Raw genomic sequence first — 1,153,433 nt, forward strand, 5'->3', positions numbered from 1 at the left:
AATCTAAATATTAAGAAGTAATCAAAACAGCAGAAAAAAAGGAAGATTCTTTACATGCTGATGTATGGGCCACAGGCAAAATATTCAGACTGCTTGCACACATTTCATTTATTCACTGGGGTGATTAATTAAATGGTTAAAAACTTAGAATTGTTAATTTTTTTGGTTGGAAGAGACCTTTAAGATTATCAAGTCCAACTGTTAACCAGGTGCTGTCAGATCATCACTAAACTATGTCCCTGTGTACCACATTACACGTCTTTTAAATACCCTTGAGGATGGTGGCTTCACCACTTTCCTGGGCAGTCTGTTCCAATGTTTAACAACCCTTTCAGTGAAAATTTTTATCTTATTATCCTGTCTAAAGCTCCCTTAGCCCAACTTGAGGCTACTTCCTCTTGTCCTATCATGTATTACTTGGGAGAAGAGACCAAGATGCACCTTACTACAACCACCTTTCAGGTAGTTGGAGAATCTAGTAAGGTCTGGCTTCAGCCACTCCTAAGAAGACCTGCTCTCCAGACCCTTCTCCAGCTTTGTTGCCCTTCTTTGGACACACTTCAGCATCTCAATGTCCTTCTTCTTGGGCCTCTTCTGGTAAGAGGCCCAAAACTGAACACAGTGTTCAAGGCGTGGCTTCACCCATGCAGAGTACAAGGACATTTGATATGTTAGAAGGAATGGAACAGCAAAAGCAATGGAGGAAGTGTGTTCTTTCTCATTCACCATTGCCAAGTCATTGACTCCTTGGGATAAAAAGACCTTAAATCATCATGCAGCACCATTCCAACAGAAAAAACACAATGCACATATATCAGGAATGTTCTTCCTTCCATCAAATATGAGTCCAGAGGGAATTCCAAAGCTATCTTTTAGTAACATGCAAGGGGAGAAACTAATTATCATGTGGCCTTTCTCTGTGAGTGACAGAAGTTTCAGCAACAAACTATGCTTTTGTCCCTAGAACTTGTAAAACTACAGATGACTATTTCCTGACCTCTAAGGGTGTTTGATCTGGGGGCATCGTGTACCACAGCAAGTATCACAGTATCACAGTATCACCAAGGTTGGAAGAGACCTCAAAGATCATCAAGTCCAACCTGTCACCACAGACCTCATGACTAGACCATGGCACCAAGTGCCACATCCAATCCCCTCTTGAACACCTCCAGGGATGGTGACTCCACCACCTCCCCAGGCAGCACATTCCAAGGATGAATGACTGTCTCAGGGAAGAACTTTCTCTTCACCTTGAGCCTAAACTTCCCCTGGTGCAGCTTGAGACTGTGTCCTCTTGTTCTGGTGCTGGTTGCCAGAGAGAAGAGACCAACCCCTTCCTGGACACAACCACCTTTCAGGTACTTGTAGAGTACAATGAGGTCTCCCCTGAGCCTCCTCTTCTACAGGCTAAACAATCCCAGCTCCCTCAGCCTCTCCTCATAGGGCTGTGCTCAAGGCCTCTCCCCAGCCTTGTTGCATTTCTCTGGACCTGTTCAAGTCTCTCAATGTCCTTACTAAACTGAGGGGCCCAGAACTGGACACAGTATTCAAGGTGTGGCATAACCAATGTAGAGTACAGGGGCACAATGACCTTCCTGCTCCTGCTGGCCACACTATTCCTAATGCAGGCCAGGATGCCATTGGCCTTCTTGGCCACCTGGGCACACTGCTGGCTCATGTTTAGGTGGCTGTCCATCAGCACCCCAGGTCCCTCTCTGTTTGGCAGCTCTCCAGCCACTCTGACCCCAGCCTGTAGCTCTGCCTAGGTTTGCTGTGGCCAAAGTGCAGCACCTGGCACTTGGACTTGTTGAATGCCACCCTGCTGGACTCTGCCCATCTGCCCAGTCGGTCGAGGTCCCTCTGCAGAGCCCTTCTACCCTCTAACTGACCAACATCTGCTCCCAACTTGGTGTCATCTGCAAATTTGCTTATGACTGTCTCAATCGCCTCATCCAGATCATCAATGAAGATCTTAAAGTACTTGTTTGTCAGGCTAGTGATGCCTAATTCAAAGGAAATGATGGAGTCTGATTTACATTTCTTATGTGGCAACAAGCTCAAAGATATATATGTGGTGCTTTAATAGGGATAACTTAGAAATGCTGAAAATAATTATGGATCAAATCAGCTGAGAGGAAAATGTAAAAAAAAGAAGCATCTGAGAGATGACTTGGACTAAGATCACATCCCATTAAAAACCCACACTCCAAATAAGTGGAAAGATATCCACCCTGTTTAAAAAGCAACTAAGTAGGGGAGAAAATCAGGTATAAAATTATATGCACTTTATATAGATATGCAGATGTATTTTAAAAATGGAACAGAAGGAATGTATCCATAACTACTGAAAGTGTTCTGGCTGTGGTTCGTTACTTTAAAATGTGTATAAACATAGAGTAAACTCTCAATATAGTGCTCATAATAAGGTTTTGATGAGAACACTGCTCATTCCTGTTTAATATTTATGAAATAAGCATTTACTTAGCCAAAGTAAGCCTTTAAGTGGAGCACTGTGGTTCTATGACCAGAATGAAATGAATATAAATAATCTAAGTTAGAAACTAAAAGCTAGAGAAAAGATATAAAAGGCAAAAAGGGAACACGAGGAAGAACCACAAGTCGCCAGAGTTGAAAACAATGCAAATGAGACTTCTAAGTAAAGTGAGAACAAAAGAAATTGTGGAAACAGTGTCAGTCCCTTGCTTTTAGATAGGAATTCTGTTCTCTGGGCTCCATGCAGAATTACACTGTGAAATAGAATAGAATAGAATAGAATAGAATAGAATAGAATAGAATAGAATAGAATAGAATAGAATAGAATAGAATAGAATAGAATAGAATAGAATAGAGTAGAATAGAAGAATGGAATATAATAGAGTAGAATGGAATGGAATGGAATGGAATGGAATGGAATGGAATAGAATAGAATAGAATAGAATAGAATAGAATAGAATAGAATAGAATAGAATAGAATAGAATAGAATAGAAAAGAATAGAATAGAATTAACCAGGTTGGAAGAGACCTTCAAGATCATCGCATCCAACCCATCATCCAACACCATCTAATCAACTGAACCATGGCACCAAGCACCCCATCAAGTCCCCTCCTGAACACCTCCCATGATGGCAACTCCACCACTTCCCTGGGCAGCAGATTTCAATTGGCAATCACTCTCTCTATGAAGAATTTCTTCCTAACATCCAGCCTAAACCTCCCCTGGTGCAGCTTGAGACTGTGTCCTCTTGTTCTTTTGCTGGTTGCCTAGGAGAAGAGACCAGCCACTGCCTGTCTACACCCTCCCTTCAGGTAGATGCAGAGAGCAATAAGGTCTCCCCTGACCCTCCTCTTCTCCAGGCTAAGCAACTCCAACTCCCTCAGAAATGATACAGTCTTAACACAAAGGGAGGTAGTAAACTTATCCTGTATCTTGGACTTTTGTTTCCCAAAAGCATTTACTGATCTATCAGGGCTTGACTGAATACCCAACAGAGATTGCAAATCCTGTGCAAAATTGTCTACATGGGTCCCAACATCAACTAGAGGAAGAGGTACCCTAGGAGACTTATTTTAATGGCGATGACTTAAGCCCTTAAGCTCTAGTTTCTGTATTGAAAAGGGGGGAAAAAATCCCAGCACAGGGTACACTCAGGTCCCTCTCAGCCTGACTGCTCTCCAGCCACTCTGACCCCAGCCTGTAGCTCTGCATGGGGTTGTTGTGGCCAATGTGCAGAACCCGGCACTTGGATGTGTTCAATCTCATGCCGTTGGACTCTGCCCATCTGTCCAGCCTGTCGAGGTCCCTCTGCAGAGCCTCTCTACCCTCCAGCAGATCAACTCCTGCCCCCAGCTTGGTGTCATCGGCAAATATACTGATGATGGACTCAATGTCCTCGTCCAGATCATCAATAAAGATGTTAAAGAGCATGGGGCCCAGTACTAACCTGCTCTTCAGCCTTACCCTCGGTTCCACAGTACCAAGGTTGGAATGTTTTGTTTCCATGTTAATAGACACTACATATGAATCAAAGATAGAAGGACTACTCTGCCCAGAGTAGTTTGGTAGACACAAGGGAAGTTGGTCTTTGTTATCACAGTATCACAGTATCACAGTATAACTAAGGTTGGAAGAGACCCCAAGGATCATCGAGTCCAACCTGTCTCCACAGACCTCATGACTAGACCATGGCACCAAGTGCCATGTCCAGTCTCCTCTTGAACACCTCCAGGGACGGTGACTCCACCACCTCCCTGGGCAGCACATTCCAATGACGAATGACTCACTCGGTGAAGAATTTTCTCCTCACTTTGAGTCTAAACCTCCCCTGGCACAGCTTGATTTGAAGCTGATGCTTTAGCCTTGTGTCTTAGTTATAAACAAGAATACAGACTTTCTGGGCATCTTTGAGTAAAAGGCAAACAAATTACTATTGGATACAGGAGAATAACAACTGATCTGTCTCTATCATTCCATTTACTCGCTGACTAGGATATAATTTGCTGCACAAAATGTCCTTTTCTCCTTTTTGCTGCTTCTCTCCCTGTGGCTTGAATGGCTTGCTCCTGAGGTTTTTAAGGCCAGTCTGGATGTGACTGTGAGCAACCTGATGTAGTGTGAGGGTTTGGAACTAGGTGATCCTTGAGGTCCCTTCCAACCCCTAATAATTCCATGATTCTATAAGTCAAACCCTTCCTTTTTTCAGGACTTCTTCCAATCACACAGAGTTCATTCCACTGTTAGGTCCCTGTCAGTGGTAAGTTTCCAACTCAGTTCATCACAACATACCTGAACTAAAGTCCACAGCACCATCTTCCCAAAATGGCACCATTCCAGCTTTACTTTGTGGCATGCTTCATTCTCTTGAAGCCCAGGGCATTTCCCCAGTGTTGGACAGGAAAATCAATGCAGTTTTGCACGGCATGGCAGGTCACATTTGAAGGTCTTTTATATTAACCAGTCCTACAGGTCTATGCTTCCAAACTGTGTTTAGAAGTTTTGGAGGCTTCAGCTTTATGGGTGCTTAATCAAAAAGGCAGTAAAGAATTAATTTTCTCTGAAACTGCTAAGATCTGCCTTAGAAATCACCTCTTACCAAAACAAAACAAAACACCACAAAAAACCAACCAAAAACAAGAGAGACAGAAAATAGCTTTATAAAGAAAAAAAAAATGAAAAGAGCTAAATTAAGGAGAGATAGGGAGCAAAACCACTGGGAAACTTTCTCACTGGTATCCGCACCTCGAGTCCTGTGTCCAGTTCTGGGCCCCTCAGTTTAGGAAGGATGTTGACTTGCTGGAGTGTGTCCAGAGAAGGGCAACGAAGCTGGGGAGGGGTTTGGAACACAAGCCCTATAAGGAGAGGCTGAGGGAGCTGGGGTTGCTTAGCCTGGAGAAGAGGAGACTCAGGGGTGACCTTATTACTCTCTACAACTACCTGAAGGGAGGTTGTAGACAGGCAGAGGTTGGTCTCTTTTCCCAGGCAAACAGCACCAGAACAAGAGGACACAATCTCAGGCTGCACCAGGGGAGGTTTAGGCTGGAGGTTAGGAGGAAGTTCTACACAGAGAGAGTGATTGGCCATTGGAATGGGCTGTCCAGGGAGGTGGTGGAGTCACCATCACTGGAGGTGTTCAGGAGGAGACTTAATAGGGTGCTTGGTTGCATGGTTTAATTGATTAGGTGGTGTTGGATGATAGGTTGGATGCGATGATCTTGAAGGTCTCTTCCAACCTGGTCTGGTCTATTCTATTCTATTCTATTCTATTCTATTCTATTCTATTCTATTCTACAGTAATTTTCCTCCCCCATTTTTTAAAACAAAGTGTTTTTTTGGTGAGGGTATCAAATCTCTTTCACTTTCTCTGTTTCTCTTGAATATGCTATTTGAACAGCTGCTTCAGACATGCATTTTAAGCTATTTACTTTAAATTGTGATTTGCATACTGCCAAGCATTCAAATATAGTTGTAATTATGGTGGTTGGGAGTGGCAGACACCAGGAGACCATCTATCAAGCTCATTTATCTCCCTATCTGTATCAGTATCAATCCACTCACTGTTCTTTTACAGTATTAGAGATAATACGGTATTTACAGTGTTTTGTATTTGCCAGATGCATGTTAATTAAGGCAGATGAGATTTAAATATGTCTTTGGCTGGTTTCTTTATTTGGCTGCCTTGAGACATACTCAAAAGTAATTTCCATTAGCTGTTGTGCTATTTACTGGAGAGGACAGAAATGGCCATTAGTGACTCCCCGCTACTGAATCCAGCCCTTCACTTGTTCATCATAATTCTAGGGGAAGGTTGTCTTTAAAACAGGGAGAGACCACTAGAAGGAACTTTATGGATTATTATTACAAACTTTATGGATTACTGTCACAAACCTGCTGCCTTGTTGCAAATGCCAGCACAGACTGACATTTATTTTTAAGCTTAGGGTGCCGCTTTTCAGAGCTGAAGCAAAATCCATTTGGGAGTAAAAAGAAGTTTTTAACAACGTTTTTAACATCTTCAGGAAAAGAGAAGTCAAGGGTCCAACTAATCTGGCATTGGCTTAAAAACCTATGTCTGGATTTCCTACATCTTAAACCAGGAAAAGTTTCTTGAAGCTTTCTTATATACTTTTTCTGTTTCCTTCCTTGTGCAAGTATGATGCGCAGAACAGTCTGGTGTCCGCCCCAGACAAACACAGGGAAAGTGCTTACTGCTTACTCATGTCCTGTGCCATCTTATGCTGGGCAAAGAGACCTGACATACTCATTAAGCAGATGTCAGCACCTTAAGTCTTCCTAGGGCAGAATTTATTTAACAAATCATTGTAGGATATACTGACTTTGCTTGTTAGGCCTTCTTAGGCTGCCCAGGGAGGTGGTGGAGTCACCATCACTGGAGGTGATTAAGAGGAGACTGGATGGGGTGCTTGGTGCCATGGTTTAGTTGATTAGATAGTGTTGGATGATAGGTTGGACTTGATGATCTCAAAGGTCTTTTCCAACCTGGTTAATTCCCTTCCCTTCCCTTCCCTTCCCTTCCCTTCCCTTCCCTTCCCTTCCCTTCCCTTCCCTTCCCTTCCCTTCCCTTCCCTTCCCTTCCCTTCCCTTCCCTTCCCTTCCCTTCCCTTCCCTTCCCTTCCCTTCCCTTCCCTTCCCTTCCCTTCCCTTCCCTTCCCTTCCCTTCCCTTCCCTTCCCTTCCCAGGCAGGCCTAACAAGTGAGGTCAGTACATCCTAAAGCTAGGGAGGAAGAGACCATGAACAGTCCTATTTCTGTTCAGTTTCTCCATTCTGTAGGACAGAAATAGGCTTTTCTTTAACAACAGATGAGTATTGTGCATGTTCTTGTCCTCCCCAGCTATTCCACAGCAGCATATTTACTGCACAAACAGCATATTTGTTGTGGAATTGGGGAGAAAATGTCACTTCACATTATTTTTATAGCATGATAAAAAAAGAGCAGTAAGTTGTATTTATTCTTTTTTTCTATAATATTTTTTGCTTTCTCCACAGCATTCTGACTGTTGAGGAACATGACAAACCCTGCCTTGCTGGGAAGTAACTAGAGGATGCTTTTTAGTGGGAGTTCAGCACTGCTCAAGACATGTGATCTGAATACACACAAGGCAGCAGTTTTCAAATATAGTTATTTATGGGCTCAAAACTGTCATGGTTTGACATGGATGCCTTTAAAAACCATAATGTTACAGCCCTCCAGAGGCTAGATATGTCCAGGAGGTGGACCAGAAAGTGTAACTGTCGTTATTTCATTCCCAGAATGCCTGCATCTAGCCTTTATAAGGGGACAGCACAAGCTGCCTCTTCCCCTTCTCCTCTCCCGGCTCCCTTCCCTCCCTTATATCCTGTTTGTATGGGGGAGGGTTTTGGCCTTGAGCAGCCTGCTAGCAGCCTGGGCAAAGCTGAATTTCTAGCTGCATCATTTCGGGCCTGGGATGGGGCAGCAGCAGGAAGGTTTAGGGGGCACTCAGGCCTAGGGTTTTTGGCATAGTTTGGTGGAGGTTGGGGAAGGCTTTGGCTTGATGGGCTTCTGTGTTAAACCCGGACTATGGATTTTGTGTGTTTTATATGCTTTGCGTTGCAGCATGAAGTTTATGAATAGCACTTCCATTTAAACTTCCAATAATATTCTTTATTTCTATCAGTCCTGCGTGGAGTTTTCATTTGACTACCTTGAGAAGAGTTGGAGAGCCTGTCTCGCTCCTTAAACCGAGACAAAAAACCACTAAGGAATTGATCCATGGAAATGAGTGGTATGCAAAAAGAGCAACGCAAGCCATTTCCATCAATCACTGCACTTCCAGCAAATTCATATGCATAAGCACTAGTGGGAGCTGTCTCTTTTAGACAGGCTGTCTTGCAACTATCTTCCATTCCATACAGAAATTCTCTGGTAGTCTTTCAAATCGGCTCTGCTTGCCGAAAAAACCCCCACGTGGCTGGAGGGCAGCCAGGCAGAAAGGGACCTGGGGGTACTGGTTGACAGTAGGCTGAACAAGAGCCAGCAGTGTGCCCAGGGGGGCAGGAAGGCCAAAGGCATCCTGGCCTCCAGCAGGAACAGTGTGGCCAGCAGGAACAGGGAGGTCATTCTGCCCCTGTACTCAGCACGGGTTAGGCCACACCTTGAGTACTGTGTCCAGTTCTGGGACCCTCAGTTCAAGAATTATGTTGAGTTGCTCAAATGTGTTCAGAGAAGGGCAACAAAGCTGGTGAGGGGTTTGGAGCACAAGCCCTATGAGGAGAGGCTGAGGGAGCTGGGGTTGCTTAGGCTGGAGAACTACCGGAAAGGAGGTTGTGGCCAGGTGGGGGTTGGTCTCTTCTCCCAGGCAACCTGTGACAGAAGGAGAGGACACAGTCTTAACCTCTGCAAAGGGAGATTTAGGCTGGATGTTAGGAAGAAATTCTTTCCAGAAAAAAAGATTGGCCATTGGAATGGGCTGCACAGGTGGTGGAGTCACCATCACTGGAGGTGTTTAGGAAGAGACTTGATGGGGTGCTTGATGCCATGGTTTAATTGATTAGATAGTGTTGAATGGTAGCTTGGACTTGATGATCTCAAAGGTCTCTTCCAACCTGGTTAATTCTATTCTATCCTATCCTATCCTATCCTATCCTATCCTATCCTATCCTATCCTATCCTATCCTATCCTATCCTATCCTATCCTATTCTTATTGCCTTGGTTTAGTTGATTAGATGGTGTTGGGTGATAGGTTGGACTTGATGATCTCAAAGGTCTTTTCCAGCCTGGTTAGTTCTGTATTCTGTATTCTGTATCCACATGAAATATTCCTTTAAATATACAGACAGCTAAAATTCTACCGATAAATTGATGCTAACATGCATATCAAAGCTTTTCTACAGAGGTGTATGAAGCCAGAAGCACTTTTCTTTTTCATAAAAATGTTAATGAAGCTTAAACTGGCAACTTCTAACATCTTTACTTAAAGATATAACACCTTATATTTTTTTTTTAGATAAATATGCTCACTGATTCCTTTAATTATATGGGGGAAAAAAAGTGTATAGGTCTATATACACATCAAATGAATAAACTGATGTTATCTAGGCAAATTATAGCACATGGGGATGCTCTAATAAAAGAGGAATGGAGCCCCATGCTGACTCAGAATCACAGAGTCACAAAAACATTCAGGATCACCAAATCCAACCGGGAACCCTACTCTGTAAATTTCATCCCTAAACCATATCCCCAAGCACCACATCCAAACCACCTTGAAACACATCCAGTGTTGGTGACTCAAGCACCTCCCTGGGCAGATCATTCCAAGCCTAACCACTCTTTCCCTGAATATTTTTGTCGTAATATCCAGTCTAAACCTACCCAGTCACAGCTAGAGGCTGTTCCCTCTTTTCTATCACTAATTACCTGGGAGAAGAAACCAGTACCAGCCTCTACACAGCATCCCTTCCTCATTAATTGTGATGATTTTGTTCTGATTCCCCTCCCTGACTCCTAGTTCATGAGTCTGGCTGTCCAGAGAACTGCTGGTTCCAGTGGTAATGACTGAGACAAAGTAGGCATTGAGCACCTCAGTCTTCTCCTCATCCTTATTCAATATGTTTCCCTCTGCATCCAATAAAGGATGGAGGTTTTCCCTAGTCCTCCTTTTGTTGTTAATGAATTTCTAGAAACAATTTTTATTATCCTTAATAGCTGTAGCTAAGCTGAGCTCTAGCTGTGCTTTGGCTCTCCTAATTTTATCCCTGAACTCCATGACTCCATGAACTCTGACTGCCCTGCAAGGCGCAGTGAGATTTATGACTTACAAGTGAGCTGTCCTCTCCAAGAAACTCAGTTCCAATTGAACTGTTAAGTTTGGAAGGGACTCCAAGGATCATCTACTTCCAACCCCCCTGCCATGGGCAGGGACACCTCACACTACAGCAGGTTGCTCACAGCCACATGCAGCCTGGCTGCAAAAACCTCCAGGGATGACGCTTCCACCACCTCCCTGGGCAACCTGTTCCAGTGTCTCACCACCCTCATGGGGAAGAACTTCTTCCTAACATCCAATCTGAATCTACTCATTTCTAGTTTTTTCCCATTCCCCCTAGTCCTATCATTACCTGACACCCTAGAAAGTCCCTCCCCAGCTTTCCTGTAGGCCCCCTTCAGATACTTGGAAGGCCACAATTAGGTCTCCTGAGAGCCTTCTCTTCTGCAGACTGAACAGCCCTGACTCTCTTCAGTTGTTTGTTTGTGGTTTTTTGTTTGTTTGTTTTGCTTTGGTTTGGTGGGTTGGTTTGTTTGGTTTTGGTGGGGGTTTTGTTGTGTTTGGTGTGGGGTTTTTTGGTGGGGGGGATGTCTTCTTTCTAATTTGGGGAGATTCTAATATCATTTTCAGAATTGTTGATTAGCACATACCGGTCAGGTATGGGTTGCAGCCATTTTATGCCCACACAGTTGTGACCAGTGGGGAGGCTAATGGTTTTTTAACATTAAAGGAAATGCATAGCCTTTGCAAGTATGGGATCTTAGTTATTTCTTTTCTTTGAGAAATGATAGTGTGCAGTAAATCACACACCTCTGAAGCTGTATTAAATATTTATCACAAAAGTTTGCCAGTCTTATTAGTTACACCTCTGTCAGCAGTGAAGCTCTCACAAAATGCAATGTGATTTCTATTTTCCACTTCCCAGCCTTTGACTCCAGTGCATTAAGACAGTGCAATGATTTATTATCCCAGATGTGTTTTTCTTTCTTTGAGCATAATTTTCTTCATTGTTTTGTTTAATTCTACACTTGACTGAGGTTTATAAACTGAAGGCGCTGAGATATATATAAGATAGGTTGGACACGATGAACTTGAAGGTCTCTTCCAACCTGGTTTATTCTATTCTATTGGTTTATTCTATTCTACATATCAGTTGCAAAATGCTTGAATCATCATTTGGAAGAAAAAAAACCCCAACAACAACAAACAGTTGCAGCTGTAAGATAATTATATGGAACCTGGATTTAAAGAATCCATGATTTGTAGCAGAGGTGTAACGAGCACTTCTCCCAGCTTAGATAATGTGATGGACTGTGGAGATATGTGCTCCATTTCTAGCTTGACCTCAGGCTTTCTGACTGATGCAGAAAGAGGTGACCAGATGAGGGAATAGAGAGGAAATTAGGGGGACAAACATTGTTTCATAGTAACATAGTATCATAGTATCAGTCAGGGTTGGAAGGGACCACAAGCATCATCTAGTTCTAACCCCCCTGCCATGGGCAGGGACACCCCACACTACATCAGGTTGCTCACAGCCACATCCAGCCTGGGCTTAAACACCTCCCTGGACAGCCCATTCCAGGGCTTCACCACTCTCATGGGGAAGAACTTCCTCCTCACATCCAGCTTGAATCTCCCCACCTTCAACTTCATTCCATTCCCCCTAGTCCTATCACTACCTGAGATCCTGAGAAGTCCCTCTCCAGCTTTTCTGTAGGCCCCCTTCAGATACTGGAATGCCACAATTAGGTCACCTGGGAGCCTTCTCTTCTCCAGACTGAACAGTCCCAACTCCTTCAGTCTGTCATCATAGGAGAGGAGCTCCAGCCCTCTGATCATCCTCATGGCCCTTCTCTGAACACGCTCCAGCACCTCCAGATCCCTCTTGTAATAGGAGCTCCAGAACTGGACTCGGTACTCCAGGTGGGGTCTCACCAGAGTGAAGTAACCTGCTGGCTATGCTTCTCTTGATGCAACCCAGGATGTGATTGGCCTTCTGGGCTGCAAGTGCACACTGAGAGCTCATGTTGACCTTCTCATCCACCAGCACCCCCAAGTCTCTCTCCTCAGGGCTGCTTTCCAGCCAGTCACTGCCCAGCCTGGATTTGTGCCTGGGATTGCCTCGATTGCCTGGTATTGTGCTTTGTGTTAAAGCACAAATTCTTTGGTTGTCTACTATCCTGGTTTCCTGTTTTGTCACTTTATATAATCACACTCTCTTGTGGTTGTCTCTTTCATAGGAACCTCCTGTGGTTTCTCTTTACTAATTTTTCAATGCACCGATCAGGAGCAATCAAATCTGACAGGAGTGCAGACAACCTGGAAAAAACAATTGTGAAAGTTTCATGTACATAAATGGCTACCTAGAATGAAAGCCCCAAGCAAAAGGAAAAAAAGTACAGAATCACAGAATAATTGAGGATGGAATGGCCATCTGCAGGTCACCTACTCTAAAACTCTTGCGTAAGAAGGGCAACCTAGATTTGTTCGCCCAGAACTGTGCCCATATGGCTTTTGAGTACATCCAAAGATGGAGGCTACACAGCTTCTTGCAGCACCCTATTCCAGTGTGCAACCACCCTCCCATAATACTCAAGATGATTTTCATGTGTTTCAATTTATCCCCATTGTCTTTTGTCCTGGGACAAGGCAAGGGGGCCTTGAGGAACGTGGAGCCTCACTCTCCATTCACCCATGAGAATCTAAATGAGAAAAAGAGCTCTTAAAAATGCCTCAAGTTGCTACACATGAAGTGAGAGTAATGAGTCAGAACTGAAGTTTGTATTGTCTTTATTATGCAAATAGTTTGCTATTTTAGGTCAATATCCTACGAATGTACTACTCTATCCAATGGGAGACCTGCTTTCTGCCTTGATCTGTCCATCTTCCTCAAGCAGCATAACAAGATTTCAGGGTGTTTTCAAGGCAGCAGAGCAAGTCTGATGGGCAATTCTGGCATTTTCTAACTTAAATCAGCACAGAATTGTTAACTAATGCCATTCTGAGGTTAATAAGTGAAAATATGTTCTCAGTCCAAGGAAGATGTGTACCTCACAACATTCTATCTGACTGCTTTTGTTTGCTGTGAAGGATTGTTTCATAGCCATGCCTCTTAGTGATGCCTCTAGGCTCCTCAGCTCCATGATTGTGTCTTCCATTGACTTGTAAGCTTTGACCACAGGGCTGGCTTGCATCTCAGCACAGGCATGTTTCACGACAAGCTTGCTGAGTTTCTGCTGACCTATTTGTAACTGGAAGTCCTATGGCCTGCACCACTTCTGTATACCACTCACTGCCTGAGGAATATCTGTTCTCTTCTGACCCAAGACTACTGCATGCTCTCCAAATCAGTGTGGTACTCCCATGTCTCCTGAGGTATCAACTCCATCCTGTGATGGCAACACAGAGTAATTTAGAATAGCACTAGGTAGCCGATATTGATACACACTTTCACTCCCATTTCACTCCTGCCCTGGCACTGACTCTTTCTGGACACCTGGAACACAGTATTGAAGGGTGTAAATAACATGAATTTTGCAAAATAGAAAATAACTGTATGACTAAGAAGAACAGGATTCACTAAGCCCTAAGTGCCATTGCCTGTATATTGAAGTAGCTATAAGAAAGATGTTGAGTTGCTGGAATGTGTCCAGAGAAGGGCAATGAGGCTGGTGAGGGGCCTGGAGCACAAGCTCTATGAGAAGAGACTGAGGGAGCTGGGATTGTTTAGCCTGGAGAAGAAAAGGAGGCTCAGGGGAGACCTTATTGCCATCTACAACTACCTGAAGGGAGGTTGCAGCCAGGTAGATTGGTCTCTTCTCCCAGGCAACCAGCAAAAGAACAAGAGGACACAGTCTCAAGCTGCACCAGGGGAGGTTTGGGCTGGATGCTAGGAAGAAATTCTTCACAAAGAGAGTGCCCATTGGAATGTGCTGCCCAGGGAGGTGGTGGAGTCACCATCACTGGAAGTGTTTAAGAAGAGACTGGATGAAGCACTTAGTGCCATGGTTTAGTTGATTAGATGGTGTTGGGCAAGAGGTTGGACTTGATGATCTCTGAGGTCTTTTCTAACCTGGTTAATTCTGTAATTCTGTAAATATCCCCTTTTCCTAGGTGCCCAGTCCTTCTGACAGTCAAAGAAAGGGGTACTCGAGGTGAGGAAAAAGTTCTTCACTGAGCGAGTCATTCGTCATTGGAATGTGCTGCCCAGGGAGGTGGTGGAGTCACCATCCCTGGAGGTGTTCAAGAGGGGATTGGATGTGGCACTTGGTGCCATGGTCTAGTCATGAGGTCTGTTGGGACAGGTTGGACTTGATGATCCTTGGGGGCTCTTCCAACCTTAGTTATACTGTGATACTGTGATATGGATGTGCAGGAGGGAAGAAGCACCCCTGCTTGTTTCCATGCCCCTAGAGAGGCATCCAAGTAAAGCTCCTGATATGGAGGTGCAATAAGCTGCAAAATCCTCCCTTGCAACAACCTTGCTCCCTTTTTGGCCCTGAGTTGCACTTTCAGCCCTGTGCCACCTCTTTGTCACTTGTACTTACCGAAGCAGGAATACCTCCACTCTAATTTTAGTAATTAACCAGTGACTCCCATGCCCAAAGACCACCACCCTGTATCAAAACAATGCAGGGTCACATGCTTTGATCTGCTTTATTGCTGAAGCCAAAATAAGATTCAATAGAATTTAAAAAGAAGTTTTCTGCTGAACAAAGGCATTACAGGGCATGTAGGATATTTTGCTCAGAAGTAGCTCAGGTATTGGTTGATGGATCAGCTCTTTTTAATGCAGGAAGGTGTATTGTTTCCCTTGTACTATTAGAATCTCTATGTTCACAATTTCATTTATCCACACATTCAGAAAACAAATTCATTTCGTGGGGGAATTCTCCTTCCCTGAGCCTGGAATTTAACTTCCTTACCTTCTACTGCCTTTCAGTTGGGAAGTAACTGTTTCTGACAGCTTATTAACTGGTCTCTGGTATTGCAGTTAGGAATAAGAAATGTCCCATTTGCTTTAAGTTTGCACTGCTCTTGTGGTATTTATTTGTGAACTCTCTGAGCTTTTCATGCTTTTTCTGTCACAGTCTGCACACCATCCACAAATCAAAGGCTTGTATTACACTACTTCTTTTGCTTGGGAAATACTATTTGCTTTAATTATAGCTTAATTCTGTGCCTCCTCCTTTCAAGATCTGTTGTCTTATCCAAGAAACAGGTACCTAAAATTGCAAGCCTAGCTCTTCAGTCTTATTCTGGTCCAAAAGTCCTCAGTTTTCCTCTCCCTTGTGTAGTCTCTGCTGATACACGTTGCTCATACACTTTCAGATGGAACACAATGCTCCTCATTTCTGCAGAGCATTTCAGGCAGCCTTCTCTGTCTGGGATACCCAAAAACTGTGAACAAATTGGCTGCTCCAGAATCTGCTGTTATCAGAAATACAGCTTCCTCCACTTGCCCTCTTCCTTACAGCCCCTACTCAGAGTGAAGTGCTGCTCTCTAGAGTTTCACCACTGGTGGGCATTTTCTTTGGAACCATGTGCTGTCCATCAATCATTCTGAGCCAAGGATTTTAACAAGGAATTGTATCTTACTGCATCCAAGTTCCAACAGGCAAGCTCAGCTTTCCACATGAAACAATAACCCAGTGACTAATGCATATCAGATACTTCACAGGATCATAGGATGTTAGGGGTTGGAAGGGATCCTCATCAAGATCATCAAGTCCAACCCCCCTGCCAGAGCAGGACCATAGAATCTAGCACAGGTCACACAGGAACACATCCAGATGGGTCTTGAAAGTCTCCATAGAAGGAGACTCCACAACCTCTGGGCAGCCTGTCCCAGTGCTCTGTGACCCTCACAGTGAAGAAGTTCCTCCTCATGGTGAGGTGGAACATATTATGCTGTAGTTTCTATCCACTACCCCTTGTCCTATCCCAGGGGGCAACTGAGCAGAGCCTGTCCCTTCCCTCTTGACACCTAGCCCTCAGATATTTATGAACATTTACTAAATCTCCTCTCAGTCTTCTCTTCTCCAGCCTCTCCTCATAGGGCAGTGCTCCAGTCACTTAATCATACTGATAGCTCTCTGTTGGACTCTCTCCAGTAGATCCCTGTCCCTCTTGAACTGGGGGACCCAAAACTGGATGCAATATTCCAGGTGAGGTCTCATCAGGGCAGAGCAGAGGAGGAGGAGAAGCTCCCTCCATCTGCAGGACACACTCCTGGCACACCAGGATCCCATTGGCCCTCTGGGCCACAAGGGCACACTGCTGTCCCATGGATAACTTGCTATCCACCAGCACTCCCAGGTCCTCTCCACAGGGCTGCTCTCCAGCAGATCACCTCCTAACCTGTACTGGTGCAGTTTATTACTCCTCCCCAGATGCAGGACTCTGCACTTATCCTTGTTGAACCTCATTAGGTTCCTCTCTGCCCAGCTCTCAGTCTATCCAGGTCTCGCTGAATGGCCACACAGCCTTCAACTGTATCAGCCAAGCCTCCCAGCTTGGTATCATCAGCTGGGGACACTCTCCCCTCATCAATGTCATTGATGAAGGCTCCCTACAAGCTCTCTAACAGTAGGGCTGCTGCATTTGTTATTTTTTCTCTTCTTCCCCTGAAACTATTTGAATTGCTCTCTGTGCTGTTTGGTTGCAGTGCTGGTCTTAAAGTGGCAGAAGAGCTTCACCCCAGATGCCACTCTTTCTGCTGACGCCATTAATACATTTCCTATGGGAAATGAAAAGGCTTGGAAACTTCACAGAAAAAATGTCTTATGAAAACCTTCAAATAAATGTTTCACTATTGCTTTCTTACGGCTTCCCTACCCTCACTGCCCCCCCACCCTGTAATAGCTTATATGAATATTTTCCAAGACTCTGCAATGCCTTCTTCCAGAACATAAATCTTCACTCTATGCAATCCAAGACCCATTTGTTGCACAATCTTAGGAGCTTTTGATGTATTCCCACAATCGACTTTCCCCCCAAAAGGAAATAGCTAAAATCACTTGTTTATTACCCCACAAAGAGCAAGAGAAAGCATATCTCTATAATTTGCTAAGCAAGGACTGAAGGTAAGATAGAATGGCAATTCTTCACAATTCTGTTAAGATTCAATAGATGAAATGTTGATTATGGTTTACCTTTACCTGCAGTGATTAGGAAGCTACATTGAGCTGCCTATTACTAATCATCTCTGAATCTGGGTGTCAAAATCTCACAGGACAGACACAGGAGCCCTAGTACAATGCAAGATAAGAGGGGTGGAAGCCATTCTATCCCATCCAGAAATTTGCACAAGCACACTGTGCCAACATGCACTCACTCAGAAGACCCTTCTTTGCTAGAGAAGGAGGAAACTGACCCAAATGTGTATCAGTGCCTCCTTATCAGAGGTTCCTACAATCAGTAGTCTGAAGGCAAAGAAATTCCTAAGAGCAGACTCCACCTCACCAGAGGGGAAAACTCATTTAAACAATTTACACTAACTCAGCTGATCTTGCCTGAAGTTGGTAGCACATAAGACCCTTAATGGGAAGGTGGTGAGTTCAAGCTTGCAGTGGGCACTAGTGTCCTCCCTACTCTAGTCATGAGGTCTGTGGTGACAGGTTGGACTCGATGATCTTTGAGGTCTCTTCCAACCTTAGTGATACTGAATACTGAATACTGATACTGAAAATACGGAGTGTTGCTGCTCCCACCCTGTCCACCAGCACCCTGAGACTAGGAGAGGCCATCAGCTCAGGACTGCAGTGGGATAAGACTGGGAAATGGTTGGAAGCCTGTATTTGGCTGAATGAGACTCTTGAAAGCACTCTTAAATGATCCAGAACTGTCCCTGTCTGAAAGGACACTGGACTTTTGATTCATCTGCCTGAAGCACATTTGCTCTGAGGAGTCACAGCTGAAACAACTGCCAGCAAAAACCTTCTGAAGAAGGTCACATCAAGCTTCTTGTGGCATGGGGCTAGAATGGAAAAACTCTTGAAATATTGATAGAATTTCATATGTCAGGTAGAAAACAAACATGTTTTTCGTTGTCAGCTGAAGCAAAAATACAAACCATTGAAATTATTCATAGAATCATAGAATTGCTAGGGTTGGAAGGGACCTCAAGGATCATCTAGCTCCAAACACCCTGCTATGGGCAGAGACACCTTACACTACAGCAGGCTGCTCACAACCACATCCAGCCTGGCCTTAAAATCCTCCAGGAATGAGGCTTCCACCACCTCCCTGGGCAACCTGTGCCAGTGTCTCACCACCCTCAGGGGGAAGAACTTCTTCCAAACATCCAATCTGAATCTACCCATTTCTAGTTTTGTTCCATTCCCCCTAGTCCTATCATACCTGACACCCTAAAAAGTCCCTCCCCAGCTTTCTTGTAGGCCCCCTTCAGAAACTGGAAGGCCACCGTAAGGTCTCCTCAGAGCCTTCTCTTCTCCAGACTGAATAGTCCCAACTCTCTCAGTCTGTCCTCATAGGAGAGCAGCTCCAGCCCTCTGATCATCCTCATGGCTGTTCTCTGGACACGCCGCAGCATGTTGAGATCCTTCCTGTAATAGAGGCTCCAGAACTGGATGCAGTACTCCAGGTGGGGTCTCACCAAAGCAGAGTAGAGGGGGAGAATCACCTCCCTTGACCTGCTGGCTCTGCTTCTCTTGACACAGCTTTCTGGGCTGCAAGTGAACACTGGTGGCTCATGTTGAGCTTCTCATCTACCAGCACCCCCAAGTCCTTCCTGCTTCTTCCTTGTTGACATAACCAAATAGTACAAATATTGACACTAATGCAATCTATTTGGTAAATTCCCTGCTCAACACTAAACATTTAACAGTTTCTAATAAGAAATATAATTTTTTTTTATTATTAAAATCAGTGTAACTTGAGTATCTGCCTCCTACTTCCATATTAAAGGACTACACCCTGTCTGTTCTTGTTACCACATACCAGAAATAGTAACACACCCACTACATGTCAGTTTAAAAATAAAAAAGACATGTTTTTCCTGACAGCCTTTACACAAGACTTGTTCTAAACTTTTTAGGTCAGTTTCAGAAATCTGATGCCTCTGATGCTGCATTATTTTCTGAAATGAAAAATTCACTATGGTAGCTTAGATATCAGACCTGTCAGATCATGTGTGAATTAAGATACAGGAGTGGGGGTGAACTAGGTTATGGGTCAGATTTATATGGCTTAGGGTAAACTACACTTAACCACAGAAGAGTTTAACTCTGATTAATTCACAGATATGTATTTTCAAATATAGTTGGAAGCAACTGTCCATGCAGTGGACACAATGGAAGTGAGCAACCATTAAGTAATACCTACGTCCTGTTGAGATTGTTTTACCCTGCTTTGTGTTTTCATTCTGCTTGTTAGTAACAAATGCAAGCAACATTTCCCTTCATGCTGTAGTTCAATTGCTTTGAAAGTGTGATGTGAAATCCAGTGCAATAAGAAATCTGTGATCAGATCTAGGAATAATTTGTTCTGATGTAAAGGACTTGATAAGTTTACTATTTCCACCTTTACTTCACCACTGCTTCTTGGCTCTAAATGAATTAATAAACCTTAGCGGCACTAACAAGAATTACCTAGGGCTTCAATCCACACCACTGCCCATGGCCACAGGCTTTTTTTCAGCTAGCCCAGCGTCCTCAGTTTCTTCTTTGGTTATGCTGTAAGAGTGCTGGTCTAGAGCTCAGTCACATTTGTGCCTGGCCATGGTTGTTTTTCATCTGGAGTCTGATTATCCTGCTTAATCTCAGACCTGCTCTGTCATGATGGACTTGTCCAGCAGTCACTGGATCTTGTAGTTTGTCTTGTAGGTTAATTTCACAGCAAACCTGTCTGATGATCTGGGCTCTTGCATGAAAGTAACCAGGATTTCTGGGCCTGTTTTGTTTACCTCATTTGAGTGTTGTGGGATGAATGCTTCAGTGTTTGCAGAGGTTATCCCTTTGGTTCCTTGCCCTTCAGGGAGCTGCTGGTTCTTGTTGTTCCATGACACCTGGTCTGTTGAGTTTTAGGATGTTTCTTACCTTCCACAAAATCTAGCTTTATCTTAGAAGTCAAAGAATTGCTTTCATATAATAAATAAATAAATAAATTTCTTAAACCCATTCTTTTCTGACTAATTAATGTCCTTGGCGTGACAAAAATTAAAAGCTCATTGGATCATTCTTTTTAAGAGACCCACATCTGCTTCCTTAAGAAAATCCTGCTCCTATTATTTTACAGACACAGTAGAGACACTTGTGTCCCTGTAAGTGGGACAAGTCTGCTACATTTTGTGTTCTATTTTATTGGCTTGAGCCTACCAATGATGTCCTGCAACACTTGTTATGAACTGCTGTACACGTCTTTCAAAGTCAAGCAATCCTGTTCGTGTTGTCCACAACGTATTTGCTATAAGCACTTGAGATGCGTTGCAATCTCTGACCCACTGTATGTGACGGGAAAGACAGACTTGACAAATGAAGAGCAGACTTTGACTTTTTTTCTGACAAATGAAGAACACAGACTGGCAGACAAATGAGAAATCTATTCTAGTCTCCTTTTAAAATGGATGAACCTGTCAGCAATCCTCTTGGTCAGATAAAAATTACCAATAAGCCTGAAGAGATAGCCTACCAAAGTTTAATGAATGAACTAATAGTAAGGGGGAAGAGCCAGTGTCATTCTAATGCAAGGGAAAGAGGTCATAGTGGTCAGCCTTGTCTACATGATGTGTAGTGGTGAGATGGTTTAATCCACCCGCACCCACAATTAAGCACAGCTAACCCAGTCGGAGAAGTGAATGAAGGCTGTATTTTTACAAGCAATAACAAAATGCAATGAATATATACAAAATATACACTATTCACAATATTATACAAGAATTTACAGGAAATAACACAACACAGGAAAAATCCCCCTCGCAGGAGGATCCCACCTTGGGTTCTCCCCAAACCCCTCTCTCCCTTCCCTTTCCCCTCCAGTTAATTAGACGAAAAAGGAGCAAAAGAGAGAGAAGGATATTGAGGGAAATTCATTAGCTCAAAGCTTTGCTAGAGAAAAACTAGTATGCTTATCTTATCAGTTTCAGTCCAGGGTCAGCTGCATGCACTCTGGCCAAGAAACAAAAGACAGACAGACTGAAGCTGGAGTGAGGGAGATAAAGAATGTCAGAGACAGGCTGGACTGATGGGCAGGGTCCAACAGTACGAGATTGAACACATCCAAGTGCCAGGTTCTGCACATTGGCCACAGCAACCCCATGCAGTGCTACAGGCTGGGGTCAGAGTGGCTGGAGAGCTGCCAAACAGAAAGGGACCTGGGAGTACTGGTTGATAGCAGGCTGAACATGAGCCTGCAGTGTGCCCAGGCAGCCAGGAGGGCCAATGGCATCCTGGCCTGCATCAGGAACAGTGTGGCCAGCAGGAGCAGGGAAGTCATTGTGCCCCTGTACTCTGCACTGATTAGGCCACACCTTGAGTCCTGTGTCCAGTTCTGGGCCCCTCAGTTTAGGAAGGATGTTGAGTTGCTGGAATGTGTCCAGAGAAGGGCAACAAAGTTGGTGAGGGGTTTGGAACACAAGCCCGATGAGGAGAGACTGAGGGAGCTGGGGTTGCTTAGCCTGGAGAGGAGGAGGCTCAGGGGAGACCTTATTGCTCTCTACAGCTACCTGAAGAGAGGTTGTGGACAGGTGGAGGTTGGTGTCTTCTAGGCAACCAGCACCAGAACAAGAGGACACAGTCTCAAGCTGCATCAGGGGAGGTTTAGGCTGGAGGTTAGGAGGAAGTTCTACACAGAGAGAGTGATTGCCCATTGGAATGGGCTGCCCAGGGAGGTGGTGGAGTCACCATCATTGGAGGTGTTCAGGAGGAGACTTGATGGGGTGCTTGGTGCCATGGTTTAGTTGATTAGGTGGGTAGGATAATAGGTTGGATATGATGATCTTGAAGGTCTCTTCCAAGCTGATCTGTTCTATTCTATTCTATTCTATTCTATTCTATTCTATTCTATTCTATTCTATTCTATTCTATATTTGCTATGGTACATCTCCCATCTGACCAATGAAATTAATTTAGAATTAATCTTTGTTTTCCTTTTTCCACCCAAACATTCAGCCAGAGAATTCTGCAGCTATCCTTTTCTTAAAGGAACAGCCTAAACTGTCACAGATGCCAGGTGCCAAAGCAAGAAGCATGCTCACTTTTTTATAAAGCAATTGTAATTTAAGAAATCATTGCAGTGGAATGTCATTTTGAGAACTTGATGATTGTTTTCTGGAAGAAGTATATTCACCAGTTGGAGATAAGTCACTTTGCATAGCTTCTGGCAAGTTTGTGACACAGCTATTGAATCATAAGTGAACAAAACCAGAGCCTTCACAAAAGTCCACTAACTCTGGCCCATGTGACATCCTTGGAAGGAAGCAGGGAATAAGCTGATGCTGTCACTCAATAGTACAAAGCAACTAATTGGCAGGAGGAAGGAAAAAAAAAAAAAGTTCATCCCTGTCATCTAGAGATAGATAGTTACCCATTTAGTCCAAAAAGAACTGTTCATGATGTAAGTGGCTGCAGTATGAGTGAATGCTGATCAAGTTAGCTATGATATGCCTCCACAAAATGCATTGGAAGCCAAGGTATCACAAGTAATCCTTAAAACCCAGAACAGTTTTGACAGGAAGCAGACACTTAGATACAACTGTGACTCTGGACTAATGATCACAATAGGTACTTCCTCTGATAGAGGGTAGAAACTTTCATATGAACAGGAAACTTAAGATAACAGCCACTTCTCTGTTGAAAGAGAAGGGATTTCTCTCCATAGACCCAGCATTTCACTGTCCTATTTCCAGCTCAGCTGCTCTGCCTCAGCCTGGAACAAAAGATTTGCTCTCAAATGCACATCATTAGCCTGGTTTATGTTAATTCAGGCTGGTATGTAAAATTCTTTCCATATCTATCACAACGCTGTTAAACTGTGAGGAAAAATATGGTAATACATGTCATATTTCTACTAACATGTAGATAGATAGTTAAAATGCCTGTCAGTTGCATCAAACTGCAGTCAAATAGCAAACACAATTCATCCAACAGCACACAGTGTTAGGAGTGTTTAGTATTTTAAACACATGTAGTCTAGTATTTTAAACATATTGCAAAAGAAGTCTTTGCTAATAGCAGGCAAAATGCAGAAAAAAATAGTAACAGAGCCATCAATAATACACAAGAGCATAGGACTATAGGTTGGTCATCAATTCCAAAGTGGTTTATTTATGTTGCTTGATTTTTTTTTTTCAGTATGAAAGGCTACCTTATCCCTTATTTCCTGGTCACATTTTTTGAACTCTAACATTATCTACCTGCAAAATACCTGTCACAAATGTAGTAAACCCTAGCATTATAAACCACGGAAGACAGATTTCGCTCACGTTTGTACAATTGAAAACAAAGTTCAGCAGCTATACTCTTTACCAAGTAACAGGAGAATAGAATAGAATAGAATAGAATAGAATAGAATAGAATAGAATAGAATAGAATAGAATAGAATAGAATAGGAGTAGGAGTAGGAGTAGGAATAGGAGTAGGAATAGGGATAGGAATAGGAATAGGAATAGGAATAACCAGGTTGGAGAAAAGAATGGAAGAGAATAGAATAGGAATAGGAATAGGAATAGGAATAGGAATAGGAATAGGAATAGGAATAGGAATAGGATTAACCAGGTTGGAGAATAGAATAGAATAGAATAGAATAGAATAGAATAGAATAGAATAGAATAGAATAGAATAGAATAGAATAGAATAGAATAGAAATAGAAATAGAAATAGAAATAGAAATAGAAATAGAATAGGAATAGAATAGGAATAGAATTAACCAGGTTGAAGAATAGAATAGAATAGAATAGAGTAGAGTAGAGTAGAGTAGAATAGAATGGAATGGAATGGAGTGGAGAGGAAGAGGAAGAGGAAGAGGAAGAGGAAGAGGAAGAGGAAGAGGAAGAGGAAGAGGAAGAGGAAGAGGAAGAGGAAGAGGAAGAGGAAGAGGAAGAGGAAGAGGAAGAGGAAGAGGAAGAGGAAGATAATTAACTAGTTTGGAAAAGACCTTTGAGATCATCGAGTCCCACCTGTTAAGGAGATAACTTCTTCAAAGTATGAATTCTGGGGACTTCCCAAACATGCTGAAGTACTGCTTGGATGCCCACATTAAACATGTGAGTCTGTATCAAATGGAAGTTTTGATATGCTCTGTGGGAAGTTCCCAAGAATGTCCATAAACTCTTTAGTATCTTTATCAATGATCTGGATGAGGGGATTGAGTCCATCATTAGTAAGTTTGTAGATGACACCAGTCTAGGGGCAGGTGTTATCTGTTAGAGGATGGGAGAGCTCTGCAGAGGGACCTTGACAGGCGGGCACACTAACATGTACCATGTACCAGATAACTAACACCTGTTAGCACAACTAACAGGTACCATGTACCATTCACCTGATGCTTGGTGATCTAGAGAGGATTCCTTCATTACATCTCTGCCCAGCTAAAAGACAGGCAGGGCAGAGAAGGGAATATTTCACTTGGAAGGGACCTGCAATGATCATCTAGTCCAACTGCCTGACCAATTCAGAACTCACCAAAAGTTAAAGCATGTTGTTAAGGACATAGTCCAAATGCCTGGGGCATCAACCATCTTTCTAGGAAGCCTGGTACAGTGTTTGGCCATCTTCTGGGCAAAGAAATGATTCCTAATGTCCAGTCTAAGCCTCCACTGGTACAACTTTGAACATTCTATCACTGGAGCAGAGATCAGCACATCCTCTTCCACATACCCTTCTCAGGAAGCTGTAGAGAGCAACGAGGTTACCTCTCAGCTTCCTTTTCTCCAAACCAGACAAACCCAAAGTCCTTAGCTGCTCCTCACAGGTCATTCTTTCCAGCCCTTTCACCAGCTTTTTTGCCATCCCTTAGATGCATTCACATCCTTTTTGACATTGACATCCTTCTCAATTGTGGGGCCCAGAACTGCACACAGCACTCATGGTGAGGCAGCAACAAAGGTTCACCTCATGTTGGCTATAGCATGGCTCTAGGGGAACGGTACTAAGCAGCAGTGTAGATCTGCAGACATCTTTGCTAGCCTGAGAGGGAAGAAAGTTGCTCTTTGGCTGGATCTACCCTGCAGCAGAAATTTCAGAGATACTACTGGCAGGCAAGGGTTCATGGTCACTTGGCTCATACCTCTCATTATTACAAGGACATTGAGTGCTTTACCCAAACTGAAGTTTTTATCTCTCTGCCTCAAAGGCTACCTTGCTGCACTGTCAGCATACATGATTTGTGTGTTTCATAATGAGCCAAACACAAAGTATGTCTTCCTCTGGACTGCCTGAATGAAACTGGAGGAAAGCTGCTCAGCATTAACTGCTTGCAGCAATGGTGAAACCCCGAAGCAAAGTAGTGACCTGAGAGGAATTATTTTGTTTATGTCAGTTTAGATGCTCTGTTTTGCTCTCTCAGTAACTGTTCTAACTACTTTTGTGTTTTGATCAATTTGATCATTGATAAAGATACTAAAGAGTTTATGGACATTCTTGGGAACTTCCCACAGAGCATATCAAAACATCCATTTGATACAGACTCACATGTTTAATGTGGGCATCCAAGCAGTACTTCAGCATGTTTGGGAAGTCCCCAGAATATCATAGAATCATAGAATCAACAAGGCTGGAAAAGACCTCAAAGATCAACAAGTCCAACCTGTCACCCAACACCTCATGACTACTAAACCATGGCACCAAGTGCCATGTCCAATCCCCTCTTTAACGCCTCCAGGGACAGTGACTCCACCACCTCCCTTGGCAGCCCATTCCAATGGCTAACAACTCTCACTGTGAAGAGCCTAAACTTCCCCTGGCACAGCTTGAGACTGTCTTCTGGGAAAAAAAAGGACTTCTACAGGAGCTCTTTGTATAATAAAATACCTGACTTGAACCCTTGTCATGATTCCCATCCAGTCAAATGTAGGTACATCCACACTGCAAACCCGGCAGTTTCCCAGCAAGCAAATGACTTGAGTGCTGAGTGATGCTTGTAAATCAGACATCAAATATGCAGATCTTGTGACATGGCAACTGAAATGCACATTTTAAACAGGTATGTTCTCATTGAAGCATTTTGTGTTTAGGTGTTTCCGAATACCGCCAGCGTGTGTGCTTTTCACAACTGGACTATGAAGTCACTCATCAAAGTTTCTAAGTTTGTGCCTTTGTTTTGTTTTTTTCCTGGAGAAGTGAAATGAAAACTAATAGGCCTGTACACATGTGGCAATGTCAGCAGGGCCACAGAGTTATGGCTGACAGTAAAAACTGCCCTGATATTACTGGGCATAGAGTGACTCAGGAAGCTGGTAACGGTCAGAGCCTCACACTGCACACTGGATGGACCTGTGTTTTACAGAAAGCTGGCACTTCCACAGCAAGGTAAAATCATAGTATCATAGTAACAGTCATGGTTGGAAGGGACCACAAGGATCATCTATTTCCAACCCCCCTGCCATGGGCAGGGACAACCCACACTAGATCAGGCTGGCCACAGCCTCATCCAGCCTGGTGTTAAACACCTCCAGTGACGGGGCCTCAACCACCTCCCTGGACAACCCATTCCAGGGCTTCACCACTCTCATGGTGAAGAACTTCCTCCTCACATGGAGGAATGATTAATGCATAGTAGAAGCCAGAGAGAGTTCATGTAAATACATATTAACTGAGATGCAGTTTCTTGAAAATGAACTGAAATTAAAGAAAATATTTAATAACATAATGTATAAAACATGACCACCACTTTAATGTATAAAACATTTCCCCAACTTAGCTACTGCAGGAATCAGGCCTCCAAGCAGCACAGACTTTATTTGCAATGTCTTTACTCCCCTTTGTGTGGCTGTGAATAATTTTAAATAGATTTGATTTCAAAAAAAGAGAGATATTATCCAAATCCAGTAAACTCTTGAGTTCTGTCATCAGACTGCTGAACAATGTGGTTCACAGAAGACGCTGGAGTAGAAACAGGCTCTTCTTCCTGTGACACCTGTGAGAAGCTCACTGAAGGAACTACATCCTCTTATTTCTACTTCATACGAGAGATTTGGAAAACTCATTATTCCTCTACATCTTCTGCAGCAAACCAGTCTTGGTGATTCTGTGATATACCTTTCAATGGAGTAAAAAAAAATAAAGTTGAAAATAATGACAATGCAGGGCAATTAAACTGTTGTTCAGTTCTGAAAATATCTTTTCTTATTTAACAAATTGATTCATTTAGCAAAGATCTTCCAGTTCCAACCAACACCTGGCTTCAAAATACTTTGCCTGCTCCTCTACTCCAGCTAGAAAGTGAGAGAGTGGATTGCTGTGCCCCAGTGGGAGTGCTACAAAGGTGCCTGAAAGACCATAGCCACTTTCTGAGGAATGAAACTGGGCACTCTACATCCCCTGCCATACTCCAACAGTGGTTCATTCTCAGGCAGTTTGGTCACCATGAGGTGTTCAGCCCGGCAATCCTCAGTCCCCATGTGGACAGCTTGTTCACACAACATCCACTCTGTGGGTAGCAAGGCCAGTGTTTAAGAGCAACTATTACACACCCTGCTTCACAAGTCTTATTCCAGACATCAATAAACAATACTAGTTTAAGTGTCCTAGCATCGGTGTACAAACTGGAGCATATCCTTCTACTATTTACTATATGTACTCCTGCTTAGTTAACTCAGTGTGGCACTGGCCCTGAAGCACAGCTTGTGTATCAGTTGTAAATGGTGGATCCAGCAGCTTGGCCTGAATTTGTTCTCATCATTAATGGGGCAATGCCAATGCAAAATCACAAGTCATAAACAGACATGCTTACTTACAACTGGTAACAGCGCTATAGAAAGAAATAAAACACTTTTTAAAAGCTCATTTCTCTGCAATTAAATTCTCCAATTTTTAGTTTGTTTTTTTTTTTTTTAATTGACTTCTTTCAGTCTAGACAAAGAAAATGCAGAAAGATGTCCCAAGTTTTTATGCCTATCTACTTCAGAGCAACTTTACAGGATTTATATTTAGTTGAAGAGTGTTTCTAGGGGCGGTAAGTCAGGTAAAAGCTTCCTTCTGTAACATCTAAATGTTTGCCGGATTTTGACAACTGCTTAAGACAAATGAGACCCTACGACAGTCCTCATGAACAAAATGCTGCGAGTAGCTTCCATTTGGATCAAAAGCAAACATCGTTTGCTGGCGCCGCTCTCTGTGAGCCCTCGTAAGGGTCAAGGCTGGATGCACTTTTACTACTTTTAATGAAAATTAGTACAATTTTCAACGCACCAGCTTGTTGCTGGTCCTTTTCTCAACGACACCAAGCGATGCTGATGTGCCGTCGACAGGCAGGACTAGGCTAACAAATAAAACCGTCGGTCGCCTTTCATCGCGCCCAAGTTTTGCTTCCCGATCTGAACTCCCCTTACCCCACGGCTGCCATGCATAAAGCTGCTCACAGGAAGGGGGCTCCGCAGCCCGCTGGGCGAACACGGGCCCAACACACCACCAGTCCCCCGGTCTCTCGGGCCGCAGCATCTGCACGTCTTTCGGCGCCGCTGCCCGGGTCGCTCTCAGCAGCCGGCACCGCTCGCCCTACAGCTTCTACTGGCACCAGCGGGGCCGCCTCGGAGAGCTCCCATTTCGCCCCGCGGGGCTCCCGCCGCGGGCGCGGCTCCTCACCGCTGCCGCCCCGCCCCTGCCCCGCAGCGTATCCGCACCCCGGCCCGCAGCGGGGGGCGCCCGCGGGCGGCGGGAGCGCGGGCGCGGGGGTGGCCGAGGAGCGGCGGCGGCAGCGCGGGCGCGGGGGTGGCCGAGGAGCGGCGGCGGCGTGAACGCGGCTGCAGAGCACCAGCGAGGCGCGGGAGCGGGAGCGCCGCGCCCGCCGCAGCCACCGGAGCCGGGCGAGGAGCGAGCCCGGCCTCCCGGAGCCGCCGGGGAGAGGCTCGCAGCCCTGTGGGGAGCCAGAGAGAGGCCCCTCGCCGAAAGCGCAGCCTCCCCCCCACCATATCCCTCCCTCCCTTCCCGGCCCGCCGCCTCCGTCCGCCCCCAGCGAAGAGAAACAAAACAAACCCCCGGCACCGCCACGTTCTCCCGCCTGCTCTTGGCATTTTTTTTTTTTGTTTGTGGTGTTTGTTTATTTTTTTTTATTGGGGGGGCTCTCCTGCCGGACTGACTTGCACCGTCTCTATAATTTCTCTTCCCCTCGTTTTGGTTTTCGGTTTTTGTTTTTTTTTTTTATACACCCCTTGCTTCCAAATCCTGTGTCTGTGTGTTTCAATACTATCACAACCTCTGATAAGATTAGATCTTTTTATATACCCTTCCTCCTCCTCTCTGACCCCATCCAACACCCCTTGTTAAGGTGAGTTGTGTCTTTTCATCACTTTTTTTCCTCGTGTGTTGTGTTTTTTTTTTGTTTGGGTTTTTTTTGATCTTGTGGTGGATTTTGTTTTTTGTTCCCCCCCGCTTAGGGCAGGGTTTGGGGAGGAGGGGATGTGAACGAGAGAAATTCGTGGGGAGTCAGGCATGTTTGCAAAGCCTTATTTTCCCTTCTGCAGCCTCAGCATCATTCCGGAGTGCTCCCTTTTATCCCAAGGATGTAGCTAGCTGATGAAAGTGGGGAACTACTCTTCCATAGCACTGCATGCTTGAGAGCCACAGCAACAGCAGGGGGGAGGAAAAAAAAAGGCAGATGCTCTTTTTTTCCTTCAACCCCCTTCCCCCCCCCGCCTCCCCATTGCCTCCTCCTTTCTGTGTTTTGCTGTTTCGTGGCTTTTTTTTTGGTGTGTGGTGTTTGTTTTTTTCCCTCTCTCCCCCCACCCCCCCTTTTTTTTTTTTTTTGGTGTGTATGTGTTGGGTTTCTGTTTTTAAGCAATACACGAGGGACTTCGAAAGAATTGCATGTGATGTTGGGGAAGTAAGTGTGTGTGCATGCACGTGTGTCTTGAGTGTGTATGTGCGTATGTACGTGTGAAGTGTATTTGTATTTTGTGTTTCTAGGATGATGAGTGTGGTAAAGCTTTTGAACAGCCACAGTACACAGTGCGAGGAGCATGGCAGAGGCTGATGATGGAGAAATCGGTCTGGCATGCAGTAAAGCTACAGAGCTTTCCACAGAGTTCAGTCCCTTGTGCTCCACAACATCTTTCCATAGAACCTTACTGGCACTCCTGGCTTCCCAGCGGAGGAGTGCCGAGGGAGAAAACTTTAGGGCTAACGTAAATTGATGGCGTTTCTGTGCGTTCGGCAGCCTGAGACAGCGTTATTCCAGGAATAAGTGGGGGAGATAACATTGTGATCCAGAACAAATGGGTCGTTTGCTGTCCCCTACACTGGTCAATGAGTAAAAGATGAACCATTATTAATAGCTTGATGAGCCCGGTTTACTCCCCAGTTCCAAAGTTGGTTTAGAGGTGTTTTTCTTCAGTTGTTCGACTGACTCTGTTCCTATTGCGACCAGAAATGTGGTTCTACAGTAAACCAGTCTATTACAAATCTGCTGGGGAGCCATTTATTATTCAGAAGGAATCAAGTAATTCTTTACCTGTTTCATGGATTGTCCCACAGTTGTTTAGCGTGCTTTTCAATTGTATATTTTGCCCGTGTGTGTGAAGTGGGGGTGACACAAATTTTAGTTGCATTGTAACAGGGAGTAAAGGCATAACTGGAAGGGTCACATTTGCAAAGTTTCATTTAATATAAAGCAAAATAACAGCCCCTAACTCTTTTTCGTGGATTTTTTTCACACCTCCCTTGTTTGTTTCAAAACAAGCAGATGATTTTGCTTAAGAACTTGGAAGGAAAACTACTTCACAGTGTTACAGTTTCAAATATTTGGCTCTCAAAATGATTACACTTGTTTAACTGAAACGTGGATTTGCTTATGAAATCTAGTGGATCCAAAGTACATGAAGTAGCACTTGGTGTAGATACAGTTTTCTGACAGGTTGAATCATTTTTCCATCAGAAAGTTTACAAATACATTGGAAAGGTTGCTGTCACCTGTGTTTGGAGGCCTTCATGATGTGTGGATACAGGAAGATTTCATGTTGCCTTGTCTAGTTAATGCAGTCCCAAATCAACCTATCTTTCTGCATGCTGTGTAGATAATGTTCAACAAAAATGAGCATGCATGGAAATAGTCTTGTAGTATCAAGAGTCATTTCATCATTTATTTTCTTGTTAGCCTAAATTAAAAGATTTTACACAAGTTTGCCTTGGGATTTTTTTTTTCTGCTGTGTCTGGCTGATGTGAAAGCAGAAAGCATGCTCTCACTCATGCCATTTATAGTGCTTGTTAGCAGCATGGGGAGAAACACCTGAGTGTGCTACATACGTTGTCCCTGAAGGTATGCAGGAGTGAGAAAAGAGAGAGAAAACCAGCATGGTGTACTAGCAGTTTAAAGACATAAATAAGGTTGATGCATGTTAGCTTGTCAGCTGCTTTTCTGCTGAACCTTGATGACTGGCTAAATACATTTCCTTGGTAAGCACTACAGTTTTTCTGATTTGATGGATTTTGCTGTTAAAATCACATGTGTCACAGGAGAACTCATGGTATGCTGATAAAAGTCAAGCCTCCTCATTTTAATCCAGAGCAGGCTGAAATACCCACAACTCCTGCTGAAGTCACTAGGAGTTACTTGTGTTCAGCGTTCATCAGGATCGTTTCCTTCAACGTGTCAGGATTTAGGGTATTTCCAAAGGATACAATTGCCAACGTGTCTGTGACATCTCATTTTGTTTAGGTTTTACACGGGGTGCATACAGTCAGTTTATGAGTAAAGGTTTTCTTTAACCACAGTAACGGTAAAATACGTTAGGAAATGTAAACTTTCAGCCTTGTTTTTTGACTCACGGGCTTTTAAAGAGGATTTTCTTGGTATCCTTTATCTGTTTGTGAAAAGGCACTGTTCACTTCAGAAATCCATGCACTAAATTCCCTACTCTGGTTGATTAGCTGTTGGCAGCGGTGAAGGAAAAATACCAAACACCCGGATGGAGTGTTTGTACAAATCAAAACAGCCAAGAAAACCCCAAACAAGCAAAAACCCCCACAAACAAACAAACAAAAAAGGCAAGTTACGTAGTTTTGGGTTTTGTTACGTCTTTTTTTTTGTCATAACAACTGAAAGACCTGAGTGCTTTCAGCTGGTTGTGAAAATGCTGAAGCAAGGTAATGCTGAGTTTGATCTGATGGTCGTTCTCATTGATGTGAATGGCAGCACACCAACACTTAGATTATTCTGCAATGTACTAACCTAGATTAAATGGGCCTTTAATTTATGCATTGAGGCCTGGATAAAAGCCTCAAACCTTGGATTTGTTCACCTCTAAAGCCTTTTTTTTTGGCTCTTGAAGCAAGCCATAGAAAGCTGTAGTGCTATAAACAAAGTAATGGAGGGAGAGTTAAGAAGTCATTGACTTTGTGGATCTTATTGCTGTAAAAGTTAAGTGGGATTTCTCCCTACTGTTAGCCAGCATTTGCTTTATTATTACACAATATCTGAAATACTTAGTTTGATGTGTTTTTATTCACTGCATGTGGTGATTTCACTTGTGTGTTTTGTCTTGTCCTGAAGTACAAGTACCCATCAATAGCATTTGCTGCAGGGCGAAAAAATGCTCTTTCCTTTGGGCATACTTATTGAGGCAGCTCTACTGGTCCTGTGTTTTCTTACATTTTTAACAAGTGAGACCAAAAAACTGCCACAGTGCTGCCTGGGATTTTTGTGAATGGGTTACAAGAGTATTATCTATATCCATGCAGAGTACAATTACAAAATAAATTCCTAAGCAGCAGCATAATCCATCTGAAAACAAATGAATTCATCTTTCTCTGTAAATCTCTCTGCCATTACCAAGTTTCAAACAGTACTGTGTGTTTCAATCTGAGTGTGTGTTTGTGATTTTAAAATGCTTAGATGAATGAGAGTACTTTATGCAAGGCTGACTTTTTGCTTGCATTTTGTCTGCTAGAAATACAAGCTTTGCAATTATTATTTTTTTAAATGCTCTACTTGCTTCTATGTAGAAGAAAGTATTTTCCTTCTAGGAACCATGTGTAAATGAAAAGCTAGGTGCTGAACAGAGCTTCAAGCAGTTACCTTCCCAGCCTTGGCGAATGTGGATGAGTGTCAGAGGTAGCGAGTGCTTGGGCATGGCAGGCAAAGGAGGAGCGTGGCTTGTGGGAAAGCAAAGTTATCTGTCTGGTGCTGGAGCAGCTGTGTGCTTCAGGGCTAAACCAGCAAGTCACTTCCTCACCCTTAACAATATTAACCCTCTCAGCCTGGCAGTTCGTGTTCAGTGATCTGCTTGGTTTTCTCTCTGTTTTAGTGTAGATATGGATGACTTAATTATAGTCTGGTCATGCTAACACAGCTCTCTGATGAGAACTGTTCGTAGGAGGCCAAATGGAAAATAATGGTGGAGCAGAGTCTCCGGCTCTAGTGCTTCCTCCTTGTAGTATGTTTTCATCTGTGCCAATTTTCTCCCTGGATTTGCATCCAGCTATTACACCCTACTTGCTGGAGGCTGCTTGGTGTGGAGAGAAGTGTTTGTAGGAAGGAGGGGGGGGTGGAAAAAATTGTTACTGCTGGAAAACACGATGTAACAGCTCCACCAACTCCAACCAAATGCAGGAGTATCTGTAGTGTTGTAGGTAAAACAATTGGAATTTGATGTAAATACGAGATTTCATGCTTCATGAAACATAACTTCATAAAACATAATTCAAAGGAAACGCTCGTTTCAGAATGAGCCCTGGTATCAGTGAGTCCCTGTGCCTATTCTTTTCCCGTGGGGTCTGTTTGGAGCAGCCCAGTTAATTCCTGGTTGCAGTGGAGTGGGGCAAGTTTCTCAAACTGGTAATTTTTACTCCACCCTTTTAACTGGGTACCTATTCCAGCACTGCAGAGGTGTATGTAACAAGAATTAAGCTTTTTTTTTTTTTCCTATAGGTCAAAATATATAATGCACTATTGATTTCTGCTAATGGACAATGCTTTTAACAGGGTATAGGAATCCAGTTGTCTTGATTACGGATCTCTTTATCTTGCGACATTCATGACTTTCTCGTCTGTGTATTAGAGCCTGTTAAGTGTCCACTGTATTTAAGTATGGCTGGGTTGGGCTGCCCAGGGAGGTGGTGGAGTCACCATCCCTGGAGGTGTTCAAGAAAGGATTGGATGTGGCACTTAAAGCCATGGTTTAGTTGTCATGAGGTGCTAGGTATTAGGTTGGACTTGATAATCTCTGAGGTCTTTTCCAACCTGTCTGACTCTATGATTCTCTCATTCTATAAGGAGGCAAACTGCTTGTTTTCTTTAAATGATAAGACAGATTCTTCTATCTGTTCTTTCTTTTTTTTTTTTATTTTGGGGGGGGAGAGGGGGTTGCACAACTTATTTGATTAAAATTTGTCTCTCAGTTGGCTTTAAAATAGTTAGAAAGGTGCTTTTTATTTTTAGACAGTCTTTTCTGTATGCATTTAAAAAAGAGAAGGTTTAGTTTCATAATGAAGTTTTAGGATAGGCCACTAAGGTCTGATGAGAGCTCAGGTCTCTTAGTAACTTGTTACTATCATGCTTTCATTAATATAAATGGCATATATAGTGACAAGGGCTTCTTCAAACTCAGTGGTACTTTGCATATAACAGTTTCTTTTATAATGAGTCACCTGAAGCTCCCCTAAAGATTTATATTTATTAAAAAAAAAAAAAATCTGCATTGAAAATATAAAAATCTTAAGCAAATCAAACGGGTAGAGGTATTTGAGCTGTTGTATCACAGTATCACCAAGGTTGGAAGAGACCTCAAAGATCATCAAGTCCAACCAGTCGCCACAGACCTCATGACTAGACCATGGCACCAAGTGCCACGTCCAGTCCCCTCTTGAACACCTCCAGGGACGGTGACTCCACCACCTCCCTGGGCAGCACATTCCAATGGCGAATGACTCTCTCAGTGAAGAACTTTCTCCTCACCTCGAGCCTAAACTTCCCCTGGCTCAGCTTGAGACTGTGTCCTCTCATTCTGGTGCTGGTTGCCTGAGAGAAGAGACCAACTCTCTCCTGGTTACAATCCCCCTTCAGGTAGTTGTAGACAGCAATGAGGTTTCCCCTAAGCCTCCTCCAGGCTCCCTCAGCCTCTCCTCATAGGGCTTGTGCTCAAGGCCTCTCCCCAGCCTTGTTGCCCTTCTCTGGACACGATCAAGTGTCTCGATGTCCTTCTTAAACTGAGGGGCCCAGAACTGGACACAGGACTCAAGGTGTGGCCTAAGCAGTGCTGAGTACAGGGGCACAATGACCTCCCTGCTCCTGCTGGCCACACTGTTCCTGATACAGGCCAGGATGCCACTGGCCTTCTTGTCCACCTGGGCACACTGCTGGCTCATGTTTAGGTGTCTGTCAATCAGCACCCCCAGGTCCCTTCCTGTTTGGGAGCTCTCCAGCCACTCTGACCCCAGCCTGTATCTCTGCATGGGGTTGTTGTGGCCGAAGTGCAGCACCCAGCACTTGGACTTGTTGAATACCATCCTGTTGGACTCTGCCCATCTGTCCAGTCGGTCGAGGTCCCCCTGCAGAGCCCTTCTGCCCTCTAACAGATCAACAACTCCTCCCAACTTGGTGTCATCTGCAAATTTGCTGATGAAGTGATGCTGCTGTAGAATAAACCAGCCGTGATGATATGGTTCCTTTAAGGAGTATCACTCATCTAGGCAAGCTCAGTATAAAAGATCTACAAACCATCCTTAGCAGTTTGGGGAAATACCTTTAGGTCACGATGGCTGCTTCAGTAATCTGGGTAGAGATACAGCAATACTCTGTGACAACATGGTAAAAGACAGGCAGCATAATCTGGGAAGTAAATAGGGCCCTGAAGGGGGGCGCTCAGAAAACCTCTCAGGAAAACCAAAAATAGTTTCTCTTTCTGGAGGCGAGGTCAGCATGCAGCCATAAGCTTCCTTGGATTTAAGGGCTGCTTCTATACATGACATAATATTAGTGGTTTACCAGCCACTATATAAACCAGCAGAGGCTGTAACAGGAGCAGAAAGGGAGAACTTCACAAGTGCAATACACTTTGACTTACAGCAATGAATGGGAAATGGTTTAGACTCAAAAATTATGGAAATTCAAAGTTAAGGCTTATGTTGCACTTTACAGAAGCATAGTTATGTCTCGGGAGTTCTTGCTGCAGCTCTGACAAATGTCTCCTCAAGTGGGCTGTGTGATGCTTTTCTTATCAGTAGTAGTATAATGAAGACTAAATTCAGCAGTATTTTATGTTGAAGAGTTCTTCAGCTTCAGCGTAAATCCTTGCTTAAGTGAGAGACTTGGAAACAGACTTGTAGAACATTGACAACAAAATAGTTGGTAGCTATTATTATTTTTTATTATTATTATTATTATTATTATCTCAGAGAAGCTTATTTTGCATGAGATGGGTCATGTTCCAGGCAGTCTGCATCACTAGACCAAAAGTTCTCGGCACTTTCACAGTGCACGACTGCTTGATGCTGCAGCAGAACGCAATACATTAGAATAGAATAGAATAGAGTAGAGTAGAATAGAATAGAATAGAATAGAATAGAATAGAATAGAATAGAATAGACCAGGTTGGAAGAGACCTTCAAGATCATCGTGTCCAACCTATCATCCAACACCACCTAATCAACTAAACCATGCAACCAAGCATCCTGTCAAGCCTCGCCCTGAACACCCCCAGTGACGGCGACCCCACCACCTCCTCAGGCAGCCCATTCCAATGGGCAATCACTCTCTCTGTGTAAAATTTCCTCAACCTCCAGCCTAAACCTCCCCTGACGCAGCCTGAGACTGTGTTCTCTTGTTCTGGTACTGGTTGCCTGGGAGAAGAGACCAACCTCTGCTTCACTACAACCCCCCTTCAGGTAGTTGTAGAGAGCAATAAGGTCACCCCTGAGTCTCCTCCTCTCCAGGCTAAGCAACCCCAGCTCCCTCAATCTCTCCTCATAGGGCTTGTGCTCCAAGCCCCTCACCCTCATTGAAAGTCCTTTCTCAAATCCGAGGTGTAAATAAGGAACATGTTAAATATAGGCAAATTAAATATGTTACTTGCACATGATAGTTAAACTGTAATGTATTAGCTGTGTGTTTCTGGATGTCCATCCGTGTACAAGGAGGTATTTTGTAAAAATGCTTTATGATTTCTAGAAGCAGGTAAGTACTTCATAGGTAATTTCTTTATGTGTCAGAGTGGACGTGCTGGTCAGACACACTGCCCAGAGAAGTTGTGGATGCCTGCTTCCTGCAAGTGTTCAAGGCCAGGTTGGATGGGGCTTTGAGCAATCTGATATAATGAAAACTGTCCTTGCCTGTGGAAGGGGGGTATGGAGTATCTGATATTTGAAAGTCCCTCCCTACCCAAACCTGTCTATGATTCCGTGTTACAGACATTAACTAATTAGCTATCACAACTCCTCCTTTGGTTTTGCAGTACATAGAAGAAGCAGTAATAGTAAAATGAAAGAATAATTTGTTTTCCTTCTATTTTCTTTTTATAGTTAGCTTTCAGTGGTAGTGCAGGATAGGGACTAAAAAAAAAATTGTAGATTTGACTATTCCTAGACTCTGGCTTAGATTTAAGACTCCTTATGCTTTCTGAGCGAGCATCAGTGCTTGTATAAGCATTTGGGATTGGCAGAACTCCCCTGCCTGGCAATGCAGAAGAATCTGGGAAGGGGAGGATTTTGTGATGCTTTGAAGGTAAAATCTTCAGTGCCATATGGATAATCCAGATCATCCACTTCTCTGAGATTTTTCCAGTGTACATTGCAAAGGGAAGCTCAGAGTAAATCTCCAAGGCCAAAATCTTAAAAGCAACTTTTAAGTTTGCCCTCTCACTCAGAATTTGCCTGTGTGTGGCATCTATATTTGCAGCCTTAAAATGAAAGCAATGTAAGGCAAAATTAAGGGTAGTAAAGTAGGTAGAATGAAAGAAAGGATTTAGCAAAATGTTAACAAAAGGACATTTAGAAGGAAAAATGGAAAAAGGTGCACATAAGGGGGTCCTTGTGAGAGAAGATGGAAGAGGGAAAGTAAGTGTTCAAGAGGAGACTGAATGAGGCACTTGGTGCCATGGTTTAGTTGATAAGATGGTGTTGGATGATAGGTTGGACTCGATGATCTCAAAGGTCTTTTCCAATCTGGTTAGTTCTATGCTATTCTAAAACATTGCACAGAGATGAAATTAATAAGATCTAACAGAATGCAAGAGACAAAAAGGCACAAGGCAAATATCAGAGGTGGAGCTGGGTTAGAAGAAAGCACAAACTAATGATATAAGGCAAAAAGACATGCTGCAAGGGAGCTATAAACCTTCAATTAAAAGTTTGTTTTCAAGACCAGCTTAACTGATCTAAATTCCATCTGCTTCTGCAAAGGGGATCCTGCATATTTCTGTCCTTCAAATGATGTGCTGCAACGTGTAATATTTAGTTGATTAGATAGTGTTGGATGATAGGTTGGACTCAATGACCTCAAAGTTCTCTTCCAACCTGGTGTGATTCTATTCTATTCTATTCTATTCTATTCTATTCTATTCTATTCTATTCTATTCTATTCTATTCTATTCTATTCTATTCTATTCTATTCTATTCTAAAGAAACAGTGGAAAGGGGAGATGGAGGTGCTGGTCCCTTCTCTGTGGTACCCAGTACTATCATACATTGGTATATTTCAAACCTGTGCCAGGAAAGGTTTAGACAGGATATTAGGGAATATTGATAAGATGATAAAAAAAGGGAACCAAATGCCCTCTCCCCTTCCCTCCCCTCCCCTTAATACCACAGCATTAAGAATTATCTCTATGTACATGGACAAGTAACTTCACTTTCTGGTTTTGTCCCATTTAAAGTACAAGGGCTGCATTTTCCCCTTTGAGTGTTTGTAGGAGTAATCTCTGAGTCATGTTTGTCCTGCAGACCTGGGAATGGAAGAAGGGATTCGAGATCTTTCTAAGGGAGTAGACTGCCAGTGTGCGTAGGCACAAAAGTTGGGGCTGGAAAGAAGCCTGGAGTCCTTTGCACTGACTCTTAAACCACCAGGATGTTTATGCTGGGTGAAAAGAATATAGCAATTCACACAGAAGTGTTTTTTATATTGCTGTCATTTAAAATATATATATATGTATATATATATATATTTTAAAATCAACTATTGATCTGGAAAAACCCCCAAGTTCTTAATATGTCATGGCAGTGTGTGACCTGTTTTCCTAGGATGCTTTGGATGCCATTTGATATTCAAAAGTTATGATTTTTCAGCCTGCTGTTGCTATGGTAAGAATCAGCACATCAGGGAGAGGTATCATAATAAACAATATCATAATAAAAAATCTTGTTAAGAGCTTTGCATTTTCCTGGGACGGCACTGGGTCAGTTTGGAGTTTCTACTGAACTGCTGTCAGAAGAATATTCAAACTGGGGGCAACATCTCTTTTGTTATTGATGGAGGAGCATTTCTGCATGGGCAGAAGAAATAATTTATTCATAATGTTACAGGGATGATCAGAGGGCTGGAGCACCTCTCCTATGAGGACAGACTGAGGGAGTTGGGGCTGTTCAGTCTGGAGAGGATAAGGCTCTGAGAAGACCTTATTCTGGCCTTCCAGTACCTGAAGGAGGCTACAAGAAAGCTGGGGAGGGAGTTTCTAGGGTGTCAGGTAATGATAGGACTAGGGGGAATGTTAAAAAAAAACAGAAGTGGGTAGATTCAGATTGGATGTTAGGAAGAAGTTCTTCCCCATGACGGTGGTGAAACACTGGAACAGGTTGCCCAGGGAGGTGGTAGAAGCCTCATCCTTGGAGGTTTTTGCAGCCAGGCGGGATGTGGCTGTGTAGTGTGAGGTGTCCCTGTCCATGGCAGGGGATTGGAACTAGATGATCCTTGAGGTCCCTTCCAACCCTAACAATTCTATGATTCTATGTTAATTTGAGGTTTTCTTAATTCTTCAGGCTACAATGACTCCAGTTGTTTTTGAAGCAGGCATCTCCTCAGTCACAGAGTCAGTAGTCTCATGCTGAGACCAGCATCCCTTCAGAATCATGCAGAGTTTGCACTGTCATAGTGCTCCCAGAGAGTGTTTTAGCAATGTGACAGGCTTGCCTTCAAGCATCCTGGCTGCAGGTTGCTGACAGTAACCTTGTTCAGAGACACCGATGTATTTCCAGGGTTCGCTTTTCGTTGTTTATTCTTGTGGTAGTTTTAGGTTATGCCTTTAAATATTTTTTCACAGATCTTGATCAGAAAGTAGTAAAGATGTTAATAAGTCACTATTGAGTGTAAAAAGGAAAATAATGATAATTCTAAACAATCCCACTGTAAAGATAATGGACTTAAGCTAATAATGTAAACAATTTATCTCCTCGCTTCCTTGGGCTGGGAGATACCTGCTTGACATTGGTTGCCTGCTTTTGTTGTGACTGATACTAACTTCTCTGCTTCTGTCTCTTGTCCCTTTTTTTAGAGGGGGGCAAGGGGGAGGCAGGGAGGGAGAAGCTTGTAGCTTCTTCTGGTCCTTGGCCAGGGGGGTCCTTGTGCTGTTTATTAATTGTAAATACCTGTAAATATTGTAAATGCATGTAAATGCAATGTATATTTTGTCCATACTCATTGCATTCCATTGGAGATTGTAGTTTTGCTTGTAAATACAGCTTTCATTTGCTTCCAACTGAGCTGCTCTGGCAAATTTAATGTTGGGGGGGTGGGTGTAGGTGTGGAATTTTCAAGCCACCAGAAGCCTGCTTAATATTTTGATTCACTATAGCAGATCTCGCTTGAAGGCTTGTTTGCAAACTTCCTGAGCAGCAGAGTTGTGGTGAAAATGCCTCCTTGGCAGCGGATGGACTGTATTCTTCCTGAATTTCTGCTTAAGGCCAGCAATCCTGGCCATGCTGAGCTTGGATGTTCCTCCTACTTGCAGACATAAGTGCTTTCACATAGTGTATGAAGGCAGTGGAGTCCAATAATAACTAGATTGAGGAAACAGGGGGATTAGCTGGCTGAAAACTTAGGCCTTTTGGAAAATCCCTCTCTAACATGTTTAGTCTCTAACTTCCGTCAATATTTAAAAGGATTTTATGCCAAGGACCTCTCTGGAAATCCTGCTAACCCTCTCTCTTTGTTGGTATTAGATGTGGATATTTTAAATCAGTGTGCATAATTACTGGGGTTTTCTTAGACTGTTTTCTGAAAGGCTGATGGCAGTTAGCTTCTTCCCTTCCTGTTCTTGTTTCCAGTAACCCTTGTGTCCATTTGACAGTAACAGCCACACCTGCCACGGGGCTGAAAAGCTCAAAGTGCAATCCTGTGTCAAGTTTCTTCCAAGTATGTGCTTGGACAAATGAGAAGTACACACTGAGCCCAAGAAGGAGACCGCAGTTTGTCTGTGATGGGCCCCAAGGAAACCTTTGACACACTCCAACCAGTATGTCCAGTCATATGGCTGGACCTTCTTAGACAGCTAAGACACTTGAGATCAACACAAATTTATAGAGAACCAGGCTTCTTTAATGCCCTCTGTGTAATGTTTTTGTTCATAACCCTGATGTATGGTAAGTATCCATGTCCTTCATGGCTACCCTTAACATTTAGGGGTGCTTGGCATTGTGCAGACCTTTATTTTCTACTACAACTTTTGTTAGAATCATGTTAATTTTCACTGTGGTTGCAGCTTCTGATGCATTGTGTCCAGTTCTGGGCCCCTCAGTTTAAGAAGGACATTGAGACTCTTGAACATGTCCAGAGAAGGGCAACGAGGCTGGGGAAAGGCCATGAGCACAAGCCCTACAAGGAGAGGCTGAGGGAGCTGGGGTTGTTTAGCCTGGAGAAGAGGAGGCTCAGGGGAGACCTTATTGCTGTCTACAACTACCTGAAGGGACATAGCCAGGAGGTGTTTGGTCTCTTCTCCCAGGCAACAGAACAAGAGGACACCATCTCAAACTGCACCAGGGGAAGTTTAGGCTCGAAATGAGGAGAAAGTTCTTCACAGAGAGAGTTGTTAGTCGTTGGAATGTGCTGCCCAGGGAAGTGGTGGAGTCACCATCCCTGAAGGTGTTCAAGAGGGGATTGGATGTAGCACTTGGTGCCATGGTTTAGTAGTCATGAGGTCTGTGCTGACAGGTTGGACTTGATGATCTCTGAGGTCTTTTCCAACCTTATTGATTCTATGATTTTGAGTAGTTGCATACTTCACTAAATAATTTTGAGGAGGGCGTTTTTGTGAGGTATAATGCAGAAGATCTGAAAGCAAGGCAGCTTTCTTTCTAGCCCTATTTTGAGGGTGTCTTCTGACACATGAAACTTTCGTTATACCTTAATTATTGATAGGAAGCATTTTCTTACCAGCGTAGCACTTGCACACAGTGAAATCACTTTTCAGGAGAAATTACTGCAAGCAGTTTTTGGATGAGTTTCAGTTTTGCAAATTGCTTCGTTCCCCCCCCCCCCCCCCCCTTTGTTTTCTTTTAGTACTCCATAAATTAAAGCACAAATGATAAGCACGATCACTATGCTGTCGTGAATCACTCAAGTTCTAATGGCCTAATGCACTAAGCCTTAATTAGTAATATTGTATTTTTAAAACAGACAATGTTGTGAATTAAATCTGAACATGCCCTGCTTTTGACTGGGGTTCCCAGAAGGTTTTAAATGGATTCCTCTTCATAGTGTGTTTTTAAATAATTGATATGGCCACTTCAAGCCCTTAGTAGACAAATGAATTATTGGCTGCCAGTGACAAAATTTGGTTTGGGCATAATAACTTCACCGAGACATGGCACTGCATAGATCTGCTGCTCTAATTAGAAAGTTTGCCTGCGGTGCTTGTATCAGAAAGAGTGGGGGGAAAAAATAGGGCTGCACAATCTGTTGTAACAGAGATTCATCAAAATGTGATCTATAAAAGATTTCTGGTTAACAGTTTCACTTCTTCTGCAACACTCAGGTGCCACTTCAGCAAATTTTATATGTGCAGCAGGGGCTGTAGTGAGGCAGAGGTTGGTCTCTTCTCCCAGGCAACCAGTACCAGAACAAGAGGACACAGTCTCAGGCTGCGTCAGGGGAGGTTTAGGCTGGAGGTTAGGAGGAAGTTTTACACAGAGAGAGTGATTGCCCATTGGAATGGGCTGCCCAGGGAGGTGGTGGGGTCGCCATCGCTGGGGGTGTTCAGGGCGAGGCTTGACAGGATGCTTGGTTGCATGGTTTAGTTGATTAGGTGGTGTTGGATGATAGGTTGGACGCGATGATCTTGAAGGTCTCTTCCAACCTGGTTTATTCTATTCTATTCTATTCTATTCTATTCTATTCTATTCTATTCTATTCTATTCTATTCTATTCTATTCTATTCTATTCTATTCCATTCCATTCCATTCCATTCCATTCCATTCCATTCCATTTGCCTTACCCGAGTGGGCTGCCTGCTTGGAAATGCCAGTGTTGCCTTCTAGATTTAAGGCTTGCAGGTGTGTTGGTTCATGGTGCAAATGACCACTGCTACTCTGTCCCACAGATCATAGAATCATAGGATTGTTAAGGTTGGAAGGGAACTCAAGGATCATCCAGTTCCAACCCCCTGCCATGGGCAGGGACACCTCACACTACAGCAGGTTGCTGAGAGCCACATCCAGCCTGGCCTTAAAAACCTCCAGGGATGAGGCTTCTACCACCTCCCTGGGCAACCTGTTCAGTGTCTCACCACCTTCATGGAGAAGAACTTCTTCCTAACATCCAATCTGGATCTACCCACCTCTAGTTTTGTTCCATTTCCCCTAGTCCTATCACTACCTGACACCCTAAAAAGTCCCTCCCCAGCTTTCTTGTAGGCCCCCTTCAGGTAGTGGAAGGCCACAAAAAGGTCTCCTCAAAGCCTTCTCTTCTCCAGACTGTACAGCCCCAACTCCCTCAGTCTGTCCTCATAGGAGAGGAGCTCAAATTCATACGAATTTGGGACATAATGAATGAGTGTCTCATAGAGATGCTTAAAGAAAACCCATCCTCCTGAACTTGGTTTGAGATTTATTATATGGAATAGTAACAGTCTAGGCCAGTATATGGTAATTGCTCAGTTACAACTATTTATTCAAACTGCTCTCTGCCTAGATAGTCACAGTTTTCACAAAACCCAAGCTTGAGAACTATGCATACATGTATGGACACTGCGTGCTTTAGTTCTCTGCAAGTACATTGCATTGAAATACAGCTGTATGTTCTGGGTAGGTAATCAGGTTTCAGTCTTCGTATTCAAACTTCAGTGTAGTGAGAGGCTTCTGTGGTTTTGATTGCCATAGTAAAACTTCTCACAGACAGTTTTCCTGGAGTTTTATTATGAAGCCATGGCATTCTGCTCATCTCAGCAGCGATGGGTTTACTTTCTGTAGAAATTTCAACCAGTGGGGCAAGATATAACGCACTACTAGGATAATGTCATTCAGCATAATTTAGTTTCTCAGTATCACAGTACCACCAAGGTTGGAAGAGACCTCAAAGATCATCAAGTCCAACCTGTCACCACAGACCTCATGACTAGACCATGGCACCAAGTGCCACATCCAACCCCCTCTTGAACACCTCCAGGGACGGTGACTCCACCACCTCCCTGGGCAGCACATTCCAATAGTTTAGCTGGTATACTTGCTTTGGATTCCACCCTAGTAGGGAACATGCACAAGCACTGAAGTTTGGACTGCCTGGGTAAGATGGGTACTGAAATCCATTGTTTCACCATTCTGAACACTTTTAACACATTCTACCACATGGTCTCTTGCTTTGCAGAAATATTTTAAATGGCTCTGTTAGAGTAAGTTCAAAAGATGATCTCTCTGACAGACATTCTTCAAAGCAAGGCTACATTTCTCTGCCACAAACCCCCAAGTATCTTACCCCTTCTTTTTCCTACTGTAAATGGTACCAGAGCTGTCACTTTTTTTCAGTAGGAGTTGTTTATAAAAAGGACCTATCTTCTGCTATTTGGCATTCTAGAAATACTTTCAGTTTTCAGTTTCAGTTTAGGAAGGATGTTGAGTTGCTGGAATGTGTCCAGAGAAGGGCAACAAAGTTGGTGAGGAGTTTGGAACACAAGCCCTATGAGGAGAGGCTGAGGGAGCTGGGATTGCTTAGCTTGGAGAAAAGGAGACTCAGGGATGACCTTATCACTCTCTACAACTACCTGAAGAGAGGTTGTAGACAGGCAGAGGTTGGTCTCTTCTCTCAGGCAGCCAGTACCAGAACAAGAGGACACAGTCTCAGGCTGCGGCAGGGGAGGTTTAGGCTGGATGTTAGGAAGAAGTTCTACACAGAGTGAATGCCCATTGGAATGGGCTGCCTGGGGAGGTGGTGGAGTCACCATCATTGGAGGTATTCAGGAGGAGACTTGATGGGGTGCTTGGTGCCATGGGTTAGTTGTTTAGGTGGGTTGGATTGGTTGAGGGGTTGGACGCAATGACCTTGAAGGTCTCTTCCAACATGGTTTATTCTATTCTATTCTATTCTAAATACTGATTCTGCACCTTTCTGGTTTTCTTAGTTAGCTCAAAGGTGATAACATTTTTGTTTGGTAAATGGTTTTAAGGAAATAAAATACTGTACCTTCCTAAAATCTGTGGTTTTGCTTCACAAAGTGACCATTTGTCCCCAGCAGCTAACCATGGTGCATTTGGGGTATTATGACATGGACCTGATGTGTTTTGTCACTTAAGAAACCATGCTAAAAACATGACCACAGATGATCAAGCGATGCAAAATTTGTAGGCAGATTCAAATTAAAGCCTTCAAAGCACTTAATTCTCTTGTTAGATGTGGATAGCTATTCATGATTTTATTCCTGTAGCAGTTTACTCAGTTCTTTTAATGTAGTTCGAGATTAAACATAAGTATTATTGCTCATTAGAAGCACTGGATTTTGCAGGGCTCACTTGGCTTCAGATTTCTATTTTCATTATGTCAAGAGACTAGGAACAGAGGATGAATTAGAACTGTGAAGGATCTCATGCTTTTATCCAGTGACAGTGCTTTTCGTAAGTAAGCCTTGAAACTACTTATTCATGGGAAAACTGCACTTTAAACCGTGGGCTCAAGCTGTGGGATTTGATTCCTAGAAGCCATATTTATGGCTTGATGACCATCCCTCCCTCCTGTTCTTCTGAACCTGGCTTCAGAACTCCAGCCAGTTGGAAAGCACTTCTGTAACTGGATGAGAACAGCCTGAGGCAGAGGATGCTTGGCAACGTGAAAAAACACCAGCTTCACTGTTGTGCATTTCAACACGTCACTGGAAGGTCAGGTTTGCAGGTTGCTGAGCATTGCTCAGCTGCCATCAGTTTCTCCAAAAACCAGTGGACAAACCTTCAGCTTCACAAATCAGGGAAACTGCTACTATCCTGAATATATGCTTGATTACTACAGGGAAAAACAAACCAAACCAAACCAGTAAAACTGGAGATGATCTGAATTTTCAGGTCTGCATTTTTTAGGTCTTCACTGTTTGATACTAGGAAATGTTTCTGATCAGAAAAAAGTGTGTGTGTGGGGGGAATGTTGGTTCATAAATTAAGAAGTTCTTTTTTATTCTTTTGCAAGAGTAATTTTTTTTCCTTTTCCCTGTAAAAATTATGTGCCTTACTTCTCCACTGAATAGCAAGGTGTGAAATGCCGCCTCTGATTTAGCAGCAATTCTTCTCTTCAAGGATATTCAGATTAGATTTGCTAAGTACCACCAGTCATACAATATAACCAGGTAGCAACATTTCAGCTACCCTGGCAAGATATTCTCTGGCTTCAATTTGATGAATTTCAGACTTGATGGTGATCCCCAGCAAATGCAAGAAAGAGATTGTGTTCAATGCATTGAGATTTCTATAGGGGCTGTGGAAAGAAACTCCAGGAGAGCAAACACAGCAATTCTCATAACTCAATAATATCTCCTGATTTTGTCACAGATAACTATTTCAAACACATAAAAGAAAGGAATGTGAAGTCAAAGGAAAAAGCAAGTATTCTTCTGTCTGCAGTTTATCCTCCTACAGCCTTCCAGAGAGTCTCAGAAAGTGCTCCATGCAAAGTAAGGTTTTTCACCCTGTGAGCCTTGAAAACTCAACCGTAGGGTTCCCCAGTAACTCCCACAGTCTTGCCTAAACGGAGATTGCTGGATCAAAGCTTACTGTCAGAAGGTTTTTCATGCATTAGTGAATCCTAGTATTTCAGACTTGCAAGAAGCCACTGAAGACACCCTGCTCAGAGCCACTTTTTTCTTAGCATTGTTCCTTTCGTATTTTATTTAGAAGCTATGCAGCAGGGTATCCACTCCTAGCTCTCTCCGTCCTCCTCCAGGCTTTCATGCCTTCATGCTTCATCATCATCATGAAGCATTTCACGCTCACCTGCAGTGCCTATGTGACTCAGCTGCAGGCTTCATTTGGGCCAGCAATCCAACACCAGGTTTGCAAGCATGTCTTCACAGTTGCAGTGATGACAATTTTGTCGGTGTTTTAGTCCATAGCTAGGAGCAATTGTTCTTGCTTTGCTATTTATGTAGTCAGAATTGGGTTTTACATCTTTCTCTTTGGGTTGTACCTGGGCCTAAAGAAGGCTCAACTTTTCACATCTTTTTCATAGTTTAAGTACTGCAATTTCTTTGGTCATTGAAAGTGTCAACCTTACTACAAGTGAACAACATGTTGCTAGCCCCCTCAGAATTAACCAGGTTGGAAAAGACCTTCAAAATCATCAAGTCCAGCCTACCACCCAACACCATCTAATCAGCTAAACCATGGCACTAAGTACCTCATCCAGTCTTATTTTAAACACTTTCAGTAATGGTGACTCCACCACCTCTCTGGGCAGCCCATTCCAATGGCCACTCTCTGGGAAGAATTTCTTCCTAACATCCAGCCTAAACCTCCCCTGGCACAGCTTGAGACTGTGTCCTCTTCTTTTGTCACAGGTTGCCTTATGAGCACTGTGCTGGGTTGAGGCAGTCCCCCCTCTCCCCACCACGGGCAGGAATAAAACACTCAGACAAACGGATTGCAAAAGTGATGAAATTTTAAATAGAAAGCCGTGAATGTTACAGAAAACCCAAAGCGCAGTGACAAAGATCCCAAAGCAAACCCAGAGGCATCCCATTCCCACCTGAGGGTACACCCGAGACCCTCAGGGCTCCATCTTCCCCCTCCCTCTGCTGGGCTAGTCTCAGCTGGCCAGGCCTGAGACTGCCCATCCCCCCGTGGCCTTGGGCCTAGCCAGGCCCAAAGCCAGCAGACATCTCCCCCAGTTACCGGCTGGCGGAGGACGAAGAAAAGAGAAAGTGCCAGACCCCGCACTGGATCTTATAGTGGTGCAAAGAATTATGGTAGGAAATACACAATTTCCTGTGTCCATCCCTCTGGGCTGGACTTATGGACACAGGAAGTGAACACACCAGGGAGGCACCCAGCTCAAACTGCAACAAGCACTGAAGCACAAGCCCTATGAGGAGAGGCTGAGGGAGCTGCGATTGTTTAGCCTGGAAAAGAGGAGGCTCAGGGGTGACCTCATTGCCCTCTACAACTACCTGAAAGGTGGTTGTAGCCAGGAAGGGGCTGGTCTCTTCTCCCAGGCAACCAGCACCAGAACAAGAGGACACAGTCTCAAGCTGTGCCAGGGGAGGTTTAGGCTCGAGGTGAGGAGAAAGTTCTTCACTGAGAGAGTCGTTCGTCATTGGAATGTGCTGCCCAGGGAGGTAGTGGAGTCACCGTCCCTGGAGGTGTTCAAGAGGGGATTGGACATGGCACTTGGTGCCATGGTCTAGTCGTGAGGTCTGTGGTGACAGGTTGGACTCAATGATCTTTGAGGCCTCTTCCAACCTTAGTGATACTGTGATACTCTGATACTGTGGTACTGTAATCTTCCCACATGTAGTGAGTTCTCACATGTAGTGAGTTCTTTATGATTGGTTGTTACATGTTTCATCATTAGAAATCTTTTGAAGTGCATTATGATAGTGGCAGTTCTGCCGCTTCTGTAGTAGACAGAGGGTGCATCAGAGGTGTCTCATAAATAGCCAGTTGCGTGGTTCACACCTTGAATTCTGGCAGATGTGATTACAGGCCTAAGGGCTACTCTTGCTACAGGTTGTTTTTCATCTGAGCATCATGTCTTAGTTTTTTAGCAATAAAATAGTAATTGGCACTTTCTTGACTGCAAGACTTCTGAAGCACTGGAAAAGATTCCCCAGGAAGTGGCTGAGTCACCATCCATGAAGATATTTAAAAGATGTAGCACCTAAGGGACATTGTTTAGTGGTGGAGTTGGGTTTATGGTTGTGCTTGGGTATGGTCTTTTCCAGCCTAAATGATTCTATGATTCTTTGAGTCTCTGGTTTATTTTTAGGGGATGTGGCTTAGATAACAAGATTAGAAGCAGTGTATCAGAACCTAGGTAAATATTAACAATAAGTTTAAGAAACCAATGAAACAAAACTGAATGCATAATTAATGAAGACATCATTTCAGTTCTTAGCTCTACATTTACATTGCAGAGTTTTAGCTCCAAGCACAATCAGCATAATCTTTTAAAATAGTAAACTGTCTTCAGAAAATTATTGTTTCGCCATAATTATTCCATCCCATTCCAAGCAGCCAATTTTGATGTTGATTTGATGCTTTCACCTTTAATTTTCACTTTGGGGCATGAGAAACATGGAATTATTCTACCTAGTAAAACAAGCACGTGGGAATGAAAACACCATGTAAAATCACACCCTTAGTCGCCTGTAAGCCATAAATGCTTTCTTTTATTGCTTCCTAGAATGCTGAAAAAAAGACAAGTTGTTGTAAATTGAACTGCAGGGAATATATTTGCACCATACACAACTTTAAAGTTTCAAAACATTTTTTGAAGGGAAGGGTTTAAGTTTATGTCTCGAACTCTTGAATGGGTTATATGGATCACAAGACCGAGAACAGCTGAGCAAATGTTTAGTTAAATAGGTTTTCAGGTGACCCATGGAAGGTATGGGTGGGTTTTGATGGTTTCTTTGTTTGGGTTGGGCATTAACCTTTTACGTGTTCAGCCCTCTGTAATCGAAGTAACTCAAGTAACTCAAGTTTGTGATGCACTGACATTGTATGTCGAGTGCTGAATTGTCAGCCAAGCTGATAAATATGTATCGTGTTGATTGTTTCTATCAGATCAAAGGTGGTGATGGGAATCATTTTTTTTTTTCTATGCTAAAAAAAAAAAATCAAAATTACTCATTGACTTGAATAATAATTTTTCTGTTAATGTACTTATTTGTAACATCTTGAGAAGAGTCTAATTTAGAATGGAATAGAATAGGAGAGAATAGAATAGATTAGAATAGGATAGAATAGATTAGAATAGAATTAACCAGGTTGGAAGAGACCTTTGAGATCAAGTCCAACCTATCATCCAACACTATCTAATCAACTAAACCATGGCACCAAGCACCCCATCCAGTCTCTTCCTAAACACCCAGTGATGGTGACTCCACCACCTCCCTGGGCAGCACATTCCAGTGGCCAATCTCTCTTTCTATGAAGAACTTCTTCCTAACATCCAGCCTAAACTGCCCCTGGAACAGCTTGAGACTGTGTCCTCTTGTTCTGGTGCTGGTTGCCTGGGAGAAAAATCCCTGCTCCCTAATAGCGACTACTCCCTAGTCTTGTGCTACCAGATACAGTTTCAGTGCCTAAGTAAGTTTTGCAGTGTACAGCAGGTTATTGCAGGTAAAGATTAGGTCTAAGTAAGTATGATATTTGAGAAAAGGTAAAGACCTAGAATGTCTTTGTTTGAAATGTTTTTTTCTTAATTATATTTAGGTGTAATAACACTTTTATTGGATTTTTTTTTGGTGTAGTGACAGCGTCAGTTTCCTAGGGTGGGTTTGTTGGTTAAGAATCAGCTTTTGCTGCAGTAGAGAGTGATGATCCATCTGAGTACTATGAGGTGGTACTTTAGGTTGAGGGTCTCATCCTGCAAAACAGCCTTTTGGGTGAACCAGAGGCTAGAACAATGTCCTGGTAAATGAGCTGATTCACTAACCTCATTCATGCTGCTAGCTAATAATACCTCTGTGCTGGTCTGCACTGACTCCCCTGACTAATGCAGACAGATTGTGTTACAACTTTCCTGTGTTTCTAGTTTCATTTTCTTCTTCCTTTTTATTTTTCCATTTTCATGTGAGGACTACTGTAAATTATGTGCTGGAGCTGAGACTTGCAAGAAAAAGTTACTGTTGTGTTTGTCAAGAATCCAAAAGTGAACTTCTAAATAGTTGTTTGAACCTCTGACACAAGCGTTGTCAAACTCCTTCTCCTGCCAGCTGTGCTCAAGTTGCTACTAATGTCCTGTGCTTTAAATGAGATAAAAAGCATAGCCTTTTCTTGAAGGAAGCCTCTGTGAGACATACTGTTTCAATTCCATCCTTCCTCTGAAACCATAGAAATCCACCAAAAAGAAAGAATGACTGTTCACCACAGCACGCCCCCACACACACTCCCACCCCCACTCCTCCCCCCTTTTAATCCTTTATCACCTATCTCTTTGCTTGCTGATGCCTTTTACTCCTATTTGGATCACTTCTTCATCTGTCACTTTGGGGAAGTCTTAACTCATCAATGACGTATTTGAAACTCAGGAGCATCACAGTGCAGTAGAGTTAATAACAACACCTTCCTGTCTCATGGATTTAGTAATTTTACTGTAACCACTAGCAACTTAATTTGCTAGCTTTATAGCATGACATGAGATCTGTCTCTAGTTTACATTACCATTACCAATTGGACTGGTTAGGAGCATGCTGCCCCATCAGACGCTTCATTGGGGTAAGGAGGGCAGCAAGTGAGTTTTGACTTTGCAGTATCTTAGAAGCAGCAGAGAGGAAAGGGTCTGTTCTCTAACATATTCATCATTGCCCTCATGAAGGCAGTACATCCCACTGTGTTTCACCAACAGCATTTCCCTCCAGCAGTTTTCCTTGGACAGAAGCCTTGCCACTGGCTCCTCTTGCTTTGGTGTGCTCTGCCTCACAAGCTACCAGCAAACAGAGCAATAACCCCAGCCTGGCTGCTAAGCTGTTAACCCACACGGTTTACTATCTCCTGCTCTGTTTCATGTGCCACATGCTGGCAACTTGTCTGGCCAGAGATGTGTCTGGAGGATGTATGATTTAGAGGTGTCACACAGAGCATGAAGTCCTTTTCCATTCCCATAATCACTTCTGGCTTTTCTCTTTCAAAACAATACTTGCTGGTATTTTCCATGAAAAACTTCTGAATAAATATTTTCCTCCCACTTTGGTTTGATTCAGAAATTTTTCAACAAAATACAAACACCAGCAGAAATCAATGTTCTTTTACTCCTCTTTTGATTTCCTTAGTGGTTTGGTTTTTATATATGTATGTCCCTTCCCCTGCAAATAAATCCCAAATCCAGAAGTCAGAAAACGATTTCAGTACTCTTTTTGCCACCATTGTTTGTATGGTTACATATTCATAGAATCATAGAATTGTTAGGGTTGGAAAGGACCTCAAGGATCATCTAGTTCCAAACCCCCTGCCATGGGCAGGGACACCTCACACTACAGCAGGTTGCTCACAGCCACATCCAGCCTGGCCTTCAAAACCTCCAGGGATGAGGCTTCTATCACCTCCCTGGACAACCTGTTCCAGTGTTTCACCACCCTCAGGGGGAAGAACTTCTTCCTAACATCCAATCTGAATCTATCCATTTCTGTTTTTGTTCCATTCCCCCTAGTCCTATCATTACCTAACACCCTAAAAAGTCCCTCCCCAGCTTTCTTGTAGGCCCCCTTCAGATACTGGAAGGCCACAATTAGGTCTCCTCGGAGCCTTCTCTTCTCCAGACTGAACAGCCCCAACTCTCTCAGTCTGTCCTCATAGGAGAGCAGCTCCAGCCCTCTGATCATCCTCGTGGCCCTTCTCTGGTCACGTTCCAGCATGTCCAGATCCTTCCTGTAATAGGGGCTCCAGAACTGGATGCAGTACTCCAGGTGGGGTCTCAGCAGAGCAGAGTAGAGGGGAAGAATCACCTCCCTTGATCTGCTGGTTATGCTTCTCTTGATGCAGCCCAGGACGTGATTGGCTTTCTGGACTGCAAGTGCACACTGCTGGCTCATGTTGAGCTTCTCATCCACTGGCACCCCAATAAAATTTATATGATGGAAGGTAAAGAGTTGTTCTTAGCTAACTAATTATTTAATAGGAAAATGTTCTGTGGGAGAACCAGTACAAAAGGTGACATGTGCAGTGATTCTTTGTTGTTAAAATGCTTTGGAAAAATAACTACATATTAACAGGAATGTAATGGAACAGAAAGTGGGTAAATATTTTCAATACATAGTCTCTGATGTTTGAAGGCAATGGGACGTCTTCACAGCACGAGCACAATAATTTCACTTCTCCCTGTAACAAAGAGGAAATGAAAGAATTTAAGGAGGTAGGATAAACAAGAACATTCACTGCAGCATTAGGCTCCAAGAATAGTGAGGTACTATTTTGATGGAAAATGGTGCAAATGCTGTGATAACTGGCATTATTTTTGAGTTGGCATTCGTGAAGTTTCTCATTAATTAGGATAGGTTGCCACTGTTGCAGCTGAATTTTAACTCCACGGCGTTTTTAGCACGCTCTTTTTTCTTTGACCTAAATCTGTCTGATTTTTTTTTGTCTTCATTAAAAGCACAGAACAAAAACACTATTGTGCCTTAGACTGTGTGCGAGCCGATCAAGGAAGTTAGCTTTGCTAAGCAAAGCCATATGCATTTTAGTCATCCCAGAAATGTATGAATTCTGCACAATTAAGTGAGATGAGTGTCCACGTGATGGAAATGTTAACTGGTTTTGCTTAAATGTGTTTGTAAAGCAGGCAGTCCAGTGAGGGAACAAAAGGTGGTGGTGGGGGGAATATGAAAATGTAATTAGGCATAATAACACTTTAGCTTAGAAAGGAGGAAAGCATTTCCTTTGTAGAAGTAAATTAAATGTCATTACAATCCAGTGTCTTCAGGACACTTCTTCGTTTGTGTTGGTTAACATTAGCATTTCTTAAGGATGATTTATTATATATTTGGGGTGATTATTTTAATTTCTTTTTCTAAAATGGGAGATGGCTCAGAAAGGCATAGCTGCTGTTTTGCAGATATTGTACAGTCAGCACTTCCCAGTCCTGTGGTTAAGATTTCTATTCTAACCACGAGAAAATGGGATACATTTTAAACTGCTGTGCAAATGAACAGAATCCCCTGTATGCCAACACATTCAAGAGAATTGCTAATGATGTTTTTAAGGTTCTGTTTTGTTATTTGAAAGTTTATTCTGTTGCCTCTCTTTAAAAGACATGTTTTCAATTTAAAACATTCTGGGCTGTTGGGTTTGTTTTGTTGGGGGCTTTTAGAATAGAATAGGATGGAATTAGAATGGAATGGAATGGAATGGAATGGAATGGAACGGAACAGAATAGAATAGAATAGAATAGAATAGAATAGAATAGAATAGAATAGACCAGGTTGGAAGAGACCTTCAAGATCATCGTGTCCAAACTATCATCCAACACCACCTAATCAACTAAACCATACAATCAAGCACACTTTCGAGTCTCCTCCTGAACACCTCCAATGATGCTGACTCCACCACTTCCTTGGGAAGCCCATTCCAATGGGCAATTACTCTCTCTGTGTAAAACTTCCTCCTAACCTCCAGCCTAAACCTCCCCTGGCACAGCTTGAGACTGTGTCCGCTTGTTCTGGTGCTGGTTGCCTGGGAGAAGAGACCAACCTCTCCCTGTCTACAACCTCCCTTCAGGTAGTTGTAGAGAGCAGTAAGATCCCCCCTGAGTCTCCTCCAGGCTAAGCAACCCCAGCTCCCTCAGTCTCTTCTCATAGGGCTTGTGTTCCAAGCCCTTCACCAACTTTGTTGCCCTTCTCTGGACACCCTCCAGCAAGTCAACCTCCTTCCTAAACTGAGGGGCCCAGAACTGGACACAGGACTCGAGGTGCAGCCTAACCAGTGCAGTGTGCAGGGGCAGAATGACCTCCCTGTTCCTGGTGGCCATACTGTTCCTGATGCAGGCCAGGATGCCATTGGCCCTCCTGGCTGCCTGGGCACACTGCAGGTTTATGTTCAGCCTACCATTGACCAGTACCCCCAGGTCCCTCTCTGCCTGGCCACTTTCCAGCCACTCTGACCCCAGCCTGTAGCTCTGCATGGGGTTGCTGTGGTCAATGTGCAGAACCCAGCACTTGGATGTGTTCAATCTCATGCCGTTGGACTCTGCCCATCTGTCCAGCCTGTCGAGGTCCCTCTTCAGAGCCTCTCTACCCTCCAGCAGATCAACTCCTGCCCCCAGCTTGGTGTCGTCGGCAAATTTACTGATGATGGACTCAATGCCCTCATCCAGGTCATGGTTTGGGTTTTGTTTGTGATTTTTTTTGGTTGGTTTTCTTTGTGTTTTGGTTGGTTGGTTGTTTTATTTGTGGTTTGGTTTGGTTGGGTTTTTCCCCATGGATGCAGACTGAAAGAAACTGGCCTTGCAGCCCAGTGTTAAGTCACTGCTCACAAGTCTTGTCTTCTGAATAAGTCATTCAGCCTAAAGGCCACATAATGCCAAACCAGGAAGAGATGCCTGCTTGCTACCAGTGGCTTCCAGTTCCTTTATTTAATGTGGCTAATGAGTTGGAATTCTAGAAGAAAGGCTGATGTGAAGATCTGAGTGTTCCTCATCAGCCATGTGAGCCAAACAGGGGGAATGGAATAGAAGTAATTACGAAGGCTTCAAAACAGAGAATATCCTGCAAGCTACAGTGTCCATTGCAAGCCTCTTGGCTGTTGGGTGCTCGAAGATCTTCCAGTCTCCCAATCCAAGCATATGGACCTGGTTCACATCTTCTTTTGCAAGATGCAGCACTTCTGTAAACATGAGGAGTTATCAGTAACATTTTTTTTTAAACTTTTCTAATAAGCTCCATTTATTTCTGTCTTAGAAACTCCTTTATGAACCTTTTCATTAAGTGATTTTCTATGCTGGATCTACAATTCAGTGTCAAACGTATGCCCACGGATTACCCATAGAGTTTTTCTAAGAACATATGTAGCCACCAGACTGCTTGCTTCTGGATTTTGTTTGCTTGCTACCCTCCTACAGATAAAAACTATGGACAAGTAAAATATCTCTGGAATGCAATGAGTGGAGAACTGCACATAAGAACAATTGCATGTGCACGATCTTGCTGCAGAGTAAGATGTGTGACAGGAGAGAAGTCCTGCTCAACGCTGTCTTTCCTTCTCCCAGCTGGACCAGTTTCTGTGGATTGAGATACAAAGGTAGAGATTTCCTTTTATTTCCAGAAATATCTGCCATACAGATTGAAGGAAGATGGGATGCCAGACTGAACTTTTTGGTATCCTGGTTGCATGCACAGAACGCTGATGTAGCCACACCAGCATGAGTTCCATGAGGTGGATTATTTCTGAAGGTAGGCAAAAAGAAAGGAAGATGCACTCACGCTGTTTCAGGATTGTTTTGTCACATCTTTGTTCCATGGTGAGGAACGTGTTCACACTCACATGGTGTTAAACTGGTGACCCAGACAAAAAGAGGTATGTGACATCTTACAATACCCAGGCCGCCCAGTTTCCTTCTCGTTGCTTTTATTTTCCTGAACATTTTCCACCTCCTTCATGACATCTAGTTTTAGATACAGTAGAAGCATGTTGTTTTTAGCATGTCAGGGGTTCATGTGTGCTGATGATCAAGTAGCCTTATTTAAATGTTGGCAGTGCTGTTTCAAATCTGATTGCATGATATTTATTATAAATGTATGGTGCTTGGAACATGCTGCCCAGCGGGGTTGTGGAGTCTCCCTCTCTGGAGATATTCAGGACCTCCCTGGCTGAGTTCCTGTGTGACGTGGTATAGGTGATCCTGGTTTGGCAGGGGTGTTGGACTAGATGATCTCTTGAGGTCCCTTCCAGCCCCTAATATTCTGTGATTCTGTATTTTGTTGTACTTTTCTATATTTTGTCCTTTTTAAAAAATCTGAATTGTCTGATGGTTTTGTCATTTTTTGTTTGTTTGTTTTGTTGGTTGGTTGGTTTGGGTGGTGGTTTTTTTAAGCGCTCATTCCTGGAGGTTTTCTAGTTAGCTAAGTGTAGGTACAGCTGACCTAATCTCATATTAGTGCTAGTCCTTGCTTTGAGTGGGTTACACTTGATGACCTCTAGAGGTTTTTCTATAACTAGAGTGTCAGGTAATGATAGGACTAGGGGGAATGGAAAAAGAACTAGAAATGGGTAGATTCAGGTTGGATGTTAGGAAGAAGTTCTTCCCCGTGAGGGTGGTGAGACACTGGCACAGGTTGCCCAGGGAGGTGGTAGAAGCCCATACCTGGAGGTTTTTAAGGCTGGGCTGGATGTGGCTGTGAGCAGCCTGCTGTAGTGTGAGGTGTCCCTGCCCATGGCAGGGGGGTTGGAACAAGATGATCCTTGAGGTCCCTTCCAACCCTAGCAATTCTATGATTCTATAAATAAAAGTAATGGATAACCTTGATTCTGTTCCAGACCTTGACTTATTTTGGAGTTGTATGCAAGTCATTTAATTCACTTAGTGCATTTTCTGCCTGCAGACTAGATGAACTAGAACTAGATGATCTTTGAGTACCTTTCCAACCCTAACAACTCTATGATTCTATGATTCTATGAACTATTATTTCTATGATTCATCATGTATTAGTTATTTTCTGTGTATCAAAGGTGTCCATATCTTCATATGCTTTCTGTGACTTCTTAACAGGCTTGTGATGGTGGGAGAAGTCAGTTTCTGCTGCGTAACAGCAGGTTGAGATACTCAAGAGACACACACTCCTGTTAATGGCACAGATTGCCTCTTTCACATGCTGTTAGTAAAAATCAGACTGCTTCTGTAGTTGGTGCCTGGTCTTTCCCCCAGGAAAAAAATGCTTGCATGCTCACAGTGATGGGGGAGACCTGAGAAATTCTATCTTCAGATCAGTTTCAGTAGTTGACTGAAAAGCATCACATTTTGTGCTCAGATATGTGAGGGTAGAGTTAGATTAAATGGAAAAATGGCAGAGAGGAAGAAAAGAAATTACCTTACTGGAAAGAAGGGGGTAGCAATGGACAGTGCAGGTGGAACTTAATTCACAGGGGTTTGTGCTGTACTGTGCTAGCTGCAATGCTGGCAAAGGAAAGGAGTTATTTGAGACTGGTGGTCATGATCTGGACCCTTAATATTTGTTTGTAAAGAAGTTTGCAGAACTGCAAATGAGATGCATGTATTGCTGTATTTATGGGGCCAAGTTGTGGCGTCACATTGAAATTGCCTCTGGTAGAGCCTGTACCTGTGCACTTGCACATGGCAAGAGATAAATAGATTGGAGATGAGCAAAATGGGAAAAAGGAGAATCAGTCAGGGAATGACAAAAGCTGATTAATGAGCTGAAGATAAAAAATGAATTAAATTTAAATGCATCTCTTGGCTAAGTGAGAGACAGATGGAAGAAATCTACAAATTTTAGGGGTGTGAAAGCTCTCCTAGAATATGTACATCTGTTGATATCAAAATATTTTACAAAAGCAGGTCAACTGCAGTGGATGTTTGCTTCAAAAACAAATAAAGGAGCCTGTCAGAACACATTTCAGTGCTTTGGAATACATTAGCTTGAATTTTTGGTTTTGAACTAATTCTTTTGATTTATGTTTTTTTTCTCTCTCTCCTATGAGTTCTTTAGAAACAAGTGCAAACAATAGAGGAATATAAACCAAAGAACCATGGAATTTTCCTTCCAAGATTATTTGGTGTGTTTTGGTTTTGCTGTAGTTTGGAGCGAGGCCAGAGTATAAAGTCTTCGGAAATTGCTGTGCGCCGTTCAGCTCCCAGGAGGCCTGAGAAGAACTGGTGCTGTGAATCCACTGCACCTCGTATCTCTTGAGATGCAGAGGCACAACTAATTGCCACTAGCCAGACTACAACTCATTAGCTTTGCACTCCACATTGCAAGGCACTAAATCATGGAATCATAGAATCAGCCAGGTTGGAAATGACCTCAGAGATCAGCAAGTCCAACCTATTACCTATTAACCTAACACCTCCTGACAACTAAACCGTGGCTTCAGGTGCCACATCCAATCCTTTCTTGAACACCTTCAGGAACAGTGACTCCACTACCTCCCTGGGCAGCACATTCCAATGGCCAATCTCTCTTTCTGTGAAAAACTTTCTCCTCACCTTGAGCCTACACTTCCCCTGGCACAGCTTGAGACTGTGCCCTCTTGTTCTGGTACTGGTTGCCTGGGAGAAGAGACCAACCCCTTCCTGGCTACAACCACCCTTCAGGTAGTTGTAGAGAGCAATGAGGTCTCCCCTGAGCCTCCTCTTCTCCAGGCTAAACAATCCCAGCTCCCTCAGCCTCTCCTCGTAGGGCTGGTGCTCAAGGCCTCTCCCCAGCCTTGTTGCCCTTCTCTGGACATGTTCAAGTGTCTCAATGTCCTTCTTAAACTGAGGGGCTCAGAACTGGACACAGGACTCAAGGTGTGGCCTAACCAGTGCTGTGTACAGTGGCAAAATGAATTCCCTGTTCCTGCTGCCCACACTATTTCTGATACAGGCCAGGATGCCATTGGCCTTCTTGTCCACCTCAGCACACTGCTGGCTCATGTTCAAGGGATTTCAGCATCCCCCTATGCTTGATGTAAAGGAAGATATTTCTGTTGACACTTTCTGAGGAATCTGTAAGCACCTCTCCTATGAGGACAGACTGAGGGAGTTGGGGCTGTTCAGTCTGGAGAAGAGAAGGCTCCGAGGTGACCTAATTGTGGCCTTCCAGTATCCGAAGGGGGCCTATGGGAAAGGTGGAGAGGGACTTTTTAGGGTGTCAGGGAGTGATAGGACTGGGAGGAATGGAACAAAACTAGAAATGGGTAGATTCAGATTGGATGTTAGGAAGAAGTTCTTCACTCTGAGGGTGGTGAGACACTGGAACAGGTTGCCCAGGGAGGTGATGGAAGTCTCACCCCTGGAGGTTTTTGCAGCCAGGCTGGATGTGGCTGTGAGCAACCTGATGTAGTGTGAGCTGTCCCTGGCCATGGCAGGGGGTTTGGAACGCGATGATCCTTGAGGTCCCTTCCAACCCTAACAATTCTATGATTCTAAGATACTTATTAGAGCTTTTCTCTCTGCTTTCCTTTTCCTGTAAGATCTATTATCCCAAGTGTCTGGGATAAGTGATGACTGGTATGCCTTGCAAGAAAGAACTTGGTTCTGCTATTGGCTATTAACTGACTGGTTTTACCTCACTGAGACATGCTTTATGTGTTTGTATACGAAGAGTTCTGTGGTACAGTCTGGTGTTTGAGGTGTTTAGTGCTGAATAAGTTATTGCTCTTGCAGGTATTCACAGAAAAAGTGTCTTGGAAAAATGGTTGCTGTCACTGTAAACTTAATACAGTCCATGACAAATCTTTTTTGTGCTGGTTTGGGTTTCTAACACACATTATTTTTTGTCTTTCATTGTGTCTTGTAAGCAGGGTATTAAGAGAAACACATAGTTAGGACCTCATTTAGGAGTCAAATAATGGAATGAGGGTTTGAACTGGGCACCAAAAAATGGAGAAAAACAGCTTGTAATTGTCATCCTTCTGGTTTTGCAGAGCAACCTTTGGATTCTTGTGGTACAGGAAATTTAGCATGAGCCATTCAGCAGCTTTCTGTCCACTTTGCTGCAGTGCTGCTGTTGCTGTGAAACCCATGTTCAGGGACTTTTTTTCTTTTCAGGCACACACATGACTGCCACTGTGGGTAATTGGTTATGTATGGGTAGCATAGGGGGAAAACTTCTCTTAAGAGTTACAAACACACTGCTTCACAAACTGCAGTATGTAGCTACTTTAGAAGTGGGGAGGTGTTGTGTGGTTTTTTGTTGTTTGGGTGGGGGTTTTTGGTTTGGTTTGTTTTCTTTTTTTTAATAATTGATGAGTTACTCTTTTTTAGACTTACTGACCTTTAAAGTAGCAAATACAAATTACTGTGTGGCTCAAAGACATCATATGGCCGTTTGAAGTGCTACTCAAGAGTATTTTATACATTCAAGATCAGTGGCCATTTGCTGGTCTTACTTGCAATGGGAATGCCTTTTTGAGATACTATCTAGGAAAGAAAAGTAGTACAGTTGTGCTTTTTATCACTGTAACTGGGATTCTGTTGTATTAATGGGATTAAATGCTTTGGAACTATAAAGTATTCTTAAAATCCAAATAAATCACATGAGAGAGGGAAAGGAAAAGAAAGCTTTAGTGTCTCTATACCTATGGAGAGAAGGTACCAAAGGGTTATTGTGTCTTTAACGGATGATATAAACATCAGGAATAGTGTGGCCAGCAGGAGCAGGGAAGTCATTGTGCCCCTGTCCTCAGCACTGGTTAGGCCATACCTTGAGGACTGTGTCCAGTTCTGGGACACACAGATTAAGAAAGATGTTGAGTTGCTGGAACGTGTCCAGGGAAGGGCAACAAAGCTGGGGAGGGGTTCGGAGCACAGCCCTGTGAGGAGAGGCTGAGGGAGCTGGGGTTGTTTAGCCAAGAGAGGAGGAGGCTCAGGGGAGACCTTATTGCCATCTACAACTACCTGAAGGGAGGTTGTAGCCAGGTGGGAGTTGGTCTCTTCTCCGAGGCAACCAGTAGTAGAACAAGAGCACCACCGCTAGGGACGGTGACTCTACCACCTCCCTGGGCAGCACATTCCACTTCTGAAGATTTCTAATGATGAAGCATGTAACAACCAATTCATAAAGAACTCACTACATGTGGGAAGATTGAGTGCTTATAAGGCAACCTGTGACAAACAAAACAAGAGGACACAGTTTCAAGCTGTGCCAGGGGAGTTTTAGGCTGGATGTTAGGAAGAAATTCTTCCCAGAAAGAGAGATTGGCCATTGGAATGTGCTGCCCAGGGAGGTGGTGGAGTCACCATCACTGGAGGTGTTTAATGTGAGTCTGGATGGGGCACTTAGTGCCACGGTTTAGTTGATTGGATGGTGTTGGGTGATAGGTTGGACTCGATGATCTCTAAGGGCTTTTCCAACCTGGTTAATTCTGTATTCCCTATTAGCATACATAACATGGCAATTTGCAAAAGTTAAGGATTGCATTACAGTCAGAGTTGCAGTTAGAGCTACAACTGTAAAAAGCACAAAACCTGGAGCTGTCTTCAAAATGAGTCCTTAAGAAATTCAGAATGTAGGTTTTTCTGCTTTTTAAATAAAATTTGTTTGGGGTTTGTTAGTGAAAAAGACCAAGAGTCAGCCAAATTGGAGGGAGAAAAAGCATTCTCTACAAAAAGCATCTATTAACTTCATATAATATCACCTGAGTGGATTGCTTAGATGCCTCCTAGAAGCTCTGTTTTGTCAAACTTTAGCTCATTGTGCAGACAAAGAGATTTTCTAATAATAGATGTGAAGGGGGTGCCAGAATTCTATGCCAGTCTAATGACAAAACAAGTTATGAGCTCAGCTTTATTTAGGACTGAGAGCAATGCAGTAACAAGAGGAGGGCTATTAAAGTTTACTAAATTTGTCTAACAGTATCAGCCAGAATTAAGTTTTTCCAAAATGTGTTCTTTATGAAATATGCACAATCTGGAGCTAGCTTGCTTTCAGCTTTCTCCCTTTATTTGCCATTAAATGTCTAGATCAAATGCATTATAAAGTGCTTAAGGAGATATTTCATGCAGCAGCAGGAAGCAATGTGTGTTCCTGTTGTGATGCTTTTTGCACCCATGAGAGAAAATGTTCTCTTTTAACAAGTAAATATTGAATGTGTAAAATGTATGTAGAAGTGCTGTAGTGAGATTCTAAGAGCTCCAGTTCGAGGCTTTGCTCATAAAAATGTCAACACATGAGGTGCAGATGAGCTCCTCTAAAACAGGTAAGTCAAGCAACTGTGGTTCATCAAGCATGGTCATGAAAGAAGCTCTTCAAAGCAGTGAAGACACATGCCTCAGCCGCCTTTTAAGTAGTAGGGTATTAAATAGACTTCTAGCTGCCCTCAGGGCTACCATCTGTGATGAAGGGGACTTTTTGTTAGCAATATGATGCTGGGAAGGTACACTACTAGTTGACTTTCTCCTGTCTGATCATGGACCTGGAAGGTGGCTGTGGTGGTGGTCTCTCAGTGGGGCAAGGTCCAGGGCTGGTGGGTAGTATACCAAAGTCATAGGCATTGGTCTTCATATACTGACTTATCCTGATCTAAAAACCAGTACAGGTTAAGAGGTGATCTGTTGGAGAGCAGCCCTGTGGAGAAGCACCTGGGGGTCCTGGTGGATAACAAGTTATCCATGGGTCAGCAATGTGCTCTTGTGGCCAAGAGGGCCAATGGGATTCTGGGCTGCATTAGGAGGAGTGTGTCCAGCAGATCAAGGGAGGTTCTTCTCCCCCTCTACTCTGCCCTGGTGAGACCTCACCTGGAATAACGCATCCGGTCTTGCGCTCCCCCGTTCAAGATGGACAAGGATCTGCTGGAGAGAGTCCAACAGAGAGCTACCAGGATGATTAAGGGACTGCAGTATGTTCCCTATGAGAAAAGGCTGAGAGCCCTGGGGCTCTTTAGTCTGGAGAAGAAAAGCCTGAGAGGGGATTTAATAAATGTCTATAAATATCTGAGGGCTGAGTGTCAAGAGGGAGGGGAAAGGCTCTGCTCAGTTGCCCCCTGGGGTAGGACAAGGGGTAATGGATATGACCTACAGCACAGGAGGAACTTCTTAACTGTGAGAGTCAGTGGGACAGGCTGCCCAGAGAGGTTGTGGAGTCTCCTTCTCTGGAGACTTTCAAGCCCCATCTGGATGTGTTCCTGTGTGACTTGTGCTGAATTCTATGGTCCTGCTCTGGCAGCGGGGTTGGACTCGAAGATCTTCAAAGGTCCCTTCCAACCCCTAATGTCCTGTGATCCTATGAACCCTTTACAGAGCAGGTCCATATTACTCAGAGTAACATGATTCCTGAATGAACATAGCCTTTTCTCAATATGTGCTTTAGGAATGCCATAGAATATGAGTCTTAGGTATGCAGAGGCCACACATTTTCTGCAAATGTGTTGCCAAGGTGAATAGAATAGAATAGAATAGAATAGAATAGAATAGAATAGAATAGAATAGAATTAACCAGGGTGGAAGAGACCTGTGAGATCATTGAGTCCAACTTTTCATCCAACATTATCTAATCAGCTAAACCATGGCACGAGGCACCCCATCCAGTCTCTTCCTAAACACCCCCAGTGATGGTGACTCCACCACCTCCCTGGGCAGCCCATTCCAATGGCCACTCTTTCTATGAAGAACTTCTTCCTAACATCCAGCCTAAAACTCCTGATTGCTCTTGGTGGCTGGCCTTGGTGCCATGCTTATTCAGCTGTAGTCTTGCCATAGCCATGCACAGGCACACAACTGGAAGCTATAATGTGAAGGTAGAGAATAATATTTAATATAGATATTCTCAAACAAGTTAAAAAAGCAATTAGTTCCTGGTATGTTGACTATGTGGAGGCCATAGAAAATGTGCTCTCTTAGTGACTGAGGATTTTAATTTTTGAACCTTTATCCTTTGTGTCTGTTGCTGATCTTTCCATGAGTCACTTAATTGCTGCCTCACACAAGCCTTCCTGGAAGGGAGCTGAACCTGTGAAGCAGTCCTGAAGCCCGTGGATAAGCAGAGGAAGCATTCTAAAAGAGACAATGACTACTCTGTTACAGACCTTGGCTTGTCCCTGTGTCTGTTAAACATTTCTGCAGTATCTTGCCTCTGTTCCGTACTAGTCAGAGTTCTGTAAGCAGCATTCTTCCTCAAAGCCTTACTAGTCTTTCAGTGCTATTTTTGTACTAGAGAACCCCTGAAAGGCTTTTGCTTCAGAATATGGAGAAAGATTTTACAACTACCTGAAGGGAGGTTGTAGCCAGGTGGGGGTTGGTCTCTTCTCCCAGGTGGCCAGCACCAGAACAAGAGGACACAGTCTCAAGCTGCACCAGGGGAGGTTTAGGCTGGATGTTAGGAAGAAATTCTTCCCAGAAAGAGAGATTTGCCATTGGAATGTGCTGCCCAGGGAGGTGGTGGAGTCACCATCACTGGAGGTGTTTAATGTGAGTCTGGATGGGGCACTTAGTGCCACGGTTTAGTTGATTTGATGGTGTTGGGTGATAGGTTGGACTTGATGATCTTGAAGGTCTTTTCCAACATGATTAGTTTTGTAATTCTGATCTCAGTTGATTGAAGGCCTAATTGCTTGTGGACAACACTCAGATATCTTACTGTGCTGTGGAACTGAAATTTCAGGCACTTCCAGTCATGAGTGCTGTTGTAAACTATAGTTCTTGTGTTCACTGGGAGTATACTGGTGGGTGTTAGAAAGAACTTCTTCATAGAAAGAGAGATTGCCCCTTGGAATGTGCTGCCCAGGGAGGTGGTGGATCACCGTCACTGGAGGTGTTTAGGAAGAGACTTGATGGGGTGCTTGGTGCCATGGTTTAGTTGATTAGATGGTGTTGGGTGATAGGTGGGACTCAATGATCTCAAAGGTCTTTCCCAACCTGGTTAATTCTATTCCATTCTATTTTTTTAAATTTTATTTGCATTTCATTATGTTCATTGAGTTAATAATATGGACAGACCTCCAAATTTCTTCCATGGACATTTCCATCTAAGACTCCCATCTTGGAGGGTAGGAAAGTATGAGAAGAGATTTACTGCAATTCCAATCTTTGTTGCTGTTTGTACATAGGCTACAGACATACTTCAAGTCTCATGCATGGTGAAGATGGAGCCATGGAGGGAGGGTTTAGATCCCTTGTGCTACTTTAAAACTTTAAATATCACCATAATAGAAACATTGCCTGCTGATTTTTAAATACATTCGAATATAATAGTTTTAGTTTATGTTCTGTAGTGTCCATGAATCAATGCTAATCAGCTGATTGTTTGACAGGCTGCAGTTTTCTGAATTACAAGTAAAGTGAATCATTAGTGAGAGTAAGAATTAGCATTCCTTTTCAAAATTAAAAAGAAATTATTGGTTTAATTAAAGGAGGAACTTGCAATCCCCTGGGTAGGATGGAATCAGTACCTATTTCACTTGTTCCTTTGTGGTTATGGAGCAAAGAAAATCCTGGACATGCTGATTTATAGTTTTACTAGAAGTATATAGAACAGTAGAGGGTCAGATTATTTATGTTGATAGCTTGTTGAGATTCCTCTGTGTTCTAATTTACAGACTCTCTAGCTGTTAAACTGCTAGTTCAGAACTATTTTTTTCTTAAAGGATTACTTCTTTTTTGTAGATGACAACGTTACTAATGTAAGTTGTTGATCCTAATATGACACCAAAAGCAAGTGAGGAGTTCAAACAATTACTTTAAGCTGTAGACTCTTTCAAAAGAAAAAGCCACAACAGAGTTAAAATTGTAAAAACAACAACAAAAAAATTAAATGAATTGAAAACCTGTGATGAAAAAAAATAAATCCCTTGAGGTACCAAAACCCCTCATAAAAAACAATAACAATTCCATTACATTTATGGGCTTGCTTTAATTTTAGAAGAGGCAACTATTCTTCACAGGATAAGGAGGATTCTTGTTTTTTTACATGCAGAAGCATCACTTCTGGAACCAGAATGTAAGTAAAAGAAGCAGATGGGTTAGTTGTTTGGTTGGATTGGTTGATGGGTTGGACGCGATGATCTTGAAGGTCTCTTCCAACCTGGTTTATTCTATGTATTGTATGTGTTCTATGTGTATGCCACCATGTAGAGAACATGTTGCACACAGATTCTGCTAAAATATAGTGGTTTATGTAGTGGTAGCCATGAGGTCTGTGGTGATGGGTTGGACTTGATCTTTGAGGTCTCTTCCAACCTTGGTGATACTGTGATACTGTAGTACTCTTGTTATTATGTTTATTTATTTCATCTTGCATCATTGACACAAACAAGTGGTCTGTAAGGCACATGGGAGAGTATTGGTGACATTTAACATAGTCTGGATCAAGAGAAACACAAAATGGCCAAATAATACAAGAACATGGTAATCCTAGCCTAGCATTAGTTTATGTTCCGTAGTGTCCATCAAGCAATGCTAATCAGCTGATTGTTTGACAGGCTACAGTTGTCTGAATTATAGATAAAATAAATCATTAGTAGAAGTAAGAATTAACATTCTTTATGCAAAGAGTAATGACCAGGTGGCCAAGAAGGCCAATGGCACCCTGGCCGGCATCAGGAATAGTGTGGCCAGCAGGAGCAGGGAAGTCATTGTGCCCCTGTACTCAGCATACCTGGAGTATTATGTCCAGTTCTGGGCCCCTCAATTCAAGAAAGATGTTGGGTTGCTGGCACGTGTCCAGAGAAGGGCAACAAAGCTGGGAAGGGGTCTGGAGCACAGCCCTATGAGGAGAGGCTGAGGGAGCTGGGATTGTTTAGCCTGGAGAAGAGGAGGCTCAGGGGAGGCCTTATTGCTGTCTAATACTCCCTGAAGGGAGGTTGTAGCCAGGTGGGGGTTGGTCTCTTCTCCCAGGCAACCTGTGGCAGAACAAGAGGACACAGTCTCAAGCTGTGCAGGGGGAAGTTTAGGCTTGATCTTAGAAAGAAGTTCTTCCCAGAAAGAGAGAATGCCCATTGGAATGGGCTGCCCAGGGAGGTGGTGGGGTTGATGTCCCTGTAGGTGTTTAAGAAGAGACTAGATGAGGCACTTAGTGCAATGGTCTATTTGATTAGATGGTGTTGGGTTAGATCAGTTGGGCTTGATAATCTTGGAGGTCTCTTCCAACCTGGTTGATTCTGTGATTCTGTCATGTATCATGGGTGTGGCAGGGTGTTGTCTTCTTTAATTAGGGCCAGCTTTTTTTGTTGTCCTACAAACATCTGTTGCAGCTCATGGAGAATTTGTGGGTTTCCCGACTCTTCAGTTGTTTGGCACTGATGTAGACAGTACCTTCTAGATTTTCAGGACTGCTTTAGGCTTTCAAATTTGTTTGTCAGAAATGCTGTGGGAGTCAGGATAAGATGTTTTTCTTTACATAACTTCCATTTTTCATTCTTTACTATCTTAAAAACATCAGGAGGGGAAAAAAAATGCCCTCAACCAAAGCAAACTGCCATGCAGCAAGATGTATCGTAACCTATCACTTTAAAAAATTATGGATACGACTTTTCCTAGTAACCAAGGGGCAGCATCACTCCTACATTGATTTTTAATGCTCTCTCTTCACATTTCTGTTGCTGTGGAAGCAAATCTTTGCCCTTATGATCCATCATGCTGAGGTTATCTTCTCCAGCTTCTGGGATTTTGAAGCTTGTTGTCTTCATTCATGATTCAGAAGACCGTGGGGCTTGCAGCAGTGAACAGAGCTCTTTCATAACCAGGCACCCCTCATGAGTTGTTGAAGAGGACAATATACAGAATCCACCATCACCATGGGCAGATGAATAGGAGTAATGAAGAATAGGGATTGAACAATAGATTTACTTTTTTTTCAGTCCTGTATGGTACACTGTTTGTTATTGAAGAGTCCTCAGAGAAAGACATTTCCCTGGCTCATGTACCCTGTCCTTCATTTTCAGGCAGCTTCACGACCGTTTCCAAGCTGGAGAGCTCCCATAGAGCACAGTCCCTTTTTACTGCTGTTCCTTTGGACCCTAGCTCTGCACTGCCTAAAAAAAGTACATGATTGTTTACAAGGGGTATTTCTAAATGGGACAAACCCCCTTACTTCCCAGCTATAGCAACAATGAGGTTTATGATTTGCATTTCCAAACTCCAGCAGTTGAGTTTCATAAATAGCATTTGCCCTTCTTACTTAAAGAGCTTTTGGAAAATCTGAAGTTGTGGTCTTCCCTTTTAGACTGACTCCTGAATCCTTCCCTTTAATAATAATAAAAGACATAAAAGACAACTGTTGTTGAAATAATTGTTTGGAGGGAAAAAAAATACTCTTAAGACTTCCCATTATTCCTTCTTTCCAAGGAAGTTTCTTTTTTTCTTCCAGACTGTCTGATTCTCAAGTTCCTGTGAATGAGTTGTGTGTTTGTTTATAAATTCTACAGGCATTGGAACATCTTCCTCATGAGGAGAGCCTGAGGGAGCTGAGGGCTCTGTAGCTTGGAGAGGAGGAGCCTGAGGGTGACCTCATTGCTGTTGATAAAGATGTGCAGGGTGAGTGCCCAGAGGCTGGAGCCAGGCTCTGCTGGGTGATGCCCAATGCCAGCACAAAGGGCTGTGGTGGAAGCTGAGGCATAGGAAGTTCCATGGAAACAGGAGGCAAACGTCTGTCACTGTGAGGGTGCTGGAGCCCTGGAGCAGACTGCCCAGGGAAGTTATGGAGTCTCCTTCTCTGGAGATTTTCAAAACCCACCTGGATGCATTCCTGTGTGGACTGCCCTAAGTGATCCTGCATTGGCAGGGGGGGTGGACCCAGTGATCTCTGGAGGTCCCTTCCAACCTCTAATATACTGTGAAAACAAAACAAAACTAAACAAAACAATCAAACCAGACCAAAAAATACCCCAACAATTTCTTAAAGTTTTTCTTTCTCCATAGCTGCATATGTTGATATTATTTGTTAGCATTTTTTAATCAGTGTGATCAGTGAATGTACACCAGTTGTAGAACTGGAGTGGCTTGACATTCAAGATCCATGTGAAGTTAACCCAGGCAGGACATTGCTCATTACACTTGCAACAGGCATCCTGTAATTGTTCTGAAGTTGCAAGCATGAGGGATTTTATATTCACCTTATAGCCATGACAAGATGCTCAGGCACATGACAGAAATGTTTTGATGACCTTGCATCTAGTCAAAGGTAGAGTATGTAATAAACATAACTCCAGAGGTGGACTTTGGGTTCCTTACAGGATATTACCTTTAGGTTTGATCATTATAGCAGTTCTGCTCCTGCTGTGAAAATCTCAATACTGTCTAAAAGACTTAGAACTACTAATCACACTGAGATCATATAGTAAGGACAGCTCATGGTTAAACCCTGCTGTCCTGCCACTGAAGCTTCTAATACACGATTTTCTCCCCAGGAGTATAATTGCACTGTAGGCTTTTGTAGGAAGCTACAAAGTGGTCCAAGTTTCCTCACAATAAATTTCTACTAAGATTTTTGGGTTCACACAATGCAAAGAATGTGGAACGTAACTAATAAGGCTACCTGGTGCTACCTCAAGCATGGAGAACAGCTGACTGTTGCTGTCCAGACAGTTTTGCTCTAACTGCAAACCTTTGAATGTTAGAGATGCTAAGCCTTAGCATCACAGAGCCTCTCCAAAACATGTAGGATCTTTTGTGTACAGTGCCAAATACTACAGTAGAAATGCTGGTTTATGTAAATGTTCAAACTACATATGTTGCTAAATACAAACGATTCATATGTTTATAAGCATAACTCTGTAGGAATGTGGCAATACTTCTGATGTCTCTGAACACAGCACTTTTTTATTTGATGTTCCTTTTCAGCTGACAGCTAAATCAACTCACAAGTAGCCAGACAGTTCCTAGCTGAATATAAATTTGGGATGGCTGATGCATGCTGTTTCGTCTGGAAGTCTATAATAAGTTACTCCAAAGGTGTTTGCTGTGAAGTTGCCAGTCTTTACAGGGTATACATAAATTAACTTTGCTCAGAAACTCGAATCTACTCTCCAAGTTAATCCATATGCCAGTTTCAAGATCTCCACCACAAGAGCATTAGATATATGGACCATTCCTTCATATTTTGGGGGAGCACATGTTTGATAGGAGGCTGCAGCCTATGCCTCCTGGGGGCTGAGTCAATGGAATGACTTCTGTTCACCTCCACAGACTGTTGCTCAGGCGCCATCTGTCTGGATTATTCCCTGTCTTGGTGGTAGGCATGATTATTTGAGGACAAGATTAGGTCTTACATAATACTGTAGTGTATCAAAGGGGCCATTAAAATATTCAGAGTAGAAGTAATTGTTTGGATAACAGTCTGAATAAAACAAAGAACAAAAAGTGCTGTTCCCTCTAGTGAAGAAGAAATTACGTTAGTAAGCTGATTTATGAGAGAAAAGTACTTCATAAACAGAAAAATCCTTCAGATGAATGTAAGACTTGCTTATAAGAAAAAAAAAAGCTGAAAAACTCAAGAACCTCAGAAAGGGGGATGAGAGAAAAGAAAATCTGTTTCTTTCCCTTTCTCCATTTATTTTGACCAGACAGGCACTATGAATCATATGCCTTTTGACACTTTCAGGAGTGATCTTAGTGTCCAAATGTCTTACAGAGAGCTTCACTAGTAAAGAAAATGATCAATAGGATGAGATATTAAAACAGGAATTCTTCCCTTACTTACTCCTGGCAGAACTGTCAGCTCTCTATTGAATTTATGATGTACAGGAAATTAAACACTGACAGCATCAGCAGCAAAGATAAGCAGGTATTGCTTAGGGTTAATGACTTACTAGATTCTCTAAGTCAAGCTATGTATACATTAGTGCCTCAGATTTTTATCAGGCGACTGTTGGCAAGTAACCATGGATAATGATAGCAAATGAAAATTCCTTGAGTTTGTGCTGTTACATCTTAAGCTCTGGGTTTCTAAATGTCTGTCCTGGCAGAGCTCATTTACATGTGTGCAGCATTTTGTTTGGGTAACATTAATTATTATGTCACCCTCTTTTTCACGCACACAGAGGCTTAGGAAAAGAACTAGCAATGTTGCAGCAGATTGCAGTCTAGCAGATTCAGAAATGTGTGTCCATGGTAGATTCCAAATTTATAATTAAGGTTTGAGATTAATGGCTTTATTTACAAAGATGCTGGGCTCCCAGGAGGTCCTTCGTTTGTTTAAGATACACTGATCTTAAAATTAGACACCAGCTCATGGTTTCTTCAGCTTTAATCAGATGTTTTTCTTAACTTTGCAGCTTCCCCAGGGCTGCAGGCTCCTTTGAGCTCAAGGCATAAACAAATTGATTGAGCCTGGCACTTCTTAGTTTGTTTCTTTGTTAAATCATGTAGCAGGGGCAGGCTGGTATACTTTTCCTTTCAGTAGTATCAAAGACTGGCTGCCTTGTTGACACACTGGAAGGAGGCTCCCTGATGGCTAGGGTGTGATGTCCTTTGTGAAAGCTACCTCACAAGACTGGTGATAATCAGTGGGAATTGTTTGATAGGGAAAGCTGTTGTGATACATACACAGACAGAAGAGCCTGGCTACTGTTGATGGTTAGATTAGATACCTGAATTTCATTCTCCAGTGTCGCTAAGTCAGAGTTAATGTAGATATTGTTAACTATTTTCTCAATGCTACCTATAGAACCTATTATTTTCTTTCTAAAATTGACGGAAAGAGTGGCAAACCAGTTTGGTGGATTTTTAAAAAATGTAATTTATTTTGGTTTTGTGGTTTGTTTTTTTTAGTGATGTGATGGCTTACAACATCCTGGAAGGGGGGTGGGGGGGTGGAGGGGGGTGGAAGGAGGGCTTGTGAGAGCCTTGCTCTCCCCGGAGGGGAGCTCTGGGGAACTGAGCTGGTCTGTTCCACTCCCCCTCCCTGTTCATCAAGACTATAGAAAGGAAGACACTGCAGCCATTTCTCAGCAGAATTGTTGCTGGCTTCCTGCTTCTCTGCCACGTGGTCAGGCCTGGTCCTCCTCCGTGCTGCATCCGCACCTCTTCAAAGGACTGGTTTTGTATACATATTTTCCCCTATCCATCCTTGTTCCTTACCCTTGTGAACCTTCCCTGTTATTGTTTTATATATATATATATGTATATATATATATATGTATATGTTTATATATAACAATATATATATTTTATATATAATATATATAACTATATATATTCTATATATAATATACATATATAATTTATATATAACTATATATATATGTATTATATCTTTAAACAATATATATACACATATATTGTTTAAAGAAAAATTTTACCTCTCTACTTCCAAACCAACTTCAAATTATTTCCCAGAGGGTTTGCTCCTTCCCTTATTTTCTCTCTATTGGGAAAGAGGGGGGGGAAACGGGGGAGGGATTCTCAGTCTTGCCCCCATCTGAGCTCTTAAATCCCAGTTAAGGCTCATACAAGTGAGAAAGCAAGCAAAGAAAAAGCAGTTTTGCCAAAACTACAGAAAAAGACTGCAGAGCAAAGAACATCTCCTTTAGGATGGGCAGTGATGCTACACACATCTCCCTTCCGTTTCTTCCTTTGAAGGCCTCTATTGCAGCCACGGTCAGAGGGAACCTTCCCTTGCTTGTGTGATCTGAAAAGGTTAAAGCCTAGATTGGTTTGGTATGCTTGGATGATACTGATTTTTGTTGTTGTTGTTTTATTTTATTTAAAACTGTATTACTTGAAGCCTCTGAGGGGTGACACAACAGAAGGAGGAATAAAATCTGGGTCAAGTACATAACATTACAGAACACTGGCATTGGCTTATCAGGAGCAAAAAAATCCCTCCAAATATAAACACAGTAGATGAGTAAATTTTCCTTAGAAGCCATACAAGAAAATAAGTATTTTTTAAATAAATGTTTTCCCCATCTTTCTGCATCATATGTGAGACATTTGTAGTTTTATCACTGTTTTGCAAGCAGAATTCCAAGTGTCCAAATAAGGCAACAGACCAAATATCATCAATGCACAAGCCCTATGAGGAGAGGCTGAGGGAGCTGGGATTCTTTAGCCTGGAGAAGAAGAGGCTCAGGGGAGACCTCATTGCTGTCTACAACTACCTGAAGGGAGGTTGTAGACAGGTGAATGTTGGTCTCTTCTTCCAGGCAATCAGCACCAAAACAAGAGGACACAGTCTCAAACTGTGCCAGGGGAAGTTTAGGCTTGAAGTGAGGAGAAAGTTCTTCACAGAGAGCATGTTTAGCCATTGGAATGTGCTGCCCAGGGAGGTGGTGGAGTCACTGTCCCTGGAGGTGTTCAAGAGGAGATTGGACGTGACACTTGGTGCCATGGTTTAGTAGTTATTTTTAGAAGAGATCTGCAGAATTCCTGAGATGCATCAGCCTGATATTGAATTAGAATCACAGAATCAAGCAGGTTGGAAAAGACCTCAGAGATCATCAAGTTCAACCTATCACCTAATACCTAACACCTCATGACAACTAAACCATGGCTCCAAGTGCCACATCCAATCCTTGTTTTGAGCACCTCCAGTGATGGTGACTCCACCACCTCCCTGGGCAGCACATTCCAATGGCCAGTCTCTCCCTCTGGGAAGAACTTTCTCCTCACCTCCAGCCTAAACTTTTCCTGGCACAGCTTGAGACTGTGTCCTCTTGTTCTGGTGCTGGTTGCCTGGGAGAAGAGACCAACCCCCACCTGGCTACAACCTCCTTTCTGGAAGCTGTAGAGAGCAATAAGGTCTCCCCTGAATTAGTTACATCCAGTAAGATAACATCCTAATGTATCATAAGGAATAATAGCTAATATTACTCTTCATGACATACAATGCAACAGATTCTCTTACTTGCTGATTATCTTGTAAAAGAAACACTGAGAATAACAGCATAAATTAAATTCTGTATCTGGAAGTAAAAAGGCCTCTTTTCTAACAGCATAGGGGCTGAATCCTGAACATTCTATTTGTTGTATGCACTGAAAAGCATAAGACAAGGGGAGGTGAGGAAACATAAGAGGGTCAAGAGAAGCTGCCTTGGAGGTGTTGTTCATGGCTTTTGACTAGAAAGATAAGAGAGATTTTTGAGTTCTCTTTCCAACTAGAAAACGTCAAAGGCAAAACATTGCTTCGGCTCAGCCAGAAATTGCTTTGCTTCGATTCATTTTTCAGCCCACTGCTGGCATAATAGGAAGAAGTAAATAATGTCTTTTTAATGCAAAACATTTTGTTTAATTAAACTGAAGAATTGTATTTTAAAACACGTTCAGCCCATAACCAACTGTTTTGTCTGCTATATTCTGATATTTTTTTCCTTACCCTTACTGTGGTACCCTTTTCATGTCTGCAACCTCTATAAAGGTACATCTCTCTGTTTGCCCTCTCACCTTCCTATTGACACCACTGCTGTTTAAGTCCCATAAAGCAATGAGATATTGTCATGTTTCATGATTCTTTTTCCCCCCTCTGATGCCCATTTTAAATTCATCTTCCTGCAGAAAAAGCACACTTTTATTCATCCCTTCTGCCAAACAAAAAAACCCCACCAAAAATAACCAACCAACCAAAAAACCCCAACATAAAAACCAAACCAAACACCTCATTCCACATATATTTATAAATAATATCACAAAAATATCTACTAGATATAATAGATATAATATACATAGATATAATATACATAGATATAATAGATATAATATACAAAAATATCTACTAGATATTTTTGTATATTATTTTTTGAAAGTCCTTTGCAGTTCAAAGCAGATGGGGTGCTTGGTGCCATGGTTTAGTGGATTAGAATAGAATAGAATAGAATAGAATAGAATAGAATAGAATAGACCAGGTTGGAAACGGCCTTCGAGATCATTGCGTCCAACCCATCAACCAATCCAGCCCACCTAAACAACTAACCCATGGCACCAAGCACCCCATCAAGTCTCCTCCTGAACACCTCCAGTGATGGTGACTCCATGACCTCCAGGGGCAGCCCATTCCAATGGCCAATCACTCTCTCTGTATAGAACTTCCTCCTGACATCCAGCCTGCGACTGTGTCCTCTTGTTCTGGTACTGGCTGTCTGGGAGAAGAGACCAACCTCTGCCTGTCTACAACCTCCCTTCAGGTAGTTGTAGAGAGTAACTAGATGGAGAGAGCAATTAGATGGAGCTGTATGATGGGGTGGACGCGATGATCTTGAAGGTCTCATCCAACCTGGTCTATGTCTATTCTATTCTATTCCATTCCATTCCATTCCATTCCATTCTCTCCTTTAGCATTTTGGAGCTCTGGTGCTATGTAATGTCAAGATGAATAACATGTGCATCATGATAATATTACTGCTAGAACTAAAGGCACAAAGTTCTGTGGCATTTCTGTCTTTCTGTGGTTTACTTGTGCTATGTAGTTGTAGTAGTAGTCTGGGTGGGCACTGGTTAGGCCACAACTTGAGTACTGTGTCCAGTTCTGGGCCCCTCAATTTAAGAAGGATATTGAGCATGTCCAGATAAGGGCAACGAGGCTGGAGAGAGGCCTCGAGCACAAGCCCTACAAGGAGAGGCTGAGGCAGCTGGGGTTGTTTAGCCTGGAGAAAAGGAGGCTCAGGGGAGACCTTATTGCTGTCTACAACTACCTGAAGGGAGGTTGTAGCCAGGTGGGGGTTGGTCTCTTCTCCCAGGCAACCAGAGCCAGAACAAGAGGATACAGTCTCAAGCTGTGTCAGGGTAGGTTTAGGCTCGAGGTGAAGAGAGAGTTCTTCCCAGTAAGAGTAATTTGCCTTTGGAATGTGCTGCCCAGGGAGGTGGTGGAGTCCCTGGAGGTGTTCACAAAAGGATTGGACGTGGCATTTGAAGCCATGGTTTAGTTGTCCTGAGGTGTTGGGTGATAGGTTGGACTTGATGATCTCTGAGGTCTTTTCCAACCTTATTGATTCTATGATAATCCAGGAAAATAAACAGAGGTCTATTCAGACAAAATTGCCTTGTTTGGTTTTTTTTGATTGATTTTGAGTAGTTGTTTTCAATATTGGTTCTGTTGAAACAGAGCTGAGATTCTGATGTGAAAGGCTATGTGTTGCTCTCTTCCCCTCTCTTGGCAGAAAGAGAAATTAGGACATACCTTCATTGGATGCTTTATCACTGGCTTTTAAGCAGAGCTCTACATTGATCTCATTGGAGAATCTGCTTTAAACCAATGCTGTAATTTGTCTCTTCAGCAGTGAGGTTTGTTCAAATAAGAGCAATGCCTGATGAAGGCACAGAAATGACTCCACTCTGATGGAATTAACGTGCTTTCTATTTTAAACTTGACTTTGAATTGACATCCAGCCCATCTTAAAATAAGTGTTTCAACAACTCCATATTTCTTATTTCATACCTAACACATTAGAGTGTAACTAGGACAAGATAGCATTGAAATGCAAAAAAAAAGCTTGGAAAAAGTAGATGATATTTTCTATCTCAGAGCAACTGCAGTATTCATGCTGAGAAATAACTCTCTGCCCCACCGTTAATCCCAGGAGATGGTACTGCAGCTCCATATCATGAAGTCATGCATATGCCAGATGGTTTGTGATTTAGCTCAGTCTTTACAGAATACAGAATTAACCAGGTTGGAAAAGACCTTCAAGATCATCAAGTCCAACCTATAACCCAGCACCATCTAATCAACTAAACCATGGCACTAAGTGCCTCATCCAGGCTCTTTTTAAACACTTCAAGTGATGGTGACTCCACCACCTCCCTGGGCAGCACATTCCAATGGCCAATCACTCTTTCTGTGAAGAATTTCTTCCTAACATCCAGCATAAACCACCCCTGGTGCAGCTTGAGACTGTGTCCTGTTGCTGGTTGCCTGGGAGAAGAGACCATCCCCCCCTGTCTACAACCACCCTTCAGGAAGCTGTAGACAGCAATAAGGTCTTCTCTGAGCCTCTTTCTCTCCAGGCTAAACAACCCCAGCTCCCTCAGCTACTCCTCACAGGGTTGTGCTCCAAACCCCTCCCCAGCTTTGTTGCCCTTCTCTGGACACATTTGAGCAACTCAACATCTTTCTTAACCTAACATCTTTCTTTAGACCACTCTAAATGCATTTCCTAGCCAAGATAGTGCATTCAGGAGATTGAGTGTATTAATACACATCCATACATTCAAAAGACATAATCATAAAGGGATCATCTAGTTTGACATAGGCAATGGCATAAAGTACTTCCAGAAGGAAGTAAAAGATTCAGTGCAGTTCCTGAGAGAAGAGTACAACATAAGGAAGCATAACAATGGAGTACTAAGAAATCTATTTACAGCCTTATCTCAGGTCCCAGCTCCATATCAAGTTTTCTTTTATAACCTGCAAATCCAGCAGAGAAAGGCATTTTAGTAACTGTAATTTGATTCTAATGCTGGAGTGGACCATTTAATGGAACATGATATAGAAAATACGAAACAGGAGTGATGTATCTGATGAATCATGATAGCAATTAGAGACATTCTTATAATGGCCTAGACTGATTTTATGTTTAGATTATGGAAAAAGCAACAATGTTTTAAAATACATCACCCCTACGAGGAGAGGCTGAGGGAGCTGGGATTCTTTAGCCTGGAGAAGAGGAGGCTCAGGGGAGACCTTGTTGCTCTCTACAACTACCTGAAGGGAGGTTGTAGCCAGGTGGGAGTTGGTCTCTTCTCCCAGACAAACAGCCCCAGAACAAGAGGACACACTGTCAAGCTGTGCCAGGGGAAGTTTAGGCTGGAGGTGAGGAGAAAGGTCTTCACAGAAAGAATATTTGGCCATTGGAATGTGCTGTCCAGGGAGGTGTACAAGAGGGGACTGAATGTGGCACTTGGTGCCATGGTTTAGTAGTCATTGGGTGACAGGTTAGACTTGATGATCTTTGAGGTCTTTTCCAACCTTATTGATTCTATGATTTTATGATCTCATGTATTAAGCAGTACCTGTTATAGTAACTATGAAACAAGACAGAAAGTTCAGCACTGACTACTCAGGGTATTAATCTGTAGTTTTACTGTGAAGTCCTGCTCCCCACACATATGTTTTTTGTTTGTTTGTTTTTGTTGTGTTCGGTTTTGGTTGTGGGTGTGTTTTATTAATTTACCTTCCTGTGCAGTGGACTTCAAGGCCTGTTTAAATATTGGGGTCAGAGTGGCTGGAGACTGGCCAGGAAGAAAGGGACCTGGGGGTACTGCTTGATACTAAGCTGAACATGAGCCTGCAATGTGCCCAGGCGGCCAAGAGGGCCAATGGCATCCTGGCCTGTATCAGGAACAGTGTAGCCAGCAGGAGCAGGGAGGTCATTGTGCCCCTGTACTCAGCACTGGTTAGGCCACACCTTGAGTCCTGTGTCCAGTTCTGTACCCCTAAGTTTAGGAAGGATGTTGAGTTGCTGGAACGTGTCCAGAGAAGGGCAACAAAGCTGGGGATGGATTTGGAGCACAGCCCTGTGAGGAGAGGCTGAGGGAGCTGAGGTCGCATAGCCTGGAGAAGAGGAGGCTCAGGGGAGACCTTATTGCTCTCTGCAACTACCTGAAGGGAGGTTGTAGACAGGCAGGGGCTGGTCTCTTCTCCCAGGCAGCCAGCACCAGAACAAGAGGACACAGTCTGTAGCTGTGCCAGGGGTGGTTTAGGCTGGAGGTGGCCTGGGAGAAGAGTCCAACCCCCTGCTGGCTACAGCTTCCCTTCAGGAAGTTGTAGACAGCAATGAGGTCTCCCCTGAGCTTTCTCTTCTCCAGGCTAAACAATTCCAGCTCCCTCAGCCTCTCCTCACAGGGCTTGTGCTCAAGGCCTCTCCCCAGCCTTGTTGCCCTTCTCTGGACACATTCAAGGGTCTCGATGTCCTTCTTCAACTGAGGGGACCAGAACAGGACACAGGACTCAAGGTGGTGCAGGTGCAAAAAAATGGTTTCTGTTGATCAGCTTTACCTATAAGGAAGAGCTGAGTACACATCTGTGCTTTTAGTGGTGTGGAGAGATATTAGAGTGAATTTTGAACAGGAACCTTGAATAGTCAGTGCTGCCTCATCACAAAAGCATAGAGCTTGGTTCAGGGTTATAGGTCCATTTTCAGCATGTGTGGAGTTTGTGCTGCTTTGTACAAAAAGAGAAGGGAAAAGAAATGAAAGTGTGTTATGAAAATTAAAGAACAGAAGTATTTATGTTCTGGTCTTGTAAGTCAGAGCTGCATTTTGGCAGGAGGTCTCAGAATATGGTGGGTATGGTGGCAGTATAGTAAGTGTGATTTTCAGCTGAGGAAAGTGTAACTCTGGGTGAGAATGAGGTAGAAGCGTTTGCTTACACTTGCCGTTTTAGCACGAAGTAAAAGCAAGGCCACACTTCTCAGAATGTGCCAAAGTGAGCACTCATTAGAGGGCAAAAAGAGAAAGATTCAGCAGTAAAATATACTGGGCAGTACAAGACAGGAGAACAAAGCAGTGTATTTATAGAAGCCATAGATTATCCTGGTACATCTCTTAGTCTGGTTGTATCAGTGGAGGTAGCCATGCATTTCTGTACCTGGGCTGGTAGTACGTCTTCAGGTCAGGGGACAGCATTGTGCATAACCTATTGCTCTTTGTGCAAAAACTTCCTAAAATATGTACTTTCCCAGCTTCCAAAGCATTTGGAGATAGCAATTTTTTATCAGTTAACCCTCAGTCAGGACCAGCATGCAATGATGTGGCAGATCCCTGATACTTTCGTCTTTTAGATGTGCTGCCACGTTTTTCTGTGACCTTCTCTAGTCATTGCTTGAAGTTTTGCATTTCTTGTGCCCATTTTCTAACTAGTGTTTGCCTTTTACTGTGTCAGTCATTATATGTGTCAGTGTCTCAGTCCGGAGAGGGAAAGAGACTCAGTTCTTTTGAATATTCCCGTGTTGTGTAATGAGAGGCACAAACAAGGCCAAAATATCAACAGCTAGACTATTTATTGCATAAATAAAGTGGATGGATCAGAAGGGGAGAGGGAGAGAAAATAGAGAGAGAGAGAAAATAGAGAGAGAGAGAAGAGGAAATATATTACCACACCCCTCACCCCCCCGCAAGCCAGTGTGAGTCTGTGGAGGAAAGGTGCTGCAGGAGATGTTGGGTCTGTAGAGAAAGGCTGCTGAGGCTTTGGCTGTAGAAGAGATGTGGCCCTCTGGGCAGCCTCTTCAGCTCCATGAGTTGCAGCAGGCGGAACTTAGGGCACGGAGAGAGGGTTCAGTCTGCTTCTTCCAGGCTCCATGGCTTCTTTTCTTTGGAGCAACATTGTCCCAGGCTTTTCCTTCTCTCGTGCTTTCCATCTCAGCGGCATTGTCCTTCTCCTGTGTTTTCCTTCATCTGTGTTTTTGGTTCTCCATTTTTCTTCTTCTGAGCCAGTAGTGGCTCAAGTCTTTTATACAGTTTTTTCCAAGTATTGTCCCTCAGGAAATCAGGGGCCAGGAAATCATCCTTAGGTAAGTATCCAGGTATTGCTCCCCAGGAAATCTTTCTGTGTATTCCTGTGTGTTTGGGCAGGGGTCTGGATGGAGGGGGGGCCTCCATCTCCTCCTTCTCCATCTACCTGCCCACACACTCATTACACCTCAGGAAACAGGTGGTGAATCCATTGTCTCACCATCCTCCCTTTCCAGGGTACTTGATGGGTGGAGATGATCTTGTCTTATGCATATTCTCGAAGGTGGCCTCGGTCCATTGGTGTGAGGCCAGCTGTGGTCCAGTGAGCAATGTTATCTTTGCACCTTCCAAGAGTCCTTCCAGTGGCTCTGCCCAACACATATCAGCTATTGTCTGGGCAAGCAGCAAGTGATTTTATCTTTGTTGAGTCACACCAGGAAAGACAAGCTTTTAGTCTCTCACAGTCGGTCATGCAGACCTCTAAGCCAAATGCAAATTCCAGTCCAGCAAACACAGAATCATAGAATCATAGAATCAACAAGGTTGGAAAAGACCTCAAAGATCATCAAGTCCAACCTGTCACCCAACACTTCATGACTACTAGACCATCCAGTCCCCTTCAGGGACAGCGACTCCATCATCTCCCTGGGCAGCACACTCCAATGGCTAACAACTCTCTCTGTGAAGAACTTTCTCCTCACCTCGAGCCTAAACTTCCCCTGGCACAGCTTGAGAGTGTGTCCTCTCATGCCATCCCCTCAATGAAACATGAAGTTTCACACTGCTTCTTTGGATTAGGCAGATGTGAATCAAAGTCCTGGCTGCAAGTGTGATTTTATTTTGGCCTTGTTTTAACACTCTCACTGCATGGTTCTCTTATGTGAGCAGCAAGGGCTTTTTGGGACATACATGGGGCTTAGCAAGACAGGCAGGCTCCTTGTTGTATGGGAGCAGAAGAACCATGGAGCTGTAAGCCACTGTTTTTCCTTCATAAGGTGCTCCCTTGCCCAGTTCCCACATCAAGCCTTTGACAGAAATGACCTATCAGGATTTTTGGCAGCTACATTAAAAAAATAGAAGACCTTACTGTCTATCTGTCAGAAGAGGTCATTGGTTAAGTGGGAGCAGCAGGCAGCCCAGCATAACTTGTTGGCCAAAAAGAGAGCTCTTCATAATTTGACATAGCAGTGATCCTCTTCATTCCAGCAGAATTCTTTCCTGCTTCTGCCCTCTCTGTTTCAATACTGCATTTAGCACTTGTTCCTTTCTGTACCATTAAGTCAATACCTTTACAAATGGTACAAGATTGAGGGATTTCAGGGTGATGTTGTGAGACTTTAAAGTCATAAATGTTGCACCCTTGAGCTTTCCTAAGGTAGAACAGTAGGGTTCTACACATTGGCCACAACAACCCCATGCAGTGCTACAGGCTGGGGTCAGAGTGGCTGGAGGGCAGCCAGGCAGAGAGGGTCCAGGGGGTACTGATTGGCAGTAGACTGAACATGAGCCAGCAGTGTGCCCAGGTGGCCAAGAGGGCCAATGGCATCCTGGCCAGTATCTGGAATAGTGTGGCCAGCAGGAGCAGGGAAGTCATTCTGCCTTGTACTCAGCACTGGTTAGGCCTCACCTTGAGTCCTGTGTCCAGTTTGAGACCCCCAATTCAAGAAAGATGTTGAATTGCTCAGATGTGTCCAGAGAAGGACAACAAAGTTGGTGAGGGGTTCGGAGCACAAGCCCTATGAGGAGACGCTGAGGGAGCTGGGGTTGCTTAGCCTGGAGAAGAGGAAGCTCAGGGGAGACCTTATTGCTGTCTACAGCTACCTGAAAGGAGGTGGTAGCCGGGTGGGGGTTGGTCTCTTCTCCCAGGCACCCAGGAGCAGAACAAGAGGACACAGTCTTAAGCTGTGCCAGGGGAGATTTAAGCTGGATGTTAGGAAGAAGTTCTTCCCAGAAAGAGAGGTTGGCCATTGGAATGTGCTGCCCAGGGAGGTGGTGGAGTCACCATCACTGGAGGTGTTTAGGAAGAGACTGGATGAGGCACTTGGTGCCATGGTTTAGTTGATTAAATGGTATTGGGTGATAGGTTGGACTTGATGATCTCAAAGGCCATTTCCAACCTTGTTAGTTCTGTAATTCTGTAATTCTGATCTCAGTTGATTGAAGGCCTAATTGCTTGTGAACAACACTCAGATATCTTACTGTGCTGTGGATCTGAAATTTCAGGTGCTTCCAGTCATGAGTGCTGTTGCAAACTGTAGCTCTTGTGCTCACTGGGAATGTACTGCAGATGCACTTACACTTTCCCTATATTTTGGAATCACTTTAGAAATTATTCTGTAAATTCACAGTATCACAGTATCACTAAGGTTGGAAGAGACCTCAAAGATCATCGAGTCCAACCTGTCACCACAGACCTCATGACTAGACCATGGCTCCAAGTGCCACGTCCAATCCCCTCTTGAACACCTCCAGGGACGGTGACTCCACCACCTCCCTGGGCAGCACATCCCAATGACGAACGACTCTCTGTGAAGAATTTTCTCCTCACCTTGAGTCTGTTCTGGGAGATGATAATTTGTAAGAAAATGGAAAAATTAACTTTTTGACCAAGTAGGAGAAGAGAAGAAGCCTTAACTGCCTTGTTCCTAGCAATAACTTCACATTTCCTAAACTTCTTAGGACTTAGCAGTAGTCATGACCATCCAGGCAGAGGAAATATCTCATTTAACATTAGGTATATTGGAAAGTATTGGAGCATCAAGCCACAAGGAGCACTTAAGTGACCACAGAAGTGCCACGTGGAGAGTTCTGTTAATGTTTCTTTTTGCTTGGCAGCAGCTTTTTTTGAATGTGAGGATATCCCAAGCATTTGTGGTTGAAAGGAGGAATGGAGGGAAGATAGCTGTGGGAGGAAGGTCCCTGACCATTGCCTTTTAGATGACTGAAGATCTAAGCTTGATTTTGTACACCAGGCATTAATGGAAATCCTTCCATTAATGGATGTTTCTGGGGTTTTTTGAGTCATCACTTTTTCCAAGCACACACTATAGAGAGTTATGTAGTATATTGTAAGTATGCCAGATGCCAGTAATGAACCCAATGCTACTTCTACCAAAACCAATGGCAAATCAGTCTGCTTCATCAAGAGATAGACAGAGGGCTAAAATTGTTTGAGTGGAGATGACTGTTCCTTATTATGATTTTCCTTTATTACTCCTTCTTTTCCCTTTTCAGTGCTATTACCATAAGGATTTAATACTATTCTGTGTCCATTATCCTCACTGCTGTGTTAAAGATTTTGAGTTGCTGGAATGTGTCCAGAGAAGGGCAACGAGGCTGGTGAGGGGTTTGGCACCCAAGCCCTGTCAGGAGAGGCTGAGGGAGCTGGGGTTGCTTAGCCTGGAGAAGAGGAGGCTCAGGGGAGACCTTATTGCTGTCTATAACTCCCTGAAGGGAGGTTGTAGACAGGTGGGGCCTGGTCTCTTCTCCCAGGCAACCACCAACAGAACAAGAGGACACAGTCTTAAGCTGTGCCAGGGGAGGTTTAGACTGGATGTTAGGAAGAAGTTCTTCATAGAAAGAGTGACTGGCCATTGGAATGTGCTGCCCAGGGAGGTGGTGGAGTCACCATCACTGGAGGTGTTTAGGAAAAGTCTTGTTGGGGTGCTTGGTTCCATGGTGTAGTTGATTAGATGGCGGTGGATGATAGGTTGGACTCGATGATCTCAAAGGCCTCTTCTAACCTGGTTAATTCTATTCTATTCTATTCTATTCTATTCTATTCTATTCTATTCTATTCTGTTCTATTCTAAAGTGAGCTGGCTATACAAGAGCCTCCCTGGTATATTGTCCTAGCTCCCATGGCATGTATAACAAATGCATCTTCTCCCATTTACTCCTAATGTACTTACCCACTTTTTTCTGATTAGTTTTATCACTGGCTATATTATTGCCACTCCTGAATAATGATTTGGTTTGGTGATATGAAGTATTGAAATTTTACTCTGAAAAGACCATAAGATGGAAACAGATGGAGAAACCTTGCTGAGGGTGGTGTGTTCTTCTTAAGAACCACAATCTAGCACTATTCAATGTTTTTAAATCACCTGATTACCAAAAAGAGGAAATTACATTAAGAGCTATATATTTAAGTGGTTTTAGGAATGTTTCCCCCCACCCCCCTTCCAAGTACTGTGACTCATTACATCTGTTTTGATTACTTTTTCAATCTGCTCTTTTCATTTGGCAGTTTTGCTCTAGTTTGTGATTATAGCAGTAGTACTTTAGCTTGAATACTTTATCATTGTTGGTTTGTTTTGTTTTATTTGTTCTTCATTTTATATTGGTCTATGGAGTGCAATAGAGTATTTCCTCAGCATTCATACTGAGATTGTGAGGTGTGTATGTGCACTGCCAAAACCATTGTAGAATACTAAACAAATTGTGACATCCGTGAGCAGCTGAAAATGACAAAGAAGGATGACTACAGGTTTGTGGGGAATAAATGCAATGGCATGCTGAATAGCCAAGAAAACGTGAAATAATTTGCAAACATAGAATCATAGAATGGTTTGGGTTGGAAGGGGCCTTCAAAGCTCATCCAGTCCAATCCCCCTGCAGTCAGCAGGGCATCCATCCTCTAGATCAGGTTGCTCAGAGACTTGCTGAGCCTCACCTTGAATATTTCCAGGGATGGGGCCTCAGCTACCTCCCTGGGCAATCTGTTCCAGCGTTCCACTACCCTCATGGTAAAGAACTTGTTCCTGACATCCAATCTAAATCTAGTTTGAAGCCATTGCCCCTCATCCCATCACTACAGGCCTTTGTAAGCAGTTTCTTCATCCTTCTTGCAGGCCCCCTTCAGGAACTGGAAGGTCATTATTAGGTTTTCCCAGAGTCTTCTCTTCTCTAGGCTGAACGATGTCAGCTCCCTCAGCCTGTCCTCATAGCAGAGGTGGTCCAACTCCCTGATCACTTTTGTGGCCCTCCTCTGGACCTGCTCCTTCAGGTCCATGTCCTTCCTGTATTGAAGGCTCCCAGGTGAGGTCTTACCAGAGCAAAGTGGCAGAATCACCTCTCTGGATCTGCTGGCAACACATCTTGTGATGCAGCCCAGGATGTGTTTGGCCTGCTGGCCTGCAAACACAAACTATCTGCTCATGTCCAGCTTGTCATCCATCAGCACCCCCAAGTCCCTCTCCACAGGGCTGCTTTCTATCATCTCATACCCCAGTCTGTATTGATAGTGAGGATTGTTCTGGCCCACGTGCAGGACCCTGCACTTGCTCTTGTTGAACCTCATGATGTTCACCTGGTCCCATCTCTCCAGCTTGTCCAGATCCCTCTGGATGGCATCCCATCCCTCTGGTGTATTGACAGCACCACTCAGCTTGGTGTCATCTGCACACTTGCTGGTGGTACACTTGATCCCACTGCCTATATCATTGATAAAAATATTAAACAGCAGAGGTCCTGGTACTGATCCCTGAGGGACACCACTTGTCACTGCTCTCCACGTGGACTTCGTGCCACTGAGGACTACCCTCTGGATGCAACTGTCCAGCCAATTCCTTATCCACTGAACAGTCCATCCATCAAATCCATATCTCTCCAACTTGGCGAGTATGATGTGCTCATTTCCTCCCCCTCATTCCATGCCATCCACTTTTACCCTCCAAAATGAGCTTGTGCATTTTAAGCTCTGTTTGTATGTGTGTGTGTGTGTGTGTAATACAGAGCTGATAATCTCTGCTCAGGAAGAAGCTGCTCCTTTCAAAGCTGTCATATTTACAGAGAAAGGTCAAAACTTTAAGAAGACATTGTTTATGCAAATATGCATACCTCTCTTAGGATCACCTAGACAGAGGTGTTTGTATGTAGTCATTTTGTGTGTTCACTTCAAAGGAGAATGTACCCCTCTGCCAAAGATCATGAGGTCAAAGAGTGATGGTGAGTGATAGGAACTGAATCTGACCTGGTGACTGGTTGCTCTTGAACAGGTCCTCTGCATCTTCCTCTGTACATTCTGCCCCTGTACTCAGCACTGGTTAGGCCACACCTTGAGTACTGTGTCCACTTTTGGACTCCTCAGTTTAAGAAGGACATTGAGACAATTGAACGTGTCCAGAGATAGGGCAACAAGGCTGGGGAGAGGCCTTGAGCACAGCCCTGTGAGGAGAGGCTGAGGGAGCTGGGGTTGTTTAGCCTGGAGAAGAGGAGGCTCAAGGGAGACCTTATTGCTCTCTACAACTACCTGAAAGGAGGTTGTAGCCAGGAGGAGGTTGATCTCTTCTCCCAGGCAATCAGCACCAGAACAAGAGGACACAGTCTCAAACTGCGACAGGGGAAGTTTAGAATAGAATAGAATAGAATAGAATAGAATAGAATTTAGGCTCAAGGTGAGGAGCAAGTTCTTCCCAGAAAGACTAATTGGCCATTGGAATGTGCTGCCCAGGGAGGTGGTGGAGTCACTGTTCCTGGAAGTGTTCAAAAAAGGATTGGATGTGGCACTTGAAGCCATGGTTTAGTTGTCATGAGGTGATAGGTCTTAAGTAATAGGTTGGACTTGATGATCTCTGAGGTCTTTTCCAACCTGGTTGATTCTATGATTCCTAGTGGGTTTGCATTGCTGCCCAGGGCTGACTGAAGCAATAGAAGTTCACTGGAGAGCAACATGGGACTACTCAATGAAAGGTTGTACCCACTGGGACTTTAGGGGAGCCTGGAACAGCTGTTCCCATCCTTCCCAGGAAACTGTGGTTTATGCAGTTTATTCTTTTAGTAGTGTCATCTTTATGGAGGAACCCAGGGGAAAGCTTAAAGGAAAGGAAGTCTAGCAGGTTATTTCGAATGAAGATGTTTATTACTGAACTAAAGGAATATGATGTTTTATACAGCAGTTAATGCATGAAAGTTGCTTAACCTGTAAACCACATTCTGTTTTATTTTATCACTGGGTGGGATCCTTCTGTTTACAAAATATTTAATGGAACTGGAATTGGGTTCTCTTTCCACGTTGTAAAATTTACCACATTCCTACATCAGCAGGTAAATGGGGATTATTCATATATACATTGGGTTAATGTTCCTTATTTTTTTTTATGGAGTGCATTTGTAACTGCATCAAGGACGTGATTTTTCTGTTGTCACTTTTTCTGCAATACCTGGGGGTGCTGATTGACAGCCGCTTAAACATGAGCGAGCAATGTGCCCAGGTGGCCAGGAAGGCCAATGGCATCCTGGCCTGCATCAAGAATAGTGTGGCCAGCAGGAGCAGGGAAGTCATTGTACCCCTGTACTCTGCACTGGTTAGGCCACACCTTGAGTACTGTGTCCAGTTCTGGACCCCTCAGTTTGAGAAGGACATCGAGAAACTTGAACGTGTGAAGAGAAGGGCAACGAGGCTGGGGAGAGGCCTTGAGCACAAGCCCTATGAGGAGAGGCTGAGGGAGCTGGGATTGTTTAGCCTGGAGAAGAGGAGGCTTAGGGGAGACCTCATTGCCCTCTACAACTACCTGAAGGGGGATTGTAGCCAGGAGGGAGTTGATCTCTTCTCTCAGGCAACTAGCACCAGAACAAGAGGACACAGTCACAAGCTGCACCAGGGAAGGTTTAGGCTCAAGGTGAGGAGAAAGTTCTTCACCGAGAGAGTGATTCATCATTGGAATGTGCTGCCCAGGGAGGTGGTGGAGTCACCATCCCTGGAGGTGTTCAAGAGGGCACTTTGCAGGATATCAGGTAGTGATAGGACTAGGGGGAATGGAATGAAGCTGGAGGTGGGGAGATTCAGGCTGGATGTGTGGAGGAAGTTCTTCACCATGAGAGTGGTGAAGCCCTGGAATGGGTTGTCCAGGGAGGTGTTTAAGACCAGGCTGGATGAGGCTCTGCCAACCTGATCTAGTGTGGAGTGTCCCTGCCCATGGCAGGGGGGGTTGGAGCTAGATGATCCTTGTGGTCCCTTCCAACCCTGACTGGTACTGTGATACTATGATCATGCTATGAAAACCAGGAGATTTCCAACAGCTCTAGGTGTGCTTAGTAATTAATAATGTGGCCTTCAGTGCTTTTCTATGAATGACAGAAAGTTTATACTGCCCAGTAGGGGCAGATTCAAATCTTGCAGCATCATCATACTCGTAGGATGCTGTGGACTAATAGTCTCTGCCAGGCAAAGCCTCCTGCAGCTCATTTTTTATTGTACTTTATGAAAAACGACTCCTGCTGTAACAAGGTCAGTTCCTTTGCAGTGCCATCTGCAATATATTCTAGTGTTCCTTGCAGTCACTGAAAGGTCTTTCTCTGCTTGTTGAACCTGGAAAAAAAAAAAACCAACACAAAAATCTTACCAACAGTTCAGAGCTGAAGTTTAAGCATGGCTTTGAAATCCCTGCATTTGATTCACTTAGCTCACAAAGTACAGTTCATGTTCTATGTTTTGCCTGTAAGACTTTTCAGCTGCAAAACATCTCCAGTGTTGTGGATAGGTAACAGAAGATGCCAAAAAATATAGAAAAGAAAAAAAACAAATGAAGTTTTATATATGCTGGAAGACAACAGAAGATTTAACTTGGAGATGTTCTCAACCAAATGTTGAAAGCCAAGAAAATGTGGAGGATCAGGAGTATAAAAAAGTGATGTTACAAGCAAGTTACACATAGTTGCCATAAAGGAGTGTTTTAGTTCTTCTGCTGGCTGAAATCATAGAATCATGGAATTGTTAGGGTTGGAAGGGACCTCAAGGATCATCTAGTTCCAACTCCCCTGCCATGGGCAGGGACACCTCACACTACAGCAGGTTGCTCACAACCTCATCCAGCCTGGCCTCAAAAACCTCCAGGCATGAGGCTTCTACCACCTCCCTGGGCAACCTGTTCCAGTGTCTCACCACCCTCATGGGGAAGAACTTCTTCCTAACATCCAATCTGAATCTACCCATTTCTAGTTTTGTTCCATTCCCCCTAGTCCTATCACTCCCTGACACCCTCAAAAGTCCCCCCCCAGCTTTCTTGTAGCCCCCTTCAGATACTGGAAAGCCACAATAAAGTCACCTTGGAGCCTTCTCTTCCCCAGACTGAACAGCCCCAACTCCCTCAGCCTGTCCTCATAGGAGAGGAGCTCCAGCCCTCTGATCATCCTCATGGCCCTTCTCTGGACACCTTCCAGCACATCCAGATCCCTCTTGTAACGGGGGCTCCAGAACTGGACGCAGTACTCCAGGTGGGATTACACCAGAGTGGAGTAGAGGGGAAGAATCACCTCCCTCAACCTGCTGGTTCTGCTATGGGATTGTGTGACTTAGTAAATGAATATGCAGTATAATATCATTAATTTCTACGCCATTTTGTGACTCTCTGGCACACTCATTGCTTTACATTGCTCAGTCTGTGCTTGGAGGTTTGCTCAAATTCAGCCACCATACAGATGGGTAGTAGGCAACAGTTTCATAGCACACTGCAAAACATTGGGAAGGAGGAGGAATTTTACCAGAGATATTGACATAAACCTCCAAAGAAAAATGCTGCAGAGCAAGCAATAAATGCTGTTTTAAATACATATGAATGCATTCACACATGGGCAGCCTATATGTAATCTGTGTCATCTGTAGTAAACTGCTAGGGTGAAAAGCTGTGATTTTACTGATGCTAGGCATCTTCCTTTCTGGTGAAGCAGAGGCTTTAGAGAAAACTACTTTTAGGGCAAAGAGATTTTTTAAAGGTTATGAATATGTAGCCTGGAAGGCCTGAGTTTATAGATGAAGCTATTGTAGCTTGATATGGAAGAATAACCTGAAGACAAAAGTAATGCTCACAGCGTGGCATTTCAAACACATATTGCTGGTCCTTTTTTTTCAACACAGGGTGCTACAGCCAAGTGTCAAGTTAATTGCAGTCATTGTGTGTTATTAGTGTGGGACTGGATGATGAATTTTGCACTCATGGCTGTGAGCAGTTAATAAAATGGTAAGTCATATTTGCAGTGCATTCCCAGGTATTTTCTTTTTAAAATTAGAGATCATTAAAACTCTTCTGTTATTTTTTTTGGTTATAGAATTTATGAATTGATGAGAATTAAGATGGCAATGTGACTATTAAGAAACATATTAATATGAAAAATGGCAAAAAACTTATTAAATAGGTTTGAAGTACACCTGGAATATATATTTGCAGTGGGAGATGTACAATATTTAGGTAAATACAGCAATTTTAACAATTTTAAGCAAACCAGGAGGAATAATAGAAAGAGAGTGTTCCCTGGTGCTGCTGTGGTGCTTGACCATGGAGTGGGGGAGACTGGACAAGATCCTTTAAGTCAAGGAGGCAATGAATTAATTACTCATGAAGAGTTCTACCCCAAGTAGGGGGGTGTTGCTCTATATTAGGCATTGGGGCTTTTGGGGGTGCTCTGATGCACCAGGCATGGCTGGTTACCCCCTGGAATGAACCTCGTGAGGTTTAACAAGACCAAATGCAAGGTCCTGCATCTGGGTCGGGGCAATCCCTAGCACTGATATAGGCTGGGCAGTGACTGGCTTGAGAGCAGCCCTGAAGAAAAGGACTTGGGGGTGCTGGGGAATGAGAAGCTCAACAGGAGCCAGCAGTGTGCACTTGCAGCACAGAAAGCCAAATAGAGCCTGGGCTGCAGCAAGAGAAGCAGAGCCAGCAGGTCGAGGGAGGTGATTCTCCCCCTCTACTCTGCTCAACTGAGACCCCACCTGGAGTACAGCATCCAGTTCTGGAGCCCCTATTACAAGAAGGATCTGGAGGTGCTGGAACATGTCCAGAGAAGGGCCACAAGGATGATCAGAGGGCTGGAGCACCTCTCCTATGAGGACAGACTGAGGGAGTTGGGGCTGTTCAGTCTGGAGAAGAGAAGGCTCTGAGGTGACCTTATTGTGGCCTTCCAGTATCTGAAAGGGGTCTTCAAGAAAGCTGGGGAGGGACTTTTGGGGGTGTCAGGGAGTGATAGGACTAGGGGGAATGGAACAAAACTTGAAGTGGGTAGATTCAGATTGGATGTTAGGAAGAAGTTCTTCCCCATGAGGGTGGTGAGACACTGGAACAGGTTGTCCAGGGAGGTGGTAGAAGCCTCATGCCTGGAAGTTTTTGCAGCCAGGCTGGATGTGGCTGTGAGCAACCTGCTGTAGTGTGAGGTGTCCCTGGCCATGGCAGGGGGGTTGGAACTGGATGATCCTTGAGGTCCCTTCCGACCCTAACAATCGTATGATTCTATTTAAGTAACCAACAGTGCCACACAGTCTCCGGTGCTGGTCTGGCTCCAGCAGGATGGTGGGTGATGCAAAAGGCTCTTGCATCTTCCTGGGTAAACTGAGGCATGGCAAAAATTCTAGTTGCAAGGAGAAACAAGGATTGGATCCTAAGGCTCATGGCTTCTATCCCAGGTCTATCCCAGGCAAGGCAGTCTAGGCAAGGCAAATTAAAGCAAGGCAGGTCCAAGCAGGCAAGGCAAGGCAACTACAAACCAGCCTTTATTTATCAGTTGCCTGTGATTCAGTTGGGCCAATAGGGCAACCAAATCCAGCAAACAGTTACCCAATGAAAGGGACTCTGCCAGGCTGGGTCCAAAAAAGGCAGGAACATAGGCCTGGTCAGGGAGAAGCAGTAGCCAGCACATGTGCTCTTACCCCAAAATATGACTTGTTTACCCAGACACGTTGGGCCCTGTTCTTTTGTCCCTTTTCCCACATACCCCAATTCCTGCAGGAGGGAGCGGGGAAAGAGGGGGACCATGTCTAGACACATCAGGACCTGTCTGGGTTTGTGCTGGGCCCATTTGGCCCTGCCACTTTATTTTTCAATTAGAAATAGTGATGATGGCTTTTGTACACTTCTCTTTCCCTTTTACAATGTCTCTGCCTTTTATCAGAGAACAAGGTAGTAAAAGAAAGCAAAAATGAAGAAACATCCAATGACATTTCCTACTTCCAGTTAGTTAATCAGCTAAACCATAACAAACCAAAGATGTTGTCCAGGCCTAATAAAAAACTTTTTATTGAATAAGGAATTTCAAATTATTTTTTTCCCAAGCCCTGGCAACTGGTCCTGAATCACTCACTGTGAAACTGGGTTCAGTGCCACAGTGACTCCAGAATGCCAATAATTTCTTTTCCTTTCCACTAGTAGATCTTCAAAGACTGAAACTTTGATGTGAGAACTGTTGACCCTGTTTTCCTTCTGTGTGGTTTGAGTGGGGTAATACTACATGCATTTCAGAGTTAAGAGGTTGCCTTAATACATAAATTGCCATTTTTTCCATGGGAATAGCCATAAACAAAATCTGCTTGATATTTGTACTGACTTGTGGTGGTTGCAGTGGTTGGTGGTAACATTCTGAGCAAGCAAAGGCTGAATATCTAATCAATTTCGTCTGGTTTGCTTGATTCTCAGTTGAATCAACAGTGACTCAGTAACTACAGTGTATGAATGATTATTGAGATTTATTTCAGTGTGCACTTGGGCACACAAATCTGTATTCAGAGCTAGATAATCAGTCTTTGTATGGATGCTCTATGAAACTCAGAAGTGATTATAACCCTGATTTTGTTCACGTCCATGCCAAAACCTACACCAATTTCCTGCAGGCTGAGAACTATTACTGCACTGTACATAATGATTTTAAGGAATTACCTGTAACTTTTCCAGAAGGCAAAAGGGAGAGCTCATTCTTCCTCAAAACAACAAACAAACAGAAACCAACAACAGGAAAAACAACAAAAAACCCCACCAACAAATTATCCTTCTTGATTTGTTCACAAAAGGCAAAGAAACAGTTTCACAAGAGTTTCATCTCTGTAAATAAAGCCACTTCTGACACGTTCTTTTGTTCTTCCCCTGATTATACTGCACCCCAAGCTGGATTGGATACCAATCAGTTATTCAGATTTGCTGTCATGCTCAGTGTTTCCCTGTGTTGTTCATGTTTCTACAGCTCATTCCCTGAGTTTTGCTTTTCAAACAAGTGCGATTCATCTGTCGCCGTCACACCAGTTTACTAAGAATGACATTTCGTCTTCAGAGAAAATAAAGCTTAGAGAAGTTGAGTGATGAGAAGGTCAAAGGCAGCAAGAGATTCCAGGTCTTTTTAATTTGCATACAGTGTTTACACTGTGATGCTATTCAGGTATTCTATGGTATCTTTACAATAGCAGTGAAAATCTAGAGGGAGAGAGGGGAAGACTCAAGAAAATCATCTAACCTATAACCTCCTACCTCCGTGTGTGAGGATGCAGTCTGGTACAGAGTCCAGTAATTAGGAAAAGAGGTGCACCTTCCTTTAGTCTTTAATAGTTTGTAAATTATTCAGTTGAGGTGCAGAATCAGGGCAGAAGGACTGGCTAAGATTGGTTTAGGATGGACATAGTGTTGGTATGTGTAGAAGTTGTATATAAAATTGCAGACGCAAGTTGTGGCTACTTGTGACACAGCCAGGAATTGAGTGGAGTGGTTTTTTTCTCACAACAAAGTGATAATGCACCTCAGGTAGAATTGACCACAGCCTCTGTGGTATCACACTGCATAGTAATTTAAAGTACAGGTAAGAGCCCAGCAGAAATTGTCCTCAGATCATCAACTTATAATTCTCTTCTGGCTGATACTGGACTGTAGGCAGTTTTCCACCCCTTTAGAAGCAACTAATTACTGTCTGAGTTGAATGTTCTTAAATGCTTGGATTTGTGTTATATCAAAAGAAAGACTATCTGAGTTAGAATATGCTTATGGGTGCTGTTTGTATCTTCAGGGCAAAAGGTAATCTGTTTTTCCTACAATCACAGAATCACAGAATCACCAAGGTTGGAAGAGACCTCAAAGATCATCGAGTCCAACCTGTCACCACAGACCTCATGACTAAACCATGGCACCAAGTGCCATGTCCAATCCCCTCTGGAGCACCTCCAGGGATGGGGACTCCACCACCTCCCTGGGCAGCACATTCCAATGGCTAACAGGTTGTGTCTTGTCTATATACATCAGTTCAGCATCTAGCAGCATCTCCAAAATAAAACCTTGTAGAAGCTGAAGTAATCTATAGCTGGACTCCACAAAAGAAATTTGGAACTAAGTTAGTTTTTATGATTTATTTTTTGTTTGCTTGTAATACTGAAATGAAATGGTTTGTATGCTGAATTGATTTGCATGTCCAATCTAAATGCTGGACCCCATGCTCTTTAATATCTTTATCAATGACCTGGATGAGGGGATCGAGTCCATCATCAGTAAATTTGCAGATGACACCAAGCTGGGGGCAAGAGCTGATCTGTTAGAGGGTAGAGAGGCTTTGCAAAGGGACCTTGACAGGCTGGACAGATGGGCAGAGTCAAGGGGCATAAGATTGAACACATCTAAGTGCCAGGTTCTACACACTGACCACAACAACCCCATGAAGCACTACAGGCTGGGGTCAGAGTGGCTGGAGAGCGGCCAGGCAGAAAGGGACCTGGGGGTGCTGGTCAATAGTAGGCTGAACATGAGCCTGCAGTGTACCCAGGTGGCCAAGAGGGCCAATGGCATCCTGGCCTGTATCAGGAATGGTGTGGATTTATAGTCCACATTCACTCTGATGGCTGATGCATTTTTTTCAGCTCTATTCAGGTTATGGAAGCTCCAGGTGCTGTGCCATTTTGTTCTCTGGCAGACAGACACAGAGAAATACCACAACTTCAAAGAGACTGACTGAGGTATCCTATGTTTTTATGAGAAATTTTTGTTTGGTTATATTATACATTAAAATAATAATACTTGTGGTAATGCACTACATACAATCTTAATTCTGCATGCTCTATTCAGTTGAAATTTCCCCTGGAGAACATTTTTGACTCATCAGGACTTGCAAGTGTGAGTCCTGTGGATCTTAACAAATAATATACCACAACTGAGAACAGCTAGAACTTCACAAAACCATTAGTTAACACTTTGCAGAATGCAGGGGGAAAAAAAAGTCTCAGTTCTATTCAAAGTCTGATTATTATACTGCAGAACTTGGAGACACTAATAAGGACATACTGAGCTTTTGCAAGCCTATTGCCACTAGGCAATTTGTTATTCAATAAACCCTCCACCCATGATCAGTTAGCTAATGGAAAGTGCTCCAGACTTGAAGTAACAGCATGTTCTTTCTCTATTAGCACAATATTTGCATTAGAAAGATCAATCAGGTTATATATTAGCACAGTATCTACATAACAATATTCTGATGGACTCTGGATTGTTGGAAACTGATGTATTTTACATCAGGCTCAAAATAGTTCCCTGGGCTTTGGCCACAGGCTAGTTTTTCTCCTAGTTTTGCCTTCAGGCCAAGAATTTTCTTGGTTTGGGGGGGATTTTGTTTGTCTATGTTTGTTTGCCTTTTGGTTTGGTTTGGTTTTATTTTATATTAGCATCTATTGAACTTCATCCTCAACAGCAAAAGTCTGAAGTTTGTCCTTTATATATTCCTATATATATTATCTATAGCCATTCTAGACATCCATTGCATTGCACTATCTATAGGCACTTTAAGCTTCTCTTAGCTGTAGGGAGAAGTCTATAATGGAATTTTCAGCAAGTATGTTGCCAAGACAGAGCTGGAGGCTCTATGGAGATGTGTGTGACTCCTTTGCACCAAGGGTATTACAATGTTGTTGAAATCAGAACACTGCATTTGGAGAACTAGCATCCAATTTGTATACATGGATGAGTAGTTAGATTTTGATTTGAGGTTTTTTTTTTCCCCACTAAGCTTGAATTCACCATTTTATTAATAGAAATACCACACAGCTCTGAGTAATTTGATGTTAAATCTTACATTTCATTAGTCTTCACTTGTCTTGACAAGCTTAGCCCACAAAGATCCACAAATGAAAAGATCTATTTGTTGTTGAGTTCCTTTATTAGACATGCTTACTTTCACACGAGTCTGCTTTATTGGGTTGTGTCTCATTGTGCTGTAGGTAGTTCAGAAACACACAAACTGGAATTTAAACTTGCATTCAGCTGGTGATGGAGAATTTATATTTGTACCTTAGCTTACAGCTAAGACTGCTTCTGTGTGAAAAATGTTGGAACTGCACGTGGCACTAAAGTACTGTGGATATTCCTCATGTCGTGAAAGCAAGAAGCTTTCTTGTAGCCCCCCTGTGCTGCCTTTTGAAGGTTGATCTGAGTCAGCCCACAGTGCTGACAAATTATTTGTTGATCCAGGCAAATGGTGGTCTTTTAGATGTGGACTGACATGGGCAGTCCAATATCTCAGCATTTCTTTAGGTATGCTGCACTCTGACTGTGGGTAGATTTTGGAGATAACCTCGTTACTGCTTCTGAGATACAACTGCAGACTGTATCTGCCAACTGAGACTGGCCATGGAAGTGTGGTGATCTCTGTTCTCTAAGGACAAATCACCGTATCACAGTATCACAGTATAACTAAGGTTGGAAGAGACCCCAAGGATCATCAAGTCCAACCTGTCACGGCAGACCTCCCGACTAGACCATGGCACCAAGTGCCACGCCCAATCTCCTCTTGAACACTTCCAGGGATGGTGACTCCACCACCTCCCTGGGCAGCACATTCCAATGATGAATGACTCGCTCAGTGAAGAACTTTCTCCTCACCTCGGGTCTAAACCTTCCCTGGCGCAGCTTGAGACTGTGTCCCCTAGAATACCAATAAGGAGGACCTTGCATACCAGTGTATGTGAAAATGGTGCAGACAGAAGTGAGATGTGCTCCCACACTGCCGAACGCAAGGAGCGATGTATGTTGTTACAATACCCACTATTGATAAGTTTAGGTGCTTAATGTAACAGGTTTCTAACATTTTGAGCTTTCCCCTATTTGTAAATTTAAAGTGCAAGCATACAGCTAACTGTGATGACCCAAATTGTTTTTCTGTGCAAGTAAGCTTTTGAAGAGTAAGCAAGTAAGCTATTTGAAGAGGAGGCTCAGGGGAGACCTTATTGCTGTCTACAACTACCTAAAGGGTGGTTGTAGCCAGGAGGGGGTTGGTCTCCTCTCCCAGGCAACCAGCACCAGAACAAGAGGACACAGCCTCAAGCTGTGCCAGGGGAAGTTTAGGCTTGAGGTGAGGAGAAATTCTTCACAGAGAGAGTTGTTAGCCATTGGAATGTGCTGCCCAGGGAGGTGGTGGAGTCACCGTCCCTGGAGGCGTTCAAGAGGGGATTGGACGTGGCACTTGGTGCCGTGGTCTGGTAGTCATGAGGTGTTGGGTGACAGGTTGGACTTGCTGATCTTTGAGGTCTTTTCCAACCTTGTTGATTCTATGATTCTATGATTCTAAGCTTCCCATTCAGGATTATCTGAATGTAAATATGATTGTGTTCACTGATCAGAATAATGAAGAGTTTGAAACTTCATTTATTCATCCAGTGTTAATGAAAACCTTACACCAGCTCAGAACCACAGGCCTCCCATTCTTAGAAACTGATAGATATTTTTCATCATTTACCTTTAAAGTGCTCTCTCAGAGCCATTATGCTGCATGAAAAGATTTGCAATTAAGACATTATGTTAGGAGAGTAATGCTGCACAAAACCTTTGATTTCAAGCCACATTAGAAAAGGAAGTAGTGGTTGTTTTTTTCTCTACACAAGAATGAAAAGTAACAGCCTCTCAGATACCAAACCACTGGTCACCTTGGCAAAATGCTGGGGAGAGTTTGCCTTTCTTACTGAACATAGATCACAGGCTTGTAAAAATGTTTCAGTGAAGGTGAGCAGTGTCATAGCTGAATAAGTTAACCTTTCCACTGCTGTTTCTGGGCTGCGTATATACTGTCCACGCTTCCTGAGCATTGCCTGCCGTGCCATGCTCCTCCTCATTAACAGATGAGGGTTAGGTTCTCATTTCTTCACTGCAGCAACAAATTAATGGCACAACAGCCCTCAACCCTTGAAAATGTATTCCCATACCTAAGGAAAAATAGTATTTTTGAGATGAAACATGAAATGTGAAACATAAACAAGCATCTTTATTCTCCCCTTAGATCAGGGGAGTAGTTTTACATGGGTGTATGCTGGAAGTAATGGAAGTTGAGTGAGGCCTTTTGATTGCTTAAATGAAAGTGTTCTTCATATAGTCACATGCCCAGATGGATAAACTGCCTTAGATTCTGTGAGCACAAGATGCAAGGTGCTGAACTCTTCTGAAGAGTGCACTTGTAGGGTCTGACACAGTTTTTCCTGTTCCTAACACAGAGATACTCAGGTCACATAAGGATTATGCCTACCACTGATTAGTTCCTTTGCTAGCCTTCTTGCTAGCACCTGTGAGCATCCTATGTGCTACAAGGCCTGAATTCCCCATTGTGCTCCCCTTTGCTTTGGTGTTAACTGATCCTCTGGTCTCTGGCTCAAGCATTTACATCTGTGCTAGTGAATGACTATAAGAAGCATAATTATAAAGAAATTATCATTCTCTTACATAAATAAATGGCATGTTCTTTGGTAAATGACACCAAAAGGCAAAAGTCATAGTTAGAATCATAGAATCAATAAGGTTGGAAAAGACCTCAAAATCATCAAGTCCAACCTGTCACCCAACACCTCATGACTGCTAAACCATGGCACCAAGTGCCACGTCCAATCCCCTCTTGAACACCTCCAGGGATAGTGACTCCACCACCTCCTTGGGCAGCACATTCCAATGGCTAACAACTCTCTCAGTGAAGAACTTTCTCCTCACCTTGAGTCTAAACATGAAACAGATTCTTGATGTTGAAACAGATCCAGTTCTTACTGGATTTGCACTGGTCAGAGGGATAGAGCAATTTGTTGCTGTCATTGCCCTTGATGGGTCCATCAGGAATATAAAGAGAATGTTGCACCAAACACAGCTACAAAACCTAGACAGGGAGTTTTATTCACTGGGACTGTCATACCAGCTTAGTTCATGATCTTTGCATTCAGAAGCCATAAAAATAAGAAAATTAAATTAATGGATTAGAGCAAGTGAGTGGAATATAATCCTTGAAAGACTGAATGATTTGAAAGTGGAAGAAGATGAACTATGAAGATTTTTATTTTCCTTTTGGAATAAATCTTCAAAGCATTCACTGAGCCACTGAATTAGACAAGTGGGTTTATGTTTTGTTTCTTGAGTTTTTATGACTGGCACGGCTACACAGGCATTGAACCTCTTTGGAGACAGACAGAAAAGACGTGCTGAATGACAAATCCTTTATTCCTGCTGACTTGGAGGGGAAGGAAAAAAACCCAACCACCAAACAACAGCCAAAAGGAAGAAATCCTTAGAATGCACTGAAGAAAGGTTGCAATGCTGTTTGACCAACAGGATGTGGTACACTAAAGAGAGCAAATATTTTAGCAGAATCTATGAGCTTTTTTGTTATCATCCTTTCACTCATTTTCTTCTTTTCAATATATTCAGTTATTCCACTAATTCTCAGTAGCACAGTACCCAACAGTATCTTGGAATTAAAACAGAGGGCCATACTAGAATAAGTTTTGTCTGCAGCATAGCTTAAAGGTGCTGACTATTTTTGCAATATGCCTTTTGTTTCATGTTGAAAAACAGGAAGCAAATACCTGTCCTCATGTGGGCTGTTGTGACAAATCAAATCATATAAAAACACACAAACAAACAAACAAACAAGCAAACAAATTTCTCCTGTTTTTTTCCCCCTTACCTTTCATAGAATAGAATAGAATAGAATAGAATAGAATAGAATAGAATAGAATAGAATAGAATAGACCAGGTTGGAAGAGACCGTCAAGATCATCGTGTCCAACCTATCATCCAACACCACCTAATCAACTAAACCATGGCACCAAGCACCCCATCAAGTCTCCTCCTAAACACCTCCAGTGATGGTGACTCCACCACCTCCCTGGGCAGCACATTCCAACAGCCAATCAGTCTCTCTATGAAGAATTTCTTCCTAACATCCAGTCTAAACCTCCCCTGGTGCAGCTTGGGACTGTGTCTTCTTGTTCTGCTGCTGGTTGCCTGGGAGAAGAGACCAGCCCCCACCTGTCCAGAACCTCCCTTCAGGTAGTTAGTTAACCATCACATGATGCTCATCCATTGCATTGAAAATTTTATCTTGGAAAAATCACTGTGATGTCTTGAGGTTTATCTTTATTTTCCTCAGTGGCTTGATCTTTTATTTCATCTAAAATAGCACATTTGTATGCACACAGCCTGCCTTGTGTTTATAGTATTTTGTTGGTTTTGTTGTGTTGGGTTTTTTCCCTACTGAATGTGACTGTTCACATTCACATGTGTCACACAGACAAGAAACAAATCAGGTCCATATTTAAAAGTTGAGACAACTGATGAAAAGTGCATGTGATGATCTGAAGAATAGCTGGTGCTGGTGTTGTCAGTAGGTCAGTGTGTTTTGCAGAGATGGGGAGAGATCTGAGTCAGTGTGAATTCAATGTCTCCTGTCTCAGTTCATCTTGTACTACTTTTTGCTTTCTGAGGAGCTCTAATTTCACATTGACCTGTGCCGGCAGAAAGCTCCAACATGTTCAAGCCAACATAGCTCCTTGAGAAGTGGTTAGTGAGCAAAGTGAAACCCATCTGTCAGTACAGGCTCAAACCTTTTCAAAGAGATGGTGGCTTCCTCAAGATGAGGGTCTTTTCCACTGTGTGGAAAGTATCATCAGAAACTGCCAGATATGATAATCCCAGCTGTAGATCTTAGTGCTTAAAACAGCAAATCTAACAAAGTCACAAACGGATCAAGTCCTGCTGAATCTTGCTCCAGTGGCGTAAAAGGTTATAGCAACCTGTGGTCTGTGCCATCCATCCTCCAGTGGACAAGGGTCCTGGAGCAGAAATAACAGGAGGGAACACATATCACCTTCTCAGCAACTGCAAATTACAGTCCAACATATCTACTTCAACTGCCATTGCATGAATATACCAGGCTGTTATCTGGAGCCTCTGAAAAACAGGCAGCTTTGCTACATGTAGATCAATGTCTGGGAGAAATGGGGCAAGAGAGGATTCAAGAAGCTGACTGTTGCATCTTAAAGCTCTGTTGTTCAGCTCATCCAAAGACATTGGTAAATGGTCAAAATTTGAGTAAGGAAATAAGCATGGTGCTAAAATGGAGCTGCTCAAATGTAGTTGCACAACTTTCTTGTAATTTTTTTTTCTTTCTATTTTTTCCCCTTTTATTTCCTTTTGTAACTTTTTGTTGTTTCTACAAAGGAAAAGGTGACTAACAGTGTTTGAGCTATCACGGTCCTGCTCTGGCAGGGGGGGTTGAACTCAATGACCTTCAGAGGTCCCTTCCAACCCCTAACATCCTGTGATGCTGTGAATTCTGCTTGTTTGGTGAGCAAATTTATTCCCCCAAGAATCTTCTGTATTCATAAATAGCTAGAAGAATCCCATCTTCTTTAAGGCTGCAGGAGAAGGAAATTTGTGTGTTCATTACATTTTAGAGAGAGGAATTTAAAGGATAATGATGAACAATGTGCCTATTAGCATTCCTTTTCTCCCACTGTCTGCCAGTCCAAGCATTATATCCACCATGTATGTACTCAAACTGTGCCAGGGGAGGTTTAGGCTCAAGGTAAGGAGAAAGTTCTTCACAGAGAGAGTTGTTAACCATTGGAATGGGCAGCCTAGGGAGGTGGTGGAGTCACTGTCTCTGGAGGTGTTCAAGAGGGGATTAGTGCCATGGTCTAGTAGTCATGAGGTCCTGGGTGACAGGTTGGACTGGATGATCTTTGAGGTCTTTTCCATCCTCATTGATTCTATGATTCTGTACTGCTGAGCATGTTCTATTTCTCACAAAATATCAGATCTCAATGATACAATATGGCTTTATTTAAGTATTTCCTTACCTATATGGTATTACTGAATAAATACCTGAGGATTGGAAGATCAGTTCTGTAAGTCTGATATTAGCCTTACAGATTCACTGAATAATAACCTGCTTGAGCAAAATGATACTGTAGTGGTGTTTCCATTGGCAAATTCACCTAAGACAAGGGTTTTTTTTTTTCATCTTCAAAGACCAGCATGCTAGTCTTTGTTCATGAATACTGACATCAAGGCAAAGTTTATGACAATGGTGCATCTGAAACACTGCCAAACTTTGTGACCACAAAGCTTAAGGGCTATATTTTCTGCCTGCAGTGAACTCAGAAACCTCAGTGGAAATATCGGTGTGTCCCTCATGTGGAATCATGGAAAGATTCCTCTGTAGGAATATGTTCTGATAGGATTTTTTCAAGAAGCCTAAAGGAATTAAGTGCCTTGTTTATATATGTGTGTAAAATTGCCTTGTCGATCGGTACTTTCATCCTACAGCTGTTGGAGAATAGAGCAAAGCTCCCCTTTGATGCAGCGATGCCCTGTAACTTAAATTACAGTGCAGGGGAACATGCATGTCAGTCAGGCACGGCTGATCAAATTACTGAGCACACTGGTTTTGTACATGTGTTGCCATTTTTAAAGCTGTTATTAGGCAAACAAAAACTATGGTGTCCCCTTTTTCTATCTCACTTGCAAAGTGTGAATTGAAGGTGAAGGCTGTGAGAGTGAGCTCTACATGGAGCTCAGCAGCCCTTGGATTTGGCATGGGATGCTTTTTCACTCCACTAATATTTTTTAATAGAATACAATCCACTTATACCTTCTGTATGCTGCATAGCCCAGCCAAAACAATCTCTTCTATGTGATTCTCTTGTTTCAGTCCCTTCTCTGTTTGCTGTGATGTTGCCAAGACAGAAATGATGACAATGGTAGGGAGCAGGAAAGGGGAGGTGGAAAAGAAGATAGGGGATTACAAAACAAAACAGCAGAGTGATAATGAGAAGCTGATATAGTGCAGAGATGTTTGGTCTTGAAATTATTTAAACCACCTTGTATGTCTCCATTTAAAATGTCCTTCTCCCATTAACATGAATGGGAAATGCTGCTTTTGCTGTGTTCCATCTCTTTGCTGTCTTGTTCCTCTGTTCTCCCACCCCTACTCATTTCATTACTGAGTGATTGAACATCTTGCAGGCTAGGAGGTGTGGATGAGACCAGCACTGACATTTTTGCTTCTGAGTGCATGTGGATTAGCCATCAGTCTGCCTGGTATTTTTACCTCTGGCACTGGTGGAGATAGTAGGCTTACTGGTTGAAAGCCTTTCCATTTAGGGAAGACTTTATTTATTTATATATATATATATTTTAACACTGTAACTGTAATGCTGGCTTCTACTAATAAAAGAAGAGGCAAACAAGAGCTCCCAGTAATTACATTACAAACAATAATCCAAGGATAACTTTTATGACTGTGTCCTCCCACTTCTGTGGTGCTAGATGAGCAAATTGTTCGAGTCCTGTGGGTAATCCATATGAGCCAGAAGGCATTTTCTGCTAAGCTCTACAGTGTGTATTTTTGTTTGCATTCAGCCATCTTTGGGAAGGAGGCTGGGTGCTGAGCCCCCAGGAAATTGCCTTCATTTCCTGAGGTAAACAAGTCTCATTGCACATCTACAGCTCAACATATGAGTTACAGAATCAGCCCATTATGTAAATATTTAGGCCTCCCTGACTGCATTATGTTAACCTTGAGTCTATCTCGCCAAACTTTCAGTCTCTAGTCTAAGCTGCTGAAGTCCTCTCAAAGTGAATCACAGCCATGCAGTGCAGTGTGACACACTATGTGTATGTTTACAAGTAGGTGGTTATCTCAGCTTGTGCCTGTAATAGGCATTCAGAGAGTATTGGTACATTCAGGAATAAAATTTTTCCATATTTAATGATTGATCATGTTTAATGTGCCACTTGAATTTCGAAGGGGGCTGTTACAGTGTGGGATTTGTCCATGCATCAGCAAAATGAAGAAAGTGAAACCTCTCCACTGAACGGAGATGTAAGGATATATCAAATTGTTTAATCGTTTGGAGTTAAAGGACATAAGCAGAACTCTTTGAAGGACTTACCTGGCTTACAGCAGGTGAAAGGGAATAAATTTATTTTACAGAACCACAGAGCCATTGGGATTGGAGGGAGCCTCTTGGGATCATCCAGTTCTCCCCTCCTGTTCACCACCTCACCTCGGCTAGAACAGTTTTCCTAGGACCCTATACAGCTGAGTATTGAGTGCCTCCATCCTGGCCTGCATCAGGAACAGTGTGGCCAGCAGGAGCAGGGAGGTCATTCTGCCCCTGTACACTGCACTGGTTAGGCCGCACCTCGAGTACTGTGTCCAGTTCTGGGCCCCTCAGTTTAGGAAGGAGGTTGACTTGCTGGAACGAGTCCAGAGAAGAGCAACAAAGTTGGTGAGGGGTTTGGAACATAAGCCCTACGAGGAGAGGCTGAGGGAGCTGGGGTTGCTTAGCCTGGAGAAGAGGAGACTCAGGGGTGACCTTATTACTCTCTACAACTACCTGAAGGGAGGTTGTAGACAGACAGATGTTGGTCTCTTCTCCCAGGCAAGCAGTACCAGAACAAGAGGACACAGTCTCAGGCTGCGCCAGGGGAGGTTCAGGCTGGATGTTAGAAAAAAGTTCTATACAGAAAGAGTGATTGCACATTGGAATGGGCTGCCTGGGGAGGTGGTGGAGTCGCCATCACTGGAGGTTTTTAGGAGAAGACTTGACAGGGTGCTTGGTGCTGTGGGTTAGTTGCTTGGGCGGTGTTGGATTGGTGATGGGTTGGACGCGATGATCTTGAAGGTCTCTTCCAACCTGGTTTATTCTATGTATTCTATGTATTCTATGTAAGATCCCATGACCTCTCTAGGCAATTGGCTCCAGCGTGTTTAGCATTTCCCATTGCTATCAATTTTTAAATGATGTAGTGCTATACACAGTAAGAGTGAAGCTAAAATACAGACATTATTTTTTTTCCTAACTTTAGAAATAATGTCTTCAAATGCCCACAAGATCACTTGATGGAAAACATGCATAAGAACCTGGACATTTGAAGCTCACCTTGCTCTCAAGAAAAGAAGGATTATAAAGAATAGAGTAGAGTGGAATGGAATGGAATGGAATGGAATGGAATGGAATGGAATGGAATGGAATAGAAAATAGAATAGAATAGAATAGAATAGAATAGAATAGAATAGAATAGAATAGAATAGACCAGACCAGGTTGGAAGAGACCTTCAAAATCATCAAGCCCAACCCATCATCAAACACCATCTAATCAACTAAACCATGGCACCAAGCATCCCATCAAGTCTCCTCCTAAACACCTCCAGTGATGGCAACTCCACCACCTCCCTGGGCAGCACATTCCAATGGCCAATCACTCTCTCTATGAAGAATTTCTTCCTAACATCCAGTCTAAACCTTCCCTGGTGCAGCTTGAGACTGTGTCCTCTTGTTCTGGTGCTGGGTGCCTGGGAGACCAACTCCCACCTGGCTACAACCTCCCTTCAGGTAGTTGTAGAGAGCAATAAGGTCTCCCCTGAGCCTCCTTCTCTCCACGAGCTTAATACAAGTACAGATTATTGTTTTCTTTGCCATTCTCCCAAGCAGCCAGCACCAGAAAAAGCAGACACAGTCTCAGTCTGCGCCAGGGGAGGTTTAGGCTGGATGTTAGGAAGAAGTTCCACACAGAGAGAGTGATTGCCCATTGGAATGGTGGAGTCACCATCATTGGAGGTGTTCAGGAGGAGACTTGATGGGGTGCTTGGTGCCATGGTTTAGTTGTTTAGGTGGGTAGGATTGGTTGATAGGTTGGACATGATGATCCTGAAGGTCTCTTCCAGCCTGGTCTATTCTATTCTATTCTATTCTATTCTATTCTATTCTATTCTATTCTATTCTATTCTCTAAATTTCCTTTAGTTTAGGAGCAGGGGGGTTTCCCTGCTCTAGATATTCCTTTGAAAATAAATTTAGACTGGGAGAGGGTGGGGTTTTTACCTGTCTGAAGGTTTGGCTTTTTCTGCCTAGTATTTACAATTTTATTTTCCACATACCACATTTCTTTTACTGTGTAGATGAACAGTGTACTTACTGATATGTGCAATACAAGGAGTTCTTTGATGGCAAGAAGTCTTATGTATCCTTCAATTCCTATAGATGTTTGGATAGTCACAAATATTGGCTGGAACATGTCCAGAGAAGGCCACAAGGATGAGCAGAGGGCTGGAGCACCTCACCTATGAGGACAGACTGAGGGACTTGGGACTGTTCAGTCTGGAGAAGAGAAGGCTCTCAGGACACCCAGTTGTGGCCTTCCAGTATCTGAAGGAGGCTACAAGAAAGCTGTGGAGGGACTCTTTAGGGTGTCAGGTAATGATAGGAACAAAACTAGAAATGGGTAGATTCAGATTGGATGTTAGGAAGAAGTTCTTCCCCATGAGGGTGGTGAGACACTGGAACAGGTTGTCCAGGGAGGTGGTAGAAGCCCATACCTGGAGGTTTTTAAGGCCAGGATGGCTGTGGCTCTGAGCAACCTGCTGTAGTGTGAGGTGTCCCTGCCCATGGCAGGGGAGTTGGAACTGGATGATCCTCGAGGTCCCTTCCAGCCCTAACAATTCTGTGATTCTACGATTGTATGGATGTCTAACATTCCCTAGAACTTACAGGTCTATGAACTGTGTTCACAAATAGTTTTCTATGACAGACATGTAGGCTGTGCTATTCCTGCAGGAAATCAGAAAATGTCAATTCATTTAAAATAATGTAGTTGATAACTGTAGGCTGTTTTTTTGGATCTTTGTGTGAACACGTGGTGCTGGAAACCAATGCAAAATAGATACGGATTTTTGCAGGGTACTAAGTGGCTTTTGTGAGACATGAAAGCTAAACACATACACTGAAAAGAAACACACTAAAATCAAAGAACAATGTTTGTGTCTGGGCAGTAAATAGATGATAAAACCTTTGCTCAAATAAAGTATTGAATTACAGTGCCATGTCTAGAGAACTGGATCGAAGCAGTCAACTAGGTTATGCAACAAGAAAATGTGAAGAATTGCTAGGATAAATGAAACCAGAAGTGTCTCAGAAAGCAGGGAAAGTTTTTCCTTTGTAGAGGGGACAAAGGTGAACAAAAGTGCTTCAAAAAGCAGGCATTTTAGTTTGTTCAGAGTAGTTCTTTCAGGAATAGAATGTGATCCAAGATGTGGGCAGCTACAAGGTAACCTTAGAGGGCATTCACAGGTGTATACCATCTATTATGGCATTTGTGCCCCTATGCACTAGCCTGTGACTGTCCAAACCAATGCTTTTCAGTGGGAGCAGGAATAAGTAGTCACTGCATGCAGCTAAACAGTATCAGCTGAAGGCTTGATCTGATGATTTGGGCAGAATAAAATGTTAAGAGAGAAGCTACCCAAATGGGCTTGTCTTTGGTGTGTTTTGTAGGAGAAAAGCCAAGTGCAAGGCTGTATGAGAAGCCAGTCTGGGAATCTGAGTGTGACCCTTAAATAAGGAAGAGGGAGAGATTCTTGTGCACATGACTTGTTGTAATAGAAGATCTGACGAGAAGAAAATCCTTTCCGCTGCATTCAGGGGCACAATACTATTTGCCTTTTAACAACTTGTTTTTTTCCCTCTGTGTGTATGTGTGTGTAAGCAGCACTACACTTACCCAAAATATCTATAAGCTGTATCTTACTTTAGTAGAAACAAGGACATTTCTTATTTTATCAGAAAAAACAACATTACCCAGTTTTAGGTAATGCTCAAGCCAAGGAACCAATAATGGCAATAACAATAATTGTATTACCACTGCACATCCATGGAAGTCTGTTTGATGGTCAGATCTGAGGAGCCTACATTGGATGATATTGAATGATGAGGTTTATTGAATAAAATGAAACCAGTCCTTTCCTCTAAGAGTAAGTCTCTGAAGTGAGGATAAAGGAAAGTCTATACAATAGTTAAAACCCTGAAGCTGCATTTGGGAAACTACTCTGGCTGAAAAACATCATCTTATGAATAATCTCACTGAATTTAGATAAGAAATATGCTGCTCAATCGGTGTAAATCTCTGGTCCACAACAGAAAACTTTGAGGAGCCAGTATTTATTTGTATATAACTCCAAGTAAGTACCTTAAAAATATTCTTTAATCTTGCTGAATATTAGGGTGTAGATTTGTGCTGAACATTGTGCTGCACTTTGAAAGTAATACACAGAGTAAAAACAGAGTGCATCAGAGGAAAATACTTGGAACTCCATTGTTCTTTAGTATTACCTTAGAATAGAATAGAATTAACCAGGTTGGAAGAGACCTTTGAGATCATCGAGTCCAACCTATCACCCAACTAATCAACTAATCAACTAGACCATGGCACCAAGCACCCCATCCAGTCTCTTCCTAAGCACCTCCAGGGATGGTGACTCCACCACCTCCCCAGGCAGCACATTCCAATGGCCAATCTCTCTTTCTATGAAGAACTTCTTCCTAACATCCAGCCTAAACCTCCCCTGGTGCAGCCTGAGACTGTGTCCTCTTGTTCTGATGCTAGTTGCCTGGGAGAAGAGCCCAATCCCCTCCTGGCTACAACCTCCCTTCAGGCAGTTGTAGAGAGCAATAAGGTCTCCCCTGAGCCTCCTCTTCTCCAGGCTAAGCAACCTCAGCTCCCTCAGCCTCTCCTCATAGGGCTCGTGCTCCAAACCCCTCACCAGCTTACTACAAGCTTAATACAAGTTCAGATGATTGTTTTCTTTGCCATTGTCTACATTTCCTGTAGTTTAGGAGCAGAGGTTTTTCCCTGCTCTAGATATTCCTCCCCAGCTTTGTTGCCCTTCTCTGGACGTGTTCCAGCATATACAGTCAAGCAGAAGCAAGTTAGTATCTCTCCAGAGCGAAGCGGGAAGAGAAGAGAGAGTTGTTTTGGTTCCACCAATCTTATGGTAGATATCTCTCCAATGGGATTGTTCAAAATTATCTTTGTTTTCCTTTTTCCACCCAATAGTGATTTATTTACATTTTACTACTTTTCTGTGAAAAAACATTTAAAGGCATAGTCTAAAACTACCACAGATGGCAAAAGACTGCTGTTTAATCCTGCCAGGGTAACAATTGTTAACTGGCCTGTCTGGGCATTGTGACTGTCTGGAAAAAGCAAGCAGATTGTATTTGTTTAGAAGCAGGAGCCAAAGAGAGAAATGCTCACCAACAGACAGCTGATTCAATTGGGGTGTGCTAAGGACAGCCTGGAAATACAGCATTCTTTTGTATTGACTAGAACTGGAGCCTTGAAAGACAGGTATAAACAAATGGAATAGTTTGAGGACAATGCCTGTAAGCTAGAACCATGATTGTGTTCCTCTGGGACAGCCCAGGACTCAAATTCTGTAGTTTTGTCTCTGTAATCGTTTTTGTTTGTTCCAGAACAATCCTGGGGATGCTTATCAATATTCACTTTCCAGTTTGCCTCTTAAAACTGATAAATGATTTTTTCCTTTAGAATAAAATAGAATTAAACAGGTTGGAGAAGACCTTCGAGATCGTCAAGTCCAACCTATCACCCAACACCATCTTATTAACTAAACCGTGGCACCAAGTGCCCCATCCAGTCTCTTCTTAAACACTTCTAGTGGTGGTGACTCCATCACCTCCCTGGGCAGCACATTCCAAAGGCAAATCTCTCTTTATGTGAAGAATTTCTTACCTAACATCCAGCCTAAACCTCCCCTGGTGCATCTTGAGGCTGTGTCCTCTTATTCTGGTGCTGGTTGCCTGGGAGAAGAGACCAAACCCCTCTGGCCACAACCTCCCTTCAGGTAGCTGTAGACAGCAATAATGTCTCCCCCTGTGAACCTCCTCTTGTCCAGGCTAAACAACCCCAGCTCCCTCAGCCTCTTCTCATAGGGCTTGTGCTCCAGACCCTTCCCCAGGTTTGTTGCCCTTTTCTGGAGATATTCCAGCAACTCAACATCTTTCTTGAACTGGGGAGCCCAGAACTAGACACAGGACTCAAGGTGTGGCCTATCCAGTGCTGAGTACAGGGGCAGAAGGACTTCCCAGCTCCTGATGCAGGCCAGGATGCCATTGGCATTCTTGGTCACTTGGCCACACTGCTGGCTCATTTTCAGCCTACTGTCAACCAGTACCCTGCTATGCAATGTGTATCTCCTGAGTAGTCCTGGACTCAGAAACCCACTTTGATCTACATGAGACTGTCAACCAAAAGATGTGTTTTATTTCAGACCGAGGTGTGAAGTCTCAATTTATGAAACAAGTATGTTGAAGTACACAGAGAAGAGGTGGGCAATTTACCATTAAGAAGTTAATCACAAACAAATATTTCTTTATTTTCCTGGAATGCAAACAAGATGGAAAAGACTCTTTCTTATGGGTGACATTACAGCAAACTCATCACCTGTGTTATTCACCATTCTTGCATCTTTTAGGTAGCTTTCATCCTTCAACAATGACATGGTAGTGTCTGCAGTCACTTTGGGTGGAAAGCACTCAGAGCATCTAAATAACTGCTTATGAGGAGTTGCAAATGCCTCTCTCTAGCTACCAAAGTGCTGGGTGGCACATAACAAAATGGATTCACTCCAACTTGCTCCATTCAAAAATACAGAGCTATTGAACTTTCCCAAAGCCTGCAGGGTTTAGTGAGGAAAAGGTCTTGTGAGTCAAGTGTGTGTCACCTCACAAATTCCTGCGCAATCAACAAAAAGCCAAGAACTTCAGCTATTGTCTTACCTTTGATGACTTGCACACTGTGATAACACTTCTCCCCTTTCTTCTAGAATGTCTGGTATGTTGCTGAGACTTGAGCCTTGCAAAGAAATAATACACTTGAAGTGGTTGCCAGTGCAGCAAATCTGGTGAGGCCACGTCTGGAATATTGTGCCCAGTTCTGGGCCCCTCAGTTCAAGAAGAACCTCAGGGAACTGTTTGAAAGAGTCCAGTGCAGAGCCACGAAAATTATTAAGGGAGTGTAACATGTTCCTTACAAGGAGAGTGTGAGGCTCTGTAGTTTGGAGAAAAGGACACTAAAGGGTGACCTCATTAATGTCTATAAATATGTAAAGGGTGAATGCCAAGAGGATGGAGCCAGGCTCTGCTTGACGATGCCCAATGACAGGACAAGGGGCAATGGGTGGACATTGAGGCAGAGGAAGTTCCATGGAAACAGGAGGAAGAATTATTTCACTGCAAGGGTGACAGAACACTGGAACAGGTTGCCCAGGGAGGTTGTGGAGTCTCCCTCCCTGGAGGTATTCAAGACCCACTTGGATGAGTTCCTGTGTGATCTGCTGTAGGTGATCCTGGTTTGGCAGGGGTTTGGACTGGATGATCTCTCGAAGTCCCTTCCAGCTTCTAACATTCTGTGATTCCGTGAAAGCTGTCATGGGGCTAAATTTATTACCTTGCCTTGCTTGCTTAGCAAAAGGTGACCAGTCTTTTCTGCCTTTGAGATTCCTTGGTTAGCTAACAGCCAATCTTGTTTTCATTCAATGAGTGAATTCAGTGAAAATACTCAGTTCCTTTTAATCATGGCCATTATGTTTTTCACCTCATGTCCCCAAAAAATCTAATTTTGAGCTCCTGCTCCTTATTGGATCTTCCTGAAAAAAGGGACACTTGGTGCCATGGTTTAGTAGTATGAGGTCCTGGGTGACAGGTTGGACTTGGTGATCTTTGAGGTCTCGTCCAACTTTATTTATTCTGTGATTCTATGATTCTAAAAGGTAAAAGACTTATTTGTATATATATGTATATATTTGGAAAGAGAGAGAGGAGGGCCATGAAAATGATCAGGGGGCTGGAACAACTCTCCTACAAGGACAGGTTGAGGGAGCTGGGGGTGTTCAGCGTGGAGAAGACTCTGGGGAGACCTAATAGTAACCTTCCAGTGACTGAAGGGAGCCTACAAGTCAGCTGGAAGGGGCCTGTTTACAAAGGCCTGTAGTGATAGGATGAGGGACAATGGTTTGAAATTAGAGAAGAGTAGATTTAGTTTGGCCATTGGGTAGAAGTTCTTAACCACGAGTGTAGTGGACTATTCCGGGTCAGGCTTGACAGAGCTCTGGGCAATCTAATCTAATGGAGGATGTCCCTGCTCACTGCAGGTGGGTTGTGCTAGATGACCTCTGGAGTTCTTTTCCAACCATTCTATGATTCTGTAGAGTTCCATCTGGACTATGTGTTGTTTATGGTGTTTGTATTTACTTAAGTGAAAGGATGCTGCAGTTACATCTGCAAAATTTCTTCTGCTTTTTTTGCATTATTCCAGCACATAATTTACCATCTATATTATTTTCTCTATATTATTATGTCCCTTTTTTTTAACTTCTTGTTCCTTTTTGTTTGTTTGGGGGGGGCTTGTTCTTTGGTTTTGGTTGGTTGGTTTCTTTGTTGTTTGTTTTTGCTTTTTTGTTGTTGTTGTTGTTTGTTGGTTTGGTTTGGGTTTTGTTGTTGTTGTTGTTTGTTTCCTTTGTCTTCTTTGGAACTCTTTGAAGCATTATCCTCAGAATCAGTCCCCTACTAGCAATTCCAAACATGGTAACCCTGAGCAGAAGTCTTCAATCAGTTAATCTTTTGAAGTATACTTTGCTGTATTGGAATGCTTTGTTTCAGAGAATTTGAGGTTTATGCCCTTTTTAGGGTGGGGAATTTAGACATACAGTGAAAACTGCTGATTATGAGGGGTAAAGTTACTCATGCAAAACAGTCAAGACTGTCCCCCTAGATGGTAATTTGGGGTGAAACAATCTGTAACAGTAAGCCAGTAGCAAGAATGGGGATTCAGGTGTTCTAATATTAAACTTTCTCCTGTTCACATAGGCCACACACTACAAGGACATTGTTTTTTATGTAGTCTTTCAAACCAAAATTTTCCTCTGGTTTACTTACTGCATCAGACTAAGAAACTCTTGTAGCAGGAGCAATTCTGTGTTGAAATCCTTCACAGCAGACTTCTTTACCTCTGTGACCCGGCTATTGATGTTCTCAATACGATAGCTTGATACATAGCATTTCCTATAAATCATTGTTTCCTAAGATTGTATTCCTGTCTAAAGTTTATATTGCTTCTTGAAGGGAAGAGTTTAGTTATGCACCAGAAGGTCTGAAAATCTCTGAGAGGACAGGTTCTTTGCAAAGCCTGAATAACACAGCACTTATTCCATAACTTCTCACATGCCACTTAAACCCTGCCTCATGAAGTACCCCAGATGCAGTCTGTTCTTGATGATCTTTGAGGTCTTTTCCAACCTTATTGATTCTATGATTCTCTAGCTGGTGTGAGTACAGGCATTTGCACTTTCAGTTTTCAGAAGGTGTTGTCATAGGCATAGTTTCTACAAGATCATAAAGCCAGATATTATTCTCTGAAATGTTATTACTGACAAAATCCAGGGGATTATTTGCTTTCTCCCAAGTAGAAATTTTTTGTTCAGGTAAGTGGTGAGTCTATTCACTTATTTTTCACACCACCACGGGAGATTTTCAAAGTCAGGAAGATATATCAGGCCTCTGCGTCTCTCTGTTTTTCACTGAGTTGGCATTTCTAGTGAATAGGCTTCTGAGTCTCCTCTCAGTCTTTGAAAATCTTCCACATGATTCTTTTCATTCTTTGTGCATCCATTTCCCTGGCACTGCTGCTTTTCAAGCCTCTATAGAAACACTCATGTGAACCTGGAGGAAATATGTGCCCTATAGTCATCTCCTAATTGCCCTACTGGGCCCATCTCATTAAATATAATGTCTTATTATCCATCTATATCTTAGCCTTCAAACATAAAATGTGACCTTGGGCTGTGAACTGCTACTAACTGTACAAGATCTGATTTCACTACAGCTTGTACAAGAGATCTTCAAGGGGAAATTAAAGTATGTAAAAATGGGGTTTAATGATTGAGTGGGTGACCTCAGTGAGCCGCAGGATCAAAGCCCCTGTCATACTATCTCACCATTTTGTAAAACAAGTAGCTGCATATAATACCAACTCTGACCATTTAAAAGCTTGATTCCACTTCTCCCAAGAATCAGGAAACAGAGAACTTAAGCTTTGTCTTTGTGTATCAAAGCACTCCTGCTCATGCATGACTGACCCAATTGTCATTCTGCCCCATCAGGAAAAATTAACTGATGTCTGGGTCTCATAATTTGCTATGGTCTTTGTAGTCATAAGTCATGGAAAATATGAAGCATTTTCTGGTGGCAGAAAGTTCCTCCACAGGAGGAAGGATAGAATACATACATAGAATAGAATACATAGAATAAACCAGGTTGGAAGAGACCTTCAAGATCATCGCGTCCAACCCATCAACCAATCCAACCCACCTAAACAACTAACCCATGGCACCAAGCACCCCATCAAGTCTCCTCCTGAACACCTCCAATGATGGTGACTCCACCACCTCCCCCAGTAGCCCATTCCCATGGGCAATCACTCTCTCTGTATAGAACTTCTTCCTGACATCCAACCTAAACCTCCCCTGGTGCAGCCTGAGACTGTGTCCTCTTGTTCTGGTGCTGGCTGCCTGGGAGAAGAGACCAACATCCGCCTGTCTACAACCTCCCTTCAGGTAGTTGTAGAGAGTAACCCCTAAGAGCCTAAGTGAATAGCAGCAGAAACCATTTCTCCTTTGATCTGCCCATATAAAATCCTCAATCCATGTAGTTGTACATATACTGTGCCGTCATTAGATAGATTTCTAATGAGTCTATACTTGGTTTCTGGAGATTTGAAATATGTGGAACTATGACTTAAGAAAAAGCCTGCCTGTTTATTTCAAATATGTGCTAAGAAATAAACAAATCCCTCCTCCAAATGACATGCTTATGGTGACACTGTCCCTTTAGACAAGTGACAAGGCTGGCAGAAGTAGAAAAATGCCACCATTGTGGCTATTTCTATTTCTATTCGGGAACGTAGTTTTCAGCACCTGAAATACCACCATGTGAAAAATCCTGTCTTGATAATCTGGCAATCTAGCCTAATAACACAGGTGTTAAGAACAGTATTTATTTGTGTATAGAAATGCATCCACAAACACACACTTATGTAAACATAATGGCTGTCTAAATGAAAAGAGGATGAAGCAGTCACTTATAAAGTCGATGAGCAGACACACCGGGAGTTAGGGGGATAGATCACAAACCTGACTCACTATGACTGAAGAATAATGATTCAAGATATGGGATTAAAACCTGCAAACTTTATTTTTCCTCTTGAACCAATTAATCAAAAAATACAATTAAACCATAAACACATCACTCATTACAAATGAATACTCCAGGAAGGAAGTATTACCCTTTGCTTTCAGCAAGGTATATAAAAACATCAGAGGACAAAGGGATGGCAGGTGAAGTCTTATAGAAGGCAATTCATTAATTCCTCCTGTGGTACTTTCAAAGCTGGAGACACATAGTCATACAAAAGACAACTGTGTGAAGCTGGACTAAACTGACTGTGTTTAGCCATGCATTTCACATGGACTTCCTCTGTGGTGTGTAGTTTGGACACTTGGCAGAAATCTTCAGCACTTTATTACACATTGTTATCCTCTTGGATGACACAATGCAGTTGGGTTTTTTTTCCTATACCTGTGCAATCTTTCTTCACTCAGTTATCTGTAAAGGTGAGAACTGACTCTGTCCAAAGTTGTGCATTATAGAGAAAACTGAAAAATGTCACAGAATCACCAAGGTTGGAAGAGACCTCAAAGATCATCGAGTCCAACCTGTCACCACAGACCTCATGACTAAACCATGGCACCAAGTGCCACGTCCAATCTGCTCTTGAACACCTACAACCTCCTTTTAGGTAGCTGCAGAAAGAAATTAGGTCTCGCCTCATCCTCCTTTTCTCCAAACTAAACAACTCCAGCAACCTTCAGCTGCTCCCCATAGGACCTGGATTTTAAACACTTTACCAGCCTTTGGACCCACTCCAGCATGTCAGTGTCTCTCTTGTGAGTGGCCCAAAATGGAACACAATACTCAGGGTGCAGCCTCACTAGTGCCAAGTACAGAGGGACAATCACCTCTCCAGACCAGCTGGCTACACCATTCCTGATACAGGCCAGGATGATGTGGGCCTTCTTGGCCACCTGAGCACACTGCTGTCTCTTTTTCAGCCAACTGTAAACCAACACTCCCAAGTCCTTTTCTGCCAAGCATGTTTCCAGCCACGCTTTCCCAAGCCTGTAGCATTGCATGGGGTTGTCATGACTGGACCTGGCTCTTAGCTTTGTTGAATCTCATACAATTGGCCCTGGCCCATTGATCTAAGCCTGTGCAGATCCTCTCTGTACAGCCTTCCTATCCTCAAGTAGATCAACACTCCCTCCCTGCTTGGTGTCTTCTGCACACTTACTGAAGATGCATTCAATCCTCTCATCCAGATCATTGATAAAGGTATTAAAGAGAACTAGCCCCATTTCTGAGTCCTGGGGAACACAACTTGTGACCAAATCAACTGGAATTAACTTCTTCCATCACCACACTTTGGATCCAGACATTCAACCAGTTTTTAACCCAGCGAATCATCCACCTATCCAAGCCATGTGCAGCCAGTTTCTCTTGGAGGATGATGCAGGACACAGTGTCAAAGGCTTTACTAAAAGCCAGGTAGACAACATCCACAGCATTTCCTTCATCTACTGAGTTACTTTGTCATAGAAGGAGATCAGGTTAGTCAAGCAGGATTTGCCTTTCATAAATTCATGCTGACTGGGCCTCCTCACCTGCTTGTTCTGTATGTGCCACATGGTTGCATTCAGGATGATCTGCTCCATTTTGTTGCCCTATAGATGTGTGGGGTGTTAAGGACAGTACAAAGAGTAATGATCCCCAAATGAGAGCTCAGAGAGGTGGATTCTCAGGCTATGCTTTTTAAACTGTCCTTGACACAGTGAAAGAGTTTAAGCAACAGCCCTGGAAGCAGTGGGGGGGATGTAGTGAACACTAATAAATTGCATGATGATTGCTGTCTTCTTTTGTATTGTTTATGAAAGCCAGCTAAAGCCTGTCAAAAAAAGAAAAAGGAATCTTGATTTCAAGCTTGATGTTGAATGGGCAATTAGACTGCCTGCTTGTAGACAGTCTGCTTTCAGATGAAGGTTTTGTTGGGTATTCTACAGGAAATTCTGCCTCTCTGAGAAAGATAAGAGTTTTTTTTCCCAACATGGTACTAGCAGTCCAAGGCAAAGCCTTCATGACAGCTATTCCTCTCTAGAACTCTTCAGAAACTGTAATTACCACTTCACCAGAAGTTTTGATTCCAGTATTTTCTTTTCCAAAAGAGAATGCAACACCAGGTAACACTTTGTCATTTTGTCTTAGAAACAAGGCAGATATGTGAAAATAGTCTACAGAGGTACTACTAGGAATAAATATTTAACCTTTTCCCATTCGCGATCAGCTCTGGTTTTACTATGTACGCATCATTGTATCTTGCTGTGCAATGGAAGTGCTCTGAGGACTTAATGTCTTTCTATCTGTATTCATTCAGAGTAAAGCAGCCAGGCAGAAAGGGACCTGGGGGTACTGGTTGATACTAAGCTGAATATGAGCCAGCAGTGTGCCCAGGTAGCCAAGAAGGCCAATGGCATCCTGGCCTGCATCAGGAATAGTGTAGCCAGCAGGAGCAGGGAAGTCATTGAGCCCTGTACTCAGCACTGGTTAGGCCACACCTTGAGTCCTGTGTCCAGTTCTGGGCCCCTCAGTTTAGGAAAGATGTTGAGTTGCTGGAATGTATCCAGGGAAGGGCAACAAAGCTGTGGAGGGGATTGGAGCACAGCCCTGTGAGGAGAGGGTGAGGGAGCTGGGGTTGCTTAGCCTGGAGAAGAGGAGGCTCAGGGGAGACCTTATTGCTGCCTACAACTACTTGAAGGGAGGTTGTAGCCAGGTGGGGGTTGGTCTCTTCTCCCAGACAGCCAGCATCAGAACAAGAGGACACAGTCTCAAGCTGCACCAGGGGAGGTTTAGGCTGAGTGTTAGGAAGAAGTTCTTCACAGAAAGAGAGATTGGCCATTGGACTGTTCTGCCCAGGGAAGTGGTGGAGTCACCATCACTGGAGGTGTTTAGGAAGAGAGTGGATGGGCACTGGTGCCATGGTTTAGTTGATCAGATGGTGTTGGGTAACAGGTTGGACTTCATGATCTCAGAGGTCTCTTCCAACCTGGTTAATTCTATTCTATTCTAAGTTTGGAAATCCAATCCTGTCCTATCTCAGCCATATATAAATAGTTTTCAATCCTGCCCATTCTTTATTGAGACTGAGAATGACTTCAATGGAAGCAGCACTTAGACCTAAATTTCCTCCAACATTAAAATGAAAAGACTCTTCAACTGCAGTACTCCTGCTCTATCCCCCAAATGGACTAACATTGATTTTGAATCCATGGTTTGGAGAATCAGCCATGCATGAAGTGTTTTTCTGAGGCAGGAATTGGCAATACAGCAGTCAGACAATGCTTTAAATGATTTATTATTTTTGTTAATTGTCTGCCAACAATTGGTTGCTTTTGTAATTCAGTGTTACTGATGTTGCCAAATTAGAATTATGTAGTATAAAATGGCATGACACCTGTTCTGTGACTGATGATATGAAAGCTCTTAATGAGCAGCAGCTGATATATGTCAGAGCATTTTTATCATTTAGTAAAAAAACCCTAAAAAAAAAACAAAACTAAAGCTATTCTGGCTTTAGTAGCAGGAAATAAATTCCTAATTGAAATAACAATTTTCAATGACACAATGTGGTGGTTTGAGCCTTAACTGGGGCTTAAGAGCTCAGATGGGGGCAAGGCTGAGAAACCCACCCTAACCCTAACCCTAACCCTAACCCTAACCCTAACCCCACCCCCTCTCCTTCCCAATAGAGAGAGAAAAAAAGGAAGGGAGCAAATCCACCAAGAAATTATTAGGGTTTGGCTTGGAAGGAGAGAAGTAAAGCATTTTCTTTAAACAGCGTGTGTGTATATATATATCTATATATATATATAGATATAGATATAGATATAATATAGATATTATATATATATAAAAATATATAAATAAATGTATATAAAATAAATATATATATAAATATATATAATATATATAAAAATAAATATATATAAATAAATATATATATTATATATACATTAAAAATATATATATATATTTGTTTGTGTAACAATGACAGGCAGGGTTCACAAGGGTAAGGAACAAGGATGGATGGGAAAGAGAAAGAAATATGAAATACAGAACCAGTCCTTTGTAAAGTGTGGAAGCAGCAGGGAGGACCACACGGCAGGGAAGCAGCAAGCCAGCAGCAGCTCTCTTTTGTCCCTGCAAAGCAGAAGGAAGAGAGAGAGCAATGATTCCAATGTCCTCCCCTTTATACCCCTGCTGGACAAGGCTGTGGGGGGAGTGGAACAGACCAAGTCAGTTTCCCGGGGGAAAACACCTTCCAGGGAGGGCAAAAACTCTCATAAGCCCTCCCGCCCTGTTTTCATGATGGGTGTAGCTCACCATACACAAGATCCCAACACTTTTCATGGCATCAAGAAGAAGAAAATCACACCTCATGCTCAATGTGAAATCTTTAAATTGCACTGCTCTCTTGTGCACAATTTAAGGTTACTGTTTAATCAAGTACAACTCCTAGCTGTGCTACTGCCACTGGAAAAAGAAATCAGTAATGTTCTCTATATTGCCTTTGTTAGAATTTAATTGCAGTTATCAATAGAAACACTGATGTCACTATATTTTTAAAATATGTCTGTAGGGGACTCAGTCATAGAATCATAGAGTCATAGAGTCAATAAGGGTGGGACAGACCTCAAAGATCATCACGTCCAACCTGTCACCCAAGTCCTCATGACTGCTGAACCATGCCTTCAAGTGCCACGTCCTGACATCTTATATTGCCATCCTTCCATCTCAAAACTTCAGTGAGATTTTAGCTCAGTAACAATTCATGTGCAGTTTAAAGTACTTGAGGAAACACACATTTTTAGTATCATGGGGCAACGAGGCTGGGGAGGGGTCTGGAGCACAAGCCCTATGAGGAGAGGCTGAGGGAGCTGGGATTGCTTAGCCTGGAGAAGAGGAGGCTCAGGGGTGACCTCATTGCTCTCTACAACTACCTGAAGGGAGGTTATAGCCAGGTGGGGGGTGGTCTCTTCTCTCAGGCAATCAGCACAAGAACACGAGGACACAGTCTAAAGCTGCACCAGGGGAAGTTTCAACTCGAGGTAAGGAGAAAGCTCTTCACAGAGAGAGCTGTTAGCCATTGGAATGTGCTGCCCAGGGAGGTGGTGGAGTCGCCATCCCTGGATGTGTTCAAGAGGGGATTGGACGTGGCACTTGGTGCCATGGTTTAGTAGCCATGAGGTGTTGGGTGACAGGTTGGACTTGATGATCTTTGAGGTCTTTTCCAACCTTATTGATTCTATGATTGTATGATTTTAAGTCTCATAAACTGATTTGTGTATGATCTGAATGCACCTGCTGGTTTAGGGTTATCAAGGCTGCTTACAATTTTTTTCCTCCTTTTTCAATCTCCTTAAAAACAACCCTAAACCCAAACCAAAATAACAATCTTGTCATTTTCAGCAGTAACATGTAAATGAACTGCTGACTCATAAGTACTTTTGTTTTGCACAGGTTGCCAGCCTGGGAGAAAATGATGAGAGACTTTAACATTCTGTAGCTTATTAATTACCTGAAAGGTGGTTGTAGCCAGGAAGGGGTTGGTCTCTTCTCCCAGGCAACCAGCACCAGAACAAGGGGACACAGTCTCAAGCTGCGCCAGGGGAAGTTAAGGCTTGAGGTGAGAAGAACGTTCTTCACGGAGAGAGTCATTCATCATTGGAATGTGCTGCCCAGGGAGGTGGTGGAGTCACCGTCCCTGGAGGTGTTCAAGAGGGGATTGGACGTGGCACTTGGTGCCATGGTCTAGTCATGAGGTCTGTGGTGACAGGTTGGACTCAGTGATCCTCAAGGTCTCTTCCAACCTTAGTGATACTGTGACACTGTGATATGCTTGTTCCAGTCACCTGCCCTTTTAATCTGTCCAAACACAGCAGAAAACAGAAATGTGTCTTTCCTGTGGTGAAACCAAGGCTACCCAAAGAATGTCCCTGCTGAAGAGCAGAACTGGCTGTCACAAATGAAAAGAAATTGAGAAATTACAGTTTGAAAATCCCAGCAATAGGCAATTAATGTAGGGGCTTGGAATAAAGGAGATTTAAGCACTTTTGGGCAATTGCTTACGGCCATCTGGAAAAGAAAATTTTGCTTTGGAAAAGAAAATTTTGCTTCTTTGTCAATGAGTGTACAGATTATTATTATGTTTTTTACATAAACAGAATTGAATCCTTTGAAGAATCTGCATTTGCTCACAAAAAAACAACCAACCAACCAACCAACCAAAAAAAAACCCCCCACGCATTGAAATGATGCTTCACAATGGATCCAATAAATGAGATATTTATACATGAATGGGCCTGCTGATTTAACTCTGTTTTTTAAAGAACATTCAAAAAAGCAAAGTATAAAGAAATTTAATGCTCTGCTGTTTATTTTGGGAAATGAATGGTTGAGACCTCTGCTGCAAGTGACTCAACTCGGTGTGTTTGAATTTCTTACCAATATTTTGGCTGAATAGATGTAATACACAGCCTTAATGTCATTTAAAACAGTGGGTCAAGATGCCTGTGAATACAGCTCAAAGATATGCATCATCCTCACAGAAAGAGTATTTGGCCAGTGGAATGTTCTGCCCAGGGAGGTGGTGGAGTCACCATCCCTGGAGGTGTCCAAAAAAGGATTGGATGTGGCACTTGGAGCCATGGTTTAGTTGTCATGAGGTGTTAGGTACTCAGTAATAGGACTTGATTGGGCTTGATGAGCTCTGAGGTCTTTCCCAGCATGGTTGATTTCATGATTCTGTGATCGTAGGATACTGCATTTGGGTTTGGTGCTTGATTCTAGTCAAAAGCAGCAGTGAAATCTGTATCTAACAGGAAATGATTCTGTTTGAAGAAATGACAACTTTAGTGCTCAGTTCTCTAGTGTTGATAATGTGTAACAGCCTAAAGAAATTGTGGTCAGTATGTTTACCCTCCCTTTGTCCATGTGAATTACCAGGGGAGGTTTAGACTGGATGTTAGGTAGAAGTTCTTCATAGAAAGAGTGATTGCCCATTGGAATGGGCTGCCTGAGGAGGCGGTGGAGTCACCATCACTGGAGGTGTTAAGGAGGAGACTTGATGGGGTGCTTGGTGCCATGGTTTAGTTGATTAGATGGAGCTGGATGATGGGTTGGACATGATGATCTCAAAGGTCTCTTCCAACCTGGTTCATTCTATTCTATTCTATTCTATTCCATTCTATTCCATTCTATTCCATTCTATTCCATTCTATTCCATTCTATTCTATTCTATTCTATTCTATTCTATTCTATGGAATTGTGTCTGAAATCAAACCAGTCAGAATTCTGACCTTGATCCCAATGGAGATATATGTTAATGCAATTCCTGTCCTGTTGGTGTACCTGGGCAGTTTAGCTCCCCCTGAGGTTTTGTAATGGGGAAAATTAACTAACCAGAGCTCTGTTGTGATGGGGCAGCACTGCAGCATCGTGCTCTGGGAGTGCTACCAAGAAAATGCATGTAAGATCATCTTTCACTTTTAAATGAGTCAGGTTCCCTTTGGAGTCTTTCTATTAGGGAAAAAAAGAAAGAAATACTAAACTCTACTGACAAAATCATCTTTTTTTGTTGTTTTTTAAATAGAGAACATGCAATCTTCATTCTGGCCAAAAAAAAAAAAAAACCCACAAAAAATGTTGTAAATTGTGAATTTAAAGAAACAAATTCTGCTGCACAGCAGGTGTGGACAGGATGCTACAGTCAGGGCCTTAAGGCGTTCTGTGGCTTCCCTGTGGTAAGCCATGGTTCTCATTTGTAAAGGCAGGAGAATTCCCACTGTGGCTATAATCATATGCATGATCTGTCTTCCATCTCAATGCTCCCAGCATCAGTTGGAAAAGAAAAATAGGCCAATTGTTGGTTGTCATGCAGTCAGCTCTCCCAACGTTTAGGAACTTGGTATATTTTGCAGGATTTAATGTTGTCCTTGGGAAAAGAATTAGATTTGTAATGTAATTTTTAGGGGGGGGGGGAATACCCAAGAAAACAAAGAAAGAATCATTGACAAAGAAAGAATTGACAGTAGGCTGAACATGAGCCTGCAGTGTGCCCAGGCAGCCAGGAGGGCCAATGGCATCCTGGCCTGCATCAGGAACAGTGTGGCCAGCAGGAGCAGGGAGGTCATTCTGCCCCTGTACACTGCACTGGTTAGGCCACACCTTGAGTACTGTGTCCAGTTCTGGGCCCCTCAGTTTAGGAAGGAGGTTGACTTGCTGGAACGATTCCAAAGAAGGGCAACAAAGTTGGTGAGGGGTTTGGAACACAAACCCTATGAAGAGAGGCTGAGGGAGCTGGGGTTGCTTAGCCTGGAGAAGAGGAGACTCAGAGGTGACCTTATTGCTCTCTACAACTACCTTAAGGGAGTTTGTAGACAGGCAGAGGTTGGTCTCTTCTCCCAGGCAACCTCCAACACAACAAGAGGACACAGTCTTAGACTGCACCAGGGGAGGTTTAGGCTGGATGTTAGGAAGAAGTTCTACATAGAGAGATTGCCTATTGGAATGTGCTGCCTGGGGAGGTGGTGGAGTCACCATCATTGGAGGTGTTCAGGAGGAGACTTGATAGGGTGCTTGGTGCCATGGTTTAGTTGATTAGGTGGGTTGGATTAGTTGATAGGTTGGATGCGATGATCTTGAAGGTCTGTTCCAACCTGGTTTTATTCTAACTGCATTCCACCTGCATTGATAGTCAAACTAAAAAAGAAAACACTAAAAAAGAAAATTAAAATAAACCCCCACACAATAACAACAACAAATCAACAGAAGTGATGAGCTATTCAGATACTGAATGTTTTCCTGATTCAAACATGTCAGTAAAAGCATCAGAATTTGTTGAGTTTTGTTTGGGTTAAATGGTCTCATTCTCCCAGAAACTCTGGCTTTCCATATATGAGGAATGCTTTCAGAAGAGGCACAAGTACACACTGCAGTCCTTGCTGGAGTATCCTCTTCCATGTTCAGTCCATACAGCGTTTGGTGCCTTCCTGTACAGAGTGTGATTCTGCATCTCATCTATTAACAGCTCTTAACAGCTCTCAATGGTCTCATTTCTGCATGTCCTTTCAATTTCCTTTATTCTTTTGATATCCCCAAAGTACAAGTCAGTGAGTTTCACAGGTCAGTTACATTGTGTTGGAAAAAAATACTTTGGCTTCTTTCAAGTGTTCCCTTTGAAAATGTCATTCTATATCCCATCCTTCCTCAACTGTGAAAAAGATTGAATATCTGTTCATTCCGTTTCATACTTACCTTCTCTTGGTCTTTCAAGATGCTGTAAAACTCTCTTCCCCCCTTCTGTCTTCTGTCATTTCTTTTTCATTGTTAAAAGAGTGCATCTTGCCTGCTAGGGAAGCTTTCAAGTATTTGGCTGTACCTGTTGCCCTCCTGTGTAGAAGCCAAGAAAAGCCCAGTTTGGAAGCAGCCTCTGTAAATACTCTTTAATACCTTCATTTACTTCATACTCTTTAATGTCTTCATTGATGATCTGGATGAGGGCATTGAGTCAGTCATCAGCAAATTTGCAGATGACACCAAGTTGGGAGCAGATGTTAGTCAGTTAGAGGGTGGAAGGGCTCTGCAGAGGGACCTCGACCGACTGGACAGAAGGGCAGAGTCCAACAGGATGGCATTAAACAAGTCCAAGTGCCAGGTGCTGCACTTTGGCTACAACAACCCCATGCAGAGCTACAGGCTGGGGTCAGAGTGGCTGGAGAGCTCCCAAACAGAGAGGGACCTGGGGGTGCTGATCGACAGCCGCCTAAAGATGAGCCAGTAGTGTGCCCAGGTGGCCAAGAAGGCCAATGGCATCCTGGCCTGTATCAAGAATAGTGTGGCCAGCAGGAGCAGGGAAGTCATTGTGCCCCTGTACTCTGCATCGGTTAGGCCACACCTTGAGTCCTGTGTCCAGTTCTGGGCCCCTCAGTTTAAGAAGGACATTGAGACACTTAAACATGTGCAGAGAAGGGCAACGAGGCTGGGGAGAGGCCTTGAGCACAAGCCCTGTGAGGAGAGGCTGAGGGAGCTGGGATTGTTTAGTCTGGAGAAGAGGAGGCTCAAGGGAGACCTCCTTGCTGTCTACAACTACCTGAAGGGAGGTTGTAGCCAGGAAGGGGTTGGTGTCTTCTCTCCAGCACCAGAACAAGAGGACACAGTCTCAAGCTGCACCAGGGGAAGTTTAGACTCGAGGTGAGCAGAAAGTTCTTAACCGAGCAAGTCATTCATCATTGGAATGTGCTGCCCAGGGAGGTGGTGGAGTCACCGACCCTGGAGGTGTTCAAGAGGGGATTGGACGTGGCACTTGGTGCCATGGTCTAGTCATGAGGTCTGTGGTGACAGGTTGGACTTGATGATCTTTGAGGTCTCTTCCAACCTTGGTGATACTGTGATACTGTGAAATCATCTGAATTAGGTTACCCACTGGCCCAACAAGATAAATCCTGAACAACTTCCAGCAAGTGAGATTCCACTGCTTCTCTGAACAACCTGTTCATATATTTGATTATTGTCACAGTGAAGAACTTTTTCACGTAGACAGATGAAATTTCCTTTTGAAGCAACTTATGCCCATAGCTCCTTGCCCTTGTCCTTGTAAAAAGAGTGCTTTCTTCTCTGTCACTGCCTTTCAGGTATTGAGAGAATTTGATTAAACTTCCTTTCCCTCTTTCTCTATGTTATGGTAAGCCAACTGAATTCCTTTGACCTTTCATAAGGCATCAGCTTGGTTGCCCTTCACTGGATAATCTCCACTATTTCAATGTCTGTTTTGAAGTGGAGGTTCAAAACTTGACACATTATTCCAAGTGTGACCTAACAAATGGCAAAGGAAAAAGTTACAATCTTTCATCTGTTGGTTTTGCTTTGGCTGATGGCCAAGGCCTAGATTCTTTTCATTGCTGCAAGGATGCAGATGTAATCCAGTCACTCCCTGGTCTTCACTGATGCTTGACCTTATTCCATCCCAGATGCAGGGTGTTATAATTAACTTTATCATCATACAATTTGTTGTTGGTCAAGATCTCTGTGTGGTGTAGGGTATTACATACACCTTGTTGTTTTCTATTTCTCACCGTGTACAGCAGAACCCTGTGCATCAGTAAAGGTATGGAGACATTCTAGTTTTGCCCAGTGGCATAATAATAACAAATAACAATAAAATTAGTAATATAATAATAATAATAATAATAATAATAATAATAATAATAATAATAATAATAATAATAATAATAATAATAATAATATATGGTAATAATAATAAATTTTAGGTTTGCTTTGCTTAGTTTTCTGGTTTATTCTCTGTTCCTTTGCTGATTGACAATACTCTTAGAATCATAGAATTGTTAGGGTTGGAAGGGACCTCAAGCATCATCTAGTTCTACCCACCCCTGCCATGGGCAGGGACACCTCACACTACAGCAGGTTGCTCACAGCCACATCCAGCCTGGCCTTAAAAACCTCCAGGCATGAGGCTTCTACCACCTCCCTGGGCAGTGTCTCACCACTCCCATGGGGAAGAACTTCTTCCTAGCATCCAATCTGAATCTACCCATTTCTCTTTTTGTTCCCTTCCCCCTATTCCTATCACTCCCTGACACCCTAAAAAGTCTCTCCCCAGCTTTCTTATAACCCCCTTCAGATAGTGGAAGGCCACAAGAAGGTCTCCTTGGAGCCTTCTCTTCTCCAGACTGAACAGCTCCAACTCTCTGTCTGTCCTCATAGAAGAGATGCTCCAGCCCTCTAATCATTTAATCTTATTTTTACCTTTTATACCTCTGCTACAGCTGGCAGGATATTGTCACAAAACTGTCCATAGTTATTCTGAGATCTGTTGCCTCAACAACAATAGCTAATTCAGCCCCAGCAGTGTATTTGAATAAGAAGAGGGCATTTTCTTCTCCATACACATTCCTTTGAGTTTATCAACACTGAATATCATCTGCTGTTTTATTGACTAGCTTTTCACCTTTGAGAAAAAGGCAGCTGAGGTGAGAAGTGGTTAAATACGACATGTTAACCAAGAACAAGTGCTCAGTGTTCCTAACCATGCAAAAAATGGAAGTCATCAGAAGAAACTGAATAATTTTTTAAAACATAAAGACTTTTCTTTCTACACTGTTTTAGATGCTGAAATTGTGTATGACTGCAATATTAATTTCAGAAATATGCTTAGAAGTGGTCTTTCAAGACTAGTTAAAAACAGAACAATCCAAGCTCAGAAAGTCCTAAACACAGTGATCACTAAAATTTATTTACTTGACTGATTCTTTTCTTTTTTACCATGTTTTTATTTATTGTCCCTTCAGATACTGAAACGCAGCTACAAGATTTCCTAGAGCCTTCTTTTCTCAGTGCTCAACAGTCCCGACTCTATTAGTCTGTCTTCATAGTAGAGGTGCTCCACTCTTCTTCATGGACCACCTCTGGACCTGTTTCAGCAGGTCCATGTCCTTCTACAGAGAGTGGAGATGAGATTTAACACTTTAAATGTATAGTGCCACGAAGGAAATTATTGTGCCCTCATTCCTTCCCTGTGTTGTCTCTGATATAGTCACAAGTGTTTCTGGAATGAACCAGTCTAGCATAAGCCCACAAAGGCAGCAACATAAAGCCCATTGAAATGGGCTGGCAGGGAGGTGGTGGCTTCACCATCACTGGAGGTATTTAGGAAGAGACTGGATGGGGTGCTTGGTGCCATGGTTTAGTTCATTAGATGGTGTTGGGTGATAGGTTGGACTTGATGATCTCCAAGGTCTTTTCCAACCTGGTTAATTCTATTCTATTCTATTCTATTCTATTCTATTCTATTCTATTCTATTCTATTCTATTCTATTCCATTCCATTCCATTCCATTCCATTCCATTCCATTCCATTCCATTCTATGCTATTCTATTCCATTCCATTCCATTCCATTCCATTCCATTCCATTCCATTCCATTCCATTCCATTCCATTCCATTCCATTCTATTCTTTTCTGTTCTATGCTGTTCTGTTCTATCCAGGACTACATTTGATAGCAGCCTCTGTTCATGCCAGCTTAAAGTGTTAACGCTAAAGCTTAAACAGGCTTTATTTGCTAACATTTGCAACTTCAGTGACCAGCTTTTACACTTACAAATGGCTGCATAACAGAGTAATCATGTGTATCTACGTCAGAACTAGTCCCTTACATTGGTACTGACCATCTAAATCTGTTAATGTATGTTTTTTCCTCTCCAACTTTTGATAGAATAATTTTAAAAACTGACTTAAACAGTAGTCTGTAAGGCAGTAGTATACCAGCACTTAATTTCTCATTTTCCCCTCCATGAGGTTGCTTCAGTGTTCCCCATCGAGCTACTGGTTGCCACAGAAGTCAGCTTCCTACTAAATAACACGGTATCAGTGCTTGTTAGCTGAAGAGATGGCCTGTAACTGCAGACTGCAGTTAATTTTAGCAACTGTTCAGACAAATTCTCACCTCCTCCCCTTCACAGATATGTTCTAATTCCCTTGGAAAAAGGCAGGAAATAGCCTGAAAAGGATGTTTCCAATTACTGTGGCTCTCACATGTTTAAATTCTGTGTCGCTCTGCCAGATTATTGAATAAAAGGTTACACATTCTTTTGATCTTCGTCTAGATGATGTAGGCTGCAGATAGTTTTTCATTATACAACTCAGGTTAACATAAATAGTATTATGCCACTCATACAGCTTCTTTGGCACAGCTCTGGAATCAAGTGTTCAGCAGTGATTAATGACCAAGAATACACAGACCTACTGTTGAGTCTAGGATCTCTCTAATCTCTGCTCCTGTTCTTTCTCTCAGTTGCAGCATCAGTTAATGTGGCTTCTGTGAACACAGCTTTTCAGGCAACTTGTCATATATCTTGGACTATCAGCAGTTAGCAGAGCTAATGACCATTAAAATCTCAGTTGTCTTAATTCCTGCTTATTATTGTGTCTTTGAAGCTCTTTTGCTGCCTTGCAATTTTGTCTTTAGAAAAGACTTCTAAACCTGTGCTGGAACCTTTTCCAGCGCTTGCACACTCTATAATCAATTAGTATCCTTTGATATGTTATGCCCAATTAAGTGATATGTGTATTAACATAAATATTTAATTCTTAAAGGAGAGATCACTTTGTCCTAAAGCTGTAATTAAATTAGATGCTTTTCAGATGATTGCCGAGATGAAGCAGTCCATTATGAACATTTGCCACTGCAGGAGATGACTGCTTATTGAAAGACAAAAAGGGTAATTCCATCTAGGACTGTTGCAAACTGTAGGAGTCCTTCACACTGATAAGGGAGTTCTCCCTCATTTAACCTTGATATGTTCTGTAGTAAAGAATTTATGAATCTTCAAATTCAGTCGCATCATTAAAGTGGAGATATGATGTTAGCAGAGTCAAGTAAATGATAAGAATGAAAATTCATCTGCATCACAGTTAGGAAGATCAGAGCTAAGGCAAATTTATCAATAAAATTTAAAAAGCAACAATATTTCATAGAATCATAGAATCAATAAGGTTGGAAAAGACCTCAAAGATCATCAAGTCCAAACTGTCACCCATCACCTCATGACTACTAAACCATGGCACCAAGTGCCACATCCAATCCCCTCTTGAACACCTCCAGGGATGGTGACTCCACCACCTCCCTGGGCAGCACATTCCAATGGCTAACAACTCTCCGGGAAGAGCTTTCTCCTCACCTCGAGTCTAAACTTCCTCTGGTGCAGCTTAAGGCTGTGTCCTCTTGTTCTGGTGCTGGTTGCCTGGGAGAAAAGACCAACCAGGTTAGAAAAGACCTTTGAGATCATTGAGTCCAACCTATTGTCCAACACCATCTAATCAACTAAACCATGGCACCAAGCACCCCATCCAGTCTCTTCCTGAACACCTCCAGTGATGGTGACTCCACCACCTCCCTGAGCAGCCCATTCCAATGGCCAATCACTCTCTCTATGAAGAATTTCTTCCTAACATCCACTCTAAACCTCCCTTGGCACAGCTTGAGACTGTGTCCTCTTGTTCTGGTGCTGGTTGCCTGGGAGAAAAGACCAACCCCCACCTGGGTACAACCTCCCTTCAGGCACTTAAATATATTCCAAACAGCCACAATATGGGGCCAAATATATTTGGAATTCAGTTAGAATAATTCTAGTCTTGATTATTTATTCTGGAGAAAAAAAAAAAAAAAGAAAAAAGAATGAGCATTTAAGGAGTAATTTGTGATCCATTTAAACAAATCCTGATTTTTAGATAAAATGAATTGTTCTTTTTTACTGGCTTGAGGAGTGTATTTACCTGGGGATTCTGTCATTGCGTGGTAACTTATTTGCCTTTTCTCATAAATGAGGGAGACCTCTTAAAACACTGTATGCATTTATTAACATTATTTTATCCACTGAGTCTAAGATTTTAATCTCTTTGAGCTTTTAAATAAATCTTGTATAATCTTTCATGATTCTCTGTAGCACATTCCAATGGCCAATCTCTCTTTCTGGGAAGAACTTTTTCCTAATATCCAGCCTAAACCTCCCCTGGTGCAGCTTGAGACTGTGTCCTCTTGTTCTGGTGCTGGTTGCCTGGGAGAAGAGACAACCTCCTCCTGGCCACAACCTCACTTCAGGTAGTTGTAGAGAGCAATAAGGTCTCCCCTGAGCCTCCTCTTCTCCAGGCTAAACAATCCCAGCTCCCCCAGCCTCTCCTCATAGGGCTGTGCTCAAGGCCTCTCCCCAGCCTCATTGTCCTTCTCTGGACACATTCAAGTGTCTTGATGTCCTTCTTAAACTGAGGGGCCCAGAACTGGACACTATATGGCTCATAGGTCCTCTGGACACTCATAGACAGCTATAAGTCTTTATTGTATATCAAGTGAATTTTGAGTATTTCCAATGACATAGTCTTCACATGGCAAATTGGAGTTGTAGGAAAACTGAATACCCTTGACGCTGGGCTGCTCAGATGCCTAAACCATAACTGCCATGAGATATCTCCATGGTATTATGGAATCCCAAATTTTCACTATCAAAACAAAAACATTTTTGATATGGGGCAAAAATATTCTTCTATTGCAGTTTTGTCTAGTTTTCTGAACAACTTCCAGTGATCAGAATCTTGGTTTTTAATATGCTGTAGAGTGGCCAGGCAAAAAGGGACCTGGGGGGTCTGTTTGATAGTAGGCGGAACATGAGCCAGCAGTGTGCCCTGGTGGCAAAGATAGCCAATGGCATCCTGGCTTGTATCAGGAACAGAGTGGCCAGCAGGAACAGGGAGGTCATTCTGCCCCTTTACTCAGCACTGGTTGGGCCACACCTTGAGTCCTGTGTCCAGTTCTGGGCCCCTCAGTTTCAGAAAGATATTGAGTTGGTGGAACGTGTCCAGAGAAGGGCAACAAAGCTGGGGAGAGGTCTGGAGCACAACCCTATGAGGAGAGGCTGAGGGAGCTGGGGTTGCTTAGCCTGGAGAAGAGGAGGCTCAGGGGAGACCTTATTGCTGTCTACAACTCCCTGAAGGGAGGTTGTAGCCAGGTGGGGGTTGGTCTTTTCTCCCAGAAACACAGCACCAGAACAGGAGGACACAGTCTCAAGCTGTGCCAGGGGAGGTTTAGGCCATTGGAATGGGCTGCCCATGGAGGTGGTGGGATCACCATCACTGGAGGTGTTTAGGAAGAGACTGGATGAGGCACTTCGTGCCATGTTTTAGTTGATTAGATGGTGTTGGATGATAGGCTGGACTCAATGATCTTAAAGGTCTTTTCCAACCTGGTTAATTCTATTCTATTCTATTCTATTCTGTTCTGTTCTTTTCTATCCTATCCTATCCTATCCTATCCTATCCTATCCTATCCTATCCTATCCTATCCTATCCTAATGTCTATAGTCTTGCTTGTATCTCCCAGTGAAAACACATCCCAGCAATTTCTCTCAAAATACAGTACAGCTATGTATAACATATAAGACTAGAGAGCTAGGATGTGTGAATCAAAGTTTAAATGTCCCAGTTTCCCAGGTGTTATTATCTATTCACTGTGTTTTCAAAGGAGTTCTGAGTAAGAATCATGTCAGCTGTGACAAGCCATGCAGCCAAACAGGACTTTCAGTGAGATGCTGAGAAAGTGTCTCTCTGAACAGGTTTTAATATTGAAATTGATGTTGGGGAACCTGGTTTTTCTTTTGCCATGGGAGAAGGATTTCATCAGTAGAACCCTACTTGCAGGCATGTTGTTGCCAAGCATCTTAGGGCAAGGAAATTCAAAGCACAGTGGATTTTCTCTTTTTGTCTGATTCAGCAGTTCTTACTCAAATGATTGGTCCATATTTGCTCCTTTCTATTTGTGGACTAGGGCCACAACAAAGGGACATGCAAAAATTCAGTGCTCTTTGCCACCTTGGCACATACTGCTAAGTAGCTGAATATCTAACTTGACTTGAAGTGTTATCTACCTCCTTGCTCTGCAGAGCAGTGTTGGGCTTGATCCTGTTCAATATCTTTATTGACAATCTGGATGAGGAAATTGAGTCCATCATCAGTAAATTTGCAGATGACACCGAATTGGGAGCAGGTGTGGATCAGCTAGAGGGTAGAAGGGCTCTGCAGAGGGACTTTGACAGGCTGGACAGATGGGCAGAGTCCAAGGGTCTAAGTGCCAGTTTCTACACATTGGCCACAACAACCCCATGCACTGCTACAGGCTGGGGACAGAGTGGCTGCAGAGCAACCAGGCAGAATGGGCCCTGGGGGTACTGGTTGACAGCTGGCTGAACATGAGCCAAGAAAGCCAATGGCATCCTGGCCTGCATCAGGAATAGTGTGGCCAGCAGGAGAAGGGAAGTCATTGTGCCCCTGTACTCAGTACTGGTTAGGCCACACCTTGAGTACTGTGTTCTGAGTACTGTTATGGGCACCTCAGTTTAGGAAAGATGTTGAGTTGCTCAAACATGTCCAGAGAAGGGCAACAAAGCTGGGGAGGAGTTTGGAGCACAAGTCCTGTGAGGAGAGGCTGAGGTTGCTTAGCCTGGAGAAAAGGAGGCTCAGAGAAGACCTTATTGTCATCTACAACTACCTGAAGGGAGGTGGTAGCCAGGTGGGAGGTGGTCGCTTCTCCCAGGCAACCAGGGGCAGAACAAAAGGACACAGTCTCAAGCTGTGCCAGGGGAAGTTTAGGCTGGAGGTGAGGAGAAAGTTCTTCACAGAAAGAGTAATTGGCCATTGGGATGTGCTGCCCGGGGAGGTGGAGGAATCACCAGCCCTGGAGGTGCTCAAAAAAGGATTGGATGTTTCACTTGAAGCCATGGCTTAGTTGTCACAAGGTGTTAGGTATTAAGTAATAGGTTGGACTTGGTGATCTTTGAGGTCTTTTCCAACCTGATTGGTTCTGTGATTCTGTGATTTTAGATATTTGGATAATTCCATTGTTGTTTTCTTTTCTTTAATAAAAATCTATTTGCTGAGCAGCATGTTGTTGAGTGTAGTTATTGAGCAATAAACAAAATCTATTTGATAATTTCTGTATTTTTTTAATAGTTGATGATAGCTGCAAAACAAGAAAGCAGTGCAGAAGTGGCTTACATATTTTGAATGATTGAGAATTGACTCCATTTTGCTTAAGAATTGTGGTGGTGAGAGAAAGTTCAGTTCTCCCCCACACACACAAAGAAACCACGGCTAACTCAGTCGGAGAAGCAGAGATGAATTAAAGTTATAGTTACAAGCAGGATAAGATGCAGTGAATATATACACAATATACAATATTTACAATATATACAGAAATACACAGCAAAGAAAGTAATACAGACCAAAAAAGGTAATTATTAAGGAGGAAATTCTGTTAGCTCAAAGCATATGCAAGAATTAGTTTTCTTATCTGTTAGCTCAAGGTTAATGGGTCCCGCAGCTGTTGCTCAGAAGCAGACAGGCTGAAAAGACAGAAAGAACAGAACTGGCTGAGACTCAAACTGAACTAAAACTTAAAGTTGCATTTTACCTATCTACCAATGAAATTTGTTTAGAATATCTTGTTTTCATTGTCTTCACCAAAACATTCAGCCAGAGTGTTCCAGCAACTGTCCCTTTCTTAAAGGCACAGCTTAAAATGGTCTCAAGAATTTTAAGTATTATTGAATTAGTAAGCTAATAAAGGTGTTGTTTGCTATCCACCAGCAATGCAGCTGATACATCTGTCTTGAAAAATAGTTTGAAAACTTAATGCATGGAATGAATGCTTACAGGCTTGTGGATGTTCATTGTTCACTTTTCTAACTGTGTTTTTTTTGTGCTGTACTGCGTACAGTAAAAGGAGAAAAGGACTGGTGGGAGTGCAGGACTGTGAGGGTCAGCATGTAATTCAAGAGAAGAAAGAAAGTGAGTTCTTCTTATAGATTTGACCAGAGAGTCAGTGTGGTGTCTGCATAAACAGCAAAGGAAAGGTGAACATTTAAAAAGCATTCAAGGCTGACTTTGCAGTCTGAATTTATTGCAGTTTTGAAAACCCTGGCTGAAAGGAGAGAAGTTTAGAATAGAATAGAATAGAGTAGAGTAGAATAGAGTAGAATAGAATAGAATAGAACAGAATAGAATAAAATAGAATAGAATAGAATTAACCAAGTTGGGAGAGACCTTCGAGATCACCGAGTCCAACTTAACACCCAATACCATCTAATCAACTAAACCATGGCACCAAGTACCTCATCTGGTCTCCTCTTTAACACCTCCAGTGATGGTGATTCCACCACCTCCCTGGGCAGCACGTTCCAGTGGCAAATCTCTCTTTCTGTGAAGAACTTCTTTCTAACATCCATCCTAAACCTCCTCTGGCACAGCTTGAGACTGTGTCCTCTTGTTCTGGTGATGGTTGCCTGGGAGAAGAGACCAACCCCCACCTAGCTACAACCTCCCTTCAGGTAACTGTAGACAGCAATAAGGTCCCCTCTGAGCCTGCTCTTCTCCAGGCTAAGAAGTCACAAAATAGATTACAGTAACATGACTGATATTTGCTTTCTGCAAAATCACCCTGATTTTGCATAGGATTGACTTTATGCATCTGGATCCACTGAAGCTGAGAGTACTGGCTCTATGAGTTCATTACCTCTCCCAGAAAGGATGAATGGATAAACCAGTTACTCCTCTGACTGCACTGGATCTCAGTGGCTGCCATGAAACTGTTGCAGCCTGGGCAGTGAGAGGGCTGTGAACTGCTCTGAAGGCATTCCTGTTCAGTTATGGGAAAGGCAGCCCAAGGGAGATAGGAGAGAGGGCTGGAGGGCACTTTGGTGGGAGGTGTCTAAGAGATAGAGGAGCAGAATGCATGGATTGGGGAGAGATCAAGCACTGCTTAATGCCCTGTTTGGAAAGAGTGGACCTTGCTGCCTCATCTCTGCCCTTGTCAAGTGGCAATGCTCAAGCTGAAGCAGAATTCACAGGAGCCAGACACTCAGGGAAAACCTGTTCACAGATTCCTTCCACCTGCTGCACTTACCCATGCCTGACCTTACTAATGGGCACAAGGCTGAAGTGTAAGGCATTTGCCATTCACTTGAGGAAGTGAGCCTCAAATACCAGCATCACAGAGTTTCCTCAGGGAAATTTTGTGCAACAGGAACTGGGCTGGGCAAGAGCAACATGGAGTAGACCCTGAATTATGAACACGACCACATGTGACAGTCTGTGAAGACTCTGCAGGGTCACTAAAAATGCTTGGACATCTGCTTGACAGCTGGTTTCAGATACTAACTGGGTTACCCACCTTTAAAGAGCTTGCCTGCTTATAGCGTGTGAGAGGCTACCAAGGAGCTTCAGTGGGATTGCTTTAGATGCTTGCTGCTAATGGAGGGGAAGGCACAGTGTATTCTCTGTTTTGTACCAGTTTTCCTCTTATCTGCCCATGTCGTCATTCCCTTTCTTGCTGGTGATGTTCAGCCAAGCAGCAGCACAAAGTTGGTGCATATTCAGTGAGCTGTGCTTACTGGCTTCAGACTGTCTGAAAATGCTGCTCCTGGGGAAAATTCTGCTGCCTGGGGATAATTCTGCACAGAAATGGCTTCTGACCTCCTTCCTCATGCTACATTGTCCTGGGAGTGTGCAAAACACACAAGCATGTGTATATTGCATTTAGCCGGTTGCGGAATCTAATCCCAACTGTCTTGCTCATCACTGTGTATACATATCTGAGGGGTGGGTGTCAAGTGGAGGGGGACAAGCTCTTTTTGGTGGGGCACAGTAATAAGACAAGAAACAATGGGTTCATGCTTGAACATAGACGATTTCACCTCAACATGAGGAGAAACTTCTTTACAGTGAGGGTCACAGAGCACTGGAACAGAGTGGATGCCCAGGGAGGTTGTGGAGTCTCCTTCTCTGGAGAATTTCAAAACCCACCTGGCTGCATGCCTGTGGGGAACTACCCTAAGTGACCCTGCTTTGGCAGGGGGGTAGGAGCCAATGATCTCTTGAGGTCCCTTGCAACCTCTAAGATACTGTGATACTGTGCACTGTATAATCATAAAATCCAGGGAAAGAATACAGTTTGCCGTGCATTAAGAGAAAAAAAAATCATTCAAATTAGAACTTGAGTCTGCTGAAACAAGTGACTTCTGTGAGAATGATCTTGGATTGCTAATAAAATTGAGAATACAGCTCTGGGGAGAGGGAGTATTTGGGTTATATAAACATTATTGCACATGCAGATTGGTGCTAGCTTACTGCAGCGAAAAAGCTTTGTCAACACAGACTTCACAAATAACTGCACATGCAATGTCTTTGCTTACAAATCTCAAAATGAGCTGAAAATTGAGCCTTAAACAATTTATTCATAGCTATGTGCTAAGAAATATCTGATGCCCTGTATAATGCAGTGAAGAAACTCAGGAAAAACACTGATCTGCACTGACAACAATTAGGTGGTGGTGGATTGGTTGATGGGTTGGACGCGATGATCTTGAAGGTCTCTTCCAACCTGGTTTATTCTATGTATGTAATTTTTTACAGCTACTTCTATGCTGGCCCCATGGTTCAGTATGATGTGGGTGAGAGGTTTATTCTAGTAGACATGAAAACCCTGAACATAAAACTTAGTATTTACTAAAAATAGGTCAGGTTCCCAAGGGAAAAACAGCAAAATTGCATGAAAATTATACTGATTCTATGATTCTGTATTTGCAGATGACACCAAGTTTGGAGCAGGTGTTGATCTGTTAGAGGGTGGAAGGGCTCTGCAGAGGGACCTTGACAGGCTGGACAGATGGGCAGAGTCCAACAGGATGGCATTCAACAAGTCCAAGTGCTGGGTGCTGCACTTTGGCCACAACAACCCCATGCAGCGCTACAGGCTGGGGTTGGAGTGGCTGGAGAGCAGCCAGGCAGAAAGGGACCTGGGGGTACTGGTCGATAGTAGGCTGACCATGAGCCAGCAGTGTGCCCAGGTGGCCAAGAAGGCCAATGGCATCCTGGTCTGGATCAGGAATAGTGTGGCCAGCAGGAGCAGGGAAGTCATTCTGCCCCTGTACTCAGTACTAGTTAGGCCACACCTTGAGTCCTGTGTCCAGTTCTGGGCCCCTCAGTTTAAGAAGGACATTGAGACTCTTGAATGTGTCCAGAGAAGGGCAATGAGGCTGGGGAGAGGCCTTGAGCACAAGCCCTATGAGGAGGGGCTGAGGGAGCTGGGGTTGTTTAGCCTGGAGAAGTGGAGGCTCAGGGGAGACCTTGTTGCTCACTACAACTACCTGAAGGGAGGTTGTAGCCAGGTGGGAGGTGGTTTCTTCTCCCAGGCAATCAGCACCAGAACAAGGGGACACAGTCTCAAGCTGCACCAGGGGAAGTTTAGACTCGAGGTGAGAGTCTAAACACAGAGAGAGTTGTTAGCCATTGGAATGTGCTGCCCAGGCAGGTGGTGGAGTCACCATCCCTGGAGATGTTCCAAAAGGGACTGGATTTGGCACTTGAAGCCGTGGTTTAGTTGTCATGAGGTGTTGGGTGACAGGTTGGACTTGATGATCTTTGAGGTCTTTTCCAACCTTATTGATTCTATGATTCTATGAGAAAGGAATAACTAAAATTGCCCAATTATTTAAACTGAGGTATTTTTCTATCAATGTAAGACCTTGCTGAGCTTCCAGAGCATAATTTAGAGTAGGCATTTTGCCTGCAGTTCACCACATAAATATTTTATATGATCTTCCATACTATTAGAATAACAGAGGTAGTTTTATTCAATCCACTCCTGGCAAAGCAGATGCTTGACAGAATGCATAAAACACTCAAGGAACTGTTTTTTGTTGTAGTGGAAACTAGTTGGTGGAATGATTTATCTGGAGTTAGATTCCTCATTTTGGATATGGATTTGATGAGACACAATTTAAGCTTGTGTTGAAGGCTCATAAAAAAATACAGAGTCAATGGAAATATTAACAACAAGGGGATAAATAAAAGGCCTTCTTAAGGCTGCAAGGCCTTGCAGGTAAAGCAAGACTCTTGGCTGGTTAGGAGGTAAGGGGGGGCCCTCCATACCTGTGGATTCTTTGAGTTGGAGTTAGTGAAAACTGTGACTGCAAATAATTGAAGTTGGATACACCCCGAATACACACTTGAGCAGCAGTTGCCAGCAGAGGAGCTAAGAGCCTTAACAGAAGGCCTGCAAAAGCTGGGATTTCTGCATTAAGGTTTCAGAAACTGTGTTGTAACTCAGCAGGGATGGAGAAGTTCCAAGTTTTGTAGAATTTTTCCTAAATATACATCCTTTGGAATGGAGTTTAATACCTCACATGACAGTCATTGTCTCTCTTATTCTTTACCTGCAGCACATGTTTCAGTTGCCTATAGCTGATAAACTCTGACTACAGTCCTCAGGGTTAAGGTGGTTATTATTATTAGAGGACACAGTCTCAGGCTGTGCCAGGGGAGGTTTAGGCTGGATGTTAGGAAGAAGTTCTACACAGAGAGGTTGGCCATTGGAATGGGCTGCCCAGTGAGGTGGTGGAGTCACCATCACTGGAGGTGTTTAGGAAGAGACTGGATGGGGTGCTTGGTGCCATGGTTTAGTTGTTTAGGTGGGTTGGATTGGTTGATGGGTTGGACACAATGATCTTGAAGGTCTCTTCCAACCTGGTCTATTCTATTCTATTCTATTCTATTCTATTCTATTCTATTCTATTCTATTCTACTCTATTCTATTCTACTCTACTCTATTCTACTCTATTCTATTCTATTCTATTCTATTCTATTCTATTCTATTCTACTCTATTCTATTCTATTCTATTCTACTCTATTCTATTCTATTCTATTCTATTCTACTCTATTCTGCTCTATTCTATTCTATTCTATTCTATTCTATTCTATTCTATTCTATTCTATTCTATTCTATTTGGTTGTCATAGGAGTTAGAGTAGGTGGTCCAGATACTACTTCTTTACCTCCCATTTCTATAAAGTGGAGGGGAAATAAATACTGATTGATAAACATGATAATTTTTCACACTTGAAGCAGAGTTTAGTCACAGCAATGGGATTGTTTCTAAAATCCTATGGAAACTGTTTGACAGTGTCCTCTTTTCCCCTGAGGTTATATGTTCCTAAAGCTGTTCTGCATAGTGAAGAATAACAGGATGATAATTACTTGTTTGCATTTTGTGATGTGATATCCTCTGTCATTCATAGAATCCTTGAATCATAGAATTGCTAGGGTTGGAAGGGACCTCAAGGAACATCTAGTTTTAACCCCCCTGCCATAGGCAGGGACACCTCACACTACAGCAGGTTGCTCAGAGCCACATCCAGCCTGGCCTTAAAAACCTCCAGGGATGAGGCTTCCATGACCTCCCTGGGCAACCTGTGCCAGTGTCTCACCACCCTCATGGGGAAGAACTTCTTCCTAACATCCAATCTGAATCTACCCATTTCTACTTTTGTTCCATTCCCCCTAGTCCTATCATTACCTGACACCCTGAAAAGTTCAGCACTCTTCCCTTTAGTTACACTTTGTTCTTCATGCTTACTGTAGCTTTTATTGCTGTGTTTGATAGCGTGGCATCAGCTGCAAGGCAAAAATGTTCACTTGGTTGGGGTTTTGATAAACTTTTAAGTACAAATTAAAAAAACCCAACAACTTCACAATCCCTGGATGGATAGGCTTGAGTTGGAAATTTATATGTGAGTAATAAATATTCTAATGCAGAAAAACCAGACAGGATAAAGGGAAATTTATAATGAGGGGCTGCTCTGGCAGTATTAATCTGCCTCGTGCAGACTGTGTAATGAATCATCCCACGTCGCCACAAGGACTGCTGCTGCTGAGCTGTGCCAGCAAGTGGGACAATAAAAAAATGTGTGTATGGAGGGAGGGGAGGGCACACACAAGGGATTAGGAAAGGGACAAAGAAAGAACAGCTATTTAAAGCTGGACATCTCAAGCCTCGCCAGTAGTCCATGTTATATACAGCTCAGGCAATTCATTGGGTAAATCATTTCATATGCTCCATGAAATGCAATTTGCTTCCATGGCCAAGCATGACAAAAGTTTCACAGAATTGCAGCTGGCAAAGAACTCTTCTAGGATAGCTAATTCAGGGCTTGTGAGTTTGCTGAGCCATCTTGTCAGAACATTAAATAATCACGCAGTGTCATAAGGGAATATCTAATTAAGAACCAAAATTCTCAAGGGTCTGAGTACCTGTTACAATGTGACAAGTTCCCTTAATTCCCACCGACAGGAATGGCAGCTTAGGATGTTCCCAGCAGGCAGTTAATAGTATTGTGCCCATACTTCATTTGGTTGGGGTAAGTCCAGGCCAGTCAGGTGAAGCAACAGTAATCAATCAAGACAAGATAATGACAAAAAGGGTTACACCCCAGCAGGAATTTTATTACTATCAGACAAGGGAAGTGTGTGTGGTGTGAAACCCTTGTAAGCATCAGGGCTAGATTTAAGGGTGCACACTTAGGGGTTAAATTTGTGCCTCAGAGAAAGATCTACTTGGACTTATCCCATGCAAAAGATTTGTAAAATGCATTAGCATAGCATAGCATAGCATAGCATGGCATGGCATAGCATAGCATAGCATAGCATAGCATAGCATAGCATAGAATAGAATAGAATAGAATAGAATAGAATAGAATAGAATTAACCAGGTTGGAAAACACCTTTGAGATCATTAAGTCCAACCTATCACCCTATCTAATCAACTAAACCATGGCACCAAGCGCCCCATCCAGTCTCTTCCTAAACACCTCCAGTGATGATGACTCCACCACCTCCCCAGGCAGCACATTCCAATGGGCAATCTCTCTTTCTGTGAAGAACTTCTTCCTAACCTCCAGCCTAAACCTCCCCTGGTGCAGCTTGAGATGTGTCCTCTTGTTCTGGTGCTGCTTGCCTGGGAGAAGGGACCAACCCCCACGTGGCTGCAGCCTCCTTTCAGGGAGTTGTAGACTATCAATAAGGTCTCCCCTGAGCCTCCTCTTCTCCAGGCTAAGCAACCCCAGCTGCCTCAGCCTCTTCTCATAGGGCTTGTCCTCCCCAGCTTTGTTGTCCTTCTCTGGAGATGTTCCAGCTACTCAATCTTTCCTAGACTGGGGGGCCCAGAACTGAATGATCCTTTATCAGCCTAGAGCATCATCCTGTGGGAATAAGTAACATAATTCCTATCCTTGGTTTGGTCCCAAAGACTTCAGTGATTTTGATATCTGCTCACCTTACAAAGGCAGATGCCATTTCACCCAGTGCTTGAGTAGAGTCATTTTAGGGAAATCTTGGTGCTGAATATGGGTGCTGAAATTCTTTAGGTGGCATTACAGTATCACAGTATCACAGTATAACCAAGGTTGGAAGAGACCCCAAGGATCATCAAGTCCAACCTGTCCCAACAGACCCCACAACTAGACCATGGCACCAAGTGCCACGTCCAATCTCCCCTTGAACACCTGCAGGGACGGTGACTCCACCACCTCCCTGGGCAGCACATTCCAATGACGAATGACTCGCTCAGTGAAGAACTTTTTCCTCACCTCGAGTCTAAACATCCCCTGGCACAGCTTGAGACTGTGTCCCCTTGTTCTGGTGCTGGTTGCCTGGGAGAAGAGACCAACCCCTTCCTGGCTACAACCACCTTTCAGGTAGTTGTAGAGAGCAATGAGGTCACCCCTGATCCTTCTCTTCTCCAGGCTAAACAATCTCAGCTCCCTCAGCCTCTCCTCACAGGGCTGTGCTCAAGGCCTCTCCCCAGCCTTGTTGCCCTTCTCTGGACACGTTCAAGTGTCTCAATGTCCTTCCTAAACTGAGGGGCCCAGAACTGGACACAGGACTCAAGGTGTGGCCTAACCAATGCAGAGTACAGGGGCACAATGACCTCCCTGCTCCTGCTGGCCACACTATTCCTAATACAGGCCAGGATGCCATTGGCCCTCTTGGCTACCTGGGCACACTGCTGGCTCATGTTTAGGCGGGTGTCAATCATCACCTCCAGGTCCTTCTCTGTTTGGCAGCTCTCCAGCCGCTCTGACCCCAGCCTGTAGCTCTGCATGGGGTTGCCGTGGCCAAAGTGCAGCACCTGGCACTTGGACTTGTTAAATGCCATCCCATTGGACTCTGCCCATCTGTCCAGTCGGTCGAGGTCCCTCTGCAGAGCCTTTCTACCCTCTAACTGACTAACATCTGTTCCCAACTTGGTGTCATCTGCAAACTTGCTGATGACTGACTCAACCCCCTCATCCATATCATCAATGAAGATGTTAAAGTGTGACTAAAGGGACAGAACAAAATTTGAGGTGGGCAGGTGAAGACTTAGCAATAAGGCTTTTTTCCCTTCTTATGTACCTGCAGCTATATAAAGAAGAATGGTAGGTGCAATCAGAAGACAATAGACATTGTACTGTGCCCTATGAGGCAGAGATGAAGGCAGAAATCACGATCTTCTTTTTTCATTTATTCCTTTTTGTGGTAAACAGAAGTGTTAGGAATGGAGTAAGTGAGAAAGGAGCATGGCATTCTGTTAAGCACTTTGAGAAGAATGAAAAGTTAAAATCAATCTCTGTGTTGCCAGGCTCTTAAGTAAGGGATGATGCATTAGACTACCTGATTTTAATTGATTTCCTGGGAAACCATAGCTGCTGTGCTGTTGCTTGAATGGAATTGCAGGTTTCATTTAAAGAGAGATGCAAAGTGCACACATCATTCTGGAAGAGATCAACATAAGTGGTTTCCAGATCATGAGTAATGTTTACTGGAAGAAATCAAATTACTGTTACACAGACCATCTGTTTTCTTTACATGCAATCATGTAAGCATTTTAGGACAAGCCATCCTTTTTAATCTATTATAGATCTCTTATGAGAAAGCACTATGTTCTCTAATAAAATCTTCTCTCTTTTTTTCATGCATATAAGAGTTTTAAATACCTGTTTCCTCTGCATAAAAGTAGGGTACATATTGTTCATAATATAAGGAGTGGGGGTGTATAGCATTAGAATGGAATGGTATGGAATATAGAATAGAATAGAATAGAGTAGAGTAGAGTAGAGTAGAATAGAATAGAATAGAATAGACCAGGTTATCAAGTCCAACCTCTCACCCAACAGCATCTTATCAACTAAACCATGGCACCAAGTGCCTCATTCAGTCTCCTGTTAAACACTTTCCTTCTTCCATCTTCTCTCTTAAGGATTCCCCCCCACACCATGTTCACCTTTTTCCATTTTTGCTCATAAATGTCCTTTTGTTAACATTTTGCTAAATCCTTTCCTTCATTCTTCCTACTTTACTATCCCTTGTTTTGCCTTACATTGCTTTCATTTCAAGGCTGCAAATATAGATGCCACACACAGGCAAATTCTGAGTGAGAGTGCAAACTTAAAAGTTGCTTTTAAGATCTTGGCCTTGGAGATCTAGCCTGAGCTTCCCTGTGGTTATTATCTGTCAAGAACTTAATTTTAGGGCTTTTTGGGTTGACATTTTTTGATATTTGTTGGATCTGCAACTCCTTGGTGTTCAGCTGTTACAGCAAATACCCTAATGAGTAATATGGTCCATTTATAGCCTGGTAAGTTGCTTCCTACCCGCATTTAGTAAATGCAGTATGTAGGGTCTCTACTTTGTGGTATGCCTACTGTGATCAAAATGAGTATTTGGGAATATGATTGTCCATTTTCTAAATGGAAAGATTGAAATAAAAAAGGCATGCCTCATTGGAAAATGACTCTGTGAAATGACATTTGAGAAACGTTAATTTAATATGCACTCGCAGCCTAGAAGGCTGCATCCAAAGAAGGGTGACCATCAAAACGAGGGAGGGCATTGTCCCCCCTGCTCTTCTCCCACGAGACTCCACCTGGAGTACTGCATCCAGTTCTGGTGCCCCCAGCATAAGAAGGACAGCAAATGGCTGGAGTGGGTCCAGAGGAGGGCCATGAAGATGATCAGAGGGATTGAGCATCTTCCCATTGGGAACAGGCTGCAAGAGCTGGGACTGTTCAGCCTGGAGAAAAGAAGGCTAAAGGGAGACCATTCCGCTGATGATGAACTGGCTTGATGGCTGCACCCAAAGGGTGGCTGTCAATGGGTCCATGTCCAAGTGGAGGCCAGTGACAAGTGGAGTCCCTCAAGGATTAGTACTGGGACCAGTCTTAACATCTTTGTTGGCCACATGGACAGTGGCATTGAGTGCACCCCCAGCAAGTTTGCTGATGACACCAAGCTGTGTGGTGCAGCAGACATGCTGGAGGGAAGGGATCCATCCAGAGACAGCTTGACAGGCTGGAGACGTGGGCCCATGACAACCTCATGAGGTTCAACAAGACCAAGTGCAAGTTCCAACATCTGGGTTGGGGCAATCCCAGGCACTGATATAGGCTGGGCAGGGACTGGCTTGAGAGCAGCCCTGAAGAAAAGGACCTGGAGGTGCTAGTCGATGAGAAGCTCAACAGGAGTCACCAGTGTGCACTTGCAGCCCAGAAAGCCAATCACATCCTGGGCTGCATCAAGAGAAGCACAGCTAGCCAGTTGAAGGAGGTGATTCTCCCCTTCTACTCCACTCTGGTGAGAACCAACCTGGAGTACTGCATCCAGTTCTGGTGCCTCTATTACAGGAAGGATCTGAAGGTGTTGGAACATGTCCAGAGAAGGGCCACAAGGATGATCAGAGGGCTGGAGCAACTCTCCTATGAGGACAGACTGAGGGAGATGGGGCTGTTCAGTCTGCAGAAGAGAAGGCTCTGAGGGGACCTTCTTGTGGCCTTTCCAGTATCTGAAGAGGGCCTACAAGAAAGCTGGAGAGACTTTTCAGGTAACAACAGGACTAGGGAGAATGGAACACAAATAGAAATGGGTAAATTCATGTTTGGATGTTAGGAAGAAGTTCTTCCCCATGAGGGTGGTGAGACACTGGAACAGGTTGCCCAGGGAGGTGATGGAAGCCTCATCCCTGGAGGTTTTGAAGGCCAGGCTGGATGTGGCTGTGAGCAACCTGCTGTAGTGTGAGGTGTCCCTGCCCATGGCAGGGGTGTTGGAACTAGATGATCCTTGAGGTCTCTTCCAATCCTAACAATTCTATGATTCTATGATTCTAAAGGGTAGTTGTCAACAGCTTGATGTCCAGATGGAGATGGACAAGTGGTGTCCCTCAAGGGTCTGTGTTGGCACCAGTGCTGTTCAATATCTTCATCAATGATATAGACAACAAGACGGAGTGCACCCTTGGCAAGTTTGCACACAATACCAAGCTGAATAGTGTGGTTGATAAGTCTGGAGGACAGGATGTCATCTAGAGGGACCTGGACAGGCTGGAGAGGTGGGCTGTGGAGAATCTCATGAAGTTTAATAAGGTAAAGTGTAAGGTCCTGCACCTAGGTCAGGGAAACCTTTGGTGTCAGTACAGGCTAAGTGGTGATGAAACTGAGAGCAGCCATGCAGAAAAGGACTTTGGGGTACTGGTGGACAAGAAGCTGGACATGAGCCAATAATGTTCACTTGAAGGCCAGAAGGCAAATCACATCCTGGGCTTCATCAAAGGAAGTGTGGGCAACAGGTCGAGAGATGATTCTGCCACTCTGCTCTGCTCTGCTCTGGAGAGACCTCACCTGGAGTACTGTGTCCAGCTCTGGGGCCCCCAACACAAGAGAGACATACACCTGCTGGAGCAGTTCCAGAGGAGGGCCACAAAGATGATCAGAGAGCTGGAGCACCTCTCCTGTGGAGACAGGCTGAAAGAACTGGGGCTCTTCAGCCTGGAGAAGGCTCCAGGGCAACCTTGTAGCTACATTTCAATATCTGAATGGGACCTACAGGAAAGCTGGGGAAGGACAATTTAGAAGGGCTTGTAGCAATAGGATGAGGGACAATGGCTTTAAAGTGGAGCAGAGTAGATTTAGCTTAGGCATAAGGAGGAAGTTCTTATATGAGTGGTGAAATACTCTAACAGGTTGCCCAGGTATCAGACTTGATGTGACCCTGGGCAACCTGATCTAGTTGGAGGTGGCCTTGCTCACTGCAGAGTGGGTTGGAAGAGATGACCTTTGAAGGTCCCTTCAAACCCAATCCGTGAATCAATGATGTTCTAGTCCAAGGGAGAGAAACTTCAATAATGTTGTTCAGGGCCTTGTTCATTTCAGTCTGCAGTATTTACAAGGATGGAGATCCACCAGCTTCTCCCAGCTACCTGTTCCTCAGTCTTCCTTTTTCTACCAATGTTCCCCAAAAATCTCATCTGGTTGCTCCTTGTGTCCTTTACCACTTTTGAGTCCAGCTCAAGCCAGGCTTCCCTGTTTTCATGCAAGCAGGCCAGAACAAGGAAGTTCTGCACTGCTTCTAAGTAACCCTCCTAAGCCTCATTTATCTGTCCACACTGCTGTTTTGCTGTGCCTGCACAACTTCCATGGGAAGTGCCCACGCACTGGGAAGGCTATCCTCAGCACACAGGTTGCTCTTCCGGGCCCTGTTGTCCCTTGTGTTTTAGGAGACACACATCAGTTTGAGCAATCAAAAAATTTGATGCAAATGCTGAGTTTAGATATTTCATCCTTCTTCACACCCTTCCATCTTCACATTCCCAAATCTTTTTCAGCAAGACGTAGCAGTGTAATCTGAAGGATGTCAAGACATTTTAGTTAGAATGGAATGGAATAGAATATAATAGAACAGCATAGCATAGCATAGCATAGCATAGAATAGAATAGAATAGAATAGAATAGAATTAACCAAGTGGGAAAAGACCTTTGAGATCATCGAGTCCAACCCATCACCCAACACTATCTAATCAACTAAACCATGGCACCAAGTGCCCCATCCAGTCTCTTCCTAAACACCCCCAGTGATCATAGAATCATAGAACCAATAAGGTTGGAAAATACCTCAAAGATCATTGAATTCAACTTGTCACCCAAGACCTCATGACTACTAAACCATGGCTTCAAGTGCCACATCCAATGCCCTCTTGAACACCTCCAGTGATGGTGACTCCACCACCTCTCTGGTTGTCTCCACAGGGTTGTCTTCTTTAACATGACTTTTCAATGTATGTGAGTAAACTTACTGCAGATACTTTTTTTCCTAAGTGTTTATTTAGAAGTTGCCAAGTATTTCTTTTTCTGAACTTTGATTTTTATTAGAACAATCACCATGAAAGCTTCTGCAGGATAGGCACTATATTTTCCAGCTGAATCACAGAATATTAGGGGCCGGAAGGGAGCTCGAGAGATCATCCAGTCCAACCCCTCCGCCCAAGCAGGATCACCTATACCAGGCCACACAGGAACACATCCAGGCAGGTCTTGAATATCTCCAGAGAGGAAGACTCCACAACCCGCCCTGGGCAGCCTGTTTCAGTGTTCTGTCACCCTCACAGTGAAATAATTCTTCCTCCTGTTTCCATGGAACTTCCTACGCCTCAGCTTCCACCCACTGCCCCATGTCCTGTCATTGGGCATCGCCAAGCAGAGCCTGGCTCCATCCTCTTGGCACTCACCCTTTACATATTTATAAGCATATGTATAAACATTATATATATATAACATTAATATAAACACGAATGATCTGTTTTTACCCAAGAAAGATATATGAACATGTTTACTATTGCGTAGAAGTGTTCTGAGAAGAGTAAATACTAACCCTGCTGCTTGGAAATGATCATATTTTGATTATGAGCACACAATTCAGCCTAATTGCTTAATTTGCTTAGCAGAAAAAAGAGTGGTAAGCTATGAATTACTGTTGTCATAGTTACATGATCTGTTAGAGTGAGTAGCTTAAAATAAAAGTACTGACTCCATTTTAAGTGCAGTAAGAAGAGAGTATTGCTGTTTATTTTCAGAATTTCCTGTGTTTGCAGTGATGATTGCAGTGAAGTGAGAATCAATGACGAGGTGCCACATAGGAGACTTTATTTATAGTAGTTTTATAACTGATCTGAAGTGAGACAATAGCTTTTGGTACACATGACCTTTAAGAAAAAGAAAAAATTGCACCTCCAAAATTACCCTTACTGAAAGTCCTTTTTATTTTAGTCTTTGTGAAGCAATTAAAATAATTGCAAAGAGGGAAACGAGGCTGTAGACAAGGGGATGATGGTCTCTTCTCCCAGGCAGCCAGTACCAGAACCCTGGGTACCAACCCTCATGAACCGAGGGGTCCAGGAGGGTTGGACCTGCTTCAAACAGGAGCTCTTGAAGGCACAGGAACTGGCGGTCCCCATGTGCCAAAAGATGAGCCGGCGGGGAAGGCGACCGGCCTGGATGGACAAGCAGCTCCTGAAGGATTTAAGGGAAAAAAAGAGGCTGTATCACCTTTGGAAGGAGGGGAAGGCTTCTCGAGGTATGTTTAAGGAAGTGGTTAGACTATGTAGGAATAAAATTAGAGAGGCAAAGGCCCAGTTGGAACTGAAGCTGGCCACCTCTGTGAAAGATAATAAAAAGCAATTTTACAAATATATCAATGCTAAAAAGAAGGGCAAGAAGAACCTCCACTCCTTACTGGACCTGGAGGGGAACATGGTGACCAAAGATGAGGAAAAGGCTGAGGTCCTGAACGCCTTCTTTGCCTCAATGTTTAACAGCAAGGTAGGAGTCCAGGATGAGTGGCCTCCTGAGCTGGGTAATAGGGTCAGGGAGCAGTGTGATGCCCCAGAAATCCATGAGGAATTAGTCCGGGACCTGCTGAGCCACTTGGACACCCATAAGTCCGTGGGACCGGATGGGATCCATCCTAGGGTGCTGAGAGAGCTGGCAGATGAGCTGGCCAAGCCGCTCTCCATCATTTTCCTCCAGTCCTGGCTCACTGGAGAGGTCCCAGATGACTGGAAACTGGCCAATGTGGTCCCCATCCACAAGAAGGGACGGATGGAGGAACCTGGAAACTCCAGGCCAGTCAGCCTGACCTCAGTGCCAGGGAAAGTGATGGAGCAGATTATCCTGGCGGCAATAACTGCGCACCTGAAGGATGGCCAAGGGCTCAGGTCCAGCCAACATGGATTTAGGAAGGGCAGGTCCTGCCTCTCCAACCTGATCTCCTTCTATGATCAGGTGACCCGTCTGGTGGATGTGGGGAGGCCTGTGGATGTAGTCTATCTGGACTTCAGCAAGGCCTTTGACACCGTCCCCCACAGTAAACTGCTGGCTAAGCTGTCAGCTCGTGGTTTGGACCACAACACTCTGTGCTGGGTTAGGAACTGGCTGGAGGGCCGAGCCCAGAGAGTGGTGGTGAATGGTGCCACATCCGGCTGGCGGCCAGGCACCAGTGGCGTCCCCCAGGGATCAGTGCTGGGCCCCATCCTCTTTAACATCTTCATTGATGATCTGGATGAGGGGGTTGAGTCAGTCATCAGCAAGTTTGCAGATGACACCAAGTTGGGAACAGATGTTAGTCAGTTAGAGGGTGGAAAGGCTCTGCAGAGGGACCTTGACCGACTGGACAGATGGGCAGAGTCCAACAGGATGGCATTTAATAAGTCTAAGTGCCGGGTGCTGCACTTTGGCCACGGCAACCCCATGCAGAGCTACAGGCTGGGGTCAGAGTGGCTGGAGAGCTGCCAAACGGAGAGGGACCTGGGGGTGCTGATTGACAGCTGCCTAAACATGAGCCAGCAGTGTGCCCAGGTGGCCAAGAAGGCCAATGGCATCCTGGCCTGTATTAGGAATAGTGTGGCCAGCAGGAGCAGGGAGGTCATTGTGCCCCTGTACTCTGCATTGGTTAGGCCACACCTTGAGTCCTGTGTCCAGTTCTGGGCCCCTCAGTTTAGGAAGGACATCGAGACACTTGAACGTGTCCAGAGAAGGGCAACAAGGCTGGGGAGAAGCCTTGAGCACAAGCCCTATGAAGAGAGGCTGAGGGAGCTGGGATTGTTTAGCCTGGAGAAGAGAAGGATCAGAGGCGACCTCATTGCCCTCTACAACTACCTGAAAGGTGGTTGTAGACAGGAGGGGGTTGGTCTCTTCTCCCAGGCAACCAGCACCAGAACAAGGGGACACAGTCTCAAGCTGTGTCAGGGGAGGTTTAGACTCGAGGTGAGGAAAAAGTTCTTCACTGAGTGAGTCTTTCGTCATTGGAATGTGCTGCCCAGGGAGGTGGTGGAGTCACCGTCCCTGGAGGTGTTCAAGGGGAGATTGGACGTGGCACTTGGTGCTATGATCTAGTTGTGAGGTCTGTTGGAACAGGTTGGACTTGATGATCCTTGGGGTCTCTTCCAACCTTAGTTACTGTGATACTGTGATACTGTGATACAAGAGGACACAGTCTCAGGCTGCCCCAGGGGAGGTTTAGGTTGGATGTGAGGAAGAAGTTCTACACAGAGAGAGTGATTGCCCATTGGAATGGGCTGCCTGGGGAGGTGGTGGAGGTTTTCAGGAGGAGACTTGATGGGCTGCTTGGTGCCATGGGTTAGTTGTTTAGGTGGGTTGGATTGTTTGATGGGTTGGACATGATGATCTTGAAGGTCTCTTCCAACCCTGTCTATTCTATTCTATTCTATTCTATTCTATTCTACTCTATTCTATTCTATTCCATTCCATTCCATTCCATTCCATTCCATTCTATTATCAAGCACAAGCCCTACAAGGAGAGGCTGAGGGAGCTGGGGTTGCTTAGCCTGGAGAAGAGCAGGCTCAGAGGAGACCTTATTGCTGTCTACAACTAGCTGAAGGGAGGTTGTAGCCAAGTGGGTGTTGGTCTCTTCTCCCAGGCAACCAGCACCAGAATAAGAGGACACAGTCTCAAGCTGTGCCAGGGGAAGCTTAGGCTTGAGGTGAGGAAAAAGTTCTTCACAGAGAGAGTTGTTAGCCATTGGAATATGCTGCCCAGGGAGGTGGTGGAGTCACCATCCCTGGAGGTGTTCAAGAGGGGATTGGATGTGGCACGTGGTGCCATGGTTTAGTAGTCATGAGGTGTTGGGTGACAGATTGGAGTTGATGATCTTTGAGGTCTCTTCCAACCTTATTGATTCTATGATTCTACGATTCCAATTACCTCCGCTTGGTTGGTTTCACCCTTTTTTGCTGCTTTGTAATTATTTCAGCTATTCAGTTGACAAATCAGAAAAAATATTCAGAGGAGTTCTGAAATTTTCAAACTAGGTACTTGTCCTTTTCTGCTTTTAATAGTGTTCTTAAGTGGAATACATTTGAGGGTCTGCATGTTGCTTTCCTTCATTTGAACCATGGCAGGCAAGTGCTCGTAGAGGATGGGATTCTTGTGTGCGTTCCGAATTCTGCTCTTCTGCTTCTCTACCAGATGCAATAATTTTCTGAAGGAAGTGGAGCAGAAAAGTGCCATAGATGATTACCATGCTTGACTTCTAACTGATCTCCTATAGCTCATTTGGTGGCACAGGGAGGAAAAGAGGGAAACAAAAATGCTTGGTCACTATTCTGAAACGTCTAGAGCTATTCCAAAAAAAATCCACAAAACCCACAAATAATTTTGAGGAAAGACATTCTGGGGTGAAAAACAGCTAGGAAAAAAAAAAGTAGTTCAGAGAAGACAGAGGAAAATAACTGCTTAGAATGATGGAACTGAGTGAGTGGTGGTGAATGGTGGTGCATGGTGCCACATCCATCTGGCAGCCAGTCACCAGTGGTGTCCCCCAGGGATCAGTGCTGGGCCCCATCCTCTTTAATATCTTCCTTAATGATGTGGGTGAGGGGATTGAGTCAGTCATCAGCAAATTTGCAGATGACACAAACCTGGGAGCAGATGTTGGTCAGTTAGAGGGTGGAAGGGCTCTGCAGAGGGACCTCGACCGACTGGACAGATGGGTGGAGTCCAACGGGATGGCATTCAACAAGTCCAAGTGCTGGGTGCTGCACTTTGGCCACGGCAACCCCATGCAGAGCTACAGGCTGGGGTCAGAGTGGCTGGAGAGCCAAGAAGGCCAATAGCATCCTGGCCTGCATTAGGAATAGTGTGGCCAGCAGGAGCAGGGAAGTCATTGTGCCCCTGTACTCTGCATTGGTTAGGCCACACCTTGAGTCCTGTGTCCAGTTCTGGCCCCCTCAGTTTAGGAAGGACATTGAGACACTTGAACGTGTCCAGAGAAGGGCAACAAGGCTGGGGAGAGGCCTTGAGCACAAGCCCTGTGAGGAGAGGCTGAGGGAGCTGGGATTGTTCAGCCTGGAGAAGAGGAGATTCAGGGGTGACCTCATTGCTCTCTACAACTACCTGAAAGGTGGTTGTAGCCAGGAAGAGGTTGGTCTCTTCTCCCAGGCAACCAGCACCAGAACAAGGGGACACAGTCTCAAGCTGCACCAAGGGAAGTGTAGACTCAAGGTGAGGAGAAAGTTCTTCACTGAGAGAGTCATTCATCATTGCAATGTGCTGCCCAGGGAAGTGGTGGAGTCACCGTCCCTGGAGGTGTTCAAGAGGGGGTTGGACGTGGCACTTGGTGCCATGGTCTAGTCATGAGGTCTGTGGTGACAGGTTGGACTCAATGATCTTTGAGGTCTCTTCCAACCTTGGTGATACTGTGATACTGTGAATCCTTTCAAAGAGGATCACAGTTATTGCTGTTGTAACTGAAAAAGGGACAGAAACTTCACAAAAAACGTGTTTAACACTAAGGAAAGAAAAGCTGATTTGAAATGTGCTTTGTTAACTAGAATAATTGATTGATATAAGATATTATTGAACAAAACACCGGAAAGTCCTTCACACATATTATTTCTCTACATCTAAATAGGGCAGCATAAAAGGTTCTGGCACTTGCTAAGGAATAGTCCCCCCATGACACCTATCTGGTAACTCCTGTGTTTTTTATTCTTCAATATTGGCTATTGTTGATGACAGAAGGTAGGAAGTAGAATTATAGTGTGGTTGGAAATGATTGTTGCAGTGCCCTGACCTGCCACTTTTGGTCTCTATATCCTCTCTGTCACAGGAAACAATCACACCCAAAGCAAGAAACGTAAATTCACTCCGCAGTTCACATATCTCTGAGGGATCTGATGCATGAGTGGAGTAGAGAAAGGCAACAGAGAAAAACTCCAAAGACCTATAGATCACCTTGCTGGCAGAGTGAGTGAATGTCCAGGCACCTCAGTCCTGCCTCAGGCATTCACTTCCAGTAATTTTGGAGGAAAAGCTTATAAAACTGTCACCTGCTTCCAGGTCTTTGGCACTAGTACTCCAGTTGTGTTCAGAAGTGCTAAGCCAGACACCTCCTGTATTTTCAGTTTCAGCATTGAACATGGATTTAGCAGAATAGGAAGTTCTGTGTCATAGAATCATAGAATCAACCAGGTTGGAAAAGACCTCAGAGATGAAGTCCAACCTGTTACCTAATACCTAACACCTCCTGACAACTAAACCATGGCTTCAAGTGCCATGTTTTTTAAACACCTCCAGGGATGTTGACTCCACCACCTCCCTGGGCAGCACATTCCAATGGCAAATTACTCTTTCTGTGAAGAACTTTCTTCTCACCTTGAGCCCAAACTTCCCTTGGTGCAGCTTGAGACTGTGTACTCTTGTTCTGGTGCTGACCTCAGCCCATCAATCCAGCCTGTCGAGATCCCTCTGTAGAACCTTCCTACCTCAGAGTAGATCAACATTCCCACCCAATTTGGTGTCATCTGCAAACTTACTGAGGCTGCACTCAATCCCCTCTTCCAGATAATTGATATAGATATTAAATAAGGCTGAGCTCTGAAGAACACCAATTGTGACCAGCTGCCAACTAGATTTAACTCCTTTCATGACCACTCTTTTGGCCTGACCAAAATGCAACCACCCATCCAAACCACAAGCATTCTGTTTCTCCAGGAGGATGCTGTCGGATGACAGTGTCAAGTGAGTTTCTAAAGCCCAGACAAACAACATCCACAGCCTTTCTCTTATACACTAAATGGGTCACCTTGTAGAAGGAGATCACATTTACCAAGCCCTTCATGAACCCATGCTGACTGGGCCTGATCACCTAGTTGCTTTGAATGTGCTGCATAATGGCACTTAAGATGATCTGCTCCCTGACCTTCCCTGGCACCAAGGTCTGACTGACAAGTCTGCAGTTTTCTGGGTCCCCCTTCTGGCCCTTCTTGTAGGTGAGTGTCACATTTGCCAGTCTCTAGTCAGCTGCAACCTTCCCAGTTATCAAGGGCTCCTGGTAAATAATGGAAAGTGGCTTAGGGAGCAAATAACAGCAAATGCTGAATTACTAGCATGTCAGAAAATCCAAACAAAACCTGAAGATTATCTCAGAGTCCTCTAGTTGGTGGTTCATGTCTCTACAAAATACATAATGAACATTTTGCCTTCCTCCACTGTGGTGGCTGAAACTCCCACGGATGTGTGTTTCCCCACAGTGTTTGGTCCTGTCCATTTCTACACCCTAAGCACTGGCAAGGCCCTATCTGCTTCTGTCTTCTGTGATGGGGCAAACAGAATGAACTGAATCACAGAATTACCTCAAAGATCATCAAGTCCAATCTGTCACCACAGACCCCATGACTAGACCATGGCACCAAGTGCCACGTCCAATCCCCTCTTGAACACCTCCAGGGATGTGATTCCACCACCTCCCTGGGCAGCACATTCCAATGGCTAACAACTCTCTCAGTGAAGAACTTTCTCCTCACCTCAAGCCTAAACTCCCCTGGTGGAGCCTGAGACTGTGTCCTCTTGTTCTGGTGCTGGTTGCCTGGGAGAAGAGACCAACCACTACCTGTCTACAATCTTCCTTCAAGTCCTTCTGGAGAGCAATAAGGTCTCCCCTGAGCCTCCTATTCTCCAGGCTAAACAACGTCAGCTTTTCTCATAGGGCTTGTGCTCAAGGCCTCTCCCCAGCCTTGTTGCCCTTCTCTGGACACGTTCAAGTGTCTTGATGTCCTTCTTAAACTGAGGGGCCCAGAACTGGACACAGGACTCAAGGTGTGGCCTAACCAGTGCTTAGTACATGGGCACAATGACTTCCCTTCTCCTGCTGGCCACACTATTTCTGATGCAGACCAGGATGCCATTGGCCTTCTTGGCCACCTGGGCACACTGCTGGCTCATGTTCAGCCAGCTGTCAACCAGCACTCCCAGGTCCCTTTCTGTTTGGCAGCTCTCCAGCCACTCTGTCCCCAGCCTGTAGCACTGCATGGGGTTGTTGTGGCCAAAGTGCAGCACCTGGCACCTGGATTTGTTAAATGTCATCTAGTTAGACTCTTCCCTGCAACCCAGGCCCAGTGGACACTTTCTCAGAAAAAAAAATAAAACATAGAGCAGCTGGATGATGGTTTTAACAGTGTGACAGTCCACCCCAGCTAGGAACCTTACGGCAGTTTGCCAGTGCCTGCAACACAACAGAAGAAAACCAAGCACAGTCTAAAGCAGAACTGCTTCCCTGCCAACAGCTCTCTGATATGCCATGCCATATCTAGCAGTACAACAGTGCTTTTGCAATTGCTACTAGATGATGTGTTTAGTGTGATATTTGACTCTTTTCCTTAGCATACAAGCAATGTTTAGATTTTGATGAAAGTCTGTTTTTTCCTGCTGCACTTTCTTTGATAGGATCTGCATAAATATGAAGGCTGTCTGGACTTTGCCTTGCTCTCCAGCTAGAAGAAGGGAAATGTTGCTTATTGGTTGGTTTGGTTTGGTTTCTTTGTTGCTTTGCTTTCAGTATAATTGATAGTGTAAATTTAGTTAAAATTTAACATATAATCTTGTTATTGCAGTGATTTATGGTTTGCATTCTTTGGTCTGAGCAATGCAGTATCTTTTCCTTCATTGTTGCTAGTGTCTGTAATCTTATAGTAAGGGAATTTACCACAAGGACAACATTTTTATCCTCATCTGCAAGGTAAGGAGTAAATTTAAATTGGCATATGGAAGATGCAATATACTTCCCACTGCAGTTGGTGGGAGAATTGTGAAGCATTTAGAGTGTTGGGCCAGAAATGCTTTACATGTGAGAACAAAGGGCAGGATGTAGTCTCTGAGCTTCTCTGCTGTCGTATTTAGGGCTGAAGCAGGTGTCTTCAGTAGCCTCTCCCAGGAGGGCTCAATAAAGACAGGGGACTAGGACACACAATCTCCCTCAGCAGTGCATGCCAGAATTGGGTGGAAACCTGCAAACACAGCAGAAACTGTCTTGAAATAGCCCATAGGAATGGGTGAGTAGAGCCCAGTGCCTATAAGCTGCAGAGTCCAGGATCCTCGTCAGAGGTAGGTCCCCACAGCAGGGCTGTTTTAAAAGGACTCATCAGGCTTCGTGGTCATCATCACAGCCTGACAGATATGTGGGCATGCTTGTGTGAAACTGGGGGCTTCCCCTCCTTACCAAGCTGCCCAGCCTCTGGGCTGTGCTATCATCTCACAAGGCTCTCTGCCAGATGGGTGAAATCTGCAGCTTTCCTCTAGCAGGGCTGTAAAGGAACTAGTGGACTGCTTTCCATTCCTGTTTCCCAGACGAGCTTGTAGTTCTGCTGGAAAGGGGGCACGCAGGCTGCCTCAGGGTGGGGAAAGCCTGGAAATGAGATCACTCACTCTCAAGTGAGTGCTCTAGCAGTGTTCTTGTGTAGTACAATATGCTACCTCTTTCAGCTGCAGGTTTGAAAACAAGGGTATTCTCTGAGAGGGGCAAATCTACCTATGCCTGTGGGGTGTATGCTGTGCAGATCTGACATTTGGGGGCTTAGGTGTAGTTTAAGTGTCACTGTGGTTCCTGAAATTGAGCAGCTTGTGGATGAGGTGGAGTTTGTGAGACTACAAAGGCAGAGTAAGAAATGAGCTTCAACAGCCACTGAACAAGCATTTTCTGCTATTTATTTTTTCATATTCAGACATACACATTTGTGTGTGGTCCAAACTTCCTCTTCACCAGGAACTCAAAGGGGGAAAAAAATTCCTTTACCAAACTACATTACTAAAATTCTCCTCTTAGAGTAATTCCACAAAAGAAGTGCTGCTCTTTCCCAGAGTATTGCTGGATGAAATAGCTTGGGTTTTATTTCTGGTTGGGAGCTTGGACTCACATTCATGTTAACTTCAGTTGTGGGTGGTAAACTGAGCAGAAAAAAAGATGTTGTCTTGTCTTCAGAGGTTTCACCTAAATATGGTGTATAGATACAATTATTGCAGTTCACAGTAATGTTAAATACAGTTTAATTATGCTCTGTTGAAGGTATTGTCATTTACTTTCTCTATACCATTGTATGCATATACATACATTGTAAACATATTACCTGAAAGGATGTTGTGGAGAAGCTGGTGCTGGTTTCTTCTCACTGGTAATAAGTTATAGAACAAGAGGGAACAGCCTCAAGCAGCAATTACAATAGAAACTTCTGAGAAGAAGTCTTCACAGAATTACATCATAATACATGAGTATAAAAATTAGTTTCTGGTTTATATGTTTATATGTTGGCAAGTTTGTAATTGCCTTAATGCTTTTCAGCTGTTGTATCTTCTTTTTTTGCTGTTGTTTCTTTATTTCTTTGGTTTGGTTTTGATTTGGGGTTGGTTTGTTTGCTTTGCTGTTGGTGGCTAACAAGAACATGCTGTTCCAGAAAGTTGCAAGAAATCATATCCCTGGTAATGCCTTTTTTGAGGATGATATTGCTACTTTTTGAGCAGATGTGTGTTTGCTTTTAAGGAAGGATTTGTTTATATGAAGCTCCTGATTTTCCTTGAATGATAATAGCTAGTTTAATATATATCAATCTGTGTGAGAAGTTCCTGTGACTTAATCAGCAGACCTCTACCTGGCAGCCTGGGATTTCCCCTGCCATCACAGTAGCCCTTTGAATCAGAGGTCCCTCAAAATTGCCATACAACTTTCTTCAGATGTGTCTGGCTTAATTAGTATTTGCTCATTACCTCTTGTGATGGATTTAGCCTTAACTGGGAGTTAATAGCTCAGATGGGAGCAAGGCTGATAATCTCTCCCCCACTCCCCCCCCTCCTCCCTCCCAACAGAGAGGGGAAAAAAAGGGAAGGAGCAAATCCACCACACCATAGAATACATAGAATACACCAGGTTGGAGGAGACCTTCAAGATCATCATGTCCAACTCCAATAATTTGGAGTTGGCTTGGAAATATAGAGGTAAAGAGTTTTCTTTAAACAATATATATATAACAATAACAGGTAAGGTTTACAAGGGCAAAGAACAAGGATGGATGGGAGTGGGACAAAAAAAAAGAACAATACAAACCCAGTCTCTCTCTGAAGAGGCACAGAGGCAGCAGGAAGAAGGATCTGGCCGGACCACGTGGCAGAGGAACAGGAAAGCTCTCATCCAGGGGAGGCAGGAGCCAAAAGGAATTAATAGCTGCAATGCCCTACTTTTTATAGCCTAGCTGGGCAGGGAGGGGGGAGTGGAACAGACTCAGCTTCCCAGGTCCCCTCTGCTTTGTTTTTTGTTTTCAGAATAGGCGTTAACCCACCACACCTCTTCTTTAGAATAATAAATATGGGCACAAATCCAGGCCTATAGCACTATTGCCTTGTGCCCTCTTATTCACCTCTTCCTGTTGTTCCAAGTCACTTGGTGTCACTCATGAGTACAAAAAATAAGTGTAGTATTGGCTACCCTTTAGGGTGGTTGATATTTCTAGTCTTGCACTGGGAAATGAATATGTAGGACACCTCACAACAAGCTGAAGAGCTGCTGTGGTTTCAGTGGGCTTCCTTGAGCAAGTTTAAAGAGTGTAGTATTTGCCTTTCTCATGAGAAAGTTTCAGTAGAATAGAATAGAATAGAATAAACCAGGTTGGAAGAGACCTTTGAGATCATCAAGTCCAACCTATCATCCAACGCTATCTAATCAACTAAACCATGGCACCAAGTGCCTCATCCAGTCTCTTCTTACACACCTCCAGTGATGGTGACTCCACCACCTCCCTGGGCAGCACATTCCAATGGCCAGTCTCTTTTTCTGTGAAGAACTTCTTTGTAACATCCAGCCTAAACCTCCCCTGGAGGTTTGCTATGTCCTCTCATCCATATGGAGCACTGCTGTGTCCTGTCATCCATAAAGTTTTGCCTTGTATGAGCTTAGAAGTGAATAATTTGTAATTTGTAGCCGTAATATACATGCTTGCTGTTCAACAACAGTCTGTGTTGTTTTGGGTTTTTTTCCTTATCTATCAGACAAAGGTCTTTTTTACACAGTAAAATGAGTAGCTTTTACTTCTTCTGAGCCATAGAACCCAGCATGTTACTTTAAAGCTCTTGGACTATAGAAGCAGCAAAACTATGACTGTGCTCTGGAGAGTATCACAGTATCACCAAGGTTGGAAGAGACCTCAAAGCTCATCGAGTCCAACCTGTCACCACAGACCTCATGACTAGACCATGGCACCAAGTGCCACGTCCAATCCCCTCTTGAACACCTCCAGGGACGGTGACTCCACCACCTCCCTGGGCAGCACATTCCAATGACAAATGATTCTGTCAGTGAAGAACTTTCTCCTCACCTTGTCTACACTCCTTGTCTCCTCACCAAGTCTACACTTCCCCTGGTGCAGCTTGAGACTGTGTCCCGTTCTTGTGGTGCTGGTTGCTAGAGAGAAGAGACCAACTTCATCCAAGCTCGAGAATTACTGCCCTGTCAGTGATTATGATCAAAGTGTTAGCAAGACCCCTGGGCAAATGCTTTGCTGGAATGAAATGGCATGGGTTATTTGAAGTCAACTGGCTGAGCCTTTCTAACATACAGCAGAAAGAAATTTGGCCTGTGGTCCATATGCTGATGGACTGTACTGCAGCAACTACCTGTATGTCACAGTCACATGAAAGAGTATGAGTCTGCAAGTAGAGTATTTTTTTCTGTCATCTGTCTGACTCAGGTGGACTCTCTAGATGGTGCAGCATTACATATTTAAAGCTAAGAGGCAGGACAGACATTTCCATGGACTGAAAAGGTGAAAATGTTGAGGCCCATAGTGTAGGATACAAAAATTACAATGTAGATTCTCCAAAATGCAAGTTAAAAAGAGAAACTTTGGTGCTCAGGTAAGGTAGAAAATGTCTTTATGTTATATCTTGATTGGATGTGGCACTTGAAGCCATGGTTTCATTGTCATGAGGTTGTAGGTATTAGGTAATAGGTTGGACTTGATGATCTCTGAGGTCTTTTCCAACCTGGCTGATTCTATGATCTTTTTGCCTTTTCAGCATGTAATTGTTATGTGGCATTACAGCTGCCTCTTCAGAGAGCAGGAGGTCACAAGGAAGAATAAACACAAGGGAAATGGTGCTTGTTGTCTAAAATGCCTATATTCTGTCATGCATTGCTGAATAGCAGGGGCAAACTGCTAGGAAGAGTTGGTTCAGTGAGAAGTTTATGCAGAAAAGAGTTGGCATTGTGATATCAATGCATGTGCAAATTTTTATTGCCTGCTTACACCACAAGAACTTCAAGCCACTAAAGGCCTCAGGCCTCACAGGAAAACAGTTTTTCTGAGAGAGGATTATCACTTTTATCATCACTGAGTTCTCTAGAAACTTCACTAGGTGTTACATAAGGCTTCTGGCAGAAGCAGCACATCTGCAATTTGATTTGGTAAGCAGAGACTTGCAGAGAGCTGGGCTGCTGCTCAACCCACCCTGGTCCCAAGGTGAAATCACAGAATCATAGAATCATAGAACTGTTAAGGTTGGAAGGGACCTCAAGGATCATCTAGTTCTACCGACTCTGCCATGGGAGGGGACCCCTCATACTAGGTTGTTCAGAGCCACATCCAGCCTAGCCTTAGAAACCTCCAGGGATGGGGCTTCTGTCATGTACCTGTGCAACCTGTTCCAGTGTCTCACCACCCTCATGGGGAAGAACTTCTTCCTAACATCCAATCTGAATCTAAATACCCACAACTGCTTTCTCCCATTTAAAACACAAGACAACACTGCACAAAAATCAGATGCTGAAGCCGTCCTTTAAGTCTCTCCAATTCTGCTGTGCTGAATCCAGATGTTATAATCCACCTTCTCCCCTGGTATATGTGCTATAAAGGAGCCAAGTGCCATTCTCAAGAGTTGCTGTAGTCAGACAGTCCTGGAATTTGTGGCACGGACTCTCCTTTCTTGTAGCGCATTCCTTTTGTGACAGAATGGGATGCACTCAGGGAGAGACAGAAGTGATATTAATTTAAATGATTGTTTGATATACCCTGATTCTCACTTTCCAGATTTTCAATAGAAACCCTATGGAAAAAAATTATAAACCCTTTGCAAATGTTATTGGGTTAACCTGGACTGATAGTATGCAGGAAGGTACCATAAGTGGTCTGCAACATCGTTACCAGACCTTTTGATGTAACAGAAAAGCAATGCTTTTTTTCCTTTTTAAACAACAAATCCATACAAGAAATAATGACAGAGAGAATTAGTCAGTTTATTTCCCACAAACCAGTATCAGCTACCTCTCTTGTTCACAGAATCACAGTATCACCAAGGTTGGAAGAGACCTCAAAGATCATCAAGTCCAACCTGTCACCACAGACCTCATGACTAAACCATGGCACCAAGTGCCACATCCAATGCCCTCTTGAACACTTCCAGGGATGTGACTCCACCACCTCCCTGGGCAGCACATTCCAATGGCTAACAACTCTCTCAGTGAAGAACTTTCTCCTCACCTTGAGTCTACACTTCCCCTGGCGCAGCTTGAGACTGTGTCTTCTTGTTCTGGTGCTGGTTGCTTGAGAGAAGAGACCAGCTCCCTCCTGGCTACAGCCACCCTTCCGGTAGTTGTAGAGGGCAATGAGGTCTTCCCTGAGCATCCTCTTCTCCAGGTTAAACAATCCCAGCTTGTAGGGCTTGTGCTCAAGGCCTCTCCTTAGCCTCGTTGCCCTTCTCTGGACACGTTCAAGTGTCTCGATGTCCTTCCTAAACTGAGGGGCCCAGAACTGAACACAGGACTCAAGGTGTGGCCTAACCAGTGCAGAGTACAGGGGCAACATAGACTTCCCTGCTCCTGCTGGCCACACTATTCTTGATGCAGGCCAGGATGCCATTGGCCTTCTTGGCCACCTGGGCACACTGCTGGCTCATGTGCTTTGATGAAAGAATTGCATTCATTCTTGCTGAAATAGTAGCATCAAATGATATGAATATTTGCATTTAAAGCAATGTCTGTTTGAGCATCATAGTGCTATGTTAAAGTGGAAGATGTTATTTTATTCACTGTTTCTGGCAGCCTAAGGTGGTTGTTCAGCCCAACTGAAGTTTTTTAAGTTGCTTTTTCAATCGTAAGCAAAAACAACCCCACGCTTGTTTTGCGAGACAAATACTGAACTTGGGGTAGCATTATTTAGCAGCTTTTCAAGACTGACAGCTGCCTAGCTATTGCTCTGTAATATTATAGAGCTTTACATTTTAGGCTAATGCATAATTATGGATTATGATGGATATGAAATAAGATTGAAAAGTATGTCAGCTATTTGAGTGAGGCTTGCTCTGATACACAGTTTTGGGGAATGGGAGCAGGGAAGAAGGTAGAGTGAATGGAAATTTGGGGGGAATTTTTGATGAGAAGCGATAGGAGTGATTCTGATGGGTTTGAAAGGAGAATGATTGGCTTCCTCAACTGAGTGATTGCCTCTGGCTGTTGTATTTAAGAGGCGGCAAAACTTTGATGAGTCAGAAAGATGCTTTGGAGTGATAGAGATTGAAAGTTAAAGCAAATGAGAGGTGTTTTGAGTAAACAAGGAAAGCCTGTGAGAAAGGCCAGAGCAGTTGGAGCAATATTCAAGTAAATAAAAATAAATTTGGGAGAGAGGGAGAAAGAGAATTGGTGTGATGGGATTGATAGCGTTTTTGTTCCACAGTCTTTGGCATTTTTCCCCTGTTTTGTCTTCATGCATCTAAACATACCTGCACCTGCACCATACCTGCACCTGGGTTTGACTCCACTTCCTACATTACATTTTTCTCAGTGCTCACCAAAAAGTTTTGAGAAAAAATACTCTAAATTACAACCCAAGATAACATAAATGGGTTCCTGTTAAAATAGAGAGATCCTTAGGTAAGCAGAGTGGATATTAAATCTATATCCACACAGCTTCCTAGCCTTTTGCCTTTGTTTATCCTCCGGCAACTCTGAACTAGCCTGGAAGACTTCACTGACTTCACATGCATTAAATATATTGATCTGTAGAAAGCTTTGGCGTCAGGCTGTCTGTAGCCTGTGTAATGATGTAGGAAAGGAAATGCTTTTGCTTCTGTCTACAGAGGAAACAAAATGAAAAACATTAGCAGGGTTTCAAACCACTGTGGAAGCTGGAGAGGCCCGGGGAATTGGCTAATAGCAGCTGTAATGCAATTAGTGGGGGAGAGCTTGGCTAAGAGCAGCAATGACTCACTTTAGCATCTCAGAAAACTTTAAACTGTATTTTTGGAAAAATTATTTGTTCAGAAATAACCTATATAGTCAGTATGTACCTCCTCACCAGAATCAGCAGCGTTTTGGAGGAACTTTGCTTGTCCTCTACCATTTATAACCTCATGTTCTTTCTTCGTAATGAGTTTCCCTTGGTGTCAGTAGTTTTCATTGAGTTTTGGACTAGCTTCAAGATGTGAGGGAACCATATAAAGCCACTCAATTTTGCCTCCCATTTTTCTTTGCTTTTCAATAAGCAGCTTCTAGGTTCAGTGATTTGCTCCCATGAATCACTGTAGTGCTTAATCAAGTAAAAGGTTAGTTAGGCAAATACTGCTCCCCTACAATAAGACATGTGAATTGTCCTCCATCATCTTCTCATGAGAGAACTGAAGTGCAGGCTCCAGTTACAACAGGGATTGAACAGTTGTAGTTTTCCTGTCATAGAGTTTCACTAAAGGAAAAAAAAAGAAGTGACTTTGGTCAATTAGGAAGGATGTTGACTTGCTGGAACGAGTCCAGAGAAGAGCCACAAAGTTGGTGAGGGGTTTGGAACACAAGCCCTACGAGAAGAGGCTGAGGGAGCTGGGGTTGCTTAGCCTGGACAAGAGGAGACTCAGGGGTGACCTTATTACTCCCTACAACTACCTGAAGGGAGGTTGTAGACAGGCTGATGTTGGTCTCTTCTCCCAGGCAGCCAGTACCAGAACAAGAGGACACAGTCTCAGGCTGCGCCAGGGGAGGTTCAGGCTAGATGTTAGGAAAAAGTTCTATACAGGGAGAGTGATTGCCCATTGGAACGGGCTGCCTGGGGAGGTGGTGGAGTCGCCATCACTGGAGGTTTTCAGAAGACTTGATGGGGTGCTTGGTGCCGTGGGTTAGTTGTTTAGGTGATGTTGGATTGGTTGATGGGTTGGACCTGATGATCTTGAAGGTCTCTTCCAACCTGGTTTATTCTATGTATTCTAATTACACCAACCTGAGTCACCAAAAATTAGGTAAAGAATATGACTGCTGTCATGAGCCACTTCTATTCCATTGAATGGCAGTTTTTTCCTCATCAGTAACTGCCTGAAGAAACTTTTACTTCAATCAAGCCCAGACAGAATTTTCAGGCACATTGTCTGCATTGCATAAATACATCCCCTCACAGTTTCTACCACCTTAACACCACACACCATGCAAAACTCCCCTCCCCCCACCAACACCAACCCACATTTCCCTGGACCTATCAGACTTCTCTCTTCCCTGCCTGGCAGCAGAGACATTTGCTGCACTTTGCCACAGAGGACTTCTTTTACACCTGTTGCCACCAACCTAATGTGCAGGTTCCATGCAGCCATAGGTGCCTCAAGTCCCTACCTCTTCCCTCCTGAATGCAGTGCAAATTGGTGCAATGGTGGAGGAAGGGCCATGTCATGGCACACCTTTCCTGAGCTAGCCGAGTTGTGTTTGAGCATTAAGTAAGCTTTTGGGTGCTGTCTACTGTTCAGAGAGGGGAACTGCTCTGTATTTTGGGGGTGTATGTTGCTACATGCATGTTGAATTTTTTTTCTTTTCTTTTTTCCTAAATATTTCTTCAGGTATTTCCAAATGGTCATTCACACCTTGGTGCAGGCACTGCAGTCCTTTAAGATGCTTTTTATTTTACTTAGGTAGCACATAAAGTGTTCAGCCTTTGCAAGAAAGTTTCCTGGGGGATCCATTTTTCCAAGTCTCAGTGCAGCCGCAGGTGCTGCTGTTTTGATTTCTCAGGGGAGGTTTAGGCTGGATGTTAGGAAGAAGTTCTTCACAGAAAGAGAGATTGGCCGTGGGAATGTGCTGCCCAGGGAGGTGGTGGAGCCACCATCACTGGAGGTGTTTAGGAAGAGACTGGATGGGGTGCTCGGTGCCATGGTTTAGTTGATTAGATGGTGTTGGGTGATAGGTTGGACTCAAAGGTCTCTTCCAACCTGGTTTCTATTCTATTCTATTCTATTCTATTCTATTCTATTCCTGATAGCTGATTCTTCTCCCAAAGTGAAACTTCTTGATGAAACCTCTCTTCTCATTGCAGCCAGTTCTTAGCTGGTGCCTGCCAACCATCACTGGAGTTCCTTTATGGTGTGAAGTTCTAATGAAGTGAAAACAAGCAAATTCTTGTGGTGACATACACTTGCCTTGCAAATGGAAGTAGAATCTGTTTCCTAGATTATATCTTGTGGTTAGTGATCACAAATATGTTGAATAATATCTACTTTTCTACATGAGGTATTTTACCGGTATGGCTTCTGCTATCCTTCAACTTTGAAATGCAGTGTCTTGTAGTGCATCAATAGGGGTTCTGCTGGTGTGTATTCATTTTTTTTGTGTGTTGTGCAGCTGTATAGTATCCTTTCTGTGGTAATGAAGGAAGAGGAATTGCAAGCTGTCTTTTTAATTGCCTCAGTATGAGGGCAGAGGTGATTTACCTGAAGAAAACAATAAGGCTGCTTTATCTGGCCCTAGTGACTTAGGGTCAAATGAAGGCAGAAGAGGCTGAGGTGTGTGTGTGAGAAAGGGGAAGAAGAAGAGAGATTTGAAGATGTATTTTGAATTCTATGAACACTGGTGCTGTTTGCTCTCTTATCAGTGTGACCTCTGCAATTTGGTAGAAACTTAAATGAGGAATATAGGATTGGAAGGGACCTCTTGAGTCCTCTTGTCTTTCTGCTTGGTATCACAGCTGCTGTAAATAGATAAATCCCTTCGAGAAGGCTGTCATAGTCCATCTTCAATTTAGTAGGGCTCTTTGCCCTGTACAGACTGGTTGTTCCCTAGCTGAGCTCCTGTGAAAATGAGAAGCTGCCTTCTTTTTAGCTAAGGCAAATTCAAAACTGGTTTATTAGTGTTTGTTTCACTGTCAGTGTTGCCCTTTAAGTGCAAATGATTTTGCCTCTCTGTTGCAAGTGACACTTTCTCAGATCTTACTTTTGTGAAAGTTGACAAACTGAAGCCTTTGAAAGGTGTCTTTTCAGGTAAGTGGAGTGGGAAGGTCAGCTCTGTTGTTGTTTTGCCATTTTGATTAGGCATTCTGTCTGTTTCCCTCTTTTTTTCCAGCTGTTCTTTCTTGGAGATGTGAAAGGCTGTGGTTACTCAGCATATCAAGTGATTTTATTTTTCCCACCAGTTTCTACAGGATTGATGCTGCCTGATGTAAACCCATTTCTTGCTATAGTTTGGGCTGCCCTGCAGGGAGAGAGCTTATTGATAACTTGTAGGCATCTTGAGCAGTGTTAGGGCAAGATTAATCTGACTTATCTAATTGAAGTTCAAAGGAATCACGTCCTAAATCCCTGAGAGTCATGGAAGCCTAAGGTGACTTGTATTGCTGAGAATGTCTGCTTTTAATCAGAAGAATTCTGCTTCTTCTGACTGCAAAATTATTTCACAGAATCACAAGGGCTGGGAGGGCCCTCAAAAGATCATCTAGTCCAAGCCCACTTTATAGAACTTGAAATATTGGTTTGCTTGCTTTCAGGGCAGTTACACTTTCTGAATTGGTGACAACGATCACCTAGTTCACATCTCCTGATTGTGTGTCACCTTGATGGTTTAGGAATGGATAAAGCCAATTTTATTACAGTCTTTCTTATTCACAAATCACTCTGCTGTTAGACTTGACCTGCATGAGCTTCACTGTACATTTGTGCTTTTGTGGAGGCAGGCCTGACGTGCTGTCCAGAGTCCCTGCTCCCATTGACAAGTAGCTGCCAGGGCCTTTTGGTACCACTTGCAGTTGCTCCTATAGTTGTAGGACTGAGAAATTATTTTTAGGGCAGTGTGGATCATTTAATTCTGTGCTGCTGCTCAGTTTGTAGGCCTTGTGTAGGATCTACTTTTTTAATTAACAGTGCTGCCCTGTAATCTAATGAAGTTATTCCCAGTTCACATCAGTCTTTTCACTAACCATTCATACCACATTTCACTATCACTTCACATCATACTTTTCATTAACATTCCATTGCCAACTTACTTAAAGTCTTGCAGGCAGGCTACAAATGATGAAACCTTATTCTGTCTCACTTGGCCACACCTACTGTCATAGCATGAAAGCTGTTTGCCAGAGTGACTGTTCAGCTTGTTTCATTCCTTTATAACCTAGCCTTGAGGAATTCCACAGGGACAGTGTATCATTTACCTGGGAAATAATATCTGTTGCAAATGAGATTATTGTAATATTTTTGTTCCACAGGATCATAATGCTGGGCCATCATTGTTCTCTCTGTTGTTGCAGTCTAAAGGATGACCACTGTGGTTGGTTGAAATTTCCCCCCACCACCACTAAATTGGACAGACCAGCTCAGTTGGAAGCAAATGAAAGCTGTATTTACAGGCAAAGCTACAATCTACAATGGAATGCAATGAATATATACAAAATATACAGGAATTACAGGTATTTACAATTAATAAACAGCACAGGGACCTCCCTGGTCAAAGACCAGGGCAAGCTACTAGCTTGTCCCTCCCTGCCTCCACCTTCCCCCCCTGTACAAAAGGGACAAGAAAGGAGCAGAGGGATGTTAGACTTGGCCAAAACAATGCAGCCAAGGTCAAGCAGAAGCAAGTTAGTATCTCTTCCAGATCAAAGAAGTGAGGAGAGAAAGGAATTATTTTTGGGACAACTAGTTTTAGTTCCTTTTCTCTCCAATGGGATTGTTTAGAATTACCTTTATTTTCCTTTTTACACCCAATAGTGATTTATTTACATTTTACTACTCTCTATTCAAGAGCTGTGAAAAAGTTTTTAAAGGCATAGCCTTAAACTACCACAACCATCTATCTACCTTTAGAAGACTATCTTTGGGGTTTACCTTTTGTTATAATGAATTGACCTTGATTCCCTTTCCCCAGACATAGAATGCCTGTGTTTGGAACATACTGATTTTCTTTTGCTGTCTTGTGAAACACTTAATCCTCAAGTAGAATAGAATTAACCAGGTTGGAAAAGACCTTTGAGAGAATTAAGTCCAACCCATCACCCAACACCATCTAATCAACTAAACCATGGCACCAATCCAGTCTCTTCTTAAACACCTCCAGTGATGGTGACTCCACCACCTCCCTGGGCAGCACATTCCAATGGCCAATCTCTCTTTCTGTGAAGAATTTCTTCCTAACATCCAGCCTAAACCTCCCCTTCCTGGCACAGCTTGAGACTGTGTCCTCTTGTTCTGGTGCTGCTTGCCTGGGAGAAGAGACCAACACCCACCTGGCTACAGCCTTCCTTCAAGTAGTTGTAGGCAGCAAGATGGTCTCCCCTGAGCCTCCTCTTCTCCAGGCTAAGCAACCCCAGCTCCCTCAGCCTCTCCTCACAGGGCTGTGCTCCAAACTCCTCCCCAACTTTGTTGCTCTTCTCTGGACACCTTCCAGAAATTCAACATCTTTCCTAAACTGAGGGGCCCAGAACTGGACACAGGACTCAAGGTGTGGCCTAACCAGTGCTGAGTACAGGGGCACAACGACCACCCTGCTCCTGCTGGCTACACTATTTCTGATGCAGGCCAGGATGCCATTGGCCTTCTTGGCCACCTGGGCACACTGCAGGCTCATGTTCAGCCTGCTGTCATCCAGTACTCCCAGGTCCCTCTCTGCCTGGCCGCTCTCCAGCCACTCTGACCCCAGCCTAAGAGGTTTCATCTTGTGCTCAAAGAGAAACACACCTTTGGACAGTGCAAAAAGCAGTTCAGTTCAGTGGGTCTGTTTTCAGTCTTGAGGCTAGTGGATAGACTAGACTAGACTGGAATAGAATAGAATAGAATGGAATAGAATAGAATGGAATAGAATTAACCAGGTTGGAAAAGACCTCTGAGATCCTCGAGTCCAACCTATCACCCAGCACCATCCAATCAACCAAACCATGGCACCAAGCACCCCATCCAGTCTCCTCCTAAACACCTCCAGTGAAATAGTTCTGGAGCTGTAGGATAAGATTATCTGATAAGACAATCTGATGATAAAATTCTAACAATGGGCTAATCAAATATGTTTTTTTAAGTAGTTTACAAATATAAGCAAGTGAGACCTGCTAATTTATCTTCTGTTTTGTTTGGGGGTTTTTTGTTTGTTTTTTTCTCATTTCATTATTGTTCCCCAAAAATTCCAGAAACAACTTTGTAGAAGAAAGCCCTCCTTTGCTCTCTCATGCTCAGGCTGACACTTTAAAGGCAATTAATTTAACTTTTAAATGGAATTAGCAGTAGTAAATTGCACATCAGCTGCAAATAGTATGAGTCCCTTGTTGAAAAGGTTCATTAGGTAATTAACAGTAAGGGTAAAAAAAATACCATAACAAAGTAGAATAAAAGTTTTGGGTTGGTTGTAGTACATGAAACTACTGTGCTGTCTAAAGTTTCTCAGGGATCACTCCATGAAAGACTGTTTGTAGTAGATGAACTTAACACATTTAATAAAGCTTGGCAATATGTAGGAATACTAAGCCTCTCACGATGGAGGTTGAAAGATAGGACATATCTGTGACAACTTCTTAGCAAGAATAGTACTTCCTCAAGAAAACCACATTGGGATTGCTTGTTGCAGCCAAGAATGTCTGAAATTTTTCAAAGTGTAGGTTCTTTTGAATAAAAGTACAAGTTTTTACTGGAATGTGCATACCTTGAGGGAAAAGATTTAAATACGGTACATTAGATAGGCTCTTCTCAAAGAGTGTGTGAGAGGTGTCATATAAAAGCCTCTAAAAGAAGGCTCTTCATCAGCAAATCAAAGAACCATGTCCATATTGCAAGATTTACCTGTATGTTCTGTTGGACTCCCTCCCTCCTGTCCTCCCTCCCTCCCTCCTGTCCTCCCTCCCTCCCTCCTTTCCTCCCTCCCTCTCTCCTGTCCTCCCTCCCTCCCTCATAAATGTTGCTGCATGCAAAATCCCTCTAAGCCATACGGTCAGGTCCAATACCAGTTTTTCATTTCAAAGCCTGATTTTTAGGAATGCTACTTAAATGCCATTCTGTGCTGAAGAGAGATGGATCATCATTGCTTTGCTAGGAGGAAGGCAAGCACTGATACCTCTGTTGCTTTGATGTAGCACCAAGAGCCACCTTTTCGTCTTGAAGTTGGAAATACAAAGCTCTTCTGGATACAAAAGAAGACTGAGGTTCTGGCATCTTACTTGATGCTGTAGAAACATGAAATAAAATGTCTGGATCTGTGGTCAGGACTTCTAGGTGCTGTGGTGTACCAGTAAACATGGTTCTAAGCAGAAGTGAGGTTGTAGACAGGTGGAGGTTGGTCTCTTCTGCCAGGCAACCCGCACCAGAACAAGAGGACACAGTCTCATGCTGCACCAGGGGAGGTTTAGGCTGGAGGTTAGGAAGAAATTCTATACAGAAATAGAGATTGCCCATGGGAATGGGCTGCCCAGGGAGGTGGTGGAATCAGCATCATTGGAGGTGTTTAGAAGGAGACTTGAGAGGGTGCTTGGTTGCATGGTTTGGTTGATTAGATGGTGTTGGATAATAGGTTGGACACAATGATCTCAAAGGTCTCTTCCAACCTGGTTTATTCCATTCCATTCCATTCTATTCTATTCCATTCCATTCTATTCCATTCCATTCTATTCCATTCCATTCTATTCCATTCCATTCTATTCCATTCCATTCTATTCCATTCCATTCTATTCCATTCCATTCTATTCCATTCCATTCTATTCCATTCCATTCTATTCCATTCCATTCTATTCCATTCCATTCTATTCCATTCCATTCCATTCCATTCCATTCCATTCCATTCCATTCCATTCCATTCCATTCCATTCCATTCCATTCCATTCCATTCCATTCCATTCTATGTTTCCAAACTGGGTGTAATTCGGTCTCATTCCTAATGGCATGGCTTATTGAAAGTTTTATCCTGTGTTTCTGATACCTCTGTTGCTTTGATGTAGCACCAAGAGCCACCTTTTCCTCTTAAAGTTGGAAGTACAAATCTCCTTTGGATACAAAAGAAGACTGAGGTTCTGGCATCTTATCTGATGCTGTAGAAACATGAAATAAAATGTCTGGATCTGTGGTCAGGACTTCTAGGTGCTGTGGTGTACCAGTAAACATGGTTCTAAGCAGAAGTTTCCAAAGTGGGTGTAATTTGGTCTCATTCCTAACGGCATGGCTTATAGAAAGTTTTACCCTGTGTTTCTGAAAGCTACTTGTGTGATTCTGATGTTGCTTAGATGGTCATTATTAACAGGTGTATTAGTGCCAATCAGCAGACCCAAAGCAAAGAAGACCTTGCATGAGAGCAGGTTTTCTGTTCATTTTGTCCCAAGAGACAGTCAAGGGCCTTTTCTCAAACCAGCTGCTGCTAGTTTCTGTGAAAGGGGGGAATGAGAGATCTTGAGAGATTGTTTTAAATTGCTTCTATTTATTTTTTAAGATATAAGTTACTTCCACACTGCCTTTTAAATGAGCAGCTTGGGAAATGAGAGAAAAACCTGTTAAAATTTACTACACATTTCCCAAAGACTCTGGAATCCTTCCTGTCTGTAAGTAGAAACAAGTAGATCTATTACAGCTTCGGGTAACACATCAATTCTTACAAGGCATATGGGCAAGTTGCATTTGGGGATGAGGAAGGGGGAAGGTGTTTTGAGATTTTGTTTGACAGATGCTATGTATTATGTTTCAGGGCCTCAACAGATAGTTCACATTTCTTTCTGTTCCCATTCTGAAGCACCAGAAAAAAACAGTTGTACTCTTTTCTCACTTCACTTTTGGCACTATTGTAATTATGTATCCTGGGCATCCTCTGAGACAAATGTGAGAAGTATTACCACACAGCTATAAAAGGTGTATGAAGAGAAAGAGGTGGGCACAAGCCAACCTCACGAGGTTCAACAAGAACAAGTGCAGGGTCCTGCATCTGGGTTGAGGCAATCCCAGGCACAAATCCAGGCTGGGCAGTGACTGGCTGGAAAGCAGCCCTGAGGAGAGAGACTTGGGGGTGCTGGTGGATGAGAAGCTCAACATGAGCTCTCAGTGTGCACTTGCAGCCTGGAAAGCCACTCAGATCCTGGGCTGCAGCAAGAGAAGTGTGGCCAGCAGGTCAAGGGAGGTGATTCTCCCCCTCTACTCAGCTCTGATGAGACCCCACCTGGAGTAGTGCCTCCAGTTCTGGAGCCCCTATTACAAGAGGGATATGGAGGTGCTGGAAGGTGTCCACAGAAGGGCCACGAGGATGAGCAGAGGGCTGGAGCTCCTCTTCTATGAGGACAGACTGAAGGAGTTGGGGCTGTTCAGTCTGGAGAAGAGAAGGCTCCGAGGTGACCTAATTGTGGCCTTCCAGTATGTGAAGGGGGCCTACAAGAAGGCTGGGGAGGGACTTCTCAGGATCTCAGGTAGTGATAGGACTAGGGGGAATGGAATGAAGCTGGAGGTGGGGAGATTCAGGCTGAAGGTGAGGTGGAAGTTCTTCCCCAAGTGGTGAAGCCCTGGAATGGGTTGTCCAGGGAGGTGGTTGGGGCGCCGTCCCTGGAGGTGTTTAAGCCCAGGCTGGATGAGGCTGTGGCCAGCCTGATCTAGTGTGGGGTGTCCCTGCCCATGTCAGGGGGGTTGGAACTAGATGATCCTTGTGATCCCTTCCAACCCTGACTGATACTATGAAAGTCCTCATGTTGTGTTTTCCCACTCTACTCCCTGTTAAGCCTCAAATGCAGAAAACATCATCAGTGTCAGCTGTTACTCTAGATTCATGCATGCACAAATTACAGTGTAATAGAATCCTTTTTTAATAGTTTCATCATGGAACCCAGTTAATACAAACCTTGCTGACCAATACTGAATTCTATACTCACCCAGGAAAACATCTAGAACCCAGATGCTGTTCTGATCATGTTTTGTACTTGGTAGTATAAATTATTATTGACTTTGGTTTAAGCTTTGAATTTTTTTCCACCTTGAAATGTTTCAAACCTCTCCTTTCCACAAGACCTGCTCTGCACTTGTGCATAGCCCCTCTCCATCAAGTGCACACAGTAACCTATTTTTAGCATAATGATCTGTATGATGCAATGTATGTGATAGTTGTTGAGTGCTGTCCCCTTCTATGAATTACATTTGGGGGAGAGGAAATGATCTCAAACTCTTTTGAGGCTTTTGTACATTTTATTCTCTCCATTCTGCAAAATCTACTACAGAGATGATGTGGCTTTTAAGAAAATTAGGTATGAGGGACTTAGTCCTGGTATATCTTCAAACACACACATGTCCTTCTTTTACTTCATTTAAACATCTTCCTAAAAATATAGTCTCTAATAGATGTGAAGGTATCTCCTACCTTTTCCTAAACTGAGGTTCAGAAGACATGTTTCCTTTCATCTTGCATCTTCTCATTCACAGGTGATGTCTTATTACAGTGCTTTGTTTCCTACAGGCAAGCTAAATATGTGTCCTCAAAATATTCTCATAAATTTTCTTGCTTTACTGTTTTTTCCTGCTTCTATCACTCACTTGAATTCTCAAATGAACATTTTTACTTTATAAATAGAATAGAATTAACCAGGTGGGAAAAGACCTTTGAGATCATCGAGTCCACCCTATCATCCAACACCATCTAATCAACTGAAACATGGTACCAAGAGCCCCACCCAGTCTCTTCCTAAACACCTCCAGTGATGGTGACTCCACCACCTCCCTGGGCAGCATATTCTAATGGGCAATCCGTCTTTCTATGAAGAATTTCTTCCTAACATCCAGCCTAAACCTCCCCTTCCTGGTGCAGCTTGAGACTGTGTCCTCTTGTTCTGGTGCTGGTTGCCTGGGAGAAGAGACCAACCCCCACCTGGCTACAACCTCCCTTCAGGTAGTTGTAGAGAGCAATAAGGTCTCCCCTGAGTCTCCTCTTCTCCAGGCTAAGCAACCCCAGCTCCCTCAGTCTCTCCTCACAGGGCTGTGCTCCAAACCCCTCCCCAGCTTTGTTGCCCTTCTCTGGACACATTCCAGCAACTCAACATCTTTCCTAAACTGAAGGGCTCAGGACTGGACACAGGACTCAAGGTGAGGCCTAACCAGTGCTGAGTACAGGGACACAATGACTTCCCTGCTCCCGCTGGCCACACTATTCCTGATGCAGGCCAGGATGCCATTGGTCTTCTTGGCCACCTGGGCACACTGCTGGCTCATGTTCAGCCTACTGTCTATTACAGGAAGCTTTAAAGCCATGCACACTTTCCATTTTGTAAAGGAACAATGTTAATACTAATGAAATTATTAAATACAGGGTTATCTTAAATCAAAGCCAGTGTTCCCATAGTAAATTGAATAATGCCACACTACATCTTTGCCTTTTTGTAATACATTGTTTAAGGCCTCATGCTGTGTGGAGTGAAGTGCTGTGGTCCACAAAGCAAGTGATTTCATCCATAGCTTTATTTGTTGGATTTGCAGAGCCGTAGCCAAGGTATCCATGGGACAGCAATGTGCCCTGGTGGCCAAAAAGGCCAGTGGGATCCTGGGGTGCATTAAGAAGAGTGTGTCCAGCAGATTGAGGGAGGTTCTCCTCCCCCTCTACTCTGTCCTGGTGAGACCTCATCTTGAGTACTGCCTTCAGTTTTGGGCTCCCCTGTTTAAGAGGGACAGGGATCTGCTGGAGAGGGTCCAGCACCAGCTACGAGGATGATTAGGGGACTGGAGCACTGCCCTATGGGGAAAGGCTGAGGGACCTGGGGCTTTTTAGTCTGGAAAGGAGAAGACTTAGAGGGGATTTAATAAATGTTTATAAATATCTGAGGGCTGGGTGTCAGGAGGGAGAGGACAGGCTCTGCTCACTTGCTCCCTGTGATAGGACAAGGAGCAATGGATATAAGCTGCAGCACAGGAGATTTCACATCAACACAAGTGGGAACTTCTTTACTGGATGCATTCTTCTGTGATCTGAGCTAGATTGTGTGGGGGTTGGACTCGATCTCTTTGGGTCCCTTCCAACCCCTGACATCCTGTGATAGCACAACACAGACTCTCCTCCTCTCTCTGGCATTAGCTGTATCTGCTGTAGTCAGATGCACAGCACTGCTGCAGGTCTGCAGAGGTCAGCCCTAGCATTGTCTCTGTGCCAACTGGACATACCATTATTTCTTAAATTGTGGGCTAAGCAGCAATTTGTAGGGGCAGTATTTAGCATGAGCTGCAGGGAAAACTTATTTCATACTGAATTATCAATTACCTCTCCAGGAAGCTTGGTATAAACTGTCCAACAAGTGTGTTGTCACACAAACAGAAAAGCAGCAGCCTGCTATTTCCTCCCTTCCATTCCTTCCCCATTATTCTTGAAGGACATAGCCCCAGGGCAACAGCCTAATGTCTGCCTTCAGCTCTGAGCACAAGGCTTGGACTGGGGCTCAGTGGGATTACAGGTCACAACAGGGAAGTGTCTTCCTTTCCTTACTTCCATTCTTGCAGGTATGTGGTGTGAGGTGTTCTGTGCCCCCCTCTATAACATTCTCACCCATAAACAGAGTATTTGTTTCCACCTCAGCAGTTTGAAAAATATCAGTTTCTTTATGCTGTTACAATTTCTGTACAAGTAAATTTATACCATTTTAGGGAGTAGAACAATGTATTAGTACAAACTTTTTGATGACTTACAGCTTGGCTATGTGCAGAATATAAGACAAAGCAAGATTAGATAATGAAACAAGCATGAACAGTATGCTGCAGTATTTGACAGCTAGACAGAAATTGTTTGCAAATGTTTCTGACAAAGCATAATATCAGTCTTGGTTTTGCTCCTGTGGTATTGTGGCCCCAGTGATTAAACATCAAATATTATCTCTTGATTGTTCAGGAACTGAGCAATGAATGGTTAGGCCACACCTTGAATACTGTGTCCAGTTCTGGGTCCCTCCATTTAAGAAGGACATTGAGACTCTTGAATGTGTCCAGAGAAGGGCAACGAGGCTGGGGAGAGGCCTCGAGAACAAGCCCTAGGAGGAGAAGCTGAGGGAACTGGTGTGGCTTAGCCTGGAGAAGAGGAGGCTCAGGGGAGACCTCATTGCTCTCTACAACTCCCTGAAGGGAGGTTGTAGCCAGCTGGGGGCTGGTCTCTTCTCCCAGGCAGCCAGCATCAGAACAAGAGGATACAGTCTCAAGCTGCACCAGGGGAAGTTTAGGCTGGGGATTAGGAAGAAGTTCTTCCCAGAAAGAGCAATTAGCCATTGGAATGTGCTGCCCAGGGAGGTGGTGGAGTCACCATCCCTGGAGGTGTTCAAAAAGGGATTGGATGTGGCACTTGAAGCCATGGTTTAGTAGTCATGAGGTGTTGGATGACAGGTTGGACTTGATGATCTTTGAGGTCTTTTCCAACCTTATTGATTCTCTGATTAGCCACAGTGTGATCTGAACTGTAGTATGGAGTAACTCATGTGACTTGCTTTTGACTTTGAGGTGTTCATTTAATGTATCTAATAAGGGGTACCTAAAGTCCTCTTGTTTGCTCAGACTGGCCCTAAGCCCTGAATGAAACATTTTAGGTCATTAGGGTCCCTTTAGGATATTTTAAAAAGTAATTTAGCAAACTTATTCCAGTGTTAGGCCTCCTCTCACACAGAACTGGCTGGAAAGAACCTCTGCTTCAACTCCCCTGGTCAAGCAGGGTGGGCTCAAGAGGTTGCCAAGGACCTGCTGACAATGCCCTTAAAGCATGCCAGGATGCTGTGGGACTTTTGAACTGTGAGGGTATGCTGCTGACCCATGGTCAGCCTCAGGTTCACCAAGATGCTAAGGTTGTCCTCTGTAAAGCTGCTTTCCAGGCGCTGGGTGCCCAACGTGTACTGGTGTTTGGAGTTGTTCCTTTCCAGCTGTAGGACTCTATACCTCTCCATGTTGAACTTAATGAGATTTTTCTCTGTCCATTTCTCCAGCCTGTCCATGTCCTGCTGAGTCCCAGTGCACCCATCCAGTGTATCAGTCACTCCTCCTAGTTTCATGTCATCTACAAACTTGATGAGAATGCACTCAGTTATGTCATCCAGGTTATTAATGGAGGTGTTCACAGTATTTGCCCCAGTACAAATCTGAGGGTGTACACCATTAGTAGCTTGCCTGTGGTTGAACTTTGTGATGCTCATCATAACCCTCTGGGCTTGGCATTTCAACCACTTTCTAGGCAGGTCAAGGCTCTAACAAAATCCACTGAGCCAGTTACCATATTGTAGAAGCTGATGAGGTTTAAGTGTGATTTTCCTTCTATGCTGACCATTCCTGACCAACTTCTTGCCCTTCAAGTGTTTGGAAATGGTTTCCAATAAGTTGCTGTATCACCTTCCCAAGGACAAAGATGACACTGACTAGCCTGAGTCCAAGTGCACTGTAAGTGTGTTCCTCCTGTGCATATCACACTAAGTCATTTAATTTAAAATAATAGCAATAACTCAAGTATTTAAGCACATTGATTCATGTTTTTCAGGCTGCATCATTCTTGTCTGGGATGCAGAACTATAGGCCAATCCAGTTTGGCAGCACGAAGGCACTCCACCACAGGGAATTTTGGTGGTTCCTAGTATTTGCAAGCCTATGTGAGAAGCAGGCAGTCAGTCTATGATAAAAAGCATTCCTGTTTTCTTTATGGCATGCTATTCCTCCAAGAGGGGAAAAACCCAGCAACAGGTTGTTCTGACCCTCTTGCCCTATCCATTGTTGCCTCTAAGTGTGCACCTTATCCCTCCTACAGATGTGGCACTGAGTCAGTGAGTTCTGTTTTCTCCTTTGTTCCAGGCTCTTGAACCTCTGAGCCTTGAATGTTTTCTGCAGCTGTAATTGGCAGGTTGATACACTTGAAGGCAGCTACACTTCAGGTGGGGCAATGTGCCTTGTAATTAATTTCCAGGCCATTGTAGCTGTTCCTCACCTTAAAAATACAGGATTGATGTCATCTTCTGGTGAACTGTGCTCCCAATACAATGTGAGGTGAGGCAGCTCACCGTTTTAGCACAGCAATATGTTGTAATATAAAATTTAAGAGGCCAGTAAACAACTCAGCAGTAACTTGGCAATTTAAACAAAAGTTTTTCTTCAATATCTGATGCTTAGGAGGTAGGGAGAGGAGGAGAGAGCCAAGAATCCATTGCTCGGTGTGTTACCGGAGTTGACTCGTTTTTAAAGACCTCTGTTTAATAAGGATAGTAACTATCATGGAACAGTGGGAGGCTTTTTCTCCCAGGCCATCTTTGAATTCACTTTTTGGTTGTTGAAACATTGCCACTAACGAATCCTGTCTCCTCCAATGAATGTAAAAGGAAAATGTGTGCGTGAACTGTGGGGTTTACAGGTCTGAGCTGGTTATGTGGAATGAAGCTGGAGATGGGGAGATTCAGGCTGGAGGTGAGGAGGAAGTTCTTCACCGTGAGAGTGGTGAAGCCCTGGAATGGGTGGTCCAGGGAGGTGGTTGGGGCACCATCCCTGGAGGTGTTTAAGCCCAGGCTGGATGAGGCTCTGGCCAGTCTGATGTAGTGTGGGGTGTCCCTGCCCATGGTAGGGGGGCTGGAACTAGATGATTCTTGTGGTCCCTTCCAACCCTGACTGATGCTATGATACTATGTCCCACAAGCTGAAGATTTGGATCAGAAAGATATGTAATATACAGCTAATAAAGGTACTGATTCATGTGGCTGTGTTTTGGTTTTGTTTTGTTTTTTTTTCTTTAAAGCCTTTATGTCTTCTTTTCCTGACCTGGAAGTCTTTAAAATATTCACTCTGTGATAAAACTTACTTCTGCATTAATCTAGTGATGAGACTGACTTCATGGAAAGAAAACTCTGCATGTTCACTGTTAGAAATTTGAGATTAGTTTCTTTGCACTGCCTGTCCCAGATTTGGTCTTACAGGCTTTCAGATAATGCTATAATTGCTGTAACAGATGGAGGATGGATTAACAAAAGACAGGGATCTGAAATCATCCTTTTGCATCTTGTCTCCTGCGGTGATGAATTTCTAGAGTTACTGTTTAACCATTTTCAATGAGAATTTAAAGATCACTTCTGAATTCTGATTATAATTCTGTTAGCTGAATAATATTTCTACAGTGAGTGAATTTAAAACCAATAGCAGATGTGAAATTTGGCACAATAGATCATACTGGCTTTAATTGTTTGGATGTGCTTGCATACATCTGCTCCTGTGAGACCTCACCCCAATACTGCATCCAGTTCTGGTGTCCCCAACATAAGAAGGGCACAGAGCTGTTGGAGTGAGTCCAGAGGAGACCACAAAGAGATCCTAGGGCTGGAACACCTCTGCTATGAGAATAAGCTGAGGGCAATGGGGTTGTTCAGCCTAGAGAGGACAAGACTCAGGGGACCTTGCCGCTGCCTTCTAATACCTGAAGGGATCCTACAGGAAGGCTGCAGAGGGACTTTTCATAAGTGTGTCTAGCAATAGGACAAGGGGGAATGGTTTGAAGCTGAGGGAGAGAAGGATTAGACTGGATCTTCTTCAGTACAAGGGTGGTGAGACTCTGGAATAGGCTGCCCAGGGAGGCTGTGGATGCCTCCTCCATGGGCATGTTAAAGGCCAGGCTGGATGAGGCCTTGAGCAGCCAAGTCTAGTTGAGAGGTGTCCCTGCCCATGATGAGGAGGTAGGAGTAGATGATCTCTAAGGTCCCTTCCAACCTAAGCCATTCTGTGATTCCATTCTATGATGGAAAGACTAGAAAACATCCTGAACTAAAGTAAACATCACTTTTGAAAACAGCCATGCAAACTGTTCTCAATGAAGTCAGAAATTCAGTAGCATTTGACTCTAAGGATTTTGATCTGACTCTGTGAGTGGGCAGGCATGGGGATGTGGAGCAGGGCTGGGAGATGGCACAAGGACAGAAGAAATGAGGAGGCTGTCAGCCAGAGGTAGACACTTCAGCAGCACCATGCCCAGCTGGTGACCATTCACAGCCTCCTAATATCCCATAAGCACACCAGGCCTTCATCATCTTCATCCCAAGACCACCACAGGACCCTGTGCAGAAGGATCAGTCAGTGACATGGGAGAAGTCTAAAGCCATTGCTTTTGAATTGCTGTTTCAGCTTTAGATTTGGAAGGAGCAGCTTTGATGTAAAGTGCTGATCAGGAAAAGATTTCATGCTGCTGCTTTACCACCACCATCTCTGGAGGTGTTTAGGAAGAGACTGGATGGGGTGCTTGGTGCCAGAGTGTCCCAGCACTGTCACTTTCTTAAAGGCACAGCCTCAAATGGTCACACATGGTTCAGTTGATTAGATAGTGTTGGATGATAGGTGGAACTTGATGATCTTGAAGGTCTTTTCCAACCTGGTTAATTCTATTCTATTCTGTTTATTCCATATGAAATCACAGAATTGTTAGGGTTGGAAGGGACCTCAAGAATCATCTAGCTTCAACCCCTTTGCCATGGGCAGGGACACATCACACTAGATCAGGTTGCTCAGAGCCACATCCAGCCTGGCCCTAAAAACCTCCAGAGATGAGGCTTCTACCACCTCCTTGGGCAACCTGTTGCAGTGTCTCACCACCCTCATGAGGAAGAATTTCTTCCTAACATCCAATCTGAAGTGTGCATGGACTCACAAATGTCCTTCTAAAATGTTCATAGCTGCTGTTGTCTCTCATTGTTTTTGTTCCATGACTGGCAAAGAGGAACATGCTGGTTTTTTTCAGAATGACTGATTTTAATGAAAAATATCTTTAGGGAAGAAACTTGTTTGTCCTTAACAAGTGCCATTTACAATCTTTGTTTTCATAGTGATATAGGTGTGGTGGGTGTGCAGCACCCAGCACTTGGACTTGTTCAATGCCATCCTGTTGGACTCTGCCCATCTGTCCAGCCTCTCAAGGTCCCTCTGCAGAGCCCTTCTACCCTCTAACAGATCAACACCTGCTCCCAACTTGGTGTCATCTGCAAATTTGCTGACTGCCCCCTCATCCAGATCATCAGTGAAGATATTAAACAGGATGGGGCCCAGCACTGATCCCTGGGGGACACCAGAGATATAGGCCTACAGATTAAATAAATAGACCTACAGATTTGCTTTACCCGATTCCTGAAGGCAGGAGGCCAGAGAGGAGGGTGTATGTAAGCAGCACAAGAAGGGTTTCGTTGAGCATGAGACTGAAGTTGTAGTTCTGAAGGTCTCCTGACATGAGGCAGATATTAAAGCTAACCATTTTGAAAGGGAAAAACGTTCAAAGACTCAAAGGCTGGCAGAGCATATGGGAGTTGTGTGTATGGCAGCTATGATCCTCCAATGCACCCAGAGCTTCTCTTAGGGAAAGCGTTGACCTGGAGGGAAACCTGCTTAACATTCCTTCATGTTAGTTTGAATGAGGGCATAGTAAGAAAATTCAACTCTGCAAACAGTGGTGAACAAATCTGTGCAGTGCTTTTCTTCTGAAGGCTTTCTTTAGCCTGAATAGGGAACACGGTGCTGGGTGGCTGTAACGTGATCATTGTGACTGTTCTGCTGGCTGACATACTGCTGCATACCTCCCAAACTGCACAAGGCAGGAAGGCTCTGCAGGGAAACTTAATATGGAGAGAGTTACAATAGCTGGTCTTTGTGGCTGCAGGGGCTTGTGCTCTGCTGGTGTGAGGCTGCACAGGGATAAATAAGGGGACAACCTGTTTACACAGCTGCGTGAACTCATTACACACTGCACCTGACACCATGGCTTTTGGGGGAATGGCCAAGGTCAGAAACATTGTGAGGATTCCTGAATTCTTCCACACATTCAGAGCAGCAGAGATGCCGCTTCATGTGGAGTTTCTAAGGGGCAAGGTGTTCCTCCACCGAGGGCACTCCCGCTTGTTAAGCTGATATGTTTTGACCAACAACTCTGTGGAAGGGGATTCAAGTCAAGAAGATGGTTGAGAATAAGCAATATCTCATGTTTAGACTGATATGTTAAGAATAATCTGAAAATGAGTTTGCATGCACACCATATATGTTTCATACAAAGGTGTATGAAATACTGTTTCTAAGGAACTTTCTAAGGAAAGGGACTTGGGGGTGCTGGTGGATGAGAAGCTCACCAGTGTGCACTTGCAGCCCAGAAAGCCAATCATATCCTGGGCTGCAGCAAGAGAAGCAATAGACAGCAGGTCAAGGGAAGTGATTCTCCCCCTCTACTCTGCTCTGGTGAGACCCCACCTGGAGTACAGCATCCAGTTCTGGAGTCTCTATTACAAGGATAGAAATGGGTAGATTCAGATTGGAGACTAGGTGGCTTAAAAGTTTCATAGTTTCATAGCATCAGTCAGGGTTGGAAGGGACCACAAGGATCATCTAGTTCCAACCCCCCTGACATGGGCAGGGACACCCCACACTACATCAGGCTGGCCACAGCCTCATCCAGCCTGGGCTTAAACACCTCCAGGGACAGCGCCCCAACCACCTCCCTGGACAACCCATTCCAGGGCTTCACCACTCTCATGGTGAAGAACTTCCTCCTCACATCCAGCCTGAATCTCCCCACCTCCAGCTTCATTCCATTCCCCCTAGTCCTATCACTTCCTCAGATCCTGAGAAGTCCCTCCCCAGCCTTCTTGTAGGCCCCCTTCAGATACTGGAAGGCCACAATGAGGTCACCTCAGAGCCTTCTCTTCTCCAGACTGAACAGCCCCAACTCCTTCAGTCTGTCCTCATAGGAGAGGAGCTCCAGCCCTCTGATCATCCTCGTGGCCCTTCTCTGAACACCTTCCAGCACCCCCAGATCCCTCTTTTAATAGGGGCTAAAGAACTGGATGCAGTCCTCCAGGTGCAGTCTCACCAGATAGAAATGGGTAGATTCAGATTGGATGTTAGGAAGAAGTTCTTCCCCATGAGGGTGGTGAGATACTGGCACAGTTTGCCCAAGGAGGTGATAGAAGCCTCATCCTTGGAGGTTTTGAAGGCCAGGCTGGATGTGGCTGTAAGCAACCTGCTGTAGTGTGAGGTGTCCCTGTCCATGGCAGCGGGGTTGGAACTAGATGATCCTTGAGGTCCCTTCCAACCCTAACAATTCTATGATTCTAATGGGAAGGGAGCCATGTCTCTCCAGGGCAATACATTCTCATATTGTGGAAAAGAGTGTCACAATCGTTATCATAACAATCTGGTGCTTAAAAGAATATCCATCATAATAGTGGTAGGCGACTTGGTTTGATTTAATTTTGTTAAATACGATTTAAAAAAATAAGGTTTCAGTGAAAAGAATCAGATTTCAGCTTGAAGTTGTTACTGAAATGGAAGAAACCCTGGGATTTTCCACTGGCTATCATTTAGGGATATTTTTATGCATGTTGTGGTTTAGTTTCTAAGCAGTAAAGCTTTGGATCTTTTCTGGTGGAACCCCCCACTGTCCTTCACATTGTTTCATTCTGTTCATTCTCTTCTTCTGAAGGCTCATCCTTTGCCTTTTCCATTTGCCACTGATTAACAAATAAAATTGGAAAATAGGTAAAAGTAACCCACACATGGTGTATGTTGGAATAGAACTGTCTTGAGGACAGGCTGAGGAAGCTGGGCTTGGTGAGCCTGGAGGAGAGAAGGTTCTAGGGAGACCTAATAGTGGCCTTCCAGTACCTGAAGGGGGCCTACAAGAAGGCTAGAGAGGGACTGTTTACAAAGGCCTGTAATGATAGGATGAGAGGAAATGGTTTGAAATCAGAGAAGCGTAAATCTAGGTTGGGTGTTAGAAACAAATTCTTTAACATGAGAGTGATGGAACACTGGAACAGGTTGCCCAGGGAGGTAGTTGAGGCCACAGGCCTAGAGATATTCAAGATGAGGATCAACAAGGCTCTGACCAACTTGATCTAGGATGTCCTTTCTCACTGAAGGCAAGTTGGACTAGATGACCTTTGGATGCCCCTTCCAACCTACACCATTCTATGATTCATCCATTCAGCTCTGTCTCTTCCCTGCCCAAGCAGGGTGTACTCAGCACATCACAAGCAGGTGATTGTTGCTGAGACACAGATTATTGTTTTTCAACTCATGAATAAAGCCCCAAAGAAAAAATGGTGCTGCTGAATTGCTCCTATTCACCGTCAGACACAGTGTTATCATTAGCTTTGAGTGGCTTTGCTTTTTCTCAGGTCCTGTGGAATTTTTTCCACATAGTATCATAGCATCATAGTATCAGACAGGGTTGGAAGGGACCACAAGGTTCATCTAGTTCCAACCCCCCTGCCATGGGCAGGGACACCCCACACTACATCAGGCTGGCCACAGCCTCATCCAGCCTGGGCTTAAACACCTCCAGGGGATGGGGCCCCAAGCACCTCCCTGGACAACCCATGCCAGGGCTTCACCACTCTCATGGTGAAGAACTTCCTCCTCACCTCCAGTCTGAATCTCCCCACCTCCAGCTTCATTCCATTCCCCCTAGTCCTATCACTACCTGAGATCCTGAGAAGTCCCTCCCCAGCCTTCTTGTAGCCCCCTTCAGATACTGGAAGGCCACAATGAGGTCACCTCGGCGCCTTCTCTTCTCCAGACTGAACAGCCCCAACTCCTTCAGTCTGTCCTCATAGGAGAGCTGCTCCAGCCCTCTGATCATCCTCATGGCCCTTCTCTGAACACCTTCCAGCACCTCCAGATCCCTCTTGTAATAGGGGCTAAAGAACTGGATGCAGTGCTCCAGGTGTGGTCTCACCAGAGCTGAGCAGAGGGGGAGAATCACCTCCCTTGACCTGCTGGCCACACTTCTCCTGATGCAGCCCAGGATCTGAGTGGCTTTCCAGGCTGCAAGTGCACACTGAGAGCTCCTCTTGAGCTTCTCGTCCACCAGCACCCCCAAGTCTCTCTCCTCAGGGCTGCTTTCCAGCCAGTCACTGCCCAGCCTGGATTTGTGTCTGGGGTTGCCTCGACCCAGATGCAGGACCCTGCACTAGGTCTTGTTGAACCTCATGAGGTTGGCTTGTGCCCACCTCTCCAGCCTGTCAAGGTCCCTCTGGATGGCATGTCTGACTTCAGTTGGGCAGAAAGCTGATCATATTGTGCCTGATCACTGTCATGGTCCTTTCATATTTCCCCCCCTCCTTCCTCTCAAATGTAAATAACAAGTTATTTGTGCATCTCTGTTGGCCTTTAGCAGCACAGTCCCCTTTGTTCTAGTGTTTCTCACATATGCTATGAAGGTGCAGGAGAAATTAAACAAAATCAAAGTCTAGAACGGTATAATGAACAGTTCTCTTCATCTGTCCAAAACTGAATTTTTAGGTTTCATGATATTCTGTGATGCCCAAGGTCCACAGCTTCACCTCAAATACATGAACACTTTTCAGCTCTGTTCAGAGAGCTTGCTATTAGATGTTCTCTTCATTCCCACTGGTAATGGGATTTCAGGAGGGAGGAGTTACTAGTACAGTTCTCTAGAGAACAGAGTACATGATATCCAATGAGGGTATTTGGAGAGGATAGTTGTGTGAGTGGGCAGTTGAAATGGAGCTACTGGTTGGGTCTTAAGCCACAGCAAGGAGATAAATCATTCAATGAAAACACAATTTACTACTTTTCCCCTGTGTCTTGCACTAGCATGGCCAAAGGATACTGAGCAGTTAATGTTGACTGTTTTTACACTTAAGTACCTTGTACTTCTACCTGATGCATGTACCTGTGGCATATGAAGTTTTGGCAGTCATTCACAAAGATGGATTTTGTAGCTTGCTTTTCTCTGTGATATAGAAGCTCTTGGTGTTGGTCACACTAATTATCCTTCTGTTTTTCAAGGCAGTTTGGAAGAACCAAAGGGCATAAATAGCAGGATATAGAAGCTCTTGGTGTTGGCCATACTAATTATCCTTCTGTTCTTCAAGGCAGTTTGGAAGAACCAAAGGGCATAAATAGCAGGAATACATTTGGGTTTAATTATGCAAAACCTGTTTGTTATTGAATGATATTCTAGTACCTGAATAATTGTAGACTAGGGATTTGATATGAAAATAGGACTTACTGTGCATTGCAAGTGTACCTGGTCATCTGGGACTGAGATTTTTTTTCTAGGTGATGAGTAGCCAGGTGGGGGTTAGTCTCTTCTCCAAGGCACCCAGTGACAGAACTAGAGGACATAATCTCACAATGTGCCAGGGGAGGTTTAGGGTGGATGATAGAGAAAAAAATCTTCACAGAAAAAGAGACTGGCTATTGGAATAGGCTGCCCAGGGACGTGGTGGAGTCACCATCCCTGGAAGTGTTTTAACTAAGACTGGATGAGGCACTTAGTGCCATGATTTAGTTGATTAGATGGTGTTGGGTGATAGGTTGGGCTTGATGATCTCAAAGGTCTTATCCAACCTGGTTAATTCTGTGATTCTGGGAACACTGCTACCTGTGGCATATGAAGTTTTTCAGTCATTCACAAAGATGAATTTTGTAGCTTGCTTTTCTCTATGATATAGAAGCTCTTGGTGTTGGTCACACTAATTATCCTTCTGTTTTTCAAGGCAGTTTGGAAGAACCAAAGGGCATAAACAGCAGGAATACATTTGGGTTTAATTATGCAAAACCTGTTTGTTATTGAATGATATTCTAGTACCTGAATAATTGTAGGCTAGGGATTTAATATGAAAATAGGACTTACTGTGCATTGCAAGTGTACCTGGTCATCTGGGACTGAGATTTCGTCCAGGTGATGAGTATGGTGATGAGTAGACACGAAAGTTTCAGCACTCTAATAGTCATTTGCTGAATGGAAGTGAACACAGGAGGTACTGTATCCCCAGAAAGCAATTAAAGACAAACGTTTACTCTCATCTGTGCCTTACCATTTGACCTAACCACTGATCAATGGAAAGTCTTATTCCAGCTATGGGGAGAGCTTCTGGGTCAAGAGGTGGCTTAGATCCATGTTATATCATAGAATCAATAAGGTTGGAAGAGACCTCAAAGATCATCAAGTCCAACCTGTCACCCAACACCACATGACTACTAAACCATGGCACCGAGTGCCACATCCAATGCCCTCTTGAACACCTCCAGGGATGGTGACTCCACCACCTCCCTGGGCAGCCCACTGCAACAGTTAACAACTCTCTCTGTGAAGAACTTTCTCCTCACCTCGAGACTAAACTTCCCCTGGCACAGATTGAGACTGTGTCCTCTTGTTCTGGTGCTGGTTGCCTGGGAGAAGAGACCAACCCCCTCCTGGCTAATATAGGGTAACAATGAGTTCAGTGCACCCTACATAGGATTGGATTTGACACTTTGCCTAATGCATACTTTACCTACAAGGACAGAAAAAATATTATATTAAAAACCCCTCTAATAGTCATCTTCAATTTACATTTTGGAGAGTACTGTGATAAAGAAAGTGCCTAGAGTAGCTATTTGTGAATGGAAACTTGCATTAGCCCTCAATTCCAAAGGGTAATTGTCAAATTGCTGGTGAAACATTTTGCCATCAGGGCTACTTGCATAGAATCTGTCAGTTTCCCAAAGAGCCTTTAATACCTCTCTTGTTTTTAGAGCACTTTGCTTCCAAACTGTGCACACTCAGACAGACTGTAAAGTAGGGAGTTGTAAAGCAAAGTCATTCTCGGAGGCATTTGGTTGATTTTTTTTGGCAAGAGGCTGAATGGTGACTGTGAAGTACTCTTTAGAACCCTGTTGTATCTTTGAACTGGTTTCTATGCATTGAGAATACGAGAATAGACTTATGAAAAGGGATAGAGCACAACTGGTGTGAACATCAGAGCAAGGAACTGCTTGAAGGTCATATTTATGCTCACTGGCTGGTCTGTTTAAATTTCAAGGGTGTACTTTTTGTTTTGTGGATATGTTGCAGGGCTTGCTTCAACCTCACACCCCACCGCTTGCTAAATGACACTTCATTTAGGCAAGGGACCCCTGGTTATCTGTAGTGGTAGGACACAGCAGAGAAAAGACAATGGCACTACTTGGCTGTGAACAAAAAATACAAACAAAGACAAAAAAAACCCACACACAGATTGGATAGAAATATAGAATATTATTGCAAGTATAAATGGAAATGCTATTCATGCTGCAGAAAAGGATGGGATAGGATGGGATGGGATGGCATAGGATAGGATAGCATGAAATGCTATTCATGCTGCAGAATAGGATGGGATGGGATGGGATGGGATAGGATAGGATAGGATAGGATAGGATAGAATAGGATAGGATAGAATAAACCAGGTTGGAAGAGACCTTTGAGATGATCGAGTCCAACCTATCATCCAACACCATCTAATCAACTAAACCATGGTGCCAAGCACCCCATCAAGTCTCTTCCTAAACACGTCCAGTCTCCAGTGATGGTGACTCTACCACCTCTCTGAGCAGCCCATTGCAATGGCAAATAACTCTTTCTATGAAGAACTTCTTCCTAACATCCAGGCTAAACCTCCCCTGGCACAGCTTGAGACTGTGTCCTCTTGTTCTGGTGCTGCTTGCCTGGGAGAAGAGACCAACCCCCACCTGGCTACAACCTCCCTTCAGGGAGTTGTAGAGAGCAATAAAGTCTCCTCTGAGCCTCCTCTTCTCCAGGCTAAGCAACCCCAGCTCCCTCAGCCTCTCCTCATAGGACTTGTGCTCCAACCCTCTCCCCAGCTTTGTTGTCCTTCTCTGGACACATTCCAGCAACTCAACATCTTTCCTAAACTGTAGGGCCCAGAACTGGACACAGGACTCAAGGTGTGGCCTAACCAGTGCTGAGTACAGGGGCAGAATGACTTCCTTGCTCCTGCTGGCCACACTATTTCTGATGCAGGCCAGGATGCCATTGGCCTTCTTGGCCACCTGGGCACACTCCTTATGTTCAGTCTACTATCAACCCATACGCCAGGTCCCTCTCTGCCTGGCTGCTCTCCAGCCACTCTGACCCCAGCCTGTAGTGTTGCATGGGGTATTTGTGGCCAAAGTGCAGCACCCAGCACCTAGATTAACCAGGTTGGAAAAGACCTTCAGGATATTAAGTCCAACCTACCACCCAACACCATCTAATCAACTAAACCATGGCACCAAGTGCCTCATCCAGTCTCTTTTTAAACAAAACATATAAAAATCACACCATAAAAATGCACAGCAGAAGTGTGATGGAGATGGGATGTTGGTAAGCTAACACTCACCTAAGCCAGTTGGAGACTTGCCATCTGAGCCTGTGTATTTGGGTCCTGAGTCCAGGCTGATTCTGCCTGGAGCCAGAACAGATGCTTTTGTGCTTGTAGCCTGTCTAGTCCCACACCTGGGTACTCTGCCCATGAGTGGTGCTAAGTTGGCTGGGTTTGGAGCAAATCCTTATCAGATCCCTTAGCACTATATTTTTGCTTTCAGGCAAGTGTGTTTAACCCACTCTTAAAGCTATAAAATTCTTCCTCTTCATCTTCATGACGAAATCTGTGGCTTTCCAAGAAATGCTACAACCCTGCATCCCACAGCATGAGCGGTATCCTAAGATTCCAGTTTTGAATAGGCATGACTGTCTACAAGTACCATTTTAATACTGCTGAGGCAACACACCTATGAATGATATTTTTGGCAGTGTGTGGGGAAGTTAATAAAATGGAGTAAGCTGGAAGGGTACCAAGAGATTAAAGGAGAGCAGCATGAAATGATTGCTTTCTTTTTTCCATTTTAATTGACAGAATTGCTTGTCCATTACATTTTCATTAATAATGTGTAGAGCCTTCGGGGTTTTTGGTCGGTTGAGGGTTTTTGTTGTTGGTTTGGTTATGGAGGTTTTTTGTAGATCAGGACTAGTCTTATAAGATCACAGAATAAAAGGAAGCATTTTAATGATAAACACGGGACAAGAAAGAATTTGGTGTAAGCATGATCTCTGAGGTCTTTTCCAGCCTTATTGATTCTGTGATTCTATGTGCACATCTCTTTGTAGCGTGGGTGAAATGCTAAGCATAAAGTCATGTCTGGAGTGAACTGAAACATGGGATAGAGGGCATGCATCCCTCCTCCCCAGTATCTGCCACAGACAGCTGGATTTCTGCAGAGCATAGACATCCTCTGACCGCTTACAGCCACCTTTCACCATTTTTCTTCTTCATGCTACTAAACTGACTTTCACTACAGTTCCAGAGCAGATGGATGGTGGTTTGCACAAGGCTTGGTGGCCTATCCTCTACTGGATAAGATTTTAACATGAATAAGGCACAAGTTATGTCTCATGTCTTTGAACTACAGTGAATGTCCATCTGTTGTTTGAATGCTATGTGAAACACTTAACCCCTGCCAAATCCTTCTGCCTTTGAAGTCCATGGGAGTCTTGCCACCAGTTCCAGCTGGGATAGGATTTAGCTGACAAAATTTCTGGTTTCCTTTGTTCAATAGAATTTGTATGTGGACTCTTAACAGACAATAATATCTACTTGTGATTAGGGCTGGGCAAGAGAAGAGAGGATTTACAAGCAATATGTTCCACTGGCCTAGTCAGGGAGAATTTCACATTTCCCTAGGGGGGTGGGGACAGCTTGGGATTACAATGCCAGTTAAGTTTTAATGCTATTTGTCTATCTTTTCTCCTTTCCTTTTAGCAATCACTTAGTGGTAGTACGTCTGAGAAAAGGAAAATTCAATTACATGAACTTGGACATCATAGCAGTTGTTTAATAGCAATCAATTATTCATATAGTGCTGCTTTTCCTGAACAGTGAGGAAATATTTACCCTTGTCATGAAAGACAAGTGAGCGATTGCCCACACTTCTTGTACTGAGGTGATTGTTGGAAATATTTGATCAGTCCTTTTGGAAACATAGAGTTCTACCCTTGTGGAATGTATAATCTTTTATTTTTGGATCACTTGCATGCTTGTTATGTGTAGTGCACTTTAAAGCATCTGCTTAGGTATTGCCTGCGTTTAGGATTTTCAGGATCTGTGATTACACCATATGCTGCCACGAGGAGAAAAAGGCTGTCATCACTGTGTCAGAGTAGCATGGAATAGCAGCCTGGTGCATAATTAAAAGGATATATTCAGAAACATTTATTAGGTGACTGAATTCATGTTGATTATTTAGAGTAAGTGCATACCCAGTTACAGACTTTGCATGCATGTCAGAAGCATGCATACACTTAGAATGTCACAGGCATAGAAGACACTGAAAAAATATGGAGGGATGAGCAGAAACAGTCTGTAGTCCTGATCAACTGCTCAGAACAGATTAGAAGAGGTGCTCTGTGCAAAGTGGTTTTGTGTTTAGTGGCTCCTCCTCTTTCTTAGTGCCAATCTGCTCCTGTCACACAGATTAGAAATGGCTGGAGTGTTGTGCTAGTTTCAGGCTGTGCCTTGAAAAAATTTCCACAGATCTTGAACAGAAAGTAGTAGAATGTAAATAAACAACTATTGGGTGTGAAAAGGAAAAAAAAGATAATGATAAGGTTTAAATAATCCCATTGGACAGATAACAAACATAAAAGTTAGATATGTAAACTAACTTTCTCTATCTTTGCTTCCTTCACTCTAGCAGATACTGGCTCTGGCTTCTGCTGGCTTTGCTGACCTTGGCTGCATTGCTTTGTTGTGGCTGAGTGTCTAACAAACAACTCCCTGCTCTTTCTCTTGTCTCACATATAAAGGGGTGTAGGGAAGGGAGAAGGGAATGGGGAGCTATTAGTAGCCCCCTGTTTTTTTGCCAGGGGAATTCCTGTGTTGTTTATAAATCGTACATATATGTAAATATTGTATATTTAGTACATATGCATTGCATTTCATTTTAGGTTGTAGTTTTGCTTGTAAATGCAGCTTTCACTTGCTTCCAACCGAGCTGGTCTGGCAATTTTATATTGGGGGGATTTTCAACCCACCATGAGCATGGATTCAGAAAGCTCTGGCTGGAGGGCCGAGCCCAGAGTGGTGGTGAATGGTGCCACATCCAGCTGGCGGCCAGTCACTAGTGGTGTGCCCCAGGGATCAGTGCTGGGCCCCATGCTCTTTAACATCTTTATTGATGATCTGGATGAGGGCATTGAGTAAATTTCTGGACGACACCAAGCTGGGGGCAGGAGTTGATCTCTTAGAGGGTAGAGAGGTTCTGCAGAGGGACCTCGACAGGCTGGACAGATGGGCAGAGTCCAACGGCATGAGATTGAACACATCCAAGTGCCGGGTTCTGCATATTGGCCACAGCAACCCCATGCAGAGCTACAGGCTTGGGTCAGAGAGGCTGGAAAGCGGCCAGGCAGAGAGGGACCTGGGGGTGCTGGTCGATGGTAGGCTGAACATGAGCCTGCAGTGTGCCCAGGCAGCTAAGAGGGCCAATGGCATCCTGGCCTGCATCAGGAGCAGTGTGGCCAGCAGGAGCAGGGAGGTCATTCTCCCCCTGTACACTGCACTGGTTAGGCTGCACCTCAAGTACTGTGTCCAGTTCTGGGCCCCTCAGTTTAGGAAGGAGGTTGACTTGCTGGAGCATGTCCAGAGAAGGGCAACAAAGTTGGGGAGGGGTTTGGAACACTAGCCCTATGAGGAGAGGCTGAGGGAGCTGGGGTTGCTTAGCCTGGAGAAGAGGAGACTCAGGGGTGACCTTATTGCTCTTTATAACTACCTTAAGGGAGATTGTAGCTAGGCAGAGGTTGGTCTCTTCTCCCAGGCAACCAGCACCAGAACAAGAGGACACAGTCTCAGGCTGCATCAGGGGAGGTTTAGGCTGGAGGTTAGGAGGAAGTTTTACACAGAGAGAGTGATTGCCCATTGGAATGGGCTGCCCGGGGAGGTGGTGGAGTCACCATCACTGGAGGTGTTCAGGAGGAGACTTGATAGGGTGCTTGGTTGCATAGTTCAGTTGTTAGGTGGTGTTGGATGGTAGGTTGGATGCGATTATCTTGAAGGTCTCTTCCGACCTGGTCTGGTCTGGTCTGGTCTGGTCTGTTCTAGTCTAGTCTAGTCTAGTCTAGTCTAGTCTATTCTCTCAAAGGTCCTTGCAGCAGCCAACACCTATGAGACATAGAGAAGCATGTCTCTTTTTGTGCTGGGTTAGCAAGGAGAGGCTGGTTTCATGTACAATAATTTGTAGATGGGAGCAGACAACACTTTTCTGGTACATGCTAGATTTATTCTTGGTGGGATAAATAAAAACTGCCCTAGAGCTTTCAGAAGGCTGGCCCTGTGAGCCACCACAGCTCTGGCACTGGACAAAAAAGAGGAAAGGTCTAAATTGCCCAAGATAAAGGCTACTCTGCTTTCTGCTGGCAGACAAAAAAAAAATAACAGTTGAAGAAAATCTCCTTTTAGATTTGTTTTTTCACAATCCAGCAATGCAAATCATAATAAATATTCTGGGTTTGATCCAGAATCTCCAGCTGCTGTTTTAAGGAGATTTTGTGTATATGAGCTCATGCTGGAAATGTACTAGATAACATAAAACAGGTGGTTCCAGACTATAGCTCATTGTTTAGGGTGCTGGAGAATTTAACATAGGACTTAAATGTACTTCCATATGTTGTACTTCAGTGCCTTGATGTATGTCACTGATGAGATGCAAACTCAGATAAGTGAAGAGCAGCTTCTTGTATTATTTTTAACCTGCTAGATACTAGATGGGAGTTCAGCTGCTTATCAATATACAATCTGACCTAAAAGAAAACACATTGTGTTTTGAGGAAGTATCATGGTAAATGTAGAATAAGTATTCCTAACCTACATAGGATTCTGGATAGGATAGGATAGGATAGGATAGGATAGGATAGGATAGGATAGGATAGGATAGGATAGGATAGGATAGGATAGAAAAGGATAGGATAGGATAGAAAAGGATAGGATAGAATAGAATAGAATTAACCAGGTTGGAAAAGACCTTAAAGATCATCAAGTCCAACCTGTCATTCAACACCATCTAATCAACTAAACCATGGCACCAAGCACCCCATCCAGTCTCTTCCTAAACACCTCCAGTGATGGTGACTCCACCACCTCCCTGTGCTCTCTGAATCTCACCTGATTTTTATTTCTTTTTTAATCACTGTGAAGCTGTTGAACTTACTGAAGCTTCTGACTTACAAACCTGAAAAGGAGAATCCTGGTTTCTGTTTGTAAAGGAGTATGTAAGACTGAGCACAGAATTCGTCGTGGTTGCCCTCTGCAGCTACTAAATGTTTCATATCAAGTGCTATTTTAAGACTCTGATTAATTATTTAAAGATAAGAATGTTTCTCCTTGCAGCTTATGAGAGATTTGTGAGTTGCAAAGGCTAAATTTGTGTGGAATATTATTGCCAAAACCACTTCTTGATAGCAGTAATCTACTGAAGCCAGTTGTATATGAGCGGTGATAACAGTAAGTTTAATCTTCAACATAAAACCGCTTGCTGTAACAGGGATTTATGAGTGACCACTTAGACCAGCTTTGTGGTCTGTTAGGTTCTGCTGTGAGCCATTTCCAGATCCTTCTGAGAAAAGTGAAAGAAATCCATGCATATATCTGATGTGATATATATATATATATATTAAAGATCTTAACTGAAATGAATTCATTACAGAAATCTAAATACTTCTCCTTCATCACAAAATATATCTTATTGATTTATTGTTAGATGCATTATATGCTGCTGGAGTCATAAATAACACGGTTTCTGTTGATTGAAAATTTATCCTTGCTAAGATAGAACACAAACTGTTACTAAATACACGAACTATTGAAGGATCAATTACAAGACATGTGCAGGACGAAAACAAACTGGTATTTTTTAGGCTGAGAGAGCTGGAATTGCTCAGCCTGGGGAAGAGAAGGCTCTGGGGACACCTCATTGTGGCCTTTCAATACTCAAAGTGGGCCTCAAGGAAAGTTGGGGACAAATTTTTTAGCAGAGCCTCTTGTGATAGGACAAGGAAGAAGATCTTCATAGAAAGAGTGATTGGCCATTGGAATGTGCTGCCCAGGGAGATGGTGGAGTCACCATCACTGGAGGTGTTTAGGAAGAGACTGGATGGGGTGCTTGGTGCCATGGTTTAGTTGATTAGAAGGTGTTGGGTGATAGGTTGGACTTGATGATCTCAAAGGTCTTTTCCAACCTGGTTAATTCTATTCTATTCTATTCTATTCTATTCTATTCTATTCTATTCTATTCTATTCTATTCTATTCTATTCTATCCTATCCTATCCTATCCTATCCTACAGCATAAATAGCATTTCCATTTATACTTCCAGTAATATTCTATATTTCTATCCAATCTGTGTGTGGGATTTTTTTCTAATTACATGAGGAAAATTTTTTCTTGCTGCTCCCTCATCTTGCTTTTGCCTGGGAGCTGGGCCTAGAGCAGCTTTGGCAGAGGCGTGGAGCTGGCGAGTGAGATTTTACCTGTGTCACATTGGTTTGCTAAAGGGGAGGTGCAGAGAGGAACAGGAGGTGGTTGAAAGGTGGTTGTAGCCAGGAAGGGGTTGGTCTCTTCTCCCAGGCAACCAGCACCAGAACAAGAGGACACAGTCTCAAGCTGCACCAGGGGAAGTTTAGGCTCGAGGTGAGGAGAAAGTTCTTCACTGAGAGAATCATTCATCATTGGAATGTGCTGCCCAGGGAGGTGGTGGAGTCACCATCCCTGGAGGTGTTCAAGGGGAGATTGGATGTGGCACTTGGTGCCATGGTCTAGTCATGAGGTCTGTGGTGACAGGTTGGACTCGATGATCTTGAAGTCTCTTCTACCTTTCTGATACTGTGATTGTAGGGTGCAGTGGGTGGGAGAGTTAATTTGTGGACACAGGTTGCTGCCAAATCTGTCAATGTCTTATCTGAAAATTTTCTGAGGGGAGGGTGGAAGTCTTTTGAAGATTTTATACACTGTAGTAACACCCATTGGTTAGCAATATTAAAGAAAAGTGAGAATTTCGTTTTTGAAAAACTTTGGCTTCATAATTCAAAGTGAGCAGCATATGTGAGGGCCTTTATGATTTAAGCCTCATCTCCTGTAGATACTATCCACATGGTGCTTGCAGCCCCTGCACAATCTGATTTTAAAAAAGGAAAAGGATCTTTTCCACATCTTGCTGCTCTCTGCCTTCTCAACTCTTTTCTTTCTTTTCCACTTTCCCTTCTAGTCCTTTTCTACCTTTTGCCTGTGGTTCCAACCCCTCCACCCCCCACTTTTCCTTGAAGCTGTATCATTTCTCCCACTGGTCTGCTTTTGAGTATGGGGCATCTGAAGGTGAGACAGGTCAAGCTGTCAGATGTTCCCACTCTACACTGAATTTCAAAGGAGCAAAGAAACAAAGCTTTTAAAATTTGTCTTGGTCTCACAAGTGGTACCTTCAGGACCAGGAACATGGGAAGGTTTCAGCTGCTGGACAGGGGACACTGCAAAAGCAGGTTTAGCTCTGGGTTGGGTAAGAACTTTTGCCCATACAACTCCTTGCAGCAATCCCTATCACCAGGACCTGAAGTTCCACTCACCTTACCACCTTCTCTGCCTTGCTCCTGCCCTGGGGTGATGGGTACAGCAACAGTCACCCACATAGGAAGTGATGCTAAGAGAAACCAAACATAGGTAGCAGGGAACTTGTGGAATAAAGAGGGGATAGTGGGGATTGGATCTAACAAAACTAGCCAGCTGTCTGTTACCTCTTATGTTATGACTTCATTAAGCCCTTCACCAGCAGTGCCAGCTGCACGGGAGTGCTGCTGTTTGGGGAATGCAATGTGCATCAAGTTTGCTTCACCTGATTGCACTTGAGGTTTCCTCTGCTCTTTAGAGATGGCTGCAATGGATGCTTTCAAAGGTGAATGTATTCAATATATCCTGTGCTTAATGTTATGTGTTTTGAGCTGTTAGTGTGGGTGTTATGTGTTGTGGTGTGTTTTGTTTGTTTTGTTGATGGGTTGGGTTTGGTTTGGGTTTTTTTTGTCGGGGTGGGATTTTGTTTGTTTCAGTTGTGGTTGTGTTCTCATAATCTGTTACCACAGATAATTAAGTTAGCTAAGTGCTGCCTTTTGTGGAGAATTGTGCCAGGATTTGCTAATAGTGGTAGGGCATTCCCTCTTGGGTGTTTTGGATACATTAGTTTAGAACTTGTACAAACATATTTAAAGTGCCAGTGGCGGCAGTAAGATTTCTGTCACTGACCTTTGCCAAGTTCAGGATTTTCCATGTGGCTCTAAGAGTGATCTGTCTTTGAATTTGTTCTTCAGTTTTGTACTTAGCTTGTATGTAACCTATGTTTAACCCAAGTGCTCTTGATATAAAGCTTTCTATACAAGCTCTCTGGTTTTCTATGGCTTCGCTTGGCTGCTTAATCAGGAAGAGGGCTTATAAACAATTCTTCAGTGGGTATGGGAGACGTGTGCTTAACATAACTGCAAGTGTGAAATAAGCAACCTCCTGCTAAAAGTTCAAACACAGCTAACCCCCACCATATGTGTGAGCTAAAAAAATTCAGACATATGAATATTCTTCTACCCCCAGTTTCTTAGCCTTTTCATGGCTGCTGCAATTGTAAGGAGCCCAGTAACACTATATGCTTGATCGCTGGGTGGGATCTGTGATGGTATTTTGCAGTTAGGGTTGCTGCATTCCGTAGCGTGCCTCAAAGTGAAATGAAAAGAAAGCCATGAGCTTTTCAGCTGTGACATGACACCTTAGCAGCAGTGGTATGCCTTGAGGAAAAACAGAGGAGTGTGACAACCTTTCAGTCGCCCAGGAAGGATACTGCATACCAGCAATTATTCTGTTCTCAATTCTTATTTAAGCAGTTTGTATGCTCTTGATGAGTTTTCCATATGAGGAACATAGAATCATAGAATTGTTAGGGTTGGAAGGGACCTTCAAGGATCATCTAGTTCCAACCCCCCTGCCATGGGGAGGGACACCTCACACTACAGCAGGTTGCTCACAGCCACATCCAGCCTAGCTTTAAAAACCTCCAGGGATGAGGCTTCCACTACCACCCTGGGCAACCTGTTCCAGAGTTTCATCACCCTCGTGGTGAAGAATTTCTTCCTAACATCCAATCTGAATCTGTTCTTGTCCTCTGACTGAATCTACTGTGTCCCCTGGAGTTGCCCTTGTTCCAACATGAAAGAGAAGGCAACTCATGGTGTCCTGGAGTATGGAGAAAATAATAATAATAATACATATTTCTACAAAAGGATCAATTTTGTGGGCACAGCATAGGGGATACATGGCTGTCATACTCTCAGGATTTGTTTTCTTGCTTCCAAAGACTAGTTACAAAAGATGAAGCAGTATCACCGAATGACTAAGGTTGGAAGAGACCTCAAAGATCATCAAATCCAATCTGTCACCCAACACCTCATGACTACTAAACCATGGCTCCAAGTGTCATGTCTAATCCCCTCTTGAACACCTCCAGGGATGGGGACTCCACCACCTCCCTGGACAGCACATTCCAATGGTGAATGACTCAATCAGTGAAGAACTTTCTCCTCACCTCGAGCCTAAACTTCCCCTGGCGCAGCTTGAGACTGTGTCCTCTTGTTCTGGTGCTGGTTGCCTGGGAGAACAGACCAACCCCCACCTGGCTACAACCTCCCTTCAGGTAGTTGTAGACAGCAATAAGGTCTCCCCTGAGCCTCCTCTTCTCCAGGCTAAACAACCCCAGCTTCCTCAGCCTCTCCTCATAGGGCTTGTGCTCAAGGCCTCTCCCCAGCCTTGTTGCCCTTCTCTGGACACATTCAAGTGTCTCGATGTCCTTCTTAAACTGAGGGGCCCAGAACTGGACACAGGACTCAAGATGTGGCCTAACCAGTGCAGAATACAGGGGTACAATGACTTCCCTGCTCCTGCTGGCCACACTATTCTTGACTGAGAGCAAGAGGCCACTGGCCTACTTGGCCACCTGGGCACACTGCAGGCTCATGTTTAGGTGGCTGTCAATCAGCACCCCCAGGTCCCTCTCTGTTTGGCAGCTCTTCAGCCACTCTGACCCCAGCCTGTAGCTCTGCATGGGGTTGCCGTGGCCAAAGTGCAGCACCTGGCACTCTGTTGCCATATTAAAATAATGCTGTCCCATGTTTAATTGATGCACCTGTTACCTCTGAGCCAAGTAATACTAGCTGTAGGTCAAGCACATTCCTCTGAAATTCCTTTCTCTGTTGAAGGGGAGTGCTTTTCTGCTTTCTAATCTATGCTTTTGTTCTGAGACATGAAGTTGCACAGGAGTCTTTGACATGAATTAATCTTCTGCGGTATTCTCTCAAGTGAAACTAAGTTCCATGCTAATCTGTTCTGTGTGGCTGTCAAACAATTTGAAAGGCTTATTGATCCTTGCCATAACAGAAAAGCGACACTTGAGCAACAGCAAACTGCTTTTGAATGTTTTTTTGTGATGTATTGCTGGTATTAATGCTATTGAGGTTAGCACTTGGCCAGATGTATTGGTTTGGAATGAAAAAAAAACTAGAAATGGGTAGATTCAGATTGGATGTTAGGAAGAAGTTCTTCCCCATGAGGGTGGAGAGACACTGGAACAAGTTGCCCAGGGAGGTGGTAGTAGCCTTATCCCTGGAGGTTTTTTAAGGCTGGATGTAGCTGTGAGCAACTTGATGTAGTGTGAGGTGTCCCTGGCCATGGCGTGGGGCTTGAGGTCCCTTCCAACCCTAACAATTCTATGATTCTAATGTAAACTATCTTTCTCTCCCTTTTCTCTTCCTCTGCTCTGGCTGGTGCTTCTGCAGGCTGACCTTGGCTGCATTGCTTTGTTGTGACTGAGTATCTAACAAACAACCCTCCACTCTTTTCTCTCCTCTATTGTGTAGAGGGGGGTAGGGAGAAAGGAGTGGGGAGGCTGTTATTAGCCCTCTGGTTTGTTCAGGGGCATTCTTGTGCTGTTTATAAATTGCAAATATTTGTACATAGAATCATAGAATCCACAAGGTTGGAAAAGACCTCAAAGATCATCAAGTCCAACCTGTCACCCAACACCTCATCACTAACTAAACCATGGCTTCAAGTGCCATGTCCAATCCCTCTTGAACACCTTCAGGGACGGTGACTCCACCACCTCCCTGGGCAGCACATTCCAATGGCCAATAACTCTTTCTGTGAAGAACTTTCTCCTCACTTCAAGCCTAAACCTCCTCTGGTGCAGCTTGAGACTGTGTCCTCTCGTTCTGGTGCTGGTTGCCTGGGAGAACAGACCAACCCCCACCTGGCTACAGCCTCCCTTCAGATAGTTGCAGAGAGCAATAAGGTCTCCCCTGATTCATTGCATTTCATTTTAGATTGTAGTTTTGCTTGTAAATACAGCTTCATTTGCTTCCACCTGAGCTAGTCTGGCAATTTTATGTTGGGGGGAATTTTCAACCAGCCACACGTTCAAAAAAGGATTGGATGTAGCACTTGGAGCTGTGGTTTAGTTGTCATGAGGGGTTAGGTATTAGGTAATAGGTTGGACTTGATGATCTCTGAGGTCTTTTCCAACCTGGTTGACTCTGTGGTAAATCACAGTATCACCAAGGTTGGAAGAGACCTCAAAGATCATCGAGTCCAACCTGTCACCACAGACCTCATGACTAGACCATGGCTCCAAGTGCCACATCCAATCCCCTCTTGAACACCTCCAGGCACGGTGACTCCACCACCTCCCTGGGCAGCACATTCTAATGATGAACAACTCTCTTAGTGAAGAACTTTCTCCTCACCTTGAGCCTAAACTTCCCCTGGCACAGCTTGAGACTGTGTCCTATTGTTCTGGTGCTGGTTGCCTGGGAGAAGAGACCAACCCCTTTCCTGGCTACAACCACCTTTCAGGTAGTTGTATGAACTGAATCATTGAACTGAATCATTGAATCAATGAACTGAAAGGAAGATTTGTAATGGTTGAGACCAAGATGCACCTTCTGGCAGTTTAGCAAAGCAGAGCCTTGCAGACTTTACATCATACTAGGTGGTCAGAGGTGGCACCTCTTCAGAGGTGGTTTTATTGAACTGCATTGGAAGATGCAGGAGAGATTTAGGAATGCCTGATGGTATGTATGGTAGTGACAGCATGAATGCATGTGACAAAGGGAACAGTGGGACAATTATCACATGTTGGTGTCAATCCTTACCAAAAAAACCCCAAAACATGTTAACATTTTTGGACACTGAATTATGATTTACTTGTCAAAATACAGAAAGAAATTAACATAACTGCATCATGAATGGACTTTGAAAACACTGCAGTTGGAAGCACTCTAACTTTGTTATGGGATGACCAGCATGCTGAAGGGTTTATTTGAGGACCTTGCAAGTTCTCTGACACCTTAAGCCACAATGTTATGCTCTGGGGTGGAATTATTTGCTCAAGATGACATCTGGGGGTGTGTCTTGAAATCATAAACAGATAGCTAGGTATAGGTAGTGCCTACCCTCAGAAACCTATGTGAGAGACTTAAAACTCTCTGATAAAATAACATTTGAAGAGCCATTTGCAAAGAAGCCCATCTCAGGATAGCAGCCACACAAGTCAAGCATTTGATGTAGCTATTTTTATACAGCATGCAGTAGAGGTACTGAGTTATATTCTTATTAGCCAGTGTACTCTCCCTCCAGACCTACAAGAAATATGTCTTTTGTTTTATGCCTGGGGCTGGGAAAAGTCTCACAGATGCAATTTGGCAGGTAGGAGATGAGTGAGACTCTCAGCCTCTTCTCCAGTGACCACTCAGAAGTGCTGTCTGCTGTCTCCTCTGGCCCCAAAGCAAAGGAAAGAGGCAGGGCTGGGAGCCCCTATAAATAGCAGCAATTTAACAACAGCTTTTTTCCTAGGAAATGGTTGGTAAAGGGAAAAGGGTAAGGAAGAGAAAGTGCACAAGATCTGCTGCATGGCAGAGCAGCACAGAGTAGAGGGACCAGAAACAGACTGAGACAAAGAAATAAAGGGTCTTTGAAGGGTCCTTATGATCAATGCTCTGGAAAAGTAAAAATATGGATGAAGAGATGGACTATCCCTCTTGCCTTTGTGTGTGTGTGAGTCTTCGTCAATATATGACCAAAAAGAGGGACAACACAGTTATATTGTTTCTGGATTATAACAAAGCAGATTGCTTAATCTTCTACAGAGGATATAATAAAGGCTGTTATTTCCCTTTCCATTGCAGTGAGAAACTCTGTGGGGGGGGAGGAAGAAAAAACCTAGGGGATTTCTTGTGTGAAAGTACCCTGTACTAACATGTAACAGACAGGCAGAGGATGAGTACTTCAAGTACTAGTCAACTTACAGTGACAAGGCTGTGGATGTTGTCTACCTAGATTTTGACAGTGTTTGCCATGGCATTCTCCAGAGAAACTAGCTGCTTACAGCTTTGACAGGTGTACTCTTGGTTGGGTAAAAATGGCCAAATGGCTGTGCCCCAAGAGTGGTAGTGAATGGAGTTAAATCCAGTTGGTGGGCAGTCACAAGCAGAGCTCCCCAGGGCTCAGTGTAATATCTGTGTTGAAGAGCCAGCTGGACAAGGGGATTGAGAGCCCCCTTAGGAAATTTGCAGGTGACATGAAGTTTGGAGGGAGTGTTGATCTGCTTGAGGGTAGGAAGGCTCTACAGAGGAATCTGGACAGGCTGGATTGATGGGCCAAGGCCAGTGATGTGAGATTGAACAAGGCTGGGTACCAGTTCTTGTGTCAAAATGAACCCATTGAACAGGCTTGGGGAAATGTGGCTGGAAAGATGCTTGGTGGAGAAGGACCTAGGAGTGGTGGTCAATAGTCTGTTTGAATATGAGTCAGTTGCATGCCCAGGTAGCCACAAAGGCCGGTAGCATCCTGGACTGTATCAAAAATAGTGTGACCAGCATGACAAGGGAAGTGATCATCCCTCTATACAAAGCACTGCTAAGGCCATATGGGGTTCAGTTTTGGGCCACTTGTGACAACTGACACTTCCAGAACAGGACAGAGTCTCAAGCTGCGCCAGGGGAAGTTTAGGCTGGATGTTAGGAAGAAGTTGTTCCCAGAAAGAGAGATTGGCCATTGGAATGTGCTGCCCAGGGAGGTGGTGGAGTCACCATTACTGGAGGTGTTTAGGAAGAGACTGGATGGGGTGCTTGGTGCCATGGTTTAGTTGATTAGATGGTATTGGGTGATAGGTTGGACTCCACAATCTCAGAGGTCTTTTCCAACCTGGTTAATTCTATTCTATTCTTCTATTCTAATAAGGACATTGAGCTGCTGGAGCTTGAAGAAGGGCAATGAAGTTGGCGAAGGGTCTATAGTACAGTTCTTATGAAGACTGGCAGGTGAAACTGGGATTGTTTAGCCTGGAGATAAGGAGGCTGAGGGAAGACCTTCCTGCTCTCTACAACTACCTGAAAGGAAGTTGTAGCACGGTGAAGGCTAGTTTCTTCTTCCGAGTAACAAGCAATAGGGCAAGAAAAAATGGCAGCAAGTCATGCCAAGGGTGGTTTACATTCGATGTTAGTGAAAATTTCTTCACTGAAGGAGTGGGTAAGCATTGGAACAGGCTTCCCAGGTAAATGGTTGAGTCACCAGTCCCTGAAGGTTTTAAAAACATATATAGACATGGTGTTTAGGGACATGGTTTAGTGGTGACCTGGTGATGGTAGGTTTACAGCTGGACTCAATGATCTTAAATGTCTTTTCCAGACTAAATGATTCTATGATCTGTTTGCAGGAAATAGCTTTTTGATAGATTCCCATTTTCCCCCCACTTCAGTCAGCACCTCAACCATTCAGGGGTCCAAAAGGAACAATGTGCAAAAGCATCAGCTTCTGGAGTGAAAAAAAAACCAAAGCCAAAACCAAAACAACTTAACCTTGGCAGGTTATTAGAACTATCTTAAATCCATGGGTACAGGAATACCTATGGTACACTGTAAGTGAGCTCTAACTTGGAGTTGAGGAAGCACACACCCTTTCTCCTAAAGCTAAAGAAATCCTTCTCTGCTGTCTTCTTGAATCTTTTCTACTGGCTCCTGTTATCAAAGGCTCTGCTCCTGGCTCTGCTCTTCTGAGCAGCACTGCCAACAAAAATAGCGCAGTGCTTCCCGTTTCTGCAGCACTGAGAGTCTCCTACACCTGCTGCAAGACCTAAAGCTTGTTTGGCATTGTTCAAACCAGCTTCAAAAATAATGGCTTATTACTGGGCTCAAATGTGTTTTCTGCAAATTATTTCTATATAATCCTACTATTTAAAGATAAAACCCCCAAAACTGCAAAGGTTCTTTTATGGGATGCTCAAGTCTAAGACCTCTAATGATGCCTGACCATTTATTCCATTATTTATGTAAGGAAACTAACCCAGGAGCACCCTGGTTTATGGAGGACTATAAAGCTCTCTTCTCTTTGAAAATACATTTGTATAAGCTAAGAGCTGGATTGAAAATTATTTCTTGTATGTCCACCAAAATGTCTGAGGGATGAGAAAGATTTGGGTATCTTTATGCAGGTAAGAACTATATGAATTTGGCTTACAAATTCAAAGCCTTAAGTCACCCATGTCAGTAATAAGGTGGAAAAGAGAAAAATCTGAACAAGTAGCATGGTAGTGTGTGAGAGGTGACCATCACTTACAGGATTGGGTTAGCTTTCTGCCAAATTCCATACTCAGCTATCCTGGTAAGGCTGCATCCATCATGACATATCCTTGGGAGGGCAGCACACCTGTCACATACCAGGGCCAGAAGGAAGCCTCATCTCTGTTTGATATCCTGTTACTGATGGGGAGCCAATGCAGCATGTTCCTTGGTTACTTCCAGGAGCATGGGTTCAGACCATAGCTAAGGGAGTCCCTCCCTGGTGACATGAGGCAGCTGGAGCTGTGCCAGAGTACCCAGGGAAGCGAAAGGCTGCTTCCCATAACCTGAATAAAGAATTCCCTTTACAGTACTTACAATTCAAATAATGTTTTCAGTCTGCTAAGAAGGATCCTGCAGACACCAAACACAGGGAAGGTGCTTAACAAGTAATAAAGAATGGCAATAACAACTGATTAGGTCTGGGCAGGTAAGAAGAGGGGGAATACTTGGTGAATATTTAAATCCTTAAATGTATTGCAAGCCAGTCCCTCCATGCAATATTGTTAATTACCTAGGCAGCAGAAGCTGTGCAATTGCCTTCAATCATGGGCTTCTATTTAATAAGCCTATTGTAACACGTTGCTATTAAAGCTCTTCTAACAGTTTGTGCAGATTTCCAGCTTTTCCTCCCAGGGCAGCATTTCAAACCAGGCTATAAAATTCCTCGGTGAAGCCAGTTTTCCCCCTGTTAAAGTAAACAGATGAAAATACCTAGTGGCAGAGCTGATAGGGGAATACTCTGGGCAGAGTGATGGGATTGTCAGACAACACCAGAGAACCGCAGCTGTGCTGCCCAGTATGGCATGGCTTAGGCAACTAATTGCTAAAACTCCCGGGGAGACATCACGAATTCAGCAAAGACATTTGCACATTCACACTATTAAAAATGCCTTTATTGGAAAGAACTTAATCTTATTTGTTGCTTACCCATAATCAACCAAACTCCTGCTCTGTGGTACCAGCCCTGTACCAGCAGCACTGCTATGGGAAGGAACTTGCTCCGTTTCATATCAGAAAACTGAGAGCAAAGTTTATCCTAATGAAGCTCCTTCTGAGACTGGTTTGCCTGTTTCTATTTGATTTGGTTTTCTTACATGTGTCTGCAATACAACACCTACTCATGAGATTCTGCTGGCAGACAGCTCTTAGGTGTGTGGTGGTAACAGTCACAAAAAATAAGCAATGACGTGAAACACTTGAGAATGATTCTGTATGATACTGCTCAGGAATCAATTCTTTACAGACAGGGCAGTACTCTTTAAGACATTATTCCTGGGTTATTTATGATCATAAAATTAATTTCTGGCATTCTTTTATTCCAGGTTAGAATTAGAGAGTCCCTGGAGGTGTTTAGGAAGAGGCTGGATGGGGTGCTTGGTGCCATGGTTTAGTTGATTAGATAGTGTGGGATGAAAGGTTGGACTCAATGATCTCGAAGGTCTTTTCCAGCCTGGTCTGGTCTATTCCATCCCCTTCCATTCCATCCCATTCCATTCCATTCCAATGAAATAAAAAGAAGCTTTGCAGTGTTTTCAACCAGAACAATGAGCATTAAATTCTGTGAGATATTTCTCCTGTCATACTTAGAATACTTACATGTTCTACAAAATATTTATGGATGTGAAATGTCTGCAACACAATCAGCAACAATCAGGTGAGGCATTTTACCATGTTAAAGATGTGTATGTGTGGTATATCAGAAGATACCACCCTGTGTAAAACAAGGTCTGTCCAGAGAGCATGCACATCTGTGCAGATGTCATGACTAGAGTCAGCCTTCACATCTGAAAAAGAAAACCCTTCCTCAATCACTTCACTATTTCAGGGAGTAGCAAAGGCAAAAGACCTTTCATTGACTTAGGTGCATGAAACTAGGCATGATTCAAACACACTGTAGAGCTGGGAAAGGGAAGGATGACTAACAGCTATCATTGCCATATCCTTGGCCATTGATTAAACTTGTCTGCATTGCAAATTTTGCTCTTTTAAAAATAGAGTTACAGGATGTATGCCTTTTTTTCTGAGATGTTTTTACTTTAATTACTTATACCGAGAAGTCCTACAGAGGCTAGTTCAGGTTCTGTAGAGAGACAATAAAGACTTGGCAGAAAGAAAACTTTTATCAGGGAGCCATTGTGCCAAAACTAGCATCCTAAAAGAGGGGAGTGGGGGAAGACATTCACAAATCTTGTATGGTAGGTTTTGAAGTCTAGGGTTTGTTTAGTGGCAGTATTTAACAGATGAATGTTCAGCTTATGTACATTGTGGCAGTTTAGGCTGGGTACCTCCTGTGACTGCCACATAAGTTACAGCCCTGGTGTCCTGAATGTCCAACCTAGTAAGGTAGACACAGGAAACAAAGTATTTCTACCCATAAGTACTGCGCCCTATACATCCATCTGCAAAGTCATTCTCTTGCTCTTTCTTCCTGCTCTGCTCCCGTGCTGAGTGCTCCCTATCAGGTAACAGTGGGGGAGTATCTCAAGGCCTCTTAGGCTTGTCTAGGCCTAATGCCAAGAGGAGGGAGGTGTGTGCATGTGTGCGTGTGTGCAACAGAGGATCTGTCCAGCCTCAAACCAGCACAGATTGTTGGTAGCAGAGGATTGTTCCTGCAAGGAACTCTGCAAATGGGATGTAAAGTCCCTGGCATCCTGATGCTGATGCACATAAATATAGAATGCTTTGCTTCTTAACAGAAAAATAAAATCTAGCATTAATGTAGGTTTTTAGGACATCTCTCTTGGTACATAACAGATGTTCTGATTTCAGAGGAATGCTGAACCACTTTCGGTTGTGCATCCTTGCTAAAAGCAAGTAAACACACAAAGAAATGTTGTGTATTCCTGACTGGGAAGTGTAGGAAAATGTTTAGTACCACAGTATTTCTTTTGACAGTGGAAAACTATCCTTGAAGCCATGCCATTCACTGAAGGAATAAAGCTCACACTGACGTCTTAGATATTGTTCCTGGCAAGCTTATTTGCAGCAGGAAAAACAAAAAAAAAGAAGAGAGAGGGAGAGGGATAATGAGATACACGTGGAAAAGTGACACTTCTGTGGCTCATAGGATGTCATGATTCTGATTAAAAGATGCTTTGATAGTTGAATCATTTTGAAAACTGTCTTTTAGCTTAAGCCTCTCAGCACCTATAGAAAGAGGTTGTACTGGAGAGCAAGTTTTGTATTACCAGGTAAAGAATCATCCAGTGTCTGGAAGCTGAGGACATTTCAGACTGGGAATGCACTGTAGTTTAACAGCAGTGAGGGTAGACAGGAATTAGAATGCTGAAGTGTGTGGGTAACTTGGCACTTTTAGACCTTTAGGTGTGTATCAGATGCCTTTGTCAAAGGTACTTTTTGTTGAAGCATGTCTTTTAATGAGAAAGATACTCTTCTAAGTGTATTAAAAAATCAGAGGAGACCTTATTGATGTCTACAACTACCTGAAGGGAGGTTGTAGCCAGGTGGGGGTTGGTCTCTTCTCCCAGGCCACCAGCATCAAAACAAGAGGACACAGTCTCAAGCTTCAGCAGGGGAGGTTTAGGCTGGATGTTAGGAAGAAGCACTTCATAGAAAGAGAGATTGGCCATTGGAATGGGCTGCCCAGGGAGGTGGTGGAGTCACCATCACTGGAGACTGGAGGTGTTTAGGAAGAGACTGGATGGGGTTCTTGGTGCCATTGTTTAGTTGATTAGATGGTGTTGGGTGATAGGTTGGACTTGATGATCTCCAAGGTCTTTTCCAACCTGGTTAATTCCATTCTATTCCATTCTATTCCATTCCATTCCATTCCATTCTATTCTAAAACTGAATACAAGAATTGGGAAATAAAATTCTCTGAAGTGATATTAAGAAAGGCTGACTAGATAATTTCAGTGATACAATACATTCTTAGTTCTATCAAAAGAGATATTGGTCATGGGGGTTTTGGTTTACAACATTATAATAGTTCACCATACTATAGGGTTGTGTGCATATTAGGTTATGTATTCTATCTCTCATTTGCACATATATATGCAAGTTGGAGGAATGGCTTTTCCACACAATGCCATTGGTCCTGTTAACATCTTCACTTTTTTTATGCTAACTGCTGTTTAATGAGTGCTTTGATAGAGATCCTAGGTTTTCCCTCAGACCTAAAGATGCCAGTTTCCTGCCAATGATTACAGCAACACCAGAACCCAAATTTCCCCAATAGAGAACAGACTAGTGTCAATGAATTTCCATAGAATGGAATAGAATGATTTAGAATGGAATAGAATAGAATAGAAATAACCAGGTTGGAAAGCACCTTTAAGGTCATTGAGTCCAACCCATCATTCAACACCATCTAATCAACTAAACCATGGCACCAAGCACCCCATCCAGTCTCTTCCTAAACACCTCCAGTGATGGTGACTCCACCACCTCCCTGGTAAGCCCATTCCAATGGCCAATCTCTCTTTCTATGAAGAACTTCTTCCTAACATCCAGCCTAAACATCCCCTAAACCTCCCCTGGCACAGCTTGAGACTGTGTCCTCTTGTTCTGGTGCTGGTTGCCTGGGAGAAGAGACCAAGCCCCACCTGGCTACAACCTCCCTTCAGGGAATTGTAGAGGGCAAGAAGGTCTCCCCTGAGTGTCCTCTTCTCCAGGCTAAGCAACCCCAGCTCCCTCAGCCTCTCCTCATAAGGCTTGTGCTCCAAACCCCTCCCCAGTTTTGTTGCCCTTCTCTGGACACCTTCCAGCAAATCAACATCTTTCCTAAACTGAGGGGCCCAGAACTGGACACAGGACTCAAGGTGTGGCCTAACCAGTGCTGAGTACAAGGGCAGAATGACCTCCCTGCTCCTGCTGGCCACACTGTTCCTGATGCAGGCCAGGATGCCATTGGCCCTCTTGGCCACCTTTTTTTGTTGTTGTTGTTTTTGTGTGCTAGGGCTCAATGTAGAACACACCACTCATGAGAAAAGCTTATTTGTGTTATTCTAAGGCAAAGGTATCCACTCCAGATACTGACACCTCCTACACTTTTTGAATACAATTTGCGACAGTAGGTGTTTTAATTACACGTCAGGATGCCAGGTTCACCTCTTGAGGAAAGGGGCCAAATTTTCGGCTGTGTGGCAGGAAAAAAGATTAGAAGACCTTGTTTTCCCTTGGTTCTAACAAATATCCTCTTTTGTCTCCTTTTGAGAAAGGAAATGAGCTACATCTGCTCTGCTGGATAAGGTAGAGTCTTTTGGTTTTGAGGATTTGTTGGTTTTGCTTTTGTTTGTGTTTCTGAGCGGGGTTTTTTTCCTTTAATCAATTCAGTTCCCATGAGCTTCTTGCTTTGGAACTCAGATGACAAGAGCTGAGTCAGGGTAAGGTAATTTCAGTAAACCTGCTTGCTTCTTATAAAGCCTTGTAGGTGTTCTTCAAGTATCTGTTTAACTAAAAAACCTGAGTACGTGTATGTCTCAGTCTGGAGAGGGAAAGAGACTCAGTTCTTTGGAATATTCCTGTGTTATGAAATGAGAGGCACAAACGAGGCCAAAATATCAACAGCTAGACTATTTATTACATAAATAAAGTGGATGGATCAGAAGGAGAGAGAGAGAGGATAGAGAGTGAGAGAGAGAAGAGGAAAGGAATTATATTACCACATCCGTTACCCCGTAAGACAGTTTGGGTCTGTGGAGGAAGGGTGCTGCAACTTTGGTTGTAGAGGAGGGGTCATTGCTGTCCTCTCGGCAGCCTCTTCAGCTCCATGAGTTGTACCAGGCAGAACTTAGGACACAGAGAGAAGGTTCCTCTTGGGTCTGCTTCTTCCAGGCTACATGGTGATGTCTCTGTCCTGGTATTCTCTCCATTTTTTCTTCGGAGCAGCATTGCCCCAGGCTTTTCCTTCTCTCATGTTTTCCTTCTCAGTGGCATTGTCCAGGTCTTTTCCTTCTGTGTTTTCCTTCTACTGAGCCAGTAGTTGCTCAAGTCTTTTTATACAGTTTCTTAGTGTTTAGGCATGTGTGCAACTATTCTCCCCCAGGAAATCATCCTTAGGTAAATGTCCAGGTGTTGTTCCCCAGGAAATCTTCCTGTGTATTCCTGTCTGGAGGAAGGGGGAGTGGGGGGGTGGGAGAGTGGGAGGATTGGGGAGGGGACAACATATCTGCCTCCTCCTTCTCCATTTACCTGCCCACACGCCCAACACACATCAGGGGCCAGGTGGTGAATCTATTGTCTCACCATCCTCCCTTTCCTGGGTACCTTATGGGTGGAGATGATCTTGTCTTATGCATATTCACGAAGGTATCAACAGCAGTGTCCTCGGTCCATTGTCTGGGCGAGCAGCAAAGGTGATTTTATCTTTGTGAAGTCACATCAAGAGAGACAAGATTTAGGCTCAAACACTGTATACATGTTAAAATAAATACCTGCCATCATAAAATGTAAGACTGAGAGGTGATTCTCTTCCTGTACGCTACACTGGTTGGGCCACACCTTCAATACTGTGTCCAGTTCTGGGCCCCTCAGGTTAGGAAGGAAGTTGACTTGCTGGAACATGTCCAAAGAAGGGCAATAAAGTTGGTGAGGGGTTTGGAACACAAGCCCTATGAGGAGAGACTGAGGGAGCTGGGGTTGCTTAGCCTGGAGAGGAGGAGACTCAGGGGTGACCTTATTGCTCTCTACAAGTACCTTAAGGGAAGTTGTGAACAGGCAGATGTTGGTCTCTTCTCCCTGGCAACCAGCACCAGAACAAGAGGACAGAGTCTCAAGCTGTGCCAGGGGAGGTTTAGGCTGGAGGTTAGGAAGAAATTCTATACAGAGAGAGTGATTGCCCATTGGAATGGGCTGCCTGGGGAGGTGGTGGAGTCACCATCACTGGAGGTGTTCAGGAGGAGACTTGATGCTTGGTGCCATGGTTTAGTTGATTAGGTGGTGTTGGATTAGTTGATAGGTTGGATGCGATGATCTTGAAGGTCTCTTCCAACCTGGTCTATTCTATTCTATTCTATTCTATTCTATTCTATTCTATTCTATTCTATTCTACTCTATTCTATTCTATTCTATGTGAAATAATTCTATAGTTTATGTCAATACTCGTACAATAAATGCATAGATTTTAACATACAGTGAATTTGATTTCAGGTTTACTGTTGCCTCAAATTTGGTCTAGAATGTATGTTTTCAGTCAAACATTACTAAGCCGCCCTGGAAGTATAGGAGCAAAGCTTAATTCATGTTGCAAGGCATTAACTAAATATGTTGGGACACCTTGAAAAAAATATATATGACAAAGCAATAGAAATTTCATATGTAAACTGATAATTAAGTCTGTATTTCCCTAAGGTATGTATCTTGGATGCTGTTGAAAATATTTACTGTCATTACATAATGAGGTTTCCACAGGTTTGGGAGTTTTCTTACACTTGAAGCACCATGCTGCATAAAATTAATTGTTGGTGATCTTAAAACACTGCAGCTTGGATTCCTAGGTGCTTCTGAGCAGATTGGCTCCTCTGGCCTTTGCTATATTACATTAAGCTTAAATTTTTTGATGAAAGATGAAGGTTCTCATAAGGAAGCTGACAAAAGCAGTTGTGGATCTCAACAGAAATCAGTCTGTAGTGATATCAGACAACTAAATAACTAAGGAATCCTCACGGGTGGCAACCAGCACCAGAACAAGAGGACACAGTCTTAAGCTGAGCCAGGGGAGGTTTAGGCTGGATGTTAGGAAGAAGTTCTTCACAGAAAGAGTGATTTGCCATTGGAATGGGCTGCCCAGGGAGGTGGTGGAGTCACCATCCCTGGAGGTGTTTAGGAAGAGACTGGTGCCATGGTTTAGTTGATTAGATGGTGTTGGGTGATAGGTTGGACTCGATGATCTCAAAGGTCTTTTCCAACCTGGTCTGGTCTATGCTATGCTATGCTATGCTATGCTATGCACACAGCTATAATTATCATACAATGTGAAATAGAAATATAATTGCAGTGGGAAAGTAATTTACATGTTTTTTGTAGTGAGATCTTTCAGGTATTAGTTAATATGGATATGAGTTAATCTACTTTAAGTACCAGGACTATTTTAACTTTTCTTTTCATTTTTTTAAGGTCCATGAAAACATAAAAATGTTTGAGATGCTTGCCATCTGAAAGTAATACTTGCCAATGTCCTTGGCAGGGTTCATTGGAAGCATGTAAATATGAGAAGGCAGCTCTGCTGAAATGAGCGGACAGATTGTTCTAGCTGAGGACTTGCTGTAGTGTTTAGGTTAATTCTGTAAGCCCGCACAAAGAATTATGCTGATTTTTACACCTCAAAATAAACCCTCTTGTGGATGCCCTGCAGGCTCATTAGCAGCTTAAAAACAATTCTGAGAGCTGATGTTATTAGCAGCAGGAAGTCTGCTTTGATTGACTAGTAGTATGAAGTGAAGAGCACTTCACTGTGTCTCTGAATTACATCAGTAACTCTAAAAAACTAAATCATGCCATCATCTTTCTAGTCTCACATTTGAGTTGTACCCATGCACATGCATTTATCAGGGTTGGTTAGTATTGCCATCCATTTGTCTTCATGGAAACTGATTTCACTAGTTAAATTTAATATAGTAATGGTCCAGATTTTGTTTTCCTTAGCCTTGTGCTTTTTATTTGCCACCTACTGGGGTACTGGTTGATAGTAGGCTGAACATGAGCCAGCAGTGTACCCAGCTAGCCAAGAAGGCCAATGGCATCCTGGCCTGGATCAGGAATAGTGTGGCCAGCAGGAGCAGGGAGGTCATTGTGCCCCTGTACTCAGCACTGGTTAGGCCACACCTTGAGTCCTGTGTCCAGTTCTGGGCCCTCAATTTAAAAAGGACATTGAGATTCTTGAATGTGTCCAGAGAAGGGCAACAAAGCTGGAGAGGGGTTTGGAGCACAGCCCTGTGAGGAGAGGCTGAGGGAGTTGGGGTTGCTTAGCCTGGAGAAGAGGAGGGTCAGGGGTGACCTTATTGCTATCTACAACTACCTGAAGGGCAGTTGTAGCCGGGGGGAGGTTGGTCTCTTCTCCCAGGCAACCAGCACCAGAACAAGAGGACACAGTCTCAAGCTGCAGTGGGAAGGGGAGGTTTAGGCTGGATGTTAGGAAGAAGTTCTTCATAGAAAGAGTGATTTGCCATTGGAATGTGCTGCCCAGGGAGGTGGTGGAGTCACCATCACTGGAGGTGTTCAGGAAGAGACTGGATGGGGTGCTTGGTGCCATGGTTTAGTTGATTAGATGGTGTTGGGTGATAGGTTGGACTCAATGATCTCAAAGGTCTTTTCCAACCTATTCTATTCTATTCTATTCTATTCTATTCTATTCTATTCTATTCTATTCTATTCTATTCTATTCTATTCTACCCTGAAATGTGAAGGGGAGATTTTTTTCATATAATGAAGAGTGAGGAAGGAGTGAAGAATAAACATGTTTCTGATTTTATTTTGAATGATCTTCTGATCCCTTTTTAGCATGCAGGCTTGTTATACTGAGTGTAGGATGATTCAGTAACCATGATGCAACAGGCTGACCTAAAGTCAGGGCTCATTTCTTACTGCCTTTGGTAGTGTTTTGAGAATCAGTTCTTATACTCTCAGTTCCCTTGGTTGTAAAGTGGGGATATGAAGAGTTTCTTGTCTGAAGCAATTGAAGGGGAAATTGTTTTATTTCTGGAGTGTTTTGATTACAGCATTGGGTTTGCAATTGAAACTGTAGCAAGAACTTTAAGGAGAAATGTGTTTAACAGACTCTGAAGAATAAAAGATGACAGTCACGTAGATTCATGGGCTGGTTTTGGTTGGAATGGACCTTAAAGATCATCTAGTTCCACCCCCTCTGACATGGGCTGGGACACCTTCCACTAGACCAGATTGCCCAAGGCCTCATCTAACCTGGACTTGAAGACCTCCAGGGAGGGGGCATCCACTACCTCAGAGGACAACCTGTTCCAGTGTCTCACCACTGTCACTGTAGAGAATTTCTTCATAATGTCTAGTTGAAATCTACCCTCCTCAAGCTTAGAGCCATTCTCTCTCAGCCTATCACTTTCTGGCTTTCTCGTAGGCCCCATTCAGATACTTAAAGGTTGCTATATGATCTCCACAGAGCAGCCTTTTCTCTAGGCTGAACAGCCCCAACACTTGTAGCCTGTCCCCATAGGAGAGGTGCTCCAGCCTTCTAATCATCTGCAAGGCCCCTCTCTGGACCCACTCATGTTGAGTTTATCATCAGCTGATCCCCTCAAGTCACAGTATCACAATATCACCAAGGTTGGAAGAGACCTCAAAAATCATCGAGTCCAACCTGTCACCACAGACCTCATGACTAGACCATGGCACCAAATGCCACATCCAATCCCCTCCTGAACACCTCCAGGGATGGTGACTCCACCACCTCCCTGGGCAGTATATTTCAATGACAAATGACTCTCTCAGTGAAGAACTTTCTCCTCACCTTGAGCCTAAACTTCCCCTGGTGCAGCTTGAGACTGTGTCCTCTTGTTCTGGTGCTGGTCCTTCTTGTTGAGACCACTCTCAAGCCACTCCTTACCCAGCCTATATTTGTGCCTAGGATTCCCCTCATGCAGATGTAGGACCTTGCACTTGGCCTTCATGAGATCAGTTTGGGCTCACTTCTCAAGCCTGTGCAAGTCCTTCTGGATGGCATGTTTCCTCCAGCATGTCAGCTGGACCACAGCCATTTTGTAGTGATGCTTCTCAAGAAAAAGATAAAAGTATTTGCCATGATATATTTAGCAGTGACCATAGAATCATTAGGGTGGGAAGGGACCTCAAGGATCATCTAGTTCCTGCCATGAGCAGGGATACCTCACACTACATCAGGTTGCTCACAGCCTGGCCTTAAAAACCTCCAGGGATGAGGCTTCTACCACCTCCCTGGGCAAGCTGTTCCAGTGTCTCAGCACCCTCATGGGGAAGAACTTCTTCCTAACATCCAATCTGAAGCTACCCATTTCTAGTTTTGTTTCATTCCCCCTAGTCCTGTCACTACCTGACACACTAAAAAGTCCCTCCCCAGTTTTCTTATAGGCCATGCCCTGTGATGTGATGATGTGCCTAAGTCTCCCACAGATGCAGGCACTTAATTATTTTGAGTATTTCACATCATAGTAGCTCTGAGTAGACAGCAAACAGAGTGCAAAAATCCTGGCATAATTACTTTTGCCTTTATTTCTACCTGTTGAGAGGAGAGGGTGTCATGATTACTGTGTCATATATTTAATGCTAGTATTCTAGGTTGGAATTAGCTTTTGCATTGGAAAGACATGGGCTAGTGGAGAGATAGAAGTTACAGAACTTTTTATTTGAGGTTGGCTTTGACTTTCCCAGTAATTAGGAGTGTTTGTGATTCTATAAAGAATCCAGTTTTACACATGCAGCAAATTTGCTGGGTGATTATGATGATGAAAAGGCATTTACTGTTGCTCACAAATGAACAAGAATCAGAGAAAACTGAGTTTGCAGTTTATACAAAGCTTGAGAAACAGACCTCCTATCCTTAAAATTATTTGTTGCCTGTGGTAATTTTTCCTGTAGCTTTCAAACAGGCTTGGATCTTCAAGCCTTACACTGTGGCTTTTGGGTAATTTTGAGAAATTATATCCTTTTTGGCTTTTGAAAAGAAGTATTGCTTTCCAACTCCTTGCCATTCTGAAACTATGGTGTTTCTGAGCATAAGACACAAGTCTGTGGCACTAATAATCATAGAATCAATAAGGTTGGAAAAGACCTCAAAGATCATCAAGTCCAACCTGTCACCCAACACCTCATGACTACTCAAGTGCCATGTCCAGTACCCTCTTGAACACCTCCAGGGATGGTGACTCCACCACCTCCCTGGGCAGCACATTCCAACAGCTAACAACTCTCTCTGTGAGGAACTTTTTCCTCTCCTCAAGCCTAAACTTACTCTGGCACAGCTTGACACTGTGTCCTCTTGTTCTGCTGCTGGTTGCCTGGGAGAACAGACCAACCCCCACCTGGCTACAACCTCCCTTCAGGTAGCTGTAGAGAGCAATAAGGTCTCCCCTGAGCCTTCTCTTCTCCAGGCTAAACAATCCCAGAGGCCATGGGGAGGATTAAGTAGAAACTCAGAGGCTCTGTGTGAGGCAAAGGATGTGCCTATAAAAATACATAGAATACATAGAATAAACCAGGTTGGAAGAGACCTTCAAGATCATCGCGTCCAACCCATCAACCAATCCAACACCGCCCAAACAACTAACCCACGGCACCAAGCACCCCGTCAAGTCTTCTCCTAAAAACCTCCAGTGATGGCGACTCTACCACCTCCCCAGGATTTGGAAGGTAGCCTTCCCTTAGCAGCTCAAGAATGGCATAAACAGGAACCTGAGATGCAGCAGGTTATTACATATCTGTGGTTCACTGCCACAACTCAGGTTTGAGCTGTCAGAAGGCTGGTTTAATGGTGTGATGACTAAGGTATCACAAGTAGTGGGGAGAAAACAGCATGTTTGAGTTGTCTCTCATTTTTGCTTCCAACAGGACTTCAGAGGCAACATCTGAGAGAGACCTGTATGAATGTATAAATTTCATTGCTTCTTTCTTTTTAAACTAAAAAGTTGCATAAAAGGTTTTTACCCCAAAGTATTCTTTTTTTTTTTTCCATTGGCTTGCAGAAAGTTCAGCCCTCAAGTAAATACAGGGCACACCATGATTTCATCTGACCAGAAGACAAAAAAATGTGAACTTCTCTGATGAAATAGTACCTATGGCTTCTAAGTGTCACAGAAGTCAGTGGCTGGATGCATTTCAAATGCTTGACTGTCTTCCAAATGAAACCTTTCTGCGTGGGATTGATAAATCATAGAATCATAGAATTGTCAGGGTTAGAAGGGACCTCAAGGATCATCTGGTTCCAAGCCCCCTGCCATGGCCAGGGACACCTCACACTGTATCGTTGCTCACAGCCACAGCCAGCCTGGTCTTAAAAACCTCCAGGGTTGAGGCTTCTACCACCTCCCTGGGCAACCTGTTCCAGTGTCTCACCACCCTCATGGGGAAGAACTTCTTTCTAACATCCAATCTGAATCTACCCATTTCTAGTTTTGTTCCATTCCCCCTAGTCCTATCACTCCCTGACACCCTCAAAAGTCCCTCCTCAGCTTTCTTGTAGCTCCCTTCAGACACTGGAAGGCCACAGTAAGGTCTCCTCAGAGCCTTCTCTTCTCCAAAATAACTTCTGCAACTCCCTCAGTCTGTCCTCATAGAAGAGGAGCTCCAGCCCTCTGATCATCCTCATGGCCGTCCTATGGACATGTTCCAGCACCTCCAGATCCTTCCTCTTAAAGGGGCTTCAGAACTGGCTGCAGTACTCCAGGTGGGGTTTCACCAGAGAGGAGTAGAAGGGGAGAATCACCCCCCTTGACCTGCTGGCTCTGCTTCTCTTGATGCAGCCCAGGATGTGATTGGCTTTCTGAGCTGCAAGCGCACACTGCTGGCTCATGTTGAGCTTCTCATCCACCAGCACCCCCACGTCCTTTTCTTCAGGGCTGCTCTCAAGCCAGTCATTGCCCAGCCTATATTGGTGCTTGGGATTGCCCCCACCCAGCTGCAGGACCTTGCCTTTGGTCTTGTGAGCCTCATGAATTTGTCATGGGCCCACCTCTCCAGCCTGTCATGTCGTTAGAGCCCCTTCTATTCCTCTATGCCACGTAATCCTTGCTCATTTCCATATACTGCTTATTTTTTAGTGCCATTAGGCACATCCAGGAAAACTTAATTTTTCATAAAGCTGCCATACATGCTTTGCTTTCCCCTTGCCCTCTAGCCTTTGTGCTGGGAATATCTGCCAGTTTCTTTTTGCCAATGAATAGATGATTTACTATGTAAGTGTAATTTGGCACGCTGAAACAGGTTATTGCATTGCCAGTAACCCCCTTCTCCCCTTCCAAAACACTTCTGTCATAAGCACTCAGTTTTATTTCCACTGGTTCATCACATGTCAATGTAACTGCTGTGTCTTGTTTTCTAGTAGGATACCCATTTTAATACTGTAAAAAATGTGCACATCAACTGTGGTCTGCTGTGTTCTAAACTGATATATTGCAAGGTGTACTGGCCAAGAGCCCGTGAAAAAGAACTACTAAAAAGGAAGTTGGTTTTCGTCTTGTTACTTGATCTGGCCTGGCTATGTCTTTTCTGGTTTCTTGAGCTGGCCAGGCTGTTTTTTTTTCTGGTTTCTTGAGCTGGCCAGGCTGTTTTTTTTCTGGTTTCTTGAGCTGGCCAGGCTGTTTTTTTTCTGGTTTCTTGAGCTGGCCTGGCTGTTTTTTTTCTGGTTTCTTGAGCTGGCCTGGCTGTTTTTTTTCTGGTTTCTTGAGTTGGTCTGGCTATGTCTTTTCTGGTTGCTTGAGCTGGCCTGGCTATGTCTTTTCTGGTTTCTTGAGCTGGCCTGTCTATTTCTTTTCTGGTTACTTGAGTTGGTCTGGCTATTTCTTTTCCAGTTACTTGATCTGGCCTGGCTATTTCTTTTCTGGTTTCTTGAGCTGGCCTGGCTATTTCTTTTCTGGTTACTTGAGTTGGTCTGGCTATTTCTTTTCCAGTTACTTGATCTGGCCTGGCTATTTCTTTTCTGGTTTCTTGAGCTGGCCTGGCTATTTCTTTTCTGGTTACTTGAGTTGGTCTGGCTATTTCTTTTCCAGTTACTTGATCTGGCCTGGCTATTTCTTTTCTGGTTTCTTGAGCTGGCCTGGCTATTTCTTTTCTGGTTACTTGAATTGGTCTGGCTATTTCTTTTCTAGTTACTTGAGCTGGGCTGGTTATTTCTTTTCTGGTTTCTTGAGCTGGCCTGACTATTTCTTTTCTGGTTTCTTGAGCTGGCCTGGCTATTTCTTTTCTGGTTTCTTGAGCTGGCCTGGCTATTTCTTTTCTGGTTACTTGAGTTGGCCTGGCTATTTCTTTTGCTGAGTGAAGCTGTGGGTCGATGTTATTACTTTTTTTTCTTTACATTTGATCAAAAACCTGGGGTGAGTTGCAGACTGCAGTTAAAACTTCTGAATTGCTCTCTTTCTTTTTCACATGATACAAATTTCCCCTTGAATGTCTCTATCACATGAGAAGTTCCGTGGTCTGTCTTCTTCATGCTGGGTTTAATTATTTCAGTGATGACATAGACAGCTGGCCAAGTTTTAACATATGTTACTGTTCTGTTGGACTTTCTGAATGCCAAAATGATTTCTTCATTATTTTCCATGTGCTTGCAACATGCTTGTATTAGAGGCAACAATGAAAATTCTGCATAAGGAATTCCACTGACTTCAGCAAATCATAGAATACCTCAAGTTGGGAGAAACTCATAACAATCATCAAATGCAACACTCTGCTTCGCTCAGGATGACCTAAAACTAAACTATATGCTGAAGAATGTTGTCCAGATGGTCCTTGAACTGTGATGGGCCTGGCTCCTTTACCACTTCCCTGGGGAGTTTGTTCCCATGACCAACTATCCTCTCAGTGGGGAACTTTTCTTCATCTTGAATCTGAAATTCCTCTGACACAGCTTTACTCCATTAGGAAGTGCCTAGACAACTGAACAAATATGGCATCAACTCTAAACCTTTCTTTGCTATCTGCTTGCATGGCCAAAATTGACAGGTCTCTGTTTCAACACAGTATTTCTCCTGTTTCAATGAATCCAAATTCTTAAAGACCTAAAATTACTTACATAGCATATCCCTTTGAAAATTAATTGGACTGGAAAGTTCTCAGCTGCAGTGGTGTGGCTTTTGGTATATTTAGATGTCTTGTGAAACTGTATGAACAGGCTTGACATAGAAGCATAGAATTGTTAGGGTTGGAAGGGACCTCAAGGATCATCTAGTTCCAAACACCCTGCCATGGGAAGGGATACCTCACACTATAGCAGATTGCTCACAGCCACATCCAGCCTGGCCTTAAAAACCTCCAGGCATGAGGCTTCTATCACCTCCTTGGGCAAACTGTGCCAGTGTCTCACCACCCTCATGGGGAAGAACTTCTTCCTAACATCCAATCTGAATCTAACCATTTCTAATTTTGTTCCATTCCCCCTAGTCCTATCATTCCCTGACACCCTAAAAAGTCCCTCCCCAGCTTTCTTGTATCCCCCTTCAGATAGTGGAAGGCCACAATAAGGTCTCCTTGGAGTCTTCTCCTCTCCAAACTGAATAGCTCCAACTCCCTCAGTCTGTCCTCATAGGCGAGGTGCTCCATCCCTCTGCTCATCCTCGTGGCCCTTCTCTGGACTCCTTCCAGTGCATCCAGATCCTTCTTGTAATAGGGGCATCTCTCTTCAGTTTATCTACAGGACTACTCCATATTGATATAAGACTAAGCCTGTCTTTTAAGGCTAGGAAGAAGGTGTCTTTTATTATTTTCCCCATTTTGATCTCTGTTGCTCAGAAGTGTGCCTAATCTGAAATTAATTTTATTCTATGTCCTGCCTTAAAAAGAAAGAATTTGTTCAAGTTAAAAGGACATTATTTAATATTTTGGTGTTTTTTTTCTGGTTTGGGATTTCTTTTGTTGTTGGTTGGTTGGGGTTTTTTTTGGGGGGGTATGTTTATTAATGGAAAGACAAATTAGGAGAAGGCATGCTCTATAAGAGTGTGCAGAGGAGAGAAGAAATCATGGTCTTTTCCTGTCCTGCAGAGGTGTTGCAGTTTGGGCTGGGTGCCCTCTGCTACGTGAGGTGCTTCCTGTTTCCAGAGGTCCAGCCCAGTGGGCAGACACAGGAAACTAGGTATTTCCTACCATAATTCTTTGCACCACTATAAAATCCAGTGCAGGGTCTGGCACTTCCTCTTTCTTCCTCGCCGTCACCCGGTAACTGGGGGAGATGTCTCCCAGCCATGGGCCTGGCTAAGCCCAAGGCCACGGGGGGATGGGCAGTCTCAGATCTGGCCAGCTGAGACTAGCCTAGCAGTGGAATGGGAGGGGAAGAAGGAGCCCTGGGGGTCTTGGGTGTCCCAGGCAACCAGCACCAGAACAAGGGGACACAGTCTCAAGCTGTGCCAGGGGAGGTTTAGACTCGAGGTGAGGAAAAAGTTCTTCACCGAGCGAGTCATTCGTCATTGGAATGTGCTGCCCAGGGAGGTGGTGGAGTCACCATCCCTGGAGGTGTTCAGGGGGAGATTGGACATGGCACTTGGTGCCATGGTCTAGTCATGAGGTCTGTTGGGACAGGTTGGACTTGATGATCCTTGGGGTCTCTTCCAACCTTAATTATACTGCGATACTGTGATACCCTCAGGTGGGGATGGGATGTTCCTGGGTCTGCTTTGGGATTTCTTTTTTCACTGAGCTTCTGGCTCTCTGTAAACATTCACTGCTCTCCATTTAACCTTTCCATCACTTTTGCAATCCGTTTGTCTGAGTTGTTATTTCTGCCCGTGGTGGGGAGGGGGTCTGCCTCAACCCAGCCCAAGAGGATAAACCAGCTTCCTAATCTTGGGTGACTTTTCAGGAGTCACTCTCAGAAGCAGACCCTTCTGTTTGACATAACTTCTTAGGCTGCAAAAATTTAGTGACCTAGTCCAACAGCTGGCTGTCACCCAAAATGGAAATCCTGTTGCTTCTTCCAACCCAAACTGTGACTCTGTTGTCTTGCTTTCTCCCCTGCTTTCGCCCTGCTCCTAACTGGTCAGCTAGCACACTTGGCCAACAAAAAACAATGAGGAGTTTTTAATATTTATTTATTTATATTTATTTTTTCTGAACTGTTTAATTTTCTTTAAGATGGCAGTGCCTTATTCTGTTTTAGCTCAGATGCTTAGAGACACTTCAAGGTGGAGAAGATGGATGCTTGTGAAGAAGCAAGACGCGGCAAGGGAATAGCAACACCCCATCTGTATGCGTTGGAGTTTGCCTTGTGCCACTGTGCTGCAAAGCCACAGCTGTGCACACCAATCTACCTGCTAGGGGCTGTAGTACCATCCTTTCACAGGCTTTTAGACCTAAGGCAACATAAATCCAGAGCAGCCAAAAATTGTTTGTTGATGGTTTAGTGAGGCAAAACGTCGAGGTACTGGCTGTCAGTGCTGAGGGGGCAGGGCAACAGCTGTCAGCTGGGACAGTTTAGCCCTCTCAGAACTGCAGCATCTCCTAGGACTCGAAGCCAGAAGGTCCAGTCCTACTTGGAAATGGCTGATCTCCCCTAAAAGAGAGCTCTAATGTTTCTGAAGGCCTCTTTTACCTACTACTTGTTCTCCTGTTAGCTTGATCTACCCGATCTTACACTCTGATTTGCAACCTATCACTGACATGGGTACCAGTAATACTTCTGAACGGGCTGGCATCGTTCAGAGGCACACATCTCTAGCCAGATTTCCTCAGATGTAATTGTGAAACCACTTGCTTTGTACCTTGGTACCTTGTACCATGCAGAAATACATGGGGTTTCGGCAGGAGTTTTGACTGTGTGAGAGATGCTGGATAAGGTCTGTAGCTTACAGAATTAATTGCTTTGTAATTTGACTCGGCTCTTGCAACATTTTACTGGTGGGCACGTGCTGCTGAAGGTGTTTCCTAATACCCAGTCTAAACCTCTCCTGATGTAACTTCAGACTCTTTCCTCTCACCCTATTACTTGCTATCTGGAAGAAGAGGCCAGCCCCCACCTTGCTACAACCTCCCTTCAGGTAGTTGTAGAGAGCAATGAGGTCTCTCCTCAGCCTTCTCTTTCCAAGGCTGAATAACCCCAGCTCCCTCAGTTGCTCCCCACAGGACTGCTGTTTGAGACCTCTCACCAGCTTCATTGTCTTTTTCTCTTCCTCTATCTGTTCAACCTGTTGCTGTGGACCAGTGGATGAAATAGACATGACACTGGTATATCAGTGGTTGATGAAGTGCTGTTTTGCTGTTCAAGTGTCATTCAACTCATTGTTTTTCTGGTCAGTTGTTCCTGTCATTCAAGTTACTATTACAGTTAGATGTTAAAGTGTTAAAACAATGCCACCTGATACTGCAGTTCACTTAGTGTATTTAACTTGATTTATTATGGTTCATTGTCAGGATGCCTTGAGGGACAATTACAGTTACCCCTAGCAATTTAAACAATGTACATGTTTATTAGTTAGCATTCAGGAATTTGCAGATCAGTTGCAGTTCTTTACTGAAGAATACCCTGGAATTTCATTTTGAATTGTTTTTTTTTCTTTACCATGATGAAAAGGCAGCAGAGATTCACTGGCAGGACCAAATCCTTATCTCTGTGTATGCTGGCATAACATGTGACAAGCAAAGCATCAGGATAAAAGAGCCTGTCTCTGAGCATCTGCCATGAGTGGCTGGAACATGTCCAGAGAAGGGCAACAAAGCTGGGGAGGGGTTTGGAATATGAGGAAAGGCTGAGGGAGCTGGGGTTGCTTAGCCTGGAGAAGAGGAGGCTCAGGAGAGATCTTCTTGCTCTCTACAACTCCCTGAAAGGAGGTTGTAGCCAAGTGGAGGTTGGTCTCTTCTCCCAGGCAACCAGCACCAGAACAAGAGGACACAGTCTCAAGCTGCACCAGGGGAGGTTTAGGCTGGATGTTAGGAAGAAATTCTTCATAGAGAGAGTGATTGTCCATTGGAATGGGCTGCCCAGGGAGGTGGTAGAGTCACCATCATTGGAGGTGTTCAGGAGGAGACTTGATAGGGTGCTTGGTTGAATGGTTTAGTTGATTAGGTGGTGTTGGATGATAGATTGGACTCGATGATCTTAAAGGTCTTTTCCAACCTGGTCTATTCCATTCCATTCCATTCCATTCCATTCCATTCCATTCCATTCCATTCCATTCCATTCCATTCCATTCCCTACAGTGTAAGGGCAGGCTCTGGTCAGCTGGGGGATGTTGCTGCCATTTTACCACATGTCCCCAAGGCTTTTAAATTCTCTTTATCTCAGGTACTCTAATGAAAAATTAAGGATTTGTTGAAATGAATGTGTCTGCAGGAAAACTGCTGAGTTTGAGTCAGCATATATTTAACACACTCAATTTTAGTGCTTAAATTTGATGAGGGAAGTGTAGCAAACAGATTACAATGGTGTTAATGGTAAATTACACATTTATGCAGCCAGTGAGGGAGGTACTGTTTATTTTGAGCTAACTCATACTTAATTTAGTTACTGGTAACTGGTCTGGGAATTGAGTATCTCCATTTTGACTCATGGAAACTCTATTTTGCATGACAGAAATGCAGAGAGGAGTACATGTTTCAAATCTGAGAAAGCTGCTAAAGAGGACCCCATCCTGTGTTAATGGAAATCCTGCTGGTACTCTTCTGTAGTGGGAAAAGCAAAACTTGACAAAGAGGTGCACAGGTTCTGTTGGTATTATGTAGGGAATAGCATTTTCACAGATCATAGAGTGGTCTGGGTTGGAAGGGACCTCCAAAGATCATCCCATCCAGTCCCCTCTGCAGTCAGCAGGGACATCCTCAACTAGATCAGGCTGCCCAGAGCCTTGTCAAGCCTCACTTTGAATATCTCCAGGGATGGAGCCCCAACCACCTCGCTGGACAACCTGTCCCATTGTTTCACCACCCTCATAGTAAATAATCTGTTCCTAACATCCAATCCATATTTACTCTTCTCTAGTTCAAAGCCATTGCCCCTCATCTTATCACTACAGGCCTTTGTAAACAGTCTCTCTCCATCCTTCTTGTAGGCCCCCTTCAGGTACTGGAAGGCAGCTGTTAGGTCTCCCCAGAGCCTTCTCCTCTCCAGGCGTTCAAACCCCAGCTCCCCCAGTGTGTCCTCATAGCAGAGGTGCTCCAACCCCCTGATCATTTTGTGGCCCTCCTCTGGACCCTTTCCATCAGGTCCATGTCGTTCCTGTATTGAGGACTCCAGACCTGGACACAGTACTCCAGGTGTGATCTCACCAGAGCAGAGCAAAGTGGCAGAATCACCTCTCTGGATCTGCTGGCAACACATCTTTTGATGCAGCCCAGGATGTGATTGGTCTTCTGGGCTGCAAGTGCACAGTGTGTGCTCATTTAGCTAATGTGCCAGGCTCATTTCCTGCTAATGCCCTTTCCTGTTCTTGGTTTGTTCTCCCCCTTTCACTCTTAGTGAGAGAGAGCGAGCTGTGGGGATTTATTGCTCATTGCTGCCATCCATGCCCACTTCTTAGCCTTTGTTGCACTTGATTATCCTGTGCTGGCATGCAGAAATTAGAAAATAGGCTTCTTCTATTAGCTAATAAAGATCATCAGAACCCCTGGAGCTCTTGCCACTTAAGTTGTATGGGGCAACAGTGATATTGCAGCAGTCTCACAATTTTATTCAAGTTATGTATGAATCTAGCAGCCTGATGGGGTTCAGTTTTTGTGTTCTACTCAAAATATCTTAAGGGGGTGATGTACATTTGAGAACTTTTTCCAAGCTTCTTTCTGTATTTCTGGCTATTGAGCCAACTTCTAGAAAACGGAGAGATGCAAAGCAGAGAGCTCTGCCATGAGATGTGTCTCTCTAGCAAAGAGTGTAAATATAGGGGAAAAAATGGGAACCTTTTTCAGTCTGTACCTTACACATTTTACAGAAGCACTGCACGTGTTTATTTGAACCTTTCACTTCTAAATTAACTTGAACTGCATGCAGAAGAATCCTGCACAGATGCCAGCAACAAGGTCAGATGCTCAGTTGTGGGAGGACAGCTAGAGAGATGCTATTCTCTGAGGATCATTTTTTTGCGTTTTCAATGTCACTGCTTTGTTTGGGGCCTCTCTGTGGAACCTCTGAGACTTTTCCCTTTTTACTATTCAGCTACCATCATTGTTTTCCTATGAATCTTTACCTTTTCAGTGCTACTGGCTAGCCTGCTTACTATGGTGAAGAAAAGTACTCTGCACAGCAAACATTCCGTTGTGTTGGTTCCTTCAATGTGGACTTAAGAGCCCTGAAGACAGGGAAGGGAATGGAATGGAACAGAATAGGATAGGATAGAGTGGAGTGGAGTGGAGTGGAGTGGAGTGGAGTGGAGTGGAGTGGAGTGGAGTGGAGTGGAGTGGAGTGGAGTGGAGTGGAGTGGACCGGACCAGGTTGGAAAAGACCTTTGAGATCATCGTGCCCAACCTATCACCCAACACCATCTAATCAACTAAACCATGGCACCTAGCAACCCATCCAGTCTCTTCCTAAACACCTCCAGTGATGGTGACTCCACCACCTCCTTGGGCAGCACATTCCAATGGCCAATCACTCTTTCTGTGAAGAACTTCTTCCTAACATCCAGCCTAAATCTCCCCTGGTGCAGCTTGAGACTGTGTCCTCTTGTTCTGGTGCTGGTTGCCTGGGAGAAGAGACCAGCCCCCCCTGTCTACAAGCTCCCTTCAGGAAGCTGTAGACAACAATAAGGTCTGCCCTGAGCCTCCTCTTCTCCAGGCTAAACAACCTCAGCTCCCTCAGCCTCTCCTCATAGGGCTTGTGTTCCAAACCCCTCCCAGCTTTGTTGCCCTTCTCTGTACACCTTCCAGCAACTCAACATCTTTCCTCCTTTGGACTTGCCAGAGTGGTCTGGATTGCTTTCAGGCCATTTCCTTCCACAGTTGGTTCTGTAGTTGTGCCCACCATTTATTTTTTTTCCCACAAATGATGCTGCAAGTTCTGTGAAATGGTTAGAAAATTCTCATAAGAATGCAAAAACTTACTGAGGTCAGTGCTGCTTTCTGCTTTTGTTGTACTTGAAGTTCTCATTCCCTTGGCCATCACTGTGCCTGTTTCACTTGCATAAGTTACAAGGTTTTGCTTTTAGGCTAGTTCCTAATTTTCTGAAGTAATTCTTAGAATAGCACTCCTGAACATACACATCAACCAAACATGATCATGCATACCTCCACTAATAGCTGGTGGATACTAGCTTTGTGAGTCATTTAAGGCACTCTGTTATACTAAACATATGTAGTGCAACTATCTACCCTTCAACATCTTCAACAAGGCGTATTGTGGTCTTCTGTTGGTGTAAATCCAGAATACTTTTATAACCAAAATGAATGAAACAAATGCCAGAAGAGGTCTCATCTTGCTTTGCTAGTGTTATAGGATACCCTGAGGAACATAGTTTTGCTGGTGTAAAATCAGGATTGAGACACTTGAATGTGTCCAGAGAAGGGCAACGAGGCTGGGGAGAGGTCTGGAGCACAGCCCTGCGAGGAGAGGCTGAGGGAGCTGGGGTTGCTTAGCCTGGAGAAGAGGAGGCTCAGGGGAGACCTTATAGCTCTCTACAACTGCCTGAAGGCTGGTTGTAGCCAGGTGGGGGTTGGTCTCTTCTCCCAGGCAAGCAGCACCAGAACAAGAGGACACAGTCTCAAGCTGTGCCAGGGGAAGTTTAGGCTCGAGGTGAGGAGAAAGTTCTTCACAGAAAGAGGAATAGAATAGTATAGGATAGAATGGAATGGAATGGAATAGAATAGAATGGAATGGAATGGGAATGGGAATGGGAATAGGAATGGGAATAGAATAAACCAGGTTGGAAAAGACCTTCAATATCATCGTGTCCAGCCTATCATCCAGGGAGGCAGTGGAATCACCATCCCTGTAGGTGTTCAAAAAAGGATTGGATGTGGCACTTGGAGCCATGGTTTAGTTGTCATGAGGTGTTAGGTATTAAGTAATAGGTTGGACTTGATGATCTCTGTGGTCTTTTCCAACCTGGTTGATTCTATGATAAATGGAAATGGAGAGGAGACTTGGTTGGTGCTGCTTGTGGTGTTCGGTCTTTGGGGGTCATCCTTGTGATCTGTTTCCCTGCAGCTTACAGGGAAAGTCCTGAGTCTAGTTGTGGACAAGGGGAAAATAGGGTTCTTGGGATATACTGTTGTTTCTATAAATGGCTTAGCAGGATAGTTAACTGAAATTACCAAATGTTGTGCAATCTAAAGTAAAAGCAGTTCATCTTCCCAGTCAGGTATGTAGTATTCTGAACGAACACCTATGTGGCTTGGACCCTGTAGAGGAATTCCTGTTTAAATATTCTGTGTTAAGTTATCATGTAAGGCTTGTGAAGCTTCAGGAGAGGGAGCTAGGGTAATGCATGAAGGTATTCATGCCACAGAATGAAGGAATTGTATACATATTCTTGAGCTCCACCTATGGGCAAATTAATGCTGCATCTAAGAATGGGTAGGTTTATGTGGGCACCTTACCCACAGGTAGCACTGCTTCCATATTTTCATAGCATGATTATGTTACAGAGTGATTCTCCCTGTTTCTCAGCATACACTTGAACGTTGTGCTGATAACTTCATACTGCTGGCAGTGTTATTTCTGGGATGCTCAAGGCTAGCCTGGTTTGCACTGAGAGCAGGCACAGTCTGAGAAACTGCTTTGCACAGATGTTTATTATTTATTTATTTATTCCTCCTGAATTTCTTATGCATGAGTTGAAAATAATGCTTGTTAGGTTTGGTTGGTTGGTTGGTTGGTTGGTTGGTGGTTTTTTATCTTGAGGAACAAAGGTTGCTACGTAAAAGCCTTAGCGTGTTTAAATGAGGTAGCTTACACAGTGATTGAGGTAGACCCGGGTGTCCAGCTGGACTGCATCCAACCAGGATGATGAGCCTATAAATTGAAAGGAACTGTCCTTTGGGAAGGATGTCCCTTTTCTTTCTTAAATTTATGATGGTTCTTTGGTGTAGTCTTAAAAGCTCATAACATGATCAGACTGTTATTCTCCAACTTTCACTAAGTTGCCTCCGCTCTATGTCCTTTTGAACAAACTTTCTTTGTTTTCTTCACTTCCATCATGTACATGTACACTTACCAGTAGTCAGACAGAGAGGAAGGAATGAAAAGGTTGGGAGTGTACTACTGTAGTCTTCTCAGGCTTGTATAAAGAAACCCTGGGACATACTTTTTGTCTTCTGCTTCTGAGTCCCTTACTGAATAGGTTAGCAAGAGTAAAACCCTGGGACATATTTTTTGTCGTCTACTACTGAGTCCCCTACTGAATAGGTTAGTAGAAGTGATCCTCCTGACATGGACACCCCCAGACAACTGAAGGAAGGATGTGTTAGTGATTCCTTCTTAATGTCACGAGCTTGTGTTCTCTAACCACATCATCCCCTCCCTCTTCCTGTCCCCAAGATAGTGCTTTGCACTTTGCATTTGTCTTTTGCCCTGGTGCTTTAATGATTTAGATCCAGCACCAGTTCTGGGCCCCTCAGTTTAGGAAGGTCATCGAGACACTTGAACGTGTCCAGAGAAGGGCAACAAGGCTGGGGAGAGGCCTTGAGCACAGCCCTGTGAGGAGAGGCTGAGGGAGCTGGGATTGTTTAGCCTGGAGAAGAGGAGGCTCAGGGGAGACCTCATTGCTGTCCACAGCTACCTGAAGGGTGGTTGTAGCCAGGAGGGAGTTGGTCCCTTCTCTCAAGCAACCAGCACCAGAACAAGAGGACACAGTCTCAAGCTGAACCGGGGGAAGTTTAGGCTCAAGGTGAGGAGAAAGTTCTTCACTAAGAAAGTTGTTAGCCATTGGAATGTGCTGCCCAGGGAGGTGGTGGAGTCCCCATCCCTGGAGGTGTTCAAGAGGGGATTGGATGTGGCACTTGGTGCCATGGTCTAGTCATGAGGTCTGTGGTGACAGGTTGGACTCGATGATCTTTGAGGTCTCTTCCAACCTTGGTGATACTGTGATACTGTGATTGGTGACGTGAGTACTGATCTGAGGATCTGAAGATTCAACTTGCATAGCTGGGACCTTGTGTTATAGATCCTGGAAATAGTGTTGGCTTTAAAAATTTGTTCAGTTGCTATAAAACATATGTTTAACATAAACTTCTATACCCAAGGCTTGTTCTCTTAGAGTTAGCAGCATGTGGACCATGTGTGTAAAGAAAAATCAAATGCATAGACGTAATCAGAGCTGCCATTCTGCTCAGAGTGAATACTGATAACAGTGTTTTATGATAAACTGTAATTGAGGACATGAACTTACTGGGGAAAATCATCTTTCTTGACAAATAGGTACATGTTGGTCCAGGGAGGTGGTGGAGTCACCATCACTGGAGGTGTTTAGGAAGAGACTGGATGGGGTGCTTGGTGCCATGGTTTAGTTGATTAGATGGTGTTGGGTGATAGGTTGGACTCGATGATCTCAAAGGTCTTTTCCAACCTGGTTAATTCTCTCTTCTCTTCTCTTCTCTTCTCTTCTCTTCTCTTCTCTTCTCTTCTCTTCTCTTCTCTTCTCTTCTCTTCTCTTCTCTTCTCTTCTCTTCTCTTCTCTTCTCTTCTCTTCTCTTCTCTTCTCTTCTCTTCTCTTCTCTTCTCTTCTCTTCTCTTCCCTTCTCTTCCCTTCTCTTCCCTTCTCTTCCCTTCTCTTCCCTTCTCTTCCCTTCTCTTCCCTTCTCTTCCCTTCTCTTCCCTTCTCTTCCCTTCTCTTCCCTTCTCTTCCCTTCCCTTCCCTTCCCTTCCCTTCCCTTCCCTTCCCTTCCCTTCCCTTCCCTTCCCTTCCCTTCCCTTCCCTTCCCTTCCCTTCCCTTCCCTTCCCTTCCCTTCCCTTCCCTTCCCTTCCCTTCCCTTCCCTTCCCTTCCCTTCCCTTCCCTTCCCTTCCCTTCCCTTCCCTTCCCTTCCCTTCCCTTCCCTTCCCTTCCCTTCCCTTCCCTTCCCTTCCCTCCGAACCTCTCCTCTCCGAACCTCACCTCTCCTCTCCGAACCTCTCCGAACCTCACCTCTCCTCTCCGAACCTCTCCGAACCTCACCTCTCCTCTCCGAACCTCTCCGAACCTCACCTCTCCGAACCTCTCCTCTCCGAACCTCTCCTCCTCTCTCCTCCTCTCTCCTCCTCTCTCCTCCTCTCTCCTCCTCTCTCCTCCTCTCCCCTCCTCTCCCCTCCTCTCCCCTCCTCTCCCCTCCTCTCCCCTCCTCTCCCCTCCTCTCCCCTCCTCTCCCCTCCTCTCCCCTCCTCTCCCCTCCTCTCCCCTCCTCTCCCCTCCTCTCCCCTCCTCTCCCCTCCTCTCCCCTCCTCTCCCCTCCTCTCCCCTCCTCTCCCCTCCTCTCCCCTCCTCTCCCCTCCTCTCCCCTCCTCTCCCCTCCTCTCCCCTCCTCTCCCCTCCTCTCCCCTCCTCTCCCCTCCTCTCCCCTCCTCTCCCCTCCTCTCCCCTCCTCTCCCCTCCTCTCCCCTCCTCTCTCCCCTCCTCTCTCCTCTCCTCTCCTCCTCTCTCCTCTCCTCTCCTCTCCTCCTCTCTCCTCTCTCCTCTCCTCTCCTCTCCTCCTCTCTCCTCTCCATCAGGTGTTGACAGAAGCAATATTAGCTAGTTTGCAGTAGGCCTTCCTGCATGGATGCGTGGCTATAAAAGAATATTTTATGAACTAAAACAGTACTTCTGTGATAGTGTTCCAGATTCCAATTTGATTTTCCCATTCACTTTCTCAGAGGGTGAAACAGGTTTTGTCTTTATCTTTATTCATGTTTTGCAGGTACAAGCATAGCCCTATATACATATTTATCTGTACCCATACATATTTAGCTAAATGTGCTTTGTCAGTTGCAATATTATCAGAACCTTTTATGTGAATCTAAGCCTGATTTTTTTTCTTCTACTCAAATTTCTATTTAGACTATACTGTCTTTTATTGTTGCTTATCTAAATCTGGGTAATTCTACTGGCATCAGTGGCAATGCAGCTTTTATTTCAGTTGAAACAGAGAATCAAAGTATGACTCAATCTGTTTTATTCTTCTTTTGCATTTGTAATAGAGCAAAGAACTTCTTGCTGCCAGACTAGGGCAGCAAAAATGGAAACATCAGCTAAAAAAATCAAACAAACAAACAAGCTCCCACACTTTTCATTATACCCAATACAGAAGAAAGCAGGTTGGAAAAGGCCTTCGACATCATGAAGTCCAACCTATCACCCAACACCATCTAATCAACTAAACCATGGCACCAAGCACCCCATACAGTCTCTTCCCAAACACCTCCAGGGATGGGGACTCCACCACCTCCCTGGGTAGCACATTCCAATGGGCAATCACTCTTTCTGGGAAGCATTTCTTCCTAACATCCAGCCTAAACCTCGCCCGGCACAGCTTGAGACTGTCCCCTCTTGTTCTGGTGCTGGTTGCTTGGGAGAAGAGACCAACCCCCACCTGGCTACAACCACCCTTCAGGGAGTTGTAGAAAGCAAGAAGGTCTCTCCTGAGCCTCCTCTTCTCCAGGCTAAACAACCCCAGCTCCCTCAGCCTCTCCTCATAGGGCTGTGCTCCAACTCCTCCCCAGCTGCCCTTCTCTGGACACCTTCCAGCAAGTCAACATTTTTCCTAAACTGAGCCCAAACTGGACACAGTACTGAGTACAGAGGCACAATGACTTCCCTGCTCCTGCTGGCCACACTATTTCTGATGCAGGCCAGGATGCCATTGGCCTTCTTGGCCACCTGGGCACACTGCTGGCTCACATTCAGCCTACTGTCAACCAGGAAGGAAAGTAAGACAGCATAGGAGAGCAATGATTCTGCTTAGGCTAACGTGGAACAAAAATTGTCTGATTGATTTTCAGGGTTGTTTTTTCGGTGTGGGGTTTCTTCTGGGTTTTTTATTTTATGTGGAATATGCTCTTTGCACAGAAATGAAATTGTTTGATGGAGCAGTAAGAGAAGCACAAAATGACCACTATGAAGTCATGTAATCATAGGAAAAAAACAGGGAAGCCATTAGGATCCTTGTTCCGTAATCTGCAATTTTATTTTGGCTGTGGTGATTCAGCTCCTTTCAGAAGTTTCTCAGCAATGACAAGTGTCATATGCTGCCTTTGAAACCCACATGCTCCTGCTGAAGCAGGGTTTAAATCAGCATGGAATTTGGCTTATCAGACTACGTCTGGGAAGCCAGAAGTTTCTGTCACGCCAGATTGCATCTGGATTAAAACTGAAGCAAAAATGCAATGACACATTATACAAAGCAAAAGAAAAGCTTTATGGGCATCAGTGAAATCTCATAATCAGATAAACGTTTCATACTTTGGTTATTAATGTTATTTAAGCAGTAATTATATTCATTAAATGTGTTCTTTAATGTTAATGTTGTTGGAGATATTTCAAGCATTAGAGATGTGCATGTAAGTCACTTTGCATATTGAAGCATCTTCTGATCCTCATAAGAATTTGTCTTGCTTTTTGATGTGGTTTTATAAAACATCCAGACGGGAGAACAGGATATTTTGTCCAGAAGCTACAAAAAACCAGTTTTAGTTGTTGTCAAGTCCTATGAGGACATTGATGCAGTGTCCTAAATCTCTATAGTGTTAAGTAATCATTGACTTATTTATCTCAGTCCTAAGAAAAACTGAATGGTCTGTAAGTGCACCTTGGTGATCTGGACAGATAATTATTAAGTAAAAGTTTACATCTTTATTTGCAGGATGTTAGGTTAGCTGAAACTGATTCCCTTTCTTGAAAGGAATCTTAACCAGCAGATGCAGTGCTACAGGCTGGGGTCAGAGTGGCTGGAGAGCAGCCAGGCAGAGAGGGACCTGGGGGTGCTGGTCAATGGTAGGCTGAACATGAGCCTGCAGTGTGCCCAGGCAGCCAAGAGGGCCAATGGCATCCTAGCCTGCATCAGGAACAGTGTGGCCAGCAGGAGAAGGGAGGTCGTTCTGCCCCTGTACACTGCACTGGTTAGGCCACACCTTGAGTCCTGTGTCCAGTTCTGGGCCCCTCAGTTTAGGAAAGATGTTGAGTTGCTGGAGCGTGTCCAGAGAAGGGCAACAAAGTTGGTGAGGGGTTTGGAACACAGCCCTGTGAGGAGAGACTGAGGGAGCTGGGGTTGTTTAGCCTGGAGAAGAGGAGGCTCAGGGGAGACCTTACTGCTCTCTGCAACTGCCTGAAGGGAGGTTGTAGCCAGGCAGAGGTTGGTCTCTTCTTCCAGGCAACCAGCACCAGAACAAGAGGATACAGTCTCAAGCTGCACCAGGGGAGGTTTAGGCTGGATGTTAGGAAGAAGTTCTACACAGAGAGAGTGATTGTCCATTGGAATGGGCTGCCCGGGGAGGTGGTGGAATCACCATCATTGGAGGTGTTCAGGAGGAGACTTGATGGGGTGCTTGGTTGCATGGTTTAGTTGATTAGGTGGTGTTGGATGATAGGTTGGGCACGATGATCTTGAAGGTCTTTTCCAACCTGGTTAATTCCATTCCATTCCATTCCATTCCATTCCATTCCATTCCATTCCATTCCATTCCATTCCATTCCATTCCATTCCATTCTATTCTCTACCCCTTTCCTGACCAGGATAGAGAGAACTTCAATGGCTCAAAATTGAATAATAACCTAGAAGAAATTGGATGCTTCTGAACATCCTCTCCTCAACATGTGTCAAAAAGCATCACTGGGTACTAGCTATTTCTAGCTAAGCATAGCTAAATGGTAAAGAATGTCAGTTTGGTGGGGCAACATTTGGGGCACAATTCTGGGCACACTGCACCACAGCAGGCTCTTGTAAAGTTTAAAACTGAATGTGTCATCCTAGCCTAGTAATTAGCTGGGTTGTTTATTACCATACTAATTTATTATTTTTTTAAGTGTCACATCACATCATAAGATTAGTGAATTCTAGCTCTATCACTGCCAGTGCTAAGTGCACTGGGAGGCTGAAGGCTGAGATGCTTTGACTGTAAGAAACTACTGTCTGAGTTGCGAGGGTCTTGCAGATGCAAGAAAAGGCAGAGAAGAAAATCTTACAAAACTCAAGTTTTGTGACAAATGAAAACTGAGTGAGGTGGCTGTCCCAGAGCACTCCACCACCAGAGTTATAAGTCACTGACTGGTGATGGTGATGCCCCTAGAAAGCACCTCTAGCATTAATTTGCAGATCAAATGATGGAAAATGAGTTCTGTGAATATTGCTGGGAAGACCAGATGGAGGGCTTTAGAAAAGGACTGGCTTAACAGAGTTGAAATAACAACTCATAATGTAGAATGATCTGCTTTGGCAGGGGGGTTGGACTAGATGATCTCTGGATGTCCCTTCCAACCTCTAACTTTCTGTGATTCTATGATGCTATGGTCTGGGATGCTAGAGGAAGCACATATCCATCAGCTTCCTTGGCTGAATTGCTAAGTGCAGCTGGTGTGCCCATGTGCCTGTAGGTTCCTCCTTGAGTTAAAGGATTTGTTCTGCTACTTTCCTGTACTTCTGAAGCTCTTCTGAGGCTTTGTATAAATGACAGTATGGCTCTTCAGCAATATAATACACTGGGGCACGTGAGAATCTGGATTTATCTCCCACTAACACAGCACTTTGCTGTGACAAGAGTCAGAGCAAACACACCTAACACTAGCAAAGTTACAGGGCTTGGGATTTTTGTTGTTCTTGTTGTGTTTTTTTTTCAGATGAGTTGAATATGCCTTTTGTTTTCTTCCTTTGCAGTCAGGATAGATTTTCCCGCTGCTTTCTCAGTAACCAGGTGGCACTACAGCCATAGAGTGTGCAGGCTCACATTGGGTTAAACAGTTTCCTTCCTTTCAAATTTTGTGCAGACCAGATTTAAATTGAACAGTGTTTGTTTAGCATTCTGTGCTCAGAACTTTATATTAGGTGAGAAGCAGCCCTGCATTAAAATCATTCAGTCTTTAGGACTGATGAAACTTGTCAATCACCTTCCAGAATATTTAACTTATCCTAAAGGATGCTTACAGATGCAAAAATTCACCTCCAGTTGCATTAATAGATTCTTTGGTTTATTTTGTCAGTGAGTGACTCAGTGGCTCTGTCTGCCTTTTTTTTTCTGCCCCTATTTCCTGCAGATCTCCATACTCTTTTATCTTTTTTTTTTGCCTTCTTCTGAATCTGAATCATTTTGGTTTGAAATAACCATTCTCTGCCTGACTCAGCAGCTGTCTGTGTAGTAAATCTGTGGGCCAGGGAAAATTTTAGCAAAACATAAGTACAGAGATATATGTTTCTTAGTGGGAATAAAACTCCCTTTGTAAAAAAGCTCTGAGAAATGTATTCAACTGAGAGCTGTCAGGTCTATGAGAACTTTTGTAATCATTTGCTGGCTTAAAATACAATATTACAAACCCTAGCAGCCAGGTGTACTGCACAGATGTGTGATACATCCTAGAGGACTACGAAGAAAATTGATTATAACATCTTTTTAACATCTTCTTTGATGATCTGGATGAGGGGATTGAGTCAGTCATCAGCAAATTTGCAGATGACACCAAGGTAGGAGCAGATGCTGGTCAGTTAGAGGGTGGAAAGGCTCTGCAGAGGGACCTCGACCAACTGGACGGATGGGCAGAGTCCAATGGGATGGCATTTAACAAGTCCAAGTGCTGGGTACTGCACTGTGGCCATGGCAACCCCATGCAGAGGTACAGGCTGGGGTCAGAGTGGCTGGAGAGTTGCCAAACAGAGAGGGACCTGGGGGTGCTGATTGACAGCCACCTAAACATGAGCCAGCAGTGTGCCCAGGTGGCCAAGAAGGCCAATGGCATCCTGGCCTGGATCAGAAATAGTGTGGCCAGCAGGAGCAGGGAAGTCATTGTGCCCCTGTACTCTGCATTGGTTAGGCCACACCTTGAGTCCTGTGTCCAGTTCTGGGCCCCTCAGTTTAAGAAGGACATTGAGAGACTTCAACATGTCCAGAGAAGGGAAACAAAGCTGGGGAGAGGCCTTGAGCACAAGCCCTGTGAGGAGAGGCTGAGGAGCTGGGGTTGTTTAGCCTGGAGAAGAGAAGGATCAGGGGTGACCTTATTGCTCTCTACAATTATCTGAAAGGTAGTTGTATTAGGTGGGGGTTGGTCTCTTCTCCCAGGCAGCCAGCACCAGAACAAGGGGACACAGTCTCAAGCTGTGCCAGGGGAGGTTTAGACTTGGGGTGAGGAGAATGTTCTTCACCGAGAGAGTCATTTGCGATTGGAATGGGCTGCCCAGGGAGGTGGTGGAGTCACCATCCCTGGAGGTGTTCAAGAGGGGATTGGACGTGGCACTTGGTGCCATGGTCTAGTCGTGAGGTCTGTGGTGACAGGTTGGACTCGATGATCCTCGAGGTCTCTTCCAACCTTAGTGATACTGTGATACTGTGATATATGATTCCAGGTATCTCACCCATGATACAAAACAATCCTAATTTTGTTTGCTTGGTTTTGGTTTTATTCAGAAATTCAAGTGTGAGCCTTGAAAATTAAAGTATCAATGTTAAACATAAGTTGCCAAGGTCTGCTTGGGTTTTTTAATTTATTTATTGTAATATTTTCTGGTTTATACAGCTAGTTTTGACCTTTCTAAATGAAGAAGGATTATGAATATCTTAGCATAGAATCATAGAATTGTTAGGGTTGTGTGGCCGTTTGACGCTGTGCCTTTAAGGAAGGGGCACACTGGCTAAATGTTTATAAAATATTTTGGTATTCTAAACGAATTTCATTGGTAGGATTGTGGGAGGAGAGATTGGACCTGGGGGAGCTGGGACTTTCTCTCAGTCTTCCTTCCTTCGCTGTCCCTTTCAGCTGGATCTGCTTCTGGGCTTCTTGCCAAGAGATAAGAACTAACTCCCTCCCTGTAACAGGCCTGTCTGCTTCTTCCCCTGTCCTGCTAACCATCCTCGTCTCTTCTTCTACCTCTTTGGGGGAGAAGGGAGGTAGGGGGTGAAGGGGGCACAGGGGGAAGCCCCCTCTGTGGGGGGTCTGGTTTCTGGTTGAGTTCATTTGCTGTATATTCCTGTATATATTGTAAAATCCCTGTATTTGTTGTGTTACATAGAATCTGTTTCCTTGTAAAATACAATCTCATTTCTCCGACTGGGTTTAGCCGTGGTCTCTTTCTCAGTGGGGGAGGGAAAGCAGAGCCTTTCCTTTCAAACCACCACAGGTTGGAAAGTACCTCAAGGATCATCTAGCTCCAGCCCCTCTGCCATGGGCAGGGACTCTTCACACTAGATCAGGTTGCTCAGTCATGTCTAGCCTGGCCTTAAAAACCTCCAGGGATGATGCTTCTACCATCTCCCTGGGCAACCTGTTCCAGTGTCTCACCACCCTCACGGGGAAGAACTTCTTCCTGAATAATGTATTACTCTAGAGTTCTATTTAACAAGACACAGAGCATAAGTTGTGGTTTGTCAAGTGATCCTTGTGAGCTCAAACCTTTCCCGGCAGCATCAGCTAAGTTACTTGGTTTCCCTTCAGCAGTGCATACCTTTGAAATTTGAATGGAAATCTGCCAGGAACTGTTGACTAGGAAGAGAACTGCCCTTCTGAGTAACTGAGGTTTGGACCTACAACTTTTTGAAAAGGAATAAGGATCAAATTTAACTTAACTTTCACTAACATGTTTATGGTGCCTAAAATTAGCCCCAAATCACTTTCAGTACTGATCCCACACTTTCATTTATGGCACTGTCACTTGTGTTTACAGAATAAAAACAAAACAACTCTAGCTTTTAGTCAGTAATCCAGGAATTAAAGTCCTGCTCTTACTTCTTTTGAATAACACTCTTGTGACGGTTAGGCCAACACACAGGTTACAGCCCCCTTCCTTCATTTTCAGGCCAAGATACAATGTTTTGATATTAAGATCTTTGTTTTAAGTATATTTAAGATCTGTGTTTTGTACTTAGAATCATAGAATCAATAAGGTTGGAAAAGACCTCATCTGCTGGAGGGTAGAGAGGCTCTGCAGAGGGACCTTGACAGGCTGGACAGATGGGCAGAGTCCAACGGCATGAGATTGAACACATCCAAGTGCCAGGTTCTGCACATTGGCCACAGCAACCCCATGCAGAGCTACAGGCTGGGGACAGAGTGGCTGGAAAGCAGTCAGGTGGAAAGGGACCTGGGAGTGCTGGTTGATGGCAGGCTGAACATGAGCCTGCAGTGTGCCCAGGCAGCCAAGAGGGCCAATGGCATCCTGGCCTGCATCAGGAACAGTGTGGCCAGCAGGAGCAGGGAGGTCATTCTGCCCTTGTACTCAGCACTGGTTAGGCCACACCTTGAGTCCTGTGTCCAGTTCTGGGCCCCTCAGTTTAGGAAGGAGGTTGACTTGCTGGAGCGTGTCCAGAGAAGGGCAACAAAGTTGGTGAGGGGCTTGGAGCACAAGCCCTATGAGGAGAGGCTGAGGGAGCTGGGGTTGCTTACCCTGGAGAAGAGGAGACTCAGGGGTGACCTTATTGCTCTCTACAACTACCTGAAGGGGGGTTGTAGGCAGGTGGGGGTTGGTCTCTTCTCCCAGGCAACCAGTACCAGAAGAAGAGGACACAGTCTCAGGCTGCATCAGGGGAGGTTTAGGCTGGAGGTTAGGAGGAAGTTTTACACAGAGAGAGTGATTGCCCACTGGAATGGGCTGCCTGAGGAGGTGGTGGGGTCGCCGTCGCTGGGGGTGTTCAGGGCGAGGCTTGACAGGATGCTTGGTTGCATGGTTTAGTTGATTAGGTGGTGTTGGATGATAGGTTGGACACGATGATCTCAAAGGTCTCTTCCAACCTGGTCTATTCTATTCTATTCTAAATCATTAAGTCCAACCTATCAGCCAACACCTCATGACTAACTAAACCATGGCACCAAGTGCCACGTCCAATCCTTTCTTGAAAACCTCCAGGGATGGTGACTCCACCACCTCCCTGGGCAGCACATTCCAATGGCCAATCCTTCCTACAATGCATTTACTTTGGAAAAGACAGTAGGAATGTCATGTTTCCAGATTTTATATCTTGTCAAAGGTTCTTAATTTTCTTCTGGAAGCAGGAGATGTTGGAACAAGAGGAATATTCCATCCAGAAACATCCTGTTACATAAACATTTGTTACACACAAAACCAGCTGTCAGAATTTCTGTGCTAATCTACAAGTGATCGATTGATATGTTTCAAAACAGAATTAATTGAGTTGTTACATGAAGTACAGCAAAACAAAATGTTTGAGGGGATTCAGAATCCTCTCCAGCCAAGCCATTAAAAAAAAATATCTAAAAATGTATAATCTAAACACCCTTGTGTTTAGAATTCTTAAGCTTACAGTAACTGTGATACATTATCCTGGATCACCATCTCCCATGCAGCAGTTTCCCTCTAGGCACAGAAATCCAAACCTGTTTTGTAATACATTTACAGAGTCTATAACCTCATCAGACCATGGCATTTCATATATTCTTTCTCTAAATGTTCACAGAAAGAACATCTATGAGTATATATCAGATACCAAAGAAGACAATTCCTTTTCCCGTCTTCCCACTTTACTCCTTAAAACATGGCTCTTCGATCTGAAGCAGCTATGTGGGTGCAGTTGCAGTTTGATACCAAGAGAATGCTTCCCAGTTTCAGTTCCAGTGATTTTGGCAATATTCTCCCATGGAAGCTGACAAAAGTGCACATTCCTGGTTTTGCTAATCTGTTAATGGCATAGGACTGGGCTCCCTCAAGCTGACAATAGCTTGGTGCAAGGCAGGTGGCAGTACTTCCTGCTGTCACTACTACCCAACAGGGAGGTGGTTCTGTGCCACGTTAACTCCTATCTGACAGATCGTCTCCAAATATAGACTAGACTAGACTAGAATAGAATAGAATTAACCAGGTTGGAAAAGACCTTTGAGATCATCGTGCCCAACCTATCATCCAACGCCATCTAATCAACTAAACCATGGTAACAAGCACCCCACCAAGTCTCCTCCTGAGCACCTCCAATGATGGTGACTCCACCACCTCCCTGGGCAGCCCATTCCAAAGGGCAATCACTTTCTCTGTGTAGAACTTCTTCCTAACCTCCATCCTAAACCTCCCCTGGTGCAGCTTGAGACTGTGTCCTCTTGTTCTGGTACTGGTTGCCTGGGAGAAGAGACCAGCCCCCTCCTGTCTGCAACCTCCCTTCAGGTAGTTGTAGACAGCAAGAAGGTCTCCCCTGAGCCTGCTCTTCTCCAAGCTAAGCAACCCCAGCTCCCTCAGCCTCTCTTCTTAGGGCTTGTGCTCCAAACCCCTCCCCAGCTTTGTTGCGCTTCTCTGGACACATTCCAGCAACTCAACATCTTTCCTAAACTGAGGGACCCAGAACTGGACACAGGACTCAAGGTGTGGCCTAACCTGTGCTGAGTACAGGACGGAATGACTTCCCTGCTCTATTCCTGATGAAGGCCAGGATCCCTCACCAGCTTTGTTGCCCTTCTCTGGACATGTTTGTGCAACTCAACATCTTTGCTAAACTTTGTATTCTTTATATTTGTATTTGTGAATGTGAACAGTCTATTTCCAGGGCCAGCTCTGGAGTGGAAGCTATATTATCCCTGTCTTACAGTGTGACGTCTGAGGAAATAAATCTGCCTTGGACCCAAGATGCCTCCATGCACATCCCTGTCAGGTGTGTCTGCAGTGTACTTGTTTTTAGAAGTCAGTATAGGCATGATGAGACGGATTTGTATGGAGATAGCAGTGGCCCTGAGCAGCCCACACTCATTTCAGCTGCCAAGTGGAACCCAGCTTTCTTCCTTCACGAGTTGTCCCATCCTCAGTACATAGGCACCACACTTCCTTAGGTTTGCTGTTTCTTGTGTCGTTTTCATTTGTGGGATGAGTTGTGCTGTAGGTACAGTTCAGCAGTTCTTACACAAAACCAGTCTGAATCCCTTAATAGTTGTTAGCTCTGATGCAGCACAGCTTTTAAAAATAATTGTCCTCCAAGGGAGTCCTACTAAGACATCCAACCAGAACCCATAACATTTCAGGCAAGGAAACTTTGCTATGAGGGGGTAGAGCTAAAAACTCAATCAGTGCCATTAACATGAAAGTAAAAAAAGTCATCAGATGAATGGAAGCTTCCCTGGTTGAAAGCCCAGAGGGATATTGATAGTCCCAGAAGCGAAAGTCTGCCTGTCTTCACTGTGACAAAATCTTTGAAGGGAGGCACAGGAATAACATCAGCATTTTCAGAAAGGAGAACAACACTCTAGAGTCCTCAAAATGTTTCAGAGAAGCTTCCCAATGAGGATTTATGAGAAGTTTAAAGAGACTGTGTGGATTCACAGAAGGGAACTGGGTTGCCTTTTCTCCTTGTAAGGTAGGGAGTTACCTGTGGGAAGCTCTTCTCCCAGTAAGCTGATAAATTGCTTTAGGAGATGAATAATTAAAGCGAGGAGATAGGGCATTATCTAGTGATGGTGCTCAGTTCCCTCAAGAATCAAGCACTTCCGAAGAGCTGAAGACCATTTTAGGGACAATCTCCAGACATGTGGCTGTTGGCCTCATAGGCTCTTGTATACCTGCCAGATAACTGAAGATCTGATTGCATTGGTGAAGCTTGGAATTAGTCTCAAAATGTCCTACAAACAATCACTGCCCTATGAAGTAATTCTCCTTGCTCTGGCAATTGCTGCACCTGATAGCAGTGTCTGTGACAGTAACAGTTCTTCCATGTATGTGTAGTAAGCTGAGATCAGTTTGAAGCGTTTAGTACGTCCACCATTTGCAGAGTATCAGGAATGCTAATTCCAAGGAAAAATTCTGATAACTGCTGCCTATTCTTTCTCTGCTACTTCCTTATCTACTGTCAATTTATCCCTCTGAATGATGGACAGATGGGCAGAGTCCAACGGGATGGCATTCAACAAGTCCAAGTGCTGGGTGCTGCACTTTGGCCACAACAACCCCATGCAGTGCTACAGGCTGGGGTCAGAATGGCTGGAGAGCTGCCAAACAGAAAGGGACCTGGGGGTGCTGATTGACAGCTGGTTGAACATGAGCCAGCAGTGTGCCCAGGTGGCCAAGAAGGCCAATGGCATCCTGGCCAGCATCAAGAATAGTGTGGCCAGCAAGAGCAGGGAAATCATTGCTCCCCTCTACTCAGCACTGGTTAGGCCACACCTTGAGTCCTGTGTCCAGTTCCGGGCCCTTCAGTTTAAGAAGGACATTGAGACTCTTGAACGTGTCCAGAGAAGGACAATGGGGAGAGGCCTCGAGCACAGCCCTATGAGGAGAGGCTGAGGGAGCTGGGATTGCTTAGCCTGGAGACGAGGAGGCTCGGGGGAGACCTTCTTGCTGTCTACAACTACCTGAAGTGAGGTTGTAGCCAGATGGGGGTTGGTCTCTTCTCCCAGGCAACCAGCACCAGAACAAGAGGACACAGTCTCAAGCTGCACCAGGGGAAGTTTAGGCTGGAGATGAGGAGAAAGTTCTTCACCAAGAGAGTCATTTGCCATTGGAATGAGCTGCCCAGGGAGGTGGTGGAGTTGCCATCCCCGGAGCTGTTCAAGAGGGCATTGGATGTGGCACTTGGTGCTGTGGTTTAGTAGTCATGAGGTCTTGGGTAACAAGTTGGACTTGATGATCTTTGAGGTCTTTTCCAATCTTGTTGATTGTATGATTCTATTCTATGATGGAAAGTGTCCTTTATCATTGGTTAGGACAAAAAGACTTTACTCTTAAATTTGTATGTCTGCTTATTCTATCTACCTCCTGTACTTTTTTCCCATTTGGGTTGCAACAAACACTATTGTTTAATCATCCTTCACAGCTCTAACAACCAAACCAAACAAAAAAAAATCAACAAAACAAACCAGACCAAACAAAGCAAAACCCAAGCAAAACACACAAACAAAAAAACCCCAACCGAACAAACAAAAACCCCCAAACATGACTGCTGCAATTAATGATTCTGTTTCTCCAGACAGGGATTTAAAAACAAAAAGTATTAAACATTTATCTTATGAAGCAGTTTCTCTATTGCAGACCATCTTTTGTATTAGAATCATAGAATCAACCAGGTTAAAAGACCTCAGAGATCAGCAAGTCCAACATATTACTTAATACCTAACACCTCATAACAATAAACCATGGCTTTAAGTGTCACATCCAATCGCCTCTTGAACACCTCCAGGGATGGTGACTCCACCACCTCCCTGGGCAGCACATTCCAATGGAAAATTATTCTTTCCATAAAGAACTTTCTCCTCACTTCAAGCCTAAACTTCACCTGGCACAGCTTGAGACTGTGTCCTCTTGTTCTGGTGCTTGTTGCGTGGGAGAAGAGACCAACCCCCACCTGGCTACAGCCTCCTTCCAGGAAGCTGTAGACAGCAATGAGGTCTCCCCTGAGCCTCCTCTTTTCCAGGCTAAACAATCCCAGCTCCCTCAGGGGATACATGCATATCTTGACAATGCAGAGCAATAGTGATTTCCTGAGGGAGAATACAAGCATGGCAGTCAGGAACACAACCCTTAAAACACATGAACAAAACCCTGAACCACTGCAACAGTCACAGTATCACAGTACAACCAAGGTTGGAAGAGACCCCAAGGATCATCAAGTCCAACCTGTCACCACAGACCTCATGACTAGACCATGGCACCAAGTGCCACATCCAGTCCCCTCTTGAACACCTCCAGGGACGGTGACTCCACCACCTCCCTGGGCAGCACATTCCAATGACGAACGACTCGTTCAGTGAAGAACTTTCTCCTCCCTTCGAGTCTAAACCTCCCCTGGCTTCAGAGAACTGTGAAAGCAGAACCAAATGCAGATAGATCTACTGAAAAAAAAATAAAAATAAAATAAAGGCAAAGAGCCCAAATTCAAAAATGCAAGCTGCTTTGAAGTTTGTAATAATTTTTTTTTTCCTGCAGCTGCTGGCAAATTTTTATCTGATTTGTTCTGCCTCCATTGCCATTTTGAAATTTGCCCCTGGCCATCCTTTCTACTGCCAACCAGCAAGTGCTTCCTCTCTCTGTGGCTGGTACCCAGTCTTCTGCTTATGAAGAAGCCATGTGAGCCATGCTGCCCTCTACTTATGGACATGGCACTTGAAGCCATGTTTTAGTTAGTCATGAGCTGTTGGGTGATAGGTTGGACTTGATGATCTCTGAGGTCTTTTCCAACCTTGTTGATTGTGTGATTCTGTGTGAAATCAATGGGCTGAATTTTGCCATTGTAAAACTATGGTGGTTTTAAGGTTTTCAGTGTTGTTGGGTGGCTAGGGGATAAGCCCTTAAAAGGTGCTCCATGTTTACAGCTTCACATTCAACAGGATCAACAGGAGCCCTCACAGTATGCATATAGGAGCAAAACACAAAGAACTTTCCCTGGTAGTGTTAGCTTCTTTGCAATCATTCCCACAGGAATTTTTGATGGGCAGTATATTCAGAAGTACCTGCCAACAAGAAGCACTCTAAGAATCAGAACTCTCAAACACCATATGTGGGGTTTTTTTGAATGAATTCTTTTTTCTACCTTCCTTCCCTCATTTCCTTGTATAGACTGTACATTTCTTTCTCCTTTCATCTTTGTGAGTTGACCATTCCCATTAGTTTCTTCTGCTGAGGCTGGTAAGATGGTTTGATGCATTCAGCAGTCAAAAGTGCAGGTCCATGTGCATTTGTGTTGGCTGAGTAAGCAAAATGAAAGAGGCTGGCTGTGAAAGTGAAAAGGTGATTTACACCACTTTCAGGGTGCCATGCAATAATAAAATGCAGGGACTGTTGGTCACATTATATTGTACAATTATGTAATTATAAACAATCTAATTGGAGGCAGTTGAGCTTGAATACAGCAGGCTGTTATTTAGCAATCATCTCTTTCAAGGCTCATTAAACACAGATTTATATACAAAATAAAAGCTCTGCCCTGCAAAGGCTAACTATGTAATGGCATTTATTCCTCAGAATGTAATACATAGATCTAAACTGTCAACATCTGTAATGGATTTAGTCTGTGAATGTGAATGTTCAATAGGTAGGACTATACCTAGCCCTCTGCCTTTATTTCAGGCATGATTTCTGTGACTTCCTTTCTGTGTCTGTTTTGGAAGGATTAAGAGATTCCATATACAGCTGTGATGTTGGATTTCAAAATTTGTCAGGCAAGGTCATTACAGATGGTCAAACAGTTTTGAAGGGTAATGAAGATCTCTTAAAAATTAGTATTGGTTTGGGCCTCTATTAACCCTTTAAAATTTTTAATTCTGGAATTATGAATCATAGAATTGCCAGGGTTGGAAGGGACATCAAGCATCATCTAGTTCCAAGCCTCTTGCCATGGGCAGGGACTCCTCACACTACATCAGGCTGCCCAGAGCCACATCCAGCCTGGCCTTAAAAACCTCCAGGGATGAGGCTTCTACCACCTCCCAGGGCAACCTGTTCCAGTGTCTCACCACCCTCATGGGGAAGAACTTCTTCCTAACATCCAATCTGAATCTACCCATTTCTAGTTTTGTTCCATTCCCCCCAGTCCTATCACTCCCTGACACCCTAAAAAGTCCCTCCCCAGCTTTCTTGTAGGCCCCCTTCAGATACTGGAAGGCCACAAGAAGGTCTGCTTGGAGCCTTCTCCAGACTGAACAGCCCCAACTCTCTCAGTCTGTCCTCATAGGAGAGGATCTCCAGCCCTCTGATCATCCTCGTGGCCCTTCTCTGGACATGTTCCAGCACCTCCAGATCCTTCCTGTAACAGAGGCTCTGGAGCTGGACACAGTACTCCAGTGGGGGTCTCACCAGAGCAGAGTAGAGGGGGAGAATCACCTCCCTCGACCTGCTGGCTCTGCTTCTCTTGATGCAGCCCAGGACGTTATTGGCTTTCTGGGCTGCAAGTGCACACTGGTGGCTCCTGTTGAGCTTCTCATCCACCAGCACCCCCAAGTCCTTTTCTTCAGGGCTAGTGAGAGAAATTCATAAACTAAATGTTCTGTTGGGGCTACAGCAAGTCATTTTGGGGTTTGGTAATGGTTGTGTAGGTAAATGTGTGTATATACATTAAATATATGTATAAAAAACCTGAAGTGTTTTTGTTTCTATTAAAAAAATAATAAAAAGAAGAAATTAATATTTTCTTGGTAACATAGAGGTAGATGCTCAAACAGTCTTCAGTGGTTCCTTTGTAAAATGGTCTTGAAATGTTATCACCATGGTTTGGGAGAGAGGTTTTGGCTTGCTCTCTGTCCTTCATGCAAGTGTAAATTCCTACACACCATACAAAGCAGCAATGGAGATCATCTGCTTATTAATGTAAATGTTTCCAGGTTGCAATCTTTAGTGGTGAACTATTGTTTAACAAGTTGTGGGACTACCTCAAAAAATTAGTTTGGTTGAGTAACTTCATTTCTTTGAGGACACACATTTATAGTTTGAAACTGCCAACTCACTTATGTATTCTACAGAATGAGTGGAAGCTGCTTTAACAATCTAACTAATCTCTTAGGTCTGGGTAGTTGGTTTGATTGGTGGTATTGATTTTGAGGGGTGGGTTGGTTGGTTTGTTTTCAGAAGATCATGGGTAATGAACTTTTCCAAGGGAACTCACCTTGGAAAAGCTTGCATTGTTTATATTCATTCTGTATCTTCTAAGGGCATAATTCATATAAGCAACCTTTCAAATCTTCAGATATATTAAACTCCACTTTAAAAGCAAATACTGAGTTATGTTAACATTGCCTTTTCTGTTTCTATCTAAAATCCTCTTCCTTCAAATAAATTGCCAGTAGTCTCCTGGTGTGCTGGATAAAAGTAGTAATTCTTCTAGTGCTTTACAGCATGTCATGGCTAGGAAACAGAGCACAGTGAGACTTTATCTTGGTTGATCACTGCAGTGGAGTGCTGGCTAGTATAATTGTCTTGGTCTGGAGGCAGAGAGAGACTCGGTTCTTTTTGAACATTCCACGTGGTGAAATTAGAGGCATAAACAAGGCCAAAATATCAAAAGCCAGGCTATTTATTAGTAGAAGGAAAGTGAGAGAGGGAGGACATGGAGAGAGAAAGAGAGAGCAGGAAAGGCATCATATTACCACCCTTCCTGCCCAGCCCCAAGATTATTTAGGTCTGTGAAAGGGTGCTGCTGCATCCTTGTTGGGTTGCACTGTCCAACATGTAGGAGAGGAGGGCGAGATCCCAAAGTTCAAGTCCTTCTCTGAGCAGCCTCCAACATGTGGTGTCTTCATTAAGATGTGTACTCAGTAAGATGTCTTTTCTCTTCTCCAGGAGTTCTTCTTTTCTTCCTACAGCAGGCAAAACTTCAGCCACAGCTTTGCTGCTGGTGGTGGTGGTAAAGAGAGGGTTCCTGGACTGCTTCCAGGCTGGGTGTTCATGGTGATGGTTTTCTTCCATGTCTGTCTTTTTCTCTCCTCCTTTTTCTCCTCCTGAGCAGGTGTCACTCAGGTCTTATATACAGTTTTTCAGTCACAGGCTTTTTTAGATAGGTGTCCAGATATTGTCCCCAGGGAATCTTCATGTCTATTCCTTGTGTGCTTGCGGGGGCCTCTGTCTCCTCCTTCACCTTTTACCTGTCCATACACACAATGCATGTCAGGACCCTTATAATGCCAGGTGCTGAATGGCATCCACCCATTACACATTTCTGTTACTAGAGGGTCTTCTCACCATCCCCTCCCTGGGCAGCTGTTGTCTGGGCAAGGAGCAAAGGTGATTTTTATCTTTGTTGGTTCACATCAAGAGAGGCAAGATTTAGTCCCTTACAATAATGTGCTCAAGATTAAAGTTAGATCCCAAATCAAGAAACTGTCTTTTCACATGTGTTTTGATTATTCCTTGTTTGCTTTTTTTTCTCTTGTTTTGGCTTTGAGTTACTGTCTCCTGATGCAACACTGCTACAACACAAAAATTGCTGCATCTCAGGGATTTTTTTTGCAGTGGCATAAAAAAGAAGCAGCATCCTGGGATTTCTCTTAAAATTCATGTTAGCAATATCTCCCCAAGACACCTGCTTCCCTGGAAGTAACAGACAAGGAGCTCACCACAGGGATCCCACAGGGTCTTTGGCTTGCATGACTTCTGGTGTCTGTCCTTTCTATGAGGGGAAGAAGTTTAACCTCCAGGGCATCTAGTTTTGCTCTGCTTAGCCCTTTGCTGGGAAGCTCTGCTCAGGGCCAGAGCAGTGGCTGAGCAAGCCTGTGCCCTTAGAGGTGATGCAATATTTGAACTGTTGCTGTTTCTCATACAAGAAACAGGAAGTTCATGTCTTGTCTCAGGCATCATGGAGTAGTAGCTTAAAGTTTAGGGTTTTGAATTGTTGCTTGATGTAATGTAAACACACGTTCTGCACAGGCAAAATGACCATAAGAGGAAAACGGGAAGAACACTTCATGCAGATTAGTTAACATTAATCACTGAGCACATTACTCCTTTTAGAAGTTTTAACTCTTAAGAAATCAGGAGCTGGTTTCTGTTTGCACATTTTTTCTGACTGTATTCATATCAACTTTTGTATAGCACATTTCCTTCTGTTAAGGTCTAGTTCAAAGACAAAATGTTCCCTACTGCAAACACCCGTACCGCAAGCAAACAGCAATGACCACATCTAAAAGCATTCATTCAAAGACTTCTTGCCTCATTAGTGTTGTATAACTGTGTGCTGTGCCCTGAAAAATGGTACACAGCACCATCTTTTTGAAAGCAAGAAGCAAAGAGAAGGTTGTGTTATGGACTTCATCTTGATCTATAAACCAAATGCTATTTAGAATCATAGAATCACAGAATCAATAAGGTTGGAAAAACCCTCAAAGATCATCAAGTCATGAAATTCAGTTTAAAAGAAGAAAAATGTTGTGTATTAAACTCAGTGTGTGAATTTTCAAGGTAATTTTGTTATCCAGATGAGCACATGTATCAGTGATTGAATAGGTGCCAACACATTTTCGTTATGCTGTGGCTGATTCAGAAGCCTTCCTCCAATCAAAAAGGCAAGGAAGGTACTATAGGTTAAAAATGCAGTGGGTAATATTCCCAAAGACATTATGGATATTAAGGAATCATTTTTTTTCCCCCTTCAGTCTTTAGTAAATAGATGATAAAGATGTAGTAGTTGTGCCAGTGTTTATTCTGTGACCCACCTTTTAAGATGTTTTGAGATACTCTCAGAAAAAGGGCTGTGAAAAGCTTTCTCATTTATGACTGTTACTAGGGCAGAGCCTGCTCAGATGTCTAGACCATTTGCTCATGCACCTTCAGGGAAAAGCAGACCCTTCTGAGAACATCAGGGAAGTAAAGCATCTGGTTTCATTTCCTGCTCCTAGTAATTAGGCAGAGGGTTTAATGCTTGCAAGGAGTTAATGTCAATATTACTGTAATGGCATTCAAGCCACAGAACTAGAGAACGGTAAAGCAAAGTGAAGTGTTGTTCACAAGTGGGGGCTGAGGGAAAACAGCTTTGAATTGTTTGTTTGAAAGCAACTGGAAGAACAGAGAAAAATGATCCTTGTTCTTCTGATCCCTTAACCTGTAGCTCAGTCCAGGGCTCTGATTTCTCTATTGATTGTCCTTGGACTTCTTATTGCAACTTCACCACTGCTGACCTGAAAAGTCACTAACAAAGAGTAACCTGAAGTTTATACCAGGACAAGAAGCTTTCTCTTCATATCTTTAACCCAAACCCCAAGGAGGCAGCATGCTTCCCTAAGAAGTAGGTCCACTCTGCACATTGGGCCTTTTGGTTTTTAGTATTCCCTTCACAAGCAAGTCTTTCTTTGCTTTTTCTTTCTTAATTTATGGAAGCAGTTTTAATGCAGGGCAAGGGCTGGCTTAACCTTGCCAACATCTCCAAGCCACTGTCATGGTCTTTGTTATTGATTGGTTCCCTTGTAGAGCCACGTGCCTGTTATGCAAGGAAATCTGGGACACTGGGGGCCACAGAGGTGGCATGCCTGCTGCACTGGACAGGAATATATCACCGTTTTCCCCTACCCCTTAAGTGACTGTGGTCAGCCAGGTGGATAGAGCATAGGGAATATCCTGTACTATGCATCCTATCTGCCTATTGGTTCTGTCTCAAGGAAGGTAGGGTATGACTGCAGAAGACACTGTCTCCCTGATGCTTCTCAACCTACTCAGCTCCTCCTGGAGCTGTGTCATTAAGTGAAGTAGTTCCTTCACCTGCATGCCCCTCCCACAGGTGTGATTACTTCTGCTGTCCTGTAATGGTATAAGAGCAGGGCTCAGCCTGCATTCTGCCTCCTGTGTGGCTGCATGTTCCTGCTGGTGCTCTGTCTGGCAAGGTATGTCAGTTGTGGCAAATACAGAGTTTAGAGACTATATCATTGTCAGTCTGGCAGAACTTCAGCATCCTTCTGCCATGTCCTACCACACCAACTGTGTAACTCTTCCTTCTCTCATCATTGAATAAGCAAGTATGTAACAAGGCAATTTCCTTGAAGGCAGTATCAGAGACTTCATGATCTTTAACTGCTCTGTTACAAATCTTCTCCTCTCTCAATTGCTTATTAATTTCTCCATCTCTTTCCTCTTTGTACCATGCAAGCATGCTGTGGCAGCATTATTCCTGAGGAAATGTCCTGATGTGTTATAAAACCAGATTGTTGCTGTTTCCCTTGCAGCATGTAACACAGCATTAGCTTTTACTTTCAATTTGCAACTGGATATGTGTCAACACAACTCAGCACAAAACAAACAAAACCATGGAAATTATCTCCTCTCTCTCCTCCCTTTTATATCCTAAAATACTGTCACCTGTAATCCCCAGCCAAGGCAAGAAAAGGGGATCTGCAGGTTGACTTTTGCAATTCAGGCACTGTTGTATCTCTCTCCAGTTAATAGAACTTATGACACTCAGTTAAGTGGAAATAGGATTGAGCCTTTGCTTACTGACCTCATTCTGAAGCACTGGAATCTCCTGCACCCTTAAAACCATGGGTAAAATAGGAAGGCCAATGTTAATATAGATTTGGGGGGAGGTGAATTCATGTCAGGTGTCCTAAACAATCCTTACTTGTGTGTCTTTTCCTAGCTACCCTGAAACCACATCTTGGGCAGCGGTTAAGTGAAGTCGGTGAAACAATTTAAGTCAGCAATGATGGATTCATGTATTGTGCTTCACTTCAAAGGGAATTAATATAGCATGCTGCAGTTCTGTACATTGAAATATATAGGTTGTGTATTATATCACCTCAAATTCAGTCAGCTAATAAAACTTTATGTTACATTGCTGTCATGCTAGTAGAGGTGAAACACAGCCTGTTTTCTTCCCAAGAAGAGTGTTAGCATTAACAATGCATTTTACATGTGTTAACGAGGGTAAACTAACTCCTATTTACTTTCTAGTGAACACAGGCTGCTAGAGAGTCTTTTTTGCCTTGCTCTAAAACTCAAGACCGTTCAGCAAAGCTGCTTTAAATCCCAGTTAGGTTGTGTGAATAAAAGAAGACTACATGTTTGACAGCTATGCTTTTCAGAGAGCTGGTTTTCTCAAAATGCAATTAATATAATGATACTGTTGTCAGAAAACAGTCCCTCTCGTCTCCCCAGTCATTATTCCTTTACCTTTCCCTACTTTTCTACTCCTTTCTTTTGACTTTACTCTGAGAGTGAAATAATAGGTAGAAAGAAGAAAAGATGAAGAGTGGAAAGAGGGTAATAATGCTTTCTGGTCGTGGCAGATTTGTTCAAAGGGTGCTGTAAAAATTTGCGTGTGCACATTTTTTACAGTCAGCAATCTTCAGCGGGGATTTCTGGAAATCTTTCTGAGATCATCCTTAGAGCTTGAACTTCCATGAATACTCTGTATAAATATTCAACCAGGGTAGGCTACTGATTGCAAATCTAAGTTATCTTTGAGTATGTGAATTCTAACAGAAAGCACAAAGAAATTTGTGGGGTGCTAAGCTCTCTGTAGTGGCAGTGCTTTTCCTCCTTCCCGCGAAAATCTGTCTTTTTAAACTGTTGTAAAGAGAGCAAAACTTCATCATGGGTGAAAATGTATTGCTTTATATTTAACAGATCAAGTTTTCTTCAAACTGAGGAGTAATTGTGGCCCATGGACATCTGATGTGATAGGTAAGTTGATTTTGCCACGTCTTATTACTTTGCTGTTACATGTCAAATATTGATCTTGATTATGCTACTTGTGTACGTGCTGCTGCTATGTAGAGATACTGTCTCACTTATTTTGCATCTACTCTGGTGGAACTTGAAAGAAAATTTGTCTCCTTTCCTTGTCTCCCAAACCACAGTTTTAACCCAAGGTTTATATTATTACTAACAAATTCAGTATTCAGCGACAACATACAGCAGGAGAGAGTGAGCGAAAAAACCACAAATACCACTTTGATATACCTTATTTCCTGAAATAATGTGGTTAAGATATTTTAGTGTGAAAAGGGTTATTTAGGCTTCGAAGGAGACAGCCCAGAAAACCTAGTGTAGTTGATGTGTAGTCTAGATGTTCATAGATAACTGTTCATAGATGTTCATAATAACTGGATATAATAGTAGTCAATGACACTAAATTACTTAGCAGTGCTCTCTCCTCTCTTTGCTCTTCTCAGCTATTTAATCAGATGGGCAGTGTTGTAAAGAAGATATCCAAACATGTCAGTAATAGAGAAAAAAGAGACTAAAGTAAGGGTAGAGTTTTATGTTTGTGTTGCTTACTGAATTTTACTCTTCATAACAGTTTAATAGTTGGGACATAGATCTACAGACCTATTGCGTCTTACAATCATCAGATAGTGGCGTGACCAAGCAGGAGTTTTGCTTACCCTGGAGTTTGGGAGGCTGTTCCACCTTCACGGAAGTGGAGGGAAATGTGAAAGGATTTGATCTAAGGTTGTGTGAGGCTTTAGAAACCCCTTGTGGCAGGGTCCTCCACAGTGGAAGTGATTACTGGAAGGCTTGTGACAGTCAAAAGCAGTTACACATGTGAGAGTGTCCTGCACTACTTGTGTCACTCAAGCAGATAGATTGTGGTGAAGTGCATCTAATTGGGCAGAGCTGATCTGCAGAGAGAGTTGAACTGAAACTTGCAGCAGAAAGTTCTAAATATTGGGGGGGGGGGGGGGGAAGGGGGGGAAACAGCAAATGGCTCCTGGTTTGTCATCTCTAAAATCTGGGGTGGGAGTCTGCCTAAGGATGTGATTTTTCAAGTGGTAACTCTTTCTGATGTAATCTAGACAAAACATAGATTTCTTGTAGGATTATGAGCCCAATTTCAATACATATTGTACAATCAATAAGGTTGGAAAAGACCACAGAGATCATCAAGTCCAACCTATTACCTACAACCTCATGACAACTAAACCATGGCTTCAAGTGTCACATCCAATCCCCTTTTGAACACCTCCAGGGATGGTGACTCCACCACCTCCCTGGGCAGCACATTCCAATGGACATTTTCTGTGAAGAACTTTCTCCTCACCTCAAGCCTAAACTTGCCCTGGTGCCTGCCTTCCTAAATCCATGCTGGCAGGGCCTGATCTCTTGGCCATCCTGCAGGTGCACTGGGATTGCCCCCAAGATGACATGTTCAATAATCTTGCCTGGCACTGAGGTCAGGCTGACAAGCCTGGAATTCTCTGGTTCCTTCTTCCAGCCCTTCTTGTGGATGGGCATCATATTGGCCAGCTTCCAGTCATCTGGGACCTCTCCAGTGAGCGGCTTGGCCAGCTCATCTGCCAGCTCTCTCAGCACCCTAGGATGGATTCCATCTGGTCCCATGGACTTGTGAGTAAAGTCCCTAACTATTTCCTCATGGATTTCAGGGAGATTATACTGCTCCCTGACCCCAGTTCAGGAGGCCAGTTATCCTGAAGTCCTCCTGCTTTACTGTTGAAAATGGAGGCAAAGAAGGTGTTTAGTACCTCAGCCTTTTCCTCATCTTTAGTTATGATGTTCCCCGCCAGGTCCAACAAAGAGTGGAGGTTCTTCTTGCTGCTCTTTTTAGCATTAATATATTTATGGAAATGCTTTTTATTGTCCTTCACAGAAGTGGCCAGTTTAAGTTCTAACTTAGAGAGGCCTTTGCCTCTCTAATTTTCTCCTGCATGATCTAACAACATCCTTAAACATATCATTACATATCAAACATATATTGTTGACTACATTCATATTTTTTTATGGTTAGGATAGAAGAATGAAGGTAGGAAAAAGTGTGAGTGTTTTCTCCACTAGTCTAGATGCTGACACTTCAGAGCTTTCTTTCTATAGAAATGTATAGAAAAGGGTTAACTCCATTCAGTCTGTTTTACTTCCACCACTTCTTTTCAAGGCAGCATCAAAAATGTTTGGGTCTTTTTTTAACTTGCATTTTGTCATTCATTTTGGTACAGACCATCTGAAGTAAACTAGTAGCACCAGTCCAACACAGGGACAATGAAGTGGCAGTAAATTGAATAATAGGGAATGTAAAATATGGAATGCTTTTAGCACCAGAATGTTGTGAATGAAGGCTTGAGCCCTGGTCATTCTGCCCCTGTACACTGCACTGGTTAGGTCGCACCTCGAGTCCTGTGTCCACTTCTGGGCCCCTCAGTTTAGGAAGGATGTTGACTTGCTGGAACGAGTCCAGAGAAGAGCAACAAAGTTGGTGAGGGGTTTGGAACATAAGCCCTACGAGGAGAGGCTGAGGGAGCTGGGGTTGCTTAGCCTGGAGAAGAGGAGACTCAGGGGTGACCTTATTACTCTCTACAACTACGTGAAGGGAGGTTGTAGACAGACGGATGTTGGTCTCTTCTCCCAGGCAGCCAGTACCAGGACAAGAGGACACAATCTCAGGCTGCACCAGGGGAGGTTCAGGCTGGAGGTTAGGAAAAAGTTCTATACAGAGAGAGTGATTGCACATTGGAATGTGCTGCCTGGGGAGGTGGTGGAGTCGCCATCACTGGAGGTTTTCAGGAGAAGACTTGATGGGGTGCTTGGTGCCGTGGGTTAGTTGTTTGGGTGGTGTTGGATTGGTTGATGGGTTGGACGCGATGATCTTTAAGGTCTCTTCCAACCTGGTTTATTCTATGTATGTTCAGCAGGGAGAGATAAGTTCTAATGCAAATCCTTACTCTGCATTCATATGGAGTCTGTTCCCTGTTGCTACTTCACAACAGAATTGCTTTATAAGAGAATTGCAGGATTACAGAATTCCAGAAATGCCTTATTGCCCCAAATAGCTGAAATCTATAGTATTGCTTGTCCTGCACATTAACCCACTTAACAAATAGAATTCAGCCCCCTACACAAGCTAAAACCAGTCCCCTACAAAAGCAAAACCATTCCCTATGAAAGCAATTCCGAGCGCACCCAAAGGTCCAGCTTTTGCAGGATGTTTCCTTTGGCATGCACACAATGGTTTGGTTTTGTTCTCCATAGACAAAGTTTGCAGCTTGTAGTTCTTCAGTTAGGGAAGGCTTCACAAACCCATGCCTTCTACGTTAATCTTAGAAGCTTTCATTGTCTGCCCAGCAGCAGCTGCCACAACAGACCAGTTTGCTGTCCACGCCTATATATCACACCTAGGTTGAGTGGCTTCTCAAATGTCAGTAATGTGGTGATTTATGGTTCCAAAATTCATCTCTTCCTAGATACAATCAACCTTATTTTAACTCTGTGTGTGTGGTACCTTGTGATAAATTACACAGGCAGGCACTTAATGTGGTCTGAGCATGAATTCCTCAAGTGCAAGGCGCACTCATATTGTGGGAGTGCATGAGAGAAATTAGTGTTGTGTGTCTCGTCTAAGTGTAGTGGGTTAACACTGGATTCGGATGGATGTGTTTTGCCATTGCTATGTTGCCTTTTATTATGGATTGGATAAATCAATTCTTGCTTGCTTGTGGGCAGCAGAAAAAGGAAAACCAGTGCTGCAGAAATATATTCATCTTTCCTTCCTTGCAGAAAGGGAAGGATTTATATCAGCAGAGGACACTCCATGCACTCATCTTTTCAGAAGAGGTTTAACTCTTTGGATGCATGCGTGTGTGTGTGAGAGAGTATATCTGCTATAACCTAAACGATCTAGGTGGGGGTCAGGCTCTTCTCCCAGGCAACCTGTGACAAGACAAGGGGGCATGGCCTGAAGCTGTGCCAGGGGAGGTTTAGGTTGGATGTTAGGAAGCACTTCCTCACAGGAAGGACAATTAGACAGTGGAATGGACTCACCATCCCTGGAAGTGTTTAAGGAAAAATTGGATGTGGCACTTAGTGACATGATCTTGTCAATGTGGTAGTGTTAGGTCATAGGCTGGACTTGATGATCTCAGAGGTCTATTCCAGCCTCAATAATTCTGTGATTTTATAGAAAGATCTCTTATGAAATGAGGCTACATATGCAAGGTCAATATTTTCACTCACTGTGTCAGAAAGAAGGGTCCAATGTTTTGGAAGGTTAGAGCCTGACAATTACAAATGATACTGCAGGCTGAAACAAAATATGAGGGTGGTAGAATACCAGCCTGTGATACACACACAGTGCTATCAAGACATAGAACACACTTAAAATTTCTCAAAGTAACATTAATGTCCAAAAAAAAAAGAAGTGTCAGCCAGACTTTTGTTCTTGCAGGAGAAATGACACATTGCTAAAAATGGAGGGCAGGCATGGGCAGCTAGTTCAGAGAAGGAGATTCCAGGAACCTGGGAACATGGAGTTGAAAGGGAGATGAAGAGCTCAGAAGTGAGAGCTAAGCGGCAGTGGTTATAGTGAAGAAGCCTCAGTGAGAAGCTAAGGGGAACAGGAAAATGAAGAAATACAATTAAAAGCATCCTTCATAATCCCAGGGTCTGTGCACTGGGTATCTCATTCCCAGTGCTTCATTACCTGTTGTGAAGGTAGCTCCCCTTCTTCATTCATTCTACTTTAACTGCCGTTCTCATGGTTTGAACAGATCAAAAGGACAAAGGGGATGAATCCAGACACACAGAGGCCAGGGTCAGACAGGTCCTCTGAGGAAGGAAAATGAGAAAATGAAGGAGACCCATCCATATGTAGTACAAAACAGAACAATAACATAAACTGTGCAGTGAATGTGAGCAACGTGTGTAAGAAGTCAGGGCAAATTCAGCTTTAAGTTAGTTAGCACATGATGATCTTCTTCTTTACACATTTCCAGTTTATGAATAAGAGGTAGCATATCCTGCTGAACCTTGATATTCCCCCTTGTTTTGTCTTTTTAAAACATGCTTAGAATGCATTAACCAGAATAATAAGCACATGAAGAGATTTAGACATATCCAGGTTTTATTCTTAATGGTACTTCTAAAATATTTTTTTTTCTATAGTGCTGTGCTTTCAAATTGATTATTAAAATTATCACAGTGATGTCAACATTTATGGGTCAGCAGCCATGTATTAAGTACTGCTCCTCACAGAGAGGAAGTAAGAGTTGAGGAAAATTAAACTTTTAGCTGAGAGAGAGCTCTTGGAAATGCCAGTGTTGTTTCTATTAGGAGGGCACTGCAACATGCAGAAACATGCAGATGTCACTAACAATAACAACCTATCACAGCATGTGCAGCAAAGACATGAGATTTAACACATCCAAGTGCTGGGTTCTACACTTTGGCCACAACAACCCCATGCAGCTACAGGCTGGGATCAGAGTGGCTGGAGAGCAGCCAGGCAGAGAGGGACCTGGGGGTGCTGGTTGACAGTAGGCTGAACATGAGCCTGCAGTGTGTCCAGACAGCCAAGAGGGCCAATGGCATCCTGGCCTGCATCAGGAACAGTGTGGCCAGCAAGAGCAGGGAGGTCATTCTGCCTCTGTACTCAGCACTGGTTAGGCCACACCTTGAGTCCTGTGTCCAGTTCTGGGCTCCTCAGTTTAGGAAAGATGTTGAGCTGCTGAAATGTGTTCAGAGAAGGGCAACAAAGCTGGGGAGGGGTTTGGAGCACAGGCCTATGAGGAGAGGCTGAGGGAGTTGGGGTTGCTTAGCCTGGAGAAAAGCAGGCTCAGGGGAGACCTTATTGCTCTCTAAAACTACTTGAAGGGAGGTTGTAGCCAGGTGAGGTTTGGTCTCTTCTCCCAGGCAACCAGCACCAGAACAAGAGGACAGAGTTTCAAGCTGTGCCAGGGGAGGTTTAGGCTGAATGTTAGGAAGAAATTCTTCATAGAGAGAGTGATTGCCCATTGGAATGGGCTGCCCAGGGAGGTGGTGGAGTTGCCATCACTGGAGGTGTTTAGGAGGAGACTGGATGGGGTGCTTGGTGCCATGGTTTAGCTGATTAGATGGTGTTGGGTGATGGTTTGGATGCAGTGATCTTAAAAGTCTCTTCCAACCTGCTCTGGTCTAGTCTATTGTAGTCTAGTCTATTCTACTGAAGACTGGAGGCTGTTTTATTATGTTTTACTAAGCATTTTTTTAATGTATGGGTTGTCTTTCTTTTTTTCACCTGATACCATTCTGCTTAATGTCTCATCATTTTTCAGCTATGGTGTCAGGGCAGTCTACCAGCTTATGGTACTGGTCTGCCCTTTATCCAGTCTTATATGGTCATTATTTGACAATAGTAACTTGGTTAAGGTAAATGTTTTGGTGAGTTGGTGTCTCTCCTCATTTAATATGGGCACACTGATAACTTGCAGAGCACTTTCATCAAATAGTACTGATAATCCAATGCAGCCCTTTGGGATTTATGTGCAAAATGTCCAGTTTATTAGATCAGGTATCTGCTGTGGTTTGAGCCCACCCAGCTAGCAGCACAGTCTCAGGCTGCGCCAGAGGAGGTTCAGGCTAGATGTTAGGAAGAACTTCTATACAGAGAGAGTGCTTGCCCATTGGAATGGGCTGCCTGGGGAGGTGGTGGAGTCGCCATCATTGGAGGTTTTCAGGAGAAGACTTGATGGGGTGCTTGGTGCCATGGGTTAGTTGTTTGGGTGGTGTTGGATTGGTTGATGGGTTGGACGCGATGATCTTGAAGGTCTCTTCCAACCTGGTTTATTCTATGTATTCTAAAACACCAAGCAGCAGTTTGCTTACTCCTACCCCTACTAGTCATCATCCCTGGAGGTATTTAAAAGACATGTGGCTATAGTACTTAGAGACATGGTTAAGTGGCAGTGGCTTAGCAGTGGTGGTGGGATTGTGAGCTCTAGGTGAGCAGTTGGACTTGATGATCTCAGAGATCTCTTCCAACTTTGACGCTTCTGTGGTTCTATATACCTACATATACTCTGGTGGGATGGGGAGGTAAAAAATACAACAAAAAGCTGTCAAGACAAAGGACAGAGGGGGCTCACTCATCAGTTATGGTCACAGGCACCAGACAGGGAAAAACTTGGGGAAAAAAACTTAATTTGAAAACCAGAAATTTGCCAGTTGAATCGGAGTAGAAGAGTCAACAATTGTAAACTTGGCCTTAACTGTTATAATGAAACTTTTTTGTGTGTGCTAAATATTAGGTGTTTGAAAATTCAATAGATTTTAAAAGCCCTGGAGTTTCACTTACACAGATATGTCATATCTGTGCCTCATAGAGTTTGGGAGTTTAACCGCTAGTCCCTCTGGGGAAATATCATTCAACAAGTTTCAAGCTGCAGTCAGCAGGAGGCCATTATTCCTCTTGTGCCTTTTCATTCAGTTCTCAGTCAGAAAAATTATATTGTGCCCTGATGTTTTGGTGTAACTTGAGAAATCAGCATGCACAAACAGTCATATTGTTTACTGTCAGTGACTGCAGTGAAGTTTCCTTCCTTCAAGGGAGAGCAACTGTGAGAGCCTGTGTTTTGGGAAGTGTGTAGTCTTACAGTGCAGCAGAGACAGGAGGGTCTTTCCTAAAGCAGTTATTCTTGTGGATAAGGCTTGGCTTGACCCACTGCTTTTTGGATGCCAGCTCTCTCTTGTTAACGTAAGAAGAAATGACGAGGGAACTGGAGGCTGAAGTCCTTCTGAGCTTGTGGCATTTATATTGTGAGGCACTTGAGATCGAGTTCATTTTGCTAAGCTGCTCACCCATAATGGATCTGTCACTGCGACTTGGCAAGGTATTTATATCCATTCCGGACAGTCTTTGCTGCTCAGTGCTCTCCCAGTGAAAGTTCCCAGCAGACCACTCAGATTTAATGTTGCCAAATAGTAACCCTCTCCTCTTCCCCTCAGAATACATTTAGCCTTTTCATAGACTTAATAGGCAGTTGTCCTTTTTAGCAATGCTTTACTTTTGAACTGGTATCAAGTAGCTGAGAGCAGCTCTTAGTTTGACCCCAATTTTCTATTGTTCAGTGGGCAGAAAGACAGCACAGACAAATAATGGGGAGTATTTTGTGTCAGCAAAATCTATTCTGATTCTTTCTGGAATTAAATATATTTTTGCATTTCTCTCTTATTGGTATCATACAAGTTCTTAAATTGTTCCTGATGTATAGATATAATGGATAGGGAAGGTGGGAAAGAAAATAATGGTAGAAAGACTGGCCATTTGAATGTGCTGCCCAGGGAGGTGGTGGAGTCACCATGACTGGAGGGGTTTAAAAAGAGACTGGATGGGGTGCTTGGTGCCATGGTTTAGTTGATTAGATAGTGTTGGATGGTAGGTTAGAATCATAGAATCAATAAGGTTGGAAAAGACCTCAAAGATCATCAAGTCCAACCTGTCACCCAACACCTCATGACTACTAAACCAAGGCTCCAAGTGCCACATCCAGTCCCCTCTTGAACACAGGGATGGTGACTCCACCACCTCCCTGGGCAGCACATTCCAATGGCTAACAACTCTCTCTCTGAAGAACTTTCTCCTCACCTCGAGCCTAAACTTCCCATGATGCAGTTTGAGACTGTGTCCTCTTGTTCTGGTTGGAGTTGATGATCTCAAAGGTCTTTTCCAACCTGGTTAATTCTATCCTATCCTATCCTATTCTCACCAAAAAATTAGAATTCAACCTTCCTCTCAACTGTATCTGGGAATCTGAGTTAGTTTTCAGAAACTGGAGCTACTAATAAACCAGGAAATAAATAACTGCTTTTTCATAGCCACCCACTAATATTGAAATTAAGTGTATTCAGCTCTGATTGAGTGTCTTTTAATCTGGTACATTTAGTTGAATCTGAAATATAACTTGAGTCTTAATAGAGCAGGAGGTTGTTCTGCCTCTCCTTTTCTTTTACCCCAGGAGGAGTATTTTTTTTTTCCAGGTCAAATTGCCAAATAAGCCTGCAGAAACACATCCATTTCTAAATATAATAAGCTGAGCTATGGACTTTACCAAGGTCTGGGAAGCCAAGTGAAAATTAAATCACTGACTCTCTTCTCTACCAATTATCTCCTGAGTCTCTCCTCTTTGGATTTCTTTTCTGTCTTTCTCCTTCTCTTCTCTTCCCCCGACTCCCTTCAGTGCTGCTTTATTTTAACAGTAGTTATATAATTGTGCTTCTCCAACAGGACACAGCTTATACAGGTATTAGCAGATCTGTGCAAATCCTTAGAAACTTGTTTTCAAGCTTGAGTTCAAAAGAGCAGTGGATTCCCTGGACAGTGCTGTCTCCCACAGCATGCCCCAGTTCCAGGTCGGCGCTACACCTTGCATTTATGTTTAATAGAATGTCCTCGAATTTCCCTTCTTTGCCCTGTGCAGCCCTCTCTGTAATTACACAGCATCTGAACTGCTCATTTTGTGCTTATGAAGGTAGACAGAAATAAAATGCTGGATAAGGTGTCATATTTCTAAACCAGACAAAAGTTCCATGAATTCTGCCATCAAAGGGTGGCAGTCAAAAGTTAACAGCAGAGTGAAGTTTCCTTCATTCTGAACAAGTTGTACTTACCAAAACTACATTGAGACTTTCTTTCTCATGTGTGAAACTAAGTGCAAGAAATAAAAATACGTGTACCTGATACTTCTTTGTGGTATGTTTGTACCATTCTCTCTCAGAAGATGATCAGAGGGCTGGAGGTACTCTCCTATGAGGACAGACTGAGAGTTGGGGCTGTTCAGTATGGAGAAGAGAAGGCTTCAAGGAGACCTTATTGTGGCCTTCCAGTATCTGAAGGGGGCCTACAGCAAAGCTGGGGAGGGACTTTTTAGGGTGTCAGGTAATAATAGGACTAGGGGAATGAAACAAAACTAGAAATGGGTAGATTCAGATTGGATGTTAGGAAGAAGTTCTTCCCCATGAGGGTGGTGAGACACTGGAACAAGTTACCCAGGTACATGATAGAAGCCCCATTTCTAGAGGTTTTTAAGGCCAGGCTAGATGTGGCTCTGAGCAACCTGATGTGTGATGTCCATGCCTATTGCAGGGGGGTTGGAACTAGATGATCCTTGAGGTCCCTTCCAACCCTAACAATTCTGTGATTCTATGATTCTGTCTGTGGCTTTCTAATTTGTACAGTAACTGAGTACTCGCTGTTGGTCTTCCATGACTTCCTCTTGCAAATGGATTTGGGAGAGGAGAGTGCTAGACAAATCTCTTGTGAGATCATTCTAGCTCTTCCAGTTTGTGTGTTAATTATAAAAGCTTAAACGAAATACCTGGGGCTGTACTCACCTCATCATCTGTTTTTCAGATAGCATTGTTATCCCAAAAATCCTCTTAGAGATAAATTTAAAATGCCTGTAGAAAAGGTATAGCCTGGATGTAATAATGAAGCAGTGTTAAGCAGTAGCCCATTATTAAAGTATTAGCTTTTTGTAAGATAATTATATTTGTATTGCTGCTTGAAGAGAGAGACCTAAGCAATCATCCTATCTAGCTGTTGAAGGGTAGGATTGAGTGATGGGTGGCAAACCTTCTAGAAGGGACCCAGCAGCAGCAGAGCAGAAGTTCCTTCTTAAGCAAATCAGTTTTAAGATTTGCTTCTTCCTTGTTAGGCAGTGCTGTTTGCATTTTTCAGCTGAATCCAAATTAACTCTGGAAGAGGCAAAATCCTCATGTGTGTGCAAGGTATGGGTGGAAACAGCACTGCTTCTGTATCATTGTCATTTGAACTCTGTTTTCAGTTCTGCCTACATGACAAAACTGGTCCTCCTGTGATTAAGAAGTGGTGATGCAGACACTGAAACTAGTGAATCTAAAGATTATTGTGAGGTTTCAACTTTGCAGGTGAGCAAGTGTGCAAAAGCTCTGATTCCATTTTAAAAATGGACGATGGAGACAAAATCAGGGCATTTATTCAATATTGCAGTAAATTCAGACATTCAGCAAGCCATTTCTGTAGCAAGCTCACACTTGCCTACAAAGAGAAAGCCTGGAGTTTAACTGCTTCTCATGAAATTATGATCACTTGCAATTTGGGAGCAGAAATAATACTGCACAGAGGATGAAAAGCCTCAGCTGCTTTGCCAGCGAAATAACTGTATCTGAAAGGACCCTGGCTAGATATGTTCCAGAGGGCTGTAGAGCATGCTGACTCTGTGCACACTGTGCCAGTGAAAGGAGAGCCTGGAGTCTGTGTCAAACATGTTGGTTCCCTAAGTAGTCAGTGGCTGGATTCATTTCAAATGCTTGACTGTAGTCCAAATGAAACCTTTCTGCACAGGAGTGATAAATCATAGAATCATAGAATTGTCAGGGTTAGAAGGGACCTCAAGGATCATCTGGTTTCAAGCCCCCTGCCATGGCCAGGGACACCTCACGCTACATCGTTGCTCACAGCCACAGCCAGCCTGGTCTTAACCTCCAGGGTTGAGGCTTCTACCCCCTCCCTCGGCAAACCTGTTCCAGTGTCTCACCACCCTCATGGGGAAGAACTTCTTCCTAACATCCAATCTGAATCTACCCATTTCTAATTTTTTGTTCCATTCCCCCTGACAGCCTAAAAAGTCCCTCCCCAACATTCTTGTAGGCCCCCTTCAGATACTGCAAGGTCTCCTCGGACCCTTTTCTTCCTGACTGAGTAGCCCAAATGCTCTCAGTTTGTCCTCATAGGAGAGCAGTTCTAGCCCTTTGATCATCCTTGTGGCCCTTCTCCAGACATACTCTAGCAAGTCCTGATCCTCCCTGTAACAGGGGCTCCAGAACTGGATGCAGTACTCCAGGTGGGGTCTCACCAGACTGGAGTAGAAGGGGAGAATCACCTCCCTTGAACTTTAGTTTAACTCTTTGTGTACAACAGCGTCAATGGTACTGGGGAAGGGCCTATTTCACAGGTGTGATTGCACTATAAACAGCCAGCTGTGTGACAGGTCCAAGGGATTGCAAGCAATTTGGGGCAGATAAAGCATCTGCCATTGTGCTTTGTATTGTGGTTGGCACATGGGGCTCCGCTGCTGTCTGGTTCTGGTGGGAGCTGTCAGTCTGGGAGAATTATAACAGCTAGCAACTTTATAAAATGTACAGACAGGGTGTTCAGATATAAGGAAGGTACTGGATCAGCCTCAAGCTGAAAAAGCTTTTGAGAAAGTTCCTTATTAAGAATTTGCCATTTTTCTGTGTTGTTCCATGCCCAAGAAGAGTTATTTTCTCATTAAAAAATACTCTTTTGTCTCTTCCTGTAGAGTATAAACGTGATCACAAAGTCAAAATCAGATCTTGTTCAGGAGAGACGTTTTCCCCTCCCACTTTTCCCACCATTGAAGGCAAAATGTGAAAAATCAAAAGAAACATTCTTAAGCTTTTTTTTTTTTAATCTGCAAAATAGACTCTTTCAGATTTTTTTTTTCCTGATGCAAATTATGTTATTCCCTGTTTTATGACTGGAGTATCAAACACCCTAGAAGCCTTTATTTTTGTGAAGATGTTTTCTTCTGCATGAAAAGAAAAGTTTCCAGGGTGGAAAATTTTTTGATTGCTTTCAGTTTCCCTTTTGAATCTTGAAACTATTTAGGATTATCGCCAGTAATGAGCTACTGCCCTTTAAAAATGCTTCCTGGGCTTTATAAAACCAGGAGGGGGTTGGTCTCTTCTCCCAAGCAACTAGCACCAGAACAAGAGGACACAGTCTCAAGCTGTGCCAGGGGTAGTTTAGGCTCGAGGTGAGGAGAAAGTTCTTCACAGAGAGAGTTGTTGGCCATTGGAATGTGCTGCCCAGGGAGGTGGTGGAGTCACCGTCCCTGGAGGTGTTCAAAAAAGGACTGGATGTGGCACTTGGTGCCACAGTTTAGTAGACATAAGGTGTTGGGTGACAGATTAGACTTGATGATCTTTGAGGTCTTTTCCAACCTTATTGATTCTATGATTCTATGATTCACAAACTGAGCTTATCTTTTGTAAAGCAAATATAAAGATAAGAACTGTTTCTCAGTTATCAGGAGTTTACAGTTTATCGTTCTCTTGAACTTGTAGTGTAGTATTCTTCCCTAACATCACACTGCAAAGCTGTCAGTCAGGAATTAGAAATCCTTGCCTTGCAAAATGTCTAGATTGTGACAGCTCTGTTTTCCATGTATACCTCCTCAGATGACTAAGCATTTGAAGAACAGCTAGATCCTTTTACCTCCCTGTAGTGTCGCCCATTGACTAGCTTGTTTGGGACCACAACAGCAGTTTCAAAGAGCCTTCTTTTTCTAGTGACTGGCAATGCAGCAGTTTGGGGGTTTTGCATTGGTACATCTGTTTTATAGGTAAAAATGAAAAAAAGAAAGGAGTAAACCTTGATAACATGATGTGAGTGATGGCAGTGATGTGGCTGTTCACAGAATTTTTAGCACAGGCTTCAGCTTACGGCTGCAAGCTCTCTCACACACTGGAATGTATAGACTCAGTCTTCATTCATAGCCCAATATGACAAAGTCTGAACAAGACTATTTCTTTTTTTAAAGAAAATATAAAGTAGCTATATCTCTGCAAACTATGCAGGTACCCCAGATCATTGGCCATTGTCACATACAACAAAGTGTTGCCTACACTTGTCCCCAGATGCTCGTGTAAGTGTCATCATTCTCTTGAGGAACTAAGCCCATGCCATTTAGCAACAAAAATATTTGGAATGTAGTTTCTTCAACTACCTTTCAAGCACTACAAATTCTCAATTTGTAAAACTGTAAGAGTTCTTCTTAGAGGAGTAGCCATGTTCTGGCAGCATCTTACTGACAATATTGATGCTATAGCTATGGCTACTCATGCTTCCAAAGCATTTAGTTGAAAAGATTTCACCCTCACCTTTAGAAATCATGCCTGATACACCTGTTTATTAACTTTGGTCATGGGCCTCTGCACTAATGAATGAACTATTCTGAACTGTTCTAATGAATGAACTATTGACATATGCCTTATTTGCTCTTCTTCATATAATCACTTCATAATGAATACTTCTTCCTCCTTCACTCATTAATGAACATGATGGGAATTTTCCTGTTCCCTGAACTTGCCAAAATCTGTTCCCCAAATTAAAAAAAAAACCAAACCAAAACAAACAAGACTGAGATTCCACTCTTGATTGCATGAAGAGGGTAAATATTTCAAGGAAGCTTAGCTTTTGCTGCCCAGCGAGGTGGTGGAGTCACCGTCCCTGGAGGTGTTTAAGAGGAGATTGGACGTGGCACTTGGTGCCATGGTCTAGTCATGAGGTCTGTGGTGACAGGTTGGACTTGATGATCCTTGGGGTCTCTTCCAACCTTAGTGATACTGTGATACTGAGTGCACAATCCCTATGAGGAGAGGCTGAGGGAGCTGGGGTTGTTTAGCCTGGAGAAGAGGAGGCTCAGGGGAGACCTCATTGCTCTCTACAACTACCTGAAGGGAGTTTGTAGCCAGGTGGGGCTTGGTCTCTTCTCCCAGGCAACCAGCACCAGAACAAGAGGACACAGTCTCAAGCTGCAACAGGGGAAGTTTAGGCTTGAGGTGAGGAGAAAGTTCCGCACAGAAAGAGTAATTTGCCATTGGAATGTGCTGCCCAGGGAGGTGGTGGAGTCACCGTCCCTGGAGGTGTTCAAAAAGGGATTGAACATGCCACTTGAAGCCATGGTTTAGTACTCACGAGGTGGTGGGTGACAGGTTGGACTTGATGATCTCTGAGGTCTTTTCCAACCTTATTGATTCTATTATTCTATGAGTGACAGCAGTTATGTGATTTCCTTAATAATGTCTCCAACTTCTCACTCTAAGGACAGTGCTGGAAGCACAAGTTAAGGCTGATTACTTGTAGCATTCACATAAGATTAATAGAGTTGGGGAAGACCTAGAAAACTTTTTTTTAACTTACCTTCTTTTTTTTTTTTTCTAACTTCCCCCCACCTGCCTTAGTGAAATGAATGAAGTTAACCCACATCTGTCACTTTTAGGACTAGAAGTCAGCAGTTGCAATGAACATCTATGTCTTTCGTTCTAACTTGGGGGTCTGTATCACAGAATCACTGAGGTTGGAAGAAACTTCAAAGATCATCGAGTCCAACCTGTCACCACAGACCCCATGACTAGACCATGGCACCAAGTGCCACGTCCAATCCCCTCTTGAACACCTCCAGGGATGGTGACTCCACCACCTCCCTGGGCAGCACATTCCAATGGCGAACGACTTGCAAAATGCCCACAGTTGGGAGTGATTGGTGGTGGGGAAAACAACAGCTGCTTCTCTAACAAAGGGATGCATTGCAGCCTAACTGTAGTTACATGTACACTGTATTTCCCAGGAGCATTTCTCTCAGCTGGAGTTGTCTCCTACATACACTTCAAAGGGGATGTTGCAGTTTGTGGCATATTTTTAAAGCCTGAATTCTGCACTCAGCATGGCTTTGTGTACTATGAAATTGTTAGCAGAGACCAAATCTGAGCATTTTAGGTTGAAGTGATGGAAAGGTTTAATACTCCTCTTTCTTTGCCTTCCAAAGGACTACATAGCTTTTAATTAGCTAAGTAGAATGAAACTGCCCAGCTGCATGGGAACCATGAGCCAGCTGTAGGTATTTGGAAGCTGGAAGCACTGAGACCCTCTTTCCAACAAAAGCATTCATAAGCCAATCTCATATTGAAAGTGCTAAATAACAGCGAATTGCTTAAACACATTTACAGATCTGGACCATAACCACATGTCTTCATCTCACAAAACTGCACTGCTTTCTGGCTTTTAAATTAACTGTAGCAAGGCATTATTACTGAGAGTTTCCACATCTCCCAGTGCGGTTGCATACTGTGATCTGAGCAGCAGCACCATTCCTGTGTTTACCACAAGCACCAAGTAGTGTTTTAGCTTGATCCTTCCCTGGCATTTGCTTGACAGATAAATGTGGGGCTTTCTCTAGAATTATTCATGGAGAATCAAATGGCAAAATCAATTGGGGTCCTTCCTACAAGCTGATGACCATTTACTCTGTGCATTTGTTAGCCATTGGAATGAGCTGCCCAGGGAGGTGGTGGAGTCACAGTCCCTGGAGGTGTTCAAGAGGGGATTGGATGTGGCACTTGGTGCCATGGTTTAGTAGTCATGAGGTGATGGGTGACAGGTTGGGCTTGATGATCTTTGAGGGCTTTTCCAACCTTATTGATTCTGTAATTCTGTGAAAATATTTTCATGTTGAGCTGGATTTCTTGAAAGTGAAATAGGCAAATCAGAAAAGAATAAAAAAGCCAGCAATCAGGAATATGAGACACCTTCCATGTGTGTGGAGACCTCATCTCATTGCTGATGGTAGTCAAAGGCAGAATAGTGAATAGCAGGCACTGCATCTGTCTGACTTTTCAGGGGGGCTTGGAGGTGTGGAGGTGTTTGGAGTTTTGTTTGTTTGTTTCCTACTATTGCCACACAACATGCACATGAAAGTCTTTTAAATACAAACATATTATAAGGGCTGTTTATAGTGCTTAAGTGCTTGTTTTAGGAGATGTAGGGAGCTGATTTTGTTTAACATTTAGCATCTGTATACGTTTCTTAAATTCAGAAATATACTGAAAGTGTATTTCCAAATAGAAGTTATTTGTTACTGTTGTTTTTCTGTTACTCTAAGTCCTGATTTTCCCTATTAGTATCTTCACTATCCTTCTTTTGAGTACACAAAGACCTGCAGTTCCCATGAACATGACCAAAGTGGATGAGATACAGTAGCAGCTCATTCGCATTCAGGCTGCACTAGACTGCAAGTGCTATTCTATCTCTCTGTGAGAAACAATAATGTTTTACAAGGCTGATTTTTAATTGCATCTTCTAGCTGGGGGCAGAGGAGCAATCCCTGAAGGGTGCCTTTTCCCTTATTCAAATGGAAAACAGCAGTGCAAAAAATCATGTTTAAGGTAGAATGTGGATGTTTGAAACTTGCTCACTGGCTTACCAGCCTGGTTTATTTTGAACTGAAAGGAATACTATCTTCTGAGACAGCTCTGTGAGAAAATAGGTTTTTTTGAAGGGAGTTTTTCAGGATTAGTGCAACTTTTAAACATTTTAATTCTGCAATTAAACACTTCCTAAATACTTTTGTCAATACTCTCATGTTTTTCTTGCTGTCATATCAGAGAACGCAGTCTCAGGCTGCACCAGGGGAGGTTTAGGTTGGATGTGAGGAAGAAGTTCTATACAGAGAGAGTGATTGCCCATTGGAATGGGCTGCCTGGGGAGGTGGTGGAGTCACCATCATTGGAGGTGTTCAGGAGGAGACTTGATGGGGTGCTTGGTGCCATGGGTTAGTTGTTTAGGTGGGTTGGATTGGTTGATGGGTTGGACGCGATGATCTTGAAGGTCTCTTCCAACCCAGCTTATTCTATTCTATATTTCAGATACAGTCATATATGTGTGTCTGATAATGGTACAGTTTATATAGTGTCAGGAATTACTCATTTAGTATTCTGTTATGCTTATTAGTGGGTTACAAACTGCTTGCTTCTGTCTGTTGCATAGTTGGGGTTGGAGTGGCTGGAGAGCAGCCAGGCAGAAAGGGACCTGGGGGTACTGGTTGACAGCAGCTGAACACGAGCCAGCAGTGTGCCGAGGCAGCCTGCATGAGGAATAGTGTGGCCAGCAGGAACAGGGAAGTCATTCTGCCCTGTATTCAGCACTGGTTAGGCCACACCTTGAGAACTGTGTCCAGTTCTGGGCTGCTCAATTTAGGAAGGACATTGAGATACTTGAACATGTTCAGAGAAGGGCAAAGAGACTGGTGAGAGGTCTGGAGCAGAAGCCCTATGAGGAGAGGCTGAGGGAGCTGGAATTGTTTAGCCTGGAGAAGAGGAGGCTCAGGGGAGACCTTATTGTTCTCTACAACAGGTGGGGTTTGGTCTTTTCTCCCAGGCAACCTGTGACAGAACAAGAGGACACAGTCTCAAGCTGCCCCAGGGGAGGTTTAGGCTCAAAGTGAGAAAAAGTTCTTCACAGAAAGAGTAATTGACCATTGGAATGTACTGCCCAGGGAGGTGGTGGAGTCACCCTGGAGGTGTTCACAAAAGGATTGGATGTGGCACTTGGAGCCATGATTTTGTTGTCATGAGGTGTATGGTGTTAGGTAAGAGGTTGGACTAGATGATCTCTGAGGTCTTTTCCAACCTGGTTGATTCTGTGATGCTGTGATTCTATTGTATGATTCTATGAAGAGGATGAAAGCACAGCAGTGTCTGCTAGGGAATGAATGCTGCTATGCACATTACTGTTGGTAAATAAGAGGTAAATGCACAGCTAATGTTTTCCTGGTTCAGCCTTTTCATGTGTTATGCAGACAAGATCATCTCTCCCAGATGAGGCAAGACACCTTGGCAAGCCAGTCAGAATGATTTTCTATGAATAAGGAAGAAAGAAGAGCAGCAGAGCTCTGTTCCCATTGTGTGGAGTACTAACAGGGAAAACACAATATGCCATTGTTGCCCTACTTTGTGATTAGTGCTCAGAAAATCAAAGTGGGATGAAAACTGCGTGAATGTTGCTTGACAGTCTGCTCAATTTTTAGTGAAATAGAATAGAATAGAATAGACCAGGTTGGAAGAGACCTTCAAGATCATCACGTCCAACCCATCAACCAATCCAACCCACCTAAACAACTAACCCATGGCACCAAGCACCCCATCAAGTCTCCTCCTGAACACTTCCAGTGATGGTGGCTCCACCACCTCCCCGGGCAGCCCATTCCAATGGACAATCACTCTCTCTGTGTAGAACTTCTTCCTAACATCCAGCCTAAACCTCCCCTGGGACATCTTGAGACTGTGTCCTCTTGTTCTGGTGCTGGCTGCCTGGGAGAAGAGACCAACCTCTGCCTGTCTACAGCCTCCCTTCAGGTAGTTGTAGAGAGCAATAAGGTCACCCCTGAGTCTCCTCTTCTCCAGGCTAAGCAACCCCAGCTCCCTCAGCCTCTCCTCATAGGGCTTATGTTCCAAACCCCTCACTGACTTCATTGCCCTTCTCTGGATACGCTCCAGCAAGTCAACCTCCTTCCTAAACTGAGGGGCCCAGAACTGGACACAGTACTCGAGGTGCGGCCTAACCATGTAGTGCTTCATCCTAATTCTTCCTGCTTGTGTTACTCAGCTGATATCTGTAGACTGATAGAGGATGTTGCTGCCACACAGAGTTAAATAATCACCACAATTGTAAATTAAAAACTCGGGTTCATCAATTATCTAAAGAGCTCTGCTTCACTGAAAATTTGAATTCAGGCACCTACTCTTTTCCCTTCCTGCCTGAATTTATAGCTTTCACACGCAGACATAATTTATATTTAGTTTATACCATGCCCTAGATTTGTTTCCATTATCTCAACCTGGAGCAACCTGTGTTTATTTCTGGAATATGGTATCATTATTCTTGAACTACAGTTCATGCAGTGTGTGTTGTCTTTTCTACGTTGAACGTGCTCAAGGAAAATCTTTGCAGTTCCTGTTGCTATACTTAGACATTTGAGTGGGTTAAATGTGGAAGGAGGAAAACTGTGTCGGGTGTATTAATCCCAATTATGATAATGATCTTTCAAGAGCAGGCTTATTTATTTATAGATTATACCAAGTTTTGTGATGCCAGATGTAATGTTTATAATTGGGGTGGGTTGAAATTACCCCTCCCCCCAAAATAAAGTTGCCAGACTAGCTCAGCAAATGAAGCAAACGAAGCTGTTATTTACAAGCAAGACTGCAATCAAACTATGAAATGCAATGACCATGTAGAAAATATACCATATTTACATATATGTACAATTTATAAACACCACCAGAACCAGGGGGTTGCCAACAGCTTCCTTCTCTTCCCCCACTTTGCTTGTCCCTGTACATGGCACAAGAGAACGAAAGGAGAAAAGTAGAGAGTCGCTTGTTAGTACTTAGCCACAACAAAGAAACGCAGCCAAGGTCAGAAGCAACCAGCTAGTATCTACTAGAGCAAAGAAAGTGAAAAGAGAGAGAGTTAGTTCCCACAACTAACTTTGTTAGCAATCAGACCAGTGGGACTATTTGAACCTTATCATTATTTTCCCTTTTACATCCAGTGGTAATTTGTTTACATTCTGTCACTTTCTGTTCATAATATGTGAAAAATTTTCCTAGGCACAGCCTAAAACTGCCACAATAACTCAAAATTATACTGTATTTTGTAGATTAGAGTAGAGGTGAGGAGAGGTTGTAGCCAGGTGGGGGTTGGTCTATTCTCCCAGGCAACCACCAACAGAACAAGAGGACACAGTCTCAGGCTGTGCAGGGGGAAGTTAAGGTTTGATCTTAGGAAGGAGTTCATCACAGAAAGAGAGATTGCCCGTTGGAACGAGCTGCCCAGGGAGGTGGTGGAGTCACCATCACTGGAGGTGTTTAAGAAGAGACTGGATGAGGCATTTAGAGCCATGGTCTAGCTGATTAGTTAGGGTTGGGTGATCAGTTGGATGTGATGATCTTTGAGGTCTCCCCCAACCTGGTTGATTCTGTTATTCTGTGATTCTGTGTTTGATGGAAGAAGGAGCATCTTGCTCCCGAATTGCTGTCTCCACAAGAATCCCAGTTTTCTGGGCTGATATTTCTGCTGAAAAGGCTCAGGTTTTCAGAGACTTGATCAAAAGCCCATGGGAACTGCTTTTTATAAAAGGCATTTGATTTTTCTTGCTGAACACTTGTGTGCCTTGTAAGGTTTCCCCTTTAGAGAACCAAGCTCATTTTGATTTACTGCAATTCACTGGAAAGCTACATTTGCATAAAATGATGGAAATCTTTCCTCTGCACTTACTCCAAAATGCAACTTTTTAAAGGCAGGGACTCTGGACAGAAGTCTTTGGAGTAAAGGGCTAATCTGTGTACCAGAAGTAGACAGAGTAAACAGCAAATTAGCATCACAGGTTTTTCCCATAATAACCACCTGAACCCAGTGATTTCATCACTTCTGTTGAATCTTCTGAACTGTGGATTTCCTTCATATTCTTTTTGTGATAGCATTTTGAGTATTGATGATTCTTGGCACTTAGTTTGAGGGTACTGCTGAAGTGTCAGTATATGTGCTACCAACCACATGCCTCATGCACAAGGCATCTAATGACTTTTGGGTCCTTTTAAGAAGAAAATGTTGCCTTGGGCTTCTGTGGATTTACAATCATCTGAAATGAAGTTTGAAGAAAACATGGAGCCCTGAAACAAGAGGACTCCTAGTCATTGCGTGCTCCTTACCAAGAAATTACACATTTCTAGTAACAAATATTAAAAACTATTAGGCATGTATCAGATACACTTGAAGGGTCCTAAATACTTGCCTGTGAGGTAGTCTTACAACTGGCCATGATATGAACAAAAGTGATACAGAGAAGGCATTGTTCCTTGGAGTTACTTTAGCATGACATCAGAAGGAAGCTTTTTTTGGGGGGGGGGGTTTCTGTTATGACAGAATAGAACTATGGGAAACCTGAGCTTTTGTTCTAAATAAAGCAGGTGAAGCAAACAACTCTTCATAGTAACTGTGTCAAAGTGTTAGCTAGAATTAAAATAAAAGAAGCTGTGCCAGAAATGCTCAATGAAATTGTCATATAGAAAACCTAACTTTCAGGCTTCTGCCAGATCAAACCTCTGCAATCATATGAGATATTTTCTAAACTCACTTGGATAAACTCACAAAACACTGACAGGAGCTTTGTTCCAGCAGGCTTCATGCCTCATCTGTTCTTCCTCAGCCAGCATAAACACATCTAGAGTGTACAGCATGCCTTGGTGAATTTCAGCACAGGGACATGATGTGACTGTGCCTGGGATGGAATATGCTTCTACTGCTGAGTAAGCCAACAGTGCACAGATCCAGCCCATGGCACCTTGGTCAATATTGTACACTCTCAGAAGACTAGTTAGTCTCTTTCTGAGAGTAATTTACTCACAGAAAACTCATTCTTTCCCTGAACAGAGTGCATGCTGCTTTCTTTAGGTGTTGTCATGTCCCACTTGACCTAAGAGGGTGGGAGGGAAAGAGAATTACTCAGTTTCAGTGATTCACTTCGGTCAGATTAAGGAGATTTATACCATAGGTCTATACAAAGAGAGTTAGTTGTTAACTGCCTGACTAAAGTTATGTGTCTGTGTATAATGTGTTTAAGAGAGAGGGAAAGAGAGAGAGAGAATCCAGATTACTGCCCAGGATTCCAGCGACATCCTGCCTGGTCCATTCCTTGGGTCTTTGGAGGTGGACACAAACCTGTCAACATGTTCAAGTCCTTTTTATTCCCTCCCAAGAGGGTTGTTGCTTTGTTGCTTCCTGAAGTATCACTTAATTTGCATAGAAAGTGCTGGATGCCTGCCAATGTGTGCATGTGTAAAGGGTGAAGGGCAGCGTTATCCCTTTCCACCAATTGAGTTGGGGGTTGTGGAGACCCTGTATTTTATTACCCTATGAACAGTATGCAGCAGACCTCTTTATCTCAATGGAACTTAAGCAAACTTGCAATGGGGCAAGGCCATCCATGTTCTAGTGCATTCCAATCCCTACTGAGCTGGCATATTTTGTTTCTCGCTCTTAACCACAAAGCACATACTTGTCCTTAGTGCAAGGCTACTGCCTTGCACAATGTTTGAGACACTAATTCATTCATATCAGAGCCTGACAGGTGTAAAAATACAAGTGACTATCCTGCCTTCAATGCATAAAGTAGTCTCCACTCTTATAGTAAAAGAAAATAGCAGAACATAGACTTAATAAGCAGCTGAAGATTCTAATAGTTAATAAAGTGAATTTAAATGCATACATGTTTCTGAAGGTGTGGGTTTGTTTTGAGCTATTAGTGATAAAACAATGAGCATATGTACTAACCAGTTGGGACAGTTTCCTTTCCTTTCCACACACGCATACACTAACTGTCTTTACCTGATTGCATACTCACACAAAAACATACTTTAAAATCACCTATTCCTTATGTTGGAAACCAAAGGGTTAATATTTTCTGAGGGCTTTTATGACACTATAACTCTGGTACAGCTAATATGGTGACAACTTTCAGTGGCAACATTCCTACAAGCAACTTCGCTGAAATCAATGCAATGAGCTGCTGCTTACAAAACTTTACCTATTCCTTGACTTTTGGGGCAGTGATTTAGGAGTCCTCAAATAACCCTGTGCAATGGTATTAAGCTTTTTCAAACAATTCAATTATCACACCTTGAGTATTGTGTCCAGTTCTGGACCCCTCAGTTTAGGAAGGACATCGAGGCACTTGAGCGTGTCCGGAGAAGGGCAACAAGGCTGGGGAGAGGCCTTGAGCACAAGCCCTATGAGGAGAGGCTGAGGGAGCTGGGATTGTTTAGCCTGGAGAGGAGGAGGCTCAGGGGTGACCTCATTGCTCTCTACAACTACCTGAAGGGTGGTTGTAGCCAGGGGTTGGTCTCTTCTCTCTAGCAACCAGCACCAGAACAAGAGGACACAGTCTCAAGATGTGCCAGGGGAGGTTTAGGCTCAAGGTGAGGAGAAAGTTCTTCACTGAGTCATTCGCCATTGGAATGTGCTGCCCAGGGAGGTGGTGGAGTCACCATCCCTGGAGGTGTTCAAGAGGGGATTGGACGTGGCACTTGGTGCCATGGTCTAGTCATGAGGTCTGTGGTGACAGGTTGGACTCGATGATCTTTGAGGTCTCCTTCAACCTTGGTGATACTGTGATACTGTGATCTACAACATCCATATTTAGTCTTGCACTGAATTTGGCATTACAGTTGCATGTGGTGTAAAGAAAAGATTCTGTCTGATTTCTCAGTAATGAAAGCATTGTATGGATAAATGAAAAAAAACCCTGCCTAGATTTTTTTTTCCCCTAGTAAGCACTTAAAACTGCAGGAATTTTTTGTTTCTCCTGTCAGAAGCAGCAGGAAAATAAAATAAACCTCAGACTACAATATATTTCATATTTGTTCAGTGATACACATTGCATAATATTCCCTGAAGAGCTCGGCGTAATAAGGAGCGAAGCAATCATAGCACTGCCAATTAGATGGTGAAAAGGCAGCCAGAAATGGAGACAATGAGAAATGCTGTGCAGAATTAGTAAATTCAAGAGAAAGAGCAGCCTTAAAATTTTAATCCCTTCAGAAATTAAAGACTTGTCACCTTTAAAACGCAGGTAATACAGTTCTGTATTTAATTTGCTTCTGATTTACAGCAATAAGGAGGCTTGAGGGAGACCTTATTGCTCTCTACAACTACCTGAAGGGAGGTTGTAGCCACATGGGGGTTGGTCTCTTCTCCCAGGCAACCAGCACCAGAACAAGAGGACACAGTCTCAAGTTGTGCCAGGGGAGGTTTAGGCTGGATGTTAGGAAGAAGTTCTTCATAGAAAGAGTGATTGGCCATTGGAATGTGCTGCCCAGGGAGGTGGTGGAGTCACCATCACCGGAGGTGTTTAGGAAGAGACTGGATGGGGTGCTTGGTGCCATGGTTTAGTTGATTAGATGGTGTTGGGTGATAAGTTGGACTCAGTGATCTCAAAGGTCTCTTCCAACCTGGTTAATACTATTCTATTCTATACTATACTATTCTATACTATTCTTCTTTCTGAATGCCTTGTCATTGTGTATGGTTTTATACCTGCAATGTCTGACCAGTTTACAATCCTTAATGTGAGTTTACCATCCTATTATCCTTCTGAGTGTGGAAGTGTAATTTTTACATTAAGGGAGAACCAAGGCACACATAAAGTGGTATCATTCCCTGTGACTGTAAAAAGAATATGTGGTCAGGCTATGTGTCAACCTGTATTGCATTTCTGGTAGATTTAACTCCATATGGTGGTGGTGGGGGAGGTTGAAAGGTAATAATCCCTAAAAATATGCCTGAGGTCTATTAAACCTGTCAGATAAGAACACCTCTGTTGTAGCCTGTCAGAAATAGTACATGTTTTGGAACAGACTTTTGCCATCTATTATTTGTATTTGTAGCAATACAGTGGACTCACTGTTCTGGAAGTGGACCCTCTGAAAAAGAGACCACAAGACTTTCTTGATGTTGAAGGGGAGGTTTGCACATGCTAACACATCAAGCTGCTTCCTTGCTGTTAGAGTTCTTATTCTGAGTTGAATCCCACCCTCTGAGAGGGCAAACATTTGGAAACAGTCAGTTTCTGTTTTCTACTGTCTTATTGCTGAACACTGTTCATCCTCTCACTGACATGTACATATTCAAACTGCTCATGCTGCTCATGCACAGTGTGGATAACCTCTGAAGCTGGCATGCTAATGACACTCTTGAGAGCTACAGCTCCACGTCCAGCCGTGAACTAAAAAGGGTGAGAACTGTGCAAGCAATTCAATGGCTGGATATCTATCAACTATTGTGGTATATGTTAGGATAAAGAGAATTAGACATGGTTGGATTCTGTTCTTAACATTCTGGGCTACTGAAAGTGAAAGGGTGCCAGGATGCATTTGCAGTATAAAGGAGAGATGCTTGAAATGGAATAGAGGCTGGCAGTCACGCCAAGTGGAAAACCCAGTGCAAGATGTGCAAATATATAACACACTGTTGTGAAAAAAGATACAGGGGAGAATCACATGCATATCCTCTGGATACAAGAAACCACACATTGGATTGAGACTGGTTGCAGGTGTGATACCTGCTCACTGTATGTTCTACAAGCACATCTGTGATGGGTTGGGGCAGATCCCCTCCCCACTACAGGCAGAAAAAAGGACTCAGACAAACGAATTGCAAAAGTGAGGGAAAGTTCAAAGAGGAAAACAATAAAAAGCAACAATGAAAGTTTTACAGAGAACCACAAGCACTGTGACAAAGAGAGAGATCCCAGAATATACCCACGAGCATCCCATCCCCACCTGGGGGGTTTGGGAGGGAGGTTGTAGCCAGTGGGGGTTGGTCTCTTCTCCCAGGCAACCTGTGACAAAACAAGAGGACACAGTCTCAAACTGCACCAGGGAGTTTTAGGCTGGATATTAGGAAGAAATTCTTCACAGAAAGAGAGAGTGGCCATTGGAATGGGCTGCCCAGGATGGTGGTGGAGTCACCATCCCTCAAAGTGCTTAAAATAAAACTGGATGAGGCACTCAGTCATTTGAGTGCTCCTGAAACATTCCGTGGCTTTGTCACCTTTAAACAGCTTGACTAAATGCAAGCTCGAGCTTAAAGTAAATATAGTTGAGAAGATTGCATAAGACACATGAGAAATGGGTGGAGTTTGACCTGTTTTAAACACTGAATTTAGTTCTCTCAACTTACCTCATAGTTCTCCCACCAAAGTAAGGACTTCAGTTGGACACTTGCTTTAGATGGGACTCTGACCACTATGTAAACATATTAAAGCAAACAAACCAAAAAAGAGCAAATCTTGTAAGTGAGGCAAAATTTTACAAGCTGGAAGAAAACCTCCAGGCTTACAGGGGCATATCCAATTCCTGTCAAAACATGGAGCAGCTGGGATTATGTTAGGTGGTTTGTTTCACTGAAAGGCACATGAAAAAGGTATCAAAGGGCATGGCAACGCCTGGTACAGTAAACAAAGCAGTGCAGTCATGTATCCCTCTAATTAGTAATTAATTAACAATAGAAGATTAGATTTATTTTTTTCTAACTCCTTCTCAAGTTTTAGGCTGAGCAAGAAGATGACATTTTTAATTAAGTCAGTGCTCTTGCATTAATGAGTAGTGGAGCTGCTTTATAAGATTTCCGAGCGTGACTCCCATTAGCGCTGCACCCATATAGAAATTAAAAGGTCTGACTGTACGTGCTGTATCTGCTAACTACACAGACATTTCTTCTCTGGGACTGTACCCTACCTCAGGACTACATGAGGAGCAAAGGAGAGTATAATTTTGCATAGCTTTGGCTGAATCCTTCTTGCAAGACCAGAAATTTCAAAGTCTCAAGAAACTGCTGGGGGCTTTTAAATAACCTCATGTCCTGGTGAATGCAGTACAGATTCACAAACCATAACATGATCTTAGTGATACTGATCTCAAACTCATGTTTCAAATTAACAGTAGAGAATCATTATTCCTCTGAATGTACTTTCATAAGAGGACTTGGTCTTGATCTCCACCTCTAGAATTTTCCTTGGGGGTTTTTGTGTGCCTGAAGAAAGATCATCCTAATCCTCTCTCTGGATCATTTCCTCCTCTTCTGCATGCAGGAAGCAACTGCTGCTGTACTCGACACTTGCACTTGTAACTGGAAGAGCAGGTGAACAGTGCCTTTTAAAGCTGATGCAGATTCCAGAGGAAAAAATCAGTTGCTGGGGGAATGTTAAACAACACAAAGGCAATGGCTCTATCCTCTCGATAGATCTGACACCTTAATTTATGCAAGACTAAGGCTTGATGTTTGCTCCCCAATTAAAGTTTCCAGCTTGTCAGGTAATGTACAGCCTCTGTGCCTTTGGGCCAGCTGTCTGCTAGACTGTGTGCTTCAGGCTTGCACAGCTGTTCTGACAGGAAAGGAAGTAAATCACTTCCTAAATATGCCACCTCATAGGTTCTGTAATTGTGGCACTCCCTGTTCACGGTACCTTAAATAATATGTCAGCGGGGAAGATCAGAAGGCAGCATGGTTTTGAGCTACTATTGAAGGTATTCCTTTTGTACATAAGAATTGAGAATAGTACCAATCTATGTTTAAATTAACAAAAGCCTAATTATCTCAGGTGGTTTTAAACTGTCTGTTTTCAGCTCCTGCTTCTGGAAATACCAAGTTACATCATAGCCACCTGAAAACCACTTTTCATTTCAAGATTCAGATTAGAAATTACCAAGAAGGTTTGGTAACTCTATTTAAATTTCATCAAGTTCATTTCTGTCGTCACCCCATTGTCTCTTTCTGCAGCTTCTAACTGCTCCCTATTTAAAGAGCAATTGGAGTGTCACACCTCAGGTTTAGCCCAGGAGCTGTCCTTTTGATACAAAGGCAGCTGAGGAAATTACATGCTTCGGAGTACACTGAAAGAATAGTGGGGAACAGGAATTCCTCAGACTGTGGGGAGTGAACCTGGGAATCTGGAGCAGTGGATGGGCCTGAATTCTCCAGCAGGATGCAAGAGCAAATCTTTGGGAGTAGAAGGGCTGTGGAAGTCATATTTGCCAGTTAAGAAGTTGTGGCTGTGGTCCTAGCATACTGTAGCAGGCTTTTTGATACACATCCTCCCCACAAGCTGCCTGAGGAAAAAGTTGTTTCCAACAGACACTTTTGAAGTATAAGTTTATGGTCATAAAATATCTCTTAATCCTGATCTCTCATCTAACTGGATTACTCTTGTTAGAGTTCTAGAAAATGTCTAAGCAAAATAATTTCCTGGCTATTACTTCTCTTTTTTTGTTGCTGTGAGGCTCCTCATAGTTAACCTTTCATTATAGGAATGTACTTGTTTGGATTTTTATTCTAGGGAGAGTGTCCTCTCTCTGTCTTATCAATCTGCTACACAATACAGCACTTCTACTGAAGCATCCAGCACTGGCCAAAGACGTTGCTCTGAGATGGACACGTTGCCCTGTCTGACTTGGTATTTCACTTCATGTAACACAGCAAAAGTTCAGGTTGATGCTGTGAGAAAACCAAGTGCAATGGTTCCCCCGCTGCCTCCAGTTAAAGAATGAGTCACTGTCTCTTGTCCAATCTTTAGAATATTACATGCAAAATTACATATAGGCAGATGGCTTTCATTTCAGTGGTTAAGATGGGTAATTCTTATAGGCATTTCAGAAGTTTCTATTCAAGTTCTGGAAACATCTGCAGTGAGATCTATCCAAGGTCTGTGGTGGTTTGAGCCTTAACTGGGACTTCAGAGCTCAGATGGGGGCCAGGCTGAGAATCCCTCCCTTGCTCCCCCCCTCTTCTTTCCTAATAGAGAAAAGAAAAGGAAGGAGCAAATCCATCAAGAAATAATTTGGAGTCGGCTTGGAAGTAGAGAGGTAAAGAATTTTCTTTAAACTATATATATTTATATTTTTATATATATATATATATATGTAACAGTAACAGGTAGGGTTCTACAAAGGTAAGGAACGAAGATGGATGGGGGAAAAAAAATATGTAATACAAAACCAGTCCTTTGCAAAGGCGTGGGTGCAGCAGGGAGGACCACGTGGCAGAGAAGCAGGGAGCCGGCAGCAGTCCTCATCCAGGCAAAAGGCAGGGGCCAAGAGAGCAAATGGCTGCAGTGTCTTCTGTTTTATGGGCTTGCTGGACAGGGAGGATGAGTGGAAAAGACTAACTCAGTTTCCCAGGGGGGAAACACCCTCCAGGGAGGGCAAAGCTCTCACAAGCCCTCCCCCCTCTGCTTCCAGGATCACAAAGGGCACAGTAGATTTATTCAGTGTACCTCTTGTTTGTGGGAAAGCTTAAATATGAAGGAAAAAAATTACTCTGCAGTGCTGAAGAATGAGTTTCTGTGCCTTTGGGCATAGTGTGCCCTCTGCTATTCTAGGCACTTCTGAGTCTGGCTAGGAAAACAGGGACATGTTCATGAGCAGAATGAAAAGAAATTAAATGTGTGCTAGACAAGTACTACATATCCTGTGATCCATATTTGGGGTTTATGGTAGTATGTTGGCCTCACTGTAAGATAACTGCAGAAGCAGCACTTCTTAAAAGGCCTGCTGGGTTCCTAATTTTAATCAACCAAGCCTCACAAAGAGGATGAGGTCCCTCTGTTGAACAGATGGGCAGAATCCAGCGGCATGAGATTGAACACATCCAAGTGCCGGGTTCTGCACATCGGCCACAGCAACCCCATGCAGAGCTACAGGCTGGGGTCAGAGTGGCTGGAGAGCGGCCAGGCAGAGAGGGACCTGGGGGTGCTGGTCGATGGTAGGTGGAACATGAGCCTGCAGTGTGCCCAGGCAGCCAGGAGGGCCAATGGCATCCTGGCCTGTATCAGGAACAGTGTGGCCAGCAGGAGCAGGGAGGTGATTCTCCCCCTGTACACTGCGCTGGTTAGGCCACACCTTGAGTCCTGTGTCCAGTTCTGGGCCTCTCAGTTTAGGAAGGATGTTGACTTGCTGGAGCATGTCCAGAGAAGGGCAACAAAGTTGGTGAGGGGTTTGGAACACAAGCCCTATGAGGAGAGGCTGAGGGAGCTGGGGTTGCTTAGCCTGGAGAAGGGGAGACTCAGGAGGTTGTAGACAGGCAGAGGTTGGTCTCTTCTCCCAGGCAACCAGCACCAGAACAAGAGGACACAGTCTCAGGTCATGCCAGGGGAGGTTTAGGTTGGATGTTAGGAAGAACTTCTACACAGAGAGAGTGATTGCCCACTGGAATGGGCTGCCCAGGGAGGGCGTGGAGTCACCATCACTGGAGGTGTTCAGGAGGAGACTTGATAGGGTGCTTGGTTGCATGGTTTAGTTGATCAGGTGGTGTTGGATTGATTGATAGGTTGGAAGTGATGATCTTGAAGGTCTCTTCCAACCTGGTTTATTCTGTTCTATTCTGTTTTTGAAAACAACCTGAGTGAGTGCTGTAGAGGAGCTGGAGGGCTTTTGTGTTGGGCTTTGGTTTTATTTTGAAATGCTTTGCTACAGTTTTGATAGTGATCCTTTTCTTTTATTTTTCTTCTTTACTGTCTACTTCGCTTCCTCTCCTGCTAGGATTTTCTTTGAAAAAGCAATATTTTGTTTACCTAGTGACAGCAAAGGATGAGCTGTCAAAAAGGAAACTTCAATTTGGGCTTGACTAAGCAGTATTTAATGACAATGCCTTTCTCAGTGTCACATAGGAAAGTTGGGAAAGCTGGAAGCAGCCTATGAGATATTATCCCCCCAGGGATCAGTGTTGGGCCCGATCCTGTTTATCTTTGTTGATGATCTGCATGAGAGAAACTCCATCATTAGTAAGTTTGCAGATGACACCAAGTTGGGAGCAGGTGTCAATCTGTTGGAGGGTGGGAGGGTTCTGCAGAAGGACCTTGACAGGCTGGACAGATGGGCAGAGTTCAACATGATGGCATTTAGCTAGTCCAAGTGCCAGGTGCTGCACTTTGGTCATAACAACCCCATGCAGTGCCACAGGCACTACACCTCCAGGGACAGTGACTCCACCACCTCCCTGGGCAGCACATCCCAATGGCCAATCACTCTCTCAGTGAAGAACTTTCTCCTCACCTCAAGCCTAAACTTCCCCTGGCACAGCTTGAGACTGTGTCCTCTTGTTCTGGTGCTGGTTGCCTGGGAGAAGAGACCAACCTCCACCTGGCTACAACCACCCTTCAGGTAGTTGTAGACAGCAATAAGGTCTCCCCTAATCCTCCTCTTCTCCAGGCTAAACAACCCCAGCTCCCTCAGCCTCTCCTCGTGGGGCTTGTGCTTCAGACCTCTCCCCAGCCTCGTTGCCCTTCTCTGGACACGTCCAAGAGTCTCAATGTCCTTCTTAAACTGAGGAGCCCAAAACTGGGCGCAGTACTCAAGATGTGGACTAACCAGTGCAGAGTACAGGGGCAGAATGACTTTCAAGTTGTGCCTGAACATGAAAACATTAAATAGCTTCTTGCTTTGATTATGTGTGTTGTGGTATGCTGCACAGCAAAACTGCTAAGACCCTTTGCAGTGACAAAGGTATGGATTTTGAGGACATGATGTTGCCTAAATACGCTAGCTGTCTGCACTAACTTCTGCATATAAACTTTTACAGACTGCTAAGACTGAATAGAATAGAATAGAATAGACCAGACCGGGTTGGAAGAGACCCTCAAGATCTTCGTGTCCAACCTATCATCCAACACCACCTAATCAACTAAACCATGCAACCACGCAAGTCTCCTCCTGAACACCTTCAGTGATAGCAACTCCACCACTTCCCCAGGCAGCCCATTCCAATGGGCAATCACTCTCTCTGCATAGAACTTCTTCCTCACCTCCAGCCTAAACCTCCCCTGGCATGACCTGAGACTGTGTCCTCTTGTTCTGGTGCTGGTTGCCTGGGAGAAGAGACCAACATCTGCCTGTCTACAACCTCCCTTCAGGTAGTTGTAGAGAACAAGAAGGTCTCCCCTGAGCCTCCTCTTCTCCACACTACGCAACCCCAACTCCCTCAGTCTCTCCTCATAGGGCTTGTGTTCCAAGCCCCTCACCAACCTTTTTAAACAGCAGTTAGGTCCTCTCTGTTGCAGCTGATAACATATTTTCATACTGGTATCTAATTGGATAGCCTGAGGTGTTGTTCTGTTTGTTTTTTAATAAAACAATTAATTTCCTGCCCATATGTCTCTGGTTATGTGGGTCCTGTAAACTTGATTGGGAGAGTTCTAGGACCGATTACACCTTAGTATCTTAAAGAATCCATATGGTACTCTTTTTTTTTTCTCAAGGCTGGGCACTTTATACTTATTTCATTATCCATAATTCATGGCTTGTGCCTATAGACATGGACAGATATAGATATCATTAGAGGGTTTTATGTTTTGTATTTGTTGAAAGGCTTTTGTCTTAACAGGCAGTAGCTGTTCAGCTGATATTCTCAAAAGACTAGTCAGTCTCTCAGAAAAGGAAGCTGATTTTTTACAATGCCATTGACTGTGCATGAATAATTCATGATAATGTCAGTCCATCTCTAGTATTACAGGCAGGCTGCAGTACTTATGACATTCATTTAATGGCACTTTTAGCTAAGCAGCATTGAATGCTGTCATGGATGAAGTAATTATCATTGTTAGCGTTTGCAATGTTACTACTATTAACTTCTGTTTGTACAGCTTCCAGCCATCCAGTATCACAGTTCATTAGAGGTTGGAAGGGACCTCCAGAGTTCATCAGGTCCAACACCCTGCCAAAGCAGGATCATTTAGGGTACTCCCCACAGGAATGCATCCATGTGGGGTTTGAAAGTCTCCAGAGAAGGAGACTGCACAACCTCTTTGGGCAGCCTGTTCCAGTGCTCTGTCACCCTCACTGTAAAGAAGTTTCTACTCATGTTGAGGTGAAACCTTCTATGTTCAAGTTTGAACCCATTGTTCTTGTCTTATTACTGTGCACCAGCATAAAGAGCTTGGCCCCCTCCACTTGACACCCACCCCTCAGATGTTTATACACATTGATCAGATCCCCTCTCAGTCCTCTCTTCTCAAGACTAAATAGCTGCAGGGATCTCAGTCTCCCTTCATCGGGGAGATGCTCAAGTTCCCTAATCACCCTTGTGGCTCTCCCTTAGATTCTCTCTAGCACTTCTCTGTCTTGAACTGGGGAGCCCAAAACTGGACACAGTATTCCAGATATGGTCTCACCAGGGCAGAGTAGAGAGGTAGCAGAACCTCCCTAGACCTGCTGAATACACGTTTCTTGATGATCCCCAGGATCCCATTGGCTCTCTTGGCCACAAGGACACCTTGCTGTCCCATGCAGAACTTGCTGTCCAGTGACAGTCCAAGGTCTTTCTCCATGGAGCTGCTTTCCAGCAGTGCAGCACCTAATCTGTATTGTTTCATGTTGTTATTCCTCCCCAGATGTAGGATCCTGCACTTGTCCTTGTTAAACTTCATGAGGTTTGTCTGCACCTAGCTCGCCAACCTGCCCAGGTCACATTGGATGGCAGCACAGCCTGACAGGTGTCAGCCAGCCCCCCTAGTTGTGTATCATCAGGGAGCTTGCTGAGGGTACTCTTAATCCCCTCAGCCAGGTCTTTGGTAAAGATATTGAACAAAACTGGACCCAGTGCTGATCCCTGGGGAACAGCACTGGCCACAGGCCTCCAAGTTGACTCTGTGCCACTGATGATGACCCTCTGAGCTCTGTTGTCTAGCCAGTTTGCAATCCACCTCACTGACCAGCTGTCTATGCCACATTTCCTGAGCTTTTCTATATGGATGTTTAACCCAACATGGTTATCTTACCATTAGGGCTTTTAACAAACCACAGCAATAACTAGAACAAGCAGGACTGCTAGCTGTAGTGCAAGTGGGCTCTGATCCCTCTGACATACTTCAGTGAAATAACTCCAGATTGCTTTATGGTTCCTCTCCACATATCACATGACAGAGATGTGACTCCAATCACTTTAATCAACTATAGAGCAGTAACTGTAGTTCAATTCAAGTTAGAATTCCACATCTGAATGACACAAAGCCTGAAGAGAGGTGGTGACTACAGGTACTGTTTACTTTTTGGATTACTTGTAGAACTTGCTAGAACTCTGTGAACAATAATGCATCCATACCTTCAAAGCAGAGCATACATCATGAAGATGAAAAATATATATATATATTTGCTTGATTCAAAACTAAGAACAAATGTGTTAGTTTTGAATCAAGCAAATACAAATGAGACAGCTTTTAAATGTTCAAAATTAGAAGAACTGACATTCAAAATGGCAGTTGATGATAAAGCTTGTATTGACAGTAAAGTTAATGCTGGAAGAGCTTTGCAGTACCTAAAGCAGTGATAGAGACTGTTTTGAATTAGAATTACAATTAGAATTAGAGTTAACCTATGACCTTTGAGAGGCTGACCTTTGAGATCATCAAGTCCAACCTATCACCCAACACCATCTAATCAACTAAACCATGGCACCAAGCACCCCATACAGTCTCTTCCTAAACACCTCCAATGATGGTGACTCCACCACCTCCCTGGGAAGGACATTCCAATGTCCAATCACTCTGTGAAGAATTTCTTCCTAACATCCAGCCTAAACCTCCCCTGGCACAGCCTGAGACTGTGTCCTCTTGTTCTGGTGTTGGTTGCCTGGGAGAAGAGACCAACCCCCACCTGGCTACAACCTCCCTTCAGGTAGTGTAGACAGCAGGAAGGTCTCCTTTGAGCCTCCTCCTCTCCAGGCTAAACAACCCCAGCTCCCTCAGTCACTCCTCATAGGGCTGTGCTCCAAACCCCTCCCCAGCTTTGTTGCTGTTCTCTGGACACATTCCAGCAAGTCAACATCTTTTCTAAACTGAGGAGCCCAAAACTGGACACAGGACTCAAGGTGTAGCCTAACCAGTGCTGAATAAAGGGGCATAATGACTTCCCTGCTCCTGCTGGCCACACTATTCTTCATACAGGCCAGGATGCCATTTGCCTCCTTGGCCACCTGGGCACACTGCTGGCTTATGTTCAGCCTACTATTGACCTGTACCCCCAGGTCCCTTTCTGCCTGGCTGCTCTCCAGCCACTCTGACCCCAGCCTGTAGCACTGCATGGGGTTGTTGTGGCCAATGCTTTGGAAAACTCTTGAGACATATGTGGTTACTGGTGAACACAGAATTTTCACTGATGCTCAGGATTTAGAGGCATTTTCAGGAACAAGTGAAGTCATCCAAAAAGATGCCATACTTGCTGCTGACAAAGATCTGTTCTGCAGCTTTGCAGAGCATGCACAGGCATAAAGAGTCCTTGGGAGGGTAGCAGCAGAGAGGACAGTTTTTTTAGTAAGGCTGAGGAAGAAACAGGGGGTTTGACACTCTCCAATGTCCTGAATAAAGGATCTTCATTATGTTCATCGTAACTGAGTCTTATCCTTTCACACTAAATAGCACTGCAGCTTCCATCCATCTAATCACACAAGGAGACAAGAGGATTCACGCTGCTCATCTCTTTCTTCATTCATGTGCAATGTGGTCTGATGATTCACAATGAACTTTATTAGACACATTGAACAGACAACAAATTGATGCCCCTGTATGCAAAAGCCATTAACAATTGATTCTCCAGGAAACCAGTAAAGCAATAAATAGGAAACAAACACCACCACCCAAAAAAAAACCCACCCCAAAACACAAACAAACAAAAACCCAAAACAAAATAAACCCCAAACAAGAACAAAACCCAGAAAATTCAAGAAGCTCTCACTAGTGGTATCTCCCAGGGATCAGTTCTGGGGCCCATCCTGTTCAACATCTTCATTGATGACCTGGATGAGGGGACTGAGTCAGTCATCAACAAATTTGCAGATGACACCAAGCTAGGAGCAGATGTTGGTCAGTTAGATGGCAGAAGGGCACTGAAGAGGGATCTTGACAGGCTGGACAGATGGGCAGAGTCCAACATGATGGCATTTAGCAAGTCCAAGTGCCGGGTGCTGCACTTTGGTCACAACAACCCCATGCAGAGCTACAGGCTGGGATTGGAGTGGCTGGAGAGCTGCCAAACAGAAAGGGACCTGGAGGTACTGATTAACAGCTGGCTGAACATGAGCCAGCAGTGTGCCCAGGTAGTCAAGAAAGCAAATGGCATCCTGGACTGTATCAGAAATAGTATGGCCAGCAGGAGCAGGGAAGTCATTTTGCCCCTGTACTCTGCACTGGTTAGATCCCACCTTGAAAACTGTGTCCAGTTCTGGGGCCCTCCATTTAAGAAGGACATTGAGACTCTTGAACGTGTCCAGAGAAGGGCAAAGAGGCTGGGGAGAGGCCTTGAGCACAAGCCCTATGAGGAGAGGGTGAGGGAGCTGGGATTGTTTAGCCTGGAGAAGAGGAGGCTCAGGGGAGACCTTACTGCTGTCTACAACTACCTGAAGGGAGGTTGTAGCCAGGAAGGGGTTGGTCTCTTCTCTCAGGCAACCAGCACCAGAACAAGAGGACACAGTCTCAAGCTGTGACAGGGGAAGTTTAGGCTCGAGATGAGGAGAAAGTTCTTCACAGAGAGAGGGTGTTATTAGCCATTGGAATGTGCTGCCCAGGGAGGTGGTGGAGTCCCCATCCCTGGAGGTGTTCAAGAGGGGATTGGACATGGCACTTGGTGCCATGGTTTAATGGTCATGAGGTGTTGGGTGACAGGTTGGACTTGATGATCTTTGAGGTCTTTTCCAACCTTATTGATTCTATGATTCTATTAAATGAGAGAAGTCTGAAACAAAGAACACTAAGGGGCAGCTTATATGCCATGTGCACTCGAGGTGAAAGTATTTAGCATTCATGTGCTTATACTGAAAAAATGATGGTGACCTTCTTCTTGCAGAAGTTAATCTAATTCCAGGACTAGAGGTAACCCCATGAATGGGCATGCTTTTAAGGGAGCACACAGAGCCCTGGGGAGAATGGGGCAGTTCCTGAAAAAATCTATACCATCAAGAAGGTCTTTGAGTTTAGTATGAGTAAGGAGAAGCACATAAGATACTGCTGTAAACAAGGACCTTTCAGATAATACTTTGATACCATCAACCCACTTTGGGTTTATCTTAGCTTTAACCTAACAGAAATGGAATATGCAGCACTGTCTTTGTGAAGATCACTCAGCTCTTAGAAGTCCTAAAAGCTCTAAGTAATAATCAGTGATAAAATCAATGTTAAACCCTCACATCCTGCAAAGCATTTCAGTATGGTCCAAACATGACATCCTAAGGCAAATATAAAGTATCTAATCTTATGTGGGATTGCTTGTGATAAACCTGAAGGTGCAGATTCTTAACATTACATTCCTATTACAGATGACTCAGGGCAGGGAATCAGAAATGCCTGGGTCTCTGATTTAATGATGTCAAGCATTTTGATTAACATTTCCCCCTCAGTGCCTCTTATTTCTATCTAGCACTTACCCCAGCCTGGTAAGCTGTGGCATGCTAAATGAATGTGTTCTTTTCTTCCCCTGTCCTGTTTAGAACAGCTGAAACATTTAACTACTATTTCCTGTAAGGTCTTAGGAGTAATTGTCAGTAGAAACAGAAAAGATTAAAAACTGCCTGAGGTGTAAGTATTTATCTTATTCTCCTCCTTACTAGTTAGTGTAGTTAACTTTTCACAGAGCTGAATGTGGACCTAATTTTTATTAGCATGCACTTTTTATACATCTTTTCCATCACAAGTATAGATCAAACTAATCTACCATTTATGTCCTTTTTTTACCTGCCTGGAACTGGGTCTGCTGTCATGCTTTAAGCACAGGATTTGAATGGCCACAGCAAAGGTCTGAGGGTTAATGTATTTAAGCCATTTCTGATCCTCTTTAGGAAATCTCTTGTTTTGCAATAATAATTTCTTTCTTGATGCTGGTTTCAGGAGCACCAAATACTTACAGACTGTATGCTTGGAAGATATTATTCACATTCAAAGGGATAGGAGAGGACTAAGTAGCATAAGATTGAATTATACTTTTGGTGAAGAGGAAGCTGCTTGTGAGTCAGCAGTGTTCCCTGGCAGCAAGGAAGGCTGGCAATGTACTGGAATGCATTAATGGGATTGCAGTTAGATGAAAAGAAATGATTGTTCATTTTTATTTGACCTTTCTAGGCCACTTCTTGAGTATTTTCCCTGGTTTGGGGCAGCTAATAAAAGAAAAATTATAAACTGGGGCATGTTCAGGGAAGAGTCACCAAAATGTTTGGAGAGCTGGCATATTTGACAAGGGGCTGAGAGAACAGGGCTTGTTCAGCTTGGGGAAGAGTGGAAAGCTAAGAGCAGCTTTCCAGCAACTGTCAGGAGGTTAGCAAGAAGCTGGAGACAGGCTTTTCACCAAGGTGCATGGGAGGAAAATGAAAGGCAACAGCTGTAAACCAAAAAGGGAAAAAAGGCCTTTAAGATTCAAACAGCTAGATATAAACTTTCTCACCTTGAGAAGAGTGATAAGCCTGATGGTTTATCAGCTAAAACTGATGGGCAGTCTCCATCACAGGAGTATTTCAACACCTGCCTGGATAAAGCCCTGAGCAACTTGGTTTGACTTCATGGCTGACCCTGCTTTGAGCAGGAGGTTGTACCAAAGACCTCCTGAAGTTCCTTCCAACTTCACTGGTGCTATAAGTCTGTAAAACAGGGGAGTTTGTAGGCAGTTTTAAAATGTCCTTTGAACCATTTCCTGGCACTGTGATTTCTCCTGTCAGTATTCTATAATTGCCATGTTTAACATAGGCAAAAAGTGCAGACAACTGAGCTGGTCCTTAAAATGTATACTTGAAGAAAAAAACTGTCTTCAAGATGGCCTGTCAGACCTTGGAGCTAGACAAGTTAGAGGAACCAGGCCTTGTATTTTGTGGCTGCTTCCTGAAGGTAATTTAGGCAGAAGTAGACAAACTTTAGGTCTAATTTATCTTCCTTCCTTTCTGTTCAGAAAGGGACTAGGCACAGTAGTACAGAATAACAGAATCAATAAGGTTGGAAAAGACCTCAAAGATCATCAAGTCCAACCTGTCACCCAACACCTCATGACTACTAGACCATGGCAACAAGAGCCATGTCCAGTCCCCTCTTGAACATCCCCTGGGCAGCACACTCCAATGGCTAACAACTCTCTCTGTGAAGAACTTTCTCCTCACCTCAAACCTAAACTTCCCCTGGCACAGTTTCAGACTGTGTCCTCTTGTTCAGGTGCCAGGTGCCTGGGAGAAGAGATTAACCCCCTCCTGGCTACAAGCCCCCTTCAGATAGTTGTAGAGAGCAATAAGGTCTCCCCTGAGCCTCCTCTTCTCCAGGCTAAACAATCCCAGCTCCCTCAGCCTCTCCTCATAGGGCTCAAGGCCTCTCCCCAGCCTCCTTGCCCTTCTCTGGACATGTTCAAGAGTCTTAATGTCCATCTTAAATGCAGGGCCCCAGAACTGGACACAGTTTTCAAGGTGGGATCTAACCAGTGCAGAGTACAGGGGCACAATGACTTCCCTGCTCCTGCTGGCCACACTATTTCTGATGCAGGCCAGGATGCCATTTGTTTTCTTGACCACCTGGGCACACTGTTCAGCCAGCTGTCAATCAGTGTCCCCAGGTCCCTTTCTGTTTGGGAGCTCTCCAGCCACTCTGACCCCAACCTGTAGCTCTGCATGGGGTTGTTGTGGCCAAAGTGCAGCACCCGGCACTTGGAGTTCTTGAAAATGCATCAGTGGTGCAGCAGGATAGCACACTAATATGCTAGTCCTCACAGTGACCTGATAGATGTGACCTAAAGATGTCAGGAGGCTGAGGACTTTTGAAATGTGTGCAGTTTTGAAATATGAGGAATGTGGTTAAACACATCAGGTGTCAGGTTTGGGGCCATACTTCTCCAGGGGGCTTGTTATAAAGAAATGGATTGTAGGCTAAGATGGGAACATCTGATTTACAAGATGACGTGGAGTCGCTGTCATTGGAGGTGCTCAGGAGACTGGATGGGCTGCTTGGTGCCATGGGTTAGTTGTTTAGGTGGGTTGGATTGGTTGATGGGTTGGACGCGATGATCTCGGGGGGGTCTCTTCCAACCTGGTTTATTCTATTCTATTCTGTTATCATGAAACTGACTTCCACTCTATCTCTGCAGAAAGTCCTGTGCTGCCTTGGAAGGCTGCTTCAGAAAAACCTGATGATAATTAGAAAATACTCCATACTCCAGACATGCATTTTTCAGAGTTCTCAGTAACCTTGGCATTCTTCTCTGCCCACACTTAGAGCTATGTCTTCCTCTGACATTTGCTTCCTTGCCGACTGTGTCTTCACGTTTGCCTTTTTAAACACTTTTTTTTTTTGGGGGGGGGGGTGGGGTGGGGGTGTGGTGTGGTGTGTGGAATGAAGTAATTTATCAGAAACAACTCACAGCATTTGCATCCTATTAAGAAACACTTTGAACTCATTCTTTATGACCAGTAACAATGGTGATAATCATTTTCATTTGCACAGAAACTCATTCCAAAGCTGCTAACAAATTGGTGTGCAGTGACAGGTGAAGAACTGTAATTCCATTACTAAATTGCGGTCATTTCGAAGGGTCAGAACAAGCAGCTGCTTAATAACCTTGCTCTTGCAGAAAGTGAGGTGCAAAGTTGGAATGTGAGAGATTGTGTTTCCTTTTTAATGCATCTTAATAGAGAAAAATAATCTTCAGCTGAGTAACAGTTTTCAGTGTCCTTAGGCAGTTACAGTTCAGTCCTAGCAGGATATAAAAATACAAGTGATGGAGAAAGATTCCCTGTGACCGTACCACACAGGTATGGTATTGCTGCAGGTATTAATGTATCTATCTTGTAGTGCAGTTGGAAGAGAAGCCATTCATCAAACCTCAGAAAGTATGGCTTTTGTATGCAGTGCTTTCAGTCATGTGTGAGTGGATATCAAGAGAAGCATAGCCAGCAGATCCAGGGAGGTGATTCTCCCCCTCTACTCTGCTCTGGTGAGACCCCACCTAGAGTACTGCATCCACTTCTGGAGCCCCTATTGCTAGAAAGATCTGGAGGCACTGAAGTGTATCCAGAGAAGGGCCACAAGGATGATCACAGGGCTGGAGCACCTCTCATGTGAGGACAGACTGAGGGAGTTGGGGCTGTTCAGTCTGCAGAAGAGAAGGCTCCGAGGAGACCTTCTTGTGGCATTCCAGTATCTGAAGGGGGCCTACAAGAAAGCTGGGAGGGACTTTATAGGATGTCAGGTAATGATAGGACTAGGGGGATTGGAACAAAAGTATAAATGGGTAGATTCAGTTTGGATGTTAGGAAGAAGTTCTTCCCCATGAGGGTGGTGAGGCACTGGAACAGGTTGCCCAGGGTGGTGGTAGAAGCCCATCCCTGGAGGTTTTAAAGGCCAGGCTGGATGTGACTATGAGCCATCTGATCTAGTGTGAGGTGTCCCTGGCCATGGCAGGGGGTTGGAACTAGATGATGCTTGAGGTCCCTTCCAACTCTAACAATTCTATAATTCTATGATTTAAAGAATCTAAGTCAACTGACTGAAGAAACATGAAGATGACCCATTTATTCATAATCTTCACTCAGAAAGGAATTAAAAGCAGATGGTAGATCAGAAGTTTTCTTTGTCTAGTCACTGGCAAATTATGCTTCGGAGTGATGTTTTAAACATGTACTTCTAATCAGAATGATGCTTCATTCAACCTGTTGAAAGGCTGAGTACAAAATGAGCACAGGAATGGAAAGAAGACACAATGGTCTTAAACCAGTGAGGAATACATCATTTCTTATCTGAGTCAGGTCAGGTCTTTATGACAGCACAGACAGAGATTGCTACTCCTGAGGCTCTCGGGGGCAAGGCATCAGCCACAGCTGGTTAGGAGGACCATTTCTTCCCTGCAGTAGCTGCTATGTTCTGCAGCTCAGCCTCACCCTCTGTGTTGGCAGCAAGACTGAAGGGCTGTTCAAGGGAAAGAAGTTGCATGAGATGCTGACTTTGCTGGATTCTCTCTAGCCATGGCCAGCTCAGCAGTCTGTTGTCACAAGTACCTTTTACTTATACCTACAGCAAGGTTCCTATCTCCTGCTTGGCTGTTTGTCTTGGCTGTGAAATCTGATTAGGAAATATGAAATAATAACAACAACAACACTGATTTTGGAATCTGTAGTGGAGTTTTTTATGGGTGTGAGCATGGCTAAGAAAACTCTAATAACAATAACTCATTGAAAAGAACCTCATGCTAAACCAGCCATGGTGAGAGAGAAACTGTGACTGCTGTGTTATAAAGATGGAGCCGCTTGTGAGCCACCATATAGGGTTTCATTTCAGGGTTGTGGGATTTGTGTGTGTGTGAAAGCAAAGCTCTGTCTTCAGAACATTTAGAAGTTGTAGTGAAAAAACAGATGTATTTAGGAAGAATGTAACTTTTATTTCTGCAAGTTCACCACACAGACTCTGTCTTGGGGTTTTGTCTTGATTCTCCTTAGTTATTAATGTGCTTTTTCTCAAGGTCCTGTTGCTTTTCACAGATCCAAACTTCTGTTTTCTCATATCCATATCTTAAGAGGCCTGTAGTTCCCAGGAGCATTTTTTCCTAATGTTTCTCCCTGTGGCATTTTTATATCTAAGCCAATTTTAATAATAAAGATTAGAGGAAGAGAGTACTGCAGTGTGGGAGGATAAGAAAGATAGTGTCTCCTATTCTGAAAGGGAAAAATTTGTTTGTGGAAGCTAAAACAGGGTGGGGTAAGGATTTGTTAAGTTGGTCCTTATTCATACATTAGAACATTAGAATAGAATAGAATAGAATAGAATAGAATAGAATAGAATAGAATAGAATAGAATAGAATAGAATAGAATAGAATAGAATTAACCAGGCTGGAAAAGACCTTCGAGATCATCAAGTCCAACCTATCACCCAACACCATCTAATCAACTAACCCATGGCACCAAGCACCCCATCCAGTCTCTTCCTGAACACCTCCAGTGATGGTGACTCCACCACCTCCCCAGGCAGCCCATTCCAATGGGCAATCACTCTCTCTGTATAGAACTTCTTCCTAACATCCATCCTAAACCTCCCCTGGCACAGCTTGAGACTGTGTCCTCTTGTTCTGGTGCTGGTTGCCTGGCAGAAGAGACCAACTCCCACCTGGCTACAACCTCCCTTCAGGTAGTTGTAGACAACAATAAGGTCTCCTCTGAGCCTCCTCCTCTCCAGCCTAATCAACCCCAGCTCCCTCAGTCACTCCTCACAGGGCTGTGCTCCAAACCCCTCCCCAAGTTTGTTGGCATTCTCTGGACACATTCCAGCAAGTCAACATCTTTCCTAAACTGAGGAGACCAAGACTGGACACAGTACTCAAGGTGTGGCTTAACCAGTGCTGAGTACATGTTCTTCTTTACCTGGTATGCCAACGAAGGTGTCTGTCTACAACCCTACCATGTCATGTGCCATTTACGGCTGCTTAGACTGTCATATGCAAAGGTTCCTTCTTTTACCTTTAGTTAAAATTTCTGTTACCAAATTTTTAAAAGGGGAGGAAAGAGAGGAAGAAGAGAAGAAAGTACAAGTGTCAGGATCCTTCTGGTGGGAAAGAGGTGCTGACTTAAAAAGAAAAGTTCCACTTCCCCCATTCTGCTGACGTTTTTTCACCAGCGTCCTACAGATTCCTGTTGGTATGTAGTGATTGATGTGATCTTGGTGTACAGCCCTGCTGGTTGCATGGAGAAGTTCTTAAAGCAATTATAGAAACTCAAAACCTAGATTCATCTATAAAGAATTCTCAATGCATTATTTAAAAGGGAGGAGAAGCTTAAATTATTAATTAGTTATTAGACAGTGAAATACCTATTTAGAGCAAGAATCAGGTTTTGACTTCTTGATGGTCCCCAACAGCTCATCTAGAATCCATCCCTCATGCTGAACACTTCAGCTGTAAACAAGAAACCAATGAAACAATCCTCTTCTATAAAAAAAAGGTTACTTTGCCTATGAAGCCTGTGCATGTAATCATCAAACTAAGAAAAGGTGCTTGAATAATTGATTTGAAGCCTGATCTTTGCAGGGGAGTTCACAAAGGTTTCACAAAGCTGGAGTTTATTCTATTGCCTCAGGGGTTTTTGTATGCTTCCAAGCTTCAGCCATATTCTGGTTCCCAAACAGCTCAATGTGATTTAAAAATGTTAAACCATTATTCTCAGCTTTAGGGAACTGAATACAGAAAAAGACCACAACCCAAACAAAAGATACTAAAACCCCTCTCATTCTTTTCTGGTACACTGTTAAAAGAATACAATGTTATCTGAACAACTTAGAAACTTTGGCTCATTAAGGGTCCCTGGAAAACCATAGGGTAAGTGGGGAAAATATGTAGTTTCCCTTGCTGCCCCTGAAAGGTACTGATACAGATGGGAAAAGATGTTCTACAGACTAGCTGAAACAGGGATTGTTGCTCTAATTCAAATGTGTGTTGAAGGCCCCTGCATTTTCATCAGTCTAGTTAGTTAGTTAGGTATAATAAGTACTGACAAGGTAGCAGATGTATTTAAAGATATTGATTACATATCATAATCCAGGCCAATGGAGAATGCAGGATTGTGAGTAATTGCAATTTTTTTCATGAGTAAATAGAGTCTGTAATGTTATTCATCCACTTTCTGTTTGGAGGTGCAGAAATGGTCTCTTCTCCCAGGCAGCCAGCACCAGAACAAGAAGACACAGCCTCAAGCTGCATCCAGGGGAGTTTTAGACTGGATGTTAAGAAGAAATTCTTAATAGAGAGAGTGCCCACTGGAATGGGCTGCCCAAGGAGGTGGTGGAGTCACCATCACTGGGGGTGTTTAGGAGGAGACTTGATGAGGTGCTTGGTGCCATGGTTTAGTTGATTAGGTGGTGTTGGATGATGGGTTGGATGCGATGATCTCAAAGGTCTCTTCCAACCTGGTTTATTCTATTCTATTCTAATGCTTTCTACTTGTCAACTTTCACACAAATAATATTTTTTTCATGCTGAAATACCAGCTTTGAATGCTTGGGCTGATTGTGGTTTGCAAAATCTGGTGACAACACTGTTCCTGTCACCTGTAGTGGAAAGACTAGGGTTTGTAATTTAATTCTCTGATAATGTAATGCTTTGGGAGTTATGATTAGAGCTCTTTCATAACACCAGAGAGAAAGGGAGTTCATTCAGCATTTTCTGAGGTATTGAAATGACAAGTGCATCACTTATTTCAAAGAATGACTGTGGATAATCACAAGTGCCATTCTTCAGAAATACATAGCAGCTCTTGGTCTTTCACAGGGTTATCAATGTTTGTTGTACTGTACTTCCTTTTTTGCAACATTACCTGTTACTATGAATGTATTTTTGTTATATACATATATATCTCACAGTTAATCTGTGGGTATTTTTTGCTCTAAGCATGCAATTTACCAGATAGAGAGGCTTTGCAGAGGGACCTTGACAGGCTGGACAGATGGGCAGAATGCAATGGCATGAGATTTAACATATCCAAGTGCCGGGTTCTGCACAATGGCCACAGCAACCCCATGCAGTGCTGCAGGCTGCAGTCATAGTGGCTGGAGAGCAGCCAGGCAGAGAGGGACCTGGGGGTGCTGGTTGACAGTAGGCTGAACATGAGCCTGCAGTGTGTCCAGACAGCCAAGAGGGCCAATGGCATCCTGGCCTGCATCAGGAACAGTGTGGCCAGCAGGAGCAGGGAGGTCATTCTGCCCCTGTACACTGCACTGGTTAGGCTGCACCTCGAGTACTGTGTCCAGTTCTGGGCCCTTCAGTTTAGGAAAGATGTTGAGTTGCTGGAATGTGTCCAGAGAAGGGCAACAAAGCTGGGGAGAGGTCTGGTGCACAGCCCTGTGAGGAGAGGCTGAGGGAGCTGGGGTTGCTTAGCCTGGAGAAGAGAAGGCTCCGGGGAGACCTTATCGCTCTCTACAACTACCTGAAGGAAGGTTGTAGCCAGGTGGGGATTGGTCTCTTCTCCCAGGCAACCAGCACCAGAACAAGAGGACACAGTCTCAGGCTGCGCCAGGGGAGGTTTAGGCTGGATTTAGGAAGAAGTTCTACACAAAGAGAGTGATTGCCCATTGGCATGGGCTGCCTGGGGAGGTGGTGGAGTCACCATCATTGGAGGTGTTCAAGAGGAGATTGGATGGGGTGCTTGGTTGCATGGGTTAGTTGTCTAGGTGGGTTGGATTGGTTGATAGGTTGGACGCAATGATCTTGAGGATCTCTTCCAACCTGGTCTATTCTATTCTATTCTATTCTATTCTATTCTATTCTATTCTATTCTATTCTATTCTATTCTATTCTATTCTATTCTATTCTATTCTATTCTATAAGGATATTTCCTTCCCTTCCTTTCAAACCTCTAATCTCTGCACATTTGTCCATTTCTACAGCACAGTAAAAAACTAAATGAGAAATCAAATGCTCTGTAATATGCTGTACTGCCTCCTTGTAAGTTTTCAGTTCTGTTGCTTACTGTAAGCCCAAATTAAATTTCCTGCACCAGAATGGATGAACTCAAAAATTATCCTGGCACTTCAAATCTGAAAATGCAATATTAGCAGATTGAGGTCAAGGATTAGCAACATGAAGCACATCAGTAGAATGCTAATAGAAGCAAACCTTTCCTCCCTTCCTATGCCTTTAATATCTTGGTCAATTGGCAGTCATTTAGTTAGGCCTGGGTCATCACAGTGTTATACAGCAGAGACTCAAAAAGGAGTCCTTTATGATCAGTATTGGAAACAAGCTGTGTATAAGCTTTGGACTTAAAAAGCTTCTAGGGGTGATGGGGCAATGATGTCTCATATAGTCCAATAAATTTTATTGGGAGGAAATAATAAGAGGAATGTTAATCTAAAGATGCCATTGTTCTAGATATCACACACAACTGTCTTGGCTTGACAGCCTGGCTGTTGCAGGAATGAAAAAAGAACTTTGATGCTGTGAAGGTGTAGTTAAATCAAAGAAAAAAAGAAAGGGGAAAAAAAGGAATACATTTGGAATACCAAAACAAATAAGTGCTTAGCTGAATGTTCCTACAATCATATTTCTTGAAAGCCCTGCTCTGCTTTCTCTGTGCATGAAAAAACTCCAGCATTTTTTCAAGTGTTCTGCTTTGGGTGACAGTAGTTTGTAGTTTAAGCAGTGAGAACAAGTAAGGTGACATTTCTGATAAACAAGCATGCCTTGCTGATCATTTCTGTTGCTAGGGCTTGGAGACACTCTAAGAAATGTGGTAAGGAATGACCCCAAAGTCCATTCTCCAAAATAGCAGCAAACATCATTACAGATACAACACATTAGCTGCAAGGATGAAGCAACAGCAGCTGCCATTATCTGCTTGTGTCTTGTGGAGTCATTGGGGAAATTTGTCTTTCATTTCTCCCTGCTTCAGCTCTTGCATTGTACAACTGTAAATTGTTTCCCCTTCAAGTCCTGTCCCTGCATCTTTCAAAATTGGCCTTTGACAGGCAATGTTCTGCTGGCAGTTTTGGCTTCAGAGTAACTATTAGGTCTGCAGTGTATATGAAGGCTTTCAGAAAGTATTCAGGAATGAGTAAAATCAGAGGTTCAAACAACATAGTCCCCTTTGGTTTTAATTCAGACACACACATTGCTTGCAAAACTGTGATTTGCATATCAGCCTGGAGGCTGGTGTCCCTTCCTGCCTGTGTGGAGAATGAATTCAACAGGCTGAGCTAATCTGGTCTACAAAATGTAGTATGCATCTCTTGACATGTGGTATGTCATTAGCTGAATCTCTTGCTCTCACATAAGGAAGTGGGTATTAAGTCTGTCAGAAAATGGAAATGTGGTGACTATTAACATTGTATGAGTGGAGAAGTTGTGCAGAAGAACGGGAAGCATCTTGCTCTTAGAAGTTCTGCTGCTCATGAATTTCATCTCAGACTGAATAGCACTTTTTGTTTCTAAGTGATTTTCTGAATGAGGAAAAGAGAACTGTGAGTACACACATATTCCCAAGCTTGTTATTTCAGGAAGGCTGCTTTTTTCCCCTCTTTCGGAACACAGAGGAATTTTGAAAGGGACTTTCAGCTCTGTTTCTAGATGAAGCCAATTCATAAACAAAGGTCAAGCAAAGCATCTCAATCTTCTGGCATTTTCCTGCTGCTGAGGTGCTGTATTCTTTCCTATCTTTCATGAGCCAGACTTAATGAACAAATCTGGCAGGTTCAATGGCATATATTCACCAGCAAAAATCCCCAGTGATAAAGGGTGGTTATTCCACTTGTCCAATTATACAGTAAAAACACTTTGGAAGAAAAGGTTTTCCTCTCCAGGGCTCCTAAGGAAGCTAACATGTTTCTCCCTTTATGTTTGTTTAATTTTTCATTCAGCTAATGAAATAATTGCGAATCAGACCTTAAAACTATGATTATGTTATTAATAATGGATGGGGAGCATTAGAAAGGGCTAATCAACCTGTTAGGCTGTTCTGTGATAATGTGTGCAACATAATGTTAGCGTTGTAAAGTGCTCATTTGAAGGGATATTTTCCCCAGTGGTTGCATTTTCATTACTACTGATTCATCTACTGCAAGTAGCAATTTAAATCTACTTCTCAACTTATCAATGCTATTAATTGAAATACACTGGGCTAGACTTTCAACAGGTGGGAGGTAGTGTAGCTTTATTTAAGTGCATTTGATTTATCTTACCCAGAAATTTGAGCTGCAGTTTAGGCCAGTTCTCAACAGGATTCAGGATCACTTGCCCCTGTCTGCCTTCAGTACACTCATGTGCTCTGTGCCCACCTCCTCTCCTCCCCTGTGTTGCACTAGCCACTTGTATTTATCTCTAGCCTTCATTTCACTTTATCTAACTAAGCTAAGCATGGCACCAACTGAAATTTAGTTACAACAGCAGCCTGAGACTGGCTTTTCAAAATAGTTTTTCCCCTAGCACGCAGCAGTAGTTTCAAAATGCTTCATATATTCAACAGTTTGGAGATGAGGCATTAGGAAAATTGAATGGGACATCCTGATGTGTTCATTAACTATAACAAGAGCTGGGTGGCATTCCTGAGGTCTCCACACTAGCCCTCTTAGTGTCACTCTTTCTGATACATAGTGTGTGTTAGTTCTACCCTCTGTAGCTGGGACATGTCTTTAAACACCTTGAGTACTGTGTCCAGTTTTGGGCTCCTCAGTTTAGGAAAGATATTAACTGTGTCCAGAGAAGGGCAACAAAACTGGGGAGGGGTCTGGAGCACAAGCCCTATGAGAAGAGGCTGAGGGAGCTGGGGTTGTTTATCCTGGAGAGGAGGAGGCTCAGAGGAGACCTTATTGTTGTCTACAACTACCTGGAGGGAGGTTGTAGCCAGGTGAGGGTTGGTCTCTTCTCCCAAGCAACCAGCACCAGAACAAGAGGACACAGACTCAAGCTGCACCAGGGGAGGTTTAGGCTGGATGTTAGGAAGAAGTTCTTCACAGAAAGAGAGATTGGCCATTGGAACGTGCTGCCCAGGGAGGTGGTGGAGTCACCATCACTGGAGGTGTTTAGGAAGAGACTGGATGAGGCACTTAGTGCCATGGTTTGGTTGATTAGATGGTGTTGGGTGATAGGTTGGGCTTGATGATCTCAAAGGTCTTTTCCAACCTGGTTAATTCTGTAATTCTGTAAATGGAAATATGTAAAATGAAAGGACAGGATGAAAGACAGCATGGGCTGATATCTGCTTTGGTAATGGATAAGGATTTTGTCTTGAAGTAGACAAGCTGTATACTGCAAATGTGATAGTAATCTGGTGAATTCTTGCCATTTGTTCTCTAAAATGCACCTTAGAGCTCTGTCAAGGTATCTCAGCAAAATGAAAACCTCTCTCATTTTATTTTCTATAAGTATATGTACAAAATAGCTGTAATTAGAAACACACACATAGGGTCATAAGTGTGATACATATGCACACATAAGCACACTAACTGTACGTGTGTTTAAACACCTTTCCAATAAATCCAGTTGGTTTAGTTTCAGGCTGTGCCCAGAAAAATTTCCACAGATCTTGAGCAGAAAGTGGTAGAATGTAAATAAATTACTATAGGGTCTAAAAAGGAAAATAATGATAAGTCCTAAACAATCCTATTGGACAGGTATCTGCCACAAGAATTAATTTGGTCAACTAACTTTCTCTTTTTGGCTTCCTCACTCTGGGAGACACTAGCTTGTGCCTCTGCTTGGCTTTGCTGACCTTGGCTGTGTTCTTTGTTGTGGCTGAGTATCTTAACAAACGGTTCTTTCTCCAAGTGCCGGGTTCTGCACATTGGCCACAGCAACCCCATGCAGTGCTACAGGCTGGGGTCAGAATGGCTGGAGAGCGGCCAGGCAGAGAGGGACCTGGGGGTGCTGGTCGATGGTAGGCTGAACATGAGCCTGCAGTGTGCCCAGGCAGCCAAGAGGGCCAATGGCATCCTGGCCTGCATCAAGAACAGTGTGGCCAGCAGGAGCAGGGAGTTCATTCTACCCCTGTACACTGCACTGGTTAGGCCACACCTCGAGTCCTGTGTCCAGTTCTGGGCCCCTCAGTTTAGGAAGGATGTTGATTTGCTGGAATGTGTCCAGAGAAGGGCAACGAAGTTGATGACGGGTTTGGAACACAAGCCCTATGAGGAGAGACTGAGGGAGCTGGGGTTGCTTAGCCTGGAGAAGAGGAGACTCAGGGGTGACCTTATTGCTCTCTACAACTACCTGAAGGGATGTTGTAGACAGGTGGAGGTTGGTCTCTTCTCCCAGGCAGCCAGCACCAGAACAAGAGGACACAGTCTCAGGCTGTGCCATGGGAGGTTTAGGTTGGATGTTAGGAAGAGGTTCTACACAGAGTGATTGTCCATTGGAATAGGCTGCCTGGGGAGGTGGTGGAGTCACCATCATTGGAGGTGTTCAGGAGGAGACTTGATGGGGTGCTTGGTGCCATGGTTTAGTTGTTTAGGTGGTGTTGGATTGGTTGATGGGTTGGACACGATGATCTTGAAGGTCTCTGCCAACCTGGTTTATTATTATTATTACAGTGGGGTAAAGAAGGGAATGGGGGGGCAGGGTGGGAAGCTGTTGCAGGCTCCCCTGGGTTTGTCCCCTGGTTTTGTTACAATTCATAAATCCCTGTAAATAGATGTAAACGTTGTATATTTAGCACACATTCATTGCATTTCATTTCAGATTGTAGTTTTGCTTGTAAATACAGCTTTCATTTGCTTCCAACTGAGCTGCTCTGGCAAATTTATGCTGGGGGGAATTTTCAACCCACCACACCACTAATTACAAAAAAACTCTACAAATCCAATATGCAAAGCTTTGGCAAGTGTGTCAAAGTAATTTTCTTGGTATTTGCATGTTTGTTTGTGGTATTATTTGGACACTGGTAAGAAGCTGTACCCTGGGGTTGTCTTTGCCAATGGACCAGACTATTTTTAGCTCCTCTGAGTTCCCTAAGAAAGAACTGTAGGAGTTCATAATGCTGTCCAGGAAAGGGAAGGAAGGACATCTTAAGGCAATGAACATTTCTGCAGCTGGAGCTTAGTCAGCAATGCCATCAATGTGTACACCCCTGTGTGATGTCAGCCCTCACAGAGCCTGGGAGCATCCTAAGCATTGAAATCCATCCCAGTTATGCAGACTGAGCAGCAATGCAAAAGTGCCAAGTGCCTCCTGTCAGGATGCCTTTTGTGTTGACATCTGCAAGAAGGGAATCCTTGTCAGCTCTTCAGGCTATGCACTGAAATCATCCCCCCTTTAATCTTGGCCTCATCACTCCTCTGTTCTCTCATCAGTATCAGCCTGTGGGTTTCTTTTCCCTTTGTATCAGAGCTGAAGTAATGAAGGATCACTGGAAACTTTCTATTTCCAGCAAAAGTTGTATTACACACACAAAAAAATATAATTTAGCTAACAACAGTTATAAATCTCATGAAATAATAGGCTGAATGAGCTTGTACTCTATCTACACCCTCATTCAGATGAGGCAGGCTGCACAGGAAATCATTAATTCACAAAAAATGTGATTTTTACAAAGTTCTCTGTGGTGGGTTGAAGTTCCCCCCCCCAACACTGACTTTGCCAGACCAACTCTGTTAGAAGCAAATGAAGCAGTGTTTACAAGCAAAATCTGCACCCTACAATGTAATGCAATGAATATGTACAAAATATACAGCATTTGCAATGTAATACAGATATTGCAATTAATAAACAACAAAAGGACCCCCCCTGGCCAAGGACTGGGAGAAGCTACAAGCTTCTCCCTCCCTGACTTCCCCTTACCCTCCTGTACAAAAGGGACAAGAGAAAAGAGCAGAGGAGCTCGACTTAGCCAAGGCCAGCCAATGCATGCAGATTATCTCTCCCGAGCAAAGGAAAAACAGCCAAGATCAGAAGAGAAAAGGGAAGAATTGTTATGGTACAGCTCCTCTTGTTCTAGATATTTGCCCAATTAATTTGTTTAGAATGATCTTTTGTTTCCCTTTTTGCAGGTGAAATCCTGCCACAGAACAGTGCAAGCTGGTTTTGCAGCTGCAAATCCTGCCTGGCCTTTCTGTACCATGCTGCAATTCTGTATGCAGTGAGCTTTTTGCTTCTAGATGTCTCTGCATACTTCTCAGGTGGTAGCAGCTGCCCCCAGTGTAGGATGAAATCCCTTACAGACTTCTCCACATCATTCCTTATTGCATTTCTGGGCAGAATATGTCTTTGAATCATAGAATTGTCAGGGTTCAAGGCACCTCAGGGATCATCTAGCTCCAATGCCCCTGCCATGGCCAGGGACACCTCACACTACATCAGGCTGCTCAGAGCCACATCCAGCCTGGCCTTAAAAACCTCCAGGGATGAGGCTTCCACCACCTCCCTGGGTAACTTGTTCCAGTGTCTCACCACCCTCATGGGGAAGAATTTCTTCCAATTCACATCCAATTTGAATCTACCCATTTCTACTTTTGTTCCATTCCCCCTAGTCCTATCATTACCTGACACCCTAACAAGTCCCTCCCCAGCTTTCTTGTAGGCCCCCTTCAGATACTGGATGGCCACAATAAGGTCTCATCAGAGCCTTCTCTTCTCCAGACTGAATAGCCCCAACTCCATCAGTCTGTCCTCATAGGAGAGGTGCTCTAGCCCTCTGATCATGCTTCAGCATGAGACAGGAGGATTGGGATGAATGGCATAAGGCAGGGTTCCAAGGGTCTACAGGAACACATGTGCCTGGGACTGGAAAAGGAGCACCAGCCAGAAGTATGTCTGCAACACCTGGCAGGTGAAGTGACCTGACTCCTCCTGACTACCTGATTAGACCTCTTGACAAGCAAAGCTATCTGAAGAACTCTTGTAATGCTGTAGAAGAGCAGAAATAACACTCACATTGTTATTGAAAATAATGTGTGTAAAGATACATTTTAATACTTTCCTGATGTTCTGTCTTCCTACAGTTTGACAGGCAGTCCTCCAAAAAAGCTCATATAGTCTTACACTGCTTAGGTGCACTTGACTGCTGCCCTTTCTAAGTAGACACATTTTAAATGTGGAAAATCAATATATGTGGTCATTCTTCACCCTGACACAGTATCTCTGGCTTCAGTGCCTCTAGAGAATCAAGTACAAGAAGAGAACAGTGAAATATCACCTCCTTAGCTGCAGCCAAGTGGTGAAGGATTCTCATCTGGAGAAGAGGAAGGGCAAGGGAAACCTTAGAGCTGCCTTCTAGTACCTGAAGAGGACCTACAGGAAGGCTGTGGAGGGGCTTTTCACAAGGGCTGGGAGTGACAGGATGAGAGGCAATGCATTGAAGATTGAAGAGGGCAGATTTAGGCTGCAGAGTAGGAAGAAATTCTTGCCAGTGAGGGTGGTGAGACACTGAAACAGGTTGCCCGGGGAGGCTGTGGATGTCTCCTCCCTGGAGGTGTTCAAGGCCAGCCTGGATATCTTTGCAATGATTTCCTTTATTTGAAGCAAGATTTTCTCTTCCTTTTTTCAAGTCTGTCTTCTCATTGCTTGCACACACCTCAACAAACCTGGTCATCAACTGCTTTTATATGGTATCTCATTTTTCTCTCAACTTACAGTAAAATATCTATTACTTATAATTGGAAAATTTAACCTCTTGTAGATGTGAGTAGGTGATGTAGCCAAGATAACTTCTGAATGTAAGTGGAGTGCATTACATATCAATCGAAAAGTGACTCTTGAAACTCTCTTTACCTTTTATTCAGTTTCATAATGATTATTTGTTATGTCTCTTCCTAAACACCTCCAGTGATGGTGACTCCACCACCTCCCTGGGCAGCACACTCCAATGGCCAATCTCTCTCTCTATGAAGAACTTCTTCCTATCATCCAGCCTAGACCTCCCCAGTGCAGCTTGAGACTGTGTCCTTAGGTCTGCTCATTTTGAGAGTCTGTTATTTTAAAAGACATCAAGAGTTAATTTTTATGTTTCTGAATTCCTCTGTCTGTGATGCAATTCTTTGCCACTGAAAATTTCAATGTGTGTATCTGATAAAAAAGAAAACAAAAAAAGGACTGCTTCCATTTAGAAATCACTTGACTGGGTTTAGGATTTTAGATAAGCTGATGGGCTGAATAGCTGATTATAAGATCTCATTAGGGACATGCTTTGAAGCCACACTGATTGAAACTATTAAATCAAGCCTGAACAAAATTGTGGTAAATATCCAGTGCAGACAATTTATAAATTAGTTTCTCCTTCAGAGGAAGCTGTTGTTTCAACCTACTTAAGCTTACAATTTTCGTATTGCTTTATTTTCTTCTAAATTAAACTGAAGTGCTTCAGGAGAATTGATGTTAGTCTCCTTGAAGTTGGAATACATTTGCCAAAGCACAAATCAGAGGGAAACACAGCTTTGGAACAAAAAAAAGGCATTCAGCATGGTGTCACACTGGTGTTTTATGTATTTGGTAGAAACCACAGCTGTTAACTGAACATACCTGACATCCAAGAGGTTATTGAATCACAGAATCATAGAATCAATAAGGTTGGAAAAGACCTCAAAGATCATCAAGTCCAACCTGTCACCCAAGACCTCATGACTACTAGACCATGGCACCTAGTGCCACATCCAATCCCCTCTTGAACACCTCCAGGGATCATGACTCCACCACCTCTGTGGGCAGCACATTCCAATGGTTAACAACTCTCTCCATGAAGAACTTTCTCCTCACCTCCAGCCTAAACTTCCCCTGGCACAGCTTGGGACTGTGTCCTCTCATTCTGGTGCTGGTTGCATGGGAGAAGAGACCAACCCCCTCCTGGCTACAACCTCCCTTCAGGTAGTTCTAGAGAGCAACTCTACAATAGGTACAATAAGGTATCCCCTGAGCCTCCTCCAGGCTAAACACCCCCAGCTCCCTCAGCCTCTCCTCACAGGGCTTGTGCTCAAGGTCTCTCGCCAGCCTTGTTGCTCTTCTCTGGACACATTCAAGAGTCTCAATGTCCTTCTTAAACTGATGAGTCCAGAACTGGACACAATACTCAAGGTATGGCCTAACCAGTGCTGAGTACAGGGGCACAATGACTTCCTTGCTCCTGCTGGCCACACTATTGAATATCTTTGGCTCCAAAAGAAGAAATCTCTGCGCTATTCCTGTGAATGAAGCTACTGTCATTGGCCAAGGGCTGCACTATGTATGCATATACATTTGTGTGTGTGCATGTTATATATATATGTTTATAATTCCTTACTTGTGGGGAAAGTTTAGTTGCACATATTTCCCTAAGGGTAATATACAGTCACCAAAATTATTCATCTGAAAAAGCTGTAGCTGTTGCTGTCACTATACTTAACCTTAAGTGTCTGTTTACTTACAATGCTGCAGAAGTGTAGTGATGTTTTCATCTCACATCTTCAGGAAAATCCTTTTCATCTGCCCACATTCTTTTGAAGTAATTTTCTGTAGCCTTCATTGTGTCCTTGGATATTAGTATTTTTTACATATCTTCAGTTTTCCTTTGACAGTTCATCTTCAAGCCTAGTGAAAGTTCAGCATATGGATTTCCTTCTCACTCTTACAAAACTATTTTTAAGCTATATTTTTTGCATCAGCCTTTCCATTCTCTACTTCTATTTTTAGATTTTCATTCCCTAAAATCTGAGCTCAGTTCACCTGCCTCCTACAACCCTTTTTGTTTTCATTTAAATTTTGACTCTCCAGGTGGCTAGTGTCTCTCTAGCTTTTTTCCTGATTGTTTTGGGGTTTAGTTGTTGTTGTTGTTGTTTTTTGTTTGTTTGTTTGTTGATTTTGTACCTTGAATTCTTTCTCAGAGCTGTGCAATCAGTCATATTGTCAGCTTCTCTATTAGCTGACCTCTATGTGATCATTATTTTCAGTGGGTTCTTCACATCTCTTTCTGGTTTCTAATGTTTATGCTTAAAAACTGAAACTACCTCAAAGTGCTCATCTTCAGTACTCATCTTCAATTCTGTACTTAAGGTGAAATTTCTGTTCCTTGTGTTATTTTTTTAGGCTTTATATGAACACATAGGAGGAGGCCTCCCACACAAGCCCTATGAGGAGAGGCTGAGGGAGCTGGGATTGTTTAGCCCAGAGAAGAGGAGGCTCAAGGGTGACCTTATTGCTGTCCACAACTATCTGAACGGTGGTTGTAGCCAGGAGGGGGTTGGTCTCTTCTCCCAGGCAACCAGCACCACAATGAGAGGACACAGTCCCAAGCTGCACCAGGGGAAATTTAGGCTCAAGGTGAGGAGAAAGTTCTTCACAGAGAGCTGTTAGCCATTAGAATGTGCTGCCCAGGGAGGTGGTGGAGTTACCCTCCCTGGAGGTGTTCAAGAGGGGATTGGACATGGCACTTGAAGCCATGGTCTAATAGTCATGAGGTGTTGGGTGACAGGTTGGACTTGATGATCTTTGAGGTCTTTTCCAAACTTATTGATTCTATTCTATGTTCCCATGAGGGTGATGAGACACTGGGACAGGTTGCCCAGGGAGCTGGTGGAAGCCTCATCCCTGGAGGTTTTTGAGGCCAGGCTGGACGTGGCTCTGAGCAACCTGATGAGGTGTGAGGTGTCCCTGGCCATGGCAGGGGGGCTGGAACTAGATGATCCTTGAGGTCTCTTCCAACCCTAACAATTCTGTGATTCTGTGCAGTTAGAGTATCATTCACAAGAGCAGCTAGAAGGCTGTGAAAAAAAAATAAAACAAAATAATTCTCATAAATGAAAGTTCTTCAGAAGCTGACAGAAGACAAGCACAATAGGCCTTGCATCTGGCAAGTTTATGGTCTCTGTAGATCGTTTGTTTTGAGTTTGACAGAGTATGTGGACAGCTGTAATAAACGACACACTTAATACTCCTTAGAAATCCTTCATCTCAGGGAGCACAGATTTCAAAGGCTCCACAAAGAAAGCATCTGAGTTAGTATTCTACATGAGTCTGTCTTGCATCCATTACCACTGTGTCTTGTAATTTCTTGTTTAAAATAGCTGTAATTCTGGACGTCATGTGTTCATTGATCTTGACATACATTGGTGGATTAAGGTTCTATTCCAAAATTAGCTTTCCAGGTACTTGCAATGTCTGCAAATGCAGATAGCGTAAGAGTTAGAATAGAGTAGAGTAGAGTAGAATAGAATAGACCAGACCAGGTTGGAAGAGACCTTCAAGATCATCACGTCCAACCTATCATCCAACACCACCTAAACAACTAAACCATGGCGCCAAGCACCCTATCAAGTCTCCTCCTGAACACCTCCAGTGATGGTGACTCCACCACCTCCCTCAGCAGCCCATTCCAATGGGCAATCTCTCTCTCTGTGTAAAACTTCCTCCTAACCTCCAGCCTAAACCTCCCCTGGTGCAACCTGAGACTGTCCTCTTGTTCTGGTGCTGGTTGCCTGGGAGAAGAGACCAACCACTGCCTGTCTACATCCTCCATTAAGGTAGTTGTAGAGAGTTCTGGGAAACCAGAGGATACCTGCTACAACAGTCACAAACTGTGTAACAATCACAGGCTGAATTTTGAAATCCAAAGTTGAGTCTTTCAGAGCTTTCAGCATTTTTCTTTTATTTTCTTTTTTTTTCTGTATCAGTGACACTGGTAACTAATGTTCAACTTTTACATGTTCTGATCTAAGGCATGCTGTAATCTCACTGAGAGACAGATCTGAAGTTCATGTGAGATAGCCAAACACTTTGATCTAACAATCTGTTGTTCACTGTGAATATTTAGGGAAGCTTCTGTATGATGCTTATCAGTGCAACATTAGAGTGATACAAGTACAGGAGTGGAATGGAATGGAATGGAATGGAATGGAGTAGAGTGGAATGGAATGGAATGGAATGGAATGGAATGGAGTGGAGTGGAGTGGAATGGAATGGAATGGAGTAGAATAGAATAGAATAGAATAGAATAGAATAGAATAGAATAGAATAGAATAGAATAGAATAGAATAGAATAGAATAGAATAGAATCCATTTGTAATATAAGGTAAAATAGGCAAATGCTACTATGTTCTCATTTTTGAATGAAGAAGTGAACTATGTAGATGAAATGACATGGTCCAGGGCTCAAAAGAAACCCTTTGGTGGGACTGGGAATCAAAACTCGCTTTCTCAAAGTTCTCCTCCTTGTGGGACACTGTTAAAACACTGCAAGCAGCACACAGGCATGTGCCCAAAGGCAGTCAGATGTAGAAACTGAGCCCGAGGAAGTAACAAGAGGTTGTGACCACAGGCATCATTTTTGTTTCAATACAGCAGAGAAATTCCTCTCTGAATTCTTCCTGACAGATGTCAGCCACGGGAATCTTGTTTCAGATAGTGTTTCTAAAAGCATGTAAATGCTTTGTCCACATTGACTCTCAGGTCTGTATTCATTCTCAGGTCTTAAAAGCTTTAAAAATCAGTCAGCCAACTTAAAACAGTTTTGCTGTTTGACAAAAACTTTTTGATTCTTAATTCAACCGAAAAAATAACACAAGCCAAGTAGTGCATTGTGAATGACACAGCTGTTCCTACAGTCCTGGATTTATCTGTGCAGAGCTTCTGCCCACAGCAATTCTCCCCCATGTGAGAGCTTCCTTCCTCTGGACCAGGCAGGCTCAGAAGAGGACAAATTATTTGTCCTTCTCTGGACACGATCCCTAGATTAGAAGTGCTGCCATGGAAGTCTATCACCTGCCTATAACCTGTTTCCATGTAATGAAAAGCTTTATCAGTAAGGCTGATGCCTCATGATGTCTACCCAGATTCACAGTATACAAGAATGGCCTATCCCCCAAAGGTAAAAAGACAGGCGGATGTTGGTCTCTTCTCCCAGGCAGCCAGCACCAGAACAAGAGGACACAGTCTCAGGCTGCACCAGGGGAGGTTTAGGCTGGATGTTAGAAAGAAGTTCTATACAGAGAGAGTGATTGCTCATTGGAATGGGCTGCCTGGGGAGGTGGTGGAATCACCATCATTGGAGGTGGTTAGGAAGAGACTGGATGGGGTGCTTGGAGCCATGGGTTAGTTGTTTAGGTGATGTTGGATTGGTTGATGGGTTGGATGCAATGATCTTGAAGGTCTCTTCCAACCTGGTTTATTCCATTCCATTCCATTCCATTCCATTCCATTCCATTCCATTCCATTCCATTCCATTCCATTCCATTCCATTTTGTCACTTTGCTGTTGACTGCATGTGGAAGGCCTAATCTTCTAAATGAAATCAAGAGTCTCTGTAAGAAACTAGAAGCCCAGAGCTTACTGGCTTTCTGCTTTTTCCTAGAGAGACTTTGGTTTTACCTTACCCAATGTAGTTGACCACCTAGCAGGGAATATTTGCCCATATTTTATGGGCTTATCACTAATATAGCCATAGTAAGAAATGATTTTTAGTCACGGAATTATGCCATGTGCTACAAATAATGCATGATGACACACATGGGGGGTGGGGGGGGTGTAGAATTAAAATGCTAATTAAAGCAAATTAGTCCTGTCTAGAGAGGAACTTTTCCTTTCTTCTGTGATGGAAAACAGCCAGTTGTTCTGGGGTTTGTGTTTCTCCTCTTGCATACACAGAGGAAATCTGTTTGTATTTATCACATCTGTCTTCTTCCTGTGCATCCCCTAGGAAACAGTGTTTTGAAGACTAGGGAAAAAAAATAAAGCTAAATATGGCACAGTAATATCCCCTTTTAAGCTCAACACAGTAATTTTTTGTCTATTATCTGGCATATATTATTTTAAATACCAGAAAAATAATACCCTAGAATGAGCTGTACTGCACATTGAGTTTTAATCTCCTTCTCCCTGGCAACCATCAAAAGGAACAATAAGGGCAATGAGCAGCCAAATAGGGCATCAGAATGAATAAAAATAGTGTCTCTGGGGGGGAAATTAATCTTTAATCACTTTGATGCCCCTGAAATTGAAGGTTAGAACAATAAGCAATTTCAAAGAGCAGTTTCAAAATAGCCTCAGAAATGGTCTTAGTTTCCGGAACAATAGGTCTTTCTCCAAAATAAACATCATAATCCCCAGAGGATTCTACTGACTTCAGGAAGTTCAGGTGACACATCCATGCTTCACCACACAGAAAGGAGAAGCAGTAGCCCTAGGTCCTGTCTTCACTGAAAAAAAGGGATGTATTTACAGTGCATTAAATATGCTGAGATGGCAGTGGTGACAAGAGTAACATAGTTCCAGTTTTGCCATAGGTAATTTGAGGTTACCCTTATGCTGAAATACAAAGCCAGCCTTCATGAAGTTCAGTAATTTTTTTTAAGTGGGGGCTTCAAAGCAAATTGATTCAATGGCCATTCTGGCTTATTTATTTAAATGCAAAATGGCAATGATTTCCCTATATCCATAGGAGGTCAAGCCTGAACTGGCTTGTTGTGCACCGGCACACCGACTGCAACCCTGTCGCCAGGAATTAAAACTCCAGCTGCTTTGACTTTCTGTGTTCAATGCAGGTTACATTATAATAAGTAATGATCAGTGCAGGCTCAAAGGGTGAGTTTTGTATTTCCAAGGGTCAGCCTCAAATTGAAAGGACTGCATGGGGGTGAAGATGTCTGCATTTAGGTAAATGAATAGCAATCTGGATTGGATTTTAGCATTGCTTTTTGCTCTCTATGCACTGCAAGGGAGCCAGAGCATGTTTCGGAAGTATACTTCAACACTACTTCTCTCTGTAGTGTTACATGTTAGGGGAATTTAATCTCTTTGTCAGTAGCCCTTTTAGGTAGAAGCAGCAGAGAACCAGGGCTGCACCTGATTATATTGAATTTTAGACTGAATTTTGCTAATTGTGAGAGCAATAGGAAGTACAAGCCCTATGAGGAGAGGCTGAGGGAGCTGGGATTGTTTAGCCTGGAGAAGAGGAGGATCAGGGGTGACCTCATTGCCCTCTACAACTACCTGAAAGGTGGTTGTAGACAGGAGGGGGTTGGTCTCTTCTCCCAGGCAACCAGCACCAGAACAAGGGGACACAGTCTCAAGCTGTGCCAGGGGAGGTTTAGACTCGAGGTGAGGAAAAAGTTCTTCACTGAGCGAGTCATTCGTCATTGGAATGGGCTGCCCAGGGAGGTGGTGGAGTTGCCGTCCCTGGAGGTGTTCAAGGGGAGATTGGACGTGGCACTTGGTGCCATGGTCTAGTCATGAGGTCTGTTGGGACAGGTTGGACTTGATGATCCTTGGGGTCTCTTCCAACCTTAGTTATACTGTGATACTGTACCTAAGTGCCACATACCACTACTACTTGACTATGGAAGCAGCCTAGAAAAACTGGTTGTCCATATTTGTTGGTTCACATCACATGGCCCAAGCATATGGAGCTCTCCAAGTGAACTGTATGTATATAGATGGCATTTTACTACTCTCAGTGTCTGACCATGGTGCTGTGCTTTGTGACAGTTTCAGTGTTCAGTTGCTCAGTCTGCTGACATATTATTTACTGGAGGGTTTGTAACATCTCACAGAAGTCAGTAGAAGTTTTGCCACTGGCTTACAACGGCAGTTTTTCAAAACCCCACTACCAAGAACTCCAACTTGCACCTAGAAGTGATGCCTTGCATCAGAAAGAGAAATTCAGAGATACTGAGGGTGCAATTCATCCCTCATTAGTGATAGAATTCTGTTGTCTGCCCAAATGCATTATGCATTGTGTAGGATTTGTCTAGGGGTGGGAATTGATGCTGCAGTTAACTGTGCAGATGATCCAGACCACCAGTTCAATCTACATCCACTTGTATTATTGTGCTTCCAGTCCAACAGGGAAGATGAACTTTTCAAAAGCCTACAATGGGATCTTGGTATTAATTGCAGTTTGAATAAATTTTTTCACTTGTTTCAATGCTTTTTCTTTCCTGTTGATTTGGCTGCTTCTTAAATCTTTTAAACTTAAATTAATCAGTAGTTTAATGATAATACAGTCAAAAATCCAAGTGCCAGGTGCTGCACTTTGGCCACGGCAACCCCATGCAGAGCTACAGCCTGGGGTCAGAGTGGCTGGAGAGCTGCCAAACAGAGAGGGACCTGGGGGTGATGATTGACACCCGCCTAAACATGAGCCAGCAGTGTGCCCAGGTGGCCAAGAGGGCCAATGGCATCCTGGCCTGTATTAGGAATACTGTGGCCAGCAGGAGCAGGGAGGTCATTGTGCCCCTGGACTCTGCATTGGTTAGGTCACACCTTGAGTCCTGTGTCCAGTTCTGGGTCCCTCAGTTTAAGAAGGACATCGAGACACTTGATTGTGTCCAGAGAAGGGCAACAAGGCTGGGGAGAGGCCTTGAGCACAAGCCCTATGAGGAGAGGCTGAGGGAGCTGGGATTGTTTAGCCTGGAGAAGAGAAGGATCAGGGGTGACCTCATTGCCCTCTACAACTACCTGAAAAGTGGTTGTAGACAGGAAGGGGTTGGTCTCTTCTCCCAGACAACCAGCACCAGAACAGGGGGACACAGTCTCAAGCTCTGCCAGGGGAGGTTTAGACTCGAGGTGAGGAAAAAGTTCTTCATCGCGCGAGTCATTCGTTATTGGAATGGGCTGCCCAGGGAGGTGGTGGAGTCACCGTCCCTGGAGGTGTTCAAGGGGAGATTGGACGTGGCACTTGGTGCTATGGTCTAGTTGTGGAGTCTGTTGGGACAGGTTGGACTTGATGATCCTTGGGGTCTCTTCCAACCTTGGTTATACTGTGATACTGTGATACTGTGATACTGTGAAAATTAGTGAGGATTTTATATTGATGAAGAAGTATGGTGAACAGAAAATCACTGTGGTTGCTTTCAAAACAAAACATTCTGCTGTGAGGGCGTCTGCAATTTGTAAGAGATTTCTCATCCTTAAGACACTGTAGAACTAAAAATGAGGAGAAATATTTCACCACAGGCCATTATATTTTATTATTTTCTTTTATTATTTTACCCTGTCTTGGCATTTAAAGAGGCTTGAAGCTTTCAAGTAGGAGAAAAAGTACAAATGAAAACAAGGACTGTGATTTTCAACTCATATTTTAGAATCTGCTCTCATATGTTGTTCTGAGCTTAAGATACTTTTTGCTTCTTTGCTTTTAATGTAGTCTTGCATGCTCATAGGAGAAAGTTGGCACAGAGTGTTGTCAAACTGGTCTTTCACACGTGGGTGATTTGGTGAGTTAGTGTGTGCATTCAAATTCAGAGGTGTGAGCTACAACATCTGAAGAGAACCTGTGCAGTGCAGCAAAACCACTGTTGAGAGATGTTTCCTTATCTCTTGTTACCTCAGATTTGCTTTTTGTTATGATCATTCAGTTACTACTAACTTTTGTCTATTAAGTGACCACTGTTTCTCTCCCATTTCATTGCTTACGACTATCTGCTGCCTGACAGCCAGCTGATCATGAGGTTGGTAAGCGGCCTCCAACACAAGCCCTATGAGGAGAGGTTGAGGGAACCAGGATTGTTTAGCCTGGAGACGAGGAGGCTCAGGGAAGACCTTTCTGCTGTCTACAATTACCTGAAGGGTGGTTGTTGCCAGGAGAGAGTTGGTCTCTTCTCCCAGGCAACCAGCACCAGAACAAGAAGACACAGTCTCAAGCTGCTCCAGGGGAAGTTTAGACTCAAGGTGAGAAGAAAGTTCTTCACTGAGAGAGTTGTTAACCATTGGAATGTGCTACCCAGGGAGGTGATGGAGTCACCATCCCTGGAGGTGTTCAAGAGGGGGTTGGACGTGGCCCTTGGAGCCATGGTTTAGTTGTCATGAGGTGTTAGGTGTTAGGTAATAGGTTGGACTTGATCTCTGAGGTCTTTTCCAGCCTGGTTGGTTCTCTGATTCTGTGGGTGATTCTGTGATTCTTTTCTTTAAATTCCCCCCTGCTTCTCAGAAGCAGGAACACAAAATATTAACTATCATGTCATCTCATTGCTATATTCAATGGGATCTTTCTCACGTTTTGTGTGGGAGTCAAATAATACTGTTCTCTTTGATTTATCATAAAATGTTATTGGTCTTGTGAACTGTGTGTTGGATTTCTTGTCATCATTTTAGCATTGGATACCCATGATGTGAAACAGATCCTGCTGACAATCCAGTAAGGTCTTCAACTGGAAATTGTTATGATAGTGGAAATTCTCTTACCTTCTGGCTAGTGGAGCAGACACAATACACTTGCTCTTGGAGAGCACATTGTCCTTTGTGCATCATTTTTATTCATTTCTGTGTGTACAAATGACTGCAAAAGAGGAAGACTAGAGTTAGTGGCCTGCATCAAGAACAGTGTGGCCAACAGGAGCAGAGAGGTCTTTCTGCCCCTGTGCACTGCACTGGTTAGGCTGCACCTCGAGTACTGTGTCCAGTTCTGGGCCCCTCAGTTTAGGAAGGATGTTGACTTGCTGGAACGAGTCCAGAGAAGGGCAACGAAGTTGGGGAGGGGTTTGGAACACAAGCCCTACAAGGAGAGACTGAGGGACCTGGGGTTGCTTAGCCTGGAGAAGAGGAGACTCAGGGGTGACCTTATTGCTCTCTACAACTACCTAAAGGGTGGTTCTGGACAGGCAGAGGCTGGTCTCTTCTCCCAGGCAACCAGTACCAGAACAAGAGGACACAGTCTCAGGCTGCACCAGAGGAGGTTTAGGTTGGATGTGAGGAAGAAGTTCTATACAGAGAGAGTGATTGCACATTGGAATGGGCTGCCCAGGGAGGTGGTGGAGTCGCCATCATTGGAGGTGTTCAGGAGGAGACTTGATGGGGTGCTTGGTGCCATGGTTTAGTTGTTTAGGTGGTGTTGGATTGGTTGATGGGTTGGACGCGATGATCTTGAAGGTCTCTTCCAACCTGGTTTATTCTATGTATTCTATATGTATTCTATGTATTCTAGATAACTGTAGTAATTGTATCTTTAGATAGCTGTGCATGAAAATCATCAATATCACCTGTGTTTCAGTTGAACATTACTGCTGATCCAGAAGAAAAAATTCATTATGCTCTCCCTCAAGGAAATTAATTAGAAACATCGGTCATCTACACACATAATTTGTTTTACCAGTTGAGGTTTGTGCTCTTAAGTAGTTTTTTGTAACAATGTACTATGCACATCTGCAATCAAACCTTTTCAGCTAGCCTTGCAAAGAGTAAGATTGCTACAAGACATAGAAAAAAATAGGTTCCAACTTTTACTCAGATGTAGCCTTTTTTTACCTTTTGTGACTCATTTTCAGGCAGAACTGTATTGCAGGAAGATGATCTGTTGCTTAGGCTTGTGTAGGAAGCCACTTCTGCTTATGTATTGCAGCTCTGTGGCAGCCATTTGCATACAGAAAAAGTGAAATTTTGAAGATTTTAATGTGAATATTTTCATTGTGGGAGTCTATAAATGCTTCTAAGGACACCAGTGACCAGGATCTTTGATGCACACAACAAACTTGTCATAAATGCCTTTTCCCTCATTAGTCCTTCAGGCAATTCAGTCTTCTGTAGAATTCCATTTTTCTCACCAATTGCACACTTCTGGCACAATCTATGCTCTGTCTTGGAAATTATTCTCCAGCAGACACATCTTAGAATCATAGAATCAACCAAGTTGGAAAATACCTCAGAGATCAAGTCCAACCTATCACCCAACACCTCATGACTAAATAAACCATGGCTCCAAGTGCCACATCCAATCCTTCTTTGAACACCTCCAGGGACAGTGGCTCCATCACCTCCCTGGGCAGCACATTCCAACAGCCAATTACTTGTTCTGCGAAGAGCTTTCTCCTCACCTTAAGCCTAAACTTCTCCTGGTGCAGCTTGAGACTGTGTCCTCTTGTTCTGGTGCTGGTTGCCTGGGAGAAGAGAGCAACCCCAACCTGCCTACAAACTTCTTTCAGGTAGTTGTAGAGAGCAATAAGGTCTCCCCTGAGCCTTCTCTTCTCCAGGCTGAACAACCCCAGCTCCCTCAGCCTCTCCTCATAGGGCTTGTGCTTGAGACTTTCTAGCCTTCATCTCTTCTTCACCACTTGTCTTTCCCAATTGTCAGCTTTACCTCTGAACAAATGTTTTCTGTCCGGTTAGCTAACCCTACCTAAAGCATATGATACTAACAGGACAAAAGGAAATGGCCTCAAGGTGTGCCAAGGGAAGTTTAGGCTGGATATTAGAGGACACAGTCTCAGGCTGCACCAGGGGAGGTTCAGGCTAGATGTTAGGAAAAAGTTCTATACAGAAAGAGTGATTGCACATTGGAATGGGCTGCCTGGGGAGGTGGTGGAGTCACCATCACTGGAGGTTTTCAGGAGAAGACTTGATGGGGTGCTTGGTGCCGTGGGTTAGTTGTTTGGGTGGTGTTGGATTGGTTGATGGGTTGGACGCGATGATCTTGAAGGTCTCTTCCAACCTGGTTTATTCTATGTATTCTATTAGGAAGAATTTCTTCACTGAAAGGGCTATCAGGCTTTGGAACAACTTGCCCAGGATGGTGGTGGAGTACCTATCCCTGAAGGTATTAGAGAGTCATGTAGATGTAGTGCTTATGGAAATTGTTTAGGCAAGGACTTGTCAGTGTTAGGCTAATGATTGGACTCTATGGTCATAAAGGTCTTTTTCAATCTAAGCCCTTCTGTGATTCTGTGATTCATGCTTTATTCTTCTTTTCTCCCTCATATGTATTGCTGGTCTGTAGCACGTGACTTCTTTGTATATGACTTCTTTGTATATGGGTTTGGAGGTGTTCAAAAATTTAGGAGGGAAGAAAATTATTACAGACAGGTAACAGTGAAGAAAAAGTATTTGTCTGCATATATTACAGGAGAGCAGCCCCGATACCAGGCAACAAAGCTGGAGCTCTTGCAGTTTCCTCTCTGCTAATGGATTCCTATAGGCCTGTTGAAATGGTCAGTATGATGGAGCAATCAGGGCTGACAGATGCCCAGTAACTCCCAGAACAGTGATTTTGTTTCATCTGAAGACATAAAAAGCAATACTGGCTGACACAGCAAGGTCTTTGGAGCCTTTCTTAGCAGGATACGTCTTTCTCCATTTTGCTCCTAAGCGCTCAGTATCCCATGGCAACCTCTCTTCTTCAGGGAGCTTTGGATTTTGACATATCATTAACAGATGAGTTCAGGAAGCAAAGCTGCAAAGCTGGAAATTGGTTCATGGATTTTAGCTGAGGTAAAGAGTAAGGAACTTTAAAGGCAGGACAAATCAAATGTTATGTCCCGTCCTTTGGGATTAATGCCTACATTTGTTTATCTGGTACTGAAGCAAACTTAGCATTTCCAGGTGCAGGTAGAAATTGCAGAGGAGTGATGTTTTTTAAAGAAGAAAGCTGTGAGGTAAGAAGGCCAAATGTTTTTCAAAACTACTGGCTGTTACAGGATTGGCATCTATGTGATAAAAAACAACCACAAAGAGGGCTAGTGAAATTTGTGCAGTACAGAAATATTGCACAGCGACTGCAGAATACATATTAATGGTAGGGCAGCCAAAACACCAGTTAGGCTGAAGTATAAAGCTGGTATTAGTCATGTATACTTTGTTGTGTAACAGACTGCAGAAAATACAAATACCTCAGATCATCCCTTTGGGGTTCAGCTCCTGGAGGGTGGTTGTTTGCTTTTTTTGCCTCCCATTTGTTCTAGCAGAGGCATTTGCAAGGTGTGAGACTCATCTGTCAGATGCAAGAGATTATATGAATCTTATTCATCAGTGAAGGGATAAGAAGCAAACCTGAAAGGTGGTTGTAGCCAGGAAGGGGTTGGTCTCTTCTCCCAGGCAACCAGCACTAGAACAAGGGGACACAGTCTCAAGCTGTGCCAGGGGAAATTTAGGCTCGAGGTGAGGAGAAAGTTCTTGACCGAGCGAGTCATTCGTCATTGGAATGGGCTGCCCAGGGAGGTGGTGGAGTCACCATCCCTGGAGGTGTTCAAGAGGGGATTGGATGTGGCACTTGGTGCCATGGTCTAGTCATGAGGTCTGTGGTGACAGGTTGGACTTGATGATCTTTGAGGTTTCTTCCAACCTTGGTGATACTGTGATACATTGATACTAAGTGACTGGCTGCAGATGGCCTCATAAATAATAAAACAAACAAGCGATAAAAGCAGCTTCAAATACCCTTTCTGTACTAAGAGACAGACATTTGAGTGGGGTTTGTTGTCTTTATGCTGTCTTTATGCATTTTAGTTTCCCAGCCACAATACCTAGTAGATGCGACTGGGAACTTTTAATAAGTTCATTTTGAAGGTACTGAAAGGCAGCTGTGTAAGAGGAATGAGAATGCTGATGTGTGGCACATCCATTTCTTCATCACCTACCACTCCCAATCACTAAAGATACTTTTTAAAAAGAAGTTTCTGATGTGAATATTTGTAATTGATGATAATTTCCCTTTGATTGAAAAGCACTTACAGTTTCTGTACGCAGAGTAACGTCAATGTAGCTTGTTGCTTGCACAGAAGTTGCAGCTGCAGGATACTGTGCATCTCTCTATACACACAGAAAGAGAGAAAGTCTGTTTATTTAGGTAGTGGCCTTGCCTTGGCACAACTTGACACCATGACCCTAGGCCTCAGAAGGTGATCCATTTGGAGCACTTAAGCAAGTATTTGACTTGTTAATATCTGTTCTGTACCCTTTCTCCACCCCCATGGTAAGTCAAGATCCCTTTCATGTCCTTTCTGATACCCCAAAGAGAGCATGTGCTCTGTGTGGTGTAACACTTCATCAGCCTGAGGCATGCTGACAACTCATTATTATTATTTGCAGCACAGCACAACTACCTGAAAGCAAGAGAGCAAAACAGAATGCAAAGTGTAAATGTTATGTGTGTTCTTAGTTCTATTCTGAGCCACTCAGCTGTTACAGAACTTCATAACACTCCTCACCTGGTGCTTCTCTCCTTGCGCTGGCTGGGCAGTGACAAGTCGTCACCACAGACCTTCTGTCCCTGACCACAGGATGTGTGGCTATGAATATATTCACAATCTCCCTCTATGTTTGGGGTTGTTTTTTCATCCCCAAACCTGAGGTAAGCTCAGAAACTAGACACACAAAAAAATATTTAAAACTATTCAACATACACAAATGTTTGAATTTGTGGTGGCTGCCACATTGTGTGTTTAAGCATCTGGTGTTCTTTTCAGCAAACAAGGAATGTACTTACAGTGTAGCACATGAGTGATGCAAGTTGCCAAAGTAGGGCTAATATCTTTAATTACATCACTAAGAAAGTCAGAAAGATCATCATAGAATGCGCTGGGTGGGAAGGAACATCTAGAGGTCATCTAGTCTAACCCCCCTGCAGTAAGCAAGGATATCCCCAACTAGATAAGATTATTCAGAGCTCTATCAAGCTTAACCTTGAATGCCTCCAGGGATGGGGCCTCCATCACCTCCCTTGGCAAAGATGGACAGGCTTTTGGCAACATAGACCTTTGTCTGTGTCAGATATACAAGTGAGTGTGTCATAAGGAGTGCACACAGCAAGATGCGTTGTGCTTTATTTTTGTCTCTGTATCTATTAATTTGTTTAGGTTGTTTAGCCTAGAGAAGAGGAGGAGCAGGGGAGACCTTACTGCTCTCTACAACTACCTTTTTCAGACAAGGTTGTCTGTCTCAAGCTGTCATATTTTCAGCAGATATTTTTATGGTTGATCTTTTCAACACCTTTCTGATTTACCTCCAACCTCTTAGAATGGTCACAGTTAAACATGCTCATGATTTCTCAGAGTTCAGTAGAAAGAAGGCAAGTAGCCAAATTAAAACAGTGCTGGATTTCTTAAGACCTATGGACTAGGGAATCAGACATTCCCTAAGGTGCTGTGCATACATTGCACTCCCTTAACACAAATGCTTTGCCCTGAGTATTCCTCAGAGAGGCAGATGGGAAGCAGAGCCTGAAGGTCACGATCCTGGCCTGCATTAGGAATAGTGTGGCCAGCAGGAGCAGGGAGGTTATTCTGCCCCTGTACTCTGCATTGGTTAGGCCACACCTTGAGTAATGTGACCAGTTCTGGGCCCCTCAGTTTAAGAAGGACATTGAGTCTCTTGAATGTGTCCAGAGAAGGGCAACAAGGCTGGGGAGAGGCCTTGAGCACAGCCCTATGAGGAGAGGCTGAGGGAGCTGGGATTGTTTAGCCTGGAGAAGAGGAGGCTCAGGGGTGACCTCATTGCCCTCTACAATTACCTGAAAGGTGGTTGTAGCCAGGAAGGGGTTGATCTCTTCTCCCAGTCAACCAGCACCAGAACAAGGGGACACAGTCTCAAGCTGTGCCAGGGGAGGTTTAGGCTTGAGGTGAGGAGAAAGTCCTTCACAGAGAGAGTCGTTCGTCATTGGAATGTGCTGCCCAGGGAGGTGGTGGAGTCACCATCCCTTGAGATCTTCAAGAGGAGATTGGATGTGGCACTTGGTGCCATGGTCTAGTCATGGGGTTTGTTGTGTCAGGTTGGACTCGATGATCCTCGAGGTCTCTTCCAACTTTGGCGATACTGTGACACTGTGATCTGTTTGTCTGAAGGCAGCGTGGCGTTGATCGTTGTGCCAAGTTTTTGGCTGTGCTGTGTCCGCAGTTCATCATGTTTCATTTGCTTTCCCTGACTCCTCCACATCTGTGTGGGGGGGAAAGAAAGAAAATAAAATAGGTTCTGCTCTCTTACTTTGGTCCTTAAGTATGGCAAATGGCAATTCTGTGTCAGAGTGTGTTCTAGACTTTGATCAGTGCTTAGTAAGTATGAGCCTTCAGGCTTTGCTTCCAGCTGAATGGCAGTTCCTCATTAGTAATTGTTATTGTTTTCACTAAAATCCCTTTTATTTTCCCCCATTGGTCAAATTGCATGGTGACAGACTTAAAAGGGGATGCTGTAGCTTTACTTCTGAAATAGAAAACAGTAGGATCTTTGTATATATCGCAGATAAATTAACATCTCCTCTTATATTTTCATTTAACAAAACCTCTTAATTTTGGAGAAAAAAATAATTGCATCAAAATTGGAAAGTAATATCTTTAGCACACTTTACTCTTACTTGAGTTCCAGTTTCTCAAGTGTCCCTGCAACACCCCACATCCTTTATTTTCCAGATAGTTAGAAGATGGTGTTGCTAGCCTCTTGAGCATCCTCCTTCAAGCTCTGCATGGTGATAGTTGATACCCTTATGGAAGTAAAAGAGACAGTGTAAGGATGGAAGAAAATTAAGGAGCTTTAGAGGTTTCTGTGAGACTCACTGAACCTCTAGAATGAGCAAAAGTAATGCCAGTAATATTACCCAAGAGTTCAGTTCACATCCTTCCTGCCTTAAAGACTCAGCTCTTATACTTCATAAAGCTACGTATCCCTCTGTGGAGTTTCATAGCCCTGGACTTTACAACTGACTTTTAACAGAAAATATAAAGTGAACATCAGCTGCTTGCTCTCCCTTCCTCATCATCACTTTCTGTATTGCTCTCTAATATTCTGTGCCACTGACTGCAAAGCTTGATATTGGTAGACAGATGTACAATCCAAGATATGGTTTCCCACCTGTTTTCACTAATGTTACTGTGGTGGATTGGAAATCCCCCTCCTCCCCCCCGAGATTAAATTTGCCAGACCAGCTCAGTTGGAAGCAACTGAAGCTGTATTTACAAGCAAAATGAAAATCTACAATGAAATGCAATGAATATGTACAAAATATACAGCATTTACAATAATTGCAGATATTTAGAACTGATAAACAGCCCAAGGATACTCCTGGCCAAGGACCAGGGGAGCTGCAGAGGCTTCCTCCCCCCTCTGCTTCTCTCCCTACCCCTCTGTACACAAAAGAGACAAGAGACAGAGCAGAGAAGTTGTTGTGAATACCAGTCACAACAAAAATGATGCAGTCAAGGTCAGTAAATCCAGGAGAAGCATCAGCCAGAGCTGAAGAAGTGAAAAAGAGAGAAATTGCTTTGGTACAACTAGTTTGAGTCCATTCTCTTTCCAATGGGGTTGTTTAGAATGATCATGATTTTCATTTTTACACCCAGTAGAGATTTATTTGCATTTTACCACTTTTCTGTTCAAGATCTGTGAAGGAATGTTTAAATGCATAGCCTAAAACTACCACAGTTACTCCCATTTAGACAAAAGTGTTGCCCTGGAGTTCCTTTGAAGTACATGACAGCTGATTTGATAGACATTGTCAATACAGGGGAGATATTGGTAGACTATTGTAGGTCTGGCTGAGTGATCAGAACTGCAGGCTGTACTTGAGGCTCCTCATACCAGGGCCATCTTTACTGCAGAGGATTTTGCAAGCCACATGGGGGTTGTGAGGTGCACTGGAAACCTCTAAAATATTTGCTTTTCCTACATGCAGGAGCAGGCATTTCCTGGTTTCTAGATGAGTGGAAGGTGTTAATGAGTGGGCTGATGGGGAAGTCCCCTCTCCTGGTAGAGTTGTGAGATTCAAGACTAAAACTGGTTGCAACCTAGTGAAAAATATGTTAAAACATGGCAGGTATGTTTAAAGTGGTAAGATAAATGAGCCATGGTGATTTCCAATACCATGTAGTAAATGAGCAAAGTGTAACAGGCACAGTATACCAGGAAGTGTTGCCCCACAAATCTCTTAACCTGTAACTTAAGCAGAGGCAGAGCTTGAGGAATGACCTCTGGGAGGAGCCCACCTCTAGCTGAGGAATTCAGCAGGGCCAAGGGCAAGACTCACCCTGGCTCTGGTCTGGAAGCAAGACTGGTTCTGCAAGGCCTGGATGCTTTGAACTGCTGAACTCTGAGGGTGTTGGAACATAGCTGCTTGTGAAGGATTTTGGCATCATCAATACTGGCAGTTATTTTGCTGTTTGTAGAAGTAAAAATCAAAGGTTTTTCTCACAGCCCTGCAGAAGCTAGTTATGACCTGCAAGAAAGCACTGCTTGTAAAATAAATCCCATTGGGAATCCAGATTCAGCAGCAGCAACTTGTATGAACAGCTCTGAGGGAACACTACCACACACCTGACTTAAATGATTTGGCCTAAATGGTTGCAGGACTTCACATGCATTTACTGTTTCTTATATTCTTTAAATATTTGAGGAAAGTTTAATGTATCTAACTTGAAGTGATGAATCATTGAGATATTACTGGTTTCCCCTATTCTTAGAAAAATTACAGAGATAATGCCTTTGTAAAGGAATTGTGTCTTAGTAAATATATTCATCCATTTCCTTCCGAGAATACAGCAACCCCATGCAGAGCCACAGGCTGGGGTCAGAGTGGCTGGAGAGCTGCCAAACAGAAAGGGACCTGGGGGTGCTGATTGACAGCCACCTGAACATGAGCCAGCAGTGTGCCCAGGTGGACAAGAAGGCCAATGGCATCCTGGCCTGCATTAGGAATAGTGTGGCCAGCAGGAGCAGGGAAGTCATTGTGCCCCTGTACTCTGCAATGGTTAGGCCACACCTTGAGTCCTGTGTCCAGTTCTGGGCCCCTCAGTTTAAGAAGGACATCGAGACACTTGAACGTGTCCAGAGAAGGGCAACAAGGCTGGGGAGAGGCCTTGAGCACAGCCCTGTGAGGAGAGGCTGAGGGAGCTGGGATTGTTTAGCCTGGAGAAGAGGAGGCTCAGGGGTGACCTCATTGTCGTCTACAACTACCTGAAAGATGGTTGTAGTCAGGAAGGGGTTGGTTTCTTCTCTCCAGCAACCAGCACCAGAACAAGAGGACACAGTCTCAAGCTGCACCAGGGGAAGTTTAGACTCGAGGTGAGGAGAAAGTTCTTCATGGAGAGAGTCATTCGTCATTGGAATGTGCTGCCCTGGGAGGTGGTGGAGTCACCATCCCTGGAGGTGTTCAAGAGGGGACTGGACGTGGCACTTGGTGCCACGGTCTAGTCATGAGGTCTGTGGTGATAGGTTGGACTCGATGATCTTTGAGGTCTCTTCCAACCTTGGTGATACTGTTAGAATAGTCTTAAAATCAATGGAGTATCAAATTCCTCTTTTAAGACAATTTGTGTAAATACTTCCATCAAAGTCCTCCACTTTGGCCTGACTTAACTGCCTTCTTTCTAAAACTGTATGTTTTTTTCTACTCATAAGCAAGCAGAACCAGCTGGTAAATGTACTATTGGTGAAAGACATAAGGTCAAACAGATTTCTTTCTCAGTTCTGAAACTCAGGTTAGCTGCATATTCAGAGAATACTTATCTCCAGGTCTCAGTTTTCTATTAGGGATAGGTCAGCTAAAATGATTTGAAGTACCTTCTCATGCCTATATCCGTGAAACTTAACATGCAGTTCAGATCAGAGAGTTCTGAAACTTGCAAGAGTTTTAATGATGTCACTTCCCTTGCTCCTGCCGTTAGTTGCATGTTTGCCTGCAGGTTCAGGCAATGCCTTGGTGCTTCTGAAGCAAGCTATTGCAGCTCTTTTTTTCCCACTAAAATTGTGTGGGTTTGATTTTGATCTCCAAATGGAGTTATTGGTGAACAGAAAGTCTGCGTACTAGTCAGTTCAAATTAAAAAACAGCCAAGCATTGCTTCATAGAATGAACTGTCTTACTCTAGACTTTAATCATTGTAAGAGGGCTAGAGCAGAGTGCCAGTCATTTGAATTAGTGCAGACTGTGAAATGTAATGAAGCTGTGCCACAAGTAACTTCATATGTGAAGCAATGCTTCTGATGCTAGGGGGTTTTTTAATGTATTCCTCATCTAGCAATAACACAGGCTCACTCAGAGAAAACATCAGTTTAGATGAAATGGGTTATTTCTAAATCAAGCAAAGCTAGATGCCAGGATGACAGATGCATTCACAGCGTAATCACAATGTTCCTTTCTTGCTGAGAGCATTGTCACTGCGGACTTCCTTGCTGAATATATGCATTCAGAATATAATATTTTATCACCTTAGAGTCTGCATGTGTAGGTGTTTCAAAAATAAAATATTCATTTGGAAAGTGAGGAGAGGCTGAGGGAGCTGGGATTGTTTAAGCCTGGAGAAGAGGAGGCTCAGGGGAGACCTTATTGCTGTCTACAACTCCCTGAAGGGTGGTTGTAGCCAGGAGGGAGTTGGTCTCTTCTTCCAGGCAACCTGTGACAGAACAAGAGAACACAGTCTCAAACTGCACCAGGGGAAGTTTAGGCTGGAGGTGAGGAGAACGTTCTTCCCAGAGAGAGAGATTTGCCATTGGAATGTGCTGCCCAGGGAGGTGGAGGAGTCACAGTCCCTGGAGGTGTGCAAAAAAAAGATTGGATGTGGCATTTGGAACCACGGTTTAGTTGTCATGAGGTGTTAGGTATTAGGTAATAGGTCTTTTCCAACCTGGTTGATTCTGTGATTCTGTGATTGTTATGGGCCAAAAACTGAGTTAGGATTACAGAGTAGGGCTTTTATAGTTTTATAGGGCTTCTGTGTGTTTGTGTACCTTTCAAAGACATAAAAAACCAATTTATTCAGCTTGTTGCATTTAACATTTCCTATACTGGACAGAAATCTTCATGTCACTGTATCTCACAGAATTTTTTCCCCTCTCATTCCTAATTAATACATACTGTTCTCATTGTTTGTATGCAATGGAAAAGTCAAAGCCTAAATGCTACAGCCATGCCTGTGAGAGTACTTCATTGAACAAGAATTGTGGAACTGGGGCAGTTTTGTTCATGACAAGGGAGCTGTATGCCCTGAATGTCACAATGGTCATAGACCTAGGAGAAATTTGTGCTTGGAAAAGAAAATGGAAGCTCTTGCATAGTGCAGGAAGAGCAGCCTACTGGGCATGACTGAATGTTCAGTCAGTTGGCCGGCAATTCTCATCACTAGAAGAACCTAGTAAGGACTTGCAGCTGCTCTGCTGCAGTGGTCAAACCCAGTTTTCTCTTTCTTCCCTTTCAGTTTATGCCCTCATAATAACTTCTCAACTTCCAAACAATCCTACCACCACTACATTCATAGCAGGGGGCAATGATCCTTAAAGTGTGCTTTGATTATGGTTACTTTTCATCCTGCTGGATTCAGGGAAACATCTCTACCAAGCATCACAGTGGGAGGCTGTAGAAGAATAGACTGAACAATGAGAAGTTTGCTGGGACCTTTTAATCAATTAAAGGCTGAGAAAGCTGAAGCAGGTCAGCTGTGAACTGAGGGTGCTTGATTAACTGCTGGGCAACCATAAGTTATACACAAGTACAGCCATAGCTGAAAAGGTCAATTTTAATTATTGCTATCTATGTGTTATTTCAGCCTAGCAAAACTTATCTGCAGGAAAAAAAAAACCTAATTAAGAAAACTCTCTTTAGGAGTTGGTTTCTTCTTTGTGTAGCATCACAAAAAACCCCAATCAAAAGCAAAACCCCCAAACCAAAACAAACCAAACAAAAAGCCCCCATGTTTTTTCTCTTGTTCTTTTCATTAAGTGTATACAGCCAGCAAATGATCTGATAATTTTGGCTAGTTTGTTGAAATTCAACACGTAATTCAGTGCAACAATTCAGAAGTGCACAGAAATTTGAACTCTGGAAAATCAATAAATAGCATACAGTGCTTTAACATGATTCCTCAATGATACAAGCTATGACAAGTACAAAATACAACTCTGCTTTCTGCTAGACTTTGCTGAGAGTCTCAAATCAAATTCAAAATTCAAGTCCTTTTCTCTTGCAGCAGTCCCTTAGAGGTATTTAGGATGCCCAGTCCTAGGGTTAGAAATTATCTCTAAAGTAGTGTTCTTCCTGTGATGGAATGGAATGGAATGGAATGGAATGGAATGGAATAGAATAGAGTAGAGCAGAATAGAGTAGAGTAGAGTGCAGTAGAATTAACCAGACTGGAAAAGACCTTCGAGATTTTCAAGTCCAACCTATCATTCAACACCATCTAATCAACTAAACCATGGCACCAAGTGCCTCATCAAGTCTCTTCTTAAACACCTCCAGTGATGGTGACTCCACCACCTCCCCAGGCAGCACATTCCAATGGCCACTCTCTTTTCTGTGAAGAGTTTCTTCCTAACATCCAGCCTAAACCTCCCCTGGTGCAGCTTGAGACTGTGTCCTCTTGTTCTGATGCTGGTTGCCTGGGAGAAGAGACCAACCCCCACCTGGCTACAACCTCCCTTCAGGTAGTTGTAGACATCAATAAGGTCTCTCCTGAGACTCCTCTTCTCCAAGCTAGGCAACCCCAGCTCCCTCAGCCTCTCCTCATGGGGCATGTGCTCCAACCCCCTCCCTAGCTTTGTTGCCCTTCTCTGGACGTGTTCCAGCATCTCAACAACTTTCCTAAACTGAGGGGCCCAGATCTGGACACAGGACTCAAGGTGTGGCCTAACCAGTGCAGTGTACAGGGGCAGAATGAGCTCCCTGCTTCTGCTGGCCACACTGTTCCTGATGCTGGCCAGAATGCCATTGGCCTTCTTGGCCACCTGGGCATACTGCTAGCTCATGTTCAGCCTACTAGTGACCAGTAACCCCAGGTCCCTCTCTGCCAGACCACTCTCCAGCCACTCTAACTCGAGCCTGGTGTCGTTTCTCTCTCTTTTTAAATCAAAGTATAACCCTGCCTTTACTCAAACAAATCCAAAGGCCACACAATTGTTTTTTTGAAAATACCAGATGGGCAAATTGTTAGTTGCCATATTTAATTTAAATCACAACCATTTAAGTTACAAATTACAAGAAATATAAAGTTTATTGAAGTTCCTTTACATAATTCTTGCCTTATTCTTTCTGGTTTTTCACTTGTAATGAATGGAAACATGCACACCAGTTCTAAAAATCTTTTTTTTTTTTTAACCAAAATTTTCTCTGATTACTTCTTGGAACACTCTCCAATGTCTCCTGAGTCACTACTTGACTAACATTGTTCTGTCAGATGGATAAAGCATAGCTAGATGAGACAGAATTTAGGAGAAAATAGTTCTCAAATGAGCTTTCTTAGGAAGTGAGAATAATCACAGTGTTACCACACTGGCCTCTAGATATAGAATAGAATAGAATAGACCAGACCAGACCAGACCAGACCAGACCAGGCTGGAAGAGACCTTCGAGATCATTGTGTCCAACCTATCATCCAACACCATCTAATCAACTAAACCATGCAACCAAGCACCCTATCAAGTCTCCTTCTGAACACCTCCAGTGATGGTGACTCCACCACCTCCTCGGGCAGCCCATTCCAATGGGCAATCACTCTCTCTGTGTAGAACTTCCTCCTAACCTCCAGCCTAAACCTCCCCTGGCGCAGCCTCAGACTGTGTCTTCTTGTTCTGGTGCTGGTTGCCTGGGAGAAGAGACCAACATCCACCTGTCTACAACCTCCCTTAAGGTAGTTGTAAGATCACCCCTGAGCCTCCTCTTCTCCAGGCTAAGCAACCCCAGTTCCCTCAGCCTCTCCTCATAGGGCTCTCCAGACCCCTCCCCAGCTTTGTTGCCCTTCTCTGGACACGCTCCAGCAAGTCAACATCCTTCCTAAACTGAGGGGCCCAGAACTGGACACAGGACTCGAGGTGCAGGATATGGGCTCATGTCTTCAACACTGCTTTTCCTAATGAATAAACAGCATATTATATTCATATTATATATAATATGTAAAATATCATACATTATATATTATATATTAATTATATGTTAATTATATGTGTATAATTATATGTGTAATTATATATATTATAATCAAAAGAGAAAAAAACTGTGCCTAAGCTGGGCAGACCCCTGCACTGGGAAAAAGAAAAGCTAATGAAAAGCATGTGCCAATTATTAATCACGCTATTTAATTAACTGTTGGAAAGTGCTGGTAGCTCTCTTTATGATTATTTATTTACTTACTTACTTCTCACTCCATTTGTTTGAAACTAAATATTTACTGACTTTTGGGTTTGTTTTTTTTAAATGCAGAGTAGCTTACAATTGAAAACCCTGAGTGGCTTCTACCTCATCCAGTTCTTAATGTGAACGGACAGGAATCATAACGTAAAAGAAAGACTGAAACAATTTCTCTTTTGTATCTGAGTTTCCCCTTGGCCTATAGGAAATAGAACTTCCAATTTTCTCTTTATGTTCTGTGTGCAGAATGATGTAGCAATTTAAATAAAACACATGCCTGTGAACCCTATTTTTTCTGCCTGGCAAGCTGGTTGTTACAATGCACAGATGAAATCAGAAATGAATGCGCTGACTGAACTCTGGTTAATATTTATAGTCACATACAAGAAAGTCTTTAATGGAGCTGTGAATGAGAGCCACAAAAGTAATTTTAAACTGTGTTTTAAACTTCAACTTTCAGGAAGTGTTGAGAAGTCCTGTGTCCAGTTCTGGGCCCCTCAGGTTAGGAAGAACATTGAGACATTATTAGGACACCGAGACACTTGAACATGTCCAGAGAAGGGCAACAAGTCTGGGGAGAGGTCTTGAGCACAGCCCTGTGAGGAGAGGCTGAGGGAGCTGGGATTTTTTTAGCCTGGAGAAGAGGAGGCTCAGGGGAGACCTCACTGCTCTCTACAAGGTGGTTGTAGCCAGGAAGGGGTTGGTCTCTTCTCTCTAGCAACCGGCACCAGAACAAGAGGACACAGCCTCAAGCTGCGCCAGGGGAAGTTTAGGCTTGAGGTGAGGAGAAAGTTCTTCACGGAGAGAGTTGTTAGCCATTGGAATGTGCTGCCCAGGGAGGTGGTGGAGTCACCATCCCTGGAGGTGTACAAGAGGGGATTGGACATGGCACTTGGTGCCATGGTCTAGTCATGAGTTCTGTGGTGACAGGTTAGACTTGATGATCTTTGAGGTCTCTTCCAATCTTGGTGATACTGTGAAGTCTCCATATCAACTGTGTTGCCACGGTTAAATCCATTGCCAGATATAAGTTCTTCACAGAAAGAGTAATTGGCCAGCAGAATGTGCTGCCCAGGGAGATGGTGGAGTCACTGTCCCTGGAGGTGTTCAAAGAAGGATTGGTTGTGGCACATGGAGCTGTGCTTTAGTTTTCATGAGATGTCAGGTATTAGATAATAGGTTGGACGTGATGATCTCTGAGGTCTTTTCCAACCTGGTTCATTCTGCAAATAAAAGTGAAAAGAAATGTTTTGTCTGCAAGCCTTAAAATGGTAAGGAGATGAGTGCCTGAATAAAACCTAAGATGTTTTACTACAGGTATAGTACAATGCCTGTAAAAAGGAGTGCCTTTGAGCCATGGTGTCAGGTCATTAATACAGGTATAGTACAATGCCTGTAAAAAAGAGTGCCTTTGAGCCATGGTGTCAGCTCATTCCAGTGTTTTCATGAATGTACAGTTGCCACTGGAGTGAAACAGTGTTGATGAGAGTGTAAGATATGGATGTGGATGGCAAATACAAGATGATGCCGGTGTAAATAATTAATGCCTTCACCATTTCTTGATTTCAGAGCTCAAGCAAGTTCTGCCGTGGATTGTTTTGTGATGGCAACTGTTGAAAGTGCCAGAAGTCTTTCTTGTATTTTGCTGTTTTCTTTAGGTAACAGTGAAGCAAGCCAGTATTAGTGCATAGGCTGTTGTTTAAGGAGGTGATGAAAACCCAGTTTTCTTGTGGTTCCTTCAGGAGGGTTCAAAGTTCCTCTCAACATAAATATAGCAGTGATTGTAGGAGGCAGTGGACTAATATGTCCAAAAAGAATGTTTTTATGTCAGCAGAAATGTGAGAGACTGCATAGTCTGAAGAGAATGGCTGCTAGGTATGAACACTTGGCAAAGGCTGATGTAAAAACAACTCTCACTGTATATAAGCCCTGCCAGCAGCAAGAGGACTAACGTAACAGTTTTTGCACTGCTCAGAGAAAATCACCATGAAGTCCTGCTTATGAGGCATTTATCTATGTATTTTACAGATATCCATTATCTATTAGACACATCAAACTTAAGGCATAAGCTTGGCTACTCATTTTTTCCAGGTCAATACTGAAAAGTCTGAGCAGAAAATGGCTATGGTGTTCTGCTTGTGATGATGAAACTGCATTTTATCATCTTTTATATGAGCTGCAGAGGACAAAAGTATTACCTGTTTTGCCACTGTCTTTCAAGTTCTCTATTATAAAGGCAACTGTAACTCTCTGGGGAGATGTCATGGTTTAAGGTCAGCTGGCAACTAGGCACCATACAACCACTTGGTCACTCCTCCCTGTCCCACTCTTAGCAAGACAAAAGGGCAACAAAGCTGGTGAGGGGTTTGGAGCACAAGCCACATGAGGAGAGATTGAGGGAGCTGGGGTTGCTTAGCACGGAGAAGAGGAGGCTCAGGGGAGACCTTATTGATGTCTACAACTACCTGAAGGGAGGTTGTAGCCAGGTGGGGGTTGGTCTCTTCTCCCAGGCAACCAGCACCAGAACAAGAGGACACAGTCTCAAACTGCACCTGGGGAGGTTTAGGCTGGATGTTAGGAAGAAGTTCTTCACAGAAAGAGAGATTGGCCATTGGAATGTGCTGCCCAGGGAGGTGGTGGAGTCACCATCACTGGAAGTGTTTAGGAAGAGACTGGATGAGGCACTTAGTGCCATGGTTTAGTTGACTAGATGGTGTTGGGTGATAGGTTGGACTCAATGGTCTCGAAGGCCTTTTCCAATCTGGTTGATTCTGTTCTATTCTAATTCTATTCTAAGATGGGGAGGAGACAAAGTAAAAGCCCATGGGTAATTTAATAAGAGAACACAAAGAGAGAAGAAACAATAATGTTAATGAAGTAATATATAGAGTAAGTGATGTATGACACAACTGCTCATCATCTGGGACCCTCACTGCCCCACCACACAACCTGGCCCAGCTGCCAGGTCCACTCCCCTGGCTAGCTCCCCAACAGCCCAACACAACACCCTTATATGCTGGGCATGATGTCATATGGTATCGAATGGATGGTTCAGTTCTGCCATCCCAGCTGTGGCCCCTTCCAGTTTCTTGTGGAAATTAGCCCTGTCCTAGCCAAACCCAGGACAGCATGTGCACATACACTTGTTTTTAAAATGCCAATTAAAAAGCAAAATAAATCTAAAATGTTTCTTTATTATTATCTAAATGAAGCCTGCTACTCCGAGGTCATATTCCCTTTAGAACTAAGATGTCTGTTAGAAGTCACTGTTTTACTTACTCATTTTTCATATAGTTTCCATTGGGTCACTTCAAAATCTTCAATTGATTTGCCTCCACAACAGTCCCTAAAGCTAATGAAGAACACATGTATGCACTTTACAGGTAGGAATTAAACACACACAAACTGTCAGAGATATTAGCTCTAGTCCTTTTCCAAACCCAAATCACTGTTGTTCTGCACTGAACTCTCCCCAGGCTAGGAGAAAAGAAGAAAAATCAGAAGCTCTGATTCAGTTTCTGCTCAGCAACACTGACCTGGCATTTTGGGAGCACTGCTTTTAATCTCCAACACACTCATTATTTTTTTTGCAATATAGGAGTAGTAACACTTCCCAGCCACTCATAAGGATGCAAAAAAGAACCTGAGAGAGTATGATGAAGAGCTCAAGTAGCTTTTACAGTAGAACCCAATTAAACCTCTAACTATGTTAAATTGATTCTTTTCCCTGTATTTTTATTCCTTTCTCTGTGCTGGATCATGGTGAAGAAAAGGCAAACGTGGTCTCTTCCATTACACTGTCCTGTGCTGCTGCAGCTCAGTTGGGATGGAGGTTTATCCTGCTCGCTCCCTGCTGGAGTCGTGCAGAGCAGATGATATGCCAGGTGTTAACTTCAGACAAGGACAGAGCAAGGATAGAGCTTCTCAGTGAGAACAGAATTGTAGAGGTGTTTTTCATAGCAGTAGTTCACATGTTCATTGTTTGGACATCTTTGGGAGAAGTTACATGAGAATGAGGAGCATATTTCTGACATGAAACTTGCCTGCCAATCTTCCAAATGTCAAGTTACTATTGCAGGGCATGAGATGCTACAGCTTCTAAGGGAATTATCACCTGAATTGTCTGGAATCATAGAATCATACAATTGTTAGGGTTGGAAGGGAACTCAAGGATCATCTAGTTCCAATGCCACTGCCATGGGCAGGGATACCTCACACTACATCATGTTGCTTGGAGCCACATCCAGCCTGGCTGCAAAAACCTTCAGGCATGAGGCTTGTACCACCTCCCTGGGCAACCTCTTCCAGTGTATCACCCCACTCATGGAGAAGAGCTTCTTCCTAACATCCAATCTGAATCTACCCATTTCTAGTTTTGTTCCATTCCTCCTAGTCCTATCATTACCTAACACCCTAAAAAGTCCCTCCCCAGCTTTCTTGTAGCCCCCTTCAGATACTGGAAGGCCACAATAAGGTCTCCTCAGAGCCTTCTCATCTCCAGAATGAACAGCCCCAACTTCCTCAGTCTGTCCTCATAGGAGAGGAGCTCCAGCCCTCTGATCATCCTCGTGGCCCCTCTCTGGACATGTTCCAGCATGTCCAGACCCTTCCTGTAATAGAGGCTCCAGAACTGGACGCAGTACTCCAGGCAGGGTCTCGCCAGAGCAGAGTAGAGGGTGAGAATCACCTCCCTGGATCTGCTGGCTACACTTCTCTTGAAATACCTAAACAGTTGTGTCTGAAGTGGAATGGTCTGACAGGTAGGACTTGATGATCTTTGAGGTCTCTTCCAACCTTATTGATTCTATGACTGTGTATGGGAAATCCAGCTGCAGACTGTCAAAAATTGTCAGCCCAGTTGTTTATTTTCCCTTCTTTTCAGAGCTTCAGAAGAAGAAATTGGCAGGTAGCCCTAATAACTGGCAAAGCTGTGATTTCTGCCAGTGACAACGTTATGGTAGCGCCACCAAAGTCATTGGCTTTCTATCAGTGCATGTTGGCTGAAAATGACTAGTGCTCTTGCTTCTGTGTTGTCAAGATTCATGTAGGGTTTTTTTTACCTGCTAACCAAAGACCAGTCTTCATGATGCCACATCAATTATTGAAGGCACATAAATATGTCCCTTTAACGAGTAGCAATGCTGGATGTTAACTGTTTTGATGTGTTTATCAACTGTTTACTCCTTGTGGGTGTGTGAGCATTTAACACAGTACACTGCTATAATACAGTCTAGTCCTTTATGCTGAGATGTACATGAGAGTTATTCTAGCAAAATACAGTAAATATGATTTTTGGCAACTACTGTAAGGGGAAAATGTAAATGAGATTCAGCTTTTAATTAAGAGAGTCACTCCCTTTCATCTCTGTGCTAGACATGTAATTCTAGCTGGTCCTTCATTAGCACAGCTTTCATCAGTGTGAAGATAAAGCTGTGTTTAAGAAATTACTTAAGATTTGAGTTCAGACTGCATTTTGTTTGCAATGTGCAAATGTGTTGTGGTTTTCAAATTATGGAGTTTGCATACCACCCCAAAAAGAAAGAAAAGTCTTTCTTCTGATTTTTTTTTTTTCTTTTTATATTCTCTTTTGGTTTTTGGGGGGATGTGGCAGTGTTCTGGGTGCCAGAGCCACTCTGAAACCATTAAAATAGACAGGATGTCTATCACACATACTCATGAATTAGGGAAGGAAAAGGTTGAGAGCAAATACTGTTATCAAAGGTAGTAATACATAATTTATTGTAAAGAGTGTTTTGTACAATTAATATAATCTAATGCAGTCTTTGAACACTTAGAGGGAAAAAGATGGATTGTGTCAGATCCATTCTGTTCTGTGTCCTGGTTAGTGAATTCCAGCTGACAGCCTAGGAAACCCATACCTCATTACCATATTTTGAAACATCTGTTAAGGAAAATAGATCTGGTGAACAGAATAGACTAGACTAGAACAGAATAGACTAGAACAGAATAGACTAGACTAGACTAGAATAGAATAGAATAGAGTAGAATGGAATTAACCTGGTTGGAGGAGACCTTCAAGATCATCAAGTCCAACCTATCATCCAACACCATCTAATCAACTAAACCATGGCACCAAGCACCCCATCCAGTCTCCAGTGACGGCGACTCCACCACCTCCCTGGGCAGCCCATTCCAGTGGGCAATCACTCTCTCTATGAAGAACTTCTTCCTAACATCCAGCCTAAACCTCCCCTGGCACAGCTTGAGACTGTGTCCTCTGCTCTTCCTCTCAGAAGTGCCTACTATGTGAACAGAACCATTGTTGCCTAGGCAGGGAAGATCATGTTCAGCTTTGCTGTCATCAGCCACCTTAAGGATTTATTTAGCACAGAATGCATGTAATTAATTGTGGGGAGCTATTCATCCAATGTTATCATAATTACTGAAACATGAATATTTCTCCCTTGTTTTTAATCTGAGAAATAATCCTTGTGCATCAACCTCATTCTCCTTAACTCCACGTTTTAACAGCTTGCTACCTGTTAATGTTATAATTACTGCACCAGAGCTGCTGCTCTGCAAATGAGCTTCCAGCAGAAGCCAGATGCTGAAGCTGTGTTTTACGTGAAGGGAGACAGTGTCCTTGGGTCCACAGTTCTCATTTTTGTTGCCCTTTATACTTTCATCTTTTCCCTGCATTTCAGACTGTGCCATACATCTGACACTGAATTTACCACATTAGATCATAACATGTCTCTGGCCCCTGCTAGATTTAGGGTACCTTTCTTTATACTGCATGATAAATCCATGTCTGGATACATGGCTTACTAGCCTTTTCCTGCTCTTTGCACCTGCTTAAAACCCCGCCACATACACATGGGCACCACCTGTTCAGGAGCCCTTAAGCGGGGCTCAGCACAAGCCACACCTTCCAGGGTCAGCACAGAAAGACAAGTCACACCTTTGCATTGTAATGGGAGTGCATTTGAAGGAGTGAAAGGAAATACAGCTTGAAGTAATCTAACAGTTTCTACAGCCACCAAGAAGGGACATTATTGTGCTTCTTTCCATCATCTTCCCTGGTTATCCTGGTCACACAGTTCTGTTCAGTACTTGGGGCCAGCTCTTGTGTCTGTCAAGCCTCTCCTTGTAGTGCTTCATTCCCCTTGGCCTGATAGGAAACTCACTCAGCAAAGAGAAGGTAGATAGATCCAGCACAAGGAAAGAAGAGCTATAGGGTGTGTAGGATAATGAATGGGAGGAGGAATAGGAAGTGAGACACTGCATTTTAATCAGTGGTTTGGTTTGAGTATCCTTATTGTCAGGTGAACCTCACTACTGAGCTTCCATTTGACAAATTAACAGTTGATTGCTGCTTTCAAGTGCCTAACATCTGTATAGATTGGTGCTGATTGCTAGCCAGGCCTATCCTGCTCTGTGAGTGGGCAAATATTGGTGAGAGGTTGTTATAGTGCTGTTAGGAAAACTGGTGGCACACAGACTTTTCAGTGTTGTAATACAGTCCTTGAAAAGGCCAGCATTTTATAATCCCAAAGTACCCTGTCCGAGTGTCTCAGTCCAGAGAGGGAAAGAGACTCAGTTCTTTTGACTATTCCCATGTTATGACATTAGAAGCACCAATGAGGCCAAATTATCAGCAGCCCTCAAGGCTATTTATTAACAGAATAAAGTGGATGGAACAGAAGAAGGGAGAGAGAGAGGGGGAAAAATAGAGAAAGGGAGAAGAGGAAGAGAGAAGAGGAAAGGAATTAGATTACCACACCCCACACCCCCCATGATGGTTTGGGTCTGTGCAGGAAGGGTGCTGCTGCTTTGGCTTGGAGGGGATGTCATCCTTGTTGGCTGTGTTGTCCTTCACTGGAGGAGGGGAGGGAGAGATCCCAAAGTCCAAGTCCTTCTCTCAGCAGCCTCTTCAGCTCCATGAGTTGCAGCAGGCAGAACTTAGGACATGGAGAGAGGGTTCCTCCTGGTCTGCTGCCTCCAGGCTACATGGTGATGTCTTTTTTCCTGTGTCTGTCCTTATCTCTCCTTGTATTTTCTTCTCCATTTTTCTTCTCCTCAGATCTTTTATATATTGTTTTTTAGTTACAGTTTTTTTAGGTATGTGTCCAGGTGGTGAATCCATTGTTCTTTTCACCGTCCTCCCTTTCTGGGGTAGCTGATGGGTAGAGATGATCTTGTCTATGCACATTCCAGAGTCCTTATCCAGTGGTGGCTGCTCACCATCCCCTCCCTTGGCAGCTATTGTCTAGGAGAGAAGCAAAGGTGATTTTATCTTTGTTGATTCACATCCAGAGAGACAAGATTTAGTCTCTTACACCAAGCTCTTGATATCCATAGTAAAGTAAAGCATTAGTAAAGTCAAGCATTGCTCTTTTCTTGTCTTTCCACTTGTCCCCTGCTGCTGGATGAATAATTGCTGCTCCTCTTCACTCAGCTGGTGCCCTGTCAGGTGAGGAACCTGAAGCAGCAAGTACAGCGATCACTAAGTGGCTTTGTAATGGTATGAGTGCCACTCATCAGTCATTTGCTAATCACTGCCCAAACATCTATTCTGCTGTGTCCCTACTCTGCCTTTGCTATTTAGATGTAGAGGATCTTATACCACCACCATGCTGAGAGAAGACATAGGTATCTGCAGACCAAGTAGGCCAAATCTGAGGCCCCTGACCTGCTTTTGGTATGCCATGTCCTCACATACACTGACCTGCTATTCAAAGCTCTGTGTTTGAAATTCTGCCTCTTTGATCTCAGTAACTAATCCAGGGGGAGGTTGCTAACCTCAGATTTTCTTTTTGTGTGCAAATCAAGCGCTCTGAGCAGTTTAGCAACACAGCATTATGATGTGTCTTTAGAATCTGCTTTACTGTTATTAAAACAAAAAATAAATTATCCTTCATTAGTGATCCTCTTCAGAAGACTTTCTCCCTATGGTGAAAATTAAGAACATTTATGATGGGGGGGAAAATGGCATATATCATGGTGGTAGTCTGTTATCAACCATTCAGCCAGGATGAGGAGACAGATAAAATTTAGGCATCTGGAAGAAGTCTCACCCCACCTGGGGTACTGTGTCCAGTTCTGGAGCCCCTAGTACAGGAAGGATTTGGAGGTGCTGGAAGGTGTCCAGAGAAGGGCCATGAGGGTGAGCAGAGGGCTGGAGCACCTCTCCTATGAGGGCAGACTGATGGAGTTGAGGCTGTTCAGTCTGGAGAAGAGAAGGCTCCAAGGAGACCTTCTTGTGTCCTTCCAGTATCTGAAGGGGGGCTACAAGAAAGCTGGGGAGGGACTTTTGAGGATGTCAGGTAATGATAAGACTAGGAGGAATGGAACAAAACTCAAAATGGTAGATTCAGATTGGATGTTAGGAAGAAGTTCTTCCCCCTGAGGGTGGTGAGGCACTGGAAGAGGTTGCCCAGGGAGGTGGTACAAGCCTCATGCCTGAAGGTTTTTGCAGCCAGGCTGGATGTGGCTCTGAGCAACCTGATGTAGTGCAAGATGTCCCTGCCCATGGCAGTGGCATTGGAACTAGGTGATCCTTGACGTCCCTTCCAACACTAACAATTGTATGATTCTATGATCTCACGTTCTCATGGGGAACTTCATCTTCTCTGACGTCTGCAGAAATACAGTACAGCAGAGTGGCAATCCTGAAGTTTCACAGAGTGTGCGGAGGATAACTTCTTGACACAGCTGGTGACAAAAATAGCTAGGGTAGGTACACTGATGTACCTGCTGTTTATGAACAGAGAAGGACTTGTGAGGGGATTTTAATGCTTGGAGGATGTCTTGGGAACAGCAAGCACGAAATGGTAGAGTTCTCTGTTGCTAGACAAGTTAAGAGGTGCATCAACAGAACTGCAACCTTGACCTTCCAGCAGGCAGAGTTTGGCCTGCTGCAGAGTCTGTTTGAGAGGCTTCCTTGGGAAGCAGTCCTGAAGGGCCAGGGAGTCCAGGAAGGCTGGGCATTCTTCAGGAAGGAAGTCTTAAAGGCCCAGGAACAGGCTGTGCCCGTGTGCCAAAAGATGAGCCAGCGGGGAAGAAGGCTGGCCTGGCTAAATAGAGAGACGTAGTTGCAGCTTGGTGGGGAAATGAGAGTTTATGGTCTTTGGAAGAAGGAGCAGACCACAAAGTTGTTCTGAGGTTGTGCATGGAGAAAATGAAAAGAGCCTCTGCTTGTTCCAGGGGAAGTTTAGACTGGATATTAAAAGAGACTTCTTCACTGAGAGGGTAATCAAACACTGGAATTGGCTCCCCATAGAGAAGGTTGAATCCCCATCCCTGGAGGTGATTAAAACACATGTAGATGTGGTGCTAGCTTAGCAACAGACTTGGTAAAGTTAAGTAGTGGTTGGACTCAATGATCTTAAAGGCTTTTTCCAACCAAAATGATTCTCTGGCACAGTAAAGGACTAATTAACTGCTGCTCCAGCCACATTTAACACCACAGGAGAAGGACTCTAGTCCAGTGACACAGCTGTTGGATTGCTTTACTTTTCTGTTCCACTGACACAGGTGAGTTGGATCACTTCTGGCACCAAGTTCATCATTCAGCTATTAAAATTAGCCAAGACAGGCCAACATTCACACCTTCCTTTCTTCTCTGTTAATGATGGACAATGTTACTTGTAATTCTATTGGTTCTAAAAATATATCACTTTACTACTTTTAAGAGATACAAAATGCATTGTTAGACATTCCTTAGAGAAATATACCTTTATGATATTGTAAGGTAAGTGAGAAAGAGGGAGATGAGGAGAGAATGTGGCCTTGGGGGATGGAATAAGGTGGCAACTTCTAGCTGAGCTTTTACCTAGGAAAAATAAAACATGCTTAAGCAATAGGCTTGCTTCCTTGCTTAAAAGAAAGAGAAGATACATTTTGTTGATTGTAGAGCTCCTCCATCTCTTTCCAAACCCTTTTTTTCCCAATTGCAGTCAAATCTTCACCACTCTGTTCCTATGGGAGCAGTTAATCTTCATTTGTCAGACCATTTGGGTTACAAATCTCTCACTGACAACTATCTGTTGCTGAACATTTTTGCCATTTCCTCCAAAACAGGACTCCTAATTTAAGAATGGACTCTTAGTGAGACTGCTTTTTAAATAACAAATAGGGCTAATAAACATCAGTCTTATGGAGGATGAATGTGAAGGCTGGTGGAATTTCAACAGACTCATCTCAGTCGTATTGAAAATGTAGAGCACTTGAATGCTCAGTACACATCTGAAAAAAAATAATTGAGGGATTGCTTTCCTTTATGCATATACAATACAATACAATACAATACAATACAATACAATACTAGAATTAACCAGGTTGGAAAAGACCTTGGAGATCATCGAGTCCAACCCATCATCCAACACCATGGCACCAAGCACCCCATCTAATCTCTTCCTAAACACCTCCAGTGATGGTGACTCCACCACCTCCCTGGGCAGCACATTCCAATGGCAAATCTCTCTTTCTGTGAAGAACTTCTTCCTAACATCCAGCCTAAACCGCCCCTGGTGCAGTTTGAGGCTGTGTCCTCTTGTTCTGGTGCTGGTCACCTGGGAGAAGAGACCAACCCCCACCTGGCTACAACCTCCCTTCAGGTAGTTGTAGACAAATAAGGTCTCCTCTGAGCCTAGTCCTGAGGACTGGGACCGTTGGTAATTGTTGCTATCTTTTGGAAGTTTTTGGGATTTTTCTTCTTTGGAATTTTTCTTCTTTGGAATAAAGTCCTGTTTCCACAATCTCTTCCTCTGCATCTCAGTCCTCCTTTTGAGAACTTTCTCTGCTTCCCCCTTTTTCAACTCTCAGGAATATGTTGCATGGCAAGCATAGACAGGTGTCATGCTTAGCATACTCCCATTCACCAGGAATCAGAAAAGGAGAGCAGCCAAACAGAAAGGGACCTGGGGGTACTGGTTGACAGCCAGCTGAACATGAGCCAGAAGTGTGCCTAGGTGGCCAAGAAGGCCAATGGCATCCTGGCCTGCATCAAGAACAGTGTGGCCAGCAGGAGCAGGGAAGTCATTGTGCCCTGTACTCAGCACTGGTTAGGCCACACCTTGATTACTGTGTCCAGTTCTGGGCCCCTCAGTTTAAGAAGGACATTGAGACTCTTGAATGTGTCCAGAGAAGGGCAACAAGGCTGGGGAGAGGTCTTGAGCACAAGCCCTGTGAGGAGAGGCTGAGGGAGCTGGGATTGTTTAGCCTGGAGAAGAGGAGGCACAGGGGAGATCTTATTGCTTTCTACAACTACTTGAAGGGAGTTTGTAGCCAGGAAGGGGTTGGTCTCTTCTCCCAGTCAGCCAGCACCAGAACAAGGGGACACAGTCTCAAGCTGCACCAGGGGAAGTTTAGGCTAGAGGCGAGGAGAAAGTTCTTCACTGAGCAAGTCGTTCATCATTGGAATGGGCTGCCCAGGGAGATTGTGGAGTCACCATCCCTGGAGGTGTTCAAGAGGGGATTGGACGTGGCACTTGGTGCCATGGTTTAGTAGTCATGAGGTGTTGGGTGACAGGTTGGATCTGATGATCTTTGAGGTCTCTTCCAACCTTACTGATTCTATGATTCTATGAATGGGACTTATATGCAACATCCAAACATATCTTGGACTTATACTTTGCACCTATAGATAAAGTGGCAAATTTTGCCTGAGATGATATTTCCCTTCCTTGTCATGGCTACCATTTGTTATGTTGGAAACTGAACTTCCTTGGAAATTCCCCCTCATACTTCCTTTCTTACTTGGATGTCAGACAAAAGTTTGGAAGTATAATGTCCCTACTGATTGTTATTGGTCCCTCATTTCACATTCACAGTACTTCTCCCTCCTCCCTTTATGCTACTCTCTCTAAAGGTTGAGAGTGTTTAAAGTCACTTATGCTCCTGAATTCTGATTATTTTTTTTCTAAACTGTTTATAATGTGATTGCCAAATGCTTTTGTGACTGAAAGAGACTAAAGAGATCCCAAAGGTATAAAATAAAACACTCTGACTTGAAATCAAAGAAAACGAGAGTGAGGTTGAATTTACCATCAAGATTTGACCTTTCTGTATTTTTATGGGATTGTGAAGGTCTTCTGTTACAGAAGCAGGTTTTTTCATTAATTCTGTTTGTAATACACTCCACACTCCAGGGTGCAAGTCCATCTCCAAGTATACTGCAGCTCAAATAATAACCTGTATTTCTATGTGTCTAACATACAGGTTACCTTCTTGAAAAACAGCAAGTTATTCCGCAGTAGAGTGGGTTGTGTATGTGTGTAAATGAAAACAACATCCCTGAGACCCCTTCAGTGCCTGTTCCCTCTCCTTCACCTTCCCTACCTCTTATATTCTTTAAGTTATCTGAGGGTACAATATCACAGTATCACACAGTATCACCAAGGTTGGAAAAGACCTCAAAAATCATCGAGTCCAACCTGTCACCACAGACCTCATGACTAGACCATGGCACCAAGTGCCATGTCCAATCCCCTCTTGAACACCTCCAAGGATGGTGACTCCACCACCTCCCTGGGCAGCACATTCCAATGATGAATGACTCTCTCTGTGGAGAACTTTCTCCTCACCTCCGGCCTAAACTTCCCCTGGCACAGCTTGAGACTGTGTCCTCTTGTTCTGGTGCTGGTTGCCTGAGAGAAGAGACCAAGCCCCTCCTGGCTACAACCACCCTTCAGGTAGTTGTAGAGAGCAATGAGGTCTCCCTTTAGCCTCCTCCTCTCCAGGCTAAGCAATCCCAGCTCCCTCAGCCTCTCCTCGTAGGGCTTGTGCTCAAGGCCTCTCCCCAGCCTTGTTGCCCTTCTCTGCACACGTTCAAGTGTCTCGATGTCCTTCTTAAACTGAGGGGCCCAGAACTGGACACAGTACTCAAGGTGTGGCCTAACCAGTGCAGAGTACAGGGGCACAATGACTTCCCTGCTCCTGCTGGCCACACTGTTCTTGATGCAGGCCAGGATGCCATTGGCCTTCTTGGCCGCCTGGGCACACTGCTGCCTCATGTTTAGGTGGCTGCCTACCAGCACCCCCAGGTCCCTCTCTGTTTGGCAGCTCTCCAGCCACTCTGACCCCAGCCTGTAGCTCTGCATGGGGTTGCCGTGGCCAAAGTGCAGCACCCGGCACTTGGCTTGTTGAATGCCATCCCATTGGACTCTGCCCATCTGTCCAGTCGGTCAAGGTCCCTCTGCAGAGCTCTCCTACATTCTAACAGATCAACACCTGCTCCCAATTTGGTGTCATCTGCAAATTTGCTGATGAGTGACTCAATATGTCTTTCTAAGGAGCAGTGGTGAGGTTATCTGAGGCCAAGGGCTTTATATATGAAAATCCAGGGCAGCTGACAACATTGTCTGTTTGTGTTCATTAGCTGCAATCAGCCATTAAGCCCACTTTTAAAATAATATATAAATGATTCCTCCCTCACACTCTGGGACTGAAAACAGGAGGGGGTTGAAAGGTAGAGAAGAATTGCTCTGAATTAATTTTCATTACCTTCTTAATTGCTAATACTTTTGAAATCCTATTTTAACAGCTAGCATTTGGCTGTCCTGTGCAATAAAAGCCACATGAGTCCACAACACAGTAGGGCACCATGTATGAACACACCATTGCTATGCCAACGCATTTCCTCCTGTAGAAGTGAAAGGGACTGTTCTACTGTCTCCCTCCACTGCTTGTGGGTCCACAGGGAGTGAGCTTCTGTATGGTGGAGCAAATTGCTGGGCCAGAGTACTTTCTTTGCATGTAAGATTTGGCTTTAAATCCAAGTATAGGCAGTTTCTGCTACCATGTTGAGAGTTGGATTAGAGTGAGGTCTGTCTCGGTCCGGAGAGGGAAGGAGACTGAGTTCTTTTTATTATCCCCGTGTTGTGAAATTAAAGGCATAAGCGACGCCAAAATATCAACAGCTAGACTATTTATTACATAAATAAAATGGAAATAAGAAGGGGAGAGGGAGAAGATAGAGAGGGAGAGAGAGAAGAGGAAAGGAATCATATTACCACACCCCTCACCCACCCAAGGCAGTTTGAGTCTGTGGAGGAAAGGTGCTGCAGGAGATGCTGGGTTTGTAGAGAAAGGGTGCTGAGGCTTTGGCTGGAGATGCGATGTGATCCCTCTAGGCAGCGTGGGTCAGCTCCATGAGTGGCAGCAAGCGGGACTTAGGACACGGAGAAAGGGTTCAGTCTGCTTCCTTCCTTCTCAGCGGCATGGTCCTCCTTCAGCGTTTTTCTCTCTGCGTTTTTCTTTCTCCGTTGCGGTTTTCTTCCTCCTGAGCCAGTAGTGGTCAAGTCTTTTATACAGTTTTTAGTTCTTAGGTATGTGTCCAAGCATTGTCCCTCAGGAATTCAGGAGCCAGAAAGTCCTCCTTAGGTAAATATCCAGGTATCGTTCCCCAGGAAATCTTTCTGTGTAATCCTGTGTGTTTAGGCAGGGGTCTGGATGGAGGGGGAGGGCCTCCGCCTTCCCCTTCTCCATTTAACCTGCCCACACACCCATTACACCCATTGTCTCGCTGTCCTCCCTTCCTGGAAATGATCTTGTCCTGGAGGCATGATGGCTGGGTCCTTGGGCCATTGTTATAGACCAGCTGCAGTCCAGTGTTATCACAATGCAATCACAAGGTGATTTGCATCCAGGATTGGTACTGTCTGGGCAAGCAGCAAGTGATTTTATCTTTGTTGACTCACACCAGGAGTTTAGACTCTTACAAGGTCCCAGTGACCCAAGGTAAAAGATACTGTCACTAGTGTTTTGGGAATAAGATTTATTCCTAGGTAAAGAAAGCAGAGCTATAGTAAGGTTGCTTATTAAATCCTTGCAAAATATTCTTTTCCAAGGGAAGCCTCAGGGTGTCTCACACCTTGTCTGACCTCCATGGGCCCTCTAGATAGGAATGCTTAAACATTTGGCATGTCTAAAACTATTAAAATTCATCAGTCTGCATTGTGTGAGCAAACAATATATATATATGTTGTAAGGCTATCTTTATTCTTTCTCTGGGGAAGTTCTCCTGTATCTTAGGGCTCAGAACTATGGGCTGTACTGGATTAAACTACAGCAGTAAGGACATTACCGCTTCCAGGTGGCCATATACTGATCCATGAGAGACCAGCAAGTATGTCGCGGAGAGGCAAAAGATAGTGCTGCTCTCTTCAGCATCCTGCTGAGCACTGGTAAAACCCTGCAGGTAATTCCAACAGACTGAAGGTAGTTTAAACTTCACAATCTTGTGAACTTCAGTGTCCAGAGAGCCATTGCTTGCTTTTTTTTTTTTAATGTTGCTTCTGCTGTCCTTGCTGTGGAGACAGTAATTGCTAAGAGGGTGGATGTCAAGAATGTAATATCTTAAGCTTCAGCACTTTAATCCCACAGAAGAAGTCTGTGGGAACACTGCAGGAGGTCAGATCCACAGTTTAGAAACACTGGTAGACTTGTTTTTTCTGCTCATAAGACCATGACCAAATATTTATGTTCCTTTTGGGTATGTTTGTTGTTGTCTCAATTTTAACATTGGATATAGAACTTACTGTGCAGTTCTTTATGATTCCTTTCTCTTAAAACCCATTCAGTGCATTTGCTATGAATACAAATGTGCAGTATATCCTGTAGTAGAGAACAAAATCCATCTATCATTATTTATTCACTCAGCAAAGCTATAAAAATCATTTACTATATAATAGACCAAAGTTATTTCTTTTGTTCCATCATTTATTTTAACTGAGTTACACTAGGGGCAAACGTGAACCAATAAATCTGGGTAATGGTGCTTCACCTGCTAAGCTGTAACAGAGTTTTAAAGTTATTCAGATGTGTTTCAGCTGATGGTACAGGACTTCTTTCACTGTGATCCTTCCACCACTGTCAGGTCACGCTTTGTTTAGTTCCACGGAACAAAGTGACAAAGAGTTTTACTTTACTGCTTCCATTGTGGCTATATATCTTTTTATGGTTACAAGATAAAATAAACCATGAAACTACAGGAACAGCTGTACCAAAGATTATATCAGAAACAGAGAGGAGCCAAACCTTGAATTAAGACATCCTTCTGCATTCCAGTGCACTTACAGCTGCTATCAAACTTGGAGAAGAAGCTGTGGAGCACAGCTGTTGTCCAAAGAAATCTTATTTCAGCACTGTGTGTAATCCTGGAATATCCCATGTATCGAAACTGAAAAGGGATTAGGATATGATGGAAAGAGTTTAGAGAGAAGGGTTGATGAGTATGCAAGCATTAACATAATAGAGACTGAGAAAAAGCTGGTGATGCCACTTTATATTGCCTCTGTTTACTGGAAAAGTGAGAAAGGGAATCTATGTCAATGTGCTTGCAAATCCTGGCTGCAATACATCTCATTCTTTTAGAGTCAGCTGAACACCAGCAGTGTGCATGTAAGATGCTGTGATTGCTTTTCCTCAGCTCCTTGCTGGGAAGTAGAGATTTCTAATTCTATCTTCACCCCAAGAAGGAAATCAAGATTATCTTCTTTTATCCCCCTTAGAAAATTCTGCCATAGACTCTATTCATGGCATCCATCTTTTTTGCCTGAATTCTCACCTATGACAATAAGCACCCCATGGAGCTGGAGTGGCACAGAGAGTAGTTACTAAACCACACACTCTCAAAACACACACACAAAAAAACTCCAAACCAGCCAAGCAACCAACCAACCAAACAAAACCCAAACCAAAACAAACCAAACAAAAACCCCAACAACAAACAATCAAATAACCCAAACAAATAAATGACAACAAAAAAGCCAACCCCAACTAATTAAAGCATCCCTCAGTAAGAAAGGAAGACAAAATTCTATGGGAAATTCTCCCTCTAATAGGTTTTTCAGTATTTCTTTGAAAGACAAGGATGATTTGGAGTCCATCTGGTACCTAGTGAAATATCTGGGTCCAGTTCTGGGCCCCTCAGTTTAAGAAGGACATTGAGACTCTTGAACATGTCCAGAGAAGGGCAACGAGGCTGGGGAGAGGCCTCAAGCACAGCCCTGTGAGGCGAGGCTGAGGGAGCTGGGGTTGTTTAGCCTGGAGAAGAGGAGGCTCAGGGGAGACCGTATTTCTGTCTACAACTATCTGAAAGGTGGTTGTAGCCAGGAGGGTGTTGGTCTCTTCTCCCAGGCAACCAGCACCAGAATGAGAGGACACAGTCTCAAGTTGTGCCAGGGGAAGTTTAGGCTCGAGGTGAGGAGAAAGTTCTTCACAGAGAGAGTTGGAATGTGGAATGTGCTGCCCAGGGAGGTGGTGGAGTCACCATCCCTGGAGGTGTTCAGGAGGGGATTGGATGTGGCACTTGGTGCCAGGGTTTAGTAGTCATGAGGTGTTGGGTGACAGGTTGGACTTGATGATCCTTGAGGTCTTTTCCAACCTTGTTGATTCTATGATTCTATTCTATGATCTAACGACTTTTTTAGGCACAGACTTATAATTTTGTTACTCTGTGTAGGACACTTAGATGAGAAGGTTGCATTTTTGCTTTTTCTTTTACCACAGAATATTTTATTCAGAGATGAAGTTGCCTTCAGAGATGAGTCTCCCCACTCAACCTTTGTGAAAATTGTATGTGAATAAATTTAAACTGAACTCTCTGACCTAATACAGATGATAGTGCTGTTATTACAGTATCATAGTATCAGTCAGGGTTGGAAGGGACCACAAGGATCATCTAGTTCCAACCCCCCTGCCATGGGCAGGGACACCCCACACTAGATCAGGCTGGCCACAGCCTCATCCAGCCTGGTCTTTAACACCTCCAGGCTGATCTAGTGTAGGCCAAGTCCAACCTATTACCTAATACCCTACACCACTGAATCATGGCACTAAGTGCCTCACCCAGTCTTATTTTGAACACCTCCAGGGATGGTGACTCCACCACCTCCCTGAGGAGCCCATTCCACTGGTCAATTACTCTTTCTGTGAAGAACTTTCTCCTCACCTTGAGCCTAAACTGCCCTTGGTGCAGCTTGAGACTGTGTCCTCTTGTTTTGTCAGCCAGCTCTGGCCAATGAATTAAGGTTTGTCAGTCTTTGATTTTTCTCTAAATGCTGTCCATATAGAAAAGTTTGCTTCTATGCATATCCCTCTATTTTATACAACAGAATGAACAGTGGCAAAAATACTTCAAGAATGGAGGATAGGATAGGATAGGATAGGATAGGATAGGATAGGATAGGATAGGATAGGATAGGATAGAATAGAATAGAATGGACCAGGTTGGAAGAGACCTTCAAGATCATCATGTCCAACCTATCATCCAACACCACCTAATCAACTAAACCATGCAACCAAGCACCCTATCAAATCTCCTCCTGAGCACCTCCAGTGATGGTGACTCCACCACCTCCCTGGGCAGCCCATTCCAATGGCCAATCATTCTTTCTGTGAGGAATTTCTTCCTAACACCCAGCATAATCTTCTCCTGGTGCAGTTTGAGACTGTGCTACAGATCATACTGATGACCTAACCACTTTGAACAGTGGTGACACTACACTGGCTGCATATCAGTTTTGTTTTCTTCCCTGTGCTTTTCCAGAATGGGAATTAAAACTGGTTTTTAAAGAGCATGGTAGGCATGCCTAAAGGACAAACTGCCTATTTGAGAGAGAGTGGAAAGAAAAAAGGTAGGAATAAAATACTTCAAAATAATAAAGCATCTTTTAAGAGTTTAATCACAGCAGAAGTATCACAGGTGGCAATAATCAAAAAGAGTTTAGACTAACACACCATTAATCCGTGTGAAAGGTGACAGAAAGAAGACGTCCAAAGAAAGAGATAAACTTAAGATCAAATACATCATTAGTCTTCTCATTTCTTGTGAGAGTCTCAAAGGCAATATTTTCTTCAAGAATTACTGGGAAAATGTTGTGGAACATGCAGTCTTATTAACCTTATTCCAAGCTTTTTCTTTTTGATGTCAAAACCTGATAGCACAGTGTCAGAAGCATCTACTACAGGCTCAGCCCCTGTGTTTCATGACTCCTGGGCATCCAGCTTTCTGCAAATCTATTTATTATCAGTATCAGCAGCAGAGACAAAATTCTAAGACAACATACTGTTGTAACTCTGCTTCCCAAACTTCATGCATGCACTTAGTAAATCTTCTTGAGAACCATGCACATGACTTGTTTAGAGTCTGAATAAAGAATGTTGTAAGGAGGCATTACAGATGGTGAAGAAGGAGGAAGTAATTACATATACACATAGATATACATAGATATATACATATATACATAGATATGGACATAGATAGAGATGAGGCAGAAATAGAGATGATAGAGATAGAAATTATAGAGACAGAGAGAGATAGATAGATGGATGGATAGATAGATGGATGGATAGATAGATAGATGGATAGATAGATAGATAGATGGATGGATAGATAGATAGATGGATAGATAGATAGATAGATAGATGGATAGATACATAGATAGAGATACATATGTTGGAATTCCTTAGATCAACCTCTGAGTTTGTCCTAATTTTCCTCTGCTGTAAGTTTTCTATTCAGTGTCTTGCAGTTCTCTTTTATTGGTCCATTTGTGGGTACATTGCTGGCAAGTAGCTATAGATGGAAATCTATAATCATATGAATACTCAAGAAGCAGCTAAAGGCTGGAGCAGCTGTACAGTCTAGCTGAGATCAGGAATGTTTAATGAAATGATATAAGGTACAATTACCTTAGCCTGTTTTGAAGAAAAACACAGCAGAAGCAGCAGCAGAAGCCAGAGATAAAATGATTCCCCCTGCTACACCCCAGGCCTGCAGCCAGCCCAGTGGAAAAGACCAACACCCCAAAACCAGAAACCAGAAGCAGCAACTAGAGCAGGAAGCCTCTCATGTTGCAATCTGAATGACAAGTCCCATGATCACAGAATCATAGAATCAATAAGGTTGGAAAAGACCTCAGAGATCATCAAGTCCAACCTGTCACCCAACACCTCATGGCTACTAAACCCTGGCACCAAGTGCCACGTCCAATCCCCTCTTGAACACCTCCAGGGATGGTGACTCCACCACCTCCCTGGGCAGCACATTCCAATGGCTAACAACTCTCTCTGTGAATAACTTTCTCCTCACCTCCAGCCTAAACTTCCCCTGGCACAATTTGAGACTAATACTTTGCTCCAGCCAGCATCTTCATTTTGAAGCTGGCATGATGTCAGCTTGGTTTTGAATACACATCAGCAGATTCAGTTTGCTAAACCCACAACACAGTATGGGCTAAGACAAAGGGCACAGCATTAAAAGGCAGGCATTCCACAAGGAACAGAAAGGAGGATTTACAATAAGGGCAGTTCAAGGTTAATTTTTAAGACACAAATATGTGCTGTAGGGAGCTGCCTGTCCTGGTTTGACATAGATGAATCACTGCAAGCTCTGGAGGCATCTGCAGACACCTAATCCTGGATAGTCAGTTCAGTTGAATTAAGACCTAGTTAATAAGTTTCATCAGCAATGTTTATAGAGCATATAATGTAGATATCTGATATACCACCAGTGACGTAACAAGTGAGAGCTTGATTTCTCAAGGCTCATTTTGTAATCAGTTCATATTTTATACTGGCTGTTTTTTTTACTGTAAGGTCTTCATATCAGCTGCAAAATCTATAAGGCAATTTTCACAGATAAATTATCAGAGAGTGCAGGAGTTCTGCATTGCTAATTAGGTGTAAGAAATGTATTTGTGAATATGCATATCATTTCATACGAAGTTGCTTGCAAATATATTAAAGGAGTTTATACCATTGAGTATATAATCATGTCTTGGAGAGCATACAGTTATTTTTACTGTGTTCCTGTGTCTCTTTTTCTCTTAATGTGTGTTAATGCATTATGCACGTGTGGAATAAATTATTTATTCATATGAGGATAAATTCTGCTACTCCCTCAAGCCTCCTCCCAAGAGTACATTGCAAAGGGCAACAAAGCTGGTGAGGGGTCTGGGCACAAGCCCCATGAGGAGAGGCTGAGGGAGCTGGGGTTGTTTAGCCTGCAGAAGAGGAGGCTCAGGGGAGACCTTATTGCTGTCTACAACTCCCTGAAGGGAGGTTGTAGCCAGGTGGGGGTTGGTCTCTGCTCCCAGGCAACCAGCACCAGAAGAAGAGGACACAGTCTCAAGCTGTGCCAGGGGAGGTTTAGGCTGGATGTTAGGAATAAATTCTTTACAGAAAGAGAGATTGGCCATTGGAATGTGCTGCCCAGGGAGGTGGTGGAGTCACCATCACTGGAAGTGTTTAAGAAGAGACTGAATGAGGCACTTGAAGTCATGGCTTAGTTGATTAGGTGGTGTTGGGTGATAAGTTGGACTTGATGATCTCCGAGGTCTTTTCCAAGCTGGTTAATTCTGTATTCTGCATTCTGAACAGAATGCGTCAAGATACTTCTGAGAAGAGTAAGCAAAGGGATTTCACCAAAATCAGATTAAATACTCATAGATTTGATGCCTTGGTTCTTCTTTGGTCTGTTGGCTTGCTCAGCCCTTCCTCCCACCCGTTCTGGATGTGGCAGCAGGGAGGGGCACTGAGTCATCTCAGGGTCTCCTGTATCACCCACTGTGGACTTGATGATCCTTGGGGTCTCTTCCAACCTTGGTTATATTGTGATACTGTGATACTGTGCAGATGCCTCATCAAAGGGGAGCCTTAAGCATCTTGTCTTCTCTTGTGCTTCTGGCATTGACCAGGCCAGGAGAGAAAAGAAAAATTTTCTCCTTGCAGCTTCTTATGGATAAAAAGGCTTTGCTCATCCTCACAGGGAACTTTATTGTTGTAAAATAATCCAGCTCAGATATGTGAAAATGTCCAGATTTCCTTCTCTCACCTTTGTGCTGCAGTGCAGATGTGCAATATGGACACCACATGGACTGTGCCCATCGTTCCGTGCTTAATTTGCAGAGGGAAAGGGGTGCAGCAGGGCAGAAGGGTAGCCTGTTATGAAGTGGTCTCCAAAAAATCCCCTTGGGCTTGACCTCCAGGATGAATGTAATTATGTAGCTTATTTACTCTGAGCTAATAGACTTAATATTCATTGTATTTGATTTATGAAGGTTTTGCTGTTCCTTTGCTGAAGGAAAGGGCAGGCGTGTTTGTGGTCCACTGCTTTCGCTTACACAAACATGAAATCAAGTCTCAAATCTTACTCAAGGACATACTGCCTCAAGAGGACAATACATAGCCTTCAGTCTGAAATCAGCTGTCAGAAACAGAAAGTACTATGTTTTTTAATCATAGGTGAGAGAGTAGCTGTCCCTGAGCATCTAACTTTCCGTACCATTGAACACTGCCCAGTGTTCAGAGCCAGTGGGAAGAAGCAACTGCCCTGGAACCCCAAGGTTGCTACAGCCTTTATATTTTTCATGTTCATCAGCATAATATCCCCACATCCCCCAATTCAGTTTCCCTTTCAGATGCCCAGTACCCACAGCAGATGCTGTCTAATCTGAATGATAGCTACCGTCTCATATTTACTTTGATGTGCAGACACTGCATGTAATTTACTGCCATTTACAGCAACTCAGGTTCTGAATACCAAGCATGTAAATCTATTAGCCTGTTCCTCCCTTCATCTGCTCTCTTTATTTTTCATAAACAGGAAGCATATCTCAAAAGCAAAATCTCTTTTTATCAGGCATGCCTGATGTGTAGAAGCTTAGTGTTGTAACAAAATTAGTAGAAATACGCAGTGATTCATATCACCAGTAGTCAGATATCCCCACTAGCCACACTTCAGAATCATAATACAAGATCTTTGAACTGAAGATCTGACTTCATGTCCAAGAAAGCAGACAGTGCCTGTGATGGTGCCACCACTGCTGACTCTTTTGCTGATGGTGTGCATAGCAGAACTTTTGTACATAAATGTTTCCAGCACAGAGACAATAAGGTTGGATGTGCTGTGCTAGGAAATGTGAGGATTGCAGCTGCTGAAAATAGAATCATAGAACCATAGAATTGTTAATGTTGGAAGGGATCATCTAGTTCCAAGCCCCCTGCCATGGCCAGGGACACCTCACACTACAGCAGGTTGCTCACTGCCACATCCAGCCTGGCCTTAAAAACCTCCAGGGATGAGGCTTCCACCACCTCCCTGGGCAACCTGTTGCACGCCTTACTACCTTCATGGTGAAGAACTTCTTCCTAACATCCAATCTGAATCTACCCATTTCTACTTTTGTTCCATTCCCCCTAGTCCTATCATTACCTGACACCCTAAAAAGTCCTTCCCCAGCTTTCTTGTAGCCCCCTTCAGATACTGGAAGGCCACAATTAGGTCTCCTTGGAGCCTTCTCTTCTCCAGACTGAATAGTCCAAACTCTCTCAGTCTGTCCTCATAGGAGAGGAGCTCCAGCCCTCTGCTCATCCTCATGGCCCTTCTCTGGACAGGTTCCAGCACCTCCAGATCCTTCCTGTAATAGGAGCTCCAGAACTGGATGCAGTTCTCCAGGTGGGGTCTCACCAGAGGGTAATAGAGAAAAATAGCTGAAGTATGATTTTGTGCAGGCTGGTGCTGGTTGGAGTGACTTGCTTTCACTGCACGGACAGTCTGCTAGTTTGTCTGTATAAGCAAGGCCCAACGATGCTGTTCATTTGTCATGTGTATCTGGAGACATGACAGTTTGTCCACATCCAGTAACTCCAGCTCCAGAGATTGAGCAATTGGGCAATTAGGCTGCCTGAACAGCTCCTGTCAGTAGTAGCTTTTACCACAGATTTTAACTGATACAGGTTCCTCCTATTGTTTGGCCTTACCTCAGCAGAATATTATGTCATGTAAGTCTTAGGTGAAATACAGCTTCCTCTGTGGAGGGACTGCCTACAAGGTGTGTAGCACTAGGTCAAGGGGCAATGGCTTTAAACTAGAGAAGGGTAGATTTAGACTGGACCTCAGGAAGAAGTTCTTTACGTGTCCAGAGAAGGGCAACAAGGCTGGGGAGAGGCCTTGAGCACAAGCCCTAGGAGGAGAGGCTGAGGGAGCTGGGATTGTTTAGCCTGGAGAAGAGGAGGCTCAGGGGAGACCTCATTGCTCTCTACAACTACCTGAAGGGTGGTTGTAGCCAGGAAGGGGTTGGTCTCTTCTCCCAGGCAACCAGCACCAGAACAAGAGGACACAGTCTCAAGCTGCCCCAGGGGAGGTTTAGGCTGGAGATGAGGAGAAAGTTCTTCACTGAGCAAGTTGTTGGTCATTGGAATGTGCTGCCCAGGGAGGTGGTGGAGTCACCGTCCTTGGAGGTGTTCAAGAGGGGATTGGATGTGGCACTTGGTGCCATGGTCTAGTCATGAGGTCTGTGGTGACAGGTTGGACTCAATGATCTTTGAGGTCTCTTCCAACCTTGGTGATACTGTGATACAATCGGGTGGTGGAACACTTAACAGATTGCCCAGGGAGGGGGTGGAGGCATTGTGCAGAGACATTCAAGATCAGGCTTGATGGGGCTCTGAGCAACCTGCTCTAGTTGGAGACGTCCCTACCTATTGCAGGGCTGTTGGACTAGATGACCTTAAAAGATCCTTTCCAACCCAATGTATTCAATGATTATATGATTCTTGGGAGTCTATTGCCCTCTTTGGCTGTTGAAAGGAAGAATGAGTTACAAAAGCTTTGTCCTGTAGCACAAAGGGATTTTTTTTCTCTTTAAAAGAAAAAAAAAAATTAAAAGATTCTCCCAATAAAGAAGTATGACCTACATTCTGGATGTGGCCAAGTGTTTTCACATCACTTAAAGGCAACTATGCTTAAAGAGTCTTACATTTATTGCAGCACAGTTGGGAAAATGGGAGCGACATGTAACTGTACTCTACAAATCATTCTGTGTCTAAAGCAAGTGCCTGTTCAGGTTTCCACTAAACTTTTCAAATCATTTCAACAGCTGTTAAAGCATGATAATGAGTTGATTTAGGAAAAGTATCATGTTTTTGCTTGATGTGTACTAACACAAATCCTTATCGTAGACGAACCAGACAGAGGACTTTCTGATTCCACCTTCATTTTGAAAAGGCTGACTGTGAGGAATGTATCCAAGAAATACACTTGTAGACAATGAGCTGCTTTACTGAATTATGTATCAAAAATAATTTGTGGCAGAATAATCAGGTTTAAAAAAAAATGAGAAAAAAGTAGTATGCATCTGTCCTCTCCCTCTTGACACCCAGCCCTCAGATATTTAGAATCATGGAATTGTTAGGGCTGGAAGGGACCTCAAGGATCATCCAGTTCCAACCCCCCTGCCATGGCCAGGGACACCTCACACTACAGCAGGTTGCTCACAGCCACATCCAGCCTGGCTGCAAAAACCTCCAGGAATGAGTATTCTACCCTGGGTGACCTGTTCCAGTGTCTCACCACCCTCATGGGGAAGAATTTCATCCTAACATCCAATCTGAATCTACCTAGTTCTACTTTTGTTCCATTCCCCCTAGTCCTATCATCACCTGACTCCCTAAAAAGTCCCTTCCCAGCTTTCTTGTAGGCCCCCTTCAGATACTGGATGGCCACAATAAGGTCTCCTTGTAGCCTTCTGTTCTCCAGACTGAATTGCTTCAATTCCCTCTGTCTGTCTTTATAGGAGAGATGCTCAGCCTTCTGGTCATCCTCATGGCCCTTCTCTGGACAAGTTCCAGCACCTCCAGATCCTTCCTGTAATAGGAGCTGGCGAACTGGATGCAGTACTCCAGTATTTATAAACATTTATTAAATCCCCTCTCAATCTTCTCTTCTCCAGTACAAACAGCCCCAGGGCTCTCAGCCTCTCCTCATAGGGCCCATGCTTTAGTCCCTTAATCATCCTGGTAGCTCTCCGTTGGACTCTCTCCAACAGGTTCCTGTCCCTCTTGAACTGGGAAGCCCAAAACTGGATGCAGTATTCCAGGTGGGGCCTCACCAGGGCAGAATAGAGGAGGAGGAGAACCTTCGTTGATCTACTGGACACACTCCTCCTAATGCACCTCAGGATCCCATTGGCCTTCTTGGCCACAAGGGCACATTGCTGACCCATGGATAACTTCTGGTCCACTAGGACTCCCTGGTCCTTCTTTACAGGGCTGCTCTGCAGCAGATCACCTCCTAACCTATACTGGTGCAGTTTATTATTGCTTCCTGGATGCAGGACTCTGCACTTGTCTTTATTGAACCTCATTAGGATACAGATGGGTGCTGCATGGCTTCCAACTCAGAGTACATTCACAAAGTGCCTGACACATATGTGTGAAGGGTGAGAAGCACTCAGGTGTCCTGAAATTGTGTTGGTAGCTCTGTAGCTTGGAGAAGCTTGTCAATTCACCTGTTTCTTAGTCTCAGGTTATCTTTCTTTAACTGAATTATGAGAGTATTCTGATGTTGACCTGCTTTTCAGGGAAAAAAATTAAGTCCTAACAGGAGTGACCAACATGACCTTAGTGCTTGGCCATGAGATGGGCAATTAGAGCAAATAAACTATACAATACTCATAGCACATTATACTGTTGTAATCTTCTGGAAGACTGATTGTTTCTATCAGGCTGGGGGGACTAGCTGCCAAGGATTCATATTGGCACTCATAATAATTGGTCCTTCTGGTAACAATGACAAAACCTAGAGGTCAAAGCACATAAAAGGAAAAAATGAGATAAAAATGACTCTGTTGTGACTCTCTTCTGTCCTAGGCAAGACCTTGTGTGCCATGATGGTTCTGGCAGTTCTGGCTTTGCCCTGTGAGGCACTATATTAAGATGTGGCTCTGAGCAACCTGATCTAGTGTGAAGTGTCCCTGCCCGTGGCAGGGGGGGTGGAACTAGATGATTCTTGAGGTCCCTTCCAACCCTAACAATTCTATGATTCTATGATTAAAGAAAAAGCTCTTCTTTTAAAATGGATTCCTGATTAGGAGCTACTTGCAGAAAGATTATAAGGTTGTGGTAAAAGCTACTTCACAGAACTTGTTCCCACTAAAGAGTTAGTTTAAATTGCATGCACTCAAGCTAATGCCCCTCAAGTTAATGTGGCTTGAATGAGGAAAGCCACCTCATGAATGAATTATATAGCAATGCAAAATGGCTGTGTTACCAGCTGATGTGTTGTGTTTCCTGAGATGATTTCCACTGATGGGTCAGCTGACTCCAATTTAAAATGTAATCTATTCTTGAATGAGAGTTGCTGGGATTTCAGAGGGCTGGTGGGGAACAGCACATATGTAAACTCTTCCATTAAAAAAAAAAAAAAGGAATGAGGGGAAGGAATGAGAGGGAGAGAGGAAGGAAGGAAGGGAGGAAGAAAGGAAGGAAGGAAGGGAGGAAGGAAAGAAGGAAAGAAGGAAAGGAGGAAGGGAGGGAGGAAAAGAAAGAGCGAAAGAGAGGAGAGATAAAGAGAGAAAGAAAAGAGAGAAAGAATGAAAGAAAGAAAAGAAAGAAAGAAGGAAAGAAAGAAGAAAATAGAGGAAGGAAGGGAGGAAGGAAGGAAGGAGGGAAGGGGGGAGGGAGGAGAAAGAAAGAAAGAGAAAGAAAAAGAGAAAGAGAGAGAAAGAAAGAGAAAGGGAGAAAGAGAGAGAAAGAAAGAGAAAGAGAGAAAGAAAGAGAAAGAGACAGAAAGAAAGAGAGAGAAAAGAAAGAAAGAAAGAAAGAGAAGGAAAGAAAGAATCAAACAAACAAACTATGTACTTTTTAATCTTCTGGAGCTTTCAGATAAGCCAGTGACCAACAAGACAGAGCTGCTGATATAGGGACTGGAAAATGTGACCCAGGGTGAAAAACATTGTGCTGAAACAACTAATGAAGTCCTCTGATTTTGAAAAGTATTGAACATCCCTGCCTACCTGGAAGATCCTGGCTCTTGACTTTGTTGGAAATCAAACCACTTAATTTGTTCTCTAGAGTATAACTGTATTTAAGAGCTTGGATTAAAGATCTCACAACATTGGGTTGTCCGGATGAGAAATACTTAAAGGCTGTGAAGAAATCCACACGGCTCTCCTCAAGGGTCCTGTGCAGTCTCCATGCAGTTCCCAGCCCGTGTTGCAGACTAAGAGAGTTACCATCTCTGCCTGTGCCTGAAGCCAGATCTTGGGTAGGATATTCTCTGTCAAGGTTGCATGTTTCTTTTCCTTTTGCTGAGGGTCTTTTTTTTTGCTAGGAAAGTGAGCAAACAGGACTTAATCCTCTTACTGAAGTTTACAGGGGTTTTGCTCAAGGGAAAGTGCAAAGGCACAGCTTCAGTTTTGCAGATAGGCTTCTGCTTTTATATGAGATACAAGGCAAAGACAGGCTTAAATAACAGGATGGCTGTCACAGAAGTGACAAAAGATGGTCAGGTGTATGACACAAGGGAGGAACTAGCAACCTAGTAAGCTATTAGATACTGCTGTAAAGTTTCAAAACAAGGGCACTACTGAGGCACTGAAGGACAGAATGTTACTTTGCATTTCTTTTTCTGCCAGTATTTTGTGGCTACTAGGGAGCAGTAATTGAGGAATATTTAAATTCCCTTTAATAATGATTGAAGAAATAATATAAATTGGAAAATATTTGCCTGTGGAGGTGGAATACTTTCTCTGGATGCAGTTATATCTCTAGAGTAGATACCCAGTTAGGCAGATGTTTAAATGTGTGTCATTTTCTTCAATATCTGACCATTACAATCAAGTTTACAAGCAGATTAAGGCCACTGCTTTATAAATTGTATTTAAAATGGAGGCCAAAAGGGATAGAAGGGACCCTCCCTTGTTGAATATTCCATGCTCACCTGTGATAGTTTCAGGCTGTGCTTTTAAGGAAAACAAAAGATTGTTCTAAATGAATTTCATTGGTCAGATGTGAGATGTACCCTAGCAATAGCTCACATTCTTCTCTCATTCTGTCTCTTTCTGCTGGCACGCTGGCTGCTTTGCTGAAGGACTCTTATCAGCAAAACTAGAGACAAGCATTACTAACTTCTAAATGACACTTTTGAACTAACTGAAATCTCCCTAACATCTCTCCTTTTCTCTTTTTCTGCTAATCTAACCAGAGGGAAAGGGGAGGGAGAGGTTAGTGGAGAGCAGGGCAGTGTCCTCCTGCCCAAGGAGGATTTATGTGCTGTTTTCACTTTGTAAATACCTGTATAATATTGTAATTACTGTATATTTTGTACATATTCATTGCATTCCATTATTGCTTGTAAAATACAGCTCTCCATTTTTGCTTCCCTGACTGAGTTCAGCCGAGCTTTTGTTGATGTCACATCATCTTAATCCGAGCCAGGCCAAATTTCTACATCAGTTCAGATCAGAGGTTCATAAGCTTCTTTTTGTAATGACTAGATGTACAACTAGATATCCTGGATATTTCATGTGCAGGGTCAGAAGGTAATTACCTTCTTTCTGAAATACCCAGGAACATGTTTGTGCTCAGGACAACATGGAAACCATAGCTCACTTCAATCAAAATCAAGAACAGTGTGGCCAGCAGGAGCAGGGAAGTCATTCTGCCCCTCTGCTCACCACTGGTTAGGCCACACCTTGAGTCCTGTGTCCAGTTCTGGGCTCCTCAGTTTAAGAAAGATGCTGAGTTGCTGGAATGTGTCCAGAGAAGGGCAATGAAGCTGGTGAGTGGTTTGGAGCACAAGCCCTATGAGGAGAGGCTGAGGCTGGGGTTGCTTAGCCAGGAGAAGAGGAGGCTCAGAGGAGACCTTATTGCTCTCTACAGCATGGAGTTAACATCATTGGAGGTGTTTAGGAGGAGATTTGATAAGGTACTTGGTTGCATGGTTTAGTTGATTAGGTGGTGTTGGATGATGGGCTGGATGCGATGATCTTGAAAGTCTCTTCCAACCTGGTCTGATCTATTCTATTCTATTCTATTCTATTCTACTCTACTCTACTCTACTCTACTCTATTCTATTCTGTTCTATTCTAAAAATGGATTTTAGATCTTCATGATACCATTTGCTAGTAAGCAACTGGGACAGTAGTTTTTCAGGTGTGTAATTGCACATCTAGAGGATGCACCCCCACTACACAACATTAAGAATTTTATTCAGTCTCAGGATAGGATAGGATAGGATAGGATAGAATAGAATAGAATAGAATAGAATAGAATAGGATGCACTGGGTTGGAAGGGACCTTTAAAGATCATCCAGTGCACCCTTGGTGCCATGGTTTAGTTGGTTAGGTAGTGTTGGATGATAGGTTGGACTCGATGATCTCAAAGGTCTTTTCCAACCTGGTCTGGTCTATTCTATTCTATTCTATTCTATTCTATTCTATTCTATTCTATTCTATTCTATTCTATTCTAACTACCTGAAGGGAGGTTGTAGCCAGGTGGGAGTTGTCTCTTCTCCCAGGCAACCAGCACCAGAACAAGAGGACACAGTCTCAAGCTGCACCAGGGGAGGTTTAGGCTGGATGTTAGGAAGAAGTTCTTCATAGAAAGAGTGATTAGCCATTGGAATGTGCTGCCCAGGGAGGTGGTGGAGTCACCATCAGTGGAGGTGTTTAGGAAGAGACTGGATGGGGTGCTTGGTGCCATGGTTTAGTTGATTAGGTAGTGTTGGATGATAGGTTGGACTCGATCTCAAGGGTCTCTTCCAACCTGGTTAATTCTATTCTATTCTAAAATAGCGACTCAGGCTTTCATTTCCCCATTCTCTATTCTTTTGTATGCCTTCAAAAATTCAGTAACCAGAATTGGTTTTTTATATCCTTTCTAAAACTGGCACAGTTTTTGTGTGAGTGTAGAAAATCTAGGGTGAAAAGAAATGCAACCAAAGCTAACCACTAAGGTCTGGCAGCTTGTCACTCAGTTTTGTGGGGTTTTTTTTTTGGTTGGGGTCTGTTCTTATCATTGGGGTGGGTTTTTTTTTGGGGGGGGGGGCTGTGGTGTTTTGGGGGGTGTCTCTATTTGGAGCTCAAGGACATTCTGTTTGTTATGGTAGAATTATTTTCTTTCATCAAAAATATTTTTATTTGGAGAATGCTAATATGTTGATGCCAAAGTTCATTGTACCAAACATAGTGTGTGCCTCTTCCCATTCAGTTGCAATGCTGTTAGTTTTGGCAATGTCATATTGATCCAATCTGGACCACTAACCGATCTACCTTAACAGACACAACCATCAATTATATGCATAAACACCTGACATGCTGATCTTAGATATTCTGAGCTGAGCTTTTGTCAGCTGTACAGGTGCAGATCTGATTTAGCACCCATCAACACGATTTGCTTTGCTGGGAGTACGACTATGAAATGTTGCTTAATCTTTGGGTGATGATCCATTCCACTTCCAGTGTGTGAGGTTATCTTTCTACTCTGCATTACCTGTGATATCCTTACAAGAATGAAAATAGGAAAAATTTTGATTTTCCTCCCCTTATTCAGTATCACTAAGGTTGGAAGAGACCTCAAAGATCATTGAGTCCAACCTGTCACTACTGCCCACTGCAGGCTTGAACTCACAACCTTCCCATTAAGGGTCTTATGTGCTATCAACTGAGCATGTCTTACTATTGGTGGGTTTGGAGTTAGCACACCAGCAAAGACTTCATTGCTGGCTACTTTGCAATTGAATTCTTTTAGTTACTGCTTAGTTAGGCAGTGTAATGATTTCATCAGTGTTAGACCCTTGTTTTAGAAGATAAAAAATGTATTTTGCTTGATGAGTTGTACAAAAACATCTGTTACCTTTTTTTGGCACTGTTATGGTAACCAATTTCACAGTTTTCTGTCCCCACTGCACAGGAAATACTGTGAAAATTGCATCTGAATGCCCAGATAGGATTGTATGACAACTTCAATATACTTTGAAGTCCTTTATGCACAGTAGGTACAGCTGCCAACCCCCCCTATTGATGATTTTCCAGTAGAACAGGCAGAATCAATTCCAGCAAGAAGCTGGTACTACAACCATTGCCCAAAAGTGCAGGTGTTATGTCTATTACCTTGAATATCTTATCACAGTATCACCAAGTTTGGAAGAGACCTCAAAGATCATTGAGTCCAACCTGTCACCACAGACCTCATGACTAGACCATGGCACCAAGTGCCATGTCCAATCCCCTCTTGAACACCTCCAGGGACGGTGACTCCACCACCTCCCTGGGCAGCACATTCCAATGGCAAACGACTCTCTCAGTGAAGAACTTTCTCCTCACCTCGAGCCTAAATTTCCCCTGGTGCAGCTTGAGACTGTGTCCTCTTGTTCTGGTGCTGGTTGCTAGAGAGAAGAGACCAACCCCTTCCTGGCTACAGCCACCCTTCAGGTTAGTTGTAGAGAGCAATGAGGTCTCCCCTGAGCCTCCTCCTCTCCAGGCTAAAATCTTGATGCTGAAGGACCATTAAGCATACAGTCTTGGAGACATCAGGTCTCATCTCACTCGTTTTCAGTATCCTTTGGTATCACCTATTGCTCCCCTGGAAGGGTCAAATTTCTCCCCATCTTTTAAGGAATCTGGTTTTATTTCTTTCTTTCTGCATTTCAGGTTGCATGAAACTAGGTGACCTTAATCTGACAATCACAGACAAAAGGTGTCAGTACCGCCTTGCCCTGTCGACTGTTGTCCCTTTAAGAACTCCCCATTCTCATGAGTTACTGCCAAGGAAGGAAGACACCTCCTGTAATCTGGAGTAGTGGCAACTGAGAGCATGGAACTCTAGGACAAATAATTCTCCAGTATAATTTTCTGGTCTGGAAGGAGGAAGGGCTCCAGAAAATTTCCTGTCAGCCTGTGTTTTTTCAAACATATTTACTAGCTGAAACACAACATGGATTTCTGTGCAGGACTTTTTTTCTTCTCTTCTTTTTGTGAGACAAATAATTCAGTGTCACATTTCAGCTGTTCCAATGGATGGTGGAAGAATCTCATTATCACAAAGTTCCTTATGTTAATCACTGATCTTCAGCAGATGACTGTTGTAATTTAGATGAGCACCAAAGCGGCAAAAGGTTCAGTCGTTTTCTATCTGGCTTTGAAGGGCTTCATTTGTGCTTCATTCTGGGGGCAACAGCTCTCAGTGTTCTTTTTATCATTTTATGGAAATTTAGCAAGCCAGTAGAGTAAAAATCAATTCACATGTAAACTTTTTTCTCCTACAAAAATTATTACAAGAGACTAGTACAATCAACTAATCAAATTTGCAGTTGGAGTCACACTGGTTTATTTTTTTTCAGTTGATTGAATTGATCTTTTAATGAATTAGCATCCATGTGAAATTAAATCAACAGCATTCAGTTGTAGATGGAAGGAGTATGAGGACAGACTGAGGGAGCTGGGCTGTTCAGTCTGGAGAAGAGAAGGCTCCAAGGAGGCCCTATTGCGGCCTTCTGGTATCTGAAGGGGACCTACAAGAAAGCTTTTTAGGGTATCAAGTAATGATAGGACTAGGGGGAAGTGAACAAAAGTATAAATGGGTAGATTCAGATTGGATGTTAGGAAGAAGTTCTTCCCCATGAGGACGGTGAGACACTGGAACAGGTTGCCCAAGGAGCTAGTAGAAGCCTCATGCCTGGAGGTTTTTAAGGCTAGGCTGGATGTGGCTCTGAGCAGCCTGGTCTAGTGTGAGGTGTCCCTGCCCATGGCAGGAGGATTGGAACAAGATGATCCTTGAGATCCCTTCCAACCCTAACAATTCTATGATTACTAATTTCTGCAGTACAACCACAGAAGTGAAAGGGCTTTATCTACCTTTCCAGCCTCTCAAGGCACTGCTGTGCCAGTCAGACTTGCTTCATAAATGACTTTTTTCCCCCCTACTTGTTCTGTTGTACAGAAGGTGAAATTCACAATGCCAAAAATTAAATGTTTACTGTGTAAATGTTGATGAAGACAAGCTTATCAGTTAGGACCTTTTCAGTTCACAGAGAGCAATAAGCACTTGCAACATTTAAAGTTTCATTCTAAATTATGTGGTTTTAAATTGTACCATAAATCATACCATGCAAGTTTTTATTATTGCTGTCTACAACTACCTGAAGGGAGGTTGTAGCCAGGTGGGGATTGGTCTCTTCTCCCAGGCAACCAGCACCAGAAGAAGAGGACACAGTCTCAAGCTGCAGCAGGGGTGGTTTATACTGGATGTTAGAAGGAGTTCTTCACAGAGTGATTTGCCATTGGAATGGGCTGCCCAGGGAGGTGGTGGAGTCACCACCACTGGAGGTGTTTAGGAAGAGACTTGATGGGGTGCTTGGTGCCATGGTTTAGTTGATTAGATAGTGTTGGATGATAGGTTGGACTTGATGATCTCAAAGGTCTCTTCCAACCTGGTTAATTCTATTCTAAAAGTGCAAGATACTGGCTTGGCTGTAGACATCTGCACTGTAGGTATCAAGTATTAGATGGGAATTATCAAAATGGCCCAATTTATTTTGTTACAGAAGATTAATTTCACACAAACATGCTCAGGCTTTCTCCAATGAGGCATGTTTATTGAAGGCAGCATTTGCTAAAATGTACGTACTGAAGTGTTAGCACTTCTTGTGCCTACAGATTTGCATTCACACCTTCTGAAGTGTTACAGCAAGTTGTATGGTAAGGAGGCAGAAAACTCCAATAAAATACTGGGGGGAGGAGGGGAAAGGAAACAGTATTTAGAGAAAAAAGAAAAAGCTCCTCTGTTTGCATGGAACTGAGCTCTTTAGAAGTAGAGACACAGCTGATGGGTTGTCTCTGGTTTTCTAAGCAAGCTTATAGAATAGAATCGACTTATGCAGGTTGGAAAAGACCTTTGAGATCATCAAGTCCAACCTATCATCCAACACCATCTAATCAACTAAACCATGGCTCCAAGCACCCCATCCAGTCTCTTCCTAAACACCTCCAGTGATGGTGACTCCACCACCTCCCTGGGCAGCCCATTCCAATGGCCAATCTCTCTTTCTGTGAAGAACTTCTTCCTTAGTTTCTTATCTGGTTAGTTGAAAGGTCAGCACCTGCCAGCACAGACAGAAGACAGCTGTTCAGAGAGACTGAAAACAACAGACTGAACTGACTGAGATTCAAACTGAACTAAAACTTAAAGTTGCATTCTACCAATCTGCCAAAGAAATTTGTTTAGAATATCTTTGTTTTCATTCTTACATCAAAGTATTCAGCCAGAGTGTTCCAGTAACTGTCCCTTTCTTAAAGGTGTAGCCTAAAACGGTCACACCTATCTACCCGGCCGCTCTCCAGCCACTCTGACCCCAGCCCGTAGCACTGCATGGGGTTGTTGTGGCCAGTGTGTAGAACCTCACACTTGGATGTGTTAAATCTCATTGGCTTGGACTCCGCCCATCTGTCCAGCTGGTCAAGGTCCCTCTGCAGAGCTCTCCTACCATCTAACAGATCAACATATCTTTTTCTTATGTCACAGACCCTAAAACTGCCCAAGTACTGACCCTTCTGGTTATCGAGCTCTAGGAGAAATGGACCATCTCTGCAGTGTAGTTGAACATTTGTTGTTGCAATCCTGTGTTCCCTCCTCAAAGTGGATCTAAGTAAATCTGATTATAAATCATATGATCTGGTAAAGTGGCTCAATATGGAACAAGAGCTATGAATATAACTTTAAGTGAAAGAATTGCTTTTGCTTTTTTATTCCTCTCTGCAAATTAGATATCATCTGCTGGTTTCTAATACTATATAAATGCATTGCAGCAACTGTCATCATTAAAGTAAAAAAAAAATAAGCCTTATCAGTAGGAATTTGCAGGTACTGCTGCATTCTGCATGGGGTGGACATGGAGAGTGCAAATAAGTTCAGTTTCTTCTTTTTTTTTTCCCTGGGTTTGGTGTAGCAAATAAACTTTCCCCCTCTTTGAGTCGTTTACACAGGTTCCTGATACCAGCAGGGATTTCCCTCACAGAGGGTGGCCTTGTCAGTGCCAGCCCCCATGGAGAAGTTCTTATGGGAATCCACACTATTTAGCAAGTTCCAGTGCCCCAAGCCCTCCAGAAACTCCCAGTGTCCTAATTTGCATTTAATGTCCTAATTTACATTTAATGAGTTTCCCCTTGTGCTGAGGTCTCATCCATGTGTCGAGGTTTTATAAAGACCATACAGAAGAGAGATGAGGTGTAGAGAGGGAGGCTTATAGTTACAGAATACAGAATTAACCAGGTAGGAAAAGGCCTTTGAGATCATCATGTCCAGCCTATCACCCAGTACCATCTAATCAACAAAATCATGGCTTCAAGTGCCTCATCCAGTCTCTTAAAACACCTCCAGTGATGGTGACTCCACCACTTCCCTGGGTAACACATGCCAATGGCCAATCACTCTTTCTGTGAAGAACTTCTTCCTAACAATCAGTCTAAACCTCCCCTGGTGCAGCTTGAGACTGTGTCCTCTTGTTCTGCCACTGGTTGCCTGGGAGAAGAGACCAGCCCCCACCTGGCTACAACCTCCCTTCAGGTAGTTGTAGACGGCAATAAGGTTTCCCCTGAGCCTACTCTTCAACCCCAGCTCCCTCAGCCTCTCCTCATAAGGCTGTGCTCCAAACCCCTCACCAGCCTTTTTTCCCTTCTCTGGACACGTTCCAGCATCTCAACATCTTTCTCAAACTGAGGACACTAACCAGTGCTGAGTACAGGGGTGGAATGACCTCCCTGCTCCTGCTGGCCTCACTATTCCTGATACAGATAGTTGATACCTTCTCCATTGTAGCAGGAGCCCTGGTGTACAGCACTGATATTACCAGAAAGAAAAAAAGGTTTTGTTCATTTATTATATGTGACTTGAAGTATTTGCTATCAGCTGTATTGGCAGAAGGCAGCTTTGCCAGCTCAGCTGTGCCTCCACGAGGGAAATCTTACAAGCTGTATCAGTATTTTGTCAAATGTTGAATTATTGGACTAAATGTATGTAAATCTTCAGATACATTTAAAAGCTCAGGAGTAAGTATTCATCACTTCTAAGATTAAGGAATCTAATAATGTGTTAGAAGAGATATACTCCTGAACTCCAGCTTTTTCTTATCTGCTACAATAACTGAACAGGAGGCTTCTTATTTATTTTGTTAGTGCACTCTCTCTGATATAACCATCCTTTGAGGAGGATGCTTACATTTTCCTGACTGTCATTCACCTGGTCAGCAGATAACCTTCTTATCCTAATATTCTCAAAAATATTCCTAGCAGAACTTATCCTTATCTAAATTGGATGCTCCCAAAGCTGCTCTGAACTGCAGCTGAAAGCTGGGGGCAACACCTTCATGCTGATGCATTTTTTTCTCAGGAAAAAATAAGTAATCATAGAATCATAGAATTGTTAGGGTTGGAAGGGACACCAAGCATCATCTAGTTCCAACCCACCTGCCATGGCCAGGGACACCTCACATTAGAGCAGGTTGCTCACAGCCACATCCAGCCTGGCCTTAAAAGCCTCCAGGGATGAGGCTTCCACCACCTCCCTGGACAACCTGTTCCAGTGTCTCACCACCCTCATGGGCAAGAACTTCTTCGTAACATCTAATCTGAATCTACCCATTTCTAGTTTTGCTCCATTCCCCCGAGTCCTATCACTCCCTGACACCCTAAAAAGTCCCTCCCCAGCTTTCTTGCAGGCTCCCTTCAGATACTGGAAGGCCACAATAAGGTCTCCTCAGAGCCTTCTCTTCTCCAGACTCAACAGCCCCAACTCCCTCAGTCTGCCCTCATAGGAGAGGAGCTCCAGCCTTCTAATCATCCATGTGGCCTTTCTCTGGACACATTCCAGCACCTCCAGATCCTTCCTGTACTAGGGGCTCCAGAACTGGATGCAGTACTCCAGGTGGGGTCTCACCAGAGTGGAGTAGAGGGGGAGAATCACCTCCCTTGACATGCTGGCTATGCTTCTCTTGATGCAGCCCAGGATGTGATTGGCTTTCTGGGCTGCAAGTGCACTCTGCTGGCTCATGTTGAGCTTCTCGTCCCCCAGCACCCCCAAGTCGTTTTCTTTAGGGCTGCTCTCAAGCCCATAATTCCTGGCCATTAGAGATTTATCCATTAATAATTTTAGGCTTAAATGGTAAATCGTAAGATTGATGGTTTGTATAGGAATGCTTTCTTTTGTTTTACAAGTTTCACCCTAAACAGCACAGCTGGGACCAAAGCTGACTTCCAACAAAGAAACTCATCCCTCATTAGCACTGTAACATTGTCCCGAATTTGCAGAACATTCCTTTCTCCTTTTCTAAAGCAGAGATCACAGGATGTTAGGAGTTGGAAGGGACCTCTGAAGGTCATTGAGTCATTATACTTCTGTAGAATAGAATAGAATAGAATAGAATAGAATAGAATAGAATAGAATAGAATAGAATAGAATAGAATTAACCAGGTTGGAAGATGCCGCAAGAAGGGGTCGCAAACGATCAATATGATCCACGAAATCCAACTTTATTGAGCATCAGACACTTCTTATATACAGCAGCCTAGCTGACAACCCCACCTTCTGCGGTTAAACATCCTGCTTTCCCATCCTGATGAGATAATCACAAGAATTCTGTTTTACATTCTTCTTTACTTGTTATCGCCTGTAAGGGCGTAGTGACCTTGCTTTGGTATCCTGTTATCCTTTGCAGGCAGCTGCAAGCACAGCTACAAGGCCATGGTGGCCTGGCTGCATCAACACACTAGCTTACTGTGAGCAGTAAATTACAAGATGGAGTGCGGCCTACATGCTCTTGTTCAAACCATAATTCCATAGAACCATGTCTTTGCAAGCCATTCTGCAACAGGAAGAGACCTTTGAGATCATCGAGTCCAACCTATCATCCAACACTATCTTATCAACTAAACCATGGCACCAAGCACCCCATCAAGTCTTCTCCTAAACACCTCCAGTGATGGTGACTCCACCACCTCCCCAGGCAGCACATTCCAATGGCCAATTACTCTCTCTGTGAAGAATTTCTTCCAAACATCCAGCCTAAACCCCCCCTGGCTCAGCTTGAGACTGTGTCCTCTTGTTCTGGTGCTGGTTGCCTGGGAGAAGAAGCCAGGCCCCACCAGTGTACAACCTCCCTTCAGGTAGTTGTAGGGAGCAATAAGGTCTCCCCTGAACCTCCTCTTCTGCAGATCTTCAATTCCTGCCCCTCAAAGCCTGTCTCCTAACCAGTTCTTCATACCACCAACCTTGTGCCATCTTGAGTGCCATCCACAGAAAGTCAGTTCAGTTCACTGAAGTGGTACAAAACTAACTTGGTAAAATCTGCTTAGGTAGTCCTTGCAACTTCATGCTTTACACAGTCCCCTGCATGCATCCCTCTGTGAATAACACATCCAAAAAGGGCTTCTGACTTCTGATGAGTTGTCTTTTACATCCCTGGAATGATTCTGTGAAGTTATATTGTGCACATAGTAATTGGAAGGGGGGGGGGGGGGGGTGTGGCAAAATATGACAAAACAGGAAGATATAAATATTTCTTGCAAGCTCATATGGAAGGAAAAGAAGTGTGACAGTGTAACTATCTGATGCAAAAAATCTTCTGAGTTCAGCTTCCACTTCTGCATAGGTATCTCAGAATAGTACAGAGAACCTGCCCCAGCATTTGTTAGTGTCCCCTGAAGTTTTAAAAAGAAGTTGGATATAAGTTTGATCAAAATCAGTTTGATCCCCAAGGCTTAGAATATTGTATCCCATCGATTTAAGCAGTTTAGAGATATACAAACCTAGACCTCCACAGCTGTAAAACATTAAACTGCTAAAGCTCTTAGTGCGCTTACCTTGAATCAATGTTTCATTTCCTAAACTCTGTTGTAACTGCTGTATGTTTTGACTAACCTGGAGTGATGCAGATTGCTCATAAAGTGCCAGCTGCTTTAATGTCTCTCTTGATAAGGCTAACCTATCAGTGTGGGAAAACACAGTGATTTAGTAGTAAACTCTAAAAAAAAGATCAGATTGCTAAACATCACTAGCAAAGAAAAACCCCAAACCACCACCAACCTATCATCCAACACCATCTAATCAACTACACCATGGCAGCAAGCACCCCATCCATTCTCTTCCTAAACACCTCCAGTGATGGTGACTCCACCACCTCCCTGGGCAGCCCACTCCAGTGGCCAATCTCTCTTTCTGTAAAGGCAGGAAGTGGGGAGTGGAACAGACTCAGTTTCCCAGGGGGAAAACACCCTGCAGGGAGGGCTAACCACCCACAAGCCCTCCCCCCTGCTTTGGTTTTGTTTTCAGAATGGGCATTTACCCACCACACTGTGCTTAAACTGCAGCATAGGAAAGCATCAATCTTGATTTGACATCGCTGGCAAAATGAAGCACTTATTTCCCCACCAGTAATTAATTACCTTCCTTGGTTAAAATGAAATACCTTAGTAAACAAACTTGCTTTCTGCCCTTTCTGAATTTATTTATATTCAGCTTTCAACCACTGGACCTTTGGTAATTAGGCAGAAGATAAATTCTTTTACTGTCAAACTTCCGCTTCTCTCATTAGATGTGAGACTATGATTAAGTCCCAACCCCTTAACCTTCTCTTTGATGAGATAAGTAGATTAACCTTCTGAAGTCTATCACTAGAAGGCATGTATTCTAATCCTTTAATCATTCCCTAGGCTCTTTTACAAACCTTGTCCAACTTCTCAGCATGCTTCTTGAAATCTGGATGCTTGAAATAGTCACAGTGTTCCAGCCACAGTTACACTGATGCCAAACATTGAAGTAATATAGTGTAGTTCTGTCCCACTCAATCAGTCTTAGGAGCAAACTCAGAGTTGGCCTGCCTCATTTTATGTAGGTGAAACACAAACACTATCTTGCCCTTAAGACTTAGTGTCACCCTTTTTTCCGTGGTGGCATCCTGATTTTTATCTACGGTGCTGCTTTTCTCCAGACTTGCTGGAAAGAGGCTTGGTGGGTTTGGCAGGCTTCAATTTAGCTTTCCCATTGAGCTTTCCACTCTGCACAATGCACAGGATCTTTTTTTGTTTCCTCTTTGATGACACTCCATTCTAGGTTGGATGATAGGTTGGACGCAATGATCTCGAAGGTCTCGTCCAACCTGGTATATTCCATTCCATTCCATTCCATTCCAAAGAAACAATGGAAAGTGGTTAATTCTATTCTATTCTATTCTATTCTATTCTATTCTATTCTATTCTATTCTATTCTATTCTATTCTATTCCAGATATGCAATTAGCTATGGCAGCAACCTGGTGTTTCAAACAGCCACACCGAGCTTCCCTCTAGCAGCAGAATGTATGTGAGCTAAGAAAAGGCAGCACTCTAAGCTGTTTGCCTGCATCCCTGTGTGTTCCTAGATGAGGACAGTAGGAAAACAGAACAACTGATCATTGGGCCTCTGACAGTCTCTCATCCCAAGGTGGAAGATTGACTAAATGACCACCTGGAACACGGTGCTTATTGACATGGCTTAGTAGTGGACTTGGCACTTTTATTTTCTTTCTCAATTCTTAAAGATGTCTAGGTGCTTTCTGGTGCTCTTTTCTAATATCACCTCATATTTATTCAGTCTTTTCTGTTCCCACAGTGTTCTTACCACCCACAGATTTCTTATTGTGGATGATCACTTAAAATATATGGTTCAGTTCCTGTTCTTAAAACTTCACCTTATTACATTCTGGGCCAAATTCCCAGGCCAGCTGAAAAATCTGAGGGTGAAATCAAGGCTTTGACAAAGTCAGAAGATGCCCTGCTGTCAGTATGGCCAAGGCTAGGCTCTTCCCTCAGGCACTTGCCTCAAGCTCTGAAAAGAAAGGCATTTAAGTAACTGACTGCCTATAGCTCTCTCTTATTTTTTCTCCTGTGCATTTTTAAATTGGCAGTAATATTTCAAATGTAGGCTATTTGTTTTGACCCTTAGACTGCTCTCAGCTTTCAGGGGAATGATATTATTCAGTTTAGTGCAAAGACCAAGTGTACCATAGGGTGCTTTACTATTTGTTGGCAAATAAGATTGTGTGGTTTCATGAGAACTCAAGAAAGGTCACTACTTAGTTTCGTTCACTGGCAAAGGATTGTTCCCACTGGAAAAGACAGTGAGGGTAACTTGCAATGGGCTTACATAAATCTGAGATATAGAATAACTACTCTGAAGTTAATATGTGCATGTAGGATTTAACTACAATTACCAGCACAAGCTGAGTAGCCAGCCACACCTTGAGTACTGTGTCCAGTTCTGGGCCCCTCAATTTAAGAAGGACATCGAGACTCTGAAATGTGCCCAAAGAATGAGGCTGGTGAGAGGCCTCGAGCACAAGCCCTACAAGGAGAGGCTGAGGGAGCTGGGGTTGCTTAGCCTGGAGAAAAGGAGGCTCAGGGGTGACCTTATTGTGCTCTACAACTACCTGAAAGGAGGGTGTAGCCAGGAGGGGGGTGGTTCTATTCTCCCAGGCAACCAGCACCAGAACAAGAGGACACAGTCTCAAACTGCTCCAGGGGAAGTTCAGGCTCGAGGTGAGGAGAAAGTTCTTCACAGAGGGAGTTGTTGGTCATTGGAATGTGCTGCCCAGGGAGGTGGTGGAGTCACCATCCCTGGAGGTGTTCAAAAAAGGCTTGGATGTGGCACTTGGAGCCATGGTTTAGTTGTCGGGTGTTAGGTATTACATAATAGGTTGGACTTGATGATCTTTGAGGTCTTTTCCAACCTTATTGACTCTATGATTCTATGACTAGCTGAGGCATATTACAAATAGTTTGGTCAGAAGATATATTGTGGTAGGATTTACTTTAAAGCAGGGAAGTGTTCATATTAAGCTTGTAATATTTAATTGATTTTTTTTTTCCCAACACACAATTGTACAAACATCCTTTCAAGGTTTTATGAAAAGATATTTTAAGGTTGAGTAGTATCCATGATGGAAAACTTAAAGGAACCAAACAATCAGCAGAATCAGAAATTTGACAAATATAGAGTTCCAGACACAGTTACTCAAGCCTATTAATTTTGACAAGCCTGCAAAGACTTAGAGAATGAATGAATGAATGAATGAAGGAATGAATGAATGAATGATGACAAATAACACACACAAAGGGAACAGAAAGCAGTTTTTCATGTGCATTTTTCAAGGATAACAGGAAGTGCTATGGCATCACAGAATCATAGAATCGTTAGGATTGGAAGGGACACCAAGGATCATCTAGTTCTAACCCTGCTGCCATGGCCAGGGACATCTCATACTAGACTAGGCTCAGAGCCACATCCAGCCTGGCCTTAAAAACCTCCAGGGATGAGGCTTCCACCACCTCCCTGGGCAACCTGTTCTCACCACCCTCATCATGAAATACTTCTTCCTAACATCTAATCTGAATCTACCCATTTCTAGTTTTGCTCCATTCCCCTCTAGTCCTATCATTCCCTGACACCCTAAAAAGTCCCTCCCCAGCTTTCTTGTAGGCCCCTTTCAGATACCAGAAGGCCACAAGAAGGTCTCCTCAGAGCCTTCTCTTCTCCAGACTCAACAGCCCCAACTCCCTCAGTCTGCCCTCATAGGAGAGGAGCTCCAGCCTTCTAATCATCCATGTGGCCTTTCTCTGGACACATTCCAGTACCTCCAGATCCTTCCTGTACTAGGGGCTCCAGAACTGGATGCAGTACTCCAGGTGGGGTCTCACCAGAGTGGAGTTGAGGGGGAGAATCACCTCCCTTGACCTGCTGGCTATGCTTCTCTTGATGCAGCCCAGGATGTGATTGGCTTTCTGGGCTGCAAGTGCACACTGCTGGCTCATGTTGATCTTCTCATCCAGTTTCAGAGGTACAACTGATTGAAAAGCGTCGTATTTTTTCTCTATATATGACTCATAGAATTCTGTGGTTGATTCTGTGATTTTTAGGGAAGCCTCTGGTTGTCTCGGTTTTCTTGCCACTTTTCAGTGGCAGTACTGTGCCAGTATTGCTGGTTGTTTCATTTTCTGGTTTTCTTCTTTCAATAGCAATCTCCTCTGGGAAAGCAATCAGGGAAATAAACACTAACAGTGTTCATCAACTCTGTACGGAGTGACAGTCTTTGCAAGTGGGAATGGTCAGTAGTTTTACAGAAGAGAAGTTGATGTGTGTGATAATGAACTGTTGATTGATTGATTATTGTCCAGTCTTTCTATGTTAAGATTGTTTTGCAGTTCAGAAGCTGATGCCCATTTTAATTAGCATTGCTGCTGTAATTTACACTGTCACATTTGTAAGACACTCCAGCAAGGGGCAGTGCAGGACTCAGAAAGCGATCTTCATGGTGAATCAGCTCCTTCCTAGGGAGGTTTGAACCGTGTTTACTTCAGTTTGTCTTTGTCTTTGTTTATCATAGGAGTTCAAGCAGGTGAAATTCATTTTAAGCCGAGTAAATATTTGGTTGGTCAGTGTGCAGTTCCCAAGATAATGTTAAACAGATAAAAACCTTGCTTAAAGGATTCTCATGATCATACATCATCCCTTAGCATTTGAAATATATATTAAGTAATGAAACACAAGATCAGGGCTGCAGAATCAGACCTGTGCTTTACTTTTTAACCCTTTAAAAAACAACTGCATGAAAAAAAATTGCAATATTCTTGCAATAAAAGGTAAATGAAATTAATAACACATCTATGTACATCCTGCTGCAAGAAGCAGGCAATGATTTGCAGCTTGATCTAAGTCAAGAGGAAATGTCCATCAGAACAAAATTTCATTCAGGGGCATTTATGGAACTGAACAAGACCTGCAAATAAAGTTTCATGGCACACAGCTATTTCCTACATCCTTGGTCTTACTCCTTGCAATTTAATGATGTCAGTGAGGCAGGAGAGGGCATAAAAAATGTTAAAAGATGTTTCAGAGTGTTTTGCATGTTGGTTTATGTTTACCTTTGGATTTCATTAGAGCAATAATTATCCTGATAGTGAATTTTGGAACACAGGTGTCAGAGAGTCCAAACTGTATTTCTCTGTTAAATTCTGAGCTTGGCAAAGCCATCATTCAAATGTAGAACCTATTTGCTGATGGTGCAAGCAGCCTACAAAATGTCATCAGACAGAAGAGATGGAGCAGAAAAATAGAAACATATTCAGAGGTAAATTGGACATCCTGTTTGCAAAAAAAAAAAAGCCTGGATAAATTCACCTTGTCAGAACCAGTAATGCCAATGATCTAGGAAGCTAATTCTAGTTGTCTCATATTTAGTTCTGTTTGTTTTATTTCATTTTGCTTTGCAGTATGGATTAAATTCTGCAAGGATCCTTTATTCCTCCAGTTTGAGTAAACCCTGTATATTTAAAATCAGGAATTGGTGGTTTCCATTTGAGAAATGCAATGTGAGGTTAACATAGTTGTAGTAGAGACAAACACAGGTGCCTGGTGTTTTGAGATGTGCCAGCTACGTTAAAACATTCAGCATTTGTACACCAATTGTAAGATTAGCTGGGTGTTAGCCATCATCAAGGTCCTGCTACTCAGTCACATCCTGGGCTGCATCAAGAGAAGCACAGCAGCAGGTCAAGGGAGATGATTCTCCCCCTCTACGCCACTCTGGTCAGACCAAACCTGGAGTATTGCATACAGTTCTGGAGCCCCTTACAGGAAGGATCTGGATGTGCTGGAACGTGTCCAGAGAAGTGCCATGAGGATAATCAGAGGGCTGGAGCTCCTCTCCTGTGAAGACAGACTGAAAGAGTTGGGGCTGTTCAGTCTGGAGAAGAGAAGGCTCCCAGGAGTCCTTCTTGTGGCCTTCCAGTATCTGAAGGGGGCCTACAAGAAAGCTGGGGAGGCACTTTTTAGGGTGTCAAGTAATGATAGGACTAGGGGGAATGGAACAAAACTAGAAATGGGTAGATTCAGATTGGATGTTAGGAAGAAGCTGTTGCCCATGAGGGTGGTGAGACACTGGAACAGGTTGCCCAGGGAGGTACTAGAAACCTCATCTCTGGAGGTTTTTAAGGCCAGACTGGATGTGGCTGTGAGCAACCTGCCCATTAGGCGTCCCTGCCCATGGCAGGTGGGTTGGAACTAGATGATCCTTGAAGTTCCTTCCAACCCTAACAATCCTATGATTCTATGATTATGCTTCACCTGTTTGAATTAAGTGCTTCACAATGCTTAGGTTTTAATAAATGTCTTCAGCAGGTTGGGGTTTAGTCCTGCATGATGGTGTGTTATATTTGTAACATCTCCTGCCATCAGTAATGGGTAAATGCCCTTTCTCGTAGCAGAGATACTGATCTTGAAGATCAGTTAGTAATAAATCCTTAATGGATTCACTTAGGCTTTTGCTGGGCTTCACAAGAAGTTGTCTCAGTCCCACAGTTTTATTAAAATAAAGCACAACCTGCAGTGGAGCTGACAGCTGAACAGTTAGGTTACAAATCAGATTGTGATGGCAGGACAGACCAAATGAATATTGCCATTTGGCTTGTCAAAGGCAAGGTGAAAAATAAGGCTTGATGAATAGCAGAATTTGGCCCACACAGAACAAGGATGCAAGAGCAGCACGGGGGGCATTGGGCTGGCAACACATACAAAAAGCTGTGTCATAGCACATGCCATGTGGGCAGGAGGGTTTAATTAACCAAAATATTCCAGAAGTTGATTTATACTCCCACTGTGTAAGTGCATGGGCTAATAACAGCCTGTCTAGATGGCAGTATTGTGTAGAGTTACAATCAGAAGTATGATCAGTACTGTTATCAATTATTAATTTGGCACTGCCAGCAGGTCGAGGGAGATGATTCTCCTCCTCTACTCCACTCTGGTGAGACTCCACCTGGAGTACTGTGTCCAGTTCTGGAGCCCCTAGTACAGGAAGGATTTGGAAGTGCTGGAACCTGGCCAGAGAAGGGCCATGAGGATGATCAGAGGGCTGGAGCTCCTCTCCTATGAGGACAGACTGAAGGAGTTGGGGCTGTTCAGTCTGGAGAAGAGAAGGCTCCGAGGTGACCTTCTTGTGGCCTTCCAGTATCTGAAGGGGGCCTACAAGAAAGGTGGGGATGGACTTCTTAGGGTGTCAGGTAATGATAGAACTAGGGGGAATGGAACAAAAGTAGAAATGGGTAGATTCAGATTGGATGTTAGGAAGAAGTTCTTCCCCATGAGGGTGGTGAGACACTGGAACAGGTTGCCCAGGGAGGTGGTAGAAGCCTCATCCCTGGAGGTTTTTAATGCCAGGCTGGATGTGGCTCTGAGCAACCTGCTGTAGTGTGAGGTGTCCCTCGCCGTGGCATGGGGCTTGGAACTAGATGATCCTTGGTGTCCCTTCCAACCCTAACAATTCTATGATTCTGTGAATTCTATCATTCTAATGCTGATAGACTTAGTTATCATCACCTGTTTGGATCAAGTGGCAGGTGATGCCTTCTGAGGATTTTTAGCATGTAATTCTCATTCTCTGCAGCCTTGCATGGCTAGAGTAATTGGCACTTCTGATTTTGCTTTCTTATCTTGATACGTGCCCACAGAAACAGCTCTGAAACAACATTGTGGGCACTCAAATTCTGAGAAAGATCAAATATTTTTGAGAAGACAGGGATTTTTATATTTATGATCAAGTATATACATAAGTATTTTCCAGGTTAAGATATACAAAACATCTCTTCGCTACGGTAATAACGTTAGCAGTTAAAACAAGAGCAGATCCAATTTAAACAAAGGTATTGGTGCTGCATGGCATGATTTGTGTTTGGGGTTTTTTTCCTTGTTTTGAATTAAGGGCATGGTTAACCTACATTATTTTTACTTGCATATAAAAGAAAGAAAGTCAATTTGTGATATAGAGGGTTCATGTTTTAAGGATCTATGAAAGTATACTATTTCAAAAGTAAATAAATAAACAGCACTAGAGAACAGCAGCTTAATTACAGTGAGAAGCAATGATGAGAGTCAGTACAGAAGACTGATACAGGTGTGTGCTTAGAGGCCTGGGTTTCCCTAAGCTTAACATTGTGGTGGGTTGAAAATTCCCCTCCAACATTAAATTTGCAACTCAGTTGGAAGCAAATGAAAGCTGTGTTTACAGGCAAAACTGGCCTGTCAGCCTGACTTCAGTGCCAGGCAAGATTATGGAACAGGTCATCTTGAGTGCAATCACACAGCACTTACAGAATGGCCAAGGGATCAGACCCAGCCAGCATGGGTTTAGGAAGGACAGGTCCTGCCTGACCAACCTGATCTCCTTCTATGATCAGGTGACTGCCTGGTGGATGTGGGGCAGGCTGTGGATGTAGTGTACCTGGACCTCAGCAAGGCCTTTGACACCGTCCCCCACAGTAAACTCCCGGCCAAGCTGTCAGCCCATGGCTTGGATGGGAGCACACTGCGATGGGTTAGGAACTGGCTGGAGGGCCGAGCCCAGAGAGTGGTGGTGAATGGTGCCACATCCAGCTGGCAGCCAGGCACTAGTGGTGTGCCCCAAGGATCAGTGCTGGGCCCCATCCTCTTTAACATCTTTATTGATGATCTGGATGAGGGCATTGAGTCCATCATCAGTAAATTTGCTGATGACACCAAGCTGGGCGCAGGAGTTGATCAGCTGGAGGGTAGAGAGGCTCTGCAGAGGGACCTCGACAGGCTGGACAGATGGGCAGAGTCCAACGGCATGAGATTGAACACATCCAAGTGCCGGGTTCTGCACATTGGCCACAACAACCCCATGCAGTGCTACAGGCTGGGGTCAGAGTGGCTGGAGAGTGGCCAGGTGGAGAGGGACCTGGGGGTGCTGGTTGATGGTAGGCTGAACATGAGCCTGCAGTGTGCCCAGGTGGCCAAGAAGGCCAATGGCATCCTGGCCTGCATCAGGAACAGTGTGGCCAGCAGGAACAGGGAGGTCATGCTGCCCCTGTACACTGCACTGGTTAGGCCACACCTCGAGTCCTGTGTCCAGTTCTGGGCCCCTCAGTTTAGGAAGGAGGTTGACATGCTGGAGCATGTCCAGAGAAGGGCAACAAAGTTGGTGAGGGGTTTGTAACACAAGCCCTATGAGGAGAGGCTGAGGGAGCTGAGGTTGCTTAGCCTGGAGAAGAGGAGACTGAGGGGTGACCTTATTGCTCTCTACAACTACCTGAAGGGGGGTTGTAGACAGGTAGAGGTTGGTCTCTTCTCCCAGGCAGCCAGTACCAGAACAAGAGGAAGGACACAGTCTCAGGCTGTGCCAGGGGAGGTTTAGGCTGGATGTTAGGAGGAAGTTCTATACAGAGAGAGTGATTGCCCATTGGAATGGGCTGCACGAGGAGGTGGTAAAGTCACCATCACTGGAGGTGTTCAGGAGGAGACTTGATGGGGTGCTTGGTGCCATGGGTTAGTTGGTTGGGTGGCGTTGGATGATAGGTTGGACACAATGATCTTGAAGGTCTCTTCCAACCTGGTCTATTCTATTCTATTCTACTCTAACTACAATCTACAATGGAATGCAATGAATATGGACAAGGTATACAGTATTTACAGTTATTTACAATTAATAAACAGCACAAGAGCCCCCTGGTCAAGGACCAGGGAAAGCTGTCAGCTTCTGCTTCCTTGCCTCCCCTTACTCCCCTGTACAAAAGAAAGAAGAGAAAGGAGCAGAGGGACATTAGACTTAGCCAAAACAATGCAGCCAAGGTCAAGCAGAAGTAAGTTAGTGTCTCACCCAGAGTGAAGAAGTGAGAAGAGAGAAAAATTTTGGGGGGAACTAAATCTTATGGTAGGTATCTCTCCAATGGGATTGTTTAGCATTATCTTTATTTTCCTTTTTACACCCAGTAGTGATTTATTTACGTTTTACTGCTTTCTTTTCAAGATCTGTGAAAAAAAATTTAAAGGCATAGACTAAAACTACCACAAGGAGTGAAAGATTTTTATATCTTAAGAGCAGGATATTATAAAGGGTGGATCAGTAGATAGAAATATCAACTAAGTTGTGTCCTTTTAGCTAGTGCACTGTTACAACCTTTTTAGCATATTCTTATTAAAAATTATTGAACTAAAAATAGTCTAATGGGATAGCCTTAGAACCATTACTGTTTTGGCTTGTACATATGTATAGAATAGACTAGACTAGAATAGAATAGAATAAACCAGGTTGGAAGAGACCTTCGAGATCATTGAGTCCAACATATCACCCAACACCATCTAATCAACTAAACCATGGCACCAAGCACCCCATCCAGTCTCCTCCTAAACACCTCCAGTGATGGTGACTCTACCACCTCCCTGGGCAGCACATTCCAATGGCCAATCTCTCTTTCTATGAAAAATTTCTTCCTACCATCCAGCCTAAACTTCCCCTGGTGCAGTTTGAGACTGTGTCCTCTTGTTCTGGTGCTGGCTGCCTGGGAGAAGAGACCAGGCCCCACCTGGATACATCCTCCCTTCAGGGAGCTGTAGAGGGCAATAAAGTTTCCCCTGAGCCTCCTCTTCTCCAGGCTGAGCAACCCCAGCTCCCTCAGCCTCTCCTCACAGGGCTGTGCTCCAGACCCCTCCCCAGCTTTGTTGCCCTTCTCTGGTGTGGCCGTTTGACACTGTGCCTTTAAGAAAGGGGCACACTTTTGGTGTTCTAAACGAATTTCATTGGCCAAGTATAGGGGGGAGGTGAGACTGGACCCAGGGGAGCTGGGAACTTTCTCTCAGTCTTCCTTCCTTCGCTGTCCCTTTCGGCTGGATCTGCTTCTGGGCTTCTTGCCAAGAGATAAGAACTAACTCCCTCCCTGTAAGAGGCCTGTCCGCTTCTTCCCCTGTCCTGCTAACCATCCTCGTCTCTTCTTCTACCTCTTTGGGGGAGAAGGGAGGTAGGGGGTGAAGGGGGCACAGGGGGAAGCCCCCTCTGTGGGGGGTCTGGTTTCTGGTTGAGTTCATTTGCTGTATATTCCTGTATATACTGTAAAATACCTGTATTTGTTGTGTTACATAGAATCTGTTTCCTTGTAAAATATACTCTCATTTCTCCGACTGGGTTTAGCCGTGGTCTCTTTCTCAGTGGGGGAGGGAAAGCAGAGCCTTTCCTTTCAAACCACCACATCTGGACACCTTTCAGCAACGCAACATCTTTCCTAACCTGAGGGGCCCAGAACTGGACACAGGACTCAAGGTGTGGCCTCACCAGTGCTGAGCACAGGGGGAGAATGACCTCCCTGTACACCCTTCTACCTATCCTCTAAACATAGTAATTGTTTCATAATAATTTATTTGCACCTAAGATACTGTAATGTCAGATGAACAGAATTCCATTCTGGATGACATTTCATTTAGTATTTCTTGAATGCACTTCAGCAATTCAGATATGGTACAATAATGTTTTACTATAAGGCTGATCAGAAATAATGTGTATTTCTTGTATTTGATCCCTTGCTTTCCCTCAGGCCTGTAAAATACCAAACATGAGTAACTTCATCCCCTTCAACAGGACCTACTCACAAGAAGCTAACTGCATGTGTGTGTTGTTTGGGGGTTTTTAGGATTTAAGTGTAGGAAAGAGGATGTATTCCAGTTGCTAGTTGGCATTTGATTCAAACAGATAACATACTGTAAATATGCATAGGAAGTGATGGCTCTGTCTGACTGCAGAGATTATTAAATGAAGTAGAGAGACTTTTGGAAATAATCAGTTTGAATGCTGAAATGCACTGAAAGCCTACAGAAGCTGATGCTTAGGGAAATGTAGGTCAGTCAGATTACATCATACAGACTCAGCCGCTGTATTTTGTTGTCTGCCTGTAAGAAGAAGAACCACCAGTGTAGGTAGCAGTTATACTAGATAAATGTATTTTTCTCCTAAGAAGAAAAGATTGAGTGATAGGAATGTGGCCATGCTGAATTGGAGCTTGATGTTGATGCTGTGCTTTGAAAAACAAGTAGTGAGTGACACAGGGCAGTGAGGGACTAGACAATAAAGCATTCCCTTCCCTTCCCTTCCCTTCCCTTCCCTTCCCTTCCCTTCCCTTCCCTTCCCTTCCCTTCCCTTCCCTTCCCTTCCCTTCCCTTCCCTTCCCTTCCCTTCCCTTCCCTTCCCTTCCCTTCCCTTCCCTTCCCTTCCCTTCCCTTCCCTTCCCTTCCCTTCCCTTCCCTTCCCTTCCCTTCCCTTCCCTTCCCTTCCCTTCCCTTCCCTTCCCTTCCCTTCCCTTCCCTTGGTGATCTTCAGGGTCTTTAGCAACCAAAATGATTCTATGACTCTGAGTGTTTAGTCTCTCATGTGCCATTAGAGCACTGATTCCACTGGGCTCTGTGTCAATACACACACAGAGAGCATTTTCCTTCTCTCAGAGGTTCCTCTGTAATTTTCCTCGATAAAGTGGGCAGATGCCACCCCAGACAATGCAGCAGCTGATAGGTGTTATTTTATATTGTGTTATACATTAGGAGCATCATCAGCATAAGCATTTAAGTCATGAATAAATTAGAATGGCTGTTGCTAAAATGTTTCTGGAAGATCTCAGTGCTAATTAATTTGTGATTACAGCTGCTGAAGATGTAGTTCCTCTTTTTCTTTATTGAATGCTGTGATTTTTCTCAAAATCTGACAGTTCTACTTGTTGTATCTTAGTAGATAGATTATTTATCACTCTTTGGAGTTGTTGGTTTGTTGGGGTTTGGTTTGGTTTGGTTTGGGGTGGGTTTTTTTGGGGGGGGCGGGGGGGTCATGTATGTATACTCGATGATGAAAGCCTCTTCTTAGGAGCAAATGAGCACCAAGACACTCAAAATTGTTGAAGCATCACAAGATTCACCTAATTTTTCTCATGCAGGTTTCTACAAGTCATGTGTAGTTTTTGGTGTTAATTCTTCAGTAAGAATTCCATAGCTTAATTGTGGCAATGCCAGCGACGAGCGGTGTGAGCAATCTGGCAGTGCAGGCCTAGAGCCTGACATGGTGGCAGGCCATGCTCAGCAGAAGTGCAGAGCCAGCTAGCAGTGCACCAAAACAGTGCTGTGCCTGCAGCACTGTAACTAAAACAAGATGCTGGTAGCTAGAAACATAGCAAGTTATCTTGGGACAACAGGACATGCACCTGCATCAACAAACCTCGTGTGTCATCCGTAGTTGGACCAATAATCTACAATAGTGTGATGTGTGGTCACTCATAGGGGACCAATGAGTCCATGCCAACAAGGCATACCAAGTTTATATAAGTTGTAGCAGTTTCCTTGCTATGCACTTCTTTTCCTGCTTGTCCTACCTCCTTTCCTTCCATGCTTTACTGTGCCATGCTTTCACCATAGGCCTGAGCCATAGGCCTGCAATACTGGAACAATAAAGGATCAATACCCAATCATATTGGTCAACCGTATTGATTCCAGGTACCTCTGTCATCGCCAAATCTGGCTAAACTTAGTTTCTGTTTAAAAAGATAAACTGCTTGCAATATTCCTCCAAACAGTGTGAGAAAGGCTGATGCTTATCTCCAGGCAGGAACTTAAATGGTGTTCACATGGGTTCGCAGGAGTTTGGAGAAGCCTGGATGAAGGAGATACTGGACATAATAAAATATGTGGTGCAGGTGAAAAGGAACATGTTGCCAGAGATGATGTTGAATCTTCTTACAGTAAACTGAAGGGTAAGGAAGAGCTCAACAGAGACTGATTTTCAAGGGGAGAGAGATCTGGTCGTAAGAGATGGTTTCTAGGTCTCAGGCTGTGCAGCCAGTGCAATTAGGGCCATAGAATTTCTCAGGCATAAAGAGCAGTAAGTCTGCAGCTCCACAGGCAGCAGCATATACTTCACAGACCTTCTCTGGACCTTCACCTTCTTGGTGTGTCTCATTTAGAGGCTTGTGTTCCTCTGTTTTTATTAATGACAGCAACTACTGCGTCATTGCAAGCAGGCTGTGTTGATTAAAGGGTATGTTTAAAGGTATCATTTCACCTTCTGGTTTGCTATGGCCTTCCTGGGAATAGGGAACACTGCACTTGTCTGTCATCTTCTCTGCTGACAAATTATTCTCCCTTTGGCAACTTTTTTTCTTCTGCTCCTGTTCCCCTTGGGAAGAGAGCCAAGGAAGCCAGATTAGGCCCACATCTCTTTGCTAGTAGCGCGTACTCCAATTGCTGGCAGCTTGCATGAGCTGGAGGCAACAGGACAGGCTAGAGACACTTCCTTACTGTCAGACTATGAGCTATGCAGTAAGAAATATCTTTCAACTCTTTCTGTGTGGTCAGAATGCAAGCTGTTTGAATCATAGAATCATAGAATTATTAAGGTTGAGAAAGACCTCTAGGATCATCAAGTCCAACCTTCTACTCAATATCTCCACAGAATAGAATAGAACCATAGAATTTACCAGGTTGGAAAAGACCTTCGAGATTACTGAGTCCAACATATCATCCAGTACTATCTCATCAACTAAACCATGGCACCAAGCACCCCATCCAGGCTCTTCCTAAACACCTCCAGTGATGGTGACTCCACCACCTCCCTGGGCAGCACATTGCAATGGCCAATCTCTCTTTCTGTGAAGAATTTCTTCCTACCATCCAGCCTAAACCTCCCATAGCACAGCTTGAGACTGTGTCCTTTTGTTCTGGTGTTGGTTTCCTGGGAGAAGAGACCAGCCCCCACCTGGCTACAACCTCCCTTCAGGGAGTTGCAGAGAGCAATAAGGTCTCCCCTGAGCCTCCTCTTCTCCAGGCTAAGCAACCCCAGCTCCCTCAGCCTCTCCTCATAGGGCTGTGCTCCAAACCCATCATCAGATTTGTTGCCCTTCTCTGGACACATTCCAGCAAGTCAACATCCTTCCTAAACTGAGGGGCCTAGAACTGGACACAGGACCCAAGGTGTGGCCTAACCAGTGCAGTGTACAGGGGCACAATGACCTCCCTGCTCCTGCTGGCCACGCTATTTCTGATGCAGGCCAGGATGCCATTGGCCTTCTTGGCCACTTGGACACACTGCTGGCTCATGTGTCAACCAGTACCCCCAGGTCCCTCTCTTCCTGGCCACTCTCCAGCCACTCTGACCCCAGCCTGTAGCTCTGCATGTGGTTGTTGTGGCCAATGTGCAGAACCTGGCACTTGGATGTGGTCAATCTCATGCCGTTGGACTCTGCCCATCTGTCCAGCCTGTCAAGGTCCCTCCACAGAGCTCTTCTACCCTCAGCTTGGTGTCATCTGCAAATTTACTGATGATGGACTCAATCCCCTCATCCAGGTCATCAATAATTGTGTGAGATGCATGATATTTGGCAGGTCTTTCATTTTAAACAAAGGAGGGGGCGGGGGGGGGGGGTGTCCTGCTGCAATTAGACCCAATATAAGCACACTGTGATAGTACTGATTCATAATACAGGAAATTTGTAGAGTTGTCTATGAAACAGGCACTTCTTCAGCAGAAAATTACAGTAGCTAGTCTGTGTGTTACCTCCAGGGACTGAAAGGAGTTATTCATTCATTACACATTTATGAGATGGTTATTCATCTGCTAATGTGTCTGGAAGCTAAAATGACTGTTTACTTAGATGATGCCTTGAGGTAGTAAAGCTCCTGTAACAGCATGTTTCAGTCAGAATGAACTTACTGGAATCTACTAGTATAATTCTACTCCTGTTCCACTTGCAGTCTCTGCTAGTAACATAGGAATATTTGGTTTAACTCCTCATTTCATTTTATGTATCATTGAATTAATTTGGGATAAGCCTGAACAGAGATTTTCACTGGGTAAAGGTACTCAGATTATCAAGAAGCACAAGTTTATTGCAGATTATTTGGTGATATTTTTAATAGACTGTGCTGTATTCATCCACTTATGAACTAATTGCATCAAATAAACATAGGGTTGGTTTTTTCTTCACTTTCTACATTATGTTATAGACATACACCTGAAAAGGACCACAAGAAATTACCAGGACAGTTTCCTCATCCTGTGGCAGGCTTGTCTTTAGCAGAGGGTTGAAAAACTTTAAGGACAGTTTAAGCAGCAAGAGAAATGCTATTACCGCAACACTTCAGGTTCTTCCCTGCAAAGAAATTTTTTCTTCATTTCATTGAATCCTTCTTCTGTGGTGTGCTCTCAGTGTTTTCTGTCATAGAATCATAGAATCAATAAGGTTGGAAAAGACCTCAAAGATCATCAAGTCCAACCTGCCACCCAACACCTCATGACTACTAAACCATGGCTTCAAGTGCCACATCCAATCCCCTCTTGAATACCTCCAGGGACAGTGACTGCACCACCTCCCTGGGCAGCACATTCCAATGGCTAACAACTCTCTCTGTGAAGAACTTTCCCCTTACTTTCTGCCTAAACTTCCCCCTGCCTGGTGAGCACATGAATAGATTCAGTTTTAGGCCTAGGCCCTCATCTGAGTGTTCCTGTATTGGGAGCAGTAGAAGGATCGTCTCATTTCTCTTTCTGGTTGTGCTTCTGTTAAGCATCCCCAAACAGAATCTGCCTTCCTTACAGAACAGTGAAAGTCACACAGTAATCCTCTATGATTCTGAAATTCTTTTTCCATAGTACTGTTGCACAGATGCAACCTTCTTACAGTAAAGTGAAGGGTAAGGAAGAGCTCAACAGAGGCTGATTTTCAAGGGGAGAGAGCTCACAGTGGTATGAGATGGTTTCTAAGACTCAGGCTGTGCAGCCAGTGCAATTAGGGCCATAGAACAACACTGAAAATATTCTTAGCACACTCACAATGGCTGCTAACCATTGCTTGAACCATATCCATTATATTTATTGTTCTCTGAAATAATTAGTAGAAGTTTATGGGTTTATCATATTTTAATATATATAATATGTCTTTTTTTTTCCATATATATATATATATATATACACACAGAGACACTATAAATGTGTGAAGATACCATCATCTGAATTTTAGGCATACTCAGAGCAAAAGGTTGGTCATTAGCAGTAAGTGTTTACTGCCTAAGTAAAATATGAGAAAAGAGGCAAGGGGGAATAAAAGGTAACAATGAAACTACTGTTAATCATCTAAAACTGCAGTGGCTTCATCAGTAGAGGAAGGAAATGGTGTTCTTCATTTTCACAATGGCTAGATTAAAAGGCCATCATCCTTGACACTTTACTTAGAGGAAATGTGTGAAACATGAGAAGGGAATACACAATACAGAATTAACCAGGTTGGAAAAGACCCTTGAGATTGCCGAGTCCAACCTATCACCCAACACCATCTAATCAACTAAACCATGGCACCAAGTGCCACCAGTCTCTTCTTAAACACTTTCAGTGACTCCACCACCTCCCTGGGCAGCCCATTCCAGTGGCCAATCATTCTTTCTGTGAAGAACTTCTTCTAATCATCCAGCCTAAACCTCCCCTGGTGCAGCTTGAGACTGTGTCCTCTTGTTCTGGTGCTGGTTGCCTGGGAGAAGAGACCAACCCCCACCTGGCTACAACCTTCCTTCAGGTAGATGTAGATGGCCATAAAGTCTCCCAGAATATTCAGAAAGTAACGGGACGGATCACTTGGATCCAGGGTGACCTTCTGTCATTGTTGAGACTGCAGTATTCTTCAGGAATAAACTGATCCTTTCTAAAAAAGATGGATAAATGACCTCCTGTGGTGCTTCCCATCTCCCTTTCTGTTACGTATTTATAAGCATCACAGACAATAATTTTGGAGAAGGGGTTTATAGAAGGATAGTTTGGTAACTTGAGGTGCTTGAGAGAAGTTCATCTTAAGTGTGAAGCAGAAGGCTGGAGAAAGCACAAACATGTGGCTGACTAATCAGCAATTAGGTATATTGTAATGGGTTGGGGCAGGTCCCCTCCCCACCACAGGCAGAAATAACGACTCAGGCAAACGGATTGCAAAAGTGATGAAAGTTTAAATAGAAAGCAGTGATTGTTACAGAAAACCCAAAGCGCAGTGACAAAGAAAGATCCCATCCCCACCTGAGGGTGCATGCAAAACCCCCAGGGCTCCTTCTTCCCCCTCCCTCTGCTGGGCTAGTCTCAGCTGGCCAGGCCTGAGACTGCCCATCCCCCTGCCCAATCAGGCCCATGGCCGGGAGATCTCTCCCCCAGTTACCAAGTCTCGGAGAGGGAAGGAAAGAGGAAGTGCCAGACTCCGCACTGGATCTTATAGTGGTGCAAAGAATTATGGTAGGAAATACACAATTTCCTGTGTCCATCCCTCTGGGCTGGACTTCTGGACACAGGAAGTGAATGCACCAGGGGGGCACCCAGCTCAAACTACAACATGTAAAGGGTTTTCCATTCCTTTAAGCATTTTGTTGTCTGCTCCAACCTAACTTGAATGTGTCCAGAGAAGGGCAACAAGGCTGGTGAGAGGCCTTGAGCACAAGCCCTATGAGGAGAGGCTGAGGGAGCTGGGATTGTTTAGCCTGGAGAAGAGAAGGATCAGGGCAGACCTCAATGCCCTCTACAAGGTGGTTGTAGCCAGGAGGGGGTTGTTCTCTTCTCCCAGGCAACCAGCACCAGAACAAGGGGACATGGTCTCAAGCTGTGCCAGGGGAGGTTTAGACTCGAAGTGAGGAGAAAGTTCTTCACTGAGAGAGTCATTCGTCATTGGAATGTGCTGGCCAGGGAGGTGGTGGAGTCACCATCCCTGGAGGTGTTCAAGAGGGGATTGGACGTGGCACTTGGTGCCATGGTCTAGTCATGAAGTCTGTCGAGACAGGTTGGACTTGGTGATCCTTGGGGTCTTTTCCAACCTTAGTTATACTGTGATACTGTAACTTTAGATTCATGCAAATACTCCTTCCCCAAATTGTTTAAGATATCATTTTGACTAACTGAATATAAAGTCCTTACAATACTTGTCTCTGAAAAATTAGGATATCATAGTTTGTTCTTGAGGTGACACTACCCAAAATTTTTTTTATAGCTTTCTGTTTAACTTGCTCCTTATTGCTGAATAATTTCCAGCTTTTCAGGTGTATTACATAGATTCATTTCTTTCTGTCTTAACAGAGCTACTTTGCAGCTTAACAGCCAGAGTTAGCGATTCAAAAAGTGTGTGCAGAGTTGGAGCTTCAGGCAATGGAGGTGACTTGGTGTCTCCTTGGTAGTGATAGGAGTATTCTTTTTCGTGCTGACATGATAGAACACTGCTTTTAAAATTCAGTTTTGTACTCATTATTCTGTTCCCTTTTCTTAGTGGCATCCATCCTCTTAATATTGAACATAGAACATGAGAACATGGAACATGAAACCTGAACCCACTCTCAAAAGAAAGAGGATCTGTAAGGTCTTTCTGCTGGTGTCCCTCTATTAAATTTACAATTGTATAACAACCTCTGAGTTCAGCTACCAAGAAAATGTCAAAGTTCCAGAGAGTAGAACATAGCTGCATTTGTCTTCCAATAAAATAAGAGACCTCAGAAAATGTACATCACACAAGCCACAGAGTGTACAGGGCTGTGGGTAGAGGGTGCACTTTTTTTGTCCCTGCTTTCCCATCGTTTTTAACATATGTGTTCAGCTTAAACTTGACTTTAATGAACAAGCCACATCCAATCCTTTTGAACACCTCCAGGGATGGTGACTCCACCACCTCCCTGGGCAGCCCATTCCAACGGTAAACAACTCCCTCTGTGAAGAACTTTGTCCTCACCTCAAGCCTAAACCTCCCCTGGTACAGCTTGAGACTGTGTCCTCTTGTTCTGGTGCTGGTTGCCCTCGAGAAGGGACCAACCCCTTCCTGGCTACAACTAGCCTTCAGGTAGTTGTAGAGAGCAGTAAGGTCTCCCCTGAGCCTCCTCTTCTCCAGGCTAAACAATCCCAGCTCCCTCAGCCTCTCCTCACAGGGCTTGTTCTCAAGGCCTCTCCCCAGCCTTGTTGTACTTCTCTGTACACATTCAAGAGTCTCAATGTCCTTCTTAAACTGAGGGGCCCAGAACTGGACACAGGACTCAAGGCGTGGCCTAACCAGTGCTGAGTACAGGGCACAATGACCTCCCTGCTCCTGCTGGCCTCACTATTTCTGATGCAGGCCAGGATGCCATTGGCCTTCTTGGTCACCTGGGCACACTCCTGGCTCATGTTCATCTGGCACTTGAAGCAATAGGTTAGTTAGTCATGAGGAGTTAGGTGATAGGATGGACTTGATGATCTCTGAGTTCTTTTCCAACCTTATTGATTCTTTGATTCTAGTACCTGATAGAATCAGAGCTGTGCAGAAATAGTTCCCTGGTTCACTGAAGCTGTCTTATCTTTGTATTTTAGTAAAGTATTCTTCTAAGGAATGTAAACATGAGAGCATTGATATGCTTATATAGTAAAAATAAAACATGAATTTGGTAGGGACTCAATACTTTGGAAATAAGATGCAGCAAGAGCAAAAATGAAAGGTTTCAAATGTTCTGTGGGAAATCGGGTGAATTCTGATTTTCTGGTTTGGTTTCTCTTCCTGAAGGGTTTACTCTGATAGCTGGAAATTTATTGATTGAATCTGCATCACTCAAAGAAGCAAATTAGTGCTTTGCTGTCAGATGCTGTAATGAAGTTCCATGCTGTGATTTGGCCTGTTTCAGCAAGAAAACAGCTCTTTTTTGCACTGCCTTGTCTTATTTGGTTTACTTCTGATGCACAGCAGTAACATTCTCACTCTGTTTATAGCAGTACTTCGAGACACTCATTGTTCAAATGATAGAAAAAGATGAATTATAAGGGACAATGCTTGTTTCATTTGTGCTGTGGCCAAATCACAAGTGAAAACTTGGATTTCCATTAGCCTGATCTCATCACTAGTTGAAATCCCTGGAAATGTCAGTTAGTGACTAGGGCTTGTGCGGGCAAGTGGAGTGCCACAGCTGTGGTGGTCAAAACATGTGTGGGACCCAATTCTGCATGCATCTGGACTGATATGATGTTACATAATTATGGGGTTTTGTGATCCATAGCAAAGAGGAGCCCATACTTTATAGGATCTTTTGAAATAAATGGGAGTTATGACACTATCAGATCACTAGAGTAGGTAACCAAAACAACATTTGTGAGTAAGGTTGAAATGTGTTATGGTTTTGTTTGCCACCAGTGGCACATATTTCTGAACCTAGCATGGTACAAATGCATTTCTGATCCCACTTTCTTGATCTTGTAGATCCAGCCAAACTAAACAGACTAAACTCTTACTATAATCAACAAATATTTTGACCCAATTACCGGTGCCATTAATACAAATTTCTCTGTGTATTAAGCATCCCTAAAATCTAATCTCTATCAAAAACTCACACCCACAAAATACTGAGGAAAGCAAGCTTCTTCAAATGCCAGTTATGGGGGGGAAAAGAAAACCAAAACCAAACCCCACAAAAACATGAGAGTGAAGTAAAATTATTACAGTAAACTAGAACTTCCTTTTACAGATGATGCCTGACTCACAAAGATTTGTTTCTCTTTGGTCCATCCAAGGAAAGGGTGTCCTTTGATGTTCAGAAAGCCACCTCAGTAAATAATGAGGAGGCTCAAGGCATCTTTTGATCCACAGCATACATACAACTGAGGGAGTTGGGGCTATTCTGGAGAAGAGAAGGCTCCAAGGAGACTTCATTGTGGTCTTCCAGTATGTGAAGAGAGGCTACAAGAAAGCTGGGGATGGACTTTGTAGGGTGTCAGGGAGTGATAGGACTGGGGGGAATGGAACAAAACTAGAAATGGGTAGATTCAGATTGGATGTTAGGAAGAAGTTCTTCCCCATGAGGGTGGTGAGACACTGGGACAGGTTGCCCAGGGAGGTGGTGGAAGCCTCATCCCTGGAGGTTTTTAGGGCCAGGCTGGATGTGGCTGTGTGTACCTGCTGGATGTGGACCTGCTGTAGTGTGAGGTGTCCCTGCCCACGGCAGGGGGGTTGGAATTAAATGATCCTTGAGGTCCCTTCCAACCCTAAAAATTCTGTGTTTTTATGTTATGGATACTTATGATAGTCCTGCCAGCATGCTAGGACCACCCTCTGGAAAGGCAGAGCAGTTCCTAGGCTACAAGCCAGTTGAGTTGCTCTGGTTGCCTACAGGGACAGCTTGCAAAATGCTAGCAACCCCTCGTGGTTGCTTTCTGAACTTGTTTTATACAATATGCAAACCACCAAGCCTTAGCAGGGTGAGAGTCCAGCACTGAATTATTTTTGACTTGTGCTACCTCACTAACAAGGGTAGAACCAATGTAGCTCTGAGGTTAATTGTCTTAAGGTTAGTATACTAATTAAGGATGTGACCCAGTGTGTTTAGATATGTCTTGAGAATGCAGTTCAAAAAATCTCTTACATTTAACTGCCCAGTCAAACTGCTTTTGACTCTCACTTCAGTGCATCCCTTCAATAATCTGCTTTAGAGTTCACTAGGAATTATTTATGTTTGCAGAGAAGGAGGTTGGTTCCTCCCTCAGCCATGGGACAGGAGGGCATAGAGGATATTCCTAATGCTCTGTTATTGGCATAAATACCAGTGCTTGAGAGCACTGGGAAAAGAGAAGCTGACACAAATGCAGTGTGGAAAGTTAACAGTTTATACTAACTGTAATGGTATCTGCTATGCTAATAGCAGGAAAAGAAGATCTCTTCTCTGCTGTTGCTGTGTTTCTGGTTACAATCTTCAGTCCCAAAAATAATAAGACATTTGCAATTTAAATGAGACTGAAAAGTTGCCAAAAGCAAAACCAGCCACCCTTGCTCATGTTCATTTCTCAGTTTCAGCTTACCAACATGGGGCCAAAAGTCAAGTATGCAAAGCTCCACTATAAGTATAAATACAGAAGGAGGTATTGGAGGCTGCTTAGTGTCCCAAAATCACAGCAATCTCCTGCTGCAGGTGGCCTGAGATATGTTTGGAAGGTGGCACCTAGGAAATACAATCAGTAGAGAATAAAATAAGAAACCTCTTTTCTACTGAATATCCCATCAAGAGAGTAACTGAGGGAAACTCTGTGTCCAGTTCTGGGCCCCTCAGTTTAAGAAAGACATCGAGACACTTGAACGTGTCCAGAGAAGGGCAACGAGGCTGGGGAGAGGTCTTGAGCACAAGCCCTATGAGGAGAGGCTGAGGGAGCTGGGATTGTTTAGCCTGGAGAAGAGGAGGCTCAGGGGAGACCTTATTGCTCTCTACAACTACCTGAAAGGAGGTTGTAAACAGGAGGGGGTTGGTCTCTTCTCCCAGGCAACCAGCACCAGAACAAAAGGACACAGTCTCAAACTGCACCAGGGGAAGTTTAGGCTCGAGGTGAAGAGAAAGTTCTTCACAGAGAGAGTTGTTAGCCATTGGAATGTGCTGTCCAGGGAAGTGGTGGAGTCACTATCCCTGGAGGTGTTCAAGAAGTGATTGGACATGGCACTTGGTGCCATAGTGAGGTCTGTGGAGACAGGTTGGACTCAATCCTTGAGGTCTCTTCCAACCTTGGTGATACTGTGATACTGTGTGATACTGTCAGTAGGTCGAGAGAGATTCTCCTCCCTCTCTACTCTGCCTTGGTGAGGACACATCTGGAATATTGTGTCTAGTTCTGGGCCCCTCAGTTCAAGAAGGACCTCAGGGAACAGCTTGAAAGAGTTGAGCACAGAGTCACAAAAATGATGAAGGGAGTTGAACTTCTGCCTTAAAAGGAGAGACTGTCTTCTTGTTCTGGTGCTGGTTGCCTGGGAGAAGAGACCAACCTCCCCCTGTCCACAACCTCCCTTTAGGTAGTTGCAGAGACCAGTAAGGTCACCCCTGAGTCTCCTCTTCTCCAGGCTAAGCAACCCCAGCTCCCTCAGTCTCTCCTCATAGGGCTTGTGTTCCAAACCCCTCACCAACTTTGTTGCCCTTCTCTAGACACGCTCCAGCAAGTCAACATCTTTCCTAAACTGAGGGGCCCATAACTGGACACAGTACTCAAGGTGTGGCCTAACCAGTGCAGTGTACAGGGGCAGAATGACCTCCCTGCTCCTGTTGGCCACACTGTTCCTGATGCAGGCCAGGATGCCATTGGCCCTCTTGGCTGCCTGGGCACACTGCAGGCTCATGTTCAGCCTACCATCAACCAACACCCCCAGGTCCCTCTCTGCCTGGCCACTCTCCATCCACTCTGACCCCAGCCTGTAGCTCTGCATGGGGTTGCTGTGGCCAATGTGCAGAACCCGGCACTTGGATGTGTTCAATCTCATGCCCTTGGACTCTGATCCTTGGATTTCCCTTTGGTGTGGGGAAGGGTGAGGTGGACTTCTGCATGCAAGTTAAATTGTGGGAGCATCACTGTGCTTCTGCATGACTGAACTGCCTACAACAATAGGATACAGTACAGCTTTCTTGGAAACATAGCAGGTAAAATTGTTAAGCAGTCGAGAGAAGACTGAAATCTAAATTGCAGTATAAGCAAATGACCTGCTGCTCTAAATTGTACCCTCACAAACAGATTTGCTTACTGGTTGCAATATGTTATTTATCAGGTATATGAGCTGTAGATTGATCAAAATTATTTGTTTCCATTTATATCTTGGTGGGAAACTGTTGGAGATCACTGTTTGAATGAAGTAAATTAATGCCAATCATTCTCATATGTGGAATGAGGCAGTTTAGGAAGAATTACTCTTGCAGTTTTCAGCTGGGTTATTTAACTAAAATCACAACTGAAAAGGTGGGATTTTTCCCACCATTTAACTGGAAATACTTAATGTAGCCAGAGATCAATATTGATGGTTGAATGGATGAGATGACATTTCAAGTATTGGAGCACACAGTAAGGATAACTTAACAGCATGATTGGCAATGTGTGACATATATCAGGGATGTCAGCTGACCATATTAAGTGAAAACCTGCTCATCTTAGTCATGAATGGTTTCAAGGAGGTCTTTAAATGAGATTCTGTTGCAGTGTAAAGCCACTGATTTCACATATAGAAGTGAAATGGGGTTGTGCCCATGGATTCTTATAATATGGAATTTGGCCAAGGATTTTAGTCCTGGAATAAAAACATTTCATCGAAGTGATACTGGGTTAACCATTTTCCTTCTTAGTATACTTATATTCCCTGTACAGTTAGTTCTCTGTGCAAATTGTTGTGTAATGATTGGTTTCTCTGTGCTGAAGAGTGGTACTTAAATGGGTGTCATTTTTGCCATGTAAGGAACAACTTTCAGCAATTCACTGTGAGACTTTTCATCTGAGACACAGAATCACAGAATCAACCAGGTTGGAAAAGACCTTGGAGTTTATCAAATCCAACCTATTACCTAACACCTCCTGACAACTAAACCATGGCTCCAAGTGTCACATCCAATCCATTTTTGAACACTTCCAGGGTCGATGACTCTACCACCTCCCTGAGCAGCACATTCCACTGGCCAATTACTCTTTCTGTGAAGAACTTTCTCCTCACCTCAAGCCTAAACTTCCCATGGCACAGCTTGAGACTGTGTCCTCTTGTTCTGGTGCTGGTTGCCTGGGAGAAGAGACCAACTCCCACTTGGCTACAACCTTCTTTTGGGTAGTTGTAGACAGCAATAAGGTCTCCCCTGAGCCTCCTCTTCTCCAGGCTAAACAACCCCAGCTCCCTCAGCCTCTGCTCAGAGGGCTGTGCTCCAGACCTCTCACCAGCCTCACTGCCCTTCTCTGGACATGTTCAAGTGTCTCGATGTCCTTCTTAAATTGAGGAGCCCAGAACTGGACACAGTACTCAAAGTGTGGCCTAAGCGGTGCTGAGTACAGGGCAGAAGGACTTCCCTGTTCCGTCTGGCCACACTATTCCTGATACAGGCCAGGATGCCATTGGCCTTCTTGGCCACCTGGGCACACTGCTGGCTCATGTTCAGCATCATCATGATTTCAGTAGCCATAGCTAATTTCAGAGGTTGAGCAGTTTAGCAGGTAACACAACACCATGAAGGCTAAGTAAGCCTCAGGTACATGACATGGGGAAATTCATGTTATTTCTTTTCCCCTACATGTTAAAGATGTGTCATCTGTGTGAGTCTGCGGGGATGGAACTTGCACAGCATCTACAACAGCTAACATTAATTTTATTTCCAGTTCTACCATTTTTATTTCAAGGCCTGATCTCAGCTTCTTTTTGCAGGATTTTGATTCCTACTGCAGAAGCAAAGGATAACTCTGGAAGCACTTAATACTTCTCCTGAGCAATGTAGCACAGTAACCATGCTAGAATTTTGTGAGTCGAGTTAGGGTACTAACAAGACACAGTCTGCAGAGATTCCCTGTTCTTAACCATTACTGATCTGTCTACTGTGTAGAGGTTGTCTTCTACAGAGTGTGTCAGTGCAATAACCCTTGTTCTTTGTTCTCTGCACAGCCTTCCCTAGCTGTCAGTCCAATCTTGTCAAATGAGGATACTATGCTATGCTCTTTTTTTGGTCCACCCTGCCCATCACAGGCTGAGTTGAATCTGCTGGTGTGTATTCAGTACCATGCTGCTGTCATACCAGCTTCAGAATGAAAGGGCTGGCTGGAGCAAAGTAAAATGAGGCTTGAGGTTCAGAGTGTAACCTGAGAGGCTTCCTGTTCTGGTTGCTGATTCCAGGTTTTGGGGTGTTGAGCTTTTCCAGTAGGCAGGCTGCAGCTCAGGGGGTGGTGGAGTCTCTGGCTTCTGATGCTGTTTCTGCATTTTCCTGATCTTTTTCTGCAATCAGGCTAAGGTAATTCTGCATTGTATTAGAATAGAATAGAATAAACCAGGTTAGAAGAGACCTTCAAGATCATCGTGTCCAACCCACCATCCAACACCACCTAATCAACTAAACCATGGCACCAAGCACCCCATCCAGTCTCTTCCTAAACACCTCCAGTGATGGTTACTCTACCACTTCCCTGGGCAGCACATTCCAATGGCCAATCTCTCTTTCTATGAAGAACTTCTTCCTAACATCCAGCCTAAACCTCCCCTGGTGCCGCTTGAGACTGTGTCCTCTTGTTCTGGTGCTGCTTGCCTGGGAGAAGAGACCAGCCCCCGCATGGCTACAACCTCCCTTCAGGTAGCTGTAGAGAGCAATAAGGTCACCCCTGAGCCTCCTCTTCTCCAGGCTAATCAATCCCAGCTCCCTCAGTCTCTCCTCATAGGGCTTGTGTTCCAAACCCCTCCCCAACTTCGTTGCCCTTCACTGGACACATTCCTCATTACATTCCTTATCTCAACCCAGGGTTTTTTTGTGTGTCACTTTGCCTCTCATCTGTGGGGGATAAAGGGGTTTGTGAGAGTGGGCTGTGTTAATCTAGGACACTCCCCAAAACCATGCTTACTGAACTGTATAACATTCCTAATAAATATCTTTGCATGGCATATGCTCTTATGAAAATATAGTGGGGCAATTAGAGAAGTTTTGCATGAATCTTGCTTCCTGACATGCCAGCATAATCCTCAATGAAATACCAGATTGCTTCTGGATGAGGTAGCACAGTATCTGCTGCCTATGATTACTCACAAGCTTACTGATTTTGGGGTATTGCTTAAAGTAGAACAGCATTATCAGAAGCAGGCAGGAGAGTTCTCTAGCACAACAGCCATGAAAAATCTCAGTTTGGACAAACTGACAATTAAGGATCAAATAAAGGAGTCAGCTGGGGAAGCTTGAAATCTTTTCCTCTCTTGCTGCAGATACTGTGGTATTGCTTCTCTCTCTAAATGAGATAACAATAGGGAAGCCTCAGGGCAGATTGTCTGCTTCAGCTCTCTTGGGGAGTCCTTCTCAGCTTATTAAAGGTGGCTGATCCATTCCAATGCAATGCCAAAGGTCTTTGGGACTTAAAAAGTCCTCTGTGTGTGGTATTGGAAGGGCAAAGAAAAAAATCTTCAACCCTACCATATGTTATCTTTTCAAATGGAACAGAAGTTCCTCCAACCTTGTTGATTCTATGATTCTTAGGAAAACTGGGGGGGAGGGGGGAAATGTACTTGGGTTCACGAAGCTTAAAGCAAATGAAATCATTCCAGGTAGTTGTCCAAACTTACAGCAAATACAATCATTCTAATTGCTTGCCCCCCATGGCTCTTTCACCCAAAACTCCTTTAGCAATGTAGCAGCATTCGTGCAGATTACATGTTAACAATAGCAAATTCATTCTCTTATACACAAAAATGATTCACTGCTGCTATGACACTTGACAAAAAAAAATCTGGTAGATCCAAACAGCTATTTGGCTTGATGACATTTCAATTACTTTAATGAAGAGCTGAGAAATATTTACTTAGATGCATGAGGAAGTGCTGTGCTTTGCTAAATATTTCGTACATGCACACAAATCAGAGAATGATAGAATCAATGAGGTTGGAAGAGACCTCAAAGATCATCAAGTCCAACCTGTCACCCAACACCTCATGACTACTAGACCATGGCACCAAGTGCCACATCCAATCTCCTCTTGAACACCTCCAGGGATGGTGACTCCACCACCCCCCTGGGCAGCACATTCCAATGGCTAACAACTCTCTCTGTGAAGAACTTTCTCCTCACCTTGAGCCAAAACCTCCCCTGGTGCAGCTTGAGCCTGTGTCCTCTTGTTCTGGTGCTGGTTGCCTGGGAGAAGAGACCGACCCCCTCCTGCCTACAACCATTCAGGTGCAAAGTAACATAGTACCCCTGTAGTGTTTATCATTTGGTCATTATTCATTCACCTGTCTTTCTGGACCGTTGTTTTCATCCATTCAATAAGGAGAAACATCATTGTTGCTATGAGGTGGCCATTCATAAATAGTAACATTCTTCATTGCAGTGTGCCCAGGCAGCTAGGAGAGCCAATGGCATCCTGGCCTGCATCAGGAACAGTGTGGCCAGCAGGAGCAGGGAGGTCATTGTGCCCCTGTACTCTGCATTGGTTAGGCCACACCTTGAGTCCTGTGTCCAGTTCTGGGCCCCTCAGTTTAAGAAGGACATTGAGACACTTGAACGTGTCCAGAGAAGGGCAACAAAGCTAGTGAGGAGTCTGGAGCACAAGCCCTATGAGGCGAGGCTGAGAGAGCTGGGATTGTTTAGCCTGGAGAAGTGGAGGCTCAGGGGTGACCTCATTGCCCTCTACAACTACTTGAAGGGTGGTTGTAGCCAGGAAGGGGTTGGTCTCTTCTCCCAGGCAACCAGCACCAGAACAAGAGGACACAGGCTCAAGCTGCACCAGGGGAAGTTTAGGCTGGAGGTGAGGAGAAAGTTCTCACCGAGCGAGTCGTTCGTCATTGGAATGTGCTGCCCAGGGAGGTGGTGGAGTCACCGTCCCTGGAGGTGTTCAAGAGGGAATTGGACGTGGCACTTGGTGCCATGGTCTAGTCATGAGGTCTGTGGTGACAGGTTGGACTTGATGATCCTTGAGGTCTCTTCCAACCTTAGTGATACTGTGATACTGTGATAGAAAGTTCCAGGTGAACATAAAGAATAACTTTTTAACTGTGAGGATGACAAAAGACTGGAAGAGGCTGCCCAGAGTGGTTGTGGAGTCCTTCTCTGGAGATGTACGACACCAGCCTAAATGCATTCCTGTGTGACCTACTCTAGGTGCTCCTGCTTTGGCAGGGGAGTTCAACTCAATGATTCTTTCAAGGTCCCTTCCACCCCCTAATATTCTGTGATTCTATGATTTTATGTGATTTGTATTTTATGTCATTTACTTGAGCAGATTGGTTTACTAAGCCAGAAAGGAGACAATTTGTCCATCTTTACTGTTCTCTCACAGCTGGAACAGCTCACAGATACAAACACACAATAGAATCAGAATTGTTGTTCTGTTCTGCTGTGCACTCCAGGAAGCCTGATCTGAGCAGTTCAACTTGTAGAAGTCCACAAGCAGGTTATTTTGACAAGTTTGGGGTTAATTTTTGATAGGTGATATAATTGCTACTCATTGATTATTCTTCTTTTCAGGGCATACTCACCACCCTTAAAATATCTTGAGACTGCAGCCTGACTGCAAAAACTGATCCATCACAGCAGGTTTTTAAATACCACTGGTCTTCTAGCAAGTAAGTTCTTCATTCAGCTTTATTTTCCCCTTGTGTTCCTGACTTTTGCTTAATCCTTGTATTTACTGTTGTGGTGGTTTCAGCTTTAACTGGGATTTAAGAGCTCAGATGGGGGGTAAGGCTGAGAATCCCTCCCCCCTTCCTCTCCTCTCTCCAGATCGAGAGAAAAAGAAAGGGAAGGAGCAAATCTACTGAGAAATAATTTGGAGTTGGTTTGGAAGTAGAGAGGTAAACATTTTCTTTAATACATATATATATATGTGCATATATATAACAATAACAGGAAGGGTTCACAAGGATAAGGAACAAGGATGGATGGGGAAAATAAGTGTACAAAACCAGTCCTTTGAAGTCCTTTGAAGAGGCATGGATGTAGCAGGGAGGAGGAGGACCAGGCCTGACCACGTGGCAGAGAAGCAGGAAGCCAGCAGCAGTCCTCTCATCCAGGCAAGGCAGGAGCAAAAGAGGGCAAATGGCTGTGGTGTCTTCCTTTTTATAGGCTTGCTGGGCAGGGAGGAGAAGTGGAACAGACTAACTCAGTTTCCCAGGGGGAAAAACCCCTCCAGGGAGGGCAAAGCTCTTACAAGCCCTCCCTGCCCCCTGCTTTCAGGATGGGCGTAATCCATCACAACTATAAAGACAACCATATTAATTTCCTGGGTCAAGGGAACATGAATTCAAATTGAATAGTATGAAAGTGATTTTAATCATTCCCAGGTATAATGAAACCTATCAAGAGTACAGATATAACTGAGATAAAGTACTGACTCAGTTGATTATTCCTACTTTTAATGCCGGTGGGACTGCCAGTGTATCTCTGAATTCAGAGATTGCATTGGGTTGGAAAGGACCCTCAAAGGTCCTTGCCCAACCCTCTTGTTCTAACTTCCCTGCAGCCACTAGGGACACCATCAACTAGATCAGGCTGCCCAGGGCCACATTGAGTCTGATCTTTAATGTCTCCAGGGACAGGGCCTCAACCATATCCCTGAGCAACCTGTTCCGGTATTTTACCACTCTCATTGTAAAGAACTTCTTCCTTATGTCCAACCTACTTCTATCCTGCTCCACTTTAAAACCATTGCCCCTCATCCTATTGCTACAAGCCCTTCTAAATAGTTCCTCCCCAGCTTATCTGTAGGTCCCCTTCAGATATTTAAATGTAGTGACAAGGTGGTCCCAGAGCCCCCTCTTCTTCAGATGGAACAGCCCAAACTCTTTCTCCATGGGAGAGGTGCTCCAGCCCTCTGATCATCTTTGTGGTCCTACTCTGGACCCACTCCAGCAGGTGTATGTCTCTCTTGTGCTGGGGACCCCAGAGCTGGACACAGTACTCCAGGTGAGGTCTCTCCAGAGCAGAGCAGTGTGGCAGAATCACCTCTCTTGACATGCTGGCCAAACTTATTGTGATGTAGCCCAGAATGTGTTTGGCCTTCTAGGCTTCAAGTGTGCATTGTTGGCTCCTGTCCTGATTCTCATCCACCAGTCCTCTCCTATCCCAAAGTCCTTTTCTGCAGGGCTGCTCTCAGTTTCACCAGCCTCCAGCCTGTATTGATATTGAAGGTTGCCCTGACCTAGGTACAGGACCTTGCACTTTGCCTTGTTGAACCTCATGAAATTCTCCTCAGCCCTCCTCTCCAGCCTGTGCACGTCCCTCTGGATAGCATCTCATCCTTCAGTCCTATCAACTGCACCACTCACCTTGGTATCATCTGCAAACTTGCTGAGGGTGCCCTCAATCTTGCTGTGTACATCATTGAAGATATTGAACAGCACTGGTCCCAATACAGACCCTTGAAGAACAGCACTCATTTCTTGTCTCCATACTAGCCTTTGTATGCAATCATCCAACCAACTCCTTGTCCCCTGCACAGTCCTCCCATCAAATCCATATCTTTCCAGCTTAGAGAAGGATGTTTTGGAGGGACTGTGTCAAAGTCTTTAAGGCATAGGAAGGTCTTTAAGGCACAGAAAGGTCTTTAAGGCACAGGAAAATTTTAAGGCACAGGAAATTTGGGGTGAACACAGAAAGATTATAAATAAAAAACATTAGTCTCTGGCCCAACAATTTTCCACCAACAAGTGCAATTATGTAGACAGATGGTGCTGACCTCAAACTCCTTTCCCCACAGTATGGTGGTTGCTCAGCACAGAGCTCTGCTGAATAGACAGATCCGGTTTCGACAATGTCAGGAAGGAAGGTACCTGCCCATGGTGTGACAGAGCACTCACTTACTGGGCTGACAGGTATAACAAATTAAGATCTTCACCCCTGGAGATGCTGAGCACATGTGACACCTGTCTCTGTTAATTCAGAGTTTTTTCAGGTGAATGAATGAGTAAAAATGAAGGGTCACAGTCACCTGATTTGGGCCACGGAGAGGGGACTGCTGAATGAGGAATTCAGTCCTAGGGAACCTCTAATCAGGCAAGAGATGCCAGGGGCACTGGACACAAAAAGGCAGACATTCACCCCAGTTCTTGTGTCTTAAACTTGTATTCAAGGGTTACTTTTCCACTCAGAGTCTTTGTGTTGGAGCAGGTATTGTCTGCCTGCCTCTCTGCTCGATGCTGAACCCCAGGCAGCACCATCCTCCCTGCAACAGAGGAAAACTCTTCACATCTCTGCCTTCCTCTCCAGAAATGCCAGGCTGACAACATTTCTACTGTGGCCAGGTAGAATGTGGGTGCAGAGGATCAAACACTTCCTGCAGCTGGTAGCAGAGGCAAGTAAAAAGCCTTAGCTGCAGTAACAATAAAGTTCCTTGAATAGGGGACCCTTTGTAGGGGTGCTCAGGCAAGAGATGAGTGGGCAGGTCCTGATGGAGTGTCAGGTCCCATAGTCACTGCTCTCATCCTCACAGTCTCTCTTGTTCCTCAATAGTCTCAGGGATTCACTACTATCTAATTTCTGGCATCTAAGTGAGGATGCTAAGTTCAGAGGTACTATCACCTTAGGCTCTTCCAGTTAACATATGGAAGGAATACTGGGATGGCAAGACCTTGAAGAACCCTGGTGCATTGAAGGCCTGAGTGGGCTTTTAGAGGTGTTTGTTTCTATCCATTGTCAGCCAAAGGCAACTGTTCCTCTGAATTAAGAGCTTTGGTTAAGTGCCTAAAGGCAAGCAGGATCATTGTGATCTCCCATTCTCAGTCCTGTAAGTGAAGAAAATGGTCTCTGCTCCTTACAGTGCACAGCCAGGCTGCTGCTCCTGCTGTTCCACTCCTCCTCTCCGGCAGCAAAAAGACCTGAGTCTCAGAGATTTGGGTCCCTCCAGTCTCCTTCCACAGGCACAAATCATGGCTGATCAGCAGCAGTCCTAGCAGTGAGTAAGGGAGCCTGGTCTGGGAGAGTCTGTGGAGTCATCATGCCCTGTCTTGACCTTTTAGCTGCAGACCAGGCTAGTGCTGCATCACCCAAACCATTAAAAATAGAATAAATTGATGTTGCTGTAGCCATGATCCACGGGGGTGTGGTGTATGTCTGTAACACCCTGCTTCCAGCAGCTACTCCTGGGACTCTGGCAAAGGGCTGCAGTTCCTGACAACCCAAAGAATTTGGGTCAGGGAGCAATGTGTTTACTGTCTTTTTAAGGAGTGCCACTTCCAAACATGACTCCCCCCATTCTGATATGATGGGATAGATCCAGTCTAGCTTAGGAGAAAGTCTGGCTAAATGCAGTCCTATATAGCTCAGCATGAATATTTTTTGTGTATTGTAGTCCTAATAACCAGTGAAAAGATAACAGTGCTTGTTAGCTTCAACAAGGCCAAATGCCAGGTCCTGCACTTGGGTCGCAACAACCCCAAGCAACACCACAGGCTCAGGCAAGTGTGGCTGGATTGCTGTCTGCCAGAAAAGGACTTGAGGGTTCTAATCAACAAGCAACTGAAGGTGAGCAGGCAGTGTGCCCAGGTGGCCAAGAAAGCCAATGGCATCCTGGCTTGGATTAGAAATGCTGTGTCCAGCAGGAGTAGGGAACTGATTGTCCCCTGGTACTCAGCACTGATGAGGCCACACCTCAAGCATTGTGTACAGTTTTGGGCACCTCAGTACAGATGTGGAGGTGCTGGAGCCAGTGCAGAGGAGGACAATGAAGCTGGGGAAGGGCCTGGAGAATAAATCTGATTAAGAACAACTGAAGGAGCTGGGGCTGTGCAGTTTGGAGAAGAGGAGACTGAGGGGAGACCACATTGGTCTCTGCAACTACCTGAAAAGATGTTGTGGAGAGGCTGGTGCTGGACTCTTCTCACAGGTAATTAGTGATAGAACAAGAGGGAATGGCCTCAAGCTATGACTGGGTAGGTTTAGACTGGACATTAGGAAAAACTTTTTCACAGAAAGAGTGGTCAGGCATTGGAATGAGCTGCCCAGGAAGGTGGTTGAGTCACCAACCCTGGATGTGTTTAAAGATCTCTTCTTCTAGGCAACCAGCAGCAGAACAAGAGGACACAGTCTCAAGCTGTGCCAGGGGAGGTTTAGGCTGGATGTTAGGAAGAAATTCTTCCCAGAAAGAGAGATTGGCCATTGGAATGTGCTGCCCAGGGAGGTGGTGGAGTCACTTCCACTGGAGGTGTTTAGGAAGAGACTGGATGGGGTGCTTGGTGCCATGGTTTAGTTGATTAGATAGTGTTGGATGATAGGTTGGACTTGATGATCTCAAAGGTCTCTTCCAACCTGGTTAATTCTATTCTATTCTATTCTATTCTGTTCTAAGGTCATCTGGATGTGGTGCTTGGGTGTATGCTTTAGGGGTGGACCTTGTAGAGTAGGGTCATTGGTTGGACTTGGTGATCCTGAAGGTCTTCTACAACCTGAATGTTTCTGTGATTCTGTCATTAGGCAGATACCGAAACAGACTTTGCCTGTCTTGTCAGGGTACAAATGAGTAAAGATCCAGTAGTACAGTTCATTAGGAAGGAAATAGACCATTTAATTACCCTAAGAAAACTCTCTTCCTCTTTTTTTTTCCCTTATGTTTTTGTTAGGGTTTTTTTTTTTGCTAATGGTTGTAGTTTTCTTAGTTGTCACTGAGATTTATACACTGCCATAGAAGTGCAAAGCACCTGTCTCCTGACCTGTCAGCTTCATCAGGCTTGGGGAACTGAGGAGGAAAAGCAGAAGAAAATATGTGAATATCATTACTACAATACTGAATTATGCTATGCTGCCATATGCACTTGAACTGGTATCAAAACAAACCCCCACAGTTTTGTCTCTGCACTTATCCTGCATGATTGTTTGAACCTAAACTCTCTCTGCTTTGCATAAGGAATTATTTAAAAAAGAGGAAAAAAAGCCTTTCTTCTTTTATTTACAAGCAGTGTTGTGTCCCTGTGCCCTAAATCTTGCTAGTTGGAAGAGTGGGAGGGAAAGCAATTTAATTAAGTTAACTTTATTGACCTGCTGGAGCTGTTGTTTAATAGCATGGCTCCCTGGAGTGTAGTGCAGGTAAATTGAATGAATGCCACAGAAAATCACTTCCCTGCATTGCATGTTTCCAACCTCTGCCAGGCAGTTTGGGATAAGTAGCCAATCAGGAAAAAAGGGTTTTCCAGCCTTGCTGGGTTGGATGGCATTTCCCATTATGCTCAGAACAAGGTGCAGAGTGTTACCTATGCATTCTTCTGACCATATCAAGAGGCATAACTGGGGTTGTGTGTTACACTCAGCTGCTGCATTTGCAAGGCACCTTTGTGGATTGGCTCTTCAGCCATGTATCCAAAAATAACTTTTTTTAGGAAGGAAGAAAAACTAAGGATCAGTGCTGGGCCCCATGCTCTTTAACATCTTTACTGATGATCTGGATGAGGGCATTGAGTCCATCATCAGTAAATTTGTGGATGACACCAAGCTGGGGGCAGGAGTTGATCTGGAGGGTAGAGAGGCTTTGCAGAGGGACCTCGACAGGCTGGACAGATGGGCAGAGTCCAAGGGCATGAGATTGAACATCCAAGTGCCGGGTTCTGCACAATGGCCACAACAACCCCATGCAGTGCTACAGGCTGGGGTTAGAGTGGCTGGAGAGCAGCCAGGCAGAGAGGGACCTGGGGGTACTGGTTGATGGTAGGCTGAACATGAGCCTGCAGTGTGCCCAGGCAGCCAAGAGGGCCAATGGCATCCTGGCCTGCACCAGGAACAGTGTGGCCAGCAGGAACAGGGAGGTCATTCTGCCCCTGTACACTGCACTGGTTAGGCCACACCTTGAGTACTGTGTCCAGTTCTGGGCCCCTCAGTTTAGGAAGGAGGTTGACTTGCTGGAACGAGTCCAGAGAAGAGCAACAAAGTTGGTGAGGGGTTTGGAACACAAGCCCTACGAGGAGAGGCTGAGGGAGCTGGGGTTGCTTAGCCTGGAGAAGAGGAGACTCAGGGGTGACCTTATTGCTCTCTACAACTACCTGAAGGGAGGTTGTAGACAGGCGGAGGTTGGTCTCTTCTCCCAGGCAGCCAGTACCAGAACAAGAGGACACAGTCTCAGGCTGCACCAGGGAAGGTTCAGGCTAGATGTTAGGAAAAAGTTCTATACAGAGAGAGTGATTGCACATTGGAATGGGCTGCCTGGGGAGGTGGTGGAGTCACCATCACTGGAGGTGTTCAGGAGAAGACTTGACGGGGTGCTTGGTGCCGTGGGTTAGTTGTTTGGGTGGTGTTGGATTGGTTGATAGGTTGGACACGATGATCTTGAAGGTCTCTTCCAACCTGGTTTATTCTATGTATTCTATGTATTCTATTATTTCAAAAGTAGACTTCTCAGATTTTCAGCTTATTTTCTTTTTCGCTTCCTATAGAGCTTTTGTTATGACACAGATAGATTTAGCTCTTGGTATTTGAAAATGTTATGAGTTTGGAATTTTTTTAATGTCAAAAGCTAGGAAAAAGTCTAAGTTGGTGTATTTATACCGCAGGAAAGTGATGGCTTTTAATTTTCAGGCAAGTATAAGAATTTTCTCTACATACAAAAGTTTGCTGATTTACTAGCTGGGTTTTGGGTTAGTTTCAAGGATTGCCCTATAACAAGCGGATAGAAGTAGCTTACTGTGACTTTTTTTCCCCCCAGATACTAACAGAAACTTTACCTGTCACATCTGTTTTCTTTTGGGCTTGCTCTTTCCACACCTAAGGAGGCAGAAGTTCTGTAACTGCTAAGGGATGACATCTTCTAGGCTTTAGCTGTCGCTTGAAGATGTTCCTGCTTCTCACTGTCGTTGCCACCCACCAGCTGGCAGTGCTGCCCCTGCAGTTTTGCTAGCTGAGTGGCTCGCATGATTGCGCCTTACCCTGAAACTTGCAAACTCAGCCGAGCCAGTCCAGATCCAGAGCTCACACCACTGAAAATAAACTGACTCATTTTGCCTCAAGCATTTTAGAGAGAATTCACATGACCCTCTCCACTGGCACAGCTCTGGGGCAGACTGTGGAAAACAGAGAGTAGTAATGTTGTCAGACCAGCTTAATACTGTGTGCAGAGTGAGTGTTTGCTGTACTCCAAGTGTTAAGCACTTTGAATGTGGGAGAAGGCAGCAGAAGTGACCAGCATAGTTGTGTCCAACAGACTTGCATTTAGGCATGATACAAACTTTTTGGTTGTTACTCATTCTGGTATCTCAATTTTCATTCACCTTTTTCCCCTTCTAAAGACTAAAACTGGTCTATGCTAACATTTTGAAGTTGATTTGCTTCACATTGTCCCCCAGGGGTCAGTGCTGGGCCCCATCCTCTTTAACATCTTCATTGATGATATGGATGAGGGGATTGAGTCAGTCATCAGCAAGTTTGCAGATGACACCAAGTTGGGAACAGATGTTAGTCAGAGGGTAGAAAGGCTCTGCAGAGGGACCTCGACCGACTGGACAGATGGGCAGAGTCCAATGGGATGGCATTTAACAAGTCCAAGTGCCAGGAGCTGCACTTTGGCCACGGCAACCCCATGCAGAGCTACAGGCTGGGGTCAGAGTGGCTGGAGAGCTGCCAAACAGAGAGGGACCTGGGGGTGCTGATTGACACCCACCTAAACATGAGCCAGCAGTGTGCCCAGGTGGCCAAGAGGGCCAATGGCATCCTGGCCTGTATTAGGAATAGTGTGGCCAGCAGGAGCAGGGAGGTCATTGTGCCCCTGTACTCTGCATTGGTTAGGCCACACCTTGAGTCCTGTGTCCAGTTCTGGGCCCCTCAGTTTAAGAAGGACATTGAGACACTTGGAGGTGTCCAGAGAAGGGCAACAAGGCTGGGGAGAGGCCTTCAGCACAAGCCCTATGAGGCGAGGCTGAGGGAGCTGGGATTGTTTAGCCTGGAGAAGAGAAGCATCAGGGGTGACCTCATTGCCCTCTACAACTACCTGAAAGGTGGTTGTAGACAGGAAGGGGTTGGTCTCTTCTCCCAGGCAACCAGCACCAGAACAAGGGGACACAGTCTCAAGCTGTGCCAGGGGAGGTTTAGACTCGAGGTGAGGAAAAAGTTCTTCACTGAGCGAGTCGTTCGCCATTGGAATGTGCTGCCCAGGGAGGTGGTGGAGTCACTGTCCCTGGAGGTGTTCAAGGGGAGATTGGACGTGGCACTTGGTGCCATGGTCTAGTCGTGAGGTCTGTTGGGACAGGTTGGACTTGATGATCCTTGGGGTCTCTTCCAACCTTAATTATACTGTGATACTGTGATACTGTGATACATTAATTGGTTGTTGATTTATTTAAGCAAATACAGATCAACAAGGATGTGTCAAAACTTTGCTACATGAGAGACAAATGTTACTTTTAGACTGTTACTTTTAGACTACAACATAGCCTCTAAGTAAACCAGTTAAAAACACGGGTTGATATGGCGATGCTCCCAGAAGCTCCCAGACCTTAACCTGGCAGTAGATAACTAATGTTCCATAATCCCACCTATGGGAAGCCCTAGGGAGTTTTGTAGAGTTCAGTTTTGTAATTTACTGGCAAATCCCTGCCAATTCCTCCATAAGGAAAAATAAATATAGGGAGAAGATAGCATAGCCTGGACACCTGAGGAGGAACCCAGATGCTGAACAGTATTGATGAGTCTTGGTTTGTCCTCTGGAATCAGAAGCTTCTTACTGCAATATCCAAGCAGGTTGTCTGCCTTACCGTGTGCAGCCCATGAAAGGACAGTAGCAACATTGTCATAATGAGAAAGGAATAAAACTGTCATTATAGAATAAACCAAACCAGGTTGGAAGAGACCTTCGAGATCATCGCATCCAACCTATCAACCAATCCAACACCACCTAAACAACTAACCCATGGCACCAAGCACCCCATCAAGTCTCCTCCTGAACACCTCCAATGACGGTGACTCTACCACCTCCTCGGGCAGCCCATTCCAATGGGCAATCACTCTCTCTGTGTAGAACTTCTTCCTAACATCCAACCTAAACCTCCCCTGGCACAGCCTGAGACTGTGTCCTCTTGTTCTGGTGCTGGCTGCCTGGGAGAAGAGACCAACATCCGTCTGTCTACAACCTCCCTTCAGGTCGTTGTAGAGAAGATTCATTCTCTGCTGCAAAGTGTTACTCTTTAATTTTCTACCAGTAGATGAAAATAACCTTATTAGTAATGTTAACCAAAGAAGTAGGGGAAGAAATATAATTTCTCAGCTTGGAAGTCACATATAAGAACGAATTAATCCCAGTGCTTTTTTTTTTTTTCTTAGATAAGGGAGCTTGAATAAAATTAGTAAGGAACTTTGTGCCCTTTCACAAATACAGAGAGCGGCATTGCCAAACCTTGACCAGAGGAAAGCAAAAAACATTTAGAAATAAAACTTGTCAATACAAAAGCCAGGAACTCTGAAGGGAACTCTTCAGTGCACTGGTAGAAAAGGGCAACAAAGCTAGTGAGGAGTCTGGAGCACAAGCCCTATGAGGAGAGGCTGAGGGAGCTGGGGTTGCTTAGCCTGGAGAAGAGGAGGATCAGTGGAGACCTTATTGCCATCTACAACTACCTGAAGGGTGGTCACAGCCAGGTGGGGTTTGGTCTTTTCTTCCAGGCAACCAGTGACAGAACAAGAGGACAGACTGTCAAGCTGTGCCAGGGGAGTTTTAGGCTGGATATTAGGAAGAAGTTCTTCATAGAAAGAGTGACTGTCCATTGGAATGTGCTACCCAGGGAGGTGGTGGAGTCACCATCACTGGAGGTGTTTAGGAAGGGACTGGATGGGGTGCTTGGTGCCATGGTTTAATTGATTAGATGGTGTTGGGTGAAAGGTTGGACTTGATCTCAAAGGTCTTTTCCAACCTGGTTAATTCTGTATTCTGTTCTGTATTCTGTACTTTGGTTCAAAAAATTACTTCAAAAGTACATCAGTCAAGTCAGAGGTGATATTTTAAAGACTTTTAATGAAGCAAGAAAAGACAGCAATAACCAATAGCACAGATTCTGCCAGAGCACAGGAACTGAATAGTCATTTTGGTATTTTCTATGATCACCACTAACTGTCTCCTGCATCCAGTACATTAGATATTCCTTAACTATCTTCTGCATCCAGGATATCACAGATGAGGAGAGCTGCAGTTTGGGCTGGGAAACACCCTAAGGAGTTGTTGTATGCCTGAACTTTCTGTTCTCTTTCCTTCATGATCGCTGGACCTTTAGTAAAGCAACTTTCTGTAAGTTGTTACCCTTCTTTTGGGAAAGTGGTCAGACAGCATTATGGAATGCCAAGCTATACTACTGAAAAATGCACTATGTGTTACTGTTGTAACACTGCACTTCTATGCAATGTTTTTTATATATATTTTGAATTGGGATATTTAGTAGGTGTTTCTGGAGCAGAGGATTCCAACATAGTTGTTAATACAGCTCATGGCAGGAGGTGACTCTGCCTTTATCCTGCTGTGCTAACATATGGCTCTGCGTACGTGCACCAGCCACTTTTGTGGAGTGTTTCCATTCAGCTGTTTGTCAGCCACTGAATTCCCCACTGAGCATACCTTCCCTGTAGAGGTTTATGGACTCTTACTCTATTTGGAGTAAGCCAAGTAGCTAAGCCAGAGACTGAGTGTCCATACTGCTTAGCCTTGCCTGTGCGCTAGCGCTTGGGTCTGCATCATGGCAAAGCAGTTCAGGTCCCACAGTGCCCAGGGCTGAATTTTGTAAGGTGTGAACCCTAAATCTACAGTAAGCTGTGTCACCCTATAAAGTGCTTCGCACAGCATTGGACAAGTATAGCAGTGTCTGACTCAAACCTCTTGAACTGTGAACTTATGAACATGGTGAATTAGATCATTTCTGGCTCTTCACATGGACATGAGGTACCTTTTGAATTGTTCACAGAGTCTGGGGAATTGCATTAAAAGTAAACGTAAGACACCGGAAAACATGTGCATGTCTTAGGGGATCAGTGTGAAGGCTGAGATGCTGCATTAGGGTGCAGTGTAAGTGCTCTCACTAAACTTTCAAAACAGTTCCCCTGTTCCTCTTCTCTCCCATATCATTTCTAGGAGTTGAGGAGACCTGTTAGCAGGATAGAACGCTTATCATTTTACTCACGTCCCTCCAAAATCTGCCTAGCTCCTGTTGCATGGGATTGGCTGGCTTTATTTCACTTTCCAGCTCTTTCTTCTTTATTTCTCTTGAGATGTTTGGTTTCTCTTGTCTGTGGGTAGCACTGCAAGTAGAAGGATGTTTGTGCATATATGCATTCAGCTTGGCCTTGAGGAGAGGCTGAGAGGATGAGTTGAGGGAAAGAAGGTCATAATCAGATGGCCTATCTTCCATTTAAGTTCCTGTATCTACAGTTTTAGAGTCAACTAAGTGGAAAGAATTAGGCACAGAAGTTAGTGTCCTTATATAAGCTTTGTGGCAATGGTTTATAATTGCTCTGTAAAGGATAACACCTAAATGCAAGTAAGCATAATCCAACCAGCTGCACATTGGACTAGGTCATTTATGCAAGACACAGTGAATGTGGAAATACTGCTGGTGGGCTTTAGGATAGCAAACTCACAGCTTTACTTGTGCTCTAGATCACCAGCAACAGACTGTCAGGCCATTACAGTGCCCTGGCTGCAAACACCAATTAGATTGTTAATTTGTGTGTGCTAATAGATTTTTCTGTGCTGCATAGTGCATATAATTTCAAATTATTCCTCTATCTTAACAGCATGTTTTCCACTATAAGCAGCTATGTGGTCTTTTGGCAATAATTGATTATATTTTTAAAGATATGGGTTGTAATTAATATCTAGGAGTTATAATGATTGATGGGGGGGGGAGGAAGCTGACTGAAATAATTAGCTGTTACTGCTCAATATGTTTCCACATGTGAGTGGATGCAACATTCTACTTCAATAAGAGGTTGCCTCCATACTGGCCTGTTTAATGGGTTTAACATCTAAGGAAGAGAAATCAAAGAGAAAAATTCTAATGTTCTCTCTCTCTAGATTGTCTACTTTGTTATTTTACCTTCCATTATATGGCTCCGTTGTGGCACAAAGGAAATGCTTTCATACCGGCGTTAGCATTGTATCCAGAAGCCCCAGGCCTTGCCCAGAGAACTAGCTCTGATGAGTACCTTTAATACTTTAAAAGGAACATCTAGCACTAGGAGAGGAGGAGAAAATCACTTTTCATGACGTTTGACCCAACATAATTTGTTTTATGCATCCAGCAGTCTTGAAGAGTTTCAAAGACAAGACCTACAGTTTGCCACGGAGCCACTGTCAAGCATGTCACATGTAGGACCTGCTCTTGCCTAGAATAGCTCTGTAGTCTGCAGGACATTCAAAAGAAGTGGTGGTCCTTTGCTTCTGGGGCACTTGGTAAATGGGGCATTGCTGTAGACTAGCTTTAGATGCTATGTAATAGCAGAGATTTTCCCCACATGAACTACTGGAAAATGAGAAAGCTGCTGGTTTCCTGCCATGTGTGTATGTCCTAGGAAATAAACAGCATAAATAGAAAGGAAGTTGGATGTGAATAAAAGAAGCTGGGAATGACTGGTCGTGTTATGTAGAAATAGGATAACAGAGACTGTCAGAGGAGTGAAGAGGCACAGGAGGAAGAGCAAGGAGTAGAAAAGAAAAGAGAGATCAACAGACTGGGAGAAAGAAACATGCAATGACAGAAAGATCAGGAAACTGGGAATGCAAAAATGACAAGGGAGGGACGAAAAGCGAGAAGGCACATTGTGTTATTTAATGAGTGGATTAATGTGCCAGCCCCCAGAATATTCTGTCTAAATAAGGAAACTGAGTCATCTTCCTAGCCTGAAATCTCAAAATGTTTCCATACAGCCAATATATGTGCCATCTCATAATGTGATTATGACAGAAGATGCAAGCAAAGCATGTTTGAACCTGCAGCATAATGAGACAGCTCTTAGGAAAGCTGGGAACTGATGGAAAATCAGTGAGCCAACACTTTTAAAGCTTTAGGATTTCTTTGCATTTGAAATAGAATAGAAGAATAGAATAGAATAAACCAGGTTGGAAGAGACCTTCAAGATCATCATGTTCAACCTATCAACCAATCCAATCCACCTAATCAACTAACCCATGGCACCAAGCACCCCATCAAGTCTCCTCCTAAACACCTCCAATGATGGTGACTCCACCACCTCCCTGGGCAGCCCATTCCAATGGGCAATCACTCTCTCTGTGTAGAACTTCTTCCTAACATCCAGCTTAAACCTCCCCTAGTACAATTTGAGACTGTGTCCTCTTGTTCTGGTGCTGGCTTCCTGGGAGAAGAGACCAACCTTTGCCTGTCTACAACCTCCCTTCAGGTAGTTGTAGAGAGCAATAAGGTCACCCCTGAGCCTTCTCTTCTCCAGGCTAAGCAACCCCAGCTCCCTCAGCCTCTCCTCATAGGGCTTGTGTTCCTAACCCCTCACCAACTTTGTTGCCCTTCTCTGGATACATTCCAGCAAGTCAACATCCTTCCTAAACTGAGGGGCCCAGAACTGGACACAGGACTCGAGGTGTGGCCTAACCAGTGCAGTGTACAGGGGGAGAATGACCTCCCTGCTCCTGCTGGCCACACTGTTCCTGATGCAGGCCAGGATGCCTTTGGCCCTCTTGGCCACCTGGGCACACTGCAGGCTCATGTTCAGCCTACCATCAACCAGTACCCCCAGGTCCCTCTCTGTCTGGCCACTCTCCAGCCACTCTGACCTCAGCCTGTGGCACTGCATGGGGTTGCTGTGGCCAATGTGCAGAACCTGGCACTTGGATGTGTTCAATCTCATGCTGTTGGACTCTGCCCATCTGTCCAGCCTGTCGAGGTCCCTCTGCAGAGCCTCTCTACCCTCCAGCAGATCAACTCCTGCCCCCAGCTTGGTGTCGTCAGCAAATTTACTGATGATGGACTTAATGGCCTCATCCAGATCATCAATAAAGATGTTAAAGAGCATGGGGCCCAGCACTGATCCTTGGGGCACACCACTAGTGACTGGCCACCTGCTGGATGTGGTATAAATACTGCTTGAGGATCAGGACAACCCCCGTCTTCATGTTGCCCACTCAAAGAGGGAGAAGCAAAAGCTTAGTACTTTGGGCCTAGCCCCATTTAAGATTAAAGAGCTAGAAAGATCTTGATTCCCTAATAATTTATGAGCCATAAAAGATAGTTGTCCATGTGCCTTATAGACAGCTGTGAGCAATATAGACATGATTCAGTCAAAGTTTTGCAGAGAATAAATCATAAATTCAAACCAATGAGGAAAAAAAAGGCAACATCCAATTACCTCTATGTTCACTTAGCATGATTTTGTAAGGGATTGTGTAATATTGCAGCTTGTTGTTCCTCTGTGATGTTGCACATCTCCTCTTTATGGGACTCTCCTCTTTATGGCAACCAGCACCAGAAAAAGAGGACACAGTCTCAAGCTGCATCTGGGGAAGTTTAGACTTGAGGTGAGGAGAAAGTTCTCCACAGAGAGAGTTGTTAACCAATGGATTGTGCTGCCCAGGGAGGTGGTGGAGTCACCATCCCTGGAGGTGTTCAAGAGGGGACTGGACATGGCACAGTGCCATGGTTTAGTAGTCATGAGGTGTTGGGTGACAGGTTGGACTTGATGATCTTTGAGGTCTTTTCCAACTTTACTGATTCTATGATTTATTGTAGAGGTAAATTTGATTTCTTCATCTGCTATCCCATCCCTGTGCCCATATGTAACATTAAACTCCTGCATTGCTTTGGGCAAAAGTGACCAAAGTCATGTCTGTAATACAGTCCACAATGGCACTCTCGGATTTCAAAGTGAGATTGCTTGTAAAAATACTTTTAGATAACTGGGGGGGGGAAGCTATAGGAACTGAAATTTTGTTTTATATAATTTTCTTTTGCATTACAAGTTTCTTTTCTGTAACCCATACATGTTGCATTGTTTATTTTTCATGGAGGAAAAAAAAATCACTCTCTGGGGTGAAGTGTAAGAATTGATTAGTTCAAGTAACTTCATTCACCAGCTATGTGTGGAAACAGAAGATACTTAGGAGAGACATCAGTAGGCTGAGAGATTATTTAAAGTAATACTGCCAAATTCTCAAGTGGCACTTCACTTTGTAAGTGGATGGGTGTAATTACTTTAAAATGTGCTGCAGACTCAGAAGTTGGTCTGCTTTACAGGGGAAACATCTGGGGAAAAAAGAACAAAAATTGTGAAGGCTGGATAAGAACACTACCTAGATGCAGTGCAGGAGCTGGGGTTGCTTAGCCTGGAGAAGAGGAGACTCAGGGGTGACCTTATTACTCTCTACAACTACCTGAAGGGAGGTTGTAGACAGACGGATGTTGGTCTCTTCTCCCAGGCGGCCAGTACCAGAACAAGAGGACACAGTCTCAGGCTGCGCCAGGGGAGGTTCAGGCTGGATGTTAGGAAAAAGTTCTATACAGAAAGAGTGATTGCACATTGGAATGGGCTGCCTGGGGAGGTGGTGGAGTCACCATCATTGGAGGTTTTCAGGAGGAGACTTGATGGGGTGCTTGGTGCCGTGGGTTAGTTGTTTAGGTGGTGTTGGATTGGTTGATGGGTTGGACGTGATGATCTTGAAGGTCTCTTCCAACCTGGTTTATTCTATGTATAATTCAGAACCTAAGATCAGAGTTGGCTCTCCAGCTGCATGAAGTTCAGAAAGGCCAAGTGCAAGGTCAGACACTTAGGTTGGGGCAATCCAAGGACAAATATAAGCTGAGCAAGGAGTGGCTCAAGAGCGGTCTCGAGGAAAAGGACTTGGGGATGTCAGCCAAAGAAAACCTCAACAGGAGCCAGCAATGTGTGCTTGCAGCCCCAAAAGGCCAATCATGTCCTGGACTGCATCAAAAGAACAAGAGAACACAATCTCAAGCTGTGCCAGGGAAGGTTTAGCTTGGATGTTAGGAAGAAGTTCTTCACAGAAAGAGAGATTGGCCGTTGGAATGTGCTGCCCAGGGAGGTGGTGGAGTCACCATCACTGGAAGTGTTTAAGACAAGACTGGATGGGGTGCTTGGTGCCATGGTTTAGTTGATTAGATGGTGTTGGATGATGGGTTGGACTTGACGATCTCAAAGCTCTTTTCCAACCTGGTTAATTCTATTCTGTTCTAAGTGTGACCACCAATATGAGGGAGGTGATTCTGCCCTTCGGTGCTGCTCTTGTGAGACCCACCTGGGCTACTACATCCAGTTCTCATGCCCCCAGTGTTGAGGGACATCAAACTGCTGGAGTGGGTCCATGGGAGGGCCACAAAGATGATCAGAGGGCTGAAGAACCTCCCTTATGGGGAGAGACTGCAAGAGTTAGGGCTGTTCAGCCTGGAGAAGGCTCCAGGGAGACCTTATTGGCACTTGGTGCCATGGTTTAGTAGTCATGAGGTCTTGGGTGACAGGTTGGACTTGATGATCTTCAAGGTCTCTTCCAACCTTATTGATTCTGTGATTCTTATAGCAGCCTTTCAGTACCTGAAGGAGGCTTACAAGAAAGCCAGGAAGGGACTTTTTACAGTGGCTGGTTGTGATAGGATTAGAGAGACCAGCTTTAAAGTTTGGGGAGGGTAGATTTAGACTAGATATTAGGAAAAAAATCATTACAGTGAGGGTGGTGAACCACTGGAACAGGCTGCCTAGGGAGATTGTGAATGCCCCTTCCCTGGACATGTCCAAGGCCAGGTTGGATGAAGACTTGAGTGACCTGGTGTAGTGGAAGGTGTCCTTGCCCATAGCAGGGGGGTTTGATCTAGATGATATTTAAGTTCATTGCCAACCAACACCATTCTATGACTCTATTAATAATTTGTGTTATTAATGACAGTCAGTGTAGGTAAATAGTTCACCTTGATAATGCTGATGTGGGATGAGATACTGCAAATGTTCCCCAATCAAATATCCTGTTGGGTCCTTCTATACTATCTGACAGGCAGTAATCAGGGCAAAGCACTGCTGAAAGTAATTCCTACAACACTGGGGGTTTTAATTAAAATCCTGATGACAAATTATCTTTGTTGTTCCTTCCACCATTTTATCCCTTGCATCCTAAGTTAATTACATGGCATTTTAATGGAGGCTTTGTGAACATACTATACATGTCAAAGAAAAAGCAAAATCCTGTCAGTTTCTGGAAGTCACCCAAACTCTCACAAATGTATGTGAGTTTAATTCCAATAATGTTTCAGTTTGGGGGGTTCATCCTTTATATTTTTACCTGTCAAACACTCATTCAGTTTCTCTTAACAGGTGGGAGTAACAAAACCTGTATTATCCCTCTTATTTTTCTTCTGTGAATAAAATAAACCCACAAGTAATTGGACATCTCACAGACTCACAGTTTAGGACTGAAAAGTAGAAATAAGAAGAAACCCACATGATTATGGAATGTTTAAATTAGGCAGCACTGTGAGTTGCAAAGGAGGTGAGACTAGGTGGCTTAAAAGTTTCATAGTATCAGTCAGGGTTGGAAGGGACCACAAGGATCATCTAGTTCCAACCTCCCTGCCATGGGCAGGGACACCCCACACTAGATCAGGCTGGCCAGAGCCTCATCCAGCCTGGGCTTAAACACCCCCAGGGATGGGGCCTCAACCACCTCCCTGGACAACCCATTCCAGGGCTTCACCACTCTCATGGGGAAGAACTTCCTCCTCACCTCCAGCCTGAATCTCCCCACCTCCAGCTTCATTCCATTCCCCCTAGTCCTATCACTACCTGAGATCCTGAGAAGTCCCTCCCCAGCCTTCTTGTAGGCCCCCTTCAGATACTGGAAGGCCACAATGAGGTCACCTCGGAGCCTTCTCTTCTCCAGACTGAACAGCCCCAACTCCTTCAGTCTGTCCTCATAGGAGAGGAGCTCCAGCCCTCTGATCATCCTCATGGCCCTTCTCTGGACACGCTCCAGCATGTCCATATCCCTCTTGTAATAGGGGCTCCAGAACTGGATGCAGTCCTCCAGGTGTGGTCTCACCAGAGCTGAGTAGAGGGGGAGAATCACCTCCCTTGACCTGCTGGCTCTGTTTTTCTTGATGCAGCCCAGGATCTGATTGGCTTTCCGGGCTGCAAGTGCACACTGAGAGCTCATGTTGAGCTTCTCGTCCACCAGCACCCCCAAGTCTCTCTCCTCAGGGCTGCTCTCCAGCCAGTCACTGCCCAGCCTGCATTTGTGTCTGGGATTGCCTCCACCCAGATGCAGGACCCTGCACTTGGTCTTGTTGAACCTCATGACGTTGGCTTTGCCCACCTCTCCAGCCTGTCAAGGTCCCTGTGGATGGCATCCCTTCCCTCCAGCATGTCTGTTGACAGGTAGCAGAGAAAATTCATGAGATGCTGAGTTGAGTGTGATTTTTTGCAGTGCCTTTTGGTTTTATTTTCTAGCCATATTATCAGATTTAGCCATGGATCACTATTTACAAATCAATACTTAAAATTGCTAATAACATACAAATAATCATTAATAATCATTAAGAATCACTACTCCTCTATTTTTTTATATCAGCCTAGTCAGTGAATACAATTTAGTGAGTATGGCTGAACTTTTTTTGTTCAGATCTCAGTTGACTTCAATAGAGAAAAAGGAGGGGGGGGTATTCTTAAACTTCCTTTTGTCTGAAATTTACAAATACTTTGAGTAAAATTGGGAGGTTGTCAGTATGATAAAAGGAACTTAAACTAGAGGGTTTAGCAGCTCATTGTTGGGACTGTTTCACAGGTTTCCATGGAAGATTGCCCTGAAGGAAATGAGACACAAAGAGGATGCTGCTGTCTGAAGACAGCCTCCCCACAGCCCAGCCCACAGTCCAGGCAGTCACACAGGCACAACAGACAGGCAGAGTGTGCAGCCTGGTCTCCAGTGTTAAAAAAGAGACATCAAGGAGGGCTTCTCAGGAGCAATGCAGACCAATGTATGGTCATGTAGGCAGGGAATTAAGGAAGCCAGAGCTGTTAGATTTGAAATTGGTGAGGAATGGGAATGGCAACAAGAAGCGCTTCTAGAGGTAGAATCAAAAGGAGGTCTAAGGAAGATATAGGGCTGTGAAACAAGGCAGCAGATCTCATAGGAAAGCACATAGAAAGGGCTGAGCAAGTCAGTGTCGTCTTTGCTTTGGTCTTTACTGGCACATTCTGTCCTCAGATCTCCAGGGTAGGACCTGAGATGATGAAGTTAGTGACCATATAAGGAAACTGGATACACACAAATCCATGGGACAGGAGAGAATGGATCCCAGGAAAGAGCTGTTTGAGGTCACTGCAAGGACTGCTTTGTATTTTCTTCACAAGGTCCCTAGGGATCAGGAAAGGTTTCTGAGGGCTGGATAAAGGCAAACAATACATGCATGTGGGCAGGAAGGCAGATCCAGGGAACTACTTGCTTATAAAGCTCCCTTCAGTCTCCACAAAGATTTTGGAGAAAACCCTTCTGAAAACCATGCCCAGGTACATGGAGTGCAAGAAGGCAACTTGGAACAGTCATCACAGATTGCACAGTGGCAAATTGTGGTTGATCAATCCCATAGTGTGCTCGGAGGAGACAGCTGGTACAGTGGATGAAGAAAGAGCAGTGGTTATTTACATTGACTTCTGTGAGGCCTGTTACATGGTGTCATGGGTTTAGACAACTGAATTCGATGATGAGTATTCAATACTGTGCTGATGTCATGCCAACTTGAAAGTGCTGGATGGAGCAAGGTAGCATGGGGCTTGTATTTGGGACTGTAACACAAGAGACCTCCTGTTTCTGCTTGCTGCTTACAGTTTCTGCTCTTGCGGTGTTGCTCTTTTCCACTGGGCTGGCTGCCTGCTTCGTGGGTTGGGTCATTTTATCACTGGCTTATGCTGCTGCTGGTGCTTGTGCTGTGCTCTTCTGAGAAATAGGCTAAGGTATTGTACATTGTATTATTTCCAGTAAATGAATACCTTATCTCAGCCCCTGGGGTGAGTGTGTTACTTTCCCTCCCAATCTGGAGGGGGGGTGGGGAGGGGCTTGCTTGTGTGAGTAGGCTGTCTTAAAACAGGACACATGGTCAAATTAGTAAAACATGGACTTGAGAAGTGAACTAGAAGGTGAGTGCACTGCTAGCCATATAATGAGGCTGCAAGAGTTGTGATCAGGTATATAATTCCCAATTAATGAGTGGTTTTGTCCTAGTTTAGAGCGGGACAGATGCTCTATTGCCCCAAAAGGGGCAAAAGAATGATGCTAACACAAGTGGATTGGATAGTCATGGAAAGTTTAAATGGAAAAGCAATGAACATACTCCAAAAGTACAAAGCACTATTGGTGAGCACATCCAAAGCTTACAGAGTTCCCTTACACCACTCCAAAAAAGAAAAGCCCAACACTTCCCTTCTCCCCACTTGGGAGGCATTAACATTAACATAGTTAATGACACAGAAAAGTGACCGAAGGAGAGAAAAGGTGTACCAGGAGACACAGCACAGTACAAAGCCAAACAGAGAAATGAAACTCAGAAAGTGAGCAAACAAATGTTCAAGAGTCAAAATGAGGAAATGTGAATACCAAATGGTACACAGATAAATCATTTTGCTCCCATAATGCTGCAGCACTCCAGAATCTAAATGGGCTGTGCTAAGGGCAGCTCTGTGAGGTAAGACAAGGTTATTATTTCATGTCGGTGGAGCTAAGGCACTGAAAGACAAAGCAAATCTCAAGAGAGCACAGTGGAAATCTGCAGGTGAAGAAGAGTCTGAACTTAGTGAGCATCACTGAATTAGCTCTCCCTCAATAAAATATCAGGCATTTTAAAAGAAAATAGTGGACTGAAGTAGGATATGAAGCTGGATGCAAAAAATCATTGTGGTGGGGCAGGGTATGATTTCATATTGAATAGAATCACTGTTCTACATTTTTTTCCCTGCTGTTACTATGCTAGTGGGCTTGGCCAACAATGGTATAAACTCTCAGAAAAGCTGGGTCAAATATACCTGCAATAAGCTCTAATAACTCTAGCTTGCAACACTAATATTTATTGCAATTTTAGTGTTATCTGCCAATATTGATGTAACACATGTTCTGACGGTACTGCACAATGAGCAACTGCCAACACACACTTCAAAGCTGTTCCTGTTTTTAAATCTATTATTTACTCTACAGCTCTTCAGTAGTTTTCCTCATCAAACTAGTCAAGCTCTATCCTTGCACATTAACTCTTAATGTGTTGCACCAGCATATTGAAATACTTCACAGTAGCCTTTTACATGAGGAATTTTGCTGCATTTCAGGCTCTTCGTAAGAAACTCGAAGAGCACAACATGGACAATGTATTCAAATATTCTTGATGGTGAGAAATGAGTTGTTTGCTTTTTTGAGAATGACATCATACTGATGACCTTGGAGACAGAACTAAGGCTGACACTGCCATACATTTAGGGTCAAGGCCCTTGACTCTCAGGATCATAACACTGGGGAAGTAGTCTTCACTGAGAATGCAGAAGCAGCAAAGTTAAATTGAGTCCTCAGCTTCCAGCAGCAAAATGAACTGACTATAAGGAAAGGTGGTAGGCTGCTGGAAAGACAAAGTGCACATCCCTTAACATCCACCCTCCCTAATTTTGTCCATATTAGGACCGGGAAAAACAGGTTGTCTGAAACTGCTGCCGTCCCTAAAGTAGGAGTGGAAACTATTGGTAGAATGCCCAGTGCCAGCAGCTGTGATAGCTGACTGGTATCTGTCCCTGGAGGCAGCCAGATTAGCAGTGTGGATCCTCTAGATCTCTCCATTGCAATTCCCTGCTTTCCTGCAGCAGTCAGGGGTGGTCCTGCCCCATCTGTTGTTTTAGGAGAACTGGATGTCAGTTTTGTCTGAGCCGTTGAAAAGCCCTGTGCTGGCTACAGAATAAAAGACATTCAAAATGTTTGTAGTCTTAAATGAGAACTAATCATGGCCTTACTCATATTTAGAAATCTGGGGAATGTGCTCAGTCTCAATGCTGTGTGCACCATGCTACTTGTTCCAAAATGCAGATGACATTACCAGCATTTCATTTATCACTCCTGGCTAGCTCAATTTCTTCTTTCCCACCCAAGGCTTGCTATTGTCAGCTCAACAGGTTAGTGTTCAAACCATGCTTCATTCATTCAGGGTGGATGGATGTTCTGCCATTATGGTTAGCATTTGAGACTTGAACTACCAAGGTGGTTCAGTTTTGACCTTCCAATTTCACAGTGTTTTGGGGATTTTTGGCTTGCTCTACTTTCTGCCACGAGACTATAAATGAAACTTCACAAGTTTATTCCACAACTGTCTGACTGATTTCTGTGCCCTGGAGCTTTGTTCCTTCAAGCTAGCAAACCTCAGACCTTAAGTGAGCTTTAGATCTTTACATTGTTCCCTTGGTCCATCCAGTGCTTGAGACAGGATAGGATAGGATAGGATAGGATAGGATAGGATAGGATAGGATAGGATAGGATAGGATAGGATAGGATAGGATAGAATAGAATAGAATAGAATAGAATAGAATAGACCAGTTTGGAAAAGACCTTCAAGATCATCAAGTCCAACCTATCATCCAACACCATCTAATCAACAAAACCAGGGCACCAAGCACCCCATCCAGTCTCTTCCTAAACACTTCAAGCAATGGTGACTCCACCACCTCCCTGGGCAGCACATTCCAATGGCCAATCTCTCTTTCTGGGAAGAACTTCCAAAACTGGACACGGGACTCAAGGTGTGGCCTAACCAATGCAGAGTACAGGGGCACAATGACTTCCCTGCTCCTGCTGGCCACACTATTCTTGATGCAGGCCAGGATACCATTGGCCTTCTTGGCCACCTGGGCACACTGCTGACTCATGTTTAGGCAGCTGTCAATCAGCACCCCCAGGTCCCTTTCTGTTTGGCAGCTCTCCAGCCACTCTGACCCGTTGCTCAGGTCCAACTTATTCCAACAGTAAGCAAACTCTGATGTTTGTGTGCAGGCATCTTTGTCCTTCTCAGTGAAAACCTTCTGGACATCACAGCTGGATGTCTACTTCAACTTTTGCCTTGGGCAGTTGTGACAAGGAGCTGATTGATTTTTATATTAGTTCTCAGTCAAAACTGGATGTTTGCTTCCAGTCTTCAGTGAAGTATTAGGGAAATGCAGTAAGGCACTCAAAAGCAACAACAACAAGTTTTTTCTCTGAGTTTTAAAAGAAGAAAAGGATGGAGGATTTGAAATTATTTTTAGCTCTGTGATTAGTAGTGTATAAATGTTATTTAGAATTTATAATAAAAATATAGTTGCTGCTTCTTTGTACAAGTCAACTAGCAACTCCTTTTACACCCACCAGGACACTTAGTCACCTCTTTGGTAAATCATTGCAAGTAAACTTACTCAAGAATATCTTTGCTAAACTGGCATGCTTCCCATGGCAGTGAAAAATTACCTTCTACCTTCCCTGTAACAACCAAGCACAGTTGCACAGCCTGTTTGAAAACCCAGGGCTCACCCAGAATTGTGGAGTATTGCTTTGCCATCTGCTTCTTGCAGGAGAGAATCACAGAATCATTTGGGTTGGAAAAGACCTTTAAGAACATCAAGTCTAACCGTTATCTGACTCCACCAAGGCTGGTGCTAAACCATGTCCCTTAGTACCACATCTGTGCATCTTTTAAACAACTCCAGGGATGGGGATTCAGCCAGCTCCCTGAGCTGGAGCCTATTCCAGTGTTTGATAACCCTTTGAGTGAAGTTTCTTCTAGTAGCTAATCCAAACCTTCCCTGTGCAATTTGAGACCATTTCCTCTTGTCCTGTCACTTGTTATTAGGGGGAAGAGACCAATACCCACCTCACTACAACCCCTTTTCAGGTAGTTGTAGAAACTAATAGGGTGTCCCTTGAGAACCCTCTTCTCCAGACTTAAAACAACCCCAGTTCCTTAAGCCACTCCTCAGAAGATACGTTCTCCAGACTCTTCAGCAGCTTTGCTGCCCTTCTCTGGACATGCTCCATCACTTCAATATCTTTCTTGTAGTGAGGGTCCCAAAACTGTACCCAGTATTCAAGATGTGCCAGTGCTGAGTACAGGTATACAATCATTTCCCTGGTCCTGCTGGCCACGCTATTCCTGATACAGGCCAGAATGCTGTTGGCCTTCTTGGTCACCTGGGCACAATGCTGGCTTATATTCAGCCAGCTGTCAATCAACATCCCCAGATCTTTCTTTGCTGGGCCACTTTCCAGCCACTCTTCTCCAAAACTGTAGGGCTGCATGCAACCTTCATGACTGAAGTGCAAGACCTAGTACTTGACCTTACTGAATCTCATACAGCTGGCCTCAGCCCATTGCTCCAGCCTGTCCAGGTCTTTCCGTAGAGCTTTCCTACCCTCAAGCAGATCAACAGAGCTGTTCATTCATGCCTGTTAGGACTAATCCTTTAACTGCTAATAAAGTCCTTCTGTCCATTCCCCAGTGACCCTTTGAAAACAGAAAGGAAATACCTGATGTATTTGGGCCTCTATGACCCTGCCAGAGAAAACACTCATGTCTTAAGACACCCTATGCACCTTTCTTTATAGAATCATAGAATTGTGAGGGTTGGAAGGGACCTCAAGGATTATCTAGTTCCAATTCCCCTGTCATGGGCAGGGACACCTCACACTACATCAGGTTGCTCACAGCCACATCCAGCTTGGTCTTGAAAACCTTCAGGGATGAGACTTCCACTACCACCCTGGGCAACCTGTGCCAGTGTTTCACCACCCTCAGGAGGAAGAATTTCTTCCTAACATCCAATCTGAATCTACCTGTTTCTAGTTTTGTTCCATTCCCCCTAGTCCTATCATTACCTGACACCCTAAAATCTCCCTCCCCAGCTTTCTTGTAGGCCCCCTTCAGATACTGGAAGGCCACAATTAGGTCTCCTCAGAGCCTCTCTTCTCCAGAATGAACAGTCCCAACTTTCTCAGTTTGTCCTCACAGGAGAGGAGCTCCATCCTTGTGCTCATCCTCATGGCCCTTCTCTGGACACATTCCAGCACCTCCAGATCCTTCTTGTATTAGGGGCTCCAGAAGCGGACACAGTATTCCAGGTGGAGTATCTTTGTTTTCTACTGAGAACCTACTGGGTTTACTTTGTTTCATCTTGTCTATTGCGCCACACTGGCTGGGTAGTGGAAACACTGCAAAATTATGTTAAGCAGGACTTCAGGGCAAACATCCAAGTGTAGAATAGAATAGAATAGAATAGAATAGAATAGAATAGAATAGAATAGAATAGAATAGAATAGAATAGAATAGAATAGAATAGAATTAACCAGGTTGGAAGAGACCTTAGAGATCATCGAGTCCAACCCATCATCCAACACTATCTAATCAACTAAACCATGGCACCAAGCACCCCATCAAGTCTCTTCCTAAACTCCTGCAGTGATGGTGACTCCATCACCTCCCTGGGCAGCCCATTCCAATGGCCAATCACTCTTTCTATGAAGAATTTCTTCCTAACCTCCAGCCTAAACCTCCCCTGGTGCAGCTTGAGACTGTGTCCTCTTATCCTGGTGCTGGTTGCCTGGGAGACTAACCCCCTCCTGGCTACAACCTCCCTTCAGGTAGTTGTAGACAGCAATAAGGTCTCCCTTGAGTCTTCTCTTCTCCAGGCTAAGCAACCCCAGCTCCCTCAGCCTCTCCTCATAGTACTTGTCCTCCAAGCCCCTCCCCAGCTTTGTTGCCCTTCTCTGGACACATTCCCACAAGTCAACATCTTTCCTGAACTGAGGGGCCCAATAGAGAGCAAAAGAGTATAAATAAAACAATGACAAATTTGCTTCTGATCTATATTTAACCATGACTCTTGTTTCAAGTATCCTACAAGGGATTTCTTTCCCATTGCCCTGTGGTAAGAGCATAAGTTGGTGGATTCACAGAGTCAGCCTTCCTCCCAGGTGGTGAGCTCACTTCTTTATGACTTCCATGTCCAAATAACGTCTGTGCTTTTGGATGCAAATGCAAATGCTGATCATATCTTGTCTTGAATGACTTTCTATAGGCATCACATTTTATTGACATGGATAACAGATGCTGTAAAATCCATATGGTATGAGCACTAATGCAATCTGTATGTCATGTTTCAGATATAGCATCCCTTTTGAGGAACAGCCCCTCTCTCTTTTGCTCTTTGTCTAGGTACTAAGTGCATTTTCTTCTGCTCTAAATACACTGGAACTCTAGGCCAGGGATGTCACTTTTATACAGCTATACCATCATTCCATTTTTAAATAAAAGGGAAAAAACCCACATAAATCCAGGTTTCACCTTATCTTGGACACACAGTGCTCCTGGTTCCCTGTGGATACAGTCTCTCTTGATACAGAAAGCCAGACACTGATTTTAAAGATAGGATTCATTTTGGAGTTTATTGATGCAATAGACCTTGGTTTTGGCTGCCTTTAGAGAACAGAATTTCAGCCAAGCACAGCTGATGTTATAATCTTGGATGATACGGCATTTGTGATTGTCCAGCCAGCCTTCCCAGGGATCAGCCTGCATCTCTGGGTTTGCACACTGTTACACTCATCCTGACAAAATTACTGGCGGTGTGGAAGGAGAACATGGATATCACTGTGGTGGATTTAGATCTTTCCCAGGCACAAGATGTTTTATTGTTTGCATTGTTTTCTTATTTAAACAAAAAAAAATCAAGAGCTTTTCCAGAGCAATATTTGAGGTCTGTAGCACAGAGTTAGTTATCTCTCTCTTCACAGTATTTTTAGGAAAGAGGTAAACACTTAGATTTAAAAAAAAAAATAAATATGCTAAAACAGACATCACAACACACTGAGATTTTACTTGTAGAAAAACACTGGCTCTGAATGAAAGAATTCTCCTCCCTTACCTCCACTAGTGCTGGGGATTTTTTAATATATCTTGCCCTTCCCTTGCCCTTCCCTTCCCTTCCCTTCCCTTCCCTTCCCTTCCCTTCCCTTCCCTTTCCCTTTCCCTTTCCCTTTCCCTTCCCTTCCCTTCCCTTCCCCTTCCCTTCCCTTCCCTTCCCTTCCCTTCCCTTCCCTTCCCCTTCCCTTCCCTTCCCCCTTCCCTTTCCCTTCCCCTTCCCTTCCCCTTCCCTTCCCCTTCCCTTCCCTTCCCTTCCCTTCCCTTCCCTTCCCCTTCCCTTCCCTTCCCTTCCCTTCCCTTCCCTTCCCTTCCCTTCCCTTCCCTTCCCTTCCCTTCCCTTCCCTTCCCTTCCCTTCCCTTCCCTTCCCTTCCCTTCCCTTCCCTTCCCTTCCCTTCCCTTCCCTTCCCTTCCCTTCCCTTCCCTTCCCTTCCCTTCCCTTCCCTTCCCTTCCCTTCCCTTCCTTTCCTCTTTTATTTTCTTTTCTTTTCTTTTCTTTTCTTTTCTTTTTTCTTTTCTTTTCTTTTCTTTTCTTTTCTTTTCTTTTCTTTTCTTTTCTTTTCTTTTCTTTTCTTTTCTTTTCTTTTCTTTTCTTTTCTTTTCGTTTCTTTTCTTTTCTTTTCTTTTCTTTTCTTTTCTTTTCTTTTCTTTTCTTTCTTTCCTTTTCTTTTCTTCTCCTTTTCTTTTTTCTTTTCTTTTCTTCTCCTTTTCTTTTCTTCTCCTTTTCTTTTCTTCTCTTTTCTCCTCTTCTCTTTTCTTTTATTCTCTTCTCTTCTCTTTTCTTCTCTTCTCTTTTCTTTTCTTCTCTTTTCTTTTTTCTTCTTTTTTTCTTTTTTCTTTTCTTTTCTTTTCTCTTCTCTTTTCTTCTCTTTTCTTTTCTTCTCTTTTCTTTTCTTCTCTTTTCTTTTTTCTTCTCTTTTTTCTTCTCTTCTCTTCTCTTCTCTTCTCTTCTCTTCTCTTCTCTTCTCTTCTCTTCTTTCTTTCTTCTCTTTTCTTCTCTTCTCTTTTCTTTTTTCTTTCCTTTTCACTTTCTTCTCCTTTCCTTTCTTTTTCCTTTTTATTAATCTAGTGTATGGTGCTACCACATTTGCAGAGCTCGATCCAGAAGAATCGAAGCACATGCTTAAGGAGAAGAATGGCATGTGGTTCATGAACCCCATAATTAGTTCCCCTTCCTAGCTCTAAGCAGTAATTAAGTCTGTCACTTCTGCTCTGCTGATTCATTTATTTAGCTATTTAATTGCTCAGCTGAATACGTCTTTATCTCCGGAACTGCAACATTTTACTCAGACAAAGAAACAGTATAATCCACTACTGTTTTTTTCTTTTCCTAAGAGCAGGGACATGCTAAACAAAAAGAACACTAACACTAGATGATTTGGTGGTGGTGTCAGTTTTCACTTATCAAACAAAACGGTGTTTAAAGGAAAGCTTCAACCGGTGCTTGAGGAGAGCTTTCCACATATAGGCTTACTTCTCCAGGAAATTATGTCAAGGACTGTGATCTGAAGTATCAGATCTCAGCCTCCATTTCCACCATGCACTTAAAGCACTTCCAGGAAATAGTAATACTTTTCTATAAAACTAGAAGTCAGACCCTGATCTGTTAGTGAAGCCCCAACAGACTATTTGCAAATGTTTTATAAAGCATTTTAAATGGCAAATATATACTGAATTGTTTACAAACGAAGCAGTATCTTTATGCATTTTCTTTTGGAGACATTGCTTATGGAGATTTCTGTCATCTGTCACCTAGATTTATCATCAAATACAGCATTTTGGTCTGTAAAGCAAATAGCATTTTGGATACTGTTCAAGCTTACTAAGCAGAGCGCTTCTGAATACCTCCCTGTGAGGCACATTACCATACATCCAGTTTTCCTCGTTTTCAGCATCCTTAAGGAGGTTACAATATTCATCCACCATTTGGATGAAGCTGCTGTAGGAAAGCAGCATGTAAAACAGCGAGGACCAGGTCAAGGCAGTTCAACTCAAACAGGGCCTCTTGGCAAAATGAGAAAATGTTATTCATTTTTACACCTTTTCTTTTTTCCCTCTGTCTTTGAATGCTGATCCAGAAAGTGGAAGGTACCAAAATTATCCAAAATTCCAGGAGAAGGATCTCTTCCTTTTACTTATAGCATCAGTTCCACATACTCATTCATCTGCTTGGCTGCTTGGATTTTTATACCATGCACACAAGCTGGCATTTCACCCCATTAGTGACTTATTTTTAATGTCTTGTCACTGAGTTACAGCTGCACAGCTGTGTAAGTCACAGGTCACGTTTTTCCCAGGTAAGCTTATTATGCTGAAAGTCTTTGAATGCTTTCCTGGACGGGCTTTTGGTTTTGAGGGTTATTGGGGTTTTTTTTCTCCCTTCAGCAAAGGCTCTGTCCACTCTTTTGCAATGTGAAGAATGTCTACTCCTGCTGCTGTGGACACTCAGCTTGGTCCTCCTTGAAGTAAAGGCAAGAGCCTATATAAAGATCAGCCAGTGGGAGTGGCAGAGTTTATTTGCTGTATTGCAATACCTTGCAAATACAGCTGGACATACCTCCAGCTGCTGGGCTGGACATCACTCTGCCTGTGCCAGAACAGGGATCTCTGCTTCACTCTTCTCCATCCTCAGGGAGGTCTTTGTCTGCTTGCAGGCTGGCAGCTTTGGCCCAACAATGCTTAGTCTGTATTGTTTGTGTTGGTGTTATTGTTCTGCATCTGTGCCCTCTGGATTACTGAGAGCTCTTTGTTGAAATAAAGACTTTATCTGTCTTTGTTAAAACTAGGAAGTCTGGGAATCTTGTGGGCAGTTTTGTTCTTGTGAGTCTGTGCATGTGACCTTTGGACTAGGAGTTTGCATGAGCTTTACTTTATTCTCTCTTTTAAATGTGTCTCTTCCAATGATCTTTGTTATGTCAGGCACATGCTTAAATTCAAGGAATTTATGTAATAAACCAGCAAAAATAATCTCTGGACGTTGTTGAGGATAAGGGTGCTTTGAGAATGTCTGCATGTGAATGGGTTTAGTCTGAGGAAGCAGTGTGAAGTTCACTTCAGTGGGACAAACCAAGAGGATGGCACAGGAATTAAATGGCAACATTTATTTGTACTAGAAGCAAAGTTTGTTGCTGAGTTGGTGAAAACTGAACAGAGGAAACAGATAATTTCAGATGGCTTTTATCACAGTTCTAAAAGAACATGAGATTAGTCAATAGGATTAACTAGTTTTACATACATTTGTACATAAACATGGAGACGTGAGAGCTGGAGGGACATAATCCAAGTGCCCCCTCCTTGCAATGATTACATTCAAAAACGTCTGTGGAGGGAATTAGGTGACAGAGACTGTCTGCCTCCTCTCAGATGAACCCAACTGTTGTTATCCTGCTCTCAATGCCCTGGAAATTACTCTTTTAAAGGTACTGCAGAGTTTGCAAGCAGCCAAATGAGACCAAACCCGCTCCCTTGCCCTGCCCTGCTCTCTCTCCATGCTCATAAAAGCAGTCCAGGTACTTGGGCAGTGCGAATTGGAGGTCTGCAAATGGTGCACAAGTTCCATGTCCAGGCATTGCTGGAGGAGGCATTTTGCTTGATCAAGGGTGTCTTGTTTGGCTTTTGTGTTGGTTTGGGGTTTTTTTGTTGTTGTTGGTTGGTTTTGGTTTTGTTAGTTGTCAGCTCTAATTCATTGTATAGCTAGAAACCTCAGGCTGGAGTTTCTCCTCGCTCACAGGGCTAGAATATGCTAGTGTAAAGTATGTCTAAATCCCTCAGTTTTGATGAAAATGTGCCAGCCTGTACTTTACTAATATATTGATTTGTCTATCGATCTATTTGAAAACTCTTGGTAAGGTTTCAATTTAGAGACATTATTGCTTATCCTATTTGTGTGATGGAGCGTATCTGTGGGATTGGAAGCTACGTCTGACCAGCCCTGGTCACTGTTCTTGGTTATATAAGGTGCACAAACTTGGGTACCTATAAATATTAGCATGCAGCTGTCACAAAGGGATTGTGAGCAAGCCGCTTGGGACCTCAAAACCATAGTAGCTTGGCACCCAGAAATATACAACTTTGATGAGATACTGCAAGGTTAGGTGTTGGGGGAGAGGGTAGGAAGCTGGTGACTGCTTTTAATATTTATGTCTTCTATTTATTTGATTTTTTAAAAGTTATTATTATTTTTGTTCTCCTTTGTACTTCTGGCACACGTCAGGTCTTCACAATTTTATCACATTAGGATGTGACATTCTTGGCCTTGACAGTGCTTTTGTTTGGATATTTATAGCAGCTTCTGGTCATTGTTGAGCAAAGGAGATTGCCGTGCCCTCTGGCCTTTTCTTAAGCAGATTTTGGGCAGAAGCTCCTCTCATGTGGCACTAATTGAAATGATTGGTGGAGGGGGGTGCTGTGAGCGCACTCGGGCTGACTCGTGCTTATCTGCCAGGGGCTAAGCCAGTGAAGGGAGGGAGGAAAAACGGGGAGATGGGAGGAAAGGGTGGGGGAAAGGAGGGAAAGTGAGAGGGGAGGAAAATTAAAAAAGAGGGGGGGAGGGGGGAAAGGGAAAGGCTCCAAAGCTCGACTCTGCCCGGCTTTGGTGGGGCTTAGAGCTGCCGGCCATCTGCCCGCGCAGGGCGGCGGGTGCGGCTCCGCTCCGCTCGGCTTGGCTGTCGGCAGCCCCGCGCAGGGCGGCGGGAGCGGCTGGCGGCACGGCCCCACGCAGGGAGCGGCGTGGGGCTCCGGCGGAAAGCGGCGTGGGGCTCCGGCCGGGCGAGGGAGCCCGCGCAGCAGGTGCGTACCGTTGCCTGCGCAGGAAGGGGAGAGGCGAGCAGGACTCTCCTCTGCCTCCTGGACTTGCGGGGGGGGTGGGAGATTTGCTTTGTTTGGAGCTTGCAGGAGCCGAGCGTGCTGCTTTTGTGGGCGTTTCAAGCAATGAGTTTCGTTTCTCCGCCTGTCCAGGACAGGCTGCGGTGGGCAAAGTAATTAGAAGATTGAAACCAACAAGTTGCTGTGGAAGTGATGTGTGTGGAGATGGGGCTGGTTTGTCATCCGCAGAAGTGAGCTGCGCTGAAGTATCTGTAAGGGACTTGTCAGCTGGAAAGTGTGGGCTTCCCGCGGGTGAGTAACCCCGCTGGAGCCAGTGGCTCCAGGGCTTAAACGCGATAATATCATCTGGCGAGCAATATGCGTCTGTTCCCTCACTTTGCTGCAGCTACTCCTGGTTAAAGAGTTTCCTGCAAGTTTAACGTGAAATGAGGAGAGGCCAAGGAAAAGCACGGGGTCTATGGAGGGGTTAGAGAGGCAGAGGCAAAGAAGTTTATGACCTACTGGAAACCAGCATCACTATCAAATGCAACCGAGCTGAAATGTTGTCCCATACTTTGGGAGCATTAGCATTGGAAGTTAACTTCTGTCGCGTAGCTGTTAATGTTTCTCGAGGCTTTCTTAAGTTTTCGAATCGCGAATGTCAATGGTTCGAGACAACAAACGTCATGCTGTGCGGTGTGCAGTAGGGGGAGAGAAGTGAACTTCAAAGTGTGTTTCCGAAGCTAGGAAACAATATGGTGGCTTTATGACAACAACAGTGAGAGGACTCTGGACTTCCTGCCTCTTCACTGTTGTTCATGATGCTGTTATTATTTGTAAAGACAGAAACCGTTACTGTGCACTGAAACTTACATGTCTGATACATCTGCTAGAATGTCCTCTTGCACTGGATATGGTTATGTGCAGTGTACCACTTACGTTTGTGTTTGTGACAACCCTGCTGGTACTACTGGAGAAATAAACACTTAGGTAACACGTGTTAGCAAACAATATTTTAACAGCTCATGAGTAGATTTATAGACAGCAAAATGCAGTAACAGCTGGAAATTGGTGTCCATCTTCAAAGGTTAATAAACAATGAATTGCTGTTAGAAGCGCGCGTACCATCCAGTCTTGCAGTGGGTCTTACTTGTTTGTATCTAGTTTTAAAAGTAGAACAATAGTAGGGGAAATGGAGTTGAGCAGTTGGCAATCCATTTGTTCACTGCTTATCCCTACCAAGATTCCTGGTGCAAGCTCGTGAACTGTCCCTGAGGATGGTTTGAAATGGGATCCAGGAATTTGCCGCACAAAAATCAGGCGAGAGTTTTCCAAAAAGGAAAATAAACTGCAAAGCTGAGGCTTGCCTACTCATGAAGCTCTTTAAAATGTCATCTATTGAGCATTCTCCTCGTTGGAAAAACCTGATTGATTGTCTGGTTATTAATCTATACCTTCTGAATCTATAATCAGATGAACGAAAAAATGTTTTTTACGTTCCCTGTGATCTAACATGGCCGATTTCTGACAAAAGACCTTGCTCGCTCTCTTTATCTCATCGGTGTCTATGCTGCAAAAATAAGTCCTCAGGAATATAGCTGCTTGCTTTACTGCTTCCTTCTTTATTATTCTTGGTCTCAAATTTATGCTGGTTTGAGTATTTCTGTAACATTGAACTCTCTCGCCGTTGCTTCCTTCAGCGGCCGTATTTAAACGCATCTACAGAGTGTGTACGTAGTGACATGGATATATTAATTTTGTTCTTATGGCTCAATATATTTTTCTTGTTACTTCTGACAAGGAAACATGATGAATGCTCCATTAGTGGTATTGGTATGAACTACATTAACTCAAGTGCACAGTCAGAAAGAAAGCTCCTTTATTTGAAAGCCTTCGCATAACTGACGTTGTACTAATAATCCTAATGTGTAACCTGTGCTGCGTGTCTTCAGTGTTAGATTAGATTTGCTTTTAGGTTCTTCTAAATATGATTCTTTTTATTCAGGATTACTGAATGTCTTCCAGATGTCCAGGCTCCTTGTTTCAGCCTTACAGCCTCTGAATGCCATGGGAATTTGCAGGGTGAAGGACGCGGTGTGCTTGGGGTAGGCGTTGCAGGATGCAGCCCTTCTCAGAAACCAGCCTTGGTATTGTAGGGCATTGAGGTCTGATACTAATGTAAAGTGAAATGTGGTATTAAAAATATAAGTCAAATCCAAAGACTGCTGTGTTTGTTGGATACCAAAGAGCAAGCTGAAATAGCCCTCTCGGACAGATTACTCCGAATGTGGTGAGTGTCTTTTTCAAGCTGCGAGTGGGGTGCTAGGTTTTCTGTACACAAAGCCGCTCGCCAGGGAGCCATTGCAGGGCAGGAGGCTATCATCGCTGAGGTGTGGTGGTTTGCACCTTTCATGGTGCTCTGTGCAGGGGTAGAGAGCACAGGAGAGCCAAGGCTGAGCTCACTCTCCTGCTTATGATGGCGGGAAGGCCGGGGCTAAGCACGTTCTGTAGGGACAACCTTAGAGGGACGCTGCAATAGGCAAGGATGTACCACTGTGGTAGAGAGTTGTGGAGAAGCTAATGGGGGGTATGGCTGCAGCCATTGATATCTGTGGCAGAAGTCTGAAAGAGCTATTTGCAGGAGGGAAGAGATTTGGAATAGCAGATGCTATGGTAAAATATATGGTGGTCATGGCAGTATGTTTCAAGGTCAGAGGTGTGATAGAGCAAGGAGTAAAGGCAGACTGGTAGCCCTGGGAGCAGTAAAGAAACAAAGCTCTCCATGTTGAACTTCAGGAGGCTTTGCAGCTGGATGGTTAACCCAGTGTGAGTGGTAATAGAGTTGAGAGCTGGGAAGTGACCGTTAGTATTCTCTCCTCATTGTGGATTGAGGGGGAAGCGTTGGGCAGATGAGCCAAGGTGAGACTAGGTACAGCAATTAGAATGGGATGCAGTAGGAAGGGTTGCAGCCAGGAGACAGGGCTTGGCGAATAATCTTCAGCTTTTTCTTTTGTGTACAAGAAATCAGAAAGACAAACTATTACAGTTTAAAGCAAAACCTAAGAAACTTAAAGTGAGCCTGTGGCACTGGGACAGTTTGCTCGTGTTAGTCTTTCCCAAAGATTTTCTGTTAGTGGGGGACTCCTAACAGTTATAATAATGTCATGACCAGAGTCTGGAGAATGCAGAGGAATTTATTCTGCATTCATAGAGTTTACAAGATCATTTAAAGAGGCCTTGTTGCACTTTTAATAACAGATGCACTTTGTTGTATTCATTTGCTAGGCAACAGATGCGCTGCGTTGCCTATGAAGCACAAAAGTAAGGGAGGCTTTGACATACCAAGTAGAACTTGGATAAAGTTCCTGAGCAGCAGCAGAAAAAGTGATGAATTCTCTGGGTTTTGCTCCTTGCATTAAAATACTTTAAGGTTGGGTATTTTTCTCTTCTGGCTGCCATCAGCAGTAGACGTATCAACAGGAGAAAAATGGGTCGCTTGGGTTTTAGCATTAAGCAGCAAATCCTGGGCCAATAGGATTTAGCTGGGATGTTAAGGTTTATTCAGTGCATTTAGTTAATGAAGTTGGGGTGGGGGGGAGGTGGTGAAAAGAAAAAAAGTCAGTGTCTGGGGTTGGGGGAGGGAATGAATTAGCCTCCTGCCACTGGGTGCATCCTGCAGTGACTCCTGGTTGATAGATGCTCCACGAGACAAAAAACCAAATTGAGTGAAGGCAGTTTTAATTAAAAAAATACTAGAGCAATGCCAGTTCTTCGGGATTAAAATCAAGCAGAAAGTCTTTCCAACAGACATCTACCTAGTCATATTGCTGTGTGGTTTATTGTGGAGTGTTGTGTTCGTCGGCTAGGTGAAGGGAAGAGGGAGATGATAATATGCCCAGGTGCCTATCAAGTGGTCATGAAGCCATGAAAAAAAAAAATCCAGCAAGCACAATTGTAGGATAGCATTGTCAGTCAAGCACAGAAATCAAGTTCAGATTAACAAACTCACATTTGAGCAGTGTGTCAGGTTGCTAGCAGACAGCCACGTCATCCCCAGCGCACCCGGGTGGCCCTTCACTGCGTTCATCCGTATTCTGAAGCCTTTGTGTCCCCTGCCACAGGCTGTCATCTTGTGTACACACACACACTGTTCAGCGCCTTGACTGGATTTCTAAGCCCTGAAAGCCTTCAGCACAGGCACAAAAAACAAATGAGTATAAAAAGTCACTATTATTTAAAATATAAAGGGTTATTAACTATACTTAATGAAAACAAATAGGTTTTTAAAGTGAGGGTTAATGTATGCACCCCACTCCCCTTTTTTTTTTTAAACTCTATCACTTTACAGACCAGACTCCCACTCGGATCAGAGCTTGTTTTTCCCAAAGCTGGAATTGTCATGTGGAGTCTGAACTTTCTTATTCCATCCACCCCCTCCGAGGTTGGTGCTTGACGTCACAGCTGGATGCTGCCGGCAGTCATTGAGCAGCGATTAAGACTCAAGACAGCCCAGTGACCTCAAGAGACTTCCCTTCTGAGAAAGACATGGGCATTGATGGCAGGATTTGACTGGAGCAGGATGTAATAATAAACAGCAGACTCATAAAATGAGTGAAGAGACTCCACATACTTCTCGTTCTCAGGCATAACCTAGTTGCTCAGACAACCCAGAGTGTGACAAGGTCGTTTAGCAGGATTTATTGCAGTGAGACCCAAAAACTTAGATAAAATAGTTCAGGGAAAAACTTGGAAGTGTAATTTTTGGGTTTGTTGTTGTTTTTTTTTCCCCTCACAAACAGTTTAAGACAAATATTTGCCAATTAAAAAAAGTCATTTGCACTTCTGCCTTGTTCTGTACCATTTTTTGTGTTAGGTTCACAGTATGTTTATTGAAAAATGTTGGCTATACTTGCAGACTACTTTAGGGACATATCCACAGTAAGAAACAAGGAATAATTTCACTAAAATTAAAGAGGAGGGAGGGGGAAAAAAGCCTGGCACCACCAAACCCAAACAGAACCACTTGACTGCTGCTCAAAGCGTTAAAGCAAGGCTTTGTGAAAGTTCAGCCAGGTTTTAGAAAATGGGGGGGGGCTGTGTCAGTGCCACTGTCCCAGGCAAGCAGCAAAAGTCTGGGCAGATGCATAGAAAGCAAATGGAGCTCTAGGGAAAGACTCCTGTGTTTGCTGGTAAGCAAATACATATAAGATGTTAGTGCTAATGTGAGGGCTTCATGAAATGAAATCTGAACAGTCTAAATTGTCTCAGTGGCAGCAAGGGAAGCAGAATACCACCCCAGATGTAGAGCACTCTACAGAAGAGTGAAGTGGGATAGGTGTCACAGAAGTATACTTTTGGGGGGTACCTACGTGGCACTTAAGTGCATGGTGCAATGTCCATACCCTCTGGTCTTGTGTTTATGATGGCCCATTGCCTTTGCCCCCACTGGCTTGTATTTTTGTCATCAATAAATAGTAACACACCTATTCAGTATTTGAGCCTGATAAAAAGTAATAGATAGAATCTGAACTTTGAAGACCATAGGATGACCCCTTTTCATTCAATGACCATGTGTGTACATGCCTCAAGGATCTCATTAGCATGGTTGTGGTTGTGTGCCAGCATCTACCCTGAATCTAGCTGCTTTGTAGCATTAAACATTTTGTAGAACAGCAGCAGAGATTTTAAATGAAAAGGCTGTAAAAGCACTGGGGGTAGACACAACCTTGGTACATGCTGTAAAACCAGGCAATAATTACTGTATAGTACTGGGTTAAATACTGAAAAGTCCCTAAGATGCCTGGATCTGGTGTAGATGTGCTTACATTTGATCAAAGTGATTAAAAAGGATGCTTGCCTTTTACTGCATGTTATACCTGTGAAAGCAAATTGAAGTGTTTTACTCTTGGGGGAAAAAAACAAACCCAACCAAACAGAAACCCCAAACAAACAGAAGACCTCATCTACTGTTGTTCTGATATGCAAGTCCAGAGTTTTCATTACAATGATGAGGATCCAGGTTTTCAGTTTCAACTCTTTTTCCATTCAGAGATGTTTATATCACTGGGTTTTGATTGAGTAGTAGGGATCGTCAGCAGTTACAAGGTTAGATTTCTCCAGGAAGAGTAAGGACTCGGGAAGACACAGGAGGACTCAGGAGGACACAGTCTCAAGCTGAGCCAGGGGAAGTTTAGGCTCGAGGTGAGGAGAAAGTTCTTCACTGAGAGAGTCGTTTGCCATTGGAATGTGCTGCCCAGGGAGGTGGTGGAGTCACCATCCCTGGAGATGTTCAAGAAGGGATTGGACGTGGTACTTGGTGCGATGGTCTAGTCGTGAGGTCTGTGGTGATGGGTTGGACTTGATGATTTTTGAGGTCTCCTCCAACCTTGGTGATACTGTGAAGACAGACCTAATTTCTCTCTTCCCCATCAGCATTCATGCTGTATACATACAGATGCTCTGCATCCCACAATGCTTACTGTGGACTGAGGTGGAGTAGAGGAGGCCAAGTGAAAATAAGAGCACTTAAGTGCACTTAGGTCCTTTCAATGTTTGTAGTATCAAATAAATAAGGTACTCTGAATCCAACCCTGTGTTTTAAAACGCTGCTGGATTTTGGAGGCTTTTGTTGTGTATCAATGATACATCTCTGACAACAGCCTCCAGTGTGAGCTGTGATCTTGGAGCCTGCTGAAGCTGTGTTTTCCCAGGAATTAAAGCAGCTCCCCAAACAGCCTCCAACACTGACAGAAATGTGTCTGTGCTTGAGGGTGATTGTTGTGACCATCATGTGCATGGTGTGTGACTCTGTGCCATGCTTCTAACCAGTGCTGGTCTCTGGCTTGTTTACAGGAACCATAACTGCTTATATATCACTGGAAGCTTCAGTATTGATTAGTTTGTTGGCATATCCTATCATTAACTTAAAATACGACACCACAGTAGCTAATTAACCTTAGTGAGTTATTCCACCCCTGTTTTAAACATGCTTCACCTGTGATATGGTCACTTCAGGAATACCTGTGCCCAATACTGGCTGTGGAGCAGAAGGCATTCAGACTAGAAATGAAAATTATTCCCTTTGGCAGCTACTAAGAGTATCATGACTAAATGTGATGGTAGCTCACCTGGTTTGCTTCACTTTGCTTCAGAGCAGGACCATGCCCATGCCTGCTTCCTGTGAGTAGCAGTTGATGAGTAGATGAGTGGTACTTTATAGCCTGTGGGTGAATCAGTTTCTTTGGGGTTGTGTGAACAGACTTTAATGTGGTTGGATGATGCTTTATGGTGTTTCAGAAATGTCCTTCTTGCTCTGTTTTATTTCACTAAATGATTTTAAAGAGATGATAAAAGGCAGTGTTGTGTCCATGTAGGCAGCCTGTCTCAGTGGTCCCTTATTTTCTGGTGCTGGTTTTTATTCTGGAAAAATCTGAACTTCCAGACCTGCTGACCTTTTAGAGGCTTTTGTTTGTTTACTTTGTTGTTTGGCTGGGCAAATGTAGCAACACCACTTGCGGTGGATTACGTATATAGTGTGTGTGTGTGTGTACATGAAATGTTGATAATCACTTCTTGACCTTAAGGTTGCTGGGAGGGGATTGCTGAGATGAGATTTGGACCCTGGGCTTTGCCTTGCCATCCTTCAGTTTCATTTTAGGGATTCTGCTCCCTGGGACCTATTCACTTCTAATCCTGTTCATTGTCCAAAAGGAAATCTCACAGCACTATGACCTTTTCTTGCCTGTTCTATCTCCTGTTAAGAAGCAACCCTGATCTTACTTTGAGTGGGTCTGTGAAGTTACTGTGGAGTTGGCAATAAAAATGTGAGACTTTGCCCAAAAGAACAAGTGTACAGAAACTATCCTTTTTGCTGTGCTTTTATTACATTGGATTGTGCACAAGTATATAGGCTATTAGTTAGCTCAGGAGGGAAGGGACAACCAATATTTATCTAAAGAGTTCTAAACCACCTCAAATTCCCATAGGAGCAATGCACTGAAATGCCTGTGGAAAACTGAGGTTTCTTTTACCTTGTGACTTTTCTGCTTTCTGATGGCCAGACAGGACAGACCTAGTCTCCAGTGAATATTATTAGCCAATAAAGTTAAAAGTAGCAGATCTCATATATATATATGGGGATAAATAGTAACTAAAGTAGGCAGAAATAGAATTGCCTATGGCTACTAATAAAATGTCACCTTCATTTTAGCTCTCTATGCCTCTGAGATCATACTTCAAGATACAGTCACCAGTGGCATCCCGCAGGGATCAGTGCTGGGCCCCATCCTCTTTAATATCTTCATTGATGGTCTGGATGAGGGGATTGAGTTAGTCATCAGCAAATTTGCAGGTGACACCAAGTTGGGAGCAGATGCTGGTCAGTTAGAGGGTGAAAGGTCTCTGCAGAGGGACCTCGACCGACTGGACAGATGGGCAGAGTCCAACAGGATGGCATTCAACAAGTCCAAGTGCCGGGTGCTGCACATTGGCCACAGCAACCCCATGCAGAGCTACAGGCTGGGGTCAGAGTGACTGGAGAGCTCCCAGACAGAGAGGGACCTGGGGGTACTGATTGACAGCTGCCTAAACATGAGCCAGCAGTGTGCCCAGGTGGCCAAGAAGGCCAACGGCATCCTGGCCTGCATTAGGAACAGTGTGGCCAGCAGGAGCAGGGAAGTCATTGTGCCCCTGTACTTTGCACTGGTTAGGCCACACCTTGAGTCCTGTGTCCAGTTCTGGGCCCCTCAGTTTAAGAAGGAAATTGAGACACTTGAATGTGTCCAGAGAAGGGCAATGAGGCTGGGGAGAGGCCTTGAGCACAGCCCTGTGAGGAGAGGCTGAGGGAGCTGGGGTTGTTTAGCCTGGAGAAGAGGAGGCTCGGGGTGACCTCATTGCTGTCTACAACTACCTGAAGGGTGGTTGTAGCCAGGTGGGGGTTGGTCTCTTCTCCCAGGCAACCAGCACCAGAACAAGGGGACCCAGTCTCAAGCTGCACCAGGGGAAGTTTAGGTTCGAGGTGAGGAGAAATTTCTTCACCGAGAGAATCATTCATCATTGGAATGTGCTGGCCAGGGAGGTGGTGGAGTCACCGTCCCTGGAGGTGTTCAAGAGGGGACTGGACGTGGCACTTGAGGTCTCTTCCAACATTAGTGATACTGTGATGCTTGTAGCTCATATACACACATACTGACTTCATGACAGAAGTGGTATTTTAGAGGGGATTCTGAGCCATAAATATCTTCTTCCCTTTCTCTTCTTTGTCATCCTGACGTGATCTGCATTCTTAACCAACAATTATCTCAGGTTTGTAATCGTAGCCATATTTTGATACAATTTGCCTGGTTAGTTTTTGCAAATTGAAGCAGCTGTTTCTCTGTATTCCACTTATCTACTACCTTTTCTTTGGGACAGACTGTGCAGAAGAGAATATAAAAGGCTGAGCTGGAGGTAGCCCTGTCCTGTTGTAACATCTGTAGGAAGTCATTGAGAAGGAAGAGATGTCCACAGAGGTCCTGACACAATTTCTCCTCTTTTATTCAGTTGGAGCAGATTTCTGTCTAATCCCCCAGGGCTTCTTGGCTCCTCAGTGTTTCTGCATCCCAGGAATATACATCTTCATGATGGCACAAAGATGTTACCAGCCACTTCTGTTGACTTGGGCTGCAAGATGGCATCACATTGTGAAAGCAATATATGCTATTGCCTCAGCTCGTATCTGATTTAAGAGGGGTTTTTTCCTAAGTGTGGTGGATTGAAATTTCCACACCCCCAGCATTAACTTTTCCAGCCCAGCCCAGTTGGAAGTAAATGAAAGCTGTGTTTACAGGCAAAACTATAATCTACAATGGAATGCAATGAATATGTGCAAAATATACAGTATTTACAACTGAAAAACAGCACAAGAACCCCCCCCCCGGTCTTTGACCAGCATCCACCTTCTCCCTTTGTGCCCCTCCTCACCCCCCTGTACAAAAGAAGGGACAAAGGAGCAGAGGAATCTTAATACCAAAACAATGCAGCCAAGGTCTAGGAGAAGCAAGTTAGTATCTCTCCCCAAGTGAAGAAGCAAGAAGAGAAGAACAATGGTTTTGGTACACCTAGTTTTAGTGATTTATTTACATTTTACTACTTTTCTGCTCAATAGGTGTGAAGAATTTTAAAGGCATAGCCTAAAACTACTGCAACAAGTATTAGGTGAAGAGAAAATGGCTTCAGTTTAGAGGTTCAGATTGGATAGGGCAGAAACTTTCTTCACCAAAAGGTATGTCAAACTTTGGAAGGGGCTGCCCATGGAAGTGCTTGAGTTGCTAGCCCTGGAGGTATTTAAAAGACAAGCAGATCTGGCACTTGGTTTAGTGATGGACTTGGCAGTGTTAGGTTAACAGCTGAACTTAACGATTTTTAGGGTCTTTTCCAACCTAAATTATTCTACTAATCCAAGATCCATGGAAACTGTTTTTGAAGGCTCTGTCATCTTCCCTCATCCATTTCTCATGACTTTCCCTCCTCTTTTCAGAAGATCCTCTGAGGTTTAAGCCTATACAGCACCTTCTGTTAAAGTAAAAGAAGGAAGAGAAAAAAGGGATTTGAAAAGATACCTTGTCTCAGTCATAGGGCTAGTGGAAAGAGAGCAAGAGAAGCTGAACATAAGCCACCAGTCTGCACTTGCAGCCCCAGCTCTGGCTGGCTTTCTGGGCTGCATCAAGAGAAGCATAGCGAGCAGGTTGAGGGAGGTTATTCTCCCCCTCTACTTTGGTCTGGTTGGACCCCACCTGGAGTACTTTGTCCGGGTCTGGAGCCCCTATTACAGGAAGGATCTGGAGGTGCTGCAACATGTCCAGAGAAGGGCCACAAGGATGATCAGAGTGCTGGAGCCACCTCTCCTATGAGGACAGACTGAGAAAGTTGGGGCTATTCAGTCTGGAGAAGAGAAGGCTCCAAGGACACCTTATTGTGGCCTTCCAGTATCTGAAGGGAGCCTACAAGAAAGCTGGGGAGGGACTTTTTAGGGTGTCAGGTAATGATAGGACTAGGGGTAGTGGGAAAAAAAATAGAAATGGGTAGATTCAGATTGGATGTTAGGAAGAAGTTCTTCCCCATGAAGGTGGTAAGGCATTGGAACAGGTTGCCCAGGGAGGTGGTGGAAGCCTCATGCCTGGAGGTTTTTAAGGCCAGGCTGGATGTGGCTGTGAGCAGCCTGCTGTAGTGTGAGGTGTCCCTGCATATGGCAGGGGTGTTGGAACTAGATGATCCTTGAGGTCCCTTCCAACCTTAACCATTCTATGATTTTTGTGTCCACCACCACTTCTGCAGAGTATGGACTTTTGGAAACTTTGTGTTTTAATTTCTACCCCTATGGAACATTAGCAGTGAAATAGCTACATATTCCAGGCAGGCACTTTCCCCACCCACCCCTGTATTCAAAACTGTCTCAGTCCCAGCACTTCTAACACCAGCTGAAATGGGAATAAATGCCACAAGAGGTGCTGCAGTGGCATGTGAGCAGTCTTGGATGGCATCCAGTGCATCTGAAACTACCCTGTGAAGTTGTGCACGTTGGCATGTCTGCATTGGTGAGGGGTGCTTAATGGGATGGAACAAGTAGGCTTTGGTTGGTTGTTGACCAATCATCCCTACTAAACAGTAGAGTGTTGTCTAGTGTGTCCAGTGTCCTGTGATAGTACTGTAGGCACAAATGTGTGATGTAAAAATAAAAGTAATTAAAAAACCCCACAAACAAGCAGTGGAACAAACCCCCCTCTGTTTCAGCAAAGGGCACTATGTAGCTCCAGTTACACTGTGATCATGCCTCTTGGCTGTGTTTATATAAAAAATATCATTGTACTAATGTTTGTCAGCAGGCAGACTGCAGTTGATTATCTTTCTTGTATCATGGCCATGTTTATGGGCAAAGGAGTGTATTCTGTGAGCTTTCATGACAGCTGGCAATCAAGTAGCAGAATTTTCCCAAGGTGTGTGCAGCAACAGTATTAAATATAAAAAACTTCTTGCTTGGCTCTTCCTAAAGCCTTTGGGAATCAGCTGCATTTTCACACACACATTTAGCAGCATTACAAGCATGTGATCCAAGGTAAAATGCTGATGTTTCATGCGTCTAGTGAGCAGTTTTATCTGGTTATGAGTGTGGTGTGTCTGGAGAGGAGAAGGCTCCAAGGAGACCTTCTTGTGGCCTTCCAGTATCTGAAGGGGGCTACAAGAAAGCTGGGGAGGGACTTTTTAGGGTGTCAAGTAGTGATAGGACTGGGGGGAATGGAACAAAACTAGAAATGGGTAGATTCAGACTGGATGTTAGGAAGAAGTTCTGCACCATGAGGGTGGTGAGACACTGGAACAGGTTGCCCAGGGAGGTGGTGGAAGCCTCATCCCTGGAGGTTTTTAAGGCCAGGCTGGATGTGGCTGTGAGCAACCTGCTGTAGTGTGAGGTGTCCCTGCTGATGGCAGGGGTGTTGGAATTAGATGATCCTTGAGGTCCCTTCCAATCCTAACCATTCTATGATGTGAGAGGGCAGTATTAGCCAATGCTGTCTAGCAAGGCCTCCCTCCACCCTTGGTTCACTCTATAGTTGGTGCAGAGAGGAGAACCTCAAAGCAAAGCATCTCTGAGTTGCCTATCTCAGGAGTCAGTCATACTCCCCTGATGACTGCTAGGCTCAAGTTGATCCCTGAATATAAGCTGACTTGGATACGTCAGTGACAGAACAAGAGGACACAGTCTCAAGCTGCACCATGGGAGGTTTAAGCTGGATGTTAGGAATGTGCTGCCCAGGGAGGTGGTAGAGTCACCATCCCTGGAAGTTTTTAAAAAGAGACTGGATGAGGCACTTGGTGCCATGGTTTAGTTGATCAGATGGTGTTGGGTGATAAATTGGACTTGATGATCTCTGTGGTCTTTTCCAGCCTAGGTAATTCTATTCTATTCTAAACTTCCCCTGGTGCAGCTTGAGTCTGTGTCCTCTTGTTCTGGTGCTGGTTGCCTGGGAGAAGAGACCAACCCCCACCTGGTTACAACCTCCCTTCAAGTAGTTGTAGAGAGCAATAAGGTCTCCCCTGAGCCTCCTCCAGGCTAAACAACCCCAGCTCCCTCACCCTTATTAGTCATCTTCTAGTAGTCTGTAGTCAGCTTCTGCTAAACTTCTCCGATGTGTCTAATTCTGCTGTTTCTCTTCCCTTGAATAACATTTAGCACCTTTCAATTCCTTCCACAGTGGTTTATCTGTGTGAAATAGCTCATACTACTGGTGTCTTGTATTGCTCTTGCCTGAATGGATGCTAGAACTTCAGAATTAGTAGAGAAAGCAGTTTGTTCCTTGATTACCAAATTCTTCTACTCATCCAGACTTAAGGACTTGGTGCTGATTGTTTCACCACTCATGGTTTCTTACTTTTCCAATCGAGATTTCTCCTTGGCATTAGAATACATAGAATACATAGAATAAACCAGGTTGGAAGAGACCTTCAAGATCATCGCGTCCAACCCATCAACCAATCCAACTCCGCCCAAGCAACTAACCCACGGCACCAAGCACCCTGTCAAGTCTTCTCCTAAAAACCTCCAGTGATGGCGACTCCACCACCTCCCCAGGCAGCCCATTCCAATGTGCAATCACTCTTTCTGTATAGAACTTTTTTCTAACATCCAGCCTGTATCTCCCCTGGCGCAGCCTGAGACTGTGTCCTCTTGTTCTGGTACTGCTTGCCTGGGAGAAGAGACCAACATCCGTCTGTCTACAACCTCCCTTCAGGTAGTTGTAGAGAGTAATAAGGTCACCCCTGAGTCTCCTCTTCTCCAGGCTAAGCAACCCCAGCTCCCTCAGCCTCTCCTCATAGGGCTTATGTTCCAAACCCCTCACCAACTTTGTTGCTCTTCTCTGGACTCGTTCCAGCAAGTCAACCTCCTTCCTAAACTGAGGGGCCCAGAACTGGACACAGTACTCGAGGTGCGGCCTAACCAGTGCAGTGTACAGGGGCAGAATGACCTCCCTGCTCCTGCTGGCCACACTGTTCCTGATGCAGGCCAGGATGCCATTGGCCCTCTTAGCTGCCTGGGCACACTGCAGGCTCATGTTCAGTCTACCGTCGACCAGCACCCCCAGGTCCCTCTCAGCCTGACTGCTCTCCAGCCACTCTGACCCCAGCCTGTAGCTCTGCATGGGGTTGCTGTGGCCAATGTGCAGAACCCGGCACTTGGATGTGTTAAATCTCATGCCGTTGGACTCTGCCCATCTGCCCAGCCTGTCGAGGTCCCTCTGCAGAGCCTCTCTACCCTCCAGCAGATCAACTCCTGCGCCCAGCTTGGTGTCGTCAGCAAATTTACTGATGATGGACTCGATGCCCTCGTCCAGATCATCAATAAAGATGTTAAAGAGCAAGGGGCCCAGTACTGATCCCTGGGGCACACCACTGGTGACTGGCTGCCAGCTGGATGTGGCACCATTCACCACCACTCTCTGGGCTTGGCCCTCCAGCCAGTTCCTAACCCATCGCAGTGTGCTCCCATCCAAGCCATGGGCTGACAGCTTGGCCAGGAGTTTGCTATGGGGAACGGTGTCAAAGGCCTTGCTGAGGTCCAGGTAGACTACATCCACAGCCTGCCCCACATCCACCAGGCGGGTCACCTGATCATAGAAGGAGATCAGGTTGGTCAGGCAGGACCTGCCCTTCCTAAACCCATGCTGGCTGGGCCTGATCCCTTGGCCGTTTCTAATTTGAATAGAATAGAATAAACCAGGTTGGAAGAGACCTTCAAGATCATCACCTCCAACCTATCATCCAACACTATCTAGTCAACTAAACCATGCAACCAAGCACCCTATCAAGTCTCCTCCTGAACACCTCCAGTAATGGTGACTCCACCACCTCCTGGGGCAGCCCATTCTAATGCTTCCAACCTAGCCTAAAGCAGAGATTTATTTGTTTCATTATCTTTTGAAATGTTGCTGTAATATTGCAGTAAGATTGTTATGCATGGTTCTGGCTGATGTTTTGCCACAATTCAGGTGAAAAAGGCAAGCTGGTTTCACAATATGCCTGCTTCCTCCCTTTAATGGAGGTAGTTGTCAGTTTCTGGCAAATTCATTCTGCTTGCTGGCTTATGGTGGTTATTTTAAAAGAAACAGTAATTTTAAAGCATTAATTGCTGTAAGATTAGTGCCCAAACTGAATGTCATTAAGTAGTCTAATGAACCAAGTGTGTTCCCTTTTGAAGTTATGTGTCACTGAGATGTGGCAGAGCAGTCTGAGTCCTGGAGAGTTGAAACACTGTCCTGCTGTCCCAAGAGAAGCCCAAGGAAAGGGGACTTGCTGCAAAAGTGACACTGGAATTGGAAAATAATGGGATTTGGGGGAAAGATTTAAGCCATTTGAAGATATCTTTCTAGCTCTGGAGCTGGAATCTTGCCTCATACCTCATTGCCACCAAATCTGCAGAGACAAGGCTTTGATTGCCATCTCCTTGGTGAGTGACTAGTTACTTCCTAAAGTTCATCTGAGGTTATTAGTAGTGGAGTTCATCTTGCCATGCTGTGCTGGGAGCAGAGAAGTTCAGGATGGGTATTTCTGGTTTTCCTCCCACATTCTCAGAGCAGGTCTCTTGAGCTCCCTTAACATTACTGTTAACTGAGAGGTGATTAGGACTAGCTGGGGGCTATTCCACTACTGCCAGAATTTAGGATATTGGAGGGGCTATTTTTGAATGTATTTTCCTTGGCATTTAAGGTTAGTAGCCTGTTCAGAGAGCTTGTCCTGTAGTGCATAAATAGCAAAAGAAAAATGTGCAGTGGAAGACAGATATGTACAGACAACAGATTCTCAAGATTAGAAGAAACTGGTTGGTTCCTACATGATACAGCTGAAGCTTAGTGTATTGCTTTGTTTCTGAAACAAATGATGCTGCCGTGTTACTGAGGTCATCTGCAAAAGCTCTGGAGTGCCCTTGCAGCCCTGCAGAACTGTCTGGCATCTGGCAACAGGGCCCAAGAATGTAAAGACAGTGTTGAGTGGGCCCTGTACCACAAGTGTGTGTGCCCATGGTATTTATAGTCTGTTATGGTGCTGTTGGTAGGCAAAGCAGAGGCAGGGAGCATGGCCTCATGCTGCCTGCGGTCATATTGTCAGCAAGAGACAACAGATGTGTGTTTGTTGTTCTGTGGTGGTGGTTGGTTGGATTAGGTTTTTGTGTTGTTGTTTGGTTGTTTTTTGTTTGGTGTGGTGGGTTTGGGTTTTTTGTTTGTTTGGGTTTTTATTGTTAATGGGTGGGTGGGTTTTTTTAATTAGTTTGTTTGTGGGTTTTTTTGTATCTGAACCATGCAGGTTGATTGGCTTGAGTGCAGACAGTTGACCTGCTCAGACCAGCTGCTGTATGAGCATCTGTGCACCTTCTGGGATGAGCAGAAGTGCCTGTTACACAGCTTCATCTGTCAGACCCTGGAAATGAATCACAGAATACAGAATTAACCAGGCTGGAAAAGACCTCCAAGATCATCAAGTCCAACCTATCACCCAGCACCATCTAATCAACTAAGCCATGGCACTAAGTGCCTCACCCAGTGTCTTCCTAAACACCTCCAGTGACAGTGACTCCACCATCTTCCTAGGCAGCACATTCCAATGGCCAGTCTCTCTTTCTATGAAGAACTTCTTCTTAACATCTAGCCTAAACTTCCCCTGGTGCAGCTTTAGACTGTGTCCTCTTGTTCTGGTGCTGCTTGCCTGGAAGAGGAGACCAACCTCCACCTGGCTACAACCTCCCTTCAGGTAGTTGTAGACAGCAATAAGGTCTCCTCTGAGCCTCCTTTTCTCCAGGCTAAGCAACCTCAGCTCCCTCAGCCTCTTGTCATAGGGCTTGTGCTCCAAACCCCTCCCCAGCTGCTTTGTCCTTCTCTGGACACATTCCAGCAACTCAACAACTTTTCTAGACTGAGGGGCCCAGAACTGGACACAGGACTCAAGGTGTGGCCTAACCAGTGCTGAGTACAGGGGCACAATGACTTCCCTGCTCCTGTTAGCCACACTATTCCTGATCCAGGCCAGGATGCCATTGGCCTTCTTGGCCACCTGGGCATACTGCTGGCTCATGTTCAGCCTACTATCAACCAGTACCCCCGGGTCCCTCTCTGCCTGGCTGCTCTCCAGCCACTCTGACCCCAACCTGTAGCACTGCATGGGGTTGTTGTGGCCAATGTGTAGAACCTGGCACTTAGATCAGCACTTTAGTCAAACTGTGGAGAGGCATTGGGGAAGAGAAAGTACATAGCCACAAAGAACCCCATTGAAAGTAATATTTTTTTTTTTTCAAATGCTTGCACCAAGAACACAGCAGAGGGGATGTGTGTCTTCAAAACTAATGTGTATGGATCATGGATTGAAAGAAGTGTTCCAGGGGCTTCAGTGATCAGTGGGCACAAAGATGCTTTTGTTTCTAGTTTTGTGCCTGAGGGGACATCTGTCATGTAGAGAACTCCTCATACAGGCAATATAATGCTGGGCTGGGTCCTTGAGGTGATTCATATCTGCTGCTAAATTGATGCATGAGATGCTCCCAAAAGAAATAAGGAGAGGAATATATATAGTGTAAACCTCTCTCAGAGCAGCAGGCCGCCCTCTTGCTCCACTAAGTGATCTAAGGGAAGGAAAGAGTTCTGCAGGCAAGTAAAAAGAAAAATATTTTAGATAATTAACCCTCCCCCAAAAAAAGGCTTTTGTAGGTTTGTCCCATGTCTGGTGACATGCAGGACTCCTTTAGGGTAGCAGGTATACATCTTCCTGGGCCCCAGGTAGTACAGCGGCATTTCACTTTGTGCTGTAAATTGAGTCCGTGGTTCTGAATGAAGATATTGTGGCTTTGAACCAGGACCAGACACAGATCTCTCATGAAGAAGATAATAGAATCATAGACTGGCTTGGATTGGAAAGGACCTTTAAAGGTCATCTTGTGCAAGCTCCCTGCAGTAGCAGGAAGTCTACTAGTCTTTCACTAGATCAGGTTGCTCAGAGCGCTGTGAAGCCTGACCTTGAATGTCTCCATTCTAAGCCTCAGCCACCTCCCTGGGCAATCTGCTCTGGTATTCTACCAACCTCATAGTAAAAACAAAAAGTCCAATGTCTAATGTAAATCTACTGCTCTGTTGTTCAAAACCATTGCTTCTTGTCCTAGTGCTACATGCCCTCCCCAGCTCTTTGCTGGCCCCCTTCAGATACTGGAAAGCTGCTATTATGTCTCCCTGGAGCCTTCTCTTCTCTAGGCTGAACAACCCTAACTCTCTCAGCCTGTCTTCATAGGAGAGGTGCTGTAGCCCTCTGTTCATTTTTGTGGCCCTCCTCTGGACCCTCTCCAATGGGTCCATATCCTTCTTGTATTGAGGGCTGTAGAGCTGGACACAGTTACTTCAGGTGCAATCACTCTCAGGTAGTGAGGTATGGGTACTTTCCTGTATAATAAATGGCTGATAAACTACAGGCAGAAAGATTACAATGTAGTTTGTACCTAAACATATCCGGAAGGAAGTGACCTGAGAATGTGGGTGTCTGTGATTTCAGTTCAGAGAAGTCTTGTCCATACAACATGGGTGGCATCTTCTCCCATTCTTTTGGAGGGAAGCCATGATAGCAATATTCTAGGCTGAATGAAAACTCTATTATTTTTAAATGTTTTTCAGCATATGGTCTGTGAGCTGGGTTTCGGAAACCTATGTCAGGTAAAGATGAAAAGGAAGCTCTTTGCCTTGGGCTTAATCTTGCTATTAAAGGTCTCTGCTGGAAAATACTTAGAGGCCTGAGAATTGAAAACCATTGAAACTCACTGACCTGAAAACATATTCCCTTGTTTTCAGAAAACTAGCAAGACTGAATTAGCAGAACATTTCTCTATGGTGATGGCTTTCCTCCCTCCCTAGCTTCCATCCTGCCAATGGATCATGTAGTTTGTAGCTAGAATGTAGCTAGAATTTTGTGTGGTCAAAACCTTTTCTTGTTGTGTTGAAACATCATAGAATCAATAAGGTTGGAAAAGACCTCAGAGATCATCAAGTCCAACCTATCACCCAACACCATCTGATCAATTAAACCATGGCACCAAGTGCCACATCCAAGCCTTTTTTGAACGCCTTCAGGGATGAGGACTCCACCACCTCCCTGGGCAGCACATTCCAATGGCCAATTTTGGGAAGAACTTTCTCCTCACCTCCAGCCTGAACTTTCCCTGGCACAGCTTGAGACTGTGTCCTCTTGTTCTGGTGCTAGGTGCCTGGGAGAAGAGACCAACTCCCAGCTGGCTACAGCCTCCCTTCAGGTAGTTGTAGAGAGCAAGAAGGTCTCCCCTGAGCCTCCTCTAAGCAACCCCAGCTCCCTCAGCCTCTCCTCACAGTGCCAAACTTTCCCAGATCACTCATACAGTTATCTGATGTACTGCAAATTTAAATGCAGATGAAAAGTGGTGGAGCCACCATCACTGGAAGTGTTTAAAAAGAGACTGGATGAGGCGCTTGGTGTGGTGGGTTAATTGATTAGATGGTGTTGGGTGATAGGTTGGACTTGATGATCTGGGTAGATTCAGATTGGATGTTAGGAAGAAGTTCTTCCTCGTGAGGGTGGTGAGACACTGGCACAGGTTGCCCAGGGAGGTGGTAGAAGCCTCATCCCTGGAGGTTTTGAAGGCCAGGCTGGATGTGGCTCTGAGCAACCTGCTGTAGTGTGAGGTGTCCCTGCCCATGGCAGGGAGCTTGGAACTAAGTGATCCTTGAGGTCCCTTCCAAGCCTAACCATTCTGTGATTCTACAATGATCCCAAAGGGCTTTTCCAACCTGGTTAATTCTGTGTTCTGTATTAATTTGAAAAAAATAGTGTTTTTCACCTAATTTCCAGTGCTCAGTCTTGCTAAAACTGTTCCTATTATAGTGATGTTGCCTTCATTCTTGATCAAGACTTATTTATGCTTAAAAAAAAAGTAAAAAAAAATATTGGCTACTATAAAGGAAACTGAGATATATTTACATCAAGTATCATATCCATGACAGTGCAGCCTGCCTTTGGAATGCATGTGCAGGGAGGTGGTGGAGTCTTCATCACTGGAAGTGTTGCAGAGGCTGGAAGAGGCACTTAGTGCCATGGTTTAGCTCATTAGATGGTATTGGATGATAGGTTGGACTTGATGATCTCAAAGGTCTTTTCCAACCTGGTTTATTCTGTACTGCAGTCATAACATTCATATTTTACAGACCTCTGACCTTAAGAAGATGTCATTCTTTTAGTTATATGGGCAAGCTGGAAGAAAAGGTCAAAGCTCACTGATATATGCTTACATTGTAGTTCTATATCTTATGTATACAGGTCGTATTTCTATTTGGAGGTTTATAGGAAGAGGTTACACCTAAAAGGTGTTTAGGTTGAAATTTGGCTTCATTCTGACAGAAGGTGTTTCATTCTGACAGAAGGTGATTCCCCATTGGAATGGGCTGCCCAGGGAGGTGGTGGAGTCACCATCGTTGAAGGTGTTCAGGAGGAGACTTGATAGGGTGCTTGGTTGCATGGTTTAGTTGATTAGGTGGTGTTGGATGATAGGTTGGAGGTGATGATTGTGAAGGTCTCTTCCAACCTGCTCTGGTCTATTCTATTCTGTTCTATTCTACCTCACCACCACCCCAGCCCCCTCTTTGTTTCTGCATGGAACATGTAAGTGGTTGCCGTTACCTAAATTACGTGCTGGAATTGCAAAGGTAGCTCTGGGGTGGACATCAGCTCAGACATTTTTTCCCTTGAAGTAACTGTCCTCTTTATGAAATATGCTCATGTCTGGTCACAACCTTTGGCAGGAGTCTTGAGAAGGAAAACATTCTTTCAGCTCAGTTGACTGGGGTTTGGGTTTGTGCAGAATGATCTTAAATGCAGGTGGGGAAGCTGCAGCTCATGGAGTTAGTTGTACTGTGTTTCGCTGGAGTGCTGCTGTGACATTTATGAACTTCCTCCTTTCCTTTATCTGAGACCATTTTATTTTGTGATGTTGTCCAAAGCCACGAGGTTATCCAGGCAGCTTGCCAGTCCCAAAGGAAAAACATTAAACCATCCCACTTTCCTGAAGATCCTTCCACCCTCCATCAATACCACCATCAAGCTACCTTTTTTGGGGGGCAGAGGGATGACAGCCAACCTCAATTCATCTTGCTATAGCTAACACAGCAAATACCTATGATTCAAATAAAGGGAAAACTGAGTAACAATTTGAAGTCCACCGTGTAAGAAGATCAGTTATCTCCTGTGTGAAAACGTCCCTTTTCCTTTTCCTTTCATTGCATAATACAAGGTGACTGGTGTGTTTTCAGCTGAGCAGCTGAACTCTGTGGCACATGCCTATGATGCTGGGAGAGCAGCACAAACTCTGCTGAGAATTTCTCAGGTTTAAAAGTCATATGACTATTAAAGCTTAAGCAGCATCTCTGTAAAACTGTGATTGCCCTCTTTAGTAAGAATAGCTGCAGGGATTCCTGACAATTAAACCCCATAAATTTCAAGGGGGGTAGGGGTGGGGGGAGGAAACAACATGCTGCTTGCAGCTCTTCATTGAAAGCACCTGCCTTTAAACAGTGGCCAGAAGACACCTGCAGGTTGTATGGGGCACTTCTTCAACTGTATGCTTTCTTGTCAACTACAAAAGCATACAGAGTATCAATAGGAGCAACAGAACACACATAAAAAAGGATTCTATATGAATGACCTCAGTGTTGAAGAGCATAGTTGCAGCCGTTGATGTATTGAAGCACGTTACCCTGTACGAAGTCTGGACTACTACTCCTTTGCAGTATGATTCTCCTACATTTTACCTTAAAATGAAAGCCATCCCCAATCTGCAGGGACTGCCACACCTTCTGTAAAGCAAATGTTAAAGCTGGAAGGGTCCAAATAATGTAAGTGACTTCAGTTCCGATTCCTTGTGAGTTTCCAGGCTATAGCTGACTTCTCACCAAGGTGATGTTACATTGCTGCCAGGAAGGGAGGGATGTCTCTTCACTGACAAATATTGCAAAAACTTTTGTGAGTTGGATCTAGTGATAAACTCATCTCAGGACAGAAGGAAAAGCATTTTCATGCACAAATGAGCCCCTGTGAGGAGCAGCTGAGGGAGCTGGGGTTGCTCAAGGGAGACCTTATTGCCATGTCCAACTACCTGAAAGGAGGTTGTAGCCGGCTGGGGGCTGGTCTCTTCTCCCAGGCAACCAGCACCAGAATAAGAGGACACAGTCTCAAGCTGTGCCAGGGGAGGTTTAGGCTCAATGTGAGGAAGAAGTTCTTCCCAGAAGGAGTAATTAGCCATTGGAATGTGCTGCTGAGGGAGGTGGTGGAGTCACCATCACTGGAGGTGTTCAGGAAGAGACTGGATGGGTTGCTTGGTGCCATGGTTTAGTTGATTAGATGGTGCTGGGTGATAGGTTGGACTTGATGATCTCAAAGGTCTTTTCCAACCTGGTTAATTCTGTATTCTTCCTTTAAATGCCTTTCTTTTCATGGAGGAAAACATGGGGGATCTCTTGGCATGTGAATTTTGTGGATGCTGCACCTCTTAAGATTTCTCTCATTTCTATAAATACAGAAACTCACAGGACATTTCTCATATGTGTTTTGTTTTGTTTTCTGACAGGTATTTATCACTGTTATCTATTAATTGCCTGTAAGCACTGTGTATTTTAAGTATTTTGCAGCCACATGAACAGCTTGGTGCTTGGGGCACTATGGTTTTATGTAGTGTATCTGTCAAATAGCTATTATGCTTTCAGTTTCATACTGTTTTACCTAGAAACATGATTATAAGGCCATAGATTTATATCTAATGCTTTTACACCAGGAAGGAAAAGTGAATATGTAAAATAATACCTAGTGTGTCTTTGAATGTTGGTCCCTTGTTTGTTGTTTAGGTCATCAAAACCTTTAGCAGTGATTGAGAATGATTTAATAACAAGAGCAAAGAACCAGCTCTCTGAAGCTACACCAGATGTAGTGAATAAGTTTTAAACAATACTCCAAACATATTGCGTAAGTTTATAGCAGGAAGGAGTTGGTCTCCTCTCTCAAGCAACCAGCACCAGAACAAGAGGACACAGTCTCAAGCTCTGCCAGGGGAAGTTTAGGCTTGAGGTGAGGAGAAAGTTCTTCACTGAGAGAGTCATTTGCCATTGGAATGGGTTGCCCAGGGAGGTGGTGGAGTCACCATCCCTGGAGGGGTTCAAGAGTGGATTGGATGTGGCACTTGGTGCCATGGTCTAGTCATGAGGTCTGTGGTGACAGGTTGGACTCAATCTTTGAGGTCTCTTCCAACTGTGGTGATACTGTGATACTGTGATCTTGATCTTGTGTGAGGAAGACAGCATGTACATAGTAAACAGAACAGTTCATGATAACCAGATGGAGGGTCATCCATTAGCAATACTTTATCTGGTTAGTATTGTTAATGGAAGGGCTCATTCAGCCTCTTGGTAAAAGCAGATCTACTGTAGATAGTGATTCCTTGTCAATACATTCATCAAGGCTATCATGGTTAGTGCAGCCCAGCTATTAACCTACTAGAGACAACTAGACAAAAAAAACATCCTGAGCAGCCAGTGAAATGGAAACCCATTTATTTAACCTCAGCATTGCCCCCTGCACTGCTACCTCTTCCATCATTTTGCTTGGCAAGGCAAATTATTTCAGCCTCTTTCTTTACTTGACTTCTGACACGCTCAGTTCCTTGATTGTGATAATTTATGATAGTTTTGGGTTTTTTTATTAGTCATGGTCTTGGTAAAAGGTAGTCCTGGAACAGTATGTTTCTCAAACAGGCAGAAGTACCATAGTTACACCATAGATTGTTTTTGAATGTGTAGATTAGGGAGCAAGGAGAGTGATCTTGAGAATGGAATGTCCTGCCTTTCCATTGAAGGCTTTTCTAATCTAATATTTTCATTTTCTACAGTATGTTTCTCTTGTTTCAGTATTTTCTGACAACAGTCACAGCATTTAATGATCTCTCTCCGTTATAAATAGTACATTTAGATACCCACAATTCAGCATCATGTTAATTACACTTTGTGTGGAAATCGGTTCAACAGGCAGTGGTTTGTTATCAGGAAACATTTCTTTTTAATTTAAGGTGCTGGTGTGTTGAGAAAAGCTGCTATGAGTTTGAATTTGTAGAAACAGAAGTCTTTAAAAAGCGAGTATCTACCCTGACTTGCGTGCTGTTGCAGAGCAGTGAAGCCACAGCACTGATGATCTGGATGAGGGGATTGAGTCAGTCATCAGTAAATTTGCAGATGACACCAAGTTGGGAGCAGGTGTTGATCTGTTAGAGGGTAGAAGGGCTCTCCAGAGGGACCTTGACAGGCTGGACAGATGGGCAGACTCTAACATGATGGCATTCCAACATGATGGCAACATGTCCAAGCGGCAGGTTCTGCACTTTGGCCACAACAACCCCATGCAGTGCTACAGGTTGGGGTCAGAGTGGCTGGAGAGCAGCCAGGCAGAAAGGGACCTGGGGGTACTGGTTGTTAGTGGGCTGAACATGAGCCAGCAGTGTGCCCAGGTGGCCAAGAAGGCCAACAGCATCCTGGCCTGCATCAGGAATAGTGTGGCCAGCAGGAGCAGGGAAGTCATTGTGCCCCTGTATAAGCACTGGTTAGGCCACACCTTGGGTCCTGTGTCCAGTTCTGAGCCCTTCAATTTAAGAAGGACATTGAGACTCTTGAATGTGTCCAGAGAAGGGCAATGAGGCTGGGGAGAGGCCTTGAGCACAGCCCCTGTGAGGAGAGGCTGAGGGAGCTGGGGTTGTTTAGCCTGGAGAAGAGGAGGCTCAGGGGTGACCTTATTGCAGTCTACAACTCCCTGAAGGGTCATTGTAGCCAGGTGGGGGTTGGTCTCTTCTCTCAGGCAACCAGCACCAGAACAAGAGGACACAGTCTCAAGCTGTACCAGAGGAAGTTTAGGCTCACAGTGAGGAGAAAATTCTTCACAGAGAAATTGGCCATTGGAATGTGCTGCCCAGGGAGGTGGTGGAGTCACCATCACTGGAGGTGTTCCAAAAGGGACTGGACGTGGTGCTTGAAGCCATGGTCTAGTAGTCATGAGGTGTTGGGTGACAGGTTGGACTTGATGATCTTTGAGGTCTCTCCCAACCTTATTGATTCTATGGTATTGATCGTGAACCCAGCACTGTTCTGTGTCTGTGCCTCTGTCAGACCCCAGCAGCAGGAAGTCAACTCTTTGTTGCTATGGTTGTGGAGCTGCACCATTACTTTGTGTGGTAGTTTTAGGCTATGCCTTTAAAATTTTTTTCACAGATCTTGAGCAGAAAAGTAGTAAAATGTAAACAAATCACTGTTGGGTGTGAAAAGGAAAATAAAGATAATTCTAAACAAGATATCTACAATATAAGGGAGAGATGTACAATAAGAGTGGTTGTACTAAAGCAATTCCTTCTCATCTCTTCTCTCTTCATTGCTCTGGAGAGATACTAACTTGCTTCTGCTTGCCCTTGGCTGCATTGTTTTGGTTAAGTCTAACAGCAATTTTCTCTGCTCTTTCTCCCTTTTGGACAGGTGGGTGCAGGGGGTGCAGAACAGGAGAAGCTTATAGCTTCCCCTGGTCTTTGACCAAGGGGGTCTTGTGCTGTTTGTTAATTGTAAATACCTGTAAATATTGTAAATACTGTGTATTTTGTACATGTTCTTTGCATTCCATTGTAATTTGCTTGTAAATACAGCTCTCATTTGCTTCCACCTGAGCTGGTCTGGCAAAGTTAATGTTGGGGGGCGGAAATTTCAACCCACCACACTTTGGAATGTCTTAGACCAAATCTTTTCCTTCCCTTTTTAAAAGATTAAATTAGAGATTATTGAAAACTTTTGACATGTTTTAGTGTCATGGGTTGGATCAAATCCCCCCCCCCCCAATAACTTATTTTCTTTTAGAATCTGCTCCAAAGAGCAAGTTCACCGCACCCAGAAGTAACAATGGAATTGCATTTACAAAAGAAAATACATATAAAAGTATAAAAGGTAATAAACATGTACAAAGTATATTTACATATATATTCACAGCTTAACAACAGCACACGCTCCCCTGTACCTTCCTTATTTCATCTCTTTTGTCCCCTCCGGGGGACAAAAGGGCCCTAGAAGGCTATACAACCAGAAATGCTCCCTCTCCACCCCCAGGTACCTTAAAGAAACCAAAACAGAGAAGTCACCAAGGCCAGAGCAACAATAGCACAGCCTGGAACCCAAAGCAGCAAAGAGAGAGCAAACAAACTGTGCTGCAAAATAAAGGGTTTTCAATACACCAATGGGATGATACTAACCTAGCTGTTGTTATCATTCTGTGTCTAATCCCTAACATTATTTATCTGTTACTCAGAGTCTCTGGAAATTTCCTATTTACAGTTAGTGTCTAAGCTAGGTACTAGCTCAAACTTCCACATTTAGGTTTTATATTGAGGCAGAAGGGTGGCTGTCCTGACTGGGTGGAGCCATTTGGTTGTAGCTTAGGGAGAAAAGGAGAGTCTGTGGTCGTTGGAAGAAGAGGCAGGCCACTCGAGAGACCTACAAGGTTGCCATGAGGCTATGCAAGGAGAAAATTAGAAGGGCTAAAGACCAGCTGGAAACTAATTTGGCTTCAGCTGTTAAAGAGAAGAGGAAATCCTCCTACAAATACATTAGCAACAAAAGGAGGTTAGGAAAATCTCCACACCTTATTGGATGCAGGGGAAAAGATACTGGTCAAGGACAAGGGAAAGGCTGATGTACTCAATGTCTTTAAGACTGAGCCCCCTGAGCTGGAAGATAGGGATTGAAGCCCCCATAATCTAAGAGGAGTTGGTTAGTGACCTGCTGTGCATGCCATATAACTGAGGGTACTGGGGGGCTGGGCCGAGTGCTCTCTAAGCCACTTAACATCATTTACCAGGAGTGTTGGCTAACCTGAGGGGTCTCAGTTGACTGGAGATAGGCAAACATGACACCCATCTACAAGAAGGACCAGAAAGAGGACTGGGGGAACTACAGACCTGTCAGTCTGACCTCAGTGCCAGGGAAGATCATAGAGCAGATCATCTTGAGTGCCATTATGAAGCATGTGTAACCAGGTGTTCAGGCCCAGTCAGCATGTGTTCATGAGAGGCAGGTCCTGCTTGATGATTCTACAACAAGGTGGCCTCCTTAGTGGATGAAAGGCTGTGGATGTTGTTTGCCTGGACTTTAAGAAAGCCTTTGACTCAACCTCCTACAGTGTCCTCCTGGAGAAACTGGCTGCTCATGGCTTGAATGGGTGGATGCTTTGCTGGGTTAAAAACTGGCTGGATGGCTGAGCCCAAAGCGTGGTGGAGAACAGAGTTAAAATGCGGTTGGCAGCCAGTCACAAGTGGTGTTCCCCAAGGCTCAGTATTTGAGGCAGTCTTGTTTAATATCTTTGTCAGGGATCTGGATGAGGAAATTGAGTTTGCAGATGACACTAAATTAGGTGGGAGTGTTGGTCTGCTTGAAGGTAGGAAGGCTCTGCAGATATATCTGAACAGGCTGGATTGATGGACTGAGGTCAGTTGTATGAGGTTCAACAAGGCGAAGTGCTGGGTCCTGCACTTGAGTCACAACAACCCCATACAGCATTACAGGCTTGAGACAGAGTGGCTGGAAAGACAAAGACCTGGGGGTGCTGGTTGACAACAGGCTGAACATGAGCCAGCAGCATGCTGTAGCCTGAGTCAGCATTAGTGTGGCCAACAGGAGTAGGGAAGTGATTGTGCCCCTGTACTTGACGCTGGTTAGGCCACATCTTGAGTACTGTGTTTGGTTTTGGACCTCTCACTACAACAGAGACATCAAGGTGCTAGAGTGTGTCCAAAAAAGGGCAACAAGGCTGATGAAGGGTCTGGAGAACAAGTCCTCTGAGGAGTGGCTGAGGGAAGTGGGGGTTGTTTAGTCTGGAGAAGAGGAGGCTGGAGGGAGACCTCACTGCTCTCTACAAGCACCTGAAAGGAGGTAATAGTGAGGTGGGGGTCGGTCTCTTCTTCTTAGAATCAAGTGATAGAACAAGAGGAAATGGCCTCAAGTTTCACCAGAGTAGGTTTGAATTAGATAATAGGAAGAATTCCTTTACTGTAAGGGTGGTTGGGCGTTGGAATGGGTTGCCAAGGGTGAAGGCCTTGATCCTAAAGGTTCAATAAACTTGTAGACATGGCACTTTGGGACATGGTTGAATGGCCATGGTGGTGTCAGGTCAACAGTTGGACTCAATGGCCTTAGAGGTCCTTTACAACCAAAACACCTCCATGACTCTGTATTTCTTGCTAAAACAATGTGATTTTGGCTGACATCCATCCAATTACATGAGATGACTGTATTTCTCTTCCTGAAATTATACATGAATGTACCTACTTACATTTATTTTGAACATCCTTTTAAGTGTCAAAACCCTCCCTCATTTTTTTTGTCCCTTTTTCTCTTGTTTGCTCTTTATTGCATGCACTTTCTTTCCTCTGCTCTTTTTGTTCTAACTTTGCCTGCATTTCTTTGATTCTTTTTTTCCCTTTATTTCCACATCTCCCTTATTTTTGCCTTTCTGTTTTGTCCACTGTGTGTTTTGCTTTCCTGGATTAGATACAGGACTTTGTGCCGTGCTCCAGATGCATGTGAATCTGTCTCTTCCTGCTCACCTGCCTTCTCTTCCATTCCTTTGGTAGGAATAGGGAGTAAAACCTGAAAGATTAGAACAAGGGTTTTCCAACAGTAGAGGCATGAGCACAAGAAGGTCACAATTCCTGCATGAACTGAGGAACTGTAAGAGCTGTAAAAACTAGCAAATATCACAACATACAAATTTTGGCTATGAGGATGAATAGAAAAGGTCATCTCTTGGGCACATTTGCAAGGTTGGGTCATTGCAAGAGAACAAAAGCTACACTGAGTTAAAAATGACATTCTGCTCAAGGATTGTGTGATTGGCAAGATGATGGATCCCTTGTGGCGTTGAAGGAAAGAGGCAGCAGGAAGATCTACTGTGCTTTATCCCTGTTCTTGAACTTGCTGATCATTACAGAACATGTCAGAATGAAAGATTAAAATACAGACAGGAGAAAAGAAGTTGACTATGCAAGGCAAAGGAAAATCAATATCAGCACAGTAATCCAATTCCTTGATGCAATTAGCTGGGGAAAGAACAAGTAAAAACACAAGAACCTGTAAAAGAACACAAAACAAACCCATGTCAGATATCTTCTGAAAATGATGGGGGAAGGTAAAGATTATTCTCTTAAGTAATGATTGGAAGAGCAGGAAATTTGGAAAAAAGAAATAAGTCAGCTTCTGGCTGACTTCACAGAAGGCAGTTGGTTGACCAGAGTACTGATTTGAAGAGCTGACCAAAAGCAATCACAGAGTGCATTGTGTTGGAAGGGATCTTTTAATGTCATCTAGTCCAACCTGCTCTGCATTAAGCAGGGACATCTCTAACTAGAGCATGTTGCTCAGAGACCCAGCAAGCCTGATCTTGAATGTCTCCAGGGATGTGGCCTCCACCATCTCCCTGGGCAATCTGTTCCACCACCCTCAGAGTAAAGAACTTCCTAATGCCCACTGTGAATGTACCCTTCTCTAGTTGAAAACCATTGACCCTGGTGCTGTGTGTTCTTGTAAACAGTCCCTCCCCAGTGTCCTTGCTTGCCCCCTTCAGTTAATGGAGGGCTGCTACTAGGTCTCCCTGGAGCCTTCTCTTCTCCAAGCTGAACAATCCATATTCTCTCAGCCTGTCTTTGTAGGAGAGGTGCTTTGGTGCTCTGATCATTCTCATGACCCTCCTCTGGACCCTTTCTGTCAGTCCTATGTCCTTCTTTGTGGATTTTGTCCCCCGATCTGTGCTGCCATTAGGTGACGAATGAAGGCAGGAACCCCAGCCAGTAAATACAGCTTCATTTGCTTCCAACTGAGCTGGTCAGGCAATTTTATGTTGGGGGAGTAATTTCAGCCCACCACAGTATAGCAATGGGATTCCAGAAATGCAGAGAATCTCAGAAGTCCTTATTGCTGCTTTGTAGAATCCCCAGCATTAGTCTCAGAGTCCCACTTACAGAAGAAGTCTTGGAAACCCTTAACAGACAGAGCAGCTAACAGAAGTCCCAAGTGTATCCCTTGCAACATCCCTACACCAAAGCCCTAACCAGAAGAAGTAGCAATCTACCAGAAGCAGAAGTCCCTAGTAGTCCTATCTGAAGCCATTCCTACCAAAGTCCCAAACCCAAGATAACTATTGCTCAGAGTGGCTGTTTTTCATACTCTTTGTTATCAATCCCTTAACCAGTAAAACCCAACCACATAGATAAGCTAAAATCTTTTCCCAATAAGAGGTGCCAGCATGTCAAGGCGGTGGCTTCTGCAGCATGTTCCAATCCAAGGGTACCAATATGAGGGTCTTGGCACACATGGAATGTGATTGTTATGCTCTATGCAGCTAAGGAATTGGTCATCTAAGGAATCCTGCACTCTACACATAGAATACATAGAATAAACCAGGTTGGAAGAGACCTTCAAGATCATCGCGTCCAACCCATCAACCAATCCAACACCGCCCAAGCAACTAACCCACGGCACCAAGCACCCCGTCAAGTCTTCTCCTAAAAACCTCCAGTGATGGCGACTCCACCACCTCCCCAGGCAGCCCATTCCAATGTGCAATCACTCTTTCTGTATAGAACTTTTTTCTAACATCCAGCCTGAACCTCCCCTGGCGCAGCCTGAGACAGTGTCCAGCAGCTGCCCTCAGAACAGTGGCTGCAACACTTCTTGTATTGAGGGCCCCAGAGCTGGGCAGAGTGGTTCAGGTGAGGTCTCACCAGAGCAGTGTAAAGTGGCAAAATCACCTCTCTCAATCTGCTGGTCACATTTATTTTGATGCACCCCAGAAAGCAATTGGCCTTCTAAGCTGCAAGTGCACATTGTTAGCTTGTGTCCAGCTTTTTGTCCATCAGTAGCCCCAAGTCCTTCTCTGCAGGGCTGTTGTCTATCACATCCTCCCCCAGCCTGTGCTGATAAATGAGGGTTGTCCCAATCCATGTGCAGGACCGTGTACTTGGTCTTGTTGAACTTCATGAGGTTCACCTGGGCCCACTTCTCCAGCTTGTTCAGCTCCCTCTGGATGGCATCCCATCCCTCTGGCATATGAACCCCACCATTCAGCTTAGTGTCATCTGCAAACTTGCTGAGGATACACTCAATCCCACTGTCTGTATCATTGATGAAGACATTAAATAGCACTGGACTCACTACAGAACCCTGAGGACCACTTGTCCACCCATCTCCATCTAGAGGTGGACTACTGCCCTCTGGATGTGACTACTGAGCCAATTCCCTATCCACTGAGCATTCCACCCATTGAATCCATATCTGTTCAACTTAAAAGGATTTTTGGGGGGACTGTGTCAAAGGCCTTGCAGAAATCCAAAGGCCTAAGTCAAGATAGATGACATCCACCTCCCTTCCATTGTCCACTGGTGTAGTCACTCCATTGTAGAAAGCCACTAGGTTGGTTGTGTAGGACTTACCCGTAGTAAAGTCATAGTAAAGATGACACTAAAGCCTTCATTGAAGGCAGGAATTTGTACAAGAAGTAGAAACCAGAATGCATCAGGCTAAAAATGGAAATGGAGAGGTTGTACAAATGCCTGTGGGAAGTGGGATCCCTCAACAGTTGCCATGCTTTGTAATGAGTCAGAAAAACAAATGACTAGAAACCGTTAAAAGTGGAAGAAGGATCTGCAGTCATGTTTGCAGGGACAAAGGGGAGGAAAAGAATGCAAGAGTATACTTCAGAAGAGGGAAAAAGTGGTCAGCATTCATGACTGGTTAATTACAGGGCCTTCTCAGGACAGGCAGCAAGGAGCAGGGGCTAATAATCTGTTTTGATGGAGAGCCAAAGTAGATAGGGGAAGGCTGTTCTGGCAGCAAGAGGGAATATGTTATTGCTAAGAGCAAAGGAAAATGAAAGGTTAAATCTGGCAGGGTGGAAGAACTGAATCAATGCTCTTGGCTGAATGAAGACAGGCAGGTGATGAAGCATTTAACTGAAGGAGTGGAAGACTAAAGTCGTCAAAAATTAGTTCAGTTAGTTGTGAGAAAGAGAAGGAAGGAGTTGGTGGATTGTAGATGGCAGCAACACGGAGAGGCAATGTAAGCATAAGTGCATGTGACACTGAATGAACCTCAAATAAAACAATTGAACAATACTCCAGAATAGAGAATGTTTAGGAAATGTACCTTGGGAAGTCCAATATCCCCATGACTACCCGAGACTAGGATAAAACAAATAGTATGGAGGAGAAGTGACTCAGAAAGTATAACTAAAAGAGCAATTTCAGAAGAAAGCATCTTGATCTCTGAGGAATGGTAGAAAGGGGAATCCAATTATAGAACTGTAGAATCATAGAATGGCTTAGATTGGAAAGGACCTCTGAGATCATCTACTCCAACCTCCCTGCCATAGGCAGGTGTGCTTCTCTACTAGACTTGGTTGGTTATGATAATCTTAAATACAGAGTTTCAGGGGGAGTAAAAGCAGACAGAAAGCAAGCAAGAGACTGAGACGTGAGATGTGCAAGTAGGAAGAACATTACTGAAGGTCTTGAGGTAGTGCTGAAATTGGGGTGGGAAGTAGAAGGTGGACATGTCAGGGGGGGAAAATGTCACCAGAGGCAGGACAGCGCTCATGTGGGATCACAGGGTTACCGATGGGGAAATGAAAAGACAATACGCAAAGATGGTCAGCCATAGCACATAGGAACCAAAAAGAAGTTAAAGTAATTAAAGAAATCAAAGGGAGAAAGCAAATTTGAACTACTGTAACTGAAAGGATAAAAGAGATGGAGTAGGGATGTGGTGAGGGCCCTTAGGAGAGTAGCAGACAGAGATTTAAAAAAAAAACACACAAAAACCCAAAACCTAACAAAATAAGCCAACAACAACAAAACTCCTGAATGGTGTCCAAGGAATTAATTGATTTAATCCACCTTCAGCAAAAACATCTCATAAACAGCTACGATGAAATGTGTTAAGTAATTGTAAGCTGCATAGCTGGATCCTCTGATGTTGTAAACGAATAGAATAGAATAGAATAGAATAGACCAGGTTGGAAAAGACCTTTGAGATCATTGAGTCCAACCTATTATCCAATACCATCTAATCAACTAAACCTTGGCACCAAGCACCCCATCCAGTCTCTTCCTAAACACCTCCAGGGATGGTGACTCCACCACCTCCCTGGGCAGCACATTCCAATGGTCAGTCTCTCTTTCAGTGAAGAACTTATTCCTAACATGCAGCCTAAACCTCCCCTGGTGCAGCTTGAGACTGTGTCCTCTTGTTCTGGTGCTGGTTGCCTGGGAGAAGAGACCAGCCCCCACCTGGCTACAACCTCCCTTCAGGCAGTTGTAGACAGCAGTAAGGTCTCCCTTGAGCCTCCTCTTCTCCAGGCTAAGCAACCCCAGCTCCCTCAGTCTCTCCTCATAGGGTTTGTGCTCCAAACCCCTCCCCAGCTTTGTTGCCCTTCTCTGGACACATTCCAGCAGCTCAACATCTTTCCTAAACTGAGGGGCCCAGAACTAGACACGGTACTCAAGTATGTCCTTCTCCACCAAACTTTTAACCTATCACAGCTCTTCCTGTGTCACCAGAGTGTGAGTGCTTTGATAGGGCCTTGAAATTGAAAAGCACAATGCCTTTTGGATCCAGTACCTCTTCTATCTGGTATCTTTTGTCTCAATTCTTCATTTTGTTCTATATTTGAATGCTTGCAGCAGTAGTCGCCCAAACTATCTACATGGTGGGATTTTTTTCCCCCCCACTTCAGCAATATCTCCTTGAATTTGCAGTTACCCAAGATCCAACCAACGGGACACACTTGACTTTCAAATCATCCAGTTAAAATAAATAGATCTCTCAGTCAGAACAGTGGAGAACTGCAGCAACTGGTATGCTTTCAATGACTGTACTCTGAATCTGCATCAGTGTCCTTTAGCACAGAATCCAGCCACTTAGTCTACGTGAGTATAGGTAAGAAAATGATTTTGTCTTAGTGAATCAATTACTTATTCCTTGCTAGGAGCAGTCAAATACTAAGTCTGTATTGCAAGCATGAGGGACTGAAAGTGATGCAGCAGTCATCCATGAAAAATTATATACAGAATATAGCACAATAGCAGTGCTACAAATGCATCCTCTAATGTCTGCTTAAACATCCTGTGCTGTATTTGACTTAAAAGGGAATTGTTTTGTTGTTGGGAATGACAACTGTGCAGTTTCCCTTTTTACACAGCATCTTCAGTGGACAAGCTGTTGAGTGGAATATGTTCTTGAGTGGCCATATTTTATATCAAAATTGATTAATTCTTGTAGGCCACTTCAATGTGAATCCTAATCATATTACCTCAGTTACTGGCAGAATAATACAATAAGAAGAATGTCACATTCTCAGGACTGCTTTTAATGGAGTATATATTGCAGCTCAGTGCTTGCTGTATTCAGCAGTCCTCACCCAAGAAAGAATTGTAGAAATAAATGGCAACTTGAAGCCATAAAACTTTGTGGGTCACACTCTCCCTGCTCATGCATAAGCTTCATTGTGTGTAATGGAAATGAGTGTAAGATGAAAATACAGTGCACAGTTTGAAACAAAGTGAGGGGGGTAATAAAACTTCCTTGTATTACTGAACATTTTTCACACACTCTTCATTAATTGCAGGGCAAGTGAGGCACTTGTACTATCTTGGTTGATCTGCTTTGTGACTGGTTTTCAGTTTAGCTCCTTCAGTAGATGAGAACAGACGTGGCACACTGGCAGTTTGTTTAGTGCAGTGTAGCTAACATTTCATAGCCTTCCCTTAGAGAATTCAGCTCTTCATGTACTGCTTTGCTGTCTGGTTTTGTGTTTTCAGCCATCCAATGCCATTTTGGTTTTAATGAGTGCCATTAAAAGAACAAAAGAGTAAAAAAAAAAATCTTTGAGAGGTAAATAAATGGCTAAGAATGAGGTAAGCAGCCAATACCTGTGTGTCAGGTTAAAGACCAGTTTCCAAGTAGGTATTGTGCGTTGTGGATTCTCCCTTCTGCAGCTCACAGTAAGGTTTTTTATAATAGGGATTTACAGTTGGTTATTGATGTCAAGTGGCCTGATAATTGCATCTACATACAGCTGTAGGAAAATGGAGCCATAGATGACAAACACTCTGGGAAAGTGCATTCGGTTGTAGTGAATCAATTGCTTTAAATGAGTGGTGGAGCTGTTGAGGCCAGTTTCACCGTTTCCCTTTTTTGTTCTGCTGTTTCTGGGAGATCATTTTGTCTTAGTCCTCTCCACACTAACCTCTTTAATTCAGTAATTTCTGACCAGATACCCATCTTATGAGCATTGCTGGACAGACTTCCAAGAACAAAGGGTTTGTGCTTGGTAATCAAGTTCAGTGTGATGAGGCTCTGATGGCTGAGGTACTGGGAGTAATTAGGGAGGCTGGAGGTGTGCTTTGCAATTAAAACATTTTTCTATGTGTTATCAGTCAATGTGTTTGGCTTCTCTTTGGGCTGAGAACTTCATGTGCAAGAAATAATAGCTGCACTCTGAGATTTGATGCAAAATAGTATAAGGTTTTGTTTTATTTTTCTCTCTGATTAAACATTCTAAAAGTGCCAGAGGGGGGGAAAAAATAACGGTGACCTTGTCTAGCTAAACCTTGAAATGGCATTGGATCAGCAGCTGACTTTGGCCAAGTCCTGTTGTAAAAACACCCCTTGGCAGCACTGTAACATGTGAATAAACAGTAAGTGTCGTTCTAACGGCACAGAGGTCAACTATAAAAATAAATAAAAGCAAGGATACAAATTGTTAACCTGAGGGCCAGTCCTCAATCACAGCAGTCAAGTGATTTTTCAGCGTACCGCTCAAACCGAGCGGTACGTCAGGATTCTGTTTTTCCTGGTCCCACTCCTATCCACAGTGATCACTGTTTAGACTGTGATCAGGCATGTGTAGCTCTACTGGATGTGGGTCTTCTTTCACTCGTATTTGAAATGCACATTTTTAGGCTTAGTGGGTTTTATTTTTTTACCTCAGCAGCAGATTCAGCTTCTGCAAGAACAAAATTGTCTCATCGTGTTAGCTGGTGCCTCACGTGGCTGTGTCCCCTCTTGTCGGGCTAGGCTCTAAATGTGGCATGTCACTGAGTTCATTAATACATGGAAATGATTCATTTAAGGGAGGTTTCTTTCCCCTCTGTACATGGCTGCTAATTAGCGGATGAATTTTGAAGTCCTAATTGATCTGCTGCAGAGAGACAGCTGTGCTCCCCAGCTGTCCTCCACTCTGGTGGGCCTCCTCTGCAGAGGAGAGGGAGCAAAATCCGCTTCTGACAAATTGATTTAACTAGAGTGCACTGCCTTGGGGGAGTCGTACACTGTGCTGTCGCTGCAGATGATTGCAGCCTTTGCAGACTGCAAACACTGGAGCACTGTAATTGCCCAACAATGTCCTTTCTGTTGCCTCGCTGAAATTCAATTTTTCATGCCTCACCAGGCTTTCCAGTCCCTCTCCAGCCCTTGGTGTGGAAATACTGTACTCTGCCTGGCTGCCATTTTGGGAAACAATGGGGTTTAAACTCTGTTTAATATGCTAAATGTGCTCATTCGGTCGCATACCGAAGGATTCGCATTGAATTCATAGGAAGTATTCTCTAATTAGATTGGGTTTAGCAGGTGGTCCATGCTACAAGCCTTTTAAGACTAGTGTTAGCGCATCACCAGTCTCCTGTGTGGCACGCTGCATGTGTGAGACAATGGCTGTGGTGTTCTTTAAGCGCTTTCTTTTTCAGTTACAAGTATGATGATTTTTTTAAGGCAGTTGTGCCCCCATTTTGTCACACCTATTGAATACCTGCCTGTAACAGGTGCCTCTCTACAAAAATGACAACTGTGGCCTCAGAAGGTACAAATATCCGATTAATCTTTCACGTCACCCTCCCTCGTGAATGGATTTCCAACCTGCGCGCTGCACTGTGGCCCCTTTTTGGAGGCATTTGATTTGGCCTGAATATACCTCTGGGAAGGGGGGAGGTGAAAAAATAAAAGTGCATTAATGAATTCTAATGTGTGCCACACCATTACCTTTCTGCATGCCTGGTAGATAACCAGGCACATCCAGCACATTTATGGGTGCGCAGATTTATAGGCTGCTAATAAGGAGCAGCTGTTCTGGAGGTCCACAAAGGTTGTGTGCAGAAGAGGCTTCTTGAGAAATGGCTACCTATTGTGCTTTCACAAATGTAATGTCACTATTATTATTGTTGTTGTTATTAGCATTATTATTATTTCCTTATATGCTCTTATCTGTAAATATGTGTGGGCCAGGCTGAAGGAAGAAAGAAAATGGGGTTTACTGCTTGAAGCAAAGCAAAATATATATGTGTGCAGGTATTAAGCCATAAGGCTGCTGCTAGAGATTTTGTCAAACTGGCCATATGCTCAGTGATAAATGAGGGCCACTATTCATTTTCAAAATACTACCTTCCTGTGTTTTGCTGAGTTACAGTCCCAAAGAGCCACAGACAGCATATTATTGGGGGGAATATAAAAAAAACAAACAAACAAACAAAAAACCCAGGATGCCATCAATGTTTTATGTTACTGTTCCCCACTCCCGAACACAGGGACAAAACAATAAGGTTTGCACTTAAGCAAATAGTATTTAGTTAAATGTAACTTCCTTGATATAAGTCACAGAGTGTCCTCAATTGGCAGTGCTTTTCTCAAAGCTCCTCTTATAATGTACATGTCTTCAGAATAAATACCTCTGTCTTAGGGCCAGCCCTTTTACCACATGTTGCTGTGATGACAACTTTTATCTTTCAATAGCTTATCAGTTTAGGAAAGATGTTGAGTTGCTGGAACGTGTCCAGAGAAGGGCAACAAAGCTGGGGAGGGGTTTGGAGCACAGGCCCTGTGGAGAGAGGCTGAGGGAGCTGGGGTTGTTTAGCCTGGAGAAGAGGAGGCTCAGGGGAGACCTTATTGCTCTCTATAACTACTGGAAGGGAGGTTGTAGCCAGGCGGAGGGTGGTCTCTTCTCCCAGGCAACCAGCACCAGAACAAGAGGACACAGTCTCAAGCTGCACCAGGGGAGGTTTAGGCTGGATGTTAGGAAGAAGTTATTCATGGAAAGAGAGATTGGCCATTGGAATGTGCTGCCCAGGGAGGTGGTGGAGTCACCATCCCTGGAGGTGTTTAGGAAGAGACTGGATGGGGTGCTTGGTGCCATGGTTTAGTTGATTAGATGGTGTTGGATGATAGGTTGGACTTGATGATCTCAAAGGTCTTTTCCAACCTGGTTTATTCTGTTCTGTTCTATTCTGTTCTAGGGTGGGGTTTTTTTGTTTTGTTATATTTCTAGTGAGGTATAAGTAATTAGGCACATTTTCCTCGGAGAATGACAAAGGATATATTGCATAATGAGTAACTCAGTGTGGGGTTAAAAGTATTGGTTATTTTATTTCATCTTATAGAGTCATAGAATCGTTTAGGCTGGAAATGGCCTTTGAGATCATAGAGTCATAGCGGCAGTTGAGGATTTATTGAGTATGCCGTGAGATTCAGGCACTGAGGAAGCAACCTGAACTCGTTTAATCTTTGGCAGCATGTAAGAAAGTGCTGCCCAGTGGACCATCACCAGTAGGACTAGATTAAGCTGAGCAATTTGTAAGCCCCTTATGGGGAGAAGGATGTTCCTAAGGAATAGGTGTGCACCCCATCACTCTTTGTTGCAGCCCCAAATGGCATAGAAGAAAAGTTCTCCTGACACCTTTGCCCAGTCATCTTCTGCAGGGCATTACCTTGCCAACCTGCTTGTGGCTTTCTACTAGTTATGACTGATAATAGAAAGCAACAGGCCACAATAGATGGAGCAATCAAAAGGTCATGTCTCTTCTCCAGATGAATTGGGAGGCATCCATTTTAACCCTGCAAGGCATGAATGAATAAGGTAGAGGCACACTGCTCAGTTTGAAAGTTCTCATGCTCTGATAATGTCTGGCTGTATGGATACCATGTCCTAGATGTGCCCATCACTCATACTCACAGTGTTTTGCATAGAGCTTTTTCATTGTGTTACCTCAGAGGGAAAAACATCCTGTTAACCCGTTTTGTCGTTAACACTGTGAGCATATTCCCTCGACTCTTCAGCCCACGCTCTAGCTTCTGTCACTGCAAGAAGTCAGTCCCCCTTCCCTTTCTCCCATTGGGGTGACAGCCAGCAATACCTCTGACGGCTGCCACATTTCCCTTTGCTCAAATGCAGGAGCAGTACTAACTACTTAGGTTGGCTGTTTCAGAGGAACATTGAGAGGAACTCAGGGTGGGGGTTGATCAATTTAGGGCTTAATTTTCTGGGGTGGAATTATTTTTTCCCCAGCCAAGATGGCTTGTATTGAACATTTTAATCTGGCATAAGGTGCTACTTCACTAGCAGCTTCTCAGGCAGAGTCCTGAGCATTGCTCATCTATGCTGTAATGTTTAGCTGTTGTGTGTCAGAGAACTTCTTATTCAAATGTGTGTCACAAAGTACAATTTTGTGCTGCCTTTTGTGTAATTTTATTTCATGAGAAGGGAATAGAATGCTAAAAGGACCTCTGCAATAGAGCCTCCACAGTATATTTTCAGCTAAGACATTAAGGAACTGCTACTTCAAATGAGTGCAGGCACCAGAGAATTTAGTGCTTAGCTGGTTTATTTTGACCACTATCATGTAATTACTTTATACTAATCTTTCATTGTATTTCCATGATTAGCAAAGAGAGACCTAATTGTGCCTCTAGCTGTTTCCTACTGCAAAGTACCTTTTAAGCCACATTAATATCCATACATTATCTTTCTGCTGTTTTTGACATGTAGATCACAAGATACTGTTAAATTACTCAGCACAAGCAGCTGGCTCAGGTTGCATCCAAGCCACGACATAGAAATGTGAGTGTGAGTGCGAGTGATTTGGCAGAAGTGGAAGAGGCAGTGACTTGACCTTCATTTTTCAAAGCATTATGAGTTCTGTGTAGCATTCTACTTTATCTGGTACTTCAATACCAAGATGCTAGAAGTATCAAGAAATTAATTATTCTACCTCTAACAGTTAGAGAAGCTACACTTCCTTTTCTTTGGCATGAATCTAGCAGTAGTCATGAACACATTCTGCACAACTGGGCTGGATTATTGTAACTCACTGAAGCTGAAGATAAAAGCACCATAGAAACTTCAGCTATTGCAAAGCACAGCAGCCCACCTCATTAGTAGGGATGGCACTGCGAACACACAGTGCCTATGCTGTGCGTCATCAGCTGGCATCCCATTTGCTGTAGCAGCCAACTGTGGGCTCATTCAGTGTATAAGGTCATCAGAGTACTGGCGTGGAGGCTCTTCTGTCTAGAAATTACCATGCTAGCTTCATTTCTCCAGTACAGTGCTGCTGATCATGTGTAGAATTATCCTCCCTGAGCAATTTTGGCCAAAGACTTTATCCCAAATCTCAGAGACAGGTACAAAGCCAGTCTTACCTCAGTGTATAAGCTTTGTGTTCATTTGGAGGAATTCTTCTGCAGTAACACAACAGATACTGAAAGGTGTGTATGTCAGAAAGAAAGGATACTGAAACTTGGGAAAGGGACAAGGACCCACCCTGGAGAAGTGTGTGAACTTCCAGTGCTGAAGTTGCTATTCTAAAAATGAGGCAAGAGATGTCACAGAAATGCCTTAGCTAATGTTTTACTGACAAATACATCAATGTATTGTGGGTAGATCTCAGCCTTGCTGTCAGGGTAGGCATCCAGAGGTCCTTCAGTTTCTTTATGTAGCCTGGCTCCTACAAGAATAGTAGGCTGCTTCCCACAGTCCAAAGGGTGCTGCTGTCTGTACAAAAGTTTGAGAAGGCTTGGGAAGGCAGGTCAGAGGGCATGGGGAAAGGCAGCAGGGAGGGCCAGAGTTAGCTAGAGAAACACCAGGAAGATGGTTCCAGGAAACAGTAAAGGGCTTTTAGACAATGTGCTGACAGAGGGACTTGTGAAGAAAAGATATTGTTTGACTGCTTCTGCATGCAGGAAGATGCAAATGTTGTCATTCAGCCCTGTTATGCAGCTCTGCTTTCTCAGTTTCAGAAACACAAGACTGAGGTTGGAGGGCAGAGAAGCTGTGAGGGTCACTTGCCTGGGCAAGTGCACCAGGCCCTGCTAGCCCTTGTTGTTCAACTGAGAAGGGAAGCCATGCTACAGAGCCAAGGAGCTCATCTTTTCCCCTCTGCTCTGTGGACCACCACAGTTCTCACACTGCTTCTGCTAGAAGGAGTTTTCAAAGGTCATCTAGTTCTGCTATGATAGAGAATTATGAATACATTATGTGGTAGTTTTAGGCTGTGCCTTTAAAGTCTTCCACAGATCTTGAACAGAGAGTGGTAGAATGTAAATAAATCAGTACTGGGTATAAAAAGGAAACTAATGATAAGTTCTAAACAATCCCATTGCATAGACAATAAACATAAGGCTGGTAATGTAGGCTGTCTTTCTCTCTCTTTTGGTTTCCTTGCTCTGGGAGACACTAACTTGCTTCTCTTGACCTTGGCTGTGTTCTTTGTTTTGGCTGAGTATCCTAACAAAAGAACTCTCTGCTCTTTTCTCTTCTCCCTTTGTGTCTGGTGGGATAAGGAGGGGGCAGGGAGTGGGAAAGTATTAGCAGCTCCCCTGGGTTATGGCCAGAGGGTTTCTTGTGCTGTGTATAAATTGTAAATACCTGCAGATATGTGTAAATATTGTATATTTTGTACCTATCCATTGCATTTCTTTATAGAGTGTACTTTTGCCTGTAAATGCAGCTTCATTTGCTTCCAGCTGGGCTGATCTGGCAATTTAATGTTGGGGGGAAATTTTCAACCCAACACAGACACATTATCTCCTTGGGATTGCTGTCTTTTAAATCTCCATGCAGTACTCCACTTCTCTGCTTTGTGGCCCTTTTAGTTAGAAGGTCTGTCCTTATTAATTAGAATAGTAGAATTTTTATTTTATTTTTTAAACTGCAACCAGTAGTTTTATTGTCCAGGCATGGAGAAAACCAGCGCTGTCCTCATTTATATGAATGTTTTCCACTCAGAAAACTCTTGTTTTTCACTAAAACTTGGAAACCCAACCTCTCAGTCTCTCCTTCCTGGTCAAAGCTTAAGGGATTCTTAAAATGCACTGCTTTCTTGCAGATTCTCTCCAGTTTCTCCTTACTTCCCTCAAGTGCCATGTCTCAAACACCAGATGGGGCCCTGCTGAACAAAGGACAATAATCATCTCCTGCCTATTGCATGTGATTCAGATTTGTCTCCCACCATACCCCAAACAACCTTACAGCCCTCTACAACTACCTGAAAGGTGGTTGTAGCCAGGAAGGGGTTGGTCTCTTCTCTCTAGCAACCAGCACCAGAACAAGGGGACACAGTCTCAAGCTGTGCCAGGGGAAGTTTAGGCTGGAGGTGAGGAGAAAGTTCTTCACCGAGAGAGTCATGCGTCATTGGAATGTGCTGCCCAGGGAGGTGGTGGAGTCACCGTCCCTGGAGGTGTTCAAGAGGGGATTGGACGTGGCACTTGATGCCACGGTCTAGTCATGAGGTCTGTGGTGACAGGTTGGACTCAATGATCTTTGAGGTCTCTTCCAACCTTGTTGATTCTATGATTCTGTGATCATTTGTTGTGGGTCAGAGGCCCACAAGGGGTTTTGTGTCGTGTGAGTTGTTTTGGTCTGGTTTGGTTAGGGTTTTTTTTGTTTGTTGTTTGGGTTTTGTTTTGCTTTGTTTCTAGTTATACTCTATTGTATACCTGTTGTATTTCATACCCAAATTGAAGATGCCTGTATGCAAGGACACCTGATTTGATAATGGACTTTTTGTCCTAATGAAAGTAGTCCTCTGAATTTTGGTGTATTGCTGAGGTCAAAAAGGGGTTTCAGTAATTCTTCATAGGGTACAGTGGTCTTTGTGGTGAATAACACAGTCATTGCAGCATCCAGCTTTAAAGCTGGTGAGAATACGGATTGATTCTGCTGCTTCGTACAGATGTCCGTGATGCATACTAGTAGAGCAGAAATAAATAAGGGTCAGCTGTTGTTTTCCATCAGAAGCCAACTGTGGCACCTTGCTTTTAGCAGCACTCAGCTCCACAATTTACACAGGCATTCATATTTCACTTTCTCCAGTTAGTCCTAATGACCAGCTTTTAGAAGAACATGTCAGCATAACATATGGGCGGTAAAACTGCTCATAAACCACAATACCGTGGCCAAAAAAAGATTAGACAGATAGATGCACTATGCTTATTTTGACATTTGCTGATTAGGAGGTATAGCTACTTATTACAGCCATTACCTTGGTGACTTAGAGGCAGACTGAAGGTTCTATTTAAAAAGCAGGTTCTAAGTTCAAATTTAAAACAACTGTGTACTTGCAGCGAGTAAGAGATATAATTTTGTTTACAATCTGGTTCTTCAGTGTGCAGATGGTAATTTTGTTCATTTATGGTTGCACAGTGGTAAATGTTTTCTGTAGAACCAGAGTTGGCAGGATTAAGTGTGTGTTAACAGTAAGTAGGCAGCCTAATGCATGGTTATCACTCAGCAGACAGGGTTCGGGTGGGATGAAAACCAACCAGAAACATACATTCAAATGATTCCTTGTTGTAGCACCAAAATAGGGTTCCTCTGTCCATGTGTGTGTGTGTTATTGCATCTTATTACTTGGGTTTTTTTCTTCTGTGAAGAGTTTTTTCCTTTTTTCCTTCTCATTTGGAAATGCTTATGGTTAGCCTAATTTTCAGTGTAGGTAGTATAGTTTGGCATCTTTCCAGCTTTAAAATTGCTTGATACTTGAAATAAAAAGGTGTAAAGGGGGAATCATAGAATCCACAAGGTAGGAAAAGACCTCAAGGATCACCAAGTCCAACCTGTCACCCATGACCTCATGACTACTAGACCATGGTACCAAGTGCCATGTCCAATCCCCTCTTGAACACCTCCAAGGACGGTGACTCTACCACCTCCCTGGGCAGCCCATACCAATGACTAACAACTCTCTCTGTGAAGAACTTTCTCCTCACCTCCAGCCTAAACTTCCCCTGGCACAGCTTGAGGCTGCATAGTTATATGGTTGCTTGTTATTTAGGCAGTACAATGAGTTTTGCAGTGTTTTAAGTGAAAAGGGCATGATACAGTATACTGCATAATACATATGCATACATAAAATATTTAGAATACAGAATAAAGCAGGTTGGAAAAGACCTTTGAGATCATCAAGTCCGACCTATCACCCAACACCATCTAAGCAGCTAAACCATGGCACCAAGTGCCACATCCAATCCTTTCTTGAACATCTCCAGGGACAGTGACTCCACCACCTCCCTGGGCAGCACATTCCAAAGGTCAATCACTCTTTGTATTACATAATGTATGTTTTATGCAAGTACACTGCAAGTCAACTGCATATTACATCTGTTTATGTATGCTTATATGTTATAATAAGCACAACATTTCTAACAGAAAACACTGCTGCCACAGAATGTATTGTCTAAGAATAGCTACAATTGTTTAAATCCTCAGAATCAATTAAAAAGCAGAGTCTGGGCTGTGACATTGTGCTTTAGTAATTCAACAAAAAAATTGCCAAAAGCATCATAGCCCCCAGAGCCATCTAGAGCCAGCATGATGAAAAGGAAGTCTTGCCTAGCATCAAGCAAATCCCTGACTAGTTTCCATTCTTTTATTGCCTGTTGGGTTGGGTTTTTTGTGTCTTCCATATCAGTAATCTTATGTAAGTGGCATTATGGCTAAACAAGTGTGTGAGGTTTTCAGTTTTTGCATGGTTGTGGGAGGAAATAATCACTCATCCTCCTAGGAACACCCCTAAAGGATCTTCCCTTTTTCCTGTGACTCATGGTATGCAGCACTGATGAGAACAGACCTTCCTACATGAGTGGCACTTCAAGAAAATGTGCTCTAGTGCTGCACACAGGATCACAGGATGTCAGGGGTTAGAAGGGACCCAAAGAGATCATCGAGTTCAACCTCCCTGCCAGAGCAGGACCATACAATCTAGCTCAGGTCACAGAGTAAAGCATCCAGACAGGCCTTGAAAGTCTCCCAGAGAAGGCGACTCCATAACCTCTCTGGGGAGCCTGTTCCAGTGCTCTGTGACCCTTACACTAAAGAAGTTCCCCCTTGTGTTGAGGTGGAACCTCCTGTGCTGCAGCTTATATCCATTGCTCCTTGTCCTATCACAGGGAGCAAGTCAGCAGAGCCTGTCCCCTGCCTCCTGACCCCCAGCCCTCAGATATTTATAAACATTTGCTAAATCCCTTCCAAGTCTTCTCTTTTTCAGACTAAAAAGCCCCAGGTCCCTCAGCCTCTCCTCATAAGGCAGTCCTCCAGTCCCCTAATTGTCCTCATAGCCCTCCACTGGAGCCTCTCCATCAGATCCCTTTCCCTCTTAAACTGGGGAGCCCAAAACTGAACGCAGTGCTCAAGATGAGGTCTCACCAGGACAGAGTAGAACCTCCCTTGGTCTGCTGGACACACACATGTGTTTAGTAAAGTATGCACAATGTGTAGTAACCTCCAGCCTAACTTGCTGTTATTCTGACCTCCTCACCTCTGAAGACCGTAAGCCTGGGATGACTTGTTCCTAATACAATTTGTGGTGATTTAAATGTAAGGAATATTAAAGATCACTCACCTTGGCATGAGTGATGTGTTCTCTACATAAGCAAAACTAAGACATTCTGAGGTTGTTTCCTGTGATTTCAGAAGAATATGTGGTTGTTTTGGGGACCCTTTGGCTTCTCCTTTCCAAATGCATTAATAACTCTTGTATTAGACATTATTAACACCAGTTGGTGACATTATTCATTGATGTAACTGTGCCACTTAGAATCTTTGTTAGAGGACTTTACAGACTGATTTGAGTAACTCAGGAACTTGACCACATGAAGATGGCGATGTTGTAGCACTCATGAATTCTCTAAAGGGACCTGGGAGTACCGGTTGATTGTAGGCTGAACATGAATCAGCAGTGTGCCCAGGTGACCAAGAAGGCCAATGGCATCCTGGCCTGCATCAGGAATAGTGTGGCCAGCAGGAGCAGGGAAGTCATACTGCCCCTGTACTCAGCACTAGTTAGGCTACACCTTGAGTGCTGTGTCCAGTTCTGGGCCTCTCAATTTAAGAAGCATGTTGAGTTGCTTGAATGTGTGCAGAGAAGAGCAACGAGGCTGGTGAGAGGTTTGGAACACAAGCCCTTTGAGGAGAGGCTGAAGGAGCTGGGATTGTTTAGCCTGGAGAGGAGGCTCAGGGGAGACCTTGGTGCTGTCTACAACTACCTGAAGGGAGGTTGTAGCCTGGTGGGGGCTGTTCTCTTTTCCCAGGCAACCAGCACCAGAACAAGAGGACACAGTCTCAAGCTGTACCAGGGGAGGTTTAGGCTGGAGGTGAGGAGAAAGTTCTTAACAGACAGAGCTATTTGCCATTGGAATGTGCTGCCCAGGGAGGTGGTGGAGTCACCATCACTGGAGGTGTTCAAAAAAAGACTGGATGTGGCACTTGGAGCCATGGTTTAGTTGTCATGAGGTGTTAGGTAATAGGTTGGACTTGATTATCTTTTCCAGCCTGGCTATTTCTGTGATTCTGTGAAACAGCAAACATGACTTTGGACAGTCTCTGGGGTCTGAAGAGGTTCCTTAAGAAATTCTGATGGCTGATTAGTAAAAGAAAAGCTGAATTTCGCACGACAGCTCTCCCTCTTTCACATATCAGGAGCAGATACACTGTGAACACATTTTTCCTGTTCTGGGGGATTTTAATGCAGAAAAGAAATCATGTAAATCTGGGATTTTCTGTGGCATGTTTATTTTGCATGTGGTCATTAAGAAATATCTCTTGTACAATAGGATGGTTTGTCTGGCAGCAAAAGGGAAATACTGGAAAGCAGTCTTTCAGACAATTCCTTAGTTATTAGCCACCAGGTCATAATAATGTCATTTTTTTTGGTGTGCCATTTGTCAGTGCTAACCCTGAGAACAAAATTTTAACTGCTGCTGGCAACTAATCTGAAATGTATGATAGTGTCCAGATAACCTTACCTAGGAAGGATGAGTTAGCAGGCAAGTATATTGCATGTACCACCTAGGAACTCAAGCTCAGCCTTTGCTAGAAATGCTGTTGAATAAATGGGACTTTCACAGAATCATAGAATCAATAAGGTTGGAAAAGACCTCAAAGATCATCGAGTCCAACCTGTCACCCAACACCTCATGACTGCTAAACCATGGCACCAAGTGCCATGTCCAATCCCTTTTTTAACATCTCCAGGGATGGAGAAAAGTGCTGTAAAGCACCTCAAAAGGTCAGCTTTTAACATCTGAAGGTGTTCCAATGTGTTTGAAGTAGTTGCTCCCTGATGTGGTCTACAGTTTGTCACCTTTTATTGGTGTTGCAAGCCCATTTCTTTGTACAACAGTGAGAATCCACTTTTGCAGCTACGGCTAGAAGCCTCAGGGAGAGGGACAGTCACTTGGATACATCACACCAGGCTTGGCTTTACTGGGAAAGGAGGAGGATGTTTGGAGCTTCACACGTTTGGGTATATTGTGTTTGACAAGAAAATGCCTTTCCCCCATTTCCCAGAGCTGGGCTGAGTGGTTGTCTGATGCTCATTTACAGCTTTGCACAACACCATAAACTCTTATCTCCTGAGCACTAGGCAGCCCAATGCAGACCTCAAAGCACTAGGTATGCTCAATTAGCATGTTGCTTTGTTCCTCATTAATAGAAAGACAAAGGATTTCTGCCAGAGCCCCGCTGTTGTGTGAGGTGGTGAAGCCATGGAGTAGCAGGGCTGTTTTCACTGGATGGGAAAGGTTCATCTGCTGCGTAGTGCGGAGTTGTCTGGACTATTGATGGAGGGCTAATTTCTGCTTAAATGCATGGTGTTTGAGTAATTAACCACCATCTTTGATGAAGAACTTGAACATTCCCATGGAAAAAGCCAGGATCTGGAGCCTTCAGCTGAAGGGACAGTCACTGCCTTCCTCCTTGGTAAGTGTTAAGTCATCTCAGCAGTGAGAGAGGACATTGTTCTTGTTCACCAGCTCTTAGACTTTATATATGACCAGATGCTCTAAGAAGCTTCATAGGTTTCTGGTCTCTGTTTCTCAGGTGGACAGTACCTGCCTAATTGAAAAAGCAATGTTGGAAGGAAACAGTGTGAAAAATAAATATATAATAATTTAATCTGAGCGCCACTTAGTTTAGTTATTCATTTTCCCCTTCTATTGGCTGTTTGGTCTGTTGCTTTACCCTGTAAATAGAATTTTGCACACTGGGATTTCTAGCTCATCAGTTCCAATAGAAATCTTCTGCTTTTACTTCTGCCTTTTCCGATGGTTTCTGTTGCCCTTTCAGCCTTGGTGGTTGCCATATACTTGGTTGTGAATAGAATAGAATAGACCTGATCAGGTTGGAAGAGACCTTCGAGATCATTGTGTCCAATCCATCATCCAACACTACCTAATCAACTAAACCATGCAACCAAGCACCCTATCAAGTCTCCTCCTAAACACCTCCAGTGATGGTGACTCCACCACCTCCCTGGGCAGCACATTCCAATGGCCAATCTCTCTTTCTGGGAAGAACTTCTCCCTAACATCCAGCCTAAACTTCCCCTGGCACAGCTTGTGACTATGTCCTCTTATTCTGTTGCTGGTTGCCTGGGAGAAGAGACCAACCCCCACCTGGCTACAACCTCCCTTCAGGTAGTTGTAGACAGCATTAAGGTCTCCCCTGAGCTTCCTCTTCTCCAGGCTAAGCAACCCCAGCTCGTTCAGCCTCTCCTCATCAGTATGTATTGAAAAAAACATATATGGACAGGCTGTATTTGGTCCTTAAGAAGTCTTTATTCTCTGTAGAATGTAAGTGACCTGTAATAGTTAACACATTTCTTTCAAAGACTCCAAGGAGCAATCAATCAGTTTATAAAATAGTCTTTAGGGAAGAGGACATGAAGCAAGATCTCTTACAGCCCAATTTAGTAGTGTGTGACCAGCTGCTGCTGCTGATAAAGACAGTCAGAAGCATTCAAAGGATGTTTACTTGTGGAAATGTCAAAGGTCACTTCCTGGAAGGTGGTATTGTCTTCTTTTTATTTCCCCTCCCTTTTTTTTTTCACCTTCATTTTTCCTTATGTTAGCACTTCATCCAAAGAAGGGCTAAATTTTGGTAGAAAGGTCCAGAGAACTTTCATTTTTGCACATTGGCCACAGCAACCCCATGCAGTGCTACAGGCTGGGGTCAGAGTGGCTGGAGAGCAGCCAGGCAGGGAGGGACCTGGGGGTGCTGGTTGATGGTAGGCTGAACATGAGCCTGCAGTGTGCCCAGGCAGCCAGGAGGGCCAATGGCATCCTGGCCTGCATCAGGAACAGTGTGGACAGCAGGAGCAGGGAGGTCATTCTGCCCCTGTACACTGCACTGGTTAGGCCACACCTTGAGTCCGGTGTCCAGTTCTGGGCCCCTCAGTTTAGGAAGGATGTTGACTTGCTGGAGCGTGTCCAGAGAAGGGCAACAAAGTTGTGTGAGGGGTTTGGAGCACAAGCCCTATGAGGAGAGACTGAAGGAGCTGGGGTTGCTTAGCCTGGAGAAGAGGAGACTCAGGGGTGACGTTATTGCTCTCTACAACTACCTGAAGGGAGGTTGTAGACAGGCAGAGGTTGGTCTCTTCTCCCAGGCAACCAGTACCAGAACAAGAGGACACAGTCTCAAGCTGCACCAGGGGAGGTTTAGGCTGAAGGTTAGGAAGAAGTTTTACACAGAGAGAGTGATTGCCCATTGGAATGGGCTGCCCGGGGAGGTGGTGGAGTCACCATCACTGGAGGTGTTCAGGAGGAGACTTGATAGGATGCTTGGTTGCATGGTTTAGTTGATTAGGTTGGCTGGATGATAGGTTGGACAGAATGATCCTGATGGTCTCTTCCAACCTGGTTTATTCTATTCTATAACTACAGCAAAAGTAGCATCATGTCCCCAGTTGGTGTAGATCACAAGGGAGTGTCAGGCTGCATCCTCATCCCAAACCTTTGTTGCATTTTCTCTTTGTAGTGAGCTGGCATTGCAAAATATTTGTTTGGGTTTTTTCCAATACAAATGTGATTGGCTTGTAGCTGTCCACACCTGTCAAATACTGATGTTGTCCCAATGGCACCACTTGAGGACTTGCCAGGTCAGCAAGTACACACTTGGTAGGTTTTGCAGTGCTTTTGCCAGGCTCAGTGAATCTAAGGTAAAAGAGAAATAACCTTGAGTATTCAGTGCATCGCCTGCATATTGGTTGCAGGACATCATGGTAGAGGAACAGTAAAAATAAAAAGGCCCCAGCAAGGGTTAATGTTCTGTAATGAGTGACTGGAACAAGCACTGTTCAATAAAAACTTTGTGTAATTTGTCTAATACCCTCTTCTGTTAATGAGCTGACACCAGGGTGGAGTGCAGCTGCCTGGGTGCAGGGGAGGATTGAGGGGAGGGATTTGAAGCCGTTTGACAATACACTCAACCTCTACTAATCTGTTAGGCAATCTCTAATTTACAATGGTTTATCAGCATATTTGCTTGAGTCCTTTTTCCACAGTTATTCAAAATGCTTGTTATATTTTAATTCCTACTCCAGCGGAACATGCAGTGGATAAACAAGGAAATGAGATGTGTGAAATGAAGATCATAACCATAACAAGCCTGTTTGGGTTTTTTTTTTCCAAGCTGTTGAATAAATCCTCTGTGGTTTACACTACAGAGGTCAGTGTTCTGCAGTAGGAAATGACTGGTTTCATGTCAGTATTCTTCAAGAGTTCATCTCAATTACTGGATTTGTCAAACATGACAAGCCTGAATGACTGTGTAGTGAAAATAGTGCACAGTTTGACTATTAAAGTAATTGGAGCATTGACATTTAATCAAACTGCAAGAGAATTGAGGTAATAAGTCTGAGAAGCACAAGCAAAGCAGAGAATGAAGTCTCCTTTGAAAGGGGTGCTTTCTTGTGTTTTGGTTAATTTGAATTTTGGTATCTTCTTAATTTAAACTGTAAGATGAAAAGGAAGAGAGGATTCTTTTCTTCTTGGAAGAAGTACTAGGATTTGTATAACTGGAAGTTCTATTAAATGAATATACAGCCTGGTGCCATTTTAATATTGTTACACACAATCTTTGTATGTATTCTAAACGCCTCTGTGAGGTATATGCAGTTAATAAATTACACAGTGACACGTATGTGGAGATCATCATGTGACAGTCGTCACAGAGTTGTATAGATCGGATCGGTGGGCCGATGTTAATGGCATGAGCTTCCCGTTAGTGGAAGGCCAAATTCCAGGTCCTGCGCTTGGGTCACAACAACCCCAAGCAATGCTGCAAGCTCGGGGAAGTGTGGCTGGAAAGCAGTCTGGCAGAAAGGGACCTGGGGCTTCTAACTGACAAGCACTGCATATGAGCAGGCAGTGTGCCGAGGTGGCCAAGGATTGCAGCTCAGACTGGGATCCACCTGGCTAGAGAGCAGCCCTGTGGAAAGGGACCTGGGAGTCTCGATGGGCAACAAGTTCATCATGAGTGAAGAGTTTGCTGCAGTGGCAAAGATAGCCAATGGGATACTGGGTTGCGTCAACAAGGGCATTACCAGAAGAGCTAAAGTTGTCATTTCACACTGCTAAACACTTTTCAAGACCACACCTGGAGTGCTATGTGCAGTTTTGGTCCCTGCTGTGCAAAAAAAGATGAGGACAAGCTGGAAAGTGTCCAGAGAAGGGCCATGAGAATGATCAGAGGACTGGCAGACCCACCATGCAAGGGAAGGCTGAGAGATCTGGGTTTGTTTAGTCTTAAGAAGAGGATTGGGAGAGACCTTGTTACTGTGTACCAGTACATAAAGGGGTGGCTACCAGGACAATGGTTTTACAAGGAGTCACATGGAAAAGACAAGGGGTAACAGCTACCATTTATTCCTGAGGAGATTCCTATTGGAGTCCAGAAGAATAAAAAACCAGCCTCCCATAAGGGTGGACTTTCCAGTATTTCCATATAGAGAAAATGAAGAATACAAGAAAGTGCAGCTGATACCTGGGTAGCTGTTTGCAGGCTTTAGGGTGGAAATGGAGATTTGTTGGGACAACTCTGTCTTGTGAGGAGTGCAGGGAAAGGTGCAAGTGAGAGCCTTAGTTTTGTTGGTTTTCTTTTCTTTTCCAGTTACATCTTGTGAGTCTGTATAGACTTGGGTTTGGGGAAAGGATGGCAGACCTATGGGCTACTCCAACTCTTGAAGTACATATGCCATGTATCATAGAATCATAGAACCAATAAGGTTGGAAGAGACCTCAAAGATCATCAAGTCCAACCTGTCACCCAAGACCTCATGACTACTAAACTATGGCACCAAGTGCCACGGCCAATCCCCTCTTGGACACCTCCAGGGATGGTGACTCCACCACCTCCCTGGGCAGCCCATACCAATGGCTAACAACTCTCTCTGTGAAGAACTTTCTCCTCACCTCAAGCCTAAACTTCCCCTGGCGCAGCTTGAGGCTGCATCCTCTTGTTCTGGTGCTGGTTGCCCAGGAGAAGAGACCAAAAGCCAGTTATCTCCTCCTCCTCCACTGTTGATATAAATTCAGTGTCCTGAAGTTGTTCTTGATTTGGCCCTGGTGAAATAGAGATCAGGTACATGTCCCCACAGAATGAATTCCCGTTTCAAAGCTTAAGCAGCGCTATCCCTACCTAGTATAAGTCTGTTTGACTGTCATGGCATATAGTACTTATCCATCTCCTACTGTTCTTGCAAACTTCTCCTGGAATTTAATTCTTAAGATCCAACCTCAAATGTTCTTCCCAAGAAGGGGCTCAAGTAAAATGAAGTCAATAAATTAAGAGGAGCAGTGAGCAGTTCCCATTTCTGGAGCTCCAGAAAGCGGGAACTTGTTTCATGTATGCAAAAAACCACTCCCTTATTAAGTGTTAAACAGTTTAGACTATTTCAGCTGATGAGGTTAATGCAGAGTCCCAGATCAGTCATTTGGAATATCATGTAGGGAGGGAGGATTATTTGACTTTGTGCTAGTCAGTGGAAATGGTGGCCTCCAAAGGAGAAACATCCATCCAGTTACAGGAAACAAGCCTCATAAAACCCTGTACACTGCACTGGTTAGGCCGCACCTCGAGTACTGTGTCCAGTTCTGGGCCCCTCAGTTTAGGAAGGAGGTTGACTTGCTGGAATGTGTCCAGAGAAGAGCAACAAAGTTGGTGAGGGGTTTGGAACACAAGCCCTATGAGGAGAGGCTGAGGGAGCTGGGGTTGCTTAGCCTGGAGGAGAGGAGACTCAGGGGTGACCTTATTACTCTCTACAACTACCTGAAGGGAGGTTGTAGACAGACGGATGTTGGTCTCTTCTCCCAGGCAGCCAGTACCAGAACAAGAGGACACAGTCTCAGGCTGCACCAGGGGAGGTTCAGGCTAGATGTTAGGAAAAAGTTCTATACAGAAAGAGTGATTGCCCATTGGAATGGGCTGCCTGGGGAGGTGGTGGAGTCACCATCATTGGAGGTTTTCAGGAGGAGACTTGATGGGGTGCTTGGTGCCATGGGTTGGTTGTTTGGGTGGTGTTGGATTGGTTGATGAGTTGGACGTGATGATCTTGAAGGTCTCTTCCAACCTGGTTTGTTCTATGTTTATTCTATGTATTCTGATTGAACAGTAAACCAGCAACATAGTTTGGAACAGTTTTTTCAAAGCTTCTCAAGTAGGAAGGCATCAGGTAAAAGCTGGGAACAACTTTACCTTTCGGTTCTTGAGCAGGGGGATGAAGGCAGCATACGCTCTTACCTTATGAGAGCAGCATAGCTTGTGTTAGCCGTTCAACCTGTGGCTGTGTTTTGAACTTTGACAGGGTGGAAGTTGGTGTAGAAACACTGGATACCAAAGAGAATAAATCAGCATCCACCAAAAGGTTGCTCCCAGAGATCTTCAAGGCAGCAGAAGGACTCTGTAGCAATTTACTATTATAGATTGTCTAAATACAGTGCAGGAATGTGGAATTCTTGAAAGTAAGAGAGAAAATGCTAGGGAGGTTGTGGTGGGTTCAAATTTCCCCCCCAACATTAAATTTGCCAGACCAGCTCCATGGGAAGCAAATGTAAAGCTTTTAAAGTAAGCCCTACCTACTTGTAAGGTGAATATAGGCTTGATGCAGAAAGGCACTTTGACTTTAATATCCTGCTTAAGCACATGCATAGCTTTGAGTATAGAAGCGTGTGTGTAGCTCCTTGAAATGGAGAGGTAACCTGGAACCTCATCCAGCACAACTCAATAGCTTTCTCAAGGAGGAAAGGGTTTGATTCTCCCTTCTTCCTCTCTCCGATGGGCACCGCTGAGCCTCCTTCTGTAGGAAGATTTTCCCTGTAGCACTCTGGAAAAAACAGGGAAGGAAGAAAAGGCTTGAAGGAGACAGCCTAACATGTGCTAATGTGCTGTTAGCATGAGACAGCATAATTTAATCATCATGATTTTCCCCTAGAATGATGTGAAAATGCTTTGGATTTGTAGTATGGAAAATTTGAGACATTCTGCTGAGTTTTGCTTTTGCATTTGGACTTCCTTTGAACTCGGCACTCAGGTCTGCAAGCTTATTAGCTTCCCTCGCAGCCAAAGCAAGCATGCACTCATACAAAACCCCACAGAGGTCTGTGTCATGCTGATTTATTATTATTAGCCTTTTCTTAATAGCAGAACTCTCAGCTTTCTTTTCTGTTGTTGTCAGGGTTGGGTTTGGGTTTTTTGTTGTAAGGAAGAAAAACAAAAGTCGCCCTTATTTTTATCTGGGTTGAGTTGTTTGAACTGAATGTGACACTCAGGCTTCAAAGAATCCTGTGCAGTACATTTTTAATCTGTTGATTTTAAGGCATTCCAGTCAAAAGGAAATCCTGTTATCTAGGTCAGATATTTTGAATCTTGTTTTTCTGTGACTGCACATCCTCCTGTGCTTTCTCTAAATGAGCTCCCCAATGATGCTTTACTTTCTCACAGCTTCCTGGGATGACTTATCTACAAATGTAGGGTTTGGTTGGGTTTTTTCACAGTACAAAGGAACAATGAACAGCTGACCCAGCATCCACCCATCTAAGACTCAGTCCTAAACCTTCTTATGGGAGAAGGAGGAAGGATGTAAGATTTATCCTTGATTTGTAACATTGCCTCCCTGGAAGAAATGGAGAAAAGATATCAAACCAGAATTTATTACTGAATTTCTAGGGTACTGACAACTGCTTCTCAGCTGCTCACATCAGATAGCCTTACCCATACAGCAGGGCAAGAAGCCACCTGATGCTATGGAGAGGCTCTTAAGAGGTTTCTAACCATTTCAGTTTTGTATGGCTCTCTTTACTCTTGTATTTTTTGTCACTGTAAGAACATCAAAAGTTACTAGTAATGTAGTTGTAGCAATTTGATGTGTGGGCTATTAATTTCTCCCAGTGATATAGCAGATCAGCTTATAAGCATTTGGGAGGAATAAGCCAGTTTTATGATCTAAATGGATAAGAGGAGAAAAGCTGAAAAATTGTATGGAGTTTATATCACAGTATCACCAAGGTTGGAAGAGACCTCAGAGGTCATCAAGTCCAACCTGTCGCCACAGACCTCATGACTAGACCATGGCACCAAGTGCCACGTCCAATCCCCTCTTGGATACATCCAGGGATGTCCTGGCAGCACATTCCAATGTTGAATGACTCTCTCAGTGAAGAATTTTCTTCTCACCTTGAGCCTAAACTTCCCCTGGCACAGCTTGAGACTATGTCCTCTTGTTCTGGTGCTGGTTGCCTGAGAGAAGAGACCAACTGCCTCTTGGCTACAACCCCCGCTTCAGGTAGTTGTAGAGAGCAATAAGGTCTCCCCTGAGCCTCCTCTTCTCCAGGCTAAACAATCCCAGCTCCCTCAGCCACTCCTCACAGGGCTGTGCTCGAAGCCTCTCCCCAGCCTCATTGCCCTTCTCTGGACACGTTCAAGTGTCTCAACATCCTTCTTAAACTGAGGGTCCCAGAACTGGACACAGTACTCAAGGTGTGGCCTAACCAGTGCAGAGTACAGGGGCACAATGACTTCCCTGCTCCTGCTGGCCACACTATTCCTAATGCAGGCCAGGATGCCATTGGCCTTCTTGGCCGCCTGGGCACACTGCTGGCTCATGTTCAGGCGGCTGTCAATCAGCACCCCCAGGTCCCTTTCTGTTTGGCAGCTCTCCAGCCACTCTGACCCCATCCTGTAGCTCTGCAGTGAGGATATTGAAAATGGAGAGGCAAGAGCCAAGATGGATGACAGGCTGCTGAAAGTGCTTCTAGTACAGCTTCCTGTTCTGGAGCTTTCCTGTTGTGGGGTTCTGGATTTCCTGTCTCACCAAGGTTGATGGCAAACCTCAGCAGTTTGAAAATGAGAGCTGTAACTGAGCACTTCAGGAGCAGTTGCTCTTAAAAGCTTGGTCCTGAGGTGTTGGGATGAAAACGTGGCTGGGGACTTTCCTTCCACTGGAGGAAATGAAGGCTGGATACAGTCACTGGTGCCCAAACTGACTGTTCCCAAGATTATTTTTCAGTATTAATACCAGGGTTAATTTTAATAAATAAATAGAGGACTGCAGCTTTGCCAGAAGTTGGCAGGTGGCATTGAAGTAGAGCAAGAAAGGAGATGTGGACTTCAACCAGCAAGCAAGCCAGCCTTTTAAACTGACCAGACTTGGTGCAATTTGATGTTCAAGTAACACTTCTCATGCTCTTGCATAGATGGTGGGTCATTGACTCCTAGCAATAGATGATGATGCTTGTGCTGGTTTTGATGCCATTTCTTGTCAGCCTTTGACAGCACTGATCACAAGGCTTGTTGGTTTGTGTTCCATATCCTCTGATTTCTGCCTAAGTAAAGCATTCAGGCAAGTGATAATATAATCAATATAATAACTATACCTCTCCTAAGTCATACTTAAACCCTACTTTGAATGTCCAAGAGGGACATAAAGCCTTCTTGTCCCCTAGGAATTACTCGGAGGTGAATTTTGCTGTCTGAAGGAGCAACTGCCTGTGGATCTGTAAGCACTTACCTCTAATTAGACCTCCTAGCAGTCATTGCTGAAAAGTTAATCCATTGGGAAGCATCTGTGGAAACAGAGGGGGAGTTTGTAGCAGTTTAAAGGTAAAAACCTTGTCTCAGTCCTTTGCCAGTTCTATAAGCACTCAATTCTGGTTTTGTTAAGTGCCATTAAAGACCAGATGTGGTGTTGGATTTGGTTTTGTTTGTATTTGTGCAGAAGATGATACATCCTTAGAAAACACTCATACCTGTTTATTAAAGGTTACAGCTCTGGCTGAAGCATATTTATTTGGACATCTCTGACCAGTGACATTTTAAGAGCAAGTTCTTTAAGGTTCAGTTTACCTCAGTGTTGCAATTATTTCGTTTCTACCTTCAGGTTTGTTTATTGAGATGGCTGAAATCATGTCCAGTGAATCAATGGAGAGCTCTTTCTTGCTCTCTTCAAAGCTAGTGGGCAGGGATGAGAGAAGACAGCAGGGTAGCATTTAGGGAAGGATGTCTTCTCCCCAGGATTGGGTGTCTTCTTGCACGTAAGCTCAATTATACCTCTAATGGAGGTGGGAGTGCTGTCTTGTATTAATTGTATTTCCTCCACAAAGACAGACTTCAGTGATGATCTGCTTTTAAAATGAACAGTGCTGAACAGTGGACTACTTAATTTTGATTAATGCTCATCCATGATAAGTAGCTTCATTTAACGATACTATTTCATTAGCAGCACAATTTAGTTCTACCACAGTGCATTTTATAAAGCAAGCAGGGCATGAGAAATTGACAGCTTGTCTTTTTCACCTGCCTGCTCTAATGGCAATGTCTGAGTCAACCCTTCTGCCATGTCTGCAAAGGGCAAAGTCTGCACTTTGTGGGACAAGTCCCATTCCCCATTTCATTAGAGAGGTGCGAAGGACTTCTTTAGTCAGGCATCCTGGCCTGCATTAGGAATAGTGTGGCCAGCAGGAGCAGGGAAGTCATTGTGCCCCTGTACTCTGCATTGGTTAGGCCACACCTTAAGTACTGTGTCCAGTTCTGGGCCCCTCAGTTTAGGAAGGACATCGAGACACTTGAACGTGTCCAGAGAAGGGCAACAAGGCTGGGGAGAGGCCTTGAGCACAGCCCTGTGAGGAGAGGCTGAGGGAGCTGGGACTGTTTAGCCTGGAGAAGAGGAGGCTCAGGGGTGACCTCATTGCCCTCTACAACTACCTGAAAGGTGGTTGTAGCCAGGAAGGGGTTGGTCTCTTCTCCCAGGCAACCAGCACCAGAACAAGGGGACACAGTCTCAAGCTGTGCCAGGGGAGATTTAGACTCGAGGTGAGGAGAAATTTCTTCACCGAGAGAGTCATTTGTCATTGCAATGGGCTGCCCAGGGAGGTGGTGGAGTCATTCTTCACTGAGAGAGTCATTCAACATTGGAATGTGCTGCCAGGACATCCCTGGATGTATTCAAGAGGGGATTGGACATGGCACTTGGTGCCATGGTCCAGTCATGAGGTCTGTGGTGACAGGTTGGACTCGATGATCCTCGAGGTCTCTTCCAACCTTAGTGATACTGTGAACTTTTGGCCATCCTAGCCAGGGCTAGGAGTTTGTTTAAGTACAGTGCAGTAGAAAGGCTTCTTCAAGCCTACTAGGGGAGAGCTTAGTTTGGAGGGGTTTTTTAGATAAAGAAAACTTCCCACTCAGGAAGGAGAGTTTTTGTGTGGTGTTGTCTTGGAACCTGTCATTCACCTCATGTTTTTAACAGTCTGTATCACTGCTATTACCAATAGCAGGTCCTGGTTTCCTAGGAGAGAATATAGGTTCTCCTTCTTTACTTTTCGCTTCTGTATGTATTGGGACCTGTCACGGTAGGGTAAGCAATAGGAGTGGGATTCTTGAGGACAACAGATGAACGAAGTCATCCAAAGATGGTTTAAGGGTGTTCAGAAGTATACCAAACCCAACAGAAGAGAATGGCAGATTGGCAGTGTGTGCACCTTCAAGTGCCACAGTGCAGCCTGGGCCTATGCTCCCCTCTTTTGAGTTTTGTGGAAGGGAAAGCAAACAGGCATCCAAGCGCTGTACGCGTTCACAAAAGCAGCTGCCCCTTCTTTGGAGATGTGGAAAATGCCCAGGTCCAGGCAGCATGCAAATTCAAAATCTCCTCAAAGATAAAGCAGTTTGTGCATTTTGAAAGATGCAAACAATAAAAATTGAACAAAACAAGATGCTGCAATTTTTTGGAGCCCCTCCCTGAAGAAGGGACTGAAAAAAAAAATAAGACTGAGGGAGTTGGGGCTGTTCAGTCGGGAGAAGAGAAGGCTTCAAGACAGCCTTATTGTGGCCTTCCAGTATCTGAAGGGGGCTACGGGAAAGCTGGGGAGGGGCTTTTTTAGGGTATGAGGTAATGATAAGACTAGGGGGAATGGAACTAAACTAGAAATGGGTAGATTCAGATTGGATGTTAGAATGGAATTCTTCCCCTGAGGGTGGTGAGACAGTGGCACAGGTTGCCCAGGGAGGTGATAGAAGCCTAATTCCTGGAGGGTTTTAAGGCCAGGCTGGATGTGGCTGTGAGCAACCTGACCTAGTATGAGATGTCCCTGTCCATGGCAGGGGGATTGGAACTAGATGATATTTGAGGTCCCTTCCAACCTTGACAATTCTATGACTTTGTGATTCTATGTTAGCACATGATAATACTCTCTCCTTCCAGTGCATTTCTTTAATAAAAAAGCAGGAGTAGGGGCATAGTCTTTTTGCTTGGCAGTTCATCTTTTAATGAAGAAAGAAGCCAGTTAAAGTGTATCTGTAATCTAGCATCATTAGGACACAGGCTAATGCACACGTACTGCAGCTGAATAACAATAGCCTAGGGGTAAATACCTTTAAATTTGTAAGAACACCAAAGAGACAATATTTTCCTTAATGCATCTTAATTGGCAGTGATGGATTTAGCCTAACTTTTCATTTCACTAATTGACTCTGTAAGACCTAACATCTATATTGTAACAAATTAATCATAGGTCTATGGTGCTTGGTTTGGGGTTTTTTTAAACAAAGGTGTGCTTGTAGGCAATTTATTTACCATTTCTGCTGCCTTTGACATGGCTGCCATTTCATAGTATCATAGTATCAGTCAGGGTTGGAAGGGACTGCAAGGATCAGCTAGTTCCAACCCCCCTGCCATGAGCAGGGACACCCCACACTAGATCAGGCTGGCCAGAGCCTCATCCAGCCTGGGCTTAAACACCTCCAGGGACGGGGTCTCAACCACCTCCCTGGACAACACATTCCAGGGCTTCACCACTCTCATGGGGAAGAATTTCCTCATCACGTCCAGGTTGATTCCAGGCTTTGGAAATGGAACTAGTGATAGGATAGGAGAGGATAGGATAGGAGAGGATAGGATAGAATAAGCCAGGTATGAGAAGTCCTCAGAGATCATCAAGTCCAACCTATCAACCAACACCATCTAATCAACTAAACCATGGCACCAAACACCCCATCCAGTCTCTTCGTAAACACCTCCAGTGATGGTGTCTCCACCACCTCCCTGGGCAGCACATTCCAATGACCAATCTCTCTGTGAAGAACTTCTTCCTAACATGCAGCCTAAACCTCCCCTGGCACAGCTTGAGACTGTGTCCTCTATTCTCATGGAAAAGCCTCTGGTGGTTTCCACAAGAGGAATGACTCGGCTTTTAATTTTAGTTTTCAGGAACTGAACTTTTGCAAGTAATCATGAATTTAGAGAAACTTTACAAAAATCTTTTCCTTTAAAATAAAATACTACTTTTTAAACACCTCCAGCAAGTCTCTCTAACCGTTTTTAGCATTGTAATTTGAAGCATAGTCTGTCTTATGCAGTAATACCAATAAGCTAAATCAGTTTCCTCTTGGCATTTATTATTCCTACTGAAAACAGCATCTAGTAAGATGGAGGTATTAAAGGCTTTGTATGTGTGATCTGCATATATATTTTCAGAAAAGGGGTTTTTAAAAGGAATTCTACTAGGTTTGACTAAATTTGTGTTTAAATGTGTCCAGTCCTGGGCCCCTCAGTTCAGGAAGGATGTTGGCTTGCTGGAACGTGTCCAGAGAAGAGCAACAAAGTTGGTAGGGGTTTGGAGCACAAGCCCTATGAGGAGGGGCTGGAGGAGGTGGGGTTGCTTAGCCTGGAGAGGAGGAGGCTCAGGGGTGACCTTATTGCTCTCTACAACTACCTTAAGGGAGGTTGTAGACAGGCAGAGATTGGTCTCTTCTGCCAGGCAGCTAGCACCAGAACAAGAGGACACAGTCTCAAGCTGCCCCAGGGGAGGTTCAGGCTGCATGTTAGGAGGAAATTCTACACAGAGAGAGTGATTGCCCATTGGAATGGGCTGCCCGAGGAGGTGGTGGAGTCACCATCACTGGAGGTGTTCAGGAGGAGACTGGGATGGCATTTAATAAGTCTAAGTGCCAGGTGCTGCACTTTGGCCACGGCAACCCCATGCAGAGCTACAGGCTGGGGTCAGAGTGGCTGGAGAGCTGCCAAACGGAGAGGGACCTGGGGGTGCTGATTGACACCCGCCTAAACATGAGCCAGCAGTGTGCCCAGGTGGCCAAGAAGGCCAATGGCATCCTGGCCTGTATTAGGAATAGTGTGGCCAGCAGGAGCAGGGAGGTCATTGTGCCCCTGTACTCTGCATTGGTTAGGCCACACCTTGAGTACTGTGTCCAGTTCTGGGCCCCTCAGTTTAGGAAGGACATCGAGACACTTGAACGTGTCCAGAGAAGGGCAACAAGGCTGGTGAGAGGCCTTGAGCACAAGCCCTATGAGGAGAGGCTGAGGGAGCTGGGATTGTTTAGCCTGGAGAAGAGAAGGATCAGAGGCGACCTCATTGCCCTCTACAACTACCTGAAGGGTGGTTGTAGCCAGGTGGGGGTTGGTCTCTTCTCCCAGGCAACCAGCACCAGAACAAGGGGACACAGTCTCAAGTTGTGTCAGGGGAGGTTTAGACTCGAGGTGAGGAAAAAGTTCTTCACTGAGCGAGTCATTCGTCATTGGAATGGGCTGCCCAGGGAGGTGGTGGAGTCGCCGTCCCTGGAGGTGTTCAAGGGGAGATTGGACGTGGCGCTTGGTGCTATGATCTAGTTGTGAGGTCTGTTGGAACAGGTTGGACTTGATGATCCTTGGGGTCTCTTCCAACCTTAGTTACTGTGATACTGTGATACTGTGATACTGTGATACTTGATAGGGTGCTTGGTTGCATGGTTTAGTTGATTAGGTGGTGTTGGATCATAGGTTGGACACGATGATCTTGAAGGTCTCTTCCAACCTGGTCTATTCTGTTCTATTCTAGACGATTGACAATGCATAACATGCTCTGTGCATGGACTTCTGAAGGGCCTTCAGCCCTCAATGTATGACATTTTTAACACACCTTTACAAGACCTTCAACAAGTAATATCTGTATAATTTAATAGTTTTATCTATTTATTTATAGTTTATTAGTTACATATTTCATAGAATAGAATATACCAGACCAGGTTGGATGAGACCTTCAAGATCATCGTGTCCAACCTATCGACTAATCCAGCCCACCTAAACAACTAACCCATGGCACCAAGCACCCTATCAAGTCTCCTCCTGAACACCTCCAGTGATGGTGACTCCACCACCTCCCTAGGCAGCCCATTCCAATGGGCAGTCGCTCTCTCTGTGTAGAACTTACGCCTAACCTCCAGCCTAAACCTCCCCTGGTGCAGCTTGAGACTGTGTGCTCTTGTTCTGGTGCTGGTTGCCTGGGAGAAGAGACCAACATCCGCCTGTCTGCAACCTCCCTTAAGGTAGTTGTAGAGAGCAATAAGGTCACCCCTGAGTCCCCTCTTCTCCAGGCTAAGCAACCCCAGCTCCCTCAGTCTCTCCTTAAAGGGCTTGTGTTCCAAACCCCTCACCAACTTCATTGCCCTTTGTTGCCCTTGGAAAAAATGCTCACCCTAATGCTCATTTTCAAGGGACAAATTACTCTTTTCAGGATCTGGTTCGAAAAGTGCCACATTGTTTGGATGATGACTGGATAGGTTGTCTATCTTGATTTCTTATTTTGTAGAATCATAGAATCAATAAGGTTGGAAATCATGACTCACTGTAGATTCATCTGGGGCTCTCTGGCCGTGCTGTGTTCGTTTCTCCATGTCCTGTTAACTTCTGATGCGCTCCAGACATTCTTTTCGTGCAGTGGCCTGGTTTTTGTCTTTTTCTTAATATTGCAGAATATCCCACCCCTTGTACACATGGCCCAAAATTGCACCATAAATGTTATTGTAGTTCTAACATTACCCTAGAATCTTCCAGGCAGATTATCATATATTATCCGTGTAGCAGCTGCTTTCAAAACAGAATAACGTCCCTGGGGTTTCTCTTCCCAGGCAGTTTCCTAAGAACATGTTCTCAAAGGTATCTCTTCTCTCTCTTCCCCAGTCCAGCAGTGGACAACTATTCTGAAGACCCAAACCCACAGGTCCAGCCCCCTGCTAATTTGTTTAGCAATACAACCAGTGCAGAGGTGCCTAGCAATATAAATTTCACTGCTGCAGGGACACCAAAATAGGAACCACAGATGCCCAGATCGGTTGGCAGGTGAAGCATTAATTCAATAGGAAATGCCAACTTTTCTCACTCTGGCTGAACAGCTAAAAATGCCCTTATAAAAAAATAAATTGTCTCATTGAAGCAGTTTCCTACTGGTTTTGTGCTAAAGCTTGCCAATTTCCCAGCTGCCTGCTATTCAGTACAAAGACAGGTAGCATCCTCTGTTGTGCTTTTTTTGACCCAGATTCTTTATTCACATATGTCAGTGTTTGCAGTAAACAGGAGTTTGCAAAAACCAGGGGCTGCATCCTGTTGTCTTGTGACTAAACTTTTCAATTGTTAGTATTGCTACTCAACAGCCAGGTAAAACTAAAGCAAAGGAATAAATATATACTGTACCATAGTATCAGTCAGGGTTGGAAGGGAACACAAGGATCATCTAGTTCCAACCCCCCTGCCATGGGCAGGGATACCCCGCACTAGATCAGGCTGGCCAGAGCCTCGTCCAGCCTGGGCTTAAACACCTCCAGGGACAGCACCCCAGCCACCTCTCTGGACAACCCATTCCAGGGCTTCACTGCTCTCATGGTGAAGAACTTCCTCCTCACATCCAGCCTGAATCTCCCCACCTCCAGCTTCATTCCATTCTCCCTAGTCCTATCACTACCTGAGATCCTGAGAAGTCCCTCCCCAGCCTTCTTGTAGGCCCCCTTCAGATACTGGAAGGCCACAATTAGGTCACCTCGGAGCCTTCTCTTCTCCAGACTGAACAGCCCCAACTCCTTCAGCCTGTCCTCATAGGAGAGGTGCTCCAGCCCTCTGACCATCCTCATGGCCCTTCTCTGGACACGTTCCCTCTTGTAATAGGGGCTCCAGAACTGGAGGCAGTACTCCAGGTGGGGTCTCCCCAGAGCTGAGTAGAGGGGGAGAATCACCTCCCTTGACCTGCTGGCTACACTTCTCTTGATGCAGCCCAGGATCTGATTGGCTTTCCTACTGTTATATTCAACAATAGAAGTGAAGATCACAGAATCAACTGGGTTGGAAAAGACCTCAGAGATCATCAAGTCCAACCTATCACCCAACACCATTCCAATGGCCAGTCTCTCTTTCTGTAAAGAATTTCTTCCTCACATCCAGACAAAACTGCAAATTTGGTTTAGAATCATAGAATTGTTGGGGTTGGAGGTGACCTCAAGGATCATCCAGTTCCAACCCCCCTGCCATGGGCAGGGACACCTCACACTAGATCACGTTGCCCAGAGCCACATCCAGCCTGGCCTTAAAATCTCCCAAGGATGAGGCTTCTACCACCTCCCTGGGCAACCTGTTCCAGTGTCTCACCACCCTCATGGGGAAGAATTATTTCCTAACATCCAATCTGAATCAACCCCTTTCTATTTGTTTTCCATTCCCCCCACTCCTGACACACTAAAAGTCCCTCACCCACCCCATTTTCCCCCTTTTTCCTTCAAATCCCAGAGCACCTGGGATCTGTTGGAGTCTTCTCCCACCCCAGGTGTGGCCACTTTCCCCTCCCCACCCATTCCCCTTTTTAATGCCCCCAGGAAAGGCAGAAGCCCCAAGCTGAGCCCATCTGGGCTGGAGGATCCTCCTCTCATCACTGGTGAGTGCCCATGGTGCACACTGGGTGGTGGTGGCAACAGAGATCATTTTTAACATTCATGTGCAGTGTTTATAGGAAGCTACACTGAACAACTTGCATATGTTACAATTTGCATGTGTTGCAGTTTACAGTCATGTCTATTTTGCAGTCTGCAGACATTTCTCTGTCCCATTCCCATCACAGCCAATGCAGAGCAGCTTGTCTTCCATTTCTGTGATGTGGGAAAAAACAGGGATGCCCCAAGACATTTTCTGCCCAGCCCCCTTCCCATCTGCATTTCTGTGACGCTTGCAGACCTAGCTGGGCTATGTGTATCTTCATAAAGCAGCACAGGAAGGCAGCATTTTATCTGTAATTGAACTCCATTTGTGAAAGTCTGGGGGGAGACCACAACCAAATTTGTTTCCCCTCCCCTCCCCAATAGTTATAACTACAACAGTAATAAAAAGAAATCAAATCAGAAGCCTTTAACTAATGAAGAGTGAACTCCTACATCTCCCTGGGAGGCAGAGCTGCCATTAGCACGTTTGAATGCCTTACTACAAGTGATACTTTGTGAAAATGCAGCACTTTTTGTGGGAATGAAAAGTGCAGTTGGGAAGCAGGTTGTTAATTAACAGAAGAGTGAGTTAGAGTTTGCTGTGATTTCACCCTAGCTTAACAGAGCAGAACCAAACTGAAGAGCCAAAAAGAAAACAACAAACAGGCAAGAAAGAGCTCTGTTGTTGGTGGGGTTTTTGCATCCTTTACACCTTATTCTAGTCCCTGCTCTACATTAGAGCAGGGGGCAGAAAAATCACTTAGTGCTGTTTTTAGTTCAAGTTTCCATATGTTATAACTAGGGACTTCTATTTTTCTAAGATTATTTCTAGTTGTTGCAAAGCTTGGAAATGAACAAAGCAGTTTTATGTTGTTAAAATCTTACCAACGTGTAAGTCTTCAGTTCAGACTTGACACTTGACAGCTAGATTTTCTTTGCAGAGCCAATAAGAAGAGTCTCCCTAGGGCAGAACAGAATAGAATAGAGTTAACCAGGTTGGAAGAGACCTTTGAGATCATCGAGTCCAACCTATCACCCAACACCATCTAATCAACTAAACCATGGCACCAAGCATCCCATCCAGTCTCTTCCTAAACACCTCCAGTGATGGTGTCTCCACCACCTCCCTGGGCAGCACATTCCAATGGCCAATCACTCTGTGAAGAACTTCTTCCTAACATCCAGCCTAAACCTCCCCTGACACAGCTTGAGACTGTGTCCTCTTGAGTACTGTGTCCACCTCTGATCCCCTATTACAGGAAGGATCTGGATATGCTGGAATGTGTCCAGGGAAGGGCCATGAGAATGATGAGAGGGCTGGAGCTCCTCTCCTGTGAGAACAAACTGAGAGAGCTGGGGCTGTTCAGTCTGAAGATAAGGCTCCAAGGAGACCTTCTTGTGGCCTTCCAGTATCTGAAGGGGGCCTACAAGAAAGCTGGGGAGGGACTTTTTAGGGTGTCAGGCAATGATAGGACTAGGGGGAATGGAACAAAACTAGAAATGGGTAGATTCAGATTGGAAGTTAGGAAGAACTTCTTCCCTATGAGGGTGGTGAGACACTGGAACAGGTTGCCCAGGGAGGTGGTGGAAGCCTCATCCCTGAAGGTTTTTAAGGCCAGGCTGGATGTGGCTGTGAGCAACCTGCTGTAGTGTGAGGTGTCCCTGGCCATGGCAGGGGGATTGGAACTGGATGATCCTTGAGGTCCCTTCCAACCCTAACAATTCTATGATTAGGCAGTCCCTTCCAATTTTTTAACTGATGCTCTGTTTTATTTAATGTAAAATGCAATATTATTGTAGTTTCCCCTTGTCAGATGAATGAAGCTGCTCTCAGTCCATGACTATATGATAGAATAACAAAATCAGGAAAATTATAGATGCAAAGTGGTCTGTCCAAATTGCCATTGATACCATGCTGTGCCAAAGTGCTTATCACCTTATGTACTGCTTTATGAAATAGTTTGCATTGCTTGCTGTTCCTGAGCTGCTAAGCCACTTGAAACCTCTCATCATATATACTGATGTTTCAGCTGCCTCTCCATCCTCAATTTCTCATCCTTACCTTTCTTTTGGAGCCAAGAATGGTTCAGCTGGAACTGGAGAAGGGTGGCAATAGCTAATTTTCTCTAATGGTAGACAAAATGAAGATGCAGTTCATTGCAGCCAAAGAAGAGAGAGTGTTGTTCTCAGGCTTTGAATGTCTTACTGAACATCCACTCAACAGCAAGAAATGTTTGAGGATGCTTTTGCCTCAGCTGCCAAAGTCATTGCACATATCTGTAACTGTTTCCTTTATTGCTTTGAAATTTTATTTTGCTTAGCTAAAGGCCCATGTGCAAGCAGCACATAAACTTGTGTGACTGCAAATGAAAACACCCTGTTATGTTCAAAAACCCAGACCTTTCCCAGGTCTAGTCTGTGGCCAGAGACTTCCTTTGACCTCCTGTCTGTGCACACAACTGTGCACCAGCAGCACAGACTGTGATGGCTTCCAGGGCTTGGTCAGTAGTTCTCTGCCTCCAGCTTTATCACTTCTGGCACAACTCTGCCCTGAGACAATTGTTTCTCCAAGTCAGCTTTGCCTTATGCTATGGAGAACCTCATGGCATGTCCAGAATGGAAAGCAAAAGACCAAATGAAGCCAGATGAGCAGGTCTGGAATCTGCCTTGCACCATGTCAACTGACCATGAAGAGGAAAGGCTGGACAGGGAGGTGGAGGAGTCACCATCCCTGGAGGTGTTCAAAAAAAGCATTGGATGTGGCACTTCAGGCCACGGTTTAGTTGTCAGGAGGTGTTAGGTATTAGGTAATAGGTTGGACCTGATGATCTCTGAGGTCTTTTCCAACCTGCTTGATTCTACGACTCGCTGTAAGCCATCCTCTGGTGTCCATCACTGTTATCACTCATTCTGAAAGACTAAGAAATACTGCATAAACCAGGCTTGCCAGCCCCCAAGCCCCATAGAGACAGGTCTGTTTTATTACAGTTGTGTATTAATTCTGCAGCACTAAACATTAGCAAAGAAAGGATTGTTTCTTTGCTACTACTGGTGAAAAATCAAGTGATGTCTTTGACCATTGTGAGCAGGATTGTGTTTGTAAGCCAAAAAGATACCAGCTACAAAGCTTTCTTGTTTCCTGCAAATAAGTTTTATTCCTGTTTCAGTGTGCAAAGCAACAACTTCAGGGAACAAAACCCCACTTTGTTTAAAATAAATGATTATTCAGCCCTTTTTGATGAATGACCCTTTATATTCAGAACCTCAAGCACATCTGCAAATAGTTGGAGTGCCTACAATTCTTGGCATATTAAAAGTGCACTTTTTAGAAGTGGAAGCAAACTATGCATTACAGAGAGAGGACTCCAGCTTGCAAGGAAAAATAAGAGCAAGACCAAAGGTAGTGCTGTTTCTTCTTGGCATTGGTCACTTACATGCAGTGCAGCTGACTTGTTTTAAAAAAATCATGGTGTGTGATGCCATGTGCATTCTGTGACACTAGTTGGAAAGCAGAACAAAAGTAGATGGGATATTGATTAGAACAATGAAGCTTAATGAAGTAATTGTTAAGGCATACTCTCTGTGATGAAGAGGCTCAAAGAGCACATTGTGCAAGCTGTTCAAGAAGAAATTCCCTAGACTGTGTTTATGAATGAAGATGTGTAGGAGACTGAGGATTTAATAGCTGTGCTGTAAATGCTGCTACACTACAGACTGGTAACAATATAGACTTAGAATAGAATAGACTAGACCACGTGGAAGAGACCTTCAAGATTGTCGAGTCCAACCTATCATCCAACACTATCTAAGCAACTAAACCATGGCACCAAGCACCCCATCCAGTCTCCTCCTAAACACCTCCAGTGATGGTGACTCCACCACCTCCCCAGGCAGCCCATTCCAATGGCCAATCACTCTCTCTATGAAGAATTTCTTCCTAACATCCAGCCTAAACTTCCCCTGGTGCAGCTTGAGACTGTGTCCTCTTGTTCTGGTGCTGGTTACCTGGGAGAAGAGACCAACCCCTTCCTGGCTACAACCTCCCTTCAGGTAGTTGTAGACAGCAATAAGGTCTCCCGTGAGCCTCCTCTTCTCCAGGTTAAACAACCCCAGCTCCCTCAGCCTCTTCTCACAGGGCTGTGTTCCAAACCCCTCCGCAGCTTTGTTGCCCTTCTCTGGACACCTTCCAGCAAGTCAACCTCCTTCCTAACCTGAGGGGCCCAGAACTGGACACAGTACTCAAGGTGTGGCCTAACCAGTGCTGAGTACAGGGGCAGAATGACCTCCCTGCTCCTGCTGGCCACACAGTTCCTGATACAGGCCGGGATGACACTGGCCTTCTTGGCCACCTGGGCACACTGCTGGCTCATGTTCAGGCTACTTGTGGTGGTTTGAAAGGAAAGGCTCTGCTTTCCCTCCCCCACTGAGAAAGAGACCACGGCTAAACCCAGTTTATTATTATTGACCAGTACCCCCAGGTGGGGTTTAGTTGTATTCCCATCTGAAGGAATTCCCACATGTCTCCTGCAGTGGTGCATGGCTGCATTGCCTGTAGGTTTCACTTTGCAGGCATTGGGAGGTGAAGCTCATGAGGTTCTGCAATACCAAAGGGGTTCAGGCTCCTTTCTTTATGCATCTTTTTTTTTGCTTGAAAGGATATTCTTCAAGACAGAGACTCTCTTTATGTCTGTTTCCACTGTGGCACTGACCCCACTGTCAGTGCTTAAGGAAGAGTATGTAGCGTTTCACTGAAATACAGCATGAAAGGAACTTTAAAGTGGCAGAAACCAGATCTTGGGAGTTAGGAAAAGCCAGATGTGAGGGGGTTTTTCCCTCTGCCTTCAGTTTGCCTAATTATACATCCATACTGTGTTACAGTTCCAAATGACAACCTTGCAGGTGTTTTTGCAGAGAAGCAGCATTCCCTCTGGGTGTAAGATGGGCAGTGTTCAGGGCCTGAATCAGTTTGGTGTGAAGAATGAGGATGTTGTCAGAAAAGTTAATCAAGGAATTGACACTTGGGTGGTGAAGAGGGAGGGTGACTTCAAGAAAGGATATGATGGCCTTGTGCTTAAATCAGAATAACTGGAGGTAGACTTCACTGCTGACAGTGCCCCAGGGTAGTGGGAAGCAGGAAGGCATTGGATTTAGAAACTGACTCTGGCCAGTGTGGGAAAGGAGAAGCCCAGGCAGACTTCTGCTTTCCTCTTGGTTGCTGGCTGTGGTCAAACCAGGCTGATCTGCTGTGCAAGCTTCTGAACACTATGCACAGTTGCAATGGCAGCATGGGGGCTCAGCTGTTAGACAGCCTGAGCTTTGGACCTGATGGCACTCTGAGTCTGGAGGGTGCAAGTCAATGGTAAGAAATGGCTGTTCTCTTTGGTTTGTTATGCAGGGAGTGGAGTCCAGTTTTGAAGACTCCAAAAAATTCAGGTTGGTCCAAAGATGGTGTTGGCAGGAGGCCAGCAGGCTACCAGGCCTGCAGGAGACAGCAAAGGAAAGGTTGGATTCTAGAGACAGGCAAAAGTGTAAAAGCAGGTTTTGTTTTCATGAGCAGGATGTGGGTCATGAGCTCAAACCACTGAGTTACCAGGGACAGCAGGAACACGGTAAAGTTGTTAGGAGCCTGTAATCCTTATCTTCTTAGACCTTAGTGATTTTGTGGTTACCGGCATGTGCACTCTAGTTAACCAGAAGCAACAATCCTTTCCTGATATAGAGAGGCTTAATGAGGAGTTGCAGATATTTAGCAGAACTTTATTTTCAATGACTGCAGACACTGCAGACACTGCAGACTATAATATAGGGAATTAGAATTTTTCAATGGAGACAGAAAAAAGGAAGAGGTAAGGGCCACTTTTAAAGCTTAGATTCCTCTGCTGGGGCTTGGTGGAAATACTTATGGATTGAGTCACAAAGAAATGCTGTTTCAGAGTCTGGCATTCTCAGCTCAGGTCTTGGTTTCAATCCATCTCCATAGACACATTTAGCAGAATTTTCAGAACAAGATGGTTATAGACACTGACATAGAAATGGGATGGTAAAGTTTCCTTCTGGGTCTTTGATGGGAAAAGCAAGAAAACTGCTATTGCTTGTTGCTCCTTGCCACATACTCTTCAGTTTAAGCAGCATCTTTAATCATCCCAGCAGCTTCTACACTAATCAGATTACTCTTGTGTGGTTCTTCCTGCAAGACAAAAAACATTAGTTTAAATCCATTTCAGGTGTTCAGGGCAAATTCAGTTAATAAGACTGAGCCATTTACACTGGAGTGCCAGCAGGTATCTGAAATAAATTCAGCTTGGTTGGCAGGCCTTTGAATTTCACCTGGTAACATGTGGGCCCAAATACTTTTCTGAAATGGGAGAAGAAAAAGATAAATTTTTATGGAGAAATACTGTCTGCATTTCTACTGTGTCCAGTTCTGGGCCCTTCAGTTTAGGAAGGATGTTGACCTGCAGGAACGTGTCCAGAGAAGGGCAACAAAGTTGGTGAGGGGTTTGGAACACAAGCCCTATGAGGAGAGGCTGAGGGAGCTGGGGTTGCTTAGCCTGGAGAAGAGGAGGCTGAGGGGAGACCTTATTGCTGTCTACAACTACCTCAAGGGAGGTTGTAGCCAGGTGGGGGTTGGTCTCTTTTCCCAGGCAACCAGCACCAGAACAAGAGGACACAGTCTCAAGCTGCACCAGGGGAGGTTTAGGCTGGATGTTAGGAAGAAATTCTACACAGAGAGAGCGATTGCCCATTGGAATGGGCTGCCCAGGGAGGTGGTGGAGTCACCATCATTGGAGGTGTTCAGGAGGAGACTTGATAGGGTGCTTGGCTGCATGGTTTAGTTGTTTAGGTGGTGATGGAGGATAGGTTGGATGCAATGATCTCGAAGGTTTCTTCCAACCTGGGTTATTCTATTCTATGTACGTATTCATTTTGGACACTGTTTGTCTCAGGTGGTAATTGTAACAGTAAGGCTTAGACATTATCTTTCCTCTGAGGATCTCAAAACATATCAGAAATGTGAAAGAATGTTTTCATTCAATGATCATTATGTGTTTGCAAGAAAGCTTTCATTTTCTTGAATCGTTATCATTGATGTAAGGAAGCACAATAGTTTTGGGCGGGGGTTGTTTGGGTTTGTTTTGATTTGGTTTTTACTTCTCAGTGTGTATGGAGCAGTTAATTGTTGCAGCTGACTGGAAAAGAAAGTGTGCAGCTCCTTTCAAAAGAAAAAGATCACACCTGTGATTGGAAGTGTAAATTGTTGAAGAAAATGTGCAGGTTCTTGTGGTCTCCCAGTTTAGCACATCTTTCTAGTTTGGTGAACTACCCACACTGCAGCTCTGAGGTTGATGAAGGCAGAAATGACCACTTATTTTGCTACCACTAAAGGCAGGTACACTGCACATTGCTGAGAAATTCAGCTCCATGAAAACATCCCTTCCTGGTGCCACAGTTTAGTAGTCATGAGGACTTGGGTGACAGGTTGGACTTGATGATCTTTGAGGTCTTTTCCCTCCTTATTGATTCTATGATTCTACATAAAGCACAATTGCGAAACAATGAGGAATGACAGATAGGTAACAAGTTGTCTTATGCTCCTTGAGAAAGAGAAGAAACTTTTTATCAGTATCACAGTATCACCAAGGTTGGAAGAGACCTCAAAGATCATCAAGTCCAACCTATTACCCAAGACCTCATGACTAGACCATGGCACTGAGCGCCACATCCAATCCCCTCTTGAACACCTCCAGGGATGGTGACTCCACCACCTCCCTGGGCAGCACATTCCAATGACAAACGACTCTCTCGGTGAAGAACTTTCTCCTCACCTCGAGCCTAAACTTCCCCTGGCGCTGCTTGAGACTGTGTCCTCTTGTTCTGGTGCTGGTTGCCTGAGAGAAGAGACCAACCCCTTCCTGGCTACAACCACCTTCAGATAGTTGTAGAGAGCAATGAGGTCTCCCCTGAGCCTCCTCCTCTCCAGGCTAAACAATCCCAGCTCTCTCAGCCTCTCCTCGCAGGGCTGTGCTCAAGGCCTCTCCCCAGCCTCATTGCCCTTCTCTGGACATGCTTAAGCATCTCGATGTCCTTCTTAAACTGAGGGGCCCAGAACTGGACACAGGACTCAAGGTGTGGCCTAACCAATGCAGAGTACAGGGGCACAATGACTTCCCTGCTCCTGCTGGCCACACTATTCTTGATGCAGGCCAGGATGCCATTGGCCCTCTTGGCCACCTGGGCACACTGCTGGCTCATGTTTAGGCGGCTGTCAATCAGCATCCCCAGGTCCCTTTCTGTTTTGGCTGCTCTCCAGCCACTCCGACCCCAGCCTGTAGCTCTGCCTGGGGTTGCTGTGGCCAAAGTGCAGCACCTGGCACTTGGATTTGTTGAATGCCATCCTGTTGGACTCTGCCCATCTGTCCAGTCGGTCGAGGTCCCTCTGCAGAGCCCTTTTGCCTTCTAACTGACCAACATCTGCTCCCAACTTGGTGTCATCTGCAAATTTGCTGATGACTGACTCAATCCCCTCATCCAGATCATCAATGAAGGTGTTAAAGAGGATGGGGCCCAGCACTGATCCCTGGGGGACACCACTGGTGACCCTGGTCTACTGAAAATGTGGAAAACTGCTAGAGAAAAAAAAAAAGAGTACAACTTCTAATTCTTTGGTACCACCCATTTTATACAGCCAGGTATGGTTACACAAATATTTTCTGTCAGCAAAGCCAGTTTAGTAAGCCACCATTCCTGCATTGTTGTTCCCCCATTGACATGTTGTCCCAGCTTATTTACAGGGTTGTGCTGTGAAACAAGGTACAGATTTGGGGGTTATTTTTCTGCTTTGGTTTTCAAGTCAAATCAGTACAGTGGTGTTCAGTTTGTTTGTGGTTTCATCAGCATGACTGAGGAGTGCAGGAAAGAAACAAACCATTTTCAGCATCTTCTAATTAAATATTCTTCATTACCTGTAAGGTTGCCTGGGGGGGGTGCTAAGGATGTGAAAGTAACTGTGTGTATGCTGGAGATAAGAATGTGCAGTGTGCACGTGGACTTGTCTGCTGTGATACCAGGAGCTTAGGAGTCTGAACTGGACTGGCTTAAGAGTCACACAGAATCCTTACATACATACATACACAGAGAGAGGGAGAATGTTTGAGTCATTTGAATTTGTTTTTGGGGTTTTTCTATTCCACATCCATGGAGATTTTCAGCTTCATGCACACACATAGAGAGCTGACAGTGTTCAGAAAGGCTGACTATACTATGCAGGAAACCAGAGTGAGAGGCTAGCAATTGTAAACATTGTTAAATTAGGAGTGGTTCTTATGAGGATCTGTCAGTCCCTTTTGCAGGTGCTTACAAACCAGGTCATATTCAATTTATTAGTAGTATTTTCTGATAGTTTCTGACTTGTTTATGATGCAATCAACCAAGTTTTCTTGCACACACAACTGTCCCTGAGTGCCAAATGCTGGATGTTGTCCAATCAGTTTGTTATTCACTGTGAAGAGTTCAGGATAAATCAATCCCAGTACACCTGAGAATGGCAAACACACTTAGAAAAACTTTATTTTCTTTACAAACAATTTGCCAGCGGGACAGAACCATTGTATTTATCAAACTGTTGTCAACCAGTGGTTGAACTAGCTCCAGTCTTCAGAGCAATCACTTAACTGCCACAGCATTGCAGAATTTTAGATGTAATCTCCTTCAGTGCCAGCACATGATAAATTGTAACTCTATCACAAAAACTGTGCAGTTATAAAGCATCTTAAAGCAGGGACGTGTACCAAAATAAGTGGATTAGCTTTCTACATACCTGTAACAAAAGGGACACAAAATCCTTCAGATTAAATTTGTTTGGAAAGCAAACTCGAATGAAGCCAATGAATTTAATTTACTAAGGATGTAAATGGCTGCTCAGAGTTCAAGGTAACTACCTGAAAGGTGGTTGTAGCCAGGAGGGGGTTGGTCTCTTCTCCCAGGCAACCAGCACCAGGACAAGGGGACACAGTCTCAAGCTGCACCAGGGGAGGTTTAGGCTTGAGGTGAGGGGAAAGTTTTTCCCAGGAAGAGTAATTGGCCATTGGAATGTGCTGCCCAGGGCAGTGGTGGAATCACTGTCCCTGGAGGTGTTTAAAAAAAGATTGGATGTGGCACTTGAAGCCATGGTTTAGTTGTCATGAGGCATTAGGCATTAGGTAATAGGTTGGGCTTGATGATTTCTGAGGTCTTTTCCAACCTGATTCTGTGATATTTGACAAATGGTTAGGTAATAGAAATAGGACTTTTAGACTATTTTGTCATCTAGGAATTTTTAACAAAATAGCTTGTGGAAATTCAGAATATTTCATCTTGAGTCTCTTGAACTAGCTGGCAGAGACCTGATGTAGGGAAGGCATCAGGCAGCACGGCTCAGAGGGTCAAGAGGCATTTGTTAGTTTGCCTGGGGCTTGAAGATACCACAGATGTCCCTCTATTAACACCTACACACCTCATACAAACCAAGATGCCTTAGGCTTTATGTAGCATTTGAAATATTGTTCTTAAAGAAATACCTTGGGAGGCAATGATGTGTTGGAGCTTTTGGGGTATTTTTATTCAGCCAGCCATAATAACAAATTGCCTGAATAGTTCTTCTCTAAGGTTCAAATACGTCAACAGGATTTATTTCTCTCAGAGACTTCAACACAAAGAAAACCAAACCACAAAATTATTAGGTTCAATATTTTCAGACTGTCTACTTTTTTCGTTTTGTTTCGTTTTTCTGTTTTAGCATTAAACAAATCTGTCATGATGAGAAATTGTGAAGTAAAGCCATTTGGAGGCTGTCAGTACAGCCCAGAAAATGTTTCGGAGTAGTTTATCACCTTTGCTATTTAGAGCAGAGGGAAACATTTAACACGCCATGTATACCTGATACTTCCTTTCCCTGAAATGCCCTCCTTGTTTTAACCTTTTATCTTACATTCACCAGCAGCCTGCTATAATCAACAGGTTTCTGTAGAAAAAGTAAAGGAGTGGTAATCCATAGAAGTCACCCACTAAGTATTTAGAGATTACATGGGTTTTGGGTGCCTGATGTGCCTCCTTAAAGTTTGACGCTAGAAGAGCTCCACCTGTGACCTTCATAGTATCATAGTATCAGTCAGGGTTGGAAGGGACCACAAGAATCATCTAGTTCCAACCCCCCTGCCATGGGCAGGGACACCCCACACTAGATCAGGCTGGCCAGAGCCTCATCCAGCCTGGGCTTAAACACCTCCCGGGATGGGGCCTCAACCAGCTCCCTAGACAACCCATTCCAGGGCTTCACCACTCTCATGGGGAAGAACTTCCTCCTCACATCCAACCTGAATCTCCCCACCTCCAGCTTCATTCCATTCCCCCTAGTCCTATCACTACCTGAGATCCTGAGAAGTCCCTCCCCAGCCTTCTTGTAGCCCTCTTCAGATACTGGAAGGCCACAATTAGGTCACCTCGGAGCCTTCTCTTCTCCAGACTGAACAGCCCCAACTCCTTCAGTCTGTCCTCATAGGAGAGGTGCTCCAGCCCTCTGCTCATCCTCGTGGCCCTTTTCTGGACACCTTCCAGCACCTCCAGATCCCTCTTGTAATAGGGGCTCCAGAACTGGATGCAGTACTCCAGGTGGGATCTCCCCAGAGCTGATTAGAGGGGGAGAATCACCTCCCTTGCCCTGCTGGCCACATTTCTCTTGATGCAGCCCAGGATCTGATTGGCTTTCCGGGCTGCAAGTGCACACTGAGAGCTCCTGTTGAGCTTCTCATCCACCAGCACCCCCAGGTCTCTCTCCTCAGGGCTGCTTTCCAGCCAGTCACTGCCCAGCCTGCATTTGTACCTGTGACCTTCCATCCACATTCCCCTGTGCTTACAAATCAGACAAGCTGGAGCATTAATTTTGCATACCCACAGAAATTAGCCTGCTCTGCTTTTGTTTCATGCTGCATTTTGGGGATCAAGAATGCACAGACTTAACATTTTATTTAGGCCTTCTTCATGCCAGAAAGGCAGGACCAGCATACCGCTCCTTATTGCTGCAACAAAGGTTTTTCATCCTGTGAGGTGCTAAGAATTCATGCCTCAGCTCCACAGGGGACCCAAGGTAACCTGTAGCCTGTGAACAATCCAAACTGACATTTGCATTGACAAGAACAATACATAATCTGACATTTGTGTATAGAACGACCGTGTGATAAAACAGAGGTGGTTGCTGCATTTTATGTGATCAGAATATTGTCTTTGAGCACTGAAGGAGCCTTGGGCTAACACAGGCAGGTTTATGTGTGTAGGACTCCACCAGAATGAATATAAATATATATGGCTGATCTCTCAGCTATCTTGATTTTGTATTACAGTACAGGTTGGGAAGACTTGGCTTGTCTGAATGCTGTTACCAAGACTGAGCTTCTTGTTATGGTAGTAAGTGGAGAATTAGATCCTGAAGAAGTCATGTGAGAGATGGACTACACCCTCAGCAATTTGAAGATAACATCAAGCTGAGGGGTGCACTTGCCACACCAGAAGTAAGGGATGCCATCCAGAGGGACCTGGACAAGCTTGAGAAAAAGGCTTTCAAGAATCATGTCCTGAATCTGGGTTTGGGCAGTCCTCAGTATCAATACAGGCTGGTGGAGGATGTGATTGAGAGCAGGCCTGCGGAGAAGGACTTGGAGGTACTGGTGGGTGAAAACTAGACATGAGCTGACAATGTGTAATCACAGTTTAGAAGGCCAACAGCATCCTGGGCCGCGTCAAAAGAAGCGTGGACAGCAGGTTTTGGGGCGGGGGGCAGCGGGGTGGTGTGTGTGATTCTGCCCCTCTACACTGGGTTCAGCTTTGGAGTCCTCAGCACAAGGAGGACATGAACCTATCACAGTATCACAGTAACTAAGGTTGGAAGAGACCCCAAGGATCATCAAGTCCAACCTGTTGGAGTAAGTCCGGAAGAGGGCTACAAAACTGATCAAAAGGCTGGAACGCCTTTCCTATGGAGAAAGGCTGAGAAGAGGGCAGTTTCCATGCCTCTTTTAACCCAATAGAAACCTTCTGTGACTAGGTTCACCTCTTCTTCAGAGAGGTATCAGTGGGTTGGTTAGGAAGGAGGGGAGAGGACCTTGTTCTCCTGGGTTTTAGATAGATCTCCAGCAAGATGTTTTACAGCAATGACTCTTCCTCCTTTTTGTTGGCTGTGTATTTTTGTTTTGCTCTGTGTTTCCTTCCAAAATCTGGAGGTGTTTGCTTTTGGGATTATGTCTTCTATGAAAACAGCCAGGCTTCCAAAGGCAGTCTATTAAGCTTGCCAAGTTACTACACATGCAGGTTGCCAGAGGAGTTTCGCTTCTCGTGTTGCTTGTAAGTAGATCAGCAGTGTGGAAGCCTTTCAGCATCCTCAGCTCACCTGCTGTATTTCGCTGAGGAAAGGTGAGGTAGTGAAATACAGAAGAGGAAGAATTTTTTGCTCTTTATTTTTGTGACCTTCCTAGGAGGACAGCAGCATAGTGCATGGGCACCTTTCAAAAGCAGGTCTGCTGAGGTGCAGAGAGTTTATATGCCCTGGAAGGATGAATCATCGAATCAATAAGATTGAAGTCCCAGAAGGAAGCTGAGACTGCTTTTGACTGGGGCAAGAGTCAGTTTGCCGTAAAAGAAAAGAAGGATCCCTTCCAACATCTAACATTCTCTGATTCTGTGAAATGTTTGGTACAGTTACTTAAGGCTGCACAGCCATGGAAACCAGAATACTAGCATCTTGTTTAAGTGTTTGCATGACACCTGTTACTTTTGGGAGCAATTATTTTTATTCATTAGCATTCTGAGAATTCTGTGGCCTCCTTTTGAATTGTCTTTAAGTAATTCCCAGCAAAATCCATGTGTCCAAACCAGCTGGCTAATCTGTTCAGTGTTTGCTACAGCAATAGAGCTCAGAAGACCAGCAAATAACACAGGGGAAAAAAAAATCTCTGAAAGGAGAATAGCAACAAGATGGGCAAGACTTTAAACTCTCAAAAGTGAGAGCATGTTATGGATTGCTTTTCTTGTAATCATTGTGGTCTGCTCACTCTAGTGCTTTGAATTTTAGTGTCCCTGATCACAGAATCACAGAAAATACCCAGTTGGAAGAGAGCTCAAAGATCATCCAGTCCAACCTTCAACCCAGTTTAGGGTCAATCCTAAACCAGGGTCCCTAAGCACCAGGCCCTGAAGCACCAGATCCCTAAAGCCACCTTGTATGGCCTGTTCAGTCTTCTGTTATCTTACTGAGGCAAATGTCTGCTCACCCTCTACAGGAAGACAAAACAAAACCAACCAAACCAAAACCCCACAACAACCCAAAACCTCTTCAACAGTTCTGATCTGATAGCACTTGTCTAAATGCTTATGATGTTTTGTGAGTTAAGGAACCCACCCAAAACACAAAAAGAAATGGCAGTCACCGATGGTGATTTCCATTGTGTGGAATACAAGCTGATACAGGCATGGGCATGCTATAGGTGACTTTCATTTGCTCATTGCAATACACAGGTGACCCAGTTCCCATCTGCTAATATGGGTAAAGTTATCTGTCAGGGTGACTGCTGAACTATGTGCTGGATGGTCTGTGCTAAGGCACTCTGCAACAGGTGTCAGCTGTAGCCGCACTCGGTGTCAGGTCATACTGCAGCCTGGGCTTAGCTCATTTATTACAGGGACTCCTGTCAGCTGCTACAGATGATTTCAGACTGCTTTGTGAATCTCAAGGGGTGAGATTGCAAATGTAGTTAATGAAAATTATATTAAGCTGATCAGTCACAACATGACACTTTAGCTAGACTAGCTTATGTATTACATCTATGAACTCCACCCAGACATTAAAAGGAACTGACTTAGTGACTAATCTTTTCATGTATCATATGATCCTTCAGACAGCAGTACCTTCAGAAGCACAGGAACAGGTTAGATTATTTTGATGTCTTCTGCAGCCTGCAGCACAGATTTCCTTTCTCTTTTCCCCCTGTCTCCAACTCTGTCTCTGTGCCTCTCTCTATTCCAATTTATCTGGATTAAACAAGTCTCTGATTATTCTTTACGCCACTGCAAATAAAGTCATTTTCAGAAACAGATGTCAAAAGAGCCCAGTGAAATAATCCTGGAGGCAGATGCAGTCTTCCATAAGCTGCCAAGTGCATGGTGCAATCAAAGTGATGAAACAAAATGGAGCAGGCTGGAGAAAAAAGTAATTAAATTATAGTTCCATTGTAGAAACACATTTGAAAATTACTGAGATTCAAAGCCCATAATGCTGGTGTTATAGCTGAAAGAGTACTTGCCATGGGTCATGAGCATTTCTTTTCTTTAACAGTTATTAATCATGCTTGACTGGAAAGACATGTGTAACCTACAACAAGCAGTGGCTAGAGATGTGCCAAAGGAAGCTTTTGTTCCCTGAAGAGAATTGTATCAAAGGCCAGCGTGTCCTATTATTCCATGTGCAATAGCAAAGTGCAGAATCTGAAGCAGGGCTGTTGAGATTTCAATGCAGAGCGCTGGAAGCGGGGAGGGGGGAAGAAAACAAGTATTGCATCTTTCTGAATACTATATGACCTCGTTTTTCTCTTGCCAAGTTAATTTATTGACTAAATAATAGTAAAAACAAACAAAAATATCTCTTAAACATCCCTCCTCTCCCTAACTTCAGTAAAGATAATGCCACTGCTCTTGTGAAAGAGTCAGAAAATGTACCAAGTCTTGGAAAGAAGGCATTAAAAAGACCTCATTAGTTTGTTCAGCTGGATGGCCTTTCCATTACAAAGCAGGTCAATAGAAAAGCAGAGAGAATTTTTTTCCTTCTTCTTTTTTTTTTTTTTGCCTTCACGTTGTTAATGTGTAAACATTCTGCAGGAATGTGTTGATTTCCTTATTGCAAAAAGAAAAGGACCCACACAAAGTTAACCACTTTGATAATGGCTATTAATTTTTGCCTGTGAGATGCTGCCTTTCTGACTTTCCATTGCAAGGGTACATTTTTACTTTGAGTTCTGGGTTGCTTAGCCTGGAGAAGAGAAGACTCAGAGGTCACCTTATTGCTCTCTACAACTACCTGAAGGGAGGTTGTAGACAGGTGGATGTTGGTTTCTTCTCCCAGGAAGCCAGTACCAGAACAAGAGGACACAGTCTCAGGCTGCACCAGGGGAGGTTTAGGTTGGATGTTAGGAAGAAGTTCTATACAGAAAGAGTGATTCCCCATTGGAATGGGCTGCCCGGGGAGGTGGTGGAGTCACCATCATTGGAGGTGTTCAGGAGGAGACTTGATGGGGTGCTTGGTGCCATGGGTTAGGTGTTTAGGTGGGTTGGATTGGTTGAGGGGTTGGACGTGATGATCTTGAAGGTCTCTTCCAGCCTGGTTTATTATTATTATTATTATGCATAATAGAATATAAAAGCAGCAAATTGCACTTGGTACCAAAAAAAATAATAATTACAGAACAAGAACTTCTTTCCATCAAGGGAAAATATTAAAACATAGAGAAACATAGAATCATAGACCTGTTAGGCCTTTTTCTTCATTAAAAAGATGAACTGCCAAGCAAAAAGCTTGCCTCTGCTCTTGCTTATTATTAAAAAAATGCAGTAGCAGGACAGACCATTATCATGTGCTAACACAGAATCATAGAATTGATAGGGTTGGAAGGGACCTCAAGGATCATCGAGTTCCAACCCCCCCTGCCATGGCCAGGGACACCTCACACTACAGCAGGTTGCTCACAGTCACATCCTTAAAAACCTCCTTAAAAACCTCCAGGGACGAGGCTTCCATCACCTCCCTGGGCAACCTGTGCCAGTGTCTCACCACTCTCATGGGGAAGAACTTCTTCCTCACATCCACTCTGAATCTACCCATTTCTAGTTTTGTTCCATTCCCCCCACCCCCTAGTCCTATCATTACCTGATACCCTAAAAAGTCCTTCCCCAGCTTTCTTGTAGGCATCCTTCAGATACTGGAAGGCCACGAGAAGGTCTCCTTGGAGCCTTCTCTTCTCCAGACTGAACAGCCTCAACTCCCTCAGTCTGCCCTCATGGGAGAGGTACTCCAGCCCTCTGATCATCCTCGTGGCGCTCCTCTGGACATGCTCCAGCATATCCAGATCCTTCCTGTAATAGGGGCTCCAGAACTGGATGCAGTACTGCAGCGGGGGTCTCACCAGAGTGGAGTAGAGGGGGAGAATCACCTCCCTTGACCTGCTGGCCACACTTCTCTTGACCTGTTTGCTAGGCATTTTCACACACTCACACACTAAATTGTTTCTCTTTTTTTCTTGTTTAAGTTTGGAGTGAAAGCAAGTTTTGCAAGGTGGAATGTCCTATAAAATAGGCACTCTGCTCTTAAGACCTGATCCATCATGCCCAGTGCTGAGTGTCTCAGCTGACTGCAGTGTATTTCATATGAGGCTTATAGAAGCTTTATGCAACCTTTTTACATGGAAATGCCAGAGGCACTGCTGCTTCTGGAGAATGTCAGTCAGTCTGAGAGCTACCCTAAGCAGGTTTTTGGGAGAGAAATTTAATCTCTTTCCTTTTTGAGTAATAAAGTCATCCTTGCATCAGCTAGCTGCACATGCAGCCTCCTAGTTTGCTTTTCTTTGCTTCTCTCCAATATTGGTAGCATTTCTTGAATGCTCCCTCCTTTGCTGCTTGCTAAGATCTGTCTGCCATCATTGTATAATAGTGTTAGTTTTTTCCACTCTCTTCTCAAAGAACTCTCACTTTTTAGTTTATTCTTTCAGTGGTTATGGAGTGTCCAAATCCAAATAGGGTAAGATTTTTGTGTGTGATTTTTTATCTCCTCCTCTTGTTTTCAACTTCTGATTCACAGTCTTCTGTCATCCCCAGATCTTTTGTATCATTTACCTTTAAGATAGCTAGAATTAACCAGGTTGGAAAAGACCTCCAAGATCATCGAGTTCAACCTATCATCCAACACCATTTAATCAGCTAAACCATGGCACCAAGCACCCCATCCAGTCTCTTCCTAAACACTTCCAGGGATAGTGACTCCACCACCTCCCTGGGCAGCCCATTCCAATGGGCAATCTCTCTTTCTATGAAGAACTTCTTCCTAACATCCAGCCTAAACCTCCCCTGGTGCAGCTTGAGACTGTGTCCTCTTGTTCTGGTGCTGGTTGCCTGGGAGAAGAGACCAACCCCTTCCTGGCTACAACCACCTTTCAGGTAGTTGTAGAGAGCAATGAGGTCTCCTCTGAGCCTCCTCTTCTCCAGGCTAAACAATCCCAGCTCCCTCAGCCTCTCCTCATAGGGCTTGTGCTCAAGGCCTCTCCCCAGCCTTGTTGCCCTTCTCTGGACACGTTCAAGTGTCTCAATGTCCTTCTAAAACTGAGGGGCCCAGAACTGGGCACAGTACTTAAGGTGTGGCCTAACCAGTGCTGAGCACAGCGGCACAATGACTTCCCTGCTCCTGCTGGCCACACTGTATATACTTGTATGTATTTGTAAGGAAAGGGCCTGAAGGATAGTCAAAAGGGCAGATACTTCCTGAAGTGGTGCTTCAGCTGAATAACTTTGTGAAGCAAATGAGTTGTTTATGCAAAACCAGGGTCTTTGCAAAGGCTGCATAGAGACAGCAGATGGATAGCCTTAGTGCTGCTTTTCCCCCAGTGCTAAAGCAAGGTACAGTGATTCACATTACAGCTGGCACTTTGAAGTCATTAACAAATAAACTGTTTTATTTTTCTTCACTTTTCAATACTTCATCAATCAGACTTGCTTTTGACTTTTAAAGATTCTGCAGGTTTCAATCAGTGACAAAATTATTGATTCAAGTGGCCTAAATCTTGGCACGCATTGCCTCTTCCCTCTTTGAATATCGACTGCCCAAGAAAGAATCATTTTTTTGGGGCTAGTTGTTAGGCTCTTTGGTTGCTGAGGGTTTTTTTGTTTTCTTTTGTTTTGCTGGGGGTTTTTTTGTTTGCTTGCTTGCTTTTTATTGCTATAATTAATCTTTTTTCCCTGTCCAACAACCATGTTTTACACTCAATTCACTGAAAGAGCTGGCTCGTGTTTGTTGAACCAGGTATGTCTACAAAACATTTCATTTACAAATAGGTTGGGCAAATACATATTCCAGGGCATTTGTCATTTCAACATTGATGGACTTATGAAAATACAAGTATATTTAAATATCTGTGTTATTTTATGCCCAACAATGAATAAAATATTATTTATTGACAGGTTAATGTTTCCTGTTGAAGGGAACACACTTGATGGGTTAATGTTTCCCATTCAAGAAGCTTCCACATTTCTTGGACTATTCTGATCTGGGGCATTTTTTTTTCCCCCTTTGATCAATACGTGCTTTTGTGTGTAGGGGCAAAGAAAATTATCACAGTATCACAGTATTACTAAGGTTGGAAGAGACCCCAAGGATCATCAAGTCCAACCTGTCCCAACAGACCTCACGACTAGACCATGGCACCAAGTGCCACGTCCAATCCCCTCTTAAACACCTCCAGGCATGGTGACTCCACCACCTCCCTGGGCAGCACATTCCAATGACGAATGACTCTCTCAGTGAAGAACTTTCTCCTCACCTCGAGTCTAAATCTCCCCTGGCACAGCTTGAGACTGTGTCCCCTTGTTCTGGTGCTGGTTGCCTGGGAGAAGAGACCAACCCTTTCCTGTCTACAACCACCTTTCAGGTAGTTGTAGAGGGCAACGAGGGCAATGAGGTCACCCCTGATCTCTCCAGGCTAAACAATCCCAGCTCCCTCAGCCTCTCCTCACAGGGCTGTGCTCAAGGCCTCTCCCCAGCCTTGTTGCCCTTCTCTGGACACGTTCAAGTGTCTCGATGTCCTTCTTAAACTGAGGGGCCCAGAACTGGACACAGTATCATTCTTCTTTTATCTCTGTGAGACTCATTTTACTATAAATAGAAATGTAATTTGAAGAAAAAAGGCTATTTTTAATATTTACTCTATTTACTGATTAGATTAGGTTCCAGCGATCCTTTAACATTTGTCCACATCGGTCAGGAAAAAGAATTCACATTGTTTTCTTTCCAGTATTTAAATGTGTTCTATGCATATATACTTGAGCCCTGTGTCCAGTTCTGGGCTCCTCAATTTAACAAGAACATTGAGATACTTGAATGTGTCCAAAGAAGGGCAATGAGGCTGTGGAGAGGCCTCGAGCACAAGCCCTGTGAGGAGAGGCTGAGGGAGCTGCAGGTGTTTAACCTGGAGAAGAGGAGGCTCAGGGGAGACCTTATTGCTCTCTCCAACTACCTGAAAGCAGGTTGTAGCCAGGAGGGGGTTGGTCTCTTCTCCTAGGCAACCAGCACCAGAACAAGAGCAGACCCAATTCTTTCAGCCTGTCTCCATAGGAGAGGTGCTCCAGCCTTCTGATGATCTTGGTGGCCCTCCTCTGGACCTGCCCCAGTAAGTGTACATCTCTCTTGTGCTGGGGGCCCCAGAGCTAGACACACCTCTTTCCAGCTTAGAGAGAAGGATCATGTGAGCAGCTCTGTCAAAGGCTTTACAAAAGTCCAGATAGATTTCATTAGATTTAGTATCTCAGATAGTTTGGAATGTTTAACACAAGTTGGTTGGAGTTGGAACTCAGCTGCTGGCTGAGTCAAAACTACAGCAGTCTGTTTCTTAGCTGAACATAAGCAAGAAAGAAAAAACTTTGGTTTAGCACTTGAACAACATAAACCAGATTTGAGAAACATGATGCTTAACTTGAGGGTTTGCAGCCCCAAGGTAAAGTGGAAAGGTAAAGCTGATTTTGTGCTTATATCAGAAATTATTGTTTGGTAATTAGCTGGTCCACAATGTGCATATATTGTCTTCCCTGACCTTGTAAACTGCCAGGTCCATGATAAAAAGCTTACAGTTGATTGCGCTGCTTGCCATCAAGAAAGGAAAGGAAGCACCTGAACTCTTTGTTAAATATTCCTGGAGAATATTCACAGGATCACAGGATGCCAGGGGTTGGGAGGGACCCAGAGAGATCATCGAGTCCAACCCCCCTGCCAGAGCAGGACCATACAATCTAGCTCAGGTCATAGAGGAACGCATCCAGATGGACCTTGAAAGTCTCCAGAGAAGGAGATTCCACAACCTCTCTGGGGAGCCTGCGCTGTGACCCTTACAGCAAGGAAGTTCCCCCTTGTGTTGAGGTGGAACCTCCTGTGCTGTCACTTACATCCATTGCTCCTTATCTTTATCACAGGGAGCAAGTGAGCAGAGCCTGTCCTCTCCCTCCTGACCCCCAGCCCTCAGATATTTATAAACATTTATTAAATCCTCTCTAAGTCTTCTCTTTTCCAGACTAAAAAGCCCCAGGTCCCTCAGCCTCTCCTTATAAGGCAGTGCTCCAGTCCCCTAATCATCCTCATAGCCCTCTGCTGGAGCCTCTCCAGCAGTTCCCTGTCCCTCTTAAACTGGAGAGCCCCAAATTGAATGTAGTACTCAAGATGAGGTCTCACCAGGACAGAGTAGAAGGGGAGGAGAACCTCCCTTGATCTGCTGGACACACTCCTCTTAATACACCCTAAGATCCCATTGGCCTTCTTGGCCAGCAGGGCACATTGCTGTCCCATGGATAACTTGTGGTCCACTAGGACTCCTAGGTCCCTCTCCAATATTTGTGTTGAATAATTTACAGTGGGCTGTCAGGAATTTCTTATTTGTGAAGAGGTTTATTTCTCATTAGTCTAACTAGCTAGTTAGACTAACTAGCTTCCATCTAGAAGAGCTTTTAGCTCTCTGGCTTCTTCACATATGCAAAAGAGCTAGCTGCTTAGTAGAGCTGTAAAATATTGACGTGCACACTCTGGTGCTTTTTTTGGTTTAATTTCTGGCAAAGATGCTCTTTGGTAAAGTAATTCTTTCTGGAATAATTAAGAGGAGGGGGGAAGCCAGTATGCAGCTTGTCTGCATTTCCTGAGACGTGATTTCCAAGCATCTGACAGCATTTAATGTATGTTAGATAAGTTATTAATCACTGAAGTCAATATTAGAAAATAGTATTGCGAACGAGATGAGACGGTGGTCTTTATTGTGCTTCTGCAAGCTTTCTTCCTGTAATATGTCCACAATGCCACATTGTTTACTCAAAAGGCTTTACAGAAAATGTTGCAAGTAGAAGAGTCAATAAACATGTTGCTGTTCATTTCCTTTAATAAATCAGGAAGGGAGCAACCAGTGCCGTTGGCTGAAGCGTATGCTTAGTCTCTTCTCCCAGGCAACCAGTACCAGAACAAGAGAGACAGTCTCAGGCTGCACCAGGGGAGGTTTAGGCTGGAGTTTAGGAGGAAGTTTTACACAGAGAGAGTGATTGCCCATTGGAATGGGCTGCCTGAGGAGGTGGTGGAGTCACCATCACTGGAGGTGTTCAGGAGGAGACTTGATAGGGTGCTTGGTTGCATGGTTTAGTTGGTTGGGTGGTGTTGGATGATAGTTTGGACACGATGATCTTGAAGGTCTCTTCCAACCTGGTTTATTCTATTCTATTCTATTCTATTCTATTCTATTCTATTCTAGTCTAGTCTAGTCTAGTCTAGTCTAGTCTAGTCTAGTCTATTCCATTCCATTCTATTTCATTCCATTCCATTCCATTCCATTCCATTCCATTCCATTCCATTCCATTCCATTCCATTCACCAGAATGAGGAAAAGTGACCCATTTAAAGACTGAGGCTTGTGTGCAATGAATTCAGCAGCTAAACACCCTTCAGTTGAGAAGAGAAAAATTAGGTCTCTGGTCTTTTGCTGTTCTCTTCAAAGATTATTTGAAATCTAGTGATCTTCAGCAAATGAGACATTAGTCGTGTGGGTTAAGGGCATTTCTTGGTTCTGAGAGAACACACAGACAGCTGCTTCTGCAGATAGGGTATGTTCTTCCTCTGACAAAACAGCGTTAAATGTATCCCTCAAGGGAAAATTAGTACTGCTTTACATATTTCACAGAATTACATTTGAAAGGCAGCACTCCTGGAGTCTTGTCAATTTTTATGCTTGCTGTTGCCTCGCTCTTGCCTTTAAAAGTTGTTCTGCTGTTTTTGCAATCTGTTGTTTCCGTATCAAGTTCACGTCTTCCAGCAAACCTGCCACATCCAGATACCTGCAGTAAATAAATACATGCTTGGTTATTTATGATCAGCAAATACTTTTTCTTGAAAATTTAGAGGTTGTTTTGTGGTTTTGTTGAGGTTTGATTTTTTTTAACCAATAAAAACATTATTAGCCAAAGGAGCATGCGGCTTGCTAAGATGTGTACCCATCTTTTGTTGCTATCTGTTAACTGGTGGAATTAATGTGCTGCTCTTTGAACCCCTTTGGCTTTGGGGTGAATGGAATGGAATGGAATGGAATGGAATGGAATGGAATGGAATGGAATGGAATGGAATGGAATGGAATGGAATAGAATAGACCAGGTTGGAAGAGACCTTCAAGATCATCGTGTCCAACCTATCATCCAACACCACCTAATAACTAAACCATGCAACCAAGCATCCTGTCAAGCCTCATCCTGAACACCCCCAGCAATGGCAACCCCACCATCTCCTCGGGCAGCCCATTCCAATGGGCAATCACTCTCTCTGTGTAAAACTTCTTCCTAACCTCCAGTCTAAACCTCCCCTGGCACAGCCTGAGACTGTGTCCTCTTGTTCTGGTGCTGGTTGCCTGGGAGAAGAGACCAACCTCTGCCTGTCTACAACCTCCCTTCAGGTAGTTGTAGAGAGCAATAAGGTCTCCCCTGAGTCTCCTCTTCTCCAGGCTAAGCAACCCCAGCTCCCTCAGCCTCTCCTCATAGGTTTTAGCACTTGATGTAAAACAGGTATTTTGGATATCTGTATACTTAATTGCTGCTCTGTCAGTGGTCTGCATTCAACTTACTGTCCTGTTAGTTAATTGTTACTTAGATGTCTTTGAGGATGTGATTTGATGAGTTTCCTGAATCCTTGCTCTGTCTGCCGTTTGTTTAAATTTCATTCTCGAGCTATTCCTTTACCTTATTTTTTTTTTAGTGAAAACTCACCCACAGTCATGCTTTGTTCTGCTAACACAAAGAATTAATTTTCTCATTTCTGGATTTTTGGATCTGTCTCAACTTTCAGCTTACTTCAAATGGGCCATTATACGGCGATTTAAGGGGGGCCAGATTCTTGTTCACTTCAGGTCTCGTTCACTTCATTACGGAATTAGAGGTTAACATTAAAACTATTTTGGTATGTAGATGATAAGGATGTGAATAAAATGTATAAAGGCATTCCTTTGTGTACAACCCTCTCTAGTAATTTGGGAGATGGAACTGGTAAAGTAGGAAGATTAATCGTGCACCTGCTTCCGTAGCTATTGTTCATTAATCAGATTCTCCTGGTGAGGCTTCTGTATAAAACCGGAGCGCTTCAAAAGGTGATTTCTCCTTTTCCAAATAGTTATTATTGGGAGATAAATCCTTTGAAGAGCTTCGTTGTTATTAATGTTATGTTATTGTGTGCTTCCTGTGAGCTTTTTGTTCTTAGTAAAGTCACAGTGTAATGTGTTCATCCTTCAGTTGACACCAAAACTGAAGATGCCTGTGTTTAGCAAATGTGTAGTCGTCTTTTGCTTCAGCTGAGACTGTGAATAGCTGCTGATCATTACCACTTCTCACCCTTTCTTCTTCTTCAAAGAAATTCCTTCAAACAGTGCAACTAGAGCTGGTTTTGCTTTTGTTGGTTTTGTTGTTTGGGGGGGTTGTTTGTTGGTTGGTTGTTTTCTAACTACTGCAAGTGTTTTTCTATGTAATTACACTCTTTAGTCCTTTGACATCCAGAGATGGTACTTGCAAGTGAAAGGCCATAAGTAGTAACTGCTTAGCTTATCAAAGAAGAACAAATTAGTTGTTTAGTTGGGGTTTTTTTATTTGATAGTGTTAACCTTTCTGTGGCACGTAGCTTATTTTGAACCTTATATGCACGGCTGAATGTGTCCATTTCTAATAATAATGTCATCACTTCTTGTAGTAACTTTCTTATGTAACTTTCAGTCTCTTTCTCATATTCTTTCCAGTTCAAATGAAAGGCTAAAGTTATGTAAGTAGCATAAATATGTCCCTGAAGAACTCTGCTCTGCTGGGAACACACGGTTCTTTCTTCTCATCATGGTCCCTGTCAATGAGCTGCTTCTAATTCCCAGGTCTCCCTCCACCTGGAGGCTTCTGATCAAGAGGATTTAGCTACAGCCTTCTCATGGCTTCCCATGCTTCAGTTTCCCCCATTCTTTTTTGTTCACCCTTCTATGTTTTTCTCTTGTTCACCCTTCTGTATTTTTTCTCTTTTTTGGTACTAACACTTCTTTTTTTTATTCAAGGTCCCTTGCTGAACAAATGAAACTCTGAACTATTTATTCATAACATCAGCATATTACTGCCCAGCTTCCAGTTCTTCATCGCTCATGACAATTCTCTTTGTTTGACTTCAGGGTTACTCTGCTTACATCTTAGTCTCCTTGTTCAGTCCCTGTCTTTTCCTGTCCCCCTCTCTGTGGCCCAATAATCTGCGTAGCTACATCTCCTTCGGGATGTTTCCATAGATTATGAAAACGATAGATTTGCTGTCAGAGACTGTATTTTCTTATGTTTCTCTTACTGAAGTTCTCTTTTTTTAAACCTATGGATCCATGGGAACTATATGACTGAGTTAAAGTGCTCTTATTTAAAACATGCATGCCTTCTGCTGAATGTCACTATTAGTTCCCTCTTTGTTTTTCCTTTGTTATAAGTTTAGAGGGTTTTTTTCTTCCGGTGGAACAACCAGGATCTTTTTTTCTTCTTTAATTTCATCTGTAGATTCTTCTTTGCTTTCTTCATAATTACATTTTTCTGTTGATGGTGATGAAGCATCATAATTAGGTTCAAGGGTCCCTTTTCAGGCTCAAGCACAAGGAATGCTGCGCTGAGTTCTCTGACCTTCATTTTTCCTGACAGGCTCAGATTTAACAACCAAGATTTCACATGCCAGAGCAGGCTTCCTCCTTGAACATTTTCAGGTAGTTCTTACTTCCATATTGATTCTTCTCACATTATTCCCTCTATCAGCCATCTGAAGCTTCATCTCTCTCTCATTTCTCTCTTCTCTGTGTCTCTTTCCTTTCCAGCACACCTCTGTGCCTGCAACTCCATCCCATTTCACCCCGTGCACATTCTTTCTCTCCCTCCTCCCTCTCATTCCTCTGGATCTTCCAGATGAGTAGCTTTCTTGGCAGATTCATGGATGTCAAATAATTTATTGTGGCTTTAGACTCAAAGATCAATTGTTCCATGTCTGCCTTGGTACTCTGTTGATTTTATTCATCTTTGGCATTCGTGCCTGCTGCGGAATCAAAGGCTTTCTTACCCTGCATGCCTCAAGTGGTCACCTTAGAGATTTAAAACCTTTTTTTTCTTATTATTTTATTTCAGCACTGTACAACCATATTCTCTGCAATCTTCTGCTTATTTTCTTGGGAGAGGATTAGCAGGCTTAAAGGGTAGGAAGAAAGAGGGTCATAAGCTTGTCTTTTCATGCCTCAGCCTTCAGGCAGCCATTGTGAGCCACCCCCTCAGCTATGTGGATTCCTAACCTCCATGTGTATGCATGGGAAGGGGGAAAACGGGAGGGGAGGAGGAGGTGTGGTGGTACTGCCTTTTGTCTGTATAATTAATCTTGTAGATTTTATTAATTCAGTGGAATCAGTGAGGAACTGTGTTCTTTGTAGCAGTCTGATGAACTTGTGGCTTAGCTGCCTGTCATTTTAATTGCTTAGTCTGCCAACAAGTTATTGAAAAGCCATACTTGAAAACTGTGTCATGAATAGTGAGCCCATAGAACATACCATTTTATGCCATCTTGGCACAGCCAATACTGAGAATGTCTGCAAACACACACACACACACACACACACACACACACACACACACACATATATATAAATCCAAGAGCCGGGTTCTGCACATTGGCCACAGCAACCCCATGCAGAGCTACAGGCTGGGGTCAGAGTGGCTGGAGAGCAGCCAGGCAGAGAGGGACCTGGGGGTGCTGGTTGATGGTAGGCTGAACATGAGCCTGCAGTGTACCCAGGCAGCCAGGAGGCCCAATGGCATCCTGGCCTGCATCAGGAACAGTGTGGCCAGCAGGAGCAGGGAGGTCATTCTGCCCCTGTACACTGCACTGGTTAGGCCACACCTCGAGTCCTGTGTCCAGTTCTGGGCCCCTCAGTTTAGGAAGGAGGTTGACTTGCTGGAACGAGTCCAGAGAAGGGCAACAAAGTTGGTGAGGGGTTTGGAACACAAGCCATACGAGGAGAGGCTGAGGGAGCTGGGGTTGCTTAGCCTGGAGAAGAGGAGACTCAGGGGTGACCTTATTGCTCTCTACAACTACCTTAAGGGAGGTTGTAGACAGGTGGATGTTGGTCTCTTCTCCCAGGCAACCCACACCAGAACAAGGGGACACAGTCTCAGGCTGCAATAGGGGAGGTTTAGGGTGGATGTTAGGAGGAAGTTTTACACAGAGAGAGTGATTGCCCATTGGAATGGGCTGCCCGAGGAGGTGGTGGAGTCACCATCGCTGGAGGTGTTCAGGAGGAGACTTGACAGGGTGCTTGGTGCCATGGTTTAGTTGATTAGGTGGTGTTGGATGATAGGTTGAACATGATGATCTTGAAGGTCTCTTCTAACCTGTCTATTCTATTCTATTCTATTCTATTCTATATAAACATTTGCAGGACTAAATGTGCTTTTTCTGAAGAAAGAAAAAAATCAATGTGTTTGGATGCCTTTTTCTACTTAAAGAGGAATTTTCGCTTTTTGCATGACAAATAGCAGTGGAAATGTCTTCAAAAGTTCACTGTCAGCCCCACAGGAAGAAAAGACATGCCATTTGCTGGGAACTATCAGATACAATCTAATTTACTTTGTTCTTTGGGCAGGTATTTTTTTTTGTTGAGGGTTTTTTAAGTATTTTTGGTGGGTTGGGTTGAGGTTTTTTTTTTCTTGTTACCTGGAGCTGCAGAGCCCTGGATCTTGCCATTCTGATTTGGGTTATGTGCATTCTGGTCTGGAGTCCCAAGGTCAGAAGGGCACTGTTGTCCAACTGTCCTCCTGTCATTGCCAGCTCTCTGCTGAAGGCAGGGTAGAATGCATAAACCCTCACTCTTAACAATTAACCATGCCATTGACTGCATCTGCCTGCATGGTACTCTCTGCTCCTCTGTGGAATACCCTGACTTTCTTCTGGCATCAGGAAAAGTGTGACACTTGGATTTTTTTTCATAGTCTGAGACTCCCAGCTCCCAGAGCAGTCATGGGACTCCATCACACAGAGCTTGAGAAAGGAAAATCATACGTATTTAGCCTCCTGTTTGCTAACAGAGAGGCATGCACAAGCCAGGAACGTCGTAAATCAATCATAAAGCTGAGGGGGGAAATTATTTGACTGGTGAAATATTCATGATGCACTCGTATATTGCAGCAGTAGGTTTGTAAATACATGAATGTATTGCTGGCTGGTAGGAGGCTTTGTGGAGGAAACCACTCTCTTTCTTGTGCCACGATCTGTCATCTCCATACGCACAGAAATCCATGTTTGTGATCATGCTTGCAGTAAAATGTGCTGTGGTGGGTTGAAATACAACCCCCCCCCCCACACACACACACACCCCCCCCATTAAGTTTGCCAGAGCAGTTCAGTTGGAAGCAAATGAAAGCTGTGTTTAAAAGCAAAACTACAATCTACAATGGAATGCAATGAGTATGGACAAAATATACAGGAGTTACAGTATTCACAGGTATTTACAATTAATAAACAGCACAAGAACCCTCCTGATCAAAGACACAGGCAGCTACTAGCTTCTCCCTCTCTGCCCCTCCCACCCCCCTTAGCCCCCTGTACAAAAGGGAAAAGAGACAGAAGCAGAGAAATTAATACCAAAACAATGCAGCCAAGGTCAAGCAGAAGTGAATTAGTATCCCTCCCAGAGCAAAGCAGTGAGAATTGTTTTGAGAGAACTAGTTTTAGTCCCTTATCTCTTCCAATGGGATTGTTTAGAATTCTCTTTATTTTCCTTTTTACACCCAATAGTGATTTATTTACATTTTACTACTTTCTGTTCAAGATCTGTGAAAAATTGTTAAAGGCACAGCCTAAACCTACCACGTGTGCTTTAATTAGTTGCAGATAATAAAAGTACAACAACACATTTTAATGTGTCTTTAAAATTGACATTCTCAGGTAATTAACAATCCTGTAGGTGTAGTTTATAAAGCTGTAAATGTTTTACCAGTGCACTTCGACTGCCAGGACAAGTAGGGTAGTTGTAAATGACCTAGCATCGTAAATCTCTTCTCTCTTCATGGAAAATGTGTAGGTTTCACACACTATACTTTGTTGTGGGAGGTTTCACAGTATCACAGAATCACCAAGGTTGGAAGAGACTTCAAAGATCGAGTCCAACCTGTCACCACAGACCTCATGACTAGACCATGGCACCAAGTGCCACATCCAATCCCCTCTTGAACACCTCCAGGGATGGTGACTCCACCACCTCCCTGGGCAGCCCATTCCAATGACGAATGACTCTCTCCATGAAGAACTTTATCCTCACCCCGAGCCTAAATTTCCCCTGGTGCAGCTTGAGACTGTGTCCTCTTGTTCTGGTGCTGGTTGCTAGAGAGAAGAGACCAACCCCTTCCTGGCTACAACCACCTTTCAGGTAGTTGTAGAGAGCAATGAGGTCTCCCCTGAGCCTCCTCCTCTCCAGGCTAAACAACCCCAGCTCCCTCAGCCTCTCCTCACAGGGCTGTGCTCAAGGCCTCTCCCCAGCCTCATTGCCCTTCTCTGGACACGTTCAAGTGTCTCGATGTCCTTCTTAAACTGAGGGGCCCAGAACTGGACACAGGACTCAAGGTGTGGCCTAACCACTGCAGAGTACAGGGGCACAATGACTTCCCTGCTCCTGCTGGCCACACCATTCTTGATGCAGGCCAGGATGCCACTGGCCTTCCTGGCCACCTGGGCACACTGCTGGCTCATGTTTAGGCGGCTGTCAATCAGCACCCCCAGGTCCCTCTCTGTTTGGCAGCTCTCCAGCCACTCTGACCCCAGCCTGTAGCTCTGTTTCCTATTTGAATATATTCTATGGTTCTATATATTCTATGATTCTAATATATTCCCTTTGTATCTCACAGAGCTGCCTAACTTCTTAGAATCATCGAATCAACCAGGTTGGAAAGGAGCTCAGAGCTCATCAAGTCCAACCTGTCACCTGATACCTAACATTGCAGGCATACACACTCTCAGCCCTCCAACCAACATCTGTTCTGCTTCTCAGTACTAGGTGTTAAGAGTTTAAGTTGTAGGGAGGATGGTGCCATGGTTTAGTAGTCATGAGGTCTTGGGTGAGAGGTTGGACTTGATGATCTTTGAGGTCTTTTCCAACCTTATTGATTCTATGATGGCCAAAGACAAAAATCCTTAAAAGAAACCTTGATAGCAGTGATATGGCTAAGAATATTTGTGGTGGAATTGAATTTTTAACGTATGCTTTTCAAAAACATATTGGGGGGGTGGTGTTGGTGGTGCCCTTTTTTCTGGACCAGGTCAGGCTTAGCTGGGGGTTGGTTTATTGTCTGGGAAAAGGCTTTGCTCCAAATTTTTTTCACAGTGAGCATATTGCTGTTTCATCACAGCAGTGAAGGGCCATGGCAACTGTAAACCTGTATCTAGTCTGAGATTATATTTCCCAAGTGGGAATACATTTCATTAGAAGCATAGCTGTACCTTCAGCACTATGTTTTAGTCCCTAAAAGGTCTTATATACCTTGCTTCTACTTGAAATACATCCATAACATGACATCTTCCAAACATGTCCTAAGCTACTGTGAGTTGCTAGAGATCTCAGATGACCAATATTGCTTCTGTAAAGTCAGCAATTTGGAGACGTATTCTACTGTTTATGTACCAAAGTGTTCCTCCTATTTGGTTTTGGGTTGATTGTTGGGTTGCTTTTGGTTTGGTTTGGTTTTTGACAGACCTGAGTAGAAAATACTCGGGCTGTCAGAGCCAGAGCATTTCCCTCAGCAAGGAAGAGGAAAGCACCATGGGACCATTCCCTTCCTTAGGGAACAACCAGAGCCTCCATTGCTCCTCCCTTTGTGCTTGTCAGAAGTGACCATCCTGATCACCCTCTGGCAGATTTTTCTGTGAGTCCTGGTCTAACCTTAGAGAAACAGAATGCATCCTGATACCTCTCTCTGTCATTTCCTCCTGGCTGTCATGGGACATTTTCCTCTCACCCTTTTGCACACATGGCCAGGCTGATTCTGTTGTCTGCTTTCTCACCCAGGCACCTTACTTTTCTTTAAGCTTTTCTCCATCTGGATGGCTGGTATGTAATGTAAGTGATAAGCCTAGAAATGTGGAATAAATGGGACTTATTTCAGTAGCTGTGGCCTGAGTGGTAGAGCATATGGTATGAAAACCACTGAGTCCATGCAGGGTTAGGGAAAGTCAGCCCTGGCAGTGAGGCATGTAGGTAGAAGCTGTTCTGTGGTAGCAACTAATGAGTTTTCTTTTAGAAAGGAGTTGTTTAAGTTGCTCTTTCTCCTTCTTGCTTTTCACCTCTCTTCAAGCATGGCTGCCTCTTATTCTTGCAGTCACTGAAGGCACAGAAGGTCTCTATGGTCCTGAGTACTCCTGCAGAGACTGGAGAGAAAACTCTGCATCCTCCAGTGTATTTCCCGGTGGCAAAAAGATCAGGAGTGGCTTGGCCACTTGCAGGCTCAGGCTGAAGTGAGAAACATCAGCCACCAGAGGACTGACTTTCTTGGGTGGTCTTCAAATAATACACAAAGGACAAAAAATGTAGCATTTGGAAATGACAGTCAGCAGGTTTAAGCTAGATAAAATTTAAGAAGGACATTGAGATATTTGAATGTGTCCAGAGAAGGGCAATGAGGCTGGTGAGGGATCTCAAGCACAAGCCATGTGAGGAGAGGCTGAGGGAGCTGGGATTGTTTAGCCTGGAGAAGAGGAGGCTCAGGGGAGACCTTACTGCTGTCTACATCTGCCTGAAGGGAGGTTGTAGCCAGGTGGGGGTTGGTCTCTTCTCCCAGGCAACCAGCACCAGAACAAGAGGACACAGTCTCAAGCTGTGTCAGGGGAGGTTTAGGCTGGAGGTTAGGAAGAAGTTCTTCACAGAAAGAGAGATTGCCCCTTGGAATGTGCTGCTGAGGGAGGTGGTGGAGTCACCATCACTGGAGATGTTTAGGAAGAGACTGGATGGGGTGCTTGGTGCCATGGTTTACTTGATTAGATGGTATTGGATGAGAGGTTGGACTCGATGATGCTCTTTTCCAACCTGCTTTATTCTGTATTCAGTTGGCAAAACAGTTTGCATGAAGCTACCAGCGACTTGTTTAGGGGGATGATTTTGTAGGTCCTTCCAGTAGTTTTGTCCCACTCCTGGGCAGTTTCCATACAGGAACAACAGCCTGCAACCTCCTTGAGACACTGCTGTGTGCTCAGAGCCACAAAATGGTTGTCCCTAGGAGTGCTCATTAGCCAGTGCCAAAGCTAACCAAATTTTGGGGAAACACCAAGATACCAACAGGGTTGTAAGTAATGAGAGTTGATTACAGAGAGCCATGATGTCTGTTTGAGGGTCTTATGCTCTATGTCATGGATTGAGTTGAACCTGCTGCTGTTATTCATACCATGCTGCAGTTATACCATGCTGCAGTCATGCCAGCTTCAAAACAATGAAAGTGCTGGCTGGAGCAAAGTATTATGGGGCTTGAAGTTCAGATTGCAATATGGGAGGCTTCTGGTTCCAGTTGCTGCTTCTGGGATCTGGCTTCTTGGATGTGGTCTTTTTTCCTTCTGCAGGCATGGCAATGGAAAGAGTGGGACTTGCATAGCTGCTGGGTTTGGGTTTCTGTTTTATGCCTTTTTTTCCCCTCCCTTTGTATTTCAGTGCACCACTTCTGCAAATAGGCTAAGATGGAGTTATCACGTATTGTATTATTAGATTAATTAGATTATTAGCAAAGGTAATTACACATTGTGCTTATGTTACATTAAACTATCTCTATCTCAGCCCTGAGTTTTGTGTGTTACTCTTCCCCTCGCTTTTGTGTTGGGGGTGCAGGTGGTTTAGCCCTTGTGCTAAATCATTTCACTCTATAAGATAGGCCTGGAAAGGACAAAACCAAATGAGGAGTCTGAAAGCCTGTTCTGCTGTGGAATTTGCTTGCCCGTGCTAATATTCCTTCCTGCCCTTGTTTTTATGTGTAATGATAAATGTCCTTGCATCAATACACTCATAATGCATCTTGCTTATCCCTTCAAAGCCAGCCCTAGTAGCTTTCATTAGAATTTCAGGATATTTATGGCTTTGTAAATGACTGGAAATCTGCAATTTGTTGTTAGGAATTAGGAAAAATCTCATTCTAGGTGGGGCTGAAGATCAGCTTTGGCCTTTGAGGGGCTGAACCACCTCTGGGCTTGGTAGACAAAAACAAAGTCAGACAGTGCCCAGATTTACAGCAGCAAGTGGGTCTTAGTTACTCAGATGTCTCTGATAATGTGTCATCCGCTGTTGCTGGCAGGGATCAGGGTTTAGGCTCAGAAATAATTTCTCTCTAGCTCAAGAGATAACAGAAATACCTCTTCTGCAAGAGCAAAAAGAGAAAGTGGTAGTAACAGAGGGGACAATGACAACCACACATGTGAAAATGCGTACATGTACTGCATATACACACTGCAAATGCTAACAGAGAGAAGAGCTGCTCAGAGGAAAACCATGGTGTTTCACTCTGTTGTGCTCTGTGCTTTCAGCTTTGAAATACAGGAAGAGAAGAGAATTTGTAAGGTTTCAGAAAGGGGTTTATTTTGGTTTTGGTGAAGGGCTAAAACAGTTGGCTGGGGGTGGGGGAAGGATAATAATCAAAGGAGGCTTTTCAAGGCTAAGTTGTAGTCCAGGAAATCAAGAGGAGGGTTGTTAATTGGTTTGTACAACACGATGGTCTCAGTCCACAGTAACTTCAGCCACTCAATGGTAGTTTTTATTTTTCTCTCTCTCTTTATAGGTTAAGTGAATAGGGGAAGAAAAAGCCAACAACCAACCAAACAAAAGAAAACCCCCAAACCAAAAACGAAGCTGCTTCCAAGTATTGAAGATACACGGCCAGGATGAACACGAGGGACGGAAAGGCGACCGAAGGAGGTCTCAACGTCACGCTTACCATACGCCTGCTCATGCACGGCAAGGTGAAGAAGCATTTACTGTTGCCACAGCAGCTGCTTGTGTATTGAGTGAGTGTGTGCAGTTGCCATCAGAGCCTGACAGTGCCATGGACAGAGGGTTTGCTCCTTCTCCTCCAACCTGAGTCAAAAGCACCCTTGCCATGACCTAAAAATCACCCCCCACCTTTCAAGGCATCACACTTAAGTTTGCACTGCAGCCCAAATTCATTGGAACAAACCCTGCTTATACCAAAGCATAGAATCATAGAATTGTTAGGGTTGGAAGGGACTTCAAGGATCATCTCATTCCAACCTCCCTGCCAGGGCCAGGGCCTCCTCACACTAGATCAGGTTGCTCACAGCCACATCCAGCCTGACCTCTTAAAAACCTCCAGGGATGAGGCTTCCACCACCTCCCTGGGCAACCTGTTCCAGTGTCTCACCACTCTCATGGGGAAGAACTTCTTCCTAACATCCGATCTGAATCTACCCATTTCTAGTTTTTTTCCATTCCCCCTAGTCCTGTCATTACCTGGCACCCTAAAACGTCTCTCCCCAGGTTTCTTGTAGCCCCCTTTAGATACTGGAAGGCCACAATTAGATCTCTTCAGAGCCTTCTCTTCTCCAGACTGAACAGCCCCAACTCCCTCAGTCTGTCTTCATAGGAGAGGTGCTCCAGCCCTCTGATCATGTGTCGAAGGCAAGTGGGATAGTTCTATGTTATTCTGGTGTAGGATCTTATTAGAGTGAACCCCCTGATATACCAAGCATCTGTCCAGGTCCCTTATGGATTTCTTTTGGAAAGATGACTGTCGCTTCATTTCTGTCCACCACAGCACTTAAACACGCGAGGTTAAGTGCGAAATCTGTGCCACAGACAAAGTGCCAGATCAGTATTGTCAGGCTTAACACTCTGATAGCTGTTTATTTCAGATTGTCAGATCACAAAATGGACTTCTGATTTAAAAAACCACATTTCATAGGTAGGTTTGTGTTATTTGCATCAGGCAGCTCCAGGCATTATTAGGACATCGAGACACTTGAACATGTCCAGGGAAGGGCCACAAGGCTGGGGAGAGGCCTTGAGCACAAGCCCTATGAGGAGAGGCTGAGGGAGCTGGGATTGTTTAGCCTGGAGAGGAGGAGGCTCAGGGGTGACCTCATTGCTCTCTACAACTACCTGAAGGCTGGTTGTAGCCAGGAAGGGGTTGGTCTCTTCTCCCAGGCAACCAGCACCAGAAGGGACACAGTCTCAAGCTGTGCCAGGGGAGATTTAGACTCGAGGTGAGGAGAAAGTTCTTCACTGAGAGAGTCATTTGTCATTGGAATGTGCTGCCCAGGGAGGTGGTGGAGTCACCATCCCTGGAGAGGTTCAAGAGGAGATTGGACGTGGCACTTGGTGCCATGGTCTAGTCATGAGGTCTGTGGTGACAGGTTGGACTCGATGATCCTTGAGGTCTCTTCCAACCTTAGTGATACTGTGATACTGTGCCTCCCTCTGTGTTTTGGTTATGGAGCTGCTAGGAGTGAGGGGATATGGTTTAAATTCAGAGATTAGAAAAACCTCAGAAATTAGGTTATGTCAGGTCAAATTATGTGTTTTCTCAGAAATTATAAAACCATTTTGTTATATTTACTCCCTCCTCCCCCCCATAAGATTCAGCTTCAGGCAGGCATCTGGTGTGTAAAAGCTCCATTTTAAACAGGGATCTGCCAAACAAATTTAATAACAGTCTCTCTTACCAAACCCACCTAAAATCTGTACAGGTCTGCATTAAAATTTAGGTCTCAGAGGTTGATTGTACCAGGTTCTGGCCCCAGTCCAAAAAACATATTTGCACACATCCTTATCCTGGGGGGTATAAGTAGCCCTGCTGCTTTCAAATTCCCATGCTTTTTTTGAACCACTGTCAGACAGCTGTGCTTATTTCAGATTCATGCCTTTAAAGCAAAAATCGAGTTTCTGTCATTTTCAGGACATCTTAGTTCAACTGTGGGCTAGGTTGTTGGTTTTGGTTTGGGTTTTTAATTTTAAAAATATCAGTTAAATTAGAAGCAGCTAATTTTCTGTGTTAACCATCAGTGACTGTGTGCAACCACTTTTAACATTAAGTACTGGGACCAGTCTTGTTTAACATCTTTGTTGGCGACATGGACGGTGGCATTGAGTGCACCCTCAGCGAGTTTGCTGATGACACCAAGCTGTGTGGTGCAGCAGACACACTGGAGGGAAGGGAGGCCATCCAGAGGGACCTTGACAGGCTGGAGAGGTAGGCCCATGACAACCTCATGAGGTTCAACAAGACTAAATGCAAGGTCCTGCATCTGGGTTGGGGCAATCCCAAGCACTGATATAGGCTGGGCAGGGACTGGCTTGAGAGCAGCCCTGAAGAAAAGGATCTGGGGGTGGTGGGGGATGAGAAGCTCAACATGAGCCACCAGTGTGCACTTGCAGCCCAAAAAGCCAATCACATCCTGGGCTGCATCAAGGGAAGCAGAGCCAGTAGGTCGAGGGAGGCGATTCTCCCCTTTTACTCTGCTCTGGTGAGACCCCACCTGGAGTACTGCATCCAGTTCTGGTGCCTCTATTACAGGAAGGATCTGGAGATGCTGGAAAGTGTTCAAAGAAGGGCCACGAGGATGATCAGAGGGATGGAGCTCCTCTCCTATGAGGACAGACTGAGAGAGTTGGGGCTGTTCAGTCTGGAGAAGAGAAGGTTCTCAGGAGACCGTCTTGTGGCCACTGAAGGGGGCTACAAGAAACCTGGGGAGAGACGTTTTAGGGTGTCAGGGAATGATAGGACTAGTGGGAATGGAGCAAAACTAGAAATGGGTAGTTTCAGATTGGATGTTAAGAAGAAGTCCTTTCCCATGAGGGTGATGAGACACTGGAACAGGTTGCCCAGAGAGGTGGTAGAAGTCTCATCCCTAGAGGTTTTTAAGGCCAGGCTGGATGTGGCTGTGAGCAACCTGATGTAGCGTGAGGTGTCCCTGGCTATGGCAGCGGGGTTGGAACTAGATGATCCTTGAGGTCCCTTCCAACCCTAACAATTCTGTGATTCTCTGTGTCCAATCTTCAATGCATGTGCAGTCCCAAGGGTCTAAATTGAACCCATAAAAGCTATGAAGTTCAAATTTTAAGTGGGAGTGTACCATGTGTTCTCAGTTAACAAGGCACAATGGGCATACTATTAACTCTACTATGCTCTAATCATGTATTCTGTTGTGCCTAAGTATTAGAAAGAGGACATTAAATCAGAATTTATTGTGGTCATAAAAAGGAAAAGTCTTTTGGTTTCTTTGATGTAATTTTTGTGATTTAGAAATGACTCTATAGCAGAATGAAGGATCTCTCAGTCGATATGAACTCCATGTGAAAAGGTCACTCTGAAAGCTTTATGTGCCTCTGAAAAAGAAGCAACACATTTCTAGGCTCTTCCTTAAGATTTATTATAATGGCATTGGCAGAAATTTCTAATCTCTAATTAGTATTTCTAGACAAAACAATTAAGTGAAGCAGAGCTTGGGTTTTAAATAACTGGTCATAACTTGAAAGAGAAAAGGGGAATTAAAAGGCCATTATAAAAAGTAACAGCAGCAAACTAGATTCAGTGAGATGATTTTTAAAGTAAGATCACAGAATCACAGAATGCTAGGGTTTGGAAGGGACCACAGAAGATCATTGAGTCCAACCCTCCTGCCAGAGCAGGATCAGCTAGAGCAGGTCACACAGGGACACATCCAGGTGGGTTTTGAATGTCTCCAGTGAAGGAGACTCGACAACCTCTCTGGGCAGCCTGTTCCAGTGCTCTGTCATCCTCACAGTGAAAAGGTTTTTCCTTATCTTTGCATGGAATCTCCTATGTTCCAGCTTGCACCCACTGCCTCTTGTCCTATCATTGGACATCACTGAGCAGAGCCTGGATCTATCCTCCTGACACTCACTCTTCACATATTTATAAGCATTAATGAGGTCACCCCTCAGTCTCCTCTTCTGCAAGCTAAAGAGCTGCAGCTCCCTCAGCCTTTCGTCATAAGGAAGATGTTCCACTTCCTCCATCATCTTTGTGGCTCTGCGCTGGACTCTTTCAAGCAGTTCCCTGAAGTCCTTCTTGAACTGAGGGGCCCAGAACTGGACACAATATTCCAGATGCAGCCTTGCTGGGACAGGGTAGAGGGGGAGGAGAGCCTATCTCAACCTCCTAGTCACACCTCAGGATGCTATTGGCCTTCTTGGCCACAAGGGCACATTGCTGGCTCATTGTCATCCTTTTGTCTACCAGAATGCCCAGGTCCTTTTTCCCAGAGCTGCTCTCCAAAAGATCAGCCCCCAACCTATACTGATACATGAAGTTCTTTCCCAGATGCAAGACTCTGCACTTGTGCTTGTTGTATTTCATTAAATTTCTCCCCACCCACCTTTCCAAACTGTCCAGGTCCTGCTGAGTGGCAGCGCAGCCTTACGGTGTGTCAGCCATCCCTCCCAGTTGTGTGTTATTTTGTGTTATCATTTTAGGCTTATTTATTTATTAATATTTTTCATGGAAATATGCTGATCTATCCTTACTAACCTTAGCTCTGTCTCCAAAACTTTATTACCAGTGTACCTTTGCATAGGGAAGGTCTGTGTGCTTTGTGATATTTGCTTCAGTTGTGACTGAAAGTCCAAAACTTGTTCTGTTCTACTTAGTTATCTTGACTGTAAATTCTGCATGCTTAGGAAATTTTTGAGGTGTACTTTTCATGTATTTGTCTAGGGGCTTTAAGTCAAGGAATAGGCACTTTCATTAGGCAGGTAAGCTAAATTCTGTACCTGCAGACAGAAAAATCAGGATTTGTGTGAGTGGAGAGAAATCTGCAAGTGAATGGACAATTAAAAAGCATATGTAGCAACTACAAACAAAACAAGTATCATAGAATCAATAAGGTTGGAAAAGACTTCAAAGATCATCAAGTCCAACCTGTCACCCAGCACCTCATGACTACTAAACCATGGCTTCAAGTGCCATGTCCAATCCCTTTTTGAACAGCACCCTCCTCCTGCTGGCCACACCATTCCTGATACAGGCCAGGATGCTGTTGGCCTTCATGGCCAGCTGAGCATGCTGCTGGCCTATGTTCAGATGGCTGTCAACGAGCACCCTCAGATGCTTTTCTAGCAGGCAGCTTTCCAGCCACTCTGCCCAGGCCTGTAACCTTGCATGTGGTATCACAGTATCACAGTATAACCAAGGTTGGAAGAGACCCCAAGGATCATCAAGTCCAACCTGTCCCAACAGACCCCACAACTAGACCATGGCACCAAGTGCCACGTCCAATCTCCCCTTGAACACCTCCAGGGACGGCGACTCCACCACCTCCCTGGGGACCCCATTCCAATGACGAATGACTCGCTCAGTGAAGAACTTTCTCCTCACCTCGAGTCTAAACCTCCCCTGGCACAGCTTGAGACTGTGTCCCCTTGTTCTGGTGCTGGTTGCCTGGGAGAAGAGACCAACCCCTTCCTGGCTACAACCACCTTTCAGGTAGTTGTAGAGGGCAATGAGGTCACCTCTGATCCTTCTCTTCTCCAGGCTAAACAATCCCAGCTCCCTCAGCCTCTCCTCACAGGGCTTGTGCTCAAGGCCTCTCCCCAGCCTTGTTGCCCTTCTCTGGACACCTTCAAGTGTCTCGATGTCCTTCTTAAACTGAGGGGCCCAGAACTGGACACAGGACTCAAGGTGTGGCCTAACCAGTGCAGAGTACAGGGGCACAATGACTTCCCTGCTCCTGCTGGCCACACTATTCCTAATACAGGCCAGGATGCCATTGGCCCTCTTGGCCACCTGGGCACACTGCTGGCTCATGTTTAGGCAGCTGTCAATCAGCACCCCCAGGTCCCTCTCTGTTTGGGAGCTCTCCAGCCACTCTGACCCCAGCCTGTAGCTCTGCATGGGGTTGCCGTGGCCAAAGTGCAGCACCTGGCACTTGGACTTGTTAAATGCCATCCCATTGGACTCTGCCCTTCTGTCCAGTCGGTCAAGGTCCCTCTGCAGTGCCTTTCTACCCTCTAACTGACTAACATCCGTTCCCAACTTGGTGTCATCTGCAAACTTGCTGATGACTGACTCAACCCCCTCATCCATATTGTCAATGAAGATGTTGAAGAGGATGGGGCCCAACACTGATCCCTGGGGGATCAGTGGTTGTTGTGACCAAAGTGCTTGACTTTGTTTCGTGTCATCTGCAAACTTAGTGTGTGCTCAGTTGGTCACCCTTCAGCCTCCTATTCTCCAAACTAAACAATTCCAGTCTCCTTAACTGCCCTTCATATGACTTGTTCTCTAGACCCTTCCCCAGCTTCACTGCCCTTCTTAGGACACTCATGAGAGTGTGATAACCCTGAAGAGAAACCAGGAGCAGCACAAAGCATTTGTCATACCTGGTTGTGATGAATTAGAGGACAAGTGTTGGGGAGTATGCCGCAGGGGCAGCGATCAGACATTCTTCCCATCCACAGGCAGGGTATTTTAAAAGTAAAGTCAGGGAAAACTTGGTTTGTGGGCCTGTGAGGAGGGGAGAAGCCTGCCCAAGCATGCTGCACCATCCATCACTGGAAGTTTTTAAGGATGAGTTAAACTACAATGATTACATCCTTTCAAGCTGCCATGGCACCGCAGCCTCTGCTGCTCGGGACCTTTTTAGCTGAAATACCTGGATGCTGCTTCAGAGAGGGCAGGAACAGGAAAGGCTTTTGAAGTATACGTAGGAGTTAGATATTAAATAATGCAGAAACGCATTTTCATCTTTTATTAATGAGAAAGGTGCACCACATTAAGGAATAAAGCTGTTTCATGCATTTCAGTAGAGAAAAGCAGGGAATGTGTGCTGGGGCTGTTTACATTGCCCTACTTCTGTATTTTCCATCCAATTCCTGATGTTTTGTTAAGTCAAATAAGTAAAATTGCTGTGTAGGATAGATAGGTGAATAGATGAGGATATGTTTTTACCTTTGTAAACTTCATGATTTCTGGTCAGGGTTAGAATGTTGCAGGGATGGTAAGATTACTGCTTCCAGCAAAGGCAAAAGTAGCAGCATTTACTCAGATCAGACCAACATTTTTGAGGGGCTTAGGGAACCCAAACTGAGTGTGTGTGTGTGTGTGTGTTCATGGGCAAACAGTACCCAAGCATCAAAGCCCTCTGTAAGGAAGGCAAAACTCAAGCTCCAAAAGACATACAACTTTTATTTTTTCTACCTCTTTAAATTTTTGTCAAAATCCAAAGTTTTTTCATAGAATCAGTAAGGTTGGAAGAGACCTCAAAGATCATCAAGTCCAACCTGTCACCCAAGACCTCATGACTACTAAACCATGGCACCAAGTGCCACATCCAATCCCCTCTTGAACATCTCCAGGGATGGTGACTCCACCACCTCCCTGGGCAGCACATTCCAATGGCCAATCACTCTTTCTGGGAAGAACTTTCTCCTCACCTCGAGACTAAACTTCCCCTGGTGCAGCTTGAGACTGTGTCCTCTTGTTCTGGTGCTGGTTGCCTGGGAGAAGAGACCAACCTCCTCCTGGCTACAACCTCCCTTGGCTATCTCTATGTTATAATTTCTTTGATAGAGCTCAGTGTTTCTCTCTTGCCACTCCTTGGTCACCTTCTGCTGAATTTTTTATTCCCCAAACTTGAGCCTGTTGTTTTGTTTGTTTTGTTTGGTTTTCCTTCCTTGCTAACATAATGTTTTCTTGTTTGCTAACTAAAGTAATGGGGTTGGAAGACTGTCAAAAATCATAGCCCCACGCACAGGTGTCTGTGACATACCTTAGTGCTTGACGTTTACAGTTCACTCGTTCTAGTTTTGGTCATGTATGCCCAGAAAGAAAGAACTCTTGAAAAAACAGCTGCTTTGATTATGATGGATAATGGTTACATGATTTGGGGCTGGTTTGTATTTGTATTTGTACACAGACAGTGTTAACAGGCTGGTTGCAACCCACTGTAAGGGGAGGGAAGGCCGGGTTCCAGCCATCTACTGAACCTGAAGGTACCTAAGTCTATGGGACCTGATGAGATCCATCTGCAGGTCCTGAAGGGACTAGCAGATGGAATGGAATAGGACAGGATAGGATAGGATAGGATAGCATAGCATAGCATAGCATAGAATAGAATAGAATAAACCGGGTTGGAAGAGACCTTCAAGATCATCATGTCCAACCTATTATCCAACCTACCTAATCAACTAAACCATGGCACCAAGCACCCAATGAAGTTGCAAATCCATTTTCATCATATTTGAAAAGTCATGGTGTTCTGGTGAAGTTCCACTGAATGGAAAAAGGAGACACATAAGCCTCATTTTCAAAAAGGGAAATAAGGAAGACCCAGAGAGCTGCAGGCCAGTCAGTCTAGCCTCAGTGCCTGGCAAGATAATGGAGCAGATCTTCCTGAAGACTCTGCTAAGGCACATGGAAGACAAGGAGGTAGTTGTTGGCAACTGACGTGTTTTCACAAAGGGCAAATCCTGCCTGCCAAATTAGGTGGCTTTTCATGATGGGGTCACAGCTTCAGTGGGTAAGGGAAGAGCAACTGATGTCATCTTCCTGAACTTGTAGAAAGCATTTGACACTGTCCCACACAACATCCTGGTCTCTAAATTCAAAGGACACAGATCTGATGGATCAGCCACTTGGTGGATAAGGAATTGGCTGGATGGCCACTCTCAAAGTGTGGCAATCAATGGCTCAATGTCCAAATGGAGACTTGTGACAAGTGAAGTCCCTCAGGGATCAGTACCAGGACTGGTGCTCTTTAACATCTTTGTCAGTGGTATGGACAGCAGGACAGAGTGCACCCTCAGGAATTTTGCTGCTGACACCAAGCTGTGTGGTGCAGTCAACACACTGGAGGGAAGGGATCCACGCACAGGAACCTTGACAGGCTAGAGAGGTGAGCCCCTGCCAACTTCATGAAGTTCAGCAAGGCAAAGTGCAAGGTCCTACACCTGGATCAGGGTGATCCCAAGCACCAATTCAAGATGTGTGATGAGTGGTTTGAGAGCAGCCCTGCAGAGAAGAACTTGGGGGTGCTGGCTGATGAGGCACGTGGCATGAGCTGGCAATGTACTCTTGCAGCCCAAAATGCCAACTGTGTACTGGGCTTTATCAACAGATGCATGGGCCAGCAGGTCAAGGGAGGTGGTTTCTGCCCTTCTGCTATTGTGAAGCCCCACATGAACTACTGTGTACAGCTCTGGAGCCCCAATACAAGAGAGACTTGGATCAGTTGGAGACAAGGGCCATAAGATGATCAAAGGACTAGAGCACCTCTCCTGTGAGGACAGGCTAAGGGACTAGGGTTTCTTCAGCCTGGAGATGGGAAGGCTCCAGGGAGACCTTATAGGGCCTTCCAGTACCTGAAAGGGACTTACAGGAAAGCTGGAGAGAGACTGTGATGATAGACAAGGTGTAATGTTTTCAGACTAGAGCAGGGTAAATTTAGATTAGACATTAGGAAGAAATTCTTTACTATGAGGATGATAAGACACTGCAACGGGTTGCTCAGAGAAGTTGTGGATGTCTCATCCCTGGAATTGTTTAAGACCAGGCTGGATGAGGCTTTGAGCAACCTGGTCTAGTGAAAGGTGTCCCTGCCTATGGCAGGGGGATTTGAACTAGATGATCTTCCAATTCAAGCTGTGATTCTGTGACCCTAGCGACTCACCATTAAATGTTAATTGTAGATCACAGTATCACTAAGGTTGGAAGAGACCTCGAGGATCATTGAGTCCAACCTGGCACCACAGACCTCATGACCAGACCATGGCACCAAGTGCCATATCCAATCCCCTCTTGAACACCTCCAGGGATAGTGACTCCACCACCTCCCTGGGCAGCACATTCCAATGGTCAATGACTCGCTTGGTGAAGAACTTTCTCCTCACCTCGAGTCTAAACCTCCCCTGGCACAGCTTGAGACTGTGTCCCCTTGTTCTGGTGCTGGTTGCTAGAGAGAAGAGCCCAACCCCTTCCTGGCTACAACCACCTTTCAGGTAGTTGTAGAGAGCAATGAGGTCTCCCCTGAGCCTCCTCTTCTCCAGGCTAAACAATCCCAGCTCCCTCAGGCTCTCCTCACAGGGCTGTGCTCAAGGCCTCTCCCCAGCCTTGTTGCCCTTCTCTGGACACGTTCAAGTGTCTCAATGTCCTTTCTAAACTGAGGGGCCCAGAACTGGACACAGGACTGAAGGTGTGGCCTAACCACTGCAGAGTCCAGCGGCACAATGACTTCCCTGCTCCTGCTGGCCACACTATTCCTAATGCAGGCCAGGATGTCATTGGGCCTCTTGGCTGCCTGGGCACACTACTGGCTCATGTTTAGGCAGCTGTCAATCAGCACCCCCAGGTCCCTCTCTGTTTGGCAGCTCTTCAGCCACTCTGACCCCAGCCTGTAGCTCTGCATGGGGTTGCCATGGCCAAAGTGTAGCACCTGGCACTTGGACTTGTTGAATGCCATCCCATTGGACTCTGCCCATCTGTCCATGATGCAGATGGTAAAGAGATTGTGCTAGGAGAAAGAGACTAAATTTCAGGAAAGTAGCTAAATGGAGATTTAAAAGTCATGCCCATGAGATGAGACAGGATAATATGTTCAAATGGGCCTGCAGGGAAAAGACAGGTCACCATCTTGTAATGGTGGCACAGGAGTCTCTGCTTCCTCCCTCTGGTACGAACCTGCAGGAGAAAAAATGCATCATTTCCAGAGGAACTCCATGAAGGAGTGCATTAATGAAACCATATTCAGTGCAGTGAAGTCTGCAAGAAAACAAAGTAGAATATAATAATATATTGAGTCTAAGGAATGTTTTAGAGGGAGGGAAGGAGCTCAGAAATAGAAAACAAAGTGGATTAATGAAGTCAGGCGGTTGGGAAGAAGAACAAAATAATTTACATGTGGGATGAAGGAGGGAAAGGATAATTGGCAGGGAAGTAGAACTCTTGGCAAGTACTGAGAGGTGTAAATTGGAGAGTTGAGGCAATTAACCAGAGAAGATAATTTAGGAGCTACATGTTCAGCGAGAGACAGAAACCTGGAAAGCGTAAAAGGCTGAAAGGCATCAGGTGTGGCAGTGTCTAGAGAGCGGCACCTTTGGGATATGCTGAGCTGGGGAGGAAAGCTATTGCAGCAAATGGGTGTGCAATTCTGGAGCTACAGCTCTAGTGCATCGTGGGGCAAAGAGATGCTAATTACCTTACTGTTCTTCCAGCAAAATCACACCTGGGGTTCTGTGCTCAGCAGCAGGTGCCACACGTGTGCGCGGTGTTGAAAGCTGAGCAGAGGGGGCGTTCACAGAAGAACAACCCAGTTTCAGGAGGCCGAGGAGGTTGTCTAGCTTTCTGCAGTCATCCTCATCTGCACCTGGAGAGAATAAATACGAGTGTAATGGAGTGTGGTGTTATTCTGCGTGAAACAAGTGCTTGTAGCAGGAAACAATGGGGTAAAATATGGTTTTGACAATAAATCCTAATAAGGGAATCCCAGGAGAAATCCGTGACGCTGAGATTTTTAGAAGCTTCTGGAAGTCTCCTAAACAGATTTTAAACACATCTAGGGAAGAGCACAACTGTACTGTGCAGAATGTATAATCTGCATCAATGGAGGAAAGAGACATTGTCTGAGTGGAGCTTTTCCTTAGAATCACAGAATTGTTAGTGTTGGAAGGGACCTCAAGGATCACCTAGTTCCAACCCCCTGCCATGGGCAGGGACACCTCACACTACATCAGGTTGCTCACAGCCGCATCCAGCCTGGCCTTAAAAACCTCCAGGGATGAGGCTTCCACCACCTCCCTGGGCTTCTACCATCTCCCTTCCCTACCAGCATTTGCTTGAGTATACATTTCTCATAGTTTCAGCAGTGTTGATTCAGTAGAATGTATCTGCAGTCAAATACACAGGTTTGGACAAAACTCTTGAGTGCTTTGGGTTTTAGGCACTAAGCTTCCAGTACCTGCAGCTTACTTGTAGATGCCCTAAGGAACTCTTGTCTCCCAGTGATTTCAGCAGAATCAGTGGGTGCCTTGTGGCACTGGAATGATTGATTAATGATGTGAACTTACATCGAGCTGCAATGGTGACTTTCAGACACATTGGTGATTATTTTATGATGCTATATAGAGAATTTCTTGCAAGAAAGAAACTTGGGGCTCATTAGAATAGAACAGAAAGAATAGACCAGGTTGGAAGAGACCTTCAAGATCTTTAAGGTACTTGGATATAGACAGAATAAAATCATGGAGAAAATAGCTGTTTTCATGAGTATAAGTAATACATTTTTAGCACCAGGGCATCTTGTACTGATGGGGGTGGTTTTGTTTTGGTTTGTGGTTTTGGTGTTGGTTTTTTGGTGCCTGCTTAATTGCCCCCTGGAAGCAAGCACAGGAATAATTTTTCCCCATCTTGAAGGTAATGCCCTTCTCCTTTCCCTTATTTTCTTTCCTTTTGTTTTTCACTTATTAAGACACAACAAAGAACCTTGTCAGTAATTTAATTCCAGCCATAAAATGCCAACTAAGACAATGTTTGTTCTGTTCCTTCTAGTTTCCTTGAATGCTCTCAGGGTATTATGAGGATTGACTGTCCTGCCTATTGCTATTATAGATCTTGTTTTGTTTGTTTGCATTACTGTGGTACCTAAGAGCTCTGATCACAGAACAAAACTCCAAGTGCATGCATACCACACAAAGTGGAATGGAATCATGGAATAGCAGGTTGGAAGGGACCACAAGGATCATCTGGTCCAACCTTTCTTGGCAAAAGCCCTGTCCAGACAAGCTGGCCTGGCTCCCATCCAGCTGAACCTTCAAACTGTCCAACACTGGGAACTTCACCCTTCCCTGAGGAGGTTATTGCAATGGCTGATTGTCCTTTGGAACACTTTACTCTTGTGTCCCATAGGAATCCCTAGGAGTAGCTTGAACCCATCACCCCTCATCTTTTCCATGGGACTCCTTGCCAAAAAGGAGTCACCACCTTCATCGTAGCCCCCCCTTAAGTGATGGAACATAGAATCATAGAATCCATAAGGTTGGAAAAGACCTCAAGGATCATCAAGTCCAACCTGTCACCCAACACCTCATGACTACTAGACCATGGCACCAAGTGCCATGGTCCACTCCCCTCTTGAACATCTCCAGGGATAGTGACTCCACCACCTCCCTGGGCAGCACATTCCAATGGCTAACAACTCTCTCTGTGAAGAACTTTCTCCTCACCTCGAGCCTAAACTTCCCCTGGCATAGCTTGAGACTGTGTCCTCTTGCTCTGGTGCTGGTTGCCTGGGAGAAGAGACCAACCCCCACCTAGCTACAACCTCCCTTCAGGTAGTTGTAGACAGCAATAAGGTCTCCCCTGAGCCTCCTCTTCTCCAGGCTAAGCAATCCCAGCTCCCTCAGCCTCTCCTCACAGCTCATTGTGAGTTTGTAGTAGCAAGAGCTGAAAGTTTCTCATTAGCCTAAAAAAAAATATAACTGAGAGGGCAGAGGTCTTTCTGCCTCAGCCCCTGGACACAGTGTGTCTCCAGATGCAGAGCCAAATATTCCCACTTCTGTCAAACAGAATTCCCTCATCAGTCCACAGCTGTAATCATGGAATCATAGAATGGTAGGGGTTGGAAGGAACCTCTGGAGATTCAGTTCAGACCCTAGGGCGGGTCACGCAGTAACACATCCAGACAGGTCTTGAAAGGCTCTAGAGAGGAAGACTTCACAACTTCTCTAGGCAGCCTGTTCCAGTGCTCTGTCACCCTTACACTAAAGAAGTTTTTCTGTATGTTGAGGTGGAACTTCCTGTGTTCCAGTTTGTGTCCATTGCCCCTTGTCCTGGCACAGAGCACCACGGAAAAGAGTCTGGCCCCTTCTTCTTGCCACCCATCCTTCAGGTTTGTAAACATTCATAAAATCACCTCTCAGTCTTCTCTTCTGCAGACTAACCAGCCCCAAGTCTCTCATCTTTTCCTCCTATGACAGATGTTCCAGTCCCTTGATCATCCTTGTAATGAACTGAGATTGCAGAAGCGCCACACCCTGCTCAGTGCTGCTGCTTCAGCAGAACTGATGTTGGGTTTGTGTTTTGGGATGAAGGCTAAGAGCTTTGGTGTGAAGTTGAAAGTAAATTGGTTACCCATCTACTATCAAAAAGCAAATGACAAATGTCCATTGGCACAGCCACCCAAAAAAGGGTAGATGGACCTGTGGCAGATTCATGACACTGGCATCTACATCACAAAGACAGATTTGAAGGGCTTCTCATATACTACACATTTGTTAGCATGAGATATGTTCCACTAAGGGCTTGGACTGCAGTGCCTTACTAAATTAGGGCAGTTGCCATCAGACAGTGACAACTGAAGTATCACCTAGTAACCTGAGCTCACTCATGTCAGCAGGGATAATCCCACGTAACCCCAGAACACAAATCAGGCTCTCAGTTTATTCAAGGCAGTCATTTGTTCCCCGAAGCAGACACATTACATCAAGTGTCTAAAACCTGACTTTTCTTCCAGCATTTGAAAAATGCTGAAGCACCATGTGCTCCATGCAGACACATTGTTCAGAATATCCTCATGGAATATGTTCCTGGGATCTTCCATTCAGCTGTGTTCATGAGTTTATATAAGTGTAGGCAATTCTATCCTCAGAAGAGAGCTGGGCTGTTTTATGCCTCTTTATGAATGGGAAAGACAACTGGTGCTGGTCTAGAAAACTCTATCAGTGTGGATGGTTTTGGCTGTTGCCAGGACCCCTCCTTGTCTCCTGACAGATGTGTTCCCCCACCATAGGAGGAGGCTATTTTTCTTTCATTTCAGCGCTCTCATAGCAGACTTTCTTGTTTGTACAGTTTGGTGCTACTGGTTCTGCCTTATCCTTGCTCATAGAAAGTGGGTAAGCAGGCAATCAAAGCTTTGCCTGGATGAATTGCAGCCTTTGAAATGTAGCCTGTGCTTTGTCAGATACTTTGGGCTGAGGATATATATTCTTATTTTTCAAATGTGTTTTCTTTCTAGATGTGGCTTTATTACAGGGCTCCTGGGAGTTTAGTGTTCCACTCACCCTGTAGTGCTGGTAATAGAAGCTGCACACCCCACGGTAATAGAGCAGGGTCTGTCTTTTCATATGATCCTGGAAGAGCTACCTGGTTTGTGCCCCACATGCTCCATTACAGGAACATTTTCTAGCATGTCCTGAGGAACTGGTTATCAGTCTCATTGAAATATTTTTCTCAGTGGGATTCACACTGCTCATTCTTTCAGTTCTTTGGCAGCTTGCACTCATTGACAATAACAAGGTGATGGTCAGTCAGGTAAAATTCCTGAGCCCACTAAAGTCAATAGGAAAACTCCCACAGCCCTCAGTGGACTGAGAATCCTACTATTTTGTGCCCTGCTCTGCTTGTTCAAGTATTCCCAATTTCCTTGCTTGAAATGGGCCTTCTTTTTCACTAGGGCTACAAATGGCAGATTGCTTTTCTGTTTCCAAAGTGCAACTATCTTGTCCTATTTCCAAGGAAGATATTTTTGTAGTTATTATTAGCCAGGACCCTTTCATGCATCTCTGAAAGAACAACATCTGTCATAAAGACACAGGATGATCAAATGGATTGGGACAGGTTTCATTGGAAGTGTATAGTGGCAGAGACTTGCAGGTTCTAGACCAGGCCTGCAGCCTCTAATGAAACTTCAGATACACAAAAGCCACAATTATGCCACAGATTGAAATACAATTCCTTGCCCATAGCAATAGAAACACAATATGCTCACCTATAGCAAAAGTCTTTCTACCTCCTAAGAATCTGGGTTATAAATTCTTTCTGAAAGCTGGGACTGAAAAGAATGGAAAAAGTTTTCAAGGTAAGACTGCTAAATGTGCTGAGTAGGCAGGTAGGAGCAACTAGACATGAGGGGTTCTTAAAGCTTATCATTTCTGAGAGTCTTACTCCCTGAATTGTTTAATCCTGTTCAGCAGTTACAAGCAGGTTGGTAGAGTTACAGCGATATAAAATAAACAGTAAGATCTTATAAAGGTTGTGGAATAAGTGTCCTGAATTTGTGGCACTGCTAACCAAAAGATGCACCTCATTAGCCAGCCTGTAGAGCATGCTGGTACAGCTGCCTCAGCCATGGGAAGAGGTGCAACCCAAACCACAGGAGACACAGGATAATTTGGGCACAAGACACAAAACTGCAGCAAGTCTGCTTCAATCATTCTCCTTCTCACAGAGCTGCTCCTTTACATTGTATGTTTCACAGTCCCAGATGGATACAGGGAGCTTTAACAGGAACAGTCACACAACTCTGTAGTGGGTAAAGGTCTACTGTACAGCAGCCAGCAGAACCTGGTTTCCAGAGCAGATACCTCTGGAAGATTTGTGATTCCTGCCTGGACAATATATATTTTCTGATCAGAATATATGTTTTCTGATCAGTAAGTACAAGAGAGTTGAAAGGAGGCTTCATTGGGGTGAGGAACTTTATGGATAGTTAGGCATTGACTTCAATGGATATAAGGCCATCCTGAAGAACCACAGACCCAGAGAGGCTGAAAGGGATCCCCAAAGGTCTCCAGACTGACCTCCCAAATCAAGCCAATCCCATTGGAGCTGGTTGCTCAGGGACTTGCCCAGGCTGAGTTTGGACACCTTCAAGGGCTGAGACTCCACAGCTTCTCTGGATGCATATTTTAATGTCCAATTTTCCTCATACTGAGTAGGAATTTGATGTTGCAACTTGCCTTCCATATTGTGCACTGCAATAAGATCCTGCTAAGTTTTCTCTTCCTGAGAACAAGCGAACACAATTCTTTCATCCTCTCCTCCTGTGTGCTGTGGTCTAGTCCCCGGCCGTCTTGATGTCTTGCACTGAATTCAGTCCAGTGTGTCCTTGTGTGCCTTGTACTAGGAGCCCAAAGGAGGACATAAACCTTGAGGCACGGACTCACAAACACAAGGGGAAGGCAAGAATCATTTCTCTCATCCTGCTGGCTGCACTCATGCTAATATTTGTTTGATCTGGGATGCATTGCTGATGCATTCTCATACTTATGTTGGAGTTGTGCATTGGGACCTTAAGGACATCTTCTGCCCAGCAAGTTTTTTGCCCAGCTTGTTCTTCTGCACAGGCAGAAGGATCTCATTCATGGGACTTTTCCCTTGACCATTCTACTCCCTGAGGTTGTACTAGACTAAGTGACTCCAGATGACAGCCTTCTCCAGCAGTGTATTTATTATTTCCCTCGGTCTGGTGTTACATGCAGAGGAACCACATGCTAAAGTTCCTCGTTGCAGTAGGTCTTCTTCTCAATGAAAAGTCTTTGTGCCTTGTGAGAAGGATGTGAAAAGTTGCAAGTACAAGGAACACTTTCTATTATAAGCTTATAAATAACCCTCTGGTGACAAATAGCTTTCTCAAGGTTACTGCAGGTAACTCCCTATTGCAGAGTGAAGCTGGCACCACTTTGTCATGAGCCCATCATTGGGTAGAACAATGGAGGACAATTTGTTAAATCTTACTCTTTAGACTGTGCTTCTGGATAAGTTGGACTTAAGTATAGCCTGGGGGGGGGTGAGGAGGGGAACTGTATATCATCTGGGACAGATCAGACCACGTGCAGCCATCTCTCACCCTTCAAGGAGATTTCACAATCTGAGTACAGGAAGGAAGTTCTGTATTCCTTTAGCCTGTCTCTGTTCCAACAGATGATAATCTGGAGAAGAGAAGACTGAGGGGGGATTTGATAAATGTTTATAAATATCTGAGGGCTGGGGGTCAAGAGGGAGGGGACAGGCTCTGCCAAGTTGCACCCCATGATAGGACAAGGGGCAATGGGTACAAACTACAGCACAGGCGGTTCCTCCTCAGCGTGAGGAGGAACTTCTTCACTGTGAGGGTCACAGAGCATTGGAACAGGCTGCCCAAGGAGGTTGTTGAGTCTTCTTCTCTGGAAACTTCCAAGACCCATCTGGATGTGTCCCTGTGCAACCTGTGCTAGATTCTGTGGTCCTGCTCTGGCAGGGGGGCTGGACTCGATGACCTTCAAAGGTCCCTTCCAACCCCTAACATCCTATGATCCTGTGATTTCCAGTCTGATCTCAAGCCTGTGTGAGCTGTGTAATGTGTCTGGACTATTCACTACCTCTTGGGTTTATCCACCAATTATTTAACCCTTGCCAGAACTGCCAAGTTGTTTCCCAGTACTGTTTCTCGGTATTGTTTTGTCCCTTCGTGGAGTCTTGCAGGAGCCTGGTACCAATTCCCAAATTCCTCCAAAGTGATTAGCAATTATTTTATTTTTTGTAAGTGCTTAATTGGGAGATTAAGATAGGCCACCAGATGTTTACACAGTGACGCTTGGTAGCGTGGAAGTTCATCTCTTGCTGCTACATGGTGTAAAGTCCGTAAATGCCTGCCCTCCGAGAGATCAGCAGCTGTTTTGATGTTTGTGTTACATGCAGGCTGTGCAGCACTATTAGTTTTGAAGGTTTCCTTTCCCAATAGGGGTTTCTCTGTGTTTGTAGTAGCAGGATTGATCTGTAACCACAAAACCAGGTCCTGCTAAAGGTATTCCTGCACAACCAGTAAGCTGCAAAGCCGCATTTTCAGTCCACCGCTTTGTGACTAACGTGACATATTTGTATACAGCAGCAATGCTGCACACTGCAGATTGGGAAGAAATGGTAGTGAAATAGCTTAAGAGCAAAGGAAGTGTTGATGTGTAGTGAGTCATTATTATTCACAGTGTCCTTTTTTTTTCTGTTTCAGGAGGTTGGAAGCATTATCGGAAAGGTCAGGAAATTATTTTCTCCCTTTCATTTCATGCTGCAGTATTGTGTACCTCTTCATTTCATCAGCACAACCTAACTTTTTGTTTGTTTATTTGTTTGTTTTGTTTTTTTAACAGAAAGGTGAGACAGTTAAGAAGATGAGAGAGGAGGTAAGACAAGCCTTGATGTCTTCACTTGCCTTTCTTTCCAGCTCAGAGAGCAGGTGAAGTCAGCGTGTGCAGACCGACACTGCCATCAAGAGGGCAGTTCATTTAATATCAGCATTCTTTGCAAGTGGTGGTGTATGAAAGTCCTGAATTAAACATTGTTAATGCAATCTCCTTATCACCACAGCAGTCTGGAGTCTTTCATTCCCACAGTAATATGCCTCCTGCTGTCTTATCTCAGGAACGGCTTATCCAGCATGATTCAGTGCATGATTCTTTAGCACATCTGCATCAGCCCTGCGCGTGGCTTGGCCTCCTGATAGAGAGTTTCCAAAATCTGAACCATTAGACTGATACTGTGTAAAGCTTGAGGGTAGGCACAAGCTTCAGCAGATCTGGAGACAGGCTGGCAGAAGTCAGAGTATCCCTCTGCAATGTCTTGGCAACGCCTTAAAACATTTCACGCTTTTGCAGCTGTGAGTAGGATGTGGACAGGGCAGACCTCCACACCCATTACTCACAACCTTTGGAAAAGTTACAAGCAAAACACGGCACTGCATAAACCTCATTCTCCCCAGTGCCTGCAGACTGTTTTCCCTGCCACAGAGCAAGCTTCACTGTCTTTAGAGGACTGTGAAAAAATCGGGTAGACGTGGTAGGAGACCTTCATGGCTGAGCAGGGAGGCTCCCAGTGACGTGTTAGGCTGCATTAACACATTTCCACACCTAAAACCTCAGGGCAAGTGTAGGATGTATATTACCTGAACTGGATTTGATCATTATCTACACCAAGATCCCCTTAACTCATAAACCAGGTGTAAATATAATTTTTCTCTGCACTGTTACAGTGGCATAAAGAAGACTAAGTATACCTGAGAGCCATCCTGGCTTGTCTCCAAGACTTAGGTTTTTTAAAAGGGTCATTTGGTGCATATTAATTGACTGCCTTCACATGAGACATCTGTAAGGAACCTTGTCTACAGTGCAAAACAATGTCCCAGTTAGAGAGATCAAGCTCCACATTTGGGTATCCAAACCAGAGAGGTGCATATTTCATTGGAGACAACCTGGTTTAGAATAGAATAGAATAGAATAGGATAGAATAGAATAGAATAGAATAGAATAGAATAGAATAGAATAGAATAGAATAGAATAGACCAGGTTGGAAGAGACCTTTGAGATCATCACATCCAACCTATCAACCAATCCAACACCACCTAATCAACTAAACCATGGCACCAAGCACCCCATCAAGTCTCCTCCTGAACACCTCCAATGATGGTGACTCCACCACCTCCCTGGGCAGCACATTCCAATGGGCAATCACTCTCTCTGTATAGAGCGTCTTTCTAACATCCAGCCTAAACTTCCCCTGGTGCAGCCTGAGACTGTGTCCTCTTGTTCTGATGCTGGCTGCCTGGGAGAAGAGGCCAACCCCCACCTGTCTATAACCTCCCTTCAGGTAGTTGTAGAGAGCAATAAGGTCACCCCTGAGCCTCCTCTTCTCCAGGCTAAGCAACCCCAGCTCCCTCAGTCTCTCCTCATAGGGCTTGTGTTCCAAACCCCTCACCAACTTTGTTGCCCTTCTCTGGACAACAAAGTCAACATCCTTCCTAAACTGGGGGGCCCAGAACTGGACACAGTACTTAAGGTGTGGCCTAACCAGTGCAGTGTACAGGGGGAGAATCAAATTATGCAGCTCTGGTCCAACTGAAGCTTAACCTTTGCAAGAGGGAAGGGAAAATATTTGATTATGCATTTATTTGCAAGGTTGAATTAAAGAGGCACTATCTGCACAGTGTGTAAGTATTTACCCAGACAGAATCTGGCTTCCCACAGTTGGATGAATTTTTAGAGTGTGATCAATTTGTGCAGAATAGAATAGAATAGAATAGAATAGAATAGAATAGAATAGAATAGAAGAATAGAGTAGAAGAATAGAATAGAATAGAATAGAATAGAATAGAATAGAATAGAATAGAATAGAATAGAATAGAATAGAATAGAATAGAATAGAATAGAATAGAATAGAATAGAATAGAATAGAATAGAATAGACCAGACCAGGTTGGAAGAAATTCTATGGTGCTGGGGCTGCAGTTGCAGAGGAGAGAATTAGATGCTTCAAGATAGTCCTTCCCAAACTGTATCCCTAATCCTACTTAGTTTGCTTCCTGGGGAGTATGAATTTGAAACATATTTGTTCTTTTTGACAGAGTGGTGCTCGAATCAATATTTCAGAAGGCTCCTGTCCAGAGAGGATTGTGACAATAACAGGCCCAACAGATGCAATTTTTAAAGCTTTCTCTATGATTGCACTAAAATTTGAAGAGGTAAGCAAATAAAACACATTCCACACACCCCACATCCCCCCCGTTTCCTTGTTGAAATAAAATACTGTTTGAGTTTTCTCATGTTTGCTTTAAAGTTAAATATGATTTGTTTAATGTTCTATTTAAGAGCAATGAAAGTGGTTGTGTTTTTATAAATGCTCCTGGCAGTAGTGCTGAAGAAGAATAATGGGTCAATTTGCAAGCTGTGTGATCATTTCTTTTGCTTTTTTTTGGAGGCTTCAGGGAAAAGCAATTACTTCTAATAATGTGTGCTAATGGTAGGAAAAATGTCTTGGAAAATTTCTGCTGCCATTGTGGGCCTGACTTGAAAAGAGTAATTTCCAAGCTTTGAGCTCTGTTTTTGTAGGGTTCTGTTTGGTATTGAGGTAAACTTTGTGTGTGTCTCAAAATGAATATATAGCTCATGTACCTAGAAATGTTTTTACTTTCAGAACATAAAATACATGATTGCAAATTAGCACATTTAAAGCCTGGCTTTTAAGATGAATGGAAATAGAGGCACTAAGAGTATGTGTGACAGGAGTTCAATTTACTGTAGAACAACTGTTCTGTGCAGATATGTAACTAAAGTGCAGGGATCTCATAAAATTTCCTGAACTAGCCATAATTAGATATGGTCACCACTTTAATGGAAAGCCTCACAGAAAAGGCAGCAGGTTGCAGAACACAAACCCTCTTCACTCAGGAGAGAATTTAATTTCCTCTACTTTTGAAAATCATAAGTCTAGTCCAGGAATCTCTCCTGTCCTCTGTGAGAGACATGGGCCCCTATGGAGAGCAAGTCACCTTCTCCTAGGGAAGAGCCTCCAGCCACACCGACCCCAACCTGTAGCACTGCATGGGGTTGCTGTGGCCAATGTGCAGAACCCGGCACTTGGATGTGTTCAATCTCATGCCCTTGGCTTCTGCCCATCTGTCCAGCCTGTCAAGGCCTCTCTGCAGAGCTCTCCTGCTCTCTAACAGATCAACATCTGCTCAAAACTTGGTGTCGTCAGCAAATTTACTGATGATGGACTCAATGTCCTCGTCCAGATCATCAATAAAGATGTTACAGAGCATGGGGCCCAGCACTGATCCCTGGGGCACACCACTGGTGACTGGCTGCCAGCTGGATGTGGCACCATTCACCACCACTCTCTGGGCTCGGCCCTCCAGCCGGTTCCTAACCCATCGCAGTGTGCTCCCATCCAAGCCATGGGCTGACAGCTTGGCCAGGAGTTTGCTATGGGGAACGGTGTCAAAGGCCTTGCTGAGGTCCAGGTAGACTACATCCACAGCCTGCCCCACATCCACCAGGCAGTCACCTGATCATAGAAGGAGATCAGGTTGGTCAGGCAGGACCTGCCCTTCCTAAACCCATGCTGGCTGGGCCTGATCCCTTGGCCATCCTCTAAGTGTTGTGTGATTGCACTCAGGATGACCTGTTCCATAATCTTGCCTGGCACTGAGGTCAGGCTGACAGGCCTGTAATTCCCTGGCTCATCCAACCGGCCCTTCTTGTGGATGGGCACCACGTTGGCCAGCTTCCGGTCTTCTGGGACGTCTCCAGTGAGCCAGGACTGATGAAAAATGATGGAGAGCAGCTTGACCAGCTCATCTGCCAGCTCTCTCAGAACCCTAGGATGGATCCCATCTGGTCCCATGGACTTGTGGGGATCCAAGTGGCTAAAGAGATCTCTAACTACTTCCTCCTGGAACATAGAGGAACTATACAGCTCCCTGCCTCCATCTGCCAGCTCAGGAGGCCAACTGTCTGAAGGACAACCTGTCCTGCTATTAAATTTTGAGGCAAAGAAGGCCTTGACTACCTCTGCCTTTTCTTCATCTTTTGTTACAACATTCCCCTCCATGTCCACCAAGGAGTGGAGGTTGTCCTTGCCCCTCCTCTTGCTATTAATATATTTGTAGACGGATTTTTTGTTGTCCTTCACAGAATTGGCCAGTCTAAGCTCTAAATGGGCTTTTACCTCTCTATTTTTTTTCCTGCATGACCTAGCAACATCCTTAAACAGTCCATGGGTTACCTCACCTTTCTTCCAAAGATGGTACACCCTCTTTTTTCCCCATAATTCACCCTGGCATTGGTGGGAAGTGTCAGTGTGTGCCTTTATTTACCCACTGTTCACATTTAAAGCAACTCTTGTTTGCTTTCTTCTGGGTCATCAGGTGCAGTTGTCTTCTAGCACCAGCAGTTGCAGCTTGCAACTTGTCAGCATGATCAAAAGCCAGTTGGATTTTTTTCTACTTCCTGCTACCGAATCCACAAGCCTTCTTTTCATTCCTTACCTGGATTTATTGAAGAGCTGTTTGTACAGCTTTGTTCCTGTGCCAGCACTGGCCATTGGTTTAAACAATTCTTTCCTGTCCACCCCTGAGCATTCCTCTCTTAAGCATATTCTTAGAAACTGGTTTTGTCCCCTCACAACCCTGCTTTTGCCAGAGTAAGTGAGCCAAGCTCAGTCCTCCAGGTGATGCATTACCCACCCCTCTTGCGATTCTAGGAGTCCCTTTCTGCCTTTTCCCACTTAGAGTTTGTGTTAAATGTATGTATTAATTGTGGACAGGCTGCAAATTATGTCCACAAGGGCTTATTTGCTAGCATATCCCTACTGCTGCTGGAAATGCATCACCTGCTGCTAGTGTCCCTGCTTTTTTTCACAGACAGTATACAGTGCCTGGCAAGCATTCCCCAGCCCCTGCTCAGGTGTTTCCAGTGGAAACATATTCTGTCTTGGCAGACATTTCTGTCAACCCCTAGACAAATCATCCTTTTCCTTTTTTTGATACTGCAAATATTAATCACATTTGTATTTCTCCAGTCCTTGATGAAGTTTCAGATCTCCCTTTGTGATATTCCAATCATTCCATGTGTGGATAAAATACCCTTATTTTGTGGCGTGGTACATTTTATCAGAACCCTTATTTTGATTTCCTTACCAGTTATTAATAAAAGAACAATGATTTTTAGGTTGTATCCTGCAAAACTGCAGCAGTGATTCACTCCAGCCCAATTTTAAACACAACTGTTGTCATCTTCTCCTCAGATTTATCTCCCATCCATCTTTAGTGGCCAAGAAGGCCAATGGCATCCTGGCCTGCACCAGGAACAGTGTGGCCAGCAGGAGCAGGGAGGTCATTCTCCTCCTGTACTCAGCACTGGTTAGGGTACATCTTGAGTCCTGTGTCCAGTTCTGGGTCCCTCAGTTTAGGAAAGATGTTGAGTTGCTGGAATGTGTCCAGAGAAGGGCAACAAAGCTGGGGAGGGGTTTGGAGCACAGCCCTATGAGGAGAGGCTGAGAGAGCTGGGGTTGCTTAGCCTGGAGAAGAGAAGACTCAGGGGAGACCTTCTTGCTGTCTACAACTACCTGAAGGGAGGTTGTAGCCAAGTGAGGGTTGGTCTCTTCTCCCAGACAACCAGTCCCAGAACAAGAGGACACAGCCTCAAGCTGTGCCAGGGGAGGTTTAGGCTGGATGTTAGGAAGAAGTTCTTCATGGAAAGAATGATTGGCCATTGGAATGTGCTGCTGAGGGAGGTGGTGGAGTCACCATCACTGGAGGTGTTTAGGAAGAGACTTGATGGGGTGCTTGGTGCCACAGATTAGTTGGACTTGACGATCTCAAAGGTCTCTTCCAACCTGGTCTATTCTATTCTATTCTATTCTATTCTATTCTATTCTATTCTATTCTATTCTATTCTATTCTATTCTATTCTATTCTAATTTTGCACCAGTCCCTATTTCTCCTAGATGAAGAGGCAGCTTTCTGTACAATACCTACTCTCCTGTCCACAGAGACCTGGAGACTGCTGTCTCTCTGCTCTCTACACAAGGAACATGCTCTGCTTAAGGTCTTATCCTGAAAAATGCTGAGGGAATCATTAACAGAGATAAGCCCTGCCAGTTCCCACCAAAATGAGCACCCAGTGGAAATAATGCTGCATTCCTCATTAAAATGTTGAATGCTACACAGCTTCAGGTCCCCACCACCAACACAAAGTGGTCTGTGAAAGTGCTGTAGCAGTAGAGAAATAAATCTTGATTTCAGCCATCTGACTGCTATTTACTTACCCTTAAAGATTTTAGAGGGGTAGTCTGGACTCTTCATGTGGATATTATCATCAGAGAAGTATTGGCACTCTCTGCAGATAAGGTACAGCAGTTATGTTCTGAAGTGTCTGTATTTAATCTTAACAGAATTTGCTTCTGATATATTTATATTAACACCAGTAAAGAAAAACATCTCCTAGAGTCACTTAGGTTTCCTGTAATTATTCCTGTCAATAAAATGAGGTAACTGTAATACTTTGGAAGCCAAATAAAGCACTGTCTCAGAAGTTATAAATGAGCCATGCATACCTTCTTGTTGGAGGTTTATCCAGTCATGAAAAAAACAGGAAAATTCCAGAGCAGACAGAGCTTGGCCCAGCTACCTTCAAACAGAAGGAAAAAAGAGGTGGATGGTTGGAGGAATCTGCATGCCCACATGAAGCCCTTGAGCCCTTAATTATCCCTTACAGCTGTATAGCTGGGGATAAGAAGGTGTAGGAAGACATGGGAGCACTAGAATGATTTTAACATTCTAGTTAATGTTATCAAAAAAAAAAAAGAAGATCTGGAGGAGTTGCTCTGCAGCCTTGTACTGCTCTGCTTCTGCAGAGGGACCTCGACCGACTGGACAGATGGGCAGAGTCCAACAGGATGGCATTCAATAAATCCAAGTGCCAGGTGCTGCACTTTGCCCACAGCAACCCCATGCAGAGCTACAGGCTGGGGTCAGAGTGGCTGAGAGCTGCCAAACAGAGAGGGACCTGGGGGTGCTGATTGACAGCCGCCTAAACATGAGCCAGCAGTGTGCCCAGGTGGCCAAGAAGGCCAACAGCATCCTGGCCTGCATTAGGAATAGTGTGGCCAGCAGGAGCACGGAAGTCAGTGTGCCCCTGTACTCTGCACTGATTAGGCCACACCTTGAGTCCTGTGTACAGTTCTGGGCCCCTCAGTTTAAGAAGGACATTGAGACACTTGAACGTGTCCAGAGAAGGGCAATGAGGCTGGGGAGAGGCCTTGAGCACAGCCCTATGAGGAGAGGCTGAGGGAGCTGGGGTTGTTTAGCCTGGAGAGGAGGAGGCTCAGGGGTGACCTCATTGCTCTCTACAACTACCTGAAAGGAGGTTGTAGCCAGGAAGGGGTTGGTCCCTTCTCCCAGGCAACCAGCACCAGAACAAGGGGACACAGTCTCAAGCTGCACCAGGGGAAGTTTAGGCTGGAGGTGAGGAGAAAGTTCTTCACTGAGAGAGTCATTCATCATTGGAATGTGCTGCCCAGGGAGGTGGTGGAGTCACCATCCCTGGAGGTGTTCAAGAGGGGACTGGATGTGGCACTTGGTGCCATGGTCTAGTCATGAGGTCTGCCGAGACAGGTTGAACTTGATGATCCTTGGGGTCTCTTCCAACCTTAGTTATACTGTGATACTGTGATACTGTGATAAACTGGACTAATTCCTTTATGCACTCCACCCTGCTGGAGCCTGTGTAATTTTGTACTTTGCTCTTTTTAAATGAGAAGAAGATAAAGAGAAATGCAGCTTCCAGTTTTTGTGAAGTGCTTTGGAAAGCAGTAAGTGTGGTGAAGGCTTTGAGGCCAGAGCACATATGATATGGATGTAGGAGACATTATTAGGGTCATGCTGGGTGGATGAAGAGGACTGTTCACCTACACCTGGATGATCATGTACCTCCACCTGCCACTAACGTGTTCATGTGTCAGCTTTACATTTTGGAAGACAGATCTAATGATGGAGGTCAGCAGTGAGATCTATATATGTCTGTGTTTATTCTTCCTGATTGGACAAATCCTTTTACAATGGGGTTGTTTAGCCTGGAGAAGAGAAGGCTTAGGGGAGACCTTACTGCTCTCTACAACTCCCTGAAAGGAGGTTGTAGCCAGGTGGGGGTTGGCCTCTCCTCCCAGGCAACCAGTGACAGAACAAGAGGACACAGTCTCAAGCTGCACCAGGGGAAGTTCAGGCTGGAGGTGAGGAGAAAGTTCTTCCCAGAAAGAGTAATTGGCCATTGGAATGTGCTGCCCAGGGAGGTGGTGGAGTCCCTGTCCCTGGAGGTGTTCAAAAAATGGAGTGGATGTAGCACTTGAAGCCATGGTTCAGTTGTCAAGTGGTGTTAGGTGATAGGTTGGGCTTGATGATCCTTGAGGTCTTTTCCAACCTGGTTGATTCTGTGATTCTGTGAGATGTCTTCCAGATGAAAAATAGACATGACTTGTACTTTATCCTTCTCTCACTGACAGGGGCTCTAAACAAAATGTGAGTTACTGGCTGACAGAGGAATGATTTGGTACCTGTCTTGTGGCATGGAACAGTGCCTCATTCTGTTCCAGATTACTTTCTTTCCTGTTTTAGGCCAAGCAAGGTCACACTTCAGTATTGCAAGTGCAGAATTACAGTATATTATTTACTGTAGCAGTTGGTGCTGGTGTCACTGAGCTCCCACACCAACAATACTGTGAGGTTTAACAAGGCCAAGTCCCACCTTATTGCCCAGGGAGGTGGTGGAGTCACCATCCCTAGAAGCATTGCACAAACGTGGAGACATGGCACCTGGGGACATGACTTAATTGCCATGGTGGTGTTGGGTTGATAGGTGGATTTCATGATGCCAAAGGTCTTTTCCAAATAAAACAATTCTATGGTTCTATGAATAAGGCATGCTGAGCTGTTCAAGATAAAAAATTGGGTTCCTGGTTACACAGTATAGGCATTTGGTTTGGTTTGTTTTCAGTCTTGATAAACAAGACTGTAGAGAAACACATCAGTTCTGTCTGCCAGAACTCCTGTGCATCCTAAGTGAGTTAAATGGACATGAAAGGAATGTTTTCTGGCCTTCCCCTTACAATCTTCTGGGCAGCATTTCTGTGAGGAGTACAATAGCTGTGCCATAGCATCTTACAGCTGTATGAGAAGGTCTTTTCAACTCACAGCTAGGGTTAGCAAACCACACTGAGATTCTCATGAGTTGTTGGGCAAGCATTATGCAGCCTGTGGCTTGGTCTTGTGATCCCCAGTGTAATGAGCAGCATCCCATCAATCAGTGGGAAGAAAAGCTTTATCCTTTCCTCTGCAATGAAGACATTAGAGGGGTTGGGTGAATAGAATAGAATAGAATAGAATAGAATAGAATAGAATAGAATAGAATAGAATGATAGAATAGAATAGAATAGAATAGAATAGAATAGAATAGAATAGAATAGACCATGTTGGAAAAAGACGTTTGAGATGATCGAGTCCAACCTACCACCCAACACCATCTAATCAACTCAACCATGGCACCAAGCACCCCATCCAGTCTCTTCCTAAACACCTCCAGTGATGGTGACTCCACCACTTCCCTGGGCAGCACATTCCAATGGCCAATCTCTCTTTCTATGAAGAACTTCTTCCTAACATCCAGCCTAAACCTCCCCTGGTGCAGCTTGAGACTGTGTCCTCTTGTTCTGGTGCTGCTTGCCTGGGAGAAGAGACCAACCCCCACCTGGCTACAATCTCCCTTCAGGCAGTTGTAGACAGCAAGAAGGTCTCCCCTGAGCCTCCTCTTCTCCAGGCTAAGCAACCCCAGCTCTCTCAGCCTCTCCTCATAGGGCTCATGCTCCAAACTCCTCCCCAGCTTTGTTGCCCTTCTGTGGACACCTTCCAGCAACTCAGTATCTTTCCTAAACTGAGGGGCCCAGAACTGGACACAGGACTCAAGGTGTGGCCTAACCAGTGCTGAGTACAGGGGCACAATGACCTCCCTGCTCCTGCTGGCCACACTGTTCCTGATGGGATTTTCTGTCCAATGGGATTATTCAGAATTTATCATTATTTTCCTTTGTACATCCAGTGGTGATTTATCTACGTTCTATTACTTTCTGTTCAAGATCTGTGGAAGATTTTCAAGGTACAGCCTGAAACTGCCACAACCTGCAGTGCCAGGCAGCAGAAGAGCTCCTCTGGCACAAGCCACTTGTGCAGTTCATGCTTAGGGCTTATCGCCAGCAGAGCTGGTGGCTTTACTAGCAACAGAAACAAACCACAACTGCTTTTATGCTCCCCAGATCTCCACAAACAGCTCAGTGCTTACCAAGGAATGACAAATCCTCCACTCATTGTTCCTGATGTTGTGATTGCAGGACATAAACGCTTCGATGACAAACAGCACAGTGACAAGCAAACCGCCTGTAACGCTGCGACTCGTCGTCCCGGCGAGTCAGTGTGGATCCCTTATAGGAAAAGGAGGTTCCAAAATCAAAGAAATCAGGGAGGTAAGTGTTGGGATGTCTGCTGGGGATGCTGGCTAGCTCAGTGTCCCACTGCAGTGCGTTTTGTCACTGATGACCCGTGCGCTTCGCTCCTCACGTGAATGTGCAGATGTGCTGGGTGAGAAGCCTGAAAAGTCTTGCTAGGGGGAAGCAGGAGTCCAGCACAGCTGTAGCTTTCTTTCTGCCTTAAAGCTATAGACCAGGCATGAAATAAGTAGCTTTGCAACATATTAATTGTCGATGCACAGTTTAGCAAAGCAGCAGTTTTAGCCACAGTTTCTCTTCAGGCACACCCTCCTCTCCAGAAATACTCCAGTCATTTCCAAATTAGCTACCACCTTGGCAGCCAGAGGAAGACCCAGGTAGCCCTGGGGAATCAGGTGAGCACATCAAGCACTTGATCTAGTTTTCAGAAAAAAAAATAATGTTTTCATCCTCCTTTCCTGTTTCTCCCTCATTTCACTGTGCCTTAGGTGACTTGATTTCATGTATGCCAATCCATTATCGACTTTCTTAAATACAGACTTTTATTTGTAGGCATTCATTCGATGTGCTGTGCTAGCAGCCACTTTGTCCTTTAGCCAGAAAATGTGAAAATTGTCCTAGAGTGCCAGTTTTAATTCTTCCATGCATGACTCTCCTGTGAGGACAGACTGAGGGAGTTGGGGCTGTTCAGTCTGGAGAAGAGAAGGCTCTCAGGAGACCTAATTGTGGCCTTCCAGTATCTGAAGGGGGGCTACAAGAAAGCTGGGGAGAGAGTTTTTAGGGTATCAGGTAGTGATAGGGCTGGGAGAATAGAACCAAACTAGAAATGGGTAGATTCAGATTGGATGTTAGGAAGAAGTTCTTCCCTATGAGGGTGGAGAGACACTGGAACAGGTTGCCCAGGGAGGTGGTAGAAGCCTCATCTCTGGAGGTTTTTAAGGCCAGGCTGGATGTGGCTCTGAGCAACCTGCTGTAGTGTGAGGTGTCCCTGGCCATGGCAGGGGGTTGGAACTAGAGGTCCCTTGAGGTCCCTTCCAACCCTAACAATTCTATGATTCTATGACTCATTATTTCTGTGCAGATGTTTGGGTCACAGGAAGCCTTCTCTCCTTTATTCTCTATTCCCAACAAAGCTTAGTCGGAGAACTGTTTGTAGATGGGAGAAGATACTTTGTGTGTTGAACTGCATTTCCTGTGTTGAAAGAAGCTGTTCACTTTGTCTTACACATAGGATATTTCTGACTCAGATTCTGAACAGCCACCAGACTGTTGGTGTTTGGGTCAGAGTGAGTCAGAAAGCCTGATGAGCGGCTTCATGCTCTCGCCCTGGCAGGCAGTAGGCAAAGCCAGGCTAAAGCCTTGCTGCTGTCAGAAGCAGAGCCACTGTCAGAGCACACAGAGGTGACCTCAGTTACAAGGCATGATTCCTCTTGGTCCTCCAGATTTCTTAGGTGACTAGGAGAACCAGCAGGCATCAGGAATCCAGCTGATTTCTTAGTTTTGTTAGAATAGGAGCTGATGTGAGTGTGAAGCATGAGCTGGGGAGTGCTTAGCTCTAGATTTTTACAGGATTTTATATTAAATGTTGGCACCCTCATCCAGAACAGTTGAGTGAGTGCCTTTAGGATACAGGCTTTGAAAGGTGAGACTGTTCTGCTGGTGTGTGTACACTGAATGACTGAAGTACTTATTCTGGTGAGCATAGTTAAAGAAGCAATTACCTGCTAGTCGAGTACATGGATGTCAAAGGATTGTGTTTGGCTAGGTGCTTTGATGAGGCTATTGTAGCAGGAAGTCACAGCCTATGTTTTCTTAAGCATAAGAGAAATGGACAAAATATTACTTTCTTCGTCATTGCTGACATATGACCAAAGTCAAGGAATAAGTAAGACTGGCACTGGAAGCAAGCACATAAATGACAACAGTGTTTGGCTGAGTAATTTGTGCTAGAGGTACAGATACCCAGAAAAGTCAAACATCAGATAAGATAAAACAAAAATGGGGGGGAAAAGAAAGAAAAGGGAGCATCCAGTTTGAAATGTGGTCTAATTTTTTCTTCACACCACACACTGAGCAGCTTTGTGTTCAGTCATGTACCCATAGAATCATAAAATCATAGAATCAATAAGGTTGGAAGAGACCTCAAAGATCATTAAGTCCAACCTGTCACCCAACACCTCATGAGCACTAAACCATGGCACCAAGTCCCACATCCAATCCCCTCTTGAACACCTCCAGGGATGGTGACTCCACCACCTCCCTGGGCAGCACATTCCAGTGGCAAACAACTCTCTCCATGAAGAACTTTCTCCTCACCTCGAGCGTAAACTTCCCCTGGCACAGCTTGAAATTGTGTCTTCTTGCTCTGGTGCTGGTTGCCTGGGAGAAGAGACCAACCCCCATTGGAATGTGCTGCCCAGGGAGGTGGTGGAGTCCTTATCACTGGAGGTGTTTAGGAAGAGACTGGATGGGGTGCTTGGTGCCATGGTTTAGTTGACTAGATAGTGTTGAATGATAGGTTGGACACAATGATCTCAAAGGTCTCTTCCAACCTGCTCTATTCTATTCTATTCTATTCTATTCTATTCTATTCTATTCTATTCTATTCTATTCTATTCCATTCCATTCCATTCCATTCCATCCTATCCTATCCTATCCTATCCTATCCTATCCTATCCTATCCTATCCTATCCCATTCCATTCCATTCCATTCCATTCCATTCCATTCCATTCCATTCCATTCCATTCCATTCCATCCTATCCTATCCTATCCTATCCTATCCTATCCTATCCTATCCTATCCTATTCCATTCCATTCCATTCCATCCTATCCTATCCTATCCTATCCTATCCTATCCTATCCTATTCCATTCCATTCCATTCCATTCCATTCCATTCCATTCCATTCCATTCCATTCCATCCTATCCTATCCTATCCTATCCTATCCTATCCTATCCTATCCTATCCTATCCTATTCCATTCCATTCCATTCCATTCCATTCCATTCCATTCCATTCCATTCCTTCTATTCTGTTCCCTTCTGTTCTATTCTAAACAGTGGAATGAAGAGCCATTTATCTGCAACTCATTTGATTAGCAGATCTTCAGTTAGCAGCATTTCTTTCATGTATTTTTTTATTGTCATCATTGAAAAGTACTTCATTTCACCTTTTCCATTTTTCAGTCAGCATTGCAGCTGTCTCTCTTTCGGAGGGTTAAAAGACTCGTCCTGAAATTCAGGTCACAGTTTGATTGATTAACAGCTAGTGAGGGCTAATCTTCCTAGGATGAGAGTGTTTGCAGATTGGCTTGAACAGGCAAATCCATGTCCTGCCAGACCCCAATTACCCTGTCTGGACATGAATTTACATGTGCCCTCTGCCACCTACCTAGCAAAGACAAAAAACTTGAGAGGTGCATCCACTCCACCACATCGGTGAATATCTGGCTTTTTGAGAGGTGCTGTTGCCTGCCCATTGCTGACACTCCCTTTGCTTTGTTTCTGCTCAAGTCCACAGGAGCCCAGGTGCAGGTAGCAGGGGACATGTTGCCAAACTCAACAGAGCGTGCAGTGACTATATCGGGCACTCCTGACGCCATCATCCAGTGCGTGAAACAAATCTGTGTGGTTATGCTGGAGGTGAGTGCTCGGCGTATCACCTCTCACTCAGGAGGTGTTCAGACACATTATCCATTTTCAAGGGTTCCCCAGGGGTGCTGCCTGCCCCTCCTGTACCAGGAATTTCAAGTGGGCTCCTAGACTGTGCCCTGCCTGGTGTTTGAGAGCTGCTCACAGCGGGGCTTAGCAGTCAAAGGCCAGGGCTGTCATGACACCGTTGCTGTCCAGCATTGAGCTGCAGCCCATTCTGAGGGGAAAAGCTCTTGATTCTGATGCAGACTAGGGCAGAAAACATCTAGGTCTTGTTTCAAATATAAATAATTCTGGGTAGAATAACATAGATTTAGCAGGGGGTTTTTGCTTCCCTAAGAACAGGTCACTTCCTAAGGCCAGAATGTTTCATTCTGAGGGCAGGTTTTAGCTCTTAGAAGAAATGATGCAAAATTCATTTGTATAAAAGCCTGGGCATTTTAACCCTTGCTCAAAATGCCTATTCATTCCATGCAAGTACATTTCTCAACTGTTTAAAATGAATAGAACTTAGAAAAATATTTCAGCCAATCAAAATTGAATAATGCTTTTTTTTTTGACCCAGTAACCATTCTTTTTGATAGGGAACATGAAACATCTCTGCCTTTGCCAACCCAAGTCTAGTCAAAGGCTGTCTCACGATTATCTCTGACACCCTACTGTCCTCTTACTCTTTAAAGAGGGAAGAAACAGTGGAGTGTTTGAGACAGCCCTGTAGCTGTTGGCTGTTCAGAAGTATGCAGTGCATCAAAATGCCTTGCACAGCCTTTGCATCACAATGACATACAGCCTAATGAAAATAAAAGCTTAAAAACTAGTAAGCCCCCACTCTTTTACTGGGGAAAAGTCACTTGTGCTTCCTTTTTTTACTTTTTCTGGAGGACTGTGAGGAGGGAATTTCCTCCTAAAAATACAAAGTATTAAAAACCAACCAGGTTCTGTTTGTTAGAGATGGAATATGTGCTGCCAATAGTTATCAGCTCTGTGAATAAAGCACAGTCTATTGTCCAAGTGACGCTCATGCAATAAATAGCTACCTGCTAAGGAAGATAAGAAAAGCCACTTCTCAAAATCAGAGAGAGAGTCCTTTTTTTTTCCCCCCACAGGTAGAGCCACTTTTTAATAGCTGGTTTTAAGATAAGAAGTATTTCATTTTAGTGGTAGGCAAATAGCGAGCAGCACTACCAAGACACTACCTTAACTACGGTCAAGTGTGCTCTAATTTGCAGCATATATTTCATTTGGCAAGAAACACTTCAACTGACATGAAACAGGTAGTTAATTGTATGACCTTTATTCATGGAAATGACATTATTGTTTCATTCTGTAGTTGTAGCAAGTGCACTGAAACCAGCACACCTTCTGCTGGGTGTTGCATAGGCAGCTTGAAGCCTTGTTTACACACACATGCTTCTGCTTTATTTCCAAGGAGAAAGCCTTGGTCTGTGATTTTCCCTTTGGGTCCTTGCCTTGGGCTACAGGGAACAAGCACACTTTCATGCATTACAAACTCCATGGTTATGCTCTGCTGAAGCTGAGAGGATTTGTTTTCCAACCCTCCAGCTCAGTCAGATGAAAAGCAGGATCGGGCTGGCCATTTGCAATTGAACAGCTGACTTAACTGGGTTGGTAAAACAAGAAACCCTGATGAGTAGCGAGCATTGTAGGAAGGATCAATAAGCAGGAGATGCTCTCTGTGTTAACAAAGCCAGAGCCCTGGCCAGATTCTTCCAAAACAGACAGATTTCAAAATCATGCCTGTCACTCATGAAATGCCTTCACATTCTTAATGAAACTTCATAGCTTCATCCAACAATGGCAATAATGAAGGAATAAGTGCCTGCCTTGCCTGTTTGGGCAGCATGGTTGGGACTGGCTCTTTCCCTCAAAGCCCAGACAACTGGCCTTTGGGTTGATGGGGTGGAAGGCAGGGTGTTCTGGGGAGTTAGCTGCATGCTTTGTTATCTTAGGTGACCCAAGATAAGGAGTGATATTTTAATACGTGCTCTGCTTCATTCTGCATTTTGATCCCTCTGTGTTTTTGTCTGCAGTCCCCACCCAAAGGTGCCACCATCCCCTACCGTCCCAAACCTGCCTCTGCACCTATCATTTTTGCAGGTGGCCAGGTAAGAGCAGACACCATTTTGACTCAAGCTGGAAACCACACCGTCTTGGCCCAACCTCAGCCAGCACCTGTTAGTTTTCAACTTTTACTCCTTTTCGCTTGGTATAGTATCGGTGTGCTTTGTCTACTCTGTGTGCTTCACATTTTGGCAGAAGAGGAAACCACTGCACTGCAAACTTGATGCAAAGCTGTGATGATCAAGATTTAAGATCTAGCTGCTCTAATAAAGAAAAGTTTGCCCTTTTTTGCTGATTGAGAGGTGTCCAAATCAAACGGTCCCCGAGTAGGAGAAAACTGCTTGCTGTAGCCGTTGGGTTTATTTCACTCAGCTTGCAGCTCCACTAGCAGGTTCAGATGTTCTGTCAGTTTCCTGAGGCAATCAAACAGCAGGATGTCTCTGCTCATGAAAGGCATAATTTTTCTCACACAGTTTTCATACTGTTTAGGACCAAATAATGTGTTTGCAGTAAAAATTTGCACACGTGATTTCTGCTACTCCTAGTCCCTCAGGACCAAGGGGCAATGAGGCTCTGAAGTTATAAGCACTACATATGTGCAAGTGTAGATATTCCCCAACCCAACATGAGCAGCATCCCTGTTTCAGCTACCTGAAGGGGGGTTGTAGTCAGGTGGGGGTTGGTCTCTTCTCCCAGGCAACCAGCACCAGAACAAGATGACATAGTCCCAAGCTGTGCCAGGGGAGGTGTAGACTAGACTAGACTAGACTAGACAAGACATAGGATAGGATAGGATAGGATAGGATAGGATAGAATAGAATAGAATAGAATAGAATAGAATAGAATAGAATAGAATAGAATAGAATGGAATGGAATGGAATGGAATGGAATAGAATGGAATGGAATAGAATGGAATGGAATAGAATGGAATGGAATAGAATAGAATAGAATAGAATAGAATAGAATAGAATAGAATAGAATAGAATAGAATGGAATGGAATGGAATGGAATGGAATGGAATAGAATGGAATAGAATGGAATGGAATGGAATGGAATAGAATGGAATAGAATAGACCAGACCAGGCTGGAAGAGACATTTGAGATCGTCACATCCAACCCATCATCCAGCACCATCCAATCAAACTAAACCACGGCACCAAGCACCCCCCCAAGTCTCCTCCTAAACACCTCCAAAGTGGCCAAAGTTGAATTGAAATCTACAATACTTTGCTAGGAGTCAGTCTGTGGCTGAAAGCTTCCAGTAATTTGCTCCATGTGTAAGTTTACACTGCAGTGCTTTCCTTAAAGAAAGGTACGTGTGTGTATAAATGTTAGCAGTATTTGAATTGCCACTGCCACTCTCTCTGTATATATTCAGGCTGTTTGCTAGAGTGCTCTGAGCAGTTTGTAATGAATAGTTGGAAGTGTCCTATTTTTGTCTTTAATAGCCCTTTGTCATCTTCAGTTTGATCAGTTAAAAGTGTTCTCCTCACTCCTCTAATGCAACCTTGTTGATGCGAGCGAGACAGTGGAAGAGACGCTTTCTGTGTGCTTTCAGTTTCGGTGTGCTCTTGTGGTAGTTTTAGGCTATGCCTTTAAAATTTTTCACAGCTCTTGAACAGAGAAGTAGTAAAATGTAAATAAATCACTATTGGGTGTAAAAAAAAAGGAGAACAAAGATCATTCTAAACAATCCCATTGGAGAGATATCTGCCATAAGATTGGTTGTACCAAAACAATTTGTTCTCTTCTCGCTTCTTCACTCTGGAGAGAAACCAACTTGCTTCTGCTTGACCTTGGTTGCATTGTTGTGGTTAAGTCTAACAGCAACTTTCTCTGCTCCTTTCTCTTGTCCCTTTTGTACAGGGGGGGAGGGGTGCCCAACATGGAGCACCAATTAATTTTGGTAATGTGGTGGGTTGAAATTTCCCCCGCAACGTTAACTTTGCCAGACCAGCTCAGGTGGAAGCGAATGAAAGCTGTGTTTACAGGCAAAACTACAATCTACAATGGAATGCGCTGAATATGGACAAAATATACAGCATTTACAATACTTGCAGAGAGTTACAATTAACAAACAGCACAAGAACCCCCCTGGTCAAAGACCAGGGGAAGCTACTAGCTTCTCCTTTTCTGTGCCCCTCTATCCCCTTGTACAAAAGTTTTGTCATGCATATTTGAAAGGTTTTGGTTTGTTTAATCCTTGCATATCAAGCTACACCAGCAAAATCAAATGTCTAGTTTTCCTTAACAAACTGGGGGGCTTCTGCTTTATATATTGCTTTGGTTATCTTATGCTTCTTGGATACTATATTGCATGGCAGAACTAAAAGGGAGATGAACGCTGTCTTGCCCTGCTCTGCCCCTTACTGATATTTAGCATATGCAAAGCCCACAAATAAATGCAACACTCCTGCCTGATAGAAACAAATTAGACATTCCATTGTTGTTTAGATTTAGTTTTATGTTTTAAATTGAAGAAGGTTCATAGACCAAGACATGGCTGCTGTTACTAATGTCAGTGCATCAGTAGGGAAGTTGCCCTTGATTTTGGTGGAAGCAAACTCTTAGCTCATGTCCTTAATGAAATGTTACAGTACAGATGTCTCAGGAGCCTTTACCAAACCTGTACTTGGTATGCCTCAGCCACAGAAAGGCACAGTTCTTCTGTCACAGGATATTAGGGGTTGGAAAGGACCTCCAGAGATCTTCGAGTCTGACCCCCATGCCAGAGCAGGACCACAGAACCCAGCACAGATCACACAGAAACACAAACAGATGGGGCTTGAAAGTCTCCAGAGGAGACTCCACAGCCTCCCTGGGCAGCCTGTTCCAGTGCTCTGTGACCCTTGCAGTGAAGAAGTTCCTCCTCGTGTTGAGGTGCAACCTCCTGTGCTGTAGTTTATATCCGTCGGCCCTTGTCCTACTACAGGGTGCAACTCAGCAGAGCCTGTCCTCTCCCTCTTGACCCCCACCCCTCAGATATGGATAGATATTGATCAGATCCCCTCTCAGCCTTCTCCTCTCCAGACCAAACAGCCCCAGGGCTCTCAGGATCTCCTCACAGGGTACATGCTCCAGTCCCTTCAGCATCCTTATAGCCCTCCCTTGGACTCTCTCCAGCAGATCCCTGTCCCTTCTGAACTGGGGAGCCCAGAACTGGATGCAACATTCCATGGGAGGTCTCACCAGGGCAGAGTATAACATACTTTCAGTGACAGGTTTTCTCAGCCTAAATCAATCAAAGGACTTTTTGGGAGCCTAAGAAATTAAGAGCTGGGTTTTTTTGCACCCTCCCCAACCTCCCTTTTGTTTTTCAACCTAGAAAGATACTTCAAGACCCATCTCATACATGCTGCTTTGATGGTTTTCCTTGACAACCAAATCAAAGCTACTCTGAGCTCTGAATGTTTGGGGGTTTTTAGTTACTATTGCATGTCCAGTTTGTTTGCTTCCTCACATGTATAGAAGTATGGAGTGATGAGGAAAGGGGTGACTTCTGTTAGGTTTGCTGGTGGGGGTTTTTGTGATGGTTTCTTGCTGGTTTGCAGACCACTGCTTAGGAAGCACCCATGCAAAAGATGTTCTGTCAGCTGGGTTTGAAGCAAAGCCATGATCAGAAAGGGCCCATGTAATCCAGGCTCAAAGGCCAAAGTGTTGTTTCTAAACCTGCTGTTGGCTCATGGACCTAAGCCCTCACCCAGTGCTGTTTCCAGCCATAACCAGCCTGAGACAGTTCCTGTGCTTGGCCGCACACAGAGCCCCAGCTCAGCAAAGCAGTGTAACATCTTCTTAAGGTGCTCCTCATTTGGTAAAACACTTAAACACAGGCTTTGCTTGCTTAAGACCCACTGATGGTGGTGATCACATGTTTTGGTGGCCTGGAACCTTTCCTTGTCATTTATAAACTATCAGTAACAGGCATGCCCCATAGATGCCCATGACTTTCTCATTGAGCCCAGCCACACACAATTCTGCCTGAACATTCATAGTATCAGTCAGGGTTGGAAGGGACCACAAGGATCATCTAGTTCCAACACCCCACTCTAGATCAGGCTGGCCAGAGCCTCATCCAGCCTGGTCATAAACACCTCCAGGGACAGGGCCTCAACCACTTTCCTGGACAACCCATTCCAGGGCTTCACCACTCTCATGGTGAAGAACTTCCTCCTCACGTCCAGCCTGAATCGCCCCACTTCCAGCTTCATTCCATTCCCCCTAGTCCTATCACTAATGCTCACGTGCATTAAGTTCTCTGTGGTATGTGTTTGGGGTTTTTTTTCTGGAAGCAAAATTCAGCTGCAGAAATGTGCATTGAGCAGCTGAGACATTAAAGATTTTAATATCTGAGCTCCATTGAATGAATTGTTTTATCACTTGCAGAGGAGCCATTACTTTCTAGGAGGCCTTTTGTCAAATGAGCATTTTGCAAACTAAGCTAATCAGCTCTGTTCCTGTTTGTAATTCTCCCAGTACAAATATTTATACATTGTAATTTGGCCTTTTGCTTTCCTGCCTGTCTGAGAATGAGCACATTAACATTTTTCCGACAGGATGCAGTGCTTTGGTAAGACCCCACCTGGGGTACTGCATCCAGCTCTGGAGCCCCTATTACAGGAAGGATCTGGAGGTGCTGGAAGGTGTCCAGAGAAGGGCCATGAGGATGATCAGGGGGCTTCTGTGAGGGCAGGCTGAGGGAGTTGGGGCTGTTCAGTCTGGAGAAGAGAAGGCTCCGAGGAGACCTAGTTGTGGCCTTCCAGTATCTGAAGGGGGCTACAAGAAAGCTGGGGAGGGACTTTGTGTGATGTCAGGTAATGATAGGACTAGGGGGAATGGAACAAAACTAGAAATGGGTAGATTCAGATTGGATGTTAGGAAGAACTTCTTCCCCATGAGGGTGGTGAGACACTGGAACAGGTTGCCCAGGGAGGTGGTAGAAGCTTCATCCCTGGCTGGATGTGGCTGTGAGCAACCTGCTGTAGTGTGAGGTGTCCCTGCCCATGGCAGGGGGTTGGAACTAGATGATCCTTGAGGTCCCTTCCAACCCTAACAATTCTATGATTCTATGATGTAATAGAAAATTATCAACTCTCTGTAGTTTTTAATCTGTAGGCCATTACATGGGATCCATCACAAAAGGCAAAGGCCTGTGCTAAGTTGTGCCAGGCATGCCTTAATATCCTGCCTTGCTCATGGGAATTTTTTGCCTCCCTCACCTTATGCCAGTGCTGCCAGAAGGGATGACAGAAGCTATGCCCCTTGCACTGCTTTTGTGGTGCAGACAGGCTGGATTTGGAGGGGTGGAATATTTGGCTTCTTGTGAAAGATGAGACCACCACACCATAATGTTCCTATTACCAACCTGGTGTGCTGGCCCTATGCCCAGGCACTGCAGGACAGGCTGCTATTCAGCACATGTGCCCATGTACCCAGTGTCCTGGCAGCCCGGGGCACAAGCCCCATGGGGTGTACCAGGCCACATGTTTGCTAACACTTTGCATCTGTGGCTGTTGGTAGCTAATGATGTGGCTTAGAGCTGGTTGGCAGGTGCCCCTGCACATGGCAGTCAGGAAGGGGATGGTAGAGCAGGACATCCCCCCAGGCAGATCTGCTCATCCTCACTTGCCCATCTTGCTGCTTCAGTGTCAGAACCTCCCCGTGTGCATTCGTGCAGCTGGGTAGACAGAGCAACCAGGAGGGGAAGTGGCCACCCCTGTGCTCCTCAACCACCAGAGTGTCCCCAGCTGGGCTGGCTGTCTAAGCTGTCAGCTCGTGGCTTGGACAGAAACACTTTGTGCTGGGTTAGGAACTGGCTGGAGGGCCGAGCCCAGAGAGTGGTGGTGAATGGTGCCACATCCAGCTGGCAGCCAGGCATCAGTGGCATCCCCCAGGGATCAGTGCTGGGCCCCATCCTCTCTAAGATCTTCATTGATGATCTGGATGAGGGGACTGAGTCAGTCATCAGCAAGTTTGCAGATGACACCAAGTTAGGAGCAGATGTTGGTCAGTTAGAGGGTGGAAGGGCTCTGCAGAGGGACCTCGACCGACTGGACAGATGGGCAGAGTCCAGCAGGATGGCATTCAACAAGTCCAAGTGCTGGGTGCTGCACTTTGGCCATGGCAACCCCATGCAGAGCTACAGGCTGGGGTCAGAGTGGCTGGAGAGCTCCCAAACAGAGAGGGACCTGGGGGTGCTGATTGACAGACACCTAAACATGAGCCAGCAGTGTGCCCAGGCAGCCAAGAGGGCCAATGGCATCCTGGCCTGCATTAGGAATAGTGTGGCCAGCAGGAGCAGGGAAGTCGTTGTGCCCCTGGACTCTGCATTGGTTAGGCCACACCTTGAGTCCCATGTCCAGTTTGGGACCCCTCAGTTTAAGAAGGACATTGAGACACTTGAACGTGTCCAGAGAAGGGCAACAAGGCTGGGGAGAGGCCTTGAGAACAAGCCCTATGAGGAGAGGCTGAGGGAGCTGGGATTGCTTAGCCTGGAGAGAAGGAGGTTCAGGGGTGACCTCATTGCTCTTTACAACTACCTGAAAGGTGGTTGTAGCCAGGAAGGGGTTGGTCTCTTCTCCCAGGCAACCAGCACCAGTACAAGAGGACACAGTCTCAAGCTGCGCCAGGGGAAGTTTAGGCTCAAGGTGAGGAGAAAGTTCTTCACTGAGAGAGTCATTTGTCATTGGAATGTGCTGCCCAGGGAGGTGGTGGAGTCACCATCCCTGGAGGTGTTCAAGAGGGGATTGGATGTGGCACTTGGTGCCATGGTCTAGTCATGAGGTCTGTGGTGACAGGTTGGACTCGATGATCCTCAAAGTCTCTTCCAACCTTAGTGATACTGTGACACTGTGACTGTGGCTCCTGGCAGACAGAGCTGGAATGAAGGTATATCCTAAGGACTGGGGTCAGCAGAGCTCACGCAGGCATCCCCTGCTCCCAGGGGTTATGCAGGCATCCTGCCAAAGGCCTTTCCATGTTCTGCCAAGCATCGTCAAGCAGCACAAGACAATTAAGCTTCACTCAGCATTGAAAGTGATGTGGGTTACATTTGCCTGGGGAGGCAGGAAGAGCTTTTCTGATGAGGAGTGCTGCTTGCCCCACCTGACTGAGCTGTGTCTTAACTGTGCTTGTTTCCAGGCGTTCACGATTCCGGGGCAGTATGCCATCCCTCATCCAGACGTGAGTCCAGCGCATGTAAATTACTCCCTTTTTCTTCCTCTCCTTCTTATTTGTTCTGGGCAGCATTTGCTTTCTGCAGTTAGCAATAAAGACATGGCCTAGGGCCACCTTTCCCGACCCACACACTGTACAGCCAAGTGTCAGCTCAGCTGCATCTCTTACCTTGTCGTAATGATTGCTAGAAAGCACAATGGCCCAGGAACAAATGGCAGTTATCTTGGCCTTCTTTGCATGTGATATATTTGAGTTCTCTTAGTATGTAATTCTACAGTAATTAGTAAATATTAACAATAGCCATTACATGTAATAACAGTAGAGATGTCATTTATAACCAGTTTGGGTTTTTTTTTGCCTTTTTCTCTCTACAGTAGATTAGAATGAATGATGAAACCTTTTTTGTTTTTCTTTCTTTCTTTCTTTTACTATAATTTTAATTAATCCAGTTTTAGAACATGTAAGATGGTTTCTCTGCTCTGAAATAATTCCATTTGATTGGTTAGTTCTAATTTCCCATCCTGCCCTGCAGTTGACCAAGCTTCACCAGTTGGCTATGCAGCATCCCCCCTTTACTCCCCTTGGGCAGACCACCCCTGGTTTCCCTGGTACGTACCCATGACCCCCTGGGGATGTCCTTCTTCTTAACAGCTTTGTTTCCCGTGGTCATTACATCATTTGAGTAATAAATGTGGTCAATGACCAGCAATCCTCCTGGTTTTACACATTAATTTTCCTCCCCTACCTCTGTTACAGTTCCTTTCATCATTACTAAAATGTGCTTTCTTTCTTTTTTTGTTTTGTTACATATATTAATCAAATCTGCTTCATTTTTACCTCTGGCTACCCCCCCTCCCCACCCCCCCCCCGAGTTTCTTTCCTTTGGTCCTTCTGAAGTTATTGTGGACCATACAGTATGTACCAGTTGGTCCCAAGTGACGTACTTGGGCGTGCTTCTAATCAGATTTCCAGTCTGATTGCATGGTTCAGAAAGAAGGAAACATAATTGTGCTACAGAAATACTGATTAATGAAACTGTGGCATGCTGAAACTCCTGGGACAAGTGCCTCCCTTCCAACTGGATATGCAGACATAGCTACAGAATGCCATGGAAATGTACTTGAAGTAAGGACTGTAAATTTGGTCCTGCTTCAAGAGTGTTCAAGAGTCAGTTAATCCTGCAGCAAATCATTTTTTTTTACTCTACTTCACATGCTTGGCATCTAAAAACTTCACAGAACAGAGGTCCATACGTACTGGTACATGCTTTGTATGGCTTAATAACATTTTATCACATACATCAAACTCCATAAGCAAGCTGAGTGTTTCATGCTCAGTGTAAAACGAGCACATGCAGCTGCTAGTGGCATGTAAACATAACTAAACCACAGATGAGTCACTTTGGTTTTGTGGCAGCAGTGTTTCTTTTCCATTTCTCTAGTTACAAATGCATATTTTGGGAGGGGCTAATAGTAATAATAATAAACACCCCCCCAAAAAAATTAAAGAGGAAAGGAGAGAAATAAACATTACATCCAAAATGTACTTTGGGGGTTGGTTTTTTCATGATGTATCTGATAAAATCTCTAGAAGTAACACTACATTGCCCTTCCTAGCTTTATCTTCTCCTCATTCCTCTCATTAACTTGCTGCTCCTTATTAATCTTTCACTGGTTTTGTTTGTGACATGTCTGTTTCTGTAATTTTACTGTGTGCTAGAGCAGTGATTCCAGTTCTCCTGAGCATTTTCCTTCTGTCCACCCAATTCACAAGCAAATGTATGCTGCTTAAGGGTGTTTTGTACCATTTCCCTCCAAAAATCGCCCTTCCCAGCATTTCTTCAGCAAATAATCCCACATGTAATTTCTCAGTCTCCCCCAGGTTAATTTCCTCCTCCTTATTCTAATGTATTCTTTTCTCTTCTCCATCTCTATGTCATTTTTGTTCTGCTGATTGTTCTTTTTGACTTTCATTTGCCGTATTCTGGAGCATCCTGGTAGACAGGTCAAATTTTCAGCCATCCATTGATGTGTTTAGAACACAGATCAGAATTGAGGGGAATTTATTCTCAAAGCCTTTTATGACCCTGTGGAATCTCATGTGACATTTGCTGCTTTGGTGGGTTAAAGGTTAATTGAAATAAGACTTACTTTGAATTAGCCCAGCCCTCTGAGTTTTGCATCTCTTGCTTTCTTTCCTGTTTTCAAGAGCAGTTCTCTGTTTTTCTTTGCTACTCCTTTTTATTTTTTTTCCCTCCTTCTTCTTTTTGTATGTTTCCTGCTTTAAAATATCATTTGTTGTGTCTTGCCCTTGTTGCAAACAACTGGCATAACATTTTCCCTCTGTCCCCTGAATAGGACTGGATGCCACTACTCCAACCAGTTCCCATGAACTTACTATTCCCAATGATGTAAGTGGACCAATAGTCAGTATCACTTTCTATTCTCTTGCTCCTCTGCTACCTGAAGGGAAAACTCTCATCTCTGGCTGATTTGCAAACACTAATCCCCAGAATAAATTGTATGGCCTGTAGTCTGTTGGGGAAGGGATGTTAGGGGTTAGTGAAATGCTGGGCAGCAGAAGTGACTGTCCCCTCTCGTGCTGGGTCTCCAGCGATGTTGGTTTAGTTGCATGATGACTCCAATCCCATGGTGCTTCACCACCTTCACTAAAGTCTGGCTGCCTGCTGCTCACAGGGGTCTTAGATGAGTTATCAAAGTTCATCTCTCCCCTGGCACTGGCAGACATAGCCCCAGGAGAAGAACTAAAGGGAACAGAAATAATTGAAGCCCTGTGTGCTGTACATTGGGCTGGAGTCCTCTCTGTTAGGGGGATGGAGAACTTGAACCACCGTGGCTTGTACCATGCCAGTATCCACTGCAGCTCGAGTGTTTCCTGAGCAAAATATCTGTGTCAGTTTTGTGAAGGGGCAATATGAGGTCTTGACTTGAAAATTAAAAGCATTCCTGCTGCAGCAGCTCTGGACTGGCTGAGATCAGCAGACCTAGTCTCCACGAAGAGTATGGTGCTCAGTCTTAAAAGTGCTGCTTAGAATGCCCAGCTGGTATGTGGCATGTCCCGTGGAAACATCTTCCCCTTTTATTCACTGCCATTATAAACAGGGGGGGGGGGTTTCAGTTTTCATTACAAATGAAAGTGACTTGGAAAGCAGAAGAGTTCTCTTACAGTGAAAAAAAAAAGCTTTTAAGCATGACTGGGATTATAAATAGCAATTGTATTACTAATTACTAATTGGTTTACTATCTAAGTACAAGAGATACTCAAAATGTTGTGAGAGCCCTATTAAACTCAGTGAGAAACTAATACAGAGCAACAAAGCAGCAAAGGTGTCAGTCAGTATGCTTTTTGTTACATAGAATCATAGAATTGTCAGGGTTGGAAGGGACCTCAAGGATCATCTACTTCCAACCCCCCTGCCATGGCCAGGGACACCTCACACTACAGCAGGTTGCTCACAGCCACATCCAGCCTGGCCTTAAAAACCTCCAGGGATGAGGCTTCCCCCACCTCCCTGGGCAACCTGTTCCAGTGTCTCACCACCCTCATGGGGAAGAACTTCTTCCTAACCTTCAATCTGAATCTACCCATTTCTAGTTTTGCTCCATTCCCCCTAGTTCTATCATTACCTGACTAAAGAGTTCCTCCCCAGCTTTCTTGTAGGTCCCCTCCATATACTGGAAGGCCACAATTAGATCTCCTCAGAGCCTTCCCTTCTCCAGACTGAACAGCCCCAACTCCCTCAGTCTGTCCTCACAGGAGAGGTGCTCCAGCCCTCTAATCATCCTCATGACCCTTCTCTGGACATGCGCCAGCACCTCCAGATCCTTCCTGTAATAGGGGCTCCAATACTCCAGAGGCAGTACTCCAGGTGGGCTCTCACCAGAGCGGAGTAGAGGGAGAAGATGCCCCAGTGATTTGTCAGTACCTGCTTTACAACCCAATTTATTGTGTATTCAGAGTGTTATGGGAGCTTGCCATTTATCCTTACATTGTAGGTTTTTAAGTCTCACTTTCAGGCAGATGTTCTTGCCATCAGTGATCCAAATCCAAGGTTGCTCTTCTGCCTTCACTTCTCCAGGGCTCATAGTGGAGAAAGAGTAGGAGAAGGTTTGCATTATTTTCTGTAGTGCAGTAGAAAAAATTTTAACCCCCATGAATTTCTCATCCAGAAGGTTTAAAATTTCCTGGCTCAGCACTATCCTCTGAAAATCAAACATGCACCTGTGTGTTTTGTTTCCATTGGAACATGTTCCTGGCTATGCAATGCATGTCTTGATGCGGTTGCTGAAGGAGCGAAACCAAGGCCGAAGAGGGATTAGGCTTAGAAACAGCCTGCTGGGGTTCTACAGGTGGTGAGAGGGAGGTGAGATGTTTGTATGGTGTCAAGGGATTTGTTCAAGGACCAAGAAGCATTAGTGCTGTCCACATGTGGTGCTGTAGTGCCGGTGTAGACTGGAGAAAGAGCTCTTTATGTTCTGTTGGGTGTCAGGGGCTGCTTGGAAATGTTGCAGGTTTCCCACACAACTCCCCAAGGCATTCATTTTACCTGTGTCCCAGGCTGCCAGCAGTGCCCTGGCAGGCTCTTCTTGGGCTGCTGCAGCAAGTGGGTGACATCCCTGGGGTCTCCCAGTGTAACTGTGTGTGCCAGAGTGCTGCAGCTCCAGCACTGCTGCAGCAAGTGGGTGACATCCCTGGGGTCTCCCAGTGTAACTGTGTGTGCCAGAGTGCTGCAGCTCCAGCACTGCTGCAGCAAGTGGGTGACATCCCTGGGGTCTCCCAGTGTAACTGTGTGTGCCAGAGTGCTGCAGCCCCAACACTGCTGCAGCAAGTGGGTGACATCCCTGGGGTCTCCCAGTGTAACTGTGTGTGCCAGAGTGCTGCAGCTCCAGCACTGCTGCAGCAAGTGGGTGACATCCCTGGGGTCTCCCAGTGTAACTGTGTGTGCCAGAGTGCTGCAGCTCCAGCACTGCTGCAGCAAGTGGGTGACATCCCTGGGGTCTCCCAGTGTAACTGTGCATGCCAGAGTGCTGCAGCTCCAGCACTGCTGCAGCAAGTGGGTGACATCCCTGGGGTCTCCCAGTGTAACTGTGCATGCCAGAGTGCTGCAGCTCCAGCACTGCTGCAGCAAGTGGGTGACATCCCTGGGGTCTCCCAGTGTAACTGTGTGTGCCAGAGTGCTGCAGCTCCAGCACTGCTGCAGCAAGTGGGTGACATCCCTGGGGTCTCCCAGTGTAACTGTGTGTGCCAGAGTGCTGCAGCCCCAACACTGCTGCAGCAAGTGGGTGACATCCCTGGGGTCTCCCAGTGTAACTGTGTGTGCCAGAGTGCTGCAGCTCCAGCACTGCTGCAGCAAGTGGGTGACATCCCTGGGGTCTCCCAGTGTAACTGTGCATGCCAGAGTGCTGCAGCCCCAACACTGCTGCAGCAAGTGGGTGACATCCCTGGGGTCTCCCAGTGTAACTGTGTGTGCCAGAGTGCTGCAGCCCCAACACTGCTGCAGCAAGTGGGTGACATCCCTGGGGTCTCCCAGTGTAACTGTGCATGCCAGAGTGCTGCAGCCCCAACACTGCTGCAGCAAGTGGGTGACATCCCTGGGGTCTCCCAGTGTAACTGTGTGTGCCAGAGTGCTGCAGCCCCAGCACTGCTGCAGCAAGTGGGTGACATCCCTGGGGTCTCCCAGTGTAACTGTGTGTGCCAGAGTGCTGCAGCCCCAACACTGCTGCAGCAAGTGGGTGACATCCCTGGGGTCTCCCAGTGTAACTGTGTGTGCCAGAGTGCTGCAGCCCCAGCACCGCTGCAGCAAGGCTGTGCTCCAGGCAGCAGAGTGCCAAGAATGAGGAGATGAGGGAGATGGAGGGACATGGGGCAAAGAGGGAGCTGGGTGAGGAGAGAGCAGCACCCTGTTTCCTGTGTGCCTTGTGTGTCTTTTCAGTCAGATGCTGTGCACAGAGGGAGGTCAGGGTGGGAGAGGCAACAGCAGTGTTGCAGCAAAGCCTGCATGGGTAATTTGACTTTGCTTTCCTGATAAGCATCTCCTAGTCCTGGTTTTGATGGGCAGGCAGCTGGTGTGGCATAGAGATTATTTATCTGGTTGAGGGTAAAGGAAAATGCAGGCCCTTTCATGGGGTTGTGTTCTAGCCCTGAGGCTGCACATGGCCAGCCTCCTGACTGCCTTGGCTCCAGAGCTTCCCTGTGCTGCATGACTCCCACAGCTTTCTTGCTCAGTGTGCTTATCCATGGAAATACTCAGCATGCACAAGAACATCATCAGACTTGAAAATATTTACATGCTCTGCAGCTACCAGAGAAGTCAGTGTGCATCTACAATGTGCTACACTTACATCTTAAAACAAAGGTAATGATAAGCACATAAAGCCAAAGCCTTGGTAAGAATTTGATGGAGCAAAATTAGACCTAAAGAGCATAAGGAGCTCAGACTTCAGCTCAGTCTATAGGATGTGGATAACAGCCATTTACAATTTGCAGAGCTTCAGAGTAGAATATTTTTCCTCCCACCCTCTGGCATTAAGGCAGTGATAGAAATTATCTTTGGTTGGTAGTAGTGACAATATCATGCTGCTTCCTTTACACAGAATATTGATAATTGCCACTGAGCTGTTTCTCAGTAACAAAGAGATACTGGAGAACGAAGAAATGCATTTGCAGAAAGCTGTTTTCCACGTGCTAGAAGCCAAGGCCTCCTTCCTGAGTCATGAACTTTGTAGATTTGCCTTTCTAAGTTTTCTTGCAACTTCTGCATATTTCCAAAAAGGGAACAGAGAGGAGATTACTGCAGGTCCTTCTCAGAAGTCACCTTGATCCTTACCTAATATCTCCTTTTCCTCACCAAAACCTCTTAGAGGGGCTTTTGTTTGCCTTTCTTTCCTTGCCTTCCACTGCTGCATTTCAGTCAAGTCTCAAAATCAAGTCATGTTAACAGTGGCAAGTCCTTTGGGAAATGGAAGGGACTGTATAGAATACATAGAATACATAGAATAAACCAGGTTGGAAGAGACCTTCAAGATCATCGCGTCCAACCCATCAACCAATCCAACACCACCCAAACATCTAAGCCATGGCACCAGGCACCCCATCAAGTCTTCTCCTGAAAACCTCCAATGATGGTGCCTCCACCACCTGGGTGTAGCTGAATTGGCACAGATAACAGATATCTGCACAGAATCACAGAAACATTCAGGTTGGAAAAGACCCTCAGGATCACCAAGTCCAACCGATAGCCCTACTCTGCGAGGTTCACCCCTAAACCATATCCCTGAGCACCACATCCAAATGACCTTTTAAACACATCCAGGGTGGGTGACTCAAGCACCTCCCTGGGCAATACATTCCAGTGCCTGACCACTCCTACCATCCCTAATGTCCAGTCTAAGCCTACCCAGTCATAGCTTGAGGCCACTCCCTCTTGTTTTATAACTAATTACATGTGAGACCAGCACCAGCCTCTCCACAACATCCTTTCAGGTGGTTGTAGAATAGAATAGAATAGAATAGAATAGCATGGAATAGAATAGAATAGAATAGAATAGAATAGAATAGAATAGAATAGAATAGAATAGAATAGAACAGAATAGAATAGCATAGCATAGAATAGAATAGAATAGAATAGCATGGAATAGAATAGAATAGAATAGAATAGAGTAGAGTAGAGTAGAGTAGAGTAGAGTAGAGTAGAAAAAAAACAGGTTGGAAGAGACCTTCAAGATCATCGTGTCCAACCCATCATCCAGCACCACCTAATCAACTAAACCATGACACCAAGCACCCCATCAAGTCTCCTCCTGAACACCTCCAGTGATGGTGACTCCACCACCTCCCCAGGCAGCACATTCCAATGGACAATCACTCTCTCTGTAGAAATTCTTCCTAACATCCAGCCTGAACCTCCCCTGGTGCAGCCTGAGACTGTGTCCTCTTGTTCTGGTGCTGGTTGCCTGGAAGAAGAGACCAACCTCTGCCTGTCTACAACCTCCCTTAAGGTAGTTGTAGAGAGCAATAAGGTCACCCCTGAGTCTCCTCCTCTCCAGGCTAAGCAACCCCAGCTCCCTCAGTCTTTCCTCATAGAGCTTGTGTTCCAAACCCCTCACCAACTTTGTTGCCCTTCTCTGGACTCATTCCAGCAAGTCAGCATCCTTCCTAAACTGAGGGGCCCAGAACTGGACACAGGACTTGAGGTGTGGCCTAACCAGTGCAGTGTACAGGGGCACAATGACCTCCCTGCTCCTGCTGGCCACACTGTTCCTGATGCAGGCCAGGATGCCATAGAGAGCAATGAGGTCTCCCCGTAGCCTCCTCTTTTCCAAACTCAACAGCCCCAGGTCCTTCAGTTGCTCCTGAGAAGATTTCTTCTCCAGGCCCTTCCCCAGTTTCAGATTTCATTACCTGATCCCTCAAAATGCCCATTGAACAAGCTATTAATAATGAAAAAAAACAGTCCTTTTAAAAAACATACACATATTTTGTGTCTGTGTGGGAGAGACAGCCAGAGGCAAGTGACAGGACAAAACTTCCCCCTTGGAAAGCACCATGAACATTTTAAGAAAGCTACAAATCTGATCAGTGCTCCATCCAAGTTGGAATGGCATGCTGGAGAACCATGTGTTCAGGAGGAGACTTGATAGGGTGCTTGGTGCCATGGTTTAGTTGATTAGGTGGTGTTGGATGATAGGTTGGACACGATGATCTTGAAGGTCTCTTCCAACCTGGTCTATTCTATTCTATTCTATTCTATTCTATTCTATTCTATTCTATTCTATTCTATTCTCTTTCCCCAGGGAGCCAGAAGTACTTCCCTGCAAATGATAGGCAGAGGGGGACTCACGTGTGCAAAACACTCTTAGAGCACCACAGCTCCATGTGATGGCTCTGAGGAGGTCTTCAGACTGAGGGAGCTGGGGTTGCTTAGCCTGGAGAGGAGGAGACTCAGGGGTGACCTTATTGCTCTCTACAAGTACCTGAAGGGAGGTTGTAGACAGGCAGAGGTTGGTCTCTTCTCCCAGGCAACCAGCACCAGAACAAGAGGACACAGTCTCAGGCTGTGTCAGGGGAGGTTTAGGCTGGAGGTTAGGAGGAAGTTCTACACAGAGAGAGTGATTGCCCATTGGAATGGGCTGCCCAGGGAGGTGGTGGAGTCACCATCACTGGAGGTGTTCAGGAGGACACTTGATGGGGTGCTTGGTTGCATGGTTTAGTTGATTAGGTGATGTTGGATGATAGGTTGGACACGATGATCTTGAAGGTCTCTTCCAACCTGGTTTATTCCATTCTATTCCATTCCATTCTATTCCATTCCATTCTATTCTATTCTATTCTATTCTATTCTATTCTATTCTATTCATGGCACTGCCTCTTTTACCAGATGTAGTTGGTCGAAATTTCCCATGACATTACCTAAGCAGAGCTAACTCACTTGGAAGCAAATGGAAGCTGTATTTGCAAAGCAAAAACTACAGCCAACAGTGGAATGCAATGAATATGTACAAAATATGCAGGAGTTACAGTATTAAACAGGCATCAGAAAACAGCATGGAACCCCCCTGGGCAAAACCACCAGGGAAGCTGCTCCACTGTACTGCCCCCCCCTAAATAAACCTCCCAGCCCCCACCCTGTACCAAAAGAGAGAGGGAAGCTGGAAAGAAAAGCAGTGTTAATCTTCTCTGTTTCTCAAGGCCAGCCAGAACAGCAAAGCGGAACAGCTAAGCAGCTACAGAAAAAGAAAGGGAATGAAGTGAAATGTGTGAGATTGTTAGGGTACATCTGCACCCATCCCACACATTCTGGCCAATGAAATTCCTTTAGAATAATCTTTTCTTCTCCTTTTTGCAACCAATTGTATCACAGTATCACAGTATCACAGTAACTAAGGTTGGAAGAGACCCCAAGGATCATCAAGTCCAACCTGTTCCAACAGACCTCACAACTAGACCATGGCACCAAGTGCCACATCCAATCTCCCCTTGAACACCTCCAGGGACAGTGACTCCACCACCTCCCTGGGCAGCACATTCCAATGACGATTGACTCACTCAGTGAAGAACTTTCTCCTCACCTCGAGTCTAAACCTCCCCTGGCACAGCTTGAGACTGTGTCCCCTTGTTCTGGTGCTGGTTGCCTGGGAGAAGAGACCAACCCCCTCCTGTCTACAACCACCTTTCAGGTAGTTGTAGAGGGCAATGAGGTCACCTCTGATCCTTCTCTTCTCCAGGCTAAACAACCCCAGCTCCCTCAGCCTCTCCTCATAGGGCTTGTACTCAAGGCCTCTCCCCAGCCTTGTTGCCCTTCTCTGGACACATTCAAGTGTCTCGATGTCCTTCCTAAACTGAGGGGCCCAGAACTGGACACAGGACTCAAGGTGTGGCCTAACCAATGCAGAGAACAGGGGCACAATGACCTCCCTGCTCCTGCTGGCCACACTATTCCTAATACAGGCCAGGATGCCATTGGCCCTCTTGGCTGCCTGGGCACACTGCTGGCTCATGTTTAGGCGGCTGTCAATCAGCACCCCCAGGTCCCTCTCTGTTTGGGAGCTCTCCAGCCACTCTGACCCCAGCCTGTAGCTCTGCATGGGGTTGCCGTGGCCAAAGTGCAGCACCTGGCACTTGGACTTGTTAAATGCCATCCCATTGGACTCTGCCCATCTGTCCAGTCGGTCGAGGTCCCTCTGCAGAGCCTTTCCACCCTCTAACTGACTAACATCTGTTCCCAACTTGGTGTCATCTGCAAACTTGCTGATGACTGACCCAATCCCCTCATCCAGATCATCAATGAAGATGTTAAAGAGGATGGGGCCCAGCACTGATCCCTGGGGGACACCACTGGTGCCTGGCCGCCAGCTGGATGTGGCACCATTCACCGCCACTCTCTGGGCTGGGCCCTCCAGCCAGTTGCTAACCCAGCACAGAGTGTTGCGGTCCAAACCACGAGCTGACAGCTGACAGCTTAGCCAGCTTATTTATATTTCTTCTACTTTTCTGCTCAAAATCTGCAGCTAACTTTCAAAGGCATAGCCTAAAACTGCCACACCAGAGATAACCTTGGGGGAACTGAGCTCTGATCTTTGCAGATCCTCAATCCATCACCTGTGGAGGTGTGGGGAGGGAGGTGGAAATCGGTGCAAGCCCTTAAGAAAAGCATAAGGGGCAGTGTCTGACCCTAGCAAGGCCACCCACCACCTACACATGACAGGAAAGATGCACTTCACCCTCCCTGCAGCCCTCTCCAGAAAAGTCCCAAGAATGAGTGCTTAGTTATAAAACTAAGCTGCTGACTAAGTCCATCCCTGGCTCAGATGCTCCATTTGTATGAGAGGCTTCAAAACCACAATAAATTCTTCACCAAGTGAGTTGTTGGCCATTGGAATGTGCTGCCCAGGGAGGTGGTGGAGTCACCGTCCCTGGAGGTGTTCAAAAGGGAATTGGACGTGGCACTTGGTGCCATGGTCTAGTCGTGAGGTCTGTGGTGACAGGTTGGACTTGATGATCTTTCAGATCTCTTCCAACCTTGGTGATACTGTGATACGGTGAAATTAGGCAATGGCTTTCTGGCCTGTATCAGGAACAGTGTGGCCAGCAGGAGCAGGGAAGTCATTGTGACCCTGAACTCAGCACTGGTTAGGCCACACCTTGAGTCCAGTTCTGGGCCCCACAGTTTAGGAAAGATACTGAGTTGCTGGAAGGTGTCCACAGAAGGGCAACAAAGCTGGGGAGGGGTTTGGAGCACAGCCCTGTGAGGAGAGGCTGAGGGAGCTGGGGTTGCTTAGCCTGGAGAAGAGGAGGCTCTGGGGAGACCTTCTTGCTGTCTACAACTACCTAAAGGGAGGCTGTAGCCAGGTGGGGGTTGGTCTCTTCTCCCAGGCAGCCAGCACCAGAACAAGAGGACACAGTCTGAAGCTGCACCAGGGGAAGTTTAGGCTGGATGTTAGGAAGAAGTTCTTCATAGAAAGAGAGATTGGCCACTGGAATGTGCTGCCCAGGGAGGTGGTGGAGTCACCATCACTGGAGGTGTTTAGGAAGAGAATGGATGGGGCGCTTGGTGCCATGGTTTAGTTGATTAGATAGTGCTGGATGATAGGTTGGACTCGATGATCTCAAAGGTCTCTTCCAACCTGGTTAATTCTAGTCTAGTCTAGTCTAGTCTAGTCTGTTCTAGTCTAGTCTAGTCTAAATTTACATTGCTGCTGAGAGCCTTCCATGTAACAGTGAATTAGTGCCCAGAGGGAAATAAAATACAGCATTAAGCAGGTTCTATCAATGAGCACTATGAAAGGGGATGTATTATAACAGTAATTAAAAATACCTTTTAAAAAGTCATTTTTGCTGTTTACACTTGGCCTGGTTTTTGCTTCACCTTAAGAGAATGCCATTTGATTCTCAAGCAGACCTGTCCAGATGAGCTCAGGAAGCAGCAGAGTGTAGTTTTTGGCTTGTAAATACAGCTTCATTTGCTTCTAACTGAGTTAGTCTGGCTAAAAGTTAATGCTGGGGGAAGAGTCAACCCACCACAAATGATTTTTCAGGCTTGATATCCACCAGAAGCAAAGTAAGGCCCTTGTAGGACATGGCACTATTCAGCATTAAAAGTAATTCTCCCAGATCTGCCTACTGCTGTCTTTAGGGAAGAGGATGGGAACTGGTGTTGGATCCTCACTGAACTGAAATGCACACAAATCTGCAGTGTCATTTGGGCTACAAGACAAGCAATAAGGAGGCTCATTTCTGGATGTGTTTTTTTCTGGATGTGTGCCTTCTTGCAAAGCCTGTGAAATGAATACAGTCCAGATTTTGAGTTATCCTGGCAAGGAATGTGAAGTTAATTACTGCTATTCTTATTATTGTCTTGTAAGAGGCACAGAGTATTTAAGCATCTGTTTCCAAGCCCTGCAGTAAGTCTGTAAAGAACTGAAATCATATCTCAGGAGGTTATTTCTCACAATAGAGTACTCTGCCCCAGCATCTCTAACTAAAAACCAACCAAGCAAACAGCAAAACCACCCCAAAGCTGGAACTACAAAAAGTCTATTTCTTCATGAAAAGCAATTGAAGAATCTACCTCATGAAGAGCATCTGCTTGCTCAACTAATGCAGAGGCTTTGCCAAAGCAAATAGATGTGCTCTGGGTTGGCAGGGGAGGTTGGCAGGGGAACCATGTGTACCTGTGGACAGGTATGGTCAACCTCCCTGCTCTGGACAGTGGATATTAGGTTGCAGAGGCTGCTCCTTGTCCATTTTTACCATGCTACATTTATTACAAGACTTTTTTTAACCAGTATTTAGAAAGCAAGTGGGCTCTATGTCATTTACAAAATTGCAGAATTAACCAGGTTGGAAAAGACCTTTGAGATCAAGTCCAACCTATCACCCAACACCATCTGATAACTAAACCATGGCACCAAGTGCCTCATCTAGTCTCTTTTTAAACACTTCCAGTGATGGTTACTCCATCACCTCCCTGGGCAGCCCAATCCAATGGCCACTCTCTCTTTCTGTGAAGAACTTCTTCCTCACCTCCAGCCTAAACCTCCCCTGGTGGAGCTTGAGACTGTGTCCTCTTGTTCTGTCATTGGGTGCCTGGGAGAACAGACCAACTCCCTCCTGGCTACAACCTCCCTTCAGGTAGTTGTAGACAGCAATAAGGTCACCCCTGAGTCTCCTCTTCTCCAGGCTAAGCAACCCCAGCTCCCTCAGCCTCTTCTTACAGGGCTTGTGCTCCAAATCCCTCACCGGCTTCGTTGCCCTTCTCTGGACGTGTTTGAGCAACTCAGTATTTTTCTTGAACTGAGGGGCCCAGAACTGGACAGTAGGCTTGGTATAATCTATAGGATAGGATAGGATAGGATAGGATAGGATAGGATAGGATAGGATAGGATAGGATAGGATAGGATAGGATAGGATAGGATAGGATAGGATAGGAGAGAGAAGAGAAGAGAAGAGAAGAGAAGAGAAGAGAAGAGAAGAGAAGAGAAGAGAAGAGAAGAGAAGAGAAGAGAAGAGAAGAGAAGAGAAGAGAAAGATTAGAGAAGAGAAGAGAAAGAGAAGAGAAGAAAAGAGAAGAGAAGAGGAAGAGAAGAGGAAGAGAAGAGAAGAGAAGAGAAGAGAAGAGAAGAGAAGAGAAGAGAAGAGAAGAGAAGAGAAGAGAAGAGAAGAGAAGAGAAGAGAAGAGAAGAGAAGAGAAGAGAAGAGAAGAGAAGAGAAGAGAAGAGAAGAGAAGAGAAGAGAAGAGGAAGAGAAGAGAAGAGAAGAAGAAGAGAAGAGAAGAGAAGAGAAGAGAAGAGAAGAGAAGAGAAGAGAAGAGAAGAGAAGAGAAGAGAAGAGAAGAGAAGAGAAGAGAAGAGAAGAGAAGAGAAGAGAAGAGAAGAGAAGAGAAGAGAAGAGAAGAGAAGAGAAGAGAAGAGAAGAGAAGAGAAGAGAAGAGAAGAGAAGAGAAGAGAAAAGAGAAGAGAAGTAGCATAGCATAGAATTAACCAGGTTGGAAAAGACTTTTGAGATTCTCAAGCCCAACCTATCACCCAACACTGTTTAATAGCAGGTTTGGCTCCTCTTTCATGGGCCAGCTCTATCAGTTGTTTTCTGGAGAACTTCCTCTGGATGTATCCTGTGAGAGTAAAGCTTACTATATGTTGAGGATGCAAGGGAGCATCAAAAATAATGCTGCACCTAAAATCCTTGAAAGCAGCTCTACTGTCATCTTCCCCATTCCTTAACTTCCCCTGCTGAGCTTGGGAAAGCAGCCAACCCATGTCTATGAAACAGGCAGCAATGCACACAGGTGGTTGCTTTCAAAGCCCAGGGCAGCTTGCTTTTGTGGCTAGGGGCTTTTGTGGGACTGACATAGCTCACAATAGCTACAGAATGACAGGGGGCAGCTGGCAGCACTGGAAACATGTCTTGAAAAGAGATATGTTTGGAGGTGATTTGACACGGCCTCATCTCAAAGTGAGGCAGAACAGGTGGCTTTATGTAAACCCAAATGTCTGTGTCAAAGCTCTTTAGAGGAAATCATAGAATCAACAAGGTCAGAAAAGACCTCAGAGATCATCAAGTCCAACCTGTCACCCAACACCTCATGACAACGGAACCATGGCTTCAAGTGCCATGTCCAGTCCTTTTTTAAACACCTGCAGGGACAGTGACTCCACCACCTCCCTGGGCAGCACATTCCAATGATGAACGACTCTCTCTGTGAAGAACTTTCTCCTCGCCTCCAGCCTAAACCTCCCCTGGTGCAGTTTGAGACTGTGTCCTCTTGTTCTGGTGCTGGTTGCCTGGGAGAAGAGACCAACCCCTTCCTGTCTACAACCACCTTTCAGGTAGTTGTAGAGGGCAATGAGGTCACCCCTGATGCTTCTCTTCTCCAGGCTAAACAATCCCAGCTCCCTCAGCCTCTCCTCATAGGGCTTGTGCTCAAGGCCTCTCCCCAGCCTCATTGCCCTTCTCTGGACACGTTCAAGTGTCTCGATGTCCTTCTTAAATCAGGGGACCCAGAACGTCTTCCAGAACCCATCTGCTCTTGAATATTTGGGTACTGCACAAATGTCATCATAACTAATATGCAGTTGGAAAGGCACCCCAGAGAAAGCCCATGCACTCCAGCACTACTGTCCTTCCTGCATGGCAAATGAAGAAGTGAATTCTGCATGTCATGGCTTGCAGAGCATGGTCAAGGATCCCATTGTCACAGCAACAAAGGATGGCTGTGGAAAGCCTCAGACTGAGGCTTTTTCTAGATAGTGGAGGTGTTTAGGAGGAGACTGGATGAGGCACTTGGTGCCAGTGGTTTAGTTGATTAGATGGTGTTGGGTGATAGGTTGGACTCCATGATCTCAAAGGTCTTTTCCAACCTGGTTAATTCTATTCTATTCATAATTGCATCACCAGTATTCTTGACAGGTTTGGACTGAATTCCTGCTGCCTAACTAAAATTTAGCTAGGAGATTGTGAAGGCTCTAGTCTGACCCACCCAGGTTACAGATCTCATTGGAGGGCTTTTAAGCACATACAAGTGGCAGTCTCTTGAGCAACCTAGCAAGTGCCTTCGCAGAGCTGTAAGACTACAAGTAGTCCCAAGCAGTTCCTCTGCTTTGAATGACACAACGACAGCCATATCTGTGAACTGGGCTGCTTGACATTCTTCTAAATAATACACTGTTATATATTTTTGCATATTTTTTCTATACAGGTTAATAGATAGGAGTGGATCTAGTACTGCCAGTTTTGCTGTACATTGCCATTCTGGTAGGACTGATTTTGCTTTCCCCACACTGGTCATAGAATCATAGAATTGTCAGGGTTGGAAGGGACCTCAAGGATCATCTAGTTCCAACCCCCCTGCCATGGGCAGGGACACCTCACACTAGATCAAGTTGCTCAGAGCCACCTGGTGGCATACTCTAATAACAATCCAAACCCTACCACTGGCTGGCACTGGTGCTACCATCTGTGCTCCAGGCACTCTTCTTACCTGCTTCACCTTCACTGCCTGCAGCCTGTGGAGGTCAGTGGGACTGAGGTATAGGAAGCAGGCACTTAGGGATCCCTGTGCTGCTACCACTTAGCACATGTAATCACATTCATGTGTGCACAGAAACAGGTTAAAGGCTTCCTGGTAAAGCTCACATAGGTCTTCTGCAGTGTCATGTAGAGTTATGTGCTGGGACAGGTCCTCAGGATAAGGACAGCAGACAGAGAGTCCTGCTTGAAGAGGACCAGATATCCTATGTACATGTTTCCTGGAACCTCATTTTCCCCCCATTGCAGGTCTCCTCTTGTGCTTGTCTTGGCTACCCAGGTACCTGCTCTGGCTTTCTGCCTGTCCCTGAGTGTGGAGCAAGGATTATGCTGGCCAAGGTTTCAGCTTTTGATAAAATGTCTGGACACTGAATCTGTCTCTAGCAGACCTTTAAAACACTGATAATGGAAGGTAACACCAAAAGAACCCTTGAGATCTAGGGACACAAAACTGTCTCTTCCTACATCTGCTTCTGCCTGCAGTTACAGAGCTGTAAATCCCACTGACTTGAACAGGGCAGGACCTGGCCAAGCAAGGGCCACGTGTCCCCAAGGAGGTCAGGGTCTGGTCTGGCAGTGCACTGGAGCAGGGCAGAGCTGCACAGCAGCAGCTGTGGGTGGCCAGCCCTGCTTCCAGCAGCTGTTCTCAGCTGGCTGCTGCCAATGGTAGTCAGGCTGGCCTATGTTTTGTATTTGTCAGCACCATGGCACACTGTCATCTTCTGCCAAGCAGACAGTCTGATACCGAGTTGTAGCAGTAGAACAGTAGTCTACCTGGACTTCAGCAAGGCCTTTGGCACCATCCCCCCATAGCAAACTCCTGGGCAAGCTGTCAGCCCATGGCTTGGACAGCAGCACTCTGCACTGGGTTAGGAACTAGCTGGAGGGCCAAGCCTGGAGAGTGGTGGTGAATGGTGCCACATCCCACTGGCAGCCAGGCACTAGTGGTGTGCCCCAGGGATCAGTGCTGGGCCCCATCCTGTTTAATATCTTTATTAATGATCCAGACGAGGGGATTGAGTCCATCATCAGTAAGTTTGGGGCAGGTGTCGATCTGTTTGAGGGCAGGAGGGCTCTGCAGAGGGACCTTGACAGGCTGGACAGATGGGCAGAGTCCAACATGATGGCATTCGACATGTCCAAGTGGCAGGTTCTGCACATTGGCCACAACAACCCCATGCAGAGCTACAGGCTGGGGTCAGAGTGGCTGGAGAGCAGCCAGGCAGAAAGGGACCTGGGGGGTACTGGTGGACAGTAGGCTGAACATGAGCCAGCAGTGTGCCCAGGTGGCCAAGAAGGCCAATGGCATCCTGGCCTGCATTAGGAACAGTGTGGCCAGCAGGAGCAGGGAAGTCATTGTGCCCCTGTACTCTGCAAGGCCACACCTTGAGTCCTGTGTCCAGTTCTGGGCCCCTCAGTTTAAGAAGGACATCGAGACACTTGAACATGTTCAGAGAAGGGCAACAAGGCTGGGGAGAGGCCTTGAGCACAGCCCTGTGAGGAGAGGCTGAGGGAGCTGGGATTGTTTAGCCTGGAGAAGAGGAGGCTCAGGGGAGACCTCATTGCTCTCTACAGCTTCCTGAAAGGAGGTTGTAGCCAGGTGGGGGTTGGTCTCTTCTCCTGGGCAACCAGCACAAGAACTCTCAAGCTGTGCCAGGGGAAGTTTAGGCTCTTTCTTCACAGAAAGAGTAATTGGCTCTGCTGCCCAGGGAGGTGATGGAGTCCCTCTCCCTGGAGGTGTTCAAAAAAGGATTGGATGTGGCACTTGAGGCCATGGTTCAGTTGTCAGGAGGTGTTAGGTAATAGGTTGGACTTGATGATCTCTGAGGTCTTTTCCAACCTTATTGATTTTATGGTTCTATGAACTTGATTCAAAGACCTATGACCATACAGCCAATGGACTGCACTAGTGACTCCTTCCAAACAGCACAGCAAAAATCTTTTGATACTGATCTCTTCAGGACTATGTTTTTAGCATTATGATAAACTTCAGTTACGTGGTTTTTGCCTGTGTCTGTGGCACTAATCTCAGTCTTTGTCCCGCTCCAGTTAATAGGCTGCATAATTGGCAGACAAGGCAGTAAGATAAATGAAATCAGGCAGATGTCAGGAGCGCAGATCAAGATTGCTAATGCCACAGAAGGCTCTGCAGAACGACAAGTTACAATCACAGGATCCCCTGCAAACATCAGCTTAGCACAGTACCTCATTAATGCAAGGTAAGTTTGCTTTGTGAGTGATAATGCTTCTGCAAGATTGCTTTGTCTGCTCTCCAGCAAACACCTGTCCTGGGCAGATCCAGAAGGTTGCTTTGCAGTGTCCAATTTGGCATAGCAGTATTCAGTTCCTAGTGATTTGTAAAGCCTGTGGCATTAGAACCTGGGACTGCTGTCGGTTCCTATGCAATGGAGCTTCACCTGGTGCAAGTCCAGGTACACCTTGAACAATAAAAGACAGAAAAAAATCTGCACAATCACATTAGCATCCATCTGAAATGACAAGCAAATTCTCTCCAAGAACATGCTTTCCACAGACCCTCACTGGCCTAAATGGCAAATACAGTGGGACAAATTGCCAAACAGATTTCATGTACTAACCGGAAACGGCTCCTCAGGGCCACTGGCATTTGGTTGCTAAAGGGGCACAGAATTTATTTGGTGGGTTTGTTGTAGAGACAGCATCACAGTTGTTTTGACAAGCATTCCCTAATGGGTCAGGGTGAGAGTCTCTCTGCTTCACCAGTGCCAGAATTCATGGAAACACCACTGGCTGTTCAGCCAGGGCACTGTGACAGCTTAAGTCTCTCTCCATGACGATGTGATTATTTAGACAGTCTTCTTAAGCATGTGCAGTGGCCAGAGTGTTCCCTTGTAGACTGAGGCAGCACACTGGGGGGAGGGGGGGGCAGTGTCTATGTATTTCATTGCCTTTTTACATTTTTCTTTTTCTTTTTTTTTCTTTCCCTCTCAAAATACTGTGATCTGAATCAAGCATTGTGTTTAACTATGTTTGCTGTTAAGGGAGTACAAAAGATGTGATTTTTTATGTGTGGAGCAGATGTACAGCTTCCTATGGTCTAACCTCCTCTCCAGCCCAGTTCTGTTGTGCACCACTAAAAGCCACTGTACAGCTCTTAATGGAGGAAAAGGATGTTTGTGCAGCTCTGTGCTACAGCAGACAAAACTGCTACTCTTTGTAATTCAGCTTGAAAGTAGCCTCCTAGGGAAAGGTATATCGAGGGGGTGGTGTCGTGGAACGTAAAGATAAGCCATTTCCAGAATCCTAAAGACAACCTGCAGCTCTTTTTTTTTTGGTTGATGTTCTTTGTAGCAAATATAAGTCACGTCCATAAGCCCTGTGATCAAATAAAAATGTGTTCCCTCCTTTAACCCTTAAGGATATGTTCTTCTCTTGGTGTTCAGGGATTCCCCACACAGCGAGACGAGAATAGACCCCTTCATTTTTAGTTGCACAAACACCACATGGCATGCCTCTGGATCTCAGAAGATAACAATTTAAGACCTTCAAGACAGCTAAAGCATGCAAATAAAATAAGGCACTTGCTAATGGAGCTGCAGTGAGCCGCTCACCAGAGACAGAAATGCTAGTGAACAAACCTCTGTTTGACTCACTTTAGAGAAGCCTGTGAACTCTCACACTTCTGTTCATTACTGCTTAATGAGTCTTTTGATGGAGTGGGATATATGTGAGGCCCTTTAACATACTTTTGCAAAGAAGAAACCTTCTCAGCAGTCACATACCACGGATACTCTCTCTATACTCTGTGAAACCAGAAACCAAACATTTCCTTCCTGCTGAATTTCTAGACAGAAGTTGCTTGTTGCCATCATCTACAATAAACCATCATCTCTTACTCTGTACCATGTATTGAAACTGTGTTTAGATGAAGCGACTTCATTTGTAAATGAAGACTCTTAAAGTAATGTATAATAAATTAAGCTCTAAGGTAACATAGGACATTAAGGTGACTTGTTCATTTTAAAAAGTGACAATGTTCCAGATTTCTCCTTTCACAAGAGAAATTCCTGTCCAGTCAGGTGCCGCTACTGCAGCAGTGCCAGCTTGCAGTTGCACTGGAGGAATGTTCAGGCAAGAGGGAGGTCGGCTTTAGCTGCGGTTTAGGTGCTCAGGCAGGTTTCTGAGAGGCAGATCAGGGCTGCTGCTGCCGTGCTGGGGGAAGATTTCAGTGTTTGTCAGCCCTAACCCTGCCACCAGTACTGCCATTTCTTTTAAAGATGTTGGCAGGAAGTAAGCAGTGTTGGGGAAGCGCTGAGTAGAGTACCCAGAGTGCCCCAGGTATCTCACAATAGTAATTTCAATAAAGAAAATCATACAGGCATTAAGGGAAAGGTGGACTGGTTTTTCTTTCCTCTCCTCCTCAAGATCTGTGGTGCTCTTGGATTTGGTTTGCAGAGCTAGAGTTTCTACATAAATCAGTGTCTCACAGAAGCACAGGATGTAAGGGAAATAAAAATCTGTCCACAGTACTTCTGAAACCTCCTGTGTGTATCCTTAAGCTACCCTCCAACCAAAGCTGCCGTCTGTAGAACAATTCCTTGAAGCATTTTAAGACCTTTATTGAAATCTGGTGTCAAATATGTACATAGCATACTCTAAATTGTAGATCTATAAATACATTGATTGGATATCAAGACAGAGACTTAAATCTCTCTATAGTATTGTTTGGATTCTCTGTTGATTACCCAGCACTGACTTTTGTGTCCTGGATTGTTTGCAGTAGAATTGTCTTACTTTCCTGTGCAATCTCTTCTCTCTCCACTGGTCTCTGCTGTAGTAACTGGATTTTTCACTACCCCATCTTCTAGTTTTTGTTAAGAATGAACTGTCATTTGGCTTCCCTGTGTGATATTTGACTTTGAATTGTAGATGAATTGTAGCCAGCAGCACTTCCTCCCAAAGGTTTTGGGTTTACTGTGATTTTGATGAGAGGTTCATTGACAGAGCTAACAGGACTGCCAAAGCCACGCTCAGCCTTTACTCCTGTCACTGTTTGGGGGGTAATGCAGGATGTAGCCTTCACTGCATATATTCACAAAGAGGTGTAAAATTAGCACCATTATATTTTGCATGAAGGCTGCCTCATCTGCTTCCACATTCAATCCTGCTCTATTTACAATTGGTTTGGAAAACTGCCACTGTCGCAGGACAGCTCCCAGCTAACCTGACGTACCTTCACCTTCCGTGTTGCCACCGGTAAGGAATGTGAAGCAGAGCAAATTATTGCTTCAATTGTACCTGTGTGAGCACAGCAGACACAGGGAGTACACCCTCATTTAGCCTGGGAACCCAATTCTCCCTGCCAGTGTAGGAGAATCTCAGGCTCAAATAGACCCCGTGTCGGTAAGGATTGTTTTGCTTTGTTAGTGCAAGGTAAGCAAATTTGGAGTCACTGCAACACTGAGCCCTGCAGTATCTTTCTATATGCCTCCCTCCCATAATAATAATAATACTGAGTTCAAAATATTTGAAGATCCTACTGAATTTTTCAGAACCTGCTAAGATGTCACCACGTAACTCCGGCACCCCAAGCTGAGACTGTGCACTGGAGCTGGGTACACCAATTCAGTATTCCTGATGTAAATCCCACTGTGCAAGTAGCTTGCAAGCAGCATAGCTAATGGTGCAAGGATGCCCTGTTTTCCACAAAGAGCAACTCTGCTGCAAGGGTTAGCAAAATCTGGGAGCTGCTCATCCATGGGGACAAACACCACGGGGCAGGAAGCCAAAGCTTTACCTCCTATAAACAGGTGCTCATTTTACGCACTCAGCCTTCTCCCTTCCCAGCCCCTCAGAGAAGACACGCACCTCCCAGCTTCCCAGGAAAAGCCACCAAGCATTTAATACTCCAAGAGAGCTCTTTCTTTTATGGGGAAGAGTGGAGTTTGGTGCTCAGGTATTTCCCCCTCCCCTCCCTGCTCCTCTCCCCAGCTCAGACTTGCTTCAAGTATCCTTTGGACTCACGGTCAGCAGCAGTGCTTCGGAAAACTTGAGTCCAGCATACCTCCATCTTCTCTGTAGCGCTTGTGTCTTTGCCCTTGGCACAAAGCGGGCAGGCCTTCTGGTCACTGTGTTTCTCAGCCATGAACAGACCAGAGGCTGGTACTCTCAAAGCTGCATGTAAGTCTAAGGTGAGGAAAAGCAAGGCTCTTGTAGGCCCTGAGCAGGGCGACCCCATTCCCGTCCAAATCTGTAGCCTGGCTACGGTTGCTCCCTAAGCCTGTGCACCCAACCCCTAGCACCAACAGGAACCAGCACAAACCCTGTGCTGGGAAGCTTCCACAGGCCTGGTAGGACCTGATAAGGACCTGGCAGGTCTTCTGAATAGCCAGGCAGTCAGCTTACTAGCAATCCACTCTGGGCGGGAGAAGCTGTTGCAGCCTCTCAGCTCAGCTCAGGAGAAAGCCCAGGAGCCTGACAAAAGAGTAATTACAGGGGGAACAAACAAAAAACCCAACCCAACCAACCAAAAAAACCCCAAACCAAACCCAAAAAACCCCAAACCAATAAACCCAACCCAACCAAACCAACAAACCCGCTTGGAGTTACTACATGTAGAACTGTAGCTAGTGCTATTTATAATGCTAGGCTGACATTCCTCACAGCTGGTTGCACACAAACCGCATCCCGAAATAGGTATTGAGGTTGTTTGCCAACCCAAAAGCTGCAACAAGCACAGCCAGTGGAGAACTGATGGAGGATTGAGCAAGGTAGACATTTTGTCACAACAACAATGCGTCCTTGGGAGCACTGTGTTTTCATGTCTAAAAATGTACCGGAAAGCCTCAGCACGTGGGCCAACCTCGTCACACCTGCCAGTGGGTGGCAGTTAGAGGCGAGGATCAGCAGCCTCCAAAGAGCCTGTGGTGGCCTCGGGCAGGGAGGCCGGGTTCAATCCACTTCCCGGTGCTGGTGGGGTCCGGCTGATGATATGTACGTTGTATCCATGTAGTACCTCGGCCGTCAGATGTTGTTAAGCTCTCTTTTTATGTTCACTGTAACCGCTGCCACAAGCTCAGAAAGGGATACTGCTGCTGTGGAAACCAGGGTGTTTTCCCTCCCTCTCTTTTCTTCTTTCCCCCCTCCCCCCCCCCCCCCTTTTTTTTGTTTTGTTGCTAATTTCCTTATGATTAGATGGCATCAAGATTTTGTTGTGCTTTTAAAAACAACAAACAAACAAACAAACAGACAAAAAAAAAGCCTGGAGACATTAGGAACGGAAGCGAACGCTGGCTCATCAGGTTTGTTGTAGGTGAAAAAAGCGCACAATGACCTCACAGTGAAGTGAAAAACAACCAGCTAACTTTCAAAATCAATGAATGAATGAATGAATGAATGAATCACTAAGTAGGTAAATAAATAAAGATCACCCCAAAACGAACAAGCAAACAAACATCCCCAAAACCAAACCAAAACGACCAAAACCTTACGCCTGGGATGAAAGCAGCGAATCCTCGCTCGGGCTCCTCTCGTCCTAGCAAAACGACCAAAAGCTGCCATTTCCTGTCACAAAAAATTGACAAATTGAGAAATGAACAAAAACTAATTACTGGAAAAAGAAAAAGAAACCAAAAACTAATTACTGGAAAAAGAAAAAGAAACCAAAAACCCCCCGCGTCCCCCCTTGCAAAAATACCGTAACTCTGACAAGCAAAATCCACCCTTATCAGTGCTGGGGAGTAAACCTCATAGTTACTTTTAAGTTTTCTTTTGTGTTTGGGTTTTTTTCCATCTCTTTTGCCATTACCTGCATTCCTTAGATTTCCTTTTCCCCCCCCTTTTTTTTTTCCTATGAAAAAAAATAATCTACCAAACCCCCTCCACTTTTTTTTTCCCCCTTCCTTGAAAGAACTTTGGTCTCGATGACGTTTTCCCCATCAAGTCATGAAAAGCCCTTTTGTTATTTCTCTTCTTTAACACATAACATGTTCCTCCTATGACCCTCATTTTCCCTTTTTTTCTCTCTCTTTCCCCCTCTCCTACTCGTCTGTCCACCTTGTCCACCGATCTAATCCTGACCTTTCGTGGTTGCTGTCCCTCCTGCCATTCCTTCCTCCTCCTCCTCCTCCTCCCTGCCCCACCACCCTGGCTTGAACCTTCCCAACCTTTGTTCCTCTTCCTCTCTTCGTTTGCAGCTTAGAGATGGCTAAAGTCAGCACCCAGACCGCTTCCGTCACGACCCCTGTTGACCTCAACATGAACCTCTCTCAGTCTGCCACCCCTACCTCCACCCCCACCTCCATGGCCGTGCTGGCGGCCGCCTCCGCCGTTACCGTCAGTACCCCCCCTCCCCTACCAACTCTGCCAACCACCCACTATGCCGTTCCTGTCTCCAGTCTGCTTGGCATGAAAACTGTCCCACTCCTGGCACTAAATGCCGCGGCTGCCGCGGGGGCCACGGGGAGTTTGTCCGCTTACACTGCCAAAATTCCTTCGACGAGTGGGGTTAAGAAATCTGACCGCCAGAAGTTTGCTCCATATTGAAGGGATGAGCCACAATGCAAGCTTTGCCAGCTCTACCAAGAGTCTCTGGTAGATCCTAGTTATCAAGGAAACAATACGGCATCTTTTATTTTGCTGTTCAATCGCTAGTGTTAACTGCTGCCGACTCAAGTCGTCTTCCGCTCTCCATAACAACTAACACCCAGGCACCACCTACCAACTAGTTCCAACAGCAGGCGGGTGCTAGCCCAGGGGCTTTCCCTGACGACACCTTCCTGATGCTGGGGCCAACCGCTAGGGCTGGCCCTCCGGCAGCCTTGCAGCACAGCCGGGCTGCCGCCATCACAGCAAAGAGGCATCTGGAGAGAAAAGGCACATAAACGAGGCAAAATCTGGACAGCCAGGTCTCCACTGCCAGGTCCCCCCTCTCCCCGCTCCAGCAATGCTGCCTGTCACACGAATACACTTAGAGCCCCTTCAAGGGATCCTCCAACTACAAAACAGATGGGCACCGCCGATGATTATTTTTCTCTTGCTAACTGCCTGCAAATGTGGCACTTGTAACGATTGCTAATGCCCCTGAAATCTCACGCCAAGTGCCGGCCCCCTTGGTCATTCTGTTGCTCTCAACAGATCTGAAGACTCCCTATCTTCCCTGCCCAAACACCTGCCTGTGAGCAAGAGGTCAGGGCTAGAAAGTACCAACCCTCGGGTGCTTCTCCAGACACCAAATAATGCTTTCTGGTCTGAGAAGAACTGCTAAATTAAAACTATTAGAAGACAATAAGAAATAGTGTCAGGCACCTGTGCCTTCCCACTTAATTCTTTTAAAGGCTGCAACAGTTTTCCTCTGGTTTTGAAAACACACTCCTTTAGTAACAGGTAGCATGCTCCTCCTTTTGCATTCAGATCTTTCACACCAAGTACTTATTTTTGCAAGTGCTTAATAGTAGATACAAGTCAGACATGCACAGTCACTTAATTCTGCTACCCCTTCCAGCATATCATAGCATCATAGAGTGTTAGGGGCTGGAAGGGACCTCCAGAGCTCATTGGGTCCAACCCTTCTGCCAAAGTAGGATCACCTAGGGCAGGCCACACAGGAACACATGCAGGTTGGCTTTGAAAGTCTTCAGAGAAGGAGACTCCACAACCTCCCTGGGCAGCCTGTTACAGTGCTCTGTCACCCTCACAGTAAAGAAGTTTCTCCTCATGTTGAGGTGGAACTTCCTGTGTTCTAGCTTATATCCACTGTTCCTTATCCTAGTACTGTGGTGGTGCCACTGAAAAGACCCTGTCCCCTTCCTCTTGACACCCACCTCTCAGACAGTTAATATAGATATTAGGTAAGATTCCCTCTCAGCCACCTCCAGACTTAACAGCCCCAGTTCTCTCAGTCTTTCTTCATAGGAGAGATGTTTAAGTCCTCTAATCATGCTCGGAGCTCTTTGTTGGACCCTCTCCAGCAGGTCTCTGTCTCTCTTGAACTGGGTAAGCCTAAAACTGGATACAGTATTCCAGGCGTGGTCTCCAGACTTGCTCTTTTGTTCAGCCAAAATGATTTGGGTTTGTAAGGTTTCTGTACAAAGCACATCCCTGCTGCGCTAATCATGCAGTTGGGTTGTGTTTGAAGTATGGGTAAAACCTAGCATTAATCAAAGAACATGCAAAGACTGCTGCCTGGACAGCCCTGTAGTGAAGCATTCAGATTAATCAGAACCAGAGACCTAACTTCAGCCCAGTGGAAAAGAGCTGGGGGCTGCAATGGCTGGTTACTAGCTGTTGGAACTAGTTTTTAACTACATTTCCTGGTTGTGCTTTGTTTTTGGTTTTTTGTTTCCATCCACCTTCTTTTTCATTTCTGTTGCATAACCCAGTAATGCAATATGGCTTTCCTCTGCACCTCTGAATCCAGAATCCCATTAGCCTGCCATATTCATCCACCTTGCACTCCTTGGACACAAAGCTTTAACAACTGAACTGTATTCAGTGCATTTTAATATACACTAAAAACACAATGCAAATGCAATACTTTTTAAAAACATGGTATTTCAAAGTGTGTGATGATGATGATGATGATGATTATTGTATAGGGCTAAGTACTATCTCAGTATTTTGTGTCTCTCTGTATTCTGTGGGCTTTTATTCACCTTAGTACCTTTGCACTGAGTTTTGTCACTGTAACCGTTTGTAGAACTGCCACTGTTACAGTTTGCACTTATCCAAACTGGGTTTTTGGTTGGGTTTGTTGTTTGTTTGGATTTGGCTATTTTTGCCCTCTCCCCCACTCCCTCCCCCCCCCCCCCCCCTTTTTCTCTTTTTCTTTGTTTTTTGGTTGGTTGCTTTGGTTTTGTTTGGTTATTTTTTCTTTGTTGGATAGTTTTGGTTCCTCCCCCTCTCCCCCCCCCCCCCCCCCTTTATTTTGGTGTTTGTATATAATGATGGAAACACTGGGAATGATGTCAAGGTACCTCAGCTATTCAACAGCTCCAGCAAACCGCTGTACAATTGTTCTGGACTATTGTAACTGTTTCAATAACTGACATTTAGAAACAAACCAACCCACCCCACCCCCCCACCCCCTGTGTGAGAAAACTTGCCTGCACTGAAATGCTCTTCTATGCTGGTTGTACTCAAGTGTGATTTTTTTAATAGTGAGAAGATTTATTTTTTTTTCTTGTTTTCTTTCTTTTCTTTTCTTTTCTTTTTTGTGTTAATTTTCTTTGTGTTTGTTTTTTGGCCTTTTGTATTTCCTTTTGTTTTCCTTGGTTCTCCTTTCTACATTTTAGGCTGTCTTCAGAAGTTACTGGCCTGGGGGCTCTGTAATGTATCTCATCCTGCCCTAGTGCATTAGCCACCAGACAGGACTTTCCCAAAGCCCCATGAGACAATGCTTTCTATGGACTAATCTACAGAGGAGTTTCTGCCATTTCTAACTTTCTTATTATTCTGAGGCATCAAAAGAAACGACTTCCTTTGCTCTTTAAGCAACTGTGCTTCCTAACTCTTGTGTTGCTTTCATTGCTGTTCCAGTTTTAACACTGTCGTGGCTCGCAACATAGAGCAAAGTTACTTCCAGGAGTTCAGTTTTCATCGGTGTTCATGCTTTGGCTAATAATCTGTATGAAAGCATGGGCCATTAGTGTTCTACACCACTGTGTTCAGCTAGAGACTCAACAGTAAATTACATGAGACAGTTTTATAAATCATTTCTTTTCCTGATTTGAAAAGTACAAAAAAAACCAACAACAGCAACAAAAAACACACTACAAGAAACGTGGTAGCTTTTGTGCATACAACTGTTGTGTTGTTTAAACTTTGTTCTTTGTAACCAAGTTGCTAATTTGTCATTTGAGAGAAACTATTTTATGGCTTGTCAAACTAAGATCACAGACAAATTGCTTGTTTTCATTACCGATTAAAGGTTTCGTATCACCACGTTTGAAGGTCCCAGTGCTCATTGGGAAGGAGTGGAACAACTGTGCCACGCTGGCAGCGTTAGAAAGCGCATCAGCCCCTCCTCAGGGATGAGGAGTCCTTTCATCATTACATGGAGACAGATTGTGTGATTAGTGGAGTAAGCAGTGCTTCCACAAAACCTTATCTGTTGCCTAACAAAGTTGCTCTCGGAGAGTTTCTCACACTGCATAGAAACAACAGAATTTAGCTTCTCACCGGCTTGTGTCTCCTGTTTTACCCCTCCTGCTTTTAAGATCAGATACTGGGGAAAGAAAAACAGGAACAAAAGAACAAACTTGGGTACTGAGTACATTATTGGTAAGACCCTTCGTATTTCCCCATTCCTAGCAGCACTGGTCCATGACAAGGCTTCTGAGCGGCACTTTTCACCTGCCAGGAAACTAGCATGGCAATTTACATTCAGATCCGAGAACTGGCCGAGCTGGCCCAGGGGAGGTGTCTCATCGTGCCCAGAGACACTGCTTGAGCCATTTGGCTCCTCCTCTGGATCTGCTGAAACACTGCAGCCACAGCCTCCAGTTACCTCTTCACAGGAGAGTGAGAGTGAGGCTGGCTGCTTGCATACAGCACTTCTGCCCATCTCTTAGAGCACTGCCAGTACTTTCACATTTACTGCTTTATCCTCATGAGAAAGCAGAGGTTTTGGCAGTGCAAGCGAGTAGCATCCTTAATGAAGTGAGACTAATGCTGTAACCTCCTTCCCTACTCATTCCCAAAGGCAGGAAACATGCACCCAAAATGACTGCCCATACAACTATGAGTTTCCAAATGAAAGAGGACAGAACAGAATAGAAAGAACAGAACAGAACAGAATAAACCAGGTTGGAAAAGACCTTCAATATCATCAAGTCCAACCTATCATCCAACACCATCTAATCAACTAAACCATGGCACTAAGTGCCTCATCCAATCTCTTCTGAAACACTTCCAGTGATGGTGACTCTACCACCTCCCTGGGCAGCACATTCCATAGCACAAGTTCCATCCCTAGTATGTCAAACACCAGTTCTGGCTAGTATTCAAGCAGCTCAGGTGAAAACAATACAAAGTATGAGTGCTGGCTGTAGCAGTCAACCAGAATGAAAACAAACCAAGTTAAAGGTATTGAGCCACACCACCTAGCTCATTGCTAGTGTGCAGTGTTTTCACAGAACCACAGGTCAGTAATAGCTGGAAAGCGCCTCCAGAGATCAGGTTGCACAGGAATGCATTCAGGCAGGTTATTGAAGTCTGCAGAGGAGACTGCACAGCCTCTCTGGGGCAGTCTGCTCAAGTGTTCTATCACCCTCAGAGCAGATTTTCCTTAGTTCTCCCACTTCCTTCTTTCAGTTCTCAGATGGAGTCAGAAGGCATCTATGACCAAAAGGTACCCATTTGTGCCAGTCAAGGCTCCCAGTAAGCTAACAGCATAGATCTCACTTAAGTTGTGAATGTAGGCACCTTGTAAGGAGCCTCATCAGGCTGCACTTGCAAAGTGTTTCTGCGATGTTACACATGACAGTCTTAAAGCACTCACTGGCCCCTCCTCATCCAAACTCAGAGTCCTGGTTTTCTTCATTTTTGAATACCCAACAGTATGAAAACCAGAGCACATCACTGGGATGGAGTAGATCCAAATCCAGTTTCTACCACAGTCTCCTATCTCAGCTGAACGTGCTTCAGCACTTGTTTTCAATGTGCTAAGAACAGGACCTTCTCGTTCTTGGACAAATGCTGTGATAAGTGAACAAGTCACATATGCTCACTAATGCAATTATTTTACAGTGGCACAGCTTCTACAGAAAGGACTGAAATTGTCAGGCTGTTCATCTCAATCACAGGAACTGTACATTCAAAGGACAGCATTGAGAGGAGCGGTTTGAATACAGAACACATTTTAGGCCCTCCATACGTGCTGTAACAACCAATTACAGAAGACATCAGCTCCCCCACTGTATTTGTGGAAGAAGGATCTGGTTTCAGTATCTACAGAAGGGAACTGCTCACATTTTTTTTTCCTCCACAACTAACAGGCCAGGATAGTTCTAAATGAAGTGAAGGACACAAGTTTAAATGAAGGCAAGTGCTGAAAAACTGCTTCAAACGAGATAATTTCCATCTCTTGGTCACAGTGACACTTCCTAGAGCTACAAACTATGTAATTGCCTTTCTTTCTTGCCACCAAAGCACACTTACTCCATGGTTCCAGAAGGGACACAGGAGTGTTAATTAAATCAGTTTCTGCATCAATACATGTGTTCTGTCACTCTAACAAAAGGGAATTCCTGAAACACTGTGTGCTCACACTATGGCTTCTCATGAGAGCCACAGCATGACTCCTCTGGGTTAAGTGTCTGACTCCCTAGTGCAAGCTTTCTTGATTGTAAGAGGAAAAGACAATGTTTTAAGTGCTGGGAATACTTGAATCATATGGCTGCTCTCATTTCATATGGCTGCTCTCATTAAAGCTATTTCTAGCCCAGTATTTTTAAGATGATGAAATGCAAAGAATTTAATTACCCTGGCATGTAATTAGCAGAATTTTTCTCCCCTCAGATGGGCTTTATTGGCATGGGGATGGACCAAAGCTAATGGTCTTTTTTTTTCCTTTGCAATTCTGAAACTAAATTTGAAATGCCATGCTCTGGTGGAGATATGAAAGTCATGCCAGCAAACAAGTACATTGTTTGGTTTGTTGTTGCTATCTTAGTTTGGTTTGGTTGGTTCCTCTGTACCAAATACAGATCTTCTTCCACATCTACCTCTAAGTCATGGCTTCAAAGCCTCTTTTCTCCATGGCAGGAGAGAAGGTAGCACACAGGTTATCATTTGTGACTGACTGCACTTGTCAGAAAACAGCTAACTACCAAGAACTTGCAGTTGCAGCTGTAGTCCACTTCTCCTTGCAGAGCTGCTGCTTGAACTCCATTTCAAACACACATGCATGCCTGCACACACATTGTGTCCCTCAGAAGTCACTTAGCAGTTTCAAAACCACTGAACTGGAGGAACCACAACTGTTTGTTAGTGGTGTGGAATTCCAGTTCTTAAACTTGAGCAATGCAGTATTTATTACTATATGAATAAATAAGGATTGCAAATGCTTAGGCAAAGGCTGAGGCCTTCCCTCTTAATCCCAATTCTTCAGTTTTCTGCAGATTAGAATTAAACTGTTCTTCTCAACTCCACTAGGACAGAGAGTTAAAACTTCACTTTTAATAGTGGCTACGTACAGAGCTAGTCTCTTGGACTGCTTTGATCTTGATTGTTTAAAACTGGAATTAAAAGGAGTTAATGTTATGTTAGGAAAGCATGTGTTCTTAAAAATAATTATTTTCTCTGGTTAATCATCTGAGTAGCTCATCAGAAGATCATAAAACTGTTTTCTGAGGACAGACTTGAGATATAAATGAATTATACCTGTGGTTTTTTATGACACAGGAGATAATTTACTGTGATAAATTAGCTTGACTATTCAGTGAGGTTGGGATAATTCCCTCTTTTGCCTTACAGCCAGGCTACTTCCATTGCTAAAAAGCAGGATGATTTCTTGCCCTCTTGACACATCATCACTGGCCACATCAGATACAGATAGCAAAGTCACTCCTATCACTCCTATCTTCTTCACTAAGCTCTCTAAATCCTTTCTTTCAAATGCTGAAAAAAATGTACAGTTGTACACCATTAGCTGTTGGCTACAACACTATTTGTGGATCTATGAGATTCCTCCAAGGAAGAGAGCACCAGCTACTAAACAAGCAAGAACAACAAGTAGCCAATGCTGTCAGTTACTCCCTCAGCAATCCATACAACCACTGCCTGGTCCATCATCCTTGGAGAGATTGATGACTTACCCAGTGTTTACTCCTGCCATCCATTTCTGCTAATTAGAACAGCCTGCACTGGTTTGGATTTGAATGTACAAGCTCCCTGCACTGTAATTAAACTATCTGCCTTTAGCTTCTTACTTTAGATACCTCTGAAGAGGAGGGCAATGGAACTAAACCCCCTGAACTGTATTAATGCTCAGTTCCTTTCCTATTTATCTGCAGGAAACTGTGGTTTGCAGATTCATGTACAACATGAAAGTTATCAATATAGGTACAAAATGCAAGTTACAAACTCAGAGATTAATGTTTTTCTACTGTAAAAACAGTGTAACCTGACTTCAAGCACATCTGTTTATGACATAAAGCCAAGTGCAGAGAATGGCTCTAAAGTTTGGCCTTAACAAGCCAGTGTGCTTTGGTGAGTGAGGTTGGTGAAAAGCAAAGATAAGCAGAGCAATGAGAAATTTGTCTTTCCTCAGAGTGAGAGAAATTGGGGAGTGCCTTAAGTTTTCTTTTGAAGAAATTTGTCCATTTGTTAGTACTGTATCACCCTCTCAGCTGGAGGGTCTTTGTACAGTCATAAATGAGTATTTCATTACAGCATGATAAGTACTTTCTGCATTGATATTCAAATGTTTCATGCTGTAGAAGATAATCTTAGTTCATTTTTGGCCCAACTAAGTTTTCTCCAACTTGCCAGAAGTTTGGGTTTTGTCAATGCTCTCCGAGTGTTTCTGTATTTCAATACCCTCTGAATGTTGTACAACAGCAACAATTGATGGAAGGCTGGAGGGTCCTGTCATTTTAGCAGCAACAGCCAAAATGGCTGTAAGCCAGCACAAATGAGCAGGAATACATGGATGCACAACACCTGCTCAGGACCACTGCTTGAACTTTTTGACAGCTTTATAAATAGTTGAATCCAAGGACTCAGGAAAGCAGGAATGGTAAAATACCATCTCACAGTATGGAAAGTGCTCCCACCACATCAGGTCTTTCTTGTCAAATACCTAGCTTTAGTTTTTCTTGTCGTTGCTTGGTTAATAAGTGTCTTTGAGGCAGGTATCTAGAATGCTTCCACAAGAACAGAGCTTGTTTTCTCCCTTTAAAACCTCACTAACTGCTTTTCAAGCTAGATACCTGAAAACAAAAAAAAAAGAGCAAAATGTTAAGCCCTTCCTGCACAATTTTACCTTTGATTAAAACTCAAACCATGTATTTTGTTCCTATTTTTTGTAAGTCCTCTGCAAATTTGAATTTTTTTAAAGATTCTCAAATGTAAAAAAAAAAAAAAACAAACAAAAAACAAACCAACAAAAAAACCACCCAAAATAGTTTCATTTCACTCACCAAAGCTCAAGGTAGTTTTGCTTTTTGTGCCCCTATCTTGTCAAGTTTGCTTGTTCCTGATTTTGCTTCGTCTGTACTTATCAGACCAGAAATCAATTTTAGAGGCTCTCTACATGCAAGATAATCTTCAGGGGGAAAAAAATGTTACTCCTCATAGAATAGAATAGGAATAGAATAGACCAGACCAGGTTGGAAGAGACCTTCAAGATCATCGTGTCCAACCTATCATCCAACACCACCTAATCAACTAAACCATGCAACCAAGCACCCTAGCAAGTCTCCTCCTGAACACCTCCAGTGATGGTGACTCCACCACCTCCCCAGGCAGCCCATTCCAATGGGCAATCACTCTCTCTGTATAGAACTTCTTCCTAACCTCCAGCCTAAACCTCCCCTGGCGCAGCTTGAGACTGTGTCCTCTTGTTCTGGTGCTGGCTGCCTGAGAGAAGAGACCAACCTCTGCCTGTCTACAACCTCCCTTCAGGTAGTTGTAGAGAGCAATAAGGTCACCCCTGAGTCTCCTCTTCTCCAGGCTAAGCAACCCCAGCTCCCTCAGCCTCTCCTCATAGGGCTTGTGTTCCAAACCCCTCACCAACTTTGTTGCCCTTCTCTGGACACGCTCCAGCAAGTCAACATCCTTCCTAAACTGAGGGGCCCAGAACTGGACACAGTACTCAAGGTGCAGCCTAACCAGTGCAGTGTACAGGGGCATTTCTTGTTCAAGAAATGTGAGCTATGCCATACTACAGCTGCACTAAGCAAAACAAGATACTGTAAAGGAGAATACTCAGCACTGCCTACAGTGTAACACAGAAAATACGCCGTGGAGAACCTGTAGCTCCACACTTCTGTCCCTGCCATGCACAAAGAAACTGTACCAGATACTGAAAAAACAATGCACATATTTTATTGGAAGCTGGGGCAACGGACAGAAGAGCATTTTAAGATAACATAAACTGCATAATATTTTCTTTTCCCTATCCCCCAGTCTGGAAAAACCCCACAGACTATCACTTTTACTTCTATACACAAGAGTCCAAGGACTCAAAATTACCATGCCTCCAAAACCTTAAGAGATTTTTTTTCAGCTACTTATTAATTCTATTAAAATACCTCTGGTAGGAAACAAGTAATTTGAATACGAAAGTGGATCCAATATTGTAAAACATTAGCAATGTACAGTTTTTACAGCAAGATGATTATTTTCAATGCAGCTGGCTTTTCACCATCTCACAATCCTCTTTAAATAAATATTTAACAAAAGCCTCTCACTTCAAACAATGGAAGCAGCATCACAGATAACGAGACCGTCAGCCACGCTGCAGAAATGCTACAACAGAGCCCCTTTCACCCGCCAATCCTGAGACAGCAAATCCTGCAGTTCTTCTTCATCTTCGCTCCCAATAGCCTCATCCTCTTTCTCTTGTGTTGCTCTTAATCTCATGGCTTCCTTTAGCTTCTCCTTCATCAGATCCTGGCGGTTACGCAAAAGCTCAACGCGGCGGTAACATTCACTGTGGAAAAGGAAAGCACTTGTTAACACTTCCACAGTACCTGGAATTTCTACAGTGCTGGAATTCGCTTCCCCAACTTGGGATGAAACTGCAGAGCTTCTTATAAAGTTAAACCTGAGCTTTCAATATGCTACTGCACCTTCTCTGTGATGATCAAGCAGAAACAGACCAGAGGAGAGGGGAGGTGCGGTCAGTTCCCTAGCCCTGAGTGAGATCTAATGCAAACAACTTCAACAGCTGCAGTACCATCAGGTTGTGTTTTAAAAAGCACAGAACCAATATCCACTTCCCACACAAGAACTGACACCACTCTCTTGTGGTTTTCATGTGTGGTAGAAAGGCGAGGTGTCAACTGGCTATTGATTTCGATAACTTAGTGATGGCATCTCTGAGACTAAACAAAGCAGCACAAGTGTTTGGGTTCTTTATCTGCTTACTGTGTGCTCTAACAAAACATTTATGAAGTAAGCACAATTCACAAGTTTCAGTTTTCCATTTACTTGAAATATGTTTTGTAACAATCATTCCAGTCCTTTTAACAGGGCAGTTTGTTGAAAAGGCCAAATGGTATCAGGCTGACTCAAGTACATCTTTGCTTCTTTCATTCTTATTTGCAAGGAAGAACCAACACGCAAAGATTATTATCTGGATCCTCTAACCCTTATGTATTGGCAATACAATGACTTACAGGCAGTCACAGGTGAAGATTTGAAGGCTGAGGAAAACATTAGTGTCACTGGAATGAGTATGATTTTGAATTCAATTCACAATGGCCTGCATTTAAATACACTCAGAATACCAAAGCTACAAAACCAGACTTAAAACACAAAAAACCCAACATCTGTTTGGAACTTCTGTTTTGGGGAGAACCAATTTTAGCCACAAACTTGCAATTCTCCACAAATTCCTGAATTTGGTCCTACATACTACAGGATCCTAAGGAAATGGGAAAACTGAATGCTCAAAACCACACAGGTTTAGCTCAAGCCCTCTCCAAAACAATGCGAACTTCATTCAAAGGTATTTCTCTAGTACCAAAGCTCAATTTAAGCCCCAAACTATTGTTTTTATATGCTGATTATCTGTAGCATTTATGTCTCTCCAGGTGGCTGAAGTGTTGCTTTAATTCTCAGTGTCCACTTTCTGTTGTGAAGTTCATTGAAATCGGAATTCATCTCTCTCTTTTCAATCACTACCACTGTCATAATCACTGCTAATCAACATGTAAAGCCACATGACAATGGTAACAATCTGTTCCACCAAGCTGCATTTCAGGTTACTGAGAGTTTAAACTAATGCCCATCCAACTGCTACACCTACCATTTCAACAAAGCAAAACAACACAACCCAAACCACTTCATTATATGAAATGCACCATTCCACAAAGCCTTTAAGTAAGCTTTCAGTAGAAATGAGGAGCGAGTCCCAGAACAGGAGGTTTTCAGTACAGCAATTGGATAGCAAAAATACAAGTCTCATTTCTGACATTTTAATTGCAGGGCAGAGGATCAGGCCTTGGTGGTTTTTTATGCCCCCAGAAAATCTAAATCAATCAGAATTCACACAGAGTGACAAATCAAGAGATTTGACAGGGGGAAGGGGAAGAGTTTGTTCAAAGTTTGCCTTCTATTTGCCTTATTTTGCTGATGCCTGCTTGCTGTACTTTCAGTGATTTCAGTGCATTCTCTTTGCAAATAATTAGATAACCCTGCACCAAAATTAATGTTTTTATTAGGTAACCTTTTGCAGTTTGATGGAGTCTTGTCTTCTTCAAATATTTAGGTGATTAGAGTTAGCAGCAGAGAAGATTAGCACTGAGAAATAGAGAAATAGAGATGCTCTAGAGAAATAGAGATGCACTACTGCTGGAGGAAAGAAAGCCTGAGGACAAACTGATCTACTTACATCTGCTCATCAATTTCGTCAATCTGACGGTCCAGTCGTCCCTCCTCATCCTCTTCTGCCACTATTGCCTCTGAAATCTAAATCAGAAAAGTGCTAAGAAAATTCACCTTCATCCCAAATTCCATTGTTGTTAGTTTTTGATGTCTGTGTCTTCCCTTCCTCCCCTCTACCTCAAGTCAGTGTCAATGTCCTATGCCTATACTCCCAACCTTCACAAAAGACTCTGGAGGCAAATAGAGAAAAAGATTAGCTGATTTAATGGAAATTCTTGAAATGGAAATGTTTCTTCTTAAAACTAAAACTAGTTTGGCTGCTATGGGGTTAACCTTTGGAATTTTTTTTTGACTCTTTGAGCATAAACTATGAGCATCCACAGTCTAAGGTTGAAAACCAGTGCTTGGGACTTATATTACACGAGGTTATTGCAAGTATTAAAGTATTCCACTAGATCCCGAAGTGTTTCTAACCTGTTATTTTTTTCAGCATATACTTTCTCAAATCTGAATGTCTGGGAGATGCTATGCAATCCATGGTCCACGCATAACTGAGAAGATTCCTTCTAAGCTGAAGAATTATCTGAATGGCTAATGCTAGCAAAATGTATCCACCACTGCTTTTGTATGAACATTCGCTCTGTTTATAGTGCTGACTGCTTTAAAATGAGCAACGAGCAGGTTGTGGTTTTTTTTGGCACCACTTCTCTCAGCAGTTGACATGTGAGAAATTACTTACAATTCAAATGTTAAAAATAGCTTAATACTCTAGGAAAAGGACTGAGAACATCAGGTATCTTTAGTGATGCAATTTTGTACGAAAGGGCAGATGAAAAACCTGTTCCAGGAAGACTTTCCAAGCAATTCTAAAAAGTAAAGAAGTACAGAAAGACTGTGGCCCACTTACATGTCTCACACAAAATCTTTTGTCACTTGCCCAAATTTGGGGATTCCTTTCCATTACATTTAAATTAACCAAAAAAAAACCCACCCAAACCCCATGGGACCTACACTTTTATAGATTGTTTTTGAAACAGATAAATAAAGGGGTGGTATTTTGCTTTGTGTCTTTCAAGGTTAAAATATGAAAATAAGAAGAGCCCACAATTAGGCCCTGTATGCATACAGGATGCTGATCTGAGGTATATGCTATCTTACTCAAATACAATTTAACAAATGGAACTAGATAGATATGGATGACTAGATCCTGTTCAGAAGGGGTTTTGTGCACCTTAATTTCCCTTGAGTGGAAAATAAAAGGAACCCTTTGCTCGTTTATAAAGTGCATTTAACCACACACTGCATTGCAACAAACAGCTGACGAATGCAGATGTCAGTCATTCTGCAGAGCTGCATGAAAACTGCTGGTTTACTTATTGTGTATAGTATTTAGAATCAATAAAGATAGATTCCATTACTTACTGTGTTGACCTGTCGCATTGCCTTTTGAAATTCATCCCATTCTTTGTCCATCTGATCCTTTGGAGCATCGACTTTCCGTACCTAAGGGCCATGACAAACAAGCTTATTGACAAACAAGCTTAGTGACTCTTTGTGGCACTGTGAAACACCTGGAGAAATAGGGCAAATTAGGCTGTGTTCTCGGTGTTGTTAACATACTTCAGTCTAAGTAATGTATATGAATAAGGAAGTGCAGCTGCAGGATGGTTTTGATTAAAAAAAGCCATCTGACTCTGCTCCTGGATTAAGACAACATCCTTGACTGTAGGATATAAGAATAACTGGTTAAGAATGGATGGTGTAGAACTTTTGGAGTAACAGAAGTGACCAAGTCTGCTAATTTGATAGTTTGTAATTTCACTATGTCTGGTGGTAGTTTTTGAATTCCTCTGTAAGCTGCTGGTTCAATTGTATATAGTAGCTATCCCACAAGCCCAAAGCAGTGAATTATTTGCCTCTGGCAGCACAAAAAACATCAAATTGCTTAGCCAGCAGTCTGACTGGTGTTAGATAGTCTGACTATATTTCAAGCCTAGTCTAATTTTATTGGCTAACAGAAGAAAGTACAGCTCCATACAATTTTACCAACATGCAAAGCTTTTTCTTCTCTCATAGGGGGCATGAATTACTGAGAGAAGAAGACTGAAAAAGCAGTAGCTGTAAGAATATGTTTAAGATTTCTAAAGTAATGACAACCAGATTGTGGTTCTAATACAAACAAGATAATCTACCTGTGCAACCAAAACTTCCCCAGTTCAAGACTGGAAGATGTGACCCATTACCTGTGTTAGATGGCAGGTAATGCCTGGCTCTGGACTAGGTCAAAATTACACAGCTAGGAACACTACCCCGTTTGAACACGACACCATCTTTTTGCATTAGTTTTATTCTGACATTATTCATTCCTTTCTTTTGGTAACCTATCAGTCATCATCAGGGTAAAGGCAACATTTTGGCACGTTTTGTTCCTGAACTGTACAAAAATCTGGTGTGGATTAAGTTTACAGGCTAAATCAGAAGCTTCCAAACAAACTACATACTGGGAAGCAATAGTTATATCATTTCATTCTTCTGTTCTGTGATTCTTTCTATCATGTGTATGTAAAGTGTTATTACACATTGTGGTTGTCTTTTGTAACTCATAATTATGTGTATTTCTTAAAATAAATTTAAACACTAAAAATATTACTATTTTCCTTGAAATATTTATCCACTCAAGAATTTATAGGCTTTATAAATTCCTGATGTAAAGAACGAGCATTTATTTCAAGCCCACCATCTCTGGTCCACATGCTATTGATTCTGAAAAGAATTATTCTCTGTGTGATTCCAACACAGACTCAATGCAGCCATCACAGTGTAAGTGATGTCACAAGCATTTTTTTCCCCCTGTATGTTAGCTACATTTAGAAAGGGCTGATTAAAAGCACTTGCAAGCAAGTGAAGGAAGAGCTTACTGAAACATGTATCCATTTGTAAATTTTATTAGCTGAAACAATAACCAAAACAAAGGTCACTAAGGTGAGAGGCCTTGAGCACAAGCACTACGAGGAGAGGCTGAGGGAGCTGGGATTGTTTAGCCTGGAGAGAAGGAGGCTCAAAGGTGACCTCATTGCTCTCTACAACTACCTAAAGGGAGGTTGTAGCCAGGAGGGAGTTGGTCTCTTCTCTCAAGCAACCAGCACCAGAACAAGAGAACACAGTCTCAAGCTGTGCCAGGGGAAGTTTAGGCTTGAGGTGAGGAGAAAGTTCTTCACAGAGAGAGTTAGCCATTGGAATGTGCTGCCCAGGGAGGTGGTGGAGTCACCATCCCTGGAGGGGACTGGACGTGGCACTCCGTGCCATGGTCTAGTCATGAGGTCTGTGGGTGATGGGTTGGACTCGATCTTTGAGGTCTCTTCCGACCTTGGTGATACTGTGAACCAGTGTGCTCACAGATACAAGCAGATTCTCCTTTGCTAGGCATTCCTGCTTTGTACAAGCTTCCCAACCCATGGTGAAAAAAGCATATGAAAAATTTAACACCCCAACCAGTCATATGCAAAAGAAATATGAACAAAAAAGAGGGTGTGGCTTTTTCAGGTATGTATTTGAATATTCAACATGTCATCATTGAAAAGTACCAACATGTGGGCATGAGTGGTGCCTAAAGAATCTTGCCAGAGCAAATAAAAAGACACCCAAGCTTAAAACTGGTACAGTGGGACTAACTGAACACAAAAAAACCCACACATTATTTGCAAGGTCTCCCAATCTGAGGTTAATAACCCAATCTCACAACTCAATTTAAATACACCAGCAGCACCCTTCCACAGTGTGAGCAACAGGGAAACAGAGAAAAAACTTTCAGCCTGAAACACTATTTTTTCAATGAAGCAGGCAGGAAAAGTGTCAAACCTCTGGCAATTTTAGAAACAAAATCATTAGAAAAGGTTTGTATTTCAAATGTTGTTTGTTGTGGCCATCACTTGGTACTGTGCAAGTGAAGGGAATATTAATGGTTTTGATCAAAATTTCTGGGTTTTTTTGGGGGGGGGGGGGAAACACACTGAATGCTCACATTTCTTTTCCAAGCCTAAAAAAAAATAATACCACCCACTCCCTGAGTTGTAAAAGACTAAAGAGCTGAAGGCCAAGTTCACTGCTGCAGTACCCCAGTATCGGAGATTACGGTGTATGTCATAATCTATTTTCATTCTCCAGGATGTTAAGTATTAGTCACACAACAACTCTGAGCAGATCTCCCCAAAGAATGACAGAGAACTAATTTTACATCCTCATTTCCAAAGCAAAACTGGCTATACAAATTAGGTGGAGTGCTTTTCCTGTGGTGACTTGAAGAATAAAGTACCAGGTGGACTCTCCAAATCCAAGTACAGCATTTTAACCAACACATCAGATTTCTTTGGTCTTCTTTCAAAGCCACAAAGAAACCACAATTAAAAATACCTTCAGAGAGATGAGTTAACAAGTTCTTCCTATCTCTGTCCCTTTTTCATGCTTTCTAACTAATGCAGAATGAATGGTTCAGTTGCACCAGGAGAGGCTTAGACTGGACATTATCAGACATTTCTTTACCAAGAGGTTGGTCAAAGGCTGGAACAGGCTTCCTACAGAGGTGGTCGTTCCCCCAAGCCTGTGAAGTGTTTAAAAGGCATGTGGACAATGCTCTTAATAATTTTTGGTCTGGCAGTTGGACTAGATGATCACTGCATGCCCCTTCCAACTGCCATAGAACTACTCTATATTCTATTCTATATAGTTCAGTCATTTTCTTATATTCTGGTATGACCACTTACCAGGGAAAATGTCCTTACTGCTCAGAAAATCATTACAATTGGCAGAAATAAAACTAGCACATAAAAAGAGCAGATCACTTACTTTTGCATCCACTTCAGGATCATCAAAGAAACCTTCTGGCAAAGCTTCAGCAGTGTTTTCTTTCCTGAAATTTTTGGTTACTATTAACACTTTACAGTCTGCTTTATCATAGAGTTAAAAATAGTAAAGAATAAAAGCCATAAGCTTTTATGAAAGAGCCTAGAAATGGAGTAAGATTTTAACACCCCAAGTTTTGCCTACAATCCGTAAAAGTTGTTTCTTTGGTTTGGTCTTACCTGACATACAAGGAGTTTAAATCTCACTGTTAAAACAAGAGCCATAGCTTAGGCTGCTTCTTAAACTATATTTTTCCAGCCTGCTGAACATACATTTTAACAACACAGTCTTTACTTTAGAAAGTCTAATATAAAGTGCCCAAGTGAGCTGAGCCATTACTACAGAACAAGCAAATGGTTTTCTTTAAACAGTTAAAAGCAGTGGCTGATGTTAAGCTTCCAAAGAATCCTGGGTTACAGTTAACAAGCAGAAATGTCTCAGAGACACCAGGTGGTATTGCTCCATTTCTTATCCTGCCCCTAGGGTACAAAATACCTGCTTGAAAGCGTGCTGGGGATTGACATGCATACAAACTATTCTGAATACAAGTTAACAAAATGACAGATTTCTAAGTGATAGCAGTCTGCATTGCCTTGAGGAGGAATACTTATTTCCAGTTCCCAAATCTAGCAACATTTGATTTGACTGCTTACCTTTCTACTATCTTCTCTTGTATCTCTGCTTTTTGTATGGATCCAGAATGGGAAACTATAGGAGCAGCTGTAGTTTTGCTGTCAAAGAAGTCTACAAGGAAGGACAAAAGCATTTGAACAAAAGGACCAGTTCAAGCTTCTGTATAAAATTCTGACTAGACAGGCATTTTCAATTAATTCCTTACTGACTCAAGGGATGAACAGCTAGACATTACTTCACTACCATCAAAAGCATGCTGAGAAAACGCCACTCAGTAGCAAACTAGCAAAGAATCTTCTTTCTCTACCACCACCATTACATATGATAATCAAACAACAGTGAATAATTAGCAAAACCATTCAAACCCTTCAATCATCAGTTAATACACAGCTTCTCCGTACTATTTCACTTACTATCTCGGTCAGTATTACCTGCAGGTAGAGAATTAGCTATTGATTCTTGAGCTGGAGAGGGCATTTCAGTTTTACGTGTGACAGAAGATTTGTTTGATTGCTCTTGTTCCTCCTCCTCTTCATCATCCTCATCATCCTCATCATCATAATTTCCTGACAATAAGCTGGGGCCTGGGCGCTTTGAAAGCTGTGCATTTGAACCACCTTGCTCCGTGTCCTCAAAAAAATCCGCGGGTAGCCTAGTAGAGAACACCAAACATTTCACCCAGCTCAGCTACAGTCTAGCAGCCACAACCTATTCAGTCTGTGACCAATACAGAAAACAGAATTAACCAGTTTGGAAAAGCCCTCAGAGATCATCAAGTCCAACCCATCACCCAACACCATCTTACCAACTAAATCATAGCACTAAGTGCCTCATCCAGTCTCTTTTTTGAACACCTCCAGGGATGGGGATACCACCACCACCCTGGGCAGCACATTCCAATGGGCAATCACTCTCTCTGTGTAGAATTTCTTCCTAACATCCAGGCTAAACCTCCCCTGGTGCAGCTAGAGACTGTGTCCTCTTGTTCTGTTGCTGGGTGCCAGGGAGAAGAGACCAGCCCCTGCCTGTCTACAACCTCCCTTCAGGTAGTTGTAGACAGCAAGAAGGTCTCCCCTGAGCCTCCTTGTCTCCAGGCTAAGCAACCGCAGCTCCCTCAGCCTCTCCTCATAGGGCTGTGCTCCCCAGCTTTGTTGCCCTTCTCTGAACACGTTCCAGCATCTCAACATCTTTCTTAAACTGAGAGGCCCAGAACAGCACACAGTACTCAAGGTGTGGCCTAATCAGTGCTGAGTACAAGGGCAGAATGACTTCCCTGGTCCTGCTGGCCACACCATTTAGATACTGTGCAATACCCAAGCTGCCCAGATCCCAGTGTCACCACAGTATGAAGGCAGCACATCTTGCTTTCATCTGAAGGTCCCCAGAAATGCTCAGGTTAATTCTGAAAACACCATCTGTATTTTAACAGTCAGTATCAGAAACATTAACAAAGTGCCATAACATAATGTATGCAGAGGAATGGCAGCTTAGGTAATTCGCTTCTACAGACAAATCTATTTGTATCAGTACACCTGCTGTGAACACAGTCAATTCAAAAATGCATAGTTCAGCATTCATATGAGTGTCATGCAGACCTTGATAAGCCTCAGGTGCAACACTACTTATTTGGGTACCTATTGCAGCTTAGAAAAGCCACACAGGCTCAGCAATGAGAAAAGAGATTGCTTACAATCATTGCAAGCCTCCAAGCCAAACAGTTTTCCAGGTTATATTTTAACATAATCATACTGATCCATTTCATAATGAACACACCTCTCAACTCTTAATTTTGCACACATGTGCAACATTTCTAAAGGTGTCCTCTACTGTCAAGATAACAGCATGTAGTCTCTATGAAAGACAGTAATAATTCCTCCTTTGAAGAAGAGGAGGCCTGAGGCCTGGGGTGACAGATTGGACTTGATGATCTCTGAGGTCTTTTCCAACCTTACTGATTCTATGATTCTATGACATATACCAACCCCACAAAGGTGTCTGAATACCATGAGAAAACTTTAGGGGTAGCAAGATGCTTAACCCAATCCCTTGAAGTCAAATACACTCCTATGAGAGTTCCACTGCATGATGTGCATTTACATGTATTTTAAGTGACAAAAATATCTTAATAAAGATCTGTTTGTGACATTTTAGAAGGTTTTGTGAATAAATGCCATTTAAAGAGTTAAAGATATATGCAAAATTTGTCTTAATTTCAGACTACCATCTCTCCTGTAGTATGCTAGTATTAAAGATTAGAACACATGACACACCCTAGTTATTTTAATTCTAAAATGGAATATGTAATACCACCACATATTCAGAGAACTGTTAGGGGTGGAAGGGACCTCTAGTTCCAACCCCCCTGCCATGGGCAGGGACACTTCACACCAGAGCAGGTTGCTCAGAGCCACATCCAGCCTGGCCTTAAAAACCTCCAGGGATGGGGCTTCTACCACCTCCCTGAGCAACCTGTATCTTGTAAGTCTGATAGTAGCAGTGAAAGAACTCCTGTTTTGTCAGAGACTCCAGTGTTAGCACCATGATTTTCTCATCTGCACTGAGGGAGTTGCTGCCATATTCAGGAATACATACCCATATTAAAAAATAAGCAGAAGCAGGGATCTAGTGATTCTCTTTGGATAGCAAGAAGAGATGAGGCAGAACTGGGTGAGAATGCAGCAGCTGCTAGTTACAAAAATCTCATGTGTAGTACGATCTACTTACCCAGACGTAGATGTATGTAGCTTTTTGTCTGTACCTGTAGAATAGCCAAGAGGCACTTCTTATAATTGATGCTTTTCAAAGAAATATCCCTCAAACAGATTGCTAGTATAGCAGCAACTTCATAAAGGCACACTCTCACATATTTACACAGTTAGGGGGAAAATTTACACATCAAGAGGGAAAAAACCCTTATCTTTACTATGAATTTTCATGTGTGATCTGAGGCAAACCAGTGGCTTGAAGATTAGTAACACCACTTCTGGGAAAGTGCTTCTACTGTTCAACTTCCATTGTTTCTAGTACTGTTTAGACCAAGCCCACAGCTCCATAACCTAATTTAACCAAAAAAAAACCCAAAAGAAAACTAGGTAAACTACCACAGTAAAGTTTTCTCCTGCTCAGTGAACTCATGGAGCAAGACAGACTTCTTCCCTTTTTCAGCAACAACAGGCTGACATCTGCTCAGCATTCTTATATAGTCACATGCACTTCCACAGGAAAAGCAGTAATAATCAAAAGCATTCAAGATGTGACATGGCTAGATTCTGGCACCTGCTTGATAAAAGTATTTTTCTCTCCTCACCTTTGACTCTCTTTAGCTCTGTATTTTCTGTCTCAACAGTTTTTCTCTTGACAGGATGAGATGATGTGTCAGCAGATGAACTAGTTGCTGTCTGCTTCGTGCCTTTTAATTCTGCAACTCTCTATGAAGAAACACAAAATTCAGGAGGCTATCCTAGCAGGAACTTCCAGTTTACAATGCAGCACTAAACAGAACAGTTCATTAAAGTGAGCTAGTATCTTTCTAGAACAGTATTGCTGAAATAGACATCACAGATAGTATCATAGTATCAGTCAGGGTTGGAAGGGAACACAAGGATCATCTAGCTCCAACCCCCCTGACATGGGCAGGGACACCCCACACTACATCAAGGCTGGCCATGGCCTCATCCAGCCTGGGCTTAAACACCTCCAGGGATGGGGCCTCAACCACCTCCCTGGACAACACATTCCAGGGCTTCACCACTCTCATGGTGAAGAACTTCCTCCTCACCTCCAGCCTGAATCTCCCCACCTCCAGCTTCATTCCATTCCCCCTAGTCCTATCACTACCTGAGATCCTGAGAAGTCCCTCCCCAGCCTTCTTGTAGGCCCCCTTCACATACTGGAAGGCCACAATTAGGTCACCTCGGAGCCTTCTCTTCTCTAGACTGAACAGCCCCAACTCCTTCAGTCTGTCCTCATAGGAGAGGTGCTCCAGCCCTCTGATCATCCTCATGGCCCTTCTCTGGACACCTTCCAGCACCTCCAGATCCCTCTTGTAATAGGAGCTCCAGAACTGGAGGCAGTACTCCAGGTGGGGTCTCACCAGAGCTGAGTAGAGGGGAAGAATCACCTCCCTTGACCTGCTGGCCACACTTCTCTTGATGCAGCCCAGGGTCTGATTGGCTTTTTGGGCTGCAAGTGCACACTGAGAGCTCCTGTTGAGCTTCTCGTCCACCAGCACCCCCAAGACTCTTTCCTCAGGGCTGCTTTCCAGCCAGTCACTGCCCAGCCTGGATTTGTGCCTGGGATTGCCTCGACCCAGATGCAGGACCCTGCACTTGGTCTTGTTGAACCTCATGAGGTTGGCTTGTGCCCACCTCTCCAGCCTGTCAAGGTCCCTCTGGATGGATCCCTTCCCTCCAGTGTGTCTGCTGCACCACACAGCTTGGTGTCATCAGCAAACTTGCTGAGGGTGCACTCAATGCCACTGTCCATGGCACCCACAAAGATGTTGAACAAGCCTGCTCCCAGCACTGATCCCAGAGGGACTCTGCTTCTCACTGGCCTCCACTGGGACCATGGCCAATGTTTCTGTTGAATGATGTGAAAGGAGGGCAGAGGAACTGACACTTGCACAAGAGATTCAGTATGAGTGAGAAATCAAAGACAAAGAACAGTAACATCTACATCAGTAAGAGCAGGAAGGCTGGTCTCATCCTAAGGTCCTGGAATATTAAGTGTTTTTAACATTAAAGCACAGCAGTAGTATTAAAAACATCACTGTTCCTTGCCATGATTATCTACTCAGTGTGGCAATGACCTGAGAACACCTCAGTTGTTTTGGTCTTTTCCTCAGTACTTGCAAAATTGAAGGCAATCTCTCAGTTTCTGCCAAGAAGCCGCTACAGAATTTTAAAGGCTAACAAAATTTAGATTTAAGGCTCTGTCCAATTTACAAGCTCCCTCAACCTGATTTACAAATTCTTTGTATTTATTGCTATATTGTATTTTGAAGAACAAGCATATTTCCTTAACCTCGTGTAGCTGTCCCTTCACAGCACACAGGTAACAAAAGCAATCCCAAGAGTGGTTTCCAAGTACGAGCTGAAGACAAGCGAGAGTTTTTCAAAAGATGTCGCTAACTTGGGCACAGCCTCACGTTAAGAGTATGCCCCCTGAAAGACAAAGGGCCATTTGCACAAGTGCCAGCCTCTCAGTCACTGCACAGGTTTTAAGGAAACACAAAATAATCAGGCTTGCTGTCACACTGCGCTCTCCCGGTAGATGCGCCACTGTTACCTACCAGCACACACCTCAAAGAGCAGCAAACCCCAAGGCTCGTTAAGGACATGTACCCTCTCCAATCCTGGCCGCCCCTCACGTGGGCCCCAGTTAGAATCATAGAATTGTTAGGGTTGCAAGAGATCTCAAGGATCATCTAGCTCCAGCCCCACAGCCATGGCCAGGGACACCTCACACTACAGCAGGCTTCTCACAGCCACATCCAGCCTGGCTGCAGAAACCTCCAGGCATGAGGCTTCCACCACCTCCCTGGGCAACCTGTTCCAGTGTCTCACCACCCTCATGGGGAAGAACTTCTTCCTAACATCCAATCTGAATCTACCCGTTTCTAGTTCTGTTCCATTCCCCCTAGTCCTATCATTACCTGACACCCTCAAAAGTCCCTCCCCAGTTTTCTTGAAGCCCTCTTCAAATACTAGAAGGCCACAATAAGGTCTCCTCAGAGCCTTGTCTTCTCCTGACTGAACAGCCCCAACTCCCTCAGTCTGTCTTCAGGTCCAGCCCTCTGATCATCATCGTGACCCTTCTCCGGACATGCTCCAGCACCTCCAGATCCTTCCTGTAATAGGGGCTCCAGAACTGGACGCAGTACCCCAGGTGGGGTCTCACCAGAGCGGAGTGGAGGGGGAGAATCACCTCCCGCTTCTGAACAACAAATAAACTTCTGAACAACAAAATCCCAGTCAGCGCCAAGCCGAAACCCGCACCCCAAGCCGGCGGGCACCCAGGCCTGTCGGAGCGCCGGCACCACCGCTCGCCAGCCAGGACGGGAAGCCAGCGGCCGCTCACCTCACGGTGCTGCTTGCCCAGGACGTGGGTCTGCCACAGCAAGTCGCTCTTCACGGGCACGCTGCACAGCGTACAGCTCAGGTGCCCCAGGCTGTTGTACGTGGCGGCGGCCGCCGTTAAGGAAAGCAGCGCGCTGAAGCGCGGACCCCCGCCCCTCGCCGGCCACCCCCTCCCACCCGCAGCGCCGGGCCGCGCCAGCCCCCGAGGACAAGGCCAAGGAGCTCAGTACTGAGGATATTTGGCGAAGGGCGAGTCGATCCGCTTCTTCCCCGCGTTCTGCCGCTGCTTCTCCCGCATGAGGCGCCGCAGCTCCTCCTGTCGCACCTGCTTGCGCCCCGCGCCCACCCCGGCCGCCGCCATCTTTCCCCGACGCGCAGGGGCAGCTCGGGCTCCGCCTCGCTACGCCAGGCACGCCGGGACGTCGGCGCCTCGGAGCGGCCCTGCCCTGGCCGTGGGGCGGGAAGGCAGGCGCCGGGACGAGCCCCGCGCGGGGCCGGGCCAGGAGGCTGGGGCCCGCCCCTTGCGGGGAAGCGGAAGCGGAGCGGAAATACAATAACCTTGCCAGAGGTGCAGCGTTGAATCGCCTGGCTTGGTCAGGATTTTCAGTAGCTAAGCCTTTAGAATACCACCGGAACGGGACAGGGACGGTTGTCCAGCTAACGGGCACACCTCTGAATAATACCCTGAAAAGTGTCCCTGAAACCAGTAAAAAAAATAAATCATTAACCTCCTTCCTTCCCCCGACTACATCCTCTACACCCATATACAGAAGCCTTCAGTATGCAGCACAACCGTAACGAGCGCTTGAAACAATTTTAAACACCAAAACAAAACCAACCAAAAAACCCACAACGACCAAAACCCAAATAATAATAAATAAATAATAATTAAAAAACCAACAAACACAACCAACCCACCCACACCCATCCCCCCCCCCCCCCCAAAAAAAAAAAGCCCACACCTTTTCTTGGTGTCTGTTATTAATGACAAAGCCAATTAAAGTCAATTAAGTACTATTTCAATTGAAAAGAGCAATTTTAAGGCAGTAAGAGACAAGCAGCGCTGGGTGCAGGGGGAGTCTGCGCTCCACCAACACGCACACTAAACACTATGTAATTCCCCTTGGAATATTCTACTCCTAATGCATATGCATATAAAGGTGGGTTTATTTAAATTAGGTTGTCCTTCTGGTGGTCTTTCAATGCTGTAATCTCTGGGCAGCACCTGCTGGTGGGCTGCATGCAGAGTCCTTGTGGTTGTAACTATTTTAGCCCTGTTGTTACAATCAGTACCTTTCCCAAGGGTGGGCTACATGCAGAGTCCTTGAGGTTGTAACTATTTTAGCCCTGTTGTTACAATCAGTACCTTTCCCAAGGGTGGGCTGCATGCAGAGTCCTTGTGGTTGTAACTATTTTAGCCCTGTTGTTACAATCAGTACCTTTCCCAAGGGTGGGCTACACGCAGAGTCCTTGAGGTTGCTTTGCCAGTTCTTACAACTGTTTCTTATGTATTCACTTTCACATCTTCTGCAGCAAACTCTCCTCCTTTCTCATCCTTGAGCAACTTACTACTGTTACATAGGCTACTTTTCACACAAGCTGTTAGCTTCCCTAGTATTTCCCTCTACTATTCAGGCTTCTACATAAATAGAATAAAGCAAACAAAATATAAACAATAATAACAAAGGCAAAGAACATTCTATAATAAAACAACCCTGTCTCACTTTTTAGTCCCATATTCTTATTTAGCCCATCCATACTTCTAAGAGTTTCTGCTTTAATCAAAATCTCCTAATTGACACGAATTATCACTCCATTCATCACAGTGCCCCAGCACTATTGCCAGTCACAGTAATGCTCCAGGCCCTCAGGAGTCCTGGCACAGCCTAAACCTTTCCCACTCTTGCCTGCGCTGTGAACTCCGTAACACAGAGCAGCAGGCACTGCCCCCACTTAAAACACAGCCCATTTACAGCATTTAGGAACTGCATCATGACCAAGGACAGCAGAGAACTTTCCATATTTTATTTATGCTTTTCCATTTATGATAGTACAATAAAATAACTAAAATAATAATAATAATAATAAAAATTTCTAGCCCCAACTTCCATGGTGTGAAGAGCTCCACCACAAACCACGAGTGACTATTAACATTTAAAAAAAGCATATGATAGATGCATTACTCCAGGTTTACAGCAACACTAGCTTCAGGAGGACTTGGCCACAGAAGACACTGCTACAACCACTGTATTTCACTGGTCCCAGAGATCAAGCCATCCCACGGCTTCAGGGGCAACAGCACCCCTGAACACGGGGTTGGTTTGTCTCACACCAACCTACAGGAGCTGGAGGAGGAAATGGGGTGAGGAAGCGTGTAATTTGATTTCCATCTTCATAGATGACAAGTTTGGGGCAATACATGTTGCTCAGACAGTACATCTGAAGTGTGTAAACAGAGCCAGAGTAATACTGCAACTGGAGGAAGATGATGAGGTAAGTGCAACTAAGGCAAATGGGAGCAATTTCTCTTTTGACATGATCAGGGACAACAGTTGAGGTGAGGAAATGATTCAGTAGCAAAACAGGTATCACACTAACACCTAGACTACAGAATCAGTGAGAATATAGCTTAAGCATGATTGAGGTCTGTGTTTACCTTGACAAATTCTGAAGCATACTTAAAATCTCCTCTTCCTTCCCCTTCCTCCCACACTTGTAGGCTGCCGTACTTTTCAAAAGCATGGAAGTTTGCTTTTACTGAAATTCAAGGCTACTATGAAAAAAATTAAGTACATGATTTATCTTTCAAAACTAAGTATAAAAGTCAATCCACTCTAGGAGGTCTTGGATAACTCTAAATACAACCATCTGTTTTCCAAAATGGATCAACTCATTTTTGTATTTGGAAGACAAATTATTTTATACTGCATAAGTTTGTCTTTATGCACACGTTTGTCCTAGAAACCAAACACTCTGATACCAGGAATTACCACTGCAGGGTAACTACAGCTCAGAACACCCACCCTTTGCTGAATCCAGATGTGCTGGTGGGAGAGCTTCATCATCACTCTCTTTGCTTCAAGTACCAGATTATCAGAAGATCTGCTATGGATCACCTTAAAAGTTAATCCACCTGGCTTTGAGAGAGGCAGAGGATGTACTCACACAAGCACATCTCAAAAAGCAGCAAGTTTCTGGAAAGGAGCACTGGGAATATCATGTCTGCCTATAGCTGCAGTGTTCTCACCCAAGAGAGAAAAACTGAAGGAGCAGCAGACACAGTCATAACCATGACCACACATCCCAGTTCTACTCATGGACACAAGAAGACACGTTGCTCCTTATACATGCACCTCTGAAAGTTCAATGCATGAGACGGCTTATTTGAGAGGGTGAGGCTCCTTTCTGGCACAGGAAGTGGCTCATTTTGCATTCCATCAATTAGGCAACAATATTGCTAGTGGTTTAAAAGTTAGCTGAATCTGATCTGGAAGCAGCACCAAGCTAGGCAGGGCTTCACAAAAATGGCTACAGCAAACTCTTCTTCCTCCTAACCTTAAAGTGCAGGGAAAATGCAATATGACCAGACTGGTAACCTAGGGGAAAATACAGTCCTAACAAGCACAGTATTTTCTAACATGCTAAAGACAAGCTTCCTAGGAATTTAGACCTTAAAATCCTCCACAGATGCTAAGATTTATATATGGGGGAAAAAAAACCAAACCCAAACAAACCCAAACCAAAAAAAATCTTTCAAGAAATTAGTTAACACTATAAAATACACCAACTCCAATTTTGGTATGCTCAAACTTATTTTTTTTAGGGTAAAAGTGACCCTTTCCAAAGCAGGGCTCTCTCTTTAATTTCCCCAACACCATTTTTCACTAAAGAAATGTACCTCCAGTTACAAATATCAAAGATGATACTTTAATAGTAATACTTCAGGTACTATTTAATTCTTATAATTCTCAGAAGATAATAGCTTTTTATACACATTTCCTATTTTTATATTGAAAGGACAGACATCTCAAAATAGTCACATATGTATAAAGGCTCACTCCCTAAAGGCCATTTCAAAATATCTTCAGTCTGACTCCTTTGAGACAAAAGAGGTTTTCCCCCCACCCCCCCAGAAACAGGCTCCTTAGCAGTCACTGCTTCACTATCTACTGTGGACATGACTGATCTCCTGACCACAAGCATCAGTGAAAAAGCAACTGCCATTATAGGTATGTTAGCTAGGGGATCTGATCACCAACTGCAAAGGTGGCTGCACCTGCAGACAGTTACTATCTCACCTAACAGAGAAGGCCACAGGTGGCACATACCCAACTGCGAGAATCAGTTACACCCCTCAGATGCACAGCACTGCTAAACCAAGTTGTGTCACTTTGTAACGTGACCAAAACTCCATTAAAATTACCTTAATGGACTAGAAATAACCACTGCAATTTCCCATTAAATCCACAGCATCATGAATTCAGTACAATCAGGGAGAAAAAAAACCCCAAACAAGTATAAAACCCACTTTCAGAACAGCTCCTTAGTTACAGGTTGCTTGAACTGAACTCTTGCTGTACGAGCAGCATGAGTAATCTTGTTTCATTTCCTTACCCTAACTCAAGACAGAGCCCAAATGGTAAAAATAAGAATAACCTATAAAAAAAAAAGCCCCACAGTACATCTGAAATCCATGTAAAAGACCTACCTCTATATCAAGGAGCTCAGTAACGACTTAAAGCACCACTCAAAATTCAGTACCATACGTGTTACAGTACATTCAATTTATTTTGACAATTTAAGGCTAAAATAGGTATGACTCCCTTATAGTCAAGCTTTCTTATATTTATAAATGCATACAAACATGAAAGTAGATACAAACACATAGGGGGTTTTCTTATTGCTCTGAACCGTCTACTAGAGTGTTCAACTCGCCCGCACGTCACCTCGGTTTGCCTTTTTCACTCGAGCTGAAGTCCCACAACTGCAACGTAGGCCACTTGCAGGATTACAGACCTTCTTTGATTTGAGCTGCAAATGAATTCAAAGACACAGCAGACAAAACTGCCCATCACTGCAAACTTCATGACTTTAGTTAACTAAACATTCACCCAGAAGATAAATAAACGCTTCACCACAAAGATTATTTCTGCCATTCTCCGGGAAGGATTTTCTCTCCAAAATAATAGGTCTAACCAAGCAGCAAACAAGACAATCAGCAAATGATGATTGGCTGGTACCAGTCTAACAGTCCGGGCTTTTTCAAAATGAAACAAACCAAAAAAAGTGGAATACGTGCTCCAAAACAAAGAGCAAACTTTTCTTCCTGCTCATAGAGCAATTATGTCTCCTAATTACGTAGGGCAATGCCTTCTCATTCTGCCAGTGCCAAATTCTTGGACTGTAGCTTGTCTATTTCTTGACCAATACTTCCTTCAATGGTATCACACTGGGCAAGAAAAACCTGCGAGCAAGAAACAAATGTTATTGGAGGTCCAATGATAGCAATGGCAGATGCTTCTCAAGGACAGAAACTGTGGTTCCCATCATGAATTTGAAGAAGCCAACTCAACCACAACCATCCAGTTCAGCTTTGATAACAGGTTATGCACAATTTTGGTCACCCAGAATCCCAAACAAATATCATATTTGATAAGGCAGTAATGTGGAGTCATTGTGCTCCTGTACTCTGCATTGGTTAGGCTGCACCTTGAGTACTGTGTCCAGTTCTGGGCCACTCAGTTTAGGAAGGACATTGAGACACTTGAACGTGTCCAGAGAAGGGCAATGAGGCTGGGGAGAGGCCTTGAGCACAAGCCCTATGAGGAGAGGCTGAGGGAGCTGGGATGTTTAGACTGGAAAAGAGAAGGCTCAGGGGTGACCTCATTGCTCTCTACAACTACCTGAAAGGTGGTTGTAGCCAGGAAGGGGTTGGTCTCTTCTCTCTAGCAACCAGCACCAGAACAAGAGGACACAGTCTCAAGCTGCACCAGGGGAAGTTTAGGCTGGAGGTGAGGAGAAAGTTCTTCACCGAGAGAGTCATTCGTCATTGGAATGTGCTGCCCAGGGAGGTGGTGGAGTCACCATCCCTGGAACTGTTCAAGAGGGGATTGGAAGTGGCAGTAGGTGCCATGGTCTAGTCATGAGGTCTGCGGTGACAGGTTTGACTCAATGATCTTTGAGGTCTCTTCCAACCTTGGTCATACTGTGATTCTCACTTGTTCTGCCACTGAAGTACTTGGAGTTGGCCCAGAGTTCATAAACAACAAGGATCACAACCATTAAGACAAGTTAGTGCTGCATTTTGGAACATGACTTTTAAACTCCTTTCTAAAGGAGTTCTGTAGCCAAGGGTGGTAGTGACAAACCTACTCAGTCAAACCCAGAACAAGCTCTCCTCTAACCAAGGCCTCTTCTGTTTCTGAGGACTACAGGGGTAACACAAACCCTCATCTTTATTAGGAATTTTGTGCCCCAAATGACAAAAGGCCACATTCCAACAAGGGCAGTCCACAGCACCTTACAGTTTCTTAGAACCTGCCCACAAATTCTAACAAGGATAGCAACCCACACACAGCAATTATGAGTCAGCAGCCACTGGTCTATTTGCTTGTGCTGCACATAGTGCACAGAAAGTGTCAGCATGTTTAACCAATTCTTTCAGGCCAATTCCAATGCATGTGAGCACACTGTAGTTTCTGAGCAGACTCTCCCACTGTCGATTCAGGTCGTGCACTCAGTTCTGCTCTACATGCACTACGTTTTAACAGGCAAGCCAGATCAGTATTTCATGTCATGAACATTAAAATTACACTAAGAAACTTCATTCCCTCTAAAGCAACAAACTGTTAGGCCGCACCTCGAGTCCTGTGTCCAGTTCTGGGCCCCTCAGTTTAGGAAGGATGTTGACTTGCTGGAACGAGTCCAGAGAAGAGCAACAAAGTTGGTGAAGGGCTTGGAACACAAGCCCTGTGAGGAGAGACTGAGGGAGCTGGGGTTGCTTAGCCTGGAGAAGAGGAGGCTCAAGGGAGACCTTATTACTCTCTACAACTACCTGAAGGGAGGTTGTAGACAGACAGATGTTGGTCTCTTCTCTCAGGCAACCAGAACAAGAGGACACAGTCTCAGGCTGCACCAGAGGAGGTTTAGGTTGGATGTTAGGAAAAAGTTCTATACAGAGAGAGTGATTGCCCATTGGAATGGGCTGCCGGGGGAGGTGGTGGAGTTGCCCTTATTGGAGGTTTTCAGGAGAAGACTTGATGGGGTGCTGGGTGCCATGGGTTAGTTGTTTAGGTGGGTTGGATTGGTTGATGGGTTGGATGCGATGATCTTGAAGGTCTCTTCCAACCTGGTTTATTCTATGTATTCTATGTTATGCCAGGTGAACATTTCTCAGTCATTATAGTTGTTTTGGATCACCTGTCTTCAACCAATCATTTGAGCCAGCATCAACTGAGGTGTAAGGGATGAAAAGTCAAGGCAGTAACAACTGCAGTTGCTGGCTGTAAGTGTTTTACATCTGTTGCCTGGTTCGGGAAGGCATGTGTTTGCCAGCAACACAAAGCAGCTAAAAGCTCCCCCTTATTATTCCCTACTTAGGAACAATAAGCATAACTTGCCATCATTTTCTTGCTCTGGAAAAACACATTGCTGGTCTGAAACCCCTAAGGTTCCTCTGCAGTAATCAAAGGGTTTATAACCTACAATTGCAGAACACTGTGCCTATAAAAGCACATAAATAATTCTGACTTCTGCTCAACAGAGCCTGTTTAATGTTTTAACAACAGTTCTTACACCAAGCCCTACTTATTTCTGCAATTACTTCACCCCAGAGTGCAGCTCTAGCATCTTGCCATGAAGTTTATAGCCATACCTCTACTGCAACATGTTACTGCTTTCATTAGAGCACATGGACTCAAGAACATGTCCAGAGCCCTATATAACATAACTATGCCAACAACCATCTTTGTTTCCGTTTGTATTAAATGAACTTAACTCTGCACCTAAGTACAAAGTGTTCTGTCCATAAACCTGTTTTTTGTTACATTTCTACTATCAAGTACTTATTGGTAAGGTTTCCTCTAAAACAGATGGCTAGCTAAAAGAAAAAAGAGAGAGAGAGAAAAATTCATGGAAAGTACTTCATAAGGCTACAGTAAACAGTATGTGAATGCAAGGTACTTTCACAAACAATTTTTAGGAGTCTAACCTGTGACTGAAGCTACCAAATACAAATAAACCCAGTAACATGGTAGCGCTACCATTCATTTATAGAAGTCTGACTGTGAGGAGATGGAAGGGCAAATGCCATTCTTTATTACAAACATTCAGTTCATGATCTCAAAGGAAACAATGCCTAGGAATTTATAAACATTATACAGCAGCAGAGGAATTAAAAAACCCACTCCCCAGCACAATTGCTCTTCTGTACAGGTTTTAAGTTAGAGACTTTGTGCCCATAGAAAGTTGGTCTGTTGCAATGGAAGCTAAATTCTCCACAGAGCACCACTGGCAACATCCAGAAGGGGATAGTTGACTGCATCCTTGTGCCCAGATCTCATTCATTACTCCAGCACACCAAGAAACAGGAAAGGAGGAATGATATGGCCAGCAGGAACAGGGAGGTCATTCTGCCCCTGTACACTGCACTGGTTAGGCCACACCTCGAGTACTGTGTCCAGTTCTGGGCCCCTCAGTTTAGGAAGGAGGTTGACTTGCTCGAATGTGTCCAGAGAAGGGCAACAAAGTTGGTGAGGGGCTAGGAACACAAGCCCTATGAGGAGAGACTGAGGGAGCTGGGGTTGCTTAGCCTGGAGGAGACTCAGGGAGGACCTTATTGCTCTCTACAACTACCTGAAGGGAGATTGCAGACAGGTGGGGGTTGGTCTCTTCTCCCAGGCAACCAGCACCAGAACAAGAGGACACAGTCTCAGGCTGCACCAGGGGAGCTTTAATCTGGAGGTTAGGAGGAAGTTTTACACAGAGAGAGTGATTGCCCATTGGAATGGGCTGCCCGGGGAGGTGGTGGAGTCAGCATCATTGGAGGTGTTCAGGAGGAGACTTGATAGGGTGCTTGGCTGCATGGTTTAGTTGGTTGGGTGGTGTTGGATGATAGGTTGGACATGATGATCTTGAAGGTCTCTTCCAACCTGGTCTGGTCTATCCTATCCTATCCTATCCACTTTATGAGTGATCCAGAACTACTTTAGATCATCAGGCAGCCAAAAGGCCAACCACCAGTGTAAACTGCAGGCACTATCTGAAAATAGCATGAATTACAAAAATCTGAGGGTTTGTATGCTGGTTTATAAAGCTATTAAATACCCCTCCAATGGAAGTCATAAGAAACACCAATGCAAAGGCAAACATTGAAAAAAACCCAAAGTGCTAAACAGATCTCATTTTCACAAACTCTTGGTATACAAATGCCTAGAATTAAAAAAAAGAAACAACAAAACAAAACAACAACTCACCTGAACCTTTTTTACCAATGCCTTCTTTTTCAGTTTGCAATCACTGAAATTCTCTGGCAGAGTCTGCAGTAAAACAAACAAACAAGTTGATGCAGCTTAATATAGAAATTAGCGTATTCAAGCTACAGCCACAATTTAATGCATCAAAGACTCCTCTGAACAGGCATCCTGAAAATGCCATGCCTGCTCAGTGAGAATGATTACAAAAGAAAGAATGAGGAAGGAAAGTTAATAAAGCCAAAAGGTCAGGGAGGCAGCATGCTGATTACAAAGAACTGGGCTAACAAATTTACCACATGTCTTTAGGTAACACAGAGCAATAGACTACATGCACTGCTTCTGTCTGCCATGGTACGCATTACCCGCTCCACCATGCTTCAACTGCAGTATTTTTCAGGCAGTAAGATGTACTAATTTCTCCTTAACTCAATCACTTGCCATCATTAGAATGCATCAGCAGCAATGCAGGCTTTGCCAGTCTGCTTTAGCTGTATATCTGATCTTTTCTTGAATCTACTCACAGAAGGCAATAGACATGAAGTGTTACAGGCTGACAGAATAGAATAGAATAGAACCAGGTTGGAAGAGACCTTCAAGATCATCGTGTCCAACCCATCAACCAATCCAACCCACCTAATAACTAAACCATGGCACCAAGCACCCCATCAAGTCTCCTCCTGAACACCTCCAATGATGCTGACTCCACCACCTCCCTGGGCAGCCCATTCCAATGGGCAATCACTCTCTCTGTGTAGAACTTCCTCCTAACCTCCAGATTAAAGCTCCCCTGGTGCAGCCTGAGACTGCGTCCTCTTGTTCTAGTGCTGGTTGCCTGGGAGAAGAGACCAACCTCTGCCTGTCTACAACCTCCCTTCAGGTAGTTGTAGAGAGTAATAAGGTCACCCCTGAGTCTCCTTCTCTCCAGGCTAAGCAACCCCAGCTCCCTCAGCCTCTCCCCATAGGGCTTGTGTTCCAAACCCCTCACCAACTTCGTTGCCCTTCTCTGGACATGCTCCAGCAAGTCAACATCCTTCCTAAACTGAGGGGCCCAGAACTGGACGCAGTACTTGAGGTATGGCCTAACCAGTGCAGTGTACAGGGGCAGAATGTCCTCCCTGCTCCTGCTGGCCACACTGTTCCTGATGCAGGCCAGGATGCCACTGGCTCTCCTGGCTGCCTGGGCACACTGCAGGCTCATGTTCAGCCTACCATCGACCAGTACCCCCAGGTCCCTCTCTGCCTGGCCGCTCTCCAGCCACTCTGACCCCAGCCTGTAGCACTGCATGGGGTTGCTGTGGCCAATGTGCAGAACCTGGCACTTGGATGTGTTCAATCTCATGCTACTGGATTCTGCCCATCTGTCCAGCCTTTCAAGGTCCCTCTGCAGAGCCTCTCTACCCTCCAGCTGATCAACTCCTGCCCCCAGCTTGGTGTCATCTGCAAATTTACTGATGATGGACTCAATGCCCTCATCCAGATCATCAATAAAGATGTTAAAGAGCATGGGGCCCAGCACTGATCCCTGGGGCACACCACTACTGACTGGCTGCCAGCTGGATGTGGCACCATTCACCACCACTCTCTGGGCTCGGCCCTCCAGCCAGTTCCTAACCCATCGCAGTGTGCTCCCATCCAAGCCATGGGCTGACAGCTTGGCCAGGAGTTTGCTGTGGGGGACAGATTTTAACTTAATTCAAACAGCATCCCTTTCTGTACTCCTACCACTCAATACATTCATGAATGCCATCTTAACAGCTAACACACACTTTGTACTTTAGGAGCTATGTGAAATGTGGCTCTTGGTGGGGAGCAATGCTCAGGTTTATGATGCTTTTCTGAAATGGTAAGACACTTGTACATGGGATTATAATGATATAAAGTGTATGTGGATATTCTTAGAAACACTGTGCTCTCACTGTTGAAGATGCATAAAAATCCTCACTGTTTGCCACATCTGTACCTTTTATTTCCCACCCTACCTCCATATGAGGAATAAGTACCACTCTCCCTTTTGTTTCAGCTCAAATGCAAGCATTTCTGAGAGGTTTACATATATAGTATCTTATAGCAGTTACATATATTAAAAGAAAAGGCAATAACAAAATCCTAAACACCAAAACAAAACAAAAAACCCAAACAAACAAACAAACAATCTCCCCTCTTTTCTTCTAGTGCCTTATCAAACAAACATGGATTTAAACATAGGAGTCTTGTGCATAACCTAAGATGGAGTTAAAAATACAAAATGCACAAGACTCCACACCAAAGAAACAGTCCATCATAGGAAGTGAAATTGCAGGCATGGCTGAGATGCCAGGAAGTTCAGGGATCATACTGTTCCAGTATTTGTGTGGTGGGATGGAGCGAGGAAGGGTAAGGCACAGCTGGAGCTGACCTTCACATGGGATGCAAGGAATAATAAGGCCTTCTACAGGTACATCAACCACAAAAGGAAGGTCAAAGGAAGTGTACTTGTGGTTTTTCACTTACTCTCAAGCTGTGCCAGGGGTGGTTTAGACTGGATGTTAGGAAGAAATTCTTCACAGAAAGAGAGATTTGCCATTGGAATGTGCTGCCCATGGAGGTGGTGGAGTCACCGTCACTGGAAGTGTTTAAGACAAGACTGGATGAGGCACTTGGTGCCATGGTTTAGTTGATTAGATGGTGTTGGGTGATAGGTTGGACTTGATGATCTTGAAGGTCTTTTCCAACCTGGTTGATTCTGTGAATCTGTGAATCTGTACTCCCCTGATAAGCAAGACTGGCAAAGAGGTAGCAAGAGACAAGAAACCTGAGGTAGTCAAAAACTTCTTTTGACAGTCATCTCTTTTTTGACCTCTCTTCCCATGCCCTGTCAGCGACTGGACTGCAAGTGGAGGACTGGGGAAGCAAAGTCCCTCTCACTGTAAGAGATCAGGTTTGTGGCCACCTGAGGAACCTAAACCTACACAAGTCTTTGGGACCCAATGAAATGCATCCTCGAGTCTTGAGAGGACTGGATGATACAGTTGTCAAGCCATTCTCCACAGTATGTTAAAAGCCATGGCAGTCAGGAATCATGGCAGGCTGGAAAAGGGGAAACATTGCACTCATTTTTTGAAAAAGGCAGAAAAGGAGGAACCTGGAAACTCCTGACTGGTCAGTCTCACTTCTGTGCCTGGCAAGATCACGGAACAGAGCCTCCTAGAAGCTATAAGGCACACAGAGGACAGGGAGATGATGCAACATAGCCAGCACGGATTCACGAAGGGCAAACATTGCCATATCAACTTAGTGGTCAGGTTTGTTCATTGACTTTCTTAGTTTGCTCTTAGAAGATGGGTGAGAGAAGGAATCTTCTGTTCCTGTAGTTCTAGCTTCCCTATCTCTTGCTCCAGTCCCAGCTTTCCCAAACAACAATGGATAAAACTCATACCATGTTTTAACACTTCCCTTCAAGATCAGAAGGGAAGCTTTCCCCCTTGCAAAGAGCTTCTGTGTGAGACTGCAACTCCTGAAACAGAACTAGAAACCGAACATGTTTCTTTCAGTTGAAAAGATGATTATCAGCATCACAGATGCATGAGGTCAGTATGCAGATTAAGGGACATGCCCTTCCACATGCAAAATGGTGCAGTGTTATCTTACAAACAGGGATAGAAATATCTAAGAAATGAAAGTTATGAGGTTCGGTGTTTTTCCCTAATTGATGTTCATCCCCTTATTACCAAAACCCCTTGTTTGTCCTGAGACACCTTCTATCATTTATGTATTCTTTCCAAATTCTCTTATTTCGTGAGAAAGAGGAGAAGAAGCTTTGAAAGTAAGTTACCAGATTAATACCAGCAATCTGTCATGCATATCTGAAGGGGGCCTACAAGAAGGCTGGGGAGGGACTTCTCAGGATCTCAGGTAGTGATAGGACATAGGGAATGGAATGAAGCTGGAGGTGGGGAGATTCAGGCTGGAGATGAGGAGGAAGTTCTTCCCCATGACAGTGGTGAAGCCCTGGAATGGGTTGTCCAGGGAGGTGGTTGAGGGCCCATCCCTGGAGGTGTTCAAGCCCAGGCTGGATGAGGCTGTGGCCAGCCTGATGTAGTGTGGGGTGTCCCTGCCCAAGGCAGGGGGGTTGGAACTAGATGATCCTTGTGGTCCCTTCTAACCCTGACTGATACTATGATGTAAGTTCTCTTACAAGTGCCAGTTCTGTGCTAGTCACTGCTGGTTTACATATTGTTGCCTGACTTCCCTGAATTTACAGCACAGGATAGGTTCAGAAGCTGTTATTACTGTTTCAGCAATGGTCTGTCCAAAATGAAAGCTTTTTACCAGGTGGCATATATCCATTTTCCAAAACACAGCTTCATACAATTCTTCATTTTGGAAGCTACTTTTTCCTTTATGAGGTGTATTTCCTAGTACTGCAGTAAGCCCTTGCTCACTGTAGCACACCAACCTGCATGTCTCTTTCAAAAAAGCAAAAAAGGTTCCCTTAGAGGCTTCTCTTTCTCAGTTTAGGAAAGATGCTGACTTGCTGGAACGTGTTCAGAGAAGGACAATGAAGTTGGGGAGAGGCCTTGATCACAGCCCTATGAGGAGAGGCTGAGGGAGCTGGGGTTGCTTAGCCTGGAGAAGAGGAGGCTCAGAGGAGACCTTATTGCTGTCTACAACTACCTGAAGGGAGGTTGTAGCCAGGTGGGGGTTGGTCTCTTCTCCCAGGCAACCAGCACCAGAACAAGAGGACACAGTCTCAAGCTGTATCAGGGGAGGTTCAGACTGGATGTTAGGAAGACATTCTACACAGAGAGTATGATTGCCCATTGGAATGGGCTGCCCAGGGAGGTGGAGGAGTCACCATCACTGGAGGTGTTTAGGAAGAGACTGGATGGGGTGCTTGGTGCCATGGCTATTTGATTAGATAGTGCTGGGTGATAGGTTGGACTTGATGTCTGAGTTCTTTTCCAACCTGGTTAATTCTATTCCTTTCTATTCTATTCTTTCAGAAACTGAATGCTCCAAAGACATTAACAAACAATTGAGAAGTTAGTTTAAAGCTGTGGGTGAATTCTCTTCAAACACCAGTTCTAGTTCATATATCAAAAGGCAGCTTTTGGAGTATTTATAGTTGTCACAGGGGAAAAAATATTTAAAAAGATTATGAAGTTATAGTTGTTAGGGGTTTTTTTTAAGTTAGAGGTTAAGATTTTAGGGTGTCAGGTAATGATAGGACTAAGGGGAATGGAACAAAACTAGAAATGGGTAGACTCAGACTGGATGTTAGGAAGAAGTTCTTCCCCATGAGGGAGGTGAGACACTGGAACAGGTTGCCCAGGGAGGTGGTGGAAGCCTCATCCCTGGAGGTTTTTAAGGCCAGGCTGGATGTGGCTGTGAGCAACCTGCTGTAGTGTGAGGTGTCCCTCGCTGTGGCATGGGGCTTGGAACTAGATGATCCTTGAGGTCCCTTCCAACCCTAACAATTCTGTGATTCTATATGAAACAGCAAATTAACAATTTTTGTCCTCAGAATATGCCTAAGGTAATTTTTAGTTGCAGACAGGCAACTCCTTTGCACTTAACACACAAAGTCTGTTTCTAAAAGAGATACTGGAAACTGGAGGGTGCTGGGAAGTGGTCTTTGTGGAGACATACAGAGGCAAGAGCTGGACATGAAAGAAAAAATGAGCAAACCAATTCACTAATTTTCAAACCATTTTTTGTTTTTTAAATTTACTTTCTCACATATCAAATAAATGAACAAGAAAGATATATTCTTAACAGTAAGTTTCTACTGGGAATTGCCTCTGTTCTATGGTTGTTTACTTACAATGGCATCGATCTGTTCCAAGGTCTTCATGAACTGCTCAGCAGTTCCTTTTATCCTCTTGTCCAGCTGTTTTAGTGCTTCTGCTTGGAGATCTTTTGCTAAAAATCCCTGAGGAGGAAAAATAGGGAAAGAAAGACAAAATTATTCCATACCCTACAGAATACTCTAGGTAAGAAGATGTGACAATTCTCCACAGCAGAAAACATCTTTAACTATTTCTGCAAGTTGCAAGAATGATAGGGGACTCCAATCTCAATCTGTGGTCTACCCATCCTTGAAATGCTAAATGTAAGGAAGAAAGACAAAATTGTTCCATAGCCTACAGAATACTCTAGCTAAGAAGATGTGACAAATCTCCACAGCAGAAAACATCTTTATCTATTTCTGCAAGTTGCAAGTATGATAGGGAACTCCAATCTCAAACTGTGGTCTACCCATCACAGTATCACTAAGGTTGGAAGAGACCTCGAGGATCATCAAGTCCAACCTGTCACCACAGACCTCATGACTAGACTATGGCACCTTGAAATGCTAAATGCAAGAAAGACAAAATTATTCCATACCCTACAGAATACTCTAGCTAAGAAGATGTGACAATTCTCCACAGCAGAAAACATCTTTATCTATTTCTGCAAGTTGCAAGTATGATAGGGAACTCCAATCTCAGTCTGTGGTCTACCCATCCTTGAAATGCTAAATGCAAGAGCTACATGTCAAACAATGCAACAGGTAACAGTCTTTTTCTTCTGGACTTCTAGGAAGCTTTTCACATTTTTCCAGATCTAAAGAATATAATTAATGCAATTTACTGATGATGGACTCAATGCCCTCATCCAGATCATCAATGAAGACATTGAACAGGATGGGGCCCAGCACTGATCCCTGGGGCACACCACTAGTGCCTGGCTGCCAGCTGGATGTGGCACCATTCACCACCACTCTCTGGGCTCGGCCCTCCAGCCAGTTCCTAACCCATCGCAGTGTGCTCCCATCCAAGCCATGGGCTGATAGTTTGGCCAGGAGTTTGCTGTGGGGGACACAGAGAGAGTGATTGCCCATTGGAATGGGCTGCCTGGGGAGGTGGTGGAGTCACCAGCATTGGAGGTGTTCAGGAGGAGACTTGACAGGGTACTTGGTGCTGTGGTTTAGTTTATTAGGTGGTGTTGGATGATAGGTTGGACGTGATGATCTTGAAGGTCTCTTCCAACCTGGTTTATTCTATTCTATTCTATCTTCTTCCAAACAGTGCCCTATTTCTATTTTGCAAACTCATAAACAGCATTTGAAATTCAGTAAGAGTTTTCCAGGACCCTTGGACAGTGTTACTGAGTACTCAAAACCTTTAAACATGATTTTTAAAATCTACATATACCTACAAAACTGTTTTGGCAAAGACATAAAAAGACACAAAACTGACATACCTTCTGGATACTTGTGAACTCTTTATTAACTTCCTCTAACTTATTAGCTATTTGCTCCACTGAGTTCTCCAAATCTTTTAGCTTCTTTAATTCAGCCTCCTCTTCTGGACTATTCTGTGTATTCAAAACCACAGCATTAACAACTATGGAACCAAGAGAGACACTACACAGCTAAAACTGCAGCAATGGTGATGCAGACACAGACTCACACTGATTTAAAATACATGCTACATTGTGGTTGTTCTTTCCATATCTATCAAATGTGCTTCTTCTGAAGCTTAATTACCAACCCAATCAAAGGGGTAATGCATACAAATACACCAAATGAGATTCACTTTAAGAGAAAATGGGAAAGTGCAGACTTTGTTGTTGTTACCTTAGCATCTTTAAAGTAGAGTCAACATATATCACAAGATACTACTTTTCCTTTACTTGTCAGAGCAGCCATGAATCATTTCACAAGAAATAATGCAGGGGACTCAGGAGCCTACAGCTTTTCTGTTCTTTCCTTTTTTTATCATTTTAAACCAGAAAAACAAGATGAGCAGATATGGTGATCAATGCACGGAAGAGTCATGGGTATTGACAAGCAATGGATTAGGCAGAATTTTGTCAGCAAGGCAAGGCAGAAGCCAGTCAATAATGTCATTTCAGAAATGCACAAACTGCAGAGTTATTTGCAGTGCAATGTGAGACCGAACTAAACTTTGTGGGTAGGTAGAGAAGATAAGCCTCATGATGTAACCTGTTCAGAAGAGGAATCAATGATGGAAATGACAACAATTTAAGAGAGAAAAATAAAAGGCCCAAAGGAAACACTTACCCTTTTCCCAATCAACATGACTTTGCAACCGTTTTTAACACCAAGTGCAGACAATGGCTGTTCCAATTCTTTCAGAGACTTCCCTACATGGAAAATGAGAGAGGAAAAGAACAGTTAAAAAACAACCTAGTAGCATATGAACATCTCTTTGAAGACATTCAAAACATGGACCCCTGAAACTGATTAGGATGAAAGGCATCATCCAGTAGCATAAGAACATCTTCTTGAAGACATTCAAAACATGGACCCCTGAAACTCATTAGGATGAAAGGCATCATTTTTAAGAGCCATGGACAGATTCGTAAGTTACCTTTGTATATCAGCTTCTGAAAAGGAACTGGAACTCCAGTAACTTGTTCAATAAGTGCAGCCATGTCTTGTAGTGTAGGTTCACCATCTTCTTGTTGAGAAGCAACCTGAATACTGTGTTTCTCATTACCTATCAAAAACCAATAATGCTTATTGTAACCCAGAAAATACTACAGAGCATCAATTTCAAACATTTATTCCCACCAACGCAGAGTTCTCAGATCACTGATTCCTATGTACAATCACAATTTTCAATCAAAGGTTTCTCTTGCATTTTCTTCATCTTAAGAGTAATTTACCTCATCTGAAACTTTTGTCTTGCATTTGAATAACCTGAGGAGCGCAATCAGACATATTATACTGGCATAATATTCCTGTGAAGTACTATCCCCCACCTCTTTTTAAGAGTGAAGATGGTATCTAGGTAACTCACAAGCTACACACCTTCCTGACACATTTCATTTCCTACCTGCAGGAATGTTTCATGATATGAGTCTTGGGGCATGTGAGAAACTTCACCACCTCCTTTGCTCCCTCCTCATACATAAAAAGCCAACAATGAATGCCTATCTTGTCTCCCTTCCAGCAGCCACCTGAGAGAATTCTCACAGTGCAAAAACTATTCCTCCCCATAATACTGCTGATATGCAGCCTTCACCTCTTTGACAGTTCTCTATGTCACCTTCCAGTTAGGGAGCATCCCATTCAGATCCCCAAACATTACTTGCATGCAAACAGCAGAAAGTTCTTCTGAAAAAAAAGAGTATAGACCCTTTCTATAACCTTCTGCTCATGCCTATCACTCTGAATGCACCCACAGGAATAAGACACCACTGGCTGCAGGGGAAATCAAGACAGGTATTTTTTCACTTTGCAAGAAAAGAGAACTCCTTAACAAATGCTCTTCCATCATCAGTAAATTTGCTGACAACACCAAGCTGGGGGCAGAAGGGTAGAGAGGCTCTGCAGAGGGACCTCAACAGGCTGGGCAGATGGGCAGAGCCCAACGGCATGAGATTGAACACATCCAAGTGCCGGGTTCTGCACATTGGCCACAGCAACCCCATGCAGAGCTACAGGCTGGGGTCAGAGTGGCTGGAGAGCGACCATGTAGAGAAGGACCTGGTGGTACTGGTTGATGGTAGGCTGAACATGAGCCTGCAGTGTGCCCAGGCAGCCAGGAGGGCCAATGGCATCCTGGGCTGCATGAGGAACAGTGTGGCCAGCAGGAGCAGGGAGGTCATTCTGCCCCTGTGCACTGCACTGGTCAGGCCACATCTTGAGTACTGTGTCCAGTTCTGGGCCCCTCAGTTTAGGAAGGAGGTTGACTTGCTGGAGCGTGTCCAGAGAAGGGCAACAAAGTTGGTGAGGGGCTTGGAACACAAGCCCTATGAGGAAAGACTGAGGGAGCTGGGGTTGCTTAGTCTGGAGAAGAGGAGACTCAGGGGTGAGCTTATTGCTCTTTACAACTGCCTGAAGGGAGGTTGTAGACAGGCAGATGTTGGTCTCTTCTCCCAGGCAACCAGTACCACAACAAGAGGACACAGTCTCAAGCTGTGCCAGGGGAGGTTTAGGCTGGATGTTAGGAAGAAGTTCTATACAGAGAGAGTGATTGCCCATTGGAATGGGCTGCCTGGGGAGGTGGTGGAGTCACCATCATTGGAGGTGTTCAGGAGGAGACTTGACGGGGTGCTTGGTGCCGTGGGTTAGTTGATTAGGTGGTGTTGGATTGGTTGATAGGTTGGACGCAATCATCTTGAAGGTCTCTTCCAACCTGGTCTATTCTATTCTATTCTAAACACCAGAACAAAAACTGCTACATGCCACTATTTTATCTGAAGTGTACCTATCTTTAACAAAGAAGAGTGCTAGAAAAATTGACTTTAAAATGTTCCAGCCTCCCAGAGTCACATAACAAGTGACACTATGGCCTCAAAACTTTGTCAGCTTCAACAAGATTTAATTTCAATATGATTTTAAGTTCAAAATCACATTATACAAACTCTCCTCCAAGCATTTTCCATCAACAGACTTTCTTCCCAGATAGTTTTGGGTTTTTTTTTTTTGGGGGGGGGGGGGGAACAAACAACAAACAACAAAGGTCCTAATCTCAATGGATTTCAAAAGGTTCTTTTGAAACATGAAACTGCTTTGTGCAAGAGCAGCTCCTGTCAGCAGCTGAGAGAAAAAACAGCCAAACAAGAGAACAGCCAAAGTTTGCATAGCAACAGAAACAGAAAGCTTTAATTGTGATTTATGAGTATCAATTTAGGCTAACTGTAGCAAACATTTATCTGCAAACTCACAATGGAAAATACCTAAGGGGTATTCAGGAGGAGACTTGATAGGGTGCTTGGTTGCATGGTTTAGTTGGTTGGGTGGTGTTGGATGATAGGTTGGACACGATCTTGAAGGTCTCTTCCAACCTGGTCTATTCTATTCTATTCTATTCTAACTGACTGCTATCACAGCTTGTCAGTTTGCTGCAGCACATGACAGTACTCATTTTAAGCAACCACTAGAGCAAAATTCCTGAATATTCCTTAATAAATACATCTAAGAAACAAATCAATTCAGTTTCCTGCAAATTGTCAAGTGATAAATGTAGGCCTACTAACATTCTTTCTTAACCCTTTCCTCCATCATTCCCCACTTTCACTCATGCCTGGAAAACTGTAAAAGCATCATCTGAGCTAACTAGGAAACCAGCACCTGACCACAACAGGTAGATATGGCTGAAGTCTGAGATGAACATGCCTTCTGTTTGCTATTTTCTTTCATTATAAAGTAACTACCAGACAAGAAATCACCTGGAAAGATAAATACATTCCCAGACAAGAAGACTGCTGGCACATGGCAAGATGCTGGAATTATAAATATGTTAATATCATTCAGTAATTGTCATTTTTTACAAGAAACCCCCAAGCATCAAGTGGAGCTTTCTGAAGGTATCAACAAGCACACAAATGGGGAGGATTTCACAGAGTTCCTCACCACAGACTTAGATAGATGGACAGGTTTTAAATGAAATACTTTCACAACATGATGAGGCAGTTTAGAAACATGAAGGAGCAGGCAGAAGTAAACAACAAGCTCTAAAGGTGGAAAGAAGATAGTGTCAAAAGGGAAGAGCAGCAGAAATTATTATTCAATGATTTAAAAATAATACATTAAAAAAAATTAACAAGTTTTGTTAACAAAGACCAGCTGATGAACACCGTGCTGACTAACCTCCCTAACCTTCCCATTCCTCCAACTGCCTCACCCAGATGACCTTCATCAGCATGTCTACAATCATCGAATCAGTAAGGTTGGAAAACACCTCAAAGATCATCAAGTCCAACCTGTCACCCAACACCTCATGACTAAGACATGGCTTAAGTGCTACGTCCAATCCCCTCTTGAACACCTCCAGGGATGGGGACTCCACCACCTCCCTGGGCAGCACATTCCAATGGCCAATTACTCTTTCAGTGATGAACTTTCTCCTCACCTCAAGCCTAAACTTCCCCTGGCACAGCTTGAGACTGTGTCCTCTTGTGCTGGTTGCCTGGGAGAAGAGACCAACCCCCACCTGGCTACAACCACCTTTCAGGAAGCTGTAGAGAGCAATGAGGTCTCCCCTGAGCCTCTTCTTCTCCAGGCTAAACAACCCCAGCTACCTCACAGGGTTTGTGCTTGAGACCTCTCCCCAGCCTCGTTGCCCTTCTCTGGACACACTCAATATCCTTCTTAAATTGAGGGACCCAAAACTGGACACAGGACTCAAGGCGTGGCCTAACCAGTGCTGAGTACAGGGGCAGAATGACCTCCCTGCTCCTGCTGGCCACACTATTTCTGATCCAGGCCAGGATGCCATTGGCCTTCTTGTCCACCTGGGTGCACTGCTGGCTCATGTTCTGCCAGTTGTCAACCAGTACCCCTAGGTCCCTTTCTGCCTGGCTGCTCTCCAGCCACGCAGACCCCAGGCTGTAATCAAGGTATTTTCACAGTATTTTTTGTCCAAGGTATTTTCCATCTTACAACAGCTGTGGATTCCAGGCTATTCTTACCTCTTTGTAGTAACCATTTACACACTAACTACATGTTTCCTTTCACCCTCTTTTCCCTCCTCCTCTTTCTCTTCCTGAGATTAAAAAGGCTCAATCTATCAGCTGGCGTTTGAGTAACGGGTTTCATCAGGCTGGTCCATACTAAAGAAACCACCACTTTCTGTTGTAATCTTGCAACCACTAACTACAAACATCCAAACTTATTCGACAAACAAGAGAGCCCCTCAGGTAGCACTTGCTTTTAATGCACAGTCCTGACTTCAGTGATCGAATGTAGATGAATTCTACTACCATAAAAACAAACAATTTCTGTTTTGTGGTCTGGCAAGGACAGCCTTGTCATCTACTCCCACCATCTACAGTTGATCTCAATCACACAGCATATTTAATCGTCGTGTTGATACGGAAAAAGTTGGGTCTGCTGATTTATTTTTTCCTTTCTGTTGGATCAGCATAAGTGAACGGGCTTGAAGAAGGCGGTGGCAAAACGCGGTCAGCAGAGGAGTGAAACCTTACAGTAGCAGCCAGGACCCAGAGCAGGCTAAGGAAGGGGCGAGCCGTGTCCTCCTGAAGCCGAGGGAGGCTCGGCCGCTGGCCCTGCGAGGCCGAGGACGCTGCCGGCATCCCGCTGACAGCCGCAGACCCGCGCAGGCGCCAGGGGCATTTTCTGCCTCCTGGAAGCTGCAGCTACCGACACTCAGCCGTCAAAGGCAGTCACACACACAATCCCCGCACCGCTTCGCGCCGCCGCCCCTGCGCTTCCCGCTGACCCCTAGCACCGGGAGGGCAGGGACGGGCCTGCCCGCCCCGCAGTGCTGGGCGACAGTTAACGGCCGAGGCAGGGTTCGCGGTGGGGGTACGTGGGGTGCGTGTCCAAGGTGCGCGGGGTACGGGGGTTGGGACCTCCCGAAGCCGGGACCCGGCTCGCACAGTGCCCCTGGGGCCCGAGGCACCGGAGCCAGTTCAGGGTAACGGGCGCCGGGGGACGCGCCGTGAGCCGCGCTGGACTCGATAGCGACTGAAGGTACCCCCCCACCACCACCCCCCTTCGGGCGGCTCTTACTGTAAGTGACGGTGACGGTAACGGGGGCTCCAGGCGCCGCCATCTCACCCCGCCACAAGATAACCGTTGTGCAGGCGCTTCCCGGGGCGCGCCGGTAGGTCGTCACTTCCGCCTCTGGCGCGGAAGGGATGGGGCGGCAGGTTGTGACGTTACAGGATGTGACGTTGCAGGATGTGACGTTGCAGGATGTGACGTTGCAGGATGTGACGTGAGGGAGCGCAGAGGCGCTCGCCTAGGGCTGCTGTTTGTGCGTGGCACTGACGGGGCGGCAGCGTCAGCCGTGTGGCGAGAGCGCTGAAACCGTCAGGCGCGTTAGACCTGCCGCGGCATGGCTAGAGGCAGGTCCTGCGACTGACCTCCAGGCTCGGCAACTGCTGTCGGTGCAGAAACCCAGCCTCGAACCCGCGTCCAGTGAATGTCAGAGTGGCTGGAGAGCAGGCAGGTGGAAAGGGACCTGGGGGTGCTGGTCGATGGTAGGCTGAACATGAGCCTCCAGTGTGCCCGGGCAGCCAGGAGGGCCAATGGCATCCTGGCCTGCATCAGGAACAGTGTGGCCAGTCGGAACATTCTGCCCCTGTATGCTGCACTGGTTAGGCCACACCTTTGAGTCCTTTGTCCAGTTCTGGGCCCTTCAGTTTAGGAAGGAGGTTGACTTGCTGGAAGATGTCAAGAGAAGGGCAACAAAGTTGGTGAGAGGTTTGGAACACAAGCCCTATGAGGAGAGGCTGAGGGAGCTGGGGTTGCTTAGCCTGGAGGAGACTGAGGGGAGACCTTATTGCTCTCCACAACTACCTTAAGGGAGGTTGTAGCCAGGCAGAGGTTGGTCTCTTCTCCCAGGCAACCAGCACCAGAATAAGAGGACACAAGTCTCAAGCTGTGCAGGGGAGGTTTAGACTGGATGTTAGGAAGACATTCTACACAGAGAGAGTGATTGCCCATTGGAATGGGCTGCCTAGGGAGGTGGTGGAGTCATCATCACTGGAGGTGTTTAGGAGTAGACGATAGGGTGCTCGGTTGCATGGTGTGACTGTTTTTGGCTGTGCCTTTAAGAAAGGGACAGTTGCTGGAACACTCTGGCTGAATAACACACCACACATGGTTTAGTTGATTAGGTGGTGTTGGATGATAGGCTGGACGCGATGATCTCGAAGGTCTCTTCCAACCTGGTCTGGTCTGGTCCTGTTCTATTTCTTTTCTATTCTATTTCTATTCTATCCTATCCTATCCTTCCCCAAGGACGGGTTGCATGTAGTATCTTGTGATTACTTGTCGTTTCTCACAACTGTTTCTTGTGTTCACATCTTCTGTAGAGATCTCTCCTCCTTTCCCATCCTTGAACAGCTTATTGTTTCATAGTCTTATTTTTGTTCCAACTATTAGCTGTTAGTTCCTAACATTTCACTAAGGCCTTTGTGTACATATATTAAAACAACTCAAATTAACAAACAACAGGTTATAATAAAACCTAAAAATCTTACTCTATATTAAAGCAAATCAAATTAATCTTAAACAACTGGTTATAATAAAGCCTAAAATAAAAATCTTACTCTAGTTACATATGTCAGTTCCCAGTGTCTGATCCCCTTGTTTCACCATTCATGCTCCTGCTTTAGGTTTTGCTTTAATCAAAATCATCTAATTGACATGAATGATAGAATAAACCGGGTTGAAGAGACCTTCAAGATCATCGTGTCCAACCCATCAACCAATCCAACCCACCTAAACAACTAACCCATGGCACCAAGCACCCCATCAAGTCTCCTGAACACCTCCAGTGATGGTGACTCCACCACCTCCCCGGGCAGCCCATTCCAATGGGCAATCACTCCCTCTGTATAGAACTTCTTCCTGACATCCAACCTAAACCTCCCCTGGCGCAGCCCGAGATCACTCCATTCATCACCGGGGTGAGGGGAAGAGGCACGTTGCCAGAAACACCACACAAAAGGATGCACTCAAGAACGTGATTTTATGTCTCCATAGAATACATAACAACCACCCTATTTATTACAGCTTTCAAGAAGGTTACAAGTACAATGGCATTAAAGCCTCAAGACTGCAGTAGTTTAAAAAATGCTCTTGATTTTTTTTTTATCAAATAAGCATAGTAAGAAGGAGCTATTTTACAGAGAGCAAGCAGCAACATACAGTCTTAGTTTCGAGAAACAGGACCAAAAAAAACCCTTCAGCTATCAACAGCCACCACTACTTTACATGTATTACTTTGTCCATAAAACAGGGAAACCAAAGCCTCTTCAGAATGACTGCTTCCACTGCAGGAATTTGTGCCAAAGTTCCCATTAATAGAAAAGTCAGTAGTAGAACACCTTTCTCCAAAGAAAAAATACCACCAGCCATTCACTATTGTGTTCTGGGATGTAGTGCTATTTAGGTTACACTGGAAGGACAAGTTTTCCAGGATGCTTTCAAAGAACAAAAGAAAAGAAAAAACAAACAAACAAAATCTTAATTTGATTTGTGAGGTGTAGTTCTTTACAGCCATTGTGCTTTTGACACATTTATGTTGCAGGGATCTTTGGCAATCCGAATTCATCCACCAATACCCCATCCTGTAAGACAGAAAAGAAGCAAAGGGTTAACAACTCTCACCAAGCAAATAATTTCACAAAAGTTTCCTCACAATCCCTGTCAAGTGATTTATCTCTAATTGCCACTGTGCAGCAACTGGAATCAAAAGCATCACTGCTCCTCCTCAGTATGAAGCTGTAGTAAAGCCTTAAAAGCAAACATACATCTGTCTTTCCTATGGTTTTAAGAATGACCAGCCTGGAGAATAGAAGAGTGGCTAGCCTGAAGAAGAGGAGGCTCAGGGGAGACCTTATTGCTGTCTACAACTACTTGAAGGGAAGTTGTAGCCAGGTGGGGGTTGGTCTCTTCTCCCAGGCAAACAGCACCAGAACAAGAGGACACAGCCTCAAGCTGTGCCAGGGGAGGTTTAGGCTGGATGTTAGGAAGAAGTTCTTCACAGAAAGAGTAATTGGCCATTGGAATGTGCAGCCCAGGGAGGTGGTGGAGTCACCATCACTGGAGATGTTCAAGAGGGGACTGGACGTGGCACTTGAAGCCATGGTTTAGTTAGTCACAAGGTGTTGGGTGACAGGTTGGACTTGATGTTCTCTGAGGTCTTTTCCAACCTTACTGATTCTATGATTTTATGACTATCCTAGAAGCTGCAATCATACACTTAAATAGGAGTTACAGAATGTCATTTTAGTTCTTAAAATACAATTAAGAGCATTTTGTACACTGGTATTTCCTATATAACATCCAAGATACGTAAAACATTAAGTGCATTTTTTGTTCATACTACTAAGAATTCCAAGTATCAAGCTACCAACAAAATATGATGAATAAAAACCAAACCACTGTATTCTTGCTTTTGAATAGGAAAGGACTCACTTTGTTTTTTGTGTCGGTAGGGGTGACCTCTGGGATTGCTGGAGCAGATGCAGCTTCATCTAAGTAGGAATTGTCTTCATCAGCTAAAAGCTCATCACCTAAGGCATCCAGTTCTGAAAATTAAGTATGGTGGTTGAGAAATTATGCAAGGAATTCCTTTTGCAAAAGAAAGCTGCTCTTACAGAGAAACAGGATTCACACCACAATGTTTACATTCGTAGGCATTTCACATTACTTAGTCATCGGTAGGAAATACACAGGCACACAGGAAAGAGAGAGAACCTTCATAGTATATCATAGTATCAGTCAGGGTTGGAAGGGACCACAAGGATCAGCTAGTTCCAACCCCCCTGCCATGGACAGGGACACCCCACACTACATCAGGCTGGCCAGAGCCTCGTCCAGCCTGGGCTTAAACACCTCCAGGGACGGGGCCCCAACCACCTCCCTGGACAACCCATTCCAGGGCTTCACCACTCTCATGGGGAAGAACTTCCTCCTCATGTCCAGCTTCATTCCATTCCCCCTAGTCCTATCACTACCTGAGATCCTGAGAAGTCCCTCCCCAGCCTTCTTGTAGGCCCCCTTCAGATACTAGAAGGCCACAATTAGGTCACCTTGGAGCCTTCTCTTCTCCAGACTGAACAGCCCCAACTCCTTCAGTCTGTCCTCATAGGAGAGGTGCTCCAGCCCTCTGAATATCCTCGTGGCCCTTCTCTGGACACCTTCCAGCACCTCCAGATCCCTCTTGTAATAGGGGCTCCAGAACTGGATGCAGTACTCCAGGTGGGGTCTCCCCAGAGCTGAGTAGAGGGGGAGAATCACCTCCCTTGACCTGCTGGCCACACTTCTCTTGATGCAGCCCAGGATCTGATTGGCTTTCCAGGCTGCAAGTGCACACTGAGAGCTCATGTTGAGCTTCTTGTCCACCAGCACCCCCAAGTCTCTCTCCTCAGGGCTGCTTTCCAGCCAGTCACTGCCCAGCCTGGATTTGTGCCTGGGATTGACTTGACCCAGATGCAGGACCCTGCACTTGGTCTTGTTGAACCTCATGAGGTTGGCTTGTGCCCACCTCTCCAGCCTGTCAAGGTCCCTCTGGATGGCATCCCTTCCCTCCAGTGTGTCTGCTGCACCACACAGCTTGGTGTCATCAGCAAACTCACTGAGGGTGCACTCAATGCCACTGTCCATGGCACCCACAAAGATGTTGAACAAGACTGGTCCCAGGACTGATCCCTGAGGGACTCTGCTTGTCCCTGGCCTCCACTGGGACATGGACCCATTGACAGCCACTCTTTGGCTGCAGCCATCAAGCCAGTTCTTTATCCCTTCAGTGCAGCATTCCATTAGTGTGTATCTCATTTTTGTCTCATACTCTGCTATTGCACTTAAGGAAAATGCAGCTTCTATGTGACTTTAAAATTATTATTTTTTCACACACACTGAAAGTATTTGAAAAGGGAACTTAAAAAGCCCCCACAAACACTGGATGGTTTTATGATGATTTTTACATTCAGTAATGTAAAAATCATTTTCTGCCTTCCTAACCTGCTTCCAAGTCATCTTCATCGATCTCTGGTGTTCCATAGCTACGACTCAGTGCCTCCTGGACTTCATTGGCTTCTTCCATCATATCCTCTAACTGATCTTGTATGTCCTGAAGCAGGAAACAATTTCAACTGGTCAATACTTTAATAGTTCCAATATACAAGGCCCTCAGCTTTTTACCACGTAAGGCATTTTTTGAAGCACAACTCAGTTCTACAGTGCGGCTTTTAAAAATCACAGTAAATGGAAAAGGCAGAAAAAGAGGAACCTTGAAACAGCTCTGCAAAATTCAGTGTAAATTCCAGACCTCAGAGAAATTACCCAGAGTCCAGCATTATCTTACCAGGATGAAAAAGAGAGACATTAAATCCGCTGTCTGAAGAATGAGCACTAACCTGACCTGTGCCACAGCAAAACTTAGAAGATAGAATAGAATAGAATAGAATAGAATAGAATAGAATAGAATAGAATAGAATAGAATAGAATAGAAGAGAAGAGAAGAGAAGAGAAGAGACCTTCAAGATCATCATGTCCAACCTATCTACAAATCCTACCCACCTAATCAACTAAACCATGGCACCAAGCACCCCATCAAGTCTCCTCCTGAACACCTCCAATGATGCTGACTCCACCACCTCCCCAGGCAGCCCATTCCAATGGGCAATCACTCTCTCTTTGTAGAACTTCTTCCTAACATCCAGCCTAAACCTCCCCTGGCGCAGCCTGAGACTGTGTCCTCTTGTTCTGGTGCTGGCTGCTTGGGAGAAGAGACCAACCTCTGCCTGTCTACAACCTCCCTTCAGGTAGCTGTTGAGAGCAATAAGGTCACCCCTGAGTCTCCTCTTCTCCAGGCTAAGCAACCCCAGCTCCCTCAGCCTCTCCTCATAGGGCTTGTGTTCCAAACCCCTCACCAACTTTGTTGCCCTTCTCTGGACATGCTCCAGCAAGTCAACCTCCTTCCTAAACTGAGGGGCCCAGAACTGGACACAAGACTCGAGGTATGGCCTAACCAGTGCAGTGTACAGGGGCAGAATGACCTCCCTGCTCCTGCTGGCCACACTGTTCCTGATGCAGGCCAGGATGCCATTGGCCCTCTTGGCTGCCTGGGCACACTGCAGGCTCATGTTCAGCCTACCATCAACCAGTACCACCAGGTCCCTCTCTGCCTGGCTGCTTTCCAGCCACTCTGACCCCAGCCTGTAGCTCTGCATGGGGTTGCTGTGGCCAATGTGCAGAACCCGGCACTTGGATGTGTTCAATCTCATGCCGTTGGACTCTGCCCATCTGCCCAGCCTGTCGAGGTCCCTCTGCAGAGCCTCTCTACCCTCCAGCAGATCAACTCCTGCCCCCAGCTTGGTGTCATCTGCAAATTTACTGATGATGGACTCAATGCCCTCATCCAGATCATCAGTAAAGATGTTAAAGAGCATGGGGCCCAGTACTGATACTCCAACATACCTATTGGCACTGTTATTTGTGTACAAGTAAGGAAACACGCTTGCCTAAAGGTTTACAATGCAGGCCATATAGAAAAACAGCACAGGAAAGACAACTTAGAGGAACTCAGCATTAGCATTTGGTAATGCTATCCCACAAGTGCAGCATACTTTAAATTATATTTAGAGATCTTATGGAGGGGTTTTATGCATTTTCTGAAGACAGGGGCAGGCCTTGCAGACCTCTTGAAATGATTTTTTTGTTGTTGGGGTTCTTAGTATTATTTTGTTTGTTTGTTTTCTTTTTTTGTTGCAGAGTTTGGGGTGTTTGGGTGGTGGTTTTTTGTTAAACCAGACACTAGGTGGAACTGGGGGAGCAAAGAACTAATCTGCATGTTGCTAGCATGGTGGGAGGAAGAAGACAAAAAAAATATATAAACAAGGAAGCATTCACCAACATTTATGGTGAAGTGTAGTGGAAATGAAGGGAGAGATTATAGAGCCTAGCAACAAAACAACAATCAGTGCAATATGGCCAACTGATTGTGAAGTACCAGAGAGGTCAGTAAGGAATTATGTTTGTGATCCCAGGAAGGAAAGGAAAGCTCAGGTGAGCTAAACCAGCCCATCTTTAAGTTACACAGTCCACTCATCACTGTTTCAGTACATCATTTCTAGTCTTCAATTATTTGATCTACAGGAGCTCACCTCAATTTGATCAATTTTGACCTGCTTGTAAGCTTTCTTCATTTCTTTCACCCCCAATTTCATTGCATCAACCTAGAAGAGAGTTAAACAACATGCTTTTATCTGAGAGAGCAAACACAACCTAAGCAAATGTGAGATTAACATAGTGGTACCGTTGTCTTTGTATCCTTCAGTGCTTGAATAGTGTAATTAGCTTGCTCCATATTGAAAGACTGCTGTGACAGATTATCCCTCTGTTGTTCATACCTATTAAAAACAAAGAATGGCTTTAAAACACCATACTATTTACTGCCACTGAAATTCTTAATGGAAAAAAGAAGAAAGATGGGAATAACACTGTTTCAAATGATGAATCATTGCAGAATCAGTAACTTCACAAGAATCCAGCCACTATACATTTGTGTGTATTGAAAGTTGACAAAGCTGCTCCTGAATAAATTTCTGTTCTGACATTGATGTCATATGTCTATAGGCTTACTCAGTAGGCAAGGATATAGCAGCAGTTTTAATCTCTATAAGAGCTGCCTGCCACTGCTCACTAATGCTGTAAGCAAAATGGAAAAGATACCAGTTATCCAAACCACACTGGCTCTGCATGGGAGTTCTGCAAGGCAGGGAGGAGGGAAAGGGCAGGAAAAGGAAACAGTTAAGGATGACCAAAAAGAAAAGGGAGCCTTTAAAAACCAAGAAATCTTCCTTCTCCAAGCTAAACTTGTATCCAATCAAGAATGAAAAATATGTCACTTTACACATGAAAATCAAAGCATAAAACCACTGAGTCCTTCTTCAAACATCCAAGACAAGGATGATCCAAACACATAACAGCTCTTAGACAAGGAGTGACTCAACATACTACTGTTCAACGTGATGAAAGAGAGATGACTGAGGGATATGACAGCAGCCTATTGTGAGACCTGGTGACTGCAAATAAGGGATCAACTATTTGTTGATTAGCAGGGACTATATTGGGAGAAAAGAAAACAACCAACCAACACCAACCCAAACAATCAAAGCAAAGTAAACCAAGCAGCTGTCCTCACAACATGTAACTATTGCATTCTTTACCACAGGATATTTTGGGTGCTGAGAATTCACAAATACCTAACCAGCAATTGAACAAGTCTACACTTGTTGAGGTACAATTCACATGAGGGACATGAAATACAGGACAATAGGAGCTTTGGCTCTGATAGCATCTAAGAGATTTGCAGTTCAGGGACTGTAAGGTATTCCAGTGAAGCATCCCTGAAGCATCCTGAGGCCTTGAGCACAAGCCCTATGAGGAGAGGCTGAGGGAGCTGGGATTGTTTAGCCTGGAGAAGAGAAGGATCAGGGGTGACCTCATTGCCCTCTACAGCTACCTGAAAGGTGGTTGTAGCCAGGAAGGGGTTGGTCTCTTCTCCCAGGCAACCAGCACCAGAACAAGGGGACACAGTCTCAAGCTGTACCAGGGGAGGTTTAGGCTTGAGGTGAGGAAAAGTTCTTCACTGAGCGAGTCATTCGTTTTTGGAATGTGCTGCCCAGGGAGGTGGTGGAGTCACCATCCCTGGAGGTGTTCAGGGGGAGATTGGACGTGGCACTTGGTGCCATGGTCTAGTTGTGAGGTCTGTTGGGACAGGTTGGACTTGATGATCCTTGGGGTCTCTTCCAACCTTAGTTACACTGTGATACTTTCCATTTTCTGACATTGTTTCCTTTGTATTTGCTGCTGGACACTTTTCAAGACAGTATACTAGATCAGACCAGATCACAGGATTCTCTGTCCTGTCTGTTCTGGGTCTTTTCACAGCCACATGTGCTCAAGTTCTTCACGGTGTCCACAGTGAAGAGGTAAATTTCCAGTAAACTAGACCAAGAGTTATAGTAATCAGTTGTTGATACCAAATGAGGCATACTCTCAGAAACTTTAGGAGCCAAGTAATGTTGTTTCTAGTAACGTGCAGATTTAGGTCAGCTTGTCCCAGTCCAAATTTATGTACTCGCATACAAATAAGGCACAAATATACTAATGCATAATGTGCAATGAGTGCTTAAAGGCTGGCTAGCTGCTTCAGCATTTTTCTTCAAAGAATGCTTGCAAGCAAGAGTACTGGAAAGAGGTATGAGAGCATGCCACCCCCTTTGAAGAAACCAGGCTTTCTTTAATCCCAGGGAAAGGTTTAAACTTACATTCGCTTCTGCTTTAACACTCTCAGTGCTTTCTGCTTTACTGTATTCTGAAAGACATAATATTATCACATTAGGAAAACATTTTACTTTGTTTCTGGATGACACCATTTAAACCTATCACACACAGGTTTTCCAGAAGATTCCTCAGTTCCTAGGGCAAAGAGTTCAACTCCAATCACATTCAGCATTTGTCCTGCATTAATGATTGACTGAACAGGCTTGTATGTAAAGCTTCTAATAGGAAATACTTTCAGCATCTCTGGCTTTTGTATTCTGCTTATATTATGTGTTCATCATCTTCAAAAGTGGGGTTTCCTACCACCTTTCTCTGTAAGTGCAGACTAAATACAAATGTGGCTGACGAACAAAGCAGACTCTCTTCCCTACTGAATTCAGGTAATGGAAGAAGGGAAGTAACTTACAGCTGACTAAGGAATTACATTACATATTGGAAGAAATAAAGACAAATGAAAACACTGTTCAAAGATGCATGCCTAAGAGATACTTTAGAGTAAAAATAATCCTGCAGGATCCCATGTCCCACTAGTAGGTCAAGATGCAATGCTAAGAACCTGATGAACTGGCTTAATCGTGCCACCACATGGCAAGAAGCATGAGTCACATCCTCTCGTGCTTAAATCCCACAGAGGATTCTTACCTTTGCAGGCCCCTCTCTCATCTTCTTCATTTGATCCTTATACTTCACTAGTTCTGCATCAAGCCTAGCGATTTTCTTGTCAATTGACTCAGCTCTGCTATCCACCTTTAGTAACAATGGGAAAAACAAACAGACAAAAAAATACTCATTAAGGTTTTATTCAGGTATTGGACAACAAAAACACCCTCAGTTTTATTCTGCTTCCAATTCAATTGTTTCTTTACTCAGTGGTTTTATAAATAGTTAAAATTTGTAGAGCATCAAAAACGAGGATCAGTTGAAACACCTTCTACAAGGCGCACAAGAAACATTCTGAGGCTGCAGGGAGCTCCACCACTACAACATGTTTGCATCATTTTGAGATGCTCCCTTGCACACACACAAGTCACAGTCTCTATTCAGGAACTTCTGGTAACATACAGTGCCAGGGACTAAACTGGAACAGAAAAGAAAAACCTAAGTGTACCATGCTGGCCGTTAAGGGGGCAATGCAAAAAGGGCAAGGATGTGTTCAGTAAGGCTTAAGGTTTATTTTTGGTGGGAAGAGAACATTAATCCTTCAGAATGATTCCTAGTTTAGGAAGGATGTTGACTTGCTGGAATGAGTCCAGAAAAGAGCAACAAAGTTGGTGAGGGGTTTGGAACACAAGCCCTACGAGGAGAGGCTGAGGGAGCTGGGGTTGCTTAGCCTGGAGAAGAGGAGACTCAGGGGTGACCTTATTACTCTCTACAGCTACCTGAAGGGAGGTTGTAGACAGACGGATATTGGTCTCTTCTCCCAGGCAGCCAGCACCAGGACAAGAGGACACAGTCTCAGTCTGCACCAGGGGAGGTTCAGGCTGGATGTTAGGAAGAAGTTCTACAAAGAGAGAGTGATTGCCCATTGGAATGGGCTGCCTGGGGAGGTGGTGGAGTCACCATCATTGGAGGTTTTCAGGAGGAGACTTGATGGGGTGCTTGGTGCCGTGGGTTAGTTGTTTAGGTGGGTTGGATTGGTTGATGGGTTGGACGCGATGATCTTGAAGGTCTCTTCCAACCTGGTTTATTCTATGTATTCTAGATTACCAGTTGCATTTAAGAAGCCTAGGCTTAACCATTTTGTTCAAAGGTGCCCAACTTCTTTGTCACAGACGCACACTTCCCATCATTTCCCACAAAGGAAGAAAGCCAGGATGCAGCAGTTCAGCCACTCTGAATTCTTACTGCACTTTTACTCCAAAATCCCAATACTAGCTACACAGCTCAAGAAGAACCCTCCAACAGTCAACTCTAACAGCCCTGGTGCAAGGCATACCACAGAGCCATCATTATGGAAGTATCTTAACCTTTCTGCATAAGAGGGTTAAAGACTGTAATTAGAGAACCAAGCACAGGTACAGATCATTCTGACAGCAGCCACAAATTGGTAAAAAGAAAACAAAGTCACCTTAACATGAAACTTACACCACAGCATTTCTCTGGATCAACAAAATAGAGCTTTTTAACTTCTCATTTCAAGGACCCTCTCTAGGGCTTAGGATGCAATGGCATTCCAATTATGTATAATTGTGCAGATTTTCATCTCCATGTTTCAATGGATCCTTTAAAATCTTTGCTCTATGACAGCAATATGCATTTGCCAGAGGCACCCTGAAAGAACATTTTATATGAGCACACAAGACATTAAAGTGCCTGGACACAGCTGGTAGTGAAAAAAGAAATGTATCAAGCTTTCTGTTATGCCAAATATTTTCCTAACAGCAAGACAAAGAAGTATTTGTGATTTTAACTCTTGTAGGTTCAAAATGCAGCACCTCCTCAAGATCTTCACTGGCTTTCAGGTCAGACTACTCCCAAACAGAGAGGGACCTGGGGATGCTGATTGACAGCCACCTAAACATGAGCCAGCAGTGTGCCCAGGTGGCCAAGAAGGCCAACGGCATCCTGGCCTGCATCAAGAATAGTGTGGCCAGCAGGAGCAGGGAGGTCATTGTGCCCCTGTACTCTGCATCGGTTAGGCCACACCTTGAGTACTGTGTCCAGTTCTGGGCCCCTCAGTTTAGGAAGGACATTGAGACACTTGAACGTGTCCAGAGAAGGGCAACAAGGCTGGGGAGAGGCCTTGAGCACAGCCCTGTGAGGAGAGGCTGAGGGAGCTGGGATTGTTTAGCCTGGAGAAGAGGAGGCTCAGGGGTGACCTCATTGCCCTCTACAACTACCAGAAGGGGGGTTGTAGCCAGGAAGGGGTTGGTCTCTTCTCTCTAGCAACCAGCACCAGAACAAGAGGACACAGTCTCAAGCTGCACCAGGGGAAATTTAGGCTGGATGTTAGGAAGAAGTTCTTCACAGAAAGAGTCATTGACCATTGGAATGTGCTGCCCAGGGAGGTGGTGGAGTCCCCATCCCTGGAGGTGTTCAAGAGGGGATTGGACGTGGCACTTGGTGCCATGGTTTAGTTAGTCACGAGGTGCTGGGTGACAGGTTGGACTTGATGATCTCTGAGGCCTTTTCCAACCTGACTGATTCTATGATTGTCATATCCCAAATCCCCATTAAGTAAAATCACAGTTTGATTTAATTTAAAACAAACAAACAAGCATTACATGAAACTGAATCTTAACCTTGTTCTCACAACTGGGAACCTTTTCTTCCTGTTTCCTACTCATTACTGCTCTGAAAAGCCATAAATTACCAGTGTTTCTTCCAAGAAGTAAAAACAATACCAATGCTACAGCTCCTGACGCATCCTTCCTCCTACTGGCCTCATGACAGCTTTGAGTCACCTGACTGTACTCAGCCAGGAAGAATCAAGAATATTCTGCCACTTAGTGCAATGTCGAGGCTAGCATGGCAGGGGCAGCAAGACAGCGAGCAGAAACTGCAAGGGAGAGTAGGAACACACCCTTGGAGAGTGAGGGGTGGGGAGGAGGGTATCACACAACCCCTTGGCAAACTCTACAGTAACCAGTTGTTGAAGAAAAACAGAGAGAAGTGTTTCCTGGGCTTCAGCAAAAACCTTAGATTACTGACCCCACAGAACCAGCTCTTTAAATGCAACAATCTTGGACTGCTGCACAAGAATTGTCTGTATTTTTAACAAATGGTAACTATGAACATTAATTATTGCTCATCAAATACAGAAATTGCGAACGGACATTTAATGGCTAATTACCACTGAAGCCCTGAGGAGAGAGACTTGGGGGTGCTGGTGGACGAGAAGCTCAACATGAGCTCTCAGTGTGCACTTGCAGCCCAAAAAGCCAATCAGACCCTGGGCTGCATCAAGAGAAGTGTGGCCAGCAGGTCAAGGGAGGTGATTCTCCCCCTCTACTCAGCTCTGGTGAGACCCCATCTGGAGCAGTGCCTACAGTTCTGGAGCCCCTATTACAAGAGGGATCTGGAGGTGCTGGAAGGTGTCCAGAGAAGGGCCACGAGGATGATCAGAGGGCTGGAGCAGCTCTCCTGTGAGGACAGACTGAAGGAGTTGGGGCTGTTCAGTCTGGAGAAGAGAAGGCTCTGAGGTGACCTCATTGTGGCCTTCCAGTATCTGAAGGGGGCCTACAAGAAGGCTGGGGAGGAACTGCTCAGGAGCTCAGGTAGTGATAGGACTAGGGGGAATGGAATGAAGCTGGAGGTGGGGAGATTCAGGCTGGAAGTGAGGAGGAAGTTCTTCACCATGAGAGTGGAGAAGCCCTGGAACAGGTTGTCCAGGGAGGTGCTTGAGGTCCCATCCTGGAGGTGTTTAAGCCCCGGCTGGATGAGGCCATGGCCAGCCTGATGTAGTGTGGGGTGTCCCTGGCCATGGCAGGGGGGTTGGAACTAGCTGATCCTTGTGGTCCCTTCCAACCCTGACTGATACTGTGATACTATGAATGTGGTAAAAGACTTAAAAAGCAACAAAATGTGGCTAAGATTGAAAACAACATCAAAGTGATATTATGTGGGTCTCAAAAGTCTTGAATTTAATATGCTAAGGAAATGGTGCAAGTTTTTTAACACCTCACACAACCCTCTTTAATAATAACTCACTTGCAATTTAAGAAAAAAATACCTAATTATATCTCTAATCCTTTAGCAGGACCTCTCCTAGAAGACTTCTGAGACTACTGTGAAAAGGACCTGAAAACACAGCAAGTCATTCACAGATCAGATAGATTACTTCATGTAAACTGGCAGAAAAAGTGAATTAACAAACTCCAGACTAGAAGTATGTTTTGCTGCATATGTACCAGAATACATAACCATCTTACATCTTAACTTCATCCACAGAAACTGAAAAGAGCAAAGAGCTAACTCCATGGAGCTCAGTAACAGTGGTTTACAGACTTCCTGGAACCATAGAATCAATAAGGTTGGAAAAGACCTCAAAGATCATTAACCTGTCACCCAAGACCTCATGACTACTAGACCATGGCACCAAGTGCCACGTCCAATCCCCTCTTGAACACCTCCAGGGATGGTGACTCCACCACCTCCCTGGGCAGCACACTCCAATGGCTAAAAACTCTCTCTGTGAAGAACTTTCTCCTCACCTCCAGCCTAAACTTCCCCTGGTGCAGTTTGAGACTGTGTCCTCTTGTTCTGGTGCTGGTTGCCTGGGAGAAGAGACCAGCCCCCTCCTGGCTACAACCACCTTTCAGGTAGTTGTAGAGAGCAATGAGGTCTCCCCTGAGCCTCCTCTTCTCCAGGCTAAACATCCCAGCTCCCTCAGCCTCTCCTCACAGGGCTGTGCTTGAGGCCTCTCCCCAGCCTCGTTGCCCTTCTCTGGACATGTTCAAGTGTCTCGATGTCCTTCTTAAACTGAGGGGCCCAGAACTAGAACAGCTGAGCCTGGAGCCAGCCCTTCATCTCTCAACTGACCAACACAGGCCCTCGACTTTGTATCTTAAAGACCACCCTATAATTTATCATTGGTTTCCAAGTTGGCACATATGTCAAATAAATCTTCTTTTCAGTTACCCTGTCTTGAATAGCCAAATTTTCAGAGAAACAAATAGAAGAGGATCAAAACTGCACACAGCTCCTGGTTGGTGATGCTGGTGACCACCTTTGGGGGGCAAAAAATCTTAAGTTCATGGTGTTGCCAGTCCAAGTGGCTCTTAAAATTACACTTTTATGTGCCTCAAAAATCCACTGGGATTGAAAAAACTCCCAGTGGAAGACAATCTACCAGAATATTTACATATGAAAGATGGCTTTGTTATGATTTGTCTCAAAATTAGACAATGCAAATTAACTTGGAACTGTTAAAATCAGTCCTCAAAAAACTAACAGACTAATATGGACTCAGGTGCTGTGAGGAGGAGATTTCCTGACATACTGCTTACACCACAGGAATAGCACATTTTAGTACTAAATCAGCAACAGCATCTTGAATTTTGGAGTTCTAGCCATCTACTAAAGCATTTGCTGGTCACAATAGTAAAGCTGATCCTGATTTCTGAGCATAGGCTTTATGTGCTCTTCTAATTAAACATACCTGGATCTGTTTCGGGGTTGAGTATTGCTAAAGAGCAATACACAACCTTCATCTCTAACACACTGTGACTGCTTCTCTGCCCATCCCAGACACTGGCATATGCAAGAGCATGATGTGTGTGGGTTTGTGTAGGTAGCACTGACAGATATCAGATATTTAACTCTCTTTACTGGGTAGCAAAGTAAATCTTCTAAGAGGAAAAGGGTGGGTTTTCACAGACTTTCAGTTGCCAGGTACCAGGGAAAATGCTCAGTTAGCCTTAGTTAACCTCCATACATACCACAACCATTACTGACCTGTAGCCTAACTTTATTAACCACCCTAACATTCTTTTCAGGCAGGCCAACCTTGTAACAGCTGTGCTCTGCCACATTTCCTCAGCATTTCTTTCTTGGTCTCAGCTTAACTGTCCTGCACACATCCTCATCACCAATCCTACAGCAAGCTCACCTGCACTAGACGGAATGATCTTCATCAGATGGTGAGATCTGCCTTCTCACCTTCTGTGGTGGAGAGAGGGGCTGGTTCCCACAATCTGGTCTGTCACATGTTAGTCAGGGCAAGCAGAACAGTTAAGTCCTCAGATGAAAACACTAAAAATACTCATGAGGACATAAAAGGAGCCAGGCATATTCTGTTTATCCCTTTAGGAGATGCGCTTCTCTGCACAGGAAACAAGTGTTTGTTTTGTGGGGACATATATAGGCACAAAGGTATGTGTGTACATCTGTACCCCTGCACACTGCTGAAGCACAGCAGCATGATAAAACATCCATGTGCACATACACAAACACATTGTGCCCAAGCATAAGCATGTAGCCACATCCAGCCTGGCCTTAAAAACCTCCAGGGATGAGGCTGCCACCACCTCCCTGGGCAACCTGTTCCAGTGTCTCACCACCCTCACAGGGAAGAACTTCTTCCTAACATCCAATCTGAATCTACCTATTTCTAGTTTTGCTCCATTCCCCCTAGTCCTATCATTACCTGACACCCTTAAAAGTCCCTCCCCAGCTTTCTTGTAGGCCCCCTTCAGATACTGGAAGGCCACAATAAGGTCTCCTTGGAGACCTCCAGACTAAACAGCTCCAATTCTCTCAGTCTGTCTCCATAGCAGATGAGCTCCAGCCTCGTGGCCCTTCTCTGGACACATTCCAGCATGTCCAGATTCTTCCTGCAATAGGGGCTCCAGAACTGGATGCAGTACTCCAGGTGGGGTCTCACCAGGAGTAGAGGGGGAGAATCACCTCCCTCGACCTGCTGGCTCTGTTTTTCTTGATGCAGCCCAGGATGTGATTGGCTTTCTGGACTGCAAGTGCACACTGGTGACTCAGGTTGAGCTTCTCATCCACCAGGACCCCCAAGTCCTTTTCTTCAGGACTGCACCGAGGTGTCCCTGCCCATGGCATGGGGGGGGTGGAATTAAATGATCCTTGAGGTCCTTTCCGTCCCTAACAATTCCATGATTCAAGTGCACACACACGCACATACATATATAGTCCTCCTCAAACACAGTGCCCGCACGCCCCTGCGCGGGTGCGCAGCCGCTCGCTGCCATCCCCACGCACCCGCAGGCAGACGCGGTGGGTAGGCCCCCCGCAGCAGCGCAGGCCCGCACACATTCCGCGCGGTGCGGACACGGGCGCCCTGCCGTATAGGGCCAGGCAGACGGCCCGGCACTGACCCGCGGAGGGAGCCCTACCCTCGCAGCCGTAGGAGCCGAGACAGGAGTGGCCTGCGAGGCGCCGGCGCCCCAGCCGCGCCCTCAGCCCCGGCTCCAGCCCCTGAGACCCGCGGGAAGCGGAGGTCTTCGCCTGGCCGAGAACACCCCGCAGCCGGGGCTGACGCTACCGACACACACCACCACCACCCCCGTCCCGTCCTTCCCGAGGCAGCGGCGGCGACCGGGCCGAGCAGTGAGCTGCCAGGGCCCGGCCCTTCGCGGGACTCGGGCATCTGGTCCAAGTGCCCCCGAAAGGCTACTCACCGTCCCGATGCAGTCGGTGAGGCTGGGCGGAGGCGCCTTCGGCTTCGCTTTGCCGAAGAAGCGGTTCATGGCGACGGCTCGGTCTCGATCTCGATCCCGGCAACGACAACAGCAATAGCACCGACCCGGAAGCCCACGGCCGGCACGGCGCGGCCCAACCCCGCCCCAAAGCGGGCGGAAGCAGCTGCACCGCGGCACGCCCCGAACTTCCTGCAGCCGCTCGGCGGCGGCGGCGGCGCGGGTCACGGGCAGTACGGGAGCGATGCACCGTACCGGGGAGAGGTTTTTCTCGCCCAGCACGCACGGGTAACTACAAGCGCGGTGCTTGCCCTCTTCAGTAGTGCTGTCACCTCTTAGGGAAACACCCTCCGCGTTATGTCAGCACGGACCTATCACTTACTTCCAGATACCAAAACAGACGAACTGCAGCGAATACTCGTTTTATTTAATTCATTTATTATGTTAGCAACACTTTCCCCCCCCCCCCCCCTTTTTCCACAGAAGTTACTGAGGGCCCAGCATGTCTTTAGGCTTCACCCACTGATCAAACTGGTCTGACGTGAGGAATCCCAGCTTTATAGCAGCTTCTTTTAACGTCGTCCCTTCTTTGTGTGCAGTTTTAGCGATCTTGGCTGCTTTATCGTATCCTGTTAACAAAACAAACCGAGCAAGTTTGACGTTTGTGGTTCCAGAAGACGCCTGGCCTTTGGGGAATTAATTCCATCAATATTGCTATTACTGCTCAATACAACTAGCAGTAAATGTGCACCAGATGTTTACTTTCCCTTTAAGGAGTTGGGGTAACTTGTTACTCTGGTTGTAATGGACTTAGCTCATTACAAAAAAGAGGAAAAAACCATACTGTTAATCTTTCACTTTTCATTATTAGCAGTCAAATTAGGACGATGGGTACTCAAATCCTCCCAATCTGCTGGTTTTGACTCATGCCAGAATTACTTATATAATGCATGGTACACCCACTGCAAGGACAACACATTTTTCACTTGTTGATATTAATGGGTGTCCTCTGAACATTGTGACAATATGGGTAAAATAACTTTACTGCAAAATATTCCAATATAATGTTTTGAGACATTCCTGAGCCTTAAACCTACCTATATGCGGGTTCAGAGCTGTTACCAACATCAGAGATTCACTCATTAGTTTGTTGATCCTGTCTGTATTGGCTTGGATTCCAACTACACAGTTGTCAGTGAATGAAACACAAACATCTCCAAGAAGTCTTGCAGAGTTTAAAACATTTTTAATCTAACAAAAAAAAAAAGGGAAAGAAATACCAACTATTACATTCAGGCATCAATAGCTGCATAGTCTGGCACATTAGCTCAGAACCAGTGCCCACCCTGAAATATCCACCTGAAGGGCACCTATCAGGCTCATTGTACAAAGAGGGTACAGTGAATAATAATATGCCTTCCTCCTGAGCAGGGTAAGATGAGCCACTCTTACTGAAAGGAACAGCAGATGAAGTCTTCTGTGAAGATTACCACAGTAGGTCTAATTGTTTAGGTTTTACATTAAGACATTTGATTCATTGTCATTTGCCCCATCACATATCAGTTAAGGCTATAAACAATATGGTAATGTCTAGCATTAGTCCTCTGCTTTGACAATCCAGAACATGCTGCCCCTGGGTTTTTTGGGTTTCTTTTGGAAAAGTGTCTGTTTCTATCAAAATTTATCTTCTGTCAGGTAGATCAATGTGATTTATTTCGATTCTATTTCCAGGCCCTACCTTCAAAAACGGGTGCTGTATGTTTAGAAGAAATATGCTGAGATAAGTGCAGAAAACCCCCCAAACACTAGCTTCAGCAGGCACAATAAAGGAGAGACAAACACTAATCTTAGAATAGAATAAACCAGGTTGGAAGAGACCTTCAAGATCATCGTGTCCAGCCTATCATCCAACACCACCTAATCAACTAAACCATGCAACCAAGCACCCCATCAAGTCTCCTCCTGAACATCCCAGGGAGGTGGTGGAGTCGCCGTCCCTGGAGGTGTTCAAGGGGAAATTGGACATGGCACTTGGTGCCATGGTCTAGTTGTGGGGTCTGTTGGGACAGGTTGGACTTGATGATTCTTGGGGTCTCTTCCAACCTTGGTTATACTGTGATACTGTGATCTCCAGTGATGCTGACTCCACCACCTCCTCAGGCAGCCCATTCCAATGGGCAATCACTCTCTCTGTGTAAAACTTCCTCCTAACCTCCAGCCTAAACCTCCCCTGGTGCAGCCTGAGACTGTGTCCTCTTGTTCTGGTGCTGGCTGACTGGAAGAAGAGACCAACCCCCACCTGACTACAACCTCCCTTCAGATAGTTGTAGACAGCAATAAGGTCACCCCTGAGTCTCCTCTTCTCCAGGCCAAGCAACCCCAGCTCCCTCAGCCTCTCCTCATAGGGCTTGTGCTCTAAACCTCTCCCCACCCTTCTCTGGACACCTTCCAGCAACTCAACATCTTTCCTAAATCAAATACTGAAGTCTAAGATGAATGATTTGCAATTTCACATAACTCACTTGCCAAAAGCCATTGGTATTCAGCAGTAACAGAAATTAGCACACAGTTCCTAAATAATAAATACAATAATGTAATTTTTAGCTAAAACACCAAATTCTTTTTGCCTCTGGACAAAATTTTGTCTCTGTGCTCCTCTCTCCTTACTTCTACAGGCTGATGAGAGGCACACATTGTGTAGATAAAAGCTTATCTGTACAAGATAATGTTAAAAAGATTGCCAGTTCCCTGTGAAAATATTAAGGACTTACCATTAAAAAGAATAACATTTATTCTCATAATTTATCAGCTTCTCAGACACCTATACTGACCAAATATTCACTGAGGGGTTTTTCCCTACATGCTGATTACACAAATGATGATTTTAAAACACCCAACAAATTTAAAGCTTAATGAACTTACCATCATGGGCTTAAAAACATTCAGTTCAAAGTGCCCATTGCTACCCCCTACAGTAACAGCAACATGGTTTCCCATAACTTGGGCTGCCACCATGGTTACAGCTTCACACTGGGTGGGGTTCACTTTTCCTGGTTGTGGAAGGGAGAGAAAAAGGTTACTAAGTAAGACAGAATGACAGACAGGAAGGCAGGCAGGCAGGCAGGGATGAAGATAAGACAGAAAGGAAAGATCTCAGTTAGTTTAAGAAAAGTATTACTAATTTGTTAGAATTACTTTCAGGTACACTATATTTACTTTTTCAGGAATAAAAAACCAGGGGTCTCCTAACAAGTTTTATGGTTGATTTCCTTTCTAGAAATAAACCTATTAAGAACATGGGTTGTCTGCTTTTGTAAACACCAGATATTCTCTCATCCTGTTTCTTTTGTCATTTATCATACAGGAAGAACATGGTTTGGATGTACAATATTCATATGTATATACTCTTTTATGAGAGAATCAATGAATGATTACCAATATGACTTTTTTCTTATCCTTTCAATATACTGGGATCATTGCAGAAGGGAAAATGTGAGTGCACAACATTAGATTAGAATAGAATAGACCAGACCAGACCAGGTTGGAAAAGACCTTTGAGACCATCAAGTCCAACCTATCATCCAACACTAACTAATCAACTAAACCATGCAACCAAGAACCCCATCCAGTCTCTTCCTAAACACCTCCAATGATGGTGACTCCACCACCCCCCTGGGCAGCACATCCCAATGGCCAATCTCTATGACGAATTTCCCCCTAACAACCAGCCTAAACCTCCCTTGGCACAGCTTGACACTGTGTCCTCTTGTTCTGGTGCTGGTTGCCTGGGAGAAGAGACCAACCCCCACCTGGCTACAACCTCCCTTCAGGTAGTTGTAGACAACAATAAGGTCTCCCCTGAGCCTCCTCTTCTCCAGGCTAAGCAACCCCAGCTCCTTCAGCCTCTCCTCATAGTGCTAGTAAGTAAAGTCAATTTATAATAAAAAATTGCTATAATTCCTAGTTTAGATCATTTCAGCTGGTTTCAAAAAAAGCAATTCTAAAAGAAGGCTTTAAGAAATATGCCTGTAAATAAAGCTGTGCAAGCAACTATTTTTATAAATGCAAATTTCTGAAACAATGACTAAAGATAAAGACCAACAGAAGTGTTCAGTCATGGAATCATAGAATCAATAAGGTTGGAAAAGACCTCAAAGATCATCAAGTCCAACCTGCCACCAAACACCTCATGACTACTAAACCATAGCACCAAGTGCCACCTCCAATCCCCTCTTGAACACCTCCAGGGATGGTGACTCCACCACTTCCCTGGGCAGCACATTCCAACGACTAACAACTCTCTCAGTGAAGAACTTTCTCCTCACCTCAAGCCTGAACTTCCCCTGGTGCAGCTTGAGACTGTGTCCTCTTGTTCTGGTGCTGGCTGCCTGGGAGAAAAGCCCAATCCCCTCCTGGCTACAACCTCCCTTCAAGTAGCTGTAGACAGCAATAAGGTCTCCCCTGAGCCTCTTCTTCTCCAGGCTAAACAACCCCAACTCCCTCAGCCTCTTGTCACAGGGCTTGTGCTCAAGGCCTCTCCCCAGCCTCATTGCCCTTCTCTGGACATGTTCAACTTACTGATATTTGTGGTGGTGTTTGGTAATTATCTGTTTGGAGCTAGTGGTCCAAAACAAAACAAACAGGCAATTTTTCCTCTGTTTGTTTTCACTGTACCTGGCATGATGCTGCTTCCTGGTTCATTTTCAGGCAGGATGAGCTCTCCTAGTCCAGAGCGAGGTCCAGAACCCAGGAAACGAATATCATTGGCTATTTTCATCAGACTACACGCCACTGTGTTCATAGCTCCACTGAGTTCCACTAGAGCATCGTGAGCTGCAAGAGCTTCAAACTTGTTTGGAGCAGTAACAAAAGGCAAACCTGCAGGGAGGTGGAGAAAACATTAGACCTGTGAGGCACTTCCTTGCAGACATAAACCACATAAAAACAAAATTAGCTTAATAATAAAAGAAACTAACACTGTAAGAGCATTTCTCTTCTCTAGACCTTTCCTCACAAACATATATCTTAAACAGATTATGTTCAATATAAAGGACATAATAAAAATCACTAAAATACAGAAGAGTAGGAAATTTGAGCATCGACCCACAACAACAGTACAAATGTCCAGGTTTCACACTGTGCTGCATATTAAGCACTCCTCTGCCACAAAGTATTTTGTGAATGTGAAATGTCTCTTACAAGTGAGCCCAGACTTCTGTATTTCTTCCTCTAAATTCAGTTTAGTTCTTTAGACTGTCGACTGCTGTGGTGCCTTCTCCGAGTTATGGAAACAGAGGGATTTGCGACACAGCACCAACATCAGGATAAAGTAATCACAATGGAATTAGCTACTTGAAGAGAAAGTATGCATGCAAATATCCACACTGGAAAGGAACACCAAAGCAGATAGAATACGTGAAAGCTGATTCAGACTGAGAAAGATGCTTGAAACTGCTGCCAACAGCAAGAGGACAGGAGCAGTGGAAGCAGCAGCTCTGTTTACATTAATTAAATACCTGAGATTTAAGGCTTGGCTCCATAATGAAAAACATTTCTTCTGGGCTTTGCCCTGGAAGAGTGTGGTGCTTTGAGCCTTAGCTGGGCCTTAAGAGCTCAGATGGGGGCAAGGCTGAGAATCCCTCCCCCGTTTCTCCCCCTCCTATTACCCAATAGAGAGAGAAAAAAAGGAGGGGAGCAAATCCACCAAGAAGTAATTTGGGTTCAGCTTGGAAGTAGAGCAGCAAAGAATTTTTCTTTAAACAGTACATGTGTATATATATATGTATTTATAACAATGACAGGCAGGGTTCACAAGGGTAAAGAACAAGGATGGATGGGAAAGGGAAAGAAAAATATGAGATACAGAAACAGTCCTCTGCAAAGTGTCGAAGCAGCAGGGAGGACTACATGGCAGGGGAGCAGCAAGCCAGCAGCAGGAACAGTGTGGCCAGCAGGAGCAGGGAGGTCATTCTGCCCCTGTACACTGCACTGGTTGGGCCACACCTCGAGTCCTGTGTCCAGTTCTGGGCCCCTCAGTTTAGGAAAGATGCTGAGTTGCTGGAACGTGTCCAGAGAAGGGCAACAAAGTTGGCGAGGGGCTTGGAACACAAGCCCTATGAGGAGAGACTGAGGGAGCTGGGGTTGCTTAGCTTGGAGGAGACTCAGAGGTGACCTTATTGCTGTCTACAACTACCTGAAAGGTGGTTGTAGACAGGAAGGGGTTGGTCTCTTCTCCCAGGCAACCAGCACCAGAACAAGGGGACACAGTCTCAAGCTGTGCCAGGGGAGGTTTAGACTCGAGGTGAGGAAGAAGTTCTTCACTGAGCGAGTCGTTCGTTTTTGGAATGTGCTGCCCAGGGAGGTGGTGGAGTCGCCGTCCCTGGAGGTGTTCAAGACGGGATTGGACGTGGCACTTGGTGCCATGGTCTAGTTGTGAGGTCTGTTGGGACAGGTTGGACTTGATGATCCTTGGGGTCTCTTCCAACCTTGGTTATACTGTGATACTGTGATACAGTACCAGAACAAGAGGACACAGTCTCAGGCTGCATCAGGGGAGGTTTAGGCTGGAGGTTAGGAGGAAGTTTTACACAGAGAGAGTGATTGCCCATTGGAAGGGGCTGCCCGAGGAGGTGGTGGGGTCACTGTCGCTGGGGGTGTTCAGGGTGAGGCTTGACAGGATGCTTGGTTGCATGGTTTAGTTGATTAGGTGGTGTTGGATGACAGGTTGGACACGATGATCTTGAAGGTCTCTTCCAACCTGGTCTATTCTATTCTATTCTATTCTATTCTATTCTATTCTATTCTATTCAACTCTTCCGTCCCCACGAAGCAGAAGAAAGAGAGAGAGCAATGGCTGCAATGTCCTCTCTTTTATACCCCTGCTGGACAAGGTGGGGGGGAGTGGAACAGACCAAGTCAGTTTCCCAGGGGGGAAAACACCCTCCAGAGAGGGCAAAAACTCTCACAAGCCCTCACCCCCTGTTTTCAGGATGGGCACAGCCCACCACAAAGAGAAGTCTCAGCAGAATTTTATTAGCTGCAATGGACAGCAGTAAGGAAGTGCACAGGGATGCTGAATGTGGGCTGGCCTTCTGCCCCCCAAAACTACTGGTCTGAGCTTGCATTGTCAGTTTAAACAAGTAATGTAACATTGTTTGCTGGAAGACCAGCAGAATTTCTACTGTGTTTTGCAGTTCCTGCCAAACACCAAATCCCACCCCATTTGCACAGGCTTCAGAGTTGCACAGCTGCCTTCTCAGTTGCAGAAAGCATTCCCAACTCTCAGATTGCCCCTGGTAATAAAGTTCTGTAAGACCATGGGGAGCTTAGCAGTCTGCCCAACTTGTCCTATACAACCTAGTCACATGGGACACCTCACACACACTGAGATGGGAGAGGGTCCTAACACCACCAATGGCTTCTTCAAGCACCAAAACAAGCCCTGCGCTGTTTCTCAGCAGCTGTCATTTATGGCAAGTTATTTCCCTCTCAGGGTATAAAAAAGCCTTAACCTTCTGTAAGACAGTGAATAGACCCATGAAAAATAGTGTTGATCCAGACTGTGGAGCAAATTTAAATGGCAGACATATGCATCATTCAGAGGCATTTTACAAACTGACACTGTGACAGATCTGATTTGCAGATAATGATAAAAAGAGGCTCTGTAAATTTAAGATCTATAAAGATAGCATAAAAAAAAAGATGACAGCCAACTTCCACTCTTTCACATGAAGAAACACAGTGGCTATGGGAGGGATATTTTTCCTTCTTTCCTGCCAAGTCACTGTAGATTGAGAGCCAGAGGAGGCAATATCAAGACAGAAGCATTATAGCTGGGCTAATAATAGAAGGCTGAAACTGTATCCCTCTCCAACAAGCCTTGCTAAGAATTTTCAGTCACTATCAGTGCACTGAGTACAATTACAAAAATACACTGCATGAAAAATCATTTAAGCATCAGGCACATAAAACACAGCATTAACAGAAGATTTCATGTTAAAACATAAAGGCAGTTTGAGAGCAAGATTTAGTTTGAATTTGACTGCACCTTTCATACACTGCTTTATTGATAACTCTGAAATATCATTCCTCACCTGTCAGTTCAGCCACTTTAGCAGCAACTTTCTCAGCAAAGCCAATTCTTGTGTTTAATCCTGTACCAACCGCAGTCCCACCAGCTGCCAGCTGATACACTCTTGGCAAGGTTGATTCAATCCTAGCCACACCATACTTAATTTGTTGCACATAGCCACTAAATTCCTTTGAAAGAAAGGAGGAAAAAAATAAAAGAGCAAAGACAACAACCAAGAATAAGCACTTGGAATTATTTAGGCTTTTAAGATGACTGGATTAATTACTCTGAAAGAACAAAGGCACTGAACTTCACACAGATGCTAAACCTTAGCATGCTCTCCCTAAGAGGGAAAATTCACATATACTAGCACACTGCTCTCACAGTAGAAGCAAATTACACATAAAAACAACCTACATGTATAAAAATGTGTTCACAATGCATCTTTCTCTTGCCTTCCATCTAGCAGTATCTCAATCTGAGGTAACAGCACTCTCATGACATGATTACAGAAACAGATCTTGGGCTTTCTTCACTTCATTCCAGAAAGGGAAAAACCCAACTATGCATTCATGGAAAAACTTACAAGTTTTATATGGATTTTTATCAGTTCAGTTTAAGTTAATTCATCTGGGCCCCTCAGTTTAAGAAGGACATCGAGACACTTGAACGTGTCCAGAGAAGGGCAACGAGGCTGGGGAGAGGCCTTGAGCACAAGCCCTATGAGGAGAGGTTGAGGGAGCTGGGATTGTTTAGCCTGGAGAAGAGGAGGCCCAGGGGTGACCTCATTGCCCTCTACAACTACCAGAAGGGGGGTTGTAGCCAGGAAGGGGTTGGTCTCTTCTCCCAGGCAACCAGCACCAGAACAAGGGGACACAGTCTCAAGCTGTGCCGGGGGAAGTTTAGGCTCGAGGTGAGGAGAAAGTTCTTCACCAAGAGTCATTCGTCATTGGAATGTGCTACCCAGGGAGGTGGTGGAGTCACCATCCCTGGAGGTGTTCAAGAGGGGATTGGACGTGGCACTTGGTGCCATGGTCTGTTCATGAGGTCTGTGGTGACAGGTTGGACTCGATCTTTGAGGTCTCTTCTAACCTTATTGATACTGTGATACTGTGATCAGGTTAATTAATGTAAACCATTCTTGACAGCATAACAACAAAGATGTTCTACCATCTCTCTCTCTCTCTCTGTGTATATATATATATATACAACCAACTATTTTCATTCCAAATACTTAGTAGCTTTGTGTGTTGACAAAATCTCACTCATGTAAGTTTACAAACTGCCTTCCTTCCCTCCTTCAAATGTTATAGAAATATCACACTGTGTGGTTTGGTAATGGAGCACACTTCACAAGCCATTTGATCTAACTACTGTTAGAAGTAAAACACATGGAAAGAAACAATGAAAATGTACGATGTCGTAGAGTACAGCATCCAGCAAACTCTGATAAAGATGAAATACTCTGACTGAGATTCAGTCAGTTTCCTATTATTTCTCTTAAGGCAGCGACTGAATTCAGGCCTCAGCTTCCTCCAAAATAGTTACAAGAATTTTCCAAATGAATGCATGGATTTATTTGATATTTTACCTGTCCAAGGGTAAGTGGAACAGCATCTTGGGTGTGAGTGCGCCCTATTTTTATGATTTGGGAAAACTCTTTGGATTTGGCTTCAAGTGCATTCTGCAGCTTCTTCAGTCCAGGTAACAACACCTCATTGACCTCCTGGGCAGCAGCAATGTGCATCGCCGTTGGGAAAGTGTCGTTTGAACTCTGTGAAGGAAGTTCAAGAACATTATTTACAAGCTTTTCTCACTATCCTTACTGCAAGATATACATGCATGGCTTTATTCTCTTTGTTTTATAAACAAGAAGAAACTAAACTAGGAGCAAGAAACTTGGCTGTGTTCTACAAGTCAATCTGCACAAATAACTGAATCTTCTAAACTCCAGTCCAGCACCTTATCATAATATCATAGTATCAGTCAGGGTTGGAAAGGACCACAAGGATCATCTAGCTCCAACCCCCCTACCATGGGCAGGGACACCCCACACTAGATCAGGCTGGCCACGGCTTCATCCAGCCTGGGCTTAAACACCTCAGGGATGGGGCCCCAACGACCTCCCTGGACAACCCATTCCAGGGCTTCACCACTCTCATGGTGAAGAACTTCCTCCTCACCTCCAGCCTGAATCTCCCCACTTCCAGCTTCATTCCATTCCCCCTAGTCCTATCACTACCTGAGATCCTGAGAAGTCCCTCCCCAGCCTTCTTGTAGGCCCCCTTCAGATACTGGAAGGCCACAATGAGGTCACCTCAGAGCCTTCTCTTCTCCAGACTGAACAGCCCCAACTCCTTCAGTCTGTCCTCACAGGAGAGGTGCTCCAGCCCTCTGAATATCCTCGTGGCCCTTCTCTGGACACCTTCCAGCACCTCCAGATCCCTCTTGCAATAGGGGCTCCAGAACTGTAGGCACTGCTCCAGATGGGGTCTCACCAGAGCTGAGTAGAGGGGGAGAATCACCTCCCTTGACCTGCTGGCCACACTTCTCTTGATGCAGCCCAGGGTCTGATTGGCTTTCCAGGCTGCAAGTGCACACTGAGAGCTCCTGTTGAGCTTCTCATCCACCAGCATGCCCAAGACCCTCTCCTCAGGGCTGCTTTCCAGCCAGTCACTGCCCAGCCTGGATTTGTGTCTGGGATTGCCTCGACCCAGATGCAGGACCCTGCACTTGGTCTTGTTGAACCTCATGAGGTTGGCTTGTGCCCACCTCTCCAGCCTGTCAAGGTCCCTCTGGATGGATCCCTTCCCTCCAGCGTGTCTGCTGCACCACACAGCTTGGTGTCATCAGCAAACTTGCTGAGGGTGCACTCAATGCCACTGTCCATGGCACCCACAAAGATGCTGAACAAGCCTGGTCCCAGGACTGATCCCTGAGGGACTCTGCTTGTCCCTGGCCTCCACTGGGACATGGACCCATTGACAGCCATTCTTTGGGTGCGGCCATCAAGCCAGTTCTGTATCCATCTAGTGGTCCACCCATCAAACCCATGTTATTGATGTCAACTTCTTCTAACTATACCCACAGAAAGTTAATTACATGAGTAGGCTGTTCATAACAACACTGGGGCCAAAAAAAAGGCAAACAGACTTGCTAAAGTAACTGTAAGACAAAAGTAACAAACAGATGGATGATTTTAAAGCAATTATGGGTGGCTTTAACACACCTATGTCTTACTTTGGTAATGTTAAATCCATTCCCAAGATACTGAGCAAGCACAAAACACCAGGAAGTGGTACAAGGAAGTCAGTGGTTAAATTTTAACTAATCTAAAGAAAGTATTAAAAGTGAAATATAATGAAAAAAATTACCATGATCCTTGGGGGAGGGAAAAAAGAAATGGATATTTAATTTACCCATTACAAGACTTTAACCATTTTTTTTTTCTTTCTCCATGCTTTATGCAATGCACTATGGAGATACACTGTAAGTATCCAACCTTTAGAAACTGGATGTCTCTTTAACTCCTTTACAACTGCCTGCAATAGCACTGGTTGTTACCAAAACAACCTCTGCCCACCCTACCCTGCATGAATTCCTCTGTCCTAAGATCAAAACTTTTAGTCTAAGGAACTCACACAGTCACTGACTGAATTTCACTTGAACTGTAAAACCTGGAAAATCGTTGCCAAAGGTGTACACAAGCCCTTTTCTACTCAAATCTAAACAGTGGCTAGAAGCAAGTTAAAAACCCACAAGGAAAGAAATACTTTTTATATTAAAGGAAGTACGATGCGACTATAATGACCTGGCTTTTGTTAACGTGGTCATTTGGATGCACTGGGATTTTGCTTCCCAGTTTGCCCCCCATTATCTCAATGGCTCTGTTACTGATGACTTCATTGACATTCATATTAGTTTGAGTTCCAGACCCAGTCTGCCACACCACCAGCGGAAAGTGATCATTTAGTTTTCCTTCGGCTACCTGTGAGGAAAGATGAGAGAGAAAAGTTGTTCTTCTGGAGCAAAACAAACAAGCAAAAAACCAGAAAGCATAAACAAGAACATTTTATGCAAATGATGCTCTCTATGGTGTTTCTAAGTACACATACAACAATTGTGAATTTATACCAAAATAACTGAGAATCTGATATAGTATCAGATACTAAAAGGGCAAAATGCTTTTTCTAAGCTTCTTGAAGATGCTGAATTCTGAAAGAGAGAGGAATATGTTATTTGATTTGATGTTTCACAGTCATCAAAAGATTTTTCAAAGGTCTTCCAGGTTTCATCTTCTGTTTCCTGAACAATGCTGATGATTTTTGAAGTCCTAGAACATCTGCACCCTTCTCAAGTTTTATAGTAATTTGGATTCTAATCCTCCCAGGTAGGACTAGAGGTAGTAAGCACGTAATTGTTTCCCCTTCCACAGTTATTTGCTCAGATTAGTAGTATCGCCTAGGGAAGGTATTAAAATATCTGAAGTAATTTTGTAATCAAAGCACATAAGGTGCTTCAGGGAATTGATTGAGTTTTGTGTGTCTCCTTGAGCCATGATCACCCCTTGGGTGTCAGAAACTGGATAGTGCTTGACTTTACAAACTGTTCATCATGAGAGCACTGCTTTCTCCTAGGAAATCAAGCTCAACAGCTGCACAGTCTCATCATAAACACTGGTCACAACTAGGTAACAATTTAAATCAGAGGCAGGTCCATTCTTTACAGGAAACAGTCCCCCAGAGCAGAGACTGTTTTGCCACAGCCCATCTGTCATGCAGATATAGTACATAGTATTTGTATAGCTGCACTATGAAATTTCTCAGAAAACAAATTTCATACAGGCACGTTCCAAACTTCTTACACCTGCAGACATTAGATTTTGCATCAACAATATGAGCTGGCAGATGGTTGCTGGTTTCCCTACTACTGCCCAAGACCTATATAGCTCTAATTGAGAGATGATTCAAAAGTGCTTTTAACTCCTACTGTACCTCAACTGTAGCTATGGTACACATATAAACAAGTAACAGAATCATGTGTACTTAAAAAGATCCATCTGTATTGACTTCCTGCTTACCCATGGAAGCAAGGTCCACATCAGCCAAGAACAGCTATACCAATCTTTGTTAGGCAGGCTATAACAACTACCATCTCAAATCGAACCAGAGCAACAGATACAAGTATTCTCCTGATTTATCTACATTTTTGGAGCCTACTCAACCTTATATACATTTAGAGATTCTTCTGAACCTGTGTTTGTGGTAGTATCAAAATCTGTGCTATGAAGTACTACCCCCATGTATATTAACCTCAGAAAGGTCAAGAATGCAAAGCAAAGGATCTGTTGTCTCAACTCTCGAGCCTAGATGCCTGTCTCCATGTTATTATTAGGATACATTAAACCTCCTGGAATCATGCTTTTCAGGAAAGGATGTTATGTATTTCCCATCTTACAGACATGTAAAGTTCCCACCCTCAAGAGTAACTTGATCCCTTGCTCTATCTTCTTCAGTTATATTAGAACATTATTTTGGAGGTAGGGAAAGGATAGCACTGGCAAGGTGTTTCTAAAACACAGAAGAAAAGGCCCAAACAACTTTCACAACCCATGAATCTAAACTAAGCAGCATTTAGCCATCAAAATATCAATCCACTTTTAACCAGGAGAATCCTAGAAACCACAAGAAGAGACTGAACATATTCTGGAGTTCTCCAGAGCTCTTGGGATTTCAGGTGATGGAGCTGGTAGAAAGAGAATAGTCTTCTGCAGATACTGAAATATTTTTTAGCTGGTCAGAATGAGAAAGTTCTGTAAAACAAAGTTTATAGATAAATACATCTGCTGATTTACACAACACTCCTGGCATTACCATACCTCATACAATGGTCATTCACAGCTCTGTGCACTGGGATGGCATTTATCCTGAGAAAGAGGAGGTGCTTCTGTGTGCCATTTCACATCACATCCTCTTTAGCTACAGAAGTGATGCTTAAAAAGCACAGATTTACTATTAAGCTTAAGTCTGAAGAAGAAACAGACAAGTAACAGAGAACCTTTTCAAAGTGCAGATGGTATTCACATTACCAAGCTGCAATTGCTTAAGAGTTTGAAGAATACCACAATAAAAAAAGCTTTGCTTGGCATGTTAGACTTCATGTTAGCTGAATGAACTGAGATTCAATTCCCCTCCTAGGTTTTTTTCAATACTCAATCTGGCAAGAGTCAACACTAGGCTGTAATGACTGGTCTTAATAGAGGGAGGAAATTACACTGTTTTCATAGCCTAAGTAATCAAAATGTGTATGAACATTCTACCATGGCTGCAAATGTAAGAAGTTAAAATAGTAAAACATTAAGTAAATGATTTCTTAACCTGAAAAACAAAGTTGTAATAAAAATAAACGCCTTCCTCCACCAATCTGAGAAATAAAAAGCAGTCTTCCTTTAGCCTGCAAACTTCCTGCACTCCTGTGAAAATCTTAACAAAAACACAATGACACTTCTAGTATTTTGAACAGTTGGCTCCTACCTCATTTGCTGCCTTAACGATAGCATCAGCAATCTTTGGGTCGAGACCATAATCTTTATTTACTTCAGCAGCTGCTCTCTTCAAGATGCCAAAAGCCCTTATAACTTGAACCTGAGACACAAAAGTAAGTTTAACTATGGTTGGTGGTTTCCACCCCCCCCACCCAGAAGCCACTGTAGGAACATACAGCACAGGTCTAGTTCTAAACCAAACTCCTTCTGAACCTAAATCCAGCAGCAGACCATCAACCAAACCAAAGCAGTACACAGCTCATTCTTTCTGTCCAAGTCCAGGTATACTTTGTGTATCAAAACAGGGATGGGATGGGATGGGATGGGATGGGATGGGATGGACCAGGTTGGAAGAGACCTTCAAGATCATCGTGTCCAACCAATCCAACCCACCTAAGCAACTAAACCATGGCACCAAGCACCCCATCAAGTCTCCTGCTGAACACCTCCAATGATAAATTTCAAATATTAAAATGGACAGAAAAGGAGAACTGGTACTATTTCTAAAATGGCCTTTTGAGAGCAAACTGACACGTTTCAGCACATGGAAAGCTGCTGCATGACAAAGTCCATGCACACTAATGCTCTGTGCACAGCTACATGTGGAAAATAATACCTTTATATCAACCCATGCTGCACTAAAGACCTGCAGTAACAAGCTACAGGAGGCTACAGCTACCAAGCTATTCCAGTTTCAGAAAAATGAAAGATACATTGCTATCATCCTTACCCAATAAAGTACACAATGTGGTGAGTAATAATTCAAAAGCAACAATCAATTGATTTAAATGGAACAAACCCATTTCTAACACAGGACAATCCCTTGCCATGGAATTTCTAACTTCAATTACAATTCAAAGCTGCACAAGCCTAAGAAGAATGGGTTCCCTCCCACATCCAAAGCATATTTAAAGAGAAGAAATGAACACATCTTCAAGTGGCTTACTGGCATTCTTTCTGAAACACCTCCAATCTTGAAGTTCATTGTAGATCTCACAGTCTGGGCACCATAGTATTTGTCACTCGGGACCTTCAGTTCGCCGAAGGTATCATATTCTGTCCTAAAAGCCTCTTGAGAAGACTATGGAAAAGGAGAGAAAAAAAGTATTGCAGACAACAGTAAACATCCTCTTTAGAATAGAATAGAATAGAATAGAATAGAATAGAATAGAATCAACCAGGTTGGAAGAGACCTTCGAGATCATCATGTCCAACCTATCATCCAACACTACCCAATCAACTAAACCATGCAACCAAGCATCCTGTCAAGCCTCGCCCTGAACACCCCCAGCGACGGCGACCCCACCACCTCCTCAGGCAGCCCATTCCAGTGGGCAATCACTCTCTCTGTGTAAAACTTCCTCCTAACCTCCAGCCTAAACCTCCCCTGACGCAGCCTGAGACTGTGTCCTCTTGTTCTGGTACTTTGAAAGGAGACGGAGTCAAGAAAAAATCTGCAAGAAAAGAGGGGCAAAAGCAAAGCAGACAGCTAACCATGGGTATTTCTCTAATCATATTTTCAAACTTAAGGTATTTTTCTAGCTTGAGCACCTGTCTCATTGGAAGTCACAGCTACCAGCATTGTGTAACCTAGCAGACCCAGTGATGACAGGCAGCACTGCAAGACTTAATACCCTGGCAGCCCACTGTATGAAACACATCATCCTGCCAAAGGACTCAATGACTTCTTCTTTGAAGAATCAGCAACTTACCTTACAATTTACAGAATTGGCACTTTATTAAAACTAAACTGCAGAACTAGCACAGCAGGAATTCACCTGGTTTCTACACCCAGGCAACAGACATGTAACACAATCCCTATTTGAAATCCACGCTGCACAGGAGAGGTAACAAAAATAATTAAAGGGAGCAACTGACACCCTTTCTTCTTCTTCTTCTTTCCCCGGTCTCCCTGACTTCTTCCAGCCCCTGCCATTATCTTCCATGATCTCAGGAGTGTGGCTGGAGCTCCAGCTCTCCCATTTCCTTTCTGAAGGGGCCCATGCCTTCCTGAGTCTTCCTTTTGCCATTTATGTACCTACAGAAACTTCTGCCATTTCACTTGGCCTCCCTGGCTAGAGTTAATTCTAACTAAGCTTTAGCTTTTCTAACCAGGGCTCTTGCTGCTCTGGCAGCCTCCTTATGTGCCTCCCACTCTAGTAGTCCTTTCATCCACTACTTGCAGAGTTTCTTCTGGTGTGACAGTGTGCCTAAGAGCTCCTTGCTTATCTCCTAACATTCTTTCCTGCCTTCCTCTTTCTCAGTATACTTAGCTTCTGGACACAGACAAGATGATCCTTGAATATGGGCCAGCTGTCCTGGGCCCCTCCCCCCTGCCCCTAGGGCTTTGTTCCATGCTACTTTGACCCGCAGATCCCTGAAGTGATCAGTCTGCATGCCTGAAGTCCAGGGTCATAAGCTTGGAATACATCCTCCTAGATGCCCTGAGGATCTTAAATTCTAGCACACTGGGGTCCCTTCAACCAAGGCTGTCCCTGAGCCTTGTCCTTTAGTTCATCCTTCCCCAAAAAGGCAGATTACCTTCTTGCAGAGTCTTCAGGGATGGGAGTAAGTCTTCTGTAATTGTTATCATACATAGAGAAGAACAAACCCAGCTTCATAAGTAGGGTATATATACCTACACAATGCCAGGCTCTGACCTAAGCATCTTATGAAAGCTCTATCAGAGCATCAGGTCTGTGTTGCAGTGCAGTGAAAGACGAAAATTAGGAGCTGTTAAGAAAAGCAGAGGATACAAGAAGAAACATCACTGTGCCACCACAGCTCATGGATGCTCTGAAGTCTTTGTTTAGATTTGGTTTGTTTCCAAAACTATTACTGGAAACTGGGTTACCTCACAGACAAACCACACACTCAGAAAATCCTGATGAGACAATGAAGAGCCTGGATCAGAACAATAGGAAAGCATCACATACGTTTGCACAGCTCTTACTCTTCCCTAGGTATCCACTTCTCAAGTCAGGCTGTTCCTCTGTTTTTTCCATCTGTTCTTTTTGCTCCTTGCTTTGTGGGTCCCAGTCTTCTTGGACAGGAACACAGCTGAATATTGCATCACTTTCTGCAGCAGCTTGTCCTGGTCCACATCATCACAGATGGCAAGCTGCAAGTGGTAGTGCTGGGGACATTCCAGCCTTTTTACTGTCCTAAGTGGCATTCCAGTCAGGTGGAGATGCTCCACCATCAAGTACTCCATCAGTCAGGTAGCTGCAGATGCCAGCCCCACTTGCTTAGGACACTGTTGCAGAGCAGCTGGTTGATGTGACCCAAAAGAAACTGCAGCCCAGCCCACAAACAGCAAGGACTGGCTTTCACCCTGCTGTTCTGTTTCCCATACCTCGTGTTTTGGCTGACAGTCTCCCAGATACTGACCCTATTATAATAAAAAGCTTAGTATGGACTCATATGCCATGCCTATGTTCCTCAATCCTCTTTATCCTATTTTAATCACATATTACTAATTGATGTGCTAACAAGAAACAGAACACAATCACCACTTCTTTAGTATCCTACTATCAAAAATGTTTAATGGGGATGTTTATCAGTCTTACTGTTTGTGTGCACATACTAATATTCCAACAGCAAGGATCACTGATGCACGGTCTCTGAAGTGCCTGCTTTTGGTATTTGGATGCCTTGTGTAAGCAGAGAACATCAAGCCTTCCACAGAGCTGGGTAAACAGAATCAACTCAGTTTCAAGCCCAGCTCTTGTGGTTCAGCCAGCAGAAGTATCCACCAACAACATAAAAACATTAAACTACTGTAACCTTTTAGACAAAAAAAATAAGCAGTTGCACAATTTATCCCTCAAACTTAGATCATTCCAATGCCAACAATGGTGAAACAAAGATAAACAGAATCAGGATGTCCTTATACAAGGACCTTTTAACAAATAAACCCTGCCACACGCTCACAAATTCCAATGAAGTTAACAGAGTAGGGTTCCTTAAGCTGAATGTCATTTTGGGGTTGATACAGCAATAAGCAACATCAGGTAAAGAAGCAAAGTGATATTTTTCAGACATGCCAAAAGGAACTAAACTTTGATGTGACTTTCAGACTAATGTAGCAGTGTGGAGAAGTCACTGCCTGAATTTTTATGCAAAAAATATTCTATCCCCACTCATTAGACAGCAAGTCCCAGTTCCTGTATCTAAAGGGGAACCTGCTGCAAAATGGTGCAACAGTAGCACACCGGTAGCAAACCTCTACACCCCCACCGGTGGGCAACAGGAGCAGCAACTCTTGCCCCAAGCCAAGCCAAACTCCCACACTCATTTTGTTCCTATCACAGCTACAGGAAGTCTCCGAACTACTGTTCCTCATCTTTGCTAAACAAATTGCATATAATTATTTTTAAGAGGCCTGACAAGGTGTCCTTTACCTCCCAAAATCCCAAGGACTCACAGCCCAAAGCTTACGCAGTTAGGCAAACATAACTGTACTTTTACCTCGCTGCAGCCAGAATTGATTGCACTGTAACAGACCACTGGAGATACTCAAATGGCAGAACCGCTGCACTCTTGTGTCCCGTGGAAAATTACATTCTGATTTGAGGAGGCAGCAATTTTTGGATGTAAGTATTTCAATCCAAAAACTCAGCATTGTTAGAATGTCAAAAGCAATCCACACAAGGCCAGCAAAAATCCTGAATTTGTGCTCAACTGCTCTTCTTTAGCAGATGAAGAATGCATCCATTTTTAAGTGTATTAGGAGGCAAACCCAAATATTTCCTCAGACTCAGCTGAAGAAGAACCACTGCAGACACAACTCCATTTGAAGCTTCTTCTGCAACTGGGCTCCAAGGTAAGGTAACAAAACAGCCATACTCTAAACAACACGTACATCTGGTCGCGTCTACAAGAGGTATTCCAAAACACAAATCTGGCTGCTGAAAAATCTCTGCAAACATTAAAAAGTAGGCTGGGGGGTTAAAATTTAAATGCCTTTTGAGTACTTTTTTTCCTAGTGGTCTTCCTGGAAATAGAAATGTAGTTTTCCAGCAAGAATTCACATGCTGCTTTACTTCCAAATTCGCTGAAGGACATTTTGCTCGAACTTCTGCTGTTATTTAAACCCCAATGATTCAAAACGTCTATCTACAAGGAGTATTTCTCACTAGGAAAGATCAAAATACACCTATTTCATGTAAGACTGCAGCACTTCATAAATATTAGGTATTTACAGATTCACAGAATCAACCAGGTTGGAAAAGACCTTCGAGATCATCAAGTCCAACCTATCACCCAACACCATCTAATCAACTAAACCATGGCACCAAGTGCCTCATCCAGTCTTGTCTTAAACACTTCCAGTGACGGTGACTCCACCACCTCCCTGGGCAGCACATTCCAATGGCCAATCTCTCTTTCTGTGAAGAATTTCTTCCTAACATCCAGTCTAAACCGCCCCTGGCACAGCTTGAGAGTAAGTGAAAAACCACAAGTTTCTGAGACAGGTATGTTTTGTTCACCATGTAGTTTATTCACTCACTGGGAAGCTTGCTTTTTAATGCGATTTTCTGTACCCTGATAAGTATCACAGACCGGGAACCTCGGTGTTCGAATTACATTTCTTAACTAATTTAGCAACCCAATGAATTAATAAAATCCTAAACAGACTACCTTCTGCTGCAGTTCTCTTGACAGTCTAAATCACCTCCTTGTTTTAAGGAGAGAAGTCACAAAGATGCATCGAGGCTGCGGTTTTAACGCAATGCCCAAGCTGTCATTATTGAGACTCGGGGCTCCTTACACGAACGGCATTTTCGTTTCTACATTGAAAAGCGTGCACCAAGCAAGTCCCGCGCACGCTGCAGCCCAGCAGTTAACCATCATAGGTGAACAATCACTGAGGATGCCTGCCAGAGATCACAGACTAAAACCTCCCTCCTGTTGAGGCAAAGATTTTCCAGATTTCTGTGGGTACAGCTTTCCCTTATTTGTTCCTCAACAGTTTTAAGAACGGACCTGAAACGCCTGTGGAAGAAGCCGCTGCAGGCCACAGCTCTGCCACAGCAGCTCCTGCGGTAGCCCCTCTCTTTTGCCTACCCGGTGGGATACCCCCGCTTCCCTCCGCGGCCCTGAGCCGACAGCTAATGCCCGCGCTCAAGGCTAATCTCAGCCCCGGGCAGCACGCCGAGAGACCTGCGCGCCGCAGACACTTCCAGCCCCGGGGCTGCGAATCCGGGTGCGCCCGCCTTCCTTAGCGGGAGAGAAAGCGGGCCCGGGGCCGCTCGGCGCCGGGCGGGGACAGGCCCCACAGCGGAAGAGCGAAACGGCCGCTTAAGCTTGACCGCGGATAGCGGCAACATCTTCCCACTACCACTGCTCTCTCCACAGGGGACACACTACGGACCGCAGCCCCAGCGGTCGCCGTTCCTGCTCCCCGCCCCTCTTCCAGAGCGGTGCGGAAGGAGGGCCGCGGGCGCAGGGGGAGGAGTCACGGCGGCGGCTAGAGGTCACGACTGTCCCCAGTCCCCCCTGCCCGGGGTGCTCACCATGGCGGCGTGCGGCGGATGGCCCCAGCGGCCGGCGGCGCGCGGGGGCGGCTGTCGCGCAAGGAGACCGACGGCGCAGCCGAGGCGGCGGCAGGCGCGGAGTGAGCGGTGCATGGCGGCAGCGGCGGGGGAGCACCGTGGGGGCCGGCCGTGGGGAGGAGAGAGCGAGCGCGCCCGCCCCGGACGAGCGTCAGGACGACTCAACGTCCACCACCGCACAGGCTCCTCCGCGCCAATTGGCTGCCGGCGGAGAACCGCCTCCATGGCGGGGCGGGGCCTGCAGGGCCCGGGGAAGCGCGCCTGCGCAGGCCGGGCGGAGAGCGCCCTCTCGCCCCCTGGCTGCGCTGCGAAGGGCAACGGGAAAGGCACTCATCTGCAGGCTCAGGCGAGGGGCAAGTGTCAGCTCATTCTGCTTTATTGCAGTCTTTTAAAAAAGATGTAGGAAACGTTATTCCCAGCCTCTCCCCAACACCAGTCTTTAAAAAAAGCCAAGGCAAGCCCCTTTCCCCTTCCTGCCATGCTCGGGTGCTTCTGCCTACTGTGTTTCTGCCAGTCGGGTCTCAAGCCCCTGGTGCAAGGTACACCACCATTACTGGAGTGAAATACCACCAGCAGCAACATTCCAACAGTTTATTTTTTTCAGCATTTTTTTCCAGTAACAGACAACATTCTGCAGTTGAGAAAACAAGTGTAAATAATTAAGAATTACCCCATTCACTTGCACTCCACAAGTCCAAGAACTGGGCACTATTCACAGAAATGCTGCTAGGAGGTGCTTCATTGATGCCTTGCAAGTTAAACTGAGTGCGTTTAGTGCCAAGGTCTAAGTCTGCTAAGCTGTAATATTTAGGCAAGTGTTTTGCAAGAATGCTCCCTGCTTGGTCTGAAAGACAAGTCTAGGAAACATACACACAGGAAACGCCACAAAACCCAACTTTGGATTTCCAGATGCAGTAAGAGTTTAACCATTAAGATTATACCCTGAACAGAATATAACTGGAGGCATAGCTTGTTCCCTTCGCTAAAACACGAGTATGACAATATACACACCTTTAGCTTCAGAAAAAAAAACCAATGGAAGAAGGAACAGTGCATCATTTTCTTTTCATTTCACTTACAATCAGCAATGACGCTGCTTAAGTCCCCAGGTCATAAAATTCAGTATCTCGATCTTGCCTAAAACTATTGCAATGCATTTCTTGCTCTTAAAGTATGAAAATGTATACAATTACAATGAGCATACAGTTATAACAGCACATTCAAACATATCCAAATACTCTCTTTATTTAGATACATTTTTGTGTTTTCCCTGTCACTTCTGACAGACTGGTGACAGAAGCTGTCTTCTATTCCATGTTCATAACTGTAGAGTAAGCCACAGCAAAATACAAGCTGGAGAAAAATCTAGTCAGCATTTTCCATGGATTGATAGCGACAATAATATTTTGATTTGCTTGTGCTCTGCTTATGTACACTAACACCTCTGGGAGAGGGCTGCTGGAACTTAATTAGTATGAGCGAATAGCAGGTGGGACAGTTGCGCAATCTTCTTCATTCAAAGTTCTGTCAATCACAGGTCTGTATTTCAAGGTAACCTAAAATAAAAGGGAACAAATACATAGGATACATACATAGAATAAACCAGGTTGGAAGAGACCTCCAAGATCATCGCGTCCAACCCCTCAACCAATCCAACACCACCTAAACAACTAACCCATGGCACCAAGCACCCCATCAAGTCTTCTCCTGAAAACCTCCAATGACAGCGACTCCACCACCTCCCCGGGCAGTCCATTCCAATGGACAATCACTCCCTCTGTATAGAACTTTTTCCTAACATCCAACCTAAACCTCCCCTGGCACAGCCTGAGGCTGTGTCCTCTTGTTCTGGTACTGGCTGCCTGGGAGAAGAGACCAACATCTGTCTGTCTACAGCCTCCCTTAGGGTAGTTGTAGAGAGCAATAAGGTCACCCCTGAGTCTCCTCCAGGCTCAGCAACCCCAGCTCTCTCAGCCTCTCCTCGTAGGGCTTGTGTTCCAAACCCCTCACCAACTTTGTTGCTCTTTTCTGGACTCGTTCCAGCAAGTCAACATCCTTCCTAAATACCTTAGGAGAAACAAACCTCTTGTATCTAAACAACACAGTTTAGCTAATTACCACTGACTGAATTTCTCAGATGTGAAGCTTGGCCTTTTAAAAAGGCCTTTTGGACAAAAGTGAAGATTGAGAGTTTCTATTTCTTTTAGCTCAGATAGTTTTGGAGCCAGAGAGCCCAATGGATCAGCCAGGAGACAAATCTGTGTCACTATCTTTTCAGCCATTCCTCAGAAAGCTTTCTCATTTATCCTCTAGACTCAAGGGACAGGAAACTGAGGGGATTCAGGAAATAGAATACAAAAAAACCCCACCCACTATTTTTATAGTGTCAGACTTCAGTTCTATCTTTGAAATATCATTACAACTTTACACTATAAACACCACCAAGTTTTGCCACCACCAGAGGAAAAAAGAAAGAAAAGCAAAGCTGCAAGCTTCTGAACTAGCCTGACATAATGGAAAAACAATTCCAGCCAAAATCCCAGTCATTTCCCAAAGATCAAAAAGAACTTCTCCCAGTTGTGCCTATTGTTTAACCACAGATGTTCAAATTCCCCCCCCACACCTCTAAGCACAATGAACTATAGCAGATTTTGGTGTCTATGAGAGCAACTGCTTGTTGACAGTGAGGAAGACCCTCAAGCACCAGGCTCAATGTACCTTCCCAGACGGGACATCTACATAGGAAAGGGTGTGCTTTCTCCAGTGCTCTTCGAATGGCCTCCGCTGCTGGCCTTGGAGTGGCTTAGAATAGTCAAACTCATCTATCCGTAACTAAGGAGAAAATCAGGTTAGTATAGACCAGAAGTTACATCTGCAAATGACTTTACAACCCCACAATTAGTTGCATTCCAATTACAACTGAAACACAGCGTGTGTCCTAATAGCCAGCAACTGCCCACGTCAAATTTTAAATACTGAGGTTTAAAAAGGGCTTTAAAGGTTATGTTCTTTACACAGCACAATTGTTTTGCTTGAAGCCCTGTTTATGCATTCACAGGATCATTATTACTGTACTCTTGTTTTACACCTCTCTAATCATTGAGATGCACACGCTGCACAACTCTGAAGATCGCTGTCAAATACAGCATGTATTGGTCATTTTTTGTATAAGAAGAACAGATAGAGCAGAGGGGACCCCAAGTAAATCCTACACTAACTCAAGACTCTGAAGACTGCACTTCAAAGAAATTACAATGTTTGTATAATGCATCCAAGGAAATTCAATCCTACATCCAGGCTACAGACAATATTCATACCTTATAGTCCTCTCTGGCATGAGCGCCTCGGGACTCCTTGCGAGCCTCAGCACTATAAATGGTTTGTAGAGCGCAGAGCATCAGGTTTTGCAGTTCAAGGGTCTCTACCAAGTCAGTGTTCCATATAATACCTAGTAAAAATATTAAAACACTATGGAAGATGTTCTACAAACAAGTTATTCCTCTATCATGTTGACAATACAGACAATACTCTGCCTACTGCATGGTACTCTGCAACACTGACTCACTCACTGTTGCCTGCAAGGCTCAGTAATGATTCCTACACCCCAACAACTGCAATGAATCTTAGAAGAATTCATAGTTCTACCGGCTGTCCCAGTTGCATGTGTACCACTGAGACAAAACCACACCACAGAATCTTGCCCACTGTCTATCTTACCTACAACCCAGTTCCCATACCTCTTTTCAGATCATAGATCTGTCTAAATGACAGCTCTTTAAGTAGGATCCATAGCAGATCAAAACAGGGCTTTCCCTTCCTTTCCAGCCTCAATAAGGAAAAAAAAGTCTACTAGTTATCCAAGGCTCTTCATTTAAATATCTCCAAGGTGGACTCAAGTTCACTTGAATGAATTTCTCTTCATTGATACATTCATTTGATCCCATCATTTTCAGCTGTTTTAACACTTTTCTTGATGATTGTTAAGAGCTGCCCAAGAAAGCCAGTTCTACTTTTGAGTGTTAGGATACATGCCAAATGGCAGTAATCACAGTGAAATACTTGTGAGTGGACAAAAGGTACATCTTCAGTTGTACTTAGCCAAGTTCTCCTAAGATACACTGCAAGACAAGCCAGTGTCTGCATGCAGCACTACCTGCTCAGGTGAGGAGTGAAAATTGAGTGTTCAGCCTGTCTTGGTGCCTTTTTGCAACTCCCTGGCCTTTTCAGAAGATATTTACAAAGTTCATCTCAGTAACTGAGGAACTTCCTCCTGCCATCTTCTGAGAGAACAGAAGCTAGTATACTTTTATAAAGTTAAATCTGTTTCAGTATCTGCTCCTTTGAAAGAGTATACAACCAGCAAATGACCAGTAATATAAAGTACTTGACTGATAATCACATTTAGCAAGCAAGGCTCTATGAAACATCTTTAAGATTCAAAAGAGTCTTTAGACAGAATTTCAAGAATCAGGTTTCCAGAAGGAAAAACACATACAAAAAAAACACCACACACATAAGAAAACAGCCAACCAAACAGAAAAAACCCAAGCAACACTTTCCCAGGGAATACTCTGCCCAAGGTGTACTTTTTGCATTCAGATTACCTCTGTCAAATGTCTTCAGATGAGCCAGATCACTATAAATTTGGCTAAGTTTTTCACATCCTTCCTGGAGCACAGAACCAGTCCGAAATACAGCAGCATGGCTTTGCATTGCCTGCGAGACAGTAAAACCAAAATCAGTATAACATACTGTATTTGCATCATAACTCACATAATTATACTAGTTCCAACAGAGCTTGATACAGAGCTGTTTTGACTTTAAACATGTCTGCAGCCTGAAATTAAAACACCCTTCCTTTTCAGAGGAAACCCCACTCTGTTATACAGTCAAGAAACTACCCAGGAGAAACAACCATGAAGAAGAAACTAACTACACTGATAGCCTTGGCTGTGCCCAGATTTCTCACACTGCTTTTTACTTCTGCAATGCCAATCCTGAAGAGCAATTCACAAGGTGACCAAACTGCCACTATTGCTTGCAGCTTCTCCCACCTTATACTTGAGAATTTCACTAGGCTTACCTTCTGCATGTTAAGTCGCACTTCTGAAGTCCTTACAGATCCATTGGCAAACCTTAATTTGTCCAGATTAGCAACTGACTCCTCACCAGCATTTGGTTTTATGGAGGGAACAGTCTCACCTAGCAAGAAAGTTTCAGTCAGTTCAGTAGGTCAGGCATGGTTTTGGTCTCTGACTGTTTCATAGACTAGCAACTATCAGAACTCAGATTTGACTGAAATACTACCTGTTTCCTTCCTCTGATGTACAGGTTAACTATAAGCTCCTGAACTCTCACCAACAGTATCCATACATTTATAAATAAAAGTGAAATATATGAATCACATTCTTTCCTGCCACAGTTTTAGGGAATTCATGGAGTTTGCTAAATTCTGCTGTTAGTTCCTTAAAAGTAGCATTTCATGCAAATTCTTCTTAACTATGGAATAAGCTTATGGCTCCTTACCACCCTCTATACTTTGCTCGTCTCCTCACTCCAAACCCTGCCCCTGGCTCTCTCTTGGGCTTTTTAAGGGACCAGGGACCAGTCAATAAGCTCAGCTGTCACACATGAACATGCTCTAATAGCAGAGCCCACCTGTTATTGTGTAATGAAACAAACACACCAGAACACTTCATCTCACACATAGCTTTGCATTCAAACTAATAAAATAACTTCCTGCAACTTCCAACTCAAAAGGAGACAGAAGCATCTAAATAGATGTTTACTCAAAGCCAGAGCTAATAGGCAGCACTCAATCTAAGCTGATTCCATCAGGAACCATCACTCTGAACAGTCAGATTGTAAAAACAAACCATCTTATTAATTTGAACATTAAGCAGTGAGAAAGCAGGCGACTACTGGATTTCAACTGCTCTGGCAGTATAACTGCCTCTCCTTCCTTCTGTTGGGGGAAGGTGGGAGTGTAGTTCGTTTTCTCAGCTCAGTAACTGCTGCTGAACCAGATTTTAAAACAATACTCAGCAGTGAAAATCCACATATAGGAAATGTTACAATATTTAGTATCTCTCTCTTATCACTTGCACATGTAATGCACCTCATCAATCAACAGGGTGGCAGTGCATTCCACTATACAAAAGGGCCAAGTGTAAGACAGCCTACATTCCGATGCAGATCAAGATGCAGTGCAGGATGCACAGAAGTCAGGTTTCATATCCAATATTCCGTTTTGCTAATTTGTGAAAAGTCTCAGCTGGTTTTGCCAATAGCACTGACCCAATTCTAAGTTTAAAAAGATCAACTCATGATGCAAATGTTAACATCAATCATTAGCACAGCAAAGAACACATCGATAAAACCCCACAAAGTGGCTTCTGCCTTTTCTAACAAATAGGAGCACGTGTCTGGCATCATGAATTTGAACGAGGTAGCAACTCCTCCTTGCTGGCAGAAATAAAGTCATAAAGCCAAATGTCTCCCAAAAAAGTTGAGACTTACCAGGCTTGCACGTCTCTGCAATAGTAAGGGCACAAGCACGACCAAAGACCACCAAATCCAGAAGAGAGTTTGCTCCAAGTCGATTTGCACCATGGACAGATGCAGAGGCTGCTTCCCCACAAGCATATAGGCCTGGTACCACTTTATCCTCACCATTCACATGTGTGATCACCTGTCATTTCATACAGTCAATTAATACTCATTTCTTAAACGGTTTGTAACAGTGCAAACCTCCTTATTTGCAAAGGCCATGTGCACCTAAGGATGAAACACAGCAACCTAAGGTTTTCTCCAACTCTAAAACCACAGACACCTTAATTCTCAAGGGTAAGCACTAATACTTTGTAAATACAGGTGGCACTAAAACCTAAGATTTCTTTAGTTACAGAAAGTATATGGCTCTGTTTCATCCCAATTCTGCAGCAAATAAGACAATCACACAGAGAAAAGCTGACCTGCACAGACTTGTAAAGCAAAATTCAACATTAAAAAATTTACAAGCACAATACACTGAAACTGAAAAATTCAGCTGACACCATCACCTCAATTTATACTAGTTAGGAGTTGGAGTAATCAGCTTTAACCTTTACTGTAGAGATTACATGAACATGTAATTAATATACATGAACTTGAGTTACAGATTGTAATAGAGCCCTAGTTTGGCCTTTGTTCAACTACACTACCCTCAACTTAATATACAGAAAATTGTTGTCATAAACAACATTAACTCTCTTTCAGATGTTCCCTGGAACTCCCATCTCCAGATGGACTAGAACATTGCTCAAGTCAGTTATAAAAACAAGCCAGATTGTGACTTTTAAGTACTCTGATATCATTATTATAGTATTATTAATGTTATTCATCATGCTTACAGTTATGGAAAACATCATTAATGCTTTAATCCTTGGAAAATTATTTCTTATTATGATTAAAAAAACACACATACTAACAGTGTTAGTACTTACCTGTCCTTTGTAGTTAGTAGGAATACCTCCCATATTATAATGCACAGTAGGCAGAACAGGAATAGGCTCTTTAGTGACATCAACTCCAGCAAATATCATAGCTGTCTCTGAAATTCCTGGGAGACGGGTTGCTAGCTGCTGTGGTGGCAAGTGGTGCAACTGCAAGTAGACGTGGTCTTTTTCGGGACCACAACCCCTATCAAAGCCACACAAAAATAAAAACAACAACAAAAAATCGACACTGGAACACAAAACAGGAATTGTGGAAATACCAGTAACATTTCCAATCCAGTTTGATTCATTTTTTTGGGAAAAAAAGTATTTTTTCAAAGGTTCTCAGACCAAGCATCTAGTATATTTGAAAAGGCTGTTGAACCTGACAGAATGTAAGCAATTTTTTCACCTCCCTGATTTCTTTTCCACAATAAATTCACAGTATTTAAGACTTTAATCCACTGTGTCTCTGCAGAAACACGTAGTAAGTGAAGATAATTAGGCAAAATAACAGAGGAGCAAGTTATTTCCACTGTTTGCAGTAAGAGCATATGCACTGAAATTGCTTGAGCAACCATCTCTAGATGCACCGAAATCAAACAGGAGATTCCAAACAGGAAATCTGTACTCAATAATGTCTGGTTGCAGAGATAAAGTTCAGACTGTAAGATCTTAAAGGTCTTTTCCAAGCAAAACAATTCTCTGATTGTATGCAGACTAGCATGATTAAATATTTACTCTACAATTTCATTAAGAGCATTTAACTAACCTTCCTTCCCGGATTTCTATGGTCATAGATCGAGACACTACATCCCTGGAAGCCAGATCCTTAGCAACAGGTGCATATCTCTCCATAAATCTTTCACCCTGACTGTTAATTAGAATACCTCCTTCTCCACGACATCCTTCAGTTATAAGGCAGCCAGCCCCATAGATACCTGTCAAGAAAGAAAATACCATCAAATGAGAGTCTCTAGATAGCTTCAGAATGAGAATGACCAGGACTGAATAAACAAGGTCGTCTTAAAATAACACATGTAAGTCACAGAGGTAGATTTTTATTCCACCCTAATCATACCACTAGGAACTGTCCCCAAAAGCTGCTTAGAATCAAGTATTGTTGTTCCTTTTGAACAGTCTTCCTGAAAGGTAAGCAAGTTGATTTGGAACATCCACAATGTCTAAAAACATTACACCTTCTAGAGATCTGCAGTGATCAACATGCAAGGAGAATTTTACAACTATTCTGTAGACTTCCAGCAATTACTTTGTTCAAGATTTCTAAGTAAACCAGAAGCTGATTCTATCAAGAGCAGTTTACTCATCTCTGTTCCTCCTTCTCCTGTACTAAGGCAGTACAGGATGGCTTCCTATCAGGTGGAAAGCCAAAGCTCAGTTTTCCTTTAGAGAAGGAAAAACCTACATCTGTTAGCTTTCATGACTGGTCATCACAGAAAACAAGAATGCTAACTCACTCATGCATTTGACAGTCACATTAAAAGCTGTTAAAATTACCACACAAGCAATGAAGCTTCTTTGTCTAAGAAAATCTTATCTAAATGAAATGAACATTGGATCTCTGACAACTTTAAAAAACAAAACTAAGTGGGCAAAAAATTGCCACTTACAGTTAAAACTAAGCATTTAATGAACTTAAAAAAAAGTACACTTTAGTTTGGTGTCCACAGCTTAGATAGTAATCCTTGGCTACAAAAATCAGTCCCAAATATAGACCTTTATTTCAACTACCTACTTCTACAAAAGATTCTGGTATATAATTCCCCAACATTTGCACCTATCCTGTTGCTCCTGTATCTAGTATCAAATCCTTTAGCATTTTAAAGACAAAAGCAATGTAATTTTAAAAGATGAAGTGGTTTCAGCTTGGAATTCATAAAACCTGTGTTGTGAAGAGAGCACCTGAAAATATTTAATACTAGAGTCTTTAAATTAGAATAGGTGAGACCTTTCTTATATTGTAAGGCTTAGTCTCATATTTATATTCAAAAGCAGCCGCAGGCTAGCCTAACCACCTGGCACAAGGAACTAACATGCTAGCGAAGTGCTGCAGGAAGGTGCAGACTGATGTAAGCACATTTTAAAACAACAGAAAAATAATCTGTTCAACTCATTCAAAAACCAATGTTGCAAGCATCATTTCATATTTTGTACCTGTAGGGTGAAACTGCACAAATTCCAAGTCCTGGCAAGGGAGGCCAGCTCGCGTGACCATCGCGGTGCCATCACCCGTACTGGTATGAGCAGAGGTACAACTGAAGTAAGTGCGGCCGTACCCACTACAGGACATAAAAGTTAACAGAATTAGCTGAGGGGAAAAAAAAAAAAATCACTACAACATTCCACTCAACTATGCTGTTTGCACAACTATGGAAATGGAGCAGAGAGTTTAAGCAAGTCAGTTTGCCACCTCCTGTACCAAGTTGTAATGGGTTGGGGCAGGTCCCCTCCCCACCACAGGCAGAAATAACGACTCAGGCAAACGGATTGCAAAAGTGATGAAAGTTTAAATAGAAAGCAGTGAATGTTACAGAAAACCCAAAGCACAGTGACAAAGAAAGATCCCATCCCCACCTGAGGGTGCATGCAAAACCCCCAGGGCTCCTTCTTCCCCCTCCCTCTGCTGGGCTAGTCTCAGCTGGCCAGGCCTGAGACTGCCCATCCCCCTGTGGCCTTGGGCCTAATCAGGCCCATGGCCGGGAGATCTCTCCCCCAGTTACCAAGTCTCGGAGAGGGAAGGAAAGAGGAAGTGCCAGACTCCGCACTGGATCTTATAGTGGTGCAAAGAATTATGGTAGGGAATACACAATTTCCTGTGTCCATCCCTCTGGGCTGGACTTCTGGACACAGGAAGTGAATGCACCAGGGGGGCACCCAGCTCAAACTGCAACACAAGTTCAACAAAAAAACAAACAAATAAAACCCCAAAACAAAACACCACCAAAACTGGTGCTGCCCTGTCATGCTCAACTGGTTTTGAAAAACAGATGGTGACAACAGGTCTAAGAAACAAATAGAATAACAATTCCAAAGGAGGACAGTTCATTTAATATCAGAAGCCTTTGCACCTGAAAGAAGTTACTTCAGAAAGTTCTCTCAATCATCATTATCCTTAATCCTATTACTAGCAGCTTTATTAAAAAAAATAGCATATTGTGGTAGTTTTAGACTGTGCCTTTAAAATGCTGGGGGGGAATTTCAACCCACAACACATATAACAATGGTACCTATGCTAGAGATGGCCCTGAGCTTACATTCTTACACTTCAGAATTTAGATGTCTAAAATAAGGTATTAAACATGAATTCTTATGCCTAAAACAAAGAGGTTACTTTGGAACATCACTGAGAACAGCCAATACTCTCAATTACAGGACAAATTCTCAGAAGTATCACTCTACAGATTGTATGTAGAGTACCCAAGTCTGAAAAGAGCCTTGGTTTTAACAAAGCCAAATTACGTATGCCATCAAACTAAGTACTTGTCTTTGGCAGGTATGTTTATAAATGTTTTGTGTACCAAAACAGAAAGGAGACAGCCATATGCAGCAGAAGACTAATGCATAAAATATTCTAACAAACACATAAAATCTTTCTCAACTCATTTCATCCTGCAGCAATTAGGCTTACAATGTGGGGATCTTAGCATAACATTCTCCAAGATTTTGAAAACAAGTGGTTTCCTGCAGGAAATCCTCAGAACCCTCAAGATATACACACACACGCATTGGCAAACCATGCAATAATGTCTGCTTCAAACAGCAAGCTTTTAAAAACATGTAAGACCATTTGGACCATACATACTGACTGCTCTTACACATTCCACATGTATGCCATTGTTCTGGAATTCAAAGGTAGACTTCAGACTAAATTTTAAACTGGGCCACAAAATTAGTCCATGCTTTCTTGCAGAGGGAATGACTGAATTCGGTTATACTGCTTTTGACCAAAGAGGCAAGAGGACAAGATGGACATATAAATTACGTCTCTGAAGTCAGAATGTCAGTTCCACACTACAGATTGAAATACATGAACAAACACACAGACTTCCAACCAGCAGAACTCTCAAACGCCTGTCCTCCATCACAAGCATTACATTACCCAGTGGCAATGACAGTGTTCTTTGCTCTAAAACGATGTATAGTGCCATCTTCTATGCAAAGGGCAATAACACCACGACATTCTCCATTTTCCATAAGTAGGTCCAAGGCAAAATATTCAACAAAGTAGCTTGTGTCGTATCTTAGAGACTGGAGGAAAATTTGGAGGTAGAAAAATAGAGGGGGAAAAGAAAAAACAAAAAAGAGGATCTGTAAGAAAAATGCAGAAACCAAAGTAACCTCTCTTCAAAACTGTCAATTCATATGGGCTGTACCAGGATACAAACCACTCCCAACTCCTCTCAGGAGAACCCACTTCCTCAAACATTTATTGAAAAGTGGCAATGAATCTATTCTAGAAAAACAAACAAACAAGTATTTACCAGCCACTTAATTCTGCTAAGTCACAGCTAGTCAACAAGACTTGTTTCCCTCTATGTGTGGCAACACTTCAGTCAGCTGCAGTGTACATGCACAAGCAGGTTTTACTTAACCTCTCACAGAGAGGTGGAGTACATGTCCAGGAGCCTAGAATACCAGCAGAAGCAGCAGGCATCAAGTCAAACATTCTTTCATGCCCTCAAGGAAGTGTCTGGCAGCACTGAGCACTTGGATTGCAGCAGCATATATAGTGTCAACCTCAAGGAGAGCAATTAGCTAGCTACTAAGTAAACCTTTAAAAAATTATTAGCTGCTAGGTAGTTAATTTCAGCTTTAAGGTAGCTTATTACCATTTTAAGCTAATCAAATCCTTCTTCAGTTATAATTGGTAGAATTCATAGAACTACTGGAAGTAAATGACTACCAGTCATTTACTTGCCACAGAGCAATCCCAGAAATGCACAGTAGGTCTTCATTCCTTGCTCCCCCTGCTCCCTGTCTGAAGGCTACTGAAATAAAATGCTACCTTGCACCATGTTTCAGAGAGTTCTGCACTGCTGCTGTGCCAGATTTTTTGAAAAACAGAACAAGGTTTGGGGAAAGGGTTACTTAAGTTCTCTTTGGGCCTACTGAACATACACAAAAGCCTTAACCATAGAAAACTATTACAGACCACAATGCTAACAGTGCATGCTCATTAACATATGATGTCTTCACAGGAGCCATCGTAATTCTGATCTTTCATTTTATTCTACTTCTGTATATTCCTGCTAAAAAGCAATCATCACTTCGGCTACATCCTTCAACACTGTATAAGGAAGGATATAAGGAACAAAGGAAACCCCGAATTGTTATCAGTCACTCTCTTGGATTCCTCATACATATGGGAACAGCTAAATATTTTGTTAGTTTGTTTTGGCTTTTTTGGGGGGGCTCCCCTGCCAAACTCCAAGGAGGGGGGAAAAAAGCCAGAAGAAGTACCCATAATTACAAATACCAATAGCCAGGCCAATACGCAGGCCAAGTTTAATTCACAGCTGCTTACCCTGCCATACAGCGTATGCAACAGTGAGTGTCCTGTCCTGTCGGCAACACAGCAGCACCTGTGAGCTTGTCCTCCTTTTCCAAACTGAAGACTCTGCCCACCGAATGCACGCTGATAGATTTTTCCTTCTTCAGTTCTGCTGAATGGCATCCCATAATTTTCCAGCTGTGTAACCCAAACACAAGTATCAGAAACACTTGCACATGACAATCCAACAAATTATTTTACTATGTTCCCAGCAAAGGGATCTCTTTGGAAGCTTGTCTAGCTGACATCAGTTTCAGTGAGTCTCACCTCTATCACCGCAGCTGGGGCTTGCTCGGTCATGTAGTGTATGGCATCCTGGTCACCCAGCCAATCAGACCCTTTCACTGTGTCATAAAAATGCCACCTCCAGTTATCATCCTCCATGTTTCCCAGAGCAGCATTAATCCCTCCCTGAAAAGGAAAAGGTATTTGTCTAGAATTGTATTACCAAAGTGCAGCTTTAGGTGGTTTTCCTCATTCCTGTTAAGAATCATGCAACATTTATACCGCTATTTACATGAACCACAGTAAAGTCAGATTGAACACAGCTATGAAAAGCCTGTGCAACTTACCAGTTTCACAATGGTTCTTATCTTGCTCTGTTTTGTGTAACACAGTGAATTGCAAAGTTACATTGAAGCCTATGAAACAGCACTCAACAGATGCTAAACATGTATTGCCTCCTCTAAAATACTTTCAAGTAAATATGCATTACTTGTAAAAAGAAGCAGGGCCTTGAGACATGATGTTCAAATGTACATCCAGATCAGCTTGCTGAAAGCAGGCATTACTTAATTATTTGCTCTAACTCGTTTCTCACCTGTGCGGCAACAGTATGAGATCTGGTGGGAAACAGCTTGGTAACACACGCTGTATTAAATCCGGCTTCTGACAGGCCAAAGGCAGCCCGCAGGCCTGCTCCTCCTGCACCCACAACAACTGCATCGAATTCATGGTCCACTACTGGATACTGCGTAGAAATCTGGAAACGCAAATCGGTTTGTTGTGGTTGTAAATATTTTAAGCTATGTCAAACAAGTTTCATGCAGACACAACCAACATACATTCAATGCTCTTCATAGACTCTTGCAGCAAATACCACATCTCTTATGTACTCTCTTGGGTGGTGTGACCGTTTTAGGCTATGCCTTTAAGAAAGGGACAGTTACTGGAACACTCTGGCTGAATGTTTTGGTGTAAGAATGAAAACAAAGATATTCTAAATGAATTTCATTGGTAGATTGGTAGAATGCAACTTTACATTTTAGCTTTAGTTCAGTTTGAATCTCAAGTCAGTTCAGTCTGTTGTTTTCAGTCTCTCTGAGCAGCTGTCTTCTGTCTGTGCCGGCGGGTGCTGACCTTTCAACTAACCAGATAAGAAAACTAATTCTTGCATATGCTTTGAGCTAACAGAATTTCCTCCTTTTCTGTCTCTAACCCTTTTTGGGGAAAAAAGGGAGGAAGGGGGCGAAGGAGAATTGTGGGGAAGGTTTTCTGTGTTACATTCTTTGCTGTATATTTTTGTATATATTGTAAATTCTGTATATTGTGTATATATTTATCTGCATGTCATCCTGCTTGTAAATATAGCTTATCCATTTTTTGCTTCACTGACTGAGTTAGCTGTGGTTCCTTTGTGTGTGGGGGGTGGAAACTGAACTTTCTCTCACCACCACAGGTGGAAACTATCATTAAAAGAAACACGTTTCAGCAACTTGTGCTGGAACACAAAGATCTACTAAAAGCCAAGTACCTGTTTTTGTCATGTCTGTCAAGCCTAACATGCATTCTCTAACATGTTAGTTAAACTATAAAGAAGTATAAACATACCGAATCAGAAACCTTCGTAGAAGCGTTTTTCTTTCCATAGGCTGTGAAGTGCAAGTTGCGCGCAAGTGTCTGGCATGCCGCTGGCCACTACGGAAAGAAGTCAACACAACTATTACAGAACAAAAAAAAAAAGGTTCCATACTTGGAATACTGTGTTTTTCAACATTCACAGCTACCTTATACTTACAACAAATTTCTGTTTACCACAGGTACACAAAAGTATTTTATCTACACAGTTTAGAGCTACATGCAGTGAGATTCTAGCTTTTCTATAATCATGTCCAGAACAAACAAAAGCAAAGCACTTTTGACAGGATCAGAGAACAGATTTTAAGATCAGGGTGTCAGAGATTATCTGTTACTTACTTCACTAGCACTAACCAGTCTCTCAGACCTATCTAAGTCTGCACTAACAGAAGAATACGCTTGCAATTAATGCTGTAGTGTTCTTGAATTATTTTCATAAGCAAAGATTTTCCTATGGGAACCAGAGGAATTAATGGAAAATACCTCTCATGCCAAGCAGTCCTTGGAATTTGGTAGAAAAAGCTGTTCCACCTCATCACTGTTTCTCAAGTGAGAGATGTTTCTCTTGTTCTCATTCTCTACTAACTAGTGATAAATTTAGAACCATTTATTAATACCTAAATGAAGCACAAGGGGCAGAGATATCCCTTTCTGTAATGTTACTCACCCTCCTCACCACTCAAACCTACCCAGTATCCAGTCTTTGTTTTGACAGGTTAAAACAGTCAGAATTTTAGTCTCCACAGTATAAATATCCAGCTCCTGAGAAAATGATATTCCTCCTTTATATCATTCAGAAAATCATACCTAACTGAAGCCACTAACAAGAACAGCAACACAAAGCTGTACTAGAGACCTGTGCAGTGACATCAGCACTTCCCTATTGGAAATAAGGCCTAAAATGAACTGGAGCGGTATGTGCCTTTTTCAGCAACTTCTATGCTAAGCACATATTTCCTGTCACTTCCAAATGTTCCCCTCTTCCTCATTCCTGAAGTAAACTACAGTACACTGTCCTCAACCTAGTTGCATCATTTATTACACTAGCTCCTTAAAATTATCTTCTTGCATAACAGTGAATGTAACGTGTCATCATATTTGCTAACATATTTCTGGTTTTCAGGCATCTTTAAATGAGATCAATCTTAACACCTATTCATAAGGAGCTCCTACAAGTATTTTCCTTCAGGCAATTACTTTCCTTCTTCTACTCTGCTGTGTTATCATGGTATGGGGCACTTCCACACCCATCTTAACATCTGCAATAGCAACCTTCGTTCATATTTCACAAACAGAATCAGATCGATTAGTGTGTCACAGAGGAAAAACTATGTATCAGACATAATTTATCTGCAAAACAACTTACCTAACAATCATAGCTCAAGCTACAATAGGATGTCCTCTCTGCAGCAAAACTGCTGTAACAGACCTGGATTTATACATACTTTGTATTGCTTACAGACAGTGCAAAATACCAAGGGGAAAACCCAACACAAAAAACCCGAAGAAACAAACAAACAAAACCCTCAAGAGCTATGCACTATGGTTATACTCTAAAGCCCCAAAAGCAAATGTCTTTTTTGTTGACCTCTTCCCCCAGAGTAAACAGTCTGCTTCAAGTTCCAGTCAGAATTCTCCTACAATGCCTTGCAGCTAACTACCTCTCAAAGAAGGTGCTATAAGGAGTTAGAGAATGCATTTTGCATCAGAGGACTCTGGAAATATATTATTAAAACAGCAAAATGACACTACTCAGGTTGTTTTTCTTCTCATATCCAAGGTTTTGCACAAGAGTTTTCAGAACTGCTCTTCCCACCCAGACACACATATATCCATACACTTTTTTTTTTTTTAAATGTAGGAATTTCTGCTGCCACTAAGTTTTTCTGACAAAGTCTGCCCACAAAGCAGAAAAAGATGCCACCCTAAATTTGCAGTAAACGTGATCACACTAATCCTCAACTGTTATTCTACTGAGAACGTTATGACCCTTATGAATTTAAAGGTCCCATCAGGGCCAGTTCACTGCCATCTAAAACACACAGCCCTTCTTCCTCTCAGTAGACTGTCCTTGCTTTATGAACCTGGGATTGCAGCTTTATTTATAGGATCCTCTTTAGACACATCTATTTTTAGCAGCTGCAAGACCATTATGGATACAGGGAAAACAGTGGAAGGAAACCCAAAACTCTCACTTCATCTTGGAGAAAAACAAACCTTCACCAAGGACTGGTTACAGGTCAGCTATAATAAAACTCTCAAACCTTTCAGAAGAACGTCCTGGAAACAACTGCTAGCCAGACTTAAGCAACACGCAGACATACATAGCTTCCCACACAATTCCAGGAGCCAGCAAGAAGCTTTCCACCTAGGCGATGGGACCGGAGGGAGCTGCACCTGACAGACTCTTTCAGGGCCCTTCAGCACATCGCATCCGCTGCCTTCCTCCGTCCCTTAGGCTGCTCACGGCCTGAGGCTACGCCACTCGCTTTCCACAGCAGGAGGCCATGCCCGCAGCCAGTTACCTTCAAGTAACCGGCCCAGGAGCGGAATAGCAAGCTCAAAAAAATATAAAAATAAATAATAAAAAACAATAACCGAAGGGCACACAGCTCCGTAAGGCCCTGCCAGTCCCGCTCTCGCCGCTCTTCGCCCCGGGGCGGATGCTCGCCTGCCAAGGTCACTGACAGACAGCGAGTACGGGCCGCCGCCGGCTGCCGCACACCGGGCCGCAAGGAAGCGCAGGCCAGGACGGGGCCAGGCGCGTTGCCATGCCGCGGCTGAGGAGAGGGGCAGGACACGCACGGGGTCCCTACGCTCGGCCGGCCAGACCCCCGACCGAAGGAGCCTCTCCTCGCCAGCCCCGCAGCCTACTTCCCTTCCATCGGGACGCCGATACAAAGGCAGAGAAGGCCAAAGCGGGACGAGAACAAACACTCACCGCCCGCGCCGCCGGCCGCAACCAGCGCTTCGCCAAACTCCGGGAAGCCGCCACCGTCGCCGCCATTTCGCAGGGCACCGGAGCTGCGAACAAGGGCGCGTGCGCGAGAGCGCCGCTAGCCGCGGAGCTCGGCGGGAGAGACCAACTGGGGCGGGGGGGGAGGGCGGAGAGGGAGTGTCAGAGGCTGGGTGTCTGTATGCGGGGTGCCGCGACGGGGACGAATGACGGGAGGGTTTAGCGCTTAGGTTAGTCACTTTGTTGTCCTTCTCTACGCTAGTAGGCCGGCCCGGGAGTGGCCGGAGCCGGCATGTAAGTGACAGTGACAGCGTTCTCCGCGGCTCCGCGTTGGTGAGCTGGTAGGTGGCTGTCCCGCTCCGGCGACCGCGGGCTGGGCCCGCGCCGCCGCCCCGCCCCAGGCTGGTGCCGGGCTGGCGGCGGGGCCGGGGTGTGCAACGTGCGGGACTTGGACGCCTTCGGAGCGGCGGCAACATAAGCTAACGTGCCGCCGGCCGGGGAATGGAGCGGGTGGTGATCAGCGGCAGCGCTAAGGCCCGAGGGCCCGCCGCGGAGCGGTCCTGACCGCGCTCAGGTTGGCGGTTGCGGAGCAGGCCAGGGAGCCCCTCGCCGTGTGAAAGCACGTCCGTTCAAAGTTCCCAACTAACGAGGCCTCCCTTTGAGGGTCTCGGACAAAAATACCCGCCTCAGAACGAGCTGTGATTGTGGTGAGGGTGATGTCGGGAGCGGTCCTCTGGTACTGCGTGCTACTAAGCCCCTCTTTCTCTCCTGTAAATCTAAGGTGCCTTCATGAATAATTTAAATGACCCTCCCAACTGGAACAATCTGCCAAACCGACGAGAGCCTGGGGATGAAGGTAGCAGGTGGAACTACGCCTTGCTGGTCCCTATGCTGGGCTTGGCCGCCTTCCGTAAGTAGAGCCCCGGCCTCTCAGCTGGAGCTGTGCTGGGGCGGCTCACCTGCTAGCCACAGGGACATCTATCTCTGAAGCAGTGTAGTGATCATACAGCAATACCCCACCTAGGGATTTCCTTCGATCTACTCATGTATAACGTTATAGAAAGTGTTTACTGTTCATAACATTAAGGCAATAGCTATTTTTCACATAAAAGAATTGAGTCCATATTTAATAAGCTCCAGTTTACAAAGCTTGCTCAGGAGAGTGGAAACCACGCTAGAGAGCCCAAAGGTAACAACCCAGAGAATTGCTGATGTATGTTTATTTACTGGACCTTGAAGGTGCTCATTGAAAGGCTCCAGTTTGTTTTCCTGTAACATTATTTTCCTTCAGTCCAAGAAGACTGTATTAGCATAAAATGATGCAGGGAGATTTTACTTCCATGGAAGCATGATCATTTAAAGTAACTTACTGTGAAACAATGGACTCACAGAAATATATTCTGTGAGCTGTGAATAGAGGTGAATAGCTCTGTGTGGTGGGTTGAAATTCCCCCCCAACATTAACTTTGCTGGACCAGCTCAGTTGGAAGCAAATGAAAGCTGTATTTACAGGCAAAACTACAATCTACAGTGGAATGCAATGAATATATGCAAAGTATTTACAGTATGTACAAAATATTTACAATGGTTACAGGTATTTACAATTTATAAACAGCACAAGGACCACCCTGGTCAAAGTCCAGGGAAAGCTTCGCCTTCCCTGCCTACCCAGACCACCCTGTACAAAAGGGAGAAAGGGGCAGAGAAGTTAATACCAAAACAATGCAGCCAAGGTCAAGCAGAAGCAAGTTAGTATCTCTCCAGCGTGAAGAAATGAGAAGATGAAATTGTTTTGGTACAACCAGCTTAAATTCCTTATCTCTTCAATGGAATTGTTTAGAATTGTCTTTGTTTTCCTTTTAACACCCAGTAGTGATTTATTTACATATTACTACCTTTCTGCTCAAGATGTGTGAAAAATTTTAAAGGCATAGCCTAAAACTGCCACATTCTGGGAAGGGCAGAAAAGAAATTCTTCTTTACCACTTAATAGCTGCTTTACAGTATCACAGTAGCACTAAGGTTGGAAGAGACCTCAAAGATCATCGAGTCCAACCTGTCACCACATAGCTCATGACTAGACCATGGCACCAAGTGCCACATCCAGTCCCCTCCTGAACACCTCCAGGGATGGTGACTCCACCACCTCCCTGGCCAGCACATTCCAATGACGAATGACTCTCTCTGTGAAGAGCTTTCTCCTCACCTTGAGCCTAAACATCCCCTGGCACAGCCTGAGACTGTGTCCCCTTATTCTGGTGCTGGTTGCTAGAGAGAAGAGACCAACCCCTTCCTGGCTACAACCACCCTTCAGGTAGTTGTAGAGAGCAATGAGGTCACCCCTGAACCTCCTCTTCTCCAGGCTAAACAACCCCAGCTCCCTCAGCCTCTCCTCATAGGGCTTGTGCTCAAGGCCTCTCCCCAGCCTTGTTGCCCTTCTCTGGACACGTTCAAGTGTCTTGATGTCCTTCCTAAACTGACGGTACCAGAACTGGACACAGTACTCAAGGTGTGGCCTAACCAGTGCAGAGTACAGGGGCACAATGACTTCCCTGCTCCTGCTGGCCACACTATTCTTGATGCAGGCCAGGATGCCATTTGCCTTCTTGGCCACCTGGGCACACTGCTGGCTCATGTTTAGGCGGCTGTCAATCAGCACCCCCAGGTCCCTTTCTGTTTGGCCACTCTCCAGCCACTCTGACCCCATCCTGTAGCTCTACATGGGGTTGCTGTGGCCAAAGTGCAGCTCCTGGCACTTGGGCTTGTTGAATGCCATCACGTTGACTTTAGAGTCATTGTTTATTATATCCATCATTTTGTGTGTTATACTGATGTTTGAAGTCTCATTTTATATATGACAGGTTGGATCTGGACCAGAGAGTGTCAAAAAGAAATAGAAAGAGAAAAAAAGGAGTATTACAAAAAACATTCATCTTTACAAAGAGACCTGGAAGCCAAGTACCGGGATATAATCACAGAAAATCGTCGCACCGTTGCTCACTTGGAGCTGGAGCTTGAAAAGGAGCGCAACAGAACCCTGAGCTACCGAGAAGCCCTCGTCTCCCAGAGTCGTAAACTAGTAGAAGAAAGAAGGACCCTAGAGCAGGAGCAGGAGAAGTTAGAGCGGGAAAAACGAGTCCTTTTGCACTCAGGAGCAGTAGGGAACTTGTACCAGAGTTGTTTGGCAAAGGAAGAAGAGTGGCAAAAAAGAGCCAATACTCTCCTAAAAGAATTTGAAGATGGGCTTAAAGAAAGACAGGATATCTTCTGCAGTCTTGTTGTGCCTAGAAGCCAGAGACTAGAAATAGAGAAAAATCTGCTAGTTAAAGCAGCAACTGATCCAGTTGCTCTGGCTCTGCACATGGAAAGTGGTTTAAAAGATATTTTCAAACATGATAACTACTGTAGCAATCTGCTAAACAGAAACAAAAGTCAGAATGGAAAACTCATGTGGCTGTATCTGAGATATTGGGAACTAGCTATTGAACTACAAAAGTTCAAGAGGGCAGAAAAGGCCATTTTAGGAAAACAATAAGGTAGGGGAAGTAATGGGGTTTGAAGTGATTCACTGCATAGTAGGAACTATCACAGTTGCAGTCTGAAGCCATTAAATTCTCCTACTGTGTTTATATCTTCTCCTTGTTGCACTTGTATTTGCATGGGACATGTGCAGTGTTGGTGCCTTTACTTTGTCTAACAGAAGCTCCAGTGAGCTATGCATGCTCTTAAACTCTGTGAGTATGTTTGTATTGCAGACTGCAGTATAGAGGTATGCCAGCTTCCGTAGATACCAGAAGCAGCAAAACAATCTCAGTGTAGACTGATTTACCTGGTTGATGGTCATACCCCCATCAACAGAGAGGTGATTTGTCCTCCCCAAGTGGGATAGCACATTGTGGTCCTTAGCCCTGATGTTTCACTTTGTGTCTCAGGGTTTTTTCTTTTTTGTTTAAGTTGGTTTGTTTAAACAAGAGTGGTTTTGAGGCACATGTTTGGGAGAGACTATGTTTGAGCAAACTGCTTGCAATATACATCCTATGTGTATATATGTACATTAATGTAAATACATGTGTAAATGTGTGTGTGTATAAATACATGTCATTGTATTCTAAGGGGGGAATAGTATGATCATGTTTCAAATTAATCAGTCTTGCACTGTCTCCTGACTTGATACACAAATAGTACTTTATGAAACATCCCTAATGAAACATCCAAAAGATGTTAATTAAAGTAACACATAAAGAAACAGATTAATGAAAGCCTTGCTGGAGCTAGGGATCCATACTTGGAATACTAGAGAGTGTATAAATTCAGTATTGCATTCTTCTCTTGCTGAAGATGAGAATACTTACATTAAGAATATTTACAGTTTTAATGTGTCAAGGTTTTAGTTGTAATTCAACAGCGTGCTTCCATGATAGATGTCACTGCTGCCTCTGCATCCCAAACTGCTGCCTGGTTAGCTTTCAGGAACCTCCATGAGCTACAGCCATTGCACCTGTCTTTGTTCCTTGGACAGGTTCTGTTTATTTATAGATGAGAACTCAAATGCAGCCTGCACTGGGAACCACTGCTGCTGTTTCTGTCCATCTCACGTCTCACAGAGCAAAGGATGCTTTCCCACAGTTCCTAAATTTTGAGCTCATTGTTCACCACTCCACATGAAGGTGACCATGAAAGCCTACAGATAGGCAGACTTCACAAACTTCAAAGTTGGAAGCTTTTTCATTTAGGTAGCACAGTAAAATAAGTCTGGATTAAAAACAAACAACAAAAAACCCCACAACCACCCCAAACCTTGAGTCTCTTCTGAGTCCTTGTAGCAGTAGGATCCACCTTTTCCAAGTGTGCCATGCATTTTGGGGAATAGCTCTTTTCTTTCTTCCTTCTTTCTAATCCAACCTTAGACCTTAAAGGTGGGTGTTTACCATTTGGTTTATAATGTCTGGTTGCCTCTGTTACTTGACTTTGATCAGTGTTGATAGGTTGTCAGTTCTTTAATTAGCAGTTGTTTACTGAGAGCCACACATGACACACCTTTGCTCTAGGCAATCTGCTACTTCATGGCTCCCAAGCAATCCAGCTAAGTAAATGCCTATGCAAGTTTAACAGCACTCCAGAAGATGTGGATTTTCTTTTATTGTTTCCTCTGGGTTTCATTTAGTTGGGCACAGGTAAATCTTTTGAAGTAGTGTGTGCAGCCTAACCCAGTTACCCAGCACAAAATACCCAATAGGAAACAAAATTATTGAGCAGAGTGCAAGTTTCCCAACTGCTCACCTTGGTAATGCTAATTATGTTGTTGTATTGATGTATTAAGTTTTTATGTATTGATTCTTTTATTGTTTGGGTTTTTTTAACAAAGTTTTAGTAGATAGACCTGGGGGGTGGGGGGGAAAAAAGATACCATTCACAAACCCTGGAAAGGCAAAAGCGTGTCTGGATGTCAAAAGAATGCAGGTTGGTAGATGAGAACACAATGGAGTTACCCCTCTTGGGTGACAGCCTGAGCCAAGCTGCTGTAGCTGCCCCTATGCCCATGCCTTGTCGCTCAGCAGAACAAACCAGTTTGAATTTGTCCAGTGATAGGACAAGGGGCAATGGGTGCAAGCTGGAGGTACCACTTGAACATAAGGAAAAACTTTTTCACTGTGAATAGGAATAGAATAGAATAGAAATAGAATAGAATAGAATAGAATAGGAATAGAATAGAATAGGAATAGAATAGACCAGGTTGGAAGAGACCTTCAAGATCATTGCATCCAACCTATCAACCAATCCAACACCACCTAATCAACTAAACCATGGCACCAAGCACCCCATCAAGTCTCCTCCTGAACACCTCCAGTGATGGTGACTCCACCACCTCCCCGGGCAGCCCATTCCAATGGGCAATCACTCCCTCTGTATAGAACTTCTTCCTAACATCCAGCCTAAACCTCCCCTGGCATAGCCTGAGACTGTGTCCTCTTGTTCTGGTGCTGGCTGCCTGGGAGAAGAGACCAACATCTGCCTGTCTACAACCTCCCTTCAGGTAGTTGTAGAGAGCAATAAGGAACAGACTATCCAGAGAGGTGGGGGTTGGACTAGAATATCTTCTGATGTCCTTTTCAAGTCTTAACATTCAGTGTGTGGTTCTGTGAATAACTTACCTCTGAGTGTTTCCTCCAGCATGTGGAAAGTGTCTGACCACACAACTGTGGCACGTTTCATATGTACATACAGGCAGTTAGGCAAATCAGCGGTCAGTGAATCAATGTATTGAAGATTCATGCCTTGTGCGTGCTCATTTGTTCTTAGTACTAAAAGAGCAAACATTTTATACTCCCTCTCTTTTTGTTTTCCCTGGTCACACCACTAAAAATATTTAAAAGGGTAAAATACTTCTACTTTTTTTCACTATAAATAAGTGAGTGAAGCATCATATGCTCGATTGTATAGGGTTGGATGACATGTAATGAATGGGTTTTGCTTTCACCTTTTGTAGGAGTGTCAGTTATTTGTACAACTAATGGTTCAACCACTGTTCATGGACACTTTGGCAGATCAGCATATTAAGACTGAGGAGTTTTTTGATGAGGACTTTTAAAAGTCTGTAACCTTTTTAGAAGCACTGGTCCTGTTAGCTTCTACCAGAACTCCTTTGTTGGTACTTTTGAAACATTCTCTCTTTGTAGGTTATGATGTTGAAAGTTCTGTTGTGAGCTTTATCTTACCCAACAGCTGTTGTTTTGGATTGGTTGCTTGGTTGGAAATGCACATATGTATGAAGAGTGCAAGAACAATTTGTTTTCAAAATATTTAATGGAACCTTTTTTTTTTGTTATGAAGGTGGTCAGTGGCTTGGTAATAACAATAAAACCCTTGCGTATTTCTGCACTGTTTTGTAACATGGGCAGGGTGGATGGGAGGAGTGGAATTTGCTGGTTTTGGTCCATCTTTCCAAACAAAGTGCACAATTCCATTTTCACGAAGTGGACAATTGTATATGTGGCATGTAAAAAGTTTTGGCTTTGGTGCTGAGAACAGAATCTGTGTGAAAGTTTTCTTCCATAGGAAAGAACAGCATCATGAAACAGTTAAGTCCACCCACTTTAACTAGAGATGAGTGATTAAGGATGACTACCCCTCTGAAAGACTGAGGTAACTCCTTCAGTCTGTTTAAGTAGGATATTCTACCTCCCTCCAGAATACCTCCAATCATAGAATCAATAAGGTTGGAAAAGACCTCAAAGATCATCAAGTCCAACCTGTCACCCAACACCTCATGACTACTAAACCATGGCACCAAGTGCCACATCCAATCCCCTCTTGAACACCTCCAGTGATGGTGACTCCACCACCTCCCTGGGTAGCACATTCCAATGGCTAACAACTCTGAAGAACTTTCTCCTCACCTCGAGCCTAAACTTCCCCTGGCACAATTTGAGTCTGTGTCCTCTTGTTCTGGTGCTGATTGACTGGGAGAAGAGACACCCTCCTGGCTACAACCTCCCTTCAGGTAGTTGTAGAGAGCAATAAGGTCTCCCCTGAGCCTCCTCCAGGCTAAACAATCCCAGCTCCCTGAGCCTCTCCTCATAGGGCTTGTGCTTGAGGCCTCTCCCCAGCCTCGTTGCCCTTGTCTGGACACGTTCAAGAGTCTCAATGTCCTTCTTAAATTGAGGGGCCCAGAACTGGACACAGGACTCAAGGTGTGGCCTAACCAGTGCTGAGTACAGGGGCACAATGATTTCCCTGTTCCTGTTGGCCACACTATTCCTGATGCAGGCCAGGATGCCATTTGCCTTCTTGGCCACCTGGGCACACTGCTGGCTCATGTTCAGCTAGCTGTCAATCAGTACCCTTAGGTCCCTTTCTGTCTGGCTGCTCCCCAGCCTGTAGTGCTGCATGGGGTGGTTGTGGCCAAAGTGCAGCACCCAGCACTTGGACTTGTCCAATGTCTTGTTATTTTCATTTTTCTGTGTGGATTTTATCATCTTCCTTCTGCCTGTGAAGGACTGCACTCCAGCTGCTCTAGGACAGTGTTCAGACACTCTGGAAGTCTTTATTCCCTGCCTTGACAGTTCTCAATCTCTCTGGCACAATGCTTTGCATTTACCCATCCCTTGTTGTCACAGCTAAGTTGTCCCCAGTCCATACCATACCCCACAGGCCAGTAGACACAGTCAGGAGAGCTGTTGAGACAGCTTGTGCTTTCAATGAAAGCCAAAGCCATGTTCTCTTTGGTCTCTCAGTTGTGCCATACAGCTGCTGTCGTGGGTGCATGCCCACAAGGAGAAACAAAACACACTCTGGACTTCACAGAAGTTGAACTGAGTGCTGGAAAAGGGAAATGTTCCTTTCAAAGTGCTGCTGAAGTGGATCAAGTGAAACGGAGCAGCCCAGTGGGTTTGGTCTTCTTTTGCTTAAATGGGAGCTGCCAGAAAACCATAAACTAGACAACGTGTTATGCTGAAAGGGATGATGCACTCTGGAGGCAACAGCTCTCTTTAAGTTCCCCTAAAGGGAAGCATCCTAGGAAGCCACCTGTTGACATCTTGCTCTTTAAATCATGCTTTTGAACACTCCCATATGAGGATGAGAAACCACTAAGTATTCATCTGTGGAGGATACAAGGTGGAAACAGTGGTCAGCAGTTCAGGTATTGTGGCAAAATCGAAGGAATTTAAGTTATTACTGTGACAAAATGATGTGATGCAGCTGGAAGAAGTTCTTTACCATGAGGGCAGTGGAACACTGGAACAGCTTGCCCAGGGAGGTAGTTGAGGCCCCATCCCTGGAGATATTCAAGGTGAAGCTTGACAGGGCTCTGGGCAACCTGCAGCAGTACCTCCAAAACCCCTTCCTGCCCCCATGAAAATGGGATGGGGGTAAAACAGAAGCATGGGAAAAGGGAGCCTGGGGAAGGCACTTCGCCCCCTCCCCAAGGCTGTGGTGGGTGGATGCACATAGGCCCTTCCCCCCTGAAGTCAGGTGCAGACCTCTGTGCCAGCACAAGCCTGGGCATGTTTAAGCAGACAACTGATGGTAATGAGTTTTCTGCCCTTTCTGGCTTTTGGAATATGCTTTCTGGTACCATTTTACAACACAAAGTTAGTATGGGTGTTTAAACGAGTTTCTCCCCCACAACACATTCCTGTATTCTGAAGGTATTCTCAAGCAAACATAAGAACCTGTATAATATTTCATAACTTTTGTTTATAGTTACATGGGTGGCAGAGCTAAATTAATAAATAATTTCTATTCTTCTTAATTCCCTGCCTCACCCCTCTATATTCATAACACAACCTGATCTAGCTGAGGATTCCTCTGCATACTGCAGAGAGGGTTGGTCTAGATGATGTTTGGAGGTCCCTTCCAACCCAGATCATTCTATGATTCTGTGATTGTGTGTGAAGGCTTTGCCTGTGTGCATGCCAAGGCCACCTGGCCATTAATTGAACATCCGGTCCTGGAGCTCTCCAGCTCGTCACTGCATAGCTGGGACGACAAATGGATCTGCAAAGATGGAACTCACTGAAATGTAGGTAGCTTGGCAATGAGGAGATGAAGTGATCTGCCAGCCACTTCTCAACAAAGCAACCAACTGATTGCTGCAGGAGCCCTCCCCGCAGTCAGGATCATGCCAAAGGTTTCCTTAGGGAGTGCCTGCTGATACAAAGGAGCTTGGTAAACTGATAGTCACTATCTGTATATTTAGACATATTGCTTATCCACTTGGGGTGACAGATCCAGGGCACAACCAGGGATTTCCTAAAAGAGTTCCTGTTGTTGATTAATGAATTGACCAAACCATGCATAATTTTGTACAGTCAGTTTTCACTGCCTGTGCAAGCATGGGCACATGGAGCTGTCTTTTGTCCGCAGCTAAGATGTGCTTCTTACATAGTTGAAGGTAATCAGCAAGAACTGATCATGCATACACTGTAGTGATCATATAGAATTACTGGAACAACAGTCTGGGGAGTCTCAGTCCATTTAGTGGAAGACACCATTGAGTGATGTTTGCAACAGCAACATCCAGGCAGCCATCCTGGTCAGGTGATCTAATTCCTGCTGTGAGTATTACTCTAGGCAGTGCATCCCAATTGAAAACAGCAACAACATTCAAGGTGAGTCTGGACAAGACTTTGAGCAACTTGATCTAGCCGAAGATAATCAGTGCTCACTGCAGCTGAGTTACACTAGAAGACCTTTAAAGGTCCCTTCCTACCCAAACCATTCTATGATTCTATGATCACAGTATCACAGTATCACAGTATAACTAAGGTTGGAAGAGACCCCAAGGATCATCAAGTCCAACCTGTCCCAACAGACCTCACAACTAGACCATGGCACCAAGTGCCACGTCCAATCTCCCCTTGAACACCTCCAGGGACGGTGACTCCACCACCTCCCTGGCCAGCATATTCCAATGACGAATGACTCGCTCAGTGAAGAACTTTTTCCTCACTTTGAGTCTAAACCTCCCCTGGCACAGCTTGAGACTGTGTCCCCTTTTTCTGGTGCTGATAATGATAATGGTAAAACAGCCCCAAAAATGCTTGCTACTCTGTATAATACTAATGGCAACAACCAAATGACTGACAGCAAATGGTGCCTCTGGAAATCAAGAGTCCGTGGAGGAGTTTGAAGAATTAGAGAGTTTGAGGAGTGCAGAGGGATTGTGAGACCTGAAATGATGGCCATTTGTGCACCCCCAACAGCCCTGTGCTCCTGGCTGAGCTTATCCAGCTGCTTGAAAAACTCCTCCTCATCCTTCTCTTTATGGGTCTGTATTTCTGAGGTACTTCACTTCTAAACCTGACTTACACAATCAGAATGAAAGAGTCGGCAGAAGCTGTTGGTGCTTTGTATTATTAAATGCTACCTCCCCCTTGTGGCTCTTTTAAAAACCAGCAGACTCCACTGTGCTTGACTTCTCTGGAGCTCTGCTCCAGTTCTATACAGTCAGAGCAATCAGAATCAAACACAACTGGATAAAAGAAGATAAGAACAAATGTGGTGTTTGGTGACCAAGACAGGATGAATGTCTCTTGACCAAAGACGATGTTGTGTTTGAACTATTCAAAGGTGGGATGGAGTGGGTGTAGTTCAGCAGCCAATTAGCATCTCATTGTATACTACAGCACTGGAAAAGAAAACAGCAAGAACCTTGATTAAAGAACACTGTTCATTGCTTAATGAATGTAGCAAACAATAGCTTACAACTGTCAACAGACAACAAGAGAAGAGATACATGTGGTGAGAGAGATACAAGCCACAGAAATTTACTGGCTAAGAAATTAAAGGTGACACTAGCCATCAAGAGATCAGATGTTTTGGCACCATCCACAGAATCATTTCTACACCTTAAGCACCTTACCTGTAGTTCCCCCAAAAGTGATTCCAAAGACAGAGTATATTCTTTGAATGTTTTGGCCATCTTCTGAATGTATGCAATGTGATGTTAGGAAGAGCACATCCTTTCCTATTGTCAAGAACAAAACCAAGGAGGCTGATGCTGTTGCTGGAGCTGATGTTATTTCAAGTGAATTATTTATACACAAAGTACCAGTGCATACAAAAATAAACATTGTGCCTATTTCTGGGGGACAAAAAGGAGAAAAGTGCCATTTGAGCATCAGTGCAGCTCAGTTCTGGATGAACTACACCAGATATAATGTTCATAGCTTGCTATCTTTAACAATTCTGTGGCTAAGGACATTGTTACTTCCACAATAAATACAGACTGACAATTTCTAGACATGTCAGATTGCTGAAGGAAACTCCCTGACACCATAAAAACACTGCAGAATGGGATGCTTGTGGAAGTCATTGTTTATCACATCCTACCTCTGTTGCATTCCAAACAGCCTGAAAATTTTCAGTGACAGCTCAGTACTGTCCTGTTTCTCCTCTGGAGTGACACTTGCTAGCACAAAAGGACTTCTTTCTCACCTGGAGAAGCTTACCACCTCAGGGAAAGGGATTTAGCTTCCAAAGTTTATTGGATTTCTCCACAGCCTTTGAGGTATCTATCCCTGCCTGAACTGCTGCGGTCTGATGGCAGCAGCCATGAAGCACACACACAGGAAATCAAATCATGCCAGCTGAGGAGCTGTGGTTTTTGGTTACTTACAAGGCAGAGTTTGAGAACAACAGAGCATAAAACAGATTAAGTTAAAAATCTACAGAACATTTCTTGGCAAGATAAACTCCATAACTACCTGCCGTTGATTATTAGCCTTAAACTAAGCAACTCCGAAGCATTTTGCCAGCATTCCCCCCATTCTAATATGACCATTAATGTCCCCTAGGCTGGAGACTGAGTCTCCTCCTGAGCCTGGGATTCAGTGATCTCTCTTTGCATAGCAGCTGGAGGATTTTACTCATTGATAGTTTACAAAAGGATTTTGTGTTTTAAAAAATGGTCCAAGAAGCTTTTGTTAAGCTGTGAGAGTATTTCTCCTAACCTCTAAATTTTCTATCTCCTCCTTCTTCTGCTGCTTCTTCACTTCTGATTCTGCTGTTTCTGCTTCTTCTTCTTCATAGGGAATCAGCTGTATCATTAGCATCATCTTTACATTTCCATATTTTCCTGCTTCAGGCTTATCACACAACCAAGAGTAATTGTAAAAATTGTAAAGATGGATATGTTGCTTTGATTACAAATCAGAAGCTGCATGAAAAACAAACCAAAACCAAACAAAACAAAACAGCAACAAAACAAAGAAACCCACACTGGTGAGATATTGCTATAGATTCATTAGGGTGTCTCGTTTTGATTGTCTTTAACTGCAAGGCTTTGCAAGTGCCACTCTGAAAATACTTGGAGAGTTACAGACTCGTCCTATGTCATGCCAGGGATGATGGGATCACAAGGAAAGGATTGTGTTGTATTCCATTCCTGGAACTATGTCTGGATGCAAACCATGTATTTTGCTGTTGCTCTCTGCCCTTCTCCATGGCTCTAAATGAAAGGAAATGGATTTGTTAAAGAACAGGCTCATGCCCTGTCTTGCTCGTTGCACCTTGTCCTCCCTTTCACAGGATCCAGTAAGAAGAGGTTTCTCCAGTGCAAGCCCCTCTAGCCCATGGTAGACAGAAGAAGACAAGCACTCCAGCCAGGTGCTTCAACCAGCCAATTCATTCATAGGAGGGAAGAGCCTGTCTTCCATATGAGAATGGCTTCCTGCAGGGTGAGTGAGGCGTTCTGGTCCAGGAGTGCCCACATCAGTGTAAAGAGAGACCCCTATAAGGTCAGACACAGAAGCAACTGCTAGGTGATCCATCTGGAAGAGGGTATCAGGCCCCACCTGCACTTCTGGGTAGGACAGCATGTTTCCCAGCCAGGGACTGTCACCATGGAGTCAAGGTTACCATAACCAGGAGTACCTCAGTGCAAATGGATATCACACCATGCCCTGACCTGGCCCTTCAGAGGAAAGTGAGGAGCTCCATCCTTGGAATTCTCTTGATTTGCATCCCTGATATCCTTTTCTTGCCATTTCTTTTCTTTACTGCTATGCCCTCTCATATTATTTCCCAACATCTTCATTATCCTGTGAGATGAAAGACCTTTTCATCTAAGAAAAAGATGTTGCCCATACTCTCTCATAAATGTGCACGTGTGTATATTCCAGTAACAAACATAACTTTTCGAAAGGGGATATTTCCTTTTTGATCAAGTTTGTGTGAAATTTTGAGCTACATGTGAAGAAGCTGTCTTACTTTTCTGTATAGCCTATTTTAACTTTAAAAGAAAGGAAAAAAATGCAGGTAAAAAAAATGGGGGTGTTAGACAAAAATATGAATATGTCACTAGAAATGCTGTAGGACAAGTAACCCTTGTAATTAATTAATTAATTAAGCAATCTAAAGGTCAGGCCTGTTTTCTCCTGCATTTGTATATAGCACTTTGCAGAACACGTCTTGTTTAGCAGCCGATACAGGGAAAGGAATCACGGAATCACAGAATCACCAAGGTTGGAAGAGACCTCAAAGATCATCAAGATTGATTTCACAGAGGTTTATTAGCCATAGGAAACCCCATGGGAATTGCCAAAGTTGAAGGAGAAGTTTACCTTAGAGCAGAGGAGCTGGCTCTGTCAAACAAGCAAGTGATTGTGGCTAACACAGAGCAGCTCCAGCTTGTTTGTTCCAATCCACAGGGTGGCAATATAGACAACAACATTTTAAGAATGAGACCTTAAGGCTTTATTAACATGTGCTTTCATTTAAGTAGTCTTTATTTTCCTTTGTTGTTGTTGTGTTGTTTTGTTGGTGGTGGTGGTTGCTTTTTTTAGGTAGTCTTTTACAATATTCTAAAGCAATGTGACTTATCCATTTGTAATGAGCGTGAGTTCATTGCACTGCAGTGTCAGATGTCATAGCTCATGCCCTGCCTTCAGCTAATCTCTTCCTTCTCCCTTAGAGGTGTATTTCAGAGTGCTCTCTTTCCTGGAGTGTCCCCTTCTACCGGGTGTTGAAGGTTACATTTAAGAGTGTTGTTTTCAGAAGCCTTGGGTCTCCCTCTTGGGACACATTCAAAACCCACCTGGATGCATTTGGGACCTATTCTGGGTGATCCTGCTCTGGGAGGGGTGTTGGACTAGATGATCTTTTAAGGTCCCTTCCAACCTCTAACATTCTGTGATTCTGTAACCCCTCAGAGCAATTGCATGTGATGTTCAAGCCGGTGCCGTCGCTACCCCAGGTCCTTCCGAGAAAGGTCCTGTGCCTTCCAAGATCCTTAGCCATGCAATTGCACTGATAAAGACATTGGAGCTCGATGCTATAGCAGCATATTTGCTTCTGCAAATATTTAACAACTGATAGATAAATAACAACCACTGGAACCTGGCATTATCGAAGCAAAATAAACTGCACCAGAAAGACATTTGGGGTTTATTCGGTAGGAAGAAATCTGGGACGAATATTTGGATCCTGATGGAAACTGCTCACAGATGAAACTTAGCAGAGAGAGATTTCTCATATCATCACAGCACAAGTGTGAATTCATTTTATATTCTATCAATTGTGCTCCTGTAGTTTGATTCCCAAAGGAAGCTACATTCATTCCTTCTATATTCCCTTGCACTATGCTTAAAGAGAAACATAGAATCATTGACTCATAGAATGGTTTGGGTTGGAAGGGGCCTTAAAGATCATCTAGTTCAGTCCCCTTTCCTCCATGTGCAGGGACATCTTCTACTAGACCAGCTTGCTCAAGGTCCCATCCAACCACAATAGATTAAAAAAATTCTGTACAGGATCTCAATTGTCAAAGATGCCTCATTATAAAGAGTCATTAGACTGCAGTTGTCAGATAAATTTTGTGGACAGCAGGCTATCATGATCTGAGTCTGTTATTGAACAGTTCTACACAGGGCTTTGCAAATACTTAGAACTAAACCCTGCAAGTCAGGGAATACAGCAATACTATGGGAAGGATGGTGGGGTTTCCTATTTGTCTTCTGTCTGCTCATTATTATGGCCTCATATTCACTGCAGCATGACTATCAGGACTATCTTTCAGTGATTCAGGAGGCAGAATAATAACTCAGATGAGTCGTGAGCTCCTGGACTGTGCAGTTTCTTGCAACTAACTAATAGGTCAATGTCTTTCTGTGAAACTGGAAGCTGAAGAGCTGAAATTTGAAAGTTATCCATTGCCACTTATAAATGAAATTGAAAGGTCAGTAGACTACTTGCCACATGACCATAAGTGGATGTATTATCTGAGATAATAATAGGATAATAATAGATAATAATAGGAGATACACCATAAGAATGTGCTGCCCAGGGAGGTGGTGGAGTCACCGTCCCTGGAGGTGTTCAAGAGGAGATTGGACGTGGCACTTGGTGCCATGGTCTCATCATGAGGTCTGTGGTGACAGGTTGGACTTGATGATCTTTGAGGTCTCTTCTGACCTTGGTGTTACTGTGGTAAGCAAAGATTTAGGTAAAGGTATAATGATAATAGTAAGCTGTGCTGAAAGCAGAAGTGGTGGTTTAAGAGGAGATTACAAATGCACTTCCTCAAGGATCAATTTAGGAACAGCCTTCTGTCATTCTTTCACTGATAAATAAGGACAGTAACACTTTAGTGGAATACTCATAACACAAGTATTGTGAATGCTGAAAAAGTATCATTCAGGAAGGAGTGAGAAGCTCAATGTACTGGAGAAGCACAAACAGGGTGAAATTTCAAGTATGGTTTTGATAACTCAGTAAAAGAAGTTCTGCTACAAAATAGCAAATCTTTAGCTGGAACTGCCCCCCAAAAAAGAAGAAAGGTGTCAATCCAAGTGGTTAATTTGGAGGCTCCTCATCCACAGAGCTAACAGGTTCATGAAAAAGGCAGACTGATAGAGATATTTCAAGTCAAGTTAGTGGGATATTCAGAGATATTTCAAGTCAAGTGTTGCCCACTTTTTTTGTGTGTTTTAATTGCTATTCAAAATGATAATGAACAGCCTTCTTGGGATATAAGGGGACTGAAATTCTAGGTCAGCCTCCTAGAGATAGGAAGTACAAAGAAAAAAAAGATTAAAAAGCTAATCAACTTGGTAAGGTTGCACAGGGATGCTGTGATGTGTTCACCTGCTTTGGCGGGGGCTAGACTTAAAAGACCTGGTTTAGTCCTTTGTTTTGACCACCCGGTGTAATTGTGCGTAATGAACCTGTAGGGCTTAGCCAATGAAATTCTTTCTTACAACATGTACTGTGTTAGATTTCATGTATGGTGTTCAGTGGCAAGTATTTGCCTTTTGATAATGCTGAGGTACACACTGAGGTGCACACAGTCTTGTTATAACTGTACTGAAATAAGGAGGATGTGAGTAATAGCTGTGATATTACTCACTTTTTCATTTTTTGACCAGTGTATATAGGGTCATTGAAAAGGCAAAGGGACCTTTGATTTCAAGCCCTTTCACAAGACGTTATGCTCTTCAGACCTTGTTCTATAATGACAGAGGCATCAGGGTAAGCAGATTTCAGTTATGATTTTAAAGGTCAGATTTTATAAGCCCTTCCGTTCCTCATCCTTTTTGTCGGAGCGTTAAGTACGGGAAGATTTCTCACAGAGAAGGCAGAACATGTTCTGGTAATTTATCAAGAAACATAAAGTTTTGTAAGCATGCACTATAGGAAACTGAACCTAATGGTGATTCACAAGCTGTTTGCCTTTCTGATAAAAAAAAAAAAGAATAGTATGAACCTTCTATATTCATTCTGAAGCTAGTGGAAACTTTTTAGTCCATATTTGCTAGGGCTCTATATGTATTTATTCCAGTGAGTTTAAACAGGGGGGTGGTAAGGGGTGTTTCATAACCTTATAGGCGATTATAGTTTACAGCCAAATTATCTCCTGAATTACATTAGCTGAAATCAATGTGTTCTGCTAGATGAACTGACTGTTCCATAAAACCTTGGCAGATAAAGCATTAATAAGTGTCAGAGCTGACTTGGTTGATTGAATGATTTGCTGACGCTTCTTTTTACCAGAAGCCTGCACTTTCTCGTTTGGTGCCAAAGGTTTGCTATATATAGCTGAAGACAGCAAATAGATGTTCTCTTTTTGCACAGATTTCTAGCTAGCTGCCTGTCTCGTTACCTCCTCACTGGGGCAGAGTTTCCAGCCAGGAAATTTAAACTATGGTGAAGCTACAGTTGCCCAATCCTGGCCTGGAGGACAGGATACCTTCCCATGAAGAACTTGAGGTCCTTGAGAAAGAAGAGGCAGACTCCAGACCAAAATGGGATAACAAGGCTCAGTATATGCTGACATGCGTCGGGTTTTGTGTGGGCTTAGGAAATGTGTGGCGTTTCCCATATCTCTGTCAGAGCCACGGAGGAGGTATGTCTCTAATATATCTTGAATAACTTAACTTTGGTCATAACTCTGGCTAGATTTAATCTCTCTTTTGGGAAACAAGTAATGGAGTATATCTAGAACTGATCAGAACCTGTAAGAACAGCGATGTTCCTCTCTAGAATACAGTCTAAAGGAGAAAGTTATTATAGAGGGGGTTGTCAACACCCACTGAAGTCATGTTAGTGATGGAAGAAAAGGAAGGGACTGCTTTTATTTCAGGGCACAGGACTGTTATTTTGCATGCATGCACATATATAATGTGTATTTTGAAATATTAAAACATGGGAGTGTAGCCCTGATCATGATCCCAGATCATCTTTTCATAACAGCATTTTCATTGGTTTTAGGCTCATGTGCATCAGCTGTAGCATTAGTGTGTGTTTAATTAATGACAGGAGTAACAGAATGGAAGTAGTTAAAGATAAGATTATGTTTTCAGCAGTTAGTGTTATTAACTAATTTTAAATTCAAATGTAGGCTATATAATTTACTGTTCCTCCTTAGGGTTCGGGTTAGGATTGAATGATCATGGAAAAATTTTTGTTTCACTGTTTTGTTGTTTGTTTTTAGGAATGATCTTGAGCTGAACCATTGCTCCAATATCATATGGCAACAGAAATGTCTCATTTTCTGACAGTTTTCTGCCTACTCTCAAGTTATTAACTGCATTTCACTCTGATTCATCTGTAAAAAGTGTTTATTCCTTTGTGATGTTTAACCCTGAATGTAATTTTTTTGTCTGAAAGAATGATATTTCAGGGTAATTTTCATTAAATATATGCAATGAGATGTTTAAAAATTGCTCTTCTGAGTTAGAGTAGGGATCAAGGAGGGCTGTATGGGGAGTTGCTGGTGCAAACAGATGACCCAGTTGTCAGAAGAGATGCTTTTAACATTAAGAGTTTTCTAACATGGGCTGATGTGCAAGTGCAGTGCAAACTGAAGGTTATTTGTGTCACAGCCAACACACGCCCCAAAACCTCCTTTCCATGTGTGACAATTTTAATTTGATAAAGTGGGTGGATATCTCCAATATTCATGGTATTCTGGCTTCTCAGGTTCTTCTGCTGGATCTCAGAAAGTGGGCATGACCCGTTTCCCAGGGCTGATTTTCTGAATGATGTCAGTGAAGGTTTATGAATTGCTTCTGTGTGTCTGTCAGTGCTGTGTTTTAGTTTATCCTTTGCATCAATTATTTTTCTTTCTTGTAATTCTGTGGCTTGTCCTTGCTCAGTATCACTAACAACAGTTATCCACAAGTTCTTGCTTTCCTAGGACTTTCTCACTCATATTTGAGGTGGAAGTTGAAAGGCAGCACATAGCAAGGAAATCATGTAGCTGGCTCTGGGCATAGGGCTACAGCATAGGTATGTGTCCCTGTCGCTAGACTTGCTGCTTTCTCTATCAGTTCTGCTTAACACCAAATGCTGTGACTCATACCAATAGGTAATTATGAGCATCAGTGCTTTCCTATGGATTCCTAGAAAGGACTCCTTAACTTCAACACACGTGAGAGTGGAGAGCTGTTGTGCAATCCTTCCTTCTTCCCTGCTACATGGTGCACCTCAGCCTCTTCTGGCAGGTCTAAATCTGACTCCTACCACCACTGCCATCCCTTCATTACAGCACGTGTTCTCCAACTTCTCCCTTCAATTAGAAAGAAAAAAAGTGCCTCTGTAGAAGATTAGGAGAGAACTGCAGTCTTCTTTCAAGTTAACTAACACAAAGAAAGCATGCATCACACTCATGAATGCACTAAGGAAGCTCCATCCCATAGCCTTTCCAGTGCCTTTGCTGTGGATGGTGTTTGGATTCCAACTTCATGTCTTCAAGATATTGCTTCACCTGATCTTGGATGCAGAGCAGCAGAAATCCCTGCTGCTGCTGTCTTACACTGGAGATGGGGATCATGCTGCTCCTCAGTTTATTTCTGGCATGATTATTTTAGAGAGTCCTAAAGCTCACTTTGGATCTGATGGTGTATTATTGGCTGTGCATTAGAAGATAGGAAAAAATGCAGCTATTTATCATAGAGTACGTATCTACAGAGGATGGGAAAAAGTTCTATGTGATCCCACAATTAGAGACTTTCTCATAAATTACAATAGAATAGAATAGAGTAGGATAGGATAGGATAGGATAGGATAGGATAGGATAGGATAGGATAGGATAGGATAGGATAGGATAGGATAGGTTAGGATAGGATAGAATAGAATAGAATAGAATAGAATAGAATAGAATAGAATAGACCAAGTTGGAAGAGACCTTCAAGATCATCGTGTCCAACCTATCATCCAACATCACCTAATCAACTAAACCATGGAACCAAGCATCCTGTCAAGCCTTTCCCTGAACACCTCCAGTGATGGCGACCCCACCACCTCCCTGGGCAGCCCATTCCAATGGGCAATCACTCTCTCTGTGTAAAACTTTCTCCTAACCTCCAGCCTAAACCTCCCCTGACGCAGCCTGAGACTGTGTCCTCTTGTTCTGGTACTGGTTGCCTGGGAGAAGAGACCAAAAAGTGCATGCAGAGTCAAGGTTGCACACATTACCTCACAAAAAGAGTTTCTAGTTTCTGAGGGTTGTGTTTGCTGCCTTCTTTGGTTTTGAAATATGAGTTATATGGATATGAATGTTTGGAGTCATTTAGCATGGGTGAGGCAGCAAAGGTGCAGTACTTCAGCAGTGACACTTACAAATGAGGCTGGATGTCCATCTACTTTGTGTTTATACATCTTATGTCCTTTGTGATGCATAAATGAACCATAGAGAGGTGTAAAATTTACCCCTTATATTCTGACTTCAGAGAAGATGGATTGTTTTATTCTCTGCAAGTTGACTGTAGCAGCAGCAGTTTGGAGTGCTGAGTTTATAGATAACTCTTATTTGCATGTGTTTGAATGTAAATCTAGAATGATTTGAGGGCTGCTTCTTCCTAAACACAATACTGTAATAGTGTTTTAACCCTGCAGTGTTAAAACTAGTGTTTGTATACTAGTGTTTTAACACTGTATACAAAAGGAATGCTTACATAATTTCCTTACCTTTGTTTTCAGAGATTCCAAGTTTGTGGGTTTTTTAAAATGGAATATTTACCCCAGTCACATTTGGTAAAGCACCTTTTATCTTTTTCATGTCTTAAAAGATGTAAAATACACCATTACCACAGGACAACTGGATTTCAATATATCTATACAATGTAAAAAGCTATGGTGTTTGCCTTTCACCAGCCTAATGAGATTGAAACTTCCTTTCATTTGATAGCTCTCTCTGGCATCGTACACAGCTTTTGTTTGATCTTTATTGGGCAACATGTCATTTAACCCACTGTTAAACATTTTTGTTTCATCCCTGATGAGTGTAATAAAAAAAAAAAAAAAAGGAGGATGTATATTTAATGTTTAAACCATTGATTAAAAAAAAGAAATGTCTTTAAGACTACAGGTCACAGTAAACCTTGCCACTGGGTACGCACAGTGAATGAAGTGACAGTGATGACATCAGCACTTCCTAGCTGAGAATGGTGCCCTCATTACTGTTGAGCTCTGAAAATTTGATAGTATGGAAAAACATCCCCAGCTGAAGTTTATGGGGAATTATGTGAAAGCAATAGTACTTTTTCAATTTGACAATTATTTTTTTCAATAGAAACTCTTAGAGTAAAGAGAGATTGGTAGCTCTATGAGGAGAGGCTCAGGGAGCGGGGGTTGCTTAGCCTGGAGAAGAGGAGGCTCAGGGGAGACCTTATTGCTGTCTACAACTACCTGAAGGGAGGTTGTGGATGGGTGGGAGTTGGTCTCTTCTCACAGGCAACCAGCCCCAGAACAAGAGGACACAGTCTCAAGCTGCACCAGGGGAGGTTTAGGCTGGATGGTAGGAAGAAATTCTTCACAGAGAGAGAGACTGCCCATTGGAATGGGCTGCCCAGGGAGGTGGTGGAGTCGTCATCACTGGAGGTGTTTAGGAAGAGATTCGATGGGGTGCTTGTTGCCATGATTTAGTTGATTAGATAGTGTTGGATGATGGGTTGGATTTGATGATCTTGAAGGTCTCTTCCAACCTGGTTAATTCTGTTCTGTTCTGTTCTATTCTATTCTATTCTATTCTATTCTATTCTATTCAGATGTTCAAACCAATTATGTGTTCTGAAATACAGTGCTGAAACAGGATGAGAATTCAATCTCTCACCTGTATGGATTTCAGACTGGAAGATTACTCACTGTTTGTACACATCTCTACAACATTTATTTTCAGATTATTGGTTTATTTGTTAGGTTCATAACATGTGACAGCTTAAAAAAGCATTGATGTTATATTTTTTTCTTTAATACATATACATGCATAGAATAAACCAGGTTGGAAGAGACCTTCAAGATCATCGCGTCCAACCCATCAACATGCTCCATATAACAACTTTGTAGAGTTATTATCACTTTTTTTTCACTTCCCCACCCCCTCCCCCATTAAAACTTTTTCAGAAAGGCTGGGGAGAAATTGAGAGAAATGGAAATACAGCAGAGGTAGATTTCTGAGCTGGTTATCAGAACTGAACCCTGGAAAGAAAAGAACCTGAGAAAGAGGGGAAAAAAGTGGCATACATAATTGAGAACTATCATTTTATTTCTCTTGAAAATATAGGGATATGTCTACCACTAAATATAGGTAGGTTTACTTAGTTTTCCAGTTCTGACATGGCACAGCTTACATTTTTAATTCATCAGAGATATCATACTATACATAGTTCCTGTTCAAGTCAGAGGTGTTTTAGTTGTATCTGTTTGCACAAGGATATAGACTCTGAACTGCAGCAAATGCACATACCATTCATTTCATAGCTGTGGTAGCAGAAGGGGTGGAGGGAAACCCGCCTTCTCCAGGTGTGAAATTTATTTTCAAGTGATTCCAAGGTAGTGAGGAAGCTGTGGAGCTCTGAGAACACGGATGGGCAGCACACCTGTTTCAGGTGATAGGTGGCTCTACAAAGGGCGTCCTCTGCCCTTTTTGTGGCAGCGTAAGGAAGGTCATGGAATCTCTGTTATCTGACTGCTCTGTCAAAGATGAGTCGTGCTTAAAAAAGACTTCTTTTATAGCTTAACAAAGATACCTCAGTAAGCATCTAGAGACCTTGGCAAATCCCCTAGAGTTGACAGAGCACTTGTGGCATGCTCACTACAGAAGTTAGTTCAGTTCTGAGAATCTTGCAGCAAGTTCTGAGAATCTTGCAGCAGATTCTGAGAATCTTGCAGCAACTCTCTGCAGGGAGAGTTATGATGTGGGGACTGTGCTGTTGCTGAATCTCTGTCTTGGAGGGTGAGGCATGATTGCTACCCAGACTGCTAGATCTGTCTTGCAAGATTGTCTTGAGTATCAGGAAAATGAAGTCCAAACCAAAAAATTAATCAGCCTGCTTTCTATTGACAGTGAAAAGCTGAGAATACCTTTAAATGCATTCCAAAGGAAATTCCCGTAATGATTCATAGCAATCAGCCTGACCTTCTCCCTCTTCTGATAACAGAGCTTGTAACTACTAAAAATAAATGTTTTCTTGATAAGTGTGATAAGAAACAAGTGCACTTCCTTATGCAACAAGATCTTTGACTGCTGGAAGAATTTCTAATCAAGTCCTCAAACAATCTTACTATGACCTGGTGAAAAAAAACAAACAAACAACAAATAACAACAAAAAAGAAACCACAAAACCAAACCAAACCAAATCAAACCAACCAACCAACCACAAAAAAATCCCCAAACTGCCATGTTAGGGACAAAGATGGCTAAGCAATGCACCTGTGCAGAACTGCCAGTCCATTCTTAAGTTTCAAGAGGTGATCTAAAAATCATTACAAGGTGACTTTCAGGATGACAAGGACTTATCCTGAGTGGAAATGTGAGGTATTTGGATAATGTAGCTGTACAGATCCATCTTTTGGACTTAATTAGGGGACACAGTCTCAAGCTGCGCCAGGGGAGGTTTAGACTCGAGGTGAGGAAAAAGTTCTTCACTGAGCGAGTCATTTGTCATTGGAATGGGCTGCCCAGGGAGGTGGTGGAGTCGCCGTCCCTGGAGGTGTTCAAGGGGAGATTGGACATGGCACTTGGTGCCCTGGTCTAGTTGTGAGGTCTGTTGGAACAGGTTGGACTTGATGATCCTTGGAGTCTCTTCCAACCTTAGTTACTGTCATACTGTGATACTGTGATAATTACTACCATTGCTGAAGAAGGGCTATACAAGAGAGAAATGAGATTACAGTACAGCAAGAGACCTATCCAGCATCCAAAAGGGGAGGTAACAAGATAAGATACAGATAGAGAAGCCATACAAATGTTGTAGAGTCAGGTTTCAGACTCTTAGGAAGTGTCTTGAGCTTAAAATAGAATGCTCTGCAACTAAAAATTGCTGATATAAACACACTTATCTTGTGCTTATCTAATCTTATCTTTATGAGAGCTGTGGAGTGCCTTTAAGAAACCACAAAGTTGCAGACCTCCAGGAGGTCCAAAGTGTCCAGGAGGTGGATCAGGAAGCGTATTTCATTCCCATATGTCCTGCATCCTTATCAAACTGGCTGCAGAATCAGTTTTCTTCCCTATTCCCCCCCTCTTTCCTTCCAGGAAGATGCACAGGCTGTAATCTCTTGCAGGGGAGGCCTGGCATTAGCCTTGGCACCTGTCCTGGACCAGCCTAATTGGGTCCTGGAGCTTCACAGCTGAATTTTTGCTGTGTCATAATAGTGTGGTATGAGAGGTGGAGTGGGAGAAGGGCATGAAGGCTTGGGTTTGTTGGCCTGGTTTAAAGGGAGGTATGTGTGAAGCTTTGGGTTAATGTGCTTCCGTGTTAAGCCCAGACTGTGGATTTTGTGCATTTTACATGTTTTGCACTGCTTTGCATGGTAGGTTTCAGTTGTGAATAGCATTTCTATTTAAACTTTCCTATCCAATCGCTCCTGTGACTGTTTTTCTTTTGCCCCTTTTGGAAGAGGTAAAAGAGCAATCTGTCTTGCTCTAAAGTAAGACAAGAACTCCTGAACAGAGTGTGCCATCCTGCCATGGGGTCGAAGTACAGGACTTGTTTCTGTCTGTTTGCAGCTCCATTTCACAGTATCACAGTACACTAGAGGTTGGAAGGGACCTCAAGATATCACAGAATCACAGAATCACCAAGGTTGGAAGAGACCTCAAAGATCATCAAGTCCAACCTGTCACCACAGACCAGATCATCCAGTCCAACCCCCCTGATATAGCAGGATCACTTAGGGTAGTCTACACAGGAACACATCCAGGTTGGCTTTAAAAGTCTCCAGAGAAGGAGACTCCACAGCCTCCCTGGGCAGCCTGTTCCAGTGCTCTGTCACTCTCACTGGAAAGAAGTTTCTCCTCATGTTGAGGTGAAATCTGCTATGTTCAAGTTTGTATCCATTGTTTCTTGTCTTATTACTGTGTACCACCAAAAAGTGATTGGCCCCCTCCACTTGACACCCACCCCCCAGATATTTATACACAGCAGGTCTCTGTCTTTCTTGAATTGTGGAGCCCAAAACTGGATGCAGTATTACAGGTATGGTCTCACCAGGGCAGAGTAGAGAGGTAGAGTAACTTCCCCAGACCTGCTGGCCACACTTTTCTTGATGCACCCCAGGATCCCCTTGGCCCTTTTAGCCACAAGGTCACATTGCTGTCCCATGCTGTCCACCGGCGCTCCAAGGTCTTTCTCTGTGGAGCTGCTTTCCAGCAGCGCAATACCTAATCTGTACTGGTGCCTGCTGTTGTTCCTCCCAAGGTGCAGGACTCTGCACTTGTCCTTATTGAACTTGATAAGGTTTGCCTTCACCCAGCACTCAGCCTGTCCAGATCTCATTGGATGGCAACACAGCCTGACAGGTGTTAGCTACCCCCCCAGTTTTGTATCATCAGGGAACTTGCTGAGGGTACTCTCAATTGCCTTAGCCAGGTCGTTGATAAAGACACTGAACAAAACTTGACCCAGTGCTGATCCATGGGGACCACCACTGGCCACAGGCCTCCAAGTTGGCTCTGTGCCACTGATCACAACCCTCTGAGCTCTGTTGCTGAGACAGTTTGCAATGCACCTCATGGACCAACCATCTATGCCACATTTTCTGAGCTTTCCTATGAGGATGTTATGTGAAACAGCATCAAAAGCCTTTCTGAAGTCAGGGTATGAGACATCCACTGCTCTTCCCTCATGTACCCATTTGGTCATGGTTTCATAGAAAGTTATCAGATTAGTTCAGGCAGGATCTCCCCTTGGTAAATCCATGTTGGCTAAACCAACTCCAGGCCTGAAATGCTGCCACCATTACCACGCCTCTCTGCATCGCCCATTACCCATGACACAGCTAAAATTTGGCTTGGGATATCCAGGCCCCAGCATTGCCAAGGCTGAACCAAGCCTCACCCCCTAACAAAGAGATAACAGACTGAGCATCCTCCAGGGAGCAGAGAGGGAGGGAGAAAAGGGCCAAAGCCTGACTCTGCAGCCAGTTTTATAGAGATGCAGGCATTCTGGGAATGAAATAACAAAAATTACACTTTCCCGTCCACCTCCTGCACCCTCTGGACCACCTGGGGGTCCTCTCTAAGGTTTCTTAGAATGGAATGGAATGGAATGGAATGGAATGGAATGGAATGGAATGGAATGGAATGGAATAGAATAGAATAGAATAGAATAGAATAGAATAGAATAGAATAGAATAGACCAGGTTGGAAGAGACCTTCAAGATCATCAAGTCCAACCCATCATTCAGCACCACCTAATCAACTAAACCATGGCACCAAGCACCCTATCAAGTCTCCTCGTGAACACCTCCAATGATGGTGACTCCACCACCTCCCCGGGCAGCCCACTCCAATGGGCAATCACTCTCTCTGTGTAAAACTTCCTCCTAACCTCCAGCCTAAACCTCCCCTGGTGCAGCCTGAGACTGTGTCTTCTTGTTCTGGTGCTGGTTGCACCAACTTCGTTGCCCTTCTCTGGACACATGCCAGCAAGTCAGCATCCTTCCTAAACTGAGGGGCCCAGAACTGGACACAGTACTCGAGGTGTGGCCTGTCCAGTGCAGTGTACAGGGGCACAATGACCTCCCTGCTCCTGCTGGCCACACTGTTCCTGATGCAGGCCAGGATGCCATTGGCCCTCTTAGCTGCCTGGGCACTCTGCAGGCTCATGTTCAGCCTAAAAGCATGTTCAGCCTTAAAGGCACCCAGCCTCAAACCACAACACAGGCTTTGCTGAAGTCTGAGAATACAAGGTCTATACAGCTACCTTGGCAATTGGCTTTAACCAAAAAATATGTTTTCTGGTGCATCAGTGAGTAGTCATTCAACATGATGGTCAGCATTTTGAATAGCAGTTTCTGTATCCAAAACTACTGCCTTTGATTAGTAAATCTTTAAAATGTCCATGAAAGACAGATGAGTAACTGGCATTTCTTAAATTCCACATCTAAGTGCTGGGTTCTGCACATTGGCCACGGCAACCCCATGCAGTGTTACAGGCTGGGGACAGAGTGGCTGGAGAGTGACCAGGCAGAAAGGGACCTGGGGGTACTGGTTGATAGTAGGCTAAACAAGAGCCAGCACTGTGCCCAGGTGGCCAAGAAGGCCAATGGCATCCTGGCCTGCATCAGAAATAGCGTGGCCAGCAGGAGCAGGGAGGTCATTCTGCTCTGTACTCAGCACTGGTCAGGCCCTTGAGCAGAAATGCAGCAGTTCAGCTCTTCCTAAAGGCATTCAACTGTCTGGGATTCAAAACTATAGTTTCCATTCTTCCAATTTCCTCTTTCACTTTTATCTTAATTTTCATTGCATACATGAGGAAGAAGTCAGCAAATACTCAAACCTGAACTGTTCATATAACTGTTATCTTTATGTTTTTTTCATGTACTTATATACTTCACTCCCCATGATGACAAAGGTAAAGACTTTTTGTAATGATAGATAACCATAATTCTAATGCAATTTTCAAGCATCTGTCTCTGTGTTTTGGTATCCTACTGGAGAGTTTTGGTTTTTTCTCCATGTTAGAGGTACACTTTACTCAGGAAAAAAGAATTAAAAGCCAAAATGTCCTGTGCTAACCATGTTTGTCACAACTGAAAACATTTGAGCCCTGAACTTCAGATGTCTTCTACTCCGATGTTCCTGGGAAGTTATTGGTTATTTTATTTAATAGGGTCCTGCCTAATGTTTCTAGGGATCTTGCTTGGCTCATTCAGCTGCTTCATGTAATTGTCAAGGATGTTGACTTGCTGGAAGGAGTCCAGAGATGGGCAATGAAGTTGGTGAAGGGCTTGGAACACAGCCCTGTGAGGAGAGACTGAGGGACCTGGGGTTGCTTAGCCTGGAGAAAAGGAGACTCAGGGGTGACCTTATTGCTCTCTACAACTACCTGAAGGGAGGTTGTAGACAGGCAGAGGTTGGTCTCTTCTCCCAGGCAACCAACACCAGAACAGGAGGACACAGTCTCAGGCTGCACCTGGGGAGGTTTAGGCTGGATGTTAGGAAGAAGTTCTATACAGAGAGAGTGATTGCCCATTGGAATGGGCTGCCCAGGGAGGTGGTGGAGTCACCATCATTGGAGGTGTTCAGGAGGAGACTTGATAGGGTGCTTGGTGCCATGGTTTAGTTGATTAGGTGGGTTGGATTGGTTGATGGGTTGGATGCAATGGTCTTGAAGGTCTCTTCCAACCTGGTCTATTCTATTCCATTCCATTCCATTCCATTCCGTTCCATTCCATTCTATTCTATTCTATTCTATTTTCTGTTCTGTTCTATTCTATTCTATTCTATTCTATTCTATTCTATTCTATTCTATTCTATTCTATTCCAAAATCCACAATCTTTTGTGGACAAAAAGAAATTCATTCCAAGAAGGTAACTATCTTTCCTCCACTTGCAATCCAGAGGTGGCTTCTTCTAAGTTTAACCTTGGGAGTACATAATTTGTGTTTATGTTTGTCACATGGAAAGAATAAGAACTTGAAACCACTCGCATGATGAGGTCCCCTGCTTGGGCAACCAGGAAAAAGGAACAGGAGGATCTAGAACTTCAGGAACTGGAGAAGGGTTTCCACAAATGTGCTTGCAATTCCTTGCTCTTTCAAAAGCCCTCAAAACTGAAGTTTGTGCTTTATTGTAGTACTTCACTGATGAGAAATATTTTTCTGTCCTTTATCATTTTCAGGAGCCTTCATGATCCCTTTCTTGATTTTGCTAGTCCTGGAGGGTATCCCCCTGCTTCATCTTGAGTTTGCCATCGGGCAAAGGCTGAGGAAAGGCAGTGTGGGTGTCTGGAGCTCTATCCACCCTACCTTGAAAGGGGTTGGTAAGTCCAAAGAAGATATAAAAAGCTACCCAAGAAAGCACAAATCTCTGAACTGACAATATTAAGAGCAGATCTTCAAGATCTTGTTCTGATGTGTCACAGAGATTCCAGGGTCTATTCCCTTTCCCTTCTCACTAACTCTCAATTGTTGGGTTGCACTAATCTTGATAAGGCACTACAACAGTTTTGGGTCCACGTGCCCAGGGACTATGTGTCTGGTTAAAACCTTTCTCTAATTTGAAACATAGAGCTTCATAGATATTTTCTGTATTGTTAATGTTGGCTGGTTTGACCATAAAGATGAACATTTAAATGTGCCAAAAACTTGTTCTGTATCTGTTCTGCAGATAAGCCAGCTGAATGTTTCCCTAAGCTGGTCTACCAGACTTCAGCTCCATATATCACTTTCTTACAACTGAGAGAGGTACCATGCTAAAAGCCATAGAAACAGGGTTTTTTTATCAGAGAATACTTCACATCTATATTAGACCTCTGAGTATGCAAGCACTCTATTTGTCAGTGTAGTAAAAGTACCATGATGCACCCAGCATTAGAAACTTCGTAGCTGCATCATTACACAGGCAGTATAGGAGGTGTCACCTGCACATCAGGAAACACTTGGGAGGATGACCAAGCACCAAGCACAGGTTACCCATACAGGCTGTGGAGTGTCCATACTTAAAAGATATTCAGAATCTGACAAGACATGATCCTGGGCAACTGGCTGATGATGGCAGTGCCTGACCAAGGGTTTGGAGCAAAAAACTTCCATAGTGCCCTACCCACCTCAACTATTCCTTGATTGTAATACTTGAAAGGGAAGAAACACCACCCATCAAGACTGTTGTCATCTACTGTGTCTATAAATCAGTTACCACAGATTTTTTTTTGTCACAGAATGATAGGGTTTGGAGAGGACATCTGGAGATCATCTACTCCTATCCCCGCTGCCTGAGCAGATTCATATAGAGCAAGTTGCACAGGATGGTGTCCAGACAGGTTTTGAATGACTCCAGAGATGGAGACTCCACCACCTCTCTGGGCAGCCTGTTCCAGTGCTCTGCCACCCTCAAAGTAAAGAAGTTCCTCCTCATGTTTAGATGGAACTTCTTATGTTCAAGTTTGTGCCCATTACCTCTTGTCCTGTTACTAGGCACCACTGAAAACCATTGCATCTGGGATTTCTCAAACTTCTTCAGAATGTGAGAACCCTCAGAAGCTACTCATTAGTGTTTACTGGTGCCAGGGAAACCACCAGAGGTTGATTGCTTGGGAGCAAGTGGAAAAGGAGAGATACCAGCTTGAATCCTGAACCTTTTCGCAGGCTGTGCCTCCTGGCCCCTATCCATCCTATACCACAGAGATTAGCAAAACACATCTGCTGATCTCTGCAGTGACATTGTGGAAGGGAAATTAAGGCAAAATCCCAAGTGAATTGAGAGTTACATGTACCTAGCATCCCAAACTCCTTACATATCTATCATCAGAAAAGGCTGTGAACAAGGTTGTGTAGCATCTGTATGAAGTCAGTCCAGTCATAACTATGACTCCTAAGTAAGTGTCAGCTTCAGTCCCAGAGTATTTTGAGGCTGTACACCTATGCAGGACTCACCTGTCAGAACTTCAGGTAACAAATTCACAGTGATTAAACCTACATCCAAAACAAAGAGAGGATCAGGAAAGGCTGTGAACCATGGAATTAGGGTGATGAGGAGAGTAGATAAAGGTTAAGGCTCATATCATTCATTTTCATGTATCCTACAGACTACCAAAATGTACACTGTCTTCTGATTATTTTTTTCCAGGCATAGCAGCAATGTGTGTATCCTTCCTGGTGGGTTTATATTACAATACTATTATTGCCTGGGTAATGTGGTATTTCTTCAACTCCTTCCAAGAGCCCCTGCCTTGGAGTAGCTGTCCTCTCAATGACAACAGAACAGGTATATTTCATGAAAAACTGTGTTTTGTGGTGAAGCACATTTTTCCACTTCTAGCCATTAGCCCAAGTGGGCCTCTCTGTCTAAGACAACAGTAAGGCATGCCAGTCCTCTTGGGAATGTTGTGTTCTGTTAATACTCTTTGATATCTTCATTGATGATCTGGAAGAGGGGATTGAGTTGGTCATCAGCAAATTTGCAGATGACACCAAGTTGGGAGCAGTTGTTGATCAGTTACAGGACAGAAGGGCTCTGCAGAGGGACCTCGACCGACTGGACAGATGGGCAGAGTCTAATGGCATGGCATTTAACAAGTCCAACATGATGGCATTCAACAAATCCAAGTGCTGGGTGCTGCACTTTGGCTACAACAACCCCATGCAGAGCTACAGGCTGGGGTCGGAGTGGCTGGAGAGCTCCCAAACAGAAAGGGACCTGGGGGTGCTGATTGACAGCTGCCTAAACATGAGCCAGCAGTGTGCCCAGGTGGCCAAGAAGGCCAATGGCATCCTGGCCTGCATCAAGAATAGTGTGGCCAGCAGGAGCAGGGAAGTCATTGTGCCCCTGGACTCTGCATTGGTTAGGCCACACTTTGAGTTCTGTGTCCAGCTCTGGGCCCCTCAGTTTAGGAAGGACATCAAGACACTTGAATGTGTCCAGAGAAGGGCAATGAGGCTGGGGAGAGACCTTGAGCACAGCCCTATGAGGAGAGGCTGAGGGAGCTGGGATTGTTTAGCCTGGAGAAGAGGAGGCTCAGGGGTGACCTTATTGCTGTCTACAACTACCTGAAGGGGGATTGTAGCCAGGAGAGGGTTGGTCTCTTCTCTCAGGCAACCAGCCCCAGAACAAGGGGACACAGTCTCAAGCTGCAGCAGGGGAAGTTTAGGCTCGAGGTGAGGAGAAAGTTCTTCACCGAGCAAGTCGTTCACCATTGGAATGTGCTGGCCAGGGAAGTGGTGGAGTCACTGTCCCTGGAGGTGTTCAAGAGGGGATTGGACGTGGCACTTGGTGCCATGGTCTAGTCGTGAGGTCTTGGATGATAGGGTGGATTCGATGATCTTTGAGGTCTCTTCCAACCTTGATGATTCTGTGATCCTGTGATACTTGTGTTTTGTCAAAAATCGCACCATAGGGTGATCAGTGAGTAACCTTGGGGACAAATGTTGACTTTTTACATGAAACTTCAGGACTGATTTTGACAGATGTGTTCACATACAGAATATTCACCAGGTGCAAGTCTGGCATAAACACTGATATTTTCCAGATTCAGACAATGTGTTCTGTCCATCTCATCATAGAAGCATAGAATTCTTAGGGTTGGAAGTGACCTCAAGAATCATCTGGTTCCAACCCCCATAGATCTCTGTTAGCATATTGGAGGGAAACAAAACAAGGAAAAAGAAAAAGGAAAGGAAAAAAAAGCATATTCCATGTGAAACACCTGCATTTGTCAGTATGACAATAGTCTATAGCTCCTTGAAGACTGCTTGGCAGCAGCAGCTTTGTTTTCTGTAGTTAGCCCTCCATGAAGCAGGGTTTTCCTGGGTGGGTCAGTCCTTCAGAGACCTTTGCTCCTCTCCTCCCAGAATAATTATATATAGCCTCATATAAGGCCAAGAGAGGGCAGAAGGCAGAGGTCAGCACACTGCAGAGAGCTGAGGATCCAACTTGAGCTGACAAGACCTTGAACAATGCCCCATAAAAGAGAAAAACAAAGTGTTGCTGGTCTGAAGGAGGTGTGGGAGGGGAAGAGCTGCCTGGCTGCAGGAAAATGCGGGCCACACTCCATCAGACAAGGAAGTTCAGGATGTGGAAAGCCCAAAGTTGTTTGCTTGCTTGTTTTTTGGTTGGTTGTTGTTTTCTTAAGAAGAGATAGGTAGTGTGCAATCATTGAAAAACAACTCCCTGCCTCTTCTATAATAGAAAAAGATAAATTTCATGCAATTGTGAAATCCTCTCCATGCTTGCTTTGATGCAAGGAGCTTAAACCCTCACATTTTTGTAGGGGGAAAAAAAAAAAGGTATTATAAAGATAAAAGAATATTTGTCTGTTTTAAAGATTTTATCGATGTGCTTAATCAACAGAAACAACAAACTGAATCACTAGAAACACCAACAAAATTTGCATTTAAATCCACGTTAAATGATTATCTTTTAAGCCTCTCATCAGCCTCTAAGAATCTGAAATTTCCCAACAACAAAAAAATATTGATATTAGGCAGCGCAATTTAGAACACTGGTGTTTATTGTTAAACATTATTGTTATTCATTATTAGGTGTTCAGGAGGAGACACGACAGGGTGCTTGGTTGCATGGTTTAGTTGGTTGGGTGGTGTTGGATGATAGGTTGGACACGATGATCTTGAAGCTCCAGTTCTGGGCCCCTCAGTTTAGGAGGGATGTTGACTTGCTGGAACGAGTCCAGAAAAGGGCAACAAAGTTGGTGAGGGGTTTGGAACATAAGCCCTACGAGGAGAGGCTGAGGGAGCTGGGGTTGCTTAGCCTGGAGAAGAGGAGACTCAGGGGTGACCTTACTGCTCTCTACAACTACCTGAAGGGAGGTTGTAGACAGACGGATGTTGGTCTCTTTTCCCAGGTGGCCAGTACCAGAACAAGAGGACACAGTCTCAGGCTGTGCCAGGGGAGGTTCAGGCTAGATGTTAGGAAAAAGTTCTATACAGAAAGAGTGATTGCACATTGGAATGGGCTGCCTGGGGAGGTGGTGGAGTCGCCATCACTGGAGGTTTTCAGGAGAAGACTTGATGGGGTGCTTGGTGCCATGGGTTAGTTGTTTGGGTGGTGTTGGATTGGTTGATGGGTTGGACGCGATGATCTTGAAGGTCTCTTCCAACCTGGTTTATTCTATGTATTCTATGTATTCTATGTCTCTTCCAACTTGGTTTATTCTAAACCTCCTACTTGTTGTTCAAATAAATAAAAGACCTACAGAATGAAAACCATTTTGTGGTTACAGATTACATAGAAGAGTGTGCCAAGAGCTCTCCTGTAGATTATTTCTTCTACAGAGAAACATTAAACACCTCCACTTCCATTGGCGATTCAGGCTCTATACAGTGGTGGCTTCTGTTATGCTTAACATGTGCCTGGGGTGTACTGTACGTGTGCACAATCAGAGGCATTGAAACAACTGGAAAGGTACCTTCTTTTTTTGCTTGTTTGTTTGTTTTGGTTTTAATAAGATGATATTCTTTGTGCTGTATTTATGTATTTAATTTATGCATGTAATCATTTATGCATTTAACCACACCGTGCAGACTGCCTGTTTCTTGAGCAAGAGCATGTCTAAAACTTCATGCGCCATCCCTGGCGCTGCTTTTTGAAGAGGGAAGCTGAACGAAATGGGAGTTGAGTTGGTTTGATTTATGTGGAGATTTTTGTGAGCAATTCATGTTCCATGTCCTTATAGATCCTAGTACAACATTCTTTAGGCGTTATCACTTTAACATTAACATTAAATACAGAATCAAGGAACTGTGACCGTTTGAGGCTGTGCCTTTAAGGAAGGGGCACTCTGGCTAAATGTTTATAAATATTCTGTATTCCAAATGAATTTCATTGGTGAATTAAGGGGGAGGTGAGGTCTTGAGACCTGCAGCGGCTGGGACTTTCGTTTAGTTTCCTCCCTTCACTCTCCCTTTCAGCTGGACTGCTTCTGGCCAACTAACAGATAAGGGATACTAACTCCTTGTACGTAGGCCTCTGTCTGCCTTGCTAACTACCCTTTTTTCTAATCCTCTTTAGGGAAGAAGGGAGGTAGGGGGGTGAAGGGGGCACAGGGGGAAGCCCCCTCTGTTGAGGGTCTGGTTTCTGATTGTGTTTATTTGCTATATATTTCTATATACATTGTAAAATACCTGTATATATTGTGTTATATATAATCTGCTTCCTATACATGCTTGTAAATAGAGTCTGCTTTCTCCGACTGAGTTTAGCCGTGGTTTCTTACTCTGTGGGGGAGGGAGAGCTAGGCCCTCTCTCAACCCTCCACAGGAACTCTGTCTTTTAGCTGTGACCATTCTCTTCAAAACATACATGCAAAGATTTCTTTCTTTCTTAACATCATCTCTAAAAGAGTGATAAAGATTCTGCTGCCCTATAGAGCCAAACCTTGCACTGGCAGCGTCAACCTGATCTCAGGATGCAGGTCATTGTTTTTATGCTGCTGTTGAGTGATCTGAGTTGAATTTAAGCAATGACAATTTGTCTTTTAAATAGAGCACCATACCTGTATAAATGTTTATTGTCAAAATGCAATGCACATGCTCTTCTCATCAAGGTTTCTGCAGTGTATTCATGTGACTTGCTTGAAACTTGCCTTCATTGTTAGTCACAGTGCCTTGTTTGTTCCCCTCTTTTCTTCCTTGCAGTGCTGTTTCCATTCCAGTGTTGTACTTTGCTTAAGTGTTTTGTGTGCATGCTTCTTGTGCAGGCTGTTTATGTAACATCAACCCTCCCATACGTTGTGCTTACCATTTTTCTAATCCGGGGACTGACGCTGAAAGGATCAACAAATGGAATTGTGTTTCTCTTCACTCCCAATGTAAGTCGCTGTGTGATTCCTGCCTTAGTGAAACATGATGGAGTTATCTCTGTGGAATGGAATGGAATGGAATGGAATGGAATGGAATAGAATAGAATGGAATGGAATGGAATGGAATGGAATGGAATGGAATGGAATGGAATGGAATAAACCAGGTTGGAAGAGACCTTCAAGATCATTGCTAACAACTAATTGAAAGTTAGTCCCCTGTGTTGATGCTTTTCTAGCTGCCTCTCAGACACCTTTAAAATTTTGACTCTGGGAGATGAATCTTTTGACTGAATGTAAAAGAGACACATACACATCCTTTTTCTCCACACACCACCAAAATGTTATCAAAAAAATTAGGAGGATCATCACAGAGCACTGCAATGAGGTTGCAGCAAGGGACCTTGCTTGCTTTCCCTGAGTCTGACTTCAAAGCACAAATTGTCCAGGTGGGTCCAGAACCCACCTAATCAGGACTGCCATATGGGCAAAATACCTATTAACTATAAAGAGCTTTTAAAGAAAATTAAGAGAGGGTTCATTTTCCACGAGAAGACCTCTAACATTCTCTGTGTGTGTGTGTGATTCTGTGAATAAATAATCATTATTAATGGTCGATGATAAATGCCTCTTCTGGAAAGAGGCATGGCAGCTGTCAGCTATGGAAAGTAATTTGTTTATCAATTGTCAATATAGGTGTAGAAAACCTACACCTAGGTTTTCTTCTTAAAAAGACATATAAAATATTTACATATTTGTCAACATTCTTCAAAAATGGTGAGCTCTGCAACTACCTGAAGGGAGGTTGTAGCCAGGTGGGGGTCGGTCTCTTCTCCCAGGCAACCTGTGACAGAACAAGAAGACACAGTCTCAAGCTGTGCAGGGGAGGTTTAGGCTGGATGTTAGGAAGAAGTTCTTCACAGAAAGAGAGATTGGCCATTGGAATGTGCTGCCCAGGGAGGTGGTGGAGTCACCATCACTGGAGGTGTTTAAAGAGAGACTGGATAGGGTGCTTGGTGCCATGGTTTAGTTGATTAGATGGTGTTGGGTGATAAGTTGGACTTGATGATCTCGAAGGTCTCTTCCAACCTGGTTAATTCTGTATTCTGTTAATATTCATGGTTTAATTTGCATTTGAAATCCCTCCTATTCAGTCTAATTATCAATGTTGCATATGCTTAAAGCTGTATATCTGGTGCCTCAGGTGACCGAGCTGGCTAACCCAGTGACATGGCTGGATGCAGGTGCTCAGGTGTTTTACTCCTTCTCCTTGGCATTTGGAGGCCTCATTTCGTTTTCCAGTTACAACTCTGTTCAGTAAGTAGCCAGGCAAAAGCCAAATTTTACATGAATATTTTGTTCTTCCAAATGAAGTGTGCCCACTTCTGCCTTACCATTACACAGTAATGACTCAGGACTGGGATGCCATCCCTTCCGCATGTAAGGCACATGTCTGACTGATCCCAGCTCTCCCACAAGTCAAGATTTCAGGCCCCAATGTTGGTTGGCTTCCTGCAGAAAGATGTGGTGATGCAGGCTAGAAAGAAGGGGACTGGCTGCCCACCACCAACTTAGGAGCAGCAGCTTTCCTTGTAGGAGTGCTCAATGCACAGCGTTGCCTTTGTCTCCGCACTGGCAGAGCAGAGAGATACACACAAAGCAATTTACAGACCAGAGTTTAAATCTTTTGCTTAGAGGTAAGAAGCTAAGCCTAGGTGTTTTGCAATAGGGATTCAGGTTTGGTTCCTTCCTTTATACATGCGATGGGGCTAGAAAAGAGATGGAGTACTGCGGCCAGTTGTGGAACCTCTATTACAAGAAGGATCTGGAGATGCTGGAAGGTGTCCAGAGAAGGGCCATGAGGATGATCAGAGGGCTGGAGCACCTCTGCTATGAGGACAGACTGAGGGAGTTGGGGCTATTCAGTCTGGAGAATAGAAGGCTCCAAGAAGACTTTATTGGGGGCTACAAGCAAGCTGGAGAGGGACTTTACAGGGTGTCAGGTAATGATAGGACTAGGGGGAATGGAACAAAACTAGAAATGGGTAAATTCAGATTGGATGCTAGGAAGTTCTTCCCCGTGAGGGTGGTGAGACATTGGAACAGGTTGCCCAGGGAGGTGGTAGAAGCCTCATCCCTAGAGGTTTTTAAGGCCAGGCTGGATGGCTGTGAGCAACCTGCTGTAGTGTGAGGTGTCCCTGCCCATGGCAGGAGTGTTGGAACTAGATGATCCTTGAGGTCCCTTCCAACCCTAACAATTCTATGATTCTATCAGCCAGGGTATGACCCAGTCAGCAAATTAGGACATGATGTATTTTACACCAACCCTCCCCAAATATTGGAGCAACTACCAGTGCCTCTTGGTGCCTACCAGTGTCTCTTGAAAGGCAAACTGTGTAGCATTCTTTGAATCAAATATTTCTTATAAATGTCTTTGAATTAAATTTTTAGTATTTGAGTTGGTCATCTGTATGTTTCCGTTTTGGCTCAGGTTTGACCACACCACGCTGGCATTTGAGTCACTGATGCAATTCCTTGGCACCACTCTTGATTTCAGATGTTTTTCAAAACTTCTTCTGCTGGAAGTTTTGGTCCCTACAAGTCTGTGTGAGGTGACAAGCCTCAATCCAGGTCCAAGTCACTGTACCACAATTGAGAATGTTTTGCACCTTTCCAAAAGCTCCAAAGAAAAGGAGCAGTGTCCTCTTCCTTTCCCAGCACACAGGACCGTGACACCAGGCCATGTTTCTTCAATGCTCAATCATTCATGACTTAAGGAGGAAAGTGCAGAAAGTGGAGTGATTCCCATGGAGATATAAGAAAAACACTTGCAAATGCCATAGTGTTACAGCGTGGTATTGTGTCAGCTGAAGCCCAGCACCAGCTGGACTGGGTTTGAGTAGTTCTGCTCCCAGATGGTTTGGGAGTATAAATACCTCAGGAAATACTGTGAGGTTTCCAGGCCGTCAGGGATTGCCTCATTCATAACCAGGATGAGCTTGAGTGTTTTACTTTGAAGAGAATAAATATTTTTATCAAGCCTGTCATTGAGAATCTCATGTTGTAGAGAAAAAAATGACATGAGTCAGGAATATGTGCATTTCAGTGCAGGTCCTTCTGCCCACTACAGCCCTGTTTGCAGTGCTATAAATGAGGAAAGATGGCAGTGCCAAAGGTCTTGGCTGGACAGGCTTGTTATTCCTCTTGTCTTGAAGGAGATCATAAAGTGAAATATGACAACATCAGCTTAATCTCAACAGTGCTCTCTGGGCCAAGAGAAAAACAATACCTAGAGCTTTACAGCCTTCTCATAAAACCATTAACCAATTTAGCATTGATTCCTTATCTTCCCTATCGGATGAAAGTATCTTTCTGGGTTGGCAATTTTTTTCATCTTAGCACAGCTATGTTGGCAAGCACCTGCAGCAGAGAACTCTCTACTCTAGCAGTTTAACTTTCATGATGCAATAGCTTGTCTGTCCAACTTTATCATAGAGTTGTTAGGGTTGGAAGGGACCTCAAGGATCATCTAGTTCCAAACCCCCTGCCGTGGGCAGGAACACCTCACACTACAGCAGGTTGATCACAGCCACATCCAGCCTGGCCTTCAAAACCTCCAGGGATGAGGCTTCCACCACCTCCCTGGGCAACCTGTTCCAGTGTCTTATCACCCTCATGGGGAAGAACTTCTTCCTAACATCCAATCTGAATTTACCCATTTCTAGTTTTGTTCCATTCTCCCCAGTCCTATCATTACCTAACACCCTAAAAAGTGCCTCCCCAGCTTTCTTGTAGCCCCCTTCAGATACTGGAAGGCCACAATAAGGTGGTCCAAAACTTCAGGACATCTTGAACAACCTTCTGTCCAAAAATCAAACAGAGCTGTTTTCAAGTGTCTTTGGCTACTGCAACTTCACTGTATCAAAGTTCTGTGGAAGATTTGGCCACTTTTTCCTTCTCATGTATATGAATTCCAACTCTAATCTACTTGCAGCAGGAGACCCCAGCAGCTAGGAAACAGCTTATGCCAAGGTGTGTCTACACATACAGATGGAAAGCAGGAGACATACTTTTTTTCACTTCATTTTTCACTTTCTATGAGCTAGACAGAAACAACTCAGGCAGTTTTTCCTTATGAGTGTGATTATTTGGCTAGGGGAGGGGAGGGGGGGGGAGCATAGCTATTAAACTGCTTAAAGCACCATGTTTTAATTCACTAAATGTATCGTTAACAGCCATATTTGTATATTCTTAGAGAGCATAGTGATGTATCTATGCATCTGTAGACTACTTTTTGTTGTTAGTCATGGTAGCCAGTTTTAGTACTTATTCTGGGAAAGTGTCTGAAATTCATTCTTTTCTCTTTGAATTGCAGCAATAACTGTGAGAGAGATGCCTTGATTATATCAGTGATCAATGGCTTCACATCTGTCTATGCAGCAACTGTCATATACTCCATCATTGGTTTCAGAGCCACAGAAAGATACGATGACTGTTTTGACAAGTAAGTTATGGGGGGGGGGGAGGGTTGTGAAGGAAATACAGGGATGTGTTTGGCTGAGGCAGCTCTGTTGGTCTGATTATAATGGATTTATTATTTCTGAATCATATAGTATCAGCCCTATAGGGAATGATAATTATTTGAGCCACCTTATTTCTTGAGGCCAATGGCATCCTGGCTTGCATTAGGAGTAGTGTGGCCAGCAGGAGCAGGGAAGTCATTGTGCCCCTGGACTCTGCATTGGTTAGGTCACACCTTGAGTCCTGTGTCCAGTTCTGGGCCCCTCAGTTTAAGAAGGACATTGAAACACTTGAACGTGTCCAGATAAGGGCAACGAGGCTGGGGAGAGGCCTTGAGCACAAGCCCTATGAGGAGAGGCTGAGGGAGCTGGGATTGTTTAGCCTGGAGAAGAGGAGGCTCAGGGAAGACCTTATTGCTCTCTACAACTACCTGAAGGGAGGTTGTAGCCAGGAGAGGGTTGGTCTCTTCTCCCAGGCAACCAGCAGCAAAACAAGAGGACACAGTCTCAAGCTGTGCCAGGGGAAGTTTAGGCTGGAGGTGAGGGGAAAGTTCTTCACTGAGAGAGTAATTTGGCATTGGAATGTGCTGCCCAGGGAGGTGGTGGAGTCACCATCCCTGGAGGTGTTCAGGAGGGGATTGGATGTGGCACTTGGTGCCATAGTTTAGTAGTCATGAGGTGTTGGGTGACAAGTTGGACTTGATGATCTTTGAGGTCTTCTCCAACCTTATTGATTCTATGATTCTATGATCCTATGCTTGTTCTGCTATGTCTGATGCCAAATCTCCAAAGACCTCCTGCCACAGCAGCCAAACTATGAAGTTCTGCCTTGGAGATAACTTTCAATGAACCACTGAAAGAACTGCTCACTTTAAGAAAGCTCCCTGAGACCAATCAGTTCTCACAGTCCTGCAGAATCCTGACCATAGCTGGATCACAGTGTAGGCACCTTAAGTACTGATAGTGACCCTGTGTACTATTTTGGATAATTATCCAAATGAATTCATTAAATTCTTCCCATTTCAAGTCTTTATATGAAGCTCTAATAATCACTCAAAAATTGTATAAAAACTCTGGGGGAGAAAGGAAAAAACCCACTAAAAATGAAGAATTGACAATAATTGATGCCTGATGAGCTGACATATGCCATAAGGGTTACACACTTTGATCTTTGTGTCAGCTCTGTATTTAGGTTGCCTTCTGGGGAGCTTAATTGTCTCATCAAAGGTACCTAAATTTACCAGAGCAAACCAGACTCTGTTCTAACTGAGGCTGCCAGACTCTGTGACTTCCAGTCAAGTTTCTCCACATCAGCTCTAGAAGTGAATGAAACATAGGGGACACAGACTCAAGCTGCGCCAGGGGAAGTTTAGGCTCAAGGTGAGGAGAAAGTTCTTCACTGAGAGAGTCGTTCATCATTGGAATGTGCTGCCCAGGGAGGTGGTGGAGTCACCATCCCTGGAGGTGTTCAAGAGGGGATTGGACTTGGCACTTGGTGCCATGGTCTAGTCATGAGGTCTGTGGTGACAGGTTGGACTCAATGATCTTTGAGGTCTCTTCCAACCTTAGTGATACTGTGATACATAACTGCAGACACAGTCCCTGAAGCTGCCTAGTCTGGGAGCTGATGCCCAGACTGCAGTGAAGAGATGCGCACCTAACCTTTGCACAACTCTAGGGTGCCCATCTATTTAACTGTTACCTGTGCTCTGAAAGACAGCACCAGACTCACCATGGAAGAGGAAAGAATTACGCAGGCAGGGTATTGCTGGACTTGCCAATTTCAAAGCCCAGTGTTGAGCAAGGGAAACATTGCTTCCTTTGTCCCTCTATAGAAGAAAATGTGCTCTTAATAACTTGCTGCATGATGAGAAGGGATCCTGAGGATGCTTTAATAATTTAATCTAACATTCTAAAAATACTAAGTAATTGAATATTAAAATAATTCTAATTTTTTGTATTTTTTCCCAGAAATATTCTTACTCTGATGAATGCATTTGACTTGCCAGAAGGCAATGTAACCCAAGATAACTTTGAACAAATGCAGCAGATATGTAACGAGACCGATCCAAATACTTTCGCAAGCCTGACGTTCGAAACTTGCAACCTGGAAAGGTTCCTGAATGATGTAAGTTTATTACCCTGACTCACATTGATGCCATAAATACAATAAGGATGGCTAGCAATTGTTTAATTTCCTAACACTTCTTCTGGGGTTGTTGGGCCTTTATATATATATATATGCATTGATTGGTTGTGAATGGCTTGGAATGCTCTTGGGCTGAAGAGGGACCTCCACCAACTGGACAGATGGGCGGAGTCCAACAGGATGGCATTCAACAAGTCCAAGTGCCAGGAGCTGCACTTTGGCCACAACAACCCCAGGCAGAGCTACAGGCTGGGGTCAGAGTGGCTGGAAAGCTCCCAAACAGAGAGGGACCTGGGGGTGCTGGTTGACAGCCACCTAAACATGAGCCAGCAGTGTACCCAGGTGGCCAAGAAGTACATTGGCATCCTGGCCTGCATTAGGAATATTGTGGCCAGCAGGAGCAGGGAAGTCATTGTGCCCCTGTACTCTGCATTGGTTAGGCCACACCTTGAGTCCTGTGTCCAGTTCTGGGGCCCTCAGTTTAAGAAGGACATCGAGACACTTGAACGTGTCCAGAGAAGGGCAACAAGGCTGGGGAGAGGCCTTGAGCACAGCCCTGTGAGGAGAGGCTGAGGGAGCTGGGATTGTTTAGCCTGGAGAAGAGGAGGCTCAGGGGAGACCTCATTGCTCTCTACAACTACCTGAAGGGTGGTTGTAGCCAGGAAGGGGTTGGTCTGTTCTCCCAGGCAACCAGCACCAGAACAAGAGGACACAGTCTCAAGCTGTGCCAGGGGAAGTTTAGGCTCGAGGTGAGGAGAAAGTTCTTCATGGAGAGAGTCATTCGTCATTGGAATGTGCTGCCCAGGAAGGTGGTGGAGTCACCGTCCCTGGAGGTGTTCAAGAGGGGATTGGATGTGGCACTTGGTGCCATGGTCTAGTCATGAGGTCTGTGGTGACAGGTTGGACTTGATGATCTTTGAGGTCTCTTCCAACCTTGGTGGTACTGTGATACTGTGATAATTATTTACCACATTTTTTCCTTTGAATATATGAAATGTTGAATTCCTACTGGCAATCTGTCAGACTAGTAACTAAAACCACAAATGTTCCAGGCTGACCTTGTGTGGCTGGAAAAACAGCAGCAAGTGCTTCTCTGGAATTAGCTATTTGCAGTTGCCATAGCACAAGAAGACCAGGGAAAAGTTTCCCAGAGCAAGGACGCTTCCTTGCTGGAGCAAGTCCTGTAGTGATCAGTAGAAGTGTGTCACAATGCAAAAAGAATGGGCTTTGGCACACACCAGTGTGAAAAAACTACAGGAAGGATTAAATGGTTGCAGCTATATTTTTGTTAATAAGGTGGTAAATTACAGGTGAAAACAGGGGTCCATAAAATTCCATCAAATATCATTTGTATTATAATTGCAGTAAATATATTGTTGTATTAGGAGGGCTTTGTGAGAAGCCTTGTGGCATGGTTTAGCATCCTCCAAGTCGAGTGAACACTGATGTGAATTTAAGTGCTGTGCAATGTTAATGAGCCTCATTTTGGAGCTTCTGACATCTTCCACAGGGAGTTGAAGGAACTGGCCTGGCCTTTATTGTCTTCACTGAAGCTATCACCAAAATGCCTGTCTCACCTTTGTGGTCCATTCTCTTCTTCATCATGCTCTTCTGCTTGGGTTTGTCATCTATGTTTGGAAATATGGAAGGTGTGCTTGTACCTTTACAAGATCTTAAGCTTATACCCCCCAAAGTGCCTAAGGAAATGGTTACTGGTAAGTGCTTTTTAGAGACAAGTGACCTCCTCTCCCGTTAGGGAATGAATTGTATGCTGAAAAATCAACCCACCACCCATCTACTTTCTTATCTGGCATGGTCCTAAGACTCCCAGGTAACCTACTGAAGGTTTTCTCATGTCCCACATTGGGGCAGCTCCTGTGACCTTCCTTCTGCACTTACCCTGTGGCTTGTCCCTCAGCCTGCTCATGAGAATTCTCCCTGTCCTCCATTGTGAAGCTGAAGGACCTGAGCACTTTACCCATTCTGACTCACTGACTAGGAGGAGGTGGACCTGTTTCTCTCCTTGGCCTTCTCTCATTCCATTTGCAGCATATCATGCTGCAATGGAATTAAAAGTTACTTATAAAGCCACTGGGAAAACATCTTAACAATTTTGGTTTGGTTTTTTTTGTGTGTTTGGTTTGGTTTTCATTCTGTTTTTGGATGTGTGTGGGGGTGGGTTGTTTGGGGTTTTTTTTGTTTGGTTGATTTTTGTTTGCTTGGTTTGGGGGTTTTGGTTGGTTTGTTGGATTTTTGGTTGGTTTGGGTTGTTTGTTTTGTATTTCCCCCCTTTGCCTAAACATGCTGTCGTTCTGATTGTTTCCACAGGTCTCATTTGTTTGGGGTCTTACCTGATAGCTTTTATTTTTGTGCTGAACTCTGGTAATTACTGGCTGGCTCTGTTTGACAATTTTGCTGGCTCTATTCCCTTGCTGATAATTGCATTTTGTGAGACGTTTTCAGTGGTCTACATTTATGGAATAGACAGGTATGAAATACAAGTTAAACATTGCATAAATTGATCAGTTGTGTAACTGCAATCTTAATACATTTCAGTGTGTAGAATCTCTGTTATAGGAATCCTTGAAATGACCTGGTACTTATGACTGAGGTTTCTAGTACAGTGCTCAACAACGAGACAAAATGCTTTATTAAGACAGGCCTTGAGCAACCTTCTCCCTGCCCATGGCATGGGGGTTTTTATCTAGGTCATAGAATCATAGAATCTATAAGGTTGGAAAAGACCTCAAAGATCATCAAGTCCAACCTGTCACCCAACACCTCATGACCACTAAACCACGGCACCAAGTGCCACATCCAATCCCCTCTTGAACACCTCCAGGGATGGTGACTCCACCACCTCCCTGGGCAGCACATTCCAACAGCTAACAACTCTCTCTGTGAAGATCTTTCTCTTCATCTTGAGCCCAAAACTCCCCTGGCACAGCTTGGGCATGGCAGGGGGGGTTGGAACTAGATGATCCTTGAGGTCTCTTCCAACCCTAACAATTCTATGCTTCTATGATTGTATCTTGTTGTGGAGACGTTTTTGCCCCATTGTTCACTGCCTTCTCTAGGAGTAACCCAAATAACACTTCTATAGATTCTCTTAATCACTGTAAAGTGCAATATTGTTTCAGTACTCAACCTTAAAAAAGTAGCAGTAATCTAAATTAAGCAAAAATTATGCACAGAATCTAATTTTGTTTAATACTCTAATTTACTTTTAATTGTAGCATTGTGTCATTCCTTTTAGTTTATGTAGCTCTGAGTTGCTTACCAAATAATCATGAAACCATACTATGATATTTTATAGGGAAACTCCCTCTGCATTAACTCTTAAGGGCAACAAAGTTGGTGAGGGGTTTGGAGCACAAGCCCTATGAGGAGAGGCTGAGGGAGCTGGGGTTGCTTAGCCTGGAGAAGAGGAGGCTGGTCTCTTCTCCCAGGCAACCAGTACCAGAACAAGAGGACACAGTCTCAGGCTGCACCAGGGGAGGTTTAGGCTGGAGGTTAGGAGGAAGTTCTACACAGAGAGAGTGATTGCCCATTGGAATGGGCTGCCCAGGGAGGTCGTGGAGTCACCATCATTGGAGGTGTTCAGGAGGAGACTTGACAGGGTGCTTGGTTGCATGGTTTAGTTGGTTGGGTGGTGTTGGATGATAGGTTGGACACGATGATCTTGAAGGTCTCTTCCAACCTGGTTTATTCTATTCTATTCTTTTGTATTCCAAACTATTTCACATACCCCTCACAGACTTCTCGAAGAAAATAAACTTGCAGATACAATTTTCTTGACTTGCAACTCTATCTGTATTAATCTGAACTACTTAGGTCTAACTCCCAATGCTGTTACCAATCCTCCTTTCACACTGACATTAGCAAAGTCCTGGAAAGCCCAGCTGGAGACAGTCTGGGCTTCTCTGTTAATGAGCAGGAGCCCTTTGATCCTGACCAGTTTCTACTGTCCTGAACTTCCTGTTTTTCCTTATAGGTTTAACAAGGACATTGAGTTCATGATTGGACACAAGCCCAACATTTTCTGGCAGGTTACCTGGAGAGTTATCAGTCCTCTCATTATGTTAGTGATCTTCCTCTTTTATTTTGTGGTGAAAGTCAACGAAGAGCTGCTTTACAGCGTTTGGGACCCGAGCTATGTAAGTATATAAACCCCAAAATATTTATTTAGAATCATTTTATGTATTCTTCTTTAATGCAAGAGCCACAGTCACCTACATCCATCTCTCATTTGAAACAGTTTTCCAATACAAAACTTACCTCAGGACACCTAGTAAAAATAATCCTAAACTCAGATGTGATGCCTGCAACCTGTCTAAAGAGACACCTAAGCAGATTTTCCAAAGCAGAAAAAAAACCAAACCATGAGTCCAGTTGCCAGACAAGATTGAAACAGATGTGTGCTCCCCAGCAGGGATTATGGAAGTGCTGAAAATGTCACAGCCTTTCTATGTTGAAAAGGCACCGAATATGTGAAGCTATTTTGATAGTGCTCACATTTCTGTATGCATTTAAAATCACAGAACTACCCTTGTGCTGGTTACTTATCACTGGTGGAGGAGTAGGGTAGGATAGGATAGGATAGGCTAGGCTAGGCTAGGCTAGGCTAGGATAGGATAGAATAGAATAGAATAGAATAGAATAGAATAGAATAGAATAGAATAGAATAGAATTAACCAGGTTGGAAGAGACCTTTGAGATCATCGAGTCCAACTTCTCATCCAACGTTATCTAATCAACTAAACCATGGCACCAAGCACCCCATCCAGTCTCTTCCTAAATACCTCCAGTGATGGGGACTCCACCACCTCCCTGGACAGCTCATTCCAACAGCCAATCTCTCTTTCTCTGAAGAACTTCTTCCTAACATCCAGCTTAAACCTCCACTGGTGCAGCTTGAGACTTTCTCCTCTTGTTCTGGTGCTGGTTGCCTGGGAGAAGAGACCAACCCCCACCTGGCTACAACCTCCCTTCAGGTAGCTGTAGAGAGCAATGAGGTCTCCCCTGAGTCTCCTCTTCTCCAGGCTAAGCAACCCCAGCTGCCTCAGCCTCTCCTCATAGGGCTTGTGTTCCAAACCCCTCCTCAGCTTTGTTGCCCTTCTCTGGACACATTCCAGCATGTCTATTTTGTTTTGTATATAAGGCTTCTTCATTGTAAAATGTGTTGATACTAAGATTCAGTATCAGTTACTGTTTGCTTTGTCGTTTTTTACAGCTCAGGTACTTAGTATGTAGTAACTCTAGGTAGTATGTTTCTGGAACAAGAGACAAACGATCTGTGTGAATGAAGATAAAAAGATGTTTATTAATAGAAAAGATCTTGCAAAACTAAAACTCTGATTTATATATATATGCAAGTTTAAGTATATATAGGATTAGTATAGTTTAAGTATGTCAGCAAATTTGCAGATGACACCAAGTTGGGGGCAGAGGTTGGTCTGTTAGAGGGTAGAAAGGCTCTGCAGAGGGACCTTGACTGAATGGACAGCTGGGCAGAGTCCAACAGGATGGCATTCAACAAGTCCAAGTGTTGGGTGCTGCATTTTGGCCACAACAACCCCATGCAGAGCTACAGGCTGGGGTTGGAGTGGCTAGAAAGTGGGCAGACAGAAAGGGACCTGGGCGTACTGATTGACAGCTGCCTAAACATGAACCAGCAGTGTGCCCAGGTGGCCAAGAAGGCCAATGGCATCCTGGCCTGCATCAAGAATAGTGTGGCCAGCAGGAGCAGGGAAGTCATTCTGTCCCTGTACTCAGCACTGGTTAGGCCACACCTTGAGTCCTGTGTCCAGTTCTGGGCCCCTGAGTTTAGGAAAGATGTTGAGTTGCTGGAATGTGTCCAGAGAAGGGCAACAAAGTTGGTGAGGGGTTTGGAGCACAGCCCTATGAGGAGAGGCTGAGGGAGCTGGGGTTGCTTAGCCTGGAGAAGAGGAGTCTCGGAGAAGAGGAGGCTCAGAGGAGACCTTATTGCTCTCTACAACTACCTGAAGGGAGGTTGTAGTCAGGTGGGGGGTTGGTCTCTTCTCCCAGGTAACCATCACCAGAACAAGAGGACACAGTCTCAAGCTGCACCAGGGGAAGTTTAGGCTTGAGGCAAGGAGAAAGTTCTTCACTGAGAGAGTCATTTGCCATTGTAATGTGCTGCCCAGGGAGGTGGTGGAGTCACCATCCCTGGAGGTGTTCGAAAGGGGATTGGACGTGACACTTGGTGCCATGGTCTAGTTATGAGGTCTTGGGTGATAGGTTGGACTTGATGATCTTTGAGGTCTCTTCCAACCTTGGTGATAATATGATACTGATATATGTGTATATATATATACACATATATAAATATGAATATTTTTCTTTCAGAAATCTTTCCTTATGGAATTCCAACACTATTTGTTACCTAAATTTTGGGTTTACTCTTCAGTTCATGTGTCAAGTCCTCAGTGATGCTTGTAACTGAAGGAAAAGCTGAATGTTAGCATCGCTTTGTATAGATGGGCAGAGGCAGTTTTAGTCTATGTACACCTTAAGTGTACTTCTATAAAACCAGTTGACATTGTATGCACTCTTGGTGCAGATGAGTGTGGGGAGAACAAAGCATTAACTTTTAGTTTGGGATCTATGCCCATTTATGAATGCTAGCTGCATGAAGCCTTTTGCACTTGTGACAAGTAGTGTACCGCAGGGGTCCATACTGGGACCCATGAGTTCAATATTTTTATCAGTGATATAGACAGTGGTATTGAGTGCACCATCAGCAAGTGTGCAGATGACACCAGGCTGAGTGGCACTGTTGATACACCAGAAGGACAGGACAGCATTCAGAGGGAGCTGGGTAAGCTGGAGAGGTGGAACCAGGTGAACCTCATGAAGTTCAACCAGAGCAAGTGCAAGGTTCTGCACCTGGGCTGGAACAATCTTCATTGTCAATACAGACTGGAGGAGAGGGTGAGAGGAAGCAGCCCTGTGGAAAAAGACTTGGGGGTGCTTGGGTCCAACCCATCAACCAATCCAATACCACCTAAACAACTAACCCATGGCACCAAGCACCCCATCAAGTCTCCTCCTGAACACCTCCAATGATGCTGACTCCACCACCTCCCCAGGCAGCCCATTCCAATGGGCAATCACTCTCTCTGTGTAGAACTTTTTCCTAACATGCAACCTAAACCTCCCCTGGCATAGCCTGAGACTGTGTCCTCTTGTTCTGGTGCTGGCTGCCTGGGAGAAGAGACCATCATCCAGCTGTCTGCAACCTCCCTTCAGGTAGTTGTAGAGAGTGATAAGGTCACCCCTGAGTCTCCTTTTCTCCAGGCTAAGCAATCCCAGCTCCCTCAGTCTTTCCTCACAGGGCTTGTGTTCCAAACCCCTCACCAACTTCATTGTCCTTCTCTGGACTCGTTCCAGCAAGTCAACATCCTTCCTAAACTGAGGGGCCCAGTTGATCAGTTGATCAGTTGAATGATTGAACGTCTGCATGTTCCCAATTATTTGCTCCTCGTGACTTTCTTCAACTTGATTGCTCTTTCAGGAGGATTTCCCCAAACCACAGAAGACTGAATATCCTGGCTGGGTGTATGTTATTATTGTAATCATTGCTGGAGTGCCTAGTTTGGTCATCCCTGTCTTTGCCATATACAAAGCCATCAGAAATTGCTGTCAGAAAAAGAATGATTCTACAGGCCTGATCGTCTCCTCATCTGAGACCTCTGTCAATGGAAACTTAAAGTACTCAGCATAAAACCATTCTAAACATGTGGAAGGATGCTTTGTCAGCGAGAAAAGTAACTATATTTTTGTAAAGAACCCAAAGTTAATTTTATTTCCACAAAAGGATAACCACGTGGGGTTTTTTTTCCAGGTAAACATTTGTTTACTTAACAATGCAAGGCATTGTGAAGAGTGACTGGCTTGGTTCCTGAAAGCAAAACAGCCACATTTGCAAGTGGCTGGGACACCAGGCCAAATTACTTCTCCTCTTTCTGGTTGTGAAGCCATCTCTTTTGAAATTGGCCTGCAGTTCTCTCTTTCCCGGGGAGATACTGCACCTGACATGCTGTAAGGGCTCTTCCACTATTGGTTGGGTAGCCAATATGAAGGGTAACTGAATACCAACTTCTCTTGCACATGAAATTCTTTTTACTTTCCATGCCACTGTCTTGCACAAAACCACCAATATCATTTTTCTCGTGTAAAAGTTAAACATATTTAATAAAAACATTTCTAAGTATGAGAATGACAGCTTGATTCATTTATAGTTCTGGATGTTTTATTAACTGCCTATTACTTTCACACTCCCAGCAGACAGCACTGCTTTTGCTGTTAGCAGAAGAGGTAGCCCTGCAGTAGGGCAGCAGCAGTTCACAAAATGGCAAAGTCTGCCTTCTCTTTCAAGCAGGAGCAAGTGGTGCATCACTTGCCTGCAAGGCTGGGGCAGGATCCAAGGCACCCAAGTGATGCTGTGGTGGTGAGGGAAAGTTCAGTTCCTCCCCACGCACAAAGAAATCACGGCTAACTCAGTCGGAGAAGCAGAGATGAATTAAAGCTATAGTTACAAGCAGGATGAGATGCAGTGAATATATACACAACATACAGTATTTACAATATATGCAGAAATATACAGCAAAGAATGTAATACAGAATAAAACTCCCTCCTCCAGCCAGGAGGGCCCCCCCACCCTGCGCTCCCTCTCTCCCCCAACCTCCCTTTTTTTCCCAAACAGGGTTAGAGAGAGAGAAAAGGTAATTATTAAGGAGGAAATTCTTTTAGCTCAAAGCATATGCAAGAATTATTCTTATCTTTTAGTTCAAGGTTAACTCCGTCCAGCTCAGAGAGAGACAGAAGCAGACAGACTGAAAAGACAGTCACAAGAGAACTGGCTGAGACTCAACCAGAACTAAAACTTGAAGTTGCATTCTACCAATCTACCAATGAAATTCGTTTAGAATGTCTTGTTTTCATTATTATTTCAAAAGATTCAGCCAGAGTGATCCAGCAACTGTCCCTTCCTTAAAGGCACAGCCTAAAACAATCACAGATGGAAAGCTGCTTGCCCTAATCAGTCACAATCAAGGTGTGCAGCTCTAGTTCAGACACACACGCAGGCACAATGCACATGCATGCCTACCTTGCAATTGCCTCAAGCTTCTAGCTTCCAAGTGACCCAGAGGAGCTCAGTCAGAAGTCTCATTCCTTATGTGGTCACTGGAGAGAGAAATGGGCACCATTAGAGCATCCAGGCTGAATGCCAGAAGCTGTCAGTTCAGATGTCCTCTCTGGGGAGGTGGCACTTTTATCCATAGGCAACCCATGTGTACTATTTTGCAGCTCTTCCTATACCCACCTTTTAAGACAAGCAATGATCCAATTTACACCCCGATGCTCACATATAATCAAAATTCTCTCTTACAAGAACTGGGGATATTTAGGTTATATCTACTCCAGAGTGTGTCTTTAGAGTAGTGAGTGTATCTGCTCTAAATTGAGAGTAAGATATCAGGCACTGAATGTGTGTTTGAGTGATTGGATTAATTTTAATTCCAATTTGTTTTTCCTTTTTTATTTTTCTTTGTTCTTTTTCCCCCCCTTTTTTTTCTTTCTATTATTTGAATGTGAGTAGGTCTTTAAATTCTTTAAAGATGTGATTCTGCAGTGGGAAAAATAAATGTTGTGAGATTTTCCTGCTGAGAAAAAACTTAGCCACTGAAGATGAGTGAAACTGAGTTGGAAGCTGCAGGTGGTGAGTATGGAAATCAGTGTAGTCTGCTGCTAGAATGGCTTCAGCACAGCGCAAGGCATCTCCTGGTTCAAAGCACAGCAGCAGAAGGGGCAGTGGTGGTGGTTGCCCTGGCAGCAGCTATGCTAAGCACTGAGAAACCACACTGTGTGCCCTCTGAGCTATCCCAACAGGGGCTAGGGAGGCTGAGTTGTTCTACCTATGGATCTGGATGTTTGCGGAGATAAGGAGGTTTGCGCAGCCCAGATGTGAAACTGGCTTCTGGTTGCATGACCTTGGCAGCCTGATCATCTTTTTATGCTTAGCTGCAGAACAGAACTTTATTTTTTCTTTAAGTATTTGAAACAAAAAAATTAAATCCATCTTCACTCAGCTACTTTTCCTATTTCCAAACAAGAAGGCCAATGGCATCCTGGCCTGCATCAGCAACAGTGTGGCCAGCAGGAGCAGGGAGGTCATTCTGCCCCTGTACACTGCACTGGTTAGGCCACACCTTGAGTCCTGTGTCCAGTTCTGGGCCCCTTAGTTTAGGAAAGATGTTGAGTTGTTGGAATGTGTCCAGAGAAGGGCAACAAAGTTGGTGAGGGGTTAGGAGCACAACCCTATGAGGAGAGACTGAGGGAGCTGGGGTTGCTTAGCCTGGAGAAGGGGAGGCTCGGAGAAGAGGAGGCTCAGAGGAGACCTTATTGCTCTCTACAACTACCTGAAGGGAGGTTGTAGCCAGGTGGGGGTTGGTCTCTTCTCCCAGGCAACCAGTACCACAACAAGAGGACACAGTCCCGAGGTGCACCAGGGGAGGTTTAGGCTGGATGTTAGGAAGAAGCTCTTCATAGAAAGAGTGATTTGCCATTGAAATGTGCTGCTCAGAGAGGTGGTGGAGTCACCATCACTAGAGGTATTTAGGAAGAGACTTAATGAGGTGCTCGGTGCCATGGTTTAGTTGATTAGATAGTGTTGGGTGATAGGGTTGGACTCAATGATCTCAAAGGTCTCTTCCAACCTGGTTAATTCTATTCTATTCTATCCAGGCATAAAAGGTTGATTTAAATGAAACAAGCAAGTTGGCTGGCTGATGTGTTTAGTGTGGAGTGAAGTGATTCAGTGTGCAAAATAGCAAACTCCTGGTATAACTTAAGGGCAACAGAAAAACATTCTCACATACTTTCAACTGAAGGAAAGCATTCAGCTCCTGCATTCATCAGTAACTATTTAATGAACAATGAAAATAGTCACTTGGGATTCATTGACAGGTGGGAAGTGATTAACCCATAGCAGCTAGGGTGAAAATGGACTAAATTCTACTGTCTGAACATACATAGTCTACTGTTTACCATTTTAATTTAGCTTTTCAATCTACTTTTTGCATTTGCAAAAGATGTCTTCATTCCTTTACTCTAGGAGCAAGCTAACAAAGAAAAATGCAAACACTTTATTCACAGTTTTTGCTAAGTAGTTTACTACCTTAGTCAATCTATGGTAAAGGTTTCTTTTTAATCACATTCAGAGTCACAGTTCTCTGAAGGTATCTCAGAAGAGGAGAACAGAAAATAAAGACCTGTTTGATCTCGAGTTGCCCATTAACAACATGTTCCCAAGGGCTCTAACTGTAGATGGATGTGGGGAAAAAAAAAAGTCAGGAGTGGTGACTCTCAATATAATATCAATTCCTGGTTTTGTCTTTAAACTGCGGCTTTGGCAATGACACATTGCAACACATCACATAAAAAGAACGCTCCACCTCTCCTTCCGGGGTTCTCCACTCCATCCCAAGCAAACCCTGCAGAAGAGACAGGTTGTGGAGCATCTTTTCACTCCTGTGGAAAGGTGCTTAAGGAGCCAAGGGCATTCCATTGCAATGTCAAAAGGTTTATCAGTGTCAACTGAAACCCTTAAAGAAGATGGCAGGCCCAAGTGGGACAATAAGTTCCAGTATATTTTAAGCTGTATTGGATTTGCCGTCGGCCTGGGGAATGTGTGGCGATTTCCATACTTGTGTCAGATACATGGAGGCGGTAAGACTGGAATGGGACTTTGCCAGAATGTTCAACTATACGATTCTGCTATAGCTGTATGTGGTAGTTCTAGGCTATGCCTTTAAAATCTTTCACAGATCTTGAGCAGAAAAGTAGTAAAATGTAAATAAATCACTATTGGGTGTGAAGAGGAAAGCAAAGATAATTCCAAACAATTCCATTGCAGAGATAACTTAAACTGGTTGTACCAAAACAATCCTCTCCTCTCCTCTCCTCCCCTCTCCTCGAGTCTCCTCTCATCTCCTCGAGTCTCCTCTCATCTCCTCTCATCACCTCTCCTCAAGTCTCCTCTCCTTGAGTCTCCTCTCCTCTCCTCGAGTCTCAAGTCTCTTCTCCTCAAGTCTTCTCTCCCCTCCTTGAGTCTCCTCAAGTCTCTTCTCAAATCTTCTCTTGTCTCCTCTCCTCAAGTCTCCTCTCATCTCCTTTCCTCAAGGCTCCTCTCTTCTCCCCTCCTCTCCTCGAGTCTCCTCTCCTTGAGTCTCCTTGAGTCTCCTCTCCTTCAGTCTCTTCTCCTCTCCTTGAGTCTCTTCTCCTCTCCTTGAGTTTTCTCCCCTCTCCTTGAGTCTCCTCTCCTTGAGCCTCCTCTCCTCAAGTCTCGTCTCCTCTCCTCATACTAACTTGCTTCTGCTCGACCTTGGCTGCATTGTTTTGGTTAAGCCTAAGAGCAACTTTCTCTGCTCCTTTCTCTTCTCTCTTTTGTAATGTGGGGGAGTGGGGGGGAGAGAGGGCAGAAAAAAGGAGAAGCTAGTAGCTACTTCATGTTGGGGGGGCAAATTTCAACCCACCACACAATACTAACTTAGGATGGCCATGGAAGTTTTGTGTTTACATTGAGTCTTGTTGATTTGTTTTGGGGTTTTTGGTTGTTTTTTTTCCCTCCTTTTAAAATTATCTAATTCTCATCAATATTTTGCACCAATTAGATTAGCCTTTTCCTGTAGGAGAATATTTCATGTTAACTTTGAAGAAGCAAGACCACACTGATGTAAACTCTCAGCAAAACCAATGTTAAAGTTCTTACATTCTTCTACGGTCCTGATGGGAGCAGAAAACAGAACCTGCAGCTCATTACACTGAGGACAAGTGATAAAGCTTCAGGAGGCCTGAACAAACCAGCCCCTAGAAAAATGGTCACTGCACTTTCCTTTTGGAAGGTGAGCAAGGCATTGCCCTCCTTTCTCTGATCCTCTTAGGTACTGCCCTATTGTCTGGAGCTGCCCCTGTGCAGAACTAAATGGCATTTTTTGATATCTGTGAGACTATTTAAAAGGCTTAGCTGATAGAACACCAACAGGAGCCTGCCAGGCAGTGCAGACAGATGCCCAAGCTTGTCCCTGGGCACCATTCCCACAAAGGATTCCTTTAGAAGCAGCTAATTTGGTAAAAATAATTGGATCAGAAAAGAGTACTTGATGATCTCTGGAGGTCCCTTCCAACCCCTAACATTCTGTGATAACTCACCATTCACAGTAACTTTTGAGTTGTGCTGTGGCAGGCTGTCCAAAGCACAGTGACACAGCAAATTGAAAGGTAATGGATAATACTGGGCTAAAACAGTTGTGTAGAGAAACAGAAATTCACACCTGGAGAAAATGTCAGATAGAAAACCTTATTAAATCCAAGCTTGTTCCACCAAGATAACAACATTACTTGATGAGCTACGTCTATTTGAATCAAGCAAGTGACCAAGACCTGATGCTGCCTTTAATGGAAGGAGGTATTTCAGAAGGAAGTAGCTTCCTAAGGAGTCTGCTAAGTAGATGAATAAATGAGGTATGGCAGGTCATATCAACAAAAAGAATCTGGGCATGTATAAGCAGAGCAGTAGGGAGCAGGTGGAGATACTGCTACTGATACAAAGGCTTCTGACTTCTTCTGAAAGTCCACCGTTCAAGTTCAACTTGAAAAAGTACATAAAATGCAGAAGAACCCCAACAGTTCTTGGTCTGGAAAGCTCAAGGTCTGCAAAACTTCTGGGACAAGGAATGACTTAAGAATCCAATCTGTTTAGCTCATGAAATTGAAAATGAAAGAGTGTGTTTATCATAAGCAGATAAAGAAACATTTCCCATGACACAGTCACAAGATGTGAAATCCAGTGAAACATTCTCGGGGTGCCATAACTAGGTGGTTAGAAAGCAATGGGTGCAAGCTGTTTCTCTGTGTTTGCCCATGAGAATGGCTGGAATGGTCACTTCAGTTCATAATGCATTAATGAGACATGATAAATGCTTTTACAGATGCCACCCTATCAGTTATAGCATGAGACCTGAAGGGAGGATGCTCTTCTAAAGTAGGAGCTGTAGGTCAGACAAATACCTCCCAGCATCTCAGGTGGCCTTTCTGTCTTGGAGCAAAGGAACAAAAGCATTCAGTATTAATATACAACATACCACATACTAAAACTAAGGTAATGTGGTATTTTTGCAATGCAATAAACAATTAATGCAAAGTGCTTAATGGCAGGTTTGAAACTCAGAGATGGGACCATTGCAAGATGCAGCTCCTCCACACATCTCATTACACAGACCTTTTTCTGGGGCCACCAACTGCATGAGGCTTCATGAACCCCGTGCTTCAGGGTTTTGTGCAATGTCTGTTATGAATTAAGACAATATATTGTTCTACTGACCATAAAAAGGTTTCCATGTCTCCCCATGAAGCACAAAAGGCTGCTGCTCTGTGCTGGAGGCACAGGGCTAACTATAGCCAGCTGTTTTTCCACTGATTCAGATCCTAGCCCCACTTCAGGAGACTAGCAACACTTGCCTCCTATTGATGTTTGATTTCTCCCCTCTATCCCTGCACTCCAGGGTCCCTTGCCCTACAGAACTCTTCCACCTCAGAAGAGGGAGTTTGAGTGCAAGTAGATCTTCAGTGACCTGTCTCATGACTGCACCATGCTCAGAAATACTGTTTTCTTCTGTGTCCAGCTTCTGAGTGCTGATGTATCCCAAAGCAGCTGCTAGGAACCTTATTGTGGCCTTCCAGTATCTGAAGGGGGCTACAAGAAAGCTGGGGGGGGACTTTTTAGGGTGTCAGGTAGTGATAGGACTAGGGGGAATGGAACAAAAATAGAAATGGGCAGATTCAGATTGGATGTTAGGAAGAAGTTCTTCCCCATGAGGGTGGTGAGGCACTGGAACAGGTTGCCCAGGGAGGTGGTGGCAGCTTCATCCCTGGAGGTTTTTAACGCCAGGCTGGATGTGGCTCTGAGCAACCTGATCTAGTGTGAAGTGTCCCTGCCCATGTCAGGAGGGTTGGAACTGGATGATCCTTGAGGTCCCTTCCAACCCTAACAATTCTATGATTCTATGATTTAGAGCAGGTTTAAATATAATAAATATAGGAAAATTATTCAGGGACAAAGGCTGAGTTGTTCCTTTGCTCCAAGAGTAGTAGTTTTGCTAACAACAAAAAAAATCAGTGTCAAATGACTATCAGACTCAGTAGTGGCACATAGCTACTTTGCATCACTACAAGACAGCAGTGAATAAAGGTCAGGAGGTTCCACCTCAACATGAGGAGGAACTTCTTCACTGTGAGGGTCACAGAGCACTGGAACAGGCTGCCCAAGGAGGTTGTGGAGTCTCCTTCTCTGGAGACTTTCAAGACCCATCTGGATGTGTTCCTGTTTGAGCTGTGTTAGATTCTATGGTCCTGCTCTGGCAGGGGGGTTGGACTCAATGACCTTCAAAGGTCCCTTCCAACCCCTGACATCCTGTGATATAAGGATATACAGCCAAAGTTTGGTCACTGGATTTTAACAAAGGGCTCAGAGAGCTCAACGTCAGGACAGATTTTGTAGCAAAGTGCTGCAGGGTTTGCAAATAATTTATTCCAGAAAGCTGGTGTTGAAAGAGTTTGAGTGAGTCATGAAGACCACCAAGAAGACAGAGCTGTTGGGTTTACACCAGTGTATAATGTAGCTGAGTTATACTTCTGCTAATTTAAGGCAGTGACGTGACTGGGGTTTGTGTTTGTGCAAGCAAAGCACTCAGATGCAAAAGCCCAATAGATTTCGAGGGGCACTGGAGTATAAATCCTGTTGTGTGCATCTGAAGATGTCAACATGAGAGACAGCAGCAGTATCATTGCTCATGAGGAGCCCTGAAAGCTGCAGTGGTTTCCCACAGCCACAAGCACAGCAGAACCCGGTATGGATGTGGCACAGACACGTGCCGTGGGGCTGAAGGGCTCCTGAGGTGCAGATCCCAGTTTCACAGGTGGTTCAGGTGATACCCAAGTGTTTAAGAGTTAGGCAATTCACTTTTCCTCATTTCCAGATCTTTTAAAAAACAAGAGATAAAAAAATAAGTTCCTCTCATGTCAGCTGTTCTCATCAGACCTCTGGACCTGATTCATTGCACATCAATGTTACTCAGTAACTTGACTATAATATCAGTTTTGCTGACATTTATCACCTGCTGCTGTTACTGATTATTTGGCTTTATTGCCCGAGTAAAGTTAGTTATTTACTTTCATGACTAATGGATATGAAGGTTGTTTGCCACAGTGAGTGAGTGGTGACAAACACAAAGGTTCCCAGGCAACTGGGATTGAAAAGGAGTCTGTAAATGACCCAGTGTATGGTTTGTCGCTTACAGCTGAGGTTTAAGCAAGTCATATAGCTCTATATGTACATACACAAGCATCAAGTGTACTTAAAAAACCCCTAACCCAGTTCTAGCTGCACCTTACTGCAGTATTTGACTTCTGATTATAGCTAGTAGGTATATAATACCCATGGGTAGCTTGTATTTTATTACCCATGGGTATTACAAATAGGCATCATACCCAAGCCTACAAGGTGACTGAAAAATATATTCAATATAAACCAAAGTTTCTTTCTAAGGAAACAAATGTACATAAACACTGAAGTCTTGCTAGAAAGGGAGAACTGTTTACTTCTGAGGCAATGATTTACAGACTTTCATAACCCATGGCCTACCTTACCTTCTGCTAGAATTTGAACTACAGCTGGCTTGCTTGCCTGGCTCACTTTGTCCTCAGGAGGAAAATAAAACCTGAGAGGAGCAACAGGTACACCCAGAAGATACTGTAAGAAAGCAGGGGGGGAAAGGGAGGGAGGAGGGAGGAGGAATTGTATTCAGTCTTTGATAGAAAAGTTGATTATGTTACAAGGAACATAATTAGTGGATTGCTACCATGTCCTGCTCAAGCCCTCAGTGGAAAGCTACAGCATTTGGGATCGACCCTTTCATAACTTCTTAGTAATACTGGGTTGCCCTTTACAGTTCAGGTTGGTTGGTGCATGCTTGCAACTGGGTGCTTCTCTCTTGCATCCTTTAGGCATAAGTATTTAACAGAGAAGTTCACCAAGGTTGGTTTATAAGTTGATCTGTGGGTGTTACCCACCTATCTTTGACATGGCTATTGCCCCCTGGGTTTTCTGGGCACAGCTTTAGCTCCTTCATCCTTACACTAGAAGGTATGGTCATCTACATATGAAACTCAACCCTGCAAAGCTTCAGAGTCTGCAACTTCCTGCAACATGACCTCCAAGACAAGATCAGTGCCATCATAAATACTCTGCAAAGACATGACATTTGCAGTAGCTTAATGAACTCCTATAAACTGCATGTCATATGCAGCTTATAGTGTACTGCATGCTGAGCTACCGTAAAACCACATTTTGTATTAAAAAATAGTTCCTCATTGTTTTCAGCTGGAACAGTGCCTGTGCAGAAGACATAGCAAAGATGATGAAGTATTGTTTTCCAGAGAGAGATGAATATTACCAAGTTGCTGCTTTTTGTCCTACCTGATGTCTTGATGTCATTTGTTGCTGCGTTGGCTGCTGCGCTGCTTAGCTGAACTCCTGCGGAGAAAGGGGTCAGAGCTGATAATCCCCTTTCTACAGCTAATAACTTTGTAGCTGAGTGAGTAGTTACCACCCATTGCAATTTTTTTCAGGTAAACAAATTATCACATTAAGTTCTCAGCCTTTCAGAAAAATCTGCCAGTGGAACTGGTGAAGTGGATCACTGAACGCTTGTTGCATTGTGTTGTACTGAGATGTGCTTTCTGAGTTTTTCAGGCTCTATAGATGCATTTCCTTTGGAATTAATATTTTGCCAAGTTCTGAGTAATTTCAGTGATCATTATAATCTATTTTTTTTCATTCCTAAATCTCTAATCTGAAGGAAATCTATTATTCATGGTCTAGACTTTCAAATGCTTGAGGTCATCATTTCAAGTTACCTACCATACTTCTGATAGCTAATCTTCAGGCAACAATATTGAGCACAAGCATCAGCTCCCCTAAGTTCTTATCCACCATTTAGGAAGTCTTTATTGCTACCCTGACTTCAAGCAAAGCTGATTGATTTTCTTCTCTGCTTCTCACTGAGGCTCATCTGTTTCTGCTGGGCTTGGTACATCTTCATCAGGAGGCCACTTGGCTGATACTTCCAACTGCTTCCCAGTTCTATCAGTGAGGTCTACTACTATCTCCTACTCATTCTATTCTATTCTATTCTATTCTGGAACATGTCCAGAGAAGGGCCACAAGGATGATCAGAGGGCTGGAGCACTTCTCCTATGAGGACAGACTGAAGGAGTTGGGGCTGTTCAGTCTGGAGAAGAGAAGGCTCCAAGGTGACCTCATTGTGGCCTTCCAGTATCTGAAGGGGGCCTACAAGAAGGCTGGGGAGGGACTTCTCAGGATATCAGGGAGTGATAGGACTAGGGGGAATGGAATGAAGCTGGAGGTGGGGAGATTCAGGCTGGAGGTGAGGAGGAAGTTCTTCACCATGAGAGTGGTGAAGCCCTGGAATGGGTTGTCCAGGGAGGTGGTTGAGGCCCCATCCCTGGAGGTGTTTAAGACCAGGCTGGATGAGGCTCTGGCCAGCCTGATGTAGTGTGGGGTGTCCCTGCCCATGGCAGGGGGGTTGGAACTAGAGGATCCTTGTGGTTCCATCCAACCCTGACTGATTCTATGATTCTATTCTATTCTATTCTATTCTATTCTATTCTATTCTATTCTATTCTATTCTATTCTATTCTATTCTATTCTATTTCCACAATGTCACAAAACCATTCTGGCTGCTTTGTTCTGCTTTGCTAGTTGCCATGATTCAGCTTTAGACTGTGCTTCTTCATTAGCCTCCCGCTATTATTATGGCCTCCAGTACATCAGCAACTCTCAATAGGCTGCCTAGTAGTTTGTGAGCTTATCATAAAGATTGCACCCTTCAAGATTGTTTACCTTCTCTGCAGACAGGGAGCTAAATATGGTTGAGCAGTTGCTTTTCTGACCTGATTTACACATTATCACAATATATTAGAGGCTGGATGGGACCTCAAGAGATCATCGAGTCCAATCCCCCTGCCAAACATACATTAACCTTTAAAACACTCTAGTTCCCTTGCTGACACCTTCAGGTAACCCAGTGAGTCCTTTACACAGTTCCAAAATGGAAAGGTCATCTGCAGATTACTCTTTTTTTGCCTAGCTGTCAAGTAGGTACCAGTGCAGAGCACACTCTTGTCTCTACAGCTGGGGTTGGCTGTTTCTCACTTGCATCAACCAATGAAGTTCCTAAGAGTAAGCTGAATAAACATCTCCCATTGGTATTAGCTTGGCTGCAGTTAGTTCTAGTTTGGGATGGAGGAGATAGAATTTGTTACCATCTCTAAATCCATTCCATCCTGGTGGCTCCATGGCTCTATGTTGTGTCTTTAGCTGTACAGAGTGTTCTATAGATTGCATGATAGAGCTCCCAAACAGAGAGGGACCTGGGGGTACTGATTGACAGCCGCCTAAACATGAGCCAGCAGTGTGCCCAGGTGGCCAAGAAGGCCAATGGCATCCTGGCCTGCATCAAGAATAGTGTGGCCAGCAGGAGCAGGGAAGTCATTGTGCCCCTGTACTCTGCAGTGGTTAGGCCACACCTTGAGTCCTGTGTCCAGTTCTGGGCCCCTCAGTTTAGAAAGGATGTTGACTTGCTGGAGCGTGTCCAGAGAAGGGCAACAAAGTTGGTGAGGGGCTTGGAACACAAGCCCTGTGAGGAGAGACTGAGGGAGCTGGGGTTGCTTAGCCTGGAGAAGAGGAGACTCAGGGGTGACCTTATTGCTGTCTACAACTACCTGAAGGGAGGCTGTAGACAGGCGGAGGTTGGTCTCTTGTCCCAGGCAACCAGCACCAGAACAAGAGGACAGAGTCTCAAGCTGCACCAGGGGAGGTTTAGGCTGGATGTTAGGAAGAAGTTCTACACAGAGAGAGTGACTGCCCATTGGAATGGGCTGCCCAGGGAGGTGGTGGAGTCACCATCATTGGAGGTGTTTAGGAGGAGACTTGATAAGGTGCTTGGCTGCATGGTTTAGTTGATTAGGTGGTGTTGGATGATAGGTTGGACACAGTGAAGGTCTCTTCCAACCTGGTCTATTCTATTCTATTCTATTCTATTCTATTCTATTCTATTCTATTCTATTCTATTCTTTTTGCCTAAAAATACTGTAAAGCAAAAGAATGAATAACTGAAAAGAGTTTCACACCACAGGCCACTTGCTTGAATTGGGTTTGAGAAAGATTTTAGCTCCATTCACCATTTCTTCTTAGCCCAATCTCCTGCTGTACTTTCATATTTGCAGACAGCATACTTTTTACATTGTTCTCATGGAAAACCAGTAGTTTCTTTCCAAGTGTGGCACTATGTTTTGCTGTGTTGTAAATATGACTGCAGATATGTACACATCAGCACATGGTGAACGGGCTTCTCTCGGCAGGATATCTAAGCATGCTTTACTCTCAACAGTTCAACTAACAAAGAGAAAAGGGGAGAGAGATAACAGAGGGCAGTTTGCACTAATTATTACACAGTTACTTCCAGGGAGATATGATATGGGAGATATGTTGTTTCCTTATGGACCACTCTGCTAGCAAGCGCTCAGCATCACATGGGCTGCAGCTGCCACCCGGAGCTGGTGTGTGGCCAAGCAGCTGGGCCAACAAGCGGAGTGCTCCGCACTGTGTCCTCCAGTCACTCCTGTGAATGATTTGCTCTTCCCAGGAGACAGCCCAAGAGGTCAGGCTATTAGGAGGGCCCAGTGGGTGCCCTCAGGGATGCTGCCGAGGGGGCATATTGCAGCAGGTTTGAAGGGCAGAAGAGGACTGAGCATGGTGAGATCTTACTGATTTCTTGCAGCAGAGACCTGCAAACTCCTTATTATTCACCTGGGAGCTTCAACAGGTATCTCCAGATGAGATTTCATCAAGTAGTAAAACACCTAAAAGTCAACACACTGTTGTGGCTCTTAATTCCCTCTAAATCACTCTCTTGGGGGACTTCTAGCAACCAGTTTAGAGCTTTCTCCAAGCAAGAAGACTACTGAGCAGGGGTACCGAGAATCCAGATGGAGGATTTAACACACTGGCAATGGACTGTGAGAGTCCCTGTTTGAATCAGCTGAAAACAGTCTACGAAATTAGATCATAAAGAGAGGCATCTATTTCCACTTTGGGCAAATTAGGAGCAGCAGCTCACTTGATAAACTATTGAACAGCACTCTCTTTCTGTGTGGTTTCCAGAGCTGGGCAGACTCGGATATGGCAAAGCTGAAATGGTGTAACAAGGCACAGGTTTATTGACAGAGCAGTTAGGTGCACAGGGTCACCATCACTTGGTAGGAATATTGGGAGGGGGCTGAGGCCCACCTCTGAAGCCTGTCCAAGTCCCTCAGGGTGGCATCCCTTCCCTCCAGCGTGTCAACCAGACCACACAGCTTGGTGTCATCTGCAACCGTCATGAACTGTGTGTGAACAATCCCTGGATCCCCAAACCTGTCTGCTTCAAAATCCCCTTTTTAACCATCACGTAATGAGGGCATTCGGTTCAAAGTTAACACACAGAATTCAACCCTAGATTCTTGGTTTAGAAATCTCCATTTCTACCTCAACAAATAATTTCCTGTCTGTCCAGCACATACTTTGTTTTCCCAAAGAAAAGAGGCTTTGTGGTCACAAGTGGTTGTTGGCTATGGCAATAAACTTCAATCATTCTAATCTAATTGTGCAGGTGCTCTAAGCATACTGAGGAAACTTCTCCCAGACTCAAACCCATGTCCCTCCTGAAGGGGAGGTGAGATGAGGTGTTGCACAGCCTTTTGCATAAACCAGCCAGGCTGCCAGCAGGATTGATACTTTCCAAACAGCAAGGTGCTGCCTCTAGCCCAAGGGAGTGGCTATGAGAAAAGCATGAAAGGCACAGAGGATGCGAAGTGGGAGGAAATCAGGTTTCATTGCTCCCATATTTCACAGCACAACTTCAGCATCGCTTTCAGTTTTCATTAGACAGAGGCTAATGACCTCATTTCCTGGGGGTCTCCAGCACAGAATCTTGCTGGAGGATGGAGGAAGAGGAGCATGAGCCTGAGAACTTTAAGGAAGAAAATGAGGTGATGCACCAAAAGGAGGTTGACTTGCTGGAGCATGTCCAGAGAAGGGCAACAAAGTTGGTGAGGGGCTTGGAACACAAGCCCTATGAGGAGAGACTGAGGGAGCTGGGGCTGCTTAGCCTGGAGAAGAGGAGACTCAGGGGTGACCTTATCGCTCTCTACAACTACCTGAAGGGAGGTTGTAGTCAGGCAGAGGTTAGTCTCTTCTCCCAGGCAACCAGCACCAGAACAAGAGGACACAGTCTCAAGCTGCACCAAGGGAGGTTTAGGCTGGAGGTTAGGAGGAAGTTCTACACAGAGAGAGTGATTGCCCATTGGAATGGGCTGCTCAAGGAGGTGGTGGAGTCAGCATCACTGGAGGTGTTTAGGACAAGGCTTGACAGGATGCTTGGTTGCATGGTTTAGTTGATTAGGTGATGTTGGATGATAGGTTGGACATGATGATCTTGAAGGTCTCTTCCAACCTGGTTTATTCTATTCTATTCTAAAAGGGAAACAGATGGTACAGAGGAAAGGTGAAGCCTTGTGCTTTATGAGCAGGGGGAGAAAAGAAGATCATAAAATCATAGAATTGTTAGGGTTGGAAGGGACCTCAAGGATCATCCAGTTCCAACCCCCTGCCATGGGCAGGAACCCCTCACAAGTGCAGGGACACCTCACACTACATCAAGTTTCTCAGAGCCACATCCAACCTGGCCTTCAAAACCTCCAGGGATGAGGCTTCTACCACCTCCCTGGGCAACCTGTTCCAGTGTCTCACCACCCTCATGGGGTGCTTAAAAGAAAGGCTGTAGCAGTGTCTATGGAGAAGCATCCTGCACCACTAAGCATCCCAATCCTTCCTTCCACATCTTCACCAAGCAAGTTACCAGTAACAGCTGTTACGTGGCACGTCCCACAAGGACTTTGTTAGGGTCATAAAGAAGATAAATCACTAAACAGCAATTTCAGTGAGATAAACACAATCATGTGGTTCAATTACACTTAATTGTGTTTTCACAGGAGCATTCCTGATCCCATACTTCATCGCTCTTCTCTTTGAAGGAATCCCACTGCTGCATCTTGAACTGGCCCTGGGACAATGTCTGAGGAAGGGCAGCATCAGTGCCTGGAACACCATCTCGCCTTACCTTGGTGGAGTCGGTATGCCTCTTGGGGTCTCAGCTTCAGGAATCACAGCTGAGCATTTAACTTCCTACAGACCTGTGCCTGATGCTTGTTAGTGCTTCACTCCCATCAAGTGTTACCCCAGGCACCCAAGAGCCTTAAATGCAAACCTGACAGCCTTTGCTGTGGGAAGCATAATAATCTTGAGCTCTGCTAGCCAACAGAGCTACTGCTCCATTCCTACCATATCTTGGAGTTTACACAAGAGTTGCCTGCCCATGGTGCTTCCTGCTCCTCAGTCAGAGCCCCTCTAGGAGCCAGTCTTCTCCTTCTAGTGCAGATGGACTGGAGAGGGGACAGAAAGATGCAAAATCAGTAATGGGGGCTTGACAGCTCCTGAAGACCCTAAAGCACCTGGGAGTGTTTCCCTTAGGGAGAGGGGAACACAGTGGGGCTGTTGAAGGGAGATTGTCAATATGTCTGGCCATGGGGGGACAATCCACACAAGCAGTGTGCATCAGGATGTTGTGCAGGCCTGTACCAGCAATCCTTTATCATTTATTTATTTACTACAGACTGGTGGGGGGGAAGAAAAGTATCCTGTGTCCTGTGTGAATTGCTAGGCTGTGAAAGGTGAACATGAGCGGCACTGTTAGTAGCACTACTGAGTTTGATTTTGAGATAGCACTCCTGCCTGTGGGGACAAGAAGGAACCCTTGGATGCTCCAGCCAGCACTGCTGAATCATGTCCTGCTTTAAGCACCTGCCTGAAAAGGGGATTGGCAGCGACAGCCATGGCTGTAGGGGAATGTGGGAGGAGAGGGGGTGGATAAGAGGACTTATCTAAAGGCCAGAGGGCAACCAGGAAGAAATACCAGGTAGCAGGGTTGTGCCTCCAGCTAAATCCATCTCCTACAGTTAAGCATGTCTGTCCTCCCTTTACAGAAATGCAAGCAAGCAGAATCGATGGCACTGCTGCTCTTCCTTCCTTATTGTAGGCACAAACCAGTTCCCACCTTAGGGCATATATACATAGAATCACAGAATCATAGAATTGTTAGGGTTGGGAGGGACCTCAAGGATCATGTAGTTCCAGCCCCCTCTGCCATGGGCAGGGACACCTCACACTAGATCAGGTTGCTCTGAGCCACATGATCTGGAACAAAAGAGAGCCCTCGTGCAGCTATAGCATGCTGTGAAACTCCAGCCTCCTTTGGTCTCTGCCATTGAAGTTGCCTCATGTTGTAGAAAACATTGCATTATATACTAGAACAACCATTTCAACCCTTAATCTTCTATGCAAGTAGGGAGTGTCAGCCTTGTTGGAGCAGGGCTGGTGAGCTGGGGGACTGTGTACCACTTTTTGGCGACTGAGGACACAGATGCCCATCTTCCATGTAAAAACCTTGGTGGGGATGGGAAACAGAAAAAATACTGAAAAGTTAGGAAACAGGAACTCCTAAGAGCAAGTGCTGTGAACTGATAACTTTCCCCAAACCTATTCTAAGCTGAGCTCTTGTGCTTTCTGCAGGGGTTGGTTCGTGGATGGTGTCACTTCTTGTGAGCTTATACTACAACACTGTTTTAACCTGGGTGATGTGGTATTTCATAAACTCCTTTCAAGAACCTCTTCCTTGGAGTGTTTGTCCTCTAAATGAAAACAGAACAGGTAACTACCACTTGGAGCATCACTGCTAGCAAAAGGAGGATCACAAGCATCAGAGTCCAGGGGACAGCAAGGCAGAAAAGGAAGAGGTTTTTTTTGCTTTGTGGCCTTTTTGGTTGGTGGGTTGGGTTGTGGGTTTTGGGGCTTGTGATATGATATAAATCCCAGTCTGACAGAGCATCCTGATCTTTCTGACACTGGAGAAATATCCTTTATCAAGACACACGTGTCTGCTGTAATAAACCACTTGATATTGTCAGCATAATTAAGAAGCAATTTTATGACTACATTTTCCAGTAAGTGCTTTAAAGGAGACTTTTGAGATTCCATTAGGTTGTGATGCATTGGCTATGATTCATAACAAGCTCTTACAGAAATCTTCAACTTCATTTGCCAGGATGTGCTGAGACAGGTTAGCCTGATTGTCAGAGCAGAAAACCCTCCTAGACAACTTTAATTTCTGCCTGTAGATTGCTGAAACTACTTTTACACATCTGACAAGACAGCTTCCTAGAGTAGCTAACCAAGAAACCCCTGAGAAGAGAAGAGAACAGAAGAGGATAGAATAGAATTAACCAGGTTGGAAGAGACATATGAGAACATCCAACACTATCTAATCAACTAAGCCATGGCACCAAGCACCCCATCAAGCCTCTTCCTAAACACTTCCAGTGATGGTGACTCCACCACCACCCTGGGCAGTACATTCCAATGGCCAATCTCTCTTTCTCTGAAGAACTTCTTCCTAACATCCAGCCTAAACCTCCCCTGGCACAGCTTGAGACTGTGTCCCCTTGTTCTGGTGTTGGTTACCTGGGAGAAGACCAACCCCCACCTGTCTACAACCTCTCTTCAGGTAGCTGTAGAGAGCAATAAGGGTTCCCCTGAGCCTCCTCTTCTCCAGGCTAAGCAACCCCAGCTCCCTCAGCCTCTCCTCACAGGGCTGTGCTCCAAACCCCTCACCAACTTTGTTGCCCTTCTCTGGACACATTCCAGCAAGTCAACATCCTTCCTAAACTGAGGGGCCCAGAACTGGACACAGGACTCAAGGTGTGGCTTAACCAGTGCAGAGTACAGGGGCACAATGACCTCCCTGCTCCTGCTGGCCACACTGTTCCTGATACAGGCCAGGATGCCATTGGTCCTCCTGGCTGCCTGGACACACTGCTGGCTCATGTTCAGCCTACTATCAACCAGTACCCCCAGGTCCCCCTCTGCCTGGCCACTCTCCAGCCACTCTGACCCCAGCCTCTAGCACTGCATGGGGTTGTTGTGGTCAATGTGTAGAACCTGGCACTTAAATGTGTTAAATCTCATGCCCTTGGACTCTGACCATCTGTCCAGCCTGTCAAGATCCCTCTGCAGAGCTCTCCTACTCTCTAACAGATCAACTGCTGCCCCCAGCTTGGTGTCATCTGCAAACTTAACTGATGATGGACTCAATGCCCTCATCCAGAAGCCACATTTGATATGGCCCTGAATTGTGCACAAGATCTGGTTTGTGGTTGCATCATAAAGCTAAGAGCGTGACAGCAGCCCTACTCAAACTCATCCTCCTCACAGGAACAATTAAAGGAGCAACTATAGCAAAACACTTTTGAAGTGGCAGAGACAATACTTCAAACCCCTCTATCATGCACCTGAGCAGGTGTCTTGTTCAGAGAACGAGAGGCAACAAGTGTCATGGCAGAGCAAGGAACATAATCTGAGGAAGAGGCTAAGAAAAAGAGATTAAAAATATAGCAGAATTTAATTTCTCTTTGGACACCTTAGAACTAGTCCAGATTAGGAAGACAATAAGACAGGCAGGCATGCCTCATCTTTTTTACAGGAGTAAAGAAAATTATGTGGGCCTTAAGAAATGTTTTCCAAACTTGCTTTTGGAGATCAACTTTTCAATCAGCTGTTTGGGTATGTAGAAACCTGTGTTTTCAGTCAATCATCTATTAGAAAACAATATTGAATTAAGGACAGATTTTTCAACACCAGTGCCAAGAACCCATGCTTCTCCATCCTGATTGCAATGCTCACTCCAGGGACCTAGTAGCAAACTGAGTAAAGCAGCAACTGTTCCCATCCACCAGGCTTAAGTGGAGTGCAAGCTAACATAGCTTTATTTCTGCAAGTGTTTAGCCTGGAGAAGAGGAGGCTCAGGGGAGACCTTACTGCTCTCTACAACTACCTGAAAAGAGGTTGTAGGCAGGTGGGGGTTGGTCTCTTCTCCCAGGCAACCAGCACCAGAACAAGAGGACACAGTCTCAAGCTGTGCCAGGGGAAGTTTAGGCTCAAGGTGAGGAGAAAGTTCTTCACAGAAAGAGTAACTGGCCATTGGAATGTGCTGCCCAGGGAGGTGGTGGAGTCACCATCCCTGGAGGTGTTCAAAAAAGGATTGGATGTGGCACTTGAAGCCATGGTTTAGTTGTCAGGCGGTGTTGGGTGACAGGTTGGACTTGATGATCTCTGAGGTCTTTTCCAACCTTGTTCATTCTATGACTCCATGATGATTTCAGTCTCATGTACTTCAGCTGTGACTAAACAGACAAGAGCAGCAAAGCTTCCCACTGCATAGTTGATTATTCATATACCCTGCTACAACTTTTAGACTGCAGCATTTGATAGCCAGTGACTGTGTAGGGAGCGGGAAGTGGGATTGCAGTGGTCAGTGTATGTCCAGGGGCTGATTCTTTTAATTCAGAGATGAGGAGAGGATAACAGCAAGTGTCAGCACATGAGTGTCCTCAGACACTGAAAGAGGATCACCAGCTTCAGATGCTGGGCACAATTCCAAGTGTAAATTTTTAACTGGACAGTCACTTGGCTGAATCAGTACACCACACACCTGGAGGTCACTTCTCCTGCTGGAATTTCTGCAGCATTTCAAAACTTTAAACCCAGGGACCTCTTCCACTGTCCTGGCTGGGATTTGCTGCAGCCATTCAATTGAAACACCATCATTTGCAGATGACTTCCAAAGTTATCTGCATTTTCTAGTCCATGTTTACTACTTGGCAGTCCAGCTGTGGCTTTTTTACAGAAGAACAAGAGCAAAGCAAGACTAATAATTGATAGGCTGGACATGATGTTCTCAAAGGTCTCTTCCAACCTGGCTTCCCTTCCCTTCCCTTCCCTTCCCTTCCCTTCCCTTCCCTTCCCTTCCCTTCCCTTCCCTTCCCTTCCCTTCCCTTCCCTTCCCTTCCCTTCCCTTCCCTTCCCTTCCCTTCCCTTCCCTTCCCTTCCCTTCCCTTCCCTTCCCTTCCCTTCCCTTCCCTTCCCTTCCCTTCCCTTCCCTTCCCTTCCCTTCCCTTCCCTTCCCTTCCCTTCCCTTCCCTTCCCTTCCCTTCCCTTCCCTTCCCTTCCCATTCTAATTCTATTCTATTCTAAATACCACCTTTTTCACAATGGAAATACAGTTCTAGTATGTCCTTTGTCACAATGGAAATATAGTTCTATTATGTCCCTTGTCAGGGTTTCTTTTGCTCTGTTAATAGATCACCCTGTTTTCTTTAGCTACAGTACCATACTACCACAGTACATTAGAGGTTGGAAGGAACCTCCAGAGATCATCCAGCCCAACCCCCCTGGCAAAAGCAGGGTCACTTAGGGTAGTCTGCACAGGAATGTATCCAGGCAGGTTTTGAATGTGCCCAGAGAAGGAGTCTCCCCAACCTCTCTGGGCAGCCTGTTCCAGTGCTCTGTCACCCTCACTGTAAAGAAGTTTCTCCTCATGTTGAGCTGAAATCTTCTGTGTTCAAGCTTGTACCCATTGTTCCTTGTCTTATTGTTGTGCACCACTGAAAAGAGCTTGGCCCCCTCCACTTGGCACCCACCCCTCAGGCATTTATACACACTGATGAGCTCTGCTGCTCTCTGTTCATATGAAGTACTGTTTCCCATCCATACACTAAGTGGGAAAAATATTTCCAATGTTAAAGTGTATTCTTATGCTCACCACATTTTATGTTTCCCCTCCCCCCAGAGTTCAATGAAGAATGCTATGAAAGCACTGCAGTAAATTATTTTTGGTACAGGAAAACTCTGAACATAACGCCCGACATCACCGACAGCGGCACCTTGCAGTGGTGGCTCATCCTGTGCCTGGCAGCTTGCTGGGCACTTGTTTATCTCTGCACCATCCGAGGAATTGAAACCACAGGAAAGGTATGGAAAGGAGAGAGAAGTGCATTATCCCACACTTCTGGGCCCCTCAGTTTAAGAAGGACATCGAGACACTTGAAGGTGTCCAGAGAAGGGCAACAAGGCTGGGGAGAGGCCTTGAGCACAGCCCTGTGAGGAGAGGCTGAGGGAGCTGGGATTGTTTAACCTGGAGAAGAGGAGGCTCAGGGGAGACCTTATTGCTGTCTACAACTACCTGAAGGGGGAGTGTAGCCAGGAGGGAGTTGGTCTCTTCTCTCAGGCAACCAGCACAAGAGGACACAGTCTCAAGCTGTGCCAGGGGAAGTTTAGGCTCAAGGTGAGGAGAAAGTTCTTCACTGAGAGAGTCATTTGTCATTGGAATGTGCTGCCCAGGGAGGTGGTGGAGTCACCATCCCTGGAGGGGTTCAAGAAGGGGATTGGATGTGGCACTTGGTGCCATGGTCTAGTCATGAGGTCTGTGGTGACAGGTTGGACTTGATGATCTTTGAGGTCTCTTCCAACCTTAGTGATACCGTGAGAAGCGAATCCTGCTCACCAGATAATAATTCCACCACCAAGGAAATCCTTCCCCATTTTGGTGGGTTAAAATTTCCCCCCCGACATTAGCTTTGCCAGACCAGCTCAGTTGGAAGCAAATGAAAGCTGTGTTTACAAGCAAACCTACAATCTACAATGGAATGCAATCAATATGGACAAAATATACAGCATTTACAATATTTACAGGCATTTACAATTAATAAACAGCACAAGGACCCCCTTGGTCAAAGACCAGGGGGAGCTACTAGTTTATCCCTCCTTCCCTCCCCCTTACGCTCCTGGACAAAAGGGAGAAGAGAAAGGAGCAGAGAGGTGCTAGACTTAACTAAAACAATGCAGCCAAGGTCAATCAGAAGCAAGTTAGTATCTCTCCCAGAGCAAAGAAGCAAGAAGAGAGAGAAATTGTTTTGGTACAACTAGTTTTAGTCCCTCATCCCTTCCAATGGGATTGTTTAGAATTAGCCTAACATAGCCTAACACTACCACACCCATTTATCCCACTAACAGCACTAATGTGTGCTCCTTGTCCAGAGAAGCAGTAACAGTGGTACAGGTGGCTCAAAATGACACTTCTCACCTTCTCCATTGCAAAAGCTTCAGCACTACTGGTCTCCCCTCACTCAGTTTTTAAAAGCAATTTTCACAGACTCACAGAATGTTAGGGGCTGGAAGGGACCTTGAAAGATCTTCCAGTCCAACCCCCCTGCCAGAGCAGGATCACCCACACCAGATCATACAGAAACTCATCCAAGTGGCTCTTGAATATCTCCAGAGAGGGAGAGTACACAGCCCCCTGGGGTAGCCTGTTCCAGGACACTCACAGGGAAATAATTCTTCCTGCTGTTTCCATGCAACTTCCTATGCCTCAGCTTCCACCCATTGCCCCTTGTCCTGCCATTAGTGGTTGCCAAACAGAGCCTGGCTCCATCATCTTGGCACCCACCCTTTATGTCTTTATAAACATGAATGAGGTCAACTCTCAGTCTCCTCTCCTCCAAGATAAAGAGCCCCAGCTTCCTCAGTCTCTCCTAGTAAGGAAGATGTTCCACTCTAATTTCTGTGGCTCTGTGCTGGACTCTCTCAAGCAGTTCCCTGTCCTTCTAGATCCGAGGGGCCAATTGTTAAAATGGGTTCTGCACAAGCACACTTTGCTTTATTTTAAAGATGGCAACATTCATCTGTATCTGCCTTATCTAATACTATGAGGATTGTATGTTGAAATAAACAAGCTTTGTCAATGTTATTCTCAGTAACTGTCTCTCTCTCCTCTTTACTTTAGGCAATTTATGTAACAGCAATATTTCCTTACCTGGTCCTAAGTATATTCCTTATTCAAGGACTCACTCTACCAGGAGCTACTGAGGGTCTGGCTTACCTCTTCACCCCTAATGTAAGTATTCCTGCTATAGTCAGAAACATATTTTCCCCTCTGCTCTCATACTGCATATTCTTTTTCCAGCTGCTCTAATCTAACCCCCTGTCCAAGAGCTCAGCCAAGCTCTCTGATATTAAGTGACTTGGTAACAGTTCATTAACATGCACATCAGAAAAGATTGGAAAACTGGGTATAAGTTTGTTAGGGGTGCCTCAGGCTTCAACCTACAAGTGAAACTGATGCACCTCCCAAACAGAATCATCTCTCTTTTATGCATGATAAAAACAGAATTTCACTGCCAATGCTGCTGAATTTACACAACTTTAAGAATGCACAAGGAAAATGACTGAGGAATTACTCTGCAAAGTGATTGGTTTGGGTTTTTTCCCTAAGGTTGAAAGTAATTTTCTCCTCCTCCTGTTTCTCTCCATAGCTGCAGTTTTCCCCACTCCTGCAGCTATCCCTAAAAGAGAGAACTGCTGGGCAGTACCCCTCTCCCATATTTTTTCATCTTCTCAAAGGGTCAGGAATTCCACATCTCTCCACATGCTGTCTATTTCACAAGGACCTCTTCACACCTTCCCAAAGGCAAAGTCAAATTGTCCCAGCACATGGTTGCCATCACAGTTCTGCCTTTAAGCTCTAAAGCTCCAAAAAGCAGTGAGTGTCGAGGATAAAGCACAGCAGCCACTGACAGGTGGCCTCAGATCATCTTCTGCCTCTGCAGCTACTGTGGTGCTTCTCAGCACAGCAGCACTGCCTATTTTTCATCTGAATGCTGTCAGAGCTCAAGAAGAACCTTGGTCTTCACAGGATGTGCATTTGGATTTCTGTATCACAGTACATTAGAGGTTGGAAAGGAACTCCAGAGATCATTCAGTCCAAACTCCCTGCCAAAGCAGGATCACTTTTAGGGTAGTCCCCCCAGGAATGCATCCAGGTGGGTTTCGAAAGTCTCCAGAGAAGGACACTCTACAATCTCCCTGGGCAGCCTGTTCCAGTGCTCTGTCATCCTCACTGTAAATAAGTTTCTCCTCATGTTGAGGTGAAACCTATGTTCAAGCTTGCACTTGTTTTTTCTTGTCTTATTGTTGTGCACCACCAAAAAGAGCTTGGCCTCGTCCACTTGACATCCAGCCCTCAGATATTTATACACATTGATCAGATCCCTTCTCAGTCTCCTCAAGACTAAACAACCCCAGGGACAGGATAGGATAGGATAGGATAGGATAGGATAGGATAGGATAGGATAGGATAGGATAGGATAGGATAGAATAGAATAGAATAGAATAGAATAGAATAGAATAGAATAGAATAGAATAGAATAGAATAGAATAGAATAGAATAGAATTAACCAGGTTGGAAAAGACCTTTGAGATCATCAAGTCCAACCTATCATCCAACACTATCTAATCAACTAAACCATGGCACCAAGCACCCCATCCAGTCTCCTCTTTAAACACCTCCAGTGATAGTGACTCCACCACCTCCCTGGGCAGCCCCTTCCAGTGGCCAATCTCTCTTTCTGTGAAGAACTTCCTCCCAACATCCAGCCTAAACCTCCCCTGGTACAGCTTGAGAGTACGTCCTCTTGTTCTGGTGCTGGTTGCCTGGGATCTCAGTCTCTTTTCTCAGGGGAGATGCTCAAGTCCCTTTATCATCCTCATGGCTCTCTGTTGGATTCTCTCCAGCACATCCCTGTCTTTCTTGAACTGGGCACTCCAAAACTGGACACAGTATTGCAGGTGTGGTCTCACCAGGGCAGAGTAGAGAGGTAGAAGAACCTCCCTAGACCTGCTGGACACACTTTTTTGATGCACCCCAGGATACCATTGGCTCTCTTGGTCACAAGGGCACATTGCTGTCCCATGCCAAACTTGCTGTCCCCTAGGTCTCTGAGGTCTTTCTCTGAGGAGCTGCTTTCCATCAGGGCAGCACCAGACCTGTAGGACCCAGACTGGACAAAAATGCTTAGTGCAGTGTCTTAAGAAAAAAAAGCAGGTTGGACAACTCAAGCAGAAGGGTGCTTGGTGTGTTGTCAATTGGTTTCAGACTGGCTGTCAGGTTCCTCTGGAAGAGCTCAGGCATCTTGGGACTCAAGATAACTGCACAGTGAACTTCAGGCAAAAACCAGATGTGTGTGTATTCACAAAGCCTGGGAGTACTGCAGTGTGGAGGCAGGGTGAGCAGACCACCATGAAAAAAGAGCTTGATGGTTTTGTAGACTGCCACCAGAAGTCAGAAGGAAATTCCAGCAGTCCTCAGCCTACAGTTAAGGATTAGTTGCTCTGAGGAAGTAGATCCTGCACACATCCTCAAAGACCCAACTGAAGATGGTTTTGGTGATGAAGCTATGCTTTATCTACAGATATGGAAAAGCCTGGTAAGTGATAGCTGCTATGGGTGTTGCTAGTGTAGTAAATTATAGCATAGGACAACTAACACACCAACTGCTACAGAGGATTTTGGCACATCCAGGACTTCAAAAAGACAAGAAGCATGCAACTGCAACATTTCCCTTCTCTCTTTTTCCCTTCAGCCCCAAACTGCAATACCAATATCAGCTTTTCTGTTAGCCTCATAATGCAGAACTATTCCCACCACTGCCTTCAGTAAATAAACGTGGGTTTTCTTGTTACACTGCTCTGCAGGTGATGTTCCAAAGTGAGCTGCACAGGGGAGTTGTTGGTTTGTGGGGATTTTTCAGCAAAGACTTACCTGGCCCACACAGACCACATTAGCTTACAAAGCTCTAAAGCACATCTCACAAGTATGTGCTGTTTCTTCTTCTTTACCTGTCTTATTGCAGGAAGCTTGTAAAGGTTTAGCAAAGTGAAAGCAAGACTTAGAATCACAGAATCATAGAACTGTTAGGGTTGGAAGGGACCTCAAGGATCATCTGCAGAACTGGCAGAGGGAGCCAGGGAGCTGCATGGTTTCCCTTTGTTCCATGAGCAAGTGATAGGAGCTCTCCTCAGCAGCTTGGACCCCCACAAGTCCATGGGACCAGATGGGATCCATCCTAGGGTGCTGAGAGAGCTGGCAGATGAGCTGGCCAAACCACTCTCCATTATTTTTCATCAGTCCTGGCTCACTGGAGAGATCCCAGCTGACTGGAAGCTGGCCAACGTGGTACCCATCCACAAGAAGGGCCGGTTGGATGAGCCAGGGAATTACAGGCCTGTCAGCCTGACCTCAGTACCAGGAAAGATTATGGAGCAGGTCATCCTGAGTGCAATCACACAACACTTAGAGGATGGCCAAGGGATCAGGCCCAGCCAGCATGGGTTTAGGAAGGGCAGGTCCTGCCTGACCAACCTGATCTCCTTCTATGATCAGGTGACCCGCCTGGTGGATGTGGGGAGGCCTGTGGATGTAGTCTACCTGGACCTCAGCAAGGCCTTTGACACCGTTCCCCATAGCAAGCTCCTGGCCAAGCTGTCAGCCCATGGCTTGGATGGGAGCACACTGCGATGGGTTAGGAACTGGCTGGAGGGCCGAGCCCAGAGAGTGGTAGTGAATGGTGCCACATCCAGCTGGCAGCCAGTCACCAGTGGTGTGCCCCAGGGATCAGTGCTGGGCCCCATGCTCTTTAACATCTTTATTGATGATCTGGACGAGGGCATCGAGTCCATCATCAGTAAATTTGCTGACGACACCAAGCTGGGGGCAGGAGTTGATCTGCTGGAGGGTAGAGAGGCTCTGCAGAGGGACCTCGACAGGCTGGGCAGATGGGCAGAGTCCAACGGCATGAGATTTAACACATCCAAGTGCCGGGTTCTGCACATTGGCCACAGCAACCCCATGCAGAGCTACAGGCTGGGGTCAGAGTGGCTGGAGAGCAGTCAGGCTGAGAGGGACCTGGGGGTGCTGGTCGACGGTAGACTGAACATGAGCCTGCAGTGTGCCCAGGCAGCTAAGAGGGCCAATGGCATCCTGGCCTGCATCAGGAACAGTGTGGCCAGCAGGAGCAGGGAGGTCATTCTGCCCCTGTACACTGCACTGGTTAGGCCGCACCTCGAGTACTGTGTCCAGTTCTGGGCCCCTCAGTTTAGGAAGGAGGTTGACTTGCTGGAACGAGTCCAGAGAAGAGCAACAAAGTTGGTGAGGGGTTTGGAACATAAGCCCTATGAGGAGAGGCTGAGGGAGCTGGGGTTGCTTAGCCTGGAGAAGAGGAGACTCAGGGGTGACCTTATTGCTCTCTACAACTACCTGAAGGGAGGTTGTAGACAGACAGATGTTGGTCTCTTCTCCCAGGCAAGCAGTACCAGAACAAGAGGACACAGTCTCAGGCTGCGCCAGGGGAGGTTCAGGCTGGATGTTAGAAAAAAGTTCTATACAGAAAGAGTGATTGCCCATTGGAATGGGCTGCCTGGGGAGGTGGTGGAGTCGCCATCACTGGAGGTTTTTAGGAGAAGACTTGACAGGGTGCTTGGTGCTGTGGGTTAGTTGCTTGGGCGGTGTTGGATTGGTGATGGGTTGGACGCGATGATCTTGAAGGTCTCTTCCAACCTGGTTTATTCTATGTATTCTATTCTATGTATCTAGTTCCAAACCCCCTGCCATGGGCAGGGACACCTCACACTACATCAGGTTGCTCAGAACCACATCCAGCCTGGCCTTAAAAACCTCCAGGGATGAGGCTTCTACCACCTCCCTGAGCAACCTGTTCCAGTGTCTCACCACCCTCATGGGGAAGAACTTCTTCCTAACATCCAATCTGAATCTACCCACTTCTATTTTTGTTCCATTCCCCCTAGTCCTATCATTACCTGACACCCTAAAAAGTCCCTCACAGCAATGTGCCCTTGTGGCCAAGAGAGCCAATGGGATCCTGGGGTGCAGCACTCAATTAGCTAATTGGAGCTAACTTGGAAAATTATGGAATCATTTTGTGTCTTAAAACAATGAAAGTTTACTACTTGTTTATACACTATTAGGAAGACCTAAACTGTAAGTTACCTACCCAGTGTGTGGCTTAACCAAAAGAAATAAATTGAGGAAAACTGTAATGTGCTGTGCCTGTGGTGTGCCTAACATTTAGAAACACCTCGTTATTGTTAGACAGAAAAAAGTGTGCAATGAAACTGATTTTAGAGCATCATAGAATCAATCAGGTTGGAAAAGACCTCAGAGATCATTGAGTCAAACCTAACACCTAATACCTAACACCTCACGACAACTAAACCGTGGCTTCAAGTGCCACATCCAATCCTTCTTTGAACACCTCCTGGGATGGTGACTCCACCATCTCCCTGGGCAGCACATTCCAATGGCCAATCTCTCTTTCTGGGAAGAACTTTCTTCTCACCTTGAGCCTAAACCTCCCCTGGTGCAGCTTGAGACTCTGTCCTCTTGTTCTGTCACAGGTTGCCTGAGACAAGAGACCAACCCCCACCTGGCTACAACCTCCTTTCGGGAAGCTGTGGAGAGCAATGAGGTCTCCCTTGAGCCTCCTCTTCTCCAGGCTAAACAACCCCAGCTCCCTCAGCCTCTCCTCATAGGGCTTGTGCTCGAACTACATACCTTTAACAGACCAAATTCTGTCCTCAGAAACACCTGCTTTTACTGACACATTTTGTACAAGTACAAATTCCCACTGGCACTGTATTTATATGGAGACACAACTCACAATTTCAGAAGTGAAATGAGACAGATGAGGGAGGGAAACTGGGGAAGAAAAAGATGATAATATTAATTTAAGCCTAATCAATGCATTCATTCAAACTATTCCAGCTGAACACTCTGAAAAATCCCAGGGTATGGCTTGATGCAGCTACCCAGATTTTCTTCTCCCTCTCTTTGGGTTTTGGAGGGCTTATTGCATTCTCAAGCTACAATCCACCAAAGTAAGTAGAATCACACCCCTTATAAACTGGCTGCATTCTTGCTGCATTCTGTGCAGTTTTCCAGGATCCTCAAATCTCTTTCCTTTAGCTAGTGATAAAAGACCTTACTTTCTTCTTAAGAATCTTAACAGCTGATGTCTTTCAGAAAGGCCAAATTGATTTTCTGATGGGGGGGGGGGGGGGGGGGGGTGCAATCTAAAAAAAAATGATGTTTGTGGAAATGTCCAAGAGAATCCCAGATTAAATGCTGCCCTTTTTTCAGTCACTTCACTTGTTTGAATGCTTTTTCTAGCAATGACTGTGAGAAGGATGCTGTGACAGTGGCACTCGTGAACAGCATGACATCCCTCTACGCCTCCATCCCAGTCTTTTCTGTTTTGGGGTTTAAAGCAACCACAGGCTACTGGGACTGCCTGGACAGGTGAGAAACTTGTGTTTCCAGTGTTAATACTGTGGTTCAGTAAATCATAGAACCAGTAAGGTTGAAAAAGACCTCAGAGGTCATCAAGTCCAACCTGTCACCCAACACCTCATGGCGAGGAAACCATGGCACCAAGTGCCACGTCCAATCCCCTCTTGAACACCTCCAGGGATGGTGACTCCACCACCTCCTGGGGCAGCACATTCCAAGGGCCAAGCACTCTTTCTGGGAAGAACTTCTTCCTAACATCCAACCTAATCCTGCCCTGGCACAGCTTGAGGCTGTGTCCTCTTGTCCTGGTGCTGGTTGCCTGGGAGAAGAGACCAACCTCCTCCTGCCCACAACCACCCTTCAGGTAGTTGTAGACAGCAATAAGGTCTGCCCTGAGGCAAAAAGTATACTCCAGCAAAAACTACCCCCAACAATGGAATGCAATGAATATAGACAGGATTGACAATATTATACAGATATTTTCAATTAGCAAATAACAAGGAAACCCCCCATGTCCAGAAGACCAGGGAAGCTATTCCTCTGCCCCACCCCCCCAAAACACCCCCACCCCCCTGTACCAGAGAGAGAAAAGAGGGCTGGAGAGAAAGCAGCGTTAGTCTTATCTCAAAGCCAGCCAGAAGCACCGTTATCTCCCAGGCGAAGCAAAACAGCCAAGGTCAGAAAAGAAGAGAAAAGGAATGGGAATGGAAGTGAAATGTGAAGAATTGTTATGGTACAGCTCATATTATCCCAGACATTCATCCAATGAACTTGTTCAGAATAATCTTCTGTTTTCCTTTTTGCACCCAGTAGTGATTTCTTTATATTCTTCTACTTTTCTGCTTGAAATCTGCAGCTACATTTTAAAGGCATAGCCTCAAACTGCCACACACCTGCCATAACATTTCTAACCACATCCTCTGCAAACATTTAAAGTGATGAAGTGTTGGCTTCTCTGGCAGGAACATCAACAGTATCATCAATGTGTTTGATCTTCCAGAAGAAAGCATCGTGAGACAGAACTACACAGCTTGGATTAGTTTCCTAAACTCATCACATCCAGAAAAAATTGCTGGACTCAAACTGAAAAGCTGTGACCTTCAAGAATTTCTTGACCAGGTACTTCCAACAAAGCAACCCTTAGGACAAAATATGTAGAAAGGTTAATATCTTTTCTTCCAAAGCACTTGTACTTTACCTGCAATGAATGTGTTGAATACAATCAGGAAACAAAACAATATTTCAAAAGCTGAACTAACACTGCTATGTGACAGCCTGAGCTCAAAGCTCTCTGTGAATTACACCTTGCCATCACAAAGCTGGACACTAGATTCCTGCTTTGGTTTATAGGAATAAGCACAACAGAGCAAAACTTCTAGCTGAAGGATTGTGGGAAAAAATGCTGAATGGGAGTTTCCTAAATCCCTGCTTAGGAAAATAGCACAGAATCTGTGAAACTGGTCACTTTCCCCATCTTTCTACTCATAGAACCATGGAATTATTAGGGTTGGAAGGGACCTCAAGGATCATCTAGTTCCAACCCGGTACACCTCACACTACAGCAGGCTGCTCACAGCCACATCCAGCCCAGCCTTAAAAACCTCCAGGCATGAGGCTTCCACCACCTCCCTGGGCAACCTGTTCCAGTGTCTCACCACCCTCATGGGGAAGAACTGCTTCCTAACATCCAATCTGAATCTACCCATTTCTAGTTTTGTTCCATCCCCTCCAGTCCTATCATTACCTGACACCCTCTAAAGTCCCTCCCCAGCTCTCTTGTAGCCCCCTTCAGATACTGGAAGGCCACAATTAGGTCTCCTCGGAGACTTCTCGAGACTGAACAGCCCCAACTCCCTCAGTCTGTCCTCAAAGGAGAGGAGCTCCAGCCCTCTGGTCATACTCATGGCCCTTCTCTGGACACGTTCCAGGACCTCCAGATCCTTCTTGTACTAGGGGCTCCAGAACTGGACACAGTTGTCCAGGTTGGGTCTCACCAGAGCAGAGTAGAGGGGGAGAATCACCTCCCTCAACCTGCTGGCTCTGCTTCTCTTGATGCAGCCCAGGATCTGATTTGCTTTCTGGGCTGCAAGTGCACATTGAGAGATCATGTTGAGCTTCTCATCCCCCAGCACCCTCAAGTCCTTTTCTTCAGGGCTGCTCTCAAGCCAGTTGCTGCCCAGCCTATATGAGTGACTGGGATTGCCCCAATTCAGATGCAGGTCTTGGTCTTGCACTTGCTCTTGTTGAACCTCATGAGGTTGTCATGGGCCCAAAGCTCCAGCCTGCCAAGTTCCCTCTGGATAGCATCCCCCCCCTCCAGTGTGTCTGCTGCATCACACAGCTTGGTGTCATCAGCAAACTTGCTGAGGGTGCACTCAATGCCACTGTCCATGGCACCAAAAAAGATGTTAAACAAGCCTGGTCCCAGTACTGATCCCTGAGGGACTCCACTTGTCACTGGCCTCCACTTGGACATGGACCCATTGACAGCCACCCTTTGGGTGCAGCCTCTTGTCCTTTCTGGTTTTCCTCTTCTCTGCACAGGATCTCACCAACGTGTTTTTTACCTCCAACATCACCCTACCCCAGCAAAATACATCGTGATCCCCACCCTTTCCCTTCTTTTCCAACCCTTGAAAAACATTTCCCCATCATTAAGCACAGATTTTTCTCCTGTGTTTACTTCTTCAACTTCATTCCACTTGTTCCAGTGACCCCACCCAGTCCTATAACACTCATTCACTACTCATCCATTTGTACTTCCTTGTTACAAGTCCTTATCACCTAATGAGAAAAAAACCAATCAATAAAAATGGGGCCATAGTTGCAGGAGAGACCAAAATGAAAGGAGCTTGAGAAGAAATAAAAACACAACTCTTAGGACAAAAGGGTGGACACAAGCCCTGTGAGGAGAGGCTGAGGGAGCTGGGGTGGTTTAGCCTGGAGAAGAGGAGGCTCAGGGGAGACCTTATTGCTCTCCACAACTACCTGAAGGGAGGTTGTAGACAGGCAGAGGTTGGTCTCTTCTCCCAGGCAACCAGCACCAGAACAAGAGGACACAGTCTCAAGCTGCACCAGGGGAGGTTTAGGCTGGATGGGAGGAGAAAGTTCTTCATAGAAAGAGTGATTTGCCATTGGAATGTGCTGCCCAGGGAGGTGGTGGAGTCACCATCCCTGGAGGTGTTCAAGAGGGGACTGGACGGGGCACTTGGAGCCATGGTTTAGTTGTCGCGAGGTGTTAGATACTAGGTGATAGGTTGGGCTTGATGATCTCTGAGGTCTTTTCCAACCTGGTTGATTCTGTGATTCACAATGAAACCTTCCTCTACCACTACTCACTACCCATTTTTAAAACTGCTACCTGCCACAGGTCACTCCTGGCTCCAGGGAAGGACACAAGTGTGTTATAATTCTATCCACATAAGACACCATGGTAATGTTTATGTTTATCTGTTTGTGAATTCTGCAGAGTGTGTCAGGAACTGGCTTGGCTTTCATTGTTTTCACTCAAGCCATCATCCTCATGCCAGGCTCCCAGGCCTGGGCCATCCTGTTTTTCATAATGTTGTTCAGCTTGGGCCTTTCCTCTATGTTTGGGAACATCGAGGGAGTCTTCACTCCTCTTCTAGAGCTTCAAATGGTATCTAAATCAATACCCAAAGAGGTATTATCTGGTAAGGTCTTTGCTTTGCTTTTCTCTGTTTAAAGAATGTGGCTTCTTTATGGAAGTGCAAACTACCAACTGCTTCAAAAGTACCACAGCAGGATTAAGAGTTTGTAATATTAACTGAGTCATCTCATAGGATTAGTAAGGGCAGTGGATTTTGCTTGCAGAAGATAAGTACTTAGATGAGGTAGCAGTTATGGCAGAAGCTGTCAGATGACAACATGATATTGCCCTTGCCAGTTTTCCCCTTAGCTTGGAGGAGCTGTTTGAGAAAGCCTGATAAACTGCCATTCCTGGAGACGAGTGCGCTCTGAGCTGTTGTAGACTTTGGGAAGAGCCGTGTTTGCACTCAAGCCTTTGGCACCAAACAGTCACTTTAGGGCAGCCAGGGACATCGGCTGGTCTGCCATAATCAGCTGCACATGAATTTACTACATCGCCACAACTGGGGTCATTCACCCTGGTTTCATTCAGGGTTAGGTTGCTACAAAGTACTTCACGTTTACCGTGAGCACGCCCGAGCACAAAATTACCCCTTCGAAAGCAAGGAGTAAGAGATCACAGTCCTGTTCTTGCCCCCAAACTGCAATATTTCAACCAGAGACAGTTACTGAATACAACCTGCTCCTCAACAACCACACTCAATAGGAGTCTGAGAGATCCTGCTGTGAAATAGGCCTAGAAAACTTTCTGCCAGTTTGAAGTAATGGATTAAGACTCCTGCAGTGTGCCCATTCAAATTCCTATGGGAACTATTGCTGTCATGCCTTTTTAGGGTCTTCCTAGAGCAGCTTAAATAATAGCCTTCTCATTTTACTGCTGCTTACATAGAGACAAATTATTTTCAGCAGCCCAGGTTGTCTGCTGAAAGTACTAACCACTAAAGGATGCTCCAAGTCACACAAATGCATTCCTCCTGCAACAGTGTGTTGCCTCTTGGCCAACAAACAAGGGAAAGCTGAGTTTAGGAAGCAGCATCAGCTAAGTCAAAACCAGCTTGTTGTAGTCCCATGGAGGGAGAGAGAGTAAAAAGTCCCTAGGACAAGAGTGAAAACCATTTAGATCAAAAATATACTCCAAAAGTTTGTTTCACTACTGCAGTAATAAAAATACATTATTTTCCCCCCCTTTCAGGTATAATATGTCTGGTTTGCTTCCTCATTGCTCTGTGTTTCACACTGGGTTCAGGGAGTTACTGGATTGACATTTTTGACAGCTATGCAAGCTCCTTGCCTCTTCTGGTCATCGCTTTCTTTGAGGTGGTTGGGGTTGTGTACGTCTATAAAATGGAAAGGTACGTTGGAAACCAGGGAGGAATGAGTGAGAAACCACTGAGGAATGGTATAATGTGAGAAAACATCAGTTTTCCTCTCAATCCATGTATGTTACATACAGGCACACAGCACTAACTGATTTCTGTAGCACTTACCAGTTCTGTGAATGGAGTCACTCTTTGGATCAAGTCTCCTGTATTAGTAAAATAGGAAGGATAATCTCTGCAGAGCACTCATGGAAGGGGTTAGTGGGGGAGGGGAGGTTGGTCTAAGTATTAAGCTAGAAAGTCAACAGCCATTGTAGCTCTCTGGACAATGGGAGCAACACCATTTTCCTCAAATATCCTTCTGCTGTCTTCTTTACTTTTGTATTTTTCATTTATCATTATCTTCCTCACCAAACTTCACAGGAAGCAGCATGCAGCTGCTTACATCCCCTCCATTACAAGGCTCAGCCTGCATGCTAAGAGTTTTCACAGTCACAGACATTAATTAAATTCATTCTTCAGTTTAAAAGATTTCCTACATCCTCTGTTAACTGCAAATGCCACTGTAAACTTGGCTTCTCTAGTCAGGGCCCTTCCAGTCCAGAAATCTCCCCAGTTCTCAATAAAGATTAATATTTCCACCCCCCACCCCCCTATAATTTATTCAATCACAAGCTGGGACTTCATCTTTCCAATTCTTACTCTGACACTGGAATTATGAAGGTCCCAAATTTTTTCTTGTGGATGAGTTTGTGTATTAGTCAGAGTGGCTGGAAAGCAGCCAGGTGGAGAGGGACCTGGGGGTGCTGGTTGATGGTAGGCTGAACATGAGCCTGCAGTGTGCCCAGGCAGCCAAGAGGGCCAATGGCATCCTGGCCTGGATCAGGAACAGTATGGCCAGCAAGAGCAGGGAGCTCATTCTGCACCTGTACACTGCACTGGTTAGGCTGCACCTCGAGTACTGTGTCCAGTTCTGGGCCCCTCAGTTTAGGAAGGATGGAGCGAGTCCAGAGAAGGGCAACAAAGTTGGTGAGGGGTTTGGAACACAAGCCCTATGAGGAGAGGCTGAGGGAGCTGGGGTTGCTTAGCCTGGAGAAGAGAAGGCTCAGGGGAGACCTTATTGCTCTCTACAACTACCTGAAGGGAGGTGGTAGCCAGGACACAGTCTCAAGCTGTGCCAGGGGAGGTTTAGGCTGGAGGTTAGGAGGAAGTTTTACACAGAGAGAGTGATTGCCCATTGGAATGGGCTGCCTGAGGAGGTGGTGGGGTCGCCGTCTCTGGGGGTGTTCAGGCTTGACAGGATGCTTGGTTGCATGGTTTAGTTGATTAGGTGGTGTTGGATGATAGGTTGGACACGATGATCTTGAAGGTCTCTTCCAACCTGGTCTATTCTATTCTATTCTATTCTATTCTATTCTATTCTATTCTAATGAACTCACATTTGGCCAGTGCTGTTTGCATTGCCAAGCTGTTTCAGTATCATCCAAACTCAAATCCTACCACAAGCTATAAGCGCAACACTCACAAACTGAAGAAAAACATATTTTCCTCAAGTCCCGGCATTAAACTTTTTAGATCAAGTGTTAAGGCCTTGGAGCACTTCCCTTGTTAAAGGGTGAGAACTCCAGGGCTGTACTATCATAAATTATTTCAAGCATCCCTCTTGCTGCCCATTGCAGCTAGCAATAAAAGTAGAAGTAAGCAATAAAATCTGGTTTCACATGCCACAGCAGACTCTGGAGTCCACAGAACCTGCATGTTCTCTGTTGCGCTAGTACTCATGTACTTTTCCCTCTTTATTGCTACAAGCATGGCCAAATAAGGTTTTCCCAGCTTTCAAGAGAACTTCTAATATTTTCAATTAGATTAATAGAATAGAATAGAATAGAATAGAATAGAATAGAATAGAATAGAATAGAATAGAATAGAATAGAATAGAATAGAATAGAATAGACCAGGTTGGAAGAGACCTTCAAGATCATCGCGTGCAACCTATCATCCAACACCATCTAACCAACTAAACCATGGCACCAAGCACCCCATCCAGTCTCCTCCTAAACACCTCCAGTGATGGCAACTCCACCACCTCCCCAGGCAGCTCATTCCAATGGGCAATCACTCTCACTATGAAGAACTTCTTCCTAACCTCCAGCCTAAACCCCACCCAGCACAGTTTGAGACTGTGTCCTCTTGTTCTGGTGCTGGTTGCCTGCTGTTTGAAAACGCACACACACACACACACACACACACACATACACTCTTCCTATTCCAGATTACAACCTTTTTTCTAACTTGAAAGATACAAATTTTCCTCTAACTACCAAATCCAGAGCCATGTATCTACTCCCCATCCAATGTAACGGGTATATGTAAATGAGACACTTGAAGGTGTCCAGAGAAGGGCAATGAGGCTGGGGAGAGGTCTCCAGCACAAGCCCTATGAGGAGAGGCTGAGGGAGTTGGGGTTGTTTAGCCTGGAGAAGAGGCAGCTCAAGGGAGACCTTATTGCTCTCCACAGCTTCCTGAAAGAAGGTTGTAGCCAGGTGGGGGTTGGTCTCTTTTCCCAGGCAACCAGTGACAAAACAAGAAGACACAGTCCCAGGCTGCACCAGGGGAAGTTTAGGCTTGAGGTGAGGAGAAAGTTCTTCACACAAAGAGTTGTTAGCCATTGGAGTGTGCTGCCCGGGGAGGTGGTGGAGTCACCATCCCTGGAGGTGTTCAAGAGGGGATTGGATGTGGCACTTGGTGCCATGGTCTAGTAGTCATGAGGTCTGTGGTGACAGGTTGGACTTGATGATCTTTGAGGTCTTTTCCAACCTTGTTGATTCTATGATTCTATGACAATGTAACACGTTATTGATACTTGATAGGCATTGGTAAAGACTTAATTTATTGGCAAGTTATTAAGGAAGGGTATGGAGCAGAAAGATTTATGGAGTTGCACCATGTATTTAAAACTTCAGAGAAAAATATGAAAAGTGAAACCTTTACCACTGAAACCTGCCACCATCACAAATATGCCTCCTCTTAAAAGGTTCAGTAAAGATTTGAAACAGATGACTGGACGAAAACCCAATCTCTACTGGCAGATCACATGGAGGTTTATCAGCCCTCTGCTCCTGCTCATTGTCTTCATGGCCTTCGTGATGCTTCAGACACAGAAGTCACCAACCTATGCAGCCTGGAACCCTAAATATGTATGTTCCCCAATACTTCTCTGCCTTACTATCCTTTATAATCCTTGCCATCTACTGCATAATGCAGCCTGAAGTGATGCAGTGCTCAGAATGAGAAGTCTCCAGTGTGCACAGAGGTTACCCATAACTAAAATGTGTTTCTGCTGACAGAGCCTCTTCTTGAGGAGTCCTGCATAGCCTGTGGTCATGTTTCTCACAGATGTGTGTAATGCAGAGAACTGCTGAAGTGAATGCTCTCTCAGACAGCTCCATACTTGCAGGGTGTTCAGAGGTGGAACAAATGCATGAGCAGAGCTTTAGAGCTGCATGGCAGATGCCAGGGATGAAAATATTTCTCCGTGAGAACTACCAGTATCTCTGGGGCCCTGATGAATACATGAATATGTACTTTTGACAAGCAGGGAGGAAGGGAGGGAGGCAGTGGTCCAGTAATAGCATTGGTTAACTGGGCACCAAAGATACATCAAAGCTGAAAACACTGGGGCTGGACATTACTGTCTCACATTGGTTGCAGTTTCTTGGATCCCTGTCAAATACACCCTGCTAAGAGATTCTGGCCTTAAACTGCCTGAGGATTATCCAGTACCAGTGACTCTTCCAAATGCCTTGAAGCATCTATCATCCCAAAATAAAACTCAGCTACAGACTTGCAGAAATTGCTTTATCACCATTCCTCCCATAGGAATCTTCCCTATTTGGCAAAAAGCAGGCTTGGTAATTGCTGAGACCAGTTCAGATTTTAGTACTCAGAAAAATAACCCAAGCTTAACCAAGAGAGGTGTTCAAGGGGAGATTGGACATGGCACTTGGTGCCATGGTCTAGTTGTGAGGTCTGTTGGGACAGGTTGGACTTGATGATCCTTGGGGTCTCTTCCAACCTTAGTTATACTTAGTTATACTGTGATACTGTGAAAGTTTGGTAATTCTTGGGGCAAGCCCTGCATCCCTAGGAATGTGTCACACTCCCAGCTACGAATCTTTGAAACTGTCAATCACTGACAACCATCTTCAGACCCACAAGAAGGGTATACAGAGGTCATGGCCACTGAAAACTATTGTAGAGCAAGAGCAAAACCTTTTCTATCCTTATTATAACAGTTTAAGAAAATGCAAATGGAAATCCTACCAAACTTCAAGTGTGCCTACCAATTATTTCTTTTGTTTGCCTTTTTGTCTCCACAGGAAGGCTTCCCTATGAAAGAGGAGAAAGTTTATCCACCATGGGTACTGGCCATCTGTGTGCTGTTAGCTCTCCTTCCCTGTGTGTTTGTGCCTCTGATAGCACTCTTCCATCTGATCAAACGAATGCGCAGCAGCAAGGACCCAAACTTAGTGCCACCAGAAGTGTTTTCATGTCAGAGGGCTAAGAGCAACTTCTCTCATCCAAAGGAATAAACACTGATTACAACTGTCTCTAAACAAAAACAAGACAGCCTCTGTCAGACATGATTAGCTGCAGTATGGTATCATCCAAACAACCTGGTTTAGGCAGTTCATATAGAATAGAATAGAATAGAATAGAATAGAGTAGAGTAGAGTAGAGTAGAGTAGAGTAGAGTAGAGTAGAGCAGAGTAGAATAGAATAGAATAGAATAGAATAGAATAGAATAGAATAGACCAGGTTGGAAGAGACCTTCAAGATCATCGCGTCCAACCCATCAACCAATCCTACCCACCTAATCAACTAAACCATGGCACCAAGCACCCCATCAAGTCTCCTTCTGAACACCTTTATGTTTATGTTTGTGTTTAGTCAGTCACTCTTTCCTACTCTAGAAGCAATACTGTTTTGTTTCCTTTTTTCCCCCCAAATAATATCACAACAGTTTTATTAACCTTGACCCTCCTACCTCCTGTCCTGCTAATTGAAAGCCAACCAAATTGCTTTAACCCTTTCTTGCATTACCAACTTCATGTCTCTCCCAGGCCAGACTAAATTTGGAAAGCCTGCTAATTGTTGTAAGTCCTCTCTGTCTTCCTTCACTTCTCTTCAAAAAACCCACCAATCGGTCCTAAGGATCAGCAACATCAAAGAAATTGGAACAGCAGAACCTACAGTTTTGCTCCCTAACCCCTCCCTGACTGATGTAGAATGGAAGCTCTTAAAGAGTAAGGACTCCTCCTCCTGTCCATTACACACTGCTTCTTGTAAATCCCCATACACCTTTAAATAGCAGTAATCTTGTCATTGTTTCATATTCTCAAGCATTGAAAAGACCAAAAATAAAGCATCAGAAGTTAAAAGCATGTACATGAAGTAAAACTGAGTAATTAACTCTGCACAAATCTCTTACCTCAGCAGATTCCAGAATTTATTGGAGAAGCAAATTTATAATAAGCATACTTTACATCTTTATTGATGATCTGGATGAGGGCATTGAGTCCATCATCAGTAAATTTGCTGACGACACCAACTGGAGGGTAGAGAGGCTCTGCAGAGGGACCTCGACAGGCTGGGCAGATGGGCAGAATCCAATAGCATGAGACTGAACACATCCAAGTGCCAGGTTCTGCACATTGGCCACAGCAACCCCATGCAGAGCTACAGGCTGGGGTCAGAGTGGCTGGAGAGCATCCAGGCAGAGAGGGACCTGGGGGTACTGGTTGATGGTAGGCTAAACACGAGCCTGCAGTGTGCCCAGGCAGCCAGGAGGGCCAATGGCATCCTGGCCTGGATCAGGAACAGTGTGGACAGCAGGAACAGGGAGGTCATTCTGCCCTGTACCCTGCACTGGTTAGGCCACACCTTGAGTCCTGTGTCCAGTTCTGGGCCCTTCAGTTTAGGAAGGATGTTAATTTGCTGGAACATGTCCATAGAAGGGCAACAAAGTTGGTGAGGGGTTTGGAACACAAGCCCTATGAGGAGAGACTGAGGGAGCTGGGGTTGCTTAGCCTGGAGAAGAGGAGACTCAGGGGTGACCTTACTGCTCTCTACAACTACCTTAAGGGAGGTTGTAGACAGGCAGAGGTTGGTCTCTTCTCCCAGGCAACCAGTACCAGAACAAGAGGACACAGTCTCAGGCTGCGTCAGGGGAGGTTTAGGCTGGAGGTTAGGAGGAAGTTTTACACAGAGAGAGTGATTGCCCATTGGAATGTGCTGCCCGGGGAGGTGGTGGAGTCACCATCACTGGAGGTGTTCAGGAAGAGACTGGATGGGGTGCTTGGTTCCATGGTTTAGTTGATTAGGTGGTGCTGGATGATAGGTTGGACTCGATGATCTTGAAGGTCTTTTCCAACCTGGTCTATTCTATTCTATTCTATTCTATTCTATTCTATTCTATTCTATACCATACCTCCAGTTTATTCCCCTTTATTGCTGAACACAGTAACTGAATAGTGCAATGCAAGCATAGATGTACAGAAGCCTCTAAGTGCCTGCAACCTTACATGACATGACAATGAAGTTAATCTTTACTCAAAAACCTGTTTTCCTGCACTTGGCTGCAGAACCTGGCCACTCTGCAGTCATGGGAAAGGAGGATTCTCTCAATCATGATACTCAGGTAACCAGTAGTCTCTGCAGAAACATAGGGCAAGTATGTGAGGATAAGGTGCAGCAAAGCTTTTCGCCCAAGTCATTTATAATCAAGAGAGCAAGATAAGGAAAATAGAGGCAATTTTGGTGTTTAGCCTTGTGTGGCTACACAGCAGTAAAGTTTCATAAAAGGTAACTGGCATTTGGCCATACAGTGAAGATCAACCATAGAATGGTTTGGGCTGGAAGGAACTTCAAAGGTCACCTAGTCCACACCCCCCTGCCATGGGCAGGGACACCTTCCACTAGACCAGGTTGCTCAAAGCCCCATCCACACTGGTATTGAACGGTTCCGGGGAGGGGGAATCCACAACCTCTCTGGGCACCCAGTTCCAGAGTCTCAATGCCCTCATGGTAAAGAATTTCTTCCTTAGAATGAGACTTAAACTCTGCAGAGCAAAGGCAGCTACTTAACTCCTTGAAACCAGTGCAAGGAAACCAGCAAGCCTGGGAAGGAGATACTTGAGAATTTTCTCTGGTGGTTTTTGCTGTGTATTTATTTCCATCTGTTTACAGATGGCCTTCAGCAACAGCAGTTACAGTTTAAAATTGATGACTCAGCAAGCAGTGCTGGGGAAAAGCAAACACTGACTCAGGGAACTGCAAGCATTGCACTTCATGCAGCTTATTTTATCAGAGTATTTATTGTGATATCAAGGAATAATGGGCTAATCCAAGACACTGAATGGTACATTCCTTCCATTCTCCATGCTAGAGCATCCTGTGGAAGCCACAGCCCCATTCTTTTCTAGGAGGGTCCTGGAATGACACAAAAACCCTTTAACATCAAAACTTGAAACAATAAAATGGTTTGGCTTGCATGGAATGTAAGCTCAAACATTCAGAAGCAGGTCTATCCGTGATGTTTTCCAGTCCTCCCAAGCCCTTATCTGCAATGCTTTCTGAAACACGGAGCAATTCAGCACAGTTCTTGTTCCAGTTATCTACTCCACTTATCGAGGACATTCTTTTGAACACTCTGTATGTTTGTCTTGGGACACTCTGTAAGTTTGTCTTGGGACACAGTCTCAAGCTGCACCAGGGGAGATTTAGGCTGCATGTTAGGAAGAAATTCCTCACAGAGAGGCTGGCCATTGGCATGGGCTGCCCAGGGAGGTGGTGGGGTCACCATCACTGGGGTGTTTAGAAAGAGACTGGATGAGGCACTTGGTGCCATGATTTAGTTGATTAGATGGTGTTGGGTGATAGATTGGACTTGATGATCTCAAAGGTCTTTTCCAACCTGGTTAATTTTGTATTCTGTATTTCTTTTATATAGTGAAGTTTGGACACTTTCCCATTCATCTTGAGCTGTACTGGTTATGGTTCTTATCTAGCTTTAAAACCCTATGTACAGTGTCAGTCTTCCTCACCCAACACCATCTAATCAACTAAACCATGGCACTAAATGCCTCATCCAGTCTCTTTTTAAACACTTCCAGTGATGGAAGCCCCATCCCTAGAGGCTTTTAAGGCCAGGCTGGCTGTGAGCAATCTGATGTAGTGTGAGGTGTCCCTGCCCATGGCAGGGGGGTTGGAACTAGATGATCCTTGAGGCTCCTTCCAACCCCAACAATTCTGTGATTCTATTCAAAGTATATAAAACATATACTAAACATAACCAGCTTTAATGCTGAAATTTTGGCATGTATTAGGTGAGTTCTCTGCAGCATAGGATTTATAATCTACACATCCTGCACTGGTTAGGCTGCACCTCGAGTACTGTGTCCAGTTCTGGGCCCCTCAGTTTAGGAAGGATGTTGACTTGCTGGAATGTGTCCAGAGAAGGGCAACAAAGATGGTGAGGGGTTTGGAACACAGCCCTATGAGGAGAGGCTGAGGGAGCTGGGGTTGCTTAGCCTGGAGAAGAGGAGACTCAGGGGTGACCTTATTGCTCTCTACAACTACCTTAAGGGAGGCTGTAGACAGGCAGAGGATGTTGGTCTCTTCTCCCAGGCAACCAGCACCAGAACAAGAGGACACAGTCTCAAGCTGCAGCAGGGCAGGTTTAGGCTGGAGGTTAGGAGGAAGTTTTACACAGAGAGAGTGATTGCCCACTGGAATGGGCTGCCCGAGGAGGTGGTGGAGTCACCATCACTGGAAATGTTCAGGAGGAGACTTGATAGGGTGCTTGGCTGCATGGTTTAGTTCATTAGGTGGTGCTGAATGATAGGCTGGACATGGTGATCTTGAAGGTCTCTTCCAAACTGGCCTGGCCTATTCTATTCTATTCTCCCTAGCCTTGTGCAGGTAACTGTTTTTCAGGACAGGGCAGGATGTTAAAGATTACTATAAAATAAAGGCATTGGAGACAAGTACTGCAAATAACCAAACAGTTTACTATTACAGAATAGCCTGCCACAGAAAGAGGTAAGGCCCAGTTCTTCAGCAACAACAACACACTGAAACAAAGAAGTAGGTCTGTCCACGCAGAACACAGTTGAATGATGCCTTCAATCATGAAGCCAGGAATTCCTGAATGAAACCAAGTCAGTTATTTCAAATGGCCTGTGAATGTACAGACAAACACAAACAAGAGTGTATTAACAAAGCCGCCCGCTCTGCATCCTTGTGTGGTATCTGAGAAACAAACGTGAGACACTTGTGAGCGAAGCTGGGTTTGGTCCACTCTACCAGAATAAACCACAGAGAAAAGCATCTAAAGATCTAGCAAAATTACAAGCAAAATAAACTTCAATCATTCCAGTATATGAGTGAAATCTTCACAAAGAGATGGGTCTGTCACTGTCCTCAGCAGAGCCATAGTATCCTTTGGGATGTTCCTGCGTAGCTGCATTTGACCTGCAAAAAGAACAGAAGTTATTCCTTACTGCTCCAAGTAACTAACGATTCTTGTTTCAGGGAAAAGGTTAATAAAGGAATGAAATCAAAGCTAGCTGAATCCAATGAAAAAGCTGAAAACATCTGGAGTATGGTGATTAAAAAAAGCCTGGAATCAAATATGCTGCATTTCTTCCACCTTTAAATTAGACTAATAAAAAGGTTAAAAGTCCTGTGTTAAAACAGCAAGGAATTAAGAAAAGCAAGGAGGAAATTCCTCCAGGAATGTCCTTGTAACACTTGGCTTGGATTTAAGAATCTCAAAGTATTTTTGAAAACTCTAAAGCCACTTAGTCAATAACTATATCCACCCAAAAAGGTCTTCTGTCAATCATAGAATCAATAAGGCTGGAGAAGACCTCAGAGATCATCAAGTCCAACCTATCACCCAACACCTCATGACTACTAAACCATGGCTTCAAGTGCCACCTCCAATCCCCTCTTGAACACCTTCAGGGACAGTGACTCCACCACCTCCCTGGGCAGCACATTTCAATGGCTAAAAACTCTCTCAGTGAAGAACTTTCTCCTCACCTCGAGCCTAAACTTCCCCTGGAGCAGCTTGAGACTGTGTCCTCTTGTTCTGGTGCTGGTTGCCTGGGAGAAGAGACCAACCTCCTCCTGCCCACAACCACCCTTCAGGTAGTTGTAGACAGCAATAGGTCTCCCCTGAGCCTCCTCTTCTCCAGGCTAAACAATCCCAGCTCCCTCAGCCTCTCCTCACAGGGCTGTGCTCAAGGCCTCTCCCCAGCCTTGTTGCCCTTCTCTGGACACATTCAAGTGTCTCAATGTCCTTCTTAAACTGAGGGACCCAGAACTGGACACAGTACTTGAGGTGTGGCCTAGCCAGTGATGAATACAGGGGCAGAATGACTTCCCTGCTCCTGCTGGCCACACTATTCTTGATGCAGGCCAGGATGCCATTGGCCTTCTTGGCCACCTGGGCACACTGCTGGCTCTAACCACAGTTACTTTGAAGACCCCATTTTCAACAGTGCTAAGGACAAGGGACAGGTCCTTATCTGGTTGCTAATGTTTACCTACAGCAGGAAGGTATTCTGAAACTTGCTCCCCCCTTGCACTTTCAGACATGACATCAAAGTAAGCCTATGCTTGGAACTGACATACACAAAAAGACTGTAAAAAATAAAATACATGGGAAATGCACCTTTCCCTGTGCCAGTGGGAGCTGCAATTCTCTGTGCTGTGTTTCATTGTAAGAGAAGAAAGGCCAGCAGCTTTGAATCACACCAGAGTCACCGAGTACACTGTCAACAGCATTATAGACAATAAAAAGGACTTTTAAAAGATTAGGAAGAACCTGTAGAATCCTAGCAACAGTTTAAGTCTGTTGCCCAAACAGAAGTGGCAAAATTGTCAATGGTGCAGAAAGGCAGAAGCACACAGTCAGTATTTGTTCTGTGCTTGGAGAGGAGACAGATGATGTATTTATATCTTACCACGATAAGGAAAGACTTGCTCCTTTCCCCACTGTTAATAATAGGAGGGACATTCAACAGTAACTATGTTTTAATACTTAACTCTGAGGAATGATGACAACTTGTACTGAGAAACCCCTAACTGTTGATATTTAACAGGTTCTCAAACCGTGGGAAGAAACTCCTCCTGAGAGCCTGTGAGCTTGGTATTGATTCCCACTGAGGGCAAAGGAAAGGCATGTTCAGGAGTTTATATCAATTCCTGTCAACAACATGATCTTACAGGTGGCATAGCTTTTATACAGCAAATAAACTCCAAAACATTCACCATCCTTTTTGCTGTCAAGTCAATGCAGGCACTACTAGCAGCCTTGGCACAGCAATCTGTAGCACAGCGATAACCATATAGAGATACTGAGCTAACCCTGAGAACCACTGAATTCCCTGTCACAGTTGCTCTAACATCCACACATGCTACTTGATTTCCAGTAGTAAGATGAAACTTAGTGTTCAAAAGGAACTCTGATATCTCTACATCATGCTCCTATCTGCAGTCACCTTCTCTACAGCGTGCTGTTCTGATTAGTTACTACCCAGGAATAAGTCTGGTTCAGGCCAAACAAAACTAACTTACAAGACTGAGTAGAAGACAGTGTCTCTTTATATAGATTTTAGCATGTTCCCACAGGATTGGGAGACTTAGTAATTCACTCAGTTTGGAAGAAAAAAAGAAATATAAACACTATATACAATCAGGTGGCTGAAAATAGCCTTCACCTCTGATCAGAGATCTTGGGAGCCATGGGGACAGTGATGCATGCTCATGACAAAGGTATGCACGAGGGTACCACTACAGATCACAAGATGTCTTTGTACAGCTTTAAAGTACCAGCACACTGATGTCTCACCCTAACCAACTCTTAAAGGAAGGAGAAATACACATGCAGACAAAACACCTCTCAAAATCAGAGTCGCTGGTTAAGTATTCCAGTGGCAAGACACCGAGCCAAACAGCTGTGCTCCTGCCAAATACCCTGTAGGTATTCTGGACTGCCTAAGTGGTTCACTAAGTATTGTGTCCACCCTTGCAGCACAGGAAGAACAGGGCTAGTGCAAGTACAGACAAGTTTTCAGGGGTCTATAAGCAAACAGAGATCTCTCAGAGATGGCATTAGTTACTTGGGCCCCAGTGATCTGTTGACCAATCACAGCAACAGCTTCCGTTTTTGGAATCACAACCTGCTAATTGTTTAGGCAGCCATCAAGCAAAAAAATCTCTGAACTTTTGACCTTCCTGCAGTGTACCTGGATGTCTCAGATATTTCCAAAAGAAATTGAATCATAGAATCAATAAGGTTGGAAAAGACCTCAAAGATCATAGAGTCCAACCTGTCACCCAACACCTCATGACTACTAAACCATGGCACCAAGTGCCATGTCCAATCCCCTCTTGAACACCTCCAGGGATGGTGACTCCACCACCTCCCTGGGCAGCACATTCCAATGGCTAACATCTCTCTCTGTGAAGAACTTTCTCTTCACCTCGAGCCTAAACTTCCTCTGACACAGCTTGAGACTGTGTCCTCCTGGGCCATGTACATAAAAAGAGAGTCACCTTGACATTGTGGTTGTGAAGAATGGGCTCTGCCTTAGAAAAGGTTAAGATTCATGAAAGATTAACTGCAAATTTCTCTTTTCAGGAGAATGTCACCACTAATTCTCTTGCTGTTGGAGTTTTCTGGCTCCACCCCCAGAGTATTCAGTAAATACACTAATAGCCCTCCCCAGGAATTCAGGAAGCAAGGTTATTCCACTTCTGCAAGGGCAATGCTCACTGTCAGAGAAGCCAAGTAATGGCCAGCTTTCCCTTCCTGGGTTAGAAATTGGGCATAGAGAGCTAAGCCTAGACCACACACAAGTTTTGTGTTAGTATTGAGGTTATGGAAAGGGGCTGTACATGAACAGCAGAAGGAACCCCAGTGGGAATCGTTATTCACACTAGGCACATACCACCTGCACTTCCCAGCCCATTTTGCCTGGCACCTGTGGTGCTGTGATTTTGTGGACAGCAGAGACCACTCTGATGGCAGATGCACACATCCACACATGGACAAGATTTTGCTGAACAATGGAGCCACCTGGGGCTGCACCTCCAACTTGAGTGTACTGCCAGATTCAGTAGCAAAGCATGTACACAGGTGGAAGACACAGCTCTGGCTTAGATTGTGGCCTATCAGTCAAAGATCCCAGGAGTTAAACCTTCATCATTAAGAGATGAAAACTCCTATGTGCCCTGTATGGATCTTAGAGAAGTGACACAGATCCCTGAGAAACAAATTATCTTACAGGGTTGTAACTTCTGCATTCATTCTCTGCTCAGTGCATCTGCCAGTGGCACCATTCACCACCACCCTCTGGGCCCAGCCCTCCAGCCAGCTCTTAACACAGCCCAGAGTGCTCCTGTCCAAGCACAGGGCACAGCCAGTGCTTCTGTTTCAGAGTGATCCTGGTGATACGTGTCCCAAGCTGTACCAGGGGAGGTTTAGGCTGGAGGTTAGGAAGAAGTTCTACACAGAGTGATTGCCCATTGGAATGGGCTGCCCAGGAAGGTGGTGGAGTCACCATCATTGGAGGTGTTCAGGAGGAGACTGGATGGGTGCTTGGTTGCATGGTTTAGTTGACTAGGTGGTGTTGGATGATAGGTTGGACACTATGATCTTGAAGGTCTCTTCCAACCTGGTCTATTCTATTCACATTTTTGTTTGCTATGAGATTACACTGCAGAAGGAACTCATTCAGCTGTGAATTGATGTACATTTTCAAACCCAGAAAACTGAGCATTCTTATTTCATTTAGTTAAACCTGCTGAGAATGCTTCTATGATTAACCCAACCTTATTAAGCTTCCTGAACCGTACAAACTGCCTGCCTGCCAAGTATCAATAGCTGTCCCTTGAGAACAAGGCTCTGGAACAGGCAGTGAAGAAAAGCAGTTTTAATCTGGCTACTTAGTAAATTCAAACAAAATCAAAAAGCCCATCTATGTAGATTCCAGAGCAAAAAATTAGGATAAGGAAACTTTCAAAGTCCATTAGATTTCAAGTTTCATTACAGTTAGCTACATTTCAAAGTGTGAAAATAACTGAATACTTACAAATCTTTAGGGGCTTAAGGAGGCATTTGTAAATAATTCTGTACTTGGACAGTTTGACAGTGAAGGCATGGTAGCACAGCCACTCTGCTGCCTCAAAAGGGAAGATGTCAGACACACCTTTGGTACCTAAGGCAAACCCTAGAGACAGAACAGGAAAAGAACATCACTGAACGTTATGAGCATTAAGAACAACAACCTCTCTTCCTATAAATTCATTCCAAGACTTCTATTAAAAACCTATGCAGTCAATTAACTCTCCAATGCCAATGAGTACTGAAAAACTAAAACCTGAAACATTTCAGTATTTTCAGGAAACTGAGTCTAAGTTGCCCAGGGAGGTCATGAATGACCTGGAAGTGTTCAAGGCCAGGTTGGACAAGGCCTTGAGCACCTCCAAAGGAGAATGTCACTGCCCATGGCAGGTGTGTTGGAACTACAAGATCTTCAAGGTCCCTTCCAATTTAAACCATTCCATAAACTGATGACTTCCTGCATTTACACATGCAGAATTACACAAGCATCAATCAGGCTGGAAAAGACCTCCAACATCATCTAATCTAACTGATCACCCAACCCTATCTAATCAATGTGGCTGTTCTTAATTGGTGGAGTGATTTGTCTGTATTTTTCACTCTTGATCTCCAAGGTCCCTTCCAACTTAAACCACTCCATAAATTTATGATTATGTTTACACATGCAGAATTACACACAGCATCAACCAGGCTGGAAAAGACCTCCAACATAGAATAGAATAGACCAGGTTGGAAGAGACCTTCAAGATCATCGTGTCCAACCTATCATCCAACACCACCTAATCAACTAAACCATGCAACCAAGCACCCTATCAAGTCTCCTCCTGAACACCTCCAATGATGGTGACTCCACCACCTCCCTGGGCAGCCCATTCCAATGGGCAATCACTCTCTCTGTGTAGAACTTCCTCCTAACCTCCAGCCTAAACCTCCCCTGGCACAGCTTGAGACTATGTCCTCTTGTTCTGGTGCTGGTTGCCTGGGAGAAGAGACCAACCTCTGCCTGGCTACAGCCTCCCTTCAGGTAGTTGTAGAGAGCAGTAAGGTCACCCCTGAGTCTTCTCTTCTCCAGGCTAAGCAACCCCAGCTCCCTCAGCCTCTCCTCATAGGGCTTGTGTTCCAAACCCCTCACCAACTTTGTTGCCCTTCTCTGGACACGCTCCAGCAAGTCAACATCCTTCCTAAACTGAGGGGCCCAGAACTGGACACAGGACTCAAGGTGTCACCTAACCAGTGCAGTATACAGAGGCAGAATGACCTCCCTGCTCCTGCTGGCCACACTGTTCCTGATGCAGGCCAGGAGGCCATTGGCCCTCCTGGGCACACTGCTGGCTCATGTTCAGCCTACCATTGACCTGTACCCCCAGGTCCCTCCCTGCCTGGCTGCTCTCCAGCCACTCTGACCCCAGCCTGTAGCTCTGCATGGGGTTGCTGTGGCCAATGTGCAGAACCTGGCACTTGGATGTGTTCAAACTCATGCCCTTGGACTCTGCCCATGTGTCCAGCCTGTCCAGGTCCCTCTGCAAAGTCTAACCCATCACCCAACCCTATCTAATCAATATGGCTATTCTTAGTTGGTGGAGTGATTTGTCTGTATTTTTCACTCTTGATCTTTTACTGAAAATGACACAACCTGACCACACATTCAAGACATGTTGCCTAAAAACAATTCCCCAAACCTAACATACTATACCTGCGTTTTTTGCTTTCACAGTAGCATAGCAGCACGATGCAGTCTGAGAGATGATCCTTAGAAAGAAATCAGGATTGTTTCTAACCTTCTGGTTGAATGGAAGTTGGAGAACACAGGCATGGAACCTGTTCACAAAAACAGTCTATTTGATTGTGAGTAATTTGCAATTCCAAATGAAACTATGATCAAGTACCTTAGGTATTATACAACTTTTAAAAGAACCCAACAGTCTTTGGCTGTATCAACACTGCTGGCATACAACACTCCTACTTATGCATTTCCCTGGAGCATTAGACACACACATTTGTTTGCAGATTTTCCTCCATAATGATCTTGAAGCCATCTGCCTGAGTAACAGAATTCTCTTCTGAAGACAGCACTGGTTAGGTTGTGTACTGTGTCCAGTTCTGGGCCCCCCATTTAAGAAGGACATTGAGACTCTTGAACATGTCCAGAGAAGGGCAGCGAGGCTGGAGAGAGGTCTCTAGCACAAGCCCTATGAGGAGAGGCTGAGGGAGCTGGGCTTGTTCAGCCTGGAGAAGAGGAGGCTCAGGGGAGACCTTATTGCTCTCTGCAGCTACCTCAAAGGAGGTTATAGGCAGGTGGGGGCTGGTCTCTTCTCCCAGGCAACCAGCACCAGAACAAGAGGACACAGGGGAGGTTTAGGCTGGATGTTAGGAAGAAGTTGTTCCCAGAAAGAGAGATTGGCCATTGGAATGGGCTGCCCAGGGAGGTGGTGGAGTCACCATCACTGGAGGTGTTTAGGAAGAGACTGGATGGGGTGCTTGGTGCCATGGTTTAGTTGATAGATGGTGTTGGGTGATAGGTTGGACTCGATGATCTCAAAGATCTTTTCCAGGCTGGTTAATTCTATTCTATTCATATAATCCTGTACCCTGAATCTAATCTATGTAAGAACAGTGTTGAAACAACAACATGACTTACTGCTGACATAGACCATTACACATTCACACAGCATACTTTTTGCTAAGGTGCAGCTCCTCCATGTGTCAAAGAGGAGTAATGAAATATTCCCAGTGGCAGCAGAAGCCTCAGTGACCTACCTGCAAGCCTGAAGTAGAAATATCTTGTAAATGTTGAGGAGAACTGTTTGAAGGCTGTTGATCTAGAGCAGAACAGAAACAGAGCTATAGGAATGTTTTAGTGTCATGATAGGATTTGCTCAACAGCGTAAGATGATTTAGGATCTAGAGAAAAAACATCTTATACTGAACTGCAAATATTTCTATTACACACCTAAATCAACAATATTGTGAAGACTCAGTTCTGGAAGGTGCTGCAACCCCACGGTTTAGTTGCTAGCAACGCTTCCAATTACGTGGACTACCTCTCAAAAATCAACTCAAAGCAGTTTCAATGCTCCCTGTCACTAATCACAGTATTTCCAAACATCCATTTCCACATTCCCACCTGTAAATCAAGAAACAAGCCATGACATTTCAGTCTGAGGACTGCAATCAATTTGTATTTCATGTTTTTCCCAGCTCTTGTGCTTGAATTGAAGGAAAGACTTGTTCTGATGTAAGTAGCGTTGTAACTACAGAAGAAAGAGACAAAGCAGTTAAACTTCATGGGCTGATAGACTAAGTTAAATTCTGTAAAGCAAGCCTCATTTAGCTTCACATGTTATACAAACTGCCTGCTAATCAATGAGCCAGAAGCTAAAAGACAACTATAATTTCAACTTAGAAAGAAACTAGACATGGTGGCATTAAAGCTATTAGCTAAGGAACAACTTCAATACCTCAGGGCTGAGTAATTCACTTTCTGAGAAAACCAAACCAGTAACTCTAAACACAAACTTGATGTATTTCTAAAAAACATAGCCTAGCCAGACCATCATTAATTACCACTATTAATATTAATGGCATTAATTACCATCATTAATGACAATCAGGTTATACTCAGTGATCCATGCAACACAGGAGCTTAGTCTGGAAGCATTCTGAGTTGACCTTAGAATTCCAGTTACCTAAGTCAAGCTTCTCAAAAGCAAGGTGTGAACATGTCCAGAGAAGGGCAATGAGGCTGGGGAGAGGCCTCAAGCATAAGCCCTATGAGGAGAGGCTGAGGGAGCTGGGATTGTTTAGCCTGGAGAAGAGGAGGCTCAGGGGAGGCCTTATTGCTCCCTGCAACTACCTGAAGGGAGGCTGTAGCCAGGTGGGGGTTGGTTTCTTCTCCCAGGCAACCAGCACCAGAACAAGAGGACACAGTCTCAAGCTGCGCCAGGGGAAGTTTAGGCTGGAGGTGCGGAGAAAGTTCTTCACCGAGAGAGTTGTTAGCCATTGGAATGTGCTGCCCAGGGAGGTGGTGGAGTCACCATCCCTGAAGGTGTTCAAGAGGGGACTGGAGATGGCACTTGAAGCCATGGTTTAGTAGTCATGAGGTGTTGGGTGACAAGTTGGACTTGATGATCTCTGAGGTCTTTTCCAACCTTACTGATTCTATGATTCCCTGGATTCTGATTAGTGTCTCCCAGACCACTAGCCCTCATTAACTGTTTCCTTTAAAAACACAGCTGTTGATTTTAGTTCTCTTTTGTAACTGATAATCATGTTGTATAAATTCATATCCTAAACTGACCAAGCTCTTTTGTTTAGGAATTCTACCAAATAGCTTTTCCACTCTGGTGACAGTAAACCTCTTCCTAATTTCACACTTCAAATTTCACAGGCTGTTCATCCTAGATATGGTCAATAACACAGCAGTATTATCCTTCAGTTTAAACAGTTCTTTCTTCTTAATCTTTCGCAAATGTCTAAAACTATCATTAGTACTCCACCTAAAGAGCTCTTCGGTAGGATACATCCTGAGTTCTGTGTCACTTCAGGTTGCTTTGCAGCCAAGCTTGCTAGTTTAAGAACAGGTTACTTCTCCCCTACACTACCATTTGAAGTGTACCAGAGGAAGCACCTCTGATGTTGAAAGGATTACTAGCCTCTCTAGTCCATTCAGAATTAATCCCAATCTGCAGTTCATGCAATATTTAAGGCTTCTTGTAGGAAGGTACAAACCCCCTGACAACTTCTGAACAATCACTGTGGTTCTATGGTATCAGGGACAATACAGTCCACAATGGTGAAAGAAGCTGAACTAAGGTGACTGAATAAACTTTCTCAGAACTCCATAGCCACCATACAGTATGTGACTTTGAGTCACTAGTCACCTGTGCCACATTCAATGGTGTTAACACAGAATCACCAAATGGCAGGGACCTCTGGAGATCATCTAGTCCATTCCCCTGCTGAAGGAGTTTTGCCTGGAGCAGGCTGCACAGGTCTGGTTCCAGGCAGTTCTTAGCATCTCCAGAGCAGGAGACTCCACAACCTCTCTGTTCAGACCATTCCAGGGCTTTGTTACCTTCAAATCATACAGCTCAACAGCGTGTACATTCCACCAGAATGGAACGAAGTCAACAGCAGAAAGTACACAGCAGGCTGCACAGCCTAAGAAAATCCTTAGATCACTGTGCGAGAAACACAACTTGGGAGTATCAGAGCCTGTTTTGCAGACTCACAAGACACCCTTGTGCCTCTCACACTACGTACAATCTACTGTGGAGCTGCCACTGGAGAATACAGCTCCCTTTACCTGGAGTAATCGCAGGAAACCTCGAGTGTCCGTATGTTCAGCGCTAAACCGCACCACAAGACGAAACGATCGTCCGGCACCTGCGTGAATTCGGAGCAGCCCGGGACACCAGCAACAGGAAAATTCACAACTGTCTTTTGGGGGTTTATTGAAAAGCCATAGTCAGGAATGCCCATTGCTAGAGTCCTGAAACAGACATAAACAGTTAGCCTGACTCTCACCACCACCACCACAAACAAATAACCCCACCGAGGTGCAGCAGGGAGCTGCGGCTGTTTGGCTGGGAGAAGAGGAGGCTGAGGGGAGCCCTCATTGCTCTCTACAACTACCTGAAAGGAGGCTGGGGAGAGGTGGGTGCTGGTCTCCTAGGGAAACTCGTGCTGATCTTTTCTCTCAGGTAATTAGTGATAGAAGAGGCAATGGCCTCAAGCTATAATTGGGTAGGTTTAGACATTAGGACTGAATTTTTCACAGAAGAGTGGTCAGGCACTGGAATGTGCTGCCCAGAGAGGTGCTCGAGTCACCAACCCTGGATGTGTTTAAAGGTGGTCTGGATGTGGTCTTTAGGGATATGGTTTAGGGGTGAACTTTGTAGAGTAGGGTTCTCAGTTGGACTTGGTGATCCTGAGGGTCTTCAACAACCTGAATGTTTCTGTGATTCTGTGACACATATGACCTTGTATACAGCAACAGAAACCAAAGAACAAAAGGATTCAGGGCCAACACTTTAGGTTAAAGAATGCAGCCAGCTACAACAGTCAGCTACTTTGGTTAGTCTCCACTACTAACTGCTGCCGGAAGCTCCATCATGGTGAGAAGCTAGATCATTGAATTAAACTCCAGCAGGAATCCCCCACCATCTGGGCTGCAAGAGACTGTTAGCTGGCCATCAAGAATGTAGTTACTAGTTAGGGCCATGAGGATGATCAGAGGGCTGGAGCACCTCTCCTATGAGGACAGACTGAAGGAGTTGGGGTTGTTCAGTCTGGAGAAGAGAAGGCTCCAAGGTGACCTAATTGTGGCCTTCCAGTATGTGAAGGGGGCCTACAAGAAGGCTGGGGAGGGACTTCTCAGGATCTCAGATAGTGATAGGACATGGGGAATGGAATGAAGCTGGAGGTGGGGAGATTCAGGCTGGAAGTGAGGAGGAAGTTCTTCACCATGAGAGTGGTGAAGCCCTGGAATGGGTTGTCCAGGGAGGTGGTTGAGGCCCCGTTCCTGGAGGTGTTTAAGCCCAGGCTGGATGAGGCTGTGGCCAGCCTGATGTAGTGTGAAGTGTCCCTCCCATGGCAGGGGGGTTGGGAACTAGCTGATCCTTTTGGTCCCTTCCAACCCTGACTGATACTATGATACCAGGATTCTTCCCAAGCACAGACTACCAGGAAGGACTCCAAAACAGCCCTTAATTAACCTATAAAACAAATATAGCTATGCATATAAGCATATGTAAAGATGCAAAGTATTACCTAAAAGGTGTTAATGTTTATTACTGTGAAGACTAAGTCTTTAATAGCATACCTTAGAAAAATTTTGGCCTTTGTTAAATGTGGTGTAACCAGCAGAAAGTCATCAATGAGACGTATTAGGACTCTGTAATCAAGAAGAAATTGATGTTAGATTTTTTTTTCAGATGCAATCCTTTTGTCACACTCTTCAGAGCAGCAACATGCCCGTTTCCATTGACAAAAATACAGGGGACAACATGATCTCCCAACTGAGTCTCATGAAGAAACTCTCAGTTCTGCTTCTTTCCTAGAAATAACTGAAAATAAAAGCAAGAAAACAAAGGGGCTGGCTACATGAAACAAGACAGGCATTTAGAACACACAAGCTACTCCCCAGCAGCTTCCTGGATGCAGGGTTTCAGACTGTTTCAAGGGAGAGTTTCCTTGACTACATGACAAGGCAAGGAGGGGTAATACCAGGTACACAAGGAGACACCAAATTCTTCATGTGCACTAACTCCCTGTCTTAGTTTGCCTTGTAATCACTTGTTTGTGAAGCTGTAACTTGAATATGACCAGAATACTGGCTACCACTGCAGAGATGGCTGTGTGCACCACACTCCCAATGAAGGCTTTGAAATCCTTTAAATTCAGAATTAAACTGTAGAGAAAAATGCCTAACACATACACTGTACATTAAGCTCTAGTGTATCAGATCCCAGGACAAAGCACCCCTACCCATCCTGCTGTATTCCACGGAGCAATTTGTTTTCCATGTATCCATAGCATAAGTTGCAAAGCAAGGTTGACAAAATGGATCCCTGTGGAATTCCACAGCACTGCAGGTAGTACCTACAGAAGATTAAAAAATGAAGACATTTAGAACTCAAAACAGAATAAAAAGATTAAAATGGCCATTAAACACTTGAAAAGTCCAAGTGTAACATATGTGTTTCAACATTAAATGTGTCACATGCTTGCTGATTAGCCTCACTGAAGTTTGTTTGTCCTCTCCTCTAAGAATCTAAACATGGCTCCAGAAGCTTAAAAAGTGGAAAAAACAGTACACATATTCCTTTTTTTATAACAAATTCCAGTAGACAATTCTCACTGAATGAGAGAAACTCCTTCAGCTGCAGTGCTAACCTTCATTTAAGCCTTCTAATTCTTTATGTTACATCCTGCATAGCTTTGGAGCAAGAGCTCTTGAACATGAATCAAAGTGCACTGGACAAATGATTCAAGCTATAATTTAATTACTATTGAGGTGTTTATTGTTTGTCCTTGTACAGCATGACCTGGCCAAGGAAAACCTATTTTCTTGGGTTTTGGTGGGGGGGTTTTGGGTATAGTTATTTTCTTTGCTTGATGTTATTTTTTTTCTCCAAGAGCAAGAAGCTATTCATTCTAATATACCTCACTTGAATTTACAAACCAAGGCCATGCTTGCATTGGCACTTGCTTTCTAGACATAGTATGTGTGTGCTGCCTAGAGGCAAAATACAAAATGCCAGATCAGTATCTGCAGCAACACAAGCAGAAATCTCCATCACTGCCCTCTACAACATCTGACACCTAATTTGGAGTTGCCAGTAATTTGGAGTTGCCAGTTGTTCTCACCTTATTTTTATTGTTGCATGTCAAAGGGCAAAGCCAAGCAGAAGAGGTTTAATGTGTGTGGTGCAGCAGACACGCTGGAGGGAAGGGATGCCATCCAGAGGGACCTTGACAGGCTGGAGAGGTGGGCACAAGCCAACCTCATGAGGTTCAACAAGACCAAGTGCAGGGTCCTGCATCTGGGTTGAGGCAATCCCAGGCACAAATCCAGGCTGGGCAGGGACTGGCTGGAAAGCAGCCCTGAGGAGAGGGTCTTGGGGGTGCTGGTGGACAAGAAGCTCAACATGAGCCACCAGTGTGCACTTGCAGCCCAAAAACCCAATCAGATCCTGGGCTGCATCAAGAGAAGTGTGGCCAGCAGGTCAAGGGAGGTGATTCTCCCCCTCTGCTCAGCTCTGATGAGACCCCACCTGGAGTACTGCGTCCAGTTCTGGAGCCCCTATTACAAGAGGGATCTGGAAGTGCTGGAAGGTGTCCAGAGAAGGGCCATGAGGATGATCAGAGGGCTGGAGCACCTCTCCTATGAGGACAGACTGAAGGAGTTGGGGCTGTTCAGTCTGGAGAACAGAAGGCTCCGAGGTGACCTCATTGTGGCCTTCCAGTATCTGAAGGGGGCCTACAAGAAGGCTGGGGAGGGACTTCTCAGGATATCAGGGAGTGATAGGACTAGGGGGAATGGAATGAAGCTGGAGGTGGGGAGATTCAGGCTGGAAGTGAGGAGGAAGTTCTTCCCCATGAGAGTGGTGAAGCCCTGGAATGGGTTGTCCAGGGAGGTGGTTGAGGCCCCGTCCCTGGAGGTGTTTAAGGCCAGGCAGGATGAGGCTGTGGCCAGCCTGATCTAGTGTGGGGTGTCCCTGCCCATGGCAGGGGGGTTGGAACTAGATGATCCTTGTGGTCCCTTCCAACCCTGACTGATACTACGATACTATGATAATTTTGCACTACAGGGAAATCATAGAATCAGCCAGGTTGGAAAAGACCTCAGTGACTAACCAGGCTTTTCCTGACTGCTTGGATGTTTCCTTGCTTTTTGCTCACCACTATGGATTCCAACATTTAAAAGTATTCTTCTCGTAAGTTACATTTGTGGTTTTCAACAAAGGTTACATCTTTATAGAATAATGCACTCTGTGTATAGCTGACATCATAGAATCACAGAATTGTTAGGGTTGGAAGGGACCTTTAGTTCCAAAGAGAAATACTGTTCAATATAAATTTGATTCCAAATTCTTCATGCCTTTATGGAGCTTAAACTAATAAACATTTCAAATTAACAAGAAATAGAAGTCTTTAAATGACAGCTATCCAAAAAAACCCTTCAGCCAGTTAAGGGTCCTGCTTAACAAGAAAAAAAGCTAACAACCAACCAACCAAAATAAGCAAACACAATATATGAATAAAAATTAACCCATTTTTTACCTCTTTTTAATCTCCAGAATATTGTTGTGTAACATTTGAAGAAAAAACTCAAACAGGGTGGAACTTGTTTCATTAAATGTTAAGCTCTAGAAACAGAACAAAACAAAACAGTATTTGCACTTTATGTAGCATTTTTTAGTTTCAGTACCTTTCTAAACTTAAGAGATACACAGAGACCTTTGCAAAAGTTATGACCATAATAGTTCAAACCCCTAAGGTAAGAAAAGAAACCAAACACCTAATCCCAAGATCTGAATATACACAGTAAAAGGCAGCTCACATCAAACAAGAGAATGGTGGTGGTGGTTTTTGTTTGCTTTGTTTTGCTTTAGGACAAAGGCAGTTTTATCTGGTGCTACAAGGGAAAAGAGTCTTAGGTTATTAAAATGTATGACACCTCCTGGCCACTTTTTATCCTGCAAGTCAATTTCTCTGTCATGTTCTTTATGCTACCTGAAATGCAGATACCTGGGGTCAGAGTGGCTGGAGAGCAGCCAGGCAGAAAGGGACCTGGGGTTACTGGTCGATGGTAGGTTGAACATGAGCCAGCAGTGTGCCCAGGTGGCCAAGAGGGCCAATGGCATCCTGGCCTGCATCAGGAACAGTGTGGGCAGCAGGAGCAGGGAAGTCCTTCTGCCCTGTACTCAGCACTGGTTAGGCCACACCTTGAGTCCTGTGTCCAGTTCTGGGCCCCTCAGTTTAGGAAAGATGTTGAGTTGCTGGAATGTGTCCAGAGAAGGGCAACAAAGTTGGTGAGGGGTTTGGAGCACAAGCACTATGAAGAGAGGCTGAGGGAGCTGGGGTTGCTTAGCCTGGAGAAGAGGAGGCTCAAGGGAGACCTTATTGCTGTCTACAACTGCCTGAAGAGAGGTTGTAGTCAGGTGGGGGTTGGTCTCTTCTCCCAGGCAACCAGCACCAGAACAAGAGGACACAGTCTCAAGCTGCACCAGGAAAGGTTTAGGCTGGATGTTAGGAAGAAGTTCTTCAGAGAAAGAGAGATTGGCCATTGGAATGTGCTGCCCACAGAGGTGGTGGAGTGACCATCACTGGAGGTGTTTAGGAAGAGACTGGATGGGGTGCTTGGTGCCATGGTTTAGTTGATTAGATAGTGTTGGGTGATAGGTTGGACTCGATGATCTCAAAGGTCTTTCCCAACCTGGTTAATGCTATTCTACCCTTTCACTTGTCAGTTCTGCTTCAGAACACATTCTTTGCCACATACTACCAACTATTTCATGCATCATTGCCCTCCCAATATTTATAGAGCTTTCTGTGTTTAAAAACTGGGTAATAAACTTAGAGCAGTTTAAATCCCTTTAACAATGACTTCCTAAGAACTAAAGCAAAATTACCTCCTCTGTATGTAGATTGGGTATCAGACAAATGTCCCCAGCTTTTGCTGGAGGTTATGGTGATTTGTACTGAGCAGCTAACATCTTTCAATCATTCAGCCTGACCTGATACTTTCCTCAGAATGTATTTCCTTAAAGCAATGACATGCATACCACACAAATTGTTTTCAAATATACAGTATTTGTTAAATGGAATGCTGCTGTTCATGCATCTAGTAGTTACCTACACTAGATGTCCACTGGAAAAAAAGAACAAAATAAAACCTACACACCCAGCATCAGAGATCCAGAGGGTTTTCATTTAGAATACATAGAATAAACCAGGTTGGAAGAGACCTTCAAGATCACCGCGTCCAACCCATCAACCAATCCAACACCACCCAAACAACTAACCCACGGCACCAAGCACCCCATCAAGTCTCCTCCTGAAAACCTCCAGTGATGGCGACTCCACCACCTCCCCAGGCAGCCTATTCCAATGGGCAATCACTCTCTCTGTATAGAACTTCTTCCTAACATCCAGCCTGAACCTCCCCTGGTGCAGCCTGAGACTGTGTCCTCTTGTTCTGGTACTGGCTGCCTGGGAGAAGAGACCAACATCCGTGTGTCTGCAACCTCCCTTCAGGTAGTTGTAGAGAGTAATAAGGTCACCCCTGAGTCTCCTCTTCTCCAGGCTAAGCAACCCCAGCTCCCTCAGCCTCTCCTCGTAGGGCTTATGTTCCAAACCCCTCACCAACTTTGTTGCTCTTCTCTGGACTCGTTCCAGCAAGTCAACATCCTTCCTCCATGTACTCACTAGGCTTTCTGCACTTCACAGTACCACAGTATCACAGTATAACTAAGGTTGGAAGAGACCCCAAGGATCATCAAGTCCAACCTGTCCCAACAGACCTCACGACTAGACCATGGCACCAAGTGCCACATCCAGTCCCCTCTTGAACACCTCCAGGGATGGTGACTCCACCACCTCCCTGGGCAGCACATTCCAATGACGAATGACTCGCTCAGTGAAGAACTTTTTCCTCACTTCGAGTCTAAACCTCCCCTGGCACAGCTTGAGACTGTGTCCTCTTGTTCTGGTGCTGGTTGCCTGGGAGAAGAGACCAACCCCTTCCTGTCTACAACCACCTTTCAGGTAGTTGTAGAGGGCAATGAGGTCACCCCTGATCCTTCTCTTCTCCAGGCTAAACAATCCCAGCTCCCACTTTGTAGGATTCTGGAATTGTGCACCACCCCCACTGCATATTCTGCTCCTATGTATGTTCACAGATACACAAGATCCCTTTACCTACATACTAGAAGCAGGAACTACTCTGTCAAAAATTTCCACCATCACATTGAGAATGGAGCCCATGAGAAACTACCTGTCTGGTCACCTGATGCTCAGAAACCTTGTAGATTGTTATCATGGAACACACCATGATGTCAACTAATAAAAAGCATTAAGAAACTCACTGAGCACACCTCCTGCTCCTGGGTCTTTCTCTGTTATGCTCCTTGCACAGGGACTGAGAACAGATATTTGGAATTAGCAGAGTTTTCTGCAGCACAACAATCAGAACAACAGAAGGAGGTTTCCCTCTTGTAACAGTGTCTGTTGGGAGTAAATTTAAAACTAGCTATAATGTTTGATTTGAATTTAATTCATTGAAAGCGAGAAATCTGTTTACATATGAAAGAGACCTGATCTTGGTTTGTGTTGCATTTCAACTTCTCTGAAGAGTTCCTTCTTATCAATCCTGGCTTTTTCTTTCAAAAAGGGACAAAAAAAAAAACAAACCCCAAAGCAACACAAACCACCACCAAACACAAATACAAACAAACAAACACACCACAAAACCAACCAAAGAGAAACCCTGACCACCCAAACACACCACAAATGTCTCCATTCTGAGCAGTTTGCTATTCACAATACCACATCTGTTTCCTCAGTTACTTAGAGGACACGGTCCTCAGTTACTTAGAGGACACGGACACAGTCTCAAGCTGTGCCAGGGGAAGTTTAGGCTTGAGGCGAGGAGAGAGTTTTTCACAGAGAGAGTTGTTGGCCATTGGAATGGGCTGCACAGGGAGGTGGTGGAGTCACCATCCCTGGAGGTGTTCAAGAGGGGATTGGATGTGGCACTTGGTGCCATGGTTTAGTCATGAGGTCTATGGTGACGAGTTGGACTTGATGATCTTTTGAGGTCTCTTCCAACCTTGGTGATTCTGTGACTAGCTTAAAATACATTTAGCTCATTCTTACTTCCTTAAGTTTTAGGGACAGCAAGTGTTTGAAGCCCTTTGTTATTAGATAGTTAATTTCACCCTCGAGAACTGTTGCAACAAATAGTGGAATTAGGAAGGGAAAACCAAAACACTGCTTAAAAGGAAAGTTTGGGACAACACTGAGAAAAGCTGTATAAAGTCTAGAAGTACATTTTGTCCTATTTCTTTCCTGGTGCACTCCATCCACTGAACATTGAGAACCTCTTCTAAACATCAAAGAGAAGATGAGGAATATCCTTCCATGGAAGGTGCTGGGTAAATAGAATAGAATAGAATTAACCAGGTTGGAAAAGACCTTCGAGATCATTGAGTCCAACCTATCACCCAACACTATCTAATCAACTAAACCATGGCACCAAGCACCCCATCCAGTCTCTTCCTAAACACCTCCAGTGATGGTGACTCCACCACCTCCCTGGGCAGCACATTCCAACGGCAAATCTCTCTTTCTATGAACAACTTCTTCCTCACATATCCAGCCTAAACCTCTCCTGGTGCAGTTTGAGACTGTGTCCTCTTGTTCTGGTGCTGGCTGCCTGGCAGAAGAGAAGAGACCAACCCCCACCTAGCTACAACCTCCCTTCAGAAGAGTAGTGGTATCACCATATAATATGTACATACAATTAAAATTCCCAATCTCACTCCAGTTATGCTACAGCTTTCCTTTTCAGTTGAGAAGAAGCCTCCCAATACTTACCTGTTCAACAATTATTGCATTTTGCAACGAGTCATTCTCCTGAAGATGGGACAAAAACTGCTCCATGTCTGGCAAAAAATCCATGAAAGTAGAAACCTGTATGTGGAGCGAAAAGAAATAAGTAACAAAGCTATTGACCTTCAGTGAAGGTCAAAGGGACAGCCCTATTGCATTATTTTAATCCAACAACTCTGCTACTGTTAAGTATCTGCTTCACACATTTCTATTTCCATAATACATTTATCACAGTATCACAGTATAACTAAGGTTGGAAGAGATCCCAAGGATCATCAAGTCCAACCTGTCCCAACAGACCTCACGACTTATTCTTACTAACACTGAGTAAAAAAGGGCAAAAAGTATAGAGCACAAAGCTTTGTGTGCAAAATATCCAACGCCTGTAAAAGGGTTTGTGAAGCAATTGCCTATTTCAAACTGTTACTAAAGGATAGCTCTGAACAGCAATACTCCTTGGACTGAAATAGATCTACAGCAGCAAATAGAAATCAGCAAGCCATACGTGTCTCTTGTAGAACTTCCTGGCTTTCCCACTTGTGGTTATCATAATCACTGCGTAGCGCCGTATGCAGTAGACCGTTCTTTTCTCGGGCTTTAAGATCTGTGAAATCACTTCCACGAGTTTCTTGTGAGGAATGGTATCATAAGCCCTGGACACATCAGTCTGAAACAGAATAAATACCTTCTATTCATCAGTATCAGTGGAAATGCTGCGGCAACATGAAGAAAGAAAGCATTGTTGCAGTAGGTGCTCAAGGCAAAAAAAGCACAAAGGACTGAAATGGCTGCACCTGGCATACCAAATTCATGACAGAACAAAAACTGACTGCTTACCTGCAAAATCTCTCCTTGCTCAGTGAATGTCTCTTCCAAGAGAAAAGCATAATTCTGTTATTAAGAGAATGTGATGCCACATGCAAACTTGCAACGAGTTAAATGATTGAAGGTTTAATGTTAAAGTTCACTGCTTGTAGTTTGAAATGATTAAATAGTTTTTAAAACCCTTCCCCTCCAGGTGATCCTGGGGGTGACATTATAGGCTTTTGCAAAGCAGAAACCCCAGGTGTTTTACCCTTCCTAAACATCATAGTGCACTCTTATCTCTGTTTGTACTTGTCACAGTCAAAATGAAAAACTTTCTGAAGTAGAACATAGAATATAGAACACAGAATAGACCAGGTTGGAAGAGACCTTCAAGATCATCGCATCCAACCCATCAACCAATCCAACTCACCTAATCAACTAAACCACAGCACCAAGCACCCCATCAAGTCTCCTCCTAAACACCTCCAATGATGGTGACTCCACCACCTCCCTGGGCAGCCCATTCCAAGGGGCAATCACTCTCTCTGTATAGAACTTCTTCCTAACATCCAACCTAAACCTCCCCTGGTGCAGCCTGAGACTGTGTCCTCTTGTTCTGGTGCTGGCTGCCTGGGAGAAGAGACCAACCTCTGCCTGTCTACAGCCTCCCTTCAGGTAGTTGTAGACAGCAATAAGGTCACCCCTCAGTCTCCTCTTCTCCAGGCTAAGCAACCCCAGCTCCCTCAGCCTCTCCTCATAGGGCTTGTGCTCCAAGCCCCTCACCAACTTCGTTGCCCTTCTCTGGACTCGTTCCAGCAAGTCAACATCCTTCCTAAACTGAGGGGCCCAGAACTGGACACAGCACTCAAAGGTGTGGCCTAACCAGTGCAGTGTACAGGGGCAGAATGACCTCCCTGCTCCTGCTGGCCACACTGTTCCTGATGCAGGCCAGGATGCCATTGGCCCTCTTGGCTGCCTGGGCACACTGCAGGCTCATGTTCAGCCTACCATCAACCAGCACCCCCAGGTCCCTCTCTGCCTGGCCGCTCTCCAGCCACTCTGACCCCAGCCTGTAGCTCTGCATGGGGTTGCTGTGGCCAATGTGCAGAACCTGGCACTTGGATGTGTTCAATCTCATGCCGTTGGACTCTGCCCATCTGTCCAGCCTGTCGAGGTCCCTCTCAGAGCCTCTCTACCCTCCAGCAGATCAAATCCTGCCCCCAGCTTGGTGTCGTCCACAAATTTACTGATGATGGACTCGATGCCCTCATCCAGATCATCAACAAAGATGTTAAAGAGCATGGGAACAGCAGGAACAGTCTTAGGAGAGCTATGTAACTGACAACATTCTTTGGCTTGAAAGACAATGAGACAATCACTGAAAATCATTTCAGGACAGGATGACAACTGACACATGAGAGTGTACAGGAGACAAGACCCACTACAATATATACATGAAAGTGTAGAATTTACATACATCTGAAATTGCCCCAGTTCAAAGCTATGAATCAAGCTCAGACATGTTTCCTACTAGACATAACTGAAAATCTAGTGTTAAGAAGAAATGTTTCCTGCTAGACATAACTGAAAATGTGGTGTTGAGAAGCAGCTCCCTCAAATAATGGGGATAATAATTTTACAAGTTGGAGAAAAACTTTGTCAGACAGACATCAGAGTTCAAGTGTTCATGTTCTGCAGAAACTGATATCGAGGATAAAAGACAGAATAGAATAGAATAGAATAGAATAGAATAGAATAGAATAGACCAGACCAGGTTGGAAGAGACCTTCAAGATCATCACATCCAACCCATCAACCAATCCAACCCACCTAAACAACTAACCCATGGCACCAAGCACCCCATCAAGTCTCCTCCTGAACACCTCCAATGACGGCAACTCCACCACCTCCACAGGCAGCCCACTCCAATAGCCAATCACTCTCTCTGTATATAACTTCTTCCTAAGACCCAGCCTAAACCTCCCCAAAAAGGTGTGGAATTTCTCCCAGGGTGCATAGCAAGCTTTTCCTGGTTTTCCTCAGGGAAAATGAGAAACACATCTGAATTTATACCTATGTCCCACTTTTACACCCAAGTAAACTTCACTGCAAAAACGTTCAGTGCACATGAAAAAGCAGGAGCTGCTAAGTGAGAGAAAGATGGACAGAAAAAACATCCAAGTAAAGAAAGTGCTAGTGCAGGGACACTCCCCCTCAAGAATACAACCAACCCCACACCCCCCAGAAAAACCAACTAGAGTCTGCTAGGCATACACAACACTTTATTTTGAAGAAAACAAAATGGTCAGCCGGTTAGACTGCAGCTATTGAATGAAGACTCAAATTTCTGGTTTCAGGAGTAGGGAAGTCATTCTGCCCCTCTACTCAGCACTGGTTAGGCCACACCTTGAGTACTGTGTCCAGTTCTGGGCTCCTCAATTTAAGAAGGATATTGAGACACTTGAACGTGTCCAGAGAAGGGCAATGAGGCTGGGGAGAGGCCTCGAGCACAAGCCCTACGAGGAGAGGCTGAGGGAGCTGGGATTGTTTAACCTGGAGAAGAGGAGGCTCAGGGGAGACCTTATTGCTGTCTACAGCTCCTTGAAAGGAGATTGTAGCCAGGTGGGGGTTGGTCTCTTCTTCCAGGCAACCAGCACCAGAACAAGAGGACACAGTCTCAAGCTGCACCAGGGGGAGTTTAGGCTGTAGGTGACGAGAAAATTTTTCACAGAAAGAGTCATTGGCCATTGGAATGTGCTGCCCAGGGAGATGGTGGAGTCTCCATCCCTGGAGGTGTTCAAGAGGGGATTGGATGTGGCACTTGAAGCCATGGTTTAGTTATCATGAGGTGTTAGGTATCAGGTAATAGATTGGACTTGATGATCTCTGAGGTCTTTTCCAACCTGACTGATTGTATGATCGTATGTATTGTATTAGAGCTCTAAAAGTATCTGCACAAACTGGCTTTAAGAAGTTAGTTTGAGCATGTCATTAAAAAGACATACCTTTACAAAGTAGAAATGAGGCATTTCAGCACCTGATTCATGAACCTTTGTGACAAACTTCTTCCATGTCCTGTAGATATCATCCTTCCCAAACGCTGAAGAGCCGATAATGCTGGTGTTTATAGTCCGTTCATAATTCAACACACTAAAGAGGTTTTTCAGTTGAGTATTGTAGTGATGCATCTAAAAAGGTCCAAAAAGAATCACCATGAAGCATGCCACATATTTGCTGGATTATTTGGGCCACCTGCAGTTTTCAGAAAGCCTGAATACAGCTGCATTGCCTGCTTAGAAGTGATCAAACAGCTTCAGGAATATGTCTGGGGGTTCAGTGGGGGTTCTTTGGTACATTTAAATCCTATGGGAAAAAAAATGGATGGGTTTGGGGTTTTTAAGTTTTCTTTATTTACTTTTATGTACTTGACTCCTGGAAATCAAGTTGCAATACTTAAGGAGACAAATAAATGGACTCCAGCAAAAAAAAAAACCTGCCACCAATTAGAAGGTAACTTTGCGAATCACAGAACCACAGAATGAACCAGGTTGCAAAAGACCTCAGAGATCATCAAGTCCAACCTACTACCTAATGACTAACACCTCATGACAACTAAACCATGGCTCCAAGTGCCACATCCAATCCTGAGGGAGCTGGGATTGTTTAGCCTGGAGAAGAGGAGGCTCAGGGGAGACCTTTTTGCTCTCTACAACTACCTCAAGTGTGGTTGTAGGCAGGAGGGAGTTGGTCTCCTCTCTCAAGCAACCACCACCAGAACAAGAGGACAGAGTCTCAAGCTGCACCAGGGGAAGTTTAGGCTCGAGGTGAGGAGAAAGTTCTTCACTGAGAGAGTAGTTCACCATTGGAATGTGCTGCCCAGGGAGGTGGTGGAGTTGCCATCTCTGGAGGTGTTCAAGAGGGGATTGGATGTGGCACTTGGTGCCATGGTCTAGTCATGAGGTCTGTGGTGACAGGTTGGACTTGGTGATCTTTGAGGTCTCTTCCAACCTTGGTGATATTGTGATGTGCATACTCTCCAATTGGACAGCCTGATTACCACAGAAAGACTATGAAAAAAACTCCATAACAGCTTTTAGTTGGTGCCTTGTAAACAGGGTCTGGGATCACATACTGAATAGTCAGTACTAATAAGCTACCCCCTGGAGGTGCGCTTTATCCTGTGCACTATGTGAGACTCAGTGTTAAGGAAAAACAACAAATACATCAATTTAAGACAGTGAAACTGGATTCCCCACAGTGTCTTGCAGTTTAACTGGCCTGTCAAACAGATTATTTTGTGCCCTGTATGTTCTGTCTCTGTTCCCACACTACAACAATTCCCAGCTTCCTTCCTATTTCCCTACTATGATCCAGCTTCCTCACCCTTCTTAGATCTTCTGTAGGGCACCCAATTCACAGCTGTGTTCACAGCAGGGCTGACCTGCCACCACAGCCCCCTAGACAATCGACAGGCACAATCTGTACTCAGCTAAACACCAACAGGCTGGATGTATCCACCCCTCACCCTCTGGTGTGCCAGACAAGTATGAGATGTCAGCTCAGAACACTGAATATTTTTGAGATTCCCATCCTTCTCCTCCCATTGATGGCCAGTGCCCACCACCACAGGATGCCATTAGCAAGCCTGAGGAAAAATGAATGGAAAGAGAAAAGAAAGAAAACATGATTAATTGATAGGCCATGCTGTACTGATAGGCTTGTTACCTTAAGACAGGCTAGAAAACAGAAGTATGTGATCCTGGAACTGGAAGCTAACAGTAATTAAGCACTGGGAAGGCAGAGGCTAAGCTGGAACAGACAGACCCAGTCAGTCATTCTGACTTGAATGCTCCAGTTCATCATGCTAAAACTAGTTTCATGTAACATAAACCCCTCACTTTCTTAGCTGCCTACATCACACCCACACAAAATAAGGAAGAAAATACAAACCTTCTTTTCTCTGCTCTCCTTGCTGAGTGCTGGTGCTTCAAGAACATTGCTCACTTTTACTATGGGTCTTAACCCCTGTGTTTTGGGGATGAACCGGAGCTTTGACACCACAGGAAGGCACTTTTTGTGACGGAGAGCTTCGATCTCCTCCGAAGACAAAGCACGCAGGTGTGCTTCAGCAATATGGCTTCTAAAACACAAACAGACATTCAGTGTGAGCAAAAGGAAAGGCAGAGTGGAAACACTTAATTTGTTTATGATAACTCAAGGCAAGTATTTTTCTAAGGAAATAAATACAAATAGAACAGAACAGAGCAGAATAGACCAGACCAGACCAGACCAGGTTGGAAGAGACCTTCAAGATCAAATAACCTCTGCAGAAAGCGACATGGAAATCTGAATTTCAGAACAATGTCATGATATTCTAATGACAATGGAATATAACACTAAGTGAGAAGACATTCCTGCTTGAAGCAAATAAATAGAATTAAAATAGCTTCAGGCATGATGAAAATTTAATGTTGGGTGGTGTTTTTTTTAAATGAAGCTTAAAAGAAAATTTAAGCACAGATTAGCTGAGTACATGTGAACATTGTAAGATAATTTTTAGGCAAGAAAACAGGAAGTTGGATATTTCTCATGCTTTCAGGCATTTGGAAAAAAAAACACAATCAAAACATTAACAAAGCTGAATTCTGCAAACTACATCAAGAAAGATCCAGGGAAGGAAGTGCACAGTGCAAAGGGCTGTTCTACTTCCAACTAGAAGATCTGCTGGTTATTAGAAGTTGCAGTGAAATGAGATACTAGGTACACATACAGCTTAAGGACATTTAAGTATCCAGTAACACAATTCAAAAGAAGTGATATGATGAGCTGAAAGGAACAGCAGAAAACAGCAAAAAGAAAAAGAGGGCTCCCAAGTCACAGGTTCTGAGCTCCCTAAGTTCATCTTAACAGGAAATGGGTTTCCCTCTCAGGAATTACAACTCAGTGTAGCTTAGTTTAAATCAATACTTGCCCATGCAATGAGGCAGGATAAAGGCGGTGGAACCCTTGCTTTGACTTAAGATGTACTGCTGAAGTAGCCTAACTGCAACAAAAAGGACCTGGATCAGTCTCCTGCGCTGTTTGTATTGTTCAGAAGGACAAGATGAGCCATTCCAAAAAGCCCTGCAGCCTAGTGGTTAGGATATTCCCCTGGGAAGTGGAGCGAGACAATTCAAATCCCCAGAAATGAAGGGACTGGAATCCAAACTTGCACACACATTTTTCACATCTCATGCAAATCAGCAGCCTGGTTTAGCAAGGCAGCGGGGTGGATGGTGGAAACCTGGTAAGCATGCTCTAGGAGACATCTGAGAAGCAAACCATGCAGGTAAGAGAGCTACACAAATACTTCTACATTATATACAAGCTAACGATCCAGCTGCTGGGGCTGTCAGGATCTGAGTGGTAACAGTGCAGGACACCTAAAAGGTGGAGAGGCACCCAGGGCTTGCAAGTTAAGCTTTTACTGAATGAGTGCTTTGGGGATTTATGTCCACATTTAGAATTAAATTCCTGGTACAGATGCTTCCCAAAGCAAAGCAGAAAGGCCATGAGATTGCTTTTGCACATCTGGAGAACACTTATGTATTATGACTTAAGTTCTTTCCTGAACCCATAGAAGTTCATCATGTCTGATAGGATTAGGTAGACATCAAGGCAAAATGGAGAACTGAATGATCAGATCTCCATCCCTTTACAGCTGACACTTAAAACTGGAGGAAAACAAAAGCAAACCACAACCTCTGTATAAAAATGTATGACTTCCTATGAAAGTGAAGACAAAGGTCAATTATTGGCAGATCTGATGGTGAAGACTCAGAACTTCTGCAGCATTCTCAACCCTCAGCAGCCACTGGATGGGGCAGGGAGGGTGCTGCTGACACCACCACATCGAGGACATTATTTTGTAAACATAACTTGACATTCTGTAGGCCATGTAACTTGAAGTATTATGAAATACTGACTTTTTTTCTTATTAAAGTGATAGTTTTAATTTAGAAGCTTGGTATAGCTTCAAAAATGAAAAGAAAGTTATCTGTGTGCAACAACCAGCACATTCTCACCTCTACCCATACAGCAAGACAAACATACAGATTCAGGTCCCTTCTCAGAACTATGGCCTGTACCCTTGAGTGGAATTCTGCACTGCAAGAAGAAAGTCACTCCTTTGGGATGGGAATTTACTCCACAGTAACAATGCGGTGCAAAGGTAAGCTCATGAGTAAAGTTCAGGTCCACACAGTACAGCCTGTTCTGTCTGTTCTCTTCCTCCCAGTGGAGGAGGGGAAAGGACTAGAAAGGCATCAGTGGCCACATTTGGCTGTGAATGCCTTCCTCTGAGCCAGCTCAGAGCAATGACCAGGAACAGCTCCAACCAAGGAGGAGGAAGAACCAGCCACAGAACAGCTAATAGCTTCCTCCAAGGAAGATGGAAGCAGCTCAATGGGGTCTGAAAACACTAGCTGGGTAAGAGAAGGCAGTAACTGAAGAGCTTCAAAATGGCAAAGGTAGGCCTCAACAACTGTTTCCCATTATCTCTAAACCCCTATCTCTCTGTGTGTAAAACAGGCCACCTGTACTTATGTAGCAAACTGGATTAACAGACCTCACATTACATTGCACACCTGAAAAGCAGTGCTGAAAGCCCTCGCCTCACGAGCGATGCTTAACTGCAACAGCTTGGATCAGACTAAAAGTCCACCTGGCTACATACCCTGCAGCCAACAGCAAAGACTCTGTCCTTGCAGCACACAGGATCACAGTATCACCAAGGTTAGAAGAGACCTCAAAGATCATCAAGTCCAACCTGTCACCACAGACCTCATGACTAGACCATGGCACCAAGTGCCACGTCCAATCCCCTCTTGAACACCTCCAGGGATGGTGACTCCACCACCTCCCTGGGCAGCACATTCCAATGGCGAATGACTCGCTCAGTGAAGAACTTTCTCCTCACCTCCAGCCTAAACTTCCCCTGGAGCAGCTTGAGACTGTGTCCTCTTGTTCTGGTGCTGGTTGCCTGGGAGAACAGACCAACCCCTTCCTGGCTACAACCACCCTTCAGGTAGTTGTAGAGAGCAATAAGGTCTCCCCTGAGCCTCCTCTTCTCCAGGCTAAACAATCCCAGCTCCCTCAGCCTCTCCTCATAGGGCTTGTGCTCAAGACCTCTCCCCAGCCTCATTGACCTTCTCTGGACACGTTCCAGCAACTCAGAATCTTTCTCAAACTGAGGGGCCCAGAACTGGACAGTACTCAAGGTGTGGCCTAACCAATGCAGAGTACAGGGGCACAATGACTTCCCTGTTCCTGCTGGCCACACTATTCCTAATGCAGGCCAGGATGCTGTTGGCCTTCTTGGCCACCTGGGCACACTGCTGGCTCGTGTTTAGGCTGCTGTCAACCAGCACCCCCAGATCCCTCTCTGTTTGGCAGCTCTCCAGCCACTCTGACCCCAGCCTGTAGCTCTGCATGGGGTTGCCGTGGCCAGAGTGCAGCACCCGGCACTTGGACTTGTTGAATGCCATCCTGTTGGACTCTGCCCTTCTGTCCAGTCGGTCAAGGTCCCTCTGCAGAGCCCTTCTACCCTCTAACTGACCAACATCTGCTCCCAACTTGGTGTCATCTGCAAATCTGCTGATGACTGACTCAATCCCCTCATCCAGATCATCAGTGAAGATATTAAAGAGGATGGGGCCCAGCACCGATCCCTGGGGGACGCCACTGGTGACGCTTGGCAAGCAGGCAGCACTACTTCCCTGAGATGTTTCTGCAGCTTCCAGCAATCTGCAGCTCAGAGGATTGCCAAGCCCAAGATCAGAAAGGCCTTCCTGCATTGCAGGGGACTATGTGGGGCAAGAGGAAACAGCCTCGAGTTGTGCCAGGGGACATTCAGGTTGGAAAAATTTCTCCACAGAAAGGGTTGTCCATCATTGGCACAGGCTGCCCAGAGAGGTGGTAGAGTCACCTTCCCTGGAGATAATTAAAAGACATGTGGATGGGTCACTTAGGGACATGGTTTAGTGGTAGTGATTTAGCAGCAGTCATGGGATCACAAGCTCCAGGTGAGTGGTTTGACTTGAGGATCTCAAAGGTCTCTTCCTACAGTTATATGGTTCTACAAAAAACAGGATCAGCTCAGCTTAGTCTCTTAAATTCAGAGGAATTTGTCCTTGCACTCTGGGTAACTAGGCATAGGGATGAAAGGGCTAAAACAATTTATAAAGAAGTTGTTTTCTTTTAATCACAGATCTTGTATCTGATACAAATCTATACCTGATATAGACTGCAGTATATTCAAAATACAAAAATTAGTACTTGATGATCCTTTATGCCAAAAGTAGCCTCTGAAGTACATTAAAACCACATAAATACATTAAAACCACACTGCCATCGCTGGAGCTGTTTAAGAGACTGGATGAGGCACTTGGTAAGATGGTGTTGGGTGATAGGTTGGACTCAATCTCAAAGATCTTCTCCAACCTGGTCCAATTCAATTCAATAATACTATCTGTGACAACAAGGCTGTTAGTTTGAAGACAAACAGAATACGTGAGGCTGAAAATTATATTCTACTACTTCTATTTAAATTGCATATGTGCCACGACTTCAAACAGGATAGGGGAGGTTTAGGCTGGATGATAAGAAGTTGTTCTTCACAAAAAGAGTGATGGGTCATTGGAATGGGCTGCCCAGGGAGGTGGTGGAGTCACCATCACTGGAGGTGTTTAGGAAGAGACTGGATGAGGCACTTGGTGCCAAGGTTTAGTTAATAAGATGGTGTTGGGTGATAGGTTGGACTTGATGATCTCGAAGGTCTTTTCCAGCCTGGTTAATTCTATTTTATTCTATCCTATGCTATTCTATTCTATGACATATGGAGAAATCCTGCACTGGAGATACCAATGTTTAAATCAGGGAGCAGCAGGAAAGGAGGGGGAAAACTGCACATACAACATTGCAGACCAACACACCACTGTGAAAGCAAAAGGTTCACCATATAAAAGGACCATTAAAACACAAGACACCAAGTATGCTCATTGTGCACAGTTCCAGAGCGCTCTCAGACACCAACAATTTAAAATGAAAACCACACACTATGGAGATAAATGCACAGTAGTACTACTTACTAAAATTGCCTTCAAATCTTTCCTATTTTCTCACTCATTTGCTTAAACTTTGGTCTCTAAAATAATGCCCTAACTTAAAATACATGCCTGTATTTTTAAGATATAAAAAGCAGTATGGAATCCCACATCTGCACTAAAAGAGATGCTGCAGCTTTTAAATCCCTCCCCCTTCAAACCCCCCCCACAAACACACAAGGCTGCTGTCCTAATCTATGACCAGAGTATCACATAATTTCAGCAGAGGTTTGGTTTTTAAATTAAAGAAGCTGAAGCAAAATCAGTATTTTTAGAATCAACTTTCCCAAGGTTACTTTGGCTTTCTTTCACTCCATTTCACTCATTGTTAAAAGGTGTGTGTATATATATATATAAGTAAATTAGTTAAAACATAACCAATTTTTTTTGTTATGTCAACAGTTCGTTTTCTCCCACTACAGAACTTTAGATTTCAATCAGTTACCTCACACAAATTATTTCTGAACTTTCCTTTTGGAAAACTAAGCCAATAAATGGGCAATAAATGAAAACAGAATTGTAACTTCAGACTGCAAAGCACAAGAGGTCCACATATTCCATTCATGTTTGATTAGTTTTCTGTAGTCGTTTGGGCCTTAACTGGGAGTTAAGAGCTCAGATGGAGGCAAGGCTGAGAATCTCTCCCCTGCTCTCCCTCTCCTCCCTCCCAACAGAGAGGAAAAGAAAAGGAAAGGGAAGGAGCAAATCCACCAAGCAATAATTTGGAGTCGGCTTGGAAGTAGAGAGGTAAAGAGTTTTCTTTAAACAATATATATATATAACAGTAACAGGTAAGGTTCACAAGGGTAAGGAACAAGGATGAATGAGAGAGGGAAAAAAGAAACAAGAATACAAAACCAGTCTCTCTCTGAAGAGGCGTGGAGGCAGCAGGGAGAAGGACCAGGCCCAACCACGTGGCAGAAGAGCAGGAAGACAGCCGCTGTAGCTCTCATCCAGGAGAGGCAGGAGCCAAAAAGAACCTTAATGACCCCAATGCCTTCTCTTTTATACCCTAGCTGGGCAGGGAGGGGGGAGTAGAACAGACTCAATTTCCCAGGGGGGAAAACGCCCTGCAGGGAGGGCAAAGCACTCGCAATTCCTCCCCCCTTTGTTTTCAGAATGGGAGTTAACCCACCGCATTTTCTAACGTTACCTAATTCCGATGTTCTGTAACTTGCCCCACACCAGCTTTCGGTAGTAGTGAAGTTTGGTTTTCTGGGACATGGTCTCAGTGATATAGAAAAATGATCTGAGCAGCTCAACGACATAGGTACCCATCAGCCAGTACAGGAACTTAGCCAAAATTTCTTCACGGAGACAATGCTCAGAGGCAGGAACAAAGTGGTCACCTTCAATAAACAATTCAAAGGTAGTTACAGTTAAGTGTCATCGCTTCGTATTGGTAAAGAAACAGAACAAACAGAAAAACCACACACACAACACTTTTTTCCCCCCAGCTTGTAGTGAATGGAAACCATGGTTTTGAGCCACAGTTTCAGAATAAAGAGTCAACATGGAAGTATAACCTCCACTATATTTGACATCAGTTCTGAAACATCAGACTTTCATCTTCCTCCTACGTTACAAAGAACCTGGAGTAATTATAGAACCTTATTGCACCTTCTAAAAAGGAATACCATCTTAGCTCATATTACTGCAGGATCCAAGAACATTACCAGGTAAGAATAAATACTGCAAACACAGCAGTTAATAAGGTGCAATCTACAAAAATGGGAGAATGGATGCAGAAGAAAATGACAATTAGATCCTACAGCAATCAACCACTGAACTACTATTTCAGCCTAGATTTAAGTATTAGGACAGTGTTTGCAGAAAAGACTTCTTCAGGGAAGCAAACTTTACCTGTCATCTTCTAAAAAGAGGACTGAATAGAAAGGATTCATATAGAATTTGGAGCAATCAGCTGGCTCAAGACAGCTTTCAAGGTAAAGGACCACAGCCTCTGCACCACCAACTACCCGTCCTTAAGAAGTGATCAGAAAGGGTCTCCTGTTCCTAGAGAAGGGCTCTAGAAAGATGACAGGTAACGGACAATGCCTGTATTGCACTGCATGGGTTCCATATTGATGTCTCCCTCATAGAATTGATGTGAAGGCAGAAAAGCCCAACACTGGGAGATGAAAATTCACTCCAATAGCAGAGGAACACAAGCGCCTTAACTTACCTTAATTTCTCTCTGAAAGCTTACGGTACCCAACAGGTAGACTGCATTTGTTCCTTACGTGCTTAGGTCATTCTTAATGACCTTTCAGTTACTGTAATTTGGAAGGTAGGAGTGAAAGGGAAAGAGTGTTGTTGAAAGGCTGGTTCTAAACTCATGTTTGTGAAAATGTCATCACACAAAAAGCATGACTAAAACCCATGAAGTTCTGGAAGGAAGACAGGCTTAAGCATTCTTCCATCATTAGTAACAGACACTACCAGGTTTGCCCTCTTGGCTAGGGTTAGCATCCAACAACTCGTAAGCCCACATTCACTATCCTGCCCTTCTCACCTCAAACATCGGTCACCAGACACTCCCACCACATAGTTCTTCAACAAAAGAAGTACCTTTGGCTAGACGAAGCCACAAGCAGTCATTCACCCTCATCTTCCACATCAACTCTCGCAAGGAAAGCTTAGCAAACATCCCCATGGAAATGAACACCTTCACGTTTTTTAGGAAGCGGCACTTGTTATGACTGGAACCCCACAGCTCAGCGGGGATGACCTTCTCCAGGCACTCTCTCACAAACAGGTACACCTCCCAGCGTGTGCTGCGCTGTTTGATGAGCTGCCCGAGGTCTGAATCACCCGCCTCTCCTTGGTCTTGCTCCTCACTCTGCCACTCCCCACAGGCAGATTTGGTGAGAGAAACACGTGAGTTATCTGGCACGTCAGCGTTACTGCTGCTTGTCACACACTTAACAGGCTCTTTTCCACACTGCTCTGCTTTGTGGTGAACCTCTACTTCCCCGGGCAAGCCTGCCTGACAGCGCAGCTCCGTTTTTCTTGTATTGGTTTCAGGTATGTGGACAGGGCAATTTTTTTTCAAGAGAACTAAGTAAGGACACCGTCTGTGGTTCCTCAGCAGTGCCTGAAACACGCATCTCATTTGCCAGTAGCGCCTGGGCAACCTCTTTTTTCTCCGCTTGTGAGCTGTCAGACTTTGGTGGTGCTTTTGCTCCAACACATTCTGGCTTAAGAATATAGCTTCTACAAGCAGTCTTCCACCTGCCTTAGAGCCCTGCAAGCGGTTCAATAAAAATGATTTAGAAAAACATTCTTTGAAACCCCTGCGAGAATACAGAATTGGCTTCCTGTCAATGTATACTGCAGAACCTAAGAGCCTGTTTGGTAACTTCTTTGCCAAGTGAGCTACAGCACTTTCCTGCCTTCTGTACTTTGAAGAAATACCCTCCACGGGTTTGATTTGTACAGAATCCAAATGAGAGTCACAGGTATTCAGCTCTACTCCTTTCCTATGAGATTCTGCTTGCTTTTCAGCGCCGGACTTGGAACACTTGGTACTCTGAACTCCCCGCAGAAAAGATCTTTCACCTGCCACACACTTCTTCCCATCGTGGGATGTGAGAGCTAAGGAAGGACCAGACAGATCACTTTGAGAATCGTGTGCTTTTTTAATGAGGCATACAGAACGTGAGGCTACACAACCAGCTCCACAGCTCCAGCAGCTACTTTGCTTCACCTCAGCAGTGACACCATCAGCATTTTTGTCTCTCGCTTTCTCCTCTACTTTTGCTCTCTTAGCTGGAATTTCAGGTTGTTCCCTATCATGCTTCCTTTTTAAAGATGGTGCTGCAGCTGACAAATGTAAACTGGAGCTACTCTGGTTTTCTAGGTGCTCAGTAACCATTCTGATCTGTTCCTCTGCTTTAGAAACATCATTTGCAGAACAGTGATAACAGGACACACTGGCTTTCGTATTTCTCAGACTGGAGACGTCAGCTTCGAGTCTTTGTCTGCATTTCCACCCATGTGGCTTTGCAAGATATTGTCTATGAAACCTGAGTCTTTTTTGAATATAGTTGAGCAAGCTACTACGCTTACGCTTTGATAACCGTTGTTTAGCAAATACTGAGGATGAGTCTACGTTAACAGTATGCGAAATAAGTTCATAAATTGGCTGTCCACAAACCTGGTAACAACTACTAGGGGGAACCAGCATAAAGATTGCACAGTGTTCCAACAAATACATCGCCACATCATCCCCTATCCTGCTCAGCAGCGTTTCCCAGAGGCCACTGATACGCATCGTTTCGGTTACAGTATTGGGCAGGTAGCTGTATACACGTGAAAATGGCATGATTGGGAAATCAGAACTGTTCTCATCCAGTAAGGAGTATCCATATGCGAGGATATTCTTCTTTCTTTTTTCACACAATCTTTGAATAACTCTTGTGATGACTTCATCCTGACCAGATAACTGAAGACAGAAAGAAAAAAAGACAATTACCTTTTATCACCAACTCTTCCACAAACTACAATATATGTTTTAAAGGCACAGACATGCAAGTTACACAGCCTTAGACCTCAGCTTTAGAACAATAGAACAACAGAACAATAGAATAAACCAGGTTGGAAGAGACCTTCAAGATCATCGTGTCCAACCCATCAACCAATCCAACACCACCTAAACAACTAACCCATGGCACCAAGCACCCCATCAAGTCTCCTCCTGAACACCTCCAATGATGGCGACTCTACCACCTCCCCAGGCAGCCCATTCCAATGGGCAATCACTCTCTCTGTATAGAACTTCTTCCTGACATCCAACCTAAACCTCCCCTGGCACAGCCTGAGACTGTGTCCTCTTGTTCTGGTACTGGTTGCCTGGGAGAAGAGACCATCATCCGTCTGTCTACAATCTCCCTTCAGGTAGTTGTAGAGAGCAATAAGGTCACCCCTGAGTCTCCTTCTCTCCAGGCTAAGCAACCCCAGCTCCCTAAGTCTGTCCTCATAGGGCTTGTGTTCCAAACCCTTCACCAACTTCATTGCCTTTCTCTGGACACGCTCCAGCAAGTCAACATCCTTCCTAAACTTAGATCAACTCTTTGGGAGTAATACTAACGCTTCACAAATGCCACAGCCAAAAAGAAAGATTTTCAAGCATACAAGAAGCTTACACACAGCAATATGGGCCAACATCTTTCAAGAAGTCCTTTTAACGTTTGCCGGTTTGATCCTGGCTTTCATGCCCAGGAAACATCCTACACTACTCCCCTCAGCTCCCTCAGCCACCAAGACTCCAAGGCCTTCACGGTCACTTTGCCTGTCGATGCCTGCCTAGGTAGACACTAACGTCCAAGAATGAGCACTGATTTTCTTGAAGGCTCCATCTCCTTTGTGTACAGAAAAGCAATGAAATAACTCAGTCCACGACTCTAAAACCCGCTGAACAAGCTTGCCGTTTGTTTCCTGCTGTAGCCGTTTCGGTCGCGCACGCCGTAGCTTCGAGAGAGAAAAGCAGCGTTTCCCCTCCACAAAGTTTCTTCCGCTTAAACACCAACCTGCAAGCTGTTTCCCCTACTGTTCTCTATCCTCTGAAGAGCAGGAAGGTGGCATTTTTCATTTCCAGTCGCTCCCCGCCAACATGCGGGAGAGGTCAGGGGGCCCCGAGCACGCAGTCCTTTTGTGCTAAGCACTCCCTCCATGGCACCAGGACTTTGCTCTCCCACGGATGGTGCCCCACTCCTCCCAGCTAGCTGAGGTCGACAGCCGGAGGGGCCGGAGGTGGCAGGCGGGCCGCGGCGGGGAGCCCCGAGGGGCCGGCAGCAGCCCCGAGCACGCATGGAGGACGCGAAGCACGCTGCCACCCGCCCAGCGCCGGCCGTGCTACCCCGCCGAGGGCCAGCACTAGCGGCCGGCGAAGCCCCGCGCCGCCACTTACGGCCCCAGGGGTCTCGGCAGGGCTCGCTGCTCGGCGGGGGCTCCGCTCCCGCGGCCGCCCCGCGCTCGATGCCAGGTGCAAGCGGACCATCACTTGCGCTCTGCCTCCTACCTGCTGGAAGGTGAAGGGCCGGGGGATGGCGCGGGCCCCGCAGGGGACGCACACCACACACTGACTCACGAAGGTCCGGTAGCAGGCGGCGTCGTCGCCCCGCAATAACTCGGCCTCTCCAGCACTGCTCTCCTGCAGCCGCCGGATGAAGGTCTCCAGCGGGGTAACCTCGGCGTAGCAGCCGCGCAGGGCACCCAACACCGCAGCGAAGGGCTCCGCGCCCGCCATGTTGGGGAGACGGAGCACGCCGCAGCCGGGGCTGGCCCCCGCGCTCCCCGCCGTCGCGCACCCCTCCGCTCCCCTGCCGCCGCCGAGCCGCAGGGAACTGCTGCGGCCTTTGGGTTTTTCTAGGGGTTTTGGTAGGGTTTTTATTTTTGGTTTAATAACAGTATTTTTTATAAAAAGAGCGGTGTGAGATTGCTGTGGTCTGTTTAGGGTTTTGGGGGTTTTTGTTTGTTTAGTAAGAGCTGCGCCCAGGTGCCGCTGATCCCTGATTAGCACAGAGGGGCAGCAGCGGGGGCCGGGGGCGGGACCGCCGGCTGCTGTCGCTTTCCACTCTTCCATCCCTCCGGCGGTAGCCGGTGAGGCCGGGGGCGACCGAGCCGGGCGATGGGCGAAGGCACGGCTGGAGCGTCTGTGAAGCAGAGAGCCAGCGCCGGCTACTACAAATCCGTGGCACAGCTTCTGACCGGACAGTCAGGCTGTTAACTTCAGACAGCTTCGTAGCATGTTTTTCAGTGAATAATTCGTGCTGTGTATTTCCAGGTTGCTTGGGATAGCGCGACCTACGTTCCACAAAAGTGTTGAGGAAAGCTTTCATAGGATCATAAAATTGGTAGGGGTTGGAAGGGACCTCTGGAGATCATCAAATCCAAACTCCCTGCCAAAGCAAGATCTCTTAGGGCAGGCTGTACAAGAGTGCGTCCAGACGGGTCTTGGAAGTCTCTAGAGAAGGAGACTCCACAACCTCTCTGGGCAGCCTGTTCCATCACCCAGGGCTCCATCACCCTTACAAGTAATGAAGTTTTTCCTCATACTGAGGTAGAACTTCATGTGCTCCAGACTGGATCCAGTGCAACTCGTTCTGTCACAGGACACCAATGAATAGAGGCTAGCACCTTTTTCTTGACACCCACCCTTAGGATAGTAGTAAATATTAATAAGATCTCCTCTCAGTCTTCTCCAGACAGCCCCAGGTCTCTCAGCCTATCCTCCTAACACAAATGTTCCAGTCCCTTGATCATCCTTGTAGCCATCTGTTGGTCACTCTCTAGTGTATCCCTGTCCCTCTCAAACTGGGGAGCCCGGAACTGGACACAATACTCCAGATTAAGTCTCATGAGGGCAGAGTAAAGGGGGAGGAGAACCTCCTTTGACCTACTAGCTACACTTAATGCACTCCAGGATACCATTGGCCTTCCTGGTCACAAGGGCACATTACTGTCCCACGGATACTTTATTTTCTGCCTTTGAAGGTGATGAAGAGTTATTCAAGTGAGTTTTCTTAGTTTATTAAGATAGATTTCCTATGGAAGAAACCAGGGGGATTCCTTTTTAAGGAGCTCCTTTTAGGATCATCTCTCTATACAGGATGTGTCTGAAAGGAGAGCAAGTGTAGAAGAGGTTATGGTAGATATGAACAGAGTAAACCCTTAAAATTACCATCTGGTCCTATGTTTCTTGTCAAACTCGTGAATGAAGAGGGCAGATCACTTTTGATAGTGTGTAACCCCCTACTTGAAACTTCTCTTGGTATCTAAAGACTTCAGGGTAGCAAACTTCATGCTAGACTGCAAAAGGGATTGCAGTTCTGGAGAACTGTAGGTCTCAAAGACTGATGGTTATTCCAGGTAAATTAGTGGAAATAACAAAAGTTCGGATTAGTGGATGCTGAGAGGAATAGAATCATAGAATCATTGTTCAGGTTGGAAGGTACCTAAAGGATCATCCCGTTCCAGCCCTGCTGCCATGGGCAGGGACTCCTCACACTAGATCAGGTTGCCCAGAGCCACATCCAGTCCAGTCTTAAAAACCTCCAGTAAGGAGGCTTCTACCACCTCCCTGGGCAACCTGTTCCAGTGTCTCACCACCTTCATGGGGAAGAACTTCTTCCTAATATGCAATCTGAATCTACCCATTTCTATTTTTTTTCCCATTCCCCCTAGTCCTATCACTACCTGACATGCTAAAAAGTCCCTCCCCAGCTTTCTTGTAGCCCCTTTCAGATACTGGAAGGCCACAATTAGGTGCCTCGGAACCTTCTGTTCTCTAGACCGAACAGCCTCAACTCTCAGTCTGTCCTCATAGGGAGAGGTGCTCCAGTGCTCTGATCCTCCTCATGGCCCTTCTCTAGACACATTCCAGCACCTCCAGATCCTTCCTGTAATAAGGGCCCCAGAACTGGACGCAGTACTCCAGGTGGGGTCTCACCAGAGCAGAGTAAAAGGGGAGAATCGCCTCCCTCGACCTTCTGGCTATGCTTCTCTTGATGTAGCCCAGGATGTGATTGGCTTTGTGGGCTGCAAGTGCACACTGGTGGCTCATGTTGAGCTTCTCATCCACCAGCACCCCCAGGTCCTTTTCTTCAGGGCTGCTCTCAAGCCAGTCCCTGCCCAGCCTATGTTGGTGCTTGGGATTGCCCCAACCCAGATGCAGGACCTTGCACTTGGTCTTGCTGAACCTCATGAGGTTGTCATGGGTCCACCTCTCCAGCCTGTCAAGTTCCCTCTGGATGGCCTCCCTTCCCTCCAGTGTGCTGTACCACACAGCTTGGTGTCATCAGCAAACTTGGCTGAGGGTGCACTCAATGCCACTGTCCATATTGCCAACAAAGATGTTAAACAAGACTGGGCCCAGAGCTCATTTTGCAGCAGGGCATGTTGTGTGTGGGAACGAGCCCTTTTGAGGACTGTTATTATTACAGTTACCAGAGTTACATGGATCTGGTTGTTCCCATGTGTCTATCCTAGTCCTCTGGATTTGGACTCATCCTGAGGGTTGGAGTGGCCTCTTCTCTACCCTTTTACTGCTTTTTCCAGGCTACTGTGTGTCTCTGCCACTGTACTGAATGATATGTCTCTCTCCTCACACCTCCCCCAGCCTTTATTTGATCCAACTTCTCCTTTGTCTATTGCTCCTTAAAACTCCTCCTTCTATATTTGCCTGCTCAGAGTCACATTCTTCATTGCATCAGATACACCCTGTGTTAGTCAAACTTTGAACCTTTGTCTTCAGTTCAGTGTTAATTGATCTTCAGTGATACTTTTCACCCTTCAGTTGCAGTATTTCCTCCACAGATTCTTTGATCCTTTTTTCTCAGCCATGCTTATTCCTGTCTGTTCTAGTGATCAGCCCTAGGCCAACAAAACACCTGCCTGTGATAGAGACTAAACAGCAGATGTGTCAAAAGCTGTGATTTTCAGTAGAGGAGATGTAACTTGTGAGGTTCATCTGGAAAAGGGGAGGTTATACTTCAGTAGATCCTGTGGAACTCAGTCCAAACTAGGCATCCATGACAACTCTGAGCTGAAGCCTGCAAAGTGATGCAGCTGGGAGGTTGCAGGACAGTAAGGAGGGAAAGCATACTGGATATCCACTGCTGTCTCACCCTGAGCCAGGCATGAGTGTTAGGCAGCACTAAGCTGCAGCTTTGCCAGGCCCAGTGTTCTCAATGGAGCAAAAAGTCTAGCTGTGGTTCCCAAGCATATGCTTAAAGGATTTTGCATCAGTGGAAGAGAGCATGCAGGCAAACAACAGCATTGAAACATCTGCTTAGCTTTAGGCTACTCACCACAGACTGACCCGTGGCCAAAAACTGCTAGGGGCAATTAATGATTGAACTCTTCAAAGTCCAGGGTAAGATAATCCTTGAATCTTTGCAGGCATGCAAAACTGGAAGGACAAATCATAATGGCAACCATCAGAGAGCAGTAAGTTAACAAGGATGTGGAGGTGTGGATGACTAATGAGAACACTAATGGCCGGAAACTGAGAGGCTGGTACATACTATATCCAAGAGCTTGCCAGAAGTTTTGTGGCAAGGATTAAAAGGGCAGAACAGTGCCAAAATAGAAAGCTGGAGGAAAAACCTACCCTATTCTTTTAGGAAAACACAGGCAGGCAACCTGAGCCAAAACTCTTCAGGGTCAAAATGTTTGTCTTTTGAATCTGAGGTATTTTAAAAGGATTAAATAAATATGAAAAAAAAAAAGGTAATACAAGATTGTTTGGCTTCAGTATTAAAAGGAGCAGCAGGAAATAAGATTGCATAAAGGAAAAGCTGGAGCAAACTGATTAGATCCAGATATCCTTAAGAAGCAGTGGTATTTAACACAGATGTATGAAAACATGGGAGACATCACAATATGCCCTGTGTACTAAGAGGAAATTCTTCAGTGTGCCTGTGGCTGGCAATGTTCATGGATCCACACAGGTACATAGCTAAGGGCTCCTAGTATGAGGGGAAGCAGCCAGACTGTCATTGGGCATCTAGGGAAACTGAGTTTTTCCTGGCTTCTCAACTCCTATAGCTACTCATTTTGAGGGTTTTACACAGCCCTGTCAGAAAACTCCTACAGTCTATTACAGGAAGAAGATGCTGCACTTGCACTGGAGGCTCCTGAGGTCCCTTCCCACCTGCATTTAGATCTTATGATACTGAAAAGCTGGGGATCATTTCCACATCAGATGTACCTTGAGAGGGAAAAACCCAAATAAATGGAAGATGTGGTGTTTGCAGACAAACTACAACATTGTCCAAAGGCTTCTGGCATCGAGCTGGAGATGCTGGCGTTACAACAGAGTGCAATACTGTATTAAAAGGGAAAATGCACCGAGGCTGTCTAGGTCTCAGCAGTGTATACAGCACCTCTGTGGCAGCAGCAGATGCAGAGCAGATTTCTTGAGCTTTGCTGGCAAAACTGCCCATGCTGCTGCCCATGCTGCTGCCCATTGTATTATTCAGCCCAGGGAAAAAACAACAAAGCCATGAGGGCAGTAGGTCATTTCTTGGAGAACAACCAGCAGCAGGTGAAGATGAGCAGGAAGCAGCATGGTATGGAAGTGGAATTGTGTGGGAATAGAGCACAGTGCCTGTGGCACAGCCAAGAAGCTGAGTCACCAGGTCTTGCACAGCTACAGAAAGAGCGGAGCCTGCTGCCTTTCTTCACTCATGCCCTTAGGAGATCATGATTGCCGTTATTATGCACCATAACTACAGTGCAAACATATCTACTAGAAGCATATAATGACTTTCCCTAATTAGCTCTAAAACAGTCCCATCCCCACATCACCATAATCTTTTAACTTCCAAAGCCATTACAAGCCTCAGGGAGATGAGAATGAGAGATAAGTCACCTATTTACTTACCACATTTAATCCTGTTAGAACTGAGAAGTTTCTTTTAGTCCTAAACAGATCACAGATACTGATAATCCAGCATCAACTGCAATATGGTCAAATTTCATATGCAGCTTTTCTTCTGCATTAACAGCATCCAGAACCACATTTTTAAGCTGATATAATTGCCACAAGTAGGAAGCTGAAATACTTCACTCTCATATGCAGCCTTTTCTTCTGCATTAACAGCATCCAGAGCCACATTTTCTGTTTTAAGCTGATAGAATTGCCACAAGTAGGAAGCTGAAATACTTCATTCTCATATGCAGCTTTTCTTCTCCATTAACAGCATCCAGAGCCACATTTTCTGTTTTAAGCTGACAGAATTGCCACAAGTAGAAAGTTAAAAGTATTTAGTATCTCTAAAGTTATACTACTCACACAACTTATCACCACTTGTCTTTCCAACAACAAAAGGTAACTGTCCTGTATGCAAAGTCTTTTATTTGGAAATGGAATGCACAAAACAGTGACTTGGAACAGGAAAGTCTCACTCATTTGAGGAATTAAAATGGTCTGATTTTATATTCTTCATGACTACTATTATGAGGCCATCATCATCAGAAATGCAAGACAGAAGACCAATAAACTCACAGTATGTAAAGGTGCAAGAGTCATTTTTCAACAGCTACATAAAAAAATGAGTGATGAAACATTAGAAATACCTGCATATGGTATTCTGGACCTCCTCTAGAAGAACCAGTAACTTGATTGTTTCAGAATGGCACAGAAAGGGATTGTGCTATATGCATTATTTGTAGGAGGGGATTTTTCTTTTGCACGCTTACATTTAACAGTTAGTATAAGATAGGAATCACCAATGAGTTTGCTTAACAGCAAAGAGCTTCTTCCAAGCAAATCCAAACCATATATAATGAATGCAACCTGTTTTACATAGACTAGGGGGAATGGAATGAAGCTGGAGGTGGGGAGATTCAGACTGGACATGAGGAAGAAGTTCTTCACTGTGAGAGTGGTGAAGCCCTGGAATGGGTTGTCCAGGGAGGTGGTTGAGGCCCCATCCAAGCCCAGGCTGGATGAGGCTCTGGTCAGCCTGATCTAGTGTGAGGTGTCCCTGCCCATGGCAGGGGGGTTGGAACTAGATGATCCTTGTGGTCCCTTCCCACCCTGACTGATTCTATGATTCTATGACTTATGTATGTTTAATGCTAAAATAACCAGTCCTCCTTAGTTGCAGTTAACAGTGTAAAAGAGACCTTAATGTGAACATCAGTGAAATAATCACTTACAGACTCTCTTCTATTGCCAGGAGCAGGTAACGAAGACTTCAGAATAAGACACGAGTCTGTGACAAAAAAGGTTAGGCACATTTCTGTATCTTTTTGGGACCCAAGTATTTATGTGTTCAGATTTTTTCAGTACCAGAATTGGATAAAATCCACTTCATAAGGTAGTTACAGGCAAATATTTCAACCAATGACAAATTGAATAGCCTTGCACAAACGACATGCAATTTCATAAAGACATTTCAGACGCACTAGGGTTCATTTGGAAAGGTACTGACCAAAGCAAAACTAGAATTGGACAACAAAATTCTGCTGTTTGGACTTCTTTTTCCCACTTTTCTTTAAATTACATTTTATTTGCCGCTGAATGCAATGCACTCTGTGTTTCACTTAATGTAATTAAGAAGCCTGCTTTTAAAAATCTAGAGCCATTGCTTCTACATGCAGCTGTGAACTCTGGAGTTTTGGTATAATGATTAAACTTGACTCTCACTAAATTGAGAGCAACAGATGAAAACACTTCCCTTATTCAACTGTTCCCATGGAATATGGATTTTAAATTGTGTGCCTGGAAGATAGCTGCTCTTCACCAGGCTGGACTTTTTGCTCTGTAGCCAGGCAGTCTGTCGAGCTTGTGCTGTATTTGAGTAAAATCATTCCACTTGAATGATGTGTTTCGTAGTATAAGTATGGACAGGGAGAGACAGAGAGAGGGGAAAGACTAGAGAGTAACATGAGACAATTGGCCTAGTAGGTCTCTGGGGTACCACAACTAAGAATTTCAGATGTGTGAAGAGACTGTCCTAGCACATAACAATGGTTTGCATTATGTGAGTATCTGCTATACCAAGCAAGCAGGAGTTCTATCGACAGTGCAGAAGGATTTACGTAAACGTGGATACATACTGATAGAGAAACCCTTCGTTTTCTCACGTTCATTCAGTTCAAGATGACCAAACCCTTTTGCCATGGGTGGGCTAAGAATGCATCAGAATTTGAATTTTAACCACCCCATCTGTCTCATACTGTATCTCCATCAATTTTAAGCTCTGAACTCAAATGTGCAACATAGAACTTTAACCACGATTACCGGACTTTCCCTTATATCTGTTGCCAAAGGAGAGTGATTTATAATCAGCATATAATCTGACACTGGATGTTTTGTTGTTGACAGCCTCTGGTTTGGCAAGAATGCTTGATTCTGCTCTCACACACTGGCTTCTTGTTTCACTTTTCATAGCCTAGTGGCAGGGGTATCACGCTTTCAGCTGGCAAGTTGTCATAGAAACAGATTTAGATATTAATTACCAAGGTCAGGACAGAAGTTTTCATGGAAGAGAAGTTCAAATGCAGGAAGTTTGTTTAATGACATCTGGCAGATTGTGGACTTTTTGTGGACAGGAGAGGATCTTGAAATAGGAGGATATCAAAACTAGATTTTGGCAATATAGAGGATGTATTGTCCATGTAGTTCTGTCATAAGCTTTAAAAATACTCTTATTAAATAAGTTTGTCCTTCCTTAAGACCACATAATACAGCAAGCCAGTAAGAGTCCAAGGGTCAGAATCTTCTTCAGTTCTTATTCTCTATGAGCTTTTCTTTTTTGGCTTTTCTTCATAAGATTCTCCATACTCATTCACTCTGCTCTTATCCACAGGATAAAGCCTGGAAGGGAAAAAAACAAACCCTGAACGATTGCTACAGTACTGTCTGCTACCCAGAGATATTAAGCAGCTCTGTGCTACTTAATTTTAAAATGAGTTTCTTTCTCATCATATTCTCTATTCCCATTTGCAGCAGAAATACAGAACTGTTTCATAGATCAGTTACAGACACATCAGCTTCTTCAAAGTAAAGCTTAAACAGCTGTCTCATAATGGGCCCTCTTAAGAGACATATTAGCTCCTCTCAAGCTTGGCTGGAGCACTTCTCAAGCAATTTAGGATACCTCTCAAATGTAAAACCAGTGCCCAGCCTCTATCAGAAGTTGTTGAGCTCTTAACATCTAGAAAAATTATGTTGGAAGGGGACCTATTTTACTACACTTAGATGCAATTATAGAAACCAAGAAGTGAAGCCCACATTTAGTACTGATGATTAGTTAGAGGTACACTGCCATACGTTCTGGAAAAGTGTCAACTTGGCTAAAAATTGTTTGCTCCACACTGAAATAATGTTGGGAATGAGAATACACTTCCTGTAGCTTCACTTCTGAACAGTATTACAACAATGACTGCTTACAGCCTTCTTTCTCATCTGATTTTAGTTACTTAAAGAATCCGAAACTCACTGGATAGTCTACCAGAGAACCCAGTAACTTCTGTTTAAGAAGTAGATAGAGGACAGCAAAGCAGGCAAGTCCCTCACCAGAAAACATCCTTTGCCTTGCAGAGCAGCTTGAAAAGCGTGTCTCAGACACTGGGCCTACGTGTCTCAGGTTGATGGATTGTTTAGTTGGTTTTTTTGTTTGGGTTGTCTGGGTGGTTGAGGTGGGTGGGTTGGTTTGGTGGTTGGGGTGGTTTGTGTGTGCTTTTTTTCCTGTTTGGTTGGTTTGGTTTTTTGCTTTTTACAACTTGTGAATGTGAAAGTACTGGCTGTTTTGGGGAGGGAGAAGGGGTGCTGTGGGTGCTGAGAAGAGGAATTTCTTGACAACTCTCTGAAGCGTGCTAAAAAGGCCCCTGGACACTGTCAGGTACAGCAAAGTGCTTTTGCTCCTCTTACCTGCATTGAAGCCTCCTTCACGGGATCCCCTGCTCACCATTCCCTTCCCTAGGCATGTGCACAACTACCATTATCCAGACCACACTGTCTATCAACATTCTGCTTGAAGTCTATCCCAAACTATTTCACAGATCTTTATCTCAGTAAGAGTGCTGTAACAAGTCTGATGAGTATTAAAGCAAGGCATACCATCTTTGGTAAAGATAGACCAGGAACACCACATCGTCTCTAAAGCACGCCAGCCTGTGAGATGTTGGCATTGTGATGATAAAAGCAAATATATCATCAATAAAGGTGTTGAATGCCTACAAAGAAAAAAGTACATTTTAGTTGGCTGTAAATGAAGGGAGGCATCTGTCACACAAAGCTAGAGGAGAGAAGTTTCCTAGAACTGTATTTTTCAGTAGGAACACAAGACTACTTCTGTATTTATAACAATACTTAAAGCATTATGCTGAAAAACTAATTAATGCAAACTTTAAAGTGCTTTCTTTTAATGAAGACCATACCATCTACTACAGACCACACTATTACAGTCACAAGTGAAAAGGAAGTAGGACTACTTCAGCTAAGTGAAGAGTATTGTCAGGTGAGGGAAAAAACATGGGTACAACTTCAGTGACATCTTTGGAAGAAACTGGAAATAAGCTTTTATTCATTCCTTACTCAAATGATCTAAGACTTACAAAATGTGGGACTTTGAACTTTCAGTAGAAGGATGTGAATTTACTGCTCTTAAGAATGTTAACTTGACAGCTTTGGAGAGACTTTAAAATATTTTCAGCACTCTCCTGGAAGTAATTACCCATCTCTCACTCAACACAATTTTCTACACCCATCGCTTACTCAAGACAATTCTCTACACCATTTCCACTCAAGTAGGCATACTATGTCTGTTTCCTAGGCATCTGCTGGGAAATCAATGCAAAAAGGCTCCAAGCATGCAAAAGCAGCAATATGCTGTCAGAGAAGGTGAAGAGAGTAAACAGAAGGGCAGCTCCTCTCAATCTGGCTCCCACCTACAGGAAGGACTAGAAATCAACTTTTACAGTGCACCAGCCCTATCACTCATAGGGTGCAATACACTCACTGAAACCTGCAGGAAACAAATCCAGCAAAGAATATTCAGTGTTGGGATAACAAACTCAGTCAGCAACATGGCTTCTCCTTTCAGCATTAGCAAGCTGTACGCTAATCCACACCACAAGAAGGGGGAAAATGATGTATTCTGTAGGCACGGAAGGAATTGCCCTTCAAAATGAACCAATGTTTCTATGATGGTACAAAGCATCACAGCAGATGGGAGTGTTGGGCAGGAAAGAGTTCTGATTAGTTACAACAGGAAAAGCTTTCTGACAAGTCAAAACAAATCCATTAATGCAGTGACCTAAGAATACAGATGACACGTCTCAAGCCTGTGCAAAGAAGATTTGTCATGGAACCAAGTAAAACTTGGCAAGTTTGAAAATGCAGCCTTTCCAAGTCAACACCCAAGTGAGTGATCCTACAATGATGAAAGGAAGAAAAAAGCTAAATGCTCCATCCTTCAGGCACTCAGGCAGTCCTCATAAGCCACTGCTACTGAATGCATCAAGGCAGCCCATCTAAAAGCTAGTTTTCTTTTGAGATTACCTCATTTGAAAGCACTCCTCATAAAAGTATAAAATATGAAGACTCCAGAAATTGGAAAGTTAGAATAATCTTCCCTTTTGACAGGGCCTTCCAAAACAGGAAAGAATTCAAATTAAGGAACAACCTCAAACCTTTCTAAAAGAACACTTGCATATGAGACCCCAGATTGTTCTTTTGACTCTTCAAAATGCAGAAGAGATCAAGAAAGTTTGATTATTCCCTAGGAGAAGTAAATTACCCCTTCCAAAGCCCAGTAAGTTTAACATAATTGAAAACATCATATACTTCTTTCTACCTACTCACAAGCCCTTGTTAAGACGCCAAAGAGCCAAAGGCTACCCAGAAGAACCATAAATGCTCTATAAGAAAGGGCTATTCAGTAAGAGAATTTTAGAACTTCAGAGGTTATTGATTTAATACTCTCCCTTTGCTATTTAACTGTTGTCATCTCTGCCCACTTACTGTGGTTTTTTTCCTAAGTAAAATGTTGAAATTTCTTCACTCCCTTTACTCCCCTCCTTTATGAAACATGCTGATCAGCAGCACTGCTTTACTTCTACTTTTGACTGTATTTCCCTACTGAACACTGTTCAGTTGCTGTTCTGATACCAGCAGAATATTTCAGTCTGTTTTCCTAGATGCCCCTGATTGCCTAAAAATATTAAGGTAGTAGAAAGTTGGGCTGCTGGTGTATGAATGCAGAAAACAAGAAAACTATGAAAGGCACTTAAATGTTAAGCTTTTAGTTCTTCTGTTCCAGATCATCTGTTCAGGATTAGACACTGTCTTGAGCAGATTTTAACACAGTTTCTTTTAAAGGGAAGAAGAAACAAAAGCATTTGCTTGTGGAGATAGGAGAAAAAAAAGGCACATTGTTGGCATCAAGATCTTGATGATCCCAGCACATCAAACCAGGATTTCTCATAACTCAACCATCAGGAAAACAAAAGACAGCACAAAAGTCCAGATGACTCAGAGAGGGGGGAAAGATGGAGTCAAAACACTATCAGCTCTTTAGTGGTCCAAAAAACCCCAACCCACTAGCATATAGTTGCTATAGTTAAGGAAAGAGTAATAGGAACTCAACAGAATAGAATAGAATTAACCAGGTTGGAAAAGACCTTTGAGATCATTGAGTCCAACCTATCACCCAACACCATCTAATCAGCTACACCATGGCACCAAGCACCCCATCCAGTCTCTTCCTAAACACCTCCAGGGATGGTGACTCCATCACCTCCCTGGGCAGCACATTCCAATGGCCAATCACAGTGAGTGTCTCCAGTACTCCATATCAGTGCAAGGAATTCTGACTAGGAGATTTCATAGACTCATAGAATCAATAAGGTTGGAAAAGACCTCAAAGATCATCAAGTCCAACCTGTCATCCAAGACCTCATGACTACTAAACTATTTGGGTAGATCCATCTTGGTGCCTGAATACTATACAATCCACCTAGATATACAAGTGGGTGCTTGTGGGTATGTAGGTATTTAGGTATGTAGGTATGTAGGTAAGTTGATTTAGTTCTAAAATGAACTCATCTTCCCCTCCCCCAAGATCTGGTGTTAAACTTTGCTACAGAACTGTGTTATTACCTACAAAGGCAGCCTAGGCAGTGGGCACACCACAGTGCAGTCCCCAATTCCACCATTTAACAGCCCACCACACATTCATCACTGTGCTACCCAGAAGCTCAGAATTACCATCCCAGCTCAGAACAATGTGTACATCACTTCAGTCTCTTGTAGCTCCTGGAATCTGCCAAAATAAGACCTCTCAGTGGACCTATCTGTTTCTTGATAAATACCCTTTGTTAATATCATCTCTCTCTTCCTATAAATAATGCATTGAGGCTGATTGATTTGCAAGACCAACATTTATACTCACACAAGACCACTGAAAAAAGCAGTACTGTCATCAAACCCAGGATGCAAGTATTCTCACTGTATTGAGGCCATTATGAAATATATATGTGTATTTTAAAGGAGAGTTGCAAACAAAATTAGTCCCTAATCAAACAACAACAACAAAGCACTCTGCTGTAAGCTACACATTACTAAGCTGTTCTCTTACAGGAAATAATTTCCACAATGCTTGCAACAGTCCTTAACTTAGAGCTTTACTTACTTTGTATGTGAAAGCCTTCCATGGTAAGTGTGCAACAGATTTCATCTAGGAATAAAAAAAATACCAATTTGTAATAATGTCTGGAAGAAAAGCCTAGAAAAGCAGCCTTTGACCACTTTTTAATCTTACCTTGTAGTTTACAAACAGCTGGGGCAGCATGAACAGGAATCCAAATGCATACACTCCTGAAGGCAAAAATATGGAAAGCTTATAGACAGATGCACATCACACAACTGTACTTCCATGAAATGAAAATTTACACTCATTTTTCTAAAGGGACAGAATGCATCTAATAATTTTGTTCACTTTGGGTTCATGCTTCTCCCATTCTCAATGAACATGACAATCTTGGAGCCAGTAGTCAAAGCATTGCTTTATATTGTGTTGGCCCAGCTGACAGGAGATTATTCTCTTACTTCTGAGCCTTGGCCTCCATTTGAAGAAAGATGAATAGAAAAAAATAAAGGAAGGGACTCACCATTGACAAAACTGTTAATCAACCAGGAGTACCAGCTACAAACAAAGACAGAGAGTTATTTTTTCACCTCAGCCAAAAGTACACACCTGTAATACATCCTCTACATGGCAGCACAAAGATCAGAGTCTAAGACTACATGACTGCATACTGGCTACTCGAAGAAAACAGCTTCAGTGTGAATTACTTGACCCCTAAACTAAATATCTCCCATCTTCCTTTGATTAGGAAGGTCTCCAGAGAAGGTAGTTTAAGCAAAGGATGCTGATCAGTCCATACAAGAAGTCTGGAGGATATTACAAGAGGGGATTGGACGTGGCACTTGGTGCCATGGTTTAGGAGTCATGAGGTCATGGGTGACAGATTGGACTTGATGATCTTTGAGGTCTTTTCCAACCTTATTGATTCTATGATTATCAACTGCTTTTATATTTTTATTGTACTTCTGCACCCTGGCTGACATCAGGTAATATGGCACACTGAACCCTGACTGAACTAAAGCAAGCTTGCAAAGATAACACAGTATTCTAGAGACACTTAACATGGCACTGTTAGGACTTACCAAATTTCAAGCCACAAATACCACTGAGTGCAAACCACTATAGCAGGCATTTCAGAAAAAAATGAATACAAGGAATCTACATTTTTTCCCCTCTTTACATCTAACAACTGTTGCCAGATGTTCAGTGCAGTACAATCTTAGCAAAGTAAGAGTGATGTTACAGATAGTGGTCAAATTCTGAACTTCTGCTTGCAATAGAATCATAGAATCAACCAGGCTGGAAAAGACCTCAAAGATCATCAAGTCCAACCTATTGCCAAATACCTAACACCTCATGACAACTAAACCATGGCTTCAGACATCCCCCTTTTTTCCCCCCCTGTGTTAATTTATTGGAGATGATGAAAATCAGTTGGTCTAGTTTGATTCATAAGCCAGGAACCAGAGAACAGTAAGGATGGCTGATGACTGTGACGCTCAGGTTGCATCATTAAAAATTAAACTTGTACTGCTGTTTCAGTGACATGCTAACTGCACCATTACAGCTACGGCAGCACTTGACTAATCCACAAGCATCTGAAAAATGCACTGGAAACTTCCTGCAAGATTAAAGGACAATCCACATGCAAGACTCCATATTCTGTCACATTTCCTTACAGACAGATTTAACAGTGACAAAAGGTTCTGTCACGTGAATCATTTTGACTTTCTTAAGCCACAGCCTGTGGAACACCTAGCATGTACTATTTTGCAGTACTGAATCAATTCAGTAATTTTGTGAGAAAACCATAATTTTTCAATACTGCCTATTTGTTAGCTCCTTACCAAGACCTTCTGAAAAAAGCCCCAATGTTTCTAAGAGCCCAGAAGTTGCCCCAGTTTCTAGTACAACTGCTATGGCTCCTGTAAGCAGCAGCAGTAGGCTTGCTGATGTTACCTTAAGCTACTGCTTGCTCTCCCTCCAATCTCTTCTGGGCCTTAACACTACTAATTTTTCATTGTCTTTAACATGTATACAGGCCCATCACCACGCTTGTGTTTGCAGACTTTTCCTACAGCAGTCTCAGGGCTTGTACCTGTCCAATACAAAATCAACTGGTCCAGGTGGCCAAGAAGGCCAACGACATCCTGGCCTGCATTAGGAATAGTGTGGCCAGCAGGAGCAGGGAAGTCATTGTGCCCCTGTACTCTGCATTGGTTAGGCCACACCTTGAGGACTGTGTCCAGTTCTGGGCCCCTCAGTTTAGGATGGAAACCACCTTAAAAAAACAGAATAGAATAAACCAGGTTGGAAGAGACCTTCAAGATCATCACGTCCAACCTATCATCCAGCTCCACCTAATCAACTAAACCATGCAACCAAGCACCCTATCAAGTCTTCTAAACACCTGCAATGATGGTGACTCCACCACCTCCCTGGGCAGCACATTCCAATGGCCAATCACTCTCTCTGTGTAGAATTTCTTCCTAACCTCCAGCCTTAACCTCCCCTGGTGCAGCTTGAGACTGTGTCCTCTTGTTCTGGTGCTGGTTGCCTGGGAGAAGAGACCAACCTTCACCTGTTCAAACCCCTGGCCATGGGCAGGGACACCTTCCACTAGACCAGGTCATTCCAACCTGGCCTTGAGCACCTCCATGGAGGGGGCATCCACAACTTTCCTGGGCAACCTGTTCCAGTGTCTCACTACTCTCACTGTAAAGAATTTCTTCCTAATCTCCAGTCTAAATCTCCCCTCCTGCAGCCTAAAGCCATCACCCCATACCCTATCACTACAACCCCTTGTAAAAAGCCCCTTCCCAGGTTTCCTGCAGGCAGACTCATAGAATCATAGAAGGCTTTAGGTTGGAAGAGACCTTTGAAGGTCTGACCATGTATGAAAATATCTTAATGCAAATTATACAAAAAGTTAATGTTTCTTTTAGCTGTTCAACAATGGTTTTTTACAAGGCAAAACTAAATGAGGACAACACCAAGTCCATTAAACCACAACCCAGTCTGCCATGTCTACACATTTCTTGGAACACCTCCAGGTATGGCGACTGGCACAACTTGAGGCCATTCCCTCTTGTCCCAGTGCTTGTTCCTTGCAAGAAGAGACTGACTCCCACCTCACTCTAACCTCCTTTCAGGGAGCTGTAGAAAGACAGCCTCCTTTCCTCCAGGCTGAACAACCCCAGGTCCCTCAGCCACTCCCCACAAAACCTCTGCTCCAGACCCTTCTCCAGCTTCGTTGCTCTTCTCTGGAAGAACTGGGAAAGGAACAAGATCCACACAGAGGTCTTATGTCCAGGTGTGATGGTTTTACTCAGCACAGGAGTCTTTCTACTCACCACCCACACAGCTTGGGAGAAGAGTCAGAAACAGAAGTGTCCCCAGTGTCACAAATCCTATGAGCTGGGGATTAAAACCACCAACATGAGGTCTGTAAAGAAGTAATTAAGCTGCAGGAAAAGATACACTTGGGGCTACACATGGTCTAGGAGCATGGCAGGAGCCAGCTCATGTCTTCATGGACCCAAGAACCTCAACCAGGAGCCTAGAGAAGCACTGTGCCACCCTCAACTGAGGGGAGAAGGACTTTCAGGGTCACAAACCAGGCAAAGCCACCCTAACGTGCTGGGGATATCTCCATATTACCTGGACCCTGTGAGAGATGCTACACCACCCTCCTCATTCCTTGCCTAGACCCACAGCCAGACATTAGCTTCTCCTTCTGCACCTTCAAGCCCCACACATCAACCTGAATTGCATGGAGGTGCCCAGCCCCACCAGCTGAATGTATCTTTGCTGAGCTACCAGCAGGACAGTTGGAACTAGATGATCCTTGAGGTCCCTTCCAACCATAACAATTCTGTGACTCTATATTGGAGAAGTCATCAACAGCTTCCCTACCTAACCGGGGGGCCACGAGGCCCCCCGGCCTTTGTTGTCACCACCACCATCACCCAGTGTGCACCATGGGGACTCACCAGTGATGAGAGGAGGATCCCTCAGCCCAGATAGGCTCAGCTTAGGGCTTTTGCCTTTCCTGGTGGGGATTAAATAGGGGAGTGGGTGGGGAGGGCAAAGTGGCCACACCTGGGGTGGGAGGAGACTCCTCCTCTACTCCACTCTGGTGAGACGCCCCCTGGAGTACTGCAGCCAGTTCTGGGGCCCCTGCTAAAGGAAGGATCTGGAGGTGCTGGAATGTGTCTAGAGAAGGGCCACAAGGATGAGCAGAGGGCTGGAGAAACTCTGCTATGACGACAGACTGAGGGAGTTGGGGCTATTCAGTCTGGAGAAGAGAAGGCTCTGAGGAGACCTAATTGTGGCCTTCCAGTATATGAAAGGGAGCTACAAGAAAGCTGGGGAGGGACTTTTGAGGGTGTCAGGGAGTGATAGGACTGGGGGGAATGGAAAAAAACTAGAAATGGGTAGATTCAGATTGGATGTTAGGAAGAAGTTCTTTCCCATGAGGGTGGTGAGAGACTGGAACAGGTTACCCAGGGAGGTGGTAGAAGCCTCATCCCCAGAGGTTTTTACGGCCAGGCTGGATGTGGCTCTGAGCAACCTGCTGTAGTGTGAGATGTCCCTGCCCATGGCAGGGGGGTTGGAACTGGATGATCCTTGAGGTCCCTTCCAACCCTAACAATTCCATGATTCTATGTAAGTGATAAAGATATTAAAGAGAACTGACCTAAAACTGAGCATTGAGGAACACAGCTTGTGACCAACCTCCAACTGGAATTAGCTCCATCAAGGTAACTCTCATTGGGTCATTTCACAGAGCAGAACCTGAGCCCCTGACTGCAGAACAGTTTCTACTTATTAGCTGCTGCTGAAATTCAGTGCAACTATGTGGTGAGATATTGGAATGTGGGCTGAGCTTTACCCACAGCAGCAGGATTTGTTTGAAACCAAAAGCAATCAGAAGGAAAACAAGAGATCTGGCCACAGACCACTGAAAGCAAGGTCAAAGGCTTTGGCTGAGTGCAGAGGATTTAGAGGAGAGGAGAATCTGTGATACCATTTATGAAACTCAAACACTAAGAGGAATACAGGAGGGCAGAGCTGGTGGATGCTGCCCACAAAATGAAGGTGATGGTGGGATGGATGGATGCATCTTTCTTGTTAGGATGTTTAATTCTGGGGCAGGGGGTGGGGGGGAAGGGAGACTCTCATCACCTTGTGTAGAAATGTGGTATCAGAGAGATTAGATTGTGCATGGGCAGTGTTTATAAAAGTACAAGGGATGAGAGAAGAAAGAGGGAAGGAGGAACACTTCAGCCTGTGTCCGTCATACTCTTGAGGCCGGAAATACCATAGAATCATGGAATGGTTTGGGTTGGAAGGGACTATTAAAGGTCATCTAATCCAACCACCCTGAAGTCAGCAGGGAGGACACTGAGACACTTGAATGTGTCCAGAGAAGGGCAACAAGGCTGGGGAGAGGCCTTGAGCACAGCCCTGTGAGGAGAGGCTGAGGGAGCTGGGATTGTTTAGCCTGGAGAGGAGGAGGCTCAGGGGAGACCTTATTGCTCTCTACAACTACCTGAAGGGTGGCTGTAGACAGGAGGGGGTTGGTCTCTTCTCCCAGGCACCCAGTGACAGAACAAGAGGACACAGTCTCAAGCTGTGCCAGGGGAAGTTTAGGCTGGAGGTGAGGAGAAAGTTCTTCACTGGGAGAGTCATTCACCATTGGAATGTGCTGTCCAGGGAGGTGGTGGAGTCACCATCCCTGGAGGTGTTCAAGAGGGGATTGGATGTAGCACTTGGTACCATGGTCTACTCATGAGGTCTTGGGTTGGACTTGATGATCTTTGAGGTTTCTTCCAACCTTGCTGATACTGTGATGTAATTTTGAATGAAAGGGGACTAGAGTTTCACCTTTTCATATATTGAGTCTTCAGTTCTTGCTGAAGTATCAACACATTCCTTCTAAGTCCATGGCTCTAAAGGAATACAGACAGCCCTTTCTTAAAAGTGCTTTTGCTTGCTTGTCATCCTAGCTATTATGTTGAGGAACAGAGGAACCTCATGGTCAGAGCAAATAATTTTGGGACAGTTTTTGCTTCTCTCTCAATAACTGGACAGATTCAGCCACTGAATTCCTCTTATCTCTCCTGTCACCTTATCTGGTCTCTGCACATCAATGACAGCTCTCTTCCTCCTCTTCTGACTGCCAGCGTACTCATATATGCAAGCCAGGTTACTCATGAAATAAACCAGCCTGTAGTTTACAGGATGTTAAAACACCAGCTACTCTTCAGCTTCAGATCCTACAGAACAGGAAATTTTCTGGTTCCTGGTTTATGAATCAAACTAGAACATTCATAACCCATCACCTCCAATAAATTAACACAGAAAAAAAACCCCAGGGGGAAGTCTCATTCTGTCTTAAGATTGTTTATAGATTTACAGTACCTTTTGTATTTGACATTCAACAAGGAGTAACCTGCACCTCCAATACACAGTGGGTAGAGCAAATATGACAAATATTTCATAGCCTAATAGAGAAGGAGAAGGGTTGGTTAGTTCACATTTTACATTCAGCAAACTGCTCATGGCATCATCATTTTTTTCCTGAAAATATTCTCCTATTCCCCATTATCTTCTATTATTTCCAGTAATGTTTCTGATTCTAGAGAACAGGGTGAAAATTCCAATGCCCAGCTCAGGGAACAAAGTACCTCAGAGAACAGGTACCAAGAGACAGCACAATGATCACAGTCTAAGAGTAGCTCTCTACTTGATACCTATTTTGCCAGCTCAACTCCTTTCAGAAGTCAGGAAGCACAGGAACATTCCTCCAGGATAAATAACAAGCACAAATATCAATTTTCAAACTCATGAATGGCAACCCTTTTAGACATTTCTCTTCAGGTAAGTCATCTGCAATTTTGCTTCTCAGAGAAATGTTTCAACTGCTTGCAGCTTAACAAAACAACTCTTTCACTGTTCCTGTTCAGAAATCATCAGAAGGAACCTTCGCTCTCTGGTAAGCCACATAATGATAACCCACTCAACTGTGAGAATACAGAAAGCACACTTGTGGCAATGAAAAACCCCAAATCAAGCCAGTCAGTAGGCTACATACATAGACTTTATAGGTCAGAAGTCACAGGATACCCTCTTACCTGGGTGTCATACTCCTCAGTTTTCTTTTCAGAGTCATTGTATGTACCGTACTGCAATATATATAAAGAGTATAATCATGTCAGAACTACAGGGAGAAGCATTTGCTGTTTGAGTCTGTAAATAGAGATTTAAGCTGCAAACGGAACTGCTTAGACATTAAGCCAGGCAGTGGTCTGAAGTGTTTATAAGCTTCTGTACAAGAGTCACAGAAATGTTCTTTGCAGTCTGCTCAATACAGGGTAGGCACACATTTTCCTCTCTTTTTTTTAACCACCAAACATTCATGACTTCAACAAGTCCAAGTGCTGGGTGCTGCCCTTTGGCCACAACAACCCCATGCAGAGCTACAGGCTGGGGTTGGAGTGGCTGGAGAGCTGCCAAACAGAAAGGGACTTGGGGGTGCTGATTGACAGCCACCTGAACATGAGCCAGCAGTGTGCCCAGATGGCCAAGAAGGCAAATGGCATCCTGGCCTCCATTAGGAATAGTGTGGCCAGCAGGAGCAGGGAAGTCACTGTGCCCCTGTACTCTGCATTGGTTAGGCCACAACCTGAGTACTGTGTCCAGTTCTGGGGCCCTCAGTTTAAGAAGGACATCGAGACACTTGAAGGTGTCCAGAGAAGGGCAACAAGGCTGGGGAGGGGTCTTGAGCACAGCCCTATGAGGAGAGGCTGAGGGAGCTGGGATTGTTTAGCCTGGAGAAGAGGAGGCTCAGGGGAGACTTCATTGCTCTCTACAACTACCTGAAGGGTGGTTGTAGCCAGGAGGGAGTTGGTCTCTTCTCTCAAGCAACCAACACCAGAACAAGGGGACACAGTCTCAGGCTGCGCCAGGGGAAGTTTAGGCTGGAGGTGAGGAGAAAGTTCTTCACAGAGAGAGTCGTTCGCCATTGGAATGTGCTGCCCAGGGAGGTGGTGGAGTCACCGTCCCTGGAGGTGTTCAAAGGGGGATTGGATGTGGCACTTGGTGCCATGGTCTAGTCATGAGGTCTGTGGGGACAGGTTGGACTTGATGATCTTTCAGGTCTCTTCCAACCTTGGTGATACTGTGATGCTTCAGACAGCAGAGTTCATGAAGCAAAAGCAAAGCCAAATGGCTAAGAATCTGGGAGACCTATGACAGCGTTGTTCAAACCATAACCATTGTCAAGCATGGAGAGGTAAGTTATAGGTTATCTCCATATCTCCAGAAACAGACTGCTAAACACAGCTCCTTGAATACTGACAAAGGAACACCCAGAGCTATCAAGCACTTGAGATGCATGGACTTCAAAGCAGCACAAACCCCCAGTACTTCCTGTGAATGAAAACTGAAAATTAGACAACTGTTCTTCCTACCAACAAGAGAAATCTTCAGTGCAGACTGTAATTTTAAAAGATTAAATTTAGGATTAAAAACTATTTTAAAATACTTAAATTGAGTCCCTGCCACCACTGCATGTCCTGCAGTCTCAGACTCATTTTCCCCCCACAGGATTTATCAGCGACTGTCCTGTCCCTAAAGCTTCATGAAAAAAAGATCAGTTTCTTGCTTCAGATCATGACATCAGCTAAGTGTGCCTTTCCAGCACAGTGGCAAGAGCAGAGTCCTACCTGTTCAGAACTCCTCTGTCAATCCTGCTAAATCCTAAGTTTCTCACACCATAAATACACAGAAATCATAGGATCACAGAATGGTTTGGATTGGAAGAGACCTTAAAGATCATCTGGTTCCAATCCCCCTGCCATAGGCAGGGACATCTTCCACTAGACCCTGTTGCTCAAGGACCCATTCAACCTGGCCTTGAACGCTCCCAGGGAGGAGGCATCCACAACTTCCCTGGGCAACCTGTTCCAGTAGCTCACCACCCTCACTAGAACAGCAGCTTCTACAGAAGGCAAAGGAATTGTGTAGCTTTTGGATGAAGCCATGCACAAAGGGAAGGTGCACATGGGAAACTTTGACAGACAAAAGGAAAAAGTCTTCCAAAAAAATCTGCATTAACCAAAAGCCAAATTGCACAGTAACCCAGAAACAGATGGGACACCTCAATAGTGTCACTATTAATAGGCCAAAGTCTACTATACCTGAATTTTGGGTCTCAAGCCTTGCCACTTGAGTTTCATTTTCAAAGCTTTCTTCACTTTCCAGAGCTGTGATAGCAAAAAAACACAAACAATGTGCACATAAAAGATTAGCCAAAGGAATGTTGTATGCAGGACTCTGACAATCAAAATCAAGATTGCAGAATATATATTTTAAGCACTCATTGCATCAAGTAGCAACAGCCTGACTGCAGCACTCTGCCTGCATCTATACATGACAAAAGGTCATGTCACCAGACAGGTACAATGTTGGGAGCCTGCACTACTAAGTCTCCAATCAGATCATGCATTTTAAGTAGGGAAAAAGAGAAAAAAGCAGTCCTTCCAGGATACCTCTACTGCAGCACTTAGGTGGAGTTAGCTGCTCTCAGCAGAAGCATGCACCATGGGTCAGGCATTTAGAGAATTCTCCAGTAGCCACCTGACAAGCAAGTTTTTAATGTGCCTTTGAGATCAGCTGGGTTCTGCAAGATGAAGATGATTGAGAACTCCTACAAGTGATTAAATGGGTACCTACATAGTCATTACATTTGGGCTACAAGCAGAAGTCAGTGAAACCACTCTATTCATAGAATCATAGAATCACAGAATCAACCAGGTAGGAAAAGACCTCAGAGATCATCAAGCCCAACCTATTACCTAAAACCTCATGACAACTAAACCCTGTCCCCAAGTGCCACATCCAATCCTTCTTTGAACACCTCCAGGGACGGTGACTCCACCATCTCCCTGGGCAGCACATTCCAATGGCTAACAATTCTCTCTGTGAAGAACGTTCTCCTCGCCTCAAGCCTAAACCCTCCCTGGTGCAGCTTGAGACTGTGTCCTCTTGTTCTGGTGCTGGTTGCCTGGGAAAAGAGACCAACCCCCACCTGGCTACAACCTCCTTTCAGGCAGTTGTGGAGAGCAATAAGGTCTCCCCGAGCCTCTTCTTCTCCAGGCTATACAACCCCAGCTCTCTCAGCCTCTCCTCATAAGGCTGTGCTCCAGACCTCTCACTGCCTGCTCAATTATGTATGTTCAATTACATACTGTACAGCTGTAAAAGCTCGACCCTAACGTAACCAAAGGTTACTCATGTACCTATCTGCCACAGAGATTCAGCAAGTTATGCAATGCAGTAAGCTGCCCAGGAGAGCTATGCACCATGAAGCTTCTGGTAGACAAGGTTTGTCTGTTTAACTTCAGATACACCAACGTTTTCCTCTTTAATGTCATCTTCAGTGCAAGAGAATTGCAGAAGCCATGTCACTGTTAGTACTGCTTGAGGAACAGGTGTTAAGAACAAGCTGTGAAGAAGCTCTTCCCAGCAAACTCCTTTGAGATGTATGGTCCATATATGTTCATTCTCACCTTGTTATCTCACTATCACTTGAGAGAAGAAATGTGTTACTTCAACAGAGCTGCCAGAAAAGTTCTTATATAACCCTTTCAACCCAGTTTCCCCACCCTGTAATTCAAAAGCAACATACTGGAAAAGAAGGTGCATAACAAAGACTTAAGAGCCCAAGAGCCTACACATCTGGAAGAGATCTATTTAACAGAGCTTTAGGCAGCTCCAAAAACCTTGGACATGCACAACCACCAAATGAGATCTGAACCTGTCTGACCTTAGGTAGCAGCAACCCAGAAATTCACTGTCATTATAAATAAGAAATGCAGAATCTTAACAGTTTTAATTGAACTTAAGCCCTGTAGCACAGGTGATCATTCACCATACATATCCCTACCAGCATACAGGCCTCATCTGGCTTCCACTAAAGCTCTTCCAAAAAAATGAAAGAAAGAAGTGATTTAGAGACTAGGTGTGAGAGACTAAAAGCTTGTCTCTCCTGGTGTGACTCAACAAAGATAAAACCACTTGCTGCTTGCCCAGACAATAGCTGGTGTGTGTTGGGCAGAGCCACTGGAAGGACTCTTGGAAGGTGCAAAGATAACATTGCTCACTGGACCACAGCTGGCCTCACACCAATGGACAGAGGCCAGCCTCGGGAATATGCATAAGACAAGATAATCTCCACCCATCAAGTACCCTGGAAAGGGAAGATGGTGAGACAATGGATTCACCACCTGTTTCCTGACTTGTAATGAGTGTGTGGGCAGGTAGATGGAGAAGGAGGAGGTGGAGGCCTCCCCACTCCGTCCAGACCCCTGCCCAAACACACAGGAATACACAGAAAGATTTCCTGTGGAGCAATACCTGGATACTTACCTAAGGATGATTTCCTGGCCCCTGATTTTCCTAAGGGACAATACTTGGACACATACCTAAGGACTAAAAACTGTATAAAAGACTTGAGCCACTACTGGCTCAGAAGAAGAAAAATGGAGAACCAAAAACACAGATGAAGGAAAACACAGGAGAAGGACAATGCCGCTGAGATGGAAAGCATGAGAGAAAGAAAAGCCTGGGACAAAGCTGCTCCGAAGAAAAGAGGCCATGGAGCCTGGAAGAAGCAGACTGAACCCTCACTCCATGTCCTAAGTTCCGCCTGCTGCAACTCATGGAGCTGAAGAGGCTGCCCAGAGGACCACATCTCTTCTCTAGTCAAAGCCTCAGCAGCCTTTCTCTACAGACTCAATATCTCCTGCAGCACCTTTCCTCCACAGACTCGAACTGTCTTGGGGGGGTGAGGGGTGTGGTAATATAATTCCTCTTCTCTCTCTCTCTCTCTCTTCTCTCTCTCCCCTTCTGATCCATCCACTTTATTTATGTAATAAATAGCCTAGCTGTTGATATTTTGGCCTTGTGTGTGCCTCTCATTTCACAACACGGGAATATTCCAAAGAACTGAGTCTCTTTCCCTCTCCAGACCGAGACACTAGGGCTATTTCTTCTTCCCCACTGTGAACAAAAGCATCACTTTACCTGATCTGATTAATTTTTAAACAATTTGACACTTATGAATTTCTGCAGGCCTTGTATTTTTTAAATTTAGTTATTTAGATTTCAAGGATCAAAAGGGGGAAAAAAAGGAAAAAGATAATCTACAAGAGAAGCAGCAGACTTTTAGGGATTAATACTTGACCCAGAAATTTAGTCAGTAAGAATAAGTTGCCATCTCTAGGAACAAACCCACTGAAAAATCTAATAGAAGAGACTAAGCACAGAGAAATACAGCAGACTAACAAAATCCTGACTTACTGAAGAATGTTGGTCAATGAAATGGCACTGCTTAGGAGACTGCTGTTTACAGCTTTCACAAGAGCCTATCTGTTTTATACAAGAAGGTGAAATCACTCTGTGACTGGGCATTCAACAATTTCATCAGTAACTGATTGTTTCCATGGAGATTTTTGGGGGGGAATGTGTCCCCCAGACTGGATGATTGAAGATGAGAAACTGCAAGGAAAGATGAAATGGCAATCACCTGCAGTGGCTTAACAAGCAACTCCTGTAGATGAGATAAGAGTCACCTGTGCTACCTTAATAAGTATTGCCAGCCAGTAAGAAGAGGTTGTTAACCAATCCCCTGCAGCCACACCAAGAGGAGAGCTACGAATGCAAGCTGCATGAAGGCAGTTGTTAGTCTCATGGGCTTGCTGCCACGGGCAGGAGCTCCTGACCTGGGCACTCCCTATCCCCTTGGCTTGAATTCCACCCTCATCGCTGTGGGTGCTGCCCTGTACCCCAACAGTGACAGATTATCTGCAACTGTAACAGATGTGTAGTCAAAAATCCCAGGCTAGAGTCCTGAGCTTTTTTAAACACTGAGAAATAAATAGACCTGCAAGTAATGCTGAGTAGAGAGACCTCCTCTTTCCATTACCTCCTACTTTGTGCTTTACTAGACGTGAAGCAGGCTTCTAAGGAGTACTTGCAACCCACTGAACAGACAGAGTCTTCTGGAAAAATGAAGGCAGCCAGCAGCCTCCTCCTACCTAGGGCACTGCCTGACAGCACACAGCCTAGTAATTGACAAATGTTTCTGTGAAGGCTTGCTGACACGGTTGTACATGCCTGGTCAGGGGCGATGCCTATCAGATAGGAAGCAACCTGGGCACAGAAATGTTTGGTTTGCACAATACCAGTTGGCCCATCCCACAAAAAACTACTACTTCCAGCTTAATTATTTGACAGCTAGAGGACACAGTCTCAAGCTGCACCAGGGGAGGTTTAGGCTCGAGGTGAGGAGAAAGCTCTTCACTGAGAGAGTCGTTTGCCATTGGAATGTGCTGCCCAGGGAGGTGGTGGAGTCACCATCCCTGGAGGGGTTCAAGAGAGGATTGGATGTGGCAGTTGGTGCCATGGTCTAGTCATGAGGTCTGTGGTGCCAGGTTGGACTTGATGATCTTTGAGGTCTCTTCCAACCTTGGTGATACTGTGAAAGGGACACAACCACACCTGCCACTGAAAGCCAGTTAACAATGCTGCTCAGGCAGTATATCACAGCAGCATTTTTATGGTAACTGGTTTTGCATTCTTTTTCTACAATAAACTGTGGATGCTGCTGCAAATGATGGTCTTTGGTTCTAGAGCTTTAAAAAACTCACCTCAATCACTGCACCAATGCCTGCTGGGATCAGTACCAATAAACTTGTTTGTTCATCCAAAAGGAAAAGGAAGATTACCACAGTACTAAAGCACCGCCAAAGCACTAGAGAGAAAAAAAGGAAAATTAAAGTCTTATTAATATTTCAATGAAGAGTTGTGATGAGTGAAGACTGTTGGCCTATTTTCTGCAACTCTGTCTCAATTTAAAAGCATGACCTCCTCCCACATCCACCTTGATGTAACAAGTAGCCCTTGAAAAAGCCAGTCACCCGTGTAACTCCAGGAGAATAAGGCACAAACGTTTCATGAAAATCTTATCACTAAAGTTGAAAGGGCATCTGAATATTTAAGGAAGATGGTTTTACTGCAGCTATTCAGAAATGTATCAATACCATAATGAATCACAGAATGGTTGGAAGGGACCTCTAGAGGTCATCTAGTCCAAGCCCTCTCCAGGAAGCAGGGGCATCCACAGCTTGATCAGGTTACTCAAAGCCCCATCAAGCCTGACCTCAAATGTCTCCAGGGATGGGGCCTCCATCACCTCCCTGGGCAACCTGCTCCAGTGTTAGAATCACAGAATTGTTAGGGCTGGAAGGGACCTTAAGAATCACCTAGCTCCAACCCCCCAGCAATGGGCAGGGACACCTCACACTGCATCAGGTAGCTCACAGCCACATCCAGCCTGGCCTTAAAAACCTCCAGGGATGAGGCTTCCACCACCTGCCTGGGCAACCTGTTCAAGTGTCTCACCACCCTTATGGTGAAGAACTTCTTCCTAACATCCAATCTGAATCTACCCATTTCTAGTTTTGTTCCATTCCCCCTAGTCTTATCATTACCTGACACCCTAAAAAAGTCCCCTCCCCAGCTTTCTTGTAGGCTCCCTTCAGATACTGGAAGGCCACAGTAAGGTCTTCCTGGAGCCTTCTCTCCTCCAGACTGAGCCACCACCCTCTCTTCTCCAGACTCTTCTACCACCCTCACAGTAAAGAACTTCTTCACAAAGTCAAGAACTGTGTTCATGCCAGTCTGTGAAACTCATGCAGCTAATTTAATAACTATAATTCTGTTTACATATTTTAGGGTTATTTTTCAGATTTTGCAGAACCTTGGGCACTGTTAAGTGTCTTCCAATTAATGCTTAGATTTGAATATCCCTCCCCTAGGGGACTGAAAGAGAGAAGAGCCAAAACACTCAGACATCAACAATTACACTTGCAGAGCAATTGCCTGTCCCACTTCTCCCTCAGGGCAAGGAGGCATAAAGGTGACTAAAACTTGCTAAAGAGAGGATGGAGCCATTAATTGTTGGAGAATGAAGACCGCTAATTTGGTAGTAAGGTTAAAAACCCCTTTGCCACTCACTCTTTTCTATTTGGCTTTACTCACTTTTTAAACTAGCAATTAACACTTAATTCTGGAATTCTGTGGACCATTTTGCATTTTTACCAACTTTTTGGATGTCCCTATGCCAACAGCTTATGTGCCTTACAAAACCAGCCTGATAAAGACAGTAAACAGATTCCCCCCATGAGAAAAATGTGTTGCTGTTCATTGTCATTTAGAATTGCTATTTTGTTTCCTGGTATTGATATTCTCCACATGCTTTACTCAAGCCACAAACATGACAGGATTAGGGACAGCCTCAGAGGTCAAGTGATTTCAGGCTTATTGGTTTGGTTTATAGTCAAAATGGACAAAATCTATTAGAAAAACAAGCAGTAATGTCAGCACAATAAAGAAGGCTGGGAAGTAGTGTGTTAAACCTCAAGTGCCCAGGGCTGGCTACCACCTTCATCTGTCTCTAGGAAAGCTTGAGAAGATGTTAGACCATTATGTTTCTCTCATCTATCCTATATTCAAGTCAGCTCTTGATGCTCTTTCCCTATGGAGGTTAGGAAGTTCTACACAGAGAGAGTGATTGCCCATTGGAATGGGCTACCTGAGGAGGTGGTGGAGTCACCATCACTGGAGGTGTTCAGGAGGAGACTTGATAGGGTGCTTGGTGCCATGGTTTAGTTGATTAAGTGGTGTTGGATGATAGGTTGGACACGATGATCTTGAAGGTCTCTTCCAACCTGGTCTGGTCTGGTCTGGTCTGGTCTGGTCTGGTCTATTCTATTCTATTCTATTCTATTCTATTCTATTCTATTCTATTCTATTCCCCCTGCCCCAGGAGCTTCTGCTGCTCCCGTTTACAAGAAAGCCCAAATCAAACAACAGCATTACACCACAGTGTTCACCCCCTCATATATTTTGAAACCTGCAGTTATCTACAAGGAACATATGGGACTTGCAGGACAACATTACCCCAAGGAGCACACTCTCCCTGCTCATAGGATTTTTTTCTGTTTCTGATTTTTTTCTCAAAGTGTTTTTCTGTTCTTTCAGCAACAGAAATATGGTGCTGACTTAATATTAAACTAACTTGAATAAAATTAACTCACTTGCACAACAGTCAAGCCTCAAAGTGACAGAAGTGTTTAAAAGCAAGTGAGACTTGAGCATGATGCTAATGAAGTTAGAACCAGCCTGCTAGCTTTCTTCTCTTTTTGCCATCTTGGTGAACACTCTAATGAGTCAACTTACAGTAAGACTGAAAACACACAGGATGTGTTCCACAGCACATGCACAAAACTTCACTTTCTGGCCCATACCTGCTTTTGTGGACATCCCAGCCATGCTCCTCTTTTTCTTCCAAAAACTGATGTCATTTTTGAATGCAAGAAAATCAAAGAGAAGCTGCAAACAGCAATGAACATGCTCAATGGCTTGAATAGTGCATTAATTAAAGACTAGCAGCTCAACTGTTAAAAATGCATTTAGGAGAGAATTCAAGAACAACATGACTTAGAAGCTTCAGAAATATAATTAGGAAAAAATAAAAGCTAAAAAACTGTTTGAGAAGCCCAAACTCTACCAAGAGTGCAAAATGACAGAATTCATTCCAAACACTACTACCAACAGAATGCTACACAACACAGTGTCCTGTAAAGGACACCATTGTCCAGGGCAATATATGGCAGAAGATGAAGAATAAGGACCCTGAGGAACTGCTCACCTCTGTGACAGACCAGGGCAAGTCACACTGCATTCCCTTCAAAGTGCTTTGCTACTATCCAAATATCCAATGACAGTCAATTTAGGCTTGGATAGTACCCAAGCTATTTAAAAACATCCAATATAGCAAATTTCATCACTAAGAAGCTGACTTAAACTTCAAGGACATTTTAGCATTACATTTACTTGTAGTGAGTTCTAGGGTGGTTTTTTGTTTTAGTTCTTTCATTCAGTCCATCTTTCAGTATTTCCTTTAAGCATTAACTGTTTTAGCACCACAGATGCCAGAAATTCTGAGTCAGAGAATTTTAATGAAGCTCTGTTTGGTGTTTTGCTGTTGTTGGTTTTGTTGGGGTTTTTTTTCTCCTTTGGGCAAATGATGCATGCAAGAACAAAGGTATGGGAAGAACTAATCCTAAGATACAGGTGCCTTACAACTTGATGAACAGAATGGAAAAGATCAATGAAGGTGGCTGAGAAGTCTCAGTTGCTTTCCAACAAAATTAATAGTAGGCAATGTAAATATAAAGAAACGTAACATGCCTAGCAAGTTCTTCTCTCTTCCAGAATATGGGAATTAGTATTGAGTATAATTGTAGCTGACAAAAATGTTTCACAGTAGAACAAGTCTAAAACACCTGCTAGTTGAAATGTACAAGATCTATAAGATATAAATATATAAGAGTTATATTGAAACCAATACCCACACACTGTTAAGAAAGACTCAAAACAACAGATAAGTATGGCTAGAACTCTAAGCTCTTCACTTTACAGGAACAAATTTTGAAGCAATTGAAATTTCTCCAAGTACTGGAAGTCAGAGACTCAAATCCTACGACTGGTTGCCCAACTATGCCACTGCAGTAAACCCTATGACAACAAAATCTGAACCAGTGTTGACAGACATATTAATTCTAGGGGCTTTGATTCAACTACAAAAAAAACCATGTGATAATGGGGCCAAATATTTTAGTCAAGACTGCTATTTTCTGTCTAGGTATCTCAATTTTCCATTTTTGATATTAACTCTGTATTGGAAATATATCTGACTTGTACCAGAAAACACTTCCATTGCTCTACTGAAATTACTATTCCCACAAACAGTTCTTAATAAAACAATGAAAGTCATTGCCTTCTCCTCTTTTAATTTCATATGCTGTAATTCCTGAAAAACAAAGTGTCTGAACTTACATGGAATGCTGCTACAAAGAATGTCAATGCCAGGAAGTACAGGTTGGTATCAACAAAAATTCCTTTTACTTCATCTGCATCCTTTTCTGAAAACCCTACGAAAAAGAACAAAGAATTATTCAAGTACCACAAGAAAGTTAATTGCTCTTAGATGGGATGGGATGGGATGGGATGGGATGGGATGGGATGGGATGGGATGGGATGGGATGGGACGGGACAGGACGGGACGGGACGGGACGGGACGGGACGGGACGGGATGGGATAGACCGCTGCCCTCCAGCAGATGTTGGTCTGCTGAAGGGCAGAGGGGCTCTGCAGAGGGACCTTGACCGACTGGACAATGGGCAGAGTCCAACAGGATGTCATTCAACAAATCCAAGTGTTGGGTGCTGCACATTGGCCATAACAACCCCATGTAGAGCTACAGGCTGGGGTCAGAGTGGCTGGAGAGTTGCCAAACAGAGAGGGACCTGGGGGTGCTGATTGACAGCTGTCTAAACATGAGCCAGCAGTGTGCCCAGGTGGCCAAGAGGGCCAATGGCATCCTGGCCTGCATTAGGAATAGTGTGGCCAGCAGAAGCAGGGAAGTCCTTGTGCCCCTGTACTCAGCATTGGTTAGGCCACACCTTGAGGACTGTGTCCAGTTCTGGGCCCCTCAGTTTAGGCAGGACATTGAGACACTTGAATGTGTCCAGAGAAGGGCAACAAGGCTGGGGAGAGGCCTTGAGCACAGCCCTGTGAGGAGAGGCTGAGGGAGCTGGGATTGTTTAGCCTGGAAAAGAGAAGGCTCAGGGGTGACCTCATTGCTCTCTACAACTACCTGAAAGGTGGTTGTAGCCAGGAAGGGGTTGGTCTCTTCTCCCAGGCAACCAGCACCAGAACAAGAGGACACAGTCTCAAGCTGCACCAGGGGAGGTTTAGACTCGAGGTGAGGAGAAAGTTCTTCACCGAGCGAGTCATTCGTCATTGGAATGTGCTGCCCAGGGAGGTGGTGGAGTCACCATCCCTGGAGGTGTTCAAGAGGGGATTGGATGTGGCACTTGGTGCCATGGTCTAGTCATGAGGTCTGTGGTGACAGGTTGGACTTGATTATCTTTGAGGTCTCTTCCAACCTCAGTGACACTGTGATAGACTTACAAAGGTGTGCATCAGTAAAAGTGTGGCCACACCATCACCAACACAGAGCATATGAACCCCGGAGTCAAAGTGTGCACTTGCTTCACTACATTTAAGTGAAACAGAATTTAAGTTTCATTCATGTTAAGCCTCAGGTTTATATAAATTACCTTAAAATTAGTAACTCATCCAAAGTGAGAGGACAGCCCATTCTGGAGTCTCAGAAGCAGTATGATCAGAACCCAGATTCCACCTTCATGCTAAGCTTGAGTCCAAAGACCTTGCTGTGCCTCATCTGTATTTCACTGCAAGTCTATGTCTAGTCATCAGCTGTATAGACCTGATGTCAAAGGTTAACACCAATCCTGTTCCATGGATGACAGGAAAAACCCATGGCAAAAATTCTTCCTATTTTGGCCTCTTGTACCATCCAAATAAAATTTATTTTAAAAATGGTTAATCCACCTCTCTATTTCTGTCAACATTTTATTTTCATCTTTACCTTTGGCTAAAACACCTGATTTGTAGCATTAGACCTTTTCACCAGCTAACAAGAAAAAAACAAGAGTGCTAAAGTGTTGCCTGTGCACTTTGAAGAAAAATATCAAGGGGTCAAACATTATTTTTTTGGCCTATGGTCACTGAAGACAAAAATACATACCAAACTGTTGCAGGGAGTACACAGCATCCTGCATGTGGATCCAGAATCGGAGTTTTCCAAGAGAGATTTTGTCATAGGACACTGTAAGAGGTAGTTCTGTTGTTGAATGATTTATAACCTGTCAAAGAGAGAGTCTCCTTCTTAATAACAAACAAAAAAAGTTGAAACAAAAAAGTGCAAAGGACTGACATGTGTAGCTTGCAGTAAAGGAAGTGGGTGACTTCCTTCAAGAGAATAGTTGGGCAAACCCCACAGAAAATTCTTTTTAAATGTACAACCCCCACCCCTTTTTTTTTTCCTTTTAGCTACAGTGGTAACTGAAGACTAGAACCAGAAAGGTTATGGCATCTCCATCCTTGGATACCCAACTGGAGAAGGTATAAAGCAACTTGCTCTGAGCAGGAGTGCTGGACTAGGAACCTCCAGAAATGTTGTCCAACCTCATCCTTCTGTAATTCAGTTATTGAGTTTCTAAGTCCTGAATTGGCTGAGTACACAAAATCATTGCATGTACTGCAACATCAAGCTTCCAGGTGCTCAAGCTACTCTAACTGGATAGGGAGCACCAGTGAAAAAGTTAACAAGTGAATTTTTTGGAGATAACAGCTACTGACTTATCTCAGAGTAGTCCTAGTATCAGCTGTCTTTGATGCTCGTTTCCCCAGAAGATAGCAGAAGCCACTCTGGCATTCTGATACAGCTTCTTCAGCTAAGGGAATCAAATTGCTCATTAGACTGCTCCCACAACAGTTGGTGTCACAGTGATGTCCTCATGCCCACTCAAAAGGTAGAAGCAACAGAATCCAAATACCTTTTGGTGGAACAGAAGGGAGTGCTTAGTAGATACTTCTGCCAGACTGGAGTCTCAAACCCCAGATCCACCTTCCATAGCTACCACAGCTGACCACATCAAGTCAGACAGTCAGTGATAGAGCCCTTTTATGAATTTATGTTTTTTTCATTACAGTAAACAACCTATGACAAAATCTCAATTAAAACAACACTGAAGGTTACTGTTAAAACTGTTAGCATGTAATTAAATGCATTGTATTACTCACCATCAAATCTTTCACTCTGTTGCTTAGCTGGTCAATAAATAGGATTGGAAGGTAATGCACCGTCTTCCCCAGTTGAACCCTAGGATATTTAAACATGGATTTTGTGACTGTTGTGATCTAAAAAGAAAACTGTTTTATTCCAATCAGCACTCATTTATCACTTTCAGATCTACTCATGCAAACTAATTCCCACTACCTTTTCAGGCACATTTTCTTTTAACACACAGCAAGGAAGAAGTCACTAGCCCAGAGTGTTTAACTGAGAAACATCTGTATAAAAAGATAAGCATGCTGAATTTCTCCTTTTACTTTGCTATTAGATTCCCATAAAAAGACAGAATAAGCCATAGTTTAAAAAAAGACAAATCTGAAGCTGAAGCTGTTGCATGACCAAGGGTGGAGGAAATAAAAAGTTTGAGAAACGTGCTGAAATTTACTGCAATATAGTTGTATCCTTTGTCTCCAGTATCCCTCTCTAACTGCAGCAATGACAATTCTCCACGGTGTCCATCACTCCTCTGCACCCCCAATGGCATCTAGCAGGTCAGCAACTGCACATGCTCCAGCTAGCATGGAACTGGACATGATGGCTGGTACACACATGGGAAGGCTAGATACCACTGGAGACAGTGCACAAGGAACAGAAAGCTCCTACGCCTTTTCAGCGTAGGCTCTTGATCAGATTGCTCTTTGACCTCAACAGCCTACATGAAACCAATATAAATTTCCCAGCCCTTAAGCCCTCTGCAAAATAGATCCTGTAGAGTTACTCAGCAAATTATGACTTACAAACAGTTGCTTTGTCAGTATCCTTGAAAAGTATTTGCCCTAATGCAGCAAGAGCCAAGTTCTTTAGGTTCTTCATTAGAAAAGCAGTTATTTACATGGTGTGATCTAACTAAACGTCTACAGAACTAGCACAGGGGAGCTTTTTAAAGCCTGAAAGTTGAATTTTAGTTGTTGAGAAGAGAAAGAAGTCTTTATGCATGCTAAGAAAGGCTGTATACTAAATATACAGTATCACAGTATCACCAAGATTGGAAGAGACCTCGAAGATCATCAAGTCCAACCTGCCTCGGCAGACCTCATGACTAGACCATGGCGCCAAGTGCCACATCCAATCCCCTCTTGAACACCTCCAGGGACGGTGATTCCACCACCTCCCTGGGCAGCACATCCCAATGGCGAACGACTCTCTCAGTGAAGAACTTTCTCCTCACCTTGAGCCTAAACTTCCCCTGGTGCAGCCTGAGACTGTGTCCTCTTGTTCTGGTGCTGGTTGCCTGGGAGAAGAGACCAACCCCTTCCTGGCTACAACCACCTTTCAGGTAGTTGTAGAGAGCAATAAGGTCACCCCCTGAGCCTCCTCTTCTCCAGGCTAAACAATCCCAGCTCTCTCAGCCTCTCCTCATAGGGCTTGTGCTCAAGGCCTCTCCCCAGCCTCATTGACCTTCTCTGGACATGTTGAAGCGTCTCAATGTCCTTCTTAAACTGAGGGGCCCAGCACGGGACACAGGACTCAAGGTGTGGCCTAACCAATGCAGAGTACAGGGGCACAATGACCTCCCTGCTCCTGCTGGCCACACTGTTCCTAATGCAGGCCAGGATGCTGTTGGCCTTCTTGGCCACCTGGGCACACTGCTGGCTCATGTTTAGGCAGCTGTCAATCAGCACCCCCAGGTCCCTCTCTGTTTGGCCGCTCTCCAGCCACTCTGTCCCCAGCCTATAGCTCTGCACGGGGTTGCCGTGGCCAAAGTGCAGCACCTGGCACTTGGACTTGTTGAATGCCATCATGTTGGACTCCACCCATCTGTCCAGTCGGTCGAGGTCCCTCTGCAGAGCCCTTCTATCCTCTAACTGACCAACATCTGCTCCTAACTTGGTGTCATCTGCAAATTTGCTGATGACTGACTCAATCCCCTCATCCAGATCATCAATGAAGATGTTAAAGAGGATGGGGCCCAGCACTGATCCCTGGGGCACACCACTGGTGCCTGGCCACCAGCTGGATGTGGCACCATTCTCCACCACTCTCTGGACTCAGCCCTCCAGCCAGTTCCTAACCCAGCACAGAGTGTTGCAGTCCAAGCCATGAGCTGACAGGTTAGCCAGCAGTTTGCTGTGGGGGACAGTGTCAAAGGCCTTGCTGAAGTCCAGGTAGACCACATCCACAGGCCTCCCCACGTCCACCAGATGGGTCACCTGATCATAGAAGGAGATCAGGTTGGAGAGGCAGGACCTGCCCTTCCTAAATCCATGCTGGCTGGACCTGAGCCCTTGGCCATCCTTCGGGTGCGCAGTTATTGCCGCCAGGATAATCTGCTCCATCATTTTCCCTGGCACTGAGGTCAGGCTGACTGGCCTGGAGTTTCTGGGTTCAGCAGAAAACAGTAGTATAGAAAAGTACTAAATGGAATTTAGAGAGAGGTTTATATTTCTCCAACAAGAACCACAATTAAAGCTGCTGCTAGTGGAATTGCAGCAGGCTGTTTCTCATCCAAAGTATCTCCTGTACAATGCAATGGCAAAACAGCACTGATGCATATCTAAACACGAACAGCAAAATTATCCTCCTTCATCAACTCCAGTCCAACACCTTCTTGTTACTACATTATGAGTTACTAATTCATCTGTTCTGGCTGGGAAGCTATCCCAGAACCCCAGTGTCTGCTGATTAAGCAACTACTTCTGGACTTAACCGGGTACTTGTAGAGAAAGGCATCAACGTACAGCAGCACAAGCCAAGAGGGCACTACTTACGTGGTTAACATAGTAAGCTCTTTCAGCAACTATGAACAAAAGGCAATATCTGCATTCAGAGGCAGAAAAACCCTATCCTTGGGTTTTTTTAGTATTTTCTTGAGAAAACAACACAGTGCAGGAACACACACTGCCAAAGCAAAACAAGGTCAAGCACAAAGGGAGGAAGAAGGTGGTGTAGATCACCTAGGCCTCTTCAGCACTTGCAGGTAATTATTTGCAGATGAAGGATAACTGGAAAGGTCAAGGGACAGTAATTGCTTTAAAGGCCAGAGGTATGATATGAGAACAAGAGGGTATGAAGTTTGCTGTAGCATTTTGCTTGCATCTTTGTAGTTCTGCTTTGTCTTACCATAACTCCATACAAAAAACCCCCATCCTAAACTCTGACCTACTCAGGAAGAAGATATCACCAACAAGGTTTTCTAGTACATAGTACCTTACAAAGATACAAAGCATCTATTCTTTCAAGTGCCAATTCAAACTGAGAGGATCTGTGAAGAAACTTGCAGTAAGTTTGTAACAGCACATCTAGCAAAATTAACTCATCAACTTACATCTTACAATCAAAGCACAGCACAGAGAAATCAGAGTACAGAAATACTGAGGTCAGGTGTCAGTATGCTTAGAGTCTTCTTCAGCTTCACTCAATTTTTCAGTCACATGATGTTGACATGTATATTGGAAAATAAAACCATGCACACAAAAAAAGAACACCAAACAAAAAACCCACCCCAAAACCCAACCAACCAAAAAAAAACCCCAAAGGAAAAAAACCCAACCCAAACCAAACAACCAGCACAGCTTTCAGCTAACTCTTCTCTCCTTTCGGGGGCTGAAACACATTGTAACACAGTCACTAAGCAATGGGTTTTATAGGATGATCAAAACTTGAATCCACAGACTTTGACTAAGTTGAACCATGACCCCAGCAGGGCTGCTCGGTGTTCGCTGTCTGTGCCAGCCGATCAATGAACAAACAAAAAAGTGCAAAGGACTGACATGTGTAGCTTCTAGTAAAGGAAGTGGGTGACTTCCTTCAAGAGAACAGTTGGGCAAACCCCAAACACAGAAAATTCTTTTTAAATACACAACCCCCACCCCTTTTTTTTTCCCTTTTAGCTACAGTGGTAACTGAAAACTAGAACCAAGTTAACCAGAAAGGTTATGGCATCTCCATCCTTGGATACCCAACTGGAGAAGGTATAAAGCAACTTGCTCTGAGCTTTTGCTTGCATCTTTGTAGTTCTGCTTTGTCTTACCATAACTCCATACAAAAAACCCCATCCTAAACTCTGACCTACTCAGGAACAAGATATCACCAACAAGGTTTTCTAGTACATAGTACCTTACAAAGATACAAAGCATCTGTTCTTTCAAGTGCCAATTCAAACTGAGAGGATCTGTGAAGAAACATGCAGTAAGTTTGTAACAGCACATCTAGCAAAATTAACTCATCAACTTACATCTTTATGTAACGGTGAACGTCAGCAGGGAGGGATGAGCCATCAAACACAAAGTCTTCCACCATGACATTTAAGGTTAATCTTGACCTCCAGTGAGAGACAGGCCCATCTAGAGCACTGATCTGTTTTTCTGCTTCAATTTGCTTTAGAAAAATACAGTAAACACAGACACTGCTATACAATACAGAATTTTGAATAGGTTAATACTCTAACTCACAGAAACTAGGGAGTCATTAACTAAATCATAGAAAAGAAGCCCAGTAAGAAATGCTTCACCTTGATTTTAATCTGATCAAGTGTTTTACTCAAATACAACTTGGACTGTCCTGATGACTCTAATGTGTTGTAAAGACCCATCATAATCTGTCAGTGAATAACCTGAGTGCCCACTCATGGCCTTGTTCATGAAGAACAAACACTGTGATGATTAATGTTAATAACTTAGGAATGTGGCTGTCAGACAAAGTCACTTTCAAATAAAGACTGCAGAGCAATCTGATGGTACTTCAAAACAGTCAAAAGGATGTGGGTGACCAATCTTACTCATTTTGGGGAGTAAAAAGATCAGGCCACTTAAACTTCTGAGCTTCCAAAGGCTGTGTAAAGCAGTGATGAAACCAAATATAGTTTCTCCAGGGCATTCTACTTGCTTTTCTTTGGATCAAAACCACCTTCTGACTTAAGTGTTGGGACTCTATCCTGAACTCACTTTTAACTACATTCTGACAGGATTTAGAAACAGCACTGCTACCCACAGACAGGAACATTTCAGATTACAAAGAACAACAGTGTAATCATTAAGCTCCACTTAAGATGAGGCACAACAGCCATCTATTCATGAACACTGCATTCTCCACACTTGAGTATTATTCTCTTGAACTGAACTGGAAAAGTAAGAACATCCTAAAGGAAAATAAACAACTTGACATTGGTCACTCACTAATGTCAAAATAAAGTTAGCATCCCTGTTTTTATAAAAGAAAAGCACATTACTTCATCTGAATCCAATTCACTATAGAAAGCAGCATTAGACTGTAACAGAACAATACTGCACAGTATCACAGTACCACCAAGGTTGGAAGAGACCTCAAAGATCAAGTCCAACCTGTCTCCACAGACCTCATGACTGGACCATGGCACCAAGTGCCACGTCCAATCCCCTCTTGAACACCTCCAGGGATGGTGACTCCACCACTTCCCTGGGCAGCACATTCCAATGACAAATGACTTGCTCAGTGAAGAACTTTCTCCTCACCTCAAGCCTAAACTTCCCCTGCTGCAGCTTGAGACTGTGTCCCCTTGTTCTGGTGCTGGCTGCTAAAGAGAAGAGACCAACCCTCACCTGGCTACAACCATCTTTCAGATAGTTGTAGACAGCAAAGAGGTCACCCCTGAGCCTCCTCTTCTCCAGGCTAAACAATCCCAGCTCCCTCAACCTCTCCTCATAGGGCTTGTGCTCAAGGCCTCTCCCCAGCCTCAGTGCCCTTCTCTGGACAAGTTCAAATGTTTCTTTCCTAAACTGAGGGGCCCAGAACTGGACACAGGACTCAAGGTGTGGCCTAACCAATGCAGAGTACAGTGGCACAATGACCTCCCTGCTCCTGCTGGCCACACTATTCCTAATGCAGGCCAGGATGCCATTGGCCTTCTTGGCCACCTGGGCACACTGCTGGCTCATGTTTAGGCAGCTGTCAATCAGCACCCCCAGGTCCCTCTCTGTTTGGCAGCTCTCCAGCCGCTCTGACCCCAACCTGTAGCTCTGCATGGGGTTGTTGTAGCCAAAGTGCAGCACCTGGCACTTGGACTTGTCAAATGCCATTCCACTGTACTCTGCCCATCTGTCCAGCCTGTCAAGGTCCCTCTGCAGAGCCTTTCCACCCTCTAACTGACCAACATCTGCTCCCAGGTTGTTGTCATCTGCAAATTTACTGATGACTGTCTCAATGCCCTCATCCAGATCATCAGTGAAGATATTAAAGAGGATGGGGCCCAGCACTGATCCCTGGGGCACACCACTGGTGCCTGGCCACCAGCTGGATGTGGCACCATTCACCACCACTCTCTGGGCTTGGCCCTCCAGCCAGTTCCTAACCCAGCAGAGTGTTGCAGTCCAAGCCATGAGCTGACAGCTTAGCCAGCAGTTTGCTGTGGGGGATGGTGTCAAAGGCAAATTTCCATCAAAAGCAATGAATCCTTAAAGAAGTAACAACTAACAAGTCTAGGGAAGTGTTTTAATAGCAGCCAGTGTTACAAAGTGCTCTACCTCTGCTGTGCTAAGCCCTCTACTATTCACACCCAAGCTGATAATCAAGAAGAAGGCGGTCAAAATGTTTTTCTAGTAGTATTACGAGTGTAAAAATGCAAGCAGAAAAAAAAGCTAACACTAGAAAAGTCCACGAAAGAAATTACCTTTTTGCAGTTGTTATCTGTAGTTGGAACAAATACCTACCTGTGTGGCTGATTCCCCAGTGAGCAAATTAATCTCTTCGGGTTTAGGGACCATGTATGTGGTCAGTGGGCTTACTATATGCACCTGCTTACTGTCATGCCATGGCAAAATTCCAGCGTGATGAAGAAATACATAGGCATATAATGTGCCATTATTCCGAGTTTTCTTTGGTACAGAGACATTCACTGTCCTAAAATACAAAAGAAATAGGTTAAGACAGTGCAGCACACATTGACATATTTAGCTATTACATATAAGGACCACTGAAGATAGAATAGAATGGAATTAACCAGGTTGGAAGAGACCTTCGAGATCACCGAGTCCAACCTATCATCCAACACCATCTAATCAGCTAAACCATGCAACCAAGCACCCCATCCAGTTTCTTCCTAAACACCTCCAGGGATGGTGACTCTATCACCTCCACCACTTGCATTCCAATGGCAAATCTCTCTTTCTCTGAAGAACTTCTTCCTAACCTCCAGCCTAAACCTCCCCTGGTGCAGATTGAGACTGTGTCCTCTTGTTCTGGTGCTGATTGCCTGGGAGAAGAGACCAACCCCCACCTGGCTACAACCTCCCTTCAGGTAGTTGTCAACAGCAATAAGGTCTCCCCTGAGCCTCCTCTTCCCCAGGCTAAGCAACCCCAGCTCCCTCAGCTGCTCCCTCACAGGGCTTGTGCTCCAAACCCCTCCCCAGCTTTGTTGCCCTTCTCTGGACATGTTCCAGCAACTCAACATCTTTCCTAAACTGAGGGGCCTAGAACTGGACACAGGACTCAAGGTGTGGCCTAACCAGTGCAGAGTACAGGGGCAGAATGACCTCCCTGCTCCTGCTGGCCACACTGTTCCTGATCCAGGCCAGGATGCCATTGGCCTTCTTGGCCACTTGGGCACACTGCTGGCTCATGTTAAGCTTACTATCAACCAGTACCCTCAGGTCCTTTTCTGCCTGGCCACTCTCCAGCCACTCTGACCCTAGCCTGTAGCACTGCATGCCCTTGGATTCTGCCCATCTGTCCAACCTGTCAAGGTCCCTCTAACAGATCAACTCCTGCCCCCAGCTTGGTGTCATCTGCAAACTTACTGATGATGGACTCAATCCCCTCATCCAGATCATCGATAAAGATATTGAACAGGATAGGGCCCAACACTGATCCCGGGGCACACCACTAGCGACTGGCTGCAAGCTGGATGTGGCACTATTCCACCACCACTCTCTGGACTCAGCCCTCCAGCCAGTTCCTAATCCAGCAGAGAGTGATGCTGTCCAAGCCATGGGCTGACAGCTTGGCCAGGAGTTTGCTGTGGGGGATGGTATCAAAGACCTTGCTGAAATCCAGGTAGACTATGTTCAGGAAGGAAGCAAGAAAAGGTTTAAAAAGACCTTTGGGTGGCCTGACACACAGTAGGTAGTTCTGGCTAATGTGTCCTAATGAGCCATGGGTGGCTGGGATCAATTTTCATACCGGGGATGAATCATAATATTTGCATTTCCGAAGTTTTACTATGATGTTAAGATACTTGAATCTTTGCCCAATTCGTCCTTTATTACCTTAGATAACACAGGGCTGCTTCATCAGATCTTTTGTTGTTTTCCCCTGCCAATAGGTCACAGGGCTAACATTATCACGGCACTTGCAGAAAATACCTTTCTCTGTGCTGAATGCGTATCACAGATTGCATACGTGACAAAATGTTTGAAAGGAAAAATCAAGTTTTGCCAAGTGCTTTGCATTAATAAAATATCTCCTCAGATATAGCATGCCAAGCACAGAACTCTAGACTGGAGCCCCAAATGATGAAATCACTCCCCTTGTTTCAGCTGAGCAATCATTCCACTTACAATCTTGCATGATGCCTGCTCTACACCTGTGTGATGGGTTAATGCGCCCCATCCTGGAAGCAGGGAAGCGGGGCTTGTCAGAGCATCGCCCTTCCTGCAGGGGGTTCTCCCCCTGGGAAACTAAATTAGTCTGTTCCACTCCCCCTCCCTGCCCAGCAAGGCTATAAAAAGGAGGATACTACAGCCATTAGGTCTCCTGGGCCCTGCCTTTGCTTGGACAAGGACTGCTGGTGGCTCCTTGCTTCTCTGCCACGTGGTCAGGCCTGATCCTTCTCCCTGCTACCTCCACACCTCCACACAATCTTATTCCATCTTAGCACCAATTTCTTCAGATTGGATGCTAGGAAGAAGTTCTTCCCAATGAGGGTGGTAAGACAGTGGAATAGGCTGTCCAGGAAGGTGGCAGAAGCCCCATCCCTGGAGGTTTTTAAGGCCAGGCTGGATGTGGCTCTAAGCAATCTGATGTAGCGTGAGGTGTCACTGTCCATGGTAGGGGGGTTAGAACTAGATGATCCTTGAGGTCCCTTCCAACCCTGACAATTCTATGACCCTGAAACCCCAAACTGCTAGAAACCTTACTTGTACAATCATCAGCACTGAAACAGATATAGAAAAGCATGTTGCTAAAATGCAAGAAAAGAGAACACAGCTTTGACTTCCAGGTTCTGTTCCAGGTCTGAAGCTGCAACTATTAAGAACGTGATGTAGATAGCAGACGGGCTACACCTGTTACTAGAAAAAAAGCCTCAAGCATTTCTGGGCATTCTGACTTAGATTTTCACAATGAAAAGTAATTTATGCTGTTACAAGTAATGCACACTTTTGTATACCATTTGCCTAGGTGGCTGAAAACAGTTCACTGATGCAAACTAACCAACACCTAAGCTCAGCGCATTCTACGTACACTATACCAAGTACAGCCACTGAGAACCACAGAATTGACCAGGTTGGAAAAGACCTGAGAGATCATCAAGTCCAACCTAATACCTAACACCTCCTGACAACTAAAGCATGGCTTCAAGTGCCACATCCAATCTTTTTTGAACACTTCCAGGGGCCGTGTAGAGCAGAATCTGAAAAGGGTGATAGGGAACAGAGGGCAGCATTCAAGCTTTGTACAATCTACACAAGAGAAGCAAGCACTCTGTATTTACTAGTCTAGCCTTGTTTCTTTCAATGAGATGATTTTCAGTACATGAAAAATTTACCTAAGAACCTGTTTCTCAGTTCCAGATGAACTTAGCAGATCACTTCAATGAACGTTTAATTCATCAACTATTTCGGGAACTTTTAGCCAAGGAATTCCAGACCTGTCATCCTGACCTCAGTGCCAGGCAAGATTATGGAACAGGTCATCTTGAGTGCAATCACAGGATGGCCAAGGGATCAGGCCCAGCCAACATGGATTTAGGAAGGGCAGGTCCTGCCTGACCAACCTGATCTTCTATGATCAGGTGACTGCCTGGTGGATGTGGGGGGGCTTGTGGATGTAGTCTACCTGGACCTCAGCAAGGCCTTTGACACTGTCCCCCACAGCAAACTCCTGGCCAAGCTGTCAGCCCATGGCTTGGATGGGAGCACACTGCATTGGGTTAGGAACTGGCTGGAGGGCCGAGCCCAGAGAGTGGTGGTGAATGGTGCCACAGCCAGCTGGCAGCCAGTCACTAGTGGTGTGCCCCAGGGATCAGTGCTGGGCCCCATGCTCTTTAACATCTTTATTGATGATCTGGATGAGGGCATTGAGTCCATCATCAGTGAATTTGTGGATGACACCAAGCTGGGGACAGGAGTTGATCTGCTGGAGGGTAGAGAGGTTTGCAGAGGTACCTCAACAGGCTGGACAGATGGGCAGAGTCCAACGGCATGAGATTTAACACGTCCAAGTGCCGGGTTCTGCACATTGGCCACAGCAACCCCATGCAGAGCTACAGGCTGGGGTCAGAGTGGCTGGAGAGCAGCCAGACAGAGAGGGACCTGGGGGTACTGGTCAATGGTAGGCTGAACATGAGCCTGCAGTGTGCCCAGGCAGCCAAGAGGGCCAATGGCATCCTGGCCTGCATCAGGAACAGTATGGCCAGCAGGAGCAGGGAGGTCATTCTGCCCCTGTACACTGCACTGGTTAGGCCACACCTCGAGTCCTGTGTCCAGTTCTGGGCCCCTCAGTTTAGGAAGGATGTTGACTTGCTGGAGCGTGTCCAGAGAAGGGCAACGAAGTTGGTGAGGGGCTTGGAACACAAGCCCTATGAGGAGAGGCTGAGGGAGTTGGGGTTGCTTAGCCTGGAGAAGAGGAGACTCAGGGGTGACCTTATGGCTCTCTACAACTACCTGAAGGGAGGTTGTAGACAGACAGAGTTTGGTCTCTTCTCCCAGGCACCCAGCACCAGAACAAGAGGACACAGTCTCAGGCTGCACCAGGGGAGGTTTAGGCTGGAGGTTAGGAGGAAGTTCTACACAGAGAGAGTGATTGCCCATTGGAATGGGCTGCCCGAGGAGGTGGTGGAGTGGCCATCATTGGAGGTGTTCAGGAGGAGACTTTATAGGGTGCTTGGTTGCCTGGTTTAGTTGATTAGGTGGTGTTGGATGATAGGTTGGACGTGATGATCTTGAAGGTCTCTTCCAACCTGGTCTATTCTATCCTATTCTATTCATTAAAGAAGAAAGTACTACTTTTAATGGCAGTATTTTGTCCTCAACTCCAAGGCTGAAATCTGACTAATATCTTCCCTGCCTTAACATGGCAAACATGGTTATCATTTTATTAAAGTACATGTGAAGAAAATAGCTTGTTAAGTGTACAAAACCGGCTTTAACGAAGATCGTAAGAACAACCCTCCCTTATCCACACAACCTTCATGAACAGTCTTACTTCATGTTCACTCCCATGCATGCAACTATTAGTTAGACTACATGCTCCAGAAGAACTCATGGTTTGTATACCTACCTTTCAAATTTGGACTCAATATCAAAATCCTTCACGTTCAAAACCAGATCTATATTACTCTCAGCCCCAATGTTTGATCGTGTGGTAGTATACACGCTCAACTGAAATCAAAGCACAGCACAGAGAAATCAGAGTACAGAAATACTGAGGTCAGGTGTCAGTATGCTTAGAGTCTTCTTCAGCTTCACTCAATTTTTCAGTCACATGATGTTGCCATGTATATTGGAAAATAAAACCATGCACACAAAAAAAGAACACCAAACAAAAAACCCACCCCAAAACCCAACCAACCAAAAAAAAACCCAAAGGAAAAAAAACCAACCCAAACCAAACAACCAGCACAGCTTTCAGCTAACTCTCCTCTCCTTTCGGGGGCTGAAACACATTGTAACACAGTCACTAAGCAATGGGTTTTATAGGATGATCAAAACTTGAATCCACAGACTTCGACTAAGTTGAACCATGTCCCCAGCAGGGCTGCTCGGTGTTCGCTGTCTGTGCCAGCCGATCAATGTAATCCAGAAATAACCCAAACCGTTCTTCATTCTCGCACGCTGCACAGGACAACGGGGCAGCCTGCACACAGCACTAGCAGCGCTCCCTCTTTTTTGTTGCCCCCACCCCGATATGCACAGTTTCACCGGCAGAACAAGGTGCCTGGGGCAGCGGGCAGGCCAGGTGGGGACCGCAGCTGTCAGCCGAGTCAGCGCGGCGCTTCTATCAGTGCAGGGCCGGAGACAGAAAAGACAGGCCCGGGTCGGCACCACCGCTCCCGTCTCCCCGCCGGAACTGAAGCCCGTGCGGTACCGACAAGCCCACTGCGCGGAAGGTCAGCTGAGGGGTCAAGGGCCGAAGTGGGATCCGGCCGCTTCCCTAGGCAGCGGAGGCCGCTCTCGGGGCCAGCGCCACCGCGCACTTGTAGCCACCCGCCCGTTCTAACCGCTCACCTGCAACTTCGGCCTCCGCGCCAGGTAAGGCCAGACGCACCCCGCCGCGCCACTACCGGCTGCCGCGGCCGCGGGACAGGGCCGCGTATAGACGATGCCGTACATCACCCAGCAAGTGTGCGCTACGTACACGGCAAACACCCCCACCACCAGGCTGGTGAACGAGCTGCGGCTCAGCATGGCGCCGGCCGCCCCCGGCAGACCCGCTCGAAATCAACCGGGCCACCCCGCCGCCACCGCCGCTCGCGCATCCCCTAACCCACAGCAGATCCGCCCCGCTCGTCACTTCCGGCGCGCGGAGGAAGCTCCTCCTCACCACCGGCTCCGGGCACGGCCTGGCCCGGGGCGGCCGCGGGGCGGAGCTGGCGCGCTGGCTGCTGGCTGCGGTCGGGCCGGGAGCATGGCGGATCCGGGGCGGGGTTCGCAGCAGCCTCTGCAGAGGGGCGTCCGGGGGGAGGGCCGGGCGCCGCTATGAGCGCCCGCGGCCGTGTGGGAGGGGCCGGCGCTGCGTTTCCACTGCTTGCGGTGCTCTGGTAGACAGCAATCGCGGCTGGAAAGCTGCCCAGCGAACAAAGGTTTGGGGGTGCGCGTTGACAGCCAGCCGAACGTGAGCCAGCAGTGTGCGCAGCTGGCCTGTAGCAATGACAGTGTAGCCAGCAAGAGGAGGGAACTGATCATGCCCCTGTAGCTGACACGAGTGAAGCCGCACCTCGAATATTGGGTTCGGTTTTGGGCCCCCTCGCTGCCAAGAGGGAGAGGTGCTGGATCGTGTCCAGAGATAGGCAATAAAGCTGGAGAAGGGTCTTAAGAGCAGCAAAGGGAACTCTGATGGAGGAGGCTGCAGGGATACCTTACTACTCTCTACCACTACCTGAAAGGCAGCTGTAGTGAAGTGGATGTTGGTTTCTACTCCCTAATAACAAGCAGTAAGAGGAAATGGCCTAAAATTGCACAAGGGGAGGTTTAGATTGGGTATTAGGAGAAATTTCCTTACTGAAAGAGGGGTCAGGCATTGGCCTGGACTGCCCAGGGAAATGGAGTCGCCATCCTTGGAGGTGTTCAAAAAATGCACGGACATGGCATTTTGGGACATGGTTTAATGGTGGTGTCAGATTGACAGTTGGCCTCACTGATCTTAGAGGTCTTCTCCAACCAAAACGATTGTATGGGTCTCTGAAAAGCCTCTCAAACCCCTGTATTTCATAGCCCCAGCTGTCAGATGAACAAATGCTGCTCTCCCACATACACACTGCCAGGAGGAACATACATCATAGAAGTGTTTGGGGTGGAAGGGGCCGCAAGGATCATCTAGTTCCAATGCCCCTGCCACAGGCACAGACACACCCGACACACAGACTCATTCACAATTAATGATTAGTATCCTTTCCCTTACTGTAAACCTTGCTTATATATAAAAAAACCCCTATTGAAATAAAATGCAGAGAAAACTAAACTCTTTTTTTTGTTTCATTTTTAATTTGGCTTCACGCTGAAAATTCCAATTTACAAGCCATTCATAAAGACAATGTCCAGCTGGGCAGAACGAGCCATATCTGTATACTGCACCTCAACACTTGCAGTGTATCATTTAGTTCCCTTTTAGTAAATCATCGTATGACTTACATAGCTTAGTTCCAGCATCTACGTCATTTGGCTCAGTTCATCACATGCTGTAGTCCATTTCACCCTATCAGACAACAAGAATGCTCAAATTGAGGTATTTCCTGTAAGAACTGACTGATCACTGGTGTTCAGAGGTAATGTTAAATCATAGAGTTTTAAACATTGAAAAATGTACAAAACCAAGTTCATTTTTAAAAAATATCATCCTCAGTCTCCATGCATGCTGATAAAAAATATAAAACCCAAATTTCTAGCACTGAGGCTATACTTTTCATTCTGCAAATGCATTTCCACAATTGGCACCACAAGCTACGGTCATCTTGAGTGCACGGCTTGTTTTTGCTTTTCAGTTATGAAGTGTAGCCAGTCCAGTGCAAAGGTGATAATCTATGTACACATACCGTAGGAGGGAAATTTACAGCAGAAAAAAACACATTCAGACTATTATTGTCCAGTAGCACTATAAATTATTACAGATTTACACTGCATATCCAAGGGCTACTATAATTAAAAAGCTTGCAGCCAATATGCATCTATTTAAACACACAAGGTCTGCCTGAGCAGCCTTGAAGTCAACAGAAGTTGTACCACTGATGGAACAAATGCGTAACACCTTGCGAGTGAGCTCCTACAACACAGCTTTTCCTGCTTTGTCAGCACGGGTTTTCAACTACAAGCATCCTCTTCACGGCATCCCTCTTGCATTCAGCAGTGGTAGAATTCCAAAATGTAACCATTTAGAAGGTTAACTTTTGTTTGTTTGTTTGCACTGAAGTTCCTGAATGTGTTCCAAACCAGCCATATTTTTAATACACACATATAAATGATATCCTGAATGCAAGTGAAACAGCGATAATTCGGTGTATCAAACCCAATAGTTTTGCAAACGATTTCACTGCTTGCTGGTAATTTTGTTCTTCCTAAAAGATGAGTTAGTACCTGCAATCAAATTAGAAATGCCTTCCACACCTGGAGAAATGCTGGGAAGTGCAAAAAGGTTTCGGAAGTGGTCCCACTGAGCAGATGCCAAACACTTTTCAGCGCAATGCCTCAACGTTGAAGTTGTACAGCACATAACACAGCGTTAGCAGATGCTTAGTCCTGGTCTTCCTCCAGGACATAAAACCTATCGCTTGTAAGGAAATTTCCTCCTGACAGCAATTTCTAATGTTACAGAGCTACATGGAGCCCTTATTACCCTTAGAGCAATTCAAGTAAACATTATGAACAAATCACCAAATGCAAACAGCCATACAGACAAGCAGCCGCAACCGTGTTCTTTTTGGCTAAGTATATACAGTTGCTAAGGAGAGATGTTTAACTTCAGGAATTCTGATCCACATATTTAAAAAAATACAATTCCATTTTTAGATCTTACTGAAAAACTGCTCTCATAGTCTGGAAAGTGCAGAACTGGATAACCTAAACCTCCCTTCTGAAAGGTAAGAAATATTTTGCTGGAACTCCATTATAAAAGAAAACATAGGACAAAATATATACTTGGGGCATACAAGATCTTTACAAGTTTATTTCTTCAGCATTTAAAATACAAAACTGTCTTCATGCTGGATAGTGAGTAAAAGACATGTATTTGGGGTTTCCCCATACACATTCCTAGACTTAGAAATAACTTCTTGTCACATTAATTTAATTTCCAGTACCATGGTAGGATGAAAAGTGTCTGAGCTTCAGCTGTCTTCAGTATCTATGAGAAGATTTTTGCAATCACATTTTGTAGATGCTGCATTTGGAACTTGGAAGTAAACAGGCACACACTGAAAGTGACACAGTGAGTCAGAAGTCAATCCAATTTAAGGTTTCACTGTACTAGATTTCTAAATATAATTCCTTACTGTTCACAGGAATAAAGAGGCTCTCATAAGCTCTTTCAGACCTGCTGTCACCTAGACACACCTGCAACCATCCAAGTGTGTGAGAAGAAAAAGCAACCCTTTACCTAATGGCAGGCACAAGCTAAAGCAGTACACAGGCCCCTAGTTTTGGGAGGCATTACCAGAATGGGACCTTGATAGTTAGTCACTTGCTGCTTACAGCTCAGGGAGAAAAGTCCATGCCACTTAAGCCTGAGAGGCAGGGAGTTTTCCCTCAAGCTGCAAGACACCTACGAAGAACAGACAACACAAGCAAGAGCTAGAGATACAGAAAACTGAATTCCCTGGCTCAAGAGGCAGAAAACATCCTCCTTTACTGTGGGAAAAGGCCAGCTGCACAGTCAAAGCTTTGCTGCTGTGCCAGCCTTGATGGGCTTTCCTATTTGCTTGTTCAGGACCAGAAGTTCAGCCTGATTTTTCTCCATTTGACTGTTTGGCCCAAGAACTGGCTCTCACAAATAACACCCCATACACAGTATCAAAACATTGAAAAAGTCATTATAATTTTTCTCTTGCTTTTGACATTTTTTTTATCAAAAGTGAAAAAAACAAAACACAATAGGAAACAACATTTTATGGACAGAATGTTGTACAGCACCTTTTTTTGAGTTCCCCGAGTTAACTTCAAATAAGCTCTGATGTACTTAGGGCCCTGTGCAATGTACCTCACAATAAACAGCATGACAGCTGTGTTTGTAGGAAAAAAAATATATTAAAAGCAGCCCAACAAAGAAGTTAATTCATGGGAATAACTTACACAGGTGCAATCTGTGCTAAGGTGAGTCTGCTGCTTCCATTCCCAGAGACTGACCCCTAGAAAACTGCAAGCATGTCTTTAAGGGTTGCAGATGGCCTCCTGAAGCTGGCCTGCACTGGAGTGCTCTGTTATGCCACTTTGCTGAAGAAAAACAACAGATAAGCAGCTGCTGCTATCACACATCTAGAAAAATTATTTTGCTTAATGAACTTGAGAGAGAAATCTACACAGGAGTGGCTGCTGATACGTTTCACAAACACAAACCCTTCGTTTCTATAAGCCTCTTAAGTCCTCTGCCCTCTTGGCACTGCCCACTTTGGTTTAATCCCATTACACATGATAAAGCACGTCATACAATCTGGGGAGAAGCAGCTGTTTTCTACAAAACACATCACCCCCCCACTTCTAAAAGTCAAAAAAAATTATCATCTTGAAATAAATCTTGAAGAGAAAGAAACTGCCCTAACTTGATCACAATGAGATGCAAGAAATATTCACAGGCAGAAGTCCAGGCATGTCTAATGGACAATCTGTTTGTTGCTGCATTCTCTCAGTAGTTTCACCTGAATAGTATTGAAGTTATGCATGTTTTGATCACAATGTGTTGGTGTATACTCTGTCTTAGCTATAGCACAGAATGATTGTGTTTGTTCCTCTGAAGTGGTGCTGGAGCATTTTACCTTTAAGGTCTTACAAGGTTCCTGTCACAGTCTTAATACTTTTTTCCATTCTTCAAAGGAGAAAGTCTGGGAGAGCAGATGAAACCTCGCTGTCTGCACTGCCAGCGACCTGGACATTACCTGGATACACAATGCTGCAGTACCTTAAAGAAGTTATTCTTTGACTGAAGAACATCTAGCTTAATTTCCACCCAGTCAGCACTGCAAAAATACCTGAATGACAATCTCGGTCTTCCTGCTCAACTGTGAAACAGATTTTGGAGTTTTGCTGGACTGATTAATAATTTAATTAAAAAATAATTATCAAAGTCACATCTTACTTTTCCCTTCAAACCTGTTAGACCTACTCTACTTTTAGGCTGGATGTTAGGAAGAAGTTCTTCATAGAAAGAGTGATTGGCCATTGGAATGTGCTGCCCAGGGAGGTGGTGGAGTCACCATCACTGGAGGTGTTTAGGAAGAGACTGGATGGGGTGCTTGGTGCCATGGTTTAGTTGATTAGATGGGGCTGGGTGATAGGTTGGACTCAATGATCTCAAAAGTCTCTTCCAACCTGCTTAATTCTATTCTATTCTTTTCTGTGAAGGTTCCAGCCATGTTGATTAGGTAGTTTAAGTTTTCCAAATTAGCTGAAGTTCATATACCTAAAAGGTAACAAACCACCTGAAGTGCTTGGTTAGCAGGGAACTTCTGTGCTTGAATATGATTCAAGGAGCCAAGCTTAAGTCTTGCTAAGGTAAAACTCTTGGCCAACATATTTCTTAAATCTAGAACTCATGAAAATGCTACTAACAAATTTTCCCAAACCAACCAAGCAAACCCCAAACCAACCCAAAACCCCTAAACAAACAAAACCCAAACCAAGCCCCCACACAAACAAGAAACCCAAAGCCCCCCAAACAAAACACCAACACCCCCCCCCCTTCACCCCTTTCACATTAAACAGAATGCAACCTTTTAGAGAGTCTTGTGACCAGCATTCTCACCTAAAGGAAAATTCATCTAACTTGCTCAGGTTTTTAAAATCAAGATTGTTTTTCTCTCTATTCTAGTTCAGTCCCATAATACACACAAAGCTGTGCCCACAGTGGTACAGCACGTGGTGCTCAAGTTCTGCAGCCTGTATTCTTTACCTTTGGGGTTTTTTGTTTATCTTTAAATGGGAACACCATTTCTCAAGGAGCTAAGAGGAGACTGTGACTGACACAGCTAACAAAAAAGCTGTACTTACTGCATGGCAAAATAAAAGCAGGAAGAATACTTTAATGGCAATACCAAAGACAGCCTTGTAAGAGAACTAATCAATTAATAAAAAGACATCTGCTTTAGAAAAACTTGTCAAGCTATGCAAAAGTCAGAATGCAACAATCCCTTTGCCATAAAAATGCCTCATTTTTATTAAAAAGATAATAAATCCAACTAGCCCAATGCTTAAACTAGCTCACAATTTGCATTAATATATTAATAAATAGACATGGACAAAGCTATTTACTGCCAGCAGCTTTGCCACTGAGGAGTTGTATCACTTCTGTACTGCACACATCTCCTTGCAAAGTAAGGGTTTATACCTTCCAAGTGGGATTAGCAAACAGAAGTCTGGTTTCTTTAACCACAGAGTAAAATTTTTCTAGCTACAACAAAAGTTTGGTGAAGGGGAAGGAAAGCTTTTAACTTCCACCCTACCATTGCAGCAAGCCACTGACACTTGACTGCCTGTCACAACCCAGCAGCTGCACAGCTGGGTGCCTTTTAAAAAGGGTACTTATGCAGAACTACTAAAACCTTTTAGAGATAGAGGTCAGCACAGGACTTGTAATGAACGCTGCTGCAGTAATGCAAGGTGGTAGAGGTCTCAGCCCTCTGTAAAGTTTGAGTTTGCCTCCCCTGTGGCTTTTCTGTCATTGCAAGGCAGTCTAATATTAAAGCCTTATATTCTACCCATGCTAAAAATCACCTGATTATATTAATCTCAGCTTTTGTGACATTAGGTGTGATATAACAGTGTTTCCGTGCAGCCTGATCAGAACTTTAACCTATCATTCATCCTATTATGTCTCTACCTTGTTCAACAATCTGACAGTAAAAAACATTGCAATTAATTCCAAAAATGTAAGTGCTGTTTTGTAGTTTGGTTTGTTTGTTTTTAGAGGTTGCTTTCATTAAGCTCACCAAGCAAACAGTGTGCTGGTTCATGGGTCATCCTCAGCAGTGGCTCTGAACCAAATTCACTGATGTACATGACTTTCACAGAATCACAAAATTAACCAGGCTGGAAAAGACCTCAGAGATCATCAAGTCCAACCTATTACCTAATACTTAACACCATGACAACCAAACCATAGCTCCAAGTACCACATCCAATCTTTTTTGAACACCTCCAGGGACAGTGACTCCACCTCCCTGGGCAGCACATTCCAATGGCTAACAACTCTCTCTGTGAAGAACTTTCTCCTCACATCGAACCTAAACTTCCCCTGGCACGGCTTGAGACTGTGTCCTCTTGTTCTGTTGCTGGTTACCTGAGAGACCAACCCACACTTGTCTACAACCTCCTTTCAGGTATAGGTAGAGAGCAATAAGGTCACCCCTGAGCCTCTTCCAGGCTAAACAACCCCAGCTCCCTCAGCCTCTCCTCACAGGGCTTGTGCTCAAGGCTGTCACTGTCCTTAAATTGAGGGGCCTAGAACTGGATACAGTACTCAAGGTGTGGCCTAACCAGTGCTGAGTACAGGGGCAGAAGGACTTCCCTGCTCCTACTGGCCACACTATTTCTGATACAGGCCAGGATGCCATTGGCCTTCTTGGCTACCTGGGCACACCGCTGGCTCATGTTCAGCTGGCTGTCAATCAGCACCCCCAGGTCCCTTTCTGCCTGGTTGCTCTCCAGCCACTCCAACCCCAGCCTGTAGCACTGCATGGGGTGGTTGTGACTGAAGTACAGCACCCAGCGCTTGGACTTGTTAAATGTCATCATGTTGGACTCTGCCCATGTGTCCAGCCTGTCCAGGTCCCTCTGCAGAGTCCTCCTACCCTCTAACAAATCAACACCTGCCCCCAGCTTACTAATGGTGGACTCTATCTCCTCATCCAGATCATCAGTAGAGATGTTAAGCTAACTGCTTCACACACAGTGTGGCATCTATTTAAGGGCCTGTCTACTACAGGCTTGCAGTTCAACCCAAACATTATGCAACGCCTAGTTGCACACAAGTGCAGCTCTTGCACTCACCACAATTAAAAATCCTCTCCCTCACCAAAACAAATATGAAGCTAAATGTACCCTTTGGTTTTTGGAACACCGATCCCTGGGTTACACAAACCACACAAGCTAATTAGGCACATTCAGAGTTAGCCAACCACAGCTTTCTTTGCACTTTCATGGATGTGGACAGAGCATCTCTTCCTCTGGAGCTTCTCTCACTTCAAGTTGCCCATGGGGATACTAAGCTTACCTTTTCATCTTTTCACGCATATTACTCTGGGAACTCTACCTCATCCCTGCACTGAAAAGTTCCCAAACTCACAAATAAAGCAAATGCTAACTACTCTACACAGCTAGTTTTAGTCACCTGCCAAAAAAAAGTCTTATTGGAAAGATGTGATGCACCCAGACTATGGTTCATGAACCTTCCCTTACTTACCAACTACAATACATACTGTATAGTCACAGAAAGCAGGCTTCAGGGCTTACCCCTGTGACCATGGGGCATGTCCAACAAAACCAAGTGTCTCCATCTTAGCTGCCCTATTTTCAAAACCTCCAGTGATGTGAGGTTCCTTCGACCAATCTGGAGTAGTTCATTTTTCTTAGCTTAACTAAGTGTATTTTAAGGGAATTTTCCTAGTGCTGAACTTGCCAATAAATTGAACAGTCTGTGTCTGCCATCAGCATGGAGAGAAGTTTGTTTCTACCATCTCTATAGCAACTTTTTCCATATTTGAAGACTGTTTTCACATCTTCCTTGGATTAAAGATTACTTTTTATCTCTTTTTGGAGTACCTTCTGTCCTCCAGACTCTCTCCAGCTACTCCCCATTTTTCTCAGGTGCCCCACCACAGCCAGGTATTTCAGGTAAGGACTAACCATACAGAAGTACTACCAACACTCCTTACAGGCTACTCTGTTGATGTGTCCTACTGTAACAAGCATATTTCCTGCAACAAGTGAACAGTGCTCAGCTTGTCCTACTTTATATCATTACTGCCCCAAGATGCTTTATGCAGTAATAGCCACTCCCTTCTCTGTTAGTGCAGCTGACTATTTCTACCTAAGTTTAGTTCTTCACATTCCTTAGGATTTGAAAAACTTTCTCCTATTTTTTATTATCAGTTTCAACTCAAGTCTTGTCTGCCAGTCTGCTGCAGCCCTGTCAGCTTGGCATGCATTACCTAGATAAACAAAAATAACTTAATTACCACCAGAGGAGGACCTACCTCCACAGAAATGTTTTGGTGTCTTTTCTCCTCCCATAGCTTTTCTGTTAGAGCCACTTTCAGTTTGGAGACTTGCCACACAGAGGGATTTCTGAGGACACATTCCAATACCCTAATGAGCTTTCAAACATCTCCTGCTATTTAAAAATTAGTAATAAAAGCATTTGGTACAAATGGATTTCCTTCTGCTAAATGTTTTTTTCCTTTCAACTCGCAACAGTTTTCCAGTCACAGATCCATCATATTTTAGTGCAGCCCTAAAAGAAATGTCTATGCCTAACTTTGTAAAGTATGTTTTTATTTCTTTGTAACAGAGTTGCCTTCAGAATTATCTTGTGACAGGGTCATCATATCCTTCCTGATCATTGAGGCTTGTGTCACGTTTCCCAGTCAGAGAAGCCCTGCAGTTTTATAGTAATCTAAGTTTTTCCTGGGGACCTCCGCTGGTCATTAAGGCATTTAGCTTTACAGAGGCAAAGATAATGTTATCAATACTGGATGCTGGGTTTTGTTGTTGTCTGTGGTGTTTGTGGTTGTTTTTTTTTAAACTGCTCTAAAGTATTTTAGGCTTCATATACATTATATGCAGCATGTTGATGTAGAGATTTAGCTATCAATTCTTCAGGACGTTCTGGCTTGGCCTCTGAAACAACTCCAGCCTTTTCAAGCTTGTGCTCATACAAAGCCTTCATAATGTGTTTCAGGCTAAGTTACCTGTATATACAGGCTTGCTAAAAAAGAAACCTGTGAGTCCTGATAAATGTAGATCACATACAATTGTGTAAACCTCTCCCATTTAAATGTTGAATGGACATACATGACAAAACTGTTTGTTCTTTTCTCTTACAGTATTTGCAAACAGTATCTGGCATGCTGGTTTGGAAAAAAAAAAAAATATGTTTAATTGCATCCAGAAGATTACAGTAGAAAAGTGTTGGGGGTGAAGGATAAGGAGCCTTTCTTTTCATTCTACCATTCTACTGAAAGAGGAAAAAAAAGTTCTCATTCAAAAATAAAAAGTAATCCTTAGCAAGCTTTTGCAATGTTGTTTCCAAACTGTTCACTGAAACCAAAAGGAAGGGCCAAAACATGCTTGCCTTACTCAAGAATATATTCCCACTGGTATCAACAAGACTGACTATGCAAATATGGACAGCAAAGTTTGGCCCCAAATAAACTTCCCCATAACTAGGGAAAACACTAGTCACCAAAGTGCACTTAACACCAGAGTAGCTACAGTTTCTTTACACATGCACAGTTTGTGCGACACTTTGTACATGAAACTAGCCAATGGAATATAAATAAGCGTGCCGCTTCCTTTTAAATATGAACATTAATCATGAAGCACATTCACATTGTTGCCTTTCAAAGACCTTTTGGAAAAAAAATAAAAAAAAAAGAGGAAAAAAAATAAAATAAAAACACCTTCCCCAAAGTAACCTGGAACATGTTGTTAAATACAGCACACGAGAACGGTATTAATGTAGAAGAACTTTCACACACAAAACTGGTATTTGCTGTATAGCTGGAGTGACTTATGAAAATCCCAAGAAAAGACAATCCTCTCACCAGGAGAGGAAGGTAATGGTTGTAGTGTTAATTCAGTTTCTTCTGCAGAGGCTTCTTTTTATCTTCAGCATTTTCAGGGCTGAAGTCAGTACAGATACCATTAGGAGCAGAAAGAGGTGAAGTCTCCAAGCTACTCTCAGCTCCCATCTGATCAGCATAGAGATAGTCTTCTGCAAAGTGTGGGTACAATTCAGCAAATCTGTAGAACTCGTCTAAAAAAAAATAATTAATGAAGTGTTGTTACATTGAATTAGCTGTTTGAAACAGAAGGACACTAAATTTGAATACTTAGACACATCCATTACGTGATCACTTTGGAGATAAAGAGCAGCGGTTAACATACTGTTATCCCCATAACTTGTTTTAGTTTCTCAGCAGTTTACCACATCCCCCAGAGCTGAGATGCCACCAAGAGTAATCTAAGCCCTTTTTAAAACTCTTCAGACCAGAGCTTAGCTTGTATGGTGAAATAGTGAACAGTATCAGGTTTGCATTAAAATGCATGAGGAGCACCACATACCCTGACATAGCATCTCACTATTCACTGGGGAAAGGGCACAAGCCCTCCAGCTGAGCAACAATGAACAGCCAGAGCAGTCATTTCTGGAAGTCTTTTGCAAACATGCCATTCAATGCTTTGCACTCATAATTAATTTCAATCTAACAGTTCTGCTTTCAAGATTTCAGCATTTAAAAGCCCTAGTATTTCAGAGAATAATATTATGGTAAGAGAATTTGTAACATTGGGGGGGAGGAATAAAAGAGATTTTTATGTGAGATATCAATAAGACTACAACAAGCAAGGTTAGTGGCTGGGGGAGCAGGGAATCCTTAACATCAAGAAGTAACATTTTGTGTTTAAAAAAAATAAGTATCAGACATTGAAGTTTTGTCACAATTTGCCCATATGACTGTTTATTCAGATCTTATTTGAACACAAGATACCCAAGACATAAGATGCTATTCTTATAATGTAAATTGACACTGGAAAAACCTGGATGTGAGCATTATCACTAACTCAGTCACCTACCACGTATCTCTCACAGCCCACTCAAATTCACTGTCACATCCCAGAAAAGCTCATGATCAGACAATGCTGTGAGCTTCTTGCAGTGCAGCACAGATCACATCTGAAGTACCTTTTCAAAAGCAGTGATGTCTTGTTACTCCTGGTACAAATGGAATGATGTGGAAGAAGGGAACTACAACAGCTTTCCCTCTGCCACCCTTCCCTGGGATCATGTGCTTGTCTCAGTATTGCAAACGGCAAGGACTGTCATTTGGCTCCCAGGGGCATGGAAGTTGCAGTCAGCCCTGCCTCTGAACTGTTGCAAAGGGACAGGTGGGGAGAAGGCAATAAACACAACTTCATCCTTTCACAAACAAAACAGAGGATTCTTTATCCTTAGTTTACACGGATCTAAAGTATTTTGGATCCTGGAACTTCAGCAAAAGCTGATGATGTTCAGCTCACAAAACCCAATGCTATCATCTACACCGAAAAACCTGCATGGTACAAGTTGATTGATCATACAAATTATGAAGTCTTCAGGTGAAAAAGATAACCAAGCTACCTTAAATCTTTCAAACCACACAACTTTTTCTTTTGATAACATTCAAGTTCAACTGTGATGCATCTGACCTTTTTCCACAAGGAAGCATAGGACATTATTTTATATTTCAGATGCTTAACAGGAGTAGCAGTTGCAATAACACATTTGAAATGCTTGAGTGCGAGCTGATTCACCAGAAATAAAACAGCTAAGCACATTCAGTGAACCCAACCCAGTACGTTATTTTTCTGCTGCTAACAAGGAGAGAGCAATCAGCTGTCAGCCTTAAGTGGCCCTGGCCTGCAGCAGGAACATGAAAGCATTCCCTTTTTTCAAATGGAGGCTTTAATATCATCCCAAATATCTGCTACTTCTTGTAACAACACAAACTGTGCACATCATAATGACTGTGAAATGCCAGCTTTTCTGGGGAAAGCTCATTCTGATAGTTAGCCTAAGGTAAGACAAGCATAAAAATTTCAACCAACAGTACCAAAGCCTTACAATCCCATTAAGCAGAGTTCTTTTTTGTACTGTAAAGACTGAATATTTCCTGCAAGTGCCATTCTAAGAAATTCTTTTAAAAAGCTGCTGTTATCTTTTCAGAAAAGAAATTCAGCAAATCCCTTAAAGCAGCTGTTGATCCCACAAGTACAAGTCTATATCCACATCAGCATCCTGACAATGCTACCAGGATACTTCAATGTTCATAGAATCAACAAGGTTGGAAGAGAAGACCTCACTAAGTCCAACCTGTCACCCAAAATCTCATGACTACTAGACCATGGCACCAAGGGCCACGTCCAGTCCCCACTTGAACACCTCCAGGGATGCCAACTCCACCACCTCCCTGGGCAGCACATTCCAATGGCTAACAACTCTCTCTGTGAAGAACTTTCTCCTCACATTGAGCCTAAAATTCCCCCAGTGCAGCTTGAGACTGTGTCTACTTGTTCTGGTGCTGGTTGCCTGGGAGAAGAGACCAACCCCCTCCTGGCTACAACCTCCCTTCAGGTAGTTGTAGACGACAATAAGGTCTCCCCTGAGCCTCCTCTTCTCCAGGCTAAACAATCCCACAGGGCTTGTGCTCAAGGCCTCTCCCCAGCCTCGTTGGCCTTCTCTGGACATGTTCAAGAGTCTCAATGTCCTTCTTACATTGAGGGGCCCAGAACTGGACACAGTACTCAAGGTGTGACCTAACCAGTGCTGAGTACAGGGGCACAATGACTTCCCTGCTCCTGCTGGCCACACTATTCCTGATGCAGGCCAAGATGTCATTTGCCTTCTTGGCCACCTGGGCACACTGCTGGCTCATGTTCAGCACACTATCAATCAGTACCCCCAGGTCCCTTTCTGTCCGGCTGCTCTCCAGCCACTCTGACCCCAGCCTGTAGTGCTGCATGGGGCTGTTGTGACCAAAGTCCAGCACCTGGCACTTGGACTTGTTGAATGCCATCATGTTGGACTCTGCCCATCTGTCCAGCTGGTCAAGGTCCCTCTGCAGAGCCCTTCTACCCTCTAACTGATCAACACCTTCTCCCAACTTGGTGTCATCTGCAAATTTACCGATGATGGAGTGAATGCCCTCAGCCAGATCATCAGTGAAGATACCAAACAGGATGGGGCCCAGCACTGATCCCTGGGGGACACCACTAGTGACTGGTAGCCAGCTGTTTTGTTAGTTATTACTAATTTTTTATTAGTTCTGGATCCAACTGAAAAACCTTAGATACCAGGGAGGATTGAAGTGAACAGCATAATGTTTCTGGGTGATCTGAATAGGTAGACATTTTGGGTCTGAAGATATTAAGGAATATTTATCAAAGTTCTACAGAGCAGAGCCCAGAGAAAAGTGCTTGGGATCCCATGTGCCTCATTCATCAGAAGCATGAGATGAGGTGATGTAGGATGAATGAGTTATTCCAGCATGTAATCACCAGTCTCATCTTGGAGCTCAACCTTAAACCAACTGTGAAACATTAGAATCAAGGAAAGGATCACCGCCGTCATTTGCCTGGGAATAAAGTAATTTTGCTTCCTGCCCCTACTAAGAGGAAGAAGACAAAAGGGAGGTAAGAAGGTGAATCTAAACCTCCCCAGGTGCAACCTGAGGTGCTTTCTTCCTGTCCTACCACTTGTTACTAAGGAGATGAGACCAACATCCACCCCGCTACAATCTTCTTTCACATATTTGTAGAGAGCGATAAGGTCTCCCCTCAGCCTCCTTTGCTCCTGACTAAACAATCCCAGTTGCCTCAGCTGCTCAGAGAACCTGTTCTTCAGACCCTTCGCCAGCTTCATCGCCCCTTCTGGACCTGGCTCAAGCACCTCAATGTCTCTCCAGTAACGTGGGGCCCAAAACTGACCACAGTACTCAAGGTTTATTTGGCACTGGTGAAGCCACAAGGGGCTTCACTTCCCTACTCCTGCTGGACACACTATTCCTGACAGAGGCCAGAATGCTGTTGGCCGCCTTGGCCATCAGTTGGCTGTCGATCAATCCGTCCAAGTCCCTCTCTACTGGGCAGCTTTCCAGCCTTTGACTCCCAGCATAATTTATTTACTCAGATCTCCCTGTTTTTCAAAAGCAACTTTGTCTCCAAATAATGTGCATATTGAACAGTTACATATGCCTCATACCACTATGTAGTGATCATACCCCTTCATTTCCCCCTCTACCTCTCCTCTATCCCCTCTTACTCCTCCCACTTGTGGCTTACTTAAAAACATTTTCCCAGCCTGTTTTTAAGTGTAGAAAATCTTGTATCTCCCTGTATTCTGGAAGGGCAGAAACAGTGGGGAACAAATGCCAAGAGACAAAACAACAGGACAGAGAGAAGACAGCTTTCTTACAAATACATATTCGCATACATGGAACACAGGAGGGAATATGCTGGAAGAGCTAATCCATGTATTGCCTGACTTGATGTGGAAGGGAAAACCTCTGAAAACATGTAAATGTGACACCTGATATTGAAGGTGAAACTTACCTTTGAAAAACATGTTTGAGTTTGCTTTCTGTGCAGTGCTTTTATCAATATTAAAGACAAGCAAGGTGAGGTTTAGTAGAAATAACTGGTTTGTATAGTAACAGGCATTCAAACAGCTTTGACATTGTGTGACAGTTCAAATCCACTTATAATACTTACCATATGTAATCTCTCCCTTTTCTTCTTCATCTACAGCTCTAAAAAGATGTGTCACATCAATCTGTGACACACCCATGGCAGTCTTCAGAATATGAGCTAGATCCTCTTCTGTTATAGTTCCATTTTCTGATTGGTACAGCTACGAATCAAGACAGCAAGGTAAGTCATGGCAATGCTGAACACTTAACCTCTCTGAGCAGCACCACCCTAAGAAGTGCAAAATGTAATTTGGTATTGGAAATTCTAGTCACTTTCAGATCAATGTGATCCACAAGGGACTTCTGATGAGCCTGGGCAGAAGACAGCATCGATTGTTAGTTGCCTGTATATGCTTATAAAGTAAAGCTTGCTAAATTCAGAGAAAATTATGTTTACATGCCTAAACACTGGAATTTGTGACAGTCAGGGAAATGACTGTTTAGCACTCATATGCTTTGCACATATGTGATTCAGAGTATTTTTTTAGACCACTGAACTACATGTCCAAACTCCAAGACAGTCTATGGAATCAGGAGACAGATTTAGGTCAACCTAAAGCAGATACCATCAGATGTGAAACTCCTTTTCTTTAGCCAAATCTAACTGGTCTGACAGGCAGTTTGCAAAAACAGCATTGTATTAATCACAAGAATGCTACTCCATGCAGTGATGGGCTTAGTTTTCTACAGCTACTTGTTCTAAAACAATAATTTGCACATCCTTAAGTCCTGATGCAAACAGTTCCCTCTCAAAGAGTTAGCTTTACTACTGGCAGGAGACCGATAACTAAAAATAGTTGTCCATAGCCTCATTTTATCATCGTGCTTGGACAGTATTTTCCCCTGAAAAAATGACCCAAGTATGTCAAAACATCTGTATCAAGTACAGCTTCATTAAGCTTTCTAAAATAGCCTAACTTGACCATGTAATGGAAATTAAGATAAGAGTATTTGAAACATCCTTGTGTCGTTTTCAAGCATGACAACACTGCGAACATTGAACCATGTGAAAGAATGCTGCTTTGCAAACTTCCTTTTGGTTTCTCTACACCATTGAGAAAGTAGGAACTAACAATATTGAAGAGAATGGGCATAAGGATGTATTTTTCACACAAGCAGAAGTTGCTGTCATGGGACAGCATGCCTCAATGGAATTAAAAAATAAAAGAAGTCATCAGAAAGAAAATATTTACAACAGTCATGCTCAGACCAGGAGTCTTGTCTTGCCCTGACTAGTGCTTAACCTGCACTGTTTTCTAAGGAGCAGGGGCAATAACACCACACTTGTTTAATAAGGTTCATTGTATTTTCACAGATCAAGTATTCTGAAGGTGATACTTGATGGTAAGGCTCACAAGCATCATACTGGCAAGATTTACAACACCCTTTAGCTTCCTTAGCAATTGGGATGGGAGGATGTGTAGCACTTGCACTTGATTACTATAATCCTCCCTTCTAATTGTTCCCTGCTTTAGAACTCGGGTGGCTCAGTGTCTTCTACCTTTCAAGATCTTCAGCCATACACAAAACACTTCCACTTTGAAAACTTGTTCAGCTATGTGAAATGTTGCACTTTATCCCCAAAAACAAATGACAAAGCCCTTTGGGGAAAGTGGCACCGGTACCTGTTCAAGGTCACACACTGAGAGAGGAGAGGAGGAGACTCAGGGGTGACCTTATTGCTCTCTACAACTACCTTAAGGGAGGCTGTAGACAGGTGGAGGTCGGTCTCTTCTCCCAGGCAGCCAACACCAGAACAAGAGGACACAGTCTCAGGCTGTGCCAGGAGAGGTTTAGGCTGGATGTTAGGAAGAAGTTCTATACAGAGAGAGTGATTGCCCATTGGAATGGGCTGCCCGGGGAGGTGGTGGAGTCACCATCACACAGTATCACAGTATCACAGTAACTAAGGTTGGAAGAGACCCCAAGGATCATCAAGTCCAACCTGTTCCAACAGACCTCACAACTAGATCATAGCACCAAGCGCCACGTCCAATCTCCCCTTGAACACCTCCAGGGACGGTGACTCCACCACCTCCCTGGGCAGCCCATTCCAATGACGAATGACTCGCTCAGTGAAGAACTTTTTCCTCACCTCGAGTCTAAACCTCCCCTGGCACAACTTGAGACTCTGTCCCCTTGTTCTGGTGCTGGTTGCCTGGGAGAAGAGACCAACCCCCACCTGGCTACAACCACCCTTCAGGTAGTTGTAGAGGGCAATGAGGTCGCCTCTGATCCTTCTCTTCTCCAGGCTAAACAATCCCAGCTCCCTCAGCCTCTCCTCATAGGGCTTGTGCTCAAGGCCTCTCACCAGCCTTGTTGCCCTTCTCTGGACACGTTCAAGTGTCTCGATGTCCTTCCTAAACTGAGGGGCCCAGAACTGGACACAGTACTCAAGGTGTGGCCTAACCAATGCAGAGTACAGGGGCACAATGACCTCCCTGCTCCTGCTGGCCACACTATTCCTAATACAGGCCAGGATGCCATTGGCCTTCTTGGCCACCTGGGCACACTGCTGGCTCATGTTTAGGCGGGTGTCAATCAGCACCCCCAGGTCCCTCTCCGTTTGGCAGCTCTCCAGCCACTCTGTCCCCAGCCTGTAGCTCTGCATGGGGTTGCCGTGGCCAAAGTGCAGCACCCGGCACTTAGACTTATTAAATGCCATCCCATTGGACTCTGCCCATCTGTCCAGTCGGTCAAGGTCCCTCTGCAGAGCCTTTCCACCCTCTAACTGACTAACATCTGTTCCCAACTTGGTGTCATCTGCAAACTTGCTGATGACTGACTCAACCCCCTCATCCAGATCATCAATGAAGATGTTAAAGAGGATGGGGCCCAGCACTGATCCCTGGGGGACGCCACTGGTGACTGGCCGCCAGCTGGATGTGGCACCATTCACCACCACTCTCTGGGCTCGGCCCTCCAGCCAGTTCCTAACCCAGCACAGAGTGTTGTGGTCCAAGCCATGAGCTGACAGCTTAGCCAGCAGTTTACTGTGGGGGACGGTGTCAAAGGCCTTGCTGAAGTCCAGATAGACTACATCCACAGGCCTCCCCACATCCACCAGACGGGTCACCTGATCATAGAAGGAGATCAGGTTGGAGAGGCAGGACCTGCCCTTCCTAAATCCATGTTGGCTGGACCTGAGCCCTTGGCCATCCTTCAGGTGCGCAGTTATTGCCGCCAGGATAATCTGCTCCATCACTTTCCCTGGCACTGAGGTCAGGCTGACTGGTCTGTAGTTTCCAGGTTCCTCCATCCGTCCCTTCTTGTGGATGGGGACCACATTGGCCAGTTTCCAGTCACTTGGGACCTCTCCAGTGAGCCAGGACTGGAGGAAAATGATGGAGAGCGGCCTGGCCAGCTCATCTGCCAGCTCTCTCAGCACCCTAGGATGGATCCCATCCGGTCCCACGGACTTATGGGTGTCCAAGTGGCTCAGCAGGTCCCGGACTGAGGACTCATTGGAGGTGTTCAGGAGGAGACTTGATGGGGTGCTTGGTGCCATGGTTTAGTTGATTAGGTGGGTTGGATTGGTTAATATGTTGGACACCACGATCTTGAAGGTCTCTTCCAACCTGGTTTATTCTATTAATTGTGGACTTGGAGGTGCTAGGTGTTAACAGCTGGACTTTTCTAACCTGAACAGTTCTATGAATCAGTGATTTATGAACTGGTTAGATTCCTCAATGGCTCCCAATAAGCTACATGAGTGTCTTTCTGTATACAAACCCAGAACAGGGGGTAAGAAAAGATTAAGAGAAAAAGTAAAGATGAAAAAGATTCTCTCTCCCTTTTTTCCCTAGAACATGGTGAGCAAAATTTCCTCAAGACTTTTTTTTCCAGCCCTTCCAATCATCACTAGCAGGATAAAATTAACCACACCTACTGTCTTCTGCTGAGTGCTTCCCCTTCTTAATACATGCCTAGAACTTCTTTAAGTTCTACAGTTTACTTAGTATGTTGCAATTATCCAGGGAACTCAAAATTATGTATTATGCGTTGCAGAATGGAGCAGATAGTGAAGAACAGAAATTGTTTAAGAAACAATTCTATTATGTTTAGGTGCTTCCAAAAAGCAAATAGCTGCCCAGCCTTAGCTCTTCTTCCTCTAAAACGCTGCACATTATACATCATGGCAGCAGCACTTCACCAAAATACTGCCCAAAAGCCACCTTCAAGTTTACTTTAACCTTTTTCATTTCACTATGAAGACACAGGACCTGACCATTTTTCCATGCCATTATATAGATCAAATAGATTAAGTAAGTGCAGAGACCTTTCCCTCAGAAGTAGCAGTAAGTAACAGCTATTAGAGGCAGATTTCCCCCAAATTTGCAGGAACTACATATTTTTGTTCCTCCCTCCTTTGTCAAATTTGTATGATACCAGACAATCATAGTATAGTATCATAGTATCAGTCAGGGTTGGAAGGGACCACAAGGATCAGCTAGTTCCAACCCCCCTGCCATGGGCAGGGACACCCCACGCTAGATCAGGCTGGCCAGAGCCTCATCCAGCCTGGTCTTAAACATCTCCAGGGACGGGGCCTCAACCACCTCCCTGGACAACCCATTCCAGGGCTTCACCAGTGTCATGGTGAAGAACTTTCTCCCCACCTCCAGCTTCATTCCATTCCCTCTAGTCCTATCACTACCTGAGATCCTGAGAATTCCCTCCCCAGCCTTCTTGTAGGCCCCCTTCAGATACTGGAATTAGGTCACAAGGGTGAGAATGATAGATGTGGACACTAAACATGTCGAGGAGCCTCATTTCTTTAGCAACAAGCATAATTAAGTGAACAAAAGAGAAAACAACTGCTCAATAAGGCTGCCATGTAGAGTCATGGAACTGAATATTCTTGACTCCATGCATTCACTAGTGAAGACAGCATCATGAGTTAGCACTTTTTAGATTTAATAACACCAAAGACCATATGAGTTTAAGGATAAGATGATACAGGATACAACAGAGTTTACATGTTGGAATAACAATATTAAAGAAACTAATTATAAAAGTAATAAATCAAGGGGTCAGACAAAACTACTGGAGTGGCAAATACTAAGTATTGCTGCTGTCACTTTCCCAAACCCCCTGCATTAACTGTCTATGCTGGTGCTACCACAAGTGACGGAGTCTAGAACACAATCAGGAGCACTTCTGGGAAGCATCAAGTCTGGGCACAGACTGCAGGACCAACATGGAAATGTGGTAAGACTAAGAGGGAAAGAAAACTTACCAAGAAGACAGAAGAGGGTAAAAATATTAATCTCTATTTACACGTAGGAAAAGGTTTTAAATATTGTATTAACTTGAAAAATAAGATATGATGGAAACATTGAAGTGGTAAGTATGATTCATAAACCTTTAGCTTAGAGGAATACAAAGGACTTCAGGTTTGAGACTCAATGTGCTGAAAAGGAATTTACCAGAGTTCCACAGACATCAGTTTCAAACGGTGAACTTCCATAATTTTAGACAACTTAAATTGGAGTTTATTCCCTCTAAAGATTGCCTCTTAATCTAACCTCCCTTTAATGTTATTTTAAAGTGGAACAAGGGTATTAGAAAGGCATAAGAAACAAGCTTCTGTTAAGTCTAATAGCAGTATTAATACTTACATAGAGGAAGAAAATGCTGCTTACCTGAAATGCCAGCTGAATTGTTTCCAGGGTTTTGGATGGCTTACAGACAACTGACAGAGCAATGACAAATTCCCGAATGTCAATGGTGCCATCTTCATTCTGTGAAGGAAAACCTCACCTCAGAATACTGCAGTTTGTCTGAGAACTTTCCTAAATAACTAGCAGTTGCAAAAAAAGGCAAATATATTCAGAAAGATCATTACATATGTTGCTCCAAAAAAACACAGTCTCGAAGTGGAATTAGATCAGAGCAAGAACCTGGGTCATCACAGCTCTGCAGGCCCTTGTCAGTGTCAGTCAGAAGTATTATTTCAAATATTCTTGGAAGAGAGTGCTACTACTGCCACTCTTCACTTGCATATTTAAGACTTCTATGTTCCAACATCTGAATTATCAGGTTGAAATTAAAACCAGAGAAGCAGAAGGCAAATTAGCCTAATTTAAGTCCTGAATAGATGATATGTACTCTTTGGTCTATGAGAGCACACTGTGGACATATTTGCCTCCTGATCTAAACAGAACCTTGGGCAGACAAAAGACAACAGACACATTCCCATTCTGACTGATTGCCAGATGAATAAAGACTAGCTCATTTGCCAAGTTCCTAGGTCCATCAGGTTTCAGGCATCTGAGAAGAAAAAAGTGATTTGTTTACAAGGTAAGCGAAGTATCAGCTGATAGCCATTGCATTCACATGTAAGAAGCAGCAGCAAAAGCTTAATCTGAAGGCATCTTTCTTCCTCTTCATATTTTGCATCTAGAGAGAAAAATCAGTTTTGTTCAACTGACACACCTTTTTACTTCTACCTGAATGAATGCTTTATTTAGTTGATGATAGATGCTCTTACTTTGGTGAAAGGGAAATGCAGTAGTCAAATACTGCGGTGATGGGCTCAAAAGCCTTTAGCCCGAATCAGGCCTCAGTGAATTCATCTGGAACAGAATTCAGCCACAGCAGACTTTACCAGAACCAGCACAGTTTTAAAAGACATTTCTTACCTCATCAAAAAGTGCAAACATGCTTTCTAATGTGTGAGACTCTGGAAATTCCAAGTATGCTGCAAATTCTTTAAGATCAACTTTGTCTTTTTCCATTTTCATGGCACTTGTTGCATATTTATCAAGATCATCTTCAAGTGTTTCTGGCTTCAGCCTAGAAAGTGTATTATTTTTGCATGTTATAGAAATAAACCCAGTTTCAACAATACAAATTTCAAGGTGCCAAATGAAGCAATGGATGATCAATGGTGCAAAACATTACAAAATCTGGAATCAGAGTTACTAAACAACTTTTATAATAAATAATGTATTCTTGTAATTTTAAGGCTCCTATCAGTTCTGGAACTCTATTAGAAATTACTGCAAGGGTTTAGGAATCCTGGTCACAACCCTGTATCCTTTATTCTACCTTGATTATAAACTGTATGTGTAAAGCAGTTCAACATGAATAAGAAATGTAGCCTAGAGCTAGCTAATAAATTCCAGGCATGGAGAACTAGGTGGGATTTAGGTCACCTGAATATGGCTGTATCGTAGGACAGTAATGTAAACCAATTAGGTTTCCAAATTTACTAATGTCACTGAACAGGAAAGACCTGATGCATCTTCCCTAAAAGAAATCAAGGATTACATAATAGTGATTATACTGTTAATCCAGTTTGTCAGTCCTCATTTTTCACATTCAATTCAGAGCTGGACACCATTAGGAAGTGATGCAAACTAAGTTACAGCAGCTAATGTGGCTACAGAAATTCCCTCAGTCCTTCCAATTGCAAAACCAGATTTTGACTGATGAACAGCTTTGTATTTATGCAAATATCTACTGCATAGTTCTCAGGGTTGGTTTGTTTGTTGTTGCTGTTTTTTGCTAAGTCAAGCTTCCTGTTTTAACTGTGGGGGGAAAAAAAGTCTTACTATGAATATAATGAATGGTGCTGTAGGTATGTGGGGGAAAGTAAATTCCCTCCCTAACACAACATCAAATCCTGATTCACAGGTTTCCTCTAAACTGATTTAGGGTAAGGTAATGTGGGCAACCAAACTTTTCAGCTTGAAGACCAAAGAAGGTAATGCAGTCCTCTACAATAGTCTCCTGCAGTTTTCTGTTTTGCAGTTTGCTGCTGCAGACAAGGAAAACCAGCTTGGACTCCTCATCAGCTTCCTCTCAGGGACAAGAATGAATAAAATATTTAATATCAGCATTCTAAGGAGCTTCTGAAAAAAAGCTAAGAGCCTTTCTGATAGGAAGATTATCTGATATGTCAGCTCCAGGCCCTGATTCACTGTCCTAAACAAAAAAGGAAATTAAAAAACCCACACTATTTTAAAAGTAAACCCACAACTGCTATGCTGTCTGCAGTTATCTAAACTGACTTACTAAAAATGTACTAACTAAACACCACCAAGCCCTGTATTTCTGATTTATAAGACCTGCACATGAAAGAATTCTTCCAGAAACCCATGGCCCTACAGAACATTCATATATTCTCCATCTTGGCATTAACACACCTCTATCTTCTGTCATATGCATTATAAAAGGAGCTGCAAGCATTCATTTTCCATGATTAAGTAGAAAAGTAGCAGGAACAACGACAACAGAATCCACAGAGGATTTGAAATGAACACAGAACTCAGCTTCTCACTTGCAGGAGTATATCTAAGAAGTGTCTGCAGATAATACATCCTCACTGCAGTAGCTGAAATGGATTTTAAGGATGGTTAGGATGAGGACCAGCTGGCATTCAAATCCTCCCCTGCGATAAGCCACCACTGACACAGAATACGCAGTCTTAACATCTGTCTCTAAATCAGAGAGGCTTGATTTGCAATGAACTAACTCAAAATTCACCTTCTGGAACTGAGGGAGTGCTTGTTTGGCGACAAGTGTTCGAGAATTGTGACGTTTCCTATTCACCAGTCAATTAACTCTTGAAGACCTAAATGGTGTGAAGGCAAAACCTTGTATGGCAAATCATATGGCTTACCATGAATCTTACAGACATCTTGGATTTGGTACACATAAAAAGAGATGTGAGCCTATCTCAAAAAGGCCATATGGATCAATGAGGCAAGCTTACAGCTTCAGCCCGAGTATCACTGCATTGTACTCCTGCTAATCCGAGGCTCACTTTCAGAATCAGAAAGTAATTATGTGTAGATGACCATGACCTACTATGCTGACGTGTTTTAAAAGCCAGGTGTTCCAAATCCCACAACAGGTTCCAAACCAACGTGAAATGGATTGAGTGTCTCAATTTGTTTGAAATTGTTACTTTTATCCCAAGGGAGGCTAGAAAAACTGGAAAGCCAACAGATGTCTCTGCTCCTGAAACCATGCTTGTTCAGCTAATGGTTTCCATGTATGATCTAGGCTTTATGGTATATAACCTTATTTGCTGTTGTGGTATTTTACTTTGCTTCCCAAGGCCAGTGTGCACTGCAGAACAAAAAGTCATTTCTGAGTCCCTGAAAATGAAAAGGGTGTTTTTCAAGATTAACAGCTGCCAACATGGAATTTTTCACAGCAGACTTTACAAGGAAAATCAAATCCCTGAAGGTAGCATATTTTCAGCATAATTACCACTATTTTCAGCAAGTAAGAAGTCTTACCCTCCTCTTAAAGCTAGTTTTAGCTGCATTTGACTACTTAAAAACAAACTCCTTTGAGTGCTGGGAACCTGCCAAAAACCTTCTAGTGTCTCACAGATGGAAGTTGCATAAGAACAGCTGGATCTTGGAGCTAGCTACTGTAAATTGCAAACTCAGTGAAGTATGCCCTAAGCCAGAAAAGCATGATACATTATTTCATGCCTGCTGATGGATTTCTGTGCAGCTTCTTGTCCTAACAGAGAAAGCACGCTGAACATCTGCAAAACTGACCTGAATACTCTGTTGGGCTTTGCCTTGATCCACAAGGCGGGGGCTATCTTGATTGGTATTTTCTGTGTTAAGCCCTGATTTGTGATCACCTCCTGTAATGGGCAGTATTGCTTTTGTCTTGAATACTGATGGACAACATCCTCCAGAGATTAGGGGTTTTTTTGGGTTGCTATAGATGATCTCTGAACAATGAAGTCATGCCTCTGTTAGCTGTGAACAGTTACTACTGTGGGTATGCAAGGCTTTACCTATAGTTTGGACCACTATTTCAGGCACATAGAGACAGCAGAAGCTTCCAATGTACTCTGGATGGCAAAGGCTGTTGAGCAAGAATAGACAGGCACCTGGCCTATGAAGTAATTATCTTTTCCTTGCAGATGATACAAGTCTATAGGGGCATTACCTAGTAGGATCCTCATGGCCAACTGGGTAATACTGGAGGGTAGTAAAAATGGAACTGCTGTTCAATTAATTTTATTCTTACCAGAATACAATGAGGTGTGATATACTAGTCTTAGAGAACTAATTCAACACAAGAAGGTTTACTAACTGAATTTCACCAGGGACAGGCAGTGTATGAAGAGGTAAAACCTGAAGGTTTGCTAAGGGTAGGCATCGCTAGTACCCACCACACAGGTACACATCAATAATATTCACACTCAGGAAAGCAATGGAGATAGTTCAGGACTCAAAAAGAAGTCCATAATAAACTGCTGCCCACTGTTAAAATTACTAAGAGTAATTCTACTGAGAAAGCTAAGAAACCTGCAAGGCAAGAAGAAGGGATTTCTATGAAATCTGACCTGAAATGTGTGATTTGGTTCAAGCCATGCCTTTTAAAAGAAGTGGACACCATCAGCAAAGCCATACTGTCTTCAAGGAAAAGTACGAAGAACCTCGGAGTCTGTTTTACACCAGATCAAGAACCAAACAAATCTTCACTATGATACCATATTTTGTTCTTGCTGTACTTTCTGTATTTATTGCTTTCTGATGCACAAAGTGGAAGCCAACTTCCACAAGTATTAGGGCTGCCTAGCCTCCTTTAAAAAAAATTAGAAAAGATATGAAAATCTTTAAAGAATACTTGCCCAAAAAAACCTCAAATGAGTAAGAACAAGTATAAAACAGAGACTGAAACAGAGGGATGAGAGCGACATCCACCCTGGCAAGATGTTCCAAATTATATTGGGAATTTTATAAGTCAGAGATTTGGGGAAAAAACAGCCAGGAAGCAATTAAGTCAATAATGCAGTTGCAGAGTACTGAATGATAATGAACTGAAGGATAGACACAAAACAAGAGAAAAAGATCAGTAAAAACCCCTCAAAAAACAAACAACAAAACCAACTCAAACCAAACAACCCCCCAAAAGATCCCCCCCCCAAACCAAGAGCATAAAGCAACAGATTATCCTTAATCTGGTTAAAGGTTATCAATACTTCATCTAACCCCTAAAAGATACAAAAGGCCTGGATCACTAAAATCACTTGAGTAAAGTTTCAAGTTACATCAAGACATGACTTTATAAGCCTTATCTAACACTATCACTTGGTATCTTCTCATTTAGATGGGAATATGTGCTATATTTAGCTTGTTTTATGTGGGGTTTTTGTTTGGTTGGTTGTTTTTTTCAGAGAGGAGAAAAAGCAAAGAATTAAAACTGAGAATTGCAACTTTAAACAAAAAAAGGAAATAATTTGACTGAAAACTACAAATTCCTGGAGGACCTACTGATGGCCTAACCAAGCCATTGTTCTGTTAGAAAGGGAAAGCTATTAAAGCCAGAAGGTCCTTCTAGTCCATGGGCAAAGTGAATGCAGGAATTAGAATGAACAGAAGTTTGAGACAATAGGAACAAATAAATTCAAATCAAAACTTCAGGATCTCCTTGAAGTCAACTACCCTAAAGCAACTCATAAAACATATCTCATAAAAAAGATGCAGATGAGATTTAATTATACTGTATTAAGATGTTCTCAAGGGGAAGACATTCAAAGAGGTCTTTAGAAAGTCACAAAATCCAAACAAGCTTTAATGCCTAGAACATGGTAATAGATCCAGTCAAAGTAAAAATAGTGAATCACTTTAAACAGTGGGGTAATTAATTGTGGAAGTTCTCAACTGAAGCAGAGCATTTACAATGTATGAAAGCTACAATAAAGACAGCACATAGCTTTGTAGTAAGTTCATTGGTCAGCCATGGACTATCAAGCTCAACAGAAGCATAATTGCTTGAGCACTAATGAATACAGAATTTGAGAAGATGAGACTGGCATCAATTGATCTCATCAATACAGAAGTCATTTCACCAGAGTTCAGTAAGAGGCAGCTGAGTTTCAGCCAGCTGTGACTTGGCAGCTGTACAGCTATGATAACAGAGTCCAAGCTCTTCATTAGATGAAGCATAAGAACTCAGTGCTGTGGCTGAATGGCTTCTGGATTGGATCCCATCCAGCTAATCACAGACTCAATACATAATATTGAAGAGAAAAATATACATGTATGCATATATATCTAGATATATAAACGTGAAGAGAAATCTCTCCAGTACAGCAAATTGAGGTGTAACTTGATTTCAAAGAATCTAAAGAACCTAAGCCTTACTAAAACAATTTTGTATTTAAAACTAGATGGTACCTTGAAAGTATGTTATTACTCAAAACCAAGTATTAAGAGTGGATGAAAAATCCATTGGATAAAATTTACTGTTCCTGTCATTTAGGGATGTGATTGGATGATCTTAATGCTTCCCTGGCCTCAAAACCTTTGCATAAGCAGCAAAATGACTGCCATCACCATCAAACATGCATTAGAGATTAAGTCATATTACAATCTTCATCCAATTGTGCCAGAAAAATGCCATAATAGCCTTCCTACTGGCACATACCCAAATCAGGACAGGGTAATATTTCACCAATGTACAATTGCTCCAATGAGACAAAGAACTTTTGGGTTATGGAGAACTTAATTCACAAATGCATGTAATCATTTTAGAGGCCAAAACAAAAACCCTGGAAAAGCGTAATTTGAAAGAACAGCTTTAAATTGAGCAGAGAAAAACTAGACAATTTAAAAAGAGGATTAAACTGAATCCCAGGATTATCAAGTGCATAAGAGACAAACATGGGTTTTGGGGGGTTTTGTTTGTTTGGGTTTTGGTTTTTAGTATGGTAAATTCAGAACCTTTGGAACAAGGCAGGAATCTTTGTTTCTTCTCAGAAGTCCCTCCTGTCCTACTGGAAGTATTTTCAGATGAAGGCCTTGACAGTTAATATATGCTTGTCATCTGAATGGGTAATGTATACTGCCCTACATCCCTTGTTCCCTAATGAATCTTTCTTTCAATTTATGTACACAAACTGGAAGTTTAAGGAAAAAAAATAGTGAAAGGAAATAAAACAGACTGGAAATATGAAACTGTGCTCTGTACTTTCAGGTGAGAGTAAAAAAAAAAAAAAAACAAGGAAAAGGGTGTTTGTACATTAGAGCAGTCAACAGGGTGATTACAGGATAATTTAGTTTGTGGCAGATGAGAGGAGAAATGGGAGAAAAGGTGGAAACAGCAGCAGTAAGTTGAACTACGTGGTTTATGTGAATTTTTTCACTGTTTGCTAAAGCTTCTCTGAAGGGTAAAGCCAGAGAGATATGAAGCTGTAAGAAGAGAGGAGCCAGACTGCAAATATTCAGCTACAGTTTCATTAGAAAGTCCATCTAGCAGTGACGTACCCAGAAGATCAACCACTTCTTCATGATTCTTGTGGAAGGGTGACCCCTCTGCCCACACCCAGTCGCCAAGACTGCAGTGGCAGCACTGTTGTGCCTTCATAGATGTCCCAAAATAGGGCAAATGACTCTTAACTGTATCAAAGGGACTCTGATCTCAAAGGTCTTTTCCAACCTGGTTAATTCTATTCTACTCTAAATAGGAGGAATCCTACAGTATTCCTGACCGTTTTCATGAGGAGCCTTCTAAGCTCTCAGTGTGCACTTGCAGCCTGGAAAGCTAATCAGATCCTGGGCTGCATCAAGAGAAGTGTGGCCAGCAGGGCAAGGGAGGTGATTCTCCCCCTCTACTCAGCTCTGGTGAGACCCCACCTGGAGTACTGCATCCAGTTCTGGAGCCCCTATTACAAGAGGGATATGGAGGTGCTGGAACACATCCAGAGAAGGGCCACGAGGATGATCAGAGGGCTGGAGCACCTCTCCTATGAGGACAGACTGAAGGAGTTGGGGCTGTTCAGTCTGGAGAAGAGAAGGCTCTGAGGTGACCTCATTGTGGCCTTCCAGTATCTGAAGGGGCCTGCAAGAAGGCTGGGGAGGGACTTCTCAGGGTATCAGGTAGTGATAGGACTAGGGGGAATGGGATGAAGCTGGAGGTGGGGAGGAAGTTCTTCACCATGAGAGTGGAGAAGCCCTGGAATGGGTTGTCCAGGGAGGTGGTTGGGGCACTGTTCCTGGAGGTGTTTAAGCCCAGGCTGGACGAGGCTCTGGCCAGCCTGATGTAGTGTGGGGTGTCTCTGCTCATGGCAGGGGGGTTGGAGCTAGATGACCCTTGTGGTCCCTTCCAACCCTGACTGATACTATGACACTTCAGACACACTCTGCTCACTTGTCAGACTGAAAATAGGAATTTTACAACCTAGTCTACTCAGTAGGATCCAGGGGTGGTGCTTACAAGTGGAGAATAGTATTGACTGAATTTTATACTAATGTTTCCTCAATTGCAAAATGATGACACGCCATAGATAGTAAAAAATGCAATCTTGCTATATGAAGGGAAAACTATATAAACACACATATAAAATCAAAATGCACCTTACATATGAATATTGTGTATGCTCACCCAAGGCTTCTCACAAGCTTTGCAAATTCTAAGAGACACGTGTCTGCAGGCAGACGAAGCTGTCCTTCAGCCAAGGCTAGCTGACAATCTTCATATGTATAGTCTGTCACTGAAACTCCCAATGCCCTTGAATAAACCAAAGAAACAGTAAGCAAGACAGTCTTAGAAAACTAAGCAGAATTATCACTTTTTTATAGCAAGAAATTCTGTAACAATTATGCTCTCTTCTGAAGAGCTAAGGAAGCACACACTAAAGAGAGTTCACATACAAAGGATGAACTATGGAAACTCTACCCAGTGTTGAAAATCGATTCTGACTTTGTGAGTACATGAAGACATCAAAGAACGCAAGGGGAAAATTAGGTAAGTACATAGACTTTAAATGCTTTCACAGAAGTGAACAATGAGGTTTTCAAAATTAATCATCTACAACAGAACCACAGATTAATAATTACATTAAATATCTTATTAGTACTCTAACATATTTAATAAATGAATACAATAATCACCTGAGCAGAACTGTTACCTTCAGATACTACTAAAATTATCCAACAGGCAACATCTATCTATAAAGAATGGCTAGAACAAAGTATAAAAAAAGCAAGTAGAGTTAAACCCCAAGCAAAGTTATTTTAAAGTATATGATGTAAGAAAGACAGAAGAAAAAATACTCTCAATTTTTAAAATGCCAAACAATTAAGAATTCATTTTTGCTTTACTTGTAACTCGATCCTCTGTAGTAATAGTATCACCAGAAGATATTTCAAGGAAATCCTAATATTGCAGCTGCACTGCATTTGCTGTGGCAAAGCTGAGAGAGAGAGACACTTTGGTTTGGAAAAGGCATTAAAAAGAAATTCAGTGTACAAATGCTGAAGAGACAATCTAGAAAGCAAACATTGCTCCATCTGCCACGTTCTCCATGATACTTGGCTTTATTCATATTAGTACAAAGCATTACCTCATTGTGTAGTCTTTTCTAGTTTGAAGTCCTCACTACATTTTTGTTTCTCCTTGACTTGCTTTCATTCTTTGTATCAATAGGTTTTTCTACCTTGCTACTAACCACCTGTTTAAATCTGTTAAGTTAATATACAGTAATGGCAAGATTGATACAGAGCCCTAAGGCATGCCACAGTCATTTAGACTTCATGATGAAAACTCTGCATTCAATTCTATGCTTCATTATAGACAGTTTGATCTGTAATGGCAGTTAGTTCTCATGCAATAACCAGTTAATTTCTGTTAAGTAGCCTCTTCCCCAGAATCTTCTTACAAGACCTTTGAACACCACTGTAAATAACCTAAGTGAGTTCTCGTTGATCCACCAATTAATTGTCAAAATAGGAATTCAAATACATGCACTTAACATTAAAGCTACTCATTATTGTTTCTCTTTAAGGATGAGAAAACAGAATCTTCAGGAAGCACACCTCACTAATAGATATTCAAGCTCAAAAAGTATCAATTGTGTTTAAAAATTAGGTATTATTTATAATCTACTTATGGAATAATACAAGGACATAAAGGGCAGTGATTCTGGATGAACAGCCTCTCCCTTGCATGCAGGAAAACCAGGAAGGACCAAGAGGAAAATCCCAACTGAACCAAAGTACACTGAAAAGGCATCAGAAAATCAGATGAATGATCCTAAGCAATTGAGTTCCTCCAAATCCTTCTTGAGCTGTTCCTGTTTCATCACTCTACTCCTCCTATGAAGTATCCTAGTAATAGCTGCAAATCAGTAAACCAACTTAATGGAATGGACAAGAGGTTCTTGTGATATGCATTCATCCCATAGACTTATGGTTAAGACAGTAATGAATATCGTGTAAAATGATTCAAAACTCCCCCATGCTGTGGGGACTTAAATCCATTTCAAAGTTCCATTTGCCTTAGATCAGGTAGTGCAAGTTTTGTCGACACTTACATCATAAGGTATTCAACACAGCATGACAATATAAAATATGGAAGAAAAAACATGGTGGATGAAAGGAGAGTTTATCCTGCCAGTTTAGATTACTTCCTATTCTCTTCTTTTGTATTGTGTGGGCACTAGATCACCCTTACAAACTTCTAAGCAGAGCATCCCTGTGGAGAAGGACTTGGGAGTGTTGGTGGATGAAAAGCTGAATATGAGGCACGAATGTGCACTTGCAGCCTAGAAAGCCATGACAACCTGGGCTGCATCAAAAGATGCATGGCCAGCAGGTTGAGGAAGGTGATTCTGCCCCTCTGCTTCGCTCTCCCAACACCATACATGGAATACTGTGTCCAGCTCTGGGGCCTCTAAAAGAATAGCTTAGGAACCTTTTGGAGCAGGTCCAGAGGAGAGTCATAGAATAGAATAAACCAGGTTGGAAGAGACCTTCAAGATCATCGCGTCCAACCCATCAACCAATCCAACCCACCTAAACAACTAACCCATGGCACCAAGCACCCCATCAAGTCTCCTCCTGAACACCTCCAATGATGGTCACTCCACTACCTCCCTGGGCAGCCCATTCCAATGGGCAATCACTCTCTCTTTTTAGAGATGAGCATGGGGCTGGAGCACCTCCCCTGTGACAACAGACCGAGAAAGCTAGGGCTGTTCAGCCTTCTAGTGACCTACCAGTACTTATAAGAGGCCTACAGAAAAATAGGGAGAGACTCCTTATCAGGGAGTGTAGTGATAGGGTGAGGAGTAACAGTTTCAAATTGAAAGAGGGTAGATTTAGGAGGAGGAAATTCTTTACCGTGAGAGTCATGAGATGCTAGATCAGGTTGCCTAGAGAACTTGTGGACACCCTCAACCCTGGAAGTGCTCAAGGCCAGGTTGGATGAGTCTTTGAGCAAGGTGTCTCTCTCTGCCCATGGCAGCAGCAAGTTGGAACTAGATGATCTGTAAGGTTCCTTCCAACCCAAACCATTCTATGATTCTTTGTCAACTGTCAGTGAAATAGCTGACCTCTAGAGCAGCAAGGACACACTACAGGCTGTACTATCCAATGCGGCTTACCTAAAAGAATGTGGTAATCAAAGATTTTGTCCAGCCATGCACATTACACCAAATTTTATATCTTAAGCCAACAGTAGGTATAGCATACAACAGGAATCCAGAAACGTTGGGCTGATCAGCTGGAGCACAGGACAATTACAGAGAAAAGAGGAAGGTGGTTAAAAATAAGTTAAAAGAAGAAAGTGAAAGGGTGCAGCATTCATTTGTGTTACAAAAAGCCACACCCTGTATGGGAATCAGGAGAAGTGACAAGGCACTTACAAAAAATATTATGAAGGGACAGAAAAAATAAACAACTTAAAAACCAGACCAAAACCAGAAGCCCAGTATGACTCAGCAGCTGATTAGAGCTGGCAATTAGAATAAACATGGGGTGGGTTTTTTTGTTTGGATTGGTTTTTTTAAACTGTGTTCCTTCAAGGAAAGCAGAGGAGACGAGTTAAAACATAACCATAAGGTGGCAAGCCAAAACAAGTAACAGCAACTTGTTAAAATTAAAAGCTAGAAGCTTTTCAAACACATCAAAAGAAAGATGACTAAAAAAGATCAGGCCACTCAACCTAGGGGGAGGGTTGAAGCTTGATTGACTGCCATCCAGGCACCAATGCCAGATTTAAACAACTTCTCCTAAATAATGTTCTCCAAACATGGTGAAGAAGCCTAGCCAAAGGGTAATTAAGAAAACAAACCAAAAACCCAACCAACCAGTGAAAAACCAAACCAACACATGCAAACCCAACCCCCAACCACAAAACAGCAACCAACCAAAGCCCAACTTATGATGCATACAGAAAAATACCAAACAAAAGCAAGAGTCATCTCAGACTCTGCCAAATCATAGGGGAAAATATAACTTGCATCATTTTAGACCTGTGTGCATCCTTTACAGAAGGAGCAGTATTTGGGCCAGACCAACATCACCATCAGCACAGGAAAACTTCCAGGGCAGCTATTTTGGACATGGCACTTGGTGACATGGTTTAGTAGTCATGAGGTGTTGGGTGACAGGTTGGACTTGATGATCTTTGAGTTCTTTTCCAACCTTATTGATTCTATGATAATGTATGCATGTATGCCCATCAACATATAGAGAAAAGAGGACTGAGAAAGATAAAAGTATCTTCTTTTGCTCACCTGTTGGCAATTTTTCAGCTTTTGGACTTCCAAAAAACCCACTGAATTAATGGAAGTAGTGTGTCTAAATATGCATCTGGACTTCCAGAAGTAAAGAATAAACAAGTATTGCTCACAGTAAAGTTCAGTCATAGGGTCGACTGAGGCCAGATATACTGCAAATGTCTCTTGAGTTCAGAAGAGAAATCACAAATTGTATAGAGCTAGCAGTGATAGCATAAAAAGATCTTGATTTCAGCTCAGAATGTTGAAGAAACTGAAGCTGAGGAACATATAAAGGTGCTAAAGATTTACTTCTTAGAATAAAGACAGGCATACTAGAGCTCACAGTGAAGCCTGGCTATGAGTGCATCTCAGGATTTTCTACAGAACTAGTTACCAAACTATTCCAACTGATCTCCAAGGCAATCTTTCCTTACTTCAATTCAGCTGCTAGGGGAAAAAAATATGTCAATTTGAGATGCAAGTTGGAAGTGCAACCCAGTGGTTTTAATAAATGAGGAATGTAACAGCTTTTCCTGTATCTTCACATTTTCTCCCCCTTTTTTCCTTCATACCACCTCTGCTTTCACAGCCTAGCCTTTTTAACTGCAAGTAGTTTTATTTGGCCAGATGTGCATGTCTAACTTGACACACCTTGAGATCTCCTCCCTCCTTACCTTCCCTGAAATGCTGGCTGTTTACCCTTAATATCACAATACATGAAATTCCAAATTCAGCAAATCACTTCAAAACAAATCCAAACAAAAAACCCAAGAGCCTTCTTGCAAAGCCAATCTGTTACACACAAGGTGCATTTGTTATATCCTGGCTTCTCACACCAAACAGCTTCCTACCTCAAACAGTTGTGCAGTCACCACACAAAAGTAAATTACCAGCTTCCTCATTTTCTGCATACCAATCCACTGGGCATGCAACACTCTGAACAGAAACCAGAATGTGACTGCTGTGGTATTATGCAAAGTGAAAGAAAACTGTGCAGGCAATATTGTGACATTCTGAATCTGCACTTCAACAAAAACATTTTCAAAGTGTTTTGCACTGTTAATAAGCAGAACCATGAACTAAACTGAATTGTCCATGAGCTGCTCAGAAAGACTTAAGTCACCTATAATGTTTATAGAGTACCAAAAACATTAATAGGATAAAAAACATTTGGTCTTTTACTTCATGATCATGTGTATAGGAAGAAGACATACAAAATGTGGTGGACAAGTAACCCCACATACCAGTGGTCTGGTTCAGGAACTAGGAACTTCCTGAACCAGAGATTATTTGTACCACTGTGTTTCAGAATCATCAACAGATGATCACATTTTTTACAACTTATGTCATAGAACCACAGAATGTGAGAGGCTGGAAGAGACCTGTAAAGATCAAGTCTGCCCCCCCCATTTCACCTCAGATTAATTTTATGCATCTGGCAGTAAATGCCACAGTTTTGGCTATGTTTTTAAAGACTATCTGCTTTTACTTTCAGCTGATCTGCTGTTGAGTGCTTGCTATCTCCTGCTATGGAATGTAACAAAATGTCCTTACTCTGCATTTCCAGAGTGCTCATGTTTTTCCTGACCTTCAAAATGACACCCCTTCCCCCCCATCCCTTCTTTCACAAGCTGAAGGGCTTTCACCTACTTGGTTTTGCAAAGCCAGGCCCTTTTCTCTCCTTGGAGTACTCTTTTGTGATATTCTCCAAACAAATGACAATCTAATCATGAGAATCTGGAGTTCACATCCAGAATACAGGATCTCATGATGTCTTAATTTTTATGCAGTAAAAGAACCTGCTTACAGTTGCATTAATCCCTTAAGAAAATGGGTCTCGTTATGCTTGGTGGTGTAGGTTTGCACATCACATATCTCCAAGGGGTAAAAAAATCAAAGCAGGTTCTCTTTGTGTTGCCTGCATTCAAAAAGAATGTAGTTCAAACCAGACTGTTGTAAAATATTACTTAAAAAAATTTATTTCTTCCTTAAGAAAATAAACTTAGCAAGAAGCCTCATAGAGTTTACCCTGTTCAGTAACTATGCTGGCCTAATTCACAGTATCACCAAGGTTGGAAGATCATCGAGTCCAACCTGTCACCTAATGACTAGACCACGGCACCAAGTGCCACATCCAATCCCCTCTTGAACACCTCCAGGGACAGCGACTCCACCACCTCCCTGGGCAGCACATTCCAATGACGAATGACTCTCTCAGTGAAGAACTTTCTCCTCACCTCCAGCCTAAACTTGCCCTGGTGCAGCTTGAGACTGTGTCCTCTTGTTCTGGTGCTGGTTGCTAGAGAGAAGAGACCGACCCCTTCCTGGCAACAACCACCTTTCAGGTAGTTGTAGAGAGCAATGAGGTCTCCCCTGAGCCTCCTCTTCAGGAGCCACACTTGCAGCCATCACAGAAATAAACAAGAGTGCACATGTAGTTCTTATCTCTATTTTCATATATGGCCCCAAACCTAAATGAATGGCTGGATGCTTCTTAACTCCAGCACTTCAGTCAGTAATTCCTCTTACACTGGTGCTCCCTTTGATGATATAAAAATTACCAAAGAAGTCATTAATTTCAAAGTTGAGTGCTGAGCACCCAATCAGTGCTTCCACAAAATCACACAGAGAACTTCTGACAGCAGCGGCACAGAGTGCAGCAGTTTGTTTGCAATTGGCCACTGAAAATACACCAAACAGCCAACAGACAGCCCAGGAAGCTGCTGTAAAGCCACATCCTCATGGATTACCATATCATATGGCACAGATCATGTTCTGATACCGTCAAAGCCTGCAAAAATTATATAACTTCATCTTGGCTATGCAGATCACAAAAGGTGAAATGGATACAGAAGACTATCTGCAGTATCATTTGTCTTCAGCAGCATACTGGTGGCCAGTCACCAGTGGCGTCCCCCAGGGATCAGTGCTGGGCCCCATCCTCTTTAATATCTTCACTGATGATCTGGTTGAGGGCATTGAGACAGTCATCAGTAAATTGGCAGATGACAACAACCTAGGAGCAGATGTTGGTCAGTTAGAGTGTGGAAAGGCTCTGCAGAGGGACCTTGACTGGACAGATGGGCAGAGTCCAATCTGATGGCATTTAACAAGTCCAAGTGCCAGGTGCTGCACTTTGGCCACAGCAACCCCATGCAGAGCTACAGGCTGGGGTCAGAGTGGCTGGAGAGCTGCCAAACAGAGAGGGACCAGAGGGTGCTGATTGACAGCTGCCTAAACATGAGCCAGCAGTGTGCCCAGGAGGCCAAGGATAATGGCATCCTGGCCTGCATTAGGAATAGTGTGGCCAGCAGGAGCAGGGAAGTCATTGTGCCCCTGTACTCTGCACTGGTTAGGCCACACCTTGAGTCCTGTGTCCAGTTCTGGGCCCCTCAGTTTAAGGAAGACATTGAGATACTTGAACATGTCCAGAGATGGGCAACAAGGCTGGGGAGAGGCCTTGAGCACAAGCCCTAAGAGGAGAGGCTGAGGGAGCTGGGATTGTTTAGCCTGGAGAGCTCAGGGGAGACCTTATTGCTCTCCACAACTACCTGAAAGGTGGTTGTAGCCAGGAAGGGGTTGGTCTCCTCTCCCAGGCAATCAGCACCAGAACAAGGGGACACAGTCTCAAGCTGCAGCAGGGGAAGTTTAGGCTCGAGGTGAGGAGAAAGTTCTTCACAGAAAGAGTTGTTGGCCATTGGAATGTGCTGCCCAGGGAGGTGATGGAATCACCATCCCTGGAGGTGTTCAAGAGGGGATTGGATGTGGCACTTGGTGCCATGGTCTAGTCATGAGGTCTGTGGTGACAGGGTGGACTCAATGATTTTTGAGGTCTCTTCCAACCTTAGTGATACTGTGATACCTGAAAAAAGGATTCATTGCTCAAGCTGATACATGCTCCAACAAGGGGAAAGTAATCCTGGCAAGAACTTGACAGAGAAAACATATGGAAGACAGATCTTGTCAAGTTCTGGGTCTAACACTCTGCACTTCAATTGATTTGAGCATCTCCTGTGAATACAACCCCCACACTTTTAAAATGTTTGTCAGTGGTGAAGAAAACTGAAGTTACTGGAAAAAATGCAAACCAGGCCATGACACCTTGGTGTTTCTACAGGAAATCTGCCTTTCTAGACTCACCACAAAAGGCATTTTAAAGCTCTTGGCTAGTGTCATGGGTGTGGTTATAATGACTGAATTTTAACACCAAAAAGATCAGAAAAATAAAACGTTCAAATCAGGAATGCTGACAGAACTTTGCTTATAAGACAGTTACAGTTTTGAAAAGCAAAGGGGCAAAGGTGTCCAGTTCCCATCAGGTTTCAGCCTAAACAGCTGCTATATGCATTAAAAAATATTAACAAAGATGCAGTAGTTTAACTTGCATCCTTTCCCAAATTTCACCATCTAAACAATATACTTCCCTGTTTTTAATATAGTCTTTGTAGGACAAACTAGCAAATAAAAGCAGAACAAATTGTGATGCTATGTTAATAAGTGACCCACAGGACTGTGTACAATTATGTCTATAGCAGCTTATGCCTGTGATTATGGGTGAGGCTACTTTAGACTTGCACTGAAAAACTGTAATGTGGATATTCACAATTAGCTGTCTGCATTACCACTTATTTCTGTACAAATTAATAGTGCTAACTACATGCAACTAACTGAAAGATGAGCATAGTCCTTTAAATAGAACTGAACACTAATAGATAGCAGTGTGCTCAGGTGGCCAAGAGGGCCAACGACATCCTGGCCTGCATTAGGAATAATGTGGCCAGCAGGAGCAGGGAAGTCATTGTGCCCCTGTACTCTGCATTGGTTAGGCCACACCTTGAGTCCTGTGTCCAGTTCTGGGCCCCTCAGTTTAAGAAGAACATCGAGACACTTGAACGTGTCCAGAGAAGGGCAACAAGGCTGGGGAGAGGCCTTGAGCACAGCCCTGTGAGGAGGGGCTGAGGGAGCTGGGGTTGTTTAGCCTGGAGAAGAGGAGGCTCAGGGGTGACCTCATTGCCCTCTACAACTAACTGAAAGGTGGTTGTAGCCAGGAAGGGGTTGGTCTCTTCTCCCAGGCAACCAGCACCAGAACAAGAGGACACAGTCTCAAGCCGCACCAGGGGAGGTTTAGGCTGGAGGTGAGGAGAAAGTTCTTCACAGAGAGAGTCATTTTTCATTGGAATGGGCTGCCCAGGGAGGTGGTGGAGTCACCATCCCTGGAGGTGTTCAAGAGGGGATTGGACATGGCACTTGGTGCCACGGTCTAGTCATGAGGTCTGTGGTGACAGGTTGGACTCGATGATCCTCGAGGTCTCTTCCAACCTTGGTGATCCTGTCATACTGTGTAACCAACTTGGCAGAAGAAAATTTGTTAGTGAGAAGAGTTACCCTTTTCTTTAAAGCAGCATTTCTACACACATCACTTTACAAGTACCAGATGTCTTCCTAAATAGAAGTGCTAATGAAAATTGGGTGTTCTAGTATCTAAACAGTAGGACTTTGAAAAAATTAAACATATCATGGGGACTCTCATGGAATTTGGTGACAGATCAGAACTGATTCAATACTGAAACACCATCCATCAAGCAATCAGCTCATGTTACACTTGAGCTAATGAAAACAAACTAGCTTTAGTTTAGAAAAAAAATCTACAAAATGAGGTCCTGAAAAGCAATAGGCAAGGGTCCCTGCAAACCAGTGATCAGGACTGAGTAACTTCTGGTCACAACATTCACATCAAGTTCATCATCCCCAATATGGCTGTCATGATTTAATCCTAGCCAGCAGCTAAGCCACAAACATCTGTTCACTCACTACCCACCAGGAGGTGGGGGAGAGAATCAGAAGAATAAAAGTGAGAAAACACATGGGTTGAGATAAAGACAGTTTGTTAGGTAAAGCAAAAGCCATGCACCCAGGCAAAGTGGGAAAAGGACTTCACCACTTCGCATCAGCAGGTAGCTGTTCAACCATCTCCAGGAAAGCAGAGCTCCATCACATCTAATGGTTACTTGAAAGGACAAGTGCCATCATTCCAAACGTCCCACTCTCCTTCCTCCAGCTTTACATGCTCAGCAGACATCATATAGTATGGAACATCCCTTGGTCAGTTATGAGTTGTCCCAGCTGCGTTCCCTTGCCGTTTCTTGCGTACCCCCAGTCTACGTGCTGGTGGGGTGGTGTGAGAAGCAGAAAAGTCCTTGATGCTGTGTAAGCACTGCTCAGCAATAGATAAAAAAAAAATCCCTGGTCTTACCAGCAACTGTTTCCAGCACAAATCAAAAAAAACCCTACATACTAGCTATTATGAAGAAAATGAACTGTATCCCAGCCAAACCCAGCATAACTCCAGTAAATACAAACCAGTATGTTCATACTCAAATGGGTGGTTTGTGGCAGCAAAACAAATGGTAAATTCATGCTGGAATGCACCTTCAAAAGTATACAAAATCCTTGTCACCCCAAATGAGAAGGAATACAATGAAGACCTGTAGAGTGCTACAGCAGTTAAAAAGTGGCATTTCCTTCTTTGTTTCTGATAGAGCTGCCTCAGGGCACATGAAGCATAGGAGAATAGTTGCACTTTTTAACATGGGTTTCGCTTTTGGGGCAATTAAGTTCATTTACCCTGAAAAAAAGTTGATGTCCTAAGGAAGCAAACCTCTGTGAATGGCATCATTTCCTTCATAAAGTGTTCCATTTATATATAATCAAACTATCAGGTTATCACTGTAAGGTAACAGAAACTATCTGGAGACTCCCATTACTCACATCTGTGGCTACCCACAGAGAAACTAAAAAAGCAAGATGAAACCCAAAATTCTCCAAAGTCAATAAGCAGAAGCAGTACAAGAATCAGACATCCTGTCAAGCTCTTTGTTCAACACACAATAGAAGCTGTTGATGAGACAAGATTATAATGCAAGCAAACAGATTTCAGGAGTGGAAACCATTATCTGCAGTTACTCTTGGTAAGGTCTATCAAATCCCCTCGAAATCAGAGGCAAGTCAATGAGGTTTTGCCACAACACAGGTTTTAGAGTCACAAATGGATTATTATCTGGGAATGTCACTTCTGCTGCTGTAAAATGTTGAGTAGGATTAGACGCTTCTTCTGGAAAAAATGAGATAGCAAGGAAGAAAGCAGACATCTAAGCAGATCCTGAAGGAATCAAAATTGCCACCAATTCAATCTTCAAGAAAAGGAGACAAATCCAGATAAAGCAGTAATACTGTTCTTTATTCAGCAACACAGGGAACAATGTTAGCACCAAATAGCACTGGAGGTGCTCAAGTTGCAACTGCTACAGCTCCAGAACACACCGACGGCATCTGCCCTCTATCTGCTGTACCAAAAGCCACATGAATGTACTAGGAGTCTGAAGAACTGCCACTAAAACTAAGCTTCTGCAAGTCTTCAGAAGTAAATAATTTTTGGCTATGTTGAGGTTATTTTAATTGGTCCACAGGTATCCAGGCATTAGCATGCTGTTTTACTTTGATTTTAACTTCAGACCTTCAATATCCTTTCTCATCAACACAGCATTTACAACCCCTTCTTCACCTCGAAGAAAGCCATATCTGCTATCCTCTTACAGTCTTCCCTTTAGACATGCACCCCACTTCTGTTAACCCAAATGCCTAATTCCTGAGAGGCAGGAGGGCAAAACAAAAGGATGAGGAAAACTGTCTCTCTCTCAAGGACGCACAGAAGGGAAGGCTTTCAGAATGCCAGCTGTTGTAAATTTCTGCAGGCTTTCCAAATTTCTTCTTATACCATGCAATCCCTGTCATCAGTCTGGAGTTCAGAACAAAGGTTTAATAACATGGGCTTCTACCCAAAGCCTGAGGACAGCAGTTTAATGTAGTGCCAGCTGACTGTCTTAAATGAACTACAAAACTCTTTGAGGCCACTGTAACTCTAGGACAGGTTGATTCCCACAGATACTTTTGGTTTTATTTTTTTTGGGGGGGGGTGGGGGTGGGATAAATGTCCTTTTGTACAGTGGATTGAATATTGATCCACTGTTATAGGCCCAACATCCTTATCCTACTCACTGGCCTTTGGTTGAAACCAGTAATTTCAAGATTGAAGAGGAGTCACACAAAGGAAATTAAGATTTGACACTTTCTAAATTAGAATTAGATTCATAAATCTTTCAAGAGTTATTACTGATCTGAGGGCTCTCTGTATAGAGTGAAAAGAACATCTACTGACTAATGGAAGATTTACTGTAATGACAAAAATGAAAGAACATTAGAGGTTAATTAAAAACACAACAAGAGAGACTGAATGTCTGCATAGTCAGTGTTGGCATTATTATACACTATAGACAAGGGTTGAAAGAGACATCATATTAACACTCATCTTCAATTAGTTTTCACTGTATCAGTGCTCTATTTGCAAAGGAAGCAGCTTTCCTGTGCTTCACTACTTGCAATAACCACAGGCTAACAATATAGGAAACCTCATTTGAAAAGTCACAGCTTACAATCCAACCTCAAGAACACAAAATTAAATTACATTAACGTTAAGAAAATTCAGCTATACCTTTTTCCCCAGAAGACTAAATGCCCACAGCAGCAAGCAAAACTGGCTTGTTATATGAAGACACTGTAGGGTGTCAGGGAGTGATAGGACTAGGGGGAATGGAACAAAAATAGAAATGGGTAGATTCAGATTAGATATTAGAAAGAAGTTCTTCCCCATGAGGGTGGTGAGACACTGGGGTGGGTTGCCCAGGGAGGTGGTAAAAGCCTCATCCCTGGAGGTTTTTAAGACCAGGCTGGATGTGGCTCTGAGCAACCTGATGTAGAGTGAGGTGTCCCTGCCCATGGCAGGGGGGTTGGAACTAATGATCCTTGAGGTCCCTTCCAACCCTAACAATTCTATGATTCTATAAAACAAACCAGTTAACTCCTACAGCTCCCGATGTATTTGCAGCTCCTTGGCCTCTTCAGTAAAGTAGGCAACTACTTTATAAGTTTTGCATGCAGTAGTGCAGACTACAAGCACCTCTGCAAGCAAACAACAGCACTGAATTGGTTTCATGGCCTTTCCTCAATCCTAAAATTCAGAATTACACATCTATTTGTATCCTCTATGACAATATACTTACTCTGCCATGACACGCCTGACGTTATTGGCATACAGCGCTGGGTCTTTTCTTTCTTCTTCTGAAGGAATGTACACGGGCAGAAACTGCACACAGAGAACTGAATTAAACCAACAATATTGAACATTTTCAATTGACTTTTTCACCATAGTGCTACAGCAGAGATAACTACTTTGTTGCTACTTATGAAATTAGATCAACAGAAGTACTGTAAGAAAGAGAAAATGGGAACTCTTGAAACATTTAAAGCATCACTTTCAGAAACAGGATTCTGCTCATTTCTTACCTCATGGAACCCAAGCACAGTTTTATCTTCCTTTCCTATGTAGGACCAGGGATTTTTTTTTTTTTAATGATTTAAAATAATTCATTTAAAATATTTTATAAATTATTGAATTTAAAAATTAAATAATTACTTAAAATAAAAGTCTTAAAAGAGTTTTCTTGCACAAACTCTTAAATCCTGCACTGTCCAGCTCTTTCCAGATAGCCAAGGAAAGCACCTGCCACATCACCATTGCTGTGTAATTTAAATATTAAGAATTCAAATTCTCAGGACATCAGGTATATGCTCTTTCTCCTGCACATTTCAAAGTCACACCAGAAGTGGTTTTATGGAGCTCTCAATGTGCACTTGCAGCCCTGAAAGCCAATCAGATCCTGGGCTGCAGCAAGAGAATTGTGGCCAGCAGGGCAAGGGAGGGGATTCTCCCCCTCTACTCAGCCCTGGTGAGACCCCACCTGGAGTACTGCCTCCAGTTCTGGAGCCCCTAATACAAGAGGGATATGGACATGCTGGAAGGTGTCCAGAGAAGGGCCATGAGGATGATCAGAGGGCTGGAGCACCTCTCCTATGAGGACAGATTGAGGGAGTTAGGGCTGTTCAGTCTGGAGAAGAGAAGGCTCTGAGGTGACCTCATTGTGGCCTTCCAGTATCTGAAGGGGGCCTACAAGAAGGCTGGGGAGGGACTTCTCAGGATCTCAGGTAGTGATAGGACTAGGGGGAATGGGATGAAGCTGGAGGTGGGGAGATTCAAGCTGGAGGTGAGGAGGAAGTTCTTCCCCATGAGAGTGGTGAAGCCTTGGAATGGGTTGTCCAGGGAGGTGGTTGAGGCCCCCTCCCTGGAGGTGTTTAAGCCTGGGCTGGATGAGGCTGTGGCCAGCCTGATCTAGTGTGGGGCGTCCCTGCCCATGGCAGGGGGTTTGGAGCTAGATGACCCTTGTGGTCCCTTCCAACCCTGACTGATACTATAATACTATGATGATGATGATCTGCTGCTGCTGGAAGTATTGAAAAGGTTCTCCTTCAAACCAGTCACTAGTTATTAATACTCAGTTAGAAGAGTCACCATCCCTGGAGGTGTTCAAGAGGAGATTGGACGTGGCACTTGGTGCCATGGTCTAGTCGTGAGGTCTGTCGAGACAGGTTGGACTTGCTGATCCTTGGGGTCTCTTCCAACCTTAGTTATACTGTGATACTGTGAGAAGAGGAGACTAAGAGTGACCTCATTCACATTTAGAAATATGTAAAGGGTGAATGCCAAGAGGATGGAGCCAGGCTCTGCTCAGCAATGCTCAATGACAGGACAAGGGGCAATGGGTGGAAGCTGAGGCATAGGAAGTTCCATAGAGACATGAAGAAAAATTATTTCACTGTGAGGGTGACAGAACTCTGGAACAGGCTGCCCAGGAGGGTTGCAGAATCTCCCTCTCTGGAGATACTCAAGACCTGCCTGGATGAGCTCCTGTGTGATCTGGTGTAGGTGCTCCTGCTCTGGCAGGGGGGTTGGACCTGGTGATCTTTCAAGGTCCCTTCCAACCCCTAACATTCTGTGATATTGAGAAACAGCATGATGATTTTGGCATCATTAACAAAATTGAGAGAAGAACTCTCAGCTGCTGCAGGCTGTGATAGATTCATGAACACTGAAGCTGACAGGCCAGCAAAACAAACTGACTTGAGCCAAAACAAACTCCATGTGCAGATGATCACATATCCCTCCTTCTTCACAAGGCTGCTTTTATGTCAGTTCTAAGTCCACAGGGAATCAGTCAATATTTACAGCAACCTATTATAAAATCTACATAGATGCTTGCTTCTCAATATACACATCTGGTATGCCCAGAACATGCATATATGCAGAGCAGCCCAGACTAACCAACTTCAGATCCTGATTCCTGGCTGTTAGACCTTACTAGATGTCATTTAATCAAAACCACACTGTTTTGCTGTACACCGACCTGGGTTATTGGATCTTCACCAGTAATACTGGTAACAAGGCTGGTTGTTATTTGCCAGTATGTATCCCTGTGCTAATAGAACAAAGCAGGAATAAAAACCAACCAATTTTGGAGATTGGGGGAGAAACACAACTTGTAAACACAGAACAATTAATTTTTCCTCTTATGTTCCTAAATCAGCTGCATTTTCTCACAAAAACAGATGCAGTAAGGAGCTCTTGAGTACTCTGCTTCATACTTGTAAGCAGCCTTACAAACATTTCTGCTCCTCAACCCCTTTGCCAGCTCCTTTTTTAAGTATGGAGTATTTCAGAAAGCCACTAGCTAGTGACTACGTTTTTGGGTTCTTTTTTCAGATGACTGAAGATCATAACTTGTCCTTATGCAGGATCTGTATGAGCTACAGAAAGTCAGCATCTGCTAGCAGCTGCTGCCTCAAAAAAAAAAGAAGAAAAAAAAAAGAATAAACTCAGCAGAGTTCTTTTCTGAGTCAAAGAACCCACTAGTACACGCCTAGGGCTGAAAACCATATTCCTGAGATGGACTAGGCCAGCTGACTGGCAGGATTTTTATCTTATCCCTGTGTGTGACAGTTTGAGGCTGTGCCTTTAAGGAAAAGACAGCTACTGAATTCTCTAGCTGAATGTTCTGGTGTAAAAAAGGAAAACAAAGATAATTCTAAAAGAATTTCATTGGTAGAGCAGTGGGAATGTAACTTTAAGGTTTTAGTCTGTTCAGTCTGTGTCTCGGTCTGGACAGCTGCTGTCGTTCTTCTGTTCCTGGCAGTTCTGACCTTGGACTAATGAGATAAACTAATTCTTTTCTTCCCTTAACAATGGCTTTGAACTAACAAAATTTCCCTTAACATCCATTTTCTCTCTAATCCTTTTTGGAAAAAAGGAGGAAGGGGGAAAAGGGGTCTTGGGGTGGGGGTGGGGGGGAACCCTCCTTCCAAAGGAGGGTTCTTTCCTGCATATTTTTGTACATATTGTAAATCCTGTATATATTCATTGCATTTCATTCTGCTTGTAAAAACACAGCTCGCTTCCATTTTGCTTCTCTGACTGAGTTAGCTGTGGTTTGTGGGTGGGTGGGGGGGAGAACTGAACTTTTCTCACTACCACACTGTGTAAGGCAGTCACTCCTGGGCCCTTCCACCAAAAGCAGGTCACTATTCTGGAAATAAGATTTCATTTCCTCATGTATACTATTAATAGTTGAAAACATGCAACTGAAGTTGTAACACAAACCACAGATTTCTACAACCCATGCAACAAGCAGTTCAGTGGCTGGTATTTTGTGTATTCATTACTTCTCAGAAGAATTTCTAGCATAGAAAAATGTAAACACAAAGCACAGTAATGGTAAGTATTGTGATTATACCATGTTGCTTTTGCAATATATATGCACATGTAAATATGCAATAGTTCTTCCTCCTAATTTACACTGCCATCAGTTCCATCAGTCACTTAAAAATCTAAGCAAGAGAATTGCAGAACACCTGTCAAATATACACCACCTTTAAAATACTGTTCTCCACAAAAATGTGGAAGGACAGCAATTTTCACCAAGGAAAGGTTTTAATTTCTTTTAATTTTTTTGCCTTTTCACTATAGGATCACACAGTGTTTACCTCAAAACAAAATTAAGGATATACATAGATTTTTCTTTGCACTTTCTGATTTCACATTCTGAACAGTGCAGCCTAATGAAAAATAAATGAAAACATCATCCAGATATATTAAATAATCTAACACATGCAATTGATACACCAGCAAAACAGCAATCAGGCAATTATAATACAAAAGATGTGCTCACAAAAGACTCTTTAGACAGAGTCAGAAGTCTATCCAATTTAAATGAACAAGGAAATAAAGTATTAAGTGGAAACTGTATTTTGTTACTCCATTTTTAGGGTATGTTTTCAGATACTAAAGCCACTTGTCTAACATATAAGTGGTATTTTAATCTGTTTTGACAGATTGCATTAACATAGGGAGTTTGAATACCAACTCAGTGCAGAACTAAGTACAATATTATGGAGTCTGATACTGTTCAGAATACACTGTTTACTGACCTCTATTTCCACAGAATTGTGAAACTGACACAAAGTAAGCCACAGAATTTCTAACCTAAAAGGGAAAAGGATAGAGGAAAACGACAATTACATTTAGCACATCATGCTTCAAAGTCTACAAGAAACATTGCCACTCATAGGTATGATCACATTCAGGTACAGAATGAACAGAAAAGGTCTTTTGAGCATACTTCTATACATTACGTTCTGTAAGGTGGAACAAAAGCAATTTACCCTGAAGCTGTGTCTTAAAAGCAGGAAAAAAAGCAGTAATAAGATATACAGGTGCTAATACTCTTTCTTGACACATCATGTATGCATGATACCTTATTGTATGTAAGTCAGTTTCGATAGCAAAGAATTGGCAAGATCAACTGCAACTACTAGGATTTTATCATTATCTTTGGTTTGGAATCAAAAGTTCATTATACCTCAGACATCTGTTAATCAAATGCAGTACACGTGCTTTAGTAGCCAAAGACAAGATGCTGGAATAAACTTGACCTTAGAAAGCAGTAAGATTCAAATCCAGGAAAGGATTTAGTAAACCTGAATTAGGGAACAGTCAGTAGCCACATTTTAGATGTTATCTAGGCAGTTACAGCAACCACTGGGAGGTGAGGACTGATCAAAATCCTCTTAGACAGATGAAGTGCAGTTCCTAAAAGCAACACCCTACTAATTTTGCTATACACTCACTCAAGGCTGCAACAGGGCTTTTGTCCCCTTCTTTCCTATTGGACTTCCAACACATTAAAGCAAAGGAGCAAGAACAATATTGGAATGTTTGATTTAAAAATCTATGACACCAACAGGAAACACGAACATCTGTTTTCTTGGTCCTTGTCTAAGAGCATTAAAAAAAGCCCAATGAGCATACTTTTCTCTCTGCCAACTTTCTGCAATCCTCAAAGATTAAACCTTAAATTATAAATAATGGTTTAAAAAAAAAAAAAGATAGAAACTGCATATAACTCAAGTCTGATGTAGAGAGAATTTAAGAGTCACCATCCCTGGAGGTGTTCAAGAGGAGACTGGACGTGGCACTTGGTGCCATGGTCTAGTCATGAGGTCTGTGGTGACAGGTTGGACTCGATCCTCGAGGTCTCTTCCAACCTTAGTGATACTGAAAGTTCTATGCTACCTTTGTTTTCAAGGGAGTCAGCTTATCTGTTCTGATTACAGTCAAACTAGAAGACATTGCTTTCCATAAGAAAGTGCAGTTTCCAGGTGACAGGTTTTCAATCTGTTTTATAGACTACCAACAACTCTGAACCACCAGAATACTCCTGGAACCACCATTATTTCCAGATTAAGTTTCACCTAACACTGATAGAGAAGAATTTGCCGAGAAAGTGAAGACTGTATCAGCCTTAGCAGTATTTTCTGCTCAGACATCAGCAACGTTTTAGGTCGCTCAGGAGAATTAATCCTAATTAAGTAGAACTGTAATTCAAACTGACCCAGTGAATTTGCATAACGTAACATGCTACCTCAAATTCTGATTCAGCCTTAATTTAATTAAACTTCATTAGCAACAGGTCAGCACTTCCAAGTAAGGATTTTGTACACATTGAAGCGATGCGAGACAACACATCTGAAAGTTCTTCCCTCTTACTTCTATGTATTCTTCACTCCTCAGGTAGGACAATAAGCTGGAAGTAAGCTATTTGCCTTTCCTCTGGCGGAGTTAATTTGCTAAATGAGCTGCAGTGGGCAAGGGAAGAAGCAGGAACTGGCAAGGAATGAACAGAAATCCCTGCCTGCAGTAAATGCCAGTACCTACCTACTTTAGAGACGATCATGAATTCGTCTACTTCCAACATGATGATTTAACTGAAAACTGAAGCTCATTGTCTCCAAATCTAAACCCGTCATTGATTAGGCCTTTTTCACAGCCCATTTGAAGGTGCAAAACTAACTGATAAAATTCTAAATGCTAATCCAAGTATTTTCTTATTACTACTAAAATCCGGGATCTCAAGTGGGACATTCAAAACAATAATTCCCAAGGAGAAGGCTAATGATAAGCCATTAACCACAGAGGCAAACCCTCTTTACTTAGGGTTCAGGATTTCTTTTGATCTTTATGTAAACATTTTAGACATTCTGCTCCAACTTCAACATGAAAACAATGCTAAAAAAAACCCACAAAACACACCAACCACCATTTTTTTTTTTTTTAAACAAGCCAAGAACTGCTTCATTTAGCATTCTGTATTACATGAATTTACCAAGGAAACTCTAGACTAAGAGTTTGTTTAAAAGCAAGTTAAAAAACAAAATAAAATCAAAGCTGCATTCAGACAAGATAATGGAAACTGTATCTCCAAATTCCCTTAGTGGGTTGACTATTTCCATTACCTACTTCACAGCCATCTAGGTTTTATACAGGAATACACCACATTGATTTGCAGGCAATAAAATAAATAAAGCTGCAGCAAGTTGCATTACTTCAGGTACTTGGCTGAAAAAAGACTAACAACAAAACCAAAACCAACCTACCTACCTACAGACATATAAAGTATAAATAGAAGCCCACAATCCATTCTGCAAGCCACCAAAATCATAGCAGCAGAATTACACTGTTTATACCTGGATTCCTCTAGCTGAACATTATCATAATTAGGGAATAATAAACAGAAGATAAATTAGTGCCAAAGAATAATCCAATAACCAGCAATTACTATTTGATACAAACCTGTAAGATGTGTACATAAAAACTAGCAAAGGAAGAAACAACCATGATATAAGGAATACAATGTAAATCACTTACGCTCCTGGCCCTTGCCATGTCCATGTGATTGTATCCTAAGAAAAGAAGCATGACAGTTGCAATTAATTATTGTACTTCACACTGTTGTTGCATTATGTGTAAGTGACAATATGTAACTAAAAGGTTTTCATGGGAACTTCAGTGCTCTCTTTGCAAAAAGAGTACTTAGTCCCAATAGAAATCACCCAACCTTTTATATAGCTAGCAAATACCCAACAATCAATCCAGCTTTTAAACACAGAAACCCCATATTCAACACATGTAAATATCCAAGCATCCTTCAAATGCTGCTAGCCTTGGAAAAGGAGGTTATTTACTGCAAGCTGATGTTCCTTGATATGCAGAACCCTTGTGTATTTTCCTAACCTACCCTACTCAGCAGACTGTCCTTACACTTTACTAAGACATCCCACCAACAGCTGTGAACACTGTGACACTTCTGAAGTATTTGGGACTGGTGGATATGAATGAAGTCTGCTCAAGTGACATCAAGCAGTAGGACAACTATGCCCTTATGTTTCACCTCAAAACAGTATTTTCTCAGTTGCTTTTACTCATAGACAGCATACATCCACCTGGCTGATCCAAGGATCAAAACAGACATCAAAACATAACTAATTTACTCTCAGGAAAGACCATCAGCACTTTAGATTGCTGAGATGAGCAATGTGTAAAACACGAAGAGGACAAACGGCAGTGAGAGAAGTGAAACAGATACACACAGCATAAAGGGAGCAGAGATCTGAAAAAGAGTATGTAACAGGTGAAAAGAAGGAATGTGGCCATAAAGGTCATTCCATTTTTAACTGTAAGACTAAGAAACAGAGTAGGAAAAAACAGCAATACTTGTAGACAAGATTTAATTAAATCAACTAAACCATGCAACCAAGCATCCTGTCAAGCTTCGCCCTGAACACTCCCAGCGACGGCGACCCCACCACCTCCTCGGGCAGCCCATTCCAATGGGCAATCACTCTCTCTGTGTAAAACTTCCTCCTAACCTCCAGCCTAAACCTCCCCTGACACAGCCTGAGACTGTGTCCTCTTGTTCTGGTACTGGTTGCCTGGGCAAAGAGACCAACCTCTGCCTCACTACAACCCCACTTCAGGCAGTTGTAGAGAGCAATAAGGTCACCCCTAAGTCTCCTACTCTCCAGGCTAATCTTGTAGAACTTTAATACCTACAGTTTAATTGTTAAACTCTCTCAGTTTTGATGTCTCTGGTAATACTGGAAGTAAGGTCATTATGGGATTTGGGTTTTTCCTACAAGGAACTTTCATTGACAAACCCAAATCATTCCAGTATAGATAGATGATAATTTCTCTGATGAGAGACTAGATCTGCCATAGAGAACACCACCACAACACCACCACAGCACCACACATATGCAACTCAGCTCTCTAAATTGTAACTGTGCAGGAGACAAAAATAAAAGTGAGCTCTATAAAGATACTCTGCCTGGGCAACAGATACTGAACAGTGAGTAAGTATTTTCAGAATCTGGCCATTGCACTGCTAGCTGGCAAGACAAGCTCAAGTAAGCCACATATCAACAACCTTGCAAGAAATTCCCAATGTGAATTTCACAGCAAATATGCATGCTTTTTCTTACTGAAAAGATCAGGATGCAACAGGGATGACAGCTTTGAATCCTATGTAGTGGAAAACAAGACCCCGGTCTGCAAAAGGTAGACCCATTTTGTAGGAAACTCCTGCCAGCATAGCCAATATTTTTATGATGAAAACAGCAGACAGGAGATGGGAACTGGTATTTTCTGTATCTAGTTTAAATACCTTTTACAGTCGTCGCAGCTACCAGCTCATGCTTATGAATAGCATTCACTTTGACAGTATTCTGAGTACACTCTGAATTTTTTTTATCTAGATAATAAATCCTATGAATTGTGTGGAAACAACTTCCATATAATTCATATTAGACACAAGAAGATACTTGAGAGCTATGCCAAGCTTCAAACAGCAGCTTGGCTGTGGTTTTACGTGTTCAGTCAACCCTGATGCACCAAAGCTGCACGAGAGATGCTGCCAAACCTCTCAAATAGCACAGCGACCTGTGGAAAACCCTTGGACACAGAAGTACACTTAAAATGTCTCTGTGATATGTAAACATGTGTATAAACCTTTCATAATTACCAGCACTCTGACAGAAAATTCCAGCGAAGTGAAAGTTTTATATATATAAAGAAAATAAGCATAAAAATTAATTCCAAAAAGGATTGCTGTAGAACCTACGGATGGAAACATTAAAACCTTTATTTTTATTAGAATATAGGTAATAGCTGTTAAGCATCCTACAGGCAAAAATACTACCAAACTAGATAAAAAGCAGCAGATTCAAATTTCAGGTCTACAACTGCTCATGCATCAAGAGAAGCAACGTACTGCAATGTTACTCCTGAAAAAAACCCCACAACCAAGATGCAAGATGAGAGGCATCATCTACTGCAAACAAAGACAAGCCTAAGGAAGAAAGGTATTCAGGGGCAACCCTGACTAGAAAAAGTATTCTTCATGGCAACCAGAATGAGATTTATTTGCCAGAAAATAACTGAAATTACATCATCACATTTGCTGTATGTTTCAGTTCACTGTAGAACAAGTAAAGTGTTTTCTTAGTTCTTCAATAGAGTACAAAGAAATGAATCTGTAAGAATGCACAACACCCCACTATATTCACCTCTGGCATTAATCTTGAAAAGCCTCCCAGCAGTCTGGTGGCACTCAAGTCCAAGGCTGTTCTCATCTATAGTGTGAAGCTCAGAGCTCTGAAGGTAGGTCAGAAAAGACAGTTCATGCTAAAAGCACTAGGGTGGCTGCACATAAAGCTTATTTGGAATTCAATGGCTATGCAAAGATCTGAATAAGAAGTCTCTTTCTGAACCTAAAATTATAATATGCAGTGTTCAAATGAGACAGATAGGAAGGCAATTAAAATTTGCTAGGAATGATGTCTCAGTGTATGAAAATCAATGTTCTCTCCTCACTCCATTGTTAGATACAGAATTAACCATGCTGGAAAAGACCTTTGAGATCATCAAGTTCAACCTATCATCCAACACCATCTAATCAACTAAACCATGGCACCAAGCACCCCATCCAGTCTCTTTTAAACACTTCCATTGATGGTGACTCCAACAGCTCCCTGGGCAGCACATTCCAATGGTCAATTACTCTTTCTGTGAAGAATTTCTTCCTAACACCCAGCCTAAACTTCCCCTGGCACAGCTTGAGACTGTGTCCTCTTGTTCTGGTGCTGGTTGCCTGGGAGAAGAGACCAACCCCCACATGGCTACAACCTGCCTTCAGGTAGTTGTAGAGAGCAATAAGGTCTCCCCTGAGCCTCCTCTTCTCCAGGCTAAACAACCCCAGCTCCCTCAGCCTCTCTTCATAGGGTTGTTCTTACTTGCTATCAAACTCTGTATCCTAAGCAAAATAAACCTTCAGCTATCACATCATATTCCTCCTTTCTCTCCTCATTCTAACTTTGCTGCAGCCCTTCTGCAACCACCAAGATAATTTAAAGATCAAATAATGGCAGCAATCATCCCTTCCCTCATTAACACTTAGTGGAAGTAGACATTAGGAAGTTAAATAACTCATTAAGGCACTAGAACCAAGTGTTTTTACAGCAAACAAAAGCAGTAGGAAAAAGTGAAGTTCCATACACAGATTCAGGCCAACTTCAGAAGACATCTAGACGTTAATTTTGTTAAGAGATTATGAGGACCATTTCAAGTTTGTAAACTAACTTTGCATATTATGTGCTACAGGCAATAAGGGCAGTTCAGTATCAAAATGGGATTTTTGGAGATATTTGCAAATTAACATATGACAACTCCATATTCTTATTATAAAGTTTAATATTAACCAGACGTAATGAGGTATATTGTGTGACATCAGGCATGCACATATTTGCCATTTAACCCAGCAGAGCAATAAAAGTTAAAAAATCTTCTTAGAAAATAATCTGTCTTCCTGAAAATAAAACAATTATGTAACAAAAATCCCAGGCAGCCTGCTCCAACACACTTAATACTATGTGAGCATAACAGGCTGCTATAACTGTCACAGCATCTGCAAAGATAATTTTGGGGTCTGTAAAGGCAAACTAGCTGACTGTCATCACACAGGCTCAGTGAAGAGCAAATAATGGTACATGTATATTAACTTTGCTTAGGTTGTTTTCTTTTTTAATCAAGCATGTGTTTCATATCAACCTGTACACTGACAGAAAGAGTACTGGATAGAAACACAGAGAAAACAAGCACTTGGGTGCCAAGATCTAGGGGTTGTTAATGGGCTAACTGAAGAGAGATGACATAGTTCTGGGCCCCTTAATTTAAGAAGGACATTGAGACTCTTGAACATGTCCAGAGAAGGGCAATGAGGCTGGGGAGAGGCCTTGAGCACAAGCCCTATGAAGAGAGGCTAAGGGGTTGCTTAGCCTGGAGAAGAGGAGACTCAGGGGTGACCTCATTGCTCTCTACAACTACCTGAAGGGAGGCTATAGACAGGCAGAGGTTGGTCTCTTCTCCCAGGCAACCAGCACCAGAACAAGAGGACACAGTCTCAAGCTGTGCCAGGGAAGGTTTAGGCAGGAGGTGAGGAGAAAGTTATTCCCAGCAAGAGAGATTGGCCATTGGAATGGGCTGCCCAGGGAGGTGGTGGAGTTGCCATCACTGGAGGCATTTAGGAAGAGACTGGATGGGGTGCTTGCTGCCATGGTTTAGTTGATTAGATGGTGTTGGATGATAGGTTGGACTTGATGATCTCGAAGGTCTTTTCCAACCTGGTTAATTCTATTCTGACGTGATCAATGCATCATCAAAGCGGCAAAGTAGTGCTTATTTTACTTCTGACACTCTTTCTACCCTCCCCTATATAACTTTTATTTCACAAGGGGACAAACTAGATTGAAAAACCCAGAGGGCTCAAAAAGAAACTTCAAGTATAAACCTTGTTAAGCTCACTAGGAAGCATCTTCTAATTAACCAAGGAATGTAGACAAGATGCCAGCTGCAGTAGGACAGGGAAGTATCTGCAGCAGGTAAAAATAATTAAAACCAAAAATAAATCCCTCTTCCCTGATTTCCTGTATCTTGAAGTAGAGGAACTAAACCTTCTCTTAATTTGTTTGCATGTATCTTTACAAGCATTGGAAAAAAAGCTTTAATTTAGGTATTGCAAATAAACACAGTAATTGTCATATAACCTGAATGTGAATTATATTGAATGTCTATACTGATGTTTAGCATTCCTTAGCCAAGTGCACAGTGAGTGTAAAACATGAGCAAGACACCTTATGAAGATACCAAGTTCCTCAACATGCTATTTTGTTACTATTTAGCTAGTGTCTGTGATTTGTGACTAGCAGCCCCACAGGCAGGAGGTGCAGAAGCATCCTCCAGCAATAAGTGACATGAAGAAAATTCTCCAACACACACTGCAAGGATGGGGAGCACATTGAAACACAGATCCTAGACAGAAATGGGCATCTGACTTGTGCAGTACTTTTGTAACAACCTGAATAACTCTCAGGGCACTGTTAAATTGTCTCAGTTCAAACTGTTTATAACAGTAGAGGCTTAAGAGTTACAAACTTAGTCAACAGGCATTTATTAATGCTTTCTAAAGCAAATTATCTACCCTAAAAGATTACAGAAGTGACAATGTATTCAGAAGCAAATGCTCCTTATTTCCAGCAACACTGCAAGCTGAACTTACCAGTTTGTTTGGATAACGTAAAACCACCGGCTGTACAGGAACTCCAGGAATAAACGCTCCTACAAGGCAAGCAAGGCACAATTATTTTATGGTTCATTTTGGCAGAGATCTATTGCAGCAAAAAAGTGTACAATTAATGGACCAATACATGTAGGATTTGGGTGGAAAGAGTAGGAGTGTAAAGAAGGAAAGAAAGAAGTGGATGACCACTCCTAATGAACACTCATTCATCTAAAACAGTAAAGAGGCAAGAGGAGAGGAAGAAAAGCTTTGTGAGTGTTTGCTCATGAGACAATTCTGATATTCCTTTAGCCAAATGAATCAGTGCAAGGCTCACAGCATGATATTCTAGCAACAGTATACAACTTAAAAGCAACACAAAACACACAGGAAGAGCAGAACACAATGAGCAAAAACCTAGGAAGAGTCAAAACACATTCACAACTGCCTCATTCACTTCACTATCTCCCTATCACAAAGGCAAGTTCACATTAAACATTGGTCGTTACTGTAACTGTAGTTTACAGCTGCAACAGTGCTCAGTGTTATAGTCTCTACAAATCTGATAAGCTAAAAGGCTGACACTAATTGAAAAGAGCTTAGAATGTTATACATATTAAAAAGCTGTTCTAAAAACTGACAGCCTCTGTTAACAGTGCTATATTGGCAACATTCCCGTGCCGTTTTCACCAGAATGCAGCTCTGGTTATTTGAGAGAAATCAACCATACACAACACAGCAACAAATACTGCAGCACAGGGAATAGATATCCACAGATATCTTAAGCATACAGCATATCTAACTGCTGCTTGACATGCCCAAATCATGAATGGTGGGGGCAAGAGAAAAAAAAAAGTAACCAACAGAAAAGATGACCACAAACAAAAAGCGAGGAAGAAACATTAGGCCTCCAGTTCATATGCAACTCAGTGGCATGACAATCCTCCTGGAGCATCAATTTCTATTCCAGTTCCAGCCTACTGCAAGATTTTTAACTCAACTTCTGCAACAGCAAGCAGATTACAATGAAAGTGGTATTTCAGAAAATGAAGATACAAGAGCATTCTGCAGAGAACAGAGAAATGAGCATTAATACCTACCAGGCTTGAATGTAATTAGACAGGATCGGTTTGTGCAGGTGCCCTCTGGGAATATCATTATCTTGGAAGTGGAAAAAAAAAAAGAAAGTTCACTTTTAAGAACTGTTTCAATGTGGATTAATTTATAAACACATCTTTTTTAAGCTAACTTTAGCTGATAAGAGTAAAAGAAGGTCAGAGAAAACCAGTTCAATTATAGGCCAAACCCCCTGCGCTCAATAAAGAAGTTGATTAATGCTCTGTGTTAACAGTAAAAAAATCATTTCTTTATCTGTGCATTTGCCTTTTTTTCACCTTTGATAATAATGATATTCAATTGGAGCATTGGCAGTGACCAGAAACACTTGTGAGTACAAGAGAATTTTCACAAAATGTTTTGGTACTGATAAAAATGTCATCTGCTGGTCTGCAGCAACACAAAATTCCTGCTCCTAAGCTACCTGCTTACATGTTAAGGAAATGAAGACAGTTTTGGTTTTGCATTTATTAGTTGGCACATGTACAAATGTCAGAATGACAGAGGCTGAAAATAGAATAGAATAGACCAGGTTGGAAGAGACCTTCAAGATCATCGTGTCCAACCTATCAACCAATCCAACCCATCTAATCAATTAAACCATGGCACCAAGCACCCCATCAAGTCTCCTCCGGAACACCTCCAATGATGGGGACACCACCACCTCTCCAGGCAGCACATTCCAATGGGCAATCACTCTGTCTGTATAGAACTTGTTCCTAACATCCAACCTAAACCTTTCCTGGTGCAGCCTGAGACTGTGTCCTCTTGTTCTGATGCTGGCTGCCTTGGAGAAGAGACCAACCTCTGCCTGTCTACAAGCACCCTTCAGGTAGTTGGTAGAGAGCAATAAGGTCACCCCCTGACCCTCCTCTTCTCCAGGCTAAGCAACCCCAGCTCCCTCAGCCTCTCCTCATAGGGCTTGTGTTCCAAACCACTCACCAACTTCGTTGCCCTTCTCTGGACACATTTCAGCAAGTCACCATCTTTCCTAAACTGAGGAGCCCAGAACTGGACACATTACTTCAGGTGCGGACTACAGGGGCAGAATGACCTCTCTGCTCCTGCTGGCCACACTGTTCCTGATGCAGGCCAGGATGCCATTGGCCCTCTTGGCTGCCTAGGCACACTGCAGGCTCATGTTCAGCCTACCATCGACCAGTACCCCCAAATCCCTCTCTGCCTGGATGCTCTCCAGCCACTCTGACCCCAGCCTGTAGCTCTGCATGGGGTTGCTGTGGCCGATGTGCAGAACCCGGCACTTGGATGTGTTCAATCTCATGCCGTTGGACTCTGCCCATCTGTCCAGTCTGTCAAGGTCCCTCTGCAAAGCCTCTCTACCCTCCAGCAGATCAACTCCTGCCCCCAGCTTGGTGTTGTCCACAAATTTATTGATGATGGACTCAATGCCCTCATCCAGATCATCAATAAAGATGTTAAAGAGCATGGGGCCCAGCACTGATCCTTGGGGGATGCCACTAGTGCCTGGCTGCCAGCTGGATGTGGCACCATTCACCACCACTCTCTGGGCTCGGCCCTCCAGCCAGTTCCTAACCCATCGCAGTGTGCTCCCATCCAAGCCATGGGCTGACAGCTTGGCCAGGAGTTTGCTGTGGGGGACGGTGTCAAAAACCTTGCTGAGGTCCAGGTAGACTACATCCACAGGCCTCCCCACATCCACCAGGTGGGTTACCTGATCATAGAAGGAGATCAGGCTGGTCAGGCAGGACCTGCCCTTCCTAAATCCATGCTGGCTGGGCCTGATCCCTTGGCCATCCTGTAAGTGCTGTGTGATTGCACTCAAGATGACCTGTTCCATAATCTTGCCTGGCACCGAGGCAGGCAACAGAATTCTAACATGGCAAAAAATGCTCAAGTTGAACTAAACTCAGAGGAAGAGCTTAGGTCATAGGAAGAAAACAATAAAAGGTTTAGAAACCATAAGCAAAGAACTGCCAAAATTTTGTTGAGCTTCAGAACAAGACTTTTAAAGGATATACAGATCATAAGGCAACAAAGCAATGGACTAGAATTAACATTACTAGTTTTATTGCCCACTGGTACTAGCTTGCTAGATATTCTGGCAATCACTTCAGCTCTGCAGCTGAAGTTCTTCTTCAGTAAGCAAGAATATTTGCTTTTGAAAGTGCTTTGCGATCCATCCATAAAACTCTTAAAGTGAAACCTACTCATTACTCTGTCACATTGTTTGGAACTGTTCACAATGTTTCTGTAGTCCAGTATGCAAACTTCCTCACTGTATTAGTAACAATGCCATGAAAGACATACTGTATCTGAGTGTCAAAAAGACACAAAAACGTGGCTTCAAATTTTCAAAATAGTGATATGCTTACAGAAAACTGAGACCTTTGGTAATCATCCCTTCCTTCCTATTAGCTCTCTTTCAAGACATATTACAGTTACATTTCAGGTGCAGAAAAAGCCCTGAGACACTTATTTTAGCAAAGTTTTCATGATGTGATCCAATAGAGGTTTACTCTGCTTATTGCAACACCTGAATTGCTTGGAGTGTCTTGGTCAGGATCACATCTCCAACAAGGACAGCATGTCAAAATATCAATAAGGGCAAGAACACACAATACTCCTAAGTATTCTGAGGAGCCCTTGGTTATTTTCTTATTAGAAGACCTGCTAAATGTATAGACTACAGTATGCTTAGAATCACTTAGAGAGCTATCTTCCCATGTGGTTACCCAGTCTCCCCTGAAACACGTTGCAATGAAAAGCTAGTGTTTTGCACAGCTAAGAATCTCACATTGTATCTTCTAGAAAGTGGGAAATCCCACCATGCCCCCCCCCCAACCATTAAAAGCATCACACAAGGAAAAAGCAAATCCAATGTCTGAAGCCAAATACCATCAGTCACATCCTGGTTGTATACAGTACCTGTGGCCATTTACCATCAGACTGAGCACGTCTCTTTATCTCCTCAACAGTTTTCCTGCGAGAATCCTGGTCTGATCGAGATACAAATACTGGTCGGATGTATTTGATTAGAGCTGAAGAGGGAGGGAAACAAACACAAGTAAGCCAGGCTTGATTTTTCCTTCCCTGTTTGAAGAACAGTCCTTCAGACATAAGCTTCAGTACAATTACATAACTACTTTACTACATCACACTACAAAAAAATTAAATACTCAGATGAATTACTGCAGTGGTTTTGAAATATTTTCATTAGTTTTTGTGAGGAAAACCATTTTCACCATTCTGGTACTTTGCACTTGCTCATTTTTTAATAGACAAATACATACACACATCACAGATGATTTAAAACATGACTGTATGCATTATGCAGAGTTTTCTGCAATGAAAGCAGCTGTGGCTGACTACAAGTTATATTCTTTGACCAAATAGAAATAACAAAATTTATAGCCACTCCCAACCCAGCACAGCAGCAGGAATCTCCCTATGCAAGAGAGAGGCATCCTGTGGGTCAAACTGCCATTGTCCTTAGAGCTTTTGTCTTCAGTGACTGCTTGGTACCACTGAAGGCACAACAAAGATATTCCATATTGGATTATGCTACCTTTTCTGGGAAATCAGAATGAAAGAGAAAGCATGCTTATTTTCTGGCCTTTCACCTGTTCCTCATACTAGGTGATTCAGATCTCAATCAAGCTCTTCCTGGCTCAGTGGAAACCCTTAATACAAAGCCAGACACAACATGAGCACAAGCTACAATCAGAGATCAATCCACAATATCCTCTCCATGCATATCTGCTGCAAACAACATCACATTCCACTTACAAAATAGTAAGTGGCATATAGAAATCTGCTCTGTCAAAAAGCACTACAGGAAAAGACCCTTCAAATATACTACTTCATGCTTTTAAGATTTTATCTCCAAAAACCTTTTTGTCATTTTTGTGTCTTGTAATCTTATTTGAAGAGTCATTAAATGATTAGGTATTCTATTTGTCTAAAGTACAAATATAAACCAGCTTTTGTATTTCCAACCAGCATGATATGAGCTTGCTGACACCAGTTGTATGATCATCTTTTGTCAAGGATAGACCTGCAGTATTAATGGATCAGCCAGTGCTTGAAGTGTGAAAAGCAGTGTAAGGAGTTACAGTCCTGCACAGATGCTGGTTCTGGTGTTACTCCACTGCCATTTTAGAGAGCAACTCATAGGTTTTGAAACTAATCCATCATACCCTATGGCAAGTTCCAAAACATTCATCCAGCTACTAGAAGACTGCTTTCATCCCACAAGTTGCTGAAGATAAGGAGACAATACAACAGAGAAAAGTTATATTCTTGCATTTCTTCCTACATGCCTACTCTTAGACAATATCCATAGAAGAATGCTTGCTGGGGGAGCAAAGCATGGGCCTAGAGCTTGCTAGAGGAGCATGGGCCCATCGAGGTTACTGCTGTGGGAAGGCTGGACAAAGCCAACCAAACAAAATCAAAACCCCAAAGGGAAACAACAGCAAACCCAACTTCATCAAGTAACATAAATCAATGCAGACCCAAACATCCTCAGCCTTCACCCTGAAGCTTCTTTTGCATTAGGCCCAAATGATCAAATACAGGTTACTTCAGGCCAAGGAACAAACAATTCCACAGCTTCAAGGCATTTATCTGCTGTAAGCAAGTTCTTCTCTATAGCATATGAAATGAAGCAAGGAGATAGATTTTACTTAGGGCAGTATAACAGAAACTTCAGACAACTTACCACTTCTGAGTCTAATCATTAATGTACTCTATATCTGAAAACTGGACAGGCAAGTAGTATTCACCTGGGAGGCTTACTGTTAGAAGCTTCACAAAAGCAACCTACTGTAATTTTACCAATCTACAAAATAACACACTGCAAGTCATCTTTCAAATGGACACCACCAGAAAGAGCGACACACCCACATGCAAAGAATAACTATTATAACATGCTGAAAAAGAACAGACAACCAAGAGACAGGGAAAATCCATAGGAAAGCCAATTTATTCAATTACATGACACAGAATAGGCTGCAAGGCAAGTTCATTTCTTCTCTTTTGCTTCAGACACTACTTTCATGCAGCTTGTAGAACTTAATGTCATTTAAACTATCAGCCTTCTTTCAAATATGATGTCATCACTATTTCAACCCATCATATTAAGCTTAGCCTAACAGACAAGGTGATCATATCAAATCTTACTTCCTTAGGTATCAGACTAAAAATCAGACAGAATTCTTAACATTAAACAGCAACTTAAGATCCTGTAAGACAGCAACTGCCAGGCCCTTAGTGGCCAAGTCTAAACATTTAAGCAAAATTGAAACTTACAGTCATCATTTAGAACCTGAAAGTGCATACGAAGTGAAAGCTAGCTCTGTACTTTTCTCTCCTTGTGTACTCTTTTCATAAAAGCTGTTGAAAAGAGAGCACAGGACTACAGAGATCTTTATTCTCACTACATATTTTCATGTTCAGTAAATAGCCAGAGATCTGAAAATTCCAAGGCTGCACCAAGTCAATCTGTGCAAGAAACAGACAGGAACAGGGACAAGGGTCTGTAAAGAGAAACACACCAAACAGGTGGATGAGATCATGGTCAGAAGTCAGGTTGAAACAGGGAAGCCTGGAGACAGCACTAGAAGATGCCATATCCAGTTAAGGAATAGGCAGGACCAGGGCAAAGTCAGGGCAGGAGTAAAAAGCAGCATGCATGAAAATACTTCAGACAGCTGGCACACTGAGCAACTAAAGGAAACAAGCAGAACTGTGCAAGATGTTTAATAAACAGAACATAATCTTAACCTCCTCTGTTCAATTTAATTGTCCAAGATCAACTGTAGTCAGGTAAGGAAAAAAAAAAAATTATAGAAAAAAATTTAAAAATCACAGCTCAAGTATTCAGAGGTGGCAGAGAACCACTCAATTCACAAAACTGATCTTGCAGTGTCATTATTTGAGGAGCTTCTCTATCCACAAGTGTCAATCCTACTTGTAGTCACTCTTGTCCCCAATTTCAGTTCATTTCAAGTAGTCCTGAAGACAGGTGACAAATGATGTACTCCACTTTCTCAGGCAGGTACTTGCAGTTTAAACAGCATTGCCAGGAATCATGAAAACCTCTGCCTTGCAGGGCAGCCAGACGGCCACAGATAGACTGAACACGAGAAAGCTGCTCTAGCACTAAACAGCCTATTTTTAAAGGGAGCCTGCAATAGTTCAGTATTGCTTTAATTAATTGCAGGGTGGCAGCGTCAACCAATTTCAGAATGGTAACTCTCATGAGATCATTTCAAGCACCAGCTGATGCAAAATAAAAGTTTATTTCTGATAAGCTGAACAACACATACAATTGGGGTCAATGACCTTGTAGGGGAAAGAGGGAAAAAAATAAATTTTGGGAAAAAAACAAAAGGTATTTCACCTCTGCACATTAGGTGAGGAAACCTTGTTTCAACTCAAGACAGGAAGTGCTATTTAACATACAATAAAGTATTGTAGTGAACCACACACAACACTTGACAGCTAAAACCACACAGTAGATAAAGCTACACTGACAGCATCACCACTGGGCTACAAGGCATCAGAACACACAGAAACCTATGGAACAGAATAGAATAGAAGAGAATAGACCAGACCAGGTTGGAAGAGACCTTCAAGATCATCATGTCCAACCTAGCAACCAATCCAACCCACCTAATCAACTAAACCATGCAACCAAGCACCCTATCAAGTCTCCTCCTGAACACCTCCAATGATGGTGACTCCACCACCTCCCCGGGCAGCCCATTCCAATGGGCACTCTCTCTGTATAGAACTTCTTCCTAACATCCAACCTAAACCTCCCCTGGTGCAGCCTGAGACTGGGTCCTCTTGTTCTGGTGCTGGCTGCCTGGGAGAAGAGACCAACATCCACCTGTCTACAACCTCCCTTCAGGTAGTTGTAAAGAGCGATAAGGTCACCCCTGAGTCTCCTCTTCTCCAGGCTAAGCAACCCCAGCTCCCTCAGCCTCTCCTCATAGGGCTTGTGTTCCAAACCCCTCACCCCTTCGTTGCCCTTCTCTAGACATGCTCCAGCAAGTCAACAGCTTTCCTAAACAGAGGGGCCCAGAACTGGACACAGTACTCGAGGTGCAACCTAACCAGTGCAGTGTACAGGGGCAGAATGACCTCCCTGCTCCTGTTGGCCACACTGTTCTTGATGCAGGCCAGGGTGCCATTGGCCCTCTTGGCTGCCTGGGCACACTGCTAGCTCATGTTCAGCCTACTATCTACCTGTACCCCCAGGTCCTTTTCTGCCTGGCTGCTCTCCAGCCACTCTGACTCCAGCCTGTAACACTGCATGGGTTTGTTGTGGCCAGTGTGTGGAACGTGGCACAAAGACCCGTAGTTCTTCGGTGAGAAGTATCTCAGTTCTCTTCCTTGAGTGCTTTAAAAGGTGTTTTTTTTTGGGGGGGGAAGGGGAGCAATTGGGGCGGAGAACTGGAATATTAGGTTTCATAACAGAGTTGATGAGTAAGTAATTTGGCATCTTTTAAGTTCCAAGATGAACACAAACCCAGCTATCACAGTATAAATATTTCCCACTGAATTACTTGTTGTTTTCTTAAGTCATGATGCTCAAGAAAAGCCTGTGAAGAACTTTCAAGAGAAGAGAATGAACAACAAAAAATACTAAGTTTACCTGATGTGGAAAAAGATACCCACAATACAACCAGTAGTTTTTACAGCATAGTATGATTCTCTTTTTCTCTACAGCTCCTCTTCTGCCAAGCAGAAATTACACCTCCTTCCCCTTTATAAACTGAAGCTAACATACCTCCTCATTCATTTTACAGGTACCAACTTCCTGGTTTTTAGAGAGTAAGGTTACAAGATGTTGAAACACTGCCTAGTTTAAATTATCACTTTATTTAAAAGTTTAGACCCCAGAATCATGAATTGCAAAAGCTGTCCACCAAAATCTCCGCCAAATCGTATTTACTTATCCATTCCCCTTCTTACTGACATGTTTCTGCAGCAGCACTGACCACTTTCACAAGAAATAAAAACCTTTATCCAGGATGCTTTACCAGCAAAAAAACAAGGCAGTAAGGTATAATCACCCAGACTTTATGCAAAAAGCTTGTCCTGACTTGAAGCGGCATTCAGTAGACAAAACAGGAAAGCTTAAGGACCTGTGATGATGAATGAACCAATTTAACTTCAATCCAGTGTAAAGTACAATACACTCCTAGATGTCATCTTCCCTGGGAAGCACACTTCAAAATAGTCCAGCAAACCTCACATGTCCTACCTACCGAAATTCTGCAAGGCCACTGTGCAGAAATACACATCCCTCTTCAGCACCATGATGTGCTTTGTCTGTTCTGACATTCCCTACCTTCAGATTCTGATTTTTTTGATGATTGGTGAAACTGCATTTTTATTTGGACAAGCAGTTCCTCCCCAGTTTGCCAGTGCGTATGCCAGGCTGGTGATTTTTTTCGCTACCGACCAGTAACTGAAAAGGTTGTAAGAGCAAAAGAGTGTTTTTTTCATGCAGAGCAAAAGAACATTTGTTGCTTTTGCTCTGTGTTGTTTGGTTTTCCCTAAAAAGATGGAAGTTGTCCATAACTTAAGTCACAAGCCTTAGGTCTGCTTTTTGAAATTGCTTCATGGACTAGAAGAGCTGCCTCCAAATTAGAAAGCAATAAAACACTCAAACACAACTACACTTGTGGAATACTTCCCATCTCGTGAAGAGCATGCTTTAGAACAGAATAGTATTAACCAGGTTGGAAAAGATCTTTGAGATCGAGTCCAACCTATCACCCAACACCATCTATCCAACTAAAACACGGCACCAAGCACCCCATCCAGTCTCTTCCTAAACACCTCCAGTGATGGTGACTCCACCACCTCCCTGGGCAGCACGTTCCAATGGCCAATCTCTCTTTCTGTGAAGAACTTTCTCCTCACATCCAGCCTAAACCTCCCCTGGTGCAGCTTGAGACTGTGTCCTCTTGTTCTGGTGCTGGTTGCCTGGGAGAAGAGACCAGCCCCCACCTGGGTACAGCCTCCCTTCAGGTAGTTGTAGACAGCAAGAAGGTCTCCTCTGAGTCTCCTCTTCTTCAGGCTAAGCAACCCCAGCTCCCTCAGCCTCTCCTCACAGGGCTTGTGTTCCAAACCCTTCCCCAGCTTTGTTGCCCTTCTCTAGACATGTTCCAGCAAGTCAACAGCTTTCCTGAACCGAGTGGCACAGAACTGGACACAGGACTCAAGGTGTGGCCTAATCAGTGCAGAGTATGGGAGCACAATGACTTCCCTGCTTCTGCTGGCCACACTATTCCTGATGCAGGCCAGGATGCCATTGGCCTTCTTGGCCACCTGGGCACACTGCTGGCTCATGTTCAGCCTACTATCAACCAGTACCCCCAGGGCCCTTTCTGTCTGGCTGCTCTCCAGCCACTCTGACCTCAGCCTGTATTACCTTTGGATATTCTGCACAAAGATCTATTTTTCACCTAAAGTTCTCATTCTTGGATATTATTGCCTCATTTCCTCTGCTGCTTTATTATATACATGCTAAAGTCTGCTCATGGAGTTAAATGTACTTTATTTTAAACTTCCCAGAAGATTCTGAAAGACCATTAACAAGACTCAATTAAGAAACACCAAAATCAGGATTATCCAGTACTTCACTGGAGGTGGTACAACAAGTTTGCAAAATTTATGAAACTGAAGAACATTAGAAACAGTTATGAATTTCTAGATTAATGTCCAAAGTGTTGAAAATTCCCCCTGAAATCCTAGAAAAACATGACCACCTTCCCACAGATAGCATAAGAGAAATACCAGTGGTCCAAAAACATGCATATAAAAATGTATTTCATATGTAAAGGAGTGTAAATAACATGGGAATTCAAATCAGATCAAAGGAAAAGAGGATAGTTAGTACCATCTTCTTCACAGAAAATCCTTTCAAGCAGCAAAAGGGAAAAAAGTAATTTAAAAATCACAGTTTCACTCTACTGGAAGGTTTTCTACTAAATTTTAAGTCAGACTAATCATTACAGGGATGACTTACCTCTGTTAAGTTCCGTTACTTTAATAACACAAACTGATGTAATTAATGTTGCACATAGAAAAGTATCCTTCTAAAAGCAGAAAGGGGCCTAGAATTCTGTATCCTAGTTATGACCCTTGTCATGCCTCACTTGTGTGGCATTCTCCTGAACATGTTATAAGGGACTAGATAAATTTTTTTGTGGCTACACAAGGTAAAGCAAATGCTACACAGGACAAAATACTCATTTACTTGACTTCACCCTGCATTCCAATAATACTCCCTCAAATCACTGTATGCAGCTTTCTGCATTTTCTGGGTTTTTTTGTAATTGGTTTTGCTCACACAAACAAAAATCAAGTGCATAATTTTGTAAGTTCAGACTTTCAACTGAATCTTTTAAAAACTGCCTTAATTTAGGTACATAGGAAAGAGTTTGAGCTACTCGATATGCACTATTTGTGCTGCATTCTGTGTGACTACAATCTCCATATCCCTGCAGATTCTCCTCAGGCTTTCCCACTAGTCCCCATTGAATCAATTACATGGAATAGTTAAGTAATTTCAAATGCCATTCTGGTATTTCATCACAAGGCCTGGAGATTCCTCATCCAGTTTAGGTCCTGCAAACAGTCCAGCTGCAAGTAAAGGAGAGTTCCACTGGGACCACTTCATTTTACTCAGATAGCAATTGTTAAACAGTCAATCGAGTCAGCTGAGAAAGATGATAAATCTGCCTCTACTTCTATGGCTGGACTCCCTCTGACACCCAAACTAGCCTGCATACACCCATACTGTACAGAAGCATCAACATACTGTCTCACAACAGCATCTTCTTTCAGTCTTGAACAAGGAAGCCAATTTTTTTTGTTTTCACCCTATGCTTGTTTACATACATTAGTTTTTAAAAGGCACACACCTACAGCCTTGGTGTCCAAAACACCTATTCACTTTTGACACAGATTTTTCACTGCCACAAACTTTCACTAAACTCTATTAAATGGAGATATAAACACAACTCTAGCTTTTTCTGAACATGCCCTTCAAACCATACAGCCTAATGAAATTTTAGGAGGATGCCAACACTAACAGCCTGATTCCACTTAGATGCAAATTCCACTTAGAATTTCAAATTAAAGAGCCCCTACCCAAGGGGCTTTTACAGTATTACCTTTAAAACTTAAACAACATGACTCAGATTCTTTGAAATTTGCTGGTCCCTAGTCACAACACGGTGGGTTTCCAAAAAATGCTTCCACGCAGACTTTGGTTGCAAGGTTTTAGCCTCACTGACTTCAATTTTTGGTGCAGTTGTACCAAAAAAGTATACAAGGTCTATCTCAAGACTTTGTGAGCATCTATGTTGATAAATCCAAAGACAGTAATCAAACACTACTGCATTGGGTATTTTAATTTCTTACAACTACATCTGAGTGCACAATAATCTGCTCTTGCTCATCTCACACCCTGCCTGAAACAATCTTGTTGCTGCATGAAGGACAGGTAACACTCCTTCAAGGCAGGGTACCATTCAGAGAAGACAGTCTATTTCTGGGATAGAACCACAACTCATACCAAGAAGGAAGCTTTGGTGAACTTTCTTTGTATTCTCACCCTTTACTTTTACAGCCCCATCTTTGCCTTTCTATTTTACAGGTCTGAAAATGTTGCAATTTCACTGCAAATTTAACCATGAGCATTGTAAGAATGTTTTGACTTTGCACAATGATTCATCTTTGGGAAAAGGGAAAAAACCCAACATCCCCCACATTTTTTTTCTATTGATATTCTAAGTGCACCAGCAAAAAAAACCCAACCCTATGTTACACAGCAAAACCTTCTGTGTGTTTTAGGCCTTCTCATACACAAGCAGTGAACTCCCTAAATAGTGATTTTCAATTGTTCTTGAAAAAATTAAGTATCCATCAACTTACTTCCCCAAACAGGAATATCTTTGCTTTCAGCTTTCATCACAATGGAGGCAAAGGTCATAGTTACTGGAATGGCATCAAAGTAGGAAGAATGGGGAGCCACAGTTAATATTGCTGCTTCCGCCGGCAACGCCCGTCTGCCTTTTACATTTATCCAGTGGAATCCACCAGCAAGCCACATCATTCTCATGATTGCCTTCAGCAAAATATCCACTATCCTGTAAAGAGTTGACAAAACAGTAAGATTTGGATTTATTTTATCCCTACATTTTCACTATGACTATTGAGTTTCTTGTATACAGTAGCTGATAATGCTTTCTAGTAACACCAAAAAAGCTCTAATAACCCCACTCATCAAAAAATGCCATTAGGATGTTGCTAGAATGCCACAACCCCAAGTTTACCCAAACAAAGCACTGGAGAAACATACAACAGAGATTCTCAAGTATAGGGATGCTTACAGAACACATCTGGGAGCTTTGGAAATATTTCCTTTCTTTCCATTTTCCCCCATGTCCTCCCTAAGGTATTTTTGGTTGTTGGGGGCTTTTGTTTGTTTGTGGTTCTGAGGGGGTGGGGAAGTGGGGTTTTTTTGGTAGAGTTTTGTTTGTTTGTTTTTAAAACTGTCTGGCAGTCAAGAAAAGAGAAATATTTACTTTGAACCAAGAGTGTAAAATCCAAACACCATTACCAAACAAAATCCAAACAAATCATTACCCTCACAGGGACTGGAGGCTGGAAAGCAGTGTGACACTGAAAAATGGATTAAATGGAGGAGGGACAATCAAAAAAGCTTCGAAAGAATGGTATGCAAGATCGAAGGCAGTCCATTATTCCTTCAGTTATTATACTGATTACATTTAATTCTGAATTATAAGTGACATGCCTCTGTGGTTCTCAACCTCCTTCCCTCCTGTGATGCAAAATACAATCAGATTCCCTCATGCTAGTGCCAACTCCCAATTTAAAAGTTCTCTGCAGAATGGTGATGCTTCCTTGCTCCTCAAATGGCAGTTTTCACGAATGGGTAAACAGTCATATGCTACCTCAATTCACATTCCAGTATCAAAGCAAGCAGAGACTTATTAATAAGCACCAAAGAATGGGGCAAGCCCTCATAAAATCAGCAGCAGTTTTGTAAATTCATCACAGGGTAGCAAAACAATGGAGCGAAGCAGTTTAAAACAACAATTTAGAATACGAAATCTGGGCACAGTCCGCAGTGTCAATCTTCGTAACGAGAAGTTGACGTTGCAGGAATAACTGAAATTGAAGAATGTCACAGTGAAGCTTCACACGACATTCTCAATGAAGATAAGAGGCCAGAGATGCTCAGTTTTTCTCCCTGTGATTCCTGGGCTGTCTGGTAAATCAGGCACTTAAGGTAATTTCAGTTTCCTATCAGAGGAAATTGAAGCAACAGTTTGGATATTTTCTTTTGAAGAGAAAAGCAGGTCTGTGGGACAAATCAAGTATTTCCAATCTTTGCTACTTCCAACAGTTGAACTAAACTGCATCAGTGACTCACTTTCGCCACCAGGAAAGGGGCTTTTCAGGCTCTTGCTCATCAGTTCCCATTGAAGCAATGAATGCAAAAGGCCAGGCCAGCAACATCATAAAAGCGGCAAAAAAGAGTCGGATTGGAAAGAGAGTCAAGGTCATGAAGGCAATCTGCAAAAGCCAAGACAAATGCATTATTCTAACAGTCTTGAACTGAAAAAAGCAAACAATTCCTAGAAACCAAGCTTGCATCTTAACTTAAAAATACGTCAAACCCAGCAGGATGTGCTTTAATCACCAACGCATAATTGCGCTGTATGTGCAACACTTTTGTATTTACCAATCTCAACTGCAGCTGAAGCACAGCACACTTCAAAGCTAATGCAGCCGTCCCTTTCCGCACTTCTGCGGACCCTAGTTTGTCAGCGACTACACCCGCATGCCTTTTGCCATTTCCGCAGCCTTGCATTCAGTAAATATTTAGCATCTACGCCTTGTAAGTCTTGCTGCACTACAGAGAAGCCAGTCCACCACAGCAGCTCCCAGTCAGTGATGTGACTTCTCCAGCAGGGTACATTCACATGGCAATACAGGACCCAACATGGAAAGACCTTCCAGGACTGGGCAGGCACCAGTTCCACTGCAGTGTGTTTTTGGAACCTGAAGCTGTGGGGAATCACATCAGAGAACACAGCGCCGAGCACCTCTGAACAAACACCCAGACATACATATGAATTCAAGTTCCAGGTCTGTGGTAACAGGCACAACTCCATGGAGAGCTGAGGTTTTCAAGATGTACTCTCCTGAGAAGCTATGGTGAACTTAGGTGCTTCTGCGTTACCTCCCAGCACTCTAGATCACGGAGAGCCCATTCCAGCCCAGTTAGTTCTCTGCCTATAACTTTGATGGAAAACACATTACATTGGAATTTCTCTTATAGTCTTCTGAACACTTCTCCCAAAAGCTGAGCCTTTCCTGAGCTCTTTGGAGTTGTTTCAAATGGTCTTCCAGCAAACACAACTTACCAACTGTGTTTGCAATGATCCAGCTTCTCCAGGACACAGTCCTAGGAGCAATGAGTCTCATCTTTCTCAAAGGAGAGAAAGAAATTTGAAAAAACCTCTTAAAGTGGAAGAAGGTTCAGCTTCAGATGACTCCCTCTGAGAGGGAACTGAAAATACTTTGAAGCTGACTGAGGTAGCACCATTCCTTCTTGAAGCTGTACAGTGGAGGCTAGCAGAAGATAAAGACAACAATATGAAATACAAGGGAAGCGTAAAGAAAGAAAATGGAACAGGAAATGCATTATATATTCACAGGTGCACTAGGTGAGGTAGAAAAGCATTTTTCAGTACCACGGTGGCTGGGCAAGGATGAGTAATGAAGCATAAGGTGCTGTCTCATGTTGTGCTTAATCTGACGCATCTCCAGGCTGCTGTGGAAAGCATTATTCATGTTCTTCTCTTCCCTGATGCAGACCTAGTCATCATGCAGCTCAGTTTTTGACTGATGAGTTAGTTTCTGCTTTCTCTCACTTCCCAAAAGCAGGGAAGACACAGCAGGAGAAAAGCCTAAGCTGCCCACCTCCAAGTCCTAAGCTATGAGCCCACTGCAAAAATCATATCTTGCAGCGATGGTTCAGAATGGCACCATGCTCCCATAACAACCACACTCTCATGCCACAAAACAGGGCTCCAGTCCCTGGGTGGACTGCTTCACTTTGAAGAACTGAAAGTAAAACAATTACTTTTCTCTCAGGTAGGCTAGTTTACCAGGTGAACCAGTACAGCTTCCTAAACTGCAGTGGTCAGGCAAGTACTGAAATCATAGTAACTCAAGCAACTCTGTGACCATAGACAAAGCCACCACGTGTGGCAGCAAATAGGGGAGCATTCACATCTGCAAACTGGAGAAGACAGAAGAGCTGCCTTCTAAGCTCAAGAAATGAGAAAGACCAGCTGCCAAAAAAAGAAGCAGGGGCGTGGAGGGGTGGAAAGTACAGGTAAGGACATAGTCCTCTGAGATTTGCACTCTCTCCCTACCACTCCTCAAAGCCTCATCCAATACTAAGGCAAAACTGAACAGCAGGTAGTGAGGCATCCAGCCCTTTGCTTCTCTGTAGCAATCCTTTTTGTCAAGATCACTTTAGAGCCACATCACAGCAGAGGCAGTAGTTGCCTCACGAATGAAAACATGGAAAAGGCCTCCCAGTTTTCTGTGTTCAAAGACAGTGGTGGAAACAGCCAGCAAGAAGCAGTTCCAAGTTATGCAGGTGCATGGGTTCTGGCTGTGACATAAGCCTCTTTTTTAGCACCTATCCACACAAGAAATTTGGTAAGAGAGAGTAGTATGTTTAGCACCTGAAGGTGGTTAGGAATCAACAAAGACACTAGCATCACTAGCATGTTCATAAGAAGTTCTTCATAGAAAGAGTGATTGGCCATTGGAATGTGCTGCCCAGGGAGGTGGTGGAGTCACCATCACTGGAGGTGTTTAGGAAGAGACTGGATGGGGTGCTTGGTGCCATGGTTTAGTTGATTAGATGGTGTTGGGTGATAGGTTGGACTTAATGATCTCAAAGGTCTTTTCCAACCAGGTTTATTTATTTTTATTCCATCTGAAAAGTACTTTGGTTCACATCTACGTTCAGACACTGTCCTGGTTAATAAAGTTTCTATACTGTAAAGCCCACATACAGTGTCAGAGAAAAAGAGGGAGAAGATTGTGTCTCCACTGGCCACTCTCAGAGACCAGAATGAAGGAGACACACAGTCATGGTATTGCGTTATTACAGTGTTACACCTCATGTCCATGATCACATTTCTGTGTAATTAGAACATTCCCCCAGACATGTTTCCTATTAAAGTTACAAATTGTATCTGGGAATAGCTCATATGTAAACACCTGTGTTTTGAGATATATTTTTAAAACCCTAAAGATCCACCTGGACCTGTACCTTGGGAGGTTCAGCTCATGACTGGTTTTCTCAAAAGGGGGTTGACTACAGCTCATTTAGTATCTGCTGGTCTACAGGATCCTACTTGGTTTTTCAGCAGTTGCTATGTACGCTGGGAAATACACATAAGAAAATGGTCTTACACCTTGTAACAGAAGGCTGGACTAGGACACTTCAATCTGCTGTACAGCAAGTCACTTAAACTAAATAGACCTACATTTTCCTAGTTTAGAGACTCTGCTTTCAGATCTGTGTATGAATTCACAATGAAGGCATAAAAATATGAACTTAAGTCCTTTCTAAAGTTCTCCAAAACATCAAGTCCTACATTATCCAAGCACTAAGGAAGAGAATCACAAAGTAACCTTATTTCTCCTTCTCTATGTCTGTTTCTTGTCTTGAAAGTCGGTATCACACCTTTCAAGCACAAAGATGAAAAAAAGTCTTTGGAATTTAGGGATAAGGTGAGAAACATAATTAGAAAGCCAGTTCCTTCACAACAAAATTTACACATACTGAACAAAGAAAACAGATAAAGAACTGCAAATTTAACATCACAAAGGTTCTTTCTTTTAAACCTCTGAGAGACTAATTTGTCCCATACTTTCACTTCTTCGCTATTGTCACCACTATAGCCTCAATTCACCAAAACCAGCACTGGAAGGACTAATTCCTAATTTAACAATTCTCTAATTACCTGCTTTCAACTCTGAAAGTTCCCTGATTAGCAAAAGCATGCAGAGAAATATGACTTGGCGGACTGGTCACAGACTCCAATGCAGTAATTGAAGACAAGTTTATTAACATGTCTGAGAATATTTATACATTTAAAACAACTGATCTAATATATAAGCAAAGATACAAAATCAGAGCTGTGCCAATTAAGTCATTTAACAAACATTCTTTTCACTACTCAAAATTGTTTCTACTTTCTTATCTACCAGGTCAGGACAGTCTCAGATAGCTGCCTTTTTTACACAGCATTCCACGGCTTTGAACTTACAAGTACACCACCTCCTTTGTTATTTGCCTGATCTCCTAAAGGGGACATAAATACAGGGCTAGAAATTTTCATGTGCAACTTAGCCATCCAACAGATCATTCCTGCTAAAGGAGGTGGTCCTGTTGACTCTCAATACTCCCCTTGAGTCAGCTCTAGCACTTATCTGAGCTTGCAATGAGCCAGTAGAGCTCATTAGAGGGAAGAAAAGCAATTCCAGAAAAAGAAAACAATCAGAATACAGAAAAACACAGTAATATGCTGGTTTAATGAACCCAATCAGCTCACCAAGGCACCAAAGGAGCACCAGCACTGGTGCAATAAAAGTGCCAGAAACACTAAAAGCAAAGAAAATAGTATTGTGTTTTTAACCGGCTGGGAAACAAAGCTACAAACACCCTGTGACAGTGCCAGTAATGCTTCTGCCTGTTCTGCAGAGGTAATCAAGAGCTTTGACTTATGGGATGGGTGACCAGAAGATGTTAGGATGAACAAAATTCACATCTAATGAAATCACGTCTGTCATTCTTTTAAAAATAATCTTTTCATTACACTGAAGCAAAACAGGTAGCCTCAAAAAGGACCATTACTCTCATCATCAGATCAAGGTAAAATAGCTGTAAGAAATGTTTCCAGGAGAAATACTGGAAGCTTGAGACTCAGTTCTCAAAAACCCTTAACTGCATTTACACTGCTGTTATCTTCCAGTTTTATAAAGCTAATTAAAGATGATGTGAACACTTCCTTGGCACTCAAATTGATTTATTTTTGTTGTTGTTCTTCCCCTTTGTGGTTGCTTTGTCCTCCTACTTTCTACCTTCCCATCCCCCTACCTCCTGTTGTCTCAGGATGAAGTGTTCTAAAGCTCATTGAGTACATATATTAACGAGGAAAAGAAGCTAATCTAACCTCTTACCGAATGCAGGATGAGAAAGTGATGAGGTGGTAGCAAAGATAATGGGGCTATCTGGCAGACCACCAGCAACAGAAAACAGCCAGACAAAGCAGTCTCGTCTCCCAGTCCCCTATGCCCACCAACTTCTTCACTTGTCCTTAGTGCCCACACATTCCTCACCTTCTTTGATAGGTTTTGCAACCTTAAAACTCACCCCTGTGAGATTCATAGGGCAGACATAACTACTGGACATGACATGCATTTATAGCTGAACAGGAAGCAAGTTCAGTTGTAATATACCTTACCCAACCCTCTGTAACATGCCAGGGCTGTACAGAACATGCTCTCCTATAAGAAACTGAAGCTCCCCATTCTGAGGGAGCAGTGTTTCTCCTAAGTAGAGCAGTTCCACAGCTCTTCTTCAACAGCTTCTATGCTGAGTACAACTTTTCTTTTAATCAGTGAAGAGGTTTGGAGAGCATCATTGAGGCAAGACAAATATGTATCACAGTTCTGCATTCAGCTTGTGTGGTTATTTTCCCTCACATAAAAATGAAATAATACGGCTGCAAGAAAGACTGGGTTAAAGAACTCTGTGCCACTGCACACCAACAAAAGATTGCTCACTTAAAAAGGAAGAGCTACACATACTCATTGGCCAGGCTATTCCTTTGGTCTGCATGCTGTAAAAAACAACGGAGCTTTAAATACATCTTACACTTTTCACTGAAAATAATAAATCCTTGAAATCCAATGGCAAAGCTCAAATCTCATACAAATGTACAGGTCAGTCAATGCAGAAGCAGGTAAAACTCTACAATCAGTTACTTCACCGGTGAAGCAGTTAAATGTCTGTTAGGACTAACAGATCAACAATACCTGTAGCTGCTGTGAGACTCAATATTGCAAGAACTGTAGAGCTGCTACTCTGCCCTCCCAACAGTATTTTTAAAATTCCTTAGAAATAACTGTGTAGAAAGAAACATTCAAAAGAATACATCAACACTGCAAAATACAAAGAGTTATGGTTATAATTAGACACAATCCTAGTCCATATAAACAGATGCTATTTTTGCTTCTCTCTGCTCCCTGGTAGACTTCTAACTCATTGATCACGTTAAAAAAAAATGACTTAAGGAATAAAGTAAGGTTACATGGAAAAGAAGTAATTAGAACTACACAACTTACTGAGGAAGCTCTACTTATAAACTGAATGAGGCAAATGACAAACCTTTTTTCCATTCTCCCATTTAAACAACAATTTATCTGCAATGGCTGAATACATACTGGGAAACTTGAATAAAAGAAAGTAGAAATCTTTTCCACTTGCATCTACAACAAATTCCTTGGCTGCAAGATACTTAGCATGAGACACAATCTGGTGTTTTGCAAGGCAGGCCATACACATTTTAAGTATCTGGACAGCACCTGGGCAATGCAATGATGAACTCCACTTGGAACGTACACTGAATTACAGCAGGATCTAAAGTGCCTTGATCCAAGAGGTTCAATATTAGTGGATCTTAATTTCCATGTTGATAGAGATACTGTAGGTTGCTAGGTCCTCAAAACAACAGCTTTAAGGAACCCAAGTATTTCAGTGGTGAAAGTACCAAAACCGGCCAACCCCGTAATAGGTGAGTCTTTGATGGCATTTCTTCATTCCGCAAGTGACCCAGATCTTACCGAAAGCCTCTGACAAGGGCCATGCACTCTGAATATGCAACCACCTACTGCTCATTGTGTGAGGGAAGTGAGGCAGCGGCACGGAGGGGAAAAATTAAAACCAAACCAAAGCCATGCAATTGCAAATTTGCATTTTAATATCGATCCCTGACATCTCACGTTATCTGTCCCATGAATAAATTACACTGCAGGGATTATTTATGCAGAGGCCAAACTTTAGACACATGGGATGCCTCGGCCGCGGCATTCCTCAACTTGACGATGGAGAAGAGTGGCTCTGCAGGTATGTTCCCCTACCCACCATTTAAAGGGGGGTGGGGAAGGAAAAAAAAGTAAAAGGAAAAAAAGAGACAAACAAACAATGCAAAACCATTTTTTTTTTTTTTGTAAAAGCGTGTAATTTTTTTAAAGAAAACGGCAGTGAACAAGTTAAGGAACACGCCCTCCGAGCGGCTGGCACTACAGCGGCCGTCGGCTCCGCGACCCGCTGCGCCTCACGGCCACCCCCAGGCCCCCGCCCGCCTCGAGCACCGCGCCGCCCCCGCCGGCCCACCGCAGCCCCCACGCACCCGGCTTCCGCGCGCACGCCAGCACCGGCTTTCCGCCACCCCCGGCGGCTCACAAAGCGCCGGCTGAAGGGTGTCTCCACCCGCCGCTGGACGCGGCCCGCCAGCCGGTTCGCAGCGGGGGACGCGGGGAAGGAGAGGAAGGAGGCGGCGGCGAGAAGAAGGCGAGGAACGGGCCCCGCGCGCCCCTACCTTGGCTTTCTCCAGGGGGCTAAAGCGCAGCTGGTGCACGAAGGGGCTCCGCGGCGGCGGCCCGCGTTCCCGGCTGCCGGCCACGCAGCATCCCCGGCTGCGGCTGCTCAACTTCATGGCGAGAGCAATACTACGCGCGGCCCAGCGAGGGAGAGAGCGCGGACGCTCCGCAGCGACCGCTCCGTGCTTGAGTAGCGGCGGGTAGCACCGGCGGCCAGCTCCCCCGGCACTAGACGCCGGCCCCCCGCCCTCCTAGGGGCTCGCGCATGCGCCCTGCGCGCCGGCTACAGCGGCTCGGCCGGGCGACGGTTTCCGCGTCGGGGGTGGGGAGGGAAGGTGGTGATGGTGGTAGTGGTGGCGGTGGCGGTGGTGGCGGTGGTAGTGGTAGTAGTGGTGGCGGTGGCGGCGGTGGTAGTGGTAGTGGTGGTGGCGGTGGTGGCGGTGGCGGTAGTGGTGGCGGTGGAGGTGGTGGTGGTGAGGGGGCACGCGCGCGTGCACCCTTCTTCCTTTCTCCGCGTGCCGCCGGCGCGCGCGCCCGCCGTCCCTCACGCGCCCACCCTTTACCCGTTCCCCTCGGGGCATGCCGGGAGAGCGGCTCCGCCCGTCGCCCCGAGGGGCTCCGGCTCCGCTGTAACGCCTTGTTACGAATCGGGAACGAGAAGCGTGTCGAAGGCGGCGGCTGGGCGGGCGCCGGAGGCAGGGCCGGGGATGGGGGACCTGCGGCCGCTCAGGTGCGCCCCGGGGCAGGCACCGGCACCGTACTCGGGCCGCGGAGTAAGGGCACCGCAGGGCGTGGGACAGCTGGGATGACTTCTTTAAGAAACCGAAGGGGTACAGAGGAATCTCTGAGGTGGAGACGGCCCTTAGATGCTGCAGCAGTAACAGCACGGGCATCGGTGTTGCTGAATGCAGTTCTCAGCCGTACCTGCGAGAAACATCGCGTGGCGAGGCGTTTGTCGGGTCTGGGGGGAATCCCCTGTGCCAAGCAAGCCTAGCCGTTTTTTAATGAGCAGTCTAGCTGATTTGTACCCTGGGATCTTGACAGAGTTGGTTAAGAAAGCACCTGAGTTTGAGGTTTAAGAAATCTTTAAGCGTGGAACAATTTCTCGAGCAATAGAGAAGTGTTCGTGTTCTGCCTGTGTTCAAAAGAGCAAGCGGAATGATTGTACAGTTGCTGACATTGTCACACCGGTCATAGCCCTTTAAACGATAGGTAAGTCCTTTGATAACTATGTAAAATAGCTTTAAAAGCAATCGTCTCACAGGTCTTAAAAAGCAATTCTGATAGGCTTAATCAGGCTTGAAGTTAAACTGATAAACTGAGGAAACGTGTCTACAGTCCCTAATCGTTGGGTTTAGAACTGCAGAATGGTTTCTGAGCCCTGTGGTTAGTAATGTATACTTATAATGGCTAATGCTGTTATGGTTAATGTGTTAAACATGAATGGTTTTGGAAGAGGAGAAAAATTTTCAGAGGTTAGTCTTCATGAAGTCATTAGGGATTTGCAAGGTTCTGCAGGCCCAGCACCTTTGAAGAGTTTTGCCAAAGATCCAAAATAAACTCATTGTTAATAAAATCTGTGGATGTGCTAAACGGTAAAATAAACTACTGTGAGAGCAGAAGTTACAACATCTGGGCTGCTTAGTAAAATTAACACTTTCAAATAGGCTTTTGCAGCCAACTGAGTATATATTTGCTAGAAATAAGAGCCATGCCTTCAGAACCAGAGCTTTTGTCTTGGATCTAAAAACAATTTCAAGCAAAAAATTAGAGATGGGGTTCCATGGCAATATAGAATAGAATAGAATAGGATAGGATAGGATAGGATAGAATAGAATAGAATAGAATAGAATAGAATAGAATAGAATAGAATAGAATAGAATAGAATAGAATAGAATAGAATAGACCAGGTTGGAAAAGACCTTTGACATCATCCAGTCCAACCTGTCATCCAGCACTAATCAACCATGGCCCAAGCGCCCCATCCAGTCTCTTCCTAAACACCTCCTAAGTGTTGAATAGTACTACCGGGATTGGTGTACAGGAAATCAGTTACTGTAGCTGTTTAAATAGACACTGATACACTGAAACATTACAGATCAGGTGGTGGAGAGTTGACCTGCCAAAATATTGCAGTGGTGGAGAAAATCTCTTGATACACGAAAAAAGTTACACTGATGCAATTTGATCAATCAAAAAAGATCTTCAAGAGTTGGCTTTACTGCAGCATTCAAATATCTTCACAAGGAGGAAGTACAGCATTTTTTAAATGGCAGAAAAAAACCAGAAGAATCAGTGGTCAGGAGCTGAGATAACCTATGGCAAATGTAACAGTGTGAATCATACACAAGATCCTTAGTTCAGTTTGGGACTACTGGTAACACTTACTGTCCCATGGCCAGAGTATGTGATCCAATGATCCCTTTTAACCTTAAATTCTCTGAAGGATTTTAGCTGCATTCCCAACTATTTGGCTGCCTTCTCCTTTTCTCCTTCTCCAGTCACTTAAGGACAGTGACTAGTTCAGCCATAAAAGACTGGTTTCAATAATAAATCACAGATTTCTGGAAGAAGGGAGCAGAGACTCCCTCTAACAGGGCCTGCATACTGCATGCATGGTCAGGGAGGAGTTTCTTGCAGCTCCCCACAAGGATTTGCCCAGCTTGCCTGCCAGTAGAAGCTTTTCTGTCAGGTCAGCAGGCAGGAGCTGGCAGCCACCAGTTACCCAGCATGCAGCCAGTTAGAGGGCTCCAGCACATGCACTTGTGCACTGTCCATTGGGTGTAGGACTCAAGATACGAAGAGGGTATTGAAACAGGTTCATCTGTGAGCTAGATGCAAGCAGGCTTCTTTAGTTCTGCTAGTTCCAGCTTCCAAAAATTATCTAATACCATTAGTCACATCAGAGTTTTTGGTATTTATAGTATCTTCCACAACTAAAATCTAGTGGAGTATTAGACATCTGCCTCTTCCTTTAGCTCTTTTGCTACTAGAGCATCTGCTCTTTATCACTGAACACACAAGCAGTATTCTGACTGTATTACTGCTTTCATTGTTTTCTAATTGCCACATCTGTACTGCGTGAAAGATCTTGGGTAAGAGACTGGGTTTATAGAGCTTCATTTGTTGGGTAGGAGTAACACTCTATGAGTTGTAGTTTAATGGCCATCTTCTAGTTGTTTTAGGGTCAATATGACCATGCATGAACTGGGCAGTCTGATCTGGTTGGAAAGGTCCTTGCTCACTGCAGCGGGGTTGGTCTAGATGACCTATGAGAATCCCATCCAACCCAATGCAGTCTGTGAATCTGTGAACTATTAGGAGGTTAGGAACTGCTTTCCCCGGATTTTGGTTCTCATTTGTTTAAAATTTTGGATAAATTAAAATGTACAGCCTGGCTTTCTTAAATTTGTAGGAACGTGTTTCCCTATCTCTGTTGTCCCTTTAATTGTAAAAAGATTGATCTAAGCTCTGGATTTTTGAAAACCCAGTGAAGGAACTGAGCCTGTGCCCTTGAACAGGAGCAATCCCATGGCAGGGCTTGAATGGGAAAGGCAGGCTGTGAGTCTGCAAAGAAACCAGTTTGGCATGTGATAAACAGAGGGGTGAAAGAACCAGCCCTTGTGGCAGGGCAGAATAGGCCATACTTACATGATGCTACTGCTTCTGTGCAGTGAACTGAAAAGTTTATTGGGATCCTTTCAGAGACACACGATGAAACTTGCTCCTGGAATGTTATTAAATGACCCTGAGAAGCTGGGGTAAGACTTTGCAAGCATGCAGAAAAGATGGGCAGTAGTTTATACTTAGAATATATATCATCATACAATTATTTAAAATTGAGTATCATTTTTGTGAATAGACTTGGAGATTGCATAAAGTATGTCTAAAATGCTGGGGGTTAATTGATGCTTTCTTGTCCAAATCACAAAAGAGCCTAAACTCTGATGTTACTGTCAAGGCTGGCATGTGGTACATAGCTCACAGAATCACAGAATCACCAAGGTTGGAAGAGACCTCAAAGATCACCAAGTCCAACCCGTCACCACAGACCTCATGACTAAACCATGGCACCAAGTGCCACATCCAGTCCCCTCTGGAACACCTCCAGGGACTCATCTAGTAAGGACTTGTAGACAGCCACCTAAACTTGAGCCAGCGGTGTGCCCAGGTGGCCAAGAAGGCCAATGGCATCCTGGCCTCCATTAGGAATAGCGTGGCCAGCAGGAGTGGGGAAATCATTGTGCCCCTGTACTCTGCATTGGTTAGGCCACACCTTGAGTACTGTGTCCAGTTCTGGGCCCCTCAGTTTAAGAAGGACATTGAGACACTTGAATGTGTCCAGAGAAGGGCAACAAGGCTGGGGAGAGGCCTTGAGCACAGCCCTATGAGGAGAGGCTGAGGGAGCTGGGATTGTTTAGCCTGGAGAAGAGGAGGCTCAGGGGAGACCTCATTGCTCTCTACAACTACCTGAAGGCTGGTTGTAGCCAGGAGGGAGTTGGTCTCTTCTCTCAAGCAACCAGCACCAGAACAAGAGGACACAGTCTCAAGCTGCACCAGGGGAAGTTTAGGCTCAAGGTGAGGAGAAAGTTCTTCACTGAAAGAGTTGTTAGTCGTTGGAATGTGCTGCCCAGGGAGATGGTGGAGTCACCATCCCTGGAGGTGTTGAAGAGGGGATTGGACGTGGCACTTGGTGCCATGGTTTAGTCATGAAGTCTGTGGTGATGGGTTGGACTTGATGATCTTTGAGGTCTCTTCCAGCCTTGGTGATTCTGTGATTCTGTGACTCAAGAAGAGGTGACAAATATGTTGCAAGATGTATGGAATATACCTGGCTTTGTAAGAGAAGAAAATGTGTGATATGTTGGATGTAAGTGTATTATGATACAATTGGAAGAGGAAATGTTGAGGCTGACTCTTAGGAGAATAAATTGCAGTAAGCTCTCAAATAATCTCTTCAGGGAAACTCTGGAATCTGAAACCATTAAAATGAGCTTGTACAAACGTAGAAGTGCCATTCTGTCCTGGTACACAAAAGCTGTAATTGGTCCTTTCTGCCCTTCATTTATGTGATTTACTGGGAGCTGTGCAAATAAGAGGACTCAAGTATAGGAAGCATACAAATATTAATTATGAAATACGTGCCTGTGAGCCCTGAAGTAGGAATATTCAACGGCAAGATTGAAGTGGTTTTCTCTGAAGTAAATCAAATAAAGGCTCATAAAAAGCAAATAGGTTGACCACAGCCCTGAACTTCATTTGATTAAATATTTTTTTAAAAAATAAATAAATAAAAATTTCCTTGCCTAGCAAAGGTCCTTGCTTTGATTTTTATGATGGTCCTTGACCTTGATGGCCATTTGGTAGAATCAGGTGATACCTGTTCAAGCACAATTCAGGTACGCCTCCCCCCTTAAAACAACTTTTCCACAGTTGATTTCACATATTCCGTAGTGGGTGTTTTGGTTTGGGTTGGGTTTTACACTTTCTTCTCTCCCCCCCCCCACCCCAGTCATGACTCCTATTGCAAATTTATTCAGTGTTCAAACAAGGGAAAGTTTTAAAAATATTTGAGAAGAAAAAAATTATTTTGTGAAGCGAAAAACTCTGCGTTCATGGTGAATTATTAAGGGTAGTACAGATTTGGCAACAAAAGCATGCTCACATCTTTCTTCTGATTGGTGAGGAAATGCAGAATCCTTCCAACTTAGAATAGAATAGAAGAGAATAGAATAGACCAGGTTGGAAGAGACTTTCAAGATCCTCACATTCAACCTATCATCCAACACCACCTAATCAACTAAACCATGCAGCCAAGCACCCTGTCAAGTCTCCTCCTGAACACCTCCAGTGATGGTGACTCCACCACCTCCTCGGGCAGCCCATTCCAATGGGCAATCATTCCCTCTGTGTAGAACTTCTTCCTAACCTCCAGCCTAAACTTCCCCTGGCGCAGCCTGAGACTGTGTCCTCTTGTTCTGGTGCTGGTTGCCTGGGAAAAGAGACCAACCTCTGCCTGTGTACAACCTCCCTTCAGGTAGTTGTAGAAGCAATAAGGTCTCCCCTGAGTCTCCTCCTCTCCTGGCTAAGCATCCTGAGCTCCCTCAGTCTCTCCTCATAGGGCTTATGTTCCAAGCAACTTCGTTGCCCTTCTCTGGACACGCTCCAGCAAGTCAACCTCCTTCCTAAACTGAGGGGCCCAGAACTGGACACAGGACTCGAGGTGTGGCCTAACCAGTGCAGTGTACAGGGGCAGAATGACCTCCCTGCTCCTGCTGGCCACACTGTTCCTGATGCAGGCCAGGATACCTTTGGCCCTCTTGGCTGCCTGGGCACACTTCAGGCTCATGTTCAGCCTTCCATCGACCAGTACCCCCAGGTCCCTCTCTACCTGGCCTCTCTCCAGCCACTCTGACCCCAGCCTGTAGCTCTGCATGGGGTTGCTGTGGCCAATGTGCAGAACCCGTCACTTGGATGTGTTCAATCTCATGCCGTTGGACTCTGCCCATCTGCCCAGCCTGTCGAGGTCCCTCTGCAAAGCCTCTCTACCCTCCAGTAGACCAACTCCTGCCCCCAGCTTGGTGTCATCTGCAAATTTACTGATGATGGACTCAATGCCCTCGTCCAGATTATCAATAAAGATGTTAAAGAGTATGGGGCCCAGCACTGATCCCTGGGGCACACCACTAGTGCCTGGCTGCCAGCTGGCACCATTCACCACCACTCTCTGGGCTCAGCCCTCCAGCCAGTTCCTAACCCAATGCAGTGTGTTCCTGTCCAAGTCATGGGCTGATAGCTTGGCCAGGAGTTTGCTGTGGGGGACAGTGTCAAAAGCCTTGCTGAGGTCCAGGTAGACTACATCCACAGGCCTCCTCACATCCACCAGGCAGTCACCTGATCATAGAAGGAGAAACTTCAACCAAGGAAAAGAATGGCTGGAATTTGTGGCAGATCTGTGGGAAAAAAGAGGAGTTTCCTGTTTTGGTAGTGCTTTCTGGTCTTGGATGTGTCAACCTGAAGAAATAAGCTGCCCTTGTGACCAAAAAAAAGAGAGACCTCCCTTATTATTAGGAAGCATAATTCAGGTTTTCCAAGAAATAAATTAATATATACTTTTCACCTCATGATTTCCAGTGTTATAATTTATGCATGACTTTGGCTTCAGCAATAGTGAACAAGCTCATCAGTTCCCATCTGATGATAACTTTTCAGTACTGGATAGGGTGTGTTAGACATCATAGAGCCTTGGTCAGGTGCTGAGAATTCCACACTTGTAGCACAAACTCTGCCCCCGCATGCTGCTGGAAATAGCATTGTAAGGGTAAGTGAATTTAAGGAGAACTATGTGTTGATTCCAGCTGATGAAAAGGAAGTTTGGGCAGCTAGATCCTTTCTCAGCTCTTCCAAATGCTGATCCAAGACTGTGGAACAAATTGCTCTGGGATCTGAGATCTGCCTTATACTTGTTCATTTAGTCAAGTGTACTTCATCTTGTGTATTTTACTTCTCCTTTATTCTTGCACTGAAACCCAGAAGAAAGAAGCCATAGTGGTTCTGGTAATATTTCACTGACCTTTCAATGTATTGATTCTTACAGATGGTTCAGATCTAGACTACACTTCTCTCAGTTCTTATTTGAAAACTCACATCCTTGTAAATGGCCACACATACACAGGTAAAGGAGACTAGGTGCAACTTAGAACAGCAAATGTTTTCAGTGCTTTACTATGCTTATAGCCTTGTGCATCTGTGTATCAACATACACCTCCTTTCTCTCTCTCTTCTTTCTCTCCTTCCTCTCATAGAAAATCATAGAATCATAGAATCAATAAGGTTGGAAAAGACCTCATAGATCATTGAGTCCAATCTGTCACCCAACACCTCATGACTAACTGAGCCATGGCTTCCAGTGCCATGTCCAATCCCCTCTTCAACACCTCCAGGGATGGTGACTTCACCACCTCCCTGGGCAGCACATTCCAACGACTAACAACTCTCTCAGTGAAGAACTTTCTCCTCACCTTGAGCCTAAACTTCCCCTGGCACAGCTTGAGACTGTGTCCTCTTGTTCTGGTGCTGGTTGCTTGAGAGAAGAGACCAACTCTCTCCTGGCTACAACCAGCCTTCAGGTAGTTGTAGAGAGCAATGAGGTCTCCTCTGAGCCTCCTCTTCTCCAGGTTAAACAATCCCAGCTCCCTTAACCTCTCCTCATAGGGCTTGTGCTCTCCTTCCTCTCTGTTCTCTCCATTCTCTCCATTCTCTCCTTTCTCTCCTCTCTCTCCTTTCTCTCCTCTCTTTCCTTTCTTTCCTCTCTCTCCTGCCTCTCCTTCTTCCTTCCCCTCCTTTCTCTTAGCTAGTCTTAGCTAAAAGCAATTCATGTTTCTAGTCATAACAGGACTCTCAAGCAGTCTCTCCCTGATACAAGATAATCTTGGATGGTACAGAGTGAAATCCTCAAATTATTTTCTGTGGCTCTTCAGGTGCTTAATGTGGTTTGCACATACTCATCAAATTCTATGGATGTACTTCAGTTCCAAAGAAACAGATTTTTATGCCCATATTTAAAGCTCATGCCCAGGTATACAGCAACTAAAGCTCCATATGACTATTATGGTAATTTCTGCAAGTTGGAATACTAACTGCTGAGTCAACAGTTTCCACCCCCCAGATTAGATTATATAATGTAGAAAAGAACATCTTCATCTTTCTGCAGACTCTACACTTGAATCTTTGTGCAAATATTACAATATATGTGAAAATACCCTTTGAATTCCAGCACTTTTGAACTGTGAGTTTGCACATGTTCTTTTTCACCTGCTTCCCATGTTTTCTCATTTCTAAATATTTACAGAGGGTTTGAATTGAACAGCCTTTATTTGAAGAGGACTAAATTAACATTATTCAGAAGATGAGTAAAGCAGTCTCCAAAAGCTTTATTTTAGGCAGCTTTGTGTGTTATTGAGATTCTGAAATAGTCATGGAGATTGCTGATAAGGTAGATCAAATTCATGTAAATAAATTCACCAGAAACATCCTTTGTGAAATGAATGGCATGCTCCAATCACATCCAATACCACTTTTCAATCAGATTAAATGCTGAATTTGATTTTTCTGAAGCATTAAAGCCTACTATTTAATATCTTTTAAATATTTATTTACTATAAGCTAGTGGCACTGGTTAAATATGCAAAACATGACATACAAAACATTTTATGCTTTTGGAAGTGCAAACAGGAAGAGCTGCCAAAAGATCCCCGGGCAAGACTGTCCATATTCAATCTGTTGCCTTGGGAGGTAGAGATTATAAGGAGGCAAAATCACTGCCTGTGGTGAAAAAGAGCCCATATGGGACTCACAGTGGTGCCAGTAGCTTTATGCCCAGTTCATGTCCCTGCCCATGCCAGCTCCCTAGCAGCTGCAGCTATTGAATAAGACAAGGCAAGGCAAAACCAAGCAACCATATCTTTCTTACTTTTCACCTGTATGCTTGCCCATCCCGTTGGGGAAAGAGGGAGATGAAGTAATTGGGTGTTGGTGGAGAGAGCAAGGATGTACTGTCTCCTCTCCAACTACATGTGGATGCAGAGGTCTTTCCTGCGCTCAGTAAAATCCAGGGATCCTGTGAGAGTACAAAATATGATTGTGCAACAGTAAGTGCTTTATTTCAATTGCATTTGACTTTCACAAATAAGAACCCCAAAGGACTTCACCTGTGTATCTGCGAGTCAGGACAACCCAGAGGCAGGATAGGATGCAGGGAGAACTGAGTAAGACGATAAAGAACAGCCAAATAAAGACACATTGCTTCAGGATGCGTCATCAGCTGTGACATCCAGTGGAATAACCCATCTAAATCTAAGCATATTAAGTTCTCCAGTGAGTTTATTAATGTGGGCTAACACCATCTGTTTGTGGACTCAGGGCATTTTATCCCTCATTAACGTGATGCAGCAGTTAAATTTAGATGGGCTCTTCTATGAGTCGAGTATCACTTAGCTCTTCTTCATGCTGTGAATGATTTCTAGGTGCTGGAGAATGGAGTAGTTAGTTAATGTGACTGATTGTACCTAGCTGTTCTACAGATTTGTATTGATTTCAAGATCATATGACCAATAAACAGACACTGCTTTGAACACAACATTTTGTGCTAGTAGCATTTCAATGGAAATACTTTACAATAGTGAGCTATGATGACAAACAGTAAGGATGGTGAAGCTGAATGCATTGACTACCTGGTCAGGTAGTAATAATCGCTTGAAAATATTCAGTTACATATTGCACAGCCCTGTTCTATGCCAATCTTGTACTCAGATTTCAACACTTTTTCCTTGGTTCTTCCCAAAAGATAATTGCCATTTTTCAATGCCACTTGGATAAAGTGGAAAAAGTTGGTACCAGACATCCAATTATTCGTTAGCAGGAACTCCCTGCAAGTGAACACTTATTTCCCCCATAGTGTGCTATTGCTGGCTGGATCAGACTGTTTTCCTAAAGCTTTAACAAGGATTTTAGACAATCTATTCAGTGTCAGAGAAGAAGAGTCATACTGATGATCCACTGCATAGCCCCTGTTAAACAAGATGTCTTACATGAGGTTTAAGCTCATGTATGTGACTTCACACAACTCCACCCACAACCACCAGTAATCACAGGTCAGCCAGCAGAGGATTTGCTAAAGGTAGTGGGGGAATTTATCACCCCTGCACGTTGCCAGCAATGCAGAGTTACTCATGCTGTACCTGGGAATCAGCGGTTGTTGGATGCCTGCATGGTGGTTTGTAGCCCTTCAGTGGAGCAGCTTTATGTGTATCTTTTAATTTGTGTGCTGCATTTCTCTGGCTCACATCACAGTCAGCCAGACAGAAGGGAAACAGTATTCAGAAATGATGAATTTAAGAGGTCAAGAGGATCATCAGCCTAGAATTAGCCAATCCTCCCAACACAAATTTCAATCTCCCACTCATGTAAGAAGCAGGCAATTACGTGGCTCTCCTGTTTGGATTGAGTACGTGCCTGCTTCAGCAGTCCTTTGCTTGTAGCATGAGTGAGATTGCTGCTAGAGTATTACATCCTCCCTTCATAAATAACACTTGCCTTCAAGTGAGATTTGAACCAGAACAAAAAAGAATATTCCTCAGTCTGGAGGAAAAAAAAAATCTCACAAGAAATTCAGAGCCTGATGTACTCTGTAGGTTCCCTATTTACATTAGAGGACACAGCCTCAAGCTGCACCAGGGGAAGTTTAGGCTCAGGGTGAGGAGAAAGTTCTTCAGTGAGAGTCATTCACCATTGGAATGTGCTGCCCAGAGAGGTGGTGGAGTCACCGTCCCTGGAGGTGTTCAAGAGGGGATTGGATGTGGAGCTTGGTATCATAGTATCATAATATCAGTCAGGGTTGAAAGGGACCACAAGGATCATTTAGTTCCAACCCTGCTGCCATGGGCAGGGACACCCCACACTAGATCAGGCTGGCCACAGCCTCATCCAGCCTGGGCTTAAACACCTCCAGGGATGGCGCCCCAACCACCTCCCTGGACAACCCATTCCAGGGCTTCACCACTCTCATGGGGAAGAACTTCCTCCTCATATCCAGCCTGAATCTCCCCACCTCCAGCTTCATTCCATTCTCCCTAGTCCTATCACTACCTGAGATCCTGAGCAGTCCCTCCCCAGCCTTCTTGTAGGCCCCCTTCAGATACTGGAAGGCCACAATTAGGTCACCTCAGAGCCTTCTCTTCTCCAGACTGAACAGCCCCCACTCCTTCAGTCTGTCCTCATAGGAGAGGTGCTCCAGCCCTCTGATCATCCTCATGGCCCTTCTCTGGACACCTTCCAGCATGTCCAGATCCCTCTTGTAATAGGGGCTCCAGAACTGGACGCAGTACTCCAGGTGGGGTCTCACCAGAGCTGAGTAGAGGGAGAGAATCACCTCCCTTGACCTGCTGGCCACACTTCTCTTGATGCAGCCCAGGATCAGATTGGCTTTTTGGGCTGCAAGTGCACACTGAGAGCTCATGTTGAGCTTCTCATCCACCAGTGCCATGGTGCCATGGTTTAGTCATGGGGTCTGTGGTGCCAGGTTGGACTTGATGATCTTTGAGGTCTCTTCCAGCCCTGGTGATTCTGTGATTCTGTGATTCACTTAAGGAGCTTTCCCATGGTAGATGACTCTAACCCTGCAGAAAACATAGCAGGATTCAGTGACTGCAAGTAGAAGCTAAAAGAATCCAGACTCAAGTTAAAATTGGAGAAAAGGAGATTTTGGGGAAGGGCCAGTGAAAAGAGAAGGTTCAATGAAGGTTCAATGATGCTTTCATCATTCCCACTGGATGTTTTTATTTTAAGAACTTCAACTACTTTCTTATTAGAAATAGAAATTAATGTAAAAGTTACTATCTGGGATTTGAGGCAGAAACTACAGAGATGTACGTAGGTGGTCATGTGGTGTTCTGCTTGAATAGCCATTGCTCCAGAAGTGGTGGACTTTACCTCTTTGGCTAGGAAGTTTAACTAATGAACTGTGTAGGACTTGGGCAATGGTCGAAGACAGCAACAGAGAGAAAAAGCGAAGTGTGACAGCTAGCCAAGTTGAAAGGTATTCTAGGGCTAAACTGCCTTGTGAAAGCAGGGAATAACAATGCCTTCAAATGAAGTTTCTCAGAAAATATCTTCTCTTCAGATGAATTACGGTGCTGTGATGGGAAGCATTTTTTTTCTCCTCCTTTTTAGCTCCTCTTTGGGATTCTTCAGAAAGCATGGGATAACTGTTCCCATAACTTGCCTCTTTTGTGCCATCCATTTGCTGCCTTCTGATGAATAGGATCTTCTATACTGCTTTTTGAAAAATGAACCATGACAGAATCTGCAGTGTACATGTAACACCCTGTTAGCTTGGCCCTCTCCCTTGTTATGAATGTCAAATTCCTAGTCATGGGCTCATTCTCTGACTTGCAAAAAATAATAGCTTGTTAGCCTCCCAGTTCAGCAGAAGCTTCTCAGATGCATTATCTATATCTATATAGAATCATAGAATTGTTAGGGTTGGAAGGGACCTCAAGGATCATCCAGTTCCAACCCCCCTGCCATGGGCAGGGACACCTCACACTACATCAGGTTGCTCACAGCCACATCCAGCCCGGCCTTAAAAACCTCCAGGGATGAGGCTTCTACCACCTCCCTGAGCAACTTGTTCCAGTGTCTCAACCCACTAACATTTAAACTGGAGCAGGGTCATTATGCAGCATTCAACAAAGGAGTTGAATTCCACATCTGCATGTGGAAACTTGAAAGGAGGAGATGCTGGAAAGCAACTACCATTTTCAGCTAGCTGGCGCAGTCAGTAGTAGGCACTGCAAACCTATTTATATTGACTTAGTAGACACAGCAGAGGCTGTTGGCCCTTGAGAGGACCTTCAAGTTCAAGAAAGCACAATAAACTTGTACCACAGTTTCATCACAGGCTCTTCAAACCTGTCTTCCTAACATCCAGCCTAAACCTCCCCTGGTGCAGCTTGAGACTGTGTCCTCTTGTTCTGTTGGTGGGTGCCTGGGTGAAGAGACCAACCCCCTCCTGGCTACAACCTCCCTTCAGGTAGTTGTAGACAGCAATAAGGTCTCCCCTGAGCCTCCTCTTCTCCAGGCTAAGCAACCCCAGCTCCTTCAGCCTTTCCTTGTAGGGCTTGTGCTCCAGACCCCTCCCCAGCTTTGTTGCCCTTCTCTGGACACGTCCCAGCAATTCAAGATCTAAACTGAGGGGCCCAGAACTGGACACAGGACTCAATGTTCTGAGCACTCGGTGTCCATGGTACTTCGCTGTAAGAACACTGCTTTACTGTGCACACAAGTGTGGAGTCTGCAGCATAGGCTGAAGGCTCAGCGTGGTAGGGCATAGCAAGGTACCCCCATCAGTTTCAGGGTTTCACAGAAGGGACATCTGCAGCTCAAACATTTAGCAGCTCTGTCTGTCCCTTTCTTCTCTATGTCTCGCTCATGCAGAAGAGACTAAATGGATCTGTCAGCCTCAAGTTCAGATTTCACTGGTCTCTCAGTGCAAATGTCATTGTTAGTTGTTCCAGGGCCAAGTTCAGGCATTCCTTGCTTTTAGCACAGTAACTATTAAAGGGATTTGAAGCCTAGAGAAGAAACCGAACTGCCTTTCCCTATTAAAAGTGATAAACCAGTCTTACTGTAACTACAGACTTCTCTGGAGCTCTAACAACAGAGAAGTATTCATTCCATGAATAATCTCAGTGTATTGAGTACATGAACCTCACCAGCAGCCTACAGGAGTATGTGGTATTTCCAGATGCATTGCAACGCTGAGTATGGCTCCTTCATGTTCTAGTGTCACAAACCCAGATTTATCAACAGTGCCCCAGTTACAGCAATTGTAAATGCTGATCTTTCAGATGGAAGAGGAAGATTTTACATCCTGAAGAGAAATCTCACTTTAGTGAACAGTAGCAGCCCGCTTTTAAGTCAGAAATTTTGTTCATGCTGGCAGATGTTGGTCTGTTCCACCAAGCTGTGGTAGATGTTTTGAGACCAAAGACAGTTCAGTTCTCGAAAAACAAAAGGCTCTTTGCAAAGACTTCACAAGAAATGTCTGCTCAGTTCTAGCTTCTTCCACCTCATGAATCTGTGCCATCAGCCCTTCAGATAATTGCACAACCTGAGCTCTGACCAGGCTTGTGCATGTCTGGGAAGCCTCAATACTATTGTGGCCTGTGTGCATGGTGTCTGTACACAACACACAGTAAGTCTGGTGCTTTTGATTACCCCCTAGTCCGCAACTCCTCCTCACTCTGCATTGGCTGAGCAATAGCAATGTTCCCATGACCTGGCAGCAGTTGTTCTTCATGCTCCCAGTGAGCATGAGGTATCCCCAACTGTACATGAACTCACGAAGTATCTCCAACTGTGGATGAACTCAACTCTGCTGCACACAAATAATGTGTTGGACTATGTCTATAGCTTTTCATTCTGTACTAATTCTTACCTTTCTTACCTTTCATCTTGGACTTGATGGTGCCTAAGCACTTTTGAGTCAAATAAACTGATACATTTGGGGGGCTTCAGTCTGCACTACAATGTCTGCCAGTGGAATAGCAGGTGAGTGTCTGTGTGAACCCTGTGTGTGCTTATCTGTCAAAAATGAAAAAAAAAAATGATAACCCTTATGGTGAGTAGTGGAAGAGGGAAAAAGAATTGCAGCAAGAACAAAGGTGACCAGATAAAAAAGCTGCACAATATATATGTATATGTATATGTATATGTATATGTATATGTATATGGCTTGAGAGCAGCCCTGAAGAAAAGGACTTGGGGGTGCTGGTGCATGAGAAGCTCAACATGAGCCACCAGCGTGCACTTGCAGCCCAGAAAGCCAATCACATCCTGGGTGGCATCAAGAGAAGCATAGCTAGTAGATCAAGGGAGGTGATTAGTCCCCTCTACTCTGCTCTGGTGAGACCTCACTTGGAGTACTGCATCCAGTTCTGGAGCCCCTATTACCAGAAGGATCTGAATGTGCTGGAACGTGTCCAGAGAAGAGCCATGAAGATGATCAGAGGGCTGGAGCTCCTCTCCTGTGAGGACAGACTGAGGGAGTTGGGGCTGTTAAGTCTGGAGAAGAGAAGACTCCGAGGAGACCTAATTGTGGCCTTCCAGTATGTGAAGAGGGCCTACAAGAAAGCTGGGGAGGAACTTTTTAGGGAGTCAGGGAGTGATAGGGCTAGGGGGAATGGAACAAAATTAGAAATGGGTAGATTCAGATTGGGTGTTAAGAAGAGGGGATCCCTCAACGTGTATAAATATCTGAGGGGTGGGTGTTAAGTGGAGGGGACCAAGCTCTTAGTAGTACACAGTAATTAAGACAAGAAACAACAGGTTCAAGCTTGAACATAGCAGGTTTCACCTCAACATGAGGAGAAACTTCTTTCCATTGAGGGTGACAGAGCACTGGAACAGGCTGCCCAGGGAGGTTGTGGAGTCTCCTTCTCTGGAGACTTTCCAAACCCACCTGGATGCATTCCTGTGCAGACTACCCTATGTGATCCTGCTTTTGCTGGGGGGGTTGGACCCGATGCACACCGGGTAACCCACCACGCTTTTTTGCATAAAATTTGGAGACGTGAGGAAAGAGCAAAATTATTGCAGCCCGGGGATCTAAGAAGGTGAACTGGGATCTGCAAGAAGGCACTTCACGTTTGATTGTTCACCAGCCTAGGAACCCACTTGTTCCGGCCCTTTCTTCGCAGCAGGTTAATCCGTTTATGGCTTTTCTAAAGCTAGGAGCACCACCTAGTGGAAACCTATCTTGGTCCAGCAAGTAATTCAAACTCAGAGGCTGACGGATTTTTGTCTTTACACTAGAAATATATACGTTTGCTTTTATCTCTCTTCTCAAACACAGGAGAATAATTTGTCTGGCCTCGCAAATCAAATTAATTACAAAAGTGTTTGGTTTTGTTTTTCCTGTCTTCCTTCCTATCTAACTACTGTTACTATCAATTTTCATGGCCATTGTAAAAATACAGCACATCCCTTTGCACAGTCCTTTTATTTTTTCCTTCCTTTCTTTCTTTTGTTTTTTTTTCTTTTAATATGCTGTGGATTTCCCACTGCTATACGTTCTTATTACAGTACCCAGTGTCCTGGCCAACTCCCTTAGACTCAATTTCTGTGCCTTTAAATGTCTGGGACAGAAGGGTGCAGCAGAGGCAGGTACAGAGGCAGTCTGCACTCAATGAAAAACCAGCACAACAGAAGATGGTAATGGGAACTGGAAATAAACTATGTATGAATATGTATGAGAGAATATGATAAAGATATCCTACTTCCCCCCCCTTCCTTTCTTTGTGTATTGTGGCAAGTAGAGCACTTTCAACAGAGGCACCAAATGGCATGTTTATGGTAACAAAGACAAAGTGCCCTTATACACAATTTATAAACAACGTTTGAAGTTCATTGCTGCAAGATGTTGTGGACCAGAAACAGGTTAAAAAATGGGATTAGACATACTTTTGGAGGATAGTCCTAATGTGGCTGTTGAACACAGCAGTTTAGCTGCAGCTCTGGAAATCTCCCAGCCGCTGCTAAGTGGAGGCTGGTAGGATTTGTCAGTATTAAGAGGAGAGGAGTGTCTGGACTGGTACAGATCATGGGCCAACTAATCCATTTTCCTGTCTTCAGCATTGTCCAAAAGCAGATGGCTTGGGAACAATAAAAGCCAATCTATAAAATGCTTCCCTTTTAAAAATTTCCCAGCTGAGGGTATTTCTTGAGCCTGCTGCGGTATTTTACAACACTCAGGATCTTTTAAGCATTCCTGCAACCTTCTTTTGAGCCCCAGTAGACTACTTGCATGCACAGCTGCCTCTTAGACGAGGAGTTTTGCAGCTCTCCTATCCACTCTGTGGTGAGCCACTTCCTTTTGTTTGTTTGAATGTGGATGCTACTACATAAATGTGATGGCCTTTGTTGCTTGTACAGGACACGACAAGGAATGGTCAGTCTCTTCTCTATTCAGGATATTGCAAAATCACTCACTGTGAGCTGTTGCTGTACCTGAGCTCTAACTCCCCCTGGTTCAGTGGGGCATGACAATATTTCAGCTGATTCAGGGGGTGTTTTCCCTCTGTGACATAAGGCAGACTGCTCTGGGCAACTGTGGTCCTGTTCTCTCCTCTTCTCTCCTCCACCTCTTCATAACCCTGCTGCTGGCTGCAGACTGTTGCCTCCTTGTATGCTTGTACCAGCATCGATGCAATTGAAGAGCTGCACCTGTAATAACATTGGGCTGATTTGAGCTGTGCTGCCTCCATTTCCACTTCTGGAAATGTGTTATGGAAATCCCTGGGTTGGATTTTCCCAGAGACCAAATGGGCTTGGAAAAAAACACCCACCACGGGTTTCCCAGGACTCAGCTCATAAGCTCATAAACATAGGACCTGAGACGGCTTTACAGGTGCTTCACCTTCCTACTGTAGAGTCCACCAAGTGTGGGGTCCTGAGGAGAGGGTTTTTTTCAGGCTACCAGAATGCCAGTATATCCCAGTGGCTCAGGGTCACTAACCCAAAAAGCTTTGAGACCAAGCAATTTGCATGAGGCAGACTGGCAACCTCAGCTCTAATATTTATGTAATCCCTTTTTCCTCTTCTCCCCCTTTCACCTTTGCTTCTCTTTGTTGCTCTTCAAGACTCTTTCTTTCCTTACCTTTGTCACACTTGCATCTTATTTCTTTCTAGCCTTATGGATTCATTTTGTTCTCAGCGGAAAAGAGTATGTTAAGGATGTCTTTTGGTGAATTTGGTGTATCCAGGTCACTGATGTTGCTGCAGCTGAGTTGGCTGTCTTGGGAATGGAGTAGTGCCATTTGAAACAGCAGCTGCTCCTGTCTGAGCCTCCAGCCTTGTAAGTATGAATTGTGCCTGTGGCAGCAAAATTAATGGCTAACATAAAAGGCAAAAATAGAAAGCAGGTGGCCTCTTGAAAAAGCAGCCAGAGCTCCAGGACCACATTTGTACTGCAGAGTACATCATCAACCATGCATTTTGTTTTTTTACCCTAAGTTGTTTTTTTTTCTGTAAGCCTTTTCTGTAACCTTACTCCTTATTTGACCCACAGACCTCCCAGGGGCTCTTCCATCAGCCCAGGAATCGTGATATTAAAGTGTAATCAAAATGAATGCATTCAGACCTCAGTAAAAAGACTGGAAACCCCTGCAATGTTGCACGTGTCTGCTCCTTTATGTTCACTGTTCAGATGCTTTCATTTGTACAAATATTTGAGTCATGAGCACCGCGGTCCTCAGAAGAATGCAATGCCGTCATGCAAGGCAGCATGTAGTTGAAGACTGCATCTTCCTTTCCAATTATAGTGAGCGATGTTTCTTTGTTGATTTAACTCTCTGTTTCACTGAGCTTGAGCAAATGCATTTAAAATTCCTTTTTTTCAGAGATGAGCTTGAGGCACAGAGATCAGGCAGGGCTATGAGTCTGGTTTTGCAGCATCTCCATTCTACCCTCCTCCCTCCCTCCCCCCACCCCCGAAAGATCTGCAGTCTGATCCTCTATGCTGAAGGATCATTTCCTAACAGTGCCACAAAAGGTGAACTTACTTTTGTGGGGTTTTTTGGAAGACTCATTTTTAAAGGCTCTCTTCTAAGATAGGCAAGGTGAGCTACCTAGGGGTTCTTATGTGAGTAAAAGCCGGCAGACTGGGCAATCCATCTGAATGGGTAATTAATTCACATCAGTCTACATGATGAGGTACACACCAATACTACAGAACAAATTATTTGTAACATTCTGTAAGTACTAAAATGAATGCTGTATAAATTTGTCATTTCAACAATGACAACAACAACAAAAAAAGTTATGGATTGTTTGTATTATAATTTCATCTTGTTAAAGCGGGGATTTTGCTTTCCCTGGCCTCTTGGGAAGCGAAAAACCAGTGTATCTAATTATCTGAACACTCAGGAACATAAAAGAATAGCAAGTGGTGAAATTATAAATCTGTGGGAACAACTCCATGTTTTCTGATTAAACTCTATTTCTGGTGGCTCTCAGCAATCATGTTCCTCCTATGTTTGTAGTAATTGCATGTGTCAAAGCTGAGGCCTTGTGTAAACTGTACCAAATGAGTTACAATTTTAATTTAGAAGGAGATAACTGTATTTGCCCCTGCAGGCAGATTGCATCAGGTCAGAAGTATAAAAACGAATAGGAAAGAGAGTAAGGAGGAGGCTGGAGGGCCTCCAGGTTAATAATAAGTATAAAATCTAATAAGGCTGACATTACAGCAGTTGAATTTTAGAGGAGGGGGAGGAAAAAAAATGTAATTTGCAAGCGAGAAGCCAAACTCTGTTACTTGCATCTGATCCACGTGCATGAGTACACGTTACAATATGCATATGGGTATGCCTGGCTTCAGTAAAGAACTCTCTCTCTATTTTACAGTTGAAGGCTATAGTGCATTTTAGCCCTGGAACTATTACTGATGGAAATATGTGGGGAAAAAATGTTTTGGAAAAAACTTGAGAGCTCTCCAGTATCTTTTCTCGGTATAAAAATACCTACTCCAATCCCTGTAATTGCAAGGTATTTCAGCTTGTTTCTGGTTTAAGCAATATGCTGCATCATTGTCAATGTTATAGAATAGAATAGACCAAACCAGGTTGGAAGAGACCTTCAAGATCATTGCAACCAACCTATCATCCAACACTATCTAATTAACTAAACCATGGCACCAAGCACCCCATCCAGTCTTTTCCTAAACACCTCCAGTGATGGTGACTCCACCACCTCCCTGGGCAGCACATTCCAAGGGCCAATCACTCTTTCTGTGAAGAACTTCTTCCTAACATCCAGCCTAAACCTCCCCTGCCACAGCTTGAGACTGTGTCCTCTTGTTCTGGTGCTGGTTGCCTAGGAGAAGAGACCAACCCCCACCTGGCTACAACCTCCCTTCAGGTAGTTGTAGACAGCAAGAAGGTCTCCTCTGAGCCTCCTCTTCTCCAGGCTAAGCAACCCCAGCTCCCTCAGCCTCTCCTCACAGGGCTTGTACTCCAAACCCCTCCCCAGCTTTGTTGCCCTTCTCTGGACGCATTCCAGCAAGTCAACATCTCTCCTAAACTGAGGGACCCAGAATCCATACTTATATTGCATCTTGAAAAGGTTAGTAGCCTCATGAAGAATATTTTTGTTTGGTTGGTTGTTTTTTAAAACTAAAATCTTAATTTTTGTCTGAAATTTTAATCAAGACTATTAGAAATATGTATGAATGTTGCTGTGAGGCCACAGTAGTTTTGTGTATAGGTACTGCATCTGGGTCTGGGCAATTCCAAGCACCAATATAGGCTGGGCAGCTACTGGCTTAAGAGCAGCCCTGAAGAAAAAGGACTTGGGGGTGCTGGGGGATGAGAAGCTCAACATGAGCCAGCAATGTGCACTTGCAGCCAAGAAAGCCAATCACATCCTGGACTGCACCAAGAGAAGCACAGCCAGCAGGTCAAGGGAGGTGATTCTCCCCCTCTACTCTGCTCTGGTGAGATCCCACCTGGAGTACTGCATCCAGTTCTGGAGCCCCTATTACAGAAAGGATCTCGAGGTGCATCCAGCGAGCATGTCCAGAGAAGGGCCACGATGATGATCAGAGGGCTGGAGCACCTCTCCTATGAGGACAGACTGAAGGAGTTGGTGCTATTCAGTCTGGATGAGAGAAGGCTCCAAGGAGACCTTATTGTGGCCTTCCAGTATCTGAAGGGGGCTACAAGAAAGCTGGGGAGGGACTTTTTAGGGTGTCAGGTAATGATAGGACTAGGGGGAATGGAGCAAAACTAGAAATGGGTAGATTCAGATTGGATGTTAGGAAGAAGTTCTTCCCCATGAGGGTGGTGAGACACTGGAACAGGTTGCCGAGGGAGGTGGTAGAAGCCTCATCCCTGGAGGTTTTTAAGGCCAGGTTGGATGTGGCTCTGAGCAACGTGCTGTAGTGTGAGGTGTCCCTGGCCATGGCAGGGGCATTGGAACTAGATGATCTCTGTCATCCCTTCCAACCCTAACAATTCCGTGATTCTATGATTTGAAAGTAGTCTCTTTAGCAATGACTAGATGCTGTCAGTAATCTTGCTTAGTAGAAGACCAGTAAAACTCAAGGGTTGTTTGGAATTAAAAAAAAAAAAAGAAAAAGAAAGAAAAGAGATCAAGTGACTGCTTATTATAATTATAATTAATTTAATTTGTCTATAGTCTTGTAAAAAATCCACTTTCAGAAGCCTGCTTCAATCTGAAGGGAGGTTGTAGCCAGGTGGGGGTTGGTCTCTTCTCCCAGGCAGCCAGTACCAGAACAAGAGGACACAGTCTCAGGCTGCACCAGGGGAGGTTTAGGTTGGCTGTTAGGAAAAAGTTCTACACAGAGAGAGTGATTGCCCATTGGAATGGGCTGCCTGGGGAGGTGGTGGAGTCGCTGTCATTGGAGGTGTTCAGGAGGACTTGATGGGGTGCTTGGTGCCATGGGTTAGTTGTTTGGGTGGTGTTGGATTGGTTGAGGGGTTGGACACGATGATCTTGAAGGTCTCTTCCAACCTGGTTTATTCTATGTATTCCATATATGTGTTTGTGCATGCCTGATTTTCACTTGATATAGGCTGGTCCTTTCCCGGATTGAGATTACAAGAAGCCTGTTTCGTACCTATCAACATTTTCAATATTGTTTCAATAAGAAGTTGTAGCTCCTTTGTGATTTAGCTCAAAGAGTTAATTAGAAGATCACCAGAGATGGGTAATCTGCTGCTTCCTACATCCCCATGCTTCAGAGGTAAACTACCCTCCCCATTATAACCTTCTGCCTTTAGTTTTTGTTGCATTGTTCTCTGCCAGTTTGAAGACCTGCTTAATACGTGTACCTACTATTGTTCCCTTTTGGAGATAATTATACTGTGTAATAATTTCTCATCTCAGTTTTCTCTTTGAGAGGTTAAAGAGATTGAGGTCTTAAAGTCTCCCTCTTAGAGGCACTTTTAAAGTACTTTTCTGACCCTTTGATCAACCCCTGAATCATGCACTGCAAATGACCAGGTGATGCTTTCTCTGTGGTTCTTTATTTGAAAGGAAAGGTAAAGCATTGTGATTTTTTTTTTTTTTTTTACTATTTATTGTGTGAAGATACACTTTGGGAAGAGGAGATGGCTGTGCATAGTCACAGTATCACAGTATCACCAAGGTTGGAAGAGACCTCAAAGATCATCAAGTCCAACCTGTCACCACAGACCTCGTGACTAGACCATGGCACCAAGTGCCACGTCCAGTCCCCTCTTGAACACCTCCAGGGATGGTGACTCCACCACCTCCCTGGGCAGCACATTCTCTGCTCTCACTTCAGTTTGAGATGCATTCCCTCCAAATAATGGCTCTCTCTGGTCTTCCTCAGCACCAACACGAACAGCTTGGTTTTCCAGTGAGGGTCCAGTACTTCCATGCATGCTGTAGGTGCATCTTTCCTCTCAGCGAGTTTAGACCTACTGCTCTCTGACAGTCTTTAGGCATTCAGATCTCTGAATGAAACCATTCAAACAAGACATAAAATGACCTGTTAAGAACCAATGTGTTTGGGTTTGGGGTGGTTGTTTTGGGGTTTTTTGCTATTTTTACCCCAATTTTCTATATTACAATTTCATTATTTTGATAGTGTAGCCCCAAATCATCTTTGGAAAGTGAATGAACACAGCATGTGTGAACCAGAATCTGCAAAGACAGGAAAATGGAAGAAGAATACAGGAAACACAGAATCATCATTCTTCTTTCTGCAGATGAACTTCTTTATTTACTTGGGGGTGGGGTGGTGTAGGATGCAAGCTGGGGACTCAAGGGGACTGCAGAAGCACAGTAGGCGATTTCCATTTGTTAAAAAAGTCAGTTCTGCATTTCAATGAAGTCAAGACTTCCTGAAACTTTAAAATTTTTTTAGATGCTCTGTTATACCAATAATGTTACAATTTTAAGAAGGACATTGAGACTCTTGAACGTGTCCAGAGAAGGGCAACGATGCTGGTGAGAAGCCTCAAGCAGAAGCTCTATGAGGAGAGGCTGAGGGAGCTGGGGTTGTTTAGCCTGGAGAAGAGGAGGCTCAGGGGAGACCTTATTGCTCTCTACAGCTACCTGAAGGGAGGTTGTAGATGGGTGGGGGTTGGTCTCTTCTCCCAGGCAACCAGCACCAGAACAAGAGGACACACTCTCAAGCTGCACCAGGGGAAGTTTAGGCTTGAGGTGAGGAGAAAGTTCTTCACAGAAAGAGTTGTTGGCCATTGCAATGTGCTGCCCAGGGAGGTGGAAGAGTCACTGTCCCTGGAGGTGTTCAAGAGGGGACTGGATGTGGCACTTGGTGCCATGGTTTAGTGGTCATGAGGTCTTGGGACAGGTTGGACTCGATGATCTTTGAGGTCTTTTCCAACCTTATTGATTCTATGATTCTATGAATGATTCCAGAAAACTATTATATATAATCTAAATGGTAGTCTTCTTTAAAGCTTTCTTTGAACACATCAGCTATGATTACAGACTTCAAAAAGCACAATGAAAGTTGATAACTGAGCACATTTTTCAACATCTTATTTGCTTAAATAGATCTCAACACATTTGCTTATCATCTCTATTGTGTTTTTTCTCTTGGGTTTGTGTGTCACTTTTGAGCAGTATGACCTAACAATCCATCAGAAAAACAAAACTCCCTCACTTAAGAATTTGATATTGGTTGTGGTACTGCTTTAATATTTGAAGAAGGATGAGAAGAGGGTAAACAATATGGGCAGAAATCAGTTCCTTTTCAGAGAGAAGCTTTAGTGTAGCTTTGTGCCAAAATGAACCACAGATGTAGATGGGCTCATGCATTTTAGATAAAGGAAAGCATTATTCAGACTAAGGGGACTAAAATCAATTATAGGGAACATTTCTATCATTTCCACTTTAATCTCCTATAAAACCCCCAAAAAACTCTCTAGGATAATCTCTGAATGGATGAAGGCAGATGAAGGTCTTCTGGCAAACAAAACTGTTTCACAGTAGAGTCACTTGCAGTGTTTTGTAAGCTGGTGAGTTTCTTGAGAAGCAGGATTGTTTCCATAGGAGAACTCCCACTCCCCAGTTTCTAGAGAACAAATCTTTTTCTGCCTTGTATTACTTGAAAGCAAAGACTCCTTTAACATGAGAGCCAACATGAATTTGTATAATCAGACAGTTTACCGTGAAATATTCAAAACCAGAATAACATGACAAATTACAGCTTAGCTGATCCTCAAAATGACATAATTAAATGTTTATTCTGTTCCACACAGCCTGTTAGCAGACATATTTCCATTGGATAGGGACCTTGCATTTTCTTGGCAAGAAAGAGTTGCTTAGCTTTGGAAGACTAGTAACAAAAGGAAAGAAGTGACTAAAGAAAGCCTTCTTTCTCTGGATTGTAGCTTTCATTTAAATGTTGGAAAAAATAATATGGAGTAATCACATGTATAAAACTTCATTCATGTAGGTAGCTACTGCTTAGTTTGATATTAGCAGCTTTGAAAATGAACATTCAGATTAGTCATAGAGCCACAGAATGTTAGGGGTTGGAAGGGACCTCAAAACGATCGTCTAGTCCAACCCCCTCTGCCAGAGCAGGAGCACCTATACCAGGTCACACTGGAATGCACCCAGCCCAGTTTTGAGTATCTCCAGAGAGGGAGACTCCACAAACCCCCTGAGTAGCCTGTTCCAGTGTTGCATCACCTTCACAGTGAAAATTTTTTTCCTCATGGGTCCATGGAATGTCCTATGCCTCAACTTCCGCCCATTGCCCCTTGTCCTGTCATTGGGCATTGCCAAGCAGAGCCTGGCTCCATCCTCTTGGCACTCACCCTTTACATATTTATAAGCATATTTATAAGTCTCCTCTTCTCCAAACTAAAGAGCACCAGCTCCCTCAGTCTCTCCTTGTAAGGAAGATCATTTTTGTGGCTCTGTGCTGGACTCTTTCAAGCAGTTCCTTGAGGTCCTTCTTGAACTGAGGGGTCCAGAACTGGACTCAATATTTGAGATGCAGCCTCGACAGGGCAGAGTAGAGAAGAAGGAGAACCTCTCTCAAGGTACAGCCCTTCTAATACACCCCAGAATGTCATTTGCCTTTTTGGACACAAGAACACATTGCTGGCTCATGGTCAACCTTCTATCCACTAGGACCCCCAGATCATTTTCCCCTTCACTGCTCTCCAGCAGGTCAGTCCCCAACCTATCCTAATACTTGGGGTTGTTCTTTCCCAGGTGCAAGACTCTACACTTGCTGGTGTTGAATTTCATTACATTTCTTCCTGCCCAACTCTCCAGTCTAAGTCTTGCTGAATGGCAGCACAACTCTCTCATGTACCAGCCCCTAGTTTGGTGTCATCAGCAAACTTGCTGACAGTGCATTCTGTGCCCTCATTGAACAGCACCGGTCCCAGTTCTGAGCCCTGAGAAACTCCACTAGATACAAGCCTCCAACTAGATAACGTCCCATTGACCACAACTCTCTGGCTTCTTTCCTTCAACCAGTTCACATCCACCTCACTACCTGATCATCCAGACCATACTGCCTCAGTTTAGCTGAAAGGATGCTGTGGGAGACAGTGTCAAATGCTTTACTGAAATCCAGATAAAGCACATCCACTGCTCTACCATCATCCATCTACCTGGTTATGTCCTCATAAAAGGCTGTCAGGTTGGTCAGACATGACTTCCCCTTTGGTAAAGCCATGTTGACTGCTCCTAATGACCCTCTTGTTGTTTCCCCCTGTGAGATAAGCCTTTCCCACGTCAGTCCTGGTGTCCTATAAATCCAGCTATTATCAGAGAACCCAAAGCCCTGCCTGCAGCACCAGTCTCATAGCCAGGCATTTATGGACTGGATTGTTCTACTCCCTTCCATACCCTGGCTGGGTACCAGAAGTAGGGAAGATATCCCAGACCCTTTCACCAGCTGTCCCAAGATCAGTAAGGGAGAATAGCCTGGTGACTGCACCATGTTGGGGTGCTCTCCAGTGATACCCCTGATTTGGGCTCCAGGAAGTCTGCAGACTTCCCCATGATGAGGGTCAACCCTGCATATTGGGCCCTTTGCTGCTGCCAGGAGCGAGTCTCCAACAACCAGAACTCTTCTCTTCTTCCTTGTGTAAGAGATTGCTATGTGCACTTGACCCCTGCCATGGCCATGAACCTGTCACCACTCACCCTCTTCATTTAAGTTTCTGTCTTCCATCTCTTGATCCTGGCTCTCTACCTCCAGTGCTCCATAGCTGTTGTGTAGGGGTAACTGGGAAGGTGGGGGAGGCCAGCACCGGGTTTGCCTGCCTCCCCAGGCAGTGTCCTGTATCCACTCCCCTCCTTAGGCCACTTCCTTCTGCCTGAATCTGGTCTCCACAGCAATGCCCCTGAGCTGTCAATTCTGATAAAGGACAATGGCCTATGTTTTGTTCTCTCCTATTGTCTAATGTGAGTGACCACATTAAAGTAATTGAAGTTACTGCAGATTTGCAACAGCATTAAAAGAAAGTGGAGCCTTCCTCAAAGTAATGTAATGAGTTCCTTCACCCTATTTAATCCCATTTCACTGCAGCAGCTACTACAGCATACCTGCTGTTAATTACTGTTAGTGAAGCATACTTGACTTCAATTGCTCCTTAGAGCCCCACTCCCTGATTCCACATGACTTTGTGTGGAGATCTTTTCTGGCTAACAATAGCAAACAAACAAAAATTTATATGGTGTCTACTTTCATTACTGCCTGAGACTGTTTGTGCTTTTTAAAGGCATTTAAACTTCTATTTATTTACAGTGGGGGTTTGTTTTGTTTTGGCAGAATCACAGAATGTTAGGGGCTGGAAGGGACCTTGAAAGATCATCCAGTCCAACCCCCCTGCCAGAGCAGGATCACCTATACCAGGCTACACAGGAACTCATCCACGCAGGTCTTGAATATCTCCAGAGAGGGAGACTCCACAACCCCCCAGCATAGCCTGTTCCAGTGTTCTGTCACCCTCACAGTGAAATAATTCTTCCTCCTGTTTCCATGGAACTTCCTGTGCCTCAGCTTCCACCCACTGCCCCTTGTCCTGTCACTGGGCATCACTGAGCAGAGCCTGGCTCCATCCTCTTGGCACTCACCCTTTACATATTTATGAACATTAATGAGGTCATCTCTCAGTCTCCTCTTCTCCAAGCTGAAGAGCCCCAGCTCCCTCACTCTCTCCTCACAAGGAAGATGTTCCACTGCCTTAATCATTTTCATGACTCTGTGCTGGACTCTTTCAAGCAGTTCCTTGAGGTCCTTCTTGAACTGAGGGGCCCGGAACTAGACACAATATTTGAGATGTGGCCTCACCAGGGCAGAGTAGAGGGGGAGGAAACCTCTCTCAACCTGCTGACCACACCACTTGTAATACAACCCAGGATACACAGAATTTTCTGGAAAATTATTCTAGTATTTCTTTCTTTGCATGAGTAGAAGTAAATGTAACTTTTTTTTTTTTTTAAATCCCCAAAATATCTTGCAAAATTTGGGTAAAACCCCCTATAATTCACCTTTTAATATTACAAGTTTTGTTTTGTTTTGTTTTTCTACTTTTAAGAAGAATATATACATTATATTCATTAGCATGACTTTGTACAGTATAATTCCAGCTGTGTGCCCAGGTGGCCAAGAAGGCCAATGGCATCCTGGCCTGTATCAGGAATAGTGTGGCCAGCAGGAGCAAGGAAATCATTGTGCCCTTGTACTCTGCCCTGGTTAGGCCACACCTTGAGTCCTGTGTCCAGTTCTGGGCTCCTCAGTTCAGGAAAGATGTTGAGTTGCTGGAAGGTGTCCAGAGAAGGGCAACAAAGCTGGGGAGGGGTTTGGAGCACAGCCCTATGAGGAAAGGCTGAGGGAGCTGGGGTTGCTTAGCCTGGAGAATAGGAGGCTCAGGGGTGACCTTATTGCTCTCTACAACTACCTGAAGGCAAGTTGTAGCGAGGAGGGGGTTGGTCTCTTCTCCCAGGCAACCAGCACCAGAAGAAGAGGACACAGTCTCAAGCTGTGCCAGGGTAGGTTTAGACTTGAAGTGAGGAAAAAGTTCTTCACTGAGTGAGTCATTTGCCATTGGAATGTGCTGCCCAGGGAAGTGGTGGAGTCACCATCACTGGAGGTGTTTAGGAAGAGACTGGATGGGGTGCTTGGTGCCATGGTTTAGTTGATTAGATAGTGTTGGATGATAGGTTGGACTCGATGATCTCAAAGGTCTTTTCCAACCTGCTTAATTCTATTCTATTCTAATTGCATATGTTTTTATCATTTTAAATCATTGTGATATCACCAGACTATACAAGCTAAGAATTTGAAAGACTTTATTATTACTTCAAATAGCACTTGAGTTTTGCTGGTTTGCCATCCTCTTATTACACACAGTTCTTCTCTGTTTTCTTACTATAAGCCAGAAGCAATGTCTGTCCTCTTCACTCAAACATCCTTCTTTGAGATTTGAGAAGAATATTACTGATTTTAGATCTCTTGGGAATACCAGGCCTTGAGACTGGGATGGGAGTGATAGCAAAGAAGAGAAAAAATGCAGCAGTGTTTCACATCCTTGGCAGCAGCCTTTTTTTTGTTCAGTTAGCTCTTTCTGTGTGTACCCAGGGCGAGTCTCAAAGCTACTGCTCTTTCCCCTTTTGCCTACACCATTCCTCCAGGATGGCCACAACAGTGATCGCTGCAGCAAGAAGCCAATGCCTCTTTCTGCCTTCTGTTGGGAAAAGCTCAAACCAAAGAGATGTGCTATCACTGCTAAAGGATACACACAAGCCCAGAGCCAGAAAAAGCATTAATGATTTATACATAACCCTTTTCTCCTTGCCTGTGGTTCACCATCTGACTAAGTGATTGTCCCCACTAAGTGAATGACCATTCCTTTTCACTGCTGATTGGTCTTATCTTTTTATAAGAGAGTCCCCCCTCAAAATTGCACTGCTGGATGTACAACACAAATACAATCTCATCCTGCTTGCCAAAGATTAAAGTGAAGGCTAATGCATTTTCATGACAAGTCTCCACAATGGTGACAAGTGGACTCATGCCACTCACTGGTGTTTACTTCCACGACAAAAATGAATACCTGAAGTCAGTCATAGTGGTTGCAACGGTGATGAGGCAGGCAAAAAAAAGGGCCTTTCTCTTCCCCCTAAGATTCTTCAAACAGAGGTTCCAAAGAAACTAAACCTGAAGAAACTGCATTGCTGTGTTTTTCATAATGTTTATCCCCAACACTATCATGTGTTGGAAAATGAAGCCAAGTGTTGCAGCTGCTGTTCTGAGGGCAGCTGCTGGATGTGTGCAGAGTGCAGGATTCCTTAGCTGACCAATTCCTTAGCACACTGCACAAAGCAAAACAATAACATTCCATGTGTACCAAAGACAACATCCTCACATTGGCACCCTTGGATTGGAACATGCTGCAGAAGCCACCTCCTTGATCTGCTGGCACCTCTTATTGGGGAAAGATCTTAGCTTATATATGTGGTTGTGTTTTATTGGTTAAGAGATTGATAACAAAGGGTATGAAAAACAGCCACTCTGAGCAACAGTTACTCTCTCACACTCGTGGGTTCAGGACTTAGGCTTTGGTTAGGGCTGCTAAGGACTTCTGCTTCTGTTAGTTTGCTGCTGCTTCGGTGTAGGGATGCTGCAAGGGATATGCTTGGGACTTCTGTTAGCTGCTTCGTCTGCTGAGGGCTTCCAGAACTTCTTCTGTAAGTGGGACTCTGAGACTGTAATGCAAGGGATACTGTAATGCAAGGGATACTACAATGCAGCAATAAAGGACTTCTGGGGACAACTTCTGAGATTCTCTGCTCTCTGCATTTCTGGAATCTCATTGCTATACAGCAATAGGGTTCGTGCCTTCATTCGTCACCCAATGGTCTCCTGTACTGGGTGAAGAAAAACAACAGATAAGCTTTCATGCACACAAGAGCCTCTATGCCCCCCAAAATAACACTTTTTTTCCCCCCCACAAATATGAGTTGATCTAATAAAGGATGATGATTACCGATCTTGCTGTGCTTATGTCCTTAGACTGTCACAACTACCACTAAAATAGTGTGCATGCTGTCTGCAAAGGAAGGTTGTACAGCTGGCCTTTGTCTTTCAGTAACTGACAAACATCTTAAAAACATTTTTCTCAATTCTCAAGGGTTTTTTTAATGACATTTCTGAGAATCAGTGGGCTTTAAAATGGATGTTTCTTGCTCTTTACTCTTAATTTTCATTACATAAATTATGAAAGTCTTCAAGGTTTAATGCAACAGATGATGAGGCAATTAGCATAGACTGAAGCATACAACACTGCCTTTGAACATTACAACACATCACAAAAACATTGAACACTGCCTTTGGAACAAACAGCCTAGTCAGTCAGCCAGCTCTGTGGCTTCCTTCACAGGGGTAGGTTAGACAACTAATCTTCAAGCTGATATCAAGTAGAGTATGGCTGAACCTTTCTAGATACCTGAATTTGCAAGGAATGAGAAAAATACCCTTGTTTAGTCTTTGCCTAGCTAGGGTTTAGTGATATCTTTTTCTTGTCCTAGGCACGTTTAGTCTGGATGTCAGGAAGAAAGTCTTCACAGAAAGAGAGACTGGCCATTGGAATGGGCTGCTCAGGGAGGTGGTGGAGTCACCATCACTGGAGGTGTTTAGAAAGAGACTGGATGAGGCACTTGGTGCCATGGTTTAGTTGATCAGATGGTGTTGGATGATAGGTTGGACTTGATGATCTCAAAAGTCTTTTCTAACCTGCTTAATTCTGTATTCTGTATGAGGTTGAATAAGCAAAAGCATCCTGAGAAGCTGATTGTAACAAACACAGCAAGGAAACTCTTTACCTAACTGCAATAGAACCAGTTTCCCTCTAGAAACAGATCATTTTTGCAAAAGAGGCACAAAGACACAAGAATAGTTTGCTGCTATATCAACCAAAACTCTAAGTTTAGATACAAAGACATTCTTCTTTAAATCCTGAGCTGGGACAGGATGGCTGATGCATAGAATAGAATAGAATAGAATAGAATAGAATAGAATAGAATAGACCAGGTTGGAAGAAACCTTCAAGATCATCACGTCCAACCTATCAACCAATCCAACCCACCTAAACAACAAAACCATGCAGCCAAGCACCCTATCAAGTCTCCTCCTGAACACCTCCAATGATGGTGACTCCACCACCTCCCCAGGCAACCCATTCCAATGGGCAATCACTCTCTCTGTATAGAACTTCTTTTTAACCTCCAGCCTAAACCTCCCCTGGTGCAGCTTGAGACTGTGTCCTCTTGTTCTGGTTGCCTGGGAGAAGAGACCAACCCCCACCTGCTACAACCTCCCTTCAGGTAGTTGTAGACAGTAATAAGGTCTCCCCTGAGCTTCCTCTTCTCCAGGCTAAGCAACCCCAGCTCCCTCAGTCTCTCCTCATAGGGCTTGTGCTCCAAGCCCCTCACCAACTTTGTTGCCCTTCTCTGGACACGTTCCAGCAAGTCAACATCCTTCCTAAACTGAGGGACCCAGAACTGGACACAGTGTGGCCTAACCAGTGCAGCGTACAGGGGGAGAATGACCTTCCTGCTCCTGCTGGCCACACTGTTCCTGATGCAGGCCAGGATGCCATTGGCCCTCTTGGCTGCCTGGGCACACTGCAGGCTCATGTTCAGCCTACCATCGACCAGCACCCCCAGGTCCCTCTCTGCCTGGCTGCTCTCCAGCCACTCTGACCCCAGCCTGTAGCTCTGCATGGGGTTGCTGTGGCCAATGTGCAGAACCCGGCACTCGGATGTGTTCAATCTCATGCCGTTGGACTCTGCCCATCTGCCCAGCCTGTCGAGGTCCCTCTGCAGAGCCTCTCTACCCTCCAGCAGATCAACTCCTGCCCCCAGCTTGGTGTCATCTGCAAATTTACTGATGATGGACTCAATGCCCTCATCCAGATCATCATGTAGCAATACAGTAGAGATACACAGAATGTAGGCTTTTAAAGTAAGGCTTAATATATATGAACTCCTGGTTGGAAATGGTGATTTGAATGCTTGAGTAGAATAGTGTAATTAAGATGTATGTCAGTAGGTGAGCACTGTTATTTCAATATGAGATCATCAAGAATTATATTTAGCTGAGTATCTCTGCCCTTGGTTTGCCTCAGGAAATGGAACCTTATGAACAATTTTAATGAAGGGACAAAAAAAAATCCAATCTAGGTCAAATGACATTTGTTTGGGGGTCAGTATTTCCCAGGTTAAGTTCTTTAGTCAGGCAGTGGTGTTTATTGCAACAGAGAATTGATTGGGTCATGTAGGGCGCAGAGTACAAATAGCAGTGTCATTCACCAATAGGTACCACAATTTCCTCCAACATGTACTGAACTCCTGATGGTCCTTCCGGCACCAGTGGAAGAGAAACAGGACAGACTATCAGCAAAACACACTTGGCTTTCACTTCTATATATTAAATAAGCCTTGAGGCTAAGGCTTAAATGAGTGACAGCCTGGTTTATGTTGTTTTAGTCGACAAAAGTGTTGTATCAAATCGGCAGTGCTGTGTGTCAGTCATATGTGACCTCAGTATGGAAAATGTTTACATGATATTATTAACTGTTTTGCTCCAGGGTTTCCTCATGAATCTGTGATACTCTCTGCATTAGCGGTATGAATAGCTGGTATGTGTCTGAAACCAAGCTTCCCAGGTCTCCAACTAACTCTCCAGAAACAATTGTTTGAAAATACCCTCCTACATATGTCCAGAATCTTATCAAGCAGTTTTACTCAGGCATTCTGGGGTGATGTGATCATTTGAAGCTGTGCCTTTAAGAAAAGGGACAGCACTGGGACACTGGCTAAATGTTTTTGGTACTAGAACAAAAACACTCTGATATTCTAAACGAATTTCATTGGTGGATGAACAAAATGCAACTTTAAATTGTAGAGCAGTTGGAATTTTTTGGGAGTGTGGTTTGGGAGTTTGGGTTTCAGCCTGTTCTCCCTGCCTGCTTCTCTGCGAACTACCTGGAGTTGGCCTTGAGATAAGCAAAAACTAATCCTGCATGGGCTTTTGAAAGCTTTATAACGATTCTTTGCCTTAATAACTTGCCTTTCTTTCTCTCTAACTCCTTTTTTGGGGAAAAAGGGAGGTAGGGGGGCAGAGAGGGGGTTACAGGGAGGGGATCCCTCCTCGGGGAGGGATTTTTGTTGTGTCATTTCTCTTTGCTGTGTATTTCTGTGTATATATTGTAAATACCTGTATATATTGTGTTATATATATAACCTGCTTTCCATATATGCTTGTAAATAGAGTCTGCTTTCTCTCCGACTGAGTTTAGCTGTGGTTTCTTACTCTGTGGAGGAGGGAGAGCTAGGCCCTCTCTCAACCTACCACAGGTGAAAAAAAAAGGGGTTTCTAAAATTTCAGCTTGGTATTTCTGTGTTGCTTGGTGGGCTCTCAGACACTGAATGCGTCATCAGTTCCCAGGTCAGCCTTCTCCTCTTAATGCTATGTAAAATAAAAAGCAAGGACAGATGATTATCCAACACAGTGATATAAATATGATTTCCCCTAGTATATTCCTTTTATAAATATGACTTCTTCACAAAAGACACAGCTCTGAGCAACCTGATCCTAGTGTGAGCTGTCCCTGGCTATGGCAGAGGGGTTGGAACTAGATGATCCTTGAGTCCCCTTCCAACCCTAACAATTCTATGGTTCTATGATTTGCACAAACACATTCTCCATGGTGTCCACTTTGTCTGGGAAAATTATTTTTTTCTACCAAGTCCCTTCCCAAGTCCTTTTCAGACACACATATTTCCCCTCTCCTTTTACAACACCACATCCGCCACCTTTTTGCTAAGTTAAATTTTCCTCTCTTTCCTTCCCTTCTGTCTTGTGAGTCATGTTTTACTTTGGCAAGATTATTTCTCCAGAACCAGAAACTACAGCGTCCTGAGTGACCTGTTATCTACTCTTCCTTACCCCAGGAAACACTCAAATTTGAAGACTGGAATTTGAACACAAGGTGTTTCAGTCAGTCTCATTCAGTCTGGAGAAGAGAAGGCTCTGAGGAGGCATTGTTGTGGCCTTCTGGTATCTGAAGGGGGCCTACAAGAAAGCTGGGGAGGGACATTTTGGGGTGTCAGGGAGTGATAGGACTAAGGGGAATGGAAAAAAAATATAAATGAGTAGATTCAGATTGGATGTTAGGAAGAAGTTCTTCCCCATGAAGGTGGTGAAACACTGGCACAGGTTGCCCAGGGAGGTGGTAGAAGCCTCATCCCTGGAGGTTTTTAAGACCAGGCTGGATGTGGCTGTGAGCAACCTGATGCAGTGTGGGGTGTCACTGGCCATGGCAGGGGTGTTTGAACTCGATGATCCTTGGTGTCCCTTCCAACCCTAACAATTCTATGATTCCATGATTTCCTGAGCTACCACAAGTTTTAAAGCAAGAGACTCTGCATTCTTATTGCTGGGCAATGGAACCAAAACCTGTTCATGTAGCCTGGGCTGATTTTACCAGCGTCATCTGTTTTACTCATCAGAGTTTTTTTGTATGATCCTGAACCAGATCTCAGTTACATCAGTGAAGCTGTGTTCCTGCTAATCCTGCTTTGTGGGTAACAACACACTGTTGCTTCCCAAACTAAGGAACTGCTCCTCATACAGGCATATTTTCCTTCTTCGTTTGCCTCCGGGCTCTGGTTCTTTGATGGGTTGTGCTGCATACATGCTTGAATGGTAGCATTTTCATCTGTAGCCAACCACATAGGTCTATCTGCCGGCAAACCCAGGTGTTCTTGAAAAAATATTTCACTGAACTATGATTTTGGACATCTCTTCCAACCCAGACCATTCTATGAGTCTATGATTTCTACACCCCGAAGAAAATAGAGACATAGAATCATAGAATCAGAATCATAGAATCAATAAGGTTGGAAAAGACCTCAGAGATCATCAAGTCCAACCTGTCACCCAACACCTCATGACAACTAAACTATGGCTTCAATTGCCACATCCAATCCTTTTTTGAACACCTCCAGGGACAGTGACTCCACCACCTCCCTGGGCAGCACATTCCAATGGCTAACAATTCTCTCTGTGAAGAACTCTCTCTGCACCTCGAAACTAAACTTCCCCTGGCACAGCTTGAGACTGTGTCCTCTTGAATGGTAGCATTTTCATCTGTAGCCAACCACATAGGTCTATCTGCTGGCAAACCCAGGTGTTCTTGAAAACCATGCTGGTTGCCTGGCAGAAGAGACCAACCCCCACCTGGCTACAACCTCCTTTCAGGTAGTTGTAGAGAGAGTTGCTGATACAGGCCAGGATGCCATTTGCCTTCTTGGCCACCGGGGCACACTGACTAATATAGTAACTAACTGTTACAGATGACTCCTGGTAAAAGTTTTTGGTAACAGTTTTATTGGCACTAAAAGATCTTAAAAAGGTAATAAAAGGCAATAAAAGCAATAAAAGCAAGCAAAGCAACCGGCTGGGCATGAGAGGGTACAAAACTTCACCCCACAGCAGCTTTACAATAGCTTTCTTCATCTTATATAGTTACATCATCTACATAAACAAGCTTATGCTAAATAGAAGGCAGGCATAAGATAATTAGTCTTCAGAATAGGTGATCAAATCCCTTCTCCCTACATTCTGTGTGGTAGGGGTCAAAGCATCCACTTGCACACATGCTCAGTTGTCCAGGCTTCTTATCTAAAGAAAACAAATTCTCAGTTCTTCTGCTCAGCCTTGGTGTCTCCAATTAGCCAAACACACTGTCTCTGTTTAAGTCTGTAAAACATGCAGCTCCCCCTTTGTCCTCAAAACAGGCTCCTGCAAGCTCCTGACCCCCAGTCCCAGTGCACTCTGAATTCTCTACCTTTAACACAAATCACAGAATCACCAGAATATTCATAACACTAATGACATCATTGCTGAGGTTTTGCTAATCAAAAAGCTTGTTAATAAAGTCCCTCTCTTCTGAGACAGACCTAGCTGGTCACTCAGGTGCCACTGCACACAAACACATGCAGGCCTCCTTATCTCAGTCTCCCAATACAGAGAAAATGCCAGAGTACTGCTTTCGTTCTTCTAAGACTACAAACTCATGCAGGCAGATTAGAGGTACAGGCTGAGAACTTCTGCATTGCTCAAGTCATGAACTTGGGTGATTTCTTTTCTCTTATGGAATTCTGCACATCTGTGGCACGTGTGAAGTGGTGCCAAAAGAACATGGCTTGTTTTCCCTGGGGAAATGCAGGGTGCCAGGCTAAATCAATAAATTCACATGCCAGGATGATTAAAATAATAGTTCTGGTTTGCTGTGCACAAGTCAGGAAATACCCAATTTACAGTTACTGCTTAGCTTTCATTTGAGCTCTCTTGAACTTCTGACATGTACAGTATATGACATGGGAGTAGTTCAGGAGAAGCTGCCCATACACATAGTAAATTTGATTTATTTTTCTCTGGGATCATTCTCCACCATTGCCTTATTCTTAGCCTCTGCCATAACCCTTTTGATTCGTTCATAAGAGACTGGATTATTTGTTACTTGTTAAAGCAGAACTTGTCATTACAAACGTGCACACATACTAAACAGCAATGGAATTTCCTCCCAATGAATTATTGTGTGTTAAAAGACCAACATGTCAACTTGCACAGTGGTTCACATGCTGCAGACACATTGTGGATTTAAAGCCACCATGGCAGTGGCCATATGAAGTCAAGATGGCAAACTGTCTGTGGGGCTGCTATGAGCTAAAGACTTAATTTTTGACAGCAATAATGACAAGTGGAAAGTCTTATCTATGACTCTATGATTCTAAGTGAGATGTTCCAGCTTTACCATGCAAACTAACTCTAAAGCAAGTCTGGTGTTTCGTGCAAGCACAACTGCCAGCAGTTTTCATCCTGCTGGATTCACCCCAGAGGAAATATCACCATGAATGCATCCCACAAAGATTTTAAGTGCAGCTTGGAGAATTAGGTATCAGTTCTTAAGCAAGGTTATTATATCAATAAGTTGTGGGGGGGTGTTGTTGTTTGTTTGTGGTTTTGTTTGTTTCTTTGTTTTTCTTTTGTTAATGAAATAGCGATTCTGACGGGAATGTATTTGCAGCAGCCCAGGAAAACAGAATGCTGGCAGTTGTACAGCCAAACAAACTAATGCTTGTAATCACTAGATATGTTTCAGCTTTTCTAGACCCAGCAAAGCACAGCCTGTCATACATTTCATTTTGTGCTATTATCTTGTAGTTTTGTAGTTGGGTGACAAACGCAAGCAAGAATGCAGAAAAAGAGAACTAGAATCATAGAATCAATAAGGTTGGAAGAGACCTCAAAGATCAAGTCCAACCTGTCACCACAGACCTCAAGACTACTAAACCATGGCACCAAGTGCCACGTCCAATCCCCTCTTGAACACCTCCAGGGATGGTGACTCTACCACCTCCCTGGGCAGCCCATTGCAATGCCTAACAACTCTCTCTGTGAAGAACTTTCTCCTCACCTCAAGCCTAAACTTCCCGGGGCACAGCTTGAGACTGTGTCCTCTTGTTCTGGTGCTGGCTGCTTGGGAGAAGAGAACAACCCCCTCCTGGCTACAACCCCCTTTAGGTAGTTGTAAAGAGCAAGAAGGTCTCCCCTGAGCCTCCTCTTCTCCAGGCTGAACAACCCCAGCTCCCTCAGCCTCTCCTCATAGGGCTTCTGCTTGAGGCTTCTCACCAGCCTCATTGCCCTTCTCTAGAAAACATTTTGTCTGCTATAGTCTGGGGAATTGTCCAGGTCTGTGTTGTTTCTGCTTTATCTATCTGGATAATTGTATGCCTTTTCCCTGGGAGACTTGCTTTGTTGGACTCTTTCCATACTCAGACCCATGCTCTCCCAGTGTCACAACCAACCTAAAGCTGAGAGTTGTCTCAGCACCCTGCTTCCATGCTGAGATGAAAGTTTGGAGCTAGCAGTGGTGGGCACAGATGGCAGGAGAGAAAAAGGTCTAGAAATGATGGTGAGGTATCCTTGTCCTAAAGAAGGGACTCTTCCTCTGTGAAGGCATTCTTCTACTGCATCCTCTGCTGCCCTGTGTGTAGGACTACAGAGCACAGCCTGTAGTGATGATGCCAATGACCATACTGCATGGTTTTATCAGATAAAAAGCTGATACACACAAGGTACTTGGAGGTGAGAAAATTCAGATTTTACATGGGGATGATCAGGACATTATTGTGGCACTTAGTTTTTCCCCCAACATAGAAAACATGTACTCTTTATACAGTTGAAGAACTTCAGACTCCAAAGTAAAAAGTGTGAGATTAAAAACAAGCTTGGAAAATAGTTCAATGAAACCTAATCAGTACAGAAAGAGATTCAGCTTGTCCTGCAAAAAGGTACCCAGGGCTTAATTCTGGTGCAACAAGCCTGTACAAATGGATGCTGGCTGACCTATATGGGCTGTCAGGCACAAGCACAGACCTAGGGAAATGGTGGTTCAAAGCAGGCCAGCCTCAATGGTATTGGCTTGAATTAGGCAATGACCTTTGCAGGGCTGCATAATGGTTCATGGGATTGTGTGTGGTGTGGTTCTACAAGGTCTAGAATAAGTTTTTTTCTTGGGTGGTAAAAGCAGTGGTGCTAAAGGTGCCCTGTGCATTGCAGGGTATAGGCTAGAGTTTGAGCTCAATAAGCATGATACCTTTTCTCTCTTTGTATAAACAAGTTAGTAAAGCAAATATTATAACCCAAGTAAAAAGTCCTGTATTACAAATAAATTACAGGGAATGTAGAGTGCAAGTGTGCTTTGCAATTCAAAAGCTCAAGCCATAAACCAGTTCAGTGACTCTGAAATGAATGCAACAGTGTCCAGTTCTGGGCCCCTCAGTTTAGGAAGGATGTTGACTTGCTGGAACGAGTCCAGAGGAGAGCAACAAAGTTGGTGAGGGGTTTGGAACATAAGCCCTACGAGGAGAGGCTGAGGGAGCTGGGGTTGCTTAGCCTGGAGAAGAGGAGGCTCAGGGGAGACCTTATTACTCTCTACAACTACCTGAAGGGAGGTTGTAGACAGACGGATGTTGGTCTCTTCTCCCAGGCAAGCAGTACCAGAACAAGAGGACACAGTCTCAGGCTGCGCCAGGGGAGGTTCAGGCTGGATGTTAGAAAAAAGTTCTACACAGAAAGAGTGATTGCACATTGGAATGGGCTGCCTGGGGAGGTGGTGGAGTCGCCATCACTGGAGGTTTTTAGGAGGAGACTTGACGGGGTACTTGGTGCTGTGGGTTAGTTGCTTGGGCGGTGTTGGATTGGTTGATGGGTTGGACGCGATGATCTTGAAGGTCTCTTCCAACCTGGTTTATTCTATGTATTCTATGTATTCTAGCATGCAAAGTGTCATGACTTATAAATCAGGTTTGGACTTCACACGTCAGCTAGGTGAGATGTACAGCCATTGTTTTATAAGGTATGTCAACAATTCAAGATATAAATAGTATCATAAGTATATTTTGACAAAGGTTGTCTTGGTTGTAGCCAGTGCTCAGTAGGAAGGAGGAAAGAGCAGATGATATTTCCGCAGTTGCTGTGCAGAGGAGGCTGAGAGATGAGCTCATTTTGCCAACAGGAGAATGCAGGGCAATGCAACTAAGTCTGCAGGGAACACCAGCCTTCCACTCCAGATATCAGCACAAAAGTCTCTCTGCTAGCACTCATCCTGCTAGTCTGGGGGACATCAGCCATGCATGTGCAGAGCTAACTCCCTTGTGTGCTTGAACATGGCTGGAGATTTCAGGTTTGCATTTTTGCAGTGTGCTCTGCTGTTCCATGTAGGTGTGCTGGCTCCCTCCCAGCCAGATGGGTATCTGATGCTGCACTGTGTTGTGCTGTGTACACATGCCCTCTGCCAGCTACGTATCCATTACAAGTTCTTGTGGAAATGCCAAGACAACTTAACAGTCTGGGTAAATAAATCATGACTGACTGACAGAGCCCAGGGTGACTGTGAGCTGGGAAGCAGGGCTGGATCTGGGCAGCTGGGCAAGATGAGGCACCCCTGGAGCACAGGGCTAATCTCCTACTGTGACTGAGCACCACGAGTTTTCCTGTTATCTTAGGCCACACCTTGAGTACTGTGTCCAGTTCCAGGGCCCCTCAATTCAAGAAAGATGTTGAGTTGCTGGAATGTGTCCAGAAGAGGGCAACAAAGTTGGTGAGGGGCCTGGAGCACAAGCTCTATGAAGAGAGGCTGAGGGAGCTGGGGTTGTTTAGCCTGGAGAAGAGGAGGCTCAGGGGAGACCTTATTGCCATCTACAACTCCCTGAAGGGAGCTTGTAGCCAGGTGGGGGTTGGTCTCTTCTCCCAGGAAACCAGTGAGAGAACAAGAGGACACAGTCTCAAGCTGCACCAGGGGGAAGTTTAGACTGGATGTCAGGAAGAAGTTCTTCACAGAAAGAGAGATTGCCCATTGGAATGGGCTGCCCAGGAAGGTGGTGGGGTCAGTGTCCCTGGAGGTGATTTATCACAGGTGACTGTGATTTATTAGGCATAAAGGCTATTCACTGCAGTCACCAAAGAAATAATTTTCCCCACTATACTTAGCTGCTTTGGAGTGACTTGCTGCATCACAAAAGGATGTTAAATATAAGACATGTCAAAAAGCTAACAGTCCAATAAATTTATATTGTACATAACAATGCATATGAAAATTCCAATAATTAAAACTCTAAAGGTTTTACCTGTTCCCCCCCCCCCCCCCCCCCCCCCATCTCTGCATCTTGTAACTATTTTTTTTTTCAAAATCTGACTGGGCTAAATTTTACTTTTAGAATTAGTCTTGGGGTTTGGTTTGTTTTGGGTGGGGTTTTTTTGGTGTTTTTTTTGAAAGCTGAAGCTCAAAAAATCACTTGGAACAATGTGGAACTTGTCTGGGATTACTCACAGTGACTAGCTGAAAAAAACCAAAACCCAGAACTTCTTTAGAAAAGCAGAAGTTTCTTAGGAAGTTGTGGCTGTTGGCCATCATGGCAAAACATTTCAGCAGATGAGGCCAGACAACTTCTGCATTCACTCATAGCTGTTTCCTGCTGAAACACAAGCACATGCACAATGCAGTGAGTGAGGCAGTGAGTATCCAGACCCAATTCAAAGGTACAAAACACACATCTTGAGCACCACAACATCATAGAATCATAGACTTGCTAGGGTTGGAAGGGACCTCAAGGATTATCTGGTCCCAAACCCCCTGATGCTGCTCAGAGCCACATCCAGCCTGGCCTTAAAAACGTCCAGGGATGAGGCTTCTACTACCGCCCTGGGCAACCTGTTCCATACGACGACGAGCATTTCCTGGAGGTAAATAAGGGTGGTGGATGGGTCCTACTGCTATCTAGTGATACATATTTTCCAGTGGAAACAGTGTAAGAACAAGGTGGAGGCTGCTGCAAAGTCCCAGGAGGAGGTAGCAGAAATGTTGCTGAGTAGCTCAGTCAGCCACCAGATCAGTAGCCCAGGCTGTACATCTTTCTGAACATAGAATCACAGAATCACAGAATGTCAGGGGCTGGAAGGGACCTCGAAAGATCATCCAGTCCAACCCCCCTGCCAGAGCAGGATCACATATACCAGGCCACACAGGAACTCATCCACGCAGGTCTTGAATATCTCCAGAGAGGGAGACTCCACAACCCCTCAGTGTAGCCTGTTCCAGTGTTCTGTCACCCTCACAGTGAAATAATTCTTTCTCCTGTTTCCATGGAACTTCCTGTGCCTCAGCTTCCACCCACTGCCCCTTGTCCTGTCACTGGGCATCAGTGAGCAGAGCCTGGCTCCATCCTCTTGGCATTCACCCTTTATGCATTTATGAACATGGTGGTGATGTTGGTTGGGAAAGGTCCAAAGCAGAGCCAAAATGACTCTGAGGCTCTGGCAGGAACAGGGCACAGATGTAGGGGAAACAAATGTCCTTTCTGCCAGTATCTGCAGTCAAGACTCTGGCAGGAGTTGAGGCATCCTAGAGACAAGTACGTGGTTTCATATCTGGTGTTGGCAGCAGGCTTTTGGATTTTCCCAGTGATAGGATATTGTTCCAAAACCTGGGGAGCAAAGACAAGAGTCCACCTCTCTCACACACACGCAACAGGAGTGGGCAACAAACCTACTAGGAAGTAAGATTATAAGTGAGTGTGAAAACCTGTTAAGGCCTTTATTCATTGTAATAGGATTCTAAAAGGAACAAGGAAAAGGACAGTAGGTCAGAATAGAATACAGAATTAAGCAGGTTGGAAAAGACCTTCAAGATCCAACCTATCACCCAGCACCACCTAATCATCGTAAGATACTTGTAAACTAATACAAGACACCTGGATAAATAAACATAATGATATTTATTTATCACTATGTTTATAAATGTGTTGAAAAATATGATTATATTTATAACTATAATAATGTTTATATATTGTTTAATTTAGAGATATTTCACAGAATCACAGAATCACCAAGGTTGGAAGAGACCTCAAAGATCATCGAGTCCAACCTGTCACCACAGACCTCATGACTAAGCCATGGCACCAAGTGCCACGTCCAATCCCCTCTTGAACACATCCAGGGATGGGGACTCCACCACTTCCATGGGCAGCACATTCCAATGGCTAACAACTCTCTCTGTGAAGAACTTTCTCCTCACCTTGAGCCTAAACTTCCCCTGGTGCAGCTTGAGCCTGTGCCCTCTTGTTCTGGTGCTGGTTGCCTGGGAGAAGAGACCAACCCCCTCCTGGCTATAACCACCCTTCAGGTAGTTGTAGACAGCAATAAAGTCTCCCCTGAGCTCCTCTTCTCCAGGCTGTATGTTTAATAAACACAGAGAAGTGATGGTTTACTTGGTTTTGGAATAATTCACACAGTTAGAACCAGATCCAGCTGACTCCTTGGTAGTATAAGCCAGATCTTAGTTAGCTATTTGCAAGGACAATACAAGGTCACTTATTGCTCAGGATTTTTGCAGCTGATTTAGAGGATGGGTGTGGTGGGTTGACAGTTCCCTCCCAACATAAAATTGCCAGATCAGCTCACTTAGAAAGCAAATGAAGCTGTATTTACAAGCAAAACTACAATCTAACTATGAAATGTGATGAATTTGTACAAAATATACAATATTTAGATAGATGTACAATTTACAAACACACAAGAACCCCCCTGGACAAACCAGGGGTTACTAATAGCTTCCCCATCCCGACTTCCTTCCTTCCCTCTGTACACCAGACAAGAGAAAAAGCAGAGAGTTGCTCTTTAACCACACCAAGAACACATTCAAGGTTATCAAAGCCAGCAGAAACACAAGCTAGTATCTGTCAGAGTGAAGAAGCTGAAAAGAGAGACAGTTAGTTTACCAAAGGAACTTTTATGTTAAGTATCTGTCCAATGGGATTATTTAGACCTTATCTTTATTTTCCTTTTTACATCCAATAGTAATTTATTCACATTCTACTACTTTCTGTTCAAGATCTGCGGGAAATTTGCTATGCACAGCCTCAAACTACCATGATGGGTTAAAGAAGGTTGCAGAGGATATGAAGAGGAGAGGGTAAAGAAACTGGAAATGATCAGAGGTCTGGAAAGTGTCCTCTGTGAAGGAAGTTTGAAAAAACAGGGGTAGCCTCAAGAAGAGAAGGCAGCACTAAACTTTACTGGCAGCCTTTGCATAAGGTGATGTTGGCTACAGGTAGCAGGTGCATTAAGAGTTACAAAAGAATCAGTGATTCACATTTCATATTATTAGACTCAGCTTAGTCACCAGTGAAAGGTTCTACACTTTCACTAGGATGGTGGAACTCTGCAAAAGATTCCCTCAGCACATCAGAGAGACTCCTGCCTGGGACTTGTTTAAATTCAGATTGCAGAAAGTTCTCTGAGGCAGACAGAGGCATCCCTTATCTTGGTTTGGGGGTGGGAAACAAAATAGATGACAATTTGAAAACCTTTTCAGTCCTGAGGTTCATGATCTTGCCCAGAAATCTAGATTGCTATGCAACTGGCTGGTCCTCATTATCACCTATCACACTGCTTATCTGCTTGTAGTAATCACACCTTTGTCATTGCTGATTCTGTTTCTCAAGCACATGACAATGTTAAACAGTGTTAGACTTCACACTGATCCTTCTTCAACGGGAAAGCAATGTGTGCGATAATGTTTTCCCATTAATGACTATTGAGCTCTAATGACAATTAGTCATCATTCAAATTATAGAATCACAGAATCAGCCAGGCTGGAAAAGACCTCAGAGATCATCAAGTCCAACCTATTACCTAATACTTAACACCATGACAACTAAACCATGGCTTCAAGTGCCACATCCAATCCTTTTATGAACACTTCCAGTGATGCTGACTCCACCACCATCCTGGGCAGCACATTCCAATGACCAGTTACTCTTTCTGTGAAGAACTTTCTCCTCACCTCGAGCCTAAACTTCCCCTGGTGCAGCTTGAGACTTTGTCCTCTTGTTCTGCCACAGGTTGCCTGGGAGAAGAGACCAACCCCCACCTGGCTACAACCTCCTTTCAGGAATCTGTAGAGAGGAATGACGTCTCTCCTGAGCCTCCTCTTCTCCAGACTAAGCAACCCCAGCTCCCTCACCCTCTCCTCATAGGGTTTGTGCTCCAAACCCCTCCCCAGCTTTGTTGCCCTTCTCTGGACACGTTCCAGCAACTCAACATCTTTCTTGAATTGAGGAGCCCAGAACTGGACACAGTACTCAAGGTGTGGCCTAATCAGTGCTGAGTACAGGGGCAGAAGGACTTCCCTGTTCCTGCTGGTCACGCAATTTCTGATGCAGGCCAGGATGCTAATGGCCTTCTTGGCCACCTGGGCACACTGCTGGCTCATGTTCAGCTACTGTCAACCACTACCCTCAGGTCCCTTTCTGTTTGGCTGCTCTCCAGCCACTCCGACCCCAACCTGTAACGCTGAATGGGGTTGTTGTGGCCAACGTGCAGCACCTGGCACTTGGACTTGTTAAATGACATCCTGTTGGACTCTGCAGATCCATCCAGCCTGTCAAGGTCCCTCTGCAGAGCCCTCCTACCTTCTAACAGAGTGAATCCTGCTCCCAAAATTAGTCCTTGTTGCTGTGTATTTCAGGCCCATGAGGCAGACCTTTGAAGAAGGTACAAATGTGATTGAAGTTTGGATTGATGCAAACATGGTTACCATAAAAGGAAGGTGTGTGCCCCATGGTGAGGTAAAAGCTTCCATTGTAGAACAAAATACAAATCTGGAGTGTTGTCTCATGAAAAAGGAACTGTTTTATCCATATTATGCATATGAAGTACATTAGCCCAGGGCAATAATTACTTCTGTATCTATACTTTTAGATTTCACAAAATATGAAGCAATGCAATGGATTAAGCCTCAAAAATGTCTTTCTGAAGTGGGTGATCAAAAACTACTGTTCCTAGCTTTTCAAACATGAAAGCTTAAGCTGTCTACAACCACCTGAAGGGTGGTTGTAGCCAGGTGGGGGTTGGTCTCTTCTCCCAGGCAATCAGCACCAGAACAAGAGGACACAGTCTCAGATTGCACCAGGGGAGGTTTAGGCTCGAGGTGAGGAGAAAGTTCTCCACAGAGTTGTTAGCCATTGGAATGTGCTGCCCAGGATGGTGGTGGACTCACCATCACTGGAAGTGTTCATAAAAGGATTGGATATAGCACTTGAAGCCATGGTTTAGTTGCCATGAGGTGGTGGAGTCCCCGTCCCTGGAGGTGTTCAAGAGGGGATTGGACGTGGCACTTGGTGCCATGGTCTAGTAGTCATGAGGTCTTGAGTGACAGGTTGGACTTGATCTTTGAGGTCTTTTCCAACCTTATTGATTCTATGATTCTATGAATATTAGACTACCCAAAAGCTACTATTACACAGACCTTGAAATCACAGGTTCCTTATGGAGCTTGGCTCATATTGTTTGTGTCCTGTTCCTTTCCTGATATGAATGATGTAATTAGAAGATTAATACATAGCCAAGAAAAAGAGCGAGGGGATGGGGACATGCTGATCTGACTCTGTGGAAGAAGCAGCCATCCTTCCACAAGAAAAGTAGATCATCCTTAAAAACCCCACAACCCCAACCCAGTATTTGGTTCTGTTAAAATAAATATTTGATTTTATTCTAACTCTTGGGCAGTTTCTTTACAGATGAATGCTACTGAGACACACTATGGTGTGTCTAGGAAGTGCTTGTGCATTGTGGACATCTTCACAAGATGGTGGCAGAGATCTACATCACCCGCTGTAACAAGATGCAGATCTGTCACAGCCCTTATTTCATTCCTGTATGCAGGAAGCTTTTTGCAGCCTTTCCAGTAGGGGGATTGCTCCTTTGAGGGTGTCCTGGTTTGAGGCCTCTGTTGCCCCAAGAGGGACAAAAGAATGACGGTCATAGAAACGGACTGGATAGGGATAGAAAGTTTAAATGGAAAAGCAATTGCTGTTTTACAGAAACTACAAAGTATAGTGGCAAAGATATCCCAAAGTGTATAGAGTCCCTTATGCCACACCCAATGGCCTCCCAACACTTCCCTTCTCCCCACCTATACTCAAAACCCCCAGGGCTCTTTCTTTCCCCACCCCCCCAGTGGTAGGGTAGTCTCAGGCTGGCCAGGTCTCAGACTGCCCTCCCTTCTCCTCCTGGCATTAGGCCTTGACAGACCTAAGAGGCCTTGAGATACTCCCCCACCATTGCCTGATAGGGAGCATCTCCCATGGGAGCAGCTCCCATGGGAGCAGAGCAGGAAGAAAGAGCAAGAGAATGACTTTGCAGATGGATTTATAGGGCGCAGTATTTATGGGTAGAAATACTTTGTTTCCTGTGTCCACCTTACTGGGTTGGACGCTCAGGACACCAGGGGTGTAACTTACGTGGCAGTAACAGGAGGCACCCAGCCTAGGCTGCCACAGAGGGTGGTTGCAGCTCTGAGATGAAGGGCACTGAGATCTACCCATCTGTGCTGCCCTGTGTCAGAACATGCTCATCCACTACTGGGTGCTCCTCATGGAGGCTTACGACTCTGGCTCTCCCACTAGGTTTATATGTGAATACTTAAAACTAATACCTCAGTTTTCACAGAATCACAGAATGTTAGAGGTTGGAAATGACCTCCAAAGGTCATTGAGTCCAACCCACCTGGCAAAGCAGGATCACTTAGGGTAGTCTGCACAGGAATGCATCCAGGCAGGTTTTGGAAGTCTGCAGAGAAGGAAACCTTACAACCTCTCTGGGCAGCCTGTTCCAGTGCTCCATCACCCTCACTGTAAAGAAGTTTCTCCTTATGTTGAGCTGAAATCTTTTATGTTCAAGTTTGTATCCATTGTCCCTTGAATTCTTACGGTGCACCACCATAAAGAGATTGGCTCCCTTTATTGCACTGTGTCTTTTATGTTCTGTTTCCGAAGAGGAACGTAACACCAAAGATACCAGTAAGAAAGCAGACTGACTGGCTATTACAGAGCTGTGTTTGTAACTGCAGAGACAGAATCAATCCACTGGTTTATGATTCCATATTTATAATACCTACCCTGAGTCTTATTGCTTGGGAGGTGAGGATTTTTTTGTTGTTGTTTTTGTTTGTTTGCTTTTTTTATTCAGGACATTGCATTTTGAACTTAATCCACTCTCTGAGCACGACATGTCTTAGTAACAGGTCAAGACTCGGCTTTTCCAATGCTATCATGCTCATCAAGTGTTTGGTGCTTAATATCACCCAACACTTTGACTTGTCAATGTTCTAAATATGATAACCTGCTTCCTCTTTCCTGCAACATGTCACCCATTAGCATTCCAGCTGCATTACACACTCTCTTTAAGGAAACAAAGTTAGGGCACCAGGCTCTGCTAACATTAAACAAGGCGACTGACTTCTGTTGAGCACTCAGGGTTCAGCAACAGCAATTAATAGAGATGAATGCTCACCTGGAAAAAAAAAACAACTTTCAATTGTCTAAATTCAGGGGGGGAAAAAGAGTCTCTTTAAGCATGTTACTTGTCCCTTCAATTAATTTGTGATTTCTGCTTAAAATGGTTTAATAGAAATTGTAATTTCTGGGGGAAAAAAAACCAACACAAAACAAAACCCTCAAACAAAACAAACAAACAGAGAGCAAAAATCCAAACAAAACAAACACCCCCCCACCCCCCACCCCTCTTATATGTTGCCTCTGTACTTACTGCAAGTCTACAGCCAGCTCCTGCTTATTTAACACACTGAACAAGTAACTTTGATTTTGAGGCTCACCTCGTATTACCAAACCAGTCAGGATTTGGGTCATATAAAGTACAATAAGCAGCCATTCAGTGTGGGGTTTTATTTGTCAAATTACTGTTTGGAAGCAACAATAAAAGATAGTAGAAACCAGAATAGAAAGGGTCACCTAAAATAAAAATTCCATCCATTTACTCATAGTTTCTCCTTGTATCTTTTTGTTTCCAGGCCAATTTTCAAACTCCCAGCAGATATTAAGTAACAAATTAGCCATGAGCTTCCAACGCATTGTGCCTATGAAAAAAAGGTCAATGTGGTTTTGGGTTGCATTCACCAGGCACCCCATCATCAAATATTGGAGTACAATACCAATAATCTTTCTTCATGTGGTTTTAGGATGCACAACATGCTCTTGCAATGCTGTGTTCAGTTATGGGCATCTTATTACCAGAAAGATATTGACAGATCGTAAAAGCACAAGGGCTCAGGTCATCTTCATTTATCACAACAGTGTGACATTCCACCCTTCTCCTTCTCTCAAGAGGCAAAAACAAGCACAACAGAATCTGACTCTAGAAATATCCTGATTTATTTATTATTAAGTTATGGTAATAAATGCATTGTTCTTATAGTGCATTATGCAAGTTTAACTGACCTGCCAGTCTTGTGAGAACAGTTCTGAGTCCTTGTCGTGTGTAAAAACCCCAGAAGATTATGGCTTGAAGGTACAGCTGAAAACTGTAAGATGACTTCTGTGTATTTCCTGTACTAGAGTGGTGTATTGGGTTGAACTGAGCTGGAGTTAATTCTCCTCACAGCATCTTTCTATTGCTGTGCTTTTTTTGCAGCAGTAGTTGATAACACAGGAGTGTTTTGGCTATGACTGAATCCAGTAGCCAGGCTGTGTCCTTTCAACATTTCCCTGCCCCAAGAGTGCAGTGAGGGGTGGGCAAAATCTTGGGAGGGGACATGGCTGAGCCAGCTGACTCAGACTGACATCCATACTATATGATGTCAGCTCAGGTATAAGAATGAAGTGAAAGAAGGAAGTGTGGGGATTCGTCCATGGCGTTTATCCTCCCAAGGAACCACCAAGCTTAGAGAGCCCTGCTTCCTGAGACAGACCGTCATCCTGCTGATGGGAAGTAGAGATTAACACCTCTCTCTCTGCTTTTTGCTTCCATACGGTCTATTGCTGTTTGCTTATTAGTGTTATTAAATTGCTCCTATCTTATTCCTGGCTTTTGTTATATTTTCTTTCCCTTCTTCCCCTGTTCACTTAAGAGGGGGAGTGATAGAGTGGCTTTGGTGGGCATCTGGCCTCCAGGCCAGAGCCAAACCACCACAAATGGCAAAACAATCAAGATGTAGATTCACCATTTGCTAAAAGCTGTTGACATCCAGAAGGCTTTTCAGGATACAAGAAGCCCATAACATGTCCCTAAAAGGAATTTTTTTTCCCCCTTTCCTATTACAGGCATTATTTTTATTTTTAAACATTTAGAAACCTGTAAGTACTCTTAAGGTCATCTCCCTCTTACCCTTTGTATTATGAAGGTTTCTTAATATTATAAAGGTGTAGGAATCCTGTCTACGAATCCTGGATGCAAATCAGCTTGCGATTGCATCATGAAATTAAGATGTGCCCCAACAAAGGATAACTGGACTGCAGCTGGCCTACAACAATGGCCAAAGGACCCAGCCAGCACGCCTTCAGAACAAGATCATTCCCAGCCATCAGGTACCCCAGGAAGGGAGGACGGTGAAACAATGGATTCACTACCTGTTTCCTGATGTGTAATGAGTGTGTGGGCAGGTAGATGGAGAAGGAGGAGGCGGAGGCCCTCCCCCTCCATCCAGACCCCTGCCCAAACACACAGGAATACACAGAAAGATTTCCTGGGGAACGATACCTGGATACTTACCTGAGGATGATTTCCCAGGACAATGTCCTGGGGAACAACACCTGGACACTTACCTAAGGACTAAAAACTGTATAAAAAGACTTGAGTGATACTGGCAAGATAGAAGGAAGAAGACAGCACCACACGCTGGAAACATCACGGGGCAACACAACAGATCTTGGACTCTGAAAACCCTCTCTCTAGCTCTGACCATTGGTAATATAATGCCTTTCCTACTTTCTCCTTCTTCCCCTTATTCCTTCTGTTTCTCTCTCTGTATTTTCCCTCTCTCTGTTTCTGATCCATCCACTTTATTTGTGTAATAAATAGTCTAGCTGTTGATATTTTGGCCTCGTCTGTGCCTCTCATTTCACAACACAGGAATATTCCAAAGAACTGAGTCTCTTTCCCTCTCCAGACGGAGACAAAAGGTTTCTTAATTATTAATGTACTCATGTTGCAACCTTGTGTGATTTTACAGATTGTTAAATTTTGTTTCCTTAATCAATGCCCAAAGAAAGCAGGCCTCATTTCTTTAAATATGAAGCAGGTAGTTCAGTAGAAATGTTCTCATTAATTGTCTTGCAAAAGCTTTTGCAGTTTGGAGTTTCTTCAGCTTCTCACTGGAGTAAAAGATCTCCAAAAGTTGGGCAACTCTTGTAGCTTTATTTGGCATTACACTGAGTTTGAAAATACTCCTTTTTGAATGGCAGATGCAAAGGGGCTTCAGATGTGCTTTCAATTATGCCATAAGAAGAATGAATGCAGTATATGCTTATTCATGCTTCATGGGAGACTATCACCTGGAAAATGACAGGACCCTGACCGGGGGAGCGGGGCGGGAAGTCCTTTGGCAATACGGCCTCTATCACTGTGCAAGCTGTTGGAGTCTGGGTGCAGCATCCATCAGTGCTGCTGGGCCTCCAACAGACACACAGCCTTATAAATAAATCTGTCTTTAAGAATAAACATGCTCAAACCACTTGTAAGCTTTAAATAAAGATTGGCTTGTACAACAACCGGTGTTGTATATAATGTGTAATACATAATGCAAGGCATAGTCTGTAGGTAGATCATACTTACATAAGCACCAATAAAGGCTGGGCAGTGACTGGCTTGAGAGCAGCCCTGAGGAAAACGACTTGGGGGTGCTGCTGGATGAGAAGCTCAACATGAGCCACCAGTGTGCACTTGAAGCCCGCAAAGCCAATCCCATCCTGGGCTGCATGAAGAGAAGCAGAGCCAGCAGGTCGAGGGAGGTGATTCTCCCCCTCTACTCTGCTCTGGTGAGATCCCACCTGGAGTACTGCATCCAGTTCTGGAGCCCCTATTACAGGAAGGATCTGGAGGAGCTGGAATGTATCCAGAGAAGGGTCTTGAGGATGATCAGAGGGCTGGAGCACCTCTCCTATGAGGACGGACTGAGAGAGTTGAGGTTGTTCAGTCTGGAAAAGAGAAGGCTCCAAGGAGACCTTACTGTGGCCTTCCAGTATCTGAAGGGGTCCTACAAGAAAGCTGGGGAGGGACTTTTTAGGGCTTCAGGTAATGGTAGGACTAGGGGGAATGGAACAAAACAAGAAATGGGTAAATTCAGGTTGGATGTTAGGCACAATGACTTCCCTGCTCCTGCTGGCCACACTATTTCTGATGCATGCCAGGATGCCATTGGCCTTCTAGGCCACCTGGGCACACTTCTGGCTCATGTTCAGCTGGCTATCAACCACTACCCCCCAGGTCCCTTTCTGCCTGGCTGCTCTCCAGCTACTCTGACCCTGTAGTGCTGCAAGGGGTTGTGTTTTTTCTGTTGTTGTTGTTGTTGTATGTTGGAAAAGACCTTCGAGGTCCAACCATTAACCGTAGTTTACCAAGTCCACCACTAAGCCATATCCCCAAGCGCCACATCTGCATTTTAAACACGTCCAGGGATGATGACTCATCCACCTCCCTGGGCAGCTTGTTCGAGGGCCTGACAAGCCGTCAGTGCATGCACTGCTCCTGGCCAACAAATGGTGGAGCTGTTGGTTTGAGAAATGAGGATGATCATTTCACTGCTCCTAAACTGACGCGGCAAGAGGAGCTGGCAGCGTGCATATCTTTTAAACTGCAGGACTGCTGAAGGACCAGTTCTGTCTGTTAGACGGATGCCAGTGGAAAACAGAAATACCTGGAAATTACTGCTGAATCCTCTCTAAAAATCTGTGTAAATATCTGGAGGCTGCTGCTGGTCTTAGACTGAACTGGTGACAACGATTTTCATTCAAAAGCAGTTTGAAAAGCATTTGAACTTCTCATTTGCACAGAAACCCCATGTTTGCAAACCTAATGCTGCAGCATCCCCAAGTCCTTTTCTTCAGCCCTGCTCTCAAGCCAGTCACTGCCCAGCCCTACGCACATCCATGCGGTTGATCATTGTTTAAATCCAGTCACACTGCTTATAAAATGCTTTCTCCCACTTTGCTCCAGGAAGTGCTCACAAAAGTAACAACTGAAGCTAAAAAGACCACAATTTTATTTAGTTCTTTGTTTATTTATTTATTTTAAAGGCAGCCTCACTGAAAAGGGTGGTGACAGCCCATTCCTGATTCTGCAGTCTTCATTTTCTGAAAGCCACATAAGCTGTAGTTAAACACAGGCAATTTCAATTAATTTGTCCATTTTTTTTTTCCAATTCAAAACTTCCATTCATGTATAGGAACGATTGTTTCAATTTTGTAAAGAAAAAATTAATCAGTTTTGCCTTTTAATATCAATTCTCAGAAAATAAAGGAAAAATAGGCTGAGGGTTTTCCCCAGTGCATTCAGTTCTGGTAGCATTTTCAACAGCAGTTCAGATCACTCAGTAGAGCTTCACAAAACAGTGTTGAACCAAAAAAAAAAAGAAGGGTAAAAATAATAGCTTTTATAAGGCTATGTTATTATTTAAAACAGAATTTTAGTTAGGTTTCCTAAGATTTGCTCCTATATAAATCCTGATTTGAATATCTCAAAGGTCTCTTCCAACCTATTCTATTCCATTCCATTCCATTCCATTCCATTCCATTCCATTCCATTCCATTCCATTCCATTCCTTTTTTTCAGACATCTGTTAAAATACACATTAGTTTAATTTCAGAGAAATAGAATAGAATAGAATAGAATAGAATAGAATAGAATAGAATAAACTAGGTTGGAAGAGACCTTCAAGATCGTCCAACCTATCAACCAACCCAACCCACCTAATCAACTAAACCATGGCACCAAGCACCCCATCAAGTCTCCTCCTGAACACCTCCAATGATGGTGACTCCACCACCTCCCTGGGCAGCACATTCCAATGGCCAATCATGCTCTCTGTATAGAACTTCCTCCTAACACCCAGCCTAAGACAGTAAATGACAGGCTTTAAAGGGTTGAAAAATAATAACCCCCCCATGCAGACATAATTGTGGAACATAGGGAGTAAAATTTAATGCAAACTGCTACAGCTGTTTATTTTCTAGATCCTTAAACATAATGATTTTAGGATATATATGTATATATGTATTATATCTATTATATACTATATCCTAATTATATTCTATATATTATATATTCATAATAATATGAAATAATGATACAATAATATAATCAATAATACACTAATAATATATAACTAATAATATATAACTATAGATTATATATTAAATATAAAATAGAATAGAATAGAATAGAATAGAATAGAATAGAATAGAATAGAATAGGAGACCTTTGAGATCATGGAGTCCAACCTATCACCCAACACTATCTAATCAACTAAACCATGGCACCAAACACACCATCCAGTCTCTTCCTAAACACCTCCAGTGTTGGTGACTCCCCCACCTCCCTGGGCAGCACATTCCAATGGGCAATCTCTCTGTGAAGAATTTCTTTCTAACCTCAAGCCTAAACTTCCCCTGGCGCAGCATGAGACTGTGTCCTCTTGTTCTGATGCTGGTTGCCTGGGAGAAGAGACCAACCTCTGCCTGTCTACAACCTCCCTTCAGGTAGTTGTAGACAGCAAATAGGTCTCCCCTGAGCCTCCTCTTCTCCAGGCTAAACAACCTCAGCTCCCTCAGCCTCTCCTCGTAGGGCTTGTGCTCCAAACCCCTCACCAGCTTTGTTGCCCTATATTATATATTATATGTAGAGAGAGAATAGGAAACATATGTATGTGTGCAGGTTTACATATTTTTCTATCTGTCTAGAGTAGGAAACCCCCCCACCCCCAAATCAGTTTTTTCCCCCCGTCACTGCAATACATATATGAAAGCACAAACCTATATTATCCTGCCAGTGCCACAACCTCAATGCTGGCTGTTTCCACCACAGCCACTGTCAGTCTTACAGATTTGGAGCCAAAAGATGTGAATTTATCCTTTCTATGCCTGTAAGTTATGTTTGGTATACATGACCACCATGTGATAGCTGCTAAGGTGCTAATTAGGTGGCAGATTAACTAGAACATCCTGGCATTTCCATTACACAATGTGCCTGAGAGTTTAACTGTAGACTTCCACACAGCAGAAATCTAAAACAGAATAGAAACCTCAGGGTGTCAGGTCTAGGAGGACTCAACAAGACAGTCTCAACAGGACAGTCTCAACAGGACTACGGGGAATGGAACAAAAGTAGAAATGGGTAGATTCATATTGGATGTTAGGAAGAAGTTTTTCACCACGAGGGTGGTGAAACACTGGAACAGGTTGCCCAGGGAGCTGGTAAAAGCCTCATCCCTGGAGGGTTTTAAGACCAGGCTGGATGTGGCTGTGAGCAACTTGATGTAGGTTGAGGTGTCCCTGCCCATGGCAGGGGTGTTGGAACTAGATGATCCTTAGTGTCCCTTCCAACTCTGACTATTCTATGATTCTATGCCCTCAGATCCAGCCTTCCAACTTGCAAGGAAACTCATGCCTTACTCAAAACAACAGGAAGCATTCCAGTGCAGTTTGGTTTTGAGCAGCTGTGTGGAAGCTGGCCAGACAGGGAAGCTTTCTGTATCTGCTTCTCCCTTTGCTATTCTGTTTTTCTTCATGTGGGAGTGACTACTTGTCTTCAAAAAACATCTGCCTCTGTTATGCCTCAGCAAGAGTAATGGATGGGTTTTCAGCACTGGGCCTTCTCAGACCCTAAAGAGTTATATTTAAAGCAGCACATAATTTGTGCTTCAGCCTTACTGCTGTCATGACTACAGGTGTGCATGGGGTTTCAACACCTCGTAGTTAAAGGGGTTTCAGGGTTCACAGCACTGCAGCCTTTTCCAATCAGATAACACTTTGCATGCAGTGTGTACCCATGGAAGTGACCACCTTGGCAAGTCAGCCTGGGTGCCATGCTGAAGCTGACTGGAATAGATTTACTTCGACATTGGTTTAGTTTGAGTCTCTGACTGACTTGCCACAGAACAGTTTCTATCAATCAGTGCACTTTGTTACTTTTGTGAGTATTTCCTGGAGCAAAGTGGGAGAAAGCATTTTATAAGCAGTGTGACAGGATTTAAATAATGATCAACTGCATGGATGTGTGTAGAACTTAAAAATTACTACTGTATCCCTTCTAAAAATCTGTGCAAATATCTGGAGGATGCTGCTGCTCTTAGACTGAACTGATAACAAAGATTTTCATTCATATCTCCTAAACAAAAGCAGTTTGAAAAACATTTGAACTTCTCATTTGCAAAGGAACCCCATGTCTGCAAACCTAATGCTACAGCAAACACTGTGCTGAAGGAAGGGCTTACTCTCAAGATAACTCCAGATTTCAGATGTTCCAAGTACAGAATACAGGATTAAGCAGGTTGGAAAAGATCTTCGAGATAATCAATGGGCTGCCCAGGGAGGTGGTGGAGTCACCATCCCTGGAGGTGTTCAAGAGGGGATTGGACGTGGCACTTGGTGCCATGGGCTACTCATGAGGTCTGTGGTGACAGGTTGGACTCGATGTTCTTTGAGGTCTCTTCCAACCTTAGCGATACTGTGATACTGTGATCAAGTCCAACCTATCACCCAGCACCATCTAATCAACTAAACCATGGCACTAAGTGCCTCATTCAGTCTCTTTTTAAACACCTCCAGTGATGGTGACTCCACCACCTCCCTGGGCAGCCCATTCCAATAGGCAATCACTCTCTCTATGAAGAATTTCTTCCTAACACCCAGCCTAGACCTTCCCTGGCACAGCTTGAGACTGTGTCCTCTTGTTCTGTCACAGGTTGCCCGGGAGAAAAGATTGATAATACTTCAAAATCTTCTACTAGACCAAACTGTATGATGGTTTTAATAACTGGTTTTGATAAGATACTATGTTGTAGTGATAGGCTGCCTCAATTACATTTCTCATATTTTATAAAGAGATACTGGAATGCAATTCAACATTGTAACTGGAAGGTGCTTAGTTGGAAGTGGATTTGGGATCTTCATTAGAGTCAGTGGCTTGAAAAGAGGCATTTAGATCCATTCCATCAGTTTCCATCTCTGCTAATGTCAGAGAAAACCAGTCTAAATAGCTGTCTAGAAAGACTTTTTCCCTGTGGTGCTGTGCTTTACACCAGATGATTATGAAGTTTTCAAGGCAACTAAGGGTAATTTCTATTAAACTGAAGTGTATCTTGTTATTTCTGTGCTTGAGTCTTTTGTTTCAGCTTGATAGATTATTTTAAGAGTTTCCTGCATGTTAACTCACTTCTTGCAATTGATGCTAATGATTGAGAGACAGAAAATGGTTAGTTAATTTACTTACTTTGATGCTGTGGTGCTACAAAGCAGAGCAAGTAGATGTGAAAACTATTCCCCTTCTGCCAGACCAGTATTTCTTCTGATGCTTTCATGTATTTCTCATGTAAGAATTCTCAGCAAGATTGATCTGCTGATGGCTTGTGGCCAGGACCAAGCTGTTTATCAACTATTAGGGTCCACAGAAGCTTGAGAACAAAAAACTAACTTGAATTGCTCAGTTCTCCTGAAAAGCAGAAATTATTTCCCTTTCATTCTCTGTTAAACTTAACTTTGGATGGTTATTTCTGATTTCAGGGTAATTTCCCCTTCTTTCATGTTAGTTTCTTGGACACCATTCATGTCTGTTCTGTCATGACACATGACTCCTATTACTAAGCTAACTAGTTTGTAGCTGGCTTTGTTACTCTTTTCTAACACAGGGCACTCCCTAGCTGTCACATCTATGCTAACAGCAATATATAGGTACTGATAGCTATAGACAAGCTGGCGCCATGCTACTCTTATGAGTACCAGCAATACCCACTGCTAGCTAAACCAGACAAAATTTCACTTCCATTTGCCTACAGAAAGATTCATTTGTGCTCTCCTTCCACATTTCCTCTGGGAATGTGCTGTTGGATCTCTTCATCTGCCCTTAAAATTTCTCTTTATTTGCTTTTACAGACACTTAACTTTTTTCCCCCTGTAACACTTAGGAGGAGAAAGGTAAAGCTTATGCAAAAGCTCACTCAAGGATGTTGATTTTGAAATCATCTGCTTCTTGAGGGAATACCCTAGGCATATTCCAGTGAAGTTAAGCTGTCAAACCTCATTAGCTATGCCTTTTCAACCCATGGTACATCTTTCTCTAGTCTCTTCAACATTTATTACGATAATTCGCTTCGTAATTTTTTTTTTGGGGGGGTAAATAAAATATATAGGCCTTGATCTCACACTGATGCAAAGTGTGTCCCATAATCTGCCAAATAGGAGATTAGTTTGCAAAGGCTTCCACATGCAGTACCAACACTGATGAGGCATAAGCTAGCTTTGCACATACCTATGGTCTGTTTTCTCCTTGTATGCTGGCAAAATAAAAGATTTCCAACAAATGAAGACCTTTAAACCCAGGAAATAGCAACATGTTTAATATATTTTTACTGTACAGACTTGACTTCAGAACTAGAATGTGGTTGTGTAAATAATCCTTGCTGGTTTGGCTCTCTCACGTCCTCAGTATCTTTGTTACCAACACCCCAGAACACTGTTTTTTTTTACTCTGTGTGGTGGCTTAAGCCTTAACTGGGAGTTAAGAGCTCAGATGGGGGGCAAGGCTGAGAGTCTCTCCCCTGCTCCCCCCTCCTCCCTCCCAACAGAAAGGGAAAAAAAAGGAAAGAGAAGAGAAGAGAAGGGTCAGGGGTGACCTCATTGCCCTCTACAACTACCTGAAAGGTGGTTGTAGCCAGGAAGGGGTTGGTCTCTTCTCCCAGGCAACCAGCACCAGAACAAGGGGACACAGTCTCAAGCTGCACCAGGGGAGGTTTAGACTCAAAGTGAGGAGAAAGTTCTTCACTGAGCAAGTCGTTTGTCATTGGAATGTGCTGCCCAGGGAGGTGGTGGAGTCCCCATCCCTGGAGGTGTTCAAGAGGAAATTGGATGTGGCACTTGGTGCCATGGTCTAGTTGTGAGGTCTGTCGAGACAGGTTGGACTTGATGATCCTTGGGGTCTCTTCCAACCTCAGTTATACTGTGATACTGTGATACTGTGAAAAGGAAGGAGCAAATCCAACAAACAATAATTTGGAGTCGGCTTGGAAGTAGAGAGGTAAAGAGTTTTCTTTAAACAATGTATATATAACAATAACAGGTAAGGTTCACAAGGGCAAGGAACAAGGATGGATGGGAGTGGGATGAAGAAGAAGAATCCAAAACCAATCTCTCTCTGAAGAGGTGTAGAGGCAGCAGGGAGAAGGATCAGGCCCGACCATGTGGCAGAAGAGCAGGAAGGCAGCCACAGTAGCTCTCATCCAGGAGAGGCAGGAGCCAAAAGGAACTAATGACTCCAATGCCTTCCCTTTTATACCCTAGCTGGGCAGGGAGAGGGGAATGGAACAGACTCAATTTCCCAGGTGGGGAAACACCCTGCAGGGACGGCAAAGCACTCGCAAGCCCTCCCTCCTTTGTTTTCAGAATGGGCGTTAACCCACCACACTCTGTTTTCTCATAAAGTGTCTTGCAAGTAAATATTCATAGGTGCTGAAAATACAAGGTAAGGAATTAATTTATGCAAGTAAAGAATGCTGCAAAACATCATGAATGTTGCCATTGTAGAGAGGGAGAAAAAAAATCTCGACTGATAGTCAATACAATCAAACTGTCCTTGAATAACGCATCTCAGAGATCCTTTACTCTTCACTAAGGTCTATTGAACCATGAGTAAACTTTACAGGATTTATCTTTACTCAGCTGCTTCCCTGGCAAAGGCTAAAGCATGCAGCTTATCCATATTGAACCTCTGGTTAATTATTTTTTTACATGCATTAGCACTGGTTAAATTAATCCCCATTAGGTGACGATGACTTTAACTCTGTCCTGCTTTACCAGCAGTTATTATCATAGACTCATAGAATCAATAAGGTTGGAAAAGACCTCAAAGATCATGGTGGTGGGCTACGCCCATCCTGGAAGCAGGGTGGGGAGGGCTTGTGGAGTTTTTGCCCTCCCTGGAGGGTGTCTTCCTCCTGGGAAACTGACTTGGTCTGTTCCACTCCCCCCTCTCCCATCCAGCAGGGGTATAAAGGGGAGGACATTGCAGCCATTGCTCTCTCTCTCTTCCTTCTGCCTCGTGGGGACGAAAGAGAGCTGCTGCTGGCTTGCTGCTTCTCTGCCACGTGGTCCTCCCTGCTGCTTCCACACTTTGCAAAGGACTGGTTTTGTATTTCATATTTCTTTCTTTTCCCATCCATCCTTGTTCCCCACCCTTGTGAACCTTGCCTGTTATTGTTACATGTATACACACACACACACACTCTCTCTCTCTCTCTACTTCCTTTCTACTTCCAAGCTGAACCCAAATTATTTCTTGGTGGATTTGCTCCTTCCCTTTCTTTTCCTCCCTATTGGGAAAGAGGAGGGGGGAGCAGGGGAGGGATTCTCAGCCTGGCCCCCATCTGAGCTCTTAGGCCCCAGTTAAGGCTCAAACCACCACAATCATCAAGACCAACCTGTCACCCAACACCTCATGACTACTAAACCATGGCTTCAAGTGCCACGTCCAATCCCTTTTTGAACACCTCCAGGGACAGTGACTCCACCATCTCCCTAGACAGCCATGTCTGGGCAGTATGGGCAGTATGTCTGACTAAGCAGTTTTCCTAGGAGAAATCCTAAGACAACATATGGTTGCAACAGCATTGGGCAGTTAAATGCATTGCACTACAATTATATTTTCCTGTATGGAGAGCTTTTCACCCAAACATTGCATTACAACTGGATACTGAATCATGCTCCTGCCAACAAGTGATGCATCAAATCAGCATGATTATAGTCAGGACTGAATCAGGAAATGAACTGTCAGAATCAACTGATGGTTATCCTGCTTTTGGAAATTGGCAGTTGCATCACTCAGAAATGGGCTTGTGAGAGTGGGCAAATAAATGCCTATGAGCTGCTGAAGAAAGTAAAAAAGTCTCAGGTATGAAGCAAAACACAATTTCAGAAAGAGTGTATGCTGTACTTTAATATAAGCTGGTTTTTAACCTGTGTTTAAGATTCATAAATCCATCATCTGAATCACAGGCATAGACATGGAGAAAGAAACACAGCAAAAGAAACAATGTACCTCCCTTCCTTTCCCTTCTACATCTCATCACAAAAAAAATCTCCCTCTGTGAAGTGCTCTAGGGCAAGAGAAAGGGGGATCCTACTCTGATAAATACAAAAAACTGGAAAACTGAGAACGTGCAAATAAGGCAGATGCCGTTTTTCAGGTTGGGTAACTCCTTTCTTTAAGAGGAGGACTGGAAAGGAAGCTCCAATTCTATCCCACTTCATTGAGAACCTCAGGCGACATCTCAGTCCCCTGTTCCTTCCTCCATGAATTTAACTCTCCTCCTCCTTCGGTCAGCTCTGTATTGTTACCTGGTTCCTTCAGAAGTGATTTGAGTAGAGTGACTTAGCAGAGTCCCCACTGCTGGAGGTTTTCAAGATGCAATTGGGCAGGGTGCTAGATAATCTCATCAGGGCTCTCTTCCCCATGAGAGATTAGACCAGAGGGTCCTTTGAGGTCCCTTCCAACCTGGGCTGGTCTATGATTCTGTGACTTACTTCAGGAGTTAACTGAACCAGGAGAGAGATGACTCTGAAGAAACATGATTATGGTATTCATGTGAAAAGAGTGAGTCCTGGGTTCCAATTTGTACCAATATAATTGAATTAATTTTATCATTTATATTTGCATTGCAAATCTCTGGAGCAGAAACTGCAAAATCTCTTTTCCTTGGATGTGACCACACAATTACTGGGCTACAAAATCATGGTCCGTTTTCTTAACTCTCTCTCTCGACTTAACTGTGTTCCCCTGTCACATAGCACAGAGACCTGTGGGTGTAGTGCTCAGCTGCAGCAAAAGAAGTGTGACAGGTAGCACAAGTGAAGTGATTCTCCCCCTCTGCTCTGCTCTTGCAAGATCCCAGAGGGAGTACTGTATCTAGTTCTGATGCCCCCAACACAAGTAGGACACTGAAATGCTGGAGTGGGTCCAGACGTGATCAGAGCACTGGAGCACCTCCCCTGTGGGGAAAGGTTGCAAGAGTTGGGGCTGCTCAGCATGGAGAAGAGAAGTCTTGGGGGAGACCTAGTACCTGAAGAAAGCTGGGGAGGGACTTTTTACCATGGATTGTAGTGATGGGATGAGAATTAATATCTTTAAGCTTCAGGAGGGTAGATATAGAATAGAATAGAATAGAATAGAATAGAATAGAATAGAATAGAATAGACCAGGTTGGAAGATCATCGTGTCCAACCTATCATCCAGCACCACCTGATCAACTAAACCATGCAACCAAGCACCCTATCAAGTCTCCTCCTGAACACCTCCAGTGATGGTGACTCCACCACCTCCCCAGGCAGCCCATTCCAATGGGCAATCACTCTCTCTGTGTAAAACTTCATCCTAACCTCCACCCTAAACCTCCCCTGGTGCAGCCTCAGACTGTGTCCTCTTGTTCTGGTACTGGATGCCTGGGAGAAGAGACCAACCTCTGCCTGTCCACAGCCTTCCTTCAGGTAGTTGTAGAGAGCAATAGGGTCACTCCTGAGTCTCCTCTTCTCCAGGCTAAGCAACCCAGCTCCCTCAGTCTCTCCTCATAGGGCTTGTGTTCCAAACCCCTCACCAACTTTGTTGCCCTTCTCTGGACATGCTCCAGCAAGTCAACATTCTTCCTAAACTGAGGAGCCCAGAACTGGACACAGGACTCAAGGTGCGGCCTAACCAGTGCAGTGTACAGGGGGAGAACGACCTCCCTGCTCCTGCTGGCCACACTGTTCCTTATGCAAACCAGGATGCCATTGGCCCTCTTGGCTGCCTGGGCACACTGCAGGCTCATGTTCAGCCTACCATCAACCAGAACCCCCAGGTCTCTCTCAGCCTGACTGCTCTCCAGCCACTCTGACCCCAGCCTGTAGCTCTGCATGGGGTTGTTGTGGCCAATGTGCAGAACCCGGCACTTGGATGTGTTCAATCTCATGCCGTTGGACTCTGCCCATCTGCCCAGCCTGTCGAGGTCCCTCTGCAGAGCCTCTCTACCCTCCAGCAGATCAACTCCTGCGCCCAGCTTGGTGTCGTCAGCAAATTTACTGATGATGGACTCAATGTCCTCGTCCAGATCATCAATAAAGATGTTAAAGAGCATGGGGCCCAGTACTGATCCCTGGGGCACACCACTGGTGACTGGCTGCCAGCTGGATGTGGCACCATTCACCACCACTCTCTGGGCTCGGCCGTCCAGCCAGTTCCTAACCCATCGCAGTGTGCTCCCATCCAAGCCATGGGCTGACAGCTTGGCCAGGAGTTTGCTGTGGGGGACGGTGTCAAAGGCCTTGCTGAGGTCCAGGTAGACTACATCCACAGGCCTCCCCACATCCACCAGGCAGTCACCTGATCATAGAAGTTCAGGTTGGTCAGGCAGGACCTGCCCTTCCTAAACCCATGCTGGCTGGGCCTGATCCCTTGGCCATCCTGTAAGTGCTGTGTGATTGCACTTAAGATGACCTGTTCCATAATCTTGCCTGGCACTGAGGTCAGGCTGACAGGCCTGTAATTCCCTGGCTCATCCAACCGGCCCTTCTTGTGGATGGGTACCACGTTGGCCAGCTTCCAGTCTTCTGGGACATCTCCAGTGAGCCAGGACTGTTGAAAAATGATGGGGAGTGGCTTGGCCAGCTCATCTGCCAGCTCTCTCAGCACCCTAGGATGGATCCCATCTGGTCCCATGGACTTGTGGGGATCCAAGCGGCTGAGGAGATCACCAATCACCCCATCCTGGAACATAGGGAAACTAGGCAGCTCCCTGGCTCCTTCTGCCAGCTCTGCAGGCCAGCTGTCTGGAAGACATTCTGTCCTGCTAGTAAAATTTGAGGCAAAGAAGGTGTTAAGTAACCCTGCCTTCTCCTCATCCTTTGTTACAACATTCCCCTCCATGTCCACCAAGGAGTGGAGGTTGTCCTTGCCCTTGCTCTTGCTATTAATGTATTTATAGAAGGACTTTTTGTTGTCCTTCACAGCAGAGGCCAGTCTAAGCTCCAAATGTGCATTTTCCTCCCTAATTTTCTTCCTACAAGACCTAGCAACGTCCTTAAAGATTTCATGGGTTACCTCACCTTTCTTCCAAAGATGATACACCCTCTTTTTTTCCCTTAGTACTTTTAGAAGTTCATTACCCAACCAGGCTGGCCGTCTGCCCCGGCGGCTCATCTTCCGGCACATAGACTAGGAAGAAATTCTTTTCAGAGAGAGTGGTGAGACACTGGGACAGGTTGCCCAGGGAGGTTGTGGATGCCCCTCCTGGGAGGTGTTCAAGACCAGCTCTGGGCAACCTGATGTGGTGTGAGGTGTCCCTGCCCATGCCATGGGGGTTGGAACTAGATGATGCTTGAGGTCCCTTCCAACCCTAACAATGCTATGATTCTAATTGTTTAAGAAAGCCCAGTTCTGAGTGATTATGAACCCTTACAATGTAGCAACAAAGGCTGCATGTTTAGAAAAACTTCATATTTACTCACTTAGGATAAACACTGAAATATTTATAGTAAGATATAAATCATGAGTAGGTATTTGTTGTAAATCCAAAGTCAACCCTCCAGCAAAAGTAATTACTTCTCTGCCATATTTCAGTTGATAAAAGCAGTTAATGGAAGCATTGTGGAATAATTAATAGATGCAGTGAGGTGGTATGTATTATGTGTGGATTAGATTTTTCCAGTAAAATAATGGAAAGTAAAAAATATGCTTTACATGCAAGAAACCACAAGTTTTTCTCAATGGAAACAGAATACTCTTTTCTCCATTAACATTTCTATCCAAGTAGATCAGACAGGCCATGCAACCACATGGAATTTCAGAGTAAGGTTGCTCTTCCCACCTTTACCATAAATAGTATTTTTTGAACTAGCATTTCCCAGTCATTTTTAATTGTAAGATTGAAGCTCATCTTTTTCTTTCACTGAGGTCAGGTTTAGAGACTTCAGTCTTATTTCACAGCAAAGTAACTTTGGAGCCAGACCAAGAAGAGAGATCCTCATAGCCTAAGGTCGTACTTAATCCCAGAACCATAGAATGGTAGAGGTTGGAAGGGGAGGCTGAGGGAGCTGGAGAAGAGGAGGCTCAGGGGTGACCTCACTGCTCTCTACAACTACCTGAAAGGTGGTTGTAGCCTGAAAGGGCTTGGTCTCTTCTCTCTAGCAACCAGCACCAGAAGAAAAGGACACAGTCTCAAGCTGCACCGGGGGAAGTTTAGGCTCGAGGTGAGGAGAAAGTTCTTCACAGAGAGAGTCATTGGTCATTGGAATGTGCTGCCCAGGGAGGTGGTGGAGTCACCGTTCCTGGAGGTGTTCAAGAGGGGATTGGACATGGCACTTGGTGCCATGGTCTAGTCATGAGGTCTGTGGTGATAGGTTGGACTTGATGATCTTTGAGGTGTCTTCCAACCTTGGTGATACTGTGATCCAGTCCAACCCTCCTGCCAAAACCAGGATCACCTAAGGTAGTCTGCATAGGAAGGCATCCAGGTGGGTTTCGAAAGTCTCCAGAGAAGGAGACTGCAACCTCTCTGGGCAGCCTGCTCCAGTGCTCCATCATGCTCACTGTAAAGAAGTTTCTCCTGATGTTGAGGTGAAATCTGTGTTCAAGTGTGTATCCACTGTTTCTTGTCTTATTACTGTGTACCACCAAAAAGAGATCGGCCCCCTCCATTTGACACCCACCCCTCAGATATTTATACACTTTGATCAGATCCCCTCTGTCTTCTCCAGAGTAAACAGCCCCAGGTCTCTCAGTCTCTCTTCATAGGGGAGATGCTCAAGCCCCCAGTCATCCTTGTGGCTCTCTGTTGGATTCTCTCCAGCACATCCCTGTCTTTCTTGAACTGGGGACTCCAAAACTGGACACAGTACTCCAGGTGTGGTCTCACCAGGGCAGAGTAGAGGGGAAGAAGAACCTCCCTAGACCTGCTGGCCACACTTTTTTTGATGCACCCCAGGATACCATTTGCTCTCTTGGCCACAAGGGCACATTGCTGTCCCACACAGAACTTTCTGTCCATTAGGACTCCAAGTTCTTTCTCTGTGAAGCTGCTTTCCAGGAGGGCAACCCTTAACCTGCGCTGGTGCCTGCTTTTATTCTTCCCCAGATGCAGGACCCTGCACTTGTCCTTATTGAACTTCATGAGTTTTGTCTGCACCCAGCACTCAGCCTGTCCAGATCTCATTGGATGGCAGCACAGCCTGACAGGTGTCAGCCACCCCCCCAGTTTTGTATCATCAGGGAACTTGCTGAGGGTACTCCCAATCCCCTCAGCCAGGCTGTTGATAAAGATATTGAATCAAACTGTGCCCAGTACTGATCTCTGGGGAACATCACTGGCCACAGGCCTCCAAGTTGACTCTGTGCCACCGATCACAACCCTCTGATTTCTGTTGCTGAGCCAGTTTGCAATCCACCTCATGGACCAACCATCTATGCCACGTTTCCTGAGCTTTTCTATGGGGATGTTATAGGAAACAGCATCAAAAGCCTTTCTGAAGTCAAAGTATATAACACCCACTGCTCTTACATTCTTTCTATATGAAAGGCAGTTATATTTTCCTAAGGTAAAAATGGATTGGATTCAAGTTGCCCGTAGCCTTTGGCATACAGGTAAATGAATACTATTAGCTCACATTTATGGATTTGAAATATAAGGATCTTGACAAAATAAAGACCAGAATCTTTGGTAACACTGAATAAACCTTGTTATGTGAAGAGATACATTCTTTTTAGCAGGATTTAATGGTAAATCATTACTCATTGTGAATAAAGGGATAATGAGCCTGGCAACCATCTGTCACAATTTCCCTTCCCACAGCAGGGTATAGGCATAAAACTGAGTTAGCAGTTTTGGTATTTCACCTCACATGCTGCCTCACATACCTGCCTCACATCCTCTGGGCATACCACATTTTTTTTTCAAAAAGTGGCCCTTTTGTCACAAAGTTGTTGTGCCTTTCCTTATAAGAATTAAAAATGTCACACCTAAACCCCAAGATCTCTGTAACTACTTTGTGAGTTGATGTCAAGGCCTTTTCTCTTCCTGTCAAATCTATTGTGACACTGAATGAGCTGTAAGACTGATCTCTATGAACTTCCATTCCATGCAGGAATGTAGAAGCATCTTCATCCTTTGAATACCATTGTTAAGTCAGTTGGTGCATATTTCACTTTCCTTTCTTTCTCTTTGTGCTAGAAAACATTGTGGGTAACATTACAAAAAATAAACAAATTAGAGAGCAGGCATTACATGAGGAATTAGTTCAGGACCTGCTGAGCCACTTGGACACTCACAAGTCCATGGGACCGGATGGGATCCATCCTAGGGTGCTGAGAGAGTTGGCAGATGAGCTGGCCAAGCCGCTCTCCATCATTTTCCTCCAGTCCTGGCTCACTGGAGAGGTCCCAGATGACTGGAAACTGGCCAGTGTGGTCCCCATCCACAAGAAGGGACGGATGGAGGAACCCAGGAACTCCAGGCCAGTCAGCCTGACCTCAGTGCCAGGGAAAGTGATGGAGCAGATTATCCTGGCGGCAATAACTGCGCACCTGAAGGATGGCCAAGGGCTCAGGTCCAGCCAACATGGATTTAGGAAGGGCAGGTCCTGCCTCTCCAACCTGATCTCCTTCTATGATCAGGTGACCCGTCTGGTGGACGTGGGGAGGCCTGTGGATGTGGTCTGCCTGGACTGCAGCAAGGCCTTTGACACTGTCCCCCACAGCAAACTGCTGTCTAAGCTGTCAGCTCGTGGCTTGGACAGCAACACTCTGTGCTGGGTTAGGAGCTGGCTGGAGGGCTGAGCCCAGAGAGTGGTGGTGAATGGTGCCACATCCGGCTGGCGGCCAGGCACCAGTGGCATCCCCCAGGGATCAGTGCTGGGCCCCATCCTCTTTAACATCTTCATTGATGATCTGGATGAGGGCATTGAGTCGGTCATCAGCAGATTTGCAGATGACACGAAGTTGGGAGCAGATGTTGGTCTGTTAGAGGGCAGAAGGGCTCTGCAGAGGGACCTCGACTGACTGGACAGATGGGCAGAGTCCAACATGATGGCATTCAACAAGTCCAAGTGCCAGGTGCTGCACTTTGGCCACAACAACCCCATGCAGAGCTACAGGCTGGGGACAGAGTGGCTGGAGAGCTCCCAGACAGAGAGGGACCTGGGGGTGCTGACTGACACCCGCCTAAACATGAGCCAGCAGTGTGCCCAGGTGGCCAAGAAGGCCAATGGCATCCTGGCCTGCATTAGGAATAGTGTGGCCAGCAGGAGCAGGGAAGTCTTTGTGCCCCTGTACTCTGCACTGGTTAGGCCACACCCTGAGTACTGTGTCCAGTTCTGGGCCCCTCAGTTTAGGAAGGACATTGAGACACTTGAATGTGTCCAGAGAAGGGCAACAAGGCTGGGGAGAGGCCTTGAGCACAGCCCTGTGAGGAGAGGCTGAGGGAGCTGGGATTGTTTAGCCTGGAGAAGAGGAGGCTCAGGGGAGACCTCATTGCTCTCTACAACTACCTGAAGGGTGGTTGTAGCCAGGAAGGGGTTGGTCTCTCCTCCCAGGCAACCAGCATCAGAACAAGAGGACACAGTCTCAAGCTGTGCCAGGGGGAGATTAGGCTCAAGGTGAGGAGAAAGCTCTTCACAGAGAATGTGCTGCCCAGGGAGGTGGTGGAGTCACAGTTCCTGGAGGTGTTCAAGAGGGGATTGGACGTGGCACTTGGTGCCATGGTCTAGTCATGAGGTCTGTGGTGACAGGTTGGACTTGATGATCTTTGAGGTCTCTTCCAACCTTGGTGATACTGTGATACACTATGAAATTGTTCTTCTGTTGTGCAGAGGCTGCAGGGACTAAAGCCATGGGCAGGTCTGAATGTACAGCATTGCCAGTTTCATGACATGAAATGTGAATCTGAATTTGAAATAAAAAAAAAGGGGGGGAGGGGGGGGATGGAAAAGAGGGAAAAAAAGAAAAATAAAAATAATTGTCTTCAAGCCAGAAAGACATATAAAACCTGATAGAATAATCTTAGGTAATTTCTTGGTAATATTTTACCTCGTTTCCCTGCCCGTTTCTGTCTGTGAGATAGTTCTGCCTAACAGATCTGCTCTCACATGGCTCTGTTCTTTCCTCCCGAGCTCAATCTGAGGAAGGGCATTCTGTAGGGGCCATATATGCACAACTCAAGACAGGAATGAACATTGAGGTTATGGGATTCCTTTTCCTCTCATTGACTTTTTGAGAGCACTCCTGGCAAGGTTACATCCCTGCTACCTTCTTAAGCAGCCTGGACTGCTGCTTCTGTCCATATGACAGGCACCAGGAAAGGGATTTTCCTCAAATTAGCCTCATATTTCCCAGTACCACCAAGGTTGGAAGAGACCCCGAGGATCATCAAGTCCAACCTGTCACCACAGACCTCATGACTAGACCATGGCACCAAGTGCCACTTCCAATCTCCTCTTGAACACCTCCAGGGATGGTGACACCACCACCTCCCTAGGCAGCACATTCCAATGGCTAACAACTCTCTCCATGAAGAACTTCCTCCTCACCTCAAGCCTAAACTTCCCCTGCTGCAGCTTGAGACTGTGTCCTCTTGTTCTGGTGCTGGTTGCCTGGGAGAAGAGACCAACCCCTTCCTGGCTACAACCACCTTTCAGGTAGTTGTAGAGGGCAATGAGGTCACCCTCCTCTTCTCCAGGCTAAACAATCCCAGCTCCCTCAGCCTCTCCTCACAGGGCTTGTGCTCAAGGCCTCTCCCAAGCCTTGTTGCCCTTCTCTGGACACGTTCAAGAGGATAGCATTTCTTTCATGGCAGGCATTGACTGCAGAATGAGCCAGTATCTCAAGAAAATTCCTGACCTTGGTAAAACTGAGATAGGTATCAGGTACAAATGTGGATGTGGTAAAGATCCTGAAATTCTTGGGTTTAGATAATTCAGATTTAGAAATGGGACTCCTTTATGAAACCCAGATTCAGGTTCAAAGCTGACTGTTGGAATGCTAAAAGTGAAGAGAGGCATGCAGACTGGGCTTGAGTTTCTGTAGACTGGAAAGGTTGAGCTACCCAGCAGCCACATGAGAGATTGTCTGTCCCACATTATCAAACGAGACACCTCCCGTGCTAATGAGTAATGTAATGAGCTTACAGTCAGGGAGGCTTACATGAAAGAAGTGGCCAGTACAGGAAAAAAAGAGTAAGAGGTAAAACTGTCACCTGATTCTACCAGACATCAAAGAATTCCTGCAAATAGTGAAAAGTGTTGTGGTTTTGCACTTGTTAACTGATTGCACAAGAGGAAAGACAAAGGAGAAAAGCTTAGCCTAGGCATCTGCTTCTCTGTGAACTGTGACAAAGACATGAAGAGGCATTTACTTGTTATCATCAGCCCAGGGAGAGCCGTTCTGAGAATGGAAATGCTAATCATCAATCTCCCTGTGCATGCAATGTCTCTGTTTAATAGCTGATAGAGCGTCTCCAAAGGGGCTTTTTTTTGCTCTTTGTTTAAAATGACATATAATGGACCTGAACTTATCAGTGTCTCTAAATGCATTTTCTGTGCTTTATCCTTACTAAGGGATTTAGTCCGTTCTAATGAATATGTGCAGAATTGATTTTGAGCTTGGTATAATTTAATCCATCAATTTAACATTAAATTAATATGCGAAGGGGGTCTCTTTGTGGATGAAAAACAGAAGGGGAACATTCTTATTAATTTAAAATGGACTTGAGAAATGGAAAGAGGCTGCTGTTATTAGTATCTGCCACTGGGCTTAACCACTGCTTAGTGAGTTACTTTGTGTGAATACTGCAGCTGCTAAAGCTATGGCAATGGAGAAGTCCCTAGCACACCCCAAGCCTGGAGCTTGGGAGGCTCTCACCTCAGCCTCCCACCTCAGTTTCAAACGGAGTGATGTCTTTCCAGGAACTCTGATAGCTGAAGGCTCCTCGCTGTCTCCTACCAAAAATGGTTTTCTGCAGACTGGAACTCTATAGACAATTCTTCCCATGAAAGAGGAGTCCAAACCAAAGCTATGTCCCATGCACTGCTGAATATTTGGGGCTCTGATCAGATGTCACAGCTGCCTCCTGAATTAGATGAATTTTGAGTAGAATGAGATACCTAGAATAGGACTTTATGCAGCTTCAGCAAGCAGCACAGTTTTTTAAACTGACCTATGACAATCTAGCAGAACTTTCAAAAATGGCATGTAGCAACAGCTACAGTCTAAAAACCACAGATATAATTTCATCAAGAGGTGCAAGAAGGGCACCAGGAACTGAAGCAAATTTATCCAGAATAGACTAAAGATCTTTATCAAAGCCTTCCTTAATTTACCTTGGGATGTGGTCAGACTCTCTGACCTGTTACCTGACCTATCTTCCTACTTTTTAAGCAGTGACACAATACTAGGAATGTTGGAGGGCTGAGAGGAAACTGCCTTTCAGGTGCTGTTGGAAATGATCCAGAGGGGTCACCTTGCACAACTACTCTAAGCCATGTTCTCTAGACTGCTGAATCTGTGGGTATTTTTAAAAGTTGCTGCTAGAGTCCTCTGGGATTATGGAGAGAGTAGAAAGTTTTTCACTGTTATTATATGACATGAATATATCATCTGCCTCTTGCTCCTAAGAACGCTGGTTCCCAAGAGCACAAAGGTGGCAACAGAAATGCATCGAAGCTTATCCAGAAGACCCAAAAATACTCCAGAGAAATAAGACAGGGGAAACCAGTGGTTTAAAACAGCTTTTACTTGAAGAGAGAAAAAAAAAACCCCAAACTCAGAATCCTCAACCTGAACAATGGAAGCTATAACAAAGCATAGCAGGGGAAAATTATTCTCTTATCATGACCAAGGAACCTGATGACAACTAAACTAAGTTAGAAGGAAGAAATTAAAGCAAAAAAAGGGGTTATTTTTCATGAAGCATAATTCAATTTTAGAACACATTGGTGTAGGATATTGTAGAGGATAAGACTTGAATTCAGACATTGGACAGATTGCCCAGGGAGGTGGTAGAAGCCTCATCCCTGGAGCTTTTGAAGGCCAGGCTGGATGTGGCTGTGAGCAACCTGCTGTAGTGTGAGGTGTCCCTGGCCATGGCAGGGGGGCTGGAACTAGATGATCCTTGAGATCCCTTCCAACCCTAACAATTCTATGATTCTAAACACACTAGAAAGATTAGTGAACTGATTTGTGAATATGAGTATTTTACCCAGAGTTTGACACTCAGGTGGAAATGATAATGTAGAAGTATTTAGGTTACTGTTACACTTTGTGCAGGGAAGGCAACTTATATCCAATTATCAAGGCATTTTTTTTTTCTTTATGTGGCATCTGCTGATTTGAAGCAGGGATATGAACACTTGATGAAGAAGGAATGCAGAGTACAGGGTGGGAATGCACTGAGAACTGACACCACACCCTAGTTAGAATGATCAAATTAGAATGATCAAACTAGAATTTCACAGTATCACTAAGGTTGGAAGAGACCTCGAGGATCATCAAGTCCAACCTGTCACCACAGACCTCATGACTAGACCATGGCACCAAGTGCCACTTCCAATCCCCTCTTGAACACCTCCAGGGATGGGGACTCCACCACCTCCCTGGGCAGCACATTCCAATGACTAATGACTCTCTCAGTGAAGAACTTTCTCCTCACCTCAAGCTTAAACTTCCCCTGGCACGGCTTGAGACTGTGTCCTCTTGTTCTGTTGCTGGTTGCCTGGGAGAAGAGACCAATCTTCACCTGGCTACAACCTCCCTTCAGGTAGTTGTAGAAGCAATAAGGTCTCCCCTGAGCCTCCTCTTCTCCAGGCTAAGCAACCCCAGCTCCCTCAGCCTCTCCTCAAAGGGCTGTGCTCCAGACCCCTCCCCAGCTTTGTTGCCCTTCTCTGGAAACCTTCCAGCAGCTCAACATCTTTCCTAAACTGAGGGTCCCAGAACTGGACAGAGGACTCATATATGGTTAACAATGCTGTTGTGCCTATTTTTACCTATGTATTTTCCACAAAAGTAACTTTTTTCAGCATCTTTTCTCTGTTATTCAGAGGAGAATGAATACTCCTTTCACAGATAAAGCTGTGCAGGTAAAATGTATTTAGGCATTTTTAAAAGGCTGTCAGTATAGCATGGGGATCACAGAGATGACAAAGCTTTGAGAACAACCAGGAATATTCCTGTTTGAACTTCAAAAGTCCACAGTAGCTGCAATGGTTCAGAGAAGGAAGCTGGAATTGAATGAGAATGAAAACTTATTTACAGCCCTAAAGTTTTAGATTAGATAAAAATACTAGGTGTTTTATACACCCTTCTTTTATTAAGCTTTTAAGATACACTTAGGTTTTAAACTCCTTTCTGCAGCTGGGAAGGATAGAAACTTCTTTCCTCCCCCCTCTCTCCTAGAAAGGAAGACTTCTTATGTATTTCCAGCCTCTGGAAGGTGCACCTTTACAATTAAACCTGTAAAGGAATATAACAAGGGCAGCAAGGCTGGTGAGAGGCCTTGAGCACAAGCTCAAGGAGCTTGAGGAGAGGCTAAAGGAGCTGGGATTGTTTAGCCTGGAGAAGAGGAGGCTCAGGGGAGACCTATTTGCTCTTTACGACTACCTGAAGGGAGGTTGTAGCCAGGTGGGGGTTGGTCTCTTCTCCCAGGCAACCAGCACCAGAACAAGAGCCATAGAATAGAATAGAATAAACCAGGTTGGAAGAGACCTTCAAGATCATCGCGTCCAACCCATCAACCAATCCAACCCACCTAAACAACTAACCCATGGCACCAAGCACCCCATCAAGTCTCCTCCTAAAAACCTCCAATGGTGGTGACTCCACCACCTCCCTGGGCAGCCCATTCCAATGGGCAATCACTCTCTCTGTATAGAGATGAGCATGGGGCTGGAGCACCTCCCCTGTGACTACAGACCGAGAAAGCTAGGGCTGTTCAGCCTTCTAGTGACCTACCAGTACTTAAAAGAGGCCTACAGAAAAACATGGAGAGACTCTTTATCAGGGAGTGTAGTGCTAGGGTGAGGAGTAACAGTTTCAAATTGAAAGAGGGTAGATTTAGGAGGAGGAAATTCTTCACTATGAGAGTAAGAGAACACAGTCTCAAGGTGCACCAGGGGAAGTTTAGGCTGGAGATGAGGAGAAAGTTCTTCACAGAGAGGAATGTGCTGCCCAGGGAGGTGGTGGAGTCCCCATCCCTGGAGGTGTTCAGGGGGAGATTGGACGTGGCGCTTGGTGCCATGGTCTAGTCGTGAGGTCTGTTGGGACAGGTTGGACTTGATGATCCTTGGGGTCTCTTCCAACCTTGGTTATACTGTGATTCTGTGATTCTGTGAGATGTTCAAGAAGGGATTGGAGGTGGCACTTGGTGCCATTGTTTAGTCATGAGGTCTGTGGTGACTGTTTGGACTTGATGATCTTTGAGGTCTCTTCCAACCTTAGTGATTCTGTGACTCTGTGAAAATCACAAGTTTGCTATGCTGACCTTTGATCTAGGAGAACCAAGATCCACACAGGTTTTCTTTGTGCTGTTTCAGCAAGGAATTTTGCCATACAGGATGAAAAACTGGCAGAAAACTGACAGGCGGTTGTGAGAGTTCTCCATGCTATAGACAACTACAGCAGGTACCTTTATTAACACTTATTTCAGACTCTCAGCATTATATAGTTATTTTGCCCTCCACAACTCCTATTAGAGGACTGTTCCAGAACCTTGCTTCTCTGGTACTTAGAAACCTTTCTCTAATTTCCTGGCTAATTTTATTCATGGCTGGCTTATACTAATTTATTCTTTGCTAACATTATCTTTTTTCTTAAATAGCTCATTTCCATCTGTGGCATGCAGTCACCTGCTGGATTTATACAGTGCAGCCTTAACTCCTCTCACCTTTCATTTTTCAAGGCCAAACAAGGCAAGTTCTTTTATATTTCCTGTTGTACTCTAGGTCATCTCTCTTGACCTTTTTTACACCTGTTCTTCTTTAGGTATTTCTGTGGGGTTTCCCCCCCTTTTTTCTTTTTTCTTGTTCTTTTTTATTCTTTTTAAGGTGTATTATTTTTTGTTGTTGCTTTTGTTTTCAATGTGTAGTTAGAAATGTATACAATGTCTTGCAGAGGATCTCACCAAGACCTTGTATAAAGAATTAATATTTCAGTCGGCACTAAAAGTACTTTGTTTGGTAAATTATAGGGTTTTTTTCCTTTTTTCCCTCCCCTTTCCTGCATCATCTCAGAATGCTGTGAATTCTGGTTTTGAGTACTACAACAGATATAATTTCCATAAAATTATAAACATCCAGGCTAAACCTCCCCTGGTGCAGCTTGAGACTGTGTCCCCTTGTTCTGGTGCTGGTCGCCTGAGGGAAGAGACCAACCCCTTCCTGGCTACAACCACCTTTCAGGTAGTTGTAAAGAGCAAATAGGTCTCCCCTGAGCCTCCTCTTCTCCAGGCTAAACAATCCCAGCTCCCTCAGCCTCTCCTCACAGGGCTGTGCTCAAGGCCTCTCCCCAACCTTGTTGCTCTTCTCTGGACACGTTCAAGTGTCTCGATGTCCTTCCTAAACTGATGAGCCCAGAACTGGACACAGTACTTAAGGTGTGGCCTAACCAATGCAGAGTACAGGGGCACAATGACTTCCCTGCTCCTGCTGGCCACACTATTCCTAATGCAGGCCAGGATGCCATTGGCCTTCTTGGCCACCTGGGCACACTGCTGGCTTATGTTCAGCCAGCTGTCAATCAGCACCCCCAGGCCCCTTTCTGTTTGGCAGCTCTCCAGCCACTCCGACCCCAGCCTGTAGCTCTGCATGGGGTTGTTGTGGCCAAAGTGCAGCAGCTGGCACTTGGACTTGTTGAATACCATCCTGTTGGATTCTGCCCATCTATCCAGCCTGTCAAGGTTCCTCTGTAGAGCCCTTCTACCCTCTAACAGATCAACACCTCCCCCCACCTTGGTGTCATCTGCAAATTTACTGATGATGGACTTAACCTCATCCGGATCATCAATAAAGATATTGAATGGGATGGGGCCCAGCACCAATCCCTGAGGGACACCACTAGTTATCCTGACTGATAGAGGAAAAGGGGGCTAAACAAAAAGTGACTTAACTTTTAAAAGGCTAGGAGACATGTTAAAAACACCCCAATATGAACACAAACACCTCCTATATAGTAGGATGAATTAGTGCCACTAGATTTTGTTACAGACACAACTTCTTCTTTTTAATTACTTTTTAACCAGAATTGTTGATACCTTCATCCTTTAATAGAATCTCCAGTATTTATTCTGAAAAATGTAAAAGAAAATGCCGCTAATATTACATGAAACCTTTGTGTACTCTAGTAATAACTGGATCTTTTATTCTTTTCTTGCTAATTTGTCACATGAAAAGATGTTACACAAGAGCCAAATAGGTTTAGTGAAGTAGCATTTATGGAAAAGAAGAAGGAAATGGTTAGAGGGTTGCAAAATAAGAGAGACAGGAAAACAGACAAGTCCATAAAGGTGTGCTTTCTTCTTTTAGCGAAGGAACAGGAGAGGTGGAAGGAGGAGGGGGTTGCTAAGTCTGCTACATCCCATGAACATATTTGTATGCAGCATATTTTGTGTTAAATGCCACATCTGTTATCCATATCCTAGTTTAGGGTGCAAGATCTTTGCTGGAGCTTCAAGTGACAAATATAACAGTCTCAGGCTGCGTCAGGGGAGGTTTAGGCTGCAGGTTAGGAGTAAGTTTTACACAGAGAGAGTGATTTCCCACTGGAATGGGCTGCCCGAGGAGGTGGTGGGGTCGCCGTCGCTGGGGGTGTTCAGGGCGAGGCTTGACAGGATGCTTGGTTGCATGGTTTAGTTGATTGGGTAGTGATGGATGATAGGTTGGACATGATGATCTCGAAGGTCTCTTCCAACCTGGTCTATTCTATTCTATTCTATTCTACACATCCCTTGCTAGCTTGCAATTCTGGCTAGCCACTCTTCATGCCACACTGAAGTTAACTTTCTGTTCTTCACTATGCTGAGCTTCTAGCAGGAATACCACAGCATTTAGCATCTATGTTCAGATGTTGTCATAGGAGAAAAAGCATTCTCACTGGAGTCACTGCTTCTTGTGGTGTGTAGGAGTTGTGCATCCCAGGGAGTGAACTCCTGCATGAGTTAGGGTGATTGCTCTTCAGAGGTAAGTCCAAGTTTTATTGCATGCACTTTTCACTCATTACTGCCATTACCATTTTAACTCCCTGAAATGAATTTATGCTATTGGAGAAGAGAAGAGAAGAGAAGAGAAGAGAAGAGAAGAGAAGAGAAGAGAAGAGAAGAGAAGAGAAGAGAAGAGAAGAGAAGAGAAGAGAAGAGAAGAGAAGAGAAGAGAAGAGAAGAGAAGAGAAGAGAAGAGAAGAGAAGAGAAGAGAAGAGAAGAGCCTCTTGGATCCTCCTCTTCTCCAAGCTAATCAACCCCAGCTCCCTCAGCCTTTCCTCACAGGGCTGTGCTCCAGACCCCTCCCTTCAGGTAGTTGTAGACAGCAATAAGGTCACCCCTGAGTCTCCTCTTCTCCAGGCTAAGCAACCCCAGCTCCCTCAGCCTCTCCTCATAGGGTTTGTGTTCCAAACCCCTCACACAACTTTGTTGCCCTTCTCTGGACACGTTCCAGCAACTCAACATCTTTCCTAAACTGAGGGGCCCAGAACTGGACACAAGACTCAAGGTGTGGCCTAACCAGTGCTGAGTACAGGGGCAGAATGACTTCCCTGCTCCTGCTGGCCACACTGTTCCTGATGCAGGCCAGGATGCCATTGGCCTTCTTGGCCACCTGGGCAAAATATATATTTTCAAATACAGCAGAATGTGAAAAACTGTTGAATACAGACTGTCCCCTTCCACTCCTCTCCCTTGTGTAGAAATAGATGTCAAATACTCAGGATATGGATTTTCATCTGCCTTGCTCTGTCAAGAAGGGCCTGCTCTCCTTTTTTTAGATTTAGATTAGAGGTATCTTAAAGCATCCAAAATGTAAGGGGCCAAGGCTCAAATCCTTCCTGCCCTTGAAGAGGCACATAGAGACTACAAATATGCAACTCCCTTTAGTACACAAAGACTCTGAGGGAGAGAGAGGAAGGATAGCTGATGAATATCCATAAGGACAGCCACATCTCAGGTAACACCACTTTCTTTTCAAAGCCAGCTTTTATTTTTGGATTTTAATTTTTGTTGTGTTGTGGGGTGGTTGTGGGGTGGGGGAGTGTGAGAGACTAAAAGCTTGTCTCTCCTGGTGTGACTCAACAAAGATAAAACCACTTGCTGCTTGCCCAGACAATAGCTGGTGTGTGCTGGGCAGAGCCACTGGAAGGACTCTTGGAAGGTGCAAAGATAACATTGCTCAGTGGACCACAGCTGGCCTCACACCAATGGACCCAGGCCACCTTCGGGAATATGCATAAGACAAGATCATCTCCACCCATCAAGTACCCTGGAGAGGGAGGATGGTGAGACAATGGATTCACCACCTGGCCCCTGATTTCCTGAGGGACAATACTTGGACACATAGCTAAGGACTAAAAAAACTTTATAAAAGACTTGAGCCACTACTGGCTCAGTAGAGAAGAAGAAAAACACAGAAGGAAAACACAAATGAAGAAAAACACAGAAGGACAATGCTGCTGAGAAGGAAAATGGAGAGAATGCCAGGAGAGGAAAAATGACAGAGACATCATCATGGAGCCTGGAAGAAGCAGAGCCCTCTCTCCGTGCCCTAAGTTCCGCCTGCTGCAATTCATGGAGCTGAAGAGGCTGCCCAGAGGACCACATCTCTTCTCCAGCCAAAGCCTCAGCAGCCTTTCTCTACAGACCCAACATCTCCTGCAGCACCTTTCCTCCACAGACTCAAACTGTCTTGGGGGGTGAGTGGTGTGGTAATATAATTCCTTTCCTCTTCACTCTCTCTTCTCTCTCTCCCTCTCTATTCTCTCTCTCTCCCCTTCTGATCCATCCACTTTATTTCTGTAATAAATAGTCCAGCTGTTGATATTTTGGCCTCGTGTGTGCCTCTCATTTCACAACATGTGAATATTCCAAAGAACTGAGTCTCTTTCCCTCTCTGGACCCAGACAGTGAGTTGTTTTTGTTGTAATTTCCTTTTCCACAGTTGTTCAGTCACTTTGCAGGGAATCCAAAAAGTCCCTCCTTTATCTGTAACTGGATTTTAAAGTCTTCAGGTGAGCAGTAGCTTGACTGAACAAACGCAACATCAAACCTAGACACCCTTGTGAAAGTCTAATGTTTGAAACGTGTACAATTGTCTAGTTTTGCAAGTACCTCCACAGACACATCTGGTGCTGAGCTGTTCTGTGATTTTCCTAGGAAAGGCTGAGCTCAGATGGAGTGAACCCACATTGCCAAGTGTCATTGCATGTGCAGAGATGGTTATTATCCTGCTAGATTCTTCTCACGCAGAGAATGCGCTGCTGTAGTAGGCTTTAGCTGAGGATGGGTAGGACATGGGAGGTTATATAAATGGATGTTTCTTGAGTCAGTGGAGAGGGAGACTTTTTTCCACATGAAGTGTGTGACACCTCAGATCTACCTGTGATGCATTAGAGCACTGACCGTCTGCCATAAATGAAACCCAGCAGCAGCTCTGGGGAAAAAAATGGTACAGTCAGTGAGAAGGCTCAACAGGAGTCCTCACTGCCTACTGAAAAAGCCAGATTTATGGGAAGATAACCCAGAGAGCAAGGTTTCCAAGACTCACATTAGAGTCCTAGCAGAATCCTGAGCAATACATTTAAACAGGTTTGGAGAACAAAGTCTGTCAATGTTTGAATCACTCTAATTGTGCTACATAGTAGCAGGAGACTGGCTGAGATTGCAGCCTGGTAAATTGAATGGAGAGATAACCTTCTTTGAAATCAAGGAGGCTCCACTCCAGGGTGAAAAGATCTCACTGTAAAGCAGGTCTGCCTCATTAACTGAGTGTCATGAAATCCCTCCAGCAATAAAGAAGAAAATCCCACCCTGGTGTTAAAAAGTGCTGTTAAGTGGTTGAGAGCCATCTGGATCTCTATTTCTGTGCTGAAAGGGACAAGCAATCACCATGCCTCTTCACAGAAGGGACAAGATTGGTTTATTTGGTCTTGTCCAAGTTTTGAGCCAGGAGCTGCCCAGGGCAAAAGGACAGAAAAGATATTTTACCCCTTCCCAAGGAGTAAAACAAAAATGCTCCACACCACTTTGATGTTTAAATGGAAATTCTATTTACAAATATGCACAAAAGGTATTCATGTAGAAGGAACACATTCACAAACTAGTCTCAGTCATTCGCCTGGGCCTACCAGGCCAAAACCTTCCAGAGCCTTCCAGAAAACTTCATCCCCCCCCAGCTTCAGCACAAGACACATTGTGTAGTGACAGCAAGAAGAGAAATGGCTTTCAGCTGAAAGAAGGCAGATTTAGTTTGAACATAAGGAATAACTTTTTTTGTGATGAGGGTGGTGAGATAATAGAAAAGGTTGCTGAGAGAAGCTGTGGATATGCCATCAAAGGAAGTGTTCAAAGTCAGGTGGGACAGGGTTTTAAATAATCTGATAGAGTGAAAGATGCCCCTGCCCATGGCAGATGAATGTAAACTAGATTATCTTTAAAGGCTTCTTCCAACCAAAACTATTCTGTGATTCTAGGCTTGTAAAAATGGTGGTTTACCTGCAGACAGTTCATCTCCAGGCTTATAATTACCTTTAATATTGTTCTTTTGCTACACAATGTTCACAGTATCACAGTATCACCAAGGTTGGAAGAGACCTCCAAGATCATCGAGTCCAACCTGTCACCACAGACCTCATGTCTAGTTCTGTCCTTAAGTTCTGAGACTGAAGGCTGAAGAACTGGAATCATACAGTCCATCAACAGCTCCAGGGCAATTTTTCACTGGAGCTAGATGTCTGGAACATACTTTTTGCCCCCCCCTTTATTTCCTTCCATTTTTTTTTTATTTTGTTTTGGCAATTATATGAAACATTACTTCATCCCTTATTATCCTCTTGCCATTCCTAATAAGCTGTGTTTTAATTTAAACCAGCAATTTACAATTCAATTAATATCTAACAACACAATCCATTGCAATCACAAGGCGATAAATTTGTAGTTTAAGTAATTTTTAATGCTCAGAGCAGCTGGATCTGTGAAGTGTGGAAATAGCTACCATTTTTCACTATGTGCAGGGCTGCCTGTGCAAAGCACCCCTTTTTAATTATATCACCGCCAGAGCCCGAGCTATGGAAAATGGAGAAGCGGTAATTGCAAAGGAAGAAAATCTTTCCTCATCATATACAGAAATAAAATACAGAAATAAAAGCTGTGCTAAGACAAAAATTAGCCAAAACTGGTATTAGGGTGGATTCTCTGATACAATCACTATTTTAAAATGTGTTTCAGGCTGTATTCATTCACAAAGTAAAAGGCTGTGATGACTTCCCTCAGCCCAAAAAAGAACAACAAAATTGCTAGTTGTGACCAGAAATTCATTATTGAGGAGTTGTGCTGGGTTGAGGCAGCCCCCTCTCTCCCCACCACGGGCAGGAATAAAAACACTCAGACAAACGGATTGCAAAAGTGATGAAAGTTTAAATAGAAAGCAGTGAATGTTACAGAGAACCCAAAGCGCAGTGGCAAAGAAAGATCCCAAAGCAAACCCAGAGGCATCCCATTCCCACCTGAGGGTACACCCGAGACCCTCAGGGCTCCTTCTTCCCCCTCCCTCTGCTGGGCTAGTCTCAGCTGGCCAGGCCTGAGACTGCCCATCCCCCCGTGGCCATGGGCCTAGCCAGGCCCAAGGCCAGGAGACATCTCCCCCAGTTACCAGCTGGCGGAGGAGGAAGAAAAGAGAAAGTGCCAGACCCCGCACTGGATCTTATAGTGGTGCAAAGAATTATGGTAGGAAATACACAATTTCCTGCGTCCATCCCTCTGGGCTGGACTTCTGGACACAGGAAATGAACACACCAGGGGGGCACCCAGCTCAAACTGCAACAGGAGTGCATTATCATTTTACTGGTGGGTACTTTTTTCCTTTTCTTTTGTGATAGTCATGTATAGCCAGCAGGTTGAGGGAGGTGATTCTTCCCCTCTGCTCCACTCTGGTGAGAGCCCAGCTGGAGTACTGCACCCAGTTCTGGAGCCCCTATTACAGGAAGGATCTGGACATGCTGGAACGTGTCCAGAGAAGGGCCATGAGGATGATCAGAGGGCTGGAGCAGCTCTCCTGTGAGGACAGACTGAGAGAGTTGGGGCTGTTCAGTCTGGAGAAGAGAAGCCTCCAAGGAGACCTAATTGTGGCCTTCCAGTGTCTGAAGGGGGCCTACAAGAAAGCTGGGGAGGGACTTTTTAGGGTGTCAGGTAGTGATAGGACTAGGGGGAATGGAGCAAAACTAGAATTGGATGGATTCAGATTGGATGCTAGGAAGAAGTTCTTCCCCATGAGGGTGGTGCGACCCTGCCACAGATTGCTCAGGGAGGTGGTGGCTGCCTCATCCCTGGGGGTTTTGAAGGCCAGGCTGGATGTGGCTCTGGGCAACCTGCTGTAGTGTGAGGTGTCCCTGTCCATGGCAGAGGGGTTGGAATTAGATGATCCTTGAAGTCCCTTCCAACCCTGACAACTCCATGAGTCTATGATTCTAAATGTCACCAGGCAGGGCAGGTCATCTCAAGAGCTACATTTCACTTCCATGCCAGTACACATACTGGTAAGTGCTGGTACTTAAAATAGGGGTTGGAACTAGATGATCCTTGAGGTCCCTTCCAACTCTAACAATTCCGTGATTGTATATCTGCGTTTATATACTATGTAGACAAAACCACTTAGAGGAGTAAGCCTTCAACAAGTTGACAGTTCCTTTGACTTCAATAGAACTACTTTAATTCTGATATTTTTATTACTTATATTTTTCTGTAGTTTAGATGTTAAATGTGAACCATCATATGCAGCTGCAAAAAGTACACAGACCCTCTTCCAGGTTTCACTCAAAAAATGAAGTGTGACTCCTCCAGGTAGATTCCTCTTTCTGCTCCTACAAAGGCCATCTGGACTTGTGAACACAAGCTACAGAGATTTGTTGGGCAGAGAGGCTTTTCTTTCTTTGTCTGCCTCAGAAGTAATCCCATTGTATTGAAAGGAACTGTAGTGACACAGTGTGAAATTATAGAAAGGTCTCACTATGGTTTTTCCTTTTCTATGAAGCAGCATTAACATATGGGTTTTCTGTAATCCCAGTTTAATTCTAAATGGACTTGAGTGCATCAGCTTTCCTTTAATTTCCCATCCCAGTGGTGTGTCCTGCTTGCTTCCAGTCACATAGAGAGTATTCACGAGAGCGCCCATGAGCCAGCAATATGCTCTCGTGGCCAGGAAGGCCTATGCCGTTCTGGGGTGGATTAGAAGAGGTGTGACCAGTAGGTCAAGAGAGGTTCTCCTTCTCCTCTACTCTGCACTGCTGAGGCTGTATCTGGAATACTGTGTCCAGTTCTGGGCCCCTCAGTTCAAGAAAAACAGTGAGCTGCTCAAGAGAGTCCACCACAGAGCTACAATAATGTTCAAGGGGAGTGGAACGTTTTCCTTATGAGGAAAGACTGAGGGAACTGGGGCTCTTTAGCTGAGAGGAAAGGAGACTGAGAGATGACCTCATCAATATTTATAAATATGTAAAGGGTGAGCCCTGAGAACATGAAGCCAGGCTCTGCTCCATGGTGCCCAGTGGCAGCACATGGGGCAGTGGTGGAAGTTGAGGCATAGGAAGTTTCATGTAAATATGAGGAAAAAATTTTTCCCTGTGAGGGTGACAGAGCACTGGAACAGGCTGCCCAGGGAGGTTGTGGATTCTCCCTCTCTGGAGATACTCAAGACCTGCCTAGATGAGTTCCAGTGTGTGATCTGGTATAGGTTATCCTGCTCTGGCAGGGGGGTTGGACTGGATGATCTCTCAAGGTCCCTTCCAGCCCCTGAAATGTTGTGATTCTGTGACTCTGTGAATCAATAATTTTACTAGTGAAACCTGTAATAGAAGTGCTCAAGGCTTACACTTTTTGAAGATGGGAGTTAAGTTGCTTTCACCAACCTGCCATTTGATTGAGATTTTTGAAATTACTTTTTTTTTTTACTTAAAAGTTGTACCAAAATCTACCTGAAATGATGAAAGAACAGCTATGCAATATATATATGTGTATATATATACATATATACATATGTATACACACACACATATATATATATACAGAGAATTTCTCTTACAAGAGAAGATAATAATCAATCAACAAGGATATTTTTACCACAGTCTCACCTTTATAAAAGCTTCTCCTTCCCAAAGGTTTCCATAAAGCCTTTTTGAATAAAAACCCTTTTGGATATTACCAGTTAAATTAATATTTCTCATCACATAAAATTTTCTGTATTTACCTTCAGCATTTTAGCAGCTTCTTCACTCTCAGCAAAAGGTATGTTCCTATGAGAAATGGGATATTTTTAAATCATAATCTACTTTGATAGTTATGAATTAATTCATTCTGCTATGTCTTTACGTGTAATCAGTCACAGAATGGTTGGAAGGGACCTCTGGAGATTGACTAGTCCAACAGTCCTCATCTTCATAGCCCTCTCTTTGGCTCAGTTGGTAGCACATAAGACCCTTAATGTGGAAGGTCTTGAGTTCAAGCTTGCAGTGGGCACTAGTGTCCTCCCTACTCTAGTCATGAGGTCTGTGGTGACAGGTTGGATTCGATGATCTTTGAGGTCTCTTCCAACCTTAGTGATACTGAATATTGAATATTGACTACAATATACACACACATATATATGTATACATATATATATATACACACATATATACACACACATATATATGTATACATATATATACACACATATATACATATATATACACACACATATATATGTATACATATATATACACACATATATACATATATATATATATGGAATCTATATCCACTCTGAAGTGTTGGGGTAATAAAGATATTTCTTAATTCATAGAATGCTATGATTTTGACATTTCTGAAGGTCAACAGGAAAAGGAAAGAGATGTGTTAAAAATGTTTAAAATACTGAAAATTATCAGCTGGAAAAAGTGTATCTGTGAACTGACTACCCTTGAAAGACAGACTTTTTACACAGGCCACTTCCATACTGAGCTTGTGTAAATGTGTAGGAAATCAACACTCACGTTGCTTTGTGAGAAGCATCGTTATAATACTCATGGTGGAAAAACACAGTGCAAATTAAATACAAGGCAAAGCTTTTGGCGTCAGAAACCTCTGTTGTATTGCAGAAGTCGGTTTGATTTTAGGAATTGGATTGACTTGGAACAGAATCAGGACCCAGACCCCCAAAATGTTAATTTCCTGCTATTCCTTATTCAAATGAAAAGATACTGTCTCTGGCATCACAGTGGGGGGAAAAAAAACAACCCCACAACTAATACAAATCTGTTCGTTTATGTTATTGCTGGCTTTTCAATTCTTACATTTGTCATTGATATATGTGGCATGAAAGTTAAAAATGCATACATAACATAAGGCTGAGTAAATATACATTAAGGCAAAGTAAGCCATCAAGTGATTTTACCCTTATCTGCATTTGCAGGTTGGTTAGATCCATCAATGTATGTACCGCCAAACTCTGTAATTCCATTATAGTGGTAGGGGAAAGAAGGTGGGAGGCTTCGAGGTGATGCCATGCATTGTATAGTAAAATCCAGCAAAGTTTCATTTTCAAATGTCTGGTGGGGAAAGGGGCAAAGCATCTCCAGTAATTTTAAGGACATTTCCCAAATGTTTATTTAGATAAAAGATGGATAACAGTAAAACTATAAAACCTGCAGCCAGATAACTAGGTTTTATTAATGACCTGCCATATACCGTGGCCGGATAATTAAAGTTCTCTCTCCCTCCTAACCCCCTCCTCCCAGAAAAGCAGAGAGTGGACAAATTTATTTGATAGCTTGATAACCAGGGGACACTGGTTGAAAACTATTGATATAATCAGGGTCTATTCAATTTGCTCACGACAGACACTCCTATCTGCTAATTTCACCTGTGAATACTTAATTATGCCCTGGATGCATATGGTTGAGCCATTAATAAAATTTGTCTGTCATAGGCTTCTGCATTTTCCTTTTTTGTCATCCTCATGTGCATTTTATCTATGAGAATCTTTCCTTTCCCCCCTATTTTTTTCTCCCCCTTTTAACATTGCACAAGACAGATGTTAGTGGTATGGGTATTTCTGCAAGGCTACGTTATAGATGGCACGCAGCATGGATCAGGATTGCTCTTTTAGCCTGTAAAAGACTAGGCCTGTGTACATAATGAAGTTGCTGAAGCATGAATGATAATGGGGTTCTTAACCATTTCACGTTTTCAAGCTATGCCGAGGAAATTTTCTTCCAACTAAATAAACGCAAGGCGAAATGAGGCCTTTTTTTTGGCAGACTCATGAGGATTTCATGTATATAGGATGACTCTTTTTACTTTATTTCCTTTAAATCTGGCTGCTGTCGCTTTTCCAAGACATTTCTTTGTGTGAATGCAGGTATCAAACCCCAGATTTTCTCCCTCTAGTCATCTGAATTTAATAAAGTGCATATTGTATGCCAAGGCAATTTGTTTTAATCTCTGAAAGGCCTCCCAGGACTCAGAAAGCTTCTAAACTTCACATCAGATTTCCCTAATTCTGCCATTTCCTCTAGTTGGGACAATATTCTTTCAGTCTTCCCTAACTTACAAAGAGATTGCTTAGTTCATCCAAAATCACTTGCTTACTCATAATACTGCAGGCTAGAACATGCTGCTTTGACTAATGTCTCTGAACTAAAGAGCAGTAGTAAAACTATGAGTAAGTAATTCTTCCCCAAATTATGTTGCTGCTGCCTTTTTCTCCCCCCCTTTTTTTTCTTTTTCCCCCTCCAAATACAGGTTGTGTTGTTCACAATCCAAATGTAGGCTTTAAACTTGCTGAATGCTACTCTCTCCTTGGAGGTAATACCTCTTTACAAATAAATCCTCCTGGTTTCACTGCCCAGCAGTTTTGTTTCTATCCCTAACCTACACGTTGCCGGTAAAAACATGTGCTCTCCTTACTTGGGAACATAAAGCTGGAGAAGATCACCAAGAATGGACATTGCTGGCCTCTCCAGTAGAGGACATCAATCCAACATTGTCATAAAGTATAACCGTAACAATTTAGCAGAGGATCACCCAATTCTGATATAGGTTGGTGCCTAGGCTCCACAAGGACTGAGGAGTCCTTGTGAACCAGATGTTGGTCACTTGGGAGCAGATCTTGGTCCTTGGGAGCAGATGATGGTCAGTTGGATGGGAGCAGATGTTGGTAGTTAGAGGGTAGAAGGGCTCTGCAGAGGGACCTCAACCGACTGGACAGATGGGCAGAGTCCACAATGATGACATCCAACAAGTCCAAGTGCCAGGTGCTGCACATTGGCCACAGCAACCCCATGTGGAGCTACAGGCTGGGGTCAGAGTGGCTGGAGAGCTCCCAAACAGAGAGGGACCTGGGGGTGCTGACTGAAAGCCGCCTAAACATGAGCCAGCAGTGTGCCCAGGTGGCCAAGAAGGCCAATGGCATCCTGGCATGCATTAGGAATAGTGTGGCCAGCAGGAGCAGGGAAGTCATTGTGCCCCTGTACTCTGCATTGGTTAGGCCACACCTTGAGTACTGTGTCCAGTTCTGGGCCCCTCAGTTTAAGAAGGACATTGAGAGACTTGAACGTGTCCAGAGAAGGGCAACAAGGCTGGGGAGAGGCCTTGAGCACAAGCCCTATGAGGAGAGGCTGAGGGAGCTGGGATTGTTTAGCCTGGAGAAGAGGAGGCTCAGGGGAGACCTCATTGCTCTCTACAACTACCTGAAAGGTGATTGTAGACAGGAGGGGGTTGGTGTCTTCCCCCAGGCGACCAGCACCAGAACAAGGGGACACAGTTTCAAGCTGCACCAGGGGAAGTTTAGACTCAAGGTGAGGAGAAAGTTCTTCCCAGAGAGAGTTGTTCGTCATTGGAATGTGCTGCCCAGGAAGCTGGTGGAGTCACCATCCCTGGAGGTGTTCAAGAGGGGATTGGACGTGGCACTTGGTGCCATGGTCTAGACATGAGGTCTGTGGTGACAGGTTGGACTTGATGATCTTTGAGGTGTCTTCCAACCTTAGTGATACTGTGATACTGAGTCTTGAAATTTTAACTCTGGTTTTACCTATTCTGTCTTCTGGGTCCAGTCCTCTGTATGTGATTATCATGATGTAGCTTACTTAACAATCCTTTCTCTCTGCTAGGCTGTCGCAAGCTCTCTACAACTACCTGAAGGGAGGTTGTAGACAGGTGGGAGATTATCTCCTCTCCCAGGCAGCCTGCACCAAACCAAGAGGACACAGTCTCAAGCTGCACCAGGGGAGGTTTCGACTGGATGTTAGGAAAAAATTCTTCATAGAGAGAGTGATTGGCCATTGGAATGTGCTGCCTGGGGAGGTGGTGGAGTCACCATCACTGGGGGTGTTTAGGAAGAGACTGGGTGGGGTGCTTGGTGCCATGGTTTAGTTGATTAGATGGTGTTGAATGATGGGTTGGACGTGATGATCTTGAAGGTCTCTTCCAACCTGGTCTATTCTATTCTATTCTATTCTATTCTATTCTATTCTATTCTATTCTATTCTATTCTATCCTATCCTATTCTATCCTATCCTATTCTATCCTAGTCTTGTCTCGTCTAGTCTAGTCTAGTCTAGTCTAAGCCTCAATGGATTTTAAAAAGTTCTCTTCCAAAGTTCTGTGTTGCCTTCATGCATTTTGTGTTTTACAAAGTCAATTTTTTGCTTCAGAAAGAAATCTAGAGATTTGTGCCACCAAGTTTTCCCTAGGTATATTTTTAACCCCTTCTTTTAAGGTTTCATAGAACTCTCTTTTCTTGTTGGAAACTGAATGGTAAAGACAAGCTTGGATATTTAGTTTCTCACATAATCTGGTCTAACTGGACTACAGGTCAAGTTAGTCTTGGTAGGTTGTCTTACTGTGTTCATCACTAGGGTGATCAGCAGTGGAGGTGGCCACAGGAAAAGCTTGGGAACAGATATGGGGGAAACACTGTTGTTAATAGAATGGAATGGAATGGAATGGAATGGAATAGAATAGAATAGAATAGAATAGAATAGAATAGAATAGAATAGAATAGAATAGAATAGACCAGGTTGGAAGAGACCTTCAAGATCATTGTGTCCAACCTATCATCCAACACCACCTAAACAACTAAACCATGGCACCAAGCACCCTAGCAAGTCTCTTCCTAAACACCTCCAATGATGGTGACTCCACCACCTCCCCAGGCAGCCCATTCCAATGGGCAATCACTCTCTCTGTGTAGAATTTCTTCCTAACCTCCAGCCATAACCAATGCCTAGAGCCATGTAATGAGAGCAAATCAGCACTATCACATACATAAAACCAAACTATTAGAGCTGGCTGAAATCTTTCTATATGATTTAGGTTTTTTAAAAGTGCATTTACATTGAAAACTTTGGTAAAAGTTGTCAAATTCTCACATGAAAATTTTGCCAGTGAAATGGAAATTATGACTTCCTGAAAAAGGGGGTGGAAAAAAGGAAAGTAAGGAAGCTTTGAAAGATTCTCTTCTTGTGTGTGTGTAAATCTGAGTTTTCTTTGGGTTTATTAAACAATTATTGATCTTGAATTATGTCATAGACACATAGTCGACTTTTTATTGAAGTCTTTTGGGTTTACATTTCAGAGCTCTGACAGAAATTGCAGTCAGTGACATTCCAGCATCATTTGAGATGTCTGAGAAGGCATTTTGAGTTCCATGGGTAAAACTGTTCTGTGTGATGCCCCTTCTAGGACCAGTCTGGTACCGAAGGAGAAAAGGACATCTGGAAGTGCTTTGGGACCTCCTGCTGTTGCTGTTGTTTTGGGAAAGGTTTCTGCTCTGCCTCTAAAGGCTCATTACCAAGTCCTGACCTGCACTTTGTGGCATGGCATTAGCAACAGAAATTCAAAACAATGAGTTAGCTTTCTGAGCAATAATGACTTTGGCTTAAAATATAAGGGGCCAGATGAAAGAAGGATCCGGATTTTCTGTGCACTCTACTTTTGGAAACTTTTGGGTGAGGACACATTTAAATCATTCCCTATAGGATGAGGCATGGAAATGTATAGATATAGGTATAGATATAGTTATAGATATTTATATCTAGTAACATCAAAGAGTATGAAAACAGGTTTCTTGCAAGTACTGGAGATGTTGGAATTCTCAAGAAATGGCTTTGAGTATTTCTTTAATGGCAAGTAACATCTATGAAGTTAATACCAGCACTCCTAATAATACAGGTGCAGGAAACCTAAGAGCCTTTCTTGCTTAGGTGCACTCTTTCACTTCAGTAAGTTCCTAGTGTGAGCAGGAAGCACGTAGAGGACTATGCATGCAAAACATTTAGAATGACAGCTGGAATGTTCAAGCTGTCAGGAGGCTGGAAGGTAAAGATCATGAATTAATCCAAACTTAGTGAACAGACAGAAAAAATATTCCAGGAGGAATGTTAACTCATTTGCATTTTAAGGACTATAGTGTGCTACACTGCATTTATTCTTTGGACAAGGAGAAACTGAACACCTTTACAATTAGATACAAATACCCCTTCCTGTTTTGTTTGTGGGATTTGGAGGGTTTGTCCCTTATTTTTTGGCTATGCATTCAGGAGAAAATGCTTTTGTGGAAGATTTCTGGAAACATCTGTTCAGTAGAGCAAGTAGAATGGTAGGAATTGTTGGGACAGAAATAGAGAACAACATAGAATACATAGAATACATAGAATAAACCAGGTTGGAAGAGACCTTCAAGATCATCGCGTCCAACCCATCAACCAATCCAACACCGCCCAAGCAACTAACCCACAGCACCAAGTACCCCGTCAAGTCTTCTCCTAAAAACCTCCAATGATGGTGACTCCACCACCTCCCCAGGCAGCCCATTCCAATGTGCAATCACTCTTTCTGTATAGAACTTTTTTCTAACATCCAGCCTGAATCTCCCCTGGTGCAGCCTGAGACTGTGTCCTCTTGTTCTGGTACTGCTTGCCTGGGAGAAGAGACCAACATCCGTCTGTCTACAACCTCCCTTCAGGTAGTTGTAGAGAGTAATAAGGAAAGCATTGTGTCATTACATAAAACACTGGTGTGCCTGAGGATATTGTGTGTTGTTCTGACCCTCTTAATCATGAAAAAAAAGAATATTTTTAAACCTATGAAATATGCAGAGAACCATAGAATCACAGAATTGTTAGGGTTGGAAGGGACCTCAAGGGTCATCTACTTCCAACTCCCCTGCCATGGGCAGGGACCTCTCACACTAGATCAGGTTGCTCAGAACCTCATCCAGCCTGGAACAGTGACAGGAAGGGAATCTGAATTAGGAAATGATTACCATACAAGATGGGATTAAATACCCTTGTTGCACAAATTGTTGGAAGGTAGGTGAGATACTGAAGGGAGATACTCCCTCATGCCTTTTAAAACTGCTTCTCTCCAAACATCCATTCCTGGTCACAGTTAGAAGCACAATATGGAGCAAGATGGGCCTGGGATCTGAAACTCTGCAGATGTTCTTACAAGTGGAATGTCTTCTTGCACAGTCTTCCTCACCTGTGCAGAGACTGTTTGTGTGTGTTCATGCATGTTCATGCAATGTAAGAGTTCAGACCAAAGTGTGAGTGCTGTGAAAGGGGAACATTCAGTGGTAGCAACTGGAAGATCTTTCTGCAAATGCTGAGTATTTGGTGGCTGTTGCAGATACTGTGAGTGGTGAGACTGGACTGCTCCTCCTTCCAGGATTAATTTTCATAATGCTGCCTAATTACAGCCATTTGTCTGTGTGCCCTGCTCAGTATAGGGAAGAAGTATACCAAACCTCAGTGGGGCTTGCAGAATTATTTATGTTATGCTGTGAATAGAAACCTCAGTCACCTAACGTGAGGCTCTTTTCCCCAACCCCTCTGCTAGCTGGGATTTAGGTAACTGCAATTTGAAAAAGGCTGAAGAAACTGAAAGTAGTAGCTGGCACTCCTCTGGAGAGCAAAGCTGTCATTAGTCAGCTGTGGAGAAGGCAGATGCTGCCTGTTAGAGAGCTCCAGCAATATAAAAATATTATCAAATCACAAGACAGTGCAATCTTTCTTTAGCCATATGAGGTCCCAGGTGGCCCTGAAACAGTGGCATTTGTCATAGGAAAATGCTGAAGTAGACTTATGCCAGCAAATGCAAGCAGTGAACTTGACTAACTGCCAGATACCATGACAGAGAAGGGTCTGGCTAGAGGGCTGTGAGCCATGGGTGGTCTTGAAATTGAAAGGAACAGAATAGAAATCATCAAATCTGCAGCAGTTAACATCAGCATTGACTGAGAAGTTTTAGTCTGGAAAAGACAAAGGTACCAGGCCAGAATGATGTCATACTCTAAGAGACAGAAAGAGGAAATGAAATTGCTGTAATCAGAAGTTCTAGGCCATGTACAGCTGTCTCTCGGAAGCATGGCATCTCAGCCTACCCACCTCTGCCTTGCTCTTTTAGCTGGTTTATAAAGCCACACTGACAGTCTGCTCTCCATGGGGGGCAGTTCCACATTTGGAAATACAGAATAACCCTGCAGCACGTTCTGAAAGGTCCTCTCCCCTCAGACAGACAGACAGACCTTACCTACCAAGGAGGCTGTCAGCTTTCCAGGTGAGTCCTCCCTCTGTCTGAGGTCAAGTGACGTGAAAGACTCATAGAAGATCATCTTCAGAGACTTTTAGCCAAAGAGTGTCCCCTGTGATGGGTGAAGATGAAGACTGGAGTGCCAGTGAGTACCTTCCTGAGTCTCTTAGCCTGGGCCAGAGCACGTGTACAAAGCAGGGTGTGAGGCAGAGCTGCAGGGTACCAAACATAGCAGTGAGAAAGCATGGGCAGGAACTGTCCCCAAACTTTTCATCCCTGCAGAGCTTGTCCCCCACTGTCCTTACAGACCTTTCGCCTCTTCCTTCTTGCAGGGAGATGATATCTTCTGTCTGCCTCACCTGAGACCTCTGTACATGGCCATGGGAGGAGGATGTAGTTTCACACTCTTCCTCCATATGGAGAGGTGTAAGAGAAGGTAGGGAGATCTGTCATGGTGCTTGAGCTGGTTTGTTCTTAGCAGGGCTTTATTTCCCCAAAACATCATGGCAAGAAACTTTAAATGTAACAAATGTTCTCACACTCTGAGAAGAATAATTTTCTGAGTAAAAAATTAGCCTGAAAACAACTGAATATTCATTTATACTAAATGACTGAGGGATCACTCTTTAGTAAATACAGAATCAGTTGAAAAAAGCCACTTCTTTCACACATAACATTTGAAGGCTGCATAATAATCAAGTCAAATCGTAAAACAAAACTCCATTGTACCTTCACACGTGCAGGTACAACTATAATTGGGTTTTATGAGATAGAATTAGTAAAACAACAAATAGTTCTGTTGAACAATGAGCTGCAATGCAGACAATAGACAGCCACGTTATATTTTGAACTAAAGCTAATACCCCAACAATCATACTGTAGATTTAGTTGTCCTAGGAAGAGTCAAAGAGGGAGTTTTTCCTATGAGCTGTTAGGAGATTGGGATCTTCCCTTTCTCTACAAGATGCATTAACCTCTGCTACAACTCTTGCAAGTACAATTCTTCTTTTGATCCATTAACAGAATATGCAGCAAGTAGGTCTATCTCACTGCCAGGCTTAGTCACATTAATCCTGGCACTTGCCATTAGGCATTTACATGCAATGTTATCCATCCTCTGTGTGTTTTGCTAGACAACAGAGGGTCAGAATACATATTTATCACTAAGGATAAGCAAATTCTCACTCTGTTGAGCATTCACTGTAGCTGAACTGAACCCTGTGAGCCACATGCCTAATTTGATTGCAGCGCAGGTAGGCTCTGTGAATATGTTGAGCAAATGAGACTGGTTTCTTGAGGCAAATCTGTAATATTGTTTTAAAGTTTCTGTTAGCGCCGAGGAAAGGTGGTGACTGAACCACTTGGATTGAAAAACTAAATCACAGGGTGGAGTGCACAAAAGATGCCTGTCTGGAGCAGCCATGGTACCACTGGCAGCACTTGTTGTCCTCCTTTTTATCGTTTCTGTAGTCTAACCATTCTGTAAAATGTTGGTTTCCACCACAAAAGAAAGCATTTCTTACTACCTCAAAATATTTTGATTACATTTTTAAGCCATCTTAAAGTTTCTTTTAGAAAGAAAAAACAACATCCAAGCAAACAAAAAAATCCCCAATGATGACAACAACAGAACCAAAAACCCACAACAAATCAAAACCAAATCAAAACCTAACCAAACCACAACAACAAATACCCCAGAAAAACACCACAAGTATAAGTCTTGCCACAGAACAGTATTAATCTCATTATCTTTAAAAGCAGATTTTATGTGTAAGCATGACAGCTGCAGAAATGGGGGGAAGGGAAGGGAAGGGAAGGGAAGGGAAGGGAAGGGAAGGGAAGGGAAGGGAAGGGAAGGGAAGGGAAGGGAAGGGAAGGGAAGGGAAGGGAAGGGAAGGGAAGGGAAGGGAAGGGAAGGGAAGGGAAGGGAAGGGAAGGGAAGGGAAGGGAAGGGAAGGGAAGGGAAGGGAAGGGAAGGGAAGGGAAGGGAAGGGAAGGGAAGGGAAGGGAAGGGAAGGGAAGGGAAGGGAAGGGAAGGGAAGGGAAGGGAAGGGAAGGGAAGGGAAGGGAAGGGAAGGGAAGGGAAGGGAAGGGAAGGGAGGACAAGCTTGGATATTTAGTTTCTCACATAATCTGGTCTAACTGGCCTACAGTTCAAGATAGTCTTGGTAGGTTGTCTTGCTGTGTTCATCACTAGGGTGATCAGCAGTGGAGGTGGCCACAGGAAAAGCTTGGGAACAGACATGGGGAAAACACTGTTGTTAATAGAATAGAATAGAATAGAATAGAATAGAATAGAATAGAATAGAATAGACCAGGTTGGAAGAGACCTTCAAAATCATCATGTCCAACCCATCATCCAACACCATCTAATCAACTAAACCATGACACCAAGCACCCCATCAAGTCTCCTCCTGAACACCTCCAATGATGGTGACTCCACCACCTCCCTGGGCAGCATGTTCCAATGGGCAGTCACTGTGTAGAATTTCTTCCTACCCTCCAGCCTAAAGCTTGTACAATTAGGATGTGGCAGCCTGGGTCATCACTTTGCATGGTCTTTTGGCTGTTTTGAAGAAGAGTGCCTTTGAAAGTGTTTACAGCAAATATCTTTTTCTTTGTAAGAACAGCTACAGTGAGGCCAGTTATTGGCTTTCAGAGAAGAAGTAGCAGAAATGTCAGATATCAGCAGATAGCTGATATCTGTGTTCTGGTCCAGTTCCTGTTCCTGTGATATTTTAGGTCAGTTTATTGTCGATTAAAAAGAAGAAAAAAAAATTAAAGTTTTTTTTTTTTCAACTTTGAGATTATTTTAAATTATTTTTTATTTAATTTTGGTATTTAATTGGCCTTATGTAGTTTATGTTGTTGCTGCTCTTCCACAGATATCCATGGTTATGCAGTGCTTCAGCAACACGCAATACACAACACACACCTATGAAGGGCCAATGAGACTCCCCCAGGTCAGTTTTCTCCCCAAACTAAACTGGCTCTTTTCAGGTTGCTCTATGAGGAGAGGCTGAGGGTGCTGGGGTTGCTTAGCCTGGAGAAGAGGAGGCTCAGGGGAGACCTTATTGCTGTCTACAAGTACCTGAAGAGAGGTTGTATCCAGGAGGGGTTGGTCTCTTCTCCCAGGCAACCAACAACAGAACAAGAGAACACAGTCTCAAGCTGTGCCAGGGGAGGTTTAGGTTGGATGTTAGGAAGAAGTTCTTCATAGAAAGAGAGACTGGCCATTGGAATGGGCTGCACAGGGAGGTGGTGGAGTCACCATCACTGGAGGTGTTTAAGAATCGACTGGGTGGGGTGCTTAGTGCCATGGTTTAGTTGATTAGATGGTGTTGGGTGATAGGTTGGACTCGATGATCTCAAAGGTTTTTTCCAACCTGGTTAATTCTATCCTATCCTATCCTATCCTATCCTATCCTATCCTATCCTATCCTATCCTATCCTATTCTATTCTGTTTGATTTCTGGTGGTCTTTGACTGTCCTTCTATGATGGAAAACCTTTACAAAGTGAAGGAAATTGTGCTGACATAACTCTGCAGTACTGCAAACCTGACAGCTGCTGACCAAAGTGATGCAGTCTTGTATCAAAGATGTTTCCCTACTATGTGACTGCTCATTTGTTCCTCATTAATAATACTCCCACACCAATGGTTGTGTTGGACTAGATGATCACCAGAGGTCCCTTTCAACCCCTAATATGTTGTGTTATTGTAGTTGCTATCAACATCAGATTTATTAGCCTAGATTTATTCAGATCATTAAACTTTCTGATTGAAAATAACCATTCAGCAGTTGTTTCCCCTCTGTTCCCTGCCCTCTTGTCACAGTTTCAGTAGTTACTAAAATATTTTAAACAGTATCAGCTATTGTTCTCCAGGCAGTGCTGTGAAAATCTGTGTGGAAACTACAGAGAGCTGCTAATGTTACATTTAAAAACAGCAGATACTATTTTTAATGCAATAATAATAATAATAATAAAATAATAATAAACCAGGTTGGAAGATCATCATGTCCAACCCTTCAACCAATCCAACCCACCTAAACAACTAAACCATGCAACCAAGCACCCCATCAAGTCTCCTCCTGAACACCTCCAATGATGATGACTCCACCACCTCCCCAGGCAGCCCATTCCAATGGGCAATCACTCTTTCTGGGAAGAATTTCTTCCTAACATCCAGCCTAAATTTCCCCTGGTGCAGCTTGAGACTGTGTGCTCTTGTTCTGGTGCTGGTTGCCTGGGAGAAGAGACCAACATCCGCCTGTCCACAACCTCCCTTCAGGTAGTTGTAGAGAGCAATAAGATCCCCCCCGAGTCTCCTCCTCTCCAGGCTAAGCAACCCCAGCTCCCTCAGCCTCTCCTCGTAGGGCTTATGTTCCAAACCCCTCCCCAGCTTTGTTGCCCTTCTCTGAACTCGTTCCAGCAAGTCAACATCCTTCCTAAACTGAGGGGCCCAGAACTGGACACAGTACTCAAGGTGCAGCCTAACCAGTGCTGAGTACAGGGGCACAATGACCTCCCTGCTCCTGCTGGCCATACTGCTCCTGATGCAGGCCAGGATGCCATTGGCCCTCTTGGCTGCCTGGGCACACTGTAGGCTCATGTTCAGCCTACCATCGACAAGTACCCCCAGGTCCCTCTCTACCTGACCACTCTCCAGCCACTCTGACCCCAGCCTGTAGCACTGCGTGGGGTTGCTGTGGCCATTGTGCAGAACCCGGCACTTGGATGTGTTCAATCTCATGCCGTTGGACTCTGCCCATCTGTCCAGCCTGTCAAGGTCCCTCTGCAAAGCCTCTCTACCCTCTAACAGATCCACACCTGCCCCCAGCTTGGTGTCATCTGTAAATTTACTGATGATGGACTCAATGCCCTCATCCAGATCATCAAAAAGGCTATTAGAGAGCATGGGGTGCGGCACTGATCCCTGGGGGACTCATTTGATGAGTATTTCTCTTCTACCTTTAAAACAGTCTGGAAATGCTACTCTTCTGACTATTCATCAACACTTCCAAATTCTGCCTCCTGATAACAATGAATCTGTAATGGTTATTGGTATTTTTATTTATTCATTTATTTATTTTGCTACTGCTGGGTAGTTGAAATAGCATGGGTTTGTCCTAAAACTAGATTAGAATAAAACCTCCACTAATATGTTTTCAGTATACCTGCATCCCTTGGCAGTAAAACTTCTTAGTATAAAAGCTACATTATTAAGTCTTAATGGCTCTTTTCTAAATTACTTTTTTAATAGGGGGTTTAAAAATATTTGGTTTGTGTTCCTACTTTACTGATTATATTCTTGCTTCTTAGCCTTTTTATCCAGAACTATTGAACGGAACAGAATGGAACGGAATAGAACAGAATAGAATAGAATAGATTAGAATAGAATAGAATAGAATCAGTCAGGGTTGGAAGGGACCGAAAGGATCAGCTAGTTCCAACCCCCCTGCCATGGGCAGGGACACCCCACACTAGACCACGCTGGCCAGAGCCTCATCCAGCCTGGTCTTAAACACCTCCAGGCATGGGGCCTCAGCCACCTCCCTGGACAACCCATTCCAGGGCTTCACCACTCTCACAGTGATGAACTTCCTCCTCACCTCCAGCCTGAATCTCCCCACCTCCAGCTTCATTCCATTCCCCTAGTCCTATCACTACCTGACATCCTGAGAAGTCCCTCCCCAGCCTTCTTGTAGGCCCCCTTCAGATACTGGAAGGCCACAATGAGGTCACCTCAGAGCCTTCTCTTCTCCAGACTGAACAGCCCCAACTCCTTCAGTCTGTCCTCACAGGAGAGGTGCTCCATCCCTCTGATCATCCTCATGGCCCTTCTCTGGACACGTTCCAGCATGTCCATATCCCTCTTGCAATGGAATGGAATGGAATGGACTGGACTGGACTGGACTGGACTGGACTGGAATGGAATAGAATAGAATAGAATAGAATAGATAGAATTAACCAGGTTGGAAGAGACCTTTGAGCTAACATGAGGATGTCAGCCTTCTTTCCTGGTTGTCTAATTAAAGTCCCAAATGATTTAGGCACGTGCTTAACTTGAGTTATATACTATGACATGTAAGTGAAGTTGAATGTATCTGTGATTGTAGACAAGAAGAAATGGGCCAAGCTGAGAAATATGAATTAGTCTTGTGAAGTCTTTGGTGGATAATTATTATCTTCTAGCAAGATGGTGCTTCAAGATCTGTGAGACTTTTATCCTGGTGAAATGGGCTCGAACCCTTCTGTATTCCTTATTGTGTGTTTGGAAACAGTTAAGCTTCATTTTACTGCTGGTAAAAGAAAGATATTGTTTTCTATATTACCTTCTCTATTACTCTTTATTGATAGGAAAGCCTGTCATGTTTTAAAGACAAACATGATGGCACAAAAATATCTCTAGAAGTGACTGAAGCTGTAAAATTTTTTATTCTGCTTTGTTCAGTTGGCAGGAGAAAATTTGTGAGTCAGAACATTTATTAGAACAGTGGGTCCAGATAAGCTGGTCTATATTCCTTCCACAAGTCTTGTTCACATGCCACAATAATGTGACTCCATGGTACCAGCATTCTGCTCCTGTACGGTACCAGCATTCTGCTCCTGTGTGGTTAGGCCACACCTTGAATCCTGTCTCCAGTTCTGGGACCCTCAGTTTAGGAAAGATGTTGAGTTGCTAGAATGTGTCCAGAGAAGGGCAACAAAGTTGGTGAAGGGTCTGGAGCACAAGCCCTATGAGGAGAGGCTGAGGGAGTTGGGGTTGCTTAGCCTGGAGAAGAGGAGGCTCAAGGGAGACCTTATTGCTGTCTGCAACTACCTGAAGGAAGGTTGTAGCCAGGTGGGGGTTGGTCTCTTCTCCCACGCAGCCAGCACCAGAACAAGAGGACACAGTCGCAAGCTGCACCAGGGCAGGTTTAGGCTGGGTGTCAGGAAGAAGTTCTTCACAGAAAGAGAGATTGCCTATTGGAATGTGCTGCCAGAGAGGTGGTGGACTCACCATCACTGGAGGTGTTTAAAAAGAGACTGGATGAGGCACTTAGTGCCATGGTTTAGTTGATTAGATAGTGTTGGATGATAGGTTGGCTTGATGATCTCAAAGGTCTTTTCCAACCTGGTTAATTCTATTCTATTCTGTCAGGTACCTCCATGCAGACACTCCTGTCAGGTGAATCAGTGCTGTGAGTGCTTTGTTTCCCTCACTGGCTCTGCTTCCCTCATCATCTGTACTGCCCTCTTTGCTCCCAGGATCTCTTTTGGGGTGAGGCAGTGGTACTCTCACAGAGAGATGGAGCAGATGGCAGAAAATGCAGTGCCAAAACCAGGAAGAGCCTGGTTAGGCCAGCTTCAGGATTTATGGGGGAAATGAAAAGCAGGGAGTGGAGATGTTAACTCTCGGTGACGCATGGTCAATGCCCACAATTGTGTGCTGGAAATGGGATAAGCCCCTTGATTAGAGGCATGCCTTCCTGGATAATGTGCAGGGCAATATGTCATTATCTCTGTGAAGTGAGTGCAGAGAAAGGAGAGAAAAGTAGATACAAATCAAATCTTGTTTGACTTTTGTAGAGGCAAGAGTCTGTTGATTCTCTGCTCTGGTATTGTTTCAGCACTTGCTACCTTTGCATGTTTGTACAGCATCTTACCTTCCCATTCCACTGAAGATGATAGTGCCAGACCAGGCACACAGAAAACAGAAAGCTGCATCCTCTGGCCTCCCATCTCTGTCATAGAATCATAGAATCAGCCAGGTTGGAAAAGACCTCAGAGATCAAGTCCAACCTATTATCTAATCCTAACACCTCATGACAACTAAACCATGGCTTGAAGTGCCATATCCAATCCTTTTTGGAAGCTTTGCAAATGTGAGTATGAAGAAAGAAAAATGTCTGGTTCCTCTTTAAGGAGAAGGATAGACCAAAACAAAGTGAATAAAATAAACAAATGACTCTGAAGTACAGCTTCATCAGGTTTCATTTACATGTGTTTTAACTCTCCCCCTACCCTGCTATTTCTCCACAGTGCTCTTTCATTGTGTGCTGAGATTAGGTACAGTAATGAGAGGGATAAAGGGATATCAGACACAGCAAAGTTGTTATGGAGTTCATGTATAACAATCATTTGTCTATTGAGAATATCAAAATAACAAAACAATCTGATCATGCTGTTAGTTATTCTGCTAAAAGAACCCTCTGTTGAAGCTGATTCATTCTGATATAACTAAATGGAAGCAGATTTTAACCATAAACCACTTCTCTTCTCTTCTCTTCTCTTCTCTTCTCTTCTCTTCTCTTCTCTTCTCTTCTCTTCTCTTCTCTTCTCTTCTCTTCTCTTCTCTTCTCTTCTCTTCTCTTCTCTTCTCTTCTCTTCTCTTCTCTTCTCTTCTCTTCTCTTCTCTTCTCTTCTCTTCTCTTCTCTTCTCTTCTCTTCTCTTCTCTTCTCTTCTCTTCTCTTCTATGCTATTCTATGCTATTCTATGCTATTCTATGCTATTTTATTCTATTCCATTCCATTCTGCTCCATGACATGATATGATATTATATTTCTATTTCTAATACAAAGCATTAGTAATCTTGTATTCTTCATAATAAACTCTGCTGTATTTGTATTCTTCAGGACAGCTGTGATAGATGAATATACTCCAGTTTGCACAGGAACTAAGGTTTCACGTATTAGATACATTATAATTATGATAAACCCTAGAATATCATCTTCAAATCATCTGAAAGGACCCCTGGTGTCATCTGGCCCAAACCCATGTTGAGAGTGGAACTGACTTTGAACTGAGATCTAGTTGGAAGTTTGATCAACTAGGATATGGCCTTTTCTGGCTCAGTCTGGAGCATACACCAAAGAAGGAAATTCCATAGCCTCCCTGGGTAACCTCTTCTGATGCCCAATCACCTCACTGTGAAATTGTTTTTCTAACACCAAATTGGAATTGTCCTTCTTTCAACTTAAGCTTGTCACCCATCGTCCTTTTGCTGTCCACCTCTGAAAAGAGTCTGGCTCTGTGTTCTCTAGAACATCCCAGTAGGTAGCTGAAGGCAGTGATAGTTTCTGTCTTAGCCCTCTCATCTTAAGAGATCCCTTGATGCCTCATGCATGCAAAGAGAGAATGATTGCTTCTAACTTCTTTCAAGTGTACATGTTTCTAAAACTACATTTTTCAAGCCTTCCTCCTTTGAATACCAGGTGGTACAGACAATTCTGCTAAACTTGCGAGTCCCTCAAAGTATGTAGAGCTAAATAAAATCCCCTTAGTCCCATATTGGTAATCCAAGGATGGTGCACTCAGCAGCATGCTAAACTTTGATGGCTGTACCTCATTTTGTGTTCAATAAAAGATAACATGAGAGATCATTAGAGTAACTATGTCAGATTAAATGTATTTTCTTGTACAATGGTCAAGTCCCTTCAGGAATCATTGCAATTTACTTTGTCTCATGGAGAACAATATTTTCCCCCTAGACCTCAACACAAAGGGCCATTACAAAATGTAATTCATATTTCATATGTTCAGAAACGTTCAGCACAAATTACAAATGGAGACTTTAGTGAAGTATTTATGTTCTGCTACCAACAAGATATGTATAAGTAATACGTGTCCCAGGGCTCTGGCCTACACTGCTTACATTTATTTGTTACAGACTGCACTTATACTTTGCAGTTAAACATAAGGAAAGTCATGTTGCTTCTTTGAAAACATAGAAAAGTGCAGCAGGCAAAACCATTATTGTTTCTGAGATTTTCCAACAGCTGCAGAAGGAAGAAGGTGCTGTACATTGCTTCAAACAGCCATATCCTACCCAAACTGAGGCTACCCAAACTGAGGGCTTCACCATGAGAGTGAGGCCCCGTCCCTGAGGGACAGCCTGGTCTAGTGTGGGGTGTCCCTGCCCATGGCAGGGGGGTTGGAACTAGATGATCCTTGTGGTCCCTTCCAACCCTGACTGATACTATGATACTATGATACTAAGAAACTTCAAAAGACTTTTCTCAACTTCACCTCTTTCAGCCCCAAACACTTGAGGCTGCTTGAGTGACTAAAAGGAAGCCCTCAGAGAGGGCCAGTGGAAATCATTCTGCCCTATTTTAAGTACCAGCACTTACCAGTATGTGTACTGGCATGGAAGTGAAATGTAGCTCTTGAGATGACCTGCCCTGCCTGGTGACATTTAGAATCATAGAATCATGGAGTTGTCAGGGTTGGAAGGGACTTCAAGGATCATCTAATTCCAACCCCTCTGCCATGGACAGGGACACCTCACACTACAGCAGGTTGCCCAGAGCCACATCCAGCCTGGCCTTCAAAACCTCCAGGGATGAGGCAGCCACCACCTCCCTGAGCAATCTGTGGCAGGGTCGCACCACCCTCATGGGGAAGAACTTCTTAACACCCAATCTGAATCTACCCATTTCTATATTGTTTCCATTCCCCCTAGTCCTATCACTACCTGACACCCTCAAAAGTCCCTCCCCAGCTTTCTTGTAGGCCCCCTTCAGATACTGGAAGGCCACAATTAGGCCTCCTTGGAGGCTTCTCTTCTCCAGACTGAACAGCCCCAACTCCCTCAGTCTGTCCTCATAGGAGAGGAGCTCCAGCACTCAGATCATCATTGTGGCCCTTCTCTGGGCACATTCCAGCACCTCCAGATCCTTTCTGTAATAGGGGCTCCAGAACTGGATGCAGTACTCCAGGTGGGGTCTCACCAGAGCAGAGTAGAAGGGGAGAATCACCTCCCTTGACCTTCTGGCTATGCTTCTCTTGATGCATCCTGGGATGTGATTGGCTTTGTGGGCTGCAAGTGCACACTGGTGACTCATGTTGAGCTTCTCACCCACCAGCACCCCCAAGTCCTTTTCTTCAGGGCTGCTCTCAAGCCAGTTGCTGCCCAGTCTTTATTGGTGCTTGGTTTTGCCAAGACCAAGCTGCAGGACCTTGCATTTGGTCTTGTTGAACCTCATGAGGCTGGCTTGTGCCCACCTCTCCAGCCCCTCAAGGTCCCTCTGGATGGCCTCTCTTTCCTGCAGTGTGTCTGCTGCACCACACAGCTTGGGTCATCAGCAAACCTGCTGAGGGTGCACTCAATGCCACTGTCCATGTTGCCAAAATAGTTGTTAAACAAGAGTGGTGTCAGTATTGATCCCTGAGGGACTCCATTTGTCACTGGCCTCCACTGGGACATGGACCCATTGACAGCCACCCATTGGGTGCAGCCATCAAGCCAGTTCTGTTTCCACCGAGTGTTCCATCCATCAAACCCATACTGCACCAGCCTGGAGACCAGGATGTGGTGTGGGACAGTGTTGAAGGCTATGTTCAGGTCCAGGTAAATGACGTGTGTTGCTTGGCCTTCATCTATTAATGTTGCGACCTTGTCATAGAAGGCGACCAGGTTTGTCAGGCAGATTTGGCCTTGGTGAAGCCATGCTGATTGTGCCCAACCACCTCTTTGTTATTCTTCTGCCTCAGCAGATCCATGAGAATCTGCTCCATGATCTTACTGGGCACAGAGGTAAGATTGACTGGCCTATGGTTCCCTGAGTCATCCTTCTTTCCCTTTCCACTAGAAGGGGTAAAGCAGAGTTAAGCTTTGCTTGCAGTTAAGCATTTTCAGTGTGGGGACAGGTTTCTGTAGTGTCCAGAGCATGCAAAAATAATGTTTTGAGTGATATAAACTATACAGAGTTTGTGGTCTTCGAAACAAAAGACATAGTTGAACAAGACACTGGAACACGTTGCCCAGAAAGGTGGTAGAAGCCCCATCCTTGGAAGGCCAGGCTGGATGAGGCACTGATCAAGTCCTTGGAATAGAATTAATCAGGTTGGAAAAGACCTTTGAGGTCATCGAGTCCAACCTATCGTCCAACACTATCTAATCAACTAAACCATGGCACCACGCACCCCATCCAGTCTCTTCCTAAACACCTCCAGTGATGGTGACTCCACCACCTCCCTGGACAGAACATTCCAGTGCCCAATCACTCTTCCTGTGAAGAATTTCTTCCTAACATCCAGCCTAAAGGTCCCCTGGCACAGCTTGACACTGTGTCCTCTTGTTCTGTTGCTGGTTGCCTGGGAGAAGAGACCAACCCCTTCCTGGCTACAACCTCCCTTCAGGTAGTTGTAGAGAGCAATGAGGTCTCCCTTGAGCCTCCTCTTCTCCAGGCTAAGCAACCCCAGCTCCCTCAGCCTCTCCTCACAGGGCTGTGCTCAAGGCCTCTCACCACCCTCGTTGCCCTTCTCTGGACACATTCAAGTGTCTCGATGTCCTTCTTAAACGGAGGGGCCCAGAACTGGACACAGTACTTAAGGAGTGGCCTAACCAGTGCAGAGTACAGGGGCACAATGACTTCCCTGCTCCTTCTGGCCACACTATTCTTGATACATTCAGAAGTAATCTTCTGTTAGACAGAATCTTCAGACAAATGTTTTCCTTTTCCAGGATTATTCTGTTGGTCTTTTTATTAAAACCACAGTTTCACTAACAGGACAACTTAGATCTCCATTGACATCTGAGTTTTGCAATTCTTGAATTTCTATTCCAAACAAATTGTGAGCACTCAAAATTATACCAAGAGCAAGCCAGGAAAAGCAGAGTATCTGACCATTATAATTCCTATTTTCATTGCTAAGCAGTTATACATTCAAGAAAGTAGACATCTCATCCTGCAATATTAATTTTGACTCACACTCACTGGCTGTTACTGTCACAGTGTTTTTCATTCATTCAGGTGAGTCACCTATCAGGGACCACATTAATGTTTCACTTCCAAGAATACCACGTCTCTGTGAACACAGACTCACAGAATGTCAGAGGCTAGAAGGGACCTCAAGAGATCTTCCAGTCCAACCCCCCCACCAGAGCAGCATCACCTATACCAGGCCACACAGGAACTCATCTGCGTAGGTCTTGATTATCTCCAGAGGGGGAGACTCCACAACCTCCCTGGGCAGCCTGTTCCAATGTTCTGTCACCCTCACAGTGAAATAATTCTTCCTCCTGTTTCAATGGGACTCCTATGCCTCAACTTCCACCCATTGCCCTTTGTCCTGTCATTGGGCATCACAGAGCAGAGCCTGGCTCCATCCTCTTGGCACTCACCCTTTACATATTTATAAGCATTAATGAGGTCACTTCTTACTCTCCTCCACTCCAAATGAAAGAGCCCCAGCTCCCTCAGTCTTTCCTTATAAGGAAAATGTTCCACTCCCCTTAATCACTTTCATGGCTCTGTGCTGGACTCTTTCAAGCGGTTCCCTGAGGTCCTTCTTGAACTGAGGGACCCAGAACTGGACAGTATACCCAAGTCCCTTTCTGCCTGGCCGCTCTCCAGCCACTCTGACCCCAGCCTGTAGCACTGCATGGGGTTGTTGTGGCCAATATGTAGAACCCAGCACTTAGATGTGTTCAATCTCATGCCCTTGGACTCTGTCCTTATGTCCAGCCTGTGAAGGCTGGAGCTCTCCTACCCTCTAACAGATCAAAACCTGTACCCAGCTTGGTGTCATTTGCAAATGTACTGATGATGGACTCAATGCCCTCATCCAGATTATCAATAAAGATATTGAACAGGATGGGGCCCAGCACTGATCCCTGGGGAACACCACGAGTGACTGGCTGCCAGCTGGATGTGGCTTCATTCACGACCACTCTCTGGGCTTGGCCCTCCAGCCAAGAATGAGAAGAGTAGATTTAGACTGGATGCCAGGAACAAGTTCTTTACCATGAGGGTAATGGAACACTGGAATATGTTGCCCAGGTAGATAGTTGAGGCCCCATCCCTGGAGATGTCCAAGGTGAGGCTCGACAGGGCTCTGGGCAGTCTGATCTAGTTGAGGATGTCCCTGCTTACTGCAGAGCAGGATGGACTAGATGACCTTTGGTGGTCTTTTCTAACCCAGACCATTGATTCTATGATTCTATGATTCTAGTGTAACAGAACTGTGGTGCTTTCTGTCAGGAACAATAACGTGTGATAGAAGTGTGAGACGAAAGCAAGGTTTGAATGGTTCTGCAGAAGATAAACACCAAAAAAGTGGGACTAGCTAAATGAAGAGTGTGGTAAGGTACAGATAATCCATTTTACATAGAAACAAACAATCACTTCCACCAAACTGTCACAGCGAAAACTGGAGGGGATGCTATTTTAGATTTCATTTTGGTTAGTGATAAGGAGTAGTGTGGCCAGCAGGAGCAGGGAAGTCATTGTGCCCCTGTACTCTGCATTGGTTAGGCCACACCTTCAGGACTGTGTCCAGTTCTGGGATCCTCAGTTTAAGAAGGACATCGAGACACTTGAACGTGTCCAGAGAAGGGCAACAAGGCTGGGGAGAGGCCTTGAGCACAAGCCCTATGAGGAGAGGCTGAGGGAGCTGGGATTGTTCAGCCTGGAGAAGAGGAGGCTCAGGGGTGACCTCATTGCCCTCTACAACTACCTGAAAGGTGGTTGTAGCCAGGAAGGGGTTGGTCTCTTCTACCAGGCAACCAGCACCAGAACAAGAGGACACAGTCTCAAGCTGCGCCAGGGGAAGTTTAGGCTCGCGGTAAGGAGAAAGTTCTTCATGGAGAGAGTTATTAGCCATTGGAATGTGCTGCCCAGGGTAGTGGTGGAGTCACCATCCCTGGAGGTGTTCAAGAGGAGATTGGACGTGGCACCTGGTGCTATGGTCTAGTCATGAGGTCTGTGGCAACAGGTTGGACTCGATGATCTTTGAAGTCTGTTCCAAGCTTAATGATACTGTGACACTGTGAAATAGAAACCAGAAAAATAAATTAGTTTAGTGATCACAAATAAATTTGGTTTAGCTAAACATCATGCTAAATATGTAGCTAAGAAGATAGACCTGAATAAGCAAAGGGAACTGGAGTGTGTGAACATAAGTAGAATGAAGTCTCTAGGCCTTCACCATCAGACACAAGGTGCCGATGCTATTAAAGTTTGTTGCAAAGAAATTGGGGGGGAAAAATATGGGAAAGGTTGTGGATGAATAGCCATTTCAAGAAGGATGTTGAGAACAATCAGAGACTCAGCATGAGGTAGATGTTGCAAAGAACAACAAATTCCATGCTAAAGGACTAAAGGAGAATGAATGCCGCTACACAGTGACTATTTAATATCTACATGGAAGGCATTTTCTGTTTAGCTTCAAATCTAAGTGAATATTTCAATTCAATTTCAAACAACATTGTTTTAATGGGATCAAAGGGAAGATGGAAAATATGGATGAGATTATTGAAAACTGAGAGAGGAGCAACACTCAAGCAACACTTTTAATCCAAGCTGGGGGAGATAGGTAATCTCAATGAACTGGCAAAGGAAAAGATATTGGGGTATGAACTGACCTTGGGATGACTGAGAATGTGGTTTAAAGAATCACAGAATCATCGAATTGCCTAGATTGGAAAAGATCTTTGAGTCAAATCATTAGCCTGACACCGACAATTCCTTGACTAAACCACATTCCTAAGCACTGCATCTACATGACTCTTAAATATGTTAAAGGGACACTCCACTAGCTCCCTGAGCAAGCTGTTCCAATGCTTGATAACCCTTTCAGTGAATAAATTCCTCTTAATATCCAACCTAAACTTCCCTTGCTGCAACTTGAGGCCATTTTCTCTTGTTCTATCACTTGTTACTTGGCGAATGCAGTGCCTGCTTTACAGGATGTAAAGAAAAAGTGACCTCAGCCAGTTGCAAGCCTAGAAGCCTCCTCTCAAGGGCATAGTGTAGCAAGTTCTGAAAGAACAGATGAAAATAAAATGCAGAAAGAGAAGAGAAATTTTTATGAAGTGCAATAAGAACATATCCAAACAAACTCTCAAGGGACTGACCTGTTGAGATTGATATACAAGCAGAGGAAGTAGGGTTTTTCAGTTTGATTTGCATTAGTGGACCTGAAGAAATGCCATTTGGGAGCTATTCTGAGGACACTGGTGTAAAGTTGAATGCTCCATCAATACTGAAGCCTTCCAGAATACTATAGGAATGGGCACTAGAGATGAAGAAGGGTTATTGATGTTGCATGTTGACATTGTAAGACTTCACCTAGCAAACTACAGGTGATTCTCCTCAGCCATGACCAGAAGCAAAGAATTGAAACTGGATCAGATGCACAAAGAAGCTACAAAGAAGAGCAGAAAAACAGAGAACCCATTGTTATGGAAAGGACATTGCAGAAGGCTGACTTGTTTATCTAAGTAGATTGTAGTGCAGAGGAGGTTATGATTGCAATCTATAAATATATCAAGGATGTAAACATAGTCAGGGGAAATAACTATTTAAATTAAAAGGCAATGTTGGCATAAGAAGAAATATACATAAAAATATTATAAATGCATTTAGGCCTGAAATTAGAAGGGTTCCAAAACATTATCATAGTTCTTATGAAAAAGTCATTGCTGTTAAAAAGCTCTAAGTTTGAAATGAAACCATTTAGTAAATTAGTTTCAGGATATGGTTGTCTGTGTGTGCCAGGAATCAAGGAAAGTTGTAGTCCTATGTTTCTCAGTTACAGGAGCAGAGTTGTGGCTCCAGGACAGCAGTTATATGCACGTTTCTCCATGTTTCTAGGAGAAAAAGGAGATTTTTCTTTTTCCAGGGTGGGAAATAAGTCCTTTAAAAAGTGCATTTATTGCCAAAGAAGTGCAGTTTCTGCCATGAATAGAATAGAATAGAATAGAATAGAATAGAATAGAATAGAATAGAACAGAATAGAGTAGGAGTAGAATAGAATAGAATGGAATAGAGTAGAATGGAATGGAGTAGAATAGAATAGAATAGAATAGAATAGAATAGAATAGAATAGAATAGAATAGAATAGAATAGAATAGAATAGAATAGAATAGAATAGAATAGAATAGAATAGACCAGACCAGCTTGGAAAAGACTTTCAAGATCATCAAGTCCAACCTGTCACCCAACATCATCTAATCAACTAAACCATGGTACCAAGTGCCACATCCAGTCTCTTCTGAAACACCTCCAGTGATGGTGACTCCACCACCTCCCTGGGCAGCCCATTCCAATGGCCAACCACTCTTTCTGTGAAGAACTTCTTCATGACATCCAGCCTAAACTTCCCCTGGTGCAGCTTGAGACTGTGATGCTTTCTGCCACTAGATCTTATGATTGTATTTCTTTGTTTGTGGAGTTACAGAAGTTTGTTCTACATGAAAAAATGAAGCCTGGATTGGGGTGCACAAGCGTAATGTCAGACAGAGACATTTAGTACATATGTGTATCTGTCAGAGTAGGAGATCTGGGGCCAGTTGTGACTGATGATAGAGTTCCTGTATCCTTTATAGCTAGATCTGGGACATATGTAGTGTAATAGCCTGTGGAAAAGCACCAGAGCAGACTACAGACTCAGGATCATTTGTAGGACTCTGTGTTTGCCTTTCACACAGTGAAGGCATTGTGAGAAATTGTGGGGACTATAAATCAGTATCAGCTGTGAAAGGCTGCTGAGGAGGGTAACCAGGTGCATCCTGTGGGATCCAAAGAATGTTATCCAGATGAGCCTAGTTATAGGAAATAAGTCAGAAAGATCCTTACACAAATCTTGAAGGAAGTTCTAAAGACGCTTCAAAATTTACTGGGTAGATTGTATAAACTCAGAACAGGACCATGACAGCTCAGCAGAACATCTCAGAACTTAACAAGTTTCCAAGCAGCTATTTTAAACTGGCTTTGCAAAATTATTTTCAATTGTATGAGCTTTAATCACTTCAAGATCTGGCTTATTTCCAACACCACTGCTGCAGTCTCACATCGTTGCCCCCAGAGACATGCAGCTTCTCTGTGCACCTCCTGTGCTGGGGAACCAGCAAGGCTCATCCACCACATGAGGACTAAACTTCAGCTTGCTTTTTGGTTTTCCTTTTGGGACAGCAATGGGAATAATAGTGTGCCCTTTGCAGCTGCCTGTGAAGCATTTGTTCCAAATTTGTAACTGACTTTAGATTAACTAGAGCATTGTTGTTCTGCTTTATATAAGGAACACCAAATCTTTAATCCTTATCTGACATCACAGTTAGAGAATAGAATAGAATAGAATAGAATAGAATAGAATAGAATAGAATAGACCAGGTTGGAAGAGACCTTCAAGATCATCGCGTCCAACCCATCAACCAATCCAACCCACCTAATCACCTAAACCATGCAGCCAAGCACCCTATCAAGTCTCCTCCTGAGCACCTCCAATGATGGCGACTCCACCACCTCCCTGGGCAGCACATTCCAATGGGCAATCACTCTCTCTGTATAGGACTTCTTCCTAACATCCAGCCTAAACCTCCCATGAGAGGGAGGAGCCTGAGACTGTGTCCTCTTGTTCTGGTGCTGGCTGCCTGGGAGAAGAGACCAACTTCCGCCTGTCTACATCCTCCCTTAAGCTAGTTGTAGAGAGCAATAAGGTCTCTCCTGAGTCTCCTCTTCTCCAGGCTAAGCAATCCCAGCTCCCTCAGCCTCTCCCCATAGGGCTTGTGTTCCAAACCCCTCACCAACTTCGTTGCCCTTCTCTGGACATGTTCCAGCAACTCAACATCTCTCCTAAACTGAAGGGCCCAGGCACAGGCACAGACAGAAGTGATCCCTTTCTGCAAGCTTACCTGCTTGAAACTTAATTGCTGGCTTTGTAAGATTCCATCTGGAACTTAACTATTCATCTGTTTGCATCAGTGCTAGTGTAAGATACAGAGCAGAAATGTGCTCTTGGTTCTGCATCAGCACCAGATCAGATAAAACATCTATGGACCTCCTGTGTGAGTGGTTCAGTTGTGCACTTTGGTAACTGTTCATACGATTCCCATCTGTTACTGGTACAGACAAACTTACTCTTAAACATTGTCTTAATCACTAAGAGAAAGCATTTTTTGGAAAAGAAATCAAATTATTGATTTCTCCTCATTACAGCATTCCTTTTCTAGCATAATCAAACATTTTTTGAATCAGGTGAGGAAGCTCTGGACACTGTATATGATTTTAAAGAAAGTGAAACTCCCCCAGCTGGGATCAAGGGTCAAGCGGTGCCTCAAAGTGAATGGTTAGGATGCTCTGCAGTCAGTTACAAAGCTCCAGCTCATATCATAGTATCATAGGATCAGTCAGGGTTGAAAGGGACCACAAGGATCAGCTAGTTCCAACCCCCCTGCCATGGGCAGGGACACCCCACACTAGACCACGCTGGCCAGAGCCTCATCCAGCCTGGGCTTAAACACCTCCAGGGATGGGGCCTCAACCACCTCCCTGGACAACCCATTCCAGGGCTTCACCACTCTCACAGTGAAGAACTTCCTCCTCACCTCCAGCCTGAATCTCCCCACCTCCAGCTTCATTCCATTCCCCCTAGTCCTATCACTACCTGAGATCCTGAGAAGTCCCTCCCCAGCCTTCTTGTAGGCCCCCTTCAGATACTGGAAGGCCACAATGAGGTCACCTCAGAGCCTTCTCTTCTCCAGACTGAACAGCCCCAACTCCTTCAGTCTGTCCTCACAGGAGAGGTGCTCCAGCCCTCTGATCATCCTCGTGGCCCTTCTCGTGACACCTTCCAGCACCTCTAGATCCCTCTTGTAATAGGGGCTCCAGAACTGGAGGCAGTACTCTCCAGGTGGGGTCTCACCAGAGTGGAGCAGAGGGGGAGAATCGCCTCCCTTGCCCTGCTGGCCACACTTCTTGATGCAGCCCAGGATCTGATTGGCTTTTTGGGCTGCAAGTGCACACTGAGAGCTCATGTTGAGCTTCTCGTCCACCAGCACCCCCAAGTCTCTCTCCTCAGGGCTGCTTTCCAGCCAGTCACTGCCCAGCCTGGATTTGTGCCTGGGATTGTCTCGACCCAGATGCAGGACCCTGCCCTTGGTCTTGTTGAACCTCATGAGGTTGGCTTGTGCCCACCTCTCCAGCCTGTCCAGGTCCCTCTGGATGGATCCCTTCCCTCCAGCGTGTCTGCTGCACCACACAGCTTGGTGTCATCAGCAAACCTGCTGAGGGTGCACTCAATGCCACTGTCCATGGCACCCACAAAGATGTTGAACAAGCCTGGTCCCAGGACTGATCCCTGAGGGACTCTGCTTGTCCCTAGGCTCCACTGGGACATGGACCCATTGACAGCCACTCTTTGGGTGCAGCCATCAAGCCAGTTCTGTATCCATCTAGTGGTCCACCCATCAAACCCATGTGTCACCAGTTTGGAGAGCAGGCTGTGGTGCGGGACAGTGTCGAAGGCTTTGCTCAGGTCCAGGTAAACAACGTCCATGCATGTATTACAGCAGGTGATTATATAAAATGCCTTTTGTCTTTGTAGGCAGTCCAAATATAACAACTGTTCTTTAGTACCCAAATCCAATGAACTCTTCATTGTTTGTGGAATCACAGTTGTAACAGGGCTAGGTTGTGAAAAAGGTTCAATGTGACATTCAACAAAACCAGTAGTGAGCTTTTTTTTTTCCTTAAAATGTCCCCCTTTTTTTTTAATCTGTTTTCTGCTTTAGTGGCAAAGTGGCCTAATAGTGAAAAATGAGCAGCTTGAAGGCAACAAAATTAGAAGATTTTAAAAAAATCAATACTCCCTAAAAAGATAAAAGTGTATCTTGTTGCTGGGAATGACTGCAAGTATTTCCAAGGCATATCCAGAAAAAGAGGATCCAAGCTACAAAGAATAACAGGAAACATACTCTGATTTAAAAGACATAATAAGAAAGGCAAAATATTCTGAAGAAAGGCAAAATACTGGAATACTGATATAAAAAAATGGAACAGCAGGGAGATGTGTGAGGCTTTTGTACTCTTCATCCAGTGTCCTGTGATCATTAGATTGTGTGGATGTGTTTAGGAGATGGTCTGATTTGATTGTTGGGGGTTGGTCTCTTCTCCCAGGCAACCAGCACCAGAACAAGAGGACACATTCTCAAGCTGCACCAGGGGAGGTTTAGGCTGCATGTGTAGGAAGAAATTCTTCACAGAAAGAGTGATTGCCCATTGAAATGTGTTGCCCAGGGAGGTGGTGGAGTCCCCATCGCTGGAGGTGTTCAAAAAGAGACTGGATGAGGCACTTGGTGCCATGGTTTAGTTGATTAGGTGACGTTGGGTGATAGGTTGGACTCAAAGGTCTTTTCCAACCTGGTTAATTCTGTATTCTGTATTCTGATTCCTGCCATCTCCAGTATACAGAGGACAAGAAGGAACAGTAAGAACTGAACTCATATCAGTGGGAAGGCTTCCATTGACTGCAGTGGCCTTCAGATAAGTCCCAAACATTTATTTTGGGTTGAGTAGAATATTTATTTTCAATATATTTATTAAAATATAATTTTAATGTGTATTAAAAGTATATATCAACTATATATTATATATATCTAAATTATATGTATTATGTTATATAAAAATTATATATTTTATGTATGTAGCATATATTATAAATTTATATATAATATAAAAATATATTATATTTTTATATATTTTTTATATATTGTTATAATTTTAATACATATTCTAGATATAATATAATTAAAATATTTATCAAATAGACTATTTATTTTCCAAAAAGAAAAATCAAAGTTTATTTGGTAGGTGTTTTTTGTCACTTCTGGTCTAAAATGTGTACCATAATGCTTGTAATTTCTTTGCATTGTTATAGTAATGAAATATTGCCCGGGTTGTGTGCAACCTGCTCAAGCAGAGTAAAGACTTGTGCATTCTGTGTGAATAGTGGGTTTTCTGCATGTCCTGCCCTTGGTTTGTAATATTGGTCCTAGATATCCAAAATCACAGTATCACCAAGGTTGGAAGAGATCTCAAAGATCATCGAGTCCAACCTGTGTAATGGGTTGGGGGCAGATCCCCTCCCCACCACAGGCAGAAATAACGACTCAGACAAACGGATTGCAAAAGTGATGAAAGTTTAAATAGAAAGCAGTGAATGTTACAGAAAACCCAAAGCGCAGTGACAAAGAAAGATCCCATCCCCACCTGAGGGTGCATCCAAAACCCCCAGGGCTCCTTCTTCCCCCTCCCTCTGCTGGGCTAGTCTCAGCTGGCCAGGCCTGAGACTGCCCATCCTCCTGTGGCCTTGGGCCCAATCAGGCCCATGGCCGGGAGATCTCTCCCCCAGTTACCAAGTCTTGGAGAGGGAAGGAAAGAGGAAGTGCCAGACCCCACCGCAAAATTTATAGTGGTGCAAGGGATTATGGTAGAAATACCTAGTTTCCTGAGTCCACCCACTGGGATGGACTTCTGGACACAGGAAACACCCCTGTAGCAGAGGGCACCCAGCCCAAACTACGACAACCTGTCACCACAGAACGTCTACCAGACAGCTGGCCTGCAGAGCTGGCAGAGGGAGCCAGGGAGCTGCATGGTTTCCCTGTGTTCCATGAGCAAGTGATAGGAGCTCTCCTCAGCAGCTTGGACCCCCACAAGTCCATGGGACCAGATGGGATTCATCCTAGGGTGCTGAGAGAGCTGACAGATGAGCTGGCCAAGCCACTCTCCATTATTTTTCATCAGTCCTGGCTCACTGGAGAGATCCCAGATGACTGGAAGCTGGCCAACGTGGTACCCATCCACAAGAAGGGCCGGTTGGATGAGCCAGGGAATTACAGGCCTGTCAGCCTGACCTCAGTGCCAGGAAAGATTATGGAGCAGGTCATCCTGAGTGCAATCACACAACACTTAGAGGATGGCCAAGGGATCAGGCCCAGCCAGCATGGGTTTAGGAAGGGCAGGTCCTGCCTGACCAACCTGATCTCCTTCTATGATCAGGTGACCCGCCTGGTGGATGTGGGGAGGCCTGTGGATGTAGTCTACCTGGACCTCAGCAAGGCCTTTGACACCGTTCCCCATAGCAAACTCCTGGCCAAGCTGTCAGCCCATGGCTTGGATGGGAGCACACTGAGATGGGTTAGGAACTGGCTGGAGGGCCGAGCCCAGAGAGTGGTAGTGAATGGTGCCACATCCAGCTGGCAGCCAGTCACCAGTGGTGTGCCCCAGGGATCAGTACTGGGCCCCTTGCTCTTTAACATCTTTATTGATGATCTGGACGAGGGCATCGAGTCCATCATCAGTAAATTTGCTGATGACACCAAGCTGGGGGCAGGAGTTGATCTGCTGGAGGGTAGAGAGGCTCTGCAGAGGGACCTCGACAGGCTGGGCAGATGGGCAGAGTCCAACGGCATGAGATTTAATACATCCAAGTGCCGGGTTCTGCACATTGGCCACAACAACCCCATGCAGAGCTACAGGCTGGGGTCAGAGTGGCTGGAGAGCAGTCAGGCTGAGAGGGACCTGGGGGTGCTGGTCGACGGTAGACTGAACATGAGCCTGCAGTGTGCCCAGGCAGCTAAGAGGGCCAATGGCATCCTGGCCTGCATCAGGAACAGTGTGGCCAGCAGGAGCAGGGAGGTCATTCTGCCCCTGTACACTGCACTGGTTAGGCCGCACCTCGAGTACTGTGTCCAGTTCTGGGCCCCTCAGTTTAGGAAGGATGTTGACTTGCTGGAACGAGTCCAGAGAAGAGCAACAAAGTTGGTGAGGGGTTTGGAACATAAGCCCTACCAGGAGAGGCTGAGGGAGCTGGGGTTGCTTAGCCTGGAGAAGAGTAGACTCAGGGGTGACCTTATTACTCTCTACAACTACCTGAAGGGAGGTTGTAGACAGACGGATGTTGGTCTCTTCTCCCAGGCAAGCAGTACCAGAACAAGAGGACACAGTCTCAGGCTGCGCCAGGGGAGATTCAGGCTGGATGTTAGAAAAAAGTTCTATACAGAAAGAGTGATTGCACATTGGAATGGGCTGCCTGGGGAGGTGGTGGAGTCGCCATCGCTGGAGGTTTTTAGGAGAAGACTTGACGGGGTGCTTGGTGCCGTGGGTTAGCTGCTTGGGCGGAGTTGGATTGGTTGATGGGTTGGACGCGATGATCTTGAAGGTCTCTTCCAACCTGGTTTATTCTATGTATTCTATGTATTCTATGTATTCACAGACCTCATGACTAGACCATGGCACCAAGTGCCAAGTGCCTGTAACACTTCCTGTGCAGTCACAGTGACCAAGAACATCTGAGAACAGTTTGTGATCTCCCTGGCAAGACAGATAGTAGTACAGTTACATTACTAGGACTTGGGACCATGTAATATACAACAATGAAGCAGCTGAGGTTTATTCTAAAGCGTAGCAAAAGAAACACAATGACTCATTCTGCACTGTTCATTGTGGTCCAAATTGATTGTTCAATTATTTTCTACAGAAAGATCAAAATAAGGAAAAACTATTGGGAAAAATGAAAGCAGATTCCAGTCAATAAGCCATGTTTTGGTCTTGTGCTCATCTCCTGTAAAAATTGACAAAGGGACAAACCATTTCAGGCTTTTTTTAAGTGAAGCCAATTTCAGTTAGCTTGCTGGGGTTTCTTAACCCAGATTTGCCTCAGAATACATAATAAATACCAAGCGCAATCTGATTTAAATGAGTCATTCCTCTTGGAAGCCAGGAAACAGGAAAAAAAAAGTGGAAATGCAATGATTTGAGCAAAGGAAAAAGAATAGAATAGAATAGAATAGAATAGAATAGAATAGAATAGAATAGAATAGAATAGAATAGAATAGAATAGAATAGAATAGAATAGAATAAACCAGGTTGGAAGAGACCTTTGAGATCATCGAGTCCAACCTATCATCCAACACCATCTAATCAACTGAACTATGACACCAAGCACCCCATCCAGTTTCCTCCTAAACACCTCCAGTGACAGTGACTCCACCACCACCCTGGGCAGCCCATTCTAATGGCTAATCACTCTCTCTATGAAGAACTTCTTCCTAGCATCCAGCCTAAACCTCCCCTGATGAAGCTTGAGACTGTGTCCTCTTGTTCTGGTGCTGGTTGCCTGGGAGAAGAGACCAACCCCCACCTGGCTACAACCTCCCTTCAGGTAGTTGTAGACAGCAAGAAGTTCTCCCCTGAGTCTCCTCTTCTCCAGGCTTTAAAAAAATATGTTCTTTGTTTTAAATTATAGAATTGTGATTAAGAGCTAGCATCACTTTACCCTGAAAAATGAGTCTCAACTACATATGATGGTGAATGGTTTAAATAGTTCATTTCATTGCAGCATATATTTTAAAGCCATATTGTGTGAGCCTGCTTGTGTGGCATTCGTCCTCTTTTTCCCTGCCTTTTTTACATAATATATTGGTAAGTAATAAGAAGCAGCACTGCAGCTACAATGTAATGGGAAACGCAACTGTTTATTGAACCAGATACCCATTATTAATTTAACAACTGAACACAAACGCTTCTGGCAACTGGTGCAATAATTCTGTTTCCTTGATTACTTAAGGTTTGCCCTTGGCTTCAGTAGAAGCATAATCCAGCTCTCGGCGTGCAGAAGGGCTGCTTTGTTAACACTTGTAAAGAAAGAACAAGCCCCAGCCTAATTCGGTTACCCTGCATGCATTCCCTCTGTCATCTTTTAGAAGTCATAGAATCATACAATCAGACAATTATAGAATCAGAGAATTATAGGGTCACAGAATTGTTAGGGTTGGAAGGAATGGACCTCTCTCATATGGTTTTAGGAAGAGACTGGAAGTATTCTCTTTTTAATCATTTCCCTAATACATGAGGACTGAATTGGAACACGAAACATGCACGGTAAAGAGGCTATAAGCAGTTTTTTTGTTATAATGATCTATCAGAGCTCATAGTGAAAAAAGAAAGGAAGGAAGGAAGGAAGGAAAAAAAGAAAGAAAAAGAAAGAGAGAATGAGAGAGAGAAAGAAAGAAAGAGAGAAAGAAAGAAAGAAAGAAAGAAAGAAAGAAAGAAAGAAAGAAAGAAAGAAAGAAAGAAAGAAAGAAAGAAAGAAAGAAAGAAAGAAAGAAAGAAAGAAAGAAAGAAAGAAAGAAAGAAAGAAAGAAAGGAAGGGAGGAAGAAAGAAAGGAAGGAAGGAAGGAAGGAAGAAAGAAAGAAAGAAAGAAGGAAAGAAAGAAGGAAAGAAGGAAAGAGAGAATGAAAGAAAGAAAGAAAGAAAGAAAGAAAGAAAAAGAAAGAAAGAAAGAAAGAAAGAAAGAAAGAAAGGAAGGGAGAAAGGGAGGAAGGAAGGGAGGAAGGGAGGAAGGAAGGGAGGAAGAAAGAAAGAAAGGAAGGAAGGAAGGGAGGAAGGAAGGGAGGAAGAAAGAAAGAAAGGAAGGAAGGAAGGAAAAAAGAAAGAAAAAGAAAGAAAGAAAGAAAGAAAGAAAGAAAGAAAGAAAGAAAGAAAGAAAGAAAGAAAGAAAGAAAGAAAGAAAGAAAGAAAGAAAGAAAGAAAGAAAGAAAGAAAGAAAGAAAGGGAGAAAGAGAGAAAGAAAGAAAGAGAGAAAGAAAGAAAGAAAGGAAGAAAGGGAGAAAGAGAGAAAGAAAGAAAGAAAGAAAGAAAGAAAGAAAATAAAGAAAGAGAGAAAGAAATGGAGAAAGAAAGAAAAGAAAGGAAGAAAGAGAAAGAAAGGAAGAAAGGAAGAAAGAAAGATGAAGGAAGGAAGGAAGGAAGGGAAGGAGGAAGGGAGGAAGGAAGGAAGGAAGGAAGGAAATAAAAAATTTGCATCTTGAAATTGCCTTACCATCTTTTTTTTTTTCCAAGCAAGTATTGTGTCATTCAAATTGGAGCACTGCATAATGGGGCCTGTAAAGATGTGCACATTTCAAAGCTAACCTGAAGTTACACCAGAGATTAATTCGGCCCAGTGAGACTCTAGAGGGCAGTCTTGGTATAGTAAAAGAAATAAATATTTCTGTCTCATGACAAATCTTATCGGGCACAGCCAGTGCAAAATGTTTAAAGCATAGTTTTAAAAGTGCAACTGTTTTGAAAGGAGATTTCTACAAAGTTGTTTCACCTTACATGGAATATGAATATATTTTGAAGTAAGAGAACAATTCATAGTGACACAATTGAAAATTCAAGAGATTTTCAATACTGTTAATGAGGCTATCCATAGGGCATAAAGAATGCATCAGAACCAAAGGTGCAAAATATGATTTGCTTCTCAGTTTTAGCTGGTTCAAGCACTAGTCAACTCACACAGTGCATTTCCATCAGCAGTTTAAAACTTGCTGGAACGTGTCCAGAGAAGGGCAACAAAGTTGGTGAGGGGTTTGGAATACAAGCCACAGGAGGAGAGACTGAGGGAGCTGGGGTTGCTTAGCCTGGAGAAGAGGAGGCTCAGGGGAGACCTTATTGCTCTCTACAACTACCTGAAGGGAGGTTGTAGACAGGCGAAGGTTGGTCTCTTCTCCCAGGCAACCAGCACCAGAACAAGAGGACACAGTCTCAGGCTGCACCAGGGGAGGTTTAGGCTGGAGGTTAGGAAGTTCTACACAGAGAGAGTGATTGCCCATTGGAATGTGCTGCCCGGGAAGTGGTGGAGCCACCATCATTGGAGGTGTTCAAGAGGAGACTTGTTAGGGTGCTTGGTTGCATGGTTTAGTTGATTAGGTGGTGTTGGATGATAGGTTGGGTGTGATGACCATGAAGGTGTCTTCCAATCTGGTCTATTCAATTCAATTCAATTCAATTCAATTCAATTCAATTCGATTCTCTACCACAAGTCCACCAGAAGTCCTTAGCCTCACGAGGGTAGAATGGAATCCAGCACACAGTGTAAATGCAAATTTAATGTCAGTTTTCAAAAGATGTGTTTTACTTTATAAGTAATTAATCTTCACACACAAGTTTTGACTATTGTCGGCAGAAGTCGGAATTGCGTGCCTCGTGAATTTTTAATTGAGCTTAGTTCTTAGATTAAAAAAATGCATTAGTCATTTTGGTGATGTTGAATATTTTAGAAGAGGTTGTTCTGCAGGAAAACAAATCATTGGTAATGAAAAACAACGCGCAGCTTGTAAGTACTTACTGTGCAAACTTTTGCAACATGTAACCTTTGTTTCTTTGCAGGCAAACAGTATTGCAGGCTCGTTTGAAAAGCAGGAGCCCGCTGCACGGGGCAGACTGTCATCTTTGTATTTCAATTCATTCAGAATGGGAAGGAGGATCATTATTCATGTTTTACAGAGGGGCATTTCTTTGTTGGCAACAGCAGTCATGGTGCAAAGTAGCGTGCAACAAGGTTAGTCAACTGACTGCAGCTTAACTGTTTTGCGTTGCTCATGCAAGGAGGATGAAGGATTGGAAGAGGTTCTAGGCAGATGAGAAGCCAAGCTGCAGTCCTGCCAAATTCTGCTCAGCTGTTCTTCACTCCTGAGACAATTAAGAATCCTAGATGCCACCTTGTTTGACCCTGAAATTTTTGAGAAGCAAAGAGTCTTACTTCTGCCAATTCTCCAATCAAGAGGAACTTTTCCACTCCAGATCTGCTTGTTTATGCTACTGCTTGAGTCAGTCTGTGAAGCTTCTCTGCCCATGTCACATCAGAGGCTGATCAGCTGCAGTCTTGAGACATCCTGAACGTGTCCACAGAAGGGCAACGAGGCTGGGGAGAGGCCTCGAGCACAAGCCCTATGAGGAGATGCTGAGGGAGCTGGGATTGTTTAGCCTGGAGAAGAGGAGGCTCAAGGGAGACATCATTGCTGTCTACAACTACCTGAAGGGGGATTGTAGCCAGGAGGGAGTTGGTCTCTTCTCTCAGGCAACCAGCACCAGAATGAGAGGACACAGTCTCAAGCTGCACCAGGAGAGGTTTAGGCTGGAGGTGAGGAGAAAGTTCTTCACTGAGAGAGTTGTTAGCCATTGGAATGTGCTGCCCAGGGAGGTGGTGGAGTCACCATCCCTGGAGGTGTTCAAGAGGGGATTGGATGTGGCACTTGGTGCCGTGGTCTAGTAGTCATGACATCTTGGGTGACAGGTTGGACTTGATGATCTTTGAGGTCTTTTCCAACCTTATTGATTCTATGATTCTATGAATCTATGACTGGATTTGGTAGCAGAAAATATAGCTGCATCCATTCAAAACATAGTTGGACAAAAAGAAGCCACATTGAAGAAAAATTATTCTCTGATTACAGATGATTGTTATTTTTTGTTTTTTACATCTGGCAAGTAGAGCAGTCACATAGTAACACAGAAGTTGGATTCACTTCTCTTCTGTCCCAGGAGGTTTTAAACCAAACTCTGCACAAGTTCTTCCTTCCTAATTTAGTGGGATGTCAGTCTACACTAAAAACAAACAAACAAACAGATGCCAATCAAGCAAACAAAACAACAATAGAACAAACAAACGAAACCACACAACTCCCCTCCCCCCCAACCAAACAACCCCCTCAAAAAAGATTCATAGGTCTCTGGCAAAAATAGGAAGGAGGTTGAAGAGGTCACATTGTAGGGTTCTCCATGCTAACCACAGGCAGGCTGGGATGTGTGGGTAGAGGTTGTTTTCAGATAGCTTTAGAAGACTCTAGGGAAGATTTGCCTTTGCTGGAATTAGAGAGGGGTATGTTTTGTCCTTGACTCTGAGGGTAATGTAAACACCTTGTAACTGAAGGAGAGAAGCTGGGCAGAATCTGTTTGGAAGTGTTAAAATGTTGTTTTGTTATTTTGACCTATTGTATGCCTTAATTACATACATGCCAGTAGAAAATGACCAATTGAGATGTGACATATGTGCCTTCTGATAGACTATAGAACTTTGCTGTATAATGTAATAAATGTCTTTGCTTGCTCACATCTTGTCCTGAAACTATGGTCAAGTCAAATCCAACATCTCTTCCAACCTGGTTTATTCTCCTCTCTTCTCTTCTCTTCTCTTCTCTTCTCTTCTCTTCTCTTCTCTTCTCTTCTCTTCTCTTCTCTTCTCTTCTCTTCTCTTCTCTTCTCTTCTCTTCTCTTCTCTTCTCTTCTCTTCTCTTCTCTTCTCTTCTCTTCTCTTCTCTTCTCTTCTCTTCTCTTCTCTTCTCTTCTCTTCTCTTCTCTTCTCTTCTCTTCTCTTCTCTTCTCTCTTCTCTTCACTATAAAATCTATATTATTACAGGGATGCCCTTCTTGTTTGGCAAGGTAAGAAGTATTTGCTGAACATCTCTGCCTTTTCTACAGTGTTACCATCTTTAACACCAGTCCTTGGCCTACGCTGATGCAATGAGCTGCAACAACAGCAATAGTGATTTGGTATATGGGAAGTCCTATTCTTTTCCTGCTTGTGTATGCATCTTTCATCCCTTCCTGAATGTGTGCGGAGAAGGTATCTCAAGTCATGGGTAGTTTTGGTTTGGTATTTGAATTTCTAAACTGGATCCAAGGTTTGTGGTGATCAGTGCTTATGCTGTGTTGCAGTCTGTCTGAATCCAGGTTTCTTTCTGTCATAAACTGAAAATAAGTTCTTTGCCTACTATAAAATGCCTTCAGATTTCCTATTGATGAAAAAGGCCCTTACAGAGATTTTCTTGATACTCAGTTTCTTAATTCACATTGTCATTGATTTTATGTAATGCTTTATTAAGACTAACACAAAAGAGCATAATATTTAAAGTAAAAACAACCTCTTAGTCTGTTTTCGATTTCCTTCACAGTTAGCCAAAGCAGAAACTTTAAGTGTAAGCAATTGCATGCAAACTTGTAGTTATGGAATGCATAGATCACATGGAACATATAATGCTCTTGTTGATTTCCATTTTTCAAAGGGAGAAGTGTTAATTGAAGACTAAATTACTTCAAAATGTAACTATTTTAAAAATAATAAACCCATTATGTCTAAGTGTTCTCCAGCAAGTAAAGGAAAATATCTGTAGGAATATCTGTCATTTCCTCTTAGACAATTAACTGAATCATAGAATCAACAAGGTTGGAAAAGACCTCAAAGATCCTCAAGTCCAACATGTCACCCAACACCTCATGACTGCTAGACCATGGCACCAAATGCCACGTCCAATCCCCTCTTGAACACCTCCAGGGACTCCACCACCTACCTGGGCAGCACATTCTAATGGCCAATTACTCTTTCTGGGAAGAGCTTTCTCCTCCCTTTGAGCCTAATCTCCCCCTGGTGCAGCTTGAGGCTGTGTCCTCTTGTTCTGGTGCTGATTGCCTGGGAGAAGAGACCACCCCCCACCTGGCTACAACCTCCCTTCAGGTAGTTGTAGACAGCAATAAGGTCTCCCCTGAGCCTCCTCTTCAGGCTAAACAATCCCAGCTCCAATGAAAGAAAGTATAATCCAGGAAAACAACAGTTTCCTTTAATGACATTTTAATGGAATTTAATGAACATTTACTTTTGTGTTACAAGTCATATAATTATTATTAATGCTACCTCTCACACAAATTTAAACCAGTGAATGCTAAAAGCAATGCTTATTCTAGACAAATTTAGCAGACACTGGAATACATGGAAAGCAGTTTCCTTTAAACAAACACTACATTCTCATTCTGTAAGTCTGTTCCTCTAAAGAATGTTCAAACAGAGTAACTTCCTTTAAAGCATAGAAATTGCTACTTTACAGAGGTGATGATGACTGTATCCAAACCATAGCTCCTTGCCTCGGCCTCTCTTCACACAGCATTTTCATGGACCACACTATGAATTTTTAACTGACAGTCTCAGTAGTAGCACTGCCTGAATTTCACTGTTGTGAAAATTCAAGTGGAAAAAAAAAATAAAACATTGAAGAAGTTGTTTTCTTTTCTTTTCTTTTGTGGGGAAACTGTCAACATAATGAAACGACTGCATCTATCATTCTCAGTCTTAAAACACAGACTTAGCAATTTAGATGGTGGTTGTCTCTTTCACGCTTCCTGTTTTTTCCCCATCAAAGGATACCATAAGCAAAACCATCTGGGTGAGCATGGCATCAATGAGTTGGCAGCACAGCACACAGAAGGGAGAAGAAGGGAAGATCCCGAAACCAGCACCACCACCAGACACTTGCGTGGAGGCAACATAGCAGAACAGCAAATGTGTCTCACCTGGGGAGTGCTGGGACTTTGTTGCTTCTTGTCAGACTAGAGGCTAGAAGGCTTGAGATAGATGTCAGTTGTCTCCAGGTGTTTCAGCTGGTCTCTTAAGACATTACCTTCCTTTATTGAGCTTGGTGGTAACCTGTACCAATAGAATAGAATAGAATGGAATGGAATGGAATGGAATGGAATGCAATAGAATAAACCAGGTTGGAAGAGACCTTTGAGATCATCGAGTCCAACCTATCATCCAACACCTTCTAATCAACTAAACCATGGCACCAAGCACCCCATCCAGTTGCTTCCTAAACACCTCCAGTGATGGTGACTCCACCACCTCCCCAGGCAGCACATTCCAATGGCCAATCACTCTCTCTATGACGAATTTCTTCCTAACATCCAATCTAAACCTCCCCTGGTGCAGCTTGAGACTGTGTCCTCTGACAATGACATCCAAAAAACCCTCTATACACGCATGCAGTTTGCCTTAGAGATACATACAATAATGGAGTTCATAGAATGATTTCATCCAGATGCACCCTCAGTTCTTGTCCTTTTAAGCATTGGGTAGGACACACTTATTTCTGAAGACAAACTTCATGGAAGTCTACAGGACTCTAGGTGCCATAAGTATCTACAAACAGAAACGGAAATGTCTATCTAAATACTCATGATTCACATCTTGGGTCTCTCTAGGTTCTTACTGCCTGTCAAAGACTGAGGAAAGGGAAAGAGTATAGAATCATAGAATCAATAAGGTTGGAAAAGACCTCAAAGATCATCAAGTCCAACCTGTCACCCACAACCTCATGACTACTAACCCATAGCAGCAAGTGCCATGTCCAATCCCCTCTTGAACACCTTCAGGGACAGTGACTCCACCACCTACCTGGGCAGCACATTCCAATGGCTAACAACTCTCTCAGTGAAGAACTTTCTCCTCACCTCGAGCCTAAACTTCCCCTGGTGCATCTTGAGGTTGTGTCCTCTTGTTTTGGTGCTGGTTGCCTGGCAGAAGAGACCAACCCCCACCTAGCTACAACCTCCCTTCAGGAAGTTGTAGACAGCAATAAGGTACTCCGATATTCCCTTAAACTGAAAAAGAAACAAACCCCAAAACATTCAGATACACTGGGTTAAAGATGAAAAAGTGAAAGAGCTAAAGAGCTTGATCATCACTGAAATTCATTAGACTTTCTTGAAAGTTTTCCACATTATAGTAGATTAAAAAGCTTCAGACTGCTTAGAATAAAAGCATGTTAAAGAGATGACAGAGTTTGACTACCTCATCACAAAGCAGCAGATGATATGATAAATTTCAGAAGATTATGTGCTGCATTCCAAACCTTTTGAACATGGGTTAGCTGTTCACAGCAACAGCTAAACACAGTTTCTGGTGAAAAGGTTAACATCAAACTAAATCAATATAAGCGTAGCAAAAGAATTGATTACGGTCTGCTGATCTCAAATGGTAATTGTAAATGACAATACATAATCAAATGGACATATTGTCCATAACACAGGTTAACTTAGTATTGATGGAGCTGGAAATAATCAGGTGTCTGCATGGAACAACTGGAGTTCTTGTAAATTTGGGTGCGAATTATCATTATATGTTTTGGTTCAGAGTACAATATACATCATTTACCACATACAATATACATCATTTACTACATACAATATGATAGGGAGGGAAATTTAAGGGAAAGGAAAACTGTATAGCAGCAGCTGAAAAGCATCTCTATTCAGAGTACAGAAGACCTTTGAGATCAAGTCCAACCTACCATCCAACTCCATGTAAACCATGGTACTAAGTGCCTCATCTAGTCTCTTTTTAAACACTTTAAGTGATGGTGAGTCCACCACCTCTTTGGGCAGCCCATTCCAATGGACAGTCTTTCTGTGAAGAATTTCTTCCTAACATCAAGCCTAAACTTCCCCTGGTGCAGCTTGTTCTGGTGCCGGTTGCCCGGGAGAAGAGACCAGTCCCCACCTGGCTACAACCTCCTTCAGGTAGTTGTAGACAGCAATTAGGTCTCCCCTGAGCCTCCTCTCCTCCAGGCTAAGCAACCCCAGCTCCCTCAGCCTCTCCTCATAGGGCTTGTGCTCCAAACCCCTCACCAGCTTTGTTGCCCTTCTCTGGACATGTTCAAGTGTCTCAATGTTATTCTAGTGCTCCTTGCTCTCAAAAGGTAGGTCAATAAGCCTAAGAACAGAGATTTCCTCACACTTTGCTTCTGTAAAATCAGTGGTGCAGTATAAGGCAGTCAGCCACTGCTTTAGCCTTTCCTCTGGTGTGAAACACTGTACAAGTTGCAGCAGTTGCAGATGTTTCTGCATCTTGCTGGGTTAGAAGCACAGCCTTCCAGAGACACTGTCAGTATCTCCAGGAAAAGGTAAGTACAACTTTGCAGAATGAAGGTGCTGAATGCTGTTTGTGCACACTATCAGAGTACACAGAATCATTTTATTCACAGGTGTCAGCTTTCACGAGGAATTCATCTGGCATACCTTTGAACTCCCAACGTATTTTTAGTCATTAGACAGAAATCACATGAACACAAACACTGTTGACTGTCTCATATTTACTTCTCTTGGAAGGAGGATCTTCTCCTTGCAGTGGCAAAGAGAAAGATTTTAGAGGCCTAGGTCCTGAGTGAAAAATGGAATACACAATGAATCTGACTTCTGTTATAAACACATTTGGCTAATAACGTGGGCTGAAAAAATGGGTGCTTATAGGCAAGGTCATTTATACAGTTGTGCTGTGGCAGAGTCCAGGATTTCCCCTCCTGAGTGGAATAACTAACAAATAGCTGCAGCTGAAGGTATTCCAGTATGAATTAAGAGAGATGTAAATCACTGTCAAATTAGCAAGGCTGACAAAGTGGTTCAGAAGTTCAGCACTGCTCTCTGAAAGTGTGAAAACAGAGCACAGAGAATACAAATGAAATCTGCAGGACTCCTCTTACGGGTCATTAATCTTCATACAATGCTAAAGCTCTGCCCAAAGGATGTTTATACAAACTGTGAATAGGCATTATTTTTGATCTGTAGGAAAAGTCAAAAATATTTAGATATTTAGATATACCATGAGGGTGGTGAGACACTGGAACAGGTTGCCCAGGAAAGTGGTAGAAGCCTCATCCCTGAAGGTTTTTAAGACCAGGCTGGATGTGGCTCTGAGCAACCTGATCTAGTGTGGCAGGGAGGTTGGAACTAGATGATCCTTGAGGTCCCTTCCAACCCTAACAATTCTATGATTCTGTGTTTTTCCTTAGGATACATGGGGAGGAGTACATGACAGTTATGTAAGAGTCATTTGGACTTGAGTGAGTACAACATGCTAGATCTGAAATGAAAAGGTTATTGCTGGAGCAAAGTTAAGAGACTTCGAGTTAGCTCTACTCTGTGCAAAGAAACCCTTAGCTGGCAAAGGGCTAAGGAATTATCTTTTCAAGTATAAGGGAACTGTCTCAGGTAATGATTAATTGGGAAGGAGTGGCGATTCTTCTGTCAGGAACATGCTAGAGGATTAGATGTCTTGCTCTTCCCTCTCAGGACAGAAGATTATTCGCGGTTGAAAAAACTTGAGTGCTAGCAAGGTCAGCATTATTACTTTTGTTAATCTTGGTGTGGTGTGATGTTTCTTATTTAATGCTTGTTATTTGTGTATCCTTATGCTGTGTGAAAAAATAATAAGAAGAAAAAAGCTGCTGCCTTAACTTCCATTTACAGTGTGTGACCGAGATAATGTGAATGGGATGATGGGAGTGGGAGTACAGCAGCACTGATGAGTTCTTTCTTTCTGCCTTCTGCTGTTAAGCAGTTGTCATCTTGTTTATTCTCTAAAATTACTAATTGCCACACTGAAATCACATAAAAGCCAAATGAAAACGCCACCCAAGCACTTCTACAACTTTCTTTTACATTCAACAGATGAGTGAGTTAGGGATCAAGATATCTGAGGATTCTGAATTGCAGAGACTATGGTGCCTCCAAAGGAAAGGGTAATTCTAGAGCCACCAAGAGATGATGCTCAGCAATAGGCATTTCCCTGTGAAACCCAGCCTTGCAAAGTCTGTGAGGGCTGAGTGTCAAGAGGGAGGGGACAAGCTCTTCTCTGTTGCACTCTGGGATAGGACAAGGGACAAAGCATATAAACTACAGCACAGGAGGTTCCACCTCAACATGAGGAGGAACTTCTTCACTGGAACAGCCTGCCCAGGGAGGTTGTGGAGTCTTCTTCTCTGGAGACTTTCAAGACCCATCTGGCTCTCTCTTTCTATGAAGAACTTCTTCCTAACATTCAGACCAAACCTCCCCTGGTGCAGCTTGAGACTGTGTCCTCTTGTTCTGGTGCTGGTTGCCTGGGAGAAGAGACCGACCCCCACCTGGCTACAACCTCCCTTCAGGTAGTTGTAGACAGCAATAAGGTCTCCCCTGAGCCTCCTCTTCTCCAGGCTAAGCAACCCCAGCTCCCTCAGCCTCTCCTCATAGGGTTTGTGCTTCAAACTCCTCCCCAGCTTTGTTGCCCTTCTCTGGACACATTCCAGCAAGTCAACATCCTTCCTAAACTGAAGGGCCCAGAACTGGACACAGGACTCGAGGTGTGGCCTAACCAGTGTTGAGTACAGGGCAGAATGACTTCCCTGTTCCTGCTGGCCACACTGTTCCTGATCCAGGCCAGGATGCCATTAGCCTTCTTGGCTACCTGGGCACACTGATGGCTCATGTTCAGCCTACTATCAACCAGTACCCCCAGGTCCCTCTCTGCCTGGCCACTCTCCAGCCACTCTGTCCCCAGCCTGTAGCATTGCATGGGGTTGTTGTGGCCAATGTGTAGAACCCAGCAGTTAGATGTGTTTGGGTTCTTTTTAACCTACATAGATACCAGTTTTATTCCTTGAGAAATTAAGATTTTTAATGCACATCCAAATGTGGCTATGGGTAATCCTTGTAACAGTGCTACAGAGAAGCTGTAGCCTTTGAATATGCCACAATCAGAACTTCAAGCCTTGTGACTGTAAGTGGGAGCATAACTTGTTTGATGTTCCATTAAATCAAAGAAGGAGTAGCTGATATCTTAATGAGGCCAACTATTATAGAAAGACAAAAGTCTTTCCTTCCCTCTGTGTTTTTAATCACTACCATGGGATCATGATCAGGAAGAGCACACTGATTTCTCTGTTCTAGCCTGATACCATCAGCACATCTTATTTTAATTCTGAATCAAGGCAAAATTAAGATAAAATCTACATATTCTACAGTGGGGTTTTTTTTTTCAAGCATTTCAGAGGATCACAGGATCACAGGTTGGAAGGGAACTCTGGAGGTACTTGAGTCCAAAACCCCTGCCAGAGCAGGACCATAGAATCGAGCACAGGTTGTACAGGAACACATCCAGACAGGTCTTGAAAGTCTCCAGAGAAGGAGACTCCATAATCTCTCTGGGGAGCCTGTTCCACTGCTCTGTGACCCTTGAAATAAAGAAGTTCTTCCTCATGTTGAGGTGGAGCTTCCTGTGCTGCAGTTTATACCCATTGCCCCTTGTCCTATCACAGGGTGCAAGTGAGAAGAGGCTGTCCCTTCCTTCCTGACACCCACCCATCATGTACAGTTAGAATCATAGAATCAGTCAGGGTTGCAAGGGACTACAAGGATCATCTAGTTCCAAACCCCTGCTATGGGCAGGGACACCCCACACTAGACCACGCTGGCCAGAGCCTCATCCAGCCTGGGCTTAAACACCTCCAGGGATGGGGGCTTAAACACCTCCAGGGATGGGACCTCAACCACCTCCCTGGACAACCCATTCCAGGGCTTCACCACTCTCATGGTGAAAAACTTCTTCCTCACATCCAGCCTGGATCTCCCCACCTCCAGCTTCATTCCATTCCCCCTAGTCCTATCACTCCCTGACACCCTAAAAAGTCCCTCCCCAGCCTTCTTGTAGGCCCCCTTCACATACTGGAAGGCCACAATAAGGTCACCTCAGAGCCTTCTTTTCTCCAGACTGAACAGCCCCAACTCCCTCAGTCTGTCCTCATAGGAGAGATGTTCCAGCCCTCTGATCATCCTTGTGGCCCTTCTCTGGACAAAATTTGTTAGATCCCCTCTCAGTCTTCTCCTCTCCAGACTAAAAAGCCTCCGGTCTCTCAGCCTCTCCTCATCAGACACATGCTCCAGTCCCTTAGTCATCCTTGCAGCCCTCCATTGGACTCTCTCAAGTAGATCCCTGTCCCTGTTGAACTGAGGAGACCAGAACTGGATGCAATTTTCCAGGTGGGGCCTCACCAGAGCAGAGCAGAGGGGAGGGGAAGGAGAACCTCCCTCGATCTGCTGGACACACTCTTCCTAATGCACCCCAGGATCCCATTGGCCTTCTTGGCCACAAGGGCTCATTGCTGTCTCATGCAGAACTTATTGTCCACCAGGACTCCCAGATCCTTCTCACGTCCAGGACTCTGCACTTATCCTTGTTGGACCTCATTAGGTTCGTCTCTGCCCAGCTCTCAGCCTGTCCAAGTCTTGCTGAAAGGCTGCACAGCCTTCAAGTGTATCAGCTAAGCCTCCCAGTTTGGTATCATCAGCAAACTTGCTGAGCAGACACTCTGTCCCCTCGTCAATGTCATTGATGAAGATGTTGAGCAGGATGAGACTCAGCATTGATCCCTGGGGAACTCCACTACTTACAGCTCTCCAGCTGGACTTGGCATCACTGACCACCACTCTGCTTTCTATTTTGTAATCAGTTCCTAAATCACCTCACTCTCTGTTCTTCTGTCCCACACCTCCTGAGCTTGCTCACAAGAATGTTATGGGACACAACGTCAAAAGCCTTGCTAAGGTCAAGGTAGACTACATCCACTGGTCTCCCTGCATCTACCCAGTCAGTTATGACATCATAGAATGCTATGAGATTATCAGATTTGCTATCAGATTATCAGATTTCAATGGACAGCTAAGATCCTTAGAGAAGATTTTTTAATTACTTTTTTTTGTTATTATTATTCTGTTGTAATAAAATTATGTTGAGTTGCTGGAATGTGTCCAGAGGAGGGCAACAAAGCTGGGGAGGGGTCTGGAGCACAGCCCTGTGAGGAAAGGCTGAGGGAGCTGGGGTTGCTTAGCCTGGAGAAGAAGAGGCTCAGGGGAGACCTTATTGCTGTTGACAACTACCTGAAGGGAGGTTGTAGCCAGGAGGGGGTTGGTCTCTTCTCCCAGGCAACCAGCACCAGAACAAGAGGACACAGTCTCAAGCTGCACCAGGAGGAGATTAGGCTCAAGGTGAGGAGAAAGCTCTTCACAGAAAGAGTAATTGGCCATTGGAATGCACTTCCCAGGTAGGTGGTGGAGTCCCTGGAGATGTTCAAGAGGGGATTGGATGTGGCACTTGGTGCAATGAGGTCATCCCTGAGCCTCCTCTTCTCCAGGCTAAACAATCCCAGCTCCCTCAGCCTCTCCTCATAGGGCTTGTGCTCAAGGCCTCTCCCCAGCCTTGTTGCCCTTCCCTGGACACATTCAAGTGCCTCGATGTCCTTCTTAAACTGAGGGGCCCAGAACTGAACACAGTACTCAAGGTGTGGCCTAATGAGGGCTGAGTACAGGGCACAACAACTTCCCTGCTCCTGCTGGCCAGGATGCCGTTGGCCTTCTTGGCCACCTGGGCACACTGCTGGCTCATGTTTAGGTGGCTGTCAATCAGCACCCCCAGGTCCCTCTCTGTTTGGCAGCTCTCCAGCCTCTCTGACCCCAGCCTGTAGCTCTGCATGGGGTTGCCATGGCCAAAGTGCAGCACCTGGCACTTGGACTTGTTGGATGCCATCCTGTTGGACTCTGCCCATCTGTCCAGTTGGTTGAGGTCCCTCTGCAGAGCCTTTCTACCCTCTAACTGACAAAAATCTGCTCCTAACTTGGTGTCATCTTCAAATTTGCTGATGACTGACCCAATCCCCTCATCCAGATCATCAATGAAGATATTAAAGAGGATGGGGCCCAGCACTGATCCCTGGGGGACACCACTGGTGCCTGGCCGCCAGCTGGATGTGGCACCATTCACCACCACTCTCTGGGCTCGGCCCTCCAGCCAGTTCCTAACCCAGCACAGAGTGTTGCAGTCCAAGCCACGAGCTGACAGCTTAGCCAGCAGTTTGCTGTGGGGGACGGTGTCAAAGGCCTTGCTGAAGTCCAGATAGACTACATCCACAGGCCTCCCCACGTCCACCAGACGGGTCACCTGATCATAGAAGGAGATCAGGTTGGAGAGGCAGGACCTGCCCTTCCTAAATCCATGTTGGCTGGTCCTGAGCCCTTGGCCGTCCTTCAGGTGCACAGTTATTACTGCCAGGATAATCTGTTCCATCGCTTTCCCTGGCACTGAGGTCAGGCTGACTGGCCTGGAGTTTCCAGGTTCCTCCATCTGACCCTTCTTGTGGATGGGGACCACAGTGCCAGTTTCCAGTCATCTGGGACCTCTCCAGTGAGCCAGGACTGGAGGAAAATGACGGAGAGCGGCTTGGCCAGCTATGAATCTAGAGCTACAGAAATCACTTTGTTGTGCAACCAACTAAAGAAGTCTGACCTCTGCCCCACTCCTTCCCAGTACCGACCTCACAAGCTCATGCTTCAACTGCCTTTAGATCAGCTGCAAGGTCTCCCCACTGCAGACAGGTTCAGACAGATACCACCAGTGCATGTTGTGCTGCTCCTCTCAGTGACTTCTCAGCCAGAGCCAGCACAGAGGAGTGCTTCACTTCCAAAATGTGCAAGAGGGCGTTGGCCCATGGATGAGGGTACTAGTGATGGCTGGAAAAGGCTGCAAGAAATTGTGAGAATGGGTTGTCTGGAGAGGGAAGACCATTTCGCTCTGGATGCTGTTGTTGTCTGACTGCTTCCAGACCCTCTGGTAAAAAATGCAGAGGCTTCATCTTCTAGTCAAAGGAGGAAAAGCACAATCCAGGGCTCAATTTTCCTTCATTTTGGAGAAAGAATTACTTTGTACAGCAGTTGAAGCTGCTACCAGGCCCTCTGCCATATACCTTGATGAGATCTATTAGGCCAAGCTACCCAAGCTATTGCTATACCTCCCCTACTGGAGTCCTGTGAAGAGAAGACTGAAGGATTCTCAGTACTGACTCTTGGCTCCCCAGTGAATCAATGTGATCAGGACTAGTTGAAGAGACTACTTCCCTCTCAGGCCAAACCCTTGGAGGTTCTCTCAGGGTGCTTGCTAGCAAATCCCTGGGTACTGACCATGGGCCTTCAGTCCAAGAGACCATGAAGTTCCTGACCAAACCCTCAAAAACCTGCATGCTCCTTCTCCCAAGGGGCTGAGGTGTGCTTGCTCTGCAGCTGAAAAAGAGATTTCATGCAGATGACCACATATAACTTCTCAGCATGATTTTTAAGAGTATAGAGGTCATTCCACTGCAGCACAGATCCAGTTTGGGAGATGTAATCCATTCAGGCCAAACTTGTACTTTCTTGGAAGACAACTATCTTGATGATCTGTGCTCCTTCCAAGATCTTTCTACTTGATCTGATTGGATCATCTGTCATTCAGCCATCTAGTTTTTGACCAAAAGAATGTGATGGCCAGCCTGAACCATGGCTATTTTATGAACAGTTCCTCAGTCTCCAATAGCTCTGCTATAATTAGCATCATTTTACATCTGCCACAGCATTTTCTGAGACATTTTCAAGTTGCCCTCTTTTTACCAGGACTTCCCCAGATGCTGGAAAACCTTTTCTGTGATTGGCTGAGCAGGAAAATAAAGGATTTCAGACAAAAGGTAGAGTCTTCAGCATAATGAGGCATACAGTTTTGGTATTAGAAACAAGGGTGCCTAAAATTCCAAATGGAATGGAATGGAATGGAATAGAATAGAATATAGAATAGAATAGAATAGAATAGAATAGAATAGAATAGAATAGAATAGAATAGAATAGAATAGAATAGAATAGAATTAACCAGGTTGGAAAAGACCTTCGAGATCATTGAGTCCAACCTATCACCCAACACCATCTAATCAACTAAACCATGGTATCATAGACATAGGCAAAAATTATACAGCTAAACCTTTAATACTGGTTTTCCTTGTATAGGTTTTGTCTTTAATTCAGGGTGAGGGGATGGGAAATAGGGAGAAAAGAGAAAATTTATGTCATTTCAGAGAAGTGCTGCTGAGATACTTTTTGTCTTGAATTAGTTTTATTTTCCTGGATTGTGAAGTCAGAAGATTTGGGGTCAATCAAGTTTCTGAAAGAAGAGAATTCCACATTAAGAACACTCATCTTTCTCTTTGCATGAGAAAGGCTTTTAATGCTTCTGTACTGTCAGCTATAAAATATGGAGCAAAAGGGTGCGAATATTTAATATACTGGAGCTGAAACTAAAACCTGGACAATGAAGCATGAAATGAAGTATGCTTGACATCACAGAGAAACAGAATTAACAAATAGGTAAGGCAGAGAAAATATGCAAAAGAAAAATCCTTATGAATAAAAGGACACCAGGATGATTGTACCTTGAAGAGGACAAAATTCAAGATGGAATGCATTTACAAAGAAACAAGTTACAGCACGTGTAATCATCAGAACACCTAAAGGTGTATCACAAACCCCTCTTTCCTCCTCTGAAATATTTCAACAGTAATACATGACTGGATTCCATGAAGTGCTTGAGAGGTGCAGGAATTTAAAGTACAATAAAGCAATTAAAAATTGCATTCATTACACGGTGCTGTTTGTTGCCATTGCATAGCTGCCTCCTTTGAAGAGAGGACACCCTTCTGTTTCCAGTGGCCAGCTTTCTTAAGGAGAAACCAGAACAACCAGAGGAACATAACAAGTTTCTATAACCTTGTAATCACACGTGTCATACACAATGTTCCATTTTCCCTCTTCACAGGAAAAATGCTCAGAAATAATATATAGCAGGTGCCTCAAATTATGTTTTCTGTGACAGAAGTTAATTCTGAAGTAAGTATTCCCTGAAAGAGAGGCAGAGAAAACATTTTTACATGTCTGTCATTTGTCCTTAGAGGACACACAACAAATATGTTTTTTAAAGCTTGACACTGGTATTATTCTGTGTGGCCTCCGGCTATGTGCTTTTTCCAGTTTGTAGAATTGAAGGGGTAAGAAAACAGCTTTGCATTAAGAGGAACACATTGTACAGGTTAATCATAACCATGTGGAAATCAAAATGCTGCCAACAACATACCGGCGAACCAGCGCCGAGGGAGCCGCCTGGACGGCCGTGGAGGGAAGCTGGGGGAGAAGAACAGCTCGGTTGCATGTGGGGAAGCGTTTCAGGCATGTGCTCCTAAATTAATTATTGACGTGGCTGGAACAGAAGTTTTTACTACTGTCGACAATCGCAAATACTCGTAAAAATTTAATTGGCTAAAAGTTAATTTCGGTGTTCCTCAATCAGGAAATGCATTAATTGAGATGAACCCTTTTGTGAGGTGTTTAAAATTTAAAAGGGAATGAAGCAGGAGAGCAGAAAGGGGCAGGGGAAGGGAGCAAATGTAAAAACGTTGACAGAAGTGAGAGTCCTTACTTAGTCAATATTGTATCAATTAACCAAATTAGCCGTAGTCCCCGATGAGAACTAAGTAGAATGGCAACATTTGCTGGTTTGTCTGACTCATTCACATGGTACATTATGTGTGTACATTAGTGTATACAAAGCAAACTAAAAGGCAGTGCACATAAAATGTGGAAGAGTTAGACAAAACAGTGTTTGTAGGGATTTCAAATGCTCCAAATCCATCAAATAATGAATAAATCATATGCTGTACTTATGACAGTTGCTACTTCTGAAGGAGAGTGGCTACTCTGCTCCCAGCTACAAGCTCTCCTTAAGCTGCCATGAGAACACAAGAGAATCACTTGCCTATGTTCTAAACAAACAGCATTTCAAGGCATTGGTAGAGTGCTTGCAGGGGGTGAGTGTGTCACTTTAACTAGTTAAAGTATGACTATAAGAAAACAGAAGAGTGAGCACAAAAGTTCTTTGTTAAGATGTGTGACATGAAGCTAAGGCTGACTGCCATAACTGCAATGATAGGTAGCAGAATCATAGACTCATAGAATCGTTAGGGTTAGAAGGGATCTCAAAGATCATCTAGTTCCAACCCCTCTGCCATGGGCAGGGACACCTCACACTACATCAGGTAGCTCACAGCCACATCCAGCCTGGTTTTAAAAACCACAGAACCACAGAACCACAGAATCAACCAGGTTGGAAAAGACCTCAGAAATCATCAAGTCCAACCTACTACAATAGAATAGAATAGAATAGAATAGAATAGAATAGAATAGAATAGAATAGAATAGAATAGAATAGAATAGAATAGAATAGAATAGAATAGAATAGAATAGAATAGACCAGACCAGGTTGGAAGAGACCTTCAAGATCATCACATCCAACCTACCATTCAGCACAACCTAATCAACAAAACCATGCAACCAAGCACCCTATCAAGTCTCCTCCTAAACACCTCCAGTGATAGTGACTCCACCACCTCCTCGGGCAGCCCATTCCAATGGGCAATCACTCTCTCTGTGTAAAACTTCTTCCTAACCTCCAGCCTAAACCTCCCCTGGTGTAGCCTGAGACTGTGTCCTCTTGTTCTGGTGCTGGTTGCCTGGGAGAAGAGACCAACCTCTGCCTGTCTACAAACTCCCTTAAGATAGTTTTAGAGAGCAATAAGGTCACCCCTGAGTCTCCTCTTCTCCAGGCTAAGCAACCCCAGCTCCCTCAGTCTCTCCTCATAGGGCTTGTGTTCCAAGCCCCTCACCAACTTTGTTGCCCTTCTCTAGACACGCTCCAGCAAGTCAACATCCTTCCTAAACTGAGGAGCCCAGAACTGGACACAGGACTCGAGGTGTGGCCTAACCAGTGCAGTGTACAGGGGCAGAATGACCTCCCTGCTCCTGCTGGCCACACTGTTCCTGATGCAGGCCAGGATGCCATTGGCCCTCTTAGCTGCCTGGGCACACTGCAGGCTCATGTTCAGCCTACCATCGACCACTACGCCTAGGTCCCTCTCTGCCTGGCCACTCTCCAGCCACTCTAACCCCAGCCTGTAGCTCTGCATGGGATTGTTGTGGCCAATGTGCAGAACCTGGCACTTGGATGTGTTCAATCTCATGCTGTTGGATTCTGCCCATCTGTCCAGCCTGTCCAGGGATGGGGCTTCTACCATCTCTCTGGGCCACTTGTAATACCAACATAGAGTTCTTAATTCAGCATATTTGAATAGCATAGCATAGACATAGTTAAATAAATGTCATGGTTTAACCCACCCACATCAAACACAAACTTGGCTGAACACAGTCTGGGAAGCAAAATGGAAAACTACATATAGCATTGCAGGGCAAAGCTTGTAAAAGACTTTCTCTTCATTTGCTGAGTTTATGTTTCTAAACCTGTGCATGCAACACCTCTATACTGCTCAGAAGCTGCTGAAAAGAATCTGCTCAGAGCGGACAACATAAAAGATAACAGCATCCAATTTTATCACTGGAGTGAGAGAATCATAGAATGGCTTGAGTTGGAAGCAACCTAAAGATCATCTAGTTCCAACTCCCCTGCTATGGAAAAGGACTAGACCAGGCTTCTCAAAGCCTCATCCAGCCCAGTCTTCAATTCTTGCAGCGATGAGGTCTCTACAACTTCTCTGGGCAACCCACTCCAGCGTCTCACCACCCTCATAATAAAGAACTTCTCCCTCATGCATAATCTAAATCTACCCCACTCTAATTTAAAATCATTGTCCCTTGTCCTATCACCAAGTCCCTCTCCAGCTTTCCTGCAGGCCCCCTTCAGGTACTAGAAGGCTTCTCTAAGGTCTCCCTGGAGACTTCTTTCCTCCAGGCTGAACAGACTTAACTCCCTGTCCTCACAGGAGAGGTGTTCCAGCCCTCTGATCATCTTTGTGGGACTCCTCTGCACCCTCTCCAACAGATCTTGTGATGGGAGCTCCACAGATGGAAGCAGTGCTCAAGCTGGGGTCTCACTAAAAGAGAGTAGAGGGGCAGAATTATCTCCCTTGACCTGCTGGCTGTGCACCTTCTCATGCAGCCTAGGATATGTTCATTTTTTTGGGCAACCAAGGATGGCTTTTAGTTCCCATTGATGATAACTCAAGGAAAGCTCATATATTTATTATGCTTGTCAAGTGTCTGAACACAGCAGGCAACCACTAAGAGAACAAGAGGACACAGTCTCAAGCTGCACCAGGGGAGGTTTAGGCTGGATGTTAGGAAGAAGTTCTTCACTGAAAGAGTGATTTGCCATTGGGATGTGCTGCCCAGGGAGGTGGTGGAGTCACCATCACTGGAAGTGTTTAAGAAAAGACAGGATGAGGAACTTACTGCCATAATTTAGTTGATTAGATGGCGTTGGGTGATAGGTTGGACTTGATGATGTTGAAGGTTAACCTGGTTAATTCAGTTCAATTCAATTCCATTCTATTCTATTCTATTCATTTCCTAAACTCACAAAAATACTTGAGAAGACCACTCATCCTCCTAGTTTCTCATACGACAAACTGTGTGGCAAAATTTCCTTTGATGCTGGTATGGAAACCATCAGGGTGCATAAGGGAAAGTGTCCACAAGACTCTCTTCCCATACAGTTGAGAATGAAACACTTCAGTGATCAATATTGCTGGCACCCAGGCTCATTTGATGGTGTGTCACTACTGTTTATTACATATGCTAGGCACCCAACAGCTAAACATGTAAAACTGATTTTTTTTAGTTATTTTAACATAAGGCTGTTTCTTAGAAGCTAGCAATCCTACCCTGTATTTATGCTGCATGCCTGTTAAAAACCCACAGCAAATTCCTGGCCAAGCTGTCAGCCCCTGGCTTGGAGAGGAGCACTCTGTGCTGGGTTAAGAACTGGCTGGAGGGCCAAGCCCAGAGAGTGATGGTGAATGGTGCCACATCCAGCTGGCAGCCAGGCACCAGTGGCATCTCCCAGGGATCAGTGCTGGGGCCCATGTTGTTCAATATCTTTATTGATGATCTGGATGAGGGCATTGGGTCCATCATCAGTAAATTTGCAGATGACACCAAGCTGGGGGCAGGAGTTGATCTGCTGGAGGGTAGAGAGGCTCTGCACAGGGACCTCAACAGGCTGGAGAGATGGGCAGAATCCAATGGCATGAGATTGAACACATCCAAGTGCCGGGTTCTACACATTTGCCACAGCAACCCCATGCAGAGCTACAGGCTGGGGTCAGAGTGGCTGGAGAGCGGCCAGGCAGAGAGGGACCTGGGGGTGCTGGTTGATAGTAGGCTGAACATGAGCCTGCAGTGTGCCCAGGCAGCCAAGAAGGCCAATGGCATCCTGGCCTGGATCAGGAACAGTGTGGCCAGCAGGAGCAGGGAGGTCATTCTGCCCTTGTACTCAGCCCTGGTTAGGCCGCACCTTGAGTACTGTGTCCAGTTCTGGGCCCCTCAGTTTAGGAAAGATGTTGAGCTGCTGGAATGTGTCCAGAGAAGGGCAACAAAGCTGGGGAGGGGTTTGAAGCACAGCCCTATGAGGAGAGGCTGAGGGAGCTGGGGTTGCTTACCCTGGAGAAGAGGAGGCTCAGGGGAGACCTTCTTGCTCTCTACAACTCCCTGAAGGGACATTGTAGCCAGGTGGGGGCTGGTCTCTTCTCCCAGGCAACCAGCACCAGAACAAGAGGACACAGGCTCAAGCTGCACCAGGGGAGGTTTAGCCTGGATGTTAGGAAGAAATTCTTCCCAGAAAGATAGATTGGCTATTGGAATGTGCTGGCCAGGGAGGTGGTGGAGTCACCATCACTGGAGATGTTTAAGAGAAGACTGGATGGGGTGCTTTGTGCCATGTTTTAATTGATTAGATAGTGTTGGATGATAGTTTGGACTTGATGCTCTCCAAGGTCTTTTCCAACCTGGTCATTTCAATTCCATTCCATTCCATTCCATTCCATTCCATTCTATTCTATTCTATTCTCCACAAGACTCCATACCATTGTAGCATATTCAAATTGGTTACCACAATGTAATACATTAATTTTTCCCAAAGTATACCTAGATCACAGATGGGCACAAGTCTTGTTCCTTTCATCCTACGGTTTGGAGTCTTGCATGTATATTAATTTGTGAGAGAAAAAGCTCAAACAGAGTAACAAATTACAAAAGAAAAAGGATCAATGAACAATCTTTTGTTTGCATAGTCTTACCACTCGTGATAACATAATATCACTATACCTAAACTGAATCAATAATATTATCCATTGAAAATAAACTACATACAGTGTGAACTTTGGATCTTTCAGGAGCAAATTTTTCTTCTGTTCTTATTGAAAGGCTACAATATCTCTAGCCAGTGGCAAAAGTGTTAGGCAGTATATGTTATACTGGAAGTGTTTGAAAAGAGACTGGATGAAGCACTTAGTGCCACGGTTTAGTTGATTAGATGGTGTTGGGTGATAGGTTGGACTCGATGATCTCGAAGGTCTTTTCCAACCTGGTTAATTCTGTATTCTGTTCCTGTTTAACTGAGGCCAGATTACTTATTAATAGTCTTTTGAAGGAGCTTATTTGTACAAAAGCTCAAAATTTGGTCTGAAAAGGCTGCTTCATGGGTTAATGTATTCACCTATAAATAAAAGCAATGACAGCTCTCCTGTCAGTACATGCTGATGGACGGCTCCTTTTTCCACCATTACAGCCTTGTGAATGTGGGAAAATTAATTTAAGTGGTAGTTAATTTCTAATGAATTCCATTCAAGCGGTTAATATGGTCCCTTGATGTTATGGTAACCTTCATGGATCATTGCATTATGTAAATAAATTCTACTTTATGCTGGTTTATTAAAGGAAAAAAAAAAAAAGAAGAAGAAGAAGAGGAGGAAGATTGGTGAATCCAGTCAAAGCTTCACACACACAGACATGCATAAAATTTCTTTCAAAATCACTAAAAAATAGACTGAGTAAGAGGAATACATTAGATACCCTACTGAGCATACCATTCATCTTTTCAAGAGATCTAATTTTTGGCAGGATCATCTATTATTTGGAGCTGAGAATAAGAGGAGTTTTGGAAAGAGAACTCTCTTCACTCAAAATTGTAACCGAAACACAGCTTGCATGTCCTTGAGGGACTCTCCAAGCACTTAGATCAGCTGTTTTGCACAGACATGAATCACTGGACAGGCTTCACACAATCCAGCTCCTACCTTATTCCCTCTTTTGGGGATAGACCTCTGGCAGGGTGTGTTCTGAGAACACATACATGGCAACTTACTCCTCAAAGTCACTCAGCTTCATCAGCAGGGTGTGTGTTTAGGCCTGTGCTACTTGGGCCCCTAAGTTCAGGAAGGACATCAAGACACTTGAATGGGTTCAGAGAAGGGCAGTAAGGCTGGGGAGAGGCCTTGAGCACAAGCCCTATGAGGAGAGGCTGAGGGAGCTGGGATTGTTCAGCCTGGAGAAGAGGGGGCTCAGGGGAGAGAGACCTCATTGCTCTTTACAACTACCTGAAGGCTGGTTGTAGCCAGGAGGGAGTTGGTCTCTTCTCTCAAGCACCCAGCATCAGAACAAGAGGACACAGTCTCAGGCTGTGCCAGGGGAAGTTTAGGCTTGAGATGAGGAGAAAGACTTTGCTGGAACAAGGTGGAGCTCCAGAATACTTGCAGTACATAGACAACATCATTGTATGATGTATGTGGGTGATGCAGGAGAATGGAGGAGTCTGTTGTGTACCACAAGATGATCTCATTTTGGGTGAGAAGAGACAGTGAATGATCTATGTTTTGTGTTGTATGATGTTAATTGCTGCTGGGCATGATGTAGATGGTACAGAACAAGGGGTGGATAATGTCGTGGGTTTAGCCAATGGAATCTGTTGATTATGTATTCAATACCATGCTGCTGCCGTGCTCACTGCAAATGGAAAGGACTGGCCAGGGGAGAAAGAGATTTATGGGATTTGGAGTTTATCCTAAGGCTTTTAAAGTTTCCTGTTCTGTTTTTTTCGGGATTTGTTCCCCCATCTGCACTGGGGTGCTTCCGTTTTGTCTTGGGTTCACTTGTGGGTGCAGTTTGCATTTTGTCTGTTCCACTGCTGCAACATGCACCAGCATTTTAATGTGTATTATCTGGTCCCAGGTAAATCTCCCCTATTTCAGCTCTGCCTCCCAGTGCCTTTTTCTCATTGCTCTCCCAGAGGAGAGGACTGAGGGAGTGTTGCATCGGTGGTTCAGTAGTAGAATCCTCACCTGCCACACGGGAGGCCCACGTTTGAGTCCTGATTTGGGAAGTTGTGGGTGGACTGTTAGAACTCAGCTGCTGGCTGTTTATACCAGGACAGGGGGGAAATGAAAATACTGTATAGGAATAATAAAATTACCCATGAACTGAAGGAAAGTAGGCTGCTGGCTATCTGTAAGACAAAAATCTATGCATACTGATATATCAAGTAAAGATGCGGAGGAATCAGTGAAAGCTGGTCCATAACTTCTTCAAAGGCAGTCCTGAAGTAGCTAGAATGAGGTGTGTTTCCAAGAAACAAAGAGATCAATATTCATCTGTCATACTGGTGAGGGCAGAATTGTATAAAATATTTCAGGAAAGATTCACTCAAAAAGTGTATGGTGTAGAAAATTATGTCTAAGAATCTAAGAGAGGAAGTGCTTGTAGGAAGAGGCAATATACTTTGTTAGACAATTGAGACCCTTGTCTCAAAAATGGTTAGGCAACTCCTTGAGTCCTGGGTCCGGTTCTGGGCCCCTCAGTTTAGGAAAGATGTTGAGTTGCTGGAATATGTCCAGAGAAGGGCAACAAAGCTGGGAAGGGGTTTGGAGCACAGCCCTATGAGAAGAGACTGAGGGAGCTGGGGTTGCTTAGCCTGGAGAAGAGGAGGCTTCAGAGGAGACCTTATTGCTCTCTACAACTACATGAAGGGAGGTTGTAGCCAGGTGGAGGCTGGTCTCTTCTCCCAGGCAACCAGCACCAGAACAAGAGGACACAGTCTCAAGCTGCACCAGGGGAGGTTTAGGCTGCATGTTAGGAAGAAATTCTTCATAGAAAGAGTGATTGCCCATTGGAATGTGTTGCCCAGGGAGGTGGTGGAATCACCATCACTGGAGGTATTTAGGAGGAGAATTGATGGGGTGCTTGGTGCCATGGTTTAGTTGATTAGAGAGTGTTGGATGATAGGTTGGACTTGATGACCTCAAAGTTCTCTTCCAACCTGGTGAATTCCATTCTATTCCATTCCATTCCATTCCATTCCATTCCATTCCATTCCATTCCATTCCATTCCATTCCATTCCATTCTATTCTATTCTATTCTAATTTGGAAAAAAAATACTTGTTAGGCTTGGGCATATGTGAGAATGATTTGCATACCCAAGAGCTTTCCTATTTTTTTCTAACTATACCAGGGATCTAATAAAATATGTTACTCTCCTTACCAGTCTTACCTCACAAATTCAAAGGTTACACAAAAGGGCTACTATGACAATGAGAGGAGCAGAAAGTTTGCTTTATAAGAAAAGACTGAAATGACTTGTTTAGCTTAAGAAAACAAAGACTGAGAAAGGACATAATAACTGCCTTGAAATAAATACCAAGTGGGTAAATTGCCCAGGAACAGAAGTGCTATTTAACATAAAAGATAATGTTGGCATAAGTATAAGGAAATGTAGAGCTGGTGTTTGAGGATTAGGGAGAAGAGGGAAGTTCTAGACTACCTTTCAAAGAGTGGTGTTAGCCAAAGACATCAGAACTTAATGGATTTATTTAAATGATATGAAGTAGTTGCCAGAATAACAGGGAGCTGAGAGCTTATGAATACATATAGCCTTTATGATTTTTTGCATGGATCACAATTCTCCCACCAAAGTGGCCTAGAGCTGATGGTGACTACTCATAGGCAGCATCTTTCAAAGTGCCTGAAGACACTACAGCTGTGTAATGGTCAAGGAGAACACAAATGCTGAATGTTTCACAGGTCTTAACACCAATGACCTCTATCTTGGCCTCTACCTGTTTTACCTCTACCTTATGCCTTCATCTGTGGTAAGACAGAATTATTCACCCTTCAGATTGAATCACAGGTTACCATTTCATATTTACTGTATTGACACTTAAATACATCAGAGAACTTCTCTTTTTGTGACTATGCGGTTGTTAATCAGGATGAATGATCTTAAAATCAATAGGATAAGCATTAAAAGCAAACCAAAGTACTTGGCAGAAAATCTACATGAAATGGTTCTTATCTAAAGCCTGAACTTCCTATGAAAGTGACCTGTTTCAGAGAACTCAGTCACTGCTTTTATAAGGAGTAGCTTCCTAGGTTATTTCCTTCATAGTGATCAGTTCCTTTTCAAACTGCATGGACTGAGGCTGCTTGCTCCCAGCTTTTTCCTCAATTAGGCACTGTGTTAAGAATCAACCCTGTACAACAACAGCTTCTGTTGTTCCCTCCCTATTCCTTTACTTACTTTCAGCCACTAACTGGAATCATTGTATTTTTAGATTAAACAACTTCACAATATCCTTTCTCCACCCCACCCCACCCCCCCTCTTTTGCACACTGTGGCACATAAAACCTGGTGGCCTCATGAAAAATACTGCTCTTTTCCAGCACTGTATTTATATTTAGAGACAATACATTTCAAACTCTGATGCAAAGGCTTCTAGGTTAAATGATGAATTTTCCCCTTCCGGAGACAGATGGGTAACAGCAAGTGATGGCTTCATCTTGGGTGCCAATATTTTCCCCATACCTACTTTCATCATTTTTAGATCAGGTTCAATGTCTTCACTATGATGAAACTCTTATAAAGATTGCTGCCTCTGCTATGAGTGGGATACGGAGCAATAACGGCACTGCTGCAGTTTATCTCCCAGAGGTATAGAAGTAAAACACCACCACTTACCTAAATAAACTGGGCTGTAAAGTGTGACAGTTCAATAATAGCTTTGTGGGCAGTTCAGCTATTCCTACAGGAAGACAAATTCAGTCCTGGAGAGCAGAGATGACCAGACAGAAGAGGCCATGACCCCTCGCAGGGGTTAAACTGTCCCATCTAGACAGAAAGAACCCAGCCAGTTCTCAGCCTCTGAGACTACCATAGAACCATAAAATTGTTTTGGCTGGAAAAGCCCTCTAAGATCATTGAGTCCAGATGTTGACTTAACATCACTGTGGCCATATCCTGAAGTGCCATGTCCACATGTTTCTTGAACACCTCCAGGGACAGTGACTCAGCCACCTACCTAGGCAATTCCTTCTAATGCCTGACTACTCTTTCAGCACAATTTCAGGCCATTTCCTCTCATTGTATCACTTGTTATTAAGAAGAAGAGACCACCCTCCACATTACAACAACCTCTGTTCAGGAAGATGCAAAGAGCATTGAGGTCTCCCCTCAGCCTCTTCTCCAGACTAAGCAATCCCAGTTTACTCATCTGCTCCCCACAAGACCTGTTCTCTAGGTCCTTTACCAGCTTTATTTTCTATCTCTGGATATGCTCCTGCAACCCAATGTCCCTCCTGTAATGAGTGGCCCAAAACTGAACCCAGGATACAAGGTGTGGCCTCACCGGTGCCGAGTACAGCAGCAGTTCCCTTCTCCTGCTGGCCACACAATTCCTGATACATGCCAGGATGCTGTTGGCCCTCTTGGATGCTGCTGGCTCAAGCTCATATGGTTGTCAAGCAGCATCCCCAGGTCCCTTTCCACTGGGCAGCTCTCCAGCGACTCTGCCCCAAGGCTGTAGCATTGCACAGCATTCGTGTGACCCAAGTGCAGCTCTTGTCTCTTTGTTTTGTTAAACCTCATTCAACTGACCTTGACCCAGCCAGCCAGGCCAGATCCAACACAGCACCTTCCTACCCCGAGGCAGATCAACATTCCCACCCAATTTAGTGTCATCTGCAAACTCACCAAGGTGCACTTAATTCCCTTGTCCAGATCATTGATAAAGATCATAGAATCATAGAATCAACCAGGTTGGAAAAGACCTCAGAGATCATCAAGTCCAACCTATTACCTAATACCCAACACCTCATGACAACTAAACCATGGCTTCAAGTGCTACATCCAATCCTTTTTTGAACATCTCCAGAGATGGGGACTCCACCACCTCCCTGGGCAGCACATTCCAATGGCCAGCAACTCTCTCTGTGAAGAACTTTCTCCTCACCTAGAGACTAAACTTCCCCTGGCACAGCTTCAGACTGTGTCCTCATGTTCTGCCAGTAGTTGCCTGGGAGGAGGTCTACCCCCACCTGCCTACAACCTCCCTTCAGGTAGTTGTAGACAGCAATAAGGTCTCCCCTGAGCCTCCCCTTCTCCAGGCTAAACAACCCCAGCTCCCTCAGCCTCTCCTCATAGGGCTTGTGCTCAAGGCCTCTCCCCAGCCTCGTTGCCCTCCTCTGGACACGTTCAAGAGTCTCAATGCCCTTCTTAAATTGAGGGGCCCAGTACTCAAGGTGTGGCCTAACCAATGCAGAGCACAGGGGCAGAATGACATCCCTGCCCATGCTGGCCACACTATTTCTGATGCAGGCCAGGATGCCATTGACCTTCTTGGCCACCTAGGCACACTGTGCCCTGGGGAACACCACTTGCAACTGGCTGCCAACTGGATTTAACTCCATTCACCACAACTCTCTGGGCCCAGCCATTCAGCCAGTTTTCCACCCAGCATAGTGTGTGCCTATGCAGGCCATGTGCAGTCAGTTTTTCCAGAAGGATGCTGTGAGAAACTGTGTCCAATGCCTTACTAAAGTCAAGGTAGACAAGACCCACAGCCTTTCCCTCATCTACTGGGTGGGTCACCTTGTCATAGAAGGAGATCAGATTGGTCAAACAAGATTTGCCCTTCATAAACCCATGCTGACTGGGCCAAATCGTCTTGGTGTCCTGTGCCATACATGATGCCACTCCGGATGATCTGCTCCATGACTTTCCCCGGCACTGTGGTCAGACTGACAGGCCAACTGTCTTCCAGATCCTCCTTCTGGCCTTTCTTGGTAACTTCCACTCTACTGGGACCTCACCAATTAGCCAGGACTGCTGAAAACTTATGGAAAGTAGCTTGGCAAGCTCTTCTGCCAGCTCCTGTAACACTCTTGGTTGGATCTTGTCCTGTCCCATAAACTTGTGTGCATTTATATAGTGTAATAGGTTGCAAACCATTTCTCCTGGGAGCATGGGAGCTTCATTCCATTCCCTTCAGTTCAAGCTGAACTTTTGCCCTTCCAATTTCCTCCCCAGTGTCTCATCACATCTTTATAGCACACCTGAGTGGCCTGCACCCTCTTCCAAGCACAATAATTTCTTCTTACTCCTGAGATCCAGCTAAACCATGCTATTCAACCATGAAGATCTCCTTCCTTGATGGCTTGATTTTTGGGACAGAGGGATGGCGTGTTGCTGTGTCTTTAAGGCCTTTGCAGCCTTTCTCAACCTCTTTGTCCTGCAGGGCAGCCTCCCAAGGGATTCTGTCAATCTGCCCTACAGAAGTCCAGGGTGGCCATTCTTCTAACCCCTCCTCCTTACTTCCCCAAGAGCTGAAAACTGCACCATTTCATGGTCACTACTCCCCAGACATCCTCCAACTGTCACATCCCCAAGTCCTCCCCTGTTAACAAGCAGCAGGTCCAGGAGGGCTCCTTCCCTAGATGGCTCCTTCAACAGCTGTGTTAGGAAGTTATCTCCTACACACTCAAAGAACCTCCAGGATGTTTCCCTCTGTGCAGTATTCACATTCTGGGAATGTTCAGGCATTAACCCCTTCCTCCCAATTTAAGCTACTGGTACAGATTTCAAGGTCAAAGTTGTTAACATGATGACCTGAAATGGTACGAATGCAAGTACTTAAATGCACCATCAGCCTTACTAAACTGAATGGAAGTACTTTATCCTTAGCTTGGATCTTAAAAAGTAAGTTGATAGTTTTCCACAGTGTATGTCAAGGTATGCCCACCCTTGTTGATTCAGAACTCTACAATATGGTGACACTGCAGATACATGTAGGCTAGCTTTGGAAATGAAGCCTCTGCAATTTCAGAGCACAGAGCTCACTGAAACCACAGAAAGACCTTGGCATTACAGAAAAGATAGCCTGAACAACACCTGAAATAGCATACTGGATAAAGAAAGCAGTCTGCTTCACACTTTCATTTCCCTTGCTTATGAATGTTCATGTTTGTATCTTTTCTTGCATAATAATACTTCCAATTCTAAAATTTCCTTTGGGTACTCATAGGCTTATGGATATTACAGAAGAGTTGTGTACTTCATCTCTAAGAACAAAGTTTCTACCTGTTAATACTTTGCAAAGGCATCAGTCATTGCTCTGAAGGTTTGCCCCTTTTTTGTGCTTATTTTGCTTATGCACGTGATGATAAAGTAACTTGAAAAGCAAAACAGAGTAAGCATGACCAAAAATAGCTATTATTTTAACCAAGTCTGGGAAGCTCAGTTAGGTGAGGTCAGAATCTGGAAGTCACCTATCAGTCAGCTAACCCCAGCATGTATCACCTTGATCTGACCTGACACAGCTGCCCCAGTACTGCAGTTCCCAAAGACTTCTCCCTCACCTGTCATTATTGAAGAGCTATTGTCCTGAATTCTGTAATTCCCATACTCACAGCTACAGACAAAGTGTGACAGCCATTAACAAACATGAGCTCAAAGATTTATTCTCCAGTTGACCTAAATACATCTCTACCTGTTGCATTTGGGGAATCTGACAGTCTCATTCCCTAGAATAGTTCAGAGGAGTTAAGAAGGTTCAGTCACTCACAACGGCAAATTATTTTCATAACCATACAATGAAGACAGTCACAGGAGCTGTCACACTGCTGCTCCACTGCGGGAATTTAAAGGAAAACAAGGAATTTCTGGAAGGAGTAATCTAGACATGGAATGGAATGGAATGGAATGGAATGGAATGGAATGGAATGGAATGGAATGGAATGGAATAGACCTTTGAGATCATCAAGTCCAACCTATCATCCAACGCTATCTAATCAACTAAACCATGGCACCAAGCGCACCATCAAGTTTCTTCCTAAACACCTCCAGGGATGGTGACTCCACCACCTCCCTGGGCAGCACATTCCAATGGCCAATCTCTCTTTCTATGAAGAACTTCTTCCTGATATCCAGCCTAAACCTCCCCAGCGCAGCTTGAGGCTGTGTCCTCTTGTTCTGGTGCTGGTTGCCTGGAAGAAGAGACCAGCTCCCACCTGGCTACAACCTCCATTCAGGTAGTTGTAGAGAGCAATAAGGTCCTCCTCTTCTCCAGGATAAGCAATCCCAGCTCCCTCAACCTCTCCTCATAGGGCTTGTGCTCAAGGCCTCTCCCCAGCCTCATTGCCCTTCTCTGGACATGTTCAAGAGTCTCAATGTCCTTCTTAAATTGAGGGTCCCAGAACTGGACACAGGACTCAATGTGTGGCCTAACCAGGGCTGAGTGCAGGGGCACCTCTCTAACAGTTTGTGGACACTAACTGAAAAAATGTACTTAGAAGTGTGAGATTTGGTGCTCCTGCCTAACAGATGGAGAAATTGAGACAAAGGCAAAATTACTTTTTCAAGATTATACAATAATTCAGGGAGCAGAGTTCAACTCAAGACCCTCCCAGTTTCTAACCCTGTAATCCTCTTTCCAAAACCAATTACCACAACCAAATAGGATGTTTCAGTGATGACCTTGACTGCTCCTTTCTTCTGAATGCTCCACCCCAGCTATCAGAAACTGACTGTTCAGATGGTGACATGAGTCATTTACAGCCATATTAAACACCTCAATTCAAATTACATCTCAAGCTTCTGACCAGCAGTACTGAAGTTGTTAAAATAGACTGCTAAGTCAGCACTGTATAAAAACTTAAGTATTAGGCTAAAGGGGGAGATGAAAACATACTAAGTTGTGCCCCACTTTGCTGTACAGCAACCTTATCCCAAAATTCCATTCAGTTGCTGAGTGTAGACCATACTTACAAGGCAGCAGCCTGGCATGAGTAAATCTGTCCCTGAGCCTCACAAAACATGTTCAAGAAGTCTCTTCAGAGATTGATTGACTGTTGCTCCTAGCCCTGGCAACACAAACTTGCAGGTCTCTCTCTTCACCATCTGTTTCTTTGCAAGCAACCCCTGGTTTAAACAACTCCCCAGCGACTCACAACATAATTTGTCTTGTTTCAGAGAGCTGTCCTGCTTTCTGAAAGAACCAACAGGCTGAACAAACTGTTTGAGGCAGTAAGACCAGGTTCCAAGTATCTTTCCTTGAAGTAAAAACAACCAAACTTGCAGCCTCTCAGTTCATTTAATGGCCAACTCATTCAACCCTCAGTTCAGCCCTTGCAGAGTCCTTGTCATGCTCCAGGAAAGTGGGTGGGTGGGCCTGGAAATTGCTGGGTTTTCTGGACATACAAACACTGTTTACCTCTGAAGTGTAGGAATAGCTACATTCAAAAGGTATCACAGGGGTTCACAGCAAACAGGCCTTTTCTGCCAAACAAAATGCACCATTAACTCTTGAGAATTACAGCTTTAAAAATCTCCAGTTGCTTAGATTGCTTAACTGGCAAAGCACGTTAAAGGTGCAAAACTGATAGAAAAATATTCCTCTGCTCACATTTTGTTCACACACACAACCTACAGGTATTTAGAAAGTAGAATTTTTTATTAACAAGTGCCTAAATTTCAGCCAAATCTTTTGGAAGTACAGCAAGTTTTGAACTACTTGGAAGATTCTTTGGCTTCCAGGAGGTTTCCACACTTTGAATCAACCTCTCTAGTTAGGTGAAGCTAGTCATTTCTCTCCCTCACTCCTAAGAACTTACATCACCCTGAGATATATGTGCATGTTAACTGACCTGCTCCACTCTCTCCAAAGCCCACATTCCTAGTGATGAGGCAGATGAGTGGAAAAACAAGGTGCCCAATACATGGGAAACAGTCAACAACTATTGCCTCTGGGTTGCTTAGCCACAGCTTTCCAGGCTTAGCTTATCATCATCCACGAAACACCAAGTATAAAAAGATGTGATTATAAAAGTTACTGCAATGGTGAAGTTGTGGGGTGGTAACTGGGCATTAAAGATCTTGAAGTTACATTATCCAGTGTTACTGCAACCTCAAACACAGTGCCCAATTTCACCTCTTCTGAGGACACTCTCTTCATAGCACTCTGTCACAACTTGTAGCAATAACTTGATAGCTGTCCCAAAAGTTTAGTTTGGTACCTTGAGAGCTTGCAGTACACAGGAAGGTTTCAAACTCACCTGCCTTAAGCACAGCCACACCCAGAAGCATAAGGAATGCCCCTGAGCACTGTAGCATTTTTGGGTACCAGTACATTAGAGTTTATGTTCAGCAGCATGCTTGGCTATGGGACATCTAAGGCATTACTATTCCTAGACGTTCTCCCCATGAGGAGCTCACAGAATGATGGGGTTTGGAAGGGACCTCCACAGGTCATCTAATCCAACTCCACTGCTAAAAAAAGTTCACCTAGATCAGGTCGTAAGTTGTTTCAATGGACACAAGAAAAGTTGCATTAAGAAATAAAAAGGATAATTCTAAAGCCCCACTGCTTTATTCAACCCTAAAGCTTTGCAAATTGTGTAGAACCTGAAATTACTTTTAGTCTTCTTTACTGTTGACACCTACACAAAATGGTTTAAAAACTCCATGCAAAAGGCAACAACTCCTAGGTACTGCCTTTTTATTAGGGTTAAGGTTTGGAAAAATGTAGACCAGTAGGTATACAAGCAACATCAGACAGGACTTCTCCAAAAGATGAGGCCAAGGAAACTTCCAAATACTGTGAATGGGCAACATATCATTAAATGATGGCTTTAGACATTACCATTTTTAAAAGTCATTACTTTATACTAATTAAAACACTAGCATCTCCCCTTGAAACCCACACTGATATGCAGCAAGGGTTATTTACATTGGCATTACTAAAGCTACATAGGAGTAAGTCTGCTATAACTCAGAAACTTTTCCCTTACCTACAAATCAAGCCAAAAGCTAGAACATTATATTTCTGTATGAAATATATGTTTGCCACTCAAGAACCTACCTGAGTTTGAAACTATTGGTTCTGCTACCACTGCTTTAAAAAGCCAGCTTTTTAAACAAAGATTCATTGCATATTGTAATAATGCACAATCACCGATATTTATTTTCATCTTGCTTTAATTAAACATAAATGCATTTGAGTCCAAAGATTCAGGTTTACCCTTACTAAGTTAACAACGAGGTGATTTTTAAGGCTTCAAGGCTAAGACGGCAAGAGGTCCTGAAAGTTGTCTCTTCTCATTCCCTTTCTCAGCATCCATGGTCTGAAGTTACGACAAGGGTCATCAAGAACATAACTCGTTCTGCGTTAAGACGAAACACTACACCAATTTGCCGTTTGCGTCCCCAGCAGCCAGCTCTCAGACGTAGCGGGGCAGCCAGGGAAGAGGGAGCGATCACAGCGGCAGGGATACGCAGGACTCGAGGTCAGACGAGAACGCAACCCCTATTTCCTTCGCCTCCGGGGCCCCGCCGCGGCGCTCCCAGACGGGAGAGGGTCCCGGCCGCAGGGCTACAGCTTCCGCTGCTTGTGCCGAGGGTTGGTCTTGCAGTAGACGTAGAGCCGGCCCCGGCGCCGGACGATAAAGCAGTCCTTGCAACGCCTTTTCAACGAGGTTTTCGTCTTCAGCCCCGCCAGGAGCGGCGGCAGCAGCGCAGCCGGCGGCGGGACGGCTAGCAGGGCGCGGGGGTCGGCCGCCCGGCACCACGGCGGCAGCGTCCGGCTCAGCGGCGAGGGCAGCGCCGCCGCCCGCCACCACGGAGCCAGCGAACAGTAGGCCGAGCGGCCTAGCGAGCGGAGAGGCCCGGCAGCGGCCCTAGCCAAGAGGGACAGCATAGCTGGCGCCCTGCGGGAACGAGCGCACTAGTGAGGGCGCCTGCGAGGGCACCCGTCTGGCTCTCCGCGTCCTCCCCAGGCGTCGGGTACCGACCGGCACGGCCGCCGCTCCCCTCCTCACAGCACGAGGCCCCCGCTCACCGCCGCGGCCGCTCACCGCCGCGGCCGCCCCACGCACGCGCACAGCGGACAGGCGCGCGCACGGCGAAGGGCGGGGCAAGGGCAGAACGCGCGGTCGCCGGAGCGCTGGTCACGTGGCCGTTTCAAGATGGCGGCGCCCACCGCGACCTTCCGCTGTCTGCTGCCGCTGAGTCGCTCGCTGCGCTCTCGCCCCGTCGCCCTTTCCGTTCGACCCTACGGTGTGCGAGTCTCCGCCACCGGCGAACTGGTGACGCACACGGGACAGGTGAGCGCGCGGAGCTACGATGGAGACGAGGGCGGGCAAGAGGGCGGCCCGGGGCGGGCGGGCGGACAGACACGTCCGGGCCGCATCTCCTGCTGTGCCGGTGCCTGCAGGAAAATGCGAGCAGCGCTCAGCTGTGCTGCGGAAATTAATGGTGTCGTATGATACTTTGGCCAAAGGGATGAGCGGTTTCAAAACAAAAGTTCGCTAATTAAGAACAGGGTCATTAAGGCCTGATGAGCGTTGCGGTCTCCATTTGACATAGCTGAAGAGTTGACAGGTAGAGATACCCTGGTGTCAGTGCCTTGAAACTCCAGTTTATCTATTTGTTAACGTAAAGAACTAAGTGCGAGACCTAGGGAGGCTTGTGTATTGTCTTGTGTAGATCTAAAGGAAGCGCGGCTGGTGTTCCCTCTTCGAGAGAACAGCCTGGGATCAAGGAACACTTTTACAGGCAGTAAAACTTGCATTCTCCTCAATGGTCAGAGCTAAAGCTTCTGCTTGCTGTCTCTAAAACACATCTCCCTTTTCTACTTCCCAGCCTGACACTTACTTTCCTGTTTGAGAGACTACTTTTTCTGTGCAGTATATACTGTCAGGCGATGGCAATACTTCAATCCGAGGAAACTAAACTATTGCATCTTGACAGTACTGCAAACCTTTGTGCCCTTTGTTTATGGCCATTCCTTCTTAAATAAGATCATGTTTCTTTTATATTTCAGGTATATGACGAAAAGGATTATAGAAGAGTTAGATTTGTTGGACGACAAAAGGAGGTAACTCATTCTCCTTTTACTTGTGGGGAAGGGGATGGTTTGTGGTTGGTTTTATATGCCTGATATCAATGTCTTGTGTCTAGTTCTGGGCTTCCCATTTCAAGGACAGGGAACTGCTTGACAACAAAGTACTATGAAGATGATTAGAGGACTAGAGAGGACATCTCTTTTGTGAAGAAACTTTGTGGACTTAGGACTTTTTGAGCCTAGAGAAGACTGAGGGAGGATCTTATCAATGCTTATAAATACTTAAAGGTGGGTGTCAGGAGGATGGGGACAGTCTTTTTTCAGTGGTGCCCAACAAGAGGTAATGGGCAGGAAATTGAGCATAGGAAGCTCCATCTAAACATGAGGAGGAACTTCTTTATTTTGAGGGTGGTGGAGCACTGGAATGGGCACCTCAGAGAGGTGGTGAAGTCTCCATCTCTTCAGTCATCCAAAACGCACTAGGATGCCATTCTACTCAACCTGCTGTAGGTGAACCTGCTCTGGCAGGGAAGTTCATAGATTTGTAGAATGGTTTAAGTTGGAAGAGACTTTAAAGATCATCTAGTTCCAACCTCCCTGCTATGGTTTTTTGGAGGGTGTCCCTCCCTCCAATAAACCAAATTTCCCAAGACCTTATCCAGCCTGGCCTTGAACATATCCAGGGATGGAGCATCCATGACCTCCCTGTGCAACTGCTTCAGTGTCTCACCACCCCCACTGTAAGGAATTTCTTCTTAATATCTCAAGCTTAAAACCATTCCCTCTCATCCTATTGCTACCAAGCCCTTGGAAAAAGGCTTCTCTTGGGTTTTTTGTAGGCCCCCTTCAGGTACTGGAAGGCTGCTGTAAGGTCTCCTCAAAGCCTTCTTTTCTTGAGACCAAATAGTCCTATCTCTCTCAGCCTGTCCCAATAGAGGAGGTGCTTCAGCCCTCTGATCATCTTTGATCAGGACCTGCTCCAGCAGTTCAGTGTCCTTCTTGTAGGGAGCACCAGAACTGGACACAGTACTACAGTTGGGGTCTCATGAGAGGAAAGGAGGAAAATCACTTTGCTCATCTTGCTGGTCACACTCCTTTTGATGCAGCCCAGGATACAGTTGACCTTCTGAGCTGCAAGTACATATTGCCAGTTCCTGCTGAGTTTTGAGGCTCTCTCCTTGAGACTACTCTCAAGTCACTCCTTGCCCAGCCTGTATTTGTGCTTGGGATTTCCCCGACCCAGGTGTAGAACCTTGCACTTGGCCTTGCTTAACTTCATGAGGTTGGCTTTGGCCCACCTCTTAAGCATGTCCAAGTCCCTCTGGATGATATCCCTTCCAGTGTGTCAGCTGGACTGCAGAGCTTGGTTTCATTCACAAACTTGCTGAGGGTGCACTCCATATTGCTGACAAAGATGTTAAACAGCACTGGTCCATTACCAACCCCTGAGGGTGGTCACTTGTCACTGGAGTCCATTTGGACATTGAGCCATTGACCACAACTCTCTGAGTGTGGCCATCCACCCAATTCCTTATCCAGCATGTGCTCCACCCCTCAAGTCCCCAGTCTTCCAATTTGGTGACCAGGATGTCATGCAGGACAGTGTCAAATGCTTTACACAGGTCCAGATAGATGCTATCAGTTCCTCTTCCCTTTATCCACTGATGCTGTAACTTCACCATAGACAGCTACCAAGAGTTCATCAGGCATGACTTGCCCTTGGTGAAGCCATGTTGGTGGCCACCAATCACCTCTTCTTTCCCTGTATGCCTTAGCAAAGCTTTCAGGAGGAGTTCCTGATCGGTTGGATTAGATGATCTACAGAGGTCCTTTCATTCTGTGATTGTATCCTCAGCCTGATTATTTTCAAACAGAAAAAGTAAAAATAACCCCCCCCTAAAAAACAGCATCAAAAAAAGTAACCAAAACCTGAAAACAATTACATAGAATTACATAGAATGAACCAGGTTGGAAGAGACCTTCAAGATCATCGCGTCCAACCTACCAACCAATCCAACTCACCTAATCAACTAAGCCATGGCACCAAGCACCCCATCAAGTCTCCTCCTGAACACCTCCAATGATGGTGACTCCACCACCTCCCCAGGCAGCCCATTCCAATGGGCAATCACTCTCTCTGTATAGAACTTCTTCCTAACATCCAACCTAAACCTCCCCTGGTGCAGCCTGAGACTGTGTCCGCTTGTTCCGGTACTGGCTGCCTGGGAGAAGAGACCAACATCCACCTGTCTGCAGCCTCCTTTCAGGTAGTTGTAGAGAGCAATAAGGTCTCCCCTGAGCCTCCTCTTCTCCAGGCTAAGCAACCCCAGCTCCCTCAGCTGGGGTGATGATGATTTTTGAGTTTTCATATTGTAATGGGTTAACAACCTTTTTCCCTCCAACACAGAAGTGAGGGAAAGTAACACCAAAGAAAAGAACCAACCCTCTGGGTTGAGAGAAAGAGTTGAGATAAAGAACTTTAATGTGGAAAATGAGATAATACAATGAACAATTACCTTAGCCTGTTTGCAGAAACAGAAGCCAGTGGTGTCCCCTGCTGCCTGGCTCATAGCCAGCCCAGTGTTAAAAAACAGCACTCCAAATCCAGAAACTGGAAGCAACAACCAGAACAGGAAGCCTCTCATGTTACCATCTGAATTTTGAGCCCTGTAATACCTGGCTCTAGCCAGCACTTTTCATTTTGAAGCTGGCATGACAGCAGCACGGTATTAAATAGCAGCAGCAGGCTGAACTCAGCCCATGACATCCCCTCATTTCTGCCAGCCTAATTGTTAATGAAATCCAGGGATTTTAGCTAAAATCGCTGCTCTCTGCTCTGGATGTGCAGAACCAGGGAATTAGTCTTTCTCTGGCAAAGGCCTAAAGCAAGGAGCTGTGAGTAAACTGAGCATGGCAACTGTTACAGCATTTAGCAAATCCAAGTGCCAGGTGCTGCACTTTGGCCACAACAACCCCATGCAGAGCTACAGGCTGGGGTCAGAGTGGCTGGAGAGCTGCCAAACAGAGAGGGACCTGGGGGTGCTGATTGACAGCCACCTAAACATGAGCCAGCAGTGTGCCCAGGTGGTCAAGAAGGCCATTAGCATCCTGGCCTGCATTAGCAATAGTGTGGCCAGCAGGAGCAGGGAGGTCATTGTGCCCCTGTACTCTGCATTGGTTAGGCCACACCTTGAGTACTGTGTCCAGTTCTGGGCCCCTCAGTTTAGGAAGGATGTTGACTTGCTGGAAGGTGTCCAGAAAGGGGCAACAAAGTTGGGGAGGGGTTTGGAACACAAGCCCTGTGAGGAGAGGCTGAGGGAGCTGGGGTTGCTTAGCCTGGAGAAGAGGAGACTCAGGGGAGACCTCATTGCTCTCTACAACTATCTGAAGGCTGGTTGTAGCCAGGAAGGGGTTGGTCTCTTCTCCCAGGCAACCAGCACTAGAACAAGAGGACACAGTCTCAAGCTACACCAGGGGAAGTTGAGGTGAAGAGAAAGTTCTTCACAGAGAGAGTTGTTCCCCATTGGAATGGGCTGCCCAGGGAGGTGGTGGAGTTCAAGAGGGGATTGGATGTGGCACTTGGTGCCATGGTCTAGTCATGAGGTCTGTGGTGACAGGTTGGACTCGATGATCTTTGAGGTCTCTTCCAACTTTGGTGATACTGTGAACTCTTAAACTGCACCTGCTGCAGTCTGACGAGGGTCATCCTGCCCTTTTACAATCCCTAATGTGCCACAGGACCTAATTTGACACCACTGTTCCTGCTTCAGCTCAACCCTTTCTGTTAGGCTGGTGCAGCAGGTGAAGCTGGGGAGGGGACTGACCTCAGATGTTTTTAAATAAAACCTTCTGCCTTCCTTCTGGATTGTTGGGCTTGGGTCAGTTCCAAGTTCAGTTTTATCTCTTGGCCTCCCAGACCATGTACAGGCACAGGCAAGTAGGTGGAAGCTGCAGTGGGATTGTAAAAGGGGCATTATAGCCAAGGAAAACAAATAGCTTATTGAATTATGCATTGGGCAAGGAGCGTTTGGATGTGCTGAAGGAAGCAGCCCCTTTCCTGCCAACTGCCACTGTGCTTTAACAGAAAGGACACAGTGTAACTGAAACCATACCTCTTTTTTCACACAGTATCACACAGTATCACCAAGGTTGGAAGAGACCTCAAAGATCATCCAGTCCAACCTGTCACCACAGACCTCATGACTAGACCATGGCACCGAGTGCCATGTCCAATCCCCTCTTGAACACCTCCCTGGGCAGCCCATTCCTATGGCAAATGACTCTCTCCGTGAAGAACTTTCTCCTCACCTCGAGCCTAAACTTCCCCTGGTGCAGCTTGAGACTGTGTCCCCTTGTTCTGGTGCTGGTTGCTTGAGAGAAGAGACCAACCCCTTCCTGGCTACAACCATCTTTCAGGTAGCTGTAGAGAGCAATGAGGTCACCCCTGAGCCTCCTCTTCTCCAAGCTAAACAACCCCAGCTCCCTCAGCCTCTCCTCACAGGGCTGTGCTCAAGGCCTCTCCCCAGCCTTGTTGCCCTTCTCTGGACATGTTCAAGTGTCTCGATGTCCTTCTTAAACTGAGGGGCCCAGAACTGGACACAGGACTCAAGGTGTGGCCTAACCAATGCAGAGTCCAGGGGCACAATGACTTCCCTGCTTCTGCTGGCCACACTATTCCTAATGCAGTCTTTATTTTTCTAGCATGTTTTCTCTGTGAATGCCTACACGCTCTTGTTTATTAGGCTGAAACACAGACAAGTCATAGCTGTGGATCATCAGTGGATGAGAGGTTGCTGCTTCCTCCCCTCTCCACAAATACCTTTGTGGTTGGGAAGCGTGGAATTCTCGTGTTGAAGCAAAGGTTCACTGTGGTGCTGCCTCCCTCCTTCTTTAGCATGAAACAAAGGATGGACAATTTGGAGCATTGCTGAAAACAGCAGTAAAAATCCTTGCAGGCTGGCAAATGTAACTTGTGGGCACAGACCTCAGGCAGTGAGGTTCTTGCTGTTGCCGATGCGCTCCCATACTGGAAGTTCTTTTCTTTGTTAACTTCATCTATGATCTTCTTTAGATAAACACATTCCTCTTGTTGGCCAAACTGACTTTTCCACTGCTGCACAGGAAATGCAAGTTTTAGGGTGACTGAGTTGGAGGGTTGGTGAAAGAACCTAGGTTCTTGTGTGCTAGAGCTATATAAAAGTATTGTTGTAATTCTTAGCTAAGTGTCCCTTAGCTACTCCCTATCTTCATACTTTTACCTAAAATAGTGGCACTTTGGGGTATGCATAGCATTGCATGCTTTTGCATGTGTTAGCATCACCTTTGTAAAAGCTAGCCCCTCTTGGAGAATGTTTACCTCAGGGGCAGGGTTGTTTCTCTGCTCACTGCTGGTTTGGAGCAGATTGGAACAGGCTGGTGTGGATGAGGGGGGAAAGCACCTTGGATGGGTGCTGTAGGTCCTGCTGGGGTGGAGGTTGCTGCGTCACAGGACTGTCCAGAGGTGCACACGTTTGTCAGGTCAAGTAGATGTGCTCTAGGAAATAAACCTCTACTTGTTGGTGATGTGGGAATTCAGGAAGTGTGTATAACATGGATTTAGAGAGTGATGCAGTGCCATTTAGAGACTTTTCTGTTTTCTAATGCTGACCAGTTTTCCATTATGACTGCTGTTACACACCACATTCGTCTTTTCCTGAGATCTTTGTGCAGTGATAGAACAAGGTGCACAGTGAATGGCTTTAAACTACCAGCAGTTGTTTTATCTCTCTCTCCTGACCTTGCTTGTCCCACCATTATTTTGGGGTTCATCAGCAGTGAGTCCTTTGCAATTTTAGCACGTGGTCTCTGAAGCACAGTACTGAGGCAGTTAACTAGCTTCTCTTCCTGGCTGTTTGTTCATGCTCCCCTTTCTGCTGAAGCTGCTTAGGTCACATTGCAAACCTGAGCACCTATGTGGCTGGAGTATCAGGAGAAGGGGATTACTTTTACAGAGTTTAACATGCTTAATTCACTGATTTGGCTTATCGAATAGCCAAAGAGGTGGTGGAGAAGGGGAAAGGAAACCTACACAGATACTTCTCAAGATGGTTGCAGTGGAGCCACTTGAGGAGGTGGTAAGCATCAATTGCTTTCTGCCTGAGTGAGGAAGGTATGTGAAAGCTTCTTTTCATCTTTTTTTAGGTGAACAAGAACTTTGCAATTGATTTGATAGCGGAGCAGCCTGTGAGTGAAGTTGAAAGCAGAGTGATATCGTGTGATGGTGGTGGTGGAGCTTTGGGACATCCTAAAGTATACATCAACTTGGTAATATCTACTGATATGTGTACAGCATGTTTTGCCTGCTAGTTATGGCTTGTAAAGTTACTTACTTTGTGATGTGTTTAACAAAGTAAAAGGATTTTCCTGCTTTGCAGGGGCATTGCACTCAGTCTCTGGAGGTCCCTTCAAACCCCTAGCATTCTGTGATTACCCACTCAAGATGTTGAACTCTCAATATCACAGAATGTTAAGGGCTGGAAGGGCCCTCCAGAGTTCATCCAGTCTGACCCCCCTGCCAGAGCAGTATCACCTGTACCAGATCACACAGGAACTCATCCAGGCAGGTCTTGAATATCTTCAGAAAGGGACACTCCACAACCTCTCTGGGCAGCCTGGTCCAGTGTTCTGTCACCCTCACAGTGAAATAATTCTTCCTCCCATTTCAAGGGGACTTCCTATGCCTCAGCTTCCACCCACTGCCCCTTGTCCTGTCATTGGGCATAACCAAGCAGAGCCTGGCTCCATCCTCTTGGCACTCACCCTTCACATGTTTGTAAACATTAGTGAGCTCACCTGTTAGTCTTCTCTCCAAGCTAGAGAGCCCCAGCTCCCTCAGCTGAGATATTTGTGTGTTAGAAATCAAATTGCAAGACATCTGCAGTTTAATTCTTGAAAGCTAATGTCTGCAGAGAGAGAGTGGTGTTAAACCAATTTGTTTCCCCTAGCTCTCACAATTGAAATCCAGGGTTTTGAGGGTGGACTCTTCATTTCTGATACTGTGCATGAGGAAGTGGAACCATGATTTTATTTTCATTGCATGACTGCAAGTAGTTAATGTTCCTAAATAACAGAAGATCCCTTACTGCCTATTTAACTGTCTTGTGTTCTGTCATGTTAAGAAGGCCTACAACAGCTCACAGTCAGTAACACTTCTAGATTTTAAGAGAAATATATGCATCTTTTGGAGAGAGGAGTAAAATTTTACACAGTTGTAACTGCTACAGTTGGAACTCCCCCCCATCCCCCTCAGAATTTCTCCCAGTATCCTATTGAAACTTCCTCCTTCCTGCAACTGTCTCAGTCAGCTTATGTAACTGCCCAAAATTCCTGACAAGATATAACTTGGAAATGCCAAATCCTATTCTGTATTAAAATCATGATCTAGTCTAATGTATGAAAAAAGATCATTTCATAGGATGGAACTGACTTAAGATGTCCCTTTTGGTAAGAGGATCTGTAATTGCTGAAGAGGATATCATTGGCTTGACTTCAAAATTACATTGTTGAGGTAGCAGTCAAGGGCTGGCAGAAGGGAAGCTGTGTAGGATACAGAAGTCAAGCATGAACAGCATACCATCATTCTTCCTCATTTTTCAAACAAGATTAAACTCTGTACTTCATCTCTACTAATCTGGTTTAAGGGAGCACATGCAAGTAAGAGAAATTTTGTAATGTCTCAAAGGTTTTTTTAAATCTTGAGCTAGCAGCTGAAGCAATTTTATGTTTTGCAGGACAAAGAAACAAAGACTGGAACATGTGGCTACTGTGGACTTCAGTTTAAGCAGAAGCATCACTGAAAGGTTATCCCTGCGTGACTGCAAATTTCTGCTCAGATGTTAACATCCAACTATAAATAAACAGTGTATTTAGAAAGGCAAGATTAGTGTTTGTCTTGACTATGAAAAGTCCAATCTGTACCTTTTTAAAGCCCTGTTGTCAAGTATTTGAGAGCTGAACAGTGTTACAGTGTCTGGTTTGTGCTTAATTTGGTTTTCATGGAACAAATGGCCTGCCTTGTTTGGCAAACTTCTTGCAGCTCTGGGAAGTGGCATTTGGCTGCAGCACAGGTTTGTGCTGGGTAGATTTGTATTCTTTTCAACACTGAATATAAATATTTACTGGGGGGATTAATTAGATGTTTGTCTTCTGACATTGTTTGGCATGCTTAATTTGTTCACGGCCCAGTGTCTGCAGCTAGATTCACAAATGGAAGCACAAAGATGTTACAATACTCAGCATTATAACACTCCTGGAAGCAGGATTGTCATCTCTGACTTGAGTAGCTGTACTTGCTACTTACTTAAAATAGACAGTGCCTTAGAATGGTAGTCAGTGTGTGCTGGCAGACAAAAATGTGAAGACATAATCATTTGTTCTCCAGTTGAGAAAAATCAGAGTGTAAATATCTGATTCTGCTTGGGCTACACATCCCTGAAACCTCTTTAGGAACTGGGTCTTGTCAGACTCAAAATAGAGACAGCTCCATTACAGGTGGCAGCTTGTGCTCCTTTAATACAGATACCTGAAAATGAGAGCATCCACCTGTGTGTAACACCACCTAGGCTGTGTGAAGCTGCTTGTAGGATATTATCTACATTCTTGTTTAATTCAAGTTATGTAGCATTCTGTCATATAAGCATCACTTTGTTTTATAATGGTAAGACAACTTGTCTTTGAGTTATGAATTTACTTCAGTGTTTCCACTACCTACACTTCAGACAAAGACTAACTTTTGCTGAGCAATGCTATTGAAAGAACCAAACCCTTTCCACAAATTCAGGGGGATTTTAAATGGTTCTTGTGCCAATCATTTTTATTCACTGTTGAATTTCATGTAATCCCTTTCATTTCTTATGTCAATATACAGAAGACCTTTCTTTCAAAATAAGGTAGCTTCAAATCCAAAAATCCATCAGTTCATCAGAGCTACCACATTATGTTTTGATTTCTATGTACAGGAAGAAAGAAAGGAAAAAAAGCCTTTAAAGATGCTGACTTGGTCTAGTGGAAGGTGTCCCTGCCCATGGCAAGGGGGTTGGAACTAGATCATAGAATCACCAAAGTTGGAAGTGGCCCCTAAAGGTCATCTAGTTTAACCCCCCTCCCTCCTCCACCACCCCCTTTCATCTTCCCAGGGCAGTTCCTGCTCTCTCTACACTATCATCCACCCTGCCTAAACAGCTTCTGCTCCACCACCACCATTTTTGCACCCACCCCAGAGCCAGGGGCAAGACCCTCAACCAGCCAAGATACAACACAGAGGAGCTTACCCCCAGTAAGGAGCCCCAGCCAGCACTCATGAATGATATTGGAGTTATCATCAATTCTCTTCCTACCTAACCGGGGGGCCACCAGGCCCCCCGGCCTTTGTTGTCACCACCACCATCACCCAGCACACACCATGGGCACTCACCAGTGATGAGAGGAGGATCCCTCAGCCCAGATGGGCTCAGCTTAGGGCTTCTGCCTTTCCTGGGGGCATTAAAAAGGGGAGTGGGCAGGGAGGGCCAAGTGGCTTCACCTGGGGTGGGAGGAGACTGTAACAGTGCCCAGGTGCTCTGGGATTTGAGGGGACAAAGAGGGGAAATGGGGTGGAAAAAAGGGCAGACTGTGGCACCAGTGTCATTGAGAAAGAATGGAGGTTAAAACAATATTCAAATATGGATTACTGACTTTTAGTGATTGCTAGATGCTTAATATGGCTAGTTTCAGGATGTTCCACTACTCTTGGATATTAGATAATCTATTGACAAACCCAAACATGGTTTTGATAGGTCAATGTTAAGTTCAATAAACAAACCCACACAGCATCTGCTAAGGTAATTGTATAACTGTCATCTCAGCAAACTCTTGATCTCAACCTGGAGGGTTTTTCTGGGGGTTGTTTTCCTGCCCATCTGTGTGAGGGGAGGGGGCTTGCTTCTGAGAGCTGGCAGAGTTGAACTTCCCTACAGCTGAACAGGAACAGTCCATGCCACAAGGAACTCTGTGGCATCTTCTGTGTGAGTATACAGAATACAGAATTAACCAGGTTGGAAAAGACCTTCAAGATCATCAAATCTGACCTGTCACCCAACACCATCTAATCAACTAGACCATGGCACCGTCTCATCCATTCTCTTTTTAAACACTTTCAGTGATGGGGACTCCACTACCTCCCTGGGCAGCACATTCCAATGGCCAGTCACTCTTTCTGTGAAGAATTTCTTCCTAACATCCAGTCTAAATCTCCCCTGATATTTGAAAATGAGAGCATCCACCTGTGTGTAACACCACCTAGGCTGTGTGAAGCTGGTTGTAGGACATTATCTACATTCTTGCTTAATTCCAGTTATGCAGCATTCTGTCATATAAACATCACTCTCAAACAGCACATGTATCTGGAGGAGGAGAGTCTGAGCTGTGGTCTCTGCTCCAGAGAGCATTTTAATCTCTTCTCGGTAAGTGACATTTTTATACATGCTGGTGATGGAACATGGTCCCAGGTAGTAATTGCTGCTTGGCCAAAGTGTAATGGGGTGTGATTCTAAGCCTTGTGTACAGTTAAATTGATGTGGCAGTCTCAAGCTGAACCAAGTTATGAGGGCTTACAGCTGCTTAACTTGTGTCAGTGTATGGCAAAGGATCCTTCCATAAAACCCAGTAACTTGCATTCAGCCTGTCTGACCTTATGCACTTGATCTGCTGACTGAGCATAAATGTGACATTATAAATAGTCTTCTGGTAGGTCCAGCATAAGTATGGTTACTTTCTGGCCTGTCTCTGCCAGTTTTGTAGAGTGTCTTGGCTGGCACAGCTTTCTCATGGTACAATCATCTCTGCAGAGACCTGAAACAAGTAATTGTATGTGGTCCTCTTTTCTTGGGCCTTTGATTTTCTTATGAATAATATATCTGCTTGGATCACTGCTGCTCATAATAAATTAATGATGTTTAAATTGGCACATCATCTGCTGAGGACCCAGACAAATCCCATCCCACTGGTTTCAACTATGGAATTCCGTTCTTGGATACTCTCCCTAAAGTACTTGTGATATGTCAAGCTGTTGCCACCTGTGAAACAGAGGTCTCTGCTTTGTTCTGGTGATCTTCATAGGCAAACTTGAGGCTTTGCTTGTTGTTTCCTATGTGCTAAGTTTGTATATCTGGTTGTGAAAGGCTGTCTATATGTAGCCTTTCACCTTAAGCCGCACACCATCCACAAAACCCATGAAGAGGCCAGTCTTGATACTCAGGAAATAGAAGTGAGGGAAAGCAGAAACTTTTACTGTGGTGGTCACAAGGAGGTGTATGTGAAAATGTATCTATTAAGACAGACTAAAATACATCAGTATCAAATCAGCATTATATTTCTCAGGCAAAAAAATCAGACTAGAAAGCAATATGGAATAAAACTTTCAGACCTAAATTCTGTCAATTGGTAGTTTGTTCTTCATTCCAGTCTGGAACTATAGTCTCCAGTTGCTGGAGTACAAGCATCAATTTATACTCTGTCACTATGGAAAGATGAAGTATCCTATATTGGTGTATAGCTTGTCTTAACCACAGTGTCTTGCCTTTACCTACTAAAAGACTGATAGGCTCTTTTCGCTGCCACTTGAGGAAAGTCACTGTGTTTAAACTTCCAAAACAAATAAGGACCATCTATCTATCTATCTTTTTCCCCATACTACTTGGTTGCTCTCTGTCCTTTAGTTAAAAAGTAACTAAAATGAAGGTATAAGGTGAGATCTGTGTGTTCACAAGAGTACAAAGCACTACTATGACTGCAGCATAGTATGCAAATGCACCTTCTAAAAACCTTCTTTCAATTGTATGGCATCTGACTGTGCTCTGAAAGTTGCTTGTCTCCAGAGCAGCAAATAGTATCACAAGGATATTTAGAATAGAATAGAATAAACCAGGTTGGAAGAGACCTTCAAGATCATCGTGTCCAACCCCTCAACCAATCCAACCCACCTAAACAACTAAACCATGGCACCAAGCACCCCATCAAGTCTCCTCCTGGACACCTCCAACGACGGCGACTCCACCACCTCCCCGGGCAGCCCATTCCAATGGGCAATCACTCTCTCATTGTAGAACTTCTTCCTCACATCCAACCTAAACCTCCCCTGGTGCAGCCTGAGACTATGTCCTCTTGTTCTGGTACTGGCTATACTTCTTGCTCTGCCCTGCCAGTAATACTTGCACTATTTAGTAATGCTTTTGCAAGTATGAGATAAAATGCAAGATACCTTAATAGCAATAGAGACTTTGATTCTATAATATCCATGTTGTTTGTTCCTTGGTGGTGGTCTGCGCTGGTTGCAGAGGCAATTCAACCTGTCTGTGGTGCTCTCAGAGTGTTAGTCTAAAGTCAGGGATTCTGGAGGAGCACATCTTTCAATTCAGTCTTGCCAGTGGAATAGATTGATCAGGGCAAAAATGACACTGCATTCACCTTGTCATAAAGTTCATAGGACAAATGATCATGCTTCTCCCTCTCCAAGAGGTATGTCAAGAATTGAGTAACTAGGGATGAATAACATTTTCAGTCAGAATAGAATAGAATAGAATAGAATAGAATAGAATAGAATAGAATAGAATAGACAAGACCAGGTTGGAAGAGACCTTCAAGATCATCATGTCTAACCTATCATCCAACACCACCTAATCAACTAAACCACGCAAACAAGCACCCTAACAAGTCTCCTCCTGAACACCTCCAATGATGCTGACTCCACCACCTCCCCAGGCAGCCCATTCCAATGGGCAGTCACTCTCTCTGTGTAAAACTTCCTACTAACCTCCAGCCTAAACCTCCCCTGGTGCAGCCTGAGACTGTGTCCTCTTGTTCTGGTACTGGTTGCCTGGGAGAAGAGACCAACCTCTGCCTGTCTACAACCTCCCTTAAGGTAGTTGTAGAGAGTGATAAGGTCACCCCTAAGTCTCTTCTTCTCCAGGCTAAGCAACCCCAGTCTTCATGATCAGAGGCAATATGGTAGAACAAGAAAAGTAGAATTAAAAACATTATGTATATCATTGCTGTAAATGTCACTCTGATTTGGATGATCATCCTTCCACATGCTTTTAATTTTGTGAAGCATTTATCTAGTACTTGCAGCATGTGTAACAAGTTATGCTTTGAAGACCTCGCACGTGCAGCTAGTGACAGCTTTTACTCTAGGCTTTCTGAGTCCCAAACCATATTCCACTGACTAATTCCAGTGAAGGTTTGTAAGTGGAACATGATTGTCAAGTTTTCCATGTGTGTAAAGCAGCTCATGGAGCTCAGATGTATTGAGGTATGACAAATTTAACTGACAGCTTCAGGAACTACTTCTTTTTTCTTTTCCCCCCCTTTTTTTTTTCACTTGCAAGCTTTTCAGTCATCATTGACTATTCAGGGTTTGCATTGCCATCCATCACCATCCAAAATCCTCTATACTCAGGTGTCAAAAGTTGTGCTGACAAAGCAAGAAATTGCCATGTGGAAGAGCAGATTTTGGAAGTGCAACAGAAGAATCAGGAATGTAGTCTGTACAATGTGGAAATGATGTAATGGGGCACTAGGAGCATTGCCTTAAATCTCTTCTCATTATTTGTAAGAGGCTGTTAGTTTCCCTCAGTGGGATGCACATGCTGTAGGAATATGCTTAACTGCACTTATCCATGCATCTACTGCTGATGCAAAACCCTGCTTTAGGAAGTCCTCCCCATCAGCCTGCTGTGTGCACTTATTTATTGACACACTGGCTAGTGTTTGCCATGACAAATAGTACCAACAGCACTTTCTAGTGGAGGTGCCATGTTGATGAGTGCTAGAATTAAAGCAGAAATTCTTATCCCTAAGCAGTAATGAAATTAAAATGCATTACAGAATCACAGAATCAACCAGATTGGAAGAGACCCCCAAGTCCAACCCTAACTATCAAATAGACCATGGCACTAAGTGCCTCATCCAGTCTCTTCTGAAACACCTCCAGGGACATTGACCCCACCACCTCCATGGGCAGCCCATTCCAATGGCCAATCCCTATTTCTGTAAAGAACTTCTTTCTAAGATCAAGCCTAAACCTCCCCCTGTGCAGCTTGAGATGGTGTCTTCTTGTTCTGTTTATGGTTGCCTGGGAGTAGAGATCAAACACAGCAGAATTTATAAAACCAGATGCATCTTTGTAGGCATTTCCCCACCTTTTAAAATGTTTGGCTTTGGATATCTTTAGTCTTTAAACTTTCTTTCTCTTTTCATCCTTGTTTTCTTCCATGCTTCAGTTGCTTCCCCTGCAATGTTTATCTTATAATAAAGCTGTCTCTTTGCAACAGCCTCTAATGCCTATCTCTGACTTCAGTACAAGACTACCTAACTCAAAACCCTCTTGTTTCTGAAACTGTTATATGGTCTAACACATAAATTAAAGTAATCTATGTAGGCAATCCTTTGGTCCAGAAAAGGGCAACTAAGTTGATGAGGGGTTTGGAGCACAAGCCCTATGAGGAGAGGCTGAGGGAGCTGGGATTGTTTAGCCTGGAGAAGAGGAGACTCAGGGGAGACCTTATTGCTGTCTACAACTACCTGAAAGATGGTTGTAGCCAGGAGCAGGCTGGTCTCTTCTCCCAGGCAACCAGCACCAGAACAAGAGAACACAGTCTCAAGCTGCACCAGGGAGGTTTAGACTGGATGTTAGGAAAAAATTCTTCATAGAGAGAGTGATTGGCCATTGGAATGGGCTGCCTGGGGAGGTGGTGGAGTCCCCATCACTGGAGGTATTTAGGAAGAGACTTGATGGGGTGCTTGGTACCATGGTTTAGTTGATTAGATGGTGTTGGATTATGGGTTGGATGTGATGATCTTGAAGGTCTCTTCCAACCTGGTCCTATTCTATCCTATTCTATTCTATTCTATTCTATTCTATTCTATTCTATTCTATTCTATTCTATTCTCTCGATGTTATGTGGATCAAGAAGTCTAGACTGCTTTCACTACACTCATTAATGATCAAAATGAAACTTCTTTATTTTGAACTAATTACAAATATAGAAGAAAGCTTTAAGAGGGAATTAGAGACTTGGTGGTATTTTAACCTGGTAAAAGAATGTATAAACTCTACTAGTCTTCACTTAAAATATTTCTTAATTATGAGTCATTTCCATGTGTATTAACTTTGTCTAAATATTTAAGCCACTGGCTTTCATTAACATTAATAACTCTCTAAGGTTAAAATTTTTCTCTACTGGAGATGTAAAGCTGACAGGAAAATTAACTTAGAAGCCTGGTGTAGTCTATTAGGACAGAATGTTTTTGTTGGTTGGGTTTATTTCTTCTTCAAAAGACATAGTTAGGAGCACAAACACACAATTAATTAAAGAGGTGTTTTTCTGGCTATATACAGTCTTATACTAAGTTTTGATTTGTTGTAGAATCAATTTCAAGAATTTCAGGTAAGGTGGATCTTTGTTTCTAGGAAGGAATTGATTAAGAAAAGGAGTGAGAGGTGAACGTGTCCAAAGAAGGGCAACAAGGCTGGTGAGAGGCCTTGAGCACAAGCCCTGCTGAAGGGGGCCTACAAGAAGGCTGGGGAGGGACTTCTCAGGATCTCAGGGAGTGATAGGACTAGGGGGAATGGAATGAAGCTGGATGTGGGGAGATTCAGACTGGACGTGAGGAGGAAGTTCTTCACCATGAGAGTGGTGAAGCCCTGGAATGGGTTGTCCAGGGAGGTGGTTGAGGCCCCATCCCTGGAGGTGTTTAAGACCAGGCTGGATGAGGCTCTGGTCAGCCTGATGTAGTGTGGGGTGTTCCTGCCCATGGCAGGGGGGTTGGAACTAGATGATCCTTGTGGTCCCTTCCAACCCTGACTGATTCTACGATTCTATGATTCTATGATTCCAGTGTCTGAAGAGGGCCTATGAGAAAGCTGCAAGGGGGGGCGGACTTTTTAGGGTGTCAGGTAAAGATAGGACTAGGGGGAATGGAAAAAAACTAGTAATGGGTAGATACAGATTGGATGTTAGAAAGAAGTTCTTCCCCATGAGGGTGGTGAGACACTGGAACAGGTTGCCCAGGGAGGAGGTGGAAGCCTCATCCCTGGAGGTTTCTAAGGCCAGGCTGGTTGTGGCTGTGAGCAACCTGATCTCATGTGAGGTGTCCCTGCCCATGGCAGGGGGGTGGGAACTGAATGGTCCTTGAGGTCCCTTCCAACCCTAACAATTCTGTGATTCTATGTTCTAAAAGGCTGAAGGAAAATTTAGAACAGAGAAGGGAAACAAGACTGACAGTGAACATAAACAAGGACAATGAGAAACACCAAATTGCTTTAGAATCAAAGAGACTTAATAGACATACAGGTCTGATATGAGAGGGATGTGGTGAAATTAAGTAATGTAAAAAGGTAGCAAAATTTAAAGATGTATGTGTGTTATTATATAATTGTATAATAGGAACTCAATTAGACAATATCCAGTAGCAGGCACTGAAAGGGTTGCTCTTTAGTAGCTGCTAAATTTAGACATTTTTAAATTGACGTGCCTGGATAATTAGCCTCAACAGGACTGCCCAATGAGATTCCTGGTTCATTAATGTTGATTTTTGATAAGCTTTGAAATATTGGAGAAAGGGTGCAAAAAATGGCTAACATGCCAACATTCAAAGAGGGTAAAAGGCATGACCTGGATAATTACATGTCTGTCAGCTTGACATCACTTCTGGGCAAAATAATAAGAGACCTAATTAATAATGAATTAAAGAAATGTTGTATAATTAGTGCCAATCAACATGAGTTATAGGAAAACCAGACAATGTCAAGCTACCATGATGTATTTTTGATGAAATTAGAAGTAGTGGTTGAAAAAGCTAATAGTGTTAATGTAATATCCTCTGATTTCTGTGAAGATAAGAAGGTGAGACTTAGCAGTCCATATTTTGATTCAGAAATGAAAGTCTTGTGTAATCAGTGAGCAACGCTTCACATTTCACATGTGCTGAAGAGTAGCTAATCCTTAGGTGTGAAAACATCAGTGTAAAATGAGATGCATCACTGAGAGGATGCATTCCTCTTGATGGCTACCTTTCTCAACCCTATGGTGCTCAGCTCAATGTCTTAAGGAAACATGTAATAGCTCCTGATGGTTTGCCAAGGATTGAAGAGCTGAAGCATTGTTAAGTAGAGCAGAGGATTCAGCAGTGAAGCCGTTCCCTGCCACTTAGCCAAGGTTGGGATAAAGCTGAACACGTTTCAGTGCAGTGAACTGCACAAGAAAAAATAGCATGCTGTCCATATCTATTGTAAAAATCTAGTGCTGTGAAGTGATAGCTAACAGCCTGAGTTGCAATTTATCCTGTGTCAGTAGCAGCCATAGTAACTTCAAGTAACAGGAAACTTTGACCAGTACTGGGAGAAGCTTGTTGATTGTCAAATTGCTATGAGTTTCCACTTCTGTGTCTTAAATAACTTCTATGAACTTTGGAGGGATAAAGAGTCATGTATCAAGCAGGCATATCTTTCTCAAATTGTCATGAGTGCATTTCTTATTTGAATGCTGTGTCCACTTTGAGGTCTGTGGTTCAGTAATTAATCTTGCTCAATTAGAGAACGTTCAAAGAAAGCCATGGCACTAATTACAAGAGCAGAAAATGCTTTGTGTAGTGAGAGATCTAACAAGCTTCATCTTTGCACTTCCTCATAAGTGAGGTTAAGGGATGCCTTGATTGGGGTCTGCCAGTACAAATGCAGGGAACATAACCTAGATAATAGCATATTTAGTCTGGCTAATGACTGGAAGCTATTGACAGGCAGATTTAGCCAGGCAAAGGGGCTTCACGGTATGAGTGATGTACCAAGGAATGAAATAAATTCTGCTGCATTCCTGACACTAGGCTGCATTCCTGAGACTAGGCACCTCCAGCCTAAACCTCCCCTGGTGCAGCTTGAGACTGTCCTCTTGTTCTAGTGCTGGTTGCTTGAGAGAAGAGACCAATTCCCTCCTGGCTACAACCACCCTTCAGGTAGTTGTAGAGAGCAATACGGTCTCCCCTGATCCTCCTCTTCTCCAGGCTAAGCAATCCCAGCTCCTTGATTGTGGTCTACATTAAAAAGGAGAAAATACCAGAAATTTTAAAGGGAGAGAAAATATGTAGTAAAAAAAAAAGTGAATAAATATCTGTGATTAGAAACAGGTAATAGTTGTGTTAAATGATGTTGAAATGTGCCCTATTCCAACAGCAAATAGAATGTTAGGCATTTAGTGCCAGTGAAGACCTTTACATACATAGAATATACATACATAGAATAAACCAGGTTGGAAGAGACCTTCAAGATCATCGTGTCCAACCCATCAACCAATCCAACACCGCCCAAACAACTAACCCATGGCACCAAGCACCCCATCAAGTCTTCTCCTGAAAACCTCCAATGATGGCGACTCCACCACCTCCTCAGGCAGCCCATTCCAATGTGCAATCACTCTCTCTGTATAGAACTTTTTCCTAACATCTAGCCTGAACCTCCCCTGGTGCAGCCTGAGACTGTGTCCTCTTGTTCTGGTACTGGGCGCCTGGGAGAAGAGACCAACATCCGTCTGTCTACAACCTCCCTTCAGGTAGTTGTAGAGAGCAATAAGGTCACCCCTGAGTCTCCTCTTCTCCAGGCTAAGCAACCCCAGCTCCCTCAGCCTCTCCTCGTAGGGCTTATGTTCCAAACCCCTCACCAACTTTGTTGCTCTTCTCTGGACTCGCTCCAGCAAGTCAACATCCTTCCTAAACTGAGGGACCCAGAACTGGACACAGTACTCGAGGTGTGGCCTAACCAGTGCAGTGTACAGGGGCACAATGACCTCCCTGCTCCTGCTGGCCACACTGTTCCTGATGCAGGCCAGGATGCCATTGGCCCTCCTGGCTGCCTGGGCACACTGCAGGCTCATGTTCAGCCTACCATCGACCAGCACCCCCAGGTCCCTCTCTGCCTGACTGCTCTCCAGCCACTCTGACCCCAGCCTGTAGCTCTGCATGGGGTTGTTGTGGCCAATGTGCAGAACCCGGCACTTGGATGTGTTCAATCTCATGCCGTTGGACTCTGCCCATCTGCCCAGCCTGTCGAGGTCCCTCTGCAGAGCCTCTCTACCCTCCAGCAGATCAGCTCCTGCCCCCAGCTTGGTGTCGTCAGCAAATTTACTGGGACTGGATGGCATTGAAGTCAATGGTCTGAAGAGCTTTCATTGTTACTGGTATTGGAAGATCTAACCTCTTGAAACACACAGAAGCCTTCAGAGAACTAATAATGTAATATTTAAAGACACTGTTGATGGCAGCATCTTGCTGCTCTTTCTTATTGTTTGCTGCTCCAGTAAGAGTGATCAGCATCTGTTATTCTGCCTCCGTAACGGCTTTGATGTATTGTGTCCTACAATATTTGTTTTCTTTTGCTCAGATGCACAGAATGCATGATGACTCAACACTCAGCAATTTTTCAGAACCTTAAAATGTGATTAGCTACAGTGACTATAATAACTTAGCATACAGCACATTGCTGTTGCACGCAGAAATGAAATATTAAGGAGGGAATCCCCTTTGCATACAAGAGAACACATTCACCTTCTTGGACATCATAGTGCTGGAAGCTTACACAGGCAGACAGGGCTGTCTGCTTGTAAGGGGTTTGAGGCAGACCCCCTCCCCACCACAACCATCCTCTTCTACCAAGAATGAGGCAGACCCCCTCCCCACCACGAGCAGAAATAACAACTCAGACAAATGGATTGCAAAAGTGATGGAAAGTTTAAATGGAGAGCAGTGAATGTTTACAGAGAGCCAGAAGCACAGTGACAAAGAAAGATCCCAAACAGACCCAGAAACAGCCCATCCCCACCTGAGGGTACACCCAAGACCCCCAGGGCTCCTTCTTCCCTCCTCCCCCCTCCCCCCCCCCCCCCCCTCCACTGCTAGGCTAGTCTCAGCTGGCCAGATCTGAGACTGCCTGTCCCACCCCCGGCCTTGGGCTTAGCCAGGCCCATGGCTGGGAGACATCTCCCCCAGTTACTGTGTGACAGAGGAGGAAGAAAAGAGGAAGTGCCAGACCCTGCACTGGATTTTATAGTGGTGCAAAGAATTATGGCAGGAAATACCTAGTTTCCTGTGTCCACCCACTGGGCTGGACCTCTGGAGACAGGAAGCACCTCACGTAGCAGAGGGCACCCTGCAACACTGCTGTGCCCTCTAGCCCCTCACTTACTGCAGTTCCTATGCTATAGATTTGTTCTGTATGCTAGTTCTGTTCCTGACTCTGTGACCCTGCACTCATATGAAATTTTATTGAGCTTAGATGTGCTCAGCTAAGTGGTGCAAATTCTATTGTAAGCACTTCTAGCTCTGTGGTTTTTTTTTTTTTTGCATGATCAGACATAGATTATTATTTCTTTTTCATTCTGGTAAGAGTTTTAGAATAGAATAGAATAGAATAGAATAGAATAGAATAGAATAGAATAGAATAGAATAGAATAGACCAGGTTGGAAGAAACCTTCAAGATCATCGCATCCAACCTATCATCCAACACCACCTAATCAACTAAACCATGGCACCAAGCACCCCATCAAGTCTTCTCCTAAACACCCCCAATAATGGTGACTCCACCACCTAGCCAGGTAGCCCATTCCAATGGGCAGTCACTCTCTCTATGACGAATTTCTTCCTAACATTCAGTCTAAACCTCCTCTGGTGTCGCTTGAGACTGTTTCCTCTTGTTCTGGTGCTGGTTGCCTGGGAGAAGAGACCAACCCCCACCTGACTACAACCTCCCTTCAGGTAGTTGTAGAGAGCAATGAGGTCACCCCTGAGTCTCCTCTTCTCCAGGCTAAGCAACCCCATCTCCCTCAGCCTCTCCTCATAGGGCTATGTTCCAAACCCCTCCCCAGCTTTGTTGCCCTTCTCTGGACACGTTCCAGCAAGTCAACATCTTTCCTAAACTGAGGGGCCCAGAACTGGACACAGTACTCAAGGTGTGGCCTAACCAGTGCTTGGTGTCAGGCCTTGCCTAATGAGAAACCTCCTTGTCTGAACAAGATTTCCTCATTTGGAACAACTGTTTGAAATCTGCCACCTAACTGTTTCTCCTGTATTGGTGTTGGAACAGAAAAACACTTGGAAATGAAATGTGTGAATCAAGAGGAATGTCAAACTTGCTTGAAACAAATGTTGTCTTCAAATTGTCTGTGCTTCATCCCAGGTCAGAATTATGACTAACCTGAGACCTATTTGGTCATAATCTTTGAGATGCCTTCTCCTCCTTTCAGAAAGAAAAGAAACCTTCATACTTAATGCTCGAATTCTTGTGTTGCTGAAAGAGGTCATCTTACTAGCCAATGAGAGTTTCTTGGCAGCTCATTTATTGGTATTTTAGGGAATTCCCATTTTGGTCTTCTGTTAATTTTTGTATACCATCCTCTTTTTTATTTTTTTTTCCCAATCAGCATATTTGCAAACTGAAAAGAAGCTGATAATATGAATCTAGTATGACCTGAATACTACTTTTTTTTTTTCTACACTTCTGTATTTCACAGGCTCCAGATGCTTGCTTAGCTCTATTTGGGCCTTTTCCATAGAATTATGTTTATGCAGGTAATAGGGAATTGTTTATGTCACCTCTCTGCCCTGTATCAGGAATAGTGTGGTCAGCAGGAGCAGGGAAGTCATTCTGCCCTTGTACTCAGCACTGGTCAGGCCATATCTTGAGTACTGTGTCCAGTTCTGAGCCCCTCAGTTCAAGAAAGATGTTGACTTGCTGGAAAATGTCCAGAGAAGGGCAGCAAAGCTGGTGAGGGGTTTGGAGCACAAGCCCTATGAGGAGAGGCTGAGGGAGCTGGGGTTGCTTAGCGTAGGGAAGAGAAGGCTCAGGGGAGAACTTATTGCTGCCTACAACTCCCTGAAGGGAGGTTGTAGCCAGGTAGCTGTTGGTCTCTTCTCCCAGGCAACCAGACAGTTCTGGGCTCCTCAGTTCAAGAAAGATGTTGAGGTGCTGGAATGTGTCCAGAGAAGGGCAGGAGGCTCTGGCCAGCCTGATCTAGTGTGAGGTGTCCGTGCCTATGGCAGGGGGGTTGGAACTAGATGATCCTTGTGGTCTCTTACAACCCTCACTGATTCTATGATTCTATGATCTTTAAAGGTCTCTTCCACACCTAAACATTCCTTGATTCCAGAATTTTACTTTAGGCCTAAAAGTATTTTTTATACTGGCATTATTTATGTAGACTTGGCTATAGCTAATTAGATGTGTAGTAAGTATTAGTGTATTTGACAACTGTTTGCATCACTAACTAATCATTTGATTTTCATTCAGTCATGGATTAATTGCCATTTGATCCACATTAATAAAATCCTTTATGTTAGCCCCATAATGACAACTTCTGTTAATAATTCACCTTCAACGGTGCTCTGTAAATAAATTGATGCTTTTCCCCCCTTCTCTTTTTGTCTGCCTTCACCTCTAAGGATTTAGCTCACAGGCTGTTGTCAGGCCAAGTCTACAATTTGATGTGTTGATCTTTTGCATTTTCTGCTATATAGGAAATATTCACACTATTTTTTTTCAGGTTTTGGAGTGGGGCATGTCATTTCTGTGTGCTGTAAGTGTATAATTGCTATGCTCCTCTGTATCTTGGCCTGGTTTTCCAAATAAAGTCTTATGTTAACAAAGTATAGAATAATATTCCTTTCCTCCTTTCCTTTATGACTGCTTGATATAATTCAAAAGGTGTAACTGGAGCATACCCAACAAAATCAAACTGGTCAATAGCAGAGTATAAGCTTATATAATTTTCTCTTTATCCCTACTTTTTACTTTCTATACTCTCCTCACAGAGTCACATTCATTGCATGCTGATTTCACTATATGAAAAACAAAATAAGGATAGCATTCCTTGTTGGCAAATCATAACTTAGTTGCAAAGCAATAAGGATTCAGTACTTTCTTCACTATGAAGGGTGGAGGAAAAGAGCCCTATGTCATTCAAGTGAAAATATGTATGTGTGTATTAGGCAGTTGGGAAAAGTCAGAGAAGGGAGAAACCCAAACAAACCCACAGTGATTTAGTTATTTTTTTTGGTGGCTTGCCAGTGAAGCCAAGCAAAGTCATATTGTCAGCTCATCAGTCTGAACCCCATGGTACTATCTGAAGTGCTTCATGTATCATTCATTACAGCAGGTAGAGGAACAGTGAAATGTGGTACACTTTAGCAGTAAACTCCTTTAGGACTGTTTGGTTAAGTGACTTAATGGCTTATTCTTAATGTTCATTTCTTTTATCTTGAGACCTTATAACTCAAAATGGCCAAAAAGAATTCAAATTCTTCTTGGCAGGAGGTCACCTGTGAAATATTTTCTGTCCAACTTTATTACTTTTGAATGCAACATGCCAAGGAAAATGCGTGTGCATGTCTGGGTATGTGAAAGACTTACGGATACATCAATCTTTGGTGTACATCTGAGGCTCCTATATATCTTCTGTATACTTCTGTGACTTTTTACAGTGGCAACAACGTATTTTAAATCATATAATCTGTAGCTCATACTCTGCTCCATCTTAAAAGCAGGTTTGACATAATATAGGAAAGGCAAGGAGATGATGGAGCGGGTCCAGAGGAAGGCCATGAAAATGATCAGGGGGCTGGAGCACCTCTGTTATGATGACAGGCTGAGGGAGCTGGGGTTGTTCAGCCTGGAGAAGAGGAGGCTCCAGGGAGACTAAATAGCAGCCTTCTAGTACCTGATGGGGGCCTACAAGAAGAGATAAAGGAGAGGGACAAAGGGCAATGGCTTCAAACTAGACAAGAGCAGATTCAAGATTGGATGTTAGGAACAGGTTTTTTACTATGAGGATAGTGGAACCCTGGAACAGGTTGCCCAAGGAGGTGGTTGGGGCCCTATCCCTGGAGGTATTCAAAGTGAGGCTTGACAGGGTTCTGGGCAACCTGATCTAGTTGAGGATGCCCCTGTTGACTGCAGGGGGGGTTGGACTAGATGACCTTCAGAGGTGCCTTCCAACCCAGACCATTCTATAATTCTATAAGCCACTGATAAGTGACATAAAAGCAGAAACAAAGGAGGCAGCAGAAGCAATTAGAGGCAGCAGGACCTACTGGGGTAGGGAAAGAAGTAGTGAAGAAAAAGATGAGTGATGGTAAGGATTTGGGCAGAAGAGGGCAATTCAGAGGCCTAACATTTTTGTCTGATTTTTATTCCTAATATAGAAAGTATCTGTGCATGTTACATGGGGGAATTTTTAGAAGCTATTCAATACCAGGTTCAAATGGAAGAACTTGGAAACAATATTTTAAAATAAACTGCCTCAGAAGTTCCTGGGAGGATAATTGTATTCGTTCTCCATACATCTTTTAAATTACCTTATCAGAAAAGGCAAATGAACAGTCAAAATTATCATTTTATGTAAATAGAATCTGCCCAGAAAAAAAACCCCAAACAAAATCCTTTCTTAGGTAAATTGCAGTTGTGTGCAGATAAAGAAAAAGTGACAAGTTCAAGGGTAGTGGTTTTCTGGGCTTTGATCAAGTGAAACAGAGAAACAGAGTTAATCGTTCCTTTCTGTAAGACTCTGATATAGCTATATGTAGACCAAAACTGATTAAATGCAAGCCTGAAAAAAGGAAATGTATCCAGGCAAAACATGCATTAGATGGCAAATATAAAATGTGTGTTAGTAACTATTTTCCTAACTTTTGAGCTTTACCTGACCAAACAAAATTAAACTAGTTATTGGCATTTTGTGTTAAGAGACTCTTGAACGTGTCCAGAGAAGGGCAACAAGGCTGGGGAGAGGCCTTGAGCACAGCCCTGTGAGGAGAGGCTGAGGGAGCTGGGGTTGTTTAGCCTGGAGAAGAGGAGGCTCAGGGGTGACCTCATTGCCCTCTACAACTACCTGAAAGGTGGTTGTAGCCAGGAAGGGGTTGGTCTCTACTCTCTAGAAACCAGCACCAGAACAAGAGGACACAGTCTCAAGCTGCACCAGGGAAAGTTTAGGCTCGAGGTGAGGAGAAAGTTCTTCACGGAGAGAGTCATTCATCAGGGAGGTGGTGGAGTCACCATCCCTGGAGGTGTTCAAGAGGGGATTGGACAATGCACTTGGTACCATGATCTAGTCATGAGGTCTGTGGTGACAGGTTTGACTCGATGATCTTTGAGGTCTCTTCCAACCTTGGTGATACTGTGATACTGTAAACAAATTAAACTAGTTATTGGCATTTTGTGTTAAGAGCAGCGAATGGGAGAGGCAGAGCCTGGCTGCTCTCCAGCCACTCTGACCCCAGCCTGTAGCACTGCATGGGGTTGCTGTGGCCAATGTGCACAACCCGGCACTTGGATGTGTTAAATCTCATCTACTTTAAGCTTTGGGCTATGTGAACCAAGTTTTTCATACCCAAACATCTCTTCAGTAAGCAGCTACTGGCAGAACAGTCTTAACAATTGACATAAAAATGACATTAAAATGTTAAGAAAGTACAGAATCCGGATGGAAGGATTTTGTCAGGCTCACAACAAAAAGGTGAGTGGGCTGGGAATAGATATTATCTACCTTGCCTTGTAGTCCTGTGCAATCAGACTGATTCTTGCAGTCTGCCTGATTTCTTACAGCAATTTCTAACTGTCAAATGCACAGCTGCCCAAGGCCTCCTCCTGCAGCAGGCAGCATGGATCCATGGTCAAAACAGAATTTTAGCTCAACTGTGATGGGACTCTCCTTAAAACACACTTTTGAACTAGAGTGACATGAAAGGGTCGTGAAAGGAAATTTGGGGATTACTACTTCTGCTCACTGGTGACCATCACAGCATGATCTAGTCTTGAAGTCCTCAAGTTTTTCCCAGCTGGGACAACATCTTAAAATTCTCCACATGGGCAGAGAACAGCACTGTGCATTGAACTGGTGAGAAATGTCCTGCCTGTCATTCACTGGTTAGTAAACTAAGTGGAAACAAAATAATGGTGGTTCTGTGAAGATCTTCTACCATTTCATGACTGCCTTCCTTGGCTTGCTTAAACTATATTGTGGAGGCTAATGTGTGCAGCTTTATTAACCATGGTAAGGGTAACTAACCTGCTAAGAGAAGATGCTAATATCACAGAATCACAGAATCAACCAGGTTGGAAAAGACCTCAGGGATCATCAAGTCCAACCTAATACCTAACACCCCATGACAACTAAACCATGGCTCCAGGTGCCACATCCAATCCTTTTTGAACACCTCCAGGGACAGTGACTCCACCTCTTCCCTGGGCAGCACATTCCAATGGCCAATCTCTCTTTCTGTGAAGAACTTTCTCCTCACCTCGAGCCTAAACTTCCCCTGGCACAGCTTGAGTCTATGTCCTCTTGTTCTGGTGCTGGTTGCCTGGGAGAAGAGACCAACCCCCTCCTGGCTACAACCTCCCTTCAGGGAGTTGTAGGCAGCAATAAGGTCTCCCCTGAGCCTCCTCTTCCCTAGGCTAAGCAACCCCAGCTCCCTCAGCCTCTCCTCATAGGGCTGTGCTCCAAACCCCTCCCTAGCTTTTTTGCCCTTCTCTGGACACATTCCAGCAACTCAACATCTTTCCTAAACTGAGGGGCCCAGAACTGGACACAGGACTCAAGGTGTGGCCTGACCAGTGCTGAAGATCCTGATAGATTCTGTATATCCTTTACAATTCAAATGAGAATTGATAAATGTCTTATTCTATCCTACAATATTTTAGGATATTGTGGTAGTTTCAGGCTGTGACTAGAACTTTCAACCCACCACAGATGTTTACTTCTTGACATTATAAACAATTCATGAAAGTGACTCTCTGAAAAAAATATTTCACACTGTTATAGTGCAAGCAAAATTCAGCTTTTGATATTTTTCAGGTGGAAATGCCTTAGCTTGTAGAACTGCCTTTTTAATTGTTGTGGCAAATGTTATTCCTATAGAATGGAATAGAATAGAATTAGCCAGATTGGAAAAGACCTTTGAGATCAAGTCCAACTTATCACCCAACACTATCTAATCAATTGACCATGGCACCAAGCACCCCATCCAGTCTCTTCCTAAACACCTCCAGTGATGGTGACTCCACCACCTCCCTGGGCAGCACATTCCAATGTCCAATCACTCTTTCTTCCTAACATCCAGCCTAAACCTCCCCTGGTAAAGCTTGAGACTGTGTCCTCTTGTTCTGGTGCTATGCAGTGGTGTAATTTGGATTCCCCTTTCATTCAACCTTCTTTGGGATATCCAGTCTGTTGAAAACTGACATCTGAGGAGTTCAGGTTTTGCTACTGCCAAGACAATAACAGATGATGCTGTAGCAGGCAAAACTGAAGCCACAGTGGCTACTTCTCTGGTGAAAATGCTGATATGTCACTGTAGTGGAGTTTGTAGGTAGTGGCTTCTGCTGCTACAGTTGTAGAATATGGTCCATTTTGGGTGGTGAAGGGTCTGGACGATAGGTCTTCTGAGGATTGGCAGAGGGAACTGATGTTTAGTCTGGAGAAAAGGAGGCTGACTTTTTCACTACCTGAAAGGAGGTGAGGGTTGGTATCTTCTCCTTAGTAACAAGAAAGGACAAGAGGAAATGGCCTCAAGTTACAGCAGGGGAGGTTTAGATCACATATTAGAATAAATTCTTCACTGAAGAGGTTGTCTAACACTGGAAAAGGCTCTCCAGGGAGGTGTTTGAATCCCCATCCCTGGATGTGCATAGATGTGTTACTAAGGGACATGGTTTAACACCATTGAGCTAGATAATGGTTAGACTTGATGATCTTAGAGGTCTTTTCCAGCTGAAATGTTTCCATGATTCTACAATTCCATGCCTATGACTAGTGAACACTTTAAAAATCCATGTCTAGTCCCTCAGCAGAAGGATTCTGAAAGCTATGAAGTGCAATCAGCAAAACTCTCCCTGTCTGCCCACAGTGGTATTGACTTGGGCAGAGATGCTACACAACAGTTACTGACAGGCACAAGATGGGCCGGGCAGGGTCTGGCAAGGCAGACAAAACTTCCACCCCAAAAAGCCTCCCCACTGATGGGAGTCTGAACCCCTTCCCTGAGGCAGGCTGGACTGGCTTCACAGTCAGAGAAGGAGCATCCCCTGGCAAAAAGCATTAGCACTAGGGGCACCCTGGGCCATGTTGCATGGGCAATCCACTGGGTTTACCCAGAAGCTGGTGGAATTGCTAGAGGGCAAAAACAAGGAACAAAAGGGAAGCAGGCAACTCACCCTCTCAGGAAGGTTAACCCTTCCATGGCACAGCAAGGGGAATAGTCTGGGTTTTAGGCTGCCCACTCTACGTGGTGAATTTCTGCAACTGGTTTACTGATAAGGAGCCTTATATCCCCCTGGGTCTGAGATTAATAAGTTCAGACTTCTCAATTGACACAGGTACCCAAATCAGTGTTTCAGATAAACAGCAATCCTCTGAGTGAGGAAGCAAACCCTCAAGAAACACTATAATGGGTAGTATTTGGGCTCTCTATGGCCATAGCTGTTAGCACAGCCACCAGAAATCAGACTGTCCAAGCTCAGCAAGAATGTTTTACTATTCTACTCATTCTTGAATGTGTTCAAAGTGACAATGCATCACATTTCACAGCCACAGTGGAGGATTCCTTCAGTCCCAGGGAGAAAAACATATTTCTCTGTCTCTTGGAGAGCGTTGCTACAGCCATTGGTCCTACCCTTAATTCCCATGTGTGTGTTTTCAGGTTGGATGGACTGGCAACCAGGAAACCCCACATACAGGGTCAGGATGGGTAAAGACTTTGGCATTTCTATGTGGTATGCCAAGAGATGTGTCTGCAGATGTGGGCTCTACCAGGCAGCAACAAAACACTCTGGATGCACGCTCTAAGGACTGATCGTAGAATCATAGAATCAACCAGGTTGGAAAAGACCTCAAAGATCATCAAGCCCAACCTGCCACCCAGTACCTCTTAACTACTAAACCATGGCTTCAAGTGCAATGTCCAATCCCCTCTTGAACACCTCCAGTGATGGTGACTCCACCACCTCCCCAGGCAGCCCATTCCAATGGCCAACAACTCTGTCTGTGAAGAACTTTCTCCTCACCCCAAGCCTAAACTTCTCCTGGCACACTCTGAGACTGTGTCCTCTTGTTCTGGTGTTGGTTGCCTGGGAGAAGAGACCAACCCCTTCCTGGCTACAACCACCTTTCAGGTAGTTGTAGAGAGCAATGAGCATCCTCTTTTCCAGGCTAGACAATCCCAGCTCCCTCAGCCTCTCCTCACAGGGCTGTGCTCAAGGCCTCTCCCCAGCCTTGTTGCCCTGAGTGAAGCTGTATTTATGTGCTGGGTCATTTAGCCAGAGCTTTTGTCCTTGTTTACCCCATCATTCCTTTCTGCTGAATGAGAGGCTTGGAAGAATCACATTTTGCCTGGGGAGTTTCGCCAGCAGGGGAGAAGGCTACTGGCATGGCCTCTGTAAGAAGTTTTGAGAAGATCCCCTGGCTACAAGTTGGATCTGACTGATTGAATATATGCCAGCAGTGAGCTCAGGTGGCCAAGGCACCCAACAGCATCCTTGCCTGCGTCAAAAATAGTGTGGGAAGCAGGAGTAGGGAAGTTATCTTACTTCTATAATTGGCACTCATGAGCCATAGCTTGAGTACTGCGTTCAGTTTTGGGCCCCTCTCTACAGAAAGGATTTTGAGGTGCTGGAGGGTGTCCAGAGAAAGGCAACAAGGCTGGTGAGGGATCTTGAACACAAGTCCTTTAAGGAGCAACTGAGGGAGCTGGGGTTGTTCAGCCTGGAGAAGAAGAGGCTGTGGGGAGACCTCATTGCCCTCTACAACTACCTGAAAGGAAGCTGTAGCAAGGTAAATGCCAACCTCCTCTCCCAGGTAACAAGTGATAGGATAAGAGGAAATGGACTCAAGGGGAAGGAAATGGACTCAACCAGGGGAGGTTTAGGTTGGATATTAGGAAAATTTTCTTCACCAAAAGGGTCACTGAGCACTGAAACAGGCTGCCAAGGGAAGTTGTGGAGTTACCATCCCTTGAGGTGTTTGAAAGACATTTGGATGAGCAGTTTAGGGACATGGTCTAACAGTTATGTACAGGGAGATGTTAGGCTATGATCATACTTGATGATCCTGAGTTTTTTTTCCAACCAGGTGGGTCTATGAATCCGTGATACTGGATTAGTGAGCAAAGAAGAGAGAAAGCACACCAGAGCAACCATTTTACTTCAGGCTACGGTGCGATGGCAGGCTGAGCTTTTGCAGCCCTGAGAGATCAATGACGGAAAAAAAACCTGCCTGCAGTATGTGGAGGACCCCACACTGGAGCAGGGAATTGATCCTAGAGAAGTCCATGACCCTGAGGGAGGCCCATGCTAGAGCAGTCTGTTGCTGGGACCTACACTGATGTAGGTCAGTAGAGGACTATCTCCAATGGGAGGGACACCATGTGGGAGGGCTGTGGAGGGCTTTTCCCCTGAGGAGATAGAAACAACATGGAACAGATTGGGACCCCCATCCCCTGCCCCCCTGCACCACTGGAGGGAAGGAGATGGAGAATCAGGAGCAGACCTGAGACCAGGGAGAGGGGAACAATGGGAGAAAGTGTATTTAAGATTTGCTTGTACTTATTGTTGTCTGATTCAGCTGGAGAAGTGGTGGTGATTTTGTTAAATCAAATTGATTTTGTTTTGCCAAGTTGAGTCTGTCTTTTGTCTATGACCATAACTGGTGAGTGAGCCCTCTCCATCCTTTGTCTAGACCCTGGAGTCTTTTGCTGTGTTTTCTCCCCCCCCATCCCACCAGAAGGACATAGGAGTGAGCAATCAGCTGTGTGGTTCTTTGTTGCCAGCTGTGTGGGCTCGGGTCACCACATGGAGCCAGCAGCAGTGGTTGACTTACCCAGATTTTTCCTCTGAACTGCCTAGTGGTGGTGGTAGTCCTGCAATGGGGAGCTGCAGTGGGGTTAGCTGCACATGGGAGAATGCAGCCAAAGTGATTCTGTCTCCAGGAGAGGTCATAACCTCTTGTGTTGCAAGAGACAGTGAAGGAAAGCAGCTACAGGGAGGAGAAAAATCATATACAATAAAACTGTGGAGGGTAAGGCACTGTGGAGAGAAGGAAGATAGATACAGTAGAAATTAAGGAAGAGGAGACAAAAATGAAGGAGAAATGTCATAGTCATCCATGTCTTTAGAATGTCAGAAGCTTGAGCTCTCAATGAGAGGTAGAGAGGCAACAGTAGGTGCATCCTTGTGTCTTTTTACAAGTTACTTGGGGCAAACAGTACTGACACATGTATAGGCCAGGAAAAGATTTTCTGTGTGGCCAGGTGATAGAATGGCTGTAGCTTTATATTAAGAACAAATAAAATGGCTTTCATTTAACTTTCCTGCTTCAGAAAGATGCTTAAAAAGAGAACAGAAATATGATTTTGTCCACGCAGGATAAAATACAGTCTTCAAATATGAAAACGAAGAGATGAAGTTTGTCTTAAGGTGCTGTTTGAATTTGGGATATCTGGTGGGAACTAGCAATCCTTTGGATGGGAAATTGCTCCTTTAAAAAATGTCAAACAGGACCGTTCTTTGCATAGAAAGAAGGAGAAAAGCCAACTACATGAGGCAGATGTTAGTGTGTAGTTCATTTGTTCATCAATGACGTTCACAAGCCACTGTGAGTGCAGCCTTAGTAGTGGTCTGGAAGCATGAGGGATTCAACTCAGAGGTGCAGCAGAACAAAATTTAGAGAGGAATGGCGCAGAGGTGAAATAGCATCATAGTATCAGTCAGGGTTGGAAGGGACCACAAGGGTCAGCTAGTTCCAACCCCCCTGCCATGGGCAGGGACACCCCACACTAGATCAGGCTGGCCAGAGCCTCATCCAGCCTGGGCTTAAACACCTCCAGGGATGGGGCCTCAACCACCTCCCTGTACAACCCGTTCCAGGGCTTCACCACTCTCATGGTGAAGAACTTCCTCCTCACGTCCAGCCTGAATCTCCCCACCTCCAGCTTCATTCCATTCCCTCTAGTCCTACCGCTACCTGATATCCTGAGAAGTCCCTCCCCAGCCTTCTTGCAGGCCCCCTTCAGATACTGGAAGGCTACAATTAGGTCACCTCGGAGCCTTCTTTTCTCCAGACTGAACAGCCCCTGCTCTTTCAGTCTGTCCTCAAAGGAGAGGTGCTCCAGCCCTCTGATGAAATAGTAAAGCTGCATGGTGTATGGAAACCCAGCTGCAGGCTTTCTTTCTTAGTATTAGGGTTGGGGGGGAATAAACAAACATGAGACATTTAAAAATATGAAGATATTTTCATACACAACACCTAGTGAGTTTGTGAAAGTGCTCAGCCTGTGTTACAAAATTACAGGTGAAAGTTTGGTTGGTTGGTTGGGATTTTTTGGTAGAAGCTACTCTTCATTCAGACATTGTTTTACCTGAAAACAAACAAAGGTTTGTGGGTTTATATTTACTCTTGGTAATTACATGTTCCAGATTTTTTTCCCTTCTCTTGCTTTTGAGCAGCCTTTTCAGCTCCTCCCTGTGACTGGTAGTTCCCCGAGTCTCTGCTAGATGGCATGGCAAGCCACCACAATAATAATAATGCGATAAGGCAGATGCACTGCTATGTTCTCTGCAGCAGCCAAAACATCTGTTCCTCAAACATTATTCACTTCCCTTTTTTATCATGTTTTTCATTGGGTTTTCTTACTTTATGGGAGATCACAGCTCGGCTTTTAGTTTCTTAATTATTAAAGCAATGAGAAGAAGAGGTAAAGTTTGTCTTTCTCCTCTATGGATGAAAGGAGATTAAATCAATAGTGCTTGTGGCTGTATTTCAGAAAGCACACTTGAGTCCTAATGGATGTTCTCTTTGCTATTCCCATATTTCCTGCAGTAGAAATACTATGATCCAAGCTCTAGCAGTGTGCCATTCCTTCCCTCGTACCCAACAGTGGGGGAAACTTTTTCCTTGGTCCTTTGTGAATTAACAGATGCTGTCCTGCTGCACATTTCTGCCTTCACAAAGACCATGCTGAAAGGAGGGCATGATGTTTGAGTGCTGGCAATAACAAAGTGTGTGTGTGGGGGGAAACAAACAGTTTTGCCTTCTGTATTTTGTTAAAGCCAAATTGAGAAAACCTGATTCTCCTGTCATTTCTGTTAGGGTGCAATTAAGAGTAACTACAAATGCCTCTCTGGGGTGACACTGTTGTAGATGCTGTTAGCAAAAGCACAACCTGACTGCTAAAGATTTACATGGGGCTATTAAAAAAAAATGGCAATTTTGCAGGGAATTTACAAAGCAACATTTTAATTACGGATACCTTACCCTGCAATGACTTTTACAAGAGAAAACAGATAGTAGATGTAATAGAGAAGGACCAAAGATAGGTGGCATGGGCTAAGATATTGGCTATGGACACACTGTAATAGAATTCAGTCAACATTTGCAGTGCAGATTTACAGAAAGGCAGAAGGGCAGAGTATTCTCCAACTCCTTGTGGCAAGCACTGGGAGCATAGCACTGTGGTTCCTCCTTGTCATCGTGGTCGCAGGAGGCAGAAGCAGATCGTTGAAGGGAATCTGTGACACCATGCAGCAGCTGGCAAGTGGGAGGATTGTTCTGGCTAGTGTGTGGTGGTGCAAGAAGGATCGTGCCCCAGTATGTGATCAGGTGTGAAAGGGACAAAGCTCATCTGTTCCTCACCCCTCCTAGTCACTACATTGGTCCCTGTTGTGGCTTGGCTTACCAAAGCTCTCAGACACTAATGAGAGAGGATACAATATTAGAGAGAATGGAATGGAATGGAATGGAATGGAATGGAATGGAATAGAATAGAATAGAATAGAATAGAATAAACCAGGTTAGAAGAGACCTTCGAGATCATCAAGTCCAACCTATCATCCAACTCTACCTAATCAACTAAACCATGGCACCAAGCACCCCATCCAGCCTCCTCCTAAACACCTCCAGTGATGGTGACTCCACCACCTCCCTGGGCAGCACATTCCAATGGGCAATCACTCTCTCTATGAAGAATTTCTTCCTAACATCCAGCCTGAACCTCCAGCCTAAACCTCCCCTGGTGCAGCTTGAGACTGTGTCCTCTTGTTCTGGTGCTGGTTGCCTGGAAGAAGAGAGGCTAATGGGTGTGGTAGTTTTAGGCTATGGCTTTAACATTTTTTTCACAGATCTTGAACAAAAAAGTAGTAAAATGCAAATGAATCACTATTGGGTGTAAAAAAGGAAAACAAAGGTAATTCTAAACAATCCCATTGGAGAGGTATCTACCGTAACATTGGTTGTTACCAATTATACTTCATTGCTCTGGAGAGATGCTAACTTTCTTCTGCCTGACCTTGGCTTCATTGTTTTGGTTAAGTCTAACAGCAACTTTCTCTGCTCCTTTCTCTACTCCCTTTTGTAGAGGGTGTGTGGGTTTGGGTGTGTGTGTGCAGGAAAAGGAGAAGTTAGCAGCTTCCCCTGGTCTTTGACCAGGGGGAGTCCTTGTGCTGTTTATTAATTGTAAATACCTGTAAATGTTGTAAATACTGTATAGTTTGTACATATTCATTGCATTCCATTGTAGTTTTGCCTGTAGATACAGCTTTCATTTGCTTCCAACTGAGCTGGTCTGGCAAAGTTAATGCTGGGAGGGGAAATTTCTACCCACCACAATGGGCTAAGATGTCATAGGGTAGGGAGAGGAGGGGGGGGAAGAAAAGAGAAAGAAAACAAAAATCCATGCTTTCCTTTGACCAGAGTGTAACAGAAAAAGCTTTTCTACACTGCAGAGTTAGTAATTCTGCACACAAAGAGGCTGCCTAGAAACAGTGAGTTTATTATAAATAGTGCTAAGTGAATCACTTCTAATCTCATCTGTTTTCCTTAAGAAAAGGTAAGCATTAACAGACTGTTAACTTGTGATAAACGAACTCTCTTGGGGCACGTTTCAGAAAGCGTCTAGCTGTGGGAAAACTCTGGGGAAACACCTACAGAGTGTAGTAAAACCAGCCTGTTTAAAGCCTGCTCAAGTAATTTCAGCAGTGTTAGTGCTGAAAATATTGCAGAGAAGGTGAGTAATGGATATGAAAATATGGTGGTATTGCATTGTAGGAAATGCCCTGGAGAGGCAATATATGATTATAGAGTCTGAAGGATCTTGTGTGTGAGTCTTAATGTGAAATCTTTATGTTGTTCGAGTCCGTGGCAAGGGCTGTGTAATGACATCTGAAGGGAGAGGAGCACAGAGCCAGGATATTGATTATCAGTACTGTCTTTCATTAGAAAACTATTTGAAATGATGTCTACCTCCACAGGTAATCCTATAGAGAACAAGGTCCAGATGCGCAGAGGGACTTCAGCATCCATAGTTTTGGTGCATAACTAGTCTTCAGGAACTAGCAGGAGTGTTAAAGACCTAGTTGAGTGGTCAATGGGTATGCACAAATGCATACCCACAGCCAGCCTGGTCAGAATCCTTCTTTATGACTTCAGTCATGCTTCTGATAGATTGAGTCTCCCTTGACTTAGCCTGAGGAAGAGTCTTCAGGGCCCACCTTGCAGTGAGTATGGCTATTTTCCATGCAGCAGTTCTGAGATCCTTCACACCATGTAATTCAGAGGAAAGATTTGAAACCAGCTCCTCATCTGCACCAGAAAGTGTGCTGCAACCTTGTGACTGTCAGCTATTCAGAGGGGAGGGGGAAAGGGAAGGGGAGCTGTCTCGTGTTAAAACTCTTCCAGTATATACAAATAATGACAATTCATTACAGCAGAGACAGAGATTGATGACATAGGCATGTAATTAGGGCTATCACCTGGGAAGTGGGAGAGTCAGGTTCTGGTCCATGCTCCAATGAATATTTAATTATTAACATGAGATGGAACAGCTCTGTCAAGCCTAGGAAGGCTACACCTGCAATTCTCCAATGGCTTCTGCTGCAGGCAGTGTTCTGGCTGGTAGGAGAACATAGCTGAGCTGCTTATTTCCAAATTCATAAATACCTCAAGTCAGATCCTTCACCTCCTAACTGAGAGGACTCACCACTGAACAATGTTGTAAGTCAGCAAAAATCTCAGTAACTTTTATTTATTTTGTGAGAGATCATGTGTCCTACACATTTAATTTAAAAAGAGATTGAAAATTGTTAGCAAACCTTAACACCTCCAGGAGGGATTCCTTTGTGCTCTAGCATGGCGTCCAGAAGTTAGGTGCAAGACCCAGCTACTGCATACTATCATTTCTGTAAACTTCTAAAGAGGAAAAAAGCAAACAGACATAAAATCTGTGCAATCCTCTCCCAGCTGAATAACTCAGGGATCAAAATCTTGGGGTGCTAGGTTCAATTTCAACAAAAATGCTGGAGGACTGTGCCCAGACAGTGGTGGTGAATGGTGCCACATCCAGCTGGTGGCCAGGCACTAGTGGTGTCCCCCAGGGCTCAGTGCTGGGCCCCATGCTCTTTAATACCTTTATTGATGATCTGGATGAGGGCATTGAGTCCATCATCAGTAAATTTACAGATGACACCAAGCTGGGAGCAGGAGTTGATCTGTTAGAGGGTAGGAGAGATCTGCAGAGTGACCTTGACAGGCTGGACAGATGGGCAG

At 44.2% G+C, this 1,153,433-nt stretch overlaps 15 protein-coding genes across 29 annotated transcripts; 6 read left to right on the top strand and 9 right to left on the bottom strand.

Moving 5' to 3' along the window:
- The first annotated feature begins 29,133 nt into the window (after positions 1–29,133).
- On the top strand, positions 29,134–617,705 carry LOC104299421 (poly(rC)-binding protein 3). Of its 13 annotated transcripts, XM_054164280.1 has the most exons (15): positions 29,134–29,688; positions 255,289–255,345; positions 405,245–405,342; positions 536,974–537,154; positions 555,926–555,949; positions 556,065–556,097; positions 558,310–558,426; positions 566,625–566,756; positions 570,251–570,379; positions 572,440–572,514; positions 579,608–579,664; positions 580,176–580,251; positions 582,001–582,053; positions 598,235–598,404; positions 599,608–600,197. In XM_054164280.1, exons 4-15 carry the CDS (start codon positions 537,077–537,079, stop codon positions 599,702–599,704), a joined length of 1,041 nt encoding a protein of 346 aa, XP_054020255.1. In that variant the 5' UTR covers positions 29,134–29,688; positions 255,289–255,345; positions 405,245–405,342; positions 536,974–537,076; the 3' UTR covers positions 599,705–600,197. The 13 variants fall into 13 exon arrangements, with proteins under 13 accessions (XP_054020255.1, XP_054020256.1, XP_054020261.1 ...); XM_054164281.1 differs by lacking the exon at positions 405,245–405,342; XM_054164286.1 differs by lacking the exons at positions 29,134–29,688; positions 255,289–255,345; positions 405,245–405,342; positions 599,608–600,197 and adding exons at positions 437,188–437,386; positions 607,456–607,716.
- Positions 604,282–605,088, top strand: LOC128897432 (poly(rC)-binding protein 4-like). The gene has a single exon (XM_054164292.1). The coding sequence runs from the start codon at positions 604,367–604,369 to the stop codon at positions 604,706–604,708; it is 342 nt and encodes a 113-aa protein (XP_054020267.1). The 5' UTR covers positions 604,282–604,366; the 3' UTR covers positions 604,709–605,088.
- Positions 614,504–628,708, bottom strand: ZNF830 (zinc finger protein 830). The gene is made up of 10 exons (XM_054164293.1): positions 628,569–628,708; positions 628,331–628,430; positions 625,557–625,677; positions 624,974–625,007; positions 622,681–622,901; positions 622,270–622,360; positions 621,560–621,623; positions 618,140–618,220; positions 616,725–616,801; positions 614,504–614,819 (listed from the first exon to the last, which is right to left on the bottom strand). Exons 1-10 carry the CDS (start codon positions 628,688–628,690, stop codon positions 614,636–614,638), a joined length of 1,095 nt encoding a protein of 364 aa, XP_054020268.1. The 5' UTR covers positions 628,691–628,708; the 3' UTR covers positions 614,504–614,635.
- A 4,124-nt stretch (positions 628,709–632,832) lies between these two features.
- BAG1 (BAG cochaperone 1) lies at positions 632,833–651,373 on the bottom strand. Its single transcript, XM_054164197.1, has 7 exons — positions 651,274–651,373; positions 646,160–646,288; positions 645,850–645,932; positions 645,027–645,140; positions 643,606–643,713; positions 637,803–637,865; positions 632,833–633,793 (listed from the first exon to the last, which is right to left on the bottom strand). Exons 1-7 carry the CDS (start codon positions 651,314–651,316, stop codon positions 633,704–633,706), a joined length of 630 nt encoding a protein of 209 aa, XP_054020172.1. The 5' UTR covers positions 651,317–651,373; the 3' UTR covers positions 632,833–633,703.
- Positions 651,374–653,210: 1,837 nt separating this feature from the next.
- On the bottom strand, positions 653,211–668,818 carry CHMP5 (charged multivesicular body protein 5). The gene is made up of 8 exons (XM_054164347.1): positions 668,658–668,818; positions 661,213–661,317; positions 660,555–660,601; positions 658,538–658,631; positions 658,386–658,457; positions 656,242–656,350; positions 654,694–654,806; positions 653,211–653,843 (listed from the first exon to the last, which is right to left on the bottom strand). Exons 1-8 carry the CDS (start codon positions 668,724–668,726, stop codon positions 653,793–653,795), a joined length of 660 nt encoding a protein of 219 aa, XP_054020322.1. The 5' UTR covers positions 668,727–668,818; the 3' UTR covers positions 653,211–653,792.
- Positions 668,819–669,151: 333 nt separating this feature from the next.
- FH (fumarate hydratase) lies at positions 669,152–689,978 on the bottom strand. The gene is made up of 10 exons (XM_054164196.1): positions 689,809–689,978; positions 684,237–684,371; positions 683,280–683,390; positions 680,558–680,734; positions 678,338–678,520; positions 676,769–676,934; positions 673,350–673,553; positions 671,598–671,725; positions 669,773–669,926; positions 669,152–669,304 (listed from the first exon to the last, which is right to left on the bottom strand). Exons 1-10 carry the CDS (start codon positions 689,920–689,922, stop codon positions 669,162–669,164), a joined length of 1,515 nt encoding a protein of 504 aa, XP_054020171.1. The 5' UTR covers positions 689,923–689,978; the 3' UTR covers positions 669,152–669,161.
- A 1,161-nt stretch (positions 689,979–691,139) lies between these two features.
- Positions 691,140–707,794, bottom strand: SDHA (succinate dehydrogenase complex flavoprotein subunit A). The gene is made up of 15 exons (XM_054164219.1): positions 707,693–707,794; positions 704,725–704,811; positions 703,715–703,876; positions 703,162–703,305; positions 702,868–703,032; positions 701,443–701,591; positions 699,498–699,622; positions 698,095–698,263; positions 697,332–697,527; positions 696,367–696,538; positions 694,931–695,049; positions 694,452–694,563; positions 693,165–693,295; positions 692,566–692,679; positions 691,140–691,403 (listed from the first exon to the last, which is right to left on the bottom strand). Exons 1-15 carry the CDS (start codon positions 707,756–707,758, stop codon positions 691,317–691,319), a joined length of 1,998 nt encoding a protein of 665 aa, XP_054020194.1. The 5' UTR covers positions 707,759–707,794; the 3' UTR covers positions 691,140–691,316.
- Positions 707,795–707,868: 74 nt separating this feature from the next.
- Positions 707,869–713,087, top strand: CCDC127 (coiled-coil domain containing 127). 3 transcript variants are annotated; one of them, XM_054164392.1, is made up of 3 exons: positions 707,869–707,937; positions 708,489–708,617; positions 710,569–713,087. In XM_054164392.1, the coding sequence occupies exons 2-3, from the start codon at positions 708,497–708,499 to the stop codon at positions 711,240–711,242; spliced, it is 795 nt and encodes a 264-aa protein (XP_054020367.1). In that variant the 5' UTR covers positions 707,869–707,937; positions 708,489–708,496; the 3' UTR covers positions 711,243–713,087. The 3 variants fall into 3 exon arrangements, with proteins under 3 accessions (XP_054020367.1, XP_054020369.1, XP_054020368.1); XM_054164394.1 differs by lacking the exon at positions 707,869–707,937 and adding an exon at positions 707,947–708,001; XM_054164393.1 differs by lacking the exon at positions 707,869–707,937 and adding an exon at positions 707,995–708,048.
- A 12,263-nt stretch (positions 713,088–725,350) lies between these two features.
- SLC6A19 (solute carrier family 6 member 19) lies at positions 725,351–757,900 on the top strand. Its single transcript, XM_009899578.2, has 12 exons — positions 725,351–725,552; positions 736,777–736,917; positions 738,723–738,860; positions 741,832–742,013; positions 743,308–743,418; positions 744,611–744,723; positions 747,782–747,910; positions 749,898–750,054; positions 751,586–751,790; positions 752,404–752,563; positions 754,070–754,232; positions 757,613–757,900. The coding sequence occupies exons 1-12, from the start codon at positions 725,351–725,353 to the stop codon at positions 757,820–757,822; spliced, it is 1,911 nt and encodes a 636-aa protein (XP_009897880.2). The 3' UTR covers positions 757,823–757,900.
- Positions 757,901–758,449: 549 nt separating this feature from the next.
- On the top strand, positions 758,450–796,891 carry LOC104299417 (sodium-dependent neutral amino acid transporter B(0)AT3). The gene is made up of 14 exons (XM_009899576.2): positions 758,450–758,548; positions 760,386–760,398; positions 761,714–761,830; positions 773,273–773,413; positions 774,909–775,046; positions 779,020–779,201; positions 781,015–781,125; positions 786,847–786,959; positions 787,252–787,380; positions 788,334–788,490; positions 790,841–791,045; positions 792,173–792,332; positions 795,334–795,496; positions 796,679–796,891. The coding sequence occupies exons 1-14, from the start codon at positions 758,450–758,452 to the stop codon at positions 796,889–796,891; spliced, it is 1,941 nt and encodes a 646-aa protein (XP_009897878.2).
- Positions 796,892–801,729: 4,838 nt separating this feature from the next.
- Positions 801,730–837,845, bottom strand: TERT (telomerase reverse transcriptase). The gene is made up of 16 exons (XM_009899575.2): positions 837,585–837,845; positions 834,134–836,009; positions 832,716–832,911; positions 826,371–826,560; positions 824,426–824,608; positions 821,120–821,281; positions 820,600–820,695; positions 816,283–816,368; positions 813,985–814,098; positions 813,320–813,391; positions 811,802–811,987; positions 809,621–809,747; positions 809,254–809,315; positions 808,190–808,314; positions 806,465–806,602; positions 801,730–801,833 (listed from the first exon to the last, which is right to left on the bottom strand). The coding sequence occupies exons 1-16, from the start codon at positions 837,810–837,812 to the stop codon at positions 801,730–801,732; spliced, it is 3,945 nt and encodes a 1,314-aa protein (XP_009897877.2). The 5' UTR covers positions 837,813–837,845.
- Positions 837,846–845,380: 7,535 nt separating this feature from the next.
- Positions 845,381–884,156, bottom strand: CLPTM1L (CLPTM1 like). Its single transcript, XM_054164261.1, has 17 exons — positions 883,885–884,156; positions 882,938–883,038; positions 878,152–878,341; positions 875,703–875,845; positions 871,477–871,555; positions 870,419–870,536; positions 868,642–868,736; positions 867,048–867,132; positions 864,387–864,490; positions 859,875–859,940; positions 857,808–857,858; positions 857,095–857,177; positions 851,192–851,226; positions 850,843–850,898; positions 850,714–850,758; positions 847,140–847,255; positions 845,381–845,894 (listed from the first exon to the last, which is right to left on the bottom strand). The coding sequence occupies exons 1-17, from the start codon at positions 884,062–884,064 to the stop codon at positions 845,816–845,818; spliced, it is 1,626 nt and encodes a 541-aa protein (XP_054020236.1). The 5' UTR covers positions 884,065–884,156; the 3' UTR covers positions 845,381–845,815.
- A 10,541-nt stretch (positions 884,157–894,697) lies between these two features.
- LPCAT1 (lysophosphatidylcholine acyltransferase 1) lies at positions 894,698–962,076 on the bottom strand. The gene is made up of 14 exons (XM_054164306.1): positions 961,811–962,076; positions 954,544–954,686; positions 953,019–953,233; positions 943,983–944,095; positions 941,060–941,120; positions 939,960–940,018; positions 934,217–934,251; positions 931,441–931,495; positions 927,126–927,208; positions 913,890–914,015; positions 906,164–906,317; positions 905,165–905,263; positions 899,542–899,680; positions 894,698–895,051 (listed from the first exon to the last, which is right to left on the bottom strand). Exons 1-14 carry the CDS (start codon positions 961,925–961,927, stop codon positions 894,867–894,869), a joined length of 1,584 nt encoding a protein of 527 aa, XP_054020281.1. The 5' UTR covers positions 961,928–962,076; the 3' UTR covers positions 894,698–894,866.
- A 153,184-nt stretch (positions 962,077–1,115,260) lies between these two features.
- Positions 1,115,261–1,115,708, bottom strand: MRPL36 (mitochondrial ribosomal protein L36). The gene has a single exon (XM_054164259.1). The coding sequence runs from the start codon at positions 1,115,643–1,115,645 to the stop codon at positions 1,115,322–1,115,324; it is 324 nt and encodes a 107-aa protein (XP_054020234.1). The 5' UTR covers positions 1,115,646–1,115,708; the 3' UTR covers positions 1,115,261–1,115,321.
- Positions 1,115,709–1,115,877: 169 nt separating this feature from the next.
- Positions 1,115,878–1,124,700, top strand: NDUFS6 (NADH:ubiquinone oxidoreductase subunit S6). The gene is made up of 4 exons (XM_054164258.1): positions 1,115,878–1,116,051; positions 1,116,771–1,116,824; positions 1,122,972–1,123,094; positions 1,124,561–1,124,700. Exons 1-4 carry the CDS (start codon positions 1,115,914–1,115,916, stop codon positions 1,124,624–1,124,626), a joined length of 381 nt encoding a protein of 126 aa, XP_054020233.1. The 5' UTR covers positions 1,115,878–1,115,913; the 3' UTR covers positions 1,124,627–1,124,700.
- The last annotated feature ends 28,733 nt before the right edge of the window (positions 1,124,701–1,153,433 follow it).

The sequence above is a fragment of the Dryobates pubescens genome, chromosome 9, assembly GCF_014839835.1.
Source record: "Dryobates pubescens isolate bDryPub1 chromosome 9, bDryPub1.pri, whole genome shotgun sequence".
Classification (NCBI taxonomy): Eukaryota; Metazoa; Chordata; class Aves; order Piciformes; family Picidae; genus Dryobates; species Dryobates pubescens.

What these genes read in the sequence shown, in the direction of transcription:
- MRPL36 (XM_054164259.1), bottom strand. Translation starts at nt 1,115,645, where the DNA reads ATGCTGTCCCTCTTGGCTAGGGCCGCTGCCGGGCCTCTCCGCTCGCTA.
- SDHA (XM_054164219.1), bottom strand. Translation starts at nt 707,758, where the DNA reads ATGGCGGCGACGGTGGCGGCTTCCCGGAGTTTGGCGAAGCGCTGGTTG. An exon ending in CTCATACTGTTGCCGCACAG is followed by an intron (nt 703,306 to 703,714) that starts GTGAGAAACGAG and finishes TTTCCTTTTCAG; the next exon opens with GGAGGGATTAATGCTGCTCT. An exon ending in TGTGCAGTTTCACCCTACAG is followed by an intron (nt 698,264 to 699,497) that starts GTACAAAATATG and finishes CTTTCTTGACAG; the next exon opens with GTATCTATGGGGCTGGCTGC.
- FH (XM_054164196.1), bottom strand. Translation starts at nt 689,922, where the DNA reads ATGCACCGCTCACTCCGCGCCTGCCGCCGCCTCGGCTGCGCCGTCGGT. An exon ending in ACCACGTTAACAAAAGCCAG is followed by an intron (nt 678,521 to 680,557) that starts GTCATTATAGTC and finishes CTTCCTTCACAG; the next exon opens with AGTTCAAACGACACTTTCCC. An exon ending in TAAAGTGGCTGAACTGACAG is followed by an intron (nt 673,554 to 676,768) that starts GTGAGGAATGAT and finishes ACCTCCCTGCAG; the next exon opens with GTTTGCCTTTTGTTACTGCT.
- ZNF830 (XM_054164293.1), bottom strand. Translation starts at nt 628,690, where the DNA reads ATGGCGGCGGCCGGGGTGGGCGCGGGGCGCAAGCAGGTGCGACAGGAG. An exon ending in ATCGACTCGCCCTTCGCCAA is followed by an intron (nt 628,431 to 628,568) that starts ATATCCTCAGTA and finishes GGCCGCCGCCAC; the next exon opens with GTACAACAGCCTGGGGCACC. An exon ending in AGAGCTAAAGAGAGTCAAAG is followed by an intron (nt 625,008 to 625,556) that starts GTGAGGAGAGAA and finishes GCTATTCTACAG; the next exon opens with GTACAGACAAAAAGCTACAT.
- BAG1 (XM_054164197.1), bottom strand. Translation starts at nt 651,316, where the DNA reads ATGGCGGCGCCTGGAGCCCCCGTTACCGTCACCGTCACTTACA. An exon ending in TACCGTCACCGTCACTTACA is followed by an intron (nt 646,289 to 651,273) that starts GTAAGAGCCGCC and finishes GGTTTTTGATAG; the next exon opens with GTAATGAGAAACACAGTATT. An exon ending in CATTGGTAAAAAAGGTTCAG is followed by an intron (nt 633,794 to 637,802) that starts GTGAGTTGTTGT and finishes TCTTGCTCGCAG; the next exon opens with GTTTTTCTTGCCCAGTGTGA.
- LOC104299421 (XM_054164280.1), top strand. Translation starts at nt 537,077, where the DNA reads ATGAACACGAGGGACGGAAAGGCGACCGAAGGAGGTCTCAACGTCACG. An exon ending in TTAAGAAGATGAGAGAGGAG is followed by an intron (nt 556,098 to 558,309) that starts GTAAGACAAGCC and finishes TCTTTTTGACAG; the next exon opens with AGTGGTGCTCGAATCAATAT. An exon ending in AAATCAAAGAAATCAGGGAG is followed by an intron (nt 566,757 to 570,250) that starts GTAAGTGTTGGG and finishes TTTCTGCTCAAG; the next exon opens with TCCACAGGAGCCCAGGTGCA.
- LOC104299417 (XM_009899576.2), top strand. Translation starts at nt 758,450, where the DNA reads ATGGCAAAGTCTGCCTTCTCTTTCAAGCAGGAGCAAGTGGTGCATCAC. An exon ending in GTGTCAGATACATGGAGGCG is followed by an intron (nt 761,831 to 773,272) that starts GTAAGACTGGAA and finishes GTGTTTTCACAG; the next exon opens with GAGCATTCCTGATCCCATAC. An exon ending in TACTGGGACTGCCTGGACAG is followed by an intron (nt 787,381 to 788,333) that starts GTGAGAAACTTG and finishes CTTCTCTGGCAG; the next exon opens with GAACATCAACAGTATCATCA.
- TERT (XM_009899575.2), bottom strand. Translation starts at nt 837,812, where the DNA reads ATGGCGGGCGCGGAGCCCTTCGCTGCGGTGTTGGGTGCCCTGCGCGGC. An exon ending in CGTGGAATACAGCAGGATGG is followed by an intron (nt 813,392 to 813,984) that starts GTAGGGGTGCTT and finishes TCTTGATTACAG; the next exon opens with AGTCCTAATACGTCTCATTG. An exon ending in AAGGCCAAAATTTTTCTAAG is followed by an intron (nt 811,988 to 813,319) that starts GTATGCTATTAA and finishes TGTCTGTTTCAG; the next exon opens with GACTCTAGCAATGGGCATTC.
- CHMP5 (XM_054164347.1), bottom strand. Translation starts at nt 668,726, where the DNA reads ATGAACCGCTTCTTCGGCAAAGCGAAGCCGAAGGCGCCTCCGCCCAGC. An exon ending in TGAAGGATACAAAGACAACG is followed by an intron (nt 658,458 to 658,537) that starts GTACCACTATGT and finishes ACTCTCTTCTAG; the next exon opens with GTTGATGCAATGAAATTGGG. An exon ending in TCAAAATTGATCAAATTGAG is followed by an intron (nt 656,351 to 658,385) that starts GTGAGCTCCTGT and finishes TTCCTGCTTCAG; the next exon opens with GACATACAAGATCAGTTAGA.
- CCDC127 (XM_054164392.1), top strand. Translation starts at nt 708,497, where the DNA reads ATGAATAATTTAAATGACCCTCCCAACTGGAACAATCTGCCAAACCGA. An exon ending in GCTGGGCTTGGCCGCCTTCC is followed by an intron (nt 708,618 to 710,568) that starts GTAAGTAGAGCC and finishes TATATATGACAG; the next exon opens with GTTGGATCTGGACCAGAGAG.
- NDUFS6 (XM_054164258.1), top strand. Translation starts at nt 1,115,914, where the DNA reads ATGGCGGCGCCCACCGCGACCTTCCGCTGTCTGCTGCCGCTGAGTCGC. An exon ending in TTGTTGGACGACAAAAGGAG is followed by an intron (nt 1,116,825 to 1,122,971) that starts GTAACTCATTCT and finishes ATCTTTTTTTAG; the next exon opens with GTGAACAAGAACTTTGCAAT. An exon ending in CTAAAGTATACATCAACTTG is followed by an intron (nt 1,123,095 to 1,124,560) that starts GTAATATCTACT and finishes TATGTTTTGCAG; the next exon opens with GACAAAGAAACAAAGACTGG.
- LOC128897432 (XM_054164292.1), top strand. Translation starts at nt 604,367, where the DNA reads ATGGCTAAAGTCAGCACCCAGACCGCTTCCGTCACGACCCCTGTTGAC.
- LPCAT1 (XM_054164306.1), bottom strand. Translation starts at nt 961,927, where the DNA reads ATGAAGTTGAGCAGCCGCAGCCGGGGATGCTGCGTGGCCGGCAGCCGG. An exon ending in CCCCTTTCCTGGTGGCGAAA is followed by an intron (nt 953,234 to 954,543) that starts GTGAGTCACTGA and finishes AACTCTTTACAG; the next exon opens with GATAGTGGATATTTTGCTGA. An exon ending in ACATGGCAAGGGCCAGGAGC is followed by an intron (nt 931,496 to 934,216) that starts GTAAGTGATTTA and finishes TTTCCCTTTTAG; the next exon opens with GTTAGAAATTCTGTGGCTTA.
- CLPTM1L (XM_054164261.1), bottom strand. Translation starts at nt 884,064, where the DNA reads ATGCTGAGCCGCAGCTCGTTCACCAGCCTGGTGGTGGGGGTGTTTGCC. An exon ending in CTGGGGAATCAGCCACACAG is followed by an intron (nt 875,846 to 878,151) that starts GTAGGTATTTGT and finishes ATTTTTCTAAAG; the next exon opens with CAAATTGAAGCAGAAAAACA. An exon ending in GATTAACAGTTTTGTCAATG is followed by an intron (nt 850,899 to 851,191) that starts GTGAGTCCCTTC and finishes TTTTGCCTTCAG; the next exon opens with GAGTGTATGCATTTGGATTC.
- SLC6A19 (XM_009899578.2), top strand. Translation starts at nt 725,351, where the DNA reads ATGGTGAAGCTACAGTTGCCCAATCCTGGCCTGGAGGACAGGATACCT. An exon ending in TACGATGACTGTTTTGACAA is followed by an intron (nt 747,911 to 749,897) that starts GTAAGTTATGGG and finishes ATTTTTTCCCAG; the next exon opens with AAATATTCTTACTCTGATGA. An exon ending in TGGAAAGGTTCCTGAATGAT is followed by an intron (nt 750,055 to 751,585) that starts GTAAGTTTATTA and finishes CATCTTCCACAG; the next exon opens with GGAGTTGAAGGAACTGGCCT.